Source organism: Narcine bancroftii, chromosome 7 (genome assembly GCF_036971445.1).
Source record: "Narcine bancroftii isolate sNarBan1 chromosome 7, sNarBan1.hap1, whole genome shotgun sequence".
Taxonomy (NCBI): domain Eukaryota; kingdom Metazoa; phylum Chordata; class Chondrichthyes; order Torpediniformes; family Narcinidae; genus Narcine; species Narcine bancroftii.
In genome coordinates this window covers 50,663,459-51,816,891 of record NC_091475.1, presented here as the reverse complement: position 1 = coordinate 51,816,891, position 1,153,433 = coordinate 50,663,459, and the positions used below count along the sequence as shown (strand labels likewise).

General features: G+C 40.1%; 8 protein-coding genes, 6 long non-coding RNA genes and 1 other non-coding gene across 31 annotated transcripts in view; 8 read left to right on the top strand and 7 right to left on the bottom strand.

Moving 5' to 3' along the window:
- LOC138739848 (uncharacterized) overlaps positions 1–15,644 on the top strand; it is a 16,246-nt gene extending 602 nt beyond the window's left edge. The window contains exons 2-3 of the long non-coding RNA XR_011342478.1: positions 1,296–1,379; positions 15,566–15,644. This is a non-coding gene — a long non-coding RNA (uncharacterized lncRNA). The remainder of the gene's footprint in view (positions 1–1,295; positions 1,380–15,565) is intronic.
- A 29,025-nt stretch (positions 15,645–44,669) lies between these two features.
- On the top strand, positions 44,670–189,246 carry LOC138738922 (uncharacterized). The gene is made up of 4 exons (XR_011341865.1): positions 44,670–45,128; positions 94,668–94,805; positions 172,573–172,701; positions 188,935–189,246. It is a non-coding gene; the product is annotated as an uncharacterized lncRNA (long non-coding RNA).
- tmem47 (transmembrane protein 47) lies at positions 183,339–219,577 on the bottom strand. 2 transcript variants are annotated; one of them, XM_069890108.1, is made up of 3 exons: positions 219,237–219,577; positions 202,198–202,338; positions 183,339–184,744 (listed from the first exon to the last, which is right to left on the bottom strand). In XM_069890108.1, exons 1-3 carry the CDS (start codon positions 219,454–219,456, stop codon positions 184,566–184,568), a joined length of 540 nt encoding a protein of 179 aa, XP_069746209.1. In that variant the 5' UTR covers positions 219,457–219,577; the 3' UTR covers positions 183,339–184,565. The 2 variants fall into 2 exon arrangements, with proteins under 2 accessions (XP_069746209.1, XP_069746210.1); XM_069890109.1 differs by having other exon boundaries at positions 183,339–184,422.
- Positions 219,578–288,462: 68,885 nt separating this feature from the next.
- LOC138738909 (cilia- and flagella-associated protein 47-like) lies at positions 288,463–903,012 on the bottom strand. Of its 6 annotated transcripts, XM_069890090.1 has the most exons (66): positions 902,862–903,012; positions 895,257–895,324; positions 792,772–792,929; positions 784,195–784,310; positions 779,406–779,544; positions 772,337–772,562; positions 754,806–754,975; positions 750,380–750,513; positions 743,158–743,387; positions 738,384–738,576; positions 734,452–734,668; positions 733,260–733,406; positions 730,003–730,186; positions 729,612–729,650; positions 728,841–728,937; positions 727,807–728,023; positions 719,847–720,091; positions 711,883–712,013; positions 707,438–707,560; positions 705,836–705,967; positions 705,651–705,728; positions 702,249–702,393; positions 697,853–697,947; positions 685,483–685,636; positions 683,940–684,040; positions 683,644–683,806; positions 681,846–682,044; positions 668,668–668,874; positions 666,905–667,005; positions 653,724–653,861; positions 650,624–650,834; positions 643,146–643,310; positions 637,836–637,917; positions 634,048–634,155; positions 624,752–624,950; positions 618,514–618,611; positions 615,562–615,678; positions 614,170–614,304; positions 607,463–607,575; positions 602,361–602,511; positions 597,152–597,240; positions 595,384–595,497; positions 545,694–545,776; positions 545,216–545,361; positions 540,506–540,614; positions 530,104–530,315; positions 518,340–518,523; positions 487,970–488,169; positions 479,902–480,045; positions 473,360–473,533; positions 467,697–467,808; positions 459,247–459,393; positions 455,348–455,445; positions 432,822–432,997; positions 419,209–419,316; positions 411,723–411,834; positions 410,242–410,346; positions 406,510–406,666; positions 395,053–395,148; positions 375,122–375,281; positions 373,344–373,438; positions 369,682–369,834; positions 353,353–353,524; positions 347,172–347,333; positions 344,527–344,695; positions 288,463–288,869 (listed from the first exon to the last, which is right to left on the bottom strand). In XM_069890090.1, the coding sequence occupies exons 1-66, from the start codon at positions 902,908–902,910 to the stop codon at positions 288,645–288,647; spliced, it is 9,477 nt and encodes a 3,158-aa protein (XP_069746191.1). In that variant the 5' UTR covers positions 902,911–903,012; the 3' UTR covers positions 288,463–288,644. The 6 variants fall into 6 exon arrangements, with proteins under 6 accessions (XP_069746191.1, XP_069746189.1, XP_069746190.1 ...); XM_069890088.1 differs by lacking the exons at positions 895,257–895,324; positions 902,862–903,012 and adding an exon at positions 809,726–809,931; XM_069890089.1 differs by lacking the exons at positions 895,257–895,324; positions 902,862–903,012 and adding an exon at positions 809,726–809,931 and having other exon boundaries at positions 459,262–459,393.
- Positions 477,860–501,139, top strand: LOC138738918 (uncharacterized). The gene is made up of 3 exons (XR_011341863.1): positions 477,860–477,914; positions 499,865–500,047; positions 500,861–501,139. It is a non-coding gene; the product is annotated as an uncharacterized lncRNA (long non-coding RNA).
- On the bottom strand, positions 679,254–679,359 carry LOC138740196 (U6 spliceosomal RNA). Its single transcript, XR_011342735.1, has one exon. It is a non-coding gene; the product is annotated as a U6 spliceosomal RNA (small nuclear RNA).
- On the top strand, positions 810,405–833,470 carry prrg1 (proline rich Gla (G-carboxyglutamic acid) 1). 8 transcript variants are annotated; one of them, XM_069890100.1, is made up of 7 exons: positions 810,405–810,693; positions 812,296–812,334; positions 812,447–812,560; positions 821,718–821,820; positions 823,479–823,514; positions 828,579–828,739; positions 832,076–833,470. In XM_069890100.1, the coding sequence occupies exons 5-7, from the start codon at positions 823,505–823,507 to the stop codon at positions 832,571–832,573; spliced, it is 669 nt and encodes a 222-aa protein (XP_069746201.1). In that variant the 5' UTR covers positions 810,405–810,693; positions 812,296–812,334; positions 812,447–812,560; positions 821,718–821,820; positions 823,479–823,504; the 3' UTR covers positions 832,574–833,470. The 8 variants fall into 8 exon arrangements, with proteins under 8 accessions (XP_069746201.1, XP_069746196.1, XP_069746202.1 ...); XM_069890095.1 differs by having other exon boundaries at positions 821,718–821,825; XM_069890097.1 differs by lacking the exon at positions 810,405–810,693 and adding an exon at positions 810,721–810,845 and having other exon boundaries at positions 821,718–821,825.
- LOC138738917 (uncharacterized) lies at positions 828,748–830,032 on the top strand. The gene is made up of 2 exons (XR_011341862.1): positions 828,748–829,159; positions 829,348–830,032. It is a non-coding gene; the product is annotated as an uncharacterized lncRNA (long non-coding RNA).
- Positions 903,013–903,085: 73 nt separating the features above from the next.
- On the top strand, positions 903,086–1,005,240 carry LOC138738910 (SR-related and CTD-associated factor 4-like). The gene is made up of 19 exons (XM_069890094.1): positions 903,086–903,348; positions 951,492–951,575; positions 953,947–953,991; positions 954,085–954,246; positions 954,862–955,003; positions 962,221–962,360; positions 962,879–963,028; positions 963,216–963,307; positions 963,563–963,683; positions 966,073–966,249; positions 966,330–966,421; positions 984,012–984,202; positions 984,568–984,668; positions 987,626–987,739; positions 988,134–988,290; positions 989,915–990,030; positions 991,653–991,815; positions 996,615–996,713; positions 1,003,009–1,005,240. Exons 1-19 carry the CDS (start codon positions 903,319–903,321, stop codon positions 1,003,860–1,003,862), a joined length of 3,030 nt encoding a protein of 1,009 aa, XP_069746195.1. The 5' UTR covers positions 903,086–903,318; the 3' UTR covers positions 1,003,863–1,005,240.
- Positions 1,005,241–1,012,593: 7,353 nt separating this feature from the next.
- On the top strand, positions 1,012,594–1,018,020 carry LOC138738915 (uncharacterized). Of its 2 annotated transcripts, XR_011341861.1 has the most exons (5): positions 1,012,610–1,012,664; positions 1,015,076–1,015,248; positions 1,015,920–1,016,005; positions 1,016,533–1,016,864; positions 1,017,737–1,018,020. It is a non-coding gene; the product is annotated as an uncharacterized lncRNA (long non-coding RNA). The 2 variants fall into 2 exon arrangements; XR_011341860.1 differs by lacking the exon at positions 1,015,076–1,015,248 and having other exon boundaries at positions 1,012,594–1,012,664.
- Positions 1,015,006–1,044,065, bottom strand: LOC138738912 (superoxide dismutase [Cu-Zn]-like). Its single transcript, XM_069890103.1, has 5 exons — positions 1,043,883–1,044,065; positions 1,033,945–1,034,041; positions 1,024,755–1,024,824; positions 1,024,177–1,024,294; positions 1,015,006–1,015,999 (listed from the first exon to the last, which is right to left on the bottom strand). The coding sequence occupies exons 1-5, from the start codon at positions 1,044,048–1,044,050 to the stop codon at positions 1,015,883–1,015,885; spliced, it is 570 nt and encodes a 189-aa protein (XP_069746204.1). The 5' UTR covers positions 1,044,051–1,044,065; the 3' UTR covers positions 1,015,006–1,015,882.
- Positions 1,043,409–1,069,834, top strand: LOC138738919 (uncharacterized). Its single transcript, XR_011341864.1, has 3 exons — positions 1,043,409–1,043,528; positions 1,067,165–1,067,300; positions 1,067,686–1,069,834. It is a non-coding gene; the product is annotated as an uncharacterized lncRNA (long non-coding RNA).
- On the bottom strand, positions 1,054,276–1,087,548 carry LOC138738914 (superoxide dismutase [Cu-Zn]-like). Its single transcript, XM_069890107.1, has 5 exons — positions 1,087,409–1,087,548; positions 1,075,741–1,075,834; positions 1,073,863–1,073,932; positions 1,065,249–1,065,366; positions 1,054,276–1,055,714 (listed from the first exon to the last, which is right to left on the bottom strand). Exons 1-5 carry the CDS (start codon positions 1,087,493–1,087,495, stop codon positions 1,055,604–1,055,606), a joined length of 480 nt encoding a protein of 159 aa, XP_069746208.1. The 5' UTR covers positions 1,087,496–1,087,548; the 3' UTR covers positions 1,054,276–1,055,603.
- Positions 1,087,549–1,106,793: 19,245 nt separating this feature from the next.
- Positions 1,106,794–1,117,504, bottom strand: LOC138739999 (superoxide dismutase [Cu-Zn]-like). Its single transcript, XM_069892451.1, is given in 6 exon segments — positions 1,106,794–1,106,930; positions 1,107,613–1,107,740; positions 1,108,558–1,108,624; positions 1,112,237–1,112,288; positions 1,112,290–1,112,326; positions 1,117,313–1,117,504. Coding segments are annotated over 6 exon segments (510 nt in total). The 5' UTR covers positions 1,117,402–1,117,504.
- Positions 1,117,505–1,126,732: 9,228 nt separating this feature from the next.
- On the bottom strand, positions 1,126,733–1,142,807 carry LOC138738913 (superoxide dismutase [Cu-Zn]). Of its 3 annotated transcripts, none has more exons than XM_069890104.1 (6): positions 1,142,668–1,142,807; positions 1,139,126–1,139,188; positions 1,129,999–1,130,092; positions 1,128,742–1,128,811; positions 1,128,039–1,128,156; positions 1,126,733–1,127,169 (listed from the first exon to the last, which is right to left on the bottom strand). In XM_069890104.1, exons 1-6 carry the CDS (start codon positions 1,142,731–1,142,733, stop codon positions 1,127,059–1,127,061), a joined length of 522 nt encoding a protein of 173 aa, XP_069746205.1. In that variant the 5' UTR covers positions 1,142,734–1,142,807; the 3' UTR covers positions 1,126,733–1,127,058. The 3 variants fall into 3 exon arrangements, with proteins under 3 accessions (XP_069746205.1, XP_069746206.1, XP_069746207.1); XM_069890105.1 differs by having other exon boundaries at positions 1,139,138–1,139,188; XM_069890106.1 differs by lacking the exon at positions 1,139,126–1,139,188 and having other exon boundaries at positions 1,142,668–1,142,806.
- Between the last annotated feature and the right edge of the window lie 10,626 nt (positions 1,142,808–1,153,433).

Genomic DNA, 1,153,433 nt, shown 5'->3' with positions numbered 1-1,153,433 from the left:
TCAGTGGTAGAAACTCTCATTTGTGGTGGTAGTTGCAGATGCAAGAAGGGACCAATGGCTGGAGAATGAAGATCCTCATCAGGAATCAGAATCATCAAGGAATCTAAGTGGCTGGAAAATTACTCAGGTTCAGCATCCAGAGGTCAAGGAGCTACGCTGAGGAATGGGGCAGAGAGAGTAGAGGAGGCTTTGGTAATAAAGAACTTGCCTTGGCTAATGTGGAAATGGTTTAGTGAATCTGACCAAACTGTAGAGTGTCCTGCACAGTACCCAATCTTTCCTAGTCAGATTGAAAGAGGGACTGAAGCAGGATCAAAATTATACCTTATTGAAGTTTAGTCTGCAGAGAGAAACACCTCAGTGGCCATATTAGCGAGTTTACATTTAATGTTGTGCAAAAATGGAATGGATACTCAATGTGGTGCCTTGGTGCAAAGAGCAGGCAAGACAATAGGAGCTCCAAGCCAGCTAGGACATCAGCAAGGGACTTTCCTTTATTCCATTTGAAAATGACAGAAGGATCAGCAACACTGGAATACTCTGGAAAGGATAAAAATTATTGAGGCAGGTTACTCATTGATTAATTGTTGATTCTGTGTCATTGACATGTAGTCAAACTAAGGCAGATCAATTTCGTGTCAAGTTAAGTGTTTTGGCTTTGTGAAATAAGCACAGATAGGCATAAGTTATACCAGAGTTCAAATGGAGAAAGGTCATTGACTGACCAGATCAGCCGATATCACACAGACATGGAAATCAATGTATGCACTGCAGTTATCAAGGAGCTAAAGATTGTGCCCACTGATTCATGGAAAATGATTGTGTCATTTTGCAGTTTTACAAAGATTTATGTCTTTTTCTATTATTTTATATTTTCAAATCAACATGAAATTCAACAATTACATAAAGGAAAAATAATCTTATCATTCGATGTCGGTTTTGAGTAAGAAAAGAAAAAAATTAGAAAAAAAGAACTAGCCCTAAACCTCCCCCCTCCCATCCACCCAGGGAAAAAAGGAGATAAATAGTCAATAAAATTGAAGAGAGAAAAGAAAAAGATGAAAAAAGAAAATAAAAATAAAAAGGTTTCATTGGATTCATCAATCTCCTGCCAGGGGACAAATATCCTGACTTAACCCGAATCCCAGGTAGCTCCTGGATGCAGGGGTGGAGAGTATAGTGGGGGCATCATTAAGAATCTACACCTATGTGTTGAAGATATGGACTCCAAATTTTCGAAAAACATCTCAGGTCTTTTCAGTGTCTGAATGATGTGTATCTTATCTGCATCACAGAAACCTCTTGCACAGGGAGCAATTACACCAACCAAGAAACTGATTTTGATGCTGATGTGGAGAGAGGTGCATTCAGAGAGAAAGGTAATGAAAGGTCTAAATTGTATGACACATTGTCATAATGACTGATTTAGCCTATTTGTACTGAATGCATTAGCCACTTTCATATTGACCTGTAGGTTTATTATGTTGGGAGAATACTCACAAAAAAAAATTTCAGATGTTCCCAAGACTTTGTGAAAAGTGGGATCAGGGCAACTAGAATCTATCAATGCTGGTGGACTATTGTTAGACACTGACACACGAGGCATAGGTGCTGAATAAAAATGAAAATCAGTGGCAAAATATTTTTTAGATCAGTTTAATGAATGCAGTGTGTCAGCATCATTATATAATTAAACATGTTAATTTCAACAAAAGTTAATTTAATGTTTCTCCAACTTTCGACGTGATACTGCAAATCTGTGTGTTCAGCTTGAAGTTGTCTATCCTAATCCAATATTTTTTTCCAGGTAGCAAACCTTTTGAAAATATTTGCTGTCCAATGTCATGTTCCTCTACCCAGCCCTCATTTTCAGCTGACCCTGACTGTTTGTTATTTCTTCATCTTATTCAGCCCCACACTGAGCTTGTCCCCCTCTACCGGCTCTTCAGTCCATTTGACACTTTTGTCTTTGACTTCCATAAACAAGGCACAATTATTGTCATGCTATTACATTGGCAGTGAGCGGAGTTCAAATCTGGCACAATAAGGAGTGTGAATGTTCGCTCCATGTCTGCGTGGGTTTCTACTTGGTTCTCCGGTTTTCTCCAACTTTCTAAAGACACCAAGGACAAGTTGATTGGTCCAAAGGGTGCATTTGGGTAGTGTTGGCTCGTGGGCTGGAAGGGCCAGTTACTGTGCTGCAATTTTAAATTTAAAAAAATAAGAATTAGACCATTCCCAAAGTGGCTGGTCAGTCTCCCCCTTTGTCAGCTTCAATACCTGTGACCAGAGCTGTGGTCACCATTCACACCAGTGTCAAAATATGTTCCATGTCTTCAAAATTTTTAAGAAATGTACAATGCACCCCAACCAATACTGCCTTCCTGGGGCACATTATATCTCAGAACACAATTTAAAATTCTAATTTTCATTTATGATTAACTTGTTCCATGGATTATTTTTGTATTTGAAAAAGCACAATATCAATGTAAATTATTGTTTTCAATACAGCTCTGCAGTCTTCTACATGTGACCCAATGTAGGGTGGAAGCTGAAGAGAAAGCATATTTTATTTCATGAAACATAGAGATGAAAGGGAAATTGAGGAGATCATTATGATGCTCCCTCAGTGGCATGGGTACCCTCTACATTGGAGACACTGAACACAGATTGGGAGATCACTTTGTTGAGCACTTCAGCTCAGTCCACCGCAATACCGTGGATCTCCCAGTTGCCACCAATTTCAATTGCCCATCTTATACCATTGCTGTCATGTCTATCCATGGTCTCATTCACTGTCAAACTGAGACCACCTGCAAATTGGAGAAACAACATCTCATCTTTTGACTGGGCACCCTCCAATGGATGCTATAATATAGACTTCTCTGGCTTTTCTTAAATGACACAGTTGGTGCAGTGGTTAGCACAATGCCTTTACAATGGCAGCAATTGGAACTGATGTTTGATTCCACATTCTCTGTAAGGAGTTTGTATGTTCTCCCCGTCTCTGCGTGGGTTTTCCTGGGGGGGTCGGAATCCGATTTCCTCCCACTGTTCGAAACATACTGGGGGTGATAGGTTAATTGGGTGTAAATTGGCCAGCATGGACTCTGGGTTGAAATGATCTGTTACTGTGCTGTCTGTCTAAATTAAATTTAAAAAAAAATTATTCCTCCCTTCACTTCTTCCCTTGTCACCCTCCCCAGCTCTGTCTCTCCCTTTTCCCTGTCTCCTTTTGCACAGACATAATTCTCACTTTTCCCCTTATCATATTCAATTAATGCTTTGGTTGGTCTGGATTCCTCCCCCCGCCAGCATTGTCTGAATTCTGAGATTTCCTGCTTCTGGCTCATTCTGCTTATTTCTTGAAGAAGGGCTCAGGCCCAAAATGTCAGCAATATAGCTTTGTCTCAATGGACCCTGAAGGACCGGCTGAATTCTTGCAACATTTTTGTACACTTTTGCAATATAATGTTCAAAATCTGCCACAAATAAGAAAAGTTAAATAGAAAAGTCTGAAAATGTGGGGATTGTCAAGGAATACACAAAAGCACTGGAGAAACTCAGCAGGTCATGGAGCAGAGAAAGGAAGTAAAGGATAACCAACATTTCAGGCCTGAGGAAGGGACCTTGAAGAAAGGCTCAGACCCGAAATGTTGGCTATCCTTTACTTCCTGGAGGTCAGTGGTTCTCAACCTTTTTCTTTCCACTCACATCCCACTTTAAGTATTCCCTATGCCATCGGTGCTCTGTCACTAGTAAGGGATTGCTTAAGGTGGGATATGTGTGGGAAGAAAAAGGTTGAGAACCACTGTTTTAATCATACCTCATTGACTCGTTATGTGCACGGTTTCATAACACCAAAGGAAATGGGCCAATGACAATTTTTCACAAGCAAAATATTTCAGTAACAATTGAGTCTGGAGCAGTGATTCTCAACCTTCCCTTCCCATTCACTTATCACCTTACTAATCACAGAGCACTGATGGCATACGGTATGTGATATTCATAGGGTATGAAGTGGTATGTGAGTGGAAAGAAAAAGGTTGAGAACCACTGCTGTAGATACTGCATGACCTGCCAAGTTTCTCTAGCATTTTTGTCTATTCAAATAGGCAGACACATTTTGGCAGTTTCATTTGTCCAAGACAAAGCTGAGATGAGCTTGCAACATTCACAAGAATCTACTTTGAGCTCATGACACAGTTAGCATCAGTTCAATTTGTGGTGCCAGAATCCTGCTGTACTCACTACATTATCTAACAATTCAGAGAACATTACATGGAAAGTGAACTATTGCCTGAGGACTTTGACACAGTTGCTTTTCATTTTATTTTTCCAATCTTTGCTAACCTACAATGAATGAATCATCAGGAGAAAGACTCAATTTTAATAACTGAGCAGCATGTCGTCTGTGATGCATCCATGGCAATCTATTATCTCATGTACAGTACTCCTGTCACGGTTTTTTTTCCAAATGGCCTCCATGGGACAGAACACTTAAAAAAGAGAAATGATGCCCAGTACATTACATAGCAGTGTGGCCCGATAATCTTTCATATTGAGGCAGGAATGTACATCCTTCAATAGAACCTGTGGGTCTTAAGACAGTTTGTGTCCAATTGTATCACTCCTTAAGGGTTCAAGCCTGAAACATCAGTTATGTATTTTTACCTTTGCTATATAATGGACACTGTTTGACCTGATGAGTTTCTCTTGCAATGTGTTTTTATTTCAACCACAGTGTCTGCAGATATTTGTGGTTTACTTGTGTCCAGTTGTTTTCTGGCAGCCAAACTCTGCCTATTTTCTTGTCCAAAGCTTGTCTGCCAGTTGCATCCATCAACAAACATGCATTTCTATATTTTTTGAATCAGATTCCAGAAGCTGGAAGTGCAAGTCACAATGAAGGAAATGGCATCACATTTTTATTGGGTTTAAATGATCTGTAAAAGTGAGCTTCACTATCTTTCCACACAAAAAAAAAGACAGTTGTGCTACCCATTGGCAACAGATGTATGAATTAATTGAGGAAAAAACCCACACAATTGCTGGAGAAACTCAGCAGATCAAACAGTGCCTTTATGTAATGAAGGTAAAGATACATCACAAACATTTCAGGCTTGTGCCCTTCATCAAGGTATGGGGGAACATGAGAGATGACAGAACAAAAGGAGGAAGAGGGATGGTGAGGGTGGGAGATGATAGGTGGGGAAGGGGGGAGGAACGTTGGTGATGTATCTTTGCTACATAAAGGCACTGTTTGACCTTCTAAGTTTCTCCAGCATTTGTGTGTTTTTCTCTTCACCACAGTGTCAACAGAATCCTCTGTTTTACCCCTACTTAATGAATTATTTTATCTTCAGAATACAGTGGGAGGTGCTGTGACCATTGCCTCAATGATACAGGTTTAATCATGACCTCAAATGCTGCCTGCAGGGAGTTTGCACATTGTCCCCCGCGAGACTATATGGAATTCCTTAGGGTGCTTTGCCATTCTCCCACATCTCCAGCACATGCAGGCAACAGGTTAATTAGCCAAAGAAACTTGTCCAGAGAGTGCTGATGAATGGTGAAAACAATGGGGAGTTGGAGAGTTGGGGAAAACAAAATGGGATGACTGTAAGAGTAGCATAGCTGGATTCCTGATCATTGGCTCAGCCTTGGTCAGTCAGGGGGTTTTTTCAGTGTAGGAGCACACTATGACTATCCAATGCAACTGTTTCACAGTTCCAGAAACCTTGGTACTTGGATGCAATCAAAAGATATCCCCATGGGCAAGTTAATTTCCTTGTGTATATTTCCACTGTTGTGGCAAACGAGAGCACAGTTTACATTAAAATAAATAGGGAGATCAGAATGAAGGCATTGCTCAGGGAGGTGAAACAGACTCAATGGCATCAGTCATTGAGTTATGAGGTCATACTGCATGCAACAGGTCCTTCAGTATAACTTGTCATGCCAACCCAGTCACCTACACAAGTTCCTTTGATTTGCCTGTTTGCCCCTTATCCATCAAACCATCTCAATCCAGGTTTCTGTCCAAATGTAGTTTGATCATTCTAGTAGTACCCTCGCCACCATTTGCATAGATCTACTACCCTCTGTGTGAAAAAGTGGCTCATCAGTTCCATTTAAAATTTTCCCCTCTCATGTTAAATCTGTGCCTTCAATTTTTAGATTCCCCAACCTTTGGAAAAAGACTGGCCATACACTTTATCAATGCACTTCATGATTTATAAACCTCAACCAATTCATCTTTCAGCTTCCAACGCTTCAGAGATTAAAAAGCCACAGACCATCCAAGGTGACATGGTTGGTATTGCAGTTAGACCAGTCAAGATACTTCTCCTCAATCTTCGAAGGAGGGGAAAATGCCATCCTGGGTACAAATTGGTCTGCACTTGGTGGGCAAGAAGGTGGTAGAGGATGTCATTTATAAATGGAATGCTAAATTGCTATCTGGGAAAACAAACAGCCCCAAATTATTCACATTTGGCATAACATTAACCAATATTTAGGAATAAAAGTGGGGCTGTCCCCCAAAACACCCCTGACTCCATGTTGATTAATACCTTCAATGGTAGGTAACAAGATCCTGGACATCTGGCACTGGAATGGCATCAGGTGTATAGAGGGTTGTTACGAGCAGGGGCAGCTAATGTCATTTGAACAACTAAGACAGAAGTATGATTTATCAAATAGGACATTCCACTGCTACCTTTTTTACAGTACAAATTAGGTCCAACCATGGCCCTACCAAAGTGCAATGTCATAAAGTCCATAATTCGAAAGGGGAACAGACGGAAATTCATTTTGGCAACAAATTTCCTCCTCCAAGCAGAAGGACCTAAATGAAGCTTTCATAAAACAAGGCATAAATGCGATTTGGACCGAGGAATAACGATTGATGAGTGAAGCTGGCACCAGCTATACCTTATGCTGCAAAAGATCAATAGACCGAAGCCAGAAATATCAGACCAATGTTTTAGATGTGGCATTGAGACAGGGACATTTGTACACACAATTTGGACATGTACCAAGGTGAGGCCCTTTTGGACAGATCTAGGTGAAGTCCTAGGGAAAATTATAGGTAAGGAATTCCCACAGGACCCAAAGCTGTTCCTAGTGGGTAATATAATGGACATAAGACTTAAAATTAAGCTGTCCAAATTCAATTTGTAATGACCGCATTGCCAGTGGCCAGGAAGTGCATAGCAGTTACCTGGAAGTCCAACTCTTGTTTGAGCATTGTACTGTGGAGCAAGGAGATGCAAGGCTGTGTTTCCCTGGAGAAAAATCACACACATCTTAAGGGGTAGATATGGCACCTTCCAAAAGCACGGTTGTAGGGAGGACTGCTGTGCCTCACTGCTCTACCTTCCCGGTTTCCTCCTTAGATTTTTTTTTGGTGGGGGGGGGGGAAAGAGGAGGGAAAACCTGTCTCATTCCAGCCAGGTAAAGTCAGGAAAAGAAATTGGCCTGGACCCGGGCCGTCATTTTGCCACAAACCTGTAACTCCCTGATGTATGATTTATTCCATGGTTGTGAAGGTTTTTATTGTCCTGTAAGGTTAAAAATAGTTAAATATCATGTGTCATGGGAGCAAGAGTGGGGAGGGTAGGGAAGGAGATAAGTTTGGTCTCAATAGAGGAATCTGTGTGGTATGGCTTTGAATAAGTTATAATCAGTGTTGATTGTACTCACTGACAATAATATTGTTGAAAGCTCTTTGAGTCCAAGTCTGGAAAATTATAAATAAATTATTCAAAAAAAAAATTAATAAAGTAATTGGCCTGTTGGAGAAGCACTCAGTTGGATCTTTATCTTTCTTTGCAATAAGAGATTGTGTGTCAGCGCGCATCCTCATGGCGAACAGGCCCCGCTTGTAACATCACGTGGCAGGGCAGCCATGGGGAAATGGCGTCGTCAGAGGTTTCTCTCAGACTCCAGCGTTCCTTCCAGCGCGCACCCTGGGCAGCGATTATGATGTCACAATGCACCAGGTGACTGAGCTCATGCTGCCCTTATAGGGACGTGCTGAATTTGAATAAAAACAGTCGTTAATGACCCTCAACATGGTGGCTGTGTCTCTTCCACTGCTCACACCGCCACAATATACACGTTTTGTTAAATGTTGCCATAAGATTACCCTGCCTAAATGAATCCAATAACACCATACTTAATTGAAGTGAAATTAGTTGAGAAAAAGATTTTAAAAACCCCACAGGAAGCCTGTTGAGTCCCAGAGCTCTTCCTGAATGTAGTGAATAAATAGCAGCAACTATTTTCTCATATGATATAGGCTCATCTAGTCTCGTTTGTTCATTCAAAGAAAGCACAGGAATATTTAAACAATCCAGGAAATTTTCCATTGAATTATTATCATTTGTAAATTTGGAGGTGTAAAGTCATGAGAAAAATGTCCTGAATGTGTCATTCTCTCCTAACCAATGATTGCCCAATTGCCATAGCTCTCTATTCGTACCCCCCCCCTTCCCTTCTGAGCTAAGCAGCCAGCCTTTGTGCTGCAGACATGACCACCACGACTGGTCCTGGTAGATCATCCCACCCAATAGTATCCAAAACAGTATACTTGTTGTTGAGGGCCACAAAGGTGTTCTGCACTGTCTGCCTCATCCCTTTCCCTCTCTTAACAGTCATACAGTTACCTGTCTCCTGACTTTTAGGGATGACTGTCTCTCCCTCCTGAATGGTCCAGAGTTCATCCAGTTCCAGCTGCTTAACACGGTCTCCCAGGAGCTGCAGCTGGATGCACTTCTTGCAGGTGTAGTCATCAGGGACAATTGTGTTGCCCCATATTTACCACATCCTGCATTTGGAGCATTCAACTGCCCTAGCTGCTGGCTGCATTAACTCTTTCTAATTAAAATTCAAAGATCTTACCTTATTGAAATCAAGCTCATCCTCAGCCTCCACTCACACACTGGCTGCTCTGCTTGAGCTACCCCTCTTTTTATTTGTCACTACCCCTTCTCTTAATTACTCCTCCCACCAATCACCGTCTGTTTAACCCTTAACTTGCTTTTTAAAGACCCAGCTGGTTCCCAACAGTCCCAGCTCTCTAGAGTCCCACACTCTTCACAATGGTCCCGAGACATCTGTGTCCCTTGTCATGCTCCACTTCTTTTTAAAGGCACTCACTTCCAGCTAGCTCCAGACAGTTCCAGCTCTCTAGAGTCCCACATTCCTTGCAATGGTTCCAAGATGTCTGTCGATGAACACTGGCAAAGCATCCCAACTCTTACAGTCAGTGCCCTGACCAATAAAGACTGCCAAGAGCCTTCATCACCACCCTGTCCATCTAGGACACCACTTATAAACCCAGATTTCCCTATTCTGCAACACACTCCAGGGCTCTACCATTTATTGTGCAAGTCATGCCTTCATTTAATTTACCAAAATGTAACAATTGACAGTGGATCAACTGGGAAGATGGGCCAAGAAATTAAATTTAACTCCAACCAGTGTGAAGTGTTGCGTGGTTGGGGTAGCGGTTAGAGTGACACCTTTGCATTACCAGCGATCGGGATGAGGGATTGAATCCTGCACTGTCTGAAAGGAGTTTGCATCTACTCCCTATGTCTGCCTGGGTTTTTCCCAGGGGCTCTGGTTTTCTCCCTCCGTTTGAAACATACAAGGGGTTGGAGGTTAATTGGATGTTTATTGGGTGGCACAGACATGTGGTACTTGTCACCATGCTGTATGTCTAAATTTTAAATTTAAATTTAAACCAAGGTATGACCTGCACAATAAATGACAGGGCTCTGGAGCATATTGCAGAAACTCCAGTTCTGCCCCATCCAACACATCAGCACAATGTTGATCTCAGATAATGTTAGGGAAATTAAAATCACCTACTATTACAACACTCTCAGCCAACTGCAATCTCATCTCCCTATACATTTGCTTCTCAAGTGTCTGCTGTAGGGTGGCCTATAATTCAGTCTTATCAAAGTGATCACCTTATTTTACTAGGCTCATGGATGATCTCTCAGATGTATCTTAAGAACTGCCGAGATGTTCTCCTCAATGAAAAATGCAACACCCCTTTCTCTCTTACCTGTATTAGGCTTGTAGCACCTTTATCCCAGAACACTAAGCTTCAATCCTGGCTATACCACAACTATATTTCTGCAATTGCTAAAATATCCCAATCCCATGTGCCTATCCATGACTGAGTTCATTGGTCTTAACTGCTGGCTTCTTACATTAAAGCAAATGCAGTTTAGTCTCATGGGGCCTTCCTTGCACTCTGCCCTGTCCAATTATCTTTTTTTTGAACTTCATCTTTGATGGTTTTGTACCAAAGAACATATAAAATTGCCAAAAGACCGACAAAGAAAAATATGTAAATGTAACACAAATTTCATGGAACCACAGTCCCAGCACCAAAAGTCTGTATTGAATGGTTGTGCCCCCAAAACACAACACAAATCAATGCTGTGTGGAAATAATTTTACTTCCCCTCTTGTAGTTGTGAATTACTTCTTACTTATAATGATGCTGACATACATTACAATGACATAGCAGGGAAAAACTATGAACTTTCTTGGGTTTTAATAGGCTTAGTGAACAGGTGTGGGAATTCCTAACTTTCTTGTTGCCCTCTGGTGTAGCAATCGCTGAGGAAAAATTACAAGTCCAACAAAATTTATATCTGATGCCTTTTTCCAGCTCAGTCGGACATCAACATTTGAGCTCATGCAAAATTTCTCATTATAACTGGATCCTCTTTCAAGCATTGCTAATTTGAAATCAGGCATTATCAGTTAAACTTCCAGTTTATATTTGAAACCTCTGATTCCATGAAATGGTGACTGAAAGGAATTTAATCCATTTAGTGAAACCATTAATCTTGATTTTTAGCTTTCAATCCTTTTTTAGATTTGAGCTGCTATTGGCTTACTTACTCAGAAATAACATCTGTCTTCATTGCTCACAATCAATCATTGCAGTGTCTTCGTTCAGATCTCTTGAATCACCCAGGCACTCATCAGTAATTTGAAAGCTGAAAGCATATTGACTGGAATGCTATTCTTGGAAAGGTGGATTTACTGGACCTAATATGGGTTTAATCCAATCAATTATTCAACAATAAGATACACTATTTGCTGTTGTACTCCCCTATCAAATCAGATAATGTTACATTTGATCCTGGTATGTGCGTGAAGTGAACACATCTCTTCCAGGACCACAGTCACTCAGCTGGGGAATGGAAGTTTCGACTCCTGTTTTGGCACCTGATTATTTTCAACAAACCTTTGGATGAAAATTAATAATACAAGATAAAACTAGCTACTTCAACACTGTCTAAGTTCACAAAGATCAAATTGCCACTTGGACAATTCTATGGAAATGAATGCATGATACGTTCAGAGGGTCAAAATGCCAAAAGGGCAAATATTAAAGAGAAATTTTTACCATTGGAACCATTGTTCATTTTGTGATCAAGTTCCTCCTGCACAAGTCCAAGAAATAACCTTCCATTCTTTGAATATTAACTGCTTTGAAACAAATTTTTAACAGATAACAGAGCCTGGGGAACAAAACCTGGGCCTCTGCACCTCCCGCTGAACTGGATATTTGACTTCCTCATTGGAAGAACACAATCAGTGCGAATCAGTAATAATGTCTCCTCCTCACTGACGATCAACACAGTCGCACCTCAAGGATGTGTGATTAGCCCACTGCTCCACTCTCTTTACACCAATGACTATGTGGCTAAGCACAATTCAAATGTCACCAACAAATTTACTGATGGCACCATGGCCTTCAGCAGAATCAGGAAATGAACAGGATTATGATAGAGCAACTAGTTGAGTGGTGTCACACAACAATCTTGCACTCATTGTTAGCAAAACTAAGAGTCTGATTGTAGACTTCAGGAAGGGGAAACCAGGGGAACACAAACCAGTCCGTATCAAGGGGTCAACAGTGGAAAGGGTAAAGAACTTCAAATTTCTAGGTGCCAATAACTCTGAAGATCTAACCTGGGGCCAACAATCATGACAAAGGCTCATCAGTCTATGTCACCAAAGACTGTTACCAATTTCTACAGGTGTACAGTGGAGAGTATTTTGACTGGTTTCATCACTATCTGGTATAGAGGTACCAATGCACAGGAAAGGAAGATGCTACAGAGAGTTGTGAACTCGACCAATGCTATCATGGGCATTAGTCTTCACTCCATTAAACACATCTACAAAGGTGGTGCCTCAAGAAAGTAGCCTCTATCATCAAGGTCCCTCACTGCTGCCATTTGGAAAGAGGTAAAGGAGCCTGAAGAAGAGTACCCAATGGTGCAAAAACAGCTTCTTTCCCTCTGCCATCAGATTTATGAATGGACAATGAACCACAGACACTATCTCACTTTTTCCTCTTGTTTTGCACTCATTTATTTATTTAAAAATATAATTCATAGGTTTTTTTTGCACCTGTAATGCTGCCACGAAACATCAAATTTTTTGACACATGACAATACATTCTGATTCTGATCCAGAGAAACACAAAAGCTGTGGATGCTGGAACCTTGACCAAATAAAGAATTGCTAGAGGAACATAGCAGGTCAGACATCATCCATGAGTGGAAATGGTCAATCTTAGCATGGGTCTTTTATCAAGATTAAATGGAAGGTGTTGACATTATGTAAATAATATGATGTACCATAAATACCTGTAAATGTGAAAGAAGGTGGAGTGGGGGCCCAAAGGTGGAAGGGTATAAAGCAGAAGGTGTGAGGTAACATCTTGTCTGATTTGATAAACTGATGGTCACATGCCATATAAATCTCCACTTTGTTTAGTGTGGAACAAAGAACAATTGTATACCCTTTATGTAATTGGTATGATGTTTCTGGTATTTTGAACATTCAGTGAGTGGAGTATTGGCATTTTATTAATGTGGAAAATAATTTAAATTCCTTTTATTTAGTTGTCTAAATGGTGTCATATTAAATAGAATATCAATATGCAACACTTTAGATCCAGACACTAGCCAGTCTCCTGCAATATTTTCTTATGGTAAGTTTTAGTCACATCTGATTCAAGTGCACTTCAGATAGTGCATTCAGAATTACACAATAATCAGTTGTCTAAGATTAAAACTCAGACGAATTCATAAACTGTGAGAAAAGCATGAACAAGTTCAGATGGGGAAAATATTTGTTGAATACAGCAGTGGTTGAAAATGTCTCTGGGTTTTAGATTAGCACAGCCACTTAACCTTTTCTCTGGGATTCCGAACACCGGCCACATCCAAAAACCAGCATTTTTTTCGGTAGATGATATCTGCTCATCAAATGTAGTTTTTACACACAAGTAACATGACTTTCCCATAATAAATTAGCATACTTATCTCTGAAATGGCTGTTCACACAGGCAGGGTGCTTACACTAAATAAGGTTGAGTTGTGGTGATTTTGGAGGCTGGATATTTGAGGTGGGTATGTTGAATGAAATATAACTGTGTTTTAAAAATGTTGTGCCCCCAATCCCTCATCATCCCCATCCCCACCCCTGTGGGCTCCCTCTCTTACCTTCGGTGGAAGGATTACTCTCAGCACCCAGCACACGATGTGAAATAAGCAGGTAGCAGCTGACTCAATGTGGGATCAATGGCCATGTTCCTTACCCATAATCCCCCATGCAGCTGGAACCTCTCTCCATATTCTTTGTTCCAGCTGTGTGGATGATTATGGGGAACGAAGACAGCCATTGCTCCTGCATTGAGCTGTCATTCCCTGCTTCTCGCCATGAGCTGGTGTGGCGCTTCGGTGAACTCTGGGCTCAGCAACACTGCATCCCTGCTGCTGCGTTGGGAGTTAGATGGAGGGGTCGACAACCGGCTGGGGGCGGTGGGGGTGATGGATGCCTGGTGGGGATGGACAGCAGGGGCAAGGAGCAAGGTATCTGCTTAAAGGGACTGTCATTTTAAAATGATTCCAAAATCCAGAAAATTCTGAACAATGGCTGGTGTCTAGTCCCAACGATCCCAGATAAAAGATTAGGCACTTGTGGAGTGCAAACTGGAAGTGCTGGGGTGTTTGGTAAATGGTTTTGGAATAACAGAGTATTTGAAGGGAGAATTAGAGGGATACAACACAGAAAGAGGTCCATGCTGACCAAGTAGCTGAGCTGAACTCATCATATCTGTTTGCATTTAGCCTGTCCCCTCCAAACCTTACCTCTCCAAACACCTGTCCAAATGTCTTCTAAATTTCACAATTGTTTCTGTCTCTACATCTTCCTCTGGCAGCTCATTCCATTGTGGAAGATGTTAACACTTTGATCCCTTTAAATCTTCCCCCACTCACTTTAAATTTATGTACCCCCAAATTCGAACTCTCCTACCATGGGAAAAATAGTTTGTAATCTGTCACCTTATCTATGCCGCTCTTGATTTGATAAAATCTTTGTCACTCCTCTTCCTTTAATGGTTCAAGGAAAACAAATCCCAGCCGATCCATTCTCTCCTTGCAACTTAAGTCTTACAGTCCTCACAACATCCTTGCAAATCTCCTATGCACCCTCTCAAGCTTAATGCCATGCTTCCTCCAGCTGGAAAAAACAACACAATATTCTAACTGTGGACTCACAACCCTCTCGATTAACAGCAACATTTTCCCCCAATTCCTGTGGTCCACGCCCTAAGCGATGTATGCAAACATGCCAAATGCCTTCTTCATCACACTGTCTACAGCATTGTTGCTTTTTGATAGCATGTTCCATACCCAAGGTCTCTCTGTTGTTCAACACTCTCTCGGGCCCTGTCATTCACTGTCAGTTGTGAGTGAGAAATTGGAGCAAAAGAAAGCTTCCAAACAAATTCACACAGGGCACTTGTGAAAAATTATGTTTTTCTTAAAAGCATTCATTAAATTTTGCAATCATGACTCAAATTTATTTTGTGCTTTAAGGATGAGCATTTTGAATTGAACAAAAATAAAATGGATTGAATAGGTAGCATGTGCCATGTTGGGGTTAGAGGTCAGAGTTGAAACCTACGAACTAAAAGAGAAGAGAAGTCGCTTGGCAATTGTTTGATGCCAGAAGAGTTCGGAGACAGAAATGCTGGTCAATTAAGGAGGAAGACAGTTGAAACTAAATTAAATAGCTTGATGAAATTTAAAGAGAATGCAGGATTGACATATTCGCAGGATACAAATTGCTAATAGGAAGTTAACCCACTCATCAGCAATACCAGGAACCATTTACAGAGGCCAACAAACCTACCATCTAGCACAGCTGTGGTATTTTATAGAGTTGCTCAGCAGATTGCATTTAGCTTCAGATTCTGGCATTTGAAATTTCTTGTGTGTCTTCATCTTTGAAATGTGGAAGACAACCAGAACACCCAGAGGAACTTGCGTAGTGACAGGGAGGACATGTGAACTTCATGTGGACAGCACACAAAGTCAGGATTGAAGCAGGTTCTCTGATGTTGTGAGACAGCAGTCCTACCACCTGAACCATAGTTCTGCCTATTCTATGGAGTTCACAGAAAAAGGAAATATTTGGCTCATTTATTAAAAATTTGCTTTCAGGTTCAATGGATCTCCTTGAGGTTTTGAGACAATCAAATGTCACACAATGTAGTTTATCCGACATCAAGAAGGTAAGCCACCTTATAACAAAAGGATGTGTTGTCGGTTGGGATTTTGGATTAGTATACATGAATAAATCATATCCCTTTTGTCTTGTGAAGCACTCTACAAGTTATTTTATTGATGCATTGGGGCTTTAATTCTCTCAATTAGTGCTTTGTTATTCCAGAAATAGATTAGCTCTTTTTATTTTTATTTTGATCAATCTCATGGATTGTGGTACATAGATGTTTGAGTTTTTCACAATATGGAAAAGCCACTTGCTGGAAATTCCTCCAAGTATATGGTGATAGTACCCTGAAAGTCATGGACAACTGTTAGAAGGGGAAGTGATTATGTATGGATAAGGCAGGAGAAATTAAAGTATTTTTTTTGGCACTGATCGATTGTATCAAGGAAACTCAACTCAATGAAGCTTGGATAAGCCACATTCATCACTATTCATAAACAAAAATAAAAATACATTCTCATGATTTTGCACAGGCACCAATACTTAATGACTTTGTGGAGGACTAGCCACTCTGAAGAATAAATTACAAGAGGGGACCAGAGATATAACAAAGGCAGCATACATACCAGTGAATTAAAAAAATAATGGATCTGTAAGAAGCATGGATAGATGAATTCCGAAACAACAAAAAATTGTCACAGCAAAATGTTAACAAAGCATACCAATTACAAGTGGATTAATAAATTCAGACCACAACAGAGACATAAACAAATAAATGATTTATAGAGCAGGGCATCAAGTGGAATTGTTAAATTCTTCCCATTTAAAAAAAAATCATGCATATTGGTGGGAGTCTCATAAGCCAGCTGGAATATTTTGAGCTGCCTCATTTCCAAGAACATGCTGATTCTTTGTCTGGAATTAAAACTGAGGAATCAGCTCAATTAAATTAAACTTCCATTGAAGAATATTAAAGTCCACTTTAATATTCTTCAACGCAGGTTTCATTTTAGTCAGTCAACTTCAAATATATTTTTGGTGCTGGCCTGGCCCTGGATACATCTCCATTCTTCTCTGAATCACTCTTTTGGTCTTCAATGTATTCTTGCCCTACAAATATTACCTGTGTAAAAGTTGGATAATGCTATATTCCTAACTCTTGTTCAGTCTCTGCAATTGCTGCCTGGCTTGTTAAGCATTTCACTTCTCTCCCATAGCTCCACACACAGATGATCATACAAAACCTCAAGGAGACCCATTCTCTCATTTGTTACTTTGGAAGACCTTTGGAGCTGTCTGGGCAACACAAAGAGAATGCAGATAGGCATCACCTTCTTTTCAATGCTCTCCTTTCTGATCCAATGGAATTTTGGCAATTGCCTATTTCTATTCCAGATTTGTGAAAGGAATGTATTTGCCACCTGTTATTTTGTGTTCATTGGTATCATTGATACAAAAGGGGCCAAGGGAAAGACAATGACTCTCAAGATAATTGGTAGGTGTATATATGCCTTCCAAGTTGTCACTTCGCAGAGGAACCTTCAACATCACAAGGATACAAAATTAGTAAATAAATGCAAGCAGCCTTTTTCCTCTGAGGTTAGGTGAGTGAAGAACTAAAGGAGGGTCAAGGATGAAAAGTCAAGCGTTTAAAGGGAACATGAGGAGGAACTTCTTCACGGAGAGAGCCCCAAGGGTGTGGAACAAGCTGCCAGCTGAAATGGTGAATGTGGGCTCAATTTTGACATTTAAGAAAAAAAATTGGACAGTTCATGGATGGGAGGGGTATGTAGGGCAATGGTCTGGATACAGGTCAATGGGACAAGGCAGAGTAATAGTTCATCTCAAACTAGATGGCCTGAAGGGCCTGTTTTTAAGTGCAGTAGTGTTCTATGATGAGAATATCGACACAACAAGTCCCTTCATCAGGCACATCAATACCAACTTTGACTTGTCGCTGTGACACTGTGAAGCTTGCCATGGAAAATTGGAATCCACGGTGTCTCAAGTTGGGCCTCTGATGCAGAAATGGGTGGAGAGAATACACATTCATTTTCAGCCACCTCACCCTGACTGCCTCGTTCATGCATTTCTGTTTGCTGGAAACGTGGGTGGCAATAATGCTGGAAATTGAAAAATCTGCTGGGTTCTTCGAACTCATGGATTTGGCTGATGGTTCTCTGAATACTCAGCAGCCAAGCCTGCATGGTGAACACATCGTGGATGGGCAGAGTTGTATCAATGATCCTGGATTTTCAGTCTGGTACAGCCCACGAAATAAAACATGTTTATTATATTCTGCTAGAATAGGGCAATAATCACAATTTATTTTCCATTGTGGCAGCCCATAATTGCGGAGATCGGGCAGGCACATCATGTGGATGCAGACAGAGATCACTAAAGCGACTCCCAGGACAACGAAAGTGTGGGGAGAGGAGAAAGAAGGGGCAGGGGAAACAGCAAAGGGCAACAGGCAGGAGATCATAGGTGGATATGGGTGGGAGGGAAGAGGATGAAAAAGCTGAGGTGATGGAGGATGGTAGTAGCTCAACGAATACAGAGGAAATCAGGTGGAAAGCTGGAGAAAAGAAGACAGGGAAGGGGTTTCTCCAACCAGATGGCATTAACCTCAACTTCTCCAGTTTCCATTGCCCCCCTCCTGTCTCTGCCTGTCTCTCCAATCTGCTCATATATTAATGAAAGGCTTTATCCCATTGCTTCCTATGGACGTTGCGTAACCTGCTGAGTTTTGAGTACTTTTGGTGAAGTGCATCATAATCACAGACTTGTTTCACTCCTTGTTGCAAGTTGTGTTGTTTTAAGTCGACTTTACAAAGAAAAAAAATTGTTACTTATCATGAATGAAACAGAATACTTATCTTGTGGTTCAACTTCAAAATAATGCTCAACTTGGATCAGGAATAGCAATTCTTTCATTGATGGATTGCACTTAATGCTACCAAGATGTCAGAAAATTCTCTCTGGCAGTTCAATGGGAAACAAACAAGAACAAACAAGGCACGGGAATACACAATAAGTTATAGGAATCTGAAAAGTCTCATGGAATTTGGGAATCTTGAAGGAAGGCAATCTGCTATGTTATAAGAACATGCAGTGAAGCCGTCTTTGAGGACAGCAAGATCCAGGTAGTTATCCCTTGACCTTGCTCATATTCCTCTGGATTAAAAAAAAATCACCCTCCTCCTTTCTGACAATCAGCCCACCCATTTCTTTAAAACAATTTTCCCAGCCATTGTCCTTGCAGCTAATAGAAATTGATATTCCCCAGCCTTTTATAACTTAGGCAGTTCAATCAAATTTCTCACCCCTCACCCTTTTCCAAAAAAAGAACCACAGTATACCAAGTCTTTCCTTGTATCAATAATTCACCAGCCTTGGAAACATTCTTGTGAATCTCCACTGTAGCCTCCTCCACATCACAAAGTCCTTTGTGTAGGATGGGAACCAGGAATATGCACCATCTTTGGACTGTCATCTAAATACATTCGTGAATGACACCCATGCTGATGCCTTCCAGGCCTAGCCAATTGCTGGAGAGTTTAAATTCAGATAATCAAATAAATGTGAAGAAAATGCAAGCACGAATTATCAACATCAAAGCTCATCAACTTGTTGGATGATATTTAAATTCTTACTTGTTTATTATTTTGTTAAATGGGAATCTGTTATTTGTGCCTGTCAATTCACAGGCCACATCTGCAGCAAGCCACTCAGTTGTTTCAAACCATGGGTTTGATTGGCTGAAGATGGTGGCTCAACATCACCTTCTCAAGAGCAATCAAGGATGGACAATGAGTGGTGTTTCAGCAACAAAGCCTGCATCCCACTAAAATTATTGGAATTAAATATTGGGCAGGGTCTGTGATCACCAAACGTTTTGGATTCTAACCCAAGATGAAATTCTACTCCACTGAGCAATGAAGCATTTCTGCTGGACTGAATGGGTGGAGTCAGGATCAGAATTACAACTTTTCTGATTTGCATAAATTCAGAAGATTAATGCAAGGACACATTGGTGGAGAATATCACATGAGCAGGGAGAGTCACATGAAACAAATACTTTAAGGGGAGATTATTTGGGCTAACAAAACATCATGGTTTATTCCACATACAAAAAAATGTGGAACAAGAATGCTTTGATTTGACATGATTGGTTGTAAGGTCTTTAAATTTAACTTTATAAATCTGGTTGGCACATTATTCAATTCAGACTTGTACTTAGTCATTTTCCTCTTGATTTAATGTATGATGTGAGAGTTCTTAGTGAGAAAGGAGACGCTGAAATGAACATTTCAATTACTATTGACAATCGCCATTTTTGGTTATTACTAACTTGACAGCAAATTGCAACCTCAGCTCTACATCTTGTCATGAAGACAAATTTAAAAAAAAGAACTAATATACATTTTTCAAGTAGTTCAAACTGTGGACTTGTTGATGAACTGCTTGGAACAAACAAAACCATTGTGGAGGTGATCAATGGCAATTGCGATTTCAACATTTTCCTGCTGTAAAATTTATCTTTTGTATCTTGGGATTCCTATTCATGCAATTGCAAGTGGATAAAATGCATTTTGAAGTTAAAGAATGGTGATGTTATTTAAAATTTATGAAGAGTATTTTTAGAAATAACTCATGAATTAATATCAAAGAATTTTAAATCAATGTGCAAGTAATTAAAGGGCTTTTTAAAGGAATAAATAGTCTGATGGGGATATTCCATAGTATAATGAACACTATTCAGAACATTTGATGTCAGGCTTGTATATGGAAGACTCTTTAATCTGATTAAGTCAGAAAAGAATTACATTGGATAAACAGTCAGATTATAATAATAATAATATAATATTCTAATAAATTAAAAACTAGAAATCAAGTGGCACTCTGGTTTGTGTAACGTTGAGAGATTTCACTGGTACCTATTTCTTGGAAGTCTCACAAATTGAATTACTTTATTTTGCAGTTGATTATCCTTTTATATATTTGTGCTTATTAAAGATGCTCTGAGAAAATGTTTGGAGTCCTCAGTGAAGTTGTGGTTACCAATAGCAAGCCCCACCCACAGAAATTCTTTGAGAGCCAATTAAATCCTGCCCCCATTTAAAAACATGTAAGAGTTTGAATATTTGCAAGGTTCCTTTTATTGTCAAGTAATAATACAATAAAAATGAAATATAGGTGATATACTTCAACTTTTGCCATCAGTAAGGCAAACAAAAAGTTGTCATGAGCATTGCTGGTGCCTTTAGAAATAGGAGAAAGAGAAGCAAAAGAGAGGCCCTTCAGAGACACCGAGTATCCACAGATTCACTTCAAGAACACCTGCAACCTCTGCAACCACACAAACTCCAGTTCAAACCATTGGCAACCTGAGCTCCAGATCCAAATCAATCTGGAAGTCTTCAGCCTCGAGGCCCTTTGAAAGTCCTTCCCGCTCTCAGCATCCTAATTCTGGTTCCGAAACCTGGTTCTCACGAGGCAGTCTCCAGCAGCCCGCAGCCTCTGTTGGTCTTTCAGCTGCTGGCTCCCTCACTAGTCTACTGCTGTGATCAACGTCCTCTAGTAGGGTCATTTCCTATGCTTCCCCTTCTTATTGGGTGGGGGGGGGGGTTAGGATGTATTGCCCATTTTTGGTGCCCTGTGCTGGTCCCCTGCTCCCCAGGATTCTGCAGCACCTCATGGTCCATTGCTCATAACAGGTGCCTCCATTGCCTCCATCTTGGGCACAGGCCTCTATGGTTGCAGGATTTTAAAATAATACACCATTGGTTCCTTTAACAGGTTGTTTAAAAGCCTGCATGGTGCTGCTGGGATTAGAACCAGGCAGCAGAACCCTACAGAATAGTGTCTCGGCCCCCTCTCCCAGATCCACACCAGTGGTGCTGCTGCCATTACAGCAGGCTCCAGCAGCAGTGCTTTTTTTTTTTGCAAATGTCTTTGATGTTATTTCATTACGTACAGGTACACCCTGCTTTATGAAGGCAGAGGGTTCCTGAGAAACCGTTTGAGAACTGAAAATTCGTAAAGCGAAGAACCATTGACAACTATTGGAGGCTATTTTCATAAAAGCAAAACCTCATTAAAAACCCATTATAATTTCTTCATAAAAGCGAACATGGGTTATTTCGTATAAGCAAGTTTTCATAAAGTGAGTATTCGTAAAGCTGAACTGAGTTTTAAAAAGTACAATTAAAGTGTAAACATGCTGGAAAACTTGTACTTCAACTGCGTTGATATTATCTGAAATTTTGGATTTTGTTGAAATCTCATTTGGCTCAAACATGACTGAAGGATGACGTTGGAAACATTTTGTATTTGGTCAGATTTAAATTTACCAACGAATGGAGATATGAAAAGGAATTCAAAACCTGCACACACTCACATGAAGCAAATGGCTAAAGATAAAATTGAGAAAATTGTAGAGTCAGCACAGGAACATGCCTCTTCAACCAACCACATCCATGTCCGCCATCATCTTTCTTTTTCTTTGGCTTGGCTTCGCGGACGAAGATTTATGGAGGGGGTAAAAGTCCACGTCATCTGCAGGCTCGTTTGTGGCTGACAAGTCCGATGCGGGACAGGCAGACACGGTTGCAGCGGCTGCAGGGGAAAATTGGTTGGTTGGGGTTGGGTGTTGGGTTTTTCCTCCTTGGCCTTTTGTCAGTGAGGTGGGCTCTGCGGTCTTCTTCAAAGGAGGTTGCTGCCCGCCAAACTGTGAGGCGCCAAGATGCACGGTTTGAGGCGATATCAGCCCACTGGCGGTGGTCAATGTGGCAGGCACCAAGAGATTTCTTTAGGCAATCCTTGTACCTTTTCTTTGGTGCACCTCTGTCACGGTGGCCAGTGGAGAGCTCGACATATAACACGATCTTGGGAAGGCAATGGTCCTCCATTCTGGAGACGTGACCCACCCAGCACAGTTGGATCTTCAGCAGCGTGGACTCGATGCTGTCGACCTCTGCCATCTCGAGTACTTCGACGTTAGGGATGAAAGCGCTCCAACGTATGTTGAGGATGGAGCGGAGACAACGCTGGTGGAAGCGTTCTAGGAGCCGTAGGGATGCCGGTAGAGGATCTATGATTCGGAGACGAACAGGAGTGTGGGTATGACAATGGCTCTGTATACGCTTATCTTTGTGAGGTTTTTCAGTTGGTTGTTTTTCCAGACTCTTTTGTGTAGTCTTCCAAAGGCGCTATTTGCCTTGGCGAGTCTGTTGTCTATCTCATTGTCGATCCTTGCATCCGATGAAATAGTGCAGCCGAGATAGGTAAACTGGTTGACCGTTTTGAGTTTTGTGTGCCCGATGGAGATGTGGGGGTGCTGGTAGTCATGGTGGGGAGCTGGCTGATGGAGGACCTCAGTTTTCTTCAGGCTGACTTCCAGGCCAAACATTTTGGCAGTTTCTGCAAAGCAGGAAGTCAAGCGCTGAAGAGCTGGCTCTGAATGGGCAACTAAAGCGGCATCGTCTGCAAAGAGTAGTTCACGGACAAGTTTCTCTTGTGTCTTGGTGTGAGCTTGCAGGCGCCTCAGATTGAAGAGACTGCCATCCGTGCGGTACCGGATGTAAACAGCGTCTTCATTGTTGGGGTCTTTCATGGCTTGGTTCAGCATCATGCTGAAGAAGATTGAAAAGAGGGTTGGTGCAAGAACACAGCCTTGCTTCACGCCATTGTTAAGGGAGAAGGGTTCAGAGAGCTCATTGCTGTATCTGACCCGACCTTGTTGGTTTTCGTGCAGTTGGATAATCATGTTGAAGAACTTTGGGGGACATCCGATGCGCTCTAGTATTTGCCAAAGCCCTTTCCTGCTCACGGTGTCGAAGGCTTTGGTGAGGTCAACAAAGGTGATGTAGAGTCCTTTGTTTTGTTCTCTGCACTTTTCTTGGAGCTGTCTGAGGGCAAAGACCATGTCAGTAGTTCCTCTGTTTGCGCGAAAGCCGCACTGTGATTCTGGGAGAATATTCTCGGCGACACTAGGTATTGTTCTATTTAGTAGAATCCTAGCGAAGATTTTGCCTGCAATGGAGAGCAGCGTGATTCCCCTGTAGTTTGAGCAGTCTAACCCATCATAACCCATTGATATTCGTCCTACATTCCAGAATTGGTTTATAGTCTAGCTGTGCCTTTCTGAGTAAACCAATATCAATATGCTCTGAAATACAAAGTGACAATCAACAAAGTCCATGTTTGCCCACACAGACAAAATAGTAGATTGTAAATTAGAGGACGCAACAATGTGAATTGTTTGTGCTCTCAGTGCAAGTTAACACAGCACACATTGTGGAACAAGGAGATATTCACAGATTGGAAGCAGTGAAGAAGCAAATGAAAATAACTGCCCACTTCACCAATCGAAGAAAAGGGCACACATTCAAACTGCAGAATGCTCATTTTTAGCTGGATATTAGAGAATCTTCTTTAAGTCGTGAACAGCTGACATGGAGAGAAATGTCCAGATGGGGTAATAGTGGCAACACTCTTGCAATAATTTAAGAAGCAATTGAAAGATATTATTGGAAGAGATGAGGATATGAGGTTCTCTCAGGTTCAATAAATAGAATGGGCTAATGGGCTACAACACTAAGACATAGTCATGAAACACCATTGTATCATTCGAGAGGCAAGAAATGTAAGATTAGAGTGGCTAGCAGCCTGTGCAGTAAACTCAGGACAAACATATTACTAAAGTTCTGTTCACCAATTGTGGCTGTATTCGAAACCTACAAATATATCCAGCAGAGCTATCAGAAATTTAAAACGTTCACAACCATAATTGTTCCAATCACTGTAACCTCTTCTCTCATCTCAACCTGGGTTTATCTAATTGCTGAAATCTTGCCCATTCTCTATTTTAATTACTCCATTAAACTATGGACATGCTTCAACAATATGAATCCTAACTCCAGAAATGTGGTCCTCTTTTTACCTATTTTTGCAAGGCATCACAAGGTATAGAAAGAGAGCAGGAATATGGGATTAAGAAGCATGATCAGTCATGATAACACTGAAAAATCAGAAGTCACAAAGGGGAAGTGGCCGCCTTCTCCTCCTCTATTGAATAGGCTGATGTTTCACTTTCCAATGTGGTCATTAAAGCTTATTTCATGGACCAAATTTTGTAGTTCTCATGTGGTTTGGTGGTGGGGGGGAGCGAAAAAATTAGTGCAGATGGTGGAACCACTGTCTCACACCATCAGAAACCAGTGTTCAATCTTGTCTTTGTGCGTGGTCTGCGGAAATGGTGTGCTCATTCTCCCTGTGACTGTATGGGTTTCCTCCCATATCCCAAAGACATGCAGGTTAGAAGGGGAATTAGCCATTTGCAAATTCAAACCAGTGGGTAGGTGAGTGGCAACATCTGAGGGGAGTTGATGAGAATGTGGGAAGGATAAAATAATTTGATTTATGTTAGATTAGTATAAGCAGGACATTGATGGTCAGTGCAGACTCATTGAGCTATAGGGCGTACCGTATATTTCAGCGTGTAAGTCAAGTTGTGAAACCCTAAAAGATCTCTAAAAAATAGCGGATTGTCTAATACGTAAGATATACTTCTGAGACCTTAAATTAATTTCAAAAACGGCTCCATGTCGATTCAGTGTATAAGTTGACCCTGGAAACACCTCCCCACCACCAGTGTTGCTTCTCCCCAACACCTCCCGGGTGCCACCATAACCCACCCAGATTCTACAATTCTACAATTGTAGAGCCAGAGGTCACTGCACCTGCCCGGTCAGCTGAGGTTCCTCCTCCTTCCAGGAGAGAACAAGGTCACTACTCCTGCCAGGCATGGATGCATGGGACTCTTTGGTTAATAGAGGCAGAGGGGTTTGCCCAAAATTTTATACGGGGCCTGCACTGAGCAAAGGCCACCTCACATCTCACCTCTGGGCCCTGACACAGGCCACTACCTTCTCTGCAAACTAGCAGCAAGCGCAAGCACTGGGCACAGGGGGGCTGTCCCTGACCTCTCCAACCCAGCTCTCTCTGAGGGCATTTCATCATCTGGGGGAAGCCCCATTGCTGTGGGAGCCCCATTGCTGTGGGAGCAATGCCATCTGAGGCCATTTCATGATCTGGGGGAAGGCTCATTGCTGTGGGAGCAATGCTGGGTGATGCTACACAGAACCTTTGATGTCATAACGCAGAGACGCGGGAAGTTCACAGCAAGTCATTCCATCCCTCAGCAGCAGTCTTTCGCCTGGGCTGCAACCACCCTGTCACAAGATTGCAAGCCCTGGCCTATACGTGCCGATGTCACTGGGCCTGAACACTGATGCAGCAATGAGCAAGTTCCTGTGACGTGCGTGGTGCCCCAGTTGTGAAGGTGCCCAGGGCCAGGACATGGTGGAGTTGGGCTGCCATTATTGTTGATTTGTTTATCTTTTTGCTTTCTCGGTCCTATTCCTTTCCTTCTTTATTTGGCCAAATTTTCCCCACTGTATTTCCTGGGCCATATACCTATGCTAACAGGAGGACGGGGTTGCTGCTTGTCCCAGGGAACTGACACATAGCCTTGGTTCCTGGACTGAGCACACTTGGACAGCGAGGAGACTTTTTTGATGCAGATGGCACCATACCTGAAGTTGAGAATGGAGTCGCTGTCACTAACTCCGACTGTAGCCGATGCTGAAGACTTGGACTCAGCTCTGTTTGGCATCTTCCTGGCCAGAAGAAAAGTATAAAATTTTGTTAATTTTTTAAAACTTATTTGCTTTGTTACTTGACCATTGGGGTGTTGTAACAAATTCTGGGTTTTTGCTGGGAGGCCTGGACAGCTCAAAAATGGAGGGTCGACTTATATGCCAGATATATCATAAAACCAATAAAATGAGGCTGAAAAAGCGTGAGGCAGAGGTCAACTTATCTGCCGGTCAACTTGTTTGCCGAAATATAGTTTTTTCATGCTAGGGCAAGTTTTGTTTGCTAATATTCCATTCCAGTATTGGCCATTGAATGGCAGATGCAACTTAAACAAGTGTGAGGTTTTGCACTTTGGTAGTGAAAGCAGGACAGGACTTATCGGGTCCTCAAGAGTGTTGTAGAATGAAAAGACCTGGGGGTACATGAACCTTGTTCCTGAACGTTGTAATGCAGGATGGTTTAAAAAAAAGGGCATTTGGCACAGTTGCCTTTAGTGGTCAGGGGAATGAATGCAGGAGCAATGTCTTGTTACAACTGTACAAAATGTTGTTCAGACTGCACTTGAAGTTTTCTGTACTGTTCTTGTCGCCCAGCTATTGGAAACATGTCATTAAACTGGAAATGATACAGAAAAGAGCCACAAAATTTTTACCAGGACTAGTTTTACCAGGGCGGCACAGTTAGCGTAGCAGTTCGCGCAATGCTATTAGAACACTAGTGACCGGGGTTTGAGTCTCATTCTGTCTGTAATGAGTTTGTAAATCCGCCCTGTGTCTGTTTCCTCTGGGTGCTCTGGTTTCTTCCCTCCCTTCAAAACGTATTGGTGGTTGCATGTAGGTCAATTGGGTGTAATTAGAAGGCACGGGCTCATGGGCTGAAAAAGCCTGTTACAGTGCTGTACGTCTAAATTTTTTAAAATACATTTAAATTTAGTAGGATTAAATAACAAGAAGCTGGTTAGGCTGGAACTTTTCCCTCTGGATTTTTGGAGTCTACGGGACCTCATTGAGGTTCATAAAATGATAAGGGGCATTGATGAGGTGAATAGGCAGAACATTTTTTCCCTGGCAATGGGAATTTAAATCTGGCGGATTTAAGGAAAGATTTAGAGAGGACCAGAGTGGCACCTTATTTAATCAGAGAGTGGTGCATATTCGGAACAAACTGACAGAAGCGGGAACAATTGTAACATTCAAATGACATTTGGACAAGAGTATGCATAGGAAAGTTTCGTGGGATGTGGGCCAAGCACAGGCAAATTGGACCCACCTGCTCAGCATGAATATCTTGGGCTGAATGATATTTTTTGTGTTATGACTGTAAACCTCTACAATTTAAATTTTAATTTTAATGGTAAAGCCATTTCGGCCCATGAGTCCATGCTGCCTCAATTTACCCCCCATTAATCTACAACTCCCAGTACATTTTGAACGATGGGCGGAAACCAGAACCCCCTGGAGAAAACCCACACAGACACGGGTAGAGTGTAGGAGAGCATACAAATTCCTCACAGAAAGATTGAGAGAGCATTTCATATTTTAAATTCCAAGTCAAAAATTAGAAATGTGAATTTGAGTGCCATGCAACGTCCAGTTTAAAATCGCAGTAACCATTCATCCTGTCATTGAAAATGGTCAGGGAAAGTGTTTAATGAGATTTCTTAAGCAAACAAATCTGATGCTGCAAAATTAGATGTTGGTGTAAATTATTTAGTAGCTCAGAGTAAGACTGCTTTGAAAAGATTTATGATCTTTGAGCTACTCACTTGATTGTTCCAACTATCTTGTTCTTAAAGCAATCTGAATTTAAAAAAAAAGTCAAGTAAAAATATTCCGTAATATGTTTTGCTGAATACAGGTTTGTGTTTGTTGATTCCACTCAATAAAAATCTACAAGATATGGACCTTTCTCTCTTGTGAATCTCTTAACCATCAAACAATTTAATGCAGTTTTAACAATTGCTTTATATTTAATTAGGACATTCTTGGGAATAATGGAAATTTGCAGCTTTCAAACTAATTAGAACTACTGTACTTCAATGCTGACTTCTAATATTGCACAACTGATTTTGACAAGGACCAAGACCAAATTTACAGATTTCAAGTTGAGGGCTGCTCTGCCCATTGATTAACATTTGGGTGGGAAATTGTCACATTGTGATTTTCCACCTCATCTTGGCTGCAGCATTCCTCACCCATATTCTGGAAATAAAAGAGTTTTGAATTCTTGCAGAATCAATTGCATAACTTCTCTCAGTAAATGCAAATCCACTGGTGTAAAACCTTAGCTCTCCAGAAGCACACTCACAGGCAAACAATGTATCATTTTTTATGAGATTCTCAGTGCCATTCTGGATGCTCCTTTTCCATTCTGGAATGGTTATGGTTCCTGTTCTCTAGTGGAACACACTAGAGCACTGTTTCCTGTTCAAGGAGACTTTGAGGACATCCTGAAATTTTAATTTCTGTTCATTTATTAATCTCTTCCAGTGACAGAGTTTAGAATAGAGAATCAATTTGGGCTTCCAAATTCCATAGCTTACCAAATGGAACAAACTGAATATAATTTGGTCTTTAGTCCTGGGGATAATTTGCTTATCCATCATGTGGATTTGGAGGAATTTATGGAGATAATATTGCACTGTTTTGCAATGCCTGAAATAGTTCAAACCTCAGAAGCATACAAAAGCACAAAGGGCACCATTGTTCATTAGATGACACATTTTGTTCCAGAGAGTTTCTGAAGTGGAGATGAGAATCCAAGATAGCACTGAGAATCTTGAGGCCATGCATTGGCCAAACATGGAGGATCTGTTTACATGGCAAAAAAGAGTGGTCCACATCACAATCTGCCAGTGCATCCTGTTGGCATCACCTGCTCAATCGGTAATGCAGTCTACAATTTCCAAGATGGGCCCATCAGAACTCACAAAATCACTGTGCAAATAAGTGGTCTTCATTTCTGTAAAACTACTGTAAAAATGACTGCTGTGCCCTCATTACTCACCTCTTTGCACAATTACTTCTTGAACTGTTCTTAATTTGCTTTGATTAGATTTTATTGGCTGTGAAACATGTTGGCACATGCAAAAATTATTGAAGCATTTTATAAATTTAACCTCCTTCTGTCACAACTTTCTCATTTGTGCTCAAGCTGCATTGTCATTTTGTAAGGCAATGGTTTAAATCTGAGAATGAAGATGGTTGTAGATGAATATTACAGGAAGTTAAAAACTCTGAACCATAAAGTCATTATGATCTGACTAATCTCTGCAATGTGTTCTGATCACACATAGTTGACACAGAGCTGCACACCATATAAAGCTTGCCTTGTCTGAGCCAACCATGATACCTACTGACATAATGCCATTTACCTGCATTGGGTCTGTACCTCTCTCTCCTTTCCTATCTAAATGCCCTTAAAACATTGTCATATTTTCTGGCTCTACTTCCTCCTCCACCACCTCATTGCAAGGAAACTAGGCCCTTACCTTTCTATCAGATTTCTTCCTTCTCTCCTTAAACCCATGTCCTCGCATTCAAGGCCCTCCTAATCTCCAGAGGGCTTTTCCTCAGCCTTCAATGGTTCAGTGAACAAACCCAGCCTATCTATTCTCTCCTCTCACTAGCAACACCCTGTTGAACCTTTACTCTTCTCTATGTAATGCTTCCACACACTTTGCATTTTATGAGTGCAGTACACCATTGGTTCTTGTCAGAAAAGCATCTGCTCACCACTCTCTGCCTCCTGTTATCAAACCAATTTTGGACCAAGGTTGTCAACATACCTTGGATCTCGTGTGTTTAAACTTTCCAGACCACTCTGCTGTGCAAAACCTGGTCAAAAGCCTTGTTAAAGTCCACGTGTATCATATTTATAAAATGCTCTTAGCTACCTCCTCAAAAAATTTAGCTTTGTGAGTCAGGATTTCCCTTCCCCAAAATCACATCGACTCCTCTGAAGCAGTCTCCCCTTCTAAAGTGAACGCAAATCATGTCCCTTCAGATTCTTTCCAAAGGATTCCCAACCATCAATACAAAGCTCACTGGCCTTTCTTTCCCTGGCTTGTCCCAAATGTCCTTTTGGACAGGGATATTTGCTTTGCTCCAAATCACTGCTGTGTCATTGGAAATTCAAATGAAACTTTAAAACCTGCTTCTGTCACAGAATATCTGTGAAACTGCAAATAGCTAAAGTGCAATGAATGAATGAGTTACAGAATTGAAGGAACAACACAAAGCGGAACATGTGGACACAGAAAGGAATTGGGGGATGCAACACATTCACAAACTAAATCCTGATCTGGAAGAGATCTTGGTTTCAATGGATAGCTAAAAGGTTAAAAATAATTCTTAATCATTTTACTAGCTCTTAAAATAAGGGATAATGATAGAAACTGTTTAATGGTCACGTTCACCCACATTTACTAGCTATCTCTATTATATCGGAGGCCAGACATGTGGGTGAATTAGGAACTTGCCCTTTTCTCATATGCAGCCTTGTTAAGATGGGAGCTCTGTTCTTTGAAAGGCCGAATCAAAGGATTGGGACATGGTGGAACTGGTCCAAGATTTCTCCTTATCCATTTTGCCGGACTCCTGTTTGGTTTCAAATCTTTTCATTGCTGAACAATCATGCATAATAAAGAGGTGTCTTTGTCTGCATCTCAATTTACATTGTGTGCTCAGAAAGTTACTTCTGGAAAATAAACTGTTATATTATTATATTATTGAAAGCTTCATATTCCATATTGCATAATTGCAGCTGAGAAAACATGAGGCAAGCCATGTCCCACCTGTTAGTAATTACAATTGATGTTCATTAGCTAATATTTATGCAACGCATTTCCAAGACAAGGTATGTGAGGAAAACCCTCCCTCGGATTACACACTCATAGTCATTCCCCTTCGTTCTGCATCAGAAACGCACTTTTCATCAACTTGTATCATTTACTTTTCACTTACTGTTTACTTTGATACATCTGCATATCCAATGCAAAATAATTAAGGAAAATAGAACAATTTCAACCCCCCAGAACAAAAAAAACCATTTTGCTCTTTATGGGTACAAAATTGAAATGTCAGGACTTGTAGTCTCACTGGGAGTATCACAGAACGGCGACATGGTTAACGTAGCAGTTAGCACAACACTGTTACAGTTCCAGTGATTGGGACTAGGATTTGAATTCTGCACTGATAATGGAGTTTGTCCGCTCTTTGTGTCTGCATGGGTTTTCTCCCACCTTTTAAAAATGTACCGCAGCTTGTCGGTCAATTGGGTGTAATTTGGCAGCACAGGCTTGTGGGCTGAAATGGCCTGTTACTATGCTGTATGTCTAAATTAAACTAAATAAATGCTAAAATATATAATCCTTTATGTGAGAAATTACACAACTTGTGTTTCACATTCACCAAATACTAATTTCTCTGTCTTACCTGTCACTTGCTGGAAATGAGTTCTCTTTTCCACACACACAAGCCCATTCGTGCCTCATATTTACATTTAATATCATTCATTATTTAACCATTGTCCTTCACTCCACTGCACCTCATCCCATACCCGCACTCCCAAGCTTCCTTCACTGTTACTCTTTTTACACTAAAAAGCCACGTTAATGCCATATACACGACCCATCCCTGCATGATTGTTCACACAGAAGAAATGACGGGTGAATGAGTCATTTTAAACAGCAAGCTGGCTTCCCAGAGCAAAAGAGGTGGGAGGTGTAGCAACGTCACATCGAGTGTGCTGTAAAACATACACGTTGGGTATGAAAAGTGCTGTGAACCATCCGGAAGAGAATTAAACAAAAGGCACATAGATTGAGGAAGCCGAAAGAAATGATGATGCCCTTTCAAAAATCACAATCACCAAACATTTAGCCTATCTAATTTCTCCTCATGGATGAACACCTGTGATAATCATGACTACATGGTCAGATGAAGTGATTAAGAATCACCTTGTTGGGGGATACCGTTGATTAAAAATTATGAATAATGAGTTTGTGAGCTGCATATTTCATATTAGATTATCAATAGTGTCATATCGCAACCTATCACGAATTCGATTACTTGCCACTCAAATCCCAACAGACAAAAAATACCTCTACTCGTCACACATACAACAACCATATCCACACATGATTAGAAATATCAGATTCAAAAGATTCCGCTATAGTTTGGTAGAAATTTTAATTCATTATTGTGGTGTATTTCTCTATCCTCTGCCAAAAAGCAAAAATAGTGACAAATACAATCTAACTCTCAAATAATGAATTTCAAGATGACAAAATGATTTGTGCCTCTTTGGCAACTGCACTTGCATTCAAAAAAGAATGGACACTTTATTTATTGGAACGTATTCAAAATGAACTAATTGCAGATATAATTATACTAATTAAATTGAAGAATGCAAATTCACGGTTTGCAGTGACCATTTACCATGCCCCCAGGTCATGTGTGAGGCAAGTTGGAGAGCGCAGGGACGCAGCTCATCAGCTCGCTCTTGAGGACGACACCTGCCCTCTTACTCCTGTGATACTCCATGCATTCCTGACAACTTTTATTGACGGAGCAGAAAGGGAATTCCTCACCCGTTGGTTTGCACACAGATTGCTCATCACGATAGACAAGAAATAACCCCCTCTTACTCTCCCTCTTTGCTGCCAGAGATTCCATGGTGTCTGTGGGTTCATGCGCCGGAGGGAGTGTTTCAAATGAAAGCAGTTTGATTGGAACATTGGGCAAGTGAGAGAGAGAGTGTGTAAGAAGAAAATGTGCGAGTGATTGGTGGTGAGTGGGAATGTTTGTTTATGTGTGCGTGCGTGAGTGAGTGAGTGAATGTGAAAGTGTCTCTGAGAGTTCACTGAGAGTATGAAGTGATTGAGAACATGCTTGTCTTTGTGAGTGTGATGTCTCTGAGGGAGAGAGAATATAACATAACCATTGGCGACTTCATAGCTGTCAGTTAAATTTAAAATTCCCACATTTATGTCACACACATAAAACGTCATTACGACATCACATTCCTTCCCCATTTGGACCCGACAACATGGCTCGCCTTTTAACACTCACCCCACTTCGTCTCTGATACTACCTTACTTGTTGGATAAAAGACGGGGCTAAAATGACCCCCCCCCCCCCAAGCTGCCTGCATCGCATTTATACAAGTAGCTGAGGCGTATTAAAGGCAGATTATACCTGTCTTGAAGTATCAGTGTAAAAATGGTAACTGTCACCAGTCTCCCACTAAAAAAGTAGCAGTTTAAAAAATGCAACAGGCAACAGTAAATCGATTGATCACTGGGTCAATTCATTTGAATGAAACTCAGGACAGGAGCTTACAAAATATTAACTTTGTTGCTCTGGAAGCAACAGGTGCTTAGGAAATGAATGGTTGACAGAACTTTTAACACAATCAAGATTACAAAACACTTGCATTATTCTGCAACATTGCATCTAGAATGGATCAGAAAAAAATAAATTTGACCTTTTTTTCCTACAATCAAAACACTTTAGTCTTTCACATTTCATTGCATCAACATTCAACCTCAATTAGATTGAATGGCAGAATCAACTCAAGGAGCCGAATTGTTTGCTACAGTTGTTGGTTTCCAACTGCAGGAACTCATCCAGTGAAAATTATTTTCAAAGTCACCGAAATTCAGTTTTCACAGATGGATGGACAAAATCATGGACTACAATGTGCAAACCACCATTAAGCAGAAATTGCACATAAATAAACTCCAATACAGGCAAACCCCACTGTGTGCTACTTCAAACAACGCGCAATTCAGTTACCACGATTTGGAAAACTGCGACCATTTCCTGTTTTACACGTGTAATTATTCTCTTATTGCAAGACCTTTCTGAAAATTTCTGGGAAAACTCAAGTTATAAGTAGATCTTGTGAGTGGCCCTGAATAAACTATACACAAATGACTGAGTGTGAGCCCCCTGTTAAATAGGGATAAAAGAAAATGTGAAAAGAATCTGACAGTGATATTAAAAAGAAAAGCAATTACTTGTTATTAAACAACATGAAGACGCTGCCAGCAATGTGAAAATTGGACACAATATGGGCAACAATGAGTCAACCATACGCACAATTTTAAGTAAGAAACACGAATATAAAGAACAAGATAAAGTGCATCATTTTCTCTGAGTGCAAATTACTCGAAACAAAAGTCCATTAATGATTGAAATGGAACAGCTACTTCATCTTTGGATTGAAGTTTGTAACCAAAAGCGAATACCACTTTGTAAAAAAAAAACATTCAAACCAAAGCTTTTAATATTTTTTCAGTGCACCATTTAAAAAAAATTCAAGGGGTTACGGAAACTTTGGCTGCAAATTTAAACATTGGCAGGATAACACAACGTAAGAGTTACTGGGGAAGCTGTGGTCACTGATAAAAATGCTGCTGCAAAGTTTCCAGAAATTTTTTCAAAAAGGCTTTGAACTTGTTAAAGCTGCCAAGGATTTTTATCCTTTTTTTTAAGAACTTTATTTATTTAAAGAATCATTAAAAAACAACATACAATCCAATAAGAACAATTTTGTATGTATATAAAAAAAACCCACCCCACTCTCCCACCCCGTCAGCCAGCTCTCTTAAGGAGAGCCAAAAAGAAAAACTGAAAGTATTTACAATAAATCAAAGTATATCTAAATGCATATATTACAAATAAGGAAACCACTTATTAATAAAAAAAGAATAATTATCATGCAAATTATATGTAATTTTTCCATAATAATACAAGCTTTCGATTCATTATGCCAACGCATTACACTAATCTCGATATTATCTTTCCATGTACTAACTACACATTTTTGTGCTACAGACAAAACTAAATGTACAAATGCAATTTGAAACTGATCCAACCCTAATCCCCTTAAAGAAACCATATAACCCAATAAAAAAATGGATGGGTCTAGTGGTAGTTTAATATTATATAATTTTTCCAAAACTAACCTAATTCCTTCCCAAAATTGTTGTACTTTAACACAAGATCAAACAGCATGGAAAAAAATTCCAGTACATAAACCACATCTAAAACAAGAATCCGAGTTACTAAAAAACCATATTTTTTCAATACCTCTGGAGTTAAATATAACTGATGTAAAAAATTCTAATTAACCATTCCATATCTTATATTCGTCAATTTAGTTACACTATCATAACACATATCTGCCCAATTAACTTCCGGAAAAATAAAGGTTAAATCACTTTCCCATTTAAACTTAGACTTCTCTCTTTCTGATTTATCCATACTATCTTGTAATACTTGATACATAATGGAAATATAACACTTCTTTGGTTTAGAGGAAATCAAAGATTCAAATTTCATCAATACAGGTAAAATCATCTCTTTACCATAAATATCTTTTACCAAAGCTCTAAGCTGGTAATACACAAACATTGAATTTTCAGAAATATCAAATCGTTCTCTCAATTGGTTAAAAGAAAGAAATTGTCCTTCCTCAAAACAATCCTGCAATGTCTTTATACCCTAAGAGTCCCAACTCTTTAAATGATTATTGAACATTGAAAAAGGAATAAGCTGATTCTTATATAATGGGGTTAAAATTGATAATTTATCTTTTAATCCTAAAATCTTATTACTTTTAGTCCAAACCTTTAACAAATGTTTTAATACCGGCATATTACATTCCTGCAACAAATTCATATTCCATTGAAATATAAATTGATGCTCCTCAACTTCAGAAATACAAGCCATCTCCACTTACGCCCAAGTTGGAGGTTGATCCATGTCCATCAACTTGCTATCAAATTTCAACTGAGCTGCTTCATAATAATTTTGAAAATTAGGTAACTGAAGTCCACCTAATGCATATTTCCATGTGAGTTTATACAATGCTACTCGTGGTAATTTAGCTTTCCATAAAAATTCCCCTCACCATTTCATTTAAATTCTAGAAAAAACCCTTTGAAAGGGAACATGGTATTGACTGAAATAAATATTGAATTTGGGGGAAAATAATCATCTTAATACAGTTTACATGACCAATTAAGGTTAACAGAAGATCTTTCCATTTAATTAAATCTGCTTTAATCTTTTTTAATAGATAATTTAACATATAAAGATTGATAATCATCATTTACAATTATTCCAAAGTATTTGAGTTTATCTGACCATTTTAATTTTATAATACTTTTATATTCTGAATAGTCACCCTCTCCAACTGGCAAAATTTCACTCTTATCCCAATTAACTTTATATCCAGAAAGTTCTCCAAATTGTAATAAATATTCCTGCAATTCTGACAATGACCATTTTAGTTCTGTCAAATATATCAAGATATCATCTGCAAATAAATTAATCTTATATTCCTCATTCATAAATCTCATCCCTCTTATCTTTTCATTCTGTCTCATCATCTGATCTAATGGTTCAATAGCCAATGCAAATAAGGGTGGTGACAATGGACAACCTTGCCGAGTTGAACGTGTCAATTTAAATGGTAAAGAAACTTGACCATTAGTCACCACCCTGGCAATTGGGTTTGTATATAAAACTTTAATACAACCAATAAAAAAAGGGCCAAATTTAAACTTCTCTAACACCTTAAATAAAAAATCCCATTCGACCCTATCAAAGGCTTTTTCCGCATCTAGGTTGGGCTGTTTTCGATATGCATTGACCAAAGTTATCAACCAAAGGATGTTATCTGACGCATTCCTATTCTTAATAAAACCTGTTTGATCAATATATATCAACTTTGTTAGGTACTTAGCAAGCCGATTTGCTATCACTTTTGCTATAATTTTATAATCTACATTGAATAAAGAAATAGGTCTATATGAAGACACTTTCAACGGATCTCTTTTTTTTCAGAATTACAGGTGATTAAAGCACTCGAACAAGATTCCAGTAACACCAGTTATTTGTTGTAACACATTCCCAAATACAGAAGATAAATCTTCATAAAAGAATTTATAAAATTCCACAGAAAATCCATCATCCCCTGGTGACTTTCCATTTGGTATCTCCTGTATAGCATCCTTAATCTCAAAATATGTAAACAGAGATTCCAATTCCATAACATCTTCCTCCCCTAATACTGGTAACATTAATTTAGATAAATAAGATTCAATAAAACCATTATCCTGCTTTCTCCTCAGAAGTATATAATTTTTGATAGAATGAATAAAACTGGTCATTAATTTCCTGAGGTTTATAGGTGCCACCTTATGTCCCCTCTCACCCAATTCATAATAACGCTGCTTAGATCAATTAATTAAACGCTCAAATTGATAGGTTTGTAGTGTATTGTAACGTAATTTCAAATGTGCCAAAGCCGCTTTTTAAAATCTTCTGTCACATCTTTCTGAAAATCTTTCTCTAACTCAGCAATTCGTTTCTCCAACTCTAAAATTTTTGCCATATATTGTTTCTTAACTTTCGTAGTATAACTAATAATCTCCCCTCTTAAATAAGCTTTCGAAGCATTCCATAATACAAAACAACTATCTACAGAATTAACATTATCAGCCAAAAACAAAGTAATCTGTTCTTTAACAAAAGTAACAAACTTTGTTTTTATCAATAACATTGTATTAAACCTCCATCTGTTGGATGAACGTACCACTTCTGAACTTGCACAAGAAAAAAACAATAAAAGAATGATCTGATACAACCCTTCTTTTATACTCAGCCTGTCATATTGTACCCTGTAAATGTGCTGATACACAAAAAAAATCTATTCTGGAAAATGAATCATGTCGAAATGAATAAAAAGAAAAATCTTTCTCCATAGGATTAACTCTTCTCCAAACATCCACCAAATTTAAATCTTTCATCAATGCCCCAATTTGTATCACCATCTTTGATTTCCTAATACTTTTCGGGGACCTATCCAATAAAGGATCCAGAACACAATTAAAATCTCCCCCAACTAGAATATTTTCATTAGCCTGATTTAACAACAAAAAAGCTTCTGAAATAAAATGTTCATCATCTATGTTAGGTGCATAAACATTAAACAAAGTCCAAGCTTCAGCAAAAATTTTACAGTTTTTTCAAAAACCCCCCAGCATTTCCCTGCAAAGATTGTAATTCAAATGGCAAACTCTTATGAATTAAAATCGCTATGTCTCTCACCTTAGAATTAAAAGAAGAAGAAAACACATGACCAACCCACTCTCTCTTCAATTTCAAGTGTTCTTTTTCAGTCAAATGTGTTTCTTGCAAAAAAGCAATATCAACTTTCACTTTTTTTTATATAGGCCAATACTCGCTTCCGCTTAATTCAACCCCTGAACATTAAAAGTTGCAAATTTCAAATTACATTTCTACAAACTAACAATATATTTCTTTTTCTTTCTTTGGCTTGGCTTCGCGGACGAAGATTTATGGAGGGGTATGTCCACATCTGCTGCAGGCTCGTTGGTGACTGACAAGTCCGATGCGGGACAGGCTGGCACAGTTGCAGCGGTTGCAAGGGAAAATTGGTTGGTTGGGGTTGGGTGTTGGGTTTTTCCTCCTTTGTCTTTGTCAGTGAGGTGGGCTCTGCGGTCTTCGTCAAAGGAGGTTGCTGCCCGCCAAACTGTGAGGCGCCAAGATGCACGGTTGGAGGCAATATCAGCCCACTGGCGGTGGTCAATGTGGCAGGCACCAAGAGATTTCTTTAAGCAGTCCTTGTACCTCTTTTTTGGTGCACCTCTGCCTCGATGGCCAGTGGAGAGCTCGCCATAGAACATGATCTTGGGAAGGCGATGGTCCTCCATTCTGGAGACGTGACCCACCCAGTGCAGTTGGGTCTTCAGCAGCATGGATTCGATGCTTGCGGACTCTGCCAGCTCAAGTACTTCGATGTTGGTGATGAAGTCACTCCAATGAATGTTGAGGATGGAGTGGAGACAGCGCTGATGGAAGCATTCTAGGAGCCATAGGTGATGCCGGTAGAGGACCCATGATTTGGAGCTGAGCAGGAGCGTGGGTATGACAACATCTCTGTACACACTGATCTTTGTATGTTTCTTCAGGTGGTTGTTTTTCCAGACTCTTTTGTGTAGTCTTCCAAAGGCGCTATTTGCCTTGGTGAGTCTGTTGTCTATCTCTTTGTAAACTGGTTGACTGTTTTGAGTTCAGTGTGCCCGATGGAGATGTGGGGGGGCTGGTGGTCATGGTGGGGAGCTTGCTGATGGAGGACCTCAGTTTTCTTCAGGCTGACTTCCAGGCCAAACATTTTGGCAGTTTCCGCAAAACAGGACGTCAAGCGCTGGAGAGCTGGCTCTGAATGGGCAACTAATGCGGCATCGTCTGCAAAGAGTAGTTCACGGACAAGTTGCTCTTGTGTCTTGGTGTGAGCTTGCAGGCGCCTCAGATTGAAGAGACTGCCATCCGTGCGTTACCGGATATAAACACCGTCTTCATTGTTGAGGTCTTTCATGGCTTGTTTCATCATCATGCTGAAGAAGATAGTAAAGAGGGTTGGTGTGAGAATGCAACCTTGCTTCACGCCGTTGTCAATGGAGAAGGGTTCGGAGAGCTCATTGCTGTATCTGACCCGACCTTGTTGGTTTTCGTGCAGTTGGATAACCATGTTGAGGAACTTGGGGGGGCATCCGAGGCACTCTAGTATTTGCCAAAGCCCTTTCCTGCTCACGGTGTCAAAGGCTTTGGTGAGGTCAACAAAGGTGATGTAGAGTCCTTTATTTTGTTCTCTGCACTTTTCTTGGAGCTGTCTGAGGGCAAAGACCATGTCAGTCATTCCTCTGTTTGCACGAAAACCACACTGTGATTCTGGATAACAATATATAACCCACTATAAAATATTGCTCCCCTTATAAATCCTTAAAATCACAACCCTTCTCTCAAAACGTCAAATAAAGAAAAAAAAGGAATAAATCACCCCTAAAAAAAACCACCCAAAGGTAGTAACGCCCTAAAAATCTGGGTGTGGTAAAACCCACTAGCAGCAGATGACTGTCAAAGATTTCAGTGTCATCCACCCCCCCCAGCCAGACATGTGTACATTATTCAGTGAAACACAATCAAATATAATAAATATAATCAACCCAATGATTCCAGTCCCAATGACTGTTCCGAGTTTTCAATATCAAGAAGACTTTGTGTCAGCTCTTCTTTCTTTCTATTATTTCTATGCTTCCCATTCTTCCCATTCCCATTCACATTTGCCCTTCTTTTAGGTGGCAAAGATGAAGATCGGCCATCCCCTCGCAAATCTGGCAACGAATTGGCAAAAATTAATGCATCATGATCATTTTAAAAAAAATTGAGATTGAAAATTACCATAAAATTTTTTAACACCGCAGGAAAATGAAAAGCACACTTATAATCCTTCCGCCACAATATTTCTTTGGCTGAGTTAAATTCACAACGTCACCTAATAATTTCTTGACTCAAATCCGCATGAAAAAATACTCTATTATTTTGAGTCATCATTGGAGATTGACTTTGTCGGGCCTTTTGCACCACCAGTCGTTATATCATTTCCCTATCTTGATATTTCAAACAACGAATTAAAACCACCTGTGGAGTCCCCGGTTCACCCTGCAACATTGTGGGCTCGATGGCTCCTCTTTTGGCTGGACTGCCTGCGCGCCCGACTTCACGGGAGCACAGGTCCGCACCAGCCGAACTTGTCGTCAAGCCGGCGTCATCTTGCGGAGGAAGGATCGGCGTCGGAGTCATACTTAGCTAAGCAGGAGTCCTCTGAGGCCTGTGGACTCCCATCGATGACTCCATGGTTTAAACTGGACAGGTAGGCCTCAATTCTTCGACAATTTATAAGGTAGTTTCTTCTGTAATTGAGCTTTTGTTTTTTCACATTAGTAATCATTACAGTCCTTCAGTATATCAAAAACTGTGAATATTACTTTTAATCACTTTTGTAAATTTAAAAAATGGGTATTTAAAAAACTAGCTGGGGGAAGGTGGATTTGCACATCTGTCTTCTACGCTATCTTGCCAAGCCCCCTAAGGATTTTAATACTAATGTCGATCCTAACATGGAAAGAAGCATGGAAGTCTGCAGCAAATTTTAAAAAGTGATCGCGAACTGAAAGAGAATTTAAAAGATCAAAATCTGTGCAGTCAAATTTGGACACATTTTTTCTCAGAAATAGTTTAGTTATGATGTAATTATGAAATAAATGAAAAATATCATCATTATTTTTATTAACCTGAACAGTTTTTACATTATTTGCAGCTAAAAGTTGTTTTTAAAAACACATTTTGAAAGTCTTGATAGATGATCTGAAAGGACAGGGAATCATTGGAATTTCCAGTTGATTCTATTATCACTTAAAGCGAATTCGTCTTACGTGAGTAAAATTGGGACAAATTAATTGCGTAAAGTGGGGTTTGCCTGTACATATTGAAGGACTCTAAAATCAATTAAGTGGTGTAGTGTGGCAGCGCACATCCTCATAGTGAACCGACCCGCTTGTATTGCCATGTGGCGGGAGAGCCATGGGGAAATGGCGTCGTCAGGTTTCTCTCTGACTCCAGCCTCCCTTCCAGCGCGCACCCTGGGCAGCGATTATGATGCCACAATGCAGCAGGTGACTGAGCTCATGCTGCCCTTATAGGGACGTTCTGAATTTGAATAAAAACAGTCGTTAACGACCCTCAACGTGGTGGCTGTGTTTCTTCCACTGCTCACACCGCCACAGTAGAATGAAAAGCAAATGCTTAAAAATCAGCCACAAATGCAATAGTAACAAAAAGAAATCCCAATATCATTTAAATTTAAAAGGTTAGGATACATTTACAGCATCATACCAAAGTTATGATGTCAATCTTGCAAGAGTATGCAAAATTGCTCAAAATATCTTTCCTTGCACAAGGCAATCTAACTTCAGCGAGCTGTCACATGAAATGACTCTTTCACGGAGGACACGAACCATTTCATCCAGCAATCTATCAGTGTTCAAACCTATAAATACCTGATATTATTTATTCCTAACAGCACAATACAAATTAAGCTATCGAGCATGAATCTGAGCCCACCTGACAAAAAAAATGGTTTCATTTTGATTTATCATCAATTGTTACATCTAATCCTAAAGCAATCGGACTGAAAACATCAAAAGCAGCTTGAATTAATTTTTCAGCTTCACTGCAACAAGATGTTTCAGAACTACCTCAAAGAAATGCCAGCAAATATTGGGTGACAGAGTTGGTCGAGCTGCTGACTTATGCTCCAGTGAGAGCTATCTGTGCAAATGTTGCATGTTCTCTCTGGGATCACATGAGTTTCTTGTAGGAACTCCACCTTCTTCCTATATCACAAAGATATGAGGGGACTGATGGAGATGATGGTGCAGCCCCGCCGGCTAGTAAATTGCTGAGTGTGCAAATGAATGGTTGAATGCGGGGAGAATTGATGACAATGCAAAGAGAATAAAATAAGCGAATTGGGTGCTTCTCAGATGGCACCAACTCAGTCGACCAAAGGTTAGCTTTCTGTTCTGCAACACTCCAGGATTTGATATCCTGAACAATCTCTGACAACCTTGACAACTGACGATGAAGTGATTAGATTCAGCGATGATTCAATGACCCAGAAGCCAAGTCCTGGAAGATTGCAGGCTTGGAGAAGATCAGCAGAGATAAGCCCAGAGAAGATGTCAAAAGCAAAGATTTTTAAGCTGTGGTTTTCCATAATGCTGATCCAGAGGGCAGCTATTAAATTTAGGAGTGATGGTGAAAGTTAGGAGATCGCCTTCATATTTACCAAGGTTAAGAGGCAGATCATGAGGTTCTTCAAATTGTTAAGAAGAGACCAAAGTGTGCATGAAGATTTGAACAGCAGATAAGCAGAGCAATGGCAGTGTCAGGTGATATCAGACACATGAAACACAGGCATGAGTTGTGGATTCACAATCTGCTAACACTGGAATGGCTAGGCTAAAGCAGATTGTATATTCAAATGATAAAAAGGAGTTTAAGGGGCACTTGAATTTTGAAAATACTCAAAGTACTGCTAAGGATTCTCATGCACAATCTGACAAACCATTGTGGACTGCAGTGGTAGTGAGTGCTCCATAATCTGTATAAAAGAGATCCAGTGTCATGATATCACCGCATGTAGCAGATAGTCAGAGAACATGGAATCATTGAACTTCCAGTTTCTATGTGCTCAGAGGCAAGAATAGAGTTGAAAACATTTTTTTTTAAACTGCACATGCTCAAAATCTGAAATAAAAACAGAACAATCTGAATTGGCAACTGATCATTGGTATAGAGACAGGGTTGAAGACCTGAAATGTTATCTCTGTTTCTCCTTCCACAGATGTGGCCTGACCTTCTGAATGTTTCCCTTTTTTTCCTGTTTTATAAAAGTAAGCCCTTCCTGGATCTTGGATCCCTGGGCTCACAAATTTTGTTTTACTCAGAGAGAGGTGGATGCCTGGAATGCATTGCTATGGATAGTGGTGGAGGACTATGATGTGAGGAAAAGGTTATAGTGTGAGGTAGGGAAAAATTAGATCATTGTGGAGTCGGTTTACATTAAGTCGGCACAACATCATGGGCCGAAGGTGTGTGCTGTGCTATGATGTCCCATGTTCTGACGCTGGTGACATTCTAAGAGGCGGCCTGAATAATAGGTGCACAAATCAGTTACTCAGGAGGGAATGGATTTAAAAGTAGTCTTTGAACCTCAAAAACAGAGGCAATGAATAATTTAAATTACAAAAATCAAGATTTATCATTAAGTGTATATATTTTTTGAATATTTTATTTTAATTTTATGATTGAACAAGTATCAAGAATTATCTATTACAGACACACAGAATAAAGTGTACAAAAAGAATAATTGATACAGGTTGTTCATGTTTCCAACTAACCTCATCCCTCCTCTCCCTCCACCCCACCAAAATAAGTTCCAATACAGAAGAAAGAAAGTAGAAAATAGAAGAGAATGATAGACGAAAAAGTGAATAAAAAAAGAATCACGAAAGAAAGAGGAGCTGTCGGGATCTGGAATCCAGTCCAGAAAGTCTAGCTCTTTTTCATATCTGTATCCCACATATGGGAAAGAACAGGGGCGTAAAGACTTGAGAACAGAATAAGTATCTTAAATATTCAACCCTGTATATTTTGATACAATTGCCTATGGCTTAAATATAATGAGAGCTTTCACCTCTGCCAGACTTTCAGTGCCAAGTTCCTAATCCCTCCCACACACAGGATAAAAAGGTTTTCCACATTTCCCCTCTGAGACTTCCACCAATTATTAAATCAGAGTGTCTTAGTTTTCAAGTCCTTTGAATGCAACACCCTAGAGTCCTTAAGCACTCTATTCTCTCAGGGTTCCATACGCTATGTATTGTGTGGTGTCTCTCACTATTTGCTCTGGGGTCCCCAGGCTGCTTATCATGACATCACAATATCCCACGGGTGCATCACACAATTAATCCTGTTTCCCCCTCTCTACCCCCCACAACATTCCTCAGAGTCCTCACACACACATTTGAAGTTGAAATGCCTGATATTGTCTAGTTATTTTAAAAAATCTTCAAGATTACAGTTTGTCACTGCCTTCCACATTTTCCAAAAGTTGACCAAAAATAGTCAAAAAAACTATTACAGCACCAGCGACCCGGGTTTCTCTGGAACTGGATTCTGGACTGTCCGGGTTGGCAGCAGAACGCTGAGCACCAATATAGCTGAACTCTTGCACACCTCAGGGTGTGTGGTCAGCCCACTTTTGGTCATGCTATTGACCCAAGACTTCAATGCCAGATTCAGCTCTTACAGTGTAACCAATTTTCCAGATGACATGACAATAGTTTGCCTCATCAGCAACAACGATGAGTCGCACTTCAGAGAAGCGGTGGAAAATCTCGTGAAATGGTGCAAGAATAAGCATCTGAGTCTCAACCTGGACAAGGTAAAGGAGATGATGGATGGCACAGTTCGCGTAGTGGTTAGTGCAATGCCTTTACAGTGTCAGGGATCAGGACCAGACCTGGGTTTGAATCCTGCGCTGTCTCTAAGAAGTTTGTACTTTCTGCGTGGATTTTCTCTGGGGGCTTCGTATTCTTCTCGCCCTTCAAAAATATACTGGGGTTTGGTTAATGGGGTGTAATTTGGGCAGCACGGAACTCATAGGGCTGAATTGGCCCGTTACAATCCTGTATGTCTAATTTAAATTTAAAATATGATTGTGGACTTCAGGAAGACCAGGGACAACCATCCTCCACTACTCATAAATAGCTTGGTAGTGGAGAGAGTAGAAAGCACCAAGTTCCTTGGAATCCACTTAAGTAGTGACCTATCCTGGACCCAACATCTTCTCACTTGTCAGGAAGACGCAACAGCGACTGAACCACCTGAGAGTATTGAGGTGGGCAAGGCAACCAGCCGCCATCCAGTTAACTTTCAGCAGGGGATCTGTTGAGAGTCTCCTGGCCAGCTACATCACACTGTGGTGCAGTTGCTGTGGAGCATCAGATCAGAGGTTAATCCACAGAATCAGAAGATCAGCAGAGAGGATCACTGGGGTCTCCCTCCTCGCCATTGATGAAATTTATTGGGATTGTTGTCTAAAAATGGCTTGCAAAATCAGGCAGCATCTTCCAGCTACTCCTGTCAGGAAAGAGATATAGCAGTATCAGAACCATCAGATTGAGAAACAGTTTCTTCCCATATACATACTGTGCATATTTATCATTTGTCTGTATGTGAGTTATTTCTGTATTTAATGAAGTTTACATTTAGATAAGGAGTGTTCCCTTCAAGGAAGAATTGGTGGGGGAGAAAGGATTGTTTAAGATTTAATTTGCTATCTCTTGGGATAGTTTCTTTTGGGGGAAGATTTGCTTTTGCTTTTGGATTCCTTTTTGAAGTTTGCTATGGTGATTTACAATTGCTTTTATTCCTTCTTGTGTGGAGCTTTTCCAATTTCCTGGCTAAATCGAGTTATTTGGTTTATGAATTTTCTTTTCAAATATCTTTGCTTTTAATTTACTTAATATGAATAAAGTTATTCAGGTTGTGAATTGGAATACCTGTGGTTAAATTATCCTATTAAACACACAAAAATATCTATGCAGCTTAAAAAGATTAAGGCTAACATATTTTTACAAGAAACGGATTTATTTGAATGATACCACGTCTTTTTCGATGTTGAAAGGGACAGAACTTTCATTAATCTTCTATGGCAAAGGCCAGAGGATTTTGATTTTAATTGACCAATTTATTCCTTTTGCTCATCATAATGTTGTTTCTAATACTAATGATAATTTTCTTATTGTTTATGAAAAACTATATGTAATGCGCGTCGAAAGAACCAAAGACGTTGATCCAAACCAAGGCTTTTATTAACTAAAAGACTGGAGCATATCACAAGTAGGTCGATCAGTCCAGAATGACCTGGTCTGGCTAGGAGCAATCCTTTAAGACCTGCCAGTCAGTGTGGCTACACTCTCAGCCAATCACAGTCATCCTACACTACCATCTGTACATCTGTACATATACACATTGGTGATAGAATCTGTACTATCACACTATATAATTAGAAGGATCATTTCTGCTAACATTTATGGTCCTAATGTTGATGAACCAGATTTATTGAACATTTCTTTACTTCCTTACTGAATTTAAACTTATTAGACCCTGTCTTAGACCAGTCGTCTTCTAAAACAGATACATTTGAATAAGTTCTTTCTTGCTAAAGTGTGGCATTTTTGATGTATGGTGTTTTCTCCACCCTAAAGATAAGGAATACTCCTTTTATATATATATATATATATATATATATATATATATATATATATATAATATCTGTGTGTGCGTGTGTGTGTGTGTGTGTATATATATATATATATATATATATATGTGTAGTGTCCAACATACATATTTACAAATTGATTACTTTTTTACTAATAAACAATTTCATTAATTAGTGCATCTAAATATGAGTCTATTGTAATTTCAGATCATGCTCCGGTGGTTTTATCACTGAGCTTTCCTGATTTATCTCAATCTATTAGACACTGGAGCTTTTAAATCAATTTTACTCCCTGATTCAGATTTTTTGAAATTTCTGAAGGAACAGATTGTATTTTTCTTTGATAACAATTCTTCTTCAATGGTATATAGCTTAATTGTCTGGGATTCTTTCAAGCTTATATAGAGGACAAATAATTTCGTATCTGTCAAAAATGAAAAAAAGAAGCTAATGCTGAGAATGCACTTACCAATCAAATAAAGCTTTTAGACCAACAATACGCTCTTATTCTGAAATCAGAAATATTTTAAAAACGTGTTGATCTTAAAACTAAATATTTTTTTTTTTACTTATCCTATTGAAACACAACTTTTGAAAAGTAAGAGCCAATTTTATATTCACGGTAATAAGCCAGATAAACTTTTGGAAAATCAAATAAAAGACTTAGTCGCTAAAATGTCTTATTTTGGAGATTCACAAAGAGGATGGTAATATCACCATTGACCATGTAGAAATTAATGATACGTTTAGAAAGTATTATTCCAATCTTTATAAATTTGACTTTCCCATTAATTGAACTCCTATGATAAATATTCTGGACCATTTGACAATACCTATTCTTTCTTCAGAAGCACAATCGCAGTTAGAAAAACCTATTTCACAGGGAGAATTAATAATGATTATTAAATCATTACAAGTTGGCAAAGCACCAGGTCCTGTCGAGTTTAGTAAAACTTTTTCCCACCTGCTGGTACCCTGTTTCTGTTCTGTATTTTCTGGCTCTTAAATCCAGAACTTACTAACCACTTTTTTATGATGCAAAGATTTCTCTCATCCCAAAAAGAAACAAGATTTATCAATTTGTGCCTCCTAAGGGCCAATTTCTCTTCTAAATGTTGATGCAATAATTTTATCTAAAATCTTGGCCAGTAGATTGGAAAATACTTTACCTCTTATTATTTCAGAAGATCAGATGGGTTTTATTAAAACTGTAATTCATATTTTAATATACGACGGTTATTGAATATTATATATTCCCTCTCCATCTCTTCCTCAGAATGTGTTATCTCTTTAGATACTGAAAATGCCTTTGCTAGATTTGAATGGGAATGTTTATTTACAATATTAAAAAAGTTTAATTTTGGTCCCACATAAATTTTGTGAATTACTAACTCTTTGCAATCTAAACTTTTTAAAACTTATTGAGGAACCAGACAGGTTGCACACAAGTCTCTGGCATGAAGAGATGAAGACTCCACAAGTGGCATCACTGTTCTCCCCAGAATAGATTAAGGACAACTGAAGTGATGAAGACAATTCGTGTGAAGGTGTGTGAATAGAGTTAGGCCTCAAATCATCCATGATATAATTAGTTGGAAAACTAGACTCAAGAGCCAAGTTGTGCTCTCCTGTTCCTGAATTCATCTGTTCTGTTGGCCACTCAAGATAAGAATCAATTTGTGCGCAGTCATTGATTGCAGACATCAACAAGCTTTCACTATGATGCTCACTCAATGCAGACAACTATCATGGGTTTGACAGAACTAAACTGCTGCATCTGCTACAGAGGAGAGGATGTCCAAAACCTGTGCCAGCTCCAAAAAGATGGCCCACTGATCAATCTCACCTCCCTGACTGCCACCATAGAGCTCAAGTTTCATTCAATTTCATCTCCCTCGGTAACATTGAAAACATGTATTGAAACGAGTTGTCAGTTTCCACAAGTACATTGACAAGTGGTGCACCTTGTATCAACAGAAATGTAGCAAACCCTGAACAGGCACACTGTTGGGTTTATGTCAAATGAAATGAAACTGAAATGTGGGAGAGTTGAACTGAGGAAAGCAGGATGGGTGGAACCTGTTGACTGTAACATGCCTTTGACATGTGAATTATCCAGTGGCTTCATCAAGAACCTTTCCTAGTTTCTGCTCTTAGGTTATACAGATTTTTTGAATCTGGTAACCAGCTCAGTCAAGTCATTTATTTTCATTTGAGTGTACAAGTACAACCCTACAAAACAGTGTTCTCCAGACCTTGGTGCAAAACGAGGCACTTTTCTTTCTTCTTTGGCTTGGCTTCGCGGATGAAGATTTATGGAGGGGTATGTCCACGTCTGCTGCAGGCTCGTTGGTGACTGACAAGTCCGATGCGGGACAGGCAGGCACGGTTGCAGCGGTTGCAAGGGAAAATTGGTTGGTTGGGGTTGGGTGTTGGGTTTTTCCTCCTTTGTTTTTTGTCAGTGAGGTGGGCTCTGCGGTCTTCTTCAAAGGAGGTTGCTGCCCACTGAACTGTGAGGCGCCAAGATGCACGGTTGGAGGCGATATGAGCCCACTGGCGGTGGTCAATGTGGCAGGCACCAAGAGATTTCTTTAAGCAGTCCTTGTGCCTCTTTTTTGGTGCACCTCTGTCTCGGTGGCCAGTGGAGAGCTCACCATAGAACACGATATTGGGAAGGCGATGGTCCTCCATTCTGGCGATGTGACCCACCCAGCACAGTTGGGTCTTCAGCAGCGTGGATTCGATGCTTGCGGACTCTGCCAGCTCGAGTACTTCGATGTTGGTGATGAAGTCATTCCAATGAATGTTGAGGATGGAGCAGAGACAGCGCTGATGGAAGCGTTCTAGGAGCCGTAGGTGATGCCGGTAGAGGACCCATGATTCAGAGCCGAACAGGAGCGTGGGCATGACAACGGCTCTGTACACACAGATCTTTGTGTGTTTCTTCAGGTGGTTGTTTTTCCAGACTCTTTTGTGAAGTCTTCCAAAGGAGCTATTTGCCTTGGCGAGTCTGTTGTCCATCTCTTTGTCGATCCTTGCATCAAATGAAATGGTGCAGCCCAGGTAGGTAAACTGGTTTACCGTTTTGTGTTCAGTGTGCCCGATGGAGATGTGGGGGGGCTGGTGGTCATGGTGGGGAGCTGGCTGATGGAGGACCTCAGTTTTCTTCAGGCTGACTTCTAGGCCAAACATTTTGGCAGTTTCCGCAAAATAGGACGTCATGCGCTGGAGAGCTGGTTCTGAATTGGCAACTAAAGCGGCATCGTCTGCAAAGAGTAGTTCACGGACAAGTTGCTCTTGTGTCTTGGTGTGAGCTTGCAGGCGCCTCAGATTGAAGAGACTGCCATCCGTACGGTACCGGATATAAACACCATCTTCATTGTTGAGGTCTTTATTGGCTTGTTTCACCATCATGCTGAAGAAGATAGTAAAGAGGGTTGGTGCGAGAATGCAGCCTTGCTTCACGCCGTTGTCAATGGAGAAGGGTTCGGAGAGCTCATTGCTGTATCTGACCCGACCTTGTTGGTTTTTGTGCAGTTGGATAACCATGTTGAGGAACTTGGGGGGGCATCCGAGGCACTCTAGTATTTGCCAAAGCCCTTTCCTGCTCACGGTGTCAAAGGCTTTGGTGAGGTCAACAAAGGTGATGTAGAGTCCTTTGTTTTGTTCTCTGTACTTTTCATGGAGCTGTCTGCGGGCAAAGACCATGTCAGTAGTTCCTCTGTTTGCACGAAAGCCACACTGTGTTTCTGGGAGGACATTTACGGCGACACTAGGTATTAATCTATTAAGGAGAATCCAGCGAAGATTTTGCCTGCAATGGAGACCAGCGTGATTCCCCTGTAGTTTGAGCAGTCTGATTTCTCGCCTTTGTTTTTGTACAGGGTGATGATGATAGCATCACAAAAGTCCTGAGGCAGCTTTCCTTGGTCCCAGCAGAGCATGAAAAACTCATGCAGTTTGGTATGCAGAGCTTTACCGCCAGCCTTCCAGACCTCTGGGAGGGATTCCATCCATACCTGCTGCTTTGCCACTTTTCAGTTGTTCAATTGCCTTGTATGTCTCTTCCCGGGTAAGGACCTCATCCAGCTCTAGACTCAAGGGTTGTTGAGGGATCTGGAGCAGGGCAGATTCTTGGACTGAGCGGTTGGCACTGAAAAGGGATTGGAAGTATTCTGACCATTGATTGAGGATGGAGATCTTGTCGCTGAGGAGGACTTCGCCGTCTGATCTGCGCAGCGGGCTTTGGAATTGGGGTGAGGGGCCGTACACAACCTTTAGTGTCTCATAAAAACCCCTGAAGTTGCCAATGTCGGCGCTAAGCTGGGTTCGTTTGGCGAGGCTAGTCCACCACTCATTTTGGATCTCCCGGAGTTTGCGCTGAAGGTGGCTGCATGCGAGACGGAAGGCTCATTTTTTCTCTGGCCAGGAAGGCTTTGCAAGGTGAGCCTGGTGGGCAGATTGCTTCTTTGCCAGCAGCTCCTGGATTTCCTGGTTGTTTTCGTCAAATCAGTCCTTGGTTTTCCTGGAAGAGAAGCCCAGTACCTCTTCAGTGGATTGCAGTCTGGCTGTTTTCAGCTGATCCCAGAAGGTTTCAGAAAATGCGTCCGTGAGGCAGTTTGCATCCTCGAGCTTTGCTTGGAGGTTTGCCCGGAAGTTTCCTCTCACTATGTCTGACTGCAAGTTTCCAACATTGAACCTCTTTCTGGGGGCTCCACTGTTCTTGAACTTTGGCTTGAAGTGAAGGTTGAGCTTACAGCGAACAAGCCGGTGGTCAGTGTGGCATTCCGCGCTGGGCATGACCCTGGTATGGAGCACATCTTGTTTGTTTCTTCCTCGCACTAGAACGTAGTCCAGGAGGTGCCGGTGTTTGGATCGGGGATGCATCCAGGTAGTCTTCAGGCTGTCTCTCTGCTGGAATAGGGTGTTAGTAAGACATACAACCAGACATAACACACATACAGAAAAACAATACATATGCATGAGAAGTATTAATCTATACAAATAAAAAATTAAATTTTGTTTCAAGAATATGAGAATCTTGGATGGTAAGTGTGAGCAGTTCTTCTGATTGTTCAGCATTCCCACCGCCTGTGGGAAGAAGCTGTTACTCAACCAGGTGGTGCTGGCTCTGATACTCCTATATCTCTTTCCCGATGGGAGCAGCTGAAAGATGCTATGGACAGGGTGGAAGGGGTCCTCAACGATTTTGTACATCCTCTTCAGACAACAATCCTGGTAGGTCACATCGATAGGGGGGGGGTGGTGGTAGAGACTCTATTGATCCTCTCTGCCACTCTTCTTGTCCTATGGATTTATTTCTCTGCAGGAACCATACCACATAGTGATGCAGCCAGCTAGGATGCTCTTGGTCGAGCTCTTATAGAGGGCTGACATAATGGTGCATAGTAGCCTTGCCTGCTTCATTCTTCTCAGGAAGTACAGTCGTTTTTGTACCTTCCTGACAAGTGAGGAGATTGTGTCCATGATAGATCACTAGTTCAGTGAACTCCAAGGAACTTGGTGCTCTCCACTCACTCTACATCAGAGTTATTGATGTGGAGTGAAGGATGGTTGTTCCTGGTCCTCCTGAAATCCACAATCATATCCTTTGTCTTGTCCATGATGTGACTCACATTGTTATTATCACACCATATTATGAGATTATCCACCTCTTCTCTATAGTGCAACTCATTTTTGCTGCTGATCAGGCCAACTAATGTTGTGCCATCTGCAAAGTCGATGACACTGTTGAAGCTGGATCTGATGATGCAGTCGTGGGTCAGTGGCGTGAACAGGAGTGGGCTGAGCACACAGCCCTGAGGTGCACCAGTGCTCAGTGTGACAGTGCTCAACGTTCTGCTGCTGACCAGGACAGACTGTGGTCTTTCTGTTAGGAAGTCCAGGATCCAGTTTCTGAGAGGGGTGTTGAGTCCCAGCGAGAACAGTTTCTCCACCAGCCTCTGGGGAATGATCGTATTAAACACCAACCTTGTAAATGAACAGCAGCCAAGAGTATTAGGTGTTGTTCTCCAGGTGGGACAGGATGGAGAAAGACAGGTCTATAGCATCATCTGTGGAATGGTTTCTTCTCAGATGGATAAACTGAACTTCGACATTTTCGAAGAATGTTTTCCAGACCCCAGTAGAAGTATATTTTCTTCATCAAGGATTAACCAAGCAGTCAGCTATTTCTCACTCTATCATTGTCCCACAAACTCCAATACATGGATTGACATAGAGCTTCTGATCTCTTCCTGCTCATCCAGCATTTCATCTCACCTCCTCATTCACCTCAGCACCTGGGGTACTAATTATTTTAATTTAATTCTATGCTTTGCAAATAGGACCGATAATGATGCATGCTCTTGTTATGGTTCTTTTCATCGACTCCCTGCAGATTCTACATCAGTTCCTCTAGCTCTGCATTCCTTTGACCCCATTCCATCTTTGGTGACTGCAACTGCAGATGTCAAGAAACAATAAACTCTTTCATTCGCAGTTTTGAATCCTCTAAGATGAGGTACACATCTCCGGCATTAAACATTGATAACTCCTGCAAATATCCCTTGTTAGGGACTAATAATTTCTTTTTTTAATTATTATTGCTTATTGAAGTTATCACAGCTTTGAAGCTCTTTCAAAATCTAAGACATTGATCTCATAAATAAAAGCCAAAAATCATTGTGAAAAGGGCAGACCTTTCGTGAATAATTATTGGGGTAGAATTTAGAAACCTCAGAAAAGCTTCAAGCAATGTATACATTTTAAATTTACATTTATCACCAATGTATTTATTTATCTATTTATTTATCAATTTATCTATTTATTACATATTAGACATACAGCACAATAACAGGCCCTTTCAGCCCATCACCCCATGCTGACCAATTACACTCAATTAATCGACACCCCCAGTACACTTTGAATGGTGGGAAGAAACCAAAGCCCCTGGGGGGAAACCCATGCAGACATGGGTGTGATGTTTATTTTATTGTAATAAAGAAACCTGGCTTCTTTTAAAACAACTATATTTATTAGCTAAAGCATACACAGACAAGACCTCATGGAGGCATCCATGTTGAATCCCCCCCAGTGGTTAGGATTAGCACTAGGACTCTTATCAGAACAGCAGGGAGAACATACAAACTCCTGACAGTCAGTGTGAGTTTCAAACCCTGGTCACAGGGTGGCGCTAACCATGCCACCAAATGCTATGCTCAAAAAACACCTGTTGTCTTCTCCTTCAGCTCCTTGGGGTCAAGGTGATTTGCTCCACTGTCCATTGTGAATTCTAAAACCCTACCACAGATGGAACAGGAAGCCCAAGAGAAAAAAAATAAGACAGAATGGCAACAAGCCTTTGGTGTCCATGACAACCATCTGGGTTACATCAAGCATCTGTTTACACTGATCCCATTTTACACACCTCATAATTCCATCCCAAATTGGTCAGCACAGTTAGCTATTACAGCGGCCGTGGCCCGGTTTCAAACCTGGCACTGTCTGTGAGGAGTTTATACGTTCTCATCCTGACTGCGTGGATTTTATTGAGATGCCTCTGGTTTCCTCGCACATTCCAAAGACATCCAGGATTGGCCACATGGGTGTTATTGGGTGTTGCAGGCTTGTGACCCTGTTACCATGCAAAGAATACACACAATCCACACTATGATTCAGGGAGCAGCTCTTTAGCCAGTGGGAGGAGGTGGTTAAGGAGGATCCTTGCAATAATCCTCTGTGTGGTAGCAGTCGGGAAACCACTCTGTTGTAATAATTGGGTGGGGTGGGGGGGTTTTTCTAGAACAGAGGGGATTTTGGAAAGTCCGAAGCTGCAAGACACTTCAGGAGACCAATGAAATTTGGCACAAAGAGCTTCTTGTGTATCATTGTAGATCAAACTCCCCTGCTGAGCTCACACACCAGCACAAAACTGATCTGAATATGAAGGAGCAGCTGAGCCCATTATTGGTACCTGTGGGATATTTTATGAGGGAGAGCAGGCTACACACATCAGTTTCCCATATTTCTTCGAAATCGTACAGAACATGTAAATTTACATGAAATTGCCTTCAACCTGCCATAAGGCAGACAAAGAATTAACGTTTCTGTCGCCCGGTTGGTTCCCCTTACAGAAAGAGAAAAGGAAAGCAAAAGAGAGTCCCTTCTGACCCACTGATTTTCCATGGATTCATCTCCAGCACTCCTGCAGCCTGTGAGGCTGCACAGAACCCTTTTTGATACATCAGCAGCCTTAGCTCCAAATCTGACACAATCAGGAAGCCTTCTGTGACCAAGAGCTTTTGGGAGCCCTTCTTGCCCTCAGCACCCTCTTGAATCCAGATTCCAAAACTTGGATCCTACATGCCAGTCTCCAGCAGCTTCCAGCCATGCAGGTTCCCAAAATGCAAGTTGCCCATAGCCTGGATGGGTCCTTAAGCTTCTGAGCCCCTCACTGATCCGCTGCCATGGTCAGCATTCTATAGGACCCCTCAGCCACTGAGCCCCTCACTGATTCGCTGCCTTTGTCATCATCCTGTAGGGTCGGATCCTCTGCTTCTCCTTCACAATGGTGGGGGGGGGGGGGGGTTTCTCTCCCTGTTTCTGGTGCCTTTCATTGCTCCCTGGAGTCTGCAAATTCTTTTGGCACTACTGAGCACAAATGGTGCATTTGTGCACAGACCTCCACAGTTGCAGGAGTTCACTGAAAACACTATCGGCTCCTTTAACAGGCCGTTTAAAGCCTCGAAGGAGGTTTCAGCGTTAGGACCACCAGTCTGCACCAGTGGCAGCATTGACATTACAGCTGATCTGGCAGGACCGCCATCAAAAGTCCATGATTGTCAGGTACACAGTAATATTTTCAATTCAAAGTGCTCTTAACATGGAAGAGAAAACAGATTCAACATCATTTGGATGGCTGGAAAAGTTACAATTCTTCCCACTGAAATCAGAATGCGAGTTGGTCAGATTTAAATTTAGACATACAACACAGTAACAGGCCCTTCCAGCCCACAAGCCTGTGCTGCTCAATTACTTCAATTAACCTTCAACCCCTGTACATTTTTGAAGGAAGGGAGGAAACTGGAGCACCTGGAAGAAACCCATGCAGACATGGGAAAAATGAACAAACTCCCTACAGACAGCACTGGATTCGAACTGTGGTCGCTGCTGTTGTAATAGCGCTGCACAAACTGCTCGTGTGGTACCGATGATAAGTGTGATAAGGGAGAGAATGATCCAGAGAGGAACTAAAGGAAAAAAAAACGGTGAATTAAGTTGAACATAGCAAATGTACTTTGTTATGCAAAGGACTGAAAGGAAAATAAAAATGTGACATTGAACCTGTATGAGATTGAGACAAATCTGTGAGTTATAATTAGTACAACCACTGTGAAGGAAATAAGTTAAAATGTTGAGCTGCGAAACCAAAGTAATTAAAGGTAGACTGAGACCATCATCATAAAGCAGCAAATGCTCCACTAAACATCATTGTGCCTGCTCCTGGTCAGCAAAGCGCCAAGGAAATAGTGAACTGTTGGCACCAATGATGTAATAAAGCAAATGCTAGGGTGCAGCGGTGAGCAGGGAATGGAGGATGAAACAAATGACTGAGCCACTCCTGAAGTCAGAAGTCTGAAAATTGAGGCATCAAACAGCATGGCTGGGAAACAGATTCTTCCTGCAGTCTGTGAGATTAATGAACAGCATTTTTTAACCAAGCAAGTCATCTGAAAATATCTATGTATATTTATTTTAAATTATATCTTTATGTATATATTGGATTATTATCTGCCATACAGTGTGAATATGCACCGTGGTCTGGAGAAACACTGTTTCAACTCATTGCATGTGTACAGCCAGATGATAATAAACTTGAAATGTTATAAAATCAGATATTTGTCAGCCTTAAAGTGAAGCTTCATGGAAGAATGCAAACGTGCTCCTTTAGAGTCATTCAAAATCCTTGGATTTTTTTTAAAGGAGCCAATGACTTTTAGCATCAGAATCAAAGAGAAATATCAAAAGAAAGGGATAAATCCTGAGAACATTAACAAGTTCTGTTCACACAGTAAAATGGTGATGTGTTTCACCGAGAGACAAAGCATGGAAACCGAGCATTTCCCCCATCACATCCATGCCAGCCACTCAATTGTATCCATCCAATGTTAATTATTTTTTAAAGTCCTCCCAACAGGTTAATTTTGAGTTTTGAGTTCAGTGAGGTAGCAATAAGCTGCAGTGTTGGGAAGTATCAGCAGACAGAGCTGAACAAAGGGCAATACTGTAATGTATAAATATTTAGGAGAATTTGGTAAAATTAGAGTAGGTTACATACATACACACATTTTGAAACAGATCTTATTTTAAAAACTGAAGAATTCATATTCAGTGACATTGCAGGATCTTTGGAGATTTTTATGCACATTTCACAAATAGGTGCTAATTAAAATGATGTCATGAAATGAATAGACCATTGTTTGGAATTGGAGACAGGCTGGATGGTTGGATAACTACAAGGCTTCTGACCTTCCTGCAAAGTGCTCACAGAAAGGTCATTCCTAGGTTTTGTTTACCTAAGACAACAGCTTGACCAAGGGGGAGAACTCCTGTGGTTTGCTGAAGAAGGTGGGGTTTTTTGCAAGTGAGAGAGTCACATGGGCTTTCTGGCCGTTGGAAGTTGGAGAGAGAGAGAGAGAGAGAGCGAGAGAGAGAGATAAGACAAGTTCAACAAACTCTCCCAGCTAGTGTGTGTGACACTGAAAGCAGCTGAACAGTCCAAGCCAGGAAGCTGGTTTGAAACATAAAGCTCCAGAGTGGCAGATGGCTGGAAGTGCTATCTGTCTGATGTTTTTCTTGGAATACGGGGAACAGAAAGGAACTCTGTAGTAGCCTGAAAAAAAAGAGGTTACCATCTGGAAAACCCTGATGGGGCAAGTTTAATCAACGGGACATTCAGGTGACTAATGGGGGTACTTCAGTTGTGGAAATCCTGGAACAACAAATCTCTCTCCGCAAGCCCTACAAGGACCTTCCTGAGCGGTAAACTTCCTTTCGAGCACCAAAGCCTGGTGAACTTTATACATGTTAAATTCTGTGCACAGTATAGAATTACCTGCAACCAGATAACTTGTAAAACGGAGAAGTGAGATTGAACTGTGAACCAAAGAACTTTTCTTAAATTTACACACACATTACATACACATGTGCTTAGAATTTGGGTTAGTTAAGTATCGATATAAGTTAAAGTTTGATTCTATTTTCATGTTTAAAGTATTTTTTTAAATTTTATTTAAAGACTTTAATCAAAATACAGTTAAACATAACAAAAAAAAGTGAAGAACAATTTTTTATATATAAAAAAACCCCACCCATCCTCCCACCTCTTCAGCCAGCTCCCTTATGGGGAGCCAAATATAAAAACAATACAGTTAATATAAAGAATATTTCAAAGAATTTCCAAATTCATTAATACTCCAAATAAGGAGACCACATTTTAACAAAAATGAATAATTATCATGTAAATTACATGTAATTTTTTCCATAATAATACGTTCTCAAATGCCAGCGTGATATGTTAATTTCCACATTATCTTTCCAAGTACTAGCTACACATTTTCGTGCTGAAGACAACACTAGACGTACAAATGCAATTTGAAATTTATCCAACCCTAGTCCTTTCAAAGAAACCATATATCCCAACAAAAAAATTGATGGGTCTAATGGCAATTTAATGTTAAATAATTTTTCCAAAACCAATCTAATTCCATCCCAAAATGGTTGTACTTTAACATAAGACCAGAGAGTATGTAAAAAAGTTCCAATACATAATCCACATCTAAAACAAGAATCCGAATAACTAAACACATTTTTAAAATTTCTCTGGAGTCAAATATAACTGATGCAAAAAATTACAATTAACCATTCCATATTGTACATTTGTCACTTTAGTTACACTATCATGGCACATAGCCTCCCAATTATCTTCAGGAAAAATATAAGTTAAATCACTTTCCCATTTAAGTCTAGATTTTTCCCAATCCGGTTTATCCATCGCATCTTGGTACATACCCAAAATATAACCTTTCTTAGGTACAGAAGAAATAAAGGACTCAAATTTCATCAACATGGGTAAATTCATCTCTTTACCATAATTATCTTTTATCAAAGCTCAAAGTTGATAATACACAAATAAAGAGTTTACAGATATATCAAATTTCTCCCTCAATTGGTTAAAGGAAAAGAAACTGGCCTTCAAAACAGTCATGAACTATCTTATACCTTAGAATTCCATCTCTTTAAATGATTATTAAACATTGAAAAAGGAATAAGCTGATTATAATATAAACGGGGTTTGGATTTATAATTTACCTTTTGATCCTAAAACCATATTTTGTTTACCCCATATCCTTAACAAATGTTTTAGTATCAGCATATTACATTCCCACAATAAATTCTCATTCCACTTAAATATAAACTGATGTATCTCTACTTCACATATACAAGCCATTTCCACCTTTGCCCAACTTGGAGATTGGTCCATATCAAACAAACTAACAAATTTCAACTGAGCCACTTCATAATAATTTTGAAAATGATGGAACTGCAATCCACCATATTTCCATGTAAGTTTATGCAAAACTACTCGTGCTAATTTTCCCTTGCATAAAAACTCCCGCACTGCTCTATTCAGATCCCAAAAAAACCCTTTGAAAGTAAACATGGTATCGACTGAAACAAATATTGAATTTGAGGAAAAAATATTCATTTTAATGCAATTTACTCAACCAATTAATGTTAATGGCAGATCTTTCCATTTAGTCAAATCCTTTTAATTCTTTTTAATAAAGGAACATAATTTAATTTATTTAAAGATTGATAAGCTGGATTTATTACCACCCCTAAATATTTAATTCTATCTGACCACTTTAATTTTATAATACTTTTATATTCTGTATAATCTCCATCCCCAACTGGCAATATTTCACTCTTATCCCAATTTACTTTATATCCAGAAAACTCCCCAAATTTTAACAAACAATCTTGTAAATATTTAAAAGATTTTCCGGCTCTGTCAAATATACCAACACATCATCTGCAAACAAATTAATCTTATATTCATCATCCCCAATTTTCATTCCTTTAATCTTATCATTCTGTCGTATTGTCTGAGCTAACAGTTTGATAGCCAATGCAAATAAGGTTGGTGACAATGGACAACCTTGTCCAGTCAATTGCATTAATTTAAATGGCAAATAAATTTGGCTATTTGTCACCATCCTAGCAATTGGATTTGTATATAAAGCCTTAACCAAATCAATAAAATAAGGGCCAAAATTAAACTTCTCTAAAGAAAAAATTCCACTCAACCCTATCAAAGACTTTTTCCGCATCCAGCGCAACCACCATTGGGGTGGTTGGGTTGCTGTCTAATGCATTGACCAATGTTATCAATCTGAGGATATTATCAGACGCATTTCTATTTTTAATAAAACCTGTTTGATCTGTATGTATTAATTGAGGTAAATATTTGGCAAGTCTATTTGCTAACTCCTTCACTATAATTTTATAATCTACATTTAATAAGGAAATAGGCCTATATGAAGACACTTTCAATGGGTCCCTATCTTTCTTGGAAATCAAGAGTAATTATAGCACTCGAATAAGATTCTGGTAACAACTGCTCCTCAGTTACTTGCTGCAATACATCTCCAAATACAGAAGATAAATCTTCATTAAAATACTTTATAGAATTCAACTGAGAATCCATCATCTCCTGGCGACTTTCCATTTGGCATCTCCCGCTTAGCCTCTTTAATCTCAAAATATGTGAATGGAGCTTCCAATTCTTTAACCTCCTCCTCCCCTAAAACAGGTAAATTTAATTTAGATAAATAAGATTCAATAGAACCAGTATCCTGCTTTCCCTCAGAAGTATATAATTTCTGGTAAAATGAATAAAACTGGTCATTAATTTCCTGAGGTTTATAGGTAACTGTTGAATTCTTTTTCACAGCATTAATAGTTCAGGATGTTTCTTCTGTTTTTAACTGCCATGCTAGTACCTTATGAGCTTTCTCACCCAATTCATAATAACGTTGCTTAGATTGATAAATTAAACGCTCATACTGATAAATTTGTAATGTATTATAATGTAATTTCAACTTTGTTCAAGCAGCTTTTTTTAAATCTTCTGTAACATCTTTCTGAAATTCCTTTTCCAACTCAGTAATTTGTTTCTCCAATTATAAACTTTGCGGCACATATTGCTTTTTAACTTTCATAGTATAGCTAATAATTTGCCCTCATAAATATACTTTCAAAACATCCCACAGTATAAAATTACTACATATTGAATTGACATTCTCAGCCAGAAACTAAGTAATCTGCTCCTTAATAAAAGTAATAAACTCTGGTTTTTTCAATAACATTGTATTGAACCTCCATCTGTAAGACGATTGCACCACTTCTGGAATTACTCAGGAGAAAAATAACATGGAATGGTCTGATATAACCCAACTTTTATATTCAACCTGTAGTGTTCTACCCTGTAAATGTGCCAAAACCAAGAAAAAGTCTATTCTAGAAAATGAATCATGTCTAGATGAATGAAAAGTCTTTCTCTGTAGGGTTTACTCTCCTCCAAACATCAACCAAATTCAGATCTTTCATCAAAGCTCCTATTTGTATTGCCGCTTTTGATTTCCTCATACTTTTTGGAGATCTATTCAATAAAGGATCCAAAACACATTTAAAATCTCCCCCAACCAGAATATTATTATTGGCCTGATTTAACAATAAAAAAAGCCTCCGACATGAAGTGTTTATCATCTACATTAGGTGTATAAATATTTAACAATGTCCATGGTTCAGCAAAAATTTTACAGTTAACCATCAAAACCCTCCCAGCATTTCCCTCAAACGATTCCAACTCAAATGGTAATTTCTTATGAATTAAAATCACAACACCCCTCGCCTTAGAATTAAAAGAAGATAACACATGACCAACCCATTCTCTTTTTTTTAAACTTTATTTAAAAGATAAGTAAAAAGTATAACATACAATCTAAATATTTAAACAAAGTAATTTTACAAAGATTTATATATAAAAACAAAGCACAACAAACATAAAAAATTTAAAAAAGAAAAAAAAAACAAAGAATAAAAACCAAAAAAACTCTTCCCCCATCCTTAAGGGGAGCCAAAAATATAAATTTTATATATATATATAAATTTTTAAATAAATGTTAATAACAGTTCAAAATACATTCAATTGCATATATTTCAAATACGGAGACCACTTATCAACAAAAAAAGAATAATTATCATGTAAATAATAATTATCATGTAAATTATTTTTCCATAATGATACAAGCTTTCAATTCAATATACCAGCGTATTATATTAATTTCTACATAATCTTTCCAAGTACTAGCAATGCATTTACGCGCTACCGCTAACACCAAACATACAAAAGCAATTTGAACTTTACCCAAACCCATTCCCCTTAATGAATACAAATCTCCGAACAAAAAAATCATTGGATCCAAAGGTTGTTTAAAATTATACAATTTTTCCAAAACTATTTTAATTTCTTGGACCAACCCACTCTCTCTTCAATTTCAGATGCTCTTTTTCAGTCAAATGTGTTTCTTGCAAGAAAGCAATATCAACTTTCATTTTTCTTATATAAGCCAAAACTCATTTGCGCTTAATTAGGTTATTCAAACCTTGGACATTAAAAGTTGCAAAATTCAAATTAGACATTTCTTAATCTAATAATATATTCCACTACTATAAAATAATGCTCCCCTTCTAAATATTCTAATTCCCCCCCTATATAAAAACTCCAAAACAAAGAGAAAAAAAAAAGTCCCAAAACAACCGACTAAAAAGTAGCAGTCCCCTAAACATCTGGGTGTGGTAAAACCCACTAGTGGCAGGTGACTTAAGGTCTCAGTGTCATCCACCCCCCTCCCCCAGTCAGACTTTCACAAAGTACTTAGACAAAAACAGTCAACCCAGTGATTCCTGTCCCAGTGATTGTTCTGGGTCCTCAATATCAAGAAGACTGCGTCAATTCAACTTTTTTCCCATTCTTTCCATGTTTTCCATTCTTCCTATTTCCATTGCCATTTACCCTCCTCTTAGGTGACAATAGTGGTGATCGTCCATTTCCTCGTAAATCTGGCAATGAATTAGCAAAGATTAATGCATCATGATCATTTTTTAAAAATTGAGATCGAAAATTCCCATAAAAAACTTGCAATACTGCCGGATAATGCAAGGCAAATTTATATCCCTTTCGCCACAATACTTCTTTAGCTGAATTAAATTCTCGGAGCCCTCAAATAATTTCTTGACTCAAATCTGCATTAAAAAAACATCCTGTTATTTTGAACCATCATTGAAGCCTGGTTTTGCCGCACCTTCTGCACCGCCATTCGCAATATCATTTCTCTATCCTGATATTTCAAACAGCAAATCAGAACTGGTCATGTTGATTGGCCTGGAAACAGTTTCTTCCTTAATGCTCTGTGTGCCAGACCATCCGGAAAGAATTCCTTGCCCAAGACCTCAGGAATCCATTTCTTAAAAAACTTTACCGGATCAGAACCTTCTATATCTTCTGGAAGACCTACTATTTTTACATTATTTCTTCAACTTTTATTTTCTAATGAATCAATCTTCTTCAATAATTCCTTCTTCTAAATCCCCTAATCCACGAAAAAATCCTCCACTTTTTCCATTTTTCTCTATCACACTCCACTAGATTCTTACATTCAAAAAAAGCTTCTTCAATCTTTTTTAAATTATCTTGTACAGTATCCACTGATTTTATGCATCTACTAACATCACTTTTAACTACAGTAAAATCTTGATTCATAAAAGTAATTTCTTCACACATAGTATTCATTTTGGTTTTCACTTCCATAAATCCTTGAATCATCTGAGTAGACATCTGCAATGACATTTTTTCTATTTGATGAGCAATCGCTTCCAAGATTGTAAACACAGAATCCAGTCCAGGTTCTATCACCTCCTTTTGAGGCCTACCTTATCTGATGTCAGTCCCCATTTCTTCCTGTGTAAATTCCAATAAAGTTGAGCACTCTTCCTCCTCAAATGCAGTAGGTCCTCTTCTGGTGCGGCTGCGAGTTTGGACACCCGACGACAGCACGCCGACCTTGTCAGCCCACCGTCACTCGGGCTCCCCCACTGCCCACACCTTATCCAATAATTCACGGACCCGCTATGCACCGTGCATGCCCAGCACAACCACCGACCGCGCAGGTGCGTTTTCCGACATTACACTGCACGCCCCTGGACCACCAGGCAATATTACGGGCTCAGATCCTGCTGCACACTTTGAAAACTTTTCTCATTGTCCACTGCACACCCAATCTCCATGTCATCTCAAAATCTGATGATCTAATATACCACACTATCATCCAGATTGTTGATAAAGATGAAAAAACAACAATGAGCCCAGGACTGATCCCTGCGGCACAACACTAGTCGCAGGCCACCAGGTAGAAACAGTCATCTACTACCACTCTCTGGCTTCTCTCTCAAAACCAATGACTTATCCAATTTATTTCCTCATCTTGAATACTTAGCGACTGAACCTTCTTGACCTATCTCCAATGCGAGAACTTGTCAAAGGCCTAAGTCCACATAGACAAGATTTACTGCTATTCCTTCATAAAATACATACATAAAATAAAATACCATGTTGAGTGTCTCCCAATCAGTCCATTTCTATCCAAATATTTTTAGATTGAGTCTCTTAGAATACCTTCCAACAACTTACCCACTACTGATGAAAGGTCCACTAGTCTCTAACTTTCTACATTATTCTCTGGCACCTCACCTGTGGCTGAAGATGTTTTAAATATTTCTGCTTGGCCACTGCAATTTCTACACTTGCCTCTCTCAATATCCAAGGGTATAATATATTGTGACTGTCAAATAACCTAGCTGTCTGGTCAAGTATCACCCAATCATACACAATGGGTATTTGAGTCCCTGTCTTTCAATTGCAAAGATGTTCTATATCTTCCACAGAAAACAATAATTGCAATATGCTCAGTACATAAAAATATATTAATGACCTCAAAAAGAAGTGATAAAGGAAGTATAAGGCTGAAAGTCCCTGAAAAAGTTACAGACACTTTGAAGTGCACCAAAAATAGGAAGAAGAATGGCCACCTGATCCCACAAGCCTGTCCAAATGGTCAACACAATCATGGCTGTTCCCAAGATCTCAACTTCCTTATTACAGCAATTCCATAAAGCCATCAGTTTCCAAATTTTAAAAAAAGTTCAAAACCTCCCATAAGAAACCTTGCAGAATCTCACCTTAATAAAGCTCTGGCGAGAAAACTGATCACCATACATCCGTCCAAGTGGGCCTAAAATCGATCATCATACATCTATCCAAGTGGGCCCCATGCCGATCACTATACATCTCTCCAAATGGGCCTGAAACCAATCACCAAACATCTATCCACGTGGGCCCTAAACCGATCACCTTACATCTAATCAAGTGGGCCCGATACCGATCATCATACATTTATCCAAGTGTGCCCTAATCCAATCATCATACATCTATCCAAGGGGGCACTAAACCGATCACCATACATCTATCCAAGTGGGCCCGATACCGATCACCTTACATCTATCCAAGTGGGCCCTTAAACAATCACCATACATCTATCCACGTGGGCCCTAAACCGATCACCTTACATCTAACCAAGTGGGCCCGATACCGATCATCATACATTTATCCAAGTGTGCTCTAATCCAATCACCATACATCTATCCAAGGGGCCACTAAACCAATCACCATACATCTATCCAAGTGGGCCCAATACCGATCACCTTACATCTATCCAAGTGGGCCCTTAAACAATCACCATACATCTATCCAATTGGGCCCTAAACCGGTCACCATACATTTATCCAAAGTTGTCCTAAATTGATCATCATAATCTATCCAAGGGGTCCCTAAACTGATCACCATACATCTATCCAAGTGTGCCCTAAATTTCTGATTAACAAGTTTCCTAACAATGAAGAAAACTGGCACAATGTTAATAAGTTGCTCACCAATACATTTCCTTTCCCCTCTACCCACATTCCTCATTCCTTGAACTTACCTTCTCCTGATACAGAAATCTGATCTCGTTCACCCAGAAGTCAGGCAGCCAGGCAGAGTGGGAAATGATATCATCAGATGACATGGACATGTCAAAACAAACCCCGCCACAAAACTCCTCTGGATATCTTCGACATACAGTAAAGCTCCAGCACCCCAACTCTTCAACCCCAGTTCTTCATCCACCAATGCCATCCAATACCTCTGACAATCAGAAGCTTCTAAAACCTCTAAAAATACCACATCACAAAGGCGTGCAGGATGGTGGATTAATTGACCACGGAAAATTGCTTTTTAAAACTGGATATATTTAGAGATGTTTATACAAGTGCAAATGGCCAAGAATGCCATTCATGGGTTTAAATTTTGAGGATGTTGCAATCAGTTAAAGGCCAAGTCAATTGAACTCAGAGGTTTTGGGCTGTAGGGGCTTTAACTTGAAAATGTCAGGGCTCACAGAGAAACATAAAATGGAGGGGGAAGTTTCTGGATGGCAGGAAATTGTAAGGAAAAGGATTCCTGCTTCTCGAGTTTTGATAAAGATTGACCCTGAAGAGATTTTGGATCAGGTTTTTGAATGTCCAACAATGGGCCCTTCAAAAGACCCCCAGATGAAAACTAAAACCGCTCTCCTCATCCCTTCCATAAAACTGAATATGGATTCCTAAATTTGTTCCAAGATCATAAATTAAAAGAATCAAACAATTTGGAGAACCAAATGAAAACCTCTGTAAAATAGTGATAGTTAAGTTCTACAACTGCATTCCTCATTATTTTGTGAATGATAATTCTGTTACATCAAAATGAAATGATTCAAAGGCAGTCAACAACTGGAACATTTGCAATCTATTAATTTAGCCACTCAGAATTGATGAATTATGTGACACTTTCTGGTATCATCCTGCACTTTCATATCTATGATCAAACAGTTTCTGCATCTTGATTGCATCCCTGGGTACACCAGGACTTCAGTGAAAGGGTCAAATTATCTGTTCCTTGTCCAGTCCAATATGTACAGTGATGCAACATCTGTCCCTTCTGAACAGGTGAACAGATGGAACGCCTCCTTCATTAGTTGGATTGAAGGCATATTTTGTGAGCTTCCATATGCTACTTGAAAGGATAAAATAAATCACACTTAAGGATATTTGGTAAATATAAGAACAACCTTAAGGATTCCAAGTTGGACTGCAATTAAAGGATCAAATTTATTTCTATTGCAATAAAATGACATGGGGTAAACTCTAACAACAAGACATGATGGTAGGCTCAGTTTACTGTTCTCCTGCCATGCTATATTGTTTTTGGCAGATAGTAATGTCTGACATTCACTTGCATCTGAAGTGGGATTTGACTGGCTAGAGCAGTGGTTCTCAACCTTTTTTCTTTCCACTCACATACCACTTTAAGTATTCCCTATGCCAAAGGTGCTGTGATTAGTAAGGGATTGCTTAAAGTAGTATGTGGATGGAAAGAAAATGTTTGAAAAGCACTGTTTTAATCGGACGTAATTGACTCATTATGTGCATGGTTTCATTACTCCAAAGGAAATGGACCAATGATAATTGTTCTCCAGCAAAATATTTCAGTAACAATTGTGTCTAGAGCAGTGCTTCTCAACCTTCCCTTCCCACTCCATGTAAAAATACTTGCTCCATATACCCCATATAACCTTTTCCACCCCTCAGTTTAAATGCATGACCTTAAGTCTGTGTCATTTTTACACTGTTGAAAAAATTTTGACTGTTTACACCCTTCAATACTTCTCATACTCTTATAAACTTCTAGTGTCACTCCTCAGCCTCTGCTGGAGAAAGGACCAAAAGGAAAAAATTTCCTTCAGAGACAGTGAGTAGTAGTGCATCTTACCATCTCCTCTGATGTTGAAAGAACAGAAAAGGGAGGGGGAGAAAGACACTGCCCCCATCACCAACAGGCCTGCATTACATCCTGCTCCCTCAGCCACTGGTCCTGATATCCCAAAGCCATCAGAAGCCAATGACGCCTTGTCCTGGGTAAACTTGTACCTCTCACTTTGTTCATTTTAGATTGGTCACAGTGTTTGAGCTACCGAAAGAAAACAGAGACACACACCGAGAGCACTTCAGTTTATACAAATCTTTATTACTAAATCTAAAGCTGAATTCAAACTACAATATGCAAGCCCTTCCCAATTATACTTATCAATGCCTGGACTGGTCCCAACTGCCGAAGCGAGGCAACGACCACACACTTGTAGTAGGTTGTCTGGGCGCCGGTAGCAACTTCTCCACCTCCCCCGACTGGGATGTTGGTTGGAGTCTAGAAGTTCTTCTTCTTGGTGAGAGATGTTGCCACCTCTCGGAGAGTCTCCAACTTCAGCAGTGGGACCATGGCTTATATTGCCCAAAAATTGTTTACTCATAGCTTATATCTTTGAATAAATGATTTAATTTCAATGTCTCCTGACAGTCTGCGACCAACAAAAGACAACTGCATCTCTGGGCTTCATGGTGTAAATTTTATGTCTACTGATTCATATGCATCCTGGGCCTCATGGCGTAAATTAGATTTTGTCTTCTGATTCAACTGGATCCTTGGGCCCCATGGTGGAATTTAGATTATCTCAAACTTCAGCAGTGGGACCATGGCTTATATTTCCCAAAAATTGCTTACTCATAGCCCATCTCCCTGCATAAATGATTTACTTATCCTCAAGGTCTCCTGACAGTCTGCGACCAACAAAAGACAACTGCATCTCTGGGCCTCATGGTGTAAATTAGATTATGTCTTCTGATTCAAATGCATCCCTGGGCCCCATGGTGGAATTTAGATTATGTCATCTGATTCACATGTATACATTCTTGTATAAGCTGGTCTAAATCCTCCATTACACACCTGCATCTGCATCCCCCACTGCCCACTCTGCTTCCATCGGCAAGGTTCGAAGTTCTTCTCATGGGAATGGGTTCAAAAAAAAGTGATCAAATCAGTTGGATTCACCAGGCCAGGCTGTGTTGATGAACAGGCCTCCTGAAATCAACCCAATTAAACATACTGAGCAGGATATGTCATTGTTTTGAAGTTAAAATCACAGGCAATTATTGAAACAAACTGGACTAGCAATTTGCTGGTGAATCAGAGAAGGGGAAGGTAATGGTGGGGGGGGGGGGTGTGGGGGGTTGGAAGGAGCAGAAAGGCCCTTGTCCCTATTTGTGGTGTCTGGAAGAATATTGCTTTTATGCACCAGGGCCACTGGAGGAAGGTTTTGTTTTACCTCATGTGACCCCTCTGGCTGAACTTTGGTTATTGAGAGCTCCCAGTTTTAAAATGGTGGTCAGTGGAAATAAACAGGAGGGAAGAAGTTTGTCTTCCTGCTATATCCTTCATGGTTGACGTCCTGTTTTGCGGAAACTGCCAAAATGTTTGGCCTGGAAGTCAGCCTGAAGAAAACTGAGGTCCTCCATCAGCCAACTCCCCACCATGACTACCAGCCCCCCCACATCTCCATTGGGCACACAAAACTCAAAACGGTCAACCAGTTTACCTATCTCGGCTGCACTATTTCATCAGATGCAAGGATCGACAACGAGATAGACAACAGACTCGCCAAGGCAAATAGCGCCTTTGGAAGACTACACAAAAGAGTCTGGAAAAACAACCAACTGAAAACCCTCACAAAGATAAGCGTATACAGAACTGTTGTCATACCCAGACTCCTGTTCGGCTCCGAATCATGAGTCTACCGGCATCACCTACGGCTCGTAGAACGCTTCCACCAGCGTTGTCTCCGCTCCATCCTCAACATTCATTGGAGCGACTTCATCCCTAACATCGAAGTACTCGAGATGGCAGAGGCCGACAGCATCGAATCCACGCTGCTGAAGATCAAACTGCGCTGGGTAGGTCACATCTCCAGAATGGAGGACCATCGCCTTCCCAAGATCGTGTTATATGGCGAGCTATCCACTGGCCATCGTGTCAGAGGTGCACCAAAGAAGAGGTACAAACACTGCCTAAAGAAATCTCTTGGTGCCTGCCACATTGACCACCGCCAGTGGGCTGATATCACCTCAAACTGTGCATCTTGGTGCCTCACAGTTCGGCGGGCAGCAACCTCCTTTGAAGAAGACCGCAGAGCCCACCTCACTGACAAAAGACAAAGGAGGAAAAACCCAACACCCAACCCCAACCAACAAATTTTCCCCTGCAACCGCTGCAACCGTGACTGCCTGTCCCACATCGGACTTTTCAGCCATAAACGAGACTGCAGCTGACGTGGACAGCCAGGAAATCCAGGAGCTGCTGGCAAAGAAGCGAGCTGCCCACCAGGCTCACCTTACAAAGCCGTCCTGTCCAGAGAAAAAACAAGCCTTCCGTCGCGCATGCAGCCATCTTCAGCGCAAACTCCGGGAGATCCAAAATGAGTGGTGGACTAGCCTCGCCAAACGAACACAGCTCAGCGCGGACATTGGCGACTTCAGGGGTTTCTACGAGGCTCTAAAGGCTGTGTACGGCCCCTCACCCCAAGTCCAAAGCCCGCTGCGCAGCTCAGACGGCAAAGTCCTCCTCAGCGACAAGATCTCCATCCTCAACCGATGGTCAGAACACTTCCAATCTCTTTTCAGTACCAACCGCTCAGTCCAAGATTCCGCCCTGCTCCAGCTCCCTCAACAGCCCCTAAGGCTAGAGCTGGATGAGGTTCCCACCCTGGATGAGACATATAAGGCAATCGAACAACTGAAAAGTGGCAAAGCAGCAGGTATGGATGGAATCCCCCCAGAAGTCTGGAAGGCTGGCGGCAAAACTCTGCATGCCAAACTGCATGAGTTTTTCAAGCTTTGTTGGGACCAAGGTAAACTGCCTCAGGATCTTCGTGATGCCACCATCATCACCCTGTACAAAAACAAAGGCGAGAAATCAGACTGCTCAAACTACAGGGGAATCACGTTGCTCTCCATTGCAGGCAAAATCTTCGCTAGGATTCTACTAAACAGAATAATACCTAGTGTCGCCGAGAATATTCTCCCAGAATCACAGTGCGGCTTTCGCGCAAACAGAGGAACCACTGACATGGTCTTTGCCCTCAGACAGCTCCAAGAAAAGTGCAGAGAACAAAACAAAGGACTCTACATCACCTTTGTTGACCTCACCAAAGCCTTCGACACCGTGAGCAGGAAAGGGCTTTGGCAAATACTAGAGCGCATCGGATGTCCCCCAAAGTTCCTCAACATGATTATCCAACTGCACGAAAACCAACAAGGTCGGGTCAGATACAGCAATGAGCTCTCTGAACCCTTCTCCATTAACAATGGCGTGAAGCAAGGCTGTGTTCTCGCACCAACCCTCTTTTCAATCTTCTTCAGCATGATGCTGAACCAAGCCATGAAAGACCCCAACAATGAAGACGCTGTTTACATCCGGTACCGCACGGATGGCAGTCTCTTCAATCTGAGGCGCCTGCAAGCTCACACCAAGACACAAGAGAAACTTGTCCGTGAACTACTCTTTGCAGATGATGCCGCTTTAGTTGCCCATTCAGAGCCAGCTCTTCAGCGCTTGACATCCTGCTTTGCGGAAACTGCCAAAATGTTTGGCCTGGAAGTCAGCCTGAAGAAAACTGAGGTCCTCCATCAGCCAGCTCCCCACCATGACTACCAGCCCCCCCACATCTCCATCGGGCACACAAAACTCAAAACGGTCAACCAGTTTACCTATCTCGGCTGCACCATTTCATCAGATGCAAGGATCGACAATGAGATAGACAACAGACTCGCCAAGGCAAATAGCGCCTTTGGAAGACTACACAAAAGAGTCTGGAAAAACAACCAACTGAAAAACCTCACAAAGATAAGCGTATACAGAGCCGTTGTCATACCCACACTCCTGTTCGGCTCCGAATCATGGGTCGTCTACCGGCACCACCTACGGCTCCTAGAACGCTTCCACCAGCGTTGTCTCCGCTCCATCCTCAACATCCATTGGAGCGCTCACACCCCTAACGTCGAGGTACTCGAGATGGCAGAGGTCGACAGCATCGAGTCCACGCTGCTGAAGATCCAGCTGCGCTGGATGGGTCACGTCTCCAGAAGGGAGGACCATCGCCTTCCCAAGATCGTATTATATGGCGAGCTCTCCACTGGCCACCGTGACAGAGGTGCACCAAAGAAAAGGTACAAGGACTGCCTAAAGAAATCTCTTGGTGCCTGCCACATTGACCACCGCCAGTGGGCTGATAACGCCTCAAACCGTGCATCTTGGCGCCTCACAGTTTGGCGGGCAGCAGCCTCCTTTGAAGAAGACCGCAGAGCCCACCTCACTGACAAAAGGCAAAGGAGGAAAAACCCAACACCCAACCCCAACCAACCAATTTTCCCTTGCAACCGCTGCAATCGTGTCTGCCTGTCCCGCATCGGACTGGTCAGCCACAAACGAGCCTGCAGCTGACGTGGACTTTTTTACCCCCTCCATAAATCTTCGTCCGCGAAGCCAAGCCAAAGAAGAAGAAGAAAGAAAAAAATCTTCGTCCGCGAAGCCAAGCCAAAGAATTGAAAACATTTAAAACTGAGGAACATATATTTTAAATTTTTATAATTTTTTATGAATCAACATTGTTGGAGGCCCTTCTGGCCAATGAAACCCATGCTGCCCCTTTAAACCCAATTAAGCCACCAACCCCACATGTTTTTGGAGGAAACCAGAGCACCTGAAGAAAACCCACGCAAGACATGGGGAGATTATACAAATTCCTTACAGATAACAGCAGATTTGAACCTGGGTAGCTGATGCTGCAAAGCTATTGCACTCATCATTGCACTAACCATGCCGGCCAGAAGACATGTCACCTTTCACCAGACTCACAGCTGAAATCGACCATTTTAGATCAGAACCTATTCTGATCTAAAGTCATCAGGCTGGAGCATTCACTCTAATTTTGTTTCCTCCACAGGCAGGACCCAACCTGCTAGCATTTCTAACATCTTATAGTTTAGATTTTTAGCAAGGCTATGTTCTGTTTCACAAAGTTCCTTCGCTGTCTTTTTTTCTCCCTTATTTCTCCTCCAACGACATGTTCTCTGGACAGATTATTTGCCCTTAATCACCCTTGAGCAAATTCTTTTAGTTTGCATTTTTCGTTATCCTCCAACCTATCACACCCTTTTGTTCATTGGAGTTAAATAAGAAAATCTGCACATGCTGGTGTCGAGGTTGAGTGTAATACACAAACTTGCTGGAGGTACTCAGCAGGTTACGCAGCATCCATAAGAAGCTTTCACATACATGCCCAATGTTTTACAACTGAAATGCTGGTTACCCTTGACTTCCTATGGGTGCTGCATGATCTGCTGAGTTTCTCCAGCACTTTTGTGTATTATCTCCCTTTGTTCCTTTTGTTTTTCAACATTTCTTGGATCTGATGAAAGGTCTTTGACTTGCAACATTAGCAGATGGTGCTTGTGTTCCTTTGTTTTTCCATCATTTTCAGTTTTCATTTCTGATTTCCAGCATATGCACTTGATTATTTTGATTTTTACTTCAGAGTGTCTCACAACACAAAGGTGAATTTTTGGTTCTTCACCATTGCAGAAAGATGGAGTACAGTGAACTACAACTTCAAAATAACTCAGTGCCAAATGTCCAGCTCAATGTTGCTGCCCATGTCCTAACTTGGGAACTTTATTTTATTTTTGTGAATTTGGAAGATCTGTCAGCAACCATTAGAGTTTGTTCTGTGCACCATGAGGATGTGTTGCTACAAATCAATCTTATAATGTGATTCACTTAAGCCCAGGAGTTTACTTATATTGCAAAAGAAATGGGCCTTACTGTAAATATAGTGATCATGGTTGCAAGGCCACTAGCAATGCCTTACTGTTTGATTATACTTGGCTGCCACCAGGGGCTGGCACGGAGCAGGAGACATACAGTATGCAGCTCTGTAATGGAGACTTGCAGCCTCATGGTCCTGTATGCAACTTTAAAGTAAGGAACCTTTTCCTTCATCCACGTATTGTTTAAGAACTCACACATATAAATACAAGATGAAACATGGTGTCAGAAGTGAGATGAAGGAAATACTTTCAAAGGTAAAATCTAAAGTCAGGAACTGATCAATGAAGAGAAGCTAGCAAAGTGAAAAATGGAAGGATTACATCCACCTGCAATACTTCAGCTGACAGGTAATGTGGCTGAAAATTGGAACAGATTGAATTAGCATTTTTGAATTGTGGCAGTTGGAACTGATGAGAAAAGTAATAAATTGAAAGCATCCATTTTCTTACATGTCGTGGGTGATGAAGCCCTGGAGGTGTATAATAACTTCACATTTGCTGCTGAAGTAGACAAAAAGAAATTGGAAAAAAATAATGGAACAGTTTGAGGCATTCTGCATGATTTGAGAGACACAAATTTGTTACATGTAGACAGAAAACAGTATTGATCAGTACTGAATTGAGAAACTGAAGTAAAACGTGTGAATTTGATGGACCAATAAAAGACAGACTTGTGTGTAGTATTCCAGATAATAGTCTAAGGGAAAGACTGCTAAGAGAGCAAAATCTAGACCTGGAAAAAGCCATAGCACTCTCTAAAGCTGCAGAAACTGTAAAAACACAGACAAAAGAGCTGTTCAGTGAAACTAGCTGCAATGTCGATGCAGTTAGCAAGAAAAGACACAAACTGTTTAACAAAAAGAGTGCCAAAGTAGAAAGAATGGTGTGGCCAGCAAACAAAAATGAAAGGGACATTTGAAAGCCATGTTGTCGATGCAGTGCACAATAACTACCAAAAAAGTGCCCAACATATGGTAAAACATGCAATGTGTGCAACAAAAGCAACCATTATGCCCGTTGCTGTTGGAACCAAGGGCAACAAAGCAAGGTTTATGCAATAGATGAAAGGGAGATGTTGTGACTAAAAAATAAGAAAACAGAGACTGGATGTTGAAATTAAAAGTGAATGACATAGACATTTCAGTTAAATTGGATACTGGAGCACAAATATGAGAGACTGATTTTAAGACCAAAGATGTATGGAACAAAAGTGAAGGTGACAGGATATTCAGATACGGATCTACCAGTGCAAGGAGAATGCATGGACAATGTGAAACACAAGACAAAGAGCACACGCAAGTGTTCATTGTGGTACCAAAGGATGTACAGGCCATACTCGGTTTAACAGCCTGTGAGAAACTGAACCTGGTAAAAAGAGTCCTCATTATAGAAAGGAAAGGAGAGACAGTTTATAATGAACTCATGAAAGAGTACAATGACTTATTTCAGCATCTAGGCTGCCTTCCAGGAGAACACATAATCAGAGTGTGTCACCAAAAGTACATCCATGCAGAAAAGTTCCATTTGCGCTTCAAAAGCAGTTAAAAGCAGAGTACTAAATCTGTAGTGCGGAACTATCAGTGGTTGAAGACATCATCTGCAAAGGAAGCAAAATCCTTATCCCACAGCATCTGAAAAAAGAGATGCTAAAAAGGATCCATGGAGGACATCTCGGAATCGAAAAGTGTCAGAAAAGAGCATGAGAGGTGATGTACTGGCCAAGAATCAACAATGATATAACAAATGAAGTGTCAAACTGTTCAACATGCTGGAAATATCAAGCAGCAATCCTGCAGAACCACTGAAGCCACACTCAGCACCACACAGACCTTACCAGAAGGTAGGCGCTGACCTATCGAATGTCAAGGGAAGGACTATCTTGTAGCCACAGACTATTACTCCCTGCATCCAGAGTTGTGTAGACTGAACATCACCACTGCAGATGCTGTAATAACAGGTATGAAAGCCACATTCTCCAGACATGATATGGCAAGCAAGGTCTTCACAGACAATGGACCCCAGTTTTACAATTTAAAGTTCCGACAGTTTGCCAAAGAGTGGGACTTTGTACATGCAAAGTCATTGTACTCTTTCATGAGTTCATTATAAACTGTCTCTCCTTTGCTTTCTACAATGAGGACTCTTTTTACCAGGTTCAGTTTCTCACAGGCTATTAAACTGAGAATGGCCTGTACAAGTCCTCATTTTCCACAGTCCAATAGTCAAGTGTAAAAATCAGTACAGACAGTGAAAAGACTAATGAACAAGGCAAAAGACAGTGGAACAGACTTCTACCAGAGCATGCTAGTATACCGCACAACACTGCTCGAGTGTGGTATGTCACCAGCACAACTCCTTATGGGATGTAGGCTAAGATCAAACCTACCCATTCAGGAGAACCTCCTAAAAACATAAGAAGAGAGGAAGTTCAAAGAACAACAGAAAGAAAAGCAAAAGTATTACTTTGACAGAGGAACAAAAAACCTACCTGAATAAAAGCAGGGCTGTGACCCCAACACAGTTGTCAGTGTTAACTATACCCGACTGCGGTTTGTGCCGTTCTTTCTGGGAACAGTGTGTTATTTCTGAGCTAACCTGCATGCAGCTATAACTTCTCCTGTGCTACAGGCTTCGCAGAGTCATAGCTTGTAACAGATAGCTACAACATGTTAGTTAAAAGTAAGCTACTTTTATTTGAAGAAAGGGAGATGTAATGATAGTGATCGTAGTTACAATGCCTTACCGTTTGCTACCAGGGGCTCAGGGGCTGACACAGAGCAGTAGACACACAGTATGCAGATATGTAATGGAGGTTTGCAGCCTCATGGCCTGCCTCATGTGCTGTTCATATCAACTTTAAAGTAAAGAACCTTTTCCTTCATCCATGTGTTGTCTTAAGAACTTGCACAAACACTTACATTCGGGAGAAATCATTATATCCATCACTAGAGATTTATGATTTCAATCTGATCACATTTTCACACTTTGAAAATTAGCAGTGTAATAATTACCCTGACAGAATGTTTTGAAAGAATTAATATCTTCATGTTTCAGTGTACACACAAGGTTAACAGCAAAAATATATGCGTTCTATGAAATATTTACTAGTTTTCATTGAAATTCTACTATCTGTTAAGTGAGCTCAGTCCCATGATAAATTGCACATTGATGAAATATGAAATTATGACTATTTTATTAACCTTTCCAATGTTTTAGTCTCATGTTCACTTGTGTGAATCAAAGAAACCATTCTCTGTTTTCGAACAAAGGAAATGCTTCATGTTATTAGCTAATGGAGAAAATCATCAAAAACATGTTAAAAAAATTGAATTTTAAAATAAAAATAAAATGTTGTTTATTTGGGTTTTGAAATGGTATGGAAATCAACATTATAAGAAGTAGTGGGTTGTATAAAGGATGGGGATGAGTTAACATACAGGATGGAGGTTGAAAACATGGCTGAATGGTGCACCAACAACAACCTTGCATTCATTGTCACCAAAACTAAGAAACTGATGGTCCACTTCAGGAAAGGCAGAGGTATACAATCTGGTGATCATTGCGGGGGGGGGGGGGGGGGAGGGGGAGGGGTCAGAGGTGGAGAAGGTGAGCACATTTAGGCTCTTGGGGATCACTATCTCAGAGGATCTTTCCTGGACCCAACACACCAGCGGCATCATGAAGAAAGTACCTCAGCTCCTCTGCTTCCTCAGGAGTTTGTGGAGGTTTGGTATGATACCATGATGTAGACAGTCACTGCTATCAGCTGTCCTCCTCCCACTGCAATCGCACTACAGCCTCTGTACATACAAGGGTGCACTGCGCATGTGCAGTTACCATAAGACCACTAGAATGGAGTACTGTGAAGAGAGCAGACGCTGAGCTGCAGGCTCTCTCTTCCTGCCATGTTAATGTGTTTAATTTATACGTAGTAAAGTTCATTGTTTGGTTCATGCACCCACTGGCTCCAGTCATTATTTCAAACACAATAATGAACATGGTGTCAGAAGTGAAACCTCATTACTGAAGAATTACCACAGTGAGTAATTGAAACCACATTGTGAAATCTCAAAATGGCCGATGTGTTCAGAGGCCCCGACCCCATGGTGTTCAAAGGAAATTTGGCCAAGAACTGGTGCATGTTTGAACAGGAGTATGAACATTTTTATTGTGGCTGCACACAGCAATAAGCCTGCCCGTATCAGAGTGTACATTGAATTTAGCAGGCTTGGAAGCCATTGAGAGAGAGGTCATTCATTTACACAGGTAAGGTTCCACCCGAAGCGAGGGAGGTCCCCGAGTGCCTAAAATGCAAGTTTAGAGAAATGTGCAACCTCCAGAGAAATGTCACAATGGAAAGGCATGTTTAATAGGAGGCGAGTTCATACACTCCTACGTGAACAATTTCAAAATTAAAGCCAAAACCTGCTTCGTTAGAACGCTTTGTGATAAGTTCATCAAAGACCAGATGGTCTGCAGAACTTGTGATGATAACATGAGTAAAGCGCTCCTGAAAAACTGCGAGCTAACTTTGGAAAAGGCCATCACTATTTGTCTATCCTACAAATCTACTGAGGAGAACAGTGAAAGACTGGTTGCTCCTCAACAGCTGACTGCAAGTATTGATAAAGTACAAGCGGGACCAGCAAGCAAACAATGGCCGGAGGATGGGAGAAGATACTCGCCTCTCCAAGAGGCCCGCTCTACACCCAGGATGGGGTGCAGCAAATGTGGAGGGGACCACATTCTGAGGCGAGAGATGTGCCCAGTGTATGACCAGCAATGCCGGCGCTGCGGAAGATGGAACCACTATACCAGGTGCTGCAAGTCCAGACAGCAGATCTCCATGCAGACCGGACCCAGGAGAGCCATCAATCACCTGGATCCAGAGCAGAGATGGAGCGATCCAGACAACGAATACCACATCGATAGACTTTCTACTGAGTGACAGATGACCCAGCAGCGACCCAGATCTGAGGCAATAACGAGGCATTCGTGTCCATGGAGGTCAACAGCAAAGATGGCTGAGATGAAAATCGATACTAGAGTGAAATGCAATATCATGCCATTGAAGGACTTCCACCGGCTGAGAAACATGGAGTGTGTCTGACCATGCATCAAATCTACAACCCTGGTGGCTTCTGGAGGCAGCAAATTCCAGACCATCGGCAGAGTACAGCTGCGGTCCTGAATACAAGGAAGGCACCATATGCTGTCTTTCTTTGTAGTCTGTGAAGACGTCAAGCCCCTGCTTGGCCTCGCTGTGTGCATGGACATGGGACTTGTTTCATTTGGTGCCAACTTCCACCAGTTAACTTCGTGTGAAGATGATTTCTCGCGAACAATCATCCCGGTGTATGAAGAACTTTGCACAAATGAGCTAGGAAACCTACCAGTGACATACTCCATGCAGCTCAACCCAAAGGTGAGACCCGTGGTCCATCCAGCACATTGCATCCCCGGAGTACCCTCAATCCAATGGGCTCACTGAAAGAGTGGTAAGGAGTGCCAAACAGCTTATGGAACAGAGAGAAGATGGACGTATGCCTAAGCCTGCTCAATCTGAGGAATGTCTCTTGATTCAACACGATGGGCTCACCAGTACAACGATTGATGTCATGGCAAACCAGAACAACCTTTCCGGTAGCAAGGAGGCTCCTAAAGTCTCATGTCAAAGACCCACAGGATGTCAATGCCCAGTTGCTAAACAAGTGGCGGCGCAAAAGAAATGTTATGACAAAACAAGCAGGTCACTCATGCCCCTTACTGAAGGGCAAGTCGTCAGACTTCAAACGACAGAGGGATACGACCGCCCAGGCATAGTGGAACAAAGCTGCCAAGATTATATCTTATTTAGCAGGGGAGGGGGTGGGAACCTACAGGAGGAACAGAAGGCATATCCTCCTTGTAAAAGAAAATCCTCCCCATCGGAAAACCCAGACAGATCGATATTCCTTGACGAGCCCAAAAACACAGAGAACCCAGCCACGGCCCCAGAGGAAGATATGAGTGACACAGACAGTGCCCCCACAACCAAGAGCAAGAGAGACTCTCTGGATGAGTTGCCTCAAGCCTCCACCTCCAAAGAGGAGTTCTACAAAACACGCTACCAGGTCTTCTCCATGACTGACCTGAAGTCGGCCTATCACCAACTCCCCATCCATCCACGGGACAATCCTTAGACTATCTTAAAGGTGGAAGGGCACCTCTAGCAGTTCTGCCGAGTTCCATTTGGGGTTATGACGGGGTCTCCTCTTTCAAGCAGGAGATGGATCGCATGATAGACTGGCACAAGCTAAAGGTGACTTTCCCGTTCCTGGATGATGTCACCATCTGTGGCCATGACCAGCAGGACCACGATGCAAACCTGGAGAAATTTCTCCGGATGGCCAAGGAGCTGAACCTCACTTACAATAAAGAGAAGTGTGTGTTCAGTACCACATGCCTTGCCATCCTGGTGTCATCGGCACGGATCCAGAACGGATGTGCCTATTAATGGAGCTGCCCCTACCCCCCACCCCCCCCCCCACATCAGAGCCCTCTGCAGGTGCTTGGGCCTTTTTTCCTATTACTTGAAGTGGGTTCCTCGCTTCTCGGACAAGGTCCACCAACTAGCCCAGGCCACAACTTTTCCCCTCCCACCCGAGGCGCAGGCAGCCTTCATGTGCATCAGGCAGGATATCGCAGATGCCACGATGCATGCTGTGAACAAGGACTCTCCCTTCTTCTCCAGGACCCTCCACAGTTCTGAGCTAGGGCACTCTGCCATTGAAAAGGAGGTCCTGGCGATCGTGGAAGCAGTCCTCCATTGGCACCATTACCTTGCCAGCAGGAGGTTCACCCTCCTCACTGACCAGAGTGCAGTGGCATTCATGTTCAACACCACCCACAAAGGCAAGATCAAGAATGATAAGATCTTGCACTGGAGAGTTGAGCTGGCATCGTACAGCTATGACATCTAGTTCTGTCCAGGAAAGTTTAACGACTCCCTCGACGCCCTCTCCCAGATCTGCATGTTGCTCCACAGTGACCAGCTGCAGCCACTGCATGAGTCTCTCTGCCACCCGTTTATACCACTTAATCAAGTCCTGAAACCTCCTGTACACCATCAGGGATGTCAGAAACATGACCATGGCGTGCCGGGTCTGCGTGGAATGCAAGCTCTGCTTCTTCTGCCTGCCCCACGCCCATGTCTAAAGGCCACTCAGCCCTTCAAGCACCTCAGCATAGAATTCAAGGGCCCCCTTCCTTCCACGAATTGGAATGTCTATTTCCTCACGGTCATAGACGAGTACTCCCGCTTCCCTTTCGCCATCCCATGCCCAGACACCTCCATGGCCACCGTCATCAGGGCACTGACGCAGATATTCACCATGTTCGGCTACCCTGTGTTCATCCACAGTGACTGGGGCGGGGGGCTCTACTTCATGACTGAGAAACTGCGCCAGTACCTGACAGCAAGGGGCATTGCAACTAGTCGCACGAAATCGGCAATGGGAACATCACTCCCAGCATGCCTTGCACCCCTGGGACCAGTGCTCCTGCATAGACATGTGCGAGCCCACAGGCCGAACCCCTGGTCGAGCAGGTGTTCCTCCTACACGCACAACATAACTACCCCTATGTTAGGTTCAGCAGCGGCAGGGAGGACGCCATCTCAACCAGGGGCCTGGCACCAGCAGGAGCACCCACCACAGCACAACAGCATCCTTTATCCCAGGATCATGCTGGCCTGACGCACTCCACTGACCCTGGACAACTGTGGGACACCCAGGACCACCCCAGGCACCCTGGACTCCCTCCAACCATGGGGGACGAATCCGCCTCCCCCCAATCATCCAATGCCTCACACACACTTCAACTCTGGCCGCCCGACCACCCCTCCACAGTGCACCACGCCAACTGCACCAGCCCCCGCTCCCCCCCCCCCCCCGATTAGCCCCCACTTACCTTCGTCAACCTTTGACCAGGAGCCAACCCTGCGACGGTCGCACGGACTCCGATGGCCACTGAACCAACTAAACTTGTAAATAGTGTATATATGTCTGGGGCTTTTGGCAGAACATGAAATGTAACCCCCCCCTCTCCCCCCTCCCCCCGGGACAATTTTTAAACAAGTGGGTGAATGTGGTGATACACCATTAGCCTACTGCAGGGGGAAACCTGTGTACCTACAAAAGAGCACTGGAGGACAAGGCAACACCTGGCCGGCTGTCAATCAGCCGACCTGAATGAACCAAGCCCCACTCGGTTGGCTGCCAATCACCTTCCGGATATAAGCTAGCTCCAGCCCCTCGAGGTCAGTCTCACAGCATTCTCACAGCCAGTTCTGTGGAAGCTTATGTAGAATAAAGCCTGTTGAACATCACATCATAGCACATCACAATTTATACTTAGTAAAATTATTTGTTTGGTTCATTGCACCCGCTGGCTCCAGTCATTATTTCAGATACAATAATGAACACATAAACCTTGGCAAATTTATACAGAGGTGTGGTGGAAAATATGCTGACCTGCGGCATCATAGATTAGAATGGGAATACCAATATTCCTGAGCATAAAGCCATCCTAAAAGTAATAGACACACCCAAGGATATCACAGGCAAAACCTACCTGCTACTGAGTACATCTACAGGGAACCCTGCCATTGGAGGACAACAGCAATCATCAAAGACCCACACTACCCAGCACACGCTCTGTTCTCTCTGCTGCCATCAGGAAAGAGGTATAGGTGCCACAAGACTCGCACCACCAGGCACAGGAACAGATTCAGGAGCCTCGCATCACCAGTGAACAAGAAGTTGGTACTTTTTTGCATTTGACTTGGCAGTGTTTCACAATTAAACTTTTAGCTTGATTTGAGTAATCTATTAGAATGAATAATTGGAGTTAGATTCCCACAGGATGCAATGTAATTTTTACTGGAAGATGTTAGAGGAATGAAACCTAAATTAAAATTGAATATGTATCAAGAAAAATTTGTTCAAATTACTTTGGCAATAGCTAGGAAAATATATTGCTATAACTTGGAAGTCGGATATTGATTTGGAAATGGACAGATGGCATGCAAAAGTTCAAAGTTGTGTTCCACTTGAGAAAATTACTTATAATTTAAGAGATATCATTCTTTTTGTGAAATATGGAGCCTATATTTACAAATTGTTGTATTAAAATTTATGTGAATCTCAAACATACCCTTGCTCCTTTTGGTCTCTATGAATATAATATATATAAAGAGAGAGTTTGAAAGTATTGGAAAGTGAAGTGCTCATGTTGTGGTTTTCTTGTCCCTTTTCTTTTTCTCCTTTTTTTAGGATGTAGGGGGAGGGGGTGGGGGGATTTAGAGGACGTTTTCTTTCTTTTATTTTTTGTTTTCTTTTTTATAGATAAAATACCACATGTATTTGGATTAAGATTGAATTATTGTGATATGTTTGTTAAGTGGTTTTATATTAAATAAAATATAAAAAAAGACTCGCATCACCAGGTTCAGGAACAGCTGCTACCCCTCCATCAGATTCCTTAATGACAAACTCCAATCAGGGACTCATTTAAGGACTCTCTATTGATTTTCTTTTGTTCTCTCTGTATTGCACAGTTTGTTTACATTAGTTATCTGCAGTTCTTTTATTTCTTTACATGTATACACTGTGCAGAGTTTATTTTTTGCACTACCAATTAGTGGTAATTCTGCCATGCTGGCAGAAAAAGTGAATCTCAGGATTTTATGTGATGTGATGTATGTACTCTGACAATAAATCTAAAATCTGATCTCGAATTGTAATTTACCTAAGTAAAATAAATAGGCTTCTACTAAACTATTTTGCAGCATGAAATTGTTTGATATCAGAATTTGTGGAAATCATGGAAAAGGATATCGACCAAAAACCATGACCATTTCTTTTCTCCAACCTTTTGAGTTCCTCTATATTCCAGTCTCTTGAGTGTCTCTGATGGAAAATCTTTATCTGCAGTTTTGTTTGTCTGATACATGTTCTTTTTCCATCCCACTTCAACTTAGTCATGAGGACAAAACTAAACTTAGGTATTCTGAATTTAAAGTTATTTTAAACTATTGTCACAGTCATTCAGCAGGAAACAGGTGCTGACCAATGAGGCTGCACCAATAATTACATGAACCCTACAATCACTCTGTCTGCTACAATTATGGGGACTTCCACCTGCCAACGATTTCACTTCCATATCCCATTCCCACACCAACATTTCTGATCACGACCTCTTACACAGCCATACTGAGGCCACCTACAAAATGGAGGTACAACATCAAATGTTCCATATGGACACTGTATTTTTTTAAAATATTTTATTTGTAAAAGAAAAGTAATAACTACAGTTTCAAAAAAGAAATATAACAATGTCAAAATTTAAATATGGTTATGGAAGTATAAACTAAAAAGGAACTACACAGAATCCTACAAAAAAAACCCAAACCTCCCTCCATATCTAAAACTAACCCCTCCCTCTATCCTACCTCTAAACCCCCTACCCACCTAAAACAGAAAAGGATAGAAAAAGAAGATGAGAACACCAAACACCATTCATTTACTATATGATAAGGAGACCCAGAGGCACTCAAAACTAACCTTAAAAATTCAAATTAAAATAATCCAAATATGGGCTCCAAATCCTTTTAAATACATAATATGTATCCCTTGAATTATGTTATCTTCTTTATTGGAATACACAATCTTATTTCCAAATGCCATCTTTGTAAATTAAATAGCCACTGCTAAAGCTAATCTCAAAAATGCCATTTGAAATTTACCTAATTTATATAACAAACCCATTTCACTAACATCGCCAATTAAAAAGATTTTTTGATCTAAAGAAAATTTTATTTTTAAAATAGTATATGGACACTCTCCAACCATATGGCATTAACGTCAACTTCACCAGTTTCTGTTAGACCCTTCTCCTTTCTCTCTATCTTTCTCTATCCCTCATCTCCCCACCCCTTCCTTCTCTATTCATAGAGCTACCCCCTCCCCTATCACCTCAGCTTTTCTCTTCTACCCTCCCACTAATATCCACCTATAAACTCTCACCTGTTGTCCTGTACTCCTCCCCGTCCCTTCTTCCCTCCTCCCACCTTTTTATTCAGGTGCTTGCCTGCTTTCTGCTCATACCTTGACAAAGAGCTCAGGCCCAAAAAGTTGGTTAAATCCCTTTGCTTTTGATAGATGCTGCATAATTTGCTGAGTTTGTCCAGCACTTTTTTATATTTCACTACAAACACAATGTCTGCAGATTTCCTGTTTAACTGAAAATAATCACCTTTTGTGCTCCCATATTTCCCTTGTCTCACTCCAGATTCTACTACCCAATGTCACACTAAGATAATTTACAGTGGATAACCAACACATCTTTGGGATGTTGGGAGGAAAGCCCCACAATCATAGGGAGAATGTGTTGACTCTACACAGACAGCACCAGAGATCAGAGTTGAATCCATATCTCTGGGCACTGCCAACTGCTGTTCTTTCTGTTGCATAACTGTGCTAAAAGATTTCAATAAGTTCATGTGAGATTATTTTAAAAATCTTTCTGCTAATACTATCACATTTAGAATGGTGAATTTGCTGATTGTACGTAAACCACTTATGCAATAACCTCTGTGAATGCAGAGGCCAAAATGATGACAATTTTTTTCTCTAGTAATTTGTCTTGATAGCCATAAAATTATGCATTGACTGAATATATTTATCAATATAATCCATTTCTGTGGTGATTTTACATTTTAAAGAATTGCCCCAGTGTCAATGCACTTTGGATGGAGGGAGATGCCATATATCAGTTTGCTCATCAAATGTTAAAAATTGATGTAGAGCCTGCTACACATTATGTAAACTCACATGCAATGATAATCCAGTTACATTTGGATTTGAACTTAAAACTACCATTAATCGAGCCAGGAATGGAATAAGAAATGGGTTAGCTCCTTCTGGGGTGAAAGGAATAATCAACTAAAAGAGTTTTTTTGCTGCAGAGTTCAGATTCTCCCTGAAACAAGCCATTCTGCAATTTCCAACAGTTAAACGTCAGACATCAGTGTTGGAAATTGCAAAGTGACTTGAAATTGTTTTGCTTCATGTGCAGGTGGAGTAGAAATTTTGATGTGTCATCCTATGCCGAGTTAGCAATGACCTTGTTCACAGGCTACAAAGACCCAGGAAAAAGGTTTCATTTAAAAAAAACACAGTGGAGCCATGCCAGGGGAATTGCCAAGATTCCCAGAAATTGTTACATTCTAAATCAGGGGTGTCCAACCTTTTAATTTAGACATACAGCACGGTTAAAAGGCCATCTTGGCCCATGATTCCGTATCAGGAGTGGAGGTTAATTGGGCAGCATGGACTCGTGGGCCAAAATGGCCTGTGACCGTGCTGCATCTCTAAATTAAACATTAAAAGGTTGGCCAGCCTGTTCTTAATCATTCCAGTCAGATTGGTTTGCAGTTCCAGACTGGACTGCCATGTCTGATGAATGGAAGATGATTAGGTATCAACTTTCAAAATGCAAAATAATTAAACAAGAAGAAAATTGCAAGAAAAAGAGCATGAAAGATAATTCAGCTTGTTAATTCTTTCTCAGTACTGGAAAAGTTTGTTGGAGATGACAAATAGAACTTAAAAAAAACCTCTGTAATTCTTTCTCACACATTCAGACATTGACACACTTAACCAGAAAATGTATTCGCTTACACTCCAAAGTCACATTCAGTGGCCCATGTATAGCTCTGCCTACATCTATTTTTGCTTTACCATGACTGTCAAGACTTTCTCAGTAAAGGCAACATTCCTGAATGAACTGGGAATGTTGGAGATTGGCTCCATTTTTTTGCACTTTTCCCTCAATTAATCTCCTCACAAGACTTTTTGATTCTTCAGGAAGTTCCAGTGTGGCTTTCAGGTGCTGCACCTTGCCTTCAAAACACCATGAGGTGGGCTAGGTTTCCTGGCACCTCAACACACATGATAATGAGGAGGCAACACAAAATCTAATGAGGTCCCAGTTTTCAGCAGCTGCTCAGCGTAGGTCTTTACCAACAGCACAACATTACCTCCAGTGGTCTTTATCACCTTGGAACTGTATAAGAATGGGAGAGAAACATCAACTGAAACCAAAGAGAACATTACTCAATAACTAAATTGAGATGACAGAGGAATCTGTTCACCATCTCTGAAAACCACAAGCATGACAGAATTTCTCACATAATGCCCTAAAGCAACAAATTCATTGAAAATCTTGGACTGCAGCATCTGAATCTGTTCTGCATTGCTAAATGTCAACTTGCATGATGCTAAGCATCAAGTCCTGTAAGTCATCGGGTGAACACGGAGTTAACATGGATCTGCAGCAAGTGTTCAAGTAGATCAGGTCACTGCAATTTAGAAATAAGGTTGAGAGGGCAATGATGACCAGTGCCACTGGTCACCATGGTCACCCAGAACACACGTCATGGAGGGTATGGGCGATCATGTTTGGTCATCAGCTCGTCTCTGCACAGTCTTTGGAAAGAGGTGAACATTTCCTCCACTACACTTCAGTGATGTAGCGTTGCTAACAAATGTGTTATGACCCAGTCAAGAGATGGATGACTGTTATGGTGGTCATCAGTGAAGGTAAAGCAAAAATCAGAAATACAAATGGAAAATGCTCGAAAGATACAGAAAGAAAACTGGCTAATGTTTTGGGCTGAACAGCTGTTGAAGTGAGAAAACAACTCGTTATAACTGCTTCTTTTTCCATCGATCCCTCCAGCTCTTCCTGTTGTCATTTGTCATGGCCACGTGCATAGTTACTGGAACTTTACACCTATTCAGCGGGAACTGACAGTGCATCCTCCCAGTGCTGCAGCAGATGACCTGTGACCTGCACATTGCCACAGCCAATAAAATAAAACAGGGAAATTAGCAGATTTTGTGAACACCGTCAAAGACTTCAGCAATACGAGAAAACTGGGTGGGAAAGCAGCTTCTCCCGACAGTTCAAATGGGTAATTATGAGCCAAACATGTTGGAAGGAAAGCAAAGACATAAATGGATGGAAGCTTGTGCAAAACAAGAAGTAGAATAATCAGCAGTATTCTGCTTCTGAAAGTAATTTTCCAGTTGTTATTTAACATGCGCACTAGTGTGACTGGGTTGATTTTCGTTCTTCAGATATTGAAAAGGTGCAGAAATTTGTTCAGCACATGAGGGGTATAGATAGAGTTAATTCAGGCAGACATTTTCCACGGTGGTTGGGTGAGACATGAACTGGAGGACATGGTTTAAGAGTGAAAGGGGAAATGTTTAGAGGTAACACGAGGAGGAACTTCATGCAGAGTGGTGAGAGTGTGGAATGAGCTGCCACCTGAAGTGGTGAATGTGAGTTTAACCACAAACGAACCACCACTGTGTGCCCCCATGTCTCCTGATGATACTCTACTGCCCGTATCAGAGGATGACGTGTAGGATGGCTTCAGGAGAGTGAATCTGAAATAAGTATCCGGCCCAGACGGACTACCTGGCCGAGTATTAAAGATCTGTGCTGACCAACTTAACAACATATTCATGATTATCTTCAACATCTCATTTGCAGGGCAGATTACCCACCTGATTCAAACAAGTGTTAAAAGTTCTGGTGCCCAAGAAGAGTGTGTTAATCTGCCTAAATGACTATTAACCAGTGGCACTCGTATCAATAGTAGTGAAGTGTTTTGAAAGGCTGGTGTTGAAGCATATCAGCATATCCTGTCTGAGCGGTGTCATGAATACATTCCAGTTCACCTATCTTAGCCACAGGTCTAAGGCAGATGCCATCTCAATGACTCAACATCAAGGCCTGGAACACCTGGACAGCAAAGATGCATTCATCAGGATGCTCTTTATCAGCATTTAACACCATCATCCCCGCAAAACTGATCAGCAAACTCCAAGACCTGGCTCTCAGCACCCCATTGTGTAATTGGATGCTGGATTTCCTCACCTCCAGACCACAATCAGTGAGGATTGATGACAAAATCTCTTCCACAATCTCCATACAGTACCAGAGCACTACAGGGTTCTATTCACTTTACACACACGTTTATGTGTCTTGGTACAACAACACCATCTACAAATTCACTGACAATACCACGTTAGTGGGTTTTATAAAAAGGGGGGTGTGGAAGAATCAGCATGCAGAAGGGAAATTGTGCACCAACAACAACCTCAGAGTCAATGTCACCAAAAGCAAGGAGCTAATTGTTGATCACTGGGGGAATCAAAGGTGGAGAGGGTGAGCAAATTTAAGTTCTTGGCAGTCACCATCTCAGAGGTTCTTTCCTAGACAAATGGCATCATGAAGTAAGCACATTAGTGCCTCTACTTCCACAGGAGTTTGTGGAGGTTTAGTATGACATTGGAAACCCTGGCAAGTTTCTATAGATGTATGGTGGAAAATGTGTTGACCAGCATCTGGTATGGAGACACCAATATCACCAAGTGTAAAGCCCTCCAAAAGGTGGTGGACACAGCCCAGATCATCACAGGCAAAACCATCCCCTCCATCAAGAACATCTGTGGAGAGAGCAGTAGCAATCATCAAGGATCCATAACACCAGCACATGCCCTGTTCTTGCTGCTGCCATCAAGAAAGAGATACAAGTGCCATCTGACTCACATGATCTGCTTCTACCCCTCCACCATTAGACTCCTCAACAATAAACTCAAGCATGGACTCATTTAAGGATAAGTGACACTCTCTACATCAGAGAGACCAATTGCAGATTGAGAGATTGGTTCGCTGAGCACCTTCTCTCCATCTGCAACAACAGTGACTTCCCAGTAGCCAACCATTTCAACTCCAAGCAAAACTTCCAGACTCGCATGTCTGTCCATGGCCTTGTGCACTATCCTACAGATTGGAGGAAAACCTTATTTTCCATCTGGGCATGCTCCAGCCAGATGGCATTAACATTGACTTCACTGCTTTCTGCTAAACTTGCTCGCCTTTCCTTTCCCCTCCCCTTTCCTGTTTTTCCAGTTCTCCCCTCGCTTCTCCCTTAACCACTCCTCCCCCGATCACTGCTGTCCCCTCCCTCCTTTCTCCACCTATCATCTCCTGCCTTTTACACACCCCCTTTCCCTCCCACTCTTTCATTCAGACACCTGTCAGCATTTTCTCATACCTTGATGAAGGGCTCAAGCCCGAAATATCGGTTATACATTTATACCTTTGCTACATAAAGGACAGTGTTTGATTTGTTGAGTTTCTCCAGCACTTTCTGCTTTTACTTCAATCAGGGATGTCTATTTTGTGCTCCATCCAAATCGAGTCCAAGTTCTTTACTTCTTATATTACTTAGAAGAAAGATCTCTGGATTTTTTGGTATGTTGCTTTTTGTGATTTTATTTAATACCTGATTTAGATCTTGCCAAAACTTTTCCACTTTCTCACATGCCCAAATTGCATGTACTGTTGTTCCCGTTTCCTTCTTACAACAAAAACATCTGTCTGTTACTGTTGGGTTCCATTTATTTAACTTTTGGGGCGTGGTGTATAGCCTGTGTAACCAATTATATTGTATCATGCGTAACCTCGTGTTTATTGTATTTCTCATAGTTCCGGAGCATAGCTTTTCCCATGTTTCATTCTTTATCTTTATGTTTAGATCTTGTTCCCATTTTTGTTTGGGTTTACAGCTTGTTTCCTCGATCTCTTTCTCTTGCAGTTTGATGTACATGTTTGTTATAAATCTTTTAATTATCATTGTGTCTGTAATCACATATTCAAAATTGCTTCCTGCTGGTAACTTCAGTCTGCTTACCAATTTGTCCTTCAAGTAGGTTTTCAGTTGGTGGTATGCAAACATTGTACTGTGAGATATACCATATTTGTCCTTCATTGGTTCAAAAGATAATAATTTATTTCCAGAAAAACAATTTTCTATTCTTTTGATCCCTCTTCTCTCCCATTCTCTAAAGGAAAGGTTATCTATTGTGAAAGGGATTAGTTGATTTTGCATCAATATTAATTTTGGTAGTTGATCATTTGTTTTATTTCTTTCTATGTGAATCTTCTTCCAAATGTTGAGCAGATGGTGCAGTACTGGTGAAATCCTATGTTGCACCACCTTTTCATCCCACTTATATAGTATATGTTCAGGTACCTTCTCCCCTATTTTATCTAGCTCTAATCAGGTCCAATCTGGTTTTTCCCTTGTTTGATAAAAATCTGATAGGTATCTTACTTGTGCTGCGCTATAATAATTCTTAAAGTTTGGTAGCTGTAAGCCCCCTTGTTTGTACCATTCTGTTAATTTATCTAGCGCTATCCTCGGTTTCCCCCCTTTCCATAAGAATTTCCTTATTATTTTCTTTAGCTCCTTGAAGAATTTCTCTGTTAGGTGAATTGGTAACGATTGAAATAGGTATTGAATCCTTGGGAAGATATTCATTTTAATGCAATTTACCCTTCCTACCAGTGTTAGTGGTAAGTCTTTCCAATGTTCTAAGTCGTCTTGTAATTTCTCCATTAATGGCTGATAATTTAGTTTGTATAGATGGCCTAGATTATTATCTAGTTGTATACTTAAGTATCGAATTGCTTGTGTTTGCCATCTAAATGGTGATTCTTTCTTAAACTTTGTGAAATCTGCATTATTCATTGGCATCGCTTCACTTTTATTTGCGTTGATCTTGTACCCCGATACTTCTCCATATTCCTTCAATTTCTTATGTAATTCTTTTATTATTATGATAGCCTTAGCTGTAGCAAAAAATGTATTATGTCAATCTGGAAATTAGAAGATAGCCTGAGAATACAGCAATGCTACATAGAAATTAATAAATGCATTCCATTGGAAAAAATAACATACAATTTAAGAAATAACATCACAGTGTTCGAACAAATTTGGGAACCGTACATGGAACACAACAGAGAGGGCCTACCGTGGACCTCCACCTCCTAAAATGACAGAAGGAGAAGAAGACGAAATGAACTGACCCAGTATGTAAAAGTAGAAGACACAATTTCTTGTTTATTTTCATTGTGTGATGACATTGTTTAATGGGTTTAATGTATCATATAGGTTGAATGTTGAGTGGGTGGGGAGGGGGGGTAAAGGAGGGAGGTAAGGGAGGGAGGAAAAAGGGGAGAAAATGACACTGTGTGTATTCAAGAGAGAAATGTTTGTGTATATTTAGGTTAGTATGGTTCATAGTGCGAAAAATTTTAAAAAAATTTAAAAATCAGGGATGTCTACAGAGTTTTGTGATTTACTTCTCATTTAAGGGCTCTTCCTTTTGTACTTCAATGTTTTTTTTCCTCTCTGCATTGCACAGTTGTTTACATGTGTACATTATGTTGTTTTTTTTGCACTACCACTAAGTGATAATTATGCCTCGCCCTCAGGAAAAAAAGAATCTCAGGGTTGTATATGATGCCATGTATGTACTCGGAAATTTCAATCTGAAATCTAAATCTAAAATCTGAAATATGCTTTTTATATTTTAAAAATTGGAGAGGTAATATGAATGGGAGGGGTAATAATCGTTCAGCACAGACTGAATGGGCCTGGAAAATGGAAATAATTTTATATATAGGACACAGAATCTGGTTGTTTTGGATCCAGACCACAGCATAATCATAATCAATTTTTACCAATTGTCGATTTGGCTTCCATTTTGTTTAGTTCATGCTGTTTTAGATGCTCTGTGGCAGTAATGCATTGGTGCCATTTTAAAAAGTACAGTGTTGATCCACTGTGATAAGATAAGAGTTGGGATGGAAATGTCATGATGTACCAGAGAGTTTCAGCACTTTAACCCTTTCATGGTTGTGTGTAAAACACCAACACCCCTGAGAGTAAACCCCTCCAAAAGATAATGGATACAGCTAATGGATACAGCCCAGGACATCACAGGGAAATCCCACCCCACTATTGAGTACATCTACAGGGAACACTGCTGTCGGAAAGCAGCAGAAATCATCAAAGACCCTCACCACCCAGCACATGCTGCTATTCGGAAAGAGGTATAGATTCCACAAGACTCACACCACAAGGTTCAGGAACAGCTGCTAACCTTCCACCATTAAACTCCTCAACAAACTCAGAGACTCATTTAAGGACTTTTACTTGTGACTTTCTTTGTTCTCTCTGTATTGCACAGTTTACATTTGTTATCTGTTCACAGTTCTTTGTTTGTTTACATGTTTTATGCTGTGTACAATTTATTTTTTGCACTACCAATTAGTGGTAATTCTACTGCGCCCACAGGAGAAAGGAATTTTAGGGTTGTATGTGATGTCATGTATGTACTCTAACAATAAATCTGAACTGGACTGGAGAAGGAAAAACAACCATTTAATGTGTTTCTTTAAAATAATATGATGAAAAGTTTGTCACAAAATTTGGGCAGGGCATCATTAAGTAATGAAGTGCTGGATGGGACCAGGGAAAATTATAACCGTTTGAACTTGTGTTTGCATTGTATTTTATGATTTGGAACTTGTGTTTGCATCGTATTTTATGATCTGGAACTTGTGTTTGCATCGTATTTTATGATCTGGAATGAGTGTGAAGCATTTTAAAAATGAAGCAGATGAATATTTCAAAAAGAAAGCACAAAAAAACCCTGATCTGTGGCAGAAAAAGGATTGCCAGCATTTTGGGTCAACACCCTCCACCACACTGCATACGGGGACTCAACCTGAAATGTCGACCTTCATTATGCTTCCACAGTTGCTGTCTGAGTCACCTAGTTCCTTTGACAGTCCATCTTTTATTTACTCCAGATTCTGGCATCTGCAGTTTCTTGCATCTCCAATTATGAGAGAAGAGGGAAAGAAAGCAGCAAAATAAAGCTCATTGGGCATCAGCCTTAAAGTGAAACTACTTCTGTAAAATGTTTTGGAGCTGTTAAATGTTTCTCTTGATTGAGAAGTCAATAACCTTGGGGGTAGGACTCATCAAAATTAACTATTCTGAAGTGAGAATTAAAGAGGAATTACTCATTTGGAGAGATATAGCGTAAAAATTGAGACAGATACTGGCACAGAGCCAAGGAAAGGAATAGCAGAGAGCAAATAGTTTTTAGTTGTTACACAAAGGAGCTTTCAGCTGAATGGATTCCTCCTGTGCTTTAAATATCAGGGTCATTTAAGATAGGAAAAAATATGCAAGTGTCAATTACAGAATTGAAACACAGAAAATGAAATGCATATCATGGATAATTTCATGGCAAAAATGTTCTTCTAAAATGATTTGTAAATATTCAGCAAGCACTGAACATGTTGAATCAAAGTATGCATAAAATATTTAATTAACTGTCATTTCACTGGTAACAATGAAAATCTCAGCAGATTTGCCACTGCACAAAGATAGCTGATTTTCCATTTTTGAGATTGTCAAATGGAAACTTCATCTCTGAACCCTGGCAGAAATGCAAAACAAATTCTTTGGGTTTTAAATATATCAATCACATTTAAACACAGATGCTCCACAAACTGCTTCAACATCGCCTTGCAGCAGCCAAGATTTATTTTCATATTTTTAAGAGTGCATGTTGATGAGCTCATTTGAATATGGATTAAATTTCTCATTAGGCAGACAATATGGGAAGAGACCAGAGCAAATCCTGACAAGAATCACAAGCCACAAGCTTAGACCAGTCTCCTGATAGATTAAGCTGTATTTAATACAACAAGTCTCTTAAGGGTTTTGGTCCTTCTTTCCAGGTGAAAAACTCAGAACACTTCTCCAAAGAGTGATACAGGATTCCAGGTCAAAACCATTGGTCAAAAGGAAGAAATCACATTCACCAACTACCACCTGGAAGTAGGTAGGAACAGAAGCATCAAAATCAACACTGCCAGGTTGGAAAGTTGCTTCTTCCTATAGACTGAACAGTATCCTGTAATTGAGTAAATTACTCCAAAAAATGTATCATTTAATTTACTTATTTTTAATTTTTTTTAAATTCTACTTATTTATAGGAAAAAAAATTAGTTCATTGTAAATTTTCTACTCAATTGTACATGTATTGTGTGGAACTCCGGTCAAAAAGTACCATCATGGTAAAAGTGCTGAAATGAAGTAAATTAAGGCCATCCTGTGTCACAAGTTCCCTGGATCTCTTGATCTCTATTGCCCAATCAGCTTTCTGCTGATCTGAGCTTTTCAAATCCAATTGCCTGAGTCACCTGACTCCAATTGTCAGGTGCAGCCTTCAGATAAAATCCCCGATGAAGTCTGCTACATATTTATTTATTTTTAATTTAGACATATAGTATGGTAACAGGCCACTTCATCCCATGAGCCCATGCCACTCAATTGACCTACAAACCCTGGTGCATTTCGAATAGTGGGAGGAAACCGGAGCTCCCGGAGAAAACCACACATACACAGGGAGAACTAACTAACTCATTACAGTGAGCACGGGATTTGAACCTCGGTCCCGATTACTGGTGCTGCAACAGCATTACACTAACCATGTATTGTTCTCTGTGTGTGTGTGTGTGTGTGTGTGTGTGTGTGTGTGTGTGTGTGTGTGTGTCTGTACTGTGGCCCAGAGAAATGCTGTTTCATCTGGTTGTATATATAACAGTCAAATGATAATGAACTTGAATAGAGTTGAATCAACCTTCGAGGTCTCCAGTGCAGCTTGATCACTTTGAGAGTTGATTTTGGAAGATCAATGATTCTTCAAAGAATAATACAGGCTCTTCCTGGTAGGCGAGAAGGCATGGTCAGTTTCTACTGGTGTCAGCTTCCACCAAAGCTCCACAAACTGGTGATACAAACTTGTCACAGGGCTTATTTTCTTTTTTTCTTTGGCTTGGCTTCGCAGATGAAGATTTATGGAGGGGTAATGTCCACGTCAGCTGCAGGCTCGTTTGTGGCTGACAAGTCCGATGCAGGACAGGCAGACACGGTTGCAGCGGTTGCAGGGGAAAATTGGTTGGTTGGGGTTGGGTGTTGGGTTTTTCCTCCTTTGTCTTTTGTCAGTGAGGTGGGCTCTGCGGTCTTCTTCAAAGGAGGTTGCTGCCCGCCGAACTGCGAGGTGCCAAGATGCACGGTTTGAGGCGATATCAGCCCACTGGCGGTGGTCAATGTGGCAGGCACCAAGAGATTTCTTTAGGCAGTCCTTGTACCTCTTCTTTGGTGCACCTCTGTCATGGTGGCCAGTGGAGAGCTTGCCATATAACACGATCTTGTGAAGGCGATGGACCTCCATTCTGGAGACGTGACCTGCCCAGCACAGTTGGATCTTCAGCAGCGTGGATTCGATGCTGTCGGCCTCTGCCATCTTGAGTACTTCGATGTTAGGGATGAAGTCGCTCCAATGAATGTTGAGGATGGAGCGGAGACAACACTGGTGGAAGCGTTCTCGGAGCTTATAAGAGGAATATAAATAGTGCAATGCCTATTCCTTGGTGATTCCTTGGTGCATGCTCCAGAAACTGACTTTCATAGACTTTTCTTGGAAGCATTAACCTGGTTGCCTGTGTGACTTGCTTTGAAGACTAATTTTTGCTGCTCTTGTGTTGGGCATTCCTGTGCTCACCACACACAAAGGTGGCAGTCTGGTTCAAGAATGGGAGGAAGACAGGTAATTTGCATTTGAAAGGACTGCTCAAAAGCAACAGTTTTCACCCAAACGTTTTATGCTTGGTTTTCTGCTCTTTTAATGCCAAATCCTCATTGGGCATGAAATTTCAACCATTGCAGCATGGAACGCCAGATATAACACATTTCATTGAGACCTCCCAGCCTATTGTAAGTTCCTTCTGAAACTTGTCCTTCCTGTTTCTTCAGCACTTCTGAGACACACCCTTAAATATGAATGATTTCCTGGAAAACTGGCATGTAATGGTCAGGCAGCCAAATAGCAAGTCCCTGAAGACAACAAGGCTCAACCTCTGGAAAGAAAAGTCAATGGAACTGCCAGGAAGACAGGCTTCATAAGTGCTGTGGCTGAATCGTATTCTTGATTGCACTGAGATCCAGTGATAAGCTTTGTTCTGCATGCTCTCCATGCAAGTCAACCTCGACATACTACAAGAATAAAAATACTGTTACAATTTTTTTTAAAGTGCAAGATGGTGCCAAATGAAACACAAATGCAAAATGTAGTGATACATATGCATCCATTCTGCAAAAACATGTACTAGATACTCCATTGCTTTGAATTACTGACAGCTGGCCCCAACCCATTGTTGCCCCTACTGCATTTGGGAGCCTGGCTGCTGTTTCTTCATCTCAGAATCTCACAGATTCTGTGAGCCATCCCTCACAGAATGCCTTCAACTGCTGGTGGGGCTGCATGTCCAGGCTTATTGGTTTCCAAAGTTGTCAGTGAAATTGAATGTGAATGTCCTTATGATTCACAAGCATTCAATGTATTTGTCAATCGTGAAGCTGAGAATTACAACAAATTGTGAATTTGATCTCAGTGTACAAAGCATGGAACCCAGGCCAAATATTAACAGTCAGATCTTCCAATGAATAATAATATTGCTTTACTCTGTTATTGTCCTGAATTTGATGCACCTTTGACTCAATGGTACTCCAAGATATTGAAATATCACCCTCCCCTGTTTGTATGGACCAATGGAACATTTTGATCAGTGACCTATCAGTCCTGGATGCATGTTGAACCAAGTGAAAACCACAACACAATAGCAAAATACAACTGTACATCTCAAACAGAAACAGATAGTGGAAGAAATAGCCAGCAGATCAGGCAACATCGAAAAGAATGGTTGATCTTGATTTATTCATCAGTAATTGCTTTTGGCTCAGATTTCACCTGTTGTAAATGAAACTGCTATTTTAAGGAATGTTGGGGGATTTGCATGTGTCTTGTCAACACTTCACCCAAAACTGGAGATGAATAAAATGTGAAATTCATGGTGTTATTGAATATTCTATTGAAGAGTGTAATGAAAGGAAACCAACAATCACTGCTTTGGAAGCACTTGAATCAAGTTAACAGAAACATCAATAATCAGAAGGAGTACAGAATCTGTTTTTTTTTATCTGATGATGATTAAACAAGTATTTCTGGGCAACTTCAACCAGAATAATTCTTCCAGCATTGCAGGACTTGCTTAGTGCAGAACAGCCCTTGAGGAATCATGGTGCTGGAATGTTCAGTCATGTGCCAGAAAGGAGCTTCAACTTTCCCAATTGCATGGAGAGTGAAAAGCATTTTTTTAATAAAAATTCTCACCCATTTATCAGCCCTGGCCCTTGACAAAAACTTCACAGGAAAGCAGCTGTTTTCAATTATTTGCTGATTTTTGAGAGTTTTCATTGAAATAATTTCCTCCATCCACCCATCGCAACATGCCACAGAATAAGACACAATCCCAATTCTTATCCCTACCCTCACTCATTCCAAGTTCTCTGGCCATTCAGCAGTGTGGAAAAACCTTGGAGGAACTTAGATCACTAGTTATTGAATAAATTTTAATTTAAAAATAATTTAGCTATAGAGCACGGTAACAGGCCCTTTCGGCCCACGTGCCTGTGCCACCCAATTAACCTACAAACCCCAGAACCATGACGCTAACCATGTCACCCCAAAGTCCAAGCTCCCAGTGCTTTGGCAATTGGAGCATCTGCACAACCTCCAACCCCCAGTGCAGGCAAAAGCCATTAGTTGCTGCACAAACTACTGACAGACAGGTTAAAAGATTTAGCCAAATTCTTTGTTTCGAACTATCAATCAGAATCATGTGCACATTTAGTTTCATGTAAACAAGGAGTGAACTGCATTTTGAGCAGATTATGGTTGCCAATCCAAGAGAATATGCTAAGTAAAGCTCGTGGTGGACCCTTGCAAAGTTCCAGTGTGGCAGAATTTATCAGCCCAGAGGCAGCTCATTGGATTCTGATTGATGGAGGATCAATCCAAGCAGAGAACCTCAGGACCAAAGGTTGATGCCCCCATATTTTGATGGTGAGAGGCATAACTCCAAGTTTGAAAAGAAGGCCTTGGTTGATGTCTGCTGGAAAGTTTCTGCTGCAGGCCATCAGAAATAGGAGGAGTGGGCTGATATAACCATGAACTCAGCTCCACTGACCCTCATATTCCTCAATTTCCCTATTCTTCAAAAATATCTCTCTCTGCATCTGAAGTACATTCTATGCTTTCTTTGCTTTTCTTAGGCAGAGAATTTCACAGATTCAATCTTCTCTGGGAGAAGCAGCTCCTTTTTATGGCTGTCTTCATTCAACTCCCCATGAATCTTGATGCTATGTCCCAAAGTAGTCAGAATATTTGAACAAATGAGAGCAGATGTCGAGTTAGCTTTTTTTCTTTGGCAACAGTCCATGCCATTAACACAAATTTTGTTTTGAAATTCTGCCGGTTTTGAGAAGTATTCTTTTTACATAGAAGTTCTTCAGCCACAAAGTTGAGCAAACATACAAATTTCTCCACATCTATCCAATCCTTCCTAACCTCACAGCCCACAACCTTCTATTTTTCTTACATCTGCATGTCTACCTTTGAGTCTTTTTACTCAAATTTTTGACGAACCTCATTGATTTATTAGACACATAGCATGGAAACGAGTCCACCTAGCCTTTGCCCACCATCTATTTCCTCAGGAAGCAACTAATCACATCTTATTCTCCCTATATTCCCATTAGTTCCACTGCATTTGCCACTGAACAAGTCGCAGGCATGAGTAACTTTTTCCAAATTGACCTTTAACTCTTAGAACTGAATTGCAAAAAGGCAAAAATAACAATTTTCTTTCAATATACTGTGTTGAATATTTAATAATTTCTAGTGTTTTCACTTTAGTTAAATATAGCTGAATCTAAAATAGTTCAGAGTGGACTAAATAATACTCAGTAATCCTACAGAACACAACTTTGGTTTGTTATTTTCCACATTTAGCAGAGTTTATCACCGGATATGAGCTTAACTGAAGAGTTTTTGGAAATGGGATTTCTATTCGGTTTTAAAATTCATCTCAGAGAAATATCTTCTCAAAAGAGAGAATTAACACAGATGTTTGATCCACTATCTTCATGTTGCAATAAAATTTTGAATTTCTCCCTTGAGCTTTTGATGATGACATAGTTATGTTGGATTTATTGTAAAAACCCCATCTGGAAAAGTTATTTGTATCTAATAGCCACAAAATAAGAGATGTGTCCAATTAGCTATTTTTAACGACCATGGCAACTATTAGTGTGAAATTTAATTGTTCAAGTCCACTGCAATTTTTTGCAAGATTTTGTGACACAAATCTCCTGTCAAAATATTTAGAACTGATAGCAGCATGGAATTGAGGGAAAATAATGGAATTCAAGGTGAACAAAGCATGATGCTCTTTGTCACTCAAGAAAATATGGTCAAGTCTCACTGGATTTGATTCACTGGGCAACCTTGTCATGTGCAGCATTTAACTGGGTCAGGTGCAGTCTCGTCCTAGTTGGAAGGTGTCTGGAGTGGTGTGTAAGGTCTCAGTCGGAAGTTGATCTCCAACAATGATGCCTTACCCCTGCAATAATTTCACAGCCTTTGAGGGAGGGGATTGGGGTTCGGGGGGCATACCTGCAGCAGAACCTCATCCTCTGTCAAAGATTACAACACTTGCCAAATATTTTTGAAGATGGCATTAATGGAGATGGGAGGGTGGCCATTCCAAAGGAGGAGAATGTCATTGATTACTAGATATAGATAGATAGATATACACACAGTGTGTTTGCATTTGTTGTTTTTGCAATACTATTTAAATCTTATAAAAAATATATTGTGGTGCACCACACTACACCATTATCAAACCGGCATCTGTAGCTGTGGGCCCCATAGGATCAGGAGTTTCCGGTGGCCAGTGGGTGGTGGGGCGGGGGGGGGGGGGGGAACGACGACAAAGAACTCTGGGAGGTGCATAACTCAGAGGTCAGGTGATTGTGATAGAGCACCTCTCACAGCAGCAGCATCGGGCCCATCTCTGTCAATTTTATCAGCGGCTAGATGACCAGGGGTTAGCCTCAGATCAATCGATTTCCTCGGCCACCGCATCAGTCAGCATGGAGCAGTTCCACTTCCTTCCAAGGTCAAGGCCATTTGGAAATTTCCAAGACCCTCTACTATTAAAGGCCTGCAGGAGTTTGTTGGCATGATTAACTTTCACCATTGTTTCATGCCAGCTGCACCCAAAGTTATACAGCCGCTTTTTAAACTCTTGTTCGGCATCCTAAGGAAGTGAAATGGAATGATAAGGCTGCGGCTGCATTTGAGACTGCCAAAAAAGCACTCACGGGAGCCACTATGCTCGTGCACCCAAGGGTTGACGTGCTAACAGCTCTGATAGTGGAATGTGTCAGGCACTGCCGTAGGCTGGGTCCTGCAGCAGTTCATTGGCACCTGGAAACCCCTGGTTTTCTTTAGTCGTCATTTGAGAGCACTAGAGCAAAAGTTTAGTGCTTTTGATAAGGAGCTCCCTGGCCTCTACTTGGCCATATGACATTATCGGTATTTTTTAGAGGGCAGAGAGTTCACGGTGTACATGGATCATAAACCATTGACTTTGCCCTTGCCAAGATGTCAGATCAGTGGTCAGCATGAAAACAATGACAACTTTCCTACATTTCTGAGTTTATGACATCACCAGGAAGAACAATCTAGTTACCGACACATTATCTCACACCACTATTACTTCCCTCCATTCGCCTGCTCGTGGTATAGTACACATGGCTTTGGCAGGAGCTCAGCAGGAAGATGAAGAGATGGCTGCATATTGCACTGCCATAATTGGGACTGAAAATGGAGGGAATGTTTTGGTCCAACAAATGCCTCCCTACTTTGCGACGTATCCACCAGCCAACCGAAGCCCTTTGTACGTGCTTCGTGGCAATAGTTTGGCTCACCTTTTGATTAGGATGATAAAAAGGCTCATGGCATGGCCTGCGCAAGCAAGTCAGTGCTTGGGCAAGGAGATTCATCCAGTTCCAGACTTTAAAAAGTTCAGTGTCACATCAAAGCCCCACTACAGGTTTTGCACCCACGCAGCACAGGTTTGATCACATCCACGTGGATATCGTCGGCTTGTTGCCTGTGTCCAAGGATGCTACTCATCTTTTCACATAGACAGATTCACGAGAGGGCCAGAGGTTGTCCCACTCTCCAACACCTCCACCTCAGCCTGTGCGAGAGCCCTCATTGCCAATTAGATTGCATGTTTTGAACTACCCATGCATATCTCCTCTGATAGAGGAGCTCAGGTTATGGTCCACAATTGCACGGTCGATGAGCACACAGCTGCATCAGTCCAATGGCTTTGTGGAACATTTTTACTGTCATATGAAAACAGCTCTCATGGCACGTCTTTAGGGACTGGATTGGATAGATGAACTGACTTGGGTATGTTTAGACATCCGTACTGCACCGAAGGAAAATAGCGGGTCAAATCGCCTATTTCTCTGCTGTGTCCTGCACAGAATTGATTTACGGAGACCCCCTAACAGTCCTAGGAGATTTCATTCCAGCAGCACATGGGCAGCAGAAATTTCCAACTTCGATACTCACCCACTTAAAGGAGAAAGTGGGTATATTGGTGCCTATCCTGGCCACCCGGCATGGGTCTACAACTTCATACATTCTGCCTGGACTCGAGGTCTACCTTTATGTATTCCTGCGCAGGGTTGCACAAAGGACGCTGTTGCAACGGCCAGATGAAAGCCCTTTCAAGCTGGTACAGAATGACAGCTCCACGTTTGTTATTGACATTGGTAGCATATAAGAAATAGTTTTGGTAGATCACCTGAAGCTGGTACATGTGGACTTAGATCAGACAGTACAGGTGGCATTCCCCCGGCACAGGGGGTGTCCACCGACCCGTTCTAGCCGTATAGGTGAGACTGCTGTGTCACCTCCAAACTCCACTTTTGGGGTGGGGTTTAGATGGTGAACCACCATAGTCAATTATCAAACCAGTGTAGTCGCGGGTGTTCCTGGTGGCCGGGGGAGGGCGGGCACAAGGAACTCCAGGAGGCACATGACTCCAGAGGTTGGGTGATTGTGATAGCGCGCCAACTGTGAAGATTTCATGAAACAGTTCTGTTGGTTCAGCTCACAGACAATTTCTGTTGTGCTTTATTCAATGCACCACTCGCTTCAAAATATATCTTTTTTAAAACACACTATATATAGTAATATAGTAATATATGGTAACCTATGACCATGTTCTCCTTTGGAATGGCCACCCTAGTATGGACATAGTGGGCCAAATCGCCTATTTCTCTGCTTTTTCAATTTAACTCTCAGAAAGAGAATTCGAGCCAACAAGATTAGTGATTTTACACCATGAAGGCAGTCATGAGCTCCACAGGAGAGCAGGAAAACAGTGTAGCCATGGGTTTAATGTCCTTAAGAACAGATTTAATTTAGAGATACAGTATCAGGTATCAGGCCCTTCTGGCTCATGAGCTTGCACTGCCTAAATACACCCATGTGTCCAATTAATTTAGTAACTCTCTACATCTTCAGAATGTGGGAGGAAACTGGAGCACCCAGAGGAAACCCACATTGACCCAGAGAGAACATAAAACTCCTTGCAGAAAGCACAGGATTCAAGATTCGTTGGCACTGTAATAGCATTGCACTAACTGTGCCATCCCTGATCTCCAAGTAAACCAATCTATTAACTACTCAGCTATTGTGAAGAAGAAGCACCAGCACCCCGGAGCAGCAAGGTTCAGCGGGAAGGAAATTTCAGGCGAGTGTCATGATTTGGCACTTAGAGCCTCCTGCAAAGACAACGTATTGAGTGCCTGAGGTGGTGGGCAGCTGCAGTTCAGACTAATGCTGCAGCAACCAACCAGACGGTTCTTGGAAATGAATACAATGGTCACCTGGGGCAAGAGTACCGGCTGCGCTATACAGAAACGCAGATGTTGAATATTAACACAGAGAAGTCTCAGCAGGTGAGGCATTATATTCAGGGAAAGAAACAGGTTTGACTTTTCAGGTCAATGAGTTTGCATCAGAATGCATTCTTCATTAAAATGCCCTGATATCACACGCTGCTCCTCCTTCTCGCACTTGCCTTGGTTTTTTTTAAAAGTCTTTTGCTCCAGGCTGCATTTTGCACCATAAACCTATGTATTTTGTATGTCCATTTCACTTAGACCTGCCATAAGAGAAGCCATTAACAGTAACTCGATGTCCAGAACAAGAATACAACATGCAACCACTGGTGGCACTAGGGGGCTGCGGACCACACCAAGTGACACTACCAGAGGGGGTGACACCAAAATGACTGCCTATAAAATTTTTGTGCAGTGTTTCAGAAGAAATGTATTATTTTTTATAAAAATATCCCTGAAGTTAGTTATAACAACAAAAATATTTTTCGTAAGCCCAGCTTACATGTATCAAGATTCAATTTATTGTATTTATAATCTTTGGCTTGGCTTCGCGGATGAAGATTTATGGAGGGGTATGTCCATGTCTGCTGCAGGCTCGTTGGTGACTGACAAGTCTGATGCGGGACAGGCAGGCACGGTTGCAGCGGTTGCAAGGGAAAATTGGTGGGTTGGGGTTGGGTGTTGGGATTTTCCTCCTTTGTCTTTTGTCAGTGAGGTGGGCTCTGCGGTCTTCTTCAACCTCACCGAACTGTGAGGTGCCAAGATGCACGGTTGGAGGTGATATCAGCCCACTGGCAGTGGTCAATGTGGCAGGCACCAAGAGATTTCTTTAAGCAGTCCTTGTACCTCTTCTTTGCTGCACCTCTGTCTCGGTGGCCAGTGGAAAGTTCGCCATAGAACACAATCTTGGGAAGGCGATGGTCCTCTCTTCTGGAGACATGGCCCACCCAGCACAGTTGAGTCTTCAGCAGCATGGATTCGATGCTTGCGGACTCTGCCAGCTCGAGTACTTCAATGTTGGTGATGAAGTCATTCCAATGAATGTTGAGGATGGAGCGGAGACAGCGCTGATGGAAGCATTCTAGGAGCCGTAGGTGATGCCGGTTTAGGACCCATGATTCGGAGCTGAACAGGAGCGTGGGTATGACAAAAGCACTGTCATATTAGATGAAATTGCTTTTGCCCACTGTAAGGCAGACAGATTCGTCATCGGCAGAAATTGCCTGAAGTGCCTCTTACAGAGGAAGAGAAGCAAAAGAGAGACACCCAGAGTCACCGAGTGTCCGTAGATTTGCCTCCACGCTTCTGTAGCCCCACCGATTCCAGTCCAAACCATTGGCAAACCCTGGCTCCAGATCTGAACCTCCGACACAGTCGGGAACCCTTCAATGCCTTCGGCACCACCTTGCATCCCGGTTTCTCTACCTGGTACCCCTTCAGCCAGTTTTGAGCCAGTCTCCAGTAGTTCGCACCTCAGCGTGTATCCCCGACAAGAATCTCCAGCAGCCCACAGCCTCCATGGGTTCCTCACCTCAAGTCACCAGCAGTCCACTGCATGCATGGGTCTTTCAGCTGCAGAGCCCCTCACTGGTCCACCACCATGGTCTCCGTCCCATGGGTCATCTCCTCTGATTCTCCTTCTCAGACAGGGGATGGTCTCCCCATTTTCTGATGCTCTGCGCCAGTCCTCCATTCCCTTGGAGTCTGCAATGTCTCGTGGCTGCTGCCAATCAGAGGTGCCACCATCTTGGGCGCAGACCATGGGATTTTAAATAAAACTAGCATCGATTCCTTTAACAGGCCGATCTAAGCCTATGCGAAGCTGCTGACAGTTGACTAGATGGTTGTACCCCACAGGAGCACTCTATCTCCGCTCCTTGTGGGACCACACAAGCGGCAGAACTGCCATTACAGCGGTTCCGGCACTGCCACCATCAATATACCTACAAGGCTGTCATTATTACCCAATTACAATGACGCTTTGAATCACATGATTTTGGCTGCACACACTATAAGTACGCGCTGCTGTTTTCGATGCTGCTGTGCACATGATATTGTAATTTAAATTTTTCTAGTTGTTTATCTCACTACATAATATATCAGTGATATAAGGGAAATACGATTTAATATTAGTACAGAAAACATTAAGGATTCTGTATGGTCTGGTACAGGAGGAGGTCCATGGGAGGGGGAGGGGGGCACGACACCACGAATTACCACACTGGGTGGCACCAACCCTAGTGATGTCACTGAATACAACTGAGTGAAACACGGTCTGCAGATGCTGTAATTGTGCACAAAATTGCTGAAGGAACTCAGCAGGTCTCGCAGCATCCATAGAGGATCTCAGGCCAAAATTCTCAGTTATATATCTTTACTTCCGATGGATGCTGTGAGACCTGTTGAATTCCTCCACCATTTTAGTGTTTTTTTTACAAAATATGACCACCAATGTAAATAAATTACTGGAATAAGTGCAACACACCAATATAAATTTGTCCTTCAGCAATCTTGAACATTTCAGCTTTATGTTTTCTTGGTCAAATCATTGAGTAAAAATCCAGCATTAAATAAACTTCCCAAGGTTTTGTGACTCTGCGGTTTCCTGGTTCACTTCTTATCTAAAGGACAGTTCGTGTTGTGAGAACCAGTTCAATGATCTCATTTGAATGATGCTCTCATGAAGAGTTCTTTGCAGTCATTTTCCCTGAGAAAATCAAGGGGATATTTTGTGAAGTGCCAACATGTTGCAGCCCTCCCAAAGTCATTTTCACCCACCCCCCCCCCCCCCACATCTGCTGAAAACCTACCAGTCTAAATTTAAAACATTTTCCAGTTCTGTCCAACCCCTGTTCCCATTTCTACTCCATTAGCCTCTCTTGTCATTGATTGTTCCAACCATCCCATTTGCCTTTGGTGCCTTCTTTCTTTTTCAATATTTTAACATTGAATTTTTACAACCATATATAGAGTACAGATGGATATATGTTAAAAGTAAAAAAGATACATTATACTTAAATCATATCAATTCACCCAATACATTTTAATCAACCAGATTATATTGAACTGATTTTATATTTATTGTATTATTTTTAAAAAAGGAAAATCTAAACCCACTACCAAGAAAGAAGCTGTTTGGCCAAAAAAAAGAAGACAGAATTCTTATTTAATTCTTATTTAATTAAAATCCCTGAAAGGTAATAATCCTGTTATCATTCAACACCTCACAACTTTTTGATGATTTTCTCTCAAATATTGGATTGAAATTTTGATTCTATTCCAGCAGCTTTATCAACTGTTCACTTCACAGTGAATCTCAAACATTGAATCCCACTGTCATGCCGTGTTAGAGGACATCTGCCTTGTTATTAGTTCAGTGAGTTGGATGAGGACTAGAAAGTAGTGAACGGAAATCAGATGCAGGTTGAACAAAGGTGACACAGGGCTACCTGTCTGAATATCAGTCTACAATATTACAGATGCCTGAAATCAGACACAGTCAATATTGAAAAGGCTCAACCAATCAGACACTTGTGGAAAAGGAAATAGAGCTGATGTTTCAGGCTAACAGAATTTTTCATTTTTGTTTCACATTTCATTCAAGTACAGGTATCCATCTGCCAAACCTCACCTGTTGCTGAGGATAGAGCACAGGATTTAAATATAATCATTCAATCAATACCATTACTAAGGGAAAGGGGTGAAATAACTAAAAGTACTTGGCACATGGACAGCAATTCCTCCCACAACCCCCCTCCCCCTGCATCACTTTATTCAGGGCATTAGCAGGGAGAAACTCCTGGATGTTGTGCCAGTAAATGCCTTCTTTGATCTGACACCAGTTCTTCAACGAGCATCTTTGGGCAGTTTTCAAAGCAATACAGCATTAATCTCACATTGGTTTCCACACGGCCCCAGATAGTTGCTTGGGGATCAGTTGGATGCTGGATGCTGGATGAATTGAAGTGTCTGCTCACACTGCTGAACCTTCCTTACACTTGGATACTCTCTGGTGTTGGAGATAACTCTTTTGCTTAGGGAGCAACTAAAACATGAACCTTTGTAGTGTGGATTGTGGAGGGTCATGTTACCTCTCCTTCTGAAACCTGGCCAGAATGTGGATCGCAGAGGGTCGTGTGACCTCTCCAGCTGGAATCTTGTCGGAAGTCATCTCATCTGCCAACCAAAGGTTAGATCTCCCCACAGGTGAGGCTGATGCACAATTGGTCCTTGCAGGTCCTATGGACAGGCCCTGAATTGAAAAAATAGAACATGGAGTTTTTTCCATGCTCTCTGTTCTGACTGCTGCATGGAGATCATCACTGAACTCCAGGCTGCAAGCCACAGGCAGCTCTGGATGGCCAGCTGTGATGGGCCCATCCTGGATCCGAAGCCATGGGCAATCCTGGAGAGGAGGTTCATTTGATATACTTGTTAGTTGTAATTAATTTACTGTTTATTAGTGTGCTGTGGTTGCTAGAGATAGAGAGGGATGGTGAGTATTGTATGTTTAACCTTTGCGTTCTCAATCAGAAAGTTGAGGATGTTTAGCAGTGATTTATTTGCACCCGATGTGTGTGTGTGTGTGTGTGTGTGTGTGTGTGTGTGTGTGTGTGTGTGTTTTCCCTTGTGCATAAAGATCACTGTTTGTTAATAACATATGTCCATGCTTGATTCTCTTTGAATCCATTCACACATTCAACCTATTCTGAGCACAGCAACCTTATGTTAGTTTTATCTCATAGGAAGCAATATTGCCATAAAGCCAAAAGGTGGTTGGTTCAATCCAGGGCTGACAATTAAATGCTGAATTGAAGAAGCACTGCCATCTATCTGTGAGATGTTACATCAGATTCTATCCATTTTAGCTGAATATCCAATGCCATGCAATGGCTTTTCATGCAAACAAGGTATCTCACTCCCCTGCTATTATCATTCATTGACTTTTTATATCAGAGTCATTTGCAAGAGTTTGCTATGTCCAATTTGGCTGCCAGGCATGATGAAAAGTAATATTCAAAGCTACTTTATTAGCTCTGAAGCACTTTGTTTAATTGTGTGAAACCTGCTTCAGAAATTGCATCAAAAAGCTTCAGAAAGAAACAAATGGGTAAACATATAAAATCCAACAAAAACCCATTTCATCTAACTGCACTTGTCTCACTTTGAAATCGCCTTTTTTGAAAGGTATTCAGAAATGCTTGTACTGAATATCTAAAATCATCCTGAACACAATATTCATCTGCAATTTTGTCATTAGTCTGACAGTTAGGTGAGTGGATTAGTAATCTTAAGGTCCAGTAATATGATGCACAGATTTAAATTAAAATCCAATGTTAATTTAAAAAAAAATTATAAAGCAAATGAGTCTGAAATAAAAGTGAGCTTCAGTCAAGGACTTTTAGAAAACAGTACCTGCTTCATGATTGTCCTTTATGGAAAGAACTCTGTTGTCCTCGCTATACTGTCCTTGAGAGCCACAGTAATGTGGTTGACTCAATTATCCCTTGAAAATGTCCTTTGCAAGTGGTTCAGTTAAAAGGCACTTCAGCAGAAACAACAATTTCCTGCCTTCCCAGTTGCACTGACATCTTATGATGTCAGAAATAAAAATGAACGTTGGAAAAACTAAATTGTCAAATTAAATCCAATCAAAGTTCCAGTGGAGACCGGACAAACTCTGCAGAGTCAGGCAGGAAACCAGCCCTAAAATAAGATGTCACCTCCATACATTTATGTGCAATTTCAAATTTGGAGCAAGAACAACATTCTCCAGAACCTTGCATCTCAGGGAAGTACAAGGGGCCAACATTACAGACCACTGCCTCAGGAACCCACTTGTTTCCATTTGGGGAGCAACAAATTTGCATTGTTGTTGTACCCCCTGCTGAGGACACATTTAAAAGCTGTCTCTGACCTGGTCAGTCTTTGGATGGGAAAGCCAGGTATTGTGGACTCATTGTGTGGGGAAGCAGATTTAAATGGAGATACAGCACTGTAACAGGCCCTTCTGGCTCACAAGCTTGCACTGCCAAAATATACCTATGTGACCAATTAACCTGCTAATCCTGTACATCTTTGGAATGTCCGCAGTAAACCAGAGTACTCAGAGAAAACCCATACAGACATGGGGAGAGCGTTCAGTCACCTTAAGACAGTGCTGGATTCGAACCTAGGTCGCTGGCATTGTAAGAGCGTTGCACTAACCGCTACGCTAATTGTGCTGCCCACCAGCAGACTGGGCTGAGCAAGAATCTCAGTCATGCTGTTTTATCTCCATTATTTTGATGCCATAGTTACCTAGTTTTCCATGTGAAGACATCCTGAACTTCTCCTCCCCAATGTGATTCACGCCTGCTCTTTTCAAAGCCAGTGGACTCCTGCTTTAAATCTTGTTAGGTCTGCTTTGTTCATGAATGAGTGAGACAAACACCAGACTGAGTCGAAATCAGGGTTCTTTGTTCTTTATTACCGGATTGTAACACTTGCGACTAACAATGTTAGTCGGAGAATGCATTCTGCCGTTATCAGCAAAATGGTGATTTTTTATACCCTTGGATACATGCTTAGAACATCATCATATCATTACTTGTCCAATGACTAAAACTGTTGCTATCCTTTCCCTGCTAGCTTCCTGCCTCTCAATCCATCAATGTCTTTCTTATCTTGTAAGTACAAGGATGCATTCACATCTTGTTACAGCCCTGTACAGGGTAACTCCTTACACATTCCCATCTCATGATGTTTTACCTTACAATCTGCACCTGAGGCTCTGACCACATCATCAATCCTAGCCACAATTTAGAGACCATGGTAACTCTGCTCACCTGTAAAAGAGTTGCAGCTGGCAAAAGCTCAAACTTTTCATTTATTTCTGTTGAAGCACAAAAAAAAACTTCTTTGCTTTAAACTTCATTTTCTCGGAACAAGCCTTCACCAAATTAGTTTAAATATATGAATTAAAATAATTGGTTCCATTTTGATTTGTTGGGTTATTTTTGGGAGATTGGAAAATGTGCTTTACAGGAAAAAAAAAGTGAAGGAATGTCAGGGATTGGCCAAGTTAAGCACAGTCGACAGTTTTCCCTGAGAGTTCTCTAGGTGCAGCAATGTGCAAACCAGATGTGGTTTTGGGCCACACACGTAATGTCTCCATAGCCCACTCATGAGTTTAACTTTTGGACCTGCCTGGTCAGCTCACAGGATATAGAGTGCAGCATTGGACACCAGGATACCTCCTTCTCTTGGATGCATCCATTTATAACCCTAACACCCCCACCCTCTTCTTGATCCTTGCAGCTTTCATGAAACCTTCAGCTTTGATCCCCATTCCATTTATTTGGCTGAGTACCAACCCATTCACCTGCCCCCAAACATCCACAACATTCAGTGAGCTGGAACTCCACCAATCATTTGTGCTCCACCCAGCAGCTGATTGCAATCCTGCCAAGACATTCCTTGAGATCCCAATCATCCAAAAACAATTGGTGGGACACCATTCCCACCATCTCCACCAAAGCAGCAGCTGAGCTAGCATTTGCCAATAGGCTTTGATCAGGGAGGACACTATGGACTCTGTCACGCAAAATATGTTAATCAAACTTCTGGAGGGACTCAGTGGATCAGGCAGCATCTGTGGAGAGAGAGGAAAGGTAAATGGTTTGAATGAGGAACCTGTTTCAGAACGGGCTGGGTAGACCTGTAGAATACCTGCTGCAGCTCGGCTTTTTTTGCTCCAGGTTTAATCAGCTGCAGCATTTTGTAACTCCAAAAAAAACAGGAAATTGGGTTCATAAAATTTTGCAAGAGCAACCCTTTGAAGGAATTATTTGTTGTCAGTGGTCCTGCCCTGAATTAACCCTCCTTTCGAGATCTCAACATAGTCTCGCTTGCAAATTAACTGGCCAAATTTTGTGATAATAATTTGAATTATTTTGGGAGTGAGGCATCTTTAATGAGATTTTCCTCGGATTCATTATTTCACACTTTCAGCGAGTTTCCTGATGCATGCCTTGCTCCTTATTCCAGTGTTATACTTTCATTCAAATAAGGCACCAGTGAACAATTCAAAATAAACGGCAAAGCTATCCCTTGACTCGAGACCTGATGCAGGGCCTCGACCCAAGAAGCCGACCATCCCTTCAAGTCCAAATGATGAAATGTGAAGAGTTAGTTACATGCTAATGCCTCAGGCAATGTTTCTCTTTGATGTAAAAATAGGATATCCGTGTGTTGTCTGTGCTAATCTTGGGTGCAGATGGAAAAAGTGTAAAACTAATGTACCAGGTTCTAAATGTTGATGCCTGTAACAGAAACTGCGATATCTCTTGGGTGCCGACTGAAAGAGTTGTAAAACGATGTATGATCAATAATTATGGTTTCAATAATCGGAGATAAGAACAGGAGCCAGTTTGACCACAAGCTGAGATATTGGTATAAACAAGCTTATGCAAAAGGAAAGAGAAGTCACGACAAATTGTATACTGCAGGACCAGCAGCTTAATAGCAGCACACCCTGTGTTAACTGAGTTCTCAAGTTTTGCAAGACTAATAAAGTGTTGTCTTTATTAGACTAATGTTATTGTCCTAAAATTTATTTTGAAGTCCAAAGTGGGATGAAACTGACATTTGAGGCTGTAAGCATGAACTCAAGATAGGAGTCAAGTCATGGAGCAGGAGCGGGCTGAATAAGTAGCCAATGCCAGACTGAGCAGAGAGACCGACAGGCCCACGAGGTAAAGTTACCTTGGTCCCCCTCTGTTATCCTCGGCACGGTGGAGCCCCTTGCCTCCATTTGAACATGACTCCCTTGACGAGACCCTCAAAGGTCCTGGTCGAGAAGGTGGGTTCAAGTCCCGATAGTTGTTGATTACGGAATAAAAAGATTGAAGTAAGTAGAGGGAGGGTAGGTTCAAATCCTACCGAGCATAAAGACAAGTTAATTAATGTTACTGCAGTTGGTTTGAGACCTATAGTGTTATAAAGGAGGTAAGTTCATATCAGTATGAAACAAAGGTAATGGGCGTAAGCAGAAACATAATGGAAAATGGAATTACATAATGGAAAAGTAAGGCACAACAGAGGAAGGATCAGTTGATTAGCTAGTTGGAGGGATAATGCAGGTCAGAAAGGGAATTGTGGTATGTGTGGTTGATGGAAAGCCCAAGAATTGGGAAAAGTTGAAAGTGGAGTGTGAATGGGAAGATGGACAGAGAAGAAAACAAAGGGAACAAGAGGACAAAAATCAACTGGCAGAAAAAGATGTTAAAGGAGGAAACATGACCAAGAGAAGATGAGGCCATTGAAACAATCTAATAAAGATCCTAATTCCATGTCTGGCTTGCTCATGTTGTTCAAGGAAAATGACCTGGAACAAATCAATGAGGATTGGACAGTAGTACAGTATTACCTCCAGTGCCAAATTTATATCCGCAATTGCCAACCCCCACTGACCCAACAGCATCACCCATACCAAAGCCTCCACCCCTGAATTATCTGGGATTGGCCACACTGTCGCCGGGTCCCAGGTAAGGTCCTATAGGAGGTCGAGTTAAGGGAACCAGGGGCAGAGAAAGGATATTGTGATCAAAGTATGCCTTATGAACAGGGGAGGAGGAACAGGATCAGGAGAGTTCGGAGACAGAAGACTATTAGTCAGGGGTGACTGTTCCCAAACTGGACATAGATAACCCTAGGGAGGGACAGCAAAGCCAGGCCATCGCCATGTAGGTTTATACCGCATGGAAGCTGCAAGAAATGATTATGATTATGAATCAAGCCCCCCGATAGAAAAGAAAATCCATCGCAGTTTTCCCAGTACGTGAGAAGCATGACACAAATGTATGGCGCGGCACCCCAAGACTTATTTTGCCTTTGATGTGTTTACTGACACTGGACAAACGTCAAAAACAGTGGCTGGACCTATCAGACTTTACAAGGAACATTGCCTAATGACAGACAACAAACTGACAATATCGCCCAGGCATTGGGAGAGGTCTTACAACAACCTGTTAATGTGACCAAGGTACTGGAGTGCAGGCCCAAGACAAACAAGAATGGACCTGTCTTTTGGGATAGAATTTTAACTTGCAGGAGATACAGCACTTAATGCAGGAGTTATGTCCCCTCAAATCAATCCCTTGTTACTTCAATGCATGCCCCAGAAACTCGCAGGCATGATCAAAACTATTAATATGGATTGGCCAGATAATGAATGAAACCATATGCAGTGAGCCCTCACCTACCAGGACCCCAGAGCTGAATCCAATTCCCACTCTGTTAAACATGAGTAAGTTCACCACCCTGGTGCCTGACCAAAAACCAAACCCCTCCCTTGGTCACTTCTCCGGATTCTGGGACCAATCCTGGATTGGCCATACCCTTATGTGCTCTACCCATATAGATCAGGGCCAGGATTTAGGATGCAATTTTTGCCCACAGATCCCTTCTGGCACCTCAGTCACCTTTCCTGTGATTCTACAAGGGAATTAACTTGGGCTAATGGTTGGCATGCCTGCAAAGCCACAGGCAGATAGGAGATTAAACCCCAACACACTCCAATCTCCATGACAAACACTTTCACCCAGTGACTATCCCAAAGCTTGCTGATCCTTACCCACCCCCCGGATGAGCCCACGGTACCTATAACGGTTGAGGGAATCTCTGTCATTTTTATGATTGATACTGGGGCAACGGCTTCTATCCTGGATCAGGAAATAGTAGAGAGACAAGGAGTCCCATTAACTGAAGAGACAAATATAGGCAGCATGGTTAGTGTTGGGCAGCACAGTTAGCATTGGGTGGCATGGTTAGTATAGCAGTTAGCGCAACATTGTTACAGCGCCAGCAATCAGGACCAGGGTTCGAAACCCCCGCTGTCTGCCAGGAGTTTGAAACTCTCCCCATATCTGCATACATTTCCTCCAGGTTCCCTAGTTTCAGCCCACCTTCAAAACGCACTGGGGGTGCAGGTTAATTGGGTGGCACAATTCATGGGCCAAAAGAGCCTGTTACCATGCTGTAATTTAAATGATCTTGTTGGGATTGTGACAATGCACTGATAGCAGCATTATCCTGTGCCCCATAGAAATAAGGCAGTTTCCCCTGTTCTGATGGCCTCAATAGTGGGCAATTAACCTTTCCCTTCTAGATTTTGACCCCCTATTAAAACACCCACACCTCATGTGACCTATGTTATGACCCCAGGGATGTTTGCAAGAAAATTTTGATTTTTTAAAATCACTTGCATCTGGATGATATTCACGAGGTTAAAATAATAGGGTAAGTAGAGGAGAAGGAAGTCCGCGTCTACCTGGTGACAGTAACATCATTCTCTCGCAACAGATGGGTTCCTCCAGGTAACCTGTTTTTTTGAATATTTTATTTATGATTTTCCAGTCTTGAACTCCAACAGTTATCAACATTATCAACATCAATATTAATATAGTCAGTATTGACAACAATTTACAATATTTTTGATTTAATGTAGGGTTTAGTCCAAGCACCTGCCATGGGAAGACTACAACTGCCCATTCCAATTCTATGTCACAATCATGGACGCTTGTGCCTCTGCAGTACTCACCCAAAGGCATGGGTACCAAAGACAAGCCTGTTACTCATGAAAACTGAACCCTGTTGTATCGGGAATGCCATCGTGTCCACAGGTACTACCTACCTGCCGTTTACTCCCTGGCCACAGCAGCACTGAACATCGCCCTGCACCAGCTGGTGCAGATTTTCACCCCACATTCAGTGGTGGAATTGCTGGTTTCACAACAGGTGCAGCATCTCACCCAGGCAAGACATTACCACTATGAGACAGCACTGTTAAACAACTCCTTTAACCCCCTCATATTCCTGGAATGTTCCTTTACTGAACTGTCCATCCTGGATCATGCCTTTTGTGAAATGGGATTTTTACTATCTCCAGTGATGATGTTACTGACCAGCCTTTCGCAGACAGGGACCTTACCTTTAATGTGGATGACAGTTCTTGCGTCGATCCATGGGACAGCGTCACTCAGAATATGTTGTGGTTATGGAAACTGAGCTCAGAGAGGCAGCAGCATTTGAGTCCTCTGTCTCAGCACAGAAGGCAGAAATATTTGCGCTAACATGGGCATGCATCCTAGACACTGTTCAGCAGGTGACCATCTATATGGATTCCTGATATGCTTTTGGTGTTACTCATGACTTCAACGCCCAAAAGAAGCACTGAGGTTTTCTGACTTCGGCAGCTTCACCCATCAGTAACACCTCATTGGTGGTCAACCTCATGAGAGCTATACACCTACCCTTAAAGTTGGCAATGGTCAAATGCTCTGCCCACACTGAGATTGCAGATCCCATTGTTAAAGGCAATGATGTGGCAGATCAAAAGGCAAAATTAGAAGTAGAAGAAGGGTCATAGTTGAAACCCTGATCCAAACACCAAGCATCGTGGGCAAGCCTCCAGCTGATCAATATGTCAAGAAAGGGGCAGCCAATAGGACACCTGTGTTGAGTGAGGAGAAATACCAATCAGGGACAGTGACTGTGTAGAGTCCTACCATGTAGGGTGTCCAACCACCAGAGGTTATGCATGTATATAATCAAATCATGAAGAGTGATTGCTCACTCATGGTGCAAGTTGAGGGACCATGCAGACAGTGGGGTCCTCTCACAACAGATGGTGGCCTACAATGGAACACACTTTCTCTGCTGGCACACAGCTTTCCTGCGGCTGCCCACCAATTGGATGGGATTATTTTATCTTGGCTATGCTTTCCCCCATATCCACCATGTCTTAGACCTGAAGAATCACCCTGCCTGATCCACCAGCACTTTAACAAAACGAGGGATCTCCACAGCTGAGCAGGTTTTTTTTATGATCCTATTCCCCATGTATGGTATGGAAAAAGCCTCTAAGAAGCTCATACGACTTGGCTCGGTGCTGGAATAGTTGACCAATGATACAGCTGACAACTTTTGACCAACATGGTTGTTCTAAGGACAATGGTGATGCAGAACTGTTTGGCTTTGGACATGGTACTTGCTGACTGAGGAGGTACATGTGATTCTGGGCCAGGAATGCTATATTTATATCCGATAGCTCAGAAAATATTACCACCTTGGCAGACCACATAGGGGCTGGCATGCAAAATTACTTAACAGGCCCTTTTGGTCAATGGTTTGCAATCTGCTAGTTGCAATGGTTGGAGAAAGGGTTTATCATTCTGTTTGCGGTTATGTTTGTGTTTTTTTTTGTCTGCTTCTGTAAACTCATTCTTCGCCAGCTTACTGATGTACACTCGTGAGTTATCATGAAATAATAAAGGAGGGAATGATGAAATGTGAAGAGTTAGTTCTAAGCTGATACCATGGGCAATATTCCTCTTTGATGTAAATACAGGATGCCCATGTGTTGTGTGTGCTAAACTTGGATACGGATGGAACAAGTGTAAAACTGTTTGACGAATGTATCAAGTTTTTTTTCTTAGGTCAGCAAGAGTACACAGTAACAGGAACAGCAATATCCCTTGGGTGCCAATTGAAAGAATTATAAAACAATGTATGGCCTAAGCAAATGGTTTCAGTTGCTGGTGCCTGATTCTGGTGTGGTCAGTAATAGGAGATAAGAACAAGAACCTGCTCAACCACATGCTGAGATACTTGGCATAAACAAGCTGATGAAAAAGAACAGATAAGTCACGACAAACTCTGTATAAGCAGAAGAGTCTAAGCAGTTGGCAAACTCACTTAATGCAGGGCCAGCTGCTACATAGCAGCACACCCTGTGTTAACTGAGTTTTCAAGTTTTGCAAGACTATAAAGTGGTAATCTTAAAAATGTTGTAGTCTGCATGTCAAACTGCATGAGTTTTTCAAGCTTTGATGGGACCAAGGAAAACTGCCTCAGGACCTTCGTGATGCCACCATCATCACTCTGTACAAAAACAAAGGCGAGAAATCAGACTGCTCAAACTACAGGGGAATCACGCTGCTCTCCATTGCAGGCAAAATCTTCGCTAGGATTCTCCTAAATAGAATAATACCTAGTGTCGCCGAGAATATTCTCCCAGAATCACAGTGCGGCTTTCGCGCAAACAGAGGAACTACTGACATGGTCTTTGCCCTCAGACAGCTCCAAGAAAAGTGCAGAGAACAAAACAAAGGACTCTACATCACCTTTGTTGACCTCACCAAAGCCTTCGACACCGTGAGCAGGAAAGGGCTTTGGCAAATACTAGAGCGCATCGGATGCCCCCCAAAGTTCCTGAACATGGTTATCCAACTGCACGAAAACCAACAAGGTCGGGTCAGATACAGCAATGAGCTCTCTGAACCCTTCTCCATTAACAATGGCGTGAAGCAAGGCTGTGTTCTCGCACCAACCCTCTTTTCAATCTTCTTCAGCATGATGCTGAACCAAGCCATGAAAGACCTCAACAATGAAGACGCTGTTTACATCCGGTACCGCACGGATGGCAGTCTCTTCAATCTGAGGCGCCTGCAAGCTCACACCAAGACACAAAAGAAACTTTTCCGTGAACTACTCTGCAGACGATGCTGCTTTAGTTGCCCATTCAGAGCCAGCTCTTCAGCGCTTGACGTCCTGTTTTGCGGAAACTGCCAAAATGTTTAGCCTGGAAGTCAGCCTGAAGAAAACTGAGGTCCTCCATCAGGAAGTTCCCCACCATGACTACCAGCCCCCCCCACATCTCCATCGGGCACACAAAACTCAAAACGGTCAACCAGTTTACCTATCTCGGCTGCACCATTTCATCAGATGCAAGGATCGACAACGAGATAGACAATAGACTCGCCAAGGCAAATAGCGCCTTTGGAAGACGACACAAAACAACCAACTGAAAAACCTCACAAAGATAAGCGTATACAGAGCGGTTGTCATAGCCACACTCCTGTTCGGCTCCGAATCATGGGTCCTCTACCGGCATCACCTACGGCTCCTAGAACGCTTCCACCAGCGTTGTCTCCGCTCCATCCTCAACATTCATTGGAGCGCTTTCGTCCCTAACGTCGAAGTACTCGAGATGGCAGAGGTCGACAGCATCGAGTCCACACTGCTGAAGATCCAGCTGCGCTGGGTGGGTCACGTCTCCAGAATGGAGGACCATCGCCTTCCCAAGATCGTGTTATATGGCGAGCTCTCCACTGGCCACCGTGACAGAGGTGCACCAAAGAAAAGGTACAAGGACTGCCTAAAGAAATCTCTTGGTGCCTGGCACATTGAGCACCGCCAGTGGGCTGATATCGCCTCAAACCGTGCATCTTGGCGCCTCACAGTTTGGCGGGCAGCAACCTCCTTTGAAGAAGACCGCAGAGCCCACCTCACTGACAAAAGGCAAAGGAGGAAAAACCCAACACCCAACCCCAACCAACCAATTTTCCCCTGCAACCGCTGTAACCGTGTCTGCCTGTTCCGCATCGGACTTGTCAGCCACAAACGAGCCTGCAGCTGACGTGGACATTTACCCCCTCCATAAATCTTCGTCCGCGAAGCGAAGCCAAAGAAAGTCCTGAAATGTATTTAGAAGTCCGACAAGGGAGAAAACTGTGACACAGAAGTCCTCCTGGCCCACTTTTACCCACGACTTCAATGAATGCTTCACATCCAAGAAAAGTTAGGGTTTGCCTTTGGGCACAGGTGGAAATATCAGGCAGCTGTTTCACCTCTTGGATACTTTGTTTAAATCATTTATGTTTCACTTACATTTGATTTCAAATGAACCAACACAAAAAAAATTGAAACCTTTATTTAAATCAAGGATTTTTTTGAAAAAATGAGGTGAAGCTGTCTGTACTACTTGACCCAATTGAATTGCTAATCTAGAAAAATCACAAAATTCGATCCCACAACCAGCTACATCTTCAGTGCTGCATCCCAATCCACTTTCTGCAGAGATAAGTCTCTCCCACCCACCCTCCCATTTCCTCGGATACCATCCACTGTGTTCTCAGAAAGTACAAAACTTGTCCCTACATCTCCTCCCTCATCTCCATCCAGGGCCACAAACAGACCTTCCAGAGGAGGCAGAGCTTTACATGCAAATTGCCCAACCTCAATTTGGTGTTATTCACTGGTGCGACAAAACGCAGACTGAATGACCGATTCACCAAACACCTGTGCTCTATTGGTGGGTCAAAACTGTTGCTTTCTGTGGCCAACCATTGTAACTCCCCCAAACATTCTTACAGTGATGTCTGAACATTGGGTGAGACCAAACAGAAACTTGAGGAACAGGTCATAATATTCCTCCTGGGCATCCTTAAACCTAATGGCATGAACACTGAGTTTTCTGATTTTAGGTAACCCCCATCCAATCCGATTGCCTGGTTTCCATCTCAACCCAATCTTATACTTGATGTTGTGGTAACCCATTTATTCCTAAAAAAATATACTATAACCTCCCTACCCCGTAACCCTCTATTTTCTTCCATCCATGTGCCTGTCTAAGAGTGTCCACCACTATCCCTGGCAAGGCATTCCAGGCACCCAGAACTCACTATAGAAATAAAACTTACCCCTGATGTATCACCTAAACTTCCCTCCCTTTACTTTGTACCTATGTCTTCTGGTGTGGAGAATGAATGGAGAAAAAATATGATCACATTCTTGAGTCATGATAATGCAGCTTCCAGAAACTGCAGCAATGGTAGGTGAATTACTCAACCCACCCCAGGAAGATTGGGCTGGTATGGAAGAAAATGAGGATTCTGGAAATAACAGGACTTGTGTTCCTACAATTTCACTTGCCCTCTGGCCCAGAAGGTGATCAGCTGAAACCGATGACTGAAATTTTACTTTATTTTTTAATTTCCCTTTGTCCTACTTGGTCCAGCCTTCCTTGGTTTGCCTTTCTCTTCCTGACGATTTCAATACACTCATTTTTTTTCCTTTTGTTTGTGGATTTCTTTCTCAACACTTAACCATCATTGTTTTAAATGAAAGGCAGCTGATGTCACTACTCGTTTTGATCCCAAAGGCCTTGTAAGCTTTTCTGCACTACTACCTGCTCATTTAAGCAGTTATTTGGTAGGGTAGCCATAAAGTATCAGACCAGTGTCTATACACAGAATCATTAAAGCAGCCAAGAAGATCACTGGGGTCTCCCTTTCCTCTGTTGACATTTTTTGGGTGCGTTAACTAAATAGGGCTCAAGGAATTATAGACCAGAGCCCAGTCTTCAACCCATGACAATCAAGAAGGAGGTACAGGAACATCAAAATAAGGATTGCCATACTGGGGAATAGCTTGGTTCCATAGATTGTAGGGCAACAGCATTGTGTAGCTGTGTAAATCATCCCCAATTCTTTTTATGTTGATCATTTTTCTAATATTTAAGAGCTGTGTATTGCATATTTTAGTGCATTCACCATGGTCTGGAGAGAAACAGTTTTTCAGGTGGTATAATAAACTTGAACTTATTTCCATGCAAACATTTTTCTGCCAAAACTCCCTAAGATTCATCTTTCCAATAAAGTAGATTGCTGATTTTATTTTCTTCATAAACATAGATCTGCATGTTTAGCAAAACAAAACCAAGTTGGATGAAGAATGAACCATTCATTGATGAAGTGTTCTGACCTGAAACGATGGCCGTTCTTTCTCTCACTGCTCAACCTGTTGAGCTCCTGCAGCAAATGAATTTTTGCACCAGATATTTCAGTGCTTATATTTGTACTGATGTGCCGCCATCCAGTGGTGTAACCCAGTACAACATATTAAAAACAATCTGGTCCAAACTCAACTTGCAATGGAACTTTAAAGTGAAAATAATATATGCCAGCTTTCATTGTTTTTTATATATTCTTGGGAACTGCACTGCTTCCCAAACATAAGATCACTTGTACCCTCACTCCTATTTGAACTCAATACCAAGTGCAGAAAAGAAGGCTTATGTCCTCTGTCATTCATCATTTCTTCTTCCTCCCTCAGCAAGCCTGGAAACTGGAGTGGCTGATTATAGATGGATTCTTGTTCTGTGATGGAGTGCTGAGGAACAACACCTAAAATAAGTGTTCTTTCCTCTCTGTTTAAGAACACGAGAACTAGAGAAATAGAAACCTGCTCTGCTGCCCAATATTGAGACTCATTTTCCAGCAAAATTTACTGTGGGAGTCAGATATTCAAACTGAAACAATAGATATCAAGGGAAGTTGGATAGTCATGTAAAAAGAATCTCATCTTCATAACCCTGTCAATGACTTTCTGCTCATTTACAAAATCTGATGCCTTTATTCGCAGCTCCTTATATCTTGGTTATTCTGAGCAGTTCTATTCTCACAGCCTTCACTTCAAGTATCTCTGCATTTGAACCGAACCTTTCAGATTTAACCATTCCCCTCATCATTCTTCTCAGGCAACACCTCACATATGACCATTGCATTGCCTTCTCTAGTCATTGCAGCATTTGTTCAACTCCCATTTGCTGCATCATCTCCACATTCCTTCAAACTTTGCTTCCCTCCTCCCCCCAAGTGGAAAAGAGTCTCACTGTTGGTTGATCAATGAAAACAAATGGGTTTCCTGCTTTGTTGCTGGCACCAAATCTTGAGTATTAAAGGAAAGATTGCTATATTGTGGTGTGTGACTTTTTTCACACAGTCTTCCCCTACACATCCTAACTTGAATATGTGTGCCTAATCTCAATCGTATCCTTGCACTGAGACATCATTTATTTACAAGTGCAGGTACTATGGAGGAATAAGATGAGTTTCGTGATCCAAGATGTATTGCAATGACACATCAAACACTGCATTACCTTATCAGGAAGCATTCTGAACCAAGAAACACACAAGGATCAATTTTATGATATTGAAGCAAGTACCAAAAGAAGTTGCATTGCATAATTCAATTTCAAAGTATAAAATTCTTTGGGACTTTCTTGAACCTTGAACAAAATAGTGCTGCTCTGAAAATCAGGGCAAAAAGAATAAACAGCTACAAAATAAAGTTGTCTTCCTTTCTTCAAGATAATTCAATATCACAGACCACAAATATTCTCAAAAAAATTGAGAAGAATTTTTAAAAATAATTTTATTTGGAATTAATAAGCATTTCATTTTTTTTAACTGGGTGGTTGTCATATGGGGACTTTGTTGAATAGGAGGAGAAAATATTTTCAATTTTAACAAAATATCTGAATATTTTTCAAGCTTCAAACAAAATTCAAGCCAACTCCAGGTTACAAAACAGTAGAGGTGACAGAGGTCATTAACTGACAGCTCACGCTAACTGTAAATTTACTATTGGCTTTCAGCTCTGGTTGCCATGCTAATATTCTTCACCTCAGTTGTTGTAGATATCCCAGAAGCAATGTTTATCTGCCACATATTTAATCCACTAAAACTGTGGAAGACACACAAGCATTTAGAAATCCTTGACACTTCTCCAGTTCTGCCAGGTTTATTTTCAGGGGAAACACAGGTTTTAAACATTGAGAGCTTACAAACTTGCTGAAGAGCTTGCAATAATATATCTCTGAAGCTCTGGTGTGGACATCATGCCTATAATGTCCAGGATACTCATTTCCAGAAAAAAAAAATCAGTATTTCCCTCCACAGCCACATTTATTTCCTTGGATCATCATCTTGTTGGATGAGGATTCTCTGTCCTGCAGAGAAGCAACATGGATTGGCCAAGTATCCAGCAACACCTTGTGACAGGTTCTCCTCATCCCTGCTCCACTGAACTGGCAGATGTACTGCTCAACTATAACAAGCGGTTCAATGAATTCACGTTAACATCTCAAGGGCACTGAGGTATACATAATAAATAGTCATAGTTGGTAATTACCCTACAAGTCATGAGTCATGGGTGAAAGGTGAAATGTTTAAAGGGAACAAGAGGAGAAACTTCTTCATGCAGAGAGTGTGGAACAAGCTGCCATCTGAAGTAGTGAATGTGGGCTCAATTTTGACATTTAAGAAAAGTTTGGATAGGTATTTGGATGGGAGGGTTATGGAGGAATATGGTCCAAGTGCAGATCAATGGGACCAGAGAGAATAACAGTTCAGCAGACTAGATGGGCCAAAGGGCCTGTTTCTCTGTGCTGTTGTTATCTATGATTGTAACCCACCTCTAGAGAATGAACTGAAATTGCACTGGTCTCATTCAGAGATGAGATTGCAAAAGAAAAAAAACTCAATCAAATTATTCAAACACAATCTTCTCTCAGCAAATATATGCTGGCTCACCTTTATTTGTTCATGCTTGTGCGAATACCAATTATTTCTCAAAGTGCCCTCATTATCATTCTTAAATTAAATAGCTTGTAAGTTACAGGTTTATCTTTGCTGCCGTCACAGTTTATCTTTACATTTTCACGGAGATAAATCACAGTAACAGGCCCTTTCGGCCTACGACCCTGCACTGCTCAAATACACTCATTAATCTACAAACCCTGTACACTTTTGTGGGCGGGGGTTACCAGAGAACCCAAAGGAAACCTACAGGGTCAGGAGGAGAAAGCACAGACAGCACTGGATTCATAACCCTGGTCACTGACCACACTAACTGTTGCTTTGTGGTGTCACACTTCAAATATCTGTGTCTTTGGTATCACTCCAAAGTCTGAGGATGATTGGGTGAGACAAATGTAAGTCCATCACTTCCATTCGTCTCAGGAATAAATATTTCTAAGCCCTTCCAGCAAGTTTCTTGTTTGGTTTTTGTGATGTGGGCTTTAGTGGCAATGCCAGGAATTCTATCCCTAAATGCTTGAGGAGGAGGTTCCTTCTTGCTGCACTCATCCCACCACCTCCTCACACCTCCTCCTTGGATTTGGTTAGGAAGGGGCTGTTGAAGTGCCCACAACATCAAGGATGTGGAGACAGAAGTTTGCCAGGTACTATCCCCACACAGGTGTAAAACACAAATGTCTGCAGACACCATGGTTGAAGTAAAAACACAATGCTGCAGAAACTCAGCAGGTCAAACAGTGAACTTTATATAGCAACCTACAATATAAAATGCTCTGTTTGACCTGCAGAGTTTTTCCAGCATCATGTTTTTATTCCCACACAGGTGCAAGCTGGAACCCCAGGCTGACAGGCATTTTACTTCCTCTCACTCTTACCACACATTGCCAGGCTGAAGCAAACCGTAAACTTGAGGAACCTTGTTCCTCCTGGACAGTATCAACCCAAAGACAAGGCCGTTTAATTTTTTTCTTCTTCAGATAACCCCCACCCTGATCCAGTTCCATGGTTTCCATTGCTCCTTTCCCCATTCACTTTTCTCTTTAATCTCTACCCCCCCCCCCCACCCACCTCTGCAGGTCTGCCACCTTATTCTGTACAGTCGTGTTTCACCTCAGGGTCCACCCCTTCCCATGATTAATATTTTCCCCCTTTTAGTATTCATAAAGGATCCCAACCTGAAACATTTCTCTGCACAGATGAGGCAGCTTCTCATTGTTTGCTTAAGATTCCAACATCTGGAGCTTTTGTGTTGGCCTTTGTCACCAGGATGTTGCCTGGGTTGGAGAGTACCAGATGTAAGGAGAGGTTAGATAAACTCAGATTGCTTGCTCTGGAGCACCTGAGGCTGAGGTTGGACCAGACACAAGTTCATAAAGTAATGAGAAACATCAGGAGTGTAGAGAGTCCCAGCTTGAGGATGCCAAGTACTGGTGGGCTAAAAATTTAAGGTGCGAGGAGAAACGTTTGAACAGTAATGCAAATAAAACACTCAGAGAGTGACTGTAACTCACTGCTGGCAGAGGTGGTGGAAGCAGACTACAACATCTGAGCAATTCAGACAGAGGGGTGGACGAGGAGGGAAAAGGGATACAGGCCTGGTGTGGGTTGATGGGATTAGTTGGATCAGCATCATGGTCGCAAACATGAAGGGCAGAAGGGCCTATTCCTGTGATGTCTGTCTCTTGAACTCCAGCCACCCATCTGTGATTTTGATCAGATTTATCTGGCCTGTTGGCAAACCCTTGGCCCTTCTTCTACCACAAACAAAGTGACTTAATCTTTCTTCTTTGGCTTGGCTTCGCGGACGAAGATTTATGGAGGGGTAAAGTCCACATCAGCTGCAGGCTCGTTTGTGGCTGACAAGTCTGATGCGGGACAGGCAGACACGGTTGCAGCGGTTGCAAGGGAAAATTGGTTGGTTGGGGTTGGGTTTTTCCTCCTTTGTCTTTTGACAGTGAGGTGGGCTCTGCGGTCTTCTTCAAAGGAGGTTGCTGCCCGCCGAACTGTGAGGCGCCAAGATGCACAGTTTGAGGCGATATCAGCCCACTGGCGGTGGTCAATGTGGCAGGCACCAAGAGCTTTCTTTAGGCAGTCCTTGTACCTCTTTTTTGGTGCACCTCTGTCTCGGTGGCCAGTGGAGAGTTCGCCATATAACACGATCTTGGGAAGGCGATGGTCCTCCATTTTGGAGACGAGACCTACCCAGCGCAGTTGGATCTTCAGCAGCGTGGATTCGATGCTGTCGGGCTCTGCCATCTCGAGTACTTCGATGTTGGAGATGAAGTCGCTCCAATGAATGTTGAGGATGGAGCGGAGACAACGCTGGTGGAAGCTTTCTAGGAGCCATTTGGACTCATCCTGGAGATATTCCCATAATTCTGCACACTTCCCCCACCACCTTCTCTGCTGCTGAATATTTGTTTGCTCTTTCCCAGTTGCATGTCTATCTGTGAAGTGTTAACGCAGTTTCCTTTTCCAAAGTATGCTACATGATCTGCCAAACGTTTTCAACACTTTGCTTTTCACACATGTATTTTCATAAGGAAACTAATTACTACTTGTGAATAAAAATGTTGCAACTATACTGTGCTAGAGTTTGAGAGAGACAACTTGAAAATATACCCCTCAGACCATTAGGTCCACACAGACCATCTGCCACCCTCCACTCAATTCTATTTTTATCCCCCTTCCAAATTCTCATCACGCTCAGCCCCAGATTCTTTCACTCACCTACTGTAGCCAATCAATCTAAAAACTTAGGCATCTTTCGGATGTGGGAGGAAATCAACAGTCACAGGGAGAACATGCAAATTCCAAAGTCAGGAGTGAAGCCTTGTCTCTAGTTCTGGAAGTCAGGCCTTCTACACTGCACTACCGTAACTTAACACAGGCTAGTTCAGGACTGCAAACTTACAGCCTTACAGATAGATTGTGGTCTGATCCCAGAGTATCTGCTGCATCCAGTACTTTCATCACTTTTTTGATGTGATGGCAAGTGGCTGAACACAACTGAGGGAATTGTCTGTCTGCATTGTATAGTATGGCAGATGCAAAGCTTCAGAATGGATGTCAATGCAGAGAATTATTTAAAACGTAATAGAGAGAATCCTGGGAATCATAGATGAGTGAGTCTTTTGTCAGTGGGGTGCAAACTAAAGGAGAGAATTTTTAAGGACTGATTTATAAGCATTTGGAGAAGTACAGTCTTCTCAGGGACAGTCAGCATGGCTTTGTGAGGGGAAGATTGTGCCTTATGAGCCTAATTGAGAATTTTGAGAAGATAATAAAAGAAATTGATGAAGGTAGGATGATAGATGTGGAATATTTGGATATTAGTAATGCATTTGACAAGGTATCCCGGGTATGGCACTTAACCTGGGGGCCAATTGAAGGGGGGCACCACTGAACAGTTTTTGCCCTCGGTGGTCTCCTTCACTGCCCCGGGCTCCTGGTGGTTCCTGCACCTCCCCTGATGACTAGAAGTGGCGCATGAAAGGAGGCATAATTAGTGTTCACAGAGACCCAATTCACCAAGACAGAGCCAGATTTTCATCCTTCCACCCCCCCCCCCACAGCCAGCAGCCCCCTCAACATCAAAGAACAAACACCTCTTCATCTTCTCATTCGCCCTCATCCTATTAAAAGGCCGAAGCCAAATACAAGGTGACAGCTAGCAGGGCCAGCTCTCACAAGACCTCTTCCTCTCTTTATTTTGAAGCATGGAATGTAAAAGGTTGGCCACCCCTGATGTAGGCGCAATTTTCCATAGATACACGACTGGCCATGAGAGACTCGTTCAGAAAGTCACAAGCCATAGGATCCATGGAACCTTGGCTATGTGAATTAAAAATTGGCTTGCCTGCAGAAAGCAGAGTGTAATAGTACCTGGAGGTCAGTGAATAGTGAAGTACCACAAGGATCTGTTCTGGGACACCCTGTTCTTTGTGGTTTTTATAAATGACCTAAATGAAGAAGCAGAAGGATGGGTTAGCAAGTTTGTGGATGATACGAAGTTTGGAGGAGTTGTGGAGTGTGAAGGTTGTCATACAAAAGGATATAGACAGGATGCAGATTTGGGTGGTAAAGTGGCAGATAGAGTTCAATTCAGATAACTGTGAGGCAATGGATTTTGGAATGTCAAACCTGAAGGCTGTGCACAGGAATAATGGTCGGATACTTAACTGTGTGGAAGAACAGAGGGCTTTGGGGTCCAAATCCATACATCTCTCAAAGTTGCCGCACAGGTTGATAAGATAGTTCAAAAAAGCCCATGGTATGCTGCTATTAGTTAGGGAATTGAGTTCAAGAGTTGAGAGGTCATGTTACAACTCTACAAATCTGGTGAGTCCACACTTAGAGTGCTGCGTTCATTTCTAGTCACCTCATTATAGAAATGATGTGGAAGCTATGGAGAGGGTGCGGAGGAAATTTATCAGGATGTTGACTGAATTGGAAAATCAGTCTTATGAGGCAAGGTTAGCAGAGTTTTTTTTTAATTTTGTGAGCTTGTAGCAAAACATTTCCTGTTTACATAATAAATGTTTAAATCTGTAATAATTCAACATTTTCAATCATTTTTTGGCAAGATCAAACAGGCTCTTGGGATGACTGATTTTACGCTGACCATCTACCCATTTGCACTCATCCTTCATTATTTTCATTTTATTCCCACCACTTCACCAAATTTTACCACTCACCTTCAAACTAGGAGCAATCTTTCAATCCATGTCAGTGGGATGAAACTGGAGAACATCGAGGAAACCCACATGGTCACAAGGAGAACATGCAAATGGACAGCACCTGAGGTCAGGATTGAACAGGTCATGAGACCAGCTATCCTCGGCCCTTGCTGCTTGATGGTGTTGCCCTGTTGCCTCAGTTATATCGTACAAGACTTTGACATATCTCAGGGTGCCTGGTTAGGGGTATGATATAAATGGACTTCAGTGGTGAGGTAAGAGTGGGGTCTCCAGTCTGCAAAATTCCAGAACACTGAAAAAAAAGCTGTGAATATATATCCACTAGATGGCAGTGTAAGCCTTCTATCATTCAACAACTTCGAACATCTAGCCTAGACTTTCGAAGTTTTGGTCTGGCATTTTTAAAAGGCAGTGATGGGGCACTTGCCTCAAGTGTTCCGACTTGCTTGACACCATTTGAATCCAAGAGATCCATACAGATACAATGTACATGCAAAGTATTTTATCATGACTCAAAGGTTGAATTAATCTTTGAATTCCTTCACTATTATACGTGAAGTATTTTCCACAAAAGCAACCCATTCCATTTCTGAGAGAAAGAGATGACCAAAAGCTCCTCAGCCCCTAGCCATTTGTATGCCTGTGAGAGCAGCAGCTTGTGGCTGGTGCCCAGTTTGTAGTTTGGGAGGAAACAACAGTGCAGATCCAGGGCTATAGAGCCACCAGGTATTGTCCATCCAATGGGGCCTTCTGATTGTTCCAAAGTATTTTGGAGAGAAAAAAAATAACCTGCTCACTCCTCTGCAATGCTCCACTGGCATCCAATCAGTGCATGAACATGAATAATCTGTCAGCAAGTGATGATTGGCTGGACCCAACTCCACTGTTGATCAGATTCAGCAGACAGAAAAACTCAGGAAGTGATATGGGAGAGAAGGAGGTTTTGCTTCTTATAGATCTTCACGTAACATTCTCCACTTGCTTATCCATTGCAAGTAAAAGATATCTAGTCCAAAAAGAAACAAAATCCATTCCTGCATTATGAAGTACACAAGTTCTCAAAAGGGAGGTGACCTGCAGCAAAAGCTCTCGGCTGATGATCCTGAAGTTTCCCATGATGCAGTGGTTTGTGACTGAAGAATCAACTCCTGTCTCAGGAAGGGTCTGGATCCATTTCAATTCACTTCTTGACACAACAGGTCAATGACAGATGCCATCTCATTGGCCCTCAACCTGGACCACAATAACATTTATGTCAAGCTGTTGTTTATTGACAACAGCTCAGCATTCAACACCATCATGTAAAACTTGTGATCCAATTAAGGGATCTGGAACTTTGATCATCCCTGTGAAACTGGATCCTTGACTTCCTCACCAGCAGATCCCCAGAGTGGATCGGCAACATTACCTCTTCATTGCTGACCAACAACTCAAGGACACCCAAAGCCTGTGTGCTTAATTACCTACTCTATTTCCTGTGTACTTGTGCCTAAGTAGCTAAGTTCAGTTCCAACACATTTGCAAAATTCATTGATGACACCACTGTTGAAAGTTGAATAACCAGAAAAGAGAAGTCAGAATAGAGGACAGAGATCAAGTATCTGATGTGTGGTGCCTTCATCTTAACATCAGGAAAAGCAAGGAGCTTATTGTGAATTTTAAGAAGGGGAGGCCAAGAGACTAAACACCTGCCTGCTTTGATGGAAGAGAGGTGTAGAGGGTTGGTATCATGTTCCTGGGAGCCCACATAATGGAGGACCTCTCCAGCAGGCACCACAGAGGCAACCATGAAGAAAGCATGTAAGCTCCAACTTTACAAGAAGACTGAGATTATTTTACATGTCATCCAATTCTTTATCAAATTTCTACATGTGCACAGTGAAAAGTATATTGACTGGTTGCATCACAGGCTGGTTTGGGGATCTGAATGTCCAGAAACATTGTCAGCAATGTTCTCAGGTGCATCTATTTCAATGCAAGGAGTATTGTAGGAAAGGCAGATCAGCTTAGAGGACGAATTGTTACGTGGAATTATTGCATTGTGGCCATTAGTGAAACTTGTTTGCAGGAGGGGCAGGTCTGGCAACTCAATATTTCAGGCTTCTGTTACTTCTGATATGATAAAACATGTCTAAAGGGGGAAGAGTGACATTGTTCATCAGGGAAAAATATCACAGGTGTGCTCAGGCAGGACTCCTCTACTGAGGCTATATAGGTGGAATTGAGGATCAGGAAAGGTATGACCACACTCATGGGGTTGTATTGTAGACTGCCCATAGACAGCGAGAATTGGAGGAGCAAATCTGGAAAGAGATATCAGACAGCTGCAATAAACACAAGATTGTGATAGTAGGAGATTTTAAAATTTTCCACACATTGACTAGGACTCTCATACTGTTAAAGGGCTGAATGGCTTGGAGTTCTTCAAATGTGATCAGGAAAGGTACCAACTAGAGAGAATTCAATACTGCAACTCCTATTCGGGAATGAGACAGGACAGGTGATGGAAGTATGTGTATGGGAACATGTTGGGTCCAGTGATCATAATGCCATTAGTTTCATGTTAACTATGGAGAAGGATAGGTCTGGGTCTTGGATTGAGATTCTAAATTTGAGAAAGGCCAATTTTAAAGAAATGAGAAAGGGTCTAGGATGCATAGATTTAGATAAATTGTTTTCGGACAAGGATGTACGAGGTAAGTGGAGGGTCTTCAAAAAGTGAAGGTATGTTCCTGTCAGGATCAAAGGCAAGGTAAGAAGGCATGGAGAACCTTGGTTTTGAGGGATATTGGGGACCTGGTTTGGAAGAAAAGAGAGGTGTAAAACAGGAAGAGGCAAAATGGAGATATCTGAGGATTACAAAAATGCAAAAAACAAAATTAATAAAGAAATCAGGAAGGCTATAAGAAGACACGAGTTTGCTTTGGCAGACAATGTGAAGGAAAAGTTAATACAGGCATATCAAGAGCAAAAGGATAGTAAGGGATAAAATTGGTCCCCTTGAAGATCAAAATGGTTGACTTTGCATGGAGCCAAAAGAGATGGGAGAAGTCTTGCATGTTTTAGCCAAAAATAATAGGGCACAGAGTTGTGAGAAGTAAGAAAAACAAACAATGAAGTCATGGAACCTTCACAGATTAAAGAGGAGGAGGTGCTTACTGTCTTAATGCAAATAAGGGTGGATAAATCCTCAGGGCCTGACAAAATATTCCCTTGGACCTTGAGGGAAGCTAGTTTAGAAGTTGCAGGGGCTCTGGCAGAAATATTTAAATTGTCCTTAGCTGCAGGTGTAGTGCCAAAGGATTAGAAGGTAACTCACATTGTTCTGTTGCTAAAAAAAAAGCCTGGAAATTATAGGAAAGTCAGCCGGAAGTCAGTAGTAGATAAATTATTGGAAGAGTTCTAGGAGATTGGATATGCAATTATTTGTATAGCCATGCACTGATTAAGGATAGTTAACATGGCTTTGTGTATGGTAGATCGTGTTTTACCAATCTTAGAGTTTTTCAAGAGGTTACCAGGAAAGGTGATGAAGAAAAGGCTGTGGATGTTGTCTACATGGACTTTAGTGAGGCCTTTGACAAGGTCCCACATGGGAGGTTAGTCAAAATGTTCAGACAGCAGGTATTGATGCAAGTCTGCAGATGACACTAAGATTGCAGGCTTTGAGGACAGCTAAGAATGTTTTCAAAGCTTGCAGAGGGATCTGGAGCTGCTGGAAAAATGGGCTGGAAAATGGCAGATGGAATTTAATGCAGGCAAGTGTGAGGTGTTGCAATTTGGAAGGATCAAATCAAGAAAGGACCAAATAAAGAAAGGACATACAGGGTAAATGATAGGGCACTGAGGAATGTGGTAGAACAGAGGGATCTGGGCACACAGAAAAATAATTCCCTGAAAGTGACATCACAGGTTGAGAGGGTTGTTGAGAGAGCTTTTGGCACATTGGGCTTCATGTATCAAAGTATTGAGTATAGAAGCTGAGAATGTTTTGGGGAAGGTTAAACCGGTTATGACTTTATTCCCTGGAGCATAGAAGAATGAGGGGAGATTTAATAGAGGTATTTAAAATTATGAGGGAAATAGATAGAGTAAATGTAGAAAGGCTTTTTCCATTGAGGTGAGGTGAGATTCCAACCAGAGGACATTGGTTAAGAGTGCAACCAAAGACTACTGACCACATGATCAACAACTCTGTTGATCTTCATGTCATTCACAACTTTATTGATCCTGGTAAAATTCTATACCATTTCCAAAGCCTCCACATCCTTCTTGTAATAGTACTCCAAGAATGGCCTCACCAAAATTTAATTTAGCTATAATATTGGCTCCCTTACCCTTCGTTGCATATATTCAAAACACAGATAATTTAATTTAATGCACTACTTTTTGGCATCATTGACCCTTTCATTTGGAGATTTCACAATTCAAGTTCAAATTTATTTATCATCTGAATATAACAGTACATCTGGACAAAACATGGATCTCCCATCCATGGTGCAAAACAGTGTAAACACAATACACATACACCCAAATGATACGCAAAGAAATAATGGATAATGCACCATCAATCACTCAGGACACTATTGTGGAGAAAATAATAGACTTTAATTCACTTGAGAACATAGCATATCCCTACTGTTCAATTGTCCTGCACTGAGTTGCAGGGGTCTGTGGAAGTGACTTTTATTGAGGAGCCTGTGGGGAGGGGCCTCAGGTACAACCAGCCAATAGGTTTGCTTGACCAGATAACTATACATTACAGTAGTTTACCACAGTGGAGTCACGGGAAATTGTTTTAGCATTCAACAGCCATTCAGCAGTCTCATTCATTGCCCACAGGTTAGCAGGTTGTGGATGCCAATTCCAGGGTCTCCTGCTATACATTGTATTGTTGAATTTAACAGTAAAGCATTTAGAGGTTCCCAGTTGGTGGCGTTTGGTTATTTCATGCATCAACAAACAGTTCTCAACCTTTTTTCTTTCCACTCACATACCACTTTAAATATTTCCTATGCCATAGGTGCTCTGTGATTAGTAATGGATTGCTTAAGGTGGTATATGAGTGGGAAGGGAAGGTTGAGAATCACTGCTCGAGACCCAATTGTTACTGAAATATTTTGCTTGAGAAAAGTTGTCATTGGCCCATTTCTTTTGGAGTTATGAAACTGTGCACATAATGAGTCAATGAGGTACAATTAAAACAGTGGTTCTCAAACTTTTTCTTTCCACCCACATACCACCTTAAGCAATCTCTTACTAATCACTGAGCACTGATGGCATAGGGATAACTAAAGTGGTATGTGAGTGGAAAGAAAAAGTTTGAGAACCACTGCTCTACAGCAATCATACCTCACTGTGATACAGCTGGCCAGGATGCTCTCAATAGAGCTCCAGTAGAAACATGATGGTAGTAGAGTGGTGGCTGGTAGTCTTGCCTGTCTGAGTACTTGAAGGAAGTGCAATCACTGTTGCACCTTTCTGACAAGTGAGGATATATATCCAGGAAAGGTCACTTCTTAAGTGGATTCTGAAGAACTTGGTGCTCTCCAATCTCAAGCTATTAATTGTGGTGTAGGGTGGTCATTCCTGGTCTTCCTGTAATACATAATCATCTCCATTATCTTGTTGCAAGCAATGTCTGATTGTGACAGTGAATTGGGGTCAAATCTGGGGCAACCTCACCTTCGATCAAAGGTTTTCAGAGACAGTTGATTCAAATGATGTAAGATAATGAAATAGATGTTACAGGGAGTTGTGTGTGAAGTAAGAAATATAATGGAATTTACTTCACTTACGTTCCCCTCTTCTTGCCGAAGTTTCTGCACAAGCAATGTCACACAAATGATGATGCTCTTGATGGAAGATTATTCTGGCCAAAACTCCATGTGAAACATTGCCAATGAAGCAAATACCAGAGGCCTGGTTTCTTATGGATGTATAATTTAGGCAAATAGAGCAAGAGAGTGAGAGAGAAAATGATGGAAAAACAGGATTGACCATTTGCTGTCTGATAAAATAAAATGCTTCCTAATAAAGTTAAAATGCTCTTCCTTTATTGGGCTAAATCCATCTGCCAGAGAATAGCTGTTTACGATCCAGCAATTTAAACAACTCAAGATGAAAGACTGATGCAAATGTACAAAGGAAGGAGAAATCAGATTAAAAAAGCCTTTTGTGAATGCCTTGGATTTCAGTTCATGAAACTTTATAAACAGCCATCCCTTAATTGGAGAAACTCAGGAGGTCACGCAGCATCTATGGGAAGTAAAGGGTAACCAATGTTTCAGGCCTGAGCCCTTCATCAAGGGATGAGCAAAAAACACCCAAGGAACCAAAAAGGTGGGAGTGTGAGGGAAATGAGAGGAAATAAGTGAGGAAGAGGTTAGGATAGGTGTTCAGGCTAACAGATAAGTGGTCATAAATGGATGCAGGTGGGAAGATAGAAGAGAAAAAAACAGGTGATGAGGGAGGGGCTAACTCTTTGAATGGAGAGGAAAGGGGGTGGGAAGCTGGAGGAAAGGAGACAGGGATGGTGGTGGGGGAGGGGGAAAGAAAATTTACGTGAATTCTTGCCCCACTAGAAAGGACTGCTTGGGGTGCTGAATGGTGGTGAGGGAGGGCGCAAGCACAGTATTACTTGTCTATTATTGGGAAGTTATGAGTGGAATCATCCACTGCATCCAGTGCTCCCATTGTAGCCACCTCTACATTGGAGCGACTGGACAGACAGGAGAATGTTGCACTGCAGGAACCTCCAATTGGCTAAGCATTTTCATTTCACAAACCATTCCTGAGCCAACATGTCTGTTGATGGTCTCATGCACTGCCAAACTGATGTTACATGAAAAAAATGAGAAACACCACCTTATATTCCACCAGGTCACTCTCTAGACAGCATTAACATTGACTTTTTGAATTTCCATTAAACCCCTCCCTCAAGTCTCTTGCTTTCCCTATATCTGTCTCCTTTCCTTCCCTCTCCATTCCTCTTCCCAGCTTTTATTTCATTCTTCCTTCCCACTTACAGTATGAATGTATTTATGACCTCCAACCTGTTAGCCTGAAATCCTTTCCCCATTCCTTCCTCTTCTCCTCCCCCCATCCCCTTTGTATTCAGAGACTTGCCTGCTTTTTGCTCAGGACCAAAACGTTGGTTACCCTTTAATTCCTTTAGATGCTGCATGACCTGCTGAGTTTCTCCAGCATTTCAGTGTTTTGCTCGACCATCTAAGCATCTGCAGACTTTCCTGTTTGACTCATCTCTTAATTGGTATGCATTTATCATTCTGACAGAGAAAATGAAAATGGATTTAAGGGCTTCAAATATGCATTATTTTCTGATAGAGCTCCAGTTACAAAATGGAGGTAATCAATTATTCTGACTGAAATAGATTTAATTTGATAGGCAAATAAAATGAAAATGCTCCAAGTTGAATTTTGCGAAGAAAATTATTTTAGCTATTTAAAAAAGATAGCAGCAAATGGACAGTTATTGTCTCAGTATGCAGGCTGCTTGAGGCAAAAGATTTGCAGTAATAAATAAAAGCCCTTGATTACATAGCTGGTACAGATGAAGAGAACACGAGATAACACATGCACAGTACTTAGGACAATGACCAAAATTAAAATAAACTCACACTATTTATAATCACTTAAGGATCAAATTTCTGTCTTGCATGCAAAAGCCACTGGTAATCAATTATTTTATGCAAAGCATAGATTTCAGTTCATTTTATTATTATTCAAGCTTTTTAGGCAATATTACAATACCCATGATACAAAGTATATAAATAAGTGTGAAGGATACAATTGTGAATTAGATTCAGCAAATTTCATCTCTCAGTTTATCTTCTGTTGCTGGAAGCAGCAGTCAGTCGATAAGCTTAACCAATGTATAACAGTTCAGCATTTGGTTGTTTTTGTGAAAAAGTGAAACAAAAACTGCAGATGTTGGAATCTTCAGTAAACAATGAAAATTTGTTTGAAATCAGAAAATCAGGCAGCATCCATGGACAAAAATGTTCAGTTAATGGTTCTGGTTGGAATCCTTGATTGAGACCGTCTCGATAAACAGTCCCAACCCGACACATTGACTGACCATGTGCACCCTGGCCTGCTGACTTCCACTAGCTTCTCATTATTTTCTGCATTTCGTTATTCTTATCGGAGAAACAGCTTGATTCTAATCATCAGTTTAACGCTTGAAATATTTGTCATCTCATTAAATGGGGGCAACGCAAAGTAACTGTCTTTTAGTGAGTGATTCAAATCATTGCTTTCATGTACACTCCTAGCAGCTACAAAACAAAATCTTGTTGCAGTTACAATCCAATTAGTGATCGGAATTGGAAATGAATGCAATCTTTTTGCATCATCAAGGAGCAAATGCTGTATGGTCTTTAACCCATTATCAACTAAAAGGTAAAGAGACTCCCATGATATAATTTCATACCTTGCTGGCTGTTGATTGGTATCAGTCCCTGGGGAAGTCGTTGGAAAGGGATTTAACAAGCACAAACAAGAAATGGGAAAAAAGCATTAAAGATGAAAGAAAGATAGGGAGAGGAAAAGCAAGAAAGAATTAGGCATTCAAACATCCAATTTGTTCAACACAAAGCCCTCAAGCAGTTAATCAGTTTTAATAGATGGTGTCTTTGGGTTGGGACATTCATCTTCTCTCATGTGAAAGACAATGCTTCTGGTAATAGGATTCTCATTCAGCACATCAGCGTTATTTTACATTATCTGCAATCTCAGAGAGCGAGTTTGAACTGATGATTTCCAATACATCGTTTTATGCTGTCCCTGAGCAAGATGCCTTTCACAGCTCCAGTGACTGAAGGTCCAAGACAAGGAAGCAACTGTTCCATGGAAACACTATCTTGCATTTGTTCATTACTCAACACTGGAAGTATTTGACCTTAACACAGCCTCTCACCTAAAAAGACAAGTCGATAGTCAATGAAACATCAGCCTCTTAGGCAGTATTCAATTTGGATGTATTGTGTTCTGTCTGTCCATTTATGTGATACCTGTTGGACAAGAGTCTTGAGATGTTCCTGCATTTAAACAATGTCCCAATGATTAGACAAACAGTGGAGAGAAGAAAGAAAAAGAGAGCCATAGATTCTCTTCAAACACCTGAGGAGCTTCCACACTGACATGCAATACATTGACACTGGATCATTCTATTTGCGTATCCTCATACAGTGCTGAGGAAGCTGGAGTGGAGAGAATACAGTTACAGAATCAGTGATCAGGACCGGAGTTCAATTGTCATGCTGTCTGTAAGGAGCTTGTAGGTTCTCCCCATGTCTGCGTGGGTTTCTTCTGGGGGCTCCATTTTCCTCAAAATATATCGGGGGTTGAGGTGTAATTGGGTGGCATGGGCTTGTGGGCTGAAACAGCCTGTTACCATGCTGTATGTCTAAATTTTAAAAAAGAACCTCTATAGTCGAGAAACACTGAAATCATGACATCCCCTCATCTCTATCACATGCGTGAATGGAAATTTCAAGGCCAGACTGGTGCAGTCATCCACCTACATATACATGAATATCAAGGTATTATTCAGGAACAAGCGACAAACAACAAGACAATGATTGGAGCCCGCAGTCTGCATCCTGAGGACTCAAAAATGTGGACACAGCACACAGATGTAACATGTTAAACTTTAGAAATGAAGCTCAATCTCCTTTGAAATACCTTTGAAAGTGCATTTAGAAAACATTGCCTGCCTCAATACACTTGTGAAAGCATTGACTGCCTAAAGAAATCTCTTGGTGCCTGCCACATTGACCACCGCCAGTGGGCTGATATCGCCTCAAACTGTGCATCTTGGCGCCTCACAGTTCGGCGGGCAGCAACCTCTTTTGAAGAAGACCGCAGAGCCCACCTCACTGACAAAATTTTCCCCTGCAACCGCTGCAACCGTGTCTGCCTGTCCCGCATCGGACTTGTCAGCCACAAACGAGCCTGCAGCTGACGTGGACATTTACCCCTCCGTAAATCTTCGTCCGCGAAGCCAAGCCAAAGAAAGAAGAAAGAATGGTGGCCCATTTTGCATCAGGCTTTTTTCTCAAGTTGAAGTGAACTTTCAGAGAACTAATTGCAACCATTGGAGGATGCTGCTTCAGTGCAAGCATGGTGAAATTAAAATAAAGATCAGAATGAGGTAATGTTTCATATTTGGAAATATCGAGAGCATGTCATTTGGAGACAAATGAGATGACAAGGAAGATAAAAGAGAGACTTAAGTAAAATTAGAATGAAATACAAATATGATGACATCATTGCAGTACGTGTTCAGTCACAGCCCTGGTTTATTGATGAATCAATACTCAGCAAAAATTAGACAGTACACCAAATAAAAATTGAATTGGGTTGAGGCCACAATGCAAATTCAGAAACTCATTTTACAATTCCACCTCTTTTCTATCCCATTTCTTCAAAAGGAAAACTGCCAAAGAACAACTTCATGCACTCCAGGTCAAACAGTGCCAGTCTAAGTGTTGAAATCCATGCATGCACTGCACACTTGGATATGATGTAATCAAATGGAAGGATTTTGATTGGATGAGGAGGAGCAAGGACAAAATCCTGAATGAACCAGATGTTATAGGGGTGGCGATAGGAGTGAAAACCATGGCAGAACACAGCATTTACCATTTTCAATTATGGTAATGAAGGATCATCATCAACAAAGTAAAAGCTAATTTTCAACAGGCCACGTTGGAATCTTGGGACCTTTGTCTGAGGTGATGTCAGCAACATGAGTTTCCATCAGCTTGGCTGATTACTTGATCTATTAAATGCAATGCACAAAAGTACTGGAGATATTCAGCAGGTCACAAAGCATCCACAGGAAGTGAAAGGCAGTTGACTTCTGGGCTTCGACAGGAAGGTGGAAAATCTGGCTGAATTTAAAGGAGGGGGCTGGGGTGGAGAGGAAACCCCCTCCCCCCCAACCTTTTAGTTTGGGCATCTACATTTTACCACATTCCTGACAAAGGGCTGAGGCCCAGAATGTCAACTGTCTTTTAGTTCCAATGGATGCTTTGTGGCCTGCTGAATTTCTCCAGCACTTTTGTGCCTTCCACTGGACCTTTGCATCTGCAGATCTTTTAAATTTACCAGCTGTATCCTTGCGTGCATTGAAAAATGTAGAATTTCTATCATGGGTCTGATGCAGCCCTAGGCTGCTTCTATTTACAAAATAATTTGTTTGATACTTGGATTCATTCTGTGAGATGAGCCTTAACAGCAAAAGCATCAAGTCAATCTTGCTAAATAATCCTGAAAAGACTGCAGATTTGAAATAAAGATCTCTGGAAACAATTCAGAAGCTGTCTGGAGAATACAGAGGGTAAGTGTAGTTCTTTGTTGGAACTAAAAGCTAAGAGAGCATGAAAGTAAAAGATGGAAAATAATCTATCAACTTCTTAGAAAGTCAGATCATTTAAATATAAATCAATACAAAAAATTCAGAAAGCACATGAGAGAATTGCACAAAGGAAAATATGGTGAAAAGTAGGTCACAAATTTAGAAAATATTTGACATACAAAAGTACTTCTGAAGAAACAGAAAGCAGATTGCAGTTTATGAAAAATTTAAATAAAAAGCAGAAAAAACTGGGGAAAAAAATAGGTCAGAGTGTTTCTTTGGGATATTCAGGAGGGGCTCTGATCTGGTGATTCTCCATTTACAGTTTTTGTCTAATCCACTATTTCCAGCATTTTCTCCCTTTACTTCACTAAGAGGGACTCCAGATGTGCAACTTTTCACTTTTTGCAAAATGCGCACCACCAAACGAAACAAGAGTTGCAAAATACTTAGAAGAAACTAAACACTGCTTGTTTTCTAAAATGGAAAGACTGCCTCAGGGTTGAGGTTACGATTTGGTAGAAGCTGAATAAGTAGGAGTTATTTCTCCTCCTCCTGGAAGCGACAGAAAAACAAATAACAGCATTTAATGTGGGCGCACAAGATCCCTTCAGAATGAAAGTGAAATCACACCGAGTTTGCCTGCTCACTGCTGAACTTGCTTATCTTCAGGTCTAAATCTGATGGAGTGCTGCCCATAATAATATTGCTTGTCAATGAGCAATTCCACAGAGATTGACCAGTCAGATGCAGCAAATGAGGTCTGATTACAATGCTGAAGTCAGAAGAGAAAGAGAAATTGCCAAGGCAGCAAATTGCTCTGGCAATATTTTTTCCCCCTCTCAGTAAGATCTTTTGTCATCCCAAGAGTACAAATAGACTGAGCTGAGGGTGGGATGCATTTCTTATTCAGCCCACTGCTTTGTACCAACTTGTTAAATCACTTACTTGTTGGTCTTTCAGCATATGGAGACATTGGTGAGGAACGCTGTCCATTGTATCTACTCCTGCCAGAGTTATGTAGTGAGGCTTAGTACAGCTAACCCTCGCACTTTATGGAGTAGGACCACAGTCTAGGCTACTGGGAATTGAGGAGCTGAGGCCAGAGGGGGAACCCCCTCAAAAACAGAGAGAGGAAAATCTCAGGCAACAGTGGTGGCAACTGTGCTACATACTACTTAGATCGTGTTTTGCCAATCTTATAGTTTTTCAAAGAGGTTACCAGGAAAATTGACAAGGTCCCACATGGGACCTTGTTAGTCAGGAAAGTTCAGACACTAGTTATTCATGGTGAAGTAGTGAATTGGATTCAACTATGGCTGGGTGGGAGAAGCCAGAGAGTGGTTTTGATGATACAATCACAACACTGGCTGCACTCCTACCAGCCGACTATAGAGGCAACCACTGCACCTGCAGGCTGTCAATCACTTTCCAATATAAAGACTTGAGCCGGCCCCTTTGGGGGACAGTCAGATACACATGCAGCCAGCAAAGGACAGTCAGACACATGTGGAGACAGCAAAGATACTAAGTCTGGTGTTCAAGTTTAAGCTAATTAAGGCCTGTTGTACAATCTGTGGACTTTGTGTCGAAATGTAGAAAGTTGTGTTTTTAAGATAGCTGCAAAAATAAGTTTATTCAGTCAAGAGCTTCCAGAGAGCAGGGTATAAGCTTAAGGCTACCAAACCTTTAAGACAGGAATCAAATCTCACTTCTACAGAGCCCCAAGACTCCAGATATTCTGATGCCTGCCTGTAGAGTGCATTGAAAGAACCAAAGACTTGTTGATCCAAACCAAGGCTTTTATTAACTAAAAGACCAGAACATATCACAAGTCAGTCGACCAGTCCAGAATGATCTGGTCTAGCTAGGAGCAATCCTTTAAGACCTGCCAGTAGGTGTGGCTACACTCTCAGCCAATCACAGTCATCCTACACTACCATTTGTACATATACACATTGGTGATAGAATCTGTACTATCACAGTTCAAGCACATATGGAGACATTGGTGAGGAATGCTGTCCATTGTATCTACTCCTGCCAGAGTTATGTACTCCTGGGGGAGAAAGAATAGGGGGAGGTTGGGTTAAAGGCACTGCTGCACCTGATCTGGCTTGGGCTCGGTCCCTTACCGAGACTGTGACCTCCTGCCCGTCTGGGTACTCAACGTAGGCATAATGTGGGTTCGCATGGAGCAGAGTCACTCGATCAACCAAGGGGTCGTTCTTTGAGTACTGGACATGGTGTCATAAGAGGACTGGACCAGGAACCGTGAGCCACGCCAGTATGGTCGTTCCCGATTCAGATTTCCTCGGGAAAGAGAACATCCTTTCATGGGGGGTGGCATTGGTCGTGGTACACAGGAGGGAGTGCATGGAGTGTAGGGCACTAGTGAGCATGTCCTGCCAGTGAGAGGTGGGGAGACCTTTGGTCCGGAGGGCAAGCGTAACCCCTTTCCAGACGGTGGCATTCTCTCTTTCAACTTGCCCATTACCGCATGGGTTATAGCTGGTGGTCCTGCTTGAAGCAATACCAAGCTCCAGAAGGTACTGCCACAGCTCTGCACTCATAAATGAGGATCCGCTGTCACTGTGGATGTAACTGGGGTACCCGAAAATGTGGATGTAACTGGGGTACCCGAAGATGGCGAAGATGCTGTGCTGGGTCTCTATGACTGAGGAGGCAGTCATGTCCGAGCAGGCCACAGCGAACAGGAAGCAGGAGTACTCGTCGATGGCCGTAAGGATGTAGGTGTTACGGTTGGTCGACGGAGGTGGCCCCTTGAAGTCTACACTGAGACACTCAAAGGGGCAGGTGGCTTGGGCTGCCGCTGGTAGGAGGCTTCCGGGGTTGAGTAGTTACAGACAGAGAGTGGAGCTTGAGGCCCCCCAAAGTGCTGGGAAACAGTATGAAACTGGCACTGAAAATCCAGTCCCAGCAGTGCAGGGGTGCATAATTGGGGAAGAACTAATAATTTGAAGTCTGTGAAAATGATGCCCTGGATTTTCAGGGTCACCACGCAATACCCCTTTACCCCGGTCGAGTGTGATCTGGTCGCCAATGAAATTCTGTCAGTTGACCCAGAGTCAAATAACAATTGCTTATTTGACTCTGGGTCAACTGACAGAATTTCATTGGTGACCAGATCACACTATACCAATGTATAGTGTCCATGCACTTTACTCAGTTCCATTGCTTTTGTTAGGGGATGGGGGAAGTCCTGGTCGAGGGTTACTGATGTAGAGAGTTGTAATGGGGTCAGTGGAGTCTTGTGTGATGATGTCATGCAAACAGTTGGGCCTGAAGAGACAGTGTCGAGGAGTTGGTGTTGCTGCCTGCAGCTTGCTGGGGGTGTCGGCCAGCCAACGGTAAGTGTTGGGGGTCACTGCTTGCTGTCGGAGGTGGGGTGGTTAGTCGGCCGGTCAGCGGCGGGTCCTCAGTCGGCAGCGTCAGCACCAGCTGTGGGTACCTGGTCAACTGCCTTGGTGGTGGTGGGTCCCCAGTCGGCAGCGGCGGTGGCAACGATGGGTCCCTAGTCGGCAGTGGCCGTTGAGGTCGGGGCTGGGGCCTGGTCGGACATTGCTTCATGAGGTAGTGTGAACGTCATTGCAGCGAGGGTGGGTTGTACCTTGCATGCTCGGCATCTGCCCCGTGACATCAGGTGCTGCCGCGCGGTGGAGCCCTCGCTCTCATTGGATGAGAGCTCTGAGGAAGAAGTGTTTGAATGGGAGGGTGGCGATTGGGCTTCACACGAGGCACTGTGTTTGACAGTGGCCATTTTGGAGCAATAGACTACAGCAAAGTGGCCATTTTTAGGGCACTTCTGGCACCTGGCTTTTCTTGCCGGGCACTGGGTCCTGCTGTGCTTGTTCCTCCCAAAGAAATAATACCTTGGGGTTGCATCGGGCAGCGTAGCGGCAGCCAACAGGCCGTCAGTGTGCCAGGGGGTAGTACGGTAGAGGAAGGCCATCCTACTCACATCAGAGTGTGGGGTCCAGCTCTGAATGTACATGTCCATACTTAAAGACTGCAGCCTCCATCGTCCCTGCGATCCGAATCATGTCCTCTAGGTTTTCTCCTAGAGGCGCTGCCTAACCTCATTCAATCGAACCCCAGCCACATAGGCATCCCGAATGAGATTGTTTGTGGTCTCCGCAGCAGTTCTGTCTCTGCAGGAACAGTCACTGCCCATTGCCCTTAGTGCCTGAATACAAGCTCTACAGGACTCACCGGGCTGTTGCCTCCTTGTAGCAAGTTTGTACCGAGCAAAGACCCTGTTCACCGGTCGCTCGTAGACCCCTTTCAACACCTTCATGACTGCAGCGTAAGTGGTCGCGTCCTGGACACTCTGGTAGACTCTCGGGGACACCATAGACATCAATGTTAGTAGTCGATGGGTGTCCTCTATCACGGCAGGGTCAGAGAGCTGTAAGTATGTTTTGAAGCAACCAATTCATAAAATCTGTTTCCCCACCCAAAAGCTACCTGTCAGTCCTGATGTAGATGGTCAAAGGCTGCAGTAAACGACCAGTAGCACTGATGTCACACTCAGTCCCTGAATAGCATTGTTCCTGCTCTGAAGTTTTAACCACCATAGTTAACTTCAAGAATTTAAGATTAGTATGAAAAACTATCCATTTGCATGTGTAAATTGGAAACCAGAAATCAGGCAGGCAGAGAACAGATACTGATATGTACTGAGAGCAAACCTTCCAGACCTGTTGATTTTTTGTGTACAAGAAGGATGCATCTTAATTATAACTTGTACATGAGATTAGGTGACTGATAAATCATTTCCCTGTCTTTAGGAAGAAGATATGCAAAATGTAAACCATAAGCTGTAGTAATACTTTCAAAGAAACATTATCCAATTTGTATGCAGGAAAATGCCTGAAATATTGTACCCTGTGTCTGTGTTCTTTGAATGAGGTTCAAACAGTACTAGTGAGGTGACTGTCTCCCCACCACTGGTACACCTCATTCCTGCTGGCTTGACTTAATAAAGACTGTTTTGGACTTTGTGTACCTTTTTTGTACCCTGACAGAAGACGACTTTAACATCTGCATCAGAATCATTTGCACAGCAGGGCTCACAGTGGAGTTGGATGATTGCTTCTCAGACTGGAGGACTGTGACTAGTGGTGTGCCTCAGGGATCCAGACTGGGATCATTAATATAGATGACTGACAAACAACCAGTGATCTGAATGATAATGTGGCAAATTTACAGATGACACTGAGATTGGAGGTGTTGTGAACAGCAAAGAAGGTTTTCAAAGCTTGCAGAGGGATTTTGACCAACTGGTAAATTGGTTGAAAAATGGCAGATGGCATTTAAGTCAGACAAGTGTGAGATTTTGCAGGGACAAACTACGAAAGAACATACATGGTAAATTGTAGGGCACTGGGAAGTGTGGTAGAACAGAGGAATCTGAGAACACAGATTCATAATTCACTGAAAGTGGATAGGGTTAGAAAAAAAAGCTTTTGGCATATGGGCATTCAAAAATTAAAGTATTGAGTACAGGAGTTGGTAATGTTAAAGTTGTACAAGACATTGGCAAGGCAATTTTGGATTATTGTGTACAGTTCTGGTTACCTAACTACAGGTTGGATATCAATAAGTTAGAGAGAGTGCAAACAAGATTTTCTAGGATGTTGCCTGGACTTCAGGGACTGAGTTACAGGGAAAGGTTACACAGGGTAGGACTTTATTTTCTGGAGTGTACAAGAATGAGGGGAGATCTGATAGAAGTATTTAAAAATTATGAGGGGGATAGACAGAGTAAAGGTAGGTAGGCTAATTCAAACAAAAGCACATGGGATAAGGGTGAAATAAGAAAACTTCAGAGGGAATACGAGGGGGAACTTCTTCACTCAGAATGTGGTGGGGTGTGGAATGAGCTTCCAGCTGAAGTGGTAGATGCATGCTTGTGGATGGGAGAGGCATGGAGGACTATGGACAGAGTATAGGTCAGTGGAACAAGAAAAAGTGGTTCTGCACAGACTAGATGGGCCAAGGTGGCCTGTAATTATTCTATGAAATGATATATTCTATGAAAAATATAATTATGAATCTAAAGATGCATCAAGACACTATGGGGTTTTTTGTAAATAATTTTGTGACTCAAGTTTATTTTTGGTTAAAAAGCCTCAACTTGGTAGCATAAAATTGCCTTTTTTTTAAATACTATTTTCAGAATCTGGACATGACTGGCAAGGTCAGTAATTGTTGCCCATCCATGACAGCAACTTCCTTTAACTGCTCCAGTCTTTCTGGTGACATTATTTCTACGATAGTAAAGCAAAGTGTGTTGCTACAACATTGAAGGAATGCTGATAGATTCACAAGCCACTGGTATGAAACTTGAGGGGGAAGCATATAGGTGGTGGTGATGTTCTCCCAGGGTAGCAGACAGTATTAGAGTGCCCTCTGCAAAATCCATGCTGATTAATTTATTGTTCTTTTCACTCATTTTCAGTTTTCTCTTCCAATCTTGACTCTATATTCTTGCTGTTTAAAAAAAAAATACAGCTCCTCACTATATGTCTACTCTTAAATAGACACTTGTTCTTTTCCAAATAATTGATGGCTCGTTTGTCCACATAACCCAGGTTATGAAACTTTGATTCCACATGGAATCCTTGAAAGCTTCAGTAAGATCAGAAATTAATGATACATGCGTTTTTCATTAACATTTCAACAACTGGCAGGGTATCATCATTATGTTAATGTTTCCACATGGAGTTAGAGAAAATAATGCAAATATGTTTGCTCAAGAATGAATCAAGAATTATAAGGATAAACCATCAAAAAGTTTGAATGCTGCAGCAAACCACAGAGAATAAAGGACTTTAAATACCTCTCCCACAAATTTACATTATAGTAGATCTAACAGCTGTATGCTTTGTTGACAAGCAATTAATTTTTTTATCCACAAGATGATTCATGAACTGACTTGAGGATTTGGATCTCTGGCTTACTCATCTCATGAGAGCGATCAAAATAATACATTTTTAATTAGCACGAGAAACATGTAATGTTAAACCAAAAATATCAGGAGTGTGGGTTAACAATTAGCTGGACATCTGAATGCATAGTTCCTTGAAATTAGGTTTACCTCCTGGAAAAAAAATAATTTATCATGGTGCATCTTTTTCATCAAAAAAAAATCACTGACAATCTCTTTTTTTTTGTTGTTTCTCTCAAATCTGGCATCCACTTTATTCCTTTCTGTAGCATTAGAGAGAACTCTGGTCCTTGTGCTTCTTCCCCAAATCAATTTGAACAATGTATGTGGCCTCTTACATATATGGCATTTTGAGAAAATTCAATACTTTATCATGAACTCCCACATTAAGGTTGGTGTTGAACTTCCTTTCCCCTCCTCACAAAAAAAATAATTCCACTTGGGCATGAAAAACAAATAGCACCACTGTTAGAGCCACTGTAACAGTAGCACTGCTGCTGACCTGGGAGAGTGGGGTGCGGAGATGCAGTGCTGCTCCATAGGGTCTTATCACCCAGTCCTGAAGCCAACAGCTCTGTACAGGCTTTAAGAAACCTGTTAAAGTGGTTAATGGAGTTTTTATAAAAATCTGCAACCTCATAGTCTGTGCCCAAGATGGCAGTGTGTTTCGAGATTTCCACAACTGCAGGGTTCTCCAGATGATGACCTCTTTCTTTCAGGCTAAGATAGAGTTCCTTTCTGTTCCCCTTATTCCAAGAGAAACATCCGCCAGATAGCACTTCCAGCCATCCGCCAGATAGCACTTCCAGCCATCCGCCAGATAGCACTTCCAGCCATCCGCCAGATAGCACTTCCAGCCATCCGCCAGATAGCACTTCCAGCCATCCGCCAGATAGCACTTCCAGCCATCCGCCAGATAGCACTTTCAGCCATCCGCCAGATAGCACTTCCAGCCATCCGCCAGATAGCACTTCCAGCCATCCGCCAGATAGCACTTCCAGCCATCCGCCAGATAGCACTTCCAGCCATCCGCCAGATAGCACTTCCAGCCATCCGCCAGATAGCACTTTCAGCCATCCGCCAGATAGCACTTCCAGCCATCCGCCAGATAGCACTTCCAGCCATCCGCCACTCTGGAGCTTCTGTTTCAGTTGCAACAAGCTCCTCCTGGCTGACACTGTTCAGTGTCTCTCTCGCCATCTGAGATTCAAACTGCCAGCCACATGTCCTTCTCTTTCTCACTTGCAAACCCCCCACCCCATCTTCTCCAGCAAACAATAGGAGTTAGTCTTCTGCTCCCATCTGTTGTTTTTAGGTTAAAAAAAATTAACCTCTCAATGACATTTCTGTGAAGAAATATGAGGAGTCAGCCTGTCTCTTGCTGTGGCTTTTAAAAACAACACTCCATTCATTCATGACATCATTTCAATGAGCAGCACCTACTTGAGAAATTTGCATAGCATTCTCCATAGTTTCTGTAAAGTCACTGAATATTAATTCTTCAGTATTTCAAATAACATCTGTTTTAAAGTGTGTGTATGTATGTAACCTACTCTAATTTTACCAATTTATCTCCTAAAAACATTCCCAAATATTACATCACAAGTGCCTGTGCTGGGCAGCCACAAGGGGTGCAGACTATGGGAGTAGCAGATTGGTGCAGGGTACCAGAAGTGGGGAAACCACCCCTAGCCAAGAAGAAGCATAGGAGACAACCACAACCACAGTGAGAAGCTTGGCTACTGAAGGACCCACATAGGCTGCAGGTGATTTGTAATCAAAGGACTCGCATGGGCTGCAAGTTGATGGAGAATGGCTCATGGGAACCAGTAGTAAATCACGAAAATCTGCAGACACCCCTGATTGAACTTTTAAAAAATGCTGGACCAGGTCAGCAGGTCAAACAGTGTCCTTTATTGAGCAAAGGTAGAAATACATAACCAATGTTTTGGGCTTGAGCCCTTCAAGGCATGATCAACTTTGATGAAGGGCTCAAGCCCAAAACATTGGTTATGTATTTCTACCTTTGCTCAATAAAGGACACAGTTTGACCTGCTGAGCTTCTCCAGCATTTTCTGTTCATGTGAACCAGTATTGGAAATGGGATTCAAGAGGGTGCAGAGGGCAAGAAAGGCTCCAAAAGAGCCAAGGGAACTTAAAGCTTGCTGATTATATCAGCAATTTGAACCCGGTGCCAATAGTTTGAACTGGAGTCTGTGTGACTACAGAGGGTGCAGGAGTGCTAGAGGTGAATCCATGGACACTTTCTCTGAAAGGAATTTTTTGTTTATCTTTTCATATTGTTGGGGCACTGGGCAATGATCATAGCAACTGTTTGCCTTAGAGCAGATTAAAGTTAAAATATTATATATTGTACATTAAATTTAAATGCATTATTAATTGACAATAAAAGAAACCTTTGAACCTTTAAACTTTGCTTTCTTGCCCAACATTTGATACATTTATTTTCCACTCCCCATTTTCTCCCTTACATCTGCTGTCCATTAATGTGAATAGACAGTCAGCATTAGCTTAATTCTACTGTTTTTGCATCAAATTAAGGCTTCCATGCCTTTGAAGTCCTGTGCACATTCCCTTTGTTACAAATTGGGAGGAAAAACAGTTTGTGGCATTGACGTGAAGCAGATTCGGAAGGTTCTGAAACCAGGAAAAAAAAGAGTTCATGAGAATAAGCTTGCGAGAAATAGTGTGTTTAACCATTTCCACAAACAGCTACAGGAATAAACTTTAGAAACTGGAATTGGCAGAGGTAATAAGGAAATGGCAGAGACTAGACAGGTTTTGAATTTGCTTAAAAAATTCAGAGTGAAATGTAAGACAGACTAAAACAATTATTTTGTTTCAAATATGGATATTAGGTATCCTGACCAGCTTCCCTGATGGGTTACACCTATTCTCTAAGAGACAGGGATATTTTGGTTTTGATCTTCCACAATCATCCAGTTTCTTGGAGATCCCAATGAAGTGCAGTTGCAAAATTTCAATTCAATAAAAATTGAGATAGAAAACAAGCAAGGATTGGTCTCTTTCACCAGGTATTGGGATTGAAGCATTAAGAAAATCCTGAAGACCCAATGATTTTAGGAAAGTTAAATCATGTTTCACAAATGTATGAAGTTCTTTGAGGAATAGCAAGTACACAAGTACGAGTTGGCTATCTGGCCCATCAAGCCTGCTCCACCATTCAATAAGATCATGGCTGATCTGATCATTGACTCCACTCCACCTCCCTGCCTTTTCCCATATCCCTTAATTCCCTTTTCTTTTAAAAATGTAAAAATCTATCAAAATGAACCATAAAGAAGCTTTATCAAGTAGTCTCAAATATTCCCCTGGGAAGAGAATTCTACAAATTCATGACTCTCTGGGAAAAACAGTTTTTCCTCATCTCCATCTTAAATCTACTCCCCTAAATCTTGAGGCTATGTCCCCTTTTTCTGGTCTTACCTACCAGTGAAAACAGAGTGGGGAAAAGAGAACTACTGGATATTGTGCATTTTGATGTTCAGGAGCAAGTTCAAACGAGCTTGTGGTTTAAAAAAAAAATCAGCATGAAAAGAGGATTGGTGAATGAAGAGAACATGGAGGTCCAAGATAAATGGATTATTTTAAAATTGACAAGGTGCAGCTATGAGAACATCACATGGATCAATGAAGAGGTTCAACCACCCACCATCAATATTAATGAATTAAATGTAGGAAGCATCCATATTTAGCTAGATTTACTTCATACAAAAATGGTGATAAGTACATTATGAAAAGTAAATTGATTTAGTAAGTGGTGAAAATTGCCAGATGCAATATCATGTGGGGTTATTTGAGTTTTGCCACTTTGGAAGAAAAATGCATAATATTGTTTTATTGAAGAGACCCCATATGATGAAATGGCACAGAGCATCCTTGCACATAAACAAAGCTGGAACAAGAAACAGAAAATAATTTGCTGGACAACTGGTCTTGAAAAAAATATTGGAATCCAGAGGTATTTAAATCTTTCCAGAGCTGCACAGGGCAAGACCACAATTGGAGTAGAACATGCAGTTTTGTTCTTCTTTAAGGGAGAGACATTTCTACATTAGTTCTCTCAGAATCAAGGATACTTGACTACCTCTCTGGTTCTTTAGGTTTGGAGATGGTTATATAAGCCAACATAGGAACTACAAATTTATCTGCAAATTGGGCTAAAATGAGTTAAAGAGAGCGATAGACTTGTCAAGGTGACATTTCAATAAAAGTTCACTGTTCGTTCCACAGATGAAGAGATCATCTTGTGAAGAAAGTGAAGGCTGAAGAGTCTGTTTTATGTTGTATGTCTCCATTAAGCAGGGTAAATCCACACCCACTCAAGTTTAACAGCTCAAGTAATGATCTTACGGAAACTTCAAATATCCCAAGGCTGAGAGGAGGCTTTCCCTCATGGACAAATCTATATCTAGCATGTGTACAAAGAATAATTCAGTGCATTGGGTCCATAACTATCTGTAACTAAGCAGAAAAAGAGTCAATTTTATTCAACCATATCAAATGCCTGGGTGTCAACATCTCTGAAGATCTGTCCTGGAGCATCCATGTTGTTGCAATCACAAAGGCTCGCCAGCTGCTATAATTTGAGGTGTCTGAGGAGATTCACTATGTCATCAAAAACTCTCATAAACTTCTACATGTCCTGTGGAGAGCATTCTGGCTGGTTGCATCACTGCCTGGTATGAAGGCACCAACTCAGAACAAGAATAAATTCCAGAGGGTTGCTAACTCAGCCTATGAATCACAGGCACCAGACTCTACTCCATCAAGAACATCTACATGAGATGGTGTCTTCAAAAAAGTCTCTTTCCTCAAAGACCCCCACCACCCAAGCTATTGGGGGAAAAAAAGGTACAGGAGCCTGAAGACGAGCACTCAACAGCACAAGGACAGCTTCTTCCCTGCTACCATCAGATTCCTGAATAATCCATGAACCAAAGACACTGCCTCAATTTTCGTGCACTATTTTATTTTTTAATAGTAATGTTGTAAGATGGTTATAATATGAAGGTTTGCTCTATGATGCTGCTGGAGACAAGGGACCAACATTTCACAATAAGGGGCTACACATTTGTGGTGAGTGGAGAAACTGCTCTCCAAGGCTTGTACATCTTTAAAACATTGAATTTTGAACATGATCAAGATCTGGAGAAGTTGAGGGTTCTGGGCCAAAGGCAAGAAATTGAGTTTAGTCCAACATCTGGTCAGCTGTGACAGCAGTGAATCATGGAGCAGGCTTGAAGGTTGGTGTTGCTTATCCCTGCTCAGACATAGAATAATTTTATGGTTAACGTATTTCAGAGTTTGAAGTTGTATTCTTAAAATTCTACTGAACATCTAAGAATTTATAACAATTTTACCTGCAGTTCACAGCCCTACAATTTACTTCATTTTAAAATGCTCTGCAATGATATTTGCAGAAAATGTGAAAGCAATTATCTGTAAAACCTTTACAAGTCGCCACTTGAGAGTTCTTCCCATTGTGTGAATCTTACTGATTTTGCCAGATTAGCACTTTCAACATGGACAGCAGAACCCAACATGCAGCTTGGAGTTAGAATATGGGTTCTGTCATCTGCACACTTTAAATCTTTTGAATGCAAAGAACTCGAAGATTTGAGTGTTCAGCAAATGAAGCAGACACATCCCTCAACTGTTGGCAGACATTGACTGCTTAGCTGTTAGAGGATGTGGGTTTCTAACCAGTGATTGGTAGGTGAAGTTAGTGCAAGTGCACTCTGCAATTTTCAGTGTTCAATTAGCTGCCCAGCCCGCATGACTTTCAAATGGGTGGGGAAAAAAACTGGATGACCTGAAGGATAGTCACAAGATTACTCCACGTCTATCACCTTGGAAATCAGGATTGAATCCAGGATTCAAGACCTATGAGGCAGCAGCTTTATCCAAACAAATCTTGTGCCCCAATAATCTGTTATCGTGGCAGATAATGGGGAGGATACCTTCTTGATTCTTCCCTGAATTAGTGCCGTTGTACCTTTTATGTTCATTACAGGAGTCTGAGCTTATTTTAATACATCAATCATAAAAGACAATGCAGGGCTCCTCATAATATATTGTTACCAAAGATTTAACCCAGATTTATTTGTGCACAAGTGAAATTTGAACTTGCATCTTTTTGACTTGGGTCAAGGATCCTATGAACTGAGTCACAGCTTACAACATTGAGCAATCCAAAAAAAAAATTAAATTTGTTCAGATATCAACACCATCCATCACTGATCAGAGCGTAAACCCACACATTGCAGATATTTCCATCTCTCACTCTCCCCAAGAGGATGAATAACTTTCATAATATCAAATGCCATGAGAATGAACAAATAGTAGATTTCACTTGGCTAAAGGTGCTCAAAGCAAGAATATATAGAACTTTTAAATCAACACCATTTCCAATTGATCACATTCTAAAGATTATTGAAAGATGCTGAAAGTAGCTAATTAATTGTAGTTCTCAAAGTCCAATTAGGTCAGGAAAATTTGCATTTCAGATCAAAAATATTTGCATTCTTTCGTTGAACACAGAGAAAGCACTAACAAGTTGAACACTTGGTCCAATCCTAACAAGACTCAATACAATACAATATAAAAATAAAAATCAGTGATCTAAACAGTCCCTCTAATTTTGTGCACATGGGAGTTCACAATATGGCCTCTGTAATATTGGAGAGATCAAGTTAAGATTCAGTGATGGTGGTGCCTACAAGTTCAGTCAATAGCAGTGAATTGAGCTTCTAGTTGCTTGCCACCTTCACTCCATCCAAATCTTATTCTGACTAATCTGACTGTTGCTTCCTCATCTATCACAAGAGGGTCCAAAGCAAGGTTGAGGAACAGCACCTAATTTTTTTAAAATATATGACTTATTCAACTTGAAGGAACTTGGTCTTCCTTTTTGGTCTATAATCAGAATTTGTCATTTCTGCCAGCTATTCATCTTAGATTTTCATTCAATTTTTCTTCCTGAGATAGACTGACCTACCATTTTTCTGTTTGCAACATCACCTGCTTCAAACTGCCACAATAATCCATTTTGCCTCATCCCATCAGAGATATTCCCTGTGTTCCATCCACACCTCCCACACTTTAAATTCAACTTATTTTTTTCTTTCACCCACTTCTAACAAAGTTTCTTAGACCTAAAACTTCAGCTGCCAGACTTCAGTGTTTCCAGCATGACTTTTTTTTAAAAAAAGGTTCATGACAGCAACACAATGCTAGTGTTCAGTATCTTTTGGAGGTGGGATGGAAATTTTGGCCCAGAAGAGACCACACCGAAGAAAAAGTCCGATACAGCACCTGCCTGGTTCCATGCAGAATTGGAACGGTACAGGAGCATGAATTATTGTTTCTTGTAACAAGCAAGGTCTGATCTTCCTCAATCTGCTCAGTTTGATTATTTAATGTTGCAGGGAGCTGGGATGGAGGAGAGAGAGTAGAGCAGGAATGAACTCAAAATAATTGAAAGATATAGAGAAGTAAACAAAATTCTGGTGTAATCTGCCCTCTATAATTCAGTCAAATTTGAATGGAATGCCACAATTGCTGCAAAGGAACAATTTTGGCCAGTTCACGCACCAGCCCGAGGTGAATCCAAGAGAGGAGGGTGAGCTGTGACAGAGGTGAGGCAGTAGCAACCACAGTTTCAATGAAAAGGCTTGAGGACTTGTTCCGTTTCACTGGAAGATAAAGAAGACACTTACAATTCGGATAATGCCCTCCCAATGATGGGCACACACATTAATCAACTTTATGGAGTAAATTCACCGACTACTTCCACAGATATCATTGGTTTGCATGAGCTGGCTCAGTGTGTCACTTAATTTTTAATGCCGGGAATGAAAGATATAGCTTTTCATTTTATAATTTTCTCTAATAAACTAAGCAATAATATGGCATCAAGAAATGTTTTTCGGGGTAACAGCACCAACACTACTGAGTATATTTCCCAACACGCATGCCACTCACAGAAAATACAATTCAACAACTACAGTTATCGCAGCAACATTCCACAGCATTAAGCTTTGCCAAAGGGCTTGTGTAACCTATAGTAACCTTGCTAAAACTGTACACGTGGGGACCATCAAACAAATGAGGCTTAATCCCAATAGATAGTTATATTTGGTTTTGCCAGGCAACTTGTTCACTTCTTTTCCCCCCTCCCACAATACAGGAGGTATTCTATTTCAATGATATTCATGGCATGTCAGTAAATGTTCAGAACTTCAACTGCACTATTGTTCAAATGGAAATAGGTTTATGTGTGTTTTAAAAAAGTATTTGGGTCATAAAACAGACATCAAATAAGCTGAACGATACAGGAAACTGAATCTATCTGAGACAATTCAATTTGTCGAACCTATCAAACACATCCTCTGCAATCACATTTAAGCCACATTCTTCTTGCTCGTGAGTGGTAAGCAAAAGTCATAATTCATGGTAAAACTAATCAACAAATACATTTCTTGTCCATCATGCACTGCAGCCTATTATTCTGTTAAATGACCTGATCTTTGCTGTCACATGATCATACTGCGACAGAGTCTTTAGAGGTGGTTCGGGAGGAATTGTTAGAGCAGGTTGCACACAAACATTTTAAAATACAGAATCTTTGTAGGACTATTGCAGAATGCTTTTTGCAAAAACCACAAAGTATCAATATACTTTCCAATATACGTATATCGTCTTTGCAGACGATGCCGCTTTAGTTGCCCATTCAGAGCCAGCTCTTCAGCGCTTGACGTCCTGCTTTGCGGAAACTGCCAAAATGTTTGGCCTGGAAGTCAGCCTGAAGAAAACTGAGGTCCTCCATCAGCCAGCTCCCCACCATGATTACCAGCCCCCCCACATCTCCATCGGGCACACAAAACTCAAAACGGTCAACCAGTTTACCTATCTTGGCTGCACCATTTCATCAGATGCAAGGATCGACAATGAGATAGACAACAGACTCGCCAAGGCAAATAGCGCCTTTGGAAGACTACACAAAAGAGTCTGGAAAAACAACCAACTGAAAAACCTCACAAAGATAAGCGTATACAGAGCCGTGTCATACCCACACTCCTTTTCGGCTCCGAATCATGGGTTTCTACCGGCACCACCTACGGCTCCTAGAACGCTTCCACCAGCATTGTCTCCGCTCCATCCTCAACATCCATTGGAGCGCTTACATCCCTAACGTCGAAGTACTCGAGATGGCAGAGGTCGACAGCATCGAGTCCACGCTGCTGAAGATCCAGCTGCGCTGGATGGGTCACGTCTCCAGAATGGAGGACCATCGCCTTCCCAAGATCGTGTTATATGGCGAGCTCTCCACTGGCCACCGTGACAGAGGTGCACCAAAGAAAAGGTACAAGGACTGCCTAAAGAAATCTCTTGGTGCCTGCCACATTGACCACCGCCAGTGGGCTGATAACGCCTCAAACCGTGCATCTTGGCGCCTCACAGTTTGGCGGGCAGCAACCTCCTTTGAAGAAGACCGCAGAGCCCACCTCACTGACAAAAGGCAAAGGAGGAAAAACCCAACACCCAACCCCAACCAACCAATTTTCCCCTGCAACCATTGCAATCGTGTCTGCCTGTCCCGCATCGGACTTGTCAGCCACAAACGAGCCTGCAGCTGACGTGGACTTTTTACCCCCTCCATAAATCTTCGTCCGCGAAGCCAAGCCAAAGATATCAGTTCCAGAGGGACAAGCTTCCAAACTTTGGAAGGCTTCCTGGCCAAAGGAGAAGACGGACAGTGTGAAAGGTGACCTGAAAGAAAGAGGATCATCTGGAGAACCCTGAAGGAGGCAAGTTTCATCATCAAGACTGATTGAGAAGGAATCAGTTGCAGATGTCCTGGAAAAGGAATCTCTCTGAAAAACAGCAATAACCCTCCTGAATGGTTACCATTTGCCTGTTAAGCATCAAAGACTAGTGACCTTTGTTAATGCTCACTTCTGTGCACAGTACAAGAATTGCCTGAAACCAGTGAGATTGGACTGTGATCCAAAGAACTTTTCTTATCTTAAATATACATTACATACACCTGCACTTAGTATTAGAAGGGGGATTAAGTAGGTGAGGTAGGTTAAGTAAGTTGGTAGTAATAAGTTAAAGTCTAATTCTGTTTTCTTGTTCAAATATAATTAAAAACTACTTTTGTTTAAGTAACCCTGTGTTGTAGAGCATATCTATTGCTGCTGGTTTTGGGGGTCCTCTGGACTCCGCAACAATACTCTTGAAAGATTTTTGAATTTTTAGTGCAAATTCTTAGTTCAGAAAATATGCAGATTTTGCAAAAAACAGCATTTATTCCCTCTGGTTGGAAAGATGCTGTAAATGGGATTTTTTTTAAAGCTCAAAGTAAGGATCATGTTTTTGATTTATAGCCATGCCCACATGTAAAATCTGACCTCCCTAAAAATGTCTGTGCAGAGCATAGTAAGCCTTGGCTGCATGATAGGTCACACAGAAATAACTAGCTGAGAAAGAACAATGCTTTATTCTTAATGAAGGCATCAGTAATAAACAGATTGATGTCTTCTCTAGATGCAATTAATCATTGATCTTTGAAATTTTTAATAAATATATGCAGAACAAAGGTCAGGTAAACCAAACACAATTCATACAACCCATTAATAAATGTTTTATTTTCATGCTTTATTTTTGGTGACAGAAGTTAATGCCAACTAACCACAAATAATTCATACTGGATACTTCATTGAAGAACACTGAGAAAATGGAGATCCAAGAGGCTGCAGTTGTTGTCATGTGGAGCAAAACCAAAAAATATGCCAAAGAACTCTGTGTTGAGCAGCTTCAGTGGCAGAATAAGATTGTTTAAGGTTTTGAATATGAAGACTTCATCAAGATTGGTCTAGTTTCAATGAAGGGGTCAGTCCGAAGTATCAACCATCCTTTTCTTCCCCACTCTTGTAGAGCTCCTCCAGTAGATTTTTTAATTCCACTGAGAAAATGGTTTCTATTTTATTGGACACAGACACAAACAAAAGCAGCCTTGACAGTCTATCATATTGTACCATGTATTGCCATATGAAAATAAAAGCACACCATGGAAACAAGATGATGCACATGTAGGGACAATCCAGGGAATGTTAAGTGATGTCAACTGGCATGCAGTGTTGAATTGCAAGTGCGAACAAGGCCTGTAGAGGGCCTGAGACATGGACAATGAAACAGGTTTTAAATGTCTTCATCGGTGCTGGAGAATGAGGTGCATTGATCTTATTCCAGCTGATCTCCCATCTATTTCTCTCGATCCTCCCTCTATCATCTGCACAACAAACCTCACAACCCATTCTGATACCTTCAGAATGCTCCTCCTCACTGCACAAATCAGCTCTTACCCAAGGGATCCTTCACACTCTGTGGTCTTGAGACCTGCCAACTATTATACTTCATTCACCTAAATCAATTTGCATCTCAATTCCTCAATCATCTGTCCTCTCCACAATGGTGAGAGACTTGAAACTAGTTCTCAACCTTTTTCCTTCCTCTCACATATTAAGTTTTACCTATGCCATTGGTGCTCTGTGATTAGTAAGGGATTGCTGAAGGTGGTATGTGGGTGGAAAGAAAAACCAAATTGACTCGTTATGTGCACAGTTTCATAACTCCAAAGGAAATGGGCCAATGACAATTTTTCCTCAAGCAAAATATTTCAGTAACAATTGGGTCTAGAGCAGTGATTCTCAACCTTTTTCTTTCCACTCACATCCCACCTTAAGCAACCCCTTACTAATCACAGAGCACCGATGGTATTGGGATTACTTAAAGTGGTATGTGAGTGGAAAGAAAAAGGTTGAGAACTATTGCTTTAAACAAAAGATCTTTTCCTAAGTTCTTCCAGCAGAGTCTTTTCTATTTGCTGTGGAGGGAAGTTTCTCAGCTTGGGACCTCACACCAAAGTGCTGCTTTTTATGAGGAGTTTCCAATCTTTAAACTATCTCAGAGTATTATCTCATCTAGTCTATCCCAACACAATTCAGTTCAATTTCAGCACCCAATGGATAGAGATAGGAAAAGGTGAAGAGACATTAACTGCAAGCAGCTCACCTATCTGCAGAGTTCACCTTTCATTTTCAAATGATATCCCAGAGTGAATTTCAAGCAAGAATTCACCTCCCAAAGAAAGATTGCAACCTTTGAAATTATTTTCAATGGAAGGTAGCTTGGGTCCTGACAGATTCAAAGGTCTCTCAAATTTAAATTTAGACATACAACACAGTTACAGGCCACTTCGGCCCACAAGCCCGTGTCAATAGAAATTATTGTTGCTCCATCAAATTGAACTACTCTTTAGATGCAGGGCATTCAAAGAACAAAATGCATCTCTCTGGCAGTGAAACTTCTTTTAAAACAAGTGAGGGAACAGCACAAGATATTTTTTTACCTTGGCAGAACCAGGAGTTGTCTCCACAAATCCTACAGCAACGCTGGAATGAAATACTTTAAATAGGAAGAACATGCAGGAACATCTCAAGCATTAGATGATTTCATGCAAAGAAAGAGTGACACATGAATCTTTTTGGCCTTTTTTTGTCATGCACCTTTCATTGCCTGCTTCCTTTCCCCACTCTGCAAGTCAGGATGGAAACTCCCCTTACTGCAGCTGCAGGCACTCACCTGCTGCTCATATCCTCCCAGCTGTTGATGACAAGAATCGCAGATCAACTGGTCACAGGCTTTGCACCAGTCTCTTTACTTCTCCAAGCTTTTCAAATTGGCTGTTCTTCTGTGAAACAATGGCTTGCCACCCATCTCCAAACCTGCAGTCTCCGACAGAGAAGTCTCAGCTAGCAGAGCCAAAAATATCTTTCAGCATCTTTGCAATTTATTGCTTGTTTCTCTTCTGTAACAATTGGCAATATCATAAAATTCTTCATATAATATATTTTAATAGGTGAAGAGGGCTTATAATAAAATATTTTGGCAAGGCCCTTATTCCTTTGTGTGCAGTTTATTACCATATTCATTATCAACATTTGTCTTGCATTCATAACAATGTTCCCAGAATGTGAATAATTATACTCGTGGAACAAATATCTAACATTAACAGAAATTTTAATCAACTTTTCATATGTTTTGTCATGATTTTATGCTACAGAAAGCCAAGTACAAATTATTACCAACATTCAGCGACTTGGATCAATACACTGGCTTTAATTTGTTCCCTCCAAGCTCTTGTGCAATGTTTGACAAGAATGCTTGTCAAATACTTTCAATTTCCTCGGTGTTGAAAGATCCCAAAAGTGAATATGAAACAGACTTTGTCCTTGATTGATGAAGAACTGTGCACTGGCAGTGAGATTTGCACTTGCACATTTCTATTTTAACCTTTCTTGTCCATATTATAGGCAGGATAATGATTGCACAGGTGAAGATAAATGAATGATTCACAGGGATATTGCTTCAATTAGAGAAAAAAATTGATTGAGGGTGGGCTTGTTCTTTTTTCTGGAGCAAAGCAGCATGAGGCAAGGTCTAATTGAAATATACAAGATTATGGGAGACAGAAAGGGCAGACAGACAAGAACTACTTTTCCCATAGGAGAGTATCAAAGATTAATAGGCATTCATAATAAGGTGAAAGGAAGGTATTGAAGGGGATCGGTGAGGTCAAGTTTTCTTTTAGATGCACACTGTGCCAAGAAAGCTGATACCTGGAAAGCACATGCAGAGGAGGTTGTGAATTCAATTAAAATTATTATGCTTAAAATGCATTTGGACAGGGACAAATCTGGCATAGAAATTTACAATCCCAGTGGGAACATCTGGATATTACCGAGGATGGGAAAAAAGGTCGGTATGCGTGTCTTGGCCTGAAGGGCCTGTTCCTATGTTGCGGAATTCTATGGCTTAATAACATGATGAAAGATTTGACACAAAAATGCTGGAAACACTCAGTGGGTCAAACAGCATTTGTAGACGGTAAAACAATTGAACTACTCTCATCTTTGGATGGCAACGTGGCAGCTCAGGTGCACTTCTGCTTTGCAGGCTGCTGGCTGATTCACCTTCGAGTGTTTGGAACCTTTCATTCTTGAGCACATTCTACCCTGTCTGTGCATGCACTGTGATCTGATTGCAGCAGACAGACGCAGGGATATTAGACTTCATTGTGCTATTCACCTCTCATGTTTGCAGCACAACCTGACCTGAAAACAATAACTGCCTATAATTTTGGCTGGAGGCCAATCAGATCTACAGACCAGACCATCTTAATTGCATTGTTCCTCAGCGAGGTGAAAAGGTTTATATTTTCAATCCATAAAGAAATGCCCCAGTAACACGAGACATCCTTAGAATGCTTAATATCTTTCCCCTTGCACATCTGAGAAACAAACAGAAGAACAGATAAAAAGTTTGAAACTCTTGTAAATAACACAAGATGAAAGTTTAGCTTTAACAAACAGACATGGAATAAGCAGCTTCCCTGTTTCTCAAGGAATTTCAGCTTTTTCTCAGCAGAGCTGCATTTGCCAAATGAGTTGAGGAAGCAGATTGAGAAATAATATAGAAGAGAGAATGGCATGAGTGCTCTCACAGAAAGAATTCATCGGGCGATGAATGAATGGAGGCTCTCTGGCTCAGCATTTTAAAAAATGCAAGAGAGTAAACAATCTCTTCCTGAATGGGTTACAAGTTTCAGAAAAATCTTGCCCAGTGACCCTCAAGTTCACCAGCCTGAGAAATACTGAAACAGAATTCTTATAGCTGATCAGTTCATGGGCTGATTATTTCTGTTATCACAGCAGAGACACATGGGGAAAGGGCATTCTTTGATGAGTTGGTAGTGGTACTGCACCAGAGGAAAGCAGGGTAGAAGGCAAAAAAAACCTCATTGAATAAATTTATCAAGCAGCCTGATCTGCATGCAAGGAAAACATCTGTTGTGATGAGGACCGTTGTTCAGAGGAGTGCATTAAATGCCACGTCCACAATCCCAACACAAGCCAAGAACTCCAGCATCAGCAAACTTCAATTACAGCAAATAACAATGTTACCAAGTCCAGGTTCAGCTTCTGCTGCTTCCTGCACACAACATGTATTTATATAATATAAATAGTTATTTAACACAGGAAGGATTTACACAGGCTGCAGGTGACTTGCAAGTTTCCAGCACACAATTCAATGTTTATTTATATAACATAAATAGTGTATTTAATACAAGAAGGAGTTACAAAGGCTGCAGGCAACGTGTGGTCAAAGGACCCACACAGGCTCTGGGCTGCTGGAGACTGGCTCATGGGAACCAGGTATTGGAAGTGGGTTTCTCAAGGGTGCCAAGGGCAAGAAGGGCTCCCCAAGGGCTTTGAATGCTAAAGGCTTCCTAATCAAATTGGAGGTTTGGATCTGGTGCTTAGGCTGTTAATGGCTTGAACAGGAGTCTGCACCAGCAGAAGTACTCAGTCTCTCTTAAAGGATTCTTGTTTCTCATTGTTACAAGCAATACTCATGGCAACTCTTTGCTTACCATGTGACGGACAACAGTTGCAGGATATCATGTACATTACATTTTTATGTATCATTATGAATTGATATTGACACAGGTGAAAGCAGAATGTATTGGCAGCCCTGAATTGCACACAGAAGTTATGTTCCCAGGACCAGATCCGATCCATCTTTAGATGGTGTGGGAAGCAAGGAATGAGATTGAAGAGGCTCCAATAGAGATTTTTGTAAATTTGATAGCTTGGTCAAAGCATCAGAAACTGCTAGATGGCTAATTTTGTGCCTTTATTTCAGAAAGGTTGGAAGGGGAAGCCTGGGAACTACTACTTTCATCCATCATGGAAAAGTTACCAGAAGTGATTCTGCTTTAGAAAGAAAAGGTCTACTCAGTGGCAATCATCATGGCTTTGTTTTTCTGAGGTCATGCCCCACCAGTATAATGAGGGCAGGGCAGTGGATATTGTCTACATAGATTTTAGCAAATCTTTGACAAGGACCCAAACAATAGGCTGGTCCACAGAGTTAGAATACATGAGATCCAGGGTGAGGTAGCAAATTGAATACAAGATTGGCTTGGTAGTAGGAGTCAGGGAACTGTGTAAAGGGTTACTGTTCTAGTAGGAAGCCTGTAACCAGTGGTGCATCACAGGGATCAGTGACAAGTTCTTTATTAGCTGAAATTTATATTAATGACTAGCAACTTTCCAGTTAACACCAAAATTTTTAGGGTGAAGGACCCATTTTAAACAAAAAAAAACTCCTGCAATCTACCACATTTGCATAGATTACTGTAGCATTGTACAGGTCCCTGTCTGGTTTACTTCAACTTTGAGAGATTCACATTGGCTTTCTCCAAGTTACAAATTAGCCAGGATCATTATACCAATCCAGACTCAAACTGCAGGTTTGCTCAGTGTCATTCAAGTCTTCCACCTTTTTCTGCCCTACTCTGAAGAAAAACTCTAAGAAAAAGCAGCATAAAAGGCAAACATGATTGTTTATTGTGGCAACTGAGACGGAACTGCTGCAGTTTGGTTCATGCAAGGTTGGAATCATTAAGCAAAGGATACATTTTCCACCCATCTTAAAGCAACACTAGCTCTTCACAGTAATGTGCCACAAAAGCCATTGCAAGTGAAATTGGTCTTCAGCTGCAAACCAGCTGAAACATCACCAATGGACTTTAACAGAAGATCAGATGGAAAACATACTGCCAAGTCATGAAAAGCTATTTTCCATCACAGTTCAAGACCAATTTCAACATATTATTTGCCTTAACAATATTTTTAAAAATCCAAAATCTCTCAGATTGGCCTTTGTTAATTGGAAGATATTTGAGAATTTAATTCTCTAATGCAAACTGTACATTTTCTTTAATTACACTGCCACCAACAATCAAGTGTTAACCAGTTTGTCTTTAGGCAAGAAAGAATTACTAATAATTTCTGTCATCAAAATTCCAAAAAAAGAAAAAGGGTGCTCAATGCACCTGTGACAAACATGTACCAAGACTTCCGGATGCTCACCCTCTCGCCTCAATGTTTTGATCAGAGACATCATGTACCCTGGCACCAGGGAGGCAACACACCATCCAGGTGTCTTTATCAGGCCCACAGAATTTATTTTCCATCCTCCTCTCGATAGAATCACCAATCATAACTGCATACTTCTTCAGTATCAGTGCCAGACACTAGTTACCAAGATTGTCCTGTGACAGGCCATCTTCAACAATACTATCCAGATTGATATACTAGTTGCGGAAGGGAAATGGTCAGAGGTGCACTATATTAATGCAACATAGTTCCTGTCTATTTTCTCTTCACTTTCCCTGATGAACAGCAGGGCATCAAGCCACAGCTCCAGTTCCTGAACACGGTCCCTAAAGATATGTATTTCAGTGCACCTGGCATAACTGTAGGCTTGAAGTTCCCCCAAGAACCCCACATATAACACTCACTACATATCTTTGTCTTTCTTTCTTTGGCTTGGCTTCGTGGACGAAGATTTATGGAGGGGGTAAAAGTCCACGTCAGCTGCAGGCTCGATTGTGGCTGACAAGTCCGATGCGGGACAGGCAGACACGGTTGCAGTGGTTGCAGGGGAAAATTGGTTGGTTGGGGTTGGGTGTTGGGTTTTTCCTCCTTTGACTTTTGTCAGTGAGGTGGGCTCTGCGGTCTTCTTCAAAGGAGGTTGCTGCCCGCCGAACTGTGAGGCGCCAAGATGCACGGTTTGAGGCGATATCAGCCCACTGGCGGTGGACAATGTGGCAGCACCAAGAGATTTCTTTCGGCAGTCCTTGTACCTCTTCTTTGGCGCACCTCTGTCACGGTGGCCAGTGGAGAGCTCGCTATATAACACGATCTTGGGAAGGTGATGGTCCTCCATTCTGGAGACGTGACCCACCCAGCGCAGCTGGATCTTCAGCAGCGTGGACTCGATGCTGTCGGCCTCTGCCATTTCGAGTACTTCGATGTTAGGGATGAAGTCGCTCCAATGAATTTTGAGGATGGAGCAGAGACAACGTTGATGGAAGTGTTCTAGGAGCCGTAGGTGATGCCGGTAGAGGACCCATGATTCGGAGGCGAACAGGAGTGTGGGTATGACAACGGCTCTGTATACGCTAATCTTTGTGAGGTTTTTCAGTTGGTTGTTTTTCCAGACTCTTTTGTGTAGTCTTCCAAAGGTGCAATTTGCCTTGGAGAGTCTGTTGTCTATCTCGTTGTCGATCCTTGCATCTGATGAAATGGTGCATCCGAGATAGGTAAACTGCTTGACCGTTTTGAGTTTTGTGTGCCCGATGGAGATGTGGGGGGGGTGGTAGTCATGGTGGGGAGCTGGCTGATGGAGGACCTCCGTTTTCTTCAGGCTGACTTCCAGGCCAAACATTTTGGCAGTTTCCGCAAAACAGGACGTCAAGCGCTGAAGAGCTGGCTCTGAATGGGCAACTAAAGCAGCATCGTCTGCAAAGAGTAGTTCACGGACAAGTTTCTCTTGTGTCTTGTTGTGAGCTTGCAGGCGCCTCAGATTGAAGAGACTGCCATCCGTGCGGTACCGGATGTAAACAGCGTCTTCATTGTTGAGGTCTTTCATGGCTTGGTTCAGCATCATGCTGAAGAAGATTGAAAAGAGGGTTGGTGCGAGAACACAGCCTTGCTTCACGCCATTGTTAATGGAGAAGGGTTCAGAGAGCTCATTGCTGTATCTGACCCGACCTTGTTGGTTTTCATGCAGTTGGATAACCATGTTGAGGAACTTTGGGGGGCATCCGATGCGCTCTAGTATTTGCCAAAGCCCTTTCCTGCTCACGGTGTCGAAGGCTTAGGTGAGGTCAACAAAGATGATGTAGAGTCATTTGTTTTGTTCTCTGCACTTTTCTTGGAGCTGCCCAGTCTATTAACAGTTTTAATTAGTAATACACAATTCACTATAATCCTCACCTGCTCTTACCAAAAATTATTGACTCAAGGACTTGCAACTCAGACCACTCCCTCAATAACTGCTCCATGACATGAATCCTTACTTTTATAACAATACTCAGCTTCTTCCTCCAATCAACTTCTTGTTGCTCTCACACCCTTTTCAATGCACTCCAATCAGCTTTGTCCTCCAAATAGCTTCTTGCTGCTGCCTCACTTCTTTTTAAATACTAATTGCTGCCACTCCTCAGGTCACCTGACCTTTCTTCTCCCCCCCCCCGCCACCAATCAATCAGCTTCTTCCTCCAATCAGCTTCTTGCTGCTGCCCCGTCCCTGCTTAAATTCCAACTGTTGTCATGCCTCAGGATCACATGACCTCTCTTCCTCCAAACAGCTTCTGCTGCTGCCTTGCTCCTTTTTAAATGCCAACCACTGCCACTCCTTAGGTCACCTGACTTCTCTTCCTCCAATCAGTTTCTTCCTCTAATCTGCTTCTTGCTGCTGCTTCTAATTGCTACATAATAAATTCTAATTGCTGCCACACCTCAGGTCACACGACCTCTCTTCCTCCAATCAGCTTCTTGCTGCTGCCTCGCCCCCCCCCTCCTTTTTAAATTCTAACTGCTGCTTCTCCTCAGATTATCTGACCTCTGACCTCCAAGCCTGCACATTCCCATTAATTCCTTGCTAGCTCATATTCTACTTCTCAGCTATACACATGGAGGAATTTACAGCAGGCCAAGTAATCTATCACCAGTCTGTCTGTTTTGATGAGAAACCAGTACACTTAGTAGAAATCCATGCAGTTACTAAGGAAATGTACAAACTACTCACAAACAGTACTGGGGTCAGGATTGAACTGGGGTCACTGGAGGAGTGATGTAGAAGCTCTACTCCAGTACTCATGGAACTGAATGGTCCACTCATTTTGATTCCTAATGGACTCAATCATGTTATCTGAGATTTGATGGTGGTGTAAGTCAGAATCCAGACTCTCTACTCTGATGCTGGACTCACCAATGCTGAAGAAGAAATCCAAGATGCACTTTGTGATTGGTCCTCAGTTTTACACGTGTGTAGGGCACTACCAGTAACCACAGAGACAAGCTGAGGAAACGATAGGCTTTAATACACAGAAGAATCTTGCTGGCCCGGATCCCAGATAGGAATGGCGGCAAAGGGAAAGGTGGCTCAACCTTTATGGCCTAAGACCACGGGGGAGGAGTCATAGGGTATGAGTCATTCGTGGGCAGGCCAGCTCTATATATACAACCAACAATGATAACTATATACAATGGAAACCTATCACCACAACATGGCGACAGGCAGGCGAGTGGCAAGCCTATTCTCATATGGGAGTCGCTGACTCTGAATAAGATGAGTGCTGGAAAGTGCTTTACTTATTTTGTTCTATTTACCATCATATTTTTAATATGGTAGTTTAAATGCATTTTAAATAAATTCAACATTTTCTATTTCTTTGAAAATAGTTGAAAAATAAACAGTTGAAATATTTATTTTCTAACATTACTTAAATCGTTTCTCAATAACTTGCAAATTAGAGATTTTATATCTCTAATATAGAGATATGTGAACTCAGATCATTGTACCACTATCTGGTGAAGTTTCACCCATTATTGCTGTAGATCGGGACTCAGAGACTGAATAAGGATGATAGATTGCCTTCTCACAAGCACATTGATGGAAATAGCAGGGCTTCATGAAAATCTGTGTGTTTCATGGATCATATTAGATTGTTTTTTGATGCAGCAATCCAGTTTATTTAATTGGTCAAATTTAATTTTGGGTGAGAATTTGAACATTCTCAAACATTTCATCTGTCATTTAGAAATATATCCACATAGTTGGGTGTAATCTCATTAAGGAAACAGACCTCACCAAGAATTGAATATTCCAGCCAAAGAAGACCATTGTCACAGACTGTCATTTTCTATTCCCACCTCAGCTTCTTTTTTGGTTTCTGAGTTAAATTGACATACTAGTGAGAAATGGGACAAGCTTCATGAATGTAACAAGAAGGACTTGAGCTAAGTCTGTGCCAAGTTACCTCACTCGTAAATCATGCAACCAAATGAAGTCAGAATTTCACTGTATTGGCCTGCACTAGTTTAAAATTACGTGTTCTTTTCATTTTGGGAGGTGCAAAGCAAGGCCAGGAGGGGACAGTCACAATGGAATCCACTTGCTTGACTGGAAAGTCACAAAATGTTTTTCTTTTTATTGGCCCTGGTTCACTTGTTGCAGGGATACAATCCACAAAGACCACCACTCAAACATACCCAACTCATGAGAATAGAAAAATTGGCTTTTGCAGGAAAATATGAATGAATTGATTTCTCTGTGTTTGCATGGGAATGGAGGAGGTATAAATGCTCAGTTATAAAGGAAGGAGAAACTACAGTGCTTCATTAACCATTGCACTGATTTCAATGCTGTGATCCAAACAAACTCATCCCCAAGCTTCTGCACCAAGTCCTTCGCATCTTCCGATGAATCAATGAGGAGAGTCCTCATCACTGGTTCACCACAAGGTTGCATGCTCAGCCCCTTACTGCCCATGCTCCAACTCCACCTCTAGGTCTACAGATGACTCCACCATCACAGGATGGATCTCAAATAATGATGAGATGGAACAGAGGAAGGAGACAGAACAGAAAAAGGTAACTGGGCTGAGGAAGGAGACGGAAAATCTGGTGGCCCAGTATTAGGGCAGCAGGCTCTACCTCATGAAACATGAAAGAATTGGTCATCAATTTTAGAAAGTAAAACCATAGAACATTACAGCACAGAAACAGCGCCTTCAGCCCTTCTAGTCTGTGCCAATCCATTTTTTATGGACAGTCCCACTGACCTCACCCATTCCATAGTCCTCCATACCTCTCTCATCCACATATCTGTTCAACATCTTAAATGTTAAAATTGAGCCCACATTCACCGCTCATTCCACACTCCCACCACTCTCTTTGTGAATATGTGCTCCCTAAACTATTCACCTTTCAACCTTAACCAATGTCCTCTAATTTGTATCTCATCTAACCTCAGTGGAAAAAGTTGACCTACATTTACTCTATCACCCTCAAAATTTTAAATACTTCTATCAAATCTCCCCTCATTCTTCTATGCTCCAGGGAATAAAGTCATTATCTGTTTAACCTTTCCTTGTAACGCAGTTCTTGAAGTCTTGGCAACATTCTAGTAAATCTTCTCTGCACTCTTTCAATCTTATTGATTTTTTTTTGTAGTGAGGTGACTAAAACTGTACTCAGTACTCCAAATTTGGCCTCACCAATGTCTTATACAACTTTACCGTAACATCCCAACTCCTATACTCAGTATATCGATTTATGAAGACCTATACGCCAAAAGCTCTCTTCACAACCCTATCTACCTGAGACACCACTTTCAGGGAATTATATGTCTATATTCCCAGATCCCTCTGTTCTACTGCACTCCTCAGTGCCCTACCATTTACTGAGCATCTGAACCTCTCACGTGGGACCCCGTAAAGGGCCTCACTAATCCATGTAGACAACATCCACAGCTTTTCCTTCATGAACTTTCTTGGTAATCTCCCAGAAAAAGATTGGTTCAACGTGACCTATCACACCATGTTGATTGTCTTTAATCAGTTCCTGGATATCCAAATAATTATATATCCAATCTCTTAGAACACCTTCCAATTATATACCTACTACTGAGCGTACCAGCCTATAATATCCAGGGTTACGTTTGGAGCCTTATTTAAACAACAGAACAACATGAGCTACCCTTCATTCCTTTGGCACCACCCCTGTGGCTAAGGGCATTTTAAATATTTCTGCCACAGCTCCTGCAAGTTCTACACAAGCCATCTAGCCTTTTTAATTTGGGAGTCCCAGTCAATATGTGGAAAATTAAAATCTCCTACTATCGCAACCTTATGTTTCCTGCAGCTGTTTGCAAAATCTCTACAGATTTGCTCCTCCAATTCTTATAGACTATTGGGTGGTCTATAATATAACCCCATCAGTGTGGTCATACCTTTCTCATTCCTCAACTCCACCCATATAAACTCAATATATATATAATCTAGCCTTCTGATCTGTCCTGCACTGCTGTGATGTTTTCCCTAATGAGCAATGCTACTCCTTCCCTTTTCATCACCCCGCTCTATTGTGTCTGAAGCAACAGAAGCCCAGAACATTGAGCTGGAAATAAGTTTCCTGCAAATAAGTTTCACTAATGGCCATAATGTCATAATTCCATGTGCCCATCAACACTCCAATCTCATCAACCTCTCCTACAATACTTCTTGCATTGAGGTAGATGCACCTGAGAACATTTCCACTACACACAACCATTGACTTCTAATGATACAAGAAATTTCTAAATCTACCATTGTACAGATTTTACTACTGCAGGGTAGAATCTATTCAAGTGGTGAGAGTGGAGAGCTTTTAAATGTTCAGGAATAAATATCACCAATAAACAGTCCTGGTCCAATCAGGTTAATGCTTCGATCAAGAAAACACACCAAAGCCTGAGAAGACTGAAGAAATTCAGCATGTCCCCAGTTCCCCTCACCAAATAAACTATCTCGTCCAGACACAGCACAGGTTGAATTGAGATCTGCTCTGCCCAAGACCACAGGAAACTGCAGAGAGGTGTGAACACAGCTCAACCCATCATGTGGGCCAGTCTCCCCTCCACTGACTCTGTCTTTGCCTCCCACTGGCTCACGAAAGCACCCAATGTCTTAATGGACATTTCTCAAGTCAGGCACGCATTCCCCCCCCCCCCACCCACCCCTTCCTTTGGACAGAAAATACATGTCTGAAAACACACATCTCCAGATTGATGCGCAGCTTCTCTCTTTCTGTTATAAAACTCTCAAATGGACCTCCATCAATATAAAATGACACATTGCACCGATTAACTGTACTTTTCTCCTCAACATTATACCCCACGCTTTAGTTTTCGATTAATACTGGTGTTTTATTTTGGCATCACATGTTGTTCAATTTGAAGGTTGACTTGAGTGGAGGGCACACAGTTTTCCATTGGATCTCGATGCAGGTGACAAGAAATAATTCAATTCCGTTTTTTTTAAAACATTCTGGAGGCGCCTCAGAATTATGCAAGAGATGTTTACGCGATGTTTTATGCTGTATGCTTGTGACCCAGAAGCTATCTGAGGCCAGGAGCTCAGATAGAAGCACTACGTCACAAAGCTGACAGTTTTTCCTTCTGGAAGTGACGGCTCTGTGCAATCTCTGTCAGGGCAACCTGTCCTCTCCTCTGCCACTGAGCCACACTTTGACAATAATTATTTTCCTCAACATTTTTCCACCAGGTCTGTTGAGTGCTCCATGGAAAGGGCAAAGCATAACACTTAGTGGGAGCATCTAAGGAGTGGAGATTGCAGATTACCTAAGGAGTGGAGATTGCAGATTATCTAAGATTATCTGCCCCCCTAAACTCACATTCCACCTGAAGCAGTCCCTATGCCCATACGTGGCTCTGTGATTAGTAAGGGATTGTTTAAGCTGGTAGGTGAATGGGAAGAAAAAGCTTTGAAAACCACTATTTTAATCGACCCTCGTTGACTCGTTATGTCCACGGCTTCATAACTCCAAAGGGAATGGGCCAATAAATACTTCAGTAACAATTGGGTCTGGAACAGTGGTTCTCCACCTTCCCCTTCCCACCCACATCCCACCTTCAGCCATCCCTGACTAATCACAGAGCCCTGATGGTGTAGGGATGACTTAAGGTGGAATATGAAGTTAGGGGGAGGAGTAGCAGTTTGACAACCACTGCACTAGATCCCCAGTGTCTGCAGATGAAATGTTGACTGCCAATTGCTTTCTATGGATGCTGCTGGCCTGCTGAGATTCCACCAGCTCTTTTCTGCATCTTCAGATTTGTTTACCTTCATTGCAGATTACCCAGCAGTTCTTCTCACTCAACATGCAGCAGCAGGCATGAGACCAGTGTGAACAAAATGTGCAGGTACAAAATCAGCAACCACTTTTACATCATCTTTGTGTTTTTTTTTGAGCTGGAATGATTGTACAAGGATGATTGTCAGGTGGTGAAGATTGTCTGGTCTTCCCATCCATCAAGTCAGGGTGGACCTCAGGACCATAGTTGTGCAAGCTGCTGAAACATTGAAGCAGTGCTCAGAGTTCCAGGGTCAAGTCCTCAAGATTAACTCTATTTCTTCTCTCTTTCATTAAGGATCACATGGCTGATCTGGTCATGGACTCAGTCCTGCCTTTTGCAATAAAAGTTAATTCCTCCACTTTCCAAAATATATCTTACTGTGTCTTAAGAATATTTAATGGAGAAGTCACATCTGTTTCCTTGGTAGAGAATTCTACAGAGATGACGACTCTCTTAGAAAGTCAGTTCCTCCTCATCTCCATGCTGGTGAGTCCCCTGAATCTGGAGGCTATGTCCCCTAGTTCTAGTTTCACCTACCAGTAGAAACAACTTTCTTGCCTTTTCAGAATTTTATGTTCCATAATATCTTGTCTCATCCTTTAGAATTCCAGCATCAAGTCAGGCAACTCAATCTTCCCTTAAAGGCTAACCCACTCATCTCCAAAATCAACTTGGTGAACTTCCTCCAAAGTCAATATTTCAAGAAGAACAGAGCTGCACACAGTACTCCAGGTAGATGGTGTTATTTTCGTACTAAGGCACATAGTCATAGGTGTAAAGTGAGTAAAGCAGGGGGCTAAGATTGTGGAGGAGATGTTCTTACCAATCCTCAATGATTGTGGTCTGAAGGTGAGGAAATCCAGGATCTAATTACACGGTGGGGTCTTGAGTCCAAGGTCATGGAGTTTGTTGATCAGTTTTGAGGGGATGATGGTGATAAATGCCAAACTGTAGTCAATAAAAAGCATCAAATGAATGCATCGTTGCTGTCCAGGAGTTCCAGGATTTTTGTAGAGCCTGTGAGATAGCATCCACCATAGACCTGTTGCTACGAAAGTCGAACTGGAACGTATCCATGTCACCACTCAGACAGGAGCTGATACATTTCAGCACCAGCCTTTCAAAACACCATCACTGTTGATGTAAGTGCTACTGATCAATAGTCATTAAGGCAGGTTACCACACTCTTCTTGGACACTGGTATGATTGACGCCTGTTTGAAACAAATGGGTACCACACCCTGCTGGAGTGAGATGTTGAAGATATCCGTGAATAGATTGGTAAGTTGGTCAACACAGGTTTTTAATACTTGGCTCGATACTCCATCCAGGCCAGATGATTTCCTTGGATTCACTCTCATGAAGGCAGCACACATGACATCCTCAGATACAGACAGGATGGGATCATCAGGGAACATAGGGGTGAGGAGGGGTTGTTCTTCACTGTAACTGCTGTCAAATTAGACATAAAAGGCATTGAGTTCCTCTAGGAGCAGAGCTCTGTCATCTACTACTGCACCGGATTTGGTTTTATAGCAGGTTATTACATTTATGCCCTGCCACAGCTGATGGGTGTCCTTTACATCCAGAATTTCCACCACCCAGGAGATAGCTTTTCCCGGATCTCTCAAAAGCTTTGACACGGACTTCCCACCTGGTCCCAGCGTTTTCAATGACACAAATATCTACTTTGGTCCCAACCACCCCATCCCACTCTCCACGCTGACTCCCTCACCAGTTCTCATGTCAGTCTCAGCCTTCTTAAGGCTGACACCTTGGATAACTCCTTTGCTGCATCCCACCACCCCTACTCCTAACCTCAGTCTACCCAACTCCCTACTCAACCCCATATATTCCTTTAATACCCCTTTCTTCCCATTAGCTACCCCTCAGATCCTCATCTTGCCCAACTCATCACTGACCATCCTCCAACACCCCCTATCTTTCACTTCCCTGCTCTGACCTCCCACCTCCACCCTCTGATCTCCCCAACTCTTCACTTCCCCTTACCCTCATCCTCCCAACACTCTCCACCACACTAACACCCACAATGACCACTGTTTGGTCTTTACCATTCTCACTGAACTTCTCCGATGGAACATTTTGTTCTCAGTAGAGGTCATCTCCCTTCACCCACACCTCAATGAGTTCCTTGCATGCAATGATGCCAATCTCTTCTTCTGTTGTCTCCATCTCCGTGCCCACTTCTTCCACCATGATTCTCCATCCCTCACTGAAGACCCCTTTTCCCCTTAAGCTTTCTTCCTCCTCTTGGATACCTCATCCTGGCCAGTTGCCTGCTCTGCATCTTTATTTCTTTATTTTTCATATTGCTGCTGAGTTATCAACCATCTCAAGTTAACTACTCCCCTCTCTTATTCTATCTCAACCCATCTGAACCCTCTAGGCTCCATTCTCTTCACACAAATCCCAACCTTACCATCAAACCCACAGTCAAGGGTGGTGCTGTTTTGGTCTGGCGCACTGACCTCTTACTTGCTGAAGCCACACGACAGCCTTCAAACACCTCCTCTTACTTACTCCATCAAAGAACATCAAGCCACCATCTCACATCGCATCTCTAACCTCATTACTTCTGGTCATCTCACTCCCTGTGCCTCCATCCCCATTGTTTCCCATCCCTTCACTGCCGCTTCTACCTCCTACCCAGGATACCCAAACCCAATTATCCAGGTAGTCCCATTGTTTCCACAAGCTCCTGCCCCACCGAGCCACTAGCATCTTACCTCGACTCCAGTTTTTCTCCCCTGGTCCAGTCCCTCCCCACCTACATCTACGATACCTCAAATGCCTTCCATCTCTTCAATAAATTCCAATTCCCTGAATTTGACCACCTCATTTTTCACAATGAATGACCAGATGGTTGCATGCAAGGTTGCAGCGGTCACTTCGGCTCCTCAAAACGGTGAAATCCCCAACCCGCTAGATTGTATCTATGATCAGGAAACTTTCATCAAAATGCAAAACACGAACCGTACTTTCAAATTAGCAGATTGGTTTGCTCAGATTCTGTGTGGTTTAAACCTACTGAAGCAGGGAACACAGACTTAGCTCAGAGACTGACTACATTAGCAAGTGCATTGAGGTTTCAAATTGCTTCACAATCTTGCCTAACCAGAAACTGTGGTTGGGTAGGGAATAGAAAGGCACTAAAATCAGCCAGGGCTGAATTCTCCTGTGCAATCCTGAAGGCAAAGCGAGGGTATGCACAGAAGATCCACAGACAGCTGTGGGACACCGGTGGCCCGAGCGCAAGTGGCATGGGATCAAGACTATTACAGATCACAAGTTAACCTTGTGAATTAAGGACAATGACGCCTCCCTTCCGGACAGACTGAACACCTTCTATGCACGGATTGATGAGAACAGGATGATGCCAAAGAAAGCTCCAAGTCATCCTGATGAACTGGTCCTCTGTATAGCCGCAGCTGAGGTGAGGAGAACCTGATCTGGGGTGAGCCCACACAAGGCGGGTACTGAAGGACTGTGCAGACCAATTGACAGAGGTCTTCACGGATATCTTCAATTCCTCACTGCAGTAGTCCACAGGTTCAAGACAGCCATCATCATCCTGGTACTCAATGACTACCAGCTTGTGGCACTGACCTCCACCATTATGAAATGCTTTGAGCATCTGGTGATGGATCACATTAAACCACACCTCCTAGAGATGCTGGATCCATTTCAATTTGCCTATAGAAGAAACCATTCCACAGACGATGCTATAGCCTTGTCACTTCACTTCATCCTGGCCCACCTGGAGATTGACGCCTCATATACCAGGCTGCTGTTTATTGACTTCATCTCAGAGGGTGGAGGAGAAGCTGTCCTTGGTGGGACTCAACACCCCTCTCTGTAATTGGATCCTGGACTTCTTAACAAAAGACCAGTCTGTCTGGGTCAGTAGCAGAATATCGAGCACCATCACACTGAGCAATGGCACACCACAAAGCTGTGAGCTCAGCCCACTCCTGTTCACACTGCTCACCCACAACTGCATCACCAGATCCAACTCCAACAGTATCATCAAGTTTACAGATGACACAACTGTATTTGGCCTCATCAGCAACAATGATGAGTCACACTAAAGAGAAGAGGTGGAAAATCTCATGAAATGGTGCAAGAGTAACAACCTGAGTCTCAACGTGACTAAGATGAAGGAGATGATTGTGGACTTCAGGAGGACCAGGAACAACCACCCTCCATTACACATCAATGACTCTATAGTAGAGAGAGAGGAGAAGGAGAACCAAGTTCCTTGGAGTTCATTTAACTAGTGACCTATCGTGGACTCTCAACATCTTGTCAGGATGGTGCAACAGCAACTGCACTTTCTAAGAAGACTACCAGCCACCATTATGTCAACCTTCTATGGGAGCTCTATCGAGAGCATCCTGGCCAGCTGCATCACATTGTGATACGGTTGCTGCAGAGAATGGATTGAAGGTCAATCCATAGGACCATAAGAGTAGCAGAGAGGATCACTAGAGTCTCCACCACCACCCCCCCCCACCCCCCTATTGATGTGATCTGCCAGGATCCTTGTCTGAAGAGGGCATACAAAATCATTGTGTCCACCCTGCACGCAGCACCTTTCAGCTGCTCCTGTTGAGAAAGGGATACAGGAGTATCAGAGCCAGCACCACCAGGTTGAGGAACAGCTTCTTCCACGGGCAGTGAGAATCTGAACAACCAAAGGAACTGCTCACACTAACCATCCGAGACTCTCTTTTGTACAAAGCAACATTTATTTATTTATTTTTATAACTCTAATTGCCAAGTTCAGCTTTCAGATAAAATCCCTGCTGAAGTGCACAACAGAGAGAATTCAGCCAAAAGAGATATAGTTTAATTTAGTATCATGTTTGGCAAAGACATCATGGGCAGAAAGCCTGTTCCTGTGCTGTACTGATTGCTTGTCCAATCTAACATGTGAAAAACTGTTAATTAGTGATTGAAACATAAAAATGTGTGCAATATGGTTGAGTTTCTCATGCATTAGTTTCATTTGGCTCTCCTTTCGGATGAAGATTCCACCTGCATTGTACCAGCTCATAAAGAGGGCCATTGCCAAATCCAGGAGCACCCACACTGGACACATTGCTGATGCTGCCATTCAAGAGAGATAAAGAAGAATCTACAATCCACTCAAGGCCTTTAAATATCCCCCATACAAGCAGGTTGAGTATTTGGGGGAGGGAATGATTCCACTCATTTGTGACCTACAAGAATGCAAACAAATTAGGAGCAGGAGTTGGTCACCTCATTCTTCAAACCTTCCCGACCATTCGGTGAGAAAATGTCTCTTCTGTCCTTGGTCACAACTCCTCTTCTGTGCCAGTTGACGACAGTCCAGTTTACCCCCGGCTTTCAAATTTTATCATACCTACTCTTTAAATACCCTCTAATTATATAGCCACCACAACCCACCAGGTGAGCAAATGCCAGAGATTCTCCATCAGCTTCTTTGATCGATATATTGTCAAATTAAGTAATTAATATTGGTCTGTTTTCTTCAACTCCACAGGCAGGCCAAAAGTGCTGGTAACAGAGTCAGATGGGAACAGCATCTGAAGGAAATTTATTTCCATTTCATTTACTTCATTTCCTTCTCTTTTCATTTCATAGAACATAACAACACCACACAGTATGCCCATTCCTCCCTCCCCACCAATCACCCCTTTGGAACCTACCACCGTGACTGCAGGAGATGCTTCACTTGTGCCCACATCTTCTCCCTCACCACCATTCGGGACCCCAAACAGTCCTTCCAAGTGAAGCAACACTTCATTTGTGAAGCTGCAGGGGTCATCTACTGCATCCGGTACCCCTGTTGTGGTCTTTTCTACATTGGAGAGACTGGATACACACTGGGAGATCATATTGTTGAACACCTTGGCTCTGTCTACCGCAATAGCGTGGATCTCCCAGTGGCCACCCAATTCAATTCTCCATCCCATTCCTTTGCTGACATGTCTGTCCATGGTTTCATGCACGGCCAGACTGAGACCATTCGTAAATTGGAGGAACAACACTTCATCTTTGACTGGGCACCCTCCAACTGGCTTTCATTAAAATCATCCCCACTCCTATTCCCCCCCACACCCCATTGCCTTTCTGTATATGTCTATCCATTTCATCTCCTTTTGCACAAACATTCTTACCTCGTCCTTTATCATATCCAATAACACTTTTTGTTGGTCGAGATTCCTTCCCCATTGTTTGAATTCTGAGACTTTCTGAGAATTCCTGCTTCTGGCTTATTCTACTTATTCCTTGAAGAGGGTTCAGGCTCAAAATGTTGGCAATAGATCTTTGTCTCCTATTGATACTGAAAAGACTGGCTGAGTTCCTCAGCATTTTGGTGTGTTTTTACTACAATCACAGCATCTGAAACTCTTGTGTTTCACATTGTTGGGTATTGGGAGAGAAGGAAAAACATTTACAGGCATACTTCGCTGTACGCTACTTCAATCAATGTGAAATTCAGTTACCGGGATTTAGAAAACTGTGACCATTTCCTGTTTTAGGCATGTAATTATTCAGTTACTGCAAAATCTTTCTAGAAAACTCAAAATACAAGTAGATCGTGTGAATGGCTCTAAATAAAATATGTGCAAATGACAGTGTGACTCCTCTATTAACTATGGATAAAATAAATGAAGAATCTGACAGTGATATTAAAAGGAAAAGAAAAGCAATTACTCAAAGTTACTGAACGACATGAAGACACTGCCAACAATGTAAAAATTGGACATGATCTGGGCGACGATTAGTCAACTGTACACACAATTTTAAGTAAGAAGCATGAATATAAAGAACAAGGAAAAGTTGCATCATTTTCTCTAAGCGCAAATTACTCAAAACGGAAGTCCATTAATGATTGAAATGGAACAGCTACTTCATCTTTGGACTGAAGATTGTAACCAAAAGTGAATACCACTTTGTACAAAAGAACATTCAAACCAAAGCTCTAAATATTTTCTAGATGCTTAAAGAAAATAAATTTCAAGGGGATACGGAAACTTTTGCTGCATTTAGGTTGATTTGACCGCTTTAAACAGAACGTAAGAATTACAGGGCAAGCTGCTTGCACTGATAAAAATGCTGTTGCAAAATTTTCAGAATTTTTTTTTAAATTATAAAATATTTACAGTTGATGAAATGGCCTATTCTGGAAAAGAATGCCAACAAAAGCTTTTTTAGCTGAAGATGAAGCATCTCCACCAGAAGACTGAAGAAGCTGAAGACAAAGTGGGTGAAACAGCTGAAAATACGGCTAAAGAAATCAGTATAAAAGAACTTGAAGAAGGATTTGAACTTGTTGAAGCCGCCAAATCAAACATGAAAGAAACATTGAAGTCCGTAGCAATTTAGAAAATGCAATAGGAAATTGAAAACTGAGGAAAAAAAATAGAAATCTGTGTAACTTCAAACAATTATTTTTCCAGTAAAGTTTAGTTATTATGTGATTATGAAATAAATGAAAAATATCAAATTATTTTGATTAACCTTAATAGTTTTGGCATTATATGCACCTAAAAGTGGTTTTTAAAACACATTTTTATATCTTGATGGATGATCTGAAAGGATGGGGATTCATTGTAATTATTCCCATTGATTTTATTAATCGCTTAATGTGAATTCATCTTACACAAGTAAAAATTGGAACAAATTAATCGCATAAAGTGGGGTTTGTCTGTACTTCGGATGGAAAGATTCAAGACATAGGACACCCCATCATGTTTTGTTACAAATGAGCATTCTATGGGAGCTCTATCGAGAGCATCCTGACCAGCTGCATCACATTGTGATACGGTTGCTGCAGAGAATGGATTGAAGGTCAATCCATAGGACCATAAGAGTAGCAGAGAGGATCACTAGAGTCTCCACCAGGAGAAGTTGAGGAAAATACAGCTTCTGATTTATCCAAAGCATTCTCCACAAACTCTTGAGGGAAATGGCCAGATTATCTCTGGTGCTGTTTGTGGAGTTGACAGTCCTGACCTGCAATGCTTTACTTAATGAAAAGAGACAAAGCCATTAGTGTCTGGCTCAGAGGCAAGTGAGTTACGATGAGGCTGCACTGACAATGATCCAGTAGCTTGTTCGAGGTGTGAAAAGCCATCACAAAGTGTCAATATAGAACTTGACTGACACATCATGACCAGATAAGTGAAAACAGAAAACTCAGATTAAGCAGATAATGTGTTGACTTAAAGTAACCATGACAGGATCTAATTGGACAAAGCTTATAGTGGAACTGCCAATCACAGTCCCTGCACTTCCAAACTTACCTGGGTTGGATTTTGAGGGCTTATTTTCCTGGCACTTCATGCCATCCACATGGTCCAATCACCAACTAGGCTACAGACTTCTTGGACCAGAAGCCAAGTTTCAGGAAAATTCCTCAGTGTTTGCATCTTGTAGAAATGGGGTTGGTGTGAAAGCTGCAAATGATAGTTTAAATCAGAACTCTTGCTCAGAATTGCATCAATGATTAATGCGTCCTAAAATTTCAGCTCCTTTGTTCTCAGATAGACCAACTGCAATAGATTTCAAATGTTTTATTTATTTATTTTAGATTTCCAGATTTCATATTTTGAAATCTCACGGAGAAAGCATAGAAGAAGCAAATAATATAACTACTTTTTTGTACTTTAAATGTCTGTGGGTACAATGCTTAATTTTAAGCAATGTGAGCATATGTCCTGCACACATCTTTTTTTCCATAACTTTTTAATTTCTTGCTGCAGATTCGTTCAATCTATACATCTGTAAGACAAAAGTTCATCAATATGAAATTTAACTAAAACATAAAACTTTATTTAGGATTAAGTGGTGGAATCGACTGCCATGAACTTTATTGACAGAGGGTATCTTGAGAAGAGATTCCTGAAAAATAGCTTTATATTTTACATTTGCAAAAATACATGCATTGCCATGGTTTCTTTCTAATGTGTGCTGTAAGGTCTTGCCAAAATGAACTTCATTTTTTGGATCTAAGTTTCATGGCAAGACCAGCACTCGTTGATATATGTTTGGATATAGTTCTTTAAAATGTTTATTCTCAAATGTATTCACTGGCATTGCTTTGTAATCTTTTTTATAGGTTCAGTGGAAATATAACTTGATACTATTCTGTCATATAAATGCACACAATGGGTGCAATTCAATTTAGATTCAATCTCCATTCTGAAATAATGAATAACAATAAATAATCAAAGGATTTAAAGAGTATTACAGAAACTAGCAACATTACAATTAAAAAAGCTGGATGTTAACACTAATTTTTCCATAAAATAGGTCAGGTTAGTTTTGAAATGTGATTTTTGCCTCATTTTGGTACTTCCATTTACATGACAAACATAAGTCGATTCAGCTAAAGATGACGATTCTCAGAGCCATTAACAATCTTCAAAATCTTCACTCTCATATTAGTGAGCTTTGTACAGCCAAGGTCAAAATGTTGTTTTGGTACAATCTGAAGAATGGTAAATATATTTTGATGCAATTGTTGAAATTGCAATATACTGCATCAAAAGCAATAATTGAAAGGCACATTTATGCAATGAATTAACTACTTTCACGTCTTCACAAATTGCATGTTTTACATTTTACACCTTTCTCGTGTTAATAGCAAAATTGTACTTAAGTTGAATCATTTCTGAAACCTTATTTTTGTCATCTTTCAACTAAAGATTATGTCAAAGTCCTAAGAGTAATAGTTGACAACTTATTAAAACTTATGAAAAAGCATTATAAATAGGTCATAGTACATTGATCCTCTAAAAAACAAAGTTCTTCATGTGAAGGGAAACTACAGAGTAAAAGCAAAGTACTTTAGAAATGTGAAAACTTAGAAAGGGGCATGATTGAAGATTTTTAAAAGGAACAAAGCAATCCAGCTGGATTGTTACTTGAGATTAATCAGGATGGTAAGACTGATGAACTTGCATATAAAATCCTAACGCAGAGTTAAATTAGATGCCAGAAAATATTTCGTTTTGCAGAGACAGTTCCCTCTGGAACAAATTACAGATGCTGTTGTATGTGGAGGAATGTGATCTCTCTCCCTATCTGGAATGTGTACATTGCAGGTGGTCAGAGGGTGTCCTCCCTCTGAAACTATTCAGAAGACACATTACCTGTCAATCAAGGTTGGACTTCAACCACCCATTAGTGCACACCTTGCCATAGGCCAATTTAAATATCCAAGGGTCATTATTGGCTAGAAGCACTGATTAGCACCATGTATAACATGAATGCACAGCATATTCTTTCTCTCTGCCTCATGGACCAAGCCCCAGACATTCCTCCATGCCAGGTCATTACAGTGGACATTGCTGGAAGTGTCGCAGTTAAGGTGTGCACCACACTGAAGCTGAGCTGTTAGAACAGCGATAGGTTGGTACTCTCAGAGAGCTGCAACCCCAGGAACTGGGTATGCAAGAGTCCCTATTTGGGGTATGTGAGCAGATTAAGTTTACCATTGGCAAAATCCAAGCAAAGTCCGAGGTGAATGTCTCTTGTCACTTAAGTGAAATAGTGATCAAGTACTCTTTAACATTCTCCCCGTGTGTTTCCCGTGTGTTAATAAAAGTGATGTGTGATTGTAACATTTGTGTCCAGACTCCCCTCTCTGTGAACTCACCGAACCCGAAACTCTTTCCAACACAATAGATTCACGCATTTAATATCCTTCTTAGCAGGTAACTCAATAAATTCCTGGCAGAAAAGCCCACTTAAGGAATGGTTAAAAAGTAAAAAGCCAGACTATTTCAGGGGTTGGAGCTGAGACCCCAAAATTTAAACCTTGTTTCAGTGGGCTATTGATTTTGGAATGGTAGATGGCTTGATGGGTCTATTAGTCTTTGCTCATTCTTCTTTTCATCTGTGACTTGAAGTTATGATACGCTGAATGTTGATTGCAAGGAGTATGGCCAATAATGGTGCCATCATATCATACCAAGCAAGAACACATTTGCAATTCTATACCTTGGAGCACATTTATTGGTCAATTTTGTTTGTTGGATCCAAGGTGCCTTCCAATGAGCAGCCAGAGGAAAAAAACTGAAGTGTGTTCAGTAGATTCTGAGGGCATCCATGCAAAGGTCAGGATGGTTCTTACCTGAAGCATTTGGAAACCCCATAGTATACAGTTTTGCAGCTTACTGATCAGGTTGATAATCAAATTGTTATTTTTTTCCAAGTAGCCAAATTGATTTATTGCACAGCCAACAAAAAACTAATTTTCCATCAAAAATCATTGACCTTTTTGATTGCTGAATGTGTTCAGAGACAAATGTACCACAAGAGGAAGAAAGATAAAGAGAAAGAAATAACAAATTTCTGTAAATATGGAATTTATCTGAGATACATGTCAAAATAACTTTTTAGGCACAGTGCAAGGAACATACAGGTAGTCCCCGACTTACGGCCAAGTACCGTTTTGACCAACCAGTCGTATCTCGAAATGGTCGCATCAGAAAGTCGCTGTATCCATTGTATTGTTTGTCAAATACAACGCGGCGGCCATCAAGGCCAGCTCCCGTGAGTGGTTGGCCACCCCTGCGATAGGCGCCATTTTCTATAGATAGGCCCTTGCTTTCACCCCCAAACCATAATTTTTACATTTACATTTATTTTAAAAAATTTATACAGTACTTTTTCAGTCGTATATACGGATGGTTGTAGTCGCATAGGTCATAAGTCGGGGATTACCTGTCCATCACACAGGAAAGAGTGTGCAGAGGTCTATATAAAAATACAGCAGTTACTCAAATAAATTAGAATGTTTACAACAGCATTTAAGGTCCTTTCTAGATTCTCAACTCATCAAAATGCTCATCTGTGATGACGCTATATCTGATGCCATCTAAGTACACAGACATTTGTTATGCTTTATTTTTAAAAAAAAGCTATTTCATAAAATTCCTCTGTAGGGATTGGAAAATTATGAAGAAAATGCTGAAGTTTAACTAAATGATACGTTGAACTTGTGAACAGCCCTACAACTGTGTGATGTTCCCAAATCTCTGACAGAACTAGAACCATGAAAATGTTATCAGGACAGTAGAATTTCACAGAGGGTGTTGCTGAGCTTTTAAAAATGGATGCAAGCATGCACTTTTACTTAAATTACCACAGAATAATCAGCAGTAAAACATATTTTATCCAACCCAAATCTGAAGAGGAGTCATTCATTCTCAGCCTCAATATGAGAAAACCATGTCCATCTTACTCAGGGCAAGTTCCACACAGCATTCATGGAAAGAATAGTTTTTGATTCCTTTTCTTTACTGCGCAGCAAGATCTTTTCTCATTCTTCCCAGCTGATGTGAAGCAACCAGAAATTTGCATTCCAGTACACTTAAAGTGAGGTGTCCAAATTTCAGCCATTTCATCTTCCAAAAGTTCCATCTTTGTCGTGCTGAAGTTAAAGCAAGTACAGTATCTTCATTATAGCCAAAATGGAGAGTGCATTGAGAGAACAGGTTAAATACCACACTTCAACTTAGAGAGCAGCAAATTAGCATTGGAAGTGAGCTTAAATTCAGTAGAATTAGTTCTGCCTTAGTAGTAGTCGTCATAGTTCTTTGGGTTTAAGCAGTAAAGCACAGCTCCCCCAAATGAGAAGATCGTGGCTCCCCAGGCAATGCCATAACCCCAGTTGAACTCGTGATATGTTCGCATTGTGGCTGTTTCCACAAATTTGATTGGGTACAAAACGAGTCCACATACTTGGAGAACAACTGCAAAGAAATACATAGGGTTAAAACAATAGCCATGCTTTTCTTTGACCTCAAAGTTGAATGGTGAAAACATTTAATATCTTTGCTTTTTCCTCTTTAGTCACATCCAGACTACATTATGTTGTTCCTTGTCAGTAGGAATTGAATGAAAAAAATCATCCAGTGTCATGTACGAATTAAAAATGTAAAGTAAAAATTAAAGTGGTAAAACAGTATGAATGCTGGAAATCATAAACAAATACATAAAGAGTTGGAATTAGCCAGCAGATCACTGTGCAGAAAGACAAGAGTTAATGTTTCTGGAGAAACATTTTGCGAAAATGATGAAACCACTGAAAGTTAGAAGTGCTTCGAAAACACATTAAATACATTACAATGTGTATTTTTTTTAAAGTTACAGTTATCTCTCAAAAATACATTTAAAATTTTATATTGTGTGACCAAGCCAGAGAAGCTCATTCCTAAAGAGTCTTCTGGGAACTCTGGTCCAATCTCTAGTGAACTGAGCAGGAACTCCTCTCCAGTAAATCCTTAACTAAATTAGTGGTGGCAGAGATATCTCACCTTAAAACTTCAGGCGTACTCCCAGGACACCACTGCCTGCTGAAGCAAAGGTTACAGATATCCTGAGTTTCTTCACCTCCTGCTTATTCAGGGCAGCAGCTGATCAACGTGCCAGTTTGCAGCTCACTGCTGTAAATGGAGTCTCACGAATGTTATGCTATTTAAGGAGAGTGGAATTCATCCCCTCAGAAGAAGATTCCGACCAATGTTACGTCTGCAGATTTTCCCAGATGGGAAGCTTCCAGAAGATTAAATGCAATACACTGCTAGCAGGTAAAGCTGGATCTTTTCTGAACAGAAAGCCTCTCACTTACTGATCATACTGGTTGCCTATAACTGGCAAAACTTTTCAAGTTTAGCTCCAGTTATCCGGGATATTTGAACTGCATGTTAATCCAGAAGCAGTCTGCTGTGGCTCCCATATTCCAGTAAAACTTAATCTGCAACCTGACTCTCTTGGCACACAGAATACCTTCTCCCAAGCACTCCCACCCACTCAGAGCATCAATAGATAGGGACGTTGCATGCAGATCCCATTGCGAGTATCTGTACAGTGCCAGACTCTTGCTGATGGATGTCAGTCTCAGGGCAGTGATATTTATTCTTCCACCTCCGATGAAGGCTGTTGAACTACCAATATGAGAAAGACATCAACGTGGTGAGGAGAGACAGCTGGCAGGAGGGCGTGTTTGCACAACTTCATGTTATCAGGGAGAAAGGGGTGTGTGACCAGGAGTAAATGGGATGTGAGATGGTGACATGGGTAACTGCACATTTTCATCCATCCTCGACAATCAGCAGTGGCTCCGTGATGGTTCAAGCATCCTCTCGTCTGCACAGTTGAACATTCACACACAGTCGGATCCCTTTCTCATCCCTCTCACATTTTGTACTTAACGCTACCTTACAATAAGGGAGAACATGTGCACAATCTTGCCTGATGCAACTAAATCAGTAAGGTGCGAGAAGCTTGTGGAAATGCTGGTGTGGTGGTCAGCATGCACGGGTACTGTAGTGCAAGAGCTGCAAGGTGGAATCTTCTGTCATTTCCACTGACCTTGACCTTCTGTGTGCTCCATCACTCTGATTGTGAAGCAAAAAACCAAGTCCTCAGGACACCTCTCTGGGTGCTGATCTCTCTCATTAAATTCTCTCGCTGCGAGCTTCAATTTTGCTCAGAGGTTTCCAAGCCCCCTCAGCACATGGGAGCACTTGTGAAATGTTGACAGAGAGCAGTCATGAATTTAAGCTGATGCGTGTGTCTCCTGAAATTCTGCACTAACGGTGTCAATAAATGTCTCAACAGCCACACTTCTGCCACCCTCCAATTGGGTACACGAATCTCAACTCCTTTGTTGTCTGGATAGTCAGTTCAAAGTTTACTTCCTCACCTGCAGTCGTCCCTCTGTTCTCAATCTCATCTACCTTGATACTGCAGCATTGAAATGCTTCACCTTGCTGACCCTCTGCTTTCTTTCCCTTTGCAAACCTTGTGATACCTGAGACTTCAGCAAAACTTCAGTGAATAATTCATCTTTGCTCACATCTCTCATGATATACAGAGAATATGTGGAATTAGCCACAATCTATATTCACGTGTGATTTTATAAGCATACATTGTGATGTGTTTCATGGTGTCTTAGAGTAGAGTACAAAAATATCATCCTCCTGGACGCAATAAAATATTGAAAGTGGATTTTCAATCTCTGCAACCTTAAACCGGAAGGTCCCACTGTCAGGATAAGATCAGAATAAGTTGTTTTCCTCATGGAGTAGTCATTTTCCTTTGAACACAGTATTGAAAATATGGCTCAAACAAAAATAAATGTGTCGCTTCCTGGGGCACCATGCACGGGGTTGGGGCTGGTGGGGGGGTGGTGTTGCAAGGGTATGAACACATAGCATCATCTTTGCTGTGACAGCTTTGAGCAGAATCCAAATAAATTTCTGACCGGTAGTAAGTATGTGGAGGGTCCACTTTATTCATAGTCGCATCACAGTTATTTGAGAGAAGGTAATTAGGATGGTGATTACTTCATGTGGCAACTTATCCATCATGCCTAAACTCATTAGGCCGTTCCTCACCCTCTCAATTATCTCCTCAGCTACGCCATTTTTTGTGAGAGAGTGACTGAAATGGGAAATATAGGAGAGCAAGATCAATATATTCAATTTGAAGAGGTCTAAACTGAATGTATATTCAGCTGGTACAATCAGGCTCATGGCTTCTCAGTCATGACATTAATCGAAATTCAGTTAAAATGTGTAATCTCAAAAGCATTGTGAACCACAATTCAAATTGGGTCTTTTAACTAAGGTGGCAGCTTTCAGAGATACCACCTGAGAGACTGAGAATTTTCTGCCAGCTCACCATTCAAGTAAATGGGGACTTGAAACTCTGAAACTCCCTGGGTGGAAAATGTCTCAGTTTCATCCTCCAAAGAGTCCAATATCAACTGTAGTCATGAAAACGTGAAGGGTGGCTCATGGGTTCAGGATTTTTATAATTGTGTCTACAGCTGTGCGAATCCTGAATCTGCTGGAATTTTTAAACAGAGACATACCAATAATTCTGGGACATGTAAATGCAGCGGGTGTCAGGCACGCAGATCTCATGAAGTTTATTTTTGTCAGCTTCTACTGCAGTGCATGAATTTCCCTGCAAACATTCTTTAAATGACCATTTGCTGACTACTGACAAGTAATGACTGCTCTTTGCTTTCAGCATAATGCTTTTCTGTCAACAGTATCTAATGTGCTGGTGTTCCATATTTGCTACAATAATAGTTTCACCTCCTCAGCTGTGCCATTTTAAATTTAGAAAGTGTCATTCAAACTTTCCCTGTACCATTGAATATAACCTTAAGCAAATTTATTGAATGAAGATGAAGAGCAGTCACCCCCAGTGCAACAAATGTTCTGCACGACAGTATTACATTGAGCAAAGTTGGGGGGGGGGGTCAATATTTACGGCATGGAACACTGTAAGATCATTCAATTTTTGTCCATCATTCACCAGGTATCTGTATTTGTCAAGAACTGTCAGATCAGCTCTGTGACTTTATTTCATTACATGTTTAAAACTTTTGCATCTCAACTATATCGACCATAAACTTTCTGGAGTTATGCTTTTTAAAGGCCTTGCATCTCCTTTGCTTCATTAACTGAAGAACTACATCAGAATTGGCATGAGGAGTCATTTACCTATGAGATATCCAATGATAGGGTGGGAGAGTTAGTATAGTGGTCAGCACAACATTGTTACATCGCCAATGATCGGCACATGTGTGTGCATTATCCCCAGGGACTCCGGTTTCCTCCTACCCTTCAAAATGTGCTGAGGGTGTAGGTCAATCAAGTGTAATTGGGGCACCACAGGCTTGTAGGCCAATAGGGCCTGTTACCGTGCTGTATGTGTTAATTTAAAATTTGAACTAAATGCAGGTAAATTAGAAGTAGATTTAAGCACCAACAGTTAATGAGAATGAGCAGCAGGAGAAATATGGAGAAATCAAATCCCACAAATAGATTCTGAATCTATCAATCACAAAGAAACAACAAAACAGCAAACAAATTTCTTTTGTTTCGAATAGTAACTATTTTTTCATTACATTTTCTTTTCTCAGGGAGGTAAACCTATTAATGGGTCCAGTGTGTTGCAATCTCTCAAAGGAGAACTGCCACGGAAATTTAACAATAAAAAAAATGCATCAACTCTGAAAAAGAATCCATGGTTATTCCAAAAGGCTCATCTTCAGCCTTCAGTCTGTGTGAAATGGATGTTGAGTGGAGGTCACAGCTTCCATCATTTTCCAGTGAAACCTAAACAAATGTTGAGGAGATCCTACAACCATTTCATGTGAATAAACATCGCAGATGGTGTAAAACTTTGTCGCGTGCATTTACTATGGAAAGTGCTAGCTGTCTCTCCCAGGGTTCAAATATCAATGGAAAACCAAGTGACAACCGAATATGCTTAGGTTAATCATTTAGCAGAGTGTAGGGGCCTGATGCAAGACTTATGGTATGGAAAGACTGTGAGAAAAACAGCATATAAAGACAGGAAAACTTTTGTTACCAATAAATGGAAAAGCGCCCTTCAATGCCAAATAACCACAATACACCAAGAGCTATTAGATGTCCAATTAACCTTTATGCTTGTCACCTGCATTGTTATCAGTTGAATGTCTCACAAGCATGGCAGAAATGAGGACCACATTGAATATGCTGATGAATATATTTGTAATATCAGCTATCGAACAAGATTGTCAATGTGACATAATAAGGTTAAAGAGAAGAGGAAAATCTATTGTGGAAAAAACAGGTCAATTATCATTTTCACGTTTTTCCAGTTAAATCCACATTTTGAACAGATGATGCCATTTTGTTTATGATTGATATTTTCACTCTAGATATTCTTCTGCTATTGTAGCCCATGGATTGTGGCATTTAATTTAATGATTGGGTGATACATGGATGAAATCTTCGGTTCATAATCTTCGCTTGACAATCAAAGAGAGGAGATGAAAATGAGTTTTCCAATTATGGAGACAACTAAGATAAATGAAAGACAAAGGAAGACTGGCAAATAAATAATTTAATGAAGCTTTTGGGAACGGAAGCTTCAGCAGGTAACAGTGATGCTTGTTTCTTTTTATCTTCACCAAATCTGGGAAATTTAAACCAATGGCTAAGGCAGTGGTTCTCAACCTTTTTTCTTTTCACTCTCCTACCAATATAAGTAATTCCTATGCCATCAGTGCTCTGTGATCAGAAAGGGAATGCATAAGATGATATGCGAGTGGGAAGGGAAGGTTGAGAACCACTGCTCTAGACCCAATTGTTACTGAAATATTTTGCTTGAGAAAAATTGTTATTGGCCTATTGGAGTTATGAAACTGTGCACATAATGAGTCCATTAGGTACGATTAAAACTTTTTCTTTCCACTTTAAGCAATCCCTTACTAATCACAGAGCATCGATGGCAGAGGGAATACTTAAAGAGCTATGTGAGTGGAAAGATCAAGTTGAGAATCACTGGGCTAAGGGATATTATGTTTTGTTTAACTCAATAAAAAGTTAAATACGCTGTCAATGATGTAAATATTAAAGTTTCAAAAGATACGGACCCATTTATGGACTATTATCATAATCCTAAGATTTAGTGTTCTGGAATTTTGATGCTGTATTGTCTCTCTCCAAGCTGGTGTCACTTGACTTATTACATGTCAACTTTTGAGGGCGTGGCAAGATGGCGTAGAGTCTAGACATGCAATCTCGACCTCTCTGGCCAGACTTTTAAATACCTGTTTTTTAACCCTTTGTTTTCAAGTTTAAACTTTTAAAATTTTAGTTTAAAGTATTAAGGAATTATTATGGCCGCTAATGGTAAAAAGACTAAACCTCAAATTCATAAGAAGTTACATTTTCAAAGTGCTGAAGATTTGGGGCCTAGACGACTTGATGCAGCCCAGGCTCAATCTCTTCATTGTCTAAACCCCAAAGATCGCCTGTGGGGGCTGGCTGAAAAAAAAACCTAATACTCACCAAATGAAGGATGGTGCTGGAATTACCCATTTTCCAGAAGGTGCCTGTTCCCAAGAAGTGGATCCTGATTTGGAAAGCCTTTCGATTTCAATGGAGGGAGCATGCAAGACAATAGACAATAGACAATAGGAGCTGGAGTAGGCCCTTCGGCCCGTCGAGCCAGCACCGCCATTTTACAGATCATGGCTGATCACTACCATCAGTACCCCTTTCCAGCCTTATCCCCATAACCCTTAGACGAATCCATTGTTGGAAATGCATCAGGTCGCATTTCAATCTGAAGAAATCGCTTTTCTTCGTGAATTGATGAAAAAAACAATGAGATAAGGGGGGAGACCAGCGGCGACTCCCTGAGGAAGCCGGAGTGCTGTCACTGGGAGTCCAGACCCGCAGTAAAACTTTTAAAATGCCTTCTGTTGAGTTGCAGCAGGAGCTGCAGTTACCTTGTTCTGCCACCATGTCAGACAGAGCAGAGCTGAGCTTTACTGAATCACAACATTTGCAATTAAATGAAGTTATTCAAGCTGTTATAAAACCTTTGTTGACATCTCAAATGAATGAAATGGCTCAAATGAATGCTGGTATAAGTTCAGAATTAAATATGGTTAAGACACGTGAGGATGCACCTTACGAAGAATTAAATCATTTTCAGATTGCTTTTTTGGACTGTAAACAACAAGTGACTTCGAACTCAGAAAAAGTGTTGAAGGTGGAAAAATCAATCATAGAATTAGGAGAACGTGAGAAGGAGCTAGAAAGAAAAATAGATTATTTGGAGAATCAAAGCAGAAGGAATAATGTGAAAATTGTTGGTTTGCCAGAAGGTATAGAAGGACAAGATCCTCTTCGTTTCTTTAAAGACTGGATTCTGCAAATATTAGGGCAAGAATTTTTCTCTGGGGGATTGGTTCTGGAAAGAGCCCATAGAGCTTTAAGAAGAACACCCTCAGCTGGTCAACCACTGAGACTGGTAATAATTCGATGTTTGAGTTATTTGAACAGAGAAGTAATACTTCAACTTGCAATACAAAATGCGAGACGACAAACCCCATTATTGATTCAGAAAAGCAGAGCATTTTTTAATCCTGATTTGAGTCAAGAGGTCATTCAACGTCGGCGTCGATTCAATCCAGTTAAAGAAGTTTTGTAGTGTAAAGGTTATAAGTCTACTTTTCATTACCTTGCAGTGTTGAAGATGTTTGATGGAGACTATCAATTTTGGTTTTTTGAAACTGATCATGAAGCAATGATTTTTGCTGATTCATTGCCAGATGTAAGAGGACAAAGACGTAGTCCACCATTATCTCCTAAAGAAAAATCTGGTTGCTCTGGAAATGGAAGAAATGGCAGAAATGGGAAAAACGGGAATGGAAAGAGTCCGCCTCCTTCTGAAATGGGATCTTCGAGATTGGAATCTTCTGGATGAAAAGAAGAATTTTCTTATTCTATTTTTTCTTTTGTTATTATGATAGTTTGATGTTACTGACTGTTTGGCTGGGGAGGGAGAGATGTGCACTAAGTTCTTTACTAGTCATCAGCCACTAGTGGGTGACCCACACCCAATTTTTGTTTAGGGGATTACTACCTTTTGGTAGTTTTTTTTTGGAGGGGATTTTCTTTTTTTTATTATTTTTATATTTTTAAATTTTTTTAGTTTTTAATTAGCGATTTTTTTTATTGGAGGGCCTATATACGTTGATTTGAGTTTTTATATAAATATATTATTGGTATTTAGTAATAATAGTAGATATGTCAAAGTTGAGGTTTGCTACTTTTAATTTTCAAGGATTAAATAGTCTGATTAAATGTAAGAGAATCTTGGCGTATATTAAGAAAATGAAAATTGATATTGCCTATTTGAATGTGAAGGAAATGTGAAATTAAAAAGGAACTGGGTTGGGCATGTATATTCTTCTTTTTTAATTATAGAGCTAAAGGTGTAGCAATTTTGATACATAAAAAATATCTTTTGAATTACAATCAATGGAGGAAAAGGCAGGATATATTCTTAAATTGATTTGTAAGATTTTTAGTGAATTTTGGACTTTACACAATATTTATGCCCCAAATGCAGATGATGAAATACTTATTTCAGATGCATTTTTAGGTTTGGGTCAGGCTAATGATAATATTTTAGTTGGTGGTGATTTTAATTGTGTTTTGGAATCTTTATTAGATAAATCTCTGAAAAAAGTTAAACAATCCAAGATGGCAATTCAGGTTCAAGCGTTGATGAAAGATCTTAATTTAGTAGATATTTGGAGACGTCTTAATCTGACAGAGAAAGATTTTTCCTTTTATTCATCTAGACATAAATTGTTTTCAAGGATTGACTTCTTTTTAGTATCGGCACGTTCACAAGGGAAAATACAAGTGGAATATAAAAGTAGGGTGATTTCAGATCATTCTCTGTTATATTTTACATAAGAACCTTCTGAGAAATTTCAAATAGCTTATTGTTGGAGATTTAATACAATGTTAAAAATACAGAATTTATTGATTTTTTGAAAAAACAAATCAAATTTTTTGAAAGAAAATTCTAATTCTGTTCAAAGTAAGTTTGTATTATGGGATGCTATGAAAGCCTATTTGAGAGGACAAATAATTAGTTATACTTCTAAAATAAAAATGAATTGATTAAATCAGAGCCTTGAATTAGAGAAACAGATCAATGGGTTAGAAAAAGAATTTCAGAAAGATGCTACAGAAGATCAGAAAATAGAATTATTTAGGCTGAAATTGAAATACTGCAATCTTATCAATTTGAATGTGTGATTAATAGGACTAAACAATGGTATTACAAATGGGGAGAGAAAGCACATAAGGTATTGGCTTGGCAATTAAAGAAAGAACAGATATCGAGGACTATTAATGCTGTTAGACAGAATTCTCTTATTACTTATAAACCTCATGAGATTAATGATGAATTTTATTCATTTTATAAAAAGTTATATACATCTGAAGGAAAACAGGAAACTGGATCGATTGATTTTTTTAAAATCACAGTTGAATTTACTAATATTAGAGCATGGAGATATACAGGAGTTAGAACAACCAATTACTGATTCGGAAATTAAAATGGCTATGATGGAAATGCTGAACGGTAAATCACCTGGTGATGATGGACTTTCGTTTGAATTTTATAATTTTTTTATGATGATTTATCTACAGTGTTTTGGGATGTATTACATCAAGTTGGAGAACATTTTGAATTACCTGAGTCTTGTTCTAGTGCTTTAATTGCAGTAATTCCTAAAAAAGATAGATTCTTTGAAAGTATCTTCATATAGACCAATTTCGTTGTTAAATGTAGATTATAAAATAATAGCTAAAATATTAGTGAATAGATTGGCTAAATTTTTACCAAAGTTGATCCATATTGATCAAACAGGTTTTATAAAGAATAGATATGCTTCAGATAACATTTTGCGAGTGATTAGTTTGATTAATAGATATCGACAATCTTTAGATCACCCGATGGTGATATCCTTAGATGCAGAAAAAGCATTTGATAGAGTTGAATGGAATTTTTTGTTTAAAGTTTTGGAGAAATTTAAGTTTGGTCCTTCTTTTGGATTAAGGCTCTATATAGTAAACTGGTAGCTAGAGTATTGACGAATGGTTTGATTTCAGAATCTTTTAAGTTAACTCGATCAACTCGTCAAGGTTGTCCTTTATCACCAGCTTTGTTTGCGTTAGTGATTGAACCTTTAGCACAGTTGATAAGACAAAATATACAGATACAAGGTGTGAAAGTTTTAGATGAGGAGTATAAAATTAATTTATTTGCTGATGATGTATTGGTGTATTTAATAAACCCAGCTCAGTCACTTTTGCATTTGAAGGAATGTTTAATACAATATGGATGTCTTTCTGGATATAAAGTTAATTGGGAAAAAAGTGAAATATTACCGGTAAGTGAAGGAGATTATTCAGTTTATAAGAATATTATTAATTTGAAGTGGACTGATCAAATTAAATATCTGGGCATAATTTTGAATGTTAATTACCAATCTTTATATAAATTAAATTATGCTCTGTTAATGAAAAAAATTAAAACTGATTTAATTAAATGGAAAGAGTTACCTATTAATTTAATGGGAAGGATAAATACAATTAAGATGAATATCTTTCCATGTATACAATATTTGTTTCAATCTATTCCGTATTTACTTGATAAAATTTTTTTCGAGATTTGAATAAAATGGTTAGGGAGTTTTTATGGAGGGGTACATTTTCGAGAGTAGCTCTGAATAAATTAACTTGGAAATAGGAGTTGGGGGGATTACGTTTACCACATTTTCAAAATTATTATGAGGCAGTCCAACTTAAATTTATTAGTTCATTGATGGATTTGTTACGGCCTCCGAGTTGGGCTAAAATTGATGGCAAGTATTTCTGAATTGAAATACATCAATTTTTGTTTAGGTGGAATATAAATTTGTTACAACAGTATAATGCGCCTATACTAAAACATTTAATGAAGTTATAGATAAAGAAAAATAAAATATAGGCTCTAGGGGTAAATTATGGGCTTTGACTCTGTTGTATAATAATCAACTTATTTCTTTTTCAATACATAATCAAAGTTTATTCCATTGGAGATTTAAAGGTGTGAAAAATTTGGGAGATTGTTTTAAAGAGGGTAAGTTTTTATCTTTTAATCAGATGAGGGAAGATTTTGGTATTGATAAGAATTCCTTATATCTTTATTATCAAATTCGATCTTTGGTAAAATGTATGTTTGGTAGAGATGTGATTTTACCTAAAATGACTAAATTTGACACTTTTCTTATGAAGATACCAGAGAAGGGTTATATTTCATTTATGTATCAAATATTACAGGATGGTATGGATAAAAAGGGTTGGGATAGATCTAAAATTAAATGGAAAGCAGATATCTTTTCTGAAGATGATTGGTTAGATATCTGTTATGATAGTGTAACTAGATTGATAAATGCACGTTATGCAATGATTAATTACAATTTTTTACATCAATTATATTTGACACCTGAAAAATTAAAAAAATATGGTTTTAATGAATCAGAGTTCTGTTTTAGATGTGGTAATACGGTTGGAACTTTTTTTCATGCTGTTTGGTTATGTAAACATATACAATCTTTTTGGAAGAAAATTCAATCGTTTTTAGAATACCTGTATAAGATTAAAATAATTTTAGATTCAACAGTATTTTTATTGGGTAGTTTACAACCTCTGAAAGGTTTGGGATTTGATAAATTCCAGCTTGCTTTTGTATATTCAGCTTTATCCTTAGCAAAAAAATGTATTGCTAGTACGTGGAAAGATACAAATAAGATTGATATTAATAGATAGCATAATGAGATGAAATATTGTTTAATAATGGAAAAAATTATGTATGTTTCGCATGATAATTATAATTTTTTTAATAAGTGGCTGTTATACTCGGAATATTTACATTTCAATTTATATTGATTAGATTTTAAAATGTATATTTAACTTTTTCAATATTCTTTCTTTTTTCTTTTTTATGGCTCTCTTTTGGAGAGTTGGCTGAAGGGGGGTTCTTTCCTTTTTTTCTCTTTTTTTCTATTTTTACAAAAAATGTTCATGTTCATGTTTAATTGCTGTATATGTCATATATTATTTGTTTTTTGAACGAATAAATAAAGTTTTAAAAAAATGTCAACTTTCAACTTTGCTTAGAGGATAGGGCTTGAAATTTTGTTTCTGTAAAAATTGTTACATTTTACTTTATTATTGTGATTGTTCTCCGGATTTCCTTATCATAAGAATCATTTCTAATTTTTAAAAAATATCATAGCACATTGTATAATTGTGCTGTTTTATTGATTATACTGTAAAATAAAAATGTTTTAAAGCACAAAGCAATTAACTTATTTTGGTTCAGTAAATGTTCATGGCTGAGGCCATGTTGCAAGCTGTACTATTCATCACAAACTGCACTCTTGCATCAGACTTTCAGTGTTCGATGCAATGGGTCTGAGGATTTTAGGGAAAAAAAATAGAAAACTGGCTGTCCATTTGATGTTCTATCCCAAGACAAAACCACTCCTTCAAGTGCTAAAATTCACTTCCAAAATAACTCAGTGCTTCATGCAAGATACAATTTTGTCTCACAGAAAACCTTATCTGACCAGGGCCAAAAGTGATCTTTTCCATTGAGAATATTATATTTATATATTACTCCATCTTGCACAATACTCTACTTTTTCCCATGATACTACATTATTGCTCTGAAAGGTTAGTTTATCTTTTTTAAACAAATGTATGTTTCATGAACGCTTGCACATATCAAATGAGTTAAATTACCCTGAATTACATGGAATGAAAAGCTCTGGGACTAAACTAATAAAATATTGAACATATAATTGTTAGCTCTTATATCTTTTCAGACACATAATGTCCAGGAAAAGATGGAGCAGGACATTTGAAACCACAAAGCTGCAGAAAGATCAACATTTTAACCATTGCTCCAAACCTTCCTCTAAATATCTACTCCAAATGTGAGGCTTACCAGCCTCTAATTTCCTGGACTACCTCTATTTTCTTTCTTAAACATAGGAGCATCATTGGATGCACTCCAGTCTTACAGGAATTCACCTGTTGCTTTTGAGGACACAAAGATCTTCGTCAAGTCCGCTGCAATCTTTTCACTTGCCTGAAATACATCCCATAGGGCCCATGGACTTATCCACCTTCATGTTTTTCAAAAGACACAGCACCATCTCATTCTTGATCTCAAAATCTGACACTATCCTCTATGCCCTTCTCCTTGGTAAAGAGAAAATACTCAGTTCATGCCTCACCCACTTACTCTGACTCCAAATATAGGTTTGTCCTTGAGTGGCCCTTTCCTTTCCCAAGGCATCTTCTGTTTTTAATGCAAGTATAAAATGCCATGGGTTTCTCTTTAACCCTGTTCACCGCAGATATTTAGGTCCTTTTGGCCTTCCTACTGCCCTGCATGAGCTCCCCTTTCATCTGTCAAAAAATAACAATGGCTTCTGCTTCTGTTTTGACAAGATTCATCAACTTTTTTGTCAACCAAAATTAACTCGTCTTGGCATCCCTCCTTTTCAGAGCCAGTCATTACTTTCCAATTGTCAATTTTCATAATAGTTTGGAATGCTTGATGTAATGGTTTTGTAAATGCTTTCAGTCATTTGCAAAGTATTTAATTTTTTTAACATTTTAGACATACAGTATGGTAACCAGCTATTTCGACATACAAGTCCATGCTGCCCAATTAACACCCAGTTAACCTACAACCCTCTGTACATTTCGAACAGTGGGAGGAAACTGAAGCCCCTGGAGAAAACCTACACTGACATGGGGAGAATGCACAAACTCCTTACAGAGAGCGCGGGATGCAAACCCTTATGCTGATTGTTGGTGCTGCAAAGACGTTGCGCTAACTGCTACGCCAACCATGCAGCTATGTTGAAAGACAAGAAGCAAATTTCAATAATTTAAGATAAAAATAACATGAATGAGAATTAATCGTGATCTAATTTTGGCCCACGAATGCCATGTTACTCCTACTGAACACATTCCTGTTGCAACCAAATGCCTCCAATGTTCTCACAATCTGCCACAGCATTCGGTTATCCAGTGAGGCATTGAGGTCACTGGCAGCAGAACCAGAGGACCCAGCCATGGACAACACTGATGACTTTCTAATAGCTTGTGCTGTCAAATGCCTTTTTAACTGTCTCCAATTTACTCTGATTATCAGCTACATGAGCAATACATTTCCTTTTTAAATTTCAAATAAAAATATTCAAAGTACATTAAATTGCTGAAAATTAATTGAAAACATAAACATGAAGTGAAATGACAAAAATAAAAGCTGCCTTTTTCATGAAGATCTGCAACCCCTGCGTGGGGTTGTGTGGGGCCTAAAACCCAGGGAGATACCAGGTATATTTAGCCTCTCAGCTTGAAATACTAACTGCTCCTAAACTCAGGGGCAGGTCCTGCACTTGAGTGGTAGGCCCAGATGCTCCAGCAACTGACCTCCAGTACCTTCATCAGCTCTGAGCAATCTGCAGCCGTGGAAGCTATTAACACACAGAGCCTACAGAGGAGGCAGCTGGCATCACTTTCAATGACCTGCATCTCAAGGTACGGCTCCAAACCTGTAAATTAGTCACAATACTCTGCATGTACATTGATCATTGACCATTTTATGACACAAATTGCAATCTGATTTAAAATCTGCACACCTTCCTTCAAAGTTGGAATTCTGAAAAATCTTTTTTCCATTACAAGTAAATTGTGACGTCACTGATAGGCAATCTGTAAAGAACATTGGCAGCAAAGGGCAATCTCTCTTCCAGAAATGAACATTTGATCATGGAACAGCTGAGTAATGAATTATTCATCTCCATGTTCATCTCAGTCACTGAAACAGATCCAGTCATTTAAAACAGTTGCTTGCTCAGGCGTTCAGGCACCATTGTTGAGCACTTTTTGATGTAAACTACATGACACAGTTCTGTTAGGATTTATAGGCTGAACTCAGTCTGTGAAAAGGAAAGCACAACCTAATTCAAGAAAGCAAACATTGGAATGAAAGAGATCGCAAAGACGTTTCTGTTTTTCACATTATTACATTTGCAGATTTGTCCATGATAAATAACAATAATCTAGTGCAACTATATTTTAAACAAACAGGTTTTAAAGAAGTGTAGGCAGCAGGATAAAATAATAAAATCCATATTTTAAGAAATTTTAATGGAAGTAAATGTCATATTAAATCATGTGCAAAGAGAAACATGAAACAAAATGTGATAGGAAATATCAATAAATTATGCAAAGCTAGAAAAGGCCAGGAGACTCAACATTGCAAAAGAGGACTGTAAAGTACAGAATTGAAATCATACTTGCAACATCGGTTTTGAAAATTTAAAATCAAATCAAAATATAAGTGGGGAAAAAGACAATAAATGCCAGGGAATTCTATAACCCACTGAGGACAGTGGGAAGTTAAAAGAGAAAACAAATGAAAAACCTGACCCTCACCTGGTTTTAAATTTAAAAAAAAAATTACATACGGCAACAGGCCATTTTGGTCCATTAGCCCGTGCCACCCAATTAACCTACACCCCCGATACGTTTTGAACATTCAGGAGGGAAACCGGAGACCCCGGAAGGAAACCCACGTAGACACAGGGAGAACGTACAGTCACCACAGGATTCGAACCCTGGTCCCGATTGCTGGTGCTGTAACGGCATTTAACTTTACACTACACCAACCATGACGCCCGAATTGGCAAATCTATTCTGTGACAGAGGATCAGGCACCACAACATTGAAAGATGTTGCTGTTTAAATTTCTCCCTATGTTTAGAATTAGCAGTTTTGACTGTCCTGATCCTCAGGAAATCCATATGCCAGGCCAAAGCCAACAGCTCAATGGACTGCTTCTGGGCCAGAGGGAGCAGAAGGCTTCATGGTCAGATAAGAAACATGACCCTACAATCAGCTTCACCTGACGCTCTGATTCAAACCTCACGTAGAAAGAATGACGGATGAAGAAAGACCAGGCTCAGATTATGTTTGAAGAATTAAGAAGAACGAGAGGGGATTTAACTGAAACATAGAGTATTCTGACCATTCTAAACGGGTTAGATGCAGGAAGAATGTTCCTGATGTTGGGGAACTCCAGAACAAGTGGCGACCATCTAAGGATAAGGTATTTCAGACAGATGAGGGAAACATCTTCATAAGAAAGTTGTGAACGTGTGAAATTATTATCTCAGAAATTTGTTGAGGCCAGTTTGAGATATATTCAAAAGAGAGTAGGATGTTACCCTCTTATGGATAAAGGGATCGAGGTATAGAGAGAAAACAGGAATAGGCTACTGAAGTCAAAATCAGCCAGGAGTGTATTGAATGGTGGAGCAGAATCAAAGGGTTGAAGAGCCTTTCCTTCATCTATGCCGTGTGCGTAGAGACCTCTTTGTGCACAAAATTCTCTCAAATGCAGAAACAACCCTTAACCATGACTGAATGATACACCAACAGTTTAGACAGCTAAATAGATTTATTTAGCGAGCTGCAGGGCAAGGACCTGTTAGAAAAGTTAAAACAATATACAGTATTTTAATGGATGAAAATGATCTCATTTGCAAAAGCTTTAATCCATAAATCCTACAATCCATATTTTCCAAGTAGTTTTTTCTGTGTCAGTCTTATTATTAAAGAATATAGCATCTAACAAGTAAATTAAAATAAATCTTCAAGTCCCTTTATCTCAAAATTTGATTGTGACATCTATTACATCAAGATTAATAAAGGAAATGGGTGGCAAGGTCGTGCAGAATTCATGGGCCTGTTGCTAAACTTGGTCAAATAGACAACTTAGTCACTCCACGCCTTGCGGGCTGTAAAGTTCTTATGTTAAATTTCGATGTTGAATATATTTTGATGTAAAATTGCCCGTGGCTTGCCACAAAATAAAAAGTTCATTTGGACATGGCAAAGGTTTGCCTGATGCTGAAAATGGAAAAGTTAGTCTTGCTGTCATTGTGCGTTTCTGAGATTAGATTTAAAGACTGGTGTCAGAGAGAAAAGAGCATGGCCTGGGTGGCGAGGGTCCTTGATGATAGAAGCTGCTTTCTTGAAGCGTCATCTGTTAAAGGCAAATGTAATAGCTGAACTGTCATCCAACCATACAACACAAATTTATTCAACAGGCATAACAAAATGGTCACTAGAATAAGAACATTTTGGTTTCCGTTCTTGTGAAAAGTTTTGCATAATCTGAAAGCATTGAATGCTGGATTCAAGGCCATCCATCTGCATGTCCTGGGAGCTTCTCAAGGGAACAGCTGGGGTCAGAAAATGATGAGGAACTACCACCAGTTTTTATTCAAGAATTCTTGTTGAGCCATTGAGCACATTGTTTTGAATTGTTTTATCTCAACTGAGAAAGGAGCAAGGACTAGGAATTAACAAAGGTTTGGATCATCAATCAGTGACTTCTACTGTAAACATGCAGGTATGGATATCATTTGGAGAACATGAGTGGAAAGAATAGCAATTCTACTGCAGCAGAAGAGGTTGTCAATGCTCAATGTCTCTGCTCTTGGACATTAGCAACCAGAAAACTATGTTCCATGAAGAATATGGAAAGGAAGACAAACAATCAAGAATATTTCATTTTTCTAAATATCTTGTTTCTTTTTTTGAAAATTGATTAATCTTGTCTTTAAAATTATGTAACAAAAATATTAATTTATTACATCAGAACACATTATACACCACATTAGCAAAGGAATTTCTCTCTGTTACACAAGACATAATCATATCTTTTGGACTTTTCAACAAATTACCTGAAGAAAATAACAGGATGGCCACAGGTTTGTAAAATTTCCGACGCGTCCCCTGACAGATAGAGATCAAAGCCACCAGAAAGGCAATAAGAATAATTGCTGCTCCAGTTAATAGCAAGGCAACCGTGGCAATCTCCCAGTCTGAAACAAGGAAAACAAAGAGTATAATGTGAGAGAACACAAGACGCAGGTAATGGTCTCATTCACTAACGCAAGGGCACAAATTTGAACCAATGTGAAAACAAATGAGTGCTCCAACTGTTAATCATCCATTTGAACAGCAAGTTTAAAAATGTAATGTGCAAAAAAAAAAGTACAGCAGCTATCTGTCAATTTGTGGCACACAAAAAAAGCAGGCTCCCCACCCACCTCAGTAATTGCTTCTGCTCTTTCCCATGGATTTTCAATTCAGCTCCTGCAGGGATCCCCAGAGGCTTGCTGACTCAGGCAGAGGAAATATTTTGAAAAAGGCACACCTTCATTCCTCAGTTTCAAACTTTTAGTATTTATTCCACCAATTATAAATATACCCTGCAGTCAATAATAAGTGTTTTCCATTGAATAGAAACAGTCCCAAATGGGACCAGCTAGATTCCAGGATGAGCAAGCAGCAGTAATGTTTTGAGACAAGATATGGAGCATCCACTGGCAGCTAGAGGAGAGATACAGCAGGGGCATATTCACAGGTTATAAATATTAAGCACGTTAAGTTTAACTTTATTGTTACATGTATGTAAAATGCAGTGATAGATTGTTTATGGAAAAAACCAGTGGACCTCTCTTGATCATTGCACAAATAAGACAGCGCAAAAGTGCAGTTACACAGAGAGATCAGTTGGTAGAGCAAAAACAATGTAATTTTGGGGTTCATTTGGGAATCTGAAAATTGCATGAAGAAACTGTCCTTGAATTTGGCGGTGTGAGATCTCACACTGTGAATCTTTCTAATAGGAAGGAGGGAAGAGACTGTGGCCAGATGTGGTGAGTTTTCCAAGTTGTTAGTTGCTTTTCTAAAGCAGCAGGAGTCACAGATGTGGTCGATGGAGGAGAATGGGTTTGTGTGATGGCCTACGCCATGTTCACAATCCTCTGCAATTTCTTGTGGTCTTGGACGGAGCAGCTTTTGTTCTATGCAGCAATGCATCGTGATAGGATGATTTCAAAAGTGCAGAAGTTGTTAAGGGATGCTGAAGACATGTCAAATTTCCTGACTTTCAAGGGAGTGGAGGGGTTGGTGCACTTTCTTGGCCACTGCCTTGACACTGGAGATGATTACCCCTCGGGCTTTAAAGATGTCTGCAACCTCCACCTCAGCACCCTTAGTGTGGATAGGGATGTGAGCTTCACCTCCTCTCTGGAAGTCTATTATCACCTCTTTGGTCTTGCTGAAATTTAGGTGTAGTCATGCCATCAGGCTGCATCCCTCTATCTCTCCGTTGAACCATCTTTGTTCGAAATCCACTAGTGCACTGGAGGACTGAGTACACAGCCTTGTGGTACTTAAGATTGTATGTGTATGATGCACATTTATTTAAAGATCTCCAAAAAAAAGTAAAATTTAGATGTCCAAGAAAGAAAAAATAGAAGGGCTGCCAGACTGCTGCAATGGCAGCCGCTGCCCTGGTGGAGACCTGTGGAGAGCAGAAAGAGAAGACACAGCACACCTTCGCAGGGTTCTACTGCCCAGCCTAACTACCGACGACACTATACAGGCTTTAAACAGCCTGTTAAAGGAACTGACAGTGGTTTATTTTTAAATCCTGTGACTGTGGGGATGGCGGCACCTGTGTTCAGCAGCAGCTTTAAGGGATTGCAGATTCCGGACAAGTAGAGGACTAGTGTAAGGCGCCAGAAACTGGGAGACCACCCCCTGTTTAAGAAAGATAACGATCCTACAGGGCGGTGACCACGGCTGCAGACTAATGAGGGGCTCTGTTGCTGAAGAACACACAGACAGCAGGCCATTGGTGACTCGAGGTGAGGAACTCACACTGGCTGCAGACAATTGCCGACAAAGGATTCACACCAGGCTGCGATTGCTGGAGACTGGTATCAGTACTGGGATGTGAGAGGGTGGGGAGGGCATTGAGGCTTCCTGATCATGCCAGAAGTTTAGATCTGGAGCTTGGGTTGCCGATGGTTTGGACTGCAGGCAGAGTACCTGCAGAATGGCTGGAGTGAATTGATGGACCCTCAGAGACTCTGAAGAGACTCTCTTTTGCTTCTTTTTCTCTGACTGTAAGGGGCACCAGGCAATTTCTGCTGATGGCGAATCATTGTTATGTCAGACAAAAGTTAATTTCATGTAATATTACACCCATTTTATTAGATTTCAGATTTATTGTCAGAGTACAAACAAGACATCACATATAACCCTGAGATTCTTTTTCCTGAGAACCAGGCAATATTACCACTTAATGGCGCACAAAAAAAATGAACTCAATGTACACATGTAAACGAAATCAATGAAGTGCAAAAGCAAGAGCTTTTAAGTCCCTGATTGAATTTGTTGTTGAGGAGTCTGATGGTGGAGGGGTAGCAGCTGTTCCTGAACCTGATGATGTGAGCCTTGTGCCACCTAGATCTCTTCCATGATGGTAGCAGCGAGAACAGAGTGTGTGCTGGGTGATGTGGAACCTTGATGATTGCTACTGCTCTCTGACAGCAGTGTTCCCTGCAGATGTTCTCACTGTTGGGAGGGTCTTGCCTGTGATGTCATGGGCCATGTTCTCTACCTTTTGCAGGGTTTTATGCTCAGAGGTATTGGTATCTGCATCCCAGACCATGCTGTATCTGGTCAGCACACTTTCCACCATATAACTATAAAGATTTGCCAGGGTTTCCGATGTCATACAAACTTCCGCAAACTCTTGAAGAAGGAGAGGCACAGACGTGCTTTCTTTACAATGCCATCTGTGTGTTATTGTAAAGATGGACCAGGAAAGATGATCTGAGATTGTGATTCCCAAGTACTTAAAATTTGCTCTTGTTCTCCACCTCTGATCCCTCAATAATCATTGGGTCATATACCTCAGGCTTTCCTTTCCTGAAGGCAATAATCACCTCTTTGGTTTTTGTGACATTGAGTGCGATGACAATGAAGCAATTCTTGAATGTCCCTGCATAGGATAGCTGTTGCCAAGTGATAGGCACTGATGAACAAAACTACAAAATCACTTTAGAAAAGGAAAGTGTTTCCCACAAATAGACCAAATCTGATATTATTTATTTACGGAGTATTCAATTTCTACTAATTTATGAAAATGCACAAAATTATTTTTGAACTGTTTCCTGTGAACACTTTGTAACATAGACAATATTCCCTCAGTGCTGGTCAAGAAGCTACAAACCCGAGGCCTCTGTAACCCCCTCTTCAACTGGATCCTTGACTTTCTCATTGGAAGACCACAGTCAGTACAAATTGGAAATAATGTCTCTTCCTCACTGATTATTAACACAGCCACATCCCAAGGATGTATGCTTAACCCACTGCTCTACTTGTCATGACTGTGTGGCATGGCACAATTACAGTGCCATCTACAAGTTTGCCAATGACACCACAGTTATTGGTAGAATCACAAACTGCAATGAGGAAGCGAACAGGAGGGAGATAGATCATTGACTGATGTAACGACAACAACCTTGTCAGCAAAACCAAGGAGATGATTGTGGACTTCAGGGTAACACTCCTCAGCCCTCATAGAGGGCTCAGTAGTGGAGAGGATCAAGAAATTCAAATTTCTGGATGTTAACATCTCCAAGGATCTGTCCTGGAGCCTCCAATTTGATGTAATTACAAAGAAGGCTCACCAGTGGCTATATTTTTTTAGGGTTCTGCTGAGATTTGATATGTCACCGAAGTCTCTCCTAAACTTGTACAGATGAACTGTGGAGAGCATTCTGATCGGTTTCATCACTGCCTGGTATGGAGGCACCAACTCTCAGGTCAAGAATAAATCCAAGAGGGTTGTTAACTCGGCCGGCAACATCACAGGCACCAGACTTCACTCCATCTACATGAGGTGGTGTCCTTAAAAAAATCAGCCTCTAACCTCAAAGACCCCCACGACCCAGACCAGTCCTTTACTCTCTGCTACCACCAAGAAATAGGTACAGGAGCCTAAAGATGAGAACTCAACGGCACAAGGACAGCTTCTTCCCCACTGCCATCAGATTCCTGAATAATCAATGAACCAAAGATACTACCTTACTTTTTGTTCACTATTATTTTAATTTTTTTTATAGTAATGTTGTAATATGGTTATAATATGAATGTTTACACTGTGTTGCTGCCGCAGAACACTGAACTTCATGACTCACTCATGACAATAAATTTGGATTCTGAATGTTTTAAAGCTTTTTGTTATAAGATGTTTTTCATTATTTCTCAGATGTCCTTTAATGAGCACTTGGAAGATGTTGGTTTTATTTTCAGAATTAACAGCTCAGCAAGGAAACCACAACCACACAGCTCTGAAACAGACAATGTTTTATAACATTTTTCCACAAGTTAATAACTGAAGCAAAAATAGGTCTACCATTTTTAAGAGACATATTTCTTGATTTGATAAAAATGAGTTGTAATCAGCACATAAAATACAAACATCTTGAACAATAAATGTGAACATGTACAATATTTTACAACATTTGGAGAGAAGAATGAATGGAGGCACTGCAATGTCCATGAATGGAGGCACTGCAAATTCCAAGAATGGAGGCACTGCAAATTCCAAGAATGGAGGCACTGCAATGTCCAAGAATGGAGGCACTGCAATGTCCAAGAATGGAGGCACTGCAATGTCCAAGAATGGAGGCACTGCAATATTAATGAATGGAGGCACTACAATGTCCATGAATGGAGGCACTGCAATGTCCATGAATGGAGACACTGCAATGTCCAAGAATGGAGGCACTGCAATGTCCATGAATGGAGGCACTACAATGTCCATGAATGGAGGCACTGCAATGTCCATGAATGGAGACACTGCAATGTCCAAGAATGGAGGCACTGCAATGTCCATGAATGGAGGCACTGCAATGTCCATGAATGGAAGCACTGCAATGTCCAAGAATGGAGGTACTACATTACAAATGAATGGACGCACTACAATATAAATGAATGGAGGCACTGCAATGTCCATGAATGGAGGCACTGCAATGTCCAAGAATGGAGGCACTGCAAATTCCAAGAATGGAGGCACTGCAATGTCCAAGAATGGAGGCACTGCAATGTCCAAGAATGGAGGCACTGCAATGTCCAAGAATGGAGGCACTGCAATGTCCATGAATGGAGGCACTGCAAATTCCAAGAATGGAGGCACTGCAAATTCCAAGAATGGAGGCACTGCAATGTCCATGAATGGAGGCACTGCAATGTCCATGAATGGAGGCACTGCAATGTCCAAGAATGGAGGCACTGCAATGTCCAAGAATGGAGGCACCGCAATGTCCAAGAATGGAGGCACTGCAATATTAATGAATGGAGGCACTACAATGTCCATGAATGGAGGCACTGCAAATTCCAAGAATGGAGGCACTGCAATGTCCAAGAATGGAGGCACTGCAATGTCCATGAATGGAGGCACTGCAATGTCCATGAATGGAGGCATTGCAAATTCCAAGAATGGAGGCACTGCAATGTCCAAGAATGGAGGCACTGCAATGTCCATGAATGGAGGCACTGCAATGTCCAAGAATGAAAGCATTGCGATGTAAATGAATGGAGGCACTGCAATACAAATGAATGGAGGCACTGCAATACAAATGAATGGAGGCATTGCAATGTCCAAGAATGGAGGCACTGCAATGTCCAAGAATGGAGGCACTGCAATGTCCAAGAATGGAGGCACTGCAATATTAATGAATGGATTCACTACAATGTCCATGAATGGAGACACTGCAATGTCCATGAATGGAGACACTGCAATGTCCATGAATGGAGGCACTGCAATGTCCATGAATGGAAGCACTGCAATGTCCAAGAATGGAGGTACTACAATACAAATGAATGGACGCACTACAATATAAATGAATGGAGGCACTACAATGTCCATGAATGGAGGTACTGCAATACAAATGAATGGAGGCACTACAATGTCCATGAATGGAGGCACTACAATGTAAATGAATGGAGGCACTGCAATGTAACTGAACAGAGGCACTGCAATGTAACTGAACAGAGGCACTGCAATGTAACTGAACAGAGGCACTGCAATGTAACTGAACAGAGGCACTGCAATGTAACTGAACAGAGGCACTGCAATGTAACTGAATCGAGGAACTGCAATGTAAATGAATGGAGGCACTGCAATGTAAATTTATCTTCATCATGGCACCTTGGAAAGGGAGCAATTGCTGGAGGTGAGAAACCAGAAACCCCTCAAGCTAATAATTTCATCTAACAAATAATGATGTCAATTATTAACCAGTTATTCTTGCAAGCCTTCTTGTGTTGTGATCATGGAGCAATCAAAGGCATGTGAGAGAATCTATTTCAAAACACTGCATAGGCTACATGAACAAAGAATACCTCAGGTGGCTTTGCAGCACAATTCTCAGTGTATATTTTTTTCGGCAGCTCAATGTACATTATAATGGAAATTATTTTTTATTTAAGTTCATATTCTACAGGGCAAAACAGAATGGTTATGAGATTTAAATAATGAGATATTATTGTATGTTCAACTAATCAAAACCCTTAAGCATTTTTACTGCAATTGGAGTTCATTTTCGAGTCACAGTATCATAGATCAGAGAAACAGGCCCTTTGGTCAGGCTCAATGGTTTTCAAACTGCCCCACCTCCCCTTAAACTCACTTTCCACCTTAAGCAATCTCAAAGCCATTGGTGCTCTTTGATTAATAAGGGGTTGCCTAGGTGGTATGTGAGTGGAAAGAAAAAGTTTGAAAACCACTGTTTTAATTGTACCTAATTGATTTGTTCTGTGCATGGTTTCAGAACTCCAAAGGAAATGGGCCAATTACAATTTTTCTCAGGTAAAATATTTTAGAAACAATTGGGTCTAGAGCAGTGGTTCTCAACATTCCCTTCCCACCCACATACCACCTTAAGCAATCCCTTACTAATCACAGAGCACTGATGGTTGGAATATGAGTGGAATATGAGTTTAGGGGAGAAGTTTGAAAACCACTGGTCTTTCTTGTCCATGCTGAACAAGGTAGCTCCTAAGTTGGTCCCATTTGCCTGTATTTGTTCCAAATCCCTCTAAACCTGTCAAATCCATTAACTTGTTCAAATGTCTTTTACATCTAATTGTACCCATTTCTACCACTTCCTCTGGTTGCTCATTCCATGTACACACTCCCTGCAAGGAATTTAAAACTAGAGTTAAGACTATGACCATTCAACTATAACTCCATCCCTTGTGATTTTATAAACCTCTATCAGATCACCCTGATTCTCCTTTGCTCCAAGGAAAGCAATCCCAGCCAATCTAATTTCTCATTTAAACTTGAGCCTCTAGTCCCAATAACAACCTTGTGAACATTTTTTGCACCATTTCCAATGTGCTAGGTGGAGTCTCACCAGTTTCTTATACAGCTGTCATAGGACATCGCAACTCTTAGATTCAATGCACATCCAATGAAGGCAATGCTACCACACGCACCTTCTTCACCAATTGTCAGCCTGTGTCACCATTTTCAAGCAACAATGCACTTATACACAGAGTCTCTCTGTTGTATTACACTCTCCAGAGCCCTGACATTCACTGTATATATCCTGCCCTAGTTTAACTTCCTAAACTACATCACTTCACATTATCTGAGTTGTATTCACCACTTTCAAGTTTATCTAGATCCCACTGTAACCTTAGACAACCTTCTTCTTTGTCCACCGCAGCACCAATTTAGGTGTCATCTGAAAACTTACTGATCATGCCACCTACATTCTCATCCAAATTATGAACATATGTGATGAACAACAGAGAACCCAGCAACAATGATTATGAACACCAGGCATCCAATCAGAAAAATATACTGTACTGAAACTCAAATTAAACTGAGTTGTTTTTATTTGAAAGTCTCACAAATACAATTTAAATATAGCTAATTTTTGTTATGCCAGAAAAAAAAGCCAATTAACATGCAATGAGATTCTGACTGGTGAGCTGGTTAAAAAAAATGATGTGTGGCCCAAGACACCAGGACAAATTATTCAGTTCTTCTTGAAAAAATGCAATGGGACATCTTAATTTAAGATGAATGCGCAGACAGAGACTCAAAATAACACTATGCCCAAATCTCATTTTCAATACTGAACCAAAAAGTTAGTCTGAATCATGTACTCAAGTCAAATCAATCCACTACTTTCCAACAGTAAGTTGAGTGATTGCTGCCACAGAACAATGGTTCATAACATTACATGCCAAACAATCAAACTAATCTCATCTGATTGCATGCGAGTTCTTAGGGATTGGTTTTGTCAATTGTTCAAAGAACATTTTAAAAAAAATTTATATTCATTTTTTATATTTAGACATATGGCATAGTAACGGCCCATCTGGCCCAGGAGCACATGCCACCCAATTACACCCAACTGACCAGTACGTTTTGAAGAATAGGTAGAAAACAGAGCATCTGGAGGAAACCCACGCAGACATGGGGTGAACGTGCAAATACCTTGCAGACTGCATTGGATTCAAACCCTGGTTGTTGCACTGTGACAGCATTGTGCTAACTGCTTTGCTAACTGTGCCACTCTCCACGCGAACTATGTTGCCCTAGAATTTTGTTTACACTCTCAGCCTGTGCACCATGTTTCCATCAGTATGGAAACTAAAACAATGGGAAAAGTTTAAAGGGAGGAATAAAGAACGTTAACTAGCCAATCTTGTCATAGGAATTGAGAGACTGAAAAGGGTCTTTCTGTTCAGCAAATCCATGCCAGTCAATAAAGAGACCTTTAGACAGATCCTTTGCTCCTGGTCCATTGTATTTGATACACAATTTCAGAAATTATAGTTTCATGCAGAAGCAACCTGCTATCACTGAAAATACAGATCTTCAGGATAGATGTAAAGACTACAAATTTCTGTTCCAGGAAATAATTGTGAAATCCTTTTCCTAATGAATGGTCCATTTGGTTCCATGAATAACGAGGTTTCGCTCACAAAGCATTGGCCTGGAATTTCCAGGGAGTTGTAAGCCACTCTTGTATATAGATCACTGCAGCACAAAACAGGCCTTTCGGCCCACAATATGGCGCCATATATTCCTTAAAATAAAACTAAACCCTCCCTACCCTATAATCTTCTACTTTTCTTCCATCCATGTGCCTAAGAATCACTGAAATGTCCCTAATGTTTCAGTCTCCACCACCATCCCTGACAAGGCATTCCAGATACCCACAACTCTCTATATATAAAAAAAATCTACCTCTGATGTCTCTCCTAAACTTCTCTCCCTTCACATTCACAACCATTGAGTTCCAACTGCCCTTCAATTAATTTCAAGTGATCTTGCCATGCTCAAAATTGTATGGTACCAGGGCAGATTGAGGCTAAATGACATTGCCATGCTTTTCGAGAAGTGTGTTTTAATTGACACACTTGCAGGTAGTTAGATAGGCATTTGGAGATGTTCAGATTATACTCCACAAGGAGAGACATACAATGGACCCTGGATGAAAAAATTCATGACAACTGAAAGTTGTGTGTTTTCCCCCCCAAAAAGAGGGTGAATAATTATATAAAGATTCTGAGATTAATACTTTTAAAACAGCTCACCAATCTGACAAAATAGTATAAAACACATTTATTTATTAAAGATGGGGAGGGGTCTAAACATTTGATACCAAGTCATGATTTGCAGTTCTAAAGCACCATTTTAATCATTTTTCTGATGAATGTAAAAGGAAGCACCCAGTGAAGTGTGGGTTATATATGAGGAAGAGCAAGGAAAGGTGATGTAAGCAAATATTGCCAGGAATAGCTTTCTGAAAAGCCTGAACAATGCATCATTTGAATACACCTCAGTTGCTTGACTTCAGAAGATAAATCAAGGTTCTCAGGAAATCTTTTGGGGCAGTTTGAACATGCCACAACTTTTGATCTTCATTCTCTGTCCCAGAAATTGCACCTCAAGACAAGATCTCAGCTGATACTCCAGAGCAGTGTTGAAGTAGTGCAATAAAACTGGGGGTGCTGTCCTTCAGGTGAAAGGATAAATCAATACCCCTTTGTGTTCACTGAAATGGTCAAAGCATCCCATTACTTTACCTTGAAGAAGCAGCAAATGAAATGTAATGTACCTGGTGCCTTGGCCAATATTTAATCAGTCCATTGATATTGATAATTTGGTGATTCATGCAATGCTCTTTGTGGGAACTTCTTTAATCAAAATTACTGCCATGTTTCCTACATTACCATCACAGTTGCTGTATTTCATAAAGCGATCACTTACACAATTATGAAAGGCACATTTTAATGCAAGAATTTGTATTTTGTGAAGCAACCCAATATGGAAGAAATGTCTGCCTTCCAGCCAATTTGAAATGAGTTACAGGAAGCCTGAGTAGACTTGTACTTATGATTTGGTCACACTATATTTTGGATAAATAATATAGTGGATCTCTGTTAACTTGACAAATCTTGGGATGGGATTGGCAGTGAAATGTCATTGTATAAATTACAAATCATTTTGAATTCTTCTTCTTTCTTTGGCTTGGCTTCGCAGATGAAGATTTATGGAGGGGTAATGTCCACGTCAGCTGCAGGCTCGTTTGTGGCTGACAAGTCCGATGCGGGACAGGCAGACACGGTTGCAGCGGTTGCAAGGGAAAATTGGTTGGTTGGGGTTGGGTGTTGGGTTTTTCCTCCTTTGTCTTTTGTCAGTGAGGTGGGCTCTGCGGTCTTCTTCAAAGGAGGTTGCTGCCCGCCGAACTGTGAGGCGCCAAGATGCACGGTTTGAGGTGATATCAGCCCACTGGCGGTGGTCAATGAGAATTAAGTGCCAAGCAACTGCTGACCGCAAGGTAGAAGAACTTAAATCGAGCCATACAAACAAGCTTGTGTCAGGATAGAGCTGCCAGTCAACAGGACAGTCTGACCTTCCTTCTCCAGCATGTTACCTCTTTAGTTCTGTCCCTCAAGTCCTGCAACACTCAAAGCAGCCTCCCACCTACTCATCTTATTCTCTGCATGGACTGGTTCTGTGTTGGAGTGGAGGATATTACAAGCTGTCAAGATGGGAATAAAGAGAAGTTGTTTCTGGCACATTAGACTGTATTGCACTCATTGGCAACTTTCAGCAAGGACAGAAATGGAATGATATGAAATGGCAAATATCCTGCACTAAGGATGACTACAGCTCAACTTCCTTGAGCATTTTCCACAAGCCCATCGTGCTACATGATGACTCCTCCACCCACACAGCAGAGTAGATGCAGCAGGCAACTGGCCTCTTTGGAAGCGTAGTTGGTTTAATTGACCTTTATACAATTGCCCGTGGTATTGGTGGGTGATAGAGCAGAAAGGAATGTGAGGAGCACAAGATGCATAGAAATTCACTGGGGCGATGGGACTGATCTGTGAGTAAACATTGAACTTAACATCCAGAAAGTTCTCCTCCATGTCATTGCCTTCGAATATGCTCCTCTTGGAAAATTCAGACTGAAGAAGTCAGTTCCCTCACCCTCAAGAGTATTTGAGAAAAGCCACAGCGAGATTTGATTGGGGTTCAACAACTGTTGCTAAACCTCTGACTTGAAAAAAAGCTATTCATGTGATCTACTTGAGTTTCAAACAATGCAGGAAAATGTGACTTCTTTGTCATGAGAGCACTTAGAATACCAGGTTTCATGGCATTGTACAATCTGGAATACATTGCTGTTCGTGTAGGCCACCAGCATCATGTGAAAATCCTCAGTGCCCTTGTCTATTATGATCCACTGTACTCAGGAAAATGTTACCTTATTTTCTCCTTCACCATATGCCACCCTTCCACAGGAAAACTGATGGGTATGTTACCAGCTCAGGGCAAGGCATCTGTCACTGGCTGACACCTCTGTGGATGGCAAACTGTTGTGCACAGCAGGTGATCTGTCACGTGTCTCTTGTTGTGACATGGATGAATTCAGTGGCATAAAAGCCATTTTTATATTCATGGGAGGATATTTCCTTGTTGAAGCAGCTATCTGCTGGGGTAATCTGGAACATATGGCAGTGAAAACGTCTTTTACAAAATGAAGGCAGCAAAGACAACTTGGCCTTGGCATGTCAATTTAGGATGACCAAGGTTTGTAAGGACAGCTCGCAAGTCAATGACTTCTGGAGGCTTAATTTTTCAGGCGTCAATCCATCTGCATTTATTAACCCTTGATAAATTAGCTTAGCTCATTTAAATCCTTAAGCACAATTTGACCCAGATTACTTCTATCCCACACTTATACAAAGCATTTGCAGCAACAACTATGTGTTTTTAAAAAAAATCAGTGACCAGCTAACATTCATGAATCTCAGTAAGGCTGCCCATGTCAGCAAGAAGCACAACCACTCAAGTCCTTTTCCTCCAATCCTTCCTCAATGGGTCCTGAAATTACATCCCTTGTTTATTCATTGTGAGCCCTCATTCTCCCAGCATTTGCTCTAAATTTCAAAGTGTGCATCTCCTTGAAATTATTTTTTGCTGTGTTTCTGTTAATCACTGGATACTCCCACTGCAATCTGCAATAGAAATACCTCATGCAATATTTCCCTTTAAATACTGTTTCATGCCTTTTTTGTCTGAGCTGTGTCAAAACGCCCAAACACGATAAAAGTATTTAACAATTCAAGTGCTTCACATCACCAATATCTGATGTTTGGATGGAAATTCCTAAATATTACCTGCTAAAACAACCGTGAAATAACCATATCATTATCTATTTTAGAAGATTGCACCATGGAATTTTCTCTTCTGATGGATGATCCATTTACTCAATAATTTACATTCTCTCCACAGACAAAGCAATAAACTGATCTGTTTTATTTCTTATTTCAGTGCGCAACAATCTCAGTAATACACAGGATATCAATTTAAAAGCAAGTTATTTTTAATAAAATGAAATGTTTGCTCATTCTAATGAGCTCAGCATTACAAACTAAATCACCTTCTAATTCACTTGAATAACATCTTTTAAACTATACTTTCCAAGATTAAGATACATACTCTTGTTGCCCAGAGCACTCTTTCCATTTGAGCTGTATTCTGCCATGTCATTTTAGGGCCAACGCACCCAAAAACCTGACTGTGGATAAGTGTTTTTTAGTGCACTACAGTATGAATAATGTTACATTATCCCTGTCTATCACTGAGGCTAGAGAGGCTCTGAGTGGCAAATTATTCCAATGATTTACTTCTTTCTTTGGCTTGGCTTCGCGGACGAAGATTTATGGAGGGGTATGTCCATGTCTGCTGCAGGCTCGATGGTGACTGACAAGTCCGATGCGGGAGAGGCAGGCATGGTTGCAGCGGTTGCAAGGGAAAATTGATGGGTTGGGGTTGGGTGTTGGGTTTTTCCTCCTTTGTCTTTTGTCAGTGAGGTGGGCTCTGCGGTCTTCTTCAAAGGAGGTTGCTGCCCACCAAACTGTGAGGTGCCAAGATGCACGGTTGGAGGCGAGATCAGCCCACTGGCGGTGGACAATGTGGCAGGCACCAAGAGATTTTTTTAAGCAGTCCTTGTACCTCTTCTTGGGTGCACCTCTGTCTCGGTGGCCAGTGGAGAGCTCACCATAGAACACAATCTTGGGAAGGCGATGGTCCTCCATTCTGGAGACGTGACCCACCCAGCACAGTTGGGTCTTCAGCAGCATGGATTCGATGCTTGCGGACTCTGCCAGCTCGAGTACTTCGATGTTGGTGATGAAGTCATTCCAATGAATGTTGAGGATGGAGCGGAGACAGCGCTGATGGAAGCGTTCTAGGGGCCATAGGTGATGCCGGTAGAGGATCCATAATTCAGAGCCGAACAGGAGCGTGGGTATGACAACGGCTCTGTACACACTGATCTTTGTGTGTTTCTTCAGGTGGTTGTTTTTTATGTAGTCTTCCAAAGGCGCTATTTGCCATGGCGAGTCTGTTGTCTATCTCTTTGTACAACAAATTCACTGGAGATTGAGTTCACTTCAATGCAATGCCTGAGACAGGAAACATTCCTAAACTTTGGAACAGATTTCATTCTGTACTGTGCTGTAATGTTCTATGTTTTAACCCTATCGGTCAAAGGAACACCTCAGACTCCATTGTAAATAAAATAATGATCCCAATGCAACTCGGCAAGAAGAAATTTAGAAAAACTGTGTTTTTAAAAAATGAATTCTTATAAAAATCAAAATTTTTGACATTTTTTTGGTCCTGGGTGAAGCAAACTCTGCACCAGAAAACTCTGAGAATTTTCCACAAAACAAAATGCCTGGACCAATGACCGTCTCCAGAAGCATACTGATGGCCGGCGTTCAATTACCTCGACTCACTTCAGTCTGGGGGCTCTTCATGCATCCATACATTATTTTTATTTATAGGTGTGAGAAACATGAACCACACAAGAATAGCTTTTAAAAGCAGTTCGAGTATGGCTTTAAAAGGAGTCGTCTGTAGAAAGGGGAGAAAGGGATCACCAACTGTTTCCATCTTCCTACAGTGAGTTAATAATTGCTGCCAACCAACTTCCTGCTACTTTCCTTTCGCTCATAAAGCAACTGAATTAATTTAATCCAGTGGGAGTGGGTTAATTCATATTTTACAAATAGATACTATTAACATGCAAACTGTTGAGCATTTTAGCACTTGCATAATCAGACCAGAGACTTCATAAAATAACTAACAGAGCCTTTAGATGGGAACTCTCCCAGGAAACAACATATTGAGCTGCTCCAACTAAACTCCACATTGTCTGACGCAGAGCCTGGGAAAAATCCAGAGAATGCACAATTGCTTTCCCCTGCAAGCCAGGGAAGTGATGTCGGGGATATGGGAGGACGATAAGTGGCTAAAGCATATTAAAAAAAAATGAACATTTTCGAAGGGATATTTATTATTTATGCGTATCCTCTGATTAATCAATTGTGACAGATAAAACTGTTGATGAAGGCAATTCAAATATTTTTGCAATGGTAAAATAAAAAAGGAAGAGCAGTTATTGAATTTCTCTGAAGGAGGATGTATTTTTGGAGACTTGCTGACAATTCACTATACTAAGGACACAAAATGTGAAAAAACAACAAATATGCAAGTAAAACAAAGGGTGCAGTTTTGGGTATGTAACAAACATTGGGTCTGTGCTAATTATCAGCAAATGCTTTGAGCATTCTTGATCTCCTTTCCTGTCATTGTCTGTCAATCATTCTATAATTCTCTTAAGCATACTTTGCGCTGCAGCCCACAAATACAACCATCAGATGGAGCTTTGTCTTTAAAATTTGAGCTGGATTTAGTTACACTTTTGTCCTGATTGTTAAGGTGGCAGAATAAAGTCAAAAACAACTTTACATTATGAAGTTTTCCACCAATTCTCACATCAGCTAACACAAGACTGGGTTACACAAGCATTAAATATAAAACTTGCCTCAACTGTGCTGTTTGTCTGGCTCCTTTTCAGTTAAACACTCTTTTTCATGCAAAACAGTTTGTTTCAGTCTCTATTCCACTCATTTTTTTTTAAATTGATTGTTTTGTTTTCATCTCTATTTTGAATTTATCCTGCAATATATCTACTTTAGACGCCCCCATTGCGTGCATCATTCACACTCCTTACTCTTTCAAATATTTTTTTTCGCAATTTCTGCCCTCTTGTGCCCTCTCTCTATTGCATTCAAACCACCCCGAGCCTCCGTTTACTTTCCGCCCCTTGTTATTTTAATTTTCTCAGTTTCTCCTCTCTGCCAGGCTGTCCCCAAGGTCAATGATCATTTTCATCATTTTCTCCGTGTGCAGATATAAAGTTAGTGCAATAGTTAGGTCGGTCTGATTACATCTTTGTACTTGTTTTCCCCAACTGGTTGTTGCTTCTGGCAATACTTGGCCACTTCCACATTTTAATGGACACCTATTATTTGCTGTCAAAACTTCTGAAGATGCCCCCCTCTCACCTTAAACAGCTACCCTTTCTCTTTCCACATACGCTGTTTGACCTGCTGAGTGTTTCCAGCACTTTTCAGTTAACATGATGCCTTTTTAATAGCTTTGATTATGTTCATTTCTCAAGCTGCCTCAGGCCAGTTCTTCCACTTCAAGATCACATTCTTGTTCAGGGAACTTCCTCACATGGAAACACCTGTCCAATTGTACAATGCTGGTTTCACATTGTTTGACATCTGTGCATCAACGACTATCTCATTCCTGCCTTGATTTCATCTCTTTCCAGAAATAACTTGCTATTCTATTCTTTTCAATATTGCCTGTAAGATGTCAGTCCCTGCAACGACTCCTACTAATATCCAACAGATTCAAAACAGATATATATCAATATATCTTAAAATATCTGAGACATCGGCCAGAGTCCCTGAGGGTGACTCGAATCAGTTTTGCTTAATTGCAGATCCCAATTGATCGTTGTTTCTGCCTGAACAGCTCCCGTGTTTTTCTGCGTTTCAGTGCAGATATTTGTTTTGTCCAGATGTCAGGATTTCTGTTAACATATAGCACGACCCTATTAGTTTATTGTCCACACACACACGTTCGGTTTTAGTGTCCTTAGGGTTTTTTTTTATCCTAACGGTATAGATTTCTGTCAAGTTATTCTCCCCAACTGCTTCGTCCCTGCCCATCATTCCTTTCCGATTGTGCAATCTGCCCCTCTTTAACTCGGCCTGGCGCTGCTTCACATGTTGATGCATTGATCTATCCTCCCGCAACCCAGCATTCTGCTACATGCGGTTCCCCCCAAATATCCAACGCAACTCTCCGGCCCGTTAGAAATGCCCCGTTTCTGGTCCCAACCCTGCCCTGACACTTCCACCACCCCCCACCCCGGTCCCGGCCCGCCAGGGCGCCGAACGCAACCTCCCTCCCTCCCTCCCCCAAGGAAGGGGTCGTACTGCTTACCGCTGTTCAGCGCCCACTTGCAGTCCCACTCGCCGTGGGGGAGCGAGGCGGCTCGGAAACACCTCTGCCAAAGGGAGAGGGAGAAGTGGTTGTCGGCAGTGACCCAAGCCGGACTTAACAAGGCCACCACGTCGAGGCAGAGCGAGATCACCACACACACCAAGCCGGTCAGTTTCAGCGGAGTCACCGCGTTCACTCGGCTCTCCTCCGTGGTGGACATCGCGCAGCCGACGCCCGGTCAGCGGGACCGACGCCCGGTCAGCGGGACCGACTCCACTCACTGCGCCTCACACCGAGCCTGCGCTCTCCGCGCTGGTGGCTTGCCCCCCTCTCTCCCTCTCTCTCACCCCTCCCCCCCTCCCCCCGCTTCTTCCCTCGCAAGATCTGAAGCACTTTCTGCCGTCACTGTGTGTGAGTCAGCTCGTTACTCGAAAGGCGCTGAGCGTCAACGCCTCCCCCTTCCCACCCCCTGGTCCTGACGCCTCTTCCCAAACATTGCTCCAAACTCCCTTTTTCCTGTCAACCCCACTCGCAAGCAAACATCTCCCTCTCACCTTCTCCCTTTCATCTCTCCCACCCCTCCTCTTGTCCCAACACCCCCTCCTTGTGATCTTCCTCCCAAACATCGTCCCGGCGCGCTTTGCCGAAGATCGCCTTCCGATCCTGCCGTCTTTCGCCACCCCTCTCCGCCGTCTTCAATGCCCCTCAGCGTCCCTGCTCCAATGTTGCCGGATTCGGCCTCTGATCGTTCGCTGATCCCTGTGCCTTCCGCACTGATCGACCTCCTCCAGTCTCCATGCTCAAAAGCAGGACGGATGAACAGCCCCAGCAATAAGTTGAAGGGCTGAACTTTGCAACAACGAGGAGAGTTTCTGTCGTCATGATCTTGCCTTGGGATGCAAGTTTCGAAACCTTAATTTCTGAGGAGGAACCATGGTTAAAAAAAAGACCCCAGAAAATATAGAAAATCATAACATTAATTTCAAACTCAAAATCTGAGGCAAATTTTAGTAAAATTGTTTGCTCGGTGTTGACTCTTGCTTGGCTCAGAGCCCATGGCTGAAGTTCTCCAAGGCACAGTCCCTTTTTTTGTGACTGGCTGAGACAGTGCAATCGAAAGAAGATAATCAAATAAAACGACCATTTCAAAATGTTTACCTGTTCAGCCAGATTTTGTAAAGAAATATCTGAGACAAGCCGTTTTGCTCGGTATCAAATATAGTAATATTGTAAATGTACTTCCATAAAAGGCAAAAGATGTTTGTGTTCTTCTTGTGATCAGATATTGTGCATGCTGATCATTTAAATGAGAAAGAAAAGCGCGAATCATCTAGAAATTATTTCTAAGATGGTGTCACTCCTACAAATGCTGGTTGGAATTGAAATCCACATATTGACAGATGTAACAGTCCTGCACTGACATTGTAATGCAGACTAAACTTGCTGGCTACCCTTCCAATGAGAAAATCTACCTCTACCCTTGATTTCCACCTCTTGAAAACTAACATTAATGAAAGGTTGTAGCATTTCTTCAGATATTACTAATTGTTGTAGTCCAAAAAGGTGGATCAGATTTATCAGAGCTTAATAAGTCAACTGTTTCTCAAATCTGTCATTCTTTCTTCAGCCTGTCATCTTCTTTATCTGATTTAATGTTCTCAGCTGACTATTTGTGATTGTTTAGTCTGAGTGATTGGGGAAACACACATCACTTGTCCTATTGACACAGATACCCAATGTCTTTGAGATGGAAGACTTTGTAATATTTTCGTATTTTACCAAGAGCAACTTGCTGTGTAAAACCCATGGAAAGACCATGAAAGAAAATAAAATGGTTAAATGAGTTCATTTATCACAGTCTCAACCATTACTTATGGCTTCACATAAATTTTACATCAGTTGTTTGCAATCCAACAAAATGTTACAGTTAATTCTTTAATTCCCAAAACAATTTCCCTCTTTAATGTTTCATTGAACACAAAACAGATCAATGTCTTCACAGCAGATCAATTTAGTTCAATCTGGTCAGAAATAAAAAATGAAAACTTAAAATTCACGCAAAGCATAGATTTCATTTCTGAAGCCCACTGTGAGCTACCTTAAATATTTTCCACGTTGTAAACCTTTTGCAAGTGATGCTTTACTGTAAAAGAATATAGATATGTTTTTGGAAGATAAATCGGGGCAGGCTTGTTAGTGTATGTCACATACAAACACTTTAAAACAGATTTTATTTAAAATACTGGAGCTCTGCTAATGCTAGACATGTCAGCCCCAGTGTCTTTGCAAAAGCTTTAGAGAGTGCCCAAGAGACTTCACTAATGGATTGTTGTTTACAAAAAGGCAACAGATGAAAGAACTTGTCGGAGCCACAGACTGTCTGCAGTGGAACTTGCTGATCTAAGATGGTCGTGGTTTTGCAAGCAGAGAGAGAAAAACAGGATTTCTCTCAGAGAGACAGAGATCAGTTCTACAGTCAGCAGCAGCAGCTGGGACTGGAACAGGACAAGCTGGCAAGGTTGTGGAAAACCCCATTTGGAAGACAGGTTGTAAGTTCAGCTTGGTCAAAGCCCTTGTGGTTCATGCAAGGAGAGAGGACTGGATGTCTAATGTTTCACTTGAAATAAGAGAAACAAAAAGGAACTCTGTGATGACCTGAAAGAAAGAGGTTATCTTTGACAAGACACTGAAGTGGCTAATTAAAAAGGAATCAGTTGTGGGTGTCCAATATACAACAAATCTCTAAAAATTGACAAGAACCTTCCTGAGTGGTAACCGTTTACCTTTCAAGCACCAAAGCCTGGTGAACTTTTTTTTTAAACTTTATTTAAGATTTTATAACATGAATAAAATAGAAAGTTACAGTAAAAAGATTAAACATAAGATAATAAAAATTACAATACTACATCGGCAGACTAAATAAACTAAATCCCCCCCCAAATTAGTACACAACATTAATGACCTAGCTTAAAGTTAGTCTAACCCCCCCAAAATAAAGAGTGAAAGAGTGAAGAGTTAATAAAATGAACAATAATTATATTTAAAATACCCTTACACAAAAAAAGATACTAACATCAAAAAAAAAGAAAAAAATCAATACTAAAATATCAAACTTAAAAACATATTTAAATCAAACTTAAATGCATATATTTAGCAAACGGAGTCCACTTCAACCTATAAAAAGACATCCTATCCTGAATTGAAAAAGATATCCTTTCCATAGTCAAACAGAACTTCATCTCCAAATACCACCTATCTAAAGTTAATATATTTCTATCTTTCCAAGTAAGAGCTATACATTTCTTGGCCACAGCTAAAGCTAAATAGATAAAAGTAATCTGATAATCTTGTAGGCCCAAATCAATTAATGATTGCATATTCCCTAATAAAAATATACCAGGATCTAATACAAGACAAATATTATATAAACTATTAAATATAGATTGAATACCCTTCCAAAACTTGCAATCGATCACAAAACCAAACAGTATGCAAAAAAGTATTAGCCGTCTGGTCACAACGAAAACAACAATCCGACTTACTAAGACCAAACTTTTTCAGTTTCTCGGGTGTTAAATATAACTGATGTATAAAATTGTAATTAATCATCGCTAATCTAGCATTAACCAATTTCCTAATACTATTCTGACAAATTTCCATCCAAGCTTCTTCAGCTATTATAAAACCTAAATCTTTTTCCCATTTCAACTTATCCTTATCCCAATCTTTTTTACTATCAATTTCTTGTAAAATACAATACAAATCAGATATATATCCCTTTTGTGGTATTGAAAGTACATATTCCTCTAAATTAGAATCAGGTAATAAAATCATATGTCGACCACATATCTGTTTTACAAAAGATCTTAATTGATAATACACAAATACAGAGTTTCCACTAATACCGAATTTCCTTTGTAATTCATCAAAAGAACAAAAACATCCCTCAGAAAAACAATCGGATAAATTTTTTATTCCCTTCTTTCCCAATGTTTCAAAGTAATATTGGAGACTGTAAAAGGAACAAGTTGATTGTTATATAATGGCAATTGTCCAGACCATTTATTTTTAAGCCCCAATTTATTAAGTTTACTTGTCCATAAATTTAATAAATGCTTCAATATTGGGACATCATAAGTTCGTAATAAATTTTTATTCCATCGAAACAAAAACTCATGAGAAAATTTTTCTGAAATAACCGTCATTTCTATCTTTGCCCAACTGGGCGGATCATCCATATTCATTAATGCACTAAGAAATTTAAATTGAGATGCTTCATAATAATGTTGAAAATTCAGTAATCTTAAACCTCCAAATTGAAAATCCCACATCAGTTTTCTCATCGCTACCCTCGGAAATTTTCCCTTCCATAAAAAGTCTCTAATTGCTTTATATAGATCCTTAAAAAAACTTTTACTTAAAAAATAAGGAATTGATTGAAACAAATATTGTATTCGGGGAAAAATATTCATTTTTATAGTATTAATCCTCCCTAATAGACCCAAAGGCAAATCCTTCCACCTAGTCAAATCTAATTTAATCCTTTTTATTAAAGGAAGATAATTAATTGAATATAAATCTTGAAATTCCGTATTAACATTAATTCCTAAATATTTAGGAATTAGTGGAAACTCTGTATTTGTGTATTATCAAAATTTGTAATATTTTTATACATTGAATAATCATTTTTACAAATTGTTAAAATTTCACTTTTGGTCCAATTTACTTTATAACCAGATAATTGACCATAAATTTCTAAACATTCTTGAATTGCTGGTAAAGAAATACCCGGATCCACCAAATATAATAAAACATCATCAGCAAATAGATTAATTTTATATTCCTCATTCAAAACTCTCATGCCTTTAACATTTTCATTTTGATGTATTAATTGTGCCAAAAGCTCAATAACTATAGCAAATAAAGCAGGTGACAATGGGCATCCTTGTCTAGTAGACCTTGTTAAATTAAAAGATTCTGAAATCTGCCCATTGACAGCAATTCTGGCCTTTGGACTATTATATAAAGCCTTTATCAATCCAATAAATGAAGAACCAAAACAAAATTTCTCAAGTAATTTAAACAAAAACTTCCATTCCACTCTATCAAAAGCCTTTTCTGCATCCAGCGAAACCACTATTGGATAATTCATCTGAGATTTAGATTTATTTATCAAAGTTATTAAACGCAAAATATCTGACGCATATCTATTTTTTATAAATCCCATTTGATCAAGCCTGGTGAACTTTATCAATGTTAAATTCTGTGCACAGTATAAGAATTGCCTGCAACCAGTGAACTTGGAGGAATGAGAAATGAGATTGAACTGTGAATCAAATAACTTTTCTGAACTTACATACACATTACATACACATGCACGTAGATTTAGAAGGGGGTTAAGTTAGGTTAGTTAAGTCAATAATGATAAGTTAAAGTGTGATTCTGTTTTCATGTTTAAAGATAAGTAAAACAACTTTTGTTTAAGTAACCAATTGTCTTAGTAAATATCTATTGCTGCTGGGTTTTGAAGTCCTCTGGGGTCGTAATACTACTTATACAATGAACATATGGAACAACATTAGAAGACCTATCTTTTCTGAAGTTGTTAATTTAGTCTATGATGGTTGAAGACAAGGTAATATCCTCAATGCACTGTTATTCCCAATGATGCCTGAATCCTGAGTATACATTGTGTTAATTGGAAAGTTAATACATTTTCATCAAGCCATCTGAGCATGGGTAAAATTAATGTTTCAGGAAGTTATCAAGGTAGTGATGACAATCACATTTTTTATCTCCACTTGCACAATTTGCAGCAACAGCTAAAATAGGCCAGAATGGACATGAGGTTTCAAGGACACACAATTCAACTTCTCCTTGATGGTAGAGCAGTGGGCAGCATAAATACATAGGGCATTCAATGACCAAGGACTTGCTAATGATGCCAAAAGCCACTGGCAATAGCCAAAGCATGTTGAGGGCACCAGACAACAATTTTGAGATATAGAGGAGCTACAAAGGAATTAACTCATGAAAAAGGCATCATGCCAGAGGTAATTGCTTGGAAACAAGGGCAACCTTCCATACACCTGGTAAAGTCCACGCATAAGAGGAAACACGCAAGCCATTCTTGCTTCACTTGTGTCATTCAACAGAAAGTACTGTTCCTGGTGCTGCCTGTACAGCTCTGGAAGCATTGTGGCCATTCATTGATGGAATACAGCGAAAATACCTGTGGGAGATGCAGTTGTAAAGAGATGCTGCACCACCAAGAAAGGTCTGAGCCAACAATAGTGCACTCTGCTTTTCAGGGATTTGATAATTGAGTTATAGTTGTTCATTATTTTGTCGGGCTGTTTGCCCATTTTGTCCCATCTTCTACAATGGAGAGATAAGCATCTACCAATTTGGATGATATGCATGCCTTGATGGAAGTGCTCACAGTGTGTCGTTTCTGAGTTGTGGATACAAGGTAATTGTTTGAACATATTCACTCCATACATCAGCTGTCTGATCCACTGAGCATTTTCAGTTTGTATTAAAAATAGCTTCAATAATACTTCAATAGCTGTATGAATTTGAGTGTTAAGTTATTCTCATTCTGAATTGGTTTGGCATCATAATCCTAACTCTCAAAGAATTTTGGAGATCCTCAGCAAAGAGCAGTCCACCAAGATAATCTGATTGACTGATGCAGTTTGAGAGTGGCCAAGAACAAGTAGGTGTGATCCTGAGCTTTCTGCTGCCAGCTATTTTAAGTCTTCCTCCCACTTTGGCCTAACTGTTTCTGGTCTCTGCATTGACACATTGAAGCACAAAGCAAGCTTGAGGACCAACACTTCATCTTCTGACTCATCACTCTGCAGCCTTCCAACATCGAGTTCTACAACATCCAATAACCTACTCTCTATAACTATTTGCAAACTGGCATTTTTGCTGTGAGTCATTCTGTTATTGGTTCAGTTTCTCTCTTCACAATCACACCCTGAAAAGCTGGGAAGGTCTGACCATCCTGTGTCCTGCAAAATTTTGTACTCCCTTTATCTATCATCACACTCAATTTGCCGCTGTCACCCCACTGACTACAATGACATAATGGCCTTACCTGATCCCTCCCCGGTAATCTCTTTAACTTAAAACTAACACATTTTTCCCAATCAGATAAAAAGTCTTTGAACTCTCTTCTTCCTTCCACATGTGCCGCCAGACCTGCCAAGTGTTTTCACTGTTTATTGCTTTCATTTTCAGCTCAACGTGCAATCGGTCGGTATTTATGACACAAATAAGCACATCTTGAAACATGTCAAATTGCGTTCGTGTAACGTGTATCTTCTCTGTGTCTCCAAATTTATTTTTGTATGTTTGCTCTTTCAGTGTAGTTTAAAGTAGAACTTTGTGAAGTTGACAATTGCCATTGGATTATTACAATCTGATCACTTCGAATGCAACTTGCATCTAAAGTAAACAGATATTAGCAAATGACTTCAAAGTACTGCAGGCCCGATTTGTTAGGTGGGAATCATTAATGATGTTGGAAATTAGATCTGAAAAAGGCGACTAGTTAGGACAAAATGGGGTATAATTCCTCAAAAATGCAAGGAGAAGTTAGCTCATTGTTTTTCAAACATTTTTTCCACTCACATACCACTTGAAGTAATCCTTATGCCATCAGTGCTCTCTGATTAGTAAAGGATTACAAAGTGTATGTGAGTGAGTCACTGCTCGAGACCCAATTGATACTGAAATATTTTTCTTGAGAAAAATTGTCATTGGCCCATTTCCTTTGGAGTTATGAAACCATGCACATAATGAGTCAATGAGGTACAATTAAAACAGTGGTTTTCAAACCTTTTTCTTTCCATTCACCTACCACTTTAAGTCATCTCTTACTAATTACAGAGCACTTATGGCATAGGGGTTACTTAAGGTGAATGGAAAAAAAGTTTGAAAACCACTGAGTTGGCTTGAAAGTTTTATAGACATGGAAGTCAACAAAATGCAAAATTGGAAGAAAGATACCTGACAAGTGTTGAAAAAATAAAGCCAACCTGCTTATTAAACTCTTCATTACAAAGATGTTTGAAGCCAGTGACATTGCCATCCTTCAGTAAAGTATTGATTAAACTCTTTGGCCTGTTGTGTATCAGAGCCAGGATTCGTGAGGGTGCTAAGGGCGCTGAAGGCTTTCTGAAAGTGTCAGAGGTTTGGATCTCAGATTGCTGGTGAATCAAACAGGAGTCTGCACAGCTGCAAATGCTACAGGACCACTGGGGGCAAATCAACAACACTCAGTAACTCTGAAGGGACTCTCTTTTGTGTCTTTTTTTCTCGTACAGTAAAGGGTGTCAGGAAAAACTAATGGCGACTCTGCCTTACAGCAGGGCATAAATTAAAGAATATCATGTATGTTACATTTTTGTTGTATTATTATGTGAGTATGATTGGTTAGATGATCTGGCTGTGCTGTCCAATGCCATTTCTAAAGAAAATTTAATCAATGCTGCGAATACCTTGATTGCATGGAAATTACGTGTGATAATTGTGAAAGAACTGAATTTGCTCCATTTACATATGTTACAGAGAGGATTTGCTGAGGAGTCACATGAATATCTCCACAACGAGCCTTACAAGACAAGGAAGTGATGAATTGATGAAGATTGTTGGGCCAAAACTATTGCCTGTGGAATGATGCCCTTGGACTAGGATGACTGAGATTCAACAACAATATCTATCGTCCCATGAGCAAGGTAGAACAACACCCACTTGAATGCTTTCATTTTGAACATTGATTTCAATTTTATTGAGATTCGTTAATGTCCTCCTCAGTCAATGCTGATTTGATGTCAAAGATAATCACTTTCAATTCACATCTGGAAATCAATTTGTTGGTCTCTTTGAACCAAGGCTGCAATAGGGTTGAGCTCAGAGTGGTCCTGATGAAACCTAAACTGGGCATTGGTCACCAGATTATTGGTAAGTGTGATATGACAGCAGTATCAATGACACCTTCCATTTATAGGCTGCTGATTGAGAACAGCATTATTGGAGTCACAGGGTCCCACAGCATGAAAACAGGTCCACAGCTCCAGCTTGGCCATCCCAAGAAATATGCCCTCTTGCTTTTGTCTGCATTAGGCATTTCCCTCCCTTCCATTTACTTATCCAAGTGTTTTTATCATGAAGCTGAAGTACCTGTTACTTTGCCTGGCAGCTAATTTCATGGCAACAACTTTGTTACCCTCTTCAGCACCCATTTCACTGAAATAATGTCCTTCCAATAGCTAGGTAGCCAAAACTGCATATGATATCCCAAATGTGGCCTCATTGATATCTTGTATAACTTCAATATGGTGTCCCAAAACTTATATTGAAGCATCAGTCTGTATTTATATTGAACGGTGTTTAAATGGATTAGATTTGGTGTTTTTTGCAAACAAGACACGTGATTAATTTTCTAGATTGATGGGTAGCTGCATTTGTATTGGGATAGATTACTTTGAGCTGAGGGTAGTTCTCGAGTGAAAGTCTTCAGTACCACAGCAGGCAGGTATTCATACACTGTGATTATCATGCAATGAATCAAGTTAGCCAGACTAGCATCTATGATGCTGGAGATTTCCAAAGAAACCAGATGCTTCTGTCTTCTATTTTTTAGACATGGAGCATGGTAACAGGCCCTTCCAGCCCACAAGTCCATGCCGCCCAAAGAACATACAACCTCCATATATTTTGAAAGGTGGGAGGAAACCAGAGTGCCTGGAGGAAACTGACGCAGATATAGGGAGAACATATAAACTCCTTAAAGACAATGCTGGATTCGAACTCGGGTCACTGGCACTGCAATAGCATTGGACTAACTGCTATCCTGTCATGTATCATACAGACTCATGGAACCCTGCCATGATTAAGAATTAGGATATTCTTGAAGTCTCTTCCTCTTGAATTTTGCACCTTCACTCACAACCAGATGTGGCGGATTGCAAAACTTTAATCTGATTTTCCAATTGTGAGATTGTTTAACTCAGTCTTTCTCAGGCGGATGATCTCACACGTAATCCTCTACTGAAGCTTCATCAGATTGGCGCTGCATTTTTAATTATGCCTGGTATCCTTTTGCAGTGGATTTTGTGGCTTTATTACAGTGGTTAACAATGTTGACAACTGCATAAACATTTGCCAGACACCAAGAATAGCTTCCTATCTCTATGAAATGATATTATAGATTCTTTTGTGACCATTATTGAGAGCAAACAGGCCTTCAGTTGAATATCATTGAGTAATGTTAAATTGAAGTTTGGTTTGACATACAATTTTCCATTGCAAATGTTGACATGGAATTTAGAGTTTTGCCATTATGTTACGTGATTGTGCTGTTTCCCATATTAACCTGCTTGAATAGGTTTTACCATTGTACTGCGTTCCTTTGTAAATCCATTGTGAGATATTGTTTACCTCATTAATATTGACCCACAAAAGGTTGAAATGTTGACACATTTCCATTGTAAATGCTGAAACATTGAAATTGAGTTTTGCAGTTTCCAAATGTTGACAAAGCATTTTCTCTATTCTAAAATTACTGACTGAATTGTAATTATGCATTCTAAAGCATTGACACAGTACTTGTTATTGTGAATCCTGACATAGTGACATAAAGGGGGTAAAATTCAACATCTGTGAGAGGGACACTGCAAAATCTGAATTTTTGCAAAATATTGATTTTTTTTCCATGAGTCATATAATTTTTAAAATTATGATCTTTTTTCCATTATAAGTTGCTGGGGAAGTTTAAAATCCAAAGATTCAGAGAGATTGAGTCAGTAATGAAACAGTTAAGTTCAAAGTTCATCCCAACATTCCTTTAGTCCCAACTATTGGAATATAGGTGGACTGGAGGAGGGTGTGCAAATGGAACAGGCCACCAATCACTACTTAAATATTTTAGCATTCACCAAACTGGCAGCCAGGCAGTCTCACAATTAGCCTGATTTCAGTGATGAAATAGAAACAAAAAGCACTTGAGATCCTGGCCTTGCATGAAGCAACATCAAGAAATCTATTCTTCCATCTCTCCCCTACCCGTGATCACTTCTGAATTCCTACCAAAATAAATGCTGACCTAGGATGTTGACATTATAAGTATTGTCACCATGTTACTGTTAACAATATTTGTGTGATGAAGCACATGCCAGAAGAAAAGTATTAATAATGTACTCATTGATCACTGTCATCCTGCGACACTACCAGCTAACAAGGTTTGGAGGGAGACGGGTCATGCATTATTCAGTCTCCATTGTGAAATCACCTTTATTTTAATTATGCTTTGATGATCTGCAAGATTTCTTCACCTGCAATCATGCATTGTGCATAGCAGACAGGCAATATGTTAGAAATGAAATGCATGCTTATTTATTCAACAATATTCAAGAAAATGAAGACAAACCTTCAAGGAAAATCTGGCATTTCATTTCAAGTGATATGGTCACTGGGGTTCACGACAAGCATAATGAAGTCTAATTTCACACATTGTGGGGATCAGTGTTGAGACTTTTGACAAGCATGAATGGCACATGGTCTTCATGTACAGAAGCAGGCTTCTACCACACTGATGTCTGCTTCAGAATGAAAAGCAATTGCCTGACCAGGTTTACAGCTGACGGAATCAGCCATCAGGAACCTGCCTCCAAGACTTTGCATTGGGATCACGTACCCTCTACCATCTTCCCTTCTCCACCCCTATCCTTCCAATCCCAAATGAAGCATTTGCCAATCATCTAGGCCCAATCTGTAGCCTTGTGATCCTGATCTGCTTCGAATGGCCCACCCTCCCACCCTCCAAACCCCACCCCCTATGAAATAATGGCCTGGTTGCTTCCATTCTAATGCCAAAGCATACCCCATATTACCTCCATAAACCTCTACTCCAGAGACCAGAATCAATTTGATTATTTTTGTTCTGCAATAATTGGATACATGAAGGAAAGAGATTTTAGCAGCGCCTGGCATCTTGAACATTGTACACTGATAAATATTCCAGAAAACCTTAAACACAGTGAATTTTGGCATACTGATTAATGCACTTACACATGCACCATTCAATTGAGATCATATATCCACAACAAATATAAAATATTGTGGCGGTGTGAGCAGTGGAAGAAACACAGCCACCACGTTGAGGGTTGTTAACGACAGTTTTTATTCCAAGTCAGCGCACCCCCTATAAGGGCAGCATGAGCTCAGTCACCTGGTGCATTGTGACATCATAATCGCTGCCCAAGGTGCGCGCTGGAAGGGATGCTGGAGTCCGAGAGAAACCTCTGACAACGCCATTTCCCCATAGCTGCCCTGCTATGTGGCGATACAAGCGGGGCCGGTTCACCATGAGGATGTGCACAGCCACACAAACCTCTCCAGAACCGGCTACACATCCTGTCGCTTTGGAAGCTGGCCCCAGTACTTGGGCACAGCCATCTGCACCGACTGTGATGTCCAGATGGGCCATCTTCAGGTGGTCCACCGTATAAAGTTCCTCTCTCCCCACCAATGTCCAGGGTGATGGTTCCACTGGACCAGTGCAAGACTTTGTATGGCCCCTCATATGGTCGCTTTAGCAGTGCACCTTGTGGTCCCCTCCGCACGAAAACAAAATGGGCCAAGTCGAGCTCTTTGGGGAAATGAAACGGCCAGGTGCCATGGCGTGCCAGGGGTGTGGGAGCTAGGGAGGCCAGTCGCCTGCGTAGGTCCGCCAGCAGGTTTTTGTCAGTGGCCGTGGTGTCAGGGTCTGGGCCGAAAAACTCACCCAGCAGGGAAAGCGGTGTGCCATAGACCATCTCAACTGCTGAAGCCTGCAGGTCCTCCTTGGGTGCCGTCCTAATCCCAAGGAGGACACAGGGTAGTTCGTCCGCCCAGTCTGGTCCGGAGAGCCTGGCCATAAGCGATGCCTTCAGGTGCCTGTGGAACCTCTCCACTAACCCGTTGGTCTGAGGGTGATATGCTGTGGTGTGGTGGAGCTTGACCCCCAGGAGCTTTGCCATCAGAGTCCACAGGGCAGACGTGAACTGCGCCCCTCTGTTGCAAGTGATGTGCATCGGGACTACGATACGGGTGATCAATTGGCTGATCAGATTCCTGGTGCACATCCCCATGGAGGCCTCCTTAATCAGGATGGCCTCCTCCAGCCATCTTGTGGCCCAATCCACCACCATGAGGAGGTAATGAGCCTCTTTGGAGACCGGCAGGAGCTCAACGACATTAACATGGATGTGTCGGAATCTGCGAACCCCTGGGTAGAAGTACTGGATGGGGGCTCACGTGCGTCACTGGACCTTGGAGGTCTAGCACCTGGTACAGTTCCTGGTCAGTTCTGCCACTTCCTTCTTCAGCCCATGCCACACAAACTGCTCCACGACCATCCGCACGGTTGTCTTTACCATTGGGTGAGCAAGGTCATGGATTAGACTGAAGGCCTTCACCCTCCAGTGTGGTGGGACCACCAGGGGGACATGGCAGAGCAATGTGTCTGGGCTGCTGGGCACCCAGACATCCTTGAGTTTGAGGCCCGAGATGGCGGTCTGCAGAGTCTGCATCTCTGCATTGTTCCTCTGTGCCTGAGCCAGTTACTCGTAATCCAGCCTGGGCACGAGAATATTGATGGCTGGATGGGAGAGTGCATCTGCCACTACATTGTCCTTGCCGGCCCTGTGTCAGATGTCTGTTGTGAACTCAGACACGAACGAGAGGTGGCTGTGCTGTCTGGCGGACCATAATCCTTGGCCATTGCCAGTGCTTGAGTGAGGGGCTTGTGATCCATGAAGGCTGTGAACAGCCTGCCCTTGAGGAAATAGGGGAAATGGTGGATGGCCAAATACAGCTCCAGGAGCTCCCGGATAAAGGCGCTGTATTTGAGCTCCGGCGGGCACAGGTACTTGCTGAAAAAGGACAGTGGGTGCCATGATCCATCAAGCCACTGTTCCAGAACCACCCTCCCCCCCTCTGCCGTGGCTGAGGCATCCATGGAGAGTGCCGTGTGCACCTCCGGCCGTGGGTGCACCAGCAGCGTGGCACTGGGTAGAGCCTCCTTTGTTGCGATGAAAGACCTGTCTGCCTCCTCTGACCATGATAAAATCTTTCCTTTGGTGGCCATGAGCGCGATCCATGGGCACATGGGACACGCGGCTCCTGGGGTGAAACGATGATAAAAGTTCACCATCCCCACAAACTCTTGGAGGCCTTTCAGGGTGGAGGTTTTGGGGAATCATTGAACAGCCACTACCTTCTCCGGCCCTGGTGTGGCCCCAGCTGCCAAAATTGTGTCCCCCAGGAACTGGAGGGACTCCTTGTCAAACTGGCATTTGGCCACGTTGACCGTGAGGCCAAAGTCCGCCAGCCGGGCAAAGAGTGTACAGAGGTGGGCTTTGTGCTCATCACCGTTGCAACTGACAATGAGAATATCGTCCAGGTAAATGAACACAAAGTCCAGGTTTTTCCATCTGTGTCCATGAGGCGCTGGAACAATTGGGCCGCGTTCTTTAGACCAAAGGGCATACGCAGGAACTCGAAGAGGCCAACGGGGTGATAATGGCCATCTTACCCATGTCATCTGGATGCACTGGAATCTGATGGTATCCCCGCACAAGGTCCACTTTGGAGAACATCCGTGTGCCATGGAGGTTGGCAGAGAAGTCCTGTATGTGGGGCACCAGATATCTGTTAGGGGTGGTTGCATCATTCAACCAACGGTAATCATCACACGGTCTCCAGCCCCCAGACGATTTCGGGACCATAAGGAGCAGTGATACCCAGGCGCTGTCCGAGTGCTGGACGATTCCCAGTTCCTGGAGCCTGGAGAATTCCTCCTTTACCTTTTGGAGCTTCTCATGTGGCAACCATCTGGGTCTAGAGTGCAGCAGGGGGCCCTGTGTGGCGATGTGGTGGAAGACCCCATGCTGGGGCAGGGCAGTATTGAACCATGACTCTAAGATGCCGGGGAATTCATGGAGGATCTCATCGAACTTGTCCCTGGCGGCGGCAATGGTGGCGATTTTGGGCCTTTGGGCTTCTGCTGTGTCCAGTCGGGTGGAGTGGAACTTTCAGACGTTGATCAGCCTTTTGCCCTTCATGTCAACCAGTAGGCCGTGAGCTCTGAGGAAGTCATCCCCCAACAACGGGATGCCCACGGAGGCTAGGACGAACCTCCAGTGGAACCTCTCCTTCCCGATCTGGATCTATGCCTTGAGGGTGCCGTAGGTCCTGATGATGGAGCCGTTGACCACCCGCAGGGTTGGACCTCAAGATCGGGTGTGAGTCTCTAATGCTGTGGGGGTAAAGATGCTGAGCTCAGCCCGTGTCCACCAGGAATTGGTGGCTGATGGATCTGTCTGTCACATGAAGGAGGCTGTTTGTGTGGCCAGCCATCATCAACGGCGGCTGGCTTGGTTGTTCCCTGAAACCCGCAGAGCTGGCGGCACTTATGGGCTTGCACTCCCCAGCGCTGGTGGTAGAAACACCAGGTCAACTGGCCCTCCTCTGGCTTGGTCTTGGGAGTGGCTTGCGGTCGGCTGGCTCCTGGTCTTGCCACCTGGTTGAGGGCTGCCTCGTTCTCCCTCTTCGTGCGTCAGAGGGCATCCACATGGGCTGCTGCTCTCCTTGGGTTTGAGAAGTCTTCATCTGTGAGGAGCAGCTGGATGTCCTCCAGCATCTGTTCCAGGAATATGTGGCGGAAGAGAAAACAAGACTCGTGGTCTTCCGCCAGGGCCAGCATTTTGTTCATCAGCGCCGACGGACTACAGTCCCCAAGCCCTTCAAGGTGAAGAAGCCTGGAAGCCTGTTGTTGATGTTCCAAGCAGCAGGTTTTTGAGGGCGGTGTACTTGCCCGTAGCTGGGGGGTGGTGGATGATGTCATCCATCCTTGCTGCCGTATCTTGGTCCAGATCATTCACGATATGATAGAACATCATGGCATCTGAGGAGATGTTGCGGAATTGAAATTGTGCTTCTGTCTGCCTGAATCACGTTCTCAGTTGGTGGGTCCAAAAGGGGGGAAGCTTGATGGAGACAGCATTAACCTCTGCTGAATCCATGGTGTTTTGAGTCCAGAAAAACATCTGGGCTTCTCAGGGTCACCACTGTGGTCAAGTGAGCAGTGGAAGAAACACAGCCACCATGTTGAGGGTTGTTAACGACAGTTTTTATTCCAATTCAGCGCGCCCCCTATAAGGGCAGCATGAGCTCAGTCACCTGGTGCATTGTGACATCATAATCGCTGCCCAGGGTGGGCGCTGGAAGGGATGCTGGAGTCAGAGAGAAACCTCTGATGACACCATTTCCCCATGGCTGCCCCGCCACGTGACAAATGGGGCCAGTTCGCCATGAGGATGCGTGCCGCCACAACATCATATATCCTGAACTACATTCAGTTTTCTTGTTCATAGTTCATTTGGAGCAATGGAATTGACTTCAGATTATTTTTAGCTGCTATGTTTGATCTTGTATTTTGAGCCCTTGCATACTCTGACCAGCACCTGAATATTGTTTTGTAAAATATTTATAAATTTTAACTGAAAGAAATGGCCTTTTCCTGAACTGCACAGTTTATTCTGCAGGGTCCCAATGGTGGTAACACAAATGATTATCTCAATAACTGGGTTGACTAATGAGGAGAGGGCATCCAGAGATCAACATTTCATTGCCATTTTTATTTTGTTTTTTTTTATGTGCTGTTTAGTATGATCAGATAATAGTAACAAAATTGTTTGCACTGAATGAGAAAATGAGATGAACTTTCCATTTATCTGTCCACAAAGTGCATATGTTTCATATTCAGAAAAGTGAAGAATCCAACCCAAGTTAGGGTCAGCTGGAGTTCAGGAAAGCATTTCAAAATTGCAAGAATTCATATGAAAGTGGACATCATATTTATTATTCATCAATCTCATGTATTTATTAACTTTTTAATTTAATCATTTACTGCAAGTTTTATTTTTACAAATACCTGTTCAGCTGCAGCAAATAAGAATTTTGGTGTGCGTGGTTTTTGCCATGATCATATTCATCAGGGTTTGTTGTACTTTTTATGAACACAGCCTCCTCTTTCCTTTGTTTTGCCCAACTGTTGGCAATGCTCAACTTGCAAACTTCTAATGTAGAGAAGTATGTGAGGAGTGACATGTTTGGAAGCAATCAGGTTTAAATTATAAACATATTTCTCTGCATTTTTCCTTTACATAAATATAGTTTCTTAGAGGAGCGGATAATGGTGTAAGTTCTATCAGAGTGAACATTTAATGCAGAGGATTTCCAAACATACAGTTGTTTTTAAATCCCTGTTATTTTCCATTCAAAGTGTCTATTTCTAAGCCATTTACTGAATCAGTGCAATGAGTGTAAATAATAAGGACAAAATAATAAAAGTAGCTATTGCAGAATTTCAATCTTGAGGGAGTCTTTAAAAAACTGTCATGGCTTTAATAAAAATACCTTTTCTGCTCTTCTATTAACCTTCTGAGTTGTGATTTTTGTCTGACCCCAAGGATTCCATTATTCATAAGACAATTTAACACATCTTTTAATCTTAATTTCACTGGAGCATTTCACCAGTAGTACACAGTATACATTTAAAGATAAATTATCCCCTTGAAATCTGAAGCAAAGATTATCTGCTTGGTGTAATACATCAGTTGTGGCGGCTCACCACTAGGCAGGTGAACTGGCCCCGCTTGTAAGCCACGCGGCGGGGCAGCCGTCCAAAATGGCGCTGTCACTGGTGTTCCCTTCCTCCTAGCATGGGGCTCAGAAGCCCATGCTGGGGGAAACACGTGACGCCTGGGTGACGTTAGCGCCCTCCAGCACGGCTTGCAGCCAGGTCTGGGCTGGGAGTTTAAATACAGCCCAGCAGCCTGCAATAAACTAGTCTGCTCACTGAGCTCAACCCGTCTGGTTGTATGTTCAGGAGCAGTGTAGCGGCCACTACACTGTATGTATAAATACTTGCAGAATATTCTGAAGTTCCTCGTACAACCTTCACAGCAGAAAAGTTTGCATAAAAACAAAGACCACTGGAAATACTCAGCCACTCTGGAGAGAGAAAAATTGGGTTAACGTTTCAGTTTGATGACTTTAGATTAGATTAGACTGATTCTGACACAACCTAGGCAGAATGATTATCTGAATCTGTTGGATGTAGTATTGAAGCTTGAAGACCAGCATGTGCTGAGAGGGAAGATACTGTTATGCAGTCATGGAGGGAAAGAGTGTGGAAGCAGGGCCTTTGACCCAACACTCATCCACATGAATCTCACCTGTCTGCGTTTGGTCCATATCCTTCAAAACCCATCCTCTCCATATATTTGTCCAATTTGTTCTTAAGCATTGCAATAATAACTGCCTCAACACCTCCTCCAGCAGCCCATTCCATACACTTTTTCAACCCTTCAGGTTCCTGTTAAATTCCCCCTCCCTCCACCTTACTTTTTTTTGCCCTCTGCTCCTTTAATAGGCCATTTAAGTCTCTACAGAGCCATCAGCAGTAGGTCCTCGCAGGGGAGTGCAGTGTCTCCACTCCCCATTCTTCCTGGGTTCGTACTAGTGGCAGTGCTCCCATTGCAGCAGCTCCAGCAATGCCATCATTTATTTTTATCTCTGTAGTAATTTCCATCGACTCTGCCCAGGTACGCAGCTGATCAAGATCCTGGTGTGATCTTTGGCAACTTCCTTCAATATCTACAGAACCAGATATTTTAGTGTCATCCGCAAACCTGCCATGTACATTTGCATCAATATCACTAATATGGTTGACAAACAGCAAATAACCCAGCACTGAACTCTGTGGCACATCACAAAAGGTGCATCAATATTCCTCAATTGAAATTCTGCAATAGCTACTTTTATTATTTTGTCCTTATTATTTACACTCATTGCACTGATTCAGTAAATGGCTTAGAAATAGACACTTTGAATGGAAAATAACAGGGATTTTAAAACAACTGTATGTTTGGAGATCCTCTGCATTAAGTGTTCACCCTGATAGAACTTACACCATTATCCGCTCCTCTAAGAAACCATTTTTATGTAAAGGAAAAATGCAGAGAAATATGTTTATAATTTAAACCTGATTGCTTCCAAACATGTCACTCCTCACATATTTCTCTACATTAGAAATTTGCAAATTGAGCATTGCCTATCTTCCATCATCACTTTCTCCTTTCTACCATGAACCAGTTTTCTATCCAATCTGCAATCTCACCTTGGATCCCATGCAACCCAACCTTCCTGAGCAGCCAAATGCATGGAACCATATTGAATGCCTTGCTGAAATCCATCATCAACCTTTCTTTGGGCCTCATTGAAACGTCATTAGAGGCCAAATACAGAAATATTAAGTGGAGAATTTAAACAGTGGACAAGCAGAAGCTCAAGGTCATCCCTGCTGACAGCACAGAGACTCTGTAATATGTCTGGTCATATTGTGAGGACTACATTTAATTGGAGGAAGCATAAAAGAGTTGCTGCTTCACCTAAAAGGAATGTTTGGGTCCCTGAATTGGGAGGGGTGAAAGGGAATGTGTTGCATCTTCTGCAGTTATGCACTGTATAAGAAATAGGCTAGGTATGAGTAGAGAAGGAAGAATGAAACCAGAGACTTGCAGTGGGAACAGTCCCTTCCAAATGCTGGTGCCTCTGGTGGTGGCAAAAATGATAGGATGGATGGTGAATGTGGAGGATGATAGGTGAGGACAAGGGAAATTCTAATCCTGCTCAAGAAGAACTGAGAGCAAAGCTGTGGCAAATAGAGGGCTGTTAATGGAGGTAGAGGTGGAAGCATGGGGAAGGAAAGAGGAAGACAATTCAGAATAATGGGGATGAAAGGGTTATCAGAAGCATAGACGCAACTGAGACTGGGAGCCATCATCAAAACATTGTGGGGTAATTCACTCTCTGTTGGACAAACTGGCACAGATTATTTTACCAGTTTGCAGAACATCTCCATTCTGTCCACAAGGGTAACCCTGAGCTTTTGATTGCTTGTCAATGTTAATTATTCATTCTCTTACTCTGACCACTGTCCTTGACCTTTTACGTGATTCTAGCAAAACTTACAATAAATTTGGGGAACAGCACCTCATCCTCCATGTGGGCCCATGGACACTCCAGGACCTTATCTTGCTGTTTGAGGATGTGGAAGTCCCAGGAACCTCATCTTCCATTTGGGGTTGTAGAAATTACGGGAACTTCAATCTCCATTTGGACATGCAGAAATAACAGAAACTTGAAACTGAATCAACATCCAATCAAAGAATAAGCCATTCTTGTTGTGTCACAGCTCTCTGTCCTCAAACAAGGTAATTAAGGTGGAATATTAACTCAGTTTCTATGCTCCAGATACTTTCTGACTCTAATTTTTTTTTTGTAGGATTCTTTTATTTCTGGACTCCAGCAGTTCCAGTGCTCTGCACCCTTACCTGGTCCTCATTATTTGCACCCCCTCCAGACAGAGCCATTGAGATTAGCAATCCTTTAACATCCTCTCTTGAATAGAAGCATCAGCTTTGTCTCTTATGAATTCATATGGTCTCCAGCTTGTCACAGACATTCTCTTTGATCTCTCTACTCTTCTCCCAATTCTGCAACTGAAAATACATTTGCTTTCTCACTTGTCTAAGTATTGATGAAAGGTTATCAACCTGATCCATTCACTCAGTTTCTCTCCACAGTTGCTGCCTGACCTGCAGAGTATTTCCATCATTTCATATTTCCCACTGTGAAGTTTTTCTTTCTGATGTTTGGGAAACTTGTTTTCTGGCTTGACCCAATAACATTGCAATAATCAAAGAATATGCTTTAATCTCCACATTTTCAAACAGAAGCCTTACTCGAGTTGAGAATCGCAGCTGAAAAAAATAATCAAATACAAGACAACATCCCCATGAACACACCATTTCACCCTGGAAGCCAGGAATAGGAAAATTAACATAATTTGTTTTATTTACCCATTGTCAGGAATTGGTTTGCATGTGCAACTCATCGGAAAGAAACAAAATCGCAATCAAAGAATGCTGAGGAACTGCACAATTTACATTAAATAATCCTTACTATTAAACTTTTAAAAAAGCACATCGTTCACCTTGTCAAATTTGCAATGAGCTGTAAAACTCCTTCAACTAAAGATGTATTAAAATTCAGAATCTCTGTTTTTAATTTTAGAATCATAAATTTTAATATAATCTTTTAACCTAACATTGAGAACTCATGTGTATGGGAGATAAATGTGCCAACACTTTATATTTGAAGCAATGGTGCCATTTTGATGAGACCAAAATGATCCTCGGCGGGAGTTACCTCATTGTTGGAAAACTGATCCAGACAAAAGTGCAGGAGGAGGCTTTCCTTCCATTCTCCAATTTTAATTCGCATTGTAAGTAATTTGGCAAAAAGCTAATGCAGACTTCTGTCTCTCTCCTGCTCATCTATGTCAATGCAGCAGCTCCAATTCACTTCAGCTCTATTGAGATTAGTGGGCAAGGATTTTCAATTTTTTTTAATGTACAATTGTTCTTTTATCTGTTTTAAAATATCATTGTGACAGACTATACTGATCTAACTTATGCATCTCTTCTTGACAATAATTTCAAGGTAATAATATTAAGGCTATACTAACTGTTTTCTCACACAGGATTTGTTGTGCCTGCTAGAAAAGAACTATTTTAATAGCCTAACATACCAAATACACCCTGTCCTTTGACAGTGTCCACATTTAATGCAATACATTTTGACAGCACAGAAAGATGATCATCACTTCAAGGTGTTCGTCTTGGCTTGGTTCACTTTTCTGTACAAATAGATCTTGGAAAATGTGTATATCTAGTTTTAAATTTAGACATACATACATTCAGCAAGGTAACAGGCTATTTCGGCCCACGTTTGTGCCGCTAATTTACACCCAATTACCTACTCCACCGGTATATTTCAAACAGTGGGAGGAAACAGGATCCCCTGGGGAAAACCCACGCAGACGTGGGGAGAACGTAAAAACTCCTTACAGACAATGTGGGATTTGAACTCCAGTCCCAATCGCTGGCACTGTAAAGGTGTTGCGCTAACCGTGGCACCCTACTGTGGAGTGCACTTTGTGGATGTAACACAATGAAGTCGTGGGACACCAGTAATGGAATGCCATTAGCCTGACTGTCTTGGTCTTCAAAGTGCTGAGGGGCTTTTTTGAGCATTTTTGCTTTCACCAAAGCAAACAGTATGCTCCTGACATATGCCTTGTAGATGGTAAAGAGAATTTGGTGGTATCGGGAGATTTACCACTTTGTGCTGAAGACCCAGTAATGGACCTATTCTTGTGGTAACAGAAAATGTACAAATAGTCCAAACAAGCTTCTGGACAATGATGACCTCCAAGAAGAAAATAGTGGATTACTTTGCAATTGAGAGCCATTGAATGCTGAGAGGAAGTGTTGGCGATCGTCCCTGTCTGCACTTTTGTGGCCACTGCCTCAATCTTATCTTTGTTTGATAAATATAGACATGAACTGGGATACTGTTTCTCATCAAAAATATTGACTTTAATTACTGGCATTGATCGCTGGATACGAGTGTACCCATTATACACAGCCAAATGTGGGGAGGTCAGTAATTTGCAGAAGTTCTTGAAACGTCATGCATAATTTTTTTTATGCACAAGGAGTATAAGATAATTGTGGAATGCTTGGGATTAGGAATCCAGAAATACTTAAAGGGCTGCTGCATTCCAAAAGGAGGGCAGCATTACTTAAATGGAATTACTAACTGTATGCCAGGAGGAACACTGCTCCCTTCTGTGGTTTGAAATGGTTTTGCAGAAGGTGTACCTGAGGAAAGCAGAAATTTTGGAGGAAAACGATATTCTTCAAACAGAGCTTGTGGAAATCATGCTTGATATGAAGTGTCATATTATTTGAATGCTGTCTGATATGTTCATTATTTATATGATTAATTGGGAATTTGTTCTCTGGGCCCAGTGTAATGGCAGGGAAATCAATAAATATCCAGAGATAAATATGAGAGGTAGGACATAGAGGTATTTGGACAGCCATGAACTGATTAAGGACAGTCAGCATGGTTTTGTGGATGGTAAGTCGTGTTTAACAAATCTTGTAGAGTTTTTCGAGGAAGTTACTAAGAAGGTAGATGAAGGAAAAGCCGTGGATGTTATCTACATGGACTTGAGTAAAGCTTTTGACAAGGCCGCATATGGGAGTTTCGTTCAGAAGGTTAAACCACTGGGTATCCATGGAGAGGTCATAAACTGGCTTCGAAATTGGCTGCATTGGAAAAAACTGAGAGTGGTAGTGGATAATTGTTTCTCATACTGGAGACCCATGACTAGTGGGATTACTGCCTCAGGGATCTGTGTTGGGACCATTGTTGTTTGTTGTCTATATCAATGATCTGAATGATAATGTGGTAAATTGGATCAGCAAATTTGCTGATGACACAAAGGTAGGCGTTGTGGTCAGCGAGGAAAATTTTCGAAGCTTGCAGAGGGATCTGGACCAACTGGGAGAATGGGCCAAAAAATGGCATATGGAGTTTAATGCAGTGAGGTGTTGCATTTTGGAAGGGCAAACCAAGGTAGAGCATACACAGTAAATGGTAGGGTACTGAGGAGTGTGGAGGAGCAAAGAGATCTGGGAATACAGAAACATAATTCCCTGAAGGTGGCGTCACAGGTGAACATAGTTGTGGAGTAAATTTTTGGCATCTTAGCTTTTATAAATCAAAGTATTGAGTATAGGAGTTGGGATGTTATGTTGAAGTTGTTTAAGACATTGGTGAGACCAAATTTGGAATATTGTGTGCAGTTCTGGTCACCTAACTATAGGAAGGATATCAATAAGATTGAAAGAGTGCAGAGAAGATTTACTAGGATATTGCTGGGTCTTCAGGGAAAAGTTACAGGGAAAGATCAGACAGGTTAGGACTTAATTCCTTGGAGCAAAGAAGAATGTTGGGAGATTTGATAGAGGCATAAGATTATGAGAGGTATAGACAGAGTGGATGCAAGCAGAGCTTTTCCACTTAGATTTGGGAAGATAACTACAAGAGGTCATAGTTTTAAGCTGAATGGGGAAAGGTTTAGGAGGAACATTAGGAGGAAGTTCTTCACTCAGAGAGTGGTGGGAGCATGGAATGAGCCACCATCTTTTGTGATGAATGCAGGCCTGATCATGTTTTAAGAATAAATTGGATAAATACATGGATGGGAGAGATCTGGAGGGTTATGGAATGGGAGCAGGTCAGTGGGACTAGCAGAATGATGGTCGGCACAGACTAGAAGGGTCAAATGGCTTGTTTTCTGTGCTGTAACATTCTATGGTTTCACTAAAAGAAAGGAGATACTTTGAATTATTTAAGAACCGACCAGTTGGCACAGAAAATGCAGTTGTGTCTCTTCCCATGTCTCACTCTAAGATACCTCTCGCTATACCTACAATTCAGAATTTGATGGTCATTTGAGTGCTGTGCATAACATTTTATGTGCAAGAAAATATAATGACAAGGGGATACGATTTGAATGTATGAAAAGATTTTAAATAGCAGAAATATGCGAGAAATGGTCCTAGTGGTTGAGGGCTCCAGCTGAAAGATTAAAAGATTTGAAATGTGAGCATGGGAAACTTTCTGACAAAGAGATTCAAAACTCTGGATCTTATTTCTTGGATTAGCAGATACTGAGGCGACATTCCAGGTTAGATTGAATAGGGGAAAAGGTTGAAGGTTTACAGGAACAGTGCGCCAAAGAGTGACTGGGTCTCTTTGTTGAAGTGGTGGGGAGGTGTGAGAGGAAGGGAGAATGATACGAAGATATCTGCATAGACCAGAAGGGATAAATGGATAATTACTGTCATCTGTAATTTTTCATAGTTCTACATAAAGGAACAGCTCCTGATTAAAGCTGAGAATCCTGTCTAGTTTATGCTTTCATTTTTGCATTCAAAAATTGATAAGTATGTTATTCTCTCCCAAACATAATATGTGTCACTAACTCAATACATTAATGCTCTGCAAACTAGCTGATAAAGCTGATGTCTCTTGGGTGGCTTGGAAGGATATTACAGTGTGAAGCCTTAATGCTGTGCTGACATAAGAAGCTATTCAATGTTTCGGGTGCTTTCCAGGAGTTATTGTGCAGTCGATGGAACAAAATATTCAAACCCTGTCTTGATTAACAGAAACAGAGAAAATAAACTTTCCCTGACATATTTTGGAGTGGTCTATAAAAATAGCAAGCTTGTAGCAAATGCCTGGCTCTGAAAAAAAGATAATTTCCTCCATTGCATTAATAACGTTCAAATCTGATAGAGTGATTACCATTTGTGCCATCCGCAGTATCAATGGCAGCAGAAACTTGAAGTATTGGTGAGGCAAGGACACCCAAAAATATGAAGCTGGGCAATTGCAGAGTAATAAATGTGATGTAGGTCATCCCATTCAAGATGCTTCCTGGAATGTCGCATTGCATAACTCCCTCGTGGCTGGGTTTCAAAATAAATACACAAATTGGGAGAAGTATTTCAAGGAAATGAGAGATTTGGAAAGGGGTCTCATTTCAACTTTAAATTATCATGTGGTCTCATTTTCTGATACATTCTAATCTGCTGAAACGTGGAATTGACCCCAAATTAGGCTGGTTACTCAACTCTCTAATTTGTATCAATTTTCAGGAGTAGAGTCTCACAAATTTAGTGTTGTGCAGTGGAGCTCCATGATGAAAATTTATAGGTAATAATAAAAAAAGCAACTGTCTGGAAAACTGGATATCTTAAAAACAATTTTTTTTCACATCCCTGGCTAATTATATTTCATAATTAATAATGACTTTCATTCTTTTTTTCTCAGAAACACAAATTAATTGGAACATCTGATAGCTTATTTTTTTCCTCCAAGCTGTTATCATGTGTTCTTTGAAATTTCTGGACAACCTGATTATTTCCAAACCAATGTCTACCTTCTTAATTCAACAGGAACAAATGTTTTTCCATCACAAATTGGATCATCTGCTCAATTTTTGGAACTGATTACTGCATTTAATTAAAACATAGATAGAATTTTTATTCATGAATCTAAAAGGATGTAGATATTGAAGCCAACACACATTTCATACCCACTAATCAGAAGGAAGATTCAGTGGCTCAGTTCAACTTGATTGTTATTACATGCTATAGGATCAGAAAGTGTTGAGGATTTCCAAGCCCAAACACTTGGTTGCTGTCTTCACTAATGTTTTCTGGAGGAGCATAATATCTCACTGTATTGGGATATCAGTTGGAAGTTACTCTTTTGAGAGCATGATTTGACTTGTTATGGGCCCAGAGGACCCCAAAACCCAGCAGCAACAGAAATTCACCAAGTCAAATGGTTACTTAAACAAAATTTCCTTTTAATTATCTTTAAACATGAAAACAGGATCAAACTTTAACTTATTACTATTAACTTAACCCCGTTCTAACTCTAAATGCACGTGTATGTAATGTGTGTGCAAGTTCAGAAAAGTTTGTTTGATTCACAGTCCATTCTCACTTCTTCCCTCATCCAAGTTCACTGGTTGCAGGCAATTCTTAAACTGTGCACAGAATTTAACATTAATGAAGTTCACCAGGCTTTGGTGCTTGAAAGGTAAATGGTTACCACTCAGGAAGTTTCTTGCCGGTTTTCATACAGAGATTTGTTGCTTGTTAGACATCTATAACTGATTCCTTCTGATCAGCCAGTTCAGTGTCTTGCTGAATAAACTTGCCCTATCAGGGTTTTCCAGATGATAACCTCTTTCTTTCATGTCACCACAGAGATCCTTTCTGTTTCCCTTATTTCAAGTGAAACATTAAGCAGCCAGTTATCTCCTCTTGTTTGGACTACAAAATCTTTGAACGGGCTGAACGAAGGACTCACATCCAGTCTTCAAAATGTGCTCCCACTCTCTCTCCCATTCTCTCTTCCACTCTCTCTCCCACTCTCTCTCCCACTCTCTCTCCCACTCTCTCTCTCTCAAAACCACATGATCTTCTTCTTTGAACAGCCAACTGCACTCAGACAGACTGCTGTTCTGGACCTAATCTTCAGAGTTTTGTTAATCTTCAGAGTTTGTTCATCTGTTGCTTTTCCAAACCAATAATCTGTTACTCCACAGCATGTCCAATTAACACCTACTTGTGAAGTCCTTATAGGCATTCTTCAAAATTTTTACAAAGGCACTCGGAGCCTGGATTATCTGGCTTGAGCAGAGCACTGGCATTTTAAATGAGATCTGTTTTGAAGTGCTTGCATGTGACCTACACTAAAAAAAACCTGCCATTATTTATCTAATTTAAAACATTTCCATATATAATATGAAATATAACATAACCTTTCACAGACTGCAGTGTTGGACAGGTCTTGCAGTTCTTGCATTAGCACCATGACTTGGTCTGGCTGGCAGTGAGAAGAGCCCTTACAGTCAGATCCATCCTATATAACAGGGACATCACCCTCAATGCATGTTGTCCCTGAGATGACCACAGAGGAGTGGAGATAATTGCCTACCTCTTTGCAGAATCGCTCAGAGCTGCCAACTGGCACATTCTAGGATGCAGGAGTACAAGATGAGGACTGTACTGAGACTTGGTGTGGTCAATAAGAGGGAGCTGTGGGGAAGGACATCAGTCCAGAGTCCTTCCATCACCAGGCATTGAGCTGCTGAGACCAAGGGAAAAACCTTCAACAACAGAGGGAAGAAATGACAAGGTGCCACAGTGGTGGCAATCGTCTAAGTAGAGAGCTAATGTAATAATGTATAACAATGTTAATGTATGGTCAAATCACTAAGAGTGCGAAGAGACTTTGAATGTTTTTCTTTTTGAAAATAATTTATCATCAGTAAAATCTATTTTTGAAAATAAAAATTTGTTATTGTAGAAGACTTGCAATCACCTGCTTGCTGCAAGAGGTTGTTTTGAGATGAGTTGAGGGCTCCCGTATAACAATACATAATTACTGTGTTAAAACCCCCTGTACAAATAGTTTTTGGCTCTGAAGAAATAGATCCATGTTAGTTTTACATAGTAATCGCCAGGAACTGGTTTTGGGTGTTATTATATTTACCAGGTTCAGATTAACACTGCAAAACTCTTCCATAATCAGATTCCAATTAGTCTTTTCCCTCCCTGTGAGCCCCAAACTGCTCGATCTTTCAAGATTACCTGTTCTGGTATAATTATTGTAAATTTAAATGAAACTTTTTTTTAAAAAATTTTGGATTTTATTCAATTGTCACTTTTGGTTAGAAATAGAAACCAGAACTGTTCACAGTACACCAGTCATGATCTGACAAGTTCAATGCACAAGAGGGCTGGAGAAACTCAGCAGGTCACACAGCATCCATAGCCAGCAAAAAGCAGACAACATTTTGGGCCTAAAACCTTGAGTCTACATAACAGGAACATAACTTCTCTGCTTTTTTTCCCCCATTGTCCAGAAAGGAACTCTAGTCTCATTCATCCATTCCCATGGAATATCTGATGGCCTCTGTTCTCCCGACCAAGCAACATAGGTTCACAACTTCACTTCATTTATCAATTCAAACCTATTCTAAATGTATGAATACCTTCCATTCTTTGTTCATTATTTGATCCCATTTCATGATAAGGTTTCAAGGTTGAGATTTCTCAATTATTGACATATCAATAAAGATGAAAAATGTGTCTTCAAATACAAAATCTAGAGGAGGAATTCATATTATGGAACTGAAACAAATTTTCACATTAACTTAAATTACAACTCCATCAAAGAGATTGTACTTTTTTCCTTTTATAACTCACTCAAAAAAAAGGTTAAATGAGAAAGATAATTTTGTCATGACATTATAGACCAATATATTGCACCGATAAACATAATAATTAAACAATGTCTCATTGTTTATTGCTAAATCAACATTGGTGTAAAACCAAACTGAACCATCTGAATTGAAAAACCCAATGAATAAGGCATGCAATCAAGTCATTGCCATGCTGGTGGTGGATACATTCATTATTGCTTTAAACGTAGATAGATTTAGCAAAATGAAGTAATAGTTTTGCAGTGCATCTTGTGTCTTCCAGCTCCAAAATTATGAATGGTGACCTTTGCTGCAATACATTGGTACTGATGCTGACCAGTGTTTAAAAAGTGTTAATTGATTCACTTGGTTTAAGATCACTCAGAGACACACGAGGGATCTCACATTAAACCCATTTGACAAACATAACTAATTTTCTATGCAGAGTCATTATTTGCACGATTAGTGCAATGCAGAGCACATCCTTTTATTTTCTCTCAATTATTTTGTTTATACCATGCATCAGTCAAATGAAGCAATTGGGCATATATTTTAATTAAATAATGTGTGCTTTTTAGCAGGAAGACTTCAGTGACGTTACTGTGATTTTCTTCACCACAAAGTACCATCTGTTTTAGTCCTGATATTGCGGCCATGAGAAAATGTTTAATGACAACTGTATTGTGAAAAATGCAAGAAACTGCAGTTCATTGCAATAGATGATTTACCAAGGTACTCAAAAAACAGCTGCCTTTGTTACAAGTGTAAATTAATTTGCTATTTTAATCACAAAATAACATACAAATTAAACATCAGTTACTATCAGCAAATAAAGAGAGATTGTTAATGTACGTGATTAAAAGTGTAGCCATTTTCCAAACAATCTGCTCATCAATTACAGTAAATTGCAAATAAAGTTAACAGGTAATCTTAAAGCACATTTAATTTTAAAAAAAAATTCAGGATCTGGTCTTCTCTCACCAAATGGACACTGCCCAACCTAGTTGCTTCCAAAATAATTGTTCTGAGCTACCTTTATTCACAAGTTTGTCCATGTGGCAGAGGTACTCTACCTCCAGCAGTTGTGGCTAAAGACAGATTATAACTAAGATGGTGTGTGAGATAGAGGAATTTGAGGATGTTCTTCCAACCCACATGCTGTTTTTGTCCTGGAATTGGAGAAAGCGAAGTGTGTATTCTGGATATGCTCACAGTACAGTCACAGGGCAATGGGGAGACTCAATTAAGAGGCAAAAAGTGATTTACCCAAAAAGGTGAACAGAGTGTTACTTACACTCTTCACCTAAGCCTGGTGGTACTGAGGTTAGTTAAATGATAGGTTGCATGAATCTGCTCCAGTAATCATGGCATTTATGTGGCTAGTCTGATGCTCTCTGCCACATCAATCTCAAGCTGATCATCCTGCTGCTGATCATTTCAAGTGAATTACAAGTCTAATTGTCAGCTCAACTTCTCACTTTATCGGAGACAGCTGATTGTCAGTCGGAAAAGACTGCTCCATAGAGCTTCTGCAGTACATTGAGGGTTGTGCTGCTTGGTCTTTATGTCCTGTAACTCAGGTATGACAAAATCCTTCTGATCACCATATTCTTCAATTTATTTGGAGATCGTTTGCCTGAGTCAGCCAAATGCTGCTGTGAAATCAGAGAGTTACTCAGACCTTCCAAATATCCTATTTTTAGACAGATTATAATGACATCTGGAGTAACATGACCCCAAAGGAATCAAGCTGACTGCTGTTGCATCGTCATGGATGTGCAACAAGTTGCTTGAAAGCATTGTTGAGGATTTCTTCCATCATTTTGTATTTATGTTTTAAAGTTTCAAGTTAAAGATGTCCTAAAATATTCTGCAGCAAATAATATACTTCTGTTGTTCACCGGCAAATTAAATAATTAATTTGGCCACAGGAAAGGGCCACTGTTTGCAATAAAAAAAGAACCATTTTAGTGATGTTGGCTGATGGACAAGTGTTGGCCCAACACATCCTTTGCTCTTTTTTTAATACTATGGTGCCCATGGAAGAATCAGGCGAGTCTTCAGTCTGGTCTCATTGAAAATGCAGAAATAGGTGTGAAGCGCTCCTTTGGCAGTCCATTGAAACATTTGCCTGGATTATACATACACAAGTATTGGCAGTCTGGGCTTTGAAGCCACAACCTCCTGAATCAGAGGCAGGAACATTTTCAGAGAGCCAACCTAATATTGGATGTGAAAAAAAGAAGAATCCTTTGTTCTGTTTCCCAAAATACGATGGCTTTATTTAGTATTGTAGAGAATGGAAAGAGATTTTGCTTTTTCAATCTGCCTAATCAGTTTACTGGCATCTTAAACTCATTTGTAATTTTGAATTGGTGGACAGAAACTGAAAAATTGATGAATTTTTTTTTTAAATTTACTTGTATCACTGTCAACTTCTGACAAAAATAAGTAGACAAAAAGCATAGGCTTACAAATTGTGATGAAAGATGCCAATCAATGAACTTCGCTTTAATAACGCAAACCCTCAACACTTCTGTTTAAATTGCAATTATAAACCCAGTATTGCACAATTCTGGAATTATAAGCAAAAATGATCTTTCCCAGAATAGTACAGGCTTGCTCTTTAATATTTGCATATATTCAGTTGAAAATAAACAACTCTGAAGTATTCATGTTAAGGGATCTATTAACGATGGGTGGCACAATTAGCACCACTCGATGACAGTGCTAGTGCCCTGTATTCAAAAGCACTGCTGAATGTAAGGAGTTTGTATGTTCTCTACATGGGCCTGTGCAATTCCTCGGGTGCTCTGCTTTCCTCCCACATTCTAAAGATGTTGAGGTTTTGTAGGTTAATTGGTCACATGGGTTTATTTGGCTGCCGTAGGCTCATGGGCCAGAGGGGCCTGTTACCATGCTCTCTCAAAATATTTGACAAATCATTTTGTTTTCTTTGCTTGGTTCTCTATCCATTTAAAGGCTTACATCTGCTCAGTCTGAATATTTCAAGCTGCTATACTTGGAAAGTCCAACATCCTTTTCATTTTGCCATGTAAATAATCACATTCATAAAAAATATAAGCCCTGACTATATTTGGGAAAAAAACTTTCCATTTTCTGTTGCCTCTCAACTTTGAAATGAATCCATTTCAGAAGTACAATTGCCAAGTTACAACATTCTCTCTGATTGATCTCAGGATGTATGTTTATATAGGATTTGTTGGATTAAGTCCATGAAGCACATGATATTTAGCAAAGGTTTACCAAATAGTGATACAGTATCATGCTAAAGGATATATTTCTATCAAAGGTTATTCCAAATTGTTTTGTAATCATTTCAATGGTTTTGAAATGGAGGGATTTTAATGCCAAACCACCTTTCTAATGTTTTGAAGGAAAACTTTACAAAGACGAGGATGCTTATTTTTCCAAAGGTATGAGGAAATAATTGAGTCGAGTGAATTAAAAAAAAACCCAGGAACAGCTTAAAATATATAAAAACTTGGGTAAAATATTCATCATAATAAAATTAATTTATCTAATTAAGGCCATCGAGAGAGGAGACTGCTGAGCTAAGTACTTATAAAGTAAGAAAATTGTCTTTAAACAAATTATTATAATTGTTAGTATAGTAACACCAAAGTAATTAAAATGATTTTGAGCTATTTTCAAAGGAAGGGCAATATCTTGAGAGCCAGAAGAGTTCAATACAAACAATTTGTTTTCCTTAAAATTTAGTTGATAACCTGAAAATTTACCAAATTGGTGAAGTAGTGACGGAATGGATGGAATTGAATGATCAGGCTCTGAAATATGCAACAGAAGATCATCCTCATATGAAGAAACCTTATGAACACTCCCACCTCTTAAGATTCCAGAGAGGTCATTAGATTGACAAAATGCCACAGCTAATGGTTCTAAAACCAAATTAATTAATAACAGGCTAAAAGGACAACCTTGCCTAGTTCTGCAGTAAAGATTAAAGGATTTAGATTTTAGAAATGGTAAAGTTTGAGGCAACAGGAGATAAATATATGAATTTAATCCAATTGATAAATGTAGGGCCAAAATTAAAATCTTATCACACTTTACATAAAGTCCCATTCTACCCTAATGAAATCTTTTTCAGCTTCTAACAAGATAACACACTCAGAAGGTGAGACAGGAGGAGAACAAAGAACTTTCAATAAGCAATGGATATTATATTGAGAATAACAAACTTCGTAAACCTGGTTTGATCTTCAGAAATAATAAGATGCATAATGTTTCCTAACCTACAGTCCAATATTTTAGACAAAATCTTAGCATTAGCATTCAAAAGAGAGATTGGCCTGTAAGAGGAATAGTTAGATAAATCCTTATTCTTTTTGGGAATAAGTGAAATTGAGGTTTTGTGGCAGAGCATTCACTCACAGCGAACCGGCCCTGCGTGTAATGCCACGTGGTGAGGCAGCCCTGGGAAGATGGTGCTATTGGTGGTTTCTTCCCCAGTTGAATCTCCCGCAAGGCGCGCAACCCAGGCAGCTTCTGTTATATCATCACGCACTGGGTGACTGAGCCAGCGCTGCCCTTAAAGGGACTCACGCCAAATTCAAATAAAACAGTTGTTAACAACCCTCAACGTGGTGGTTGTGTCTCTCTCTCACCGCTCACACCACCACAGTGGTGACCGCGACGAACCCAGACGAATTTCTGGACTCCTGAACACCATGGATTCGGCAGAGCTTAACTCTGTCTCCATCAATCTTCCCCCCTTTTGGACCTACCAATTGAGAACGTGGTTTGTACAGGCGGAAGCACTGTTTCAATTCTGCAACATCTCTGCAGACCCCACGATATTTTACCACGTCGTGAGCACTCTGGACCAAGATACGGCGGTGAGGGTGGATTACATCATCTACCACCCCGCGGCTGTGGGTAAGTACACCGTCCTTAAAGATCTGCTGCTGGAAACTATTAGGCTTACCCCCCCCCCCCCCCAGCAATGGGCTTCCAGGCTCCTACACTTGGATGGGCTTGGAGACCGTAGTCCTTTGGTGCTGATGGATGAGATGGTGGCCCTGGTAGAAGACCACAAGCCTTGTTTTCTCTTCCGCCAAATATTCCCGGAGCAAATGCCAGAGGACATTCGGCTGCACCTTATAGACGAGGACTTCTCAGACCCGCAAATGGCAGCAGCCCGTGCAGACGCCGCCTGGCTCACGAAGAGGGAGAACGAGGCAGCCCTCAACTTGGTGGCATGTCCAGGAACTAGCAGATCGCTACCCACCCCCAAGCCAGAGGAGGGCCTGTCGCCCTGGTGGTTCTACCACCAACGCTGGGGAGCACAAGCCCGTAAGTGCAGCCAACCCTGCAGGTTTCAGGGAAACAACCAGGCCATCCACATGTCCTTCATGTGATGGACAGGTCCAACTGCCACCGATTCCAGGTGGACATGTTCCGAGCTGAGCATCCTCCCCCCCACCGCATTAGAGACTCGCACCCAATCTCGTGGTCCAACCCTGCGGGTGGCCAATGATCCGCCATCAAGACCTACAGCACCTACAGGGCACAGATCCAGATAGGGAGGGAGAAGTTCCACTGGAGATTCGTCCTAGCCTCCGTGGGCACTGCGCTGTTGGGGGATGACTTCCTGAGGGCTCACAGTCTCCTGGTCGACATGAAGGGCAACAGGCTGGTCAATGCCCGAATGTTCCACTTCACATAACTGGACACCTGCAGGCCCGAAATCGCCACCGTAGCCGCCACCAGAGATGAATTCGCCGACATCCTCCGTGAGTTCCCCACTGTCCTAGAGCCACGTTTCAAAGTCACTGTCCCCCAGCATGGGGTCTTCCACCACATCGCCACTCAAGGCCCCCCGCTACATGCTAGGCCCAGACGGCTGTCACCTGAGAAGCTCCAGCAAGCAAAGGAGGAGTTCTCCAGACTCCAAGAACTCTGAATCGTCCGACGCTCAGACAGTGCCTGGGCATCACCACTCCATATGGACCTGAAATCGTCTTGGGTCTGGAGACTAGCGGCGGTTGAATGATGCAACCACCCCCGACAGGTACCTGGTGTCCCACATACAGGATTTCTCCGCCAACCTCCACAGCACACGGATGTTCTCCAAGGTGGACCTCGTGCGGGGATACCATAAAATCCCAGTGCATCCAGATGAGGTGGGCAAGACTGCCATTATTACTCCTTTTGGCCTCTTTGAGTTCCTGCGTATGCCCATCGGCCTAAAGAATGCGGCCCAAATGTTCCAGCGGCTCATGGACGTGGTAGGGAGAGATTTGGACTTTGTGTTCATTTACCTGGACGATATACTCATTGCCAGTCGCAGCTGCGATGAACACAAGGCCCACCTCCGCACCCTCTTTGCTCGCCTGGCGGATTTTGGCCTCACAGTCAACGCGGCCAAATGGCAGTTTGGCAAGGAGACACTCCAGTTCTTTGGGCACACCATATCGGCGGCCAGTGCCGGAGAAGGTGGCAGCTGTCCAACGTTTCCCCAAACCTTCCCACCCTAAAGGGCCGCCAGGAGTTTGTGGGGATGGTGAACTTTTACCATTGTTTCATCCCCAGAGCTGCTCACACCATTGTTCGCATTGATGGCCACCAAGGAAGAGACTCTATCCTGGCCGGAAGAGGCGAATAAGGCTTTTGTCGCAACGAAGGAGGCCCTAGCAAATGCTACACTACTAGTGCACCCACAGCCAGAGGCGCATACGGCGCTCTTTGTGGACGCCTCAGCTAAGGCAGTGAGGGGGGTCCTGGAACAATAGCTCGATGGACACAGGTGCCCGCTGGCCTTCTTCAGCAAGCAGCTGTGCCCACCAGAACTCAAATATAGCGTCTTCGACCAGGAGCTCCTGGTGCCATCTGCCACTTTCGCTACTTCCTCGAGGGCAGGCCATTCATAGTCTTAATGGACCACAAGCCCCTCACCCAGGCACTGGCGATGGCAAAGGACCTGTGGTCCACAGGACCACAGCACCACCTCTCGTACGTGTCAGAGTTCATGACCGACATCCAACACAGGGCTGGTAAGGACAACGTGGTGGCAGATGCACTCTCACAAACCGCCATAAACACTCTCGCCCCCGGCCTAGATTACACTCAACTGGCTCATGCCCAGAGGAATGATGCTGAGACACAGGCCTTGCGGACCACCATCTCGGGCCTCAAACTCGAAGACATCCAGTTGCCCAGCAGCCCAGACACACTGCTCTGCAATGTGTCAACAGGTACACTGTGTCTGGTAGTCCCGCCGCACTGGAGAGTGAGGATCTTCAGTCTAGTCCACGACCTCGCTCACCCAGCAGTGAATATGATGGTGCGTATGGTCGCAGAGTAGTTCATGTGGCATGGGCTCAAGAGAGAGGTGGCAGAGCTCGCCAGGAACTGCACCAAGTGCCAGACCTCCAAAGACCACCGACACATGCAGGCTCCCTTACAGAATTTTAACTTGGCGGCTCGCAGGTTCCAACACATCCACATTAATATCGTTGGACCCCTGCCGGTCGACCGCACCATAAGGTGGCCGGAGGCTATCCCGATCAAGGAAGCCTCTGCAGAGACGTGCACCATGACTCTGGTCAACCAGTGGATCACCCAATTTGGAGTCCTGGCGCACATCACCAGTGACAGGGGTGCGCAGTTCATGTCCGCCCTATGGTCCCAGATGGCAAAACTCCTGGGGGTGAAGCTCCACCACACCACGGCATACCACCCACAGTCCAACAGGTTGGTGGAGAGGTTCCACAGGCAACTGAAGGCATCGCTCATGGCCAGACTCTCTGGACCAGATTGGGCAGACAAGCCACCCTGAGTCCTCCTCAGGATTAGGACGGCACCCAAGGAGGACCTACAAGCCTCGGCGGTGGAGATGGTGTGCAGTGTACAGCTTTCCCTACTGGGTATTTTTTAGCTCAGACCCCGACTTTGCGGCCACAGACGCAAACCTGCTGGCGGACCTCTACAGGGCTCCCTCACCCCCAACACACCATGGAATCCGGCCAATTCACCTCCCCAAATAACTTGATATGGCTCAGTTCATTTTCGTGTGAAGGGGATGCTGCAGCGACCATACGGGGGCCATACAAAGTCTTGCACTGGACCAGAGGAACCTTCACCCTAGACATTGGGGAGTGGAAGGAACGTTTTACAGTGGACCATCTGAAAGGTGGCCCATCTGGACTTATCTCAGCCAGTGCAGACATCCAAGCCTAAGCAACGGAGCCGCCCGACGAAGCGGCAGGATGTGTAGCCAGTTCTCGGGGTGGGGGTGGAGGGTTGTGTGGCAGCACACTCGCTCAGGGCGAACCAGCCCCACTTGTATCGCCACGTGTTGGGACAGCCCTGGGAAGATGGCGCCAATCGGGTGTTTCTTCCCCAGTCAAATCTCCCGCAAGGTGCATGCCCCAGGCAGCTTCTGTGACTTCATCACACACAGGGTGATTGAATCAGCACTGCCCTTAAAGGGGAACGTGTCAAATTCAAATAAATCAGTCATTAATGACCCCCAACGTGGTGGTTGTCTCTCTCGCTGCTTACACCGCCACAGTTTCATTAAAAATTAGCATGTACTTTCCTAACAGAAAAAGATTCGGAGAGAACGGAGTCTAAATGGGGTGCCAATGGTTGCAAGAAAGTTTTATAAAACTCAGCTGGAAGACCATTGGGGCCAGGAATTTGCCAGATTGTAAAGAGTTAATTATTGCAATTATCTCCCTCGAGGAGACAGGCTTTTCCAACTGTAACTGGTCTTCTGAAGAAAGCAAAGGAACAGTCAACATATCTAAATATTTTTCCATAAAAATTGAATAATTAAAAGATTCTGATTTATAAAGGTTAGGATAAAACAGACAAAAAGTTTCATTCATCTTTGTATGGTCAGTAGTATCAACCCCATTATCTTTATGAATTTCTGAAATAAATTGCTTAGCAGTATAATCTTAGCGTTAACCTCTGCTGAATCCATGGTGTTTTGAGTCCAGAAAAATGTCTGGGCTTGTCGGGGTCACCACTGTGGCGGTGTGAGCAGTGGAAAGAACACAGTCACCACGTTGAGGGTCATTAACGACTGTTTTTATTCAAATTCAGCACGTCCCTATAGGGGCAGCATGAGCTCAGTCACCTGGTGCATTGTGACATCATAATCGCTGCCCAGGGTGTGCGCTGGAAGGGACGCTGGAGTCAGAGAGAAACCTCTGACGACGCCATTTCCCCATGGTTGCCCAGCCACGTGGCAATACAAGAGGGGCTGGTTCACCGTGAGGATGTGTGCCACCACACATTCATCTTTGTCCGGTCAGTAGTATCAACCCCATTATCTTTACGAATTTCTGAAATAAATTGCTTAGCAGTATAATCTTACAATTGGCTAGCTAAGAACTTTCCTGTTTTATCATCGTGGATGTAAAATTTGGATTTACTCTGTAAAAGTTGAGTCTGAATAGGATAAGTAAGTAGTAAATCACACTTATTTTTATGTCCGACCTTTTTTAAAAAAAACTCAAGGTTCAAAGTTGCAGTATACTGCTGGTCTAGAAGCTTCACTTGATTGGCAAATTCATCTCTCTCTAAATTAGCTATCTTGTTGATATTAGCCATAAATGAAATAATTTGACCCTTTTTCCCAAAACGAATGCAATTTGATCTTTTATGAATTCCAAAAAGTCAGGATGTGACAATAAAATAGGATTCAAAGGTTTAGTAGTTTGAAGTAATTCTGGAATATTCATTGATAATACCACTAGCTCTCCACTGGCCACCGTGACAGAGGTGCACCAAAGAAGAGGTACAAGGACTACCTAAAGAAATCTCTTGGTGCCTGCCACATTGACCACCGCCAGTGGGCTGATATCGCCTCAAACCGTGCATCTTGGCGCCTCACAGTTTGGCGGGCAGCAACCTCCTTTGAAGAAGACCGCAGAGCCCACCTCACTGACAAAAGGCAAAGGAGGAAAAACCCAACACCCAACCCCAACCCACCAATTTTCCCCTGCAGCCACTGCAACAGTGTCTGCCTGTCCCGCATCGGACTTGTCAGCCACAAACGAGCCTGCAGCTGACGTGGACATTTACCCCCTCCATAAATCTTCGTCCGCGAAGCCAAGCCAAAGAAGACCACTGCAGAGTGGTCAGAGATTAATATGCTCTCATATTTACAGGAATCAATAAGAGGAATTAGTTGTTTATCTGCAAGGAAATAATCAATCCAAGAATTTTTATGATGCACCTGAGAGAAAAAAAAAATCTCCAAATATCTATAATGGCATGCTCTAACATGAGTAGAGCAGACTTGTTTAATGTGACAGTTTTGGGAGTTGAGCAATCAAGTGCAGTGTTGAGTTGACCATTCAGGTCACCGCCTACAATCAAAGAATATACATTTAAATCCAGTCAGAGAGAAAAAGTCCTTTTAAAAACGTTTGAATCTTCTATATTAGGATCATAAATATTCTGAAAAACAATAAATTTATGATGAAGTTTATGGGATAGAATCAAATAGTGTTCATTAGGATCAGCAATAATGTTATATTTAACAAATGGAATAGACTGATCAATCAATATTGAGACACCTCTAGTCAGCCATAAATACTGAATGAAAATGCTGCCCCTTCCAAAATCTTAATCAGATAGATGAAAATGAATCTCTTGTAAAAGAAGTATCCTGTTTTGAAAACATAGGTTGATTCAAAACAGAAACCGCTTCAAAGTTTTACAGACATTTTCTCTAATATTTTATATTTCCAGCACCTAGATTTAGATATGCAGGTGTCAGAATGAAAAAGAACTCCACTGCCTTTTATTTTTGTTAAAGTGATGATTTGTCATTGAATCTGTATTTTTTCCTCAAGCATTTGTATTTTTTTTATTTGAAATGATTTATAATATCCTGTAGGGTTCAGAGATAATAATAGTTCATTTTATCCAGTTTTAATTGCATGTAATTTCAATTAATTTATGAAACTCCTCGACTTACAATGCACTTGGTCAGCAATTTCAGGCAAACATCCATTCTTTCCATCTCATTTCCTGCATTCTGTTTTCAGCCTCTATTCCTTTTGAGTTTACATTCACCTTCACACTTTATTGGAATTATTTTACAGACAGTTTGTTGGATTGGGAGAAAAGCTAGATTTCATCTGTGACTTGTGTGTCATTTCTCATGAACTGACATTGAATGATTTTTGAAATCCTGCAATTTCCCACAGAATGTCAATTAACATGTAAACATTTGAACGATAGAACTGTCGAACACTACAGCACAGAAACAGGACCCTTCAGCCCTTCTAGGCTGTGTCAAACCATTTTTTCCCCTAGTCCCACTGACCTGCTCCCAGTCCAAAGCCCTTCATAGCTCTCCCACCTATGAACCTGTCCAAATATTAATTGTGTGAAAATTGAGCCCGCATTCAGCATTTCAGCTGGCAGCTCATTCCACACTCCCATCACTCTATGCCATGAAGTTTCCCCTCATATTTCCCCTAAACTTCTCCCCTTCACTCTTAACCCATGTCCTTTCATTTGTATCTCACCTACCCTCAGTAGGAAAAACTAATCTACATTTACTCTGTCTATCTCCCTCCATTTTAAATACCTCTATTAAATCTCCTCTCATTCTTCTATGCTCCAAGGAATCTAATCTAATCTATTTAACCGTTCTCTGCAACATCCTCATAAATTTTCTCTGAACTTTTTCTATCTAATGTTATCTTTCCTGTATAGCGGATCAAAACTGTACACAATACTCCAAATTTGACCTCAATGTCTTAAACAACTTTACCATAACATCCCATCTCCTATACTCAATTCTTTGATTTATGTAAGCCAATATGCCTAAAGCTCTCTTTACAACCCTATCCACCTGCGATGCCACTTTCAAGGAATTATGCATCTGTATTCCCAGATAACCCTGTTCTTCCATACTCCTCAGTGCCCTACCATTTACCATGTATGCCATTTCTTGGTTTGTCCTTCTAACCTCACACTTGTCTGCATTAAATTCCATCTGCCATTTTTCAGCCCTTTTTTCCAGCTGGTCCAGATCCCTCTGCAACCTTTGAAAACCTTTTTCACTGTCCACAAAGCTTGCAATGTTAGTGTCACCTTCAAACTTGCTGATCCAATTTACCATATTATTATCCATATCATTGATAACAAAGATCAATGGTCCCACTACCAATCCCTGAGGGACACTACTAATCACAGGCCTCCAGTCTCTGGCTTCTCCCATCCAGCCATTGTTGAACCTAGTTCACTACTTCATCATGAACATCTGGTATCTGGACCTTCCTGACTAACCTCCCATGTGGGACCTTGTCAAAGGCCTTACTAAAGACAACATTCACAGCCACTTTCCTAGTAACTGCCTTGAAAAAAAATCAAAGATTGGTTAAACACAACCTACCATGCACAAAACAATGTTGATTATCCCTGGCTATCCAAATAATTGTATATTTGATCTTTTAAAATACCTTTTAATAATTTACCTACTACTAATGTAGGGTTACTGGCCTATAATTTCCAGGGTTACATTTAGAGCATATTTTAAAACAACAGAACAATTTGAGCCACCCTCCAATCCTCCAGCATCAGATTCGTGGCTAAGGACATTTTACATATTTTTGCTAGAGGCCCTGTAATTTCTCCACGAGCCTCCCTCAAGGTCTGAGGGAATATCTTGTCAGGCCCTGGGGCTTTATTCACCCTTATTTGCTTTATTAACAATGGCGTGAAGCAAGGCTGTGTTCTCGCACCAACCCTCTTTTCAATCTTCTTCAGCATGATGCTGAACCAAGTCATGAAAGACCTCAACAATGAAGACGCTGTTTACATCCGGTATCGCACGGATGGCAGTCTCTTCAATCTGAGGCGCCTGCAAGCTCACACCAAGACACAAGAGAAACTTGTCTGTGAACTACTCTTTGCAGACGATGCCGCTTTAGTTGCCCATTCAGAGCCAGCTCTTCAGCGCCTGACGTCCTGTTTTGCGGAAACTGCCAAAATGTTTGGCCTGGAAGTCAGCCTGAAGAAAACTGAGGTCCTCCATCAGCCAGCTCCCCACCATGACTACCAGCCCCCCCACATCTCCATCGGGCACACAAAACTCAAAACGGTCAACCAGTTTACCTATCTCGGCTGCACCATTTCATCAGATGCAAGGATCGACAACGAGATAGACAACAGACTCGCCAAGGCAAATGGCGCCTTTAGAAGACTACACAAAAGAGTCTGGAAAAACAACCAACTGAAAAACCTCACAAAGATAAGCGTATACAGAGCCGTTGTCATACCCACACTCCTGTTCGGCTCCGAATCATGGATCCTCTACCGGCATCACCTACGGCTCCTAGAACGCTTCCACCAGCGTTGTCTCCGCTCCATCCTCAACATCCATTGGAGCGCTTTCATCCCTAACGTCGAAGTACTCGAGATGGCAGAGGTCGACAGCATCGAGTCCACACTGCTGAAGATCCAGCTGCGCTGGGTGGGTCACGTCTCCAGAATGGAGGACCATCGCCTTCCCAAGATCATGTTATATGGCGAGCTCTCCACTGGCCACCGTGACAGAGGTGCACCAAAGAAAAGGTACAAGGACTGCCTAAAGAAATCTCTTGGTGCCTGCCACATTGACCACCGCCAGTGGGCTGATATCGCCTCAAACCATGCATCTTGGTGCCTCACAATTCGGAAGGGAAGCAAACTTCTTTGAAGAAGACCGCAGAGCCCACCTCACTGACAAAAGGCAAAGGAGTAAAAACCCAACACCCAACCCCAACCAACCAATTTTCCCCTGCAACCGCTGCAACTGTGTCAGCCTGTCCCGTATCGGACTTGTCAGCCACAAACGAGCCTGCAGCTGACGTGGACATTTACCCCCTGCATAAATCTTCGTTCGCCAAGCCAAGCCAAAGAAAGAAGAAGAATTTGCTTTGAGACACCAAGCCCTTCCTTCTCTAATCTGTGTAGGTTCCATGACCTCACTGCTTATTTTCCCTACTTCCCATGACTTAGTGCCTATTTCCTGAGTAAATACTGAAGAGAAAAACACATTTAACATCTCTCCCTTCCATTTTGTTTCCATATAAAGCCAACCACTCTGATCTTCAAAGGGACTAATTGTGTCCTTTTGCTATTAATATATCTGTTAATATACCTGTTAATATACTGTTTTGCTATTAATATTTTGCTATTAATATACTCTAAGGATTTTCCTTCACATAGTCTGCCAAAGAAACCTCGCATCTTCTTTTAACCTTCCTGATTTCTTTCTTGATGTTTTACTCTTTCTTTTTTTTAAATACTCCTCAAGTACCTCTTTTTCTTTAATGTTGCCTATACCTGCTATAGACCTCTCTCTTCTTCCGCACCAGATCCCCACTATCCCTCGAAAACCAAGGTCCCCTATGACTGCTCACCTTGCCTTTAATCCTGACAGGAACATACAAACACTGTACTCTCAAAATATCACCTTCAAAGGTCCTCCATTTACTTCACACATCCTTGCCTGAAAAGAACTTAACCCAATTCTCACATTCTAAATCCTTTCTCATTTCCTCAAATCTAGCCCTTCTTCAATTTAAAATTTCAACCCAAAGCCTAAACTTATCCTTCTCCATAATTAACTTGAAACGAATGGCATTATGATCACTGGACCCAAAATGTTCCCCAACACATATCTGTCTTGTCTTATTCCATGAAAGGAGATCCAATATTGCATTCACTTTATATTTGATTTTGAACACTTACCTGAACACATTTGATGAACTCAAAGCTATCCAGCCCTTTTACAGTTTGGGAGTTCAAATCAATATGAAAATAATTCAAATCTCCAACTATCACAAACTTGTTTCCTGCAGCTGTGTGCTATCTCTCCACAGATTTGCAACCACATGACCTCAGTAGACAAGCCCTCTGGTCTGTACAGCCTGAGCACAGCTGTGATATTTTCCCTGACAAGTAATACCACTCCTCCCCCTTTCATCCCCCACCCTGTTCTATCATGTCTAAAGGAATGGAAGCCCAAGCATGGAGCTGCCAGTTCTGCCCCTCTGTAACCAAGTTTCACAAATGGCTACAATGTCAGAATTCAATGTTCTAAGATCATCTGCCTATCCTACAATACTACTTGCATTTAAATAGATGCATCTGAGAACATTTCCACCACATACAATCCCTTGACTTCTAACATTACATGCAGTTTTCACATCATCTTTTTCTTTCTCCACTCCTTTATCTGTTCTGGCACTCTGGTTCCCATCCCTGCAAATCCAGTTTAAACCCACTGGAACAGGACTAGCAAACCTTCCCACAAGGATATCAGTCCCTTTCCAGTTCAGATGCAAACCATCCCATCAGAACATCTCCTACCTTCCGTGGAAGAGAGTCCAATAATCCAGAAACCCTCCCTCCTGCACGATGTCTTTAGTTACATGTTAAACTGCACTATCCTCCTATTTCTAACCTCACTAGTACATGACACAGGTCACCTCCCAAATGATCCAGAGTTCATCCAACTCCAGCTTCAGCTCCAATTCCTTAACTCAGCTTGTCAGGAGTTGTTGCTGGATGTACTTCTCACAGATGAAATCATCAGGGATACTGCTGGCTTCCCTGATGATCTTCATTCTGCAAAAGGAGCATTCCTCTGCCATGGCTGCCATTCCCATTGTTTATGACTAGAGGAACAAAATATATGATATCTAAAACCTGTCCTGACCTGTGCCTTCCTACTGAAACCCTTTTGCTCCTTGAATAGGGTGGCCCTTTCTTACATCCACTCCTCCTATCCTTTATCTGTTCTCATTGAAATATATTTCAATGACCACTCCACAGTCCCTCACTTTTATAGTAATACTCAGCTTTTTCTAGCTGCTGCCTCACTCCTTTTTAAATCCTAACTTCTGCCACTCCTCAGGTCATCTGATTTCTCTTGCTTCAATCAGCTTCTTCCTCCAATTGGTTAAAACTCCCAGTCTATTTCCTTTTGCTAACCCATGACATATTGTTGTAATTTATTTATCTTTAAGTGGAGTTGTTAATTAAAAATATAAACTTTGATTAATTGTAAGGGCATTATTTCAGCAAATAGGTTCAGAAATAACACACAAAAATATTGTGAAATTTGCATTACAAAATGGTCATGCTCAGCTTTGGAACATTTTATCACAGGTTTATTTCTGCATTGCATAATGAAGGAAGAGATGAGAAGGAGAAAATGTTAATTAATGAATTAAAATATTTGGCAGAATGCATTTTCTGTTTGCAATAATCAACAACTTTGGAGTCAAAGAGTTGAGTCAATTTACAAAAGATTGTTCAATTTTTAGCAAGCAATTCATTTCATTAAAATGAACAATCATGATGGCATTTGTTTCACTAAATAAAGTGTATTTGTGAAGGATGTTATTTCAAATGTTTTTCTACAATAAGAGTTTCAGACATTGTGAGGTTTTGCACCCACCTTGTCATCATCTGGGAGACAAGACATCTATATTGACAGGCAGAGAAAAGGTTGGCACAAAGATCAAATTAAGGTTAAAAGGAAAAATGGATCTTTTCTCATTTTCTTGCAAAAAGGATTTATGCAAAAAATAACAAAATTCATCCAATCCGATCAGAATTTAAGTGCTATGACTGACTTCTAGTCATGGAGATATGATAGAATATTTTGTAAGCTCTTGGCGGGCAAGCCCTGACCAAATAATTTTACTGGGATAAATAGTCCAAACTAATTTCTTAAGCAGCATGGAATTTCTATCCTGTCCTTTTAACCACTCCCAGGGCCATGTCTTTAATCACAGAGAAGAAAAAAAAAATCATATTTTCTGCATGGAATCATACAGAAGATTACTCCTAAATTCTCAATGTGAATCAGACATCGGAAAATTTGCTCAATTCAGCACAAGTGACAGCTGGGTAATCGCTTTTCCCTGGTAAACAAAATCAGATGACTGCAATCTTATTTTATTCTGAGCATATAGCTTCCAGGAAACAGAGGACAAGCAAGTGATTAATCTTGAAGAGAAGCACAAAAGCTGCAGATACAGGAATCTTGAATAGACGAAGAATAGCTGGAGGATCTTAGCAGGTAGACAGTATCCATGGGGAGAAATGGTCATTTAATGTTTCGGCTCTGAACCTTTTATCAAGATTACAATGTAAGAAGTGAAATTACATATTTAAAAGGGGGAAAGAAGCTGTGGGTGGAGCCGTAAGTGATAAGAGTTCAGGGCAGAAGAAGTGAGAGATAGAGACGCAGGAAGAGGGAGAAACCATTAGAAAGCGGGTCAGCCCACTCTGATGCACTACAAATCATAGACAGTGATTTTAACCAGGCCCATCTCAAGGAAACCCTGGATGATTACCACCAGAAAATAACCTGCTGTACCAGAGGTCCCAGCATACTTGATCACAGCTACACTTTGATAAGGAAGCCCAACCGTTCTTTTGCGAGACAGCATTTTGGTAAGTCAGATCACCTGGCTGTGCTCCTTCTGCCTGCATACAGACAGAACCTAAAAAGAGAGATTCCAGAGATCAGAAACCCAGAAGGTAGTTGTGGGAGACTGGATGGTTACAGACTGCCATGAGTCAGTGGATTGAGGAGTGTTCAAGAACTTTGCTGAGGATCTGAATGATATACGAGCATTGTTAAAGATTTTATCAAAACAGCTGTTGATGAGTGTACACACCAAACTGTACAAGGTTTTCCCTGACCAGAAGCCCCAGATGAACAATTAAATCTGAAACCTGCTGACAGCCAGATCAAAGGCATTTAAGACTGGAGATCTAGATCACTTCATAAGGAGCAAGTACAGCCTCCAAAAAAATAATCTCCCGGATGAAGAGGAGATTTTGGACAAGAATGGAAACAAAGAAGGATACCTGGCAGCTGTGGCAGGGCCTAAATAACATAAGCTGCTACAAAACCCAATCCGGTGCATTCGGAGATGGCTAAGATCAGTCCCAGATGCACTCAATTTCGTCTCTGCCCAGTTTGACCACCAGAAAGAAAGAACCACTGTGCACCCCAAGTCTCCAAATGATCTTCTCCTGTCATTATATGTGGATGATAAGTGGGCTGCCTACAGCAGAGTGAATCCAAGGAAAACATCCTGGCTGGACGGAGTACCCAGCTGAGTTCTAAAAACCTGTGATAACCAACTTGCCAATGTATTCACGGATATCTTCAACACCTCACTCCGGCAGGGTTTGGTACACACCCATTTCAAACAGGCATCCATCTTACCTGTGCCCAAGGTGTGTGTGACACTCACATCTGCAGTGATGAAGTGTTTTGAGTGGTTAAAGCATATCAGCTCCTGTCTAAGGAACGACATGGATTAATTCCAATTTGTTTACCATAGCAACAAGTCTACGGCACATACCATCTCACTGGCTCTACACAAATCCCTGGAACGCCTGGTCAGCAAATACGAAGTATGCTCTTTATCAACTATAGTTTGGCATTCAACACCATCATCCCCATAAAACTGATCAGCAAACTTCAAGACCTGGACCTCAACACCCCAGAGTTTATTTGCATCCTGGATTTGCTCACCTCCAGACCACAATCTGTGAGGAATGGTAAGAACATCTCCTCCACAATCTCCATCAGTACTGGAGCACCACAGAGCTGTGTTTTTTGCCCCCTGCTCTACTTTACACCTATGACTGAGTGGCTCAGTTTGACAATAACACCAACTACAAATTTGCTGACAATACCACAGTATTGGGTTATATAAAAGGGGGTGATGAGTCAGTATGCAGGACGGAGATTGAAAACTTGGCTGAAAGTTTGGACTCCAGGAGGTGAAAACCAGAGGTATATGATCCAGTAATCATTTAGGGATCAGCAGTGGAGAGGGTGAGTAAATTTAAATTCCTGGGAGCACTATTTTGGAGGACTTTCCCTCGACCCGACATATGTACATCATCAGGCACATCAGTGCCTCTATTTTCTCAGGATTTTCTGGAAGTTTGGTATGACACAGGGGAGTTCTAAAATGGCGGCACTGCCGGAGCCGCTATAACAGCAGCGCTGCCGCTGGTGAGGACCAATGACAAGCAGGAAGCGGAGACACAGCACTCCCAAGAGGGCCAAACATCTGATCTAAACCCAACAGTTCCATACAGGCTTTAAATGGCCTGTTAATGGAGCAAATGATGGTTTTATTTAAAAATTCTGTGACCACAGAGTCTGTGCTCAAGGTGGCAGTGCCTATGATTGGTAGCAGCCACGAGGAGTTGCAGACTCTGAGGAAGCAGAGCACCAGAAAATGGGGAGAACACACCCTGTTTGAGAAGAAGATGCAGAGGAGATGGCCCATGGGTCAGTGACCCGGCAGCAGACCAATAATGGATTCTGTAGCTGAAGAACATGCAGGCAAGGGCCGTTGGCAACTTGAGATGAGGAACCCTAACAGGCTGCGGGTTGCTGGCAACTGTGGTCGAAGGATTCACACCAGGCTCTGGACTGTTGGAGACTGGCTCATATCTGGCTGAAGGGGTAACATGTATTGGAACAGGGATGCAAAAGGGTGCCGAGGGCGCTGAAAGTTTCTTGACCGTGTTGGAGGTTTGGATCTGGAGCTCAGGCTGCTGATTGTTTGGACTGAAGTCCATGTGGCTGCATAGGCTGCAGATGCACTGGAGGCAAATCCACTGACACTCAGTGTCTCTGAGGTGACAATTTTTGGCTTCTCTTTCTCTGACTGTAAGAGGCATTTCAAGCAATTTCTGCCAATGGCAAATCTGTCTGCCTCATGGAAGACAAAAACAAATTCAATAAAGCTTGAAACCTTGGCAAACTTCTACAGATGTGTTGTGGATAGTGTGCTAACTGGCTGGATCACTTTGAGTGGAATGTCCTGCAGAAGGTAGTGGACATAACCCATACATCATAGGCAAAACTCTCACCACCATCAAGAAAATCTACATGTAATAGTTCCGTTGGAGAGCAGCATAAATCATCAAGTATCCACATCACCCAGGATGCTTTGTTCTCACTGATGCCATCAGGAAAGAGGAATATTTGCCACAAGACTCGCATCACCAGGTTCAGGACAGTTGCTACCCCTCCCAAACAACAGACTCAATCAGAGACTTGTTTAAGGGCCTTTACTTTGTTCAGTAATTGTTACTGAATATTTATTTTCTATATTTTCAGTCAGTTTGTTCACAATTCTTTCTTTTATTTACATTTCTTTGCTTTACGTAAATTTCATTCTTCTTGAGTACAATTGAAAATTCTGTCTGGCCCACAGGAAAATGAAGCTCAGGGTGGTATGTCATGTCATGAATGTATTCTGACAATAAAGTTGAACTGTGACTTTGAAGTTGGTGAAAATCGATGAATTCCAAATGCAAGTGTAAGACAAATTTTGTCAACTAAAGATCTCAAAAGACAAAAACAAAATGCAGGAAATAAGATGCAAGGAATAGATGTTTGTCTGAAATTGTTGAGCAGGTCCCAAAGAGATGTAATATACCACATTACAAGATGAAGTGCTGTTCATATGCACTCCCTGGCAGAGTGAATGGAGGTACTCTGCCAAGTGATCACTTCTTCAGTGTTTGGTTCACCTGCACTGAAAGCACTCTATTTAATTGGAACGAGGATAATTAAATCATTGCATCTTTGGAAACACAAGAGATAGCAGATGCTGGAACCTTGAGCAAAAGCAAGCCTGTAGAGTAACATCAGAAGGTGAAAAAAAGAATTGATGACATTTTGGGTCAGAACTCTTCCTGTAACATCCAGGGGGCCATCATCTTGCAAGGGGTGGGGGAGAATACTCACTCTCTTTGGGATAATCATTGTATTTATATGCATGTCATTTTCTACTCTCTGCACGTTATCACCTCTCCCTTCCTTGGGGATTCCTGTGACGCTGTCCGAGTCTTTAATGGACTCAAATCTCCACCACTCTGACTTCTGTGAGTTGGATACTGCCAGGTGGAGAATTAATGGGGACCCCACTAACGCGTTGGCATGGAGTTCAGGTTGTCTTCCACCTGCTGAAGCACACTGAGCTATCCCTTCGAAGTGTGTGCAGATCTACTGTTTTAAGAGGCTGTTCATGCACTCAATCAGGCCTGCAGCCTGCAGGTTATAGAGAATGTGCAATGGAGGAAAGCTGCTTTAACCCTTTGACGGTGTTGCCCTTGATGGCACGGACACAGGGCACATCACCTGGACTCTTGAGTATGTATTCACCATAGAAAGGGTTTAATTTTGGTGAGAGATAGGCCTATTGTGGTCAATCTGCCAAATCTGGCCTGCACCCATCCCAATGCATATTTTCCCCAGGGTTTGACCTGCTGGCAAGTCAGACAGCTGGAGACCGCTGTTCTGGCTTCGTCATGGGTTAAAGTGACCCCTTTACTCTCCGACCATTACCGAGTCCCATCCGCTCCCAGGTACCCACTCCTGCAGTGTGCCCAGGCCTCCAGAGCATCAGAGTTAATGGTAAGCTCCAGTTGGGCTCTGGCAGAGAACATCTGTGCAGCCTGGTTAATAGCCATATTGTGAGCAGTGTCCTCAATGTCTTGGTGTTGGCATCCATGTGATGGATAGAGTTTTTCTGCTGTTTCTTCTTTCCCCAGATGTTCCTAATGGGGCAGGCCCCTAAGTGAATGGCCATGAATTTTCCATTCTGTCTCATGCCACCAGGTCATCCAGAGGGCCATGCTATACCCATGAATCGGTGTAGATCCGAACGGGCCTGGTGGCTTCTCTCTGTGTCATGGCTACTGCCGCTAGTTATTCAAGCTGACCCCCCCCTGACCCCCACCCCCTTCCCATATCATGGTCCTGCCATGGTAGGGCGAAGAGCTGCAACTTTCCAGTGCTGATGCTCATTATTCCAGTGACTAGAGCTTTTAGTAAACCAGGCCTGGCCTTTATATCAGGGGTCAGGCCTGGTTTACTCCATGTGACAGGTGAGGAATGAATAATGGGGACTTTGGGGTCAGGGCCAGCGCTGTCAGGCAGGGCCATGGCCTACTCATGGAGGCAGCTCACCCACTCTGGTCCTGCTTCAGCCCGGTCTGTAATGTACCATTTCCACTTGATAATGGAGGTCCACTGGGCATGGCCCTCCTTGTGAGTGGCATCTGCAGACTTGACCCACTGTATGATAGAGAGGTGCAGCTGTAAAATGATAGACTCAGCTGCAGGCGGAAGCTTTGTGGCAAGGATCACCCAGTGGATAGCCAGAAGCTGTCAATCGACCAGGAGTAGCAAGTGGCTACCTCTGGTAGCTGAGGGGAACTTGGCGGCCTTGTGACACTTGCCAGAGGCTCCATTCAGCCAATGTTTTAGTCATGGAGACCTGTTGCTCGAATGGGATGCCACTTTGTTGGGGGGCTAGTGGGAGGTCTTGTTCCACCACTTGAAAGTGGTCTGCTGTTTGGGTCCCCACTGGAAGGTGGCCTTCTGAGAGATGCTACACAGGGGGTGCAGCAGTATTGTCAGATGTGCCATTTGCTGGTGCCAGTAGCCCAGTAACCCGACAAGCTGCTGCGCTCCCTCTTTGCGATGGGGACTGCCACATCTAGGATTTTGTTCTTGGCCACGGATGGGATCTCTCTTTAGCCTGAGTGCCAGGAAGAGCATTCCTGTCAGGGTTGATAGTCCAGCCCCAAGCTCGCAAGAAGTTGTCAGGGTTTCCAAACCTTTTGCTACTGTCTCCTCGGTTGGCCCCTGAAGGAGCACATCATTGATGTGTGCTAAGAACACATCAGGGTTGAGCTTGATAAGGTCCCTAGCAATCAGGTCGTGGTGCAACGTGGGGCTATGTCTCCCTTGGGGGGAGACAATAAAAGGTGTAATGGCGCCCTTACCTAGGTAAATGCAAACTGGTTCTGTATCTCAGGCTGAGGGGGATAGAGAAAAAGGTGTTTTCTGGGTCAACAATGGCATAACAGCACTTCCCCTCCTGCCAACCTACCCCCTCCCCACTGCCTTCAACAAGTGTGATTATGTTGGGAAATGCTGCTGTGAGGATGGAGGGAGGGGGTGCTTTTATGTATAGGTTTTAAGCACCAAATAAAATCAACAATACAAAGCTTAAAATAGACTAATCCATTTTACACATGGTGAGATATATATATCTCACTCCCCCACCCCTTCCCCCAAAAGCCTCAAGAAAGAATGAAAAAGATACAGGAAGAAAGACTGGAGATTGTCCAGAGAGTCCTTTTCCAGAAATCATATTTACAATTAAATAAAGGAGGTCACCAAGGATTGAGGTTACCAGAGACATGATGAAACATTCATTCCAACACTGCAAATAGGATGCCATATTTTCCAAAATATATGGAATCTATTCCTTAAACTAAATGTAATTTTTCTCAAGTGGCATGCAACTACGAATTTCCACCTTCTATCTCTCCATTCCTAAGTCTGTATCTGATTTCCAAGTTACAGCAATACATTTCTTAGGTACTGCGAAGGGAATTTTTACAAACTTTATTTGACACATATTTAATTTAAATTTATGTGTAATACCTTTAATATTCATTCTAATGAATTACTCACATCAAGTCAGAAAGGTTTTACTTTAGGACACTGCCAAGTAGAATGCAAAAATATACCAACCTCTTGTCCACATCTAAAAGTCAAATCTGGTAATGTATAGTTCAACCGATGTAACTTTTGCGCAGTAAGGTTTAACTGATTGTACCAATCTGATTCTTACATTTAATAGTATTTATCATACTATCCCTCCACAACTCCATCCAATTTCACTCAGCTATTTGCCTATTCAAGTCAACTTCCCATCTCTCTCTTGACTTGTGCATCCCTTCTTTAGAAGATCCCTTTTGTAACAAAACATACATTGCCGAGATAAATTTACGTAGATTACTGTTACAAATCAACAATTTAGTCTTACTACAATTTGGTAATGTCAAATTTGTACCCAGTTTTTCAATCCGAAAGGTCTTTACTTAATAGTATCAGAAAAAGTTATTCTTAGATATTTTTTTTTCCATTTGTTCAAAGTTCAAAACAATATTCATTATTTTTAATATCATAACACAACCAAATCATTAAAGGTTGGTTATCTATAGAAATTGGAATAAGTCAGTTCTGATCTAAAGGCATCTTCCTTGACAATAAACCTCTTGAACCTATTTCTTTATGAATCTTACTCCAGATCTCAATCAAATATTTCAAAATAGGGATATCTCTAACCTCAGTCAACAATTTAGAATTTATTTTATAAATAAAATCTTTGAATTAATTTCTCCTATTTTATTGTTCAATATCTACCCAAGTAGGTTTTTTCAAACAATACATTAATAAACCCTATAATAATTTTTAAAATTAGGGAGTTGCAAGCATCCCAAATCAAGCTTCTAAGTTAATTTTTCCAAGGACACCCTTGGAATTTTACTATTCCATGAAAATTTCCTTATATTCATATATAAATCCTTAATTTTTTTTGAGGAATTTAAATTAGAATTGATTAAAAAAGGTATTGTAATCTTGGAAAAATATTCATCTTAATCCAGTTTACCAAGTTATTGGTAACATGTTCCATCTATTCAAATCACCTATAATTTTCTTAAGGAATGTCAAATAATTTGACTTGTACATATTATTTAAATCTTTGTCCACTCAAATACATAAGTACTTAATTTCTATATCTGGCCATTTAAACTGAGTAATGGTTTTACATTGTATATAATTTCCACTCACTCAGGGCATAATTTCATTTTTATCCCAATTAATTTTATAACCTGATATTTCACCATATTCCTCCACCTTTAAATGTAATTGACATAGGGAATTCAAAGGATCAGTCAAATATATCAAGGGATCTTCTGCAAATAAATCTATTTTATACTCCTCTCAATTAATTTTAATACCCTTAATATCAGGGTCTGACCATATTAATTCAGCTAAGGGTTCTATCACTAAAATAAATAAATCTGGCGATAAAGGGCAGTCTTATCTACTTGACCTAGTCAATTGAAAAGGTACAGAAACTTGTGCATTTTTCACAACTTTTGCTCAAAATTATATCAATCTGAATCAGATCAAGAGGAAATTAGATTGATAAATTCCTAACTCAAATAAATTTACCTAGATTAACTAATGAGCAACAAAGAGATTTAGTTGTACTATTTACCACAAGAGAAGTCAGTGAGGTGATGGGTTCATGACAAAGTAAGTTGGTTTTCCACCAGATTTTTATCAGAAATTTAAAGACCTGTTGATTCCTCCTTTTTATGGAGGTGTTTACTCAAGCCGTGGAATAACATTCTCTCCCAGATACTTTTTCAACTGCAATTATCTCCGTAATACCAGATAACGATAGAGTCCTGTTAAAATCTTCATCAAATAGGCCAAACCCTTTATTAAATATGGATTACAAAATTGTTGCAAAATCTTTAGCAAATAGACTAGCTAAAAAGACTTATCGAAATTAATCCAATGGACCAGACAGCTTTTGTAAAAAAAAACAAGTCAGCAGATAATATTGCAAGATTGATTAGCTTAACTTATTTGGTTCAGAAAAGGGGGAATTTAAGCCTGGCAGTAGCCTTGGATGCGGAAAAGGCATTTGATAGACTTGAATGATATTTTTGTTGAAAGTCTTGGTTAAATTTGGTATGGGACAGGTCTTTATAAATTGGGTTTTAGCATTATATAGAAACCTCAGGCTGCATGCTTGTTAAGCTACCAGTAGTTTCTGATCATTCTTCTTCTTCATGGGCCACATTGGACTATTGTACAGTTACACGACGGGACATATGACTCCCCTCCCGCAGCAAAGAGTTAATAGTCTCTCTGATTTCCTTGGAGCCTAGTATGTCAGGTGCTGAACACCTTCGAGGGGAGCGGGACTGTAATGGGTTCTCACTTGGTGCTAGCTACCCCAAAGGTGAATGTCCCCTGTTTGTTCAGAGGGACTTTCTATTCAGCGCATTCCTCCCCAGGATGGATTCTGGAGATGCCACGACCAGGACTGGTAGGGCTTGGTTGGGGCTGCTGGTTGCCGGAGGGTGACTTCTCTGGCCGGGATGGGGGACCACCCCAATCCCTCGATGACAGCAGATGAGCCTCACTATGTGGCGGGATTACCAGGAATGATGGTATATTCAGTCCATTGTCTTCTAGGGCCATCCACTGTTGAATGCTCCCTATTCCCAGTGCACTGTGATGGGAATATAGGGCCACAAGTTCCCCAGTTGGAAAAGGACAACTGAGTTCATGTGCTGGAAGCTCTGGTAACTCCCCTCCTCCCCTAAGGGAGTGGAAGTGGGGGTTTTGCCACTCCAGAGCTGGTGCCTGCTGCCACGCAATTGGGTTACGTCCTCCCTTAGGGCTTTGATCTCCAATAGTACTGGGCCACAGCAGAGGAGCCAAAGGCCTGCAGCGCAGGACCTCCCCTTTGGAGAAGAATGATCCTCCTCCTGGCTTCCCCTAACTTCACTCCTTCCAGAGTGCATGGAGGTCGGATACCATGGAGCTGATTGTGGCACTGCCCGACCTCCAGTACCACTGTGTTCAGGCCCTTACTGCTCAGGCAGGATGTCTGCTCCTCTGGCACTACCTCTTAGAGCAAGCGGGGTGCCTGCTCCTCTGGTGCTAACTCACCCTTGCGGACTTGCACGGGGACCCCTCCAATCGCCATAATTGATCCCAATAAGAAGATGTGCAGTTCCCTCACCATCTTCCTGGCTGCCTTGCTCAGGAGAGACACAACGACCCCTTTTAGGTGTGGAGCAATCATGGTCACCAGGTGTTTAATTAGTGCAGGGATGACCCAGGAGGTTTTGGGTCGAGGGTACAGCCCAGTGATTAGCTCCCATTCCCTTATAGCTCTATCCCTTCCTGTAGTGTGCTCCACTCCTCCCAGATCTGTACATTTCACTTTAGTAGGGAAGGGCACGTCATCCAGATCGCCACTCTCACGGTCTCAGAGGGGTGCCAGCCAGTTTGTAGGAATCCCACAGGGCATTGTTTATGGTTTGTTGGTTAGATAGTTTGCCCAGGATGCTTGCCTCCTTGTGGAACCTGGGGACTGCACTCATCCCAAAGTCAAAGTAGCCATGTGGACAAGGAGGTACCTTGGCCACTGCCTGTAATGCTCCCCCAGCCCCGTCATTTCTTTGACTGAGAATCCTGGGTTTCAGCAATGGTTTCACAGGGGCAACATCTTGACATTTTGGGCCTAAGCCCTTTATCAAGGTATGGAAAAATGTCAGCAGGTGTTTTCCTTCAGCCATGGTGTCGACAGGATTTCGTGTTTTACGTTTTACGAAATAAATATTTGCAGTGGTCCAAGTGCAAAAAAAAGTGACAGCAAACAGAGAGCACAGTCCTGTCCTGGAGTCAGCGCAGTCCCTGATTCGTGGGATAAAACAAGCCTCATGACCCAGATCTTTTGGGGATTGCAGCTACTAAAGGTAAGTGTGGAGGATGTACTCTTGAGGGCTGATGGTTTGCTACTCAACAATAGGCAAGGGGAACCATTGATCCATGGGCTGTCTTGTTTCTACCATGGATGGAAGGGCACATGCCATAATAATTCAACCAAAATATCGTGCTAATTTCATCATCAACTCTCCTGAGAGAGTAACCTTAAATTATTCATATAATGATTAAAGTCTGACTTTTCTCCATTTAAACCATGACTTCATTTTCACTCTTTTGAATTGACTTTCCAATTAGTCAATGCTGATATTTTCAATGATGATAAGTTACTCCAAGAGAACTGCAAAACACTCCAATGAATGAAATATTGCAGTGTAATCTTCTATACTTAGAATTATTGATCATAGCCAGTTAGTGGGTTTCTTTAATTTCCTTTTTACACTGAGCTTTCCCTCACATTAATTATGGCTGGAGAACTCAAATATAAAGAATAACATTTGCTTGCAGTTAACTAATGACTACATGTAACCACCACAGATTAAAACCTGAAATCTCCTTATCCGAGATGATCGATCAAGTTTCATGAGCCTAAGATGAAAGAATATCTTCATTTGCATACGCAAAGTAATGAAGTAAAACAAATGGACACACACAAATAGCGTGTGCTCAATTTTGTTTTTTCCCCCCTACTGTGCATCAGTAATTGTCGGATCGAGGATTCCATTTGTTTTCCTTTTCTGGCAAAAATTTTAATATGTGATCTTTTCAATGATTGGCTTGATAACACTGCACAACAAATTTTTTTCAAAAGGCGGCGGCGGCTCGCTTCCTGAAAAAACATTGGGGATTATGGTGGGCAGCTTCAAGCTGGACACAAGGATGATTTCAGACTTGCTGTAGGAAGTTTTACTTTTTTCTTTGGCTTGGCTTCGCGGTCGAAGATTTATGGAGGGGTAATGTCCACGTCAGCTGCAGGCTCGTTTGTGGCTGACAAGTCCGATGCGGGACAGGCAGACACGATTGCAGCGGTTGCAAGGGAAAATTGGTTGGTTGGGGTTGGGTGTTGGGTTTTTCCTCCTTTGCCTTTTGTCAGTGAGGTGGGCTCTGCAGTCTTCTTCAAAGGAGGTTGCTGCCCGCCGAACTGTGAGGCGCCAAGATGCACAGTTTGAGGCGTTATCAGCCCACTGGCGGTGGTCAATGTGGCAGGCACCAAGAGATTTCTTTAGGCAGTCCTTGTACCTTTTCTTTGGTGCACCTCTGTCACGGTGGCCAGTGGAGAGCTCGCCATATAACACGATCTTGGGAAGGCGATGGTCCTCCATTCTGGAGACGTGACCCATCCAGCGCAGCTGGATCTTCAGCAGCGTGGACTCGATGCTGTCGACCTCTGCCATCTCGAGTACTTCGACGTTAGGGATGAAAGCACTCCAATGGATGTTGAGGATGGAGCGGAGACAACGCTGGTGGAAGCGTTCTAGGAGCCGTAGGTGGTGCCGGTAGAGGACCCATGATTCGGAGCCGAACAGGAGTGTGGGTATGACAACGGCTCTGTATACGCTTATCTTTGTGAGGTTTTTCAGTTGGTTGTTTTTCCAGACTCTTTTGTGTAGTCTTCCAAAGGCGCTATTTGCCTTGGCGAGTCTGTTGTCTATCTCATTGTTGATCCTTGCATCTGATGAAATGGTGCAGCCGAGATAGGTAAACTGGTTGACCGTTTTGAGTTCTGTGTGCCCGATGGAGATGTGGGGGGGCTGGTGGTCATGGTGGGGAGCTGGCTGATGGAGGAAGTAGAAGAAGCATAAAACATGCTAAATTCAATAAAAGTTAATTTACTCGCATAATGATCCTGACACATCGCTGACCATAAAATGTTTTGCTGCTGATTCTTGTTTCTACTCAGTGTTGATGTCTTTAATGTCATTGTCCAACAATAGTCGGCTGACAGAAATGGATTCCAGTTCCCCTGATACTGCTTTTCCATGCTCATAATGTCCTGGTAAAAACTTTCACTATGTTCATCACTAGTATCTTTCACATTGCTCTTGAAAGATGCTAATTAACCACCTTTTAACCATTTCACTTACCTATGTGAATGTGACAAAACTGTGTTGGCCGTCATTTTCATCCCAGTACTTACCATCCAAGGAAGGTAGTATCAGAACTGATGAATTTCATGTGTTCCTGTGTAAAAGGCTTAGCTGCCTTCCCAGGATACCAACGCTGTAATGCTGCAGGTCCCGCCTCATTTTGGACTGTTTCCCTATGTAAAAGGTTGCACTGAACCAACTTTTCTTGGTTCAGTGTGAACGCTCTGATCTGACCAGATCTGGCTTTAAACATGGTCGTTGACACACCAATTTACTGGAATCTCTGTGTAATACACTGCACCAAGATCAGCAGGGAAGAAGTCCAAGTGCAAATGCAGAAAATGAATTTTTAGAATCAGGAACTGGGGATTGGGAGCACAGAGGGAATCTCTGCTTTGGTGGGGCGGAGTGGGGGGGGGGTGAAGTTGCTTCAAACGCCTTTAAATTTGTTCATTGCTGGATATCCAGTGGCCATGCTGCTACAAATATAAAATATTACAGCTACCATGACATCTTGCTGTGAAATGGTGATTAAAATGTTCAATCCTTTGGTGAAATAAATTCTAAATTCTAGGAAGAAATGTCTTCCAGCTGGTTAATGGTTTGGAGCAGGTTCCCCACAACTGCAGAGATTTAACTTCCCTTCTGTAAACGAAGCACGACACAAAGGAAACAAGTAATTATTTAAAAAAAAACATTTTCATTTTGATAAATGTTGAGGAAATTGAATGAAAGGAAGAAAATTTGTCAACTTACTGGTATATTGAATTGCTGAGATTAAGTTTGCCTAATTTCACTCAGTATAAAGTAAATTTTGTAATTCAAGCCTCTCCACAAAATACTTCAACATTAGACAATAAAATAATCCAACAAAGCAGAGATTTGTTATGTGTTGGCAAGGTACAAAGGATCTGGGTTCCTTTATTCATGAGACATGGTGAATAAGATTGGCATTTGAGACTAAGCCCCAGAGGTATTGATACACATTTCATTTTCAACCACATCAGTGTGTGAGTTTTCTGCTCACCCACCTGTGCCTGCTGTGAACCTGCTCTCCGTAATCCATTGGATGACAGAACAGATTGCCTGAAGAAACCAGTTGATACGATTCAGAGTACACAGGCTATTTTTATCAGGATAACCTGACACTGTTCCCACATTTCATAGAAATGTTAAATTTACAAAGGGGTTTTCTTTGCTTTCTTTTAGCCTCTTAAATACTACTATTGTAAAGTAGCAGACGGCAAAGCTTTTCTCCCAGATGAAGTCAATGCCTTCTATGCCCGATTTGACAACAGTAACTGTGAAGAACCACCCTTCTACACCCCCATATCCCCTGATGACCAATTTACCAAGGTATTCATGGATATCTTTGACATCTCACTCCAGCAGGGCATGGTGCCCACCTGTTTCAAACAGGCATCAATCATACCGGTGCCCAAGAAGAGTGTAGTAACCTGCCTTAATGACTATCAACCAGTAGCACTTCTATCAACAATGATAAACTGTTTTGAAAGGCTGGTGATAAAGCAAATCAGCTCCTGTCTGAGCAATGACATGGATACATTCCAGTTCGCCAAACAAGCCATCTCACTGGCTCTAAACAAAGCCCTGAAACACTTGGAGAGCAAAGATGTTTATATCAGGATGGTTTTATCAGTTACTGTTTGTCATTTAACACCATCATCCCCATAAAACTGATCAGCAAACTCCAAGACCTGGGAATTAACATCCCACTGTGTAATTGGGCCATGGATTTCCTCATCTCCAGACCACAATCAGTGAAGATCGGTAAGATCATCTCCTCCACAATCTCCGTCAGTTCCGGAGCACCTCAGGGCGGTGTTCTAAGCCCCCTGCTTACTCACTTTACACCTATGCCTGTGAGTTTTGATACGATAGTAACACCATCTGCAAATTTCCCAATGATATCATGGTAGTGGGCTGTATTAAGGAAGGGGAGGAGTCAGCATCTAAGATGGAGATTGAAAACTTGGCTGGATGGTGCACCAACAATAACCTTGCACTGTAGGTCACCAAAACTAAGCAGCTAATTGTTGATTTCAGGAAAGGAAAACTGGAGATAAACAGTTCAGAGATCATTGGGGGATCAGAGGTGGAGAAGGTGAGCAAATTTAGGTTCTTGGAAGTTACTATCTCAGAGGAACTTTTCTGGACCCAACACACCAATAGCATCATGAAGAAAGCACGTCAGCACCTCTGCTTCCTCAGGAGTTTGCAAAGGTTTGGTATGACATTGGAAATCCTGGCAAATTTCTACATAGTTATGTTGACCAGCTGCATCACGGTCTTGTCTGGGAACACTAATACCCCTGAGTATAAAGCCCTCCAAAAGGTAGTGAAAGGGAATTTATACTTCTCAAATATTAACTTTATCTTCTGTAACGTAATCAAATAAAAAAGAAAAAAAAAGAAAATAAAGGAGACCCCCACCATTTAATCAACCCTATATGAATTGAATGACGACATCCAGAAACAAGGCAGCACCTTTCAGGAGCCATGCAAGCACCTTAAGTTCCTGAAATTACGATAGTAATCCATGAATAGTCCCCACGTCTCGTGAAAATTAAACTTTACATTTTTAAATTTATATCTGATTTCTTCTAAACATTGGAAAGACATAATATCATGTTACCATTGAATGTAAGTAAGTAGGTGGGTGGGTGTTGTCTTTCCATTTGATCAAAATTGCCCATCTAGCTATCAGAGAGGTAAAAGCTAAAATTCGCTTTTGAGATGAAGTCAATAATATATCCTCTTCTTGCAAGTAACCAAATAAAGCAATTAAGGGACATGGTTCTAATTTGATCTTAAAATCACTGATAAAGTTTGAAATTTTTTTTTCCAAAATTTTTCTAAACTAGGACAAGCCAAAAACAGTGAAGCCTCAAAAATTTTACACTTATCCACATATGGATCAATATTAGAATAAAAGTAAGATAATTTAACGTTAGATAAATGTACCCTGTGCATCGGTTTGAATTGCAACAAACAATGTCATGCACAGAAAGATGACTCGTTTACCAAATTTAAAATGGTGTCCCAGTCCTCCTCTGCAAGTGATATATTTTAAATCAAATTTCCAGTCATTCTTAATCTTAACTACTGTCCATCAAATTATTATAAATAATTGATCTTGAGCCTCCATTGGACAGTTGAAAGTCAAAAAATAAATTAAAAATGTTTTGTAGAAATGTTTCATGGAGATTCATGGAAAATCAGAGAGCTTCGACTGAACAAAGTGTCTGACTTGTAAATATCTGAAAAAATGACTATTAGGTAGTTTAAATGTTGCTGTCAATTGTTCAAAAGAAGCAAAATTATCTCGAATGACTTGCAATTTTATGTTATAATTTCAATGAGAATTCGAAGTAGAAGCCATATAATTCCTCAAGCCTGCTCAGTCGAACCATGCTGATTCTTCATCTTCCTCTACAATTTCCTTATCCACTGATTGATTTTATGTCCAGAAGTCTATTTATCTAAGCATCCTCAGCACTTATGGGTGCAAAATACAAATGATTTTGAATCCTTTTGGTGAAGAAATTTGACTTCTGTCTTGGTGGCCAACCCCTCATCCCAACATGTTCTCAACGCTTCTCACCAGAGGAAGCTTTCTCTTGGTATGCATTCTGTTAATTCCACTGGTCACTTCTTTTTCTACTTGGCAGTGGGTGCAGGGCATTTTTATTTACTCTGCTTATTAGGCAGCAAATAAACCCTTCTTTTAGTTGAGACAGCACCACTGCAAACTGAATGTAAATGAGTAATGCTTCCTTTCTTTTGCATTCCAAACGCCTCAGACTGAAGACAAACACATAATTTCCTTCCCAATTTCTTGTTTACTTTCTGGATTTTATGAAACAGCAGAACAAGATTTGTCTGTACACCAACATTGATGGTTTCCCAGTATTAAAAATAATTCTAGTTTTGTATTCTTTTTATCAAACTGTGTATTTTCCCATTTAGACTTCACATTCACCACTCACTTTACATCGGTGCAAATATTACACCATCCTTTTCATCTGTTCTGAGTATAAATTGTGAATAGCTCCATTCAGAGCACAGATCCCCATGGTATCCAACAAGTTAGTCTGTTGACCTAAAAATGTTATATCTATTCCTATTTTTCAGACCTATAACATTGTCAGCCCACAATGTTGTGTTACTTCACAACCCTCTGAAGCCTCATTTTCTGTCACAACATTGTGTTGTATGTTAAACAATTGCTTTTTAAAAATCCAGGTACACTCTCTAAACTAGTTCCTGTTATCCAACCTTCTGGTTCTATTCTTGAAAGAAATATTAGATTTATCAAACATGAATCTCCCCTCAATGAATGATAATTTTGGTTATCCAAACTCATAAAGTTATTCATTAATTTCAATACTTTCTTGACAATTGATGTCATGTCAACAGCTTTGCTTATTTTTTCTACCTCTTTCCTTCAATAGCAGTGATACATTTGTAATCTTTCTACGCTAGGAATGTTCCAAGAGCTGAGCAATTTTGGAAATCCTACATACCCTATGTTCTCTTTTCAGTCACTTCTTTTGGAACCTGATACTTCTGTTGTGGGTGAGAGAAATGTTTATCTTCTTAACTTCTCCAATTGTTTTTCTTGAAAAGGATTTACTGGGTTTGGAGACGGTGCAGAGGAGTTTCACCAGGTTGATTCTGGAGATGAGACATTGCCCTAAGAGGAGAGATTGAGTTGCCTGGGACGATACTCACTGGAATTCAGAAGAATGAGGAGGGATCTTATAGAAATATGTAAAATTATGAATGGGAAAGATAAGATTGAAGCAGGAGAGTTGTTTCCACTGAGATGAGAAATAGGGGACATAGCCTCAAGATTCAAGAATTTAGGTCAGAGATGATGAGGAATTGCTTTTACCAAAAAGTAGCAAATATGGAATTCCCTGTCCATGGCAGGAGAAGCTACCTCATTAAATATATTTAAGACACATTGATTTTTGTCGAGAAGGGGTGTCTTGCAGGTACTTTCTGCAAAAGTAAGAGTCATGGAGAAAAGGCAGGTAGGTGAGATTGAGTCTACAGCCAGTGAAGCCACAGTCTTATTGATGGCAGAGCAGATTCCACAGACAAGATAGCCAACTCCTGTTTCTATTTGAAATGTTCTTTTGTTCTTTCTTTTGTTCCAAAATATATGATTCCAGACTGATGAATGTGGTTGACTCTCAGTTTCCCACTGTATTAGTTTCCCTAAACAAATGAACTGGCTCAGGCTTGCTTGCAACAACACCCAAACATGGATTTCTCAGTGGCAAGTAATACTTGCACTACAAAAGTGTTAAGTATTCATATACATATTCATTTTTCCCAAAGCATTTCCCCTTCCTCCTCTCCCATCTTTATCCAGTTCCACCTGCCATTCCTCCTCTTCAAATGAGCTTTCCCTCCTTCTCCCTACCCTCCATCTTCCTACCCTACTGAAATTATTTTTTTTTAAACCTGCAGATGTTGAAAATCTGAAATAGAACAAAAGGTGGCACATACATTAAGTCATTATGCAAAGAGAATCAAGTTAATGGTTCAAGCCAAAGATCCTACATCTGAACAATGGAACAATGAGGAAGCCTGGTTTCGGAATAGTACCTGTCACATTTTGCATGGTTGTAACAGGGAAATGATCTTGGATGACATGACAAATCCTGGATTTGGGATGAATCTGTAGTATTCTTGAGAGACAACGGTTCTAACAAACTAAATTAACTCTATAAAAACAATTTGACAACTTTAAATTTAAGGAAATTCAAAAAATAACTTCTTGAACAGAGTCATCAAGTTTGCAGATGACATCAGGAACAATGATGAGTCGTTCTACAGAGAAGAGGTGGAAAATCTCATGAAGTGGTATAAGAGTAATAAGGAGATGATCATGGCCTTCACTACACATCAGTACCTCAGTAATGGAGGGAGTAGAGAGCATCAAGTTCCTTGGAGTTCACTAAACAAGTGACCTATAATGAACACGCAACATCTCCTCATTCGTCAGGAAGGTGCAACAGCACTTCCCAAGAAGACTGAAGTAGGCAAGGCAACCAGCAACCATTATGTCAACCTTCTATAAGAGGACTATCGAGAGCATCCTGGCTAGATGCATCACAGTGTAGTACAGTTGCTGTTGAGAATTGGATCGAAGGTCAATCCACAGGACCATATGAATGGCAGAGAGGATCACTGGAATGATTTGGTTTGCTGGGTTACATCAGAAGAGAGTTAAGATTTGTTGGTCTGGAATCGCATTTACATCAGTCAGGGCAAATGATTTAAACAAAATAAATTGTTATTTACACCAAACTAGTAATTCAGCAATTATTGTTACTTGTCCTGGTTTTTAATTCCCAAATAATTTAATTGGCTGAATTCTGTACCCCAGATGCTCTCGTGAGAATTGAATGCATATCTCTGAATTATTTGTCCATGTTTCAGGAAGTTAAACTTTGCAATTGCACCCTGCAGTGGAAGTATCAGTCAACAACTGAACATATGATTACCCACAAGAATGTTCTTTGCTTTCAGAATTTTTTTTTTTCAAATCCAAACAAAATAATCTACCCATTTCAAAGCTGAGAAAAGTGATCAACACACACACACACACACACACACACACACACACACACACACACACACACACACACACACACACACACACACACACACACACACACACACACACACACCTCCAGCCACTCCTGAATAAAAAATGGAGTCTCGTTCTGGATCATGCCTTCCATTTTTTTTAAAATGCAGGAAATGACAAAAGATAATAAAGGTTAATCTCACCAAAGAAATATGGGTACAGTAGCTTTGGTGCTGAGTGTGTAATTCAGAGAATTAGAATCAATAGCAGTAACCTCTGTTAAGGTGTCACAGTTAGCACTGCTCCAATGACCTGGGTTCATTCCTGAACTGGTACCATCTGTGCAGAGTTTACAAACTTCCTTCATTAGTCATATTGTTTGATCCTGAAGTTGTCTGGTTTTCTCCTGATGAGTGGCTGAAATTGGGTTCTGGAAATGATCCCAAAGTGAAAATTAATGTAAAATGAATCAAAGGGAGTTGGTGGAATGTGTGTGAGAGAGTAAGTTGCAGGCATGCAGGGAAATAAGGAGGGAGGAAGAGGTTGAAGGGGATTGCATCCTGGGATCAAGCATGAACCCATTGGCCAAATGGTCACCTGCAATGTAACATGTATGAGACCGAATTACCTGTGCAATCATTGGCTCTGGAATACTTTGTTAGCTTCAGCACTTGCTTTATTTTTGGGATCTTCTTTGGCTTGGCTTTGCGGACGAAGATTTATGGAGGGGGTAAATGTCCACGTCAGCTGCCGGCTCGTTTGTGGCTGACAAGTCCGATGCGGGACAGGCAGACACGGTTGCAGCGGTTGCAGGGGAAAATTGGTGGGTTGGGGTTGGGTGTTGGGTTTTTCCTCCTTTGTCTTTTGTCAGTGAGATGGGCTCTGCGGTCTTCTTCAAAGGAGGTTGCTGCCCGCCGAACTGTGAGGCGCCAAGATGCACGGTTTGAGGCGATATCAGCCCACTGGCGGTGGTCAATGTGGCAGGCACCAAGAGATTTCTTTAGGCAGTCCTTGTACCTCTTCTTTGGTGCACCTCTGACACGATGGCCAGTGGAGAGCTCGCCATATAACACGATCTTGGGAAGGCGATGGTCCTCCATTCTGGAGACGTGACCTACCCAGCGCAGTTGGATCTTCAGCAGCGTGGATTCGATGCTGTCGGCCTCTGCCATCTCGAGTACTTCGATGTTTTGGGATCATGGTGATACTAAATGCAGTCTCTGAATATCTCGTTCAAGAGATGGAGAGTCAGCAGATTATCATCTCATGGACCTTGTCAAGAAATTAATGTCAACGAGCTTCACTGCAAAAGTTGACAGCGTTAGTCTTGGAGCACAGGATTTAAATTTAAAATTTAAATTTAGACATACAGCACGGTAACAGGCCATTTCGGCCCATGAGTCCGTGCCACTAAATTTACACACAACTAACCTATACCCAGGTATGCCTTGAATGGTGGGAGGAAACCAGAGCCTCAAGAAAACTTCACACAGACATGAGGAGAATGTACAAACTCCTTATTGACAGTGCGGGATTCGAACCCAGGTCCCAATCACTGATGCTGTAAGGGCATTGCGCTAACTGCTATTAACCATGTCCGTTTATTTTATTCATGCTGTGGTTGCTGCAGAGGTAACCTTGACAGAAATATCTCACTGAATCTCCTTAGAGCAGCATGGCTAGTGTAACACATAGTGCAACACTAATACAGTGCCAGTGACCCAGGTTCAAATCCGACGCTGCTATTTAGGAGTTTTTACATTCTCCCTGTGCCTGCATGAATTTTCCTTGGGTGCTCCAGTTTTTCTCCCACTCTTCAAAACATATGGGGTTGCAGATTGATTTGGTGTAATTGGGCAGCACGGGTTTATGGGCTGGAGATCCTGTTACTGTTTAATTTTTAAAAAAAGAAAATATGTAATTCAGAAAATAAAGATTCAATAACAAATAATGTGCAAAGTAAGAGACCTTAAGTGAGTTGTTAACAGTCTGTTGGTGGAGGGGTAGCAACTGTTCCTGAACCTGGTGGTATGAATCTCGTGACACCCATACCTCTTTCCTGATGCAGCAACGAGAATACTGCATGTCCTTGTTATGGATCCATAAGTCTGCATTCCATGCAGACTTTCTCAATGGTGGGGAGAGCTCATCAGTACTGGTGACCCCACACGAGACCATGATGCACTTTCCACAACACATCTGTAGGAATCAGGGTCGGCGCCAAGGAGGTCATCCACGGGCATTGCCACCAAGCGAGGTGCTGTGCCCCCAAAAGGTTGTGGCCATCGTCAGGCCTTCTCCCACCCCTTCCAGCGTCACTAGAATGCATCAAGCGTCACAAGCAGCTAATGACCCTTGACGCCATAAAAGCAGCACTCTTGGCATCTATATCGGAGGGGCAGGTGATGGTAACAGTACCCCCCCCCCACCAGCTGAGCGAGTTTATGAGCATTTCAGTCTGCCCCCATCTAACATGCTAACACCCCCCTCTAACATTCTCTCTGGCGCTGATGATGGTAGAAGTTTGCCAAGGTTTTTGATGTCATACTGAACCTCCGCAAACTCCTGAGGAAGTAGAGGCACTGACGTGTTTTCTTCACGATGACGTTCATATATTGCATTGAGGAAAGGAATTTAAATTTGATCACTCTCTCCACCTCTGATTCTTCAATGATCATTGGATCGTACACCCCTGGTTTTATTCTCCTGAAGCCCACAATCAGCTTCTTGGTTTTGGTGACATTGAGTGTGAGGTTTGTACATCATTCAGCCAAGTTTTCATTCTCCCTACTGTAAGCTGACTCCTCGTCCCTTTTATACCACCCACCACAGTGGGATCATCAGCAAATTTGTCGTACTGAGCCACATGGTCCTAGGTGTAAAGCGAGTAGAGCAGGGGGCTAAGAACTCTGCCCTATAGTGCTCCAGTACTGATGGAGATGGTGGAGGAGATGTTCTTACCAATCTTCTGATTCTGGTGTGGAGTTGAGGAAATCCAGGATCTAATTACATAGTGGGCTATTAAGGCCTAGTTTTTGGGGTTTGCTGATCAGTTTTGAGTACTGAACTGTTGTTGATAGAGAACATCCTGGTTTATGCATCTTTGCTGTCCAGGCATTCCAGGGCTTTGTGTAGAGCCAGTGAGATGGCATCTGCTGTAGACCTATTGCTGTGGAATGTGTCCATGTCACCGCTCATACAGGATTTGATATGCCTCAGCACCAGCTTCTCAAAACAATTCATCATGGATGTGAGTGCCACTGGTTGATAGACATTTAGGCAGGTTCTTGCGCACGAGTACAATTGAGTTCACTTTGAAATAGGTGGGTACCACACCATGCTGCAGAGAGATGTTGAATATATCCGTGAATACATTGGCAAGTTGTTCAGCACAGGTTTTCAGTTCTCATTGGGTCCTCCCTCTGCACCGAATGCTTTTCTTGGATTCACTCTGCTGAAAGCAGCCCGGTTATTATCCTTGGATACTGACAGAAGGGGATCATCGGGGGATGTGTATGGGCTCTTCCTTGTTCTTGTGGTCAAATTGGCATAGAGGACATTGAGTTCATCTGGGAGTGAAGCTTTGCTGTCTCCTACAGCACCAGATTTGGTTTTGTAGCAGGTTATGTAATTTAATCACTGCCACAGCTGCCGGATATCCTTCATTGTTACCATTATTGTCTGGAATTTCCTCTTCGCCCCGGAGACCAATTTAATTCACATTGGCATGATATTATATTGTGGGGATATTAACCAGAGTTTTGCCCAGGCTGTGGAATATTGAAGATAGTCTGATATCCTATTATATACTTCTCAAATTAATATTCAAGTGATCATTGTAATGGAAGGAAAATGCTTAGTTTATCAAACATTACCTGCCACTCTGACAAAATAATGAATGTTTGGCCATTTCCTGACAATGTGCAGATTTGGAGGCTTCCCTTTTCACTGCCTCTTTTATACTATTTTCCATTGACTCTAAATAAGGTTGACTACTTTTTGAAGGTTTATAAATATTGCTTGAATACAAATATCTTACTTTTTCAATGAAAATGAACATGAATTCTAATTACTTTCCATCTTTGAGAGGTTGACATTTGTTTTCATGTTTGATAAAACAATTGTTCAATATAATTTTGGACAATAATTTCAAACACATGGTAGAAAAGTTTGCATGTATTTTCAGAAAATATTCAAGCTGGGTAATAGTTGGTTCATTTATATTTTTTTAAAATGTGGTTGCAGACAAAATCATTTAAAACCAAATGGCGTGAATTGATGTTGGCTCTATTTAAAACATTTATTGGAAAAATACAATGCATTAAATATAATTATGCATCCAATACACATTCATTTTCCATCTAAATTATTGGTCTTCATTTGCACATGCAGACAAAACAATCAGCATTCTTATCAAATTTAAACATTTGAAAGATAAAGGTCAAGTGAAATGTAAATTGATTCATATTTATTTTGCTCTACTTGTTTTGGTTAATTTGACAAGAGGAGCACCTTTAAGAGGAGAGGACACTGCAGTTGCCTTCACTTTGAGGTTTTCACGAACGAAGTTACGTTGCCGAACTGGAACACAATGCTTGAATGCTGTCGTGATGGTTTTGCCATGTTGGACATGAGGAGGAGTGTACTGGGGATCCAAACCATTGATCTCGTACGTCCATTGCATATCTGCTGTCTATAAGTACAAATGTCAAGAGGTCAGGCATTGTTTTTCATTGCTTTTAGATATTATACTTACAAAATGCTGGATCTAAAATTCTCATGCATCCATTCCATGCAATTGGGGCAGGACACCCGGTTCCACAATGGCAAGAAATCTTGGGTCAGCTAATTCAAATATTGTATTGATGTGAGGGCAATAATGCAAGTCTGCCCATCAGGGAAGAAAGAGAAAATCAAATAAGGGAATAATTAACTGAGAAACACAATAAAACAGATTGTAAAATTTTCTATAGAAATGTGCACAGGCATAGATTGGTTCAAGATAATGTGGGATATGGGTCAGGAAAGATTGAAACAAGGGAAATAATATTGGGGAATAAGGGGATAGCAGAGAAATTAAACAAATATACTATACCTGTCTTCATAAAATATACAGAAAACCTTCCAGAAATAGTACACAAGAACAGATTGAAAATGAATGAAAAGTTAAAATCAGCATTTGAAAAAAAAATCATTAAAGAAATTAATAGGATTGAAATCCAATGAGTTTGAAGACCTCATGGCTTACATATTTGGCTCTGATCGTAATGAAGAAAGTGTTTGGACTAGTTTGCATGTCCATCTGTAACGATTTATTTAAGAACGGTGGGAGAAAGAAAGTAGACCAGTTAGCCTGACATCAGCAGCAAAAAAAAAAAGGTGATGTGATGTTTAGAAGATTGTGATCAGATTTTGCAAAGTAAATATTTGCAGAATTTTTGCAAAGGGGTGACACGGTTAGCATAGCAGTTAGTGCAATGCTGTTACAGCACCAATGACCGGGGTTTCAATCCGGTGCTGTCTGTCAGGACTCTGTACATTCTCCCCATGTTTATGTGGGTTTCCTCCAGGTGCTCCAGTTTCGTCCCACCATTCAAAATGAACTAGGGTTGTAGGTCAATTGGGTGCAATTGGGTGGCATGGGCTTGTGGGCCGAATGGGCCTGTTACCATGCTGTATGTATGTTTAAATTTAACTTTTAAATTTAATATGGATTTATAATAGGGTTACAATTATGCTTGACAAATCTGTCGATTGTTTTTGAGGTTGCAATGAACAGAATAGGAAAGGGATGGATTTGGATTCTCAGAAAGCCTTTGTAAAGGTTTGCACAAAACATACTGATCATGTAATTCAGGGGTAAAATGCTAGCAAGGCATGGGATCTGTTTATGGATGGGGTGGAGTGACAAAATGGTTATTTTCAGTGATAGGGGCAGGGCCAGTTGGATGCCATAGAGATGAGCGGTGGGGCCCCACCTGCTCACCATCTACATCAGTAAGGGGGATCAAATGTAATTTATCCACATTTACAAAGCTGACATGTGGTGTCAATTATGATTACTTCAAGAGATTGGATGGCCAAAAGAATTGACAAAGATGTTGTAGATAAAATATCATGCAGAAAAATATGAGTCAATTGACTTTAAACAGGATAAACAGAAATAAGTTTTATCCTCAAGTGATGATGCTTTGAAAGGTGCTGGTCATCCTTGTACATGGATCACATCAAGTTATCAGCCAAGCACAGCAAGGCCAAGAGCAACCATATCTGGAATAATGCATACTGGTCTGGTCACCCAACCCAAGGAAGGAAATCTTTGTGATGGTGAGAGTACAGTCAATGCTTTTCGATTCATTTTTTTAGGATGAGCTGTGTTTGTGAGACAAAGCAGAATTGTCTTGTAATCTCTTGGGTTTAGAAGAATGAGAGGTGACCTATTGTGAAACACATCCAGCTCTTACAGGAGTTGACAATAGAAGCAAGGGTAATGTTTCCATTGACTGGGGCGACAAAAACCAGGACACTTTTTCAGTAAAAGGGGTTAGTTATTGTAGAGCTCTTCGAAAGAACCAAAGACTTGTTGATCCAAACCAAGGCTTTTATTAGCAAAAGACAGGAGCTCTTCACAGGTGGCTGACCAGTCCGGAATGATCCGACCTGGCCAGGGACACAACCCTTTAAGGCCAGACAGTAGGCGTAGCTAAGCTCTCAGCCAATCGCTGTAAGCACAGTCATTACACTCTAGATACTGTAACTATATACATTGGTGATAGGTCTGTACTATCACAGTTATTCAGATTAGGAAGAATTTTCTTATGACTGGAAGATCGTTAATCTTTCCAATTCTCTCCCAAGAGTACTGTAGTGGCTCAGTCATAGAGTGTATTCAAGAAAAAGGCAGATTTTTGGATATGAAAGGAGTCAGGAGATATGGAGATAACACATGAATGTGGCAATGGGAACATACAGTTTACTCCTTCATGTTGTTATGGGCAAACAAAATATTGGCCGGAGCAGGAAGTTTGGAAGAAAGCAAATGTTCTCTGTGCTATCCCTTTGTAAATAAAACTCTGTTTTGGATGACATTGGGGGACATGGCTTCTCATGGAAGAGCTGTCTGTACACGAGGAGAGAGTAATGAGTAATGACCCTTGGTAATGGGAGACAGTTGTGTGAGAACTATTTCTGCAGCTGACAATGCGACTTCAGGGCTCCTCACTTCTGGAATCAAGCATATTATTGAGTGGCTACAGAACAGTTTGGAGGAAGAAGGAAGACTTTAAACTAGATCTGCTCCCCAGGGGTTGTGAGATTTCAGAATTTCTTGTCCCAGTAATCAGTGGAGACAGAATCCTCATATATTCAAAGCTGAGATTCATAGATTTTTAATCTGTGCGAAAATTGCAGAAGGTTGGGCAGGAAAGTGAACTTTGGGAAAGTTGGATCAGCCATGATCTTATTGAATGGTGGCATATGTCATGATAATGAATATCTAGAGCGCATCGGATGTCCCCCAAAGTTCCTCAACATGATTATCCAACTGCACGAAAACCAACAAGGTCGTGTCAGATACAGCAATGAGCTCTCCGAACCCTTCTCCATTAACAATGGCGTGAAGCAAGGCTGTGTTCTCGCACCAACCCTCTTTTCAATCTTCTTCAGCATGATGCTGAACCAAGCCATGAAAGACCCCAACAATGAAGACGCTGTTTACATCCGGTACCGCACGGATGGCAGTCTCTTCAATCTGAGGCGCCTGCAAGCTCACACCAAGACACAAGAGAAACTTGTCCGTGAACTACTCTTTGCAGATGATGCCGCTTTAGTTGCCCATTCAGAGCCAGCTCTTCAGCGCTTGACGTCCTGCTTTGCGGAAACTGCCAAAATGTTTGGCCTGGAAGTCAGCCTGAAGAAAACTGAGGTCCTCCATCAGCCAGCTCCCCACCATGACTACCAGCCCCCCCACATCTCCATCGGGCACACAAAACTCAAAACGGTCAACCAGTTTACCTATCTCGGCTGCACCATTTCATCAGATGCAAGGATCGACAATGAGATAGACAACAGACTCGCCAAGGCAAATAGCGCCTTTGGAAGACTACACAAAAGAGTCTGGAAAAACAACCAACTGAAAAACCTCACAAAGATAAGCGTATACAGAGCCGTTGTCATACCCACACTCCTATTCGGCTCCGAATCATGGGTCCTCTACCGGCACCACCTACGGCTCCTAGAACGCTTCCACCAGCGTTGTCTGCGCTCCATCCTCAACATCCATTGGAGCGCTTACACCCCTAACGTCGAAGTACTCGAGATGGCAGAGGTCGACAGCATCGAGTCCACGCTGCTGAAGATCCAGCTGCGCTGGATGGGTCACGTCTCCAGAATGGAGGACCATCGCCTTCCCAAGATCGTGTTATATGGCGAACTCTCCACTGGCCACCGTGACAGAGGTGCACCAAAGAAAAGGTACAAGGACTGCCTAAAGAAATCTCTTGGTGCCTGCCACATTGACCACCGCCAGTGGGCTGATATCGCCTCAAACCGTGCATCTTGGCGCCTCACAGTTTGGCGGGCAGCAACCTCCTTTGAAGAAGACTGCAGAGCCCACCTCACTGACAAAAGGCAAAGGAGGAAAAACCCAACACCCAACCCCAACCAACCAATTTTCCCTTGCAACCGCTGCAATCGTGTCTGCCTGTCCCGCATCGGACTTGTCAGCCACAAACGAGCCTGCAGCTGACGTGGACTTTTTACCCCCTCCATAAATCTTCGTCCGCGAAGCCAAGCCAAAGAAAATGAGATGTACCAGAAGTCACGTGGTATGAGAGAGATAAGAACACAAGCAGGAGAACGAAGGAAACCGGAGAATAAAAAGACACTAAGACGTTTACCTGATAAACTTGTGTTTAATGTCTTATTAACTTCACATTTTGGGCCACAAATGTGACATTGGCGACGAGGATGAAAGAAGCTTGAAGAAAATTAAAGACTAAGCAAGATTACAGAGGATTACAAACATCTTCAAGGTGATAAGAATTTTCTCTTGTCTCAGTACTTTTGGGGCTGGAATATTTCCTCATGGCTGGTGCAGACAGTGACTTTCTAACACATAGTGGAATTGCTCATTTTGACCCGACTGGTGATACAAGCACTGTAAGTGTGAAGTGGAAGGCACGGCTGGAAGAATTTGAATCCTATGCCGACAGTCGTGGCCTATTTCTAGATACCGGTACAGTTGAACAAAAAGCGCAGAGGAGGGCGTTACTTCTTTTCACTGCAGGACCCTCAGTTCGGGAAACATTTAAGACACTTTTGAATACTGGAAGGAAGGATGAGTACCAGAAAGCGGTAGATGCATTAAATGCACAATATGTAGTGACACCGAATGCTACATTTCAACGCCATTTGTTTCGGAGAACGAGACAAGAAGATGGCCAGACAATTGCTCAGTACGTGACAAGACTACGCCAGCTAGCTGTTGGATGCAATTACATGCCAGCTGATTTGGACAACCAATTATTGGACCAAGTCGTACAGCACTGCAGATCAGATAAACTCAGAAGACGTCTACTGGAAAGAGGGAGTGAGTTAGAACTCACCGATGCTTTAACCATTGCTGCTGCATTAGAGGCTGTTGAAGGGCAATTTCATACCATGACCCTGAAAGACAACTCAAGCCAGCAAATTAAGAGGCTCTCACATCGCCATAATCAGCCAAGATATATGCCGACACATGACGTGGAGTGTTATCGATGTGGAAACCGAGGTCACTTTGGAAAAGACCCATATTGCCCGGCCAAAGGCAAAGGTTGCAGAAAGTGTGGAGATAAGGACCATTTTGCAAAGAAGTGCAAAAGCAAGTCCAATGCAGACCAGAAGAGGAAGAGTACAACTTCCAAAGGCAAAGTCTGGGGCAAAGGAAAGTATCCTGGAAAGAAAGATACCATTCGCCAGATAGATGGTGACGATGATGATACCCAGGAGGAACAGAGTTGTTACCAATTTACGTTGAATGAAGTACATCATGAGAAGGTCCCAGTGATCATTGGTGGAGTGATAGTGCAGGTCATTGTAGACTCAGGCAGTGACAGTAATGTGATTGATCGACATTTATGGGAGAAGTTGAAAAGGAAAAAGATCACCTGTACCTCAAAGAAGTGTTCCAAGAAACTGTATCCATACACAGCAACAAAGCCATTGCAGACCATTGGATGTTTTACTGCAACTGTTGAAGCTGGAGATAAGTACACCAAAGCAGAGTTTATGGTCATAGAAGAGAGGGGAGAACCATTGCTGAGTAGAAGCACAGCACAAGACCTGGCAATACTTCGTATTGGAGCTTGTGTCAATTCAATTCAGTCATACGAGGATATGAAGCAAGAATTTCCCGCAGTCTTCCAAGGAGTAGGAAAGCTGAAAGGTCGACAATTGAAGCTAGCGGTAAATGAAACGGTCAAACCCAGGGCACAACCAATGCGCCGAACTCCGTTTGAACTTCGTGGGAAAGTCGAAGCCAAAATTAAAGAATTGATCGAACAAGACATTATTGAACCGGTGGAACATTCGACGCAATGGGTCAGCCCAGTAGTGATTGTGCCCAAACCAAAGGGTGACATAAGACTATGTGTTGACATGAGAATGGCCAATGAAGCTATAATTAGAGAACGACACCCTATACCAACAGTGGAGGAAATACTTCAAGAACTAACTACCAGCAAGGTATTCTCAAAAATTGATCTGAAATGGGGCTATTATCAATTAGAGCTGGATCCGGGTTCCCGAGATGTGACAACACTTGTGACTCACCTTGGATTGTATCGTTACAAGAGACTATCATTTGGAATTAATGCAGCTTCGGAGATCTACCAATATGAAATCCATCGAGTGATTCAAGGCATTCCTGGAGTTGCCAACATTTCTGACGACATCATAATCCATGCACCAACGAAGGAAGAGCATGACAAACGGTTGAGGGGTGTACTATCTAGACTACAGGAGGCAGGCCTTACCGTGAATGGAAACAAGTGCCAGTTCGGTGTGTCAGAAATGGACTTCATGGGACACAGACTTACACGGGAAGGACTAAACCCTGCAGAGGCCAAGGTGAAAGCTATTGCAGAGGCACGTGCACCTCAGAACGCAACAGAGGTGAGGAGTTTCCTGGGATTGGTCAATTTTTGTGCAAAGTTCATTCCTAATTTTGCTACAGTGGCAGAACCACTAAGGAAACTAACCAGGAAAGGTGTACCATTTCATTTTGGATCTGAGCAGAAGAAAGCGTTCACAGCGCTGAAGCAAAGCCTGACAAATGCAAAAACTCTTGGATATTACGATCCGGCGGCATCAACCAAAGTCATAGCAGATGCCAGCCCGGTTGGTTTAGGAGCCGTGTTGATCCAGATGCACGATGGAGGACCAAGAATCATTGCCTATGCCAGCAGATCATTATTAGATGTGGAAAGAAGATACTCTCAGACAGAGAAAGAAGCACTCGGACTTGTATGGGCCTGTGAGAGGTTCCATGCATATTTATACGGCATTGAATTTGAACTCATCACAGATCATAAGCCATTAGAGATGATCTATGCACCTAGATCCAAACCATGTGCCAGAATAGAGAGATGGGTACTCAGACTACAACCCTACAAATATAAAGTAATCCACATTGCAGGGAAAACAAACATTGCAGATCCGCTGTCCAGATTGGTGAAGGTTGGTGGTCCACATTCCAAGTCAGAATTGGGAACTGAAACAGAGAGCTTTGTACGCTTCGTAGCTATTCAGGCGACACCGAAAGCTGTGACTACGAAGGAAGTCGAGAGAGAATCCGAACGTGATCCGGAACTCATGGAAGTAAAAGAATGCATACAGAGTGGACAATGGGACAAGTGTACTCACAAGGCTTACATTCCCATCAGAGATGAACTTTGTTCCATCGGACAGTGTGTATTAAGAGGTTGCAGATTGGTGATTCCGCAAAGATTGAGACCGAAGATCGTATCCTTAGCGCATGAAGGACACCTAGGCATTTTTGGTACCAAGCAAAACCTCAGAACCAAGGTATGGTGGCCAAGTTGTGATAAAGACACAGAGAAATTTGTTAAAACTTGTCACGGATGTCAAATCACAAGTAGGAGTAATCCGCCAGAACCGATCCGGAGTACGCAACTTCCGACATGACCATGGATCGACGTAGCTGTTGATTTTCTTGGACCTTTACCGATGGGTGAATCAATTATGGTAGTGATAGATTACTACAGCAGATACTATGAGTACGTGGTGTTGAAGTCCACAACCACTGAAAAAACAATACAAGCATTAGCAGAGATATTCGCAAGATATGGATTACCTGTTACATTATACTCTGACAATGGTCCACAATTCATTTCAGAGACATTTGCAGAATACATGAGGACCACAGGTATCCACCATCATAAAGTAACTCCGAAATGGCCGCAAGCCAACGGGGAAGTAGAGAGACAAAATGTGGCTGTCTATCGAGCAACGCCTCATGCAACCACTGGAAAAAGTCCTGCAGAAGCATTTTTTGGGAGAAAAATCCGCACAAAAATGCCAGAAATAAAGGAAATCCGAGACGACCAGGAGATGAGGGACCACGATGCTGAAAAGAAAGGTGCAGCAAAGCTGCACACAGATTCGAAACGTGGAGCCAAGTACTCAGACATCATACCAGGAGATAATGTTCTAGTGAGGCATGAAACTGGTGGTAAGCTGGACACACCTTATTACCATCAACCCTATACTGTCGTATCCAGAAGTGGCAGTATGGTGACAGTCAAGTCTTCGACTGGAGTCCTGTATAAGAGAAATGTATCAAGTGTAAAAAGGTACCAGTCCAGAGATACATCCTGCGAAGAGGTTGAAAGGCCAATACGAGATGCTGAAACTGAGAGACCTGACGATGTTCCAGAGGCAGTTACCAGCACTCCTGATGAAGTGACTAGAGCACCAGAAACACCCGAAGCCGTGGTGAGCAGTATTTCCGACGCCGAGAGTGAACAACCGAGAAGCGACGACAATATCGCAGGCAGGCCGAAACGAAACCGGAAAGCGCCCAAACGATACGAAGACTTTGTGCCATAGCTTTAATAAGAACTTTGGGACAGTATTTTAATCTTATATCATAAAGTGCATGTATGAATGCTGTAGGAAGTAAATTTTATGTAGTTAAGTTATAGTATTACCATTAGTTACGATGTTTGTATGTTTTCGAGGGATATTGATAAGTGAAGGTAAAGTTTATTTCTGATTAAAGGAGGGATGTCATGATAATGAATATGTATGAAATGTACCGGAAGTCACGTGGTATGAGAGAGATAAGAACACAAGCAGGAGAACAAAGGAAACCGGAGAATAAAAAGACACTAAGAAGTTTACCTGATAAACTTGTGTTTAATGTTTTATTAACTTCACATTTCGGGCCACAAATGTGACAGCATAGGTTTGAGGGGCTGAATGGCCTACTCTTGTTCCTGTTTTTTATTAAATTAAATTATCCAGTTTGTCACCTCTTTATAACTCACTCACCAGCCATGTTTAAATCATGTGTTTAAGATAGTCCAGATAAAGTCAATGAAAGCACACAGTTCCTCCATTTACTGTACATTTTTACCACTGTAATGGAATAAGTTAATGAAATAAATGTTTAAAAATGGGAATAAGATTAGGTAGTTGAGGGCACTTTTCACAAGCAAACATCATATTTCAAAAACAGAAGCAGAAACAGACAGGAACAAAAACTGAAACTAAGAGAGAGAGAGAGAGAGAGAGAGAGAGAGAGAGAGAGAGAGAGGAAGATAAAAGCTCCAGCAGTCAGTGCAAGGCTGCAGAGTGAGAGGCAACAGTCAGTGAAGAGCCTGCTTAAGACCCCATTTCAAGGATGTTGAGTTCCATGTTCAGCCTATTCAAAACCTCTGTTGGGGCTGGTTGTTGTCTTTCTCCTGAAATAGGGGAAAAAGAGAACTCTTTGCGGTAACCTGGAAGAAGGCATGTTTCTTCCGAAAGACACTTCAGTTGCTGATTGACGGAAATCAATTTGTGTGTGTCCAAGGAACAACAAGCCTCTCTCTGCACCCACCCAACAAACCTCTCTCCATCTGGTAAAAACTTAAGGCACCTGTTGAATGTAATGAATGTTTAAATCTGTGTCCACTATTCAAAGCTGCCTGATACCAGTAAAGGTGGAGAAGTGAACAAAAAAATGAGTTGACAGTGAAAAAGGACCGACCACACACACACACACACACATTAATTTAAGTAACTTAATAATGATAAGTTAAATATTGATCTTATTCTATATTAAGAAACCAGTTTTGTTTAAGACACCATTGTCTTGGTGAATTTCTCTTGCTGCTGGTATTTGGGGCTTAGGGCTCGTAACAGGTGGGGGTTGAAATACTTGAAATACTTGGAGTATGGGAACTAAAACATTTGGAGTTTTGAGATCTTAAACCTTTGGATTTTTTTAGGATTTATTCGTAAATTGTTTTTCCAAGCTAATTTAAAGCTTGTGAGAGGAAGAATAGCAGCAATGGATATCGTGAAATTTTGGAACAATCATGACTTGCTGAGGCAGAGAAAAAGAAAACAGGAACTGCTGGTGGTACGAGAGAATTAAAGCTGGCTGAAGTCAAGGGTCTTATGAGGAAAATAGAAATACAGAGGTTTATATGAAATATTATTTGTGAGGGAAAATTTGAAGAGAAAGACTTAGATGATTTTCCTGAGGATAAATCTGTTGAAATGCAATTGTAATTTTAAAAATTGGAGCGAGTTGAAGAGAGAGAAAAATATAAACATGAGATAGAGGAAGCTAAAACAGAGAAGAAATGTGAGTTGGAAGAAGCTAAAAGCCTTTTGAATTAGAAAAGTTAAGATGGAGAGAGGTAGGAGAGCTGAAGCTCAAATTCCTGGAGAGAGGTTAATGGATAAAAGAGAGGTTAATCGAGTTCCTCCTTTCAATGAGAGAGATATAGATACATATTTTCAGCTTTTTGAAAAGGTTGCTTAGAGCTCACGTTGGCCGAAATAAAAGTGGCTTCGTATGCTCCAAAGTGTACTAAAGAGAAAAGCATAGCTGGCATCCTCTAGTTTGACTGCAGAGCAAGTTGCAAATTATGAGACTGTTAGACAAGCAGTATTAAAAGCTTATGAGTTGGTTCCAGAAGCATATAGACAAAAATTTAGGAATTTGGGAAAACCATAGAACCAAATTTATATGGATTTTGCACTTGAAAAATCTGTATGTTTTGACCATTGGTACATCTCAAAAGGAATAAATAAATCGAGTTGAAATCAAGTAAGAGAATTGATATTAATTGAGGAAATTAAAAGGTGTGTTCCCAATGAGATCAAATTATACCTGGATGAGAAAGAGTCGGGGACATGGCAACAAACGACTAGGTTAGTGGATGAATATGTCTTCATTCACAAAAACAAATTTCAGCATGAAAAGGTTAATGTGGAACAGACCAGTAAAGCCTGAAATTAAGTCTGGGGAGAATATTAAGAGAAAAGGTGAGGGTAAAGTAAGAAAGGACAGAATTTCAGGATTTGTCGGTTATTACTCTAAGAAACCTGGTCATGTTCTTACAAATTGTTTAGTGCTGAAAAAGAAGAAATAAAAGGAAATATTACCAGAAGCTTAAGTCACTTAATAGTGATGTTAAAATGGATCTTATTATTCTGCAGTAAGAAAGTAAAACCAATTTTGTTTAAGTAGTCATTGTCTTAGTGAATTTCTGTTGCTGCTGGTGCTTGAATCCTTAGGGCTCGTAACACTATAATCACAGCGCCTGCAAACTTCCGTGTTTCATTCTGATAAAGTCAATTGCAGATGATGCATACTATGCAAGAGAACAAAAGAATAAGATATTAAAAGTGGAGAATGAGAATGCTGAGTGGAAGTTCTAAAGATATGCATTGTTGGAAAACCTGCACTAGCAAGAAAAGCTTCTCACCAGTGTATAAATGAAGTATGATGATGGTCATTTACCAAGAAAGCAATTTGCATTTATTTTACAAATTTTAAATCGCTAACAAATGTAACATGGCTAATGCAGCAACATCCTCACATGGTATTGAGGTACCGTTTCTTCCCTGATCCCTCTCTAAATATATAATGAATGCAAAACTGAGCAATTGCTTCAGTGGTCTGTGTTAATGGCATTTATTGCCGCAGTAGGAGCTCAGTGGCTTTCATCAAGAAACAAGAATCTTTGATTTTGTAATCAGAAAAAGCAATTAGAAGGCTAAAGAATAAATGAAATATGTCTGTTCCCTGCATTTTGCCCATTGACATTTTATTTGAACATTATGGAACATTCATTCCTTTAATTTTTCATATAAACAGGCTGATATAAAGATCTTATACAACTACATGTAATCTATTGCAGTACTTTATGAAACACAGTCATATTTTAACAATTAATGAGGCAATAATTCATTTGTCTTGATCTGGCAATAAAAACAATAAATAATGTCTTTGGAAACAATTATTTATTTGCACTGTTTGAGAATATGGACTAATTTTGTGGAAGTCACGTGTTACCGTTTGAAATGATCCAGAGACTGGGGAATTAAAAACTGTGATTATTTTCAGGCCCACAGTAAGCAAAGATCCTCATGATTTCTGTTGTGAAGCAAATTATTGGAAGGAAAAGGATCTTGTGTCCCTGTCCAACTATTAGATTGTCTTCAAAAGATTCAATGAAATGGAAGACAACAAAAAGACTTTCAAATGTGAAGGACGATACCTTAATGCACATTAATTGAGAATGATTCAAAGCACTAATGCTGTTCCTCCTTTTACAAATACTGGACAGCCTGGTGAGTATTTCTAGCAAATTCCAGTTTCATTTTTGTACGGATAATAATAAGAAGCGCATTTAGTGGAAAATTCCAGGCACTTTTGGAGTGTTGTCTTTTAAATTTGAATCATTTGACTTCCTGCTGATCATTCTTCTCCTCCTTTCTGATAAATGGCATGAAAGGGCATGAACCATCAACAAGTTCAGTTTTGCTGCTATAAAGAATCTTCAAGGTTTAAGAAAATGAGCTCCAGCTGAAACATGGCAAATCACAAATATACAGTATTTCAAGAAGTTTTTAAAAAATTATCTGAAGATATGATCATAACTCCAATAAATTATTTAAAATTCCAAGTTCCCGCTTACTCTTTTGCTCGGACACCTGCCGACATTTTTCCATACTTAGATGAAGGGCTTTAGCTCAAAACTTTAGCTCTGTATCTTTACCAAAGGACACTGTTTGACCTGCTGAGTTTCTCCAGCATTGTGTGTGTTTACTTCAACCACAGAGTCCACAGAGTTTCGTGTTTCACCTCAAAGTTCAGATGTATTGTCAGACATATGTGGCATAACGTATAACCCTGAGATTCTTTGTGCTGTGGGCCAGGCAGAATTACCATTTAATGGTAGTGCAAAAAGCTGTATTCATAAGATATATAAACAAATAAAGAAATGTAAATAAAATATGCAATGCAGAGAGGAAAAATAATCAAACAAGTGCTAAAATGAGAGTCCTTAAATGAGGACCCTGGTTGACTTTGTTGTTGAGGAGTCTTCTGTTGGAGGAGTACCAGCTATTCCTGAACCTGATAGTGCAAGTCTTGTGCCACCCATACCTCTTTCCTGATGGTAGCAGGGTGAACAGAGCATATGCTGGGTGATGTGGATCCTTCATGTTTGCGACTGCTCTCCGCTGGCAGCGTTGGCTGTTGATATTCTTGATGGTGGGTAATATTTTGCCTGTGTTGTCCTGGGTGTGTCCACTACCTTTTGCAGGGCTTTCTGCTCAGGGGTATTGCTGTTCCCATCCCAGGCCATGATGCTGCCTCTCAGCACACTTTCTACCACACATCTATAGAAATTGGTAGGGTTTCCAATATCATACCAAATCTCCGTAAACTCCTGAGGAAGTAGAGGCGCTGATGTATTTTCTTCATGATGCCATTAGTGCGTTGGATCCAGAAAAGATCATCCAAGATAGTGTCTCCCAAGAACTTCATTGTTTGGTGGTTGAATATCTCTCCTTCTGGTTGTTTTAAGTGGGGTAGAAACCAAGTGGATCTCGTTTTGCCCCAAATATTCAGACAACAAACTACCCATATTTTTGGGAATAAATACAGATTCTGATTTTGAAGCCATATAATGTTGCTGACCTGAAGATTTGCCCACTTATTTTGTGTGAAATCATTCATTGGGGTTGACAATATTTTAGCATTTGGAACTTGAAGTAGAAATGTGCAAATGAATTTACTTTGAGTTTGAAGATGGACAGTAAAATATTTGGAATTTACAAAATACTTAGAATTTATAAAACAGACCTGATAATTCCAAAACAACAATGCATCACATTTGCTTGTAATGAACATATTAATGGCACAATTTAAAACTCGTATACTGATCAAATATGCGTTTCCAGTTCATGGTGGTTGTAAGACAGCCGCTCCCATCAGCTACTCTACACCCGCTGCAATTGCGGTGCAGCCACCGTACTCGCCACAGTGCTACTGCACATCCACAAGTCCCTGCGAGGTGTAGCAGTTGAAATGGAGCTTGGCTGGTAGCAGATGATATTACAAGAAGCTCCCGTTGTATAAAGTTTTGTTTGAGTTTAACAGTGAAGCGTGTGGCTCAGGTTATCACTTGTGTTGACTGGTTATTCGGTGCATTAACAAACATGGTGGCAGAAGTGGGATCATGTGTGTCCCCAAACCTGAAGCCTTCAAGGGAAAAGTGAGTAACTGTGCCATAATGGCGGATGGATTCAGAAGGCCTGACCCGCTTGTATTTGAAGGCAATGTGGCCGAGAATTGGCGCATATTCAAACAAGATATGACATTTTCACGCAGCGGCAAAGTGATAAGACTGCCTGAGTCAGAGGATACATTTTACTAAATTTGGCAGGTCCTGAGGCCATCAAAAGGGAATGGTCATTCCTAAACGCAGATGAGGTGCGTGAAGGAGATACTGATACCAGCCCAGATGAATCAAGAGAGAACCACGAGTGTTTAAAAATAAAATTTTGAAAAATGTGCAATGCACAAAAGAACTTAATGATGGAAAGACACCGACTTAATACCGGAAACCAGAGGCCTGGTGAGTCAATTCACTCGTATGTCATTGGCCTAAAAATCAGGGCAAAGATCTATGATTTCAGAGCACTCTGTGAAGAGCTGATTAAAGACAGGATTGTCTGCAGTGGGTGCATGGCAAGATGGGGTAGAGTCTAGACGTGCAGTCTCGACCTCTCTGGCCAGACTTTTAAATACCAGTTTTTTAACCCTTTGTTTTCAAGTTTAAACTTTTTAAATTTTAGTTTAAAGTATTAAGGAATTATTATGGCCACTAATGGTAAAAAGACTAAATCTCAAGTTCAAAAGAAGATACATTTTCGAAGTGCTGAAGATCTGGGGCCTAGATGACTTGAAACAGCCCCAGGGTCAATTTCTTCAATGCCTAAATCCCAAAGATCGCCTGTGGAGGCTGAAAAAAAAACTTATTACTCACCAAATGAAGGATGGTGCTGGAATTACCCATTCTCCGGATGAAGGTGTGTGTTCCCAAGTGGACCCCGGTTTGGAAAGCCTTTCGATTTCAATGGGGGAGCACGCAGGAAGATGACTCCATTGTTGAAAATGCATCAGGTAGCATTACAATCTGAAGAAATATTTTTTCTTCACGAATGGATGAGAAAACAACAAGATGCGGGGGGAGACCAGTGGCCACCCCCTGAAGAAGTCGGGGTGCCGTCGCTGGGAGTCCAGACCCACAGTAAAACTTTTCAAATGCCTTCTGTTGAATTGCATTAGGAACTGCAGTTACCTTGTTCTGCCACCATGTCAGAAAGATCAGACCTGAGATTTACTGATTCACAGTGTATGCAATTGAATGCAGTTATTCAACCTTTGTTGAGATCTCCAATGAATGAAATGGTTCAAATGAATGCTGGTATAAGTTCAGAATTAAAATATGGTTAAGACATGTGTGGATGCATCTTATGAAGATTTAAAAAAAATTCAGACTGCTTTTTTGGACTGTAAAAAACAAGAGACTTCTAACACAGAAAAAATGATGAAGGTGGAAAAATCAATCATAAAATTAGGAGATCGTGAGAAGGAGCTAGAAAGAAAAATAGATTATTTGGAAAATCAAAGCAGAAGGAATAATGTGAAAATTGTTGGTTTGCCAGAAGGTATAGAAAGACAAGATCCTCTTTGTTTTTTTAAAGACTGGATTCCGCAAATATTAGGGCAAGAATTTTTCCCTGGAGGATTGGAACTGGAAAGAGCCCATAGAGCTCTAAGAAGAATACCCTCAGCTGGTCCCCGAGACCGGTAATAATTTGATGTTTGAGTTATTTGGATAGAGAAGCAATACTTTGACTTGCAGTACAAAATGCGAGACAACGAAAAACCCCATTATTGATTCAGAATAGCAGAGTCTTTTTTTAATCCTCATCTGAGTCAAGATGTCATTCAACGTCAACGTCGATTCAATCCAGTTAAAGAAGTTTTGTGGCGTACAGTGTTGAAGGTCTTTGTTACAGAGTCTATCAATTTTGGTTTTTTGAAACTGATTGTGAGGCAATGATTTTTTGTGACTCATTGCCAGATTTAAGAGGACAAAGATGTAGTCCACCATTATCTCCTAAACAAAAATTTGGTAGCTCTGGAAATGGAACAAATGGCAAAAATGGGAAAAATGGAAATGGAAAGAGTCCACCTCCTTCCAAAATGGGATCTTTGAGATTGGAGTCTTTTGGATGAAAAGAAGAATTTTCTTATTTTATTTTTTCTCTTGCTATTATGATACTTGGATGTTACTGATTATTTGGTTGGGGAGGGGGAGATTTCCACTAAGTTCTTTACTAGTCATCAGCCACTGGTGGGTGATCCTCAGCCAATTTTTGTTTAGGGGATTACTACCTTTTGGTAGTTTTTTTTGGGGGGGAGGATTTTCTTTTTTTTCTTTATTACATTTTTATTTTTATATTTTTAAACGTTTTAATTTGTGATGCTTTTTATTGGAGGGCCTATATACGTTGATTTGAGTTTTTATATAAAGATATTATTGGTATTTAGTTATAATAGTATGTATGTCAAAGTTGAGGTTTGCTACTTTTAATGTTCGAGGATTAAATAGTATGATTAAGCGTAAGCGAGTCTTGGCATATATTAAGAAAATGAAAATTGATATTGCATTTTTACAAGAAACACATTTGAATGTGAAGGAAAGTGTGAAATTAAAAAGGGATTGCGTTGGGCATGTAGATTCTTCATTTAATTCTAGAGCTAAAGGTGCAGCAATTTTGATATATAAAAATTTATCTTTTGAATTACAATCAATGGAGGAAAAGGCAGGATGTATTCTTAAATTGAATTGTAAGATTTTTAGTGAATTTTGGACTTTACTTAATATTTACGCTCCAAATGCAGATGATGAAGTATTTATTTTGGATGCATTTTTATGTTTGGCTCAAGCTAATGATAATATTTTAGTTGTTGGTGATTTTAATTGTGTTTTGGAACCTTTATTAGATAAATCTCCGAAGAAAGTTAAAAAATCCAAGATAGCAATCCAGGTCCAAGCGTTGATGAAAGATCTTAATTTAGTAGATATTTGGAGACATCTTAATCCAACAGAGAAAGATTTTTCTTTTTATTCATCTAGACATGAATCGTTTTCAAGGATTGACTTCTTTTTAGTATCAGCACATTTACAAGGGAAAATACAACAAATAAAAGTAGGGTGATTTCAGATCATTCTCTGTTATATTTTACATATGAAACTTTTGAGAAATTTCAAATAGCTTATTGTTGGAGATTTAATACAATGTTGTTAAAAATACAAAATTTATTGATTTTTTGAAAAAACAAATTAATTTTTTTTGAAAGAAAATTATAAATCTGTTCAAAGTAAGTTTGTATTATGGGATGCTATGAAAGCCTATTTGAGAGGACAAATAATTAGTTATACTTCTAAAATAAAAAAGAATCAATTAAATCAGAGTCTTGAATTAGAGAAACAGATCGATGAGTTAGAAAAGGAATTTCAGAAAGATGCTACAGAAGATCAGAAAATAGAATTATCTAGGCTGAAATTGAAATATAATACCTTGCAATCTTATCAATTTGAATGTGTGATTAATAGGACTAAACAACGGTATTACGAATGGGGAGAGAAAGCACACAAGGTATTGGCAATTAAAGAACAGATATCGAGGACCATTAATGCTGTTAGACGGAATTCTCTTCTTACATAAACTTCGTGAGATTAATGATGAATTTTATTCATTTTATAAAAAAGTTATATACATTTGAAAGAAAACAGGAAACTGGATCGATTGATTTTTTTAATCACAGTTGAATTTACCGATATTAGAGGATGGAGATATACAGGAGTTAGAAGAACCATTTACTGATTCTAAAATTAAAATGGCTATTCTGGAAATGCCAAATGGTAAATCGCCTGGTGATGATGGATTTTCGGTTGAATTTTATAAAATTTTTAATGATTATTTATCTACAGTGCTTGGGGATGTGTAACATCAAGATGGAGAACATTATGATTTACCTGAGTCTTGTTCTAGTGCTTTAATTACAGTAATTCCTAAAAAAGATAGAGATCCTTTGAAGGTATCTTCATATAGACCAATTTTGTTGTTAAATGTAGACTATAAAATAATAGCTAAAGTATCAGCGAATAGATTGGCTAAATTTTTACCAAAGTTGATTCATATTGATCAAACAGGCTTTATAATGAATAGATATGCTTCGGATAATATTTTGCGAGTGATTAGTTTGATTAATAGATTTCGACAATCTTTAGATCATCCGATGGTGATATCCTTAGATGCAGAAAAAGCATTTGATAGAGTTGAATGGAATTTTTTTGTTTAAAGTTTTGGAGAAATTTAAGTATGGTCCTTCTTTTATTGGTTGGATTAGGGCTCTATATAGTAAACCGGTAGCTAGAGTATTGATGAATGGTTTGATTTCGGAATCTTTTAAGTTAACTCGAATCACTTGTCAAGGTTGTCCTTTACCACCAGCTTTGTTTGTGTTAGTGATTGAACCTTTAGCACAGTTGATAAGACAAAATATACAGACACAAGGTATGAAAGTTTTAGATGAGTAGTACAAAATTAATTTATTTGCTGATATCATATTGATGTATTTAACAAATCCAGCTCAGTCACTTTTGCATTTGAAGGAATGTTTAATACAATATGGATGTCTTTCTGGATATAAAGTTAATTGGGAAAAAAGTGAAGTATTACCGGTAAGTGAAGGAAATTATTCAGTTTATAAGAATATTATTAATTTGAAGTGGACTGATCGAATTAAATATCTGGGTATAATTTTAAATGTTAATTATCAATCTTTATATAAATTAAATTATGCTCCGTTAATGAAATAATTTAAAACTGATTTGATTAAATGGAAGGATTTACCTATTAATTTAATGGGAAGGATAAATAAAATTAAGATTAATACCTTTCCACGTATACAATATTTGTTTCAATCTATTCCGTATTTACTTGATAAATTTTTTTTTGAGATTTAAAAGGATTGTCTGCAGCATCCATAATTAAGCCATGAGAAAGGCACTGCTGCGTGACAGTGAACTAACTCTTGCAAAAGCCATCTCCACGTGTCTGGCCCAGACTATGGAGAAGAAAACAAAGGAGAACAGCAGAAAGCGAGCCTCTCCACAGCAGCAAGGCACAAGCATAGATGTAATTCAGATGGGACCTGTGAACAGGCAGTGGCTGGAAACCAGAAGAAGAAGAAGTCAACATAGCCCAACTGCACCCTCACCCAGGACAGAGTGTGGCGACTGCAATGGCAAGGCAAGAGATGTGCCTGGTGTTTGGCCAGCAGTGTAGAGCCTGCTGGAAATTTAATCATTTTAGCAGATGCTGCAGAGCTAGGCATCAACTCACTCCGGGACCCATATACAGAAGGATAATTAAGCATGTGGAACTGGAGCAAGGAGAAACCAACCCGGACAATGAGTATTACGTTGATGGGCTGACTCTGCGGATGTCAGGAGACCCAGCAAAGATGTGAACCAGAAGGAATAATGCAGCATTTATATCAATGAAGATCAATGGTAAAGCAACAGTCATGAAAGTTGACATAGGGGCCAAGTGCAACGTCATGTCACAAAGAACATTCAGTCGACTGAGGAAGTCAGAACAGATCATACCATGCACCAAGTCCACAAGCCTTGTGGCAGACAGGGGCAGTAGAATCAGAACTGATGGTACAGTGCTACGGCGGTACTATGTACAAAGACAGCTGCATGTACTAACCATTTTCATAGTCCAAGAAGATGTCGTGCCTCTGCTGGGCCTGAGTGCAAGCATAGACATAGGACTTGTTTTGTTTAACAGAGAAGTACACCAGATACGTCCAGTCAAGCATGACTTGACGCACAGAACTTTTTCTCAGTACAGTGACCTTTTTAAACAGAGGAACTGGGGAAGCTTCTGGTGACATAAGACTCAACCTGGAAATGAGGCCCATTGTTCATCCGGCATACCATATACCTGTAGCAATGAAGGACAGGGTTAAGACTAAGTTGGACAGGATGCAGGACCTGGGCATGATTATCCCAGTCTCCATGCCCACCGAGTGGGTCTCCTCCATGGTGGTTGTTAAGAAAAAATACGGACAGGAGATCCAGATTGATATCAAGCCAAGAGACCTCAATACAGCTTTAAAACAACCACACCAACCAATGCATACTGTGGAGAAAGCTGACGCACAGATGGGTGGTGCGACCGTCTTTTCAGTCCTGAACACAAAGAATTCCTTCTGGCAAATCAAACTTGACTACAAGTTGTCTCTGCTGACCATATTCAGCATAAGTTTTGGCCAATACAGATTCCTGAAAATGCCATTCAGAATCAATTCAGCCAGCGAGGTATTTCAAAGGTCAATGGACAAATCTTTGCGGGGTACCCCTATGCCATCATTGTCAATGACATACTCGTAGGTGATAAGGACTTGGAAGAACACAATGCAATTTTAAAAAGATACTCGATGGAGCCTGGAAGGTAAACCTTAGGTTTAATCTCCAGAAGTGAAGATTCCAGCTGAACCAGTTCAGTTACATAGGCTGTGTCTTCACAGGAGAAGGCCTGAAGGTGGACCCTTCGAAGACCAGAGCAATAAGCGAATTGCCAGTTCCGACAGACATGACAGCATTGCAACGTTTCCTGGGCATGGTCAACTACCTGGGCGTTCATCCTGAACTCCAGTGATCTTACCACTCCACTGAGGCAGCTGATGCTCAAAGACATGGAGTAGATGTGGCACGAGCAGCAACAAAATGCATTTGATGCATAAAAAGGCATATGTCATGCCCACCTGTTCTTTTATTCTATGATGTACAAAGACCAGTTATGCAAACTTGTTACTTGGTGTGGCATGCCTGCAAGTTGGAAAACCCATGGCCTACACATCCAGGACACTCACCAACATGGACACCAGGTACACCCAAATAGAGAAAAAGTTGTTGGCAGTAGTTTTTGCCTGTTCAAAATTCAACAACTATGTCTATGGGAGACCAGTGACGATAGAAACTGACCACTTAACTCTGGTCACAATTCTAAAGAAGCCAATTTACACAGCCCCTGCACGATTACAGAGAATGATGATCAGGCTTCAGAAATACAACCAGACTTTAATTTACAAGTGTGGAAAAGAAATGCAAATAGCCAACGCACTATTCCATGCTCCCAGAAAATGCATGATCTTGCAAGCTAAGGAAGAGGACACTTTTGATGTAATGACAGTAATCCATATCTCCTCCTCCTGGTTGGAGGAACTGAGACAACACAGCCAAAGTTTCAACTTTGAGGACCCTGAGCACTTTTATCAAGGGCAGCTGGCCAGACAAGCAGCGCAGCCTATCACCTGAAGTGCAACCCTACTTCCCATTTCTGGATAAACTACTCATCAATGATGGAATCATAATGAAGGGCCAGAAAGCAGTAGACCCAAGTTCACTGCAAAACATTTATGTAAGCATCCTGCACTGAGGGCACCCAGGGGCAGAAGCAACCAAACACAGGGCTAGAGACATCGCTTTTTGGGCAGTGATGATGGAAAACATAGACCAGGAGGTACAAGCTTGCTCATTGTGCAACAGTACCAGACTGCACCTGCAGAGACAGCCACTGCAGCTCCACCTGGTTGCAGACCTCCCCTGGTCAACCGTAACAAAAAGACATCTTCAAGTTGCTCGGTCAACAGTATTTGGTACTCTGGATGGTTTGAAATAGACCTTCTACATGATACCACCTCCTTGGCAATCATAACCAAGTTGAAGAGGCACTTTTCAGTGCATGGGGCACCCCACACTCTGCTATCGGACAATGGCAGTCAGTTCACCAGTGAGAAATTCAGACACTTTGCAGCAACATGGGATTCCAACCACATCACTAGCAGCCCAGAGTACCCACAGTCAAGCGGGTTGATTGAAAGAGTCGTGAGGAGCACGAAGCAGTTCATGGATAAGTCTCACAGGGAGAAGACGGATGTGTTCCTCAACCTGCTGAACCTAAGGAACATACCTAGTGACGCCACTTTGGTGCAATGATTCATGTCCAGATAGACGCGGTTGACCCTGATAGAAGCAAGGAGGCTCTTGGAGCCTCAGTTAAAGAACCCACAAGAAATCGAGGCCCAACTGCTCAACAGGAGGCTAACATAGAAGAGGTACTACAACAAGAAGAGCTGACTGCTTGAGCCATTAGCAGAAGGGCAAATTCATAAGGATGCAGGGTCCAGAGGGCTACGACCGCATGGGCATATTCAAAAGGAACTGCCAGGAGCCCAGGTCATACCTTGTAAAATCAAAATGAAGGGTATTTCGGAGGAACTGTCGATATATCCTACCTGTCAGGGAGAGCCACCCCCATCCCAAACCATTCCTGATGAGACTATATACCTGGATCTGGAATGTGAACCCGGAGTAGGCGGAGCTCCCTTCGGAACAACCCATGAAAAAAGAGGCCGCACCCCTGAGACTGTGGATGGCACATCCTCTCTGGCTTAAGCACCCCAAGTATCCACTTCCACCAATGGCTACGACATGACACACGCTGGGCGTATGTGTAAGCCCAATCCAAAATAACAGGATGAAACTGGATTGGCTGTTCATTGCTGAACTGTAAACATTGTACAGCACCAACATGGATTGAGGTATGTGGGGGTTGCTCAAGAAAGGGGATGTAGACAGCCGCTCTCATCAGCTGCTCTGCACCCGCTGCAATTGTGCTGCAATCGCGTTGCAGTACTCGCCACAGCACTACTGCACATGTGCAAGTCCCCACAAGGCAAGGCAGTTGAAATGTAGCTTGGCTGGTAGCAGACGCCATTACACAAAGCTCCCGTTGTACAGAAAGTTGTTTTGAGTTTATCAATAAAGCATTTGACGAAGGTTACCACTTATGTTGTCTGGTTATTCGGAGCAGTAACAAACATTTACATATTGCACACATACAGGAACACTTTTTTTTCTGATAGGAAAAGGTGATGTGTATCATTCATAAATGTCCTGTTGTCTGAGACGTTCAGGGCCACAGGAATTTACTGAATTTGCTATCTAAACAATGCCTTCAAATGCATTACACCTCACAGAGATGAAGGTGGGAGCATTCCTTACAGATTTACCTTCCTGGCCAGAGTGCTGGATTTTTAATCTTTCCTTTCCTTGTGCCTGGTTGGTTGGAAATTTATCATCAACACCTCAATATCTTTTCCTGGTCATGCTGAGGACTTGGCAGATCTCTGCTTGGAGAATCATTTCACTTTGTGACAAATGGGTTCACTTTAAAAAGGGTTCAGAGCACATCAAATTTTCTGAAGCTCCAAAATTGTGTAAGACTGAAACCAATAAATGACCCAATCAATGACCCAAAAAACTTGCAAATGTTTATCACAGATCTGATTTCCACACCATGTAGAAAATGTGTATGTGTGGATTAGATTTGTTGCAAATACATGAACTCAGCATCGTTATCATTTCTGCTTTGTCTGCTTCGGATCTTTGTGCTTGAATCCCACAGAAGCAAACAACCAAACATTTCATTTGTTGCAAGATGTACTGTAAGGTATGGATCATGTTTTGTAATTGATTTTATGCCACAGTGTTGTCTTATATCTTAAAAAGAATGTGCTTTCTGACTGAATTCCAATGCCCAGGTATCATGATAATGCAAAAGGATTTATTTTCCATGAATATTGATACATTTCTAATCATTAGTGTGTATCTGCAAAAAAGAAATCCATTGGATGAAAGGATTTCAAATAATGTGGGAAGTAAAGTGAGTGTGTGAGTCTTTAGTTGCATAGACATCACCAGACCCTCTCTGGTGCAATGCATTTACTTCTGGATACTGAACTTCAGCAAGAACAACTGTTGGAACATTTATATCGCAGAATCACCAGGATGATTCCAGAGCTTAAAAGTTTAAATGGGAGTGGGCAACCTTTTTCAAAAAAAACCTCACATTCTACCTTAAGTCTTCCCTATGGCATCAGTGCTCTGTCATTGGTAAGGGATTACTTAAGGTGGTATATGAGTGGAAAGAAAATGTTTGAAAACCACTGTTTTAATCGTATCTAATTGACTTATTATGTGCACCGTTTCACAACTCCAAAGGAAATGGGCCAATGACTATTTTTCTCAAGCAAAATATTTCAGTAACAATTGAGTCTAGAACAGCGGTTCTCAGCCTTATCTTTCCACTCACGTACAGTACAACCTTAAGTAATCTTTTACAAATCACAGAGCACTGATGGCATAGGGAATACTTTAGGTAGAATGTGTTTTAAAAAATAAGTATGAAAAAATAAATTCTAGATTGTCAGCTTGTGTCCTCTTGATGGAATCCACATCCATAGTGGCCAATATGCTTACAGGGATATCTGACAACCATTAAGTGAGAATAATCAGATAAGATAGAAATCTACTTTGCATTGTTTATGTTAAGGATGCGTGTGTTATAATGGCTACATCATACTCTGCTTCCAAAACAAGCACATTTTGAAAACAGACCACAATTCAAAATTATGACTCAATATATGCAAAAATCAAGGTAAATTTAAATTCTACTTAATCTGTCTCTGGGATTGACATTAGGGCGTAGATGGCGTAGCTGTTAGGGCAACACCTTTACAGTACCAGCGACCGAGACCGGGTTCCAATCCTGTGCTATCTGTACGGAGTTTGTATGTTCTCCCCGTGTCAGCATGGGTTTTCCCTGGGAGCTCCTGTTTCCTCCAATCTTTCATGAATGTACCGAGGGTGGAGGTCAATCAGATGTAATTGGGTGCCATGGGCTTGTGTGCTGAAATGGCCTGTTACTGTGCTGTATGTCTAAAAAATTGAGAGAATACTGGCCACAAAAATCGGAAAAGTTCACTTTTTTCCCACTTTGTCCAATTAACATGCAACAGTTAAGACAATAAAGAGATGAGGAGATTTAGAGTAACTATTTTCTCTGGGAGGTGAATCCAGAAGAGAGTATAATTTTAAACTTGGAGGTAATTCATTTATAAATGGAATGAAGCAGCTATTTTATTTTACAAATGGTGATGAAAATACAGAACCAAAATATTATGGATGATATATTAATTAAAAAATACAAAATTTTGATAATATATTTAAAATGAACAACAAACATGAGGAAACAAAATGGCAGCAAATCACTCATCATCTCATATCCTAATTGAATCATGGTCAATATTTGGAGGTATGGAAATTTCTGGGTGTTTCTACTTTTTGTATGGGGACAACGAAGTAAATGTATCTGAATTAATCTTAAGTAATATTTTCACCTGCTTATTTAAATACAGTTTTGTTATACTCATCTATTTAAACATTTTTCACCACTAAATATTCTAATTGATACAAGTAATGGCTGTAATTTGATTCCACTACGACTGAGCAAAATGTAATTACTGTATTTCAGAAATGGGTTGACAAGTGCTCGATTAGGAGAATTTGTTGACAATAATTCTGAATTTACATTAATAACTGAGTGCAACTCGATATAGAGGAGCTAAAAACCAGCTTGAAGCAAAATTGGCTGGGTTATGGGTGGATTTTCATCAATAAAAGTGTTGTACTTTTCATCCTGGCCGTCCATTCAAAATCAAAATATTTCATGTCTTCAACTTGGTTCCATTATTTCAAATGATCTGATATGTTCTTAGAGTGTCCTGGATTAATTTAATAACTGAAAAAGTACCTTTAAAGTGCAATTATCTTTGTATTGGTCCTTCATGTAAAGGTTCTTTCTTATGATAGAATATTGGTATTATTATTATCCAATTAACGAAGAGTCTGTCTTCATCATCTCATTTGTAAAATCAACAGTCAGTTTGATTACATAAGTAGTCACAAGCCAGAAATGAGAACTGATACATTTTAGGTGAAGTTGCTTGAAGAAACCATATTGGAAAATCTTTTCAGTCATGAATATTCACTCAAATCCTGAAGTGAAACTAAAATTCACTATTTTTAAAATTAGTTTTAGACATACAGTATGGTAAAAGACCCTTCCAGCCCACAGGCCTGTGCTGTCCAAATACACCAATTAAGGTACAACCCTTGTACATTTTAAAGGGTGGGAGGGAATCAGAACACCCAGAGGAAACCCATGCAGGCTTAAGGAGAACGCACAAACTCCTTACAGACAGCACCGGATTTGAACCCTGGTTGCTATCACTGTAATAGTGTTGTGCTCACTGCTACACTAACCATGCCATCATACTTCAAGTCTAGAAGTCTGTGTAGCCAAATAAGCTGAAAGTCTTTCTTTTACCAATGGATTCAACCAATTTGATGCTGACTGGATGAAAGCAGACTCAGTTAACTGCTTGGGAACACAGCCAAAGAAGTATGGTCACTGCAATAAATGGCATTGTTCTATTCATCTGAGATTCTTTCAACTGGAATTGGGCAACAATGTTCTCTGTGTTGTGAATAACTAGCTTTCTGATAACACCTGAATGGTAAAATAAAAAAACTGAGTTTTCAAAAATTACACCTGATTTTTTTTTCTCTTGAAGCAGTGGAGACTGTTCATGGTTCATGATGAAGCTTTTCATCGAATCAGTTGGTATCCAAGAGAAATGCTTTTGATTTCTGAGTGCTTCAATTAAGATATATTTGCAAAAGGGTAAAATACAAATAGATGCAACACTATTTCACCCAGTAATATTCTCTTCCCTCTGGCTTTGGGATCTGATTAATATTATGGTGACATACAAAGAACAAAATGCATAACAATGCCCTTGAAATGATTCCCCTCATTATTTCTTTCACGCATCATATTGTAGACCCTGGTTCTGTTCAGCACTCACTGAATTTGAAAAGAAAAAATGTGCACATTTGCATCTTCTGATGTTCCAAAATGATTTGTTACTTTCAAGGCTTCAAAATTTGATTTAACTTTTGGCTTAATATATAATGCAAAACAACGTTGTCAGTATCCGCTGTGAGCAACCTGATACCCCTTTCTTCACTTTTACATCTCATATTTCCATGCCAGTCAAAAATAAAATTTGGTCACCTGGCTTCAGTGCATTTATTTTATCCTAAATGATTTAGATAATGAATGTAATAACTTTACATTTTTTTTCTGAAATGTGAATTATTGAGGCTTGGCCATTTGGGGATCAAATAATTTTCCCAATCAGAACAGTACTCAGCTCTTTGGTTACTTTTTTCAGGAAACATTATTTCAATTCTCATCTCAAGTCCAACATGAAACAGATGAATGTTAATGAGCTCTGAGGTGGCGATTTATCTCATTAATAATCACTTGAACATGGCATTTCTGAATAAACACTAATCTGGGAATTTGAGCTTAGTAGTGGAGAGGGTCAAGAAAACTTCAAATTCCTGGGTGTCAATATCTCCGTCCTGGAGCCTCCATGTTGATGCAATCACAAAGAAGGTTCGCCAATGGCTATACTTTGTGAGGTATCTGAGGAGGTTCAGTATGTCACTGAAGACTCTCGACAACTTCTACAGGTATACCATGGAGAGCATTCTGGCTGGTTGCATCACTATCTGGTATGCAGGCGCCAACTCACAGACACCAGGCTTCATTCCATCAGAACATCTACATGAGGCGGTGTCTTAAAAAAGCAGCCTCTATCCTCGAAGACCCCACCACCCAGGCCAATCCCTCTTCACTCTGCTATCATTGGGAGAGCTACAGGAGCCTAAAGAAGAGTACTCAAGGGCACAAGGACAGCTTCTTCCCCGCTGCCATCAGATTCCTGAATAATCAATGAATAATAGACACTGCCTTACTTTTCGTGCACTATAATTTTTACTTTTTTTACGGTAATGGCGTATGTTTGCATTATGACGCTGCTGTAAAACAACGAATTTCATGACTTGTTCCTGACAATAAATTCTGATTCTGATGAGTAATTGCAGATGCTTAAATTTGGAGCATATAGTGAGAAGCTTGCGGGGCTCGACAAGTCGGGCAGCATCCATGGAGAGAAGTGAACAGTAACATTTCAGGTCAGGACCCCTTTTTGAGATTACATTGGGAAGGGGAGATAGCAAACATAAGAAGGAGGTGAAATGCCTGGGAACCAGCCAAGAGGTTAATAGAATATTGGAGAAATACAAGTTGAAGCGGTGGAGTGGGGAGCCTAATAATGGAGCAGACCACTCAGGGGAATTGAGAGAAAAGCAAGCACTGGAATGGGCAAGGAAAATGGGAACAGATAAAAGACAGATGGAAAATTGGAACCTGATCAAAGTGGGGGAGGGGATGTTCATCTGAAATTGTAAAATTCAATATGACCCCGGGAGAATACATTACCATGTTCTTCAAGTTTGGGTTGGGCCTCACCCTGGCAATTAAAGTGGCTGAAGACAGGCAAGTCTGTGTGGAAATGGTGAGATGAATTGAAATGGCTGGCAACCTGGTGTTCCAGCTAGTAATTGAGGTATTCAGCAAATGCCCAATCTGTGCTTGGTCTCACCAAGGTAGAGGAAACCACATCGAGTGCCCGGAATGCAGACGACCAGTTTGGAGGAGGTACATTTGAAGCCTTGCCTCTCCTGGGAGGTCTGCTTGTGGCTGTGCATGGGGATGAGGGGAAAGAAGAAGGGAGTTGTGGGTTAATTGGGCAGCATGGGCTAGTTGGCCAAAAGGGTCTGTAACATAATGTATATCTAAATTTAAAAGTTACATTTAGAAATCTTGTACCTGTAGCAGTTGCAATGGTAAGTGCTGAATGGGGTGGAAGATGGGAGGTGAGGGTGGAAGAGCAAACCAAGGAGCAAACATAGAGCAGTGTCTGCATAAAATGGAAAGAAATGGGGAGGGGAAGATGTGGTGGTGGTGGGATCGCATTGTAGTTGGTGGAATTGTCAAAGTATGAGGCTGGTGAGGTGAAAAGTGAGAACCAAAAGAATGATACTGAAAGGGAAAGTTTTCTAACAAGGCACAGGATAGGATCATCCAGGAAGCCTAAAGGCGAGCACTCAGCGACACAAGGACAGCTTCTTCCCCCCTGTCATCAGATTCCTGAATAATCAATGAACCAAAGACATTGCCTTAGTTTTCGTGCTTTATTTTGGTTGTTTTTATTGTTGTAAAAGTGGTTTGTATGAATGTTTGACGCTGCTGCAAAACACCATATTTCATGACTTGTTCATGACAATAAATTCTGATTCTGAAAAGTTAGCCTCAGAGGTAATGCCAAGCAGTCTTAGGATATTCATTCGTTCTCTCTGCATCAGAGCCAACTCTTGTCTGGATTCCCCAGAACTCTGCTGAGGAAGTCATATCTTGAATCCTGCATTCGATCAGTAAATGTGCAGGATCTCAGTTCTCCCAAAGATGTGGGAGGGACAGAGTTAGTTTTTTAAATATTATGTATTATTTGTTTAATATTTTCAATTATCTTATTGTTTTAGTTAATTGCTTTAATTTTAATATTATTTATCTTTTCATAGTTCCTATTTTCACAGGTACAGTATATAAATATACCTGAATATATCAGGGACATACCTGATGTGACGTTCAACGTGTGCCGTATCACTTCCTCCTTCTGCCTTACCAGACTAATGCAGGTCATTAATGAGACAGAGGTGCCAGAGCTGTTGGAATCTCTCTTCAACAGGGTCCTCTGAGGTCTGCACCCTAGGCGGCTGCCTAGTTGGCCTATTGGTAGCTCCAACCCCGCCAGTGAGGTATGTGCTGACATGGGTGGACCACATGCAGAAATCTGGCTGAAGGTGAAGGATAGGCAGGCCAGGACCATCTCAAAGAGTCAAAACTAAATGAGAATACCATGTGCAATTATATTTGCTCCACAACGTACAGTGTCCTCCATAATGTTTGGGACAACAACACTTTTTTCCTTTGTTTCCCCTTGTGCTGCAGTTTTAAATTTGTAATCAAACAATTCACATGTAATTAAAGTGCACATTCCAGATTTTATTCAAAGTTATTTGTATACATTTTGGTTTGACATATAGACATATTGAAATTACAGCTTTACACTAAATTATTTTTTTTAAACATAGTCCCCTTAAGGCAACATAACAATGGTTGGTGTATATATAGCGCAAAAAAAGCGGGGTTGTACTAAATCGGGGTTTCACCACTGTGCACAATATATACTTTGAGGCAAACCTCAAAGCAAAGCTCGAGGTTGCAATCCGCCTCACGGACTCGTCCCCTGAAACCCTCTGGGATCAGCTGAAGACTACCATACTGCAATCCACTGAAGAGGTACTGGGCTTCTCCTCCAGGAAAAACAAGGACTGGTTCGACGATAACAGCCAGGAAATCCAGGAGCTGCTGGCAAAGAAGCAAGCTGCCCACCAGGCTCACCTTACAAAGCCGTCCCGGCCAGAGAAGAAACAAGCCTTCCGTTGCGCATGCAGCTATCTTCAGCGCAAACTCCGGGAGATCCAAAATGAGTGGTGGACTAACCTCGCCCAGCGAACCCAGCTCAGCGTGGACATTGGAGACTTCAGGGGTTTTTACGAGGCTCTAAAGGCTGTGTACGGCCCCTCACCCCAAGTCCAAAGCCCGCTGCGCAGCTCAGACGGCAAAGTCCTCCTCAGCGACAAGATTTCCATCCTCAACCGATGTTCAGAACACTTCCAATCTCTTTTCAGTGCCAACCGCTCAGTCCAAGATTCTGCCCTGCTCCAGATCCCTCAACAGCCCCTAAGGCTAGAGCTGGATGAGGTCCTCATCCGGGATGAGACAGATAAGGCAATCGAACAACTGAAAAGTGGCAAAGCAGCAGGTATGGATGGAATCACCCCAGAGGTCTGGAAAGCTGGCGGCAAAACTCTACATGTCAAACTGCATGAGTTTTTCAAGCTTTGTTGGGACCAAGGAAAACTGCCTCAGGACCTTCGTGATGCCATCATCATCACCCTGTACAAAAACAAAGGCGAGAAATCAGACTGCTCAAACTACAGGGGAATCACGCTGCTCTCCATTGCAGGCAAAATCTTCGCTAGGATTCTCCTAAATAGATTAATACCTAGTGTCGCCGAGAATATTCTCCCAGAATCACAGTGCGGCTTTCGCGCAAACAGAGGAACTACTGACATGGTCTTCGCCCTCAGACAGCTCCAAGAAAAGTGCAGAGAACAAAACAAAGGACTCTACATCACATTTGTTGACCTCACCAAAGCCTTCGACACCGTGAGCAGGAAAGGGCTTTGGCAAATACTAGAGCGCAACGGATGCCCCCCAAAGTTCCTCAACATGGTTATCCAACTGCACGAAAACCAACAAGGTCGGGTCAGATACAGCAATGAGCTCTCTGAACCCTTCTCCATTAACAACGGCGTGAAGCAAGGCTGCGTTCTCGCACCAACCCTCTTTTCAATCTTCTTCAGCATGATGCTGAAACAAGCCATGAAAGACCTCAACAATGAAGACGCTGTTTACATCCGGTACTGCACGGATGGCAGTCTCTTCAATCTGAGGCGCCTGCAAGCTCACACCAAGACACAAGAGAAACTTGTCCGTGAACTACTCTTTGCAGACGATGCTGCTTTAGTTGCCCATTCAGAGCCAGCTCTTCAGCGCTTGATGTCCTGTTTTGCGGAAACTGCCAAAATGTTTGGCCTGGAAGTCAGCCTGAAGAAAACTGAGGTCCTCCATCAGCCAGCTCCCCACCATGACTATCAGCCCCCCCACATCTCCATCGGGCACACAAAACTCAAAACGGTCAACCAGTTTACCTATCTCGGCTGCACCATTTCATCAGATGCAAGGATCGACAACAAGATAGACAACAGACTCGCCAAGGCAAATAGCGCCTTTGGAAGACTACACAAAAGAGTCTGGAAAAACAACCAACTGGAAAACCTCACAAAGATAAGCGTATACAGAGCCGTTGTCATACCCACACTCCTGTTCGGCTCCGAATCATGGGTCCTCTACTGGCATCACCTACGGCTCCTAGAACGCTTCCATCAGCGTTGTCTCCGCTCCATCCTCAACATTCATTGGAGCGACTTCATCCTTAACATCGAAGTACTCGAGATGGCAGAGGTCGTCAGCATCGAGTCCACGCTGCTGAAGATCCAGCTGCGCTGGGTGGGTCACGTCTCCAGAATGGAGGACCATCGCCTTCCCAAGATTGTGTTATATGGCGAGCTCTCCACTGGCCACTGTGACAGAGGTGCACCAAAGAAGAGGTACAAGGACTGCCTAAAGAAATCTCTTGGTGCCTGCCACATTGACCACCGCCAGTGGGCTGATATCGCCTCAAACCGTACATCTTGGCGCCTCACAGTTCGGTGGGCAGCAACCTCCTTTGAAGAAGACCGCAGAGCCCACCTCACTGATAAAAGACAAAGGAGAAAAAACACAACTCCCAACCCCAACCAACCAATTTTCCCCTGCAACCGCTGCAACCGTGTCTGCCTGTCCCTCATCGGACTTGTCAGCCACAAACGAGCCTGCAGCTGACGTGGACATTTACCCCCTCCATAAATCTTCGTCCGCGAAGCCAAGCCAAAGGCAATATATACACACATCGATCATGGCAGCACTCACCCCCACCCCCTGTTTGCAGTAGCACCCACCTCCCTCTGTTCACAGCAACATACCCCCCCACCCCCCCATTTCCACAGCACTCACACCCACCCCCTATTTGTGGCAGCACTTACCCCCACCTCCCATTTGTGGCAGCACTCATCACCACTCCCTCCATTCTCAGCAACACACACCACCCCACCCCAGTTCTCAGCAACACACACCACACCCCACCCTCATCAATGTGATGAATTCCCCACCAAGATAAACATTGCTTACCTTAATCATTTTGACGCACCACTTCTAAACATCCGCTGCGCCCAGGGTGGCCATCCCTGGTTCTGCATCTTTTAAAATGGGCTCACTTAACATCCTATCTCAAAGAATGGAATGTGGAAGTTAAGGGCTTTAATAACTCATTGTGTTATATCTGAATTCGCGTTAAATCGAAGTGCATCAAATCGTGGTTCCTCTGTATATAGAAATGTCATCATGTTTGGTACTTTGTTACATATCCCTTGTATACAATGTCTGTGATTCATAGATATCACCAGGTGCTAAGATAATGCTCTACCAGGTCTCTACTGTAACTATCTTCAGCTCCTGCTAGTTTCAGGGGCTTGTCCCTTGCTTTCTCTTCAGCACTTGGAAGGCATGTTCAGTTGGATTCAGATCAGGTGATTGACTTGGAAAACTCCTTTGATATTTCTATACACATCAGAATTCATTTTATTACTGTCATCAGCAATTACATCATCAATGAAGATAAGTGCACCAGAACCTGTGGCAGCCTGACATGCCCAGGCCCGACCACCCTGTTTCATAAGTGAGGTGGTTTGCTTTGGATCTTGGGCATTTCCTTTATGCCTATACATTTTGATCTTGCCATCACCCTGATAAAGGTTAATCTTCATCTCATCATGTCCATAAGACCTTATTCCAGAATTCTGCAGGTTCTTTTAAATACTTCTTGGCAATCTGTAATCTGGTCATCCTGTTTGTGTGGCTAACTAGTGGTTTGCATCTTGCAGTGAAGCCTCTGTATTTCTGTTCATGAAGTTTTCTGCAGACTCTACTCATTATCACATCTTCACCTGTCTCCTGAACAGTGTTTCTGATTGTAGGACATGTGTTTGGGATTTTTTTTCATTGTGCTGAGAATTCTTTTATCTTCAGCAGTGGAAGTTTTCGATGGCCCTTTGCAATTACTGAGCTCACCAATATGCTCTTTTATTCTTAATGATCTTCCAAACAGTAGGTTTGGGTGATGTTTCTTACTGTTTTATTCTTGTTTTTCAGCCTCATAATGTCTTCTTTGACTTTCATTGGCACAACTCTGGTCTCAAGTTGAAAAATGGCAACTATAGACTTCAAAAGTGATCAAAAGCTGAGAAGTAAGCCTCACTCTCATATCTGCACGATTTAAGCACTTAGACATATCCGAGGACTTATAAACATCTATGAAGCAAAATGTCCCAAATGTTATGGTGCCCTGAAATGGGGAAACTATGTATAAAAACTGCTGTAATTTCCATATGGTCAAATCCAGTGGTTTTCAAACTGCATCCTTAAACTCATATTCCACTTTAAGTATTCCCTATGCCATAAGTGCTCTGTGATTAATAAGGGATTGCTTAAGATGGTATGTGAATGGAAAGAAAAAGTTTGAAAAGCACTGTTGTAATCATACCTAATTGACTCGTTATGTGCACGGTTTCATAGGAATTGCTTAAGGTTGAATGTGAGTTTGGTAGGGGGAGGGGTAGTTTGAAAACCACTGATCTAACCAAAATGTATACAAATAACCTTCAGTAAAATCTGGAGAGTGTGTACTTCAATTACATGTGAATTGTTGATTACAAATTTAAAACTGTGGAGCACAGGGTCAAATAAAGGAAAAAAGTGTCCAACATCCTGGCGGGTACTGTTCACCACAGGGGATGATATCACTCAAGAATCATGAGAATTGCAAACCTGCTCCCAGATCATAGATATTAATTGTACTATAGCCCCACATCTCTCTTCCTGAACAGGACATTTGTGTTCCCAAGTTTTATTTCATTTTCAGCAATTTTATTATTGGGCGAAGCTTCAGAACAAAAAAAGTCAGTTCTGGCTCAATGCCCAGACAATAAGTTTTAAGCTGTGCTATAATTCTGTCGTGAGATTGCTGTATGTCCTCACTGTTCCTTCATCACTTAACTGGTGATCAATGTAGTAAAGATTGAGCTGTTACCAAATTACATCCTTTAGAGGAGCTACTTAAAATTCTATTAACAGTGTTTCAAAAATGTAAAAGTTGATTGAAAACGTGCTGACTCATCTTTGGCTATCTTACTTGATTTGAACCTAGTTTTAATGTAATTCACTTCTAAAAACCTTGCAAATATTTCAATATAATGGTTATTATACAAAATTGGTCTGATATTTTTATATTTAAATAATGTTCAATGACATTGAACATGAGTTGTTGAATATATTGCACATTATGTTGTCTTCACAAATAAATGGAAATTGCAAACTTTTACATTTTGTAAAAAGCAGAAATGATGCAAGGCTTGCACAGTCTTTCTGTAATGCATTAAATGGCCAGATCATGTGGGCCAGATGCCAACCTACAGCTTTATTTAAGATCCTTCCACACACAGATTTCTGCTGACCCAACATGTTCGCCCTATCTAAGTTAACCTTCGGTAGATATTTGCTCATTTGGCTGGACCAAGTCAGCAATGCTGGGAGATTGAGGTGGGTTGGAGGAGTGGTGTGGGTGAGCAGTAGTAGGAGAAACAAATGAGTACAATGTGGGTCAATGTTAAAACTGAACTAGAATCACACATAGGGTGTACCTACCTGCAACACCACTGGAAACTGAAAGAAAAATGTCTCTTGCAGCAGAAATCTCCTCAAGCACTAAGGTCTGAATGTCAACCGAGCTTTGGGAGGACAATGATTTGTTGGATATCAGTGAAAAATGGAAACTCAATGTTCTCTGTTGACATCTTGCAGCTTCATGATGAAGTTAATCCTCTGGCGGATCAATGCACTTTCATGCAGTTTTCTTGCCAGAGAAATACCTCATTCAATTCCTTGTACTAACTATTTACTGCATCATGAAATGAGTCTGAATAGCCACTATGAAGTCTACCTCTCCATCACTGTCTCATCCACCAATCTCATTTACCTGCTTTTGTTGTAAAACAAATGCAGAGCAATGTCTGGAAATGTGAAGTACCATGCATGGAGATAACTGAGGCTGGGATGGAAATTGGGCGAGCTTTTTTTGTGCCTTTGCATGAACTGATGATGCACTTAATGGCTCTGAATGATGCTCAACAAAAACGAGAAAAGCAAATTGCAGACAAGATTTATCTCCCAAACCATCAGATCTGTTTAAAAATAGCATGTCCATGAGATTGTGGTGAAAACACAGAAATACTGGAGGAACTCAGCAGGTCTCGCAGCATCCATAGGAGGAAAAGATATATAACGACATTTTGGGCCAGAAACCTCAGTTATATATCATTACCTCTTATTGTCACTGCAAGACCAGCTGGGTTCCTCCAGCATTTCACTACGATCACAGCATCTGCAGATTTTCAGGTTTCATGTCCATGCGAATGGACATTTTACCAAGATCAACTGTGGCACTTTACAGTATGTTAAGAGTTGATATTAATTTAATCTGCTTAAGAAATCACATGATCTATATTTGTATACTACAATTTATATAAGAAAAGCAGCATGGTAGCAAGCCCTTCCAGCCCATGAGTCTGTGCCACCCAAATACCTCCATGTGAACAATTAACCGACTAACCCATTCATCTTTGGAACATGGGAGGAAACCCACACAGTCACGGGGAACATACAAACTCCTTACAGACAACACCAAATTTGAACACGAACTGCTTGTGCTGTAATATCTTTGCACTACCCGTTATGCTAACCATGCCACCCTGAACCACAATAAATAGAAGTTATTTCTATTCATTCATCAATACAAGTAACTGAACTGATGCTGTTGGTCAACAATAATGGCTCTGTGATCAATGTAAAGACCATTGGTCAGATCACATCTAGGCTCCTTCTTAAAGGAAGGATATAAATGCACTTGAAACAATTCAGAGAAGGTTACTGGACGACCACTTGGTTAGTCTCTCATGAGGAAATATTAGATAGATATTTGTGTTTAGAAGAATGCTTACCAAACATCAAGAGACTGAAGCATCTTGATGGAATGAAAATAATGAGGGTGTTTCCTACTGTGGTAGTGTGATTAAACAGCTACTCAAAATAGGGAGCTAGGAACCATGGGAAGGTTAACCAATCTGAATCCAGAAACGAGCTGGGCCATGTACGTCATCACACATGTTGACACTATGACAAAACAGATGGTGTTACTGACCATACAGGCCCTTTGATCAGTGATTGAATGACATCTTACCAGTTCAAGGACTAAAAAATGATACAAAGAAGACTGAAGAGTATTTCAGTTTCCTGCTCCTTTCTCAATTGGAGGGATGCATTTCAAACTTCCTGTAAACTTATGATTTTTTGAAGTGAATCGTAACGGCCTTTCCACGGTGGTGGATTAACCATTAGGCTGAGTAGGCTGAACTCTAGGGGCCAGAAGGTAAGGAGGCCTGTCAAGCAACAATAGAAATAAGAGATGCAACAAAGAAAAGCCATGATATTAAAAGTATTTTAAAATTGGAATAACTTGTAGCTTTCAATGCTCCTGTCAATTGACTTTCACCTATTCTCTGAAATCAAAAACCAATGGGCCCACTCAGGGCAGCTGCCAGCTCAATGCAGGGTCAATGACTGTCTTCACTATCCATAATCACCCATGCAGCTGGAACTGCTCTGCCTGTGTCCTAGCACCAGGGAAACACACAAGTCTGTCATTGCCATTGTCCCCAATTGTCATTATAGCATTAATTCCAACAATTGTAATCATAATGCAGTTAAGTATAAATAATCCATACACCAGGAAATTTAATTTTCTATTCAAATACAGTCACATGGGAGTACCGGAAAACTAATATTAATAAAATTGTTTGATCTTATTTGGCCTTCATTTACCGAGCTTCTTTGAAATATTATATTTATAAGATAAAATCCACTCTTAATACACATGCCAGGGACTCGAACATGTCCCAGCTCTGCTCTGCACATGCAAGTGAAAGCGCCATGCAAATGTATTCTCTGACATGGGCAGTGGATTATCGATGTGATGTTCCCTGTCGATATATCCTCAGAAATTAAATTAAGGGCAATGTGTGACAGGCTGAAGAACTAAGCAATCTTTCACAGTCACAAAGCAACCACTGACTGAATTCAATGTCGAGACCAAAAAAAAAATCTAAATTGGTAAGATGCATACAAATTAGCATGGACTTTAGTGAAGTCTATAGGACTTTTAATAAAACATGTAATTTTTGCCTGATTATTTGCACTTTTTAATTTGGTTCATAAATGAAGCAATAGTAAGGTGGAGAGTACCAATTTTTTGCTAGAATCTTTCATAATTGTTGAGTGAACATTTAATCTAACCATAGGTGATAACCTCAATGGAGAGATGCATTATTGTGTGGAAATAAAAACACCTAGTGTTCAAGATGTAATTGTCAATTCTGAAAAAAAAAATTCCTGTCATTAAATGAAGGTAGCAAAATCTTCTGCTAAAATTAACGTTGAACTGCATTATCAGATTGAACAGACATGGCATGTTATATGAGTTCAAAGTAAATGTCTCAATTCCAATCAGTGTGTGAATAGAAGAACTTGTATGTGTTGTCACTGCTTTTAACATGATCAGTTACTTTGCGACCCTGTGGTACAGATTATAATATTGTGTAACTACAAAGTTAAAAAAAATCAATGTCACAAAGCAAACATATAACATTTCAAAATTTTAATCTGGTATTGCAAACTGCTTGGTGGTTGAATGATGAAGTCATTTGAACTTCAAACATCATTTGTATTTATGGAGACATTAAATTTGACACAGGAATCAAAAACATAGTAAAATGTGTAGTTGCTTCAGTGACACTAGTTGCTGCAGGTGGGTTACTGTTACTTCAATTTCTTGGCTTCATCTGGCATGAAGGAAACGGTAATATGGTCGTGAACAGTGATATGGTCATTAACGACAGTTGACTTTGATAATGGATCCAGCTTCTTATTAAGGATTCTGTTGCTGTTCATTTTCATGTGGCAGGAGATTTAATGTGCAAATCACAGTTAGTTCCAAGATAAAACTGGGGCACAATTGCTATTTTAACTTGGAGTTTCTCAGTCTGCAGGGGCCCTCCAGATGACTGCAGCACCTCCCCTCCATGCATCCCATTAGCTGGGCTGACACCGAGCTTGCTTTCCATTGACTCACTGCCCAGTCAATCGTCAGGCGGCTGGTGACATGTATCTGCTGTCAGGCTAGGCTGCACGCAGCCTGGGAAGAGCAGCGGGTGGGCAAGGTGGGGAGGGAGGGGAAGAAGCAGCAGCAGCAGCATGCACCATTTCATGCCTCCAGGACCATCGCAGCTCAGAGTGGGGTCGCTGCTTGGCCCCGCAAAATGGCAGCCTGGACTTAAAGTGTGTTTACGCCACTGAGAAGGGAAGGGGTGAAGGAGCAGCAAAGATGTGGGAAGGCTGTGGGGTTTGGGGCACTGCTGCGCCCTCGAGGTAATGGAGCCATGAGGGTTGCGGAGTTGCACCATTCAACATTGATTGGTCCAGAAGCAGTGGTGCTAGAGAAGCATCTGCAGGTACACCTTGGAGAAGGGGGTCGGCAGGGACAAGGTGGGGGGTGGTGATAGGGGTAGAGGGGGTTGGTGGCCAGGCTGGGGTGGAGAGGGAATTGGTGCATTGGGAGATCCCTGCAGCTTTGATAGCTTGACTTGTAAAGTATCTAAAAGATGGGTATCAGATGTTTGGACAGGGGTGCAGTTTCAGTCCTTGCCATATGCACTGTTTTCTGTAGGTATCCCACTGGGTGGGTGGGCATGGCCCATGAATGTCCAGCATAACACTAACTCTGGGGGCCCTTACTAAAGCTCAGCCTAAGGGTCCGGGTGGTAGTTAATCCACCACTGCCATTCTACTTTACCATCCAATGGATGAAGCCTGGAGAAGATTTTGGAATGCTACAGCAGGGGTGGAACTAACTCCTCATAAACAAGCCAGAGAGAGTGATGACTGTGTCCTGGTGGCCAGCAGTGAAGTCATTCTTCAACCTGATGAAAATAGATCATGAAAGATTGTGCCAAAGCAAGGAAGCTGAAGAAGATAATGATCATGATTGTGGGCAGAGAAGCCCCAACACAAAGAATGGCTCAGGGCCTGACAACAGAAAGTGACACATCTCTTCAGCAATTACTTAAAAAAAAATCACAGACATTGCTTCTTCAAGAGGTTGGGACAGGAATTTATTTTTCTTTAGCTGCGGAGAGAATCGATCTTTGATCATAACCACTTTAGTGCTGTCACGCTTGTAGCCCCTAGTCTTGCCTGTGGTATCCACATTGCTGAGCCCAAAGCTTCCGATCAACGAGTGCAGTCACTGGGGTCATAAACGGGCAATCAGTGTAAGAATTTTCCAAACAATGAAACGGCAGTGAATGCAGTGGAAGCTTTTGTAGTCAATAGCAGCAATTATTAGAATGGCCAGTTGTCCTCTCATCTGCTCTTCCACTAAATGGCTAAGTTTGCATCAGAAGTTGTATTATGGATATCTGCCTGGGCTGTGACTGCCAAGAGCTATCAATTTCTCATTCATGATGGTGTGGCACGAGGACGGCTATTGCTGTGTGTACATGGAAAACATATAACTGCAAAAGCACATGGAAGTGCCCTGTTCAATTGTCAAGTGATATAACTTGATCAGAATGGTTGGATCTCATTCCACCCTTGAAATGATTGACATTGATATGCAAAGCCCGGTGGATAAAGAAGCAGTGCTACAAGTTTGAATTCCAAGCAAATCCTACTAAAATCTTAATTTTGATGGTTTTGAGTTGGAGATTATTGTAAGTTTATGACACTTTCTTTCCTTCCTTCAAACTTCAGTAAACTGAATATGGGACTGAGGCTTAAATGAACTGAATTTGCCATTGTACTTTCAAAAGACAGCAGCACAAGCCAACTTTCCTCTCTCTGGTGTGGATGTGGAATCTCAAGTGGCATTAGTGAAAGTTCAGATGACGTCACATTGAAAACTTGGATCACATTCACCATCCAATTTATGCTGAGGGAAGATACAAGGTTGAAGGCCGGAATGACAGGAAAGTCAGGGAAGGAAAGTACAGATATATTGTTAAATTCAATCTCTTAATACTGGAGTATGCTTCATTTTAAAGGCTTTCTCTGAAACATGGAATATTCACTGAAATAGTTCAAGTGTCCAATTACATTTCTGTCACAAATTTTATAAAATCTACACCGGTGAGATTACTTAACACACTAGTATTTAGGTTATCCATATTGTTTTAAAAAATAGAAATTTTCATGCAGCAGATTTGTCTGCCTTCTTCCTTAAACGTGGCTCCCCTCCACCACCATCATCTTAGCCCTCACCCATATCTCTTCCATTTCCCACTCATCTGCCCTGACCCCCTCTGCCCCTAGACGCAACAAACATAGAATCCCCCTCATCCACACCTACCACCCCACCAACCTCTGCATCCAACACATTATCTGCCAGAATTTCTGGTACTTACTACAGGATTCCACCACCAGACACATTTTTCCTTCTCCTCCCCTCTCTGCCCTCCATAGGGACCTCCGTAATTCTCTCGTGTATTCATCCCTCCCCACCCATCGCACCCCTAGCATCTTGCCCTGTGCCAACAGGAGGTGCGACCCTTGCACCCACACCACCTCCCGCACCATGGTCCGGGGCCCAAAACAGGCCTTTCAAGTGAAGCAACACTTCACGTACATCCAGACGACTTATTTACTGCATCTGATGCTCCCTTTGTGGCATTCTTGACATCAGAGAGACCAGTTACAGACTGGGAGATTGCTTCGCTCTGCACCTCCGCTCCTTTTACAACCACAGTGATCTTCCAGTAGCCAACCATTTCAATTCCGGATCACAGTCCAACACTCACATGTTTGTCCATGCCTTGTGTACTGTCCCACCCTACCAACCCGCAAATTGGAGGAACAACACCTTATTTTCTGTCTGGGCACTCTCCAGCCAGATGGCATTAACATCAACTTTACTGCCTTCCACTAAACCTCCCCCTTTTCCTGTCTTTCCAGTTCACCCACCCTGTCATCCCTTCTCCCCCTCAGTGCTGCTATCCCCTCCCTCCTTTCTCCACCTGTCATCTCCTGCCTATGTCACCCCCTTCCCCCCCACTCTTTTGTTCGGACACTTGCCGGCATTTTCCTATACTTCGATGAAGGGCTGAAGCCTGAAACGTCAGTTATCTATCTTTACCTTTGTTACATAAAGGACTCTGTTTGACCTGCTGAGCTTCTCGAGAATTTTGTGTGTTTTTTAAAATTCTAACCATGGTGTCTACAGACAGAATTTGGTGATTTACTTTTTACATTACTGGCAGTCCCAGTGTTACAAATGCCCGACTTATGGACAACGCATACTTACGAACAGATTACACACAGCTGGAGTGGTTTGTCAGCTTGAGGAAGGAGAATGCCATCTGCTATTTTAAGTTGGATCATGGTTATTTACCCTTGTAACCATGCCTCCAAACTGTAAATCTGATGCAAGGAAAGCTCTGTACAAACCTCCCTTGATGCCTTCTTCAAGAAATTTGACTAACTTGGCCAAAGAAGAACTGTATATATTTGTTCTGACTTACCTACCAATTCGACTTAAATAAAGACTTAGGAATGGATCTCACTTGTAGCCAAGGGACTGCCTATATTTTAATTAAACTCCAGGGTTGAGTTTTTTTATATATTTCATTTTTACTTTGACTTGTTAATATTTCCATTAAATTCTACAAGAGAAATTGTTGGATGACTGAAACATTTTACAGTTTATTTTCAAATATTCGATAATTTTGTATTACTGAATTAAGAAGTGTCAAAATCAATCTCATGAGGTTGGCTTCATGAAAATTTCCACCAGCATAGCTTGGTAATAACTGTTGACTGAGTTTTAAGGAAATAAGAGGATAGAATTGCTGGAAGAACTCAGCAGGACAGACAGTATCCTTGGCTAGAAATATTCAGTCAATGTTTCGGAACTGCTGTTGAGCAATTGAACCTTGCCCGTTTGTCAGAAACCTTCCTGATAACTAATTCTTTGCACAAGCCATCGCTGGGAATCAATACATATGGTGACCATAAAATGGTGACACAAATTGAAAATTGAATTGGCACAGTGAAATTTTGAATGAAAGTAGAAAACACATAGATCTGGAATCTGTCCTGCAATTTGAAAGGAGACAACAAATATGGCAATCATGTAATACTGTTACAATTCTAGTAACCTGGGGATAACAATTAGTGAGTACAGGATCATCAAGTTAGGTTTTATTGCAGCACTGTCTTTAGAAACAGTTCATCCTCTAAAAAGAGACAAAGGTGAAGTTGTGGCGGCGCACTCTCTCATGGCGAACTGGCCCCACATGTAATTCCACGTGGCGGGGCTGCCATGGGAAGATGGCGCTGTCAGGGTTTCTCCCTGCCTCAAGTCTCCTACCCAGCACACACCTGGGGCAACAATTATGATGTCACAATGCACGAGGTGACTGAGCTCATGCTGCCCTTAAAAGGGTGCGCACTGAATTTGAATAAGAATAGTCATTAACGACTTTCAATGTGGTGGCTGAGTTTTTCTTGGCTGTGTCCAGCATTACAAAGTAATGAATATAATCTTGAATGGAGGGATAAAATTGCAAAGCCATGATTTTTTGAATGAGAAAGATTTCACTTTTTAAACACTTTTTACATAGAATACTACAGCATCGTACAGGCCCTTTGGCTCTCAGTCTTGTGCCGACCCATATATTCCTTAAAAAATATACGAAGCCTTCCCTACCCGATTATTCTCTATTTTTCTTCCAACAATATGCCTAGGAGTTTCTTAAATGCCCCTAATGTTTCAGCCTCCACCACCATCCTTGGCAAGGCATTCCAGACACCCACAACTCTGCATAAAAAAACTTAACCCTGATGTCTCCCCTAAATTTCCCTCACCTAACTTTATACTTATGTCCTCTGGTGTTTGGTGATCCTGTCTTGGGAAACAGGCATTGGCTGTCCACTCTATCTATGTCTCTCATAATTTCTCTCTCCTGTCTCCTTTCATCCTTCTTCACTCAAAAGAAAAAGTCCAAGCTCTCCTAACCTTGTCTCTTAAGACTTATTTTCCAATCCAGGTAACATCCCAGTAAATCTCCTCTGCACCCTCTCCATAGCTTCCACATCCTTCCTGTGAAGAATTGACCAGAAATGAACACAATACTCTAAGTGTGGTCTCACCAGAGATTTGTAGAGTTGCAACATGACCTCTCAACTCCTGAACTCAATCCCCCATTAATGAAGCCCAGCATCCCAGTCATTCTTAACTATCCTATCAATCTGTGCGGTGACTTTGAGGGATGCATGGATTTGTGCCCCAAGGTCCCTCTGTTCATCCACACTCTTAAGTAATTGACCATTAACCCTGTACTCAGCCTTCTGCTTTGTACTTCCAAAGTGCATCACCTCAGATTTATCTGGACTGAACTTCATCTGCTACTTTTCCACCCATCTCTGCATCCTGTCTATATCCTTTTGTAACCTTCGACAACCTTCAGCTCATCCACAACTCCTCCGACCTTCATGTCATCCACAAATTTACTGACCCATCCTTCCAGATGACCATTTATCCAGGTCACTTATAAAAATCACAAAGAGCAGGGGTCCCAGAACAGATCCTTGTGGTACTCCACTAGTCACTGACCTCCAGGAAGAATACTTTCCTTCCACTCCTACTCTCTGCTTTCTACCTGCAAGCCAATTTTTTATCAACACAACCAAAGTTCCATGGATCATTCAGAAAGTTCCATGAAACATTTGGCCCTTGTCAAATGTCTTACTAAGATCCATGTAGACCACATCTACTACCTTACTCTCATCAATTTCTTTTGTTACCTTCTCAAAAAACTCAATTAGACACATGAAGTATGACCTTCCCTTCGCAAAGCCATGCTACCTATCCAAAAGTCATGCAACCTATCGAAAAGCTCATTTATAGAAATAATATCAAATATGAGAGGGGAAAACCTTAAAGATTTATGAAACTTATTTTTACATAATTGGGTGGGTGCCTGAAATGTTCTGCAGTGGTAGAAACAGGTATGACAGCAATCTTCACGAGGTATTGAGACATATAGCTATAAAATAGGGTGTATGGGTGGATGCTCAGTTTAAATTGGCATTGTGATTGGTGCAAACATCATGGGCCAAAGGACCAGCTAGTGTCCTATATTGATGAGAACAGATAAGGATGTTAAAGGAGGACTGAGCAGCAGGGCAGTTCAACCAGTTGCACCATGTTATCCCAGATGCTGCATATTCTCATACCTCAAAATTGTGCAGCCTGATACAACTTGCCAAGCCTGGGTACACTTGGCGTAAGCCCAGCACTTGTAGAAGCATTTGAGGGAAGGCTGGCTTTTGGTGGTGGGAATATTGGATTTGGGATTGTCACATAGACATGAAGGTTGTATAGGAAGGGAAATATGCTTTTTCAATATGGATTATGGGATGGAGATCAAAGGCGTTTATGGAGAGGTTTGGGCCATGTTAAAGATAAACATATCTCATAGGTGTCTATTCTAATTTTACAAGTAATGCCATTTTATCAATAAAGTGCTTCTGGGCCAACTTCCTCTGTTATACTTCAAAAGAAGCATTGCATAAGGAATGGCATCATCCAACATGCCCTGATGTTGAAATTTCATCAAGCATGATTGATGCCAAAATGTACCCATCTTAATTTTTAGGAATGACACAGAATGTCACAATGTACATCAACAAATTGCATGACATGAGAATTATGAGTAATTATTCCTTTTCTGATGATAAAAGACAACAAAACTACATATTAGACTTTAAACACTCTTTTTATAAATAGAACACAACTATAGCATACAAACATAATTAATTTACGAGTCTTTTCAGATTATCTTAACTTGTACAATGCTGAAACAAAAAACTTAGCAACAAAAAATTTTCAACATTTTTTGAGCTGCCTTAGCCATGCTGAGAAACAAACTATTCCTGCAAAGCTCAATTAAGTCTCTGCCAAACCAGGTCTTCATTTGCACTTACAAAAATGTCATCAAATAAGGTTGGATGTGATTGATTCCATACAAAGTTTCACAGTTTAATCTCATTTGTGCCAAATTATTTTAATCAAAATAAAAATATCTTCATCCTAGACCTATGCATTATTTATGTGTTTTGCTTCCCTGATGATATTAAAAACATTACTCAATTAAAATTATACTGGGACCCACCAATAATTAACATCCAGTGTAGCTTAACAATCCATTGTGCAATTAATCTCTTGACTAGTCTGTTCATGTCGATTGAGGCAAAATAATACAAACCAAATATATTTGTAATTCCATTTTCGTTATGATAGGTTCAACTTGGAATGATTTCTTTTCCGATCATTATAAAGTTATTGGAAATATGATTTTTATGTGTATTATTTCTATAATTTTTGTATTCAATATTATTTTTGGACATATTAAGAGTTATGATTTCATTGTTTAATTATTATAATTATAGAATTTGATGTCCTGAATGAAATAAGTTATGTAATATTTATGGTTATGCTTCCAATTTACAATTGAAATGTGATCTGTATATGATTTGATTTATGTTATTATTAGTATACCTTGTGTAAAGGGTTTTTGCTAAACTCAATAAAAATATTTTAAAAAGAAAGAAAGGAAATATAAACAAGTGGAATGCAAGTCATTTATAGATAATAGAATCATATTTCTCCCAAAATGCCAGAATCTATTGGGAGTTCAGATTCATGCTGAGCTTAACCCATGTCTGAGATCAGACTTCTTTTCACATTGTGATGAGCTTCATGTGCAAATTTGGTAGTTTTCCAACTGGACGGGAGAAATTGCAGGTTGTATCTTATTGAAGGAATACTGTAACAGTAAGAGACATTGACCCCCAGATTAATTACATTTCATCTGCACAATTTCAGCTTTTGTTCAGCTCCCAGCAGAATATGAAATTGCATGCCTGAAGCCTGAAAATCCAACAAGCTCAGAATTTAAGCCACTTAATTCTAAATATTTGCAATCTATCATGGAGGTGATGCAACAGAATATGACAGAAGGTACATCTGTCATGAAAGACAAGTGTAATTCCTTTGTAATTAGGTCCTGGATTTCCTCACCTCCAGACTACAATCAGTGAGGATTGGTCAGAACATCTCCTCCACCATCTCCATCAGTACCTGAGAACCAGGGGGCTTCATTCTTAGCCACCCCCCCCCCAACCCGTACTTTACACTTATGACTGCGTGACTCGGTATGACAATAACACTATCTACAAATTTGCTGACGATACCACTGAAGTGGGTTGTATAAAAATGGGTGACGGATCAGCATATAGGAGGGAGATTGTAAACTTGGCTGAATGCTGAGCCAATACAACCTCGCACTCAACGTCACCAAAACTAAGGAGCTGATTATTGACTAGAGGAAGAGAAAATCAGAGGAAAATAATCTAGTGATCATTGAGGGATCAGAGGTGGAGAGGGTGAGCAAATTTAAGTTCTTGGGAGTCGCTAACTCAGAGGATCTTGCCTGGACCCAACACACTAAAGACTTCATGAAGAAAGCATGTCAGCACCTCTACTTCCTCCGGAGTTTGCAGATGTTTGGTATGACAACAGAAACCCTGGCAAATTTCCTCTGATGCATGATGGACTGGTATGGGGACACCAATACCCCTGAGTGTAAAGCCCTGCAAAAGATAGTGAACACAGCCCAGGACATTGCAGGCAAAACCCTCCCCACCATTGAGAACATCTACAGGGAGCACTGCTGTTGGAGAGTAGCTGTAATCTTCAAGGATCCACACTACCCAGAACATACTCTGTTCTCTCTGCTACCATCAGGAAAGAGATAAAGGTTCCACAAGACTTGCATCACCAGGTTCAGGAACAACTGCTCCCCCTCCACCATCAGACTCCTCAACAACAAACTCAATCAGGGGCTCATTTAAGGACTCCTACTTTTGCACTTTACTGTTTTTTTTCCCTCTCTTTTTTTGCAGAGTATTTACATTTATTTATTTGCTTATGTGCATACATTGTGCCACTTTTTTTTTTGCCCTACCAATAAGTGGTAATTCTGCCTCACCCACAGGAAAAAAGATCTTTCTACTCTGACAATAAATATGAAATCTGAAAGGACTCTGTCTCCATAGAGAAAGTGTGAAGACCATCCCATGAATACTGCAATGGGAAGATGTATCTGCATGGGAAGATTGGTTGGGGTAAGTTTGTTAGCTCCTTCATCAATTGTCAGTCCAGCAGTGATGCTCTTTAGGGGTTTTACTGACAGCATTTAATAAGTGTACAGGCAAACACTTAAATGGCTTCAACATAGATAAGTTTTTGGACCAAGCACTGGAAGACTGGTGCCCATTGATCCATGTGAATGAGGTGGGCTTAATAGTCTACTTCTATGGTGTACAACTCTATGTTCAGCAGTGATATCAGTGAGAATGTCTTTGTGATAGACATTGTAGTCCCAAGTGCTTTGTGCTCAGTGCACCTTTGGAAATGTTTTCTCCATTGATGTGTATTTATGTAGCATAAATGAAGGACGGTAACTAATAATCCTGAGAGATTTTGTTGCCCGTTTGACTTGTTTCCATGATGTTCTCGTGACCAAAGTCAACATTGTGGCCTCCACAGGCCACACATTCATGACTCAATCTCATTGTTCCACCTCTACTGAGTCTGTCCTGCTGGTGGTACAGGAGATACCTGATGTTCCTCCAGAGGAATTAGGAATGTTGCTGAAAGGAATGATTCTAGAAGAATACATTAGGTTGTTCATTGACTGAACAAGAGGTACCATACATGGAGAGAAAAGGTCAACATATTGAGTCAGGACCCTTTCCAATGACTCAAGACTAAAACATCCACTAAGTGTCTCCAGCTCAATATTTCAGCACCTGCAATTCATATGTTTTGCTTGTTCATTGTCGATGCTGTTGGACAGGTCTCTTAACTTTGGCTTATTTTCCAATATGTTCACAAGGAGTACCCTGCAGGGTTTGCTGGGTTGGATGCTCCTTTGTTCTGTCTCTATACTCTTCAGTCAATCCAACTTTATAATTCGGTTTTGTCAAGCAGTTTTAATGCAACCAAAATAATTGCTGTAGTTCTCTCTCTCAGGCAATAGATTTTTTTCCCAGAAGGATACTGGTCAACCAAGTGACATTTTTCAATAATCCAACAATGTGCTGCAAAGGTGATTTCAAATAATTCAATTGACAGGTCTTAAATTCCTCCACTACCTTGATGGGATTTGGATATCTGTCTCTGAATCTTTTCTCCATGATTCTGCATTGCTAAATCTGCAACAAAACATCAAATTGCTATTCCCCATGGTGCCCTCTTTAAGATTATATGAGGGAATTGAGAAAAAAAAATCAGGCAATATTTTGTGACAAGGGAATCCTTTTTGACTAGTTTATTGCAGTTCATTTACATTTTCAGAAGTCATTTCATAAAGTGTTGCATTAAAGTTTATTTCAGAAAACAGATGGCATAGAAGGTAATGTATTGATGTATTTTGAAAACTGGCTAGATAATGGCACACAGAGTAGACATAAATGGATTAGCAGGATATAATGAGTGCTGTGCTGTTAGAATCAATGCAGGATTTTCAACTATTTAAAATTAGAAAAATAACTCAGATGAGAACACTAAAACAAACATAAGTTGTGAAGAGAACATGGAACATAATAAGAAAAAATAAATAGGTGAAGTAATGGGTAAGGATTGAGCAAGTGGATTAATGCATGAAAAATGCAAAATGTTACTTTTAGAGAAAAAAATATTGAGAAAGTATAATATACGGATTAACCATTAGGCTGTGTAGGCTGAAGTCTAGAAGCCCGGAGGGTAAGAGAGCCCGAGCCCCTAGGCTTTAGCCAACTCAGTAAAGGGTAACTTGGTTTTGGTTTATCATTTCAAACTTCTGCGCGGGTGAAGCCAGTGTCTGTGGGCCAGAGTCGGCGTCATGGCGTTGGCGGGTTTCTGGGAGTTGGCGGTGGCAGCATGAAGATTAATCTTCCACCTTCCCACCAAACTATTAGATTTTTAATGTCTAATTTGGTTGGAAAGATGTCGATTGAATTAAAGCAGTTCACCCAGGGCATCCAAATGCAGTTAATTTAGTGGCACTCTTGTGGGTACCGCTGAGGTGGGCTCTCAGTTAATCACCCAGTGGCACCCAGCAACTTCACCAGACTGATTGGAATGCCACTAACTTTCTCCGGGCACTCTGGTGAGCTGCTATAGTTCAACCCCCACTGCCCAATCCTCCACTTTCCCACCACCAATCTATTAGATTTTAAAACATCCAATTCAGTCAGAGAGATATTAAACATCTAATAGTTTGGTGGTGGGAAAGTCAGACTGCAGGGGCTGGTGGGTCTGCTGGAATAACAAGGAAGAGTTTAGGAGCCCCCCACCCTCCCCCCCTCCCACCGTCCCACAAGTCCTGACAAGCATGACACAACTCGACAGCAGCACAGGTACTGAAAAATCTATACCCCAAGTTGCACTAGAATAACATTATACATAGTAGTGCAGTGTAGTCATACTAGTCACTCAATCGAGGCTCTCACCTTGCAGTTGCAGAAGTACCATGTTCACCCAATCAGCAGTGGGGTCTTGGTCCCATCTATCAATTCAGGTTCCACCAGTTCTAATGCTACTTGTCAATCAATGTTCGCATTTGTAAAAGCACATGCAAGTCTGCCTCCTGCAGCAGAGATTGGTTAATGCAGCGCCAGCGACGTTCACGGAAAAGTCGGGGATAACCGATTCAATTAACCCTGGACTCTCTGCCACAGGAGTGGAGTAAGTGATCACTTTAATTTATTCATACTGTTTAAATGATGAACAACAGACATGTTTCTGGAAATTGTACCCAGAGTTTGCAAATTGCAATGGTTGCTGTAAATGGTTAAAAGGTGGGGCAGCTGGCTGTGGCTGGTACATGTCACGGGGATGTTGTGCAGCAGAGAGCTGAACAGGGACCAGACAAACTGCCCCAAATGCAGCCCTGGGTCAGAGCCCGGCGATGAGGTCCCTGCCAATAGCCAACAACAAAGCACCCCACTACCGGCCCAACCTTTCCCCTCCTCATCCACCCCCCTCCACTGGGGTATTGCCACCCAGCCCATCAATTCTATTCTGCATTGCCGAGCACAGTGTACACCCCACCCCCCCAACCCCCACCAAGTACATACCTGGTAGATAAATTTAGAGCAAGATCAGGAGGGATCTTACTAACGTTTAGCCTAGGGTCCCAGATGATCCACCACTAACAATATGTAAAAAGTGAAAGATTTCAGTGTTCTAAGATGCAGAATTATCTGGGTGATTTGGTGCGTGATTCGGAAAAAAATGTATGCATAGCAAGTAATTAGAAACAGACAGAATATTCTTGTTTATTGTGAGGGGAAGTCAGTACAAAAGTGGAGGAGTGACTCAACAATTACATATGGCATTGTTGAAATCACATCTGGAGACAGTGTACAGTCCTGGTCTCTGAAAGGAAAGAAATTGGATTGCTCACTATCTAATGAGAAATTGAATTGGCTGGATTTGAGTTCACTGAAGTTTAGGAGATTGTGTGGACTTCATATAAACATGAAAACGTATAGAGAGGTTTTTATAATATGAATGTGGAGAGAATGTTTCCTCTTTTGTGAGAAACAAGGTTTTGCCCATTTAAAATGGAGTTGAGAGGAAATTTATTCGCTGGGAGAATGTTGAGTCTTTGTAACATAAAAGGTAGTGGCTGCAGCATCTTTGAATAATTTTTAAGGTAGGGGTTGTGATAGTACAGGTCTATCACCAATTTACATAGTGTATATAGTTACTGTACCTAGACTGTGCTTACAGCGATTGGCTGAGAGCTAAGCCACTCCTATTGTCTGGGCCTTAAAGGGTTGTGTCCCTAGCCAGGTCGGATCATTCCGGACTGGTCGGCCACCTGTGAAGAGCTCCGGTCTTTTGCTAATAAAAGCCTTGGTTTGGATCAACAAGTCTTTGGTTCTTTCGACGAGCTCTACAGGGGTACATATTTGAGAAGCAATTGAGGAAATGTTACCTCCAGAAGACAAGGCTACAGAATCATGCATATAAAATCAGCCATTGTGGCGGCCCCTTGCAGCCCCCTCAGGGTGCCCCACAAAATGAAGGACGAACGCAATGATCCAGCAGGTTGCATGAGGCCCACAGCCCTCCAATTGGCCACAACTAAAGGAGCATCAAGGGATGCGGATCGCAAATGAATCAATCAGCACTGAGGGGGCTTTGACCTCGCCCCTCAGCTTGAGAATGAAAGCAGGGCTGTGAGCCCAATAAAGCTGTCAGTGTTAACTACACCCGACTGGGGTTTGTGTCGTTCTTTCTGGGAACAGCATGTTCTTTCTGAGCTAACCTGCATACAGTGATAACCACTCCTGTGCTATATGCTCCGCAGAGCCATAGCTTGTAGCAGCCAGCTACACCATCATCTTATAAATTGATACATTGGTATGAGCAGCGCTGTGACCTGCTCCTGTGCTGAAATTCCTTGTTGTTTATCCCTTTTCCTTTGATTCCTCATTAGTTTCTCACAATGAGTTCCTTTCAAAAGCCTAATTTTTTTCAGCAAATCACTCTTAAAATTTTAATATCTTAAAATCACATTGGATCCGTTGAACAATAGTATTAAGAAAGTTAAAGGAAAGAAACTACATGCCATTGAATGAATTGCCAAAATTCATTCATCAACACATTTTGCCAGATTTTTGTTTCATCATAGTGTGGTTGGTGTTGGCTCTCAAGGAGACGCTGACATTGTTAAGTATAGGGTCATGTGATTGACCACATTCTGTGTGGCAGCAGTTCTGTGTAGAAGATTTCCAATTTATCTGGAGGAGTTATACAGAATGTCCAACCATGTCCAGGAAACCATTATACTCACAGTATACCTATTCCCTCCTGTTTAAGACAGTCCCAACAGAGGAAAATTATTCTGTCTGATCTAACCCTTCACAGATGTGTACCCCTGAATCAAATCAACTCTCATCTCCTGGATAAAGAAAGCTAGCATATCAAATCTTGCATTGTAACTAAAATGATCCTATCCATGCAACATCTTCTGCACCCTCTTCAGATCAATCAAATCCTTTCCTCAAGAGTGGTGGCCAGAATAGCATACTATACTCCATGTATAGACGATGCCGCTTTAGTTGCCCATTCAGAGCCAGCTCTTCAGCGCTTGACGTCCTGTTTTGCGGAAACTGCCAAAATGTTTGGCCTGGAAGTCAGCCTGAAGAAAACTGAGGTCCTCCATCAGCCAGCTCCCCACCATGACTACCAGCCCCCCCACATCTCCATCGGACACACAAAACTTAAAACGGTCAACCAGTTTACCTATCTCGGCTGCACCATTTCATCAGATGCAAGGATCGACAACGAGATAGACAACAGACTCGCCAAGGCAAATAGCGCCTTTGGAAGACTACACAAAAGAGTCTGGAAAAACAACCAACTGAAAAACCTCACAAAGATAAGCGTATACAGAGCCGTTGTCATACCCACACTCCTGTTCGGCTCCGAATCATGGGTCCTCTACCGGCATCACCTACGGCTCCTAGAACGCTTCCACCAGCGTTGTCTCTGCTCCATCCTCAACATTCATTGGAGCGCTTTCATCCCTAACGTCGAAGTACTCGAGATGGCAGAGGCCGACAGCATCGAGTCCATGCTGCTGAAGATCCAGCTGCGCTGGGTGGGTCACGTCTCCAGAATGGAGGACCATCGCCTTCCCAAGATCGTGTTATATGGCGAGCTCTCCACTGGCCACCGTGACAGAGGTGCACCAAAGAAGAGGTACAAGGACTGCCTAAAGAAATCTCTTGGTGCCTGCCACATTGACCACCGCCAGTGGGCTGATATCGCCTCAAACCGTGCATCTTGGCGCCTCACAGTTTGGCGGGCAGCAACCTCCTTTGAAGAAGACCGCAGAGCCCACCTCACTGACAAAAGGCAAAGGAGGAAAAACCCAATACCCAACCTTAACCCACCAATTTTTCCCTGCAACCGTGTCTGCCTGTCCTGCATCGGACTTGTCAGCCACAAACGAGCCTGCAGCTGACGTGGACTTTTACCCCCTCCATAAATCTTCGTCCGCGAAGCCAAGCCAAAGAAGAAGAACTCCATGTGTGCTATACAATGACATTCCTGCTCAAATGTTTGATGCCATGGCAGTTGAAGACAGGCACCCATGTGCTTTCTTCACCAGTCTTCAGCTGCTCTGCCACTTTCAAAGATTAATACATTTGAAATCAGAAATTAGCAAAATACTGTTCACAGCAGAATACTTTTCTGTGCTGGGGACGGGAAGGAGGGGGGGGGGGTGGTGGGTTAGGGAATTAAATTTCTGAACATTTATATAGATTCCTCAATTTTCTGGATGGGATGTACTTTGGAAATGGGTCAGAGGAGGTTCACCAGATTGATTTCAGAAATGAGGGGTTTAGTTTATGAAGAGAAATTGAGAAGGCTGGACTATACTCATTGGAGTTTAGAAGAATAAAGAGGATCTGATAGAAATACAAAAAATAATTAAAGGAATCGACAGAAAAGCAGGGAGGCTGTTTTTGTGAGTGGGTGATAGAAGTTAGGGACAAAGCCTTAAGATTCAGGGGAGTAGATTTAAGAAAGAGATGAGGAGGAACTTTTTCTCCCTTAGTAATGTATTAAATTCTCTCCCCAAAGAAGCAAAAGAGGTAGCTTCAGTAAATGCATTTAAAGCATAGATGGATAGATTTTTGAATAATAGGGGAATTTAACAAAATAGGGAATGGGCAAAAAATTAGAGTTTGAGTCCACAGCCAGATCTGCCACTGAGCCAGGTCGGTGGGCCTGATGGACTGTTCCTGTTGCCACTTCACATGTCCTTGTTCTCAGTTCAACAGTTCTGTGAGATTACCTTCAACTGAAAATAATTCAGCATCACCTTTTCATGGATAATTGGGGATGTCAATAAATGATTTTGTTTCAAGATGGTTAAAATTAATGATGGTCAAAAGAAATTCTGACTCCACATAGGTATGGCTACAGTTGAAGCAGAGAGTTAAGGAAAACAAAATCATTTCAAACAAAGTAGAAATAAAACACAAAGCAACCGAAAATATACCAGCTTTTGTGAATAACAGCTTAACACTTTCTGATACTCCACTATAAAGTCCATTGCTTCAGGCTCACTGTTTTAAAACAGAACTCACATAAAACACACTTCTGTTGCCATTGTCTTCATCCCAATACTTTTTAATGTCCACAAAACAGCCTCACAACCAAAATACAATTTCATCATTCATTAGCTAATGTATGAAAAGAGCTATATTTCTCCTAAAAATGATAGAGGCTTCAACCTATTGTAAAAACCTATACCATTATTTTTTTTTAATATCTCTGAAGCCTCTGGAGGTGTAAAATGCTCTGGAAAAAAAAATCATCCAATAGTTGTGAATCTACAAACTTCGATGAGTGCATTCAAATGTTAGTCAACTCTTTGTAATTGATAGGACACATTATTAAACTCATTCCTCTGCTGCATTGATGGCATTAAGTTGTTAATTTCACTTCAGGAATTAGAAGGAAATTTGTTTAGTCATAAAAGAAGCAACAATGGCGCCTTCAGAATGAAATTAGAGACTAATTTGCATTTGGTAGAGAGAACATTCTGCATGAAAATCATGGTATTTCTATCTTTGTAGACTTAAATTTAATCAAAACCAAGGTCTCTTAGGAATGATGTTAATAACCAATAAATATTTTTTTAAAATCAGCAAGGGGTTAAAATATACCAAGTGCTTTGTGACATAAAATAATCCCAGTTCAAGATTTTTAAGAGCATTGAACTGTTTATCGCATTGGCAAAGTTAAAATATCATATTATTCATTTTCTGTCTTTTACACTCACCTGGATGAGTAGTCTAGCTTTGTGTTTCTTGCTGTACATCCGTGGAGTGAATCCAACAGTAATTAGGGTCCCATTTGAGCCAAGTGGAAGCAATTCACCCATCTGAGGTGATACCTCAAATTCTGGATCACTACAAGGTAGGAAGTGTGCTGTGAATGGTATAGGATCCCTGAAAGTTAAAGGATATGAAGTCAAAAACTACTTTGAGCATCAATTTCTAGTCTAAAGTCTTCAAGAGCTGATTCCCATGCAGAAGTAGCAAATAATATGGATTTAAAGTGATTGACAAAAGTACTTGAAACCAGAGGAAATATTTATTTGTGAAATGAAATGAAAAATGGTGGAAGTGGATTCATTAAAGTTGAACTAGAATTTTACTTGTAAAAAAGAAATATTTTTGGTTAGTTATTACAGCAAAGGAAAGTACTAATTCTTGACTCTTTCAATAATCTGGTTCAGACATAGTGGGTTGAACGATTTTCCAGACCTGTAATGATCAAAATTAACATTGTAGTTTAGATTTAAAAAGAAACAAATTAAAGTTAAATACATGATGGTTTTCATCCCCATCCCAAAACCCACTCCCTCCCAACTTCCTCCTTCAGAAAAATTATATGTATATATAAGTATATAAAAGAAAAGAAGAAAGAGAAATAAAATGTTTTTGTATTGCATAAGCACAAATATCAGAAGGAAAGATGCCGGAAGAGAAAGGAGAAGGCCTTACCTGCATGAAGAGGCAGGGAGCCGCTATGGAGAGAGGAGCCTGCTCCCCGAGGTTAGTGGAGACCCCGCAGGATCGTAACCTCCCGACAGCGGGACTGCAAAAATGGCTCTCTGAGCCAAACAGAAGTGCGCAACTGCGCACACCAAGGAAAAGGAAAAGACCGACAGGAGGGGGACCCAGCTGTGGAGTGAACTTACACAGCGCGACCAGCTGAGAGATACACAACAGCAGGACTCTCAGCTGGAAGAAGAGGAAAGCATCAGGAAAGGGAATGCTGTGGAAAGCTGTGAGGAGAAGTACCTCCTCCGCTCTCATTTGTTTGTGAAAAAAAGCTTTATCTATATTCTGTCCATCTGTTTTACCTTCTATTTCTCTGTGAAGATCTTGGTCTTCTTCTTCCTCTTCTTCTGTGTCTGTACCTGTGTTTGTGTCTTCTTCTTCTCTTCCTTGTATCTGTGTCTCTTCAGATTTTCCTGATGAGTTGCTTGTATCACTTTGTCAGGCCTTGCTGTTGGTCCTCTCCTTCTGAGCTGCTCATCTGTCGGGCCTCCTGCTGCTGCTCCTCTTGTCGTTCACCCCATCGACTTTCTTTCTTCCCTGGTACTTCACTCCTTCTCCTGCCACCTTCCTCATCTTCCAGCGGAGAGCCCTGGTGTCGGGCGTCCCTCAGCTGGTCATGTCGTGGTTGCCTGCTCCTTGGCTGAGCCCCCCCCCGTCGGTGTTTTTCTTTACCTTAGATTGCACCCTGCTCATGCACGACTCCTCGCGCATGCGCAGTTGCGTACTTTTGTTTGGCTTTGAGAGCCATTTTTGCAGTCCACCGGTCAGGGGGGTCGCGACTCTGCAGGGCCGACACCAACCTCGGAGAATAGGTATTCTTTGCCACCACGGCTCCCTGTTTGTCCAGGTAAGGATTTCTTCTTTCTTTTCCGGTGACTTTTCTTTTTTTTCGCATTGTTTTTACTTTTTCCTTCTTGGGTGCCATCTTCTTTCTCTTCTCTGCAACTTTATCTTTTATTTCTTATATTTTATATTTGTTGAACTTTGTCTTTTCTTTACTTTTTTTTCTTTTTTTCTGGAGAGGGCTGGTTTTACCCTTCCGACCACTACTCCATCAAGTGACTCGTTCAATTGCCTTAATTATTCTTGAAGCCTGCTCCATCTTTAGCTAATACTTTATGTGACCTCTCACCTCGTTCAAAATATCTTTCTTTGTTCTTATTATTGCTTGCTTAGTTCCGCAAGTTTGTAATGTATTATACTGAAGATTTTTATTAATCAACTGCCTACATTTATCTTCGGAAGTACGATTTTGAAGGTCCTTTTCCAAAACTGTAATTTATTTTTTCTAATTGGTTTACCTCTCTCATATATTCCTTTTTAATTTGTAACTGTCTAAATTCCACTTCACCCCGCAGGACTCTTTTTTTAAAAAACAATGGGTGAATATTGTAAACCACTGTTATGTATAATTATCTGGTCAAGCATTCCCATTGGCTGGTTGTACCTGTGAGCCCTCCTCAAAGGCTCCTGGATAAAGGTGACAGTTCCACAGCCCCTGTTACTAAGTGCAGGACAACCAAACAATAGGGATATGTTCTAAGTGAATGAAAGCCTATTGGTTTCTCTACAATAGCCTTTCGAGTGATGTTGCATCAGGAGAAATATTGTAGTTTTCACTGTTCACACACATCTCGTCCCCATTTTGGGTTTCTGCACACAGCCATTTCCAGTACCAGATCAATCAAAAGTCTGCAGGCAAATGCTGATGCAATGAATATTATTGCTGTTTATTCGCTATTGAAAGCAAAATCTTCTCTCTCGTATATTCAGAAATTCATCTGCTACATAAATATATAACTGTAAAAAGTTTTTTTTTCTGTAGCATATTCCAAGAAATCAGAATGTATTACAATACCTTGTCTGGCTTGTAAGTCTAAAGCAAACAGCAGACTCTTTGTTCAGCCCTGCTGTTTCAATATTTATGATGTCGTCTATCTGTGGCTCAATGGCAGTCAGGAGTAATGGGAATTTCCAGACCCCACCTGTAGCAGATTGCACCTTCAAAGTTGCTGGATGGCTGAATTAAAATATAAAATAGTTAAAAATGTAATTACGATATATGGAATACAATCATGATCTAGACATAGTGAGTTCTTAGCTTTTGTGTGTTATTTTAATGAAGGGAAAACATTAACATGCATGAAAAATAAACAATAACATAACTGTATAATGACATTTCAGCACCAATCCACTTCCTGAATCTAATGGTATTATCACCATGACACATGTGAAAGTCAATTGTTCAGACACTAAAACAATACCAAAAATGGTCAATTAATAATAATAAAAAAAACAAGGCACATTCCATGGACTTGAAATGCTTTCTGAAATCTTCAATTTAATCCCAGGAAAGGAAAGGATGCAGAGAGAGGTCACAATGAATTCATAGCACCAAACAAAAATGGTAGAATTAAAGACCTTGAAATGAAGTGCTCATTTGATTCTTTCCTCAATTTGATCAAATGTAAAAGATGGCTGTGAATGAAAATTAGAAAGTTCCTTCATTTACACTTGGTTTGACTTGGTGCAAATCATTTTTAAAAATAGTAATTGATGCAGATGGTTTCAATCAGCACAGAGCTGTGGGAGAGCTCGGTTGTTTCAAAATCATATTTTTAGTTATCACTTTCTCGGAGTGATGTAACACCACATTTTAAGTGAATTTGCACTTCATGGTTAGGCCAAAGTTCCACATCAATTTGTCACAATATTATAAATATGATTATAAATATCAAAAAGGTCACTGGTGCTCAATGAGACAGATGTCTCAGGATGGCTGAGGGACATTACATTTTTAAAAGAATTGTTCTCCAGGTATAATTAATTTTCAATATTTTTCTGCAGAACTTCAGTGATTGCAGTTAATTTTGTTATCAGATATAAATTATTTTTCATTGAAATTCGTTTGAATATTTACCCATTTTGGAATCACATTATTTCAGACTTTAGCTTGAACCTAATACTAATTACTCCAAACATAAACTAGAAGAAATTAATGTTTTAACTTCAAGAGTAAGTCCAGAGATATACTTTCAGCCACAAAATACTGCCAAACACCAATGAATAAATGATGTTTATATTGAGGATAGTTAGGAATCAACTTTTACTTTCAATCAATTCATCAAAAGTTGGAAGTCAATTTCAAAGATAGAATCTCCATTGTCAACAGCTGGACTCAAGATAGATATTGATAAGGCAACTTATGATTGTTAAGCAAAGGTCTCAAGGAGACCAGATTATTTTTGTGAGAATACTGCAGGCCCTCCAGAATTTATACAGAACTTTGATGGTTTTTTTCAAATCTTTAGATCCAGAAATTGATTGGAATTCGCATGGATAAAACCTGAAGAAGTCCTAACTAATACTGAATCCTATCATATTAAAAGAGCCTTCTGATGAAAAAAATGTCAAGGACTTCAAGAATTCACAGTCATGTTGAAACATAGCCAACCGGATGTCACATTTCATGTGGATGTGAGACAATAGCTTTCTATTGGAAGCTTTGAACATATTAACACAAAGTGCCATACATTTAAAATCTCTCCCATCTGCATTTTGATACAATTCTTGCTTGTCATTGAAATTTGCTCCACTTTTTTTTTACACATATTGACTCATAGAACATAACTCTACAGCACAGTAAAGGCCCTTCGGCTCTTGATTTTCTGCGACCCATGTATACCTTAAAAAAATACTAAACTCACCCTACCCCATTACCTTCTACTTTTATTTCATCCATGTGGCTGTCTAAGAGTCTCTTAAATGCCCCCAATGTTTCACCCTCCACCACCATGCCTGGCAAGGATTTGCAGGCAACCACGACTCTGTGTAAAAAAACTTGCCTCCCAACCCCCCACCCTTTAACTTTGTACCTATGTCCTCTGGTGTTTGCAGTTCCTGCACATGGGAAACAGGGGCTGACTGTCTATGCCTCTCATAATCTTGTTGACCTCTATCAAGTCTCCACTCAAAAGAGGAGAAGTCTCAAAGAGAAAAGTCCCATCTTTGCTAACCTTGCCTCATAAAACTTGTTTTCCAATCTAGGCAACATCCTGATAAATCTCTTCTGCACCCTCTCCATAGCTTCCACATCTTTCCTATAATGAGATGACCAGAAATGAACACTATACTCTAAGTGTGGTCTCACCAGAGGTTTGTAGAGTTGCAACATGACTTCTCTGCTCTTGAACTCAATCCCCCAATTAATGAAAACTAGCATCTATTAGCCTTTTTTAACTATCCCATCAACCTGTGAAGCGACCTTGAGGGATGCATGGATTTGTACCCCAAGGTCCCTCTGTTCATCCACATTTAACTGACCATTAACCCTGTACTCTGCCTTCTGGCTTGTCCTTCCAAAATGCATCACCTCACACTCATCAGGATTGAACTTCATCTGCCATTTTTTTGGTGAACAACGTTCAGCTCCATCCACAACTCCTCCAAACTTCATATCATCTGCAAATATAATGACCTATCCTTCCACCTCTTCATCCAGATCATTTATAAAAATCACAAAAAGCAGGGATCTCAGGACAGATCCTTGCGGCACTCTCCTAGTCACAACCTCCTGGCAGAATACCCTTCCACTACTACTCTCTGCTTTCTTCCTACAAGCCAATTTTTTATCCACACAACCAAGATTCCACTGATCCCATGCCTCATGACTTTTTGGATGAGTGTCACGTGGGGGATCTTGTCAAATGCCTTGCTAAAGTGGGGCGTGGCAAGATGGTGTAGAGTCTAGATGTGCAATCTAGAGCTCTCTGGCCAGACTTTTAAATACCTGTTTTTTAATTTCCAAGTTTAAATTTTTTTAAATTTTAGTTTAAAGTATTAAAGAATTATTATGGCCACTAATGGTAAAAAAGACTAAATCTCAAATTCAAAAGAAAATACATTTTCGAAGTGTTGAAGATTTGGGGCCTAGACGACTTGAAGCAGCCCCAGGCTCAAATTCTTCATTGCCTAAATCCCAAGGATCGCCTGTGGAGGCTGAAAAGGAAATGCATCAGGTAGTATTACAATCTGAAGAAGTCGTTTTTCTTCGCGAATGGATGAGAAGACAACAAGATGCAGGGGAGACCAGCGGCGACTCCCTGAAGAAATTGGAATGCCGTCGCTGGGAGTCCAGACCTGCAGTAATTCTTTTAAAATGCCTTATATTGAATTGCAGCAGGAGCTGCAGTTCTATGTCAGAGAGAGCAGAGCTGAGCTTTACTGAATCACAATTGAAGGCAGCTATTCAAGCTGTTATAAAACCTGGAATGGATTTGTTGACATCTCAAATGAATGAAATGGTTCAAATGAATGCTGGTATGAAGGCACGTGTGAAGAATTTAAAAAATTTCAGACTGCTTTTTTGGACTGTAAACAACAAGTGCCTTCTAACACAGAAAAAATGATGAAGGTGGAAAAATCAATCATAAAATTAGGAGATCGTGAGAAGGAGCTAGAAAGAAAAATAGATTATTTGGAAAATCAAAGCAGAAGGAATAATGTGAAAATTGTTGGTTTGCCAGAAGGTATAGAAAGACAAGATCCTCTTTGTTTTTTTTAAAGACTGGATTCCGCAAATATTAGGGCAAGAATTTTTCCCTGGGGGATTGGCACTGGAAAGAGCCCATAGAGCTTTAAGAAGAATACCCTCAGCTGGTCAACCCCCGAGACTGGTAATAATTTGATGTTTGAGTTATTTGGATAGAGAAGCAATACTTTGACTTGCAGTACAAAATGAGAGACAACGAAAAACCCCATTATTGATTCAGAATAGCAGAGTCTTTTTTAATCCTGATCTGAGTCAAGATGTCATTCAACGTCGACGTCGATTCAATCCAGTTAAAGAAGTTTTGTGGCGTACAGTGTTGAAGGTCTTTTATGGAGACTATCAATTTTGGTTTTTTGAAACTGATTGTGAGGCAATGATTTTTTCTGACTCATTGCCAGATATAAGAGGACAAAAATGTAGTCCACCATTATCTCCTAAACAAAAATTTGGTAGCACTGGAAATGGAAGAAATGGCAGAAATGAGAATGGAAAGAGTCCACCTCCTTCTGAAATGGGATCTTTGAGATTGGAGTCTTTTGGATGAAAAGAAGAATATTCTTACTTTATTACTTCTCTTGCTATTATGATACTTGGATGTTACTGATTGTTTGGTTGGGGAGGGGGAGATTTGCACTAAGTTCTTTACTAGTCATCAGCCACTGGTGGGTGATCCTCAGCCAATTTTTGTTTAGGGGATTACTACCTTTTGGTAGTTTTTATTGGGGGGGGGGATTTTCTTTTTTTATTGTTATTTTTTTAAACTTTTTAATTTGTGATGATTCTTTTTATTGGAGGGCCTATATACGTTGATTTGAGTTTTTATATAAAGATATTATTGGTATTTAGTAATAATAGTAAGTATGTCGAAGTTGAGGTTTGCTACTTTTAATGTTCGAGGATTGAATAGTCTGATTAAACGTAAGCGAGTCTTGGCATATATTAAGAAGATGAAAATTGATATTGCCTTTTTACAAGAAACACATTTGAATGTGAAGGAAAGTGTGAAATTAAAAAGGGATTGGGTTGGGCATGTAGATTCTTCATTTAATTCTAGAGCTAAAGGTGTAGCAATTTTGATATATAAAAATTTATCTTTTGAATTACAATCAATGGAGGAAAAGGCAGGATGTATTCTTAAATTGAATTGTAAGATTTTTAGTGAATTTTAGACTTTACTTAATATTTACGATCCAAATGCAGATGATGAGGTATTTATTTTTGATGCATTTTTATGTTTGGGTCAAGCTAATGATAATATTTTAGTTGTTGATGATTTTAATTGTGTTTTGGAACCTTTATTAGATAAATCTCTGAAGAAAGTTAAAAAATCCAAGATGGCAATCCAGGTCCAAACGTTGATGAAAGATCTTAATTTCGTAGATATTTGGAGACATCTTAATCCAACAGAGAAAGATTTTTCTTTTTATTCATCTAGACATGAATCATTTTCAAGGATTTACTTCTTTTTAGTATCAGCACATTTACAAGGGAAAATACAACAAGCGGAATATAAAAGTAGGGTGATTTCAGATCATTCTCTGTTATATTTTACATATGAAACTTCTGAGAATTTTCAAATAGCTTATTGTTGGAGATTTAATACAATGTTGTTAAAAATACAGAATTTATTGATTTTTTGAAAAAAAAATTAATTATTTTTGAAAGAAAATTATAAATCTGTTCAAAGTAAGTTTGTATTATGGGATGCTATGAAAGCCTATTTGAGAGGACAAATAATTAGTTATACTTCTAAAATAAAATGAATCCCCTTTGGCCACGTGGTGCTCTTCACTGTCTGCCTCTTCCCCTTCCCTCTCAACAGTCACCCAGTTACCTATTTCTTGACCTTTAGGGATGACTGTCTCCCTGAAGCTCCTCTCTATCACTGCCTTTACCTCCCAAATGACCCTGAGTTCATCCAGCTCCAGCTCCCTCACTCAGTCTCCCAGGAGCTGCAGCTGGATGCATCTCTTGCAGGTGTAGTCATTAGGGACAATTGTGCTGTCCAAGATTTCCCACATCCTGCAGTCAGAGCATTCTGCTTCCCTAGCTTGCTGTCTCTAATTTAAATTCAAAGATCTTACCTTATTGGAATCAAGCTCTCCTTCAGTCTCCACTTGTCTCACTCTCCACTGGCCATTCTGCTTAAGCTACCCTTTTGTTCAATTTGTCACCCCCTCCCCCCACCAATAACCACCTGTTTAATCCTTAACTTGCTTTTTAAAGGCAGTCACCCCAAGCTGGCTCCCAACAGTCCCAGCTCTCTCGAGTCCCACACTCCTCCTCTTTCAGTAATGGTCCCAAGATGCCTGTCTTAAAGGTCAATTTGACTGCATCACAGCTAGGAATTTCTGAATAGCTTTTTAAATTTACTAGTTGCCAACAAAATGATTTCCAAATATAGCCATTTTTAAAAAATTCTCCCATTTTTCATAAATATTGCATTCACGGTGATTATCTTATGGTGCCAATTTTAAAATGCATTTACCTCACAGGTTTGGGTGGTGAAAAAACAATATTGAAGGTCATTGTGACGATGCCAGACTGTGTGGCCCATTCCTTTTTCACAAAGCTTATTGCAATTGCAGATGCCAATTCAGCTCTTGCTTTCTCAGTCTCATACAGAATTTCATAAAAAAATTCATCTGCTATGTTTTGTCCTGTTGTATAGAGCAAACAAAAAGATCCTGACATTTTCACATATTTATCAGATCCGACAGCAGAACCTTTACACAGATCTCTGACACTTGTATTTTTAACAGAAGAGCACATACGTATGAATGGATCATCAAATCTGCACAGTAATGATAATTTACTTCATGAACATTGCACTAAGAACATGGACATTCTATCTTAACAGTGAGCAGGTCAAGGGTGTGCCAAGGTCTCTTGCTGTGAAAATTCTTGCCGCCATCGTGCAACATAAATCTGGCACTTTGGTGACAGCAACTATCATCTGCAGTCTAATGTTTGGTTTGACCTCTTTAAAATTATGTTCATCACCAAAGTGGTACTTTCTTTGTAATTGCCTCAAACTTCCATTAAAGTCCCGAATAAATAAAGCAAACTTCCCCTGCAGTGGAACTGCCTGCCCTCTGGGTTTTCTCATGCGCCTGCCATTTTATATTCATGCAACATTCCAAGGACTAAAACAGTGGTTTTCAATCTTTTTCTTTCCACTCACATAACACCTTAAGCAATCCCTTACTAATCGCAGAGCACCTATGGCATAGGGAATACTTAAAGTGATATGTTGCTGTCACTGAAGTGCCAGATTTATGTTGCACGATGGCTGCAAGAATTTTCACAGCAAGAGACCTTGGCACACCCTTGACCTGCTCACTGTTAAGATAGAATGTCGATGTTCTTAATGCAGAACTGCTCCAAAACCTGCAGTAAACATTGGTGGCCTCTTGACATTGGTGAACGGAAGGACAAGGTTTCTGATATTTCCATTTCATCAGGGCAGCACAATTTGTATAGCGGTTAGGCCAATGTTGTTACAGCGCCAGTGATTGAGAGTTGGGTTCGAATCCCACGCAGTCTGTAAGGAGTTTATATGTTCTCCCCATGTCTATGTGGGTTTTCCCCGGTGTCTCAGGTTTCCTCCCACCGTTCAAGACACACTGGGGGTTATAGGTCAACTGGGTGTAATTGGGCCCATGGGCTGAAAGGGCCTGTTACCGTGCTCTATGTATGTATGTATGTCTGCTAATTGTCAAATTAAAACTGCTGTAATTTTCAACAAGACTATGATTGAGCACTGAGATCTGGTAGTATGAGAGGGTGATCACCAGCTTGAAACAAAATCCAAATAAATTCCTTTGTCATCTATTTTAAGAATTGTTTACATAATTAACATTTTAAAATCAGCTAAAATAATGCATAAAGGATTTGGCCAGAATGTGTTCTTTGTTAAAGAATTAATATTACACAGTTTCATGATTATTAAGTTTAGAGTGGAAGTTTCAGCTAAATTCCAATGGTGCTGCATTTTGTAACAGAGCCAATTTAATTCTTCATCAATTCAATCTAAAAGAGCAGGGATCATTAATACAAATATTTATTTTGCTTTATTGAGAAAATGTCTGGCTTCAACTTGGCAATTCCCCATGGTAATGTACTTGAAATCCAGAGTTCAATGTGTGGGAAGTTAGAGATATAGACCCGCATCTCAACAATCTGTGGAACAAAACATTGGGAGTATTCAGGAAATTAATGCTTCAGGAAGATATTACAGAGACTGAAGTCCTTGACAAAAGATCTGAAAGAAATGCTTGAGAAGAATTTCTGAGAACAAAACAAAAACAAAATGTTGGTAACAAGCATTTCATGGGTTCAGATTTCAGAAGACTGGCATCTGAAGCATTCTCTCTTTTTTTAAACCATTAATTCTATCTGTGCTTCTACTGCAAATTAAGAGAGCTGAATTTAGATGAGTAATTACAGGGAGCCTGTAATCAAGCACAATTTATTTGGCATCAAAACCAAGTGTAAAGGCAAATACTCAGCCAACAGTATGCTACTAGGCAAGAATCCTTGAGATTTATTCAAAGAGTATTGTTTAGGATACAACCAGAAGCAGGGAATGAGTTTATTTTGGTCTGTAGCACATATTAATGTTAAATTAAAGAATTGACCTGCAATTGCTGATCTCAAAGACTCTTATATACTTCAAAAGCTAAAAGACAAATTATACCAGTTCTTTCTCTAACCCCTTTTCCACTGGCACATTGTCCCAGGAATTAAAAGGGAATAGACTGGGACAGGGTCCAGTGGAAAAAGAAAACAGAACGCTGGCGTCAAATGACATTATTTCACACCGGGGATTAACCGCCTCTAACTGTACTCATATCCCGCCGTCAGTTTTTTAAAAACTTTATTTATTTGAAGGATCATTAGTAATAATACATTCCATAAAGAAAATTTTATATGAATATATATAAAAACACAATTAAAAAAAAACAAAGAAAAAAAATAATAAAAAAAACCAAAAAGTTAAATCAAATCCCTATCCACCCTCCCATTCCATCAGGCAGCTCTCTTAAGGAGAACCAAAAATATATAAATGGAAAATAAGAATATATAATAAATCAAAATATATCTAAATGCATATATTCCAAATATGGTGACCACTTATTAACAAAAATAGAATAATTATCATGCAGATTATATGTAATTTTTTTCCATTACAATACAAGCTTTCAATTCATTATGCCATCACATTATATTAATCACTATGTACTTGCTACACATTTTCGAGCTACAGACAATGCTAAATATACAAATGCAATTTGAAACATCCAACCCTAATCCCTTTAAAGGAATCATATAACCCATTAAAAAAAATAGATGAATCTAATGGTAACTTAAAGTTATATAATTTTTCCAAAATTAACTTAATTTCATCCCAGAATGGTTGTACATGCACACAGCATGTAAAAAAGTTCCAGTACATATACCACATCTAAAACAAGAGTTCAAATTACTAAAATCATATTTTTTCAATCTCTCTGGGGTTAAATACAACTGATGTAAAAAGTTAAAATTGACCATTTCATACCGCACATTCATCAATTTAGTAACACTATCACAACACATATCTGCCCAGTAGTCTTCAGGAAAAACAGAAGCTAAATCATTTTACCATTTAAGCTTAGACTTCTCCCATTCCGGTTTATCCATATTGTCTTGTAATACTTGGTACACAACAGTAATATAACCCCTTTTTGGTATAGAAGAAATCAAAGACTCGAATTCCATCAATACAGGTAAAATCATCTCTCTACCATACATATTTTTCACCAAAGCTCAAAGTTGATAATAAACAAATAAAGAATTTTCAGCAATATCAAAACGCTCTTTCAATTGATTAAAAGAAAGAAACTGTCCTTTTACAAAACAATCCTGTAACATTTTTATACCCTTAGAATCCCAGTTCTCTAAATGACTATTAAACATTGAAAAAGAAATAAGCTGATTGTTATATAGTGGAGATAAAATCGACAATTTACTTTTTGATCTTAAAATCTTTTTTTAGTCTATAGCTTTAATAGATGTTTTAATATCGGCATATTATATTCCCTCAACAAATTTACATTCCATCAAAATATAAATTGATACACCAGAAATACAAGCCATTTCAACTTTAGCCCAACTCAGTGGTTGGTCCAAATCCATTAGTCTACTAATAAATTTCAACTGAGCTGCTTCATAATAATTTTGAAAATGGGGTAGTTGAAGCCCACCTAACGCATACTTCCAAGTAATTTTATATAATGCTACCCGCGGTAATTTACCTTTCCATAAAAATTCTCTCATGACTTTATTTAAATCCTGAAAAAAACCCTTTGAAAGAGAACATGGTATTGATTGAAATAAATATTGAATACGAGGAAAAAATATTCTTCTTAATACAATTACTCGACCAATTAAAGTTATTGGAAGATCTTTCCACTTAATTAAATCTACTTTAATCTTTTTTAATAAAGGAACATAATTTAACTAATATAAAGATTGATACTCAGTACTTACAATTATTCCTAAATATTTAATTTTATCAGACCATTTCAGTTTTATAATGTTTTTATACTCTGAATAGTCTCCTTCTCATACTGGCAAAATTTCACTCCATATTGTAATAAACATTCCCGCAAATGTGGCAATGATTGTTCTGGGTTTGTTAAATATATCAAAACATAGTCTGCAAATAAATTAATCTTATACTCTTCATCCATAACTCTCATCCCTCTTATCTGTTTATTCTGTCTTATTGTTTGAGCTAACGGTTCAATAGCCAATCCAAACAAGGCTGGTGACAATGGACAGCCTTGTCAAGTTGAACACATCAATTTAAACGATGATGAGACTTGACCATTTGTCACCACCCAGGCAATTGGATTCATATATAAAGTTTTAACCCAACCAATACAAAAAGGGTCAAATTTAAACTTCTCCAATACTTTAAATAAAAAATCCCATTTGAACTTGTCAAAGGCTTTTTCTATGTTAAATGCAACCACCATTGGATGGTTGGGCTGCTGTCGATATGCATTGACCAGACTAATCAATCAAAGAATATTATCTGAAGCATTTATATTTTTAATAAAACCTGTTTGAACAACATGTATCAATTTAGGTAAATACTTGGCAAGTCGATTTGCTCACACTTTTGCTATAATTTTATAATCGACATTCAATAAAGAAATGGGTCTATACAATGACACTTTCAATGGGTCTCTATCTCTTTTCAGGATTACAGTAATTAAAGCACTAGAGCAAGATTCTGGTAACTCATGCTGTTCAGTCGCTTGTTGTAATACCTCTTCAAGCACTGAAGATAAATCTTCATAAAAAGTTTTATAAAATTCCACCGAAAACCCATCATCACCTGGTGACTTCCCATTGGGCATCTCCAACATAGCCGCCTTAATCTCTAATTCTGTAAAGGGAGCTTCCAGATCCATAACATCCTCCTCTTCTAATGCTGGTAATGCTAACTTAGATAAATAAGAATCAATAGAACCACTATCCTGTTTCCCCTCAGAAGAATATTTTTTTTATAAAATGAGTAAAACTGGTCATTAATTTCCTGAGGTTTATAGGTAACTACTGAATTATTTTTTACAGCATTAATAGTCCGTGAAACCTGTTCCATTTTTAACTGGCATGCAAGTACCTTATGTGCCCTCTCACCCAACTCATAATAATAATCTCATAATAAGATTAATTAAATGTTCAAATTGATAAATCTGCAACGTATTAATAACACAATTTCAGTTTTGTCAAAGCCACTTTTTTTTATTTTCTGTCACTTCCTTCTGAAATTCCTTCTCCAATTCATCAATTTGCTTTTCTAATTCTAAACTTTCTGCCATATACTGCTTCTTAACTTTAGTGATATAGCTAATAATCTGTCCTCTTAAGTAAGCTTTTAATGCATCCATAACACAAAACAACTTTCTACTGAATTAGCATTCTCAGACAAAAAGAAAGTCATCTTTAACAAAGGTAACAAACTCTTTTTTTTTCAACAACATTGTGTTAATTTTCCATCTATAAGATGAACGTACCACTTCTGAACTTATAAAAGAAAAAAATAATAAAGAATGATCTGATGTAACCCTGCTTTTATATTCCACTTATAGTACCCTTTCATGTAAATGTACTGACACTAAAAAAAATCTATTCTAGAAAATGAATCATGTCAAGACGAGTAAAAAGAAAAATCCTTCTCTGTAGGATTAACCCTTCTCCAAATATCCAACAAATTTAAATCTTTCATCAAGGCTCCAATTTGTATTGCCATCTTTGATTTCTTTATACTTTTTGGGGATCTATCCAGCAAAGGATCCAAGACACAATTAAAAACTCCAACTAAAATATTTTCATTAGCTTGATTTAATAACAAAAAAGCATCGAAAATAAAACATTCATCATCCACGTTAGGTGCATAAACATTAAGGAAAGTCTAAGATTCAATAAAAAATTTACAATTCACCCTTAAAACCCTTCCAACATTCCCTTCCATAGTTTGCAATTCAAAAGGCAAATTCTTATGAATTAAAATTGCTACATCCCTTGCCTTAGAATTAAATGAAGAAAAAAAAACACATGTCCAACCCAATCTCTCTTCAATTTCAAATGTTCTTTTTCAATGAAATGTGTTTCTTGCAAAAAGGCAATATCAATTTTCATTTTCTTGATATAAGTCAAAATTCGCTTTCACTTAATCGGATTATTTAACCCCTGAACATTAAAAGTTGCAAATTTCAAATTAGACATCCTTATAAACTAACAATATACCTGCCATATTGACACCATTGCCAGTGAGCTGATATCACCTCAAACCATGCATTTTGGCGCCTCACAGTTCAGCGGGAAGCAACCTCCTTTGAAGAAGACCGCAGAGCCCACCTCACTGACAAAAGACAAAGGAGGAAAAACCCAACACCCAACTCCAACCAACCAATTTTCCTTTGCAACCGCTGCAACCGTGTCTGCCTGTCCCGCTTCAGACTTGTCAGCCACAAACGAGCCTGCAGCTGACGTGGACATTACCTCTCCATAAATCTTCATCCGCGAAGCCAAGCCAAAGAAAGAATAATTACTTACTACAAAATATCGCTCCCCTTATAGTAACTTAAAACCACTCTCCCTCCCCTAAATATTTGTTTAAAAGGAAGTATATAAAAAAATTTTAATTATCCCTCCAAAAAAAACTACTCAAAGGTAGTAACGCCCTAAAAAACTAGGTGTGGTAAACCCCACTAGTGGCAGATGACTATCAAAGATTTCAGTGCTATCCACCGACCCCAGCCAGAAATACATCATTCACATCAATACAATCCAGTACTGTAAATATATTCAACCCAATTACTCCATTCCCAATGATTGTTCTGGATCTTTAATGTCAATAAGAATTTGTGTTAAAACTTCTTTCCTTCCATTTTTCCCATTCTGCCCATTTCCATTTCCCCTCTTTTAGGCGACGGTGGCAAAACTCTTCCATGTCCTCGTAAATCCGGTAATGAATTAGCAAAAATTAATGCATCATGATCATTCCCAAAAAATTGAGATCGAAAGTTGCCATAAAAGACTTTTAACACAGCAGGGTATCGAAAAGCAAATTTAAAACCCTTCCACCACAGTACTTCTTCAGCCGAATTAAATTCCCGTTGTTGCCTAATAATTTCCTGACTCAGATCTGCATTAAAAAATGCTCTGTTATTCTGAATTATCATTGGAGATTGACTTTGTCGGGCCTTCTGTACCGCCAACCGTAATATCATTTCTCTGTCCTGATAGTTCAGGCACCGAACTAAGACCGCCCATGGCAGTTGTCCCGGTAATGGTTTCTTTTGTAACGCTCTATGTGCCCTCTCCAATCCTAAACTTTCAAAAAAAAACTCTTTGCCCAACACCTCGGGAATCCAATTCTTGAAAAATTTTATTGGATCAGATCCTTCAATGTCTTCTGGAAGACCCACAATTTTCACATTATTTCTCCGTTTGATTTTCCAATGAATCAATTTTTTTCAGTAAGTCTTTCTTCTGGATTCCCCAATCGAATCTTTCACTTTCTCTATTTTTTCCTTATTACGTTCAACTTGAATTTTACACTCAGTGAAAGCTGTTTCAATTTAAAAAAAATTTTCTTGCACTGTATCCACTGATATAATACTTTTACTGACATCCCTCTTAACTGTAGATATATCTTCAGACATATTAGATATTTTAGTTGTCACATCCATAAATCCTTGAGTCTTTTGTTTAAACATATTGTCCATTTGATAGGCAATCCCTTCCAAGACTGTGCAAACAGACTCCATTCCAGATTCCCGTTCCACATTTTGAGGGCTACCTTCTCTAGACTCCACCCCCAATTGTTCCCGTGAACTGCTCGTTAAAGGTAAGTCTTCCTCTTCTTCCAGCGTTGTTGGTCCCTTCCCGGTGCAACTGCGGGTCTGCACACCCAACGGCGGCATCCCGACCACATCGAGACACTGCCATTCAGGCCCCCCCACAGCCCACAAGCATTCCAGTAGCTCACGGACCCTTGAAGCACCGCGCATGCCTGATAAGGCCAGGGACTGCACAGAGACGGCTTCCGACGTCATTCTGCGCGTCTCTAGCCCACCCGACAGCAGCCCGGGCTCAATGGGTCTTCTCTCAGCCGGGTCGCTTGCGCATCCAACATCGCGAACGCGCGGATCGACTCTGGCCGAGCTCGTCATCATGCCGGCGCCATCTTGTGGAGGCAAGGTCGGTGCTGGTGTAATACTCAGCTTGGCAGGAGTTCTCTGTGACTTGGAGGTTCCAAACAACAATTCTGTGGCTTCAGTTGAACAGGTAGGCCTCAATTCTTCAGCACTTTTAAAAGGTAATTTCTTCTGTAATTGAACTTTCATTTTTTTAACATTAGTCGCCATTATGACCCACTAATATTCCCAAAAGTAAAGATATACTTTTAATCACTTATATAAACTTTAAAGACGGCTGCTTAAAAAACTGGCTGAGGAAGGGTGGGATTGCACATCTGCCCTCTACGCCATCTTGCCACGCCCCCCCCCCATCCCTCCGTCAGTTGACACCGACTGTTATGTCTCTGTGTTACTTGGGAGACTTCTTGAATAACTTAGAGATGCAAGATTCAAATAACAGAATAGACTTTCACTCACTGATGTCTTCCACCATCTCAGGAGACTGTTCACACACACACATATGCATATACACGCGCCCAACAGTGGTGCACTGCAGTTACTACAGTGAGAAGGGTGTATTCTTACGTGGTTACAAAATAGTTCACATTCTCCTTGACTTTATAACATCCCTCCTTCTCAAGATAAAGAAAAATTTAGTGTTCTTTATCACTTTCATTGTTACATATTTCTTAAGTAACTGAACTTGTACACTAGTTTATTTTCACAACTATTTTTAAATAGTTCTTATCGATTTCGCACTGGTGGTAGTATGATGCTTTGCCATCTTGAGGATTTAGCTGTGACCGTTGGGCTCTGTGTTGCTGGTACATGTGTTGGTGATGTAACTTGTGCTTCACCTGACAACTACTCTGTTGATGTTTTGGTACTGGTGGTTGTGGTTTCTTCACGATACCTCATTTGATATTGGTGTTGCAGGCTTTGCTGGTATGAAAGCTTTCTGCTTCATCGCATCTTATGTCAGCCAGATGTGAATTCTGTTCCTCCTCAGCAGATTTCCAGAGTCTGTCTCAACAATGTATGATCTTGGTGTCTCAGCTTCCCTGATGACCTTTGCTGGGGTCCATGTTTTCAACATCAGCTCTTGAATCTGCACATGTTGCCCTCTGGCAATGTTTGAGCAAGTTTGTTAGAATGCTGGCATCCTTCTTCTTGTGCCAGTCTTCTGGTTTCCTCCTGGTCTTATGGGGGGTGTATTTTTCTTGGCAGAGTTGTTTTATATCTCCTGCCATTTAGAAGTTCTGCTGGGGACTTTATATCAGTCCTTAAAGATGTTACTCATAATCATAGAAAAGCTAGATGTGGGTCTTCTTTTGTTTTGCGACACTTAACTAGTGTGCATTTCACAGTTTGCACTTGTCTTTCTATTAACCCATGACCTTTGGGGTAGTGTGGGGTTGATGTAGTGATAACAAACCCATCCTCTGCAGCCAGCTTTCTGAATTCTTGTGTTGTGAATTGTGTTCCATTGTCACATATTACTTGTTCGGGTATTCCTTGTTCAGCAAGGAGCGCTCTCATTTCTGAGGTGATAGTTGACGCTCTCAGGTCTTCCACCCTTTTGACGAATGGAAACTTAGAGTAATTACAGGCTACTATTAAATACCACTCTTGATTCTCGGTGAACAAATCTGCTCCCATTGTGTGCCATGGCCTGGAAAGTACTTCTGTGGAAATAATTTCCTCTTTTTATTGTGTGTTTCTGTTGATGCTTTTGGATATCTTCTTCATCTGGATTTCATAATTGACAGAAATCAACTGCAACTCCTGGCAGCTATCCAGGCCTAGAATTGCTGGTCCGTCTGCATCTACGATGTGGAACGTGCAGAGGATGTTCTTTCCCTTATGGCAGCCACTGATCTTATCTCTCCTTAGCCATTTGATCATGGGTCCACCAAATACTGTTAATGTGACATTTGCTGTTTCCAATGCCCTTTTATTATGTTCTCTGGGATCATCTGGCGGTGGAGTCTGAGTGGAAGGATGTTGCTTTGTGATCCAGTATCACCTTCAGGTTAAATATCGTAGGCTTGTTCTGGATTGTCCTCTGTATTTTGGATCCTTGTGTGCAACTCGCTTCCTTCTTTCATCTCACCCAACATCTCGTGAAGGTGTATGGATTCTATATCCAGTACCTGGGTGTCAGAATCCTCTTTGTTGTTTCCTTTTATGTGGTGGATCTTCTTCTTGTCTTTTTTCTTCACTGGTATCACTGTTTTCTTCATACCAGACTTGCACATCTTCGCCCAGTGGTTTGCTTTACCACAGGCTCTACATTGAGAACTGTATGTAGGACATTTTTTTCAGTCATCAAAGGGGTGTTGTCTGACGAACTTCATGGAGATCTTGGGGGTTTGCACTTTTCTGATTGTGTTGTTTATAACATCAACCCTTCCTTCTCTTTGCTGTGGGTGGGTCTGCATAGATGGGGATTTCATTTGCATCCTCGTGACTTCGAAAGCTCTGGCTGTGTCTATAGCTTTATCCAGCTTCCAGCTATCCTTCCCTGGAAGAGACTTTTGCACTTTGGGATGGGCACTCCCTCATATTAGTTGATCAACTAATCTTTCCTCTATATCCTTAAATCTGCATTTTGCAGCAAAAGATTTTAGTCTAGTGAGGAACATCAACAGTTCCATCAGTCTCTTGCCCCACCCCCCACCCCCACTTATGAACTCTAAGGAGTACAGAGCTAGAGTTGTCAAACATTCCTAATATGCTAATTTCTTCATTCCAGGAATCATTCTTGTAAATCTCTGAATCTTCTCCAATGCCAGCACATCCTTTCAAAATGTTACCCCATATTCCAAGTGAGGCCTTATTAAAGCCTCAACATCACATCCCTGCTCTTATATCCTATTCCTCTAGTTATGAATGCCAACATTGGATTCAACTTCTTTAACATCAACCTGGAGGTTTACCTTTAGGGTATCCTACGCAAGAACTCCCCAAGTCACTTTCTACCTCTGAATTTTAATTTTTTCCCCATCCAGATCATAGCTTGCCCTTTAATTCTTTCTACCAAAGTTCATGACCATACAGTTTCCAACATTGCATTTCATTTGACTCTTTTTTGTCCATTCTAATCTTGCTAATCTCTCTGCAGCCTTTCTGTTTCATTTAAACTACCTGTCCTTCCACACAAACCAAATAAGAGCCATGGTATAACAGGAAACATACTAGCATGGGTGGGCCATTGGCTGATTGGCAGGGAGCAGAGAGTTGGAAAACAGAAATCATATTCTATTTGGCTGCCAGTTGCTAGTGGTGTTCCACAGAGGTCTGTGTTGATGTAGGTTATGGAATTAATTGCTTTCTGGCCAAGTTTGCAGATGATGTGAAGGAGTAGGAAGTGTCAAGGAAATAGAGAAGCTGCAGAATGACTTAGGCAGATTAGAAGAATTAGCATAGAAGTTGTAAATGAAATGCAACGCCAGGAAGTATACAGTCATGCACTTTGGTTAAAAAAAATTGGCAGACTATTTGTAAATGTTGATAACATTGAAAATACCCAGATGGAAAGGGACCTGGGAGTCCACATGCAGTATAGGCTGAAGGTAAACTTACAGGTTGAGACAGTGGTAAAGAAGGCAAATGTAATGCTCACATTCATTTCAAGAGGATTAGAATATAAGAGTAGAGATGTGGTTGAGAGTCTCCAAGGCACTGGTGAGAACTCAATTGGAGTATTGTGAGCAGTTTTTGGCTTCTCATTTAAGAATGGATGTGTTGATGTTGGAAAGGGTTCAGAGAAGGATCACAAAGATGATTCCGGGAAAGAAAGGGTTATCATATGAGGAGCATTTAACTCGTTGGAATTTAGGAGAATGTCGGGGGTGGGGCGGATCTAATTGAAACATTTAGAATGTTGAAAGTCAAGGACTGATAAGATGTAGAAAAATTGTTTTCCATGGTGGGAGAGGCTAGGACAAGTGGGCACAACTTCATGATTGAAGGTCATCCACTTAGAATAGATATATGGAGGAATGTCTTTAGCCAGAGTGAAGCAAATCTCTGGAATTTGCTGCCACGAGCAGTTGGGGAGTCCAAGTCATTGGGTGTATTGAAGGGAGAGATTGATAGGCTCTTTATTATTTTTATTATTATATTTTATTTTCATTTTTAAATATATTTAATAATTTTACAGAACACAAAACAGCAAAGAAGCCCCACTTCCCACCCCTTTCAAGACCCATTTAAACAAAAAAAAAGAAAGAAGTTAAAAAAAAGTCAGTGCATACAGTGTCCTGTGAAACACACAGAGAGACTGTACTAACAGTGTTTTATCCTTTAAAGAGGCCTTCTTGCTAGCCAGAAATGATTACATTCCTATAGTGGCATCAGTGAAGTGCCTATATATTCTAGGTAAGGTTTCCAAATTTTCAGGAAGGTTTTGTATCCTTTTCTAAGATTATATGTTATATTTTCAAGAGGAATACAACTGTTCATTTCCAAAGACCATCTATCAATAAAAGATTGAGATTGCTTTATTCTTGAAGGCCAGGCAGTGGGGCTGAGTGGGAAAAAGGATCAGCTCATTATTAAATGACAGGGCATTCGATGGGCAGAATGGTCTATTTTTGTATCATATGCATACTAAGCCACAAAGCCATTTATTCTGCAATCTAAAACATTAATCTGTAACATAAAAAGAGGTGGCTCCAGCACCAACCCCTGCAGTACACCTCTGGTAACTGATAGCAAACCAGAATAGGATTCCTTTATACCCACTCTCTGTTTCCTGCCAATCAGCCAATGTTCTCACCTTGCTAGTATCTTTCCTGTAAGCCCATTGGCTCTAATATTGTTAAGTAGTCTTATGTTTGGCACCTTGACAAAGGCCTTTAGAAAATCCAAATATATACAACATCTACTGTATCTTCTTCGTTGAAGCTGCTTGAGATTTCCTCAAAAAAATGCAGTAGATTTGTCTGGCAAGATTTTTACTCGAAAACAAGCTGGCTTTGGCCAATCTTGTCATGCACCTCCAGGACTGTAACCTCATCCTTGACAATCGACTCTCAACAACTTCCCAACCACCAATTTTAGGCTCAAAGGTCTATAATTTCCTTTCTGCTGCTTCCCCACAACCCCCCCCACCCACCCTGTAGTAGAGTGACTTTCGCAATTTTACACTCCCCGGAATCATGCCATAATCTATTCATTCTTGGAAGATCATTACCAATGCCGCCACAATCTCTTTAGCTACTTCTTCAAGAACCCAAGGAATTATCTACCCATACACCATTCATCTTCCCAAACACTTTCTCTCTGCTTAACCTCTTTCTATAGGTCAGACTCCTGAGTTCTGGTAACACTCTTGTTAATCTTTACTGAACCCTCTCCAGCTTGACAACATCTTTCCTGTCGCACAGTGACCAAAACTGAACACAGTACTCCAAATGGAGCCTCACCAACGTCTTTTACAACTGCAACATGACCTCCCAAATTCTACAATATTACTTTTCCCACCTTCCCAACTAATCAAGATTCTCCTGCAATTTTTGGTGACCGTCTTCACTGTCTCTAATGCCAGTCATTTTAGTATCATCAACAAACTTGTGAATCATGCCATGTTCATTTTCATCTGAAGCCTTTGCGCCTTTCATACTGCCATTGAACATGGGTTGAAACAGACAATTTTAGTGGGTATTTAGCAGGTCACCTGTCAGTGTGAACCCTTCCAACCGGTTAGGGGAGTTAAAAATCATCTGGCTCTGATACTTGGTAGGAGGCTGTATCAGAGCCCGGGTGAGTTGACTCAAAGTAGACTGGACTGCAATGTGAATGGGCAACCCACTCAACCGTCAGTGCCTGGGTACATGCGTCAGTCTGGTAGTTTTAATATCAGTGCAGTTATATTTCATTGGGCGGCTGTTGGAGCTGTCAGCACACAGCAAGTGGAGCTGTCACAGGGCGGCCAGTGGGACTGTCACAGGGCGACTAGCAGGGCTATCTGCACATGGCCAGTGGAACTGTCACAGGGTGGTCAGTGGGGCTGTCACAGGGTGACGGGCAGGGCTGCCAGGCAACGGCCGGTGGAGATGTCACAGGGTGGTCAGCGGGGCTGTCACAGGGTGACTGGCAAGGCTGTCAGTGCACAGCCAGTGAAGCTGTCACAGAGCAGCTGGCGGGGCAGTCAGCACATAGCTAGTGGAGTTGTCACAGGACAGCCGGTGGAACTGTCAGCATGTACCTATGCTTTAAATCATCTCAAGATTACTTATAATACCTAATACAATGTAAATGCTATGTAAGTAGTTGTTATACAGAAAAAAGAATCTCAGTGTTTTTTGTGATGCCAGGTATACACTCTGACAATAAATCTGAAATCAAAATGGGCAGATGGAAATACAGAGAAAAATAAAGAAAGGTGCCATTGTCAAATGAGTGCTGGGACTTCTATAGGAATACATGAAAAAGACTTGGAAATAGTTTTGGTGTTGGGGTGTATTATTATTAACCTATTCATTTTTATGGTGGAATTTATTTTTCTAACTTTAAATTTGTAACAAATTACTGCAAATTAATCATCATTTGGGGGAACCTATTAAAAAAATGCCCCAATAAATGGTACATTTTATTGCTATTAATATCAAGCTGAATATTTACTCCTTAGTGAAAAATTCTACTTATCAAGATTAGAAATAATTTTCAATATCAAACAACCATAATTCAAGTGTAGCAAAGCTGCCCCTGAAGTTTGTATAAAAATCAGGACTTATTTGAGATGGTTGTTGGACGGTTGATGACAAGGAGCATCACAGCATACTCAATTTTTAAAAATCGTTTCATTGCATAAACCTGATCACAATGTAGGTGTATCACCTTGAAGAGCAGCAGTGCGAGAATGTTCTTATGTGTACTTGTTTTATCCACATATTAATGTTGCATTTGTTTATGCAAATATGATTGAATCATATTGCTAGATTACTTCTGGGAATACTGATTAGTTTGAGAGTGTTTCTTCAATCAGCAAATTAAATTGGTTTTTGATGCAATTGGTTGGAGAGGTAATAACACATGTTTGGAACCTCCTAGCTTTGGCTTGGCTGAGGAATCCTCATATTTCACAGCTGACTGTATGGATGTGTTGAGAAGGCATTATAGATAACACTTTCCAGGTTCTAATATATCCTAATTTCAAAACATGTAATCTTCAAGGAAATGTGAGAATGATATTCTGAATTACTATCTTATTAATCCAATAAACCAAACTTTGTAGATGTAGCTTTATGTACCTTTAATTCATTGATAAAAAAGATAAAGATTTTGCATAACTTCGCATTAAGATTTTCATAACAATGAATAAACAAAGCATTTGGCTATATTTAAAGACATAATGATATTCAACTTCAAAGAGATATACAAGAAGAAATAAGATGAAACAAGATGAAACAAGATGAATTTAAAGAAAATTATCTCGAACTTGCATCTCCTTCATGGATCATTGAAGAATAAGCTGCAGACTCTTGGTCCACTCAGATATTATGACATATTACATCATAATCACTATGGTAACACTACAAACAATACTTTTTCTTAAAGAGATGGACACAAAATTAACTAAGAATCAAAAGCACAAGGTTTTAACCTTTACAGGCATCACTCAAGTGTGTTGGTCATCAATTGAGTGAGCTGGGTTATGGAGGGGACAATGGAGAGCTCTTGTGAAATCATAAAGTTCACCTATGTTGTTGCAAGAGATACTAATAAAAGAAGCCCTCATACCTATTATTACTTTACATTGAAATCAATTGATTTGAACAAACTTGGCTTTGTACTTGACACCTACATGCTCAGTGACACCTAATGCAACTGCCAGTGTGAATCGAACCCCCAAAACATTTTCTTGGGAATTTTATGAACTTCATTGAGTTTCAATCCAAATTTTTTCACAAGAAATTGTGCCCTGGTAGATTATAGAGCATCATAAACAATCTGATTTTCTCGTAAATTTTGGAATGTGTTTCCATTTTTTTTTGCAGATTTGAGGTTACTTTCAAGGAAAACAGACATTTTCACAAGATGCCAAGAAATTATGATCTATTTTTGAAAACAGATAGAAAATCATTTAGTTGAACTCTGTGACTTACTATTGGCATCCTGAATCTCTTCATGATCACAAGTACAAGAAGTAGTGGTTTGTGTCTCCATTGTCACTGTCCGTGAAGAACCAGGAACGGCACCTGTAAGGATCATTTCTATTGTTTTTTCAATCCTTTGTCGAGCTTGGCACTGTATTAAAGCTGTGGAAAACAAAAACATTCTCTATGCATAGTTCGATGAGAGAAAAGGAAGGCACCAAAAAAATCTCTGTATCCCCCTGCATAGCCGCGGATGAATTGAGAAGAACCCAATCCAAGGTGAACCCACACAAGGTGACAAAACCTGACAACATATGTGGCCAGGTTCTAAAGGACCACAAAGACCAATTAACGGAAGTCTTTATGGACAATTTCATAATTTTACTGCAGCAGTCCATCATTCAAAACAACCTGGTATCTAAGAGGGTTACAATAACAGGCCTCAATGACTCCCATCCTGTGGCAACGACCTCCACCATTATGAAATGCTTCAATCATCTAGTGATGAACACATCAAAGCAAACTCCATTTCAATTCGCCTAAAGAAGACACCTTTCCACAGACGATACGATGGCCTTGTCATTTCACTGTGTCCCAGCCCACCTGGAGAACAATGCCTCATATGCCAGGCTGCTGTTCATTGATTTCAGCTCTGTGTTTAATATGATAATTCCCCAGAGGCTGGTGGAGAAGCTGTCCTCGATGTGACTCAACACTCCCCTCTGCAACTGGATTCCGGACTTTCTAATGGGAAAACCACAGTCTATCCAGGTCGCTAGAAGAAAGTTGAGCACCAACACATGGAGCATTGGTTCACCTCTGGCTTGTGTGCTCAACCTGCTCTTGTTCATACAACTGACACATGATTGCATCACCAGATCCAGCTACAACAGTGTCATCGTTTGCAGATGACACAACAGTAGTTGTCCATATCAACAACCATGATGAGTCGCACTACAGAGAAGAAGTGGAAAATCTCATGATATGGTACGAGAGTAACAATCTGAGCCTCAACGTGGACAAGATGAAGATTCATAGACTTCAGGAAGACAAGGAACGACCACCCTCCGCTGCACATCAACAACTCAGTAGTGGAGAGAGTAGAGAATACCAAGTTCTTTGGAGTTCACTTAACTCATGACCTATTGTGGTCACACAACATCTCCTCTCTTGTCAGGAAGGAGCAACAGCGACTGCACTTCCTGAGAAGACTGAAATGGCCAAGGCTACTGACCACCATTATGTTTACCTTCAATATGAGCTCTATTGAGAATGTCCTATTGAATGTGGTACAGTTGCTGCAGAGAAATAGTCAATCCACAGGACCATAAGAGCAGCAGAGAGGATCACTAGAGTCTCTTCCCCTTCGAAGTGATCTACAAGGATCATTGTCTGAAGGGGGCTGTACAAAATTATTTCAGCTTCTCCCATTGGGTAAAAGATACAGGAGTATCAGAACTAGCACCTTCCCACAGGCAGTGAGAATGCCGAACAATCAAAGGAACTGCTCATCTGAACCATCCAAGACTCTCACATTCACAAAACAATTTCTATTTATTTATTGATTTATTTGTATTTATGAATACAAATAAATGTCCTGCATGTGTATTGTTTGTCTGTATTTGTGTTATGTCTGGTTGTATGTATGCTTTTTATGCACTGAGGACTGGAAAACACCATTTCGTCAGGTTGTACTCATATAAATTGATGAAAGAGTTAGAAAGGCAAAGAACATTGGGAGGTAACTCTTCAGCTTGCTGTGTGGCCAGTTCACCAGTAATGGAGTGATGAAATCTGGATGGAGAAATCTAAGGTTTGTACAACAGTGGAGATCTCTGATTACTGGGCGAGAGAAGTAGTGAGGCCATCAAGTGATTTGAAAACAAATGGGAGAATTTTTAAATCAACGAGTTGCTGGACTCTATTGTAGTTTAGCAATCACGAGCAATGGTGCTCAGGACTTGATTCATGCACTATTTCAGTGACTAACCACTCTTGTTAAGAGAGAATGAATTATTTGCACCTCAATTCTCCTCTGATCAGACTGAAGTGATTGAGGTCATTTGTGATAACTAGAATATTTTCTAGTGATCTTCTCAAGCGACTGAAATGAGGAATTACATAAAAGTCTATGGGGGGGTTCCTTGTTTTGGCTGAGCTTGGAAATCCTAGTATTTTGCAGCTGACTCTGCAAAGACATGTCAAACAAATGGCACTATTACCAACCTAACCATCAGAGACAATTAAACCCCCCCCCCCTTAAGTATTCTGAGGATATATTCTGAATTTATTTCCCCTTCAACTGCGGGTAACTTCCTTTAGTTTTACTGCTCTGGTCAAGGGAAGGTTTCTTGTAATGATAAGACTTCAGTTCATGACAATCAGTCATTAGAAAGTTTAAATTAGAATTGTCTCAGATTATCACCTGAATGGTTCAACCATCCAACAACTACTTGAGATGGTTCTTCTTTGATGTACTTAACAGTTAAATGAAAATGAACTCAGATGAAATTTCAGTGATCATCATTGAGAGCAGACATTAAAGAATTTATGAATAGAGAAAATTTTATCTATTCCTATAGTCAACGGTGGCAAAAGAAAATCCCATGTGAGTCATCTTTCACTTGACAAGCACCACAGAACAATTCAAAAGCTACTGAAAATAGTAAGTTCAAATGCCATCTCTTTTTAAACAATTGATGTATTTTCTCAATCTAGAATTGAAACAACTTTATTTTGGTGTGTAATTTCAAAGGAAATTATATGAATAGATTTGGTCAGATGTTTTGAATCGTATATCATAGAGTATATTTTAATTGAAGAACTGGTAGTATTAAGTTGGTTGAGTTACTGACCTGTAAGAACACAACTCTCATGTTTCACCATGGCTACAGTTCAACTGTAAGGCTGTTATCACAAATAAAGTTCACTTGAAACTTCATTAATGAAGAAGTGATAATTTCAAGTGCACCAAAGTGCACTTAACATGCAGTTGTTGTTCCTTTTGTATAAAGCAGCATATTTTGGTTCAGAGAAAAATTAAAGAGTAAATTTTTCTCATCTACCACAACAATTTTGTCAGATGAGGAGAATCCATGCAAGACCAGTGTTTGTTTGCTATTTGCATGAGAAAAAAGTGTTTGGCAAAAATATGACCTGTATAGTGTATTTAGTACTACAAATTTTAAAAATTGCAAACCATCTGTCATCTTATTTTTGTCTCTGGCTTGCAATAATCAATTTTTTTTTGGGGGGGGGAGGGGTGTTAAAACATCAGTAATGTTTCCTTGGGCACAAGAATACCTGTCAATATATAATCACTTGCCAATAAAATTCTTATGCTGACCTGATCCCAATAAATGGAAGTGGTTATAAACAGGGCAGTAAAATTAATATCAACAAGTTACTTAGCAACATAACAATACTGAAAGAGTGCAGACAGTGTTTTTTTCTTTTATATTGTGTCTGTTTGACAGAAAGTCCACAATTCTTTAAAATATGTACATGCCCCTGTAAGAAACAATTTCATAAATTACAGTTTCAACTGTCATTCCAGTATTTGTGACTGGTTTCAACTGCTGTGCTGTGATTTAAGATATGTACTGCAGTTTAACCAACTTATAAATGATTGATGACATGCCACTGGAAACAAATATCCCATATTGACTTACCAGGGGACAATTTTGCTGGTAATGCTTCAGGAATACCATAAATCGGATAGAGCCAGCGAACTGCAACAATTCCGCCCTCCTTCGATCTACAAAAGCTAATGCAGAATATAATTACTGGTACATGCACAAAACTTGTGGATTTACATATATTTGGGACTTAAAGCTCATTCATGAGCTGCTCAAACCTTACCTATAGCACCTAATAGCCTGAACATGCCTGGGATTATCTGATCACACCTAATAGCCTGAATAAGCCTGGGATTGTCTGATCTCGGAAGCTAAGCAGGCACAGAACTGGTCAGTATTTGGAGGGGAGACCGCCTAAGAACACCAGGTGCTTTAGGTTTCTGTGAGGTCCATACTGGACAAAGCAACTCTCTGTCTGCCTTATGTTAGATAAAAGTTTAAAAATTTCATGTATGTTACATTCGTGGCAATAATGGAACCTTCACCTTTACCATTTGCAGTGCCAGTACAATTATACTAGTGTAGTGCCATCCATGCTAGTATGTTTCCTGTTATACCATGGCTCTTATTTGATTTGTGTGGAAGGACAGGTAGTTAAATGAAACAGAAAGGCTGCAAGAATAGACAAAAGTTATCTCCCACTCTACCAGTTACCATGTAGATAATTTTCTCATTCATCAGCTGGGCACTAATTTTGGGGAATGAAGCACTTCCCTCGTTTATAACCTGTCTTATTAACATCCTCTTGAAATTCAACTGCCCATGTCTTCCCAAAGCATCATCTGTCATATTTAGTAAGATGTCAACACCTTTTTTTTGTGTACTTTCCGAACCAGAATACTCACTTACTGCAAAAATAAATAAGTTTGAAGATGCTCTCATTACATGAAATGCAATCTGGAAGATGAAGGACAAGATAGGGTTGATAGAGATTGGGAAGCAAGTCATGACCAAAGCCTGAACACAATGGTGTGAGCACAAAGGGAGAAGAGGAATTGAGAATAATTAATCAGAGAATTATATGACCTGTGGAATGAGAAAAAAATACAGAGCTGTGTATTGACCCACACCAATGTCTATCCATGACCTCATGCACTGCCAAACTGAGGCTACCTACAAAATGAAAGAACAACACTTAATATTCTATCTGGGCACTCTCCAACCAGCCGGCAATAACATCTTCTCCAGTTTCCCCTTTAAAACCCTTCCTGAGTCTCTCTCTCTCCCTAGTCCTCTTTCACTTCCTCCAGCTCCTGACCCCCTTCCTTTCCCTCTCCTTTCTATTCAGTGAGCTACATTCACCCCATCAACTCAACTTTTTTTCTCTTCTACCCTCCCACCCACATCCACCTACAACCTCTTACCTGTTGGCTTGTACTCCTCACTTCTTTCCTCTCCACCATCCTCCTTTTAATTCAGGCATCTTCCTACCTTTTGCCCATACCGTGACAAGGAGCTCAAGCGCAAAACATTGTTTGCCTTTCATTCCTATGGATGCTTTGTGACCTGCTGAGTTTCTCCAGCACTTTTGTGTATTGCACTGCAATCACATGTTCTCATCTTGCTTGTATTGTCAGCAAACTCACATAGGTTACATTCTTGTCTTTCATTTTTATGATTCAGGTGAAACCATTTGCTTCCATCTTATATCTTTACATCAAACTGACATTGCGTGATCACCCGCAGTAAGCAATCATTTTATTCTGTATTTACATCAATGTGTGTTAAAGTGTTGAATTTATTTAATTTATTATTTAAAAGTTATTAAAATAAATATTCCTGCTTGCATATTTGATGTGCCTGTATTTTACCTTTTCATTTCTTGAGATGTTGTATGAGGCAAAGTACAACACCAAGACCTTCCATCCTGCTTCTTAATTTGGACCACCAGCACACCCTCATACAATATCATGTCATCTGGTGCAAATATCAAAGGGATGTCCAATTTCTCTTTTGGTGCAAGTAATATATCTATTCAAATGAATAATGTATGGTATTAGTATGCATTGTCAAAAAATCTTAAGTCCCAAAGTCATGAGATGTGTAATTCACCTATTGTAATTTCACATTTGACAAATCTAATTTGACAGATTAGATTCTGTAAACGGCTTGATGGAACAAAACGCCAACTGCAAGAAATATGATTCATCACACAGACAACTCAGTTGATATGCAATTTATCACTGATAATAAATGTAAGATCATTTAAACCACATTATTAAAAGTTAAAAATATTAAATTATAAATTACACTGTTATCTCATGGGGAGGGAAGTTGTATATGCATAAAATTGGAAATCATTCCAACATCTTTACAAAGATGAGTCATCGTTTAGTCTTCGTTGGATTTGTAAATACAAGCTGTGGTAATATCACAAACTTTTCCAGTGAATTGTCCTTCACACCCAGAACTTTTCAGTTCAATATATTCCATGGAAAACATGGGGTGTAAAGTTCTCACTTACTAAATTCAGCATTTTCTTCAACAAAGTTGGCCTCAAGCTTCTTGTGTCTCCTGTTTAATTGTTTTGGTTGTTAATGAGCAGGAGGTCAGGTCCAGGAAAAGGGAAATGATGCATTGAAAAATGTAGAGTTTGTTGCTGAGTAAGATTTGGATTTGTCAAGCTGAGCTTGAGACCTGAGACCTGGGGACCTCAGTGGTAGGAGGGATAGATGTTGGAGATCTCTGGTCAGGCCTGGGTGAGATGGGACCACAAATGATCAATGGCGTGGTTCATAGGCTTATTGTCATTATTCTGCGGGGGGTTTTTTTGTCCTTTATGTTTATATGCAATGCCGTTATCAGAACACAGCAAAACTGTAAAAGATTTCAGGCCCTTTGTATTAATTATTGATAGAAACATAGAAGATAGGAGCAGGAGTAGGTCATTCGACCCTTCGAGCCTGCTCTGCCATTCAACGAGATCATGGCTGATCTTAAAGTTCAGTACCCCGCCCCTGCCTTCTCTTCGTAACTTTTAATACCCTTATACTGAAGAAATAGATCTAATTCCCTCTTAAATATATTTAATGAACTTGCCTCTCCTGCCCTCTGTGGCAATGAATTCCACAGATTCACCACCCTCTGGGTAAATAAATTCCTCCTCATCTCGGTCCTAAATGGTTTGCCTATTATCCTCAAACCATGGCCCCGGGTTCTGGATTTTCCCATCATTGGAAACATCCCATCTGCATCCATTCTGTCCAGTCCTGCCAGAATTTTATATGTCTCTATGAGATCCCCTCTCAATCTTCTAAACTCCAGGGAGTACAATCCCAATTTGCGCAATCTTTCCTCATAAGTCATTCCTGCCATTCCAGGTATCAGCCTGGTGAATCGCCTCTGCACTCCCTCCATTGCAAGAACATCCTTCCTTAGATAAGGTGACCAAAACTGCACACAATACTCCAGGTGGGGTCTCACCAAGGCCCTGTACAGCTGCAGTAAGGTATCCTTGTTCCTATACTCAAACCTTCTTGATATGAAGGCCAACATACCATTTGCCTTTTTAACCGCCTGCTGTACCTGCATGCTCGCCTTCAGAGACTGAAGTACAAGTACCCCTAGGTCTCTCTGCACTTCCCCATCTCTTAATCTATTGCCATTCAAATAGTAATCTGCCCTCCGGTTTGTATTACCAAAGTGGATAACCTCACATTTATCCACATTGTAGTGCATTTGCCATGTATCTGCCCAGTCCCTCAATTTATCCAAATCACACTGGAGCTTCCTGACCCCCTCTTCCGTGCACACAACCCCTCCTAGCTTAGTGTCATCTGCAAATTTGGAGATATTACATCCAATCCCCTCATCCAGATCATTAATGTAAATTGTGAACAGGTGGGGTCCCAGTACAGATCCCTGTGGCACCCCACTGGTCACCGCCTGCCACTCAGAAAACGAGCCATTTATCCCAACTCTCTGTCCTCTACCTGCCAGCCAGTTCTCAATCCACATCAATACTTTGCCCCCAATCCCATGAGTCTTGATTTTGGAAGCCAGTCGTTTATGCGGGACCTTATCGAAGGCCTTTTGTAAGTCCAGGTACACCACATCCACTGGCTCTCCCCCATCTATTTTACCTGTCACCATCTCAAAGAATTCCAATAGATTTGTCAAGCACGATTTACCTTTTGTAAATCCATGTTGACTCTGTCCGATCCCTTCTCTGCTAGTCATATGCTCCGCTATTACATCCTTAATAATGGATTCCATCATTTTGCCCACTACTGATGTAAGGCTCACCGGCCGATAATTCCCCGCTTTTTCTCTACCCCCCCTTTTTAAATAGTGGGGTAACATTAGCTACCCTCCAATCCATGGGTACTGATCCTGAGTCTATCGAGTTCTGGAAAATAATTCTTAAAGCATCTGCTATCTGAATGGCCACTTCTTGAGTAGCCTAGGATGTAGATTATCAGGCCCTTGGGATTTATCTGCCTTCAATAATGACAAATTTTATTTAAATAGCAGCATAGTTTCCTTTACATCAGAAAAGCATCAGAGAAAGAAAAATCTCTCAATAACCCATGGACTGGCGATGAGGGAAGCAAAACAACAGGATGTCTTTTGGTCCATTTTAAAACATGAATGCAAGTTTTGGAAGCAGAGAGATAAGAGAGAAAATTCCATGGATCCAGGCCCTGGCAACTAAAGGCATGATCGGTAATGGTGGATCGAGTAAATGTGAGAATGATCAAAAGATTAGAATCACGAAGGTGCAGATTTATCAGCAAGTTAGTATGCTGGATCAAGTTGCAGAGAAAGAGAGTGACAAAGTCATGAAGGGATTTTGAGAAAATGCTGATCTGCTGCTTAACTGGAAGCTAATGCAGAAGCAAAGTTATAGTCATAAAAGAGGCTCTTAAAATAAGTGGTATGTGTTGGTTAGAATTTTCCAAAATTTCCAAGACTGGAGCGAAGGTTTCAAGAACTCACAAATCTAACTTCCTTATCCTTATTCAGGAAGTATGTAAGGAAAGCAGGAATCTGTATCTTTTGTTGGGAAAATGCTTGACCTTTTATTGAAGGTGTAATATCAAGGAAATTGGAACATTCTGGCAACATCAACATGTTTCTTTGAAAGGGAAATCATTTTAAATATTCCTTTGAAGTAATGTGCTGTGAAGAAACAGGCGCAGAAAATTTAAAATCCTGGTATGAGAGGCAATGTATTGACAGAGATTCAAGATTTGACTGGCTAACAGAAAACTATGATTTAACACCAATGGGACTTTTTCTTCTTAGTATGGCACATTAATGCTGGGGCCTCGCCTTTGACTATTTAAATAAATGATTTGGATGAAGGCATCAATACTTTGGTTCTTAAATTTGCTGCTTTGATGGTGAAGAGGGGAGGCTATGTTTTTTGAAGAAGGAGGATATCTTGGATAATCTGGACTGGAAGACTACTTTTTGGGAAATAGATGCAGTCAGAGGAATGAAGAGAAAGGAATAGAATCCTTACAGAGGTCTGGATGTGAAGGAGTATAGTCGAGATAGTTGTGGAAGATCATAGGTATGTAAAATATGTCTATAAAATGTTTGTATCATGAGATGGAGACAGAGAGATCAAGAAAGGGAAGAGTGTTGCTAGAGATAGACCAAATAAATTTGAGATCAGGTTGAATGTTAGCAGCAAAGTGAATAAAGTTGATGATCTCATCATTAGTGCATGAGGTAGTACCAATGTAGAGGTCAATATAGTGGAGGAAAAGTTGATGAGTCTTGCCAGTGTAGGCTTGCAGCATGGATTGTTCCACAAAGATAACAAAAAGGCAAATGTAGCTGGGACCCATACTGTAGATACTCCTTTGACTTGGAAACAGTGAGAAGAGTTAAAGAAGAAGTTATTGAGTGTGAGAACAAATTCTGCCAGGCAGTGGTGGTGGAGGGGGACTAGTTCAGTCTGTTGTTATGTAAGAAATAGAGCTGAGGTAATATGATACTAGGTTGGTAGGGCAGGAGCATGCAGAAATAATGGGTCTTACTGGATAATTAGGGTTGTGTATCTCGGGTAGGTGGCAGAACTTTGCATGCGGGAATGGGAAACAGTGAGGTTGGAGGTAGTGGGAGGGAATGAGCAGAATTGATGAGGTTAGAGTTGGTACATGAGATTGTGGCTTGATGTTCTTTGGTGGGGTCCTGTTGAAGGGGTACTTAAGAGATGGTATCTGGGAGCTGTTGTTTGATCTTGGCAAGGTAGACATCAGTGCACAGACTACACCAGCACCACCCTTGTCTGCCACTTTAAGAGGTTGGGGTTTATGTGGAGGGCAGAGCATTCGGAGGGGGTGAGATTAGAATAAGAGAGGGGAGTAGCAAAGTTGAGATGGTTGGTGTCTCAGTGGTAAATAGAATATAAAATTCCAGAGAAGACAGCCAGCCAGGATGAGATATCCAAGAGGAGAAAGAAGGCTTAAGACAAGAGAAGAGGTCTTCAATGGGTATGGAGAATCATGGTGGAAGAAGTGGGCATGAAGATGGATAAGACGGAAGAAGAGCTCAGATTGTGGTGTGCATAGAACTCATCAAGGTGTGGGCGAAGGCGGATGAAGGTGAGGCCTCTACGGGACAGTGTTCCGCTTGGAGATGGGAAGGTCAGAAGGGATTGTAAAGACCTATCAGGGGACAGAGCGGGAGTTAGTGTGATGGAGGATGTTCGGGGGAAGAGTGTGGAGGGTGGGGGATCAGGGGTTGAGAAAGTTGAGGATTAAGGAAGTCAGAGGAAATTGTAGGGAGGGTAGGTTTAGAGGGGGGTGGTGGAATGTCGGGGTGGTCAGGGGGTGGCGATGGTAGATAGAGGAGGTCAGTGGGAGGAGGTGGTGGGTACGGGGTAATGAAGAGGGGACAGATGTATACAGTTCATCAAGTAAGTGGATAAAAAAATCTGGTAAATCAAGAATGAGGGAAATTTGTCCATTTTGGGATTACAAACTCATGCAGTATCTTATTATCTAAATGATTAAAGATTGTAAAAGAATGGATTTGGCTATCTTCATCACAAAACACAACTGTGCAGATATATAGAGTAGTCAGAAAGGTTACAGATTATCAGCAATTATTACTTGTGGAATTGAGTATAATGATGGAGATAAAATTCAAATTAGGAACTGTAGATGCTGGAAGTAAAAAAAAACCAGAAAATATTGGAAATGCAGAGATCAGCCCCCATCAGTGAATAGAAAAACAGAATTAAAACATTGTGTCAAAGACACTTTCTCTGAACAGGAAAGAAAAGTGTTAGTTTAAAGCTACAGACAGTCCGGGGGATGAATGGATAGGGCAAAGGGAATAACTCTAATACTGTAGCTACTTTGGGAATGAGCTGCTGATGGAGTTATCGGTTAAAAGGTTAACAAGGGCAACACGAGAGAGAAAAACAAGTACCACACTTGGTCCTCTCCTCCAAATCATTCATGTATAGTTGCAGGTGCAGCATTGATCTCTGTGGAAATCCACAATCACTGATTGCCGCACAAAAAATAAAACCACCCATTTATCCCCTTATTTCTGTCTTCTTTTTGTGAAGCAATCCTCCATTCATGCTAATAAATCCATTAACCCCATCTCAGTGCATCCTTCTCTTTGGTAGAAGTCTTCTGGATAGCACCTTGTCAAACACCTTCTGGAAATCCAAGGATACTATTTTCACCTATTCCTCTCTATCCACCTCTCTACTTAGATTCTCCAAGAATTCCAATAAATTAGTCAAACAAAGAGGTAAGAAGAAAAATGTTGCATCTCCTGCAATAATGATGAGAAGGAAGTAGTTGCTAGAGAAGGAAGAACAGATCTCTGAGTCACAAAGGGAACATTCCCTTCCAAATGTTGAAAGTGATGTAAGAAAAAGATATGCCTGGTTGTGGAATCTTGTTAAAATGAGTGAAACTTGCAAAGGAGAACTACAGCTACAGAGAGTTGCACTTGAGTGAAATTGAGCACTTGTGAGACCACCACTGCAGTACAACATGCAGCCTTGGTCACCTTATGTAAGGAATAGTGTTAATAAGTTGTAAGCCATTCAGAGAGGGTTTAACTGGACAAGTGCCAGAAATGAGCAGGTTGTCTTTGGAAGAAAATGGGCAGTTATACTTGTATCCAGTGGAGTTTAGAAGAGAGGATGTAATTCAAATTAAAAGGATCCTGAGGGACTTCAACAGGATGGATGTGAGAGGATGTTTCATTTTGTGGGTTAATAATAAGGAATCTCTTTTAAAATGAAGAGTTGTCCATTCACATGGGAAAGTTATTCTCTCAAAAGGCACATCTTTTGAATTCTCATTCTAAAAGGGCAATGGTTGCAGAGTGTGGACATATTTTTATGCCAAGATTGAGCTAAGTCAAAAATGAGTGAAAAGTAACCATGCAGACATGAAAATGCAGAACCGAGGTTAGAAATCTCTTGTTGTTGATTAGCTATTATGTAATTTAAGGCAGAATAAACATGAGAGGCTGAATGGTCTATTCCTCCTGATTTATCATCCAAACTTCAAAGTTCAGATTTATTATCAGAGTAGATACATGACATCACATATGACCCTGAGATTCCTTTTCCTGAAGACCATGGAGAATTTCTATTTATTGATAGTGCAAAAAAATATATACTCAAGAAAATAAATGTAGACAAAAGAGAGAATTGTAAACAAAGGAAATGCAAAACAACTGTGCAGTACAGAGATAAATATTCAACAATAATTCATGTGCAAAGTAAGAACCCTTAAATGGGCCTCTGGTTGAGTTTGTTTAGGAGTTTGATGGTTTAGGGGTAGCAACTGTTCCTGAACCTGGTGGCACAAGTCTTGTGGCACCTATAGATCTTTCCTGATGGCAGCAACGAGAACAGAATCTGTACTGGCTGGTGTGGAACCTTGATTTGCTGTAGATCTCCAATGTTAGTATTCCATGTAGATTTTGTCAATGGTAGGGAGAGTTTTGCCTGTAATGTACTGAGCTGTGTCCACTAGCTTTGCTGGGTTCCCCCCATACCAGGCCATGGTACTTTGGTCTGCACACTTTCCATTACACATTTGAAGAGGTTTGCCAAGATTTCTGAAGTCATACCAAACTCCACAAAGTCCTGAGAAAGTAGAGGCACTGATGTGCTTTCTTCATGATGATATTTGTGTGTTAGGACCAGAAAATTACCTCAAAAATAGTGATTCCCAGAAATTTAAGTATTCTAGCCCTCTCCACCTCTTATCCCTCAATGATCACTGGATCGTACACATCTGGTTTTCCCCTCCGGAAGTTACTAATCAGCTCCTTGGCTTTGGTGGTTTTGAGTGCGAGATTGTAGATGATGTACCATTCAGCCAAGTTTTCAATCTCCCTCCCGAGTGCAGACTCATTGCCCCCAGTATACAACCCACTATGGTATCATCTGCAAATTTGTAGATGGTCTTATTGTAATACCAAGCTGCACAATCATAGGAGTTATAGAGCAGGGGGCTAAGAATGCAGACCTATGGTGCTCCACTACTGATGAAGATTGTGGAGATGTTCTTACCAATTCTCACTGATTGTGGTCTGGAGGCGAGGAAATCCAGGATCCAATTACACAATGGTGTGCTGAGGCCCAGGATTTTGAGTTTGCTATTCAGTTTTGAGGGGATGATGCTGTTGAATGCTGAACTGTAGTCAATAAAGCACATCTTGATTTATGCATCTTTTCTGTTCAGGTGTTCGAGGGCTTTGTGTTGAGCCAGTGAGACTGCATCTGCTGTAGACCTGTTACTGCAGTAGGCAAATTGGAACAGATACATGTCTCCGCTCAAACAGGAGAAAATATGCTTCAACACCAGCCTCTCAAATCACTTCATCACTGGTCAGTCATCAATGAAGCAGGTTACCACACTCTTCTTTGTCACAGGTATAATTGAGGCCTGCTTGAAACAGGTGGGTTCCTGCCGGAGTGAGATGTTGAAGATATCCGTGAATACACTGGAAAGTTAGTCAGCACAGGTTTTCAGTACTCATTCATACTGGATGCTTTCCCTGGATCCACTTTCCTGAAGGCAGCCCATATGTCATCCTTGGATACTGATAGAAGATTATAAGTGTCAAGGGGATGTGCTGTGGCTCTTCCTTGTTCTGGTGATTATGTCAGGCGTAGAAGGTATTGAGTTCATCTGGGAGTGAAGCTTTGCTATCTCCTACTGCACCAGATTTGGTTGTTGTCAGGTCAAACCTTTTTTTTTTGTTTTCAAATCATGCCAAAGGTTTGCATATAGAATGAGAGGGAGTCAGTTATATTCCAAAAGGGTACACTGAGAGCAGAAGAAAAGTTATCACAGATGATTTTTCCTGAATGATACATGGTTCAAAAAAGATGGTGGAAAATCTTTGGAATGTCAATGATGTGGTGTGGTCAACTACATCAAAGGCTTCAGGACAATCAAAATTGAGATAAGTTAGTTCGATCACAATCACACGTTGGTGGAGGCAGCATTAATAAAAACTGGCAATGGTGGAAACATGATTGAAGAAATTCAAACATTGATTTTCAAATGGGGCATGAGTTTGGGAGGCTGCAATATGTTCAAAGGGGAAAGGCAGTTTGGAAATGGATTCATTTGCAAGAATGGAAGAGTCAGTATTGTTTTTTGAAGGGAGGATAATAAAGACACATCTGATAAAAGAGATTAAGTAACACAATCAACTCATGCAAGGACCAGGGAGGGATTATGGAAGTCATAAATTAAGGGCAAAGGCAAGCAAAAAATTGTATTCATGGACAAAATAAGGTTGTTGTTGGCATTGGAAAATAAATCAAATACATGAGGGAAATAAATACTTTGGAGCGAGAGGAGAAAAATGTTTGCAGTCCAGCAGTGTGGATTGGGGAAATGAGGGAAGTCAATTGCAAAGGCAGCTGATCAAATGGTTTCCATCTTGAAAACAAATAACATTAAATGATGATTGTAACAAAATTATAACAACTGGAAAAAAATGTATCCATCTTTCAGCCAGCTGATTCATCTTCAGGAGAAGCAACAGCCAGATGGAAATAATAAGGCAAAAGAAAGAACAAGATAAATGTGATCATCTCCAACAAGGGGCCAAGGGATTGTAATTAATCCCAGCCCAGCAATTGCAAGGCAGGTTGCACAGCAATTTCAATTTGCTCACTTATTATAAACATTTAAAGGTTCATTCAATGCCAACTATGCTGTTAGTTTAGTCAAATATAATGAACAATAAACAATATTTGATGTTCGAAGGAAAGGTGTGTTAATGAAATGTAAATCCAGGTTTTCTCTCTCTACAGATCCGCATGAATATTTCTGATGAAGGGTACCAGACATAAAATGTGAACTGCTTTTCTTCCCACAGATACTGCCTGATTTGCTGAATCAAAAATCATTTTTGATTGTTATTTCAGATTTCTGGTACTGCACATTTTCATACAGCATTTTCAGTATTTGTTGAACTTATCGCAATGAAAACTATATTTTTTTACCAGCTCAGAGGAAGTCTATTGTTCAGTCATTGCTGCAGGCAGTTGCCGTCAAAGTGAATATTACCTGGGAAATAATGAAAAACTGTCAAAAATGGAAGAGAGAGAGGAAGGCAGGAATTTCTGGTGTCCTTGATGAAGAAAATAGAAAGAGGGAGTGGTGTCCAATATCTGCAGAGAATTAATGCACTCTCCAGAGATGTAGTCAAAAGATCATGTGAACAGATGTCTGCAGTGGTCAATGCAATGCCCTTCTCTCCTGAACTGGCTGCAAAGCGCATGAGCAGTTCAGATCCCAATTGTGTAGTATTTTTAAAATTACACATCAATGACAGTGAGGAACCAGGCATGACTATCCCACAATGAGGGCAGAAGGCAAGAAGGATCTGAGTAAGAGCCCGCACATGTGGCAGAGAAATTAAGACATTGATGAGTGTGGCTTAAGGAAAAGGCAAATGCATTGGGATCTCTGATAGAACGCCTCTGTCAAATATCATTGACAACTTGGGAGAGGGGCTTTGTGCAAAATTCACAGCCTATCTCTATTTGGAGGCATGACAAAGTATTTGATGGTTTGTATGGTTAATGTGCTGTTCTTTAAGGACAGCAAGGGCAAGTCAGGGAACTACAGGCCAGTGAACCTTACAACAGTCATGGGAACACTGCTGGAAGGGTTCTAGAGGGACAGGAACCACCAGCGTTTGGCTAGTCAGAGGTTGTGAGCATTGCCTTGTGCATGGAAAATAGTGCCACACAAATCTATCAGATTTTTAAAAGAGGTGACAAAGGAAATTGATGAGAGCAGGTGTGGTGGTACACCACCGGCCTACTGCAGGGGGCGACCTCTGTCCCTGCAGAAGAGCACAGGGACAAGACAAACCTGGCCGGCTGTCAATCACCCTCTGGGATATAAGCCAGAGCCGGCCCTTCGAAGATATTCTCAGAGCTTGCAACAGCATTCCTCACAGCTAGCTCTGTGGAAGTTTATGTCAAATAAAGCCTGTTCAACAGACTTTATGTTTTGTGTGTTTGCGTCTGTTCGATAGCGCGCCACAATTTATTCGACATAAAATTTTAAAGCTGCTATGGAAAAGCTCCTGAGCGCCGGGAGCCTCGAAATCGACTCATGCCACCCGGAAGCACAAACAAGCTTTGAGATCTGGAAGCACATGGCGGAAGCAATCATCAAGGCACACGGCGACGACATCCTGGATTCCGACCGAAAGAGGCTTGTCTTACTCTGATTGAAGTTGGGCCCCCGAGCCTTCCAGGCTCTCAAAGACTGCACTGGGTACTCGGAAGTGATGAACACCCTCAAGACCATGTATAAACCTCCCACAAATATGGTCTTTGCAAGGTACCTCCTAAGTATCCATGTGCAGCTGCCTGGGAAATGGCTGAGTCCTACCTGGGAGCCCTGCGTGAGTTGGCCCCACCTTGTCTGGCTGAACCCAGGGTAAATGAAAAGGAGGTTGAGAGAATGATCAGAGACATCTATGACCAATGGCTACGCGCGAGAGACATCAGGCAGAAGCTGCTAGAGGACAATATCTACTCCCTGGCCAAAACAATGGGGTAGTCCGAACCCTGGAGGCAGCAGCCCTGCACACTGAAACCTTTGACTCCAGGCTTCCCCTGGCCTCTGCGTGGTCAGCAAAGTTGGCTGCTGTGGTCCTAGACCTGACTAAGGATGAAAACATTGCTGCTGCGGGTGCCCAGTGCCCTTGTAAGTACTGTGGGTCCCGGTGTGGATCTGATAGTTGATCGCACCAAAACTGCCCGGCCAAAAACCAGTACTGCTTGAGATGTGGCAAGAAAGGCTACTTCGCCAAAGATTGCCTCTCAAAGCCCACCAGCAGCTCAGCAGCCAACTATGACCTGCCCCCCCCCTCATGATCCCCACCACGTGCGATTGCTGAGGGACGCCATTGCCCCCACAGCCACTTCCAGCCTCTCCGGCAACAATCACTGCACGCGCGCCATCTGCCCGGACCAGCCCTCGCTCTCGCCAGCACTGCCTCCCGAAAACTAAATGACGTCACGTCCGCAGCCTGTGATGATGTCGCCCTCACCAGTGATGTTCAACTAGTGCAGCTGGAGAAGAAGACCAGCCATGCCTTGCCCTCCCATGCGGCGCTGCCATATTGGGCCGGTCAGGTGCAGGCGCCACCACCATCCAGGCCTCCAACGAAGATGGGACCGATGACAACACGGGTGCTAACCAGGCCGCTCTACTGACGCATCCCATGGCTCTGGACACCGCCAACTGCCGCACACCGCACCCTACACCTCTGGAGAGCACCACTAATTGACATTCATCTCTCCCGATGCCTGCAGAGGATACCGACGGCCACGACTCGTGTCCACCATTGGGGAACAATGACTCGGACCCCGAGATGGTCCTAGCGGCCATCACCCTGACCAGGAACATCCCCCACATCCTCAGGCGCTCCATGATGGTCGTCAAAATCAACGGGCAGGGAACAAAGTGCCTAATTGACAGTGGTAGCACCGAGAGTTTCATTCACCCGAGCGTGGCCCATTCCCTAAAGCTTAAAGTTCACCCCACTACCTTCTCTATCGCCTTTGCCGCCAAGGTCTGGACTATCAATACCCTCGGGCATTGTTCAGCCGATCTGACTGTGGGGGGGAGGGGGCGAGGACATACACTGGGTTCAGCCTCCTGGTCATGGCAAACTCTGCGCCTCAGTCTTCCTGGGCTTAGACTTCCAAGGCCACCTGCAGAGCATCACCCTCACCTTCAGGGGGCCCCTACCCCCACTCATGCTCCACAGCACGCCGTCCAACCAGCCGCAGCCAACCTGTGGCTTCTCCACTCTGCATATACCCCTCCTGCGCTCTTCTCACACCTCATGCCAGACTTCAGGTTGATAGCCACCAGAAGTAGATGCTATTGCGCCACGGACAGAAACTTCATCAGGGAGGAGGTGCGATGGCTTCTGGCGGAAGGTGACATAGAGCTCAGCAACAGCCCATGGAGAGCCCAAGTCCTAGTGGTCAAAGGGAGAAGCAAGCCAAGGATGGTCATGGATTACAGCCAGACCATCAACCGGTACACCCAGTGTGGATGCCTACCCCTTACCGAGGATAGCCGACATGGTCAACGAGATAGCCTGCTACTGGGTCCAGAACCTCCTGAACACCATCAGGGACGTCAGGACCATGATCGAGGCGTGCAGGGTCTGCGCGGAATCCTAACCTCGCTTCTTCCGCCCACCCCAGGCTCATGTTGTAAAGGCCACTTAGCCGTTCGAGCACCTCAGCGTGGACTTCAAGGGACCCCTGCCTTCCACAAATCAGAACGTCTATTTCCTCACAGTCATAGACGAATACTCCCGCTTCCCTTTCGCTATCCCTTACCCAGGTACCTCCACGGCCACTGTTGTCAGGGCACTGACACAGATCTTCACCATGTTCGGCTACCCCCGCATTTATCCACAGTGACCGGGGGTCTAGCTTCATGAGTGAGGAACTACGCCAGTACCTGACAGCAAGTAGCATCGTGACTAGTCACATGACTAGTTACAATCTGAGAGGTAATGGGCAAGTGGAACGCGAAAACGGGGTGACCTGGAAGGCAGTTCTCCTGGCCCTTAAGTCAAAGGGGTGGTCTGTAGAATACTGGCAGGATGCCCTTCCCGAGGTGCTCCATGCCATTAGATCACTCCTGTGCATGGTTACCAACGAGACTCCTCACGAATGCCTGTTTTCGTTCCCCAGGAAATCAGCGATGGGAATGTCTCTCCCAGCATGGCTCACATCCCCAGGACAAGTGCTCCTGCATAGACACATGCAAGCACAGAAGGCCAAACCCCTGGTCGAGCATGTGTTCCTCCTACACGCGAACCACAACTACGCCTACATTAGGTTCAGCAGCGACAGGGAGGACACAATCTCAACAAGGGATCTGGCACCAGCAGGAGCACCCAACACAGCACAGCACCCTCCAATCCAGGACCATGCCGGCCTGACACACCCCCACCCCGACCCTGGACAGCTATGGGATACTCAAGACCCCCTTGGGCACCAAGGACACATTACAACCATGGGGGACAAACCTGCCCCCCCATCCATCCAATGCAACAGACACACCTCAACCCCAGACCCTCCTCCGCACTGCACCACACCAGCTGCTCCGGCCCCCGCCCACAGTCCACGCATACTCTCACTGACCAGTGACCAGGAGCCAGATCTCCGACTGTCTCAATCTGTAAATAAGGTGTATATGTTTTGGGGCTCTGGGTAGACAACAAACTGAAATCTCCCCGACCCCTGGGACAATTTTAAAGAAGTGGGTGCATGTGGTGGCACACCACCAGCCTACTGCAGGGGATGATCTTTGTATTTGCAGAAACGCACGGGGACAAGACAACACCTGGCCGGCTGTCAATCAGCCGACCTGAATGGACCAAGCCTTACCCGGTTGGCTGTCAATCTCCCTCTGGGATATAAGTCAGAGCCAGCCCTTCGAAGACAGTCTCAGAGCTTGCAACAGTATTCCTAACAGCCAGCTCTGTGGAAGTTTATGTCAATAACAGACTTTATGTTTTGTGTGTTTGCTTCTGTTCGATAGTGCACCACAGCAGGGAAGTGAACATTGTAGGTTAGATTCCAAGGTCAGATCACATTTAATCTAAGATGACCTGGCCAGGTGTATTCAAAAATAGTTTGAAGGAATGAGTCAATTTATTGTCAGGTGCACTGAAGTACAGTGAAAAGAGTTACTTTGTGTGCTAGCCAGCAAGTTGATCCATTTACAAGTACAGCAAATAAAACATGAAGCAGAATGCAGAGTTTCACAGAGAGAGAGAGAGAGAGAGAGAGATAGAGAGAGAGAGAGAGAGAGAGAGATCCATCAGAACGGAGCAAGGGAAACATTATTTTTCTTTGGACACATGAGAGATTGCAGATGGTGGAATCTGGAGCAAAGTGTAATCTGCTGGAGGAACTCAGCTCATCGAGCAGCATCAGTGGGAGAAAAAGAATGGTCATGTTTTGGGCTGAAATACATCAAATGTGCAAAGGGGAGATAGCAAGTATTTTACTCCTTTGAGAAGGGAAATGGGGTGCTGAGGCAGTGGGTTGCACATGAGGGAGGCCCAATAAAAGGGCCTTTACATTTTCCATTTACTTTCCATCTTCCTGGCATGAATTTTAAGATCTTCAATGTTGCATTTGGACCTCTTCAAGCTGTTTTAGTGACAGATTTAATGATCCAGAGTCTTAACTCTGGAATGCCAACATAACTTGAAAGAAATCCTCAGAATCTTCCCTTAAATCATTCTTTTGTGAATCCTATTAATTCAATTAATCTTGCAATGTAATTTCTTTGCACTTTTGTTGAATTTCTCAGTACATCGACTGATTTAACAAATATTAAACTGACTCCTCAAGAAGTCAGCCAATACAATGGAATCATTTGACATGTTCAAGTCACTACAACTGTGGCCAATATTGTTATTGTTCGTCTTTCCCAAGATATAATGTTAAGAAAAATTTATTCAGATAGGTTTGAAAAGAAGAAAGCATCTGCTATGTTTCACCATTGGATATTACAAGGATTTATTCTTCTAACCAATTGATACTGATAATTCTGTCTTTTCAATGGTTGGATGATAGCCTTTTTTTTTAAATCATGAGGGGCTTCTGAGATGCGCCAGCACTCACTTCTTCAACCCCCAGCAGAGAGACACTGTCCTGTCCTGTCTCTTTCAAATCTGCAGTGGGTGTGTGCTGTCAATCAGGAACTTTACAACTTTACATTTAATTTATCCAAAAATATCAGATTCTGCAGTAAAAGTGCAAATTAACTTTTGACAAGTTAAAAATATGACATATTTTAAAATTACCATTTATTCAGACTTCCCTAACAAGACATGCATTCTTATCTGAAGCCCAATAGCTTTTTTTACAAAGTATTAGGCATTCATTTTGCAAATACTAGAGCGCCTCGGATGCCCCCCAAAGTTCCTCAACATGGTTATCCAACTGCACGAAAACCAACAAGGTCGGGTCAGTTATAGCAATGAGCTCTCCGAACCCTTCTCCATTGACAACGACGTGAAGCAAGGCTGCGTTCTCGCACCAACCCTCTTTTCAATCTTCTTCAGCATGATGCTGAAACAAGCCATGAAAGACCTCAACAATGAAGACGCTGTTTACATCTGGTATCGCACGAATGGCAGTCTCTTCAATCTGAGGCGCCTGCAAGCTCACACCAAGATACAAGAGCAACTTGTCCGTGAACTACTCTTTGCAGACGATGCCGCTTTAGTTGCCCATTCAGAACCAGCTCTTCAGCGCTTGACGTCCTGTTTTGCAGAAACTGCCAAAATGTTTGGCCTGGAAGTCAGCCTGAAGAAAGCAGAGATCCTCCGTCAGCCAGCTCCCCACCATGACTACCAGCCCCCCCACATCTCCATCGGGCACACAAAACTCAAAATGGTCAACCAGTTTACCTATCTCAGCTGCACCATTTCATCGGATGCAAGGATCGACAATGAGATAGACAACAGACTCGCCAAGGCAAATAGCGCCTTTGGAAGACTACACAAAAGAGTCTGGAAAAACAACCAACTGAAAAACCTCACAAAGATGAGCGTATACAGAGCCGTTGTCATACCCACACTCCTGTTCGGCTCCGAATCATGGGTCCTCTACCGGCATCACCTACGGTTCCTAGAACGCTTCCAGCAGTGTTGTCTCCGCTCCATCCTCAACATTCATTGGAGCGACTTCATCTCCAACATCGAAGTACTTGAGATGGCAGAGGCCGACAGCATCAAATCCATGCTGCTGAAGATCCAACTGCGCTGGGTAGGTCACGTCTCCAGAATGGAGGACCATCGCCTTCCCAAGATCGTGTTATATGGCGAGCTCTCCACTGACCACCGTGACAGAGGTGCACCAAAGAAGAGGTACAAGGACTGCTTAAAGAAATCTCTTGGTGCCTGCCACATTGACCACCACCAGTGGGCTGATATCGCCTCAAACCGTGCATCTTAGTGCCTCACAGTTCGGCGGGCTGCAACCTCCTTTGAAGAAGACCGCAGAGCCCACCTCACTGACAAAAGACAAAGGAGGAAAAACCCAACATCCAACCCCAACCAACCATGCAACCGTGTCTGCCTGTCCCACATCGGACTTGTCAGCCACAAACGAGCCTGCAGCTGACGTGGACATTACCCCTCCATAAGTCTTCATCCGCAAAGCCAAGCCAAAGAAAGATGAAGGCATTCATACACCACAGGCAGATTTTATCAGATATATAATATTAAATATAGATTCTTAAATTCTTTTGTCATGCTGAATTGGAAGTAACTCTGAATCTCAGGTTTTATTGTTTATTGTATTCATTTGATCTGTTAAATGTTGATTCTAAAAATTCTTGTTTTTTTAATGCTAAATGACTCCTTGTCAACAGGAAAAGACTGCAGCTTGGAAATTAATTGGAGCCTCCAACTGCCTGTTTGCCATGCCCAGCATGGCAAGCCAACAAATGTATAACCAGGAAATTTAGTCACACAAATGACCCAAAGCCTCATGAATTTGTTTCATGAGTATATGACTATTTCACCAGTCCAGTGTTCACAAAGAAAATCTGGAAAGTCACACGTGAGAAGGGAGATGGGATGCTGGGGCAGGGGTTTACAAATGAAGAAGACCAGTGATCGGGGCACTATTCAGTTACCAGAAGGGTTAGAGCAAATGTTGGCGAGAACAGCTGATTAAAGGAAGGGGTGCAAGAGTTTGGAAGGAGTCAATGTCAGCGTTGCAACTGGCTGCCAGAGAGGGAGGAGTTGAATTGGAACAATACACAAAGTACTGGAGGAACTCACTATATCAGGCAGCACCCATGGAAAGCAATAGACCGGCGACATTTCAGACTGAAAACCTTTCAATGGGAATAGCAAGAATTCACCAGATGTCCTAAAAGATTGGGGGAGGAGAAGGGGAGGAGCAATAGCTGGTAGGTGCTGGCTGAATACAGGTGGTAGAGGGAAGAAAAGGAGATAAAAGGTGATAGAGAGAAAGTTGATTCAGATGCCCTATCTCCTCTTGGCTTCTTTGCCTTCTTTCCCATCCCACCCATATTCACCTATTACCTCCCAGTCGGCGTTCTTCCCCCAACCCAGAAAGCTATCCCACAAATGTAAAATGAGGGTTTCAATCACAAGGTATGCAACCCTACCAGTGTGTTTATAACATTGAATTATGTATTTGCAAATAGAATACCATGGATGATGATCTCTTAAGGATTCCATTTGAACAGGCAAAGGTCAATATAAAGGAAAATATTTTTACAATGTCAGCAGAGATTGATGATTGGTACCTGAAGAAATTATGAAGGCCACTCAAATTAGAGCCTGGTGCTTTGGCATCTCACTAAGTTTACAGATAAGAGTGAAATATATTTCCTGCTGCTGAATATGGTCCATTAATGATCTTTACTTTTGAGTTCCCAAACCTCTTGTGATCCATTCCATTTAACATGAAGGTTGTGCTGAACAACATGATGAAGGGTGTTCTTACTGTGAAGATGGAACTTTGTTTCCATAAGAACTCCATGGTGCACATTCCTACCAATGATATCTTAGACAGATGCATCAACAACAAATAGATGATAAATATGAGGTCAAATAAGGGGAATCACAATGGAACTGCAGCTCCTGAGATCCAGTTTGATCCTGATCGCTGATTCACTTTTTTCTTAAGACTATGTCACTCAGATATTCTAGTTTGCTCCCACATCGAAAACAGATCCACCAACTTTAGTATCAAAAGTCATTTATATATTATCACAAATAGGGATCCTAACACGAAACCCTATGGAACACCACTGGTTACATACTTCAAGTCAGAATGACACCTTTCCACTACTCCTCTGTCTTCTGTGGACTTGCCAATTCCAAATCTAAATGATCAATTCATTATGAATCTTATGTATTTGTACATTCTTGATCAGCCCACCATGAGGGATGTTGTCAATACTTTAGTAAGGTCCAGGTAGATAACATCCACTAAATTTGTTAAACATGATTTGCCCTGCACAAAGCCATACTGACTGTCCCAAATCTAGACTTGCTTTTCCAAGTGTGTGTAATGTTTCTAATTACTTCTCAACTTTATTTATGTGCCTAATTCATCACAATTTCAAATAAATAATGATTTTAAAAATGACTTCTCCAGTATTAATAATTTTTAATAATTCAATATCTGTAAAGAAAAGCCTTGCAGCTCTGGCTGATCATTGCCTCTGCTCCCATCTTTGGCCGCAGTGCTTCAGAGTCTCTGCACAATGCTGCCCAAAGCTCACCTGCTTCTGATGCCTCACTGTGCCTGAAAGGCCACCCCCTGAAAGTAGACTACAGCTTGACTGGACTGGCAATCTTGCTCAGCTGGATATAGTTGGCCAGCTCCTGTAGTGGTGAGTTCACAGACAATGTGCCATGCCAAGTGCAATTTCGTTCATTCTCTTTAAAATTTTCCAACCATTTGAAACATTTGATCAGCAATAAACGCTCTGGACATGCAAAATTAAACTATATTTTGCTTGATAATATCAGAAAAATGGGTAATCAGTGAACATCAATATTTTTTCTTAGTGTTGCATTCAATGCACTTTCAAAGTGTAATGACACGTATATGCCTCACTCACTCCAATTAATGAAAGGCTTTCAGAAATAAAATGCATTCGATCAGAACATGTACTCGACAATACAAATAAATAATAGTGACAGTAACACAAATAGAATAAAAAAGCAAAGGTTCAAGTAAATTGTTGGAATGAATGGCTTGGACTGGCTTTTGAGTCATATTACATGTTGTCTGGAACATTGTGTGGCGGTATGCCATTAGGCAGGTGAACTGGCCCCGCTTGTCATGCACACGAGCCGGCCAAAATGGCGCCGTCGGGGGTTTCCTCCCGACCTTGGCACTGGGCTCAGAAGCCCGCGCTTGGGGAACCATGTGACGCCCCAGTGACGTCGGGGCCCCCCAGCGCTGTTCTCAGCCAGGTCTGGGCTGGGAGTACAAGACCAGCCAGGCAGCCTGCAATAAATCAGTTTTTGCTCACTGAACTCACCCATCTGGTTGTGCGATCCTACAGTTAGCAGTGCAGCCACTGCTACAATTGAATATTTAGTACAAAATTCCACGAGTGTTATCATACACTGATTATATAATGATTTCAGCTGTCAATTATTAATATGCACATGATCTCTAGAAATGTACAATTTTGTCAAACATTTTTAAAATTTTTACCTTTACTTTGCTTCAGAGGAATACAGAAAACAGTCTGTTTGTTCACGGATTTTAGCAGATCTGAAGGGATTTGATTATGTGTAACTTGTTCATCATCTGAAAGGAAGATTAAAATCCTTATACAATTTACTAGAAGATCCAAGGGAAAATCAGGGTCAAATATATTTTTTTCCATCATGTTGAACCATTTCACAAAAACGATAATTACACTTTATTTGGCATTGAAACAAGAGTGGCAATAATGCACACATATCTCAATTTTTTTTAATGAGCTTCTTACTGCATTGACTGCAAACAAAAATCTCAATTTTTTGTTTTGGATTTTGCAGAAATAGATATAAATAGATGTTGAAGTTATAAAGTCCTAACCTATTTAATCTTTCCCTGGAACTCGATTCCTGAAGTCTGGGCAACATCCTAGTAAATCTACTCTGCACTCTTTCTATCTTATTAATGTCTTTCCTGTAGTTAGCTGATCAAAACTGCACACAAGACTCCAAATTTGGCCCCATCAGTGTCTTCTACAACTTTACTGTAATATCCCAACTCCTGTACTCAATACTTTGATTTATGATGGCCAATATGCCAAAGGATCTCTTACAACCCTATCTACCTGTGATGTCATTTTCAAGGAATTATGTACCTGTATTCCAGATCCTTCAGTTCTACTGCACTCCTCAGTGTCCTACCATTTACCATGTATGTCCTTTCTTGGTTTGTCCTTCCAAAATGAAACATCTCACACTTGTCTGCATTAACTTCCATATGCCATTTTTAAGCCCATTTTTCCACCTGGTCCAGATCCTTCTGCAGGCTTTGAAAATCTTATTCGCTCTCCACAATGCCTCAAATCTTAATGTTATCCGCAAACTTTCTGATTTAATTTACGACATTATCATCCAGATCATTGATATAGATGACAAACAACAATTATCCCAGCACTGATCCCTGATCCACTCGTCACAGGTCTCCAGTCTGAGAAGCAATCTTCTACCACTACACTCTAGCTTATCCCATCCAGCCATTGTCGAATCCAGTTCACTCCTTCATCATGAATAACTAGCATCTGAACCTTCCCGACTAACCTCCCACATGGGACCTTGTCAAAGGTCTTACTAAAGTCGCTGTAGACAACAGCCTTTCCTTAATCAACGTCCTGGTAACATCGTCAGAAAACTCTATAAGATTGGTTAAACACAACCTTCCATGCACAAAGCCATGTTGACTATCCCTAATCAGTTTCTGGCTATTCAAATAATTGTATATTCAATCTATTAGAACACCTTCCAATAATTTACTTGCTACTGATATCAGGCTCACCAGCCTATAATTTCCAGGGTTATTTTAGAGCCTGTTTAAAACAATGGAACAACATGAGCTACTTTCCATTCCACACCTATGGCTAAGGACATTTTAAATATTTCTGCCAGAGTCCCTGAAATTTCTGCATTAGTCTCCTTCAAAACCTGAGGGAATATCTTGTCAGGCCATGGGGATTTATCCACCCCTATTTATTTTAAGTCAACAAGCACTTCCTCCTCTCTAATGTGTATACACTCCATGACCTGACTTCTTGTTTTTCATCCTCCTCACAACTCTGCCTGTTTCCTGAGTGAGTACTGATGAAAAAAAGTGAGATCTCTCCCATCTCTTTTGACTCCATACAGAGCTGACCACTCTGATCTTAAGAGGACCAATTTTGTCCCTTACTATCCTTCTGCTTTTAATATACCTGTAGAAATCCTTATGATTTACCTTCACATTGTCTGTGAAAGCAACCTCATGTATTTTTTTTTGCCATCCTTATCTCTTTCTTGAGGTTCTTCTTGCATTTTATTATCCTCCTCAAGTACCTCATTTGCTCCATGTTGCCTATATCTGTTATACACCTCTCTCTTCTTCCAAACCAGATCCCCAATATCCCTTGAAAACCAAGGTTCTCTATGCCTGCTAAAGTTGCCTTTAATCCTGACAGGAACACACAAAATCCAAGCGGGCAAGAGAACGACTGATTCCACCTGCATTGAATTCGTCCATCGTTATTGAATGAAGATCTACCGGGACCAATGCCTGAAGAGGGCGCACAAAATCAGTGAACCGGTGCGGACTCAAAAGGCCAACATGGCCTGTTTCCACTCCATAAATGGTTATATGGTTAAGGACTTCCACTTACCTTGTCCAAAAACAACATAGCCCAATCCACACATTTTAGATCCTTTCTCATTTCCTCAAATTTAGCCTTTCTCCAATCTAGAATCTAAACCTAAAGATTAATTAATTTGAAACTAATGGCATTATGATCATTGGACCCAAAATATTCCCCGACACACACTTCTGTAATCAGTCCTGTCTCATTCCCTAGAAAAAGAGATCCAATATTGCATTCTCTCTAGTTGGTACAGAATATATTGATTGAGAAAACTTTCCTGAACACATATGACAAATTACAAGCCATTGCAGTACGGGAGTCCCAGTCAATATGTGGAAAATTAAAATCCCTGACTATCACAACCTTATGTTTCCTGCAGCTGTCTCCATAGATTTGCACTTCCAATTCTCATTGCTAATGAGAGGTCTATAATACAACCCCATGAGTTTGGTCATACCTTTCCCATTCCTCAGCTCCCACCCACAGCCTCAATAGATAAGACCTCTAGTCCGTCTTGCCTGTGATATTTTCCCTGATGAGCAATGCTACTCCTCCCTCATTCAGACCCCCCCCCCCCCCATTCTATAGTGTCTAAAGCCCAGAACATGGAGCTGCCAGTCCTGCCCCTCCTCAACCATTTTACTATGGCCATGAAGTCATAATTCCACATGCCAATCCACACTCTGAGCTAGTCTGCCTTTTCTGCAATACTCCTTGCATTGAAATAGATACATTTTAGAACATTTCCACCACATACAACCCATTGACTTCTAATGGTGCATGCAATTTTTACATCACCTTTTCCCTCCTCCACTCCTCTATCTGCTCTGGCCCTCTGATTCCCATCCTCCTGCAAACCTAGTTTAAACCAACTGAACCAGCAGGAGCAAACCATCCCACAAGGATATTAGTCTCCCTCCAGTTCAGATGCAAACTGACCCGTCAGAACAGTTCTCACCTTTACTGGAAGAGAGTGCAATGATCCAGAAACCTGAAGCCCTCCCTTCTGCACCATGTCTTTAGCTACATGTTAACCTGCATTATCCTCCTGTTTTTAACCTCACTAGTACGTGGCATGGGTAGCAATCCTAAGATCACAACCCTGGAGGTCCTGTCCTTCAACCTAGCCCCTAACTCCCTGAACTTTCCTTGCATGACTTCCTCACCATTCCTACCCATGTCATTGGTCCCTATATGGACCACAACATCTGGCTGCTCACCTTCTATTCTGAAAATGCCATGAATTCGATCTGATATATCTCAGACCCTGGCACCAGGGAGGGAATATACCATCCAGGATATTCATTCTCTTCTATAGAACCTCTTATCTGTCCCCTTAACTATAGAATCTCATATCACTACAGCTCATCTATTTTCCATCCCTCCCTTCTTAGCCACAGGATCAGACTCTATGCCAGAGACCTGATGGCCGTTGGTTGTCAGTGATAGGTTCTCCTCCCCCCCCCCCCAAACAACAGTATTCAAAATGGTATACTTATTACTGAGGGGAATGTCCCACGAAGGTGCCCTACCCATGTCATTGGCCCCTATATGGACCACAACATCTGGCTGCTCACCTTCCATTCTGAAAATGGAAGGTGTTCCCTTTCCCTCTATGGACTGTCACCCATCAACCCGCCTCCTGCCTTCTAGGTGTGAATAGTGTCCCTGTAATTCCTGTCTATCATACCCTCTGCTGTCATATTTGTGTTGGAAGTTTTCCTTCTGAAGCCACTGACTAATTAGAAGCAGATTTCAATGGCATGACTGCTGTTGAAATTGTTCATATCATTGTTTCATCTTGTATTTGTATGTGTGAGTTCTTAGACAACACATGGATAAAGGAAAAGGTTCTTTCAAGTTGTTGTAAACAACCCATGAGGTATGCCATGAGGCTGCAAGCCTCCATTACAGATCTCACATACAGCAATCTCTTCCTCTGTGTCAGTTCCCTGTAGGCAGCCAAGTCTGATCAAACAGGAGCTATAATCCTTAAGGCATTGCTAGTTGCATTGCAACCATGATCACTATCATCCCATCTCCCTTTCTTAAAACAAAAGTAGCTTACTTCCAACATTACATGTTTTCTTTGTATAACTCTGCAATTTCAACTTTAACACCAGGAACTTACATTTTCATTATTATCAACAATGTTAGCTTTTTAAAAACTTATTTTGTGTGTTCACATTTACATACACTAAAACTTGAAGAGTGAATAAGAAAACACTAACAGGAGTCTTTAAATTTGCTTAATAAGTCTCTTAGGAAGATTCACATGTCTTGACAATCTCCTGATTGATTGTCCTTGAATTTGAGTTGTTCCCTCAGATGATGTCTTCTCATCTGTGTATTAAGGTTGTTCAACAATATCTGTCTTTCCATCTACTGTGGTTGGTACCATTTGAAGATCTCAACGATTTCTTCACAGAACAACACCTTCATCTGTCTGAATGGTGTATGATCTTGATTGGACTTCACGAAGGACAGTTCCCTTCTGAATCCATAAGTTTGTTTTGTCTTTTCGCCTTACTTGATCACCAGTGTAGAGTTCAGATAGGTTTTCTGTTCCTCTGTCAAAGAAATACTTTTGTTTTTCTTTCTGCTGTTTCAATTTCCTCACCTTATTGTTTTTAGGAGGTTCTCCTGAATGAGTAGATTTGATCTTAGCCTACATCCCATAAGGAGTTGTGCTGGTGACGTATTACACTCGAGCAGCATTGTGCGGTATACTAACATGCTCAGGTAGAAGTCCATTACACTGACTTTTGCCTCATACATCTGTCTTTTCATTGTCTGTACATAATTTTACACTAGACCATTGGACTGTGGAAAATGAGGACTTGATGTGGAGTGTACAAAGTCCCATTCTTTGGCAAACTGTCGGAACTTTAAATTGCAAAACTGGGGTCCATTATCTGTGAAGACCTCGCTTGCCAAACCATGTCTGGAGAATATGGCTTTCATACCTGTTATTAATGTATCTGCAGTGGTGGTGTTCAGTTTACACACCTCTGGATACAGGAAGTAATAGTCTGTGAATGCAATAGTCCTTCCCTTGACATACAAATAGGTCAGTGCCTACCTTCTGGTAAGGTCTGTATGGTGCTGGGTGTGGTTTTAGTGGTTCTGCAGAATTGTTTGCTTGATATTTCCAGTATATTATACAGTTTGACACTTCATTTGTTATATCAGTTTTGATTCTTGGCCAGTACAGCACCTCTTTTCAATTCCGAGATGTCCTCCATGGATCCTTTTTAGCATCTCTTTTTTCAGACTCTTTGGGATAAGGATTTTACTTCCTTTGTAGATGATGTCTTCAACCTCTGATAGTTCTGTCCTGCAGTTCCAGTACACTGCAATGTCAGGTGAGCAGTCCTGCTTCATGTTGGGTCATCCATCCAAGATGTTTTTTTCTCAGTTGTCTCAGTGTTTCATATTTGTTTGTTTCTGACTTTATGAGCTCAATATTTGCATCTGATATGGGCAGTACACTTGTGATCACGTCAACGAAGACGTTCGCATCTTCATCCATTTTGGTGTTTGTGGGCTCTCTTGTGTCAACAGCTCAAGACAAAGTGTCTGGTGAGTACATAAGCTTACCCAGATTGTACGCTATATTCAGTGGAAAGCATTGCAACCTAATCATCATTCTTTGTATTGTAAGTAGACATTTATTAAATGGCTTTTGGAACAATGCAATCAAGGGCTTATGGTCAGTCTCTACACTGACTCCTGTCCTGACACAAGCTGATGAAATCTTTCATAGATGTATGTGATGCTGAGCGGCTCCTTTTTAATTTGAACATATCACATTTCCACGTCTGTCATTGAATGTGATACATAAGCAATGGGTTGCCAACCATCATATTTTTGCAGAAGAACTGCACCATGTGATGCATCTGATGATATCTTGATGGATCTCATTGGGTCGTAAAACTTCAGAACTGGTTCCTCTGTCAACAGTTTCTTTAGTTCCCTCCATGACTTTTCATGCTCAAGATTCCACTCCCATTCAATGTTCTTTTCTGTTAGTCTTCTCAATGGAGCCATCTTTTCTGAGAGGTTGGATATGAATTTACTCATATAGTTGACCATTCCATTAAATCTCTGTACATCCTTTTTGCATTGTGGCCTTGGCATGTTCCCAATGGTGGACACCTTTCTGGGATCTGGTCTGATGCCTTCACTGCCAATAATAGCTCCTTCAGATGTTAGTTCTGTCACCCTGAGCTGGCATTTCTCTCTGTTCAGCTTCAGGTTTGCTTTCCTTGTTGATGCTCCATACTCGTGGTTCCCTATACTACGATGTTATCCACTGAGGTATCAACTCCGTCCAGGTGCTCTTAGACCAAATATATAGTTTTGTGATACACTTCAGGACCTGAGGCAATTCTGAATGGTCACCTTAGGAATCTGTATCTGCCAAACGGACTATTGAATGTGCACAGTCTTGAATTTTCTTCACCCAATTTTAACTGCTAAAATACTGATGATGCTTCTAACTTGTTGAAAATCTTTGCATTTGCAAACTGTGACATGATTTCTTCACACATCGGAAGCTTAAAGTGTTTTCTCTTTATTTCTCTGTTTAGATCTCTTGGATCCAAGCAAATTCTAAGTTTTCCATTCTTTTTGTCCATAACGATGAGTGACTCACCCTCTCCGTTGGCTCATCTAACTTCTGAATCACATTCAGGCTTTCCATCCTGTCAAACTCTGCCTTTAGTTGCTTTTGAAGCACAAATGGAACTTTTCTGCATGGATGCATTATCGGTGGCACACGTTTATCCACTCTGATTGTGTGTTCTCCTGCAAGGCAGCCTAGACCCTGAAACAGATCATTATACTCTTTCATGAGTTTATTATAGACGGTCTCTCCTTTGCTTTCCACAACAAGGACTCTTTTTACCAGGTTCAGTTTCTCACAGGCTGTGAAACCTTGTATGGCCTGTACATCCTTTGGTATCATGATGAACACTAGCATGTGCTCTTTGTCCTTGTGTTTCACTTTGTCCATGCATTTTCCTTGCACTGGTATATCAGTACCTGAATATCTTGCCACCTTCACTTTTGTTCCATACATCTTTGTTCTCAGTCTAATCTTTTTAAAATCAGTCTCTGATATTACATTAATTTGTGCTCCAGTATCCAATTTAACTGAAATGTATATGTCATTCACTTTTAATCTCAACATCCAGTCTCTGTTTTCTTTCTTATTTTCAGTCACAACATCTATCTCCCTTCCATCTACTGCATGAACCTTGCTTTGTTGCACTTGGTTCCTCCAGCAATGGGCATAATGGTGGATATGTTACACATAATGCATGTTTTAACAGATGCTGGACACTTTTTTGCTAGGTGTTGTGCACTGCATCGATGACATGGCTTTCAATTGTCCCTTTCATTTTTGTTTGCTGGCCATGCCTCTCTTTCTACTTTGGCACTTTTTTTGTTCAATGGTTTGTGTCTGTTCTTGCTCACTCCATCGACATTGCAGCTAGTTTCATTGAACAGCTCTTTTGCCTGTGTGTTTACAGTTTCTGCAGCTCTACAGAGTGCTATGGCTTTTTCCAGGTTGAGATTTTGCTCTTGGCAGTCTTTCCCTTAGACTATTATCGGGAACAACACACACAAGACTGTCTTTTATCAGCGAATTGGTCAGTCCACCAAATTCATACATTTTGTTTCTCTTTCTCAATTCATTCAAATACTAATCAATACTTTCTTCCGTTTTCTGTACACATGTGAAAACATCACATTACATTTAGATATGCTTCTTTTCTTTGGCTTGGCTTCGCGGACGAAGATTTATGGAGGGGGTAAAAAGTCCACGTCAGCTGCAGGCTCGTTTGTGGCTGACCAGTCCGATGCGGGACAGGCAGACACGATTGCAGCGGTTGCAAGGGAAAATTGGTTGGTTGGGGTTGGGTGTTGGGTTTTTCCTCCTTTGCCTTTTGTCAGTGAGGTGGGCTCTGCGGTCTTCTTCAAAGGAGGCTGCTGCCCGCCAAACTGTGAGGCGCCAAGATGCACGGTTTGAGGCGTTATCAGCCCACTGGCGGTGGTCAATGTGGCAGGCACCAAGAGATTTCTTTAGGCAGTCCTTGTACCTTTTCTTTGGTGCACCTCTGTCACGGTGGCCAGTGGAGAGCTCGCCATATAATACGATCTTGGGAAGGCGATGGTCCTCCATTCTGGAGACGTGACCCATCCAGCGCAGCTGGATCTTCAGCAGCGTGGACTCGATGCTGTCGACCTCTGCCATCTCGAGTACCTCGACGTTAGGGGTGTGAGCGCTCCAATGGATGTTGAGGATGGAGCGGAGACAACGCTGGTGGAAGCGTTCTAGGAGCCGTAGGTGGTGCCGGTAGAGGACCCATGATTCGGAGCCTTAAGACCACCTGGATGCATCCCCGATCCAAACACTGGCACCTCCTGGACTACATCCTGGTGCGAGAAAGTGACAAACAAGATGTGCTCCACACCAGGGTCATGCCTAGCGCGGAATGCCACACTGACCACCGGCTGGTTCGCTGCAAGCTCAACCTTCACTTCAAGCCAAAGCCCAGGAACAATAAAGCCCCCAGAAAGAGGTTCAATGTTGGAAAACTGCAGTCAGACGAAGCGAGAGGAAACTTCCAGGCAAACCTCAAAGCAAAGCTCGACGTTGCAACCCGCCTCACGGACCCGTCCCCTGAAACCTTCTGGGATCAGTTGAAGACTACCATACTGCAATCCACTGAAGAGGTACTGGGCTTCTCCTCCAGGAAAAACAAGGACTGGTTTGACGAAAACAGCCAGGAAATCCAGGAGCTGCTGGCAAAGAAGCGAGCTGCCCACCAGGCTCACCTTACAAAGCCGTCCTGTCCAGAGAAGAAACAAGCCTTCCGTCGCGCATGCAGCCATCTTCAGCGCAAACTCCGGGAGATCCAAAATGAGTGGTGGACTAGCCTCGCCAAACGAACACAGCTCAGCGCGGACATTGGCGACTTCAGGGGTTTCTACGAGGCTCTAAAGGCTGTGTACGGCCCCTCACCCCAAGTCCAAAGCCCGCTGCGCAGCTCAGACGGCAAAGTCCTCCTCAGCGACAAGATCTCCATCCTCAACCGATGGTCAGAACACTTCCAATCTCTTTTCAGTACCAACCGCTCAGTCCAAGATTCCGCCCTGCTCCAGCTCCCTCAACAGCCCCTAAGGCTAGAGCTGGATGAGGTTCCCACCCTGGATGAGACATATAAGGCAATCGAACAACTGAAAAGTGGCAAAGCAGCAGGTATGGATGGAATCCCCCCAGAAGTCTGGAAGGCTGGCAGCAAAACTCTGCATGCCAAACTGCATGAGTTTTTCAAGCTTTGTTGGGACCAAGGTAAACTGCCTCAGGATCTTCGTGATGCCACCATCATCACCCTGTACAAAAACAAAGGCGAGAAATCAGACTGCTCAAACTACAGGGGAATCACGTTGCTCTCCATTGCAGGCAAAATCTTCGCTAGGATTCTACTAAATAGAATAATACCTAGTGTCGCTGAGAATATTCTCCCAGAATCACAGTGCGGCTTTCGCGCTAACAGAGGAACCACTGACATGGTCTTTGCCCTCAGACAGCTCCAAGAAAAGTGTAGAGAACAAAACAAAGGACTCTACATCACCTTTGTTGACCTCACCAAAGCCTTCGACACCGTGAGCAGGAAAGGGCTTTGGCAAATACTAGAGCGCATCGGATGTCCCCCAAAGTTCCTCAACATGATTATCCAACTGCACGAAAACCAACAAGGTCGGGTCAGATACAGCAATGAGCTCTCTGAACCCTTCTCCATTAACAATGGCGTGAAGCAAGGCTGTGTTCTCGCACCAACCCTCTTTTCAATCTTCTTCAGCATGATGCTGAACCAAGCCATGAAAGACCCCAACAATGAAGACGCTGTTTACATCCGGTACCGCACGGATGGCAGTCTCTTCAATCTGAGGCGCCTGCAAGCTCACACCAAGACACAAGAGAAACTTGTCCGTGAACTACTCTTTGCAGATGATGCCGCTTTAGTTGCCCATTCAGAGCCAGCTCTTCAGCGCTTGACGTCCTGCTTTGCGGAAACTGCCAAAATGTTTGGCCTGGAAGTCAGCCTGAAGAAAACTGAGGTCCTCCATCAGCCAGCTCCCCACCATGACTACCAGCCCCCCCACATCTCCATCGGGCACACAAAACTCAAAACGGTCAACCAGTTTACCTATCTCGGCTGCACCATTTCATCAGATGCAAGGATCGACAATGAGATAGACAACAGACTCGCCAAGGCAAATAGCGCCTTTGGAAGACTACACAAAAGAGTCTGGAAAAACAACCAACTGAAAAACCTCACAAAGATAAGCGTATACAGAGCCGTTGTCATACCCACACTCCTATTTAGATATGCAGCATGCCTCAAACAGTTCAATTATTTTTTCCAGTTTCATTTGGACTCCTTCAGCAGCAAATGTGAAATTATTATACACCTCTCGGGCTTCATCACCCATGACATGTAATGAAATTGATGCTTTCACTTTATCACTTTTCTCATCAGCTCTGACTGCCACTAAATACAATCCAAAATGTTTAAATCTGTTCCAATTTTCAGCCGCATGATCTGTCAACTGAAGTTTCACTTGTGGATGTAATCCTTCCATTTTTCACTTTGTTAGCTTCTCTTCACTGATCAGTTGCTGACTTTGGATTTTCTTTTTAAAGTATTTCCTTCTAATTTCCTTCATCCCACTTCTGACACCATGTTTCACATACTGCCTCTTGCTCTGAGTCAGCCAAGTCTAATCAAACAGGAACTATAATCAAGGCCTTGCTAGTGGCCATGCAAACATGATCACTATCATTACAATCATAGCCTTTATTCAATAGAAAGTAATGATTTCATCATGACAGTAACCCAATACCACTCTCATTAAATATTTGTAAAGTTTTTGAAAAGCATTGAGAACCTTGGTTAATATTCCCACTCTAAACCAAGTGATATAGTAATCTGCCTTTACTCCAATGCTTTTGCAATCTATATTCCCAGTGCTAAAATCACTTCAAAAAGCAAGCTGTCGAATGTAAAAAAAAAGATCTTCCCTCATGAATTGCTTAGTTACTCTCTGAAGGAAACTAGTAATCTATCATGGCAAATCAATGAAACATTTAAGTAATCTATCATTGACGCAGTATAATTTGTTAATGATGAGTTCTTTTTACATATGCTTAACTGTAATAAACTGACTTGAACATGAATGAACATTCAAAATAAATTCAAAATTATTTAATTTAATGAATTTTGGTTGATCACCTGTCAGCACCACATCTACCAGAAGAAGATCATCAGTTGGGTTCTTGAAAGGCACAATGACTGATGCATGAGAGTTAACACAGGCAGTGATACTAACAGGGTCCATCTGAAGGGGCAACAAGCCTATTCCTGACAGGTGAAATGTCCACTCTTGCAACTATCGAAATAGAAGGTAGTTAGCAATTCAAGAAATACATCAATATTTCATTCACCAGTAACCATTCATTTGCACACAAAAAAGTGGACCAATGGCTATCCACATTCAATGAACAATAAACCAGATAGGAATAGACAACTCTAGTCTTCCTCACTGAAAAAAGTGGGTGGTAGTGAATTAAAGAAATCAATTGATTTAACATAATTTTTAATTTAGAGATACTGCACAATAACAGGCCCCAATAGCCTACGAGTCCGCAATGCCAAAATACACAAATTAGCCTACAAACCCCATATAGTTTTAGAGACTAGAAGAAAACTGGAGGAAACCCATGCAGATCACCGGGAGAACGTATAATGCTGGATTTGAACCTGGGTTGCTGGCACTATGATAATGTTGAATAACGGCAATGCTAACCTTGCTGCCCTTAAATGCAAACAATCAGGAATCAAGTTTGCTTTGGTTTTTCTTTTTTTTGTGATTTCAAATCATAATTGGAAAAGAGGAGGATACTGGGATATAAATTGGCAGATTCATAAAAGCAAGCACTAATATGGCTGTGTTTGTGGCCAATTCTATCTATTTATTTCACTGGGACCAGATATTTGATGACTCATTAACACCACTTCAATTTGGCTTATTCTGCGTAGGGCATATGTGAAAGATGGCATGTACGTAGGGAGCACCCTGTGGACCCTTGCATGCAGAACCTCCTGACAAACATCCACCACTTCAAATTATTGTTAAAATTAGCATCAGAAATCTGGTACCTCCTCCTATCCACGTAACTGAGTCAATCATCAAGTGTCAATACTGATGCTATCATACTAATTTGTAGTAGGTAATTTGGTCAGATATCCAGTATTCATGAACATACAAACACTGAGCACACTTCATGTTGAGGTAGTTAAAATTCAACTGCACCCTTTTATAAATATTTGGGGTTTGTAGGCTAATTTGTGTATTTGGCAAGGAAAACAATTTCAATAAAACCAATCTGCATAAATAGATTTATGTGGATAGGAGCAGGTACCAGATTTCTGATGCTAATTTTAACAATAATTTGAAGTGATGGATGTTTGTCAGGAGGTTCTGCTTGCAAGGGTCCACAGGGAGCTCCCTACGTACATGCCATCTTTCACATATGCCCTACGCAGAATAAGCTAAATTGAAGTGGTGTTAATGAGTCATCAAATATCTGGTCCCAGTGAAATAAATAGATAGAATTGGCCACAAATACCACCCGTGAACAACTGGTTTCACAATTTTTTCCAGCACTTGCGTATTGCACGCACATCCGTAGCTTTTCAACCATGGTGGCTATTTCAAATAATTGAAACAGACTCTTTTCGAGGAGGAGGCCAAGCAAAGTCAAACTGGACTTGCTCAGATGAGCAAATTGGTGGGCATGGACGTGGGGAAGAAAGGCTTAGCTGCATGCTGTATAGTTCACTGACTCTCTAACTCTATCCCTGCCGTCCACCCTGATAAGCCTTTGCACTTAAATAAGGGATGTGAACACGTACACAGATAGAGCATGCAATATTCTCATTAACTAACTTAAACTGTGTGATTGTACAAGATGAATGAGTTAAGAAGGTCAGATAGCCCATGGTGTGTACTCTGTCATTTAATAAGATCTGATCTTGATGCCAGCTCCACATTCCTATTATTTGACATCATCATCGCACATGGATAGTCACATCTCAATAGTGAAATGCTGCATTGCCGGGAGAAAGGAACTTCTATGCCAACATCCCTGTAGTGGAAATTATACACCATGTCTGCTCAGGAAAAGAATAATGAGGTGTTCAACAAGCAACACAGAATATGGCCAATATAAACTGATGTACCTGATGGTTTTGTTTAGCCTACCAACAAGCCAAAAAAGATAATGATGAGCATGGTGGGGAGGGCTCCTTCACACACATCCTGAACTATTCTTTGAATGGAGCCAGAACCCATAACTTTCTCTATACAAGTCCGTGTAGATGTCATCATGGCCACACCAAAGGTCTCAGACTTGGCAGTCGAGGTGAAAGACACCCATTTCCTTTCTCGCTTTGATAGTTGCCAATTGGGTACATGCAACCAACCAAGAAGAGGTGGTACAAAAGAAAAAAAGTGGTAAGTGAGAAAATGTTGAAACTCATGAAGCAAGCTCTACAGAAAGTAAATTAGTTGACCAAGGCACCAAGAGAGCTCACATAGAGGTAAGATGAAGCAAGAAGCATGAGAACAATGGGCTTGTTGGGGATTGTTGTATGTTTTCAAAACTACTGCAATCCTTTTTAAATATCCAATCAACAGATTTTCAACTTAATTCTTGAACATCTAACTGAACAATTGTAATTGATTACCCATTATTGAAATTAGCTATGTTCCATTTCCATGTTGTGGAGAGGGGATGCCCACAGTGGTCAAATAAGGGAACTCAGATCTCGTGCAAAGAACTCATTGCAGATTGTGGGGGAGATGTTTACCACTGTCAGGACCATTAAAAATCTGAAACTTACCAGCCAGATCAGGAGGAGTTATGCATCCTAAAAATTTCACATTCTATTCAACCTCCCTCACCCCACTACTATACCTCCCCACCACCCACCCCCACCACCCACCACATCGAGAAATTTGAGCAAAAAACCTCGATTGACATTCCTCCATAGTTTCATGCTGTCTGAACCGTTTACTGCAAAAAAAATGGGCTCCGCCGTGCCAATTTCTCTTACACTGTGAGTGCCAATTTGCTATATTCTATGATTTTATCATTATTAATTTAATTGGAAACTGCAAGATCATTTTCAAGATCATTGTGATATCAGAGTCCCTGAAAGTGGACTGTTGAGTGGGGAGGGAGGTGGGTGGGGGGGGGGGGGGGTTGGGGGGGAGGTGAAATGGCTCGGACTCAATGGCAAATTTTATATAAAATGAATAACTGTAATTTGTGATGATTACAGGAAATTGTTTGCTTGAACTTTGAAAATCTTTTAATAATTTTTTTTTTAAGTTGTGGATTTGGAATCAATGCAGCCAAATCAGACCTACAAAAGGCCCTGTCACCCAACAATCAAGTGGAAAAATATTAACTGGTGTATTCTGGAACAAACAAGGGAATGTGGATGGACTCATTAGTCAGGCAGCATCCATGGATAGAAACGGTCAGTCAATATTATGGTTCAGGACTTTGGCACACTATAGTATTCCAGATATATCTTCTTGGCAAAATACTAAGTGCTTAACTGGAGAAGTTAAACAAACTCTGGGGGTGGAAGGTTGGATTAGTGTTGCAGAGCAGCTAGTTTTTTTTCATTTTATTTATGATTTCCACCTATATTTTTGCTTCCCTTGTCTTTTATCCAAACAATTGTACCTACCATGGCTCTGAAACATAGGAATGCCTTTCTATTCAGTCACATTTCATTTCAAAAATTGAAGTATAAACAATCAATCTCGACAGATGTGCACATTTCATTACCAATGATATTTGTACCATCAATGCATCTATACAAGCAAATCCCCAGACATTTGCAGCCACATCATTCATATAGATTATTAAAAGAAATGAGAAAACACACTTGTGGGCACTTGAAGATAACTGTTGTGCAATGGTTGCCTTTTCCCAGTGTGGAAGGGAAGAACTGAACAGGTACTTCAATTGAGGACTGAGAATTCACAATTATCTGTGAATAAGACAAAATATTATCATAAAAGCATTTGATTTATCATATTGAAAATGTGTTATTTTGTACAATTAGTTCAGTGCAACATTTCTACAGTGAATTGCTCTAATAAGAACATCTTCTTCCTTTATATAGCATTTCATAATCACATGGTCATCTTTGGAAATCAAAGACCACATTTTCCTTTTTGTGAAGTAGTATGTTTGGCTCCAAAAACAGAGAGGCCATTCAGCATTCACCAGGATCTCTGCAGGGTGGTCCCTCATTCTAGCTTTGAACTTCCTCCAGAATTTAACCCTTTTATTTGACATGAACAAGGAAAGACTGAAGGTTTTCATCAAGGCGCGTTTGGTATATTCATGGTGTAAATTAAATTGGACCAAATATAACCAAATATAATTATAATTTGTGGAGATAGTTTGATAATTTAGATCTGATGGCATTTGTAAAAAAAAAATTCAACAGAATCTTTTATTTCTTCTGCTATAGATCAGCATGTGTTAAATTTAAAATACATTGCAATCTATTGGGGAAATGTGACTGTGCCTGAAAATTAGAATTTGATGAAGAATGGAATACGGCATAAAATGTTGCACTTGGTCTCAAACACCAAATGACATTTGTGCTGGGACATCATGATCAAAGAATACTAAAACGTCTCTTTCAAACACAGATGAAGAATAATTTTTTTTAAACCCAGAGGGTGGTGAATGTGTGGGATTTTTTGCCGTGGACAGCTATGGTTATTTAAGAGAGAAACAGTTAAGTTCTTGATTAGAAAGGGAATCAAGGGTGATGGGAGAAGGCAGGAGAACAGGGGTTGTAAAAAGACAAAGGTAAAGGTTCCATTATTGTCACGTAATACTACATTTAGAATGTAACATAAGTGAAATTCTTTAAATTCTGTCTGAATCAACCATGATAAAATGGTGAAGCGGACTTGATGGACCAAATGACCTAATTTCATTCTTTTGTCTCATGGACTAATGGAGCCAAAAATTAATGGCATATCCATAGATAAGGCCATGAGCAGGAGTTAAGAGAATATAATTCCCAGAGAGACAAAGGCGAGATAGAAAAAAATGAAGCTTCCAGGATCGGGAAAATATACTTGAAGGATTTTCATGGCTGCACCAAACTTAGAGCACAGATCAAAGTTACAATGCTCCAAAGCACCCATTCCCCTTGTCCATTGGTTTCCTTCAATCACCACATAATGCTGCAGTATTTACTCTCCTTTACTATACACGGTGCACTGCCTGCTCTCATCACAGAGGCACATCAAAAGCACATTTTCATATGCACATCTTGACAAAATCTGACTGGGTATGCATGCTATCAAATACTTTGGTTAAGTATGAATTACAGATACTTACAGGCTTTCTTGGATCAACTTCAACTGAAAAATTTGCCGGGTTACTGTTAACCATTTCCAATTTCAGAGTTTCAATCGTGGAATTAGCAAGGGGGATGAACTGACGAGCCCATCTGCAGAAAGAATTAGCACATAAATGCAAGGATTGCACATTAAGTAATAAAAACTTTTAAGCACATCAGCAAATCATCCATCTTATTATCTGTATGATTTCAACCTTATACATTAAAAGTATGAATATGCAACATTGAAATAATCTTCAAAAAAATCATTAATAAATTGTACTATAACTACATTATGTAGCATCTCTACGGGTGCTGGAGGCTTCCCAGTGTTTGGTGGTGAGTAAGTGGATAGTGGGAGGGAACCTGTTGCCAAGCCCTTTCGGGGCCAGGGACCGGACACTCATACCCTCAAAATCCCTGATTATCCTGCACTCCTGATCCCCCTCTACCACCCGGTCTCCTCCACCCTGGACCCCCCATCCCCCGGACCCATTGACTCAGTCATCGCTGGGAAGCCTCCAGCACCCATAGTGCAATGTCAGTCAGCTTGATGTAATAGAGCGACAGCCGGGGTCCTGAGAGCAGGGTCCCACATGACAGCCTGAAGCGCCGCTCCTCACTTCATAATAAATATGTGAATAAATTGTTGTAGCCTAACTGTTAGCAGCAAGAAGCAATTTTAATCAATGCTGAATGTCCATTATATTTAATGAAAATTATAATAAATTAAATGCTATGTCCATCATCAAATGCGAGAGCCAGCACCAAACTGCGGGCGTCAAAATGCCCAATTCAGCAGATAAATGTAGAATATGTGAGGGCATCACGCCCAAAGGCTAATAAATGGAACAATTTCACTTTATTCAACAAAGGGTGGGGTCTGTGGGGCAGGGGTGCAAGGTCGGGGGGCCTGACTAAAGTTCAACCTAGGGCCCGGATAGTAGTTTATCTGCCACTGATCAGTTGTTTAAAATTTCATAGGAATAAGTGGAAAATTCTTGTCATTTTCTTTAAATTAATTTCTTCGTTTCATTTCAAAGGTGTTTCAGAGTACATATATGACATTATACAACCCTGAGATTCTTTTTCATGAGGGCCAGGCCGAATTTATAAATTACTGGTAACTGTAAACTATACTCAAGGAAAAAGATACAATATACAAAAGATAGAAATGTAACATAGAAAGAACTGTAAACAAAGCCCAAAATACAGAAAAAAATAAATATTCAATCATCAATAAGGTGCAAAGTAAGAGTACTTAAAGAAGACTCAAGCCCCTTTTCAGCTGTCACCGGGGGAACAATTAGGGATCGAGGTTAATCCCTGGCGTAAAATGACGTCATTTGACTGAAAGATTTCTTTTTCCACTGGCCCCTGACCCAGTTAATTCCTGGGACAAGGTGCCAGTTGAGTCTGTTATTTGGAGTCCATTGGTAGAGGGGTAGCAACTGTACCTGAACCTCATGGTACAGGTCTTGTGACATCCTGATTTCAGCAGCGAGAACTGAGCATGTCCTAGGTTGCGTGAGTCATAAATCATGGCTGTTACTCTCTGTCAGAAGCATTCTTTGTAGATTTTCTTGTTCTGGGCTTTGTCCACTACCTTTTGCATGGCTTTCTGCTCAGAAGTATTTGTTTCCCCTATACCAGGTCTTGACGCAGCCAGTTAGCACACTTTCCATTAGAAATCTGTAGATTTTGGTGTCATACCAGACCTCGATAAACTCCTGAAGAGGTTGAGGTGCCAGCAAGCTTTCTTCACGATGATGAAGATAGTAACTCCCAGGACTTGAAATTTTCTCTCCCTCTCCACCTTTGATTCTCCACTGATCACTGGATCATACACCACAGGTTTTCCCTGCCTTTAGACCACAATAAGCTCCTTGGTGTTTGGTGACGTTGAGTGAGAGGTTGTTGTGAGTAGACCATTCAGCCACGTTTTCAACCTCTCTCCTATATACTGGCTCATCACCTGTTTTCTACAGCCCCGCGACTGTGGTATCATTAGCAGGTTTGTAGATGGTGTTTATGTCGTATCAAGGCACGCGGGTAGAGTAAGGTGCTCCTCTACTGAGCAATATTATGGAGATTTCTTACTAATCCACACTGATTGGGGTCTGGAGCTGAGGAAATCCAGGATTCAATTACAGAGTGGTGTATTGCGGCCCAGGTCTTGGAGTTTGCTGATCACTTTTGAGGGGATGATGGGGTTGAATGCCAAAATGGAGTCTGTGGTCCACGTGTCCATGGTTCAAGTGAAAACAAAAACTGGAAAAATTCATCAGGGGGATTATCAATTATGGATTTATTTAATTCAATATTTATTACCAAATGTAATATTTCCATATCCTAACAGGTGAGAGAGAGAGAGAAAAACAAACAACCACCTCTCTCTTAATGTCAGCAAAATGAAGGAGCTGGTCAGGAAGCAGGTCCTGTGTCTAAATCAGCAGTGAACAGGTGATGGTGGACAAATCTTCGTGAAGTCTACAATCAGCTCCTTGGTTTTGCTAACATTGAGTGCAAGGTTGTTGTTGTTGTGGCACCACTTAACAAGCTGATCCATCTCCCTCCTGGATGCCTCCTCATTGTTGATGACCATGAAGTCATTTGACACCATTTGAATGGTGCCTAGCCACACAGTCATGGGTGTATAGCGAGTAGAATAGTGGTTGAGTTGGTTGTCTGTAAGGACGAGATGTTGTTTCCAATTCATATTGACTGGTTAAGGATCCATTTGCAGAGGGTGGGGTGGACTGCAGATGCTCAGGTTATAGAGCTTGTGGAGCAGCACTGAAGGTCTGATTGTGTTGAAAGCTGAGCTACAGTTGAAGAGAAGCCTACACCAATCCAGGTGACCCAGAGCTGAGTGAAGAGCCATTAGACCATTTCAGATAGCCCAAAAGTTGAGATGTAAAATGAAGTGCCAGTCGATGAAGTAGACAAAGACGATGTAGTCAAGCAATAATCATGGCTTTTATTAGGAGAAACTCATGGTACAATAATGAAAGACAATAGATTCAGATACAGTTATATCCAAGGGGAGTGTCCTTAACAGTAGAGATAATGCACAGCCAATGTTAGTATAGCAAGGCTCGCCAGAGGGGGAGACAGGCAGCTTGGCAGACATTCACCACATAAAGGCAGAGAAACTCCACCAAAATGCATAATTACCTACCTTTCTGAATGTGTGGAGGTGGTCTCCAAGCCACATATTTCAACCCCTCTCCGAGAGGGATAATCTCCACAGCGCAGCCCTCTGCCAATCAATCTGAATGTACAGCCACGCTAAGGGGTGGGCTGATGATGGCGTCAGCCTGCAACCCATCTCCCTACTTAACCCTCTCCCTCCAAGTCAGGGGTGGCAGGGAGCCTTCTGGGCAGTTGGGACAGCAGGGGCTGTCAGCGGGGGCCGTCAGGGCAGCAGGAACTGGCGGGGTAGCGGGAGCTGTCAGTGGGGGCCAGCAGGGCAGCGGGAACTGGCAGGGCAGTGGGAGCAGTCAGGGCAGCGAGAGTCATCGGGGGTGGCCAGTGTGGGCTGGGACAGCAACACCCAGCTGCTTCAGCCTTTGGAGCCACTCTCTGTGGCTCAAATCGCGGCAGAGCAATGGCCGTCTTTCCTACCCATAATCCCCCATGCAGCTGGAACTGCTCTTGGAATCAGAGCGGTTTCAGCTGTGTGGGAGATTATGGGTAGGGAAATCGGCCATTGCTCTGCCACGTATTGTTGACGGGTGGCGCTATGGCACCAGTCGCCCCACCTCCGTCGGATCCGGAGGGCGCTACGAGGTACCTCTAGAAATGAATGGGACGCTGGAGCAGCCTTTTCTCTGAAAAGGTAAGTTCCCATTTTTCTATCCGCTCCATAGTTGGTCTCAAGGCGGAGGCCCGACGAGAAATGGTCTAATGATAGTGCATTTGCTATCTTATAAATGCTCATTGATCTTCCAGATAATGTATTATTCCCACTCATTTTGGTATAATTCATAAACATCCACACCATTTGTAATTGACTTATAATAAAAAAAGAACAAAGAACAAAAGCAATTAACAATTCTCTTTTACTGTGTTGAACTCCTTATCTTTTTGGCCTGTGTCTTCAATTTGAAACAAAACCTGTTTAATCTAATGATGCATTATTTATGGACCAAAAAAGACCAGGCACTTTTCAGTAGGGCACTTTTCAATACATCATCTCAAAGAAAACACATTAAATCACTTGTCAAATCTTTGCTAACTGTGATTACTTGGTAATTTGATATATATTCAGTAACCTGAGCCATTCTATTCTCATTCATAGATCCCTGTGAACAAAGATCACGTGCTGTTCTAGTAGTCAAGTTAACTTGTTTCTCTAACTTCAAAGATCTATACACTTTGATCTAAACTTGACCATGGACATTGCATCCCTCATCTTCATCTAGGGCCCCAAGGCCCACAACACATCTTCCAGATAAGACAGAACTTTATATGCACTTCATCGAATCTAATCCACAACATTAATTGAGACCAAAGACAGGCAGCTTCATTGGTCTGTTAGTAGTGTAAATTTGAGCTTTCTGCAGTTAACTATTTTAACTCCCTAAACTACTCCGACAGTGGCATGTCTGTCCTTGGCCTTATCCTTTGTCAGGGCAAGATTCAAGGCAAACTTGAGCAGCAACACATCATATTCCTCCTGGACAACCTTAAACCTAACAATATTTTTTGTAACTTTACCCTACCCTTATCTGATTCCACTGTTCCCACTTATTTATCAAATCTTATGCTTTTTTTTTTAAATTTTTTCTCTCTCTACCTTTCTTTCCCCAATCCCTTCCTAATAATTTCTCCCTCTCCTTGGCTCTCCATATTTCACACCTTCTTTACAATATTCTATTAACTCTGGGTCCCTCCCCCAGCTTCTTCACAACATTTGTATATATAATCTCACCTATTCTAGTTTAGTTTTGATAAAAGGTTCAGACCCTAAAAGTTAACTGACCATTTAGGTAAAGGTTCCATTATCGTCACATAATACTACATTTAGAATGTCACATACATTAAATTGTGTAACTTTTGTCTCCTGTAAGGAGGACCAAGAGTCACCACATTGCAGAAATGATGCCCCTGCAAGGAACAAACTCACAACCCTGGTTTACAAGACCAGTGCCCTAACCACCAAACCATCAGAACCTTAATACCTACTAATGCTCTCTGCCCCATGGAGTTCCTTTAGTGATTCTCTGTCTGCTTAGGATTCCAGGATCTGTCGTTATTGTGTTCTCATCTGAAGACTATTTTTGGATTATACACATTATGAAATAATGTTATTTGATCTTTTCAGCCACAACTTCTGTTTTGACATTTCTGCATTTATATTTTGAATTAGAAACAAGAACATTTGCAATTGCCACAGAGCAACTTTTAATCTGGTCCTGCTCGAACACTGAATCCAGCTAGCAATCATACAGCGTGACAATAATATTTGGATGTTACCAAGAATGTATTTCTACTATTATGGATAATCAGAACTTTGACATATTTTAAGCTAAAATATTCCACACTTCCCTTCAGAACGTTAAAAGAGAGTTGTAATGTACATTACCTTCCATCATGTTTGGGACAAAGTCACTTTTTTTCCTTTATCTGTCTGTGTGCTTCCCAGTTTTAAATTTGCAATCAAACAATTCACATGGGATTAAAGTGCACATTCCAGATTTGATTCAAAGTTATTTCTATGCATTTTGATTTGACCATATAGAAATTACTGCACTTTTTGTGCATAGTTCCCCCATTTCAGGGCATCATAATGTTGAGGGTATTCGGCTTCACAGCTGTTTGTGAGTACTAAGGTATGTTTAATTGCTTCATTGGTCCAGGCATAAGAGAACTAGGCTTGCTTCTAAGCTTTTGATGAGCTTTGGAGTCTGTAGTTGCTATTTTTCAACATGAGGACCAGAGTTGTGCCAATGAAAGTCAAAGAAGTCATTATGAGGCTGAAAAATAAGAATAAAACAGAAAGAGTCATTGCCAAACAGGATTACTAAAATCCATTGTTTGGAGTATTATTAAGAAGGAAGAGCATACTGGCGAGGTCAGCCATCACAAAGGGACTGACTGGTCAAGGAAGACTCCACTGATGATGACTGAAGAATTCTCATCATAATGAAGTAAAATCTCCAAACGTCTGTCTGACAGATCAGAAACACTCTTCAGGAGCCAGGTGTGGATGTGCCGATGACTAATGACCACAGACGACTTCATGAACAAAAATACAGAGGCTACAATGCAAGATGCAAATCACTAATTAGCCACAGAAACAGAACAGCCAGAATACAGTTTGCCAAGAAATATTTTAAAAACCCTGCAGAATTTTGGAAAAGAGTCTTGTGGACAGATGAGACCAAAATTAAACAAGATTATCAGAGTGATGTCAAGAGCAAAGTGTGGAGATGTGAAGGAACTGCCCAAAGCATACCACCTCATCTGTGAAATGTGGTGCTGGGAGTGTTGTGGCTTGGGTGATGACGCACATAGATTAATTCATGATGCAACTGTTGACGGCAGGAGTAAAATAAATTATGACGTATATAGAAACAGCTTATCTGCTCAAGTTCGAGTACATATCTTCAAACTCTTTGGACAGTGTTTCATCCTACAGCAAGACAATGATCCAAAACATATTGCTAAAGCAACAAAGTTTATCAAAGCGAGAAACTGGAAAATTCTTGAATGGCCAAGTCAGTCACCTGTTCTAAACCCAATTGAGTATGACTTCCATATTCTGAAAAAAACTCAAGGCGATAAGCCCTCGAAACAAGTAGGAGCTGAAGATGGTTGCAGTAGAGGCCTGGAAGAGCATCACCAGAGAAGATACTCAGCACCTGGTGATGTCTATAAATCACAAACTTCAGTCATTGCATGCAAGGGATATGGAACTGTGATAGTACAGGTCTATCACCAATGTACATAGTGTATATAGTTACTGTACCTAGACTGTGCTTACAGCGATTGGCTGAGAGCTAAGCCACTCCTATTGTCTGGGCTTTAAAGGGTTGTGTCCCTAGCCAGGTCGGATCATTCCGGACTGGTCGGTCACCTGTGAAGAGCTCCGGTCTATTGCTAATAAAAGCCTTGGTTTGGATCAACAAGTCTTTGGTTCTTTCGACGAGCTCTACAGGAACAAAGTACTAAAAATTGCTACTTTAATATACATGCCTTTGCAATGTCCCATTTACATGGTCAGTTCAGAATGCATACAAATAAACTTGAATCAAATCTGGAATGTGCACTTTAATCACATGGGAATTGTTTGATTACAAATGTGGAATGCAGGGCCAAATAAAGGAAAAAAATGTGTCTTTGTCCCAAACAAATGGAGGGCACTATATTTGTCAGTATCATTCTGAAACAATTATAAGTACACTTTCCAAGTGCTATTGGTAACAACTTTAAGAGTTCATTAACTTGTAAAATCATGTCATATTGGAGAGGACTTACTTCCCCAGCTCACACCGCACTTCTGGAAGTGTCAGTGGTGTTGGTTTCTTGGCAACAAGGTCCAGTTCATACCAAAATTCTCCAATGAGGTCAGAGTAGAAAGTTACACTACAAATAAGAGCAGATTAGAAATGTAAAAATGCAACAAATCTGACAATAAATAACCATCATTTTTACGAGCATGGTATTGTTACAACTCTTGGTGATAGCATCTGATTTTTCATGTCTTAAGTGATCATGACCATCAATGAGATATCTCACACAAATTGCCTGCTTATTTCAACACTTTGATATGGAAGGATCTTATGCATGAATGTTCCTCTATGAAACAAATTGAGTGATTGTTGTAATAATCAAAGCTTTTGCCACTCTTTTGGAAAAAAACAATTGATTGACAAGATTGTGCGATAAAGGCTTAACATAAAACAACATTATGCAAACAACAGAAATTGACTGGTATCATATGCAAGATAACAAAAGAATAAACAATCTTTATAATTTAATATTTTGTTATGTCAGATGAGATAATATTATTTATTGTAGTGTGTGTGTGTTTCTGCACGCAGGTGTATGCTGATTGAATACATCGTAAACTGTTCTGTGGAAAGAAACACTAACATTCCATTGAAACAGAATGAGAACTAAATAACCATTGATCTTGACTTTACCTTGGCATAGATTCTTGGAAACATAAGTTAGTATAATCCACAATGAAATCTCTCAAAAATTTTAAATACATATTTATCTCAAAGAGCTAAATAGATTCTGTATCAAAGACAGAATTTATTAAAAATATTTTTCTCAGAAAATGACAAGTATATGGAAAAGAGGAATAGAATGGGTGTGGTATGCACACATTTTCAAAGTTTTTTTGCAAACATTGCAATAATTCAGACAGATGATGTGAGAAATCCAGCAGTGATAGCATATGTTTAGAATAAATGCAGTCAAATTTCAAGTTCCTTCTAAGTACCACTTATGATCAGGAATAAATGTTGAGCACACCAAGTCATCTCAAAATAGGTCAACTTTGTGAATTTTTTTGGTGACCATTATTTTAGGGGGGATTCAAGAGTACATTGCACATTCATTGTTTGTCCATCAGTCTCACTTCCTCCCATTTATCAACTGTAATGACTCCTCATGGAAAACTCAACTGACAAAGACAGATTCAGAAGATTGAAGTTCCACTTCTTGGATTTATGGCACAGTAATAAATCATTCAGCCTCATATCAGAGCTTATTGTAATGTACAGATGCACCAATGTTCTCACCTTCTGCTGCCATAAGGTTATACCATTGTTGTATGGGTCACGTCTCCAGAATGGAGGACCATCGCCTTCCCAAGATCGTGTTATATGGCGAGCTCTCCACTGGCCACCGTGACAGAGGTGCACCAAAGAAAAGGTACAAGGACTGCCTAAAGAAATCTCTTGGTGCCTGCCACATTGACCACCGCCAGTGGGCTGATAACGCCTCAAACCGTGCATCTTGGCGCCTCACAGTTTGGCGGGCAGCAACCTCCTTTGAAGAAGACTGCAGAGCCCACCTCACTGACAAAAGGCAAAGGAGGAAAAACCCAACACCCAACCCCAACCAACCAATTTCCCCCTGCAACCGCTGCAACCGTGTCTGCCTGTCCCGCATCGGACTTGTCAGCCATAAACGAGCCTGCAGCTGACGTGGACTTTTTACCCCCTCCATAAATCTTCGTCCGCGAAGCCAAGCCAAAGAAGATACACCCACAACAATAGTATAAATTATAGAACATTACAGTACAGGGTAGGCCCTTTGGCCTTCGATGTGGTCCTGACCTATATATTCCTCCCATGGATGTGCTTTCTTTACATATTCCTATACATGCTGACTCCAAGAGAAATCCTCTGAAAAGTGAACTCACATGAACTTGAAGGTACTAATTCTTTCCATCACCATCCCACCAATGAAGGCAGGTGCGTCTTCCCTCAGCCTCCTCACACAGAAGTCCACAATAAGCTCCTTGGTCTTGCTGACTTTAAGATTGTTGTTCTGGCACCACCAGATTCTCGGTCTTCATTCTATATTCTGACTCATCATTACCTATTATTTCGCTAACAATGGTGGTGAAGTCAGCAAATTTACAGATTGATGGTTGGTTTGTGCTGCCATCTGTTCTCTTCTCATCAGACTTTGCTAAAAAGAATTTTCTTCAGGGTTCTACAAACTGCAGTTATGATTTTCCCCACAGGCTGAAACATTTTCCCTGTTTATGCAGTGAACTGGATTCACTGGTAGTGTGTTGTGCTGATGACTGGCTCCGCCTCCCTGCTCCGCCCCCATCTGCTCACTTATAACCCTGGTTTCCTGCCTAAACCTAGAACCCTTCTGAAGACTACTGAGAGACCCTATCCTTAGTTATAAGCTAATAAAAGCTTTTGTTCTCCCTCCAGTCATGAGAGCTTTTATTCACGCTACAGTTTCAGTTTTGTAGAAACAGACAAAGATAGATTTATTTTGACATTAAGTATCATCAAGAGATATTGGGTAAGTGCAGGGAAATGAATGTAGAAAAAAGAAACAAGTGATTTTATTTAATGGCAGACCAGAACGGACAGGCTGATTCCTGCTTCAATTTTCTCTTTTGTTTGGCCTTTAGTCGAGAATAGAAAAACTATTGAATCTCTTAATCCTTTATCTGACATGAATGCCCTCACATTTGTTGGTTTCAAATCTTCTCCACACCTTGGATGTCTTTTTAATGTGATGGTCCGAGACATTATGGCGCACAGTTTAATGAAGATTCAGTGCAGGTTTTGCAGTTGCTACACTGCTTGTCAATTCTACCACTCTCAAAGTAAACTTTGAAATGTTGTTCACTTTTCTTTGGTATCATTAAACCTGTGTTGCTACTTCCAGTGACAGGTGTCATTTGTGCTTCAAAATCTCGGTTTCCCCACAACTCAGACTTGCATAGTTCAAATAATAGGCAGCCTTTTCAGCCCTGCTGAGCATTTAAACATCAGACTCCAGCACACAATTTGCAACTTTAAAAGTGCTTTTGATTTTAAAATCAAAAGCCTTCATATCAACTACAAGCACCAGTGGCCATCATCTTTCACTGTGAATGGCCACCCATCACTCCTTCTCTCTCCACATGCAATTCATTCTGCTCCTTCATCCCTGGTTCAACATTCCCTGACATTCAGTTATTTATTGAGGGCTCATGCTAGCAAAATCCTTTTGAAATTGAATTCCAGATGTGTTACCTCTTCATGTGTTGTCTCTTCATTGCTTTCTCAAAAAATGTTTTAAAAGTAAATTAGTCCATGCCACCCAATTTACACCCCATTAACTTCCATCCATTTTTGAAGAGTGAGAGAAAACTCGAGCCCCTGGAGAAAACCCATACAGACAGCATGGGATTCGAACACAGGTCTGGTTCCGAACGCTGGCACTGTAAAGGCATTGCACTAACCACTATGCTGCTCAAGAAGGTTCATCAAGTAACCTTTATCCTTTGCAATCCACAAGTAGCATGGCCTGAAAGGACCTGTCGCCATGATACATCTCCAAATTTTAAAAAAAAATGCATTGGTGCCCGAGGATTGGAGGATAGCTCATGTTGCTCCATTAATTAAGAAAGACCCCAAGAAAAATGCAGGAAACTATAAGGCTGGAGAGCCTGACATCTCCAGTAGTGGATAAGTTACCAAAGAGACTGGACGTACAAGCACTTGAATAGACAAGACTGATTAGGGATAGTGCATGGTAGGTCATGACTCACCAATTTTTCAGGAGATTGTCAGAAAAGTTGATGAAGGAAACGCAATGGATGTTGTTGACATGGACTTCAGTAAGGGCCTTAACAAGATCCCTCTTGGGAGGTTGGTCAAGAGGTTCAGTCGCTGACCATCCAGGATGAGGGAGTAAATTGGATTAGAAATTTGCTTTGTGGGAGAATCTAGAGAGTGATAATAGAGCATTGCCTCACAGACTGGAGACCTGTGTCGAATGTTGTGCCTCAGGAATTGGTGCTGGGTCCATTGTTGTCATCTACATCAATGATCTGGGTGATAAAATAGCAAATTAAATCAGAAAAATTTCAGATAACACCAAGATATGGGGTGTAGTTGACAACGAGGAAGGGTATCAAAATGTGCAGTGGGATCTGGACCAGCTGGAAAATGGCAGATGGAATTTAATGCAGACAGGTGTGAGATGTTGCACTTTGGGAGGACAAACCAGAGTTGGACTTTCACAGTGAATGGGAAGGAACTACAGAGTGTAGCTGAATGGAGGGATCGGGGAATGCATACTTCTATGTAAGTGCATCACAGGTTGCAAGGTGATAAAGAAAGCTTTTGGCATATTGAGGACAGGAGTTGGAATATTATGTTGAAGTTGTGTAAAAGATTTAATCTTATTCAAAATTGGATTTTTTTGCAGGAAATATACCAATAGGATTGACAGAGTGCAGAGAAACTTTACAAGGATGTTGCAGGACAAAGCTCTGAGTTATAGGGAAAGATTGAATAAATTAGGCATTATTTCCTGAAGTGTCAAAGAATGAGGGGAGTTTAGATATCAGTATACAAAATTATGAGGGGCATAGATTGGATAAATGCCAACAGACTTTTTTCAGTGAGGTTAGGTGAGACAAGGGTGCAGATTAAATGTCTAAAGGGAATAAATGTAGTTTTCACTTCTTGAGAATCTTCTTTCTTTTAATTGGATTTCCATTAATTTTCCTTTCACCAATATTAAGTTGAGTAAGCTCTAACTCCTTGCCTATGTTCTATCCATCCTCTGAAATACAAGTATTGTGCAGCATAGAAATGAAATATTGAAGATCACACCATGTCTTTTCTGATCAATGCATGTGGGGACATAGAGTAGCTATGGTCACAAATTCCTTGTATTAAAGAAGAATAAAATGTTATTCTTTAAGCTTCTTATCTAGTCAACAATATTTTTGTGTTGATCAATTAATTGAGGTCATTTTAACTTGCTTTATGCAGTATATGTTTCTTCAGTGACTGCGCGTTGCCCACTTAGCCAGCTTTTATTGCCCAAACCCTCTGTTGCTCTTGAAGTGATAGTCATCTTGAACCACTGTGGATCTCCAGGTGAAGGCACTGTCCAGTTTTGTTGGGATGATGTTCCAGGATTGAGACTCAATAACAATGAAGGATGAATCATATTGTTACAAATCGAAATAGTGTGTGAATGGGTAGTAGCTTTCCCATGCATCTGCAATCCTTGACTTCACTGGTGGAGACAGCATCAGATGGTGAGTAGAATAAATAGCTGGACTTACCAGGGCTTGGGCTCAGAAAGGTCAGACTCGGGGTCGGAGGAGACACTGAGTCAGTGCCTGGTGTCCGGTGAGAGGAGGAGGAGCCGGGAGTTAATTGGGGTTAATTGGTAAGGGCTAATAAAAGGAGTAGAAAGGGAGGGAGTGGCCCAGTGAGGGAGTGGGGTCTTAGGACTTTGGCTCGAGGGACTTCGGCGAGAAGGAGCTACTTGTGTGGGAAGGGTATTTATAGTAAGAAAGGAGGAAATGGAGTCAGTGCTCCAATTGTGGGATGTGGGAAATCAGAGACAGCACAGCTGTTGTTGATGACGACAACTGCAGAAGGCAGGAGTCAGGGAATTGGGTGTCTGTGAGGAAAGGAGGGAGAGTGCCAGTGCAGAGTACCCCTGTGGAAGTGCCACTCAGCAATATGTATTCTGCATTGGATACTGCTGGGGGGAACAGCCTATCAGGGACGAGTCGTAAGGGTCAGGTCTCTGGCACAGGGGATGTCCCTGAGGTTCAGAAGGGAAGGAGGGATAAGAACAGGATACTTGTAGTTGGGGACTCGTTAGTCAGAGGGACAGATAGAAGGTTTGTGGGTCGAGATCGGGGATCCAGGTTGGTATGTTGCCTCCCTGGTGCCAGGGTCAGGGATATCTCTGATCGAGTACATAGCTTTCTGCAAGGGGAAGGAGAACAGCCAGAAGTCGTGGTCCATGTGGGGACCAATGACTTAGCTAGAAATGGGGATGAGGTCCTGAAACAGGATTATGTAGAATTAGGTAGGAAGTTAAAAAACAGGATCTCCAAGGTAGTAATCTCTGGATTGCTGCCGGTGCCAGGTGCTAGTGAGGGTAGAAATAGGAGGATGTGGAGGATGAATGCGTGGCTAAAGAGATGGTGCAGGGGGCAAGGGATAAGATTTCTGGATCATTGGGATCTCTTCTGGGGAGGTCGGACTTGTACAAAAGGGACAGACTCCACTTGAACTGGAGGGGGACCAATGTGCTGGCAAGCAGATTTGCTAGAGCTGTGGGGGAAGGTTTAAACTAGTTTGGCAAGGGGGTGGGGAACAGAGTGTGAGAGCAGAGTCAAGGGAGCATGGCCACCTAGATAAGAATAAAAAAGATTACAAAGGTAGGATGGAGATTAGGGTAGAAGGTAGAAAAGAGAATGTATGTGAGGGTCATTCTCTGAATTGCATATATTTTAATGCAAGAAGCATAATGAACAAGGTAGACAAGCTTAGAGCATGGACAGATACTTGGGGGTCACGATATTGTGGCAATTAGTGAGACCTGGCTACAAGAGGGGCAGGACTGGCAACTTAACGTTCCAGGATACATTTGTTTTAGATGTGATAGATCAGGGGGTAAAAAAGGGGGAGGAGTTGCTCTGCTTGTTAAGGAGGACATTACTGCCGTGAGGTGGCAAGATGGTCTGGAGGGATCGTCCAGTGAGGCTGTTTGGGTGGAATTGAGGGGTGAAGGAGACATGAGGGTGCTAATAGGGGTGTATTACAGACCACCAAATGGGTCAAGAAAACTAGAGGAACAAATGTGTAGAGAGATAACGTATATGTGTGAGAATCATAAGGTAGTGATCATAGGAGATTTTAACTTCCCTCACATTGATTGGGATACCCATACAGTTAGAGGGTTAGATGGGCTAGAGTTCGTTAAATGTGTTCAAGATTGTTTTCTGAATCAATTAGTAGAAGAACCGACTCGGGACAGTGTAATACTGGATCTCCTGTTAGGGAACGAGCTAGGTCAGGTATCAGACATTAATGTTGGAGATCCAATTGGGTCTAGTGATCATAATTCTGTTAGTTTTAAGGTAGTTTTAGGGAGGAGCAAGGAGGGGCCTAAAGTTGAGGTTCTGGATTGGAGAAGAGCAAATTTTGAAGGAATAAGAAGGGATATGGGGACTATTGAGTGGGACAAGATATTTTCAGGTGAGGGTGTAAATGAGAAATGGAGGATATTCAAAAAAGAAATTTTGAGGGTACAGAGTAGTTATGTCCCAGTGAGGATCAAAGGAAAGGCTGGAAGTCATAGGGAGGCTTGGTTTTCAAGGAATATTGGAAATTTGGTTAGGAGAAAAAGGGAGGTGTACAAGAGGTATAAAGAACAGAGAGCTGACAATTTGAAGGAGGACTACAAGGAGTGTAGAAGGAATCTTAAGAAAGAAATTAGAAAGGCCAAAAAAAGGCATGAAGAGGCTTTGGCAGACAGAGTAAAAATAAATCCAAAGGGTTTCTATAAGTACATTAAAAGTAAAAGATTAGTGAGGGATAAAATTGGACCCCTTGTAGATAGTGAGGGTAGGCTGAGTGAGAAGTCAGAGGAAATGGGGGAAATTTTGAATGATCTCTTTGCCTCAGTATTCACTATGGAAAAAAATATTGAACCAGTTGAGGTAAAGAAAAATAGTGGGAAGGTAATGAAGCATATAAGGATAACCGAGGAGGAAGTGATGGCTGTGTTGAAAAAGATAAAGGTGGATAAATCTCCGGGACTGGACAAAATATTCTCAAGGACACTCAGGGAGGCTAGTGGACAGATAGTGGAGCCATTAACAGAGATATTTAGGATGTCACTGGCCACAGGGGTAGTGCCAAAAGATTGGAGGGTGGCGCATGTGGTTCCGCTGTTTAAGAAAGGGTCTAAATGTAAACCTGGGAATTATAGGCCTGTGAGTCTGATGTCTGTGGTGGGCAAGTTGATGGAAAGTGATCTGAGGGATGGTATTTACAATTATTTGGAGGTACAGGGATTGCTAGGGAGTAATCAGCATGGTTTTATCAGGGGTAGATCATGCTTGACAAATCTGATTGAGTTTTTCGAGTGGGTTACAAAAAAGGTTGATGAAGGGAAAGCTGTGGATGTTGTCCATTTAGACTTTAGTAAAGCTTTTGACAAAGTTCCCCACAGGAGGTTAGGAAAAAAGGTGGAGGCACTAGGTATAAATGAGGAGGTAGTGAAATGGATTCAGCAGTGGTTGGATGGGAGGTGTCAGAGAGTAGTGGTAGAAAATTGTTTGTCCAATTGGAGGCCAGTGACTAGTGGAGTTCCTCAGGGGTCGGTCCTGGGTCCACTATTGTTTGTTATATATATTAACGATCTGGAAGTAGGGGTGGAGAATTGGATAAGCAAGTATGCGGATGGTACAAAGATTGGTGGTGTTGTGGACAGTGAGGAAGATTACTGTAGATTAAAAGGTAATTTAGGAAGGCTGGAGGTGTGGGCTGAGAAATGGCTGATGGAATTTAATACAAATAAGTGTGAGGTGTTACATTTTGGAAAGGCAAATCTAAATAGGTCATATGCATTAAATGGTAGGCTATTGAGATGTGCAGAGCAACAAAGGGATTTAGGAGTTGTAGTAAATAGTACCCTCAAGGCTGATACTCAGGTAGATGGTGTGGTGAAGAAGGCATTTGGAATGTTGGCTTTCATAAATCGGAGTATTGAATTCAAAAATAGGGAGGTTATGATGAAATTGTACAAGGCATTGGTGAGGCCAAATTTGGAGTACTGTGTACAGTTTTGGTCACCAAATTATAGGAAAGATATAAACAAAATAGAGAGAGTGCAGAAAAGGTTCACGAGAATGTTGACAGGATTTCAAGGTTTGAGTTACAGGGAAAGGTTGTGCAGACTGGGGCTTTTTTCTCTGGAGCGTAGAAGATTGAGAGGAGACTTGATAGAGGTGTTTAAGATTTTAAAAGGGACAGACAGAGTAAACATGGATAGGCTCTTTCAATTAAGAGTGGGGGAGATTCAAACTAGAGGGCATGGTTTAAGATTGAAGGGGGAAAATTATAAGGGGAACATGAGGGGAAATTTCTTTACGCAAAGGGTGGTGGGGATGTGGAATGAGCTTCCGACAGACGTGGTCGAGGCCGGATCATTGGTTACATTTAAGGAAAGACTAGATAGTTACATGGTTAGGAGAAGACTGGAGGGGAATGGAGCGGGTGCTGGTCAGTGGGACTAGGAGGGTGGGGATTTGTTACGGCATGGACTAGTCGGGCCGAACTGGCCTGTTCTGTGCTGTAAGTGGTTATATGGTGGCATTGTTTGTGGGTTTGGGAACTGCTATTGAATCAGCCTGAGTTGATTTCTCCCAGATGGTATTGAGCTTCTTAAGTGTTTATGGACCTGCAATAATCCAGGTACATGGGGTGTGTTCATTTAAGGTCCTGGCATGCCTTGAAGTTGGTGGAAAGGTTTGGGGGGCTCTCTGAGAGGATGCCCAGCCTCTGAATTGCAACATTATTTGATAAACAGGTTCATTTGATTTTCTGGCCAATAATAACCTTTACGATACTTTTGGTGGGGCCTTTACCACAGTAGTAATAAAGAAATCAAACATGATGTATAGAGCATTGAAGATTTGTTAATTATTTAACACTAACAAAACTGGATTAGCAGAGAGAACCAAAGTCCAAATTAAAATGATCTGAACAATTTTGTACACTATTCAGCAAAATATTGTTGGAAGATTACCATTTCTTGTGGACATTGAATATGTAATCAAAGGGATAAAATGGCTGTCGTTGCTGGAAGCCAATGGTACTCACATTCACAGTGATGAAGTGTTTTGAGAATGTGACAGGTTATGTTATATTTTATATCATATATAGTTATGTTTTAAAGGAGATAAATTGTGGGGGGGTTTTAGTGTCAGTCACAAACAAATACAAACACTTCAAAACAGATCTCATTTAAAATGCAAGAGCTTGGCTCAATCCAGACAGTCTAGGCTCTCAGTGCCTTTGTAAAGACAATGGAAATTGCTTTGGCTTTGCTGAAGGACTTCACAAGTAGGTGTTAATTGGAAATGCTGTGGAGTAATGGATTATTGTTTTGTAAAGCAATAGATGAACAGACTCAGAAGATTGGGTCTGATGCTGCAGTCTGTCTTAATGCAGTTTGCTGTTCTCGTAAGGTCATGTGGTTTTGCAAGCAGAGAGAGTCCAACAGGTTTTTCTCTGATTGTGACGGAGAGAGAGAGAGAGAGAGAGAGAGAGAGAGAGAGAGAGAGAGAGAGAGAGAGAGAGAGAGAGAGAGCACGACTGCTGGTTTTCTGCAGTGGCTTTTGGAAATGGGTTCTGAGTTCTTAGTTCAACCTGTTCAAAGCCCTTGTGGTCCATTCAAGAGTAGATGGTTGGCTGTATAATGTTTCACCTGAGATAAGGGAAACAGAAAAGGAATTCTGTGGTGACCTGAAAGAAAGAGGTTATCATCTGGAAAATCTTGATGGTGCAAGATTCTTCGGTAAGACACTGAAGTAGCTGATCAGAAGGAATCAGTTTGTGTATGTCCAACGAGCAATAATCTCTCTCTGAAAACCGACAAAAACCTTCCTGAGCAGTAACCATTTACCTTCCAAGCACCAAAGCCTGGTGAAGTTTTGTAAATGTTAAATTCTGTGCTCAGTATAAGAATTGCCTGATACCGGTGAACTTGGAGGAGGGAGGAGTGAGAAGTGAGATTGGACTTTTCTGAACTTATACACACACATTGCATGCACATGTGCTGAGATTAGAAGGGGGTTAAGTTAAAAGTAATAAATTAAAGTTTGATCCTGATTTTATGTTTAAAAAAAAAATTAAAAATAACATTTGTTTAAGTAACGATTTGTCTTGGGAATTTCTATTGCTGCTGGGTTTTGGGGTCCTCTGGGTCCCATCACAAGAGGCTAATGTTGAAGCATATCAGTTCCTGTGTAAATGGTAAGATGATTCCATTCCAATTTGCTTATCACAGGACTACAGCAGATGCCATCTTACTTTCTCTACACAAAACCCTGGAACAACTGGACAGCAAAGATGCACACATCAGGATGCTCTTTCATGACTGTAGTTCAGCATTCAAAACCATCACCCCCTCAAAACTGATGAGCAAAATCCAGGTATTGGGTCTCAATACCCCACTGTGCAATTGGATCCTGGATTTCCTCACCTCTGAACCCTAATCAGTGCTGATTGGCTAGAACATATTCTCCACAATCTCCATCAGTGCAGGACCACCACTGGGCTGAGCATTTAGCTCCTTTACACCAACAACTGCATGGGTTGGTATGACAACAATTCCATTTACCAGTTTAGTGACAATCCCTCAGTAATGGGCTGCATAAAAAGGGGTGATGAGTCTGCATACAGGAGGGAGATTGAAAACTTAGCTTAATAGTGAACTGACAACAACCTCTCACTCAATGTCACCAAAATAAAGATGATTGTGGACTTTAGGAAGGGAAAATCAGAGATGAAGAGGGTGAGCCAATTTAAAGTGTGCGAACGGGTTGACTGACAGCCTGGTATGGAGGTACCAATATCACTGAGTGCAAAGCCCTGTGAAAGGTAGTGGATACAACCCAATACATCACAGGCATATTTCTCATGGACCGCTGCTGTTGGAGAGCAGCAGCAATAATCAAGGATCCACATCAGACAGGACATGCTCTGTTCTTGTCACTGCCATCAGGAAAGAGGTAGAAATGCCACAAGATTCGTACCACAGACTCCGTTGCTACCCCTTCCACCATCAGATTCAACAGTTTCAATCAGAGATTAATTTAAGAACTCTTACTTTGCACATTATTTATTAGTAAATAATTATTTTTGTCTGTATTTGCACTGTCAATTTCGTTACATTTCCTTCTTTGTTTACATTTCTCTCTTTTGAGTATGTATCTTTTTCTTGAGTACAATTTGCACTCCTGATAAAGTAGAAATTCTTCCTGGCCCACAGGAAAAGAATCTCAGGGTTGTATGTGATGTTATGTATGCACTGAACTTTGGAGCCTGAAATAAAAACAGTAGAAACTAGAAAAATTCAGCATTAATGAGTAGCTTTAGAGAGTTCTAACAAATACTATTCAAACCTCTGTATTTAACCCAATATTTTCTCTATAGATCCTGTCATTTCAACTCAGTATTTTTAAATTTTATTTGGCATTGAATGGGTGTGAAAATTGGCAAAGATTGAGCAACTTGACCAGGAGAGGAAGAAAGAGAATGTTATCTTCACCTTCAAATTTCTCTGAGCAAAGCTTTGCAACACCATTCAAAAGTTCTAATATTTTGCTCCCATTCTTCATTTCATCCAGTCACTGTGTGATATCACCGCAGCATCTTATGCTGACAATCACACAATCCACGCCTGCTTCTGCCCTTAGAATAGGCACAAAGAATTTCTGCTGCCATCTGGCTATACATGCCTTGCATTGATCTTTCCCTAAGTTGTTTTCACACTGGGAGCATTTCCTCCTGTACCCATCCTCTCACTTGCAAGTGGATCCCAGGAATTAACGGCCAATCAGTCTATAAAGGGCCTAGTGTGGAATGAAAATGGTCTCAATGTTGGCATGAGATGGCGTCATCTCTCGCTGGGGAAAGATGGCCTCAATGTCTAGTGCAATCCCCAGTGCCTGCAGGTGCAGGCGTTGCAATCGGGTAAGTGTAAAATGGGCAATTGCATTCTAGGACAGAAATAACCCAAGTTTTTGCATGAGTGCAGGAATGTGAAGGAAGAAGATTAAAATGAGGGCATAAATTTGCTGTTGAAAAGTCATAGTGGAGAAGAGAAAGATGAAATAAATAAGAATAAATAGCAAAAGAAGACAATTTTTAAACAGTGTGGGAAAGTTGGTAGCACTATAGCACACAATTTATAAAGGCCATCAAATCCTCAGTCTGATTATGAATGCAGCCTCAGAAACTGCTGGCACAAGCAAACAGGAATGATAAGTTTGTGGTCAGGCATTGTAGAGTCTTCAATCATTTCTTGTTCTCAGTCACATGAAGATGATTGTATTTGTATTTCTCTCTCCAGATTCATCCTTGGATTAATTTGCACCTCACAGCCATAAAATGGAATCACAAAACCCTGGATATGGTGCAAAGTACGATTTTTATCATTTTAAGGGTTATCCCATGGAGTTGACACCCTGAACAGGATGAATTTTTAAAAAGCCACTGGCTTTTATTCCAACATTAGAATGATCTGATCAAGTTGTCAACCAGCTGCTATACATTTTTTTCCAAGTTTTTTGGGCAGAGCTTGCACTAATCCCTCCCCTACTGCATGCAGAATTTCTGCAGACAAGACTGCTGCTACTTCAGGCCTGATCATTGAGGATCTGGGCACAATGGGGTCTCGTAAAAACTGGAAGGTTCAGACAAGTGAAGACTTGTTTTGAATTAAGTACATGGAAGGATTGTAATTGTTACAAAACCTGGGCCACCAACTTTTACCTGTATTTATAAAGAGAGCTACACTATTGTAGAGACATATCCAAATATATTCTGTAATTTTTCATTTCTTACCTTCCAATACTTTCACCAACAACACTTGGAGTGAATTTCGCCACATAGGAAATATCTTCTTTTGGCTGAATTACCAAAGAGGTTTCTCCTGTCATTCCAGCTCCCTTTAGTGCAACATCAAGGGTGAGGGATTCATGAATCGGATTGCTTATCAGAATCTTCACATCAATGGATTCCTAGATACAGAAAATTTCAAAAATGCAGCTAAAATTCTGACTCTATGAAAGTATTTTCAGGTTTTAGTAGTTCATAAATTGGGCACTCATAGATAGCAACTCGTTTCTATAAATAGAAATGGTAAATAATACAAAGTAAATCTAAAGTTTGCAGACTGACTTAAGAAAAAGCTAACAGTGCTGGAGTATCTAATGTTACTTAATTCTAGAGGTCCGTTGATGGTTGTTGATCACTTGGTAAAACTAAATAGCGTTGTGTCTTAGATGAGAGGATTTTCTTTGCATTGTTGGCATCCTGCATACAAATTCAAGAGTGATATTGTTGACCTCAGAAAGATTTTGAAGGGCTAGGTGCAATCATTAAAAAAAAAAATACTTTGGGATTGCATATTAATAGATTGAACTGAGAGATAGGTTGGATGCAGAACTGGAAATTCAAATAAGGAACCAGTCATCGACTTTGGGAAACAGGGTGAAGTACACACCCCTGTCTGTATTACGAAGACTGATGTGGAGATACTGGAGAGCTTTTTCATTTTTCAGAGAAAATATCACCAACCCCTTGCCCTTGTCCAGCCAGGTTGATACTACAGCCAAGAAAGTGTACCAATTCCTCGAATATCACGAACCTCATGCCCTTGTCCAGCCAGGTTGACACTACAGCCAAGAAAGTGTACCAATTCCTCTAATATGTTCTTTAGCCATTTTTAGACATGCACCATGGAAAGCATCTGAAAGGGTGATGGCTCAGTGGATCATGAAGGAAGAACTTGGAGCAAGTATGCACAAGCACAAGGGGAAACTGAATGAAGAATGAACAACAGTTCAGGGCAGAAGGGTGAAGTAGGGAGTGAAGAGTGTTTAGTGACAGACAGGGCAGTGTGAGACTGTGCACAATGATGACCCAGCAGGCTGGGTACAGTCAAGGGAAATGGATTGACAAGGATCTGGAAGGGAGTAGTCAAAACAAGTGGACCTGAGAAGAATACAGCAGCTTAGCATTCAAATGGTTGTTAAAGGGGAGGGTTGCGTGCAGCAGAAGTGGACTATGTAGGGTGAATATGGAACAGGGATAAAGCAGCAAATTAAAGGTGGAGCTCACAGACGTAACTCAACAACTACTCAATTCTGATTCTCTTTTAGGACTGTGCAAAGGAATTTCAATAACTATTTCGAAAATTTCCTCATAGAACATCAATTTGAACTATCATACCTTTCAAGGGTTGATCAATTGAACATCGCTTGAAATTGAAACTTAATTTGGTGTATCAAAGAAGTTTGCATTTAACAATTATTCTTTATTGGCAGAATCTACCATCCCCACAAAATAAAGCAGAAATGGAAAAAACTTACTTTTAAAGTCCCAGTGGCTGCATTGAAACAGGACCTGCAGGATCAGTGGCAGATGCCACTTCTTTGCTTGTAAAGAGCACAGCAGGGTAGTCAGTGAGTTAAAACAATAGCTTCCTTTACGACACAAGCAACTTCAAAAGAAGCCAGCTCAGAAACAGGGAGGAGAGGAACATCAGGGTTGTTTGTATGAGCAGTGCACCCACCCTACAAATATTAACATATCAAATCCTGTGTCATGACATCAAGAATGGTCTTAACACCTGAAGAGATCATAATGTGCATTTCTGTTGCATGTACTTGCAATAAGAACTGTAAAGCATTGGAAACTCACAGGAAGAAGCAGAGAACTATATATCAGGTCCAAGTAGAGACCTTCTAATTAATTATAGTACTCAAATAATCTTTGATTACTAGCTGCAGAGCTTGTGCTTATATAATTACAAAATATAAGCTAATGTCACTGGTTTTACAATATTGAGGGTAAAGAATACAAACCAAAAGTACAGCATGAAAACTTCATCCGCAGTCCAATATGTGATCTAGTTCAGTGCTTCTCAAACTTTTTCTTTTCACTTACATACCACTTTAAGTAATCCTATGCCATCAGTGCTCTGTGATTAGTAAGGGATTGCTTAAGGTGGTATGTGAGTGGGAATGGAAGGTTGAGAATCAGTGCTCTAGACCCAATTGTTACTGAAATATTTGGCTTGAGAAAAATTGTCATTGGCCCATTTCCTTTGGAGTTATGAAACCGTGCACATAACGAGTCAATGAGGTATGATTAAAACAGTGGTTTTCAAACTTTTTCTTTCCACCCACATACCATCTTAAGCAATCCCTTACTAATCACAGAGCTCCAATGGCATAAAGAATACTTAAAGTGGTATATGAGTGGAAAGAAAAAAGTTGAGAACCATTGGATCTAGTTCAACTTCCTGAGGGGCAGGACTATCACACAAAGTGGTTAATATTGTATTGAAACTTAATACCCTCATGAAAATGAATGCTACTTGGTCTAATTTTGAGGTAAAGAATTACTCCAGGATAAAACTGTCAAGAGGGCATGGAAACAGGCCACCTTGGCCCTTACAAGTCCACGTGGTATAGGGGAAACATCAGAGGTAAAAATTTTTACAGAGTGGTGATAGAGGTTGGTACAACAGGGACAGTTATAAAACATGGATGTTGAAAGGTTATGGTTGTGAGTTAGAGAAGGATTTGATTAGATTATGTTTATATTAGTCGACACAACAACATGATTGTAAGGGCCGATACTGTGCTGAAATGTTCTCTGAAAATATTTTGTCTGGGGTTGCATTACATCAGTAAGGGAACTGCTCTGCCCAAGCCTGCAAGAAACTGCAGAGTTGTGAATGTAGCTCAAGCTATCACAAATTAGCCTCCCCTCTGTGAACTCTCGTTTTATCTCCTACTGCCTCAGGAAAGCAGCAGAGTAATGATGGGCATATCCCATCCTGGTCACAGTACTCGACCCTCCCTTCGGGCAGAAAATACAGGAGTTAAAAACGTGACCTCTAGATTCAAGGATAATTGCGTTCCATCTGTTTTGAGACACTTGAATAGATCTCCCATCAGTATAAAATGATCCCCTGCACTGTTTAACTGTAGTTTTCTCTTTAACACTTTTGTCCAGCTGTGTGCATTTGGGCAGATTAATACATAAGCCAATGCTTTATTCAATAAAGCTGAACAAAGGTAATAAAACGGCATACAAGATTAAAGTATTCCAACATTTAAAAACAGTCAAGTCATACAAATTGTTTTAACATTTATATCGGCAACAGTGTTTTTACATATTTGCCAGTCTATTTCTTTAAGCATTTCACCATTTGCTTGTGTTTACAGCCATTCCCCAACATATATCTGAGTTCTGTTCTGATCGACAGGTCAGATCTCGAAATGGACATAAGTCAGACATGTAGAAGTTGGATACCTGTACAACATTCTTTGGGGGTTTAATACAATAATGGTTTAATCCTGCACAAAAATTCATTAAATTTTCTTGAATAATGCCTGCGTACCAAATGGCAACTGAGAGCGAGAACTGAGAGAGATGCTATGATGTACATAATGGCGGGATATCATCTGACAGTCACTATCATATGCACGCAGCTGTTAGCACTGGTGGACGTATGGCCAAGCATAACTTTTATATTTACATATAATTTTTAAAAATGTTTTAAAATTCATACAGATTTTTTTGGTCTTATGTACAGATGGTCATAAGTTGCATATGTCATAAGTAGAGAGTATTATATATATATATATATATATATATATATATTTACAAAACATGTGTGTATGTATATCTATAAATATATTTATATAAAATATGTTTGTATTTATAAATATATATAAAATGTGTGTGTTTATAAATATGTATATGTGTGTGTGTTTTTGTAGCCATGAATAAAAGGAGCAATGAAAAAATAAATTAATTTCTTTCAGTGCATTAGTGAGCGCTCCAAAATGTTCTTGGAAGCAAGAAAATTGAAATATATTTAATATACTAAATACCATGTTAAAATTGGGCATTACAAGTTCCTAAGACAGAACAATGTTTCCAATTATCAAGTGGAATACATGTTTAGTTTTACAATGTGACAAACTATCATTACTGAACTTGTTTCATTCCCTTCATGAGAAAAGAGGAAATTTAACATCTCTGCAGAATTTGATTCCTGTTGGCTGAGCCATCTGTGTCCGCAACATTACCTTCTCACTCTCTCTTTATGCCCTTCAACTTCTTTGGTGTTCCTATATCTATCAGTCTCCACCTTGAATATATTTAATTACCTTACCTCCAATGGAATAGAGAATTCCAGAGAGTTACAAACCCCTGAGAAAAGAAATTTCTCTTCATCTCCAACTTATGAAAGAGTCCATGTTTTTACTGCTGCTTTTACAAGCCTTTCAAGGACTGTGTGGAATGGAAAGTTTCTTGGCTAAGCAATAAAACAAAATTAGTGTGAATAAGCAAAAGGGCATAATGGATAATGAGACATTGTGTCTCGATGGCAGAGGCCAATAGAAAACAACCTCTTTTATGATGTCCAGCTTTGTTGAGACATAATTCATGCTTTTTACGTACTGTGTCTGTGTTGTCGTGATGGGGATCTCCTGTGAACCTTGAGTATCTCATTTTGTTCTGACTTTTAAAAAATTTAGTCATTTAGCACAGTAACAGGCCCTTTCGTACCAAGAGCAGTTGCCACCCAATTAGACCTAATTGACTACAATCCCTGGTATATTTTGATGGGTGGGAAGAAACCAGAGCCCCTAGGGTAAACACTCACAGTCATGGGGAGATTGTACAAACTCCTTACAGACAGTACAAGATTCGAACATCAGTCCCGATCGCTGGTGCTGTAACAGCATTGCGCTAACCGCTGCACTTACTGTTACGGCTGTGCTGATCTCACATATTTGGGGAAATAGCTGCTGGGCTGCAGCTCTCTCTCTGAAACTGGATTCCTCTTGCTTTACAAAACCAAAATAAAAGAAGGTTTACCTTGTTTATCGGTGTTAAGAGTTTTCTTATAGTTCGAAAGAAGTTTTGAAATCAGGAATTATGAGTTAAATGCAGGCAAATGGGATGAGCTCAGGTAGCACCTTAGTTGGCATGGATGAGTTGAGTTGAAGGACCTATTTCTGTACTGTATAAATTTTTCTTACCATTGCAGGACTCAAAATCTGAGATTGTACTTTAAAAACATTCTCCCATGTTTAAGCTCATCCCCACCTTTCATCATCTTATTAAGTTGGCACAGTTAGCCTCATGGTGAGTGCAACACTATTACAGCGCCAGTAATCGGGACCAGGGTTTGAATCTTGCACTGTCCACAAGGAGTTTGTACAATCTCCCCATCTCTGCATGGGTTTTTTTCCTGGGTGCTCTGGTTTCCTCCCACCATTCAAAATGTACCGGGGTGTATATTAATTCAATGTAATTGGTCAGTATGGACTGGTGAGCCGAAAGGGCTGGTTACTGTGCTGTGTGCCTAAATCAAAAATTAAAATAAATCATTCCACAATGATTTATCAATCCAGGTATTTTTATATCTCATTGAATTGGATGGACACCTTTGTGCGCATTCCTCAAATTTTAAAATATTTACCCTTTAATCTAAATTCCACTTTGCATCATCTGTTAACCTAGATTGTTATATAACTCCATGATATTTTCCTCCTTTCCATTTGTCCATACTTTGCTCTTTTATGTCAACATAGCCAGGTCTTCAGCTACTGGCCTTAAGTTCCATAATTTTCTCTTCACATCTTTGTTTCTCACCATCTTCAGATTCTTAATCAGTTTTTAATGCTCTCTTTAAATCTTCTTTAATTTATTGTTTCCTCATTGTCGTACTTCTTGTTTAGTTCCTGAAGTAGGTTTGAAAAATGTGTTGTTGTGGAAATGTATTTCTACTCTCTCCAGATGTTGACTGATATCCTCTGCATTGCCAGAATTTTCTTGGATTTTTTTCAAGAGTTAATCATTACATGAATAGCTCATCAATTGGAAACTTCCTGCATTAAATTCAGCCATTACAAGGAGATGTATTAGGAAAATGAAAATATTTGACTAGATCTACTGCTGCGACCAAAGAAACCCCCTGCTGTCAAAACCCATTTATCTAAAAGCACATTACACGAGTTTAACTGATGAAAATGGATTTAATGCTGCCAATTGGAAACTGAAATAATGATTTCAGGATTGCTGATAAAATATTCCAAGGCTATTTTCTTGCCATGATCTGGAAAAAGTTGTGGAATACTAAAATTATAAAAATTATGTTACATTAACATATTTGTGAAATGCATTATATTAATGGACAGAATTACTTAATGATTTCAGATAAAGGAGGTATTGCAAAGATAAATAAACCAGAATGCAATAGTTTGTCAAAATATTCAAAAATTTCAATGTTAACATCCTGCCTTTTAAATAATTTTAAATAATTCTTCTGCTATTATGCTTAAAATTTTCTTTACATCACTTTCAGATAACTATCTGTCAAAAGCTCAACAGTTGTTAGAAATGTGCACATTTATATGGCTTCTTACATTTTATGATCGGTTGTCCACTAAAACAAAAAAATTCATTCTAGGAAGTACGAGTCAAATAACTATGATAAACAAAGACCAAATTTGCGAATAAATACTTTGCAGGCAGAATAATACTCTGTAAAATCATTGCAAAGTGTAGGGGAAGCCCATTCAGTTAAATGCATTCGCTCCAGCTCTCTACCAGTACGACTAACTGGCTCTCCTCCTCGCCTCACTCTCTAGAGCTTTGCATTTTTTTTACCCTGTACTTATCCAGTTCCCATTTTCAGGTCATAATGTAATCTGACTCTATCATATCCATGAAAAGTGCACTCCATATTCCAACAGCAACTCACAAAATGCTGGAGGAACTCAGGGAACCCAAGAATTCCAACTAGATGTCACATAATCCTCATCACTCACTTCATTCTCTTCTTTATTTTGTACCTGTTACTCCTCATCCTCAATAATTCCATCAAATGAACCAGACTCCAATCTTCTGTTCAAAACACTTATTATTTGATGTAATTTAATGAAAACTTCCTTTCTCCTTCTCTTCTCCAAATAGTTCCACCTCCTTTTTCCTTGTAATTGTAGACCTTCATCCTGGCAATCATTGTTACAAATCTTTTGTGGACCAATCCATATGCTGCCTCTAATGTAGTGGCCACAGCTCAACATAAAACTTCATTTAAGACCAGACCAAAAGTTTCAGCAGAACTTTGCTTATTTGATAATGTATGATTTTTTGATAAAATATAAAATTATGAATGTCTTATTAACCCTACAATTTTCAAACTTTTGTGCCTGCTAACTCACAGCTCTCTTCTTTTAGAATGGCATCCTTTATTCTTTGTCCTATCCCTGCACATTTTTCCCATTGAAATGCATAATTAGCTAACATTCCTCAGCCATTCACCACAATGCTCCGTTATTTCTAAAAATTGTCAGCATTTGGCAAAAGATGCATCCTATTTTGACAATCATTTTGTACAATTAAATAAATAGCAAATAAATATTTCCCATCTGTGGGCTGGATCACTTGATCACCCAATCTGTTTTAAACTATCTCTTTGGTTGTCTTACACATCTCTCCTCTCCCCAGCTCTGCTTTGAAAATTGAAAACTTTTCCCAATTTGAGGAAGGGTCACTGACTCAAAATTCTGACCAGTTTTCCTTTCCACAGATGCCACTTGCCTGATTGAGTTCTTTAGCATTTTTCTTTCTGTTTCAGATTCCAATACCTGCAGTCTGATTTATTTTCCACTCTATACATGTACCTCTCCTCACCGAATGAAATTAAGCATCTCTGGAAAGGGCAAACCAATAAGGGAAACAAAACCAACTTATTTTAATTTGACTCAAGTTAATTTGACATCTCCAAATTGACATAATTGAAAAAAAATTGACAATATATTTTTATTGTTTTTATCTAAATAAATATAATTGAAAAGTATATGTGAAAAGCATTAGAAAATGAGAAAAGCATTCATGAAAAGCTTTCATTGGTGATAAAGATTATAATGATTTTCTCACGACTGCATTGCTTTCAAATGTTTGCTGATTCTTTCGTACAGAGTTAATTTCATGATAAACTGAAAACTCCATGCAGAATTTGATCATAAAGAGTGAAAGCATAAAAAATACCAGAAACATTTAAAGTACAGCTGTTCCTTCTTGTAACTCGCCCCTACATTTCTTAAAAGATGTCAGATAATAAATGCAAGTAGGCTTCTTCCAATATTTTGTGGCAATTCCAGTACTCAGCTTATTAAACCTGACAAGAAAAATATTGTTCTTTTTAATTGCAGTTGTTATTAATTCAAACATGTCAGAATGGGTTTGATGCAAGTATTCCACTTATTTGAACTAGCAGTCAACATGTGCGCAAAACTGAACATTTGAAAAGAAAATTACTCCCAAATACACAAAATGTCAACAACTTAAAATAAGCTACCTTCACGTATTTAGCAGATCAAGAACTGCTATTGGAACTTAGCAGGTCAGACAGCATCCATGTGTAGAAATAATTAGTCAATATTTCAAGTCAGAATCCTTTATCAAGACTTGAGTTCCATTTCTGATGGCTCAATGATTCTTTTTAAGCTACATTTACACTTATCAGAACAAATTAGTGTGATGTCTGTGAACATTTGCTAAAATAGGTAGTTCTACCAGCACCAAATATATTATACAACTCTACGTTGCTGGAAAATGGATCAGCAATTTTCTTTAACCATTTATATTGTTTCTCTTTCTGTTTCAGATTCCAACACCTGCAGCCTGATTTATTTTCCACTCTATATATGACCTTTCCTCACCGAATGAAATTAAGCAATCTCTGGAAAGGGCAAACCAATAATGGAAACAAAACCAACTTATCCTTATTTTTCACCCACCCAGGACCCAGTCAGCCGCAAGTGACCCCAAGCACAAACCTGAAGAACACCACCCCACCTGGTGTTTCTACTATCAATGCTGGGGGGCCCGAGCCCACAAGAGCAGGCAGCCCTGTTCGTTTCAGGGAAATGACCCGGCCAGCCACCATTAATGGATGCGGTGGCTGGCCGCAAAAACAGCCTCTGACACGTGAATGATAAGTCCAGTGGCCGACGTTTCCTGGTAGACACCAGAACAGAACTGACCGTGCTCCCCCAACCATCCTCAAGACCCGCACCCACGCACGGGGCCCAACCCTACAGGCAGCCAACGGGTCTTCCGTCAAAACTTTTGGCACACACAGTGCACGGATCCAGATCAGCAAGGACAAGTTCCGCTGGAAGTTCATACTGGCCTCAGTGAGCACAACGCTCTGGGAGCCAATTTCCTCCAGGCACACAGCTGTTGGTGGATATCAAAGGCAAGCGGTTGGTACATGCCCACACCTTCCAATCCATCCGCCTCGACTCCACAGATGCATGCGGCCCGGGAATAGCTTCCATCAGCATCCCCAAGGACAAATACTCTCGCATGCTCGACGAGTTCCCCTCCATCCTGCAGCCGCAGTTTACTTCTGCCATGCCCCAACACAGAGTCCGCCACCACATTTCGACCCAGGACCCCCCCCCCTTCCATGCCAAGGCCAGGCAGTTGCCCCCGAGAAGCTATAACTGGCAAAGGAGGAGTTTTCCTGACTGCAGGATCGGAGAGCCCTTGGGCCTACCCCCTCCACATGGTCCCAGTCGATGGCGCTCATACCGTTGCCTCAATGATGCGACCACACCAGACCAATATCCTATCCCGCATATACAGGATTTTATGGCCAATTTTCACGGCACCTGGGTTTTCTCAAAGGTCAATTTGGTACAGGGTTATCCCCAGATCCTGGTCCACCCCAACGACATCAGCAAGACCGTGATCATTACCCCATTCGGCCTATTTGAGTTCCTGTGGATGCCCTTCAGCCTTAAAAATGCGGCCCACACATTTCAATGCCTGATGGACATGGTGGGCAGAGACTTGGACTTCGTGTTTATCTGTCTCAATGACATCTCATTGCCAGCAGGGACTACGATGAATACAAGGTCCATTTCCGCACACTATTCATCCATCTGGCAGAATTCGGCCTCACAGTCAACATGGCCAAGTGCCAGTTCAATGCGCGCTATGTTTGAATAAACAGTTTGTTTGAAACCCCCAACATGGTAGTGGTGTGATTTATTCTGTGTAGTAGTCACTACACTAATATAATTTCAACAACCTAACTAAAAAGTAGGGAATAAAATAACATTGTAATTTATTTGGATTAACACCAAATCAATTAAAAATATAATAGTGTAATGCATTTGTGCAAATTTTAAAAGTTGCCCAAAGTCTGCAGTGGCTGACAAACTAAATGAATAAATTACTTGAGCTGCAAAGTATCCCAAACAGATGTTCACCCTTTCACAAATGCCCAGTATTGAAAGTTTGAAACGAATACTGTCATCCACAGCTGTCCAAAGACCTCCTCCACAATGTGGAGAAGGTCTCCAAACTCAAATAAAAGAAACAAAAGATGATTCAGCTTTTTTCACTATCCTTAATATTTCCATCAGTATTTTGAGGATTTTTGATCTGAGGGAGCATAATTGTCACAAAACTTCAGTTCTATTCTTATATGTGATGAACCAGGTAAATAACTAACCAGGTAAATAACATTGACAATGCCAAAGAGTTTGGGGTTAACTGTGATATGCAACATTGACAAATCTTCTGATATTACAAATGCTGAACATATGATTTTGAATCATATTTATTTATTAGGTGTTCACCACTTTCAAACTTTAATATATATAACAATGAGAATTTCAAAGGCAAACAATAAGAAGCTGGCGGGTCTCCACCTTCCACAGTGGAGAGAAATATTCAGTCAACATTTCAGGTTGGCACTCCTTTACAAGACTAAGGTGGAAAGAGGAGATGGCAAGCAGAAAAAGGAGGAAGGTCAAAAATGATTGCTTCTGAGTGAATGAAGCCAACTGGTCCACGATAAGGAGTTAGTGGATTTACAAAGTTTCCCTTCAGTATTGCGTTCAACCAACTTTCTCTTCAGATGGATAACTAACAGAGACAGTGAAGGAACCCAATGGTTGAAGTATTCAGAACTGGTGTGAATTAAACATGGTTTGGAAGGGGCCACAGCAAAACAATTCAAATTCTTGAGTTTGAATAGGAAATTACCAGACTGGTTGATTGCTTTCAAAATGAAAGAAATAACAGATTCTGAACATCTGAAATAAAAGTAGGAAATGCATAGGTGCACAGACAACATGTGTAAAGAGGAATTGATGTTTCTAGTCTAACTGTTTGTTGAAACTAAGAAAGTTAGTGGAACTTGAGTTAAAGTGACAGCTGCAATGTCATTATGCTGGGGAGAGATTGTGTAATTACAATGAGAAAGATTCCACATAAACATGCGTTGCCCAGATATAAAAGATACGAAATTCTCAAATTTAAGTGGTTGGCTATCACCCCTGTTGTTCTCAGCCAAATGGTCGACAATGTGAAATTTCAATTCTGCAACACAGAGAGCTAGCAAGAATCACAGTAAGGGTTCTCCTTCTCCTGTGAAAGGCAGGGTATCCTGAATTGCAATTCAAGGTACTGAGTTGAAATCAATTATTTATCTTGCTGGCTCTTGAAAATATATATAATAGAGGAGATCTAGACCGAAAACAAGAAAGAGGGCTTGCTAAGAGAATCTTCCAAGTGTTTTCCCATTTAAATTCTGTGTAGTATCAAGGATTAGGGAGACCAGAAAAATCAAAAGGTGAAATGGCTGAGAACAATCTGGCTCGAAATAGATCTCCAGCACAAATCTGTGAAGTCATTACACTGGTATGACAACATGGCATCATGTTTGCTCAACATCTTTTGAATGCTCACAAAGTATTTTAGGAACTGCTGAATGAAATTAGATCTATGACATTGATCACTTCATCCTTGTGATCAAGTTAGGAAAACTGCAGATGTAAAGGAAAAGGTTCCATTATTGTCACATTTAGAATGTAACACACATGAAATTCTTTAACTTTTGTCTACTGTAAGGCAAACAGAGAGTTACCATTTTGTGCAGTATGTCCCTCACAAAAACCTACAGCACCTGGTGTTTCAAGGCAGTCTCCCCTTCAAGTACTGACCAGTTCTGTGCCTGCTTAGTTCCAAGATCTGTTGATCCCAGCCGTATTCTAGCTATTTGGTGCTGTAGAGACTGAAGATGGAGGAATAAGTATATACTCTTCTCAATTATAGTTGAAATTCATGAAGATCAAAAAATCAAAAACTGCTGAACATGAAATTGACTTGCTATAGAGGTTTCTCAACATCATAGAAATGAAAAGTGATACTTTACAAAAGAGAGTGATGGAAGAACTGGACAGACTTTCTGAAGGCACATGATGAGATAATAAAGATAAAACATTACAGCAGAGTACAGGCCCTTCAAGCCATGAAGTTGTGGCGATCAATAGAGACCTACTCAACAAATTAAATCTTCCATATTGTAAGTTTGATAGGTGATAACATCAGGCTACTCTATACAATAGATGGAACTGCTTCTTCAATGTATAGAACAGGAGTACTAACCAACTAAATTTACATATAGTTCATTCAATTACATTTGTTGTAGCTGGGAAAACATGGCAACACACAAATAATCAGTCAATTATGTTAATTATGACAATCGTTCTGAGGTGATTGTAAGCCCCAAAAAAGTCAGAATTCACTCTTTCCTTTTATTTGAGGAAGTTATTTTGCTGCCTTAATGTAGAATTTGCAATTTTTATATGAAATTGAAAGGGAAATTGTTGAACACACAATTATTTAGTAGCATAATGTATGGTGACACTCACCTCATCTTAGTAAACATCCTGAAGGGGTAACCCCTCTCCTCATTTACATTCTTATCCTTCAGTCAATATTATAGCCAGTTAATCAGACAATTGGGAAGCAACTCTCAGCTTTTACATTTTGTAAAAAAAACCTTGACATTTGAAAAGGAAATTCCCCTACATCCAGCTTTCAACTCAACAATGAAGCAACCCATTTCAATGGGTTAAAGATCTGAATCATAATGTTAGTTTCTCTTTAACCTAAACTAAACGTGAACTCCTTCAAGCAAACTCAATCCAGATTAAAAGCATCTAATTATGAGGGAATAAATTTGAAAAGTTCTCAGATATTAACCTGAAAAAACAGACAGGCAACATGTCAGACTCCAATGGAAAGGGCATCATCACTCTTGTGTTCAAACAGAAGGGGGAGAAGGAGGATATCAGGAATTGGAGGCCAATATCATTGTTAAACCTTGACTAAAAAATCCTGTCCAAAATCATCGCTGATTGAGTCATCTCTCCTGGGACCCAGACCAAATCCGTATGGTTCCGGGCAGAAAATTCCCAACAATGTTGCAGGACAGGGGTTAGACACCTGCCTGGTCAGACCAGAAAAAGGCTTTTGACCAGATACAGGTATACCCTGTTTTAGGAATACTCGTTTTACGGAAATTCGCATTTATGAAGAAACCTGTGTTCGCTTTTACGAAAGGATTTGAATGGGTACACTACAATAGATCAATACAAACTATTTATCTGGTCCTTACCAATAAAAAAAAACAGAAATCCAAAACAGTCTGGAAGGTGAAGTCAATATACAAAAATAGTTTATGAAAGGACGTTAAGTCTCTTCACACTTAATGTAAGTATCAAAAGTGCAACATCTAATTTTTTTCTAAAATTAAACTTGACATAACTTGAGAGAGCTATTACATCAAAGTAGGTGAATTAAGAATTTTCCATTTAAATAGAATGGCTCTTCTGGCTGACAGTTTAGTCAAGGCTACAACCCAATGTGCAGAAGTGGGAACTCGACCCACCTCTGGAACTATAATTGCAAAAATAGCAGTCATTGGATTAGGTTGCAATCTAATATCCAGTATAATTAACAAAGTCTTGAAAATATCTGCCCAATACTTCACCAATACTGAACAAGACCAAAACATATGCATTAGTGTGACCATTTGTGATTTACATCAATCACACATAGGACTAACATTAGGCCAACTTATCTTTTGACATATGAACCAAATGTACCACTTCAAAGTGAAAAAATATGTATTGGGCATATAATGAAGAGGTATTAACCATTCCAAACATCTTTTCCCAAAGTTCCTCTGGGAGAAGTGCCTAAAGTTCAAATTCCCAAGCTCCTCTAATTTTATTCTCAGGGATTGACTGCAATTTTAATAAATTACTGTAAATATTACCTATTAAAGTCTTTAGGAAGGATTTAAATGAAAAATAGTATCAACCAATTAAGGAAAGTTAAGTTATAGCTATAGGAAAGTTGGGTAATATCCTATTCAAAAAACTTCTAACTTGGAAATATCAAAAAAATGTGACTTATGTATATTATATTTATCAGATATTGTAACAAAAGACATTTAATGTCCATCTATAAACAGATTTGAAAAATGGATAATTCATTTGCTTTTCCAAAAAGAAAAGGCTTGAACCATGATAGATGATGAGAAAAAATAGTTAAGATAATTAGTACTGGATAAACTAAAAAAATTGAAATCAAAAAAATTTGCAAAATTGAAACCAAATCTGTAATGTATGTTTATGTATTGGATTAAAATTATGTCTACTAATCTTAGAAATTGTAAAAGGAAGAGCAGCCTCCAATAAGGAAACTAATGAATATCTCTGTACAGATTTCAATTCCAAATCTGTCCAATAAGGGCATCCTGATTTGTCAGTGTACCCAGAAGATAATATACCAAATATTAACTGTCCAATAATAAATTCTAACATTTCTTGAATTTCTGTAAATTAAATTTACTCAACCTACCATTCTTATTATTCTATATATAGGGAAAAATTTAGTCAATATTGTCAAAAAATGATTTAGGAATAAAAAGTTATGGCCAATGGAGACTATCTATAAAGCATTTCTTTCACAAAGTCAATCAAAGGGAGAAAATTAAATTTGTATAAATCTTTAAATCTTTTAGTGATCTTAACCCCAAGATATGCAAAGTGTTCTTTAACCATTCTAAAAGGTTACAGATAGGTACATGCATATTCATTGGAATTAGTTCACTCTTTTGGAGATTCAATTTCTAATCCTGAAAAAATACTGAATTGGAAAAGCAAAGACAGCATTGAAGGGAATAGATTTCTCTGGATCTGATATATTAAAAGATCTTCTGCGTATAAAGATACCTTATGAATTACATCTCTTCTGTTAATACCCTGAATATTACTGGAGTCATGAAGTGCTATGGCTAAAGGTTCCAAGATAAGGTTAAATAATAGACTTAATGGACAACCCTGTCTAGTTCCTCAAAACAGATTACACTGCCCAACAATTAAAAAAAATTTTTTGGTTGGTTAGATGGGATTTAAGCAATAATATTTTTCTCTTTTTTGAATATTCAAAATTGAGGAGAAAGGGATAATATTGTTCAAACTGTTATCATGTTATATATTGTACTATGTATTACAAAACATTGATGTTTTTGTTTTTACTATTTGATTCTATTTTCCTCATGTATTGTTTATTAAATGTTTAATAAAAAGATTGAAAAAGAAAAAAAAGGATTTGAATAGGTTTTCACTTTTACAAAAATACCCTTCAATAGTAGTGAATGGGTCTTCACATTACACCATTTTGGATTACAAAAGTTTTCATCGGAATGCTCTAGTTTCGTAAAGCGGGGTATACCTGTATCACAAAACATATTGTACACAGTGGACAATCTCTCGTTTTTTTTTGTGTCCTGCATAGAGCCCTTTGCTGAATATATCAGGAAGAAAGAGGCCATAACGGCTGTGATGTTGCCAGGCAATGGAGATACTCAGGTCAAAGCTTCCCTGTACATGGACGACATCACCGTCTTCTGTTCAGATGCACAACCAGTCCAAAAACTGATCAGCATCTGCCACCAGTTTGAGCCTAGATTGGTTGCCAGGGTAAATCTAAAGAACAGCGAGGCAATGCTCTTCAGTCATTGGACTGACCTGTCCTCTATCCCCTTCAAAGTCAAATTTGACTTCCTGAAGGTGCTGGGAATCTGATTCAGAGGGGCAGAGGCGTGCAATAAAATTTGGTCGGAGAGGATTGCAACAGTCCACCAGAAATAGGGTCTGTGGGCTCAACCTCCTCTCAATAACGGGGAAAAACTTGGTCGCTTGAACTCCAATGTTTAAATGGGGTCATACAAATGGAGTTGAAAGATGAAATTCAGTTTATTTTATTTAAATTATTATTCATGTTTTAATTAATTTCTAAGAGTTCCATGTTTTTCAGGAATTATTTTTAGTTCTTTAAAAATAATTTTCTTCACATTTATTTCAACTATTTTGAAATCAGTGACATTTAGAAGCAGTTGAAAAGATTTTTGGCATCATAAAGTTTTCAAAGTCCATAAGGATGGTGCAGTGACAAAGCCTCAACAATTTGGCTCATTTCCAAAATGGCCCATTTCAGCTGGCTCCACTGCGAGGTAAAGGAGAGTGCCAAATTTACAGGATTACATTTAATTTTATGAATTTTACTATCATATTTTGATGAAAGCATAATGCATTGATTAAAATAAGTAGAAGCGTTTACAGTGCATTGAAAATGTCAGCATCCAAGTGAATTTTAAATCAGCAAAAGTTACCGCTCAATTTGCAAAAATTACATCTGAAACATAACTTCCACAATGGGTGACACCAAATGACTGTCTATAAAATTTTTGTGCAGTGTTTCAGCAAAAATGTATTATTTTATATCAAAATATTCCTGCCTATCCAGAAGCCTCTTCAATGCTACTGTTGTAAATACATCCACCACTGTATCTGCCAGCCTTTTTTAAGTACCTAACTCTCTGTGTAATAGATTCCGTCTCTAATGCCTCAAATGCCTGTTCTCCTTATTATGTTGTTGGACTTACCCAGAAAGTGCAGATTTATGTGGAATATTATATTTTTAAAGGAAATACAAAGAAAGTAAAGCCTTAGATTTTTAAATATTTTTTCTGCCCTTTTCCTTATTCTTCATTCCTTTGGGGTAACTTTTATGATCAATTCTCCCCTAATCTAATCCAAGTTGAAACTTTACCAATATTGTTTTCCTTTATCAATCTTTATATCTTATTGGTGACAACAGAATATTTATATTACTATTCTTTAAAGTCCCAAATGCTTCAACACCCTCACCACTATTTTCAGCTGTTAAACCTTGTGGGTAATTAATGCACAAACAAGTCTCGTTTTGAAGACACACACTACTGTCAAAAAATCTAGCCCTAATCTTCCACAGTTCTAGAACACTGGGTCCCTTTATTATTTGTTGATCAAAGATTTTGGAAGATAAAGAAAAGCTGCCTCATTTCACAGGCTAATTTATGCAGAATTTGTAAACTAATTTTTTTGTTTGATAAATACATGGAAAGAATATTTCACATGTGACTTGTGTCTTATTTTTAATCATTAATAAAGCAAAAAAATCTAAGAATTCAGGCTGGAGACCACAAGGAGAATAATGCATTATGTAAAAGAAAGCTTCCCCCAGCCAAAGTTGCAGAACTTTTAGTTTCCATTTTTTGTCATCTTGTTATTTATTGATACATTCACACCCTTCAACCCCAGGACTCTTGAAAATGTTTGCTTCTTTAATTCTACAACTATTAACTCACAGGAAAATTCAGAACCAATAACCAGGGTTGATGCCAAGGTGGAGGTGGGGGGCGGGGTGTTATGGCATTGCTCCTCCAATGAGGTATTGTGACCCGTAGCCTAGTATCAAGCATCATAGTGGGATCAATGGCCATTTTCATTACCCATAATCCCCCAGGCAGTTGGAATCGCTCTACCAGTGCCAGCTCCGGGGAAACACGCATACCTGTCACCTGCAATACATTGCAGCAAGGTTGATAATACAAAGCAGGAGAAATCCCAAGGGGTCACGGGTGAGGAGCATGGGACAGGAAGGGTCCGTGCAGTGGCCTGTGGAATCGCATCCACCCTGCAGTGCCGAGGGCCTGTCGAACTGGACTTGGTCTCCACACTGATGGAAGCTGTTCCCCTGTTCTGCCTTCCAACATAGCACCTGTTGGGAGGTGCATGGAGGAGGATAATGGTAGGCAAGTAGGCAGCTGGTAGCTCTGTATTTTTACTTTATATATTTTTTGTTTATGTGTGATTATTGTGTGTGTGTGTGTGTGTGTGTGTGTGTGTGTGTGTGTGTGTGTGTGTGTGTGTGTGTGTGCGTGCGTGCGTGTATATGAGTGTGTGCACTGTTGTCTGGAGTACTGTTAATTTTGGTTGTATGTATACAGTCAGATCATAATGAACTGAACTTGAATTGCAGTGTAGTGAAAGAATAAAGTCTTGCTTCTGGGACTGTTTATCTACGACACAATGCTAATGGGAGTCATAGAAAACCTTGGACCTGCTCCGTGAAGCATACACCTTGGGCAGCGCTTGACCTTGCGGATCTCCAAGAAGGCCCATGGGTCCAAGACCAGATGCTGATGCTGGAAGGGACCTCACAGGCATGCACAGGGCAGCACCATCACCTTACCACCCCCACCCCCGCTGAGCAAGTTTTCGAAGGTCAGATTATGCCCCCTGTGGTTACCCTAATGTCTCCCTTCCCCCGATGAGCTTGTTCTGGATCTGGCCTGCCATTAACAGTCTCTGAAATAATATGAGCAGGAAAAGACTAAGTATATCCCAAACTTTCAAAACAGCAATACAAGGAACAATGTCAGAACGTGAACGTCTGTTCAGCATCTGGTCACTGACAATGACTTCTGGATTTCTATACTTGCATGCATTTGCAGGAAATCTCTGCATCACACTCAGACAGTTTTGCAGAAAATATCCAAATCTCAAAATCAATGGTCTTGATGAGCACATTCACAAACATTTAAAAAGTTCATATTACTTGTTTCAATTTATTCCTAAGAAATGGACAGTTTTTAATTACCTAACAGAGGTCGGCATGAGAATACAATGGAAGCAATTGATTTTACTCAGAAGTGATATTATTCAGGACATTCAGAAATTATCACTCTCTGCCTGATTATGGCCTTAAATAAAGATAATAAGTTGCTTTCTCACAAATGTGGGACAGTTTGCTTTTAATAAACAATTTTGTTCTTTCCTTATTTTGCAATAGCTCACCATTTACCAGAAAATAATTTCAATTCTCATTCTCTAAATTTCTAATGCTTAGGTTATAACCAGCATACCACGGAGACCCGACACAAGTTGGAAGAAGAAAAACACCATTGACTGCAGAAATATATGAGAAACAACTGCAGAATATCCAAGACATTTGATTTATGTGTAAAGATTCAAAAGAGTCTGGAAAAACAACCAACTGAAAAACCTCACAAAGATAAGCGTATACAGAGCCGTTGTCATACCCACACTCCTGTTCGGCTCCGAATCATGGGTCCTCACCGGCATCACCTACGGCTCCTAGAACGCTTCCACCAGCGTTGTCTCCACTCCATCCTCAACATTCATTGGAGCGACTTCATCCCTAACATCGAAGTACTCGAGATGGCAGAGGCCGACAGCATCGAGTCCATGCTGCTGAAGATCCAGCTGCGCTGGGTGGGTCACGTCTCCAGAATGGAGGACCATCGCCTTCCCAAGATCGTGTTATATGGCGAGCTCTCCACTGACCACTGTGACAGAGGTGCACCAAAGAAGAGGTACAAGGACTGCCTAAAGAAATCTCTTGGTGCCTGCCACATTGACCACCGCCAGTGGGCTGATATCGCCTCAAACCGTACATCTTGGCGCCTCACAGTTCGGCAGGCAGCAACCTCCTTTGAAGAAGACCGCAGAGACCACCTCACTGACAAAAGACAAAGGAGGAAAAACCCAACACCCAACCCCAACCAACCAATTTTCCCTTGCAACCGCTGCAACCATGTCTGCCTGTCCTGCATCGGACTTGTCAGCCACAAATGAGCCTGCAGCTGACGTGGACATTTACCCCCTCCATAAATCTTCATCCGCGAAGCCAAGCCAAAGAAGAAAGATCTTATTCACCAGTATTCATTAAAGTACAAATTAAAATTAGCAATGGAGAAATAATGACAAGCAAATACATTGCAACATGAGAATGGTTTTGAGGATATAATTACATTCAAGTGTAATATATTTAAGTTCATTAAATACTTGGAGTAATAAATGTTTGAATGTTGCTATAAGAAGTTGTTAACCCCGTGTCCACCACACACATGGATAGCCCATTGTTTTTTTTCTCTGTGCCCTTACCATTGAAATCAAAGAGAAAGCTAAATTCATTTTTAACAAATATTTGGTTAAATGCTATATTTTTAATTAGAACATCAAACATTGCAGTGCAGTACAGACCGTTTGGCCCTTGATGTTCTGCTGACCCATATGTTCCTACCAAAAAAAAGTACTAAACCCTTCTTACTTCATAATCTGCTATTTTCTTTCATTTCTGTGGCTGTCTAAGACTCTCTAAAATGCCCATAATGATTCAATCTCCACCACCAATCTTGGCAAGGCATTCCAGGCACTCACAACTCTCTGTGTGAGAAACTTACCCCTGATGTCTCCCCTCAACTTCCCTCTCTTCACTTTGTACATATGTTCTTCAGTGTTTGGTTTTTCAGCCCTGGGGAAAAGGCGCTTGCTGTCCGCACTATCTATACTTCTCAGAATCTTGTAGACCTCTATTAAGTCTCCTCTCATCCTTCTTCGTTCCAAAGAGAAAAGTCTCAGATCTGCTAACCTTGCCTCAAAAGACTTATTTTCCAATCCAGTCAATAACCTGGAAAATCTCCTCTGCACCTTCTCCATAGCTTCCACATCCTTTCTTTAATGTAGTGTCCAGAACTGAACACAGTACTCTGTGTGGTCTTACCAGAAATTTGTAGAGTTGCAACATGGCATCTCATTTCTTAAACTCATTAAGGTTAACCCTAACCCTATTAATGAAGCACAAAATCCCATATGTCGTCTGAACTATCCTGTGTGGCAACTTTGAAGGATGTATGGATTTGGACCCCAAGGTCCCTCTGTTAATCCACACTGTTATGTAAATAGGTATTAACTCAGCCTTTTGGTTTGATCTTCCAAAATGCATTACCTCACACTTATCTGGATTGCCTTCCATCTGCCACTTTTACACTCAACTCTGCATCCTGTCTTTTTCCTTACGTAACCTTTGACAACTTTCAATATTCTCAACAACTCCTTCAATCTTTGTATAATCCACAAACTTACTAACCCATCTTTCCACTTCTTCATCTTGGTTATTTATAAAACTCGCAAAGAGCAGGGGCCCAAGAACAGATCCCTCCAGAACTCCACTAGTCACTGACCTACAGGCAGAATACTTTCCATCTACTATGACACTCTGCTTTCTATATGCAAACTAATTTTTTATCCACACAGCTAAGGTTCCATGGATCCCATGCCTCATGACTTTCTGAACGAGTCTCTCATGGGGGATTTTGTCAAATGCCTTTCTAAAATCTATGTAGACCACATCTACCACCCTACCCACGTCAATTTCTTTTGCTACCTCCTCTAAGACTTAATTAGGCTTGTGAGGCATGACATTCCTTTCACAAAGCCATGCTGACTATCCTTGAGTAGACTGTACTTCTCCAAATGCTCATAGATCCTATCCTTAAGAATCCTCTCCAATAGTTTGCACATCACTAATGTAAGACTAATCAGTCTATAATTCCCAGGATTCTCACTATTACCTTTTTAAAACAAGGGGACCATAATTGGCATTCTCCAATCCTCCGGCACATCCCCTGTGGCCAAAGGACTCAAAGATCATAGCCACTGCCCCAGCTATCTCTTCCCTCATTTCTCACAGCAGTCTGGCCCTTAATATTTTTCAGAAGATCCAACACCTCCTCTTCCTTAATCTCAACACTGTCCATCACACAAGCCTATTCTATTCCAACCTCACCCTAATCAAGGTCCTTTTCTCTTGTGAATACTGAAACAAATTATTCATTTTGGACCTGTCCAACCTCAACCCCTCCAGGTACATGTGGCCTCCTTTATCCTTTAGCAGCCCCACCTTTGTTCTTGTCACTCTTCTGTTCTTCACATACACAAAGGTGGCCTTGGGGTTCTCCTTAATCCTACATGCTAAGGCCTTCTCATGCCCCCTTCAAGCTCTCCTAAGTCATTCCTGGCTACATATATTTCTCATGAGCCCTTCCTGTTTCCTGCTTCCTAATTATTCAATGTGATCTTTTTAAATTATTTTAGTTGAGTTCAAAATTAATTTTAATATGATCACTTTATTTGAAATACTTCATACTTTTAATCCAATTATGACCTGTAACTATCAGAAATTAAGTGCCACCAGCATTCATAATATTCATATCTTTTCACACCATTGAAAATAATTTTATATTACTTGCTTTATATTGCACTTACTTGCACAGCACAGGTTACACAAAGGCACTGCTCAGGTGAAGCTGGAACTGTATTAATCTCCAAGTAAAACCAGACTCTGTATAACTTCTTGTTCTTCTCTGCCACAGTTTAAAGAATAAAATAATAATTTTCATAAACAATATTTTCATTCTATTAACACTTCTCTTCAACAAATGTGAAGCAACCTCTAAAAGGTGATATAAATTAGTTTGGATATTCCAAACTCACAAGATATTATTCTTAAAGAGTTTCTGTGTTATGTATGATTCAAACATTATGTAATTGGAACACAAAATAATTGTAATTTTCCATTCTATGTTTTAGAAGCTGGATAATTGGAACAGAAGTGAAAGTAAATCTGCTCCTTAAGGGAAGCAAGACCATGGTTTCTGCACATTCACTCTAATATGCTTGGGTTCAAACTTAATATGAGAGTCAGACCCAAAATCATTTAGTTCTTTCTTCCCCTCGCTTCCACGTGGATGTTTTCCTGAGATTCCTCTGTATCATGATGGCGATTACCTTTTAGATTTTGACCAAGTCTAACCTCAGTGGTTTAAATGGGAGTTGCAAGGAGTTGTGAAAAAGTAAGCAAGAGGGAAATTCTGTCTTTATTTTACTTCATCAGGTTTAATATTTAAAAATATTTATTAGCATGTTTTGATGTTTGAGGAATTTTTTTAAAACTACTCTGGCAAAGTATGAAGTGAAGCTATCAGCCCATTCAAAGACATAAGGAACTGGCAAAATCAGTGTTTGGAAACCAGTTGCTCTACAGTTGTACTTGGGAAGATGTGATGGGTCTCTTAATGTCACTGCTGAACTACAAATAGCACGAGTCAGATTGGATTTGTCATTCTTTAATGAATTTAATCTACAATCTGGGATGAAGGCAAAGGTTTAATGCTCCTGGACTTCCTCTTCAGCACAAAAGTGGGACATTGCTGGAGTCCCTTGCTTATGTAATGTTGAATACTTTCTGTTATTTCTTGATGAGTTGAGTCAATGACATTGAAAACTGGCAAAATCAGGGTGAGGTGAAGAAAGATCACCCTCTCAAGTCATTAAACTGGAGATAGTTGTGAATGTTTTATCCTTTTCTTCTTGCATGCAGACTATTTTATATTTATATTATATGAATATAATTAATATTAGAAAAACTTGTTAAATTTTCTCCTCTGACTAATTTGTTTGTTTCTATATTTTGCAGGACAACAAATTTTGATAGATCTGCTCAGGTGATTGTGTGTGTGTGTGTGTGTGTGTGTGTGTGTGTGTGTGTGTGTGTGTGTGTGTGTGTGTGTGTGTGTGTGTGTGTGTGTGTGTGTGTGTGTGTGTGTGTGTGTGTGTGTGTGTGTGTGAGAGAGAGAGAGGGAGTGTTGTATGAGACTGAGAGGGTGTGTGTTTATGTGAGAGAGAGAGAGGGTGTGTGTGAGAAAAAGTGAGAGAGAGAGAAACAAAAGGGGATTATAGGCCCAATTGGGGAATTTACCAGAATCTAAAATAAAGGATAGTATACTGAACACCTTCAAATGGTATTTTGCTCGCAAGAGTCAAGAATTCCATCATGTTTTAAATATAGACCATGCAGATAGTGGAAAGAGCCTGGGGTCTTTGTAGGCAAATTATTCATGCAATCTCTCACATGCTCTTTTTGACATCTTTTATGAGCTGTTCTGGTTAGGTTTATGGTGCCCTCTCGATTTTGATGGATATTAAACTTGGAATTGATAGCCCAAATGAAAGTCCAGGATAGAAGATTACCATCTCTGCTGTTAAAGATAGTTATTGGCTTGCACTTATGTGGGATGAATATGACATACCACTTATGCATCCATGCCTAAAAATTGAGCAGGTCTTGCTCTATACAGACATAGATTGCTTCATTTTCTGATGTTTCTCCCAATCTTCCTCTGCAATGGGCTTTCAAGTTACTCCGGGATATCCCTCAACCTTGTTCCAGGAAATGGATTTTATTTTATTAGAAGAAGTTTAAGGGGCCACATTTCTTAATCCTTTCCAATATTATTCAGCTTAGCTCTGTCCAAGGAAGCTAAACCTGTAAATTAATAAGGGGAATGATAGAGAAATGTCTTGGAGAATTATCTGTGAAATGTTCTCCAAATGGGAGCAATGGATGGTGTAAAACAGAAATCACTGTTTCATGTTTGATGCAAAGAATGAAATATGATGTCATGACATGGTGGTCACAAGAAGAATCTGGGTAGCAAATGGATGGACTAGGAAGGGGAGGGCATGAGTGGGTTCTCTAACAAATACACTTTCTTTATCACTTCCGTCATGACAATCTGAAAAAAATATATTTGAGAATGAATTATTAATGATACAGTTTTTTTTAAATGTTGAAATATATGGGGAAGGTATTACATTGAAAAGCATGGTGTGAAAATTACAATTAATGGAAGCAAGGCAAGATCAAACAATAAGAAGGAAGTGCTTTGGGGAAATACTTCACGTGCCAGCAGACATAGAGGTTTTAAAAGTTCAACGACTTCCACTTGCAGAAAGGATTCAGTCAATGTTCTTAGGGAAGGTTATACAAACAAAATTGGACACTAAACCATGACAGGAAAATTTTATGATTCACTTTTCAAACAGTTTAGTCTCTCGAAACTGCTTCCCCATTGAATGGTGGTGCTCCTAGACCTACTGTAATGGCAGTGCTGTCACCGGTAGGGACCTAGGGAGAGCAGGGAGCAGAGACACAGCACTTCCTTGCAGATCCTACCGCACGGTCCAATTGCTGTCGCCTTTGTACAGGCAGTGCCTGTGTTCGGCAGTGGCCTCGAGGGGTTTCAGACTCTGCAGGATCAGCAGACTTGCACAGGGCACCAGTAATGGGAAAACCCTCCCTCAATCCCCCAATTGAGTAGGAGAAGCAGAGGAGATTACCCTAAGGACATTGACCATAGTGGCAGACAGCAAGGGGCTCTGTGGGTGTCAGAAAAACTCAGGTGGTGAGCTGAGGGCCAGGAACCTACACAGACTGCAACTGCTGGCAACGAGGTCGAAGGACTCCCACCAGGCTGTGGGCTGCTGGAGACTAGCTCACAAGAACCAGGTATCAGAATTGGGATTTGAGAGGGTGGTGAGGGGAAAGGCTCCCAAAGGGCCTCAGGCGCTATAGGCTTCCTCATCAGGTCAGAGGCTTGGATCTGAAGCTCGGGTTGCCAATGGTTTGATCGGAACTGGAGACAAGTGCAGCTGCAGAGGCTGCGGGAGTACTGGAGATGTATCCACAGACAATATATCCCTTGAAAGTAGAGGACCAGATATGTCACAAGTACTCCAGAAGTGGTCTAAAATTATCAGGAAAATTAGTGAGGGAATGAGTTTGCTGACTTGATGGGCCTTTTTATTGCTCTCCATATTGAAGTAAATCCAATGGATATTTACCACTAAATTATGCACTTAATGAACAAATCTGAGGACTAAATTCTGATAAATCAATTATTAATTAGCCTTATTTTGTTAGCTGGGAATGTCAATTTTTTTTTCGATTGAAGCTTATTTCACCTATTTGAGTTTGAACCCAAGGCCTCTGAAATATGTTTGGTCACAGGTTCAGCAATCAAAAAAGTGTCTGTGGCAATACCACTTTTTGAACAATTCTTTGTTTTTACCATTTTCACTCTGACAAAACTAGAATTCAAAGAGTTCATTTTTCACACTCAATGGGCTTAATGTGCCTTCTAGCAAGAGGAGTTAAAAGATCAACTGCATTTCTAAACAGACATGGCCAAATGCTATCCCAACAATCTCTTTGAAGCCATAGCAACATGGAAAAGAAAAACTGTGATGTAGCAGGCATAATTTTGCCAAGAAGAGAAAAGAAATGGCATGTAGCAGTTTTAAGTTACTATTTGCTGATAGCGAACCAGAATTTGTATCACCAGTTGTTTCACATGTCATCGATGTCACGTTTGTTGCTGGCTGTTCACCATCTGACTTTTCTACTGAGTGACTGCAATCAGGCATCTGGTTCTGTGGCTGAGCCCCATCTTCAGCAACAAATGAAATTATACCTGAAACCAGAAGTAAAAGATACTCTGCCAACACAAGCATTATATTTGATTGGGTAAATTATTTTCATTATATACTCACAGAATAATAGAATTTTACAGCACAAAACTGGGCTCTTACCACCTGGCCCATCAATACTGACTGTATCAATGCAAATCCTATTTCCCGCATGAAGCCCTGATCCAACTTACTGTCCAAATGCCTTTTAAATGGGTGGTGCGCTGAGGTCACAGCGAGCAAGCACACAACTAAAAAGCTTGTGCAATAGGCTTTATTCAGGTTAAAGTCTGAACACCAGTTCATGCTTCGGTGGCTCCCGTGTGACTGGATCAAGAAGGGTCGGCTCAGGTCTATCTTCAGGTTGGCTGATTGACAGCTGGCCAGGTGGAGTCAGCCCCCTAGGGGGTATATTCAGGTTGGGTGATTGACAGCCAGCCAGAGGAGTCAGTCCCTTAGGTGGTCTTCCTGCAGGTACAGAGATCTCCCCCTGCAGTAGGCTGGTGGTCATATCACCACAAAATGTTATAACTATATCTGCCTCCATCACTTCCTCTGGTAGCTCATTCCAGAAATTCACCACCCTCTAAGAAAAACTCACCTCTCAGATCTCCTTTACTTCCTCAGGAGTTTGTGGAGGTTTGGTATGACGCCAGAAACCCTGGTAAATTTCTACAGATCTGTGGTGGAAAGTGTGCTGGCTGACTGCATCGTGGTCTGGTATGAGGGAACCAATACCTTTGAGCATAAAGCCATCCAAAAGGTAGTCGACATAGCCCAGGATATCACAGGCAAAACCCTCCCCATTATTGAGAACACGTGGAGAGAACACTGCTGTCAGAGAGCAGCAGCATTCATCAAGGATCCACACCATCCAGCAGATGCTTTGTTCTCGCTGCTGCCATCAGGAAAGAGGTACAGGCACCACTAGACTTGCACCATCAGGTTCATGAACATCTATTACCCCTCCACCATCAGACTCCTCAACAACAAACTCAATCAGGGATTCATTTAAGGACTCTTACTTCTGCACTATTGATTTGCTTATTCTCTCTGTATTGCACAGTATGTTTACATTTGTTTGTCTGTTCACAGTTCTTTATTTGTTTACATGTGTATGTTCTGTAGTTTTTTTTTTGCTCTGCCAATAAGTGGTAATTCTGCCTCGCCCGCAGGAAAAAGAATCTCAGGGTTAAATGTGATGCCGTGTACATATTCTGACAATAAATCTGAAATCTGAATCCTTAAAATTTCTCCCTTTCACCGTAAGCCTGTGCCCTCACTTCACTACCCTGTGAACAAGTTTCTAGCCATCTATCATCCTCATACCACTGTGAAACTGTAAAATGTCAGCCTATGTTCCTGTGAGAATAAACACAGCCTCTTCAACCTCATCTCACAACCACAAGCCTTGAAATAACATCCTGGTGAATCCTTTCTTCACTTTCTCTATTGTTTACCTGAGGCTACATCTGAACCTGAAAGAAATGCTGTGCTCTGGTGATTACAGAAATGTGGCTCCGCGACTCCGTGCCAGATTCAGCAAACCAGCTAGATAGCCTTATCTCCTTCAGGGCAGACAGAGATGCTGCTGCTGTGGCAAGACTCGAGGAACAGCATTTATGTCAGTGAGAATTGGTTCACAATGTCTCTATGTTGATGGTGAAATGCAGCCCCTTCTCTCTGCCCAGGGAATTCATGGCCACTCTGATTCCACAGTTTACGTTCTGCCTTCAACAAATGAGAGTGAAGCAATGAAGGAGCCCAGATGTCTCACCCTGTTGGATGCATGTTTGAAGCTGGAGACTTCAATCATGTTACCCTGAAAACTCTTCTACCCATGGTTTCAACAGCATGCCAACTTTGCCACCAGAAGAGAGAACACCCTAGATCAGTGGTTTTCAAACTTTTTCTTTCCACTCACATACCACTTTAAGTAATCCCTATGCCATAGATGATTTGTGATTAGTAAAGGATTACTTAAGGTGATATGTGAGTGAGAAAAAAAAGTTGAGAACCACTGCTCTAGACCAAATTGTTACTGAAATAATTAGCTTGAGAAAAATTGTCATTGGCCCATTTTCTTTGGAATTATGAAACTGTACACATAACAAGTCAATTAGGTACGATTAAAACAGTGGTTTTCAAACATTTTCTTTCCACTCACATACCACCTTAAATCATCCCTTGGATAGCTGTGGCTGAAGTGAAGAGAATCACATCCAGGGTGATCCCACACAAGGCAGTGTGACAATTCAACATACCTGGGTACTGATGGACTATGTTGACTAACTGGCAGAAGTCCTTACGGAGATCTTCTACATGTCCTTGCAGCAGTTCATCATCCCCAAGTGTTTCAAAGCAGCGCTATCATTCTGACTCCATAGAGAGCGACACCAACAGGCCTCAATGACTTTGCCCAGTACACTGACCTCCACCGTTATGAAATGCTTTGAACATCTAGTGATGGAACGCATCAAAGTGCACCTGCCAGAGATACTGGACATCTAACATCACCTCAGTTGTCAGGAAGGCATAACAGCAACTGTTAGAAGGCTGAGGCAGCCAAGGCTACTGGCCATCAATCAGTCAACTTTCTATATGGGGTCTACTGAGAGCATCCTGGCCAGCTTCATCACCATGTGGTATGGTTGCTGAAGAGTATCAGATCAGACATCAATCCACAGGACCATAAAAGTGGCTGAGAGGATCCTGAGAGGATCACTGAGATCGCCCTCCCCGCCCCACCCCCCACCAATCAATGGGATTTACCAAGATCATTGTTTAAAGAGAGGTCACAAAATTAGGGAGGACACCTACCTCCCTGCATGGAGCATCTTCCAGCTATCCCCATCAGGAAAAAGATAGAGAAGTATCTGAGCCAAAACGACCAGGCTGAGAAACAGCTTCTTCCCATGAGACCACTGAACAACTCTCTGTGCCTCTACTATATATTAAGAATATTTATTTTAATATATTTACATATGAACTGTGAACATGCATTGTTTGCCTGTATGTATGTTATCTCTGAATGTGTATTTTGCACTGTTCTGCACTGTGGACCAGTGTTTCAATGCGTTGTTCTGGTACAATCGGATGACAAATTAATTTTAATTCGAACTTGTTATCATCTCTTTTTTGTTGTGTGGTGACCAGAACTGTGGTATAGCCTGGACTAGCCAATTATCCTGGGAAAGGTGACAGACTCCATCCTTTCCTTTGGGTCGAGCTTATCAACTTGGCTTTGTGAGACTGCGTTGATCCAGACCTGCAGAAAGTATACAACACTATGCTCCTGGCAGGTAATATGTCAGGCTCCATGAGGAAGGGCATCATCACCCTCATCTTCAAACAGAAAGGGGAGAATGAGGACATCAGGAATTGGAGATCCATATCATTGTTAAACATTGACAACAAGATCCTGTCCAAGACAAATCGAGTCAAGTCTGTCCAAGGACAGATGGTCCACCCAGAGCAAACCAGCATAGTTCTGGACAAGAATACCTCTGACAGTCTCACGCTGCTCAGAGATACCATTGCTTATTTTCAGAACAGGGGGTGGACAGCTCCCTGGTCAGCTTAGACCAGGAGAAGGTTGTTGAGCGGATATCTCACATGTACATGATGGACATACTCTACAAAATGGGCTTTTGGAAGGGAATACAAAATTGTATTAAACTGCTCAGTATGGCCATCTGCAGTGCAGTTCAATTCAATGGGTGGGAAACAGAGCTTCCTCATCACATATGGAGTCAGGCAGAGTTGTTCACTTTCTCCAGTCTTAATTGTGTGCTGCATAGAGCACTTCACTGAATCCATCAGGAAGGACGAGGGCATATGTTTCCAAGCAGTGGAGGCATGGATGACATTGCCTTCTCCTGTTCGGTCACACAATCAGTCTACAGACTGATCAGCCTCTGTAACCATTTTGAGTCTGCATCAAGAACCAGGTTAAAGAAGAGTAAGAGCAAGGCAATGCTCTTCGGTAACTGGTCTGATCGGTCCACCATCCCATTCACAGTCAGACCTGAGTACTTTAAGATATTAAGGATATGGTTTTGAGGGGCCAAGGTGTGCCACAAATATTGGTCGAGTGGATCCAACCAAAAATTGAGTCTGTGGGCATAATGCTCCTTCTCAATAACCGGGAAAAACCTGGTCATCAGGTGTGAGGTGCTCTCTGTGCTGCTCTATGTGGTGCATGTGTGGCCCATCATCTACACCTCCACTTTGGTAGTCACTAAAACAGTCTCCTGGTTTATATCAGATCCATAATGGAGAATCTGAAGGGGCACCATGTACAAGTCACCATACAACTGGGGCAGGGGTGTACACAATGTAGCCCTCATCCTGATGACCACCTTCCTGTGTGGCTACATCAGGCCGTGAATGGAACCAAGTACGAAGGCACCAAGGGCCACTAAGCACTGAGGACCTACCTGTGCAAATTGTTGTCGAGGTCAGGGCTGGCCCTGTAGCTGCACAATGTCTCAATTAGCTGGACTTTTCCACACTACCTATCCTTTGTGGAAAAGATTTTCCAAACAAGCATTTTCAACTACAGGTCTATCAGCCAGTAGTCAGCACAGAACGTCCTGAAGACACTGAGAGGTGAGGACACAATGCATACTGTAATATGGTTCCCTGAGCAGACTGTTAAAGTCATCTAATGAAATGCCTCATCCCTGATGCTCACTAGTAAGGATGAGAACTTGGCCTGGATGGCAGTGAGAAGAGCCCTTCTAGTCAGATCCTTCCGGTACGATAGGGACATAACCCACCATCATATTATCCTCGGGATGAGTGCGGTGGAGTGGAGACAGTTGTCTTCCTCTTTGCGGAATGCGGATTTGGCAAAAGTGTGTGGAAAAAGATGCAAGGGTCCTTATCGTGTTTCATCCCCAGCAACAGCATGACAGATTTACAGGTTGTTCCCAGGGGCATATGCAGAGACAGACATCCAAGTTGCTGGAACATTATCAACTCAGTGAAATACACCCTTTGGTCTGCTTGAATCTTGTTGGTCTTTCAGCACACTGGGAAGTTGGTGAACGAATGCTGCCGGCTGGCACATTCTGGGCTGCAGGAGTATGTTCTGAGGCAAGGGCGCTGTGAGGAAGGACCAGAGTCCCATTACCCAGCATTGAGGGACTGAGACGAGGGGAAGCCCCTCAAAATACGGGGGCGGGGTGGGGGTGGAGGTGAGTAATGACAAGGTGTCACAGTAGTGGGAATGGTGCAAAATAGAGAACAAATGTAACAATGTACATTGATGGAAATGTGTAGATTTCATGCAAGTCCCTAATAAAACAGCATTCTGCAGTCCTCAGTGCAAAAACATGCAAACCCATATTCATACATGACATACACATAGGGCAAATTATACATACGCAATACATATATACACATAAAGAAAAATAAATAAATAATGTTTAAGAAATAGTCGAGTCTCAGAGGGTTTATATGAACAGTTCATTTCTGTGGTTCAGCAATCTCACTGCCCGTGGAAAGAAGGTGCTTCTCAACCTGGTGGTTTGGTTCTTATACTCCTGCATCTCTTTCCCGATGGAAGTAGCTGAAAGATGCTGTGTGCAGGTTGGTACGGATCCCCAAGCTATTTTGTGACCCCTCTTCAAATAATGATCCTGGTAGATCACGTTGACGGGAGGGAGGGAAACCTCAGTGATCCTCTCTGCCCCTCTTATGGTACTGTGAATTGACCTCAAACGTACCACTCTGTGATGCAGCTGGCCAGAACACTCTTGATAGAATTTTTGTGGAAAGTTGACAAGAATCTGGCCAGTAACCTTGCCTGCTTAAATTCTCTCAGAAAGAATAGTCACTGTTGCACCTTCCTGACAGGTGAGGAGATGTTGTAAACCAGCATAAGTCATTTCTTTAGTGGACACCGAAGAACTTGGTGCACTCTGCTTGCTCCACTACTGATCTATCCATGTGTAGTTATCCCTGGTTCTCCCAAAGTCTATTTACTTTGTCTTGTCACATTGAAACTCAGGTTGTTATTGTCGTACCTTATCGAGAGATTTTCCACCTCATCTCTACAGTAGGACTCATCATTGTTGCTGATGAGCACAATTACTGTTGTGTTATCTGCAAACGATGTCTCGATTGGATTTGGATCTTGTGTTGAGTCATGGGTTAGTAGTATGAACAGGAGTGGGCTGAGCACACAGCCTTGAGGTATGCCAGTGCTCAGTGTAACAATGCTCTAGATTCGGCTGCCGAACTGAACACTCTGTGGTATTTCCGTTGAAATGACTTTCATTGATTTTCCTTGTTATAAATAATTTATTGTGATAAAGTTTATTTTTGAGAAAAAAATACACAAAGCTTTCTCACTGCTGTGTATAACCAATGTTCAGTGCAACTGCCACACGAGGTCCCATATGTATTGTTTTGTTTGGCCAATATTTCAGACTGGTCTCAAATGTTTTTGGTGCATTGATCAAGTACGTACAATGGGGTTACTTCTACAATAGAGAAACCACAAACAGAGAGACCACTTTGTAGAGAATCTCAACCAAGTCCACAAGGGTCATTTATAGCTTCACTTGTCTGTCGCTTTAAACCTCTGTTCCATTCCTCTCCTCTCTCTCAAAAATGCCTTACAAATTGTCTTACCACTTGCATTACAACTGGTCAGTTCTGATGAAAATACAACAATCTGAAGTGCAATTCTCTTGAGTGGGCAGAATATGCACTCTGCAGATCATAGCTCCCTCATAAATATGAGGTCTTGTTACAAGCCCAGAGGAGCCCAAAACCCAGCAGCAATAGATATTCACCAAGACAAATGGTTACTTAAATAAAAGTTGCTTTTAATTATCTTTAAACGTGAAAACAGGATCACACTTTAACTTATCACCATTAACTTAACTAACCTAACCCTCTTTTAATTCTAAGCACACATGTATGTAATGTGTATGTAAGTTCAGAAAAATTCTCAATCTCACTTTTCATTCCTCCAAGTTCACTGGTTGCAGGCAATTCTTACACTGTGCACAGAATTTAACATGTATGAATCTTCACCAGGCTTTGGTGCTTGTAAGGTAAATGGTTACCGCTCAGGAAGGTTCTTGTTGGTTTTCAGAAAGAGATTTGTTGTCCGCTGGACACCCACAACTGATTCCTTTTAGTCAGCCTCTTCAGTGTCTTGCTGAAGAAACTTGCCCCATCAGGGTTTCCCAGATGATAACTTCCTTCTTTCATGCCACCACAGAGTTTCTTTTTGTTTCACTTATTTCAAGTGAAATATTAGGCAGCCTCCTCTTATATGAACCACAAGGGCTTTGACCAGGCTGAACTAAGCACTCACAACCAATCTTCAAAATGGGGTTTTTCCACTAGCTTGCCAGCTTGTCCTGTTCCAGTACCAGGTGCTGATGCTGCTGATTGTAATACTGCAGAACTGAATTCTCCCTCTCTCTCTCACTCAGAGAAAATGCCTGTTTTACTCTCTCTGCTTGAAAAGCCACATGACCCTCTTAGAACAGCAAGCTGAACTCCAGAACAGCCTGTGGCTCCAAATTACTCCTCCAATCTCTTTCATCTATTGCTTTCCAAATAACAATCCATTAGTGAAGTCTCTTGGGTACTCACCAAAGTTTTTGCAAAGGCCCCCAGGAGCTGCCCTGTCTGGCAGTATTTTAAATGAAATCAGTTTTGAAATGTTTGTATATAACCTACATTAAAAAACTGCCCCAATTTAACTCCCAAATACATATCTATATACAATACAAACACAACATAATCTGTCACAGACTTAAGTGGCTCATTTGAGACTCTTGGGGTCAAAACAGGACTAAAATAATTGTACTGAAGTTTTGAATTAGAGATACTAAAAGCAGAACAAAGAGACAAAAAATGTGATAGTTAAATTAATCAGCTTAAATTGAAATTTCCCTTTTATGGTGACACCTAGTCTTTAAATTTCAAAACTCAACTTGAAACATGAGACACATTCACATGTGATATATTCACAACTACTGTTGTTATCTGCAAACTTGATGACTATTGGATTTGGATCTCGTGTTGAGTCATGGGTTAGTAGCGTGAACAGGAGTGGGCTGAGCACACAGCCCTGAGGTATGCCAGTGCTCAGTGTAACAGTGCTCTACATTCGGCTGCTGACCTGGACACTCTGTGGTCTTTCCGTTGAAACGACTTTCATTGATATTCCTTTTTATAAATAATTTATTGTGATAAAGTTTACTTTTGGAAAAAACACCTTGTTAACTTCTTTGAAAATTAAGTCCAATTATTCAGAGGATTTCATTGGTTGCCATACCTGTAAAATTTCCTCTCTTCCACGGTAAAACATTAATTTCATAGGGAACAGTTTGTCCAGCTTTTAATGTAACAGATGGTTCTCCACTCACTATTAACAAATCTGAAACAACCTGAAAAAAATATTTTAATCCTTTAAATATCAAAAGGCAATTTCATTCATTTAAATAATCTTAATTTGCCAATTATTTTCAAATTTTTTCAATAATGGTTTTATATGACTTCAATTTAGCTGCGTATTATCACAACCCCAATAGATTTGTTTTTAAAGTTGAAAGAAATTGGATATTTATGCATGCTATTGGCTATTTAATATATTAAAAAACATAGAGAACTGCTGATATGCACTTTGTTTATTCCACTTTCTTCAAATATGTATCGACATATATCAACAAAATAGTCGCTTGGAGGCTAAGTTAGGTGTTTGTCTGCGACGTGTTTTTAATTATTTCCAATACAAGTTCTTGTATTTACATCCTTTATTTTAACAAACAAAACTTGTAACCATCTTCTTTAATATTTTCTAATAACAAAATATTTGTGTAAACAATCTAATGTCCCTATAATATTGCATATAACCTAAGAGTTGACAGAAATTATAGACGCCTAACTCACCCTCCTCGAATTGCCCAAATGACAATGTGGGCTCGCAAACCTCCTTTTCTATACTGCTAAACACCAAGCCAAGTATGCATGCATCAATCCAGTTCATGGCACATGCGCACCGGCGAACAAGCCAGCTCCGGCTAAAGCCACCACCATTGGGGCCAAGCCAACCACACATATGCCACACCGTTCCTTTGGCTCCGTAAATAGTGCCGGCCTTCTCACATGTGGCTGCGGGAAGAGGCCTAACCATGAATCCCGGGACACCACCTACACCTGTGGCAACGAGAGGTAAGAACCAAGGCTTTGGCTCTGACCCGGCTCCTAATTATTATACTGTGATGTAATATCTCTAATTATAATTACATAATAATATAATAAATTATAAATAACAATTAATTACATAAAATTCGAACATTATACAGGTTTTCTTTCTTCATTTGCTAAAGGCCAGAGGTTAGTAGCACGTAGTCTTGAAAAGAGTGGTCTTTACCATCTCTCTGCAGTCTGTCTTGTGGGCAAAGTACAAACACAAAAACAACAGTCAGTTTGTACTTATCAAAGTTCCTTCGTCTTCTGTAGAATCCTTGAGTTAAAACACTGACCAGTAAACCTCTGATCTTCTTCAGACAGAATAGACACAGCTTTCCTTTTGAGTTTAACATAAGGCACATCTTCGGCACATCATTTGGCTTTCTTCCCTTCTTTAGCATCTTGCTTCTTACATTGCTGAAAGGCAATATTTCTTTCTTTCTGCATTGTTGATAGCTGGGTCTTCAAGGTACATTCTTGATTGTTTTCTGCAGACAGTTGTCTTCTATTATTAACCAATGACTTGTTCTCTTTTCATTTCTTTAGAAGTTATTCTTTTATTCTGCTTTTTGGCTTTGAAAATTCTATCTTCAATTAAATATTTTTGCTCATTGTTTTTAGGATTATCCAATATTTCCAAGTCCCCTTTCTATGTTTTGTTCTCTGAAGGCAGTTGCACCAGTTTTGCAGTCATTTGTTTTAGTCCTGCCTCATATTCAATTACTCAAGAATAATCACCAGCAGTATTTACAACATCTTCTAATACTTCATTTTCATCTATTGTTGATGAAAATAACTCCTTCAATATTGGTTGAGATGCTCCCGATTTATTTTTGTCAGGAAGATTTTCTAAGAACAGTTTGTATTCGTTCAAAGGTTTTTGATTGTTACTGAGGCGTTCAGGAAAGTATGTCGAACAGTTGTTTCAATGGGTTGTTGAGATTCACAACATATAATTTTGACACTTGCTGATTTCTTGTGAGCAATATCATTCTTTCTTTCTAAAGGTCCCAAGCATAGTTTTAATTGCGTAAGGTCCATTTCTCACACTCGGTATCACTTCTATTGGTTCCAGAGCCTTTCGTACACCTAAGCCAATTAGCATCTCTATCTCAGGGCTATCTTCCAGTATATAAACTTTCCTCAGGTATGACCAGTGATCCACATCATCTTGTTGTGGGTTGTTTCTTTATGTGTGTATATGCCTGGAAGATCACAAAATTAATTGCTGTATATTCCAGCAACCTCTAACCCTGAGAGATGTTAGTTTCTTGTCCCATGGTCTTCAATAGAATATTTGTCTTTTTTCCTTCAAGATTAAGTTTGTTCAAAGTCCCACCTTGCAAAATGAGGCAGTGCTTCCTGGGTCAAGAAATGCATGTGCATTACCGTTCTTGGTCTTGACTTGTACAGGCATTGTTGAGAGTTTGCAGTTATCCTTATTGGCCCCAGTAAGAGGACCTTTTTGAACCGAGGTGACTGCTACTTCCTTTGTTTCTGTTTGCTCCTTTTCCAGTTCCTTGTTCCTATGATGAATATGCAGCATTCTAGGATGCTTCAAATTGCATATGTTACAACTAATACACTTGCAATTTTAATATGTGCCCTTTACACATACAGCCAATTCATACTTTGTTTTTCTTTAACAAAGCAATCTTCTCACTATCTTCCTTCTTTTTCATTTGTGAACTCACATCCACCCTCACAAAACAAACAGCTCTTCTCTGCAGGTAAACTCCTTTTTTTTAGTTACTTTATCCTTTTCCTTATTTACAACTGACACAGTAGTGGCAAAGTTACTCATTTTGAATTTCTGACTAGGCTGAGAGTTGGACATCTTCACTCACTGATAGAGTGTCCTTGATATTACCAAATATTGGTTCAGTTGCAATCTGCACGTGCCATTCAAGGAACTCCACAATTTCCTCAAAGATAGCATCCTCTCCATATTTTGTCTGAAGTTGACAAACTCTGGTTCTTCACAAATCCTTCAGCCGATAAAGCAATTTGCTTCTGATAATTAACATATTAGAAAGTATGTTAAAATCGCACATGCAGTCAATATCTTCCATGGCACTGCAAGATCCTCTTAAAAAGAGGATGTATGGTTGTAAAGCCTTTGTATCCTCTGATTTTATTGATAACCAAGAAAGATCCTTCTCCAGATAAGCCATTGCAATTTTATGCTCATTGCCAAATGATCTTGTTGCAATGCCTTTGCATTAGTGAATCCCCTTTCTGGATCCATTTGCAGGCAACTTCTAACAAGTTCTTTTAACTGTTCTCCAATGTACAGTTCCAGATAATAAAGACGATCTCTGGTGTTTTTATTCTTACTTTCGATATTATGTTCAAAAGATTTAATGAATACTTGATACTGAAGTGAATCTCCTTCTTGGTGAATGAATAGAGACCTTGTTGCTGCATCAACGAAGCAATAATTTCATTTTTATTTTGCCATGATTGACAATAGAATGTCTTGTTCACCGTGGCTTAAAACTGGTACTGTAGCTGAAAATATGTCACCTGTCCTCGTTCAACCTGATTTTTATTACCTGCTGGAAGTGAATAGAATTCTGGCTGGATAGATTGAAATCCGCTCATATCTCTCTGCACTGGGGTCATTATTGAGGTTTGATATTTGGCACCACCTTATGTTCAGGTTTAATAACTGTTACACTGCTCTTCTATGGTATTAAATCTTTTATTTTTCTGTTGTCCTTCCTCAAAACATGACTCCAAAACATTAGATGCTTTAGATAATTTACTTTGAGCACCAGATACCTCGGAGCCTTTTTGTACCCTCGACCTAGACTCATTAACAGGTATTTTTTTCTCAGTTCCAGTGCTCCTTTTGCCTCCTCAGCTGATTCCTTAGCTGCTCCTCCTGCTCTTCCTCTTGTTCTATGAAGGCATATTTATCCTTAAGCCATTATTGTTCTGCTTCAAGAGTAGTCATTTTAGCCTGGACTTTTACACATGTGGAGGTAGTACTTGAAACACTGGAGCTTGCTCTAGAACTCCTCTTGCTTCTCCTGCTACCAGTATTTGATGCACTTTCACCTGGTCATATATCATCCTCTATTTCAGAGGTCACCTCAATATCTGAATCCCTTCCACATTCGAATCGTATGTCCTCTTCACCGACATTTTGTGACTCATCTTTAACCATTTCCAGACCACTGACTCCAGAATCAGCTGACGTCATCTGCTGTGCTTTCGCGGAGTCTTTACTCTCATCAGCCGAAACTGCTTCTACTTCTTTCATTTCCAGCTTCAGTCTAGCGATGAGAGTGCTTTTGTCATATGTTGTATTTAGCCCCGGTTGGCACCATTCTTCATAAGATCTGATTTCTTCCAGATTTTGATACGTTGTGACTTAGCATAAACTCCTAAAGCAGTGATGGCTATTTTGCCCGTATCCATCTTGATGCCGAGTTCCCAGCACAGAAACACAAGCAAACTGTACTGTTATCATCAAGAAAATCTCCACCGCAGCATCCATAATTTATACCACTAGTTTGCAAGAAATGGTGTGGTGGTATGAGGCATTACACTACCGTAATAACTGTATGTACTGTCCTGGACCGCCCCTTCCTTTCCTCTGACCCCTCCCAGGATGTTCCCTAATAAGGGTCCCAAACCAAAACCTTGACCCCAGATCACTTCCTGCTCAGATCCAGGCCAAATGCTCTCTGAGCCCCATCGAATGTCTAAGCTAATAAAAACCTTTTGACTCCTATCGACTGCCTCATGGAGTCACTTAATTGCCCATCAAATAGCTTTACCAACATGTTAACAAAATCCTCTTCTCACAGATTAGAAGTTTCCAACTCTTTTCTGACTATGAATTACAAACTGGAAATCAACTCCACATTTCTAAGATGGCCACTGTATGGCTTTCAATACAATTCAATTTCCCTTTGCAGCAGCCAAAATGTTCCAATAGAAAATTTTTTGTTGACTAAATGTAGTGACTACGATCAATAAAATAGTTGCTGGAAGTTTAAGTTAGGCATTTGTCTGCATCGTATTTTCAATTATTTCCAATACAAGTTCAGTTGTATTTAAATCCTTTATTTTAACACACAAAACCAATAACCATCTACTTCAACATTTTCTGAAATGTGTATAAATATCGTGCTATGATATTTATCCTTAATAACAAAACATCCGTGTTAACTTTCTAATGTCCCTATAACATTCCAAATAATGTAACGATCGACAGAAATTATCGACACCTAACTCAATCTCCTCAAATTGCCCAACAGATGACACGAGCTTGCGAACCTCCTTTTCTACGCATGCAAAATCCCCACGCATGCTCATTTGGTGGATGCGCTGGCCCTAGCTCCAACTGCTTGCTGCTGGCCTTGAGCCAAGCATGCATGCATCGACCCATTCCATGGCACATGCGCACTGGTGGACATGTTTGCCACCGGGGCCACGCCAACTGCACATGCTCTACCACGCTCCTTTGGCTCCATAAATGGTGCTGCCCTTTGCACATGCAGCCTGTAGAAAGAGGTCTACCCTCAGATCTTGGGACACCACCAACTCACACGGTCACAACAGGTAAGAACCGAGCCTTTGGCTCTTACACATGACTTCTGTGACATATTATGTCAAACACAATACTGTTTACACCTTTTTATTCAGTGATTCAAATATCTGCAATAATTTAAAATCTTACTTCTTTTCTCAAAAGAAATAAAGCTTAATATGGTAAAGATTGAACATTCGCACCTTGCACGTCAACTTCATTTGAGTGTAATTAGGAACCATTAGGATCTTCTTTGTAATCTGTTTAACTTGGCAGTCTATCACAATGTGATCCATTGCTAGTGGCCTTTTGCCTATTCCTTTGAGGTTGAAGACACGCTCAGTTCCATCTGTTTGGTTAGTCAGGACAAGTTTACCCTGTGAGAAAGGAGGAAGTTCAGGATAAATTTTCCTCTTTCATTGTCAATTAGTTATTCTTATGTTTTTCATTCACAACCACATATTTCAGGTGTAGTTGGGAACTATTTCCTTAAGCAATGTATAAGGTTTACATTATTCAAATAACATGAACAGTGCACAAATTTTGTAATACAACAAGGAGTATGTTAAGAAGAAAAATAATAATAATAATATGTGACAGTGTGAGCAGTGAAAGAGACACAACCACCATGTTGAGGGTCGTTAACGACTGTTTTTGTTCAAATTCAGCACGTCCCTTTAAGGGCAGCATGAGCTCAGTCACCTGGTGCATTGTGACATCATAATCGCTGCCCAGGGTGCGCGTAGGAAGGGACGCTGGAGTCAGAGAGAAACCTCTGACGATGCCATTTCCCCATGGCTGCCCCGCCACGTGGCAATACCAGCAGGGCCAGTTTGCCATGAGAATGTGCGCCGCCACAAATAATAATAATAAAAATAATAATAATATTACAAAGGAAAGTTTAGGTTGGAAATTAGTTGTCTAACCAAATTATATAATTGTCTGGCAAGTAGATTCAAGATTCCTTCATAGTCATGAAATAGTAGAGAAATGTAATCTCATGCAAAATTGCTTTCTGCCTACTGTAAGGCAGACAAAGAGTCACCATTAGGGTCACCCTTACAGTACGAGAGAAAGAGAGTCCCTTAGAATCACTGACTGTGGATTTGCCTCCAGTGCTCTCACAGCCTATCTCTATTCATCTGCACACCAAGCTTCAAATCCAAATCTGACAATCAGGAATCCTTCAGCATCCAAGGCCCTTTGAGAGTCTTCTTGCCCTTGGCACCCTTTCAAATTCTGACTTTGATATCGGTCTCCATGCAGGACCCCCGATCGAAAGTCGTCCGCAGCGTGTGTGGGTCCCTCAAAAGCTGAGCCTCTCTCTCTGGTCTGCGGCTGTGTTCCCAGTTCTGCAAGGTGCTTTAGCCACTGCACCCCTCACTGGTTCATTGCCAAGGTCACTATTCTGTAGGGTCGTCTCCTCTGCCTCTTCCTCTCAATTTGGTGTTTCTCCCCATTTCTGGTACCTTGTGCTGGTCTGCTGCTCCCTAGAGTCTGCAATCCCTTGTGGTCACTGCTGAGCATAAGTGCTGCCATCTTAGGTACAAATCTCTGTGGCCTCAGGACTTTAGTTTAAAAACACCGTCGGGTTCTCCAATAGGCCGCCTAACACCTACAAAGGACTAGGCGTGTGCACCCTTTGGAGCAGTGCTTTGTTTTCAATCTCCAGGGAACAAATTTAATTATATTTACACTGATAAAATGCTATTATCAACATTCCAGTAAACAAAACAAAGTGACAAAGCCAAATATCTTACTAGTTTTTTTAATTACTGAAATTGTCACACAGATATCAGTGAGGAAGGCTCCTCAACTTTCTACACTTTGCTGCTAACTTTCAATTGGTTTATCTCTGCCAACACTCTGTTCTTGCTCAATCTGTCTGCATCAAACATTCTGCAGACATTTTCTACAAATCCACCAACTCCCATAATTCCCTCAACTACATCTCTTCACACCCTGTCCCCAATAAGGATTCTATTCCTTTCTCTTAATTTATCTGCCTCTGTTGTGTCTGCTCCCAGGATGAGGTATTCCTTTCCAGATCATCCAAGGTGGCACCAAGAATAGCAAGGGGAACTCTCCCGGGCAATAAGGAAGGTAAAGTGAAGATACACACAGAAGATCCACAGATAACTGTGCATTACTGGCAACATGAGGCACATGTGGGAAGGTATTAAAACCATAACAAGTCAGCGATAATGACACCTGCCTTCCTGACAGGCTGAACACCTTCCACGCATGGTTCCATGGGGAAAACAAAATGTCTCCAATGAAATCTCCGTTTCTCTCTCTCTCTGAGGAACAGGCACCCTGCATAGCAGCAGATGAGGAGAGGAGGATTCTATCAAGGGTGAACCCACACAAAACAGCAGAACTAGATAACATCCCTGAGGGACTATGTAGACCAGATGACTGAGGTCCTAATGCACATCTTCAATAACTCATTCCAGCAGTCCATTGCCCCTGTAGGATTCAAGGCAGCCTCGATCATCCCAATGCTGAAGAGAGCGACAGTAGCTGAACTAAATGGCTACTATCCAGAGGCATCAACCTCCACAATCATGAAGTGCTTTGAATGACTGATAATAGAGTGCATCAAAACACACCAAACAGAAGAAATGGACCCATTCCAGTTTGCCTATTGGCCAAACCAGAAGATGCAATAGCCCTGACCCTCCACTCTGTCCTGACCCACCTAGAAAACGATGCCTCATTTGCCATGCTGTTGAATATTGACTTTAGCTTGGAATTCTAGCTTGGAGGCTAGTTGATAAGCTGTCCTCGCTGGACTTCGTACCCCTCTCTGCAATTGGATCCTATAGTCTAGATCACACATGTCAAACTCAGGCCTGCGGGCCAAATTTGGCCCATGATATAATTATATTTGGCCCGCAAGATCATATCAAATATGTATTAGAGCTGGCCCACTGGCTGCCGCGCCATATAGCACATGCACAGCTAATACTATAAATCCCAGAATGCTTTGCAAATGCGTTGGCGCCGGCCCGTCAGCACGCTAATCGCCCCCACCTCCTCTCTTTACTTTCATTAGCATCTGTGACCTGTCGCCCAACTCACATGTAATAAACCCCTTACGAAAAATGGCCAAACGAAGACAGAAAACAGGACCTTTCAAGAGAGGTGGGAGGAAAACTCTGACCCCAGAGTTTGATGAACTTGCATCTAAGAAGAGATGCCAAGTATCTGGTTTAGACCCAGGTGCATCAGAGTAAATCACAGTGTAGCAAGCTAAGCTTGGATTAATATTTTCTTTGGTTAACTTTGGACTGTTCATAGTTGAAAGATTGGATTTTCATTGAAGCAAGTTGTTATTTTTTTGACTTGTTGGCTTGTGAAAAAAAATACATTTAAAAGGAGCTTAAAGGCTATAGAGAAATATTATTTATTGAATATTTTATTTCTCATTTGTTAATGCTTCTTCTGGAAAGAGTTTAACCAAAACTACTATTAAACATTTACTTTAATAAGAAAAAGTTTAACATTACATATGTTGAAAGAAGAGAAAACATGCAGATGTTGTTGAAAATTTTCAATAAATATTTAGTTCGGCCCACGACTTAGTCCAAGTTTTTAATTTTGGCCCTCTGTGAGTTTGACACCCCTGGTCTAGATGAACAGACCACTATCTGGGTTGGCAGAAGAACCTCAAACTCCATCACACTAAGTACTGGCAGCAAACCTCTGGGCTGCATGGTCAGCCCGCTACTGTTCATGCTGCTAACTCAACTGTACTGCCAGGTTCATTTCCAACAGAATAATGTTTACATGTGATGCAATGGAGTTGGCTTCATCGGTCACAATGATGATTGTTGGCTCTGAAACAATGTCAGCTTACAGTGAGGAGGTTGTAAGGCTTATACAGTGGTGCAACAACAACCTGCATCTCAATGTGGACAAGACAAAAGAGATGATTGTGGTCTTTAGGAAGATGAAGGACCACTCCCAATTACACATCAATGGCTCCATCGTGAAGAGAATGGAGAGCACAAAGTTCCTTGGTGTCCATTTAAAGGATGACCTATCCTGGACCCACAACACCTCCCATTAGCCAGGAAGGCGCAGCAGTCCCTACACTTCCTAAGGAGGTTGAGGAGGTTAAGGCAACATTCAACAGAAGCACAAATGAGAGTGTTCTGGCCAGCTGCATCATAGTGTGGTTATGGTAGCTGCAAAGCATCAGATTGGAGGTCAGTATGGAGGATGATGTACATGTTGAAAAGACCATTGGTGTTTCCTTTCCCTCTCTCAATGACATCTAAAGGGAGCGGTGCTTAAAGAGGGCTCAGAGAATCATTGAGTTGCCTTACTATCCCTCAGCAGTATCTTTGAGACACTACCTTCAAGTAAGAGGTACAGGAGCAAAGAAACCTGGACTGCCAGGCTAGGAAACAGCCTCTTCCCATAGGCGGTGAGACAGTTCAACAATTCTAGAAAGCCATAAATTATTTTTACATTTATATTTATTTTGGTTTGCTCTGTATACATGTCATTTGTCTATTGGATTTGCTGTATGTGTGAGCACTAACATCTGAAGATGCACTGCTTCATTGGGTTGTAGATGTATCATCAGATGACAATAAACTTAGTTAAAGGTTAAAGGATCCATTATTGTTATGTAATACGATATTTAGAATGTAGAATACATGAAATTCTTTAACTTTGTCCACTGTAAGGAAGACAGAGAGTCACCACTTTGTCCAGCACCCCTCACAGAAATAAGGCCCCAGCGAGGTAAGTTCAGTTGTCAATATGCAGGCATCAGTTCAACTTGAATGGCTTCCCCTCTACCACCATCAGCTCAGCCTTTACCCACATCACCTTTATTTCTCAGAAATCTGCCCTGGCCTCTCTGCCCTTAGATGTAATAAAGGCAGGACTCCTCTTGTCCTCACCTACCAGCCTCTGCATCCAACATATTGTCCTTTGCCAGTTCCGCCACATAAAACATGATACCACCACCAGATACATCTTTCCCTCTCCCTCTCCACCTTCCACAAGGACCGTGCCCACCGTGACCCCCTCATCCACTCATCCTCTTCCACTAATCACCCCCTTGGATCCTATTGCTGTGACTGCAGGAAGTGACACACTTGCACCCACACCTCCTCCATTACCACAATTCGGGGGCCCAACCATTCCTTCCATGTGAAGCTACACTGCAGGGGCCATTCACTGTATTGTGTGCTCCTGTCGTGCCTTCTCTAAATCGGAGAGATTAGACACAGACTGGAGGATCGTTTCACTCTGTCCACCGCAATGGTGGGAATTTTTCCATTACCCTGACAAATTAGTTACAACCTTCAAGAGTCACATGAACAAACCTCCCTGAAAGGAGATATATCTTCTTCCAGTTTAAGTGAAACCTATCCTTCTTGTGCAGCCTCAAAATAATTCCATGTTCCAAAATTGATGGGCCTCTGGCAAGGGTACTGTGTTAATTGTCTTCCATCAAACCAACTTGTTCAGCACAGTTATTTTGCACCATTGTAACTGAGATTCAGCAAGATTCCAGACCAGACTTAATTTTGTCACGGAGCAATCAAATATGGCTATCATCATATTTGCTCTGTCTATCAATCTGTGTATCCAGTCAGGTAGATTCTATGTCTTTGCAAGCATTTATACTTATAATGTGAACTGTTTTGCCACAGTCCCAAGGGTATCATGTTACCTAAAGTAAGCTTCCATTGCCCATCTGTAATTTAAAAGAACCATTTGTTAGGCTAATGTATTGTCATTGAAGTTATTGGAACTGTATTGAATTATTAACTGTTATCTTTCTTCTTAAAAGTATGAAAACCTATTATTTTTGAGTTTGAGGTCTCTACTGAGAGCAACTCCAGATGAAATACCTGCTTGTCATAGTCAATAAAGATCTTTTGCATGTTTACCAGCTTTAGTCTGCACAACAAGCTTGTGAAATGAGGAAGGTGTAGAGTTGAATAGAATTTCAACATTTGGACTGATATGTGAATCAGAATTCATTGTCACGAACAAGTCATGAAATTCAGTGTTTTGTGGCAGCATCATATCTTACAACAATAATATAAAAAATAGTCGTGCAAGAAAAGTAAGGCAGTGACTTTGGTTCATTGAATATTCAGGAATCTGATCACAGTGGGGAAGAAGCTGACGCTGTGCCGCTGAGTGCTTCTCTTTAGGCTCCGATACCTTTTTCCCCAATGGTAGCAGAATGAAGAGGGTGTGGCCTAGGTGGTGGGGTTCTTTGAGGGTAGAGGCTGCTTTTTTTAAGATGCCACCTCATGTAGATGTCCCTGATAGAGTGGAGTTTGGTGCCTATGTATGTTGTAGGCCGAAATAACAACCTTCCAGAGTTTTCCTTGTCCTGAGAGTTGGAAATCCACACCAGACAGTGATGCAACCATACACTCTCCACAGTACACTTGTAGAAGTTCTTGAGAGTCTTCAATGACATACCAAATCTCCTGAAGCACCTCACAAAGTATAGCCACTGGCAGGCCTTCTTAGTGATTGCATCAACATGAGGTTCCAGGACAGATCCTTGGTGATATTGACACCCATGAATTTCAAGTTCTTGACCCTTTTCACTACTAACCCTCTCCACTACTGATGGGAATGCATTTGAGATATATGGGCCATTCAGAGGCAAACTTCATCAGCATGGATGAGTTGCACCACAGGACATGTTTCTGTGCTATATAACTCTACGACTCTATGACTTAGTCAGAAGTCTTACCATAGTCACACATTCAAAATCTGGCTTGAACATTAATGGGTACATTAATGTTTCACAAGCTTGTACGTGAAGCATTGATGGGCCAGAGAACTCCTTCCCTTCCAGAACAGCTTGTATTATCCAGTCTTCTTTGGTTTCATTATGCTGAGAAACAAGTTATGAAAAAGACTAGCATTAAAATCTTTTTAATTCATTATCACATAAAAAGTGACTCATATTGAAATGACTCATGAAGTGCCATGGTTACACTGTATCTAAATATTATCCCCATATCATTTAGTTTTAATTGTAGGCCAATTACTGCATCTATATTATTGACAAAAATAAGGAAATTTAAATTGGTAGCAAGTATTAAATTTCACTTCATTTTTTCCCAATAAAATATACCGATATAAGCAAATAACATGGTGGAGAACATAAAATCAAGTTCAGTATCAGCATTTGTATATGTTCACATTTCAAAATTTCAAACACCTCAACTAACTCAGAGAAATACTTATTTTGTATTGAAACAGAGAAGATAGTGTGTACACATGAGCTGCTCAGCACCCCAACCACATCTCACCCCTTCCATTGCAAATACCTTCACCTAGTCTCATGACATTGATGCAGCAATAGGATGATCTGCTGCCTCACGGCTCCAGCAAACCAGAGTTTAATCTTGATTCTTGTGCTGTCTCCACAGAGTTTACATGTTCTCTTTTTGATCACATAGGTTTCCCTTGGGAGAGCAGGTGGGGAAGAGAGGGTGGAGCTCTAGTTTCCTTCCAGATTCCAAAGATCAGAAAGGTTTGGGGGGAATGCAGGCCAAATAGGGTTGCTAGACAACCTTGGAGGCATGCAAACGTTGTGCTGAAGGGCCTGTTTCCATGCTGTAAAACTCTATGACATACTAGTTGGTAGCTTAATTAACTCCATAATTATCCCTAGTATTAGTTGATAATCAGGTTGTAGATTGTAGATATATGAGACAGTATAGATGGCGGTGAAATAATTGGGAGAATAGGAGAGCCTTGGATCAAATGGACTCATGTCAAAAGAAACATGAAATTATGATGAAAATGCACAGCAACTTGAGGACAATGCTCATGAGACACTATCTCCTTTAATGATCTTCATTGAATGTAAATATTGACTCTATGGTACCACATTTTCTGTCAAGTGCATGCAGACATGCAAGATGCTAGGGTTGTCTTTTAACTCCATACCATAGCAGTTAAAGGTTTCCCTGGAAGTACACTGTTTTTCATTGGCCCCTCAAGTGAAAAGAGAAATTTTGTTCAATGAGCTGCATGCCATGCCTCATTTTTTTTCCCCAGGATTCCATGGTCTGCAGCATAAAGGTACTGTTACCCTGGTAGTTATAATTCATTGACGAAAGCAGAGAGTTGCCTTTGTTAATAACTATCCGACCAGAAATATGGCTGGTATCAGGGGAGTAGTGAAGAAACAGCTGGATAACCCAGGAAGTTGTTTCACAATCATATAAAAGGGAAGGGGACAAAAAATCTTGATCAAAGACTGAAGAAATTATACAATTTAGTTGAGGAAACAATTTGCTTTACAAACTTTTAGCACATGAAGTAGTTAGATTAATTAACTTCACTGAAATCAATTTTCCTTAATCCAGTTACTGACTGACTAACTCATTTTAGTACATTAGTGTTATTTTTATATTTTATGACATCAGCAAAATTATTTTAACTGGAACATTGATGTGATACAAAACAGAATTATGGAAATATAATGGGATCATTAAAATTACCATAGTTAATTCTAAAAATCCGACAAAATGTAACCTTCTGTGCAGATAGCTATATTTATGGAGCATAATTGTGCCTTAAGCACAAGCTAAATTTGGAAGTGACAGAAGTTACATGTGCTTGAAAACACCATCCTCCAAATTCAATGATGGATTTTTTTCCTGCTGTTATCAGACACTTAAATGGATTTCTCACTGGCAAAAGACAATGCCTTTGCACAGTTTTTAATTGCACTTTTCTCTATACCTTGACCTTTATCACTGTAGCCTGTACCATTTGACTTAACGTAACATTACTCCAGAACTTCTCTTTGTTTATTTATCAACATGCTGTACAAGTTGACTTACCTGGATAGTATGCAAAACAATCATTTTTAACAATATTTTAATCTATGTGACAGTATAGAATGGAATTCACTTCAATTCAACTCTGAGGTCTCAATACCCTGCCTAGTATTTAAACCACATTCTGAAGTATTGCAATACACAAAGGTGTTGGAGAAACTCAGCAGGTCATGCAGCATCTGTAGGAAGCAAAAGGTTACCAATGGTTTGAGCTTGAGCCATTCACCAAGGCATGAACAAAAATCAGGCAGGTGCCAGAATCAATTGTGGGGGGAAGAGAGGGGAGGAGAAAGGAAGGGGTAGGGGAGGAGCACAGGCTAATGGGCAATTGGTGGATATGGGTGAGAGAGAGCAGGAGAAAAAGGCTGAGAAGTGATAAGGGGGAGGGGTAGCTCACTGAATGAAGAGGTAAAGGGGTAGAGAACTAGAGGAAATGAGATAGTGCGATCAGGAAAAGGAGAGAGATGGGGAGGGACCATGTGGAAACTGGAGATGGAGATCACTGTTAATGTCAACTGGTTGAAGAGAGTTAACACTGAATCATCAGACTTTCCTGTTTAAGCTTCTGATAGATTCTGTATGACCTTCTGAGTTTCTCCAATATTTTTGTATAAATACAAGCAAAGCATCTGCAAACTTTTTGTTGAACCCTCCAACCAGATGTCATCAACATCAACTTCTCTTGTTCCCATTAGGACTCTTCCCTCTCTGTCTGTAACGAGTTTATATGTTCTACGCATGTCTGCATGGGTTTCCTCCAGGTGCTCTAATTTCCTCCCACCATTCAAAATGTAGGGGGGGTTGGAGGTCAATTGGGTATAATTGTGCAGCATAGGCTGAAAGGGCCTATTACCGTGCTGTAAGACTGAAAAGTATATATAAAATCTAAAACTAAATTTTTTTAAATGTTATGATTGAGCCCACGTTGACCATTTCAGCTGGCAGCTCATTCCACACTTCAGATGTGGCTCCATGCCTTTTTAATCAGAAAATAACTTAACAGTAATAAATTCTGTGGTACACTGTTTATCTTCTTTTCACCAAATGATGAAATACAAGTGTGGCTGTGCTTTCAATTGCTGTCTGTGTTTATTTCCTTAGTTTTGGATTTCAGATGTATTTATTGTCAGAGTACATACATGACATCACATACAATCCTGAGATTCTTTTTACTGCGGGCGCAGCAGAATTACCACTAATTGGTAATGCAAAAAAAAACAGTATATACAAGTAAACAAATAAAGAGCTGTAAACAGATAATGAATGTAAGCAAACTGACTGTGCAATACGGAGAGAATAAAAAAAGAAAATCAATAAAGTGCACAAGTAAGAGTCCTGAAATAAGTTGCAGCTTGTTCACTGCCAATTAAAATGATGTAAATGTTGGAGGGGGAAAGAAAAAACTCTGTACTTCAGTTATATGGAAATATTTGAATATTATAATCAAGAAAGTTTCTATTACTGTGGCTAATCAGAATAATTATCTGAGGTGTGAGTTAGAATATTGTAAGTAATTTTGACTACCACAATTTAGGAAGAATACCATGAAGGGGGAGCCCTGCAGATTTTATGGATTAATATTATGTTCCAATGGTTAAATTGTGAGAAGGAATTATATGCAAGAAAAATTGGATAATTAAGATGATTTTACATTTTCACAAGATTTAGGGAGATTATCAATGTAAATATTTGAAGACATTTTCATCTTGATAGGACTTTGGAACTTGGGGATATGTCTGAAATTCAAAAGCCAATATGCAATGGGTGGGGAAATTGGAATTCTTTCATGAATAGCTTTAAGTGTACAATATCTACAGGAAAAATTAAATGCTAATTCCTCTTCTCCGGACTATTTCAGCGCTGGTTGGAATTGAGGAAAGGGGCCAGATTTCAGAATTGAGGGTCATTCATTTAAGATGGGAAGAAAGTAATTCTATTGCCTGGAAATCTATGAAGGGTGAATCATTCAATATTTTTAAAATCAAGTTGGATTTTTTTGGAAAAGGAAGTCAAGGATTTAAGATAAGAAAAAAGCTGGAAAATTGAGTAGAGGTAAAATCAGATCAGCCAGGGGGATCCATGATGGCGGTAGAGAGGTGGTAGAAGAATTCTAGAGCTCCCTGGATAGTAAAGGATAAAAGACAGAAAAAAAAAGATTCCGCTAAAAACTATTTGGGATAAAGAATAGCACAAGAATATAAAAAAAGTAAATTAAAAATGGGAAAGAAGGTAAAGACATTGATTTCAGAAAAAAATGAATCCTCATTTGGGAAGGCAAGAACAACTGCGGGCCTTCCCAGAGGCCAATGACAATGTCAGGATAGCAACATTATGACCCCCAATGGGTTGAGAATTCGCCCAGAGCGGTGAACAAAGGCAAAGTGAGGTTGGCGGAGAGCCACAAGTGAGGCATTTGGAGCGCCGTCGGGTATGGACACAAAGAGGCCCAGGGTCGAGGGAACCAGCCTGGATGTGATGGCAGCAGAAAAAGAAACGCTACGGGCCACTACGAAAATAAGAGACTTATCGGGTAAGGCCTTTTTATCTGGGGGTCGAGAGCAGGTCAAGTTCAGAGAATTGTTGGGAGTCCAACGCGTAGGGGCTGGTGGGAGTTATGAGTTGAGGCCAAAGATGCATCGGGACCAGAGGGGTGGAAGAAAGGTCAGGAGGCTCAATGTTGGAGTGAGGAAGAAGAGGAAGACAGAGAAAAGGAGGAAGAATGTGGGGGAAAGAGGACATTGAACAGAAAAGAAAGGTAGAGAGCTTGATGCCCTGTACCAGGGATATAATGGTGGCCATTGGCCAGATAAAAAGAACACTGAAAACACTGGTGGCAGGCCCGGAAGTGATTAAAGTGAGATTAGATAACTTGACAGAAAGGGTGACAGAAACAGAGGAAAGAACTGAGAGGGTGGAGGAAAGGTTGGATAAGAGAAAGAATTAAATGTACGTGTGGGTGAAGGAAAAAGGGAGAAGTGGGAAAAGATAGATTCATTGGAGAATTACTGCAGGAGGAATAATGTCAAGATTGTAGAGATGAAGGAGAGTATGGAGGGGAGTGCTAGGGAGGGAAAAAATTGGGGATGATTTGGAAATAGAAGGAGCCCACCAGTCTCTTGCACTCCCCACCCAACATCCCCCCCCCCAACCTGGGTCCAAACCAATGACCCCGCTCAGTCCTGGTTAGACTCCTTCACTACCAAGACGGAGAGTAAATTTTAAAGGTGGTGGCTTTGGGAACAAACAAAGAGGGGGTCCGGCTATACATGAAGGAGTCAATATTCTCTTTTACCTGGATATCAGTGTGGCACTATTAAGGTGCAGGAGAGGATTCGATCAAGTTAAAAAAAATCTAGGACAAAAAGGAATTGAGTATACCCTCTGTCACCCAACAACTCTGAAGGTAATAAGGGCAGAAGGGGAGAAAAATATTTTTTTTTACAATCTTCGGGAGGCAATGGACTATGCAAAAATTCTGGCACCATCTCGGGATCAGATATAAATAAGGGGAAAAAAGGGAAGGACTGATTGTATATACTTTCAGTGCCATGAATACAGAGGGGAATGTTTAAACTGTATTATTGTTTAAATATGACTGCTCAAATTAAATGAAGAATTAATACAGGGAGCTCGAAGAAAGAGGGGAAGGAATAATGTAACAGATGGGTGCAATATGCACTCTCCAAAATGGCAGGGGAAGTTGACGTCAATATCTTGGGTATTGGCACTGGGACTTGGCACTGGGTTACTTGGGGGTAGTTTTGTTTTTTTTACTGAATTGTTAGGGTTTTTTTTTTAGCTTGATTAGATTTTGTTTGGAGTGTGGTCATTGATGGCAGATAACCGGGATGGAAGATAAGTATCAGGGGAAAAGAAGATTGGGAGGAGAATGATGGAAGGGCTCTGGGGTAATGGATAAGACAATTAAATTTATGTTTCAATATGGATGGGATGAACGCAACGATAAAAGAGTGCTTTGGCACAACTTTAAAATATGCAGGCAGATATAGTATTTTTACAGGAAACCCACCTTACAAATAAAGTACATATTAAGTTAAAGAGGGAATGGGTGGGCCAGGTGGTGTCATCCTCCTTTAACTCCAGAGCCAGGGGAACGGCTATCCTGATAGAGAAGAATGTTGCAGTGGAGGTCTGGAGTGTGGTCGCCAATCTAGTTGGTTGATTTGTGATGATGCATTGTCAAATATACTCCAAATCATGGACACTTATGAAAATATACACCCCAAATTTTGATGATGAACACTTATACAAGATATATTCTTGAAGGTAACAGATGGGTGCAGAAATATCTTGATTTGAAGGGATTTCAATTTTTCTCTGGATCTGGACAAGTCAGCAAAGAATGTAATAAGGGCCAAGGCAGCTGTTTATCAGGCCTTTATGAACGAGTTGAATTTAATAAATGTCTGGAGAAGGCAGAATCTGAGAGAGCAATTATTCCTTTTACTCTAAACAACATGATTCCTACACCAGAATTGATTTATTTTTGGAGCAGTCCAATTGGAGGGTAGGATAGTGGTGATGGAGTACACGACTAGACTATTGTCTGACCATTCACCCTTGAATCTGTCCATTATAATGCCAGATAAGTAGGTCACAGCATATAGATGGCATCTTAACTCGTTGCTGTTGAGAAAACAGGAATTCTGTAGCTTCGTTTGATCTTAGGTAGAATTATTCTGCGAAATGAACTGTCCCTCTACTGACAAGAACTTCCTATATGGGACATACTGAGGGCTTATTTAAGGGCCCAGATAATTGGATATACCAAAGGTATCAAAAAGCAGCCATATGAAAGAGATTAACAACTTGGAACAGGAAGTAGCCCAATTGGAAAAAAGATTATCAAAGATTGGGTTCAGAAGTAAAATATAGGAATTTAATGAATAAAAAGCTCAAACATATTAGACAGAAAAGTTGATCTTAAGATCTAGAAAACAGTATTGCAAGCTGGGGGGAAAGGGCCCATAAAGTCTTGTCTTGGCAGGTGAGGGTGGAAGAGGTCTCAAGAACAATCCATGCAATCCAAACAGGGGAAGGCAAGATTTCACATAAACCAAAGGAAATAAACAAAAGCCAGGTCCCGATTGCTGGCGCTGTAACAGCATTGTGCTAACCATGCCACCCTCATTGATACATTAAACAAATGGAGAAAATGTTGTTCAGGCCATCAATCTTCCACAATCTGTCTCAAGGACAAGCATACTTGAGGAACATAATGATATATCTCCATTCCTCTTTTCCAATGCTCCAGTACCACAAAATTAAAATACTGTGAATGCTGGGAACATCAAATAAAAAGAGGACATGTTGGAAACAGGATGTCATGCAATGATTGTGGGTCAAGAAATAGTTAAAATTTCAGTTTGCTTGCTTTATATTATTTACAAACTTGGCTAAAATAGTCCTTGAGGAATCTCAACTCAGGTCAGATGAAAAATATTCCTAACCTTTTCAAGTAATTTCCTGGACTTCATCTCAATGGTAATGACAATGAACGAGTCAGTTCTAAATGAAATTAAGATATTCAAGAAATGCTTTAATCCCCATGAACAAGGTAAAAACAGAAATTCTGATCGTTCATCACAATCATTTCGAAAAGTGTTATCAAATGCAAAATCAGAAAATTTACATTGAAAGTTAGCACTTTCAATAAATTCCAGAATATAATGAAAACTTTATATTTATTCCAAACTTTTTTCCCCAAAATGGGTTGTGACTCTTCATTTCCATTTGCTTGATTGTACATAAATATCCTTTCATACGACCACATTTTGATTTTACACCAATTCAAAGGGAAGGAGCTCAAATAATCAACTATTGTTCCAGAAATATGAAGTTTGAACATACATTGCTCTTGAGAATGAATATGGCATATTTATTAATTCATGGAGTGATTAGCTGACTTTCTCATTCTGAAGATATATTTTCAATACTTACCAAATGAATATTTTTAATGACAGATTGCTGGGTCGAAGCAGCAATTTCCAACTTTGTTTCAAAGTATTCTTCAGGATTTACCACACACCTAATGTTGTACAAACGGATGTCATATTGAGATTGTAACAGGATCTGACAAGAATATTGACCTGGTCCCTTTGATACAAATTTCATTGGCATGGTGACCGAATTTTCCTTATCTAGATTTAATGAGAAGAGGAAAATATCAGTTTTCAAATTCCAAAGCAACTTTACTTTAGAATTCCAGAACTAAGTCAACTCTCACAAACTTAAATTTATTGTTCACATTGTAAAATGTTGTTACTATATTTTATTTCCATATATTATCTGTAGATTACCTAGGTAAAAAAAAAATCAAAAGAAATGATAGCCCTCAAACTGAATTCCATTAAATAGGTTTTAACTTTGACTCAAATGTTATTTGTAATTATTGTCTCTCAATAAAACTGCAAAAAAATGATGACAGCAAGGCATTTAGAAAATAAATGCTTTATACTCTATTTTAGTGTGTTAGGGCTACTGCTTAACAATCACAATCTCAAACAAGAGAGTTTAACCACTTATCTTGATCCTCAATGGCATCAATATGACTGTAAATATCCGGATCAAAATTGGAAAGAAATAAAATTAGACCAGCCACATCAGTCCTGTGGTTGTAACAGGTCAAAGGCCAAGTAACTTTCAGGATGTTTCTTTCAAAGCCAAGAGGATGATTGAATCATCTCAACTTGTCTTGTGCCAACATTAGGAAAAATTTGATTAGCATCCCATCAACCACCCTAAATATTCTTTCCCTCCATACATTGTGGCTGTAGTGTCTACCATTGACAAATGGGAAGTATGGTTATCTGTCTGACAGCACTCCCAAACCTCCAACCCTGCCCAACAAGAAGCTCAGTGGATGTTTCCTTCCAATTCTCGTTTGGAAATATATTGTTAGTATTTCATTTTCACTGAGTCTATATTGGAGAAATCCTGCCCTAACTCCACTGAGCATCTTCACTAGAATAACAACTACAGTTCAAGGTGATGGGCTTACCATCACCTTCAAGGGAATTCTACTGGACAATAATTGTTCCCTTGATGGTGATATCCAGAATTCATAAGTAAATAAAAAAAATCCTGAACATCGAAAGACCAAATGGAAACTGAACAATCACTTTGCAAAACACAGAGTCATGAAGTCATACATCAGAAAAGCAAACCTTTTGATCGACTGGGTGTTGCCAGCCATTAGGTACTTATCCACACATCCTGGTCCATTATCATTTTATTTCTCCATCCCACTCTAATCTTTTTTCTTTGTATCATTCCAATGAAACTCAACCTTAAGTTGAGGATCAGAACTTTTATAGTTCAGAAATCTGGGCTTAAATATTATCTACAGTATATTTTGGCAAAAAAATTGAGCCGTGAAACCCTAAAAAAAAACCTCAAAAAGGGTGGGTTGACTTATATATCAGATAAGACCTTACATTCACCAAAAAAAAAAGAGATTTGTTTTTTTACTTAGTTAATTTACAGCTTTGCTACTTGCGATTGGAGTGTTTTTTTTTAAATTTTGGATTGTTCCTGGGAGACCCAAACAGCCCACAAAATGGGGATCTACATATTCACCAGATATACCATAAAACCCTGAAAATTAGTCTGAAAAATGGTGGTTGAGTTATACGCCAGTCGAGTTGTATGCCAAAACATACGGTATTTCTCTGATTTATTTGGGACAGCAGTCATTGGCAATGATTCAGCTTTTCCTATTCACCTCGAACATTGAGCCATCCAGCTTGGTTTTTTTGGCCTTGCAAGGCCAGCACCATTACCTTCTGCCTTGTACAACCATCTTTTTAGACTTTAAGTCTGATCTTATCATTTGGTTCTACTTAGCTTTTTAGCCTTTTTCTGCCTGAAACCTGCTTAAAACCTCTGATTTCTAACATCCCATTTCAGATGAAAAAAAAACACGCTGATTTAAAGCATTAACGTTGGTCTCCACAAGAGTGATTTCAACACTTCCTCTGTAGGGTACTTTGGCCCAGAAAATTTCCTGCAAAACAAGATATTTCAGTGCAATTTTTAAAACTATTATTTTTGGAGAAGTCAGCAATTGCACAATTCTGGAAATTTACCCAATTATTTCCTGCGATGAGTCACATAAAATTGTCATTTCTTTGCCAACTTTTGTTTTGTTTTGATATTACCTTCAAAATTAAGGAATATTGTTTAAAAAGCAGTTTTCCTGAACAGTGAATTCAGAACAGCACTCAACTTACCTTTACTTATTTATCCCTCTTTCATCTCAGGTTCTTCCTCAAAGATACTGGTTATGCTCACTCAACTGCTCTCACACCCACTCTGCCCCACCCCTCTCATTCCCCAAATGGCAACTGCTTCTGATCAGCAACTTTATTTGCCAACTTCATCCCCAGATCTTGAATACTGGTCTCAACAGTGCAACCCCCTCCCACCCACAATTCTGCAATGCCCAGACCCCAATCATCACATCCCAAACATTTCCACCATCTGAATTTCTATCGAGTCCTTGAATCTCCAATTTAATCTCCTTTCTCAAATATCTGATAATCTAAGAGATATCACTTCAAAACTAGTCTTGTTCAACAGAAGTTGTGAAACGTGCTAAATGTCCGCAGTATTTTCTATTTCTATTCAGATTTCTAGCCTATGTTGTTTTTTTTAAATATTCTCTTTATTGATCCCAGGGAAAAGACCATCTATTTTACACTTAATGAGGTTGTCAGCACCTAATTTAGCCTGTATCACACATAGAGAAAGGCCTTTCTGACTGGGACACAACACCACTTATCCACCAAACAGGTCAAAAGTTTCTTCAACCAGCATCAGCACCCATCCTTAATTCAAAGGTTTCCTTTATTTGAGAGGTGTTCTCCGGTCAGGGATCAGATTCTATTGCAGAACAAATACCCAACAAAATCAAATTCTATCAACACCACCTCCAACTTCCCCCTCCCCCCTCCCCCCCCCCCCCCCCACCTCTCACTTCATTCTCCAGGGTCAAATCCCCCACCTGACCCTGAATTTCAGATTGGTCTAATAGGTCCTGTGCCAAGTTTTGAAAGCCAAGCATCTCAAACTGTCTGATTTCTACAAGGGATGTAATGATGTTGGAGAGAGAACAGAGAAAATTTACCAGGATGATACCTGGAATGCAAGGGCTAACACATGAGGAACATATTCATTGGAGTATAGAAGAATGAGAGGGGATCTCAATTAAACATTTTGAATGCTGAAAGGATTGGACAGAGTCTATGTGAATAAGATGTTTCCTTTGGTGGGTAAATCCAGGAGAAGAGGGCATAGTCTTAGAATTAGAAGGTGCCATTTAAAACAGTGATTCCCAACCTTTTACTTTCCACTCACATACCACTTTCAGTATTCCCTATGCCATAAGTGTTCTGTAATTAGTAAGGGATTGCTTAAGGTGAGTAGGAAGGGAAGGTTGAGAATCACTGCTCTAGACCCAATTATTACTGAAATATTTTGCTTGAGAAAAATTGTCATTGGCCCATTTCCTTTGGAGTTCTGAAGCCATGCACATAACCAATCAATTTGGAATGATTAAAACAGTGGTTTTCAAACTTTTTTCTTTCCACCCACATACCGCCTTCAGCAATCCCTTATTAATCACAGAACACTTATGGCATAGGGAATACTTAAAGTGGTATGTGAGTGGAAAGTAAAAGGTTGGGAACCATTGATTTAAAACATAGATGATGAGAAATTTCTTTAGCCAGATGGTCATGGATTTGTGGAATTCATTCCCACATACAGCTGTGGAGGCTGGATCATTGTGGAATTTAAGGGGGAGATTAATAGATATTTAATTAGTCAAGGTATCAAGGGATATGGGGTAAAGGCCAAAACTTGAAAGTAGATGTGAGAACAGATTAGCTCAGGGTGGATTTGCGGAGACTTGATGGGCCAAATGGCTCATTTCTGTTCCTTTATCTTGTGATAGGAGCAGAAATAGGCTATTCAGCTCATTTAACCATGAGTTGATCCATTTTCCCACTCAGCCCCACTGTCTGGCCTTCTTCCCATAACCTTTGATGCCCTGTTAATCCTTTTTAAGTGAATCAGTTGCCCTCAGCTTCAGCAAAGCCTCAGATGTGTTTGTAAAATTATGTGCAAGTAAATATAAAGTTAATTGGGAAAAAAGTGAAATGATTAGATTTTAATATGTATATTTAACTTTTTTTATATTCTTTCTTTTTTATTTTTTATAGCTCTCCTTAGGAGAGTTCGCTGAAGGGGGGAAGGATCTTTTTTTCTTTTTTTTCTATATATATATATATATATATATATAGAACAAAAATGTTCATGTTCATGTTTAATTGATGTATATGTCATATATTATTTGTTTTTTGAATGAATAAATAGTTTAAAAAATAAAATAAAATATTAATACCTAGATATTTAACCACCTCTTTCTGCCATTTAAATTTTGTAATTTTCTTAAATTGAATGTAATCTGTCTCAGTCAATGGCATCACTTCACTTTTATCAATATTTACTTTATAACCTGATATTAACCCCTACTCCACCAATCGAACTGTTACTTTTTTTAATGAACTTTCAGGGTTTTTACATCATTTGCAAAAAGGCTATTTTTATGTTCTTTATTATTTATCTTAAAACCCTCAATCTCATTATCTCTTCTAATCACCTCTGCCAAAGGTTCTATAGCCAATACAAATAAAAAAGGAGATAATGGACAACCTTGTCTATTTGTAATTACTCTAGCCCTTGGGCAATTATATAATGCTCTTATCCAGTTTATAAAACTTACCGGAATTCCAAAAACCTTCAATACTTTAAATAAATTGTTCCATTATAATTTGTCAAATGCCTTTTCTGCACCTAAAGCCAAAGCTACTGATGGTATTTTTCTTTTCTGTGCCATATTTAACAAACTTAAAAATATAATGATATCTAATGATATCTATTATTCTTGATAAAAACCTGTTTGCTCTATATTGATTAATTTAGGTAAACATTTAGCTAATAATTTAGACAAAATTTTATAATCTGTATTCAATAATGAATTTTGCCTATAATTGGTCTATATGAAGATCGAAGCAAAGGATCTTTCCCTTTTTTTTAGAATAACTGTGATTAATGCAGTTTTAAACAATTAAGGTAAATCACAAACATCTTCCATTTGATCTAATAATCCCATAAATATAGGAATCAATAACTCTTTAAATTCTTTATAAAACTCGGGAGTGAAACTATCTTCCCCTGGAGTCTTATTGTTTGGTAAAGACATCAATATATCAGATATTTCTATAACTGTAAAATAATTTGTTAATTCAGTCTTCTCTTCTATATTTAATAGTGGCAAAATAATTTGTGACAAATATTCATCTGTTTTATCTCCATCCTTCAAAGATTCTGATTGGTATAATTTCTCATAAAGTTTCATAAAAACATCATTAATGCCATGTGTTTTATAAGAAAGATTACCCAAATCTGCTTTTATAGCTATTATTGTTCTCAATAATTGTTTAGTCTTCAATTGCCATGCTAGAACTTTATGCACTCTATCTCCAAACTCTTAATATTTTTGTCAGGTTCACGTTATCTCTCTCTCCACTCCATATGTTTGTATTGTATTAAATTTGAATTTAAAAAAATTCCAATATTCTTAATTTCTCATTATTTACTTGATTTTGCAATTCTTTTTCCATCTTTATTATTTCATTTTCCAAATGATTAACTTCAGACATATATTATTTTTTAAACTTAGCTGTATAACTTGTTATTTGTCCTCTTAAATAAGCCTTCATAGAGCCCCAAACCACAAACTTATTAGTTACAGAATGTTTGTTAAAGTCTAAAAAAATTTACCTGTTGTCTTATAAATTCACAAAAATCTTGCCTTTTTAACAATGCAGTATTAAACCTCCATCTATAACTTATATTTTGCTCTCCTTCCAATAAAATTGACATAACCAAAGTTGAATGATCAGACAATATCCTTGCCTGATATTTAATATTTTGACCTCTTGCTTGCAGTTGAGAGGAGATGAAAAACACATCTATACATGAATATGTCATATGTCTAAAGGAATAAAATTAATAATCTCTAATATCAGGGTGCATTCTCCAACTGTAAACAAGTTAATTTCATTCATAAAATTTTTCCACAGTTTTAACTACCTTGTTATTAACCATAATTCCATCTGATCTGTCCAACTTCGAATCAAAAGTAAAATTAAAGTCTCCTCCCATTATTATTTTCCCCTTTGCATAAGCGAATTGCATAAAAACATCTTGTATAAATTTTCAATCATCTATGTTCGGTGCATATATATATTCATCAAAGTCCAATATTTAGAATAAATTTTACAATTTACCATCACATATCTCCCCACTTTATCATTAATTACATCCAATATTTTGATTGGTAAACTTTTATTTATTAATATCGCTACTCCTCTAGCTTTAGAATTAAATGAAGAATACAGTATCATTCCTACCAATCTCATTTTAGTTTGACATGTTCTATTTCTGTTAAATGACTTACATGTTAAAAAAAAGCACCACATATACTTTAGATTTTTTTAATATAACTTAATAACCTTTTTCTCTTTATTGGATTCTAAATTCCTTTAATATTAATACCAATAAAAGACAATTTTCCCTCCATTAGACACCAAAATTAAAGCATATGTCCATCCAGCAACCACCCTCCCTCCTCTCCACTCATCCCAAACCTCCTTATATAATCTTTTCTTTGGCTTGGCTTCGCGGATGAGGATTAATGGAGGGGTAATGTCCACGTCAGCTGCAGGCTCGTTGGTGACTGACAAGTCTGATGCGGGACAGGCAGGCACGGTTGCAAGGGAAAATTGGTTGGTTGGGGTTGGGTGTTGGGTTTTTCCTCCTTTGTCTTTTGTCAGTGAGGTGGGCTCTGCGGTCTTCTTCAAAGGAGGTTGATGCCCACCGAACTGTGAGGCGCCAAGATGCATGGTTTGAGGTGATATCAGCCCACTGGCGGTGGTCAATGTGGCAGGCACCAAGCGCTTTCTTTAGGCAGTCCTTGTACCTCTTCTTTGGTGCACCTCTGTCTCGGTGGCCAGTGGAGAGCTCGCCATATAACACGATCTTGGGAAGGCGATGGTCCTCCATTCTGGAGACATGACCTACCCAGCGCAGTTGGATCTTCAGCAGCATGGATTCGATGCTGTCGGCCTCTGCCATCTCGAGTACTTCGATGTTGGTGATGAAGTCGCTCCAATGAATGTTGAGGATGGAGTGGAGACAATGCTGGTGGAAGTGTTCTAGGAGCTGTAGGTGATGCCGATAGAGGACCCATGATTCGGAGCCGAACAGGAGTTTGGGTATGACAACGGCTCTGTATACGCTAATCTTTGTGATGCTTTTCAGTTGGTTGTTTTTCCAGACCCTTTTGTGTAGACTTCCAAAGGCACTATTTGCCTTGGCGAGTCTGTTGTCTATCTCGTTGTCGATCCTTGCATCCGATGAAATGGTGCAGCTGAGATAGGTAAACTGGTTGACTGTTTTGAGTTTTGTGTGCCTGATGGAGATGTTGGGGGGGCTGGTAGTCATGGTGGGGAGCTGGCTGATGGAGGACCTCAGTTTTCTTCAGGCTGACTTCCAGGCCAAACATTTTGGCAGTTTCCGCAAAACAGGACGTCAAGCGCTGAAGAGCTGGTTCTGAATGGGCAACTAAAGCGGCATCGTCTGCAAAGAGTAGTTCACGGACAAGTTGCTCTTGTGTCTTGATGTGAGCTTGCAGGTGCCTCAGATTGAAGAGACTACTATCCGTGCAGTACCGGATGTAAACAGCGTCTTCATTGTTGAGGTCTTTCATGGCTTGTTTCAGCATCGTGCTGAAGAAGATTGAAAAGAGGGTTGGTGCGAGAATGCACCCTTGCTTCACGCCATTGTTAATGGAGAAGGGTTCAGTTCTCCTTATATAATACACTACAAATATAAACAGTCCAGGCTTAAAACAAAAAAAAATAGAGAAAGGAAAAAGTAAATAAAAACCCCAGAGGTATGTGATGTTAAAGTTTCTCTACTCCACTGATCTATGTGGGATGTAAAGAATATAACAGTGCCCATGACTCCGCAGTAGTCAGCATCATAATCCCCACTAACTCACTCGAAATACCATACCATCCCTTTCTATAATCTTTGCAATAGACCTTATAATCTATTAATGTTATCAAATATAATAGATCACTCACATTATAGGTTAAACCTTCCTCTCCCTTTTAGCTCCCTCCAAACACAACATACTTTCAGTTACAGCAAAAATATTTCAGTTGAGTAATTAATTCAGGTGTCAACAGCCATCTATCTGTTGTTCTTTTGCAGGCAATGAATTGACAAAAACCTTTGCTTCATTAGACTCAGTAAAAAAATCTATTCCTCCTGCCTGGGACAAATATTTTCAGTACAGCAGGATATCTCAAAAGAATGGCATCACCTTTTTTCCATAACACACCTTTAACTGGATTAAACTCTTTTCTCTTTTTCAACAATTCAAAACTTATGTCTGAATAAAAGAAAATCTTATTTCCATTATAAATCAAAGTGATCGTCTTTCTTTCGCTTGCTTTGCTGGCAACTCCAATATTTTCTCTCTTACTTCACATCAAAGAAATCTGACAAGTATTGGACGGGACCTTTGGTCAGGATGAGGTTTAGGTCTCAGTGCCCGATGGGCTCACTCAATCTCCGAATCTCCTTGAAATTCAGCCTGACCCAAAGATTCCGGTATTCACCATTGCAAAAAGATTTTCATATCTTTCCTTCATCCCCTTCTTTAAGTCCAACAATCTTAATATTATTCCGTCTGCTAAAATTTTCCAAAATGTCTATTTTTTGCATTAACTGATCATGCTCTGCAGCAGCCTCTGCTTGTACCTTCTTCATTTGACCTTTGATATTTTGATGAAATGGAAAGACAACACCCACCTACTTACATTCACTGGTTAGAGAACATCATGTCTTATCAAAGTTTCAAAAAAAATCAGATTTACCACTAAATGTGTAAAGCCCATGGGGCCCATTCATGGATTATTTGCATAATCTAAAGAATTAAGGTGTTTGGATGCTGCGATGATGTTTGGTTTCTGGTTATCGTCACCTGATTCCAATGTATACTTTATTTATATAGTTAACCTTGTATTAGGGTGGGTTTTAGATTGCAAGGGTTTTTTTTTTCTTTTTGGAATTGATATTAGATAAATCTTAAGTTTAAATTAGAATTATAAATATTGAATATATTTTTAGAAAGGGAATTAATCTTAAAGAATTGTAAATTCCTTTTTTTTAAAAATAAGTGATTTTTATAACATATGAAAAGAAAGTCTTAAAAAAACACACAAACAAATGCTGGAGAAACTCAGTAGGTTAAACAGTGCCTTTATGTAGCAAACGTCACCAACATTTTGGGCTTGAGCCCTTCGTCAAGGTGTGCTTTCCTCAGAAAAAAAAGTATATTTTCTTCTTCCATTTTTATTCTATTTTCCTGCCCTCAGATTGGGCGTTCTCCTTTTTTCCTTTTCATTTTATGCTTTAATATATTATGAAGAATGTGGTTTGGAGTTTTGAATTCTGTTCACAATTTGAGAAAAATTCTTAATATAATTGGAATATTATATTAGTGAAATGCTCAATTATTAACCCTAATCATAACCTGAAGACATTAGATAAGATTTATGATATTTTATTAAGAATTATAGTTTAGATTGATAATTTACATATATTATGAGATATGAAATGGTTTCATTATTCTGTGTAATGGTTCATATCATTTTATTGGATATCATTTTTCTTTTTTTTTAAATTTATTTATTTGTTCAAAATACAGATAGTAAATAACATATACAACAATGAACCAGAAACATGAATGTTATATTTTATATATAAAAAAAGTAAAGAAAAAAATAAGAAACCTATATATATATATACACACACATACATGACCAGACAGCATGAAAAAAAAGTTCCAACAGAATTACCACATCTAAAACACAAATCTAATTCATGAAAACCATACTTTTAGTTTTTCAGATGTTAAGTATAATTAATATAAAAAATTATAATTAATCATTGCATAGCATACATTTATCAGTCTAATTACACTATCATAACAAATATCTAATCAATCATCTTTGGAAAAAATAAAACCAATATCCACTTCCTATTTACCTTTGGATTTATCCCAACCCTTTTTATCCATACCATCCTATAATATTTAATACATAAATGAAATATAACCCTTCTCTGGGACCTTCATAAGAAAAGTCTCAAATTTAGTCATTTTAGGTAAAATCATATCATACCAAACACACGTTTTACCAAAGATCAAATTTAATAATAAAGAAACAAAGAGTTCTTATCAATACCATAGCTGTCCTTCATCTTTATGCTTAATCGGACTGTTTAAACCTCGAACATTAAAAGTAGCAAACCTCAACTCAAATCATCGTATATAGGCCCTCCAATAGGAGAAAAGAAAATCACAAATTAAAAGCTAGATAAAATGAAAATTAAAAAAATAAGAAAAAAAAATTAACAAACCCCCCCCCCAAAAAAAAAAACTACTAAAAGGTAGTAATCCCTAAACAAAATTTGGGTGTGGATCACCCACCAGTGGCTGATGACTAATAGAACCTAGAACAAATCTCTTCCTCCCCAGACGAACAAAAGAAATCTCAAAATATCATAACAACATAAAAAGTTAAATAAGAATAAGAAAATTCTTCTATTCATCCAAGAGGTTCCAAACTCGGAGATCCCATTTCAAAAGAAGTTGGACTCTTTCCATTCCTGTTTTTCCCATTTCTGCCATTTCTTCCGTTTCCAGAACAACCAGATATTTCTTTAGGAGACAATGGTGGACTACGTCTTTGTCCTCTTATATCTGGCAATGAATCAACAAAAATCATTGCTTCACGATCATCCTCAAAAAACTGAGAATGATAGTCTCCATGAAACACCTTTAACACTGCTGGATAGCGAAAAGTAGACTTATAACCTTTACGCCACAAAACTTCTTTAACTGGATTAAATTGACGTCGACGTTGAATAACCTCTTGACTCAAATCGGGATAGAAAAAAACTCTGCTATTCTGAATCAATTACAGAGTTTGTCGTTTTCTCACATTTTGCACTGCCAGTCGAAGTATTGCTTCTCTATCCAAATAACTCAAACATCAAATTATTACAGGTCTTGGTGGTTGACCACGTAGAGGTGTTCTTCTTAAAGCTCCATGAGCTCTTTCCAATACCAAGGCTTCAGAAAAAAATTCTTGCCCTAGTACTTGTGGGATCCAGTCTTTAAAAGAACGAAGAGGATCTTGTCCTTCCATACCTTCTGGCAAACCAACAATTTTTACATTATTCCTTCTACTTTGATTCTCAAAATAGTCTATTTTCCTCTCTAACTCCTTCTCATGTTCTCGCAATTCTATAATGGAATTTTCAACCTTCAACACTTTTTCTGTATTAGAAGCCACTTGCTGTTTACATTCCAAAAAAGCAGACTGAAATTATTTAAATCTTCACAAGATGCTTCCACACGTGCTTTAACTGTATTCAATTCTGAACTTAACCTTTGAGCCATCTCATTCATTATAGGCTGGATGACAGCAGTTAACTGCTTACATTGTTGTTCAGAAAAGCTCAGCCCTGCTTTCTCTAACGTAGTGGCAGACCCAGGTAACTGCAGCTCCTGCTGCAATTCAACAAAAGGCATTTTAATGGTTTTACTGCGGGTCTGGACTCCCAGCGACGGTACCCCAACTTCCTCAGGTTTCGACGCCAGTCTCACCCCGCAGCTTCTTGTTTTTCCAGGAAATGACAGATAAATTCAAAATCTCCAGGTTGGAGTGGTGCCTGAAGCATTTCAGACAATGGAGTCGTCTTCCTGCATGCTCCCTCCGTTAAAATCAGCAGGCTGCCAGAATTGAGATCCACTTCTTGGGAACACACACCTTCCTCCAAAGAACGGGTAATTCTAGCGCTATCCTTCACTTGGTGAGTAGTAGACATTTTTTTTTCAGCTCCCAAAGGCAGTCTTTGTGGTTTAGGCACTAAGGAAGTTAAACCTAAAGCTGTAGCAAGTTGTTTAGGCCCCAAATCTTCAACACTTTGAAAATGTAACTTCTTCTGCACTTGAGGTTTAATCTTCTTACCATTAATGGCCATAACCATTCCTTAATACTTTAAACTAAAATTTAAAAAGTTTAAACTTGAAAACAAAGGGTTAAAAATAACTTAAAAGTCCGGCCAGAGAGGTTGAGATCCCACGTCTAGACTCTACGCCATCTTGCCATGCCCCCGATATCATTTTTCTGTACATTCTTTTTTAAAATCAATTAAAATATTTTAAAAAGAAAGAAGAGGATGCAACACCCTTCTGAAAATTTGGTCGCCTGACCTCGGCACTTCACTGATGTCACCATAGGGATATGATAATTTATGGATACGCAGAGGGCCTCTTTAAAGGATATAACACTGGTAAGACAGTGTCTCTATGTGTTTCACTGACTTTTTATCCTTAATTGGGTTTATTTAGGAAGGGTAAGGAAGTTTGGTGCTTTGTGTTCCATAAAATTGTTAAAAATAAGTTTGAAAATTAAAATAAAATCTAATTTAAACATTATGATGCAAACTGGCTCAGTGCAAGATTTTACTGGGTTTTTGTGCACAAAGAAAATTGGTTGTTTAGTCAAATTTTTTCATAAAAGATGAATGATTATGGATGAACTAATTTAATAAATTACTTGGATAAAAATCATCTCTGAAATTTGGATGTTCATGAACCTTGCACAGATTTTTTTTTAATAGATGGCTTCCACAAGAAAAGCACCAATAACTGAAGACACAAACTCGTCCTGTTACTATTCATTGAATACTCCAATGCTTTTACCATGGTATTATCACAGGAGATAATATTGAGCTACAATTTTAACTGACCCACAAGCAAGACATTAATAATATTAACAGGACTAATCACTTACTTCACAATTAAACAACCACAAATATCAGTTTAGATGAGATGTAAAAAAAAATATCTAGCATATTGGATTCAATATTTTTCCTTGTACTCAAACAAACACTATTAAACAATTGCACCAGTTAAAAAAAAAGTGTTGTTTATTTTTGCCACCTTACCAATCCCACTCCACTTTCACTTGAATTTTAAAAACTTCCACTTTGGAGGATTTCCCATATTAATCTGAAAACACAGTTGAAAAATAATGAATCTGAATTGATGTATTTTGAATTGAACTTCATAAAAATGGTAGGATTCCAATTTGTGACTGCTCATTTCCAGAAAGGCTGCATTTCTGCACCCAATGTTTGAAAGAATAATATAGAGACCTCACAAGACCAAGATTTATTAGTTTATATGAAAGCTTCTTGTAGTGATCGAGTGCTAGTGATCCTCCTGACCACTGGAGTGAGTCAAAGACAAGTTTATTTTGGAGCTGATTTGGATTGAAGATAGATGCCTCCATGAGGTCTTGTCTGTGTGTGCTTTAGATAATAAATACAGTTGTTTTAAAAGAACCCAGGTTTCTTTATTACAATAAAATGAACATCACATTGTATCAGTAATGAGTATCAGTCAATATATCAGCAAAGAAATAGAAAGTGTGAAGCCTCCTGATGCTGTAAATTAGACTGGAAATGTTACTTCCTCCAGAACAGTGGCCTTTTTGTCCCAAGTGTTGAAATCTTTGAGTTTTACTTTGTCATGTTGTGCCAGTGTCTCTAAGCTTCTCACTGATTTGTCATAGTTTGCTTTGTCTCCATTGCAGACACTTTGTTTCCGTTCAACATATCTCTTCTTGTTTGGGTCTGCAGAGAAGGGAATTGTGGTGCACAATCTACATCCCATTAGAATTTCAGTGGGTGATATGCCATGTTCAAATGGCAAAGCTTTGTAATGCAATAGAGCTAAATATGGATCTGAGGCACTGTCTAGTGCTTTCTTGAGCAACTGTTTCTATGTGAACTCCTTTCTCTCCTTTCTCACTTGACCTTGGATGGAGAAGACTTGAAGTCACATGTCAAAAATCATACTCTTCTGCAAAGTTCTGGAATTCTCTGCAGCTGAAGCATGGTCCATTGTCACTGTCGACAATATGATGAATTTCATGTCTTGCAAGGATCGATTTTATATATTTGATCATGCAAGCAACAGACATACTAGGAAGCACCCCAGTCTCTGGATAGTTTGATAGATAGTCAATAACCAGCAAGTAATTCTTTCCATCCATGTGAAACAGATCAGTCCAAACTTTCTACTTGTACATTATTTATGATTATGGGTTCCTTTGCCTGCTTTGTGTGATGTTTCAAATAGGTCTTACAGCTTGAAATCATCCTGTCAATGTCAGCAATAAACAGCAGTTCTGGTCTCCTCTTGCATTTTTCCATTCCAAGGTGAACACTTTTTAGCATCTCTTGTTGCAGTGATTGAGGAATGATAATTCTGCTCTGACTGAGTAGAAGCCCTTTGAAAACATTCAGCTCAGCTCTGATGTTGTAGTATGGCTGCTATCCTTCATTCAGATTCTTGATGACCTTCTGTAGAACTGTGTCCTTTTCTGTTTCAGCAGTGATCTGCTTGGATTTCTTGTCAGATACGGAAAGAGATTCAATTATTAGATTCATGTGGACATACATATCTATCTCTGTGGAACTCTCATTGTGTGCTTCACTCTGCGTCATTGCCCTGGATAATGCATCAGCTAACACAACAGATCTCCCTAGTGTGTATATCATCTTGACTAGGCTTAAGTTTTCATATGCTTTGTCACCCCTTGTTCCATTTGTATGTAATAACACAGTCCACTTATCCTGCTCAACTCTGTTCATGATTGGCTGTTGATTTAGAATCTTTCTGCATTACCATGCCCACAAAGAGTGTATCACTAAGAGAAGTTTCTTCTATAGTGTGTACAGTTTCACATCTGTTTTGTTTCCCTTTGGAAAAACATTGATTTGCATAGTGATTCTGCCCTTTGCACTTATTACAGACTTTTTCATAGGTGAGGCAATGTTTTGATACATGTTAAGTGCCACATTGTTTGCGCTTGAATGTCTCTCCATTTTTTGTTGTTGTTTCCTTTTTTTTATATTTATGTGTGTGGACACACACTATGGCTAGAGCATAGCCTTCATTTTCACTGGCATTTGGCCTCTCACTGAACTTTTTCACTGGCATGGCATATCTTCGCAGCTCCAGTTAAGGTAAGCTCTGTCTCTCACAGCAACCTCTCTCTCACTTTCTTATCAACAATCCTGAACACAATTTGATCACAGAATCTTGCAGCGATCCAAAATTACACGTTCTTGGTTTTAATTTCATTTGTTAAAATAGTAGCAAAGCTCTCTCACTGCAGCCACGTTTGTGAGCGAAACACATACCTCTCAAAAATTTCATTTTTATTTGGTGAAGTGTTCATCAAACATCTCGATAACCTTGTCAAACTTGCCCTAGTCTTCTGCCTCGGTAAAAACAAATATATTAAAAAATCTCTGGTGCTTGAGGTCCCACCACAGTAAGTAGCAGTGCAATCTTCCATGCATCAGGTTTGCTATTGACTCCAAATGGCTTTCAGGTACACAACGAACTTTTGTTTGAACTGCCTCGACTCGTGGTTGACACTTCCAGTCCAATATACAGCATCAGGAACTTTTACCCTTTCCAAGGTGATTCCAAATTCCCATCTCTGGTGATAACAACTGATACTCACTCTGGACTCTCCTAGTATTTCTTCCATTCCTGAGCACACTGCACACTCTTGGTATCATGTGATGTTTCTTCCACTCCTGTGCACACACTCCTGGTACCATGTGATGTTTCTTTTATTGTAATAAAGAAATGTGTGTTCTATTAAATCAACTATTTTTATTAGCTTGAACACATGGAGGTATCTATTTTGAATCTACCCATGGTGCAACAGCTCATCTTCCGACTCCCTCGAGTGGTCAGGATTAGCACTAGCACTCACACCAGCACTCAATCAGTACAAGAAGGAGACACAATATGATTTCCTCATATCTATTGGTGCATTGTGATTGGAACATAAAATTGAAAACAAAACCAAATACTGCTGCAAAAACTCAGCATTTTCTGAATTATTCAGTCATCACAAACATTACCAACATTAGTTCCAAATGAACATAATGCAGAGGTAAACAATTCCCACAGACTATGCCTGCACAGGAAATAGATTGCCACTTTGGATCAGTATCATGCAGACAGACCTCTTCACTGAATTAAAGATGAGAAAAGCAAGGCAGTTCTAAAACACAAAGTAGTTGTACTAGGTCATTTGATTTAAAAAATTGGAGCTCCAACAGATGACAACTCTCCCTCAGATTTAATTTTCTCTTTCAAATCCAACACCACTGTGGCATACTCAGTGAAATGACCAAGGTTAACAAAGTCCAAAGATAATTGCTATGGAGATTTGTGCAGCTGGGTAATGCTGAACTATGGGCTGACTTAAAGCTGACTTTAAGGCATCTCAGAAATTGAAATGGCAGACCCAAATGGGAAAAAGGAAAGAAGGGTTTGTAATACACAGAGTGAATAAAAAATGTGATAAGGAAACTCCAAGTCAACAGGTCTATTGAAAGAGAAATAGTCAACATTTTGAATTTGAAACCTTTTGATCAAAACAAGATCAATCAGAACTTCATCACAACTCTTGATCTTCAGTTGACATATCTGTATAGCCTTTTCTATTTCTTGTCAGTCTGGCTTTGGCAGTGAATCTAGACCAGAATACTGTTGGATAGTCTCACACTAATTCAAACTATGAGCAGAATTTCAAAGTGGTTCATTCAGCAGGGGGTGATTGGCTCATCGCCTTTGACAAACTATCCTTCATTCTTGCCTCTTAGGTATTAGGTATTATTTCATCAGTGACATTGACAGTGCTAAAGAAGTCATTGTAATTATAATCTAATTGCCAGATCTCCTGTGCTCTTTCAAACCTGCATCTGTTCGAGTCAAGTTACCTTTATTTATCGTTAAGACTATGCTCATAAGGTAAATATGAAATAGCGTTTCTCCAGGACCATGGAGCATACTTGCATAAATATGTTAGAATAGAAGTTAAACACATTAAAAATATTCAGATGTATACAGTAAAAGTCCACCACACCCTATCCACATTTCTGGGAATTCAGGAATCTGATGGCTTGGATGGAAAAAAAACTACTGCCCAATCTGGACATAAGGGCCCAAGTGTTGCTGTACCTCCTACCAGATGGCAGAAGGGAGAACAATCTATATGAAGGTTATGTGGAGTCTTTCACAATTCTTATTGCCTTACGCCTGCAGCAAGTCTTATAGATGTCCTTCATGGGAGGAATAGAGCCCCCAATTATCTTTTCTGATGATTTCACTATCCTCTTGCAGGGTCTGTTCTTTTGGTTCTACCGGCATCACCTACGGCTCCTAGAACGCTTCCACCAGCGTTGTCTCCGCTCCATCCTCAACATTCATTGGAGCGCTTTCATCCCTAACATCGAAGTACTCGAGATGGCAGAGGTCGACAGCATCGAGTCCACGCTGCTGAAGATCCAGCTGCGCTGGGTGGGTCACGTCTCCAGAATGGAGGACCATCGCCTTCCCAAGATCGTGTTATATGGCGAGCTCTCCACTGGCCACCGTGACAGAGGTGCACCAAAGAAAAGATAGAAGGACTGCCTAAAGAAATCTCTTGGTGCCTGCCACATTGACCACTGCCAGTGGGCTGATATCGCCTCAAACCATGCATCTTGGCGCCTCACAGTTTGGCGGGCAGCAACCTCCTTTGAAGAAGACCGCAGAGCCCTCCTCACTGACAAAAGGCAAAGGAGGAAAAACCCAACACCCAACCCCAACCAACCAATTTTCCCCTGCAACCGTGTCTGCCTGTCCCGCATCGGACTTGTCAGCCACAAACGAGCCTGCAGCTGACGTGGACATTTACCCCCTCCATAAATCTTCGTCCGCGAAGCCAAGCCGAAGAAGATAGAGAAGAATAAGAATGTTCAGTTTGAGCACAATCTTTAAATGTGGAGTTTGAAAAATAATTCAAGAATATCTTGCCTTGTGGTTAATATACTCTGAACTTACTGGTCATCAAAACATTCCTAGTGTTTCTTATGGAGAAACCAAGAACTGCTTCAAATGTACTAACTCAAATGAGTTTCATGTACAGTGACATTTTTGTCCATTGAAAATCAGTAGATTGACTCTGAAGCATCATATGAGAAGAGCACTCATTATGGAGTTCTAAAAATCTTTGATGGTATTTCTGTTCCTATGTTGCTGTGGTGAAGAAACAGAATACATTGGGCAGGAATCCATCTAGCAGTCTTTGACACCCATCATGGTGCAGGAAATGCCTCAATTATACAGCATTTGTTATGAAATAAGGTGTTGGATATCTGGAATGAGCTTTTTCTTCTTCTTCCTTGCCAATCATATCTTTCCTAAATGAAGGTGTCAAGCCTGAAAAGTTGGTGATGTATCTTCACCTTTGCCACATAAAGGCACCATTTGATATGCTGAGTTTCTCCAGCATTTGTGTGTTTTTTCATATCTTTCCTAAAGATTTGCACCATTTATAACCCTTGCCAAGAGGCACTGAGAAGAATCAATCTGTGTATCTCTCACCAGGTTTTATCAAACTGCAAGTAAAAATCATCCTATGAACTCATCTGTCGATTCCAGATATGGGTGTATGTGCCGATGATATGAACATAGTTCCTTGTTAAGTGACAGTCTTGAGATATTCATCATCACACAGAGAAATCAAACCAGTTTCACAGCAAAACTCACAGAGTGAAAATTTTTCCTGTTCCCATTTGCACTTCCAAGTAATGAATGATGTGCCATAGTCTTTTTATATTGAACTTGCCATCCCCTACACATTGTGTGCTACTTTGAGCAATGATGTTCTCAGGTCCAGGCAAAAGAGTGACTTTTAGATCAGTTACTGCAATAGCAGGATCTCTCATTTCAATTCCCCACCCCAGCCCCTTGCTGACATGTCTGTTCATAGTTCATAGTTTCATGCACTGCCAGACTGAGGCTCTCTCTCTTCCCTTTCCCTGTGTCCTTTCCCCCAGCTCTGGCTTCACAAAGCCAAACCCCCCCCCCCCCCACCACTCCCTCCACCAATTAATTCTCACTTTTCCTCTCTCCTGTCCTCCTATCCATATCCAATGAACACCTTTTGACTAACCTCCTCCTGCCCTTTCATCCCTCTCCCTAACCTTTTGATTCAGATGCTTGTCTACTTTTTACTCATACCTTGAAGAAGGGCTCAGGCCCAAGATACTGTAAGACCTGCTGAGTTCATCCAGCATTTCAGAGATTTTACCTTAACAAAATTTTCTTTTAAAAATATAGAAATACAGGCCATTTCAGGCCACGGGTGCGAGCCGCCCATTTACACTCAAATAACCTACACCCCTGGTATGCTCCAAATGGTGGGAGGAAACCAGAGCCCCCAGGGAAAACCAACACAGACGTGGGGTGAACGTGCGCACTTCTTATAGACAGCGCGGGATTCGAACCCTGATCCTGATCGCTGGTGCTAAAAATGCACTGCACACACTGCTATGCCAACCATGCTGCCCCTTCAACAACTGAAGAAACTCGCCAATTAAAAAAGTGAGGTGCTGCACTTTGGTAGACTAAACCAGGGTCACACTTAAACAATTAAATGATGGGTCCAAAAGGATGTTATGGAACAATTCAGGTTCTTATTCTGCAGAAGTGCAAGAATATGGTAGATGCCATGCATTCTTTATGTGCTATCTTTTACAAATGGACACAGGATTTTGAGGATATATGCTTTGAGGTATCACAATGAAGATATTAGCTCTAAAATATGGCATGCCTTTGATCAATCCTGAAAAGATACCCAGAAGAGTTCACTCAAAAATACTTGTAAGTTATTCTGCCATACTTAAAGTCAAATAGTTAGGATGAAATTATAGCTCTTATTCGTGCTGAATTTCTAGCATTATCCTATTCCACCTGACTACAGATTACACTGATAAAGGAAAAATACAAAATTTGCATTTACATATTGCTTATTGAAGGAACAGTGAATTATTTTATTCGTGGCTGACTTCAATGTTTACTAGTATATAGGAAACAATAAAGCAAATAAAATCACTTTTGAATTATACATTCATTAAACAGTATCGACTTTCATTGGGAGTGAGACTGACTGCAGAGAATGCACAGGCTCTCAGCTCAACTACCAATTATAATATACAAAACCACTTCAAAGCTAATTTAATTGGAAATTTCATGTTTTAAATGCAATGTAAAGGTCATAAGCTTGTACAATGCATATATCAAGCAATATTGTGTAATCAAATGCCATACAAGTCAATTAGAAAAAAAAAACTTCTGTTGATATTCAAATGATATGTTAAAAGTTAATAGTTTTAAACTAATGGAATATCCAACAGATTCTCATTATAACCTGTTGTGGAGAGACTTGCTTGGAAACAGGAGCTTCACCCTAACCAGTCCAAACCACCTATCAGCCACCCATTGACACGAATCTTACATCAATTCTGTTTTATTCTTTCACATTTTCATCAACTCATCCAGATGCTACCACTCATCAACACACAAACAGGAATTTACAGTGGCTAAGTAGCCCACCTATATTGATCTTTGAGATGTGGGAATAAACTAAAACTTTCAGAGGAGTTGATGCAGCCACAGACAAAGATGTAAATTCCACATTGAAAGAAGACACACACATGTAGTGTAGTCAGGTTAAGCTCTGTGTTTTATCAGATCCAACTTTTATACTCGCCGCGTTCCCACCGTTTTCCCCTTTTGCTTGCGTCACGATCCGCATAACAAAGACAGGTTTCCTGCACATGGGCACCTTCTTGCATAACAATTACTTCTTCCCCGTGCGCTGTTCCTGACTGTTGGCTGTGCAGCAAGGTCAGTGCCATTTTGGGGTCACTGACCTTTAGGCTGCACTTGCAGTCCGTTCACCAGTTTGCCTGTCGGGGACCAGTGGCCGCTTAGAGTGTGTTTTCATTTGTTGTTTTTGCCATACCATTTAAATCCTTTTTTTAAACACTATACATATATACATATATAAAATACACACACCCACACATAAATATCTATTTATTTATATACATGTACATTAAGTACTCTATGACCCTGTCCTCCTTTTGGAATGGCTACCCTGGTACTCTCTGGTCCTGTGAGAGAGCAGTTCTACCATCTGCTCCACTGTGCTACCCATTCATAAAATATAATGATCTCAAAATGTAATTCAACCAGTTCAGGCAATTGAAAATAATTTTTTGTCTGCAGTAAGATAAAAACCCTCCAAATTTGTTTAAATCATCTCAAAAATGTGATAGGACACTTCTTCACTCAGGATGGCATTATTCCAAAAGAAATTTTGCTTTTGAATTGTGGACAGGAAACACAGATCACATAATTAATGGAGCTAATCTAATCTTTGTTAATCTTTGGCTTCTCTTGGAACAATCAAGTCTTCCTGCCAAAGGAAGGCATCAATATCTTTAATTCACAAGTATGATCTGTTATGGGAGGGGTGGCCAAATTACAAACCACAGGCCAACTGCACCCTTTTGTCCATTTTTAAGCAGCCAAGGGTGAATTTTCAAAATAAAATGGATTATGGGCCATTAGAACATAGTATCTAACAATAAATTGCACTGCATGTACATTGCACTTCTGAGTTTCAAAACTATATGTCTCTGCCTTTTTGAACAACTGCTTCATGAACCACTGCAATGTTACTCATTAATGAAAACATTTGCATCAGTTAAAAAAAACTTAGTTAATTAAACATGGCAGAACCAAAAAGATGGGAAATACCAAGGGAGTGCCAAAAATTTTCAGGCATGATTGAACAGATGGGGAAGTGGGTTTGTTTGATTTGCAAGGAATCCATTAACTTTAACATCCTATCCACAGATTTACACATTGCATCATAATCACTACATTTAGGCCATGAACTGTATTCACTGAGAGCTGTGGAGGAATGTTGGAGACGGCTTTGTCCCTTTCTTGATCTTTTCTCCTGTTCTTATCTTGCACCCAGCTTTTTATTTTGCAATGCTTTTTGAATGAAACTTTTAAGGTGTTTTATTGTATTCATTTAAATTGAATTTACAACCAGCAGATACAGAAATGCCTACGGTAATATGTGAGCACATAAATAAACTACTATAATGTCAATACTAAAACTATTCAGTAGTTTCATGTAGTTATTTTGATAGAAAATGAATTTTTGATGGCTTAGGGGTTTTCTGATCTAAAAACACCATTTTTCTTGCAGTGTAACTGAATGAAAATAGCCAGGCTTAATATTGTTTGGCCCGTGACTCCTTATATTTTCCTGTATGTGGCCCACAATTAAAAATGTTTGGCCACTCCTGTGTTCTAGTCTTGATCCCTTGCCACATGCACTTCATTTCGCCGGTGTCGAACACTACAGCACAGTAGAGGCCCTTCAGTCCTCAATGTTGTGCCAACCTATATATTCCTACAAAAAAAGTAACACCTTCACCTGATAATCCTCTATTTTTTTTCATCCATATTTCTGTCTAACAGTCTCTTAAATGCCCTTAATGTTTCACCCCTGGCAATGCATTCTAGGCACCCACAACTCTTAAAAAAAAACTTGCCTCTGATGTCTCCGCTAAACTTTCTTCCCTTCACTTTGAACAGAGTCCTCTGCAGTTTGCTATTTCTGGGGAAAAGGCACTGGCTGTCTACCTTATCTATGCCTCTCAGAATTTTGTAGATCTCTATTAAGTTACTGCTTATCCTTCTTTACTCCTGAGAGAAAAGACCTAGCTATGCTAATCATGATCAATAAGCCTTATTTTCCAATCCTCTGTGCATAACCACACTTTGCCTTCCAGATTGCATGAGAGAGTTCAACCCGGCAATCTTTGTGCCAATCTTGTCCCCAATCCTGAAGGCAGCATCACTAGCTCTGAGGAGTGGTCGGACCTCAACTTCCAACTATGGTTTCTGGTTAGTCTTGATTGTGAAGCATTTCATCTCCCTCACTCCTAACCTCAGCATTAACAGCAAAGGACCTTACTGCCCCAACAAACCATGATATCAATTCCTCTTCTTCACTGACCATTACAGACAGAACAGTGCTCCAATCTAACTATCATAGAATAGGGCTACAATGCCCCCACAATGACATGTTGATCAGGCAATGGCCCCAAAGCAGGAAGAAGATGCAGAAACCTGAAGGCCAGCACCTCTAGGTTCATGAACATGATTTTTGAAAAGACTGTCAGGCTCTTGAACTTCCCATTACTATCCTGTTTATAAACTACTGTAGCATCAGAAAATGATGTGCTTGCATTATTGAGAAGTCATTTTGTTTTGCACTTAATTCAACTGTGAATATTTATCATCTATATTTTAAGCTTATTATCGCTTTCCATTCTGGGTCTCTTCTTCTTTGGCTTGGCTTCGCGGACGAAGATTTATGGAGGGGGTAAAAAAGTCCACGTCAGCTGCAGGCTCGTTTCTGTCTGACAAGTCCGATGCGGGACAGGCAGACACGATTGCAGTAATTTAATGTATACTACTGGAGTTGTTTCTTTTGTACTGAAGTACCTGGTGCACTTCAGCCAGTATGAATTTCTGAGCAGATGTCCACTGCACTTATGTGTATGACAGTAATTTCATTAACATTATTATGTAACCATCCTGATAATGGAAAGAAAAGTGCACAACAGCCAATAAGGCAGCACATTTTCATTCCCTACAACTCGCAGCATACAATCAACAGCAAAGAAGTGAAAGATTTTGTGGAACTGTCAGTTTTGCAATGGAATTGTGAGACTGTATATTTTATGATCAAAATATTAAAATTCACCAGCTTGATAAACATATTGTCCAGTTCATGGAAGCAAAAGCAAAGAGGAGGAATTTTAAGACAGTAACTTTGGGGATACTCCTGACAATTAAAGGAACAATAAACCTTAAGGCCTAAATTCAGGGAGTGGTTGATTCGGAGGGTATTGGAACCCAAATCCTTCCAATGTTCCTGGCCAGGAGAAAAACCTGAAAAAATATTTTAAGCTTAAAAATTGTATTTCTTCAGGCCCAATATCCCATTCTTCCACTTAAATGGATCTGTCATAAACAGTTCAGAGGTTTTATAAAGAATAGATATGCCTCAGATAATATTTTACGTGTGATTAGTTTGATTAATAGAATTTGACAATCTTCAGACCATCCGATGGTGATATCTTTAGAACCCGAAAAAGCATTTGATAGAGTTGAGTGGAATTTTCTGTTCAAAGTTTGGGGGAAATTCAAGTTTGGTCCTCTTTTTATTGGTTGGATTAAGGCTTTATATGGTAAACCGGTAGCTAGAGTACTGATGAATGGTTTGATTTTGGAACTGTTTAAATTGACCCAATCTACTCATCAAGGTTGTCCTTTATCACCAGCTTTGTTTGTGTTCGTGATTGGCACAGTTGATAAGACAAAACACACAGATACAAGGTATGAAAGTTTTAGATGAAGAATATAAAATTAATTTATTTTCCGATGATGGATTGGTGTATCTAACAAATCCAGCTCAATCACTTTTACATTTGAAGGAGTGTTTGATGCAATATAGATGTCTTTCTGGATATAAAGTTAATTGGGGAAAAAAGCAAAATATCACCGGTGAGTGAAGGAGATTATTCAGTTTATAAGAATATTCTTAATTTGAAATGGACGGATCAAATTAGGTATTTGGGTATAATGTTGAATGTTAATTATCAATCTTTATATAAATTAAATTGTTCCATTAATTAAAAAAATTAAAACCTATTTGATTAAATGGAAAGATTTGCCTATTAATTTATTGGGTAGAATAAATACAATTAAGATGAATATTTTTCCACATATGCAATATTTATTTCAATCTATTCCGTATTTACTTGATAATATTTTTTCGAGATTTTAATAAAATGGTTAGGGAGTTTTTATGGAGAGGTAAATTTTCAAGAGTAGCCTTGAATAAATTAACTTGGAAATATGAATTAGGGGGACTACGTTTACCACATTTTCGAAATTATTATAAAGCAGCCCAATTTAAATTTATTAGTTCATTGATGAATTTGGAACGGCCCCCTAGTTGGGCTAAAATTGAGAAGGCAAATATCACTGAATTTGGAATACATCAATTTTTGTTTTGATGGAATGTAAATTTGTTACAGCAACATAATGTGCCTATATTAAAACATTTAATGAAGTTATGGACAAAGAAAAAGAAAATGATAGGTTCTAGGGGTGAATTATCGGCCTTGACTCTGTTGTATAATAATCAACTTATTTCTTTCTCAATACATAATCGAAGTTTATTACATTGGAGATTTAAAGGTGTGGAAAATTTGGGAGATTGTTTTAAAGAAGGTAATTTTTTATCTTTTGACCAGATGAGAGATAGTTATGGTTATGATAAGAAGTCTTTGTTTCTTTATTATCAAATTCGATCTTTGGTGAAACATGTGTTTGGTAGAGATATGATTTTACCTGAAATGACTAAATTTGAGACTTTTCTTATGAAGGTACCAGAGAAGGGTTATATTTCATTTATGTATCAAATATTACAGGATGGCATGGATAAAAAGGGTTGGGATAAATCCAAAGGTAAATGGGAAGTGGATATCAGTTTTATTTTTTCCAAAAATGATTGGTTAGATATTTGTTATGATAGTGTAACTAGATTGATAAATGCATGTTATGCAATGATTAATTATAATTTTTTACATTAATTATACTTAACACCTGAAAAATTAAAAAAGTATGGTTTTCATGAATCAGATTTGTGTTTTAGATGTGGTAACTCTGTTGGAACTTTTTTTCATGCGGTTTGGTCATGTATGCATAAACAATCTTTTTGGAAGAAAGTTCAATTGTTTCTGGAATACCTGTATAAGATTAAAATGCCTTTAGATCTGACAGTATTTTTATTGGGTAGTTTGCAACCTCTGAAAGGTTTGGAATTAGATAAGTTTCAATTTGCTTTTGTATATTTAGCTTTATCAGAAGTGAAAAAATGTATTGCTAGTACGTGGAAAGATACGAATATGATTGATATTAATAGATGGGATAATGAGATGAAATATTGTTTAATAATGGAAAAAATTATGTATGTTTCACGTGATAACTTTAATTTCTTTATTAACAAGTGGTTGTTATATTCAGAATATTTACATTTCGACTTACATTGATTAGATCTTAATATGTATGCTTAATTTTTCCTTAATATTTTTTTTCTTCTCTTTATGGCTCTCCTTAGGAGAGTTGGCTGAAGGGGAGGGGGGTTCTTTTTTTTCTTTTTTATATACATAAAATATAATGTTCACGTTTATGGTTTATTGTTATATATGTTACTTATTATCTGTACTTTGAACGAATAAATAAAGTTTAAAAAAAAATAAACACTGTTCAGGTCTGTATCACACCATCATCATGAGAACAAATTAAAATTGGACTCAATTTAAATGCTTCCTAACTCTTCGTTTGGCATGGTATATTAAGCTAATCAAGCTAAAAAGATGAGGGAAAGGTTACATTTATTAAATTACACATACTTATGGAGCATACTGTGAAATGTTAACTTGAAGGATAACAAAACAAAAGTGGATTCATCTGCACAGTAGAGTCTGGGACAATTTGTTGTCTTGAATCCCAATTCCTCCCTCAAATGTTTTCAACCCTTCCTGTTCAGGTGAAGTCCCAAAGAAATAAACTCATCAGATCATCTATGTTTTTGTTTGTTTATCGAAAAATAGAACACAAATAATAATATTACTTGTCAGTACAATCACACATTTGTTCTTTGTAAAAGGCACTTTTTTAAAACTTCTGATTAGAATATTAACACATTGGTTACATCACAGAATTTCAAGAAAATCTTTCACATTTCAATTCACCAGCAAAGAAGATATTCTTAAAGAATGTTGATGTTAATAGACCTAACTTTCAGGTCTTTGACTGAATTAACAACAGGAGAAAATATAAAAGTGAGGTGGCAACCCGATGTTGTTGCAAGACTGGGCAATATTGCTAAACTGCGAAAGAAAAGCAAGCAATGAGCAGAACTGAGCAGTTCTTAACCAATAAGCAAACCTCTGCATTTCTATGGTATCTCATCATGAATAAGTGGAACCACCACAATCTTCAACCATGAAATGACAAAGATGAAGCTGAAACATTTGCAACTGGTTAATCTTAGCTTCCTCTTGAAATCTCCATCATCACAGAAGCTAAGCTTCAGTCAACATCATTCCCTCTTCTTGATATTGAGAAATGATTAAATAGACATTATCCTTGCTGTAGTACTGAAGTTGTGTGCCTTCAGAACCTGTTACACTGGTCTCCAATCAGACAACATCAATATTGACTTCTTTCCTATCTCCTTCCCTCCAGCTCCCCAAACCCTTCCCTTCCTTCTCTAATTCAGCTACCCTCTTCCCCTTACTTCTCAGCTACTTTCTCTTCTACCTTCCCACCTGCATCCTCCTGTTATCTCTTGCCTGCTAGCCTGTGCTCATTCTCCTTCCTTCCTCTACCTGTTTATTCAGGCATAAACCTGATGGTTGATATCCCTGATGAAGGGTACAGGCTCAGAACATCAACTGCTGTTCACTTCCTTTGGATATTGTGTGGCCTGCTGAGTTTCTCCAGCACTTTTGTGTACTGCACCTCTAACCAAGCCATTCATCTTTAGTTACAACACTGACAGGAACCCAATAATGTGAAAAAGTCAAGTTATATCCTTTCAGACTAACAGTTAGTTCTCAATTATTAGCAAACAGGTATAAAGTTTTGTCGACAGGACTTTAAAATGTCAAATGCTCACCAATAAAATAGTTTTCAATGCCTTGTTTGGATTTTGCTCTGCTTATCATTATTTTGGTACAAACATAGACTGAAGAGATAAATTCCAGAAGTCAGGTGTGAGGATCTCACCTTGGCATCATGGCAGCATTTAACTAAGTCAATGGACCCTGGCAAAATCTGAAAACACTCTACTGTTCAGAGTTACCACCTTGCACAGAAAAAGGTGGTTGTAGTTATTGCAGATCAATTATCCCAACTCATGGATATCATTACACGGATACTTGAGTATAATCATCTTCAGATGTTTCATCAATAACCTTCCTTCCATTATAAGTTCAGAAGTTGGGATGTTTGCTGTAGATTGCACTATGTTCAATTTTACTTAAAGTTCTTCATTTCTGTCAGAAGGTTACAAGATCTGGACAATATTGAGACATGGACTGGTAAGAGGCAAGAAGCCATTCATGTCATTCAAGTGCCAAGCAATGATCAACAACAAAACAGCGAGTCTAACACCTTCGGAAAATATCCACTGATTTTTATCTTCATCAGGAACCCTTTTAGGGTGATCACCTCTGGACCAAAATTCAACTGGATAAGCCTCATCTGCATGCTTTGTCGATGAGTACCATGGCTACAAGATCTTGTTTTCCTGCAGTGAATGACTCATCTATCAACACTCCAAAGTCTTTCCACCAATTAAGATATGACATAGCTCCAACAGTACTCAAAAGGATTAATACCATCCAGGCAAAGGAATCCATTTGATTCGCACCGAAAGCAATCATCCCATTTACAACCATACCATTAACCATCTACTAATTGCACTCCACGCACAAAGTCAGCCTATTCTAACAGCAGCTCCCAAACCTGTGACCTAACCACCAAGAAGGACAAGGACAGGACAACAGGAGCACTGGATCTTCATCACTTGAAATCAGTTGCATTGGATCTTGGCCAGAAAACATATTATTGTTCCTTTGGAGTAGGTGGGTTTAATTTTGAAACTCACTAATCAACAGCATGGATGTGAGTACCTTTGCCAGAAAGGTTGCTGAACTTACAGGATGTGGTTACTCACACTTCCTGGGGAACATTTCAATATGGCCAATGACTGCCAGCCTTGCTAAAGATGCAACCCCAAAAAATAACTATTTTGAATGGATAAATATGATGTTCTTTGCTGATGCTAAACTACATTGTGTGAGGTAGAACTGTCAGTGATCCCTGGAAATGAACTGTACTACAACCACAACCTGATTCTAAGGATCCAGCTCAGTGGTTCTCAACCTTTTACTCTCCACTCACATACCACTTTAAGTAATCTCTATGCCATCAGTGCTCTGTGATGAGTAAGGGATTGCTTAAGGTGATTTGTGAGTGAGAAAAAAAAGTTGAGAACCACTGCTCTAGACCCAATTGTTACTGAAATATTTTGCTTGAGAAAAATTGTCATTGGCCCATTTCCTTTCGAGTTATGAAGCCGTGGACATAACAAGTGAATTAGGTACGATTAAAACAGTGGTTTTTAAAAAAAAATTCCCATCCACATACCACCTTAAGCAATACCTTACTAATCACAGAGCACCTATGGCATAGGCATTACTTAAAGTGGTATGTGAGTGGAAAGAAAAAGGTTGAGAACCACTGGTATAGCTGCATCACTTACCACAAAGGACAGCATTGTTACAGAAATGATTTCATTCCTGCTCTTGTTTCTTTAGTTTATCTTTTTGGAATTTATATTTCTCTCATTTCAATCCATATTACTTTAGAATTTGAAAATAATTTTACCAGTTGTCTATCACATATAATTAAAGAAACTAAGAGGTAACTTTTGAGGCAGGAGTTCATAGATTTAATAGACAGTTTTAATTTCCACCACAGATTCCTGAAACCCTTGTTTGAAACAAAGGATCTTGAGACAACAATCCTGAATGCATTTCAATCAACAAATTTTTTGGGCAGAACATGCACTGTATGGTTTGCAAATGCTGACAACACCCTGGTCAGATATATTTCCATGATCTGATTTACATTAAACTATGCTTTTTTTAATTTCTTGAGGCAATAAGCATTTAATGCAATTTGCTAATCTCACAATTCCTTCCTGCTAAATATTTTGTGATAACCTGATGTATGGTGCCATGTCAAAGGTTTTCCCTTATATTACATGCACTGCATATCACTTTCCCCAGTAATGCTGCAATGATATATAATTAAACAATTCCATCTTCCTTGTATCTTTACTCTGCATGTTATAAAAAGTATTAACTGACATAAATTATTGATTCCAATTTGAGAAATAAAATGCTCAATCAGCATCTGTGTTTGTTTGAAAAAAAAAGTTTGTTAAATAATGCCCGCAATCAGCCTGAATGCGAAAAGATCAAACAATTCGTACTTTACCCATTTCACTCAAGTTCAGACTTTCAGACATCAAGTGCGACGTGGAATTTATTCTGTGTACTTCGGCTACAGGAAGAGATATTTTATCTGGACATTCAAAGTGCTTTGGTGAGGACACTTCTACAGTGCAATCAATGGTTTTTGGCTTTTTGCTATCTATTCCAGTGGAGTGAGGTGTTCTCATCTGTTCAAATGAAAAGTAAACATATCTTTATAATATTTGCCTGAACAATTCAAATGAATCATCAAGTATTTATTTGTTAAAATATTTCCTTCTACTCTATCTTCTTTGGGTGAAATAAAAGCTAAAATCTGATCTGCTCGATTCCCTGACCTCTTCCCTTCCCAAAAGGTGCCCAAACCATGCTACCTAGTAAGTGATGCAGCACCTCACTTGCATTTCTTCCAGTCGAGTGTCCTTTAATTGTTTACAATGTCTTTTTCTCCACACTGGATAAACCATATGCAGAATGGGTGACTGTACTTTTCCTCAGGGGCAACTCTGAGCTCCCATTTAAATCTCCTTCCCATCCCCACTCTGACTGATCTGCTGTGGTTCCTTTCACTGACTCGTTGAGGTTCCATCATCATCGATTACTTTTCCCTCTGTCTTTAATGCTCCTTGAAAGTGCCAAATGTGAATAGGGTGATCAAGATGGAAGACAGAGTGTTTGCCCTCATCTTTGACTGGAACAGCAAAGAAGTCATGCTACAACTGTATGAAACTCCAGTTGCACCACTGTGTCCACTTCCGATGACCACATAATAAGAAGGATGCAGAGGCTGAGGGATGGCCTGATAGAAGCATCTAAAATTATCCAAGTACAGTTTGGAAAATAGTCATTTTTCACAGTGGAAACATCAAATGCTAGTGGGCAAAGATTTAAGGTAAGAGAAAGAAAGCTGAAAGTAAATCTGCGTGTCAATATTTTGGTGTGTTATAGGTTCCTGGAATGCATTGCTGGGTGAGATGATAGAAGCAGAGAGGAGTGCCATGTTTAAGAGACATTAATAGAGAGGGATATTGTTCATGTACAGGCTGTTAGGACAGTTTTAATTCGAGTCATACTCACAGCATGGAAACAGCCACACTACCTCAGCTTGTCCATGCCAAACAGCATGGCCTCCTGCTTTAGTCCTGCATTAGGCCCTTCCCACTCCAAGCCCATTCCATCCATGTAGCTATTCATGTCTTTGAAAGAAAACTACCACTTTGTCTGGAAGCTCATTCCATATGCCCATCACCCTCTGAGTGAAGTTGTCTCCTCAGTGGCAATGTATTATTAAAATAAAATTATAGTTGGCACAAACAGAGTGGGCTGTCCTGTACTGTTCTTTGCATCACAAGTGCTGCTATTATTCTTTTCTGCTGTGAGACATTTCTGCTGTGAGACTGGTGCAATTTTTCTCTTTCCATCAGTACTTTACAACCCTACAATTTTCATCATTTACATTCCTTTGTGTCCTCCTTCTCTACTTTGCTTCATTTTCTCTCCCTCTTTTACTGAACCCATCAGCCTAATGACCTAATGAACTGTCCATCTTTTCTACACCAAAAACCCTGGCCTCACCCTTGTAGAGATATTCTCTTTGTCTAACCACCCCCATCCTTCTGCAATTTAAAAATGATTTGGTTTCATTATCCCCAGTTCTGCCATCTGTGTTCACAGATGTGACCTTATCTGCTTTGGGTTTCAGATTTTGAGCATTTGCAGTTTTCAGTTACAATCTACTTTTGGCCAAGTTCTCCAGCTCTTGTCAGAATTGTTAACTATTCCAGGATCATCATAAAATGTTAAAATAACCCCGGCCCTCTTTTTCTCAAAAAAACCAATGATTTTTTACATCCATCTCTTCCTGCTCTCAACAACTGAGTTCATGTGCTTCTTTGTCAGCACCTGTTTTTAAGTACATCAATCCTTTCTTTTGCTCACCAACCAACATTCTACAAAGTTCATCTTACACTCATACAGAACTCTCTTCTTTTTCAAATTTCACTCCCCTGTCACCATTCCCTTTTAAAGCTCACCTTAAGTTTATTAGACTCATCTCTGACTCTTTCAGCGCTAATCTCACTGAATAGCTGATCATTCATGTCCTATTCTGATATTTACTCATGACAAAATTGCATTTTTCTCTTCCTTTTCAAATTGCAATCCTCACTTCTTTCAACAAAGATCCCTGAGAACTCTTGCCCAATTTCCGACAACTATCATCTCTTATGTCTATTAAAATGATTGTTAACTGGAAATCCTATCACCTATTTTGTCTTCTCAGTTGTTTAGTGATTGCCAAGGAATCTTCTGCATTGACCTCTTTTTCCACCATGCCCCAGCAGCCACAATCTGACCAACTGCAAAAAGAGCCATGCTTTGATCCCTAATTCATATTTACATAATCTCCCTCAGTGACATTCTCCAAATTCACATCAATGAGCATATGTTTAAATTCCCATTCTTTAAATTACTAGGCTGCAGATGTTGGAATCTAGCATAAAAAACATCTACAGAAGGAAAAGGGCATCTATAGGCCATTTCATGACAAGCCTCCACCTGGAGGTTGGCGAGAAGAGTGGATCTAAAACTTAAAACTTACCTTTCAGACAGCAGCCCTAAAAGGTTGCTCCAGCGTCCCATTCTTATCAAGAGGCGCCTAGTAGTGAGACTGGTGCTGTAGCACCACCCATCATAAAAACATGACAGAGCAGTGACGGTCTTCCCAACCCATAATCCCCTATGCAGCTGGAACTGCTCTGTAGTTTCCAGACAGTTCCAGCTGCATGGGGGATTATGGGTAGGGAAGATGGCCATTGCTTTGCTGCATTTTGAGCCACAGAGAGCAGTCCCAAAGGCTGAAGTGGCCCGGTGAGGCTGTCACAGCCTGCACTGGCCGCCCCTGACAGCTCCTGCCGCCTTGCTGGCACCCGCTGCTCCAACGGCTCCCACCAGCTCCTATTGCCCCAATGACTCCCGCTCCCGCTGTCCTGAAGGCTCCCGCTGCACTGCAGCTCCTGCTGCACTGACGGCCCATGCTGCCTCGACGGCCCCTGCTGATGGCCTCTGCTGCCCCGATGGGTCCCACCCGCCACCCCTGCCTTGAGGGTGTCATGGAAGGAGAGGGGTGAGTGGGGAGGTGGATCGCAGGTGAGGCAGAGTGCAGTGCTCCTCTGATTATCCTTTCCCGAGAAGGTTGGAATCGGCGCCTTGAAGCCTGCCACAACACATTCAGAAAGGTACCTCTTTAGACGTAAGGGTGAGGAACTTCCACTTTTACAGATGGGTGTTTTCCCTGCTTGAAAGGGCAAAATATTGTTTTGAGTTCCTCTATGGATGCTGCCCAATCTCCAGTAACTTGGTTTTTGGCCCTCATAATTAATCCTCGGGATGTCGTGGGGAATGGGGACCTCAGGCTGCTGGAGGGAATGGGAACTTTGGGCTGCCGACAGGGAACGGGGACTTCGGGCTGCTGCCGGGAGCATGGACCACTGAATAATACAAAATATGTACTTGTACAGTAGTTTTGATAAAGATTTTTAAAGAAATTTTGGTCACATGTGTGGGTGGACATAAATCGCAGAGATTGGGAGTCGAGGACTACCTGTACTATCAAACTGTTAACCTTATAAGCAGTTAAAAATTTATCCATTTAAACAATGAAAGACAAAAATCATTGTTGTAAGGTTGCCAACAAATTTCAGCCTTGCCTCCACCTCCCAGCCACTGACTGAAATTGAAGCAGGCTACTTGCAATTTCAGCAAATTTCCTTCCATCTCAAAAACTGTTTTATTTCATCTAAGCTGTGTTACCTGTCTCTGCCCTTCCTGCAGAATGTACCCAGCTGAAAGCCTCAAATACTGCAGGATTGTTTCCTCTAAACACTGTAATTCCACTGCATATCAGCCATCTTCCCACCTACCACTTGTTCTGAATTTATCCTCAATTGTTACATTATCCAGAATGTCCTACATTATCCAGAATGATTCATCATCTTATTTATCTATATTGGCCCCTGCTCTGATTTCCTATGGAAATCTTTTCCAACCCTGTGATACAAGAAGATGAATTCCTCCAATTCCAGATGCTTTAATACACACAAATTAATTCAACAGCATTAATTTAAAACTCTAGAATTCCTCTCTTCCAGTAACACTACCACTGCAACATGGTACTTCTTCACAAAATGATTTGCATTCATCCTGCACCATCACTAAGCATTCCCACAATGAATGCTTGGGATACCTGAATGACATCATCTTACCCCATTGGATGAGAATGGACAGGTCAAGACAAAAAGAAACTGGCTCAACTGATGAACATATTCATTGATTGGTGAGGATGGAATGACAACCCCTTTCGATTCAGCAGGTAAAATTTCTTTAATGCTAAAAGAAAATATGAGAACTATGAAATATATAATAAATATGATCCTAATATTCAAAGATCATGCAATTTGGGTCAAACATTGACGTTCAATGGAATATTAAAAGGAGAACATTTTCTTTTTGATGGAAATGCACCTGGAAACACTTTCAATCTTCTTACTCTGGTTTGTTGTGCAAAGAAGATTCACTTATTTGTTTACTGAAATAAGGAGTGACCTTGTGAGCAAAGATTGAAGAGACAGCCTGTAATCTGAGAAATGTGGTGATTAGTGTAGTTTCAGCAAAAAAAGAAGAGAAAGTTTGGTTATATTTGGAATGGTAAACAATAAAATTAAATGAATGCATATTTTGTTTGTGATGGTTGAGAAATATCCTCCTGTTTTGCTTTAAATCATTCTTTTTTTAATTTTTTTTATTTTTTACACTATGAACCATATCAACCAAAATATGCACATTTCTCATTAAACTTACACAGTGGTCTTTTCTCCCTTTATTTTCCCCCTTTCCCTCCCTCCCCTCTACCCAGCCCCCTCCAAAATCCATAAATATTTAACATATACAAAACAATCAAACCATAAGACAATATCTTCACACAAAGGAAAATAAACAAGAAAAATGCTTCATCTATTTATTACACACTGAATCTAGTCATTTTGTCTTCTTATCATTTTCATTCTCAGTTTAGGGGATGGAGGTCGTAGGCAAACTCTCTCTGATATGTTCCATGTATGGTTCCCAAATTTGTTCAAACATTGTGACTTTATTTTTTAAATTATATGTTATTTTTTTCCAAACGAATACATTTATTCATATCCATGTACCATTGCTGTATATTCATGCTCTCTTCCATTTTCCAAGTTGACATTATACATTTTTTTGCTATCGCTAAGGCTACCATAATGAATTTTTTTTGCACTTTATCCAATTTGAGGCCTAATTCTCTACCTCTTATGTTACTTAAAAGAAATATCTCTGGTTTTTTTGGTATGTTATTTTTTGTAATTTTATTTAGTATCTGATTTAATTCTTCCCAAAACGTATTTACTTTCATACATGTCCAAGTTGCACATAATGTTGTTCCCATTTCCTTCTTAGAGCGAAAACCGATAATGTTGAATCCCATTTTTAAAAATTTTTGAGGAGTAACCAATTATACTGCATCATGCATAACCTTGTGTTTATTGCATTCTTTATAGTTCCAGAACATAACTTTCCCATACTTCATTTTTTATCCTGATGTTTAGATCTTTTTCCCATTTCTGCTTAGGTTTATAGTTTATTTCATTTTCCTTATCTTGCAGCTTAATGTACATGTTGGTTATAAATCTTTTAATTATCATTGTGTCTGTAATCACATAGTTAAAGCTGCTTCCTTCAGGTAATCTCAAGCTGTTTCGCAATTTATCTGTTAAATAAGCTTTCAGTTGATGATATGCAAAATTGTACCATGAGTTATTCTATATTTGTACTTCAACTGTTCAAATGTTAATAAATTATTTCCCAAAAAACAATTTTCTATTCTTTTGATTCCTTTTCTCTCCCATTCTCTAAAGGAAAGGTTGTCTATTGTAAAAGGGATTAGCAGATTTTGCGTCAATAATAATTTTGATATTTGATAATTTTTATCCTTTCGAAGTGGATCTTCTTCCATGTATTAAGTAAATGATGCAGTACTGGTGAGTTTTTATATTGCACCAGCTTTTCATCCCACTTAAAAAGTATATGTTCTGGTACTTTCTCCCCTACTTTATCTAGTTCTATCTTAGTCCAGTCTGGTTTTTCCCTTGTCTGGTAAAAATCTGATAAATACCTTAATTGTGCGGCTCTATAATTATTATAATTTCTAAAATTTGGTAACTGCAAACCACTTTGATTATATCTGTTTCCTAATTTATCTAATGCTACCTTTGGTTTCCTCACTTTCCACAAGAATTTCCTTATTATTCTCTTTAGTTCCTTCAAGAATTTTTCTGTTAAAGGAAATGGTAATGTTTGAAATAAGTATTGTATCCTTGGAAACACGTTCATTTTAATGCAGTTTACCCTCCCTATCAATGTTAACGGTAATTCTTTCCAATGTTTTAAGACTTCCTGCAATTTCTTTATTAGTAGCTGATCATTTTGATTGTACAAGTGGCTTAAGTTATTATCTAACCTGATCCCTAGGTATCAGATTGCTTGTGCTTGCCATTTAAATGGTGATTCTTTTTTAAATTCTGTGTAGTCCGCATTACTCATTGGCATCACTTCACTTTTATTTGCATTGATCTTGTACCCCGATATTTCTCCATATTCCTTTAATTTCTTATGTAATTCTTCACTGATACCTCTGGTTCTGTTAGGTATACTATGACGTCATCTGAAAATAAGCTGATTTTATACTCCTTCTCCTTTATTTTTATCCCTTTTATTTTATTTTCTATTCTTATCAGTTCTGCCAAAGGTTCTACTGCTAAGGCAAACAATGAGGGGGATAGTGGACATCCCTGTCTAGTTGACCTACTTAATTTAAATTGACTAGATACATATCCATTTACTGTTACCTTCGCCAATGGTCCATTATACAATGCTTTAATCCAATTTATATATTTTTCTGGTAGATTGAACTTCTGAAATACTTTAAATAAGTAATTCCACTCTACTCTGTCAAAGGCTTTTTCTGCGTCTAGAGCAACAGCCACTGTTGGTTTCTTATTTCCTTGAACTGCGTGGATTAGATTAATAAGTTTGCAGACATTGTCCGCTGTTCGTATTTTCTTAATAAATCCATTTTGATCTTGTTTTACTATTTTAGGTATACAATCGGCCAATTTGTTTGCTAATAATTTTACTATTATCTTATAGTCTGAGTTAGGTAGAGATATTTGTCTATATGATGCTGGTGTTAATGGATCCTTCCCCATCTTTGGTATGACTGTAATTATTGCTGTCTTACATGATGGCAGAGGCCGACAGCAAGATCCAACTGCGCTGGGTAGGTCACGTCTCCAGAATGGAGGACCATCGCCTTCCCAAGATCGTGTTATATGGCGAGCTCTCCACTGGCCACCGTGACAGAGGTGCACCAAAGAAGAGGTACAAGGACTGCCTAAAGAAATCTCTTGGTGCCTGCCACATTGACCACCACCAGTGGGCTGATATCGCCTCAAACCGGGCATCTTGGCGCCTCACAGTTCGGCAGGCAGCAACCTCCTTTGAAGAAGACCGCAGAGCCCACCTCACTGACAAAAGACAAAGGAGGAAAAACCCAACACCCAACCCCAATCAACCAATTTTCCCTTGCAACCGCTGCAACCGTGTCTGCCTGTCCCGCATCGGACTTGTCAGCCACAAACGAGCCTGCAGCTGACATGGATATTACCCCTCCATAAATCTTCATCCGCGAAGCCAAGCCAAAGAAAAAACATGAATCTGGCAAGTTTTGTGTTTCTTCTATCTTGTTCATTACTTCCAGGAGAGGAGGAATTAATAACTCTTTAAATGTTTTATAAAATTCTATTGGAAATCCATCTTCTCCTGGTGTTTTATTGTTTGGCAGCTTTTTAAATATATCCTGTACTTCCTCTATTTCAAATGGTTTTATTAGTTTGTTTTGTTGCTCTTCTTGCAATTTTGGCAGTTCAATTTTAGCTAAAAATTCCTCTATTTTATCATCTTTCCCCTCGTTCTCAGTTTGATACAATTGTTCATAAAATTTCTTAAAATTTTCATTAATCTCATTTGAATTATATGTAATTTGATTGTCCTTTTTCCTTGACACCAGTATTGTTCGTTTAGCTTGTTCTGTTTTAAGTTGCCAGGCTAATATTTTGTGTTTTTTCTCCCAGTTTGTAATACTTTTGCTTTGTTTTCATTATGTTCTTCTCCACCTTGTACATTTGTAATGTTTCATATTTAATTTTTTTGTCTGCCAATTCTCTCCTTTTTGTTATATCATCCCTTTTTACTAATTCCTTTTCTGTACTTACTATCTCCCTTTCCAACTGCTCTATTTCGCGACTGTAATCCTTTTTCACCTTAGTCACATAACTTATTATCTGCCCTCTAATGAAGGCTTTCATTGCGTCCCATAATATAAATTTGTCTTTCACTGATTCTGTGTTTATTTCAAAATATGTTTTAATTTGGCATTCATTAAACTCCCTAAATTCCTGTCTTTTAAGTAGCATGGAGTTCTTAGTGGGATGTCCTCCAGTTCTATTGCTAATAATAGAGGTGAATGATCTGATAATAGTCTAGCTTTATACTCAGTTTTCCTAACTCTCCCTTGAATATGGGCTGACAACAAAAACATATCAATCCTTGAGTAAGTTTTGTGCCTTCTTGTATAATATGAAAATTCCTTCTCTCTTGGGTGTTGCTTCCTCCATATATCCATAAGTTTCATTTCCTGCATTTATTTAACCATAAATTTGGCTACTTTATTCTTTTAACTTGTCTTTTGTCCAGTTTTATCCAACATTGGGTCCAAATTAAGGTTAAAATCCCCTCCTATCAATATATTTCCTTGTGTATCTGCAATCTTCAGAAAAATATCCTGCATAAACTTTTGATCCTCCTCGTTAGGTGCATATGTATTGAGCAAATTCCAGACTTCTAAGTATATCTGACACCTCCCTGCCGAATCTATTATTTCCTCCTCTATTTTGATTGGTACATTTTTAGTATGGCTACACCTCTAGCTTTTGAATTATAGGATGCTGCCATTATGTGTCCTACCCAGTCTCTCTTTAGTTTGTTATGTTCTGCTTCAGTTAGATGCATTTCCTGCTCAATTGCTATATCTATTTTTTCATTCTTCAATAAATTTAGTAGCCTCTTCCTTTTAATTTGGTTATGTATTCCATTAATGTTTATAGTCATATAGTTCAACATGGCCACCCTTTATCTTGCATACACCTCTTTTCCACCACTTCGACACCTCCATCCCCCTTTTCCCCATTTTCATCTCTTAGTTTTCTCTTATTACACTTAATGTACGACAACACATTTAAGATATAAAGTACCCCTGCAGTTCTCACATCCACTAATACCTTAACCCCAAAAGTTCCCCCCTCTCTGAGTTTCCCCATATCCCTTGCCGGGCAACCACAACTCCCCTTTTCATTTAGATTGCGATCTTGTTCGCAGCGTCAACTGATTTTGCAGTGATGGTTATTCCCCCTCTACCCAGCCCTCTCCAGAAAACACTTTTTTTAAAACACATAACAAAAGTCTCTCTCTTCTTCCCCCCCACCCCTTACTCCCTTCCTTCCCTTCTCTTTTTCCTCTTTAGTTCTTTACATATGCATTGTTTTTACATCTTTATATATACTTTATTGCCATTCTTCATTCTTGTTACATCTCTTCTCCTGTCCTGCAAATTTTCTGCGAATTCTTGCACTTTCTCTGGATCTGAGAACAGTCTATTTTGCTCCCCAGGTATAAATATTTTAAGCATGGCTGGATGCCTTAATATGAACTTGTAACCTTTTTTCCATAAAATCAATTTTGCTGTATTAAACTCCTTCCTCCTCTTTAAGAGTTCAAAACTTACGTCTGGGTAGAAATTTTTTTTTGACCTTTGTATTCCAATGGTTTATTGTCTTCTCTAACTTTATTCCTTGCCCGTTCCTGTACATTTTCTCTTGTCATGTATCTCAAAAATTTTACTAAGATGGGTCTTGGTTTTTGATGTGCCTGTGGTTTCGGAGCTAATGCTCTGTGTGCCCTTTCTATTTCCATTTCTTCCTGCATTTCTGTCGTTCCCAAGACCTTCAGGATCCATCCTTTTATTAATTCCTTCATGTCTGTGCCTTCTTCACCCTCCTTCAGGCCCACTATTTTTATGTTGTTTCGCCTACTATAATTTTCCAACGTATCAATTTTCTGAGATAACAACTCTTGAGTCTCTTTAATTTTTTTTGTCACCTCCTTCCAATTTTTCTCCGAAGTCATTTACTTCCATTTCTACAGCCGTTTCCCGCTCTTCCACATTCTCTACTCTTTTCCCTATTTCTGTCATTACCAGTTCTAACCTTTGCATTTTATCTTCTGTTCTTTTCATTTTCCTTTTAATTGCATTAAACTCTAATGACAACCATTCTTTTACTGATCTCATTTGTTCTTCAAAAAAGACTATCTATATTCTATTCATCAGTTTTACCTTTTATTTCTCTTTGTCCATCAGTTTTACCTTCTATTTCTCTGTGAAGATCTTGGTCCTTTTCTTCCTTTTCTTTGTGTCTGTGTCTCTTCTGTTTTTCCTGATGAGCTGCTTGTATCTCTTTGTTGGGCCTCTTCTTGCTGGGCCTCTTGTTGCTGGTCCTCCCCTCCCGGGCTGCTCATCTGTTGTGCTTCCTGACGTTGATCTTCTTGTCGGTCATCCCTCTGTCTATCTCCCTCGTCGGTTTCATTGCTCCCTCATCCTCCAGCTGAGCGCCCTGGTGTCGGGTGTCCCTCAGCTGTTCTCTCTGTGACAACCCGCTTCTCTGCTGAGCTCCCCCTCCCGCCAGTGTCCTCTTTCTCCTTTGATTGAGCACTTTTTTTTGGCTCTGAGAGTCATTTTTGTAGTGCACCAGCTGGTGGGTCATGACTCCGCAGGGCAGGCACTGACCTCGAGGGTTGGGCACTCCACGCCACCAGCTGCAGGTAAGGCTTTCTTCTTTCGTGCAGGTAAGGCCTTCTTCTTTCTTCTCCGGCAACTTTTCTACCTCTTTTTTTTCCAGTTGTTTTTATTTTCTCCTTCTTAGATGCCATCTTCTTTCTCTTCTCTTTATCTTTATCTTCTATTTCTTATATTTTATTTTTGTTACGCTTTGCTTTTTCCTAACTTTTTTCCTATTTTCCTGGAGAGGGCTGGTTTTCCCAACTGGCCATTACTCCATCACGTGACTCCCCCTGATTTAAATAATTCTTTGGGATTTTTTCATTCACCCCAACAAGCAGTGAATTTAATGCCTAAAAGACGGTACATCCTATTATATTATCGTGTTTCAATATTTCATTATTCCAAGGAGGAACAAATAAAAACCTCACTTTACCTGTTCTTCATTTGATCACCCTCTCCATCCATCTCTCATTTCTTCACTTTCACACTGACTCTAGCTTAGCTGAGAAATGTTGAATCAGTTCAAACTCCATATTCATTCAATCCCTCCATTGTCCAGCCTCCAATAGACTTGAAGTCTGAATCCAAAACTTCCAAATGCCAAGGCCCTCTCAATTTTTCTGTCCCCAGATCTTTGATCCCTGATGACTTTGACTAAAACTTGCTAATCGACACACGACTACCTTCCAACTCATCCTGCCCTCTGAAGGTCCATATTTCTTTATTTATTGGGTGTTCAGTTGAAATTACATGAATAACAGCATAACTAATTTCAGATGAATCATGTTCCTACCCTGTTTGCAATTGAAGCTCGGACACTACTGCTTTCCAATGTTCCAGTAATCTTTCTTCGCTGATATTCGATTTGTGACATCTGACGTTGTGCTGCAATTGCTAAGGCTTTTTCTTTAGCTTCATTTATCAATGGTATTTTCACCACTTGATCAAAGGCACAGGCATTATCAGATTTGTAATATAGAGTGACTTGTGTTACATTTTTGTCACCTGCAACAAAAAAAAATGTTTTCAGGAAAAAAAGGCTAATAATTCTTATTTCCTATTAAGATAACATTGCAAAATAGGTAACTTGCACAAGTAATCTTAACAGCTACCTACATACTCAGCAATTGAAGTTTGTAGTAAAGATTCCACAAAGTTAACCTTACCATGCTCCTCAGAAAAATCAGCCTGTATTCAAGTTTGCTGGTCAATAACAGATCTGTTCAGCAAAAGTAGTGCCATCAGATTTCACAATAGCATGCTTTCAGAACCTCACAGAGCAAAACAAGTCACAAATGGATTGAATCACCTTCTATCACTTAACACTAAGTCAGTTATTGATTATATAATAATTATGTTTCAATTCAAATAATGTTTATTCATTTATTAATTTTAATGGAACTCTCCCACTCAAATGAAGGAATGAGGGGAGAGCTGAGAGAATTATGTTCTTCTTGTTCTGCCGGTTGGGTAAATCAAGGTAGACACCGCTGAGGAAATTAAGCAGAATCATGTTCATTAACATCATCACATTTTTATCTTTTTGAATAAAGACAAAGCAATATCATCAGACTTTGCTAATATATGACAATAAAGTTAACTTAATTTTTCAGCTTATAGTTGATCTTAAATTTTTTAAAAAGGGATATTATATATTGCTAAAAAATAACTTAATAATGATGAGACGTAAATTCTTTAAGACAAAGCAAAGTCGTTTGGTTTCATAAGGAAATTTACAACAAGAGCTCTGGAATTTAACTAGGGGAAAGCAGGAAAGTTTTTGTTTCTTGACTTCTAATGTGGTATAAAGACATAAATTCTATTCATTACCAATGTATTGGCCCTAGGGACATTAAGGAACAGATAAATAGGCAGATTTTGGAATGTTGCAGAAATTACTGTGCAAAGAGTGCAACTTCCCAAATATTGACAGGCACCTCCTTTCTCCAAGAGGAATAGATGGGGCAGAAATTGTCAGGTGTGTCGAAGAAGGATTCATGACACAGTATGTGGGCCATACTGGATCTAGTACTGTGTAAAGAGCCTGGTCAGATGACAGATCTCTGAGTGGTGAAGCATTTCAGTGATTGTGACCACAACTCCCTGAGCTTTAGCATAGCTATGAACAAGGATAAAAACAGACAAAATGATAAAGTTTTTAATTGAGGAAGGACTAATTATAATGGATGAGGCAGGAACAAAGGAGGGTAAATTAGGAACAGATGTTCTTGGGAGTAAGCACAGAAATAATGTGGAGGATGTTTACAGATCATTTACTGGGTTTCTGGATACAACTGAGCAATGTTCCCTTTCATTTTTAGTGTTAGCATGTGCAAAAGTCTCATGTTGTGCTTTTTTTTCATGTGACAAAAGTATGTGGGCACTTAATATTTGTGAAAATATAATTCAACCTGTTTAACTGACTTGTTACAAACCAACTGTTCAAATTTCAGCATTCATCCCGAAATGTGCAACCAGGGGGAAAAGGACACAAGAAAAAGTTTATTCAAACATAAAGAATGGCTTTAGGTCAATACCATGACCACGCTTATCCATACTCTTAATCCCAGGATACACTCCGCTTAAAAGGAAATCTTAGCCCACTCTAAAGATGTTTAAGTTATGGTTGGAAGGAGCTTCCTTGCAACTGCAGGGTTACTTTGAAAGGACCAATTTGGACAGTTTTTGAACATCAGGATTTGGAGGTGTACAGATCAGCTATACTCTTGTTACATACAGAACTGTGTAGGCAATGTCACCATCACCAAATATATTCAGGTATTCCAACCAGAAGCCCTGGATGACAAAAGAAGTAAAAACTCTTCTCAAGGATCATAACACCGTCTTCAGGTCTGGTGATAGAGCACAATACAGTGCTGCTAGAGTCAACCTGAAGAGAGGCATCAGGGATGCTAAAGTAGACAATAAGAGGAAGATTAAAGATCATTTCATCAATAATGTTCCACAGCAAGTGTGGCAGGGTGCGACAGATTATGCTGTATTTTATATTGTATATAGATATGTTTTAAAGGAGATAAGTTGTGGCAGGTTTTATTTAATGTAGGTCACATGCAAACATTTCAAAACAGATCTCATTTAAAATACTGGAGCTCTGCTCAGGTCATACAGGCCGGCACCAAGTGCCTTTGCAAAAGCTTTAGGGAGTGTCTATAGAGACTTCACTAATGGATTGTTGGTTTGGAAAGCAACAGATGAAAGAATCAGAGGATTAGATCTGGAGCCGCAGGCTGTCTGAGGGCAGTTTGCTGTTCAAAGAGGATCATGTGGTTTTGCAAGCAGAGGGAGTCAAACAGGCTTTTCTCTAAGTGAGAAAGAGAGAGAGAGAGAGAGAGAAATTCAGTTCTTCAATGTGACAGTCAGCAGCAGCAGCTGGGACTTGAACAGGACAAGCTAGCAAGCTTGTGGAAAAATCCCATTTTGAAGATGGGTTGTGAGTTCTTTGTTCAACCTTCTCAAAGCCCTTGTGGTCCATACAAGAGGAGAGGACTGGCTGCCTAATATTTCACTTGAAATAAGAGAAACAAAAAGGAACTCTGAAGTGACCTGAAAGAAAGACGTTATCATCTGAAAAAGCCTGTTGGGGCAAGTTTTTTCAGCAAGACACTGACATGGCTGATTAGAAGGAATCAGTTAGTGTCCAGTGAACAACAAATCTCTCTCTGAAAACTGACAAGAACCTTCTTGAGCAGGAACCATTTATCTTTTAAGTACCAAAGCCTGGTGAACTTCATAAATGTTAAATTCTGTGCGCAGTATAAGAATTGCCTGCAAACAATGAACTTGGAAGAATGAGAAGTGAGATTGGACTGTGAATCAAATAACTTTTCTAAACTTATGAAAACATTACATACACATGTGCTTAGAATTAGGTTGAGCAAGTTAATAGTAATAAGTTAGAGTTTGATCCTATTTTCATGTTTAAAGATAATTAAAAGCAACTTTTGTTTAAATAACCATTTGTCTTGACGAATATCTATTGCTGCTGGGTTTTGGGGTCCTCTGGGCTCATAACACAGGGCATCACCAATTACAAAACCAGCAACAGTATGACTGTTGGTGCCGACACCATGCTGGCTGCGTATCTTAATAATTTCTTTGCTCAGTTTGAGGTGAAGGCAACCGAAAAGATCACTACATCCTCATCAGCCTCTAACAGCCACATCCTCACTGTGGTATGATGTGAGATGAGATCTCGGTACAGTGAATCCAAGGAAAGCCACCACCTTGTTGGCGTGACAGGAAAGATGCTGAAGGAATATGCATGCCACCTCTCTGAAGTCTTCACAAAAATTCAACTTGTCCCTGTCCACATCCATCATCCTACATTGCTTGATGTCTGGCACTATCATTCCACTGCTGAAGAAGAATGTCATCAGCGCCCTCAATGACTACCATCCAGTAGCACTTACACCGGTCATTATGAAGTGCTTTGAGAGGCTGGTCTTGCAACAAAGCTTCCCACCTACCTTTGATCCATATGGATTTGCCTATAGGACAAACAGGTCGACGGTGGATACCATTGCCACTGCTCCACACTGCACTGACCCATCTTGAACATCAGGGGAGCTACTTGAGGATGCTTTTTATAGACTTCAGACCTGCCTTTTACACCATCATCCCAGGCAGACTGATTACAAAACTTGCAGAATTAGGATTTTCCCAATCTATTTGTCTCTGGATTAAGGACTTTCTAACGAACCACTCGCAGACTGAAAATTGGCACTCATCTCTCCTTTACCCTTTTACTCAGTATTGTCTCCCCACAAGGGTACGTATTGAGTTCCATCATCTACTCTTTTTATACCCATGACTGTGCCTCCATGTAGTCTACCAACACCATCACCAAGTTTCAGATGACGCAACTGTGATTGGACATTTCAAGAGAAGACAAGACAGCCTATGGAGTTGAAGTCCAAAGACTGACAGTGTGGTGTTCAGAGAACAATCTCGATTTGAACTCCTCAAATACAAAAGAACTTATAATAGACTCTAAAGGAATAATATAGTTCCAGACCCATTACATATCAAAGGGGACTGTGTGGAAAGGGTCACTGCTTTCAGGTTTCTGTGTTCACATTTTTCTGAGGATCTTTCTTGGACTTCCAATTCTATCGCAATAGTTAAAAAGGCACAACATGCCCTGAGGATTCTCAGGAAAGTCAAACTGCGTAGAAACTGCTGGTGCCCTTGTATCGCTACTCCATCGAGAGTGTGCTGGCCTACGTAGTTTGCCTGCTGCTTGGCAGCACACAAGAGGGACCTAGAGGGTCATTAATACAGACCAGAAGATTATTAGCTGTGCCCTGCCCACTATGCAGGATTTATTTAGCCCTTGCTGCCTTTGCAGAGCAGCTAAAATCCTGAAGAACCCTGACCACCCGAGTCACAATCTGTTTGACCTGCTGCCTTCTGGTAAACATTTCAAGTCGATTAAATCACAGACAAATAGACTTTAAAACAGTTTTACCCCAGAGCCATACATGAACTGAATACCGCCAAACATTGAATATTGTATTATTTTTATTGAGTTGTTGTTTTTATATCAAATTTGTTTGATGTATGTGTGCAGGATGTGTAGTCAATTTAATTGTACTTGTGCAGTAACAATGAATGTTACCTTGTTACCTTGCTAACATAATCATTTAGCTAAGAGATCATCTTCAATAAGTATAATTATTAATTACTACACTATTTTAGTTAATTAACCTTTTGTGCACTCTTTTATTTCCTTTGTATGCAGGTTGCATGCGGGAACAGTGGGAACAGTGCCACTGAGACAAGGAAAAGATGGTAGGAAAAGGGAACCATGGTTGACAAGTTATGTCAAATTTATTGTCATTTGATTGTACAAGTACAACCTGAAGAAACTGCATTCTCCAGATCCTCGGTGCAAAACACGCATATACACAGCAACACAAATGCAAACTGTCATGGGGTATATTATATTTTATTTTATATTATATATAAATATGTTTTTAAAAGAGATAGATTGTTGGGGGTTTAGTGTTGGTCACTTCACAAACAGATACTTACAGAACACATCTCACTTAAAATGCAAGAGCTATGCATAAGCAGATACTTCATGTCCACAGTGACTTAATAGAAACTTTGAAGAATGCTGGAGACTTCACAAGTAGGTGTTAATTGGATTGATGTTGTTCAGTAAATGGACTATTGTTTTGAAAGCAACAGATCCCCAGGCAGAAACTGATTCTGGTGCCAGCAATCTGTCTGGTTGCAGTTTGCTGTTCTAGGAGGGGTCTGTCTGGGTAAAGTTGTACCTCTCACTTTGTTCGTTTTAGATTGGTCACAGTGTTTGAGCTACCGAAAGAAAATAGACACACACGCCAAGAGCACTTCAGTTTATACAAATCTTTATTACAAATTCTAAACCTGATATCAAACTACAATATGCAAGCCCTTCCCAATTATACTTATCAACGCCTGGACTGGTCCCAACTGCCAAAGCGAGGCAACGACCGCACACTTGTAGTAGGTTGTCGGGGCACCGGTAGCAGCTTCTCCACCTCCCCCGACCGGGATGTTGGCTGGACTCTAGAAGTTCTTCTTCTTGCTGAGAGATGTTGCCACCTCTCAGAGAGTCTCCCCTTCAGCAGCGGGACATTGGCTTATATTACCCAAAAATTGCTTACCCAACCACCTATTCCCAGCACAGTAAGAAAGATAAGCAAGCAAGCTAGCATGCTAGGTTAATTAACGAATAACATAATTTTCAGCTTATCATTTTGAATACAATGGTTTATTTTTCATCAAGGTTAGGTCTCTGACAGTCTGTGACCTAAACAAGCTGGAAGATTAAATGTTCTTGGTACACAGATGTCCTTTTAAGTCAGATAACTGCATCTCTGGCCCCTCGGTGGAATTTAGCTTATGTCTGCTGATTCTAAAAAACAAGCAGGTTCTCAGCCTTGCAGAAGCAAAGGCTGCAAAAGTAAAAAAAACATGGTTTAAATCTTCCATTACAGGGTCATGTGGTTTTGCAGGCAGAGAGAAAAAAACAGAGAGAGAAAGAGAAAGAGAGAGAGAGAGAGAACTGAGTTCTGCAGTGGCTTTTGGAGGCTGCAACATGACAAGCTGGCAGCTTGTTTAAAAACCCCATTTTGAAGACGGGTTGTGAGTTCTGAGTTCAGACTTTTGAAAAATCCTTGTAGTCCTGACAAGAGGAAATGGCTGGCTAGAGTGTTTCGCCTGAAATCAGGGAAATAAGAGGAACTCTGTGGTGACCTGGAAGAAAAGGTTATCATTTGGGAAAGCCATGATGTGGCAAGTTTCTTCAGCAAGACAATGAAGTGACTGATCGGAGGGAATCAGTTTGTGTATGTGTGCAATGAGTAACATATCTCTGAAACAAACTAGAACCTCCCTGAGTGGTAACCAATTACCTTTAAGCACCAGTGCTTAGTGAAGGTTTATAAATGTTAAATTCTGTGCACAGTATAAGACAGGGTTGGTCAAACAGCGGCTCACGAGCCACATGTGGCTATTTGACCTTTAATATGCAGCTCTCTGCAAGTCTCCCCCCCCCCCCCGCCCACCCAACTCGCTTTGATGGTCTCTCCCCCTTGCCCACACAACTTGCACTGCCAGTCTCCCTCATCCATTCGACTCATGCTGCCGGTCTCTTCCCCTTGCCAGTCCAAGTTGTGCTGCCAGTCTCCCTCGCCCACCCAATTCGTGCTGCCGGTCTCTCCCCCTCGCCTGCCCAACTCGCACTGCCAGTCTCCCTCGCCCGCCCGACTCGCGCTGCCAGTCTCCCTCGCCCGCCCGACTCGCGCTGCCGGTCTCTCCCCCTCACTCGCCCAACTCGCAATGCCGGTCTCTCCCTCTTGCCCACCCATCTCGCGCTGCCGGTCTCTCCTTCTTGCCTGCCCGACTCACATCTTTAATAGCCTGATATTTGTAGCATTGTATTTTAGTCATAAAAAATATGATTATAATAAGATTAATTTTGTAAGGTGCAAATCTGATTAAAATATCTCTCATTTTTTTGGTTTACCTTTACTTATATGTTTGTGCCTTTGTGATTATTGAAACTAATACAAATTAACAGTTTAAAAACTGCAAGCAGGAATAAATATTATTGCATTTACTATGCATTTCTTAAAATTTATATAAAATTTTTGTTACAAATACAAGCCCACATTATGTACTGTCTGTTTTGTTATGTCCGGAGGACCACAAAACCCAGCAGCAATAGAAATTCACCAAGACAAATGGTTACTTAAACAAAATTTGCTTTTAATTATCTTTAAACATGAAAAACATATGTGTGTATTTTGTTCTTCTCCTGCGGCTCTCGTGCATCTTAGCTTTATCGTTTGTGACTCTTACATTAAGCAAGTTTGGCCACCCTTGGTATAAGAATTGCCTGATACCAGTTAACTTGGAGGGGTGCGAAGTGAGAATGGACTGTGAATCAAAGAACTTTTCTGAACTGACACACACATTATATACATGTGCGCTTAGAATTAGAAGGGGTTAAGTTAAATTAACTTAAGTTAATAGTAAAAGTTAAAGTTTGATCCTGTTTTCATGTTTAAAGACAATTAAAAGCAAATTTTGTTTAAGTAACCATTTGTCTTGGTGAATTTCTATTGCTGCTGGGTTTTGGGGTCCTCTGGACGTAACAAAACAGACAGTACATAATGTAGGCTTGTATTCATATATACAAAAATAGGTGAGGCAGCTAGGTGAGAGGAAGATGGAAGCAGACATCACATTTAGAAAACAAATAACAAGAAGGGCTCATGAGAATTATACGGTAGCCAGGAAGGAACTTAAGAAAGAACTTGGGAGAGCTAGAAGTGGGCATGAGAATTCCTTGGCAAGTAGGATTAAGGAAAACCTTCAAAGTCATTCTTTGCTTACATGAAGAGAAGGATGACAAGAGTGAAAGTAAGGCCGCTTAAGGATAAATGAGGCAATGGGTGCCTGGAGGTGGAGAAGTTTGGGGAGGTCCTCAATTAATAATTTGCTTCTGTATTCACCAGAGGAAAGGAGATTAGTCAAGGTGAAATCAGAACAGAACAAGCTTTTGAGCTGGAGCATTTTGAGATGAAGGAAGAGGAAGTCATGAATCTTCTTAAAAAAATTAGGATTGAGAAGTACCTGGGACCAGATGAGATATACCCTAGATTGTTATGGGAAGGGAAGGAAGAGATTGCTGGGGCATTGGTGATGATATTTGAATCCTCCATGGCCATGGGGAGGTGCTGGAGGATTGAAGAATGGCAAATGTGGTCCCCTCATTTAAAAAAGGTAATAAGGAGAATTCTGGAGATTATAGACCAGTGAGTCTTACCTCACTGCTGGGCTAGCTATTGGAGAGGATATTTAAGGACAGGATTTTGGAGCATTTAGGGAAGTATAGTCTTCTTAGGGATGGTCAGTATGGCTTTGTGAGAAGATTGTGCCTCACAAGCCAAATTGATTTTTTTTAAAGGAGGTAACAAAAGAAATTGATGTGGCGTGGTAGATGTGGTGTACATGGATTTTATAAAGGTATTTGGCAAGGTCCCCCATGGGAGACTTAATCATAAAGTCATGAGACATGGGAGCCATGAAACATAGGCTGTGGGGTTTCAAAATGTGCTTGCCTGTAGAAAGCAGAGAGTAGTTATGCATGAAAATAATTCTTCCTAGAGGTCAGGGACTAGTGGAGTTCTACATGGATTTATTCTGGTACCCTGCTCGTTGTGATTTTTATCAATGACCTGGATGAAGAAGTTGAGGGATGGGTCAGTAAGTTTGTGGATGATATGGTTGGAGGCATGTGGATAGTGACGTAGGTTACAACAGGATATTGACAGGAAAAATGGCAGATGGAATTCAATCCAGGTAAGTGTGAGGTTATGCATTTTGGAAGATAAAGTACTTGGTTAATGATGGGATACTTAACAGTGCGGAAAAACAGAGGGACCTGGGGTCCAAATCCATAAATCTCTCAAGGTTGTTTCACAAGTTGATGTGATAGTTAAGAAGGTCTATGCTATGCCGGGCTTCATTAGTTGGGAGATTGAGTTCAGGAATTGTGAGGTAATCTTGCAGATTCACAAATCCCTGGTGAGACCACACTTAGAATATTATGTTCAGTTCATTACAGGAAGGATGTGGAAGCCATTGAGAGGGTGCAGAGGAGATTTACCACAATGTTGACTGAATTATAAAACATGTCTTTTGAGGCAAGGTAAGCAGAGCTATGGCTTTTACTTTTGGAACAAAGAAGGATTAGTGACTTAATAGAGGGTGTATAAGATTATGAGAAGTATAACTAAGGTAGACAGCCAACACTTTTTTCCCAGGGTGGGAGTTGCAAATGCCAAAGGACAAGTGTAGGTACAAAAGTTTAGGAGGGATATAAGGATGTTTTCTTTTACAGAGAATTGTAGGTACCTGGAATCCATTGTCAAGGGTGGTGGTGGAGGCTGGAACAACAGGGGCACTTAAGAGACTCTTAGATGGGCATATAGATGAAAGAAAAATAGAAGGTTTTGGCATAAGGAGGGATCCTTTTTGTTAAGTATATAATGGTTGTCACAACATCATGAGCTGAAGGGCCAATAATGTGCTGTTGTGGTCTATGTTCCATGTTCAGAATGAAGTAAATATATTTTTTTAAAAATATCTCAATGGCTGTTATCTGGACAGGATAATTAAATATTTCACGTACACCGATCTTTTATGGTCAGGGAGCTCAAAAGGAATTGTCCACCTGAGCTCCTTTAGAGTATTCATGTATTTTTTTCAAAAAAATTGAATACAATTCTGTTTGCTGGTAAATTATAAAATATTTAGCAAGTGGTTTTTTATTTTAATATGCAGCTTGTTCCTTCACTGATATAAATGTACAAGTCACATTCAATCTTACAGCATGCAATTTGATCTTTAGCTGCTGTAAATATACAAATCCCTAAAGTTAAATTTATGATATTTTATGCAATAAAGAAGATACAGTGGGGTTCAAATTAATTTTGAAGAGCAGAGCAAAACAGGCAGCAGCCCATTTTATTGGCCAGTTGCCCTTTCCATTGCATTGCCACATGGTGTCACAGCCCACATGAATTTCCATGCTGGTTTTCACATCATAATTAGATAGAAATTGTTTTCACTGATTCAACTGAGCAGATGCAACAAGAAATTAAGATCTACAATACCTGAAGCAATACAATGGTTCTGTATTGCACTGAGACTAAACACTTGTAGTCCTGTGGAGGGTAATGGGATATTGCCAGTTCCTTCAAGACTGTAAACAAATTCACCAACCTGTAAAATAAATTTGATTATCAATAATAAAAAACTGCATGGTAATTAAAAAAAAGACAAAGAATTATATTTCTGGAAATGCAGATTAAATATAAAAAGGAAGGCGAATGTTCTGAAAGGAATATTTTATTGGAATTCGCATGGGAGGAATTGAGAAGGGACTAACAACATTGTCACTCAGAGACTGAGAGCCACATTTAATCATCCAGCTTATGTGGTATCATTCACAACAGAAAACAGTTCTCTTTGGGCCAGACAATCATGGAGTCACATATCCAAAGTTCAAAATTCTTCCAAATTTTTAATGCAGGAGTATATTGTCAGAACTCCAACATTGAGATGAAATAATAAACAAGATTAAACTATACATAAAAGAACTCAAGACGCTATGTGAAAATTCCAGCGAGATCTGAAGGTCCCAGAGAATTTCTGGTGCCTATCTGTCATTTTGCCCCATCACTGCCACCAAGCAAAAGGAAAATTGATCAGAAAGCACAGTATTGATACAGTAGTCTTTAAACAAAGTTGAGATAATAGCCTCAGCTTTGAATTCTAATTTGACATGCTACTGGATGCTCACGTTCTAGACTGACAGGCTGCTTGACAGTCGCATTTGAAGAGCGCAGGTTAATGATTAATGTAAGGATGATGAATCCAAAAATACTGATGGTAGAACCCCAAAAAAACCTGCTGGAACAGGACATTTACAGGCCCCTCCATAATGTTTGGGACTTTTACTTTTTACACTGCTTTAAATTTGTAATCAAACAATTCACATGATTAAAGTGCACATTCCAAATTTTATTAAAGGGAATTTATGTACATTTTCCTCAACTGTGTAGAAATTATACACTTCTTATGCATAGTACTGGCATGTATATTAAAGTAGTCACATTTAGTATTTTGTGGCATGTCTCTTGCATGCATTGACTACTTGAAGTCTGTGATTCACAGACATCACCAGGTGCTAAGTATCTTCTCTGGTGATGCTCTGCCTGGCCTCGACTGCAGCCACCTTCAGCTCCTGCTTGTTTCTGGGCCTTGTCCCCTTCAGTTTTCTCTTCAGCATAAGGAAGGATTGCTCAATTGGATTTAGATCAGGTGACTGACTATTCACCTCAGAATTAATTTTCCTCCGGCCATCAGCAATGAAGATAAGTGCACCTGTACCTGTGGCAACCGTACATAACAAGGTCAGAACATCCACACCCCACCATGTTTTACAGATGAGGTGGTTTGCTTTGGATCTTGGACAGTTCCTTTACACCTCTATGCTTTGCTCTTGTCATCACTCTGATTAATGTCCACAAGATCTTTTTCCAGAATTCTGCAGGCTCTTTTAAATGTTTCTTGGCAAACTGTAATCTGGCCATCCTGTTTCTGAGGTGAACTGGTGGTTTGAATCTTGTATTGTAGCCTCTGAATTTCTGTTCATGAAGTCTTCTGTGAACAGATGTCATTGGTACATCCACACCCACCTCCTGAAGAGTGCTTCTGATCTGTCAGACAGGTGTTTGGGCATTTTTCTTCATTATGATGAGAATTCTTCAGTCATCAGGAGTGGGGATCTTGCTTGGAATATCAGTCCCTTTGCAATTATTAAGCTCTTCAGTACACTCTTTCTTCTTAATGATATTCCAAACAGCTGATTTTGGTAATCCTAAGGTTTGAGCAATATCTCTAACTATTTTATCTTTGTCTTTCAGCCTCATAATGGTTTCTTTGACCTTCATTGGCAGAACTCTGGTCCTCATGTTGAAAGATGGCAACTACAGAATCCAAAGGTGATCAAAAGCTTCAAAGCAAGCCTCTCTCTCTTATGCCTGCACCAGTGAAGCAATAAAACATACCTGAGTACTCACACCTGTGAAGCCAAATGTCCCAAAAATTATGGTGCCTGAAATGTGGGAATGAAATATAAAAAGTGCTATAATTTCTTCATGGTCAAACCAAAATGTATACAATAATGTAATAATACATTAAAAATTATATTCTTCAATTAATTCCTGCTGTAAGGCAAACAAAGAGTCACCATTAACATTGTCCAGCACCCCTAATAAAGAGAAGCAAAAGAGAGTTCCTTCAGAGACTCGGGGTATCCATGGATTCACCTCCAGAGCTCGCAAAACCTCCGTAGCTGCACAAATTGCACTTCAAACCATCGGCAACCCGAGCTCCAGATACCAAACTCCAATATGATCAGGAAGCCTTCAGCACTCGATGCCCTCCTGGAGCCCCTCTTGACCTCGGCATCGTATTGAGCCAGTCTCCAGCAGCCTGCAATATGTGTGTGTGTGAGTCCCTCGACCGCAAGTCGCTAACAGCCCATAGCCTGTGTGGGTCTTTCAGCCACTGGACACGTCACTGGTCCATTGCTATGGTCACCATCCAGTAGGGTCATCTCTGCTGCTTCTCCTTCTCAAAAATTTACACTGACAGAATGATAACAAGCCATTATGGCCCATGAGTCATTGCTGCCCAATTACACCCAAAATAAATGAACCTACACCCTCGGTAAGTTTTGAACGGTGGGAGGAAATTGGACCCCCAAGGGAAAACCCATGCTTACATGGGGAGAATGTACAAACTCCTTACAGACAGCGTGGGATTCAAACCCCTGTTCCAATCGCTCTAACTGCTACATCAACCGTGCTGTACCTTTCTGGTGTCCTGCGTCAGTCTGCAACCCTTCATGTATGATGCCCAGCACAAGCATCACCATCCTGGGCACAGGCCGTGAGGTAGAAGGATTGAAAAAAAACACCATCAAATCCTTAAACAAACCGTGAATTAAAACCCTGCGGAGCAGGGCTGCATCTCTACTGCCAACTTTCACCAGTCTGCAATCCAAAATAATTCAAAAGCCAAAGAAAATTTGCATGTTCCAAGTGTCCTTTACTAATTCTTATTGATGCATCATAGAAAAGTATCCTGTCTGGATGCAGCAAGGCTTGGAATGGGAACGACTCTGTCCATGCCTGCATAAAACTGCAGAGCTCTGTGAATGCCATTCAAGCCATCATGCAAATCAACCTCTCTTCATTGGCTTTATCTTCAGCTCTTACTTTCTTGGGAAAACAGCTAACAAATAATGGATGCAACCCACTCCAGTCACATTCTTTTCTTTCCCTCCTATTGGGCAAAATATACACAGGTTTGAAACATGCACCTCCAGACTTAGGGACGTTTTCTTTCCTATTGTTATCAGATTCTTTATTTTAATTTATTTTTTAAACTTTATTTAAAATAAAATCACTTAGCAATCATATTACAATATTTCAAACTTAATCCAAAAACATGTGGCATTTTATAAAATATGAAAAGAAACTAAAAAAAGAAAAACTATTAATTCCCCACCCCCTCCCCCCTACAAACTGAAAAAGAGAAAAGGGACAAGAAAACCACAACAGGAGTATTTCCAATATCTTTAAATGTATAAAATATATATTGAGGCCCAGAAGAGAAAGGGAATGTTCGATATTCATTTAAATTTTAATGCCAACAGTTTGTAAATAGGGGCTCCATATGTTCCAAAATATATGATATTTATCTCTTAAATTATAAGTAATTTGTTGTCAAGTTCTTCAACGGAGCTCTCATTCCTGACAGATGATGCATTTCACCATTTAACTACCACTTTCTCTGAAAAATGTGACACTAAACCTTGCATTTATGTTTTGTTTTAATTCTTGCGCTATTTTGAAATATATACTGGTTGAGTTGCCTGTATAGCATGCAAAATAAAGTTTTTCAATGCATCTTAGTGCATGTGACAAGAATCAACTCAATTCAATTCAATATCAGTATCTTTTCACCACCTCTCACTAACCCATTCCTTATCCCCACTACTAAATTAAAATAGGCCTCATGAGAATTTGGCATTCCACACAGCCAATAATAAATTGCAATTTCACTTGAGTTGGAATAGTTTGTAGGACTCTGAGAAAAGAGCAGGAAAATGGGACAAACAGGAAGGCTTCACTGGAAGCCAGAAATTATTCAATGTGCGGAATATACTCTATTTCATCAAAACAATTCTCTAATTCTATGTCCTTGCTCCTTACCCCAAATCCCAGCCTCCATCTTGAGTTGATACTCACTGCCTTGGTTCAATGCAAGAGATATCATTTCCATGATGGTTCCCCACCTACAGCTTCCTGCCATTTGCTACATTCTCTCCCACAATCTGGATGGCAGCATGGGCAATTGGTTTATTTAAATAAGTCCATAGAGATACAGATCGGCATTTTTCACGTTCAAACCTTGCAAGGTTTCCCCACATATCCCCATCAACAGGGCCAATGCGTTATTGTTTGAATTTAATTTGGAAATAAATTAATTTGGAAATCATTGCTGGAGGAACTCAGCAAGTCAAATGTTGTCTGACCTGCTGAGTTCTTCCAGCAATTCTTTGCTCCAAATTCCAGCATCTGCAGTCTTTGCATTTTTATGTGGTTTTAATTTAACCTCACTTGTTGAGAAATTCTTTGATGCTCTATCAAAATCTGATTTAAAATTCTGCTGTAAAATAGTCTGACTTGTACTCAACCTAATTTTCAATGTTCCAGTGACAATTAAAGAAAATAAGCATTGAAATGTACCTGATCGTCGACTAAGAAAATGGTACAGTGGCATTTTCCTATGTGAAAGGGAAGATAAAAAACTTCCATAATTGAAGAACTCTGTGTTTCCAAGTGCAACAATTCCACTTTAGTGAAGAATTCAGACACCCAATTATCCTGAAAAGCTGTAAGCAAAACAATAAAAGAAAATCACTGCAATTTATCAAGGCAAAATTCAGAAACAGTCCATCAGCTCTCCTTTCCACGTCAACCTTTTGCCTCAATATCAGTTTAGAAAGCAAAGGCTCTCAGTGATCACACAGCATAAGGCTAATTCAAACCATAGACAAGTCACCCCTTTTGTTCTCAAATTTATGTGATACAATAATTAATTCAACATTATTTTGAGAGGTACCAATTTAAAAAATTACAATCAAATTACTTCTCACTTATTAAATAAGGTAATATTGTTAATAGGTGTTCCTTAAATATGATTTCAATGCTGCTCAGAACTTACTATCTTTCAGGACCACACTTTGATTATCCACTCTATATTGAAAAGTACTTTGTTTTCTATTTTCCAGTTCACCAGCCAAGTCACTATAGGAAAAAAATTGACAGTGGTTACATGGAAAACCTACCATGAACCAAAGTAAATAAATTCAGTTTAAAGGTTTCCACTTTGAAAGTAAGCACATTACAAAGATCTGTAGCAAACAAAGAATGAGAAGTAGTAAATACTGGACACCTGAGAACCCTGTATGAGTTATCCTTCTTTCTCCCCAACCCCCACCCCCTGTTGCCAATTATTTTCAAAATCAGGATTACATTTTTCAGTAAATTTGCTTATCTTTACAACTGAAAAAATGTTTAACCCAATTACAGTAAATGCAGGGAGTTCACAAAGACTGATTCTTTAACAAAATTTCCTCACAATTCATGTTCAGGGCGCACATCTTTTGAATGAAATTCTGAAAAGTCTTTGTACTTTGAAGGCTGACCACAGATCCTAATTTTTATGCATTTTTTGTAAATTTTACCATGCAATATTTGACCCTTAATTAAATGTCCTTTTTTTCAGGTATCTATTTTTCCTGAGAATTAATTCATTGTTTCACAGAGACCTTTACAAACAAAGATGACTTTATATTGAGCATACAGTTCTTCACACTTGGTGGACAAGTTTATATCTCCTTTGGAAGTGCAACATGCTGCAAATAAGAAAATGACACCTTTGGTTCTAGTCACTCTTTCATCCTTTCACAACATGCAAAGCTACAGGATGCGAGACAGGTCTCATTGCTATAACAGCATATTCTTCTGGGTGTGGCACTGAGGGGAGAATGCCTTCCTCTGAACAAGCACATGGCATTGGTGGACTGAGGTGTGGCATTTATAAATGCTCTTTTTTTCTACAAAAGATCATAAAACATTGGTATGTTACCACAAAACAATGTAACATCAAGCTACTATTCGTTATATAATTTCCCTGCCTTTCACCACTGATTCTGTAAATCTTGGGGACACAAAGAGAGAGATATCTCTAGTTTCTGTGATAAGATTGGCCAGCCCACTAACCACCCCCATTAAAATCTTAGGGTTGGCACCTCTACCCATCTGCAGTTACTTCCCACTCATTGGAAACTGACAGGCAGATGTAAAAGACAAGATTTGAAAGCTTAAAATTATTGTTTCATCTCCAAGCCACACAATGGTAGTATACTTCTCTGTTGGAAGCAGAATTTTTCATCACGATTCATGATATCTCATCGAATAAAAATTGTCAAAGTGACAACAGGGTAAATTAGCTGGCTGATACAGGATGCAGTATCATTCTTTTGAAAGGACATCTCCATTGGCAAGATTTTGTTTTGAATTGTCATCTACCTATTTTTTCAATAGGGTCAGGAACAAGACCTCTGACTGTCTTTTTATAAACCTTTTCTGAGGTATTGGTCATGGATAGCAAAGCAACAGAGCATTCCAATTGTTGACTGCACTACAATTGTTGACTTGACTGATGTCTGCCAATTCAACTAAAAGTATAACTTGTATAGCAATTATTCTTGGTCCATTTATGTTCCCACCAAAATATTAATTTTTTTAAAAACAAGTTATTATAAAACTGAATCACACAGAATTTTTTCCATTTTGTAATATTATTACTTATTGTACAAAAATGCCTGGCAACTTCCACATTTTGATTTTAATTTTAAAATACAGGTACATGATCCTTTATCCGGACATCTAAAATCTGGAAAGCTCCAAAATCCAGCAAGTGGGGACCAGCGGTCGGGGGAGACGGCCAATGCACCGGTGGTCAGGGGAGACTGCCGAGTGGCCGAGGGACCGGCGGCCGGGGGAGTCTGCCGGGTGGCCGGGGGAGTCTGCTGGGCAGCCAGGGGAGACTGCCAGGTGGCCAAGGGGCCGGTGGTCGGGGGAGTGGGCTGAGGGATCGCAGTCGGGGAAGTCTGCTGGGCGTCCGGGGGAGACTGTCGGGCGGTCAGGGGAGGCGGCTGAGGGACCAGAGGCCAGGGGAGACGGCCGGGTGGCCGAAGGACTGGTGGCCAAGGGACTGTGGTCGGGGGAGATGTCCGAGCGGCTGGCGGCCGGGAGAGACTGCCGAGGAACCACGGTTGGAGAAGGCGGTTGGGTGGCCAAGGGCCCAAGCTCAACCTTCGCTTCAAGCCAAAGTCCAGGAACAGTAAAGCCCCCAGAAAGAGGTTCAATGTTGGAAACTTGCAGTCAGACGAAGTGAGATGAAACTTACAGGAAAACCTCAAAGCAAAGCTCGAGGATGCAATCCGCCTCACGGACTCGTCCCCTGAAACCCTCTGGGACCAGCTGAAGACTGCCATACTGCAATCCACTGAAGAGGTACTGGGCTTCTCCTCCAGGAAAAACAAGGACTGATTCAACGAAAACAACCAGGAAATCCAGGAGCTGCTGGCAAAGAAGCAAGCTGCCCACCAGGCTCACCTTGCAAAGCCGTCCTGGCCAGAGAAGAAACAAGCCTTCCGTCGCGTATGCAGCCATCTTCAGTGCAAACTCTGAGAGATCCAAAATGAGTGGTGGACTAGCCTCGCCAAACAAACCCAGCTCAGCGCGGACATTGGTGACTTCAGGGGTTTTTACGAGGCTCTAAAGGCTGGGTACGGCCCCTCAGCCCAAGTCCAAAGCCCGCTGCGCAGCTCAGACTGCAAAGTCCTCCTCAGCGACAAGATCTCCATCTTCAACCGAACACTTCCAATCTCTTTTCAGTGCCAACCGCTCAGTCCAAGAATCCGCCCTGCTCCAGCTCCCTCAACAGCCCTTAAGTCTAGAGCTGGATGAGGTCCTCACCCGGGAAGAGACATATAAGGCAATTGAACAACTGAAAAGTGGAAAAGCAGCAGGTATGGATGGAATCCCCCCACAGGTCTGGAAGGCTGGCGGCAAAACTCTGCATGCCAAACTGCATGAGTTTTTCAAACTCTGCTGGGACCATGGAAACCTGCCTCAGGACCTTCGTGATGCCATCATCATCACCCTGTACAAAAACAAAGGTGAGAAATCAAACTGCTCAAACTACAGGGGAATCACGCTGCTCTCCATTGCAATCAAAATCTTCACTAGGATTCTCCTAAATAGAATAATACCTAGTCACAGTGTCACAGTGCGGCTTTCGCGCAAACAGAGGAACTACTGACATGGTCTTTGCCCTCAGACAGCTCCAAGAAAAGTGCAGAGAACAAAACAAAGGACTCTACATCACCTTTGTTGACTTCACCAAAGCCTTCGACACCGTGAGCAGGAAAGGGCTTTGGCAAATACTAGAGCGCCTCAGATGCCCCGCTAAGTTCCTCAACATGGTTATCCAACTGCACGAAAACCAACAAGGTCGGGTCAGATACAGCAATGAGCTCTCTAAACCCTTCTCCATTAACAATGGCGTGAAGCAAGGCTGCGTTCTCGCACCAACCCTCTTTTCAATCTTCTTCAGCATGATGCTGAAACAAGCCATGAAAGACCTCAACAATGAAGATGCTGTCTACATCCGGTACTGCACGGATGGCAGTCTTTTCAATCTGAGGCGCCTGCAAGCTCACACCAAGACAAAAGAGCAACTTGTCCGTGAACTACTCTTTGCAGACGATGCTGCTTTAGTTGCCCATTCAGAGCCAGCTCTTCAGCGCTTGACATCCTGTTTTGCGGAAACTGCCAAAATGTTCGGCCTGGATGTCAGCCTGAAGAAAACTGAGGTCCTCCATCAGCCAGCTCCCCACCATGACTACCAGCCCCCCCACATCTCCATCGCGCACACAAAACTCAAAACGGTCAACCAGTTTACCTATCTCGGCTGCACCATTTCATCAGATACAAGGATCGACAACGAGATAGACAACAGACTCGCCAAGGCAAATAGCGCCTTTGGAAGACTACACAAAAGAGTCTGGAAAAACAACCAACTGAAAAACCTCAGAAAGATTAGCGTATACAGAGCCGTTGTCATACCCACACTCCTGTTCGGCTCCGAATCATGGGTCCTTTACCGGCATCACCTACGTCACCAAGAACAATTCCACCAGCGTGGTGTCCGCTCCATCCTCAACATTCATTGGAGCAACTTCATCTCCAACATCAAAGTACTCGAGATGGCAGAGGCCGACAGCATCGAATCCACGCTGCTGAAGATCCAACTGCACTGGGTAGGTCACGTCTCCAGAATGGTGGACCATCGCCTTCCCAAGATCGTGTTATATGGCGAGCTCTCCACTGGCCACCGAGACAGAGGTGCACCAAAGAAGAGGTACAAGGACTGCCTAAAGAAAGCTCTTGGTGCCTGCCACATTGACCACCGCCAGTGGGCTGATCTCGCCTCAAACCGTGCATCTTGGCGCCTCACAGTTCGGCAGGCAGCAACCTCCTTTGAAGAAGACTGCAGAGCCCACCTCACTGTCAAAAGACAAAGGAGGAAAAACCCAACACCCAACCCCAACCAACCAATTTTCCCTTGCAACCGCTGCAACCGTGTCTGCCTGTCCCGCATCAGACTTGTCAGCCACAAACGAGCCTGCAGCTGACGTGGATTTTACCCCTCCATAAATCTTCGTCCGTGAAGCCAAGCCAAAGAAAGAGTGTAGGATGACTATGATTGGCTGAGAGTGTAGCCACACCTACTGGCAAGTCTTAAAGGATTGCTCCTAGCCAGACCAGCTCATTCTGGACTGGTCGACCTACTTGTGATATGCTCCAGTCTTTTAGTTAATAAAAGCCTTGGTTTGGATCAACAAGTCTTTGGTTCTTTTGATGCGCTCTACAAAGGGGGTGGGGGTGGATACAGCAGCACAATTTGGGTGGGCTTTCCGAAATCCAGAAAAATCCAAAATTTTGAACACACTGTCCCCCAAGAGTTTCGAATAAAGGATCATGTACCTATATTAATTTAGAGATAAAGCAAGGAAACAGGTCCTTCTGTCCCACAAGCCCATGCTGCCCAAATACACCCATGTGACCATGAAGCTACTAATCCCATTTGTCTTTGGAATGTGGGAGGAAACTGGAGCACCTGGAGAAAAACCACACAGACACAAGGAGAATGAACTAATTACATACAAACAGTGCCAGATTCAAACCCATGTCACTGGCACTGTAATAGTGTTAACCGAACCACTACATGAATCATGTTTCTTCCAAAGAAATACAAAAAATATGCAAAGGCTCAGTGTTTGGAAAGAAGGAAATGGAAAACAAATATGCAACTGTCAGTTTTGGATCTGTTAAGAAGGATGCTGCTCAAGGCCAACCCTTGTAAGGCTGTGGGACCAGATAACATCACTGGCAGGGCACTCAGAGGATGTGTGAACCAACTAGCTGACATCCTCAAAGACACCTTCAATATCCCCCTGAGTAGCGCAGTCATATCAACATGCTTCTAGGTAGCCACTATCATCCCTGTGCAGAAGAAGCCCTCAGTGTCCTGTCTTCATGACCACCATCCTGTTGCACTCACTTCCACCATCATGAAGTGCTTCAAGAGGCTAATCATGGAGCACATCAAGACTCAACTGCCCCCCTCATTGGACCCCCTGCAGTTTGTGTACCATCACGACTGATCTACAGGTGATGCCATTGTTACCACACTTCGCCTAGCGCTCACCCACCTGGAAAATAAAGTCTTGTATGTTCAAATGCTATTCACAGATTTCAGCTCAGCATTCAACACAATCATACTGCAGCACTTGATCAGGAAGTTGAACCTCCTGGGCGTAAACATCTTCCTCTGCAACTGGATCCTTGACTTTCTGACTGGAAGACCGCAATCTGGATCAGAAACAGCATGTCCAACACCATCACACCAAGCACGGGGGCCCCCCAGGGCTGCGAGGTCAGCCCACTGCTGTTTACCCTGCTAACCCATGACTGAGCAGTGAGATATAGTTTTAATCACATCATCAAGTTCACTGATGACATGAACATGATGGGGCTCATAAGCAAGAATGATGAGTCAGCTTACAGAGAGGAGGTGCAAACACTAATGGACTGGTGCAAAGATAACAATACAAAGGATATGGTGGTTGACTTCAGGAGAGCCTGGAGGGATCACTCTCTGCTGACAGCTCTACCGTTGAGGTAGTCAAGGGCATCAAATTCCTTTGGCATGCACCTGGTGGAGAATCTCTCCTGTTCTATGTTCTTGAGAACTATGTTCTTGAGAACCACTGCTCGAGACCCAATTGTTACTGTAATATTTTGCTTGAGTAAAATTGCAATCAGCCCATTTCCTTTGGAGTTATGAAACCATGGAGGTAACAAAAGGACAAAACACTGGTTTTCAAACTTTTTCTTTCCACCCACATACCACCTTAACCAATCCCTTACTAATCACAGAGCACTGGTGGCATAGGGATTACTTAAAATGGTATGTGAGTGGAAAGAAAAAAGTTGAGAACCACTGGACTACTCTTTTTACTCAAGGGTACACGACTAACATACAAGGATTCACTTATTTTTAATGTCTGCCCAGTTAAATGGTAGAGTGATAAAAAACAGAATATCTCGCGAGGCTTCTATCAGACCATTCTCCATGAATATTAACTATAGCAACAATGGAAAAGCAAGAGCAATTTTACAGATGGTGTCTCAATACTACATTGGTTAAAAGAACAGACTTCTATGAATTTATAAAGCAACAGATAGAAATATTTCCTGAAACAAATAATAGTTTGCTGCTGTGGGAGATGCTTAAAGCATATTTAAGAGGACAAATTATATCCTATACGAAGAATCTTAAGAGGGAACATATGACAGAAGTAAACAGTTTGGAGCAGAATATTAAAGAATTAGAAAAAAAATCAAAGAACAGGACTACAAAAAGAATACAGATTACTGGAGAATAAAAAGCTAAGATATAAACACTACAAACATATAGAACAGTAAAAATATGAGTTGGGTGAACAGGTTGGCAGATTAAAAGAAGAGTCATCAAGAATGATAAATGTTATAAAAACAGTAACAGACATTCTAGTGTATAAGCAAAAAATAAATTAATGACACTTTTCGACAATATTACACGAAACCAATCAAATCAGAATTACTAGGTTTTGAGAACAAAATGGAATAATTTTTGCTGAATGTCAAACTTCGAAGGCTGGAAGAGAGAGAAAGGATAGAATTAGATGCTCCCTTCACAAGGGAAGAAATCGAAAAGTTCTGGGCAACCTACAGGCTAATAAATCAATGGGAGTGGATGGATTTCCACCTGAATTTTATAGACAATTCAAAGAATTATAAATGCCCCTTTTAATGGATATCCTGGACTAAGCTGTGGAAACACAGACCCTCCTGGAGTCATTCTCAACCACAATTATTACAGTATTATCAAAAAAGAATAGGGACCCACAAAAATCTTTATCATACAGACTAATATCCCTTTTAAATGCTCGTTATACGATACTAGCAAAAGCATGGGCTTATAGGTTAGGACAATACTTGCCAAAACTGTTACATACAGACCAAGCAGGATTTGTTAAAGGAAGGCATTCTTCAAATAGTCTAAGAAGATTATTTGATAATACACATGGCAAAATCTGAATAAATCTAAATATTATAGTTTTCCTAGACACGGAAAAAGCATTCGACTGTTTGGAATGGCCCTTTTTATTTAAAACACTGGAAAAATTTGGTATTGGCAGAACATTTATAAATTGGCTAAAATCTTTATACCATAAACCATGCTAAAATAATAACAAATAATCAGAGGTTGGCGGTGTTCCCCTTGAGTAAGAGTAGACAGTGATGCCCACTATCCCCAGCACCTTTTATTTTAGCAATTGAACCAGTGATAGAGAATGATAAGAAGGAATCCGGATATAAAGGCCTTCAAAGTTGGGCAAGAAGAATACAAAATCAGTCTATTTGTCAATGATGTGCTTTTGTACCAGTCAGAACCAGCTAAATCTTTGGAAAATTTACAAGTAACACTGGGAAAAATATGGAAGAATATCAGGCTACAAAAGTGAGATAATGCCATGACAAATTTTAAATATGAAAGATACCAAAAATGAAGTAAATTTAAATGGAAGACGGATGGAATAAAATATCTTGGAATAGCAACTGACAACTTACAAAATCTGTACAAACTAAATTATGTTCCTCTTCCTGGGAAGATAGAAAGAGACCGGCAGAAATAGAGAGACTTACCGATTACTTTGGTGGGTAGGGTTAACTGCGTCAAAATGAAAGTGATGTCAAGACTGCAATACCTTTTTAAATCGGAGCCTATTCTGCTACTCAAAAACTTTTTTTTAAGCTACTAAACAACCATATTAGACAGTCCTATGGAATAATAAGGTACCAAGAATTGTATTGGAAAAATTGACATGGGACTACTGGCTGGGAGGACTTAGACATCCAGATTTCAAAAAAATATTACCCAGCTGCACAGCCTTCTTCACTGTAGACAACCCCCCCCCCCCCCATCTTGGATTCAAATGGAAATGTACTCAGTGGAGGAGGGGGAAGCAAAGGACTTTATAAATGGAGTTTCAAATGACTAAAGAAAAAGACAGATAACCCCATTCTAATACATATGATTAGAACATGGCAAGAAATTAATGAATGTATAGGGAAAAAAAAGGAGGAATATTAATAAAAGCACCATTGTGTAAAAATGTGTAATTGCCTATGAACATGGGCAATAGAATATTAAGTTCACAATATGACAAAGGTATAAGAAATTTAAGGACTGTTACACAAAAGGAACTCTTACGTCCTTTGAACAATTAAAACACAAATATGGAGTAGCCAATGGGACTTCTTCGGTTTTCTCCAGCTTAGATCATTCTTAAGAAAAAGATGGGAGTCAGACTTGAGTGTGGTGATTTCAGACAGAAGCTGATCAGATTGGTGTAAGGACAGTATGACATCAATTGTAAATGCAAGATATAGACTGGTTCAGTATAATTTTTCCACCAATTATTTTACCCAACAAAAGTTACACAGATTAGAAGTCGAAATTTCGGAGATGTGTTTCAGATGTGGGACTGAGACAGGAACTTTTTTTTTTACATATCACGTGGTCATGCATAAAAGTGAGGCAATTTTTGGAAGAAATTGCAGAAAAATTAACCAGGATAACAGGAGTGGCTTTCACAGGCGACTCAGAGCTATATTGATTAGGTAATTTAATGGAAATATGCGACAAATTTCAAATTTCATTTATAAAAATAGCATTGGCAGTAGCGAAGAAATGTGTCACAATCATTTGGAAGTCCGACTCCCCTCAACTTATAGCACAATGGACTGTGGAAATGGACGAAGTGAAATGGAACTATGGGAAACAAAATCACATGCAACTTAAAGAATAAATATGAAATTTTTGTAAAAGACTAGAGCCATACCTGGACCACATAGGGGCCCAGATACAGTAATAAAAAGGAATAAAAATAGGTATAAAAGTAACCAATATACACATATATACACACACAAAAACATAGTTTCCCCAACTATACTCTCTATACTTAAAATATATGTAAGCAAGCTCGGTCGGTGATTGCATCTGTATGTATGGAAGAGGAGGGGGGAGGGAGAGAGGAACTGTTTGGTTTATATTTTTGTTTGTTGTGTTTGTGAGAAAAAGTTTAATATATTTTATATTTTAAATGTCACTGTGTATAATTTTTGAAATAAAAAAATACTGAAAAGTGACACAATAACATTTGACCATCATAACTGAATCAAGATCCATAAACACTCCAACAGCATATATATATAACTTGTACTGCTCAGAAAGCTTCGTCACCATGGTCTCTTCAAGCAATGAAGCATGAGTAATTAAAATGAATTTTTAAAATATGCTGGTAGACAGATTCAACATTGGCCCATATTCTGCAGTGGTGGCAAACTGTCCATGTGGAGCACTGGTCACAAGACTAAGTTCAAACCAGCTTGGTGCAAACAGACAAAACTCTGCATTCGCTCTTCATATTATGAGGAGGGAATGGGAGAGTCCAGAACAAGTCTGGCCCATGAAATTGCAGAAAGAATGCTAAAGCATGATCCCTTTCAGAGCTGGCTGTCAGAACTGGCAAAAATATTGAATGTTTCTGGCATTAATAGACTATTAACAAATGACCAACTTGTTTTGAAAAAATTGACAAAATGTGACAATTTAAAAGTATAAACTGTTAAGAAATATATCTATTCAGTTAAAACTATTCATCTGAATTCAATTTAAAAGCTTTCTTCCCATGCAAATCTTTCTGTCTGTTGAAATCATTCCAACTAGGCTCTGGGCAATTAATTACTATGGCTGTTGTAACTGACATTCAACCAAATACAAAGTGAAAAACCATTTGGAAATCTAATTAACTCTAATTCCCCAGGTTGCAGAATCCTATAACTTTCTTTGTTAATATGTCCCAATACCATTTTCTAGTTTTTTTGTTGCCACAATTCTACTTGCACTACTTCCTGTTTTAGGTTTAATTTTGAGGATTAATTTTCAAGGTATTCCCAATAATTTGCCACAACTTTAAAGCATCCCAAAACAATTCACAACAATAAATCACCCTGAAGTATTTACATTATCATGCAGAAAAGCAGTCAAATCAGTTTATGTACAGCAAAATCCAATAACACTTCAAATGTATTACCAGACTTCTGGTTGAGGAATAAATAGCAAAAGAGCTCTCAGTGCTTTTATTTAAAAAAAAATCTGGCAGTTTTTTTTCTGACCTGGTAAAATGGATGTCTTTTTTCTTTTTTTTTGTTCTTTTGTTACCAGGTCCAGCTAATGCTCCATAGAGCACCACTCTAAAAACCTTTCTCAAAATGCTCTGACAGCAGAGCTGAAAATAGCACTCCCAAATTAATGATTTGACACTGACATTTAATCTCAGATAACCAAACATCTGGAGAATTCATTAATTGTCCAAGATAATACAACACATTCCTTAATTTTAATCTCATTCTTTCATCCATTTGTTGGATTTTTCTCCATTCTGCTGTTTTCTTCTTTCTTGATACTGGATGCATTGGTTAAGGATATGCTGAGAAGTCTTGGCAAATTACTGCAACGTATTTTGTAAATATTACATGTTGTAGATACATTGTGGTCGTGGTGGAAGGAATGATGATTCATCGAGGTGGATGGATGTCAATCAGCCCTTATTAACCATTAAGCAAAATAGCACATGCTTAGGGCTCAAAGGGAAGGGGGGCAACAGAGAGTTTTTTTTCCAGTGCCGTATATATCATGGTTCAGCTGAACTAGGGCCACAAAATTCACAAAAAGGAGGCCCCTACAATAAATGAAAAAAAAAACACACACACACATTATATATGGGCTCTGGCCTGGAAGAAAACTTCATTTTTAATCTATTATTTCACATTTAGCACTTATTGAGTCTTAAAGTCTTGTCAGTTAGACAATGGAAAGGTTAAGGGAGAACCATTGTTGGGCTGTGCACAGGGATTGTCCTCCCGTCGAATTTAGGTAACCCCACTGAAAGGGTATTTGACAAGGGAGCAGATCAGACAAGTGGGAAGAGAGCACGGCTCAGGCGGAAAAGGAGGAAGAGAGCACAGTATTCAATTGAAATTCTGAAAAATCAAGCTGGGAGGCTGACTCCACCTGGGTTCAGGGTCCTGGTCATGCCCAAGCTCTGTAATCCTGTCATCCTGGGGCTAGACTTCCACTGTCACCTCCGAAGCCTCACCTTAGTCTTTGGTGGCCCACTACCCCCACTCACCATCTACAGCATGAAGCCCAGCCACCGCCCCCAGTCCATCTGCAGGCTCTCCACTCTAAGGGTGCCCCCTCCATCCCTCTTCAACTACCTGACGCCAGACTGTAAATCCATAGCTACCAAGAGCAGGAGCTACTGTGCGGCTGACAGGACCTTTATCAAGGCAGAGGTGAGATGGTTTCTGCTGAAGGAATCAGAGAGCCAAGCACCAGCCCCTGGAGAGCCCAGGTCCTGATCATAAAAGGGGGGAGCAAACAGAGGATGGTCATCGACTATAGCCAAACCATCAACCGGTACACTCAGCTGAATGACTACCCTCTGCCCTGCATCGCTGACATGGTCAACGAGGTAGCCCAGTACAGGGTTTTCTCCACAATTGATCTGGTCGGCCTACCACAAGCTCCCCATCCGTGCCCAGGATAAACCTTTTACCATCTTAGAGGCAGATGGGCACCTCTACCAGTTCCACTGGGTTCCTTTTCAGGTCACAAATTGGTTTTCTATATTTCAGCAGGAGATAGACCGCACGGTAGACCATACTTGGACACTGTCACCATATAGGGCCACAACCACCAGGACCACAATGCCAATCTGGAGAGATTTCTCTGGATGGGTAAGGCACTGAATCTCACTTACAACAGGGAAAAGTGCCTGTACAGCACAACCTGTCTCACCATCCTGGGGTACATCATGGAACATGGTCTCATTGGTCCCGACCATGAATGCATGTGCCCTGTAATGGAATTGCCCCTCCCCCACATGTTCTAGGTCCTCCACAGATGCCTAGGGCTTTTCTCTTACTACTCCCAGTGGGTCCCCCGCTTCTCAGACAAGATCCACCCACTGGCTCAAGCCACCACCTTTCCCCTCCCCACTGAAGCACTTGCCTTCACCCACATCAGACAGAACATCGCCAATGCCACAATGCATACCATGGACGGGGACACCCAATTCCAGGTGGAGTGCGGTACCTCTGATGTTGCCCTTGCTGCCATCCTCATTTAAGAGGCAGACCTGTGGCTTTTTTCTCCAGGACCTTCCACAGTTCAGAACTCGGACACTGCCATCAAAATGGAGACCCAGGCTACAATAGAAGTAGTCCACCACTGGCACCACTACCTGGAAGGCAGAACATTCACCCTTCTTACAGACCAGTGTACAGTGGCATTCATGTTCAGCACCATCCACAGAAGCAAGATCAAAAACGACAAGATCTTGCGCTAGAGAGTCAAGCTGGCCACCTTCAGCTATGACATCCAGTATAGGTCGTGTAAGCTCAATGACTCCCATGATGCTCTGTCCTGGACATGCGCCTGTGCACAGTCCGAGCAACTGCAAGTGCTGCACAACACCCTTTGCCACCTGGGCGTCGTGCACCTATACAACTTCATTAAGTCCCGGAACCTCCCCTTCACTGTCCAAGAGGTCCAGACCAAGCCCTGCGGAGTCTGTGCAAAGTACAAACTCCACTTCTTCCGCCCACCACAGACCCATGCAGTCAAGGCCACTCAGCCCTTCGAGCAACTCAACGTTGACTTCAAGGGACCACTTACTTCCACGAATAAGAACATCTATTTCCTCTTGGTCATAGACGAATACTCCTGATCTCCCTTTGCCTTCCCTTGCCCTGACACCTCCACGGCCTCTGTTGTCAAGGCCCTCACACAGATCTTCAACATGTTTAATACGCGACATTCATCCACAGCAACCAGGGATCCAGCTTCATGAGTGAGGAGCTGCACCAGCAACTAACAGAGCAAGGCATCGCAGCTAATCGCACGACTAGCTACAACCACAGGGGCGACAGGCAGGTGGAGCTTGAAAATGGGGAAATCTGGAAGGAAGCCCTCCTGGCCCTGAAGTAGAAAGGTTAGTCTGTCAATTACTGGCAAGAGGCAATCCATACCATACGGTCGCTCTTGTGCACGGCTACCAATCAGACCCCTCATCAATGCCTTTTCTCCTTCCCTAGGAAATTGGTGACTGGTGTCTCCCTGCCATCATGGATAATGACTCTGGAACCGGTACTCCTCCACAAACACATACAGACCCCCAAGTCTGAACCCCCTGGTCGAGCAGGAACTCCTTCTCCATTCAAACCCAAACTACATCTATATCGGGTACCCCAATGGATGTGAAGACACCATCTTGACCAGGAATCCGGTACCAGCAGAAGCCCAATCTTCCCACCCCAGGCACCCCTGCCCCACCCAGGGTTCCCCAGGAGCCAACCCCCTCCCTCTGCCTCTCCAGAAGGCCCCAATCCTCGTGGACTCACCCCACACCTACACCCCTCCATGGCCAGCCACCAACCTGCCCACATCACCAGCCACCCTGGCCACCCTAGTTCCAGCCAACCCTCAGGCAGCCCCATCCCTGCTGACCATTGATCAGGAGCCAGCCCTGCAATGGTCTCAGAGGCACAGACCACCTGAACTTGTAAATACTACTCAGTGCCAAAGGACACCCCTCCCCACCCACCGAGAACCCATTTTAAAGAAGGGGGTGATACAACCACAACACTGGCTGCATTCCTACCAGCCTACTGTAAGTGGCAATCTGGGAAGCTGGCCCCACCTGCCCAACTGTCAATCACCGGCCTGAATATAGACTTGAGCCGGTCCCTCCCAGGATTAGTCGGACATGTGGAGCCAGCAAAGGACAGCCAGGCACACGTGGAGTCAGCAAAAATATTAAGACTGGTGTGTACAGAGTTGGAGCTGATTAAATCCTGTAGTACAGTCTTCTCGTGTTTTGTGTTTGCTTGCTGCACCACAGCGCATCACACACGTGGAGCCAGGAAGATACAGAGACCTTGTGTGTGTCCAAGTTTAAAGTGATTAAAGCCTGTTGTACAGTCTACGAACTTTGTGTCTGAATTCTTCTCACAGCAGTGCTCATAACCTTATTCTGAAATGGGGGAACACACTCCACCAAGAAGGAGAAGCCTTGAAGACAACCCTACAGAAAGGAGACCACAGCAATGGACCATCAAGGGCTCAGCACCTGAAGGATGAACACAAACTGCAAGGTGCTGCTGACTTGCAGTTGAAGGACTAACACAAGCTACAGACTGCTGGTGACTTGTGGTTGAAAGACTCCCACAGGCTGAAGACAAGTATTTACAAGTTCAGGTGGTCTGTGCCTCTGAGACCATTGCAGGGCTGTGTTGAAGGACCCACACAGGCTCCGGACTGCTGGAAACTTCCTAATAGGAACCAGGTATTGGAACCAGGATTTGAGAGAGTGCCGAGGACAAGAAGGGCTCCTGAAGGGCCTTGGGAGCTGATCACTTCCTGCTGGTACATGAGGTTTGGATCTGAAGCTTGAGGTGCCAATGGATTATCAATGAGTCTGTGTGGCTGCAGGGGCTGTGGGAGCACTGGAGGAAAATCCACGGACACTCCGTGTCACTGAAAGGAATTTCTTTTGCTTCTATTTCACTTATTATTGGGAATGCCAGGCAATGTTAATGACAACTCTTTGCCTTTACAGCAGGCAAAAGATTATGTTAATTACATTTTTGTATTATTACATGACAAAAGAGGAACATTGAACCTTAATCTATGCAAGAAATGGGTGACGTTGGGCATATCAGGCGAAAATAGTGGCATTTTCACTTAACTCAGATTTTCCTTTCAAAAGTGCAGTAAAGTTCTTCACTGATATTTTTTCCATATCCTGTCCTCATTCAAATTCCTTCAGACATTAACCATCTACAAATATCCTTTCATCAAATTACTTCCATCACCTTCATTCATTGTTTCATACTCACTGCTTTATTACTCTTTCTCAAGCAATTTTATACAACCCCAAGAGATACAGTATTTATCTATTATCCCACATAATTACCTAGAAATGCAACTTCTTTGTGCAATTTGGAACTTAATATATTGAATGCAAAATAAGAACTGATGTGTATATTTTGTGAGAAGTAAAACACAAAAGTCTGCAGATGCCATGATTGAAGTAAAAATACAATGCTGGAGAAACTCAGCAAGTCAGAGTACTTGATATAGCAAAGATAAAGGTATAGAACCCAAAATATTAGTTATGTATCTTTATAAAGTATACTATTTCACCTGCTGAGTTTCTCTTATGCATGAGAATTTCTGCAGTGCAGAATGAAACTTAGTTCGCATTTAACCTTCCATGAGCACATAAAGAAATACTTCTTCTCATTCTGCCATAATTCCATGTTAAAAACTCTTATGAGTAGACTATACTATTGATTTTAAGACTGAATGGATTTCCTTAATTCATTTAAATAGACTGTCCCTTTTGTAAAAGAACTTGGCAACTTTATTCATCAAAATATTTGTGTGATTAACAGCACTGAAATTGCACTGGCTGTAAAATAAAAACTAAATTGGTGTTCAGTTTTGAATAAAAGACCTAAAAGGTTATTAAACAAAGATGTTTTTCTCTTAAGACTAAATCTCAATTTTTAGAATTGCAGTTACCTTATCCAACTGTTCAGGTAACCCAACCAGAATTATCCAAGAGGGTAACCTTTCCAACTCATTTCACAGAATGTTTTAAAACTGATTTCATCACCAAAAGGATATAATGATTGACTTCTTACAACACAATTCACAACAAGAGAAACACCTGTTTCTCGAATCAAACATGTATCTGGAATCAGACACTCCCAGTTTGCCAGAAATGAATACGTATTAAGGAGACTGGGACTTTATTCATTGGAATGTAGATGACTGAGAGGGGACTTGATAGAGGTATTTAAAATTATGAAAGGACTAGATACACTAGACATAAACAGACTCTTTCCCCTGAGGGCAGGAGAGGTTGGAACAAGAGGCCATGAGTTAAGGTTAAGGGGGCAACACTTTAGGAGAAATATTAGAGGTGGCTTTTTCACTCAGCGAGTGGTGGCAGAATGGAATTAACTTCCGAATGAAATAGTTGCGTTAGGGTCCCTTCTGTCATTTAAGAGAAGGTTGGATGTGTACATGGAGGTGAGGGGGGTTGGAGGGTTATTGGCGGAGAGTGAAAGGTTTGAACTAGTGGAGTTGTTCTAGCGAACCGGTGCAGACTCGAAAGGCCGACATGGCCTGTTTCTGCTCCGTAAATGGTTATATGGTATTCTGAGCAAATGAGAAGATCCAGATTTCAGAATTACTACCAGAGTACATCTATGACATCACATACCACCTCTGAGATTCATTTTCTGTGGGTAAGGCATAAAACTGTACACAGTGAATACATGTAAACAAATGAAGAACTGCAAACAGAAAACAACTGTAAAAGAAAAATGAATATGCAATATAGAAAGAAAATCAATAAAGTGCACAAGTAAAAGTCTTTAAATGAGTCCCTGATTGAGTTTGTGGTTGAAGAGTCTCATGGTGGAGGGGTAGCAGCTCTTCCTGAACCTGGTGGTGCGAGTCTTGTGGCATCTTTTCCTCTTTGCTGATAGCAGCACCGAGAAGAGAGTGTGGACTGGGTGGTGTGGATCCTTGATGATTGCTGCTGCTCTCCAATGGCAGTGTTCCCTGCAGATGTTCTCAATAGTGGGGAGAACTTTGCCTGTGATGTCCAGGGCAGTGTCCACTACCTTTTTGGTGTCCCCATACCAGACCATGATGCAGCCAGTCAGCACACTTTCCACCACATCTCTGTCAAAATTTGCAAGGGTTTCTGGTGTCATTCCAAAGCTCCTGAGGAAGTGGAAGTGCTGATGTACTTTCTTCACGATGCCATTAGTGTGTTCTGTCCAGGAAAGATACTCTGAGATAGTAACACTCAAGAACTTAAATTTGCTCACCCTCTCCACCTCTGATTCCCTCAGGGATCACTGGACTGTAACGCTGGCTTCACCTTCCTGAAGTCAACCATCAGCTCCTTAGTTTTGGTGATATTGAGTGCAAGGTGGTTGTGATTCACTATTCAGCCAAGTTTTCAATCACCCTCCTGTATGCTGACTCATCGCCTTTCTTTATACAACCCACGACCGTGGTATCGTCAGCAAATTTGTAGATAATGTTATTGTCATTCTGAGCCACACAGTCATAGATGTAAAGTGAGTCGAACAGGGTGCTCCCATATTGATGGAGATTGTTGAGAAGATGTCCTTGCCATTCCTCATTGAATGTGGTCTGGTGGTGGAGGTGAGAAAGCTAGGTTCAGCCCATTCATTTCCCTTAACTTTGCACAGACAACATCAAAGGTCTGGATGTTGGTCTCACTCAGGAGCTATTGAGTGGACTTGGCCTCTTTAGAGTTTATAAGAATGAAATGTGAGGGGCATAATTCTTCCCAAACTCAGCAGTGTAAATATGGGAAGGATATTCCCAATGGCTAAGAATTCTAGAATTAGCAGTCAGAATGTCAAAATCAGGGGTATTTCAGTAAAAGACAAATTCAACCACAGCAAAGTCACATTCATTTATTTTAAAAGGATATCAATTGTTTTAAATTATTTTTTAATTTCTGTATGTAGCATGGTAACAGGCCTTTTTGGCCCACTATCCCATGCCACCTGATTATGCACAATTGTCCTCCAACTCCAGTACATTTTTAAGGATGGGAGGAAATCGGAATACCCAGAAGAAACCTATGCAGACTTGGAAAAAAAACATACAAATCCCTTACAGACAGCACCAGATTCAAACCCCAGTTGCTGGCGCTATAATATCATGCGCTAACAGCTATGCTAACTGTGCCACCTCCTTTGATTGAGGTAAGGATACAAGACAGAGAGAGCAAATTGAATACTGCCACCAAAGATGAGCATGTTTTGATTAACAGATCAGGAAATTATAGGAAAAATCTTCATGAAGATGTCATGAATCTCTGGAGTTTTTTTTGTCAGTCAAGTCTCAAGTCAAGAGTTGAATTCAAAACTGAGGGTCAATAGGTTTCTGGAAATTGAAGGAAACAATGGGTAGGGGGACAGAATAGGATAATGGTTAGCTGTGGAAGGAGCAAACTGTTGAGGTCACATGAAGAGGAGTTGTTATCAAACATCAATACATTGCAGGATTACATTACCTCATACACATATTCAAGATAAGTAAGAAAATCTTTGAATTCCATTTTCTCCAACTATACAAGCTGTCGAATGAAGCAATGCACCCTGCCACTCATTTGTCCATACGTTCTATCAGTGGGAATTTAAATCCTAATATTCGTAGGACTCACACAGTCATCACAGAGTGAACACCATTCCAAGCCTCACACCCACAGCATTCAGACACTGTCAACAAAAATTCATCTCTGGTAGCACCTTCAACTTCAGAGTTGATGGCATCCTGCTGGATCTGGAGGCAAATCCATGCACACTTGCTACCTGCCACACAGAAAATTTTCGCTCTCCAACAGCAGAGGCTCATGCTGATTGGTAAAAATATAAATGTAGTGAAGGTACGTTTGCAGTCTCCTGGAAGGATCTGGAAGTACAAAGCCTGATGGCTTCTGTAATATTTATGATGATTGTCAATACAGCTCTGGCCTTCCTCTTCAGTGCAAATCTGTTGTTGCATGACACATGTCTGTATCAGAGAAGCACAGTTTGCTAAGGGACCTGTCAGGGAAGTGCTTTCTGAACACTGTTTCTCAGTAATGACCAGTAAATGATGAATGCCGCAATGGCAAATATCCAGGCCCTCACCTTTTTTACTTTCATCATGAAACTGCCTGAATTGAATATTGTCTGTGACGTTGGTGATTTCAGCTTGACAAGAAGAATACTAGGCCAAATAGAAATAATGCAACAACAGTTGGTGTATGTCAGCTAGAAGGAACTAAAAGTTCTAGTATGATCAAAATAGTATGCAAGACAAATAAAGTGCAACCAGGAGAGCACATTCATGAGCAATGCTGCAACAATAAGCTTTGAAAGCTTTGAGAAAGGAAATAACTGATATTATAGTATTTAATGAAGTGAAAGAATAAATGAGGAAAACTCAGACAAAAGAAGTAAAATAAATCTCTAAAATTTTAATCAAAAGAGGAAAATAATTTTGTGCTGACTGAAAGACTTTGTTAAGTACCTGCTCAGTGATAAGTGAAGCAAATGCTCAACAATGTTCTGATGTGATGACATTTACACGTATCAATGGCAAACATTTTCCATGGTCACTCTTATTTGACAAGATTAGGAATAAAGTTTGGATTGAGAGTGAGAATAGATGGGCCATTTTTGGATTGGCAGATTTCTAACAAGTGGGGTACTACAAGAATCAGTGTTTGATCCCTTAGCAATGTTCAATTTGTATTTAAGTGAAGGGACTAAATATAATACCCTGGGGCTAAAACATTCAGTGAGAAAGAGAAGGAATCAATGTGGCTGCAAAGAGATATAAACATATTTAAACAATTGGCCAAGATGAAGTAAAAAAATTGTGAAATTATCCCACCAAGGAATGGGAAATTGGAATTTTTTTGAAAAGTAGATGACTACATGCAGAGGCAGTACCTTTTCATGAGACATGAATAGTTTACATAGCATTGAATGTTGGCACACATGGAGAGTAAACAACAGGCAAGGCACAATAAAAGGGGGTGATATTGTAGTAGACTTCATTTGGGATTTAATCTGAAGGCTGCACCTGGCAATTGGAGTCAGGTAACTCAGGCAGTTGCATTTGAAAAGCTCAGATCAGCAGGAAGCTGATTGGGCAATAGAGATCAAGTGATCCAGGGACCGTATGTTTTTCATGAACTTGTGACACAGGGTAGTATTAATTCACATCAACTCAGCTGTCTGGATGGAACTATCAACCAGAGTTCCACACTGTACATGCAAAAGTGAGCAAGAAATTCACAACTAACTAGTTTTTTTTCTACATTGGTGACCCTGACATGATCTGCCATTTCAGGTACATTTACTGTTCTACTTCATTCCACCATCTACATGAGAGATGTCTATTTTCATTCATGAATAATGTAGAGACAGAAGAGGTGAGTCAGTCAGCTGCACTCAGTTTGAAGCCACCACTGTTTAGGCCCACTGACCCAGCATTATGGTTTGCGCAGGTGGAGGCGCAATTTTGTACTGAAACATGACATCACAGGAAATATGCTTTGTATATATTATTGCCTCTTTATAACCAAAGGTTGCACGAGGACGCAGTTTTTTAATTTCTCTACAAGATGAAAACTGTTATAACGAGCTTAAAGCCGAGTTGATCTCGTACACTAGCTCTTCAGAACAACAATGTTTACACTGCCTTCTTATCTCAGAAGAGCTGGAGGAGAGGAAGCTGTCGCAGCTTCTTCGGCTAATGTATCAGCTGTTAGGAGACAGCAAACTGAAGGACAACATCGTAAAAGAGTTGTTTTCGCAGCATCTTATCATGGCGGCAATATTGGAGGCCATAGACATCAATGCAAATCAGTGCGAACAATCAGCACTCCTGAGCCTCCTTCCATACAGCAATCGGAAATGACAGAACTATGGTGTACTGTTGATCAACTTGCACGCAAAGTCCAGCAGCTCACTTGCCACATCATCACAGATTGGGGCCAGAGTGACAGCTCAAAAGGTCAGCATTCTCCCTCCATCAGCATATGATATCCATGATACTTCCACGACCATTTAGCTGTCAATAAATAGCCCATTTCTTAATATGGAGAAAGATAACTCACACTTAATCTTGGCCTCCAGCATGATTTTAGGTGGGATTTTATCATTGTCGATCATCGGAGCTCATTTCTTACGAGAGTAGGGACTGCTGGTGAATGTCAATCACCACAAACTTATTTACTCTGTTACCAGACTCACAGTTCAATCCGTTGTGATCATGACATTGACTGCATGTTTTTATGTCTTTCTTCGAGAGAATCTAGAGATTACTTGCCCAGTTTACAAGCATACCGATGTCAAACACTCTATCACCCACTATGACAAAAATGTGGACTGCCATTTCAGCTTGGCCTTGGCAACTCACCCCCAATATTCAGCAAATTACTAAGGCTGAATTTTATCACATGCTGGAACTGGGAATCATTTGACACTCCAACAGCAACTGGTCACCTCCCCTCCACGTGGTTCCCAAGAAGACACGGGGAGATTGGCACCCATGTGAAGACTACCGTGCCCTGAATGCCCGTACAGTGCCTGATCAGTACCCCATCCTGCATATCCAGGATATTTTTCATCTCTTAGTGGTTGTCGCATTTTCTCCAAGATTGATTTGATTCGGGCATACCATCAAATCCCAGCAGAGCCTGTTGACATACACAAGACAGCCATCATGACTCCTTTTGGACTTTTCCCATGGGTATGTCTGCCATTCATTTCAGAGGCTGACGGATGATGTGGTTCATGATTTTCCTTTTGTCTATGTTTACATAGATGACCTGCTAATAGCCAGCTCTACAGATGACCCACACGAGATTTATTTCTGTCTACTTTTTGAGCATTTGTGTGAGTACAGCATGGTTGTCAATATAGCCAAATGTCAGTTTGGAGTACTGTTATTCACCTTCCTGGGCCATATGGCTGATGAACATGGAATTCGCCCTCATGACGATAAGGTGAAGGTCATCTGTGATTTTTCCATTCGTTCATCACGTGAAGCTGAGGGAGTTTCTTAGTCTGATGAATTTTTACAGACAGTTCATCCTGCACTGTGTTGACATACTCCAACCACTCGTGGACTTGCTGAAGAACAAGACTAAGAAAAATCAGTCCATCACACTCACACTCAACAAGGCAGAGCTTTCAGTCTTCCAATGTGCTGAGATCGACCTGGCTAGGCCAACTACTCTGCTTCATCTTCATCGACTATATTACCCCTGAACTTGAGTGAAGTTGTACCTTTCTTTTCTGAAGAAGGATATATTTCTCTGGAAGGGTTGAAACATAGATACACTATGGGTTTTTATTGTTTATTGTCACGTGTTCTAAGATACAGTGAAAAACTGCTCTGATTTCATTATGGATTTAAAAATGCACAGAAAATCAGATATTAAAAACAAATAAATAAAATTAATGATTTTAACCTATCAAGCAAATCAAATTTATTTACAACAGTTTCCTGCCATTTCAGGAGCTGCTCGGTAGTCTATAACGGATACCATAATGTCTTAGTATCCATATATACTGCACCATTAGAGTTAAGTAACTTCAGTACATAATATCTACATAAAGCACAGTAAGGCTACAAGCTGACTGACAACAACTGCCAGCTCTAATCTCAACCACCAAAATGGATGAGAAGGAGCATCAAAGGAAGAATACAACTTCTAAGTTCATCTTCAAATGGCATTGCTCTCCAGGTGAGATGGATCTTTTAATTTCTTAATGAAAACTTCATCAATCTCCTGGAAGACTTATCCAAAGCCATCACCACAACCACAACAATGGTTCCAAAAGACAGGTCAAAGGTCCTGTCAGAGTACATAGATGACATCACATACAACCTCGATTCTTTTTCCCTGTGGGCCAGGTCCTTACGAATTCTTAGACAACACAAAAGCAAAATAACATGGATACAAGAAATACAAAACAAAACCAAAGATAAAAATATTCAGCAGGCATTTTCTCATTTCCCCCCCCCACCCCCCAATTCTGATGAGAGATCTTGAAATGTGAAGTCTATTTCTTTTCCATCTGACCTGCCTAACTTACTGAGAATCTCCAGCACAATAAGAATGTTCATGTAATAAACTGAGTTCAAAGTGAGTAAATGAAGAGTACAAGAAAAAAAAGATGAGAAAACATCCTGCAGCATGAAAAATACTTGAATACAGATGATCCCTGACAGTTCAGAGATCTGTTCTGACCAACCGATCGGATCTCGAAATAGTCATGTTGGACATTCTACTCCAGACTAACACATTCTTAAACTGGAGCCCAGCATTTCGTCCATAGTCCAGTCCACCCGGCACTGGAAAGACCTATTGTCCGTCACCACCTGGCCTGCGCTCATCTCTCCCACCTCAAAAACTGGGTCCACCACCGCCTTCATGTCCTGAAAATAGAACGCATTTGGTGGCAGCAGAGTCTCAGTGTCTTCCTGGCCTCTGGCCACCGCCATGTTGATCCATCAAAATAAACAGCCCCTGGATCCACAGGATCTGATACATAATTTTTATATTTACATACATTTTTTCTTTTTTTAAAAATATATAAAGTTTTTTTTGCAGTCATGTGTACAGATGGAAGTCACATCGGTTGTAAGTTGGGGACCACCTTTAAATGATGAACATAGCACTGGAGGCAGCCGAACAGATCTTTCCCAAAGCTAAAATGTCTGTTATTTCCTGGTATATGTTAATAAAAATTAACAAAATGCTTGGTAGGTAAAAAGAAGCCAACATTTTCTTTGCTAATTTTGATGATTATCAAGTGATTGTTCATTTTGGTTTGGAGGAATGAGAAAACAGGTGATGATATTCAATCACAGATGGCTAAAAACAATTCTGAATAAGAGATTCTGAAGCCTAAACCCCACAAAAACCTCAAGCTCATTGAAAATAGCAGAGCAATCTGAGCTACTGTAATGGCAGTGTTGCTGCAGACCCAGGAGAGCAGTGAGCAGACAGTAGAGACACAGCACTGCTCTGAAGGGTTCAACCACCTCGCCCCAATACTAATGGTTCTGTACAGGCTTTAAATGGCTTGTTAAAGGAGCTGATGGTATTTTATTTTAAATCCTGCAATAATGAGGTCTGTGCCAGTAGCAACCACAAGGGGTTGCAGACCCCAGGAGCAGTGGATCTATGCAGGGCATCAGAAGCAGGGAGAACAACCCCCCAACCACCACCTCCAAACCCCCCCCCCCAACCACTACCTCCCCATTGGGAAGAAGCAGCAGAGGAGACAACCCTGCAGAACAGTGACCATGATAGCAGACCAGCAGCTGAGGGACCAACACAGGCTGCAGGCAACTTGCTTACAGGGAACATTGATGGACTGCGGGCTGCTAGAGACTGGCTCAAGAGAACCAGGCATTGGAACCAGGATGCATGAGAATGCAGAAGGCAAGAAAGGCTCCTAAAAGGCTACAGGCTTCCTGATCTTGTCAGAGGTTTAGATCTGGATTTCAGCTTGCCAATGGATCCAACAGGAGTCTGTGCGCTGCAAAGGCTGAATTTGCACTAGAAGCGTAACCACGGACACTGTGAAGGGAGTTTCTTCTCTTTCTCTTGTTCTGTAAGGGGCACCGGGCCATACTAATGGTGACTTTTTGCCTTGTGGCAAGCAGAAAGCAATTTCATGTAATATTACTTTCTGTACTTTAGAGCCTCGTAGAAACCCCTGAAGTCGCCAATGTCCGCGCTGAGCTGTGTTCGTTTGGCGAGGCTAGTCCACCACTCATTTTGGATCCAAAGCCCGCTGCGCAGCTCAGACGGCAAAGTCCTCCTCAGCGACAAGATCTCCATCCTCAACCGATGGTCAGAACACTTCCAATCTCTTTTCAGTACCAACCGCTCAGTCCAAGATTCCGCCCTGCTCCAGCTCCCTCAACAGCCCCTAAGGCTAGAGCTGGATGAGGTTCCCACCCTGGATGAGACATATAAGGCAATCGAACAACTGAAAAGTGGCAAAGCAGCAGGTATGGATGGAATCCCCCCAGAAGTCTGGAAGGCTGGCGGCAAAACTCTGCATGCCAAACTGCATGAGTTTTTCAAGCTTTGTTGGGACCAAGGTAAACTGCCTCAGGATCTTCGTGATGCCACCATCATCACCCTGTACAAAAACAAAGGCGAGAAATCAGACTGCTCAAACTACAGGGGAATCACGTTGCTCTCCATTGCAGGCAAAATCTTCGCTAGGATTCTACTAAACAGAATAATACCTAGTGTCGCCGAGAATATTCTCCCAGAATCACAGTGCGGCTTTCGCGCAAACAGAGGAACCACTGACATGGTCTTTGCCCTCAGACAGCTCCAAGAAAAGTGCAGAGAACAAAACAAAGGACTCTACATCACCTTTGTTGACCTCACCAAAGCCTTCGACACCGTGAGCAGGAAAGGGCTTTGGCAAATACTAGAGCGCATCGGATGTCCCCCAAAGTTCCTCAACATGATTATCCAACTGCACGAAAACCAACAAGGTCGGGTCAGATACAGCAATGAGCTCTCTGAACCCTTCTCCATTAACAATGGCGTGAAGCAAGGCTGTGTTCTCGCACCAACCCTCTTTTCAATCTTCTTCAGCATGATGCTGAACCAAGCCATGAAAGACCCCAACAATGAAGACGCTGTTTACATCCGGTACCGCACGGATGGCAGTCTCTTCAATCTGAGGCGCCTGCAAGCTCACACCAAGACACAAGAGAAACTTGTCCGTGAACTACTCTTTGCAGATGATGCCGCTTTAGTTGCCCATTCAGAGCCAGCTCTTCAGCGCTTGACATCCTGCTTTGCGGAAACTGCCAAAATGTTTGGCCTGGAAGTCAGCCTGAAGAAAACTGAGGTCCTCCATCAGCCAGCTCCCCACCATGACTACCAGCCCCCCCACATCTCCATCGGGCACACAAAACTCAAAACGGTCAACCAGTTTACCTATCTCGGCTGCACCATTTCATCAGATGCAAGGATCGACAATGAGATAGACAACAGACTCGCCAAGGCAAATAGCGCCTTTGGAAGACTACACAAAAGAGTCTGGAAAAACAACCAACTGAAATACCTCACAAAGATAAGCGTATACAGAGCCGTTGTCATACCCACACTCCTGTTCGGCTCCGAATCATGGGTCCTCTACCGGCACCACCTACGGCTCCTAGAACGCTTCCACCAGCGTTGTCTCCGCTCCATCCTCAACATCCATTGGAGCGCTCACACCCCTAACGTCGAGGTACTCGAGATGGCAGAGGTCGACAGCATCGAGTCCACGCTGCTGAAGATCCAGCTGCGCTGGATGGGTCACGTCTCCAGAATGGAGGACCATCGCCTTCCCAAGATCGTATTATATGGCGAGCTCTCCACTGGCCACCGTGACAGAGGTGCACCAAAGAAAAGGTACAAGGACTGCCTAAAGAAATCTCTTGGTGCCTGCCACATTGACCACCGCCAGTGGGCTGATCTCGCCTCAAACCGTGCATCTTGGCGCCTCACAGTTTGGCGGGCAGCAGCCTCCTTTGAAGAAGACCGCAGAGCCCACCTCACTGACAAAAGGCAAAGGAGGAAAAACCAAACACCCAACCCCAACCAACCAATTTTCCCTTGCAACCGCTGCAATCGTGTCTGCCTGTCCCGCATCGGACTGGTCAGCCACAAACGAGCCTGCAGCTGACTTGGACTTTTTTACCCCCTCCATAAATCTTCGTCCGCGAAGCCAAGCCAAAGAAGAAAAACTTTCTGTACTTTTACATGATAATAAATGAATTTTGAATCTTGAAATCTGTGTCAGAAAAATTGGAGTTAAATCATAGGAAGTGACCAGAAGAGAAGAACTGTTCCAGTGAGTGCTGAATCTATATATTTTACTTTCAATGTTCCATGAACATTTTAATTCTGTATAAGCTAACACAAGTCACAAACAAGAATGATACTACATTGCATAATGATCCATGCTGAAGCATTTATCCAAAAATTACAAATGCTAAGTTGAATAATACATAGTACAAAAGAAGAATCTGATTGAAAAGAGAGGTAGGTAGATTGACACACATCTTCTTCAGCAACCTGTTGCAATCTCCCAACTTGTGTCAGGGACTTTGTGTCTCAGAACTTTGGGGCACGAGTTATTTTTTGTTTATTTAATATTTCACTGCAAACTACTACAATAACAATATATACATTCATCATTCAAATATAGTGATTTTTTTCCCCTTTTATCTACCACCCTCCCCATCCCCTATAACATCAAGTAAAAGAAAAAAGAAAAATAAACAATAAAAGAATACAAAAGAAAAATAAGTCATGTTGTCTTAAATTTTATATTTAAGTATTTTTATATGTCATTTATTATTTTAAGATGTGGAGGTTTGAAATTGGTGGTTTCTAGTATACTCTATTATGGTTTACAAATTTGTTCAAATATAAATTATATTTGTCTTTTAGATTGCAGGTAATTTTTTCTAATGGAATACGCATTCATTTCTATGTAACTATTGTTGAATTTTTAAGGTTGCTTCTGTTTTCCAAGTTGTCATTATGCATTTTTTTGCTGCTGCGAATGCAATCATAATAAATATTTTTTGAGTTTTGTCTAATTTTAGGACTAATTCTTTGTCTTTTATGTTGTTTCACAGGAAGATTTCTGGATCTTTTGGTATCTTATTTTTGCAATTTTATTTAATATTAAGTTTAAAACTTCCCAATTTTTTTTTATTTTTGTACATGTCCAAATTGCGTGTAATATTGTTCCAATTTCTTGTTTACAATGGAAACATCTGTCTGACATTGTTGGATTCCATTTTTTTTTAACTTTGTGGTGTCACGTATAATCTAAATAGCCAATTATATTGTATCATATTATATTATTTATATTATATAAATTAGGAGAAAAAGTCCCGGAACATGTACTCCATAAATGGGATGAAAAACTGGTACATCACAACTTACCAAAATTGCATCATATACTAAAAAATATGGAAGAAAATACAGCTGGAACAAAAGATGATAAATTATCAAATACCAAAAATGCTACTAATGCAAAACCCATTAATTCCTTTTACAATAGACAATTTATTTTTTTAGAAAATGGGCGAGAAAAGGAATTAAAAGAATAAAATATTGCTTTTTGGGAAATAATTTATTAACATTTGAACAGTTAAAAGACAAATACAGAATATCACATAGCACAATATTTTCATACTATCAGTTAAAAACCTATTTAAAAGAAAAACTGGGAACAAGCTTAAAATTACCTGAAAATAGCTGCAATGAATATTTAATTACAGCAAGAGTGAAAAAATTTATTACAAATATGTACAGAAAATTACAATACAAAGAAAATGATGAAACAGTGTACAAACCTAAACAAGGTTGGGAAAAAGATTTAAAAATATGAATAAAGAACGAAACATGGGAGAAACGATGCACAGGAACCATGAATAATACAATAAATGCTTGATTTCGTATGATACAATATAATGGGCCACGAGTTGATCAGAGAGTTCATATTTTGTCCATTTAAGAATCATCCCTAAAACAGAAATTTAATCACCTTTCCTTTCAATTTCCACCTCTCCACACCTGCACCATTTTTTTTCTCATTTAGGAATTTGTTTACCAAAGGTTGAAAAAAATTGAAGTGAGAAGAGGCCATGAAATGTGTCGAGTGTACTCTGCACTGAATATGTTTTACCACATTCCTACTTAATCTGCATGTTTGTTCATTCTTTTTTCCAAAAATATGGATTGCTCACGAGAATATTCTCAGTGTCCACACTTAACAAATGAGAACCTCCTGAGATACCAAATTCCAAAGATTCAAAATCCTGAGTGAATAATGTTATTTTCAATGAATCCTTAATCCTTAACTGTTGATCTTGAGAAATCAGCTTCAAAGCATTGAACTATATGTTTTTATAAGAACATCTCTCTTTCAATCAATTTATCACTTGTTCACAAGTAAACCTCATATTTTCACTCATTACACTCAATTTGGCAGTTTTATCATTTCCTTACCCTTCCAGGTCTCTCTGAATTCTTCTCAGATCATATATACTCAGCTAGTTTGTACTTCCAAAAACTCTAATACAATTCACAATGCCATTTTACTCAAATTGTCACTCTCATGATCTGAGTGTGTTAACCAATAAACTTCAGCAACTACTTTCACTGGAATTTACTCTATCAGACTATTCCATTCTCAAAATGTCTCCTTCTCATGTGTTCTGGCAACAACACCCTTCATGCAATGACTTCTTTATTTCCTTCCTCTTCAACTTGGTGGGGCATTCTGATTGTATGGATGGAAATTCCAACATATCTTTTTATCCATGTCTGCTGGGAACACAATAAAGTTCCATGATTTATATTCCATTTTCCTGAAAGTTCTATAGATCATATTCTCCCATGATACTACCATATAGAGAACCGTGCATCCTTTGCAACCACTCAACTTTCAGGAAACTCAAGGATCTAGTTCACAACCTGATTCACTCTTCAAATACCTCCAATATTCTCTCAGCATTCCACACAATATTCCAGTACAAGCAGGATTGATGTAATACCTGCTCCTTCATCACCAATCTGGTGTAATCCAGGACCCAAGACTTCACGTGTAGCAGAAAATCAACTTGTGCTTATTTCAATTTCATTAACAAGAGCCACTGCTGGCAATGGCATCTCCTCTGAACATGGAACATTAAATCCAGATCAAGTAACTGCTTTCCAAAACAATATACAAACTTCCAATGTCTTTTTAGAGTTATCTTGGCATCAAAATTATCTCTCCATCTTCTTGTTTAGTCACTTCCTATAATGTTCAAAGAAAGCTTCAGAAAAACTTTGTTTTTGTACTAGGAACTTGACAATCACTTGAATACAACTGAGTTCACCAATTTCAGATCATAACTGTTGCTTCCGATATATATGTTTGGACAGCAGTTGTGGATTTGTTTGGGATACTAATATTGCTGGCCAGTATTTATTGCCTGTCCTTGACTGACCCTGTGAGTTCATGTGGAAATGATGCTCTCACCAACTTGTGGGAAAGAAAGTTTGGTCATTTAGATTTAGGATGATGAAGAAACTGAGATATATTTCTCAAAGAGGAAAGTTTGTAATTTAGAAGGGACTATGTAGGTGGCAATAACACAATGCCCCTGCTGCTCTTGCCCTTCTTGTTGAAAGGTGTCACACATTTGAGAGATGGCATTGCAACACCCAAAATGAGCAAGCGCAGGACATCTTGCATCTGGCATGCACCACAGAAACAGCTCACCTCATGTGGTGGGCTGAATATTTAGGGTTGTGGATGTGGCAGCACTTTATCCTAAATGCTCATGGAACAAGGTTGATAAGACAAGGCAAATTTTTGATCTTGGTTCTCAATAGTGTAAAACTTCTGGGCAGAACTATTGGATACCCAGACTCTGACCTGCTATTTTAATCACAATATTTAAGTAAGAGGCTCGGATGAGTGACTGATCACTGGTAACCTTTCCCATATCTCTTCCTTCCTAACTCAAGGAGAATCATGATATAATGTCATCTGATATGGTAGGTAGAAAGGTAAAATATCTGTTGCTGGTGATATTCCCTTGTGGAAGAAGATAAGCCTCAAGGCACTTATGTGTCTTCCCTCTTTGGTGCCACATTAATCAGACTACGTTGATGCCAATGGGTCTTTCTCACCTTAAGTCTAGAATTCAACAGTTTAGTTCATGTTTTCACAAATAATATGATAAACTCTGCAGAAAATTGGTTGTGGGTAGAGTTAAAATAAGCAGAATAGCTGCTGTTGATAGAGCACAGATGCTAGCAACAATTCTGTTTGTTAGGGCAATGCCTTTAAACACAAGGGATCAGGACCAGGGTTCGAATCCTGTGCTGTCTGCAAGGATTTTGTACATTCTCCCCATGTCTGCGTGGGTTTTCTCCAGGGGCTCTGGTTTCCTCCCACCATTTGAAACATACTGGGGGTGTAGGTTGATTGTTGTAAATTGGGTGGCAGGGCTGAAATGGCCTGTTATCATGCTTTATGTCTAAAATTAAATTTAAAATCTTCAGTTTACCTCTCCCCATGTTCTGTTTTTTTCATGCTCTCATTACATCTCTCCCTAAATCACATCATTTACTTTTCATTCTATCACAATATGTTCTCTTTATTCTTTCCTCTTCTTCTTGTGTTCCCTGTCTATACTGTTTAAAATTGCACTTATTCTTCAATCATTCTAATGTAGTTCACTTGGTTTCTATCCAGAATTATTTTTAAGAAATATTGTTAAATAAACAAATATGGATGGGTTCAGATCAGTCATTCACCTGAAGCAGCTTGTAGAGACATAGAGGCACAAAGTCATACAATGTGGAAGCAGGCACTTCGGCCCAATGTGCCCAAGCCAACCAAAATGTCCCAGCCACATGAGTCCTGCCTGCCTGTTTTTGGCCCATATCCTTCTTTTTAGAATATTTTTATTGAGTTTAACATATAAATCCTACATACAAAGTCCTCTGATAAAACAAATAACAGGTCATATCATCTACATATCTCAAATTAGTATTAATGTAAATTGAAAAACCTATCCATTTGTTTATTTAATAATAGTTCTTAAAAATAATTCTGGATAGAAACCAACTACCTTAAACAATCCCTTGATCTAAACAAAGTGTAAATTCTGTCTAATTAATGATATAATCTACCCATATTTAACAAGTTAATTTAAAAAAATCTAAATCTAATTCTAATCTATCCCTCCCTCTAAACAAGGTGTCCTTATAAAAAAGGATGTAAAGATATGGATCAAATAACGACCTTCAGAAACTAGACAGAGACCACCAGAGCATCTAAACTTCTTAAATCTTCCAATCATCACATTTTTTCAAATTGAATCTTTCTACCTTTAATGTCATATCTAATTTTCTCCAAGCTTAAATAGGATATTACATCATGTATCCACTGTGTATGAGTAGATGAAGAATCATCTTTCCATTTCAATAAAATGGCTCGTCTGACTATCAACATGATAAAAACTAAAACTTTCTCCTGGGATGCAGACAAAGGTATATCCAAATCACGAAGAAAACCAAACAAGACAATTAAAGTGCATGATTCTATCATGATCTTAAAAATTGTTGATAAAGTTTGGAAAATATTTTCCCAAAATCTTCCTAAATTCAAGCACTCCAAAAACATATCAATGAAGCTTCAAAAATTTTACACTTCTCACATAGTGGATCAACATCTACATAAAGATGGCAGACTTTGTTCGGTCCAACTTGTCCATGCCCACCAATTGCCTACCTAAATTGGTGCCATTTGCTTGATCTCTATAAACCTTTCCTATCCAGATATCTGACAGAATATATTTTGAGCATTGCAATACTAGCCAACACCAGTTCCTCTGCCAGCTCATTCCACAAACACCTTTTCTTTGAACAAAGTCCCCCTCTGGTCCCTTTTAAATCTTTCCCCTCCTGCCTTAAACCTTTGCCCACTCATTATAGACCTCTCCTCGAGAAATCCCATTCAAGTTTTCCATCTTTTTATTCTTCTTGAAGCACCTCTCGAAACCAACTTTGATCAATTTTTCACTTGGTCACCCTGATAAATGGTTTTGTGCAAAGTTTTATTGAGCATTTCCCCTAATTTTTTTAATGTTTTGGACAGTACATACTATAAATGAATATGACACAAAGTGAGCACTGGTCTGTATCAACGAGTATGAAATAGCAGCAAAAATAACAGAGCTCAGTGATAATGAATTTTGAGGACTGTAAACCCAAATTATCTGTTTCCCATAAGCATGGTGCAGAATAGTGAAAATAAATATAATGCTTGTAGCTATTTGGATCCATTACCCTTTTGGAATGCTAAATGCCCTGTGTTCATGCTATTGCACTTTCTATCAACATTAACTAAATAAGAAACAGTCAGAATGATAACTGGATTTCTCTTGACAGCTTTTAATGCTGATTAACAATGTAATTGACAGTTGGTGAGCTATACTGTCATCCCCCAGTAGTCTGCTAGTGCAGGATAATGAGAGTAACCAAATGAAGCATTTCACAGTGGGCATGATTTAAAGTTTCATAGTAAAATTTCATTACTTCTTTGAAGCAGATTAACCTTCAAAGTGACAAAAAATACAGGACTAATTTAAAATGGCTTTAGCTATTTACCCCATTGATAGGATTCTGTTATTGTATTTTTTTAAATTCAGCACTTTTCAGCAAGATTGAGGAAATGGAATCCTTCTTTAAAATATCTTTTCAGATTCTGATCTTGTGCTAATAACACAGTTGAAATTTTATTTCAGGGCCACCATAGTAAAGCTGATGTGACTTCACAGAGAGCCAACAAGGTCAGAAGAATCCAAAAAGAGGCATTTGTTTTAATTTATTTTATTTTTCCTTCCAGATGATATGGACACTTTGCAGATCCAAAACTCAAATTCTCATCTCCTCCCTTAACAAAGATAGTATCCCAAATAATCACTCAATTCAAACTATTATTGAGGTCAAGTTGACGAAATTAATTTAAATATTATTTTCAAGTCACAGCCAGAAAAGGAGCCAAAACCATGCAGAAGTTGACCTCAAATGACAAACCAGGAAATTATTTCCAAGCAGCAGATCGGTTCTTTAAATAATAGTGAAGGATCGTTTCTGTCAGCATTCCCATTTGGAGGGTATAATTAAATCAAATAATGTCAGCATCTGGAACAGATTTATTTCATAATAAGAGCTTCAAAAAAATTCCTATTATCCAAATTTGTATATTTTACTCAATACACAAAAGTGTTGGAGAAACTCAGTATGTTCCACAATGGCCATAGGAGGCAAAGATATATAACCAACATTCCAGGCCTGAGCCCTTTGTCAAGCAAAGATATGTAACCAACCGAAACAGTAGTTATACATCTTTGCCTCACATGGACATTGCGGGATGAGCTGAATTTCTCCAGCAATTTTGAGTATTTACTATGATAACAGAGTCTGCAGACTTGGTTGTTAATTCATCATTTTTAAAAGTTGAGATCCGTGCCACACACATACTGATCTAACATTGCAGGTGATATGCTTCCAGTAGTTAGTGCCCGTGGTGAAATGTGCTTTAAAGTTTCACTTGCAGCTGAAAAAGACAATTGCCCTCTTGGATCGATGCCCCATATCCTCACTCAAAGATTATGATTCTTTCATGTCATCATGCCTCCCTCAAACAAGATAAGCAAAATAACTGACTGTTTGCTTCAATATTGTTTGTGAGATTCTGCTGTGTGCAAATGCTGAATCTGTAAACGTATCCAAACATTTTTTTTTTTTTTTTTTTTTCTTTGGCTTGGCTTCGCGGACGAAGATTTATGGAGGGGGTAAAAAGTCCACGTCAGCTGCAGGCTCGTTTGTGGCTGACCAGTCCGATGCGGGACAGGCAGACACGATTGCAGCGGTTGCAAGGGAAAATTGGTTGGTTGGGGTTGGGTGTTGGGTTTTTCCTCCTTTGCCTTTTGTCAGTGAGGTGGGCTCTGCGGTCTTCTTCAAAGGAGGCTGCTGCCCGCCAAACTGTGAGGCGCCAAGATGCACGGTTTGAGGCGTTATCAGCCCACTGGCGGTGGTCAATGTGGCAGGCACCAAGAGATTTCTTTAGGCAGTCCTTGTACCTTTTCTTTGGTGCACCTCTGTCACGGTGGCCAGTGGAGAGCTCGCCATATAATACGATCTTGGGAAGGCGATGGTCCTCCATTCTGGAGACGTGACCCATCCAGCGAAGCTGGATCTTCAGCAGCGTGGACTCGATGCTGTCGACCTCTGCCATCTCGAGTACCTCGACGTTAGGGGTGTGAGCGCTCCAATGGATGTTGAGGATGGAGCGGAGACAACGCTGGTGGAAGCGTTCTAGGAGCCGTAGGTGGTGCCGGTAGAGGACCCATGATTCGGAGTCGAACAGGAGTGTGGGTATGACAACGGCTCTGTATACGCTTATCTTTGTGAGGTTTTTCAGTTGGTTGTTTTTCCAGACTCTTTTGTGTAGTCTTCCAAAGGCGCTATTTGCCTTGGCGAGTCTGTTGTCTATCTCATTGTCGATCCTTGCATCTGATGAAATGGTGCAGCCGAGATAGGTAAACTGGTTGACCGTTTTGAGTTTTGTGTGCCCGATGGAGATGTGGGGGGGCTGGTAGTCATGGTGGGGAGCTGGCTGACGGAGGACCTCAGTTTTCTTCAGGCTGACTTCCAGGCCAAACATTTTGGCAGTTTCCGCAAAGCAGGATGTCAAGCGCTGAAGAGCTGGCTCTGAATGGGCAACTAAAGCGGCATCATCTGCAAAGAGTAGTTCACGGACAAGTTTCTCTTGTGTCTTGGTGTGAGCTTGCAGGCGCCTCAGATTGAAGAGACTGCCATCCGTGCGGTACCGGATGTAAACAGCGTCTTCATTGTTGGGGTCTTTCATGGCTTGGTTCAGCATCATGCTGAAGAAGATTGAAAAGAGGGTTGGTGCGAGAACACAGCCTTGCTTCACGCCATTGTTAATGGAGAAGGGTTCAGAGAGCTCATTGCTGTATCTGACCCGACCTTGTTGGTTTTCGTGCAGTTGGATAATCATGTTGAGGAACTTTGGGGGACATCCGATGCGCTCTAGTATTTGCCAAAGCCCTTTCCTGCTCACGGTGTCGAAGGCTTTGGTGAGGTCAACAAAGGTGATGTAGAGTCCTTTGTTTTGTTCTCTACACTTTTCTTGGAGCTGTCTGAGGGCAAAGACCATGTCAGTGGTTCCTCTGTTAGCGCGAAAGCCGCACTGTGATTCTGGGAGAATATTCTCAGCGACACTGATAAGACTGACAGCCATCGACCTGAACGTCGGTCTGCCCTCATTGCACATGAACTCCTCAGACTTGACATCGACATAGCCGCTCTCAGTGAAGTCCGCCTGGCAGATGTAGGCAGCTTCCAAGAACGCGGCGCGGGCTACACACTCTACTGGTCTGGCAAGCCTTCGGATGAACGACGCCTATCTGGTGTAGGCTTCATGGTCAAGAGCTTCATTGCCTCCAAACTCGAAAACCTTCTGACAGGCCTCTCGGACCGAATCATGTCCATGCGACTCCCACTTCAAAACAAGCGTCACATCACCCTCATCAGTGTCTATGCTCCAACCCTCCAGGCGGAACCAGCAGAAAAGAACAAGTTCTACACCGACCTGCGCAACCTCATCCAACGTACCCCTACAGCCGACAAGGTTGTCATCCTGGGCGACTTCAACGCTCGTGTCGGCAAAGACTCAGAAACCTGGCCAGGAATCCTGGGCAAGCATGGCGTCGGCAAGTGCAACGACAATGGGCGCCTCCTGTTGGAGCTCTGCGCAGAACAGCGGCTTGTCATTACAAACACCCTTTTTCAGCAGAGGGACAGCCTTAAGACCACCTGGATGCATCCCCGATCCAAACACTGGCACCTCCTGGACTACATCCTGGTGCGAGAAAGTGACAAACAAGATGTGCTCCACACCAGGGTCATGCCTAGCGCGGAATGCCACACTGACCACCGGCTGGTTCGCTGCAAGCTCAACCTTCACTTCAAGCCAAAGCCCAGGAACAATAAAGCCCCCAGAAAGAGGTTCAATGTTGGAAAACTGCAGTCAGACGAAGCGAGAGGAAACTTCCAGGCAAACCTCAAAGCAAAGCTCGACGTTGCAACCCGCCTCACGGACCCGTCCCCTGAAACCCTCTGGGATCAGTTGAAGACTACCATACTGCAATCCACTGAAGAGGTACTGGGCTTCTCCTCCAGGAAAAACAAGGACTGGTTTGACGAAAACAGCCAGGAAATCCAGGAGCTGCTGGCAAAGAAGCGAGCTGCCCACCAGGCTCACCTTACAAAGCCGTCCTGTCCAGAGAAGAAACAAGCCTTCCGTCGCGCATGCAGCCATCTTCAGCGCAAACTCCGGGAGATCCAAAATGAGTGGTGGACTAGCCTCGCCAAACGAACACAGCTCAGCGCGGACATTGGCGACTTCAGGGGTTTCTACGAGGCTCTAAAGGCTGTGTACGGCCCCTCACCCCAAGTCCAAAGCCCGCTGCGCAGCTCAGACGGCAAAGTCCTCCTCAGCGACAAGATCTCCATCCTCAACCGATGGTCAGAACACTTCCAATCTCTTTTCAGTACCAACCGCTCAGTCCAAGATTCCGCCCTGCTCCAGCTCCCTCAACAGCCCCTAAGGCTAGAGCTGGATGAGGTTCCCACCCTGGATGAGACATATAAGGCAATCGAACAACTGAAAAGTGGCAAAGCAGCAGGTATGGATGGAATCCCCCCAGAAGTCTGGAAGGCTGGCGGCAAAACTCTGCATGCCAAACTGCATGAGTTTTTCAAGCTTTGTTGGGACCAAGGTAAACTGCCTCAGGATCTTCGTGATGCCACCATCATCACCCTGTACAAAAACAAAGGCGAGAAATCAGACTGCTCAAACTACAGGGGAATCACGTTGCTCTCCATTGCAGGCAAAATCTTCGCTAGGATTCTACTAAATAGAATAATACCTAGTGTCGCTGAGATCCAAACATTAACTTCATTATAATTCACCCCATGTAAGCATACATTTCAGACTTGTGGAAAAATGGCATTTAAAAGCTTGACGTTTCCTCCTGCCTGAGTAAAATAAAGAGTGCTTATTTCAAGTGGCAGAAACCCCCTTAGCAGAAAGTTTGGATTTCATCTGTTTGACAAATGAAACAATTGACTTTAATAACAAAAGAAACTGACTAGGTGAACTTCCAAATAGAAGTTGATTGGCAAACTGGCTGCTACAAATTACATCCTCTCCATTTTATCCATAGCTTTTTTCAAAATAGTTTATGGATTACATATTATATTTTTTTGCTCAGCCATGTGTAGTAATTTGCAACTATCTGCACTAAATAGTGCACTATAGCTGGTTTATCAGCTGATGGGATTTTTTTTGCTATTTCAGGAAATTGGAATACATTATTTCATTCAAATTTCATTGACTATTTTCAGGTGCACAGCTTACTGGACAGATTTAATAGTCTGAGTTTATTCATGACACAAAATAAACATTTGCTCTTTACTCTTAGTTACTCTTGAATCAATTTATCTGGATTTTAAATGCAAGTAAATAGGATGTGTGTAGATGCCAGGAAATTGGTACAGTGCACAAAAATGCTGGAGGAACTCAGCAGGTATCTTGGGAAGGGCTCACATCTGAAGCGTTGACTGCCAATTACTTTCCGTTGATGCTGCATGACCTGCTGAGTTCCTCCAGCATTTTTGTGCATTGTGGCATGGAAATGCACAAATTAATCCAAGGTTAATATCATAAAATGAATAAAACACCATTGTTATTTTAATTTCATCTTGTAGCATTTCCATACAAAGAATAAACATTTATAATCTTTCATATTTTCATTATTATCACGGCAGTTGAAACCTCTCCTGTATTCTGGCACATTAAATGTTATAGATTTAAAACAATTTTCATGTTCGTTAACATTTGGAAAAATAAACAATGTTTTTGGAGTTGAATCCTGGTGGGGATGTTAAGGTTAATGAGAAGTGGATAGGAGTCATTTACTGCTTTTAAAGACACTAACCATTAGACTGCAGATCCAAAAAAACATAAGCATCTCTGAATTTTCTATAATTTCAAAACCTTTATGGATGTACACTGAACAGGATTTTATGGCACATCATTTATCCACCATCAACTCCATCTATAACTCCCGCTGCCTCAGGAAAACTGCCAATATATTGAAAGACCTTGCCCACACTGGTCATAATCTCTTGTAACAACTTCCACCAGGAAGAAGACACATGAGTTTAGAAACACGAACCTCCAGAATCACAGATAGTTTCTTTCCAGCTATTATTAGACTCTTAAATGGATGCCTCTGTGGTTAAGGATGACACTGTTCTTTTCTCTTTACCTTGCACTTTATTTTTGTAGCATTCCACTCTGCACTTTTGCCATTGCACTACCTTTGTACTTAAGTATGAGTTGACATGCCAACAAATCTCTGATCTCAAAACAAACCTCTGACCTCAAAACAAACCTCTGACCTCAAAACAAATCAGGATTTAACTGTCCGTCACAAAAGCATGGATCTCCCAGTGAGCACCCATTTCAATTCTCCATCCCATTCTCTTGCTGACATGTCTGTCCATGGCATCATACTGCCAGACTGTAAATTGGAGGACAACACCTCATCTCCCAACTGGGCATCCTCCAACTGGATGGCATTAATCTCTGGCTTTTGTTAAAACTACTCCCTCTCCCACTCTCTTCTTCTCTTGTCATCTCTCCATTCCTTGTCTCCTTTCACACAGACATGATAAATTTCATCTAGTCTCTTATCATATCCAATTAACACCTTTTTTGGACTGGATTCTTCCCTTATTGTTTGAATTCTGAGACATTCTGATATACCCTCTTCTGCCTTTTTCTGATTTTTTTTCCCTGAAGAACCCCGAAATGTCAGCAATACATTTTTGTCTCCTGTAGATGCTGAAAAGATCAGCTGAGTTTCTCTAGCATTTTGGCATGTTTAAAACAAACCTTTACACTGCATTTAATTTTTTTAATGATATACAGCATGGTAACAGGTCTTTTCGGCCCACAAGCCCATGCCAGCCAATTATACCCAATTAACCTACAACCCCAGTATGTTTTGAACAGTGGGAGGAAACCTGAGACCCCAGAAAAAACCCATGCAGGCACAGGAAGAACGTATAAACTCCTTACAGACAGTGCTGGATTTGAGCATTGGTCTCGATCACTGGCACTGTAACTGCATTGTGCTAAACTGTGCTGCTCCATATCTCAGTACATATGACAAGAAATAATTAACCAAAAATAACAGCATCAAAGAAGCAGAGTACAAAACTTTCAAACTTTTTTAAGATAATAACACAAAAGGTTGCAGTGGCCACTTCTGCTCCTTACAACAGTGAAATCCCCAGTCTACTGCATTGTATCTATGATCGGAAAATCTTCATCAAAATACAAAGACATAGCTGAACTTTCAAATTACGCATCAGATCGGTAAGATTCTGTGCAATTTAAACCTACTGAAGCAAGGAAAATAGACTGCTGCAAATTGCGGACTGGATCACAGGAAATGCATGGAACTGGATCCTGGACTTCCCAACAGAAAGACCACAGTCTGTCCGGGTCAGTAGCAAAACATCGAACACCATTATGCTAAGCACTGGCGCACCTCAGGCTGTGTGCTCAGCCCACTCCTGTTCATGTGACTGACCCATGACTGCACCACCAGATCCAGCTCCAACAGTATAATCGTTTGCAGATGACACAACAGTAATTGGCCTCATCGGCAACAACAATGAGTTGCACTACACAGAAGAGGTGGAAAATCTCATGAGATGGTGCAAGAGTAACAACCTGAGACTCAATATGGATAAGATGAAGGAGATGATCGTGGATTTCAGGAGGACCAGGAACAACCACTCTCCACTACATATCAACAACTCTGTAGCAGAGAAAGAGAGGAGAGCACCAAGCTCCTTGAAGTTCACTTAACTCGTGATCTATCGTGGACACTCAACATCTCCTCACATGTCAGGAAAGTGAAATAGCAACTGCACTTCCTGAGAAGAATGAAGCGGGCAAGGCTACCAGCCATCATTATGTCAACCTTCCAGAGGAGCTCTATTGAGAGCATCCTGGCCGGCTGCATCACAGTGTGGTATGGCTGCTGCAGAGAAATAGATTGGAGGTCAAACCACAGGACTATAACAGTGGCAGAGAGGATTACTGGAGTCTCTCTCCCTCCCATTCATGAGATCCACTAGGATCATTGTCAGAAGAGGGCACACAAAATCATTGAGGACCTCTTCTAACCTGCATACAGCATCTTTCAGCTGCTCCCATCTGAGAAGAGATACAGGAGTATCAGAGCCAGCTGAGGAACAACTTCTTCCCACAGGCAGTGAGAATGCTGAACGACCAAAGGTACTGCTCACTCTAACCATCCAAGACTCACATTTGTACAAAAATAAAATGTATTTTTTAATAGATTTAATACTTGACCTACACGTGTATTATTTGTTTGTGTGTTATGTGTGGTTGTGTGTCTGCATGTTTTTGCACTGAGGACAAGAGAAAACTGTTTTATCAGGTTGTACTTGAACAATCAGATGGCAATAAACTTGACTTGAAATGGGTAGACTTTAATGAAAAGTCCAATGAGTGATGGACCGGATGACAAAAACACTAATTTTATGTATAGCTGTTGATACAAAGGGTTAATAGGCCCACAAAAGCCAAACAACAGAAAATAAATTTTCCATCAGCATTTGGTAAAATACTTGGGAATACGGCCAAAATTTTCAATTGATCCCTGAAGAACTGGCAAATTAATTGCAATATACAACTTACCTCTTTGCAAAATATTTGAAATAATTGACCAAGAAGAACTAGATTTCATTGCAATTTCTGGATTCCACATTGGATAATTCATGAAACTTGGATCCCAAACCAAATCTAAATTTCTTGGTCCTGTATTTGTTTGCTATTATCCATTTATTGAATGTCAAACTGATATTTCTTTTAGTCATGACTAGTTTCACAGTAAATCCTGCTTGAAATGTCTAATGATAAATTATTTTTTTAAAACGTCCACTTCCAAAACAAAACTGTCGTTGGAGAAAAGGTCAAATTTACATAAATGAAAACTTGTATTTGCATTGCTCATCAGTAGCAAGGCAAGAGCTACATGTAACACATCTTTTATTAAAACAACAGCAGTAGCCAAAGCAACAAAAAATTAAATCATTTAATTGGCATAAATTGCATTGAAATGTTGTCACCCACTCTAACTTCATTGTATTCTTTTAAAAGGTAATAAACCAAACCAACTGAGCCTTCTAATATATATCTTAATTAACAATGCATAATCATTCTCAAAAATTTGCATGCAAATACAATCACATCTATAAATTTAACCAATCTGCATCAATATGATTTCAGATCTCTCATATCTCTTGGCCTATGTCCTGCCAAGCCATGGCCACAAGATCAAATCATGCATGCACATTTTGTAGGTCATATTCTCAATCACCATCTTCTTAGGAGAATGCACCAATTGGTCAACACCAATCTTTTGACATCTGCCTCCTTTTCACCATTTTATGCCAGTGCTCTGCATTACCACCTTCCTTACTTTCACCCTGACAATCTTCCAAGGTCAAGTGATGGGAGGCTTTTCGCAGTATTCCTCACCTAAAACTGTCTCTTCTGATCTTTTGATTCCTGCCACTCCTCTGTTCCATTTTCTTATTTCTCTTTCCAAGGAGGATTGAACCAAACTCAGCTATTTCCACACATTAAATCTGTCATTAAAATTTCACTTGAAGAATATCATTTGGAGAAATATGGGATTGTCCTCACTATAAACAGACTACTTGGACTCTTTGTCAAATAAATACCACTTCATAAATTGCTCTGTGTTGTTTTAGATATTCTTAACTGAATCAAGGGAATACTCAAACAACCCCTGAGAATGATAGTTCTTAACTGATTGTAGCGCGTCGAAAGACTCAAAGACTTGTTTACTCAAACCAAGGCTTTTATAACAAAAGACTGGAGCATAGTACATCGAGGTCAACCAGTCCAGACTGACCTGGGTCTGGTTAGGTGCAGCCCTTTATGACCTGGCTTGTAGGTGTCGCTATGACTCTCAGCCAATCATTATCACTATATGCAAATATATACAAATATATACAGTGGTGTTAGGATCCCATACTATTACATTCACCCCTTCTTTAAGAACTGACTCTGGGGTGACTAAACAAAAGGAGGGGTTAAGAGTGGTGTTTCTTCTGGGTTCTTCATAAGACATGGGGGGATAGCATGCAGGAGTTACGGGCTGTAACGGTCGGGTGGCCTGATTGTCCTACGTGATCACCGTGGTGCCGGAATCAGAGTAGTTAGCGGGGCAGTGCACAATCGTCGTTGGGAGTCCCTGAGTGTGGGTACAGTTTCGCCTAGTCCGCAGTCGTCGTTGTCATTATGCTGGTCCGGTCTACTGCTGTCGTCATCCGCTAACTGCTACTGGTCCCGCTGTCCCAGCATATTACCTGTGGGAGGACTGGAGGGAGGTTGGGGGTCGAACGTTACAAAGTTAGATTCGACTTGGGCCAGGTCCCTTATCGAGACCATGTCCTCCCGCCCGTCTGGGTACTCGATAGATGCATAGTGCAGGTTCGCGTGTAGCAGCGTTACCCGGTCGACTAGGGGGGCGTTTTTTGAGTATTGGACATGACATCTCAGCAGGACAGGTCCAGGGACCGTCAGCCAAGCCGGTGTGGTCGTTCCTGATTCCAACTTCTGTGGGAACGAAAACATACGTTCGTGTGGGGTAGCATTCGTGGCATTGCATAACAGTGACCTGATGGAGTGTATTGACCTGCCCGTTACTACGCGGGTTGTAGCTAGTGGTCCTGCTCAAAGCAATACCAAGCTCCAGAAGATACTGCCTCAGCTCAGCACTCATAAACAAGGAACCCCAGTCACTGTGGATGTGGATGGCGAAGATGCTGTGCAGTGTGTTTATGACTGTGGAGCGGTCATGTCCAGGCAGGGAATAGCAAACGGGAAGCGAGAGTACTCATCGACCACCATGGGAATGGAGGTGTTATGGTTTGTCAAAGGTAGGAGCCCCTTGAAGTCCACACTGAGAGTTTCAAAGGGCCAGGTGGCTTTTATGACGTGGATCTTTTCAGGCCGGAAGAAATTGGGTTTGCACTCAGCGCATATGTGGCAGGCTCAGGTCATGGAGCGGATCTCCTCGATCGTACAGGGCAGGTTGCGGGCCTTTACGAAGTGTGCGAACCTGGTGACCCCCGGGTGACAGAGCTCCTCATGGAGTCTCTGCAGCTTGCCCAGTTTTACGCTGGCGCATGTCCCACAGGAAAGGGTGTTGGACGGCTGGTACAGAATGTCATAGTTGAAAGTAGAGAGTTCAATTCTCCACCTGGCAATTTTGTCGTTTTTGATTTTACCCGGCTGGTTGTTGCTAAACATGAATGAGACATCGCGTTGGTCAGTCAGCAGTGTAAAGCGTCTGCCAGCGTATGTCCAATGACATACAGCCTCTACAATGGCCTGGGCCTCCTTCGCAACAGAGGAGTGTCGGCTTTCTGGGCCCTGGAGGGATCTGGAAAAGAAGATGACAGGCCTACTGGCCTGTTTTAAAGTGGCTGCCAGTGCAAAGTCGGAAGCATCGCTCTCTACCTGTAAGGGTATCGACTTGTCTACGGCATGTAGGGTGGCTGCGGCGATGTCTGACTTAATGCGGTCAAAGGCCGCTCTGGCTTCTGCTGACAAGGGGAAGGAGGTGGATTTAATGAGTGGCCATGCCTTGACACTGTACTGTGGGACCCATTGGGTGTAATAGGAAAAAAACCCCAGGCAGCGTTTGAGTGCCTTCTGGGTTTGGGGCGGTGGAAGGTCCATGAGAGGCGTATGTGGCTTTACCATCCTGTTTTCCACCATGCAACCTTGAATTGCGAGGCGTGTGGTGCGCAAGACACATTTCTCGAAATTATAGGTTAGATTCAGCCGTTTCACGATTTGGAAGAATTTCTCAAGGTTGGCGTCGTGGTCTTGCGGATCATGGCCACAGGTGATGACATTGTCCAGATACAGGAATGTAGCTGTTAGGCCATTCTGGTCTACCATCCGGTCCATTTCCCACTGGAAGACCATGACACTATTAGTGACACCAAAGGGAACTCTGAGGAACTGGTACAAATGCCCATTTGCTTCGAAGGCCGTAAAGAGGCGGTCCTCCGGACGGATCAGGAGCTGGTGGTAGACTGATTGAAGGTCGATGGTGGAAAACACAGGCATTTGGCGATCTGGTTCACCACGTCCGTGATTCATGGAAGAGGGGTAAGTATTCGTGAAGCAGTTGACCATTTGGCTGTAGTCAACCACCATCAACAGCTTTTCCCCATTCTTCACAACTACACCCTGCGCCTTCCAAGGACTTGCGCTGGGCTCAATGATGCCTTTGTCCAGCAGTCTGCGCACCTCACTTTTAATGAATTTCCTGTCCCAGAAGCTGTACTGCTGGCTTTCGGTGGCAATCGGTTTCCAGCCAGGAGTGAGGTTGGCGAAGAGTGTTGGAGGATCGACTCAGAGAGTGGAGAAACTGCAAGTGGAGCGCCAGGGCAAGGGGACTGGCGTGGGCTGTCACTGGCAGGAGGTCTCCGTGGTGGAATGGTGGCAAAGGGAGAGCGGGGAGTGGAGGCCCCCATAATGCAGTGACACCAATTTAAAATGGCATCAAAAATCCAACCCCAAAAAATACAGGAGCACATAGTTGAAACAGGACCAGCAACTTAAACCCTGTAAATTTGATTCCCTGCTCTTTCAAAGTCACCACACAATATCCCTTGATGCACGTTGAGTGGACTCTTATGGCCAGTGAAATCTTCTGGTCAGTCGGGTAGACTGTAAGCGCACATCGTTGGATCAGGTCAGGGTGAATGAAGCTCTCCGTCGAACCTGAATCAAAGAGACAGATAGCATATTGATTGTTCACCTTGATGGTTTCCATGGCCTTAGCTAAGGGATGTGGTTGGCTTTGATTCAATGTCACCAATGCAGCGAACGATGCAGGGAGCAGAGCTGCCTGTGTTGCTGTCTCCGGAGGCTAGCGTGATGACATCACGTGTCGCTGGGAGGGCCGTCCGATGAAGCCTCGGCCTGTTGCGCACTATGCTTGCATGATGATGTCATTGGAGTGGGCGGGCTGTCGGGGTCTGCTGACACAAGGACTTGGTTGAAGTCAGCAGCGAGCTGCAGAGGTGGTGGCACTCGTGGTGCAGGTGGGCCGTCAGGCCCTGCCAGCACGAGGGTTTTGTTGGGCGGAGGGGCCGAGATGGAGAGCAGTGTCACAGCAGCAGGTGTCAGCAGTGGCATAGGGGCCAATGGTAGCTGCGTGCCATCGGAGAGCAGCATCACAGCGGCAAGGGTGGAGCATTACGTGGGCAATGCCTTCCGCACTCAGTGCTTTTGTTGTGATCGGTTCCTCACTCTCATTGGATGAGAGTTCCGAGGACAAGTAGTTTGAATTTGGGAAAGGTGGTTGGGCCTCACACGAGGCACTGTGCTTCGTGGCGGCCATTTTAGACCAGCAGACTTTTGCAAAGTGACCGTTAATTCTGCACTTCTGGCACCAGGCCTTCCTTGCAGGACACAAAGATTGGGTGTGTGTCTCCATCCCGCAGAAGTAACACTTCGGGGTTACGTCAGGTAGTGTGGTGACAGCGAGGCCATCGACGGGGTGGGGGGAGGCCGGATTAAAAGCAGGCCTCTCACGTCGTAAACGGTGGGCCCAGCCTTATGTGTAGGTATCCATGCTTAGGACTGCAGCCTCCATCATTCCAGCGATCTGTACAGTCTCCACGAGACCATCTCCCCTGTGCTCCAACCGTCACTGCCTCACTTCGTTAGATCAAATCTCAGCCACATAAGCATCCTATATGAGGTCATCAGTGATCCCGGCCGTAGTTTTATAGGTGCACGCAAATGCTTGGCCCAGTAACTTTAGCGCCTGGAGGTAGGCTCTGTAGGACTCCCCCAGCTGCTGCCTCCTGGTCACCAGCATGTGCCTGGCATATACCTTATTCAAAGGTCGCTCATAGATTCCTTTTAGCACATTCATGGCTACTCTGTAGGAGGTCGCATCCTGGATGTTTTCGTAGACTCTTATGGACACCATGGACATTAGAACCAACAGTTTATCAGTGTCTTCCTCCACGACGGGGTCTGAGCACTACAGGTATGCCTCAAAGCACCTCACCCAGTGTGTGAAATCACTCTGAGCAGTAGTTGACTGTGGGTCAATGCTGAGGTGTTCTGGTCGCAGCATTTGCTCCATCTGTTGAAATTTTTGTTAATAAAATTGTAGCATGTTGAATGACTCAAAGACTTGTTGACTCAAACCAAGACTTTTATTAACAAAAGACTGGAGTGTAGTACATCAAGGTCAACCAGTCCAGACTGACCAGGGTCTGGTTTGGTGCAGCCCTTTATGACCTGGCCAATAGGTTTTGCTACGGCTCTCAGCCGATCATGGTCACTATATGCAAATATATACAAATATATCCAGTGGTGATAGAATCCCATACTATCACACAGATGTGATATCAAGACACCATACCATGTCCATTTGAACAGAGAGTGTTACAAATCACGATGATCTTTGTACTTTCTTGTTCATTCTTCTCCATCTTTTTCAGCAATCCCTCAGAATTTGGAATAAATTATTTCTACTTCAATGTTATGAGATGACTAATAGGCCATTGTGGAAATAGGCCATTCTTCCGCAGATGGGGGAGGTAGTGGTTGAATAGGTAGACAGGTATGTGGTTTATGGCTTAAATCAGATATCTCCTGATATCTTACAACCTCTTGGTTGTAAGGCCCATCCTTTTATATTAAGAAACCACTTCCTCAAGGAGGCAATTTGTTGCAAAATTTGAAGTCAGATCCACAATTGTTCCATATGTGTGCATCATCCAAACAGCCAAACCTATAACCAACTGCAAAATAGCCTGATCTCTGCTGAGAATTGTCATCATGCATCCATTGGGCAGGACAAATTGGCCATCTCTACTTCTACACCAGGGGAAAAAAAAGCAGGCATCTGTAGCCTGCAAAATTTGAAGATCTTGTGAAGTCTGCTTCAGGGTGCCAGGACAAAACTTTGATCAATCCTAGTTCAATAAATGTAACCACCAGCAACCACCTTTATATAAACAGTTCCCATATACTGAATATTAACATTCTTCAACTTGCACATTCCTGATATCATTCTCACCTCATCAAACTTATTTCTTACTATCCTGACTCCGTCCATTCACCCCTTGCTCATTCCTTACCACTTATGACCTGTGACTAGAGTGAAGAATCTGCAATGAGAAAATTGTGAAATAGAACTCGGCGGTGATGGCAAAGGCTTTTTCCTTCAATTTGCTGTCATTTTTGTTTCCTGAGGTGAGAGGGAAGGATGTGCATACAATGGGCAGCTCTTGCCCAATTCCAAAGCATCACTGTAGGTATTATATGAAAGCCAATATATTTCCATGTGTTGCATTGGACAACAATGGATTCATATTAAATTTGTTCTAAGTAACTTGTTGGTCTCTCATTGTTCTTTCCCAGAGCCAGGATTTTCCTTAGTGTAAAATTTTAAGGGTTCTCAGTTTGATGGCCAACATCATTAAAAATATTGAATTATGCTGAAGCATCTGGAAAGATTGAAGATCAATCACATTGGTCAGCTTGCTTACATTCAATGCTGCTAGTCACCTTCTCCTGTGCAAATCTCTGCTCATGTTTCTCAGTTCTAATTCATTTTCTTTTCCTTCGCACTTGATTATTGCCATGTTACTTCCTCAATCAATAACATCCTCAATCTAATTCCAGGCGCTGGGGTCCAGTGCCATACACAAAAGTATTGTAAAAATTCAGCAGGTCACACAGAATCCAAAGGAAGAAAGGCAATTTTGGGCCTGACGAACAGCTCTGGCCCAAAATGTTGATTGCCCTTTTTCCTATGGATGCTGAATAGCCTGCTGAGTTTCTCCAGCACATCTGGATTGTAGCTCTGCATTGCAGTTCAATAAGGCAAATAACAAGGAATGAGTTGCTTACAACATCACGTAACAACAATGGTAAAAATCAAAACTGTATTAAAAGTCTTATCATATAGTACACATGATTCTAAAGGGTACATCACAATTATGTACACTACAAAATGAAACTCCAATGTCTATTACTCTATGCTTAAATTGGAAGTGTGAAGGAAGAGAACTTAGAACTCTTATCAATCCTAGCTGTGTTCTGCCAGCCAGTGATATCCTCCACAGTTATGCATAATCTGACCCAGCATATCAAGTTATTGGAGAAAATCAGATGGTCAACTGAAAGAGTAAGCTCTGCAAAGTTTCTTTGATTCCCAATGGCAAATAAAACTCCAGTATAATGCCCGAATTTTACAATCTGATTCTACAACTAGCCATTCTGCACATCACATTATCTTATGTTCCTAACATTATTTTAAAACGAAGTCCAGTCATCCTCATGTAAATCCATTATCTCACGTTGCTGATTCAGAACAGGGAGTTTTTTTTTAATGTTCAGTTCTGCTCGAATACCTCATTTCAGCTGGAGAACTGGGAATACTCAAAATGGCCAAAACATTGTATGGTACAGGGCATATGAAAAACAAGTATAAAGGTGGCTCTTTTTTTTGTGATTTGAGGAAGCATGGGATCATTTCTGTATTTATATTCCCCTCTATATTTTTTATACAATCATTTTTAAGCTATTTCAAGTGTAGAATTAAATTAAATCAAGTTATTCATTTGTTAAATAATATAAATAGTTTTAGAACTTACCCAAGTTTTATGTTCATTTTCTGACTTTGCTTCTTCACTTTGGTGAGCAAGGCTAAAATGCATTCAAAGTCCGCAATCTCAAAAAGAGAATTGTGGTTTTCCAATAAAATCACCCTTGGTAAATAAAAGAGCATAAAACACTCAAAACTACCAGTTTGTTTATCTTCAAGCCTTAAACAGTTCTTACTCAAAAACAATTATTTTTGTTTGCAATTCATCCACTGTAAATTTGGCAAAACCACTGCAAAAAGGTAAAATATCTGGTAACCCAACACATACTAACAGAGAATTTGGTTTCCAACAAATGGAATAGGCAGATAGATGCCATTTTAGTTAATGGCCTCCAATGCAAACTGCAATCCTCCAAAAGTTCGGTCTCTCACACTGCTAAACAGCTATTGTTCATTCTTGGAAATAAAAATAACAGCAATCTGGAATATCAGCTCCTGATGCGCACTTACCTGCAAAAAACTTAGAGATTATGTTTTAAGTGAAGAAAATGCATGATTTTCCAAAACTTACATATTATTAAAATTACTTTAGGTACTGTGATGGAATATTTGTAGGTATATTTGGGAGATAAATTGGTAAAATTAGAGAAGGTTACATACATACACACACTTTAAAACAGATCTTATTTGAAATATTGAAGAATTCATATTCAGTAACTTTACAGAAACTATGGAGAATGCTGTGCACATTTCACAAGTAGGTGCTAATTGAAATGACAACAATTTTAAAAAAAACAAGCAGGAAAAGCTTGTTGGAACTGAAACAAACTCTAGAGCGGTGGATGGCTGGAAGTGCTATCTGTCTGATGTTTCTTTTGGAATACGTGGAACAGAAAGGAACTCTGTGGTAGCCGGAAAGAAAGAGGTTATCATCTGGAGAACCCTAAAGGGGCAAGTTTCATCAGCGAGACATTGAGGTGACTAATGGTGGTACCTCAGTTGTGGAAATCCTGGAACAACAAATCTCTCTCTGCAAACCCTACGAGAACCTTCCTGAGCAGTAAACATTTACCTTTCAAGCACCAAAGCCTAGTAAACTTTATACATGTTAAATTCTGTGCACGGTATAAGAATTGCCTGCAACCAGAGAACTTGAGGAATGAGAAATGAGATTAAACTGTGAACCAAAGAACTTTTCTGAAATTTACATACACATTACATGCACGTGCACTTAGAATTAGAAGGGGGTTAAGTTGGTTTTAGTTAAGTTAATAGAGATAAGTTAAAGTTTGATTCAGTTTTCATGTTTAAAGATAATTAAAAACAATTTTTGTTTAAGTAGCTACTTGTCTTGGTGAATGTCTATTGCTGCTGGTGTTTGGGATCCTTTGGGCTCGTACCAGTACAATATTACAATGCTGCAGTGCTAATTCAGAAAGTGAATCATTTTTGTCCACAATATACTTTAAAGATTTGAATGATGTTGAGAGTCATTTTTTTAATATCTTGTTTGATGATTGTGTCACTTGTACACAAACATACACAAATTAAATACAACTTTCTAGATGGTTACACAGGTTTTTTGTTACTGAAAATAAATATTTCAGGATTATCCATTCTTGACATGTATTATTGAATAATGCATAAATTAAATTCACTGTGACCAAGATTTACATAAAGCTTAAAGCCTTTGTACTATTGCATATCTGTATCATTCACCAAAATTAAGGCTTGGGTTAATTCACACACATATTAGAACAATAGCCTATCAATAGCTACCACTTTAGCAATTTATTCATAAAACAATTCAATCATACCTGAAGTCTCCCTTTTCATTAAATGGATTGGTAATATTTAATTGTATTCTTTTCTGTTCATAGCATGGAGATTCACATTTAATAGTGGCCTAGAAAATTGCAAAAAAAAATTCTAAGAAAGAAAACAAATTGGTTAAAAGCACCCAAATAACTGACCAAAGTAAAACATGAAAGTCTGCAGATCCTGTAGTTGAAGTAAAAACACAATGCTGGAGAAACTCAGCAGACCAAACAGTGTCCTTTGTATAGCAAAGATAAAGATACATAGCCAATGTTTCACGCTTGAGCCTTTCATCAAGGTCTGGCCATTCAACAGCTAAATGGCTGTGATGGCTGTTGCAAAACTGAACACATCAAATTGCTTTTGAAAAATATGAAGAAGTACCATGCAGCTTAAGGCAAACAGTGCAAAATAGGGAACACTGATCAGATTTGTACAAGACGTTTCTGAAATAATTTTCTTTCAATATGATTAGAGATCATCGAGGTTGACAATGTCATTGAGTTTTCATTTCAAAGTAAAACCCTCAATAAAATAAACCAATTTGTATTAGCGTATTTTTAAAAAACTCCTTGTGATGGAAATTGAAATTAAAATGGAGGAGAAATATAATTAAAGTTGAAGAAAAATAAATGATCATAGAAGGCAGATCCCAAGCTATGAAACACAAGTTCAGCAGGCATTGGACAATGAGGGACCAAAACCTATGTCAGAGTAGTTTGTAACTTGGAATTATGCTAAAGAAAAACTGAAATTATGCTGATACAGTTTAAATTTTGTTGGAACATTGAATGCCAACATGAAATAATGTGCACAACGTATTTGTAAATTGATGAATAAAGTATATATTTTGCAAGAAAAAATCTGTAACGAGTTCAATAGTTGAAGACAAAGGGGTTGAAAAGGAAACACTCAACAGATAGCAACTGAATGGGCAATTAAGTTCAACAGTTGTAAGGCAATCGAGGTAAGGTGACCCAAACATTACTATAAAAATGAGGAAATGTGTAGCAGAGGAGTGATTCAGAGTGGTAAAGTTGTGGCTCAAGGGGCTTCAGAGAGAAGAGGCTGAGGTGGTGGTCCAGGAGTTGAAGGGAGAGAGGGTCACTCTATTGGTGGAACAAAAAGGATTCAGCAGGTAGGCACAAGTAAGGGCAGGTGTTATATATCATATGTTTTTTTTCCTCTAGTCAGTGGGAACAGCAGCCAATGTGGGTCGTCAGGGAAGCCAGTAATATTCCTGATGACTTCATCTGCAAGAAGTGCATAGCTGCATCCAAATTAAGGAATTTGAGTTCAAGTTGGATGAACTCTCGGTCATTTAGGAGATGGAGGAGGTGATGGACAGGAGCTACGTGCATGCTATCACACCTAGGAGGAAGAAGGAGAATAGATAGGTGACTATCAGTAGAGGGAAAGGAAACAGGCAGTCAGTCCAGGGCACCCCTGTGGCCATCCCCACAATAACAAGTATACCATTTTGGATACTGTTGAAGGGAGGGGGTTGACCTACCAGTAACAAGCCATGGTGATTAGATCTCTGGCACAGAGTCTGGTCCTATGGCTAAGGGAAGGGAGGAGAGAGGCGAACTGTAGAAATAGGGGATACCATAGTTAGTGGAACAGATAAGAGGTTCTGTGGAAGGGATCGAGAATCTCAGATGGCATGCTGGTGCCAGGGTCCAAGATATCGCAGATGAAGTTCATGGCATTCTCAGGAGGGAGGTTGAGCAGCCAATGTCCTGTCCATGCAGGGACCAATGACATGGGTAGAAAGGTGAGGGGGTCCTACAAAAAGAGTTCAAGGAGTTAGGCACCAGGTTGAAGGACAGGACCTTCAGGATTGTGATCTCAGGATTGCTATCCATGCCAGTGAGGTTAGAAATAGAGGATAATGCAGGAGGAAGGGCTTCAGGTTTCTGGATCATTGGGCTCTCTTCCAGGGAAGATGGGACCTGTTCCAGTGGAATGGTTTGCATATCCTTGTGGAAAGGTTTGCTAATGCTGCTCTCAGGGGTGGGGTGGGAGGGTTTAACACTAGATTTGCAGGATTTGGGAACCAGAGTGCCAGAGCAGATAGAGTAGTAGATGGAAAAGATAATGTTAGACATCAAGGGTTAATAGTGGTGGAAATGTTCTCAGATGCATCTATTTCAATGCAAAATTTGTAGGAAAGGCAGATGAGCTTCGAATGTGGAATTATGACATTGTGGCCATTAGTGAAATTTGGTTGCAAGACTGGCAACTCAATGCTCTGGGCTTCCATTGCTTCAGCATGAATGGGGGGGTGGGTAGTGGATGAAAGGAGGAGGAGTGGCATTGCTCATCAGGAAAAGTATCATAGCTGTGCTCAGGAAGACCAAACCAGAAGACTCATCTACTGAGGCATTATGGGTAGAGTTGAGGAACAGGAAAGATATAACCACACTCATGGGGTTGTTTTATAGACCACTGAATGTTCAAAGAGAATTCGAGGACCAAATCTGTGGAGAGATAGTAGACAGCTGGGAAACATAAGATTGTGATAGTAGGAGATTTTAATTTTCCACATATTTATTGGAATATTGCACATATTCCACACTGTAAAAGGACTGGATGGCTTGGAGTTTGTCAAATGTGTTCAGGAAAGTTTTCTTGACAGTGCAATACTGGATCTCCTATTAGGGAATGAGACAGGATAGGTGACGGAGGGATGTGTAGGGGAACATTTTGGGTCCAATGATCATAATGCCATTAGTTTCAAGTTAATTATGGAGAAAGATAGATCTGGGCCTTGGATTGAGATTCTAAATTGGAGAAAGGCTAGCTTTGAGGAAATGAAAAAGGATTTAGAATGTGTGGATTGGGATAAGTTCTTTTCAGGCAAGGATGTGCAAGGTAAGTGGAGGTCCTTCAAAGGCGAAATTTTGAGAGTACAGAGTGTTTATGTTCCTGTCAGGATTAAAGGCAAAGTTAGCAGGCAGAAGGAACTTTGGTTTTTAAGGGTTATTGGAAATATAATTTGGAAGGTGTATAGCAAGTATAGGCAACATGGAGCAAATGAGGTACTTGAGCATAAAAAATGCAAGAGAAACTTCAAGAAAGCAATCAGAGGTTGCTTTGGCAGACAATGTGAAGGAAAATCTCAGGATTTCTACAGATATATTAAGAGCAAAATGATAGTAAGGGACAAAATTGTCCCTTCAAAGATCAGAGTGGTGGGCTATGTATGGAGCCAATAGAGATGGGGAAGATCTTAAATAGTTTGTTTTTTCCCATTCACTCAGGAAACTGGCAAAATCAATGGAAGTAAGTAAAGCAAGAAATGATGTCACAGAACCTATTCAGATTTAAGAGGAAGTGGGGCTTGTTGTCTTAAACCAAATAAAGGTGGATAAATCCCCAAGGCTTCACAAGGTATTTCCTTGGACCTTGAGGGAGGCTAGTGTAGAAATTGCAGGGGCTCCAGCAGAAATATTTAAAATATCCTTGGCCACGGGTGTAGTGCCAAGGTTTGGAGGGTCGCTCATGTTGTTCACTTGTTTAAAAAAGATCTTCAAAAGTAACCCTGGAAATTAATAGGCTGGTGAGCCTGACATTAAATTATTGTAAGGTGTTCTATGAGATCGGATATACAAGTCTGTGGATTGACAAGAATGATTAGGGATAGTCAACATAGTTTTGTGCTGCAGAGAAATAGATTGGAGGTCAATCCACAGGACCATAAGAATGGCAGAAGGAATTACTGGCATCTCCCTCCCCCTCCCCCCACCTACATTGATGTGATCTACCAGAATTGTTGTCGAAGGGGGCGCACAAAATCACTGAAGACCCTTTCCACAATGAAAACAACATCTTTCAGTTGGTCTTATCAGAGAAGAGATATAGGAGAAATCAGATGACAATAAAACATGACTGTGCATGTTAGGTTGTGCTTAACCAACATTTATACAGTTTTTCAAGGAGGTTACCAGGAAAGTTGATGAAGGAAAGCCTGTGGATATTGTCTAAATGGACATTAGTAAGGCCTTTGACAAGCTGCCACAAGGGAGGTTAGTCGGGAAGATTCAGACACTTGGTATTCATGGGGAATTAGTAAACTGGATTCAATAATGGCTGGATGGGAGAAGCCAGAGAGAAATGGTTGATTATTGCTTCTCAGACTAGAGGCCTGTGACTACTGGTGCCTCAGGGATCAGTGCTGGAACCATTGTTGTTTGTTAACTATATCAATGATCTAGATGATAATGTGGTAAATTGGATCAACAAATTTGTAGTTGACACTAAAATTGGAAGTGTTGTGGACAGTGAAGAAGGTTTTCAAAGCTTGCAGGAGGATCTGGACCAGCTGGAAAAATGGGATGACAAATGGCAATTAGAATTTAATGCAGACAAGTGTGAAGTGTTGCATTTTGGAAGAACAAACCAAGAAAGGACATACACAGCAAATCGTAGGGCACTGAGGAGTGCAGTAGAATAGAGGGATCTGGGAATACAGGTACATAATTCCCTGAAAGTGGTTTCACAGGTAGATAGGGTTGTGAAGAGAGCTTTAGGAATATTGCCCTTCATTAATCCAAGTATTGAGGACAGGATTTGGGATGTTATGGTAAAGTTATATAAGACATTGCTGAGGCCAAATGTGGAGTATTGTGTGCAGTTTTGGTCAGCTAACTACAGGAAAGATATCAATAAGATCAAGAGTGCAGAGAAGATTTACTCAGATGTTGCGCAGACTCCAAGAACTGAGTTATGGGGAAAGGTTAAAGAGGTGAGGACTTTCTCCCCTGGAGCACAGATGAGGGGAGATTTGATAGAGGTATTTAAAATTTTAAGGGGGATAGAAAGAGTAAATGTAGATAGGTTTTGTCCACTGAGGACAGGTGAGATACAACCTAGAGATCATGGGTTAAGGGTGAAAGGGTAAAAGTTTTGAGAGAACATAAGGGGGACCTTCTTCTTAGAGAGTGGTGGGAGTGTGGGACGAGCTGCCAGATGAGATGGTGAATTTAAGAAAAATTTGGACAGGTATATGGTTGGGAGAAGTATGGAGGGCTATGTACTGGGTGCAGGTCAGTGGGACAAAGCAGAAAAATGGTTTGGCATAGACTAGAAGGGCTGAAGCAGCCTGTTGTCAATGTTCTATGCTTCTAAGGTCCTATGGTTCACAATTGAGAATCAAAAAAGCAAACAGCACCAACATAAATCTGCAAATTATTATTCACTTACAGTTGGATTTATTTTGTTTGTTTGTGATTTCAATGAAAATGTCGTTGTAGTACACACGATTCCTTTTTTCAATCTTGATACAAAAACTAATAGAGCTTTTTCTGGGTTCAGGAACTGGCTTGTGAATTCCACTTTTATATCGACATGACTCCTGTATACAACAAACAAACAGAAATCTGTCAAATGACATAATCTAAAATCAACAAAAGTAAATTGCAGCTCTCACATTCAGAATTATTTGATATGTCACTAAAGTGAAGTTAGATTTCCTAACAATGGCATGTACTGAAATGTGCTATTAGAAACTTGAAATTTCAATCTCAATACCAACTGATGTTCACAACTGGTAAAACATAGGATTCTGTTGTCACTGTAGTAAAGTGGAAAAAACACACAAATGCTGGAGAAACTCAGCAGATCAAACAGTGCCTTTATATAGCAAAGGGAAAGATACATCACCAACGTTACTGTCTTGAGCCCTTCATCAAGGTGTGGGGGAACATGAGAGATGTCCAAACAAAAGGGGGAAGGAGGGAGGGGGTGTGGTGAGGGTGGGAGATGATAGGTCCTCTGACCTCTCCAACCCTCCTCCTCCCCCCCAGCACCCTCCACCCCACCGACTACCACTCTGACCCTTGCCTGGTTTTTACTATCCCCTCTGACCTTCTCCTCTTGGAGGCGGAGCGCTCTATCCTCAGCAGAGGTATCACCTTTGTCCCCCTCCATCCACACTTCCATGAGTTCCACTCATGACGTTATGCTGAACTCTTTGTCTTCCATCTCCAGGCCCACTACTTTGGCCACAACTCTCTAACATCCCCCCACCCAAGACCCTTTCTCCCACTTCAAGACCTCTTCCTCCTCCTGTACACCTCCTCCTGGCCAGTTTCCCGCTCTGGACCTTTTTATATCCAACTCCCACCAGGATATCAACTGTCTCAACTTCACTACCCCGAATCTCTCTGCAACAACCCTAACCTCACTAACCTGAAGGGTGGTGCTGTTGTAGTCTGGCGCACTGACCTCTACCTTGCTAAGGCCAATCAACAGCTCTCAGACCCCTCCTCCTATCAACCCCTCCCACAGGATCCCACCATCACCCATCAAGCCACTGTCTCCAACCATCTCTCACCTCATCAACTCTGGGCACCTCCCCCCACCCCCCCCCCCCCCCCCACACAGCCACCAACCTCATCGTCTCCCTCCTCGCACTGCCCGTTTCTACTTTCTACCCAAGATGCATGAAATTAACCATCCAGGCAGACCCATTGTCTCTGCTTACTCTTGCCCCACAGAACGTTTCATCATACCTTGACTCCATCTTTTCTCCCTTAGTTCAATCCCTCCCCACCTACATCTGCAGCACCTCATACACCTTCCACCTCCTCCAAGACTTCAGATACCCCAAACCAGACCGTCTCATTTTCATAATGGATGTGCAATCCATTTACACCTCCATTCCCCACACAGAAGGCCTCAAAGCACTTCACTTTTTCCTGGATCTCAGATCTGGGCAGTCACCTTCCACCACCACCCCTCTCCTCCTGGCAGAACTTGTCCTCACCCTTAACAATTTTTTCTTTAACTCATTCCACTACCTCCAGATTAAAGGAGTAGCCATTGGTACCCACATGGGGTACCAGCTACACCTGCCTGTTTGTGAGTTTTCTAGAGCAAAACATGCTCCAAACCTACACAGGCAAGGACCACCCACCCCCCCCAACTCTTCCTCTGGTACATCGACGACTACCTCGGGGCGGCCTCATTCACCCACAATGAGATTGTTAATTTTGCAGCCAATTTCCACCTGGACCTCAAACTCACCTGGTCCATCTCCGATGAAACTCTCCCTTTTCTGGATCTTTCCCTTTGCTACATAAAGGCACTGTTTGACCTGCTGAGTTTCTCCCGCATTTGTGTTTTTTCGATGTTTACAACTGTATTTGTTTTAAAAATATCCTGCTTTAATATACCAAAGAGCTAATCTTTGCAATGTATACTGTGCTCATACAGCATTCCAAGTCTGCCACTGAAAAATGGTCAGTATTTTTTATAAAGATAATTTTGAAAACTAATTTTTGTTACATATTCTATTCAAAAGATGCTGCATTATTTATCAATCCTTAAGACAAAATACATTCAGTGATTTTTTTTATTTCCCCCCCACCCCCACTCAAGAAAACCAGTTTATTTAATCTAGTAAAATTTAAAAAACACCATCAAAATTCTGAATGAACCAGTAAGATTGCATGTCTTTAATCACAATTCTACATCATTTTCCTGACTAAATAGAGCTCACATTAAAAGAGCAAATTCAAATTATATAATTATCTCAGATGAACAGTTTTGCGTGAACAATTGCTCAAGCAGAGAATTGGGCTAAAAACTTGATCAGTATCTGTAAAAGGAAGTTAATCAGTTGCTCATGGTTTCATATGTTATCAAGTTAACTTCACAGGAGAAAAAAATACCAATAAGGCAAGATCAGAGGCTGTGAAGGAAATGAAGGGTGATAGAGGAGTGGAGGGATTGGATGGTGGAGAAGGTACTGGGTCCATGCAAGAGATGATCTTGGGTTCATAAACATGCTGAAAATGAATGATAAGCAGAGGAGATAGGAGGAGTCAGAATGAGGATCAAATCATTGAAATCAGTTTGCCGGGGGGAGCAAGAATGGAATGGAATAGGCATTTAGAGATAGTTAAGGGCTATGACGGAGAAAGTCACTTCTGGATGTGATCAGCAACACAATGGGCAAGCGCCCATTGAGAGCTGTTGGTAATCAATGAATTCCTGTGGCACACAAATAGTCAACTACCCTATCTGATACCTGGCTGCTTTTTGTAAAACAATCTTGTATATAGATTGGATAAGAATAAGTTGCAATTGGTGTAGATTTGAAACTACTGATAATAAAGTTGTAAACTGTTTGAGTTCAAATTTGAAAAACTATAAATAATTTTTTTAATCAGTTCTGTTACTCTCCTCTTTGCACAAATTATTTTTCCTCAACTCCCATTTGAAGGTCCTGATAGATTGTATTTACATCACCATTGCAAATAAAGAGGTTCAACTTACAACTTCATACAAAAAAACCTTTTCCTCACATTGCCGCCAAATCTTTTGCCCATCATGTTTTAGCTAGCGTTCCTGGTCCAGGAACAAATTGCGGATTCTATTGATCCAATCTAAGATTATCATGATCATATACACTTCAAAGATCCCTGCCACCCTGGGTTGCACCAAGGACAATGATTACTGCTTTTGTAGCTTTAGATTATATTATTGAACACAAAGAGTACAGTCTTCCTTCCACTTACATCAGGGGTAAGTTGTTGGTCAAAGGGATAAAACCTGGAGCAAGGAGTGCACAGTTGACAGTCATTGAAGGAGAACCAAAAATTAATTATAAAGTTGGCCTACCTGAAACAGTGTTCTCAGCATCTATTTTTACCCCATGGAATCAACATGCCACACAAACTATAGTACTGTAACTCAGTTTGTGGGTCCACAGGGCGAATTGTCCTACCACTCTTTCTCAAAGGTGAAGCAGAACAGAAGTGATAATGAGGTCTCAAGGGCTGGAATCTCTGATAGTCTTGTCAGAGCCAAGGGTAATTTTCACTCTTGTGAAATGCCACTGATTTAGAGAGATTTTAAATGTTTCAACATACTTGAATAATTTATTTTTTTTTAGAAAATAGATACATTTGGTTAAAATACAAAATACTGTTTATTAACTAAAACTAATAAAAAATGAATTTAAAATAAACAAAAAATAATTAAAACTTAATATTCATTTCAAATGTATAAGGTTGCCACTTGCACATCAGTCGTAACTGTTATCAGGGTTAAAAATCGGACCCAGAATGAATCCAGCCCCTTAGTTTGGTACGAATCAGGATCATCACTGAATTCAGCAGCAAAGCGGGAACTTGGGCATACTTGCAACTGACTTTCAAAACATCTTTTGACTTCTGTATTGCAGTACACGGAAGAGAAGACAACAAGGTCTCTATATATACTGGAGTTTGAATGGCTCAATAATCATGCCTTAAATAATCACTTGAAATTGACATTGAATTCAATTATAAACTGTCATGTTCACTGTACTTTGTAAAAAAAGCCGAGTTTGCAAATACTTCAAATTTGTAACATTTTTCTGACAGCGTTTAATTGTAATGGAAAAGGATGCACAGCTGATTCCCACAAATATCTTCAACTTAATCAGCAAATGAACAGAAATCCACAAATTGTTGTCAGCTTCATATTGCATTTATGTCAAAAACTCCCATTACATTGGGCATTTCAAAAGGTGCATCCTCCAGAGTCGCCCAACAAGATGCTCTGATATTTGGCCACATTGTACTGTTTTTCTCAGCACAATGCAAATGAAAATCAGTATGCTTGACTTATCACCTTCCCTGAATCACCACAAGCAAATAGCACCACCAAATTGTCCACTTTTATCTGGACTTCATGCAGCACGTCTTCTTCCTGTAATCTAATAGCATGGATTACAAGAGTACTTTGGCATCCTCCAGAAATAAGTTCAAGTTTATTGTCACATGCACCGAGGTGAGTGAGAATGCTTATATTTTTTGAGTACTCCAGCTAGATATCCCGAATATTGCACAGCAAGAAAAACACAGTACAGAGTGTAGAGTTATAGAAAGAGGGCTTTTGTTACAGAGAAAAGGCAACATAATTTTTGACAAACATTAAAGAAAATTTAAAACAAATTTAGTCATCCTGAAAACTTGAGAATGGAGGGATAGGAGAGGAGAGCAGTTTTAGAGCATGTGAGGAGAAAGTCTGCTCGGAGCTGCTTGTAAAAGCCTCCACCCTCCAACACCACCTTGAAATGTTAACAGAGGCACTACCCTTAAATGTCCATGACAGTCAAAGACATCCAACAAATTTCTACCACAGCTCACAAAAAAATAAAATGGATAGCAGAAATTTTGTTACATAGCTTTATTCTGCAAAAAAAAACCAATTAGTATTGGAAGCAAAACACAGAAAAAATGTTGAAAAAATATATAATTTTTTTATCCGCAGTACAAAATAAACCAAAGGACTATATCACAACAATAATGTACCTTGGTGGGATTGATACTTTGTTTCCATTCGGTAGTGAGAAATGTCCAGCATCCTTTCCAACAATTGTTGCAAAATAAACTATACGTTTATCAATCGGATTTTTCAATCGAATCTGCAGTAAAAAAAAGCCTCACATTTCACTGGCTATTGTACAATGCTCAGTGTCTATTAAGCATAATGTCTGATGCAAAATATTTCCATAAACCTTTCAATAAAATTTATCTCATCCAACCATCCCTTGCCCTTCAATGCTCCCTTTGCTCAAGAACCTAAACCAAGTTCACAAAAATAGTTTTATTTTATGCTGTAATCTTCTATTCTCTAAAAACATTTACATTAACATAACTTCTGAAACTGCCAGAACGTCTATTAAGGTAATATCCCATAACTTAATCTCATCATCACTTCCGGAACCAGTCACCAACAAACCACCAGTATTTAATGATCACTTTAAACAGCACAGAATCAAGGTAGATTTCCTCTGATTAATTTAGGATTCTTCCTGTAAGTTAAATAGCATTTGCAACATCTTTGATGTTCAAGTTTTCAACAGTGCATCTAATTGACAGTGGACAAATAATTACCTGAAGATCTGCCTGCTTTGTATTCTTCTCTCGTGGATATGTGTTGCACACTGCAATGTTCTTACAAATAAGGTGAACACTGAATTCTGATTTTCTTACTGCGCCACATTAAAACAAATTTAACAGATATGACAACCAAACACCATGTGGTTTTGAAAGAATTTCAAGACAAACATGTCTGTTTAAGAATGTTGTAATTAAATAATAAACTGAATGTCATTTTTTTTTCAAATTGACAACAAGCGCAATTTATTTCCCTCATTACTTTCAAAAAATGTTGAGAAGTCACCTTCTTTAATGACAGCAGCCTGGTAAACTGCACTGTGTGTTCCCAGGTGATGAGAATGGAATGACAGTACATTTCTCAGTTCAGGATGATGTGCAACTTTTCAGGAAATTACAGATAGTGACATACCTATTGTTCAGTCCTTCCTGATAATCGTATAACCATTGGGACAGAGTTCTATGGCACAGAAACAGGCTGAGAGTTGAGGTAATATATTGGATATGGTATACAATTTGTTTTCTCCTGCATTGTATTGAGCTGCCTAAGAATTTTTGAAATGAATATTAAATTTTAATTATGTTTTGTTTATTTTAAATTCATTTTTATTAGTTTTAGTTAATAAACAGTATTTTGTATTTTAACCAAATGTATCTATTTTCTATTCTCAATATTTTAAAAAAATTAATCATTCAAGTATGTTTAAACATTTAAAACCTCTCAAAATCAGTGGCATTTCACAAGAGTGAAACTTTCCTGCACATTTCAGTGAAGCTTTTTGTCAATGTTGAGCCCAAGCTTCCTGATGGTGGTAAGGTAATGGCAGTGCCCTTGAATATCAAGTGGACATGTTTAGATTCTTTTTGGAAGCGGCCATTGCTGAACTTGACTGAATTTTGCTTGTGTGTTTCTCTCGGTGGAGATGGATATCTTTATTCCCTCATGACTAGCAAACTGAAATAACCATCTTTTTTTAGTTGCCAAATCTGGCTTGATATATTCCTGAAAATGTCATCATGGCACTTGATTATGTGGTTTCCTGTCACACTAAAACTCTCTCAAATATTTAATCAGTTTTGATCAAATGTGAACATAACATATTTACTTCAGTTGCATACCCAGCCCCAAATCCATGTCTAAAGCCTGACATTTTTGTTTTGTAATTGGACCACTCTTAAACAAGAGCACTAAACCTTTACTGCAAAGTTAACCTCTATTGATTCATGCCATTGCAGCTAAGATGTAATATTCAGTCACCATCCTTGTACAACTATCTAAGCATGCTTTAAGAGCACAACACTGCTTTAAAGATGACAATCTGTAGGATGCAATCATTATTCATTCAAAATCATGCACATTTTGAAATTAATTATTATTTTACACTAATTGTTATCAATTCAAGCATTTAAAGGACAAATCACCTCCCGTTTCAGAAATAGTGTTGTTTTGTTTATTGAAATGGTCACAAGAGGGCAGCACAATGGAGCTCCAGGTGATGCTGTTGTCTCACAGCTCCAGCAATCTTAGCTCATTTTGAACTCGGGTGCTGCCTCTGTCGAGTTTACATATTCTCCCTTTGGTCATGCATTCCATCTACATCTTAAAGGCAACTTTAAACTACCCCAATGATGGAGAAAATCTGAGCAGGTGGATTACAAAGGAAATAAGCAGCGGAAATAGATTAATGAAATGGCTTGAAGAGTTGACAAACACTCTCTGGGCTAATGACCTCCTTCTATGCTGCGTGAAAGCATGAAATATGGAAGAAGTTATGGAAGAAAGAAAGCACACCGGCTTTTCTGATTTAAACATAAATGTCCTTGAGATGAGGTACAGGAAAAACACGTTTCCAACACAGGTGCTTTGAAAATTCAGGAGGCTTCTTATCATTGCAATTCCAAGTGCCATTTCAGCATAATATTCCATTAAAAATAGACAAAGTCCTTTGATCTCCTCAAATCTTATCATTTCCAACAAATTGTGAAAATCAGGCACCTCCTCCTGGAATGATCCAGAGGGAAGGAAGTTAAACATGAATGTCCTTAATTTCCACTGGTTGAGGCACACAGATGTCAGGTTTAACTGTAGCTTTGTCTGCAAAAGTCATAGATTACTGGCAATGCTTACAGTGTGTGTTGCAGTGCAGATATGTACAGTAGATGTGTACAGTATTGCAGTGCAGATGTGTACAGATGTGTACAATGCTTACAGTGTGTGTTGCAGTGCAGATGTGTACAGATGTGTACAATGCTTACATTGTGTGTTGCAGTGCAGATGTGTACAGATGTGCACAATGCTTACAGTGTGTGTTGCAGTGCAGATGTGTACAGATGTGTACAATGCTTACAGTGTGTGTTGCAGTGCAGATGTGTACAATGCTTACAGTGTGTGTTGCAGTGCAGATGTGTACAGATGGGCACAATGCTTACAGTGTGTGTTGCAGTGCAGATGTGTACAGATGTGCACAATGCTTACAGTGTGTGTTGCAGTGCAGATGTGTACAGATGTGTACAATGCTTACAGTGTGTGTTGCAGTGCAGATGTGTACAGATGTGCACAATGCTTACAGTGTGTGTTGCAGTGCAGATGTGAACAGATGTGTACAATGCTTACAGTGTGTGTTGCAGTGCAGATGTGAACAGATGTGTACAATGCTTACAGTGTGTGTTGCAGTGCAGATGTGTACAATGCTTACAGTGTGTGTTGCAGTGCAGATGTGTACAGATGTGCACAATGCTTACAGTGTGTTGCAGTGCAGATGTGTACAGATGTGCACAATGCTTACAGTGTGTGTTGCAGTGCAGATGTGTACAGATGTGTACAATGCTTACAGTGTGTGTTGCAGTGCAGATGTGTACAGATGTGCACAATGCTTACAGTGTGTGTTGCAGTGCAGATGTGAACAGATGTGAACAGATGTGTACAATGCTTACAGTGTGCGTTGCAGTGCAGATGTGAACAGATGTGTACAATGCTTACAGTGCGTGTTGCAGTGCAGATGTGAACAGATGTGCACAATGCTTACAGTGTGTGTTGCAGTGCAGATGTGTACAGATGTGTACAATGCTTACAGTGTGTGTTGCAGTGCAGATGTGTACAATGCTTACAGTGTGTGTTGCAATACAGATGTGTACAATGCTTACAGTGCGTGTTGCAGTGCAGATGTGAACAGATGTGCACAATGCTTACAGTGTGTTGCAGTGCAGATGTGTACAGATGTGTACAATGCTTACAGTGTGTGTTGCAGAGCAGATGTGAACAGATTTGTACAATGCTTACAGTGTGTTGCAGTACAGATGTGTACAGATGTGCACAATGCTTACAGTGTGTGTTGCAGTGCAGATGTGTACAGATGTGTACAATGCTTACAGTGTGTGTTGCAGTACAGATGTGTACAGATGTGTACAATGCTTACAGTGTGTGTTGCAGTGCAGATGTGTACAGATGTGCACAATGCTTACAGTGTGTGTTGCAGTGCAGATGTGAACAGATGTGTACAATGCTTACAGTGTGTGTTGCAGAGCAGATGTGAACAGATGTGTACAATGCTTACAGTGTGTGTTGCAGTGCAGATGTGTACAGATGTGTACAATGCTTATAGTGTGTGTTGCAGTGCAGATGTGAACAGATGTGTACAATGCTTACAGTGTGTTGCAGTGCAGATGTGAACAGATTTGTACAATGCTTACAGTGTGTTGCAGTACAGATGTGAACAGATGTGTACAATGCTTACAGTGTGTGTTGCAGTGCAGATGTGTACAATGCTTACAGTGTGTGTTGCAGTGCAGATGTGTACAATGCTTACAGTGTGTGTTGCAGTGCAGATGTGTACAATGCTTACAGTGTGTTGCAATACAGATGTGTACAATGCTTACAGTGTGTGTTGCAGTGCAGATGTGAACAGATGTGTACAATGCTTACAGTGTGTGTTGCAGTGCAGATGTGTACAGATGTGCACAATGCTTACAGTGTGTTGCAGTACAGATGTGTACAGATGTGTACAATGCTTACAGTGTGTGTTGCAGTGCAGATGTGAACAGATTTGTACAATGCTTACAGTGTGTTGCAGTACAGATGTGTACAGATGTGTACAATGCTTACAGTGTGTGTTGCAGTGCAGATGTGAACAGATGTGTACAATGCTTACAGTGTGTGTTGCAGTGCAGATGTGTACAGATGTGTACAATGCTTACAGTGTGTGTTGCAGTGCAGATGTGTACAGATGTGTACAATGCTTATAGTGTGTGTTGCAGTGCAGATGTGAACAGATGTGTACAATGCTTACAGTGTGTGTTGCAGTGCAGATGTGAACAGATGTGCACAATGCTTACAGTGTGTGTTGCAGTGCAGATGTGAACAGATGTGTACAATGCTTACAGTGTGTGTTGCAGTGCAGATGTGAACAGATGTGTACAATGCTTACAGTGTGTGTTGCAGTGCAGATGTGAACAGATGTGTACAATGCTTACAGTGTGTGTTGCAGTGCAGATGTGTACAGATGTGCACAATGCTTACAGTGTGTGTTGCAGTGCAGATGACAATACTTTATGTGCCTAATTTCAAGTCAGCACTACCACACATACTCATCAGAAATGTGGGTCTAATTTTGCAAACAAAGCAATTTTCATGTAATATGTCTACGTAATTTGTGTTTTACATGCATAAAACATTGATTTTCAATCACTGAGATTTTAAAATTATGCCATTACACAATCTTTCTTGGCAATTGCTTTGTGGCAAGATGAATAGCAAGTATAAAATCAAAATACAAAATAATGGAATGTGAATAGGGTAAGTAACTCAGAAATAAAATAAAACCAAAAATAATTCTAAGTACTAACAAGTCAAGCAACATTTTTGCTGTGAGAAATTAAGTTAATATTTGAGGATGATAATATTTCATCACAAGTTGGAAAAGCTGGAAAACACACATATTTTATGATCGAGAAAAGCTGGAAAATATGCACATTTTAATTCCGTGGAATATTTCAGATCAACAGCCTTTTTAAATAGCCAGTTCTCAGAAAGTTTAATTGTGTGAGGTCTTTTTTTTCTCTCCACATGACTCTACCGAACCTGCTGGATGCTTTCAACATATATTGTAAGTTCATTGTTCTACAATCATTTTGAAGTTGCATCAATTAAATTAATTTCTATCTCAACTGCTGAATATAACTGAATTTGTGTAAAAAGTAAATTGGCAATAATGTAGTCCAAAGCAACATCAATGACGAAATTACTAGTTTTTAATACAAGGTTAATTCTCAACAATGTGACAAACTGAAAATCTCCAAACCCCTCCTCATAAACACTATCTTTTCCAGTCCCGGAATTCAGATAATGTGTAATCTTAAAGATAATAACCGTAATAGTAGCAACAATAATGTATAATATAACATTCTGGAAGTATAAAGATTGATAAGATTGTAGCAGCAGCTAAAACAGAGTCAAAAGAACGAGACCAGTAGTCAGTGGGCTCGTCTGCAATCCAGTCGTTTATTGAAACTTCCCGTACTGTGCCTTATAAGGCCAGGGGTAAGTCCCGCCCTCATGCCAGAAACCATGTCGTGATGTTGCCCCACGTTCATGCGGACCCAACCTGGCTGGCGGAAAAGATTACCCCGGCAGCGCCATCTTGATGCGGCTGCTCCACTGCTGCAACCGTAACACATGGAGCTGGTTTGCCTGCCATCAGAGATGTACACCACCACAAGGTTATCTTTAGTAAGTTACTCAAATTATTCTAAGTTGTGATTCTGCAATGTTATTCAGAGCTTCTAAATTTCAATTCTTGCATTGAAGGGAAAGGAAAACAAAATTATGCCTTAAAACGCCTGGTTAAAATATATCCATAAAGTACAATGATTCTGAAAGGAGATTTATTTCTACTTAGTAAACACACCAAAATGCTGGAGGCACTCAGATAGTCTATTCAGCATCTAAAGGAGACAAAGATATATTGCTGACATTTCGGGCTAGCTCAGGCCTGAAAAGTCCGCAATATATCTTTGTCTCCTTTAGTTGCTGAATAGACCAGCTGAGTTCCTCCAGCATTTTGATGTGTCCACTCCAATCACAGCATCTGCAGCCTATTGTGTTTCACTTCATTTCTACTTACGTTTTTAACAATGGTGGCATGTAGTTCACCAACAAACTCAACAATCGTCTTTGGAAGGTAGCTAGGAAGCCGTTCATATAAATAAACACACACCATAAGCATCATGATCGGGTTTGGATCGGAGATGTCTGTGGCCTTTTAATTAAAATTAAAAAGCTGTTATCTTTCAAAAATCTTAAAATTAATATTTTAGCATCTAGAGTTGGACATGTTTGCGGTAGAAAGCACATTTATGAACAACAATTGTCCCAAAAGATCTGGAATAATATAGCAATTAGAAAAACTGGGCTTATTTTCATCAGAATGTAAAGATTTGTTGTTGCTCGTCATTCATTCTTGAGTAAGACCATGGCATCTAGTTCTTCATATTGCGACGTGTACAACGGTGGCTGATTTGACTAAAGGTGAAGTAATGCTATAGTAATGTAACAGTCATCTTGATTATCATGATGCTCTTTCTCTTCCTCCAATCTAACCTTGCTGATTTTATGTGGGAATGCCAAACAGGACATTCAGTACTTGTTCTCAGTGGTGAAGGTCAATGTATAAACACTTCAGGGATATTTTAAGAAAGGCTTTGATTTTTTTTTTTCTGCAACCAATTGATGGTTTCCCCTCAGCAGTTCTCCATAAAGTTCCTGTTTTTGGTATTCTACCATGACACATTCTTCTAAAATGTCCGACCACAGAGTGTAGATACTGGAGAGGTTTGTCTGAGACAGAATCTGTGTGCCTGGAATCTTGTCTTGCCACTTAGAGCAAAGCATTCTAAGTGAATAAACCATCTGTTACATCTGCTGTACATTGTCGCTGCCAACCTCCATGTGGGCAACCTTGACAAAGGGTTGCTTTTCACTGGACAGAAGCAGCAGTGATATTTGGCAGCCTTATCGAGGAAAGATTTTTAAAAAGTATTTAGTGAGTGGACTACAGTCACAAAAAATTGTATAGAGGGATGGGGTTTGGGGGTGGTGTTGGGAAACAAGTTCCATTGGTTGAAAAGTTACTGACTGGAAATCATGAATTTATTATGATTACAAAGAGGTTGTTAAAACCAATGGCAATGAGGTTTTGAAAGGAAATAGAAACCAAATGTAGAAAAAATGTTTTAGAGTTCTAAGAAAGTTCTGGATAATATGGCTAAATGGATAGAATTGGTATGTGGACCAATTAACAATTAAATCAACTGGAAGAAAAATGTTCTGCAAAATGCAAGCTGTGTGAGTAACTCAGCAAATCAAGCAGCATTTGTGGGAGAAAAAGAATTTTGGATTGGAAACATTCATCATGACTCTTGTCTCTGTTTCTTGCAAAATGCTTTTGTTAATTTAAAAGGAATATTTATGCAGAAAAATCTGACTCTGCATGTTACACCAAAGAAAATGATGGTACCTGTATGTCAAAATCCAGGCCAATAGCATTAAATGCATTTAGGAGAACCAAGCTATTATGCAGGCATTGCTCAGGAGTAGCTGGAGATGTATACATATTCACCAGATGAGTTAGAATCTGCAAAGGAAGACATTTGTGACACATCTTGTTGTATGACTATATAAATAAATGATTCTGGTAAATTAATTTTCATGTTATTTTATTGTGAAATAGTAAATGAACTGTTCACTATTCTGGCTGTTCAAAATATTAATGGTTCACTTTTACTTGACAATATTTCTTTGATATTCTTTCACACCATTATTTTACTTTCAAGTATCTTAAATTATTAACATGATTCCTTATTCCCTAAATTTTTAAGAATGTTATATTATTCAAGATCTCCACAAGTTTTAAAGCATACCTGCAAATCACCTGGGATAAACATGATGAGAGAATTTTGATGTAAAACTATGAGCCACTTCAAAATCATCACATTATCAAATAAGACACTGTTTACAGTTAAAAATATGAAAAATCTGAAACACTTTGCAAGTATTACATTGAAAAGACTCTGTTTTTCTCCTCTGCAAAGGAGAGCAAAATAAATTCTGAAGTCTGAATTCCCCCGGCAGTCTATCCTCATTTTCTAGATCTTACTGTATAACTGCAAGAGCAGTATCCATCATGTGAACTCTTACCACATGAGGTCAGCAAAGGGGCAGGTCAGAAAAAATTGAAATTTAACAACAAAATTGACCAGATTAACAGGATGAGTACCTAAAGGAAAGAACTAACATGACCTTTATGAAGAAAACATTTCACAAAGACACTCAATTCACCTGCTGTGGTTGCAGTATTTATTGCAACATAAGATAGGCAATTAAAAAAAATTTCTGCCAACAATTAATAAAACCCAAAATCACTTTTAGATGGGTAATCTGTCTGGCTGTCTGATAACCCCCGGTTATAACTGGGTCGGAGGATTTCCATCAAATTTGCAAGCTACCAACTTGTTATTGTAATAGTTGTTAAGCACATCAGCTCTTTAGTTGTTATCATACTCTTGCATAAAGGTGAGGAAGAATGTCAAAAGACTCAGCAGTATATAGAAATGTGGGCAGAGAAATGACAGATGGAGTTTAATTTGGACAAGTTTGAGGTGTTGTACTTTGGGAGATCAAATTTAAGAGGAAAGGAAAGTATGCAGTAAATGGTAGATTCATGAACAAAGGAATCTTAGGGTATGAGTCCATAGCTCCCTGAAAATAACAACATGAAAGATAGGAAAGCATATTAGCATTCTTGCATTCATCAGTCAGGGCACTGAGTATAAAAGTCATGTGACACTACATGAAGATTTGGTTATGCCACATTTGGAGTGTTGTGTGTCATTCTGGTGACTGAAGGTTATGGAAGCTTTGGAGAGGATGCAGGAGATCCCTCACTCAGCCCAGTGCTAGTGATACTCAGGTCACGCAGCATCCATGGAAAGCAATAACCATCTGAATTTCCCCAGCATATTTGTATACTGCAGATTCTTTGTTTATCTCTCAAGCCAGTGATCAACAAAATGATATCTCATCAAGGAAGCCAAATAAATTTAAATATATCATCCGTATAGATGTTGATTAAAAAAGGCTATGGTTTTGTGAAGAAGCTTCAATTATATACCTGACTGCTGACTGGAGAAGTATTTAAACCTGAGATGAAATAATCTGTAAGTGATGGGTCCAATTTTACCACCTGATCAATATTCTCAAGGTGGCTATAATTGTAAAAATCTCACAGGGATAGTTGCCAGAGCTGCAATAAATGAGTTGCAGTTTGCACTAAGCAGCGCCATTCCTTGTTTTTATTTATTTTATTAGATTAAAATGACATGAAATATTTGTGACTTTGGTGCTTTGTGATATCATGCAAATTCCTGCCTTTCAATAATCCTCTGTGTGATTTCTGTTGCACTGATTTGAGAACTGGATGAATAGCATCAGAAAAAGAATAAAACCAGTGATGTGTGCAGGTTGAACCCTGTTCAATTATCTTGATTGCTTTTGCTTTATTTCAAAAAAGTGGAAAAACTACTATAGCAGACTTACATTCTGTAAAATAGCCAAACAATGAATAAAAATGTTGAAATTTATTTTGTTTTTTTTTTAAATTGAACATATATTTTCACATTAATGAGGCATGGTGAAATATTTTGATTTAGTGCATATGGCTTGACCAAAAACATGTTTTCTTCTAGAACCCATCTGTCACTGTATGTATGATGACTGGTGTTTCTTGATCTATATTATTTTTGCTTGTGTAGCAATGACTGTAGAAATGTCTGTTTTCACTCTCTTCCTAACAAGTATATGAAAGGATTTATTTTCATTCTCCTCTTGAACAAGAATTCAGATCTCTCGCAATACCAGAAATTTTAAAATAAAATCTTATGCTATAGAAAGAGGCAGGATCGAGGATTATTTGTCTAGTTTTTGAAAATGATTTGTTTTAAATTTTGGAACAAGAGTCCAAGATTTTGTACTCAATCAATTTAATTGGCCAAACTGTTTGAGGATAGGTGCAGTCACTCACTCATCAGAGATGTGGCAAAGAATAGTTGGGCTTGACAGTGCTGCTCCAGCGATCAACACAACTATAATTTGGTTCTCGATTGACATTGACAGGAAACTAATTTAGACTCAGTGAAAAGTTGCTTTGAACCAGAAAACTATAAGTTTTAAGAGAGCATGATGGAGTTTTCATTTAATGTTGGCCAGAAATGAAAAATGCATCTCCATTTGTTATGGACAATTCAGTTTAACGTGATCGATTGGAAACAGTGCTGTAAATAAGCACAGCATCAACATTAACAATGAAAACATACTGTCCCATTTGAAGAATCCATACACTGCTAAGTAAATTCGTGTATGTTTTAAAAGGGGTACAAATACTAAATCCAATCACTTGTAAAAAGCCACCTACCACATCAGGGCAATAAGCAGCCAGGACAGCTGCCAGCACCAAACCATCCAACAAATCCAAATCAAAATTAATTATCCAACGTGTTGGTGGTACAGCTCCTATTTAAAAGAAGGAGAAATAAAGATAAAACAGTCAAATGACTGAAAGAGACAACAAATTTGGAAAACATCATGGTAACTTAGATCATATAAATCAAACGTTGAGTGGTCACATAGTCCAACAACACAACTTTACAACAGAATTAGTAATTCCAGCTCATTAAAATGAGAGTCAACATCATCACAAATTAGGATTTTCACTGCAGCAGAGAATGAATCCAAAATAATGAATGACAAGCACCAGTTCAAGTTGCCCTGGTAACACCAGGATCTTGGTGACTCTAAGAAATGGGGAGAAGTGAGCACAGCAACATGTGTGACTTGGTCAAGCTGAGATGCCATCAATGGAAGAAAGTGGGTTCTGCACTTTCCTCCAAATAAACCCTACGTGGAGAAGGTGGAGGAATGAGATCATCCTGCAGTTCTGTGTTTGTTGGGGATAGGAGATTTAGGTGCAAAAGTGGAAAGGATGTCATCAAAAATATCTCAGCAGCAAAGAATTCAAAGAAATATGTGTAGCTCTAGATCAATGAATGTATTTTCAAATGTTATTATTTCACCAACTGTACAGAGTCTTACTTCTGTTCATTGTCCCATATCCAACCACTCATCAACCAAATACATAAATGAAGAATCATAACTCACATTATATCCTCTTATATAAGCACTCCTGCAAGCCCTATGCCTTATATTTCAGCTAGTACTGTTACGAGTCCAGACCCCAAAACCCAATACAAAGGGTTACTGAAACAAAAGTTGCTTTTAATTATCTTTGAACATGAAAACATAATCAAACTTTATCTTATCTCTAATTCTAAGCGCAGGTGTATGTAATGTGTACGTAAGTTTTAGCAAAGTTCTTTGGTTCAAAGTCCAATCTCACTTGTTGCAGGCAATTCTTGGACTGTGCACAGAAGTTAACATTAATAAAGTTCACCAGGCTTTGGTGCTTAACAGGTAGATTGTTACTGCTCAGGAGGGTTCTTGTTGGTTTTCACAACTGATTCCTTCTTAATCAGCCACTCCAGCACCTTACTGACAAAACTTGCCCCCTTCAGGGTTATCCAGATAATAACCTCTTTCTTTCAGGTCACCACAGAGTTTCTTTCTCCTCTCCTTTGACCAGACCATCTTCCAAAGCTTGCCAGCTTGTCCCTCTGGAACTGATGTCTGTCTCTCACTCCCTCCCACTCTGAGAGCAAAGCTGTTCTGCTCCTGCCTGCAAAGATCACATGCTCTTCCAGACAGCAAACTGCTTTTCAGACAAGTTGCTGCCCTATGTTGCTACATTGTTGCCTTTTGCAAATAGCTGTCCATCATAAGTCTCTTGCAAAACTTCCTGCAAATATTCTGTGTTTTAAAGTGTTTGTGTGTGACCTGCTCTAACAAACCTCCCAATTTATCTCCCAAACACCTCTATATACTCCGTCACAATACACATGACCATCTTTATGCTATGACATTCATGAATATAAACCCCTTGCTTTGCAGGAAAGAGTGGAGTGCAATCACCAAATGTCATAAACATTAACAGTTTGTTTGGAATGTAAAACATGATATACCAAAGTTCTTGTGTCAATCTGTGCTTTTCATATCACATTTGTAAGGACATAAATCCACCATTGCCTCAAATCCTGACTATACCCTAACTTTTTTTATTTGCACAGTCAACAAATGGTACTTGACCAAACAGTGGTGCAAGAGATAAAGGAGATGAAGACTCGACATAACATATATTTAAATTCTAAATTTAGAGATCCAGCACAGTAACAAAGCCTCGTTGCCCACGAGTCCATACCATCCAATTGCGCCCAGGTGATCAATCAACCGACTAACCCATATATCCTTGAAATGTGTGAGGAAACCTATGTGGTCTATGGGAGAATGTACAAACTCCTAACAGACAATGGCAGATTTGAACACAGGTCTCTGGTACCGTGATAGTAAAGCTCTAACTGCTACATGAACAGTGCCACCATTTAACATATCTTTGAATTCAAAATGTTGGAACATAAATATAAAATGCCATTTAAGATTTAAGAAGTTTGTTGCTGATATTTTATCTGAAGTAGCACTTACCTGTGCTGATCCCATATTCCTTCATTTCCCAAAGGAGCCAAAAATTCATTTAACTTTGACATGAACACATTCAGTAACTGGAAATCCTCAACTGTCTTTGACAGGGAATTTCAAAACTGTCCTTGAAATTTGCCAAATTTCCAAATTTGCCAAATTTGTAACTAGCAAACAGATCATTGAGCACCCAAGCTCAAACATTTTTGGGCTATCTAACCAGACCATAATCTTAGTGAATGCTGTCAGATAGGACTTCAAAAATGCTCACACTTCTGATTTCAATGCATATGCCAGGTGATCCCATATAGTTCCAAAGCAGGCATTCCTGGTGGAATGCCTGACATAACAGGGAATATAAATAAAGGGCCTGTTTGCAGAAGACAAAAGATACATTGGATGGGCAATTTTCAATAGGAAATGCATGAAACAAAAATAAAACAAAAAATGTCATTTCCAAAGAAATGCAAACTAATAGAGTGCATGCATTTTTTTTTGGTGCCTCCTCTTGCCAAAAGCACCCAAAAGGTACAAGTGCAGTCCAAGTGCAGGTTGAGGCCAGCAGCAATGAGCTCTGAGTTATGACTTTAATGATCATTGCAGTCTGTGGAGAGATCTTATTTGATTCTGATACACTCTGCAAGCTCTTTAGAATAAATAGTGCTGCTGGACAAAGAGTTATTAAGTCACAGGGTCATGGAAGGCAATGCAGCATTAAAACTTGATATGTACCTTAACCATCTGCACCAACATCAATGCTACACATTTTTTAAAAATTCTCCCATCTACCCATCAACTGTCCCACATTCTAGCATTCAAATATACATTAGGGCAATTTATTGTTAGCAATTAACCTGTACATGTGCAATGAAACCAGATCACACGATTTGGTCAAAGAAGAACATGCAAAGAATTTCACAGAATACCAGGATTGAACCCAGTCACTGGAGCCGTGAGACAACAGCTTTACTTGCTGCACTCTTCCCTGAGCCACGTAGCAGCAAGCTGTGACACAGGTTTGGGCATCTACTGCATCACCTATTAAGTAGTATCTTTGTGTGCTCCCATGGATGACATGGATGATCCTGAATAGGATTATCTATATAAATGCCAATAGGGTGTAGTTCAACTTACATGTAGGAAATAATAGGATTCAAAGTGCTGTGCCAAGTTTGTGTTAAACTCTTTAATACACCTTGAAATTGCATTCGGGAAAGCAGACCAATGTATGAAGCTTAGCAGTGTGCATATCCAATATACCTTTTTCTGCAACCAATTCAATTAAAATTTTATATCAGTTTCCCCAAAAACAGAACTTCTGCAATAACCTTGTGTGTCTCTCAACCTGTCACCCTCTCAGTACTTTGTAATTTTTAAAAAAATTGGACATACAGCACTGTAACAGGCCAATTCGGCTATACGAGTCCGTGCCGCCCAATTTATAACCCATTAACCCAAGACATTTTGGAAGGATGACAGGAACCGGAGTCCCCAGAGAAAACTCGCATACAAACTCCTTACAGATAGAGCGGGATTCTAACCCAGGTCCGATCCCGATCACTGGCGCTATAAAGGTGTTGCACTATCCTCGACACCAACCGTGCCACCCTTTCTGACAAGTTCACAGTTATATGCAATCAAAAGAAGAAAAGCATGAAGGTAAGGTTGGGTGAGAGGTAATGGCGGGTGACATAAAAATGATATGTTTCTTTACACAATCTACATATTTAATATAAGAAATCATGGGATTAAGCCAGAGTGCAAGATGAAAAAGAGAATTAGCCATCATTTTATGTCATCTTCTGTTGTCAATCTTCTTCCAGCTCTCAGCAGTGAGAGCCCCAGAATAACTTCATTCTTTTCTCTGTAGTGGTTAAGGCATATTACCCATAGTTCAATGCAGCCTTCTCTCCTGATAGAGAGGGACAAGCGGAACATAGGAGTCATATAATGTGTTTCAATGGTATGACAACTATCAGATTCATTCAGAGACTCATTTCAGGACTCTTTCTTTTCTCATTATTTATTACTGAATATTTATTTTATGTATTTACACAATTTGTTTATATTCCTTTTTTAAAAACTTTTCTTTTTTCACTATCCATTTCTTTCTTCTTGAATACAGTTTACAGTTATCAGAAATTTAAAATTCTGCCACTAAAAAGAATCTCAGGGTTACATTAACGTCGTCATATAATGCACTCTGACAATAAATGTGAACTTTGACTTTGTCATGGTTAAATAACTGAGAGTGAAAACAACATGTATAAAATAGAAACAAGCTGTCAAAAGCGAGCCAGAACTACTTTTTATAGGTCCCAAAACTAGCTTTTATGGCACCACTGCCAGAGCTGCTGTAATGGAGTGGAGCCAGGAGAGCGGAGAGAGCAGAGATAAAGCACTGCTCCTTTCAGCCCCCAGGTCCTAATGATGGCAGCTCTGTACAAGCATTAAATGACCTATTTAAGGAGCTGACAGTGTTTTTAAACTAAACCCCTGCAACCATGTGTCTGGGACCAAGAAGGCAGCAGCAGCCAAGTGGGGGGGTTGCAGACTCTTTGGAGAAGCAGACCTGCGCAGGCAGCAGATATTGCGGGGGGGGGGGGGGGTGGTGGGGGTGGAACACCCCCGATGAGAAAGAGAAGCAGAGGAGATGACCCTACAGGACAGTGAGCATGGCAGCAGACCAGCAAGAGACTCAGCGGCTGAGGAACACACACAGGCTGTGGGCGACTTGTGTTCAGGGGACCCACACGGGCTGCTGGAGACCGTCTCATGAGAATCAGGATTCGGAGCCAGGATTTGAGAAGATGCTTAGGGCAGGAAGGGCTTCCAAAGGGTTTCAGGTGCTGAAGGCCATCTGATCATGACGATAGATTGAATCTGGAGCACAGGCAGCCAATGGATTGTTGCTAGAGGTGAATCCACATTCACTCGGTAACTGAAGGGACTCTCTTTTGCTTCTCATTCTCTCGCGGTGTAAGGGGAACCATTAATGGAGGCTATCTCCCTTAAGGTAGGCAGAAGGCAATTTTGTGCCAGATTACATGTTTTGATATATTATATGTCAATAAAAGGATCTTGAATCTAAGTGAGTAAGGAAAGGTAAATCTATGAATGGATCGTCCCAATTGTTTGAATGGTGTGTGGTGAATTGGGAAATTGTTAAGGGCACAGTTAGTGGATATGACCTTTGAAGATTTATTAACTCACATTGACCAAAGATATAAGATTACCATTATTCTCAGGCCACAACTTTTGCATCTTTAGGGCTTGATGCTGGCATTGACCACCAGTTAACAACTGACTTTTTTCAAAAAGGTATATGGATATTTATCCTTTTACTACTGGATTGAGGACACTTCTCTGTTTTTCCCTTCCTGCATGAAAATCTTTGATGAAGGGTTAAAATATTGTTAAACTACTCTCTAATTTTTGTTTTTAATTCATTTTCCATGTCAGAATATGTTCCATAATGACTTCCACCAGCTGCTGCTGTGCTATAAAGTCCCTTTAAGATGTATAAGTTGGCTATTATTGGTGTTCAGCACTAAAAAATGTCAGGGATATTTTTTGCATTATTCATCCCCTGGCAGGATATGCATCATTCAGCAATGCAGTGAGAATTGACTGCGGGTTTCAATCGTGATAATTAACGGGCAGCTGGAAGGTGATTTGCCACTTGGTTCAGAAACAATGGCATTGGTTGATCCATTTTCCATTTTCAAAATTATCCAATGGCATTGGTTGATCCATTGTCCATTTTCAAAATTATCCAATTTTAATTTACATTCTGTGATAGTACAGATTCTATCACCAATTGTATATGTACAAATATACAGATGGTAGTGTAGGATGATTGTGATTGGCTGAGAGTGTAGCCACACCTACTGGCAGGTCTTAAAGGATTGCTCCTAGCCAGAACAGGTCATTCTAGACTGGTCGACCTACTTGTGATATGCTCCAGTCTTTTAGTTAATAAAAGCCTTAGTTTCGATCAACAAGTCTTTGTTTCTTTTGACGTGCACTATACATTCCAAATGCAATAGCATAGATTTTACAATTACCTTTCTTGGAATCTTCCCATACTGTACTTCTCATGGATTCATAGTGAAAGTTAAGCCATGTCAGCAGGACACGCTCACTAGTGGAAAATATATTGCTGGAAAGGGGATCAACATTTATTCTTGGTAAGTTTTCAATGCATCTTTGACTGTGAAGCAAATTGTTGATATCCTTCAGCGTCAATCGAGAAAGAACAAAAACCTGAAGAGAAAACAAATCATCCTCAGTATCACGATAACATCAATGCAGGAAAAATAATTTAACATCTAGCAATTTATTTATAAATAACTCCTTTATATCTGACAATTGAGGTTTCACCAAAGTACAAAATACCAGTTTGAAACATCTACTCTCTTAACTGTAGTAGTTGTCAATTAACAACAGGTAATGAGGCCTCTACTGCTACAATCCCTTTTCATTGATTGCACTTTAACCTAATTCTTTTCTCAGATTTGAAGATCACCAACCAGCAGAAAAATGGCTACCTCAATGAAGGTGAAATTGATGCAAATAGTGTCCAATTGAATTTGTACTTGCAAGCGTCTCTGTTTACTCTGAGTCTGTCCCTCAGGTAAATACAGATGTAAAAAATTCATGTAAGATTTCCCCCATGAAGCCAAAAGAGATAGGAGAGATCTTAAATGGATTTTTTTGCATCTGTATTTACTCAGGAGATGACACAGAGTGTATTGAAGTGAAGCAAAACAGCAGCGAGATCATGGACCCTATCAACATTACAGAGGAGGTGCTTGCTGTCTTGAGGCAAATAAGGGTGGATAAATCCTCCGAGTCTGTCAAGAAATTCCCTCAGAGGCTTGAGGCAGGCTCATGTAGAAATAGTAGGTCACTGTTCTCAATCTTTTTCTTCCCACTCACATACCACTTTGAGTAATCCCTATGCCATAGGTGCTCTGTGATTAGTAAAGGATTGTTTAAGGTGGTTTGTGGGTGGAAAGAAAAAGTTTGAAAACCATTGTTCTAATCATACGTCATTGACTTGTTATGTGCACGGTTTCATAACTCCAAAGGAAATGGGCTAATTACAATTTTTCTCAAGCAAAATATTTCAGCAACAATTGGGTCTGGAGCAGTGATTCTCAACCTTCCCTTCCCAATTACATGCCACCTTAAGCAATCCTTCACTAATCACAGAGCACTGATGACATAGGGATTACTCAAAGTGGTATGAGTGGAAAGAAAAAGGTTGAGAACCACTGTTGTAGGGGCTCCAGCACAGGTATTTAAAACATTGTTAACTTCAGGCAAGATGCCAGACCATTAGAAGATAGCTTATATTATTCTGTTGTTTCAGAAAGACTCTAATATGGGTAATTATAGGCTGGTGAGCTTGACATCAGTTGTGGGCAGGTTAATGGAAGGTATCGGAAGAGATTTGATATACAAGTTCTTGCTCAGATTGATTGGGATAGTCAATGTGGCTTTATGCATGGAACATCAAATCCAAACAGTGTTAAAGATTTTTTTTTTAGGCAGTGGATGTTGTCTTCCTAATCTTTAGGAGGTATCTGAGAAGGTTCTGCATGGGAAGTGGGTTAAAAAGGTTCAGTCACTTGGCATCCCAGATGACGTAGTAAATTGTATTGGACATCGGTTTTACAGGAGAAGCCAGAGAGTGGCTATAGATGATTGCCTCTCTGATTGGAGGCCTGTGAAGTATGGTATGTCTCAGGGATTGTTGCTGGGTCCATTGTTATTTGTCATCTATATCAATGATCTGAAAGATAATGTGGTAAATTGGATCACCAAATTTGGAGATGACTTTAACATTTTGGACGGAGTGGATAGCAAGGAGCTTGGAATGGAGGCTGGAACAGCTGGAAAAGTTGGCTACAAAATGGGAGATGGAATTTAATCCAGACAACTGTGAGGTGTTGCCTTTTGGGAGGAGTCACCAGGGAAGGCCATACACTGTAAATAGTAGAGCACTGTAGAGTGCAGTAGATCAGAGGGATCTGGGAATATAGATGCATAATTCATTGGTTTCACTGGTGGATAGGGTCATAAAGGAAGTTTTTGGCACATTGGCCTTCATAAATCAAAGAATTGAGTACAGGAGTTGGGATGTTATGTTAAAATTGAAAATAGACATCGCCAATCCCAAATTTAGAATATTGTGTGCAGTTTTGGTCATCTAACAATGGGAAATATATAAATAAGATTGAAAATTTGCCAGGATGTTGTCAGTACTTGAGGAGCTGAGTTGTAGGGTCAGGTTGAATAGATTAGGACTTTATTCCCTGGAGCATTGGAGAATGAGGGGACATTTAATAGAGGCATATGAAAGTATGAGGGGTATAGTTAAGATAAATGTAAGCAAGCTTTCTCCACTGTGACACAAGATAGAGGACATAGGTTAAAGGTGAAAGGTGAAATGCTTAGGGGACAATGACAGATTAACCATTAGGCTGAGTAGGTTGAAGCCTAGGGGCCAAGAGCGAAAGGGGGCCCAAGCCACTAGGCTTCAGCCTACTCAGTAAAGGGTAGCTTGATCTTGGTTTATCGTTTCACACTTACTGCGGGTCTGTGCGGGTGAAGCTGGTGACTGTAGGCAGGCCAGAATTAGCATCGTGCCATTGCTGGGGTGACACGCACTGTGATTTCTGGGAACTAGCAGCATCATTAAGATTCAGTTGGAGAGACGTTAAAAATCTAATAGTTTGGTGGGAAGGTGGAGGTTGAATTAAGGCAGCTCAGCCAGAGCACCCAGAGGCAGTTAAGCAATTAGAGGCATTCTGGTGTGGACCGCAGATGCTGTCATCTCACATTTCAAAAAGAGCCACTACTTATCTGACCTGGCATCTCCTTGTGTGTGCTCCCTGCTGACTGGGCTATTAGCTGGCGTAAATCGCATGCATGAATCACGCGAACACAAGGTGCAAAAAAAATTCGATGTTCAAACAGTAAATCGGAGAGGGAGAGCCCAAGTGGCAAGAGCTGTAAGTAAAATGTTTTTTTTAAAGTTCCAGTCACCCGAATCTGAACCCTTCTTTTGGCCTTACCGGAGCTCCCGACGCCAAAGTACTGACTCTGAACTCTCCCCTGTCCCCTCAGCCTACCACATACTGGATTCCAGTGTGCAGTAGTAGGCCAATCTATCATTTTAATCTAAAAGAGGTTGTTTTTACAATGGGGATGAAGGTGAAATAATGAATGGAGTGCATTTTCACTATAAACTGATTTAAAATCTAAAAGATGTGCAATTTTATTAAATAATAGCTTATTTTAAATGCAGTTATCTCTTCAATAGGTGAAATTATTGGAGACTCATTCCATTCAAATGGGATATGATCAATTCAATGCAGACCCTGCCTATGAGCTTCATTCTCTCCTCTTCCATTTCTGTCCTGACGCTCTGTCATCCCGCTTGTGATGGTGGCACTGGTGAATACAGGGAGAGAGCTGGGAGGTGGAAAATGCTATAAGGCAAATGGTCTCCGAGCTCGCTGGAGGGGAAGGGAAAGGAGGAGAGGGATAGAATGAAAGGAGTGTGGGGGGGGGAGGGGTCGATGCAGTACCAGTCTGTGCTGCGAATCTCATCTGGATGTTCAGTATTTACACCTGTGTGCACATAACGTTGTCACTCTTCTATACAGTGTATCAAGGGGAACCATTTTAGTTCTGTGTTAAAGAATGAATTAAGCACGTTTCAGTGTGCAGTATTTGTCCTTGAAACATCAAATACACAACAGTGGTGACGAGGATCGAAACACACCCACTTGATGCTCCAGACTGTGGTGAGAAGATTTAAAAGGGATACTTAAGTTCATTCTCACAGTGAACCCTGTCATGATAATGAATATGCATGATATGTATTAACCTGACCGGAAGTCAGGTGGTATGCACTGGAGGTGGAAAGTGCAGGATGATGAAATAAGGGAAGCAGGAAAATAAAGACACGGAGATGTTCAACTGGTAAAGCATGTGGTGATGGTGTTATTAATTTCACATTTCGGGCCACAAATGTGTCAGACCCCACAAGCTCAACTGCAAAGAACAAAGAAAAGATTCAAAATGACAGAGGCACAGTTGGGCTTATCATGGAGTCAGACGAAAACTCATGACAACGTGGAACTATTCGATCATCACTGCTTAGCCAATAAAATTACTGATGCTGCACCTATTAACCAAAAGAAATTGCTGTTTTTAAGCCAAATGGACAGTAAAACCTTTCAGTTGCTAAAAAAACTCATAGCTCCTGAAACACCTGGATCTAAAACTTATGCACAGTTAGGTGCTATAATAGGGGAACATTTAAGTCCCAAACCACCAATTGTAGCAGGAATGCAAACCTCTTATTGTACTGACAATAACCACACCAGCAGTGTGAGTATAAGACAGCTTTAATAAACTAATATGTGCACTAAGAGGCTTTGTCTCTCTGCAAGACGAACCTGGAAGGCTGGACTGTAGCTCTGGACTGCTTTATATACAAGGGTGACCCCTGGTGACCTAGTGGTGTAATTACATATCACCACACTTATTACAGAAAACAGAAGAGATGAATCTATAAGTGAATATTTGGCAGAATTACATAAACTTTCACACCATTGTGAATTTGGTCAATTCCTAAACAAAGCATTAGGAGACAGATTAATAATGGCCTTAGCTAACTGCAGTGCCAGACAGAAACTACCAAGTCAAAAAGAGATGATTCTTAATTCTTCACATGAGACAGCCTTGCTTTTCAAGACATCTGAGAACAACATGGACATTTGTCAAGCGATCCCCTAGTGGTGGGCAAATTTTCCCACCAAAACTAATTTTGCTGCAGAAAAAGCAACCATACGCCTGATAACTGTTATTTCAGATGGTCGAGGTGCCATCTATGTTACAAGGAGGGGCACATCAAAGCCAAGTGTCTGAGAAACAAAAGGTAAAAAGGATAAAAAGGGGCAGAGATACAAAAAGCAGCCCACAGGAGTGAGGCAGTGGAAGAGAAGGACAGAAGTCCCAGCACTGAAACAAGTGACTTGGAAGAAGATAAGGCGGGGGAAATCACGTACATTCGTGGATTTAATGTTGGAAAATCAGAATTCTATGTCAAAGTGAAAATCAACAATGAACCTCTTCAAATGGAGCTGGATGTAGAAGCAGCAGTTTTACTGATGCCATTAAATTTAAAACAACAACTCCTACCTCACCTCGCTATTAAACAGGCATTTAAAATAGTGTTAAAAAAGTCACAGGGAGAAAGTCAAGGTGTTTGGAAAATGCAACATAAACGCGAAATATAAAGAACAAAAGCCAAAATGACTACCCCTATACCAAAGGGCCAGCGTTGTTCAGAAGAAACTGGCCATCGCACATTCAACTAAATTGGATGGAAATTGGATCCATAATGACCTTGTGCCGAGAAGATAAAGACAAGTCAAAGGTGGAACAACTGCTCAAGGGGGCTTTTGAAAAAGGCCTGGAGTCCAAGGAGTCCAGACAAAATTACACTTGAAACCAGGCATGAGCCTAAGAACAGTGTCTTTTGTCATAAAAGGAATGTTTGAAGTGGAACTTAGCAAACTGGAAGATGAGGGAAAATTGGAAAAAATCCAAAACAGTGATTGGGCAGCCCCCATCATGCCAGTGTGAAAAACCAATCAGGAAATTCAAATTTATGGTGATTATAAAGTCATCATTAATCAGGCTTTGCAGATACCAGAACACACTATGCCCAAAGCAGAAGAATAATTCCAAGCCTTGAATGGGGAAAAGAAATTTCACCAAGTTAGACATGGCTAGCATACCAAAAAATAGAATTCAATGGCAACTCAAAGAAATATGTGGCAATCAATACTCATTTGGGGTTATTCACCTATACCTAAATGCCATATGGAATATCAGCAGCTCTGGCCATATTTCAAGTGGGCATGGCAAATTATTGCATGGACTTAATGTTGGTTACAACCTCAATGACATTATAATTATTGATCAAGATGACACTGAGCACCTAGCACCTATCCAATCTAGAAAAGGTCTTAACCAGATGGCAAAAACCAGTGTATATTTATAGTACCTTCCATCACGTATCTGGGCTTTACAATTAACTGCAAAGGAGTACAAATGGACACTGTTGGTCCACTGAGCACCCTATTCAACAAACCGAGCCGAATTGCAGTCATTCCTGGGTTTGGTTAATCATTATTGGAAGCACATTCCAAATGTGTCATTGTGGTGCAGCCCACTAAACCAACTGTTTAAAAACAAAAGACCAGAAATGGTATTGGAATGATGAGACTAGTAACATTGTGGACCACTTAAAAGAAATATTAACATAAAGCAACAATGTTCTCATCCGCTATGACCCAAACAAAGAAGTTACTCTGGCCCTGTAGGATTAAGAGCAGTGTTGTCACAGGTAACTGAAAAAGGGGAACAACCGGTACCTTATGCCTCCCAGTCTCTGATGATTTGTGAATGGAATTATGCACAGATGGAAAAAGAAGGACTTGCCATAGTGTTTGGTGTCAAACATTTCCACCAATAATTATATGGTAGGAAGTTGACCTTAGTCATCGATAACAAACCGTTGAATTTGATTTTAGACCACGTTGCTTGCTGCATACGACTATGATTTAAAATATAAACCAGCAAAACAAAACAACCAAGCTGATGTGCTATCTCGCCTGCACCTACCAGAAACTAAACAGAAAGATGAGATCATTAAATTGGTGGCAGAGGCTACAGCTATCACCTTCACCATTTACCTATTGCAGCAAAACTCTCAGTAAAGAAGTACAAAACAAAGCTATACTATCAAGGGTCCTTTACTTCACGTCAAATGGGTGGCCCAAGGCTGAAATTATATCGGAAAAACTAAAACCTTATTGTGCAAGACGCCATGAAATATCAATTGAGGAAGATTGTTTATTGTAAGGAAACAGAACGATCATCCTTACAAAATGGAAAACAGCTGATATTATCAGAACTCCACAACAACCACCCAGGGATGGTTTGAATGAAGGTGGTCCTCAATAGCCCTGGGTAGTGTACAAACCGTAAGAAGATGTGGCACTGGTCAAGATGTGCAACTAGAGCCCCTCAAGCCAAGTAAATCCATGAAATGGCCATCACAACCCTGGCACAGGATTCACATTGATTTCATTGGTCCGTTCATGGGGGAAAGCTCTCACATTGTAATTAATGCACACTCCAAATGGCCAGTGGTAGCACACATGAGGAAAACAACACGGACAACTGAAAAATTGCAAAGTATATTTGCTTTGTATGGATTATTGATTTAACTGGTTTCTGATAATGATCCACAGTTTGTATCAGAGGCTATTAAGGTATTCCTACAAAATAATAGTATTTGACACATCTTGTCAGCACCCTACCATCCAAGCACAAATGGGGAAGCGGAAAGTTTTGTGCAGACCTTCAAAAAGGCAATGAAAAATAATCAATACTTAAACTCAAAATTGCAGATTTCCTGTAAGGCTATAGAAATACACCTCCCTCTACTACCAAAAGAACATCACCTGAATTAATGTTTGGATGCAACTTTTCACAGTACACCCAAACATTGCCTTTGAATTGAACAATCCACGTCTCCCAGTAAATCTACAAGATCTCATGAAGTAGGAGAGACTATCAGGATAATAGGGGGCCTTTGGTGAAAGAAGTTATCCTTAACAAAAATTACATCCTTGTACTTATTCCATACTAGTGGGAACTAAAATATGGAAACAACATATAAACAATTAAGGATGATCCTATGGCTACAGCCATGACTCATGATCCTAATGAGGTCCCAGATAAAATTCCATCAGTCTATGCTACTGTTAACATTCCAGAAGTATCTTCAAAAAATTAAACTCCGCCTCAACTGAGCTGTCCTCAGCCAAGCCATCACACAATTCAACAGAGCACCTCTCCGACTTCTTAACTAAGCAGCCCTACAGCATGTCCTGCTCAATCCTACAGTCCTATACCATATTGAAATGAGTGTCGCCAAAGACAAACTCCACAGTCCTCACCATCAACCAAGCTATTACCCCCAGTCTGGAGAATTCACAAAGTACCCTGGTGGAGTCTAACTCCCTGAGATGATGAAAGAGAGAAAAATGTCCTCCAGAGGTACTGAAAGACCATGTTCAATGACTTGGCGATCCAACACATCATTTTTATTTAATAATTACTCATGATCTTCACCCTTGGTCTACAGGCACAACATAGTTATTGTAGATTAGTAATAGTGCTGCCCGTGTGTGTTATTTGCACAAAACATTTATTTTTCTTGGAGGGGAAGAGTGTTAGGTATTTACACCTGTGTGCGTATGATGTTTGATTTTCAGTCACCTCTGCACATTTTCAAATATTTTGATTTTATAAATGAAACTTGCAAGTAACAAATCACAAGACTATTTTGTTGTTATATTGTCTTAAATAAAATAATCCAGAATTGAGAAGCTTTGCAAGAAAGATTGATAAGATGATCTGCAGCTATTATTTCTGTTATCACTGTATCTAGTATAGACCAAAGATGATCCCCTGATCAATTGGTCACAAATTTACGTTCAACATCAAAGAACATCAAATATTTCCTTATTATTTTAACACAAGTATTAATGACCATCAAAAAACATCATAAACACAAAGAAAAATACTGATCATCTCTCACACACACACATGCAAAAATAAAATCAGAAACAAAATCAGGTGATAATGAGAGATTTCAGAATTTAAGTAAGGAGTTTTTTTTGAAAAAAGGCAATCATGCTTTGTCTTCTTCACTCATATCTCACAGATCTCAAAATTTAGTCGTGGTAATTGGTGGCAGTTTTGCTTCAAATGCTATTGAAGTGTGTTCTAAATGCTTATCAAATTCCATCACATCCACAGTAAAGCACGTTATCAGCATTTTTTATTGTCTGCACCTTATTTCAAATAAAAACAATTACTTCACTTGTTGAAATAATTACTCATAACATTTTGTATTCTAACTTCCTCTCAACAACGCTCGAGCAAAATAGCGAGAAACAAAAGAAACATACACCAATACTTAAAATATTGATGGATCCAGAGAAATTCATTACATGCATTTTGTCCGTCAATTGAATTCAACTTTAACTTTGTTCATCAATGGAAGTTCATATCAAATGATGTAAATAAATTCATGATTTATTAAGGGCATTAAGGGTACAAAAGACCATTAAATAACAGCATTTAAAGATGGTAATGTGTTGGCATTTTTTTTAAATTGTTAAATATCTTTATTTGGGTGTGAGAAATTAACACAAAAATTTAGTGCACAAACAATTATGATGTATTTGAATAGTTTTACCTTGTAAATTTGCAGCAATACGTCAGACCATGAACTTTTGCTTATTGATTCAAAGACGTTATCATCCAGGTCAAAAATATCAGCACTTTCTGGGCTGTGTAAGCAATGCTGAAAATGTGAAATATAATCTTAATAACTATTCAATTTTCAGGGAGCAAAATCTCAATACAAAACCTTACATTATTGCAATTTTGCGTGATAGATTTTCCAAGCCATTACTATTTAAAGAAACATGGAGTACAGATGTAATCATACATCTTAGACAACTACTATAACACTTCTATGCCTACTTATTCTAAAGATAATTTACAATAGCATTACAAATACAGCTGCTCCCACTCATACTTGTCTAAAGCTATTTTCAGGACGAGATCAAGCAGCAGAAATCAGCCACAAGGTATGCCCAGCAAATATAATCTCAACAATATATTGAACGTGAGTAAAGAAAGGCAAAATATCAAAGTTCTGCAAAAATATGGTTTTGTTATTGATATTCAATTTTAGTGTTATCTGCAAACTTACTAACCGTGCTAATTACACTTTTATCAAACTTGTTCAAATAGGTGACAAACAACAGCTGACCCAACACCAATCCCTGCACATCCCACTGGGGTCTGCAGTCTGAATAACAGCTCTACACCAGAACCATCTGTCTCCTACCATCAAGCCAATCCTATATCCAACTGCCCAGCTCACCTTGGATCCCATGCGATCTGACCTTCCTGACTATCCTACAATGTAGGACGTGTAAAAACGCTGCTAAAGCCCATGTCAACAATGACTAACATCTTGCCGTCATCAATCTTTTTGGTCACCGCTCCAAAAAATCAGTTGAATTTGTGAGAAGTTTTCTCTGCACAAAGGCATGTTAACTATCCCTAATCAGTCCCTGCCTTGCCAAACGCATGAGGATCCTGCCTTCTGTATCCCCTCTAATAACTTACCCTGAACTGCTGCTAAGGTCACCAGCTTGTAATTTTCTAGATTTTCCTTGCAGCCTTTCTTAAAGACATTAGACACCCTCCAGTTTTTCAGTACCTCACCCATGCAGAACAATGATAGAAATATCTCTGCCAGGGCACTTGCAATTTCTTCTCAGCCAGGAGTATGCAGTGTTGGCAGATTATGAAATCAATTACAGTGCAACAATGCTGATTTAATATCAGTTCTACCAAATTAAATCCTGTGATGCAATTAGTCACCATGTTTAAAAATATGGAGAATCCAAGAAATGGGAACAGGAATGACCACTCACCTAAGTATTTGGAAAGATCATCAATTCTTTGGAAGTTAATGGTGCTGCTGATTTGTACAGAATAAAAACATTTATATGAAGTGTTGACCTAGGAGTTTGTGTTAAATTTCAGGTTTTACATAACCTGTCCATTCTGGATGTAAATGTTTTAGCAATTATTCCTCTCATCAGCTTAGATGACAAGAAGAAAGGAGATGGTAAACTGAGCTCAATAACTCAGTTTTTTGGAAGATGGAGAAGAGGAGTGAAAAGCTACTCAATAGAGGATCTTATCAATTGGGGATCTTCCAGCAACATGTCTTTCTCAACAAAGAATGTTACGTAAGGTACCGACCATTGAGTGTGGAGATCCTGACTGAAAGATGTAACATATGCCCATTTCAACAACTATATGATTTTCTACGCATCAGGCTTCCTCCAAGAAAGCCAGGGATATATCTGCAATGTCTCCCAGTTTACTGAGCACTCTGTTGCACGTGTTGTACTTTCTCTTCCAAGAGATCTAAATATATTACCATCCTTGGCAAGAAACAAGCAGGCAGAGCAAGTACATGGCTTTGACAAGATTGAAGGCTTCCCATTGATGCAGACTACTTAAGCATGGAGATACATTGCTTTCATAGTACCATGTGTCAACTTGATGTGCCAGCATTGAAAGAGATATGTTCCTGAATGCTCAGCTGGTGTCTCCATGTATACAGTCCATAATTCTGATCAATGCCCAATATCTAGGCTTCAGTTATGATGCAAGGCAATCAATAGATTTTGAACATCTGTCTTGCTTGTTCACTGTACAACTGACTCCGGTGTCTTACACACACACACACACACACACACACACACACACACACACACACACACACACAAAATGGCACCATGTTAGTAATGAAAGTTTTATTACCTCACACAATGCAACAGACTGCGCCATTGACATTCTCAAACAAAAATTTAATTCCATAGACACGGGAAACCATTGTGACTGAGCTCTGAGTGAGATGTTAGGAGATGTCTTAAAATTCCTTAAAGTCCACAACACTGCACCACAGCACAATTAGGACATGGTTGATCCCATTATCACATTGCTGCAGGGCAACACAACATGGGCATGCTGCCTGCACCAGGATGAATGTTCTGTGGGTTAATCACTATCACTGCTCCTACTTTTCAGCACTATTTGATTCATTCCCTTCAGTTTCAATGAATAAAGTTTTTTTTTAAATTTTCTGTATCAATAATTTAGAGTGGACATTCAAAATCCAACAGGTGTAAAATAGGGCTTTGTGCACATATAGATCCACCAATGTTTAGAATTGTTATACTACTAATTCAGTGGTTCCCGACCGTTTACTTTCCACTCACATACCGTTTTAAATATTCCTTATGCCATAAGTGTTCTGTGATTAATATGGGATTGGTTAAGGTGGAACATGGGTGGAAAGAAAAAGTTTGAAAACCACTATTTTAATCATTCCAAATTGACTCGTTATGTGCACAGTTTCATAACTCTAAAGGAAATGGGCCAATGACAATTTTTCTCAAGCAAAATATTTCAGTAATAATTGGGTCTAGAGCAGTGATTCTCAACCTTCCCTTCCTACTCACATCCCACCTTAAGCAATCCCTGACTAATCACAGAGCACTTATGGCATCTTCTTTGGCTTGGCTTCGCGGACGAAGATTTATGGAGGGGGTAAAAAGTCCACGTCAGCTGCAGGCTCGTTTGTGGCTGACCAGTCCGATGCGGGACAGGCAGACACGATTGCAGCGGTTGCAAGGGAAAATTGGTTGGTTGGGGTTGGGTGTTGGGTTTTTCCTCCTTTGCCTTTTGTCAGTGAGGTGGGCTCTGCGGTCTTCTTCAAAGGAGGCTGCTGCCCGCCAAACTGTGAGGCGCCAAGATGCACGGTTTGAGGCGTTATCAGCCCACTGGCGGTGGTCAATGTGGCAGGCACCAAGAGATTTCTTTAGGCAGTCCTTGTACCTTTTCTTTGGTGCACCTCTGTCACGGTGGCCAGTGGAGAGCTCGCCATATAATACGATCTTGGGAAGGCGATGGTCCTCCATTCTGGAGACGTGACCCATCCAGCGCAGCTGGATCTTCAGCAGCGTGGACTCGATGCTGTCGACCTCTGCCATCTCGAGTATGGCATAGTTAATACTTAAAGTGGTATGTGAGTGGAAAGTAAAAGGTTGGGAACCACTGGACTAATTGATTATTGATCATTTAAGAAAAAAACTAGTGTTTCTGTCAAATGTGCTTAATTATAAATGAATGATAAATGTAGTGCACCACTAAAGACATACACATTGTCTGATAATAAAAAATGATAGGTTAGAGTATTTGCAGAAGTGATTTTCTCATATTTTTAAGATACACAATATTTTGTCTGCCGACTGATACTAATAGTGCACAAATTACAAATGTGCAACCCTGCTTGATATGAAAAACAATCTGCAAAGTCATTATTAGTGAAATATGTTCAGATGTGGAACAAAATGCTGGTTATTTATTTCACACATGCTTGGCTATAATTACCTGTAATTGATGCCATTTCTTAAACTGTTCAGGCTCAAATAAGAACTCTGGTTTCACATGAGCAAGATAAGCTCCTTGAGCTCTGCATTAGAACACATTTGAAAGAAAGATACATATTTTATTACTTGTATGTTAGTATGGAAGCAGAAGCTTCTGGCCAAGCACAACCATATTTTGGACACCCTTATTTTAACTCTGAAAATTGAATATATTCAATCAATAGAATATTTAGATTTACAAGAGTTTAAAGCTGAATAACTTAAAAGGTTTTTTCCCTTGATGCTGGAATTCAGAACGAGCCAAACAAGCTCTCACATGAATGGATTAGTATTCCCATTCAACACATTACAGTACATGCAATTTACAAGATGTCCAATGAGAACTTGTCACATTTACTTTGACAGCATGACAAAGTACATGTCTGCAACCAACATAATTTCTTAAGTTTCCCTCTTAGATATAATCTTTTCGAACTTGAATATGGAAATTTTTCTTGATCAAGCAAGGGTGCGTATTCCACTTCAGAGTCATTGATTGTGGCCTTGCAATATTGACATGATCATTTTATTTAGAGAAAGATTACTTCAAAGGAGTGAAAGATGGGGCATGGGCAATTACAGTGGGAGGTGAGGTGATAACATTAATTCTTGTTGAATTTAATCATTCCTGAGCTAATCTGAATGTTACTTGTGCTGAGTCACCAAAGGAACTGTGACTCCAGCATAGACATTATCAGAAATCAGCTATAAAGCTGATGAGAAATGAAATGATTTTTCAGATTTTCATATTTCAGAGCATTTTCAATTATTGTCAGAGTACATGCATAACATCACACATAAGTCGAGGCAGAATTGCCACATAGTGCAAATAAACTGTACTCAATGTACACATGTAAAGAAATAAACTGTAAACAAACAATGACTGCAATATAGAGAGAAAAGAAAAATTAATAAAGTGCAAAAGTAAGAGTCCTTAAATGTGTCCCTGATTGAATTTGTTTTTTGAGGAGTCTGATGGTGGAGGAGCTCTGGGGGTTCCAAGGAAGAAATGTCAGGGATCTTGTAGGGGGAGAAGCACATGACCCTCTGCTGATGCTCACCTCAACTGCTCATTTGAACAATACCCCTCCCCCTCACAGAAATCAGGGGTCTGTTTTATTTGTAATCCCACACAGGTTGTTAATTTTTAATTAATTTATTTTGCAGGATTATGCCTGTCCAACAATGAGGTGATCAGTCTTCTTGTAAGGTCAAAAACTCCCATGATTTGTGGAGGTGTGCTTGGGCAAAGGATCCCCGCATCTCATGTTGCAACTGAGTATTGGTCACCTGCTGTTTCCTTGCCAGTGCAACTCAAGCTGCCACAGTTCACCAGAATGGAGAAATAATGTCAGGGTTTTCATTTCACCACCATGTTTCTTATTTGCATCGAGTTTTGCAAAGTGTGAAAGGTGGTGTGTGAATTACATCCTTTGTAGCAAGTACAATATCCCCTTCTTGAATCAACTGGATTTATTGTGAGCACCTGGTTTTCTCCATGAGTTCCTGGTTCACTGGAGGAGGGATAAGGTCTGGAAGCTCCTCCCTGTCTAATCCACAGCGCTCACTCCCATGTGTGATCAACACAGCAGGAGTTCTTGTGCTCTGTTTTCCCCTACCCCCAATTGTGTGGTGTCCCCGTTTCACATTGACTAACGGTACAAACTATGTTGCTGGAACTAACCTGTTTCTGCAAGATGAGGGAGCAGCTGAAAGGGTAGATAGAGGGGAAACCTATTCATTGATGTGACTCGCGTGATTGCAACAACTTGGATCTGGCTTCTCATTAGAACAAGTGACAGTGCAATGGTTTGCCACCTCAGCATGGGAGCGCAGCAGGGCTGCCCGTGCTTGAGCGACCACCAGTACAGGTAGGTTGTCCTGCTCCTGCTCTGGCATCCACTGCACATGGGTCGGGGAAGAGGCTTCCCCTTGGAGCTGGTCGCTTGATTTGTAAAATTTTTAAAAAGAGAGTGACAGGTGAGGAAAGGCCACAAGAGCCCTGTGAATGTGGGTTTGGATTGTAGAGCGCGTCAAAAGAATCAAAGGCTTGTTGATCCAAACCAAGGCTTTTATTAACTAGAAGACTGGAGCATATCACATGTAGGTCGACCAGTCCAGAATGACCTGGTCTGGCTAGGAGCAACCCTTTAAGACCTGCCAGTAGGTGTGGCTACACTCTCAGCCAATCACTGTCATCCTACACTACAATCTGTACATATACACATTGGTGATAGAATCTGTACTATCACATGAGTTTGACAATAAGCTGAGTGGATGCTGTTTTGATTTGCCCTGGAGCTGAAAGGACAGCAAATAAGATTTTGAAAACCACAAAAGCCTGTCAATGCTGGAATCTTGGGCAGACAAAGAAATGGTGGAGAAAGTCCACAAGTCAGACAGGATCCATGGGGAGAAATGGTCAGTTGTTGAACTCAGGGTACAACGGGAAGTGGTGACTGGGGTTCGGAGCAGGGATAACCCTTGGTCTCGGACTTGTGTCTTTTCAAGCAAATAGCGCCTTTGGAAGACTACACAAAAGAGTCTGGAAAAACAACCAACTGAAAAACCTCACAAAGATAAGCGTATACAGAGCCGTTGTCATACCCACACTCCTGTTCGGCTCCGAATCATGGGTCTTCTACCGGCACCACCTACGGCTCCTAGAACGTTTCCACCAGCGTTGTCTCCGCTCCATCCTCAACATCCATTGGAGCGCTTTCATCCCTAACGTCGAAGTACTCGAGATGGCAGAGGTCGACAGCATCGAGTCCACGCTGCTGAAGATCCAGCTGCGCTGGATGGGTCACGTCTCCAGAATGGAGGACCATCGCCTTCCCAAGATCGTGTTATATGGCGAGCTCTCCACTGGCCACCGTGACAGAGGTGCACCAAAGAAAAGGTACAAGGACTGCCTAAAGAAATCTCTTGGTGCCTGCCACATTGACCACCGCCAGTGGGCTGATAACGCCTCAAACCGTACATATTGGCACCTCACAGTTTGGCGGGCAGCAACCTCCTTTGAAGAAGACCGCAGAGCCCACCTCACTGACAAAAGGCAAAGGAGGAAAAACCCAACACCCAACCCCAACCAACCAATTCCCCTGCAACCGCTGTTCCCCTGCAACCGCTGCAACCGTGTCTGCCTGTCCCACATCGGACTTGTCAGCCACAAACGAGCCTGCAGCTGACGTGGACTTTTTACCCCCTCCATAAATCTTCGACCGCGAAGCCAAGCCAAAGAAAAGAAGAAGATCCTGGAGCTCCAGACACGAGAGCTGCAGTTGGGTAGATGTTCACAATAACTTATTTGTGGGGGAATGCCTGCGAATGCCCCCCCCCCACCCCCCATGACACCGACCCTTAAACTGTAATTGACAAATTAAGGTTCCACGATTTCCAAGTATTCCCCAAAGGGGTTCTGTAAGCAAAAAGGTTTGGGCCCTGCTCTAAGCACATGAAACTAATTTGCAAGTATTTTGTTATTTCAAATTGCTTAAGTAGTTAGTCCTCCCTGGAGCAAAATGTTTTATTCTGTTCATAAATAAAACATGGCATGAGACAAATCACTAAGATCCAATTAGGCATTGCTGCCATCAAATCACTATTGCATACAAGATGTCCTCATGATCACATCATGCCACTCTATACATTCCCATCATTTAAGAATGGTCCAGGTTTAAAATTTTGCTCCTCAAATGGCAGGCTGTGAGACACAATCTGCAAATGTACATATAAGAACAGTTTAGAAGATTTAAAAAGATATTGTCTCACTAAAATATTAGGCATTGCTCTGGGAAAAAATTCAATCCTAGAAGCTGCCATTGCTCTAAGAAAACACTGAAGGTCCACTGGAGATGAGTGTTCTAAAGCAAGTAAATAAATGGATAATAAACTCATCAGGAAATAACAGATAGAGTTGAACAATGAAGGAATGTATGAAACAATAAACAAAGATGATCATTGATGTGTGGATGGAAAGATAAAATTAGGGAAATTGCATCTAGGTGAGTTAAGTGAATGACTGAGTTAACTAAAATGGGAGTTATCAAGATGACCTTAGAATTGTAACACTCTTCCTTATGTGTAAAAAAAATTGAAATGGCCCAAAAGTTTTCATGGCAGGACATTTAATATTCAATTAGTTTGAAAACAATTTTAGACACTATCCTGACATTTCCAAAACTTAAATAGCACTCTCCCTTTAACCTCAAGTAATTCATTCACAAAAACATGATCATGTATGCTATTTAAGTTCTAACTGCAATTGACTATTATTCTGGATTTAATACCTGCATTTGGATTTGTTAGGAATATTTAATTATTCCCCTAGACTTTCTATTAAACCACACCCTGCAACATCTTCCCAATGAATGTATTCATCTTTTCATATTCAAAGCATGCATAAATTAAAGAATCAAAAATGCATCTATCACTCAGTTCTGCTGTCATCACTCAACCTAAAAATCTTACTTTAATCATTTGTTTCTTGTTAGTAAACCATTTCCACCTGTGCCACCATAACATCTAGTAACTGTATTTTTCCATCTTTTATCAGTGTCACTTGTCAAAACACAAAACTAATTCAAATATATTTTCAGATAAAAGCTTTCTTTAACAAATCCCAAAAGCAGGTGAGAAGACTATACCCCACATTAAGGCAATGTATTTCTTTCAATATACTGGCATCTAAAAATATCAATAAAACCCAATTATATGTGGTACCAGTTCAAATGAACAAGAGAGTTGCACATGTGGTATAATAAAGTTATTATGTGACAAATCTCTCCTTCCTGCTCTTAACGATAGCAATCAATAAAATTAAGAAGAGTTGAGAGCTTTAAAGCACAGAAACAACCATCTCCACCAAGTTGTCTCTCTGAGCTCATCCCATTTGCTGGCACTTGATGCATATCCAATTTTAAATATCATAATTGCACCCACCTCAAAAGCTTCTTCTGGCAACTTGTTTAATATATGCATCAACCTCTGCATAAAAAAACCTTGTTCTTTCAGTCCATTTTAAATCTAAGAATACACATGATTCAGAGGAGCCACAGAGACTGGGAATTTCTTGTTTATGTGGTGACCATCACATTTATGGTCAAGTAAGAAATGGTAAAACGTGAACAGCTATCAGGAAATTCCCAAAAAACTGTTTATAGAGATCTATGATGCTTATCACAGAAGCTGATGAAAAAAATGAAAACCCAAAAATGTAAAACTTCCAATTCATCAAACTCCATGTCAGTGTGAAAATCTATGAACTTACCTGAGGAAAATTAGAAGTGTTGAATATTGCCAATGCAATTGTAATGTACATTCCACAGGGTCACTGGACAATAATCGATTTCCTATCAGTCCAGGTAATTGCTGGCCACTGAGATGTTTCAGCAGATCATAAATTGTTTTTGTTCCTTTACCACACTGCTTTGTGCTGTATTCAGAAGAAATGTTGTTTTTAGATATGTCTTCACAGTGTCAATTTCAGTCACTAAAATTTAATCAATGGTTCTGAACTTACAACTGTTAATTTTGCCCAAGAACTTGTGAAGTTGTTTATTAAAATTAAAGGATGCACTAAGTTTGACAGTAATAAGAATGTTATTCCAGGAAGTAAACAAATCACTTTAATAATTGAAAAGATGGAGAAAAAATCTAGTTTCTTCTTCCAATTATCCATTTTCTGGTCTTCTCTAGTTTCATCTAAAATTTTCTCACATTTTCTTCACAGTGACTTTCACACACTTGCCATGTCATGGGAACAGCTATCAGGAAATTCCCAAAACCTGTTTATAGAGATCTCTGATGCTTATCACAGAAGCTGATGAAAAAATGAAAGCCCAAAAATATAAAACTTCTAATTCGTAAAACTCTATGTCAGTGTGAAAATCTATGAAGTTACCTGAGGAAAATTATGTGTTGAATATTGCCAAAGCAATTGTAATATACATTCCACAGGGCACTGGGCAATAACCAATTTGTTGTCAGTTCAAGTCATCTTTATCTTTAGTGTCATCTTTAACACTTTCTCATTTGCTCTCTTTTTTAAATATCTCTCTTCACCTCTGTTCTTCTTTCTGATATGTTCTAGCAATATATCCCTCTGCAGATATCTAGATTGCATTACACACTTTAATTGAAGTTCAGGGATCAACAATCAGATGTTGAGCTGAACATTTGGAGGTGCTTCACTTCAGCATCAGAATTTTTCATGAGGGTTAGCAGTCATGGTTACAGAAGAGTCCTGCCATTCACTTTAAGGCAAAGGAGGTAAAAGAAAAGGAGCTTAAAGACAAAAATAAGTGTTGGCCAGAAGACCATTCAAATAAAAAAGCAAATTTTTAAATTTAAATTTTGACATACAGCACAGAAGGCCATTTCTGACCACACTGCCAAATTTATACCCAATTAACCTACAACCCCCGGTACATTTCAAATGGTGGTAGGAAACCATAGCCCCACAGGGAAAACCCATGCAGACACAGGGAAAACGTACAAACTCCTTACAGACAATGCGGGATTTGAACCCCCATTTCAGTCGCTGGTGTTGTAACAATGTTGCACTAACCACTACGCTAATCATCCCACATGGTTGGAGAAACTTAGTGGGTTAGGCAGCATCTGTAGAAGTAAAGGGATAATCAACATTTTGAGTCAAGATGGAGATTGAAGGGGATAGGACTGTGGGAGATAGATTGTTGGAGCCAGATAGGGGAGAGGAACAAAACAGTTGGATCAGTGAGAAAAAGGTGCAGAAGAGGCATAGGTTACTTGAAAATGGAAAAATTGATGTTAACACATCATGAATTAAAATTGATGTTAATTGATGTTAGGTTGAAAACTATTCAGGCAGAATATGAGGTGTTATTTTTCTTCTTTGCATTTGGTGTTATTCTGGCAGTGGACAAGGTCAAGAACAGAAAGATCTGTGCAGCAATGGGTAGGGGAGTTGAAACTTTTGGCAACTCAAGATGGCCATAACAGACAGAATGGAGATGTTCTGCAAAATGGTTGCCTGGTTTAGGCTTGGTGTCATCGAGGTAGAGGAAAGCACATCAAGAGCACCAAATGCAGTAAACGCATGTGTGAATCATTGTTTCCTCTGGAAAGGCTGTTCCTGGATGGTGGTGAAGGAGGAGATGCAGAATCAAATACTGCACCCTCTTGAGCTGCACAGGAAAGTGCCAGGGAACAGTGAAGGATGGCTGGATCAGGATGAGTGAACTGATGGGATCCCACATCTAGTCATAACCTCCACACCCTTTCGACTATTTGCATGATTAGAGAAATATGTCCTTCCAATTGACTTTTTCAGAGCCTCATTATTTTGTATATCTCAGTCAATCTCTGATTTCACTGTCTTGAAAAGAAATGCGAGCTCATCCAATCTTTCCTCATAAATAAAATATCCCAGTCCCAGTGTCATCATAACTCTGTTCTACATCATTTCCAATTAAATCACGTAATTCCTGTTGTGCACCAAGTGCTCAAGCTATGGCCCAGTGTCAAAACATATTCTTTCTTCCCTTACATTTTATGCCATGGCTCACAAAGTTGTTCCAGGCCAGTTATTTTTACCTCAATGCTAGCCAGTTATAGAATCTATTTTAGAGACACCTTAAACTTTTATTTTGAAAGGCACTGATTAATTAGAAACCGTCAGGATAGATTTGTTGAGGGAAGGGTCCCTTTGGCCAGCCTGTTTGATCTCATCTCTAACGGCAAAGTGACAATCTCCTGAAACATATTATCTATCCGCAGAGCACTTAGTCTTTTAATAGAGTAACACTGACATCAGCTTTTGTTCAAACTCCACAAACCAGAATTCAAACTGCCCTACCCGATGACACTTCCTGCTCTTATTTATCTTTTTCATAATTTATGTGAGAGGATCAGGTAAAATGCATCCATCTTCATTAACAATTCACAGCTGGGATGTCAGTTTTGCTGCAGAGATGGTACAGATGGGCTACAGGAGATATAAACATGCCAAGTGAATGTTGGAGGACCTGGCAGATAGAATGTGGATACAGCATTCTTTATGTAATAAAGATACACAACCAATGTTTCAGGCCTTAGCCCTTCATCAAGGGATGAGCAATATGTAGAGAGGCATCACCATTTAGGATTGGGATCACACTTGTTGTGAATTGAGCAACATAATACAGAATGTCACTGCTTGCTGATTGTTTCCAGGATGCATTGCTTCAAAAAAAATTCTTCAGTTACCATTTGTGCCCTAGGTGAAAGGCAGCCTTTGAACTATAGGTTCCACTCAAGTGATTTTCAGTATTTTATCTTGTCTGACACTTCAGGGCAGGACTGGAGAAATCAATGATGTATAATTTCAATTAAATTAATAAATAAAAACTACTGCAAATCAATGATAATCAGTGTGGGTTTATTGAAGGCAAATTGTGTCAGGTATGCAGAAATTTTGAGTAATCCCTCTTCATGTTCATTCTGAGATTTACTGAAATGTTTCAAAGTTATAGGAGAAACTGCCTCACTGACATAAGGAATCATAATAGAATCATAGAGTCATCCAGCTGAGATGGCATTCTGGGCCAGTCCCATTTATCTGAATTTGATTGATTTCCTCCTCAGGCCTTCATATCTATATATATTCTGAAGGTTATAATTGAATATGCTCCTCTGGCAGCTCATTCCCAGATTTGAATTTTCCTCGGAGTGAAGAAGTTGTCCCTCTGGTCCCTTCTTAAATGTCTCCCCACTCACTTTAAACCCATGCCCTCCAGTTCTCTAATCATCATCCTGGGAAATAGACTGCGAGCATTCACTTTTTTCATGCTTTTCATGATTTAATAAACCACCATTGTCACCCCTCAGCCACCGAGAGAACAATGACCATAGAGAGAATGAAGTGCTCAGCCCTGAAACGTTGGTTATCCTTCTTTCAGCATTTGGATGCTGTAAAACCTGCTGAGCTTTTTTTCCAGCAGGCTTGAGTATTATCCAACATATGCAGATTTTCTTGTTTTAGACCCTGTAACTTGAGCCCTTCAATCTTAGCAACATCTTGTCTGCAACCCTTCCATCAAATTTATTGATATTCTTTCTGCAGCTGGGTAACCAAATCTCCATAAAATAGTCCAAGTGTAGACTCATCAAAGCTTTCCTCATGATACACCTCATGTATCATGAGGGGGCAACATTTGAAATGAACTCCCTGCTCAATTCAAGTGAACACATCTTTTTCACCACCCTGTCCATCTGAGTCAGCACTTTCAAGCAACTATCCATTTGCACCCCTTAGTCTCTCTGCTGCACAACACTCTCCAGGGATCACTGAACAAGTCCTGGTTTGACTACCAAAATCCAGCACCTCATACCTGTCAGAGTTGAGTTCCATTTATCACTTCTTGACCCAACTTCCCAACTGATTGAGATCCTGTTTTAAAATGAGATATCTTTCCTAACTTTTCACCACTAATATTGGTGTCATCTGCAAATTTCTTAATCACTTTAATAGCATTGCCATCTAAATTGTTAATTGAAATAACAAACAACAGTTGACTCAGCACTGACTCCCTCTGGCCAGCTCTCTTTGGATCTCATGTGATTTAACCTTCTAAGACCAACTTGCCATGTGGGATCTTGTTAAAAACCTTGCTGAAATCCTCAGATATACTGTCCTGTCTTCATCAACCCTTTTGATCACCCCTGGAAAAAACATCTCTCAGAATCCCCTCCGGCAACATACCCACTACATTTAACACATTCGCTGCTCTATATTTCCACAGCTTGTCTTTGCTGCCCTTTTTAAAATAATGTCATCCTCCAGTCTTCCAGTAATTCACAAAAGGCTTAAGGTGATGTAAATATCTTTGCAAGGGCCTTTACAATTTCTCTCCGAGATATAACATTGTACTTGATCAGGTCTGGGGGATCTGTCCATCTTCATGCATCCCAAGACAAGAAACACCTCCTCCCTGGTACTTTGTACATGGTCCAGGATATTGGCTCATTTGCTTCAATTCGATAGCTTCCATGATCTTCTCAGGAAAAACTTGATAAACATTTATTTAAAATCACATCCATCTTTTCTCCCTTGACATCCTTTTACTCTAAACATACCTGTAGACTCCCTTGGAAATTTTCCTTTATTTTGCCTGCCTGATCTATCTCTCATTCTCTTTTTGTCCTTCGGATCTCCCTCTTAAGTGTATCTTTATACCTTTTATACACAATGAGGAATTCTCTTGATACAGACTGTTTCAATCTGGCGAGCACCTCACCTCCCTTTTCCTGACTAGAGCCTCAATGTCCCTCGTCTAAACCCCCCAGCTTTGCTCTTCCCCTGAGCAGGAACATGCTGTCACTGAACTCTTTGTTATCTCATTTTTAAAAGCTTTGCACTTTCAAATCATCCCCTGACCTGCAAACATTCTCTCTCAAGCAATCTTTACAAGTTCCGAAGCAATGCCTCGAAAATCAGCCTTGCCCTATTTTAGGACCTTAATGTGGACAAGTCCTATCTTTCTCAGCAACTATTTTAAAACTGACACTTCTGTTCACTGGTTTCAAAGTGCTCTGTCACTGATACTTTGATCACTTGCCCAATTTAGTTCTCTGAGAGGAGATCCAGTTATATTTAAATGTTTAAAATTTAAATTTAGACATGCAGCAAGGTAACAGGCCCTTCCGGTCCACAAAGCCAGCCATCCAATTACACCCAATTAATCTACAACCCCCATACATTTTGAAGGATGGGAGGAATCCAGAGAGCCCAGAGGAAACCCACGCAGACATGGAGAGAATGTAGAGACAGCACCAGATTCAAACCCGTCAATGGCGCAGTAAGAGTTATTAGTGTTGCACTCCCTCTCATTACACTTTCAATATATTGAGTCAGGAAGGCTTCTTGGATACATTTAATAAATTCCACTCCATCCAAGCCCTTTGGATTATGGGTGACCCAGTCAGTATTACGGAAGTTAAAAATCTTCCAGCAATTCTATGATGTTATTTTTCGCGCAAACAGAGGAACTACTGACATGGTCTTTGCCCTCAGACAGCTCCAAGAAAAGTGCAGAGAACAAAACAAAGGACTCTACGTCACCTTTGTTGACCTCACCAAAGCCTTCGACACCGTGAGCAGGAAAGGGCTTTGGCAAATACTAGAGCGCATCGGATGTCCCCCAAAGTTCCTCAACATGATTATCCAACTGCACGAAAACCAACAAGGTCGGGTCAGATACAGCAATGAGCTCTCTGAACCCTTCTCCATTAACAATGGCGTGAAGCAAGGCTGTGTTCTCGCACCAAACCTCTTTTCGATCTTCTTCAGCATGATGCTGAACCAAGCCATGAAAGACCCCAACAATGAAGACGTTGTTTACATCCGGTACCGCACGGATGGCAGTCTCTTCAATCTGAGGTGCCTGCAAGCTCACACCAAGACACAAGAGCAACTTGTCCGTGAACTACTCTTTGCAGACGATGCCGCTTTAGTTGCCCATTCAGAGCCAGCTCTTCAGCGCTTGACGTCCTGCTTTGCGGAAACTGCCAAAATGTTTGGCCTGGAAGTCAGCCTGAAGAAAACTGAGGTCCTCCATCAGCCAGCTCCCCACCATGACTACCAGCCCCCCCACCATCGCCAGTGGGCTGATAACGCCTCAAACCGTGCATCTTGGCGCCTCACAGTTTGGCGGGCAGCAACCTCCTTTGAAGAAGACCGCAGAGCCCACCTCACTGACAAAAGGCAAAGGAGGAAAAACCCAACACCCAACCCCAACCAACCAATTTTCCCCTGCAACCGCTGCAACCGTGTCTGCCTGTCCCGCATCAGACTTGTCAGCCACAAACGAGCCTGCAGCTGACGTGGACTTTTACCCCCTCCATAAATCTTCATCCGCGAAGCCAAGCCAAAGAAATTTTTACAGCTACCGGCAATCTCCCTACACATCTGGTTCTCTAATTCCTGTTGAATATGAGGAGCCTATATTACAGCCAAGCAAAGTGAGCATTCCCTTCTTATTTCTAAGTCCTCCTCATTGGATGATCCCCCAAGAATATCTTCTCTCATCCTTATATTGTCTGAGCACTATCCAAGCTGACGATGTTAATATCAATCTCCAGTGTCCGTTAAACTCCTACCCTGTCTCTCTCTTTCCCTATCTTTCCTTTCTTCCATTCCCTCTCCTATCAGAGAGAAACCCTCTCCCCTATTGCTTCTCAGCTTTTTTTCTCCTCTCCCTCTGACTTGCAACCCCTGACCTGTTAGCACATGCTCATCCCTCTACCTTTTCCACCCTCCTACCCTCTCCCCACACCATTTTCATTCGTACAGGCATGTTTTTGCTTGTACCTTGATGAAAGCCCCATGCCCAAAACATTGATTACCCTTTCCTTCCTATGGATGCTGTATGACCTGCTGAGTTTCTCCAGCACATTTGTGTTTAGCACTTGGTGCCAGCATTTGTTGATTTTCTTGTTTAACTCCTCTCTAATCATGCTGGTAATATAATATTTTTGAGCAATTTTTGGGTAAAAAAGTGGGTCTTGTATGCCATCAAATATGGGATATTATTTCTCTGCAGTGGAATATAAATGGCCTCCAAATTCTTCATTGGGGCATGTTGAGATTGTGAAAAGTGTTCTGGAGAAACCCTTTGTTTTTCTCTCCATTTGTAAAATTAAGGTATTCAAATGTTGGTCAAGTTGTTGACAAATGTTAACCATTATTGTTTATACCTGCATGCTTTTATCATTTTCTGTACTTGCCTTCTCAGTGACTCTGGGACAGAAACAGGATGCATTCCATTTGACCAACCAAACAGGCTGAACCACACTTGCACAGCTTTTAAGACCCTTTGGCAGAATAAATCTTCATCACAAAACATTAGTTCTTTCAAATTGTTCTTTCTGTGTAAAACATCAGTGTCATTGTCTGTGTTCCTGCTATCTACATTGGAATCTCCATTTTCATTGGTTCCTGTGAAAAAGAATGAATATTTCAAGACAGTAAAACTGTTTACTTTAAAGAACTAAAATTGCTTTACATCAAATGGTTAATTAAGCATGTTGTTGGATATTTTCCCTAATTTATTAGATAAGCACAATTTATATATAATTAGTAATTTTTACATATGGTTGGTCTATTGAAAGGTTTCAAACTATCAGAAGCATTCTTAGTTCAAATAGAAAGTTGATTTACTCAACTCTCTCAAATTATGCAAATTCTGAAGTTTGCTCAATGGTTCATTTCTGAGGGTGGGGCCAAATAAGAACTTTGATTTGTCATGAAGCCTAAAAAGAAACATGGTTTACTTTTTGGTAAACAATGGCATCACCTACTGGTAAACATGATATTCTGACAATCATGAATAAAACACTTTAATCTGTGTTTATTTGCCTGGTTATGGTTGCTATTTGTGGGTTTCAAGAATTTTAATTCAGCATTTTTTAATGCTTTAGTTGTGGAGTGTATCATTATACAGAATACACAAAGAAAATGCTGGACTCTGAAAATGAAAGGAACCAAGAGCTGAGGAGGAACCAATAGCTGGCTTCCTGGAATGGCAGGCATCAAAATATCAGAGGAATTTAAATTAGAAGATAGCCTGAGAATACAGCAATGGTACATAGAAATGAATAAATGTATTCCTTTGGAAAAAATAACATATAATTTAAGAAATAACATCACAGTATTCGAACAAATTTGGGAACCGTACATGGAACACAACAGAGATGTCCTAACCCGGACCTCCACCACCTAAAAATATAAGAAATAACATCACAGTATTCGAACAAATTTAGGAACTGTACATGGAACACAACAGAGAAGTCCTACCGCGGACCTCCACTGCCTAAAAATATAAGAAATAACATCACAGTATTCGAACAAATTTGGGAATTGTACATGGAACACAACAGAGAAGTCCTACCGCGGACCTCCACAGCCTAAAATGACAGAAGGAGAAGAAGATGAAATGAACTGACCCAGTATGTAAAATTAGAAGACACAAATTTCTTGTTTATTTTCATTGTGTGATGACATTGTTTAATGGGTTTAATGTATCATATAGGTTGAACGTTGAGTGGGTGGGGGGGGGGGGTGAAGGAGGGAGGGGGGAAAAAGGGGAGAAAAATTACACTGTGCATATTCAAGAGGGAACTGTTTGTGTGTATTTTGGTCAGTATGGTTCATAGTGTAAAAAATAAAAAAAAAATTTTTTTAAATATCAGAGGAATTTGTGGCATCTGTTCATTATAGAAAAGCAGGTATAAATCAAGGGAAGTATGAAATACAATGGAAGGCAATAAACTGAAGTTTTCCATCTCTTTCAGAGTGACTGAAATTAAAAGTCAGCATAGGGTCATTGTAATATAAAATAACTTTATTTGATGAGTCACTTAGTGTTACGGGGTATGTTAAAATAGATATGGGTAAAATGTCTTTAAAAGAGATAGATTGTGAGAGTTTTGTGTTGATTATACTTCACAGAGTGACGCTTCACAAAACACATCTCATTTAAAATGCAAGAGCTTTGCTGAAGCTAGACGGTGAGGCTTCGGTTAGCTTTGCTGAAGCAATGAAGAATGCTGATCTATTGTGTACGCGCTATAAAGTCCAGGCTCAGAGAGGCTGATAAAATCTTTCAAAGATTGGGTTTGGAGCCCTGTAAGAAGTAATTTGATTTTTACAAGCAGAGTGGGGGGGGGGGGGGGGGGGGGGACAGGTAACTTTCTCTTTTGGAGAGAAAGAGAAAAATCAGTTCTACAGCAGCAGTTGAGGCTACAAAATGGCAAGCTGGCAGGCTTGTTGAAAACCCCATTTTGAAGACAGGTTGAGAGTTCTGAGTTCAGCCTGTTCAAAACCTTTGTAGTCCTTACAAGAGGAAATGGCTAGCTAGAGTTTTCTCCTGAAATAAGGGAAACAAGAGGAACTCTGTGGTGACCTGGAAGAAAAGTTTATCATTTGGAAAACCCATGATGGGACAGGTTTCTTCAGCAAGACACTGAAGTGATTGATTGGAGGAAATCAGTTTGTGTGTGTCCAACAAGCAATGTATTTCTCTCTGAAGCCAACAAGAACCTTCCTGAGCTGTAACCATTTAACCATTTAAGCTCCAGAGCCTGGTGAAGATTCATAAATGTTAAGTTCTGAGCTCAGTATGAGAATTGCCTGATACTGGTAAACTTGGAGAAGTGAAAAGTGAATGATTGGACAATGAAGTCGAGAAATTTCCTCAACATATACACATCACATACATATGTGCTTAGAATTAGAAGGGGGTTAAGTTAAAAGTAATAAGTTAAGTTTGATCCTATTATAATGTTTAGTTTAAGTAACCATTGTCTTGGTGAGTTTCTATTGCTGCTGGATTTTGGAGTCCTCTGGGCTCGGAACAGAAAAATAAAATAAGTTTGAAAAAGCAGCATTTCAGGAAGCAGCTTTTGGATTTTCACATTAATCTATATGTTTGCATGTACCTTTCCTCACAATAATTATTCACAAAATAATACTGAGCATTATATTTTGCCTTTTGTCATTTTTTTTTACTGGCAACAGCTTTCCTGTGCATTGCATAATCAAAAATAGCAATGAAAACATTCATTAATACATATATGGGAAGACTGTTGCCATTTATTCTTTACAATACAAGGAAAAGGAGTGGCTGTACAGTCCATCCAAATTTTCTCAAGCACAAGTGTTGTTACCAGCAGAAATCACTCAGACGAAGGTTTAGTTCTCCAATAACTTCTCTCTAGCTCCTATTGATTACCTGCTCTCAGGGAAGTTATAGTAGCTTAAAAATTAATCAAATAGAGTCAAATTTAGTTTTAAATATGGTTATTTCAATTGGAGTTAATAGATCACCTGAAGAAAAGTCTTCAAAATAAGAACTTGAAACAGAAAATTCCGTGATTGTCGATGAACTCTGTGAGGAAGTTCCAGGGGTGTAATAGGGTTGAAGAACAACTTTCCCATTCCTTTGATGGTTACTTGAATTGTTTGCTAAGAAAAACACAAAGTATTAAAGGTGAATTCTCATTAAATTATATTTATTCCCTTAGTGGCAAAATCTCCCATTTTATTGAAACACTGCATGACCAAATGGTTTATTAGGCTGCAAGTTCAGAGAGGAAAATTATTTATTACCAGGCAACTATTTGTTTCAACAATGATTCACGCAAAATGTAGACAATTTTAAAATTAATTATCACTTTTGAGAAGTCTGCAACACCAATCTCACCAAAATTGAGAAATTGGATGAAGAAACTAATCCTGGATACAGAGCAGTTAACATTGGGAAGGTTGAAACAATTTTCTTCACCACACTTTGTTTTCATCTTTATCACCCAAAACTTGTTCATGCGTCAGAATAAGTCATAAATTGGAATTGTAGCATTGCCCGTAGCCTATCAGAATATTGATCCATTTCTTTTTCTTCATTCCTACTTATCACATTTACCACAAAATGTTCAATCCTAAAATAATCATTTCTTAGCTGCTGCTTTCCTCCCAAATGGTTTCTTTGCTAGCTTTCCATTAGTTTTTGGTTGTGAATTAATTCAACTTTCCACTTGAATTTACTTTCAAATAATGTGTACCTTCAGCTGCTTGCTCTAAAAGAAAAAAATGTTTTAATTAAATTCCAGATCTTCTGAACAACTGACATTATTGATGGATTTTTTGAATATTTTATTTATATTTCATACATGCATTCATATCTAAATACAGAATTGTCTTTCATTCATCTCTAAACAATTATATTGTTTATATACGCCGAACACCTCTCACACCCTCCCCCCAAAATAATAACCCCAAAAAACAAAAAAAAGAAGACAAAGGATACAAGAAAGAAAAATACACCTGGTTACTAAAGTTGGACTAAATTCAATCAAATTTTGCATCTACAATATTGAACATATAAATACCAAGGAGTTGATTAAGGTTTTGAGGTTTAGTGAATATTTTCAGAATGTAATGCCTACAGCATTTAAGTATGGCCACCAAATTTTCAAGAAATTATCATCATTATTTCTTAAATTATATGTAATTTTTTCAAGAGGTATACAACCTCATTTCAGCATGCAATCTGTCCATTCCCAAATTTGAATCTAATTTCCATGACATTGCTATGCATTTTCTTGCAAATGTCAATGCAATTTTCAAAAATTCTTTTTGAAATAAATTAAGTTTTAATTTTGGCCTAATTCCAGATATATTACCTAATAAAGACAAGCATTAAAAATTCTGCTGTCCGTCCAAAAAGGTCTCAATTTTGAACATGACCGAGTGGAGTGTAAGGTACCTATCTCTTGACCTATTTAATTTTTGTGGAGTAAGATATAATTGATGCAAAAAAATTGAACCAATCTCTATCTAACATTTATTGTGTTTGTTGTACCATCATGACACAATTCCAACAATTTTTCTCCCCATTACTAACATTCAAGTCAGTTTCCCATCTTTGTCTAGATCTGTGAATTCCTTGTTTCCATATTCCCTTTTGTAATAATAAAAACATAACTGAAATAAATTTCTTAATAGTTTTATTACAAATCAAACTTTCTATTTCGCTCCTTTCAGACAGTAAAATTGACAAATTTGTCCCGTAATAACACCTTTATTTGATAATAACAAAATATTGTATTATTTTTTATTCCATATTTATATTTCAATTGATCAAATGGTCATTAAGCTCCTCCCTTCAAAGCAATCAACCATTCTCCTAATTCCTTGACTAGACCAATTACTAAAAAGTCTATTATTCATCGTAAAAGGAATAAGCCTAATTTCAATCAAAGGCATTTTGGATCATTATTATTGATGGATTTAGACATGAAAACATTCGCAGATTCTCACAACATCTAGTGCTTTTATATTTGCAAATTTTGTATTTTCAAAATTTGGAATTATTAAAAATAATTTGAAATTTTGCGGCACGTTGGCATAGCAATTAGTGCAACACCTTTACAGTGCCAGCTATCGAGACTGGGGTTTGAATCCCACGCTGTTGGTAAGAAGTTTGTATGTTCTTCCTGTGTCTGCATGGGTTTTCTCTGGGGGCTCCAGATTCCTCCCATCATTCAAAATGTACCGGGGATGTAGATTAATTGGGTGTAAATTGGGAGGCACAGACCTGTGGGCTGAAATGGCCTGTTACTGTGCTGTATGTCTAAATTTTTTTTAATATATAATTTAATATTTTTTAATTAATTTAAATAAAATTGAGCAATAAACTTTCATTTAACACCCGGAATTTTGAGTCAATAATAATTATTTTTTAAATTATCTAAATACAAACTTTAAACTCTCTCTCTGTAACTGGATTCAGGACTTCCTAACAGAAAAACCACAACCTTCTGGGTTCGCAGACTGAGCACTGCGAACATATGCTGAGCACTGGTGCACCTCAAGGCTATGCGCTCAGGGGAGGAGTCATGTGATGGAGTAGTGGCCAGTAGGAGAATACCAGCCCTCTCCAGAAAAGAAGGAAAAAGTAAAGAAAAAGCAAAGCCACAAACACACAAACCACAACAAATAAAAAATAAAGGTGTGGAGGAAATGGCACCAAAGAAAGAAAAGCCAAAAACAATGGGAAGAAAAGAAGAAGGAAAGACGCCGGAAAAGAAAGGTGAAGGCCCTAACTGTACAAAGAAGCCATGGAAAGAGGAGCCCACTCCCTGAGGTCAATGGAAACCCCGCAGGGTCGCGAACCACTGAACACAGGACTACAAAGATGGCTCACGGAGCCAAACAGAGGTGTGCAACCGCACACGACAAAGACAACACCGACGGGAGCAGGCACCAGCTGTGGAGTGGAACTCCACAGCTGGAACAGCTGAGAAAGACCCGACAGCAGGGCTCCCAGTGGGAAGATATTGAAAATAACGGGAACGGGAGGGAGGAGAATGAAAAAAGGAAATCAGAGACACAGCAGATGACCAGCCCAGAAGAAGAGGACCAACATCAAGACACCATTAAAAAAAAATACCCAGCAAACTGAGACAAACAGCCCAACAAGAAAGTCAGAAGAGACACAGATACAAGGAAGAGAGGTAGAGGACACAGGCCCTGGAGCAGACACAGGGGAAATGGAGGGAGAGCATCAAGCTCTGCACAGAGAAATGGAAGATGAAGGGAATGGACAGTACATGGATAAAAAAAAATTTTCAAGAATATATGGAAGCATTAAAAGAATGGGTGACACAAGAATTTAGTGAAATAAAAACAAGAATAAAAGGTACAGAAGAAAAAGTGAGCAGATTAGAGCTGGTCTTGACAGAAATAGGGAAAAGAGTAGACAAGGTGGAAGAACGAGAAACAGCCGTAGAAATGGAAGTGGACGACTTAAAAAGAAAATTGGAAAAAAATGATAAAAAAAGTTAAAGAAATACAGGAGTTGTTAGCTCAGAAGATGGATATAATGGAACCGTGAACTACTCTTTGCAGACGATGCCGCTTTAGTTGCCCATTCAGAGCCAGCTCTTCAGCGCTTGACGTCCTGTTTTGCGGAAACTGCCAAAATGCCTGGAAGTCAGCCTGAAGAAAACTGAAGTCCTCCATCAGCCAGCTCCCCACCATGACTACCAGCCCCCCCACATCTCCATCGGGTACACAAAACTCAAAACGGTCAACCAGTTTACCTATCTCGGCTGCACCATTTCATCGGATGCAAGGATCGACAACGAGATAGACAACAGACTCGCCAAGGAAAATAGCGCCTTTGGAAGACGACACAAAAGAGTCTGGAAAAACAACCAACTGAAAACCTCACAAAGATTAGCGTATACAGAGCCGTTGTCATACCCACACTCCTGTTCGGCTCCGAATCATGGGTCCTTTACCGGCATCACCTACGGCTCCTAGAACGCTTCCACCAGCGTTGTCTCCACTCCATCCTCAACATTCATTGGAGCGACTTCATCTCCAACATCGAAGTACTCAAGATGGCAGAGGCCGACAGCATCGAGTCCACGCTGCTGAAGATCAAACTACGCTGGGTAGATCACGTCTCCAGAATGGAGGACCATCGCCTTCCCAAGATCGTGTTATATGGCGAGCTCTCCACTGGCCACCGAGACAGAGGTGCACCAAAGAAGAGGTACAAGGACTGCCTAAAGAAAGCTCTTTGTGCCTGCCACATTGACCACCGCCAGTGGGCTGATATCGCCTCAAACCGTGCATCTTGTCGCCTCACAAACCTCCTTTGAAGAAGACCACAGAGCCCACCTCACTGACAAAAGACAAAGGAGGAAAAACCCAACACCCAACCAATCCGCATCGGACTTGTCAGCCACAAACGAGCCTGCAGCTGACGTGAACATTACCTCTCCATAAATCTTCGTCCGCGAAGCCAATCCAAAGAAGAAAGAATAGGAGAAACAATATAAAGATAGTGGGCCTTAAGGAAGATGAAGAAGGCAAAGATATGAAAGAATTTATAAAAGAATGGTTCTAGGAATGCCAGAAATACAGGAAGGAATGGAAATAGAAAGGGCACACAGAACATTAGCCCCAAAACCACAGCCACAACAAAAACCAAGATCCATTCTAGTAAAATTCCTGAGATATACAACAAGAGAAAATCTATTGGAGAAGACAATGAAAAAATTAGAGAAGACAAAAAGCCACTGGAATACAAAGGTCAAAATTTTTTTTTCTATTCCGACATAAGTTTTGAGCTCCTGAAGAAGAGGAAGGAGTTTAACACAGCAAAATCAATCCTATGGAAGAAAGGCTATAAATTTATGTTAAGATATCCAGTGGTGCTTAAAATAGTTATCCCGGGGCAGCAAAGCACACTGTTCTCGGATCCGGAGAAAGCACGAGAATTTGCAGAATGCCTGCAAAACAGACAGAGAGATGAAGAGATGTAACAAGAACAAGAATGACAACAAACTTCATATAAAGAAGAAAAATAATGTATAAGTAAGAACTAAGAAAGGGAAGAAAGGAAAGAAAGGAAGTAAGGGGGGAATTAAGAGAGTGAGCTTTGTTGTATGTGAAGATAAAAGTCTTTTCTGGGGGAGGCTGGGTGGGAGAGAATAATAGTCACTGCGAAATCAGTTGACGCTTGCGAGCGGGTTCGCAATCCAAATGGAGAGGGGAGTTGTGGTTGCCTGGCAAGGGACAAGGGGCAACTCAGAGAGGGGGGGGACATTTGGGGTTAAGGGTATTTTAGATGTGGAAAAAGTGGAAATATTTTATATTTTATGTGTTGTCTTACAGCGTGTTAAAAAAAATCAGAAATGGATAAGGAGGAAAGGTGGTGATGAGGAAGCGGAAATGAGAGGTAAACAAAGTATGAAATGGCCATGTTGAACTATATGACTATAAATATTAACGGAATACATAACCAAATCAAAAGGAAGAGGTAGTTAAATTTACTGAAGAAAGAAAAAATTGATATAGCATTCGTGCAGGAAACACATCTAACTGAAGTGGAACACAAGAAATTAAGGAGAGACTGGGTAGCGCATGTAATGGCAGTATCATATAATTCAAAAGCCAGAGGAGTAGCTATATTAATGTATAAAAATGTACCAATCAAAATAGAGGAGGAAATAATAGATCCAGCAGGGAGGTATGTAATGATAAAGTGTCAGATATATTCAGAATTTTGGAATTTGCTCAATGTATATGCACCGAATGAAGAGGATCAAAAATTTATGCAAGTTATCTTTTTGAAGATTGCAGATACGCAGGGGAATATACTGATAGGAGGGGACTTTAACCTTAATTTGGACTCAAAGATGGAAAAAACTGGACAAACGACTAGCAGAAAGAACAAAGTAACCAAATTTATGGTTAAATCGATGCAGGAAATGCAACTTTTGGATATATGGAGGTGACAACACCCAAAGGAAAAGGAATACTCATATTATTCGGGTAGACACAAAACATACTCAAGGATAGACCTGTTCCTGTTGTCAGCCCACATCCAAGGGAGAGTTAGAAAAACGGAATATAAAACTAGATTGTTATCAGATCACTCACCCCTGTTATTAGCAATAGAGCTGGAGGACATCCCACTGAAAACATATAGATGGAGATTAAACTCCATGCTACTTAAAAGACAGGATTTTAGAGAATTCATTGAGCGACAAATTAAAATGTACTTTGAAATAAATACAGAATCAGTGAAAGATAAATTTATACTATGGGATGCAATGAAAGCATTCATCAGAGGGCAGAAAATAAGTTATGCAATGAAGATGAAGAAAGACTACAATCGGGAAATAGAACAGCTGGAAAAGGAAATAGCAAGTACAGAAAAAGAATTAACAAAAAGGGAAGATACAACAAAAAGAAGAGAATTGGCGGACAAAAAAATAAAATATGAAACACTACAAATGTATAAGGTGGAGAAGAACATAATGAAAATAAAGCAGATGTATTATGAGCTTGGAGAAAAAATGCACAAAATACTAGCTTGGCAACTTAAGACAGAACAAACTAAAAGAACAGTATTGGCATCAAGGAAAAAGGACAAACATATTACATATAACCCAACAGAGATCAATGAAAACTTCAAGGAATTCTACGAGCAATTATATCGAACTGAGAACGAAGGGAAAGAAGACAAAATAGATGAGTTTCTAGCTAAAATTGAACGACTGAAATTGCAAGAAGAGGAGCAAAATAAATTAATAAAACCATTTGAAATAGAGGAAATACAGGATATATTAAATAAACTACCGAAGAATAAAACGCCGGGAGAGGACAGACTCCCAATAGAATTCTATAAAACATTTAAAGACTTATTAATTCCTCCTCTCCTGGAAGTAATGAACCAGATTGAAGAAACACAAAACATGCCAAAATCATGCAAAACAGCAATAATTACAGTAATACCAAAGACGGGGAAAGATCCACCAACACCAGCATCGTATAAACCAATATACTCAACGCAGATTATAAGATAATAACTAAACTATTAGCAAACAGATTGGCCAACTGTGTACCAAAAATAGTAAAACTAGATCAAACTGGATTTATTAAAATACGAACAACGGACAATATCTGTAAATTTATTAACTTAATCCATGCAGTACAAGGAAACAAGACACCAACAGTGGCAGTTGCCTTAGATGCAGAGAAAGCCTTTGACAGAGTAGAATGGAATTATTTATTCAAAGTACTACAGAGGTTCAACCTACCAGAGAAATATATTAATTGGATTAAAGCATTATATAAGGGACCATTGGCGAAGGTGACAGTAAATGGATATATATCAAACCATTTTAAATTAAGCAGGTCAACTAGGCAGGGATGTCCACTATCTCCCTCATTGTTTGCGTTAGCTATAGAACCACTGGCAGAACTGATTAGAACAGAAAATAAAATGAGGGATAAAAATAAAAGAGAAGGAATATAAAATCAGTCTATTTGCAGATGATGTCATAGTATACTTAACAGAACCAGAAATATCAATAAAAGAATTACATAAGAAATTGAAGGAATATGGAGAAGTATCGGGGTACAAGATCAACGCAAATAAAAGTGAAGCGATGCCAATGAATAATGCGGATTTCACAAAGTTTAAGAAAGAATCACCATTTAGATGGCCAACACAAGCAATCCGATACCTAGGTATAAAACTAGATAATAATCTAGGCCATCTATACAAACTAAATTATCAGCCATTAATGAAGAAAATACAAGACGACTTAGAACATTGGAAAGATTTACCACTAACACTGATAGGAAGGGTAAATTGCATTAAAATGAATATCTTCCCAAGGATACAATACCTATTCCAATCGTTACAAATTCAACTAACAGAAAAATTCTTCAAGGAGCTAAAGAAAAAGTAAGGAAATTCTTATGGAAAGGGGGGAAACCGAGGATAGCGCTAGATAAATTAATAGAATGGTACAAACAAAGGGGCTTACAGCTACCAAACTTTAAGAATTATTATAGAGCAGCACAATTAAGATACCTATCAGATTTTTATCAAACAAGGGAAAAACCAGATTGGACCAGATTAGAGCGAGATAAAATAGGGGAGAAGGTACCTGAACATATACTATATAAGTGGGATGAAAAGCTGGTGCAACATAGGAATTCACCAGTACTGCACCATCTGCTCAACATTTGGAAGAAGATTCACGTAGAAAGGAATAAAACAAATTATCAACTACCAAAATTAATATTGATGCAAAATCAACTAATCCCTTTCACAATAGATAACCTTTCCTTTAGAGAATGGAAGAGAAAAGGGATCAAAAGAATAGAAAATTGTTTTTCGGGAAATAAGTTATTATCTTTTGAACAAATGAAGTGCAAATATGGTATAACTCACAGTACAATGTTTGCATACCACCAATTGAAAACCTACTTGAAGGACAAATTGGTAAGCAGGGTGAGGTTACCAGAAGGAAGCAATTTTAAATATGTGATTACAGACACAATGATAATTAAAAGATTTATAACAAACATGTACATCAAACTGCAAGAGAAAGAGAACGAGGAAACAAGCTGTAAACCCAAACAAAAATGGGAACAAGATCTAAACATAAAGATAAAGAATGAAACATGGGAAAAGCTATGCTCCGGAACTATGAGAAATACAATAAACACGAGGTTACGAATGATACAATAATAATTGGATACACAGGCTATACACCACGCCCCAAAAGTTAAATAAATGGAACCCAACAGTATCAGACAGATGTTTTCACTGTAAGAAGGAAACGGGAACAACTGTATATGCAATTTGGGCATGTGAGAAAGTGGAAAAGTTTTGGGAAGATCAAAATCAGGTATTAAATAAAATCACAAAAAGCAACATACCAAAAAATCCAGAGATCTTTCTTCTAAGTAATATAAGAAGTAAAGAACTTGGACTCGATTTGGATGGAGCACAAAAAAGATTTATTATGATAGCCTTAGCTGTAGCAAAAAAATGTATTATGTCAACCTGGAATTTAGAAGATAGCCTGAGAATACAGCAATGGTACATAGAAATGGATAAATGTATTCCATTGGAAAAAATAATATAGTATTCAAACAAATTTGGGAACTGTACATGGAACACAACAGAGAAGTCCTACTGCAGACCTCCACCACTTAAAATGACAGAAGGAGAAGAAGATGAAATGAACTGACCCAGTGTGTAAAAGTAGATGACACAAATTTCTTGTTTATTTTCATTGTGTGATGACATTGTTTAATGGGTTTAATGTATCATATATGTTGAACGTTGAGTGGATGGGAAGGGGGGGTGAAGGAGGGAGGGAAGGGAGGGGGAACGGGGATAAAATGACACTGTGTATATTCAAGAGGGAAATGTTTGTTTGTATTTTGGTCAGTATGGTTCATAGTGTGAAATTTTTTTAAAATTTTTTAAAAAAAGGCTATGAGCTCAGACTGCTCCTGTTCACGCTCATGATCAACGACTGCATCATACCCTCAGTACTGGTCAAGAAGCTCCAAAATTTGGGCCTCTACCCCCCACACTCCCACCCACTTCCCCCGCAACTGGAAGATCAGATAGTACGAATTGGAAACGTTTCCTCCTCACCGACAATCAACACAGGCGCACTTGAAGGATGAATGCTTAGCTCACTGATCTACTCCCTCTACACCCATGACTGTGTGGCTATGCACAATTCAAATGCTGTCTACAAATTTGCCAATAACACCACGATCATCAGTAGAATCACAGGCAGCAATGAGGAAATGTGCAGGAGGGAGATTGATCAGCTGGTTGAATGGTGCCACAATAACAACCTTGCACTTCAAATTGGCAAAACTAAGGAACTGATTGTGGACTTCAGGAGGGGGAAATCAGGAGAACATTAACCAGTCTTCATCGAGGAGTCAGCAGTGAAATGAAAACAAATTCCTGTGCATCAATATATTGGAAGATCTATCCTGGTGCCTTCATGTCAATGCAATAACGAAAAAGGATCGCCAGCACTGTTGTACCCTCTAAGCTGTGTGGGTGTGCGTGTGCACACGTTTTGCAACCACCACACAAAGGAAATTCATTACCAGTGCACAAAAGGTTAGTTACCTAAAATAGTGTAATTAATAATTATACTTATTGAAATTAATCTCTCAGCTGTTTCTGTTAACTAGTTAATCAGTTAAACCAGTCGTTAATCATATTTGTTTTATATAAACCATGCCAATACAGTTTTATTCACCATGAAAAATAGGCTGTGCCAGAATTATCTTGAAACCTTTTAAGTTTACCTTTGCACAAGCATTCAGTGCGCACCAACGTGATCACAGGAGAAAAAAAATGTACAACACAAGATTTTTGCACACACTGACGGCTTAAAAATTAGAGGAAACATTGCTCACCAGTGATGACTTTGTGAGGAGTTTGAAGAGATTTAGTATGTCACAAATGATTCTTGCCAATTTCTGCAGGTGTACCGTGGTGAGCACTCTGACTCGTTGTATCACTGACTGGTTTTGAGGTGCTAACGCACAGGACAGGAACAAAAACTACACAAGAGTTGTGAACTCGGCCAGTGCCATCATGGGCACCAGACTTCACTCCATCAAGGACATCTACAAGAGGCAGTGTCTTAAAAAAGCAGCCTCTATCCTCAAGGACCCCCACCACCCAAACTATGCCCTCTTCGAAAGTAACTACAAGATACCAAAGATGAACACCCAGCGACACAAGGACAGTTTCTTCCTGTCTGCCATTAGATTTCTGAGTGGACAATGAACAAGAGACACTACCTCACTGTCTCTTATATTTGTAGTCATTTATTTATTTTTTAATTGTAATTTTATAGCAATATTTGCACTGTCACGTTGCCACAAAATAATGAATTTCATGACATGTTCATGACAATAAATTCTGATTCTGAAACATTAATTGCTTATTAAATTAGCAAACTGAAGATTATTTCTTCTAACATTTTGGCTTCCCTAAAATTGAGTATTATGTCTTCTTGATCCTTTGGTCAAAATAAGATACATCAAATTTGTCAAAAGCAAACTTCAGAATGTACTTGAAATGCACAACATCTTCAGAAAAATGACATTCATTATCACAATTGCAATTTTAGTTTTACATTTTTTTTTTAAATTGAGTGATTCTCTTTTACACTTATATTTCTATGATTGTCTTTACTTAATTAATCTGTTTTAATCAATGAGAACCAAGTGCTTTTTGTTGCAGTTTTCATCAATGGTTGATAAAATTTAAAAAAAACAATCAAATTTTACTCCAATGGAATCACTGTCAATTCAACACCCAATGCAGAAACAATCTGATCAAAATACACAGGCCTGGAAAATGTATACAGGTACTCCCTGACTTACGACTGTCATGGAGACCAAAGAATCGGTCATATCTTGGAATGGATGCAAGATGGAATTGTCCCCATATGCATGGGGACAATTTTTTAATTAAATATTTTTATCATCGTACATTTGAATCTAACAACTTAAAGCTTCCTGAATTTGTCGATCAACCTTGGCGAATCTTTCCACATTCTACCTTGTTCATCGGCATTCCAGGGTCTCGGGGCTGGGCATGGCCATCTTGATGCCTGTGCGCATGTGCAAGTTTTCAGTTGGCACACGGGCGAGCCTTCAGTGGATTCACGTATTGGAGTTCAGTTGGCGCATACTGCACTGACAATATAGAAATTGTATCCTTAACGCTCACGTATGCGCCAACTGAACTACAACATGCGAAGCCACTGTGCAAGCGCTGTAGGTACACATATTGGAGTTCAGTTGATACATGCATGAGAGTTAAGCGCACTGACAGTATTGAATTTGCATCCTTAATTCTCGTGCATGTGCCAACTGAACTCCTCTACATGAACCCACCACACATGCACCTTCTGAAGACTCGCATATTTGCACAGGAATCAAGGTTGCCATGCCCAGCCCTGGGACCCTGGAACACTAACAAGGTAAGTATGCACATTTTGGCTCTTATATGCCCTGTTCTCGTTTGTGAAAAATAATATAAACCACGTAAATTTCATGTAATTTTTAAAAATCTGGTTGTATGTGCAGATGGTTGTAAGTCACATAGGTCATTAGAAAAAGCATTGACTGGGACTCCTGTTCATTTTGACAAAGCAGGAGGCCACATGGCTCTCAGATTGATGTCATCACAAGCAAAACAACTGTTTCTGTTCCACTTGACTGTTATATTCCCATTTGCCTGCAACTTCGTTTCTTTAAAAAAATACCCATCAACCGATCTCTTTTTCTCTTCTTACCCTTTTCCTAATCTCGGCAAAATTTACAGTAGGCAACTTGCTTGGGGTGAAGAAGGAAACCAGAGATCTCAAGTTAAACCCATGTGAACACAGGGGGAATGAGGAAACTACTCAGACAGCAAATGAGGAATGACTAAGGGTTGCTTGAGATGATGGCAGCATTTCCTGCTGCACCACTATCCATCCTGCCTGCCCTCTCCTCCCCAAATACATGCAACAGATTGGGTCTGGATGAGTTCAGACACGAGATAACCAATGAACAGGCAGATGAAGAAAGAAGGAGCTGTGTTTGGTGGTCAAAGCACATCAGCAGCAAGGAGCACATTTAGAAAACTATACAAGAGAAACCCAATGTGAAAAAAATGATTGGTCCTGACTTATGGCAGTAGACTGGAAAAGTCAAGCTTTCTTCCATTAACAGTGAAGCCCTGCCTCACAGTTTGAGATTCACACACAAATCTCACCTGAGCAAAAGAATTTTGCTACTTGATGCAATTGTATGAATTGCATGTGACTTCATGCATAAGCATACACATGAAGAACCTGGAATGAATTTTCAAAAAAACACGCTTCCAGCATTTGAAGTGGATAATGGAGTTTTATGAAAATTCATTTTATTACATAATTAGAATAGAAATATGTTATGTGCTTGATTTCATCAGACAGCCAGTTGAGCAAAAAATGCAAGAAAATATTTTGCAAAGTTTTTGGTGACAGACTTATTCAATATCACCATTGGATCTTTTTTATTGCTTCAGGTTTATGTGAATTAAAGAAAAAAATCACTGTTCAATAATGTCATGTTTACTCGATTCTTACAATATATAACTATATATTTACCAGTTTTGAGGACAATTTGTTGGTGTGCTTGGTGAAGAGCGAGGTATCTATACAAAGTCAACAGACAATTATCTGCAGATGCAGAGACCGGAAGCTTGAACCTGTTTTGAGATGAAGATAGTCTATTACACCATTGCACAATAAATGGAATTTAAAATGGAAAATTTCTCATATTTAGGTTCTCATTTCCCAAACATAGGTTAAAGTACTTTGGGAAAACACTGAAGATATTACCTGCGTCAGTTTGGAAAAATTAAAGTTTTTGGTCAGTCTCCCCTCAACAGAACTGAGCAGTGTAATATTTATTCCATGAGGTGGTAGAAGCTGAGCCAATGGTATTGCAAATTTACGAAGTGCAGAGCGAACCATAACAGGTCCTGAGGCTTATTATGTTATTTGGATTGATCCGGTTAACAGAATGATATGATCTGCATAATATTTTAATTGAACTTGTTTACACTGCAACAAAGAACCCACTTTGTCATTTAGTTACCGCCATTTCTTTTGGCATGGTGACTTAAAAATAGAGCTTGTGCAAAATGACTACTTTATAAATTCCCTGTGATGAACACATCAGAACATCTTCCTAATGTCTATTCTTTAGTTTACATTATTAGGCTCCTGAACTCTTCCTCTATTACATCGATGGTTGCAGAGGTGCACCCATAATAAGCTTGTCAACTTTATCTGCTTTGCTGACAACTTTCACTTCTACCTCAAATTCATTTGGTTCTTCTCTGGCAACACTTCCCGATGGCTGGTCCATCTCTTTTCCTACCCCTCTCTCTTGTTCCTTCCAGCTCCCCACCCTCTCCTCTTCTTTCTCATACCAAAAAGCTACCCTTTCTGGGGGATCCGCCCTGTCCCCTGAACATTTCTCAGCTTCCTTTTCTTCTACGCTCCTACCTATATCCACTTATTACCTCTTACCTGTGCACCTCCCCTTCCCCTTCCTGCCTCCTCTCCTCCTTTCTCCCACCTTTATCCCCCCCCCATTCACAGAGAAGGGCTCAGTCCCAAAACATTGATTGTCTTTTGCTTCCAATGGATGCTGTGTACCCTGCTGAGTTTCTCCAGCACTTTTGCGTATGTATTGTACTCAGCCCCAGCATCTGCAGATTTTCTTGTTTAACACTATTCAGGAACCATCTTCCATTCAATTTAAATGCAGAGCATTTACAGTAGCACTGAAGTTAATTTTAGCAACACAGCCATCAATTTAGCATTGTGTATTTGCCGACCTCACAATTTGTCCCCTCAGCATAGCTATATGGCTCTTGTCACATGTGCTAGACTTCATCCCAAAATAGTCCTTGTTGTGACCTCCCATATATATATTGTGCTACAAACAACAGATTTTGTGACTATTCAAAAGTCAACTTAAATTCTGCTCTTTATTTATAATTGCTCTCTTACAAAATAGGTCATTCGCCTCCCACATCCGAGCCAACCATCGAGTATTCATTTTACACCACACTTGCACTGATATCATTTTATTCAAGTCGTAATGCCCTGAACTTCCCGAGGTTCTACATTCACCAAATACTAAGGGTAATTTATAGCAGCACATTAACCACCTACACATATGTATGTGGGTCATGAAAGGAAAGCATAGCATCTGGAGGAAACCCACATGCTCACAGGAAGAACATGCAAACTCTTCATACAGACACCAGAATTTAAAATTCAATCCAGATCACTAGAGCTGTAAGACAGCATCTCTTCTTGGAGCACTACTGACATCCACGACATGTTTATTTTACCTTTTCTTTTCATGATCCATGAAAATGACATCCACAGATATTGAAATTGGGACGAATGAACAGAAGGTGATGGAACATGTAATGCTCATTTTTATTCCACTTTCATAGAACAAGGTTGAGCCTTCAGGAAACTCACAAGATATGGGCTTAAACCAGTTCCCCTCTTCAGTTTCCACCTCTGGAATTTCAACTTGGAGCTTACAGTCACTGAAAGCAAATTAAGAGTTTAATTTGCCAACATGCAAAAAGGTTACAGTCAAGAAATTTCCTTTTTCCATTTTCAACATAAATTATAATGTTCAAAAAATTTTAAGAAAATGATTTCAGTTGATATGTTAAAAAATAATTTGAAATTTAGCTTTACAACAATCTTGGAACAGACTAATCAACAGCTGCAATGTTAAATATGTTTATCTGAATAGATGTGGAAATTTGATTGTGTTGGAAATAGAGTACTAAACTCCTGATGTATGAGGAACCCTTGAATGTTTGTCCCCATGTTCTTTGCAATAGAGTAGGGAAGTAGTTTTTGACACTCAGTGGATACCCTTCCAGTCCAAACTGAATCTGCAGTGATACAAATTTGTTGAGGAAATGAACACAGGTCACTCACACAGTAATTTCATTATATACATCAATACTCCATAGAACCATACAGCACAGAAAACCAGCCGTTCAACCCTTCTAGTCTGTGCCAAACTATTCTGCCTAGTCTATATTCCTCCATACACCTTCCATCCATGTAACTGTTCAAACTTTTCTTCAATGTTAAAATTGAGCCCACATTCACTACTTCAGCTGGCAGCTCGTTTCACACTCCCACCACTCTTTGTGTGAATAAATTCCCCCAAATTATCCCACTAAATTTCTCCCCTTTCACCCTTAACCCATGTCCTCTGGTTTGTATCTCTCCTAATCTCAGAGGGAAAACCCTACTTGCATTTATTCCATCTTTACCCCTCCATCAAATCTCCCCTCATTCTTCTAGACTCCAGGGAATAAAGTCTTGTTTAACCCTTCCCTGTAACTCAGTTCCTGAAGTCTGGGCAACATCCTAGTAAATCTTCTCTGCACTCTTTCAATTTTATTGATATCTTTCCTTCAGTGAGGTGACCAAAACTGCACACAATACTCCAAATTTTGTCTCACCAATGTCTTGTATATCTATAACATAACATCCAAAATTTATATTCAATACTTTAATTTATGAAAGCCAATGTGCTAAAAGGTCTACTTATCTTCCTGTTTCACCACTTTCATGGAGCTATATATCGGTATTCCCAGGTCCCTCTGTTCTACCGCATTCCTCAGTGCCCAATCATTCACCGTGTACATCCTACCTTGTGTTGTCCTTCCAAAATGCAACTTGTCTGCATTAAATTCCATCGGACATTTTGCAACACATTTTTCTAGCTGGTCCAGATCAGATCCATCTACGTTTTGAAGCCCTTTCTCACTATCACTACACCTCCAAACTTTGTGTCATCTGCAAACTCGCTGAACCAATTTACCATATTATTATCCAGATCATTGGTATAGATGACAAACAATAAAGGACACAGCATTGATCCTTGAGACACACCACTAGTCATATGGCTCCAGTCAGAGAAGCAATTATTCATTATTACTCTCTGGTTTCTCCCATAAAGCCAATGTCAATTCCAGTTTACTACCTCGCCATGAATACCATGCAACTAAACCTTCCTGACTAATTCTGATGTGGGACCTTGTAAAGTGCTTATTAAAGTCTTCATCAAATTTTCTAGTAACTGCCTTAAAAAAGACTCCACAAGATTGGTTAAACATGACCTACCATGCAAAAAACCATGCTGACTATCCATAATCATTCCCTGACTATCCAAATACATGAATATTCAATCTGTTAGAACTACTGATGTAAGACTCACTGGCCTACAATTTCCTGGGTTATTTTTGGAGACTTTTTGAAACAACGCTACAGTATGACCTCCCTTCCAATCTTCCACTACCTCACCTGTAGCTAAGGACATTTTAAATATGTCTGCCAGGGTCCCTGAAATTTCTGCACTAGCTTCATTCAAAGTCCAAGGAAAACCTTGTGAGGTCCTGGGGATTAATCCACCTTTATTCGTTTTAAGACAGTGAGAACCTCCTCATCTTTAATCTATATAGGTTCTATGACTTCATTGGTGGTTTTTCCTCCCTTTCCTAGAATCTGAGCCAGTTTCCTGGGTAAATACAGATGGAAAAACCCCACTTAAGATCTCCCTCATCTGGTTCCAGACATACCTGCTACAAAACCAAAGCATGTGCAGTAGGAGACAGAAAAGCTTCACTCCAAAATGAACTCAGTGGTTTCGATGCTTGATTTGGCCACCAAAACAAGGAAGAGCCACTGTTCACCCACATGTTCCCAGATGATCTGCCACTGTCAGTATCTGAGAATGATCAGGAGAGTGAATCAAATAAAGTATCCAGTCCAGACAGAAATCTGTGCTGACCAACTTGCCAATATAGTCACAGATATCTTCAACATCTCACTCCGGCAGGGAGTAGTACCCCACTATTTCAAATAAGCTTCAATTGAACCTGTGCCCAAGAAGAGGGTGATAACTTGTCTAAATGACTACCGACCAGTGGCACAACACCCACAGTGATGAAGTGTTGAGAGATGCTGTTGTTGAAGCACATCAGCTCCTGACTGAGCAGCAACATCATCTAATTCCAATTTGCCTGCAGCAGCAACAGGTCTACAGTAGATGCCATCTCACTGGCTCTACACAAAGCCCTGGAAACCTGGACAGCAAAGATGCATACATCAGAATGCCCTTAAAACTGATTAGCAAACTCCGACATGGGCCTCAATACCCCAATGTGTGTTGGATCCTGCATTTCCTCACTACAAGACCAGAATTGGTGAGGATATCCTTCACAATCTCCATCAGTACAGGAGCACCACAGAATTGCATTCATAGCCCCCTGGTGTATTCACTTTACTCCTCTGACTCTGTGGCTCAGTACGACAATAACACCATCTACAAATTTGCTGACGATACCACAGAAAAGGACGTCCATTGTCACCTGCTTTATTTGCTATAGTTATTGAACCTTTAGCACAATTAATACGTCAAAATGAAAATGTTAAAGGTATGAGAGTTCTGAATGAGGAATATAAGATTAATTTATTTGCTGATGATGTTTTATTATATTTGGTGGATCCAGATATTTCTTTACCTGCAATTCAAGAATGTTTAGAAATTTATGGCCAATTATCTGGTTACAAAGTAAATTGAGCTAAAAGTGAAATTTTACCAATTTGTAAAGGTGATTATTCAGTATATAAAAATATTACAAATTTGAAGTGGACTACACAAATTAAATATTTAGGAATTAATGTTAATACGGAATTTCAAGAATTGTATTCAATTAATTATTTTCCTTTAATAAAAAGGATTAAATTAGATTTGATTAGGTGGAGGGATCTACCTTTGGGTTTACTAGGGGGATTAATACCATAAAAATGAATATTTTTCCTAGAATACAATATTTTTTTCAATCAATTCCTTATTTAAAAAAAAAGTTTTTTTAAGGAACTATATAAAGTGATTAGAGAATTCTTATGGAAGGGAAAATTTCCAAGAGTAGCAATCAGAAAATTGATGTGGGATTTTCAATTTGGAGGTTTAAGATTACCGAATTTTCAGCATTATTATGAAGCAGCTCAATTCAAATTTCTTAGTGCATTAATGAATATGGACGACCCACCTAGTTGGGTAAAGATAGAAATGGCAGTTATTTTAGAAAAATTTCCTCATGAGTTTTTGTTTCGATGGAATAAAAATTTATTATGAACTTATGATGTGCCAATATTGAAACATTTATTGAATTTATGGACAAGTAAACTTAAAAAATTGGGACTTAAAAATATATATTCTGGAAGATTGCCATTATATAATAATCAACTTGTTCCTTTTACGGTCTCCAATGCCACTTTGAAACAATGGGAAAAGAAGGGAATAAAAAATTTATCTGATTGTTTTTCTGAGGGTTGTTTTTGTTCCTTTGACGAATTACAAAGGAAATATGGTATTAGTGCAAATTCTATATTTGTATATTATTAATTAAGATCTTTTGTAAAACAGTTATGTGGTCGACATATGATTTTATTGCCTGAATCTAATTTTGAAGAATATGTACTTTCAATACCAAAAAAAGGGATATATATCTGATTTGTATTGTATTTTACAAGAAATTGATAGTAAAAAAGACTGGGATAAAGATAAGTTGAAATGGGAAAAAGATTTAGGACATAAAATAGCTGAAGAAGCTTGGATGGAAATTTGTCAGAATAGTATTCGGAAATTAATTAATGCTAGACTAGCGATGATTAATTATAATTTAATTCATCAGCTATATTTAACGCCGGAGAAATTTAAAAAATTTGGTTTTAGTAAGTTGGATTCTTGTTTTTGATGTGATCAGACGGCCAATACTTTTTTGCATACTGTTTGGTTTTGTGATCAGTTGCAACAGTTTTGGAAAGGTATTCAATCTGTTTTTAACAGTTTATATAATATCCATCTTGTATTAGATCCCGATATATTTTTATGAGGGAACATGCAATCATTAATCGATTTAGGTTTAGAGGATTATCAGATTTCATTTATTTATTTAGCTTTAGTTGTGGCTAAGAAATGTATAGCACTTACTTGGAAAGATAGAAATATACTAACTTTAGATAAGTGGTATTTGGAAATGAAATTTTGTTTGACTATGGAAAGGATATCTTTTTCAATTCAGGATAAGGTGTCTTTTTATAAGTTAAAGTGGACTCCATTTGCTAATTATATGCATTTAAGTTTGATTTAAATATATGTTTAAGTGTGATATTTTAGTATTGACAATTTTTTTGTTGTTGTTAGAATTTTTTAGGTTAAGTTTTATCTCTTTTTTGTAAGTGGGTATTTTTTTTTTCATATATAATATTGTCAATTTTATTAACTCTTCACTCTTTATTTTGGGGGGAGGATTGGACTAATTTTAAGTTAGACTATTAATATTGTGTTACAATTAACGGGGGGGGTTATTTTGTGTAGTTTTCTGATGTAATATTGTAATCATACCTTTTTAAATTTTTTTTTCTATTTTAAATTTTTTTTTCTATTTTTCTTTAAATGTAATTCTTTATTGTATTCATGTTATAAAATTTTAAATAAAGTCTTCAAAAAAAAGACGATACCACAGAAGTGGGTTGTATGAAAGGAAGCGAAGAGTCACCATACAGGAGGGAAATTAAAAACCTGGTGGATTAACAAAAATCTTGTACTCAATGTCACCAAAACAAAGGAGTTGATTGTAGTCTTCAGGAGGGGGAAAAAAAATGTTGTAGCATGTGCGCTATGCAAAAGTGTGGAGCAAGAGTGACTCATTCACACAGTCGAGGCAAGGTCAAAGAATGATTTATTGTACTGCCAGCTCTGCTTACATTTACTCCCTGCCTTTGATGACAGGAGTGATGTCATCTCAGTGCTGGCCTTCGACTGGTGGCATTCCTGCCTTTACATAGTATGCTGTTATTGCAGAGTAGCAATAATTATTAAGGATACACACCACCTAGGACATGCTCTGTTCTCGCTGCTGCAGCCATCAGGAAAGAAGTATTGGTGCCACAAGATGCACACCACTAGGTCAGGAACAGTTGCTACCCCTCCACCAGAGCCCTAAACAACAAACTCAAAGACTCATTTAGGGACTCTTTGCACATAATTATTATTAATTATTTATTTTCTGTGTTGCTCAGTTTGCTTCCAATTTCTTCTTGTTTACATTTCTCTCTTTGTATACGTATCTTTCCTTGAGCACAGTTTTTTTTTGCACTATCGATAAGTAGAAATTCTGCCTGGCCGACAGGAAAAAGAATCCCAGGGTTGTCTGTGATATCTTGTCTCTGACAAGAAGTCTCTACTTTGAACATAGCCAACCACTCTGATTTTCAAGAGAACCATTTTGTCCCAACTATCTTTTTGCTCTTAATAGATCTGTAGAAGACCTTCAGATTTTCCTTAATCTTGTCTGCCAAAACAACCTCATGTCTTTATTGAACCCTCCTGATATCCTTGTTTTTTGCTGCATTTTCTAATCTCAAGTACTTCATTTGCTCCTTGCTGCCTATATTTGCTTTTCATCTCTCTTCTTCTTAACTAGATCCACAATATCCCTTGAAAACAATGGTTACTCAAGCCTGTTAACTTTGCCTTTAATCCTTCCAAGAACATGCAAACTCTATACTCTCAAAATTTCACCTTTGAAAGTCTTGCACTTACCAAGCACATCCTTGCCAGAAAACAACCTCGTCCATCCATGCTTTCAAGATCCTTTCTCATTTCCTCAAAATTGGCTATTAACCAATTTAGAATTTCAATCCAAGGACAAGACCTTTCCTTATCCATAATTATCTTGAAACTAATGGCATTATGATCGCTGGACACAAAGTGCTCCCCTACACATACTTCTGTCACCTGCCATCTCATTTCCTAATAAGAGATCCAGTATTGCACTCTCTCTCATTGGTGCCTCAATATGTTGATCTAGAAAACTTTCTGGAATACATTTGATAAACTCGAAGCCATCCAGCCCTTTTACTCTGTGAGAGTCCCATCAATACAGTATGCCAAAAGTTAAAATCACCTGTCATCACAACGTTACGTTTCCTGCAGCTGTCTGCCATCTCCCTGCAAATCTGCTCCTCCGATTCTCACTAACTCTTGGACGGTCTATAATGTAACCCCTTAAATGTGGTCATACCTTTCCCATTCCTCAGTTCCACCCATATGGCCTCAGTAAACAATCCCTCTAATATGTCCTGTCAGAGCACAGCTGTGATATTTTCACTGATTAGCAGTGCTACTTCTCCCTGCTCTATTGCATTAGAAACAATGGAGTCCTGGATCATTAAGCTGCCATTCCTATCCCTCCTGCCATTATGTGCCAATCCAGTCTCTAAGCTCATCTGCCTTTTGTACAATACTCATTGTATTTAAATAGATGGAAAGAACATTATTTTAGCCATCCACAACCCTTTGATTTCTGTCTTTACATGCAGTCTTAACATCATTTTCCTCCTCCACCATTATATGCTCTCCCAACAAATCTAGCTTAAACACCCAGGAGAGGCACCAGTAAACCTTCCCACAAGGATATTTGTCCCCTTACATTTCAGATGGAAACTGTCCCACCATCACAAGTCCTACCTTCCCTGGAAGAGAGTCTAATGATCCAGAAATCTGAGGGTTCCCTCCTGTACCATCTCTTTAGCCACATGTTAAGATGCATTATCATTCTATTTCTAACCTCACTAGCACGTGGCACAGGCAATAATTCTGAGATCACAATCATGTTGTTCAACATCACCCCTAACTCCCTGAACTCTCTTTGCAGGACCTCTTCACCCTTCCTATCCATGTAAATAGTCCCTGCATATTTCACAGCATCTGGCTCTTCACCCTTCCTCTTGAAAATGCCGTGGACTTAATCTGAGATACCCCTGACATCTGGAAAGCAACATACCATCTGGGATTGTCGCTCTCTTCAATAGAACCTCTTACATGTTCCCCTCATTATTGAATCCCCTATCACTACAGCCCTCCTCTTCTCTCTCCCTTCCTTAGACACAAAACCAGACTCTATGCCAGAGATATGACTGCCGTGATTTGTCCTTGATGGGTCATCCCCTAATCCAAAGTGGTGTATGTGTTATTGGGGGGGGAATGGCTACAGGTGTACCCTATTCCCTTTTCCTCTCCTGACTGACACCCAGCTATTTTCCTCAATGTGATTGTGTCCCTATAGATCTTATCTATTATCCCTCCTCAGCCTCCCAAACTATCCCCTACCATGACGACAACAATCTCCTCCAAAATTTCATTTTGTCCAACATTCTTATACACTTCTCTTGAATTTTACCCATACCTACAGTGATCCAACTTTCCTAACATTCATACAAGGCAACATACTTACACAAAGAATTTCTCCTGAACATTTCACACCATAAATTATACAACCATTTCAGGAATATGGAGAACAAAAAATCAGTTTGAATGATTATAAAGCAAGATTGTCCATCTGTGGTACTCCAGAGAACCCAGACGAGGATTGCAATGGAGCAGACTATGGGTTCACATCGATATGCATACACGTTAGCAGCATTTTTGCATTCTCCTGATAGCCTAAAAGAGAGTCTGGGAAAGTCTTGCTCCAGTCACGTGTATCCCTTTGCAAAGTGCATTGACCCCACTTCTTTTTCAAATGAATGGCATATCCAGCTCCATGACAAGATTCATGGATTTAATTATGGTTCAAATAATTATTGTAAACATCTTAGCTTCCACTGCAAGCAGAGATAAGCCCATGATGCACCATTGAAGGATCTGACTTCTCTCACACAGGCTCAGGCTAGCATCACAACAATCCGACCTACTTCTGAAGGAGCTTGAGGGTGTCAATTTCTGGGAGCAAACTTGGATAGTTGCCATGCCAATGGCACCGTCACTTTTATCCATCAACCAATTAGTCTGGATTGCTGCTCTTGACAACCACAATAGACTTCAGGCCATTAGCCCTTCATGGATTTTCTTCAACATCCACCACTATATCACTTGAAACTAGAGGAACACATGCACCTTTTGGGAAACAACACAAGTTATAACCACTCTTTCTATTGCTGATCACAACAAGCAAACCAACATGCCCTGCATTGGTGGGGGATAGAAGTGACTTAGTGGAGGGTCATGTATCAGAGGAGTTGGCAGCAGTAGTGAAAAGTGAGGCCTCAAAAGGACCTGGAAAGAGAATAGTGCAACTTAATTGCAAACCTCATGTGCATCTGAGTTTCATGGCAAAGAGCTGGAGATAGTCATTAATCACACACTAACATTCCTTCTTCAGAATGAAGCCTCATCCCTATTCGCATCTTATGACCAAGTGAACCAATTCTTCTCAACAATTTCAAAACAAAAACAATGGATCAGATCTTTCACGCTGATGGTTACAAAACTGAATTAAACCATCAATATTTAGCCATTTAAGCAGGAGTTAATCTGGCCTTCCATACATGTGCTGCAAAAAGTATAAATCTTGGGACTCCATTTTCATTGGACTAAATCACTGACAAGCCTGGGCTTGCTGCCTCAATTTGCCCCAACTTCATTTTGGAAATCTTTTTTTTTTGGATTCTATGGCAAATTGGAGCTGACACAGAATTCACAAGCAAATTGATTTCATTGGGGATTGGAGGGTTTCTGGATCAATTAGAGAATTAGAGAACAAAAGTTAGAATAAATGTGAATGCTTGAAGACAATAGAATTAAAATTGGTGCAACAAGTACTATTTCACAGAAGCACAGGATCCCTTTTAAAATATGTCAATGTAGATTTTAGTTGAATTAATTTTTTTTTCTCACTTATCTTCAAATAATTTTATCTTGCGTTTTGTCAAAAATTCTGCACACTGAATACATCCAGATGATTGGATTGACCTTCAACCTACTGATATGCCAAATTTGAATTTTTAGGACAAGCTAAGCTTTTTGTGTCACTAATTTAATAATAACAAAAATATTTCACAAAACCAAAACAATCAATGCTTTTTGTGAAGTAACTGCCTGATAATGCAAAGTATTTTTCTGGAATAAATTAATTCCAACATTAATTCAATTAAATCTTTTGAGGAATTCAGATGATCATCAAAAGGCAAAAAAAAAAGCCACAGGAACAATCTATCACATGTTTGCATAAAGAATTTCATAGTTAAACACCGATGCAAACAGTGCATCATGAAATCATAACAGAACAAAGATCATTTGTGTATAAGAAGCCCCAACCTGTACAAAAGGATACGAGCAAACAGTGAGACAACCAGCAATGAGAGTCAAGATAAAGTTCAAATTTATTGTCAGACGACCTACACGACATCACATACAACCCTAAGATTATTTGTCATGCAGGGCAGGCAGAATTTCTACTTATTGGTAGCATAAATGTCAGCTGTACTCAAGAAAGAGAAATGTACCAAAAAGAGAAATGAAAACAAAAAAAGAAATGTAAGCAAACTAACTGCACAAATACAGAAAAGATAAATATTCAGTAATAAATAATGGGCAAAGTAAGAGTCCTTAAATGAGTCTCTGATCAAGTCTGATGGTGGAGGGGTATGAGTCTTGTGGCACCTATACTCTTTCCTGATGGCAGTAGCGAGAACAGAGCACATCCTGTGTGGTGTGGATCCTCAATCTTTGCTGCAGCTTTCTGACAGCAGTGTTCAATCTCAATGGTGGAGAGAGTTTTGCCTGTGATGTGCTGGACTGTGCCAACTTTATTTTGCCGGACTTTCCCCAAACCTCATCAAAGTCCTGAGAAAGCAGAGGCACTGATGTGCTTTCTTCATGATAACATTGATGTTTTGGATCCAGGAAACATCCTCTGACACAGTGACTCCCAGGAATTTAATATGCTCATCCTCTCCATATCTGATTCCCCCAATGGTCAGTGATCGTACACCTCTAGTTTTACCTTGCTTTTTTTTTTGAATTTTTTTTAAAAGATATTTTTTTAAAAATATGGAACACTTCACGAATTTGCGTGTCATCCTTGCGCAGGGGCCATGCTAATCTTCTCTTATCATTCCAATTTTAGTATATGTGCTGCCGAAGTGAGCACTGGTTTTACCTTCCTGAAGCTAACAATTAACTCCTTGGTTTTGGTGACATTGAGTGCAAAGTTATTGTTAGTGCACCATTCAGCCAAGTTTTCAATCTTCCTGCTGCATGCTGACTCATCGCCTCTTTTCATTCAACTCACTGCCATGGTATCATTGTCATACCAAGTCACACAGTCATAAGTGTAAAACAAGTAGAGCAGGGAGATAAGAACATCGCCCAGTAGTGCTCCAGTACTAATGGAGACTATGGAGGAGATGTTCTTTCCATTCTTCACTGATTGTGATCTGGAGGTGACGAAATCCAGAAATGAATTACACATTATTTCCAGGATTGAATTATTGAGGCCCAGGTCTTGAAGTTTGCTGATCAGTTTTGAGGGAATTATGGAGTTGAATGTCAAACTTTTAATGATAAAGAACATCCTGATCCATGCATCTTTACTGTCCAGGTGTTCCAGGGCTTTGTGTAGAGCGAGTGAGATGGCATCTGTCATGGACCTGTTGCTGCAGTAGCTAAATGGAATGAATCCATCTCGCTGCTCAGCCAGAAGTTGATATGCTTCATCACCAATCTATCAAAATACTTCATCGCTCTCAATGTGAATGCTTCTAGTTAGTTGTCATTTAAGCAAGTTACCACACAGTTCTTTGGCACTGGTACAATCGAGGCCTGTTTGAAACAGGTGGGTACCATGCCCTGTAGGAGTGAGATGTTGGAAGATATTCATGAAAACATTGGCCAGTCGGTCAGCATAGGTTTTCAGTATTCAGCCGGGTACTCTACCTGAAACGAATGCTTTCCTTGAATTCATTCTCCTGAATGTGGCCTGTACAATACGTTATCTTTGGATACTGACAGTAGAGGATCATCAGGGGATGTGGGGCTGCGCACATACTTATTCTAGTGGTAAAATTGGGCATAGAAGGCATTGAACTCATCTTGGAATGAAGCTCTGGTGTCTCTTATTGCACCAGATTTAGTTTTATAGCAGGTTGTCATTTAGGCCTGGCCGTAGCAGTCAAGTATCCTTCGTTATTTCCATTTTTGTCCAGAATCTCCACTTTGCCCAGAAGCTGACATTCAACATGTTGTATCTGCTTCTTGTTTAGTGTTCTGGATCTCTTGACTTAATTGCCAGTGATCTGGTTTTCAACGGGTTCCGGATTTCATTGTTCATCCAGGGCTTCTGGTTGGGAAAAACCCTGAACAATTTCGTGGGGAGATTCTCATTCTCAGCTGTTTTGATAAAGTCGATAACAACCCTGGTGTTCAGTTGAGTTCTTGAACACTGTCCAATCCAGTGACTCGAGGCAGTCCTGTAACTGTTCTTCAGCCATCTTCTAGCTGTCTTAATCTCTGGAGCTTTTCTCTGTAGGCTCTGTTTGTATGCAGGCAGTATGAACATTGCCAGGTGATCCAACTTGCTAAAATGTGGTCTCAGAAAAGATTGATAGGCCTTTATCACTGCTACACTAAGATAAGCAAGTGTGTTGGGATCTCTGGTACAGCAGGTCATGTGCTAGTGATAAATGGGCAGAGTTTTCTTGAGTCAGGCCTAGTTAAAGTCACCAACTATGATATGTGAGTGTCAGGGTGGGCCTTCTTTTGTTTACTGAACACATAATGCAGCTCTCCAAGTTTCAGTTTGTAATTAAACTCAGGTGAGAATCATTGATGAGAATGCTTGGGGTAGATAGAAGGGCCTGCATTCGATTGTTATTTGCTCTAAGGCAATGGAGCAGGAGATTGACATAACACCAACATCTGTCCATCATCCGGTATGAACTAAAAAGCACACACCACCCTCTCTCCCTTTGCCAGAATCAGAGTTCCGGTTCAGTCTGTGTATGGTGAAACCGTCTGGTTGGATCGCAGTGTGTTCACTATTAGCCAGGTCTCAGTAAAGCAAACGTCTGAGATTTGTCTCACCTGTCTCTGATAAAGTAGCCTTGCCCTGAGGTCATTGATTTTATTTTCCAATGTTGGGAGATTCAGCAGTAGATGGTTGGGGGAGGCGGTGGGGGGGGGGGGTGGGTTCCTCAGTCCCCCGCTCTTCAGTCTGGTTTGGATACCAGCCCTCGTGGCATGTTTACAAATATCTTATGAATTACCTTCCAAATTAAATCACAACCCTCTACTCATACTCAAATATTGACTTACTTACCAAGAAAAACAGAAGTACAAAGCAAATACTTAATACTTTAAAACAGTATATGGAAGACTGTCACAAATAAAACTTCAAAGAAACATCAGCACCTGAAGTATTTTGTATCTCCTTCAGTTTGTTTATCATGTTAATTACTTAATACATCTTCTGTTTAACCCTCAAATTCTAATAATTCTCATATTTCTTTTTTCAAAAGAGAAGCATGTTTTTATTAAAAAATATTTTCTGTTATAAACTCAATAAAAAGAAATCAACAATAATGATTATTAACTTGAGTGCTAAAATTGGAATAAGCAAAAGAAGTCAAATGATCAAACCTTAGATAGTTTAAACAAGTAAGTTGGAGTGTTGCTGTTGTTTCTGTATTGAGAGGAACTGCATGCAGGTTCACAAAAGGGGGATCAATAATCAATGTAGGGGTATGTACAATACCACTGATGGATATAATTCGATAAGGGATAGTTCTGTCCTCATTAATAAACATGGGAATTTCAACCATATAATTGCCTGGATAACCTGAAAATTATGGAAGCAGAGAAAAAGAATAATCAGTTTTGCTGGTAATTCAAGTTCTCTGAAAATTACCGAGTCCTCATTCACCACCAACTCCCTCCATTCTAACCTCACAAAAAGACTTGTAAACATGAAAATAATCTTAAACCACCAAGGAATCACAGATCAAAAGTTACATACCATTTAACTGAACTGTATTAACAGGGAAAACGAGTCCATATACAAATCCATCATATTTTTGAGGTGTTGGTGAAGTGGGATAAAGAGAACTGCTAACTTATGATAATCTAGCAATTGTCTTCAGTACTTAAGATTTTCAAACTGCTCTTTTGTAAAGATCCATACAAGAGGCTTCGGAACTAGGACAAGATTCTTGAAATTAACAAGAGAAAATTAAAATATTGGCCTGCGGCGGTGTGAGCAGTGGAAGAAACACGGCCACCACGCTGAGGGTCGTTAACGACTGTTTTTGTTCAAATTCAGCACGCCCCTTTAAGGGCAACACGAGCTCAGTCACCTGGTGCATTGTGACGTCATAATCGCTGCCCAGGGTGCGCGCTGGAAGGGATGCTGGAGTCCGAGAGAAACCTCTGACGACGCCATTTCCCCATGGCTGCCCTGCCACGTGGCGATACAAGCGGCACCAGTTCACCATGAGGATGTGCACCGCTACAGGTCAATATAAAGACTAAAAACCTGCCTAACATGCAAAGAGTTTTGCCAGAATAAAATCTGAATCTCATTCACTAATAAGATAAAACTGAGTGCTATTTATGATTTTGTAAAATGCCCTCATGTGGCAGATTATGTGGCTGATATTGTGGTAGAAATTAAAAAAGAGTGAAAGTGATTTTTTTCAAGCAGCAAGAATGATGTGGGATCCTTACCAGATAAAACATCTTGCACACAATAGTTTTCCAGCTAAAACATCACAGTATTTGGGTAAAGGGATTGGTCTTGGATAACTACACAGAGAATTCAGGGACTTGGAAATAAAGTTAATTTTATGGATAAACTGCAAAGTGGTTAGGTGGTGGATGTCACAGCAAAAGCCACATGTTTGAATAATAAGGTTGTGATCATCTTAAAAGATGCAGCACATTAAATTCTGACAAAAGCCAAAAGCTATTTAACACCTGATGTCACAATCTATGACATTTTTTAAAGCCATGGGTTATGTTTTGGACTGAATTCAGCAGAATTTTCAACCACATTGAAACCATTCAATTAATTCCTCATCTTCAAATTGCCTTCTAACTACTATTTTCAATATAATTGAGTTTCTGATGAAAGTATGCTTTAGAAATTTCTCTCTGACAAATTATTGCATTGTCTATTTATTTCATCTGATTGATTTTTACAATAGTTTACAACAAATTCTGAATAGAAAACTTCATTTCACTTGGTCATGACAATAATACACTTTAAAAACATCAAAATGATAACATGACGAATTTACAATTAAATCTGCCTCCAACTATTTTTGAGACTAAGGAATGAGTCACTCACACTGGTAAAAAATCTAAATTCATATTGTGCCTTTTTTCAAACAGCTACCACAGAAAATTGTTTCAAAAGTGCATTTTTACATTAAATACCTACCTGGGCAAAAGCCAATCGTAATGCAGTGTCTTTGGCCTGGTTGAAGACTCCCATTAAGGTTATAAATTCTGAAAATACCTTCTTCAAGAGCTTTGTTTTCTTGCCTATTGAACTCCAACATCCACTTTGTCTCTCTATTTGAGATATTCTCTATTTCAATTTTCTATTGGAGCATTTAAAAATGAAAAGAACAAAAAGTCAATGTGACTTTTCATCAATGAAATAAAGATCATACCACTACCAGATGAAATAATGAAATAAAGAAAGGACCTAATTATAGACAGGGTTTACAGTACCTTTACAAATGAATCTGCTTCAATAACACCCAAATCATTGTATCCTGGTGTGAGGGAGAATTCCACCTTAGTGGTTGATAGTTTTATTGGTGGATAAAGTACTGAAAGATAAAATTTAACTGTTGATCTTTCATTTTGTTGCTTGTCAAGAAATGTAATTTAAAATATTACAAATGATAAAATACTGTAAATAATATAAAAAATGGCTCAAAATCTCAGTTAATAAGCAGCATATTTTAAATCACTAAAATATAAAGCAATTTGCAGATCCAATTTTGATTTTCAGTCTCTGCTAGATCACATAATTGCATATGCATAATTTAGATAATTAGAAGAAATAATACATTGTGGTGGCCCACACATGAACTGGTCTGCAAAATGGCCAACGAATGCGGCGATTGCGCAGACCTGGGGGTGACACTAGCCGTTGTCCCAGGTGATCCCTGCACAGCTGCAAGATGGGGAATTCTGGCAGGAATGCCAACAAACCTGAGGTCGGCACTCTGATAACGCAGGGCCCTGATGTCAGCACAAAGGTCCTATAAAAGCAAAGCTGCCAGTTCAATAAAACACTCTTCCATTTCGACTCGTGCGTGTGTTTCTTCCTTCTACACTCGTTGTAGTGCAAACATTACAAGATCAATATTTTTTTAATGTATCAACTTTTAAAGTTCTCACTGCAGAGAGTTGTGAACACAATTCAGACCATCATGCAATTGAACACGCTCTCCATAAACTCTGTCAATATCTCCCGCTGCCTCGGAATGCTGCCAACATATTAAACGATCCATCCCATCCCAGTAATACTCTCTTCTTCCCTCTTCCATTGTGGCACATGAGCATGAACTGCCTAATTCGAGGACAATTTCTGTCAGACCCTTAAAATGGACATCTCAGTGGTAAAGATATGTTCTTGTACTGTTTTAACTATATTTTTCTCTTTGCCCTGCTCTTTGTCTTTGGAACATGATGGCCTACATTAATTGATGTATAGTAACACTATACCCTGCATATCTTTTTATTACTGAACTACTTGCTATGCCCAAGCATGAGTCCACTTGCCTGGAATAGCATTTCTCATGGTATCTCAATCCATGCAACAGTAAATAATTTTATTCAATTTGAAATGGATTGAAGTGAAAAATATCAATACTCAGAATGGAACATGCTTGTTTACATTATAATAAGCATGTATGCAGATCCATGTTGTATCTTATTAAATTTAATTTAATTAGGCAGGATGTTCTATAATTCATGAACTATAAGTTTTAAAAATTGAAAATGAACAAACATAAAAGGAAGACTTAAGTACAGATCAATGTGCTATGGCAAAATATCAGGCGGGATAGATTTACATGATGTTCATGGTGCAGGACCAGTACTATAGCTCCATATTTTCCCCCAATTTAATATTTGTTAATTTAATTTCTGATAGAGTTTCAAATTTCCAGCATCTTTAGATTTTTGATGACATTCAAGAGGTTGCTGACAGTTTGATTTCAAATAAGCCTTCAATGGACTTTTCTCCTTTTTTTGAACCTACCTGTAGCTTTCACTCTGCGTGATTGTGTGGGGGGATTCTGTAATTGTACTGAAGCAGCATCATCATAAGGATCAGGTGGTATCGAACTTGGAGGAGGAGATGGTGATGTATTGCCATTAATATTGACTGGTAGTTTAAAATCATAGGATGCTACCTGAAGAAAAAAAAAGAATCATTGTTTAACAGCTTTTTTAAAAACGTAACTGTTATACCTTGCTCTAAAAAAGTTGATGTGCATGAGTGTGAGAGATACAATTGGCAAAATACATTGAAAGTGTGCTGAGCACTTTCAATAAATTTTCCAAGCAGGTTTCTGGTCAGACGTACTGAATAAAAAAGCTGTTATAATATATAAAATCAACAGTCAAGCAGGGAAATCAAATGCTGCCAGTGGGCCTCAAGGTACTTGTGGGATTCCCGTTGTAAAGAGATATGGCACAGAAATAGGCCATAGGAATCACCAACAAGCTTTAAAATAATTTGATTTAAATATCAATATCAACCTTTCACCAAATTAAACTGCAAATGTGATGGGCAACAGTAATTATGAAATAGAAATGTACATCCACCATATTGTGAGACAAAAATAATTGTCCAGGCTCTACATGTGGTATTGAAATGTCTGCACATGTCCACAAGAATGGCAGAAGTTCTTGGTTGCTCTTTGAGTTTGACATTGGTATGAAATGATAAACAACTCTCATATCCAAAACACAGCAGCTGTAAAACTCCAGCATATTTAAAGAAATGCATTGATATGACAGCCCTGACTATGTGCTCATGTCTCTGGAGTGCACCTGAAAGAAATAGCCATCTAATCCAGAGTCAAAAATACAAGCACTGCATGTTGGTTGACTAGTGTGAGAAATTAATGGAAGGCATTTATTATTCTTGCATTTGTCTTTATTAGTCACTGAAGTTAAATGGATTTGCCTGATGTTACCACACTTATCCTTACTCGGGTGGGGTGAGGAGGGGTGGGGAGGAGGCAGAGCGTAAATGGCGTAGGGGAAGGAGGTGGACTCATGACTCTCCCTGGGGATTAATGTATAAAGCCCAAATTAAATTAATATGTTTTAAACTAAACTATATTAAAAACCTCCGGAACTTAGCTGCATACTGTTCAATATGACAGCTAGAGGAAGGAAAACGGCAAGAGACAAGAAAATCGTGAGTAAAGATTCAAAGAAAAATCGAAGAAAAGTGGGCTACCTTGAAAATGGTGCCTGGGCCTCAGGTTCTGAAGCCCCTGTGAGTAACACACGCGATGACAGCTTTCTTTCAGCCAAAGCCAGTGCCATCTCTTGAGGAAATGGGGGAAGATAGGGGTGGATCTATTCAGATCTTCCCTGAAGAATAGTCTAACTTAATACGCAAAGATTTACCACCACATACACATGAAGAAGACGAATGTGCCTGAGAGTGCTCACTCAACAGCACATTCCCAATCATGTTGGAATTAAGGAACTGCAATCTGACATACAAGAGCTGTCAGAAACACCTGTAGCTTTTACAGCTGGCGATCAATGGAAAAGGGAGATCAAGAAGAGTCGGATGAAGATGAAGAGGAAGTGCTGGAGGATTCAGAATATGGAGTTAAAGATCCAAATATAAAAGATCTTTACTCACTAATAATGGGACAATATCATTATAGGAGCTGACATTAGGAATGTTATATTTGACATGAAAGAACTTCAGGGTGAAATGTTGAAATACATTTCAGAAGTTAATGAAGTTAAAGCAATGGTTCAAAGAGTTGGCCTGGATGTACAGATGTTAAAAATGATATGGATATCTGCATGGCTAAAAATGACAGGGTTAAAAATTCAGATACTCTCTGGGAAAAGCAGAGGAAAGAAATGATGGAAAAAAAATGGATATGATGGAAAATCAAAGTAGATGAAATAATGTTAAGATTGTTGGTCTTAAAAAAAAAGAATTTTAAGAAACTGGAGATCCTCTGGAATTTTTTTCAAAAGTGTATTCCGAGCATTCTGGGAGAAGAGAATTTTTCAAATGGAATCGAATTGGAAAGAGCTCATCGAGCTTTACAGAGGAAGCCACAGCCAAATCAATCACCTAGGGCTATATTGATTAAATATCTGCAATACCAGGACAAAGAAAACATCTTAAGACTCGCAGTTCAAAAAGCAAGACAAAATAATGGTCCTATGGTTATTGATGGAAATAAATTTTTCTTTTATCCAAATTTAAGTAAAGCTGTGGTGGATAGAAGAAAAGAATTTAATCCAATCAAGGCAATTCTTTGGAAGAACGATTATAAATTTTTTTTCAGATATCCAGCTATATTAAAGGTGTTTTTGGTTAATAAATGACCCAGGTTTTTTGTAGACAAGGGAAAGCGTGAAGATTTGCAGAATCTCTTCCTACAGTTAAGGAAGAGCAGCAGGAATTGTTGAGTTTAAGCTCTCAACAAGAAATACAAAGTGAAGTGTTGAAGATACAAATCACACTGAAGAGGGTTATGCCAAAACAGATTGTTAGCTGTCAACTAGAGTTGCAACTGGATCCAGAAACTCAGACTGAAATAGCTGTAATTGATGATGATTAAGTTCATGCTGATCTTGAAGCAGTAGGCAATTTATTATTTCCAAATGCGTAATTAATTTTTTTTTTCCCCTTAAGGGCAGGGATAAATGTTTTTCCTTACTTGCCTGAGCTGTTATGTGCCATATTATGGCAGGAGCTACAACCCATACGGTGGAGGGAAGTAGTCCTGTGGTATCTTTACTCAGCACTCTTTTGGGGGTTTACTTTACATAATTTGTTTGTTGATGAATTTTTTTTTCCTTTTTGATTCTTTCATTATCTTTTTTTCTATAGGACAGAGACATATGCAGGAATCAGTTAGTATTGATGAGGGATACCTGGAAGAATGGGATTGGAAGAGACTTGGATCTAAGATGATGGGTGAAAAGAATATATTAAATTTTATTAGTTTTAATGTTAATGGGCTAAATAGTAGGATTAAAAGGAAAAGAATATTTAGTCATATGAAAAAGATGGAAGTAAATATTACATTTTTACAAGAAACCCATTTGACAGAGAATCTGAAATTAAAAAGAGATTGGGACCAGTGGTAACTTCATCTTTTAATTCTAAAGCAAGAGGAATAGCAATATTAATTTTTAAAACATTATCAGTAAAACTTGTAGATACTATAATGGATCCTGGAGAAAGATATGTTTTGATTAATTGTTAAATTTATTCTGAAATGTGGACATTTATGTGTATTTATGCAGCAAATATGGATGATGAAGATTTTTATGAGTTTTTTTGGCTAAAGCACAGGAAAATATTTTAATAGGAGGTGATTTTAATTGTTGTCTTGACCCATTATTGGATAAATCAGTTAAAAGAGTAAGGAAAGCTAAATTAGCAAAGGCTATTTTAAGTTTAATGAAGGAATTAAATTTTGCCAATATTTGGCAGAAGTTGAATCGTAAAGAGAGAGATAATTTCTTTTTATTCTCATAGACATGATTTTTATTCAAGAATAGATATGTTTTTAATATCAGCACAGTTACAAGGAAGAATTACTAATGTTGAATATAAAGCTAGAATATTATCAGATCATTCTCCACTTTTAATGGCATATTCAATTCTTAAGGGGGAAAAGCCGCAAAGATGGAGGTTTAACACTGCATTATTAAAAAGAGTGGATTTTTGTGATTTTATAAGAAAACAAATTCAATTACTTTAAAAATGAATTCTGTAGACAATAAAGGTATTATTTGGGATACATTAAAAGTGTATTTAAGAGGTCAACTAATAAATTAAATGGCTAAAATTAAAAAGGAATATCTAAAAGAGACAAATCAATTAGAATGATATAGGTAAATTAGAAAAGGATATACAAAATAATCCTTCTGAAGTAAAGAAAAAACAATTAATTAATTTAATTAAAACTCCAATATACTATTCAGATATATAGAACTGAAAAATTAATTCAAAGAACAAAAGAGATATTATGAGTTAGATGAAAGGGCTCAAAGTTTTAGCATGGCAACTGAAAGCAGAACAGACATCTAGAGCAATTAATGCAGTTAAAAGAGGTTTGGGGCTTATTATGTATTCTTTCTTCTTTGGCTTGGCTTCGCGTACGAAGATTTATGGAGGGGGTAAATGTCCACGTCAGCTGCAGGCTCGTTTGTGGCTGACAAGTCCGATGCGGGACAGGCAGATACGGTTGCAGCGGTTGCAGGGGAAAATTGGTTGGTTGGGGTTGGGTGTTGGGTTTTTCCTCCTTTGCCTTTTGTCAGTGAGTATAAACAAGAAATAAATGAAGTATTTAAGGTATTTTATTCTGAATAATATCAATCGGAATCATTACATTGTAACTGCATGCTACCCAAAGTAAAGACACACACATGAGTATAGTCAGGTATAGCTCTGCTTTATTGGGGCTGAAAGCCCAACTTTTATATTGTTCGTTTTCCCGCAGTTTGCTAAAGTCACCACTCACATAACAATAGCAGGTCTCCTGCACGCGGGTACACTCTTACTTGACAATATCTTCTTCCCTGCATGCTTGTCCCTCTCTGCTGGCTTTGCAGCAGAGCCAGCGCTACATTAGGGATGCTGGTCCCTATGCTACCTTAGCCTCCTGCTTGCTGGGGCAAGTGCCAACAGGTCTTTGGGTATGTTGGTCCTCACTTGTCAGTGCCTGGTTGGGGCCAGGTTGCCAACTCATTCCTATAGTTTGCAGAGGATTGCTGCTGTGTTGTCTGGTCGTTTGTCTGGGGGTGGTGCGAATTCCCCAGGAACAACAATGGGGTTCCGTAGATGAGCTCAGCAGAGAAGATATTGAGGTCCTCTTTGGGTGCCTTGCAGATTCATAGCAGTGCCCATGGTAGCTCATCACCCAGTTGGGTCCTTGTAGTCTAGACATGAGTGCAGACTTGAAGTGCCTGTGGAAACGCCTCACCAGCCCATTTGATTGCAGGTGACAAGGCTGAGGTGTGGTGTAGCTGAGCACCCCACAGGCTGGCGAGGTCAGACCATAAGCTAGAGGTGAATTCAGCCCCTCTGTCCAATGTAATGTGGGAGGATACGCCAAACCATGCTGCCCAGAAGAAGATGAGGGCTCTGGCGCATGAAGTCATGGAGATGTCCACCATCGGGACTGCTTCTGGCCACCTGGTGAAACGATCGACCATTGTGAACAGGTAGCGGAACCCATGGGATACTGGTAGAGGTCTCATGTTGTCTACATGTACAAGGTCAAATCTTTGCTCCATGGGCACAAAGTGATGTGGCAGTGCATTGGTATGCCATTGTACCTTGGCTGTTTGGCACTGTGTGCACACCTTCACCCACCCGCTGACCTCTTTCTGGAGACCATGTCACACATATTTTCTGGCCACCAGTCGGACCGTGGTCCAGATGGATGGGTGAGTCAGCCCATGGATGGAATCGAAAACCTGTCATCTCCAACCACTGGAACAAGAGGTCTGACCTGTCTAGTGGCCATGTCGCACAGGTGGTGGTGTTATCTGCCCCAACCAGGATATCCTGTAGTTGCAGACCTGAGATGGCCATCCTGCACTGGGGTATCTCCATGTTGTCTTGCTGCACCTTCACCAGCTCTACGAAGTCCACCCCCTTCAATAGCACGTGGATATTGTGTCTGGATAAGGCATTCGCCACCACGTTCTCCTTGCCCGAGACATGTCGCACATCTGTAGTATACTCAGAGATGTATGATAGATGATGCTATTGGCGAGCAGACCAGGGGTCTGAGATTTTGGCCAGGGCAAAGGTTAAGGGTTTGTGGTTGGTGAAGGCTGTAAATGTCCTGCCTTCAAGAAAGTATCAAAAGTGGCAGAAGGCTAAGTACAGTGCCAGTAGCTCTCTGTCGAAAGCACTGTACTTCAATTCCGGAGGCAGCAGATTCTTGCTGAAGAAAGCCAGCAGTCGCCAGTTCCCTTCGATCTGCTGCTCCAGAACACCGCCAATCCCCGTGCCTGAGGTCTGCCCATGGCCTTCTCAAAGGATTCCGCTCTTTATCCCATGTTACATCCTTGGGTCGCATGATTCCAGTAGCCGAGGGGATGAACATGCGATAAAAGTTGACCATTCCAATGAACTTTGCAGTCCCCTGGTTGTGCTGGGCCTAGGAAACCTTTGGATGGCCTCCACCTTGTTGGGCAGTGGTGTGGACCCTTCCTTGGTTATCCTTTGGCCCAGGATGTCGATGGTCTCCAACCTGAACTGGCATTTGGCTGGATTGATAGTCAGTCCAAATCCACTCAGCCAGGTGTAAAGGTTACGGAGGTGCACCAAATATCCTTGCCGGTCTTTGCTTGCCATGAGGATGTTATCCAGATAGATGAAGGTGCCATCCAGGTCTCAGCCCACTACGTCCATCAGCCACTGGAAGGTTTGCGCAGCATTCTTCAGCCTAAATAGCATACTTAAAAATTCAAACAGGCTGAACAGGGTGATGATGGTGGTCTTGGGGATGTTGTCAGGGTGAACTGCGATCTGATGGTATCTCTACATGAGGTCCACTTTTGAGAAGATTGTTGCCCCAGGCAGGTTGGCTACAGAGTCTTGGATGTGTGGCACAGGGTAAATATCTGGCATGGTGGCCTCATTGAGACAGCGGTAGTCACCGCACGGTCTCCGACCTCCAGTGGCCTTTGACACCATGTGCAGGGGAGAAGCCCACAGGCTGTCTGATTGCCATACTATGCCGAGCTCTTCCATCTTCTTGAACTTCTCCTTTGCTAGTTGGAGCTTCTCATCTCGCTCATGCACAGAGCGTTGGGCCTTGGGAAAAGATGTGGTGCCTTACGACGTGTCAGGGCATCACAATGGTGAACTGGTGGGGGGGGGGGGAGTAATCTGCGAGGATCTTGGCGTATTCATCCATGGATCGCTGCACTGAGCCGAGGTGGGGAGCCGGGAGCCTGGCGTTCTTGACGGGTATAGTTTGGAAAGTCTGTGTGTAGACCAGTCTCTGACCTTTCAGATCCACCAGCAGGCTGTTGGCGCAGAAGAAATCTGCCCCAAGGAGTGGCTGCTCCACTGCTGCCAACGTGAACACCCATGAAAAGAGGCTAGTCCCCAGCTGTAGCTGGACCTTGTGTGTGCAATGTGTCCTGATTGTGCTGCTGTTGGCAGCCCTCAGCGTGGGGCCCACTTGTCTGTTTCTGGTGTCCTGCCCATGAGGAATTGCTGTCCGAATTGATGGTCCCTCACATACAGGAAGCTGTCTTGTTCGCCAGCCGTTATGATCATGAGTGGTGGCTGGCTCCAGCGTTTCCCTGGAATGTGCGTTGGCATTGGCGGGCTCCTGAGACCTATTGCTGGTGGTAAAAGCACCACTGGTCATTGGGCTCACCTCCCTTGTTGGATTGCTGTTCTCTCGGTGGGTCGATCTGGTTCTGGCCACAGTGTTTGCCGATGAGCCCCATGGATGCCAAGCACTCTCTTTTCTGTTTCCAGAGGATGTTCGCTCGTGCTGCATCCTTATGGGGGCTCACTGAAGTCGGTGTCCGCCAGAAGCAGTTGGATGTCTCCAGGTAGTTGCTCTAAGAACACCTGCTCAAACATTATGCAGGGTTCATGCTTCCCAATGAGGGAAAGTATGTCATTCATCAGGGCCAATGGGGGCCTGTCCCCCAGCCCATCCAAGTGCTCCTGTCTTGCGCCTTGAGAGCCAGAAGGTTTCGATGAGAATGGCCTTGAAAGCGGTGTAGGCACCTTTCAACGAGGGCTCTTGGATGAAATTGGCCACCCAGCTCACCGTGTCCTGGTCCAGGGGGCTCACCACGTGCTTGTACCGGGTGGATTCTACTGGGATCTGGCAGATATGAAACTGCGCTTCAGCCTGATCAAACCACACACATGGCCAATTTGTCCAGAAAGCTGGCAGTTTCAAGGCGACTGCATGGACTGCCGGTTCGCTTATTATTGTAGTTTAGATGCCGTCTAAACCGTCGGGTCACCAATTGTATCCGCACGCTACTCGAAGCAAAGACACACACACACACACACACACACACTCACACACAGATTGTAGTCAGGTATAGTTCTGCTTTATTGGGGCTGAAAGCCCGACTTTTATATTGTTCGTATTCCCGCTGTTTTCTTAACATCATCGCTCGCACAACAATAGGTGATCTCCCATACACGGGTACATTCATACATAACAATACCTTCTTCCCTGCGTGCTTGTCCCTCTCTGTTAGCTGTGCAGCGGGGCCAGCGCCATGTCGGGGATGCTGGCCCCTATACTGCCTTAGCCTCCTGACTGCCAGTTCACTATGCAGTCTGCTGGCCCCTGGTTGCGCTCGCTGCCTGGAGCGCCAGCCCAATTGCTGCTACAGCATGATGAAAATAAGAGTTATAGGTTTTTATCCCAAATAAGTTTACCTTGTTTAAATGATCAGGATCAAAAAGATTTGAATTTAGACTTAACCTTACTCTTTTTTTGAACAAGTAACATTTAACATTTTTTCACATTGGCTGCACTCCAATTTTCTGGCATCACTACCATATTCAAAAGAAGATTGCAAGAGCATCAGTGCCAAATATTTCCTCCTGTACTGCCTTCAAATTCCAATAGTTCACTCCACGTAGTCCTGATGACTTAACTGCTTGAAATTCGACCAACTTTTTAAATATCTCCATGTTATTAACTTTTAATATATCTTCACTTTTTCAAGTCAAGTTTATTGTCATCTGATTCACAAGTATGAAACAGCATTCTCTGGTCCACACAACTAGACATAACGCACCTACAGACAAACAATAGATCTGCAGAACAAATATTCATATAAATAAATAGTTTTATTCTTATGAAAGTCTCGGATGGTTAACGTGAATAGATCTCTAGGTCATTCAGCATTCTCACTGCCTGTGGGAAGAAGCTGCCCCTCAGCCTGGTCATACTGGCTCTGATTCTCCTGCATCTCTTCCCCTACAGAGAAGCTGAAAGATGTGTGCAAGGTGGAAGGGGTCCTCAATGGTTTTGCATGCTCTCTTCAGACAATGATCCGAGTAGATCACGTTGTTTGGGTTGGGGGGGGGGGGGGGGAAGGAAGACTCCAGTGATCTTCTCTGCCGCTCTTATGTTCCTGTGGATTGACCTCCATTCTATTTCTGTGCAACAACCACACAACTCTGTGATGCAGCCAGCCAGAGTGCTCTTGATAGAGCTCCTGCAGAAGGATGACATATCAGTGATCAGTAGTCTTGCCTGGTTCACTCTTCTCAGGAAGTACCTTCACTATTGTACCTTCCTAACAAGTGAGGAGATGTTGTGTGTCCACAATAGGTCACTAGTTAAGTGAATTCTCCACTACAAAATTGTTGATGTTTTGATTCTGAAACATTTTTTTAATCTGGCGAAGATTGATGTCAAATACTCATTCAATACTTTACTCAGCATTCATGGAAAGACTACTATTATTCTCCTTCGTAGACCCCACTCCTCCATGTACCACCATTTACGATGAACAACTTTTGTATCCCCATTCATGTGCACAGTTCATCTTTTTTTCATTTGTTTTTATGGTTTCCTTTTTTTTACATTTCCTCTCTTCTTTAAAAAAAAACCTGGTTCTTGTTGGTATTTACAACTAAAAATTTGGAAGAACACTTTTCTTGGTTTTTCTTTCTCTGTATCCTTTTCAACATTCAGAAAGTTCTGAATTTGTTTGCTCATCCTTTAATCCCACATGGGAGTGTGCTTCAATTGCAATGGTCTCTTCCTTAAAGACAGTCCATTTTTCATTTACAATTTTGCCTGTCCACTTTTGATTCCAATTTACCAAAAGAGGCAGATTCGGTCTTGTTTCACTGTAACTTGTTTTCCTCCAATTAATCTCTTTTAGTTTGGATTGCTTTTACTCCTTTTCTTCACCAAGACCAAGGCCTCAAAGCCTAGCTGTACACCAGTCTGTTAAAACTAGTGTTTTACCTGCACTCTGCCTTGTGTGGTTTGATGCTAGTAGCCTACAACCATATCACATTCTTTTAAATGCAACTTGTGGTGATATGTAATTACACCACTAGGTCAGCAGGGGTCATCCCAGTGACCTTGTATATAAAGCAGTCCAGAGCTACAGTCTCGCCTTCCAGGTTCGTCTTGCAGAGAGACAAGACATCTTAGTACACATATTAATTTATTAAAGCTGTCTTATACTCGCACTGCTGGTGTGGTTATTGTCAGTATACCACTGGCCACCGTGACAGAGGTGCACCAAAGAAAAGGTACAAGGACTGCCTAAAGAAATCTCTTGGTGCCTGCCACATTGACCACCGCCAGTGGGCTGATATCGCCTCAAACCGTGCATCTTGGCGCCTCACAGTTCGGCGGGCAGCAACCTCCTTTGAAGAAGACCGCAGAGCCCACCTCACTGACAAAAGACAAAGGAGGAAAAACCCAACACCTAACCCCAACCAACCAATTTTCCCTTGCAACCACTGCAACTGTGTCTGCCTGTCCCGCATCGGACTTGTCAGCCACAAACGAGCCTGCAGCTGACGTGGACATTTTACCCCTCCATAAATCTTCGTCCGCGAAGCCAAGCCAAAGAAGAACAACTATATCCTGAAATTGATGCAGAAGCCGCATAAAATTACCAATTACATATTAATGTGCCTTTTTACAGGTATATTTGCAGACAATTGGGAAATGCTTTTGGCTAAATAACTGACGACGCTAATAGGTGTTTTTGGCCCTATCCTGAGTCAAATTTAACATTCAATTGACTCTTTTTGCAGAGTTCCTTACAACTCTCTTTCTGGACCTGGTGAATTGAGATGAAGCAGGCACTCCTAAATTCACCTCTCTTTTGATCTCTGCTTGTGGAGGTGCATTAGTCTTGGACAATTCATTACAATTATCTCACTAAAAGTTAAGGAGGCTTCCAACACCATTATTTGAATTGAAAAAAAAATCTAAACCAATGTATCATCTCTCAGAGACTCCCTATCCAGTGATATTCTCAGTTCCAACCCCGAAAAGTTTTTGAAAATTATTGAAAACCTTAAATGTAATTATAACAATCATAAATATTCATTGATACGTCAGTAATTTTTCAAAAGATAAACCAAGATTTGAACTGAAATCTTCCATCGTCGAATCATTTTGCCAAATTTATGAACCGGCTTTACAATTATGGCTGAAAAAATATGATGAATTCATTATGTTTATTATACCAGACCTGCAATTTTCATTCAGTGTTTTTCTAAAAGTTACAAATTTTTTCACATCTTCTGCAAATCATTGCAAAATTGAATGAACAATTGCTGCCCTCAAGTGGCTTCAGTGGATACATACAAACAAATTTAAAAAATACAGAGGCAAATGACCTGATTTATGGAAATCTGACCTGATGCAAATTCTCCCAAACCTTTTAAAGCATTTTTCAAAATAACAATAATAGCTAATAATGCTGAAATGTTTCAGGTTAATCATTAATGACTCGATCCACTGTAATGCATAGTTTAATTATGAGTAGGGTAAGTGTGATTATTTAATTAAATTTAAAAAGTGTAAAAGTTTGCGCAGAGCAATATGAGCTACTACAAAAGACAGACATTTCTGACTTATGGAATTGGCTTATGCATAGTTTTCAGGAATTGAACCCATACACAGTAAAACCCCTGGTGTCTGGCATCTATGGGGATTGGTAGATGCTGGATAAGTGAGTTTTCCGGTGGCTTGAGACTCACTCTTACAATTCCAAATACACCTGCATTAAGAATAAACGGTTTAAAAGAAAAAATACTTATGCTGAGCAAACTTTACTTGCATGAATATATAAACATTAAATCATTTTACTTTATTTTCAGTCATTTTATTTGAAACCATTTAACCACTGCTGCATCTGCAGGTTTCTCCCCATCCACAGAGCCGCCCAGTAGACGAACAATAACATTATAAACAATTAACCACCCCAGCCAAGTTTAAAGATAATCCCTCCGACTGAGGAGACTCTTACAAAACAGAGATAAGGAAAATCTTTAAGAGAGACACCCCAACTGCGAGCAGCATCAATCAGCTCCATCCTGGGTGATGCCATTGCTATTTTACACAACTTTATTCAAACACCTGCTGCGAGCAAAGCGTGATCAAGGCAGTCCACTGGCTGAAAATTTGCTCGTCTTAACCAAAGGTTTGTGTGTCATTCCAGAGAACATTCCCAATTTTAAACTTTTATTTAAATTTTTATAGATAACCTCTTATTATTTATTTTCCTCATTTTATTTTTTGCCAGTTGCTTGAATTCCAGATAGCAGGAAATTTACTGCATAACCTGGGGACTGCCTGCAAAAAGGCTTATCATTAACACTCAATATGGGTATAGATTTAGTGTTGATGGTTACTTACTTCTGTAGGGCTGAAGAATAATACACATTTTACGCTTTCCTTTCCAATTAGATTTACAACATGCAACAGAGGATTCAATGGATCTTGAATTGCATCTGAAAGTAAAGATAATAAGAAAAATCAGAGCCCTTTACATATTTGCTTGCGCATCTAAAGTGAAAGAAAACTTGTATTTCCACTTCAAGTCAAGCCCATGTTTATTCTCACATTGTACCAATTAATAATGAGAAGGGTTCATCCCATGTGCAGACCAGCAAGTCAGCTCTGCTATGCATGCTGCAGTACAAAGTACAAGTGCAAGAGCAGCAAGCATGCAATAGTCCAACACTCTGCGATGAGCATATTATTTTCCATGCTCACTTCAGACAGGGAGGCAGCTGAGAGGTTACATTCATATCAACTGCTACAAATGCCGCTGTAGCCTAGGTCATTGCATCTGAGGTCAGGTTGACCTTCCAGCAGGTGAAATCATGGGAGACGACAGTCCTATGTAGTCCTGAGAGCTTGGACATCAACGGGAGGGTGCATTCACAGATATCTATAGTATCTCACTACATCAGGCCATAGATCCCACTTGCATGAAGGCCAATATCACTCATAATAAAGGGGCCTAAATGACTATTAGTTGGTGGCTCTGAGCCATCATTAAGAAATTCATTGATTGGCTGAACATGGCTTACATCCTGCCAACTGGCCAACTTGGCCAACTCATTCTGGTTCCTGTATTCCATCTCATCATAATTTGATATTTGTCACACAATTGTATTGTTGTCAGTGAACTTAAATATGGAATTGGGGCAATAGTTGACGACGCAATCATGAGTGTGGAGGGAGTAGGGGGCTCAGTATGTATCCTTGAAGAGTGCTGGTGTTGAATACATTTGTAGAAGAGTTGTTGCTTCCTGTCTTCACTGGTTGCAGTCTGTTTGAAAGAAAGTCAAGGATCCAATTGCGAGAGGAGTGAGTCCACGAGGGACTATGACATTGAATGCAGAGCGGTGGGTGTCATTGGGGTCCATTTGTTCCAGGGCTGAATGGAGAGCCAAGGGAATGGCATTTCTGTGGAGCTGTTTGAAAGGAAGGCAAATTGAAATGGGACAAGACTGGTTGCAAGACTGGAGATGATAAGAGCCATGTCCAGTGTCTCAAAATATTTCACAATGGTGGAAGTCAGATGCTAAAGTTAATTGTCATTTAGGCCCATTTTTGTGCTTTTCTTCAGCACTGGTGTGATGCTATCATGGAAACTCCAGCCTGTTGCAGGGAGGGATTAAAGATATTTGTGGATGCAGCTGATCTGTGTATGCTCTCAGGACATGTCGAAAGGCTCCATCTGGGCCAGATGCCATCCAGGGACTTTCCAGAAGGCAAATCAGAAATCAACAACAGGGACCATGGGTGCAGCAGCACATGTAGACATATTTGGAGATGTTGTTCGGTCACTGGCTCCAAATGCAAAATGAGGTAGAACACATTGAATTCATTGGGTAGTATGGTACTGTTGCATGCAATGTTGTCTTGCTTTTCCTTGCACTTCGTGATTAAAGCTATTTTTATTGTTGTGTATATAAAACACAAGTACAAGGTTGAAGTAAAACAAAATGAAGTTCTAAAATGAAGTACTGGGATTGAATGGTCAATCGGGGTAAAGCATGAAACTTCTGGATACACAAAAGTCTTTCCAAATTTAATAAGACCTCATCAGCATTTTAATCAATTTTAAGCCCTACAACCAGCCAATCAACCAGACTGACCTCCGAGGTAGCTGCTGGGCATTCACGTTAGTGGTAAAAAGCCCCAACTAATGAATATTGAAAACCAGCAATTAGAAATTAGAGGAATTATTGGAGTTGACTCGAAAATATTGGGCAGAAGGTCATACAAAAAAAGTCAGACAGTAAATCAGCAGAGAAATCACCTGCACCTTCAAGTTGTGCAGATATTACTACCTTCTCAGCAGGGGTTAAAACCCACTCCCTGCCCTGGAGGCAGTTAGAAATAATGTAACTTGCTTCATGCTTCATGGTTTTTGCATTTCAAAGGGTTCAATAAAATTAATGCAATACAATCTACCTTCAAGAAATTATTTTTATTAACATTTTGACCTTTGATGCTTTGTTCAATATTGTCTTTATTACCATTGACATCAAGTCAATGGTCCATACTTTCCTCAATTAATTATTTACATGGCATGGTTTGCACAGAGGTTAACAAAACGTGATTACAGTGCCAGCCACCTTGGGTTTGAATCCAACACTCTCAGTAAGGAATTTGTACGTTTTCCCCATGAGCTGCGTGGGTTTCTTCCAGGTGTTCCTGTTTCCTCCCACCTTCCAAAAATGGACAGAGTTTATGGGTTAATTGTTGTCTTGGGGCAGCATGGGCTTTGGGCTGGAACAGTCTGTTAACGTGCTGTAGCTTTAAATTTTAAAGGTAGGAATTACATTTGATGTTTAACTCATGTGTATCTACTTATTTATATCCCCCAACTCAGTTTCCTTGGTGTCTTCCAACTGGATCTGAATGTGGGATTTTGTTTCCTCAATACAGGCCAAATTGATCACTATTTCCTTTTTCTCCATCATAACTGTGGAATGAAAGGCAGTTTTGTAATCTCCTCATTTTATTTAGTGGCCCTATTTAAATAGGTTTTCCAGCTATTGTCTCAGGATCATTGCATTCCAGCAACGCATCAACGCATCATCCTGGGAATGCAAATTGCCTAAACTTTCGCAGAATAGCATACCACCACTAACGGAGGGATGGTTCACCCTGATTAATCTATTTAATGGTGAAACACTATAATTAAAATTCAGACATCTTGGCCCAATTTGATCAAAGCAAACTTCATTACACCTTTCATTATGGAGCAGATTTCGAAGAGTTTGCCTGCAAAGAAGGGAAAAGTTATGCAATGCCACACAGTAAATAGACACTGATTGTTTGCACAAGGCTAATTTGTCAATAGTTTTGCAGTTTTGATATTGATTAGATAGGTGCTCAAAAAGAGTAAATAATTAGTCAAGGAACAATAGATGCATGATTGTTTTGAATTACATGACCAAGTTGACCATTAACAGTTTCATTCAACAAAATATCAATGTAATGGACAAGAATATTTGGCCTTGCTTTAGATCTCCCATGAAGTACAGTGGTTGGCACGTAGGAAACTGATGACTTCTTGGAATGCATGGCAAACGCTGGGACAATTGCTCGATATAATGCCAAGCACCAGATATTGACTGAAATATATCAGCAAATGGACAGACTGCAGTTCACATGCTCAAGCTCTGTGCTGCTGATCCACCAGCCTTCCTGAAATAGATTGCTGGAGAAAATTCCAATTGGGTCAATTTTATTCCCCCAAAGCCAGTTATAGCATAAATGCTGCACCATCAACAAGATCTCTACATTCTTGGCATTGGTACTTATCAAAATGGGTCAGGACCTGAACAAGAGTACTGGGATCTAAAATGGATAGCATGCGTCCTTAACTTTATGCAATTATTCCCACAATCTTGTTCCAGTCAAACCTCATGCAAACTTCTTGCATAGACTGGAATTAAATTGAATGTAAAGAATTCAATGAAACAATAACATTCTAATTCTCTTGTCTTTCTCAGAAAGTATTATAAAAACAGTGAAGAAAATATTAGGGAAGTATTTTCAGTAATAACCACAAATCTCCTTGGCAATGTAATGAAATGTGTAAATGTTAATTGTTTCGAGACTATATTGTTCTATATTACAAGGCAGAACAGAAAAGTTTTAACTCAAATCGCACAAAATCATTTAGAGCGCATTTTATTCCCGAAGTCCCACTTATGCAAAAAGTATTAAAAGAATAAGACAAAATATTGCATCATTCAGTATAATCTTATCACATGGAATTTTTGATTAGATGTGCATACAGGTTAATTTTGGGTGATAATTGTACTATTTGGCAATAAGATCAACATGGCACTAATCCACTCACAGCAAATCATGCAATCTATGGACAAAACAATTAAAATCATCAAAAAATTTCAATAAAAACCCAGAAAGGCCCTTTGATCTTTTTGCCCACTTGCCCACATGAGACGCTCTAGAATTTATGAATCGTAGCATCAAAGAAATGAATACAAGAACCATTAGATCATCGAATTGTTATGGTAGAGGAGAAGACAATTGACATAGGAGGTATTCAGCATGCTGATTAGCATAAGCAGGACACAGACTCAAAGACTCAAAGTACTAAATCAGCCAACCAATAATCATTGGACTGCGGACATGACACTTTCCTGTTCTTTCCTTCAGATCTTCCTCAGAAATCCAAGAAAAATATTCAGTTTCTAATAATTTAATGTAACTGTTATTAACATGGAAATTAGTAACTTCATCATATTTATAAATGTACCAGCAGATTCTTCAAACTTCAGCGAAAAATCTTTGTATTTCGAAAAATCAAATTCAAGCTTGATAGGTGATTCTGTCAAATTCGATAAAGTGAATGGAATCATTGAAGTCGAACCCCAGTAGATGCCATAGAACACAAAATATTTCTGCAGAGGAAGAAAATTTAATGAAATACAGGTCATAAATCCTCACAAATAAGTCAGTCATAGTTTTATGGAGTTATTTGCTGAAATCAATTTTTTTTTTAAATTAGGCATGGAAATATAGTATAATATTTACTCAGCAAGAGTTCCATCAGATTGTTGTCCAACATCAGAGCAGAGTTGCATTGAAACATTAATGTTTTGCCAAGATTTACTCATGCTTTGGTTGCATAATTACCTTTATAAAACTGTATAATGTTTGTAAAACCAATCTGGAGTACTTTACCAAATAAATTGTAATACTAAATTCTCAAAAAGTTGACTTCATCGGTGTATACTAAGATTTCTTGCTTTGTTTAATGACAATCAAAATACTTCTGTCGCATTTACATTGCAGCCACTTTTTCAAAACAGCATGTTCCTGTTCGGCTGAAGAGCAAGGCGGACACTTGGAATAAAACACTTATAACAGAAGGTGATTTTAACTTCTCTTGGATTCTCACAGTCCAAAGGAGTTAGGTGGGGTGGAATTTATGAAATGCAATGAGAATTTTCTCAAACAATATGAAGATGGCCCAACTGGAGAAGAGGAAATGTTGGGACCAGTGACCATAACTCAGTTAGCTGTAAAATAGTGATAGAAAAAGATAAAACTAATACACAAGTTAAAGACTGTCAAAATCAAGCAAATCTTTTCAGCCATGCAGGAGATCACTGAAGAAGGAATTAAGGAGATCAAGGATAGGGTATGAGATGACTCCAGCAGAAAATATAAAGAGATTCTACAAGTATATTAAAGACAAAAGAGTAATTAGGGAAAGAATAAGACCCTTTAAAGATCAAGGTCACAAATGTGTGGAGCCACAGGAGATGGATAAGGTCCTGAATGAGTATTTCTTATCTGTATTTACTGTGAAGAAAGAGATGGAAGCTTGGAAACTGAGAAAAGTAAATACCAATAAACCGAAGAAAGTTTACGTTATGCAAACGTAGATGCTACAGATCTTAAAATGCATAAAGATGGATAAATAAATCCCCAGGGCCTCATACTCTCAGATGTTATGGGAAACTTGGAAAGAAATTTCAGGAGCTCTGGCAGAGATATTTGCATCATCATTAAGCATGGGTAAGGTGCCAGAAAACTGGAGGGTGATTAACATTAAGTCTTTATTTTATAAAATGGCTGTAAGGATAATCCAAGGAACAACAGGCCATGATCTTAATATTGGTCATGATTAAACAAATGGGCGTAATTCTGAGACAGGAACAATTTGCATTTGGAAAGGCAGGGACTGATTAGTCAGAGTGGTTTTGTGCGTGGAGAAATAGTGTCGCATGAACTCAAATGAGTTTTTGAAGAGGTGACCAAGAAAATTGATGAGGTGTGGGCGGTAAATGTTGTCTGCATGGATTTTAGCAAAGCTTTTGACAAGGTTCTACAAGAAAGGCTAGTCTGGAAGGTCAGACTGCATAGGATTCATTGTGGGCTGGCAATTGTATACAGAATTGGCTTGATGGAAGAAGACAAAAGGTGATGGTGGAGGGTTGTTACTTAGATTGGAGGCCTATTCTGAGTGGTGTGTCATAGCAATTAGTGCTGGATCCATGATTGTTTGTCATCTAATATTAATGGCATGGATGATAATGTAGTACACATGGCTTGTACATTTGCAGATGACACCAAAATTAGAGATGCTGTGGAGAATGAAGAAGGTTACCTGAGATGACAACTGGATCTAGATTAACTGGGAAATGGGCCAAGGGAAAGACAGATGGAATTTAATATGGAGAACTGTGAGGTGCTGCACTGAGGTAGGCTAATCCTGTGCAGGGTGTGCACAGTGAATGGTGGGTTTCCAGGAAGTGCTGTTAAACAAAGTGTTAAGGGCACAGGTGCATAGTTTTATGAAACGGGTGATGCAGATAGACAAGGTGATGAAGGCAGCATTTGGTATATTTGCCTTCATATTCAAGGGACTGAGCAATGGAATAGAGATCTCATTTGAGACATTGGTGAGACTGCAAATTTGGTCAACTACACAGTACATCATTCAGCTTATAAGCGTGCAGCAAAGATTGAGGAGAATGCTACTGGGATAAGTAGACTTGAATTCTCAAGGAAGGCTGGATTGGCTGGGACAATTCTCCTTGGAGTATATAGGAGGTTAAGGGAGGATCTTATGGAGTTTTATAAAATCATGAAGGGCATAGATAAGGGAAATAGCTGTCATTTTCCTAGAAAAGGTGAATCTAAACCTGGAAGGCACAGATTTAAGTTGATTAAGGGAAAATTTAAAAGGGACACAAGGCATCTTCTTCACAAAGATGCATGGAACAAGCTCCCACAGGAAGTGGTACAAGCAGGACAATTGTCATATTCAAGACATTTTGACAAGTATGAAGATGGGAAAGATTTAAAAGGATTTGAATCAAACACATGCAAATGAGACTAGCTTGTTAGAGATGGATATTGCATCAAAGAGCCTGTTTCTATGCTGTTCACATGACATCATTTCTGTCTTTATTCATTGGCTCCACAAACACAAAACTGAGAGTTTAATCAGGAAAAACACACAAAATGCTGGAGGAACTTAGCAGGCGATAGACAGTCAAAATTTTGGGCTGAAACTCTTCAACAAGACTCACAAAAAACTCTTTATTTTTGGCCCTGTTGGAGGGTTTCAGTTCAAACATTGACCATCTATTGCCTTCCTCAGATGTTGCTTGACCCACAGAGTTTCTCTAACATTTCGCGTATTGCTCCAATTTTACAGCATCTGAAGTCATTCTTGTTTGCCTGATGAATTAAACATGCAGCAGTGTCATTTTCTTTTCTAATTTCCAACTTCCAGCCAGCCAACTAAAAGTTGCCAGCTAGCAGCTGAAAATGAGAGAATTATAACCCCATGAAATCCCAAGATCTGCAATTTTCAGATATAGCCATATATGGGCAATGTTCTCATCTGCCATGCACGTACAGCTGTTTAAATATGCAAATGTAAGCATCAAATAACTGTACAACTTCAAATTAAGTCCATGAACAAGTGGAATGGACTCTGTTAATTTTGATTATTTTAACCACAGTATTTCAAAGGACAATTAGCTTCGAAAGTAAAGGATCCATTGATTTTTTTTTGTTCTTCTAAAGCAGTTGTTTTCAATTTTTTTCTTTTGAAAACCACTTTTTCTAGAGTCAAGGTACAGGATCTGAACTCAATGATACATGATTCAAATGAAGGAGAAACCAGTTACATACTAACCAGATCAATTTCAGCCATTGGTTGTACCACTGATCCCCCAACCCGTAGTTTCAATGCATTTGAATTGCGAATGTCCACCTGACAAAATATCATAAATATTTAAATGGAAAACACTGAATTTCAGCATTATAAACAATCTTAACTGTAAAAATAATATTGCTGATTTGTTTTTCATCTAAGTTTACCTTTAGTCTGGTATCAAATTTGAACTTTGTAGTTGGGTGAAAGAAAATTTTTAAACATGTGGAACCTCCAACAGGTACTACGCCATGAGTAGGAATTACCATCATTCCAGGCACAGGATGAACATTGTTGATCTTTGATGAAAAAGATTGAATTTAAAATCATACTCACTGTTAAAATTGCAACTATGCATTGGGTTACTTTATGAATGAACAGAATTGAAAAGTTGAGAAGTTACATTGGACATGTACAGTATAGCTTTGATGAGACCATATTTAATGTATTGTGTATAATTTGGTCTCCATATTGTAAAGTTGATAATAGGGGCACAGGAAAGAATGCAAAAATATTACAAAAATAAAACCAGAACTTAAGAGAAACTTATCAGAACCTTTGAAGAAGTTGAACTGAGACACAAGAAAGATCTTAAATAGATGAAGGGATTTGAATGACTCTACTTCTGGGAAAGCCAAATTTGAAATCTTAATAATCATAAATCCATTCAGGAATTCAGGATAAAATTCTATCCACTCAGTGAAAGAACATTGGACTGAAAGGAATACAATGCTGAGGGTTTTGATAAAATCAAGGAGACACATTTGCACCAATGCAGTCATTAATGTCGTAGAGGAAGTGTTAAGGTGTGGTATCCAAGAAGGATTGGAATTGTGGCTGTTCCTTATATCTGACAAAAATAAAAAAGATGTCACTGAGGTCTACATGTGTGCCCATGATCTGGGGGAAGTGGGAGGAGTCAAAGGAGAAGTTGTTAAGATTGAGGCAAGTTCCACGAAGTGAAGAAGGTGGTTTGAAGGACTGGATAGATCTGTGTTCAAGCATAAAGCTCTGAGGTCTTCCTCATGGGGAATGGATGTGTACAGGTTTTGCACATTCAAGATGGTGGGGTCAAAAAAAAAAATCAGAATTCTTCAAAGAATTTAATGTTTCTTGCTCAAAGGTTTATTGGAAAATGAATTACATTTTCTGATGTGGGTTAAACCACAATATTATTCCTGAAATTATTTTAATTATATGCTTTGCAGATTTAAATTTCAACTTTTAATTCCCACATTAGGAAATTATACAGACCAGTTTACACTGTTTAGTGATGAATTCTTCATGTAGCTTTTGTCAGTCTCTTCAAGCTCAGTTGATAATTATCATTGAAATGTTCATTTTACAAAGAATAAATTGCAAGATCAATGTCTCTGCTCAGGACTCCAATTTCCAATTACCTTGTATTTGCTTATGCCCCAACCCCGAGCAACACCATACCTACTCTTTTTAATGTTGGCAGCAATTCCCCTTTCACTATTTCAAAAATATCAAAATAGGTCTGCACTACATTGTGGGCTGAAGGTCCTGTGCTGCACTTTAATGTTCTATATCATGCGTAAAATTTGTTTTTTATTGAATTGCTTCCCTCCAATTCATTTGATCCAATGTTATTTTTGTGAAACACTGGAATTTAATTCTGTTAAACTCTTTGTAATTTAAACTAAAATTTAAAATTTTTCGTTATCATACAAAATTCAGCAATAGTTTTGCAAATACTTATCTAAATTTCACAATAGACTCAATTGAAAACTAATTTAATGACATACCTTAAAGTATGCATGGTTTTGCCCATAATTTTTGAGAAGAGCTGTCTTCATTGCACTTAAGTTTAAGGCAGCAGAATTAAAAACCACACGATTCTCAACAAAGCGAACATTAATGTGACCAAGCTTTAAATGAAAAAAAAATAACAAAGTGGTTTTGATTAATAATAGTTCAAGACATGCAAATTTATATACCATGTCCTATAGGTACTCGGACAAATCTGAAATCTGACAGATGTAACAGGTGGTTGCACAGTTGTTGAAAAGTTCAACACTGGACTTTGGACCAAATCAGAAAATATAAAGGCTCAATGCAGGGAAATGGAGCCCCATTTTTTTGTACATTATTGAAACAAGATTGAAGTCTTGTGAGTTACATATATAAAGTTAGATGTACATTCTGGGTGCCCGACATATTTGATTGCCTTCACATATGAAGTGCACAGGGCATACGCAGTGTCATCCAATAGCATGCAATGCACATTTTGAAGTTAGATCATTTTAAATGCAAAGAGTGACCTTGGACCTTCTTTGTGGCGCCAGCCATGCCCACAACACGTAGGCATCACTCCGATTATCTCTGCAGTGAAATGGCATCCTTGAGGCAATAACAGTTCTCCATGACTACCACCCAGTGGCACTGACCTCCACCATTGTGAAATGCTTTGAGCGTCTGGTGATGAAACACTTCAAAGCGCACCTCCCAGAGACACTGGACCCATTTCAATTCCCCTACAGATGGAACCATTCCACTGATGATGCTCTAACCTTGTTGCTCCACACTATTCTGTCAGATGAGGAAAACAACACCTCATACACCAGACTTCAGCTCGGAGTTTAATACAATCATTCCCCAGAAGAATGTGGAGAAGCTGTCATCACTGGGACTCACACCCCTCTCTGTAACTGTAACTGGATTCTGTACTTACTAATGGAAACACCATAGTATGTCCAAGTTGGCAGACATGATGACGAACATGATCATACTGCGCACTGACATACCTCAGTTCTGTGTACTCAGCCTGCTCTTGTTCATGCTACTGCAACACCAGATCCAACAGAGTCATCATGTTTGCAGAAGGCATTTCAGTAGTTCGCCTCATCAGCACAACAATGACTTGTTTGTGAAATGGTGCAAGAATAACAACCCGAGTCTCAACATGGACAAGGCAAAGGAGATGATTGTGGACATCAGGAGGAATAGGGACAATCAGCCTCCACTATACATTCATAGCTCAGTAGTGGAGAGAGAGAAGAGCATCAAGTTCCCGAAATCCACTTAAGAAATGACCTATTCTGGATATACAACATCTCTTCACTTGTTAGGAAAGGACAACAGTGACTGTATTTCCTGAGAAGATTGAGGTGGGCATCCTGAAGTCCATTTTCTACAGGATCCCCATTGATAGCATCCTGGCAGGTTGCATCACAGTGCTGTATGGTTGCTATGGAGCAAGAGTGGCCAAACCCCATAATCGTGAGCCACATATGGCTCTTTGACATATAATGCGTGACTCGAGGAAATATGTTGGTTGAGACAGGAATCATACAAGCCGGTGCTCACAATGGTAGTGTTAGTGGGTGTGCCTTGTGATTGTGGCATGTTGTGAGCTGTGTAATCATAATCAGCACAGTGTTAGTGTGATCCAGGTCACTCATCCTTCAGAGCTCCTGATGCCCCAGCCGTCCACCCACCTGAGCCCCCAACACCCCAGATGTGGACTCTTGTTTAAACCCAGACCCCCTGCCCAACCAAGTTCCTGATGTCCTGGCCACTCACCAATGCGAGATCCCAGTCCCGACCATGGACTCTCACCAAACATCCAACTGCCCTCCCATTGAAGCTCCCAATGCCCCAGTCACACCCATCAGAGCTCCTGATATCCTGACCACGGACTCTCACCAAGGCCCCATCCGCCCACCCATCCGAGCAACAGTCTCCCTTTCCTCGATCTCTCTGTCTCTATCTCTGGAGACAAACTCTCAACAGACATCTTCTACAAACCCACCACACCCACATCTACCTCAACTACATCTCTTCACACCTGTCCCATTAGGATCCCATTTCATTCTCTCAATTCCTCCATCTCCATTGCACCTGCACCCAGGACAAGGACTTCCATGCCAGATCATCAGAGACTTCCTTCTCCTTTCCCTCTCCCACTATCAACTCAGCACTCACTCGCATATTCTCCATTACTCGCACATCTTTCCTGGCCCATGTGCAACAAGGACAGGATTCCTTTTGTCCTAACCTACCACCCCACCAGCCTCCACATACAACACATCCTCCTCCACCATTTCTGCCACCTACTAAGTGATTCCACCACTAGACACGCATTCCCCTCATGCCTCCTCTCTGCCTTCTGCAGGGACCGCTCCCTCCATGACTCCCTTGTCCACTCCTCCCTACCAATCATCCCCTTGGTACCTACCTCTGTGATCGCAGGATAGACTCCTCTTGCACCCACACCTTCTCCCTCACCACCATTTTGGGGCCCCAAACAGTGTTTCCAAGTGAAGCTTCCAAGGGTCATTTATTGCATCTGGAGCTCCTGTTGTGGTCTCCTCTATATTGGAGAGACTGGGTGCAGACTGGGAGATCACATTGTTAAGCACCTCAGCTCTGTCCACCACAATAGTGTGGATGGCAGTGGCCACCCATTTCAATTCCCCATCCCATTCCCGTGCTGACATGTCTATCCATGGTCTCATGCACTACCAGATTGAGACCACCTGCAAATTAGAGGAACACCTCATTTTCCAACTGGGCACCTCCAACCAGATGGCATTAATGTTGCTTCTCTAGCTTTCGTTAAACCAAACCACTCCTCCCACCCCCCCACCCCATCGCCTTTTCTAATCTCTCTCTCTCCCTTTTCCCTGTATCCTTTCACACAGACAAAATCAATTCTCACCTCTCCCCTTATCATAGACAATTAACACTTTTTTTTGTTCTAGACTCCTCCCCCAGCCAACACAGTCTCTATTCTGAGAGAACTTGTATTTTGCTTATTCCACTTATTCTTTACTTATTCCTTGAAGAAGGGCTCAGGCCAGAAATGTTGGCAATATATCTTTGCCTCCTATGGACAGTGAAAGACCAACCGAGTTCCTCCAGCATTTTAGTGTGTTTTTACTCAAGTTTACACAAGTATCAATTTTGACATCCCCAGATCATCCAACAAGATTGTCAGCTTGAACAGTTTCCATTTCATCAATCTGGTTATAGTACAAAAGGATGCTTATGTAATCTTAGAAAAAATTCTAACACAACTGTTAAAATATTTGCATTGGGCAGTTCACTCCCCATGATGTAACTGATCTGATAGTTCGGAAACCAGTGATACTCCTTAAAAAACCAGGCACGTTAGGAATCCGAGCAGTGCAGTTCAGGTGAGTGTTTTTGGCATATGATAACTGAAGTATTATTCAGCAAGGAATCCAACTGATACATATGTGGTTCTATTTAATCAGAAATGGAGGCACACTTAAGAATGCTCCATCCAGGAGTTCCATTATGTTTCTTTGTGCTATGTTTTGAGCAACAGTGGACAGCACTGAAACTTGGAGGGCTAGCAGATTGCAGATAATCAGAGCATTTAAAATGTCAAAACATTTAATTTTTTAAAAACGGCAAAGGGATGTCAGCAAAATAGCAAAGATGGCTGCCACAAAAACCTCAAGGTCTGCAGAGAGATCCATCCCTGGCACAAGTCCAGCTCAGGAGCAACCACTGAAGGAGAGAGATTCAGTGGTAATGAAGCTCTCTCTAATAAATTAGATGCCCAAATGGAGGAGTTTACCCTGTCATCTCAGGACTTAAAATCATGTTCAAACAGTTGGCCACTCAAATGGCTGCCACGGAGGAGCATATTGGGATGGTAGAGGACCAAATAACAGAGATGGGCTCCTCCCTTGAGATGCTAAAGAACAATGACTTCCTGCTGGTAATAATATTAAAAAATAAAGCAAATACATTTCAAGTCACAGCTATGTGATGTAAATTAATCAAAAATATAAATAATGGAAAAATAAAAACAAACTACTTCCACTTGTTCCATTTTCATTCCAGCTTGGTGACTGTATGAGACCACTCTCCAAGTGCCCTGATATGAAGTGCATCTGGACAACCAATCTACAACTCTGAACTCAACCTCATCTCTAGCCACCAAACTAGAAATAAGATGCATTGGCATCTGACTGCGTGCATCCCATACAAGTCAATGACACGCTCAATAGCAGACAATAAATGGCAGGTGCCTCTGCAAAATCATATCCTACATCAGAGTATGATCTAGCCAAGTGCATCAAGTAGATAAGCCACCTTTTATCAAACAAAGGGAATCTGCATTCAGTGATAAATTATATAAACAAAGGATATATTTCAATTCCATTCATATAAAAGAACTTAAAAATGATCTGCACAATTAGATGTAATCTTGTACCTCAACAACACACTTCAATCTGGTCTTTGCCCCGTCATGCACAATAAGATCAAATTCACCTTTCCCAGGGGAGAAGAACGATGGATGCCAGACTACTTCACATTCCAAATCACTGAATGCATCCACAGTGCCTACAGAATATAATAGAACACAATTAGTTTCTGAAAGCACATAGCAATGGTATAAATGAGGAATTAACTTTACATTTCAAGTGAGATGATGTATATTTTTTCAGTGTACCTCAAATGATTACAAGAATGATCGAAAAATATTACTGAGAAGGAGACAATTAACTATGTACAAAAGGGTTAAAATGACTCTCCCACAGCACTGTTAGTTTTTTTTTCCTTCAAAAATTAATATGCTGGGAGTCACATGATGTAATGGAGATAAGAGGGCACAAATCCCAGGGCTCCTCAGAAAAATTCAGTTAAACACTGTTAAAAATGCTCAAAATTGCCTTTAAATTAGCTGAACAACTAAAGCAAGAAATGAAGATTCAAGCGAAAGGAAAAAAAACAGGTACTGACTATAATTCAACCTTAATAGTCAAGTTCATCCCAGCAATGGGAGATTGGCAAAACAGCAAGATGGTGGCCATTTAAAACTGTAAAAACACAAAATCATCTTTAAACTAGTTACATGCCTAGAACATGAGAAAGAAACACGGACTTAAACAAAGAAATACAGTAACTGACCAGAATCCAGCTTTGATAGTGGAATCCATCTCAGCAAAGGGATGTCAGCAAAACAGTAAGATGGCTGCCACAAAAGCCTCAAGGTCTGCAGAGAGATCCATCCCTGGCATGTCCAGCTCAGGAGCTCTCTGAAGGAGAGAGATTCAGTGGTAATGAAGTTCTCTCTAATAAATTAGATGCCCAAATGGAGGAGTTTACCCTGTCCATCTCAGGACTTAAAGTCATGTTTAAACAGTTGGCCACCCAAATGGCTGTCATGGAGGAGCACATTGGGATGGCAGAGGACCAAATAACAGAGATGGGCTCCTCCCTTGAGATGCTAAAGAACAATGACTTCCTGCTGGTAAAAGTGGACCAGCTAGAAAATTACAGCAGGTAAAACAATGTCTGTATTGTTAACCTCAAGGAAGGGTCTGAGGGAAAGGATGTTGCAAAATTTTTTAAAAGATAGATCCCAGATAATCTGGGACGAGAAGACTTTAATGAACAAATAGTGTTTGAAAGAGCCCATCGAGTCTCTGCACTTGGCACATCTGTGGGCCAGAGACCAAGACACATACTGATAGGTCTGTTGAGGTATCAGGACCAAGATAAAAATCTAATGCGAGAGAAGACAAGGGCCCCATTACGTATGACAACGGGCCAGAGTTATGTTTTCCTGATCTAAGTGCAGGTCTAATGAAGCAGAGAAGGGAGTTCGACCAGGTAAAGAAGAAACTTGGTCTAAGAATACCCATTTGCCTTGTTTCATCCAGCAACACTGAGGGTTGTAAACCCTGATGGAAGGAAAAAATTCTTCAAGGTGCCCAGGGAAGCAATGACACTCTTGCATAATTGGCCAGGAGGAAAATAAAATGGCGAGCAAAAGCAGGTGGAGGAAAATTGGATAGGCAATCGTGGTCCTCACGAATTGCCGAGAATTTGTGCCTTAAACTGTAGTCAGTTTTCCCACCTACAATAGATAGGAGAGTTCCAATATAAACCAATTTAAAGTGACTAGTTTTTTTTATGGCGACTGATTTTCACAGTAATTGTTTCTTAGTTGAGCATTTTGTTTTTAAAAAAAAAGCAATGTTACATTCAACATTGAAAAATTTTATGTAATAGTTTATATTTTTGAGATAGGAGCCCTGGGCAGGGTAAAATGTTACTCAGATATGCTATACTTAGTGAGTGCAAATATGCACATCCCAGTCTAATGGGGGAGGTAATGTTGAATGTTCACAGGTCGACATTGGAAGTGGGGGGGGGGGGGGTTAGGGAGGGCTTTTTATTTTTATTTTTAGTCTTATTTTTAAATTTGTTAACCATGTCAGTGCTGTTGTTAACCAGCATGGAGATTCTACAGGAGGTCATGTGTATGTGGTGGGTGGGTGGGTGTGAGGGGGAATGGAAAAGTTAAGAGGAAACAAGTCTTAGCTCACCTGAAAAAAAAAGAAAACCGATATTCCCTTTGAACAAGAAACCCACCTTACTACACAGGAATGTAAGAAACTCAGGAGAGAGTGGACATGTAATATCATCTTACAATTCCAAAGCCAGAGGGGTAGCCATCCTGATAAACAAAACATAACAGCAACAATTGGAGAAGCTATAATTGATCTTTCAGGCTGATATGAATTAGTTAATTGTCAGCTTTACAGATGTCATGGGGTATTTTTTGAACCTATACACACCTAATTATGATGATGAATCCTTTATTAAAGATATGTTCCTCAAGGTTTCAGGGGACGACAAAATATACTTGCAGAGAGTGACTTCAATTTTTGTTTGGACCCTATTCTGGACAAATCAATGCAAACAGTATCCAAAATAAAAATGACCTGTAATGAACCACACGTAACAAGCAGCAATAGTCAATGAACCAGACAGTGTTTAATTTTAAAACAATAATTTTATTTCTAACTCTTGAACTACAGTCTTAACTTTTAAACTATCCTTAACACTAAATCTATCCCCAACTATGCATCTTAGTTATACCCAAACCATTACACAGTTCAGGCCAAAATTTAGAAAGCTACTTTAAAGTTCAGACTTTTAAAGCATGGGCCTTTGAAATTTGATGCCCAGAATTAATGTTGAACTGATGAAAAGACTGGAGTTCTGGCTGCTACAGGCTCACAATTCTCCTTGCGTTGCCTTTGAAGAAACATCCATCCGCATAAGCTGTGGTTACAACACTCCTGGTCCTTTTGTAGGTGAGGCTCAAACTGGGCAGCCTCAATGAAGCTTCCAAGATCATGGCACCAGTCTCTCCAAGTGACCCTCACTGTTAGTCACACTCAAAATTAAGCACTTTGCTTCCCAAAAGACTATTCTGGGACAGGTAAATCCACCAAAAAGGCTCAGTCGTTCATAGAATATGCTTTGCTCTGAATTCCACAAAACAGCTGGCAACAAGAGCCTTCTTTAAAAAGCTGTTTTCCTTTCAGCAGTCAGAATGGTTCTCCCCAAGCAAAATTACAATGTCTTTGCAAATGCATTGAATCTGTGACAAGCCTTCCTTCAGTTCTTCCAATGTATCAAATTGTCACTGGGCTGTGAATTGCATTGTGATGGTGCTTGTGTGAAATGTTAAACGTTAACTATGATCATTCAGTTCCTCCTGTCTACACTATCCCTTACAGTGATGGTCCTATTTTACTAAAACAGGAGCTCATAATAGGCTAAACCACTTTGGTTTTATGAAAGATCTTAATTTGACATATATGGAAGCAAACACACCCTCGAACTTGGGACTTTTCCTTTTATTCCACACCTCACTACTTCCATACTAGGATTGATCTCTTTTTGTTATCAACACAATTAATTTACAGAACATTAGAATCTGAATACCCATATAGAACCTTGTCGGATCATTTGCCTCTGACTCTCTCTATTCTGATGATGGAAAAATCAACTAATTCATACAGAGAGCATCTGAATTCTCTCCAAAAAGCAGAATTTTGCCAATTCATTACCAATCAGACGAAGTTGTTCTGTGTGATAAACTGTCCCTCTGCTCTGTATAGTTTTATTCAATGGGACACATTAAAAGCCTACTCTAGGAGATAGATAATCTCACACAAATAAGATATTAATAAGAAATATACTGCAGACATATAAGAACTGGAAACAGAAATTCTGCAATTGGAAAGGAAGTTTCAACAGTCCAGCTCCAAAGAATCATATAAAGTGCGTGTAAACAAAAAACTCAAGTACAGTCCACTGCACACTTACAAAATTGGGAAAAAAAACATTCTAAGAACTAAACAATGACATTATGAACCAGAAGAAAAAGCACATGAAGTCTTGTTCTGGCAATTGAGAGCAGAGGAGAGTTCAAGAACAATAAATTCAATCCAGAATGAAATGAGCTCAGTTTCACATAACCCAACAGAAATCAATGATACATTTAATCAGTGTTTAACAAACCTATATAAATGACCATTTGTATCTGAGGCAATATGATGTTAAACAAATGGAATTGTGAGATCTATAAAAATCGATAACCCTCTAGATTTTGCCTGAAATTAACCTGTTCCACTGTCTACAAAAGGGTGCGTTATCACTTTTGCACATATGCCCAAGAAAGTGACAGTAACTGGACTAAACGACTACCACCCAGTGGCAGTGACATCTACAAACATTAAGTGCTATGAGCGGGCAGGTGATGGAATGCATGAAAGCACACCTTCCAGTGATATTGGACCCATTCCTGTTTGCCTGCCATTATGAAATATGATAGCTCCAAAGTATCAGTCTAGAAGTCCATTCAGAGGATAACTAAAACTGCAAGAGGATTACTGGGGTCTTCCTTTCCCATGAAGGCAACATTTATTGGGAATATTACTTAAATAAGGCTCGAGAAATTATAGTCCATCCTTTACATCTAGCACACAGTATCTTTAATCTACTATCATCAAGAAGGAACTACAGGGGCATTCAAATCAGGACTGCCATGCTGGGGAATAGTTTCTTCTCACAGGCTGTGAGATTTAAATAACTGAATCCTGTAACCATGTAAACCATCCCAAATGTTTATAGTTATTTATTTTGATTATTTATGTGATCATTATGTACTGTATATTATGTGTTTTTTGTGTGCACCATGATGCTTTCATTGGGCTGTAGAAGTATAATCAGATGATAATAAACATGAACTGTCTGAATTGCCATCTGACATCGTATAATATATTCAAGTTTGCCTGATGATACACGATCATTGATATAAATTGCAAATGTCTGGCCTCTCAGAATTGATCACATTGATCACATTTCTCTGCTAATTTCAGTTATTTGTTTGCTTGATTTTCAGGATTTGGACATCAATGATAAAAACAAGAACAGTTGGCCACACTAAAATGCTCAGTCTCTTTTCGTGAACATGTTTACAATTAGAACTCCTGGCATATCTTCCTTTTCCTGGATGTGAAAGATGAGATTGTGGATTTGTGACTAAAGCTCCTCCCTGTCAAGGATATCATTTACTTCCAAGACACAAAACTTATGGCTGAGAAAAAAAAATGTCTTCCCTGCTGTCCTTGGCACTTAGATGAGATCAGCTGACAGCAGGAATCTCAAAGCAATGGAGAGATAACACTAGAATTGTCTCGAAAAAAAAATCTTCATCTTTGGAACTCAATGACTCTGTGAGATGTGCACAGCAGTACTGGATGTATAAGACAATGGAAAAATAATTGAAGCCCAAACTGACAGAGGTGGTCATTTAGTAAATAGTGTACATCTGATGAAATGAGCCATATGAGATCTTTCTGCTGCATCTCATTGGATAAGAGGTTTGATGGTGCATTCACATTTTAATTGGTTACATGAAGCCATCGAATATCATGCAGAAATGAAGCCATTTCCTATGATTCCTTTCATTGGATTTCAGAACTTTTAGCCAAATGCTTTCAGAGTATGTGGCTGGATGGCTTCCAATGCAGAGTCCAAAAGCCAGATGGTTTGTTTCTCATGTTGTACCATTCTTCATAATTTCCTAGATTAGTTTCCCTTCATCCTCTAGACTCAAGATAACTTCCAATAGCAATGCACGATACTGAATCATTCTGAAAAATCCATAGCCAACAGTGCAGTCAACATTAATTGGATAATCCGTTCACAATAAATAGCAGCCAGCACAAAGTTGGCATCTTGCCAGAGTTAAATTGAATGGTTTCGTGTGCTGTTTCAAGGATCCAGCTGTTTAACACTTAAAAAATCCTTTTCAATCAAGATGGCTGATTCAACCCAATTTAAGAATGCCATGATATGCACAACTAAATTGCACTACATGAAATAACTTGTGCTCAACATAGAAAAATGCCCTTCAGCAAATCAAGCTCATTCCTTCCATGAAACTTCTTCACCTGAAATAAACTGCCAGTAATCTGACTCTATTTTCTTAGGAGATGAATTAGTAGAAAATTTAAAAAGAAGATGGGACTCCATAGATTGAAGAAAAGAGATTATAGTATTTGTAATGGAGGATAAATATTTGGGAGAATTTGGTAAGATTTAGAGTAGGTTACATACATACACACATTTTAAAACAGATCTTATTTGAAATACTGAAGAATTCATATTCAGTAACATTGCAGGATCTTTGGAGACTTTTCTGCACATTTCACAAGTAAGTGCTAATTGAAATGATGGCATGAAAGACCATTGTTTAGAGGAGACAAACTGGCTGTTAAAAAGTACTTACAGTATGCTCACAGAAAGGTCACTCCTGGGATTTTTTATCTAAGACAAGGAGAAGAACTCCTGTGGTTTGCTGAAGAAGGTGGGGTTTTACAAGTGAGAGAGTCACATGGGCTTTCTGGCAGTCTCCGTTGGAGAGAGAGAGAGCGAGAGAGAGCGAGAGAGAGAGAGAGAGAGAAAGAGAGAGAGAGAGAGGAAGAGAAGACAAGCCCTCCTAGACAAACTCATGTGTATGTAATGTGTGTGTAAATTTAAGAAAAGTGACACTGAAAAGAGACTGAACAGTCACGGCTGAAACAAGCCAGGAAGAGCTGGTTGGAAACAGAAAGTTCCAGAGCAGTGGATGGCTGGAAGTGCTATCTGTCTGATGTTTCTCTTGGAATAAGCAGAGCAGAAAGGAACTCTGTGATAGCCTGAAGCAAGAGGTTACCCTAATAGGTCAAGTTTCATCAGCAAGATATTGAGGTGACTAATGGTGGTATCTCATTTGTGGAAATCCTGGAACAACAAATTTCTCACTGCAAACCCTACAAGAACCTTCCTTTCACTCACCAAAGCCTGGTGAACTTTATACATGTTGAATTCTGTGCACAGTATAAGAATTGCATACATCCAGAGAACTTGGAAGAAGGAGAAGTGAGATTGAACTGTGAACCAAAGAACATTTCTTAAATTTACACACAAACATTACATAAACATGCGCTTAGATTTAGAAGGAGGTTAATTAAGTATAGAAATAAGTTAAAGTTTGATTCTGTTTTCATGTTTAAAGTTGATTAAAGACAACTTTTGTTTTAAAAACCACTTGTCTTGATGAATGACTGTTGCTGCTGGGTTTTAAGGTCCTTTGGGCTCGAAACATATTATTTGGAAAAGTATCTGGTTAATAGGACAAAATAATATTTGCTTAACTTGCATTTTAGAAAACAATCTCATTATTTTTTATTATCTATTCTTTGCATTTCTCCAAACCACATTCCAGGGACTTTTTGTCAATGTTACTCGAGATGGCAGAGGTCGACAGCATCGAGTCCACGCTGCTGAAGATCCAGCTGCGCTGGGTGGGTCACGTCTCCAGAATGGAGGAACATCGCCTTCCCAAGATCGTGTTATATGGCGAGCTCTCCACTGGCCACCATGACAGAGGTGCACCAAAGAAAAGGTACAAGGATTGCCTAAAGAAATCTCTTGGTGCCTGCCACATTGACCACCGCCAGTTGGCTGATATCGCCTCAAACCGTGCATCTTGGCGCCTCACAGTTTGGCGGGCAGCAACCTCCTTTGAAGAAGACTGCAGAGCCCACCTCACTGACAAAAGGCAAAGGAGGAAAAACCCAACACCCAACCCCAACCAACCAATTTTCCCCTGCAACCACTGCAACCGTGTCTGCCTGTCCCGCATCGGACTTGTCAGCCACAAACGAGCCTGCAGCTGACGTGGACATTTACCCCCTCCATAAATTTTTGTCCGCGAAGCCAAGCCAAAGAAGAAGTCTCAAACACATTCACACAGGGTTCTGATTGATTTCCCTTTGAAGCTCCTCTTTCCCACCAAGTTCAGTTCATTTTTAAATAAGCTACCTCCATCAGGTCGGATGAAGAATGCCATTCCTGCTTCTGTGAGGATTGGATTCCAGCTGAACTGGGCAGGGTAGTTTCTTCTGTTATAGAGCCGCACTGTTGCCTTTAAGCCTGATTCATGCAGGAGTCCATAGCTTGGGGTCAAAACCAACTCCTTGGTTGACAGCTCAAGAGCAACACAAACCACTTTTGCACTTACTACCACAAGACCAGTGTGGGTCTTATTTATTGTGTAGGTAATTGATCTGCAAAATAAAAGAAAATTGGCTTAAGTTTCTGTGCTACCAATTTAAAAGTAATGTTATTGACATTGCATTTTTAGTTACTATGAACTATACTATTTATAATCTAATTATTTTGCAATATAATCTTTGACTTCTTATTAGTCCATTGCCTGGTTTAACCACAAACTACAATGGAAATTAAAGTTCAGCAAATATATTATTGTGACATGGGAAGGGGTTGGGGGGGAACCATTCACAAGAAGATTTGTAATTAACTATTCAATTGCTCATGAATTGCAACAAATGTTGATTTCTGTTCCACACCTGGATAATGAATCATTCCAAATCCATTTAAAGTATCAAAACAAACTTCCAAGATTCCACAAAATACTGGAGGTTGCAATCTCGGAGGTTCCATTTGGTTCAGCAGCATTCCCTGCTTTTTGATATGTATATCATTAATTTGTTTGTGTTTTCACAGAAGCCACAGTTAAAAATTTGTGGATTATAATTAAATTTGAGGGTGTAGTTGATGATGAGGATGTTGATACAGAAAAATGATAAAGTTTGCAGATGAGAAGAGGAATGATCACAAATCCCAAAATGACAGGACAACATACAGATGGCTAAGAAGGCAATTCAGATACTCTGTCCGGGGACAGAGCTTAGGAGCAAAAGATCACTGAGAACAGAGTTGCACAACAGTGCAAGTATTGCACATAATTGTAGTCAATCCACCTCAGGCAGGAAATGGAAAAAGTAGAGAGTAGATTTGCAAGTAGGTTGACAGGGTTGTAATTATTAAATTTATGCAAGGTGAATGTTTAGATTGGGAAGAATTAATGAAGATTTAATTTTTGATCATTACGTACATGGAAAGCTGAATTATCTTCACTGCACTGTATTATTCTGCTTTTTATGACTTCATGTTAAAATTAAAAATGAGTGAAATAAGTATAGTTCATTTCTGTAATGGTATTCAAATCATTGTTGATCAAACTTCAGAAATTGGTCATTCAGTTCATATTAATTTTGTGTACACTCAAGTTATTCAATGTTTCCTTGAAATCAAAGCTTTCAATACTTAAAACAGGCAAATCAGAAATGTCCTTTTAGAAGCTCTGTCAATATTTCAAATTATCAGTTCACTTCTAGAGTGAAAGTGTGATAAACCAAACTGTTTCATTGGGACATTAATTGCAAAATATGGTTTTTAATCAACATGGAATGGTGATTCAAAAATAATTAAGCTTGTTGCACTCAGTTCCAACCCCTAATTCTTATTCAGTAACCTGCAGAACATAAATTTTCAATTGTGCAGTTCAGAAAAAAACATCATCAGAACAGTCTGCTGAAATCAGTTCAAATCTTTCAGAGGAATCATTATTTTGGTGAACTACTGGAGCCTTTTAAATTATACAACAAGATTTTCAATTTCCAAACATCAATTATGTTCACAAAATATTCAGATAAAATATCCTTGTTGCTACTTTAAAATTACAAGGTTATTAAATTTTGTACGTGACATTTTTGGGTGGAAATAGTTAAAAGTATTAATGTTTATTTACATTGATAAAAAAATTGATTGATTGAAAGTTATCCATTACCAGAACATACAGTGCCTGGATTAATAAAATTCTACACCAAGTAAACCAGCCCTTTGACACAACGTGTCCATGGCGACCAAACTAGATCGGTTTATATCTCTCTGTACTTTTCCAATCACATGCCTGTTTAAATGCCTTTCAAGCATTTTAATTATTCTAGTTCTACCACTTTCTCTGGTAGCTTGTTCCATGTACACAGCTCCCTTTTAAATCTATTTTATATCCCTTTTATAACCTCTAGTTTTGTATTTATTCTAAGGAAAAGATATGACTATTTACCCTCATGATTTATTAATCCTTAGCTTCCTATACTCTTGTGAAAATGATCCAAGTCTATGCTGTCCCTCCTAATTTAAACCTACCTGTCCTGGTAACATTCTTGTGAATTTTTACCACATCCTTTCCAGCTCAACAAGACTGCACACAATGCTTTAAGTGTCATTCTCACCAACATCATGCAGAGATATCACACCCCTGCTTCTGTACTCATTCTCCTGACAGATGAAGACAAGCATTGCAAATGCCTTCTTAACCATCTTGCCTACTCATGTTGCTGATTTCAAGGAATTATGTATCTGAATCCCAAAGTCCCTTTGTTCCTCAATACTCTCAAGGGCATTATCATTATTGTGAACCTCTTGCCCTGGTCTAGCAACCAAAGTACAAAACCTTCCTCTTGTCAGAGTTAAATTTCTTGGCTCACTTTCTCAGTTCATCTGTAATCTCATATCACCTTCCTCACTATACCATCAATTTTAATGTCAGCCTCAAAGTTACTGAACACGTTACTACATTGTCAGAAAAGTAATTAATATAGACAAAAAACAGCAGTTGACCCAGCACCGATCCCAGCAGCACATCATCCCAGCTCCATCTATAAATTTAAAAAATGAAAGCACTGTGTCATAGGTTGGATCTCCAAAAAAAAAAAGGATCAAAATATACAAGAGAAATAGAGCATCTCGTGGTTTGGTGCCAGAATAGCAACTCTCCTCAGCTGTCAGCAAAGCCAAGCAGCTATTCATAGACTTCTGGAAGAGGGATGGAGTTCATGCCCCTTCCTCCTCATCCACATCAATGATGGAAATAGTTTTTAGTTTTAAGTTCTTTGGAAAAAATATCTCCAACAACTATACCTGGTCCCGCTACTTTGATGCAATGGCCAAGAAAGCCACTGTCAATAGAAGACTAAGGATACAGACTGTTCTTGTGCCATTACAACAGAAGTTTTTTTTCAAAATTTGAATAAATTGGTTAGGAAGTTTCTTTGGAAAAGTAAATTAGCCAGAGTCTCCATGGAAAAATTAACTTGGAAATACCATACTGGGGCTTTGCAACTTCCAAATTTTAAATATTACTATTGAGTGGCCCAGATGGAATTGTTTACTTCCCTCTTTGACAGAAAAGACAAACCTTCATGGGTGCAAATTGAACTGCACAAAATCGAAGAGAGAGTAGCAGAAGATCTTGTATATAAATGAGACACTAAAATCTACTTCTGGTGGAAAAGAAACACCTCTAATAAAACATTTTGAATATTTGGAATAAATTAAATAATTTAATTGGAACAAAAAGATTTTCAAAATACCCTCGACTCAAAATAGATTAATTTCTTTAACAATGGATAATAAGATTTGACATGCCTGGTCTCAGAAAGGGATCAGGTGCAGCACGTCGAATGATTCAAAGACTTGTTAACTCAAACCAAGGCTACAGTCGGCGGCAGTAGCAGGTAGGGGTCGGCCGCAGTTGGCGGTAAGCACAGCGGCAGGTAATTTCTCGGGGCCTGCGGGCTCGCAGGTTCCGTTGGGTGGGTGGGCTGCGTTGGATATCAGCATCACTGCGGCGAGGGTGGGGAGTTATGTGGGCAGAGTCTTCCGCAAGTGGTGCTTGCATCGTGACGTCAAGCATTGCCGCACGGTCGATCCCTTGCTCTCATTGGATGAGAGGTCTGAGGACGGGAGATTTGAATTTGGGGAACACAGTTGGGCCTCACATGAGGCACTGTGTTTGGCGATGGACATTTTAGACCGGCAGACAGCGGCGAAATGGCATTCTTCCCACACTTCTGGCATCGGGCCTTCCTCACCAGGCACAGGGATCTGCTGTACTTCTCCTTCCCACAGAAGTAGCACTTCAGGGCCGCGTTGGGCAGTGCGGGGGCATTGAGGCCATTGATGTGGCATGGGGAGGCTGGTTTAAGTACAGGATTTCTACTTTCATCATAACGAGGGTCCCAGCCCTGAGTATAAGCATCCATGGTTAGGGCTGCAGCCTCCATTGTTTCAGCGATTTTCACTGTCTTAACCAGGCTGTCTCCCCAATTCTCCATCAATTGTTGCCTCACCTCGTTAGATCGGACCCCAGTCACATAAGCATCTCTGATGAGGTTATCAATGATCCCAGCCGCAGTTTTTTCGGTGCATGCACATGCTTTCCCCAGTAACTGGAAAGGATGTGCCTGGAGATAGGCTCTGCAGGACTCACCGGGCTGCTGCCTCCTGGTTGCCAGCATGTGCCTGGCAGACCTTGTTCACAGGTTGTTCGTAGAGTCCCTTCAGCACATCCATGGCTTCCTTGTAGGAGGGTGCGTCCTGGATGATCTCGTAGACCCTCGAGGATACTGAGGACTTTAGCACTATTAGTTTGTCTGCGTCTTCCTCCATGATGGGGTCTGATCGCTGCAGGTATGCCTCAAAGCATCACATCCAGTGCCTAAAGTCACTCTGGGCAGTAGCCGACTGCACATCAATGCTGAGGCGTTCTGGTCGGAGCATTCGCTCCATCCTTTGAAACTTTTGTTGATTAAATTGCAGCGCGTCGAATGACTCAAAGATTTGTTAACTCAAACCAAGGCTTTAATCAACAAAAGACTGGAGTGTATTACAACACGATCGACCAGTCCAGACTGATCTGGGTCTGGTTAGGAGCAGCCCTTTATGACCTGCCAGTAGGCGTGGCTACGGCTCTCAGCCAATCACAACTATAAGAAAATATAAACAAATATACATTGGTGATAGTATCCTGTACTATCACATCAGGTATGTAGAAGATTTTGTTACCTGCAAGGGCAACTTGTGTCTTTTGAGCAGTTTGAAACAAATAGATATAATATTCCTAATATCAATCTTCTGCTACAAATTTGGACCAGATGATGTAACCAGAGTGCAGTGAAATTGAGATCCTGATTCGAAAGGGGATCACGAGGAAGTTTACATCTGCAATATATTCTTTACTTCAGACGGGAACTCCCAAGCAAGAGTTATACAAATCAAAACAAAGGCAGGAATCAGACCTGAGTATTAGCATTGGTGATAAACAATGGTCCAATTTATGTCAGGATAGCATGACCAATACAACTTCTTGCTCCGCAGAAATTACATAAATTAAATTCTAATATATCGGATATATATTTTAGATGTGGGGAAGAAACAGGAACATTTTAGATTCCACCTGGCCATGGTCTAAAGTGAAAAATGTTTGGGAAAATTTAAGAATTTTATTAACTAGATTATTGGGAAACAATTGCCACAAAGTATTGAATTGTTTCTCTTCGGAAATATTGTGGACATAAGACCTAAAATGAGGCTGTCTAATGACCAATTAGAATTTCTTAAAATTGCATTGGCAGTGGCCAGAAAATGTATTGCTGTTATTTGGAAGCCTGATTCTCTTCTGGATATAGCCCGATGGAATGCGGAAGTCCATACTTGCTTCTTGAAAAAATTACTTCTAATCTAAGGAAGTAGTATAACATGTTGTTGCAGTTATGGCAGCCACACTTGCAGAAGATGGGGATATTTAGGGATACTTATTCTGTACCTGGTTCTATATGCTTGTCATTTGCCCTATTTGAGATCTAGGCAAGAAAAGGAATTAGATCCTCTGAAGTGGATCCCAGATCCTGACAGTTCTTCTTTCTTTCTTATTTTTCCTGCTTTTCTATTTTTCTCTCTTATCCATTTTCTCCTTCTTTCTTTTCTATTTCAGGTTTTGTTTGGGGGAGGGGGGTTGGGGCTGTTTGGAAATATGGACAACTTGTACCATTGATTTTTTAAAATTTCAATTTATGTATTTAAGTAATAGTTATTTCTCAATACATGTTATACCACAAAATTAAAATAAAGTATTAAAAAAAAAGGCCAGAGGATATTCGACATGTCATCTGCATCCCTCAGTGACTTCTACAGATGCAGCATCACAAATATCCAGCCAGGATGCAAAACTGTGTGGTACGGGAACTGCTCTGCCTGGACCACAAGAAACTATATAGAATTGTGATCACAGCTGAGACCATCTCAAAAATCACCCTCCTATCCATCAATTCCAACAAAACTTCCCACTTCTATGGAGAAGCAGCCATCACCTTGAAAAAGTCATCCCATCCTGGCCATGCTCTCTTCATCCTCCTCCATTTGTGAAAAAAATTTCAGATATGATAGATTAATGGCTTCTTTTAACATGGAAATCTCAAAAGAAAGTTTGAACTTTACAACCAATCAGAAGATCAAATTAGATGCAATGATATGCATCAATTTCTGTATATATTAAACATAGAAATCTATAGTACAGTGTAGGCTCTTCAGCTGTGCCAACCTAATAAAAATACTACAACAACTGCCTAGAATTTCCCTACTGTATGATCCTTCATTTTTCTCATTTCACTGTGCCTCTCAAATAGTATCTTAAAAGATCCAATTGTATCCTTCTCCTCAACCACTGAAGGCAGTGCATTCCATGCACCCTACCTATCTGTCTGAAAAACTTAACACTTACATCACCCCTGCATTTACTCCCAGCACCTTCAAACTATGACCCCTTATTTTAGCTATTACAGCCCTGTGAAAAAGTATTTGGCCATTCACACAGGTGCACCTTATGTACCTTGATCAGGTCATTTTGAAAGTAGATAATCATTGATTGTCTCATAATTTCAATAGGGAATGCAGAACATTCAGAGCTCATTGAAGAGAGTGAACTGTTACTTCACACAAATTCCCCATCTTTAATTGTAGGCTGCATTTGGTGATAACACTACTTCATAGAGATGGGATGAATGGTTCAAATAAGTGTTGATTATGCCTGAATACCACATTGAAAGGGCTGAGATTGATTTAATGCAAGTAATTTGTATGTAACCATCCTCAATCACCACATTTTGTTCTTAATTATTTTGCTATTATTTGCAGATTTTGGAGTTCCTATAATCAGTTGAATTTCATCCACTCATCTAATATTTTGTGGGTTTTTTTTAAAACATAAGGTTGTGTACCAAGACAAATGTTCTGACTTGCCTCCACTCATTGGATGATACATTAACAATCTAATATTAACAACAGACACTCATTGACCATCACTTCAAGGAGAAAAGACTTGAGCCTATCTTCACAATGCATGCTCTCCAATCCAGGCAACAACCTTATAAATCTCCTCTGCACTCTCTCTGAACCATCCACATCCTTCCCATAGTGAGGTGACTAGAAATGAACACAATATTCCAAGTGGGGTCCAACAAAGGTCTTATGCATCCGCAATACAGCTTTCGAACTCGATCCCATGGTTAATGGAGACCAACTGACCATATGGCTTCCTAAACAGCAGCTTTGAGCATCCCATGGACACAGACTCCAAAATCTCTCGGTTCTTCCACAGGGCTCAGAGACCTCCCATTAACATTGTATTCTGTCTTTAAACTTGACCTTCCAAAATAAACCAACACATTTTTACAGGTTACACTCCAACTGCCACTTCTCAGCCCAGCTCTGAATCCTATTCATGTCCCTGTATAACCTCTGGCAACCGTCCAGACTATCCACAACTCCATCAACTTTTGCATCATCTGCAAACTTACTAACCTACCCTTCCACTCCATCCTCCAGGTCATTTATAAAAATCACTAAGAGAATGTGTCCAGAAAAGATCCTTGCAGAACACCACTGGTCATCAACCTTGATAAAGAATGTGAACCATTTACACCATTCTCTGCCTTCTCTGGGCAAACCAATTTGATATTCAACTCTTCAAACTGATAATTGAACATGTCATATAATGAGCAATATCATAGGCTTTGTTACTTATTTTTCACTTGTATTATCTTTCTGTTGGAAAGAAAAATCATTTAACACTTACTTTTGAAAAGCTCCAGTTTTTGTACTTTCAAATATCAATGGTAGATAAGCTGTAGACATTGGTGGGATCACCTGAGATAATGGACAAGAATCTCGTAGTTCTGCACAATCAGTATCCACTTCAATTAAAATATGTCTAGGTAAATTGTTTACAATATTCAAATTTTGGGTTGATGTTGAATATGCACAGACTTCTCCAAAGTCAATTGCAGATGGGCCTAGTTTGAAAAAGTAAGTACAATTTTGGTTAAAAACTGCTGAAAAATAGTATGAAGATTGGCAATTACCACTGGATAAAATGTAAAGTATAAGTGGTCTTTGTGAACATCGTAAGATAAAAATAAAATACACCACTAATTTGTGGATACAAGTACTACCATCAATGAAGAAAAAATTTCATACAATATTGACCTTTGCTCCAATGCTATCTTTTGTGCAGATTATACAAAAACAAAAAACGCTGGATAAATTGAGGAATCGCATAGCATTTTGAAAGTAGATAATCATTGATTGTCTCATAATTTCAATAGGGAATACAGAACATTCAGAGCTCATTGAAGAGAGTGAACTGTTACTTCACACAAATTCCCCATCTTTAATTCTAGGCTGCATTTGGTGATAACACTACTTCATAGAGATGGGATGAATGGTTCAAATAAGTGTTGATTATGCCTGAATACCACATTGAAAGGGCTGAGATTGATTTAATGCAAGTAATTTGCATGTAACCATCCTCAATCACCACATTTTGTTCTTAATTATTTTGCTATTATTTGCAGATTTTGGAGTTCCTATAATCAGTTGAATTTCATCCACTCATCTAATATTTTGTGTTTTTTTTAAACATAAGGTTGTGTACCAAGACAAATGTTCTGCCTTGCCTCCACTCACTGGAGGATACAATATTAGCACAGGCACTTTGTTATTGAACACCCAAATTCTACATTAAGCAATTCCAGAGGATTTGACAATCATACCCAACAGCAATTACACATAATTATGCAGATGAAAATTATAAATTTATATTTATCATACCAATCAATATTTGGTGAATCTGTTGAGGAGTTAATGTCAAACTGCAATCATGCTCTTCTTGAAGTGAGGATGGGACAGCATTCAGACCATCCTTTGCCTGCAGTAATCAGAGAATAACTTTGCTCAAATGTAAAGGGGATTAAAAAAACACTGAACCTCCTTCCAAAAGAAAAGTAGCCATTAATGTCTGAGTACATTGAAAAAAATATTTTGGAACAAGTATACAAAGGCAAAACTATCAATCTCCTATACAATTCCCAGTTCTCCATGTGATCTTGTCCAACAATTCTTTCTTGCATAACACCAAAAAAAACCCAATTATTTAGACATTTGTATTTGTGGAACAACAACACTAAATAATTGGCTATTTCATTTCTTGAAATGGTAATACTGACACCTCAAAAAGTACTTAACTGATTTAAAAGTTTGGGAATTTTAAACCATAAAAAACACTTTACAAATGTAAATATTTTTGGACTTCTTTCTCTAATTGCTAAATGTTATCTTTTTATTGGCGTCTATTTCCTGTAATTTTATGGAAATTACAGTCCTCTGTGAGTATTTCCCTTACCTTCCTTCTCTCCTTTCTTCTTGTTTTTTGTGTTCCTTGAGAGTGATTCTCTCGAGTTTTACAATCCAGTCCTAAATTCTGTGCTGCCACTACTGATGTTGGTAAAATATGTAGATAAAGGATTCTAGCAGGACAAGAATCATTTCTTCTTCACCATAGGATACCATCCCTTTTTCTAACCTTGCTCTGTTACAACTCACCTTTGAACAATGAGTAACTTCATCACTACATGTCAATGCCTTGGAAAAAAAAGAGAATAAATAATTGAATAGAGCGCAAAAAACAGAAGATTGTGTTATATTGTTAAAGAACAAGGATATTTTTTTTAATTTCATGTTATAAAATAAGCAAAACATGATAGATGCTGAAAATCTGGAAGAACTCAGCCTGCCTCACAGCATCAACCATGACAAAGATGGAGGAGAAAAAGATTTCCTCCAATGAATGCCTGATAGGAGATCAGTGACTCAAAATTACTCAGTTTTCTTTCTAACAATGAGAGCACTTCATGGGTATGCTACATTTATTTCTAATGAAAACAGCACTGCCTCTTATTTTAGCTCCATTTCATTAAAAAATAAACTAACTTACAGGCTTTGATGGTGTATCAACCCCTTTGACTCTTGGTTTGTATTTTCGGATGGGTACTACTGCAGAACATGCACCCGACACCTGTATCTCTTGAGTTATATCTTTGACTGAAAGTTTGGGAGAACTCAGTCCTTCCGCTGGTCTCATACCAATATCCACTGCATTATTGAACTCTTCAAATTCTCTAAAGATATAGAATGAATATACTTTTTAATAAGGCATGGTGGGGGAGGGGGGTGGAGGTTATACTAACACATTGCAATTGGGATCAAATACTGATCATATCTTTCAAGATGAAATTTTAAAAGTTCAAGAATGTTTTTAAATCCAATTCTTCAACCTTACTTTTCAAAAGGAATCACTTCATCCTGTCACATAACAAAATTCAGGGAACAATTATCAATTATCAATCACTTAATAATACAAAACAAAATACATGATAAACTGTAAAAGGCAGAGTCACCATGAGCATTGCCTGGCACCCCTGACAAGAAGATAAAGAGAAACAAAAGAGAGTCCCTTCAGAGACACTGAGTGTTTGTGAACTCGCTTCCAGCATTCCCGCAGCTGCACAGACTCCTGTTCAAACAATTAGCAACCCGAACTCCAGGTTCAAACCACTGATTCAATGAGGAAGCCTTTTACACCCAATCCCTTCTCAAATTCTGGTTCCCATGAGTCAGTCTCCAGCATGTATGGGTACTTCAGCTGCTAAGCCCTTCACTGGTCTGCTGTTGTAGTCATCTCCCATGCTTCTCCTTCTGAATGGGGAATGTTCTCCCCTGTTCCTGGTGCCTTGAACTGGACCACTTCTCCTCCAGAGTCTGCAATCTCTCATGGTCTGCTGTCCAGCACAAGTGCCATTATCTTGGGCGCACACCTCATTGGTTGCAGGATTTCAAAATAAATTGCTGTTGGCTCCTTTAGCATGCCATTTAAAAGGTTGCACAGAGCCATCAGCGTTAAGACCAGGCAGTAGGATCCTGCAGAGTAGCACTGTATCTCCACTCCCCATTCCATTTGAGCAGCTCCGGCAGCACTGCCATATTTTCATCTTAAACTTTCTTAAAAATTACAAATCCTTTTAAACATTCCATTAAGGGGGTTTTCATGGAAGAAATCAGTTGTATCTGATCCTGGTACAGAAGCTTTATCACACTGTCCTGAACTATTATGATTCCATTGATATGATTTAGCCATCAGCAACAATGGCAGAGCAAAGATATCTCAAATTGAAAACACCCTGAAAGCACTAGAGGCTGGCAAGGTCCTGTCTCCAGTTTTGCCAGCTGTGAAAGCTACAGGATTCTTGAATGCCACTGAACATGGAAATTGAAATTTTTTAAATGAAGTAAATAATTCAGAAAGTTAAAAATAATTCATTAGAAAATAGCTAAACACACACAAATAAATTAAAAAGGTAAACAAAGCCAAAAAAAATGTTTCCAATTAGATTTAAAGACCTCTTATTCTCATTGAAATCAATTCAGTTCTGGGGCCTGCACTTGATCAGACCTGGCACAGGATGTGAGAAGCAATTCTCCAGTGCAAATGCAAGAGAATCTTAGGCAGTTGGAAGTCTGCCACACAAATCCAGATGGATATTATGTCAAAAGCACTAGTGTTCAAATAGAACACTGGAGTTACATAAAACAAGGAAGAACCATCATCTTGTTTTATTCCAAAAAATATTTGTTAAGCACAAATATTACAAATGGGGAGCCATTTTTAAAACTGAGTATCCAAATCCTGAAAAATGTTGGGCAAGTTGACCAAAGCCAAAGTCGTGACTTGGGTTAATAATAAGAAACATTTAATATCAAAGCAAAGAAATTATGGAAGAACTTCAAATTATGCTTCAGCTATTCCAATGTGAACAACTGGAGGCATCACATTTCAGAGAAAATGCAAAGGCCTCACAAACTGTACAAATATGGTTTACCATCATGTAAGAGGAACTAATTATTATTCTCCTGACACAGAATGCACTTGATCAATTATATAGATTGAGAAAAACTGTTATCACTGATGAGTGAATTAATATTCATAAGTAATAAGTTCAACATCTTTCACATAAAATTAAGAGTACACATGTTTCCAGTAATCAAGAAATAAAGCATTACCCAGAACATTAAGCAGTTCCATAATTCCAAATGGAATGGAAAGTTAAACCAGAGTTAATTACAGTACAAGCATCATGAACTTCAGGAAAAAGAAGAGGATTTTGCAACTGAGTTTTTGAAGGGAAAACACAGGAATAAGGTACCGATAGTTCTGTTGTCACTTCCAGGGTAGGATGTCATGTTTTCTGTCTTGATTTCTTTCTACATGCAAGAATTTCTTTGTTTTGTTTTCTATGTACAAAACCATGTAAAAGCTGCAAAATTGTTAATTTGGATAAGCATTCATTTCTGAACCAATCAATGGCTGTTAAGAAATTAGCTCTTCTCTTCTAAGCACAATTCACCAAAGCAGGACTCACATTTACCTGGTATTAGTTGCATAGCCAATGACAATAATAGGATGCACAGTGCCATCTAAAATTGGAGCTATTTGAAGGAACCAAAACCCTTTAACTCAAAAGAGTACTTGGAGCAAATTATCCAGGGTTTAGGAATGAGATGTCAATTCAAAAGCCTACACACACCTGAAATGCATATAGCATTCCCAGCTTCACTTTTCAGTTATCAGCATTATTTCAAATAATTTACTGGTTTGTTTTGCAGTTTACAGCATTATAAATGTCAGATTTTGTTGTATAATAGAAGATATTTTAATCAGAATGAAAACAAAGAAATAAATATAAATGCAATTTCCTTTACAATTCAATTCTTTGCCATGACTCACAAGAGGAAATTCGGACTGCATAATTATGTAAAATCAATGTGAATTCTCAAGAGGTAATATGAATATTGTCACACAAGAAATATCACCTGCATAATGCTGTATCAAGTCACAATTTCAGTTTTGAATATCAGTGCAGCAAAATCTTATTTTTATTGCAGTAAGAAGGATAATTGAGCGTATACATCATTTATTTTTAAATACACTTCTCAGACTTTTATAATGCCTTTGGTTCAATAAAAAAAAAGCTGTTCAAATTACTCAAAATGTTGATCTCGAAAATTCCAATTTAATCAAACTCTGGTACAAGAGGTAACCTGAGAATATATTATGAGGATTAAACAAAAGATCAGAGAGGTAATGATTTTGTGGGTGTATATCTTCAAAGCAAAATATTTTTGCTGAATGTTTACCTGCGATCCTGCTTTTGCATGCGACGTAACCTTCGACCTTGAATGTACTGTTCGTAGTATTTTTTCCGTGCTTTCATTGTTGCTGCCTCCTCTTCACTATAAGTATATTCCGGATCCATGGTAGTGTTGTGTTTCCTTTCTATGGAGCTGCCACAAAATAACATTTCATAAACATGTGTTGTGTATCAGTCTGAAATATTACAAAATGTTGAATATTACATTACTGCATTGTGATTAAGGTATTTAAAATTCAGGCAGGAACAAATATTTCAAGAGAAGTAATCAGATCTCAATTTTTGAAAATATATTGTGTTCTCTCTTTTCATTTCTCTCCTTTCATTTCCCTCCAGCTTTTCACTATGCCCTTATCTCATTCCTTTCTTCATCACTGGCACCTCTTCTCTCTTTTCTCTCTCTCCCTCTTTCTCACCATTCTTATTAATCCTTTCCTTTTCATCAGATTCCATTCAGTTGACTGTATTTGGTTCTGGGTTAAAATCTCATTCCAAAGACTGAAGTCAAAAATCTTAGCCAAAATCTTGAGATGATCTGATATTCTTAAAGATGAGAATGATCTATGTGGACGAGATAGGAGAGAGAAGAAGAAAAAATAGAAAGCTGAATGGATGAGATGGGGACAGAGAAAGGAAAGGCAACAAGACACTAACAAACACAAATTGGAACATTTACAGGAAAGAACACAGAAATGGTTGCACTGGACAACCAGATATCTAACAATGTAACAATGAATTGGACCACAGTGCACGATTAACCAACACCATTTTCAACATCAAACTCCGGTCATGGAATGGAGGCACTCTCACCCTTTAGTCACAAGACTGTATTTGCAAGGGCTGCTTCACCACCTTTTGATGAAATATAATCAAGGCCTGTCTATTCTTTCAGGGAGATGGAAAAATCCATGTACCATTATATGAAAAAGAACAATGCTTTTTAGTCCATAATTTGCCCTCAGCCAACCCAAAATTAATCATCTTTTATCCAACATGTTCAATGGATTATTTTGTCATGTGTTATTTTGAGGGAATTTGTTGCATACACATTGGCTGCCGTATTCCCTATTATGTAGTCACAGACTATATCCCAAAGGTAACTAATTGGTTGTATAATGTATTCAAAAATCCTGAGTTTGTTAAGCAAGCGAGGTCAACTTTTTAATATAAATACTCACATCCATTTTTCAGGTCTGCTACAAGCTGCGACCCTTGTATGTCTTCCATCAGAAATAGGCACAATTTTTTTGGCTTCTAATTTTTTGTTTTTATTCTTACAAATGTTTTCGCAGGCATGGGGTTGCATTACAGGGGATAAATCTCTGTTCTTGCTGATTTCATTGGTTTTCTCCTGGGTTAATCGACCAGCTTCTTTCATATCAATAGAACCTATTCCTGAAGGTGAATCACAAGAGTGAACTAAAAATTATTTGGATTTCATGAATTCTTCCTACAAGTCTCATTTGTAATTATGATGAAAGAAAGTACAGCTAAAGCCTAAACTTTCCATCAGGTCCAGTCCAGATACAAAGCAGATTACCAATGATGGAATAGAAAGTGTGAAACTTTATTTTGTCTCATTGACAAAGTCTAACAAATGTCTGTCAGGGAAAAACAGGGACTACCTGACAAGACTACTCGCTGCATAAAGTGGGTATGCCAGGGAAGTTTCAGAATCAACCCTGTAATATAACCTATTATTCAACAGACTACAGGACAGGTTGACCACATCTTAGCCAATAAATATTGCCTGAGTATTGATCAATGAGAAGCAGATAATTTCCCATGGTCCTGCCACCAAGCCTGTTCAGGTACAATAATAGAGCTGGACCTTAAATTTGGGTATTATCCAACTTTTGGCCTTTCAAACAGAACTATATGAAACCTCCAGAGCTCTGAAATTTCACAAAAGCACAATCCTCACTCAATTTGACTCATGCCAAGTGATATCAAGAAACAGCATGATGCATTGGATAACCAAAAGATGCGGATCACGACACCTTCCCAGAAGTAATGCTGTAGACTGATGTTCAAAAACAATATATACCTCCAAATTAATCCATCCAGAAATATTAAAACAAAAGCATCTTGACATCAAAGCAAATACAATATAACTAAGTTCAAGCAGACAAAAACTGAATCACTGGGAATCAAGGAGTAAGCCGTGCACTGGCTGAAATCAAACTCAAAGGAAGATGGTTGTGGGTAGCACAGCCTATTAATGTTATCTCCAGTACATTACAGCAGGAGTTTCTCAGAACAGAAAACCATGGCCATTCATTTTTTGATGCTGAAGCAATTACCTTCCTTTCATCATAAGATCAGATGTTCACTCATGTAAAAACACAAAAATGCAAGATCAGCAGGTCTTACAGTGTCCACAGAAGGTAAAGATATATCTGTATAACCAATGTTTCAGACCTGTTTTTAACTACAATCACAGCATCTGCAGATTTTCATATTTCACTCTGTGATTGCACAGTCTTGATCTTAAGTCACAACTCCTTGGAAAATTCAGCTTTTACCTGGATTCAACTAGCCCTTGGTTACATTTCAATTTAGGCTGCTTAGTGACAAAGAATATTTGTAACACAGAACTGCTTGTATTGATCACCTGCAACTATTGATCAGTCTGAACCTCTGGGTAGGATAGCATTTTCCATTGTTGACTTTGCCACCATCAACATTGAACAGATATCACAATTGACCAGGTTAACTTGACAAACCATACAAATCCAGAGAATGGGTATTCTGCAGAGTGCTCAGAATCTTTCCAACTGCAAAGCACATGATAATTGCGAAGGAACTTCATTAGTCTGTATAAATGCAGCTGCAATAACACACAAAAAGATTAACACCACACCTACCACATGAAAACTTGATAGCCTCAACCACTCACACAACTTAGGAGCCAAATCATTAAAAAGTTGCAATGAAACAACCCTGCAAGATTTCTTCTGCAGTAACTTCCAAACTCTCAATCTTTGTCATCTGCAAGGACAAAGGTACAAAGTAAATGGGAGCAACATCATCTACAAACACCCTTCTAAAGATAAATATTATACTAACTTGGAAATATGTTATTAATATCTCATGTGGTAAAATCCAGGAACTCACCACTTGGAGAGAAAAAAAGTCCCTGTACAATTAATGTTAGATTTGGTCATCATTGTTCGTAATTTCTCACATGGATATTCACTTTAACACCGCGACATCCTGGCATTGTCAAGATAAACTTTTGATTTTATGTGAGCAAATATGCACTAACCTAAATAGCTTTGTGATTTATGTAAAAATTAGGATTATTTCCTTTTCTTTCTTTTCCAATCTTTTTATTATTATTATAATTTATAAACACATACAGTTCAAAGAGATATAAAAAATACATAGTAAGTAATGAATTAATACAGAGATATTAAACAATAATATTACAGAATAAAAATATATCATAAAAAAAAATTTAGATCAGTTTAGGGTATGAACTATCTCTAAAAAAAAAGATATAATTAATAACAATATATGAAAAAAGAGAAAAAAAAACCCCAAAAAAGAAGAAAAAACAAATCTGAATTAAAAAAACTTAAAAAAAAACCTACAGATATAGCTAAACCACGCCGATCACTCCGATTTCATCTTACAGCCCAATTATCATACATAATCATAGAAAGAAAACAGAGCCAGATCAACTCACCGCAAATGAAAATATTGAATAAATGGTCGCCAGGTTAACTCAAACTTAGAAGGGGATTCATAGACAGAGTTTCTAATTTTCTCTAAATTTAAACATAGTATAGTTTGGGTAAACCATTGGAAAACAGTGGGAGGATTAACCTCGTTCCAATTCAATAGTATAGATCTTCTAGCCATTAGTGTAAGAAAAGCAATCATACGATCCGCAGGAAGAGATAAATAAGTCAAATCTATCATAGGTAATCCAAAAATTGCAGTAATGGGATGTGGTTGTAAATCAATATTCAAAACAGTAGATATAATGGAAAAAATTTCCTTCCAATAATTCTGTAAAGAGGGACAGGACCAAAACATATGTGTAAGGGAAGCTATTTCCAATTGACATTTATCACATATAGGATCGATATGAGAATAAAAGCGATGGAGTTTATCTTTAGACATATGAGCTCTATGAACAACTTTAAACTGTATTAGTGAATGTTTTGCACATAGAGAAGAAGAGTTTACCAGTCGCAGAATTTTATTCCAATTTTCATTGGAAATATGAAGGTTGAGTTCTCTTTCCCAATCATTTTTAAATTTCCAATTAATGCAAATAAAAGGCATTTATTCCAACCACAGATTTGAAGGAGCAGGAATAAAGTCGCAGCTTTCCCTCTGGACCTGTTTGCCTTCAGAATGATCCAAAAGTTCTCAACGTGTCACATGCCTCAAGTCAGCTTTGGATCACTAGCATCACCTGCAACCTGGTGTTCATTGTGCCAATTCCATGCAGAAAGTGGAGTGGGAGTTGAAATAAATAAGGTCTAAAGCTTAAACAATGAGCACATTTTGCACTTTTCCAATTGTACTTTCCAAAATAGATCAAATATGCACACAATTGTCTCAATTTAATAGATTTAATTATTTAAGTATTTATTTGATAGTCACTGAAAAATCAATATTAGAAGCATTATTAGGTGCAAAATATTTAAAAATTATTAGACAATTTGATCAACATTCAACTTGTCTGGCATTGATGAACAATTAACAGTACAAGTCAAAATCAATCATTAATAAAGGAGAGATTTCAATCTCATAGGATTACTCTCCCATTTAATTGTTATTAATTTCATAAATTCTAAACAGCAACACATCTGTGATAACAATTTTTCCACAAGGAAAAAAAAATAAAGAAATGTTTCTTCTATGATAGCCTAATTTAATGAATAACTTTAAATCATTGATGTGTGAATTAAAGTTGATCTTGCATTTTAAGATAAGTTGGGTAAATAAAATTGATTACAAGTGAGTCATGATCTCACCAAATGGAAGAATATGTTTAAGAAATTGTAGTTTACAAGAGTGGCTGGTCACTACAATAAATAAAAGCATGCTTAAATATCAGCACAAAATTTGTTTAACCATGTTTCAAACTTACCAGGGATACATTTTGCTTGCTGTTTCTTCACGGGAGATTTGCAAACACCTGTAAAAATTATTTTTATCTGATGAAATGATTCCATCTTCAATTCTGCTGGATTGTCTGGAAGTACCATTAATCCAAAACAGTCTATCACTTGATTTACTTTAAACCTGCCAAGTTGATGGGCAGCAAAACAGATTTCAATTTCCTGTTCAAAAAAAAGTAAAAATAACTTAATTTGCATGAAATAGCCTTTTCTCATCATGAAATCAAAGTTAAATTAAATCTATACATTCTATTGGAAAACTATCCTGCACACTTTTCTGTTTCTCCATAACACTCGCAGACATGCCTCGCTAAATTGTTCTGTTTCTGATCTTTCTATCTCTGCTGCACACAAACCATAAATTTAGGGTCAGAAGTAATTAATTTTGTTTTTTGACTTATGTTGGTGTCATTTTAACAACTTTAAATTTTAAGATTTATATTCTCTTACGTGCTGCTGATGCAGTCTGTTAGGTCTGCTTTGTTCATGAATGAGTGAGACAAACACCAGACTGAGTCGAAATCAGGGTTCTTTGTTCTTTATTACCGGATTGTAACACTTGCGACTAACAAAGTTAGTCGGAGAATGCATTCTGCCGTTATCAGCAAAATGGTGATTTTTTATACCCTTGGATATGTGCTTAGAACATCATCATATCATTACTTGTCCAATGACTAAAACTGTTGCTATCCTTTCCCTGCTAGCTTCCTGCCTCTCAATCCATCAATGTCTCTCTTATCTTGTAAGTACAATGATGCATTTACATCTTGTTACAGCCCTGTACATTCCCATCTCATGATGTTTTACCTAACAGGAGTACAAGGACACCTCCCCTTCTTGTTACTGCCCTGTACAGGGTAACTCCCTACACATTCCCATCTCATGATGTTTTACCTAACAAGTCCCAGGGAGAAAATAATGTAAGATTATGCTCCTACTTGAGGAATTATTGTACACCTGATTTGTTTTCATGTTTTATCTGTGGCAACTGAGAATGGTTCTCAATGATCTCTTCACAATGTCTACCTAAGCCAGCCATTTTCAACCTTTTTTTGATCTTCCTTTGGACTCTGCTCAAAGTCTATGAGTCCCCCTTTCCTGTGAAACAGTCAAGTTTAGTTGAGTTCTTCCATAACAATTACATAAAAAACATAAAAATTTTATGTAAGGTGAGGTGGAAAAAAAACTTTTATTCGGAGTCTAACAACTGTGGTTTGTGGTTCCAGAGCAAACAGACAAATAGGAAATCATTTTTATTTAACATGTAAGAAGGAAGAAAACATCAACATTCATATTACAAAAAATTGAAAGATTCTCAGAGTGCAATGGTTTATATGCAATGAATCATTAGGGAGCATTAGACATCTTGAGGATGTGCAAACTTGATAAAAACTTTAAAAAATAATTCTTACAAAATGAACATTTTAATGAGATCCACTAGCTTGATGCTTTTTGTCCAAGTTTCTTTTTAATGTCAGGCTCTAAATTGAATAGTGACAGTCAAAGGTCATCCCTTGTTGTGATTTTTTTGTTCTGTGGCGGCTCACCACAAGGCAGGCGAACCGGCCCCACGCAGTGGGGCAGCCAGCCAAAATGGCGCCGTTGAGGGGTGTTCCCTTTGTCCCAGCACAGGGCTCAGAAGCCCCCGCTGGGGGACCATGTGATGCATGGATGACGTCAGCGCCCTCCAGCGCAGTTCTCAGCCAAGTCCGGGCTGGGAATATAAGTACAGCCCAGCAGCCTACAATAAGTCAGTTCTGCTCACTGAGCTCAACCCATCTGGTTATGTGTGTTCTTTCAGGAGCAGGTTAGCTGCCGCTACAGTTCCTGGATTTTGTCAATTAAAGTCCCTGCTGTTTGCACATTCAAGTATGTTGAGAGAAAGGGAATGAAAAATATTTTGACCTTTTCACGTACTTTTGTAAATCTATTTGGCAGATCACAATTAACCCAAAATTCTTTTTTTTTAATGGATTCAACTTATGGCGTGCAATTATATCACTCTGCAGATCTACCTCTTGAGTTTTTGCATCAACATTGGCAGATTGTCTGTGTGCATTTTGCTTAAGGTGTTTCATATAAACAGTTACATCATCATCCTTCAGTACCTCTGCATTCACATTTAAATTTGGAAATTGTAAAAATTCCCAACATCTGATGCTGCTCCAATAGAGGAAAGAAACATTTGCTTCTTTTCATCAATGTGGTTATTGTGTTTACTCTTTAAGGCTTTGTTCAGTAAATTGAGTTTGTCAGTGATATCTGCCTTTGCATCAAGAGATTTTTTTCCATGCTTGTTATGAGAGAGAAAGGAAACAATCGTGTCCCAGACTGCAACAAATGATGAAGACAATTTCCTTTGTATAGTCACCTCACTTTAATACGTAGCAGCAGCATTGGGAAATGTTTGTCATTTTCTTCACAACAGCTCCTGGAATAGACGGTCTTGAAGCGAATGTAATTATATAAAGCGTAAACACTTTATGACAATTAAAAGTAAAACATTTAAATATCCTGCTAAACTTTTAGTCACCAAGTCTTTATTACTTGGAACAGTATATTGGAGGACAGCTGAAGGAGTTAGTCAAAAGACTAAAGGTATAACATTTTTCAGGCACGAGATGAACCCTCTGTATTGTCCAACAATTGAAGCAGCAGTTTCACAGCCAACTATGTTCTCGAATGGAAAACTGTTCCCATTTATCTATTTCTTAACTTCTTCGAAAATAGTCAGTCCCTTAATTTATGTTTGAATACTTCTGTCAAACAACATCCTTTCCATCAGCTTATTTCCATTCCAGACTCAGGCATCAGTCTTGAGAAGAGCTCTTGGAGAGTGGATTCTTCTAATTGTAAAGATAATTTCTTGGATTCTAATAAAATATCTAATTGTTTTTCAATGTTCCTTGATATCTCATCAATTCTTCTAGAAACATTAGAATTACTCAAAGAGATTATCCGAATAGTTTCTTTGGCATTCAACTTTATGACGTCAGATAATATTATGGGCACTGATAACAAAATAAGTGACTCAGTGCCTTTAAGATCATTTGTACTTTTAGCAATCAATTCACTAATCTTCGATGATGCAAAAAGAACCCTTTCTAATTTCTGTGACATTTTAGTAATTGTTTGAGTATTAACCCTCTCTCTCAAAATTACCTCTAAGGGTTTTGAAGTATTGCAAGGTTTTATTTTTCTTTTTATGTATGATCTCTAAATGTTGTTTCAGCTTGCTTGGCCTCGTGCTTTCATTTGAAGATGTATTCAAACAAATCATACACATGGGCAGAGAAGATTTTTGTGGAGATGTAATGAAGCCACACATTAAGTATTCCACCAAACACTTTTTTTGCTGAGGAACTCACAAGTAAAATTACCGATTACAAAATGAAAGTATTTCTTACTCGGCTTAGCTTAAAAGTCAAATTAAATTTATGGAAAATAATGAACAATAGACACCTTCTTCAATAAAAGCTAGCAGGAGGAAACATGCATTCACTATCAATCACAAAAAGTCAAAGCAAAATGCAGGCACTTGCAGAAACGAGAAATATAGAGCCAAACTTTTCAGTCTGTGCGCTTATTTCCTGGAATTTAAGGCAATAGAACAAAAGAGGAAAACCACGTGGAAAACAATTCTTAGCTAAAGGTGGTTCCATGTCAGTCAAACACAATCATGTTGAAGCAAGGAATGCTCTGAAAACATTGTTAATTTTCCATATTTATCTAGGTCATTCAAGGCTGTGTCCAAATGCCTCCCACCTTGAATGTGCTTGGCAACTATACAGCAAAGCCCTTCCATTCCATTTCCATGCCATCTATACACCTTTTGTCCCCATTATTAAGGATTTCAGTCCATGGTGCCCCTCCCCCTTCACCCTGCAAATGTGTTGTGAACCCCAGAGGGTCCCAATGGCCCTGTTGAGAATGGTTGACTTAAACCATTTCTGTGGAGGACATCAACTCATGTCTCGAGTTCATTCAACTTCATCACAAAGAATAAGACATGAAAAAAATCCTCCAACATTGCAACTGCAAGTCTGTCTTGACCCACATGTTGGTTCTGGGACAAGGTTGCAAGTAAACAATTATTTTATGTCCATCTGCTTCTGATTACATCCTTCAAATGTAATTACCAGAAGAATGCTCATCTTTTATTTTTGTGCATGCTCAACTAAATCTGTAGTTTCCAGCATTTCTAGAATATACAAAACAGTGAACAATTTAAAGAAAATTCTAAAGAAAGAAAATTGAAACAAAATGCAATAGAAAAATTTTGTTCATATGCACAACGCAAAAAAAACTACGATTTACTTTGAAGGGGGAAAAAAATCATAAATCTAAATATAGCCTCCCAGTGACTTACTCCATGTGGGCTTATAATGATCTTGGCAGATTTCAAGCCAGAGCAGCAGGATCTTTCATCTGGTGGCCATTAATAATATTTTCCATAAATGATATGTCCAAAAATTCAACTTACTGAAAAAGCACAAGACTAAAATTAGCCACATATCTAAGACCTAATTTTCCACGATCCCGCTTCCTGTGTATTTTGGCATAAATAATAAATCTAAGTGAGTGTGTTTGCCGTACAAAATTTTTTTTTGCATATTCCTAGGAATCAAAATCAAATAAGAATTCAATCTATGCTGTTATAATGACAATCATTTGCTAATTCTTACAATCAAAAAAAAACTTGAATTTATTCTCTCTCATCCAATCCATTTTGAAAATATTTACCATTGACTGTCCAGGATGAAGGTCCCCTTTCATAGGAGTGACCCGGAAATGGGCTATCTTACGAAACTGAAAGATGAGTGGAAGTAAAAGCGAGTCATTTCGAAGAGTAGTCTTAACGCTCACTTTTTCGCCAAGCAGGCATTCCTTGAAATCAAACTCTGTCACTGGACTGATGTTTAAGTTAACAGGAAACCCGATTCCAGTCATTGCTAACTCAACTTGCTGTTGATCTACAAAGAAAAAATAAAACAAGCAGCGCCATTTGTGTATATTCAAAGACCCAATTAAGACCTTGAGAAGTTGTAATATTTCCTGCAATGATGAGATTGGCAAAATACACAGTAAACTTCATAATTTATATTCTAATTTTGGGCTGATAACTGCCCAACCTGTCCAGCATATCACGTTAGGAGGCACCACCAACAAACAACAGGCCACAGTCTTTCGTATTCTCACAGATCTAATTTTGTCTCAAAATTTCTCCTCCACAGCCTCGGTCCTAAGAGTCCCCCAAATGCCACACTTCCTCTTCTTTCTCTTACACAAGATCCACAAAGAGGACTGTCCATTGTTTCTGTCTGCTCTTGCCCAACTGAATTTATCTCAGACTCCTCACATGCCCACCATCATTCTGACAACTTCCAATTCCACGACCTCCACCACCTCATTTTCACTATGGATACCCTGTCTATATAAAGCCCTCCACCTCTTTCTGCAATAAAGACAGAACTTGTTCTTACCCTGAACTCTATCCCTTTTGACCTCTTACTTCCTTCAAGTCAAATATAAATCATGGGCATTCAGATGGATCGGAGCCACATCTGCCTTTGGTTCTGTGGAGCAGCCCATGTTCTAAAGCTTCTTTGGTACCACTTCCCAATGCTTTCTATTACATTGATGACTGCATTGGTACTGCTACCTGCACTGTTCAAAACTTGTCTTTTTTAATACCTTTGCTACTATTGTGTACCCCACTCTCAAATTAACTTGGACCATTTTTGATATTTCTTTCCCCTTGATGGATATCCATGTCATGTTCCAGTCCCAGCTGTTGGTGCTGACTGTAAAACTGCAGAACTGATCTCTCTCTCTCTCTCATACATACATACATATATACATACACATACATACATATACATACATATGTGTATATATATATATATATATATATATATATTTATACAGAGAAAAGCCTGTTTTACTCTCTCTGCTTGCAAAACATGATCCTCTTAGAACAGCAACCTCCACTCAGACAGACTGCGGCTCTGACAAGTTCTTTCATCTGTGCTTTTCAAAACAACAATCCATTAGTGAAGTCCCTTGGAGACGCTTCAAAGTTTTTGCAAAGGCATTTGGAGCCTGAAGTGTCTAGCTTGAGCAAAGCTCCAGTATTTGAAATGAGATCAGTTTTGAAATGTCTGTATGTGACCTACAGTACAAAAAAACCTGCCCAAATTTATCTCCCAAAAACATATCTATAATCTGCCACACTATAGTTTAGCAGCAGCAGCAACTGCTGGGACTGGAACAGGACAAGCTGGAAAGGTTGTGGGAAAACTTCATTTTGAAGACAGGTTGTGTTCTTAGTTCAGCCTAGTCAAAGCCCTTGTGGTCCATACAAGAGAAGTTGGCTGGCTGTATAATGTTTCACTTGAAATAATGGAAGCAAAAAGGAACACTCTGGTGACCTGAAAGAGGTTATCATCTGGAAAACACTGATGGGGCAAGTTTCTTCGGCAACATACCCAAGTGGCTGATCGGAAGGAATCAGTGTGTGTCCAACGAGCCACAAATCTCTCTCTGAAAACCAACAAGAACCTTTCTGAGTGGTAACCATTTACATTTCAAGCACCAAAGCCTGGTGAAGATTCATAAATGTTAAATTCTGTACAGAGTATAAGAATTGCCTGATACCAGTGAAATTGGGGGAGTGAGAAGCGAGATTGGACTGTGAATGAAATAACTTTTCTGAACTTATACACACATTACATACACATGCACTTAGAATTAAAAGGAAGAAAAGTTAGGTTAAGTAAGTTAATAGTAATAAGTTAGAGTTTGATCCAGTTTTCAAGTTTCTTCTTTGGCTTGGCTTCGCGGACAAAGATTTATGGAGGGGGTAAAAAGTCCACGTCAGCTGCAGGCTCGTTTGTGGCTGACAAGTCCGATGCGGGACAGGCAGACACGGTTGCAGCGGTTGCAGGGGAAAATTGGTTGGTTGGGGTTGGGTGTTGGGTTTTTCTTCCTTTGCCTTTTGTCAGTGAGGTGGGCTCTGCGGTCTTCTTCAAAGGAGGTTGCTGCCCGCCAAACTGTGAGGCGCCAAGATGCACGGTTTGAGGCGTTATCAGCCCACTGGCGGTGGTCAATGTGGCAGGCACCAAGAGATTTCTTTAGGCAGTCCTTGTACCTTTTCTTTGGTGCACCTCTGTCACGGTGGCCAGTGGAGAGCTCGCCATATAACACGATCTTGGGAAGGCGATGGTCCTCCATTCTGGAGACGTGACCCATCCAGCGCAGCTGGATCTTCAGCAGCGTGGACTCGATGCTGTCGACCTCTGCCATCTCGAGTACTTTGACGTTAGGGATGAAAGCGCTCCAATGGATGTTGAGGATGGAGCGGAGACAACGCTGGTGGAAGCGTTCTAGGAGCCGTAGGTGGTGCCGGTAGAGGACCCATGATTCGGAGCCGAACAGGAGTGTGGGTATGACAACGGCTCTGTATACGCTTATCTTTGTGAGGTTTTTCAGTTGGTTGTTTTTCCAGACTCTTTGGTGTAGTCTTCCAAAGGTGCTATTTGCCTTGGCGAGTCTGTTGTCTGTTGTCTATCAAGTTTAAGTTTAAAGATAATTAAAAGCAACTTTTGTTTAAGTAACCATTTGTCTTGGTGAATTTCTATTGCTGCTGGGTTTTGGGGTCCTCTGGGCCCATAACACAAGACAAAGTATAGTTGAAGCAATTGATTTGTGGAACATCGGTATTCTGTCCACAATAACCAGCCCAAGCTCCTGGTTGCATATCATTTCAGATTTATTGTCAGTGCAGGTGAGGCAGAACTACCATTTTTTGGTAGTGCAAAGAAAATGGACACAACATATACATATAAACAAATAACTGATAATAAATATAAAGAAACTGACTGTGCAATATAGAGAGAATATTTTAAAAAATCAATAAAGTGCAAAAGAAAGAGTCTTTAAATGAGTCCCTGATTGGGTTTGTCATTAAGGAGTCTGATGGTGGAGGGGAAGCAGCTATTCCTGAATCTGATGGAGTGAGCCTTGTGGCACCTACATTTCTTTCCTGATGGCAGCAGCGAGAACAAAGTGTGTGCCAGGTGGTGTGGATCCTTGATGGATGCTACTGCTCTTCAACTTCAACATTTCCTGTCAATGTTCTTGAAAGTGGGAAGGGTTTTGCCTGTGATGTCCTGGGTTGTGTCTATTATCTTTTGGAATGTTTTTACCCTTGGGTGCATTGGTGCCCCAATACCCCATTTCAACTCACAATTCCCATACTGTTGTGACTGTCCTTGGCTTCCTCCACTGCCAGGCCCAATGCAAACTAGAGGAACAATACTTTGCAGCCCTCCTCGTGGTCTATTTCATTTTCAACCTTCAGGTGTCCCTTATCTCCTGTGTTTTCTTTCTCACTATCACCATCTGATCCATCTCTTGACCTCACATTTTTGCAACCTTTCCATAGCCCTCCTCCACTCACATTACCCGTTTTCATCCTCCTCCCTTCTGATTGCATCCATCCACAACCAACGTATTACACCTTTTGCATCCTCTCCTCCACTTAGTTCCATCTGCCTTTGATCTCTCTCTGAGTGGTTCCTACAATCACCTTCCAGATTACAGCTCCAGTGCCCTTTGTCTTCCTGCTTTTCACCAGTCAGCAGTTTCCTCCACCTTCATCCCAACCTCCCCACACTTGACCCCGTAAACCTTTTTTTAAAAAAAACTGTCTGCTTCCACCAATCACCCATCTGCCTCTATCTCCTATCTCCAACCCTTCCCCTCCTAGCTTCCTCTATCCATTATCCTTTACCAGCCCATCCCTACAAACCCTCCCCCCCCCCCCCCACCACACCGGCTTGTGTCTCACTCTCTCCCACTTCTATATTATGACTATTTTTCTTGAAGGAGTGTCTGATACAATATGGATGTCTTTCTGGATATAAAGTTAATTGGGAAAAAAGTGAAATATTACTGGTAATTGAAGGAGATTATTGTTTATAAGAATATTATTAATTTGAAATGGACTGACCTAATTAAATATTTGGGTATAATTTTGAATGTTAATTATCAATTTTTATATAAATTAAATTATGTTCCATTAATTAAAAAAAATACAACTGATTTGATTAAATGGAAAGATTTACCTATTAATTTATTGGGTAGGATAAATACAATTAAGATGAATATTTTTCCGCATATGCAATATTTGTTTCAATCTATTCCATATTTACTTGATAATATTTTTTCTCGAGATTTGAATAAAATGGTTAGGGAGTTTTTATGGAGAGGTAAATTTTCAAGAGTAGCCTTGAATAAATTAACTTGGAAATATGAGTTAGGGGGATTACGTTTACCACATTTTCAAAATTATTATGAAGCAGCCCAACTTAAATTTATTAGTTCATTGATAGATTTGGAACGGCCCCCTAGTTGGGCCAAATTTGAGATGGCAAATATTTCTGAATTTGAAATACATCAATTTTTGTTTAGATGGAATATATATTTGTTACAGCAACATAATGTGCCTATATTAAAACATTTAATGAAGTTATGGATAAAGAAAATGAAAATGATAGGTTCTAGGGGTGAATTATCGGCTTTGACTCCGTTGTATAATAATCAACTTATTTCTTTTTCAATACACAAGTTAATTACATTGGAGATTTAAAGGTGTGGAAAATTTGGGAGATTGTTTTAAAGAAGGTAAATTTTTATCTTTTAATCAGATAAGGGACAGTTATGGCATTGATAAGAACTCTTTGTTTATTATCAAATTTATATTTGATAAAATGATCAAATAACATAATTTACATGATAATTACTCTTTTCTGTTAAAATGTGGACATCTTATTTAGAATATATGGGTTTGGAAATATCTTAAAATACTGTACATGTTTTATGGGTTTTTTTGGCTCCCCTTGAGGGGGCTGGTTGAAGAGGGAAGAGGGGGGTTTATTATATTGTATAAAAATCTTTTTTTCTGCTGTTATTGATTTAACATTGTTTTTAAAAGTTTATAAATAAAGTTTTTTTTTAAAATCAAGAGTGGGCTGAGAGGGAATCCCTGTCTAGTTCCACAATGTAAGTTGAATAAAGTAGATTGTAGATTATTTGTAACAGCAGATGCAGAAAGTCAATGGCATCATAATTTAATTCACAAGATGAAACCAGAACCAAAATTGAAATGTAAAGTCAATGTTTCAGTTCAGCATAATTCTCTGTTTCAGTTGGTTATAAACTTTCCTCTGTGACAAAAAGTTGAGAATGAAGTCCCATTCCAGAGAATCAAGCACTGCTAAGCCCAGTGTATAAATCCAAGAGGAAGGTGCTACCTTTTGCATGAGCCACTAACACTAAACTCAGGTAATATACATTCTCTCAGTGGATGAAAAGTTTTCTGTTTTGTAATAAAAAGGGCAGAGAACATATCCCCTGTGCAACAGGAAATATTTATCTCTCAACCATCATCACTAAAATAGATCAGAAGGTCTTCAATCACATTGCTTATTGTGAGTTTTTGTCATGCAGAAATTAGCTGTTACTGAAACTATAATGAAATTTCACCTGCTATGAGAAAAATATTTGAAATAAACTTTGCAGCAATAAATCACACTGCTTCTGAGCTGCCAGCTACAATGGTGGAGTTGCCTGCTGACTGACAAACTGCCAGATCTTGACAGTCCTTGCCCTTGAAGCTTGTTTTTTCCTAAGCTTTCCCTGAGGCAGAGTCTTTCCTCTGAGCATGTGTGAGATTTTCTGTCAACAGGAAAATAATGATCATCATTAAATTGAACCAGTGGAGCTGGGATCAATAATTCTTCACTATTATGAGTGTAACTAATAACAAGCTGAGAAAAATCTATAGCAAGTACAAAATCTACAAAAGTCTTTCTTTTGTATCAAGTCCTCATTAAAATTGAGGCAAGTCCTCAGAAAAATCTCCATCATTTGATCTTCCAAATGTCATTTGTTTCTGTTAAAAATAAATATCATATTATTGGTGTTTTAAACATCCCATTCTTGAAACATGGGAAATACTATCACCTGTTAAGGATGTAATTTATTGTTCATGACTCATAGAATTATTAGTACATCCATTAAAGTTTAACATTCAACTTCTGTTTTGAACAAAATTAGGTAATGATTCTTAAAACAACATTATTTCAGCCATGATTAAAATCAGGATGTTAAATAAGATAGAGAAAAAGTATCACCAATTATATATATTTTTTAATTTAGATATACAGAGTAATAGGACCTTCCAGCCCATGGCTCATGCCACCCAAATACCCCCAATTAACCAACAACCCCCAAACGTTTTGAAGGGTGGGAGGAAACTGGAGCACCCAAAGGAAACCCACACAGACACAGGGAAAACATACCAACTCCTTACAGACAATGCCGGATTCTAACCCATGCCATCCTTATTCAATTAATTTATTGAATTATTATCAAATTTAAAAAATATTTTTCATTTCATCAACAGCAATTTTTTTCCAAAGATTCCCCACAGCAATCCCCATCAAGTTTTCATGAATCAAAAATGAGAAAATGAGTTAACTTGAAACTTTAATCCTCCACTTCTGCATTCACAATTTAAAAATCACATAATCCTCTTCCAATTACATGATTTACACATCTGGATATTTTATTATATTCTTTTTATCCAGCAACAACAAATTTGGTACTGCGTGTCTCCCATATGAAGTTGAAAACAAAAGAATTCATTCTTAATTTACAAACTGTTATATAGTTCAGCCAAAAGTTAATAGCCTTTCAATTATACTTGTGTCATAATTTCATCCAATTAGATGCTTTTGATACTTAAGTTGCAAACCCAAGGTACATAAAATTAAATATCATGTTTGTTGTGTGATGTTGACAAAACAATGTGTTCATGCATTCATGTAACATCATATCCTGCTGGCTTCGTGTTTGTTTCATACGTTTTTTTTAAATTAAATTTCAAGTTGTTGCGTACCTTTTCTCTCATTGCTTCTGTTGGACGATTTCTGCAGAAAACCATCACAGCTGCGAAGTGTCTCAAATCTCACATAAAGAACATACTCTCTAAATTTTGGCAATTCGTCCTCTTTCTTGTGAAATTTTGCAGGCCTGTAGGAATGCCAAAAATTGTCAGTTTTTCATCCAATTGAAAGTCATCACTTCCTGGGATATAAATTTTCATCAAAAGTGCTGCAAAAATTGGATGGGCTCAGTTATTTGTCTGTGATAGCACCCAATAGTCTTTCTTTTTTTTTTAAATTTTTTTTTATTTTTCACACTATGAACCATATTAACCAAAATACACACAAACATTTCCCTCTTGAATATACAGTGTCATTTTCTCCCCTTTATCCCCCCTCCCTCCCATCCCCCTCCCTACACAATAAACTTTCAACATATACAATATAATAAACCCATTAAACAATGTCATTACACAATGAAAATAAACAAGAAAATTGTGTCATCTACTTTTACACACTGGGTCAGTTCATTTCGTCTTCTTCTCATTCGGTCATTTTTTTTTTAATCAGTTGAATCTACAACATTTTAATAATCCTTAACTCCATTTTGTCAGGAGGAAAATCTATATGAAATTGTCTCTTATTTGAATGCTTAAAAAGATTGTGTACCATGTCATTTCCAACTTCAGAAACTAGCAGAACACCACAGGGCGATATGGACCTCAGTATACCTGAGTCAACACTTTGTGACTGGAAATCTCAAGAAGGTAAGTTATGAGCGGCGCTTTGGAAAGTTGAGGAAGAGGTGGGACTAAAGGCCAAATGCATGAAGATAGCCAAAGATATCAGCCTCAATGATTCCAGAACAAGCATTTTGTTCAAGCACACTCAGAAGGCCTTCCAATTTCCAGCCCTATTCTCAAAGCTCAATCCAAGAAATTTGAACAGCTGATCAATGGAGAAACTACACAGTTCAAAGTCAGAAATGGATAGCTGGACTGGTTTAAACACCATCTTGGGATTTCTCAAGTGTCAGTGTCTGAAGAAATTCTCTCAGCCAACAGTGCCGCTGCCCGCGAATACCTGGCAGAACTAAAAACTCTCTTAGAAGATGGTGGCTATGTTGAAGAACAAGTGTACAACTGTGAAAATCTGCTGCAAGATGATCCCAGACCGCACGCTGTCTAGCAAAGATGACGCCCATCGATGGGAGGGGTTCAAACAACACAAAGATTGTGTTAAATTATTGTGTTGTGTTTAAAAGACTGGAACACACAAGTTAAAATTGCTCCTGATTGGCAAATTTCATTCGCCCCACTGTTTCCATCATGTCAACATTAGGTTGTAATTATTTGCATACACGCAAAGCAGCAATGATTGGATAACAGTGTCATCTTTGAGGATTGGTTTTACATAACTTTTGTCTCTGCTGTCCATGCTGATTTGTGTAAGCAAAACCTAGAACCCAAAGCTCTTATTTTTCTTGACAACTGTCCCGCTTACCTGCCAGCTATCAACCTATTAGGCCGTGACGGAAAGATCCGAGCTTCTTACCTTCCAAAGAACACTACATTGAAGATCCAACCCCAGATCAGAGGATCATCTCTGTGTTCAAGCAGAATTACAGGCATGAATTAATTTGTAGGATTGCAGACAAATCAACAACACTGGAAGGCTATCAGAAAAGCATGAATGTTGAAGAAGTTTGCCACTTAGGTAGGAAGGAATGGACAGCAGCTCCTCATGTGTGGAAAAATACTAGGAGAAGGGTCTGGATCCAGCCTTTTCATCATGGAAATCCACCAAGGAAGATTATGATGATGAGCAAGAATTCTACAGCTTCACAGATGAAGAGGTGGATGAGGCACAGAGGCTGTTTGAAATTAGCAAAGAGGATTTTCACCAGCGGTGCTCTGCTGAGACGAATGCTCCACATTCCGACGGATTTCAAGATTGTCCATAATGTTACTGTGGTTCCCAAACCACAGGAGAATTACAATTGAGGAGCCTCCACCCCACCCTAGAAGGTGGTGTCTGAAGCCATTGAGAACCTCGAGGCTCGTCTACGTTGGCCTCCAGCTCAGAAACATTTTGGATTTCGCTCGACGCCAGCGACCTGCTGCGTTCAGGCAATGAACACTCAATCGCTTTTTTAAGAAATAAAAAATATGATTGCAAATACAAGTATTGAACATATATTCTTTATTTCTTTGAAAACTCTGATTTTTGTGACCCCAATTTAGTACAATCCCACTTTTTTGGCAATCTGAACCATCATGTTATTTTGGGGTTCCACTGTAGTATAAATATTTACAATGATTTGAGTTTTATCTCTATATCTATCTATCTCTATCTTTATGTATATAGATAGATGTGTGTGTGTGTGTATATAAAATCACACACTACAAAATAAAAACTGCCCACCAACCTGTTTAAACTTGCATACAAAAGCAAATATACACCTCCTGATCAGTATTGCCATTTTTACACTGTGATTGAGCTTCGTCAATTAAAGTTTGTTTCTCAACCTACCATTACAGCTGCTTAATTGCTTTCAATGAGCAGCAGCTGCAAAGCAGATGAACGTGCAAATAGGTGCAGGTGTAGCTACTCAGACTTTTGATCCTACTCCAGTTAGATCATGATTTCTAATTATACCTCAACTGCACATTCCACTATACCCACAGCAACCCATCAGCCTCTTGCTGATCAAGAATCTCTCTACTTCCACCTCAACAACGTTCAAAAGCTCCACCACCTTTTGAGAAAAATGGTTCCAAAAATTCACAATCCTCTAAGAGATTTAAAAAAACCCCACCAAATCTGTCTTAAATGGAAACTCTGTTTTTTATTTAAATTTTTAATTTAGACATAAAGCACGGTAGCAGGCCATTTCAGCCCACAAGTCTACGTTGCCCAATTTGCACCCTCGGAGCCCTTAGACAAAGGGAAAATGTACAAACTCCTTATAGACAGCACAGGACTCAAACCTATTAAGTCCCAATCAATGGCATTGTAAAGGCATTAAGCTAACTGCTACACCAACTGTACAACCCTTGTGGTTGCTCGTTCTGCAATATCCCAGAACAGGAAACATCCTCTCCACATCCACTTTATCAAGGCCTGGAAGAATCTTCTGTGTCTCAATTAAGTCCCCTTTCACTCTTCTAAACTTCTGAGAAAACAAATCTGGCCTGCCCAACCTTTCTTCATCAGACAACCCAACTATATTGCACAGGAGTCAAGTGAATTTTCTCTAAACATCTTTTCTTAAATAAAGGAACTGAAACTGTAGACAGAACTCCAGATGTGGTCACACCAATGCCCTGCAAAAAAAAAAGCCTTAAACTACCTACTTTTATCTTCAATTAGTTTTGCAATTAACTTTCTGTTACCTTTTTTAGTTTCTTACTCTACTTGGGTAATCAAGAACAAGAGCACCTAGCTCCCTTTTAGTGTTGCATTCATACCATCTAGCTAATATGCTTTTTAATTTTTCCTGCCAAAATGGACAATTTTATGTTTTCCCACAGAAGACACCATCCAATTGATCTTTGCCTATTCTCATAATCTAGAATAGGTTCTAATACTTCCCTTTGGAGCCTTCTGATATCATCTTGTTTACCTAACTTTTATCAGCATATTTACCCTGATACTGCTTCTCCAGGTTCCACAAAAAACACTGCGTAAGGCAAGAATTCACCATTGGAACAGTGCAGCACAGAACAGGCCTTTCAGGTCCACATGACTATGCTGGACGTCATGCTCAATTGAAATAAAATTCTGCTGCTTACACTTGATGTCTTTGAGTCCTCATCATGTTCATTTGTCAACCTGGAAGCCTCTTAAATTCTCTTGTGTCTGCTTTTACCTTACAACACCTTTTTCAGTCTTATCTTCCTCGTTGGCATTCCATACTGATTTGCAACAAACTTTACATAGGTCCCAATACCTCAATATATGCATCCAACCTTTAACTATAGGATGCTTCCTTTCTTTCATGACAAATCAAGGCTTCCAGCTACCTTTCCAACTATTTAGAAGGATTTCTATCACCTCTTCTAAAAGAAGCATCACCATGGGTTCAATTATCATTAGTTTCTCAGAAAGATACACCGGTGGGCATTCATTGATGCAATAAATGAAGTGGTTAGTATTGACTGGATACCATAATCTTGATAATGAAATGCAGCAAGGTGTCTTAAAAGTGTTCTGCAAGTTTATGTTATTCAATGTTATCCATTTTCTCCCATCAACCCAAGATTTTAATTTGTTCTTTGTACTTTTAACAATTAGATCTAACTGATGACATTGCTCCAAGAGTGCAATTTTTAACATTACAATTTGTGTTGTCTATTCAAAATAATGCATCCATTACAATAATTTCAATAAATTTATAAACAATATTGGTTTCAGTGCTCTTAGAGCCTTTCAACTTACACAAATTCCTTGGGGCTGAAGCACAGTGTAACAATGATTTTATTATAAGGGTTTAGAATGCCTTGGCAAGGTCGACATGAAATCAGAGCAGTGGTATAGGCTGTAGGTCTGGGATCTTCTGTTGCTTTATCTGCCAAAACTGCTTCTGAACTCAGAGACAGATCTGTGCCCTGTCAAATATAAGCAGTTTGAAAAACAAATAAATGCATTTTACAATAACATTTGACAAACTAAAAATAAAGGAAATAACTCTAACAAATGAGACAAATAAATAGGCAAATTTTAAAGAAATGGGTGACAGAATTTGGCTTTATAATGCTATTTTATTTGGTGCAATTGATGCTGCTATGTAATTCCAATTTTTTGCACATTGTAAATCATGGTCTCAAGAAAACTCAGAAGTCCAGTGGCATGTGTCTGTAAATATGTAGATAGGTTGTGATGTCAGTCATGAGACAACATAGACCCAATGACTGACTGGACTACAAAATTGGGCCACAATGACCAAGCTAACGTCACATACTAACAGAACTTGTGCTTAAATCAAAACAAAAATCACCCTTCAGCTCTCCATCCATCTTTATGAATAAAAGGAATTAATTATAACTTGCAAGATTATTACTTATAAATTGGCAATCAAGTGAATTGGAAATATGTGTTGCAATTTCTCCTGTTAAAACAGGCAAAATTCTCTTGCCTTCAGTGTTTTAATGCTGTGACAGACTGTTTTCAAATGTCACATTGATGAGAGGTTGATCTGCCAGAAGAAGGGGAATGAGGAAGATAAATTCTCAAAAGGAGGGTTTATCCATATGTTCAATGAGCACAATTATCTCAATGATGAGCAAGTTCCAAGCAAACATCCTGTATCCTGGCACAGAAACTGAGAGGTTGGGTGCATACTTGTAGGATGAAGGTATCATGGGAGCCCCTGGATGTGTGCCTTGATTGTAAGCACCAAGCACATTGAGTTTACGTTGAATTATTGACCTGTTATATATTGCTGCTGCTTTACTCTTTTTCAGACTGGCAAAATTGGTGGGGTTAAAGGTAACCTGCAGCTTTTGGAAGTCCACAATGCTCTTCCAAATGTTGCTTTATGCTCTTCTTGCAGAAAAGAGATGAATTTAAATGGAAGGCTTATGAAATTAGCTGAATCCCACTCATCTTGGCTGCAAGCATGAATGTTATTTGATTACTATCAGCTTGTGTTGTGTTAAGTTATATCAATATTTTCTTTTTCAATCTTTCCATTGGTTTTAACAAATGCAAAATACATACCTCTAATAATAATGATAAAGTAAATTAATAAAGTAATTAATTAATTACAGATATCAAATAACAGTGAACAAATTATATGTTATTAATTGAAAAGAAAAAAAGAGAAAAAACCATATCTAAAGTAAAAATCAAACCCCATGCCAGGTTAAGGAGGCCACTATTACTAATAATAACTAATGGGGTAAAAAAAATCTACAAGTTTTGATAGTAATTGAGAAAAGGACCCCAAAGAGAAAGAAAGTTTAAATCCATTGTAGTCATAGAACACCAATTTTTTTCTAGAGACAGACATACCATCATATCCGACAACCATTGACTGAGTATAAGTGAGAGGGACAGCATCTTTCCATCTCAGCAAAATGGCCCTTCTAGCAATGAGGGAAGCAAATGCCACTTCATGGGATTGTGAAGGTCAATGTTAAATCCATTGGTCCACTCACTCCAAAGATAGCAAAAAAACGCTAGGATGTATTAGGTTGGTGGGAATATAAGATAAAGAAATTGAATAATGCTACTATCTTCATAGCCATTGCAGAAATTGTTATCACATGGCTGTGTACCTTTATTTATGGCAAAAATGTGTCATATTCTCATGCACCATTTCCTTACTCTGTGAAAATAACTTGAACTACTCACAGTTCACTTGATCTATCATTCTACAACAGACTCAACGTACAAATGAAGAGATTTGTCACTCACAATTTAATTAGATCATAGAGTTATCCAGCAATGAAACAGGCTGTTCAGCCCATTATGTATGTCGATCTCAATAAGTCTATTCTGACCAAATTGGTCTACTTTTGCCCGTATTTGGTCCATTTCCTTCCAACCCTTTCCTGTCTATATACCCAAATAAATGTCTTTTGAATGTTATAATTGACTCTACTTCTACCACTTCAAATGATGGATGGTTCCTTATACCTACCATTTTCTGTGTGAAGAAAGTGCCCCTCAGGATCCTTTTAAATCTTTCCTTTCTCACCTTAGATCTATACCTTCTCATTTTAGATTCACCCACTCTGGGAAAAAGGCCATGACTATCTTATCTATGTCTCTCATGATTTTCTGTACTTCAATGAGGTTCTCCCTTTATCCTCCAATGCTCCAGGGAGAAATGTCTCAGCTTATCCATATAATACAAGCCTACCAGACCTGGCAATATTCTCATAAATCTGAAAGCTGAATGACAGCTTTCCTATGGCTGAGTGACCAAGTCTGTGAACATATTCTAAGTGAGGTCTTACCATCCTGTGCAATTGTAACACTCGGTGCCCTTACTGAGAAAGATGAATGTGTCAAATGCCTTCTTCACAGTCCTGTCCATTTGCCCTTCATGGAATGATTAGCCTGTTGTTCAAAGTTTTTTTATGTTATAACACTCCCCAGGGTCCACCATTCATCATGCAAGTCCTGCCCTGGCTTAGATGACCTTGCATTTGTCCAAGCTAAATTCCATCCGCCACTCCTTGGTTCACCTTTCCGGTTCATCTAGATCCTGTTGAAATCTTAAATTACCTTCTTCACTGTCTAATTTGGTTATCATTTGTAAATTTACAAATTATGCTTTGTGCATTGTTATCCAAGTCGTTAATACAGACGACAAATAACAGTGGACTCAGCACTACTGCACACTATTGATCAACTGTACTGATCATTAGTGAACTCAAAATAACATCTGCATTGTCTGGATTGCTCTTGAATTATGCTTACCAATGAAGTGCTTCTTAATTCCTCGTACATCCTCCACAAACTTATCATCAAGAACGTCCTTACAAACAACTAGAGTGCTATTGGAGTAACTAAAGGAAAGAGAGTTGGAGAGGGGGAGGTGATGCTTGAAAACATTTCCAAACCATCAAATTAGGGTACTATTGGTTGCACTGTATTTTCCTTAAGCATGATAAGATTTTCCATTGTCAGAGAATGAGTCAAACCATGGGAAAATTGAAAATATGCAAGCATAGGCTGGTTGCTATCAAGTAACATTTATGCCATAGCTGAAGCTGACAAAATTCGTCCAACTTCATCAGTCATAGTGCTACCAAGTCACATCTGTTTATGGACATTGAAGTCACTTTCTCAGAATTCAATTTGTACTCTTGTTACAACCAATCTTTCTTGCAAGTCATATTTAACATGGATCAATGCCAATTCTTGGGGGAAGATGGTTTCACGTTACCAGCATGCAAGAACATGAGACTTGGAATTTCTGGCCTCAAGTTTTTGCTTGACATGACAGCAGAGCATCTTACTTATTGTTGGCATAAATCCCAATAAATTAAGAGGGAAATTTAATAGCTTTCAAAGTCCAAATCAAATCTCAATATGCATCCTCCCCCCTCACACCTACCCAAACCTTCAGCCCATTATTATTACAGTATTTGCTTCATTGCAGCAGTTAAGAGCAGCTAAGTTTATTTGCTAGGCATTTAAAAATCAATTCAAAAATCTATGAATTCCCTGTAGAACATTGGCAAGCCTTTTTAAACAAGAATTCAGTGCAGTAGGAGAAATGAATGATCAATTTATTATGGCACAGGAAGAGGCCATGGTTCACTGAATCTATGCTGGTCTCTGACAGCAAATCACTGAGTCCATTGATCTTTCCCCATAAACTGCAATTTTTACCCCACAAATATCTGCCAAATTCCATTTTGAAAGTCATTTTTACCACTTGTCCACCAAGCTGCAAGGCTAGTTCACATTTATCATTTTGTCCACACTCCTGACTTTTCAAATGAATAGAAAAGTCACAGCCTTTCCCCCAGGGTAGGAAATTCTAAAACTGGAGACCATAGATTTAAGGTGAAGAGAAATATTTAAAAGAGACCTGAGGGGCAAGTTCTTCACAGATGAGCGATGGGTGTCTGGAGCTGGTTGCCAGAGGAAGTGGTAGAAGCAGGAAGAATTGTAATGTTCAAAAGATATTTAAGGATAGGAGAATAAAAGGTACAAGGATAGGAAAGGTTTAGAGGGAAATGGACTGAATGTAGACAAATGAGACAAGCTTGGTTGGCATGAAGAATTTGAGCCAAAGGGCCTGTGCTGAAATCTTTTCTGCATCCTTTCCATGACTCCACATTTTTTCTGTAACAGGGAAACTAGAATTGCAGACAATATTCCAAGATGGGCCTGACTGAAGTTTTATATAGCTGCAGCATGACTTTTTAAATTTTGTACTCGATGTCTCAACCAATGAAAGCAGCGAGTGTGCCATGTGCTTTCTTTACCACCTTATCTACTTGTGTGGCTACTTTCAACGAACTGCACATAAATGGTTTTAAAAGTTTTGTCATTAACCACACAGTTTCCCCTTATATTTAACCTCCAAAGTACAATGCCTCACACTTGTCCAGATTAAACTCAATTTCTCTTCCCATGACTGCTACAGATCTATGTATGACCTGATATATGCTTTGATACCACTCTTAACTGTCCATAACTCCACCAATCTTTGTGTAAGCTACAAACATATGAACCCTCCCATCTATTTTTTAACACTGCCAAGACCATTACATTGGTCTGTGCTAATATAATTGCATGGATTTAGAATTGAATGAAGAGCAGGAAACATGAAATATTTTTGTTTAGCACGTTAACTAATGAGTTACAGCAAAGATTTATGTTCAGTCCTCAGACTGTACTTCCAGTGATTTAGTCAAGGAACCTAAGTGTGCCATATCTTTAGCTGTTGATCCAGAGCGAGATGGAAAATTAAAGTGGGAGGAAATCTCAAAGAGGCTGCTTGGAATAAAAATGATCATCATAAAACTAATGTATAAATTACACTGATCTATTTGTTGCTTCCTCCCCAATCACCACCCCCTCCCCCCTCACACCTACCCAAACCTTAGGGAGCTGGAGGTTTTTAAAATTGCAAATGTTTAATAAGTGTAAAACACCAATGTGCTGCAGAAATTCAGCAGGTCACACAGTATCCATAGGAAGTAAAGTGTAACCAATATTTCAGGCCTTGGACCTGACGAAGGGCTTCGGCCTAAAACTTTGGTTATCGTTTACTTCCCATGGATTCTGCATTCACTGCTGACTTTCTGCGCCACATTGGTGTTATTCCCCTTCCTGTTTAACTCATAGTTTAAAATCCATTTTCACCAATATGTTTCAGATCAGTGATGAAATCAATCTGCGATTTCAAATCATGTTCATTTAATGAATAATGTTCTGTTAAACTTTATTATTTAATTGCTTCAAAGTTTAGTCAAATTTAATAAAATATAAACAAACGAAAAAAATATGCCTCAACAAGTGATGCTTAGAAAAATAAATGTTGAATTCTACCAAGCCTGCATAAATGACACTGGTTACTTTAGGTTACCATATATATAAAATATATATATATGGTCATTTATGACCATGTCCTCCTTTGGAATGGCCACCCTAGTGAACTGTTCCCTTTTTTAACCTCTTCAAAAATACTCAGAGATTAGACTGATACACCAGTTTTTAAATCAGTATGTGATTGAGCAAGAAGGTGACAGATGGAACAATATAAGTGTAAAAATAACAAAGTAAATCAAAAATGATGAAAAAGCAAAAATAAAAGATGTTGACTTGGAGAGAGGCTGGCAGAGAAAGGATCTCTTTCAAAAGTCGGAGACACAACCTAGAGTAAGGAAGACAAATAATTGTTAAGCTTATATTTTAATGATTTAGTGTATAAGAAAGCTATAATATTGTGTCAGTTTTATGTGTGCTTTGCAAGGCACTTTCCGTCACAAATAACCATTAAATTTGGTAACTGTTACGAACCACACGTAACAAGCAGCAATAGGCAATGAACCAAAATGTTTAATTTTAAGACACTAATTTTATTTCTTACTCTTAAGCTATAGTCTTAACTCTTAAACAATCCTTAACACTAAATCTATCCCCAGCTACGCACAGGTATTTTGTGTGTGTGTGTGTGTGTGTGTGTGTGTGTGTGTGTGTGTGTGTGTGTGTGTGTGTGTGTGTGTGTGTGTGTGTGTGTGTGTGTGTGTGTGTGTGTGTGTGTGAGAGAGAGAGAGAGAGAGAGATATACCCAAACCATTACAGTCCAGGCCAAAATTTTGAAAGTTTCTTCAAAGTTCAGTCTTTTAAATTCGATGTTGAAGCATAGGCCTTTAAAATTTGATGCCCAGAATTAATGTTGAACAGATAAGAAGAATGGAGTTGTAGCTGCCACAGATTCACAAATTCTCCTTGCATTGCCTTTGAAGAAATGTCCATCCATTCAAGTTGTAGTCATAACACTCCTAGTCCTTTTGTAGGCAAGACTCAAAGGTGGCCTCCACGAAACTTCCAAGACCATGGCATCGGTCTCTCCAAGTACCTTCACTGTTAGTCACAATTAAATTAAGCACGTTGCTTCCCAAAAGACCCTCCTGGCACAGGTCAATCCACTGAAAAGGCCCAGTCATTCACAGAGCATGCTTTGCTCTGAATTCCACAGAAATGTCTGGCCATGAGTGTCATGATAATGAATATGCATGAGATGTATGCAGATAGAGGTTGAGCTATTAACCTGACTGGAAGTGAGAGGGCATGCAAGTGTTGTAGGCAGGCGTGAAATGGAGGAATAATGGAAGCAGAGAAATAAAGACACGCTGATGTTCAACAGGTAAATCATGTGTTGATGGTGTTATCAATTTCACATTTCGGGCCACAAATGTGATATTGGCGACGAGGAGAAACATTTTGGAGTTTGAATCTGTGGCTTTGAGCTGGAACGTTTCATCATGGCAGTCACTGGAGCTGAATTTCTAGCATTTCGCGGTGTTCCTCATTTTGACCCAACGGGCGATGCAAGCACTGTAAGCATGAAGTGGAAGGCATGACTTGAAGAGTTCGAAGCTTACGCCAACAGTCATGGCCTATTTCTCGATGGGAGTACGGCGGAGCAGAAAGCGCAGCGGAGGGTGTTACTTCTCTTCACCGTAGGACCTGCAGTTCGGGAAACTTTTAAGACACTTCAAAATACTGGAAGGAAGGAGGAATACCAGAAAGCTGTAGATGCATTGAATGCACACTATGTAGTGACACCGAATGCCACATTTCAACGCCATTTGTTTCGCAAAACAAAACAGGAAGATGGGGAAACGGTCGCCCAGTACGTGACGAGATTGCGACAACAAGCTGTTGGATGCAATGATGTGGCAGCTGATTTGGACAACCAGTTATTGGATCAAGTCGTGCAGCACTGCAGATCAGACAAACTCAGAAGGTGATTGCTGGAAAAAGGGGGTGAGTTGAAACTTACCAATGCTTTAACAATTGCTGCTGCATTAGAGGCTGTTGAGGGGCAATTTCATACCATGAAACTGAAAGACAACTCAAGCCAGCCCAGTAAAGACAAAGTTGGTCAACAAGTAATTAGGCTCTCGCTTAGCCATAGCCAGCCAGGAAATATGCCGACACATGACTTGGAGTGTTACAAATGTGGATACAGAGGTCATTTTGGAAAAGACCCATGCTGCCCAGCAAAAGGCAAAGTTTGTAGAAAGTGTGGAGGTAAAGACCACTTTGCAAAGAAGTGCAAAAGCAAGTCAAATGCAAACCAGAATGGGAAGAGTACAGCTTCTAAGGGCAAAGCTTGGGGGAAAGGAAAGTCTCCTGGAAAGAAAAGCAATTATGGACAGAGAAAGCAAGGCACTATTCGCCATATAGAAGGTGACCCAGAAATTGATGATGATGACGACAACCAGGATGGGCAGAAATACTATCAGTTTACATTGAATGATGACCATCATGAGAAAGTCCCAGTGATAATTGGTGGTGTGACAGTTCCGGACTCAGGCAGTGACAGTAATGTAATTGACCGACACCTAGGGGAGAAATTGAAAAAAAAAATAACTTGTACGTCAAAGAAGTATTCAAAGAAACTGTATCCATACACAGCAACCAAGCCATTGCAGACCATTGGATGTTTCACTGCGACAGAAGCTGGTGACAAGCACGCCGAAGCAGAGTTTGTTGTCATAGACGAGAGGGGAGAACCATTGCTGAGTAGACGCACGGCGCAAGATCTGGCAATACTTCATATTGGAGCTCGTGTCAATTCAGTTCAGTCATACGAGAATATGAAGCAAGCATTCCCCGCAGTTTTCCAGGGAGTAGGAAAGCTGAAAGGTCGACAACTAAAGCTAGCAGTGGACAAAACGGTCAAACCCAAGGTGCAACCAGTGCGCAGAACCCCATTTGGACTTCGTGGGAAAGTCGAGGCCAAAATCAAAGAGTTGATTGAGCAAGACATTATTGAACCTGTAGAACATTCAACGCAATGGGTCAGCCCAGTAGTGATTGTGCCCAAACCAAATGGTGACATGAGACTGTGTGTTGATACGAGGATGGCCAATGAAGCTATAATTCGAGAACGACACCCCATACCAACAGTAGAAGAAGTACTCCAGGAGTTAACAACCAGTCAGGTGTTCTCAAAAATCGATTTAAAATGGGGCTATCATCAACTTGAGCTGGACCCAGAATCCAGGGACGTGACAACATTTGTGACTCACTGTGGACTGTACCGGTACAAGAGGCTATCGTTCGTCATCAATGCAGCTCCTGAGATCTACCAGTACAAAATCCATCGAGTGATTCAAGGCATTCCTGGAGTCGCCAACATTTCTGATGACATCATAGTCCATGCGGCTACACAGGAAGAGCATGACAGACGGTTGAGGATTGTGCTATCCAGACTACAGGGGGCAGGCCTTACTGTGAATGGAGACAAGTGCCAGTTCGGTGTCTCAGAGATGGACTTCATGGGACACAGGCTTACACGGGAAGGACTGAACCCAGCTGATGCCAAGGTGAAAGCTGTTGCCGATGCACATGAACCCCAGAATGCAACAAAGATGAGGAGTTTCTTGGGATTGGTCAATTATTGCACAAAGTTCATCCCTAATTTTGCTACATTGGCAGAACCACTGAGGAAACTAACCAGGAAAGGTGTACCATTCCATTTTGGCCCTGAGCAGAAGGAAGCATTCACAGTCTGACAAATGCCGATACTCTTGGGTATTATGATCCAGATGTACCAACCAAAGTCATAGCGGATGCTAGCCCTGTTGGTGTAGGAGCCGTGTTGGTCCAGACGGATGATGAGGGACCAAAAATCATTGCCTATGCCAGCAGATCTTTGACAGATGTTGAAAGGAGATATTCTCAGACAGAGAAAGAAGCACTCGGACTTGTATGGGCCCGTGAGAGATTCCATGCATATTTGTATGGCATTGAATTTGAACTCATCACGGACCATAAACCATTGGAGGTGATCTATGCCGCCAGGTCCAAACCGTGTGCCAGGATAGAATGATGGGTGCTCAGACTCCAACCGTACAAGTACAGAGTAGTCCACATTGCTGGGAAAGCGACATTGCTGATCCGCTGTCCAGATTGTTGAAAGGTGGATGCCCACAATCCAAGTCAGAACTGGGGACAGAAACAGAGAGCTTTGTACGCTTCATAGCTATCCAGTCGAGACCGGGAGCTGTTACAACGAGGGAAGTCGAGAGAAAGTCCGAACATGACCCAGAACTCATGGAAGTTAGAGAATGTATCCAAAGTGGACAATGGGACAAGTGCACTCACAAGGCATGTGTTCCCATTAGAGACGAACTTTGTTGCATTGGGCAGTGTGTGTTGAGGGGTGTAATGGAAGATTCTAACCTATTTTTTTAACCTGTTTTTTTCTTAATTTCCAGCTCTTGGTTCTGCAGAGCTGAGAACCTTTTTTTTAAAACTTGCAGCTTTGGGTTCTGCAAGGCTGAGAACCTAATTGTTTTTAGAATCAGCAGACATAAGCAAAATTCCACCGAGGGGCCAGAGATGCTGTTATCTGAAGAAAGGACATCTGTGTACCGAGAACATTTAATCTTCCTGCTTGTTTAGGTCACAGACTGTCAGAGGCCTAGCCTTGATGTAGAATAAACCATTGTATTCAAAATGATAAGCTGAAAATTATGTTATTCGTTAATTAACCTAGCATGCTAGCTTGCTTGCTTATCTTTCTTGCTGTGCTGGGAATAGGTGCTTGGGTAAGCAGTTTTTGGGTAATATAAGGCATGGTCCCGCTGCTGAAGTTAGAGACTTTCCGAGAGGTGGCAACATCTCTCAGCAAGAAGAAGAACTTTTGGAGTCCAGCCAACGTCCCGGTCAGGGGAGGTGGAGAAGTTGCTACTGGCACCCTGACAACCAACTACAAGTGTGCAGTTGTTGCCTCGCTTCGGCAGTTGGGACCAGTCCAAGTGTTGATAAGTATAGTTAGGAAGGGCTTGCATACTGTAGTGTGAAATTAGCTTTTGAATTTGTAATAAACATTTGTATAAACTGAACTGCTCTCGGTGTGTGTGTCTATTTTCTTTCGGTAGTTCAAACACTGTGACCAATCTAAAACAAACAAAATGAGAGGTATAAGTTTACCCAAGACAAGGGGTTGTAGATTGGTGATACCACAGAGGTTGAGACCAAAGATCGTATCATTAGCTCATGAAGGACTCTTAGGTAGTGTTGGTACCAAACAAAACCTCAGGAGTAAAGTATGGTGGCCAGGTTGTGATAAAGACACGGAGAAATTCGTCAAAATCTGCCATGGGTGTCAACTCACAAGTAGGAGTAATCCCCCAGAGCCGATCCGGAGCACGCAACTCCCGACAGGACCGTGGATCGATGTAGCTGTTGATTTTCTCGGACCTTTACCAACTGGCGAGTCAATCATGGTAGTGGTGGACTACTACAGCAGATACTATGAGTACTCTGTGATGAGGTCAATGACCACTGAAAAAACGATACAAGCATTGGCAGAGATCTTCGCGAGACATGGATTGCCTGTTACGCTATACTCTGACAATGGTCCACAGTTCATCTCAGAGACATTTGCTGAATATATGAGGACCACAGGCATCCACCATCACAAAGTAACTCCTAAATGGCCGCAAGCCAACGGAGAAGTAGAGAGACAAAATCAGTCCATTGAAAAACGACTACGGATCGCTCATGCAGAAGGACAGAACTGGAGAGAAGCATTGCTATCCTATGTAGCTGTCTATCGGGCAATCCCTCATGCAACCACAGGAAAAAGTCCAGCAGAAGTACTCTTCGGGAGTAAAATCCGCACAAAAATGCCCGAACTGAAGGAAATCAGGGATGACCAGGAGATGAGGGACCACAATGCTGAAAAGAAGGGGACAGCAAAGCTAGATGCAGACTCGAGACGTGAGGCCAGGTACTCAGACATCATGCCCGGAGATAATGTTCTTGTGAGGCAAGAGAGTGGTGGTAAGCTAGACACACCTTATTACCGTCAACCTGACACTGTTGTATCCAGAAGCAGCAGTATGGTGACAGTCAGGTCTCCAGCTGGAGTCCTCTACAAAAGAAACATGTCTGGTGTCAAAAAGTACCAATCCAGAGCAGCACCGAGTGAAGTGGTTGGAAATCCAGTACGAGTTGCTCAACCTGAGGGACCAGACGACGTTCCAGAGGTAGTTACCAGTTTTCCCGATGAAGTGGCCAGAGTACCAGAAACACCAGAGGCCATAGCAAGCAGTGGTTCCGGTGCTGAGGGTGAGCAACCAAGTCGCGACAGTAGCATTGCAGGAAGGATGAGTCAGGAAGGAAACCATTGCGAACTCCGAGAAAGAGACCTTTGCGAAGTTGTGCTATGATTACCTGGATCATCACTGTTTTGTTGTGTTTAGCGTTATTAGAAAAAGAAAACTGTGCGCCCAACATTTATTTTATACTTGACGTGGTTTGACTTTGGACCATCAGTAGCAGTAACCAACAATCAGAAGTATTTTGATGCAGGAAGAGGAATGATAATGGGAACATTTGGACAGTGATTTTGATAAATACATCATAAAGTACATGTATGAGTGCTGTAAGAATTGCATTTTTGTTTTGGTCGACTATTTGGTATTAAATGAAAAAAAAATGTATAATTTTAAATGTGTACATTTTGCATATGAGGTGACCATTGTATTAGTATAACTAGAGAAGAAATGTTGAGCCATTATATTACATTTGGTTATAACATGGTTACGTTACATTTTGTGAAGAGGGAATTTGATGTTGCTTTTGTTGGTTTGAAGGCAGAAAAATGCTATTGATAGTGTTAAAGTTTTTGCATTTAAACAGAAAGAAATACAGCAATGTATTATGTTCGGTGATATTCAAACGAGATATACACTTAGATTGAAAGGTTAAGACACATAAAGATATAAAGTTTATTTCTGGTGAAAGGAGGGATGTCATGATAATGAATATGCATGAGATGTATGCAGATAGAGATTGAGCTATTAACCTGACCGGAAGTGAGAGGGCATGCGAGTGTTGTAGGCAGGTGCGAAATGGAGGAATAATGGAAGCAGAGAAATAAAGACACGCTGATGTTCAACAAGTAAATCATGTGTTGATGGTGTTATCAATTTCACATTTCGGGCCACAAATGTGACAACGAGATCGACCAAAAAGTTGCTTTCTCTTCAACAATCAGAATGGTTCTCCCTTGCAAAATTACAGTGTCTTTGCAAATGTATCAAATTCTGGAACAGGTTATGACAAGACTTCTCTCAGTTCTCCCAATATATTGAATTATCGCTGGGCTAAGTTGTGTGGTGCTTGAGTGAAATGTTAAATGTTATCTGTAACCATTCAGTTCCTCCTGTCTATACTGTCCCTTACTGTGATAATCCCATTTTACTAACATGGGAGCTCGTAATATAACACAGTTCAAGTTTCCTTTGGGGTCCTCTTGTCTGGCATGCTGTCGCAGAGACATAAGTAGTGGAGAGCAACAACACTGTAAAACAACAGAAGAGATAATGCATCTGTTTTTTTTTCTGTCACATGTGCTAGCCCAGAGATGGTATGAGAAATCCAAGCAGAAGCAGACCTCACAGAAGTACAAACCCTGTGTGGTCCAGCACTTTTCTATACTGTGCTAGAAACTATCAAGTGCACCAAGCATTAATAAACCAACACTGAATAATACTTTCTCAGTCAGAAGTAACTCAAAATCAAACCCATAACTTTTTACAATACCTTCAATTGTTTTTTTTTAAATAAACTAATTTGGAGTGTTATATTACTTGAAATGGAATACATATATAATTACAATTATATAACACAGCCATTCTCAACCTTTGTTTTTGGCTAGGGCCCCCTTAAAGTTGCTGCTCAAAATTTGTGGGCCCCCTTCCCTGTGAAAAAGTTGTTTAGTTGGTTTATTCTGTAATTCTCTCCTAATGACTACATAAAAAGCATTTTAAAAATGTTAAGTGAGGTGAAAAGAACACAAGGCATTTTCTCCAACCATAACAACTGTGGCTTGTGGTTCCAGAATAAACAAATAGGAAATCATTTTATTGAACATGGAGGAAGGAAGAAAACATGAATATACACATTACAAAAAATGTTTTAAAAGATTTAAAAAATGGTTTGTATGCAATGAGTCATAGGAAACCTCAAGGATATGATATGCAAACTTAATAAAAATAACTTTTAAAAAATAATTCTTATAAAATGAAAATTCTAATGAGATCATGAGCTTGCTGTTCCTATGCAAATTTATTTTTAATGTCAGGCTTCAAATTGTACTGTGATAGTCGAAAGTCACCCCGCGTTGTGATATCTAGTCTGTGCCTGGATTTTTTTCAAGGAAACTAGATTGCTGAATCCACATTCAATGAAATATGCTGAGGGAAATGTAATAAAAAATATTTTGACCTTTTCACATAGTTTTATAAATCCATTTGGCAGATCATTCTCAACCCCAAAAATCTTTTTTTGAATTGATTGAACTTGTGGCGTGCAATTATATTACTGCAGATCAATCAACGTCCCTTGAATATCTACGTCAACGTCGGTGGGTTGTTCCTCAAACAGATCTAATATCTAATGCAGAATATTGAGGTTTAATAGGTTATTCAATCTTCCCTATAGATCTGTATGTATTTGCTTTAAGTGTTTCACATAAGCAGTCATTTCATCATCCTTCAGTGCTTCTGCGTTCATGTTCAGATTTGGAAATTGTAAAAGTTCCTGACATTTGATATTGCTCCAATAGATTTCAAGCTTTTTAAAGAAAGAAACAATGGCTTCTTTACTAACAATGTGGCAATTGTGTTTACCCTGTAAGGTCTTGTCAATAAATTGAATTTGTCAATGATATCTTCCAGATAAAATACTTCCGCCTTTGAATCAATGGGTTTTTCTCCATGTTACTCATGAGAAAGAGAGGAAACAATCATGTCCCAGAGTGCAACAAAATGATGAAGACAATTTATTTTGGGCAGTCACCTCACCTAAGTATACAGCAGCAGCATCTGGAAATGTTCATCATTTTCATCACACAGCTGCTGGAATAGACAGTCTTGAAGGGGATGTAATTTTATAAAGTTCAGTCTTCATGACAATTGAAAGCAAAGCATTTAAACTTCCTCGTTTTTAGTTTCTAAAGGCTCCCAATAAATGACACAATGAACAATAAAGACTGAAGGTATGGTATTTTTCAGGCATGATGCAACCTCTGATTCATCCAAACATTGAACCAGCAGCACAAGTTGCAATGGCAACGATGTTCTCAAATGGAATACTGTTCTCATTTATACATTTCTTAACTTCTTCAAAAATAGTCAGTGCCTTAGTATCTGTTTAATATTTCTGGCAAAGAGCATCTCTCCCATCAGCTCATTTCCATTCCAGAATCTGGCATAAGTCAAAAGAGATAATTTTCTCTCGCAGAGTGGATTTTTCTCATTGGAAAGTGAATTTATTGGACTATAATGAAATGACTTATTGTATTTCAATATCTTTTGCCATCTTATCAATTCTTTTAGAAACTGTGGGTTTTTCTCAAAAGGATTGACTGAATAGCTTATTTGCCATTTAACTTCATGATATTGGATATTATGATGGACAGAATACAAAATAAGTGACTCAGCGTTGAACTGAGCATTTCCACTTTTAGCAATCTATTCACTTGTATTTGCAAATAAAAAAACTTGTCTGATTGCTGTGACATTTTAGTAATCATCTGTTTGAGTGTTGACCTTCTCTCAAATTTACCTTGAAGGGTTTTTAAAATAATGCAAGGTTTTATTTTTCTTCTCTTTATGCATGATCTCTAAACGTCGTTTCAGCTTGCGTGGCCTCATGCATTCATTTGAAGATGTATTCAAACAAATCATACATACGGGCAGAGAGGGTTTTGTGGAGTGAAGTGAAAGCATACAATAATTATTCCACCAAACACTGCCAACACTTCTTTTTTTGCCGAGGAACTCATGGCTAAAATTATTTCTGAAAGTAACAAAAATTAACTATTACTAAATGAAATCATTTTTTACAAGGGTTAGCTCAAAAGTGAAATTAAATTTTATAGAAAATATTAAACAATATACACCTTCTTCAATAAAAGGTAGCAGGAGGAGACAAACATTCACTACCCATTATGAAAATTCAAAGCAAACAAGGGCATTTTGCAGACATGAGAAATATGAAGCAAAACTTTTCAGCCTGCACTTTTATTTCCTGAAATTGAAGGCAATAGTACAGAAGAAAAAAAAACTACATGGAAGGCCATTCATAGCCAAAGCTGGTTCCATGTCAGTTAAACACAATTATGTTAAAATTAAAAAAACCGCAATGCTGGAGAAACTCAGTAGGTCAAACAGTGTCCTTTGTGTGACAAAGATAAAGATACATAACTGTCCTTTCATGCTTCAGCCCTTCATCAAGGTATGGAAAAATATCAGCAGCATCCAAATAAAAAGATAGGGGGGAGGTATTAGGGGAGGAGCATGGTTGCAAAAGCAGGAGGCAATAGGTGGAGAAGGGAGGGGGGGGAACACCAGCAAGCAAGGGGAGGAGGGAATAGAGAGGGAAGGGGGTGGAGAGCTGAGGGGAAGAAGTCAGGGGGAAGAGAAGGGGAAAGAAAGCAGGTTAACAGAAAATGGTGGTCACTTAATACCATCCTGATGGAGAGTGCCCAGACGGAAAATCAGGTGTTGTCCCTCTTACAGGTGGTCTTTGTGGGATAGTACATGGGGCCATGGAGATATCTGAGTATGGGAGTGGGACGCAGAACTGAAATGGTTGGCCACTGGGGGGTCCCTGTCACTGGTGCGGACAGAGTGGAGCTACTCAGCGAAATGATCTCTCAGTCTGTACCCAGTCTCTCCGATGTTGAAGCAAGGAATGCTTTGAAAACATTGTTAATTTTCTGCATTAAGCTAGGTCATTCAAGGCAGTCTCCAAAAGCCTCCATATAACCATATAACCGTTTACAGCACGGTAACAGGCCATGTCGACCCTTCAAGTCCGTACCGGTTCACTTGAACAACTCCACCCATTGGAGATTGTAGATCCATTGGAGATTGTAGATCCATTGGAGATTGTAGATCCATTGGAGATTCTAGATCCATTGGCGATGATCTTTCAGAAATTGATAGACTCTGGAGAGATTCCAGAGGATTGGAAGGTTGCCAATGTAGTTCCGCTGTTTAAGAAAGGTGGGAGACAGAAAAAAGGAAACTATAGGCCGATTTGTCTGACGTTGGTGGTTGGGAAGATATTAGAGTTGATCCTCAAGGATGAGGTGATGAAATACCTAGAGATGCATGACAGGATAGGTCCAAGTCAGCATGGATTTTTAAAGAGTAGATCCTGCCTGACCAACCTATTAGAATTTTTTGAAGAAATCTCAAGTAGGATAGACAAAGGGGTGGATGTTATCTATTTAGATTTTCAAAAGACTTTCGATAAGATGCCACATATTAGGCTGCTAAATAATATGAGGATCCATTGAATTACAGGGAAGTTATTAAACTGGGACAGAAAAGTGGTTGATAGGCAGGAAGCAAAGGGTTGAAATTAAGGGTTCCCATTCCAACCTTGAAAAAAATCTCACATTGCTTGGCAACTATATAGAAAGCCTAGCAACAAATCTTTCGCTTCAACCAAAAAATGTTTAATCCATACAGTTTCCATGGCCCCCCAAAAACACATTGGGTCCCCCTTATTAAGGATTTTGGTCCGTGGACCCCCTTAAATATGCTGTAGCCCCAAGGGTAGCCATAGAACCCCAGTTGAGAATGGCTGATACCACTATGTATCAAATGTTCAAACTAATTATAAAATAAAAATATATCAATATTTCAGGAAAATATTCCAGACTATTATCATTTTCCTAAAAGTCAAATACTTCTTATTGAACTAAATATTACTGCAATGATATACTTTATTACCACTTCAGATCCAGCAGCGTCATTTTCCATCACCGACACCCAGTCAATAGTTTTAGGGCTGTTGTTGTACAAAATAATTTGTTCTTGCTTCGAGGTTCCATAGTAGGCACTCCCAAAACTAATACATTGAAGCTTCTGGCCATAAAAATCAAGAAGTTCCAAAATAGGCTCAACAATAATTCCCTTAATTTTCACAATCGTGTCTTCAGCATCTTCCAACTTCACCCTGGCAAGAGAATGAAAAAAAAATCAAAAGAAAGCAATGGAACTTCTCATGAAAAAGTATTTTAAATCATCAATTACATCCCCCCCCCCCCCACCCCTTACTTTTGCACACAAAATTGGAATTCTCAAATCAAACAAATGAATGAGCTGAATTTGGTCAGCAATTTAAAAATGAGCCTAATACTCTGATGCTCCATCAATTACCACAAAAGACAGAGGTTGTGAAACTGATAGGCTTTTATTGACTATAGACTGGAGCAGCAACCAACCTCATCGACTGATCATGGCAGGGTAAATGGGGAGGATGCAAAGGGGTTATGGGTAGGGTTGGTCTCGGGAGGCGTGTCTAGCCAGCAGTAGCCAATCACATTTACCGCATTTACCTCTCTTTTTTTAAGGAGTCCTGCGGGGTAGAAAAAAATGAATCACATATTGTGCAGGTCGTCTACCAGGGGGTCTCCTCTGCTGCAGCGAACAACGTGGTAACTGTTGGCACAGCTGTGGTGCCTTGAACAGCCTGTTGGGTTGGTCTGTCGTCACCAGTTACAGTTCTCCGGTGGGAAGGGACAGGTGAAGGGAGGAGGGAGTGTGGTGCTGGTGCATCATGGGTAACAACAGTTGCTGGGGGTGGAGTTCAGGGACCCCCAAAATAGCAGTGGGGGAGAATGCCTGTTGGTGGTTGATAGCTGTCGGAGGGGTGCCCGATGGTGCCAAATCCTGGATCGAGATAGTGTCCTCACACCCATCGGGGAAGGCTACGTAGGCATACTGGGGGTTTGCGTGGAGGAGGTGGACCCTCTCAACCAGTGGTTCAATCTTAGAAGCAGTCCCAGGGAGGTCAGTCAAACAGACAGCATAGTCCCTGACAAAGACTTCATGAGGCATGTTGTTAGTGGCCATACATAAGAGCGACTGTACAGAGTGGAGCATCTGGGAGGACCTATTGCCAGTAGGAAATGAGGAGGCCCTGTGACCTTAGTGCCAGGAGGATGGTTTTCCAGACCATGGCATTCTCCCTTTACACCTACCCATTCTCTCTGGGACTGTTGCTGGTGTCCTGCTCGTGGTGATGCCCCTGACCAACAGGAACTGCCACAGCTCATCGCTCAAGAATGAGGTTCCCCATTCACTATAGATGAAGCAGGCGTACCCTAAGAGCCTGAAATCATTGCAGAGGGCCTTGATGACTGTAGCTATAGTCAGGTCTGGGCAGGGGATGGCAAAAGAGAAGCAAGAGTATTCATTGACAATGGTAAGGAAATAGATGTTCCGAATCGAGGAAGGGAAAGGCTCCTTGAAGTCGATGCTCAAGCACTCAAAGGGGTGGGTAGCTTTGATCAGGTGTGTCTTATCAAGGTGGTAGAAGTGCAGTTTGCACTTGGCGCAGACCTAAAAACTGGCAGTTTTTAGTCATTGTTCTGACTTCCTCAATGTAGTATGGTAGGCTTTGATGACATGGAAGAACCTAGTCACTCTGGGATGGCAGAGGTTGTTGTGGAGGGTCTGCAATTTATCCATTTGATACTGGCATAAGTCCCACGGGATAGGGCACCTGAGTGCTCATTAAGTTTGCCAGCCGGTATAGAATATTCCAATAATAGGTGAACAGTTCAATTCTCCATCTGAGAATTTTATCATTCTTGATTTTGCTCCTCTGCTTATTATTGAATATGAAGGCCGCTGGTCCGTGAGGAGGATGAATCATTTGCCAGCAAGATAGTGCCTCCAGTAGCTACACAGACAACCGTCTAAGAACTGTTCATTGCAAAGGTGATGGGGGGATGGGGTTGGCTCAGGAAGTCCAGCCCCAGCAGCAGGGGGAACAGAGCTGTGTTATGACGAGGAGCCTGAAGTGTTTGTAAACTGTGCCTCCAACATTCAAACTCTCTACACAGGACCCGTGGACATCTGACGTGTGGGATTTGGACGCGAATGATATCTTATGATTGACTGGCCGTACTTCGAGAGATAGGCACTTAGCAGTATCAGGGTGGATAAAGCTTTACGTACTCCCACTATCAAACAGTGAGTTCATTACACACCCATTTATCTGGACATCCACCATGAACCTGGTGAGTTTGTGTGGTTCCTCTTGGTTCAGGGTGAAGGAGGCCAGTATAGACTCGCTGTCTGAATCCAAAGAAGGCCCAAGTTCTGTAAGGTAAAACATCATGAGATGGGAATGTGTAGGGAGTTACCCTGTACAGGGCAGTAACAAGAAGGGGAGGTGTCCTTGTACTCCTGTTAGGTAAAACATCATGAGATGGGACCGGAGAAGGAGTCACCCAGTACTAAGGAGTAACAGAATGCATCCTTGTACTTACAAGATAAGAGAGACATTGATGGATTGAGAGGCAGGAAGCTAGCAGGGAAAGGATAGCAACAGTTTAAGAGAGACATTGATGGATTGAGAGGCAGGAAGCTAGCAGGGAAAGGATAGCAACAGTTTTAGTCATTGGACAAGTAATGATATGATGATGTTCTAAGCATGTATCCAAGGGTATAAAAAATCACCATTTTGCTGATAACGGCAGAATGCATTCTCCGACTAACCTGGTTGGTCGCAAGTGTTACAATCCGGTAATAAAGAACAAAGAACCCTGATTTCGACTCAGCCTGGTGTTTGTCTCACTCATTCATGAACAAAGCAGACCTAACAGTTCCCAAGATGGCTTCAGTGCTAAAGGCTTGAGAAAATGGTGCTGGCCATCGGGACTCACATTTGACGTTGCTGGTCCACAGAGGAGATTGTGTCAATTGCACTGTCTGGGGTGACTGCTGTCTGCACGTGGCACTGCTAAGTTTTGAGGGCAGTTTAGACTGGCAGACTTTTATGTAATGTCCTCTTTTCCCACATCTAGCGCATTTCACCTCCTTGACAGGGTAGCATTACCTCAGGTGCTTACCTTCCCCACAGAAGTAGCATTTGGGATGATCACCCACCAAAGCGGCCGAGGTCAGATCACTAGAGGAATGTGATGATACCTGCAACCAGTCGCTCACGACATGGGATGATTCCCGCGTCCCAAGATAGCAGTGCCTGCAGCAGTCAAGAGGCAGTTGGGTCGTGTCTGAATTTTGGAGGGCCATGTCCAGCAACTCAATGGCCCCTTGCAAGTTGAGTTCCTTCTGTTCCAGGAGTCGCTGTCTTTTATATCCAGAGCGGATGCCAACCACATAGGTTGACGTCCTCCACAATCTGGGTAGCCGACATGGCTTTGCAGTTGCACACCCTAAAGAGGGCCCAGAGATACTCAGTGCTCAACTTACCGGGTCGCTGCATCCTGGTGGCCAGGAGGTGTCTTGCATAGACCTCATTCACCCTTCTGTGATACTAGACCTTCAGTATACCCATGGCCTCCACATACGATTTGGTGTCATTAATCAATGGGAAGACCAGGGGCCCAACTCATGAGAAGAGGAGCTTCAATCTGTCCTCGTCCATGTTAACAACTTTCACTGTCACCGTCAGGAAGTCCTCAAAGCAGCGAAGCCAGAGTTCAAATGTGTTCATGGCATCAGACAATCAAGGGTCGATGATGAGTCTCTCCGGTTTCAGATATTACTTCATTTTCTTGTAGGGGCGCGGTCTCCCAACCCATCAAGATGTAGTAGTTTGACTGCCCTTTCCCTACCATACCATATATCTGTAAAAAAAAGTGGTTTTAAAGCATCATACTTGCTGGTACATAGTGGATCCTGTAGGAAGTTGCCAACACTCTTAACGACAGCCTGGTCCAGGGCACTGACAAGATGGTAATAACAAATGGTGTCCAATTCGACTTTGTGAAGGTGAAATTGTAATTTCAGCCTGTTGGAACCACAGTTCAGGCTCAGCTATTCAGAAAGGTAGTAGCTTCACAGCATTGGCTGCTTGTTTGACCAAAAATATGTTTTTAGACATGCAGGAGTCACCAATTGTGGCCACTGGAATCACAGTGGACACGACGAAATAACCACACAAGGAATTTCTAGAGTGAATCAAATGGATTTACTCTTAATAACCCGTGCAACCTTTTAAATGCCAGAATCATGTGCTCAACACACGCTGACATAATCACGCATAGCTGGTTCAATGCCTTCTGGAAGTTGTAGTGCCACCATAGCGCTGCTATAAGGCTTTTACTGGGGGCAGTTTTATAGACCAACCTCATTAACTGATCATGGCAGGGTGAATGGGGAGCAGGCAAAAGGGTTATGGAAACGTGTCCATCCGGCAGTAGCCAATCACAGTATAACAATGGTTTACCACAACTTCAAAGGGGCAAAATAAAACAATGTTACTTTGTCTTGCTGCAACTCCTACATGGGTAATTTTAATCAGTGCCAAATACACTGTTTTACATTCAAAAGAAACAAACTGCTACAGAAAGTTGGTGGATCAAGGAGCATTTAAGGAAGCAAAGGGATAATTAAAATTTCAGGTCAAGACCCTGCATCACAATTTCACACATTAACATACAGAAAAGTAAGAGTTATGGTCCTCAAGACCATATTAATTAAATTGGAACTGATTGAACTGCATATCTCAACACGTCACTGATACAACCTATTTCAGAAGTCACTTCAAAGTATTGTTTTACTGGAGAAATGTCAGAACAGTCACCCCTTTTTTTTTCAATTTAAATTTATATATACAGCACGGTTCCAGTCCATTTCAGCCATGAGCCCATACCACCAAATTACACCTAATTAATCGACAATTCCCGGTATATTTTGAATATATTGTCTGACTCAAAATTGATAGAATTCATGGTTGAGATGGAGAACAGAAAAAGGAATTGCTTGTGGGCCAGAAAGGCCTCTGGGAAGAAGTCTGTCCTGACTAGAAGTAACATTCTAGCTGGATGAAGTTACCAGGAAGGTCATGCAGGACATATTCAAGGATATGTTCATGGTCACCTGTCTTGCCCAGAAATTCAATCACATCCTATTGATTTTCAGTGCAGCACAATCCAAAATCAGTTTTATATTGGTTAAGTTGTATCAGTATAGATGGCTGGGCCTCAAACATTTCCCTGAAGTGCAATTGCATTTATGACCTTAACAATTAAAATAAATTTCCTCTGTGGATATTACAAGGCCAGAAGAACCAAAATATCCATCTTTTTCCAAACATTTGAGTTACTTGTGATGCTGGAAGAAGCAGAGTGCTCATTTATAAGCTACGTGGCAAATTTATACCACCTGAAACCTTTTCCGCGATATATGTGAATGTCAAAGGCTTATTTTTCAGTTTGGTTCAACTCCCTTATGGCTAATACACAATTCAGACTGCTGACTGAAATAACATAAAACCTCAGAGATAAAAAGCTCATGAGCATGCTTGACAAATGCCACTGGTTAAAATCAGGGGGCATCAGTAGTGATTTATAATACAAAAATTCAAATTAAAAATACAAAGAGATATAAAATCAACTTGGGGTAAAATTTAAATGTCTATATTTCAGGACATATATTCAAAATCCTGAATGTTTTATATCAAAAATGGGTAAATAAGAAGCACCAAGCTGCACAAATGACTTATATTGTTCATACAGAGGGCAATATTTGGTACCATATATACACTCATGTAATCATGTATAACTGTGTAATATTCAAAACCGCCCCCCTCCCTTTTTTTGTCCCAAAAATCAGGTGTTTTTGTATGATCTGTGTAAAAGTCAACCCCTTATTTTTGGCCCTGGCCACCCATCCTTGCTTCCAACACCCTGACAGTGAACCCTAACCCCTGCCGCACGCCCATCTAAACTCCCGTCCGCGCATCCTCACCCTGACCGCCCACCCATTCAAGCTCCCAATGCCATGACCTTGGACTTACCACCAATCCCAGCCATCCAAGCTCCCATTACCTTGAACCATGCAAGTACCTCGAGGTCAAAAGTTCAGCCTGTTAAAAGTTGACCCCCCACTTTTATTTGTCCCGAAAAACTGATCCAAAAACTTGATTACATGATTATATACGGTAGTTTTGTCTTCAAAAGTTCAAAATATGGAGGCATGGAAGGGGTAAATAGTATTGGATTCTGGGGAGGGAGGCAAGGAGTGAGACTAAGAAAGAAAACAGAAGGAAAGCAGTTAGAACCAAAGAGTCAGGTCATGGAATCAAGAGGTGGGGTGAATCAATCAGCAATTAGAAAGTGGAAGAGACATCAAGAATCATGTATTAGGTTTCTGGACTGGGAATCCTGACCATTTTGATAATGATTATGCTTAGAGGTCAATCTACAGGACCAGAAGAACAGCAGAGAGGGTCTCTGGGAAAATAGTGGGAAAGACATACAGGAATATCAAAGCCAGAACCACCAGAATGATAAACAGCTTCCTCCCACTGGCAGTGAGATTGCTGAATGACTGAGGAACTGTTCAAACAAACCATCTGAGACTCTACTATTTATTTAACAATATTTATTTATTTTTATAAATGTACTGTGTCCTGCAGATGTATCATTTGTCTGTTTGTGTGTTATGGCTGTATATTTGCATGTTTTACACCGAGGATTAAAAAAAACACAGTTTCATCAGGTTATACTTGTACAATCAGATGATAATAAACTTGAACAAACTTGATTGCTTCATTTCAACACTGGTGATATTTTGGATTGATTTTTCCTCATGATTGGTATTAGCTGCATTGGGACAAAATCATATTGTTGCAGAGGTCAAATCAGACTTTTAGGCTATTTATTAGCATATGTAGAAAATGAGAGTATCATAAACAGGTGTAATTTAGAAATTTGGCTATACTCACTGGAGAAAAGTAATTTGAGAAAATAATCCAGTGGAAATGATCAGCAAGATAACATCAATAACTTATGAGCCAACTTCAAACATATAGACTTACATGACTATTTCATCAAGAATCAATGGCTGTTTGGAACACAATTCAACTTTAACCAAAAACACTGCTTTCGCTGGAACTGTTCCATTCCTTGGCATAATTGTCAAGCATGGATTTTTTATATTTGTAATTGCAAAGCGACCTGTGGGAGAGAGAAAAGTTAACAAGTTTCTGGACATTTTTTGCATCATTAAATTCAGGGAAAACCTGAAAAACAATATGAAGCAAATCTGCAAAAACATTTTGATTGTTATGTATTTCTAGTGCTTTAAAAATATTATTCAAGTTGGAAGTTCAATTATTTATTAACAATACTTCACTTTGTAACACAACCATGGCATTTGGAACTTTTAAAGTTTATGAATAAACATTACACCAAATACTGAAGGGCTCATGTGAGGCATGGAATTTCTGAAGATCATTGGAAAAAAAAATTCAATCATATTTCAAATTTCCAGCATTTGGAAAGTATTAATCTTCAGAAACAAGATGGTAACAGAGAAATGAGTGGATGTAGTACTGTCTTCAGAGTTTCAGAAAGCATCTTGTAAGGTTTCTACTTCAGATAATGGGGATAGGAGTAACATGTTGCCATAGATCAATTAAAGGACATAAATTAAACAGTAATTTTTTTGTGACTGAAGAAATTCTAGAGGGATTAGTTTTGGGTCATAGCTAGTTGCAATTTCCATTAGGAATTTAACTGAAAACACTATGATATATATTGAAGATAGCTGAAGATATGAAGCAGAAAGAATAGCATATTTTGAGGACACAAGAGTTCTGAAAAAGGACATGGACAGATCAAACAACAGGGACAAAAAGGTAGATGGAAGAAAATTTGGAAAATGGGAGGTTATGTGTATTGATAGGTAAAATAGAAAAGCCAAGAATAATGAGAAATGTTTATATTGTTATGAACAGAGAGACCTTGGTGTGATAGTTCAGGAGAAGCTGTAAGTAAACATGAGGGTAAAGGAAGCAATTCTCTGCACTTTTCTTGGAGCTGTCTGAGGGCAAAGACCATGTCAGTAGTTCCTCTGTTTGCGCGAAAGCCGCATTGTGATTCTGGGAGAATATTCTCGGCGACACTAGGTATTATTCTATTTAGTAGAATCCTAGCGAAGATTTTGCCTGCAATGGAGAGCAACGTGATTCCCCTGTAGTTTGAGCAGTCTGATTTCTCGCCTTTGTTTTTGTACAGGGTGATGATGGTGGCATCATGAAGATCCTGAGGCAGTTTTCCTTGGTCCCAACAAAGCTTGAAAAACTCATGCAGTTTGGCATGTAGAGTTTTGCCGCCAGCCTTCCAGACCTCTGGGGGGATTCCATCCATACCTGCTGCTTTGCCACTTTTCAGTTGTTCGATTGCCTTATATGTCTCATCCAGGGTGAGGACCTCATTCAGCTCTAGCCTTAGGGGCTGTTGAGGGAGCTAGAGCAGGGCGGAATCTTGGACTGAGCGGTTGGCACTGAAAAGAGATTGGAAGTGTTCTGACCATCGGTTGAGGATGGAGATCTTGTCGCTGAGGAGGACTTTGCCGTCTGAGCTGCGCAGCGGGCTTTGGACTTGGGGTGAGGGGCCGTACACAGCCTTTAGAGCCTCGTAGAAACCCCTGAAGTCGCCAATGTCCGCGCTGAGCTGGGTTCGTTTGACGAGGCTAGTCCACCACTCATTTTGGATTTCCCGGAGTTTGCGCTGAAGATGGCTGCATGCGCGACGGAAGGCTTGTTTCTTCTCTGGACAGGACGGCTTTGTAAGGTGAGCCTGGTGGGCAGCTCGCTTCTTTGCCCTCAGACATGGTCTTTGCCCTCAGACAGCTCCAAGAAAAGTGCAGAGAACAAAACAAAGGACTCTACATCACCTTTGTTGACCTCACCAAAGCCTTCGACACCGTGAGCAGGAAAGGGCTTTGGAAAATACTAGAGCGCATCGGATGTCCCCCAAAGTTCCTCAACATGATTATCCAACTGCACGAAAACCAACAAGGTCGGGTCAGATACAGCAATGAGCTCTCTGAACCCTTCTCCATTAACAATGGCGTGAAGCAAGGCTGTGTTCTCGCACCAACCCTCTTTTCAATCTTCTTCAGCATGATGCTGAACCAAGCCATGAAAGACCCCAACAATGAAGACGCTGTTTACATCCGGTACCGCACGGATGGCAGTCTCTTCAATCTGAGGCGCCTGCAAGCTCACACCAAGACACAAGAGAAACTTGTCCGTGAACTACTCTTTGCAGACGATGCCGCTTTAGTTGCCCATTCAGAGCCAGCTCTTCAGCGCTTGACGTCCTGCTTTGCGGAAACTGCCAAAATGTTTGGCCTGGAAGTCAGCCTGAAGAAAACTGAGGTCCTCCATCAGCCAGCTCCCCACCATGACTACCCACATCTCCATCGGGCACACAAAACTCAAAACGGTCAACCAGTTTACCTATCTCGGCTGCACCATTTCATTAGATGCAAGGATCGACAATGAGATAGACAACAGACTCGCCAAGGCAAATAGTGCCTTTGGAAGACTACACAAAAGAGTCTGGAAAAACAACCAACTGAAAAACCTCACAAAGATAAGCGTATACAGAGCCGTTGTCATACCCACACTCCTGTTCGGCTCCGAATCATGGGTCCTCTACCGGCATCACCTACGGCTCCTAGAACGCTTCCACCAGCGTTGTCTCCGCTCCATCCTCAACATCCATTGGAGCGCTTTCATCCCTAACGTCGAAGTACTCGAGATGGCAGAGGTCGACAGCATCGAGTCCACGCTGCTGAAGATCCAGCTGCGCTGGATGGGTCACGTCTCCAGAATGGAGGACCATCGCCTTCCCAAGATCGTGTTATATGGCGAGCTCTCCACTGGCCACCGTGACAGAGGTGCACCAAAGAAAAGGTACAAGGACTGCCTAAAAGGTGGTGCCTGCCACATTGACCACCGCCAGTGGGCTGATCTCGCCTCAAACCGTGCATCTTGGCGCCTCACAGTTTGGCGGGCAGCAACCTCCTTTGAAGAAGACCGCAGAGCCCACCTCACTGACAAAAGGCAAAGGAAGAAAAACCCAACACCCAACCCCAACCAACCAATTTTCCCCTGCAGCCGCTGCAACCGTGTCTGCCTGTCCCGCATCGGACTTGTCAGCCACAAACGAGCCTGCAGCTGACGTGGACTTTTACCCCCTCCATAAATCTTCGTCCGCGAAGCCAAGCCAAAGAAAGAAAAGAAAGGAAGCAATTTAGAAAACTGCTGTTATCTTGATATTTTTGAAAAATAGGTTGGAATACAAAATCAGTAAATCTTACCAAGATTGCACAGACTACATTTAGGAAACATTTGGTTATTGTACAAAATTACACCCTTCCTTCTTTTGGAAGGATATATTATTGTTGAAAACTGAACAGAATAGATTTAAAACAGTGATACCTTGCATCTGATTTTTTTTTCTCAATAATAACAATTGAAAAAACTTTATCTAACACTCAGAGAAGCTCACAAAAATGAGATGTAATTTCCTGAAGACATTCAAGATTTTGTATTTCCTCTCCAGGGAGAATCCATAACTAATGAGCATAATTACACAATTAAGGATCAGCCATTTAGGACTGAGATACAAAATGTTTTTATTGCCTTACATTTTTGGAATTCTAACTCTCTTTTTCTCTCCAGGGGATGAGAATACTCAAACATCTATCATATTAAAGGTTGAGATCCAGGTTAAATTAAAGGTGTTCATTAATATGGTGTAAATTAATACGGAGTTCATGGAGAAATGGACTAAAAGGGCAATAATCAACCCAGTTCCTAAGAAGAGTAGTGTGAGGTGCCGCAACGACTATCACCCAGTAGCACTAACTTCTACTGTAATGAAATGCATTGAGAGGCTGGCACTGGTCAGAATTAACCCATACCTAAGAAAAGGTCTGGACCCACTGCAATTCGTCTATCGTCACAATCATTCCACAGCAGACATAATATCGCTGGCTTGCCACTCAGTTCTGGATCACCACGAAAACCGCAACTCATACAGACGGCTGCTTTTCATTGACTACGCCTCAGCCTTCAATACCATTATTCCCTCAATGCTTGTCAAGAAGCTACAAACTCTTGGCTTCCGCACCCCACTCTGCAACTGGATCCTTGACTTCCTCATCGGAAGACAGAGTCAGTACGAAATGGAAATACAGTGCTCCCATGGGGTCCAAATTCCAGAGAATGGGGAGACCAACTTGGTTTGAGAAAGAGAAGCAAAGGAGATGACCCATGGGATGGTGATCATGGCAACAGACCAGTGAAGGGCTGTACAGCTGAAGATGCAGAGAATCCATGCAGGCTGTGGGCTGTGGCCAACTGCAGTTGAGGGATTCACACAGGTCTGTGGGCTGCTGGAAACTGGCTTAAGACTGGCTGAAAGCGTACCAGGTATAAGAGCTGGGATGCAAAAGTGTGCCAAGGGCACTGAAGGGTTCCTCATCGTGTTGGAGGTTCAGATTTGGAGCTCGGGTTGCTGATGGTTTGGACTGAACTCTGTATGGCTGCGAGTTTTGCAGAAACACTAAAGTTGAATCCACGGACACTCGGTGACTCTTTTGTTTCTCTTTCTCTGACTGTAAGAGGCACTTCAGACAATTTCTGCCGATGGCAAATCGGTCTGCCTTACGGCAGACAAAAACAAATTCTGTGAATATTGCACTGTCTTTATTACATGACAATAAATTGAATCTTGAATAATAGAAAAGTGGCATAAATAAACACATTTGAGAGTTTTCAAGATGCTGTTGCAAAAATAAAATCATACCTGGGAGAGATCCATGATTTTCAATATGTATTTTCTTGGAAATAATTTTACTATCAGCTAACACAGTACCAAAATCAAGCTCTGGATCAACAGTAAGATCACAGGTGCAAGTAAACCTGTGCAAGGGGATGAAAAAAAGTTTTAACACAAAATATTTTAACATCATTGATTCAGTGAATTCTGAATTTGGCAGAAAATGTTACAAAAATCTCTGTGAATTGGCATCATTCAAATACAGTCTTAAAGTCTTGGATAATTAACCAGGAATCTAGATAATGTATGCTATTGTGGTGAAGTCCTCCATCATCCAAATCAAGTGATTTCATTATGGAAAATCTGAAACAAACTCAGTCCTTAACAGCAATGCTTGCATTTGGCTTGTTCCAGAACATCATTACATCAAGGTGCAAAACAACCCTTGCCAATATTGTTACACACTTCTTTTGGACCAATATAATTTTATCTGCTGAAACCTTTTCAACGTTCTTTCCTCTTCAAACTTGAAACCTACATTGTTTTTGAATATTTTATTTAAAATGTTTCCATATCTGTAATTAATAAACTTTTAAATCAACAAATATTGATTAAATTTAAAATTGCGATGATCACATGCTGATTTTACCCCATCATTGTTGAAATATATGATTACTATTTGGAATAAGATAAATAACAACATTGGAACAAAATGAAGTATATCTCCTAAGACACCTTTGATTCAAAATAATCTTATACATTTTCCTAAAGATAATCAATTTTTAAATATTTGATTTCATAAAGGCATTAAAAATATAGATTGTTATGAACAAGGTCAATTGATATTATTTCAAATATAAAGGAATAAATATGGAATAACCTGGAATACACATTTTTGCTATCTTGAATTGAGAGTATATCTGTGGGAAAAGTTAGGTCCAACAATGGTTTTACCAATTTTCAGTGAGTTGGAATTTCTTATAGGAGAAGTAATACTAAGAAATTTAATGTACCTTTTATTACAAGCAGGCACTATTAAACAGAGAGTTCATAAATCTATATATAAATGGGAGCAGACAAAAGGCTTGAAAAGAAGTTCATAAATCAATTAAAAAATGGGAGGTAGATTTAAATAAGCAAATAGATGTAGAGAGAGTATGAAAAGTACAATAAATGTGAGATATCAGTTAGTTCAATATAATTTTATTCATCAGTTATATTTAACACCACAAAAGTTAAATAATATGAATTATATTTATTCAGATTTATGTTTTAGATGTGGACAAGAAGTGGTACTTTTTTGCATTCAACTTGGCAGTGTTCCACAATTAAACCTTTTTGGCTTGATTTGGGTAATTTATTAGAACAAATAACTGGAGTTAGATTGCCACAGGATCCAATGTTATTTTTACTGGGAGATGTTAGAGGAGTTAAATCTAAATTAAAATTGAATATGTATCAAATAAAATTTGTTTGAATTGCTTTGACAATAGCTATAAAATATATTGCTATAACTTGGAAGTCACATATTGATTTGGGAATGGACAGATGGCATGCAGAAGTTTGGAGTTGTATTCCACGAAAAAAATTACTTATAATTTAAGAGATAAATATTGTATTTTTTGTGAAATATGGAGCCCATATTTACATACTGTTGGTATTAAAATTTAAATGCATCTCGAACATTCCTTTTCTCTCAAGGGTCTCTATGAATATGTATACAAGTTTAAAAGTATTGGAAAGTGAAGAGCTCCTGTTGTGGTTTTCTTGTCCTTTTTCTTTTTCTTTTTAGTTTTCTCTTTAGTTTGTAGGGGATTGAGGGGAGGGGTAGGCAAATTTTGAGGAGATTTTTCTTTCTTTTGTATTTTTAATTTTCTTTTTTATATATAAACTATCACATGTATTTGGATTAAGTTTCAAATATTATGATATGTTTGTAAATGGTTTTATATTAAATAAAATATAAAAAAAGAAATGGGAGCCAGATCTAAATATTATAATTGATGAGAAAATATAGTCAGATCTTTGTCAAGACTGCATGACAAACACTATAAATATAAGGTATATAAGGTATATCATTATCTGCATCAATGACACTGGCATTTATGTTTGCATAACACTGCAAAAATTGAATAAAATGAAATCATATTTATCAGATAAATGTTTTAGATGTGGTGAAGAGATATGAACATTTTGACATTCGACTTGGTCATGTTCTAAAGTAAGGCCTTTTTGGGTGAACTTAGGACATTTTCTGGAACAAATTACTGGTACCGTATTTACACAAACTTCAGACCTATTTTTATTGGGATATATAAAAGGAACAAGACCTAAGTTAAAATTATTATTTTATCAAATGAAATTTATTAAAATTGTATTTGCGGTGACAAGGAAGTGTATTGCAGTGACTTGGAAATCAGGCACATATTTAGGTATGGAAAGATGGAATGCAGAAATTCAAAGTTGTATTTCTTTGGAGAAAATTACATACAATTTAAGAAATAAATTTGCTATCTTTTTACAAATTTGGAGCCTATATGTGCAAAGTTTAAGATTAAATATGTAAAAAATGGATTTCTGGCCTCTTAAGACCTGTATTAATCTTTTTTCCTAAAACAGTTGTACAAATACCATAGGATTTGTGTGAACCAACCCTTCATACTATCCAGAAAATTATTTTTCTCTCTTTTCTACATTTCATATTACTACATAACACATTTAATTCTTGTTTGTATAATTTTTGAGTAGGTGGTATAAGGAGAGAGGGACAAGAAACTTTTTTTAATGAAAAATTTGGTCATCTTCCCACTTTATGCTTTATGATGTCATCTGTGAAGCCCAGATTTGTCACTCTGTCAGTTCGATGATGGTAGCTGGCAACTTCACCATACCAACCTGAAAACCGTTCTCCTCTGATTTCAACAGCATATTCACTTCGCCACCAGACGACAGAACACCTAGACATCATGTACACCAATGTCTCTGGCCCTTGCCCCCACCTTAGATGCTTGAACCACATTTCCCACCTGCTAACCCCAGCATACAGACCACTGGAAAAACGAATGAGGTCAGTTCACAGGGAGATCAGGACATGGCCAGATGGAGGCGTCAGTGGCTACAAGACTGCTTTGATCCCTTGGATTGCAGCTCTTTCAGGGAGGTGGCCACCTGCAAAAACTACATAAAATTGACAAGTACAAGAGGACAGTGACTGGCTACATTAGCAAGTGCATTGAGGATGTCACAGAGATCAAATGCTACACAACCAGGTCTGATCAGAAATCATGGTTGGATGCAGAGGTCCATGCACTTCTCACAACTCAAGATGCAGCCTTCAAGACAGGAGATGAACTCTTTCGTGCAATTCAGAAGGTAAAGCACAGTAGATCCATAGTCAACCGTGCGACAGCAGCGACATGAAGAGCATGTAGCAAGGTATCAAAAGAAAAACAGATCACAAGACAACCTTGTGAGTCAACAACAATGACACTTCCCTTCTGAACAAACTGAACATTGACTATGCATGTTTCAATGAGAAGAACAGTTGAATGCCAAAGAAAATTCCGCCTCCCACTGAAGAACAGGCATAGCAATGGTCGAGGTGAGAAAAACTATTATTCTTAACTACCGGGGGCCTTGATTACTTCTCATATTTTGAACTGCAACTCTTAAAATCAATTCTCTATCTTGATAGCATAAACATCTAATTCAGATGGAGCATGGAGATTGATGAGCTATGAGCTCTATCCAATTCCAAATCATTCAGAAAGTATTCTTCCCCAAAGCTTTAGGAATCCATTTCTGGAAAAATTGAACTGGGTCCGGACCCACAAAATCTTCCAGAAGACCAACAATCTTAACACTATTCCTTCAATTTTGATTTTCTAATGCGTCAGTTTTCTTCAATAAATCATTTCCTTGAATTTCCCAACCAATGAATGAATCCTCCGTCAGACCCATCTTCTCTTTACATTGTTCCAGATCATCCTTACAGTCATGAAAATCTTCTTCAATCTTCTTAAATTTATTTTGTACCTTATCCACCAATTTCACATACTTTGCCACATCCATCTTAATCGATGATATCTCTCCCTTCATATCAGTAAGTTGTTCTTTCATTGATGAAAAACCTTGACCTATCTGACTTGCCAAATCTTCTATCTGTTTGGATATATCAATTTCACTTGCTGAGTTTGAATAGTGAGGGTCAGATTTAAACTTCATTGAAAACTGTTTAGATATGGGCCTGCCCTTATATTTGACAGTTTCTTCCTCCTTCATACCTGGATAAATATCTTCCCCCTCCATTGATGCTGATAGCACTTCAGCCCAACTGCGGGTTCAGATCTCCCCTCCTGTCAGTCCAGCATCACTGGGCCGAGAGAAGTCAGGTCCCCCGCAGTTTGGGCCAAGATCAGTATAGCGAGCATGCACTGATTTTCGCACATGCGTGGTTGTTCTTCATAATCTGGAGGACATATTTGGGCTCCGGCGTCATCTTCCGCAATGTTCCATGGAGTTGGCACCGGAATCAAATGAGTCTTACCCAGGGACTGCCATTGCAGTCTTGGGTGAGCAGGAATCGACTCTGCAGGCTCCATTTCAAGGTAGGCCCAAGTTCTACCTGCGGTGATATGTAAATACACCACTAGGTCACCAGGGATCATACCAGTAACCTTGTATATAAAGCAGTCCAGAGCTACAGTCTAGCCTTCCAGGTTTGTCTTGCAGAGAGACAAGACCTCTTAGTGTACTTATTAGTTTATTAAAGCGGTCTTATACTTGCTCTGCTGTTGTGGTTATTGTCAGTGCACTTCCGTACTTGCCAGTAGAACCCATGGCAACTCATCAACCCAAATGGGACCAGTGAGTCGGGCCTTAAGTGCGGACTTCAGTTGTCGGTGGAAACGTTCCTCAAGGCCGTTGGACTGTGGATGGTATGCTGTGGTGTTCCAATTGATGATGAATGCCCAACCACATGTTTCAGTGTCACTGGATGGCAACGGGATGGCCTCTGGCCAGCGCGTGAAATGGTGTACAACTGTTAGAATGTATCTCATGTTTTGAGATATTGGCAATGGTCCGACCAGGTCCACATGCATGTGTTCAAACCTCCTGCGTAGCACTGGAAAAAGCTGAAGAGTTGCCTTGGTGTGCCGCTGAATTTTGGTCTACAACTGCCCATTGTATGCACAGGCAAAGGCTCATTGCGCAGTCTTTTTTCAGTCCATATCATATGTATTTATTTATTTGACATGAGCTTGACTGATGTTCTGATGGCCGGATGAGACAAGCCCTGTATCTGGTCAAAAAGGCCATGATGCCAGAATCAATGGTCTAGGGTAGCCCAAAGACACGTCACAAAGTAGGGTTGGGTCGCCCAGCTGTGGCGCCATCCGTTGTATGTCCAAGTTAGTAATGGCCATACTGTATGCCTGAACATCGGGGTCTATGGCCTGTGCACTGGCCAATTCAGAAATATCAATTTCACCCTGAACATGATATACAGTCAGTCTGGACAGCATATCTGTGATGAGATTGTCTTTTCCTGAAACATGGCGCACGTCCATCATGAATTCTGAAATGTATAAGTGACGCTGCTGTCTTGCCGGCCATAGATCCGTTATTTTGCTGAAGGAAAAAATGAGTGGCTTATGATCTGTAAACACAGTGAAATGCCGACCTTCCAAAACATATCAGAAGTGCCGTGTGGCTAGATACATTGCCAACAGCTTCTGATCAAACATACTATATTTCATTTCTGCTGGCATTAAATGTCAGCTAAAGAAAGCGAGGGGTAGGCAATGGCCATTGACATACTGCTCGAGAACCACACCCACGGCCATACTCGAGGCATCAGTTCTAAGTGTCAAGGTAGCTTCAGAGTTAGGATGGGTAAGCATTGCTGCTTTGGCCAAAGCTTCTTTGGCAGTCGTAAACGCAACCTCTGCCTCTCATTTCCAGGTAACGTCCCTGTGTTGGTGAAGAGGATCTGAAACGGTGGTTGAAGAATGTCAGTAGCTGCTGGAATAAACCGGTGATAGAAGTTTATCATGCCCAAATATCTACCCTTAACAGTGGTAGGTTTGGAAAAAGCACGGACTGCATCTATATTGCTGGATAAGGGAAATATATCGTTGGCATTTGCCAGGGATCACGGTAAGACTGAATTCCTCCAGCCGTTGGAAAAGGCGGTGTAAATGCAGGAGGTGATCTCGTTCAGTCTGACTGGCTATGAGGATGTCATCCAAGTCAAAGTATGCAAACTCCAAATCACTGCCGAAAGCGTCCGTAAGCCACTGGAAGGTTTGAGCAGCATTTTTCAATCCAAACGGCATCCTAAGAAATTCAAAAAGCCCTAAAGGGGTAATAATCACCATTTTATGAATGTCATCCTTATGGATCCCTTGACAAGATTAATTTTGGAGAAAATGCAGCAATTGTGTAGATGGGCAGCGAAATCTTGTACATGAGGGATCGGGTACCTGTCAGGTGTAGTTATAACATTGAGCCTACGGTAATCGCCGCAGGCGATAATCCACCTGCTTTCTTGGGTACCATGTGTAATGGTGATGCCGAAGGACTATTGGATCGACGAATGATACCCAATTCCTTCATTGCAGTAAACTCTCCCTTTGTTTGCAGCAGTTTATTGGGTGGAAGATGACGAGTCCTGGAATAAATCGGTGAGCCTGAAGTGATATGTAATGGGTCACACCATGGGCTGTTTTGGAGGCATTGAAATTAGGAGAGAGAATACGGGGAAATTCATTGAGCAAGGCAGCATAGGCGTGTTTGTGTAGGGTATGCACCCCGAGCTGGGAAACTCTCCCTTTGCTGCATACCAGCAGGTATGTTTGAAAATTTCCTCCGTTTCACGTCTACCAGCAAGTCATGGGATCTTAAAAATTCTGCACCCAAAATGAGCTGAGCAACAGAAGCTAAGATGCAATTCCAATGGAATGTGGTCCCTCCTATTCCAATTGTGATCCGTCGCGTGCCAAAGCTGGGAATGGTGGTCCCATTTGCCGCTTGAAGAGCCAGGTATTGTTGGTTATGAGTTTTTTCAAAATAAGTCGGCAGGAGCAAACTGACCTCAGCACTCGTGTCTACAAGAAATTTGCACTTACCAGCGTTGTCTTGAAGATACAATAGGCCAGCACTTGCACCTGCTGCCGAGGCTACTTCTGGCAGCCGGTTTTTTCATTTCCCGTCTTTTTTTCTGTAACAGGTACATGGCTGGACAAATTTATGGGCATTTTTTTCCCCAACGGTGATGGTAAAAACACCATTCTCAATGTCTGTCGGCATGTTCCTCCTTCTTTGATTGAACTTCAGATATAGGAGGCTCATAGGATACGGGAGATGCATCTGCAGCTAAAACGGGCTGCATGTGAGCAAACTCTTGTGTTGGAGTACAATAGAACTTGTCAGCCTCCTGCACTATGTCATGGGGATGGCGGAAATCCATGTTAGTGATTGGTATGGCAACACGCACGAGCTGGGAGTTTGGACAGTAATAGAGTTTCAAAGAGCAGGCAATGAGAATAACCATCTGCTAATGCGAGCATCTCATTCATTAGGTCAGATGGATTCCTATCACCCAGGCCTTCCATATTCAAAAGCCACATAACACGCTCATGCCTTCTCAATTCCAGGGTATCCAGGAGAAATTGGCGGAACCTGGTGTATTGGTTGTCTCCTGGGGGATTGGCAATAAATTCACTGACTCAAGATGCAGTAGCGGCATCCAACGCACCTACAATGGGCCAGAATTTTGTGTCCTCCACTGTAATGCCATGAAGACGAAACTGGGTTTCAGCCTGAATAAGCCATACCCAAAGTTGATAGGTCCAGAAAGGAGACAAGTGAAGTCCCAGCTGCTGTAGCTGTGTCCATGATAACTATAGACTCAAATTTTGGCTGAATCAGTCGGGGTCACTGATGTTGCGGCTACTACGGTAAAGCTACTAAAGTAATGCACACACACACCAGATTAGTCAACTCCAGACTGACTTTATTCAGATTTTACAATCTTCTTTTATACCCCGCCTGTCACAGGCTCCACTGGACAAGGCAGGACATTGCTCTTGGAGTGTTTCTGATCCACAAGACCGGTAGGTTTAAACTGATCCTTGTGAGTGTCCCGTGCCTTTCGGCAGGATACTCAGCAGGACAACATGCCATTCTTCAGCATGCAGTTAGCTAAGTATGCACCTGTTTGGATTGGTGTTCCGCGGCCCACAGCACCATGTCGACCATGGTTTGTGACACCGCGCTACGCACTCGCTCGACCCGCTACATGGCCATTACAACTTGTAATAACTCAATCTAGTGATAAACAAAATGCATGCAACCATGTCAGACCCATTTATTGGACTGTTGTATTAAAATAAAAAGATTAAAAAAGGAAAAACTAAAAACTATAGCACGAAGCTAATCGGTCTCCTCCCTCTAATCAAGTTTACTCTTGATTTTCAATGAGATGCATCAATTGAATTTTGTTAGTGATGTTTTTCACATCTTATTTTTGTTAATATGGAATGTAAATTTCAGTCAGGCTTCTTCGTGTACAAATTAAATTAATTATTGAATGATACTTACGCCTGAAGTGGAATTGTTATGATATCATTATCGATGCTTATTGCACATACATCTGTTGCATTCTCTTCTTTTTCTGTGCAATACTCAACATCTGCTGCAACCTGTACCCCAGAAGCAATTTTTTTACCATTCTTCTTCTTCACAATTATTCGAAATAACTGTTAAGGGAAAGATAAATATTACCATGAATCTATGCATTAAATATTTTGGACCTTAAAACTATTGTGGACAAATAGTCAGTTTGGATGCAAATCCACACTGGAGACTGCTATTCTGTTTGGTCTAATGAGTCACAAATATGTGTGTTGAGTTCTGAAAGGATCCGTGTGCACATTCTGATATTTAAAAATTCAGTTTCATTATCTGGTGAGGCTACAACGCATCATTTCAGTTCAGAACTTCATCCATGGTATGATAACTCAGAGTATTATGGCACATGCCCTCTGTTCTTGATCAATAGTAACTGATGTGAGGCGCACATCAATTTTTCTTTTTGTTCCCAAATGTCTCTGAATGGGACATGCATGGAAAAATATTAATACTCGGATTGAGGCTGGAGTTGGACTGGCTGTGGTCGAATTGGGGTTCAATTTTCTTCCTGAGCAGACCCTCAGATAATGCATCAGCAGTGAAGAGCCTCAAAAGTAACAACCATATGCAAGGAGATTTTTCAGGCTCAGATTTTGCCCAACCTCCAAATTTTGTCTTTGCCAATAGTTTTTCTCCATGACTGTTAAATTATCAAAACCTGGAGTTTTAATTGAAGTAGCTCTTTCAAAGCTACCTTTGGTGATGTTGAAGCAAGAAAATCTGCATATGCTGGGGTCAAGTGCAACACACAAAATTGCTGGAGAAACTCAGCAGGTCACACAGCATCCATAGAAAGTGAAAGGCAATCAAACATTTCAACCTGACTCCTTTGTCAGAAATCTGGACAAATAGATTGATGCCTGAATTAAAAAGTGGAAAGAAGGGAGAGGGGGAGAGGAGAGGAGGAAGGAAGGAGAAGGGAAGAAGCACAAATAACAGTTAAGAGGTCATAAGGTGGATACAGGTGAGAGGGTCGAAGAGAAAGAAACTGAGAAGTGATTGGGGGAGAGGGCAGAGGGGCTAAGAAGCATAACTCTGCTATGAGAAGAAAGGGAAGAGGATGTGGAGCTGGAGGAAAGAAGACTGAAAGAGGGGTAGGGAGAGAGAGAGAGAGAGAGAGAGAGAGAGAGAGAGAACAGGAGTGGGGGGGTAATGAAAATTGGAGGGGCAGCACAGTTGGCACAGCAGCTAGTGCAATGCATTTACAGCACCAGCAATCAGGACCGGAGTTCGGATCCCATACTGTAAGGAGTTTGTACATTCTCCCCATGTTTTTGTGGGTTTTCCCTGGGGCTTTGGTTTCCTCCCACCATTCGAAACTTACTGAGGATGTTGGTTAATTGGGTGTAAATTGGGAGGCATGGACTGAAATTGCCTGTTACTGTGCTGTCTGTCTAAATTTATTTTTAAAAAATGCCTGCTGTCTGATTGGAGACTGCTGAGTTGAAAGACAAGATGTTCTTCCTCCAATTTGCAGGTGGCCCTGAATTTGTAGTACATGAAGGCATGGATAGACATGTCAGGTGGCAATGATGTGTGGAAGCAAAATAATTAGGTCCTTGGTGTCGCAGCAGACAGAGTAAAAGTGATCAAAAAGTGATCTCCCAGTCTGCATCAATTCCCCAGTGTAGAGGAGGCCACAAGAAATGGTACACTTGAACTTACGTCTCCTCCCTTCACCACTGTTCAGGGCCACAGTCAGACCTTCCAAGTGAAGCAACACTGGAGTTATGTATCCGTTGGAGTCATTTACTGCATCAGGTGCACCCAATATGCTTTCCTCTTCACCAAGTAGACTGGACACAGACTCGAAGATCATTTTGTTGAGCACCTTTGCTCTGTCTGCTACAACAGCAAGGACCTCCCAATGGCCAACCACTTTAATTCCACGCAACTTTGCTACACTGACATGTCTACCCATGGTCTCATTGACTGCCAAATCAAAGCCACCTGCAAATTGTAGGAACAATACCTTGTATTCCGCCTCAGCAGTATCCACCAGATGGCATCAATATCAACTTCTCCAATTTTCATAACCCCACCCCACTCTTTTCTCTTCCTTCTCCTATCGGAAAATCTAATTTCTTAGGCTTCTGCCCTCTCTCACTCTCGCCTCAACTTTTTCTCTTCTACCCTCCCTATATCAATATCTACCTATTACCAATATCTACCTATTATTACCTGTTAGCCTATATTCTTTTTCTTACCCTCAACCCCCCCACCTTTTTATTCAGGCATCAACCTGTTTTTCCAGATTCCTGATGAAGGGTTGCAGTGGATGCTGCGTTTCTCCATTACTACTGAATATCACATTTGGGTGATGTTTGTTATAGTGATACTTTGGCAAAACAACTTTTATTAAGACCTTCAGCAAAATCAGGTCTGGATCACTGTATCTATTAACTTTTAATCTGTTGTCATTTGATACAGTACAGTACAGGGTTTAGAAGCCAAAGAGCCACTGACAAATTGTTAAGTGCATTTTGTACATGGTACATACTGCAAATACATGCAGTGCAGTGGGGTCAGTGAATGTTTATTGTGGCACATGTATGCTATTTATATGATGTCAAGTTTCCTAGATGTTATTGGATCTGTACTCATCCAAGAAAATGCAGAATATTTATTCCAGCTTCTTGCAGATGTGCAAACTTGTATACAGCGCGACTGAATGTCATAAATCAGTGGTTAGATTATCTCTTGCTGGAAAGTGCCTGGCACATAAGCACAATGAAAGTTACTTTACTCTTATTAGCCCTTGCCTCTCTGCTGTCTGATTCACACTGGATTAAAAGTGAAGGCCATTTCACCATGCAAGTAGTACAAAATATAGTGCAAACACCATCGGAGAATACCCCAGACTCAAATGCACTGGGGTCAGAAAGTTAACAGAGTTAATGTTCTTGAACTTCCCCACACACTTGTCATTACTGAAGCCTTACACTCGTAGATCACAGCTCCAATATGCTTCCAGCTACCCAGCAGCTGATTCCACACTAAAGCATTTATAATACCACAAACGCCCTTCAATTCTGAAGTTGTGTCCTCTTGCCTGAGATACTCTTACCATGGGAAACAACCTTTCTACATTTACTCTGTCCACACGTTTCAAAATGTTTCGATGCGATCCCCCTTCACTCTCCTAAATTCCAATGACTACTGGCCAAGAGCTGTCAAAAGCTCCTCATATGATAACATTTTAATTCCAAGTATCATCCTTGTGAACCTCCTCTGAACCCTTTCTAATGTCAGCACATCCTTTCTTAAATTATGAGCTAAAAACTGCTCACAAAACTCCAAGTGAGGTTTCAACTGTACATTCTAAATCCTCAACATCACATCCCTGTGCTTATATTCTATTCCTCTTGAAATGAATGCCAGCATTGCATTTGCTTTCTTCATCACTGACTCAACTGGCAAGTTTACCTCTGGGCTATTCTGCACAAGAACTCCCAGATCCCTTTGCATCTGGATATTTTCAATTCTCTCGACATTTAGAAAATAGTCGGCCTGTTTATTGTTTCTGCCAAAGTGCACAACCATGCACTTTCCAACATTGCATTTCATTTACCACTTCTCTGCTCATTCTTCTGCAGATTCTCTGTTTCCTCAACACTACCTACTCCTCCACCAACCTTCACATCATCTGTAAAATTGGCCACAAAGCTATTCATTCCATAATTGAAATAATTCATGCACAATATAAAAAGAAGCAGCTCCAACACCGATCCCTGTGAAACACCAAGAGCAATAGGCAGCCATCCAGAATATGATCCCTGATTACTGACTCTGCTTCCTGCCAATCAATCAATGCTCCACCCATGCTAGTATGTTTCCTGTTATACCATGGGCACAGCTTTCATCAACAATTCAGCAGTGGGCACTATATGTAATATTATAAATTTGCTGATGACGTGAAAGTAAGTGGGAATTATATCAGTGATGAGAATGAGGAAAATAAAAGAAGCAAGCTAAGTGAGTGGAAACAAGATCCAGCTAAAATTAAAATGCGAGGTTCTCCACTTGGGTGGAAAAAATAGAAATCCTCTGTATTATTTAAATGGTGAGATATTTTTTCAATGTTAACATTTTAAGGGACCAAGGTGTAATTGCACAATGAAAATCAACATAAATGCAGCAAAGACTTTGAAAGGTAAATGGTATGTTGGCCTATATTGCAAGAGGATTTGAGAACATGAAAAATATCTTATTACAATAACAAAGGGCCTTGGGTTTACCACACCTGAAATGTTAAGGAATAATTTTTGACTCCTTTCCTGAAAAATATACTTGCAATCAAGAGAAGTGTGAAGATTAGTTTCTGGATTAGTACCCCTATGAAATCAACTATGCAAGGTATCCTGTCTTCTGAGAGTTCATCTATTTCTTCCAATGAGAGGTGACCTCAATGAAAATTACATTGAGAGTTGGACTTGGAACTGAGGAGTTGGCTTCCCCTGGCTGAAGAGTTCAGATCAAGGATCAGTGTGTGAGTAGTCCAGTGTAATAAGTGGTTGTTTGAGGCTTTGTGTCGAAAGGACATGCTTCTTTCAGGTAAGGTAAAGTTAGGCAAGATCTCTGCATATTAACAAAGAATAGGTCATGGAAATTGCAGGCAGCAAAAGCAGAGGAATACTCCAATTGCAGGATGTGGGAAATCTTGAGAGTACATAATTGCCCATAACAATGACACCACTGAGAGAAAAGGAACATTCGGCTGCAGCTTCTTATACACTTGAGTTAAGGAAATGGAGCAAGACTTGAATGAACTCTGGATCATTTTGGAGGCAGAGGGGATGATAGAAAGGAGCAACAGAGAGACAGTCACCCCCAAAAGGCAGGAGGAAGCTTGTTGGGTGACTGTTAGGAGAGGGAAGAGAATAGGCAGTCAGCTCAGAACATTCCTGAGGTGGTTCCCCCCAACAATAATTATACCTTTTTGGATATGTTGTGGGAGACAATCTACCAAGGACAAATCATAGTGGTCAGGTCTCTGGAATCGAGTCTGGCCCTTTGACTAAGAAGGGAAGAGGGGAGGAGAGTGATAGTGATTGGGGATTCGATCGTTACGCAAATAGATAGGTTCTGTCAATGAGATAGAGACTCCCAGATGGTATGTTGTCTCCCAGGTGCCAGGGTCAGGGTCATTTTTGATCAAGTCCACAGCTTTCTGAAGTCCCTGTTGTTTACCAATGACACAGATAGGAGTAGGGACGAGGTCCTGAAGAGAGAATATAGGGAGTTAGGAAGTTAAAAAACAGCACCTCAAGGAAAGTCATCTCAGGATTGTTGCCTGTGCTGCACCAGTGAGGGTAGGAATAGGAAGTTATGGAAGATGTATGCATGGATGAAGAGTTGATGCACCAGGTAGGGGTTCAGATTTGTGGAATCTGATGAAGATTGGACCTGTACAAAAATGACAGGCTGCACCTGAACTGGAGAGGTACCAATATCCTGGCAGGTAGATTTACTAGAGCTGTTGTAGAGGGTTTAAACTAGTTTGGCAGGGAGATGGGAATCAGAATGTGAGGCCAGAGAACAGGGCAGAAGGTGGAAAGGATGATGCAATGTCCTGTGGATTTGTGAGGACAGACACGCAGGGGAGAAAGCATAAATATAGTCAGTTGGAGGGTTTGAAATGTGTCTATTTCAATGCATGGAGTACTGGTATATCCCACTTTACGAAACTAGAGCATTCCTACAGAACCTTTTGTAAGCCAAAATGGCATAAAGTGAAGAAGCATTACCATTGATTTCTATGGGAAGAAAATTTTGAGCATTCCCAAATCCAAAAGATATCCCACCAAATGATACCAAATAACACATAAAACCTAAAATAACACTAACATTGAGTAAAAGCATGAATAATATGATAAATAAAGGAGAAATAATGTATGTACAGTGCAGTTTCACTTACCAGAATCAGTAAGGCAGCAAATTTTGACAGCCCACCGACAGCCCTGTGACCACCCCACCAGCAGTGTGTTGAGAGCCTTGCCAGTTGCCCTGAGACTGCCCCACTGGCCACACGCTAACAGCCCCACTGGCTGCCCTATGGCCGCCCTGCCAGCCATGCGCTGACAGCCTTGCCGGTCGCCCTGTAACTGCCCCACCGGCCGTACACTAATAGCCCCGCTAGCCGTTCTGTGACAACTCCACCAGCCACATTTTTGTAAAAGTGAAAAATCCTTTCATAAAAGCGAACACAGGTTTCTTCATAAAAGGGAATTTGCGTAAAGTGAGTATTCGTAAAGCAGGGTATTCTTGTATTAGAAATAAAGGAGATAAACTTAGAGCATGGATCAGCACATGGAATTACTATGTGGTCATTACAGACTTGGCTGATGGTAGAACAGGATTGGCTGATGCAGGTACCAGGGTTTAGATGATTTAAAAGAAATAGGATGGGAGGGAAGAGGTGGGGTGGGGGGGGGGGGGGTGGGTAGAAGCATTTTTGGTCAGGAATAGTATCACTTTAAACAAATATAATTATCTCCCTTTCATTGATTATGCGAAACAAATGTTATCGAAATGGTCACCATTGATGTTGTCATTAGTAGGTTGAATTAATGCAATTAAAATGCTAACCTTACCAAAGTTCTAATATACATTTCAAGCTATCCCAACTTTCATCCCTAAATTATTCTTTGACAAATTAGATTCTAAAATATCATTTTATATGTGGAATAATAGAATGTTGGTTAAATTATTACTGTTGGTTAAATTATTACTACAGAAAATGAGAAAAGATGGTGGTATGGCATGACCAAATTTCAGGTTTTATTAATGGGCAATTAATAAATGATACATTACATTTTGGACTTACTATTCTGAGATGCAAGATTGTCCTTTATGGATAGAATTGAAGAAGAATTCGGTTAGAGGATACTCTTTAACTTCTCTATGAGGTACTTCTCTCCCTTTTGTTTTGAAGTATCCAAACAAGATTTTAATCCAATTCTCAGGCATACATTGAGGATTTGGTTTCAATTTCCTAAGTTTTTTTGATTTAAATAATTTTCTACTGTCCAGTAAAATTTATTCCAATTATTTTTTTAAGACATCATCTGACCAAGTTTTTGCCCTATGGAAAGATAGAGGAATAATAAATAACCTTTCTTGATATGTTTGAAGGAAATTGTTCAATGTCATTTGATCAATTAGCTGAAAAGTTCACGTCTTCTTTGATATTTTCAAATTAGGAGTTTGCTATACTCTTTTCTGCCAAATTTTCCATTTGCTTTTTCAACTAATTTAATTGATACTCTTCAAGTAAATCCTTCTCAAAATGGATTGATAGCTAATATTTATAACAGCTTACTTAATTTATGTCCTTTATCCAATGATAAAATTAAAGGTGCTTGGGAACTGGAATTTGAGCACCAATTTTCTGATGAAAGAAATTTTCAACTTGTCAATACTTCTTCAATTTGTACCTGTCACTTTTTTAATCCATTCAAGGTAGTGCATAGGGCATATATGTCTTTAGACAGATTGGCACGTATTTTTCCTAATTGTGATAGTGTGGCGACACACATATTTGAAGGCCAGGTGAATCGGCTCCGTGTGTTATGTGTGTGCCACAGGAGCAGCCGCATCAAAGATGGCATCACGCAGTCTTCTTTTCCGGTAGAAGCTTGAGGCCCACATGTGTGCAATGACATGGTTTCTGGCACACAGGGGTGAGAGCTTTGAAAGCTTTAAAAGCGACATCACGCTATTCAAAAAAAAAGTTAATGAGTTCCATTGAGCCCACTGATTTCTGGCCTCGTTCTTTCACTTGGTTGGCATTCTCGCTACATTTGTGACCCTGATGAGTCCAAACCTTTTTTAGGATGACTCAATATGGACACTACAGCAGTAAGTACAGTTGCGCTAAAACAGCCTGCTTCCTGGACACTATGACCCCGCACATGGTTTGGACAAGCAGAGGCACAATTCCAGATTAAACAAATCACTTCTGACTCTACCAAGTATTACCACATGGTCATCTCTTTGGACCAGGAGACCACAGCCAGGATAGACGACTTCATCCAGGCCCCAATCGGAGGAAAGTGAATACAATGTGCTGAAAGCATTACTCATCAACACGTCTGGCTCTCTGGTCACGAGAGGGCAGCCAGGCACATGCACCTGGACAGCCTGGGAGACAGAACGCCATTGCCCTCATGGACGAGATTCTCATGCTGGTGGTAGGACACAAACCCTAACTCATGTTCGAACAGGCTTTTCTCGAGCAGTTGCCTGATGATATTCAGCTGCTGCTGGCTGATGCAGATTTCAGCAACCCCAGAAAAGTCGCAGCCAAAGCAGACATCCTCTGGCGTACCAAACAAGAAAATGTGTCCACCATCATTCAGCTGGCCAGACCTCAGACTGAACCACAGACCAGGCCCTGCTCGTCCCGAGACCAACAATGCCCCCAGAAAATGACCAAAGGAACAGACAGCAAATAGTGTTTCTACCATCAAAGGTAGGGAGCAGACACCTGCTCCTGCAAATGCCGACAACCCTGCTCATTTCTGGGAAATGCCACGGCCAACCTCCACTGATGGCTTTGGCAGCTGGCTAACCACATGTTTGTGTTAAGATCTTGGGCCAAAGGTTTCTCGTTGACACAGGGGTCATAGTGTCCAGAAATCAGCGTCATTCTGCCAAGGGCACTTGAAACCCATATAAGACAGAGTGGTCCCCACCCTGCGAGCTGTCAACAACAGCTCTATAAGAACCTCCAGAAAGCGAAGGGTGGCAATTCAGTTTGGAAGTGAGACATTCAACTGGGTTTTCACACTTGCCTCAATGGAAAAACCACTCCTGGAGGCAGATTTCTTGAGGGCGCATAGCCAAAAAACAGTACAAACTTTGTGCAAGGCAAACACGAATGCTGGTTTTTGGGGGCAGTGGGTGGGGTTGTGTGGCAACACACATATTTGATGACCAGGCACACCAGTTCCATATGTTACGCTCGCGCCATCGGAGCAGCCACATCAAAGATGTCATCGCACAGCCTTCTTTTACATTAGAAGCTCGGGGCCCGCATGCAGGTAGCATTATGTCTCACTGACATGGTTTCCAATGTGCAGGGGTGGGAGCTTCAAATGCTTTAAAAGTGGCAGTGTGCTAGTCAAAATAAAGTTCACGAGTTCCAATGAGCTCATCGACTGCTGGCCCCATTTTTTCACTCGATTAGCATGTTCGCTATAATATATGTAAATCCAAAGAGGCCATTTTGTTTTGGTCCTGTACAAAGTTAGATAATTTTTAGCAAGGTGTTTTTGAAACTTTAGCTTAAGTGTTGGACCTAGATTTACAGCCAAACTTACTCACAGCTATTTTTGGGATCATAGTATTGGGATCAGGCTTTGCATCTGCTTCAGCCCAAAGGACAGTAGCCTTTTCAGTGTTGATGGCAAGCAGAGCTATATTACTCAAATGGAAAGATTGCAATCCGCCTACTTTACTTCAATGGCTTTCCTCCATTATGTCATGTTTAGAATTGGAAAACATTAGAAGACGGATATTTGATACTGTGATAGTACAAAAGACAAAGGAAGAAAAACCCAACACCCAACCCCAACCAACCAATTTTCCCTTGCAACCGTGTCTGCCTGTCCCGCATCGGACTTGTCAGCCACAAACGAGCCTGCAGCTGACGTGGACATTACCCCTCCATAAATCTTCGTGTGCGAAGCCAAGCCAAAGAAAGAAGAGTACAGATTCTATCACCAATGTGTATATGTACAGATTGTAGTGTTGGATGACTGTGATTGGCTGAGAGCGTAGCCATGCCTACTACTGGCAGGTCTTAAAGGGTTGCTCCTCGCCAGACCAGGTCATTCTGGACTGGTCGACCTAAATGTGATACACTCCAGTCTTCTAGTTAATAAAAGCCTTGGTTTTTCGACGCACTCTACAGATACTACCTTGAACCTCGAAAAAAACCTGGCAACCATTTATTCAATATTTTCGAATGACTCAAATTAATAAACAAAATTGAACCACTTCCAGTTTGTTTTTTTTCCCAAAGTGCATTGTGTTTACTCAGGAAGAATCTCTTTTCTACTTACTTTGAAATTACTCGAAGAATGGATTGACCAGTTGTTTTTGTTTTTTGGGGTTTTTTAAAATCTTTTTTTCATCAGAGTTAGATTTTTTTTGTTTTATGCATAAACTTTTTTATTTCCTTACTCAATGTAACTGTCAATATATGGAAATATTGCATTAACTTGAAAGTACTTGATTGTTATATTCAAGGATAATTTATATTACTTTTTCAAGTTTTCTATTATTCTGTTTTTTTTCTTTTTTGTGGAAAATTAATAAAAAGATTTTTAAAAAGAATAGTATCACTTCTGTAGAAAGGGAGAATGCTGTAGAGGGAGGTCTATGTGGGTGGAAGTCATAAATAAGGGAGCAATTACTGTATTGGGAATATAGGCCCCCAAATAGCCCTCTCCATACTGAGGAACAGATTAGTAGGCAGATTTTGGAATGATGCAGACATTACAGCATTGTTGTTCTAGGAGACTTCAACTTCCCGAATATTGACTGGCCCCTCCTGGCTGCGAGAGGGGTAGATAGAGCAGAATGTGTCAGGCATGTCTCAGAAGGATTCCTTTCACAGTATATGGACCACCCAATGAGAGGAGAGGTCACACTGGATCTCGGGAAGGTAATGAACCTGATCAGGTGACAGACCAGGGAGGCGAGCATTTCAGTGACTGTGACCAATTGTGGTCACAGGGAATTGTCCCTGACCTTCAGCATTGTTATGGACAAGGATAAAAGCAGATAAAATGAGAGCGTGTTTAATTGGGGAAGAAATAATTACGATGGGATGAGGCAGAATCTGGGGAGAGTAAATTGGGAGCAAATGTTCAGAAAACAGAAGTGATGTGGAGGATGTTTAAGAGCCACTTATATGGGGCTCTGAATAGATTCGTCCCATTGAGACAGGGAAAAGATGGTAGGTAAAGGGAACCATGGTTCACAAAGCAGGTGAGGCAACTAGTTAAGAGGAAGAAGGAAGCATACTTTAGATTTAGGAAGCAAAGAACAGGAAGGGCTCACTGGATAACTTAATCTCAAAGCGTTCTAAACGTACGTGAAGGATGATAAGAGTGAAGGCAGGGCCGCTTAAGAATGAAGGAGACAACATGTGCCTGGAGGCGAGAAGTTTGGGAAGGTCCTAAATGAATACTTTGATTCAGTATTCCCCAGAGAAAAAGACATTGCTCAATGTACGGACTTGAAGGGCCGACATGGCCTGTTTCCCTCCTGTAAACGGTTATATGGTAATGTGAGGTTAGAATAGAAAAAGCTTGTGTGCCATACGATGTTGAGATTAGGAGAGAGGAAGTGCTGGTTCTTCTTAAAAACATTAAGATTGATAAATCCCTGGGGCCAGACAAGATGCATCTCAAGCTGCTTTGGGGAAAGGAGTAAAGAAATAGCTGGAGTGTTGGCTATGATTTTTGCATCCTGTTTGGCCATAGGGAGGTGTCAGAGGATTAGAGAATAGCAAATGTGGTTGTTCATTATTCTCACTGCCTGGGGAAAGAAGCTGTTCATTCCTCAGCCTTGTGATGGTGCTTCTGATCCTCCTGTATCTCTCTCCTGAGGAAGCAGCTGAAAGTTGCTGTATGCACAGTGGAAGGGATCCTCAATGATTTTGCGCACCCTCTTCAGACAATGATCCCAATAGACCAATTTGATGCAGTGACGGATTAAGCATTATGCTGAGTAGGCTTAAGCCTTGGGGCCTGCAAGGGAAGAGGCAGAGACCTCAGTCTTGGCAGGAGCGGGGACCTCGGGGTCTACAATTCTTTCAACCTCAAAAGTTCAATCAACCCCCCGGCGCTTATCGATCACTTTGGAGACCCCTAATAGAAATTATTTAATGTAAGAATGTCATTTTATTCTATTCAACAAAGGATAGGGGAGCAGGGCAAGGTCAGCAGGAGCCTTACAAGACTCAGCCTTGGGGCTAATCTGCTACTGCATCAATGGGAAGGAGGGAGACTCCAGTGTTCCTCTCTGCCACTCTTGTAGTCTTGTGGATTGACCTTCGATCCATTTCTCTGTCTCAACCATATCACACTGTGATGCACCCAGCCAGGATGTTCTCAATAGAGCTCCTATAGAAGATTGACATATTGGTGGCAGGTAGCTTTACCCGTTTCAGTCTTCACAGGAAGTGCAGTGGCTGTTGCGCCATCATGACAATTGATGAGATGAGAGTCCACAATAGATCACAAGTTAAGTGAATTCCAAGGAACTTAATTCTCTCCATTCTCTCCATTACAGAGTTGTTGATGTGTAGTGTAGGATGGTTGTTCTTGGTCCTCCTAAAGTCCATGATCATTTCCTTCATCTTGTTCATATTGAGACTCAGTTGTTACTCTCGCGACATATCATGAGATTTTCCACCTCTTCTCTGTAGTGTGACCCATCACTGTTGCTGATGAGGCCAACTACTGTTGTGCCTTCTGCAAACTTGATGACACTGTTGGAGATGGATCTGGCGATGCAATCGTGGGTCAGTAGCGTGAACAGGAGTGGGCTGAGCACACAGCCCTGAGGTGCACCAGTGCTCAGCATATTGGTGCTCAACATTCTAGTACAGAACCAGACAGATTGTAGTCTTTCTATTCAGAATTCAGTTACAAAGAGGGGTGTTGAGTCCCAGCAAGGACAATTTCTCCACAGGCTGCTGGGGAATGATTATATTAAACTCCAAGCTGGTCAATAAACAGCAGCCTGGTGTATGAGGTGTCGTTTTCCAGGTGGGTCAGAACAGAGTGAAGGGACAAGGCTATAGCATTATCTGTGGATTCTTCTACAGGCAAATTGAAATGAGTCCAGTGTCTCTGGGAGATGTGCTTTGATATGTTCCTGCAATCCTTCGCCAGTCATGGATATGTCGGAAGCATAGTAGCTGGCTGAGTGCATAGCCTTCCAGAGCCCCAGTGTTGGGGATGATTGTGGAGGACGTACTGTCGTTGATTGCATTCTGCAGGATAGGAATCCATGGATACAATTGAAGAGGATGCTGAGGCCAAGGGCACAAAGTTTGATGATGTTTGTTTGGTTCCATTAAGTTGAAGGTAGATGAATTGTGTTGTAGTCAATAAAAAGTTGTCAGGCATCAGCTGCACGCTTCACGTACAATGTGGCAGCCCTGGTATCAAATCAGTATTGCACATTAAAATTATTATATTCACGATATATCCTTCTGGCACAAGAACATTACATGGTACAGCACATCCTCATGGGGCTAACCACATTAAGAATGTGTGTCTGTGTGTTTTTGTGTGTCAGCCATTTGCAGAAAGTTATTCCAGTAACACCCAATTATTGGGCATGCATTCTCTACTTATCGACTCTTTTGCCTATTGATCATGCATCATGACAAACTCAAAAGAGAAAGATTAGCCCATTCAGCTAGTCATGCAGCAGGGGGTGTGGCAAGATGGCGTAGAGTCTAGACGTGTAATCTCGACCTCTCTGGCCAGACTTTTAAGTACCTGCTTTTTAACTCTTTCTTTTCAAGTTTAAACTTTTTAAATTTTAGTTTAAAGTATCAAGGAATTATTATGGCCACTAATGGTAAAAAGATTAAACCTCAAGAGGAGAAGTTACATTTTTGAAGTGCTGAAGATTTGAGGCCTAGACGACTTGATACAGCCCCAGGCTTAATCTCTTCAGTGTCCAAACTTCAAAGACTGCCTGTGGGAGCTGGAAAAAAAATGTCTATTACTCACCGTGAAGGATGGCGCAGGAATTACCCGTTCTCTGGAAGAAGGTGCGTGTTCCCAAGAAGTGGACTCCGATTTGAAAAGCCTTTCAATTTCAACAGAGGGAGCATGCAGGAAGACGACTCCATTGTTAGAAATGCATCAGGAAGCACTTCAATCTGAAGAAATCGCTTATCTTCGTGATTTCATGAAAAAACAACAAGATATGGGGGTGGGGGGGGAGACCAGCGGCGACCCCCTGAGGAAGTCAGAATGCCATCGCTGGGAGTCCAGACCCGCAATAAAACTTTTTAAATGCCTTCTGTTGAGTTGCAGCAGGAGCTGCAGTTTCCTTGTTCTGCCACTACATCAGAGAGAGCAGAGCTAGTCATGCAGCAACTACATACGAGGAGAGAAGCAAAAGGATGATGCTTCATTATCCGATGAGCTGAACACCTGTGCACGCTTTGAGAAGGAGAACCCAATAGCACCTCCGAAAATCTCTGGAAAGGGTGAGGACCCTGAGGAATCTGTCTCTGAGGCAGACATCAGAACATCATTTAAGAATGTGAACCCTCGCAAGGCATTAGGCCCGGACGACGTACCTAGCAAGGTACTGAAAAATCTGTGCCAACCAACTAGCCAGAGTTTTGGCTGCAGTCAGAGGTTCCCATCTGCTTCAAAAGGGCATCAATCACCTTGGTGCCCAAGAAGACTGGAGTGAGCTGCCTCAATAACTACCACCCAGTGACACTAACATCTACTGTGATGAAATGCTATGAGAAGTTGGTCATGGCCAGAATTATTAACATGTACCTAAGCAAAGGACTGGACCCACTGCAATTCACTTACTGTCACAATCGCTCCACAGCAGACTCAACTCAACTCTGGATCACCTAAAAAAAACAGCGACTCATACATACAGCAGCTTTTCATCAAAAACAGCTCAGCCTTCAACATCATCACTTGCTCAGTGCTGGTCAACAAGCTCCAAATCCTGGGCCTCTGCACCACACTCTGCAAGTGAATCCTTGACTTCCTCATTGGAAGACCACCATCAATATAAATTGGAAGCAAAATCTCCTGATCACTGACTATCAGCACAGGCACACCTCAAAGATGCGTGCTTAGCCCACTGCACTACTCACTGTAAACCCACGACTGTGTAGCCAGGCACAATTCCAATGCTATCTACAAATTTGCTGATGACACCACAGTTGTCGGCAGAATCACAAACGGCAATGAGGAAGTGTTCAGGAGGAAGATACATCAGCTGGTTGAGTGGTGTAATGTCAACAATCTTGCACTCAACCTCAGCAAAACCAAGAAGATGATTGTGGACTTCAGGAGGGAGTTGGGAGAACATGAACCAGTCCTCATTGAGGGCTCTGTTGTGGAGAGGGTCAAGAATTTTAAATTCTAGGATGTCAACATCTCCAAAGATATGTCCTGGAGCCTCCACGTCGATGCAATCATGAAGAAGGATCACCAGCAGCTAAACTTTGTGAGGTGTTTAACGAGATCCGGTATGTCACCGAAGACTCTTGAAACTGTGGAGAGCATTCTGACGGGTTGTATCACTGTCTGGTATGGACGTGCCAATGTTCATGTCAAGAAAAAAAAACTCCACAGGGTGATTAACACGCCTGTGACATCATGGGCACCAGGGTTCACTCCATCAAGCAAATCTACCAGAGGCAGTGTCTTAAGAAAGCAGCCTTCCCCGCTGCCATCAGATTCCTGAATAATCAATGAATGAAAGATACTGCTTTACTTTTTGTGCACTTTAAAAAAATGTATTATTGTGGGATTCTATCCCGACTGTGAGAGATGGGAAAACTGATCTAAAATTATGAACGTGAAGGAAACTAAAATTCATACATCAGTTAATGGCTGTAACCAGTACAAACAGGATGAGCATGAGAATTAGGATGCAGGAAAGCAGAGTCAGCACGATTAACATAAGAATCTTCTAGTCTTTGTGACAAGATCAATGAGCCACCATAAGACTTAGATGAGTGGTAAGGAACAATAGAATGTAGGAAGTTGAGGTAGTCTGGATAGACAGAAGTGCCAAGTTCTACATATCTAATTAGTTAACCTTACACAGATTTACAAAGTTATACATATTAAATTAGTCAACCCTAGACAGGATGAGCCAACTCGACATACCAAGAGACTGTAGCTCCGAGAATCAGGAAGGTGTGAATAAGGACATGAAGGGACACCGACAGGATACCCCCTGGTCCTCCAAGTCTACTGAAACTGCACGTAGGCAGGAAGGATTGCCTCTGCCAAACCCATCCAGGGGGCAGAAGAATGTAAGGGGGAGGGCACTCTGATACTGAAATTGACTGTATAAAAGTTGGGTGAGCCCCAGTGTATGTGTGTATTCCCAGGGTAAGGGGAAGCACCCAACTTTGCATTGTTGTTATAATAAATGCTCTTTGTTCTCAATTTTTGTCTCGAGCAATTTCTTTAAAGGTGATTCTGTTTCTAACAGGACTGTAACGACTTACGTTCTTATCGTACGTTCAGGTGAAAAATTGAATGGACTAGTTGGTGCGGGTGAAGGCGCGGTGGGGAGACCACTGCCTTTCCAATTTGAAGGGAGTTGAATACACAGTGCGTTCATGGTTTTTTTTTTGGCAGTGCCAGCGTTGGCAGGATATATCGATTTTGCCAAAGGAAATGATGGCATGTTCCACAGCTGCCAAGAAACTTAAACACAGTAATGGGCTGGAGAAATTCAGCAGGGCAAACAGCATTATGGGAAGTAAAGGGCAACTCATGTTTCGGGCCTGGTACATGACCTGCTGAGTTTCTCCCAACGTCACTCGACCCCAGCCTCTGCAGATTTTCTTGTTTAACCGCATGAGTAAATCACAACTATTTCATGGGTACGTCAAATCCTTCTATTCTCAGTCACATTTGAACAGGGGACAAAGCAAAAAAATGCAGATGCTGGAAGATAGCATCTCTGATCAGCAGGTCAGGCAGCGTCTCTGCTCAGTCAACTGTCAAGTGCCCCCACCTGCAACGTTTCTACCCATGGGTGGTGCCTGACCCTTTGAGTCCCTCCAGCAGCCGAGCGGGGCAGGGTCGGATCTTTTCATTCACGGCCTTACCTTGTTCTTTAAAGGGCGAATGAGCACCTCTTTGGAGACGCTGCTGATATTTTGCACGGTGAGCGTTGTACGATAGGTCACTCCAGGTTCTGTCGCGATGAAACTTATGACAGAATGAGAAATTCGCACGCCCGCCACGTCCATCACTGCAGATGAGCGGACTCCTCGCCTCTGTCCACCTTGTGTTTCCTTCGCCTTGTCTCCTGGCAACCGTCTCCAAGGAGCGGCATCCTGACGTTGCCCGGCAACAGTTGGGTGAAACGAGCAGATCCTTTTGCCAGTCGCAACTGGTCAAAGAAATCAATTTTAAAAAAAATCAAAGGATCTGAAATATCACCGACTAATCTCGTTTAAATATTTTTGGAAGATTGATTCATGAAAATCTCCACTATTTAGAAACCTGGACGAGGCAGCGGCCGAAGTTTAACCAAAGTTTCAGTGACAGTGGAGCCGGCGAAAGTTTATTCACGTTGTGGGAGGGAATCGAATTTCAAAATTCGTGGATTCTCTTGAAGTGTTTGGCTTACAGTCTATTTTATCGGGAATTTTGCTATTAACTCGCCCCTCCATGGTTAGAGCAAACTTCCGGAGTGAGCACGAACGTGTCTGCTTGAAGTAAAAACACAATGCTGGAGAAACCGGCAGGTCAAACCGTGTCCTTTATGGAGCAAAGGTGAAGAAGTTGAAGGCGATCACTTTTTTTGTGGGTGAAGGTTTTTCATTCAACAGCGTCCAATGGCAACTGGTATTTGGTTTCCACAAGCAAAGAAAAATGGTTGGACTTGGATTTACATTTCACTCTGAACTGCAAAGAGCTTAAGATCTCCTTCAAGAAATCTCGTGTAAATGAGACAAAGATCAACAAAGCGTTAAAAATGACAAGTGAAAAAACATGCTGGAAAGAGAAGCTAAGAAGGGCCTCTTATTGATGGCAAATAGTTGAGTCTCCTGCTCCAAGTTCCATTATCGTAAGGAGCAATTTGCATCTCCCTGCCACCAGCATTCCCATCTTCAGTCAGTCTTGATCACTTCCAGATTTGATTGTTTCACTGCTCAGATGATGGTCTCCCGTCTCACTTCCTCTAGCTTCTTATCTTACTTCAGACTCATTCATTGTTAAGTATGTGATTGTTCGCCTGCACCATTCCCACTGCCAGCATTTCAATTTTAAAAATCATGTTGACTCGACATGACTCATTCATTACCCCTATATTTCCTGCTTCAATGGATATACAAATACCCTAACTCTGCAACAATATAAATCTCTAATCCTCCAATTCTAATTTTTAATCCAGCATGATAATTTAATTAATGAAATAGAAAATACTGGAAGCATTCAGCAGGTCAAACAGGACAGTGCAAAAGAGAAATAAACCTATTTTTGGGTCAAGGAACTTAACTAAACTGGTAAAATAGGAAAACAAACATGGAGAAGGTGGGAAGAACAGCATTCTGAGTGACCATTTCCTTTGCAATTCCCTGGCCTCTTAGAACCATAGATCATTGCAGCACTGATTCAGGCCATTTCAGCCCTTCTAATCTGTGCTGAACCATTTTTCTGCCTACTCCCACTGACCATAGCTCTTCATACCTCTCCAATCCATGTACCTGTCCAAATTCTTCTTTAATGTAAAAATTGAGCCTACATTTACCATTTTATCTGGCAGCTTGTCCACACTCCTACCACTCTGTGTGAAAAAGTTCCCCCTGTATTGCCCCTAAACTTTTCACTTTTCACTCTTAACCCATGTCCTCTGGTTTGTATCTCACCTCCCTTCAGTGGAAAAAGACTGTTATATTTACTCATAATTTTAAATACCTTTATCAAATCTCTCATTCTTCTATCCTCAAGGGAATAAAGTCATTGTTTATCCTTTCCCTGTAACTCAGTTCCTGAAGTTCAGACAGCATTCTCGTAAATCTTTCGTGCACTCTTCCTATCTGATTGATATTTTTCCTGTAGTTAGGTGACCAAAACTACACATAATACTCCAAATTTGGCCTCAACTTTACCACAACATCCCAGCTCCTGTACTCAATTCTTTGATTTATGAAAGCCAATATGCCAAAAGCTCTCTTTACAACCCTATCTACCTGTGATGCCCCTTTCAGGGAATTATGTATCTGTGTTCCCAGATCCCTCTATTTTAACGCACTCCTCAGTGCCCTACCATTTACCATACTATGTATGTCCTTTCTTGGCTTGTCCTTCCAAAATGCAACACCTCACATGTTTCTTCACTTTTCACCCCATTTTTCCAGCTGGTGTTTTCAGTGAATTGTTACTTCATACGAATGATTTACCCCTCTTGCACAGAGGTTACAGTACTTGTGATCTCTGCACAATGATTTCACAAACCCTGGCAAGGGTTACATGAAGTGCCATGTCAAAATGGACGTACCAGGACTGCCCTCTCTCTCTCTCTCTCTCTCTCTCTCTCTCTTAAAGAGACAGTCAGAAGTGCACATTCTCTTTCGAAAGCCACTTATACTGTGTTCTCCTTTGAGCAGGAATAACATGTGATAGTACCTTTCTGGTTAATGTATCTTCAATTCTGTCTTACTTACAGGATAGCCAAGCAACTGCTTCTACCCTGTGTTACCTACAGGTTAGTAAGGCATCTTATGCCTTCAGTTTGAAATTAGTTCCTTAATATTCAAAAATGCTTTCTGTCTTGAAGTGTCTTTGCCACATGACATGACATCATTCTGTCTTTGAAGGTTACATTCCAAAAGTTTATGAGTGGTTATGACTCCGAATTTTCTGCTGACCAACCAGCAAATGGCTTCCTTGTGTACACAGCTGCCATCTGAGTTTCCATTCTAACATCATAGGTAAACAAGCAAAGAGCCTTTTGTTTAATTAGATGTCCTCCTTGAGCAACCCCATTGTCCTAGATATTCCAATGAACAAACACTTCTAGTTTTATTGGAGTTGCTTCCCAGACTTTGTGTCTCTAAAAATGTTTTCTCTCTCTGAGTGTAATTGTGTGTGTCTGTGTGTCTGTGTCCAAATCCACAAGGTAACTTTACTAAATATACTAATTTTATAACTCAAGATTAATAATAATACAATTCCATCACAGTGACTGATACCTTGTGGTGAATGAATAAGAGTTTGATAGCCAGATTCGGAGTTAAGGAATAGACAGCTTGTTAATGGGTGTAAAGTAATGTCGATGATGAAGTGAAAAAGTTAGTAAGAAACATGATAAGATGAATCATGTAAAAACATGAGTCAGGGGAAGTGTGGGACATTTAGAAGTTGTGAGCGAGGAGACGTCCTCCCCAGTGTCTTCCGCCATGAGTAAGCTTGAATAAAACATATTTAACAAAGAGAAGAGGGGGCAGGGGTTGATTCAAACAAAAAGAGTAAAAGAAATAGTAATTTTAGAGTTTAAGGGGCCTCATGGAACTCGTAGGTTCAGGCTGATGAAATAAGAATTGTTGAAGCATGCCGGCCAATTGCTGCAGTCAAAATGAATGATACTCACAACAGAGGACCAGTAAATCCAGCTGAGCATATGAGACATGTTCCATGCCAAACAATGAAATCTGGAAAACATGGACATAAGTCCATGCCTTAGTCAGAGGGGGAGCATCTTGTCCAGCATATACATTTGGTTTGGAAGCAATAAATAAGAACCTTTCCAATAGTTATAACTTCAGATTTGATGAAGATCCAGCCTGACCAAACTATTGAAATTTTTTGAGGTAATCTCAAGTAGGATGGACAAGGGAGAGGCTGTGGATGTTGTGTATTTGGATTTTCAAAAGGTTTTCGATTAGGTGCCACCTAAAAGGCTGCTTAATAAGATGAGAGCCCATGGAATTACAGAAAAGATATTAGATTGGGTGGATTCTGGTAAATCATAAACACCACTGTGTTCCTTTTGGTTCTCTTTATAGCCACTCCATAAATCTCCACCAGCTTTTCTCTCTCACTTCTTCTCTTAAAATGGAAACTTTGTCCACTGCATAAAATGCCCACAGATGCCATTTTGACCCTATTTTCCCCCCTTTCCTCTGGAGTTCCACAAACCCCTTCTACACTCATTAAGAATTAGTCTCTCATTTCTGGATCCTTTGCAGTGATGCTGTTTGTGCCGTATTCTCCATTCTTCTCCCCTTGCTTCCCAGCTAGTGGGACTCTCTGGCAGTGGCTAAGATGAATCTATGGTCCGATCTCCTTTATATTAACTGCAGTGGGTGTTGACAGGATCACCTGGAATGCCTGGATTATTTTTCCACTTCAAGCCAATAAGTTTCCATCAGCTTGGAGTTTCCCCAACATCAATTGATGTTCAAGAACAATGCCTGAGAAAAGAGGAACCTGGTTATGTGATTGGTTCACATAATGATGCAATATGCAGATAAGTAGTGTGTAGCTTAATGGTGATAGGGTAATGCTTGTCACATGGGAGAAGACTTTTTTGTTTGGTCAAGTCAGATTTTGGCATTGTATACAAACCAATGTAATTATATGTTCAGAGAGCTCCTGGATCCCCTATGGGGTGATGGACCTCCTGTCAAGCTTATGTGTAATAAAGGAGTACCAGGAAACTAAAATGTCCGAGTACTGCCATGGAAGTAGAGGTTTTCAATATGTTTTTTTTTGCTTAGGTAGATGTCAGGTCAAGTTCAACAAGGTTATCGAGATGTTTGATGAACATTTCTCACCAAAGTAAAATGAAACATTTGAGAGGAATGTGCTTCATGCATGCAGCTGCAGGCAGAGAGCTTCAATGAACTTAATGAACTTTAAACTAAAAACAAGAACAAGAAATTTGATCCGTGATTAAATTGTGTTCAGATTATTGATAAGAACGTGAGAGAGAGGTTGCTACAGGAGACAGGGCTTACCTTAGCTGGAGGTGTGAAGATATGCATGGCAGTGAATTAGCTCTGCAACTCACAAAAGAATTTGGTGCAGGTGCAAATGACAGTGAAAATGAAGACATAGCCATAGCCACAGTGTCAGGATACACATATAAACAGAGAAAGAGATATAGGAAACAACAAAAAGCTGGAGAAACATTCAAATTTTAAACGATGTGGACCAAAACAATGGAAAAGACTGTAATAAGTGCAAAGGGCAGAATCACCATGCAAATCAATGTTTTTCCAAAGGGAAACAAAACAGAAATGGAAGTGTGCACACTTAAGAAGAAACTGCCCTCAGTGATGGATTTTTCATGAGCATGATGGTGCAGGAAGATTTCAAACCAACAGACACTGAACAGGAAAGTATGAACAGGGTTGAGCAGGACTGTGTCATTGCATGCAAATGGGGCAGATATTCCTTTCAAGCTGGACACAGGGGTACACAAGGCCAATTTCATCTGTGAGCACGACATCAGGACAATGAAGACAAAGCCATCCATCATCAAATTCTGATCAGCTCAAGGCCTATATTGACACGAAAGGTATGTCGATTAAAGGTAAAAGTTAAAGGTAAAGTGCATGTGGTAAGCTGTCTGGACATGCCCTTTGATTGACTGTACCTGCAGCCCCTCCCACAGACTCCTGAATAAAGATGACAGTCCCACAGCCCCCTCCCTAGTTCAGGAAAGTCAACCAGCATGGATATGCCACCATTCTATTGCTAATAATAGCCTATAAGTTTTACATAACTTCTCGTCATTTGAGGTTATTGATGGTGCATCAGAGCACCACCTCATGTTTGCAGTAGTCCCAGATAGACACGAACCACTGCTTGGTGATAAAACATGTCAAAACTTAAGCTTCATCAAGAGGATGTTTTGCATTAACAGCACCAATGCACGGAACAGTAGAGGAAATACCGGATCCATTTCCAGACATCTTCACCTATAAGATAGAGTTAAAGGAGGATGAACACCCAGTAGTACATGATCCGAGGCGACTTCCAGCGCTACTAAAAGACAAGCTCAAGCAGGAATTTGACCGAATAACAACACTCGAGGTCATAAAGTAAGTGGAGGAGCCCACAGAATGGATGAATTCAATGGTGTGTGTCAAAAAGAACAGTGACCTATGTGTGTGCATGGACCCAAAAGACTTGAATGCCAATATAAAGAGGGAACATTATCAGATTCCAACCAGGGATGAAATTACAAGTGAGATGGATGCATCCCAGGGCTTCTGGCAATGAAGCACAAAATACTGTGCATTTAATACACCATTTGGCTGATACTCCTGTCTGAAGATGCCTTTTGGAATTTAAGTGTTCCACAAGGCAATGGAACACATCAGAGAAGGCATAAACCTGTGTCCACGGATGACATGATCCTTTGGGGATCCACACAGGAACAACACAATGAGTGACTCATCAAAGTGCTACAATGCATCCAGCAGTATGGATTAAAGCTCAACAGAGCAAAATGTCAATTTGATGTGAAGCAAATCACTTTTTGAGGAGATAAACTGTAGGAGCCAGATGTAGAGCCAGAGAAAAGCAAGGTGAAAGCAATTCTAGAGATGCCCAGACACTCAGAGAAAAAGGGCATATTGAGAGAGTTGGGAATGATAATTTTCATTGGTAGATTCATTCCAAACCTGTCTTCCAAATCAATGTTACATGATAATGTGAATTCAAGTGGACGGCCAACCACAAGGAAAAATGGGGTTGACTGAAGACCATTCTAGCTACAGAACTGGTGCTTTTGACATTCCTTGACCTATCCAGAAGGACGAAAATATCTATGGATGCTTCAAAATATACTTGAAAAGTACTACTTTAGGCTATGGGAGAAAATTGGAGGCCAGACATATGTGCATCAAGAACGATGACCACATCTGAATATCGATATGCGCAAATAAAAAGATTCTGGTCTATTGACTTGAGAAATTCAACAGTTATGTATATGGTCTACCAACAGTTGTGGTAGAGACAGAGTGCAAGCCATTAATAGCCATGATCAAGAAAAATCTCAGTGAGATGTCACCACGAATCCAAAGATTGATGATGAAGCTACAAAGTTATGATTTTGAATTGGTGTACACATCATAGAAATTTATAGTGTTGGCTGATGTGTGATCCAGACCAATGACACAAAGTGAAGCATACAATGATTGTTCCACAGAGACAGATGTGAATCTCCACGTAAACCTGATCACTGGATATCTTCCCATATCCGGCATGAAATCCAAACAGATTGCAGCTGAAACAAAAAAGGAAACTGTTCTACAGAAGGTCATCTGAATGAAGGATGGCCAAGAGCCATACTACAACATCAGAGCAGAGCTGAGTGTTGTCACTGGGCTTCCACTCAGATAGAGCAGGATTATCATTCCTCAATATTTGCCACAAAATATGCTGAAAAGGTTGAATGAGGGACATCTTGGAATGGGAAAATGTAAGAGAAGAGCCATAACTGCTGTTTATTGGCCAGGGATAAATTGACAGAATGGTTTCAAGTTATGAGACCTGTCTGAAACATCATGCAAAGCAACCAAAGGAACCCATGATAATAACTGACTTTCCAGAAAAACCATGGCAGAGAGTTGGGACTGATCTGTTCCACCTGGATGGCAAGAATTACTTTGCTGGTTATTGACTATCTATCAAACCATCCTGAAATGGGATTGCTTCCTAATATGTCTGCTGCTTGTGTGATCAAATATATGAAATCGATCTTTGCAAGACATGGAATTCCTCAAAATGTCTACAGCAAAAATGGAGCATGGCACAGTTGTAGAGAATTCCAGAGCTTTGCATAAGAGTATCATTTTCAACATGTGACTTTGTCCTCTGCACCCCCAGTCAAATGGTAAAGCAGAGAAAGGAGTTCATAGAGTTAAACAGCCGTTCAAGAAAGCACAAGACAGTGGCTTGGACTTTTATTTAGCTCTGTTGAGTTATCGAGCTTCACCACTTGAACACGTCACCCGCTGAGCTCCTGATGAGACACAGATGAGGCACAACACTTCCCTACTCTGCAGACCCAAACAAGAACAGGGATGCCAAACAGAAACAAAAGCATCTGTAAAGGAGACAAAAAGCAAACTATGACAAGTCAGAAAGAAGCTAAGGGGTGCTGGCACAACATGACACAGTGAGACCTAGAGATTCCAACACTTGGGACAAGAAGGGCACTGTTCTGGAGAAAGTAAATCCAAGATCCTACACTGTCAGAGAAGAGGATGGTCAAATGCTAAGGAGGAATTGAAAAGACCTGCTGAAAATGCAAGAGACACTGCAAGAACAGACAAATGCAGAAGATCCAGCATTCAGAGCAAGAGAGGAAACACCACCAGTAGTGGATCAGCAAAGCCCACACATGCACCTGTGTTGAGAAGACCCATATAGAATCTCAAAATGAAAAAGAACTGCACACTGAATAGTTTGTGCTGCTAATATTTGTGTTTATGTTGAAACGAATACAGTATGAGTGTGTAATGTTGCCAGATTGAACATATTAAGGAAAGGGGATGTGGTGATAGTGTGCTAGTGATACTCCTGAGATTCGAGCGAATCCGAGATGAATGTTGCACCTTGGGCTCGATACAAAAATTGGTTGCACCACGAGATCGTGAGTTGTTAATAAAATATTGTGAATATAAAAGAATACGTTTCTTTATTACATAAAAGACATATCACACTATTCTTTCATACCCATCTGGGAAGACAATTTATGCAAAGAGTGGCTTATGTAAATACCATTTCAATTCACATTTCTCTCAATCACATTAAAGAATTACGATCGAAATTTAAGCAATAGATTAATGAATTAATGCCCCTGCAAATCGTGTTGTATTTGTCAGCAAGGCTTGCATTGGAATGGCGTATTGAAACGCCAACAAAATAACTGAAATTGACGTTTAAAAAAATGGGTCGCTGCTCCTTTAAGGTATTCGTCCTCAAAGTTCGTGGATGTTGTACATTTGAAGATCATCCCAGTGCCAAGTGTTCTGCGCATGTGCATTTCTGGATGGTGGACGGAAAGTTCGCAAGGCGTGTAGTGCTTTTGGAGAGGAAAATTTAGTGTGGTAATCGTTCTGTTTTGGAATTTACTTTTCTGTACTTGATGGAAAATACGTTTTGAAACTTTATCATTAATATAACAAGTTTTATATAGGGGGGGAGTGAATCTTGAATAAAGTTTGTTTGATGTTGCAAACGCTCTACTTCGGTTGTGCTTTTACTGATTAATGTTGTTCCGGCGTGGCGTTGTGTCAATCATGTGAGTTTGGTCAACAAAAGAACATTCTTTTTGAAAAACTTTGTGTAAAGCTGAGATTAGGCAGTTTACTCGCGATGTGAAACACTGACCTTGTATTATTAAAATAGTTACAATTAATCGGTTTTTATTCATCTATCATTTCAGTTTGCGGCGATGTGTTCAAATTGCTTTTTAATTGTGAGTCTAACAATCCGTATCGATGTGACGTTTGAGTTGGTCATCGACTATCTTTCCAAAGGATGTGATTTAGAATATGTGTTGGGGTGTGGTGCAGAGGAAACTTCAGTGTTGTGTCTCGGTGCCTGTTAATTAGTTGCTGGCTGTTCGTGGAAGTATTTGAACTATTTTGTGTTCCGTGTCACGAGGGTTCCGCCAAAATAATTGAAGTAACCTTTTTTACTTCCTGGCACATTGCCCTGGGACATTTTACTCTGTGGAAAGTAGGATGTACATTTCCTGTTATGTTTTGCTTTTTATGCTTCAATAAGTGGCAGAGAATATGTATGATGGATACTTTGAATGCCCCCTTCTTAAATAGCATTCATGTGGGTTTTCCTCTGATCTTTTATCTATTTTTTTCGGGCAGCTGTAAATATGAATGCATTAATTTATCTGGTATTGATCAGGATCTTCGCACCCATCAAAATTAGTTTATTTTTATGAATTTATGCAACGAAATTTGTTTTGCGGCAGCAGTGTTGTACATTACAGAAGCAAAAGTTGCTATAAATTACATATCCATAAATACACTAGTTAAAAATAAATGTGCAAAAGAAGAGAGAAAAAAGTCAGGTTGTGTCTGTGATTCATTGTCCATTCAGAAATCTGATGGTGGAGAGAAAGAAGCTTGTTTTTGTAAAGTTGGGTGTTTGTCTTCAGGCTTCTGTACCTCCTTACTGACGGTAGTAGTGAGCAGAAGGCATGACCTGGGTGGTAGGGGCTCTTGATGATTGAGGCATCTTGTAGATGTCCTTAATGGAGTGAATACTAATGCTCGTGATGGTGCTGGCTGAGTTCACAACCCTTGAGTCTTTTCCTGTGCTGTGCATTGGCACCTCTATGCCAGTGATGCAACCAGTCAAGGCTCTTGTACACTTGTAGAAATCAGCAAGTCTTTGGTGATGTTCCTAATGAAATAAGTTTGCTGGTGAACCACCTTCATGATTGGATTGACATGATGGCCCCAGGATAGATCTTCAGAGATGTTGACACACAGGAATTTGAAGTTCTTTACCCTCTCCACTGCTGACGCCTCGATGAGGACTAGTTTGTGTTCTCCTGGTTTCCACTTCTTGAAGTCCACAATAGTTTCTTAGTTTTGCTAACCTTGAGTACAAGGTTGTTGTGACACCACTCAACCAGCTGATCTACCTTCCTTCTGAACACTTCCTCATTGCCATCTGCGATTCTGCCGATGACCACATTGTCATTGGCAAATTTGTAGATTTGTTGGTGTTGGTTAGGGTGAAAAGTTGAGCTGAAATCCGATTAGACTTTTCCTTTTAAAAATGGTCAAGTATTCATCCTGTGCTTGGTCCCTCAATTCCAAAACCATAGGAAAGGGAGCACAAATGGATGGTGCTGTTTGGTCAACAAAATATTACATTTTTCCACGCAGATTTCAACAAAATTTTTACTTCAGAAGGAAGCTTTACTGAGCAAGGATATCTGGTGTGATTAAATATATGATATGTAGAAAGAAAACTATACCAAAAATGTTTTTTTAATCAAAATCAAGTGCGGGCTTCAAATTTTAGCTGTAAAATCTTTTAAATGAGTTAACATTTGGTGAGATATAAAAAACACAATGCTGGAGAAACTCAGCAGGTCAGTGTGCTTTATGTAGCAAAGATAAAGATACATAACCAATGATTCAGCTTCAGCCCTTCAAGGTATGGAAAAATGTTGGCAGGCATCTGAACAAAATGCTAGTGAGAGAAGGAGCACTGTCCCAAAGGAAGGAGGTAATAGTTGGATCAGGGAGAGAGGGCAGTGGGGAGGAGGAATGGCTTAGTGAATAGAGGGAAGGGATGGAGAGCTAAGGAATTAGAGAAAGGGGAGGGAGTAGATTAGCCGAAACCAGAGAAGTTGATGTTCATACCATCTGGTTGGAGTTTGCCCAGATGGAAAATACTGTTGTTCCTGCAAATTTAGGGTGGTGGTAGTAGGATTGTACATGAGGCTATGGACAGACTGTGAGTATGGGAGTGGAGCACAGAATTGAAATGGTTAGCCACTGGGAGATCCTGATTTGAACAGCAAAGATGCACAGTGGTGATATCCCAGTCTGCCCGACATTGAGGAAACCTCAAAGGGAGCACCAGATGCAGGAGATCACTCCTGTGAATACACAAATGGTGTTGCTTTATTTGAAGGGCCTTTTTGGATATGAGGAAGTGTAGTTGAGGTAGTTGTAGGAATTAGTGGGTTTGTAAAACATGTCAGTGGAAAGCTTGTCTCTTGAGATGGAGACAGAGATCAAGAAAGCGGAGAGTGTTGTCAAAATGGACCAGGTGAGTTTGAGAATGGAGTGGAATTTGGCTGCAAAGTGAATAAGCTTGACAAGCTCATGAGACATCTCTGTATATTGAGGCTGCCGTTGAGATATAATTGAACATTGACAACAACTTTGAACATCACTGAATGAGTTATGTGGAATGCATTGTGTTAGTTGAAGTTAATTTTTATTGTTCTAGTCTAAAATAGTGTACATCAACAAATATGTTACATTTAAGATTCATTTTCTATTCCTCTATTGACTACAGTTACTGGGAGCATTGCTCAAATATGGCTAAAAAAAAAAATTAGTGATGACCTTTTCTATCCAGCACACAGTATCATCAAGGAGGTGGTACAGGAGCATCGAAATCCAAACTGCCTGGCTGAGAAATAGCTATTTCCTGCGAGCTGTGAGATGAACAGTATCCTTTAGCTGAGTAAATCATTTTTAAGTTGTATCTTTATGCATGAGATTATTATGTGTGTGCACTGTGGTCAAGAAATGCTGTTTCGTCTGGTTGTATAGGTGCAGTCAGATGATAAACTTGACAGTTTGCATTAGATTTAATGAAGATTGGAGCAGGGCTGAGTGACCAATAAATAAGGACATGAGAATTGGGTGAATCTTACTAAACCAAAAAAGTGTTAGTTGCAATTATGATTGAAACAGTTGTTGGTATCAAAAGCTAAAAACCAGCGATGGATCAGAAGAAATGAGGCAAAGGAACTCTTTTTCACAGAATGAGTGGGGGAGGGGGGAGAAATGCACCTCTTCTCTAATCCCAACAGAATATACCTAGAACAATGAACTGTTGAGTCAAAAGTTTAATTTTTCACTCAAGAAGCCATTCCTTAGTCCACATCACCCACTTGCCTCTGACTCCTAAATCCACTTATTTATCCTCCTGGATCCATCTGTCCATCATCCTTCATCCCTCTTTACTCCACCTATTACCTCCTGGCCCAGTTTTACCCAACCTCCTTCTCTTTGTACTGGCCATCTTCCCACTCCAATCCGAGACCTGATGCAGGATCTCAAGTAGTAGCAGCTACGGCAGCAGCTGTAGAGGTGGCTACATCAGAGGAGGTGGCAAGATCCTGTCTCGCTATCTTTGAAGGGACATTATTTTTTTTCAAGATGGCAGCAAATTAAAGGTCTGGATACACATGACTATAAGCGATACATACTTGTATTGAAGACTGGCTGTTGAATACAATATCACTGTTGTTACCTACATTGCTGTGGAATCCAGTTGAGCAGCATTTTCATTTTTTCAGAACATGTGAGGGAGTTTTGTCGTATGTTGGCATGGCTGCCAAATTGTTAATTTTCCTCACTGTTAGTTCACCTTGGAAATGTGGAAAAAGTCACTTGAACTGCTGCAGTCCATATGGTAATCCACAGTGAGGCAGCTTGTGAATCACTCAGATTGATCTTAAATACATTTTTTTTTTAAAGTGTGGAGTTGAACAACAATGAAATAGGCCTTTGTGCCTAATTGAACCATGTTGGGTAAGTTTCCAACTGGAGCTTGTTCCTTTAGCTTGCATTTGGCCCATAATCACCTGAACATTTCCTATCCATGTAGCTGCCAAAATGTCTTTTTTTTATTTCTCCCAGAGCAAAATGTCATGAGGGGCCATGCAATTAAATGTTATCATTTGTGGACAATTGATTTGGTTTAATTTGGGATCATATTCAACCCAGATATCTCTCAATGGGTTAAAGTGATTCTTCCTGTGCTGTTCTTTTTGTGGTGTAATTGCCTCTACCTTTACCTCTTCATGTGGTAGTAGATTCTGTCTACTCCCCACCCTGTGAAATCTGTCCTATTCCAGATGCTATTTTTTTTAATCCAGCATTTATTGAACAGTTTGCAAATTTCCTGCATTTTTTTTATGAATGTTGAAATAGCTTCAAAAATGTGTACTTGATTGAAAACTTCCAAGTCTTGAGGTTATATTTTTAAATGACACTGGACAGAAAATCATTTTATCTGTGGGATCTCTCAATTGTTTTCTCTAATTTGATTACCCATTTGATTTTTGTAGTAATTCTTCTTTGTTTCTGTTGCATTTTCTTCTTCCAGGAATGTGATCTACTTTTTAAAAAGCCATGGAAAGTGGTGAGTATGGATTTACTTTGTAATAATCTTTTTGTCAAATATGTTTTTTTTAATTAATCCTAATTGTATTGTTATAACATAAATTTACAGTTTCACCTTGATATAAAATTGTGTAATTCATTGCTCAATGAAGCTCAAAATATTTTCATTGGGCATCAGTTTTAATTTGTCTGCCTATGCATAGTTTACACCTCCAAACATTACTATTAAGCTTATTGTTCTTTTAAATTTTTACACAATTTAATAAATTAAATGAACATCTCAGAATTTTTTTTGCTGCTGTCTTTTCCTTATACAATTAATTATACAATTAATTGCACTGTTTCATTAAATCTTTTTGATTCTTGTTCAGAGGCTGGGAAAAATAATTAAATCCATGAACAAATGATATTTCCTAGACATGAATACAGTTGTGTTCCTAGACATGAATACAGTTGTGTTCCTAGACATGAATACAGTTGTGTTCCTAGACATGAATACAGTTGTGTTCCTAGACATGAATACAGTTGTGTTCCTAGACATGAATACAGTTGTGTTCCTAGACATGAATACAGTTGTGTTCCTAGACATGAATACAGTTGTGTTCCTAGACATGAATACAGTTGTGTTCCTAGACATGAATACAGTTGTGTTCCTAGACATGAATACAGTTGTGTTCCTAGACATGAATACAGTTGTGTTCCTAGACATGAATACAGTTGTGTTCCTAGACATGAATACAGTTGTGTTCCTAGACATGAATACAGTTGTGTTCCTAGACATGAATACAGTTGTGTTCCTAGACATGAATACAGTTGTGTTCCTAGACATGAATACAGTTGTGTTCCTAGACATGAATACAGTTGTGTTCCTAGACATGAATACAGTTGTGTTCCTAGACATGAATACAGTTGTGTTCCTAGACATGAATACAGTTGTGTTCCTAGACATGAATACAGTTGTGTTCCTAGACATGAATACAGTTGTGTTCCTAGACATGAATACAGTTGTGTTCCTAGACATGAATACAGTTGTGTTCCTAGACATGAATACAGTTGTGTTCCTAGACATGAATACAGTTGTGTTCCTAGACATGAATACAGTTGTGTTCCTAGACATGAATACAGTTGTGTTCCTAGACATGAATACAGTTGTGTTCCTAGACATGAATACAGTTGTGTTCCTAGACATGAATACAGTTGTGTTCCTAGACATGAATACAGTTGTGTTCCTAGACATGAATACAGTTGTGTTCCTAGACATGAATACAGTTGTGTTCCTAGACATGAATACAGTTGTGTTCCTAGACATGAATACAGTTGTGTTCCTAGACATGAATACAGTTGTGTTCCTAGACATGAATACAGTTGTGTTCCTAGACATGAATACAGTTGTGTTCCTAGACATGAATACAGTTGTGTTCCTAGACATGAATACAGTTGTGTTCCTAGACATGAATACAGTTGTGTTCCTAGACATGAATACAGTTGTGTTCCTAGACATGAATACAGTTGTGTTCCTAGACATGAATACAGTTGTGTTCCTAGACATGAATACAGTTGTGTTCCTAGACATGAATACAGTTGTGTTCCTAGACATGAATACAGTTGTGTTCCTAGACATGAATACAGTTGTGTTCCTAGACATGAATACAGTTGTGTTCCTAGACATGAATACAGTTGTGTTCCTAGACATGAATACAGTTGTGTTCCTAGACATGAATACAGTTGTGTTCCTAGACATGAATACAGTTGTGTTCCTAGACATGAATACAGTTGTGTTCCTAGACATGAATACAGTTGTGTTCCTAGACATGAATACAGTTGTGTTCCTAGACATGAATACAGTTGTGTTCCTAGACATGAATACAGTTGTGTTCCTAGACATGAATACAGTTGTGTTCCTAGACATGAATACAGTTGTGTTCCTAGACATGAATACAGTTGTGTTCCTAGACATGAATACAGTTGTGTTCCTAGACATGAATACAGTTGTGTTCCTAGACATGAATACAGTTGTGTTCCTAGACATGAATACAGTTGTGTTCCTAGACATGAATACAGTTGTGTTCCTAGACATGAATACAGTTGTGTTCCTAGACATGAATACAGTTGTGTTCCTAGACATGAATACAGTTGTGTTCCTAGACATGAATACAGTTGTGTTCCTAGACATGAATACAGTTGTGTTCCTAGACATGAATACAGTTGTGTTCCTAGACATGAATACAGTTGTGTTCCTAGACATGAATACAGTTGTGTTCCTAGACATGAATACAGTTGTGTTCCTAGACATGAATACAGTTGTGTTCCTAGACATGAATACAGTTGTGTTCCTAGACATGAATACAGTTGTGTTCCTAGACATGAATACAGTTGTGTTCCTAGACATGAATACAGTTGTGTTCCTAGACATGAATACAGTTGTGTTCCTAGACATGAATACAGTTGTGTTCCTAGACATGAATACAGTTGTGTTCCTAGACATGAATACAGTTGTGTTCCTAGACATGAATACAGTTGTGTTCCTAGACATGAATACAGTTGTGTTCCTGAACAATTCTTGTATCCTTGGGGATCATTACATAAATTAGAGTTGTCCCAGAGATCAATTGAGCAACAGGTGAAACTTAAACATTGACTTATCCTGAACAATTCCTAATTGTGTCCTGTCTTCTTGGCAGGACAGAATCATCAAATGTAGTAGTACATTGTTAAGAGGGAGAGACCTGGCAAGCTGTCAGTGATTACTCTGGATACTGTTGAATTTCATGCAATTAGATTGAATGCTTATTACTGCCTATTGTCCTTCATTATGCTATTATCTGTTGTATTTTGAACGATTTGGAAAGAACTCGGGGGGGGGGGGGGGGGAATGGTAGGGCACAGATTGTACCTCGTGGAGCACAATACCCTTTACCAAAAATTGATGGTGCTGGGTAACTCCTGAAAAATGCAGCAGATGATAAACCAACATTGGGCATAATCCTTTTGATCTCATCTTCAAACTATGTACTGCAAATGCATCTGTCTGTGGCAACACTACACTTTTAAGTATCACTACACAAACTTTGTGGAAGTCATCAAGTCTTCACATCAAGGACCTCCTTCATGTTCTAAGGCACTGATGTTGTGCCAAGTGGGTTGGAATATTCCATCGTTGATTGCTCAGACTTTCATCAGCAATTTTCTGATTGGTAAGATTTGATCACAAAAAATAAATCTTCCTACTGTAACAATATTAATATTTGGGGAGAATTTATAAGATTTAGAATAGGTTACATACATACATTTTAAAACCGATCTTAATTGAAAGACTGAAGAATTCACATTGCAGGATCTCTGGAAAATGTTATGCACATTTCACCAGTAGGTGCTAATGGCTCATAAAATGCTTGACCATTGTCTTGCTGGAGTCAGGCTGTCTATCAGTACCCTTTCTGCAAAGTGCTCACAGAAAGGTCAATCCTGGGTTTTGTTTATCTAACAGCAGATGGGAGCAGAAGGAAGAATTTCTGTTGTTTGCTGGAGAAGCTGGGGGTTTTGCAAGACATGAGTCACATGCTCTGTTTGGAGTTTCAGTTGGAAAAGAGAGTCGAGTTAACAGCTCAGTCAGTCAGTGTGTGGGACCCTGACAAGTAACTGAAAAGTGCAATCCAAGAAAAACTGTTTGAAGCTGATGAAAGCAAGTTCCAGAGCAGTAGATGGCTGGAAGTGCTATCTGTCTGATGTTTCTCTTGAAATAGAGGAAGGAATGGAACTCTGTGGTAGCTTGAAGAAAGAGGTTACCATCTGGAAGACCCTGATGGGGCAAGTTTAATCAGTGAGACCCTGAGGTGACTAGTGGTGGTACCTCAGTTGTGGAAATCTTGGAGCAACAAATATCTCTCTCTGCAAACCCTTCAAGAACCTTACTGAGTGGTAAACATTTACCTTTCAAGCACCAAGTCTGGTGAACTTTATACATGTTAAATTCTATGCATAGTATAAGAATTGCCTGCAACAGAGAACTTGGAAGAAGGAGAAGTGCAATTGAACTGCGAACCAAATAACTTTTCTTGAATTTACACACACATTACATACACGTGCATTTAGAATTAGAAGGGGGTAAAAGTATAGAGTTAAGTTAAAGTTTGATTCTATTTTCATGTTTGAAGTTGATTTAAAAATGTTTTGAAAGCCACTTGTCTTGGTGAATGTCTATTGCTGCTAGGTTTTGGGGTCCTTTGGGCTCATAACACTACTCCCAATTCATCTTTCTGTCCATCCTTGAGATGTCCCTTACCAGGGCCTTTTCAGTCTTGTACTCCTCATTGCATGAGGCAGAGTCTATCCCACTAACTGTATTTGTCCCCAGCTACCACAAGCTTTTTCACCCAATTTGAATGGCTTCCTGTCTCACAGTCCACTCACCCTCTGCACAGTCCCCAGATTTGTTCCCAAGAGTTTGAAGTACCTCAAATTTACTGGAAATGCTCAAGGATAAGGCATCCTGACATTTTTTTTTTACTTTTTGGATTGATTTATCTGGCTCATTGGCAGTCACTTTTCTCTCCCTACTTTTGTGTCAGTCCAAACTAACTGAGTTTATGGCTGCCTCTTGGAAAAGGTCCAGGTAACTTTCCATTTTCATGATCGCTAAAACTCTGATTCCATCTCCTTGACATGACACCACAGTTCAAGAGTCACTGATCAAATTGCCCCTGACAAAATGTCATTTAGCTCTCACATATTGATGCCATAAAACCATATTTTTAAAAAAAAAAATTGAGTTTATTAGCTTTTTTAAATTATTTACTTGTAGTTTATTGAATTGATGGAATTTAGCTGTTTAAATGCTTTAACAACCAACATTCACGGCCAATTTGTCTTTGCAGTGACATTGTACTGCAGATTTCTTTTGTCGAAGTTTTCAATCCACTCTTGACTATTCTCTATTTATACTCTCTAGCCTTGTTTCCCAGTCTGCATATGTTTATTTTGTGTGAGAATTTATGAATGAATTTGTAATTCATTTTAGCACATTAAATGCAGGATTCATTTTATTCAGGGCATTATATTTCATTAATACTTTGTATTTTTGTAGTGTTCCTGGAGCAAGGTGAGGCCAACTCTATTCTGAAAAGATTTCGAAGAAAAAATACTTTCTTGGAAGAGGTAAAACAAGGCAACATTGAGCGTGAATGTCAGGAAGAAGTTTGTTCTTATGAAGAAGCAAGAGAAGCTTTTGAAAATGATGAAAAGACAGTAAGTTGACAAATACCAGGGACAATAATTGGATCTAATGCATTTACTTTCATTCCTGGGTTGGAATGTGATGCTTGTCAATGGGTGACAGTGTGCTTTATCTGTTTATTGTTGGGAATTGAGGATTTGTGTCTTCTGTTTTTGTGGTCCAAGTCCCAGAAATATTCATAATTCAAGTTTAAAAACCAAATGCTCTTTTTTCATCAAATGATGGTGCAACCAGATTCAAGAATTTCAACAACAACAGGATGAACAATTGAAAGGAACGGAGACTTAGCAAGGGTGAGGGGATAAAGCAGAAGAGTGGAATTAAATGATTTATTGAAAAATGAAGCTCAACTATGAAGAACAGGACTGACCAATAATTCCCTTCTGTTTTTGCATTTGGTATTGACAGCTGAGTTGTATTTCAAAATAAAGGTAAGTATTTAATTGCCAATGTGAGATGATTATTTTGAGATTCAAATTAAATTGCAAGTCTGGGAGGGTGTAATATTTGATATAAAATATGTGGAAGTATCCAGTTTATTTCACTTGTAAATCACCTGATACTGAACCTATTAATTGTTGTTCATGAAATGATATTTTTGGTTGCCTTTCCCAATCAGACTTTCGACACTGAAACTCCTGGAAGTAAGTGTAAAATTACTTGCATCTCATGGCTGATGCACTTCAACAGACTTGAATTGCTATATTCTGGAGACAGAAACTATTGAGTGTTATTTACTTAATCTATTGATTACTAAGTAAAATAGGTGGTAAAAATTGTAGTCTATATTTTTTAATCTAATAAAATGCAATGAGCCACATAATGATTCCTAGCTGCGAATGTATTGGATAAAACACTAATATCCAGCGTTCACCTGAACATTGAAACCAAATATAACCATATCAAATTTGCTGATGGCATTGAAGTTAGAATTTGAGGTAGAGTTTGCCAAGGTAGAGATTAAAGAAATTCCATGATTTTTCTAAAAATATAAGGCTAGTTATGGTAAATAAAAACACAATGATGCTTTGAAAAACTACCAGTAATATGTTGGAGTTGCTAAGTAATACTCCAAAAAAGGTATTTTAAAGTAACATTCAATGTTGCTTTCCAAAATTTGGACAATGCTGTAAAGTAATTAATTGAGCCTGCAGTCAGTGAAAAGAGTTAGAGGAAGTCATTCCATTTTGGTAACCAGAGCATGTACACATGGCTGCAAGGAAGCAATTTTTTGGAATTGAATCTGAAATCATTTGTAGAAAAAGCTTTATGATTAAGCTGCCAAATAAATTGATTTAAAATAACTGAGAAACTTGTTGTTGTAATTTTTAAAACATTCTGGATAAAGCTAAATTATTTTCTATTTACTATCAGGAATGACATAAAAATAAAAAAAGTGAAATCTGCCAAAATTCCAGAAGTGACACGGATTAACTGCTTCAGAGTGGTAGTGAATCAAAACACAGCAACAGGTTCTGGTTTTTAATCAATATTTGGTCATGACTTGATGCCCCAAAAATGTTTTAACATCGATAAATGAAACAAATTTGAATAAAGGGGGCTGATAAATGATTTCACGACAAATCAGAAAACTGATATTGAACTAAATAGTGTTTTCACCCAGCAGCACATTATAATAATTCTGGACAAATGGAAGAAACACCTCAAAGATTATTTCGGGTACATTTGGAAGATGAACTATATTACCATTACCGCAAACTTAGTCTGTCCTAACAATGTTGATGTTTGGAAAAAAGAGATTTTAAATGGAGAGCGGTGTAAAATGCTCTTCAGTAGCTCTTTGTTAAATTCCTCAGCTGCTCAGTGACCTATTGCATTTGGAACTAGGTTCATTGGCGATATTGTCATCAGACACAGAACATCCATACTGACCATTACACCCATGTTCACTCATTCCATATGATCAAGTTAGCTTAAAATCACAAGTAATAGGAAAATTCATTCATTTCTGGCAGAGTGTATAAAACTTGGGGAGATGAAACAGAGAAAGTGGAGCTGTTGAAGAAATAAGTTATCTATTTATAGTTACTGCAATTCCAAGAAGAAGAAATTGTGCTGGTTAATTTTTAGCAAATTTCTTGAACTAATGTGTTTAAATGTAAAATGAAAAATTGAAAGGGCATTTTTATTTCAAGCATCCAGAGAAAACTGACTGTTCTCATAAATTCCTAGTCAATTTGATTTCAAATCCCTTATCGAATTGAAAGAATAACTGAATCCAATTGCCCATCATTTTTCATGTTCTTCACAACTTGGAGAACACTTTTTTTTCCCCACTTTACTCTGCCATATTTTTTTTCTTGCGTTCAAGCTGCAATTCTCCTTCACCTAAATTGCAAGGAAGTGGAATTTTTTCTGAAAAATAGAATAGCATTAAATTCAATTGCAACCAAGACCCCTGGTTTTCTTCATCTCTTCAACTACTGCAAACAAGATTATCCATGATGTTGTATGTTGCTTCACCATTTAACTTCATTTGACATGCACAATGTGAGCCTCAGTAGGTGTTGACTATCTCCCATGAGAGTAAATTTCCATTTCAGGTTTTGTTGAAATGAATTTTGTTCATATTTTGGTACTTGACTGAAATCAGAGATGAAATAACTTGCTTTGCTGATGCAATTGATAGTGTAATATGCATTGACCATCTATTTAAATTTCTTTAATCTTGCATCAAAGTAAAAGCTTTGGACTGCCTGAGATCCTTTATTCTTCATTCCTTTGTCCCTTTTCATTCATAGTTTTGTTTTCTCTTGATTTGTGTGCAAGACATTTTTTTAAAGCATTATAAGATGGACTCCTGACAACTCTGCCAATCTAGGGAGTGAACGTTGTTGGCAAATCCAGAGATTCTCGTCTATCGTTTTATCTTTTGAAAATGTGTAGAATCTGAAAGAATAAACAATGTTTCCTATTTATTTGTGGGACATTTGCAAGTGCTTTAAGTCAGAAAAGCGGTCTGCTTGTCCTGGATGGTGTCACATTCCTGGCTTGCTGTGTAAATGATGGAAAGAGTTGGGTAGTTGGAAAATGAGTCATTCATAACAAAATATCTGGCCTTATTATGGAAATTGGTGTTAAATATCTTGAGCAAGGATACAAGACAACGAAGATACTGAGGGAAAACATGAATCCACAAGCTTCTCTGATGTACAAGTGCTTGCCTTTGAATTACTTTGCAGTTTTTTTTTACATTTAGACAACCCTTTTATTCTTCCCATTGAGTTTATAACGGAATAATTGAATTTTTATTGGTGTTTGTATTTTGTATTGCAGGAAGTTTTTGTGCTTTCATATTTTGAAGATTATTTTATTTTTGCATTCAGAATGACTTCTGGACAGTTTACATCAAGGGACAAAATGAGGATCAACAAAGTGGTGGTAGTATCAACATGGAATCAGTGCATTTTGTGGCTCCTTTAATAGCTGGCCTCCTTGTGATTATCATTGTACTGTTCCTTATTTGGAGATACCAGGTGAGAAAGGCCAATCGCAGGGAAAATGCTTGTGCCCAGACACAACGCCAGGCAAACCAACCCACCAGAAATGTATCAGTAGTTGTATTTGGTTATAACGAGCATCCTGTCAGCCAAGTTGATAGATTACGTACCCTGCAACCAGAAGGCATGACCAGTGAACAGCACGGTCAAAATGGACACCCTGCAAGATTGCCTGGATTCTTAAATTCTGATTTACCTCCATCATATGATGAAGCTACGAGGCATGTGGAGAATTTAAGAATTAACAATGAAGTACAGCCAATTGAAGAACCTCCAAGATATGAAGTAATTGTAAACCCCAATGTGGCTAAAAATATACCTTGATTTGCCAATAACATTGAAAGAATATTTTTATTTAATATTTCAAACCATTAAATTTGTCACTTTCATTGTATTAGGAGTGGAGGTTTTTTGTGTATATAATACAAATTTTGCTCTCTGCTATGTAACTGAAATTGTGAAATTAACAATTTAAGTTAAAGGAAAAACAAATTGTTACTTCTGTTGTTTTTCAAATGATTTGGTATTTTTGGCAAGTAACAAGAATATATAAGAGCAATAACAAAATGTAAGAGTCTTCAAACAAAAAGTAAATTCTATTTTGCTTCTCTTCTTGAATGTCACACTTGAGATAGATCCTCTGGCTTTACTTTCCAATGATATCTTTTTATAAAATGACATGCATTTAGTTTCAACTCTGATACTTTTTTTGTCTCTACTATTGCCAATCATTAACTTGGAAGGGGAGCAGAATTGCTGCCTATATAAATATGGTAGAATTCCAGGTTCATTCATCCCATTCTTGTCCAGCTATGGCAAATTGTTAATTTATGGATTTCTTTTAAGTTGTCACATTTGTAATACTTAAGAAAAATTGTTCTCATTTCTGCTGTTGTTTAATGGATATTGGGATTTAGATTAAGCAGAAGTTCTAATCGTGTTCAATTTAGGACTTTGTACCAATATCTATCCCTCTCTTGCACATCCAGACTATTTGGAAGATCACATGAAGGATCGTGGTTTTTTTTTTTGGTTTTTTTTTCTTAAGTTTTGTATTATTTAAAAGTTAAGATGATCAGAAAAGCTATTGCGATTTTTGTTACTTTGTCAAAAGTGGACATGAAACATGTTACAAGGCTAAATTGTTCAGACTCTAACAATTGCTTTCTCTAACTTGTATTAAATCACAGCAAAGTAAATCTGAAAATCTTTTTTCCAAAATTTCTGTTTGCATTAGAATTGTGAATTGTTAAGAAATCAGACATCTGATCAAGATTTTTCCCCATCCCTCACATCATCACAAATTTTAAATGTTAGCAACTCATTTGAAAGTTCAAAATGTTAATTGTGTTCAAAGTACTTCTGAAAAGATTTTTAAAATATAATGTGAAATATTAAGTTGACTGTTTCTTAATCTATTGAAATGATGCAGTTATTTTTTAGCAATACACAAAAGTACTGGAAAAACTTAGCAGGCCATGTAGCAGCCATAGGAAGCAAAGGGTAACCAAAGTTTGAGGCTGGGCACTTAGTCAGATAATAGTTACCCTTTACTTCCAATGGATGCTTTGTGACTTGCTGAGTTTCTCCAACATGTCAGTGCATTTCAGTCGACCCCAGCATCTGCAGACTTTCTTGTATAACTGCAGTTTTTTGTTAAACTTAAATACAATTAGTATTAATGATTCATCACATTGAAGCAATGAAAATGGTACACACTTTTGGCACAGCTAAACAGTGGATATTTGATAATTTGTTTATATTTCAAGAAGCTTGTGCCAGATTGGGGAAAAGATGAAGACTTCAGGTGTATATCAAATTTAAGTGCTCAGGACTCTAATTGAACACAGTACTTTTTTTCTCAAATGGCAGGAGTACAAAATATATACAACCTTAATATTTGTCATATTTTTCATTAAACTCTCATGTATGCCTTTATCTCCATAATATGTAAATATTACAGAATACTTGAAGTGAAATATTATAACCAAGTCAGCTTACTTGATTGAAAAGATGTATAGATATAATTCTGGCCCAATGATTGAATGCACTCCTTCATTTGTTTATCTGTCTGCACTGCTTGTATCAGCACCTTGCTAACTTGCAGCCAGATCAAATAAGGAAAACTGCCCATAAAACTTTTCCTTCCTTCATAGAGTGAGTTGGAAGACAGCATGGGATCTGGAAGAATCCCATGGTCCTATAATTATTCCCCATATCAATATTCATGATCACATCAACTTGACTAACTACACTTGTTTATTGTGTTCCATTATGCACACTTTTGTTTGCTTGTTCAGATCATCAAATATCTTATCACTGTAGATTTCAAAAAAGCTTACAAAAACTTTTAGATTAAGATCCTTGTATTGGGGCTGTTCAAGTAGAAAAAACAGAGTTGCAAGAGCATAGATTCCTTTTGAAAAGACTTCCACCCATTGTCTCTTGCTTTGCAGCTTGAATTGCAGTACCCATGTCTTTCCAGCTGTATTTTAAAACTTCCAACAATAGCACCTTCAGCAGGAACAGTAATGCAACCCAGCTATTGGATCATTGAAAATTGATTGTGCATCAGGGATTAAGGAAACCACATCCACTATTGTGATTAGGATGAGGAAGAACACAGATCCAACTTCAAGATCCATAATGCTTTTAGTTTTTTTTAAACTTTATTTATTTGTTCAAAAAACAAATAATATGACATATACAACAATTAACCATAAACATGAATGTTATTTTTTATATATGAAAAGAAAATAACCCCCCCCCCCTTCAGCTAAATCTCCTAAGGAGAGCCATAAAGAAAGAAAAAATATTAAAGAAAAATTAAATATACATATTAAGATCTAATCGATGTAAATTGAAATATAAATATTCTGAATATAACAACCACTTACTAATAAAATAATTATAATTATCACGTGAAACATACGTAATTTTTTCCATTATTAAACAATATTTCATCTCATTATGCCATCTATTAATATCAAATCATATTTGTATCTTTCCATGTACTAGCAATACATTTTTTCGCTACAGATAAAGCTAAATATACAAAAGCAAGCTGAAACCTATCTAATCCCAAGCCTTTCAGAGGTTGCAAACTACCCAATAAAAATACTGTCGGATCTAAAAGTATTTTAATCTTATACAGGTATTCTAAAAACGATTGAATGTTCTTCCAAAAAGATTGTACACATGACCAAACAGCATGAAAAAAAGTTCCAACTGTATCACCACATCGAAAACACAAATCTGATTCATGAAAACCATACTTTTTAAAATTTTCAGGTGTTAAGTATAATTGATGTAAAAACTTATATCTAATCATTGCATAATATGCATTTATCAATCTAGTTACACTATCATAACAGATAGCTAACCAATCATCTTCGGAAAAAAATAAAACCAGTATCTGCTTCCCATTTAATTTTAGATCTATCCCAACCCTTTTTATCCATACCATCCTGTAATATTTGATACATAGATGAAATATAACCCTTCTCTGGTACCTTCATAAGAAAAGTCTCAAATTTAGTCATTTCAGGTAAAATATTTCTACCAAATATACATTTTACCAAAGATCGAATTTGATAATAGAGAAACAAAGAGTTCTTATCAATACCAAAACTTTCCCTCATCTGATTAAAATAAAAATTTATCCTCTTTAAAACAATCTCCCAAATTTTTCACACCTTTAAATCTTCAATGCAATAAACTTTGATTATTTATTGAAAAAGAAATAAGTTGATTATTATACAATGGAGTCAAAGCCAATAATTTACCCCTAGAGCCTATCATTTTATTTTTCTTTATCCATAACTTCATTAAATGTTTTAGTATAGGCACATTATATTGTTGTAACAAATTTGTATTCCACCTAAACAAAAATTGATGTATTTCAAATTCAGAAATACTTGCCATCTCAATTTTAGCCCAACTAAGAGGCAGTACCAAATCCATCAATGAACTAATAAATTTAAGTTGGGCTGCTTCATAATAATTTTGAAAATGTGGTAAACGTAATCCCCCTAACTCATATTTCCAAGTTAATTTATTCAAAGCTACTCTTGAAAATTTACCTCTCCATAAAAATTCCCTAACCATTTTATTCAAGTCTCAAAAAAAAAATATTATCCAGTAAATACGGAATAGATTGAAACAAATATTGTATACGCAGAAAAATATTCATCTTAATTGTATTTATCCTACCCATTAAATTAATAGGTAAATCTTTCCATTTAATCAAATCAGTTTTAATTTTTTTCATTAATGGAACATAATTTATATAAAGATTGATAATTAACATTCAAAATTATACCCAAATATTTAATTCGATCAGTCCATTTCAAATTAATAATATTCTTATAAACTGAATAATCTCCTTCACTTACTGGTAATATTTCACTTTTTTCCCAATTAACTTTATATCCAGAAAGATATCCATATTGTGTTAAACACTCCTTCAAGTGCAAAAGTGACTGAGCTGGGTTTATTAAATACACCAATACATTATCAGCAAATAAATTAATTTTATACTTCTCATCTAAAACTTTCATACCTTGTATCTGTGTATTTTGTCTTATCAGCTGTGCTAAAGGTTCAATCACTAATGCAAACAAAGCTGGTGATAAAGGACAACCTTGATGAGTTGATCGAGTTAACTTAAAGGGTTCCAAAATCAAACCATTTGTCAATACTCTAGCTACCGGTTTACTTATATAGAGCCATAATCCAACCAATAAAGAAAGGACCAAACTTAAATTTCTCCAAAGCTTTAAACAAAAAAATTCCATTCAACTCTATCAAATGCTTTTTCTGCATCTAGAGATATCACCATCGGGTGATCTGAAGATTGTCGAAATCTATTAATCAAACTAATCGCGCAAAATATCTGAAGCATATCTATTTATAAAACCTGTTTGATCCATATGAATCAACTTAGGTAAAAATTTAGCCAATCTTCGCTAATATTTTAGCTATTTTATAATCTACATTTAACAACAAAATTGGTCTATATGAAGATACTTTCAAAGGATCTCTCTCTTTTTGGGATTACTGTAATTAAAGCACTGGAACAAGACTCCAGAAATTCATAATGTTCTCCAACTTGACGTAACATATCCCCAAACACTGTAGATAAATCATCATAAAAAAAATTATAAAATTCAACTGAAAATCCATCATCACCAGGCGATTTGGCATTTCAAGCATTGCCATTTTAATTTCCGAATCAGTAAATGGTTCTTCTAACTTTTGTATATCTGCATCCTCTAATATCGGTAAATTCAACTGTGGTTAAAAAAAAGATCAATTGATCCATTTTCTTGTTTTCCTTCAGATGTATATAACTTTTTATAAAATGAACAAACTTCATCATTAATCTCACGAGGTTTATAAGTAATGAGAATTCCGTCAAACAGCATAATAGTCCTCGAAATCTGTTCTTTCTTTAATTGCCACGCCAATACCTTATGTGCATTCTCTTCCCATTCATAATACTGTTGTTTAGTCCTATTAATCACACATTCAAATTGATAAGATTGCAAAGTATTATATTCCAATTTCAACCTAGATAATTCTATTTTCTGATCTTCTGTAGCATCTTTCTGGAATTCCTTTTCTAACTCATCAATCTGTTTCTCTAATTCAAGACTCTGATTTAATCAATTATTTTTTTTATTTTAGAAGTATAACTAATTATTTGTCCTCTCAAATAAGCTTTCATAACATCCCATAATACAAACTTACTTTGAACAGAATTAGAATTTTCTTTTTCAAAAAAAATTAATTTGTTTTTTCAAAAAATCAATTTCCATATTTTTAACAACATTGTATTAAACCTCCAATGATAGGCCACTTGAATTTTCTCAGAAGTTGCATATGTAAAATATAACAAAGAATGATCTGAAATCATCCTACTTTTATATTCCACTTGTTGTATTTTCCCTTGTAAGTGTGCCGATACTAAAAAGAAGTCAATCCTTGAAAACGATTCATGTCTAGATGAATAAAAGGAGAAATCTTTCTCTGTCGGATTAAGATGTCTCCAAATATCTACTAAATTAAGATCTTTCATCAATGCTTGAACCTGAACTGCCATCTTTCATTTCTTAACTTTCTTCGGAGATTTATCCAACAAAGGTTCCAAAACACAATTAAAATCACCACCAACTAAAATATTATAAATAGCCTGACCCAAACATAAAAATGCATCTGAAATAAATATTTCATCATCTGCATTTGGGGCATAAATATTAAGTAAAGTCCAAAATTCACTAAAAATCTTACAATTCAATTTAAGAATACATCCTGCCTTTTCATCCATTGATTATAATTCAAAAGATAAATTTTTATGTATCAAAATTGCTACGCCTTTAGCCCTAGAATTAAATGAAGAAGAATATACATGACCAACCCAGTCTCTCTTTAATTTCATACTTTCCTTCACGTTCAAATGTGTTTCTTGTAAAAAAGCAATATCAATTTTCATTTTAATATACGCCAAGACTCGCTTACGCTTAATCGAACTGTTTAATCCTCGAACATTAAAAGTAGCAAACCTCAACTTTGACATACTTACTATTATTACTAAATACCAATAATATCTTTATATAAAAACTCAAATCAACATATATAGGCCCTCCAATAGAAAAAAAACACAAATTAAAAATCAACTAAAATGAAAATTTAAAAAATAATAAAGAAAAAAAAAAGAAAATCCCCCACCCAAAAAAATTACCAAAAGGTAGTAATCCCCTAAGCAAAAATTGGGTGTGGGTCACCCACCAGTGGCTGATGACTAATAAAGAACTTAGAGCAAATCTCTCCCTCCCCAGCCAAACAATAACATCAAAATATCATAATAACAAAAAAAATAGAGTAAGAAAAAGAAAATTCTTCTTTACATCCAAGAGATTCCAATCTCGAAGATCCCATTTCAGAAGAAGTTGGACTCTTTCCATTCCCGTTTTTCCCATTTCTTCCATTTCCAGAACAACCAGATTTTTCTTTAGAAGACAATGGTGGACTACGTCTTTGTCCTCTTATATCTGGCAATGAATCAGCAAAAATCATTGCCTCACGGTCATTCTCAAAAAACCAAAATTGATAGTCTCCATAAAACACCTTCAACACTGCAGGGTAGCGAAAAGTAGACTTATAACCTTTACGCCACAAAACTTCTTTAAATGGATTAAATCAACGTCGACATTGAATGACTTCTTGACCTAAATCAAGATTTAAAAAAACACTCTGCTATTCTGAATCAATAACGGAGTTTGTTGTAGCCTCGCATTTATTGCTTCTCTGTCCAAATAATTCAAACATTGAATTATTACCGGTCTCGGTGGTTGACCAGCTGAGGGTGTTCTTCTTAGAGCTATATGGGCTCTTTCCAGTACCAATCCTCCAGAAAAAAATTCTTGCCCTCATACTTGCGGGATCCAGTCTTTAAAGAAATGAAGAGGATCTTGTCCTTCTATATCTTCTGGCAAACCAACAATTTTCACATTATTCCTTCTGCTTTGATTCTCCAAGTAGTCTATTTTCCTCTCTAGCTCCTTCTCGCGTTCTCCCAATTCTATGACTGATTTTTCAACCTTCAACACTTTTTCTGTGTTAGAAGCCTCTTGTTGTTCACAGTCCGAAAAAGCAATCTGAATTTTTTTTAATTCTTCACAAGATGCATCCACACGTGCTTTAACTGTATTCAATTCTGAACTTATACTAGCATTCATTTGAACCATCTCATTCATTAGAGGCTGAATAACTGCATTTAGTTGCATACACTGTCAATCAGAAAAGCTCAGCCCTGCTCTCTCTGACATAGTGGCAGAACAAGGTAACTGCAGCTCCTGCTGCAACTCAACAGAAGGCATTTTTAAAGTTTTACTACGGGTCTGGACTCCCAGTGACGGCACCCCGATTTCGTCAGGGGGTCGCCGCTGGTCTCCCCCCGCATCTCGTTTTTTCACAAAATCACGAAGTTAAGCGATTTCTTCAGGTTGAAATGCTTCCTGATGCATTTCCAACAATGGAGTAATTTTCCTGCATGCTCCCTCCATTGAAATCGAAAGGCTTTCCAAATCGGGATCCATTTCTTGGGAACACGCACCTTCTTCTAGATAACGGGTAATTCCAGCGGCATCCTTCACGGTGAGTAATAGACATTTTCTTTTCAGCTCCCACAAGCAGTCTTTGAGATTTAGACACTGAAGAGATTAAGCCTGGGGCTGTATCAAGTCATCTAGGCCCTAAATCTTCAGCACTTCGAAAAAGTAACTTCTTCTGCACTTAAGGTTTAATCTTTTTTACCATTAATGGCCATAATAGTTCCCTGATACTTTAAACTAAAATGTAAAAAGTTTAAACTTGAAAACAAAGGGTTGAAAAATGGGTACTTAAAAGTCTGGCTAGAGAGGTCGAGATTACACGTCTCGACTCTACGCCATCTTGCCATGCCCTCCCATAATGCTTCTAGTTGTTGGAATTTCCAGATCCGACTTTGTGTCCAACGGATTAAACAACACCTTTATGGGACTTCCTTTCAACAGAGTATCAAACTTCAAATATAGAGACTGTTTCCTCAATTAAGAAGCATGAGACAAAGGGATCAAACTGTTCCAGGAAGTCAAATTCAATTGGTGGTTTAAATGCTGGAATTTGGTCTGCTGGTCTGAATTCTTCAGCTTCACTTTAAAAGATATGATCAAGAAAATCAGAGGTTTCTGACACAAATTCATCATTTACATCCTGGGTTATTTCTTCACTCCTCATTGATTGCATTTGAAATTCTCCTTTCAAAACTGGATACTGGCCTGGACTCAATAGCTGCTTTCAGATGAAATCGCCTGGAGAATGTGGCTCCAGAGCAGGCTGCGGGTATCTGCGAAGGGATGTTCAGGTGGCAGCGCTGAAGGAGGTATTCTACCACCTGAAAGGTCTGAAGTGGGGAGAGGGGCTGCAGAGCAAACACCGGCCCCTGAGTCTAGGCAGGGGAAGACATCCCCCCGGCACGGGACTACGAGGCTGGAGCAGTCGGCATGGAATGTCAGGGCCTGAAGTCCTGCGCCAGCCGCTCCAGCCCCGTAGTCCCATGGCAGGAGACTGTCAGGCAGCGGGAAGGGTAGGTGTCAGCAGGTCGCCAGCTGACTCAATAGCCTGCCCGCTGCTAGCAGCTTTGCCTGAGCTGCTTTCAGGTGCAATGGGGGAATTCTCGGAGCAGGATATTATTCCTACAGGAGAAGGGTTAGGTAGGTAAACCTCCTGGCCAGGTTCTCCACCCAACAGCTGCATAGGAGTACAATAGGCAGCTTTACAGTGGGGTATTGTGGCCACCTGAAAGTGGCTGCATGACATGACAAACAGCAAAAACTGGAGAATCCTGAAATAAAGGTATTATTGAGACCTCCTACATGGCAGAAACCTTGTGTGTGAATGCTGAAATTATAGAAAAACAATCTTCAACCATAAATTTGCTTTCTGCTTCAATGTTTATGCATGTGTAAACATTGCATATTATGTTCAGACAACTAAAATTTTGCCTTTTGCATAAGTAATTTTAAGTTGTGCAAATTTCATGAAAGTACATTTATTTGATGTGCATAATACTCTGAGGGAGCAATTCTGAACAGATATTTAAGTATACTAATGAATGTTTGTAATCCATGAAGAAAAAAACGAATGCAAAATATTTAGAACTGTAATTCTGTAGTACTGCGTACAACTATCTGCTCAAAAATGTTTGCTGCAGCTTCGCAATTGTGCAGCAAAAAGTAAAGTTGATCATTATCACATGTTGCAGTTCACTATAACAATGTGAATTTTGAAGATTAGAAGGTGGGTTTAAAATGAATCCCTTGTCAATGGATAAATTGTGTCATGTGTTACATTTGTGCTCCAGGCAACAGCTTATACTTCAACATGCCAAACAAAAAGGAAGTAGCTTTGCTCAGCGTTATTTTTGAATAACAGATCTAAAGACAATTATTAAAGTGTTTCAAATAATTGTATCTTTGCCTGAAAGGTCAATAAATCATCATTTCTGCTTTCCATTTAACTGCTCCAATACTGCTTGGATAGAAACATGCCCTTTTTGTTTTTATTCGCACTTAGATTCTATATTTAGAGCTGCATAACTTCCTCATTCCATACTGGTAAATTCTGTTGCAAACACCAGTTACATGACTCACAATAGTTATGGATTTATAACAAGGTTTGCTTCCCTCTTTTACAATTTGCTTTTGTTTATAAAATGTATTAATTTTTGATCATTCTGATTCATTGAAATACAAAGCATTTGATAGGTTCTATTTTGTGGTATTTGGTGTTTATTTATATGAAAAAAACACTTTTTCTGATGCTTTTCCCCTATCTCGATCAGTTTGTAATTTTGGATAATTAGCAAAGTTAAATTTGTTTTGAGATCTGTCCTTGTTTTGAGATAGAGATTTGCTTCAGTTTAAAATAATGAGACTTGCTTTTTGTCTGGAAATATCAGGAATATCCATACAAATTCAAATATGCAGCTGTAATGGAAAAGGAAGTATCGCATGAACTGTGCTTTTTGTTTTTGAAAATAATCTGCTTTACAGATTACAAATATACAGATTTAGGCCCAGTTTTTCCTGAGATACGTATGCAGTTTGAGAAGAACTCCTAGTTGGAAGGATTCTAAGCCAAGTAATTCTTCTTCATAGATGAAATAGATTTATACCAATGTTGTTGGGCCAGATGAAATATAACCTTACTGCTGAGGGTGGTGGGGTTGGAGATTGCAGAAGGACTGACACATGCCATTCCTCCCTACATTCCAGAGGTGGTGCCAGGGGGAATCTATATATAGCAAATAGAAGAAACATCCTTGTTGAAATAGGACTGCAAGGACTTGCTTGTTTTTCAAGATGGTCAGTTTAAATCTGTACGTGGTGGTTTTCAAAAACAATAGAAAATAATTCATAGATAGATGGGAGAATGTGGAGTCACTATGGTTGACAGGTAACTGAATTTTTTGAGTTGAGGTTGATGAACAAAGTGTCATATCAACTTCTCTGGCTTTAGTTTAAAACCCTTATTTCCCCCTCCACCCCCCCCCCCCCCGCCTTCACTTCTTCCTGTCGCTGCTCTGTGTCTCCTTTCCATCTCCTTTCATACAAACATGATAAATTCTTCTTCCCCAGCCACCATTATCTGAATTCTGATTCTTTCTGAGATTTCTTGCTTAAAACATTGACACAGTTGTGGCGGTTAGCGCAACACTTTTACAGCACCAGCAATTGGGACTGGGGTTTGAATTCCATGATGTCGGTAAGGAGTTTGTATGTTCTCCCATTTCCTCCCACTGTTCAAAACTTTTCTGGGGTGTAGGTTAATTGGGTGGTATGGACTCTTGAGCCAAAATGGCCTGTTACCCTGCTGTATGTCAAAATTTAAATGTAATATCTTTGTCATCAATGGATGCTGAAAAGATCAGCTGAGTTCCTCCGATATTTTGATGTGTTTTCACCAATGGCCATTGACCTAAACTGTTTGTGTGTCTCTCCACAGCATCCCCCCCCCCCCCCCCCCCCCACCCCACCTACAACCATTTCCATCATCTGCATTTGTTTGCTTCTTGAACACATTTACAGGGCATTTGCTCAACTAGTTCCTAAAAAATGTCAGCCCTTGGAATCGTATAATTGACAGGAAAATCAATAGAAAATTAGCTGAGGCAGAAAGCAGAGCGTGGTTAAAAAGTGTGAACATCTCAAAGGATCTGCCCTGGAGCCTCCATGTCCGTGCAATCACAAAGAAGGCTTGCCAGCAGCTGTACTTTGTGAGGTGTTTGAGAAGATATGGTATATCACTGAAGACTCCAACTTCTACAGGTGTAATATGGAAAGCATTCTGGCTCGTTAAATCACTTTCTGGTACAGAGGTGCCAATGCTCACAACAAGAGAAAACTCCAAAGGGTTGTTAACTCGACCTGCAATATCAAGGGCACTAGACTTCACTCCATTGAGGACATCCACAAGAGGCAGTGTCTTAAAAAAGCAGCCTCTTTTGCTACCATTGATGGGGTGGGGGGAAGGTATAGGAGCCTGAAGACGAGCACTCAGCCACACCCAAGACAACTTCTCCGCTGCCATCAGATTCCTGAATGATCAATGAACCAAAGACACGACCTTTGACTTTTCATGCACTATTGTTATTTTTGTAAGGTGGTTAATAAAAATGTTTGCACTACGATGCTGCTGCAATACTGAATTTTGTGACTTGTTCATGACAAATTCTGATTCTTTGTCAGTGTGGTGTATTCCCAACAGTTGGTATTAGGACCATTTTTTCAAATACATTAACTTAGTCAAGTCTCCTTGGTAAATGAAATTTGGAAGATGAGGCAGAAAAGAGAAATGTGATAAACGGAGGATAGAATTGGAATTAAAGATGGTATATGGTTGGTGATTAGGTCAACAACTGGCAAAGTTTAAAATGGGGGATTCACTTTGTCAGGGAATAAGATAATGTAGGTGAGGGCACTGAGAGAAATGGTGTGCAGGGCCACAAATTTCAATAGATCATAAATGTGTGTCTTGATCCTTGACATGTTGAGAATAATTGCTGAACCACTATGGGACACTTGGATTTATAAATAGTGAGTATAAGAGCAGGGAAATTGTTAACCATTTATAAAATACTGTCCATGAGGCACTGTGGAGAAAGGGTACCATCACTTAGTCTCTAAATTTAGTGCACATTTGTGCCAGGAACTTCACATGTTGATTATGTGGTGTCCCATTCTGATCATTTAATTTTAGGAAGATGGAATAGGATTTTTTTGTGTCATAAGATACCTGGACAATGAAAAGGGTTCTTCTGCAGATCATCAGGTTATCTCTTAGCATTCAAATGGTTGTGACAAGAGCTCAATTACAGAGTGGAGGATTGTGATGAAAAGAAATCAATTGGCACCAAGCAAGAGCAGCTTGGTCGCACTGTTATGGGGTTTATTAAAGAGCCTGATACCTGTGGTGAATAAACTGACTTTAATCCTATTGGTATATGCTTTCACACTCTTAAAATTCTTCACTATGTTGGTTATATTTCCAAAGAAGTGTCCATGGAGGTGTTCATGTTGAGCTGCATTCATTACCTTCTGTAACTTCTAAACTTGAGCAGAGCAGCTTCCATACCACATTGTGATGCATCAGACAAGTCTACTTTGGTGCACCTGTACAAGGTGGTGAGGAATAAGGGTGATACACTAAACTTGGTTTTCTCGGAAAGAAGAAACATTGATGCAACAGTTAGGAAAGTAAACCAAAGTGTTTGTCCTCAGTCAGGTCAGTCGAGATGTTTATTCCCAATAACTTGAACCTATCTGTTATTTTGAATTTGAGCTAGAGTAACATAAATTTAAGGAAGCAGATGAGCAAAGACAGTTTGAGCTACCTGTATTTGAGTTAGAGTTAGAAAAACACAGATTTGAAAGGGAGGAAGTAGAGAAGCAAGGGCAGTTTGTGAGAGAGAGGATGAGAAACAGGGTTCCACCTTCTGGTCCTAGTGAGAGGTTTGTGATCACTAGGGAGGTTAGGTTAGAGGCTGAGATTGATTAATTACTTGCAGCATTTCAAGAAAGTTGCTGAGAGCTGAAAGAGGCCACAACACCATCGGTCCCTCATGTTACAAAGTGTGGTTAAAGGGAAAGCCCAGCAGGCTTACTCTGCCATTAGAACTGAACAGGTGCTGATTATGAGACTGTAAAGCAAGCCATAGTTGAAGCTTATGAATTTGTTCCAGAAACTTAGAGGCCAAAATTCAAGTATTTGAGGAAATCTGTGAGGAATTCAACTTAAGTAGTCTTCCTCCATTTTTCTCCTCGTCTTGCAATTGAAACGGTAAATTCTTATGTACCAAAACTGCAACTCCTTTTGCCTTTGAATTAAATGAAGAATAGAAGACTTGTCCAACCCAGTCCCGCTTAAGTTTCAAATGTTCTTTATCTGTCAAATGAGTTTCCTGTAAAAAGGCCACATCTACTTTAAATTTTTTTAAATAAGCAAGTACTTTCTTACGCTTTATAGGATTATTCAAACCCTGAACATTAAGAGAAGCAAATTTAAATTTCGACATGTCTTACAACAGTTAGGAAAAAAAACCCAACTCTTACCCCCTTACCCTCTCTTAATACGATCAAAAAAAAAGAAAAAAAGAAAGAAGAGAAAAAAAAGAAAGAGTAAAAAAAGGAAAAAATATTTTTTTAATTATTTAAACAAAAAAAAACCCCTTCACTCTTTAATCTAATAATACAAAAAAAAAAAAAAAAAAAACGGGTAGGAGGTTAAAATATCCCCTCCCGTCTAAACCGCGCAATGCGGTAACTCCCAAAAAAAAATGGGTGTGAGATAACTCACACATAGCAGATGACTTTCAGAAAATAGTGCCTATCCAGTTCTCTCCCCCAACTCTCACTTCATCTTAAACTAACATCATCATTATTTAATATCCCTTTCTTTTTTGAAAAAAAGCATTAGAAAAAAAAGGACAACTCTTCTTTTAATCAGCTCCAACTGCCGAGTCACCATTATGACCGTTCCTTCTTGGAGCACGGCTCTTTTCTTCCATCTCTTGTCCCCTTGGAGATCGCGGCGGACTATATCTCTGTTGAAACTGAGTGATTAGCAGCTCTTGAGCAAATTCTATAGCTTCCTTTGGAGAATCAAAAAACTTTGATTGGTAACCATCTTGAAAAACCTTCAAAACAGCTGGATATCTAAAGGTTCCCTTATAACCTTTCTTCCACAACAACTCTTTAGCAGGGTTGAATTCCTGTCGTTGGAACATAACCTCTTGACTCAAATCCGCATAGAAGAAAACTCGATTATTTTGAATCATCAAGGGTGATTTTCTCTGTTGTGCATTTCTAATAGCCACTCGTAAAATTATTATTTCTCTGTCATAATAATTCAAGCAACAAACCAAAACAGGTCTTGGACTTTGACCTGAAATAGGTCTTCTACGCAAAGCTCTGTGAGCACGTTCCAGTATTATACCTTCCGGGAAATCCATTCAGTAAAAAATTTTCTTGGGACTGGTCCCTCCATACCTTCCGGCAAACCAATAATCTTTATATTGTTCCGTCTGGATTGGTTTTCCAAATAATCAATCTTTTTCACCAAATTTTTATTTTGAGTTTGTAAGTCTTCAACCATTTTGGTCACATCAAGAACTTGATCCCATATTTCGTCTATATCTTCTTCACACTAATTAAATTTATCTCTCACTTCAAGCTTAAAAGCTCCAAACTCAGCCATCTGTTGAGAATGGGAATTTTATGAATGGGGTGAGAAAGCTCATAAAGTATTAGCTTGGCAATTAAAAAAAGAACAGTTATCTAGGATTATACCAGCTATTAGAAATAAATCGGGTATTACTTTTAGTCAAAAAGAAATTAACGATGAATTTTGTAATTTTTACAAAAAACTTTATTTGACTGAATGTAAAGAGATAAAAGAAGATGCAATAGACTCTTTTTTGAAAAATATTAATTTACCACAGTTATCTCAAGAAGACAGACAAGAGTTAGATAAACCTTTTATGGATAGTGAAATTGAAATGGTTATAAAAGATATGCCAAATGGAAAAGCGCCTGGTGGAGATGGTTTTTCTATTGAATTCTACAAGACTTTTTATGTTGATATATCTTCCTTATTTAAGAATGTAATACAACAACTTTATGATACTTTTCAATTACTTGAGTCCTGTTCTAATGCTGTAATTACAGTTATACCAAAAAAAGATAAAGATCCCTTACAGGTAGCTTCTTACCGTCCTATATCTTTGTTAAATGTAGACTATAAAATAGTGGCTAAAGTTATGGCTAATAGGTTGGCTCAGTATTTACCAAAGATAATACATCGTGATCAAACAGGTTTTATAAAAAATAGGTATGCTTCGGATAATATTCTACAATTAATTACTTTGATAAATAAATCTAAATCTCAGAAGAATTATCCAATGGTGGTTTCATTGGATGCAGAAAAGGCATTCGATAGATTAGAATGGAAGTTTTTATTTAAAGTACTTGAAAAGTTTTTGTTTGGTCTCTCATTTATTGGCATGATTAGGGCTCTGTATAATGGTCCGAAAACTAGAGTTGTTACTAATGGTTTGCTTTCAGAATCCTTTAATTTAACAAGATCTACTAGACAAGGATGTCCATTATCACCCGCCTTGTTTGCTTTAGTTATTGAACCTCTAGCACAATTAATACGTCAGAATGATAGTATCAAAGGTACGAGAGTCTTGAATGAAGATTATAAAATAAATTTATTTGCAGATGACGTTTTGCTGTATTTGGTGGATCCTGATGTTTCTCTGTCAGCACTTCAAGATTCCTTAGAGATTTATGGTCAATTATCTGGTTATAAGGTTAATTGGACTAAAAGTGAAATTTTATCAATTAGTAAAGATGATTATTCAATGTTTAGAAATATTATGAATTTGAAGTGGACGAAACAAATTAAATATTTGGGAATTAATGTTAATACGGACTACCAAAATTTATATTCACTTAATTATCTTCCTTTAATGAAGAAGATTAAGGCAGATTTAGTTAAATGGAAAGATTTACCTTTGGGTTTATTAGGAAGAATTAATACTATAAAAATGAATATTTTTCCTCGTATACAATATTTATTTCAATCAATTTCTTGTTGTTTACAAAAAAGATTTTTTAAGGATTTATATAAAGTAATTAGGGATTTTTTGTGGAAAGGAAAATTTCCTCGGGTGGCGTTGAAAAAATTGATGTGGGATTTTCAATTTGGAGGGTTACGGCTACCTAACTTTCAATTTTATTATGAAGCAGCTCAATTTAGATTTCTTAGCGCATTAATGGCCACACAAGATACGCCTAGTTGGGCACAGATAGAATTGGCAGTTATTTCTGAAAAATTTTCGAATGAATTTTTATTTTGATGGAATAAAAATTTGTTACGAACTTATGATGTACCAATATTGAAACATTTAATGAATTTATGGACAAGTAAATGATATAAATTGGGATTGAAAAATAAGTGGTCGGGAAGATTACCATTATATAATAATCAACTTGTTCCTTTCACGGTATCTAATACTATTTTGAAACAATGGGAGGAGAAAGGAATACATAATTTATCTGACTGTTTTTTAGAAGGTCATTTTTGTTCTTTTGTAGAATTGCAAAAGAGATTTGATATAAGTGGTTATCCTTTATTTGTGTATTATCAGTTAAGATCTTTTGTAAAACAGGTATGCGGTCGTCAAATTAATTTACTGTCTGAAACTGATTTTGAGAAATATGTGTTCTCATTTCCAAAAAAGGGTTATATATCAGGTTTGTATCGTATTTTGTTGGAAAGTGAAAGTAAAATAGATTGGGTTAAAGATAAAATGAAATGGGAAAAAGATTTAAGTTTAACAATAGTGTTCGGGGGGCGTGGCAAGATGGCGTAAGGAACAGACGTGCCTTCCAGTCCTCTCCTGACTCTAACTTATTGTTTTCTCTTTAAGTGCCCGTTAAAACTTTTTAAAAAAGTTTATAAATAGTATGAGGTGTTGAATTAATACCTAATGGTACATTTGTTAAAAAAAGTAAAAGGAAACATCAACAGATTGTTAAAAAATTATATTTTCCGAAATTATCTGAGCCTGCTTGTTTACAAAAAGCCACGACTCAGCGTGAAATGGATCCAGGAAAACAAGCGAAGAATTCAGCCTTGGAGCTCCGTTCTGATTCCGTAAGTCTTTCTGAAGGTCGTTTTCAGCTGCCTTTAGAACAAAGGGCTGGCTGGATGCCAGTATTTCAAACAACGTCTACTGAGACTTTGACTGCTGAATTAGCTGGGGCGCCACCAGTTGGAGAGTTAAAGAGTTGTTATTTGACTGCTATACCACCAGTTATAACAGCTCTTCCAGATACTGACGTAACGAAGCTTTTAAAGGAGGTTTGGATCAAAGATAACCCTGATCATCAGCCTCCTGATACTTCTGGGGGGTCTGTGGCAGGGGCTCTTACACAGAGTCAAACTGCAAGAAAAGCTACTAAATTAAAAGAAGGGATAGAAGGTCCTCTGATTCCACAAGAACAGCAGAATCCCACCATGTCTGGATCTACTGATGTTGATATACTTTTCAAGAGTCTTGAACATAAGATATTTTCTTCAATGATGCATTTAGGTGATTCTATGAATAATCTTACTTCTAAGATTAATGCATTGGTGGATGTCAATACACAACAGATGGCTGATTATGGAGCTTTTAAAGTTGAAACTATTGAAAGACTTGAGATGTGTGATCAAGGATTATCTGATGTACAAGATCAATTGCAAGATGTGAATAAAACAATTGAAACGTTACAGATTCAGAATAAAAATTTAGCAAAAAAGGTTGATTATTTGGAGAACCAATCCAGACGGAATAATGTGAAAATTGTCGGCTTGCCAGAAGGCATAGAAAGGCCAGATCCAAGAAAATTTTTCACTGAATGGATTCCACAAGTGTTGGGACAAGATAAGTTTTCTGAAGGTTTAATATTGGAACGGGCTCATAGAGCTTTGAGAAGGAGACCTTTTTCAGGACAGAATCCAAGACCTGTTCTGGTTCGCTGTTTAAATTACTGTGATAGAGAGACTATTTTACGTATGGCTATTAGAAATGCACAGCAAAACAAATCTCCTTTGATGGTTCAGAGTAATCATGTTTTCTTCTATCCGGATTTGAGTCAGGAAATTATGTTTCAACGACGTGAATTTAATTCTGTGAAAGAATTATTGTGGAAAAAAGGATATAAGGCAACATTTAGATACCCTGCGGTACTGAAGATTTTTCAGGATGGATATCAACCAAAGTTCTTTGATAATCCTAAAGAAGCTATGGATTTTGCTCAGTCTTTACCAATTAAGCAATTCCAGGAACGACGTAGTCCTCCACGGTCTCCAAAGAGGGCAGAGCTGCAAGAAGGGAATTTGATTTCTGGAAGAAATGGAAGAAACGGTGGTTGCAATGGCAAAGGAAACTCATTTAATAGATAAGGAACATTTGAAACTCAAATGTGAATGGGTTGGGCACGTTTTTTATTCTTCGTTTAATTCTAAGGCAAAAGGTGTGGCAATTTTGGTACATAAGAATCTACCATTTTAGTTACAGAGTGAAGAGAAAAATGGTGGAAGATTATTAAAATTAAATTGTACAATCTTTAATGAGGCATGGACTTTGCTTGATGTTTATGCTCCTAATGTTGAGGATACAGCTTTTGTTGTGGATATGTCTTTATTACTTGGACAATCGAACTCTAATGTGATGTTGGGGGAGATTTGAATGTGGTGTTGGAGCCTTTATTGGATAAGTACTCAAGAGTAATTAAGAAGTCTAAGATGGCAATCCAAGTGATTAATATGATGGCAGATTTGAATTTAATTGATATTTGGCGAAGAGTTAATCCTACAGAGAAAGATTTTTCTTTTTATTCCTCGCGACATAATTCTTTTTCTAGAATTGATTATTTTTTAATATCAGCACATTTGCAGGATAGGGTTACATCTGTGGAGTATAAGGCTAGATTGGTTTCGGATCATTCATTATTATTATTAGAATATTTGAGTTCACAAGATGTTCAGAAAGCTTCAAGATGGAGATTTAATACTATGCTATTACAACGCGAATTTAATTCTGTGAAAGAACGGTTGTGGAAAAAAAGACATAGGGCAATATTCAGGTATTCTGCGGTACTGAAGATTTTTTAGGATGGAAATTAGCCAAAATTCTTTGCTTAGTCTCTACCAATCATGCAGTTTCAGGAACGATGTAGTCCTTCAAGGTCTCCAAAGAGAGTAGAGATGTAAGGTGGGATCCAAATTTTTAAAAGAAATGGAAGCAATGGTGATCGAAGTGGTAACGTTGATTTAAAAAAATAAATCTTTTATCTTTTTTTTGAAAAGAGTTTAAATAGTTTAAATAATTATGATAGTTTAATGAAATGGGAGTTGGGAGAGGGAACTGGGTGGGCACTAGTTTCCAGAAGTCATCAGCTACCTGTGAGTTATCTCACACCCAATATGTTGGGGGAGTTACCGCTTTGGGCGGTTTAAACAGGAGGAGGTAGTTGTGACCTCCGACCTGTTTTTTTCTTTTTAATTTTTGGGTTAAGAAGTGAAGGTTTTTTTAAATTTTTTTAAAATATTTTTTTTTTAACTCTTTTTGTTTTCTAATTGTAATTGAGAGGGAATTAGGAGGTTTTTTTCTCTCCTTTTTTTTCTCTTTTTTTTGGGGGGGGGGATTTTTTCTCTTTTCTCTTTCTTTTTTAAGAGGATGATGTCACAGAAGATAATAAGTCAAAAATTGAGGATGTTGAATTAGATGAAGAGGAAGATGAGGGGAAAGGTGATAAGAGAAAGAAGAAAATTAAGTACAAATACATCGAGGGAGAAGAGTTTAATAAAATTAAGTTAATTTCGATAGAGAATTTTGAAGATGTTATAAATGAAGAATATGGAGAATTTTATAAGAGTTTTAACTTTTTTTCTTTTTTTTTCTTTTTTTATATAAGGGGAGGGGAAGGGAATAAAAAGTTTATCTGATTGTTTTTCTAAGGGATGTTTTTGTTCTCTCGATGAATTATAAAGGAAACTTGGTATTAATGGAAATTCTGTATTTATGTATTATTAATTATGATTTTTTGTATAACAGATATGTGGTTGATATATGATTTTAATATTTGAACTTAGTTTTAAAGTGGATTTCATTTGTTAAATACATGTATTATGTTTGATTTAAATATATGTTTAAGGGTATTATTTTAGTATTGATATTTTTTTTGTTGTTAGTAATTTTTTTGTTGTTAAGTTTTATCTTTTTTTGTAAGTGGGGTTTTTTTTATTTTATTTACAACATTGTTAATTAATTCTTCACTCTTTATTTTGGGGGGGAGGGTTGGACTAATTTTAAATTAGATGATTAATGTTGTGTTATAATTATTGGGGGGGTTAATTTGTGTAGTTTAATGATGTAGTATTCTAATTTTTATTATCTTATTTTTTATGATTTCTTTAAATGTAATTTTTATTTTATTCATGTCATAAAATTTTAAATAAAGTTTAAAAAAAAAACAATAGTGTTCGAAAATTGATTAATGCTAGATTGGCGATGATTAATTATAGTTTTATACATCAATTATATTTAACACCCGAAAAATTAAAAAAATTTGGTTTTAGTAAGTCAGATCTTTGTTTTCATTGTGATCAGGTTTCTGGTACTTTTTTACATGCTGTTTGGTTGTGTGATCGGTTACAACAATTTTGGAAAGGTATTCAATCTGTATTTAATAATCTATATAATCTTCATATTGTATTAGACCCTGATATATTTTTATTAGGGAATATGCAACCGTTGATTGATTTAGAATTAGATAATTACCAGATCTCTTTTATTTACTTAGCGCTGGCAGTGGCCAAGAAATGTATAGCGATTATTTGGAAGAATAGAAATGTATTGTCTTTAGATAGGTGGTATTCAGAGATGAAGTTTTGTTTGGTTATGGAAAGAATATCTTTTTCTATACAAGATAAGATGTCTTTTTATGAGTTAAAGTGGACCCCATTTATTGATTATATACAATTTAAATAAGTTTGAATTAATCATTTTTTTTCTTTAAAAAAAAACATTTTTTTTATTTTATATTTTTTCTATATATATGTTTTCTTTTTCTTTTTTTTTAGTTTTTTTATTAGTTGGTTTTTTTTGTTTAAGTTCTTTTTGTTTTTGTTTTTTCATATATATTCTTATATAATAAAATTTTTTTGGATTAATAATTAATACTTAATTAATATATTTTTTTGTTTCTTTTTATATATATCGATCTTTTTTTTAAGATATATATTTTCTATTTTTTAAATTATACTAATAGTATTAATTCTTCACTCTTTATCGTGGGGGTGGGGAGGGGGGGTATAGGGGTTAAAAATAGTTTTTTTTTAGTCTTAGTTTTTAGTTGTTAGGGGGAGATGCCGAGATTGGTATTGTATTAACTATGTTACTTTGTACTTGTATTACTTTATTTTGTATTTTTTTTGTACGTGAATTACTTACTTTCTTCATATGTTAAAATTAATAAATAAAGTTTCGAAAAAAAAAGATGATAACAGACTGACAGCTGGTATTTGTTGAAATTAAAAGATACATTCCTAATGACGTAAAAGCATTTTTAGACAGAAAAGGGAGTGGAATCTTGGCAGGAATCTACTAAATTAGTGGATAGCTGTGCTTTAACCCACAAGGTTAAACTTGTACCAAGTAGAACCTTCCAAAAGGGTAATATGGACGATCCTAGTAAGTTAGAAAATAAATTGGGAAGAGGTGCTTGGGGTAATGATCAAGGGAAACAAGAAAAAGAAAAACCTTTGAGTCCCCTTTGCCACTATTTTACGAAATCTGATGATGTAATAGAAAATTGTTCAATGCTGAGGGAAAAAAAAGAAAAGGAGGCAGTGCCAGATGCACGTATTGAAGGAAATGAAAAACATAGAAATCAAAAAGGTTCTAGACCTGCTGATAACATTGGGGAAGAATTCAAATATTTTGTGTCAGAGGGTTTGGTTTCGGTCACATGTGACAGTGAAAATACTTTTGAGATACTGGGGCTGCCCAGTTGCTTGGGTTGGACAGTGGTTTGGAGTTTAGCAATGAGACTGCCATGGGTGAAATAAATTTGATTTGAGGTCTGAGGGGTGATCTGGAGTTGATACCTTTGCACAAGATAGTGTTGAAATCAGCTTTAGATGATGGAACTGTTACAATAGGGATCCGATCAAGTTTACCAGCGGAGGGAGCTCTGTTGATATTAGGAAATAACCTTGCAGAGGGTAAAATTGTCCCTGCAGTGCAGTTGACAGCTAAGCCAGTCATTAAGACAAAGACAGATTCCGATTTATATAATCCAGCTTGCTCAGTGACTCGAACTATGGCTAAAAAGCTTGTCAGTTCAGACAGTGCTGTGCAGACTGATTTCACAGGGACTGGAACCTGTGATAGTACAAAACAGCACTCAGGTTGTAAGGACATGCCAAAGACTTTACCACCTCCTTTATTGTGTGAGAGAATATAGATGTGTTTTTGGGAGATAAGTTGGGGCAGATTTTAATGTAGGCCACATACAAACACTTTAAAACAGATCTTATTTGAAATACTGGAGCTCTACTCATGCTGGACATGTTGGGGCCAACAGTCTTTGCAGAAGCTTTGGAGAGTACTCAAGAGACTTCACTTATGGATTGTTGTTTACAAAAAGGCAACAAATGAAAGCTTGTCGGAGTCGCAGATTGTCTGCAATGGAACTTGCTGTTCGAAAAGGGTCATGTGGTTTTGCAAGCAGAGAGTCAAAGGGGTTTTTTCCTCACACACACATCACTTGTACAGTGTTACAACCAGCAGAAGCAGCTGGGACTGGAACAGGACAAGCTGACAAGCTTCTGGATAGTCTGTTTGGAAGACTGCCTGGTCAAAGCTCCTGTGGCTCATGCAAGAGGAGAGGACTGGCTGTCTTATGTTTCCCTTGGAATAAGAAAAAAAAAGCAACTCTGTGGTGACCTGAAAGAGAAAGGTTATCATCTGGAGAACCCTGAAGGGGCAAGTTTTGTCAGCAAGACACTAGAGTGGCTAATGGAAGTACATCAGTTATGGATGTCCAGGAATACCAAGTCTCTCTCTGAAAACTGACAAGAACCTTCCTGAGCGGTAACCAAAGCCTGGTGAACTTTATAAATGTTAAATTCTGTGCACAGTATAAGAATTACCTGCAACCAGTGAACTTGGAGGAATGAGAAGTGAGATTGGACTGTGAATCAAAGAACATTTCTGAACTTACATACACATTACATATACGTGTGCTTTGAATTAGAAAGGGGTTAAGAAAGGTTAGTTAAGTTAATGGTGATAAGTTAAAGTGTGATCCTGTTTTCATGTTTAAAGATAATTAAAAGCAACTTTTGTTTAAGTAACCATTTGTTTTGGTGAATATCTATTGCTGCTAGGTTTTGGAGAGGGTTATCTAAATTTGGTGAATTCAAAGTTCATGCTGTTAGGTTATCAACTACCCAGGTAAAACAAAAGGTGCTGTTCCTCTAGTTTATGCATTGCTGTACCTTGACCTAGGAGGTGGTCAAGTAATGATCTTGGTGTGGGAAGGGGAATTGACAGTGGCTTGCAGCCAGGACTCTAGATGATCATTGTGGACATAGTACAGGTGCATGGCAAAATAGTTGTCTAAGAGGTACGGGGGCATCAAAATTCGGATAGTCCGGCTGGAGAGTGGGTTCTTTCTGCAGGCTGTGAGATTGATGAATAGTGCTTTGTCATCTTGGGTATCTTAAAAATCAGTGGTTCCCAAACCTTTTTGGGCTGCTGCTCCCTTGGCCTCCAGGCCACATCCTGAATGCACCTCCCCCCCAATACAATGGCGTGGGTGAGGAGTTTAGTGGCAGCAATGAGAGCGGGGTGGGTTCGTGGCGGCACTGAGAGGGGTGGGGGTTGGTGGTGGTGTTAAGAGGGGATTGGTTAGTGGCAGCATTGAACAGGGTGGGGGTTAGTTACGCCATACAGCTTTTGTGAGAACACTTTGTTTCTGTTTATTTTGCTCACTACTGCCAACCTGAGTCTGAGCAAAATTATCACATTGGCTTCTTCATTAAACTTTGCAGCAGACTGAATAATAAGACTGAAGGTATGGAAAGCCCTGTTTTTCCTCAATGCACCCTGACTGCCCCCTTTTCCATCATGGCCCACTTGGATCTTTCCACCACCCACGGAGGGGGGGGGGGTGGCAGCACCTGCTTTAGGAATCATTATTATAAATAAAATGAGTAAATTGTTCTGAAATATTCTGTATTTTATTTTTAATTTTTTTATTGAAATTGAAATTCCACATCAAAATACAGAGTACATAAGAATACATATTAATAATCAAAAAAAATAGAAAAGTACAGGATACACTACTCAGATCATACTATTTCATCCACAGAACCCTACATTCTTAATCAAACAAATAATGTTAAAGTAATCTGATAAAAAGAAAATCTAATCCCACTACCAAAACCGAAGCTGTTTGACAAAGAGAAAGAGAAAAAAAATCCCTGTCTCAGTAATAATTAGTCCTTCTTATTAGTCAACACCTCTGCATTAATACCAAATTAAAGATTTTAAAAGTAATTCAAAAAGGGTCCCCCCAATTCAAATTGGATATTGAGCATAGAGTTTTCTCTAAATTTAAACATGACATGGTGTCATGTAACCATTGAGTGTGAGTAGGCGGAGCAACGTCTAAGCAACACTGCCTGATGAGCTTTTAGAGAAATAAAAGCCAATACATGCAAATCAGATGTTTCTGTCTCTCTCTCTCCAACAATACCAAACAAGGTTGTTAATGGATTTTACTTTAAAGATAAAGTTTGAAATATTTCCTTCCAGTATTTCCCAAGACTCAGACATCTCCAAAATATATGAATTAGTGAAGCATCTCCATTGTTGCATCTATCACAGTGAGGAGATGCAATTGCATAAAAGCAAGATAGTTTAACTTTGGATGTATGAGTCCAATGGATGACTTGAAATTGTAAGAGAGTGTGGTGAACACATAAAATGATGCATTAACCAATTTTACAATTACAGTCCCAAGTTTCTTCAGAGATTGAAAACTCTAAATCCTGTTCCCAACCTTTATTTAAATATGTCGTAAATGTTAGATATTGAAATATTGTGAAAAGGTTGAAAATTAAAAATTACATCTATTAAATTTTTATCAAAGCTCTTTGGAAATTTATGTAATTGATCGCAAAAAATCTAATCTGAAATAATAAAAAAAGTATTTAACTGACAATTGTTCAAAAGAAACAAGACTTCCTTCAATAAATAGATCTTTAAAACATTTAATCCCTAATCTATATTATTCTTTGAAAGCTTTGTCAATCATGGAAGGTTTAAGGAAATAATTAGAAAAAAGAGGATAAGAAAGGGAAACCCCAATAGACCAAAATGCTTTCTAAACTATATCCAGCTCCTCAAAGTTCGTTTAACTACCAGATTATTAGTTACTTTATTTAAAGATGTATTTTATTTTTAAGTATATGTGATTGTGCCTGATTATTCAGTGTCTGCACCATAGTATAGAGAAACATTTTTGTACATGTACAGGGACAACAAACTTTTGAACTCATCTGCTTGGTCTCACTGACATAAAGAGGCCATAACCAGAGCCCAAATGCAATAGACATGACTGAAACTGGTGCATGTAAATCTCTGTGAAACAATTAGATTCTTCGTGAACAGGCTATTACTGACTTAGTCTTTTAATTTTGTGAGGAGTCTTAGTCACCGAGCATGGAAACTGGCCATTCATCCCACCACCTCTATCCTGATCTTTTAGCCCTGTTATTATTCCAAACATCCATCACTTAACCTGAAGAGTTCAATGGCGAGTTGAGTCAGGCAAATTTAATGTACAATTATCAGTGAACATGTTCATTTCTGATCTAATAATGGACAGAACATTATTGAACATGAAGCTGGGCATGGTTGGACTTGGATACTGCAGCAGAAATTCTAAAGGGTAATGTCTTGAGGCAGAGGTCATTGCAACCCATCCTAGGTTGTGTAAAGTTTAACTTCATCCAATGAAGTAGTCTCTCTTCATTCCTTTTGACTTCAGTTTCAGTCATACTCCTTGGTGCCACAAATAGATTAAATGTTGATGTGAAAGGACATTACTTTCGCCTGTCCTTGGAAAATCATGCCTGCCCAAAAATATGAGGGCCAGAGTTGATTGTGACTATTTTAGAGGAGGCTATTGTTGAGTTAGTGCTCATGGCAATGTCCTCTCTGTTAAAGATTGATAAATGCATTGTGCACTTGGAAAATAAGAAATTGGTTTAAAGAATTCAAGATTCCTTTATTGTAATAAAAGTGTAATATTACATAAAATTGATTTTAGTCTGCTGTAAGGCAGACAAAGATTTGCCGTCAGCAGAAATTGGCTGGCTCCTCTTATAGTCAGAGAAAGAGAAGCAAAAGAGGTCCCCCCAGAGACACTCAGTGTCCATGAATTTGACTCCAGTGCTCCTATAGCCTCTGCAACCACAGAGGCAACCTGATCTCCAACGCAAACAGGATGCCTTCAGCATCCTTAGCACCCTCTCAAATCCTGGTTCTATTTCTTGGTACTCCTTTAGGCAATCTCCATCAGTCCAATGCCTGGTGCAAGTCCTTTGACCACAGTCACCAGAAGCCTGCAGCCTACAGCCAACACCCTGCCACCTATGTGTTCTTCAGCTGTAGAGCCCCTTGCTGGTCCACTGCCGTGGTCACCATCTTGATGGGCCATCTGATCTGCTTCTTCCTCTCAAATGGGGTTGTTCTCCCAGTTTTCTGGTGCCCTGCACCCTGGTTCTCTGCATCCCTGGAGTCTGCTACCAAAGAAAGGAACCACCACCTTGGACCTTGACCTCACAATTGCAGGATTTTAAAATAAACCAACATTGGCTCCTTTAAAGGCTGTACAGAGCTGTCAGTAATTGGACTAGGAGCTAGAACTCTGCAGAGGAGTGATGTGTCTCCACTACCTGTTCTCCATTGGTCCTCACCAGTGGCAGCGCTACCATTGTAGCAGCTCTGGCAACATCACCACTATTTTTTTAATAAGCTTTTTAAGAATAATTAATTGCAGCAATTTTTTAACCTATGAGCAAGACTACAGAATATAAGTAATGTACTGTATAGTCATATCTAGTCTTCTCTGTGTATTGTCACCTTGTCAAGGTGGAGAAGCTTGTGTGGTCCGGTGATCCCGAGAGTGATGCTGTCTGGGATTATGCTCCTGGTAGGGCCACCAGTGGCAGTAAGATTGAGGGTGCGGTCCCTGACAAAGAACAATCCAACCAAGTCCTCAATGGTGAAAGGCGGTTGAATTTACTTTGAACTCAACAGCTGTGAAGGCAGATGGAGGTCGCAACAAATCCATCAGCTCTAATTGTTGTAGTTTTCATGCCATTGGAATTAACTGGTAGATGTGTGAAGCATCATGTGCTTCTTAGAGTACAACATCAAATTTTTTTTTCTTTGGCTTGGCTTCGCGGACGAAGATTTATGGAGGGGGTAAAAAGTCCACGTCAGCTGCAGACTCGTTTGTGGCTGACAAGTCCGATGCGGGACTGGCAGACACGATTGCAGCGGTTGCAGGGGAAAATTGGTTGGTTGGGGATGGGTGTTGGGTTTTTCCTCCTTTGCCTTTTGTCAGTGAGGTAGGCTCTGCAGTCTTCTTCAAAGGAGGTTGCTGCCCACCAAACTGTGAGGCGCCAAGATGCACGGTTTGAGGCGATATCAGCCCACTGGCGGTGGTCAATGTGGCAGGCACCAAGAGATTTCTTTAGGCAGTCCTTGTACCTTTTCTTTGGTGCACCTCTGTCACGGTGGCCAGTGGAGAGCTCGCCATATAACACGATCTTGGGAAGGCGATGGTCCTCTATTCTGGAGACGTGACCCATCCAGCGCAGCTGGATCTTCAGCAGCGTGGACTCGATGCTGTCGACCTCTGCCATCTCGAGTACTTCAACGTTAGATATGTAAGCGCTCCAATGGATGTTGAGGATGGAGCGGAGACAACGCTGGTGGAAGTGTTCTAGGAGCCGTAGGTGGTGCCGGTAGAGGACCCATGATTCGGAGCCGAACAGGAGTGTGGGTATGACAACGGCTCTGTATACGCTTATCTTTGTGAGGTTTTTCAGTTGGTTGTTTTTCCAGACTCTTTTGTGTAGTCTTCCAAAGGCGCTATTTGCCTTGGCGAGTCTGTTGTCTATCTCATTGTCGATCCTTGCATCTGATGAAATGGTGCAGCCGAGATAGGTAAACTGGTTGACCGTTTTGAGTTTTGTGTGCCCGATGGAGATGTGGGGGGGCTGGTAATCATGGTGGGGAGCTGGCTGATGGAGGACCTCAGTTTTCTTCAGGCTGACTTCCAGGCCAAACATTTGGCAGTTTCCGCAAAGCAGGACGTCAAGCGCTGAAGAGCTGGCTCTGAATGGGCAACTAAAGCGGCATCGTCTGCAAAGAGTCTGCATGAGTTTTTCAAGCTTTGTTGGGACCAAGGTAAACTGCCTCAGGATCTTCGTGATGCCACCATCATCACCCTGTACAAAAACAAAGGCGAGAAATCAGACTGCTCAAACTACAGGGGAATCACGTTGCTCTCCATTGCAGGCAAAATCTTCGCTAGGATTCTACTAAATAGAATAATACCTAGTGTCGCCGAGAATATTCTCCCAGAATCACAGTGCGGCTTTCGCGCAAACAGAGGAACTACTGACATGGTCTTTGCCCTCAGACAGCTCCAAGAAAAATGCAGAGAACAAAACAAAGGACTCTACATCACCTTTGTTGACCTCACCAAAGCCTTCGACACCATGAGCAGGAAAGGGCTTTGGCAAATACTAGAGCGCATCGGATGTCCCCCAAACTTCCTCAACATGATTATCCAACTGCACGAAAACCAACAAGGTCGGGTCAGATACAGCAATGAGCTCTCTGAACCCTTCTCCATTAACAATGGCGTGAAGCAAGGCTGTGTTCTGGCACCAACCCTCTTTTCAATCTTCTTCAGCATGATGCTGAACCAAGCCATGAAAGACCCCAACAATGAAGACGCTGTTTACATCCGGTACCGCACGGATGGCAGTCTCTTCAATCTGAGGCGCCTGCAAGCTCACACCAAGACACAAGAGAAACTTGTCCGTGAACTACTCTTTGCAGACGATGCCGCTTTAGTTGCCCACAACATCAAATACACGTTAAACAAATATATTAACAGGCATCTTCGCTCCATGGGCCACTTTTCTAAGGTTAGATTTATAAGCCACTTGAGAGCTGATAGATAGATCAATGGAATGAAGACCATCTTCCTCAACCTCAAGGGATAGCCACAACAATATATCCAGTAAACATGTTTTGCTGCATCCTAAACTACAAGGTATTGTTTGAAGGTGGAGAAATTCCAAAACCCTTTCTCTTTCAATGCATGTACCCTGTATTGAAATATAGCACCATCTGGTGGCACTTTTAGTGTGTATGTGATCGTCCTTGAGGTTCCACTCGTTAGTTGTACTTTTAAGTGCAAAATATTGAAAAGTTTTGAATGCAAACCATGAGATTACAGATCTTGTTGGAAAGCAACTGGTAGATCATATTGTACTCAACCTGTTCCATTATTTGTAGTTCTCAATATCCTTAAGACTGGCTGAAGGGGATACCAGGTATTGGAACTGGGATGTGAGAGAGTGCCAAGGGAACTGAAAGGTTCCTGATTGTGCCAAAGGTTCGGTTCTGTTTGGACTGGACTCTGTGTGGCTACAGGAGCGTTGGAGATAAATGGTGACTGAGGGGACTCTCTGCTTCTTTTTCTCTGTGTTTGAGGTGCTTCAGGTAATTTCTGCCAATGGCAAATCAAAAACATATTTTGTGTAATATTGCACTGCCTTTATTACGTGACCATCAATTGAATCTTGAATATCCTACCAGCTGACCTGTAAGACAGAGCAGGCCACAAATAATAGCTCAAATACAAGTAGCAGAAACTAATCTGGGCATTTCAGAGGGCTTGTGTTGACAGAAAGCCTTTACCCTGTTTCTAAGCAATCAGAGGTATTGAAGTTGCATTCATTTTATACAATTAATTAAAACATGAAATAATACTTTTTTTTAAAGTCAACTCATTTAATTTGTCTTTTTTATTTAAGGCCAGGAGGTGTGTTCAAAAGAATAGGAACTCCAGCTGTGCATCTGGTTTCCCTGTCCAGCATGTCCCTGGACTGAGAAAATGTCCAGAATTCACTGACAAGTGAACTGCAGCTAACCAATGAATTGTTGGATTTGCAACTTAAGAGCAAAATCTGATCTGTAGTTGAAATTCCCCAATGTCCAGTTTTGAGCTGCTCATCAAAACTAAATTTTCTGACATAAATGTGTGGAGGAAATCTTTGGGAGCAATGACCAAAGTAAGATTCAAGTGGTCACAAAAGAAGATGATCATGTAGGGACCAATGATGTGTGTAGGAAGTGTGACTTGGGCACTAAGTTGAAGAACAGGACTTCCAGGGTTGTGATCTCAGGACTGCTACCATTTGGTGTATATGGATTTTAGTTAGGCATTTGATAAGGCCTCCATGGTGGACTCATTCAGAAAGTGCCAAGTGCTATCGAAGTTTGAAATTGGAGGATAATGCAGCTTAACACGATTAAAGAGATGGCACAGGAGGGAGGGCTTCACTGGGCTCATTTCAAGGGTAGGTGGGGCTTGTATCAGCAGAACGGTTTGCATCTGAACTGGAGGGCAATTAATATCCTTGCAGAAAGATTTGCTAGTGTTGCTCCAGGTGTTTGAAACTAGTTTGGCGGGGGGGGGGGGATGGGAACCAGAATGGGAGGGCAGACAATAGAGCTAATGGTGGAAAGTTTGATGCAATCTGTAGTGAGTTTTTGAGGAAGGACAAGCAGTGGAGGGAGGATGAATGTAGTCAGTTGGAGGGCTTTAAATGTGTTTATTTCAATTCAAGAAGTATTAGGAATAAGGAGAATGGAGCATGGATCAGTATATGGAATTACAATGCTGTGGCCATTAGAGTTGTTGCAAGGACAGGAATGGTTGATCCAGGGTTGAGATGTTTTAAAAGGGATAGGGCGAGAAGTTAAAAAGGATTGGGGGGTGGTGGGGGGGGAGAGGAGGATGATGAATCAGAGATAGCATCACAGGTGCAGAAAGGGAGGCCATTGTGGAGGAATTGTCCACTGAGTCAGCGTTGGTAGAAGTCAGAAACAGGAAGGGAGCAATCATGTAGTAGTCCAATCACACCCAAATAGCCCTCAGGAAACTGGGAAGCAGACTGGTAAGCAGATTTTTGAATAGTGCTGGAATTACAGAGTTGTTGTTATGGAAGACTTCAATTTCTCAAATATTGACTGGAACCTCCTTACTGCAAAAGGGATTGATGAGGAAGAATTTGGTAAGTGAGTCCAAGAAGAATTCCTGACACCATATGTAGAGGCCATACTGGATCTAGTACTGGGTAATAAACCTGGTCAGGTGACAGACCTCTCAGTGGGGGAGCATTTCAGTTAAAGTGATCACAACTCCGTGACCTTTAGCAGTAGCTATGGACAAGGATAGCCGTAGACAAAATTGTGAAATATAGGGTGGTATGATTAGCGAAGTGTTTGGCGCGATGCTGTTACAGCACCGGCGTCTCTGGAGCAAATCCAGTGCTATCTGCTCCAATTTCCTCTCTCCCTTCAAAACTTACACAGGGGTTGTAGGTTAATTGGATGACATGAGCTTGTTAGCCAGAAGGGCTGCATGTCTAAATATTTATTTGGGGAAGGGCCAATTACAATGAGATTAAGCAAGAAAAAGAGAGAGTAAATTGGGAACAGATATTCTTGGTGGGGAATGTGGAGGATGTTTTGGGACCACTTGCATGGGGTTCTGGAACAAGCTGGTAGGATAAGGGAATCGCAGTTGACACAAGAGGTTATACAGCTAGTTAAGATGAAGACAGAAGGATACAGAAGGTTGAGGAAACAAAAGCCAGGAAGGGCTCATGAGAATTGTATGGTAGCCAGGAAGGAACTTAAAAAAGATCTTGGGAGAACTAAAAGGGGGCACAAGAAGGCACTGGTCAAGTAGGATTAAGTAAAACTCTGAGACATTCTATGCATACATGAACAGGATGACAAGAGTAAAGGTAGGGCACTTAAGGTTAAAGGAGGCAAAAAGTACTTGGAGGGAGAGGAGGCAGGGGAGGTCCTAAATTCATGTTTTGTTTCAGTGGGCACCAGAGATAAGGATCTTGGGCAATGTAAAGTATGGAACAAGCTTGTGGGCAGGGGGATATCGAGGTTAAGAAAGAAGAAGTGCTTGATCTTCTTAAATGCATTAGGATTGATAAGTCCATGGGACCACACGAGATATACCCCAGGTTATGACAGAAAGTGAGGGAAGACATTGCAGTGGCTTTAGCAGTCATCTTTGTGTCCTCCTTGGCCACAGGGAGGTATAAAGGGTTGGAGAATGGAAAATATAGTCCCCTTGTTTTAAAAAAAATGTTAATAGGGAAAATCATGAGAATTATAGACTAGTGATCAGTGGCGGGTAAACTATTGGAGATGATTTGAGAACTATTGGATAGGGTTCCAAGCAACTATGGTCTTCTTGAGGGTAGTCAGCATTACTAGGGTAGGTCATGCCTCACAATCCTAATTGAGTTTTTTGAGGAAGTAACAAAAGAAATTGATGAAGGTAAGGAAGTAAATGTGGTGTATATGAATGTTAGTAAAGCATTTGACAAGGTCCTCCATGGTGGAGATTCAGAAAGTCATGAGGAATAGGAGCCATGGAACCTTGGCTATGTGGATTCAGAATTGGCTTACCTGCAGAAAGCAGAGGGTAGTAGTAGATAGAATGTATTCTGCCTGGAGGGTAGTGACCAGTAGAGTTCTGCAGGGATCTGTTCTAGGATTCCTGCTCTTGGTGATCATTATAAGTGACCTTGGTGAAGAAATAGAAGGATTGGTCAGTAAGTCAGCAGATGACACGAAGGTTGACAGTATTGTGGATGGTGTAGTAGGTTGTTGTAGGATACAACAGAATATGGATAGGATGCAGAGATGGGCAGAAATGTGGCAGATGAAGTTCAGTCCAGATGAGAGATGTGTTTTGGAAGGTCAAACTTGAAGGCAGAGTACACAGTTTCTGGCAGGATTTCTTAACGGTGTGGAAAATCTCTCAAAGTTGCTATGCAGGTTAATAGGCTTGTGGTATGTAGGCCTTCATTAGTCGGGGGATTGAGTTCAAGAGACATGAGGTAATGTTGCAGCTCTTTTAAACTCTGGTTAGACTGCATTGGAATATTGTGTTCATTTCTGGTTTCTCCTGACAGGATGGATGTGGAAGCTATGGAAAGGATGCAGAGGAGATTTACCAGGATATTGCTTGAATTGGAGAATGTGTCTAATAAGGCAAAGTTAACAGAGTTAGGGCTTTTCTCTTTGGACCAAAAAATTGCTTAAGGGTACGTAGCTCTAAGTATTGTCTTGTTATTATTGATTTACCAGGGACCTTAAAGAACAAATTGACTAAGTTGTCAGAGAAAATGGTCTCCTCTGTTCAGCAACTAACCAAGGCATTGTCAGTCCTACACTCACAGGTGAAAGAAACTCAGAGCTATCCTGAGGAACCCATTGATGGCAAACAGATACCCATCCTCCAGCCTGGTGTCTACGTGCTAATTCAAAATTGGGATCGGAAGAAATTTGGGCCCCACTGGAAAGGCCATGTTTAAGTATTGCTGATCACTCCCCCCATTGCCTTCTTTACTCTGCCACGATTGGGAAAAAGGTACAGGAGCCTAAAGATGAGCACCCAGTGGAGCAAAGACTTCTTCCCTGCTGCCATCAGATTCCTAAATAATCAATTAACCAAAGATGCAGCTTTACTTTTAGTGCACTAATTTTTTTATTTATTGTTGTTAGGTGGTTTATATGAATGTTTGCACTGTGATGCTGCCGCAAAACAAAGAATTTTGTGTCTTGTTCATGACAATTAATCCTGATTCTGAAATATTTGCTTCTTATTCTACTTCTTGTTCTTTTATTTTTATCTACGAACTCCAGCCCTTGCTGACCTGGGGGATTTTATTCACTCTACTTGAATTACCATCTCTATCTTTCATGGTGGTATTTTCCCAACTTCTCTTTCCTTTTTGTTGAGGAAAAAAAAATCAGGCATGGACTTTTCATTGCAAATTAATGCAAACTCACCGACTCCTGCACCTGCCTGGATGATCTCAGGCCATTTCTTTTCAATTTTTCTTATTCATTTCCATCTTCATTGCTCTAACTTGTGAAACAACTTCCACACCAATACACCAAAACAGATTAGCTACTGCTCCACATAGTCATAGCACAGCAATTTTATTCTTGGCCTGGGTGTTGCCCATGTGGAGTTTGCATATCCTCCATGTGTTCTTTCGGCCTACGTCCCAAAGACATGCTGATAGGTTGAATAGTTGCAGTAAATTATCTCACTCGGGGGTATTAAGAGATTGGGCACGTGCGGGAGAATAAGTTACTGGGAAAAAACTGGGGGAATAGGACTTAGGAAAATGCTTCAAGAGTCAGCGAATACTTGTTTAAAACAATCAATATTTACAAGGAATAGAGATTTTCTCATAGCTAAATAGCAACTAAGTAAATGCTGAATTTGACAAATCATTGTTTAGACTGCAGTTAGGCTGAGGCAGCATGGTTAGCGTAGCGGTATAGCACAACACTTACAGTGCCAGCAACTGGAACTAGAATCTGGCATTGTCTGTAAGCAGTTTGTACATACTCTTTGTGTCTGCATGGGTTTCCTCTGGGTGCTCCTGTTTCCTCCCACTGTTCAAAATGACCAGTGTTGGAGGTCAATTGGGTGTAATTGGGCAGCATGGGCTTGTAGGCCAAAAAGGCCTGTTACATGGAGGTGGAGGGTTTACATTTAAATTTAGAATAGCTTTATATCTGGTGGTCTTAGTTTTGGAAAAGTTGTGAAGGCCATGGAGAGATTTGAAAGAATTTTACTGGATGAAAGGCTTTATTCAAGAGGGAAGACCAGATAAATTTTGATAATGTTATGGCCCCAGAGGACCCCAAAACCCAGCAGCAATAGAAATTCACCAAGACAAATGGTTACTTAAACAAAAGTTGTTTTTAATTGTCTTTAAACATGAAAACAGGATCAAACTTTAACTTATTACTATTAACTTAAGTTAACTTAATTTAACCCCCTTCTAATCTTAATCACACATGTATGTAATGTGTGTGAGTGTAAGTTCAGAAAAGTTCTTTAACTCACAGACCAATCTCACTTCTCACTCCTCCAAGTTCACTGGTATCAGCCAATTCTTATACTGTGCACAGAATTTAACATTTATGAATCTTCAACAGGCTTTGGTGCTTGAAAGGTAAATGGTTACCACTCAGGAAGGTTCTTGTCAGTTTTCAGAGAGAGATTTGTTACTCGTTGGACACAAACTGATTCCTTCCGATCAGCCACTTCAGTGTCTTGCCAAATAAACTTGCCCCATCAGCGTTTTCCAGATGATAACCCCTTTCCTTCAGTTCACCACAGTTACTTTTTGTTTCCCTTATTTCAAGTGAAACATTATACAGCCAGCCATCTCCTCTTGTATGGATCACAAGGCTTTGACCAGGCTGAACTAAGAACTCTCTGCCTGTCTTCAAAATGGGGTTTTTCCACAAGCCTGCCAGCTTGTCCTGTTCCAGTCCCAGCTGCTGCTGGTGAACTTTAGAAATAAATTCTCTTTCTCTCTCAGAGAAAACCACATGATCCTCTTAGAACAGCAAACTGCATTCAGACTGTGGCACTAGTTCGTTCATCTGTTGCTTTCAAAAACAATAATTCATTACTCCACAGCATGTCCAACTTATGAAGTCCTTATAGGCATTCTTCAAAGTTTTTGATAAAAGCACTCAGAACCTGGACTGTCTGACTTGAGCAGAGCTCTGGCATTTTAACTGAGATCTGTTTTAAAGTGTTTGTATCTGTGTGTGACCTACACTAAAAACCTGCCACAATTTATCGCCTTTAAAACATATCTATATACAATATAAAATATAACAATCTGTCACAATACATTTCACTGAAAAAGATGATAAATGAGTTGAAGACTTTGAAGGATTACAATTGTATAAATATATTTTCATTTCTCGCTAATGACACACTAAGGCTGCTAAAACAAACTGAAAATGAAAATAAACAATGTGTAAAATACAAGAATCTTTTTACAGAAAAATTTTAAAGTGCTTCTCACATGGACTTCACAATTACTTTCAAAAATGAATCAAAATTTCAAAGAAATGTGAAGAAAGGATGAGAACCATCTCTTTATGCAAGAAATTCTCATTATGCTGCTAATTCTGTTATTAATTCTCTTGTTCCATATTATGGTTCAAAATGTAAAGTTAGTTATTTCAATGAAAATTCTGAAACCCAGTAAATTCAATTTGATATTTACTATTTCTTTATCAAATGGATTAAAAGTAAAGCAATGAACAAGCACAGATAATGCTTTTAAGTTAAATTCAAATTATGAAGTATTACATTTTGAAGTTTAATTTCTTAGTGATTTTGTGCTTGTGCAAGAGCTGTGAGTAACGAGCAATAAAGAAATGGAAAGCACAGGCAAGTTGATAATTCGGGCTTTTATGACCTATCAAAAGTTAGCATGGTACAGTAATACCCCCAGTATCTGGCACATTTGGGGATTGGTAGATCCTGGACGAATGAATTTTCTGTTTGCTTAAGATTGTGTGTTGCATGATTCGTGAACTAAGTGCTGGAGGGGTGCCAATTGCAAATTTAGGTATTTTTTATCTATTTATTTTCTGCCGGTTACATAAGGCTGCTGGTTGGTTGATTTCCAGACAACAGGTATTTTACTGTAATATGTAACTCAGGGTTGGGGAGGTGGGGAGAACATGGTGTAACATACATAGCAGCAGCAATAAAATAAGCCCAGACGGTGTTCTATTTAAAATAACATTTTTAATTATTAATGAACATTTATATAACACCTCATCTAATTTAACTAACTTATCTAAACTTAACTAAATGTATATACAATTATCTAACTTAAACTCTAACTATGAACGAATATATTGGTGTGTGGGGAATACCTCAAGCCACTACAGCTCAAGGCTCAATTCTCGGAAGGCAGTTCAATGTTCAGTTTCAGAAATTCAGTGATGACATGTCAGTTTGAAATTGATGCAATATGCAGGCAAGGGTGAGATGAAATTAGCAGTTCCTGAAGTGGGTGACAGAGACCAGGGGAGACAGACATTGATTACTCACAACACCCTTTTTTTAAAACTTTATTTAAAATTTTATGACATGAATAAAATAAAAATTACTTAAAGAAATAATAAAAAATAAGATAATAAAAATTAGAATACTACATCATTAAACTACACAAATTAACCCCCCCAATAATTATAACACATTAATCGTCTAATTTAAAATTAGTCCAACCCTCCCCCCCCAAAAAAAAACAGTGAAGAATTAATTAACAATGTTGTAAATAAAATAGAAAAAAACCCACTTACAAAAAAAGATAAAACTTAACAACAAAAAAAATTACTAACAACAAAAAAAATATCAATACTAAAATAATACCCTTAAACATATATTTAAATCAAACATAATACATGTATTTAACAAATGAAATCCACTTTAAAATTAAGTTCAAGTATTAAAATCATATATCAACCACATATCTGTTATACAAAAAATCATAATTAATAATACATAAATACAGAATTTCCATTAATACCAAGTTTCCTTTATAATTCATCGAGAGAACAAAAACATCCCTTAGAAAAACAATCAGATAAACTTTTTATTCCCTTCCCCTCCCCTTATATAAAAAAAAGAAAAAAAAAGAAAAAAAAGTTCAAACTCTTATAAAATTCTCCATATTCTTCATTTATAACATCTTCAAAATTCTCTATCGAAATTAACTTAATTTTATTAAACTCTTCTCCCTCAATGTATTTGTACTTGGTTTTCTTCTTTTTCTTCTTATCACCTTTCCCCTCATCTTCCTCTTCATCTAATTCAACATCCTCAATTTTTGACTTATTATCTTCTGTGACATCATCCTCTTAAAAAAGAGAGAAAAAAGAGAAACCCCCCCCCCCAAAAAAGAGAGAAAAAAAGGAGAGAAAAAAAACCTCCTAATTCCCTCTCAATTACAATCAGAAAACAAAAAGAGTTAAAAAAAAATTATTTATTTTAAAAAAATTTTTAAAAACCTTCACTTCTTAACCTGAAAATTAAAAAGAAAAAAAAAAACAGGTCGGAGGTCACGACTACCTCCTCCTGTTTAAACCGCCCAAAGTGGTAACTCCCCCAAAATATTGGGTGTGAGATAACTCACAGGTAGCTGATGACTTCTGGAAACTAGTACCCACCCAGTTCCCTCTCCCAACTCCCATTTCATTAAACTATCATCATTATTTAAACTATTTAAACTCTTCTCAAAAAAAAAGATAAAAGATTTATTTTTTTTAAATCAACGTTACCACTTCGGTCACCATTGCTTCCATTTCTTTTAAAAATCTGGATCCCACCTTACATCTCTACTCTCTTTGGAGACCTTGAAGGACTACATCGTTCCTGAAACTACATGATTGGTACTGAGCAAAGTCCATGGCCTCTTTAGGATTGTCAAAGAACTCTGGCTGAAAAGTTTTCCATCCTGAAAAATCTTCAGTACCGCAGGATACCTGAATGTTGCCTTATGTCTTTTTTTCCCACAATCGTTCTTTCACAGAATTAAATTTGAGTCGTTGAAACATAATTTCTTGACTCAAATCTTGATAGAAGAAAACAGGATTATTCTGAACCATCAAAGGAGATCTATTTTGCTGGGCATTTCTAATAGCCGTACGTAAAATTGTCTCTCTGTCACAATAGTTTAAACAACGGATCAGAACAGGTCTTGGATTCTGTCCTGAAAAAGATTTTCTTCTTAAAACTCTATGAGCATGTTCCAGTATTAAACCTTCAGGGAATTTATCCTGTCCTAACACTCGTGGAATCCATTCAGTAAAAAATTTTCTTGGATCTGGTCCTTCTATGCCTTCTGGCAAACCAACAATTTTCACATTGTTCCATCTAGATTTATTCTCCAAATAATCAACCTTTTTTGCTAAATTTTTATTTTGGATCTGCAATGTTTCAATTATTCTATTTTCATCTTGCAGTTGATCCTGTACATCGACTAAACCTTGATCACACATTTCAAATCTTTCAATGGTTTCAAGCTTAAAAGCTCCACTAATGGCTTCCGCCATCGCATTAATCTTGGAAATAAACGAGTTCACAAAATTAGCTTAGTGACTCAATACAGAATATATCTTATCTTCAAGATCCTTAACAGACATTTCAACAGAAGTAGATTCAGGCATAATGGGGTCTTGCTGTTCCTTAGAGACCACGGGATCTTCTGTCCCTTCCCTTAATTTAGTATTTTTTCTAGCAGTTTGACTTCATATAAAAATCCCTCTCAAAGTCCCCCCAGCAATGCCAGGAGACTGAAGATCAGGGTTATCTTTAAACCAAATCTCTTTAATCATCTTCACTGAATCGATGTCTGGAAAAACCGTTGTAATTGAAGATGCATTTTGCAGCGCCACCACTGTAGCAGTCGAATGAGAGCTCTTTAACTCTCCAGCTGGTGGCGCCCCAGCTGATTCAACTGTTAAAGTCTCAGTAACAGCACTCACAGTGGCCGTTGTGTGAAATACTGGCACCCGGCCAGCTCTTTGTTCTGAAAGCTGCTGAGTGCGACCTTCAGAGAGCCTTACCGGTTTAAAACGGAGTTTCAATGCCGAATTCTGTACGTCTTCTTCTGGATCCATTCTACGTTGAGTCCTGGCTTCTTGTAAACAAGTAGGCTCAGATAATTTCGGAAAATGTAGTTTTTTAACAGTCTGTTGATGTTTTCTTTTACTTTTTTTTGCATATAAACCATTAGGTATTAATCCAGCACCTCTTATTATTTATAAACTTTTAAAAGAACTTTAACGGGCACTTAAAGACAAAACAATAAATCAGAGTCAGGAGAGGTCTGGAAAGCACGTCTGTTCCCTACGCCATCTTGCCACGCACCCCTCACAACACCCTTTTTGAGGTGCTTCAGAGAAATGTCCTTTTTAGACAAGTGTCTTCTTCTGCAGTTTGAATCCTTTTCGTGGGTCAGTTGAGTTAGAGTGCAGTATTTCTTCTCAACTTTAAAACCTTTTTCGTGGGTCAGTCAAAGTGATCTCTTATCCCTCTATACCAGTTGTTTACAAACTGCCCCCTAAACTCACATTCCACCTTAAGGGAAATCCCTATACCATGTGTTCTGTGATTAGTAAGGGATTGCTTAAGGTGGTATGTGAGTGGGAAGAAAAAGTTTGAAAACCACTGTTTTATCGTACCTAACTGACATGTTAAATGCACAGTTTCATAACTCCAAAGGAAATAGGCCAATGACAATTTTTCTAAAGCAAAATATTTCAGTAACAATTGGGTCAAGAGCAGTGGTTCTCAACCTTCCCTTTCCACTCAAATACCACTTTAAGCAATCCCTTACTAATCACAGAGCACTTATGGCATTAGGATTGCTTAAGGTGGAATGTGAGTGTAATAGTACAGATTGTAGTGTAGGATGACTGTGATTGGCTGAGAGTGTAGCCACTCCCACTGGCAGGTCTTAAAAGGGTTGCTCCTAGCCAGACCAGGTCATTCTGGACTGGTCGACCTACTTGTGATAAGCTCCAGTCTTTTAGTTGATAAAAGCCTTCATTTGGATCAACAAGTCTTTGGTTCTTTTGACGTGGTCCACAGTGAGTTCAGGGGGGCAGTTTGAAAACGACTGCTTTATACCAACTGGAGGAACTCTGAAAATTTGCCAATAACCACACAATTATGCCAAGTGGGTTTCTCAATCCCATTAAGGAAGTTGAACAACTGTTTACTCTTGTGCTGCCTTCTTAAAATTACCTCCTAAATGAACAATGCACTGTCTTTTTAAGAAGCTGGTGACATGATTTTTGCATCTGGTTTCTCCAGGGCTTCTGTGTTGACTCTGTAAATGTATCCAGTAAAAGTAACATGATGTTCAAATCCTGCAGGCAGTTTGTTAAATCTGTTCTCTTAAAGGGACAGTCCCACTCAAGTAAAATGAACTGAAAAAAGGGAGAACATCACAATGGAAAGCAAGGACCATGGAAACTCATTTCCTCTGAATACGAGAAAAGATGAAAGGTGCAGGAAATAGAAGGGTTGTGGTCAAGGACTTAGTGAGGGAGGGAAGCTCTGGTTCTGGAAACAAAACGAGGCTTTGCTTTGTGGATACAGAATTACCTTCCCCAGAAAAATGGTTGTAGATGATTCTTAATCAGCAGAGAGGCCAGTGACCCCAATGTTCTGGGACCTCTCCTCATTGTTATTTTTATAAATGACCTGGATGAGGAAATGGAAGGATAGGTTAGTAAGTTTGCATGTAACACAAAAGTTGGTAGTGTTGTGGATAGTCTCGAGTGTTTCCAGTGATTATAAAAGGGCATTGATAGGATGCAATGCTGGGCTAAGAAGTGGTAGGTAGAGTTTAACCCAGAAAAATGTGGTAGTTCATTTCAATAGGTCATATTTGAAGGCAGAAAATGCTGTTAATGGGAGGATTCAGAACTGTGGATGAACTAAGAGATCTCAGGGTTCATGTCCTTCGGACTCTCAAAGTTGCTGCACAGGTTGATAGTCTTTAAATAGGTATGTGGTGTGTTGGCCTTCATTAATCGTGGGATCAAGTTCAAGACCCATGAAGTAATGTTGCAACTCTCCATGATCTTTGTTGAACCCCAATTGGAATATAGTGTTCAGTTCTAGTCACGGCACTGCAGAAAGAATAAGGATGCTATAAAAAGGGTGCAGTAGAGATTTACAAATATGTTGCCTGGACTGGAGGCTTCGCTTTCTGACGTTAGGTTGTGTGAACTTCATCTTTTCTCCTTGGAGTGAGAGAAAATGGAGGGGGGGGGGGTACTGATAGAAGTATACAAGATGCTGAAAGGCAGTGATTTCTTTTGCAGGTGGTGCTGTGCTCCCAGCACAGAGTATGTCAGACTCCATGAATAAGGGAATCATCACCGTCATCTTCAAACAGGAGGGGGAGAAGGAATAAGTCAGGAAATAGAGACCTATATCATTGTTTAACATTGACTACAAAATCCTGTACAAAGCCTTCGCCAATTGAGCCAAGTCTGCCCTGGAGCAGGTGAAACAACGAAACCAACCTGCATGTTCCAGGCAGGAATAAACTTGCTGACAGTCTCACGCTGCTCACAGATATCACCTACATACAGGACAGGGGGTGGATAACTGCCTGGTCAGCTTAGACCAGAAGGCTTTCAACTGGATATTACGCACATACGCGAACAATGTGATCTCCAAAATAGGCTTTGGAGAGGGAAATTGGATTAAGCTTCTCCACACAGACATCTGTAGTGCAGACCAAATCAATGGGTGGGGATTAAGTCTGGAATCAGGCAAGGATGTTCACTCTTTCCAGTCTTAATTGTGTGCTGTATTGAGCCCTTTGCTGAAGCCATCAGGAAGGACAAGGGCATAAGAGTAGTGATGTGCCAGGCAGTGGAGGCACTCAGGTCAAGGCTGCCATTTGCATGGACAATATCACCATCTTCTGTTCAGACACTCAATCGGCCCACAGACTAATCAGTATCTGCATTTGAGTCTGCATTATGCACCAGGGTAAACCAGAAGAGCAAGGCAATGCTCTTCAATAACTGGTCTGATTGGTCCACCAACCCCTTAACAGTCAGATCTGACTACTTGTTGAGGATCTGGTTTAGAGGGGCTGAGGCACGCAACAAAAAAAATGGTCAGAGTGGACCATTCACCAGAAATTGGGTATGTGCATGCAGCACTCCCTCTCAATAATGGGGAAGAATTTGTTCATCGGGTGTGTGGTCCTCTCCTTTCTGCTGTACGTGGCCCAGGTGTGTCCCATCCTCCGCATCTCTGTTCTGGCAGTCAGCAGAACAGTTTTCTAGTTCATATGGAAAGGATCCAAAGAGTTGCCAAACAACAGAGGCAAGGACATAATCAATGTGCCCTCATCCTGATGATCACTTTCATGTGTGGCTGCATCAGGCTGTGCGTGGAACCAATGTTTGAGGGCACCAAGTGTCACTATGTGCTGAGGTCTACCCATCCCAGATGTTGCAAAGGATGTGCCTGGCTCTGTTGATGTATATTGTCCTAGTCAGCTGGACTGCCACACCACCTATCCTTTGTGGAAATGTTTTTCCAGACAAACACCTTTGACCACAAGGCCATCAAGCAGTGGTCAGCAGAGATCATCCTGCACACATTGAGAGGCTAGGTTTCAATGGACAGGGTGGAGTGGTTCATCTGATGGAATGCTTTATTGCCAGTGCTCAAAAATGCACCAGGACTTGGCCTGTCTGACCATGAGAGGGGACCTCCAAGTCAGATCTTTCCTGTACAACCAGAAAAATCACCCAAAATTCACATCTTCCCCGAGATGATTGGGTTGGAGTGGAGACAGTCCCCCACCTCTTTGCAGAATGCAGATTCACTCAAAGTTTGTGGAGAAGAATGCAAGGGTCTTTTTCAGGGTTCATCCCAGCAGAAGTTTGATAGAAGACTGTTCCCAGGGATGCAGAGTCAGACATCCAGAACTGCAGGAATACTATCAACTCACCCTCCACCTCTAAGACTTCAGATTCCCCAAACCACACTGCTTCATCTTCATGATGGATGGCCAATCCCTTTACATCTCCATTCCCCACACAGAAGGCCTCAAAGCACTTTGCTTTTTCCTGGACCTCAGACCTGGACAGTCACCTTCCACCACCACCCTTCTCTGTCTGGCAGAACTTGTCCTCACCCTTAACAATTCTTCCTTCAATCTGGAGGTAGTGGGATGAGTTAAAGGAGTAGCCATAGGTACTCGCATGGGTCCCAGCTATGCCTGCCTGTTTGTAGGTTTTGTGGAGCACAGGCCAGACCCCTCCAACTCTTCCTCCCGTACATCGACGACTACCTCAGGGCGGCCTCATGTATCAACGATGAGTTCGTCAATTTCATGGCCAATTTCCACCTCGACCTCAAATTCACCTGGTTCATCTCCGATGAAACTCCCTTTTCTGGATATCTCTGTCTCCATCTCAGGAGACAGACTGTCCACTTACATTTATTACAAACCCTCTAACTCAGACAACTACCTGGACCACTGGTCCTCACACCCTGTCCCTTGCGAGGACTCCATCTCCTTCTCTCAATTTCTCCGTCTCTGCCGCATCTGTTTTCAAGATGAGATATTCCAGTCCAGAGCCTCTGAAACTTCTGCCTTCTTCCACAAATGTGGCTTCACGTCCACTACCAGTAACTCGGCCCTCACCCACATATCCTCCATTCCCCCAGAAACAATAAACAGAGCATCCCCCTAGTCCTTACCTACCATCCTACCTGCCTCTGCATCCAACACATTATTCGCTGGAATTTCCGGTACTTACTACAGGACCCCACCACCATACACATTTTTCCTTCTCCTCCCCTCTCAGCCTACTGTTGGAACTGCTCCCTCCGTGATTCCCTTATGCACTCTTCCCTTCCCACTCTTCGCCCTCCCAACCCAGCACCTTCCACTGTGGCCGTAGATGTAAAACCTGCACCCACACCTCCTCCCTCACCACAGTCTGAGGTCCCAAACAGACTTTTCAGGTGAAGCAACACTTCACCTGTATCTCCAAAGAAGTCATTTATTGCATCCGGTGCACCTTCTGTGGTCTTCTCTACATCAGAGAGACTGGTTGCAGATTAGAAGATCACTTCGCCCAGCACTTCCCCTCCGTTTACAACAAAAGCGACCTCCCCGTAGCCAACCATTTCAATTCTGAGTCACACTCTCTAGCTCACGTCGGTCCATGGCCTTTCACACTACCCAACCCTGAATACCCGCAGATTAGAGGCACAACACCTCATTTTTCGTCTGGGCACTCTCCAACCCCAGGGCATGAATGCTGAGTTCACTGCATTCCACTAATCAGCTTGCTTTTCCCCCTCTCCCCCCCCCCCCCCACTTTAACTAGTTCTCTCTCCACCTAGCCTGGACTTCTCCACCCACCGCGGTGTTTCTCCCCATTCTCCACCTGTCATCTCCCACCCTCACCACCCCCCTTCCCCTTTTGTTCAGACATCTCTCTAGTTTCCCCCACACCTTCATGGAGGGCTCAAGCCCGAAACGTTGGTGATGTATCTTAACTTTTGCTACATAAAGGCACTGTTTGACCTGCTGAGTTTCTCCAGCATTTGTGTATTTTTTCACTTAACCACAGTGTCAACAGAATCCTGTGATTTAACTCAAGGAGTATATAAGATCAGTGACTCACTACATCAGCAAGTGCATTGAGGATGTCACCAAGATCAAATGCTTCACAACCAGGGCTAACCAAAAACCATGGTTGGCTGCAGAGGTCCAGGCACTTCTCAGAGCTCATGATGCTGTCTTCAGGTCAGGAGACAAAATGGCATTAAGATGAGCCACTGAGATCCTACTTGAAGGATAAATTAGGAAGCAATCTGAGTTTACCAGAGGGAAGTAACCTTGAATATGTGATTACAGATACAATGTTAATCAAAAGATTTATAACAAATATGTATATTAAACTGCAAGAAAAGGAGAATGAGGAAACAAATGGTAAAACTAAACAAAAATGGGAACAAGATTTAAATATAAAGATAAAAAAGGAAACATGGGAGAAATTATGTTCTGGAACGATGAGAAATACAATAAATACGAGGCTACGTATGATACAATATAATTGGTTACACAGACTATACATTACACCGCAAAAGTTAAATAAATGGGACCCAACAGTATCTGATAGATGTTTTCGATGTAAAAAAGAAATGGGAACAACAATTAATGCAATCTGGACATGTGAGAGAGTAGAAAAATTTTGGGATGATCTCAATCAGATATTAAATAAAATAACAGAAAACATTATACCAAAGAATCCAGAGATCTTTCTCCTAAGTAACATAAAAAACAAAGAATTTGGAATTGATTTGGAGGATGCACAAAAAAGATTTGTTAAGATAGCCCTAGCTGTAGCAAAAAAATGTATTATGTCAACCTGGAAATTGGAAGATAATTTTAAAATACAACAATGGTATATAGAAATGAATAAATGTATTCCATTAGAAAAAATAACATATAGTTTAAGAAATAATATTGAAATATTCGAACAAGTATGGGAGCCTTACATTAAATACAATAGCGAAAACCTACCAGGGACAAACATTACCTAAGTTGATGGAAGGAGAAGGAAAGAAAAGAATGGACTCTGTAGAATTTCTGGTGTATTTTTGTTGAATGACAACATTGTCTGACTGAATTAATGCAACCTAGATTGTATACCTAAAATGGATGAGAGGGGGGGGGTGGGGGGGTGGCTTGGGAGGAGGGAGGGGGGTGGCTTGGGAGGAGGGAGGGGGGTGGCTTGGGAGGAGGGAGGGGGGTGGCTTGGGAGGAGGGAGGGGTGGGGGGGAGAAAAAGTCACTGTAAATGTGTGAAAAAGAAAAAGTGTATATCATGGCTATTGTGATTTATGGTGTGAAAAATAAAAAATTTTTAAAAAAAGATGAGCCAGGGCTGAACTCTACCGTGCAATATGAAAGGCAAAGTGTGGGTACTGTGACAGATTATATAATATTTTATATTGTATATAGATATGTTTTAAAGGAGATAAATTTTAGCAGGTTTTTTAGAGTAGGTCACATACAAACTCTTCAAAACAGATCTCAATTAAAATGCCAGAGCTCTGCTCAAGCCAGATAGTTCAAGCTTTGGGTGCCTTTGCAAAAACTTTGAAGAATGCCTATTAGGACTTCACAGGTAGGTAGGTGTTAATTGGACATGCTGTGGAGTAATGGATTATTGTTTTGGAAAGCAACAGATGAAAAATCTCGGAAGATTAGGTCCAGAGCAGCAGTCTGTTTGAGTGCAGTTGACTGTTCTAAGAGGGATGTGATTTTCAGAGACACAGAGAGAGAGAGAGAGAGAGAGAGAGAGAGAGAGAGAGAGAGAGAGAGAGAGAGAGAGAGAGAGAGAAAATTCAGTTCCTCAGTTCAGCAGCAGCAGCTGGGACTGGAACATGACAAGCTGGCAAGCTTGTGGAAAAACCCCATTTGGAAGATGGGTTGTAAGTTCTTAGTTCAGCCTGATCAAAGCCCTGTGGTCCATACAAGAGGAGATGGCTGGCTGTAAAATGTTTCATTTGAAATAAGGGAAACAAAAAGGAACTCTGGTGACCTGAAAGAAAGAGGTTATTATCTGGAAAACCCTAATGGGGCAAGTTTCTTCGGTAAGACATCGAAGTGGCTGTTCAGAAGGAATAAGTTGTGGGTGTCCAATGAGCAACAAATCTCTCTGAAAACCAACAAGAACCTTCTTGAATGGTGACCATTTACCTTTCAAGCACCAAAGCCTGGTGAAGATTCATAAATGTTAAATTCTGTGCACAGTAGAAGAATTGCCTGATACCAGTGAACTTGGAGGAGTGTGAAGTGAGATTGGAATGTGAATCAAATAACTCTTCTGAACTTGCACACACATTACATACATGTGCACTTAGAATTAGAAGGGGATTAAATTAGGTTAACTTAAGTTAATAGTAATAAGTTAAATTTTGATCCTGTTTTCATGTTTAAAGATAATTAAAAGCAACTTTTGTTTATCTCACCATTTGTCTTGGTAAATTTCTATTACTGCTGGGTTTTGGGGTTCTCTGGGCTCATAACAGTACATAGAAGATCCATAGTCAGCCATGCGACACCTGTAACATGAAGCACATATGGCAAGGGAACAAAACTATAACAAACCACAAGATTACCTAGATAGGACAGGTGACAGAAGCATGTGTAGAGGAACATTTTAGGTTAAGTGATCAAAATGCTATTAGTTTCAAGTTAATTATGGATAAGGTTAGGTCTGGTCCTCAGGTTGAGATTCTAAAATGCAGAAAGGCCAATTTTAAAGAAATAAGAGAGGATCTAAAGAACGTGGATTCCAATGTTATTTTCTAGAAAGGATGTGTTCGGTAATTGGAAGGCCTTCTAAGGAAAAATTTTGAGATACAGAGCTTTTATGTTCCTGTCAGGATTAAAGTCAAAGTTAATAAGCAAAGTTAATAATGACAGATATTGGTGTTCTGGTTAAGAAGAATTAAGTGTATAGCAGGTATAGGCAACAAGGAGAAAATTAGGTACTTAAGAAGTATTAAAAAATGCAAGAAAAAAAAAGATGAAAATCAGGAGGGTTAGAAGAAGACATGCAGTTGCTTTGGCAGATAATATGAAGGGAAATCCTAAGAGTTTCTTCAGATATATTGAGAGCAAAAGAATAGTTAGGGACAAAACTAGTAAAGAGGATGTGCTTGCTGTCTTAAAGCAAATAAAGATAGTTAAATACCCAAAACTTCTTGAGTGAGGCTGGTGTACAAATTGCAGTGCCCCTGGCAGAAATACATATTCCGGCTTCTGGAAGTGACATCATCATGTTGCAGTGTCCCTCTCCGGCCAGCTGGTCGCTACGCACGTGGCGCTTGTCATGGGCTCCTTCTCGGCATTGAAGGGGAGCTCGTGCCATCTTTGATCTTTGACCAGCCATGTGTTGTGGTGATTTGGCCCGTTTACTCATGCGGTCACTTAATCCACTTTACTACTCCCCCCCCTCCCAAGAATCGCTGCCGCTGAGCAGTCTACCTCTGTGCTTGACCTGGGGGTCTGGGGCTGGCAGGTCAGAATCAAAATGTGCAACTTTGAGGTGGTTGACTGTGAATCTGTCCTGTCGGCCGCCCATGTCCAATGTGAACACCACGCCAGTCTCTCCGCAGTATCTTGAAGTGGCCTTCGTACGGGCAATGTTGAGAGGGGGGCAGGGCCTTGCTGTCCTCTGTGTACAAAAACGTAGTGTGTGAACTGCAGATCCACTGGAAATGTGGCTGGGTGGCTAGCAATGTCTGGACGGTGGCGGGGGGGGGGGTCCACTGTCCACCCACTTGCTCGCTCAGCCAGTGCAGGACGTCTAACACGCTAGTCTGTTGGCCTGGGATGTTGAAATGTAGGTCCTTTGGGATGGAAAGTGGTGAACCATACACCATCTCTGCAGACAATGCTGGTAGGTCCTCCTTCGGTGCCATGCGGATCCCAAGCAGTACCCACGGGAGCTTGTCATTTCAGTTTATCCCAATCAGAAGGGTTTTCAATACGGCCTTCAAGTGGCATGGAACTGTTAACCAATCCATTTGCTTGAGGATGGTAGGCTGTCGTATGGTCAACCTAGCTGCCGCAGAATTTCACCAGGTTGGACCTGAGGGAGGAGATGAACTGCACACCTGATGTAGGTCAGGACTCCGAAATGCGCAACCCAAGTGGCAAGGAAAGCTCTCTGTGTCGCACGCGGCCATGGGTATCTCCTCTGGCCAGCGGGTGAAACTGTCGATGGTAGTGAACAGATACCTCATACCCTGGCTCACTGGGAGGGGGCCAACGACGTTGACGTGGACATGTTAAAACCTCCATTGTGCCAGCTCAAAAGTCTGTAGGGAGGGCTTTGGTGTGCTGGAGCACCTTGGCATGCTAGAATTGTAAGTAGATTCAAGCCCTTAGGGTCTTAGCGGAGCCCATACTGCATGAACTTGTCCAAGAGCAGATGGACCATTGACCTTATGGAGGGATGCGATAAACCGTGGATCTGGTTGAATACCTGCTGTCACCAGGTTGTGGGTAGGATTGGCCTTGGGGATCTGGTGGAGATGTTGCACAGCAAAGTCAGTTCTCCTGGTGTGGGAAGGAAATCTCTGACCTTCAGGCTGGCGATGGCCGTCCAGCATGCCTGGGCGTCTGCATCCTCCCTCTAGTCCTTGGTGAGCTGGGTGACATTGAGCCCTCCGCAGGTTGCGGTGACAGCGGGCCAAGAGAGCCCGTCAGCTACTATGTTGGCCTTGCTGGCGACATGGTGGATATCTGTGGTGAATTCAGATATGTAGGAGAGGTGCCGTTGTTGTCTTGCTGACCATGGGTCCAAAACCTTGCTCAGTGCATAGGTCAATGGTTTGTGGTCTGTGTAGGCGGTGAACACTCTCCCCTCCAGCATGTTGCGGAAGTGCCGTATCACCAGGTACATGGCCAGCAGTTTGTGGTCAAATGTGCTGTATTTGAGCTCTGGTATTCTGAGATGCTTTCTGAAGAAAGCGAAGGGTCACCAGTGCTCGTCGACCCATTGCTCTAGCACTGTGACCACCACTCTGTCTGAAGCATCCGTTGTGAAGGCCAGAGGGGAGGTGGGATCTGGGTGTGTGCCCATCTGCTAGGGCCACCAGCTCATGCATTAGCTCGGAGGGGGTTTCTGTCATGCAGGCCCTGCATCTTGAGGATTCTAATGGCATTCCATGCTGGCTGAGCTCTCGGGTGTCGAGGAGGAAATGTCAGAACTGCTTGTACTTACGTCCCATTGGTGGGTTTTCTATGAAGGAGCTTACATTGGCAGCTGTGGCAGCATCCAGGGTGCTGACGACGTGCCAGAACTTGGTGTCCTCTGAAACGAATCCCCTGATATGGAACTGTAACTCAGCCAGCTGTAGCCAGTTCCTGGGACGGCTTGCCCAGGAAGGTAGGAGATGTACACCCATCATGTTGGTCACAGGTGCTGTGACTGTGGATTCAGCCAGTTGCTGCATTTTCATGTGATTGATGCTGCTTCCAAAACATTTGAACATTGGGGTCACCACTGTAGCGATTACTGCGACAGCGCTACCAAATTAAGACACGTCTACACAAAGAATGAATTTATTGGTTTGAATTGGCTGCGTCTCTGCACTAGCCCGCCCAGTTCAGGTGACATACCCTCCAGCTTCTGAAAGTGACATCATCACGTCGCGGTGGCTACACGGAAGTGGAGGACTCCTTAGCTCACATGTGGCGCTAGGCGCAGGTTCCTTCTTGTCAGTGAAGGGGAGCTCGCACCATCTTGTGCCAGCCACTTATTGTGGCAATTCGGCCCATTTTCTCACACAGTCACTTGGCTTGCTACACCATCTTTACATCAATGTCTCCAACTTCCTGATCAATTGCTATTCTCAAATCTTTATTCACTTTAATCTAGACTTATGCAAATCTACCTTGGGCAATTTATTCTGTCATAATGAATACATTCCTGATACATAATTTTTCTTCCCACCTTCCATAAGTAGAATTTCAAATTTTGACTGTCTTGGTGACTTTAAAGCAGCATGTCCAAAATTATCCAATAATAAAGATCTAATTGATAATAACAAAAAGGGTATTTTGTTATTTTTCTTTCATTCTTTGAAAGGAAATAAAATGACCAGCTTCATAGCAATCTTGCACAGTAGTAATTCCTTTCTGATTCCATATTTTCAAAAGTTGATTATTAAGAGTAAAAGGTAAAAGTTTATTCTGAGGCAAGGGCATCTGACCTGAAATTTTCCGTGTACCTATTTCCTCATTTATCATACTCCATAAATCAATTTGGTCTCAAAATAGGTGAATTATAAATAAATAGTCATTTAGAATTCCATTTGAAAACAAATTCCTCCATCTTCTTTTAACCATTTTTAGTTAACTCAATATTAGCCCGTATTAATTAATTTTCAAAACAAACATTCTATTAATAAATTTCATTTGTGCCGCTTTATAATAATTTTGAAAATTCAGTAATTGCAAACCTCCCAAATCATACCACCAAGTTAATGTTTGTAAAGATACCCCAGCCATTTTATGTTTCCCACAAAAACTTCCTTAGAATAGAATTCAAATCTTTAAAAAAAAATTTGAGGAACTTGACAAGGAATAGATTGAAAAAGATATTGTACTCTATAGGAAAAATATTCATCTTGATACAATTAACTCCACCTATTAATGTTATAGGTAAATCTTTCCATCTATTTAAGTCAATTTTAATTTTATAAAACAAAGATAAATAATTCAGATCATATAAATGATCTAAATTCCTATCCAATTTAATACCTAAATATTTAATTTGATCTGCCAATTTAAATTGAGCTATCTTCTTACAATCAGTATAATCCACATCAGTCAATGACAAAATCTCACTTTTCTCCCAATTAATTTAATAACCTGATATCACACCGTATTGTTTCAATCTTTCATATAGCGACTTTAAATAATTTTGGGGTTCTGTTAAATAAATTTATCTTGTACTCCTCAGATTTCACTTTAATATCTTTGATATTGTTATCTTGTCATATCAATTGCACCAAAAGTTGCACCAAATAGCTAATGCAAACAGTGCCAGAGACAAAGGGCCCATTCATCATCACTCTAGCAGAGGGTTTCTATATAAAGATTCAATCCAAATAATAAACATTGGTCCAAACCTAAATTTTTTTCAGTACTTTAAATAAAAAATTCCACTCTACCCTATCAAATCCCTTTTTGCCATCTAATGATAAGACATCTAATGATAAATTAGATTCCTCCCGAGAAATATGAATCAAACTAATTAATTTTGCAATATTATCTGCAGAAAAATGATTTTTAATAAATCCAGCTTGATCTTAATGAATTAAACCTGGTAAGTAATTTGATAATCTATTTGCTAGAACCTTAGTTATAATCAATCAATAAAGAGATAGGTCTACACGATCCAGTATTTAAAGGATCCCTATCTTTCTTGAATTTTTTTTATATAAAATTCAGATGTAAATCCATCTTCACCAGGGGATTTTGTGTTAGGCATTGATTTAAGTGTTTCTATAACTTCTCTATAAGTAAAAGGAGCATCCAAACATTACATTCTTGAACATTCAAAGAAGGAAACTGAGGGTCAGCTAAAAATGTATCAATTTTCTCCTCATCTTTTTCAGATTCTGATGTATATAATTTCATATAAAATTCCTTAAATCATCATTTATATTTTGGGGTTTATATATAATTTTTGAATCTTTCCTAATGGTGTTAATTGTTCTAGAAGCCTGCTGTCTTTAATTGCCATGCCATTACTTTATGTGCTCTCTCCCCAATTCATAATACTTTTGTCTAGTTCTTTATAATAATTTTTCCATTTTTATAAGTCTGTAATGAATTACATTGCAAATTTTTATTTAACAATTGTATCTTTTTAGCCTCTGTTGAATTCTGCTGTAAATCATTTTCTAAATTTTCTGTCTCATTTTTTAATTTATCCACCTCACTAGAATACTGTTTCTTAACTTTAGTCAAAAAGCTAATAATCTGTCCTCTTAAATATGCTTTTAAAGCATCCCACAAAACAAATTTACTATTAACTGAATCTGTATTTGTTTGTAAATATTGTTGTATTTGATCTCTTATAAAATTACAAAATTTGACATTAAATCTCCATTTTTATGTAGTTTCTATTTTTTTTCTGAAGCTGTACATGTTAATATAAAAGAGAATGACCTGACAATATTCTACTTTTATATTCAGTGGATACTACATGTCCTTCCAAATGATCTGATAATTTTTAAAAAATCTATTCTCAAATAAGAATCATATTGGGATGAATAAAATGAAAAATCATTTTCAACCTTCTCCAAATATCAACTAAATTCATTTCCTTCATTAATGCTAAATTTGTTTTGCCATTTTGGATCTTGTCACTATTTTTGGACATTAATAATGGATCCACACAACAATTAAAATCCCCTCCAATCATTACCTTTTTGTGCACCTGTGCCAAATTAAAAAAAGGAATCTTGAATAAATTTCTCGTCATCAACATCTGGCACATCAATGTTCATAAGTGTCCAACAATCCAAATAAATTTGACAATTAATTACTAAAAGTCTACCCACTGAGTCACAAACAACTGATTCTAATTTTAAAGGCAATTTCTTGTTAATCAAAATAGCAACACCTCTCGCTTTTGAATTGAAAGAATAAGCTATAACTTGACCAACCTGATTCCTTTTCAATGTCTGATGTTCTTTTTTAGTCAAATGAGTTTCTTGCAAGAAAGCAATATCTACTTTCAACATCTTAAAAAAAAAAGCCAAAACTCTCTCTTAAACGGATTACTGAGCTCGTGAACATTAAATGTCGCAAAATTTAATTTCCTCGCCATCGTATTTAATATTGTGAATGACAATTCCACCACCCGCGGTTAAACTGCAAAATAAGATACATCTCCTTGATAGAGAAGAAAGAAACCCTTAAAAAGAGGAATATATATATATATATATATATATACAACCCCCCCCCCAAAGAAAAAAACACTGAGAAACGGTACTATACCCCCATTATACGGGAAGTAACCAATGTCACCAAGTGGCCAACAACTTCAGAAGGAGAAGCAAATAAACCACCTCCCCCAAACAGAACAATTAAGTAAAAACAACAATACTTTAAAAATATTTCAAGTATCATACACAGCTTGGTTATCATCAATATCAATTTCAGTTACTTCTGCGAACCATCTTTCTCTTCTTGAGCTGGCTTCAATTGTTGAGAAAGTTTATCTTGACTTTTTTTTTTAACTTATTTTCAGGCAATGAATTAGCAAATAGAAGAGCATCAGCTTCATCAGTAAAAAAACTGGATTTGATATTCACCATAAAAAACCTTGAGAGTAGTAGGGTATCTAAACACAAATTTACATCCTTTCTTCCATAATACAGTTTTAGCAGAGTTAAATTCTTTACAGTTCTTAATAATAATTTGGCTCAAATCTGCTGGCAAAAATATTTAAAATATCCTTATCCCCATGTGAGGTTCCGGAGGATTGGAGGGTAGGTCATGTTGTTTAAAAAAAGGCTCGAAAAGTAACCAAGGAAATTATGGGCTAATAAGCCCAATGTTAGTAGTGGTTAAATATTGGAAGTCATTCAAAGATGACAGGGACATGATGGGCAGGGACTGATTAGAGATCGTCAATATGGCTTTGTGCGTGGCAGGTTGTGTTAAGCCCATCTCCGAGTTTTTCTATGAGGTTACCAGGAAAGTTGATGAAGGAAAGGCTGTGGATGTCATCTCCAGGAACTTTAGTAAGGCCTCTGATAAGGTCCCAGATGGGAGGTTAGTCAGGAAGGTTCAGACGCTCAGTATTCATGGTAAGGTAGTAAACTAGATTCGACATTGGCTATCTGGGGGAAGCCAGAGAGTGATAGTGGATGATTGTTTTTCAGACTGGAGGCCTGTAATCAGTGGTGTGCCTCAAGGATCAGTCCTGAGATACTGTTGTTTGTTATCTACATAAATGATCTATCTGGATGATAATGTGATAAATTGGAAATGACACAATGATTGGAGGTATTGTGGACAATGAGGAAGACTTTCAAAGCTTGCAGAGGGATCTTGACCTCCTGGTAAAAGTGGCTAAAAAATGGCAGATGAAATTTAATGCAGACAAGAATGAGGTATTGCATTTTGGAAGGACAGACAAAGGTAGGACATACACAGTAAATGAAAGGGCACTGAAGAGTGCAGTAGAACATAGGATTTGGGAATACAAATCCCTGAAAGTGGTGTCACAGGTAGATAGGGTTGTAAAGAGAGTTTTTGCCATATTGGCCTTTATAAATCAAAGTGTTGAGTAGAGACGTTGGGATGTGTATTAGGTATATTGGCTAGAAGAGCCATCTTATTCAAAAGGGAACACTCTAGACCTCCAAAAGTGTTTCAATAGTTCTCTCATGTTATATTCTGTTTAATTTTAGAAAAAAATTAGATAGCATGTGTAGTGCGCATCGATAGAACCAAGGACGTTGATCCAAACCAAGGCTTTTATTAACTAAAAGACTGGAGCATATTACAAGTAGGTCAAACAGTCCAGAATGACCTGGTCTGGCTAGGAGCAATCCTTTAAGACCTGACAGTAGGTGTGGCTACACTCTCAGCCAATCACAGTCATCCTACATGTACATATCTGTACATATGGACAGATCACACATTGGTGATAGAATCTGTAGTATCACATTCACCCCTTCTTTGAGAACCAACCCCAGGGTGAATGGAAGTTAGGGGCTGTACCAGTCAGGGGGTCTGACCATCCAGCGTGACCGCCATGGCGCCAGGATTGGGGTCGCTGGAGTAGTGTCGCTGATAGACCTGTAGGGTGTGGCCACTGCTTTGCTCAATCCCCCAACAGCGTTGTTGACAGTCTGGCCTGAGCTGGTGGAGTGGTGCTGGTACCTCTGTTCAAACACATGACCTGGGGGAGAAGGAATAGGGGGAGGTTGGGTTAAAGGCACTGCTGCGCCTGATCCAGCTTGGGTTAGGTCCCTTACCGAGACTGTGTCCTCCCGTCCGTCCAGGTACTCAACGTAGGCATAATGCGGGTTCGCATGGAGCAGTCACTCGGTCAACCAAGGGGTCGTTCTTAGAGTACTGGACGTGGCGTCGTAAAAGGACTGGACCGGGAACCGTGAGCCATGCCGGTCTGGTCATACCCGACTCGGATTTTCTCAGGAAAGAGAACATCCTTTCATGGGGCATGGCATTGGTCGCGGTGCATAGGAGGGAGCGGATGGAGTGTAGGGCACTAGTGAGCACATTCTGCCAGCGAGAGGTGGGGAGACCTTTGGACCGGAGGGCAAGCGTAATCGCTTTCCTGATGGTGGCATTCTCTCTTTCGACTTTCCCATTACCACATGGGTTATAGCTGGTGGTCCTGCTTGAAGCAATACCACGCTCCAGAAGGTTCTGTCACAGCTCTGCGCTCATAAATGAGGACCCCCTGTCACTGTGGATGTAACTGGGGTACCCGAAGATGGCAAAGATGCTGTGCAGGGCCTCTATAACTGAGGAGGCAGTCATGTCTGAGCAGGGCACAGCGAACGGGAAGCGGGAGTACTTGTTGATGGCCATAAGGATATAGATGTTACAGTTGATCGACGGTAGGGGCCCCTTGAAGTCTACGCTGAGACGCTCAAAGGGGCGGGTGGCTTTGATGATGTGGGTGTTCTCTGGACGGAAGAAGTAGGGCTTGCACTCAGCGCACACTGGGCAGGCTCGGGTCATGGAGCGAATCTCCTCGACCGTGTAGAGCAGGTTGCGAGCTTTGACAAAGTGCGCGAACCTAGTGACCACTGGATGACAGAGCTCCTCGTGGAGTTTCTGCAGCCTGTACAGTTGTATGTTGGCGCAAGACCCCCTGGAGAGCACATCTGGCGGGTCGTTGAGTTTACCTGGCCGATACAGTATGTCATAATTAAAGGTGAAGAGCTCGATTCTCCACCTGGTGATTTTGTCATTCTTGATCTTACCTTGCTGGGTATTGCTAAACATGAAGGATACCACACGTTGGTCAGTCAGCAGCATAAAGCGCCTGCCAGTGAGGTAGTGTCTCCAACAACGTACTGCTTCGACTATGGCCTGGGCCTCCTTCTAGACAGAGGAGTGTCAGCTCTCAGGACCCTGGAGGGTTCTGGAGAAGAAGGCTACCGGCCGGCCGGTTTCAACTTGGAACGGAATGGACTTGTTAATGGTGTGCAGCGTTGCAGCAGCGATGTCCGATTTGATGCGGTCAAAGGCCACTCTGGCTTCGGTTGACAGTGGGAAGGAGGTGGTCTTGATGAGTGGTCGTGCCTTGTCGACATTGTGTGGAACCCATTGGGCATAGTAAGAGAAAAAACCCAGGCAGTGTCTGAGTGCCTTCTGGGTGTGGGAGTGGGGGCAAGTCCACGAGGGTCAGGGTTCGGCATGACCACCCTGTTCTCCACCACACAACCCAGAATTGCGAGCAGAGAGGTCGGAAGACACACTTGTCAAAATTGTAGGTCTGAAAACATTTCTCAAGGTTGGCATCATGATCCTCCGTGTCATGATCGCAGATGGTGACATTGTCCAGATGTGGGAAAGTAGCAGTCAGTCCGTTCTGGTCCACCATCCGGTCCATTTCCCGCTGGAAGACCATGACGCCATTTGTGACCCCAAAGGGTATCCTGAGGAATTGATACAGCTGCCCATTCGCTTCGAAGGCCGTGAAAGGTTGGTCTTCTTGGTGGATCAGGAGCTGATGATAGGCTGAACGTAAGTCAATGGTGGAAAATACACGGTATTGGGTGATCTGATTCACCACATCCGTGATCCATGGAAAGGAGTATGCATCCAGGAGCATGAAGCGGTTGATTGTCTAGCTGTAGTCAATCACCATCTGCGGCTTCTCCCCGTTTTTAACAACTACTACCTGGGCCCTCCATGGACTCAAGCTAGGTTTGATAATGCCCTCATCCAGCAGTCTGCGCACCTTGCTTGTGATAAATTTCCTGTGTTCAGTACTAAATTGCCAGCTTTTGTTGGCTACAGGCTTCCAGCCAGGGGTGAGATTTGCGAAAAGTGCTGGCGGAGCAACCTGGAGGGTTGAGAGAATACAGGTGAGGCCTCGGGGCGCGTGGCTTAGGCTGCCGCTGGCAGGAGGTTTCCGGGTGGAGTGGTTACAGACAGATAGCGGAGCGTGAGGCCCCCCCAAATGCAGGGAAATGGTTTGAAACTGGCACTGAAAATCCAGTCCCAGCAGAGCAGGGGTGCACAATTGAGGAAGGACTAATAGTTTGAAGTCTGTGAACGTGATGCCCTGGACTTTCAGCGTCACCACGCAGTACCCCTTTATCCCAGTCGAGAGCAATCTGGTCGCAAATGAAATTCTCTGTGCAGTGGGAAGAACAGCCAGTCCGCAACGGTAGGCCAGATCTGGGCGGATAAAACTGTCAGTTGACCCAGAGTCAAATAAACAATTGGTATAGTGTCCATGCACTTTAATCAGTTCCATTGCTTTTGTGAGGGATTGGGGGAAGTCCTGGTCGAGGGTTATTGATGCAGGGACTTGTAATGTAGACAGTGGAGTCCTGCGTGATAACATCACGCAACGTGTGCGTGATGATGTCACGCAAACAGTTGGGCCTGAAAAAAGTGTTGGGGAGTTGGTGTTGCTGCCTCCAGCCAAAGATAAGTGTTGGGGGTCACTGCTTGCCATCGGCAGTGGGGCGGTCAGCGGTGGGGTCACCGGTGGTGGGTCCCTGGTCGGCAGCATCGGTGGGTACTGGGTTGGCAGTGTCGGTGTGTCCCTGGTCGGCAGCGGCAGCGGGTACCTGGTCGGCAGCAGCGGCAGGTCCCTGGTCGGCAGCAGCGGCAGGTCCCTGGTCGGCAGCAGCGGCAGGTCCCTGGTCGGCAGCAGCGGCAGGTCCCTGGTCGGCAGCAGCGGCAGGTCCCTGGTCGGCAGCAGCGGCAGGTCCCTGGTCGGCAGCAGCGGCAGGTCCCTGGTCGGCAGCAGCGGCAGGTCCCTGGTCGGCAGCAGCGGCAGGTCCCTGGTCGGCAGCAGCGGCAGGTCCCTGGTCGGCAGCAGCGGCAGGTCCCTGGTCGGCAGCAGCGGCAGGTCCCTGGTCGGCAGCAGCGGCAGGTCCCTGGTCGGCAGCAGCGGCAGGTCCCTGGTCGGCAGCAGCGGCAGGTCCCTGGTCGGCAGCAGCGGCAGGTCCCTGGTCGGCAGCAGCGGCAGGTCCCTGGTCGGCAGCAGCGGCAGGTCCCTGGTCGGCAGCAGCGGCAGGTCCCTGGTCGGCAGCAGCGGCAGGTCCCTGGTCGGCAGCAGCGGCAGGTCCCTGGTCGGCAGCAGCGGCAGGTCCCTGGTCGGCAGCAGCGGCAGGTCCCTGGTCGGCAGCAGAGGCTGGCGTTGAGGTCGGGGCTGGGGCCTAGTCGGACATTGCTTCGTGAGGTAGGGTGAACGTCATTGCGGCGAGGGTGGGTGGTACCTTCCGCGCTCAGTGTCTGCCCCGTGATGTCAGGCGCTGCCACACGGTGGAGTCCTCGCTCTCATTGGACAAGAGTTCTGAGGAAGAAGTGCTTGAAATGGAGAGTGGCGATTTGGCTTCACACGAGGCACTGTGTTTGACAGTGGCCATTTTGGAGCGACAGACTACAGCAAAGTGGCCATTTTTAAGGCACTTCTGGCCCCTGGCTTTTCTCACCGGGCACTGGGACATGCTGTGCTTGTTCCTCTTGCAGAAATAACACTTTGGGGTTGCATCGGACAGCATAGCGGCAGTAGTAGGGTAGAGGGAGGGTATCCTACTCACATCAGAGTGTGGGGTCCAGCCTCGAGAGTACATGTCCATACTTAAGACCCCAGCCTCCATTGTCTCTGCATTCCGGATCACGTCCTCTAGGTTTTCTCCCCCGTGCTCTAGCAGGCACTGCCTCACCTCATTCGATTGAACCCCGGCCACCTAGGCATCCTGAATGAGATCATCTGTGGTCTCTGCAGCAGTTCTGTCTGTGCAGGCACAGTCCCTGCCCATTTCCCTTAGTGCCTGAATATAAGCTTTACAGGACTCACCAGGCTGTTGCCTCCTTGTAACAAGTTTGTACCGAGCATAGACCCTGTTCACTGGTCACTCGTAGAGCCCTTTCAGCACCTTCATGGCTGCAGCGTAAGTGGTTGCGAACTGGACACTCGTGTAGACTCTTGGGGACACCATAGTCATCAATATTAGTAGTCGATGGTTGTTCTCTATCACGGCTGGATCAGAGAGCTGTAAGTATGTTTTGAAGCATCTCACCCAGTGCTTAAAGTCATTCGAGGTCGATGTCGAGACGTTCCAGCCGTAGCAAACGCTCCATCCCTTCAAAAAATTTTTTAGTTAATAAAATTGTAGTGCACGTCGAAAGAACCAAAGACTTGTTGATCCAAACCAAGGCTTTTATTAACAAAAAGACTGGAGCATATCACAAGTAGGTCGACCAGTCCAGAATGACCTGGTCTGGCTAGGAGAAATCCTTTAAGACCTGCCAGTAGGTGTGGCTACACTCTCAGCCAATCAGTCATCCTACACTACCATCTGTACGTATGTACATATACACATTGGTGATAGACTCTGTACTATTACAGCATGTATTTGATTCATTGGTAAAATTTGAAGATACATTGTGATCTTTTATATCTTATTTTCATTTGATATAAATATTTTTAATGTGATTTGATGTACTCTCTTCCAGATGAAATTTTGTCTTACCTTTGTTTTTTGATTCACGGAATGAAATCCTCAGGACAAGCTGCTCCAAAGATTTTTTTCTTGGTTAGTTTTGTTTTTTTTTAAAAATAGGTGGGGTTTCATATTTGAGTTATACAAGTTGTTGGTGACACCAAATTTGGAGTATTGAGTGTAGTTTTGGACACCAACTACAGGAAAGATTTCAATAAGATCACTTATTAGGAAGGCATAACAGTGACTGCACTTCCTGAGAAGATTGAGGCATGCAAAGCTACCAGGCATCATCCTGTCTAAAGACAACTGGACCTGCATCAAGAACATCCTGGCAGGCTGCATAACAGTGAGGTACTGTTGCTGTGGAACATCAGATCAGATATCAATCCACAGGACCAGAAGAGTGGCAGAGAGAATCATTGGGGTCTCCCTCCCTGCATCGATATGATCTTTCAGGATCATTGTTTGAAGAGGGCACAGAAAATCAATGAAGAACCCTGTCAACCAGCACACAGCATCTTCCAGCAACTCTCGTCAGGAAAAAGATACAAGAGTATCAGAGCCAGAACCAGACTGAGATCCTACTATTTATTTAACAATATTTATTTATTTTTACATGTGTATATTACATACTGCCAATGTACTGTTTATTGCATGCTTTTACAACAAGCACCAGAGAACGTTGTTTTGTTGGGTTGTACTTCTACCACCTGATGATATTAAACTTGAACTTAGAAAAGATACTGGCCTGTCAGAAACGTGGTAGTCCTTCAGCACACGGAGATTCAGTGCAGGAATGCTGGTCACGAGCACATGCCAGGCTACAGGAAGATGTGCTGAGGATGCAGAGGCCTGGCGCAGTCAATGCTGCCTTTCCACCTATCAGAGGTCCCAATGTCTCAAAAGCAGGTTTACCACCCGATCCCAGCTGCCCATCCCAGCTTCCAACTCCTCAAATAACTCAGGTACTTACCTCGATCAAAGTTGTATGCATGCAACAGTCGACCCCCTAAATTTTCCCCTAAAAATACATCTACAAAATTTGATAAGTGTATTCAATATGTGTACATTTAGATTATTGAAACCAACACAAATTAGCAGTTTAAAAAAATACATGCATGAATATTATTACGTATATATATTTCTTAATATTCACTGTATATAAAACTTTTGTAACAAAATATGCATGTAAGAATAAAAATGTGTATGTAATATTTTTTCATGTCTTGTGCTGTCAAATATCTAAAGTTTATCATATGTGGCTGTTACAGAATTGTGCTATTATTAATCTTTAGATTATAATATATTTTAGAGAGGTACCTTGTGGTTGGAAATAGGGAAACACACACAACACCAATCTGCAGAGACTCTGTGTCTGCTCCATACACCTGTAAACAAAGCAATAAAGCTAAAGTTGATTGTTCCATAGAAATACTGAAGACAATGAATGTTTGCACAGAAAGGCACTTGTGTACACAAACAGCCTTTTGCTTGTTGGCCTCTGTTAACTCATACTTTTGGAGAAATTGGAGATTGAAACCAAAATATCATGTGATCAAAGCAGTCATGCAATAAAAGACACTTTAAGCAGCATTTTAAGTATTCAACCAGTTTTCATCAGAAATGCAGTAACATTCTGTGAGAAAGGACAGCTATTGTGTTCTCCTCATCAAGGGAGGAACACAGAATCAAAGTGGCTTCAGAAAAGATGGCTTCTTTGACTGTGTCTTTGTTAAGGGACAGCAGCACCTCTATGCCCATTGTAATAGCCATCTTGTCTAAAACCCTTGCCTGGGTTTGTGAAATCATCATGGAAATCACAAGTTCCGTAACATCCACACAGAGGGGACTTGTGGAAAAAAAATCATTTGTTTGAAAAAACTTTTTTCTGAAAGCAACTCTACAAGAATTTGTGAGTTTTGATAAGTCTAATGACTTGGTGTCTCACCTACTCCATAATTACTTTTGAACAACAGTTTAAAGACTGAGTTTCAACACAAAAGATTTATAAGAGTTAACTTTGAAATTGACTTTCCAGAATCCTACTTGAACTATAATAGTTTGGGATCTGCCATACATTTGCGCATAGTTGGGAATTAAGTTTAGAGTTGTTAGATTTTGTAGTGGCAGCCTCACTACTAACTGAAGGATCGCACAACCAGACGGGTTCAGTTCAGTGAGCAAAACTGATTTATTGCAGGCTGCTGGCTGGCTTTGTACTCCCAGCCCGGACCTGGCTAAGAACCATGCTGGGGGGCCCCAACGTCATTGGGGCGTCACGTGGGTCCCCAAGTGTGGGCTTCCGAGCCCGGTGCTGAGGTTGGGAGGAAACCCCCGATGGCACCATTTTGGGTGGCTGCCCTGTCATGTGCATGACAAGCAGGGTCGGTTCGCCTGCCTAATGGCGTACCGCCACACAGCCCTCCCCCCCCAGTACCGGTGCCAATGTCCTTTTTTGCCGGATGGCCTCGCTTCTTGGGTTGGGCCACAACTACAGGTTCAGTGGGGTTGAGGTGGGCTGGCTTTAACTCGTCCACCGTAAACAGTTCCCTCTTGCCACCGATATCCAGTATGAAAGTGTATCCTGAACACTGGACGACTTTGTTGGCTCTTCCTATAGTCTTTGTAGAGGTGCTGTGGACGGGCCCCACCTAAGAAAAACGTACTTTGAGGAGTACAGCTCGCTGGGGACATAAGAGGCCCGTGTGCCGTGTCTGGACAGTGGTGGGGGTGTGAAGGAGTCCAACTGGGCCCAAAGGCGGGGAAGTAGACCATGCGGTGACTGCTGGGGGTTGTGAGGTGCGTTGACGAACTCACCGGGTATGGCTAGCAGTGCACCATAGACCAGCTCGGCTGATGATGCCTGTAGGTCCTCTTTGGGTGTCGAGCGGATGCCCAGGAGCACCCAAGGCAGCTCATCCACCCAGTCAGGGCCGGTGAGGTGGACCATAAGTGCCGACTTAAGGTGGCGGTGCAATCGCTCGACAAGCTCATTGGCCTGTGGTTAATAGGCCATGGTGTGACGTACCTCGATCCCCAGTCTGTTGGCGACCTGTGCCTAGAGCACAGAGGTGAACTGGGCACCCTGATCACTGGTGAGGTGGTTCAGGACGCAGAACTGGGCAACCCACCCGTTCAAAAGCGCTCGGAAGCAAAAGTCTGTGGAGGCATCTGGCATCGGGATCACCTCGGGCCAACGAGTGGTGCAGTCTACCACTGTAAAAAGGTAATGGTTACCTCAGGAAACAGGTAAGGGTCTGACGATATCCATATGTATGTGGCTGAACCATTCCTAGACATGTTCAAAATCTTGTACGTGCACTCTGGTGTGCCTGTGTACCTTGAAAAGCTGGCAATGGGTGCAGGTTCTGGTCCAGACCGCAATCTGCCTCCGAAGACCGTGCATAGGCCTGATGGAAGGCTGGGAAAGGTCATGGATATGGGGGAAGATTTGCTGCGCCATTGCTGGGGAACCACTGGTCGCGGGATGCCCATGGAGACATCGCACAGGACGGTGCCCTCATCAGACTTCTGGTCCCAAATGAACTGGTCGAAGTCGAGGCCGGGTGTCAGCGCGCAAATGGCCGGTCGTGAGAGTGCGTCGGTGACCACGTTGTCTTTCCCTGCCTTGTGCCAAATGTCGGTGGTGAACTCTGACACGAAGGAGAGGGGACGCTGTTGGCGGGCCGACCAGGGATCTCATAGAAAGTGCCTGACTGAGGGGTTTGTGGTCGGTAAAAATAGTGAAAGGCCTCCCCTCCTAGAAATAGAGGAAATGAGGCACTGCCAGGTACACGCGCAGCAACTTACAATCGAAAGCTGTATACTTGCACTCTGGCGAGCGAAGAAGTCGGCTAAAGAATGCCAGTGGTTTCCACTGTCTGTTCACCTGTTGCTCCAGGATGGCGCCGATGGCTGTGGCAGAGGCATTGACGGAGAGCACCATATGCCGGTCGGTACATGGGTGGACGAGCAGGGTAACCTTCGCAAGGGCATCTTTCGTGGCTTCGAATGCCCTGCTGGCCTCTGGAGTCCAGGTGAGCGTCTTGTCTTTGCCCACAATGAGGGGGAAGAGCGGCTGCATGATGTGCGCAGTGCCTGGAATGAAGCAGTTATAGAAATTGACCAGACCCACGAACTCCTGTAGCCCCTTGAGGTTGTCTGGGCATGGGAACTCCCTGATTTCAGCGACCTTCGCAGCGGCAGGTCTGGTTCCTTTGGCCATGATGGTATGGCCCAGGAACTGCATGGACTCTTTCCTGAACTGGCACTTGACCAGATTGATCGTTAAGCTGAAGTCGGCCAGTCGGGAGAAGAGGGTGCGCAGGTGGGACTTGTGTTGTGCCCGGTCTCTGCTGGCGACAAGGATGTCGTCAAATCCCTGCCCATTGTGTCGATAAAGCACTGGAAGGTCTGGGCGAAGTTCTTGAGCCTGAATGGCATGTGTAGGAACTTGAGCAAGCTGAAGGGGGTGATGATGGCCATTCTGTGTATGTCCTCGGGGTGCACCAGGTCAACCTTGGAGAATACCCTCAGCCACCCAGGTTGGCCGTAAAGTCCTGGATGTGAGGGATCGGATAACGTTCAGGTAATGTGACTTCGTTAAGCCATCGATAATCTCTGCAGGAGCGCCAGCCGCCGGAGGCTTTTGGGACCAGGTGGAGTAGAAACATAGAAGATAGGAGCAGGAGTAGGTCATTTGGCCCTTCGAGCCTGCTCCGCCATTCAATGAGATCATGGCTGATCTTAAAGTTCAGTACCCCATCCCTGCCTTCTCTCCGTAACCCCTAATTCCCTTATACTGAAGAAATATATCTAATTCAATATAAATATATTCAATTAACCTGCCTCTACTGCTCTCTGTGGCAATGAATTCCACAGATTCACCACCCTCTGGGTAAAGAAATTCCTCATCTCGGTTCTAAATGGTTTGCCTATTATCCTCGAACCATGGCCCCGGGTTCTGGACTCCCCCAACATCAGAAACATCCCTTCCGCATCCATTCTGTCCAGTCCTGCCCGAATTTTATGTCTCTATGAGATCCCCTCTCAATCTTCTAAACTCGAGCAAGTACAATCCCAATTTGCGCAATCTTTCCTCATAAGTTATTCCTGCCATTCCAGGTATCAGCCTGGTGAATCGCCTTTGCACTCCCTCCATTGCAAGAACATCATTCCTCAGATAAGGCGACCAAATCTGCACACAATACTCCAGGTGTGGTCTCACCAAGGCTCTGTACAACTGCTGTAAGGTATCCTTACCAAAGTGGATAACCTCACATTTATCCACATTGTAGTGCATTTGCCATGTATCTGCCCAGTCCCCCAATTTATCCAAATCACACTGGAGCTTCCTGACCCCCTCTTCAATGCACACAACCCCTCCTAGCTTAGTGTCATCTGCACATTTGAAGATATGACATCAAATCCCCTCATCTAGATCATTAATGCTAATTGTGAACAGCTGGGGTCCCAGTACAGATCCCTGTGGCACCCCATTGGTTACCGTCTGCCACTCAGAAAATGAGCCGTTTATCCCAACTCGCTGTCTTCTATCTGCCAGCCAGTTCTCAATCCACATCAATAGCTTGCCCCCAATCCCATGAGCCTTGATTTTGCATGCCAGTCGTTTATGTGGGACCTTATCGAAAGCCTCCAGGTACACCACATCCATCTATTTTACCTGTCACCATCTCAAAGAATTCCAATAGATTTGTCAAGCACGATTTACCTTTTGTAAATCCATGTTGACTCTGTACGATCCCTTCTCTGCTAGTCATATGCTCCGCTATTACATCCTAAATAATGGATTCCATCATTTTGTCCACTACTGATGTAAGGCTCACCGGCCTATAATTCCCCGCTTTTTCTCTACCCCCCTTTTTAAATAGTGGGGTAACATTAGCTACCCTCCAATCCATGGTACTGATCCTGAGTCTATTGAGTTCTGGAAAATAATTTTTAAAGCATCTGCTATCTGAATGTCCACTTCTTTAAGTACCCTAGGATGTAGATTATCAGGCCCTTGGGGTTTATCGGACTTCAATCCCTTCAATTTCCCCAAGACCATGTCCTTAGAGATACTGATTTCTTTCAGCTCCTCCTTTGCATTAGTCTCTATGATTCCCAACATCCATGGTGAGGCCCAAGGACTGTCGGAGCGTCGAATGATCCCCAGCTCCTGCAGATGCGAGAACTCCTCCTTTCGCTCTCTGGAGCTTATCCAGTGGGAGCCGGCATGCCTTGGCGTGGACTAGCAGGCCTTGGGTGGGGATGTAATGAAGCACCCTGTGGTGTGGTGAGGCAGTGGAAAACTGCAGCTTGAGGAGCTCATCCAGAATACAGTGAAACTCATCCTTGGGCATGCTGACCGTGGCCATCTGTGGCTGCTCTGTGTGGGAGGCATTGAAGCAAACAGATTGGAAGGTACGGGCATCTACCAGTCGCCTACCTTGAATGTCGACCAGGAGTCCGTGGGCGAGGAGGAAGTCAACACCCAGGATGGCGGTTGGAAGGGACAAGACGGTGAACCTCCACAAGAACGTCCACTGGCCAATATGGAAGTGGACGGTCTTGTCTCCATACGTCCAGATCTCTGTCGAATTGGCTGCATGGAGGGGAGGTCCTCGAGGCCGGTTCCAGGACTCGATGGCTGTGGCCGGGATGTCGCTGATCTGGGACCTGGTGTCGACGAGGAAGCGTCGGCAACTGACTGAATCTTGCAGGTAGAGAAGGCTGTGTTCTTGACCAGCCACCGCAGCCATTAACAGCGGCTGGCCTGCTCATTTTCCTGGAACGAGGAGGGCTGACGACACTTCCGAGCCTTGGCTCCCCAGCGCTGGAGGAGGAAGACGAGGCCTGAAGTGGATGACTTGCTTCTGGCTATGCTCTTTGAGGCCCCTGCAGGGGCTGGGTGTTCCACCACAGTGCTAGAAGGCTTGGCGTGGTCATGCCTGTGACTCGTAACCTGCTGGACTGCTGAGCCCTCCAGGAAGCGTTCAAGCCATAGCTCCTGAGCCTTTTGAGCGACCTTCCTAGGGTTGACGAAGCTTTCCTGGGACAGTAGCGGCCAGATGTGTTCAGGCTGATGGTTGAGGAAGATGCACTTGAAGAGTGGGCAGTTGGTTTGATCGCCCAAGAGCGCGAGCATCTCGTCCATCAACTCGATTGTAGTTCTGTCTCCCAAGGTGTGATAGTACTGACCTATCACCAATGTATATAGTTACAGTATCTAGAGTGTAATGACTGTGCTTACAGCGATTGACTGAGAGGTTAGCCACGCCTACTATCTGGGCCTTAAAGGGTTGTGTCCTTAGCCAGGTCGGATCATTCCAGACTGGTTGGCCACCTGTGAAGAGCTCCTGTCTTTTGCTAATAAAAGCCTTGGTTTGGATCAACAAGTCTTTGGTTCTTTCGACGAGCTCTACACAAGGCGTCGAGGTGGAGCATCTGAGCGGCTTGCTGGTGCCTGGAGAGGCCGAAAGAGCCGGTGATCACCTGCTTTATGGTCCTGTATTTATCTTCCGCGGGTGGGTGATGAACGAGGTGAAGCACTCATTTGGAGGTGACCTGGTCCAGGGCGGTGACCACATGGTAAAACTTGGTCGAATCCGATGAAATTTGGCAGAGGTGAAACTGAGCCTCTGTGTGGCTGAACCAGGTCTCTGGCTCGTGAACCCAGAAGTCAGGAAGCTTGATGGCTATAGCGTTGATCGAAGGGTCGTTCATGTTGGGTTCAAAGATGTTTGAACCAGTTGGGGACACTAACTGTAGTGGCAGCTACACTGCTAACTGAAGGATTGCACAACCAGACAGGTTGAGTTCAGCGAGCAAAACTAATTTATTGCAGGCTGCCTGGATGGCTTTGTACTCCCAACCCGGACCTGGCTGAGAACCGCGCTGGGGGTCTCCGACGTCACTGGGGTGTCACATGGGTGCCCAAGCATAGGCTTCTGAGTCCGGTGCAGAGGTCGAGAGGAAACCCCGACAGCGCCATTTTGGCCAGCTGCCCCACCGCGTGTGTGACAAGCAGAGCTGGTTTGCCTGCCTAATGGCGTACCGCCACAATTTTATATTATTAACTGTTCTTAATAAAAATTATTGTTTTGAAGATACCATTGTCTTGGTGAATTTCTATTGCTGCTGGTTTATGTTATGGTAAGCAAGTTTGGCCACCCCTGGTCAAGACTCTCTCATCATTCCATGATTGAGCATTACAGGCTGAGACCTACGGGAAGCCCCTCAAACAACAGGGGGTAGATAAATAACAAGATGCCAGAGTGATGGCATGGTGTAAATAGAAATTAATATATGGATTCAAAACTAAGGCTGGGAAGAAACTTTGAAATGGTTTTCCTTGTTGTCAATATTTTATTTGTGAACAAAGCCTATTTCTGGTTTTAAAATATCCATTTGCTTCCTACCTACACTGTGTGACCTGCTTAAGTTCTCCAGCACTTTTGTGTATTGGACGACAATCACAGCGACTTTCCTGTTTAACTGTGAAAGGTTTGTACAGATTTGCTGACATGATTTTAGTGATAGGGATTTGGTCACAGGCGTTGTTCTCTGGAATACTGAAAAAAAAATCGAATACATACATTTGAAGTTATGAAGGATATAAATATAGTAAATAGAAAAGAGAGAAAAAAAACCCAGCTGATGCTGAAAATCTTAAATATAAACAGGAAACTTAGAAAGACGGAGCCGATTGAGCAGATGAAGAGTCCGAAGGCCTTGATACATTAATCCTGTTTCCCAGCCGGCCTAACCTGTGGGTTGAACTGTGGAAGGATCGAAGAACTGAAGTTGATTCACAATTCGTCTGGAATAAAGTGCCAGCCAAGACAGATTCAATATTAGCTTTCAACAGAGAGATGGATAAATATGGGGGAGAAAAGAGAACAAGAAGTGAATGACTCTTACCTGCAGACAGTACAGAGTGGACGGGCCGAACTGCCACATGCCGTGTCATTCTGGCGCTCTCGTGGATTTTTTTTGCTACATTTGTAGCTGTTGTGACAACAAAACGAGAGTGAAATTCGGCTGGGCAGATATGCCGGCTCGACAACCAAAGACACAGCAGGCGGAGCGGGAAGTTCGCGCACCCGAGCGGCCTCGAGCACGGACGGCGCACCTCTCGGCGGGCGACGGCACGCGCTCCCCCACAAGCCACCACGGCCGTGTTGTGCAGCCGCCGCCATGTTGAACGAGGCGCGTGTGGAACCGCTTTGGAGGTGAATGTGGGAGCGGGAGCGGGAGCGGAACGAGAGGAAACGGCCGGAGCCGAATCCAACGGAGGCGAGCCGAGCGGGGGAGAGTTGAAGGGATCGTGGAGCCTTTGTGAAAAGCCCGAACACGGCGGCATTCGGACACCAACAACATGGAAGCCGTCAACGCCTTTAACGACGAGGTGAGTGAGAGCAGAAGCCGCTCGCTCCGGCCTCTCCTTCTTCACCTTCGAAGCAAAGTTTCCGAGGATTCCGGGCGGATGCCATATCCGATCTGGCACCATTGATCCGAATTCTTCGGGCTCTTACTGCACTCGATCCGGCCTCACTAGGCCTTGATAACCCGTTGCTTCCGAGTCGGAGCTGATTACAGCGGAGCATTCAGAAGATGGAGGTGGCTGACGAGCGCGTTATGGCGGCAGGCCGGGCTGGGCCAGGCCTTGTCTGCAGCGGCTGTCACATTGAAGCTGCCGTATCACGATCGAGGGGAGGTGGGGTGGTCGAGGTCGGCACGAGCCCGGCCTGAGGCGGCTTGGCTCTTTTAGGGCCAAGGGTTTGTTGTGTAGAGGAGTTTCCCGGGTCAGGCTGGGTGAGACAAAAAGAGGAATGCTGGAGTAACTCATTAGGTTTTATGCGTTAATTGGAGATAAAGATCTATGTGATGTTTCGGACCTGATCCCTTTTTCAAGGTTGGGTGAGGATTCTTTCATTAAGTCTTTATCCTTCTTCCACGTTCCTTGTGACGAACTCCTAGGATGGTATTAAGTAATGTCAGGCCCAAGAGAGAGGACAATGGTCCTGGATCTGTGTGTAATTAGAGGACGCTGTACCCACGGCCTACTATTTGACTGGAAGCATCGCGCCAAATTGCTCCGCCAGTCCAAGTTCGTTGGGTTTTATAAATAGTAAAACAGGAAAGGTCCTATTCCGTCGTTTCGATCTTATCCCATTTGTACAATTTTGAGTTTATGCTACAATCACAGCGTCTGCGGACTTTCGTGTTTCATTTAAAATGCATCGGGAATTTTTTGATAGCCTATTTAGGGTAATACATGTAACTTGTTCTGTTCTCGCATTTTTGGTTATCATTGTACAGTATTTGGAAGGACTACTTGGACTTTATCATCAATGATTTTTTCACTTCAGATCTGAATATTTTTCAGATGTTCATGGAAGAAGACAGAAAATGAGTTGCAATTACAGAGACAGCTATTTTAAAGTTGATAATACTTCAAATACTTTTGATTTGGGTTTTGCTATCATTGACAGGGTATGGTGGTATTATAAACAGTTCTGCCTTAATTTAGCAATATTTTAACAAAGCAAGAAATGCATATTCGTTTGTTTCAGTGATTATTATTGGGGTTTTATTCTTGGTAAAATCAATTGTGCAGACTATTGCTTCTTAAATGAGTATACGAACTTAGGCGTTTGACTGTAGGAGAATTTTTAAAAATTAGATGGATAAAGTTTTCAATTTTAGCAGTTGAAGTGCATAATTAAAATGTTATGTGCATTTAATCTTGTCAAACAAAAATTAGAACATTGTGGCTCTTGAAATAAATGCGTCAAATTGCACTGCTAGGATGCGAGTACCTATACTGTGTTTTGTACCAGATTTTCTATGCCTTTTTTTGTGAGTTCAGCAAGTGAAATTTGTAAGACATTATTGAATATGCTAAGGGACGATAGGATTTTTTAAGTTATGGAGAGTAATGTAAGAAATGAGGGGACTCGATAAGTTTAAAACAATGTATTCAACCAATGAAGATGTAATTAGCAAGCACCAATTCAAAATTGAACTAAATAGGGAAAACAATAAAAGAGCAGTGGAATTTTAAATCCTGTTTATTTATGTTTTAATTAAGATATTATCAAGTCATAATAATTTAGGCATTTATTTACTGTCGGCAGTGTAAAGAAAAAGCAACTTGACTATAACCAGAGTGAATTGTATGATTGGTGAGGAAAGACTGGACTGTTTTGAAGGAAGGTGTGAGAACTAATTTTGAGGAAGTATAGAAGAAGGTATGAAAATGTGAACTTGAGTCAATTAAAATTAAATTGAAAGATTAGTGTAATAATAACTAAAGCCATGTTTTAAATCTGAAAAAAATAAAGATATGCCTGTTGATCTTCTGAATAAAATTGTTGAAGCAAGCATTGTGTAACCATTTAATGATGGAATATTCCAGTGATGGCACTGTTGTCTCCAGGGAGAAACTCAGATGGACCAAATGAGTTCATGTATAATTGTGTTGTGTTCTGTGCTTTGAAGTTCTCCCCTTCCAAGCAAAATTAAATCAAAATAGTGAATCATAATCAGGGCCATTTTGAGGATAATCATTATAGTTTTGTTAAATGTAGTGCTGAAGTTATCTGCACACAACCTACACAGATATTTTGAGTGGTTAGATGGCTCAACAGCTTTTTTCTTCATGAAAGCTTGTGCTAAAGTGGAGACATTATTGTTGTAATTAATCCTTTGTTCAATTTATCGTCCTGTTGTTTCTTGATGAGAAACCCATGAATTTACTCTTCTTTTGCATATCTCTTTTCCATCTCATGTTGTTTGGATTTTCAAATTCTTGCATCGTTTGGAGTGATGGGAGCAGGGACTTCGTAATCTGCATATCCTATTTTTTTTACTTTGATATAGAATGCTGCTCTTACACAATTCAAATTTACAACAAAATGTAAAGTGGAAGAATTAAACAAGTAGGGATAGTACATCTTGGGCTCCATTTTCAGTGCATCTTATTTAGTATTTTCACAAATGTCATCAATGAATATAAATAACACTTGGAAGGATGAAGGGACTTGCAGACAGTGAACAATTAGAGATATCAGAAATAACTTCAAAGGAGAAAATAGGTAAAAGTTATATTTACTTGATGCTCAAATGTTTTTTTAGCTATGAATTTTACATATATAGGGTCTACCCCCAAAAATTGCAATGCCTGAGACGTTGGACATTTGTCGGTGTATAAGTAAAACGCCCCTCCCCCAAAATTGTGATGATTGATCTGCTAGGCCTTGGCTGCAGATGATTGTTATGATGGAAGCTCCATCAAAACAACGAAAGTATGAAGCGAGTTTTAAATAAAACTGATAGAAATGGTCAAGTAAACCACAACTGAGCTGCTGCAAGACAATTTGCTATTTATGAGATATTGGTATGATATTGGAGGAAGAAAGAAGAGACTTGAAGAAAAATACCAAAAAGGGAATGTTCGATGGGAAGAGGAATCACTCGTTGGCCAGAGTTGCAGAATGGGTCCATGAACAGAGGCGAGATTGCTACGTAGTCATCCAAAATAAAATAACATCTGAGCTGCAGTGGGCAAAGTCATAGCCAGAACTCAAAAATGATGTTGAAGCTACAGTAGGCTAGTGCAACCGTTTCATGAACAGAAAAAATCTGGTATTACAACAAAAAATAAAAATTGCTCTGAAACTACCAAAAGATCTTGATCATAAAGTTATAAATTTTCACCAGTTTATTATACATAACCGGCAGAAACGTTAATTTGCATTGGCAAATATTGGAAACCTGGATGAAATCGCCATGAATTTTGACATGGCAGGCAATAGAACAGTGGAATGGAAAGATGTAAAAACTGCAAACATAAGTACAGGCCATGAAAGGACCAGGTTTACTGTGTTGTTATCGTGCATAGCCAATGGGACAAAATTAAAACCCATGGTAAGCTTCAAATGCAAAATTAAACGTAAAACAAAATTCTCCGTGGGTATTTTTGTACATTTTCATGAAAAGGGATGGATGAAAATGGTGTAAAACTATGGATAGAAAATGTGTGGAACAGGCAGCAAGGGACAGAGTTTGCTGGTCTGGGATATGGTTCATAGCCACTAAAAGTAGATTAGCACTACGTAATACTTGGCGGTTACCCTGGGTGGTTTGATGTCTATAATTGCAACCTCTAGATGTCTGCCTGAACAAGCCATTCAAAGACCATGTGCATGACGAATGGGATACATGTTGAGTGCAGAAAAATCTTTCAAAAAAGGCAGGGCAGTGCATGCTTTATCGCTTGATGTGCTGTGTGATTTTATGTTCAAGGCATGGGACAAAGTTTAGTCGAGACTAATAAAATTGTTTAAAAAGTGCGGTATCCCTTGGCAATTGATAGCATGGAAGATGATTTATTATGGGCACTGAAGTCAAAGCTGAAGCCACCTCATCAGATATAAACTGGGACCCGTATGATGACTGTTTAAACAGTGAGAGTATGGATGTGCTTGCTCCGATCTTTGCCTCGGACAATGATGGTCATTTTGAAGATTTTTAAATGTGTTGTTTTCAATTAAAATTTCAATTAAAAATCTTGTAGTTGGGGGTTTCTTGTTTCTCAAGGGTTGACTTGTATGCCAAATCAGTGTGGAGTGGTTTTTGAGCTGATTTTAAGGTCTCAAAAGTATATGGTGAATGTCAACCCCCCCCCCCCCCCACCCATTTTTTTGAGAGATTTTTTTTACAGTTTCACCACTGGACTGATAGAAAAGCTTTGAAATTAACAAATGAATTTTTTTGATGATAAATGTACAAAAATGTGTTTCCTTATACGATAATTACAGACTTTAAAGATTTTTGACAGAAATAAATCATATTTAGAAATAGTGGTGTTTTTATTCTTCAATTGTTGGATACTAGTTCCTTATTAGTACCCATTTGGACTTTCTAATGTTTTGAAGTTCATTGATGTGATGATTAACAAATGCAAAAGGAGGTTGTGTGCATTGGTATAAACTGCATTTTAATTTAATGAACAGCTTTAGACAAGGTTCCAGAAAGAAGGCATCAAGGTCCAATATAATGAATGTTTACCCAAATTTAATGGTAAATAGTAAAACTTTTTTTCTGACAGCAATCAAAAAGGGAACTATGCTTTAGAATTATTTCAACATGGGTATTTTTCTTTGGATATTGCTTGAACATGGTTTATTTTACATCAACTTCCATTTGTTTTGTCTTCAATATCTTCAATATTGTATACTGTTCCTGTTTATTATCAAACTAAAATGTCACAAATGGTGCAAGTGACTAAAAACTTGACTGAAGAGACATTTTGAAAAGCATTCTGAAGAAGGGGAAGAAAAGTTAAGAAAAAAATTGAGTGCAGGGACTGGAAGCTACAGTGCACCTGTTTGAAGGAGATTTAAAAAGCATAGAGATGAACAGGAAGCTAAATTTCAATAAGAGTGGGTCTGTTTCTGGAGAGGATTTGAGACAATGACAGTGTTGAGGCTGTGAAAGGATGGGGAAACAAGGAACAGAAATTTGCTTCCTTGCCTCATCACATAATATTCTTGGATAATGAAATCTGTTCATGTTGATTTTATATTGAAAGTTGACCACGTTCATGAAAAATGTGAACTCAAGTCAGTATACATTAAATTCAATGATCAATGTAATGATAACAAAAGCCAAGGTTGGTTAAGTCTGAAAAAATTAAGAAAGTTCCATATTTCTATCGTTAAAGATTATTTCAGAATTTTATCAAACCGAAAGATAGTTGGTCAGTCAGGAGAATTAGAGTGAGTGTTAGGTTATGGAGAACAAACTGTAAAGAGTGTAATAATAAGAAGGCTGGAATAATCAAATCTGGAGTTGACCAATACTGACTTCAGAGAAAGATTATCTGATGCAAGGTTCAAATCAGACCGTGCTATGGAGACAAAGTTAAGTAGTTTCTATTTATGTGGGTTAAAAAGTCTTGAGCTTTATTTTCAGTTCAGGTGTGTTTTTTTTAAAACAAATCCAGTTAGTTCATTGTGAGAAAGTTGGTTGGGATGTTAGTAACAAGGAAATTGAGTTTGTGCTTGGTTCTATTCTAAGATTCAGTGAAAGGAACTCTGTTCAGTTTTTTAGGTTTCATGAGAAATGAGAGCAGTGATTGCACCTGCCCAGAAAATGTTGGAAATGGAAATGACAGCATCAAGATATTAAGATGTTAAATAATAATTTGAGGGAATCTAAAGTTCAATTTAATAATAAAACTACAGCCATGGGAGTTCACTGACTTGCTGCAGCAGAATCAATATGCATTGTAACGGGCCAGGCAACTGCGCAGTTAGACAGGCCAAACCGACGCCCCAGTCGTCCGACACAAGATGCCGCAGGGCCCCCATTCCCTTCTGAGGAGAAGCCTGCGGTTGGCGGCATGCGTTGCCTGGAGGATGGTGCCATTTCTTGGTTTTGTGCTGCTGGACTGGTAGTGACGCTGTGATGTACTGACATCACTCCTTTAGTCCAGCACACCCCTCACAGGATGTGGACAGTCCCCTCGAGCAGTGCGAGGAATTCGAAATAAAGTTCAGTTACTGGTTCACTCTCATGCTGTGTGAACGTCTCTCATTTCAGTAGTGCTGCTGTTAGCAGACGCTACATTGGTGACCCTGACAAATCAGCCGAGGAATTGGTCATAACTGGCTGAGTCACAGTTTCAGATCAGAGGCATTGTCTTGGGGGGCACCAAGTTCTGACACATTATCAGTGCCATGGATGCTGCTAACATAGCAAAAGTAAGCTCCTTCGTGGAAAATCCTTCTTATGGAGTGCAAGTACAAACAAATCTGGAATTTCCTCCTCAATTCCCTGGAAACTTAGCCAGTGTGAATGCGCTGTTCGCATCCTGAATATGCAAGGCCTGCACGAAATGGTGGCCTTCGTGGATGGACACACAAACTGTTTCTTGCTCGAGGCACTGTTCCTCTTCAAGCTACTGGTACACGTTTCCTCGGCAATATCCGACATGGATTTCAGCACCCTGCAACAGAGCTCCATATACGTCCAACCAATCTACGCTGTTGGCGCTGCTGGTTCAGCCCCGTGTCGGGCCCTCCAGCAGTGGCCACAGCCCAACTGCAATGTAATGAGCGCTAGGACAGAGTGATTACTGTTTCTACTACCACAGATGGGGCCGAAACGCCCGATGGTGTATCCCTCTATGCTTGTACCCCAACGCCAAGTCAAGCACGGCGGTTGACACACATAATGGCCTGCTCTACCTAGCACCAGTGAACAAGGAGATTTTATAGTCGACACAGTTAGAGATAAGCATCATTCTGCCGACGTATTTCGAACTTGGTCTTCCCCAACAGGGAGCCGATAGCTCCCCCATTTCGAGTTTCGGCACCTGTCTGGTCACAATCCATGCTGCGGACACAGTTTTCCATTGGAATTGTATGATTGCATCCGTGGGGCAAACCCTACTCAGAGTAGATTTCCTCCGGACACACTAGCTCCTGGTGGACATGAACAGATGCCGTTCCAGTCATACCCCCTTACTCTATGGCACATTGAGACCACCGGGTCTCCAGTGCGCACAAGCACGGCGCCTCGCGCAGAACAAACTCCTCCAAGCCAAGATCAGATTCGCTGCCATGGAGGAGTTGGGTATCGTCCACCATTCAGACAGCCCCTGGGCATCCTCGCTGCACATGGTCCAGAAGAACTCCACCGTATGGTGTCCGTCTGGCAACTAAGATGACTCAACGATGCCATTGTCCCAGATGGATATCCAAAGCCACATGTCCAGAATTTTGTCACAAGTCTGCTGGATTTTTTCCAAGGTGGACCTCATCAAAGAGTATCATCAGATTCCAGTGCATCCCAACGGCGTCCTGAAAATGGCCATAATTACACCTTCCGGCTTTTTTGAGTTCCTTTGGATGCCTTTCGGACTAAAGAATACAGCCCAGACATTTCAGTGTCTCATGGAAATGGCAGGGACCTCGATTTCATCTTTTTCTACCTTATTGACATTCTCATCACCAGCCCCGATGCTTGCACACACAAGACGCACCTGACTCATCTTTTCGACAGGTTACAGGTGTTCAGACTCACTGTGAACCCAGTTAAGTGCCAGTTCGGCCTGGAAACAATCGATTTCCTGGGACATCCGAGAGGGGACCACACTGCTTCCTGATAAGGTGGAAGCCATCCAATGTTTTGGCAGGCCGAGCACAATCGAAGGCCTACATTTCGGAGGATACAACGGACATTGCTATGCTGCAGGCAAATCCCACGGGGTGGCTGATACACTGTCTAGACCAGCCATTGCCACGACCTCAGGAGGACTCTGTTGCTCAGCTGGCCAAAGACTAAGCAGAGGATGTGGATGTTCAGGCCAACCAGACCACCATCACCAGCCTGAAGGTTAGCGATTTTCTGTCCTTCACTGGGGAGCCTGACATTACTGTGCAACATGTCCACAGGCTTCCCCAGACCCATCCTACCCATGACCTGGTACGGTAGGTGTTTGTTTGACCAAATTCATGGCCAGTCTCATCCTTCCATCAGGTCCATGGTGTGCTTCCTGTCTGACAAGTTCGTGTGGCCCAGCCTCTGCCGCGATGTAACCCTGTAGGCCAAGACTTGTTTGGACTGCCAATACACCAAAGTACACACACACCAAGACCCCGTTCCAGAGTTTCGACCTGGCACAGTGCATTTTTGACCATGTGCATGTGGACTTCATCAGCCCACTCCCCGTGAGCCAAGGTATGCAGTATTTATTCACAGTAATGACGGTTTTTTCCATTGGCTGGAAGTGATATCCCTGCCCACAGAGACTTGCGCCAGAGCTTTCTTCGTTTTGGAGTCCCGACCCACATCATCTTAGTCCGAGGGGCCCAGTTCATGTTCTTGCTCTGGGCCAACTTAGCCAAGTTCTGCAGCAGCCAGTTAAACCACACCACGGCCTACCATCCTCAGGCAAATGTCCTTGTCGAACATTTTCACCGCCACATGAAAGCAGCCCTGAAATCTAAACTACAAGGCCCTAATTGGATAGACAAACCCCCATGGGTGCTGTTAGAAATTTGTGTAGCACCAAAAGACCTACCAGCATTGTCCGCCCAGATGGTGTATGGCTCCCCGCTTACCATCCCAGGGGACATTCACTTCAACCCTCCCAGCATGCAACCCAGTGCTCTAGATGTCCTCCAGTGATTTAAGGAACAAACAGGTAAGCAGAAACCTCTGCCACTTTTCTGATACGGTTCTCCACCCTGCCACGTCCCGGTGAACCTGGAGTCCACCAAATTTGTTTTTGTTCGAAAAGGACCCCTACAGTGTCCCGAAGAAGGCCCGCCTGCTTCAGATCCCTCAGGTCAGACACAGAGGCCATCCACCCAATGACAGTACGATTACTTGTTCAATGGGTGGCAGCGATTCTGGGGGGAGGGGTTAGAGTAGCAGGCCAAGTAACCAGGCAGTTAGAAGGGCCGAATTGTTGTCCCAGTTATCCGACACAAAATGACGTGGGCCCCCCCCCTTCTGAGGAGAAGCCTGCAGTTGGCAACACGCATTGCCTGGGGGATGGCGCCTTTTTCTGGTTGCATGCCACTGGACAGGTAGTGACTCCGAAAAGTGCTGACATCACTCTCTAAGGCCAGTGCGCCCTTCATAGGAAGTCGGCTGTCCCCTCAAACAGTGCGAGGAATTCAAAAAGTTCAGTTTCTAGTTCACCCTTATGTTGTGTCATGTCTCTTATTTCAGTCGCAGATGCAACAGCACAATCATTCCGATCCCTTGGGGTTTTTTTTGCTTAAGTTTTGATGGTGTGAACCTTGGTGGTTTGGGGTTGGAAAAGATTGTGAGAATGATTTACAATTTTCTGCTGCTGATACTTAAAAATTGATCTTGGAATGGGGTTGATTATAACAGTGCACTCATTTTTTTTTTGTTGCTTTGGAAGCTGAAGGTCATTTTCCTTGAATTGTTCATTGTCCTTTTACTTCCAATTACTTGATTATCCAACTGCACGAAAACCAACAAGGTCGGGTCAGATACAGGAATGAGCTCTCTGAACCCTTCTCCATTAACAATGGCGTGAAGCAAGGCTGTGTTCTCGCACCAACCCTCTTTTCAATCTTCTTCAGCATGATGCTGAACCAAGCCATGAAAGACCCCAACAATGAAGACGCTGTTTACATCCGGTACCGCACGGATGGCAGTCTCTTCAATCTGAGGCGCCTGCAAGCTCACACCAAGACACAAGAGAAACTTGTCCGTGAACTACTCTTTGCAGATGATGCCGCTTTAGTTGCCCATTCAGAGCCAGCTCTTCAGCGCTTGACGTCCTGCTTTGCGGAAACTGCCAAAATGTTTGGCCTGGAAGTCAGCCTGAAGAAAACTGAGGTCCTCCATCAGCCAGCTCCCCACCATGACTACCAGCCCCCCCACATCTCCATCGGGCACACAAAACTCAAAACGGTCAACCAGTTTACCTATCTCGGCTGCACCATTTCATCAGATGCAAGGATCGACAATGAGATAGACAACAGACTCGCCAAGGCAAATAGCGCCTTTGGAAGACTACACAAAAGAGTCTGGAAAAACAACCAACTGAAAAACCTCACAAAGATAAGCGTATACAGAGCCGTTGTCATACCCACACTCCTGTTCGGCTCCGAATCATGGGTCCTCTACCGGCACCACCTACGGCTCCTAGAACGCTTCCACCAGCGTTGTCTCCGCTCCATCCTCAACATCCATTGGAGCGCTTACACCCCTAACGTCGAAGTACTCGAGATGGCAGAGGTCGACAGCATCGAGTCCACGCTGCTGAAGATCCAGCTGCGCTGGATGGGTCACGTCTCCAGAATGGAGGACCATCGCCTTCCCAAGATCGTGTTATATGGCGAGCTCTCCACTGGCCACCGTGACAGAGGTGCACCAAAGAAAAGGTACAAGGACTGCCTAAAGAAATCTCTTGGTGCCTGCCACATTGACCACCGCCAGTGGGCTGATAACGCCTCAAACCGTGCATCTTGGCGCCTCACAGTTTGGCGGGCAGCAACCTCCTTTGAAGAAGAACGCAGAGCCCACCTCACTGACAAAAGGCAAAGGAGGAAAAACCCAACACCCAACCCCAACCAACCAATTTTCCCTTGCAACCGCTGCAATCGTGTCTGCCTGTCCCGCATCGGACTTGTCAGCCACAAACGAGCCTGCAGCTGACGTGGACTTTTTACCCCCTCCATAAATCTTCGTCCGCGAAGCCAAGCCAAAGATAGAGATACTTAAGCAACAATGAAAAAATGTAGGCATATCTTGCAATGAGATGGTACACCACTGATTTCAGGGATGTCCTAACATAGTCGCTGAGATTTCTTTTTTTTTGTCTATTTTGGTGACCAAGTTTCCCGAGAAGTTGACCTGCTCTGGTCGTCTGGTTAGTGATGCTCATTCATTATATTCTTGGCTTGAATCCTGCTGAAGGGGTATTTAGGGTCTTTCAAACGGTGTTTAGCATTTTTAAAAAATTATCTTTGGTAACTTGGTTGAACTTACTAAATGTCTCTAAATTAATTTGTTGAATTTGGGCAACTTAATGATAATCTTGTTGATGAATGATTGGGTGAGGGTTGAATATTTTGAATTTTATCTTTTGAGGTAAATTTTGGCATCTGTGATTGTTAGCTACCATTGTAAATGAAGCTGAGCACCTGAACCATTTGCAAGCAGCCACATTTGGGACCTTGTAAAGGGTGTTTTCAGCGGCAGCTGAAGGTGGTTAGTCAAAAACATGATGTCCATCATTTTTTTAAAAAAACACTGATGGCGTTGGAGATGTTGAGATTGGAATAATCTTCTTTTCCATTGACAGATATCCCAATCTATTGACAGATTGAGATTTTTTTTTTCACTTTTCTGATCCTTTTGAGATGAAGTGACATTGTTCCATTTGCCTTTGATTAATTTCATGTCTTTTAATCCTTTTTGATGGTCAGAACATCCAAGTCGCTTGGTGTTTTGCAAATCGTCCACTCTGACTGTATCAAAAATCTTCCTTTGTCGCTGAGGCACTTGAAGTGAATGAACTTAAATTTCACACGATGCAGTGTGATTCATCCACTTGTTTACTCTGCTCTTCAACTTTTTGTTTCTTTTTGCAGATTTTGCCATTCATCCTCTATTAGCATCACTTGTAAACTTTTGATATGTTCATCTTTATTCCTTTGTCACTCATGAAAATTTTAATTTTATTAAAAGTAGAGATCAAGGGATGTGTCCCTGGAGAATGTCACTTTTCATATCCCTTCATTTCTTAAAACTTGGGTCACGTCGCAATATTGTCAAAAGTTTCTTGGGCTTTCAATTTTTACTTTTTGCTTGAACCTAATAAACTCTTGATGTATGTTCAGTTTACACCAATTCGTTCATCTCTTGTTTATTGTTCTCTCCAAAAAAATGCTCAACTGTGTGTTCTAGCCGTCATAAATAGAGTCAAGTTGTCTTGTACTTGTCAGAATACTGAGTCACTGTGGCCTGTGTGACAGAGTATATAGAAATGTTTTTGGGAGATAAATTGGGAAATGTTTGTTAGAGTAGGTCACGTGTAAACACTTTAAAACAAATCTTATTTGGACTGGCTTCTCACAACTTTTTGCAAGAGCTTTGAAGGGTGCTCAAAACACATCACTTAAGGATTTTTGTTTATCAAGGCAACAGATGAAAAAGCAGACTGGAGCTGCTATTGTCTGCAGGAGAGTTTTGCTTTTGTAAGAGGGTCATGTGGTTTTTGCAAGCAGAGAGAGTCAAACAGGCTTTCTCTCAGTCTCATTGTGTGTGTGAGAGAGAGAGAGAGAGAAGCAGAAATCACGACAATGTCAGCCAGCAGAAGTTGCTGGGACTGAAACAGGACAAGCCAGCAAGCTTTTGGAAAACTGCCTGGTCGAGGCCCTTGTGGTTCATGCAAGAGGAGAGGACTGGCTGTCTAATGTTTCATTTGGAATAAGAGAAACAAAAAGGAACTCTGTGGTGACCTTTAAAGAAAGAGCTTATCATCTGGACAACCCTGATGGGGCAAATTTCGTCAGCAAAACAGTGAAGTGATTGATGGAAGTACCTCAGTTCTGGATATCCCAGAATAACACATCTCTCTCTGAAAACCAACAAGAACCTTCCTGAATGGTAGCCATTTACCTTTTGAGCACCAAAACCTGGTGAACTTTATACATGTTAAATTCTGTGCGCAGTATAAGAATTGCCTGCAACTAGTGAACTTGAGGAATGAGAAGTGAGATTGGTCTGTGAACCAAACAACTTTTCTGAACTTACACACACATTACATACATGTGTGCTTAGAATTAGAACGGGGTTAAGTTAGGTAAAGTTAATAGTGATAAGTTAAAGTGTAATTCTGTTTTCATGTTTAAAGATAATTAAAAGCAACTTTTGTTCAAGTAACCATTTGTCTTGGTGAATATCTGTTGCTGCTAGGTTTTGGGGTCCTCTGAGCTCGTAACACCTGGTTATTTATTCTAGTACTTTCATATGAATGTTAACTTGGCAGTTTGGCAATGAAAGTAACTTGCCTCAGTTGATTTTTTTTTTCAGTATTTTGCATGAATGGCATATTATGAGGTGCAGAATACTTTTGCTTGTGGCAACATTTTACTTTTCAGTACCCAGTTGCATAGTTCAAGTGCTAACTGTGTGGTCATTTTAAGGGGATCTATGTGCTTTATAAAAGTGATGTGAAGGTAGAGATTGTTTTCCAAACCAATACAGCAAAATCTTTACAATAACAGTTACAAATATTGTTTATCAATGTTATGGGGCTTCTGTTACATTGTGCATTTTGAAGGTATCCATGCATGACCTGAGCATGTGTCACCATGCCAGTATGTGAAATAAAATGGACTTGCTCATGAGGTGATAGTTATAAAATTGAGTTTATTTGCATTATCTAACTTGAATTTTTTTTATCTTTGTATGTGTTTCTGCAGGTTTTCTTATCTAATCCCTCTTTTCTCGAAGGCAGAGATTCATACTGGATGCAGTTCCATCAATGGTGTTGCCTCTTCAAGGGTTTGGTGCCTGCCATCCCTTTCTAATGTATTGTTATTGTTGAGCCTGAACTAATTTTGTTAGGACATAACAAGCTGGCATTAACTTTGTTTCCCATCATGGGACTTGTTAATGTGTTCTTCCAGAAAATTTTAAGAACTTTTTGGGATTATAGTTATATTTATTACTTATTGTCATAGTTTGCTGAGATTAATTAGTTGAGCCCAGGATCTAGCTGGTACTAATAATTGAAATTTGCATCTTATTGCTTGTGCATTTATTTAAAGGCACCAGAATAGATCATCTTTTCCTTTCTACCAGAATATTTTCCAAAGAAACGCCATGCTTTAGGCCAGATCCTACAACAGAAACTTTGTCTAATGGAGTCTGATTATTTTGTAATTCAAATATAGTGAATAAAATTTCCATGAAACACAAGATTACATGTTTTTGGTAGGAGATGAACGGGTGTGGAATTGTTATCTCCAACTTAAACCAAGTAACCAGCAGATCATGCAGAATATTTTTTAAAAATCTTCAGAGATTAATTATCAAAATAAATCGTATGAAATCGTCTGCCAGTTGGATCTGAGATGTGCCTTAAGATAAATGAAGTGGCAATATATTGGCCATTGTGAGGGTAGAATCATTGTTCAAAAGTGAGATTCTACCAAATCGGAAACAAAGGCTTTGAAAGAGGCATTATATTTGTTAATGTCAACCAAATGTTCTCTGGATTGGTATTTTACTGGTGCAGTCTTTTTCTGAGTGCTGGGATGCCTAATTAACGAGGAAAAAATCATCTCAAAACTCGGTGAAATATCTAATTGCAAAGTCATAGAAATGTGCAACATGTAAATGTTTGACTTCATTGCATTTGAGAAAACCTGATTTGAATCTCTGGTAAAGTGAGAAACTGATCACAATTGAAGGATATAAAATGTTAAATTGAGAATTTGAAGTTTTAATTATCAGATCAGTTACAATTTATTTTCATGTGATAAAGTAGAAACTTAATATTACACAAAATTGCCTTTAGTCTGCCATAAGACAGACAAGATTTGTCATTAGCATTACCAGGCATCCCTTGCGGACAGAGCAAAAGAGAGCTCCCTTTTCCCCGACTCACCAAGTGTCTGTGGATTCACTTCCGGTGCTCCCACAATCTCTGCAGCCACACAAGACTAAAGTTCAGTTCAAGCCATCAGTAATCTGAACCCAGATCAAAATCTTTGACACGATGTGAAGGCCTTCTGGATCATTGAGAGCCCTCCTTATCCTCCGCATCTTCTTGAATCCCAGTTCTGATGCCTTCAGCGCTCAAAGATCATTGGAAGTCCTCCTTGCCATCAGCATCCTCTTGAATCCCAGTTCCGATAACGAGTTATCACGAGCCAATCTTCAACAGCCCACAACCTTTATAGGTTGCTTGCTGTGCTGCCTGTGTGTGTCCTTGAGCCACAGAATCCCTTGCTGGTCCGCCACCATGGTCACCATCCTTGGGGTCATCTTTTCTGCTTCTCCTCCCCGGGTGGGGGAGAGGGGGTGGAGGTATTATCACCATTACTAGTGCCCAGTTCGCTGTTCCCCCGGAGTCTGTGCAACCCCTCAAGGCCGCTGGCATCTTGGGCCTAGACTTTACTGTTGCAGGATTTTTAATGGTCTGTTTAAAGCCTGTGCGGAGTCATTGGCAGTTGGACTGTGCAATAGAATCCCACGGGGGAATACTGTGGCTCCGTTCCCCGCTATCCAGAGACCGCACCAGCAGCAGCGCTACCATTGCAGCTGCTCTGGGAGTGCTGTCATTTTTTTGAGGACGGTAGCTTGGGGCATTAAGTCAGATTGCAGAAGGTTCACTATTTGACTCTTGCATCTCAGTGGATGGAATGAAGATCAAAGCAAAATCTCTGTCCAATTTGTCAATGTTTTCATTGGTTGAACTGTTAGAGGTGAATGATGGAAAATAATTTTTTGTGGCTATGCAATTTACAAGACAATTAGTTCATACAGATTTATACTATTTGTTCAGTTGTACACTGCTTTAATAGTTGTTATTTTGGATTACAAAAATGTAATTTTTCAACTGCTCGCCTGTTTAAATGTTTTACTTTAAATATTACTTCCAGTTCTTAGTTGAGGCCATCTGCTTTAGCCATGTCTTGAATACAGTTGATAGCAAGATTGTGTCTTTTAATTTCATTAACATTTTTGTTCAACTCCACTTAAACTTATGAAATTAATGTGGTTGGATTGGCAGTGTCCAAGTTATTTGACTTTAACTTCTGCGCTGATACGCTGCACGGTGTCATGAGCCACCAGTGATATTAAACAAATCCACATGTAAACTTTGGATTCTAAACTGGAAGGTGACCACTGTGTTGAGTAAAAGAAATTATTCTGAGAATAACAAAGAAAATTGATCATATAACCAAATTGTGTGAATTGTATGCTGGTTTGTTTATTGATGGAATGCATGTTGGTAATTAATTGCAATTTCTACAACAGAATACGTCTAATACTTTTTTATTCATAAACCTGCCTTCAGAGCATTAGAACACCAGAAATCAAGTGATCTCTCCTTGAGTGAAATTGTGAGCTGTTAATTAAGTTTAAACATTCTTAGATTGGAAAAAATGCGCAAGTTGGACTTTGTTAATTAGCATCGGCTACTTCACAATGATCTTGCTTTACGTGAACAGATGTGTTGTCATCTGAGTGAGCTTTGTTATTTGAATCTTAAAAGGAACTTATAATAATTTAATGCTTCAAATGAAAGGCAAAAAAAATGCACTAGAAATCAGAAACAAAACAATGCTTGAAATACTCAGCAAAACAGATAGCAACTATGGGGAACATATTTTAGACTAATGACTCAGAATTGGAGGAAAAAAGTGAAAACAAGTGTGGATAGAGCAGAAGGTGGAATGAACAAAGGAGGTGAATGATTTAAGTGGCAAATCAGTCTTTGGATTGGGACATGCTGGTTACTTGGAGATGTAGACTGAGCAGTTGGTGAAACCTGAATCAAAGAATAATGCAAATATTCAACAAATCAGAGAGCATCTGTGGAGAGAGTAAATTTGAACTAATGTACAGATAGATGACTGCATCAGAACTGGTCATTTTTAACATAAGCAGGAGTTGATAGAGTCCGAAGTACTTCAGTGTGTTGAGATAAATTCTGTTTCTTGAGATGATGCAAGTTTTGGAACAGTGCAAGAAGCCAAAACTATTTATTGTGGGATTAAGATTTAAAATGACAGGTGACTACCTCTACAGGTACTCTCTTGTTGAGTTATCAAAGGTGTTTGAAGAAGTGAACACCTGATCTATCTTTACTTTCTCTAAAGTCGAGGAGAAAATAAGAATTTGATAAAATGTTTGGAAGATATTTTTCCAGAAATCCTGAAAGACGTATTGTTTGTACTTCCAAAGTTGATTTAATATTTTCGTAACCCATGTGAATGAAAAATTAAATTTTCTGCCCTCAGAGCAAACATGCATAAATCTCTGAGTAAAAAGAATTTTCTCCCAATCAGATTTAACATGTCTCATATCTGCACTGCCTTTCAGTGAGATCAATCTTGAAGTTTGCTCGGAAACACGATTGTCAAAACCGTGGGAGATGGAGTTAATCCAGAAGACATTTCTCATCACAAAATTCAGTTCTAACTTGCCTTGAAATATATTTTATTTCTATGCAGAGACATGAATAGTTGAAGTACTGAGCAGGTTCACCAGCATTTGTAAAAGGAGCAGATGTTCAAAGTGAAATTCTGTGCTTTTATTGTGCTAATCAAGTTATTTTTAAGTATTGGTATATTTACTACAACATGGCAGCTAATTTGCTTGTAGTGTTGACCAGATAATTCTCTGTTGGCTGAAAGATTAGTGTTGTTGTAGAACATTTGAGATAACTTTTTGCTCTAATAAAGTGTGACAGGATCATTTTGGTTTCACCAAGAGCAGATTGTACCTCCATTTAAGACCACATCTGCAAGATGAAGTGGTATTTGGCAATAAAAACAGTGGTTTGTCATCAGAGGTTGTTCACATCAATCCTAGAAAGTTGCTGCAAGTTATTCAGACAGTATTCTTGGTCCAGCTACATTAATTTGCTTTATCAGGACTATTATTCCTTTTGATCAGAAGTGGAATTACTCTTGTTGATTGAACAATGCGCATTTGCTACACCTCAGATAACATAATCCCAATCCTGTAAGATGGCCCATTTGGTGTAGCCGTTAGCACAATGCCTTTACACCGCCAGCGACTGGGACTGGGGTTCGAATCCCACGCTATCTGTAAAGAGTTTGTATGTTCTCCCTGTTTCTGCGTGGGTTTTCCTCAGGGGTGTAGGTTAATTGGGTGTAAATTGGGCGGCACGGGCTTGTGGGTCAAAATGGCCTGTTGCCATGCTGTATGGTAAAATTTTAAAATTTAACATTCATGAGTTGATACTAGTATGTGATATTCATGTGCTACCAGTGCTAAACTCTGAAGCGATCTGACCATCTTTTGATATTTAGTGGCATTTCCATTGTTGATTTCCTCTACTGTGGTTACAAGAGCAAGGCAGACTGGGTAGTATCTTGCAGTGAGTTACACTCTTTATTTGATTTCACAAAAAAAATCACCATTGACAAATTAGAAAGTTGTTATTATAAATTATTGTGAATTATAAATTCACAAAATAACTTGGTGCAAACCTGCTAAATATCTTGTACCCTACCACCGAACCATCATAGTCACACTTTCTGCCATCATTTTTTTTTTTTGCAGCATGGTAGAAGACTATTCTAGCTATTGAAACCCGTGGTGCCCAATTCCAACCAATTAACCTACAATTCCATATGCTTTTGGAGGGTGGAAGGGAGGAAAGCAGAACATCAGAGCAAAGCCCGTGCAAGTCACTGTGAGAAGATACAATCCCCTTCTAGACAGCGCCAGATTGAACCCAGGTCACTGCGGTTTTAATAGCATTGAGCTCACTGCTACGCTAACTGCCATCCATTGTCATATGTGCACTGCAGCAGCTGTTATTGACATGCCCCTTAATCTCCTCACCCAATCAACAGGAGCGGGAAGGTTCTCATCCAATTTGTCCAGGGTCCTGAAATAAAAAGAGAAAATGCTGGAAATATTCAGCAGGAGAGATGGAAAGAGAAACAATCATTTTTGGTTGAAGACCCATCATCAGTTGCCCTTTATTCAGCAGTGGACAACATTTTTAAGTGGCCAATAGAGATTCCCTTCATGAAATTGACTGCAGCAGTTGAATGAATGATATTTTGCAGTCAAATATGCAAGTAAAATGTATAGGTGCACTGAAAATCTTAGGACAATCCGAATTTTTTTTCTTCCTAAGGTGAAATTTTTAAGTTTCCAAAACACCAGCATATACAGTAACTATTTTGCATCACTGGAGGTCTTGTCAGTTGAGGCTGGCATATTTTCTGTGAATTGAAAGAAGCTGATTAGAAATTTATAAAATTATGCGGATTAAAGACAAGGTAAACTGAGTCTTTTTCCCAGGGTTTAAGCTGAGAAGGAAAAGATTTAAAAGGAGCCTGAAGGTGGTGTGACCTGCCAGAGGAACTGGTAAAGGAAGGTCCAATTACATTGTTTAAAAGCTATTTGGATAGGTACATGAATTGGAATGGTTTCGAGGAATCTGGGCTGATTGGAAACTAATGGACTTGCTCAGGTAGACAATTTGCTCGATGGATCCGTTGGGCTGAAGGGGCTGGTTCCTTGCCGTAAAATTCTTTGACTGTATTGCATTCCATTATTTAAAGCAATTGAATACACTGTGAACCAAAACAAAAATGCTTTTCTGCTTCATATTTCAAATCAAAACCCCTATAAATGCTTCATTTGGCATGGACATATTTAGGGCTGCTTATCTGATTATAGACCTTGGAAATCAGTGCATGAAGTTTCTTTTCTGTTCTGTATTTGCCCCATCTCTTCCATTCACTACAAGTGCAAGAGCTGTCCAGATCCCAAGTTAATTTTCATAATGGCTTATGTTTAATGTTTGTGATACGTGAGAAAATTAAAACTAGTGTTTCACGTCATTGTCTCATGAACCTATCGCACAGCTAAAAATAGTAATCTTGTATGAACAAGCAGGAGAATTATCCACAGGTGCTCCCTGACTTGCAACCTAAGGGACTTGTATCCATATGCACACACAACTGAAAATGTTTCAAAAATATAAAGTAAAAATGTAAATGGGCACAAATTATATTGTATTTGACAAACCATAACCTGGATATACGGCATGTAAGAGCCAAAATGTGCATACTTGTAAGTTGGCAATCCTGAGTATGGTAAGATGGGCGCGGCCATCTTGATTCCTACGCGCATGCGCAGTGGGTTCGTAAATTGGAGTTCATTTGGTGCGTGCGCAAGAGTTAAGCTCTAACAAGGTAAGCATGGACCAGAATGTGGAAAGATTCGTCATGGTTGATGGACATTTTTTGAATATTATTTCTGGTTTTCAAAAATGTACACAATAAAATTTTCAATATCACAATTTATTAAACTTTTTCCTTGCAAGCAAAAAGAGTCCCCCCTTCCTCTCTTCCATATGTACAAATCCACACACCTTCATGCCTTGCATATCTTTTAAATGTATAGAATATAATTGGGGAACCAGATTTAAATATATATATAATAGTTGCATTTATAGTCCTTTTTTTATTACTGTATTTGGGCCCCTATGTGGTCCGGGTATGGCTACCAGATCTTTACAGAAGTGTCATATTTATTCTTTAAATTATGTTTTTTTTTCCCTCATAGGTTTACAGCTGTTCATTTCTGCAGTCCGTCGTGCTATAAGTAGAGGGGAGTCGGGCTTCCAAGTGATCGCAATACATTTTTTGCTACAGCCAATGCTATTTTTATAAATGAGATATGATATTTATTCAATTTGTTGCTTATTTCCATTAAATTACCTTGGAGATATAGCTCTGAGTCACCCGTGAAGGCCACTCCTGTTATCCTGATTAAATTTTCTTGCCAAAATGGCCTCACCTTTGCACATGACCATGTAGCATGTTTTTTTTAAAAAAAAGTTCCTGTCTCAGTCCCGCATCTGAAACACATCTCTGATATTTCTGCTTTTGATTTGTTTAACTTCTGTGGGGTAATATATAATCGGTGTGTTTAAATATATAAAAAAAAGATACTGAACCCAATCCATAATCTTGCGTTTATAATTGATGTCTTGCTGTCCTTGCACCAATCTGTCCAGCTTCTTTCTGAAATCACTACACCCATCCAACTCCCATCTTTATCTTGACCTCTGTAATCCTGGTTTTGCACTTTCGCTCTGCAGAGCATTATACATTTTTGTTATAAATTTGGATGTATTCCCAATCTCGACCATTTGTTTCATTTCACTAATTTCAGATGGGGTTAACATTGTTCCCCATCTTTCTTTCAAGAACAATCTGAGCTGGAGAAAACAGAAGAAGGTCCCATTGGTCACTTCTTATTTGTGTTTTTAATTGTTCGAAAGACAGAGTTCATTCCATGTAGCAGTCTTCAATATATCTTGTACGTTTGTTATACCACAAATTTAATATTCTTTTGCCTATGTTCATAGACAATAACACATTTTTACACAGTGATGCTCTTAATGATATCTCTTTTTTTCCATCTTTATATGTAATTTTCTCCATTGGTATACAGTCCATCGTACTATGAGAAAGGGAGAGTTGGACTTCCAAGTAGTTGTATACACTTCTTAGCCACTGCTAAAGCTACTTTGACAAAATAAATTTGAAATTTAGTTAATTTATTACTTATTTCACTAAAATTACCCAAAAGATAAAGCTCCAGGTTCTCTGCGAAGGCTATCCTGTTATCCTTGTTAATATTTTAGCAATATCCTGCCAAAAAGGCCTAACCTTCACACACATTCACATACCATGTAAAAAGTTCCTGTTTCAATCCACATCTAAAACACATCTGGTATTTCAGATTGTGATCTTTGCAGCTTTTGTGACATATAAATGGTGTCGGAAGTTATTCTGAACCACTCCAATTTTGCATGTATAATTGATGTCATATTATCCAAATACTAATTGGACCAACATCTTTCTGATGTTACAACACCTGTATCTGACGCCCATCTCTGCCTCAACCCCTGTGAACTTGGTTTTGGACTTGCACTCTGGAGAGCATAATACTTTTTTGTTATGAATTTAGGTGTATTCCCAACCAATTTGTTCATTCCATTTCACTAATTTCAGATGGAACCAACATTGGCCTCTATTTTTCTCTCAGGAATAAACTTTGCTGGAGAAAATAGAAGAAAGTCCCATTAGCTACATCATATTTCTGTTTGAGTTGATCAAAAGACTTAAGAATCCCCTCTGTGTAGCAATCTTCGGTGTATCTTATTCATTTTTCGTACCAAAAATGTACTATACTGTTACCGAGATTTATCGGCAGCAACACATTGTTACATAATGGTGCTCTTATGATATCGCTGCTTTTTTGTTCCTGATAAACTTATTGATTTCTTGCCACACTCTAATATGTATTAATGTAGGATTATCCATTGACTTAATGCTCCACTTATAAATGAAATCCTCCATTACCCCTCTTTTATTGAATATAATCCCATTTGAATCCAAGAAAGGAGGGGCAGCCTTCTTCAAAGAAAGATGTAAGAAATCTAGCTTGTGCTGACAATATTTTCTAAAATCCGGTAGCCTAAGTTGTCTTGGTTTATAATTTCACGTTAATTTTTCCAGCAAAATTCTAGGCACCTTATTCCATAGGAATCGTCTAATACAATTATTTCATAATTTAAAGAAATTTTTCAGCAAAGAAATAGGTAGTGATTGGAAAAGATATTGTAATTTTGGCATCAATTTAATTTTGGCACAGTGAACCCCACCAAAGTAATCAGCAAGTCTTCCCATTTCTGCAAATCCTTTTCTATCTTCCCTAACAAGGGAGTATAATTTAATTTGTACAAATTCTGTAAGTTATTGTCAGTCATTATTCCTAAGTATTTGATTTCATCTACTTTCCATTTAAATCACCTTCCTTTTTGAAATCTTTCATAATCAAAGTTTGTCCATGTCACTATCTCATTTTTGTGCATATTAATTTTATAACCTGAAACTTCCATTTTTCTTTTAGTGTTTGTAATTTCTCCAAAGACTCAGCTAGGTCAGATAAATATAGTCACACATCATCAGCAAATAGGCTGATTTTTGTGTTATTCTTGTCCAACTTTGAAGCCTATAATATCTGGATTTCTTCTTATCATCTGCAAAGATCAAAATCACAAGGATTAAAAAGTGCTTGGGACAGGGGACACCCCTGTCAACTCAATCTACTCAAAGGGAAAACTGCTGACATTTAACTATTAGTTATAATTTTGGCTTGTGGTTTATGAGAGAGTTTTTATCCAATTTACAAATGTTCTACCTGTTCCAAATTTCTCCAATGTTTTAAATTAAAAAGGCCATTCTAATCGATTAAATGCCTTTTCTACATCGAGGGAGACTGTTATACTGGTATTCAATTTTGATTTAGTCATAGGTATTATATTAAATAGCCTACCCAGACTATTTGAAGAGCGTCAACCTTTAACAAATTTTACCTGATTTGTTTGTATCAATTTAGGTAAATATTGTCCCCGTCTATTGGTTAACACCTCCGCCAATATCTTATAATCAGCATTCAAAAGCAAGATAGGTCTATATGTTGAGGTTTTAAAAGGGTTCCTCTTTTCTTTTCGGCAACACTAATAGCTGTTGAAAAAGAGTTCAAGAGAGTCTGAGTCTCCAATGCCCAGTCTAGCACATCCATTAAAAGAGGAGTCAACAAATCCTTAAATTGTTTATAAAACTCCGGTGTGAACTCATCCTCCCCCGGAGACTTATTAGCCTGCAGAATGTTCAGGACCTTCTCAGTTTCTTCTCTTGTGGAAGGGGCATCTAACTCCATCTGTTCTCTCACCTCTATCTTTGGAAGCTCAATATTTACTAGGAACTCGTCCACATCATTATCATCTAATAATTCTGATTTATATAGGTTTGTATAATGTAAAAAAACATTGTTAATCTCTTTCTGGTTATACATTAGAATGTGGGCTTCTGTTTCACTTGCATTTATCATCCTCGATGACTCCTCTGATTTGACTTAGCAGGACAAAACCTTGTGTGTTCGTCCTCCTGATTCATAATATTTTTGCTTAGGTTTTTAAAAAAATTTTCCATTTTATGCGTTTGCAATGTTTATATCAAAATTTTTTTAAATTTTCTAAGATTCTATACTTGTAAACCTGTCTTCTGATATTCCTTCTCCAGTACTGTTATCCCTTTCTCCAAACCATCTAATTCTGCATTATATTCTCTTTTAAGATTTTTTTGTGTAAGAAATAATTTGCCCTCTCAGATAAACTTTAAGCGTATCCCATATCAAAAAGCTGATATCGGTGGAAGGGAGATTTGTCTTACAAAATAGTTCTATCTTTCTCCTAATAAACTCACAGAAGTCTGTCCTATTCAAAAATGTGACATTAAGATGCCATCTGTACGCATTTTCATGTTTTTCCACTATTGCAATAGTTAAGGTTAATGGTCTGATAATAGCCTCGTCAAGTATTCCGTTTTTATCACTGCTTTATAAATGTGCAGACATTAATAAGAATAAATCAATCTTTGTTTGTGAGTCATGGACTGTTGAGTAGATCAAGTAGTCTTGCTCTGTGGGATTGAATTGCCTCCATATCTCAGCCATATTTAAATCTTTCATAAATGATAGCATTGCTTTTGCGGCTTAGACCTTTGTTACCGTTCTCGCTGATTTATCCAAGATCGAATCTAAAAATTAAATAATATTCCCCCCCCCCTCAATATATTTTAATACAGTGATCTTTCCCCTTTAACAAACAAATACAGTGCAGCTGCTCTGGTGACATAAAGAAAAAAAAATTCCAGAAGCTTGTGAAATCTTCCAAGAAAAAAATAATCCCTCCCTTTAGCACCATATTGTAAAACTGCTCTTCTTCCAGCACCATTATTGCCCTGAGACCAGAGTCGCCATCCTGCTGCTATTTTTACCAAGTTCTCGCTCTGGAGCTCTTTGTGCATATTTCTATAACATTTAACAATAAATGCAAGACGGTTCAAAAAATCTACTTCATCCCATTGTAAACATTCTCTTAATCTTCTTGTTTAATATCTTTAATCTTTTTATAATCTTTGTAGAAATTCTTCCACTTTAGTCTTGATAAAACATGGATGTCATCTGTTCTCGACCCTCAAAGATGCAGGATATTGCAAGTACTTTATATTCTTTGACCGCAGTTGCCTTTTTACATCATCAAATTTCTTCCTTGGCTTAATCAAAATTGGGCTAAAATCTTGAAAGAATAACACCTTTCTGCTATCTCAAGCAGGCCGTTGTGTTGCTTAGCATAATCAAATTCTGCTCTCAAAACCGCTTCCCATTCCCAGTAACTTAAAAGTCTTACCAGGACCAGCCATGATTGCTGCTTGTCAAATCTTCTGGGTCCAAGGGTCCAGTGAGCCCTTTCTATTTGTAGTTTTCCATTGAATTTATTTTATCCCAATACTTGTGGGATCCAAGTTTCAAAGAAGCTCACTGGGTCTCTTTCAAACCAATAATCTGAACATTATTGCATTTATTAAAATTCTCCATGTGGTCGATCTTGTTCAGCATAGCTTGTTTATCCATGTCCAATTTCTTCACGTCCTGTTCCCATGCTTTTTGCTTTTTAACCAAGTCAAGTATGGCTGCAGGGTGGGCAAGCCTGGGAACTTAACATCCCGGGGTATACGATATTTAGGAGGGATCGGCAAGAAAGAAAAGGGGGTGAGGTAGTATTGATGGTGAGAGAAGGGACCGACACGATTGACAGAAAGGATATCAACTCGGAAGATGCGGAATCTATATGGGTAGAACTGAGGAATAGCAAGGGGAGGAAAACGTTAGTGGGGGTGGTATATAGGCCTCCAAATAGTAGTGTAGAGGTGAGGGAAGGCATTAAAAGAGAAATTAGAAAAGCGTGCAATAAGGGAACAGCTGTCATCATGGGAGACTTTAATTTGCATATAGATTGGACTAGCCAAATTAGTAAAAATACTGAGGAGGAGGAATTCCTCGAATGTTTATGGGACAGTTATCTAGACCAGTATGTCGAGGAACCAACTCGGGAGCAGGCCATTTTAGATTGGGTATTATGCAATGATAAGGGGCTAATCAACAATCTTGTTGTACGAGGCCCTTTTGGGTAGGAGCGATCACAATATGATCGAATTCTCACTCGACATGGAGAGTGATGAAATTAAAACCGGGACTAAGGTCCTGAATTTAAATAAAGGGAATTATGATGGCATGAGACGGGAGTTGAGTAAGATTGATTGGGTAGTGTTTATGGGGGAGTTGACTGTGGATAGACAATGGAAAGCATTCACAGATCTAATGGAGAAATTGCAAAAATCGTTTATACTGGTATGGCATAAAAATAAACGAAAAAAGGTGACTCAACCGTGGATAACAAGGGAAATTAGAGACAGCATTAGGTCCAAAGAGAGAGCATATCAATTGGCCAAAAAAAGTACCACAACCGAAGACTGGGAGCAGTTCAAGATGCACCAAAGGAGGACAAAGGGATTAATCAAGAGAGCAAAAATAAATTACGAAAGTAAGCTTGCGGCAAATATAAAAACCGACTGCAAAAGCTTTTATAAATATGTCAAGAGGAAATAATTGGTGAAATCCAGAGTAGGTCCTTTGCAGTCGGAATCATGGGAATATATAATGGGGAATAAGGAAATGGCAGACCAATTAAATTCTTACTTTAGTTCTGTTTTTACAAGAGAGGATACAAATAACCTCCCAAGGATGTTGGGAAACATAGAGACTAATGCAAGGGAGGAACTGAAAGAAATCAGTATCTCTAAGGACATGGTCTTGGGGAAATTGATGGGATTGAAGGCAGATAAATCCCAAGGGCCTGATAATCTACATCCTAGGGTACTTAAGGAAGTGGCCATTCAGATAGCAGGTGCTTTAAGAATTATTTTCCAGAACTCGATAGATTCAGGATCAGTACCCATGGATTGGAGGGTAGCTAATGTTACCCCACTATTTAAAAAGGGGGGGGGGGTAGAGAAAAAGCGGGGAATTATAGGCCAGTGAGCCTTGCATCAGTAGTGGACAAAATGATGGAATCCATTATTAAGGATGTAATAGCAGAGCATATGACTAGCAGAGAAGGGATCTGACGGAGTCAACATGGATTTACAAAAGGTAAATCGTGCTTGACAAATCTATTGGAATTCTTTGAGATGGTGACAGGTAAAATAGATGGAGAGCCAGTGGACGTGGTGTACCTGGACTTCCAAAAGGCCTTCGATAAGGTCCCGCATAAACGACTGGCTTCCAAAATCAAGGCTCATGGGATTGGGGGCAAAGTATTGATGTGGATTGAGAACTGGCTGGCAGGTAGAAGACAGAGAGTTGGGATAAATAGCTCATTTTCTGAGTGGCAGGCGGTGACTAGTGGGGTACCACAGGGATCTGTACTGGGACCCCATTAATACATTAATGATCTGGATGAGGGGATTGGCTGTAATATCTCCAAATTTGCAGATGACACTAAGCTAGGAGGGGTTGTGAGCACAGAAGAGGGGGTCAGGAAGCTCCAGTGTGATTTGGATAAATTGAGGGACTGGGCAGATACATGGCAAATGCACTACAATGTGGATAAATGTGAAGTTATCCACTTTGGTAATACAAACCGGAGGGCAGATTACTATTTGAATGGCAATAGATTAAGAGATGGGGAAGTGCAGAGAGACCTAGGGGTACTTGTACACCAGTCTCTGAAGGTGAGCATGCAGGTACAGCAGGCGGTTTGAGTATAGGAACAAGGATACCTTACTGCAGCTGTACAGGGCCTTGGTGAGACCCCACTTGGATTATTGTGTGCAGTTTTGGTCACCTTATCTAAGGAAGGATGTTCTTGCAATGGAGGGAGTGCAGAGGCGATTCACCAGGCTGATACCTGAAATGGCATGAATGACTTATGAGGAAAGATTGTGCAAATTGGGATTGTACTCGCTGGAGTTTAGAAGATTGAGAGGGGATCTCATAGAGACCTATAAAATTCTGGCAGGACTGGACAGAATGAATGCAGATAGGATGTTTCCAATGATGGGAAAATCCAGAACCCGGGGCCATGATTTGAGGATAATAGGCAAACCATTTAGGACCGAGATGAGGAGGAATTTCTTTACCCAGAGGGTGGTGAATCTGTGGAATTCATTGCCACAGAGGGCAGTAGAGGCAGGTTCATTAAATATATTTAAGAGGGAATTAGATATATTTCTTCCGTATAAGTGTATTAAAGGTTACGGAGAGAAGGCGGGGACGGGGTACTGAACTTTAAGATCAGCCATGATCTCGTTGAAAGGCGGAGCAGGCTCGAAAGGTCGAATGACCTACTCCTGTTCCTATCTTCTATGTTTCTATGACTTCCACTTGGCCCATTCGTTGCATTAAATCCATCAATTGCCTCTTTAAATTCAGTAGCTTTCTCTGAAATTTTTCTAACTGTGGTTTCAATGCCCATGAAATGCATGCATAAAGTCTCCATCTTATCCAGGATTATAGTCAGGACTTGCGCCGACTCCCCCCAGCATTCAGCCGGTCCCAAAGCTGCTCTTGTGCCACTCTTTTCGGGCTTCCACAACGTTCCCAACTGAGTCAGTGTTTTTTTCAATTTTGTTTTATGTGTCTTGGCTTCTTTGTGATCATTTTGTTCATTCATAGTGGAAGAAAAAACTTATTTTTAAACTTTTAAAACATCTTTTTGATATTCTTCACAGAGAGCTCATCCAAGATGTCTGTCAAGATCCTTCGCTTGGCTGCGCCCCCAAGCCTAACATCCCTTGATTAATTTTTAACAATGAGTGTTTCTGTACTGTTAATTTGATTGACCAAAGCATCTGATATGAGAATACACAGAAATGCTGGAAGAACTCAACAGGTTTTAGAAAACAATGGGCAGTTGACATTTCAGGCTTGATCCCTTCATCGGGGATGCCAAAAATCAGGCATTCCTTTTCAAGTTCTTGAGCAAGACTGCAACAATAATGCACCTAAAGACCATCTTCAAAAATTTTTAATATAAGATGCTGGAAGTTTGAACCAAAAGTAAAGGAGGTGCAAATATTCAACAGGTCAGAATCCATTAATATTTCAGGTTGATATTACTTTGGAACTCCACAGACGCAACCTATTTCTGAGTATTTCCAACATTTTTTATTCAAAAGATGTCTGAGTTGAGATTTTGTAACTTCTATATCAAGGGGTATTTTAAAACTTTTCATTGCAAACCTGGGTGTCTGCTATTTTGAATCTGGCATCTGAAAGGAATTTGTACTGTTTCCCTGTGTCTGCATGAGTTTCCTTCAGGTGCTCTGGTTTCTTCCCACATTCCAAAGACATGCAGAGTTGGAGTATTAAATACGATTTCTGTTACAGAAAATGGAATGTTTGAAATGTGACTTGGCTTTGCAAAGTTGTATTTTAAGAACCATCAGTTTTTTGGAGCGATGTCTCCTTTGTTCATCGTGACACGGTGATTGTTCTACAACAATTTATCACATATAGTTCTTAAACTGAATATTTGTATTGTGCCATTTTTTGCAAAATAACCCAAAGTTAATTTGCAGATAAATCAAGAAATTAAAATTTAGATGGCAATATAATGAGGTTAAATGATCATTGGTTTGCTAGACCAAAGGGGCTTGAGAGCTAAATATTTTGTAAAAATATTGTTGGAGTAATAAACAGAATAAATTGGAGGATCACTCTTGTACTATTGATGTTTTAGAAAATCTTTTATTGGAGGAAGTCTAACTAAATTATGTTTGATGCAACCTTTATGACCATCAGAATTAACATCACATTCAATAGCTTTCTGAATATTGTAAATCATGCAAAAGTAAAGAAACACATTCCATTGTCTTTTGATTGGATTTGAATGCAAGTTCTTGGTATATGAGTGAATTATTTGACATTGTCTTTCAATCAGGTCCATTTGTTTTGTAAGCACCTCCACATGTCATCATCTTCATGCTTTGAAAGCCAGCCAGAGTTGTAGTTTGATTCACGTATTTGTCTATGTAAGTGCATTATCTTGATATATATCATGTTGTTTTATATAGTCTATGAATATTGGACATCAGTGCTCTTATTTAAAGTGAAAATTCTTGAGTAAACAATAATAAATTATAAATTGAGATCTCAACTGGCTGAACAGAGTTGAAACTCAACCTTGTTCTTCACAAAAGATAATAAAATATCTTTTTTTTTAAAAAAGCACTAATATAATTATAATTGTTTGAATACAAAGGTCATGGAAATATACATCCTGATGTGGATTTTCAAAATAAATTTGTAATTTCAGAACTGGTGGTTCCTCCATCTACCTGTAAATTGTGACAATATCCAATTTGATTAGAAATTTGGAATATGCAGAATGATTACTATTCTTTGCCTGGAACACCCATACCTGCTGATCCTGGTGCCGACCCTGGTGATTCCACCTCAGTCTCTTATTCCGCAGATTTTGCACTTTGGTGTTGCAAATCTGCATTGTTCTACACTTAGAATGAAAATACAGTGCTGTACTTTCTAACATCCCTGTCCACGCCCATAGGTTCAGTGCTGTTGACCATTCTCTGCTGCTAATACCAGGAATATGTGTTATTTGAAACCTCTTAATTGTACACATCTCATTACACTTAACATGATGTATTGTGTTTTAAAACTATAGTGAAGGCTTGACAATCTTCTGTGTTCAGGAACAGTTGACCTCCCCCAGAAACACAACACATTGAAGCTCCTATATCTGCCACCTCTGAATTCATCTTTCTGCAAAAACTTGGGTGTCGGTATTAGTTCACCTTTGAATGTATTTAAGTGTGGATTCAATAAAATCTTGGCTTTCTCTTGGGGCAATGCACAACTATGCCTCATGTAGTGGATCTGTGTTAATATTTAGGTTCATGTTAAAATTGTATTTCATATATGTATGTATATCTTAGTAAAAGTTAGTTTTGGGGGACAGAGCTCATTTACATTTGACAGACACACATGGTTCTTTGCCGCTGGTGGAAGGGTTGAACATCAACAAATGTATTTGCATTTTAAACACCATAGTCCACAGAAGCTAGTTTGAAAGCCAAAGAGCCTGGTATTGGATTGCAAGGAGAAGAGATAAAGGATTTTTATGATGGTTCTTGAGTGAGATAAGTGGAACACTGGATTGTTTGCTTGAGTATACAAGAAACCATTTTGTTAGTGAATTTCAGACAGGCTTGAACCAGGAGAGAATCATCAAACAAAGGTAATTACTTTGATTGTATGAGTAAGTGGACGGATGTTTTAGCACACAAGTGTCAAGAGAGATTATGAACTGCCAAGAGAGAAATTATGTTGCCTGCCATGTGACATGAGAGAGATTTGGAGAAATATTATCAAATTCAGACATTTTTGCATCAGTTCAGAAGTCAAGACCCTGTGGAACACAGGTTTTGGACCTTTGTAAAAGGGGAACACAAAAGTGTATTTCAAAAAGACCACTTTTCGACTGCTCCTTTGAAAAAAAAGTGCAGCTTCATCAAGGAAGAAAACTGAAGAAGACTGAAAACCTGACCTCCTGGAAAAACAGTACTTGTATTATCCTATTCACAGGAGATACAACATAAGTGGCTTTTAAATAAGTAAGACCACTTCTCATTTGTGTCCGGAAGATGGCCACTCCTGTTTGAAGAATCTCTGAAAGACAGCTCATCAAGTCTTGAGTTTAAAGAGATCTGAAAATATAGGGTTTAAAAGTGCTTCATAATTACAGTACTTCTGAACTGCATTTTAAAAGGATCCTGAAGTCAAAATATTTGAAACTGGACTTTTAAAAGTGATTTAGAGAATCAAGTTGAAACTATAATGGTTTGGGGCTTTAATATACACACACACATTTACATTTGTGCATAATGGGTTAAATTGAGAGTTCATTTTTGAGATAAGTAAGATGTTAAGTCATTAATGGTTTAATAAAAACTTATTTTGAATTTACCATTGGTGAATTTTCCATTGCTGTTTCTTTGTTCATACTAATAAGGGTTTATTAGTTCGTAACACTCAACATAACTATTTGTCATAGACGTTTGATGATTTAATCTTTTTAAGATACAAGGTATATGATGCTGGAAAATGCAGTGAGTTTTCTGAGTATATATTGGACAGACTGGCAAATGGATGCTTTCAGGAGCTTGGGATACTGTGTTGAGGTGCAAGTGTCCTCATTAAACGATGAGTGTTAGTGTGCTCATCAGGTTTGTAGTTAAAACACAAAAATTCTTCAAGCATTTTTATGTTTTTACTACAATCACAGCGTCTGCAGACTTTCATGTTTCATTTTAGGTGTTGTAAAGGTTAAAACCTTGTTGTTGACTTTTGTTTGTTTATTCTTTTAAGAACAATAGTTGTTTGTAGTGTTACCATAGTTACTATGACATCATATGTTGTGATATCCGGGCAAAGGAGGGTTTGTATCTCATTCTTCAAAGAATCATGACAGATGTAAGCTCGAGACGTTTTAATTTGAATTTCATCATAATTTCAAATTGTATCTGTTTAAAGTGGAATATCGTTATATTATACAGTATGCTTTGTTTATTCATCATTATGAAAATCTCAATGCGACGTTATGCAAAATGTTTATTTGTTATATCAATGAATTAAAGCTATTTAAAGCTACAACTGCAAAGTTGGATTTATTGGATTAATAAGATAGTAATTTGGAATATTGTTGCTTACCTTTCTTTGAAGATGGCGCATTTTGAAATTAGGAAATACTAGAACTTGGAATGTGTCGTCTATAGGTGTGTAGTTAAGGCTTGATTCAGGCTGAATGCAAAACCATTTGAAGTTTTTAAGGTGCAATTATCAAAGAGAAAACTGGACAAAAAAAAAATGTTTTAATACGTCAAATATAAATGGGGCACATGGATGTGGGAGGAATATTATTGCACATTAATTTAACAGGTTGAAAGAAATAAAGAAGTTTAGAGATAAAATTAGACGATCCATATTTAAAATGCCTCTGAGATTTCTCCCTCGCACCTCTTTCATCTGTCTGAGGTCTGGATTTGCTTTCTTCCTTCTCAGGTCCTTTTGAAAAGATCCTTCACAAGTCGACTGCAAGGAATTGCTCATGTCAAGTTTATGAATTTGCTTTGAGAAGTTTTGTTAAATCAACCTTGGAACAAATTTCAGGAACACAATGTCATTAAAGAGTACCAATTTATTAGTTTTGCAAAACATGCGCGCTCAGTTAAAGCGATGTGCTGCCATTGTATAGCTGATTCTGCAGAGATGAATGAATGGTCAGATTCTTTCTGCTGACTCCCAAATCTTTACAACTCTGTTCTTGATTTGTCATTGGTCAAGCTGGTTACTGTTCTATCTTTTTTTCTGATTCTGGCACCAGTATTCTGAGACCATCAGCTTTAATTATGGTTTTTTTCAATTCTTTCGAGAGATGTAAGGAACTAACATTGGAACCTAAAATAATACCAACTCTTTTAATTGAGTCATATTGGCGCAAGAATAAACATTGTCAAGGGAGATCCACCATTACATGTGCCCTAAAAATGGGAGGTGAGACCTATTAACTGCCACATTGAATCTGTATTAGATGTGAATTTGGTACTCTGGAGCAGATTATTTCTCAGCAGCTTTTTTTTTAAGTAATATTTGGTATCGTTGCTCACTTTGTCTTGATTACTGATTTGTCAGGATTATCGTACAGCACTTCGATTCTTGTTGGATGCCTTTAGTTCATGTAGTAATATAAATTGGTATCTTAAAACCTCAAATGACTGTAAAACTACCCAAACTGAACTTGTATTAAAGATTCTCAAGTTAATTTTTAAAATACAATTTTAATGTAATATTTGGTGGCCTACTTACAGATGAATGTTTATTGCATGGATGTTTATTATTCCACAGGTCAAATACAGTGGAAATCACCTTAGTTTATTTGTGTAAATATTCCCATGGGACTTCTGCAGTTACTCTATTAATTTAATAAAAATTATCTGTCCTATTTCACCTGCAAATGATTAACATTTTTTGATACAGGCTAATGGTTATACATAAAGTTGGGCATTATCTGGCAAGAATTGATTTATCTTAATTTTCTGCTAATATCTGGTTTTATATATGGTAAACTTTTTATCCAAAATAGATACTGAATCCTTATTTCATCTGTTTAGCCCTTTTTACACTGAAAAGCACATTATTGCCGTATACTGTGCCTGTGTCCAGAATCCGGCTTGCTTGTTCCCACAGAAAAGAAAAAAAGCTGTGTCTGTGAGTCCTTTTACACAGGAAGCCAGTTTCCCAAAGCAAAAGAGGCGGGACGTGTAGCGGAGAAGTGTTGGCACCTAGTGTGACGTTGTTTTGTGTTGAGAAAAGAATCAGATTCAGTAGGTCTGGACTCAAGGGTTAGCAATCACATGTAACTTTTATTACCACATAACAATTATAGAACTACGTGGGAAGATATTAACGGAAATAAAAACACATGCATACAATTAATTTATAAAGGAACATGGGAGAATGTTACAGGAATAAAAGGCACACAATTTATAGTAACTTTTGTGTACTATTAGCCTCTTTTACACAGTGCTTGAAAGACTGGTTTCATCTGCCTTTTGAGTGCTTTGTGAAAGCATTGAAGGTGGATTGGTGGGGTCTAGACTTACCCATTTTCAACCTGCCAAGGTAGGTAGTCTCATTTGTGGAGCATTTCAATGTGGGACTTATCTAAAACAGTCAACCCGTGTTGCCAGGTCGAAACGACAAGGGAAGATGACATTGTGATGTTAGGTCCATAGTCATAGGTGCGCAGCGAGTAGAGCAGGGGATTCTACTAGGTGCATAGTGTGCAAATGTTTGCAATCACATGTTGGTTTTATTAACACACAATAATTTGTTGAAGATCATGGCAAAATGCTAATGGGAATAAATGCATACTGCACAATTTATAAAGGATCGTGGGCAAATTTTTAGCTGGACATAAAATTTTCCCATGCTCCCTTAAAAATTGTGCACATTTTATCCTGTAACATTTTTCCACACTCTTCTATAATTGTTTTATTAATAAAAGCTATGTGTGATTGCAAACCTCTGTGTCCAGACCCATCAAATCTGATTCTTTGTCAACACAATGCCACACGAGGCACTTCAGTGCTGCATGTCCAGCCTCTTTTGCTTCGGGAAGCCGGTTTGTTGTGTAAAAGGGCTCACAGACCTGGCTTCTGTTCTGTGTGAACAAGCAAGCTGGCTTCCAGAGACAGGTACAGTATACAGCAATAATGTGGCTTTTGAGTGTAAAAGGGCTGAGCACACAGGTCAAAGACAGTGGAAATTACCATAGTTTATGTGTGTCAATAATTCCATGGGGCTTCTGCAGGTATTCTAATAAATTGATAAAAATCACGTCCTATTTCAAATGCAAATGATAAACATTTTTTTTTAACCACAGTCTAATAATGATTATATTTAAAGTTGGGAAAGAATTGATTTAATTTTCTGCTAACATCAGAAACTGAACATGTTTTTTTTGGTAGATTTTTTTATGGTAGACTTTTTAATCCAAATAGATACTGTATCCTTATCTGTTTGTGTGCTAGTTACTGAGAACCACCTGCATTACTTCAAATATGTGGAAATTTCCAATTCCTATATTGTTGAAAGAAAGGAAGTACACCTGAAATGATGAGAAGATTGCTGAAAACAGATGATCAATGGACCTTTGTCTTCCCAGCTTGCAGGGACCATAAGCCAAATTTTCAAATCCCATATTTCAACAGAATCTATGAAATGTTAAGACTTGATGAATGTACATTATTGATATATTGTTGGTAGGGTGGTATAAGACTTTGATTTTGGTGTTTTTCCTCTGAATTAATTATGTTCATTTGTATCAGATTATTGCAATATATTGTGACATTTTTAAGGCTGTCACGTGAATGTATAACTTGATGATTATATTCATGCAGTTTCATTGACATAATGGGTACAAACATTTAAAAGTTCAATAAATTTGTTCGTTTTGACCAGAATGGATAGAATAATTTGTCAGGCTAGTTAAATTGTCAGTCATCATCACTTTTTAGCCTTTGCACTCAGGACTGACAGAGCATTTTCTATGCATGTTCCTATGAAAATCACCTCTTGCCAACAGAAGTTAAAATTAGTTTGAATCTTTATTGAGCTACCCTCTTAATACACATGCTTTTGTGAAGTGAAACAAATTGTTTCTGATTTAACAGTGAAATTACCCTCGTAATACACATGCTTTTGTGAAGTGAAACAAATTGTTTCTGATTTAAGAGTAAAATTAGGGAGTCTTTCCATGAACCTTCATGCATGCAATCTTTGCTTAAAGTCTGCGATGAGCAGTTTTGCATGATAGTTTCTCAGCAGTAACATGTTGAGGATTTTGCTCAACTGCTCTCCATCCATTTACAAAGCAATATCTTCTGTTGGGTCAGAATTTCTGAAGAAAAATTGGTGATTTCTTGGTGTTTGTCAAGCATCTTTGTTGAACATTGTCACCTCTGTCAAATGTAGTATTACCTTTGATGATACTATTCATGGAAATTATCATTTCTTATAGTGAGATTCAATTGCTTAGTAAAGTGATTGACCCCAATTCGACAGGGTTTGAACTTAAGGAATATTAATTATGTTAATTTATTACTTAGCTAATATTCAAAAAAAATATTTTTACATTTAAAAAGAAACAAATGATGAACCACATTATAAAATGAATGCATGCACATCTAATTAAACTATTATACTCCTATAAACATTATCTCTTTGTAATTAAGTTTAAATGTGCTAATTTTGAAAATCATTTCAGAAAAAAGGAGAATCCTGCAATGAGTGCAATAATCTATTGTTGCTGCATCCTTTCCAATTTGAGAAATCCAAAACAGAAAATTGGATGTAAAAGTAAATGTTTGTACGGGACTGCATTGTGCAATTTAAATTTAGACATAAAGCTTAGTAACAAGCCCTGGACAACGAGCCCATGCCATCCTGTACGTTTTGAAGGGTGGGAGGAAACCGGAGCACCAAAGGAAACCCACACACACAGTTTTTTGATGACTAGTACATTTTTAGTTTTAATGTTTTTATGGTTGGACATGTTTAGTTACCAGCTGCTGAAGGAGGAGGGACCTAGCCATGAACATTGAAGTCCAAAATTCCAGGTGCCAGATATCTGGGCCACCTGAGAATCCAGACTTTTCAAACTCTCAAAAGATTTTTAATTTAGCGGGCTTTTGTGTGTGAATGTGCATGCGTAAGTGCCACGAATGCACAATGGCAACAACTGGCCTTTTATTTTCTTTAATGCTGCTTGTTTTGATAAATTATGCATGTTGTATTTGCTAATAGACTATCAAAATGTTCCTGTTCATCTCTATTCCTCCTTAATTTTGAATTTTTTAAGTATTACCCAAGAATCTGGAAAATCTGAAAATCCAGACCAACCCAATCCCTGAGCAGTCCGGATTTTTTGGATTTCAACTGTATGGTAACATTGCTTAATTTAGGTTTCAGAACATTTTTAATGATGGAACTTTCTTCGTTGTGAACATGATCAAAAATGAACTCGGCTGAAAGAGCATCATGAACTTGTTTGAGAAAATATAACAAGTAGAAATTGAGAAGTTATTTCAAAGCAAATGTACTGTATTGTACTGTTCTACATTATGCACAATGTTTAATGGAGATGGATAGTTGTAAATTGGTTTCCAGTTGCCTGTGAAACTACATTTTGCATCACACTGTATGAATTTGATTTGAAATAAAAAGTATTGAACTAATTTGTTGTCTTTTTAATAATCTTCGTCTTAAGAAGTCATATTAACACCTGTGAAATTAATTCAGTTTGTTTTTCACTGATATTTGCAATCACAGCAGTTCAAATGCTAATGAATTAAACAACCTGGTACAATTGTAAAGAATCACAGTTGAAATTTAGTGTACACTGTGGCGGGATTAATGTTGTTCTGTTAATTCTTGCTATTGAGTTATTTTTAAATCTTCTGATTTTTATAGTTGGTATTAACAGCTAACATCTAAAAAGGATAAATAAGAATTGACTTTCAAAAAGGATAAATGAGGATTATCAAAAATACTATTATCCTGAAACTAAAAAATATGGCAGTGCCTTTTTTTATAACTTACACCATTCCCTTGGATCAAACACCGATCATTTTACTGATTGTTCCCAAGACATTTTATGGAAATTCTATTTTGAGTAGTTGAAAATTTGGTCTTATGTTCAGGATTATTTGAAAATTTGATCTAAATTGGATAAACTCAAGTATGTGGTCAAGAACAAAAAGCTGAAAGCAACAAATACAAAATCATAACAGGTATGTGTTCATGATTTTTATAAAAAGAAAACATGCATGTTGTGCACAAAACTAATGGAATTTTGGCCTTTTTCTCATGGATTTGAGTTCTAGGGACTTGAAGGTAAGCAACAAATATAAATTCCCTGGTTACATTGCATCTATACTAAGAATTTCTGGAGACAACATTAAAAGAAATAACAGCTTAGATATATGAGATGTCAAAAATTAAATTGAGAAATAATTTAGAGTTACCAGTAATTCCTAGGATTTTCATGACAAAGACTTCAAATTGACATCTATTTTGACTGATTGGTAGATATTATACTTGCTATTTGGGGAGTCCTGCAGTAGGGAGATGAGATGCATTTCAACCAAGTCTTCATGTATCAGTAGATGTTCATTTATATTTGTGATGGTTAAATCTTCTGTTTGTCAAAGGAACTGAGGATACAACTTAATACTGGTATGTGAAGGTAGGTCATCAATCAACTTAAATACACCAAACATGCTGGAGAAGCTGCATGTATAGGAAGTAAAGAGTAGCCAACATATCGAGCCTGGGTCAGTCAGGTATAATCAAGAAAGTCTGCAGGTGCTGGGATCAAGAAAAATAAACATGCTGGAGAAACTGAGCCAGTCACACAACAACCATAGGGGCCTTTGGTATTGGAGGAATTCCAATGTCCATGTACTGCTTGTAATCAAAGATGACTGTTTTCCATAGTGTTAATCCTCTGGCACATCTTTGAGAAGCTGCATTTGCTGGACTTGCCTGAAAATCTACATGATGAAATGCTTTGTAATATGAGACTGCTCATCATTGATCTAGTGGTGAAGAAAATCTGAAGAGAGTCACAGGAATTCAGAAGAAATAATGCAAATGGAACTTGCATAAATAAACTAAATTTTATTCTTTATGATGGAATTGAGTAATTCAGTCTTTTGAGGTAGTGATGCAACTTAAACTTTCTTTTTTCATCTAATTATGTTGTGTTAAATATTGTTCACAGGCATATTTTATTAATCTGAAAGAGCTTGGACATTTATATCTTCTCTTAAAATGCAATTGCCCCATTACTTCTGACCCAAATTCTGCAACTTTTTAAAGTTTGGACTCTTGAAGTATAGGTAGGTCTGAAATATTACCACATGTCTAAAACATATTTTCATCAGCTGGATCATTAAGATTTTAACCATATTTACTTAGTTTCAACTTGGTGGTTTACTTTTCAGATCACTGAAATACATCTTTCTTAGAAGCAAAAAAAATGCTTCTATGCGATTAAGCATTACGATGGACCAAAGTTCAGTATTGTAATTGAACATGAAAATATGCCTTCATATTTTGATTATGTATGTAATGACGACCTGAAAATGATTTTCAATTAAATAATTCTCTCAAATTATACACAGCAAAATAAAATAAAAAACTACCATAAATGATCATTTTCAGAACAAAATGTTTAGTGAAGTTCCATTCAATCAACTATATTTGATTCATTATTTAAATTAACAAGATTTTAGTAAGTTTTAATTAAATGACAAAATATTTAGCAAATTTCTTTATAGCAATGTACAAAGAACTTAACAAAATTATTAAATAGTGTATGCATATTTTACTGTTTTGAAGCCAGTTTAGAGTAAAGCATTGATAAGAAAATGACTTCCCTGAAATATGCTCAAGAATTAACTGTATAACTGGTTTCACTACAGTCCAATGTCGAGCTAACTTTATAGTCAATGAAACAATTTTTTCTAAAACTTTTAAAATATCTCAAACTGTATGGCATTCCTGATCCTTTTTTCCCCTATCCATTTGTACTATAGTATGCTAATACAGTAAAACTCCTGAACCAGCAGCTTCAAGTAACCAGCAAAAAAAAATTGAGGAAAATAAATAACCTGGTAGGTGAAATAAAATACAAAGGTTTAAAAGTGGTGTTCCTCATCATTCGTTGGCCAATCCATGAAACAACCAACCAGGAAATTCACTAACATGGCATCTACCAATCCACATAAGTGATGTGGATTGTATGTAAGTATGTGGATGTCCATGGGTTTTATTGTACTATAATGGCTGAAGTGTTGGAGATCTTGCATATTTCTGTAATGAGAATGTTGTTTATTTGACAGATTAACTTTACAATGCAAACATTCTGTGTAAAATGATACCTGGCTGGAGTAGAATGGCATAATTCAGGAGACAGATATCGATGTTGGTTGAGAATATTGTGGTAATTTGTCTCAGAATTTTTGCTTTGTTGCCCTTTACTGATTTTTTTTAAGGAAAGAATATGCAAGTATGCTTTTAAATTAACTTGGCACAGTCCCTTCAAAGAAAATTTTAACTATTTGAAGTAGCTATTTAAATTTTATGTTTTCCTTAATTGGGTGAGTCTTAAAGCTTAGTTCAGTCATCTCTGAAAATTTTCATTGTGTTTCTATGGGTGAGGCTTGTTCAGGCCTCAAACGTGATGATGTTACTTGCAACCAAAGTTGATTTGGGCTTCACCCTATAAGTGAAGCCCTGAGCATCTGGCCCATCTTTTAAGTGGACGAAATTACCACCAGGTGTGTCAGTAGAGAGCACTGGGTGCTTGGGAGGTTTGCTACTGTGAGTATATTCTAATCCACATTTTTTAAGAGCTCAAATTACATTCAGTACTCTGAAGTGTTTACAAATTTATGACACAAATAATTCATGGTACTGTACCTGAGTACTTCTATTTCATCGACACGATTAATTTAGGATTCTTTATTTTTGCTGTTGCATATAATAGAGAAATAGATGTATTGCCATTTTCACAAGTTTTGTATGTTAGTTCCCAATGGTCTGTTGTGCATTAGCGGGATGCTGTTAAACTGAATTTTCTCCATTGAGCCTTTGCATCTCTTGGCTTGTATGATCTTAAAGAATATTCCAATCTGTGAGATTCATTCCTGGACAGTGTCTTTTACCAGAAGATGTGATTTTTAAGCAGATGTGAGGGTGCCTTCTGGAAGCATTAGATCATCATGGATCCCTGGGAACAATTTACAGAGCTTAGAGACCTTTGCTACATTTCATTCAAGACTTTGGCCAAATGTACACAATGTATTTTTCAAGATGTTATAACTTGAAGAAGATTGTTTCTTGAGATTAATTCTCTGACAAGTTGGACTCTCATTGCTGGAGCAGAACTCCACAAAACCTTGCCTCTTTGTGGAATACCATAATGCATTACCACTTTCATGCTTTTACACTTCATAAATTGAAGCTGCAACTTGTCAGCTCACCAAATCTTTTGCATAAAAGTTGTCTCTTATTTGTACCCTGAAATGACTGTTTGCGCAATCTACAAATTTGAATGTTTTCCCGACATGCAAATGATGTATGCACACTCCAAGCACTCATTTAAATTCTCATCTTGATTTCTGCAATAAAACAAGCAGCCATTTGCTTTCAGCTACATTTTGATCCATTTAAGAAACACTAATTTTTGTGCATTGCATCAATGTTAAGTGAACCATTTTTGAGCATTGTTAATCCAGTAAAAATCTTGAGTTCTGTGCTTGTTCCAATCTTTCCCAATAGAAATATTTGTAACTTTTTGAAGATGCAAATATATCATTGGAAGCCTGTCATTTTGTAATTGTGCCACTTGTTCTTTTGTCTCCCCGCCCGGATTCTTCCGAGCTTTTGAATTTCAATTTGATGACTCATGTGTATAGCTTCCATTATAAGTATGAGTATGGCATCTTACAAAGGATATGTGTGACCAAAGCTTTGCAAACATTTTGGACGTGACATGAATTATGTCTATACGTAGTTATTTGTTTGCTGATCCTTTACTCTGCTTCATTATTTTTCTTTTATGTAGAGCTATATTTATTTCAGCATATAAAGTAGATGAAGATGGGTTGATTTTTCTGCTCTTGAAAATCATGCTTTGTTCTGATTTGGCACAATTTCTCTGCTTCGTTTAATCCATTTTTTTTGAGAAGCCACTGAAATCTGCAGTTTGTGTGGTCAAGATGCTTTTTCGGAGGCTACGTAATTTTGATCTTACTATAATTGGAATGATGCATTTTAAAAGTAAGGGTTATTTATTTGGGAGGGAAATGTGTGGGTGATGGCATTCCCCTATACTTATTCATCCAATTTATTTGAATGTTTAGTACCCTGAAGATTGGGAATCTCTGACCCTGATGATGCATTGTTGGGTGAAAATCTTAATTGTATAATATTGTTGGAGAATATTACTGGGAAATATAGAACAGAAATGTGTAGGAATCTTCAGCCAGAGGGGTAAATCTGAAATTTGTTGCTACAGGCAGTTGTGAACACCAGGTCATTGGATGTATTGAAGAGAGAGATTAATTTGTTGTTGATTAGCCAGGGCACCAAAGGTTACGGGGGAGAAGGCCAGGCAGTGGGGCTGAGTGAGAAAATGGATCAGCTCACGATTAAATGGCAGGATAGACTTGATGGGCTGAATAGCCTATTTCTGCTCCTTTGACTTCTGGTCTTATTTTTATGTTGTGAAATCGTGTTAAATGGCAGAATGAAAATAATTACTGCACAAAATTGCACATCTATCACAAGATGATGTTGCTCAATCTTTGGAACAATTGGGGCCATTAGTTTTTTGTAATGAGATAGGAATTAACCAGTTATCATTTCAGCTCAGAGATTTGATTGAAAACAAAATTGTGCTCAGTTTTGATACCTGTTATAATCCAAGGATACATTACAAAAATCTGCAAATTCAGTTTAGAACTTCAACCACTGAATACATTTTAATTTGTAAATGAATTAAACTTAGAAAAATAAAACTGCTCGTGTCTTGTTCACTTTGAATTTTGCATTAAATGTTCATAACTTTACTTTTGGTTGGAGCCATTATTTCCTTAGTTGCTTTGAGTGACGCTCTCTTGATTTACTAATATGGTTGCAATGAAAATTTGCTCCATCTGAATTTTGTCTATAGGAGTAAAGAGATGTTTTGTGACTTAACTGGGTCAAAATGCAATTAAATCTCATCTATGTATATGAAGTAACATTTGATGGATGTAGTAGGGCAAGTGGTGTGATGTAGCTGTAGCCGCAAAGTCTCCAGCAACCACATCTATCATCAATGTTTGAAAAACTGAGAAGCTGATGGACTAAACAAATTTGGCAGCTTCCATGGGGAAAATGGACAGTCAATGTTTCGAGGTAGGATCCTTTTCTGTTCATTGTCCCATTTCTCTCCATGGATGTCACCAGACTTGAGTCCTTCGAGCTTGTCTTTGCTTAAGATTCCAGCATCTGTAGTTTCCTTTGTTTGCAGTAAGTGTTTGCATGTTCTGGAAATTCAATCAAGAACTGTGGAAAAACAATACAAGCTATTGATGTTTTAGTGCATCTGGGAGAGGGAGAGTTGATTGAACAACTACTTAAAAGGGGAAAAGCATGGTTTTGATTACTTGGTAACCTAGGTTTAGATGATTGTTATGGACCAAAAAATATGACTGTCAGGCAGTTTGCTATGACACAAGATACTGTTCCAAAGGATCTTGTCCTTTAACCTTGTCCAGTTGTTGCTGAATGGTATTTGCCTGTTTAGCTGTGATTGCTATCAGGAGGTTAGGCAATCAGATCATGACATGGGACATCAGACGATTCAAAATTAGAATGAATATCGTGGTAGGGAATGATGCAGTTGGAAACCAAAATCTTTACAATTGTGAACAGATTGTGTGCGTCTCGTCAGCACTGGAGTAGACAAAGGATTAAGGACACAATAGCTAGGTATTGGAGAAAGCAGAGATGACCAATTTCCTTTGAGTCCACTTAAGAAGTAAGCTATCCTGGGCATACAACAGGAAGGTGCAAGAGTGACTGCATTTCCTGAGAAGACTACCCACCATCCTGCCATCTTTCTACAGGAGCTTTATCAAGAGTTTCTTGTCTGGCTGCATCACAGTGTGGTATGGTTGCTATGGAACATTGGATCAGAGGTCAATCCACAGGACTTCAAGAGCAGCAGAGAGGATCACTGGGGTCTCCCTCTCCCCATCCCCCAACACACAACTTACCCCCCACCCCTCCCCAATCAGCATTGTTTGAAGAGGGCTCACAAAATTGTTGAGATCCCTCTCAACTTGGTTGCAGCAGCTTCCTGTCAAAAAAGGAATACAGGAGTATTAGAGCCAGCCAAAACAACCAGGCTTGAAACAGCTTCCCACAGGCAGCAAGACTGCTGAATGGCAGATTAACTGTTCAGACAAACCCTACAAGATCCTGCTGTTTATTTAACACCAAACACACACACACACACACACATTTTGCGCCGAGGACCAGAGAACACTGTTTCGTCAGATTGTACAATCGGATGATAATGTAAATTTTGGTTGAAGACAAAGATTCAATTATTTTAAGCCTAAAAATCATAAACACAATTTAATTTGACTAAAGACATCAGAACTTGAGCACCAGGTTAACATTGCAGTACCTTAAAGTGAAAACTTCAGGTTTGTTATCCAAATGCAGATTGCCATCATATGAACAGATAAAGTAACTAATTATATGACAGTATGATGGAGGCAGGGATTTGGATTCAACTGGATATTGACACAAACACTGGGGAAGGGAGGGAATCTGATCCATTTGTCTGGTTCTGGAATCAATGGCATAGTCTGAAGTTTTAATGGTGGTGGAGATGAATGTGGCAGAATATGTGAGGGCAAAGTTGGATTATGAGGCAGCATTTTCGAAAGAAATAAGTTTGATGTTCATGTTTCAATAAAATAAGAATGATAAACTCAATCATGGTCTTATTTTTCATTGGTACAGTACATCATGGAACCAAAAAGGAGCAGGCAATTTGAGATCTTGAGAAGGTTGGTTAGTGGTCTTGTATGTAATTTTGTGTACAGTTTTATAGATTCCCAAAGCAATTGGAGACTCAAATCTTGAACTACAACAAACTATGGCAGTAAAAGGGATACATTGGTTACTTTAGATTGGTAGAAGGTTTGTCAGCAGATAGATAGTGGCAAACGCAAAACATTTCAAATGTGAATTCTAGAAAAAGGAAAATCTTAATGGGAAACAATTGATCAGCTTTGGAGGTAAGGTCAATATTAGTTTAAAAGAAGTATTTTGTGATTTTCTGAGAAAGGATTGTAGAATTTTAGCAAGCACTAACAAATGGCTTGGATAATCAGAGTAAGCTCGTTGGAAAACTAAAGATGGAATACAGTTATCCAAATAGAAAAGACAGTTGCAAAAAAAAAGTCAATCCAATTGTGATGAGGAGAAATTGAATTGGAAATAAAGAAATTCTGAAATATAAAAGAAGGATTCTGTGTTTGTTAAAGAAGAAACCAAAAAAACCAGCAGAAATGTCAAGATCCAGTGATAATAAGATGCTTGGTCTTTAATTGCACCTGAGATGCTGGAGAAGTTAAAGCAATTAAAACAACAAATTCCCAGAACATTTAAGTTCATGTTTCTTGAATGATGGCTGCAGAAACAGGTGATGAATTCTATCATACATTTGATATTTCAACATTCAGAAGGTAGCCTTGTGAGAGGGTGGGGCACAAAGTGGAAAACCATAGAACAGTTTGCCTAACCTCTTTGATTGGCAAAATGCTGGAATCTACTCATGGGTTGGGGGGGGGGGGTGGGGGAAGAGGGTGTAGTAATATGAATTAAATATGGGCAAAATAGTGAAGAAAAGAAGATCAATTATGTGAGACAAATTACACAGTTTAAGTGTTGGTGTCTAACTTTACAGTCATGTGGCTTGGTTTATTCCAACTGATAATTTGCAAATCAGGTGATGTTTCTCAAGGTAAGGTGTTGACCATTTAAAATTTGAGAGGAAAATTTATGATGTCCAATGTCATAAATCTTAAGAATGCTCCACTTCAGTATGCACATATATTGTGGGTATCAAATCTGAGGATTTTGCAAGAAAGTGAATTGAAAGAAAAAAAACTGTTGAAATCTCCAAGGAGTAAGATTCAAGAGACCATGTAATATCTTGTGCAACTTTTTTTTGTTAACTTATTTAAAGGATAAGGAGGCAAATGGCAGTGCCAATTTAGAATGCAGTTTAAAGGTTATTGCATATGGAATGGATGGTCTCCAGAATGGAGGACCATCGCCTTCCCAAGATCGTGTTATATGGCGAGCTCTCCACTGGCCAGCGAGGCAGAGGTGCACCAAAGAAGAGGTACAAGGACTGCTTAAAGAAATCTCTTGGTGCCTGCCACATTGACCACCACCAGTGGGCTTGATATCGCCTCCAACCGTGCATCTTGGCGCCTCATAGTTCGGTGGGCAGCAACCTCCTTTGAAGAAGACCGCAGAGCCCACCTCACTGACAAAAGACAAAGGAGGAAACAACCAACACCCAACCCCAACCAATCAATTTTCCCTTGCAACCGTGCCTGCCTGTCCCGCATCGGACTTGTCAGTCACCAACGAGCCTGCAGCAGAAGTGGACATACCCCTCCATAAATCTTTATCCGCGAAGCCAAGCCAAAGAAGATATGGAATAGCAAGCAAGCCAGGCTCAGGTGGTAACAGCTGCTCTATTCCCTGAAGTGAACTGCTTGGGGTTTGACAGCAGTTCAATTGCTTCATGGTTAAAGTCATTGACATTTAAAATTAAATCTGGTTTCTTTCATTACATTTCCAAACCATAGTAAGATTTGGATTTGTGTTTCAAGATGAGGGCGGCATGGTTAACGTAGTGGTGAGAGCAACGCTGTTGCAGCGCTAGCAACTGAGTTTGGAATCCAGCGCAGTCTGTAAGGAATTTGCATTCTTCCTGTGTCTGCGTGGGTTTTCCCTAAGTGTTACGGTTTCCTCCCACTCCTCAAGACGAACTGGGGTGTAGGTCAATTGGGTGTAATTAAGCGGCATGGGCTCATTGGCTGAAAGGACATGTTACCATGCTGTGTGTTTGAATTTAAACTTAAAATTAAAATCAACGGTTCTGGTCTCTAGTTAGGAATTTTATTTCTGCTGAACGCATTTATGTAAAATTATGCTTTTGAATTTTCATCCACTTTCTAAGATTGTTACATACCTACCTTTGACTAATTTAATTGAAAATTAATTTGATATTGAAAAATTATTGAAATTGTGTTATAGCATAATTGAAAGATTTATTCATCAAATGATACCTTGAAATATTCATTGATTTTAAAAAAAACTTGGAGACTTAACAGATATGAATGCAGCGCAATTTTTTTACATCTGTGGAGGTGAAGAGGATGTGCTTTACTACTTAACTAATTCCTAAAGACAGGGCTGAGATAATGTGAAAAGACAATTTTTCCTTCATGGGCTGATTGAATAAGGTTTGAATTGTTTCAACTTTAAGAGTGGCAATGCTTTAGAGTATTTGAGGAGTAAATGTGTAGTTACCAGAAATCACTTTTTCTTTACATGTAGCTGAAAGCCAAAGTGGGGTTTCTTCTGAGCAATTGCTAGATTAGTCTCAATCTGTTACTCTTCCATACATTTTTAATATCTGCATGCATATCGAGGGAAATTTACAGTGAATAAGCAAATGTTTTGTGGTCTTCATAAAGCTCATTGCAAATCAGAATGTTTTGTTTCCATTCTAAATGAGTGACCAATTAATTGGGAGGTTTTTTTTGCACTATTTTGTAACTTCAATTGATGATCAATGCAGTTGTTTATGTTTTCTGAAAGTTGAAATGCTGCTTTGTGACAGAAAATTCTGGGCAAGTTTTAGATACTGCTGTTGTACTTTGAGACTTTTGCCAGAGATAAGAGAACTGAGATATTCAGAAATACAAAGTACTTGTTGTCAGATTTTTTTTTAAACTTTCCATTGTGAATAAAATGTAGTAAAATTTACTGTACAACAAGAAAGACCAAAACATAGTTTCCTGACATCTGATGACGCTGCCTTTATATTAACAAATTTAAATGTTACACAACTTGATTAATTTTACTTTCCTTGTCTGCTTTTAGCTCTTTTCCTTGATGGAACTAAAGCCACCTATTTCACGAGCAAAAATGATCCTCATCACAAAAGCTGCCATTAAAGCTATTAAGGTAGGAAATCTCATATGATTTGCTTCATGAAATTCCTGCTTTTGTTTTTGTGCATATGGAATTATGATGTGGCAATGGAAGAGACTTGTGTGCAAGAGGAAAGAGGCTGGCAGGTCAATGTTCTTGTCTCTTGATGTTTTAGACAGTTGAGAGGGGAAGGTAAAAAAGCTGGAATTGTTAAATTACCAATCAGGGATGTCAAAGCCACACTTTGAGAGGATGGACTGCAGGCCCATCCACTGAAGAAGCAGTATGGGTTGAGATCAAAAACAGAAAGATGCAATCCTTTCATAGACTATTAGTATAGGCTCCTGAGGGATAGGGAAACAAATATGTCGACTGATTATGAAACGGTGGGGGGGGGGTGGCATGAGGGTTGAGGTTGATGCTGTGGGGTGGGGGGGGGGATGGGTCGCCTGCAGTGGGGTGAGAGGAGCACGATTGACAGTGGAGGGGGCGACTGACAGCTGGTGGGGGGGGGGGAGAGACTGGCGGCCACTGATGGTTTGCGTGATGCGTCACCTACTGCTTCATCGCAGGGACAGGATCCCTCTTAAATTGCCGTGTTGATGATTTACTGGGTCGTTTTTTTTCCCCCCCCAGTTGAAAGGTGCTGAAAACACCTTTAGCCCACTAATTACACCTGGGTCCCTGGAAGGCTACCTAGGTGCTGTGGTATATAAACACCTATTTTATGATCTTGGAAGCTAAGCAGGCTCAGGGCTGGTCAGTATTTGGAGGGGAGACCGCCTAGGAATGCCAGGTGCTGTAGGTTTCTGTGAGGGGCGCTGCCTTATGGTAAACAAAAGAATTAAAGAATTTCATGTATGTTACATTTTAAGTGTAGTATTACATGGCAGTAATGACCTATACTTTTAGCTCTCCTCTTCTTCCCCCGCCCCCCCTCCCTTTTGAACTGAGGGGCCAGCTTCTGTGCTGGAAACATGATCTTCCCCTGCCACCACCCCCACCCCCCAGCAGTATCTAAAACGGTATGCTTGTTGTTTAAGGGAACGGCCACAGGAGTGCTCTGCACTGTAACCCAGTTACCTGTCTCCTGCCTTCTAGAGGTCTGGCTTTGGCCTGATAGAGGTCAATGTGTAAGACACCCTTGTCTACGGGTTTGATAGTGATGTTGGGATTGAAGAACAAAGCATTCTGAGGAGATGAGATTAAAATAAGTGAGGAGAGTGGTGAGGTCAAGACAGTTGATATTTCGGCAGCAGTTGGAAATATAAAGATCCAAAGTGAGCAGAAGGCTGAAACAAAGTGTTCAAGAGGAGGAAGGAGGTTTAATATGGAAAAAGGAATCTGTAATGGGACATGGAGAATCCTGGTCATAGAAGTAGGCATGGAGATGGAGCCAGCAGTAGAAGAGTTCGGCATTGTGGCATGCACAGAATTAATGGAGGTGTGGATGAAGGGGGATGGTGCAGCCTCTACTGAGGACAGAATGTTTTATTTCTTGAGAGGAGTAAGTCGAAGGAGATTGGGTTGGAGTGGGGACCAGTGGAGTGGAGAGTGTCAGGGGGAGTAGGATGAGGTGGAGGGATCCAAGGGAGAAAGGGGAGGACTGGAAATCGGAGAGGGAGGGGTGAGAGGGGCCAGAATGAGAGTTCGCATTGGAGGCTCGGTCCCGAGGGCCACCGAGGCTAGGGTGAAAGTTTGTGACGGAGCCTCGGTCCTATAGACTGCTGGGATTAAGATGGATACCAGTGTCAGAGGTCGCAGGAGTTGCAACCTCCAGGGAGACAAGCTTTCAAGTGAGTGTTGAACTATCGGTTGAACGTGTGGATCTAGCAGAGGATGAAATGTAGGGGAGTTCCATGGCAGGTTTGGAGCTGTAGTTATGAAAGAGCAAGAGTCTGCTGGATTCTGTGCGAGGATGGTCCGAGGATACAGCAAGAGAAGGGAAAATAGTAATCGTCAGTGCACCACAGGTACCTGAGATCCTTGGGGGACCAGGCTGGGAGGATTGGAAACTGAGCTAGAAACCTCATGGCACAAAATAGCAGCTTAGGTAAGTAGCCAGGAAGGACACGTAGCTATGGAATCGAGTCTGGGTGAAATTATGGTCGCAAAGCTTGAAAGCAGGGAGCAACCCAATGAAGTGAAACACGAAAGTTCTGCAGATGCTGGGATTGTCGTAAAAACACAAAAATGTTGGAGGTACTCAGCTGGTTTTGCAGTATCCGTCAACAGTAAAGATATATCAACAGCATTTTGGACCTAAGTGTTCCCTCAAGGTATGAGTAAAAAGCAAGCAGATGCCTGAATAAAAATCTTGAGTAAGCTTGAAGTTATAAAGATGTAATTGAATATTTGGAGAAATTTTGAAAAGGGGACCTGCAATAATCTTTTTGTCTTTCAGCTTTATAAGCATGTTGTGCAAATTGTGGAGAAGTTTATTAAAAAGGTGAGAAATATTTTATTTTTTCAGATTTATTTGCAGTAAATAATTTTTTGATGATTAAGCAATTTTAAGCCTTTCAAATTATATATTTTGTAGTGCAAACCAGAATTCAAAGTTCCAGGATTATATGTAGTCGACTCTATTGTTCGTCAATCTCGTCATCAATTTGGGGCAGAAAAGGATGTTTTTGGGCCGCGTTTCAGTAAAAATATAACTGCAACATTCCAGTATTTGTATAAATGCCCATCTGATGAGAAGGTAAGTGCATCAACCAGAGATGTGACATTTCCAAGCCTACTGCAGTTTGATTTCATGTGATTGTTTTTATTTCTTTGACAAGTATTGATATGGGTGCTTGATTTAAGTTCAACTTTTTCAGTCTCTGAAATATTACTGATAAGAATAATGTTGAAGAGCGGTAAAAGTACAATCATTCCGAGAAGGATGGATTATCCAAATCCAATTCTGTATTATTCTATCCAGGGAATAGCATAATAATGCGATTTCAGTGTGTAAAATTAGGTCGATATACCTTTGGTTCCAAGCTTGGAGGCAAACAATGGAAGTTAATGAAACTGTACAGATCTTTGAAGTGCAGTCGCCCAATTGCATCGCGTTGACTTTTTTAAAATTGAAAGATACTCAATTTTAGCATGGTGTAAAAATAACCACCATTGAAATTCCATGTTGTTAGCGATTTCTTTTTTCAACTAGCAACAACAAAATATTCATCAGAATTTAAGAATGGGCTCAGGAGTAAATATTGGCATGGTGTAGATGTGAGAAAATATTAGCACATTCCAGATGTATTACTGTTAATTTTGTGCATATCACAGAATTGCTATTAGAATGGCTGTTATCTTCTTCAAACAGAGCAAGATTGTTCGGGTATTGAACTTGTGGCAAAAGAATTGTGTTTTCAAGATTGAAGTTATTCAACCATTATTGGATATGGCAGTTGGGGCAACACCAATGTCTGCTCCACCTACACTGGAAAATGCTCCTAATAATATGAGTAAGTAGAGATTTGCTGGTATAAAATTCAAGAAATTCTAAGTACGGCATCATTGTAGATCATGAAATGCACCTGCTTCATAACTGCATCTGCATATCTGCAGATATGTTAACTATTTGAATCAAATGTGCTTTGACTGGAATGCTTATTCAATTCTGAACTGGATATTGCAACAAATGCAATAGGCTTGAAAGCATTGTTTCATTTGATGTTTAACTTGGCAGTAACTTTTTGCCAGTACTTTTAGACCAGGCAGAAAGGTTATCAGCAATCAAATAATATAGATAAATTGAAGGGATGATTGTCCATTGGAGAAAGGAATTTTGTTGGTCAATTGAGTTGAGAATGTATTCGTTAGCATTGTATTATATTTGAAGTTTTTTGACAACTAACATTTTATTGAATTGCATGTGCACAGGAATAACTGTTCCAGATGTTACGAGCCCAGGGATCCCCAACGCCCAGCAGTGATAAATATTGGCCAAGACAAATGGTTACTTAAACAAAAGTTGCTTTCAATTATCTTTAAACATGAAAACAGGATCAAACTTTATCTTATTATTATTAACTTACTTAACCTAACAACCCCCTTCTAATTCTAAGCGCACGTGTTTGTAAGTTAAGAAAAGTTCTTTGATTCACAGTCCAATCTTACTTCTCATTCTTCAAGTTCACTGGTTGCAGTCATTTCTTAAACTGTGCACAAAATTTTACATTTATGAATTTCACCAGGCCTTGGTGCTTGAAAGGTAAATGGTTACCGCTCAGGAACGTTCTTGTCGGTTTTCAGAGAGAATTTTGTTGGTTGCTGGACACAAGCTGCTTTCTTCTAATCAGCCAAGTTTCCAAAGAAACTTGCCCCATCGGGGTTTTCCAGATGATAACCTCTTTCTTCCAGGTCAGCACAGAGTTCCTTTTTGTTTCTCTTATTTCAAGCAAAACTTTAGGCAGCCAGTCCTCTCCTTGTATGGACTACCAGGGCTTTGACCAGGCTGAACTCACAACCTGTCTTCAAAATAGGGTCAGTTTAAGAATTGACTGCAACCAGTGAACTTGAAGAATGAGAAGTAAGATTGGACTGTGAATCAAAGAACTTTTCTTAACTTACAAACACGTGCGCTTAGAATTAGAAGGGGGTTGTTAGGTTAAGTAAGTTAATAATATCCCAACACTGTTCACTACCTCTCTTGGAGCTAAACCAATGTCAAAACAAGTCTACATCTCTCACCCAACACTGAAATGCTACATCTTGTCCTTTGAATTTTTGCACTGAGTGGAGCTAATCAGAGCTAATGGGAAACCGTTCAACCTACAACATCTACAGTCCTGTACCAAGGTCACCTGAATCTCAGCAGGTTGTTCTGCAGAATGTAGACAATGCTTGTGTTGTACTTGTTTACATGTTTCAGAACATTTCATATGGATTCCGGGAAGGAGATAGAGAATCTGGTGGCATTGTGTCAGGATAGCAACCTCTCTATTAATGTCAGCAACACAAAGGAGCTGATCATTAGATTTCAGTAAATGTAGTCTGGAAGGCATATGTCTCTGATAATATCTGTGGTGGTGAGGTGAAGTTGTGGCATCTTCCACAGCTTGATATGTAAACTGCTCTGCCCAAGACCACAAGAAACTGCAGAGATTTGTGATTGTAGCTGAGGCCATCATGCAAACTAATTCTGTCTATACAGAAAGTTACCAACTTACTAAAGGACCCATCCCACCCTGTTCACAACTCTCACAACTTAACCTCTTCCCAACTCTTACAACTTAACCTCTTCCCTTTGAAACATCGTACCCAGCATTCTGTGACCTTAAGACTATACCCTGTACTTTGTTTCTTTGTAACACCCACTTAATGCATTTAAAGACAGGTTGAGTTACCTAGATCATACATAAACCAAAACTTTTTATTGTATCTCAATATACTTGACAATAATCAATAAACATTAACTTCTTAATCAAAGCATTGAACATAATAGGCCTTGTCTTAGCATCTTGAAGACTAAACTTCTCTGGCAACTTGTTCTCAATGCAAACACAGCTGTCCAGCAATGAAAGTTCACATCTCAGCAGTCACGTGAAGGCTAAGGGAAAAATCAGTGTTGAAATTCACTACTGCCTTTCTCACTGTCAAGAAAGTTGTTCATTATGCCAATCTAAATTTTAATTCTCTTCCATTCCCTCCCTTCAATGTTACCCCTTTTTTCATCTCAGGCATTTTTGCTTATTGACACTTTTTTTACAATATGGTAGAAACTGATTCTCGTCATTTAAACCCATGCTGCCCAATTACACCCATTCATGTTGGAGGTTGGGGGGAAACAGGACTGCCTGGAGGAAACTCATGCAGGCACAGGCAGAACCTCGGTCACTGGCGCTGTAATAGCGTCCACGATACTAATTTTGCTACTTTAGTACCACCCTCATTGGATTAACCCAAAAATTTCCTCGGGGTAGCTTCCTGTGCATGGTTGCTGCTTACCTTGCCATTATGTAAATTATCTCCAATTCATTCCCACTTGAGGAAGCTGGTTTCTGTTAAGCTCCAACCAACGTCTTAATCTCCAATTGTAATTCTTAACAATGTGCTTTGACAGAAAGAAGCATTTTAGCAGCCAACTTTAAAGTTAGAAGTTTTAAAAAATATATTTAAAAATACATGAATTTAGGAACAATATGGCAGCGGCTAGCAGCAAGCACTACCATAGCAGCAAGCACTTCCACAGCAGGTACACCGAACCCAATAAAGTAAACGGGAAAGTTTTTTAAAAAGCTATCGTTACCACGGCAGATATCCACAGCAGTGCCGGCAGCAGCGGCGGACGGATCGGCCGGCGGGGTCCGCTGCCGAGGGCCGCCAAGGTCGCAGGGAGCGGATTCCTCCCGAGGCGAGTCCCCTCTGCATCCGCGGAGGTTCAGGACCTTGAAAGCCGTGCCCGAGTTGCACGAAAGCCCGGTCCGGCCCGGCATCAGTCACCTCCACGTTTTCGGGTCCCACATCACAGAGCCCGTCACGAATACAACGGACCCGCCGCCCAGCTCCATGAGGCCAGGCGCAGTGAGTCAATTGGCCTCGGCATCCGTGCCTGTGTTGCGCGAGAGCCCAGCCCGGCCCGGTATCGGTCACCTCCACGTCTCCTTGAACTTCAGCAGCAGACAAGTGCTGCTAGGCATCGGACTTTCCGCTAGGATAGAGGTCACGGACGAGTTCCACCGCTCTCACAGCATTCCCAGTGAGATAGCGAGACCAGCGGGAGCTCCTTGGATTGTTGACGGCAGTTGCAGCAGGTGGAGGCGGAGGAGGGAGAGGAAGCAAAAGCGGGGTTGCCGCTCAAGGCCTGCTAGCTAGGCTGAGGAAGGCTCCCCACAGACCTCCGCTCCCTAGCATGCTTCTCAGCAACGTGCGATCCTTGGCAAGCAAAATGGACGAGCTGGAACTTCGGGTAGCTGATGACCGTTATGTTAAGAACTGTGGTGTTATGGTGATTACCGAAACATGGCTTCATCCAAGAATACCGTGCGAGGCCATACAGCTACCTGGCCGCACCGTTCATCGTAGTGACCGGAGCAAAGAGGAGTCGGGTAAGGGCAGGGGAGGTGGTTTATGCATCTATGTAAATAATGACTGGTGCAAGGATAGTTCAACCATATCCACTACCTGTTCACCGTTGTTAGAAACTATCTCTATCAAATGCCGTCCATTCTTTCTGCCGAGAGAGCTAACAGCTGTCCTAATCACGGCTGTCTACATACCACCAGAGGCAAATGCCGGCTCAGCCCTCTCACTTCTTTCGGACATAATCCACAAACAGCAGCAGGCTCATCCGGACGGTGCACACATAATTGCAGGCGACTTCAATCAAGCAAACCTGGAGTCTGTCCTGCCAAAGTTTTATCAAGATGTTAAATGCCCGACCAGGAAAGGAAATACATTAAACCATGTGTATACCAACATCAAGCACGCATACAGAGCCAAACAACTCCCTCACATAGGCCAGTCAGACCACCTCTCCCTGTTCCTTATCCCTGCTTACACCCCTCTGAGAAGAAGCTCAGCTCCTGTGAGAAAGACCATTACCACCTGGCCCATTGATGCTCTCTCCCAGCTCCAGGACTGCTTCGAACTCACTGACTGGAGTATATTTGAACACCTTAACTTGTCAGCGTATACAGAGTCTGTGTTGGAGTACATCAGGTTCTGCATGGAGACTGTCACTGTCATCAAACACATCCGGGTGTTCCCAAACCAGAAACCCTGGATGACCAGGGAGGTTAAATCACTCCTCGGGAGCCGCAACACTGCCTTTAAGTCCAGTGATAATAAATTGTATAATGCTGCCAGAGCTGAACTAAAGAAGGGCATCAGGAAAGCCAAGCTAGATTATAAGGAAGTACTGGAAGGCCATCTCACTGACAACAATCCCAGGCGAGTGTGGCAAGGGTTACAACAGCTGACCAACTTCAGGGGTCAGCCCAGCAAAATTGTGGACTCAAACACTGCATTGGCGGAGGAGTTAAATACCTTCTTCGCACGCTTTGAGTCCACCGCCCGGCAGCCTACAGCTGCACCCCATCTAACCCAGTCCGCCCCTAGCTACGAGCCACTGACTGTGCAGCCATTCGAGGTGGAACGAACCCTCGCCAGGGTAAACCCAAGAAAAGCGGCTGGTCCAGACGGCGTACCGGGGAAGGTACTTAGGGCCTGTGCAAATCAGCAGTCTCAGGTCTTCACCACAATCTTCAACCTTTCCTTGTCAAAAGCCATTATACCAGCTTGTCTGAAGGCCTCCACCATCATACCCATACCAAAGAAACCACAAATAACCGGCCTAAATGACTACCGTCCAGTAGCACTCACACCTGTCATCACCAAGTGCCTGGAACGACTGGTCCTAGGCCACATCCAAGACTGTCTCCCTCCCTCCTTCGACCCACACCAGTTTGCTTATAAAGCGAACAGATCGACGGAAGACACCATATCCATCATCCTCCACACTGCTGAGCCATCTGGAACACAGGAACACCTATGCAAGGGTACTTTTCGTGGACTTCAGCTCAGCCTTTAACACCATCATCCCCGATATCCTAGTCAGCAAACTGTCTGCTCTGGGCCTTCATCCTCTCACCTGTTCATGGATCAAAGATTTCCTTACAGATAGACCACAGACAGTCAAACTTGGAACCCACCTGTCCTCCACCCGCACATTGAGCATGGGCTCCCCACAAGGCTGTGTGCTGAGCCCTTTGCTCTTCACTCTTTACACCGCCGACTGCAGACCTGTCCACGCCAGTAACACCGTGGCGAAGTTTGCAGATGACACCACAGTGGTGGGGTTGATCACAGGGGGAGATGAGTCTGCCTACAGGAATGAAATCCTGAATCTGACCGAGTGGTGCCGGGCTCATAACCTGATCCTAAACACCACAAAAACAAAGGAAATCATTCTGGACTTCAGGAAGCACAGGTCTGACCCGCTCCCCCTCTCCATAGATGGTGACTGTGTGACGAGGGTCCACAGCTTCACCCTCCTGGGCATCAATATCTCAGACGACCTCTCCTGGACTGTAAACACTTCAGCAGTCATCAAAAAGGCCCAGAGGCGCCTGTACTGCCTGAGAATGCTCAAAAAGAGCAAGGTGGGTCAGAAGCTGCTGATTACCTTCTACAGTTCCACCATACAGAGCATCCTGCTGTACTGCAGCACAGTATGGTTCTCCCATTGCACTGAAGAAGAGCGGCAAAGACTTCAACGGGTGGTGAGGGCAGCAGAAAAGATAATTGGATGTCCCCTACCCTCCCTGAAAGATCTCAACACCTCTTGTTGCCTCAGTAGAGCACAAGCAATAATAAAGGATCCCACCCACCCTGCCCTGCATCTGTTTGACCTACTACCCTCTGGCAGACGCTACAGGTCAATCAAGACAAGAACAAACAGACTCAGAAACAGCTTTTTCCCCCAGGCTGTCACTATACTGAACAGACATATCCACAAATTCCCCTCTCTGTCCAACACCCTCCCTCCATTCACATAAAGGACATATACGGCACTGTAAATTAAATTTTTTATTTAACTTCTGTGGTGCTGCCTGTGGTTGCGTCGCTGCATTGGTAACCTTGTACTGCTGTCATAAATCTCATTGTATAACTTGTACAATGACAATAAAAAGCTATTTGATTTTGATTTGATTTGATTTTAGAAACCAATAATTAAATCCATTTAAGTTAACAAATCAAAACAGGTAAATTACTTGAAACAACATCTTTAACTCATCTCCACTACTTTCCATGAAATAAATAGAATCTGAACCTACATGGATTTAGTGGGTAGGTCTTGCAACATAATGCAGGTGTGCTTGATTATAGAATTTCCTCAAGAGTCCAAAGTTGGAACATTTTTTAAATGACATGCAAGTTTTGAGAATAATGCTTCCTCCCAAAAACGGGAGAAATCTCATATATTGATAGAGATAATGTTTGCAGACCTGCACAAAACTGTCAGCTCTTTTGCTAACATTTCAGACCCATAGAAATCCAAGACCAGTTCTTTGTAAGCAGATGATAAGTATGTATCTTGCAAGACTTATTGAAATAGATTATGGTGTGAACCTTGGCATTTTATCCATTATAAAACACTTGGTGGCGAGGTTAACTGCAGCACCCAAACTGCCACTCTCCTTCATATTTATTAGTTCAAACTTAAATATTTACTGCTTTAATAGGCCAAGCCTTTGAAAGAGGGATATTGAGATTTTTATTTTGAAATCTGAACAAAAGCAAGGTTTTATGATAAAGTGATATATCTTTGGTTGTTTACATGCTTTTCAATACTCAGAATGAAATGCATGATTTCACTTGAAAATACTGAAGATGTTACTATACTTGGACTTTCCACTAGATGGACTCCAGGTTTTCTTATTAAAGATGCACCTGAGCAAAACTTGAAACAAAGTGCAGAAAAAAATCAAAGTACAATGTGAAAGAGAAAAAGTGGAGAATTAGTTTAAATTGTGTGAATGTGGGGGAAAAAATGACGATAGAATCAATGGAATGTGCAGAAATATGGATCAGTTATTTCTAAGCAGGTTAGCAGAAACCGGAGAAGTCCATGCTAATGGCATCCAGATGGAGAGTATATATAAAGGACACTGTTTGATATGCTGAGTTTCCTAGCATTGTGTTTTTATTTCTTAGCATGTATTTGTATTTTTTCTAGGTCCACCTGTTGCACCTCCCACACCTGCACAGATTCCTCCAATCACTTCTGATTCCTTATCCACAATGCAACAGCAGCTACCCACTTCTGATGCATTTGTAGCTGTAGCTCAGCTTTTGCAGTCAACTCAAGGACCGCAGGTAAAATGTGGCTTGTAGCATTTGCATTCCAGTTCATTCAACTGATGTGTTCTCTGATTTCATCAATGTATCAGTACATTAAATAGAGTATATGTGTATTGGTATGAAATGGGGAGAGACGAGTTCAGTTCATGTCCTTATTGCAGTTACGTTAAATTTAAAAACAATTTTGTTCACTTGCGTTCACCAAATTGATAGTTGGACATTTCATCCTGAAAATCAAAAAATCAGACTGGAATTTAAAGTGACAGCTTTTGATTTGAACAATCCCAGTCTTCACTTTGTAACAAAAATAAAAGAAGGAACATTAATGGTGTCAAGATAGTTTGTTCTTGGGGTAATAGTAGGGTGAATAGATTTTTTTTGTGCACTTGTAAATCAAATTTTTAAGTTTCTGCCTGAAACATATATAGAAAAAAGTTGTAGGATTAATTTACTTTGGCCAAGTTTGCGGGTACTGTTGTATTTTGGAAGCCATATTCTTGTCATTTTTATTTTTGTTGCATTGTTCATTTTAGATACACCAGATATTACAGAACTTTCAGCAGGCCCCAAAGCCACAGTCGCCAGTTGCAGATAGCGCCATTATGCCACAAGTGGAGGCAATAGCAGCACAGTTAAAACCACCCGGTATACATCCTCCAGAGCAGAAAGCTGCCTTCGACAAGGTATGGAGGAGGAGCTGAAAAATGGTGCAAAATGAAATATTAAAGAATAATAAATTATTTAGAGTCATATCTCATTTTTCTATTTACCAACCTGGTCACATTTGTGTAAAATAACTTATTTGGGGTACTTTGCAAATAAATGAAAACAAAACAAAATTGTGACCAATTGTTCATAATTTTACTGCAGAAATTACTTGACCGATTTGATTATGATGATGAGCCGGAACAAGTTGATGAAGTAAAGAAAGAGTCTACTCCTCCACCTGCTCAAACTTCATTGTAAGTCCCAATGAATTGATTGCCTTGACATTCTCTTTCATGGATTATCTACACAGAATGAAAATGACACATTTTCCAAAATTAGTTTAATTATTTTATTGGACATAGTCATTTCATTACCTTTTATCTCTTTTTATGGGTATGCTGCTATTTATCGACTTGATCACTGAATGAAATTGATTGAGAACAGTGGCAAGTTGTTTACTGTATGAAAGCAACTAAAATGCACAGTTGTGTTTGTCTGCTTAATCTTAGTGGCTATTCTGGAGAAGGTTTACAGCCGCCTATGTATCAACAGCTTGGAATTCAAATGCCAAATCTGGAACAATTTCAGCAAACCTTGATGGGTCTCCAGCAGGAAACATTGCAACAACAGGTAAGTGAATGCAAGCAGCTTAAAATTGTTTTTAACTGAAGTATTTGCATGCATTTCTTGTGTGACTAAGATCATTGAAAATGGTAGGCGCATGCTGAATATTTACAATATGGAATAAAATTGAATAGATCAAATTCTGAACAAGAAGACCAATGTAATCTGTTTCCTCTTTAATGAACAATCTCAACTTTCACATTCTCCATCTCTTAATGGAGCAAAATACAAGTATTTTGCTTGCGACACAGGCAACTTCACAATCATCTTTTGTTCTGGTGCAAATGAAAGAGCTGGACCTGGAGCAACTTAGTTGACATGATTGTAAAGCATAAAAACATAATGAACAGGTGCTGAATTAGCCCATTTAGCTCCTCTTGCCTGATGCACCATTCAATAAGTTTATGGCTAATATACATGTTTCTTTTCTGCATTAATCCCATGTTCCATGACTTATAAAACCAATATTCTGTCAAATCTTTGAATATTTGGCACAGCTGAGTCTTAACAGCCCTCTTGGTCAAAGAGTCTCACAGAGATTTCAGAACAATGCAGTTCTCAGTCCTAATAGGCTCACCTCACTTTGAGACATTAATCCCTGTTCTCAGCATCCCATCCAGGAGAAACTTCAATGTCAATAGGAGTTTCTTGTTATAAAAAATTCTTGTTACAAAAATTCTTCCTTGCTGCAGCCAAACAGACAAAATAAACCAACTATAATGGTTAAAAAAATTACCACAGTATGCCAGGACAGTAAAGATAATAAATGTCAATGGATAGATAAATAGTATTCCGTTTCAGTGAGAGTAAGAGAAAAAAAGTGATGTTTCGGTAGTGCAAACAGATCTCTTGGAGATGTCAGAGTATTTTGTAGTAAGGGTAGTATGGGGGAGGTTCAGGAAGCTAACAGCTGTAAGATAAAACTGTTCTTAAATTGATGCTGGACTTCAGGCTTCTTTACCTCGTGCCTGAAGATAGTAGTGAACTTCATCAATGTATGTACTCAGTCAAGTTTTCTGAGATTTTTTGGTCTTTTGCTAAGAAATAAGGTATATTGAATGGAGAAACAAAGCACACTTACTATTGTAATATCTCAGAAAGAAATTGTACTATTCTATATGATTGATTTGATGCATATTTGTGTGCATGTTCATCAGCTAATAATATGGATAATCTTCTTGGAGTTGTGTGTGTGAGACTGGTTCGATGGGTCTTAAGGGCAATGAATCTGAACACATCTGACTGAACGTTAGTTTTTTTAATTTACAAGTGTAGGGAAGTCGCAAAAGAGGTAAAAGGCATGCAAACATTCACTGGATTAAACGACACATTCATAACCTGGAGTGGAGCTAGGGTTCGTCCCAGAAGAAAAGAGGCAGCTGGCTCACACTTGGGCTTTTCATGCCATCAGCTGAAGAGTCCTGCCTAGGTATCGAGGCAATTTAAGGGGTGTGTGCTGACCTGTGGGCAAGGTTTGACCCTGATTGGCAGGTGAGGTGACTTTGACGAGATTCCCGTTGGAGGGATCACATGATCCACACTACAAATAGCCAGTCTTCACGTTCGGCAGCAGTGATCAGTATTCTGAATAGAAGGTACTTCCTGCTTTCTTGTCCTGTGCACGGGTCATTTTCAGAAAGTCCAAGGAGACTTTGACTCAGTTTGTTGGTTGATTCATAATCTTTGAAATAAATTGAAAATTACGAAGCAGAGAAAGGGAAACTTTTGTTTGGTGAAAATGGGATGTAGACCAATATACCACAAGCACAGGCCCTTTAGCCCACCTGTCTCAGCCAAACTTGATGTTCAAATTAAACTAAAATTCTGCTGCTTGAATTTGATAGATATCGCTCCATCCCCTTCATGGTCAAGTATCTATCTAAAAGCTTCTTAAATGCTACTGTTATATCTGCTTCCACCACTACTCCTGACAGCCTATTCCTGGCACCTAGCACTGTAAAATATTTTCCCCACACATCTTCCTTCATTTTCCTTCTCACCTTAAACTTTTGCACTGGGGAAAAAATTCTGACTGTCCACTCAGAATCACAGAATTTTGTATACCACTGTCAGGTCTCCCTTCTGCTTCCCACGCTCCATGGAAAATAACCCAAGTTTGTCAAATATCTCCCCTTAACTCAAACAGTCTAAATTAGGCAACATCATGTTAAACCTCTTCTGTATTCTTTCCAAAGCATTATTTGATATGTATGGTTGAGAATGTGTTCATCCCTCAAAGATAAATTGATGCTTCCCTCTGAATCTGGCAAATTCAATTTGTGAGGATGTATATCTTCATTCCAACGTCACTAAAGTCCAATATGCCTTATTTCTTTTTTAATACAAGTTTTGAAAAATGCATTATTGTTGCAATTTATCATTTATTCCATTTCAGATGCCCCCTCCTCCCAATGGGCAATTACCAACTTATGGGATGGTTCCTGTTCATCCTTATGCAACGATGCCACAGCCCACCATGCCTCCTGTACCACCTTTACAGCCAATTTTTCAGCAAGAGTACCATACTCCCGCTGAAGTACCACAGCAACAACAACAGCAACAACAACAAGAAGTGAGTTTAATTAATATTGTGATGCACATTGCTTGAACTGATCACAACAGAAGAAACATTGTGTTTTTTTTATTTTCAAGGAAGTAGACATGGAGATAGAAAAGCCTGATGTACATGAAACAAAACGTCGTAGTATTGAAAATAGACGATCACGCACTCGATCTGGATCCAGGTTAGTGAGGAACTAAAAATCTGCAAACTAAGTACTTGCAATGTATGAATGAACTTGAAGCAGCTTCAAGGCACCAGAATGGACTACAACAAAATACTTTCTAAAGATCAGCCATTCTCATGGGGAGATCCTGGCCACACACCACCCCCCACCCCACCCCTTTCCTGGGGCCACAGCGCATTTAAGTAAAATCCTTGTTCTTTTCACCTCATATAATATAAATATTTTTTTTTATTTTTATGTAGTTGGAGAAAGAAGTATGGAAGAAACCAAACCTGACTGCTTCAGGAAAGACTGGGGGTTGGGATGGTGGGGAGCATAAACTTTAAGCAGGGTTCTAAGGGGGCCATTGCCAAAAAAATATTTGAGAGTGACTGCAACAGCTGATGTAGTGGAAATATTCTGAGTACAAGTATACTATTTTAGATACCGTTGGGGAGGACGATCTCTCAAGGACAAGTCTGACACAGAGGCTGACCCCCCCCCCCCCCGCCCCCCCAACTCAGAAGAGAAGGGGGAGAAGAGGAGAGCTATGGTAATTGGGGATTCATTGGCTAGGAGAGCAGATTGGTTAGGGGATTTGGTGAATGAGATTGAGGCTCCCAGATGGTATGCTGCTTCCCAGGTGCCAGGGTAAGGGATGTCTCTGATCAAGTTCATAACATTCTGGACAGGGAGGGCGAGCAGCCAGATGTGATCCACATGGGAGCCAATTACGTGGATAGGAGTAGGGATGAGGTCCTAAAGAGGGAATATAGGGAGTGAGGAAAATTTAAAAAAAAAAACAGGACCTCAAGGGAGGTAATCTCTGGATTCCTGCCTGTGCCACGCCATAGAAAGGGTACAAACAAGAAGATGTGGCAGCTGAATGTGTGGCTGAAGAGTTGGGGCAGGGGGCAAAGGTTCAGATTTTTAGATCATTTAGATCTTTTCTGGGGAAGGTCTGAACTGTACAAAAAGGACGGGCTGCATCTGAACTGGAGAGGGACCATAATCCTGGTAGACAGGTTTGCATGAGCTGTTGGGGAAGGTTTAAACTAGTTTGGCAGGGGAGTGGGAATCAGAATGTGAGTGCAGAGATTAGGGTAGAAGGACAAAAGCTATATGCTCCAAGTTGGTGACGAAGGACAGGCAGGGGACAAAACATAAAGGTAGCCAGTTAGAGGGTTTGAAATGTGTCTATTTCAACGCTAGGAATAAAGGGGATGAACTTAGAGCATGGATCAGTACATGGAACTACGATGTTGTGAAGTTACTGAAACTTGGCTGGAGGAACGGCAAGATTGGCTGATGCAGGTACTGGGGTTTGGATGTTTAAAAAAAGAATAGGATGGGAGGTAGAAAAGGAGAGGGAAGTAGCATTACTGGTCAGGAATAGTATCACAGAGAGAGAAAGGGAGGATGCTGCAGAGGGAGTGCACTGAGTCAGTGTGGGTGGAATTCAGAAATAGGAAGGGTGCTGTCACTTTGCTGGGAATAGTCTGTGGGCCCACATATAGCCATCAGGACATCAAGGAGCAGATAAGCAGCCAGATTTTAGAATGGTGTAGGATACACAGGGTTCTAGTTATGGGTGAGTTCAATTTCCCTAATATTGACTGACACCTTTTGATTGCAAGAGGGATAGATGGGGCTGAATTTGTCAGGTGTGTTCAAGAAGGAATCTTGACACAGTATATGGACTGGTCAATGAGAGGAGAGGCCATATTGGATCTGGTTCTGGTGAATGAACCTGGTCAGGTGGCAGACCTCACTGTGGGGGAGCATTTTGGTGAGAGTGACCACAACTACCTTAGCTTCAAATTTTAAAAAAGCTACTGAAAAGGATTAAAAACAGTCAAAATGGGAAAGTGCTAAACTGGGGAAGGACTAATTATGAAGTGATGAGAACTAGTGAGAGTAAATTGGAAACATGTTTAAGGGTGAAAGCACATAAGTAATGTGGAAAAGGTTTAGGGACCATTTGTATGGGGTTCAAGATAGGTTTGTCTCACTGGGACAAGGAAAAGATGGTAGGAAAAGGGAACCGTGGTTGACGAAACAGGTCAGGCATCTAGCCAAAAGGAAGAAGGAAGCATACATTAGATACAGGAAGCAGGATTCTTTGAGTTCTTTGAGGAGGTAACAAAAGAAGTTCAGGGTGGAGCAGTAGATGTCTACGTGGATTTTAGCAAGGCATTTGACCAGGTCCCCCACAAAAGACTCATCCAGGAAGTCATGAGGCACATGATCAGTGAAACTTTGGCTGTGTGGATAAAAAATTGGCTTGCAGGTAGAAAGCAGAGAGTAGTTGTGGAACGAAATATTCTGCCTGGAGGTCGGTTACTAGTGGAGTGCCTCAATGATCTGCTCTTAGTAATTTTTATGAATGACCTGGATGAAGAGGCAGAAGGATTGGTCAGTCAGTTGGCAGATGACACGAAGGTTGGAGGAGTTGTAGATGGATCTGAAGGTTGTCGAAGGATACAAGAGGATATAGACAAGATGCTGAGATGGGCAGAAAAGTGGCAGATGGATTTCAGTCTGTATTAGTGAGAGGTGATGCATTTTGGAAGGACAAACCTAAAGGCTGAGTACAGGGTTAATAGTCAGTTACTTAAGAGTGTGGATGAACAGAGGCACTTTGGGGTTCAAATTCATACATCGCTCAAGGCCACTGCACAGTTTGATAGGACAGTTAAGAAAGCCTATGTGATGCTGGGCTTCATTAATAGGGGGATTGAATTCAGGAGCAGAGAGGTCATGTTGCAACTCGACTATTCTCTAGTGAATCCATAGAGTATTGTGTTCATTCAGTTCTGGTCACCTCGTTATAGAAAGGCTGTGAAAGCTATGGAGAGAGTGCAGAGATTTAACAGGATGTTGCCTGGATTGGAAAACAAGTCTTATGGGGAAAATTTAACAGAGCCAGGACTTTTCTCTTTGGGAGCATAGGAGAATGAGAGGAGACTTGTTTAAGGTTGACAGGCATAGATAGGGAGGACACGCCGGCATCTGTTTCCCAGGGCAGGATCGGCAAACACCAGAGGACATGTGTACAAAGTTTAGGGGAGACATCAGGAGTAAGTTTTTTTTTAATGGGCGCCTGGAATATCTGGCTGGGGATGGTGGTGGAGGCTGAAACACTGGGGGTATTTAGGAGGCTCTTAGACATGGATGAAAGAAAAATAAAGGGCTATGGGGTAGGGAGGGTTTAGTACTTTGTTTAAAGGAAGGAATAATATGGTTTGGCACAACTTCGAGGGCCGAACAGCCTATACTGTGCTGTATTTTCCTATGTTCTATGTCAGTGGCATAAGGAAGGAATATATTTCAAGCAGAATAAAGGAAGACATTGAATACCAGATATCAATGATGAGGGGGCAGAATAGGTTGCCGTATTTCATTATAGGCAAATATAAGGCCTGACGCTTGGTACCTACAGTGGATACAATTGAGTATTGTGTAGAGCAAGAATTGTAGAGATATGAATAAAGTTTGGATTGTAAGTACAGTGCCCTCCATCATGTTAGGGACAGACTTTATCCTTTATTTTCCCCCGTGCTCCAGTTTTCAATTTGTAATTTAACAATTCACACGTAATTAAAGTGCATATTCCAGATTTTATTCAAGGTTATTTGTGTAAACTTTGGTTTGACCATGTAGATATTATAGCACTTTTTATAATATATATTCCACTATTTCAGGGCACCATAATGTTTGGGACATTTTATTTTAAGGGTGTTAGTGATTACTCAGGTATGGTTAATTGTTTCATTGGTGCAGGTATAAGAGATCTAGGTTGCCGTAATCTTTTGATCACCTTTGGAGTCTGTAATTGCCATTTTTCAGCATGAGGACTAGAGTTGTGCAAATGAATTGTCAAAGAAGCCACTATGAGGCTGAAAAACAGGAATAAAACAGTAAGAACATCGGCCAAACCTTAGGATTCAATTCAACACTTTGGAACATCATTAAGAAAAAGAGTGCACTGGTGAGCTCAGTGATCACAAAGGGACTTGTATCCAAAAGATCAGAAACACTCTTCAGGGGGCAGGTGTAGACATATCAATGACTACTCTCAGCAGAAGACTTAATGAACAGAAGTACAGAGGCTACACTGCAAGATGCAAATCATGGTAAAAGTGTGCTTTGCATCTTGGGCAATCTTTTATGCCTCCACACTTTGGCTCCAATAGCTCAGTGAAATCTTAGAGGGTTTACAAGACCAGCGAGATCTTAGAGGGTTTACAAGACCAGCGAGATCTTAGAGGGTTTACAAGACCAGTGAGATCTTGGAGGGTTGACAAGACCAGTGAGATCTTAGGGGGTTTACAAGACCAGTGAGATCTTGGAGGGTTTACAAGACCAGTGAGATCTTGGAGGGTTTACAAGACCAGTGAGATCTTGGAGGGTTTACAAGACCAGTGAGATCTTGGAGGGTTTACAAGACCAGTGAGATCTTGGAGGGTTTACAAGATCAGTGAGATCTTGGAGGGTTTACTAGACCAGTGAGATCTTGGAGGGTTTACAAGACCAGTGAGATCTTAGGGGGTTTACAAGACCAGTGAGATCTTAGGGGGTTTACAAGACCAGTGAGATCTTACGGGGTTTACAAGTCCAAAGAGGCTGGGGCCTCATTTTTGTGAGGGGCGCCTGACAAAGTAGTGACTTTGTATTACTTATAGTAGACAAAGTTAAAGAATTTCATGTATGTTACATTCAAAATGTGGTATTACATGACAAGGATGGAACTTTTCAGGCCCATGCAAAGCCCAGGCCAGATGGGAAATAGAGGCCCCATTTCAAATTGCTCATTAAGTATTTTTGTAATTTGTGCTAAATACATATGATTTATGTAGGGGTATAGACATTGTACATGTAGTGTACATGATGTACTTACAGATAACAGAACAGAATGCTTTATAAAAAAAAATGGAAAGCATTTTTATTCAAAATGTATAGAAGACAATACAGTACTGTAATAAGAAGCAGTATATACAAGAGTAAATTAATGTTTATTTTGTATTGGGAATTTCAGATCAGAAATGGTCATCACTTCCTCACATTCAGAAATGCTTTACATGCTTTTCTTTTGGCAAATTCATCAATTACACTAGATTGAAGCAACTTTGCCTTGTCACTGTGATGTTCAAAATTACTAATCCTTTCAAATGTTCTTGCACCATTGTGGACCGAATGTATGACAATTTGTTTTAGGACATTGAATCTCCTCTCATTAGAGACCACTGTAGCTGGCAATGACTGAAAAATGCGCAACGCGATGAGGACATTGCCAAATCTCATTTCAATATTTGACTGTAAATTTTCTTCGGTAACACAGCATCGAGTTTGAAATTCACATCAAAAATTCTTTTAAGAAGAAGGCTCTTCACTCTGACTGTCACTTGAAATATGACTTGCATATTGCAACTGAAGCTGATCAGCTTTTTATAACAGCTCACTCCCATCTAACAGCTTAAAGTGCCACGAAAAAAATCATTTGTCCCTGACTGCAGAAAAGTGATGTGAAAGGCCATTGATAACAAAGTCAATTATGTTGAAGAACACATTCACCCTGAAGTAATTTTCGGCATTCTTTAAAGTTGGGTAACCCCCCCCCACAACCCCTTGCGAGTAGCAAAACTATATGGCACACCGATTTTGAATGACACGTGCCGTGCTTCTGCAAGTATATAATTCCATCTCTTCTCAATTTCAGGATATCTGCCCATAGTTCATTAATGTTGTTCCTTTCCGCATTTCATGTGGCATCATGAGATTCCATTACCAAGTTGACCTCCTGGATCATTGAGAGAAATTTAATCGAAATAGCTGACATGAGTACACATTCAAAGGTATCCAAGTATTTTTTTGGATACTCTGGAGATCAGACTTGCACTCTGCTGTCAAATTAGTAATTTCACTCAGCTCTGCTACTGAATTTCTAATGCAACCTAAATACTGTACAATTTGGTCTTAAACAGACAATTCTTAGTGACCACCTTGTCTTTGACATTTTATACAGTGAGACAGGAAGGTGTTCTTTCAGTAACTCCCACCAATATTGTAAAGTCAATTAGACAGCATGTGGTACCAAAATTACTGACCTAGAAGATGTACACAAATTTTGCAACTCTATTATATTTTTTTTAAACTTTCTTTATTCGTTCAAAAAACAAATAATATATGACATATACAGCAATTAAACATGAACATTTTATAAATATATATATATATATATATATATAAAAAGATCCCCCCCCCCTTTAAGCCAACTCTCCTAAGGAGAGCCAAGAAAAAAGAAAGAATATCCAAAAAAAGTTAAATATACATATTAAAATCTAATCAATATAAATTGAAATGTAAATATTCCGAGTATAACAGCCACTTATTAATAAAAAAATTATCATGCGAAACATATGTAATTTTTTTCCATTATTAAACAATATTTCATCTCATTATGCCATCTATTAATATCAATCATATTTGTATCTTTCCACATACTAGCAATACATTTTTTCGCTACGGATAAAGCTAAATATACAAAAGCAACCTGAAACTTATCTAATCCAAAGCCTTTCAGAGGTTGCAAACTACCCAATAAAAATACTGTTGGATCTAAAACTATTTTAATCTTATCTCTTTATTCTTCTTCTCTTTGGCTTGGCTTCGCGGACGAAGGTTTATGGAGGGGTAACTGTCCACGTCAGCTGCAGGCTCATTTGTGGCTGACAAGTCCGATGCGGGACAGGCAGACACGGTTGCAGGGGAAAATTGGTTGGTTGGGTGTTGGGTTTTTCCTCCTTTGTCTTTTGTCAGTGAGGTGGGCTCTGCGGTCTTCTTCAAAGGAGGTTGCTGCCCGCCGAACTGTGAGGCGCCAAGATGCACAGTTTGAGGCGATATCAGCCCACTGGCGGTGGTCAATGTGGCAGGCACCAAGAGATTTCTTCAGGCAGTCCTTGTACCTCTTCTTTGGTGCACCTCTGTCACGGTGGCCAGTGGAGAGCTTGCCATAGAACACGATCTTGGGAAGGCGATGGTCCTCCATTCTGGAGATGTGACCTTCCCAGCGCAGTAGGATCTTCAGCAGCGTGGATTCGATGCTGTCGGCCTATGCCATCTCGAGTACTTCGATGTTAGGGATGAAGTCGCTCCAATGAATGTTGAGGATGGAGCGGAGACAACGCTGGTGGAAGCGTCCTAGGAGCCGTAGGTGATGCCGATAGAGGACCCATGATTCGGAGCCGAACAGGAGTGTGGGTATGACAACGGCTCTGTATACACTAATCTTTGTGAGGTTTTTCAGTTGGTTGTTTTTCCAGACTCTTGTGTAGTCTTCCAAAGGCGCTATTTGCCTTGGCGAGTCTGTTGTCTATCTCGTTGTCGATCCTTGCATCCGATGAAATGGTGCAGTCGAGATAGGTAAACTGGTTGACCGTTTTGAGTTTTGTGTGCCCGATGGAGATGTGGGGGGGCTGGTAGTCATGGTGGGGAGCTGGCTGACGGAGGACCTCAGTTTTCTTCAGGCTGACTTCCAGGCCAAACATTTTGGCAGTTTCCGCAAAACAGGACGTCAAGCGCTGAAGAGCTGGCTCTGAATGGGCAACTAAAGCGGCATCGTCTGCAAAGAGTAGTTCACGGACAAGTTGCTCTTGTGTCTTGGTGTGAGCTTGCAGGCGCCTCAGATTGAAGAGACTACCATCCGTGCGGTACCGGATGTAAACAGCGTCTTCATTGTTGAGATCTTTCATGGCTTGGTTCAGCATCATACTGAAGAAGATTGAAAAGAGGGTTGGTGCGAGAACGCAGCCTTGCTTCACATCATTGTTAATGGAGAAGGATTCAGAGAGCTCATTGCTGTATCTTTTTGGTTTTCGTGCAGTTGGATAACCATGTTGAGGAACTTTGGGGGGCATCCGAGGCGCTCTAGTATTTGCCAAAGCCCTTTCCTGCTCACAGATATTCTAAAAATGATTGAATTTTCTTCCAAAAAGATTGTAGATGTATACATGACCAAACCGTATGAAAAAAACTTCCAACCATATCACCACATCTAAAACTCAAATTTGATTCATTAAAACCATATTTTTTAAATTTTTCAGGTGTCAAATATAATCGATGTAAAAAATTGTAATTAATCATTGCATAACGTGCATTTATCAATCTCGTTACACTATCATAACAGATACCTAACCAATCCTCTTCAGAAAAAGTAAAACCAATATCCGCTTCCCATTTAATTTTAGATCTATCCCAACCCTTTTTATCCATACCATCCTGTAATATTTGATACATAAATGAAATATAACCCTTCTCTGGTACCTTCATAATTGAAGTCTCAAATTTAGTCATTTGAGGTAAAATCATATCTCTACAAAACATACATTTTACCAAAGATCGAATTTGATAATAAAGAAATAAAGAATTCTTATCAATACCAAAATCTTCCCTCATCTGATTAAAAAATAAAAACTTACCCTCTTTCAAACAATCTCCCAAATTTTTCACACCTTTAAATCTCCAATGCAATAAACTTTGATTATGTATTGAAAAAGAAATAAGTTGATGATTATACAACAGAGTCAAAGCCAATAATTTACCCCTAGAACCTTTCATTTTATTTTTCTTTATTCATAACTTCATTAAATGTTTTAGTATAGGCACATTATATTGTTGTAACAAAAATTGATATATTTCAAATTCAGAAATACTTGCCATCTCAATTTTAGCCCAACTAGGAGGCCGTACCAAATCGATCAATGAACTAATAAATTTAAGTTGGGCTGCCTCATAATAATTTTGAAAATGTGTTAAACATAATCCCCCTAACTCATATTTCCAAGTTAATTTATTCAAAGCTACTGTCAAATTTACCCCTCCATAAAAACTCCCTAACCATTTTATTTAAATCTCGAAAAAAAATGTTATCAAGTAAATACGGAATAGATTGAAACAAATATTGTATACGCGGAAAGATATTCATCTTAATTGTATTTATCCTTCCCATTAAATTAATAGGTAAATCTTTCCATTTAATCAAATCAGTTTTAATTTTTTTCATTAATGGAGCATAATTTAATTTATATAAAGATTGATAATTAACATTCAAAATTATACCCAAATATTAAATTCGGTCAGTCCACTTCAAATTAATAATATTCTTCTAAACTGAATAATTCCTTCACTTACTGGTAAAATTTCACTTTTTTTCCAATTAACTTTATATCCAGAAAGACATCCATATTGTACTAAACATTCCTTCAAATGCAAAAGTGACTGAGTTGGATTTGTTAAATACACCAATACGTCATCAGCAAATAAATTAATTTTATACTCCTCATCTAAAACTTTCATACCTTGTATCTGTGTATTTTGTCTTAACAACTGTGCTAAAGGTTCAATCACTAACGCAAACAAAGCTGGTGATAAAGGACAACCTTGACGAGTTGATCGAGTTAACTTAAAAAAGATTCCGAAATCAAACCATTCGTCAATACTCTAGCTACCGGTTTACTATATAGAGCCCTAATCCAAACAATAAAAGAAGGACCAAACTTAAATTTCTCCAAAACTTTAAACAGAAAATTCCATTCAACTCTATCAAATGCTTTTTCTGCATCTAAGGATATCACCATCGGATGATCTAAAGATTGTCGAAATCTATTAATCAAACTAATCTCTCGCAAAATATTATCTGAAGCATATCTATTCTTTATAAAACCGGTTTGATGAATATGAATCAACTTTGGTAAAAATTTAGCCAATCTATTCGCTAATACTTTAGCTATTATTTTATAATCTACATTTAACAATGAAATTGGTCTATATGAAGATACCATCAAAGGATCTCTATCTTTTTTAGGAATTACTGTATTTAAAGCTCTCGAACAAGGCTCAGGTAAATCATAGTGTTCTCCAACTTGACGTAATACATCCCCAAACACTGTAGATAAATCATCATAAAAAAATTTATAAAATTCAACCAAAAATCCATCATCATCAGGCGATTTACCATTTGGCATTTCCAGCATAGCCATTTTAATTTCCGAATCAGTGAATGGTGCTTCTAACTCCTTTATATCTCCATCCTCTAGTATCGGTAAATTCAACTGTGATTAAAGAAAATCAATCGATCCAGTTTCCTGTTTTCCATCAGATGTATATAGCTTTTTATAAAATTCATCATTAATCTCACAAGGTTTATAAGTAATAAGAGAATTCCGTTTAACAGCATTAATAGTCCTCGATATCTGTTCTTTCTTTAATTGTCACACCAATACCTTATGTGCTTTCTCTCCCCATTCATAATACCGTTGTTTAGTCCTATTAATCACACATTCAAATTGATAAGATTGCAGGGTATTATATTTCAATTTCAGCCTAGATAATTCTATTTTCTGATCTTCTGTAGCATCTTTCTGAAATTCCTTTTCTAACTCATCGATCTGTTTCTCTAATTCAAGACTGATTTAATCAATTCTTTTTTATTTTAGAAGTTTGACTAATTATTTGTCTTCTCATATCGGCTTTCATAGCATCCCATAATACAAACTTTGAACAGATTTAGAATTTTCTTTAAAAAAAAATTAATTTGTTTTTTTTTCAGATCAATAAATTCCATATTTTTTAACAACATTGTATTAAATCTCCAACGATAAGCTATTTGAATTTTCTCAGAAGTTTCACATGTAGAATATAACAGAGAATGATCTGAAATCACCCTACTTTTATATTCCGCTTGTTGTATTTTCCCTTGTAAATGTACCAATACTAAAAAGAAGTCAATCCTTGCAAATGATTCATGTCTAGATGAATAAAAGGAAAAATCTTTCTCTGTCGGATTAAGACATCTCCAAATATCTACTAAATTAAGATCTTTCATCAACGCTTGGACCTGGATTGCCATCTTGGATTTTTTAACTTTCTTTGGAAATTTAAATAAAGGTTCCAAAACACAATTAAAATCACCACCAACTAGAATATTATCATTAGCTTGACCCAAACATAAAAATGCAACCGAAATAAATACTTTATCATCTGCATTTGGAGCATAAATATTAAGTAAAGTCCAAAATTCACTAAAAATCTTACAATTCAATTTAAGAATATATCCTGCCTTTTCCTCCATTGATTGTAATTCAAAAGATAAATTTTTATGTATCAAAATTGCTACACTAGCTCACTTTTCTTCACATTCAAATGTGTTTCTTGTAAAAAGGCAATATCAATTTTCATTTTTATAATATATGCCAAGACTCACTTACGTTTAATCGAACTATTTAATCCTCGAAAATTAAAAGTAGCAAACCTCAACTTTGACATATGTTCTTTCTTTTTTCTTTGGCTTGGCTTCGCGGACGAAGATTTATGGAGGGGGTAAAAAGTCCACGTCAGCTGCAGGCTCGTTTGTGGCTGACCAGTCCGATGCGGGACAGGCAGACACGATTGCAGCGGTTGCAAGGGAAAATTGGTTGGTTGGGGTTGGGTGTTGGGTTTTTCCTCCTTTGCCTTTTGTCAGTGAGGTGGGCTCTGCGGTCTTCTTCAAAGGAGGCTGCTGCCCGCCAAACTGTGAGGCGCCAAGATGCACGGTTTGAGGCGTTATCAGCCCACTGGCGGTGGTCAATGTGGCAGGCACCAAGAGATTTCTTTAGGCAGTCCTTGTACCTTTTCTTTGGTGCACCTCTGTCACGGTGGCCAGTGGAGAGCTCGCCATATAATACGATCTTGGGAAGGTGATGGTCCTCCATTCTGGAGACGTGACCCATCCAGCGCAGCTGGATCTTCAGCAGCGTGGACTCGATGCTGTCGACCTCTGCCATCTCGAGTACCTCGACGTTAGGGGTGTGAGCGCTCCAATGGATGTTGAGGATGGAGCGGAGACAACGCTGGTGGAAGCGTTCTAGGAGCCGTAGGTGGTGCCGGTAGAGGACCCATGATTCGGAGCCGAACAGGAGTGTGGGTATGACAACGGCTCTGCATACGCTTATCTTTGTGAGGTTTTTCAGTTGGTTGTTTTTCCAGACTCTTTTGTGTAGTCTTCCAAAGGCGCTATTTGCCTTGGCGAGTCTGTTGTCTATCTCATTGTCGATCCTTGCATCTGATGAAATGGTGCAGCCGAGATAGGTAAACTGGTTGACCGTTTTGAGTTTTGTGTGCCCGATGGAGATGTGGGGGGGCTGGTAGTCATGGTGGGGAGCTGGCTGATGAAAAACTGAGGTCCTCCATCAGCCAGCTCCCCACCATGACTACCAGCCCCCCCACATCTCCATCGGGCACACAAAACTCAAAACGGTCAACCAGTGACATATGTACTATTATTACTAAATACCAATAATATCTTTATAGGAAAACTCAAATCAACGTATATAGGCCCTCCAATAAAAAAAATCACAAATTAAAAACTAAGAAAAAAGTTTTAAATTTTTTTTTAAACCCCCCCCCCCCCCCAAAAAAAACTACCAAAAGTTTGTAATTCCCTAAACAAAAATTGGGTGTGGATCACCCACGAGTGGCTGATGACTAATAAATAACTTAGTGCAAATCTCCCCCTCCCAGCCAAACAATCAGTAACATCCAAGTATCATAATAACAAGAGAAAAAATAAAATAAGAAAATTCTTATTTTCATCCAAAAGACTCCAATCTCGAAGATCCCATTTCGGAAGGAGGTAGACTCTTTCCATTCCCATTTTTCCCATTTCTTCTGTTTCCAGAGCTACCAATTTTTTGTTTAGGAGATAATGGTGGACTACATCTTTGTCCTCTTATATCTGGCAATGAGTCAGCAAAAATCATTGCTTCACAATCAGTTTCAAAAAACCGAAATTGATAGTCTCCGCAAAAGACCTTCAACACTGCAGGGTAACGAAAAGTAGACTTATAACCTTTACTCCACAAAACTTTTTTAACTGGATTAAATCGCCATCAATGTTGAATGACATCTTGACTCAGATCAGGATAAAAAAAGACTTTACTATTCTGAATCAATAATGGAGTTTGTCGTTGTCTCGCATTTTGTACTGCAAGTCGAAGTATTGCTTCTCTATCCAAATAACTCAGACATCAAATTATTACCGGTCTCGGGGATTGACGAACTGAGGGTATTCTTCTTAAAGCTCTATGTGCTCTTTCCAGTGCCAATCCCCCAGAGAAAAATTCTTGCCCTAATATTTGTGAATCCAGTCTTTAAAGAAATGGAGGGTCTTGTCCTTCTATCTTCTTTCTTTGGCTTGGCTTCGCGGACGAAGATTTATGGAGGGGGTAAAAAGTCCACGTCAGCTGCAGACTCGTTTGTGGCTGACAAGTCCGATGCGGGACAGGCAGACACGATTGCAGCGGTTGCAAGGGAAAATTGGTTGGTTGGGGTTGGGTGTTGGGTTTTTCCTCCTTTGCCTTTTGTCAGTGAGGTGGGCTCTGCGGTCTTCTTCAAAGGAGGTTGTTGCCCGCCAAACTATGAGGCGCCAAGATGCACGGTTTGAGGCGTTATCAGCCCACTGGCGGTGGTCAATGTGGCAGGCACCAAGAGATTTCTTTAGGCAGTCCTTGTACCTTTTCTTTGGTGCACCTCTGTCACGGTGGCCAGTGGAGAGCTCGCCATATAACACGATCTTGGGAAGGCGATGGTCCTCCATTCTGGAGACGTGACCCATCCAGCGCAGCTGGATCTTCAGCAGCGTGGACTCGATGCTGTCGACCTCTGCCATCTCGAGTACTTCGACGTTAGGGGTGTAAGCGCTCCAATGGATGTTGAGGATGGAGCGGAGACAACGCTGGTGGAAGCGTTCTAGGAGCCGTAGGTGGTGCCGGTAGATGACCCATGATTCGGAGCCGAACAGGAGTGTGGGTATGACAACGGCTCTGTATACGCTAATCTTTGTGAGGTTTTCAGTTGGTTGTTTTTCCAGACTCTTTTGAGTAGTCTTCCAAAGGCGCTATTTGCCTTGGCGAGTCTGTTGTCTATCTCATTGTCGATCCTTGCATCTGATGAAATGGTGCAGCCGAGATAGGTAAACTGGTTGACCGTTTTGAGTTTTGTGTGCCTCAGGATCTTCGTGATGCCACCATCATCACCCTGTACAAAAACAAAGGCGAGAAATCAGACTGCTCAAACTACAGGGGAATCACGTTGCTCTCCATTGCAGGCAAAATCTTCGCTAGAATTCTACTAAATAGAATAATACCTAGTGTCGCCGAGAATATTCTCCCAGAATCACAGTGCGGCTTTCGCGCAAACAGAGGAACCACTGACATGGTCTTTGCCCTCAGACAGCTCCAAGAAAAAAAAGTGTCCTTCTATACCTTCTGGCAAACCAACAATTTTCACATCATTCCTTCTGCTTTGATTTTCCAAATAATCTATTTTTCTTTCTAGCTCCTTCTCACGATCTCCTAATTCTATGATTGATTTTTCCACCATCATCACTTTTTCTGTGTTAGAAGTCACTTGTTTTTTACAGTCCAAAAAAAGCAGTCTGAAATTTTTTTAATTCTTCATAAGATGCATCCACACGTATTTTAACCATATTTAATTCTGAACTTATACCAGCATTCATTTGAACCATTCATTCATTAGAGATGTCAACAAAGGTTTTATAACAGCTTGAATAACTCCATTCAATTGCGTACACTATAAATCAGTAAAACTCAGCTCTGCTCTCTCTGACATAGTGGCAGAACAAGGTAACTGCAGCTCCTGCTGCAATTCATCGGAAGGCATTTTAAAAGTTTTACTGCGGGTCTGGACTCCCAGAGACGGCACCCCGACTTCTTCAGGGAGTCGCCGCTGGTCTTCCCCCACATCTTGTTGTTTTCTCATCCATTCGCGCAAAAAAATGATTTCTTCAGATTGTAATGCTGCCTGATTCATTTCCAACAATGGAGTCGTCTTCCTGTGTGCTCCCCCCATTGAAATCGAAAGGCTTTCCAAATCGGGGTCCACTTCTTGGGAACACGCACCTTCTTCCGGAGAACAGGTAATTCCAGCACCATCCTTCATTTTCCAGCCTCCACAGGCGATCTTTGGGATTTAGGCAATGAAGAAATTGAGCCTGGGGCTGTTTCAAGTTGTCTAGGCCCCAGATCTTCAGCACTTCAAAATTATATCTTCTTTTGAACTTGAGATTTAGTCTTTTTACCATTAGTGGCCATAATAATTCCTTAATACTTTAAACTAAAATCTAAAAAGTTTAAACTTGAAAACAAAGGGTTAAAAAACAGGTATTTAAAAGTCTGGCCAGAGAGGTCGAGATTGCACGTCTAAACTCTACGCCATCTTGCCACGCCCCCCCCCAGCTCTATTATATTTAACATAATATAAAATATATTAACATAAAAAGTATTTTGCATTAACAGTTGACAAAGAATAAAAACAAGAATATAAAATGCAAAAGACAGCACGAAACAACAAAGCTAATAATGAAACAAATAATTTAAATCAGAATAATGTATCTTTTATCAACAAGCATTGAAACTACTCAGAGGCCTGACGACTCAGTGATTGCATTTATCTGCTATCAAAGCCAAGTTTCCCAAAATTTAATAAAATGAAATGTTGTGTTCATGAGTACACATGGCTCAACACAGTATAACTCCGAATACAGTATAACTCCGATTATCCGAAATGGTCAGGACTGGGCCCAATTTGGATGAACTTTTTTTTGTGGGGAACCGGTCATTTTTTTTAAAAACACCCCTGTCTCAACAGCAAATCACTTGGAACAGTGTTTATGTAACAACAGACAACAAGGTAAAGCTTTTTAAGCATTAAAATAAAATTTAATTCTCACCAAAAATCTGCTGGCCACTGCTGATCACTGACACTTCCCCATCAAGGTCCTGCTCCTGCCCCTGCCTGGGAGCCTGAGGGTCCCACTCTTGCCTGGGAGCTGCCACTGGGGGCCTGAGGGCCACTGCACTGCTGCCGGTGCCGGGAGCCTGAGGTCCTGATCAGTTCAGCTCCAAAATATTTTTTGGATAAATTAAGATTTTGGAGAATCAGGTTTTGGATAATTTGAGTTATACTGGATTTATAAACCAATTACACAACACCAAATATATGAATACGAAGAAATGATGGGGGAAGGCAGGCTCTATTGAGCTACCTCTCAATAGTAAGGCAGACGTGATCACTTGTTCCCGCGCGGCGAGCATTGTGGCAGTTGTGAGAAGGATGGGAAAAGATATTTCATTTCTGCATTTATTTATCTTTATTTCATCTGTATTAATCTGTTGTGAATCTTCTTTAAATTATTCATATTTTGTGCTAACTCTCTTTACAAAGGCAAAGGGTGTTTTTCACTCCCTTTTCCCCCTCCACCCCCCCCCCCCACCCTTTGCCTCTAGCAGAGGCAGTAGGCCTCTAATGGGCAGTTGGCCCATGCCAACTGGCCCATCTGGGTACCCCCTCCCCACCCCAGTTTGGGCCCAGAACCTTTATTTTGATTTTACCATCACTCCGATATCATCTGCCCATAAGATTTTTTCCAGAATTTTGCAGGCTCTTTTAAACACTTCTTTGCAAACTAATCTGCCATCCTTTCTGGCTAACTAGTGGTTTGCATCTTGCAGTGTAGCCTCTGTATTTCTTTTCGGGAAGTCTTCTGCGGACAGTGTTCATTGACATCTCCACAACTTCCTTCTGGATAGTGTTTCTGATCTGTTGGGATTTTTCTTCGTTATCTCATGGGAATTCTTCTGTCATCAGCATTGGCGGTTTTACTTGGAATACCAGTGGCTTTGCGATTACTGAGCTCACCAGTACACTCTTTCTTCAACATGATGTTTCAAACTGTTGATTTTGATAATCCGAAGGTTTGGGTGATGTCACTTACTGTTTTATTCTTGTTTTTCAGCCTGATCATGGCTTCTTTAATTTTTGTTCTCACAAATCAAGTCCTATGTTGAAAAATGTCTACTACAGACTTGGTGATGAAAAGCTTTGAAGCAAGCCTAGCTCTCTTGTACCTGCACCAATGAAGCAATTCAACAAACCTGTAAAGCCAAATGTCCCAAGCATTATGGTGCCTTGAAATAAGTGGACTATGTTTTTAAAAAAATGCTGTAATTGCTACATGTTAAACCAAAATGTATGCAAATAACCTTGAATAAATATGAAATATGCACTTTAATTATATTTGAATTTTTTGATTTCAAATTGAAAACTCTGGAGCACAAGGGCAAATAAAGGAGAAAAGTGCCTTTGACCAAAACATTATGGAGGGCACAATATGGATCAGGAAGTCATATTTTGAAGTGCACATTGACAAATTTAAAATCCTGACTGGATGCAACAGATAACTGATGAAATTGTAAGAGGCAATTTGCATAACTTCCTTTCATTACTGGCATTTGGTTTCAATTAATTAAGATGTATTATCTATTATATCACTAATAAGAATCATAGCTTAAATAAAGGATTTTGTCAGCTTGGATGAGTACTAAGAACAATTCAGTTTTATATTTTGTTTGTGGAAATCAGAAGGATTTGGAACAGGGTAGGTCTATATTTGTTCTGAAGTCTGACTGGTGAATTACTGGTTGTTATGAGATGATGTAAAACAAAGTATTAGTTTTTGATATTTTACAAGATGTCTAATATCTACTTTCTACAGATCACCGAAGAGGAGGCGTTCGCGGTCTGGTTCGAGGTCCCGAAGATCAAGACATAAACGCTCTCGATCACGATCTAGGGAAAGACGTAGGCACTCTCCTCGATCCCGAAGTCAAGAAAGGCGTGAAAGAGAAAAGGAGCGAGAACGCAGGCAAAAAGGGCTTCCGCCAATTAAGTCTAAAATTGTCAGCGGTGGGTAAATTGTGTCCTGCCAAAATCTCTTGTTATTGCATTGTTGGCTCCTTGTTTTTTAAAAGACTATTCTGTAATTAATGTTTTTCATTAATGTAATTGTTGTGCTATTTGGAAAAAAAAATGCTGTTATATTCATGAAGTTCAGTTAATATCTTAGCATTGTCTTCAAATATGAGTGAGTGTTCGTACTAAGTTGCGTTGTTTACTTGTTTGAAGTTGTTCATCATTGTTGTGCTGTGGAAAAGGAAGCATGATTTATTCCTTAAATTTAAGTTGGATTCTTCCATTGTATATTTAAACCAACTCCACAACTAAACCGTTTACTCTTGTTGCTTATGTAAAGCTTTCCATCTTACTTCCAGTTTGCAGTACAACACTCTGGATTGGACAACTGGATAAAAGAGCAACGCAGCAGGATGTTGCAAATTTTTTGGAAGAGTTTGGCCAGATAGAATCTTTGAACGTAAGTCTATTTTATCTTTGGTGAAAGATTACTTGTTTCCTTGGATGAAATACTTGACTGCACTCATTAGACCTGTGTATAAATGATCTTTTCTTAATGCGTGGAGTTAGCTCATTGTCAAGTACAGAAGCTATGGCCAAGGAAAAAGAAAGCAATTCATGATTTAAAAATCAGTTCTAGGGGCAATTGCAAAATGTCATTTTGCTCTCGTGCCTTTTTTTAAAATTTTATGGGGATAAATCAGGTTCAGTTTCTGTCTTCAACTGATGTCCTCTGATCCCTGCTGAACAGAGATATATCTGTTATTGTAAAGTCTGATCAGGGTTTAACTTGTTAAGTCAGGCTAAGTGAAAGTTTTAACTTTAAATTTAAACTGAATTGCAGTAAAATCTCCATTTGGGGTTCACAGATCCTAGAAATGTGAATTTTCTAGTTGATTGAGATGCTCTCTTCCAATGCCTAACTAATAAACCTATGTTAAGGATACATCTTTTAAAAGACAAAAGATGGTGCAAAATTTAAAGTAATTTTTAAAAAGTTGGTATTGTAGTCTTTATTTATGTAAAGTTCACTTTAATCAAGTAGTTCCTGTAACTTTAAAAATTTAAATTTGAACCCCAGTCACTGGACCTGTAACAATGTTGCTCTAGCTGCTATGCTAACCGTTCTGCCATCATATTTAACCCCTCTCCCAAATTTACAGATAATGCCTTCATGATATACCTAATACCAATAAAAATAAAGACTCTTACAAGGTGAGGATAGGGAGACACTTTGGAAGAGTTGCCCCAGCGGCAAATGGCACCGACTGGCTCTTCATACTGGTATTCTGGTCAAGTCCTCGACGCAACCTGACTCACCTCCACGCCGGTGTCCCGGTTAGGCCCTAGGCGCAACCTGTCTCACCTCCATGTCAGTGTCCTGGTCAGGCCCTTGGCGCGATTCACCTCCACACAAGTGGTGACGGGGGGGGGGGGGGAATGTGTGCGCATTGAGGAATATTGCTAATTCAGCTGGCAAACCTGCACATGTCCAACAAAGTCTCAGAGCTCCTCCTCAGGGTCCATCCACCCAGTCTTATTCATTTGACATTATTTATTTATTTTCTTGGGGCTTTTTTGCTAGTTGTTAAGAGTTTCTGGTTGATGGAATTGCAGATAATGGGGATTTTACTCTATTGGATGTTGCTAGTTTCTGATTAACTCTTAATGCAGAAATTAAAATACTAGCAGATTTAAGGTTGAGGCAAAATTCAATTGATTGGACTTGAGATTTTGGAAAGCAAACTTTAACAGACTGCCTTGTTGTACCATGTGTCGAATTTATGATTGTTGGTACCTTTTGGTGGTGTATATTTTCCAGTCAGGACCTCTTAAATGGATGTAAAGCATGACATTCCAATCTAAAGACATAGATGCTTCTTGTCTGTGGTTTACTTTGTGAGATTAGCATTCCAATTACTCGAGTCAATACGGTAAATCAGGGAGGTGGCAGTTGAGATTTATTCAAATGGTATCAATGAGCCAAAACTTCATTTACTTTGAGATGAGAAAAGAAGGTTGTTCTCCAAAGAATTGATCAAATTTCTTGTACATTCAAATTCTTGAAATTGTTTCAAGTCAATTATACGGAATTCATTTTTGGTAGCAGTAAGATTACCAATAGAAAAGAGGTATATGGTTTTTTTCCCCACAAAATAACTAAAAATGAGATGAAGAGATTTTATTTAATAAATTGTGCTTGGATCTGGAATTCAATTATGCTAGAAATGGATATATTTATAACAAAACAGAACCAAAATAATAGATGATGATTGTAGAAAGTGTAGAAAAAAAGACGTTGATAGGTGAGACTGGTAAGATGGGCTGGACAGTCTGTTTTTTTTTTTATGGAAATACATTCCCGTCTACCCTTATTGAATATAAATGTATATCCCATTTTGTATGCATTCAGTTTTTATAAATAAAACAAACACCAGAATATGTTGCAACATTCAAAGTAATTTTGCAAGTCAAGCTTCTTCTGATATCGGTGCTCTTGTTGCATGTAGCAAGTCAATGTGGAGATTGATTTTGCTGCTACTTGCTTGAACTGCTTATCAGCAAGTGCTGGCCAATATGTATTGCAGAATCTTCATAACAGGAGTTAACAACAACTACGCATACTGTCAATAAAAAAATGAAAACTTGGCATGATTTGTTCTAAAAACAGAAAATACTATTGCTACTCAGAGGTAAAGAGAATAATGTGCAGATGCTGGTGTCTTGTGCAGTGTCAAAAGTGCAGGTCACACAACATCCATCGAAATTAAAAGGCAGTTGATGTTTCAGGCCTGACCCCTTCTTTAGGAGTACTGATAATCAAGCAGATGCTGGATTAAAAAGGTGAGGGGAGGGGGGAGGGAGAGGAACACAGGCAAACAAGTAACGGTTAAATACAAGTTGGAAGGTTGAAAACAAACTGAGGTGATAGGTGACGAGGACAAAGCTCAGAAAAATATTTCTCTGATAAGAGAAGAAAAGAAAGGGGTAAGGGATCTGAAGGAAGGAGGAAGAGAGAGAGACTGGGGAAGAGGTTAACGGAAATTGGAGAAGGCAATATTGATGCGGTCTGACTGGAGACTATTGCAATGGAATCTAAAGTGTTGTTGCTCCAAGTTGTGGGTGGCCTCAATCTGGCAGTACACAAGGCTATGGACGGAGATGTCAATGTGGCCTTGGGGTGTGGAATTGAAGTGGATGGCCATGGGAAGTCTTTGCTTTTGCAGTATTCAGAGTGAAGATGTACAACAAAGCAATCTCCCAATCTACCTCTATCATTTGTGGTGAGAAAGAGAGTTAGCATTTTTGGTTGATGATCTGATGGTCTGGGTATAATTTAATTGTATATTCTTTGTCATTTTCCTTTCTTTTGATATTTGGTGAGTCATTGTAACTGATCTTTTTACTCCATTTCAGATGATTCCTCCAAGAGGTTGTGCTTACATTGTGATGGTTCACAGACAAGATGCATATCGAGCCTTACAGAAACTTAGCAGAGGAACATTCAAGGTTAATCAAAAGCCTATAAAGGTAAGCAGTGTGCAGATGTTGAAGCAAATGGTTTTCTAACCATTTAATCAGATGTAACCAATAGTGGCTGAAAGTTTTGATTGCACAGCATTTTTATGGAAATAGTAAATAGTAAACATCCTAAATTAAATGATATATGCAGGATATCCATCTGATAGAGATTCATTTTCCAATTTTCCATTTCTGGAAGGATTTTTATTTATGAAATAGTGAAATTTAAACATCAAAGTTTCACAGAATTGTAGAATGTCAACTTCAGTCGTATTGTTTCTGATAGGATTTCTGCAATGTTCAAGGCAGAAGGAATATGACACCTGTCCTGGATATTTTGAGACTCTTGATTTTTTTTTGGAATGATATAAAACAATGCAAACAATGTTTACTTTTTATCCAGATTGCCTGGGCCTTAAACAAAGGAATGAAAGCAGAATACAAGCAGTTCTGGGATGTGGAGCTTGGGGTCTCTTATATCCCTTGGGATAAAGTTAAACCAGAAGAGCTTGATCGTTTGTGTGAAGGAGGGATGCTGGACAATGAAACACTTTGTCCAGGTAAGTGTCATCAACTCTGAACACTTTATCCAGTCAATTTTCTCAAGAATGAAGATAGTTGTTTATTTTTTTAAATAAAATATAAATAATTTGTTTATTTTAATGGTACTGAGAAATGATAAATCTCTTAGGCCTAATGGTTTACAGGCACAAGTTTTGAAGGATATGGCTTTTGAAATTATGGTTGCAAAAGTTGTCATCTTCCAGAGATTTATAAATTATGGAATGGTCCCACAGATTGCAATGTACTAGATGTAACCCCATTCTTTTAGGAGATTAAAAATAGGAATCCCTCGACCACTTAGCCTGACATCAGTATTAGGGAAAATCTGTAAAGTTTTTGAGTGATTGGAAACAACGTAGTTGGAAAATAAAAACTAGATTGCACAAGTTGACAGTTATGGAAAGAAAATCATAATCAGGTAAATAAAGGGACCCAATTTATGTGTTTCAATTTCTTCAGAAGGCTTTCAATAATGTCTCTCATTCTTAGCAAAATTAAGATGTATATTTATGCCAGTATTAGATTGAAGATTTGATAAAGACCAGAAAACTTGGCTATCAATATGCTTGTAAGTAGAAATGCAGAATGGCTTCATGCAAAAAAGATGGTTTAAGTCAATAGGTGCAGCAAAAGAATATATTATGATGAACTCAGTCATTCACTTACACAGAAAAATTGAACGACAAAGTTTTCAGATCACCTGAAATAAGAGTGTGAAAGGTTTGACGGTTCAGTGGGGCCTTAATTGCCTTATAAATGAACAACCAAAGTTAATATGGAGCAGAAGCAGAAAATTATTAAAGGAAATGGTACTTTGGGCTTGATTACAGAGAATATGAATTCAGGAGCGGAAACCTTGCTTCACTTTAGTATCATAGAGAACAGAAATGGGCAGTTCTGTCCATTATGTCCATGCCAACTTTTTTTCCCCATTTATATAATCCCTTTTGGATTGTATCCTCCATTATCTTGCCTAATAACACATCTTCCTAAATTAATTTTATATGTACTGATTACATCTGATTCCATTATCTCCTCCGCAGCATATTTAAGATATTGACCACTCTTTCTAAAAAAAAAGTATCCATCAGGTCTCCTTTTCCCATGGGAAAATGATTTTGACTATCCACCTGATCTTGCACCTCACATACATCTATCAGGTTATCCCTCTGCCTCCTCTCCCTGGAAAGCAGACCTAGCCTATCCAATGTCGCCTTGAGTTTGAAGTGCTCCAATCCAAGCCGCACCCTGGTGAATCTCTTCTGCATGGTCTCACGTAGACACAAAATTCTTCTCGTGTGACAACCAGAACTGCACACAATTCTCCAAGTACGGTTTAACCTGCTTTTTGTGTAGTTGGTGATATGTAAATTAAAATTGGAACTTGTTGACAAAGTTACATTTTTTCATGGAAAGCATCAATGAAAAAAGAACAATCAATTCTATCTGCAGTTTTACAATATTATTCATGACAAATGCATTCAATAGGCTTGATTTTTGCAGTGAACAATTGGAGAGAAATATGTCCAATGGCCAGAACACACAAGAAGCAAAGGCTTTTACTTTTCATTTAGTCACATTTAGAATGTCAGCTTTTATTCCCATCTTTATTTATATTAGAATGGAAGAATATTACCAAGACACCAACAACTGTGGTTGACACATCTGAGAATGGCGGTACAGCAGTTACACAAGCAGAAGAAATGCCTCAAACCTCCCTGCCAATGCCGACACAAGTAAGAATGAAATGTGATTGATATAATTATGTATATATCTTTCATAGAATTCTGATCACGTTATCATAATTGCAAATCATTTGGAATTATTACAGAAAAATTTTTGACTTGTTATTCATTTAATTATTCTTCAGTGTTTAAGAGATACTTTGTATCCCTTCAGTGAAGAATTGATTGTCAGTGATCTGGTAGCAGAGTATATTTATATGTTGATCGTGTCATTCTGAGGATTTATTCATCAGTTGTTTCTTGTGATGCTTTTGGAAAATATAAGGTGGCTCTTAAGATAGTCACGTTAGAGAGTTCAACATATTGTGCAACAGTAAGTTCTTGAATGTTTTTGATATACCTTGTCTTCATTAACATTAATCAATTTGTCTCTGCCTTTCAGCCCATTTTCACTTATTAAAAGGGTATCCTTTGAATTTTTGAATGTTTGATTTATGAATATTCACAACAGTAAAATTCTGATAATCTGAAACTCTTGGGAAGAACAGATTTTTTAAAATTATTGGATGATGCTCTTTATAATTCCCCAATATTATTTCATTTCCACACCCCATGCCTTCATGCACTTTCAAACTGAGGCCACCCACAATTTGGCAGCACAACACCTAATATTATGTCTGGGCCCTCTCCAGTTTTCATTAGGCCTCTCCCTTCCCTGTTCCCCTCTCTCCTTTCCTCCAGCTCCCCGCTCCCTTCCCTCTCCATTCAGAATGCGATCCCCTCCCCCGACTACATTCACTTTTTTTTCTCTCCCCTCCCACCCATTTCCACAATGCCTGTTGCCCTGAGCTCCTCCCCCTAGCTTTTTATTTCAGGTCTTGTCAGTTTTCTGCTCATTCCTTGACAAAGAGATCAGGCTCAAAATGTTGGTTATATTACCTTTGCTTCCTATAGGCACTGCATGATCTGTTGAGTTTCTGCAGGACTTTTGTATATTGTGCTACAATCACAGCACCTGCAGACTTTCCTGATTAACTTTTTTTCAATTTAAAATATTTTACAAGGATCTCATGAATTTGACAATGAACTTAGTGAGCTTAAAGGGAATGGGAAATAGAGAAGTGATTTCCCTCCACCCTTCCCCGCCCTAGTTACAAATCAGCCCATATCAGGATATTTGCACTCTGAAGAGTTTTGGTTGCACTCTGGACTTCTGATTCACTCTGAACTTGCATGTTAGCCAGATGCAAGCAGATGGACTTCCGAATATCTGCATCCCAAGTTCACAAAGTTTTGCTGCTTCACGCAATTTCTCTTCAGAGAACTTGCCCCAATGTACAAATATTTTCTTGGAATAACAAACAATCCTTTATGTTGGGGGCAGGGAGGGAGATTGTATCAATATTAGCATTAAGTAGCAATTGAAATTAAAATTTCATTCCGTGAAGGTGTCAACAAAACAAAAATCACTGTCCAAAAGTTGTTTGAATGACACTGCTATTTACAGAGCAGCAAATGTGTTTAGTTTTCAATGTGGTTATTGAGTTTTTTTTTCTTAAGAATTTGTCCAATACCAAAGAAATGGAATAAAGTTTTTAAATGTTTGCTCAATATTTTGATATGAGGTATATTAAATATTTTTGGAAATTTTACTGTTAATTTTGTCATTGCAGATGCCTGGTGTTCAGCCAATTCCTGCAGTGAATAGACTCCAACCTCCGAATTTTTCAACGATTCCACCACCTACTTTCAATCCTGGAGTGCCGCCACCGCCACCACCTCCTCCTCCTCCTCCATTCATGCGTCCTGGTTTCAATCCAGTCCAGCCACCACCTGGTATGTCACTTCACAGAATATTTTGCAGTGGCTGAGAATTATCTGCATCTGCAATACTGAACAAGATGTTATGTTGACTAACCTAAGTTTGTTCATTCAAAGAAAAGTAATTATGATAATATGTTGCCTTTATTCTTTTATTGGATCATCCTCTTTTTTTATTTTTGATAGCTTAATTGGAAAGTGAAACATTTCCAATAGTGTTCACATTTTTTAAACGCATCATGAAAGCTTGTCAGAAAGGTACAGTGAGAATCTTGGATGATTTTAATCTGCATATGGAGCTATAACTATCAAATTGTCAAAGGAATTTTCTATATTTTTGGGGTAGTTATTAGAATGAGCAGGCAATATTGTACAGTAATTAATTAATGACCTCATGGTGAAGAAGGCGCAAACCAAAAACCATTATATAATTTTCCACTGTGTGCGGGAGAGGAATGGATTTGGTATTTTAAACTTGAGGCAATTATGAAGGCATGAAAGCAGGGCAAGCTATATTGAACTGTCTATCCATTTCCATTTGATTGCAGTGACAGGCATTTAAGTGGGTCTTACAAAAATATTCTAATGAGAAAGAAAACTATTGGAGGTATGAGCTGACAACTCTCCAGGTCTTTATGCTTTTTATTCAGCCTTGAGAGAAGTGTTCACTTATTTAGTTGGTGCATTGATCTTTAATTTTCTGAAATTCCACAGATTTTGTGGAGGTTTCATGAAATTGGAAAATAGTAAATGTGTCTTCTTTGTTGAACAGGGGATGAGTCATAGCAGGAAATTACAGACCCGTTCTCTATTCCTGTCATAGAGAAAATGTTAGAGGCTCTTATTCTTAAAAGAAAATCCAAGTTAATCGAGCGAAGTCAAGGTGACTTTGTAAAAGAGAAATCACATTTGAACAATTTATTGGAATTGTTTGAACAAGTTGTATGTGCTGTTGAACTACTGGTACTGTATTTAGATTTCCAGATGTCATTTTATAAGATGCTGCATCAAAGGTCATGGCAGAAAGTAAAAGCCCCTGGTGCAGGAGCTTGGATAGTAAACTGGCCTGCAACCAGGTGCAAATGTGGCAAAATGTATTGAATGTTGTGACACAAGAAACACTGATGAAGCCTTGACTTTTTACAAATAATATAAATGGCTTTGAAGTGACTGATGGAATGGTTGATAAATTTATTATACTGTGATGGGTAGGAAAGCAAGTTGTGGAGAGGTAATGATACGATAAAAATATCTTTGGATTGATGGGACTGCAGAATTGACGCAAGTCTGATCTGCCACAATTAGTCAATGGCAGAGGAGGATTGAGGCACCAGCAGGGCCCCGCCTCCCCCCCCCCCCACAAGCATCACATGTACCTGGCCCAACCTCCCGGCAACCCGGGATTCGAGGGCTGACCTCTGCCCCTCCAGAGACCCCCACTCCTAGAGGACCACCTGGCCACTCCCCTGCCCCCCCCCAGTGGACAGACATGCAGATACACCACACTGACCACACCGATGCCCACAGTGGCTACGCTGGACCCAGCTAACTCTCAGGCAACCAGCCCTCGCCAACCCTGCAACAGTTCAAAGATGCCGAAAGCTGCCAGACTGCCTGAATTTGTAAACACCACCCAGCACTGTTTTACATCTCCCCCTCCTGAACTTAATTTTAAGAAGGGGTTGAATGTGATGATATGACCACCTGCCTACTGCAGGGGGCGATCTCTGTACCTGCAGGAAGACCACCTAAGGGGCTGACCACCTGGCTGGCTTTCAATCAGCCAACCTGAATATAAACGTGAGCCGGCCCCTTCTGAGCCAGTCACATGGGGAGCCACCAAGGCTTGAACTGGTGTTCAGACTTTGACTGGAATAAAGCCTGTTGTACAATCTTTTGAGTTTGTGCTTGTTTGCTGCTACCTCGGCACCACAGGTACCAAGAGGCTGACTTCAAATTCATTTGCTCAGTGGTATTTGTTGATGAAATTCTAAAATTAGTTTTGCTGAGAGATGTACAAAAATTTCCTTTTTTGCATTAATTAATGTTATTTCCCTTCTCGATTTTTTTCTGGTTTGCTGCTTCTAATTCTAATTGAGCAGGAAAGCATTATTTCATGCTGGCATATTGGCTGCTTTAAGCAGTCTGGATTCAAAATCATTGCTGTGTGGTCAGGACTGTTAAACAAAAAGAAATGTCCCAGATCATGGTCCTGAAAGAGCACTGCTTATTTCCTGTAGTGAGCAGAAAGCCCATTGTGAATTGTATGGATGCCAAATGTTATCAAAACAATAGCTTTGCTTAAATAGTAAATCATTTTGGTTTTGATGAAGAATTTCAACTTATGAAAATGACTGTGGCTCTTTGGCCAATTTGTCCATTTTGACCAAGTTATCTATGCAAGAGTCCCTTTTGTATGTGTTCAGTCCACGTCTCCAAACTTTTCCTATCCATGAACCTGTCTAAATGGCTTTTGAACATCACAGCTGCACCCGCCTCCACCATTTCCTCTTGTAGCTCATTCCATATTCTTACCACCTTTCTGTGAAAAAGTTGCTCCTTGGTCCCTTTTCAGTCTTTCTCCTCCTGCCTTAACTCCATGACCCTATCCTGGGTAAAAGTCTGACTATTTACCTTATATATGCCCTCCTGATTTTATCAATCTCTTGTTGCGGCTGCTACAACACAGAAAAACACCACTGAACTCGGTGGGGTTTTCAGTTGAACTGTTTATTTGAATTTCGCATGCGCCCCTTTAAGGCCGACGGGAGTTCTGCGCCACGCAGCGGTGATGTCATCCCATTGCCCGGGGCACGAGCTGTGGCCTAAGCCACGAGGCAATGAGCAAGCCCCAGCAGCGCCATCTTCTGCAGCTGCCCCGCCAGCGTGGTGGTACAAACAGGGCTGGTTCACTCACAGAGATGTGCGCCGCCACACTCTTAGATCCTGCCTTGGCCTCCTATGCTCAAGATAAAAAGGTCCCACACTTTACAGCTTCTTGTAATTCAATCCTGCATCTTTTGAATCTTTACTGCTCTATTTCCAGCTGACCAATCAGAACGGTGTACAAGTATTTCAGTGAGAGACCATCAGTTTCTGTGTTTCATATGTGCTGCTTCAGTTTCTTTAAAGGTGGCCTGAGAAGTTATTTTTTTCGATCTGTGAGTTGTTTTGGTTATTTTGTGTGTGTTGAATGTCGACTCCCTAATAGTTCCTAACATAATGAACTTGGCATTTTTTTTAAATTAAAAATAATTCCATGTTTGTTAACATTTATGGAATTGAATCGTTCACCAGAACGTAATTTCATTTACCTATCCACTATATTTGTACCTCATAATTTTCCATTGATCAAACCTGACAGCGTTTCAGATTTTCAGATTCCTTGTCAGGGTACATATATGACATTACATCCAACCCTGAGATTCTTTTACCTACAGGTGAGGCAGAATTGGTGATGCAAAAAAAAACCCTGTACTTGAGGCACACATGTAAACAAATAAAGAAATGTAAACAAGCTGAAATACAGAGAGAAAAAAAAGTCATAAAATTGCAAAAGAGTCCTTAAATAAGTCCCTGATTGAGTCTGATGGTGGAAGGGCAGCAGCTATTTGTGAACCTAGTGGTGTGAGTCTTGTGGTACCTACACCTCTTTCCTGATGGCAGCAGCAAGAACCAAGTGTGTGCTGAGTGATGTGGATCCTTGATGATTGCTGCTGCTTTCCAATGGCAGTGTTCCCTGTAGATGGTTCCCTGTAGAAGGTTTTGCCTTTGATGTACTGAGGTTTGTCCACCGCCTTTTGCAAGGATTTATGCTCAGGGGTATTTGTATCCCCATACCAGACTGATGCAGCAAGTCGGAACACTTTCCACCACACATCTGTAGAAATTTGTAAAGGTTTCCGATATCATACAAAACTCCACAAACTCCTGAAGAAGTAGAAGTGCTGATGTGCTTTCTTCATGTTGCCATGTGTGTGTTGGGACAGGAAAGATCCTCCAAGTTAATGATTCTCAAGAACTTAAATTTTCTCACCTTTTCCACCTTTGTTTCCCCCAGTTATCACTGATCGTACATCTTAGGTTTAACTTTCCTGAAGTCAGCAAACAGTTCCTTGGTTTTGGTGACATTGAGTGCGAGGTTGTTTGTGCACCATTCAACCATTTTCAATCTCCCTCTTGTACGTTGACTTATCGCCCCTTTTTATACAACCTACTACCATGGTATTGTCACTGAATCTGTCGATGATTGTGTTGTCATGCCAAGCCACACAGTCATAGGTGGAAAGTGAGTGGAGCAAGGGCTAAGAACGCAGCCCTGTAGAGTTCTGGTTCTGATTGATCGTGGTCGGGAGGGGAGGAAATCCAGGATCCAATTACACAAGGGGGTGTTGAGTCCCAGGACTTGGTGTGGTAGCAAATATTGACAGCACAGGAGGACCCCATTTGCGAGTTGTGTCTCTGCTTGCTCTTTGGATAGCTTATCAATGTTAGGTTGTTGTTATTATTCTCTGACTTAACTCTAGAACCTATCTGATTGTTTATTTAATTTGATGAGCCTTGATCAGAAATGAGAGTGGTACTTTTCCAGGATTATGGTTAGATTTCACAATTACCTCATCAAGTTTAATCACATCTTATTCATTATGCTTCATCTCGATGCCATATGTAAAATAACATCAGCAGCAAAAACTTCTTGTGGCAGAATAGTTGATCTTGAAATGTGATATACATTTTGGACTCTTGTCTTCATTGGGAGATCCATTTTAATATTTAGCAATTAAAAATATTTTTAAAAATATTTCTTCTTTCAGGTTACCTTCCACCTGGAGCTATACCTCCAATGAGTGCCCCAATGCCCATTGGAAATACTGGAACCAACATTCCAACATGCGAATCATCCCATCTTCCTGGTTAGTTGTTTTCCATTAATTCATTCGTTATTTGGTATATTTCCTTCAGCTAAGGAGTGCATTTTTTTAAGTGATCCCTGTAAAGTGTTCTTTTTCAAAAGTTGTTTTAATGTTGACTTTTTTTACAAAATGGCATTTTTCAGGCTCTGCATTTGAAAAACCCTTTTTCTTATTGATCCTGGCAGCATGTGACATGCCAGTTACTTTATAAAGTGAAAAAGAAACTTCTTTTAGCTGATGTTTACGGTTTCAGTTACATTCACCTAATTGTGAAAGGTGAGCCATAAATCTGTTCATGAAAATGATCTCTCACCATTTGAACATTTCCCCAATACAAGTTGAATATCCCTTATCAGATTTTGGAACACCATTTTTTTTAAAAATGCCCTCATTCACTCTGGCTTAAAGATGCATGCATTAATTCACATTACAATACAAATATTTACATATCCATCTACACTCTATAATGCACTACTTATGTCTGCTAAGTCCCATCCTTTGAATGGGATTTCTGAACTACATTCTGTATTACCTATGGGACCATGGACAAAAAAAAGTTTTGGATTTTGTATCATTTCTGATTTCAGGTATTTGGGTAAGGGGTGTTCAACCTGTAGCTGCAAATGGATTGGCAACATTTGAGTTTGTTTTTGTTCTGTTCTCTCTGGGGAGGGGTTTGCTGTGTGAAATTCTAGAGCATGAGATTATGGAAGCATCTATACCTTTCCAAATACTCTTTCAATTCCTGAAAATATGGAATATTTCTCATCCAGATTAAACTTTCATCTGTTGTTCACTCATATGCTTGAGTCGAGTAAAGTACAACCTTCCTCACTCACCAGGCAAGTGAGATGTGAAGTGTTTTGGCAAGTTAAACCAGGGTTGGAGAGAGACAGTGAATGGCAGGACAGTGGGAAAGGTAATGAAGAGAGGGAAGGAAGTAGGTACGTCCATTGTTCCCTGGATGAAGTAGAACATAGGTGTATAGGATGATGGAGAAAGAGAACGTCATGCTTGTTTTTATCAGCATTGAGTACAAGAGCTGGAAAATCACTTCAGTGTACAAAACTTGGGTCAAGCAGCATTTGGCATGTTCTGGTCACCACTTAAATTTTTACATTATAAATTTAGACTCTTTGGCTTGGCTTCGCGGACGAAGATTTATGGAGGGGGTAAAAAGTCCACGTCAGCTGCAGGCTCGTTTGTGGCTGACAAGTCCGATGCGGGACAGGCAGACACGGTTGCAGCGGTTGCAGGGGAAAATTGGTTGGTTGGGGTTGGGTGTTGGGTTTTTCCTCCTTTGCCTTTTGTCAGTGAGATATGGCACAGTAACAGGCCCTTCCAGCCCATGAGCTCTTGTGTCCGTCCCCCCCCCCCCCCCCCCCCACCAAGTAATCTACAACCTTGTACATTTTGGAGGGTGGTAGAAGGAAGTCCAGACAGATAGGGAGAACACACAAACTCTTTACAGACAGCACTGGATTTGTACCTGGGTTGCTGACGCTGTAATAGTGTTGTGTTGGCTGCTATTGTACCATGCTGCCCATGATAGAAAGATGTGATTTAAGTCAGAAAGGGTGCAGAAAAGATGTCTGTATTAAAGGGCTTGAATTGTTAGAAAAGATTGGATAGACTGGGTCTGTTTTCTATATGATGACATGATCGAATGATTTAAAATCATGAAAGGTACAGATAGGGTAGATGGTGATAGGATCTGAGATTAAAAATTTGAATAAATAGTAGTGAGTTTCTGGAATTAGGTGCTGGTGGTTGGAATAGTCACAACGTCTTGATAGGTACTTGATTGAGCAATATTTAGAGGATGTGGAATAAATACAGGCATATGGGATCAGTGCATTTACACATGATGGGCCAAAAGTTCTGTTTCTATGTTGTTCAATTCCATGATTTTATAAAATCATCCACCATCATCTTAAACCCTTCTGGATAATCATCCTGTCAGTGTCTTTTCTTTCCTGAGGGAATGATCCTGAATGTGCAATTCTCCATTACTGAAGTGAAGTACTTTTGTTAACATCTTGGTTCACCTCCTTCCAAAGTCCTTTGCATCAGTCCTGAGCTGCAATGCCCAATATTGTTTATAAAAATGAAGCTAAAGCATCCCTGGTGCAAAATATTAGCTTTGTTTCTTTGATCAAGCTAGTTAGGCACTATTTGACTTCTCCAAATGTTAGTAAGTCTGAGACCAAAATTGAAATATTGTCAGCTTTTATACCTCCAGTGTTAGGTTGACTCCATTGTCTCCTTGTTTATCTCTCTATTTTCTTGAATGCTGATACTGTATTCACACTGAGGTCCTCCATCAGCCAGCTCCCCACCATGACTACCAGCCCCCCCACATCTCCATCGGGCACACAAAACTCAAAACGGTCAACCAGTTTACCTATCTCGGCTGCACCATTTCATCAGATGCAAGGATCGACAATGAGATAGACAACAGACTCGCCAAGGCAAATAGCGCCTTTGGAAGACTACACAAAAGAGTCTGGAAAAACAACCAACTGAAAAACCTCACAAAGATAAGCGTATACAGAGCCGTTGTCATACCCACACTCCTGTTCGGCTCCGAATCATGGGTCATCTACCGGCACCACCTACGGCTCCTAGAACGCTTCCACCAGCGTTGTCTCCGCTCTATCCTCAACATCCATTGGAGCGCTTACACCCCTAACGTTGAAGTACTCGAGATGGCAGAGGTCGACAGCATCGAGTCCACGCTGCTGAAGATCCAGCTGCGCTGGATGGGTCACGTCTCCAGAATGGAGGACCATCGCCTTCCCAAGATCGTGTTATATGGCGAGCTCTCCACTGGCCACCGTGACAGAGGTGCACCAAAGAAAAGGTACAAGGACTGCCTAAAGAAATCTCTTGGTGCCTGCCACATTGACCACCGCCAGTGGGCTGATAACGCCTCAAACCGTGCATCTTGGTGCCTCACAGTTTGGCGGGCAGCAACCTCCTTTGAAGAAGACCGCAGAACCCCCCTCACTGACAAAAGGCAAAGGAGGAAAAACCCAACACCCAACCCCAACCAACCAATTTTCCCTTGCAACCGCTGCAATCGTGTCTGCCTGTCCCGCATCGGACTTGTCAGCCACAAACGAGCCTGCAGCTGACGTGGACTTTTTACCCCCTCCATAAATCTTCATCCGCGAAGCCAAGCCAAAGAAAGAAAGAAGAAAGAAGAAGATACTGTATTACCAAACATTTCCTCTTGCACTTCACCTTTTACAGTGTCAGCCATTTTAGAGTTTTTTCCATCTGAGCCAAGATGGTTGAATAACTTTTGGTCATCTTTTCTAGAGTATTTTCTTTATTGATTGCTATCCTACTCTTTTTAATTTTTATTCCATCTGCTTTCTCTGAGGAGTCAGATGGGAAATTATTGTTTATGGTTTTTAGCTGTCTTCAGCAAGAAAGAGTCTTGAGTCAGCCATTGCAGCTGTCTCTATCAGACACTGTAATTTGCAACAATTAATGGTTTAGTAAGAAATGTACTATTTCTGTAGCACTGTTATACAAATATATGATAGTGGTTTGGAATTTTTTTAATAGTGTATCGCAGCAGAAAGCAAATCAAATGGCCTTGATTGTGTTGCAATCTGTATAGCTAAATTAATTCTTCAAAAGGTAGTAGTCAAGGTGGTTGTAATTTTAAGTTTCAATCTGGAAATTTTGCACCAACCTTTTTGTTTTTCTGGTGATGTTGACCATCTGTTGATGTGGATAAAGCCTACCTGCCTCCAAATTATCACCCTGTTCTGCAGAGAATAATTTTGCACTCGGTTGTGCAAATTTTGTCAGAATTGGCTTTGAGCCTCATTCTTGAAGGTGACTTTTTTTTGTTTTGGTGAGATTTGTTGTCCTGGTATTGGTTGCCTGAAGATGAAGGACAAAAATGAAGAAGGGAGGTGTTTTGTTTTCACCAGGCTCATTGTCATTGGGGAGAAAATTCCCCCTTGACTACCCTTGTAATGCAGGTAGGATTCAGGAACAGTCAGCATGTGCTGCTGTTCAAGATCTATTTAAAATTGGCAAATAGTGAACATTTGATAACATGCAGAAAGCTGTTAAGCATCTGAGACCCACAAGAACATTGAAACAGTTATTAACTGGAAGGTTAAAGTCTGCTTTAGCCATTGCTGCACTCAACCAAGCTCTTGCTGGAGAACCTAAGATGTCAGTCTGAGAGGAATGCATTTTTTGAATCTATCATTACTGATAGTCTCCAGCATGACCTCTTCACTCCTGCTCTTGGTTATTTACTCAGCGCCATTCTCTCCACTGCATCACCAAATAATGTCTGAATTTATCCTACCTTCACCATTCATCTCCCAATCTCTCTCTGTCTATCTCCCTTTCCCATCACCTATCTGAACCTTCTTCCCAGCAACACTCTCCGACACATGCATCCTGCTTTACCGACCAGATCACCATATTCTCTCCTGTCCCTCACTTCACCCATGTTGCTCTTTCTTGTCTTAAACTTTCTGCCCTCTGCATCATATTCTGTGGTGAAAAATCAAGCTGCGTCGCCTTCTGGGGATTCAATCTCAATTGAATATTGCACATCCTTCAAAGGGATAGCTGCCACAAGTTTTTGTTTGGGCATACCCTAAATCACAAAAACATGAGCTGCTTTATCCAAAATAAAACAAGATGTACCATTGTACAAAACTCATTCCACTCCCCATCCGTCCCCACTTCTAAGGATGTGACAAAGTTCTGCAAATAACCATAAATGAGTATGTTGACAGTACACGGAGCTTGTCGTTTTATTTTAAAATATCTCAAGTATTGTCTTTATACGATAGTCAGCACTAATAGCGTGAAAGTTTTACTTGGTAATGTATTTATTTTTGAAAAACTCTGCACACTTTCTCATTGCTCAATTAGTTACATTCTGAGTTTGTGCAATCAAGGTCATGTAACCCAAACCCAGGATTTATTCTGTTTTGTTAAATTTAATTATTGGGAATTTGATTTATCTTCTTTCAAAACTGCAGATCAGTTCATTTAAATGTACTTTAATAAATTATTTATTTGAGGTCTTTCAAACTCTTACATCTTCAGAAATAGTAAGAGAAGTTGATGTTTGTTACAATTTGAACGGCAGCAGCATATTAAGCTGTTTTTATACAACTAGTTACATAGATTGGTTGAATAAATAAACTGAGTTGTATATCTTAAGTGTGGTCATCATTCGCTCTCTTGCTTTTGCTCTCTTGCTTTTTCTCTCACTCGCTCTCTTTTCCTTCAGCTCTCCACCCTTCCCTCTCCCTTTAGAGAGCTGTACCCTCCTCTTTCACTTCCCTGCTATTTTTCCCTCTTCTGCCCTCCCAGGCAATTCATTGTGACCTTTTGCCTGTGCTCCTTCCCTGCCATTACCCCCGCTATTTTATTCAAATGCATGCCTGCTTTTTTCTCATACCACGACAATAGTTGGTTGCATATCTCTGCTACCAAAGGAACACTGCATGGTCTGCTGAGTTTCTCCAGTACTTTTGTGTACTGCAGTGCAGCACACGACAGGCCCTTCATCTCATAGTGTTGTACTGATCTATGCAAACCTATTCCACAACAGTCTAATCCTTTCCAACTTCACAGCCTATAACCCTCTAGTTTTCTGATGGTCACATGCCTAGCTTTTAAAGTTTTTTAAATGCCCTTGTTGTACCAGCTTCCATCACCACCCTGCAGTTGATTCTGGACACCCACCACTCTGTGTTTATTTTTTTTTTTAAAATGACCTCTGACATCTGCACTAAACCTTTCTCCTCTCAACTTAAACAGATGTTCTCTGGTGTTGGCCACTGCCACCCTGCAAAAAAGTGCTGGCTATAAATCTGTTTTTTTCTCCCCCATGTGGTTGTTTGTGCAATACATTGTTTTGTGTTACATTCAAAGATTGAGGAGTGGATGTTACTGTCAGTGTTACTTGTTATAGCTACCACTAGGAAGCATATTTAATGAAATATTTATGTTCAGAGTCTAATATCACTTTCATTGTTCACTGTTAGAGTAGGGGAAGGAGTCTATATTTGTACCTTGAATGCAGGGCTTTTGCTTTAGTAGATTAACAATATATGAATAGCTTTTTTAAAAAAACATACTGAAAACTAATCTGTTTAAGGAAATACCGAACGAAAAATATTGTGGAGAAGAATTTTAAATGAACTGAAAGTATTAGTATGCCAGAAGTTAATTTCGCTGTTATGATACCAAGTCTGTGAATGGTTTTCATCTCATGTAATTTCATGTGTTTGGTTTTCAGGAAATCAGAGTGCACCTACTCCTGCTCCCATGATGAACGTGCAACCACCAAGTCCTGGTCTTCTGGGTGCACGGCCTGGTTTAATACCTTTGCAAAGACCCCCTGGAGTTCCTCCACCCCATTTGCAGAGGTTTCCTGTTGCTCCACCACGCCCCTTGCTGCCACACTTTTTACACAGAGGTCCACCACCTCCAGGACCAGGAGGATTTGGAGTACCTCCACCTCATACCATGCGGGGACCCTTTCCACCCCAGAATGTTTATGGTCGTCCTGGAGGGTCTGAGGATAGAGATGGGAGACAGTTTAGGAATGACAGGCATGGATTTCCTCCAGGTAGAGATCGAGACCAAGAACAACGCTTTGGCAGATCAGAGTTTAGAAATCGTCCTTTTGGTGGAAATCGAAGTGAAAATGAAAACCGTGATCGCTATGGAAATCGACAGGAGGACAGAGATCATGATCGTCATTGTGCTGGACGTGAGAGAAGGGAATGGGGGAGAAGCTCTGAACGAGAGAGACACAGAGACTCAGAGGAAAGAAATAGGCGGTCAAGTGGACACAGAGATCGTGATTCACGAGATAGGGAATCTCGCAGGGATAGAGATATGGATCAACATGGCAAGGAAAAACCTGAAGAAATTGAGGGCAATGAAAAGCATCACAACTCTAATGGAGACACACAGGAAGAATTAATGAAACAATCGGACGTGATCCCAATTCCTGATTCTGCTCAAGGAAAATGTAATTCATCGAACATGAATTTGAAAGCTGCAGAGATGGTAGTATTGACGTCTACCTCAACCTCCAATCAACCTGATATGAAAGATTCAGGCGCAACGGCTGAGGCTCAGTGATAGAAACTAATTGTAATGAAGCACATGATGTGGTGATATATTCATCACAATATTGTGCCATGAAGCTTTAGAGGTGTATAAAAATGATGTATAAAGTATTTGCTTCTGCTATCCCACAGTCCAGTCTAGTTTTAAAGGTTTTAAGCAAATTGTGCTTTACCCCATATTCAGAATGACCACAATTTACTCCACAGTCCAAACACTTGATGATCAGAAAATAAATTAATTTTTGCTGTACGTTTTTAAGGTAGAAATGCTTTCTGTTATTTTTAATTGAAGAAAAAGATAACAAACAGTGAAACCTCCTCCAAAAATTGAGCTTAGGATTTGTTTTTAATAAACTCTATTTTCTTAACAAACTTTAGAGCGTGTGATATTCTTCCTCAGATTTCTGAAGTAAAGAATGTCATAGGATGGAAGAATAAGATTGTGAAACACCCTAAAGTTTGATATTTTCTATGTCAGAAGCAAGTCTAAATTAGACTCTCATTAGCATGTGTTCTTAAAATAAGGAAATTGTTTTTGAACAACCAACTGCAGCCCAAGACAGTTTGCTTTGCGTGTATAATAAAGATATTAGTGTATTTCACTGGTGATGTACAGAATAGAAGAAAAATATAAAATTGCCCACTCAAGATCAGGAAAGTCTGAAAAGTACTTTGTTTTAGAACGTTTCTTGAAAGTTTATTTGTTCATTGCCCTTAAATACAGACTGTTTCTTAAAAGTAAGAGTTTTCCTGTTTTCTTCTCTTGTGAATGTTAATAGTTGCAAAAAGAGAATATGTTTTCCATTCTAAATATGGACAACAGTATTACAGCTTGGCTTATGAATGTTGTTGACTTTATACAGCTGAGTAACTAATGATTTAATTTTGATTTAGCAGAAATTATTCATCTGCTTCTCCAAAAAATTGATTTGAATCGCTTAAAGAGATACACAACAGGGGTAGCTTTCCTAGAAAACTGTCAACTCGTGATTTTCCGTTACACGCATCTGCGCGTGCATCGAGAAAGTCATTGGAAAAATAAATTTTGTTTATTTATTTATTTTTCCCACTTATTCTATGAGAGTGTCAATTCTATGAGAGCAAATTTTATTCCATCTTGAATCTTTGGGTAGTGTGAGGACAAATTTCCATTACCCAAGCAGTTGTAATGAATGCGTGGTTCGCTTGTATCTGGTTCTCAGTACTCTTGAAAGGTGGGTTGTTTGATTTGTCTATGCTTGATTCATATTGGTAAGTAACTCCACTCTCTTTCCAACAAAACAAAAGCTGCTTGCTTAGGATGCCTTTTATTCTGGCAATTTGTGTTTTAGTTGGGAGTGTTTCCATTCTACAAAGAACCAAGTCAGAATAAAACACACCAGTATCGCCTCCTCTGGAAGAGTCTTTGTATTTTTTGTTTTGGACTCTGGTGAAGCTTCAGTCTCTTGTTCTTCATACAGTTTTGTAAGAAATCATATTGACCTTAAATCTTTTGAGTTTGGTTGCACACTTTCTCACCAAAGTTCATTCCCTATCATTATTGGTAAGTTTCTTTGCATTTGAAAGCTTCACACAATATTGTAAAGTATGAATATTAACAAATTGGAAACTTTTTCAGAGCTTTAGCATGGACAACAAGCAGTCCCAAATGAGTTGCAGCATGCAAAGATACAAAGTAAAATTTCCTTCATTTCTCTATCAATAGTGAATATTTCTGCATTTTGCTATTTAGAATGGATTGAAAACTCATGCAAAGCATCCATTTATAGTAATAACAAGCAGTGGAAATTTTCCTTCAGCCTCTCTTCATTCCAACCTTAGTCTTTCATTTTTCAGTTTCACCCTCAGCCATCACTTCCTCAGCCATGTCCTTCTGAATTAGGGTTGTGGGTTCAAGCATCAGTTCAGATTGCAGCAAGAAATCCCAGCTGCCCTTTTATGTGCCACATTGAATATATTTATTTCCTCTCACATTACAAATGAATGAAAGATGTATTTATCTATTTTGGGAGATCATGCACCAATTGGCTATTTTATGTAAAATAAAATAGGTTACTCTTCGTTTATTACAAAATGTTTTTATGTCTTGGGTCTTGAAAGCAATGAATTTCAATGCAATTTCTAATCAGAAACATGTGACTTATGAGATGCTGTTTTGTGCTGTGTTTCATGTCAAAATACCACTCTTTTGAATTTCAATTAGATTCTTCCTTCCATTAAAGAGAATATTCAAGGAAAAGTTATTGATTGCACTTACAACTTTTGGCAGTAATTTTTTATAAAAAACCTGTTAAGTGGATGTTGGTTGACTTTTAATATCCTTGTAACATATTACAAGTTTAAAAATTGCATCTTTTCGCAACCCAATACTTTTGCATGGACCCATTAAAAAAAAGCTTTTCAGTATTGCATAATTTTCATGGGCCTTCTGCAGAATTTACCAGAGAGGGTTGGAGTACTTGCTGTAATATTTTAGAGAAAAGCTTGCAAGGAAACTCCACTCTTGATAGTTGTGAAAATGGAGCTCAAACTGGGTTTTGAAGGATATCAAACACAAGTTTCTGTAACCCAGTTTCTTTGGAGAATGATGAAACTGGTTGCAACACTTTGCTGAACTGATTTTTTTTAAATTCCATCCAGATTAGGACCATGATAAGATGTATATATGATTTCTGTAAATTCATGTCACTGTTCAAAACATTAACCACTATTTATTTCTTTTTCAGTTTATTTTGGTGCTTTTCTCTGCTTTAGTAATGACACATAGTGAGTGATATGGAATTTTCTTGACTTCAAATTCATAAGTAAATTTATTCACCATTTAAAAAAGACACCTTAATATCTGTATATATAAAATGAGAGTATTTCTTAAAAATGAACTTCATCTGAAAAGCTTTCCCTAACCCCTGACTGAGATCTTCATGCAACTGCTGAACTATTATTAACCAGTGTTGATCTGTTTTTGAGGACATTGACATCAATTAGTTTTTTTACTTTGGATTTTGCAGTTCAAGGGCATCTCACCGCCTCCTCAAGGTAATCGGGTACACTCCATTAATACTGATTTTATAGGAATGAATGACTTGTTAGCCTGCAAAATGCCCCCCCTCCCATCCCCCCCCCCCTCAGGCTAGCATATACTAATCATTTGCATGTAGTTGTACAGATACAGGAATCAGAATTTAAAATGACAATGTGTCACAAAATACATTTGTGGCAACATAATTGTGCATTACAGGTGCAAATATTGCAATAGATTATAATTTAAAAATAAATTAGTGCAAAAGAAGAGAAAACATGAGATAGTGTCTGGTTCATTGTCTATTTGGAAATCTGATGGTAGAAGGGGAAAAAGTTGTTTTTGTACTATTGTTCGTCATCAGGCTCCTGTACCTTCTTCCTGATGGTAGCATTGAGAAGAGGGCAAGGCCTAGATGGTGAGGGTCTTTGATAGCAAGCTCATTTTGTAGAGAGATCAGAATATGGGTGGTTGGATGGGGTAAAACTCAGCAGTGCTACAAGACTGCTTTGAGACCATAGACATAAGCTATTTCAGGGAAGTGGCCACCTGCAACAGTCGTGTGAACATAAGAGGAGTACAGGTCCTTCCTGACATCTGGCCAATCGTTCATATCTCAGATTGGACGCATGTTGGAATTGTGTACTTAGCTTGTTAGTTGGTATCCCAAGGTCTGTAGGGTGGGCTCGGCCATCTGGATTCCTGTGTGCATGCATGGCGGGTTCACATATTGGAGTTTGGCGCATGCGGAGAGTTAAGGGCGCAAATTCAATATCGTTAGGTCACCCATAACTGCATGCGCCAACCAAACTCAAATACGCGAACCCACTGCAAGTATTTTCTGAAGACTCGCACATGCGCACAGGGTCAAGATGGTTGTGCCCAGACTACAAACCCCAGATGCCAAATGAAGTATGCTCATTTAGGCTCTTGCATGCCCTGTATCCTTGTTAATGGTTTGTCAAAAAAAAATAATAAATGCATATTTTTTTTAAATTCGGTTGAATGTGCGAATGGACGTAATTGGCATAGGACACAAGTCGGGACTACCTGCACACAAGCTCTGACTGGCTCCATCAGCAAGTGCATTGAGGATGTCACCAAGATCGAATACTTCACAACCAGAGCTAACCAGAAACCACGGTTGGATACAGAGGTCTGGGTCTTTCTCACAGCCTGTGATATTGCCTTCAGCATAGGGGATAGGATGGCATGAAGATCAGCCAGGCTGAACTTTCCCATGCAATCTGGAAGGCAAAGCAATGGGTATGCACAGAAAATCTACCGATAGCTGTATAACACTGGCAGAGCAAGGTGCATGTGGCCAGGGATTAAAACTTAGGGATCACGTCAACTTTGCAAATTAAGAACAATGCCACCTCCCTTCTGGACAGACTGAACAGCTTTGCACAGTTGGATGAGAACAGGATGATGCCAAAGAAAGCTCTGTTCTGATGAACTCTCCCCCCCCACATAGCCGCAGCTGAAGTGGAAAATCCTATCCAAGGTGAACCTGCAAAAGGTGGCAGGACTGAACAATGTACCTGGTTAGGTACTGAAGGATTGTCAGACCAATTGATGGAGATCTTCATGGGCATCTTTAACACCTCACTGCACCAGTCCATTGTTTCTGTGGGGTTCAAGCCAGCCACCATCATCCGGGTATCCAAGAGGGAAAAAACAGGCTTCTATGACTACCACCCTTTGGCACTGACCTCCACCATTATGAAATGCTTCGAGTGTCTGGTGATGGAACACATCAAAGCACATCTCCCAGAGATGCTGGATCTAATTCAATTTCCCTGTACAAGAAACCATTCCATAGATGATGCTATAGCCTTCTGGCCCACATGGAGAATGACACCTCATAAGCCAGGCTGCTGTTTATTGACTTCAGCTCAATGTTTAATGTGATCATTCCCCAGAGGCTGGTGGAAAAGCTGTCCTCTCTGGGACTCGACGTGCTTCTCTGTAACTGGATCGTGGACTTCCTAGCGGAAAGACCACAGTCCAGTTGGTAGCAGAATACTGAGCATGCGTTATGCTGAGCACTGGCGCATCTCAGGGCTGGGTGCGCAGCCAGCTCCTCTTCAGGCTTCTGACCCACAATTATTGCCACATTCATCTCCGATAGTATCATAAAGTTTGCAGATGACACAACAGTCGTTTGCCTCATTTGCAATAATAAGTCATACTACAAAGAAGAGATGGAAATTGTGCGAAAGTAACAACCTGAGTCTCAACGTGGACAAAATGAAGGAGATAATCATCGACTTCATGAGGTCCAGGAACGACCACTCCATGAAACCTCCACAACTATAATAGAGTGGAGAGCAAACTCCCAAGACCCAGGAGTGAACACCTCACTGTGCAATTTGACCATGGATTTCCTCACCTCCAGACTACAATCAGTGAGGATGCTAAGAACATCTACTCCTCAATCTCCATCAGTACCTGAGCACCACGGGGCTTCGTTCTTAGCCCCCTGCTCTACTCACCTTACAACTGTGTGGCTCAGTATAACAATAACACCATCTACAAATTTGCCAATGATATCACAATAGTGGGTTGTATAAAGAAAGGGGATGAGTCAACAAACAGATTGGAGATTGAAAACTTGGCTGAATGGTGCACCAACAACAACAACCTTGCACTCAATGTCACTAAAACTAAGCAGCTGATTATTGACTTCAGGAAAGGAAAGCCAGAGGTATGCAATCCAGTGATCATTGGGGGATCAGAGGTGGAGAGTGAGCAGACTTAAGTTCTTGGGAGTCACTATCTTAGAGGATCTTTCATGGATTCAACACACTTATGGTAATGTGAAGAAAGCACATTAGCACCTCTTTTTTTTATTTTCTTTCTTTGGCTTGGCTTCGCGGACAAAGATTTATGGAGGGGGTAAATGTCCACGTCAGCTGCAGGCTCATTTGTGGCTGACAAGTCCGATGCGGGACAGGCAGACACGGTTGCAGCGGCTGCAGGGGAAAATTGGTTGGTTGGGGTTGGGTGTTGGGTTTTTCCTCCTTTGCCTTTTGTCAGTGAGGTGGGCTCTGCGGTCTTCTTCAAAGGAGGTTGCTGCCCGCCAAACTGAGGCGCCAAGATGCACGGTTTGAGGCGATATCAGCCCACTGGCGGTGGTCAATGTGGCAGGCACCAAGAGATTTCTTTAGGCAGTCCTTGTACCTTTTCTTTGGTGCACCTCTGTCACAGTGGCCAGTGGAGAGCTCGCCATATAACACGATCTTGGGAAGGCGATGGTCCTCCATTCTGGAGACGTGACCCACCCAGCGCAGCTGGATCTTCAGCAGCATGGACTCGATGCTGTCGACCTCTGCCATCTCGAGTACTTCGACGTTAGGGATGAAAGCGCTCCAATGGATGTTAAGGATGGAGCAGAGACAACGCTGGTGGAAGCGTTCTAGGAGCCGTAGGTGATGCCGGTAGAGGACCCATGATTCGGAGCCGAACAGGAGTGTGGGTATGACAACGGCTCTGTATACGCTTATCTTTGTGAGGTTTTTCAGTTGGTTATTTTTCCAGACTCTTTTGTGTAGTCTTCCAAAGGCGCTATTTGCCTTGGCGAGTCTGTTGTCTATCTCATTGTCGATCCTTGCATCTGATGAAATGGTGCAGCCGAGATAGGCAAACTGGTTGACCGTTTTGAGTTTTGTGTGCCCGATGGAGATGTGGGGGGGCTGGTGGTCATGGTGGGGAGCTGGCTGATGGAGGACCTCAGTTTTCTTCAGGCTGACTTCCAGGCCAAACACTTTGGCAGTTTCCGCAAAGCAGGACGTCAAGCGCTGAAGAGCTGGCTCTGAATGGGCAACTAAAGCGGCATCGTCTGCAAAGAGTAGTTCACGGACAAGTTTCTCTTGTGTCTTGGTGTGAGCTTGCAGGCGCCTCAGATTGAAGAGACTCCCATCCGTGCGGTACCGGATGTAAACAGCACCTCTACTTCCTCAGGTTTGATATGACATTGGAGACCCTGGCAAATTTCTGCAGAGGCGTGGTGGAAAGTGTGCTGACAAGCTGCATCACAGTCTGGTATGCAAATACCAATATCTCTGAGCGTAAAGCCCTCCAAAAGGTAATAGACACAGCCCAGGACATCACAGGCAAAGCCCTCCCCACTATTGAGTACATCTGCAGGGAACACTGCCATCGGAAAACAGCAGCAATCATCAAAGACCCACACCACCTAGCGCATGCTCTGTTCTCGCTGCTACCATCAGGAAAGTAGTATAGATGCCACAAGACTCACACGACCAAGTTCAGGAACAGCTGCTACTCCTCCACCATCAGACTCCTCAATCAGAGACTCATTTAAGAACTCTTACTTGTGGACTTTATTAATTTTCTTTTGTTCTCTCTGTACTGCAGTTTGTTTACATTTGTTATCTGTGTACAGTTGTTTATTTACGTTTTACATTGTGTGCTTTTTGTTTTTTCACTGCCAATTAGTGGCAATTACGCCATGCCCACAGGAAAAAGGAATCTCAGGGTTGTATGTGATGTCATGTATGTCCTCTGACAATAAATCTGAGCCCCAAGTTACTTGGAGTTCACTTAATAGTGACCTATCGTGGACACGCAACACCTCACTTGTCAGGAAGGAGCAACTGCGACTGTACATCCTGAGAAGACAAAAGCAGGCAAGGCAACCAACCACCATTATGTCAACCTTCAATAGGACCTCTATCGAGAGGATCCAAGCTGGCTCATCACAGTGTGGTACAGTTGCTGCAGAGAAAATGGATCAGAGTTCAATCCACAGAACCATAAGAGTGGCAGAGAGGATCACTGGAGTTTCCCTCTCTCCATGCCCCTCCCCCTCCATGCCATTTTTCATGATATTCATCATTTTCAAGATTCGTCTGGAGGGTGCACAAAATCATTGAGCACCACTTCCATCCACCCTTCACACAGCATCTTTTAGCTGTCTCTGGGAAGAGATACAGGAGTGTCAGAGCCAGCACCATCAGGCTGAGGAACAGCTTCTTTCCAGAGGCCGTGAGAATCTGAACAACCATATGAATTGCTCACACTACCCATCCAAGACTTTAATTTGTACAAAACAATATTTTTATAAATAGCATGTTTGTCCTGCATATGTATTATTTGTCTGTATGCAATGTCGGAATGTGCGTTTGCGTGCTTTGCACTGAGGATTGGAGAACACTGTTTCATCGGGTTATACTTGTACAATCAGATGACAATGAACTTGGTTTCTTGACACAGCTTCTTGTAAATGTCCTTAAAGAAGTGAAGACTAATACCAATGATGGTGCTGGCTGAGTTCACAACTCTGAAGTCTTTTTCTGCTTGTGCATTGGCACCTCCATACCTGACAATGATGCAACCAGTCAGAATGCTCTCCACAGTACACCTTTAGAAATTTGCAGGAGTCTTTGGTGACACACCAAATCTCCTCAAACTCCTCACAAAATGTAACTGCTGGCGAGCGGCCCTCATGATTGCATCAACATGAAGGCCCCAGGATAGATGTTCAGAGATGTTGACACCCAGGAATATGAAGTTCTTTACCCTTTTCCTTGCTGACCCCTGATGAGAACTAATTTGTGTTCTGGTTTCCCCACCTTGAAATCTACAATGTCATTTAGTGTTGCTGTTATTGTGACACCATTCAAACAGCTGATCTCACTGTGTATGCTTCCATATTGCTGTCTAATTTTACTGACAATTGTGATGTCATTGCCAAATTTAAATTGTGCCTTGCAACAGATTCATGGGTGTGGAGAGCATCGAGGAATGGGCTGAGCATGCGTCCTTAAGGTACACCTGTGTTGATAGGAGGAGATGTTACTGATTCATACTCACTTGTCTTCCAATGAGGATGTCAAGGATTCAGTTGCAGAGCAAGGTCCAGAGCAACTTTTGAAACTTACTGACTAGTACTGAGGGGATGATGTAATTGATAAAAGGCAGCCTGATGTGTTGCTGTGGTCCAGGTGATCCAGGGCGAAGTGGAGAGCCAGTGAGATTGCATCTGCTGTGGAGCAATTGTGGTACTAGGTGAATTGCAATGCGTCCAGGTCTTTAGTTAGGTACAAGTTAATTCTGGCTGTGACCAAACTCTTGAATCATTTCATCATAGTAGATGTGAGTACTACTGGGGGAAAGTCATCGAGGCAGCTCACTCTGCTCTTTTTCAATTAAAAAAAGACATAGAGCCTTTCTGGCCTACAAGCCTATGCTACCCAATTCACCTACAATCCCTGTACAATTTTGACGGTGGGAGGAAACTGGAGCACCAGAACGAAACCCACACAGACTTAGGGAGAACGTACAACACCTTGCAGACAGTGCGGGATCCAAACCTGGGTGGGTGGCACTGTAACAGTGTTGCACTAACCATGCCACCCCTTAGCCACCAGTAGGATTGATGCCCTTCTGAAGCAGTTGGGAACCTCTGATTGCAGCAGATCAAAAATGGCCATGAGCACTCCAGCTGGTTGGTTGGCACGGATGTTCAGTATCCTGCCAGGTACGCCTTCTGAGGGTTCACCCTCTTGAAAGATGTTCTTATGTTGGCCTAAGACACATATCATAGGATCACCAGCTTCTGCAGGGATTCTCATTGGTACTGTTGAATTCTCTTTTTCAAATCGAACAGAAAAGTTGTTCAGCTCATCAGTAGTGAAGCATCACTGCCATTTATGATGTTAAACTTGTAGGATGCAAGCCCTGCCATAGCTAGCAACTATCTGATCCTGTTTCAGTCTTCACTCTGAAGTTGTCTATTGTGTTTGCGCCTCTGTTCTGTGCCTGTCTTGTCTGTGTGTCTGTTGTGTGCATGTGCGCATCTGTTGCATGTGCATGGGTCTATGTGGTTACACATCTGTTGTGATTGTGTGTGCGCGTGTTCAGACATACCATCGCCTTGCGCAGGACAGGGGGTGGGTACCTGCTTGGTAAGCTGAGACTACAAGGATTTTGATGGGCTATCGCATACGTATATGATGACCATGCTCTCCAAAATGGCCTTTGGGGAAGGAATCCAAAATTGGATTCTACTGCTTAACACAGTCCAAATCAATGGGTGGGAAACAGATAACTTCCCCATCAAATCTCGAGTCAGGCAGGGTTGCCCTCTCTCATCAGTCCTTATTGTGTGTTGCATAGATCCCTTTGCTAAATCCAACTGGAAGGATGAAGTTATGGGAGGAGTGTCGTTGGCGGGCAGTGCAGCACTAGGTCAAGGTCTCCCTGTGCATGGGTTGCTACCTATGCACAGGTAATAAGAGGGCAAATGGTCATTTCATCACTCAGTGATGTCAACACCCCCTCAACCTCAACAAAGAGATACTGAGAAAGGAGAAGGAGCTCCAGGAGACCTGAAGGAGAGAAGCATCCCCCACCTCTGGGAGACTGGGAGCAGTACAGAGACCCACAAGTACAGACCAGAAGCAGAGCAATGATTGCCAGATCCAGAAGCAACCCCCCCCCCCACAAGGTACAGCAGAGCAAAGTTCCCCCCTCCTTCCCAAGATAGACATTACTGATTTCCCCCCTCCACCTCCCTCCCTGGTCAGGGGGGGACTGATTTTCACCCCCTCCTCAGGACAGATGGATGCCCCTCTTGGGGACAGGACTGATTCCCTACCCCCACTTCCTTGCTGGGACAAAGGGTATGATTTACCCCCCCCCACCACACCCTGGGAAATTGTCTGATTTAACCCCCACCCCCCAATATGGGTCATAGGGAATGATTCCCTCCTCCCTCTGTGGGACAGAGGCACTCATTACCCCTTCCCTCCATCCCCAGGACAGATTTCCACCTTCCTCAGGACACGGGGTCTGATTTCACCCCTCCCTCCCTCCCTGGGATAGCAAGACTGATTTCCCCCCTATACCTGAGACACAGGGATTAATTCTTCTCCCAAAGGTGGCGGTAATGGTGCTTGGCAGTGGCCTCGAGGGGATTGCAGTCTCTTGGTAGCTAATCATGGACAGGTAGGCCTTGACCTACCAGGGCACCAATAACAGGAAGATGGAGGAAATAAGCATCTTTAAAGCAAAGTTCCTTTTGTGGCACAAAAGGTTTGATGATGAAGCAAGTTCAAAAAATTCAGATTTGGCGAAAAAGAACATTTAAAAATGCTATCAGTACCTCTTACAGCAAAGATTTACTTTATTATTTTATGGGATTTACTAGAGATTTTTGTGTCTTCTCTGCCTTTCAGCATTGAATGGTTACAACTAATGCTTTTTAAGTTCATTTATTTATCATCCAAATTGTACAAGTACAATCCAAAAGTATTCTTCAGTCCTCGATGCAATACACTGCAAACATACATACAAACGAAGCATGTATGGTACAAGAGAAATTACAACCAGTTAAACTCTATATACTGAGGTAACTTTTCTTTTTACCACTTTAGAGAAATTACAGACTGAGAGTGTTAAAATCAAATGTGAAAAAAAGGTTGACATTTTCAAATAGTTTACATTTAAATGTCAAGTAAATATTTTGTTCAATAAATTAAAAAGAACAATTTGGCTTCTCCAAAGAGAAGAGAGCATTACCACTTTCCCCAAATTATTGGTTAATTTGAACAGCTTCAAATTGTTCGAGCCATGAATCTTGAGTATTACTTATGATTTGAAGGTCATTTATTATGACTCTATAAAGAAATTAAATTGGTATTGTTATTAAACTAGGCTACTTCAGTCTTAGTGTTGTCATGTCAAATCCGTTTTTCTAATGCTAGGCTGAGTAAAATGTCCAAGTCACTTGGTGTCAATATTCACACTTCTCAGGAAAAAAAAATCTGGAACAAATTAAAGGTGATCCCAATTTTCCTTTGCAACCTACTGCCTTTAAAATGGACACCTGATGAAGTTTCTAACTTTGTGCATAATTACATCCATGTTGCTATCAACATTTCATATTTATTTGCATATAAATGTGAATCATTTACTGTTAAATAATAAGAACTGCTGATTTAGGAAAATGAAATCAGTTTCTTGTTAGAGTTTCTGTGATAAAGTTATTTGGTATCTTCATCTATGCCAATTATACCCCAGGCTAAACCTGCTCCTTGGTTTCCTGATTCAAGACTTTCTGGATTACCACCTTTGCCCAGGTCATCTTCATTCTCATGGACCTTCAAGTAAGGGAAAAGATGCATCAGTTTATTCTATTTATACTTTACATTCTAATCTTGGAACAAGACTTGCATACAAAAATATGGAATACAGAAATTAAGGTGGATTTTCTGGGATAGCAAAATTTTTGAATAATTTGATTAACATTTTTAAAATGCAAATTGTGGTTCAAAATGAGGGCATTTAGTGAATAACCAAATATGGATACAAAAAAGATTGTTAATAATCTGAATTTATAATTCTGAAAAATAAAGTCTCAATGCTCCTTGTGACATAGATTCAGCATGAGACAGTAATCTTTATTCAGCTAGTTATGAAAGGGATTAACCTCTAGCATATTAGTTCCCCTGTAATTGTACTGGCTGCTATTATAGTATGGTACTTTCTGAAGTTCTTGATCTACAGGGAGTAAGATATCAAATGTTGACATATTGAGCAAAATTTTCAATTGCAACCCAAATGAGAGGACGGGTAACACTTAATTTGCAGCCAAATTTTGCCTTATTAACAATTTTATCTCTTCTTTGGCCAGGACTGAGTGAAGTACCTTAGTGCTAGTTCTCAGCAAACTATGCCATTCATTGTTGAATCAGAGATAAAGAATGACAAGTGACAGTGACCACTGCTGTAGCCACGTTATTTGGGATATCTCTGAGCTGGCCACACCAATGCAAATGTGATTGCAAGTGTCCTGGCATGTACACAAAAGGAGAAATCACCTCAACAAGCCAATGAAGCATGAGTTTTTAAAAAAATACAAAACTTCACTTGCTGGACACACTCAGCTGTACATTACTGGATTCTCTTCATTCTGTTTTGAAGATTTTTGATTTAAAAAAAAAACAAAGTTCACATCCTTCCATGGTGAGTTAAAACAATAAAATCAATCAATACATGTTGGTTTTATACTGTCACTAAATCACTTTTTCTCGACTGCATTTTAATTAACCCAGCTTGTTTCTGATTCTCCTGTGCTAAACCACACTAATAATGAATCACAATTTGATTTTTAAGGTAGTAAACAAGTCTAGATGCTAGAAAACACAAAATAAATGTTTTGGGCCAAACACCTTCAACAGGAAGGTTTTAATTTTTGATTTTCAAGTGTTTTTAGATTAAAGCTTCTATGGCTTTGCACATCTACAGTAAATTTCATACTGGAAATGGGGTATGGAATAACTTAGGATCTGAAAAACTAATTCTGGCTTCCAGCAAAGTGACATTGAAAGCTGCAATTTGATTCAACGTCTTTTGTTGTTTTTTTCCCTAAGAAAATTCCTGCATGAATTAAGCCTCTGTTAAATGTCAATTAAAGTGAAGCACATACCTATTTCAGCCATTCTGCATTCTCAGTCAGGGAACATGCCAATAATGATATTAAAAATTTCAGTGCCCTCCATAATGTTTGGGATAATGATGCATTTTTTTCCTTTATTTGCCCGTGCTCCTCAGATTTAAATTTGTAATCAAACAATTCATGTGATTACAGTGCACATTCCAGATTTTTTTAAAGGGTATTTGTATACATTTTGGTTTGACCATGTAGAAATTACAGCACTTTTTATACATAGTCCCTTCATTTTAGGGCACCATAATATTTGGGACATAGTAATACTATGTATATTATAGTCATGTTTAGTACTTTGTGGCATATTCCTTGCATGAAATAACTTTTTGAACTCAGTGATTCGCAGACATTCTGTTTCTCTAGCTAATTTTGGGTTTGCATCTTGCAGTGTAGCCTCTGTATGTTTGTTCACGATCTTCTGAAGACAGTTGTCATTTATTGGCACAACGACAACTACAGACTCCAAAGGTGATCAAAAGCTTGGAAGCAAGCCTAGCTCTCATACCTGCACCAATGAAGCAATTAAACATACCCAAGTACTCACAAACACCTGTAAAGCCAAATGTGGCAAATACTACGCTGCCCTGAAATGAGTGGAGTATGTATGAAAAGTGCTGTAATTTCTAGAGTTGAACCAAAATGTATAAAAATAACCTTGAATAAAATTTGGAATGTGCACTTTAATCACATGTGAATTGTTTGATTATAAATTTAAAACTGTGGAGTTCAGGAGCAAATAAAGGAAAAAATTCTTTACCCCAAACACTGTATTTCTTGGGGAGGAGCGACGTGATGGAGTAGTGGCTGGTCAGGGAACTCCAGCCCTCTCCGGAAAAGTTTTTTAAAAAAAGACACAAAACACAAAGGCACAAACATAAAAATTAAAACAAAGTGAAAGTAAAGGTGGGAAGAAAATGGCAGCGAAGAAAGAAAAGTCGAAAGCAACGGGAAGAAGAAAGAACGTTGGAAGAAGAAGGTGAAGGCCTTACCTGTCCGAGGAGGCCCACCATGGAGAGAGAAGCCTGCTCCCTAAGGTCAGTTGAAGTCCCGAGCTCGGGACTACAAAAATGGCTCGCGGAGCCAAGTAAAAGTGCGCAACCGCGCATGAAAAAAAAACACTATTTCTTAAATTACTTTATGGAATTTCTTCATAATCATGTTCTCAGCCTTTTAATTGTTGTAGTTATATGTTCTCAAATATTGTTTTTTTTCACTGATTAATTGTTTAATAATTCATAATAAAATGTAACAGTTTTATTTCTTTAAATACAGAACCTCCCACTTTGTTTTTACTCTTAGGCAATCCTACTTTGAGTAGGATCTTCTCAAGATTTGTAAAGGTCCCTGCTCTATTTAGCTTTCAAGAATTAATATTTATGCCAAAATAGCCCACCCAATTTTCTACTAATTTATTTTATTTGCTCAATCACAATTGGAAATATACAACAACTAAAATGGAATCCACTTAGAACAGAGCATTCCCTTCAGATAATGTATCAACCTACTCAACAACAATCTAATTTTTTTCCTGATTTCACACCTATAACCCTTCATTTTTATTACATCCATGTGCCTACCTGAGAGTCTTTTAAATATTCCCACTGTCACTAAAACCAAGGAGCTGATTGCAGACTTTAGGAGGGGAAATCAGAAGTGGAGAGAGTGAGCAAATTTAAATAACTGGGAGTCACCATCTCTAAGGACCATTTCTGGACCCAACACACAAATGGGTTATCGTGAAGAAAGCACATTAGTGCCTGGACTTTCCGAGGAGTTTGTGGAGGCTTTGTATGACGTTGAAACCTTAGCAAGGTTCGACAGATGTGTCGTAGAAAGTATGCTGACCAGTTGCGTCACAGCCTGGTATGGGACACCAATACTTTGAAGCAGAAAGGTAAGTGACACAGCCCAGTGGACCTGGTGCTGGGAAATGAACCTGGTCAGGTGGCAGATCTCTTGGTGGGGGAGCATTTTGGTGAGAGTGCTGACACTCCCTTAGCTTCAACATAGCTATGGAAAATGGATATTAAGAGTCAAACTGTGAAAGTGCTTAACTGGGGAAGGATGAGGCAGGAACTAGCAAAATATATTTGAAACAGATGTTTCAGGATGAAAGCACAGAAGTAATGTGGAGGACATTTAGGACCACCTGAGAAGGGTTCAAGAAAGGTTTTTCCCAATGGGAGAAGGAAAAGATGGTAGGAAAAGGGAACCACAGCTGACAAAACAGGTCAGGCCACAAGTCCAGAAGAAGAAGGAAGCAGGAAGGGCTTATGAGATGTATATGGCAGCCAGGAAGGAGCTTAAGAAAGGACTTAGGAGAGCTCAAAGGGGGCATGAGAAGGCCATGACATGTAGAATTAAGGAGAGCCCCAAGGTGTTCTATGCGTATGTGAAAAATAAAGAGAATGAGTGTGAGGCCATGAAAGATGTGCCTAGAGGCGGAGGAGGTTGCGTAAGTCCTAAATGAATACTTTGCATCCATATTCACAAGAGGAAAGCATTTTGATCACGTTGAGGTCAAAATTGAACGGGTCTGTGTGCTGGACAATGTAGAGATTAAGAAAGTGGTAGAGTTGGATCTTCTGAAAAACATCAAAATTGATAAATCCACGGAGTCGGATGCAATATACCCCAGGCTGCTGTGGGAAGTGAGAGCAGAGGTAGTTGGGGCAGTAGCTATGATCTTTGAATCCTCTTTGGCCAAAGGGGAGGTGCCGGAATATTGGAGAATGGCAGATGTAGTCCCCTTGTTTAAAAAAGGTAATAAGAAGAATCCTGGGGTTTATAAAGTGGTAAATCTTAGGTCAATGGTGTTCAAACTAATGGAAAGGATTCTTAAGGATAAAATCTAAGAGCATTTCGAGAAGAACCATCTACTCAAGGATAGTCAACATGGGTTTGTGAAGGGAAGGCCTTGCCTCACGTGTCTGAGTTTTTTGAGGAGGTAACAAAAGAAATTGATGAGGGTAGGGTGATAGACATGGTCCCCCATGGTACCTTGGCTGTGTGGATAAAAAAAAATTGGCTTGTAGGAAGAACGCAGAGAGTAGTAGTGGAAGGAAAGTATTCTGCCTTGAGTTGGTGACAAGTGGAGTGCCACAGAGATCTGTTCTGGGCCCTTTGCCTTTTTGATTTTTATAAATGACCTAGATGAAGAGGCAGATGACACAAAGGTTGGAGGAGTTGTGGATGGAGCTGAAGGTTGTCAAAGGATACAAGAGGATATAGACCAGATGTAGAGTTGGGCAGAGAAGTGGCAGATGAATTTCAATCCAGATAAGTATGAGGGGATGCATTTTGAAAGAACTAACCAGAAGGCTGGGTCCAGGGTTAATGGTCAGTTACTTAAGAGTGCGGACTTTGGGGTGCAAACTCATATATACCTCAAGGTTGCCGCACTCGTTGATAGGATTTGTTAAGAAAGCCTACGGAATGCTGGGATTCATTAATGGGGGATTGAATTCAGGAGTAGAGAGGTCTTGCTACAAATCCTTGTTTAATTCTGGTCACCTCATTATAGGAAGGATGTGGAAGTTATGTAGATGGTGTAAAGGAGATTTACCAGGATGTTTACCTGGCTTGGGAAACAAGTCTTGAAGCAAGGTTTGCAGAGCTGTGATTTTTCACTTTGTATCGTAGAAGGATGAAAGGAGACTTGATAGAGATCTATAAGATTATGAGGGGCATAGATAGGGAGGACAGGCAGCACCTGTTTCCTAGAGCAAGATCAGCAAACACCAGAGGACATCTGTATTGTTAAGGAAGTTTAGGAAAGAGATCAGGGTAAGTTTTTTAAAAATTATACAGAGTTTTTGGGTGCCCGGGGATGGTAGTGGAAGCTGAAAAATTGGGGGCATTTAAGAGACTCTTGGACAGACACAAGGATGAAATAAAAATAGAGGGTTATGGGGTAGGGAGGGTTTAGTACCGTATTTTCACTCATGTAACGTGCAGATGTATATAACATGCAGAAAATCATAAATGGTGTAAAAATATTTTCATCTAACATGCACATGCATATATCATGCGTGTGTGATAAGCGTATACAGAGCCGTTGTCATACCCACACTCCTGTTCGGCTCTGAATCATGGGTCCTCTACCGGCTCCACCTACGGCTCCTAGAACGCTTCCACCAGCGTTGTCTCCGCTCCATCCTCAACATCCATTGGAGCGCTTACATCCCTAACGTCGAAGTACTCGAGATGGCAGAGGTCGACAGCATCGAGTCCACGCTGCTGAAGATCCAGCTGCGCTGGATGGGTCACGTCTCCAGAATGGAGGACCATCGCCTTCCCAAGATCGTGTTATATGGCGAGCTCTCCACTGGCCACCGTGATAGAGGTGCACCAAAGAAAAGGTACAAGGACTGCCTAAAGAAATCTCTTGGTGCCTGCCACATTGACCACCGCCAGTGGGCTGATAACGCCTCAAACCGTGCATCTTGGCGCCTCACAGTTTGGCGGGCAGCAACCTCCTTTGAAGAAGACCGCAGAGCCCACCTCACTGACAAAAGGCAAAGGAGGAAAAACCCAACACCCAACCCCAACCAACCAATTTTCCCCTGCAACCGCTGCAATCGTGTCTGCCTGTCCCGCATCGGACTTGTCAGCCACAAACGAGCCTGCAGCTGACGTGGACTTTTTACCCCCTCCATAAATCTTCGTCCGCGAAGCCAAGCCAAAGAAGAAGAAGAAAGAAGAATGTATTCTTCCAACTGACAAAAGCAATTTGCATTTAAATGGGACATGAGACAAAACACATACCAGTATCTGCCACAGTTAATCTTGTGCAATTAACACCCAATCAACTTCCCCCAGAGGTGTCAATCGTCCATGATATGGATGAATATCCTGCTGCAACACATTAACAAGCTTTGGAGAGGAATCAATTAAATAGATTGAAGACATGGTTCAGAGTTAAGCAGGATTTTAATTCTAATGTTGTCTCAAATCAGAGGCACTAGATATATTAATCTCCTCCTGCAGGGACAAGTCTGGGCAATTAACATTGATAAGGTGCAGTGCCCTAGCAAAAATGTCTTGTTTTATAGGAATAGCGTGACATTCAGTACAAAGAGATATTCCCAAAATCAAAATGTCCATGCCCACTACAAATTGTGTGCGTTTTTTTATTGCCACCATTATTTTCTCATGCTCATATTACCACGCTCGCTATAAATTGACAACGCGTCTTTTCCACAGCCCTATGAATTGTGCACGTTATTTCAATGTCGCTATTATATTCCCAATCCCGCTATAAATTGCTGGTTCAACTTTCTCACACCTGCTATTAATTGTGCACATTCTTTCAACATGTAAAAATATTCTTGTGTCGCCCTTGCACACACACATATAATGCACAGCGGTGCCTGGTTAGTAAAATATGCATATAATGCACGTGTTTTATGTGTAAAAATATGGTACTTTTTTAAAAGGAAAGGATATATGGGTTGGCACAATATTGACGGCGAAGGGCCTGTACTGTGCTGTATTGTCCAATGTCCACCCTATGCTTCTCATGAACCTTTCCTCCTTTGTTTCTCAAAATAGCAAAACTTTGTCACCCTTGCTTCATAAGATATATTCTCCATCCAGGCAACATCCTGGTAAATCACATCTGCATTGTTTCTGACTGAGGCGAGCAGAACTGAATTCAATGCTCCAACCACCCTATCAACGTGTACAACAATCTTGAGAAATCTATGGACCTGAAGATTCAGGTGCTTCTGCACATTCTTAAGATTCCTGCCGTTAACCGCATACTCCACCTTCAAGTCCAACCTTACAAAGTGTATCACTTCATACTTAATTTGAATGAACTCCATCAACCATCTCTGCATCCTGTCTCTATTCTGTTGTAACCTCTAAGTCTTCTACACCATCCACAACATCTATAACCTTGTGGCATCTGCAAACTTGTTGACCCACCACTTCAATTCTTCATCCAAGTAGTTCATAAAAATTACAAGGAGAATGGGTCCCTGACAGATCCTTGTGAAATGCCACTAGTCTCCACCATCCAGTCTGAATACATTCCATTTGCAGGGAAACTAATTCCAAATCTGTTAAGGTTTTACAGATCCCAAGCCTCATGACTTTTTGAATTGAGTCTACTATGGGGAACTGTGTCAAACTCCTTACTAAAATCTATATGCCACATCCACTGCCTTACCTTCTTCAATTTCTTTTGTCACTTCCTTGAAAAGGTCAATTAGGGGGCCTATGGGGATGACCTGCCCCATCTCCATGCTATCCCTGAAAAGACAATGCTTCTCCAAATGTTCATACATTTTGTCCTTAAAAATTCTCTGCAAATTTGCCCATCACTAACGTAAATCTCACTGCTACATAATTCCCATGATTCTCCATACATTTTTTTAAGCAAGGGGTCTACATTTGTCATTTTTAAATTCTCCAGTACCTCTTCCTTTCCTATTTTCTGTAAATTAGAATATGTTCCTTCAAATTTTATTTTCTCCTATGTTCTGCGGCATATGTTCAATCCAATCTGTCAATAGGTTCATAATTTGGCAGCCTGGAACAAATTCACGTCATCAATTCAGAACTGCATCAAAATGTATTCTGAAAATATACCTTTATTATACTTCACCTCTTTGTAATTATCCAGTAGTTAAAGGAATTTGTGTTTATACGTAGGTCAATGTCATTTTCATGTCAGCGGCTATGGTTTTACAAATGTTGTTACAAACAGAATTTGGAAACAAATCCAATTTGAGACATTCAATCTATTCTGGTTGACTGAAACCAAAAACAACTTTCTCCATTTTTAAATGTCTTGCTTGGCAGTAAAACCTTAACACTTACCACCATACTACGTCCAATTATTGAATATTTTCCTGCAAGGCGAAGCAGCCGGTCTTCCATTTCAAAGCGGGAGGTACCATTTTCATCAGCTTCTATGTTGCCAAGGTCACCTACATGTCTATATAAAATGAGGATTTAACTGTATAAACATGCACTTCTTATGCGTGTTTAAACTGTTGAAGTGACACCTTTTACTCACTGGCAGTGTTCTAATGCTTTGGTAGGCTAAGCCTACCCAAGGCTATTTTATTCCAGGAATCAACTTTTAACAACTCAAATGAACTTGCAAGTTTTCACTCAGCTACAAAATTATGAGTAGTTTTTTTTTTCCATTTTTTAAATTTTATTTTTATTATAATGATAAATATAATCATAAAAATTATAAAATTATTTTAATTCACATCCAGATTTTTATTGAGACACTTCATCTGAAGCCTAAAAATTCTCTTAAACTAGTCTGAGAAATATAATATATGAAAATTCTCGAGTTGATAAATGAAGCTCAAGGTTAAAAGTCATTTATATGATGACAAGTTGAGACTTCTTAAAAAATCAGCATTTTATTCATAAACATTCACCTCCTTTTATCTTGTGGTGCACCATGTTTTTCACTACAGGGGTTAAAATGAGGGCCTGTACAATCGAAACCTAAAAACAAATATTGAACCGGTTTTAATTTAATTTAGAGCACAAATAGACCCTTCCAACTCACAAGCCCACAGCGCCCAAATACAACAAGTGAAACTCAATTAACCTACTGATGCTGTGCATCTTTGGAGCATGGGAATAAACCCATGTAGACATGAAGGGGAAAAACATATATTCCTTACAAACAGCAGTAAATTTGAAGCCAGGTCACTGGCATTGAAATTGTGTTGCACTAACAATGATTTGTATAATTGAAAATGATGTAATCGTTTCTTCACAGACTAGCAATAAACATTAAAGACTCCCACAAATATATGTTCTAGTCCACACAAGATCTTATACGTTTTTTAAAAAAAATTAGACTTACAGCATGATAACAGGACCTTTTGGCCCACAAGCCTGTGCCGTCCAATTACACCCTATTAACCTACAACCCCAGGTAAGTTTTGAAGAGTGGGAAACCGGAGTCCTTGGGAAACACAGGGAGCATGTACAAACTCCTTACAGACAGCGCCGGATTCAAAGTCTGGACCCTTTGTTGGCACTCCAACAGCATTGTGCAAACTGTTGCACTAACTGTGCTGAACTTAAAAATTGAAGGTTGCAGCCCCACCCACACATGCTCAGTGGCTGAGGGACATTGTGTCCTGCTTAAATTTTGTAAAGATATGTTATTCAATTAATACATCAAATGTAAGATTTCTAATGCTATGGGGACCGTTCTTGAATTACTTTCATAACCTTAGACAAAATGTTATTTCTAAAGTTTTATATTTGCCATTTTATTTTATGAACAAAGTACATATTTTCTTTAGTCATACATCTTGGATTAGGGGATATGGTTCGTGAAAGAAAAATAATTTTTTATTTTTCACACTATAAACCATATTGACCAAGATACATACAGACATTTTTTTTCTTGAATATATAGTGTCATTTTCTCCCCCTTTTTCCCCCCTCCCTTCCCTCCCTCCCTCACCCCCACACCATTTGTTTGAAGTTCAATCTATAAGATACATTAAACCCGTTAAACAATGTTATCACTTAATAAAAATAAACAAGAAATTTTACTGAGTCAGTTCTTTTCATTGTCTTCTCCTTCTGTCATTTTAGGTGATGGAAGTCTATGGTAGGATTTCTCTATTGTATTTCATGTATGGCTCCCATATTTGTTCGAATATGTGATGTTATTTCTTAAATTATATGTTATTTTTTCTAATGGAATACATTTATTCATTTCTATGTACCATTGTTGTATTCTCAAGTTGTCTTCTAATTTCCAGGTTGACATAATACATTTTTTTGCTACAGCTAGGGCTAACATAACAAATCTTTTTGTGCTCCATCCAAATCAAGTCCAAATTCTTTATTTCTTATATTACTTAAGAGGAAGATCTCTGGGTTTTTTGGTATATTGCTTTTTGTGATTTTGTTTAATATCTGGTTTAGATCTTCCCAAAATGTTTTCACTTTCTCACATATCCAAATTGCATGAATTGTTGTTTCCGTTTCCTTTTTACAGCGAAAACATCTGTCTGATACTGTTGGGTCCCATTAATTTAACTTTTGAGGTGTGATGAACAGCCTGTGTATCCAGTTATATTGTATCATGCGTAACCTCATGTTTATTGTATTTCTCATAGTTCCGAAGCATAGCTTTTCCCATGTTTCATTCTTTATCTTTATGTTTAGATCTTGTTCCCATTTTTGTTTAGGTTTACCACTTGTTTCCTCGTTCTCCTTTTCTTGCAGTTTGATGTACATGTTTGTTACAAATTTTTTAATTATCATTGTGTCTGTAATCACATATTCAAAATTGCTTCCTTCTGGTAACCTCAGACTGTTTCCCAATTTGTCCTTCAAGTAGGTTTTCAGTTGGTGGTATGCAAACATTGTATCGTGAGTTATATTTATCCTTCATTTGTTCAAAGGATAATAATTTATTTCCCGAAAAACAATTTTCTATTCTTTTGATCCCTTTTCTCTCCCATTCTCTAAAGGAAAGGTTATCTATTGTGAAAGGGATTAGTTGATTTTGCGTCGATATTAGTTTTGGTAGTTGGTAATTTGTTTTATTCCTTTCTACATGAATCTTCTTCCAAATGTTGAGCAGATGATGCAATACCGGTGAATTCCTACGTTGCACCAATTTTTCATCCCATTTATATAGTATATGTTCAGGTGTCTTCTCCCCTATTTTATCTAGTTCTAATCTGGTTTTTCCCTTGTTTGATAAAAATCTGATAGGTATCTTAATTGTGCGGCTCTATAATAATTCTTAAATTTTGGTCATTGTAAGCCTCCTTGTTTGTACCATTCTGTTAATTTATCTAGTGCTATCCTCAGTTTTCCGCCTTTCCATAAGAATTTCCTTATTATTTTCTTTAATCCTTGAAGAATTTCTCTGTTAGGTGAATTGGTAATGACTGAAATAGGTATTGTATCCTTGGGAAAATGTTCATTTTAATACAGTTTATCCTTCCTATCAGTGTTAGTGATGAGTCTTTCCAATGCTCTAAATCATTTTGTAATTTTTTCATTAATGGATGATAATTTAGTTTATATAGATGGCCGAGATTTTTATTTAGTTCTATACCCAGGTATCGCATTGCTTGTGTTTGCCATCTAAATGGTGATTCTTTCTTGAACTTTGTGAAATCCGCATTATTCATTGGCATCGCTTCACTTTTATTTGCGTTGATCTTGTACCCCGATACTTCTCCATATTCCTTCAATTTCCTATGTAATTCTTTTATTGATATTTCTGGTTCTGTTAAGTATATTATAATGTCATCTGCAAATAGACTGATTTTATATTCCTTCTCTTTTATTTTTATCCCTCTTGTTTTATTTTCTGTTCTTATCAGTTCTGCTAGTGGTTCTATAGCTAACGTGAACAGTGAGGGAGATAGTGGACATCCCTGCCTTGTTGATCTGCTTAAGTTAAATTGTTTTGATATATATCCATTTACTGTCACTTTCGCCAATGGCCCCTTATATAATGCTTTAATCCAATTAATATATTTCTCTGGTAGGCTGAATTTTTATAGTACTTTGAATAAGTAATTCTATTCTGTCAAAGGCCTTCTCTGCGTCTAAAGCAACCACCGCTACTGTTGGAGTTTTATTTCCTTCTACTGCATGAATTAAGTTAATAAATTTACAGATATTGTCCATTGATCGTCTTTTTTTAATAAATCCAGTTTGGTCTAGATTTACTATTTTTGGTACATAGTCAGTCAATCTGTTTGCTAATAGTTTAGCTATTATCTTATAATCTGTGTTAAGTAGAGATATTGGTCTATATGATGCTGTTGCTAGTGGATCTTTCCCTGTCTTTGGTATTACTGTAATTATTGCTGTTTTGCATGAATCTGGTATGTTTTGTGTTTTATCAATCTGGTTGATTACTTCCTGGAGGGGAGGAATCAATAAGTCTTTAAATGTTTTATAGAATTCTATTCTATTGGGAATCCATCCTCTCCTGGTATTTTATTGTTCGGTAGTTTTTTTAATATCTCCTGTAATTCTTCTCTTTCAAATGGTTTTATTAATTTATTTTGCTCCTCTGTAATTTCGGTAGTTCAATTTTAGTTAGAAATTCATCTATTTTGTCTTCTTTCCCTTCGTTTTCAGTTTGATATAATTGCTCGTAGAATTCCCTGAAGTTTTCATTGATCGCCGTTGGATTATATGTAATTTGTTTGTCCTTTTTCCTTAATGCCAATACCATTCTTTTAGTTTGTTCTGTCTTAAGCTGCCACGCTAGAATTTTGTGCGTTTTTTTTCTCCTAGCTCATAATATTTCTGTTTTGTCTTCATTATGTTCTTCTCCACCTTATATGTTTGTAGTGTTTCATATTTTATTTTTTTGTCTGCCAATTCTCTTCTTTTAGTTGTATCTTCCTTTATTGCTAATTCTTTTTCTATATTTGTTATTTCCCTTTCCAACTGTTCTGTTTCCCGATTGTAGTCCTTCTTCATCTTAGTTACATAACTTATTATTTGCCCTCTGATGAACGCTTTCATTGCGTCCCATAGTATAAATTTATCTTTCACTGATTCTGTATTTATTTCAAAGTACATTTTAATTTGTCATTCAATTAATTCTCTAAAATCCTGTCTTTTAAGTAGCATGGAGTTTAATCTCCATCTATACATTCTTGGTGGGATGTCCTCTAGCTCTATTGCCAATAACAGGGGTGAGTGGTCCGATAATAGTCGAGCCTTATATTCCGTTTTCCTAACTCTCCCTTGAATGTGGGCTGATAACAGGAACAGGTCTATCCTTGAGAATGTTTTGTGTCTACCCGAATAATATGAATATTCCTTTTCCTTTGGGTGTTGTTTCGTCCATATATCCAAAAGTTGCATTTCTTGCATCGATTTAATTATAAATTTGGTTACTTTGTTCTTTCTGTTAGTTTTTTTTCCAGTTTTATCCATGTTTGAGTCCAAATTAAGGTTAAAATCTCCTCCTATTAGCATGTTCCCTTGCGTATCTGCTATCTTCAAAAAGATATCTTGCAGAAATTTTTGATCTTCTTCATTAGGTGAGTATACATTGAGTAAATTCCAAAATTCTGAATATATCTGACATTTTATCATTACATATCTCCCTGCTGGATCTATTATTTCCTCTTCTATTTTGATTGGTACATTTCTATTGATTAATATAGCTACTCCTCTGGCTTTTGAATTATATGATGCTGCTGTTACATGTCATATCCAATCTCTCTTTAATTTCTTGTGTTCCACTTCAGTTAGATGTGTTTCTTGTACGAATGCTATATCATTTTTTTCTTTTTTCAGTAAATTTAACAGTTTCTTCCTTTTGATTTGGTGATGTATTCCATTAATATTTAAAGTCATATAGTTCAACATAGTCATTTCATACTTTGTTTATCTTTCCTTTCCGTTTCCTTATCACCACCTTCCCTTCTTATCCATTTCTGCTTTCTTTTTTTGAACACATTATAAGACAACATTTCTAAAACATAAAATATTTCCACTATTCTCATATCTAAAATTCCTTTAACCCCAATAGTCCCTCCCATTTCTGAGTTGCCCTTTGTCCCTTGTCGGGCAACCACATCTCCCCTCTCCATTTGGATTTGCGAATCCGCTCGCAAGTGTCAACTGATTTCGCAGTGACTGTTATTCTTCCCCACCCAGCCCCCCCAAAGGTCACTCTCTTAATTCCCTCCTTACTTCCTTTCTTTCCCTTCTTAGTTCTTACTTATGCTCTATTTACACACATATATATATATATATATATATATAAATATAAACCCTGGTCCTGATCGCTGTGTTGTAAATGCATTGCGCTAACCACTACACCAACCGTTCTGGCCTATTACCTTTGGGATTTTTCAGTAGAAACAAGTCTCAGAAACTGGCTACTCTTCTCAACCCAGTTACTGTTGGGTTGTAGTTCACTTTCAAGCCTATTATTTTATGCTCATATCTAGATATGTGGCAGACACAATGTGTGAAGCATTCTTCAATCTACCTTTTTTGTATAGATCAAATATTGAACAATATTGCATTCCGATGTCAGTTCATAATTAGATTACTCTTTTCACCTAGAGTTTGATTATAATGTAAGTGGACATTAGGCAATTTAATATGAAATTGTTGTTTCCACAGGCAATTTTTCAAGTGAAAATGTTCTTACCAATTTAAAGCTTTAGCTTTGCAGTGGTCAAGAATAAGGCAATGAACTCATCAAGTATCTTCTTCCATTTTCCAAGGTATTTCTCCATCAAATCTCTCTTCCCTCTTCTATGATGGTACATTTCCTAACAATATTTGTACAGGTACATAATATTTTATCTGAAACTGTTGGGACCAGACACTTTTCAGAATTTATTTGGATAATAGAATAGTAGCAACATTAAATAATTGCTCTGATTTCAGATTTGCGCAAAGCACACTCCAACTAGAATGGTCTCTTGTCCATCGGGGATGTGGGGGTAAATGAAGTGAGCTAAAGATAGACCATCAAATTATGAGCATACTGTACATTTTATTCTTGAAACCTGATGGTGCTCTTCATCAGTCGTTGTTAATGTTTTTCTAGGGATATAGCACCAGTAGAGCCGTTTCATCAGTATTGTAAATTTGCTCTGGACTAAGGTTTTCATCAGATAATATTTTGGCAAATTAATCAAAGTAACGCTGAGCTGCATCATAATCAGCAGAAGCTTTTTCACCACAAATTTTCAGATATTTAATAACATGATGCTTCTTGAATTTCTGCAGCCAACCTTGCAAATATTCACACTTGTCTTCAAGTTTCAGTCCATGCAGTAATTTGACCATTGTTGCTTGAAAAAGCGCAGGTGCCGCTGAAATTCTGTTAGGCATGCGTGAATAGTCCCAGATGGATATCGATTGCCACATATTCTCTTGATTTTTTTTCTCCAATTCTATCTGTTGATATGCTTGTGACAAATTTAATTTTGTGAATTTTTGCCCTCCGTTTAGTTCTTGGAACAATTCTTCTTCCTTGGGCATTGGGTATTTTGAATGATGGATTGATGATGATTTTTTTAATTGGTGCAAATGCAAATTTCATTGTTTGATTTTTGTATGGGTATGATGGGCACTGCCCAATCGCTGTATTGTTTTTGTTCTAATATAGCTTCATGTAAATTCAGCCTAAATTTTTCCTTTAATAGCAAATGGGACTGTTCTGGCTTTGAAGAATTTTGATTCTGCAATATCTTTTAATTTCATTTTGGCTTGAGAACCTTTAATTTTCCCCATTTCTTGTTGGAAAACCATTGTGTGGTTGTTGAGGATTTGTTTGAGTTCTAGCTGGGAGGTGTCAGTGTGGTTTACATTTAGTATTGAACCAATTTCCAGCCAGTTTCTTCTGAAGAGTGCTGGTCCCTGGGTATCTATGATGTAGAGTGTTTTTGGTTGCTGTTGTTTGCATTGTACTTGGACCGTACTTTTTCCGAACACTTTGATTCTGTCTCTTGTTACAGATATTAGTTATTTCAGTTGTTTTTACAGGGAGGTGTGGTAGCAAGCGTTCCTTTACATGTAACGACATTAGGGACACCTCTGTCCCATGTCTAACTCCGTCTTCAGGGAGTGTCCATATATTTTTAGATGTATAAAGATTACTGTTTCCTCCATTTATTCCTCGGATGCGTAATATCTCAGGAGCTGAAATTTCAGGAGCCTGAAGGTCAACCATTGGGCTGTTATCATCATCGTTGATAGGTTGCCTCTCTCTCTGTGCAATTGTTTTGACTTTAGCTGCCTGTTGATTTGCAGGCCTCCTGCACTTTAGAAGCAGACATTTAACTTTGATAGGTTGCAATGGTTGCATTCAGAATTTTTGAAGAAACAGTTTTCTGGTCGGTGGTTGTTTTTCCCACAACAGAAGCATTGTTGGCAGGAAGACCTCCCGACGAGTAGGTTTGGTTGACTCACATCCAAGTTTTTAATCTGCCATTTCAGAGCTGCAGGCAGCTCTATATGCAATCTGTAACATAACGTCTTGATCCATTCCCAATAAATTTTGCCTTGCTTGGCGATTTGCCAGCCCCATCGCTAATCTGTCTTGCAGTGCCTGATTTAGGAACTGCTCCAAATGAGAGTGCTCTGCCAGTTTGTGCAACAATACCAGGTATTCACTTACTGTTTCTCCTGGTCCTCATCTCTTTTCATAGAATCATTGCCTTTCTGCCATAACTAGTGGTTTGAGGCTCAAATGGTTTCTTAGAGCTGTACATAATTCATTGAATGTCTTAATCCCTGGATCCTCCAGGGACAGCAAGGTCTTAAGGAGGTCGAATCTTTTGCTACCCATTATACTGAGGAAAGAGGGCACATTTGCAGTTTACTGGATCTTCCACAATATTGTGGGCTATGCAGTAATAGTTAAACCATTCTATGGAGTTATCCCAACTTTCTTCTACTTCGTTGAATTCGCCAAACTTTCTCTCCGCCATCTTGGTGCGCTTTCACGTTGATCTTTTGGCGGAAATTTGTTGGGGTTGTTGGGTAGTTATTTTTTAACCTTCTGTTGTTTTCCTTTTTATGGTTGGTGCATGGAATATGTGTAGAGTTCGTTTCGTTCCTTGTCGCCATTGTTGTGTATGCACTCACACAATTAAGACTCGGAGACGTGATGCTTTCTCATCCTCTACTTCTATTAGACTAACCTGGCTACTGACACATAGGGTTATATATATGGAAGGGTGACATCACGACGTGGACTTATACCCAACACTAGGTTTTACATCTATTAAGAATCGGTTTGAAACAAAATGTACTACAATGAAAGAAGAAATGCTTACAGACTGATCTTTCAAAGTGTGTGAAGACAGTGGATAAAATACTGATTAAATTTCAGAGAATTGAGGAAGAATTTAAAGATTGCCATGGTGATGTAGAGCAATGTAAAGAAATGATTGGTAAGGTTGAAGACTCTACTGGGAAAAGCCACGGAAAGAACATTAAAAAAAAAGCCTTACAGACAGTGCCAGATTCCAACCTGGGTTGTTGGTGCTGCAATAGCGTTGCGCTAACTGCTACATTAACTCGTGCCATGAATAGTTTGACGTTACTTGACATTCATCAGCCTAAACCTTTCTGCTGTTTTGTTAATGCTGCACATCCTTGCAAAGCTTAATTATTGCATTTTTGGATAATATACAAATCTGTTTTTACGAAGATAAGGTTATTCAATCCGAAGAACCCTGGACAGTGCCCTTGGGAAATCACCAGTTTGTTGATATTCTGGGATCAAAATGATTGCCTTTCAACAATTATGTTTCTACGGCAGCCAATGTTTTAACATTTTCTACTGACAATGTAACACAAATGGTTGGAAGACAACAAATGCAGAATGCAACAGTTGACCCTAAAGGAGACACTTTGGCATTTAAGTCAATGCCACTTCAATTTTCAGAGGAATGAAATTTGTATTTTTATTACCTATAATTCTAAAAAATGCTGGTTATTTTTCAAATTCATTGATTGTTTGTGTAACTAAATCTTCATATCCAAAAATTTTAGAGGTAAAACTTTCTCCACTTAGTACTTCAAATATTAAAACAGGGGAATTTCTACTTAAAAATGGCAAATAACTATTCATACCTTTAGAAATATCTCCAAATGTGTGCACGTGAAGTCCATGTTTTCCAGGAGTCAACCCAAATATTTCCCCCATCACAATAGTTGTATGGCCACCTTCCTGCAAAACACTACAGATTTTTTTCTTTCCTGCTCCAGGATATACTGTAAACTTAGGTTAGCAAATACAGAAATACAAAAATGAAAATGTTTACACACCATAGGCCAATCAGTATTTGAAAGGATAGTCACTATGTAATTTCGAACTTCCATTTGTCGGAACAGTTCAGATGAAGTCTGCGCAACTGTACCCAATCATTCCATTTTCACTTCCCGCTGTTTTGGAAAAACAGCCAACACACTAAATAACTCATCCCACCTCAGCTGCACACACTTTATCCTCTTCCCATCGGGAAACAGATTTACAAATATGAGATCACACACCAACAGAGTCAAGGACAATTTCCTTCATCTCTATCAGATTTTTGAATAAACCTTGTGTTAATCAAATAATGTCACCTTTGCTCTGCACTAACTGAACTCTCTCTGCACTGTGTTTTATTTGCCATACTGTGTTTGAATTGGCTAGTTGGACTACTCACAAAACAACTCACTTGGAACATGCTAATAAACTTGAACTTGAATGAGATCCTGTTGTAATTTTAGACTTCTTCACTGTCCTCCTTACTACCAATTTTGGTGTAAACTTGCTGATCATGCCATCTATACTGTCATCCCTATTGTTGACACGATAAACAACAGGAGATCCAGCATAATTTCTGCAGCACTCCACTGGCCACAGGCCTCCAATGTGAATAAAACAATCCACCTTCTGACCCTTTCCACCAGGACAATTATGTACCCAGTTGGGTATCTCACCCTGGATCCCATGTGACTTAACCTTCTGGACCAGCCTTCATGTTAAACAAAGGTCTTTCTGAAGTTGTACTACTCTGCCTTAGCAAATCCTTTTGTTCACCTCATCCAAAAAAATTCAATGAGACACACGTTCACACACACAAGGCCATCACTGTCCAGAATCTGTTCTTGCTTTTCCAAACAGATAGATCCTGTCCCTCAGAATCCCTGACCATAACTTTCTGCTGATGTTACATTCACTGGCTTTTGGTTCCCTACCTTGTCCTTGAAGCCCTATTTAAATAAACGCACAACATGAATCATCCTCCAGTCTTTTGATTCTTGACTGGTGGATGAAGATTACATTAATATCTCTAAGAGGGCCCCAGCAATTTCTTGCACAAATTCCTACGGTAATTTGGTCAGACTCCTGGGATTTATGTAGCTCAATACATCTAACACATCTTTGGCAATGCTGATCTGTTTCTGGTCATCACTGTTCTCTTTGCTGAATTTTGTGGCTTTCATCATCTTTTCCACAGTAAATGCAAATGAAGTCATTGTTTTAAGTCCTCACCCACCTCCACGACTCCACACATAGATGACCAGACTGATCCTAAAGGAGATGATTCTCTCTTGTGTTACCCTTTTGAACCACAGAATACTCCAGCACAAAAAAAATTCTTTGACCAATCTAGACCATACTAAATTATTATTCCACTTAATATCATTGACCACTAACTGGACCTTGACCTCCCACTCATGTATCTATCTAATCTTTTCAAAATCAAGCCCACATTCATCACCTTTGTTGGCAGGTCATTTCACACTCACCATCCTCTGAGTGAGTTCCCCTTCAATATTTCACCTTTCACCCTTAATGCATTCTATTTTTCTCATCCAACCTCAGTAAAAAAAAAATCCTGTTTGCATATACCTATCTATAACTTTGTAGACCTCAATCAAATCTCCCCCAATTTTCTGATGGTCCAGGGAATAAAGTCTGAACCATTCAACCTTTCCCTGTAATTCAGCTCAAGTCCCCAACATCCTTCCAATTTTTTCTTCACTCTTTCAATCTTAAGTGTTATATATAGAGAATTTAGGTTAAAATGGCTTAAGTTAAAATGTGATGATTAATCATAAAAAGGGAAGCCAGAACGGACAGGGAGCTTACTAGCAGCCAAGGACAAAAGGTTCAGCTGGATATGTTTTTTTAAACATATCTTTTCATGGTCATAGTGAGAGACATGCAGGAGACAAAAGATTGATAAGAAGGGTGAGAAACAGAATTTAGTGTATGTAGAGTTCGCAGCGTACGTATCGAACGTGATAATTAAAAATGCAGTTGTACTTAGGATGCTTTTGCAATACTAACCAATTAAAACAGTATTAATAAGAAGGGGAAGGGCAAACAATAAGGGTATAAAAATCAATGCACTGTATGTATCGGGGCTTAACTGGTGAGAAGCCAGTTGAGTCCAACTCTGCAGACTTGTAAATAAAGCTTGTCGTGTCATCAGTTTTAAAGAGACTCATGTGTGAGAAGTTTTATTTCTGACAAATGGGGGCTCGTCCGGGATCTACACTCCAGCCGTGAGGGGAGGCGAGAAGAGGGACATCGGAGGTGGTGCACCCCGCTGAGTTCAGCGGCTCCTAGTCCCTTGCTCGTCGCTTCGGGCGGCTTGAGCGAGTGGTATCCGGACAAGGTGACACGACACGACGGAGAGGAGAAGGGTGACGGTTCAATCCCCGAGAAGACACCGGTAAGTGACGACTTATGATTGTGGTGTGGGGATTGGGTAACAGGTGTAACGGGATACACCTGTTTGGATAAAAAAAAAACCTAACGTAATAGATCAGGTATAGAGCTTTTGTCGTGGCGTGAGGACCCTGTCATGGGACTCTAGGATAGATCCCAGGAAAACCTCGGCGGTAACCGAAGGAGGGACAGCACCTCCGACGAAGTGCCGAGAAGAGAGGGGTCGACCCCAGGGAAACCTCAGCGGTAACCGAAGGAGGGACAGTACCTCCGACGAGGCGTCTGAGAAGAAGGGAGTAGGGTCCAGAATGAGAGGGTCCTCAGCAACGATAATTCAGGACAATTCCTGGGAGTTCCCCTTGACAGCCCTTTGGGGAGAATGTTTGAAAATTGGGATAGTAAAAGATATCGAGACAAAAACAAGAAAAAGATGGTTCAATATTGTCTCCTTTGGTCGAAACAACCTATTAAAGGTTCCTCGGTCTGGTGGCCGAAATTTGGATCTGATGAGGATTGGGTTAGACAAGCATTAAACATATATGTAAATTCAAGACCAAAGGTGAATCAAGAAGAGTCAGCATATGCATTTTGTTGGGTTCCCTGGCCAGGATCCTTAACAAAATGTTTTAAATTGAGGGTAGCGGGAGAAAAGAAATGGGAACCTCTGGACAACCTTCCCCCTCCTTATATTCCCCCGGTGCCTACTGCGCCCGAGGAAAGCTCATTACCGGAGGGGAAAGGTGATGAATCTGATTGCCCCGAAAGGGGCCGGGAAAAAAAGAATGAATTAAGGGAGTCGGACCCTAAACTTCCACCGGTAAACCGACCCTGGACAAGATCCCAGACTGGTCCAGGACCATCAAAGTTTTCAATAAGCCTAAATCCCCTGAGGGAAGTTCCTATGGGAGGACCGGGAGGGGGAACGGGATATGTGAATGTTCCCCTAACTAGTACAGAGGTGCGGGGATTTAAGAAAGAAATGAAAAAGTTATTGGAAGATCCTATAGGACTGGCCGAACAGCTCGACCAATTCCTGGAACCAAACACATATACGTGGGAAGAGATGCAGGCAATAATGGGAACATTATTCTCACCCCAGGAGAGGCAGATGATTCGACGGGCTGCCCTCCTCATGTGGGAATATGAACAACCTGGGGACCCCAGACCCCATGAACAAAAATATCCCTTAAATGAACCCAGGTGGGACAAACGAACACCCGAGGGATTGGCAAGTATGAGACAATATAGAGAGTGGACAATTAAAGGGATACGGGAGGCTGTGCCAAAGGGTCACAATTTCACCAAGGCATTTGGGAACCACCAGGGGAAAGACGAGTCCCCTACTGATTTCTTGGAGAGGGTGAGAAAGAATGTCCAACAGTATGCGGGGGTAGACCCTAGTACACCAATGGGTGAACAGCTTATTCGAATTGAATTTGTTTCCAAATCATGGCAGGACATTAGAAAGAAATTAGAAAAGGAGGAGGACTGGAGCGAAAAACCCCTAAGCGACCTGTTAAAAAGGCGCAAAAAGTATATGTGCAGAGAGAAGAAGAAGATCAAAAGAGGGCGACAAAGGTTATGGTACAGACTATCCGACAGATGAATGCCGAATCCAGAGGGGAAAGAAAACAAAACCTTCCTCTAAACAATCCAAGATATCCAAGAGAGGGAAGACCCCGGAGGTTCGTTAAGTGCTATTACTGCAATGAGGAAGGACACTTTAAGAGGGAATGCCCCCGATACAAGAGGGAATTGCGTGCCCTCGAACTTATGGAAGAAGATTAGGGGGGTCAGGGGTTCCAAATGTTAGGGACCAAGTATAAGAGGGAACCCCTGGTAAAACTAAAAATTGGTCCCAAGGGAGAAGAGGTGGTGTTTATGGTGGACACAGGAGCGGAACGAAGTAGTGTAATAACTGTGCCAATCGGGACTGAACCTGTAAAAAGTAATTTGACAATTTCTGGGATAGAAGGGGCTCCCAGAATGGTATCAATAATTCCCCAAGTAACAGTGAAACTGGAAGAAAGAGAAGGGGTACAAGACCTCTTGTTGTTACCGTCGGCTAGATTTAACCTCCTAGGAAGGGACTTACAGGCTCTCCTAGGTTTGGGTGCTCTCCCTGTGGACGGAGAAGTGCGAGTCCACCTCTGTGCTCTAAAAGAAGAGGATGAACGGCAGATTGACGAGAGAGTCTGGTATAAGGAGGGAAATCAAGGAGGTCTGGACATCCCACCTTTACATGTCACATTAATACCAGGTCATCAGCCGGTAAGGAAACATCAGTATCCTATTTCTTTGGAAGGGAGAAAAGGGCTACAGCCGGTAATTGAGACTCTAATACGAGACGGACTATTAGAAGAATGCATGTCACCTTATAACACCCCTATACTCCCAGTGAAAAAGTTAGATGGATCCTATCGCCTAGTTCAGGATCTAAGAAGTTTGAATGCTATTGTTCAGACCCGCCACCCAGTGGTACCTAATCCCTATACTATTATGAGTCGGATTCCCCCAGACCATGAGTGGTTTAGTGTTATCGACTTGAAGGATGCCTTCTGGACGTGTCCATTAGAAGAGGAAAGTAGAGATATGTTCGCGTTTGAATGGGAAAATCCATGGACAGGTAGACGGAGACAGCTTCGGTGGACTGTATTGCCCCAACGGTTCACTGAATCTCCGAACCTGTTTGGCTATATACCAGGCCATCAGAGGGGAGATACCCCAACAGCAATTGGAAACAGACTGGCTGATGAAGAAGCTAAAAGGGCAGCCATGCAACAAGAAGTCCGTTTGCTGACCTTAATCCCAATAAGACAAAACATAAAGAAGGCTCCCATTTTCACTGCTAAGGAAGAAAAGGACATGGCTCAGCTGGGCGCAAGCCAGCTGCCTGATGGAACATGGAAGACACCAGATGGAAGAATGGTTCTAAATAAAGAAATAACTCGCAATATTTTAAAACACCTGCATCATCAGAGCCACTGGGGCACCCAAGCCTTATGTGACACAGTGCTTCGAGAATATGTGTGTAAGGGAATCTACACCTTGGCCCAACAGGAGGTGCAGAACTGTCACCTATGCACAAAAATTAATAAGAAGATAATGAGGACAGGGACCATGGGAGGTCAACCATTAGCCATACGCCCTTTTCAAAGTATCCAGATCGACTTCACAGAGTTACCTCAAGTCCAAAGATGAAAGTATCTGTTGGTGGTAATAGATCACTTTACCCGATGGGTGGAAGCCTTCCCAACAGTAAATGCTACAGCCTCTACAGTAGCTCGCCTCCTCCTAGAACAGATAATCCCCAGATATGGTATAATGGATTCTATAGACTCAGACAGGAGTCCACATTTTTGTTCAAAAATCCAGCAATTGATTTGTAATGCATTACAGGTCTCTTGGAAATTGCATACCCCTTGGCATCCACAAAGCTCAGGGAGGGTTGAACGTATGAATGGAACCCTAAAAATGCAATTGACAAAATTAATGGTGGAAACTAAAATGCCTTGGATAAAGTGTCTGCCTCTGGCTTTATTGAGAATTCGTACTGCCCCACGAAAAGATGTAGGGTTGTCCCCTTATGAAATGATGTTTGGGCTTCCCTTCTGGAGTACAGTTGAGGGGTGTCCCACCTTGGGGGAAGGGGATATATTTGTTAGGAACTATTTACAGGCACAGTCACGCTCTCTTACAGATTTACGAAAGAGAGGATTATTGGCACAAACACCGCCTCTAGCCTTTTCTTTACACAAAGTGGAACCAGGAGACTGGATTCTCATCAAGACCTGGAAAACTGAAAAACTCCAGCCCCAGTGGGAAGGTCCATACCAAGTTCTCTTAACTACAGAGGCTGCAGCACGAACAAGAGAGAAGGGGTGGACACACGCATCCAGATTTAAGGGACCTGTAGAGGCGCCTCAGGACCCTGATACGAACTCAGATTGGACTTGTGTTCCTGGAGAAAAACCTCTTACCTTGCGATTTTGCAGAAAGACTTGATTCACAATGTTATTGTTATGTTCTTTGATTTTTCTTAGTTTGCCTATGTCTTTATCAGGTGTGAAATGTAAGAAATGCAGAGACACAGTGGTCCTGTTTCAGGACCACATTTGGGGAAGAAAGGAGGGTAATTTTATTTCCCATACCTCAGTTCCTGAGAAATGCTGGGCAGAAAATACCACCCAACATCCATATACCCCTTGTGTGGAAAAAGAAGGAAATAATATGGGTCATTATATACAGATTCCTAATACCACTCCTTTCCCTCTTAACGGTTGGAAGGGTGACTCAGGCCCACCATGCCCTGATGGACTCTGGTTTTGCATACACCAGCGTACTGTTCCAATAAGAAGTTCCACTCCACACTCGAAAGTGCCTGCCCCTTTAAGACAACCGGACTTAGTTCGAGTCCATCCAAATAACCATGAAAGTTTCGGTCACGCAGTTGGGGGAGATAACCTTTTTGTTGATCTTGCAACTAGAATTGCAGGAACTTTTAATGTAACCAATTGTTGGGTCTGCGGGGGTCCACGGATGTCAGAGCAATGGCCTTGGTGGGGGGGAGTCCCTCAATTCATTGACCATGATTTCCCGAATTTGGACAACTAACCGAACGAGATCAAGAGAAACTTGGTCTCTCTCTAACGTCCCCTCTGGTTTTTATTGTCTCTCACGAACCGGCAAATACCCAGTAGGAAAAAGTCCCTGCAAGGCTGTATGGATTCGCATTTCGCCTAGTATTTTCACTTGGTTTCCTAAACCCCTAACTTGGTTCTTATCCACTGTTTTTAAAACTAATTGCCTACCCCTGTCTAATAGCAGTATTCAGCTTTGGAATTGTACCAGTTCCACCATCACAGGACCATACCAATCAAACCCCGTTCTTAAAAGAGTTTGGGAAAGGGGATATGGAGTATCCCCAAATGGATTATTCTGGGTATGTGGTAATAAAGCTTATACTCGTCTCCCCTTACAGTGGAGTGGAACTTGTTTCCTAGGAATAATCCGCCCAGAATTTTTCCTCCTACCCCAAGATCATGGTCATAAATTAGGAGTGAAGGTTTTTGATACATTACACCATCAGCCCCGCACTAGCACGGTACATTTGGGACAATGGGGAGATGATTGGCCTCCAGAACGCATAATTCAATATTATGGTCCCACTACATGGGCTCAAGATGGATCCTGGGGTTATCGTACTCCTATTTATATGTTAAATCGCATTATTCGCTTGCAAGCAGTCCTTGAAATTGTTACAAATCAAACAGCTCTAGCCCTGCAATTACTTGCATCCCAGCAAGGTCAAATGCACTCTGCTATATATCAGAACCGTCTAGCCCTAGACTATCTCCTAGCCACAGAAGGAGGTGTATGTGGAAAGCTTAATTTGACTAACTGCTGCTTACAGATTGATGATAATGGCCAAGCCATTCGAAAAATCGCTGATAATATTCGTACTTTGTCCCATGTACCGGTTCAAACCTGGCATCCTTTTGCAAAATTAAATTGGATGGACAAATGGTTTGGAGGAACCTGGTGGCGTACCTTATTGTGGGTCATCAGAGGTATTTTATTCCTCCTACTTGTTTTGCCCTGTATTATTCCCTGTCTACGCAGCCTGGTGATTTCCATGGTCCAACAGGCTATGCAACCAGGGGTACTGGGAGACCCCGTTAGAATTTTACTTCAGCACGAGATTAATTTATCATGAGACGTTTCTCTTCCCCTAGTTAAAATCCCCATTCATATATATATAATACACACATTTTAAAGAGAGAAAGGGGTGGATTGTTATATATAGAGAATTTAGGTTAAAATGGCTTAAGTTAAAATGTGATGATTAATCATAAAAAGGGAAGCCAGAACGGACAGGGAGCTTACTAGCAGCCAAGGACAAAAGGTTCAGCTGGATATGTTTTTTTAAACCTATCTTTTCATGGTCATAGTGAGAGACATGCAGGAGACAAAAGATTGATAAGAAGGGTGAGAAACAGAATTTAGTGTATGTAGAGTTCACAGCGTACGTAACGAACGTGATAATTAAAAATGCAGTTATACTTAGAATGCTTTTGTAATACTAACCAATTAAAACAGTATTAATAAGAAGGGGAAGGGCAAACAATAAGGGTATAAAAATCAATGCACTGTATGTATCGGGGCTTAACTGGTGAGAAGCCAGTTGAGTCCAACTCTGCAGACTTGTAAATAAAGCTTGTCGTGTCATCAGTTTTAAAGAGACTCATGTGTGAGAAGTTTTATTTCTGACATTAAGAATATTTTCTCTGAACATACTTAGAAACAACTAGAATAATCCTTTACTTGATTTGCCAATCTTTTGAGATGCTCAATAAAATTTCCCTTCATCAAATTTTAAGGTGGAATTGCCAGGAGAATGCGGCTCTGGAGCAGGCTGCAGGTGTCTGCAAAGCATTGAAGGCAGTGTTCTGCCACCTGAACGGTCTGAAGCGGCGAGAGGGACCGCAGAGCAAACACCGGCTCCAGCCCCTTCGTCCCGCGCCGGAGCACTGACAGGCAGAGGGGAGTTGGGTCGCTAGCTCAGCCCGCCCCCTGCTCGGCATCTGAAAGCTGCGAGCTGCTTTGCCTGGTGCTGCTTTCAGGTGCAACAGGGGATTCTCGGAGCAGGATATTATACCTACAGGAGAAGGGTTAAGGAGGTAAACCTTCTGGCCGGGTTCTCCACTTTCAGGTGGCCACCCAACAGCCGCATCGGCGGCTTTCCAGTCGGGTATTGTGGCCACCTGAAAGTGGCTCGAGCTATTACCTGAACTCCTGCATCCCTCGTCACTTGACCCTGCCTGAATATTCCTCGTCAACCTCTCCCCCTCTCTCTTTTAATAGGCCCCAGCTTGTCAGACGCTGTCCCCGGTCGGCTTCCTGACTCAGAAGCACCCGAGACTTTCATATTACGGGGTCGTATCATCATGAAGGGAATCGCAATCTGACTGCGTTACTGAGCTTGCCGGTAGGTCAAAGAGCCGAGACACAACCACCCAAGGCTCGCCGGGGCGACCGTTGCCTCCCGGGGCGACCGTTGCCGCGCGAGCTCGCTTCGCCGTTACGCCTTTGTGCACGAGGAAGGGGGCGAGGCAAGGTCCGTCCGCCTTGGAACGGGACACGACACGGCGATTTCTTTCACGTCGATTCCTGCCGCCATCACCTTGCCCCGAAACACCCACGGACACAGCCTGAGCCGGGTTCCTCCGGCAGCTCGTTTCCCCACAGGGTATTGACGCTGCATCTCTGAACGCGAGAACCTCGCTCGGACGCCAATTGGAACTCGCAAGGACTGAGACCGGTTGCCGCCATTTGTTCTCACCCCTGCTTTCAGATTAATTATTCCGGAAACGGCACCAGACCCCTTCAACACGCAAATCGCCTTCGTGGTCTCCATAATTTCCCACCCAAAACAACGGTCGGACTCGGAATGAAAGACTGCGCAGGCGCGCTGGGCTCGCACGCGCGGTTCCAAAGACCCATTCCACATGCCCTGGGATCGCGGGCAAATCACTTCTGAATGGACAGAAACGTTTCAACGTCCCAAATAAGAAAGAAAGAGTTTGTCTCGAGTGGTGAGACCACGTGTCTATCTTTGTTCATTGCCCCCAAATGGAAGGACCTCTCCTGGAGCAAACGTCAAGAAGACAGACCATCACCCCTGCTTTCTCAGAAGCCCGAGGAGATAATGGCTCGTTGACGAATACTCTCAAACTTCTGCAGGTGTAGTTCGGAAAGTATATTGACTTATTGCATCATGGCTGGAAAAATCGACTGGGCATGAATACAGATGGCTGGAGCTCATGGCGAACCTTAACCAGAGCATCACAGGCACCCATCTCCATCGAAGACATGAGGCTGACTCAAGAAGGCAGATAAAATCGTAAAATACCCTGGTCACAACCTCAGAAAATTTCACAAGATGCGTTGTTCTGCAGCAGCATCAGGTTGCAACTCATGGAGACCACTCTCAACAATAAAAAAATAGTGCACAAAAAATTCAGGAATCTGATGGCAGCAGGGAAGAAGCTGTCCTCGTCCCACTGAGTGCTCATCTTAAGACTCTTGTAACAGAGTAAGGCAAGCCTGGCCTGGGTGGTGGGGGTCCTTGAGGTTAGAGGCTGCTTTCTTAAGACATTGCCTCCTGTAGGCAATTCCTTGATGGAATGGTCTGGTGCCCTTAATGTCACAGGCTGAGTTAACAACTCTCTGGAGTATTTTCTTGTCCTGAGTGTTGGCTCTTACGTACCATTGATGCAACCAGCCAGAATGCTCTCCACGGTATACCTGTAGAAGTTTTTGAGAGTCTTGCTGCTACCTTCATGAAGAAGGTACAGAAGCCTGAAATTCAGCACCTCGAGGTTCAAAACGTTTTAAATCCAAATCAGGCCCTTGAACCTCCTTGTACTATCCTTACCATAAACCAGCAAGGGACCATCAAAGATCTATTTGCATGATTGAACCATTACTTTTTTAAAAAAACTAACTTCTACTGCAAATATTTATTTTACATTCATCTATTTTTGAAATTTGCATACCTTGCAGCAGCAAAATAGAATTTCAATGCATTGTACCTGTCTGTGCACATAGTAATAAGCTCTCATTACTCAATAGTTTAAAAAATGGTGCAATATATTAATTTTTGTCAGCCATGGTTTCATTTCGCATTTTCAGTTCAGATGGGATCATAAAATTAATAATTCCTTTAACTTTTGCCAATTCTATTATGGCTTTTACTGCAAATTATCAATTCCATTATGGCTTTTACTTCAAACGTCCAATCTAATACAAATTTTTCTATATAATTTGTTTCCCCAAGATTTGTGTTAAGAACTATTTCACTTTCCATCATGTTGTACTTCTCACATAAATCCCACCCAGCAATATTGTTATTCTATTTTTGTAGCCTTTCTCTGACTTGGTCGTTTTACATACTGTCTAAAAAAACATCTCATGCATACTTAACAATTTTACTCCACGTTTATAATTGATAAGGTTTAGTTGTTATGTAGATTTAAAAACTACCCATGATTACTACTGTAACCTTGCTGCTTGCACTTCACATTTTCTGCTTGATGCTGTCACATGATAACCACTGCTGTCAACCTCCAACATTGTCTTCTGCTCCTGGTGTTTCTTAGCTTCACCCAGAATGACTCCACATCTTCATTTTCAGAAATGAATACCTTTCTCAATTGTGCATTGGGTTCATCTTTTACTAGCCACTGACTGCCCCACCCTGCCTTATCCCTGTTTTTCGTCTGTCCTTTATTGAGAGGAATGGCCACAGTGGGCTGCTTCACTCCCAGCCTTTGTTATTTACAAGTCCATCTCTACAATCAAATTATGTTTATACCCACGTGTATTTGCCCACATTTATCTACCTTGCAATCAATTCTTTACATTTAGTTTGTTGAGATGTATCTTTTCCATTGCATTTATAACATTTTGTTCAGTTGATCCATTGTTAAATGCCATTTTATCAAGTGCTGTCCCTCTTTATTTATGCATTGACATAGTTATTTTCCACCCAATAACTTTCCTCCTCACCAAGCTTGTTGTTTCTCTCTAGTATCAACTTTCTCTTTCAGTTTAAAAATCTTACCTACCACCTTTGACATTCTAATATCTAGGACTCTCATCCCAACTTGGTTCAAGTGCCATTCCTCCCAAAGGTGAAGCCCAAAAATTGAAACCCATTTCTCCCATGTCCATTATGCATGCCACATATTCATCTTCTTGATATTCTTTACTCTGTGCTTAGCTGCATGCAGCTTTGATAGCAATCCAGATATTATTGATTTTATGATTCTCATTTTTAATGTTCCTCTTATTTGGTCACTCTCTCAATAAAACTTAAGCTCTTATGTCATTGATACCCATTTTGACCAAGAAAACGGGATCCTCTTCTCCTCACCCTAACCTCCTTGACAGCAAGGGCAAATATCTCTTATTCTGCTCGACTGCAGAAGATAGTCTATTCCACCATCTATTTTTAAACTGAAGAATCTCCTGTAATAATTGTGCCTTTGGTAGTCTGCTCACATCTGTTGAAGTACCACACTCTTTCATTAGGATTGCAAGAACTTTCAATTGACTTAACAGCTATTCATTTCTAGATTCCTATACCTATCATTCCCCAAACATGTCAATTCCAAAGTCTTCAATTTAAAGGGTGTGGCTGAGTCCTGGGGACTGATAATGTCAACTCAGTCTCCAGGTTTTCAGACTTTTTGGAAATCATATATATGCACTCATTCACTTTCTTGCTTCTTCTCATTAGAAAATAATGATTTCATTATTTCAATGCATGGTTTTGGTCCTCAATATCAACATTTTTGCTGGCTTGGTAGTGGAGAGGGCAAAGAGGCATGCAATCGTGAAAGGAGATTCCATTGTGAGGAGGACAGGAAATTTAGTGAGTCCAATAAAGACTCCTGGATAGCATATTGCCTCCCTGGTGCCAGGGTACAGGATGTCGCATATTGGTTCCAGACCATTCTGAGGGGAGAGGGTGAACACCGGATATTGTTGGAGATGGCTGTGTCAGAGTGAAAAGGTTTTGGCTTAAAGGGCTTCAGTGAATAGGCACTGAGGTGGTGGTGCAGGAGTTGAAGAAAGAAACAGCTACCCTATTTGTGGAACAAAATGGATACAGCAGGGAGGCACAGGAAAGGGCAGGTTTCATATTATCATGTTTTGTTCTTCTTGTCATAAACAGTGGAAATGGGAGCAAGGCAGGGGAATGCTCCTCTTGCAGAATGTGGGTCATAGGAAGCCAGCACTATTCAATTACTCCATCTGCGAGAAGTGCATCCAGCTGCAGCTCCTGACAAGTTGAATTAAGGGAGCTGGAGTTGGATGAACTCCAGATCATTTTGAAGGCAGAGGGGGTGATATACAGGAGTTACAGGGACACTATCATACCTAGGAGGCAGGAGGGTAGATGGGTGACATCTACTTGATGCTGTCACATGATAACCACTGCTGTCAACCTCCAACATTGTCTGCATGCAGCTAAGCACAGAGTAAAGAATATCAAGAAGATGAATATGTGGCATGCATAATGGACATGGGAGAAATGGGTTTCAATTTTTGGGCTTCACCTTTGGGAGGAATGGCACTTGAACCAAGTTGGGATGAGAGTCCTAGATATTAGAATGTCAAAGGTGGTAGGTAAGATTTTTAAACTGAAAGAGAAAGTTGATACTAGAGAGAAACAACAAGCTTGGTGAGGGAACTGGCAGACAGTGGAGGGCACCCCTGTGGCCATTCCTCTCAATAAAGAGGGGGAAAGAGTGGCATTGCTTGGGAGGGGAAAATATCACAGCTGTACTCAGGTAAGACAGACCAATTAGCTCATCTACTGAGGCTATATGGGTGGAGCTGAGGATTAGGAAAGTATGACCACACTCATGGAGTTGTACTATAGACTGCCCAATAGTCAATGAGAATTGGAGGAGCAAATCTGTGGAGACATAGCAAATGGCTGCAGGAAACACAAGGTTGTGATAGTAGATTTTAACTTTCCACTTATTGACTGGGATTCCCATACTGTAAAAGGGCTGGCTGGATGGCTTGGAGTTGGTCAAATGTGTTCAGGAAAGATTTCTACCAACTAGAGAGGGTGCAATATTAGATCTCCTATTAGGTAACAAGTCAGGAGAGGTGGCAGAAGTAAGGCCAATTTTGAGGAAATGAAAAAGGATCTAGAATACGTGGATTGGGATGCTGTTTTTGGGCATGGATGTGCAAGGTAACTGGAGGACCTTCAAAAGTGAAATTTTGAGAGTACAGAGTTTGTATGTTCCTGCCAGAATTAAAAGCAAGGCTAGTAGGCATAGGGAACCTTGGTTTTGATGGACATTGGGTATTTTGTTCGGAAGAAGAGAGAGGTGTATAGCAGGTATAGGCATCATGAAGCAAATTAAGTACTCTGTATGAAGTTGTTCCCCTCATGTTTTCTCCAAACCTTTCACTCTTAACCCATGTCCTCTGGTTTGTTTCTCACCTACCCTCAGGGGAAAAAGCCTATGTTTACTCTGTCCATCCTGCTCATAATTTTAAATACTTCTATCAAAATTCCCCTCATTCTTCTATGCTCCAGGGAATAAAGTCCTAACCTGTTTAATCTTTCCCAGTAACTCAGAGAATAATAGAGTATAAAAATTGCAAGAAAAACCTCAAGAAATAAATCAGGAAGGTCAAAAGAAAACATGAGGATGTTTTGGCAGACAATGTGAAGGTAAATCATAAGAGTTTCAACAGGTAATGAAGAGCAGAAGGATAGTAAGGGACAAAATTGGTCTCCTTGAAGATCAGAGTGGTTGCTATTGTATGGAGCCAAAAAAATAGAGGAGACTTAATTTTTTTTCAATCAGTATTCACTTAGAAAATGGGCAGAGAGTCATGGGAAGTAAGGAAAACAAGCACTGAGGTGTGGAACCTATACAGATTTGAGAGGAGGAAGTATTTGCTGTCTTAAAGCAAATAAGTGTGAATAAATCCCCTGGGTTTAACAAGATATTCCTTTGGACCTAGAGGGAAGCAAGTGTAGAAATTGCAGAGGTCCTTTGACACAGGTGTGGTGCCAAAGGATTTGGAATTTAGCTCACATTGATCTGTTGTACTTGATGTCAGTGGTAGATAAATTATTGGAAGGTGTTCAAAGAGATTGGGATATACAATTATTTGGATAGCCAGAAAATTATTAGGAATAATCAACATGGCTTTGTGCATGGTTGGTTATGTTTAACCAATCTTATAGTTTCTTGAGGAGGTTACCAGGAAAGTTGACGAAGGAAAGGCTGTGGATATTGTCTTTATAGACTTTAGTAAGGCCTTTGATGAGGTCCCTCATGGGAGGTTAGTCAGGAAGGTTCAGACGCAAAGTAATCATGGTGAAGTAGTGAACTAGATCGACAATGGCTGGACGGAAAAAGCCAGAGCGTCGTGGTGGATGATTGCTTCTCAGACTGGAGGCCTGAGACTAGTGGTATGCCTCAGGGATTGGTTCTGGGACCATTGTTGTCATCTACATCAATGATCTGGAATGAATATTGGTAAATTGGATCAGCAAGTTTGTAGATGACACCACAATTGGAGATGTCGTGGACAGCAAAGGTTTGCAGAGGGATCTGGACCAGCTGGAAAAATAGGCTGAAAAATGGCAGATGGAATTTAATGCAGACAAGTGTGAGGTGTTGCATTTTATAAGGACAAACCAAGAAAGGACATAAATGGTAGGGCATTGAGGAGTGCATTAGAGCAGAGGGATCTGGGAATACAGATTTATAGATCCCTGAAAGTGGTAGATAGAGTTGCAAAGAGAGCTTTTGGCATATTGGCCTTCATAAATCAAAATAATGAGTATAAGAATTGGGATCTTATGACAAAGTTGTGCAAGACATTAATGAGGCCAAATTTGAAGTATTGTGTTCAGTTTTGGTCATCTAACTATAGGAAAGACATCAATAGATACAAAGAGTGAAGAGAAGATTTATTAGGATGTGCTCGAAATTCAGAAACTGAGTTGCAGGAAAAGGTTAAACAGGTTAGGACTTATTCCCTGGAACATAGAAGAATGAGGGGAGATTTGAAAGAGGTATTTAAAATTGAGGGGGATGGACAGAGTAAATATAGGCTTTTTCCACTGGGGGTAGGTGAGAAACAAACCAGAGATCATGGGTTAAGAGTGAAAAGGGAAATGTTTAGGGGGAATATTAGAGGGAACTTCTTCATACAGAAAGTGGTGGGAGTGTGGTACGAGCTGCAAGCTGAAGTGGTGAATGGGGGCACAATTTTAACATTTAATAAGAAACTGAACAGGTACAAGGATGGGAGAGGTATGGAGGGCTGTGGACTAGGTGCGTCAGTGAGACTTGGCAAAAAAAAGTAGTTCAGCACAAAGTAGAAGGGCCAAAAGGCCTGTTTCTGTGCTGTAATATTAAGTCTTGGTACATGTTGGTATCAATAAGAAAGGTAAGATAAGTGAGGAGGTCCTGAAGAGAGAAGTCAGGGAATTAGGAAGGAAGCTGAGAAACAGGACCTCCAGGGTGGTAATCTCAGGATTAGCGAGGGGAAAAAAAATGCATGGCTGAGAAACTGGTACAGGGCTTGAGATCCTTGGATCTTTGGGATCTCTTTTGGGGAAGGTATGATCTATACAAAAATAATGGGTTACACCTGAACCCAAAGGTGACCAATATCCTGTCAGGCATGTTTAATATAGCTGTTCAGTTGGGTTTAAACTAATTTGGTGGGGAGTGGGAACCAAAGTGCTAGGGTTGAAGAAGGGGGAAACAGCAATAAACTGAAGATAGTGTGGAGCAAGGATGATAGGCAGGTAACCAAACAAAATTAATAGCCGATGGATGACAGAGACTCAGTACATTCAAAAACTGGTTTTATGATATTATACTTAAAACGCACACAGCTTGAGAAACAAGGTGGATGATCTTGCTGTACAGGTTGGAGGGTGTGATGCTATGGTCATTACTGAGTTATAGCTAAAGGATGGATGCTATTGGGAGCTAAACGTTCAAGGATACATGGTCTATTGCAAAGATAGGCAGGGAGGTAGAGGGTGCAATATGGCTCTGCTGGTAAGCAACAATATTAAATCATTGGAAAGAAGGAACATAGGATCAGCAGAGGTAGAGTCCTTAAGGGTTGAGTTAAGGAATGGTAAAGGTAAAAGGACACTAACAGCAGTCATATAAAGGCTCCCAAACAGCATCTGGGATGTGGACTACAAAATACAACTGGAAATGTATAAGGCATCTTGGAAAGACAGTGTTACAATAATTTTGAGGGATTTGAACATGAAAATAGATCAAGAAAGTCAGGTCAGTATGGGACCATAGGAGAGTGTTTGTGGAATGCCTTTAAAATGGCCTTTTGGAGGAGCTTGTTGATGAGCCCACCAAGGGATTGGACATTCTGGATTGAGTGCTGTGAAATGAAGCAGAGGTTATCAGACAGCTTCAGGTAAAGGAACCCTTAAGAGGCAATGATCAGAATATGATTGAGTTCACTTTAATATTTGAAAAGGAGAGGCTAGAGTCTGATGTGCTGGTATTTCAGAGGAGTAAAGGAAATTGCAGTCACATGAGAGAGGAGCTGGGCAAAGTCAACTGGAAAAACACTAATAGGGAAGACAGAAAATCAATAATGGCTGGAGTTTATGCATGAAATGAGGAAAGTGCAGGACAGGCACAGACCAAAAAGAAAGAAAATTGTGAATGGAAAAATGAGACAATGTGGCTGACAAGGAAAGTTAAAGCCAAAGTAAAAGCAAAAGAGAGGACAAACAAAGAACCAAAAATAAGTAGGAAGATAGAGGCCTGGAAAACTTTTAAAAACTTAACTAAGGTGATTAGGAAAGAAATGATAAATTATGAAAGGAGGTTAACAAGTAATATCAAAGAACATACTGAAAGCTTTTATTTAAATATCTAGAATAAAAGAAAGTGACCAAAGTAAACATAGGACCAATAGAAAATGATGCTGGAGAAAATGTAATGGGAGACAAGGAAAGGAAGTGAATGAATATTTTGGATCAGTCTTAATTGTGGAAGACATTAGCAGCATACCAGACTCTCACGGCTCTCTTGGAAGAGAAGTGAGTGCGGTCAAGATTACATGAGAGGGTACTTGGAAAGCTAAATGGTATAGGTTAGAAAGTCCCCCAGACAAGATGGAATGCACCCTCAGTTTCTGAAAGAGGTAGCTGTAGAGATTTGAGACATTGGTAATGATCTTCCAGGAATCAATGGTCTGGCATGGTTCCAGTGGACTGGGGGATCACAAATGCCACTCCGCTGTTTTTAAGAAGGGAGCAAGGCAGCAGAAATAAATTATAGACCTATTAGCCTGATATCAGTGGCTGGGAAGCTGCTGAATCTATTGTCAAGTATGAGGTTACAGAATACCTGGAAGTGCATGAAAAGATAGGCCCAAGTTAGCATGGTTTCCTTAAAAGAAAATCATGCCTGAAAAACCTACTGCAATTTTTTGAAGAGATTGCAAGTAAGATGGACAGGGGAGATGCTGGATGTTGTGTATTTGTATTTTCAAAAGGACTTCAACAAGGTGCCACACAAGGTTACTAAACAAGATGAGAGCCCATGGAATTACAGGAAGGATACTAGAATAGCTAGAGCATTGGCTGGTCAGCAGGAAACAGAGAGTAGGAATGAAGGGATCCTGTCTGTACTGGTTGGCTACCAGTGGTGTTCCACAGGGATTGGTGTTGGGACAACTTCTTATTACGTTGTATATAAATGATTTGGATTATGGAATAGATGGCTTTGTGGCTAAATTTACAGATGATGCCAAAATAGGCATTAAAAAGTGTATGGTCACGCACTTTAGTGGAAGAAATAGAAGGGCAAACTGTATTTAGATGGGGGGAAAATTCAAAATTCCGAGGTGCAAAGGAACTTGTGAGACCTCGTGTAGGATACCCTAAAGGTTGACCTTCAGTTTGAATTGGTGGTGAAGAAGGCAAATGCAAAGTTAACATTAATCTTTAGAGAACATACAAGAGCAGGGATTTAATGTTGAGACTCTATAAAACACTAGTGAGACCTCAGTTGGAGTACTCTGTACAGTTTTGGGTGCCTTATTTGAGAAAATACATGCTGGTGTTGAAGAGGATTCAGAGATTTACTAGAATGATACCAGGTACGAAAGGGTTAGCATATGAGGAACTATTGTCGGCTCTTGGACTGTACTCATTAGAGTATAGAAGAATAAGGGAGGACCTTGATAAAGAGGCATTTTGAATGCTGAAAGGCTGGAAAGAATAGATGTGGCAAGAATGTTTCCCATGGTAAGTGATTCTAGTTTAGTTTAGTTTATTTGTACAGCACATTTAAAACAATTCACATTGACCAAGTCCAAGAGGATAAAAGGGCGTCAATTTAAAACAGATGCAGAAATACTTCATTAGTCAGAGGGACACAAGTCTGTGGAACTTGTTGCCACAGGTGGCTGTGGAAGTGAGGTCGTTGGTTGTATTAAGGCGGAGATTGACAGATATAGGTATTTGATTAGTCAAGGCACCAAGGGTTACAGGGAGAAATTGGGATAGTGGGGCTGAGTGGGTGGATGGATCAGCTCATGATTAGAATGGTGGAGCAGACTCAATGGGCCAACCTCTGCTCCTATATCTTGTTACCTTCCCTTTGCCCTTCAGATTTCCAGCATCCATGGAAACATGCTTTTATGAAACAGTGTTCATTTCCACAAAAGGTGTGCAGTGAGCTGCCCTATGGACAATCCTACCCTTATAAAGACTGGAGCCTCAACTTTAATCTACCTCTTCCCCCCAACCCCTCACACACTTTAAAATAAAAGTATGTAACTCTTGAAATAGAAAGATTAATAGTGTCCCTGAAATTAAAAAAAAGAGCTGCCCTTCCAGACTTGGTCTGTAATTCTGCAGATTAGTCTCTTCAAATATACAACCAGTAACTTTTCAATATGGTGAGAGTTCCTGTTGACACCAACTTTCTGTTGATTGCCCTTCTTTTCCAGTATAGTTTTCAGATCCTTATCCTTTGACTGAAATATTCCACCACCCCACCCCTCAGTATTCATCAAATACTTCACAAAATTAAATTTAAATTTATACATGATTTTTGACCTCCCAACAAAAATATGTACTTCTCATTTACACTGTCTGGACCCTTCAGTTTTATACATCTCAATTAAGTCACTACTCAGCCGCCTTTATTCCAAACAATCTGAGTTTACATAACATTTTCTCTCACCTAACATTTTTCCAGATGTTCTAAATCATCAATACATTCTTTTGAATACAATGCATCATGGTGGCCATACCCAAATACAAAATGAAGTCTCAGTAAAATTATAGTGGGCTTTGGAAAGATAGATCTGAAGCAGTGAGAGCTGTTTTTGTTTCCTGAGGAGGATAGACACTCTTGAAAAAATGCAGTGAAATTTCACCAGCAAAAGAATTGCTGGAGGAACTCAGAAGGTCAGACAGCAAAATAGAAATAGTCAATCTTTCAGGTCTGGACCGTTTATCAAGATTAAAAGGAGGGGTGATATCACTACATGTATGTATGTATATATCGATATATAAATATAGATATAAACACAATACATATATAAAGAATGAAGATGGAAAAGTGGCCCAGAGGAAATAGAACAGAGGTGTGAGAGGTGGAGACAGATGGAGGGAAAGGAGCAAGAATAGTTAAAGAACAGGTAAAGAGTATAATTAAAAATAGTGGAACCAGATGAGTTTACCAGGTCCATATTCAATTTAGTTTGGAGGAATAAAAGATGTCAATGAAACATACAAAATTCTGATAGGGCTGTACAGATTAGATGCAGGAAGAGCTGGATGGGTGAGGAGGGGTTCTGGAATTAAGGATCATGATCTCACATCTGAGTAAAATACAGGATAAAATTACTTAAAAGGGTGAAATGATAGAGTTCTCCATCAAAGCTGAAAAAAGCAAAGTGGTTGAATACATGCAAGTTTTTGATAGATACATTTCTGGACACAAAACGCATCAAAGATAAAGAACAAAGATTTGGTTTTTAAAGAGAATATCACCATACTTGTATGGATGACCGAACAGGTTCAAGGAGCTTACTTTTGCTTCTATTTTCTCAGCTAAACCTGTTGATGTGTCCATTAAGATCTCTCCAGCTTTTATAGCATCTTCTTATTTCCATAAATGGCAATATATAATATATTTGATTTAAGCGTTTTTGCCAATTAACTCCTTCAGAAAACCTCAACTTTTGTGTTACTTTTCCAACCAAAGTTAATTGTTACATGAAAGTCACATAACATCAAAATTTAAGATCATGTATATTTAATATTAATTGAAACTACAAAATATACAATTTTGACTATGCATTTTATAGTGAAGTGAAAAATTTGCAAATACAAATTCAATCTTTAAAGACTGGTTCCTGAAATTTCATTCAGATTTTTGAGAGCATCTTTCTGCTTGTTTAATTTTATTATTCAGTATTGCCCATTTGAATTGTCACAGGTTCATTTGTTAGCTATTCCAATTATACCCCATGCTACACCTTTTCCAGCATTTCCTCCAGTAATACTTCCTTCATTTTCACCTTTACCTAGATCATCTTCATTTTCAGTGACCTGAGAAAGAAAAAACAATTATGTCCACTCTGAAAATAGCATCACCAACTTTTCCAAGCAATTACTAATCAAGATAATCTCTCCATTCTTGATATTTTTTCAGTTTACCAATGAGTTTGTTAAAAAATAATTCATTAACATAAAATGTTTTATGAAGTTTAAAACATTGTTTTAAAATGTTCTGACCTTCTGGCTGAAATAACTGGTTAATCTCTGATTAATTTCAGATTAAATCAGAGGAAACTGGAATTACATATTTGAGTCCCAGATATATGGTCAAAATGTTACAAGAAAAGTTACCCAGTCTGAATCAAAAAATCACTCAAGGGTCCCAGGGGCAAAGCACTGAATGTAAACTTTGAAAGATGTGACATACAATGTGCACCTTCAGAGAGGGGTCACCAATAAGCAACATTCTCTTCATGAGCAGAACCTTCAGCACTTCCAGAGCCTTTACGAAATCCACAGGAAGAAATCCAAATGCATGCCCTGCCTTTTGTTCTTTGAACAGAGGGGGGAAAAAAATCATCCCCGAGTTAAGAGATTCCATTAACGTGCTTCAATGTGTTAAATGGGAAACATCAACAGTAGACCGATTGAACATAACCATGCAATTCAATGTACAGCAGAAAGCACAATAAAACTGTCATTCTGATTGAAATTGCACACAAATGGCAGCCCATAAAAATACCACGTAATAATGTTTCCACAATGATGCATTAAAATTGCACAGAACTTTTGCCAGTCAATTCAAGATTGTTAGCTTTGGTGCAGCACATTAGTACCCTCACCTCTGAACACCAAGTTAGTAGGTTCATTCATTTGAGAGACACAAGCACAAAAATCTAGGCAGACACTTTAAATCGCTCAGTCATGAGAGGCTACTGCATTGTTAGAAGTGCTATTTTTCCAGATGACATATTCACTGAAGGTCGTATCGATCTGCTCAGGGATGTGAAAAAGTACTTCTGATGAGATTTTGGGGAGGGGGGGGTAGATGGATGGTTGAAGGAAGAGGGAAATTATTTTTGATATCCTGAGCGATCTTTATTCTTCAAAAATCAGAAATTAAAGGCTATCTATTCATTACTAAATTATAGAAGTCACTACATTTCAAAGTATTCCATAAACTATAATGCACTAAAGACCGTGAAAGGCTCTGAAAAGATCCAAGTCTCTCATTTTCACACACTGAATAGTTCTAAACTCCCTTTTATGAGGATTTAAAGCCACTGAAATAGGGGAGGGGGGGGGAGGGGACTAGAATAATATCAGATGTTAAATCTTATGGTAGCTAATTCTAATTACTTTGGGTCAAAAATAAAAATGTCCACAATTGCTTTCTAGATTTAATAGTATTACAAGCTCCTGTTTTAGTGAAATGGGATTATCACTGTAAGGGATAGAATAGATAGGAGGGACTGAATGATCAGTTAACATTTAACACAATCACAAGTCACAGCCCAGCAATAATTCAATACATTGGAAGAACTGAGGGAAGGCTTGTCAGAGTCTGTTCCAGAATTTGATACATTTGCAAAGACACTGCAATTTTGCAAGGGAGAATCATTCTGACTGCTGGAGAGAACACAGCCTTTTGAAGCAGCTCTTGTGGCCAGCCAGTTTATGGAATTCAGTGCAAAGCATGCTCTGTGAATGACTGGGCCATTTCAGTGCATTGACCTATGCCAGGAGGGAGATTGTGACTTCATCACCAACTCAATCTGAAGGTTAATCTTTTAGGTATCCTACATGAGGACCCCCAATCCCTATGCACCTCTGAATTTTGAATTTTCTCCCCATCTGTCCTTTTATTCCTTCTACAAAAATGCACGACCATACACTTTCCAACATTCCATTTCAGTTGCCACTTCTTTGCCCATTCTCCTGATCTGTCTTTCTCTGCAGCCTCTCCGTTTCCTTCCCTCCACCAATCTTTGTATCACCTGTAAATTTAGCCACAATGCATTTATTCCACAATTCACATCATTAACATACAACCCAAAAAGAAGTGGCCCCAACACTTACCCCTGCAGAACATCACTGGTAATCGGTAGCAACCAGAATAGGATCCCTTTATTCCCACTCTTGATACCTGCCAGTAAGTCAATGCTATCCATGCTAGTGTGGCGGCATGCCACTCGGCAGGTGAACCGGCCCCACTTGTAATCCATGTGGCGGGGCAGCCAGCCAAAATGGCACCGTCAGGGGTTTCTCCCTCTTCTCAGCACCGGGCTCAGAAGCCCGCTCTGGGGGACCATGTGACGCCTGAGTGACGTCGGTACCCCCCAGTGCGGTTCTCAGCTAGGTCCAGGCTGGGAGTACAAGTCCAGCCCGGCAGCCAGCAATAAACCAGTTTTCTGCTCACTGAGCTCAACCCGTCTGGTTGTGTGTTCTTTCAGTAGCAGTGTAGCTGCCGCTACACTAGTATCTTTCATGTAATTCCACAGGCTCTCATCTTGTTAAGCAGCCTCATGTGCGGCGCCTTTTGAAAACCAAAATAGACAACATCCACTGCATTGCCTTGCTTGCTTGTGGTTTCCTCCAAAAAATTGCAGCAGGTGTCAGACAAGATTTTCCCTTAAGGGAAACTATACTGACTTTGGCCTACTTTGTCATGCACCTCCACAGAGTATGTACTCTGTAATCTCATCCTTGTTAATTGACTCCAAAAAATTCCAAACTTCTGATGTTAGGCTAACAGGTCTATAATTTCCTTTCTGCTGCCTCCCTCCCTTTTTTAAATAGTTGAGTGACCTTTGCAATTTTCCAGTCCTCCGGAATCTATTTATTCTTGGAAGCACTGTTCTCTCTAAGCTAGGCACATGCACACACGTTTTGCAACCAGCGCACAAAGAAAATTAATGTGCGCACAAAAGGTTAGTAACCTAAAATAATGTAGTAAATAATAATTATACTTATTGAAAATAATTTCTTAGCTAACTGTTTCTGTTAACTAGTTAATTGTTTTTTTTTGAATACCACATGTGCACATCATTCATTTACATCACCTCACTTTCCTTTTCTGATTTGTACAACTGCAGCACAGAAATTTCAAGTATACATTTGCACAAGAATTCAGTGAGCACATACTTTTGTCACAGTAAAAACAAAGATTTTTGCACACATTGACTATTAAAAATCAGACAAAACATTGCTTGGAAGATCATTACTAATGCCGCTACAATCTTGATCGCTACGTCATTCTGAACCATCGGGTCAATTCCATCTGGTCTGGGAGATATATCTTCCCTTAAGAACATTCAGTTTCCAAAGCACCTTCTCTCTGGTACTCGTGACTGTCCTCATCTCTCTTCCCCGAAACCCTTGAAAGTCAAGTATACTGCTAAGGTCTTCTACAGTGAAGACTGATGCAAAATATTCATTCATTTCCTCTGCCATCTCCTGGTCTTTTATTACAATTTTTCCAGCATCATTTTCTGTAGGTCCTATATCTACTCTCATCTATTTTATTTTTTTACTCTTAATACACATTTAAGTATAATTTTTAATATTATTTGTTAGCTTTCTTTCAAAGCCTGTCTTTTCCTTCCTTTGATCTTATGTCTATAAGCTTTTAAAAGCTTCCCAGTTATCTTTCTTCCTCCTAATTTTTGCTTCCTTGTATGCTTTCTCTTTGGTTTTGACTTATCTTGTCATCCATAGTTGTGCCATTTAGGGCTACAAGATTAAGAAATAAGATGATTTTTCCACTTCCAAAACAGGAACTTAAAATACTTGATAGTTATTGCCACCTAAGGACTTGTGGAGAATTTTTAAAAAAAATCTGAAGTAATTAAAATAAGGAATTAGCTAAATTTGAATATGCAGGGAATAGAGAGAAATGTCTCAAATGTATCAAAAGGTAGTGTACATAGCTCAAAAAATCATAGGCAAAATTCTCCCCATCATCAAGAAAGTCTATATGGAATGCTGCTGCAGCAATCATCAAGGATTCAGACCACCCAGAACCTTCTCTATTCTCGCTGCTGTCATCAGGAAAGAGGTATAAATACCACAAGACTCGTACAACCAGATTCAGTAACAGTTGCTACCCTTCCACCAGACTCCTTAACAACAGACTCAATCAGAAGCTCATTTAAAGACTCTTACTTCTGTTAAATTATATTAAGAAATTTAAAGTAGATGTTGCTTTTTTTTTGCATGAAACGCATTTAACGGATAGTGAATACCAAAAATTAAAAAGAGATTGGGAAGGTCAAGTTATTTATTCTTCTTTCAATTCAAAAGCTAGAAGGGTTGCGGTTTTAATTCATAAGAATTTATCTTTTACTTTGGTATCTGTCCATGAGGCTATTGGGAGAATGTTGATAGTTAATTGTAAGATTTTCGCAGAATCTTAGACTTTGGCGAATATTTATGCACTAAATGTTGATGATGAAATATATTTTCAGGATGTCTTGCTCAATATTTCAGATTCTAAAGATCATACGATAATAGGGGAGATTTTAATTGTTGTTTAGATCCAGTGATGGATAAATCAGGTAAAATTGTACACAAGAAAAAAAAATGGCTCAGAAGTTAGATTGAAAAAACAGTATTTAGCTGAATCAGAAAGGTTGGAACAGGAAATTTGAGTTTTAAAAAGGGAGAAAAAGAATAAGAGAGGCAAATTGGATGCCTTGAAATTGGTACGTTACAAACCTATAGAGTTGAAAGGTTAATACAACGATCTAATCAGAGATATAATGAATTAGGAGATAAAGCACACAAGGTATTGGCATGGCAGTTGAAATCTGAACAAATGTCAAGAAGAATAAAGGCAGAGGAAGAATTCAGGGGTGTCTTATAGATTGCAAGATATTAATGAACAGTTCAAGGAATTTTATAGGAAATTGAATACCTCTGACATAAGACAGGATGATAGTAAAATAGAGGAGTTTTTAGGTGGACTACAGTTGCCAAAATTGAATGACTAGACTAGGGATCAGTTGGAAAGACCAATTGGTTTGAGAAATTAGATCGGTTTTGAATTCAATGCCAAATGGTAAATCTCCAGGGGAGGATGGGTTTATGGTAGAATTTTATTAAAAAATTCAAAGTTTAGTTTTTCAGGTATTTGAGAAAGTTCTTCAACAGGTATCGAATACACAATCAGTTCAGGAATAATTTTCACAAGCAATTATTACGGTGATTCTTAAAAAGGATAACGATCCGTTAAACCCAGGGTCTTATAGGCCAATTTTGTTATTGATTGTTTATTATAAGATTTTGACTAAGGTTTTGGCAAACAGATTAGTGCAATATTTACCAAATTTGATTCATGTTGATCAAACTGGTTTTACGGCTCCTAGAACGCTTCCACCAGCGTTGTCTCCGCTCCATCCTCAACATCCATTGGAGCGCTCACACCCCTAACGTCGAGGTACTCGAGATGGCAGAGGTCGACAGCATCGAGTCCACGCTGCTGAAGATCCAGCTGCGCTGGATGGGTCACGTCTCCAGAATGGAGGACCATCGCCTTCCCAAGATCGTATTATATGGCGAGCTCTCCACTGGCCACCGTGACAGAGGTGCACCAAAGAAAAGGTACAAGGACTGCCTAAAGAAATCTCTTGGTGCCTGCCACATTGACCACCGCCAGTGGGCTGATAACGCCTCAAACCGTGCATCTTGGCGCCTCACAGTTTGGCGGGCAGCAGCCTCCTTTGAAGAAGACCGCAGAGCCCACCTCACTGACAAAAGGCAAAGGAGGAAAAACCCAACACCCAACCCCAACCAACCAATTTTCCCTTGCAACCGCTGCAATCGTGTCTGCCTGTCCCGCATCGGACTGGTCAGCCACAAACGAGCCTGCAGCTGACGTGGACTTTTTACCCCCTCCATAAATCTTCGTCCGCGAAGCCAAGCCAAAGAAAGAAGAAAGAAAAGAAAATATGGTTAAATTGATTAGTTTGATAAATGTTTCTAAGGAAGACTCCCATTTACGTTTGGTGTTATCATTGGATGCAGAAAAAACTTTTGATAGGGTAGAATGGATTTTTTTAATTAAAGGTCTTGGAAAAATTTTGGTTTGAACAATGCTTTTTAATTGGATTAAGGCAATATATAAACAGCCTAAAGCGAGAGTAATGATTAATGGAGTTTTATCAGATTATTTTGATTTAGAACGATCTACTAGACAAAGGTGTCCTTTGCCCCAGCTTTGTTTGCATTAATGATTGAATCCTTAGCACAAGTAATAAGGCAAGAAGATAAAATAATGTCAGATTTAAAGGAGTTTCACATTAGTTTATTTGCAGATGATGTATTGGTATATTTGACTGACCCAAAAGAGTCTTTGAAGGTATTGCAGGAGAGATTGTTACAGTATGGGGAGGTATCTGGTTACAAAGTGAATTGGAATAAGAATGAACTTATGGCATTGTCGGAAGCAGATTATTCTGAATGTAAACGCGTAGCAGGATTTAAATGGTCAAATTGTATTAAATATTTAGGTATTAAAGTGAATTAAAATATAAATCAACTATTATTGTTCGCCATAAAAGAGGATTTGAATAAATGGAAGGATTTGCTGTTAACGTTGGTAGGAAGAGTGAGTTGAATAAAAATGAATATATTTCCTAGATTATAATATTTCTTTCAGAATATACCTTGTAAGATACCAAATAGATTTTTTAAGGATTTAAATGTTTTGGTAAGGACATTTTTATGGAAGGGAAAGTTGGCATGTGTCTCTATGCATAAATTAACTTGGAAATATAAGTTAAGTGGTATGCATTTACCAAATTGTGTGAATTATTAAAAGGCAGCTCAATTGAAGATTATTAATAGAATATTTGTTTTAGATAGCTCTGTGACTTGGTTAGATATTGAAATGAAGAGAATTGGAGAGGTTAGAAGGGATCATTTTATTTATAAGTGGATGAATAAAACTATTAATAGTTATAAATCTCCAGTTTTGTTTCATTTGATAAGTATATGGGAGGAGGTTAGTAAAACTATAGGAATGTCAGGTGAATTATCTAGACATATCCTTTGCTTCAGAATAAGAGTCTACCTTTTATGATGGACAATAATCTCCTTAAAATTTGGAACCAAAAAGGAATTAGAACGATAAATGACTGTTTTTGAGTCATTTTTTGAACATTTGATAGGTGGAAGGAAAATTATCAAATTCCTAATAATACTTTTTTGTTATTATCAGCTTAAATCTATGTTGTATGATTGTTTAGTGAGACATCTGGATTTACTTAAAGAAACATTATTTGAAGTTTTGATTCGAGATGGAGGAAAGAATGAGCAAAAGGGTACCTTTTTGCATTCAGTTTGGTTTTGTGATAAAGTCAAGGGTTTTTGGGCTAGATTAAGGGACTGTTTTCAGGATATCCTGAAAATACAATTTTCTCTAGACTCAAAGATCTTTTTAATTGGGGAATTTACTGAAATGACTGTTCAATAAATTAGATAAATTTCAAATGGCGTACTCGTGATTAGCTCTCGCAGAAGCAAGGAAATGTATAGCTGTTTCATGGAAAGATCAGATGGAGCTTAATTTACAAAGATGGCATTCAGAAATGAGGTCTTGTATACCAATGGAGAAGATAACTTATGGGATAAATATTATGTATTTTAAAAGATTTGGATCCCATATTTGGATTATTCTAATTTGAAAATATGAGACTGGCTGTGGGTGCAGCTGGATCTTCGCATTGTAGAGTGAATGAATGATTGAAGGTATTCTTTCTTTCTTACTTCTTTTTTCTTAGGAGAGTAGGGAGGTAGAATTGGCAGATGGGTGGGGTGATAAGGCTTTTTATTCTTTTTAGGATTCTTTGTAGTTCTTTTCAGGATTTTTCTCTATGTAACTATGAATTTTTTTGACAATTTGTTAATATTTTAATTTTGTAATTGTGGTTATTATTTCATTTTCTAATAAATAAATTTTTTAAATAAAAAAGACTCTTACTTTACACATTATTTACTACTGAATATATTTTTTTCTGCATGCACTGTTTGTTAGTATATTTTTGTTTACATTTCTCTCTATATGCTACATGTGTATCTTTTTTCTTGAGTAGTTTACAGTTACCAATAAGTAGAAATTCTGCCTGGCCTGCAGGAAAAAGAATTTCAGGGCTGCATGTGATGCCATGCATCTTCTCTAACAATAAATTTGAACTATGAAAATGCATGCAGCAGAGTCTTGTTTTAATTTGGGCATCACATTCACCACAGATGTCATGGGCAGAAGGGCCTGATCCTTAAAATGAACTGAGGCAAGCAGCAGAGGTAGATAAAGGTATTAGATATACGAGGACAAAATATACAGAAGAATATTTTGATGGGATTGAAGAAAGATAGTTTGGAAACTCACGGAAGATTAACATGAACATGCACTTTTGAATATTAATAGCTTGCTTTTACTCTGTTAATACCACACTGAAGTCAACTTTTGGCATCTTATCCCAGTATTAAATGGCAATTCTCCTGGACTCTGCTTTCTTTTCTTTCTTTCTTTGGCTTGGCTTCGCGGACGAAGATTTATGGAGGGGGTAAAAAGTCCACGTCAGCTGCAGGCTCGTTTGTGGCTGACAAGTCCGATGCGGGACAGGCAGACACGATTGCAGCGGTTGCAGGGGAAAATTGGTTGGTTGGGGTTGGGTGTTGGGTTTTTCCTCCTTTGCCTTTTGTCAGTGAGGTGGGCTCTGCGTTCTTCTTCAAAGGAGGTTGCTGCCCGCCAAACTGTGAGGCGCCAATTTGCACGGTTTGAGGCGTTATCAGCCCACTGGCGGTGGTCAATGTGGCAGGCACCAAGAGATTTCTTTAGGCAGTCCTTGTACCTTTTCTTTGGTGCACCTCTGTCACGGTGGCCAGTGGAGAGCTCGCCATATAACACGATCTTGGGAAGGCGATGGTCCTCCATTCTGGAGACGTGACCCATCCAGCGCAGCTGGATCTTCAGCAGCGTGGACTCGATGCTATCGACCTCTGCCATCTCGAGTACTTCGACGTTAGGGATGTAAGCGCTCCAATGGATGTTGAGGATGGAGCGGAGACAACGCTGGTGGAAGCGTTCTAGGAGCCGTAGGTGGTGCCGGTAGAGGACCCATGATTCGGAGCCGAACTGGAGTGTGGGTATGACAACGGCTCTGTATACGCTTATCTTTGTGAGGTTTTTCAGTTGGTTGTTTTTCCAGACTCTTTTGTGTAGTCTTCCAAAGGCGCTATTTGCCTTGGCGAGTCTGTTGTCTATTGGACTCTGCAAGCAACCATTAAATGACACATGCACACCCCATTAGCATCCAGTGGTCTTTATGATATAGATCTTGTGGTTTGATAGACCTAACATTATTTGCAGAGCAATAACATTAATGATCCATATTCCAAATGCCCTCGTCCCCTCCATCGCCTCATTCCCAGCCCAATTAGGAACTTCTCCTTTATTGGTAAGTTATGCTCCCTTTAAGTTTTATTAAGAAACTCGGAAATGCATTATTAGTTATTTTAAGTTGAACAAGTCCCTCATGCAGTCCAACATTAAAAATTGCAATTATTCCAGGCAATATTTACCACTAAAGTGCGTCCAATTATTGAATAATTTCCTGCCAAACGAATGAGTCGGTCGTGCATTTCAAACTTTGCAACCCCATCATCACCAGCTTCAATGTTACCCAGGTCACCAACATGTCTACAAGAAATTAAAAATATTAAATATGAAGAAATATTACAGAGAAAACAATGACTAACAAATAAACAATACATTTCTTTTGAGTATTTAATAGAAGGAAATACAGAAATGATTAGAAGATCAATATAAGCAATGCACTGTCTCTGGAAAATGGGGAAATCACTGCAACCCAGAGAGGCCACAAGAGAGATGAGAGAGAAACCAAAGAATGGTTACAGCACAGGTCATTCAGGCTATCAAATCTGCACTGGCTCTTTATCAGAACAACCTTCCACTTCCATCTATCAGCCTTTCTCTGCAGCCTTCAATTTCTCCATGTTTCTTCAACTTTTTCCAAAGGCATCAACAGAATCTGGTCCACTGTATTTACATGCAGAGCACTCAAGATTTCAAACACAAGCTGGATTGAAAATGGTTTCCTTTTGTCACTCTTAAATTTCTTCCCTTATGACCCCTTTTCTGCAAACAACAGCCTCTCACTATCTTAAAAATCACAATCTCTTTATTCTTGCTATGCAAGTATGGTGCCTTATCCTCAGAATCTTTTCTGGATATTTTCTCATGCCTTCACATCTTTCCTATAATATGTCAATCAGATGAGGCACAATATTCCAGTTAAGGCCAAATCAGTATTTTATGAAGAGCAAGAATAATTTTCCTGCTTTTATGCTCAATGACTCCAGTTGATAAAAGCCCAAAATTGCACATGTGTTATTCACCATTTTTTCAACCTTCTGTCACTCAACATTCTCCCCAGTCTCTCCTGTACTCCTCTTACAACATTTTTATTCAACTTTCTAACTCAGAGAGTGGTGGGAAATTACTGAAAGAGGTGAGTGTCAGGAACTTTTTTTGAATTGTCTTTAAATTTAAATAAAGCGCAGAAGCCAGGACTCAGCTTGTGGTGGGGGAGATTGATGACTATTAGGATAGAGAAATAGACTATGCAGTCAATGTGGCCATTCCTGTCAAATAACAAGCATTCCATTGAGATACAACCTATTGGGGACAAGCTACAATGGTCAGACCTCGAGCATGAAGTCTGGCCATTTGGTTCAGAAGTCAGGTGTGTGTGTGTGTGTGTGTGTGTGTGTGTGTGTGTGTGTGTGTGTGTGTGTGTGTGTGTGTGTGTGGGTGGGTGTGTGTGTGTGGGTGTGTGTGGGGGTGGTTGGTGGTGGGGGAGAAGAAAAAGAAGAGTTGAGTTGATAAAGGATTCAATGGTTAGAACAGATTGGAGATTCTGTGGATGAGATTAAGACTCTTGGAAGGTATGTTGCCTCCCAGGTGCTAGATTCATGGATGTCTCTGACAGAGTCTACATTATTCTCAAGTGGGAGGGTGAGCAACCAGATGACATGGTTGATGCAAGGACCAATGATGATTATAGGAAGAGTGACAAGGTTCTGCAAAACGAGTTCAGGGAGTTAGATGCTAATGGCAAGAACCTCCAGAGTTGTGATCTCTTGAATGTAAGAAATGAGAATAATACAGCTCAAAACGTGGCTTATGAGATAATAGAGGTGGGAGGGCTTCAGATTTTTGAATCATTAGGCTTTTTGCCAGGGAAAGTGGAATCTGTACCCACAGGACTGTTTGTACCTGACCTAGAGGGGAACAAATATCCTTGGGGGAAAAGTTTGCTCGTGCTTCTCATGAGTATTTAAACTAATGATGCAGGTAGATGGGAACCAGAGCAGAAAATTGTTCTCGTAAATGTGATTATGTTGTTAAGCCTGCAGATAAAGACAGAAATGAAAAGTTTGCCATGGTGAGAGTAATGTTCTATTTGTGTCTACAGGTATTTCAATGCAAGAAGTATTGATGGAAAGGAGGATGAGCTTGGAGCATGGATCAGCACATGGAGATTTGACATTGTGGCCAGTAGTGAGACCTTGGCTGCAGGAAGGGCAGGACTGACAGATCAATGTCTGGAGGTACTTTTTTTTTTAAAGACGTGGTGGAGAGGAAGGCATGAAGTGGGAGGGTAGCGTTGCTAGTCAGGGAAAATGTTGTGGCAGTGTTCAGACAGGACAGACCGACAGTTCCTCTACTGAGGTTAAGTGAATGGAAAGGACGAATGGGAAAGGGATGAGTATGTTCATGGGATTATAGTCCGTGGGAATTGGAGGAGCAAACAATTTTTACAATGCTTGCAGTTGTTAACTCTGGTCCAATTTAGTTTAACAGATCAATGTAACTGCATTGTGTTTCTGGGCATTAGTGCCACTCAGGGACAGCAAAAGTATGCTGATAATCATAACATTTAGAATCACAAATGACTTGCTATTTATGCATTTTCTGAAATTTACCACCCCATAGAATCCTGCTCAAGATAAGAAAATGCCACATGAGAGTAAAATGATGCACGACAATGGAAGAAATAGAATTCTCATGTGATGGACTAAAGGGCCCATAAATAGTAATTTTAAGCATTCAAAGACAAAAGTATTTGCAAAACATTATGTGGAGATTATGCAGGACCCCTTCAAGATTTCTGCTGGATGTGGACATTCCTGCAAAGGAAGGTCCAAAGACTCTGCTGACTGAAACATAGAGTTCACCTGGCATAATAAGAACAACGTCAGACCGAGAAGTAAAGGAACTGTAGAGAATGAATCTGTAGAGACTGTAAAACACCCAGAGTCAAGAAGGACTAGTGATTGTAAATGTTTTATGTGTATTTGTACCTAAATGTGTAAAGGTAACTGTAGCAGGTAAAGCCACAGAAAGGGGGGCTTCAATCGCAAAGGGGAATGTGGTACAGGTATAACCATATTGAGACATTGAGTGGGCTGATGATGTCACAGGGTGGGACTTACGCATCCGAGAGAGTTATGCATCTGTTGGGTTCGGGAGCAGCAGGCGATGCACACGTAGATATTCACCAAGGGTATGCTACAATCAGGCAAGTTATGAATGCAACTCCGGGCTCAAGGTAGTTTTTATTACAAGTGTGTTTGAACCCAACATGACAGAAGGCACTGTATTCAATTCTTCTGTGATGATACACTGTGGTACATCACTCGGCCAACAGGTGGCCTAAAGACATAGCACCCAGCCTAATGACATCCGACCACCAGTTGGGGCCATGGTAAAAAGCTAAGGCCCTGACCGTGTGCTCTCTCTCTCTCTCCCCAGGATCACTGTAAGCATAGCTAGCAGCCAACTAGATATTTATGTGAGTGGAATAAAGCTGTGTTGCCCCAAACAGTATGGTGCCTGTGTTTTCCTTTGGTTCAGCCTGCCACAATTTATTCCATTCACATAAAATGGCCAGCAGACAAAGATCACTCCCAATCTTGGCAATCCCACCCAAGCATGCGGAGGAGATTGAGGAGAGGGACAAATCCTTCATGGTTGAGATGTGTGCGATTCCCTCAAACCTGAGGAGATTGGCTCAGACATGGGGATGAGAACGAATACGCCGGACCCTCAGCGGACACCTACCAGGTTACACCGGACCCTGGGGAGTCCCATGTCCATCAGTAGAGGCAACAGTCCCCAGCATCAACATGATCAGGGTGCCTAGAAATGAATCAACGACAGCACCTTTCAATGATACTACGGCCAGAACGACTGGAACTAGACCCCCGAGCCACCAGCGCATGCATGCATTTCAGTTGCTGGAGACATTGTTTCCTGAAACATGATGATGCTGACTGCGCACCCAGAAGACCTTTTCATGCTGCGAGTAGCCCAGCTGGGAGACCTCCCGTATGTGTTAGTCCAGGACTGCGCCTCATACAGGGAGGCTATGGATATGCTCCAGTCCCATTATTTCCAAGGGGGAGGCGAAGTACATGCGAGACACCATCTCCTGACCAGAAGACAGCAACCAGGGGAGTCCTTCTGGGATTTCATGCTCTCAGTAAGAACCCTAGCACGGGCATGCAACTTCCACGCTAGAACCTCATAGCGAATAGCACAGGACCTGATGAGGGACATGCTGGTGGTGGGGGTCCGGTCAAACAAAATCCGCCAGCAGCTGTGTGGTGAATCTCTGATAAGCTGCCTGTCTCCCCTCTGGCAAGCCCTGCTATACTAACATTGGCTGTGCATTATCTCTACCATTAAAGACACTCCCCTTGGGCATAACTGTGTATGCACCCATTGTCTTTCATTATTGTACCACAAGTTTCTGCTAATAAATGCCATGAACATTGTCTGACTGCATTGTTTTTGCCTACTTCATCAACTGGCACTTCAGGCTGTTAGAACAAAGCAGTATCCCTGGAAGAGGCTGTGAGGGTGCCAGAGGCTATGGAGACAGCTAGAAACAACCTTATGGAATACCTCCCTGACCACAGTGCCAAGCCCCCCACTCCAACCCTGCTAGACTCGCTGACACCTTGCCAAGATCGGGCCGATATGTGGAGACGACAATGGCTGCAGCAACGGCTGCTCAGCCAGATGCGACCCATGGATGCCAGTTCTGCGGCCAAAACCCTTACCCCCAGGAATGCTGCCTGGCAAGAGATGCGGACTGCTCGAAATGTAGAAAGCGAGGCCATTATGCTCATGTCTGCAGGAGCCCGCGGGCAATCACCAAGACCCAATGTCATGTAAATGGGCAGTGGGATAGCTCTGCTTCTTCCCCAGGTCAAACAGAAAGGAACGCCATGTGCGCCAAGAGGGAGCAGCCATCTTGGACCCGGGATTCAAGAGGAGGAGCATCACTACTACAGAGACCACGAGGAGACTGAAGACTGCACGCTGGCTTCCCTCAGGATCAATCAGATGAGTCCACACAATTTTTCAGAGGCTATGGTCTCCGTGCGGTTGAACGGGTTGAAATTTAAATGTCTGTTGGATAGCGGTAGCACGGAGAGTTTCAAAGAGCTGAAATTTGCCAAAGACCATAGGTTCCCCATATACCCCAGCAACAGGCAGATTCTCCTAGCATCCAACAATTAGTCAGTGAAAATAAAGGGGTACTGCGTGGTGACACTAGAAATTAAAGGGAGGGAGTATAGGGACTTCCGTCTGCTGGTCCTGGAACAGCTCTGCTGGGATTAGACTTCCAGTGCCAGCTGGAGAGCTTCAAGGTAGTCCACAACGGACCACAGCCCCCGCTACTGCTTATGAACCAAAAGAACGGTGCACTATCAGTCATTAATATCGAGCCCCCCCCACCACATCCCAGACTGTAAACCCATAGCCACAAAGAGCAGGAGGTTCAGAGCTTTTATTAAAACCGAGACATGCCGATTGCTGCAGGAGGGCATAATTGAACACAGCAACAGCCCATGGCAAGCCCAGGTAGTCATAGCAAAGATGGGGGAGAAACTTCGCTTAGTGGTCGACTACAGCCAGACCATTAATAAGTTCACACAGCTGAACGCATACCCTCTCCCCCGGATTAGCGAGATGGTGAATAAGATAGCCCAGTATAAGGTCTTTTCCACCATCGAACTCAAGGCTGCGTACTGCCCATCAGGAGGAGCTAAGGGCCCTATATGGCATTTGAAGCAGACGGCCGACTCTATCAGTTCTTCCGACTTCCATTCGGAGTCACTTACGGGGTATCACTGTTCCAGAGGGAAATGGACTGACTGGTGGATGACTACCGCCTGGAGGCTGTTTCCCATACCTGGACAATCTTACTTTCTGCGGGCACTTGGTGAGCGACCACAACGCAAACCTAAAGAGATTTCTGGAGGCAGCCAAAGAATGCAACCTGACATACAACAAAGACAAGTGTGTGTTTCGGACTATGAAGCTGGCTTTGTTTGGTTACATAGTACAGAATGGGGTGGTGGGACCAGATCCGGCTTGCATGCAGGCCCTGATGGACCTATCCATCCCCACAAAGCCCAAATCGCTCAAAAGATGCCTGGGCTCATTTGCCTATTACGCGCAGTGGATACCCCAGTATGCAGACAGGGCCCATCCACTGACGAGAGCAAAAGAATTCCCTCTGCCCAGTGAGGCATTTAAAAACCTGCGCGACCACTTGGCACACATCACCATGAGGGCTGGAAATTAAACATTCCCCTTCCAGATGAGGACTGATGCTTTAGATGTAACCATAGCAGCCATGCTGAATCAGTAGGGACACCCAGTGGCTTTCTTTTCTCGAATGCTGCAGGGCTCAGAAACCATGCATTCAGCAGTGGAGAAAGTGGCCCAGGCCATAGTGGAGGCAGTAAGGCACTGGAGGCACTACCTGGCGGACAGCTGTTTTACACTGGTCACAGACCAACAGTTTGTAGCTTTCATGTTTCAACAGGGGGAAAATTAAAAATGATAAAATCTTATGTTGGAGGATCAACTGTTTACTTACTTGTATGACATCCGATACCACTCCGGTAAGTTCAATGCACTATCCAGGGGCGTGGCCACTCAACACATGTCCCGGCTGCAGAACATCCACAGCGAGCTGGGGCACCCCAGAATGACCAGGATGTTCCACTTCATTAAGAACGTCAACCTGCCATTATCAGCAGAAGAGGTAAGGACTACTACAAGGGGTTGTCGTATATGTGCGGAGACCAAACCACAGTTCTACCGCCCGCTTGAGCCAGCCATTATCAAATCCACCCGGCCATTACAGCATTTCGGAATCGATTTTAAAGGCCCCCTCCCGTCCACCAATAACAACTCACCATGATAGATGAGTTCTCCCTATTCCCCTTCGCCATCCCCTGTGCAGATGTGTCTGCAGCAGCTGTAATTATGTGCCTGAAAGCCATCTTCAGCATGTGTGGATACCCTAACTATATCCACACAGATGGGGGGGCGGGGTAGCCTTCATGTGAGAGGGCGATTGCTACCAGCCACACCACAAGCTACAACCCCCAAGGGAACGGGCAAGTAGAGAGGGAGAATGGTACCATTTGGAAGACAGTCCATCTGATTACTAAAGTCAAAGGATCTCCCGGTATCTAGGTGGCAAGAAATGTTACCCAAGATGCTACTTGCAATATGCTCGTTATTGTGTACTGCCACGAACATGACCTCACATGACAGATTTTTCTCTTTCATGAGGAAATTGACCCTGAGCTCAGAGGTGGCACGTTGGATGATCTCACCGGGCCCAATGCTGATCAAGAAACATAGTCGAGAGGGGAGAGTTGATCCACACAAACCAGAACTATGCGTTTGTGATGTTCCCCACAGAAGGGAGGACTCTGTCTCCATGAGAGACCTGGCACCGGCCAAAGAAGAAGAGGAAGAACCAGAAGAACCCAGCCTGATCCAGTCGACGTACCGTTGGCACCCCTCCAAACACCTACACCGCCCCCCCACAGTCGCACTGCGGAGAACGAATCCCACCCCCCTGGGGACGCCAACCCACCAAGTATACCCACAACACCCAGCCGAACAATCACCCCCCCAGCCCAAACCACGGATCCTCCCTAGGAGGTCCCAGAGGGTGCGGAAACCAATGGTATGCCTGGACTTGTGAGCAATACCATGACTTTTTTTTTTAAAGGGGGTAAATGTAATGATATGCTGCGGTACATCACTTGGCCAACAGGTGGCCTAGAGACACCCAGCCTAATGACATCCGACCATCAGCTAGGCCCAGTGCCCATAGTATAAAGCCGAGGTCCCAACAGTGTGCTCTCTCTCGCTCTCCCCGTGATCACTGTAAGCTCAGCTAGATATTTATGTGAGTGGAATAAAGCTGTGTTGCCCCAAACAGTATTGTGCCTGTGTTTTCCTGAGATGTTTGTATACAGGGAGATCTGCCACAAGACCATTTTAAGTGTCTCAATTTCTATTGTAGACATCTATTAAAGCACTGAAAAATTGCCTGTTTCCGTGCTGTAAACGATTATATGGTTATGGATGCAGAACTGAATGAAAGGTCAGTCAGTTACCATATGAGGAGTATAGAGGAGCTGTGCTGGTCAATGGACTCAATGTGCAGGTGGGGGTGGAGGTGTCTTGAGGGATATTTTAAATGTAATTACAAATTAATATTTGTGCCCTAAATACAAAATAACAAATGATTCTCTGGATAATAAATGATCTTACGAGAAGAGCTGAACCATGAGGAATACAATACAACATAAGCTGATTAAAAGCTCTGGTTAAACAAAGACATTATCTGAAAGCACTTAAAATACCATGCAGCATCAGTTGCATTTTGCATTTTATGTACAGGTTGTACCTCCTTTATCGGGCACTCTGTGGTCCAGCAACTCCAATGGTCCGGCACATTTGAATCTGCCACCATTAGTACAAACTCCTTACAGACAGCATGGGACTCGAATCCCAGTCCAGATTGCTGGCGCTGTAAATGCCTTACGCTAACCGTTACACTTACCGTGCCAATCCCAGTTTTATTTCCTGCTTTAAGCTTTGTTCTACCTTTGATATGTTGACAATGGGGGCTTCCCTTTGGGGTCAATTTCTGTTTTATGGCATTTTCTGTGGTCTGGCAATGGCTAGGACCCAATGTCGCCAGATTAAAGAGGTACAACCTGTATTTAGAAACTAAAGCATATTTGTTATAATGGTCATTACGAACACAGGTACAAACCTCACCTTTCATCATCCTGTGGTCCACCATGTTTTTTTTCACAGGGATTATAATGCATTCCTGAACTACTGTAGCCTGAAATAATTTACATAAAAATGACCATTACATTTTAGATTGCAGAAATATCAACTTTGTACTTCTTGCCTCAAATTAACAATTCACTTTTGGCACTTTGCCTAATTTTAATATGAAGCGCACACAATAATCACGTTGACATGATGGAGTAATTAAACGGCTTTACACTACTTGGCCAGGAGCAAGAGGGGGAAAGTCCAGGCATGCCAGCCTTTATTGAGAAATCCAGGGAGGAGCCAAGGGAAGGGTTAGGGAAGGTCAGGTAGGTTCAGACTGGGCAGTCCGTACATCAACACAAATGCCTTTCACCACATAATACAAAAAAGAAACAAAATTATATTTGGTGGTTACCAAATTTTAGCACATTTCAAATGTTCACATCAAGACAGATTTCTGCTATGAAAGATGGGAAAAATAAAAGTGGAGAATATTAATAAAATACAAAAGTAGACTTCATGTAGTACATTTAATGAGTGCTAAAGGCATGTTAATCACACCTGATCTGCTGAGAGAAAATTAAAAAACAGAAAATGAAGGAGAATAACACTGGAATGGTGAGATGCAAAGTTCTGCATTTGCTTCAAATCTGAAAAATAAAATCAAAATACTCAGTAGGTTAGACTGCAACAGTGGAGAGAGAAAATTCAGGTTGACAATTTTGGGATTCTCAACATGTGACGTTAGCAATGCAAACTGAAAATAAATGAGAATGTTATGTTAGAATTATGAAAAACTGTGCTCATCTGTGATAAAAATTAGTATTGGCAGATACTAATGAAGCTTTAATACTTATGTCAAGAGTTGATGAGCTGCAATTACCAAGTGGTGAGAATTCCATTACAATTTTCATGGACCCTGTCCCATATGTAATTGCCTATCCCTTGACCTGAGTTGCTTGCCTTTGGGTTTTCATGGAGAGTGAAGTGTATGGATCTGGATTAAGTGTAGAGTTAAAAGTAGCAGATTCCTTTCTCCAAAGAAATGAGTGAAACATGATAATTTAGACATTCCTGATATTTATCCTTCCAATTTTAAATATAGATTTAAATTTAAACGTAAATTTGAATTTCTCAGTTCTAGTAGCTCCAAGTTACTTGTCGTCTGGTCTTTTAACTATGATGATAACACACCCTGCCCTTTAAACCAGCTGTGTACCTCTCCTCCTTTCCTCTTGTTTGATGCAAAGCCTAGTGTTCCATGACTAATTGTCCCAAAGTAAAACCCTCAGAATTCTCTTATGATTTCTCAAACCCCACTGTTACCCAATGATAACACTCCAGCAAATAAATACAACCAATTCTCTTCCCAATGATCAACAACCTGCTTAGAATTGATGATCCCTTTCAGTGACACAAATTGGGTTTCTACTTGTTGCAAAATAGCAATTCTCCATTACCACATTATCCAAGGCACAAGCTTTGGCACTGGAGCCCAATTTGGCAGTGTTAGCATGAAACTAACATTACATAAGGTCTACTCTGACAACCTCTGCATATTTTACTTCTGCTATGTACAACATACTACTCTTACCAATAATTCATGCTGAAAATGTGTGCACATAACCAGACATCATGGAGTCTAATTTTATAGCCACAAATTTTTAACTATGTAGATTACAAACAAGGAGTTATTATTTTCAAACAGATGGGTCAACACTTAAAAAAAAAACTTTCCAAAAATTGGAAGTCTTTTAACTGAGATTATAATATTGAAAACTGAAGAATTCAGATTTATCTTGCAAACACAAGTTTACTTGTGAGTTCAGATTTTTTAAAATTGCAAATATGATACGCTAGTACATTACATACCATTAGAAATATTTCCCAAAGTCAAAATATAAAGACCGTGTTTTCCTGGTTTCAGTCCCTCAATAGTCCCTTTTATGACCACTTCTTCAGTTTCCTACAAAATAAAATTTTTATATTTTTATATTATATCCAATTCTTTCAGCGAAAGGGCATTTAAATTTTAAATTTAGACATACAGCATAGTAGCAGGCCCTTCTAGCCCTCTAGTCTATGTCACCCAATTACACCTAATTAACCTATAACCCCTGTTGGTGTTGAAGTGTGGAAGGAAACTGGAACACTCGGAGGAAACCCACACAGACAAGGAGAATGTACAAACTCCTTACAGACAACGCCGAATTCAAACCCGGGTCACTGCAACTGTAACAACAGTAATCGTGCCACTCCTTTAATTCAGGGATATGTCAAACTCAGTTCTCACATGGAATGCAGAGAAATGGAGTCATACATACAAGTACAATGTACATATTACAATGTAATGTAGCAAAAGCCTATAACCACTCTTTAGATCAACTCTTAATGGAAACATTACTTGGAGGTGACAATGCAAGTGTTCACCTGCTGTGCCATCTGTCCAGGTACGATTTGTTTTGTCCACCCTCTAATCTCCCTACCCGGAACTTCTACCTCCATTCTTGTACACTTGTCATGTCCATCAGAAGCACTCACTGTGACTTCACATTCCATAAGATTTCTCAGATGTACCTTCCCTGGCTCTCCTTCTCTCCATAAAAGATCTTTCCTGATCTGTCCCATTTCTCTCTTTTATGCTACCCTCAGCAACTTTAAAATAAATATTCAGGTTCTAACCTGCAATATCCTTATATTCATCCAACTGCAGATTGCCACACTGATTGTTCAATCTTCAAGAATGGACAAAGTGAACTTTCCTGAAGTGAACAGTGGAACAGCCCAAAATTATTTCTTCCTGACCCTGCAGATAATTGAACTCCTTAACTACACTTCTTTTGCATATAGGAGAGAATAGCTATTTCATTTTTGCATAAGTAATAATTGTCTTGATTAAATTGAAATCAATAAAATTGTATGATTCATTAATTTAATAATTTGATCAGGCCTTGTTCACGAAGGATTCAGTCCACCAACAGAAGAAATCAAGAGACTTCCTGCTGTCCATTGATGGAGTAGCAGCTTTTTGAAGTTACTCTAACTTACCTTACTGTTTCCAATCTTTTTTATGTCCTTATTCTTAAACTTCATATTGTTTACTGAATTTATTTGGATTAATGACTGTAACTGTCTTTAACATGGCTACAAGGAGTCAGAAAAGAAGAGGATCTTCTTGCTTTTTTTGGAATCTATCATGGATTTGCTTCAAAAACATAGAAAATAATTCTCTGATGAATGACAATTCAGAAATGAATTCAGAAATGAGTTTAAACAGATGTAAGCAAAATTGGATTCTTTTCAAAAAATTTGAGAAGAACATGATGAACGTATTTAAGATAATGAAGCAATTGCGACTGTTTCTCATGGAAGAATTGATGATATGCAAAACCTATGTAAAATACTATCAAAGACTAATGAAAAATTAATGCAGTAGATTATTAACCTAGGAAACAGAAGTAGAAGAAATAACTTAGGAATTCTGGGCTTGGAAGAGTCAACTGAGGTGGACAACCTATTAAATTCTTTGCAAGTCTTGCTAACTCTTCCTGTGGTAGATCATGCACACAGATTGCAGGCTTCTAAACCAGCTCCCAGTCAGAGGCCTCAATTGGTTATAGTAGTTTTATGAATTTCAAACTAAGGAGCTTTAAATATTTAATTCTAATTCATCACAGAAGAATGATTGTCTACGAAGGTCAGAAGATTTGTATCATCAAGGATTTTTCACCCGAGGTTATAAGTGAACGTGTTAAATACAAGATCATATTGGAATTCTACAATCAAGGTGTTAAACCTTCTCTGCTTTTTCCAGTGCGCCATCGGATCACACTGAAGGTCAATTCTAAGTGGTTCCATTCCTTCGAAGCAGATCTTCCAAATATTTCTGGGCTTCTATCTATCATCTCTCCTTCTGAGTAACTGTTTCTCTAATTCTCTGTAGCTGATTCACTTCTAAAATCTTTTAGTGGTTAATAGAATAAGATCTTAATGAGTCAAAAAAAATTATTTAGCTTATAAAATGTTAGGCTTTTTGATTCTGATTTAACTATTTAAATTAATATTATAATATCTGTGTATTCTTTACATTAAGGGGTTTCCCATGTTAATACTGGTTAAAGTGTGTTAATATTGTAAAAACATAATTACTAGTATCTCTGTTTCCGTCCTTGGCATTAGCTGCAGTAGCTGTGTTTTATCTTGTCTGGAACACATTCAAGGTTTTGTTATAATACTGGAGCTTTGTCAGCAGAAGATTTTGGGGATGGGCAAATTAATTAGTATTGTGCCGTCTATCTATTGGTCGGCCTTCTGGCTTTGGGAAGAGGGTGGGGGAGGGGTTTGACATTTGTTTGGAAGCTGTTTTGGCTTTGCAAAGCCACATCTATTTTTAGTTATCTTATTTTCAATGCTTGTTTATTACAATTGGAATAAGTTCCTTATTTGCTAGCCTCTTTCTTTTTTTGAATAGTTAAAATGGATTAAATTATTAATTTACTTAAAGTTAAAGGGTTAAATTACCCAGTAAATGGAATAAAATTTCGCTTACGTTAAAAATTTAAGATCCCAATTATTTTGCAAGAAGTGCATGTACACAGCAGTGACAACACACATCTTTTCAGAATGTGGAATGGGTTGCATTTTCATTCTTCGTTTCAGGCTAAATCCAAAGGGGCATCGATTTTTATAGATCATACAATTTCCTTTGTTCAACATAAGAAGTCAGATAGAAAGGGTTGTTTCTTTGTCATGACAGGAAAATTGTATAATATTTTTAAAAAATTTTCAATCAACACATACAAAACAAACAAAATCAAAGAAACATTACAAATATATAAAATAAAATACCAAAACCAAACTACATTTTGATATACAAAGTAGGAAGAATCAACACATTATCACAATTATCAAATTCTGCACTATTATTTATAAATACAAAATTACACACTGTACCAATCCTTACAAGTAGGAAAAAGAAAAAAAAAAGAAAAAGACCACCCTCTCCACAAAGGAAAAGGAAAAAAGAAAAAAAGTAAATTCTTCCATATAACCATATATACCACAGAACAGGCCAGTTTGGCCCTACTAGTCCATGCCGGAACAAATCCCCATCCTCCTAGTCCCACTGACCAGCACCTGGTCCATACCCCTCCAATCCTCTCCCCTCCATGTATTTATCCAGTCTTTCCTTAAATGTAAATAACATTCCTGCTTCAACCACCTCCGCCGGAAGCTTATTCCACACCCCAACCACCCTTTGCATGAAGAAATTTCCCCTCATGTTCCCCTTATAATTTTCCCCTTTCATTCTCAAACCATGGCCTCTGGTTTGAATATCCCCCACTCTTAATTGAAAAAGTCTATCTGTGACAAAATTATCTGTCTTCCAAAAGCATTAATTATATATTACATCATTCATCCAGAGCTAACTTCTTCCCTTAAGGGATAAATGTTTTGACATAGGCATTGCTAGTGATACTGGAGATAGAAGTATTGGAGACCGGAGAGGTGAATTATTAAAAGTTAACCCCTGTATATCTTAAATACAGGTTCTACATTCTTAAAAATAAGTTGTTACAATTTCTGAGGTTGTGAGCAATCTTCTCCAAGGGAACACAACTATGCATTTCTGACTTCCAGTTTGTCAGGACTCAGTTGGGAATCAGATTTCCGAGTAATGGCTATACCTTTCCTTGTCACAACTAAAGCGAGTTAACAAATTTCAATTGATATTTGACAACCACATTTTAGGTCTTATATCTGCTAATTTCCCCAATAAAAACAATTCTAGCAGCTGAGGGTATCGAATTCTGGTAATTTGTTCCAAGAGATTCCCCAAATCTTCACAGAAGGATCCAACTTTAGGGCATGACCAGGTCGAATGCAAAAAGGTCCCTATATTTTGACCGCATTGAAAATATAAATTGGATAATTTAGATTTCAATTTATTTTATTTTTGCAGAGTCAGGTACAGCTGATGCAAAAAATTATTTTGCACCAGCCATATTTTACATTTATTGTGTTGCTCAAGCTGTCTCAACATAGGTCATACCAGCAAAATGGATCAATTTCTATACCCAAATCTGATTCCCATCTCTCTCTTGACTTATCTAACCCTTGTTTAGGAACTAACTGCATAATAAATTGATAGTGTTTATGCTTATGCTCCAAATGATGATGACCCTGAATTCTTTGAACTTTTTTTTCATCCTTGCTTGATCTGAGAAGATCATTAGTGATATGAGGAGACTTTAATTGCTGGTTAGATCTGGTTTGAGACCACTCATCTTCTAAACCAGCTATTTTGAATAGATTTTCATGAAAAATATTGAATGAATAAAGACAATGAGGTATTTTTGATCTCTGGTACTTTTTTTCAATCCAGAAGATAGAGAGTATTAGTTTATTTCCTCATGTTCATCACACATATTCACGGATCAACTTTTTTTTATTGAGTCAAATGATCCCATTAATTCAATCTTGTGAACATAAAAATATAGTAATTTCCAACCATGCTCCTGTGTACTTATCTTTAAACTTCCCTGGTCTTCCCCAAATAAACAGATTTTGGCATTTTAATTCTACCTTTCTTTCAGATAAAGATTTTTTTTAAAGTTTGCGGAGGAGCAAATTACTTTCTTTTTTGAAAAAAATACTGAGAAAGAGACTTCCAGTCTTATTGTCTTTTATTAGAGGACAAATTATTTCTTATACTGCAAGTAATAAGAAAAAGGCCAATAAAGAGAAAACTGATTTAGCTCATCAACTGAAACAATTAGATCAAAAGTATGCTCTGGCTCCAGATCCTGCTTTATGTGTGTCAAAATTAAAACTTCATATGATCTCCTGCAAATGTATCAACTGAAAGCCAACTTTTAAAAGGTACAAGTCAATGTTGTATTCATGGAGATAAAATGGGTAAACTATTGGCTAATCTATTAAAGGCTTTAGTAGCCAAACAACAAATTAAAAAATTTGCAAAGCTAATGGTGATATGACAACTGATCATTAAGAAATAAATGATACCTTTAAAAATTTTTATTCTGAACTTTATAATTCTGATTCTCCTCAGGATAATATTGTAACAAATAATTTTTGCTGCTAATAAAAAGCAGCTGGATCAACCTATTACATAAGAAGAAATTGCCAAGGCTGAATGTTCATTATATTCTGGGATGTCACCAGGACCTGATGGATTTTCTGGAGAATTTTAAAAGGCTTTTACCCCATTACTCAAACCTCACCTATTTTCTATTTTTTTTCTGATTCTTTTAAACTGGTAAAGCTACCATAGTCTTTTTACAAAGCTTCCATCTCGCTTATTCTTAAAAAGAATAAAAACCTAGTCAACTGCTCTTCATATAGGCCAATTTCTTTACTCAATGTTGATACTAAAATTTTATCCAAATTTTGGCTCGTACACTTGAAAATATTTTGCCACTTATATCTGATGATCAGATTGGATTTATTAAAAAAACAGCATTCCCATTTCAATATAGCCATTTATTAAATATTATATACTTTCTTTCTAAGGAGATCTTGGAATGTGTGATATCTCTAGATGCGGAGAAGGCGTTCGAATGGACTTATTTATTTAAGAATTTAATTTTAAGGCTGACTTTTTCCAATGGATGAAATTACTATATGTGTTCTTACTCATTTTCAGTATTCTAAACCATTTAAACTTCAACATGGAACCAGACAAGGATGCCCTTTAAGTCTATTGCTTTTTGATCAGGCTCAAGAACCTTTAGCTATTGCTTTCCAAGAATCTAATGATATTACTGACATTTTAATGAAGGGTAATGGCCACAAAGTTTTGCTTAATGCTGATGATTTATTTCTTTTTATTTCTAATCTTGAGATCTCATTTCCTTCTATGCTTTCTTTACTTTCTCATTTTATTCAATTTTTCAGGTTATAAACTGAATTTACATAAAAGTCAACTCTTTCCTTTGAATAATTTGGGACCAATAAATACTAATCTTTTTAAAATTGTAAGAAATCAATGTACTTATTTGGGTGTAACAATTATTAAGAATTATAAACACCTATTTAAACAAAAATTTCTCAATTTAATAAAATATGTGAGAGGGGCATTATCAAACTGGTTGCCCCTTTCTTTATCATTGGTTGGTCAAATCAACTCTATTACAATGAATATCTCACCTAAATTTATATACCTTTTTCAGGCTTTGCCTGTTTTTATTCCTGTCTTTTTTATATTAAAAATCTTATCTTAATCTGATCTTATATTTGGAATAACAAACACCCTCACCTAAATAAAGCCCACTTTCAAAATTTTCAAAAGAATGGAGGCTTAGTGCTACTAAATTTTAGGTTCTATTACTGGGCAGTCAACAAACATAATCTTATGTTTTGGTCATATTATATTAACCGTGAAGAAAGTCCAATACGGGTCTTTTTGGAATCCAATTCTGTTACAAATTTTCCACTATTCATTTTCTCAGATCCTCATTTCCCTTATCTTTAAATAAAATAACTGAGAATCCAGTTATTAAAGGATCCAGAATCTTTTAATTATTTCTTTAAACCTTCCATGATTGATGTAGCTTTTAAAGAATGGTATGGATTAGGCAGATACATTTACTGAAGGGAGTCTCACTTCTTTTGAACAATTGTCAATTAAATATAGCTTATCAAATTCATTTTTTTCGTTATTTACAGATTAGAGATTTTTTTTGCCATCTCAATTACATACATTTCTTAAGAACACTGATAAGAATTTAATAGATGTAGTTTTTCATTTGCAACCTTTTTAAAAGAGGTTCAAAATCTAACATTTATGACATTCTGTTGGGAATAAGAGGGGCTCCTTTAGAATTTTTTTTTAAAACTTGGGAACAGGATGTAGCTTTCAATCTCTGAAGAAACTTGGAAAGTCATTTTAAAATTGGTTATGCCTCATCTTTATGTGCTTGCCACTCCCTCCTACAATTTAAAGTAGTCCATAGGGCCCATATGTCCAAATTCAAACTATCTTGCTTTTATACAGATGTATCTCCTCGTTGTGATAGATGCAACAATGGAGATGCTTCACTAATTCATATATTTTGGATTTGTTCGAGTCTTGGGAAATACTGGAAGTATTTTAAACTTTTTCTGTACTTTTTAAAGTAATTTTAAGCCTAATCCTTTTACTGCCTTGTTTGGTATTGTTGGAGAGAGAGGCAGAACTTTAACTGCATCTGATTTACATGCATTAGGTTTTATTTCTCTTATGGCTAGGCGAGCAGTTTTGCTTAGATGGAAGTACGTTGCTCCGCCTACTCATGCTGAATGGTTACATGACATTATGTCACATTTAAATTTAGAGAAGATTGATCCTCAATATCTGATTTGTATTTAAATTTTCAAACACTGTGGGGTCCCTTTTTGAATTACTTTCAAAATCTTTGATTTGGTATTAATGCAGAGGTGTTGGCTAATAAGGTAATTTATTACAGTGACAAGGAATTTTTTTCTCTCTCGTTGCCAAACAGCTTCAGTTTTTGTAATGGGATTAGATTTTATTTTTATAAAATATAACTATAATGTAATTTGTTTGATTAAGAATACATGGTACTGCGGATGAAATAGTATGATCTGAGTATAGTGTATTCTGTAATTTTCTATTTTTTGACTTTTAATATGTATTCATGTACTTTTTTTTAAATGTAGAATTTCAATTTCAATTAAAAATTTTTTTAAAAAGAAAGTAATCAAGAGGACTACAAGTGACATTAAAAATGAATATTAACCCCGTGATTTACAGTTTAATCAACATTGCAGTACTTTGTGAAAAAAAAACAAAGATTGGCTAAGCTAAATAACAGATAAAGGGAAGAATATTGCAACCAACAGTCACCTGAAGGAGAATGGATTGGTTAGAGAAATCCATCCCAAAGCAAATTGTGTCAACCAGATTGAAAAGATTTTTTGAAAAGTAAATCACTGTCATTTTGGGCATGAGCAAATGCTGGCAGGCATCTGAACAAGAGTGGGTGGGGAAAATAACAAGCAAGTTTAATGTAGCTTAAGGTTAATGCCATCTGGCTGGAGAATGCCCAGACGGAAAATAAGGTGTTGTTCCTCCAATCTGCAGATGATCAGGGTGGTAGTACACAAGGCCATGGACAGGATATGAGTGCAGGAGTGAGACTCAGAATTGAAATGGTTGACCACTGGGAACTTGCTGTGGTTGAGAACGGAGTGGAGGTGCTGAGAGATTTTTTTTAAAGGTAATTAAAAGACTAAGAATTAATATGCTATTGATATGTATCATATGAGCTTGCAAAAGGCATTTCATCAAGTGCCACAATGACAAGTATGATACTTGGACTGACACCAATGGAACAAAGTGGGCTGTGGCCACAGAGAGAAAATGGCCAAGTCAAAGGAAACAGGAGTTGTGGAAGTTTGGAGTAAAAGAAAAAACCAAGTTCCTCAGGGGTAAATGCTTTTCTCAATATTTATACCAATCATATGGACAGCTGTTCAGAGATTGTATTTCCACAGAACTTGGAAACTATTCATTACTTCCAGCAGTTAAAAACAGGCTGGTGGAATGAATAAAGAAAAGAAAGATGAAATTTTATACTGAAATATATTGTACTAAGTTCTGAGAACTCAATTTTAAAAGATGTACAAAAACAGAAAAAATCTACAAGCGTTTGGACAGGTTGAGAAAGTGGATGAAACATTCAAGATCCTGGACTTCATAAAAGGACGTTGAATGGAAATCTGCAATGGTGACATTTAAAATCAGTAATGGTGGTAGACAGTAAATGAAAAAAAATCAGCTGAGGACGAACAAAGTGCCATTGGTTGAATGGGGTTTAACAAAAGAACCTTTCCTCCCCCCACCCCTCCCCTCCCGTACATTGAGTGTGTTGAGTAGATAAACTATAGCATTCTAAAGCTGTGCAGAATTTGAGAAAGAATTTAAGAAAGAATTAAGGGGCTACCGCGAGAGACCAGAGCAGAGACTACAAGAATCGCGTGCGGACCGAGCCAATGCCAACTTGACTGGTCCAATGACTATAACCTGACGGAATTGCAATTCAAATAAAAACATCGCCATTGAGAACATTTTGGACCAATTTTGCTGAAGATTTTTAGATTTTGTCATGTCCGTCAACCTGATGTTGGGAACAGAAAGCTGAGAACCTCCTGCAGACAGCCCAACCGGTTGCATTATTCGTGAGTAGTGTTTCTGGCAGATTCCCAAGTACGGTATCCCACTTCCCTGGTCAACTTCAACATCACCCTTGGATGGATAACCCAACCGACCAGTGAGATGCTGCATCCCGGCCACCCAAGTCACGGCCCCGGCCCGACCACCCAACAGGTCACGGCCCCTCTCCACCCCGACCACCCAACAGGACACGGCCCCTCCCCGCCCCGACCACCCAACAGGTCATGGTATCTCGCAGCCCCGACAACCCAACAGGACACGGCCCCGCCCCGATCACCCAACAGGTCACGGCCCCGCAGCGCCCTGATCACCCAACAGGTCACGGCCCCGCCCACCCCATCACCCAACAGGTCACGGCCCCGCCCCGCCCCGATCACCCAACAGGTCACGGCCCCGCACCGCCCCGATCACCCAACAGGTCACGGCCCCGCCCCGATCACCCAACAGGTCTCGGCCCCGCCCCGATCACCCAACAGGTCACGGCCCCGCCCGCCCCGATCACCCAACAGGTCACGGCCCCGCCCGCCCCGATCACCCAACAGGTCACGGCCCCGCCGCCCCGATCACCCAACAGGTCACGGCCCCGCCCCGATCACCCAACAGGTCACGGCCCCGCCCCGATCACCCAACAGGTCACGGCCCCACCCCACCCCAATCACCCAACAGGTCACGGCCCCGCCCCAATCACCCAACAGGTCACGGTCCCTCCCCGCACCGACCACCCAACAGGTCACGGTCCCTCCCCGGCCCGATCACCCAACAGGTCACGGTCCCTCCCCGGCCCGATCACCCAACGGGTCACGGTCCCTCCCCGGCCCGATCACCCAACGGGTCACGGCCCCGCCCGCCCCGATCACCCAACGGGTCACAGCCCCGCCGCCCCGATCACCCAACTGGTCACGGCCCCGCCGCCCCGATCACCCAACGGGTCACGGCCCCGCCGCCCCGATCACCCAACAGGTCACGGCCCCGCCCCGATCACCCAACAGGTCACGGCCCCGCCCGCCCCGATCACCCAACAGGTCACGGCCCCGCCCGCCCCGATCACCCAACAGGTCACGGCCCCGCCCGCCCCGATCACCCAACAGGTCACGGCCCCGCCGCCCCGATCACCCAACAGGTCACGGCCCCGCCGCCCCGATCACCCAACAGGTCACGGCCCCGCCCCGATAACCCAACAGGTCACGGCCCCGCCCCGATCACCCAACAGGTCACGGCCCCGCCCCGATCACCCAACAGGTCACGGCCCCACCCCACCCCAATCACCCAACAGGTCACTGCCCCGCCCCAATCACCCAACAGGTCACGGTCCCTCCCCGCCCCGACCACCCAACAGGTCACGGTCCCTTCCCGCCCCGACCACCCAACAGGTCACGGTCCCTCCCCCGCCCGACCACCTAACAGGTCACGGTCCCTCCCCGGCCCGATCACCCAACGGGTCACGGCCCCGTCCGCCCCGATCACCCAACGGGTCACGGCCCCGCCGCCCCGATCACCCAACAGGTCACGGCCCCGCCCCGATCACCCAACAGGTCACGGCCCCGCCCGCCCCGATCACCCAACAGGTCACGGCCCCGCCGCTCCGATCACCCAACAGGTCACGGCCCCGCCGCCCCGATCACCCAACAGGTCACGGACCCGCCGCCCCGATCACCCAACAGGTCACGGCCCCCCCGCCCCGATCACCCAACAGGTCACGGCCCCGCCGCCCCGATCACCCAACAGGTCATGGCCCCGCCCCGATCACCCAACAGGTCACGGCCCCGCCCGCCCCGATCACCCAACAGGTCACGGCCCCGCCGCCCCGATCACCCAACAGGTCACGGCCCCGCCGCCCCGATCACCCAACAGGTCACGGCCCCGCCCCGATCACCCAACAGGTCACGGCCCCGCCCGCCCCGATCACCCAACAGGTCACGGCCCCGCCGCCCCGATCACCCAACAGGTCACGGCCCCGCCGCCCCGATCACCCAACAGGTCACGGCCCCGCCGCCCCGATCACCCAACAGGTCACGGCCCCGCCCCGATCACCCAACAGGTCACGGCCCCGCCCACACCGTGATGACGTGAAAGTGACAGCCGCCGCGCGCGTGCCCGCCGAACCGTTAGGTCGGGAGAAATTCCCGACTCAAGATTACATTCCGAAGCGCCCGACGCGAAAACATCAATCACCAAACCCGTTCATTTATTTGAGAACGTTTTGGAAATAATGACCATTCCTGAAGTGAAATAAAATGGTTTGTAATTTACACATTCAGGAGAGGATGAAGAGACATTTCCAGTCCCCGTCGATGACAAATGGAGCCCGAAGACGAAGCCTTCCATAAGGGATGCAATACTCACATCCCATTCGAAAGTGACTATCCCACGGACAGAACTATCCCGTTCCACCTCATCGCCCCTCATGAAACAAGTGCCCGTCGCGATCATGGTTTCCCCAACTCCCTCCACCTGTTCCAACCGAACTGAAGCCACTGAGCATGCGCCGGCCCAGGTCCTTGGCTTCGATCACACATGCGCACAATACGGGAGGCACGAGGCCAAGTTGGGCCGGACGGCGTGATGCCCAAAATGCAGGAAAACTTTTGTAAGTTCTACTTCCAATTATATGTTTGTTTCCAGTGTTCTCAACCGTGTCTGGTATCGCAGGAAAAGCAAATGCAGATTTAAAGAGGGAGATCAGTTGGAACAGAGCAAAGACATCATTAATTGCGTTGCCGTGGCTGGGGAGGGAGAGAGATTGAAGAGGGAGCGAGAGCGACGGCGATCTGCGCGTGTTCTAAATCACAATATAGGTTGCGAAAGGCTCCCAGTAGTTGCAGGGATGTCAATTAAGGCCAACATACCCTTAACCATCTTAATTACACTATCACCTGAATGGCAACCTTGAGATCTATGGATTTGGACCCCAAGATCCCGCTGTTCTTCCACTCAATTAAGAATTTTCTAATTAACCATGTCCTCTGCCTTCAAGTTTGGCCTTTCAAAATGCATCACTTCAGATTTATCCAATTGAACTCTATCTGTCACTTTTCTGCCCAGCTCTGCATCCTGTCTATATCCTGTTGTAACCTACAACTTATATACTATCCAGACATCTCCAAACTTCGTATCATCTGAAAACTTACTGACCCATCCCTCAACTTCTTCATCCATGTCATTTATAAAAATGAAAAAGCAGGGGTCCAAGAACAGATCCCTGCAAAACTCCACTGGTCACTGACCTCCAGGCAGAATATGTTCCACCCATTACTACTCTCTGCAGGCAAACCAATTCTGAATCCACATAGCTGGGGTTCCAAAGATTGCATGCCTCATGACTTTCTGAATGAGTCAAGTGCCTCACTAAAATTCATGTACACATCTACCACCCCAACATCTTCCACTTTCTGGAACTCTGAAGAACACAAACACAAGGCTACCTATGATACAATATAATTGGTTGCACCTCAAAAATTAAGAGAATGGGACCCAACAATATTGGATAGATGCTTTCGCTGTAAAAATGAAACTGGAACAGCAATACACGCAATTTGGGCATGTGCAAAAGTGAAAACATTTTGGGAAGAACCAAATCAGATATTAAATAAAATCACAACAAACAACATACCAAAAATTCCAAAAAAATTCTTTTAAATAACAGAAGAAGTAAAGAACTAGGTCTCAAATTGGATAGAGCACAAAAAAGATTCAATATGATAGCCTTAGCAGGAGCAAAAAAATGTATAATGTCAACTTGGAAAATGGAAGAGAGCCTGAAAATACAACAATGGTACTTGAAAATGAATAAATGTATTCCATTGGAAAAAATTACATACAATTTAAAAGACAAAGTTACGTTGTTTAAACAAATCTGGGAACCATACATGAAACATAACAGAAAGAGCCGGCCTCGGATCTCCACCTCTTAAAGTGATAAGAAGATAAACACAATCAGATTTAATGTGTAAAAACAGATGACATGTCTTTCTTGTTTGTTTTTCTTTTGTGTGAAGATGTTGTTTTATTGTATTTTATATGTTTAATATTTATTGGTTTTGGAAGGGGGTGGGAAGGATGGTGGTGAAAAGAGATAAAATGTCACTGTGCATATTTAATGAGAAACATTTCTACATATTTTGGTTGATATGGTTCATAGTGCGATAAATAAAAAAAATTACAAAAAAAAAACATCTTCCACTTTCCTCTCAGCTCCCCCCAGATTCTGACACTTACCTAATTACTTGGATTAATTTATAGCAACCTGCCCATCTTTGAGATCTGGGTGATACTGAAGTATCTGGAGGAAACCCAGTGCAGTCAAGGGATAGCTTGAAAATTCCATGCAGATGCCACTATGGGTTAGAATCAAATTTGGGTCACTGGGTTCGAGGCATCAACTCCACCAGCCTTGTTACAATAGAAATCTATGCAACAATCTTCCACTCTTTTTATCCATGCAGTATTTTTTTTTTTAAAGTTGCTATTGGGAGAAAATTTGGCTTGAGTTGCCAACCCACTGCAGTTTGCCCATCGTCACAATCACTCCACAGCAGATGCAATATCGCTGGATCTCAACTTAGCTCAGGATCACCTCAAAAACAGCAATTCATACATCCAGTTGCTCTTCATCGACTGCATTTCAGTCTTCAATACCATTATTCCCTCAATGTTGGTCAAGAAGCTACAAATTCTAGACCTCTGTACCCTACTGTGCAATTGGATCCTTGACTTTCTCATTGGAAGACCACAGAGAGTACAAATTGTAAAGAATGTCTCCTCCTCTTCAATGATTATCAGCACAGGCACACCACAAGGATGTGTGCTTACACCACTGCTCAACTCATTATACCCCCATGATTGTGTGGCCAGGCACAATTCCAATGATATCTACTTTTGGCAATGACATATCACTGAAGACTCTCTACAGGTGGACCGTGAAGAGCATTCTGGCTGGTTCCATCACTGTTTGGTATAGAAGCACCAACTCTCAGGACAAGAATAAACTCCAAAGGGTTGTTAATTCGGCCTGTGACATCACAGGCACCAGACTTCACTCTGCTGAGGACATCTACATGAGGTGGTGTTTTAAACAGCCTCTATCTTCAAAGACCCCCTTCACACTGCTACCATCAGAAAAAAGGTACAGGAGCCTAAAGACGAGCACTCAACGGCACAAAGACAGCTTCTTCCCTGTTGCCATTGGATTCCTGAATAATCAATGAATTAAAGACACTGCCTTACTTTTTGTGCACTATAATTTTTATCTTTTTTATAGTAATGTTGTAAGATGGATATAATATGAATGTTGCTCTGTGACTCTGCCACAAAACACCAAATTCATGACTTGTTCATGACAATAAATCTTGATTCTGATCATTTTAGGCAAAAGAAGAAAGCCAAAGTATTTAAATTCCAAGATTTACTAGAGGATCTTTATGAATAAAATTAATTGGCAATATACATAAGCCATAAAGTCAGGAAGATATAAATGCAAATATTCCATTTTAATTCTACTTAGTGCAGCAAACAGTTACATGTTTTCCTTAGCCAAATAGCAGCATGCAACTTCAAAATAAACTGAAACAACTTATGTTACCAATTTCCATACATGAAGCTACATTAGCAAATGTTAAATACAACTTAAAAGTTTACTAACATTGACATTGTTAAGTCAGGCTGTGTGCTGAGGTGAAATGCTAACATTCTGTGCTGCAATATCAGGTATTCCGATAACTCCACCCCCTGATCTGAGAAGGAGAAGCAGAGGAGATGACCCAGGGGGTAGTGACCTCAGTGGTGGACCAGTGAAGGGGGTTCTGTAGCTGAAAGAGCTATCCCTGCGGTGGGCTGCCAGTGACTCAAGGCAAGGAACCCACAGAGGCAGTGGGCTTCTGGAGCCTGCCTTCAGAGACTCATGCCAGGTTGTGCACTGCAGGAGACTGGCTCAAAACTGGCTGAAGGGGTACCAGGTATTGGAACCAGGATGCGAGGGGGTGCTGAGGGTGCTGAAGGGTTCCTGACCATGTTGGAGGTTCAGATCGAGAGCTTGGGTTGCCACTGGTTTGGACTGGACTCTGTGTGGGTGCGGAGGCTGACTCGGGGGGAGATTTTCATTTGCTTCTCTTTCTCTGATTGCAAGAGGCACTTCAGGCAATTTCTGCCAATGGAAAGTCTGTCTGCCTTACAGCAGGAAAGAGCAATTTCATGTAATAGGACATTGTTTTTATTACAATGACAATAAATGGAATCTTGATCTTGAAGGCCAACTACCTGAGGAGGACCTTTGCTCAGGGTGTTGCTGCAACTGATGCAGTTCTGGAAGGAGTACAACCTTGTTTGGGCCTGGAATGATATAACCAAAGAGTGCATGAATGGCATATGGCAAAAAAATACTGAAGCAGTATGTGAATGACTTAAAGGGATTTTAAAAAGATGATGAGATTGCAAGGATTAATAGAGAGCTATTGTCAACATGGTAAACAACAACCTGAACCTAGACACATGATGAGAACATTGAAGAACTCCTAGAGGTGGTTCCTGAGGAACTAACAAATGAAGAGTTGCTAGACCAATAGCGAACAGCTGAAAAAGAGGCAAGGGAAAAGGAAACTGCAGAAGGAAAAGAAGAACGGGTGAAGAAGTTGTTCACTCTTAAAGGGTTAACCAAATTCTTTGCAGACCTTAACTGTTTGCTGAAGAGATGGACCCAAACACAGAATGCTTTTCAATGATAGAGAGGAATGCTCACACAGTGCTTCCAGCATATAAGGAAATTTATGAAGAAAATAAAAAGCAAACTAGGCAATCAATACTGGACATATTCCTAAAGAATTTAAATTATTTTGCTCACTCTGTGAGAAATTACATGCCAAAATAAGGATTCCATTGATCGTGCATTGTAGATCAAAAATATTGAAGCAAATATTTACAAAAATAGAAATCTTTCATAAGTGCTAACAAACAAGGCCATTGGTAATGTTAGGGTGTTGAGAGGCAATTATAGATAAAGGTGTGTGCATAGTATGGGTGTTCAAATATTTGAGATCAAAAACAAGATTAAAATAATTTTAGGAAACATGCGTAGCTTGATTTTGGAAAGGTGCTATCATCTGTAGTTGGCTTCTGTGTTGGAAAATCCATTGTTAGCCGAATGAGGGAGAGGCAGAAGCCTGCTTGAACCTCTTTCTACACAATTATTTTTGATCTACAATGCACGATCAATGGAATCCTTATTTTGGCATGTAATTTCTCACAGAGTGAGCAAAATAATTTAAATTGACCATATGTTTGAATTATACTCTGGTTATTTTGCAAGTGCATTGTTCAAAATAGAAAATGTGGTCTTTTAAGACAATCTATCTGACACAATCAAATGTGATAAGTCTACAAATTAATGAAATTTTCAGGATAGTCCTAATGAGCTTTTAAAGATAAAATTATTTATATTTTATTTTAAATGTGTATTTTGACATATAATACAAATAAACCTTAATCTTCAAACCTTTTTATCTACAGAGTTTCTCATTTAAAAATGACCACCATTTAATAATCACCTTTCTTCATCTAGTTGTCCACCATGTGCTTTCTTCCGTGGATTGAAACGTGGTCCTATGCTGTGATAACCTAAAGGCAAAGAAATTGGTTTATATAAAGAAATAAATTAATATTTTTTTAAAAAAAGGTTCAGAAGATAATCAATATAAAGGAATTGGGAAAGTTTAAAAAAAAATTAATTAATGCCCTTGAAGTTAGCATTTGCTGACAATTCTTTAGCCAACTCAAATTGAGATGAGGGGTAATGCCTCTGTTTATCAAATTTAGTGACCATGTTAAAATAAGGTCATGCCTTTGATTTTCTCTACATAATTTATCTGTAACTGTCCTTGAATCTTGACATATATCTAAAGAAATTACTTTATCTTTCAGTTGGGGACACTATTGTGGTTTGCTTTCTCTGCTCTTTAAAATTATCAGTCAATTTCAATGTCTAGTTGTCATATAACTTGATTTATTTAATATATAAAACTATCTTCTTAAACTTACTTACCAATAATTCTTACAATAAATGGACAAAAATCTCATATTGTAAGAGAACAAATCAGCAAATCGTCAGGAGAAAAGCGAGCTGCCAATCAATGGCTAGTAGAACTCACCTGTATGAACCTCTATGGTTATAAAAGCAAAATAAAAACTGGGTGCCTTGTAATAAATGACTACCTCCTAATATCCAAGGCCTTTCTAACATCTAGAAACATTCAGAAATTATAGGACGGTGAGCCTCAATCAATGGGAGGGAAACTATTGGAGAGCATAATTAGCGATAGGACTTGTGTGCTTTAGGAAAGACTTGGGCAGATCAGGGTTAGACTTTATGGCTTTGTTCAGGGTAGGTGTAGAAGGGACTTTCTAGTTTTGATTAATGATGATTGGATTAATCAAATTTACTAACAAATTAGTTAGTTAACTAAAATATTAAAACATAGATACAACTTGGTTAATGCTTATGCTGAGACAGGTACAGATACCCAAGGACAACCAGAAGCTCTGGAATGTGTATTGTCTGATCACAACAGCCTGGTTGATAAATTTACAATTTCTTGTTTCTCTCAAGAATCATATGACTTGATGTGCGATGTGATGGTGAGTGTCTAGGAGGCTGCAATCCTAGGAGCTCCCAGATCTAAACCAGAAAACAGCGTTAAAAATCCAAAATTGGTGATAAAAGAGAAAAAATCCTGTCTGATTACAAGAAGGGGATGAGGAAGCTTCAATCAACAAAAAAAAAATACAGTGAGGAAATGCCAGCGCGTCAAGGATCCAAAGCAAGTGGAGGTGCCTCGTGTCAGGAGAAATGGCATTGCCAACCCAAGAGCCATCGAGGAGGATGCAGTCCCCCCCAGCCTCAGCACCATTAGATGTGGCCAGAGCAGAGGAATGGTCCCGAGTGGCCGAGAAGGCAGTGAGAGCCTTGGAACAGATGAACAGGAGTGAGGGAGGACAACTCCCTCTCCCTCAGAACTCGTGAGTTTGCGCACCAAGTAAAGGTATCCTCGACGGCCAGGGTCCGCCAACGGTGCATCAAGTCAGGGAACGATGGGCTCGAGTGGAGCAAGGATGTGGTGGAGGTTGACTGGGACAGCAATCACAAAGGCTGTCAAGTTGGAGACTAGGGTTGGCGGGGCGACAGTGATGGTGGTAATGGAAGCAGTTGATTGTACAAGGGACCCAGTCACGAGGCCAGGAGAAGTTGGAAGGCCAGGCTACTACAGAACAGGGAGGAGGAGGGCTCGGGGTCCTCGTTAAGAGACATTTTACAGACTCTGGCCCAAATGGAAAATAGGCTGGAGAAGGTAGTGGACAGAAGGGCCAGAGACATGTCAGAAAAATTAGACAGGATGGAGGGAACCCTGGTGAATATAACAGGCAGGGTGACAGAAGATTGAGGAGAAATTGGGGGCAGGGAGGATAGAATTGCTACAATGGAACAAGAAATTAAAGGTCTCCTCAAAGAAAGAGATGAGGTATGGGGGAAGTTGGACTTCCAGGAGAATTTCACAAAACGCTGCAACATTAAATTAGTGGGATTGAAAGAAGACATGGGGGGGGGGGGGAGGAGGGGGAATCTTATAGAATTCCTAACTAAATGGATACTCAGTACTTGGAAAGGAGGGGCTGGGAATACCCTTTAAAATAGAAAGAGCCTTTAGAGACCCAATCCCTAAGCCAGGACTGGGACAAAGGCCCTGGATGATCCTTATAAAGTTAAAAAATATTTTTAAGATCATGAAAAAATATTAGGGGCGGGAGCAAAAGGAGCAATTCAGAGGAGAGCCCCTCTGGAGTACCGGTGGGGTGTCAAAAGGGTTCTTTTATCCAGATATTAATGCAGCTCTGCTCAAGAATTGAAAAGACTTTGAACTGGTTAAGTGATTTGCAAAGCAGAAGGGCTATGATTGTGTTCTACGTCATCCCACTACCTTGAAAATTATGCTTCCGGGGGGAGGAAGGAAATTTTTTTTTTTTTTTTTTTTTTTTTAAAACAGAAAAGAGAAGGTTCGTCAGTTTATAAATACCCTACCGGCACTAAATGGCGGACCAAATGGAAAAGAGTTAAAGGGGCAATAAGACTTAAAAATTATTAAAGCTGATAGACTGGGAGGACTTAGATTTTTGTGTGAATGGGGTTTTGGCTGTTTTCTGATTTAAAAAAGATGTTATATGTAAGGTTCTGGGGGAGGGGTTCTGTGACTGGACGGGTGGAGAGTGCTGAGGGTGAAAATGGAGTCATGGTGACCATGTGGAAATGGGTAATAATGGTGAGAGGAGGAGGGTGACAGCCAGTGGTGTGAGTGGAGGGTGGCTGAGATTTATGTATGATGTGTGTGGGGTATGGGTCTCCTTTTATTTCCAAGGGGAATGGTTGTGAGTGGGCATGTATGTTGTGGTGTTGTGGCCGAATGGGTTTGTGGTGACTTTTTTTCCCCATGGCTTGTCGCGGCTTGGATGGAGTGGAGCAATGGACAGATGGTTAGAGGTTGGGTGTGCAGGGGTGGCAGTGGAAATGGGGGGGGGGGGGGAGAAACATTTAGGGAAGGAGCCCAGGTGTAATGGCTAAAAGTGTAAAGTATGCTACTTTTAATGTTAGTTGCTGAAATGGAACAGTGAAACGATAAAGGGTCGGCATACATTTAAAAAATGGGGATAGATCTGGCCTTCCTCCAAGAGACGCATTTAATAGAGCGGGAACATCAGAAGCTAAAAAGGGGATGGGTGGGTCAGGTCACATCCTCCTTATTTGGCTCAAAGGCAAGGGGGTAGCAATTCTTGTGTGGAAGAGTGTTCCAATGCAGGTGCAGAGGGTGATTACAGACAAAACTGTCAGATATATTCAGAACCCTGGAGCCTAGTGAATGTCTATGCCCCCAATTATGATGATGAAAAATTTATACAGGATATTTCCCTACTATTGCCAGAGGCAAATGAAAATATTTTAATTGGGGGAAATTTTAATCTGTCTTGGATTCTGTGCTGGATAAATCCACAAAATGAATAATTAGGACTAAAGTGGCGAATGCCACCACTGATGGCATGAGAGAGCTGAATTTGACATATGCGTGGTGGAAAAAGCATCCGAGAGAGGGATTACTCATTTTACTCAAAGCAACAAGACTCCTACTCTAGAATAGATTTTTGTTTCTGTCTTCAGCCCATATAGAGGGTAGGATCATGGAAGCTGAGTATAGGGCAAGGCTTCTCCTGGACTAATCCCCTGGTTTTGACTATAGAAATGCCAGATACAGGTGGCGTCTTAACCCTCTGTTGTTGAAAAAGCCGGAGTTTTGAAATTTCATGAGCCGAAATAGCCCTGTTGTGAGGCCAACTGCCCCTCTAATCCAGATAAATTCCCTCTGTGGGATACCCTTAAGGCATACTTGAGGGGCTCGTTAATAAAGACAGTCAAGAAAAATTATATGAGGTACATGGAGGACCTGAAAAAGGATGTTACCCAATTAGAGAAGAATTTTCAAAAATCAGGCTCAGAAGACCACTACAGAGCTCTTATAAACAAGAAATTGGAATATATGGTTCAGATGTATAGTATGGAGAAGGCCCTTATGAGGTCAAGGCAAAAGTATTACGAGTTGGGGGAAAGAGCTCACAAGGTCCTCACTTGGCAGTTAAGGGCAGAACAAGCCTTTAGAACAATCAATGCAATACAAACAGGGAATAGCCAGATCTCATATCAACCAAAGGAAATTAATGAGACCTTCCGAGAATTTTATGAAGGACAATATAAATCTGAATTGACTGGTGATCCTAATCAAATAGATGAGTTTCTGGCTAGATTAGATCTCCCAAATTTAAACCCAGAGGAGTAAGAGAGACTAGACCTCCTCTTACAGAGGAATAGTTAGGGAAAGCATTGAGTGAGTGCGCTACAAGCTGGCAAGTTTCCAGGGAGGACAGATTCCCACCTGAGTTCTATTGAGAATTTAAAGATTTACTAATGCCTCTGTATATGGAGGTGATAGACCAGGCAAGGGAAACACGGACCCTCCGGGAATCTTTCACAACAGCGATTGTTACAACAATCTTAAAGAAGGGTAACAATCCACTTATGGCTTCTTCTTAGATACCAATTTCCCTGCCAAATATTGATTACAAGATCTTTGACAATGTCCTGGCAAACATATTGGCATGCATTTACTGAAATTAATAAACAAAAACCAGGCAGGCTTGTGCAGGAGAGGCAAGCAGTGGACAACATTGGCAGACTGTTGAGTGTAATGCATCTGGCAAAAAACAGAAATGAGAGGGGATTGGCTGTTTCTCTGAATGCAGTAAAGGCTTTTGATAGACTGGAGTGGGAATTTTGTTGAAGAAGGTGGGGTTAGGGGGAACTTTTCGAAATTGGATTAGGGCGCTATACTATGCGCCCAAGGCAAAGATTACGACCAATGGACAAATTTCTTGAGCTTTCCCACTTACCAGATCTAGTAGAGAAGGATGCCCGCTATCACCGGCTCTCTTTGTGCTAGCAATGGAACCACTGGCTGAGGACATTTGCCAAGATCCAGGCATTAAAGGTTATAGAGTGGGCCAAGAGGAGCACGAAATCAACTTATTTGCTGATGACGTGCTGATATATCTGACATACCCTGAAACTTTTTTTTTGTTGCCTCAATGGAAGTGGTTTTGGAGGACTATGGGAAACTCTCCTAAGGGAATTACAGCCAACTTAAAGAAAATAGCAATTTAAAGTGGCCTCAGGAGGGAATCAAATACCTAAGAGTTAATATTGTTGGCAACTTGAATATTTTATACAAATTAAATTATGCCCCCTTGCTGGAGAGTCGAGGAGGACTTAAATAGATGAATATCCCTGCCCATAACATTAGTGAGCAGGGTCAACAGCATCAAAATGAATGTGAGGCCAAGATTTCATTATCTTTTTTAGACATTGGTTGTGCTGCTGTCCTAGAGTTTCTTCAAACAGCTGCTACACAAGGTCAGAATATTTCTCTGGAATAGTAAGATAGCAAGGGTCTCTATGGAAAAATTAACATGGGACTACAGTCTAGGGCTAGGCGGATTGAGAATGCCAGATTTTTAAAAATATTATTGGGCAGCTCAGTCGAGATACATCGCCTCGCTCTTCCAAGGAGGAGGTGTCCTATCGTGGGCACAAATTGATCTTCACTTGGTGGGGGAGAAGATAGCAGAGGATTTTATTTATAAATGGAACATCAAATTGCTGTCAGGAAAGAGGGGCAGCCCCATACTAAAACAAGTGATTAATATCTGGAACAAAATTAATATCTGAACACCAAAGTGGGGCTTCCCCAAAAAACACTCCTGACACCTAATAAATTAATACCATTAACTATAGGTAACAAGATCCTGGACACCTGGCGCCATAATGGCATCTGGTGCATATAGAACTGTACGAGCAGGGGCAATTGATGTTGTTTGAGTAACTCAAAAATAAATATAACTTGCCAAATCAGACATTCCACTGCTATCTTCAAATAAGATCTTTTTTACAGAACGTATTGGCTCCAAGTATGGCCCTACCTCAGTGCAGTGCCATAGAGACCACGATTCAAAGAGGGAATAGAAAGAAATTCCTTTCTGCAATGTACTTCTTGCTCCAGTCAGATGGACCAACCGGGACTCCATAGATCGAGAGAGATGGGAGTCAAATTTGGGTATTGTAATTGATGACAGATGCTGGTCTGACTTATGCCAGGACAGCATGACCATGGTAATCAATGCAAGGTACAGGTGGTGCAATATAATTCCTTGCACCAGCTGTATCTAATACCGCAGAAAATAAACAGGTCAAAACCAGAACTCTCGGACCAAAGGTGACTGGGACATTCGTGCACGCAACCTAGTCATGTACCAAGGTAAGGCCCTTTTGGATAGAATTCGAACAAGTCCTGGAGAAAATCATAGGTAAGCGATTCCCGCAGGACCTGGAGTTGTTCCTGTTGGGAAACATAATCGACATAAGGCTTACAATGAAGCTGTGTAAATTTCAAATCCAATTTGTGATAAATCGCATTGGCAGACTCTAGTCTTAGTATCGAACAATGGAACACAGAAATGTAGAGCTGTGTTCCCCTGGAGAAAGTAAACATAATCTGATTGATTTCCCTGTTCCCTGCTGTGGCGTCCTCTCCCTCGGTCTAATCCTGAACAAGGAAAGAGGAATATATCGGCCGCCCACCGAGCAGCGACAATCCCTGTTCCCTAATTATTATTGATTATCTTGCTGTAGAGTTTTTTTTTGTTGTTGGTCGAAGTCTGAATGAGCTGTCCTATTTTAGGTGTGGGGGGAGGGGCAGGAGAACTAGAAAAGATGTGAGCTTGTGTATATAGTCAATAATGAGAATGGAGTGTATGTAAATTTGAATACGAGCTGTCAGGATGGCACTAACAATGTATATGGCTGAACAAGCTTGTGTGAAAATATAAATAAATTATTATTTAAAAAAAGATTAATGTGACATAAAAATTAGGGATACCAAAACTGCAAAATACCTGAGGGTATCTGTGTGATTGGTCCATAACATGTTGATGTGCATATTTTCATGCTGATGGGACGGGATAATGCTTGCCACCAAGGAGGTGTCAGTTTTGGGATTGGTTAAAATGCAGATACTGTAGTGTTGGATAATTTAAACCCATGCATTTGTTTGTATGTTTTTCATAAAAGTCTGTGAAGGAGGTTTTGCATGGTCTGGTGGCTCTGGGTGTGAGAGACAGACACCTGTGAATGAGTGTATAATTGAGGATTTGAAAATCAGTCGTTGAGTCGTCGTTGAGTTGAGGAATAAACAGCTGAGAGGCATATATTAAAATTTAAGGGGTTTTAAGCTTGAAAAGTGAAATATGTGATACAAGAATAAGCAACAATGAAGAGAATAAGAGAAGGGAAGTTTTATAAGGAAATTAGGTGAATCATGATCTATATCCCGCCATTCGATGAGCCCCACAAGAGTGAATAGTGAGCTGAAGGCTGTCACAGTGGGCTTTGCCCACCACATCATGAGCATTAGGCAGCAATTTGTGGGCTGTGCCCGTCACACCATGAGCTGTTGGCACGCCATTTGTGGGCTGTGCCTGACACACCAGGAGCATTAGGTCACCATCCATGGGCTGTGTCCACCACTGAACTAACCCAAGGAGCAAAATGTGGGCTGTGCCCGTCACTGAACAAGCCTTAGACAAGAGGTGAATTGTGAGTCACGTCGAAGCTGTGAACGAGGAGACATCCTTTCCAGAACCGTCCACTAGTGAAATAACTTTCAAAAAGTTTTTTTTTTTTAAAAAGGAGAAGATGAATGAAAAAAAGGGAGAAAAAAGGAGCACAGAACAAGAATGGATAAGAGGGAATTTTGTGGAGGATCCGAAGGCCTCGCGGTGTTGGGAGGAGGTGAGGGCTGATAAATTCTGTACATGATTTAAGCGCCAAAGGAACAATTCTGTGGCACAAAGCTTTGTAAAAATAATCAATTGGTATGGAAAGAATGCAAGACAGCATCAGTAACCTCCACCAAATACATGAAGAGATTGTTCCAGACAGACTGTCTGGAAGACTGTCTGTTTCCAGTGGAGGAAATGAACAATGAAAGGCCCTAATCCTTGGGCAGAGAATGGGACTTTCAGCCAGATACATATTTAGTGTGTCGACACCATCCTCTGCAACAAGGAAACAAACACCAGAAAAGGACAGAAAGACAAATGAAAGACACACAGAACACATTTATCCAGTATGAAGATGATCTACTGAGTGTAGCCCATCTCTTACTGCATGCAGGGAAGATACCAAAGATCTTCTTAAACTGCTGTCTGAGAACGAACGTAAAGTGGTCAAAGCGAAGCTCGTTCTGCTGGAACAAGTACATATTAGTGAGTCGAACAGCTGTCCCAAGACCAAATTTAAGCCATCACGATGCTGCCAAAATCAAGGACAGTGCAGGAAATCCAAAGTTTTCTGGGAATGACTAATTGTAGGTAGTGGATTTTTGACTATGTAGAAATGGCAAGACCACTCAGAGACTTGCTCTTTAGCAAGAGCAACTCCCAGAGACTGAACTGGTCACACATGGAAAACAGAGAACTTGAAATCTTGAAGAAAGATCTGCAAAAGGCATTCACACTGAGACTCCCAGCCAATGAGAAGCCTTTCATTCAGTTCAGCAGAGAAAGAGCAATTTACATCTGTTCTTATCCAGAAGGAAGGTGGAGGATACAAACCCATGGCATGTTATGCCATATGCATAGACTCAGTTGAGAGAGAACTACATTCATGAGAGAGGACTAGCAGCAGCTGCATTTGCAGTGGATAAGGCCACTCCAATAACAGCCAGACATGAAGTTACCCTACATGTATCACATACAGTGGAAGCACTATTAAGCACAGCAAAATGTGAACAATACAATCTTGAGATGCCAAATTTGCCAGGAAATATTTGAGAATTAATGGTTACCATACCCGGTTTGTGCAACACTGTTACAGTGCCAGTGACCGGGGTTCAAATTCAGTGCTTTCTGTAAGGAGTTCGTTCACTCTCCCCATGTCTGCATGGTTTCCTCTGGGTGTTCCGGTTTCCTCCCACCTTTCAAAACATTCTGGGGCTGTAGGGTGTCATTGGGTGTAATCGAGTGGCATGGACTCATGTCCTGGAAGGGCTTGTAACCATGCTGTATGTCCAAATTTTGAAAAAAATTAGAATTAGTTCCACACTAGGGTTTATGCCACCACTGGTGGATCCATTTTCTTACTATGGACTACTTAGACACAGTCAATTGCACAGAAGGAAAGCACTCCTTGAACAATTGATAGGTTCTCAAGGTGGGTTGAAAGGGAAGAGTCACGTGATGGAGTAGTGGCCGGTCGGGGAACTCCAGCCCTCTCCGGATAAGTTTAAAAAAAACCACAGAAAACACAAAGGCACAAACATAAAAATTAAAATAAAGTGAAAGTAAAGGTGGGAAGAAAATGGCAGGGAAGAAAATGGCAGCGAAGAAGTCTAAAGCAACGGGAAGAAGAGAAGAAGAAAGGACGTCAGAAGAAGAAGGTGAAGGCCTTACCTGTCCAAGGAGGCCCGCCGCAGAGAGAGAAGCCCACTCCCTAAGGTCAGTCGAAGTCCCGAGCTCGGGACTACAAAAATGGCTCACGGAGCCAAGCAAAAGTGTGCAACCGCGCATGCGCGATGCACATGACAAAAAAAAAAACACTGACGGGAGGGGGAACCAGCTGAGGAGTCGATCTCCACAGCTGAGAATGACAGCTACAACACAACAACAAGAGAACATAGAAAACAACGAGAACAAGAAAGAAGAGAGTAAAAAGAAATCAAGGAAACATCAGATGACCAACCCAGAGGAAGAAGAAGAAGAAATGGAAGAAAGGAAAGGCAAGACAATGGATATATTTTTTTTAAAAAGAATATATGGAATCAGTAAAAGAATGGCAATCACAAGAATTTAGTGAAATAAAAAGAAGAATTAAAAGTACAGAAGAAAAAATGAATAGATTAGAGATGGTCATGTCAGATATAGGAAAAATGAGTGGACAAGGTGAAGAACGAGAAACAGCCGTAGAAATGGAAGTAGAGGACTTAAAAGAGAAATTAGAAGAATCTAATAAAAAGTTAAAGAGACACAAGAGCTGTTAGCTCAGAAGATAGATATAATGGAAAATTATAATAGAAGAAATAATATAAAGATAGTGGGCCTTAAGGAAGATGAAGAAGGCAAGAATATGAGAGAATTTATAAAAGATTGGATCCCCAGGGTCCTAGGAAGACCAGAATTACAGGAAGAAATGGAAATAGAAAGGGCACATAGAACATTAGCCCCTAAACCACAGCCACAACAAAAACCAAGATCCATTTTAGTAAAATTCCTAAGATATACAACAAGAGAAAATATATTGGAGAAAGCAATGAAGAAAATAAGAGAAGACAAAAAGACACTGGAATACAAAGGTCAAAAAATTTTTTTCTATCCAGACATAAGTTTTGAACTCCTGAAGAGGAGAAAGGAGTTTAATACAGCAAAAGCAATCCTATGGAAAAAAGGATATAAATTTATGCTAAAGTACCCAGCGGTACTTAAAATAATTATTCCTGGGCAGCAAAACAGACTATTCTCGGATCTGGAGGAAGCACGAAAATTTGGAGAACAACTACAAATATACACACATATATACATACACACACACACACACATATTTATTTACTCTTGTTACATGTCTTCATCTCTCTGTCTATGTATATATGTGTGTACATGAGTGTATCCGTATTTAAAGGAAAATATATAGAGTATAGATAAGAATTAATAAGGGAAAGAAAGGGAAGAGAGGAAGTAAGGAGGGAATTAAGAGAGTGACCTTTGTTATATATGAAAATTAAAATCTTTTCTAAGGGGGGGCTGGGTGGGGAGGAGTTACGGTCACTGCGAAATCAGTTGACGCTTGCGAGTGAATTCGCAAATCCAAATGAAGAGGTGAGATGTGGTTGCCCGACAAGGGATAAAGGGCAACTCAGGAAGGGGAGGGGATAGTGGGGTTAAAGAAATTTTAGATAGGAGAATAAGGAAAATGTTTGATGTTTTAGAAATGTTGTCTTATAAAGTGTTCAAATCAAGAAAGCAGAAATGGATAAGAAGGAAAGGTGATGATGAGGAAACGGAAAGGAAAGATAAACCAAGTATGAAATGGCTTCGTTGAAATATATGACTTTCAATATTAACAGAATACATAACCAAATCAAAAGGAAGAAACTGCTAAATTTACTGAAAAAAGAAAAAAATTGATATAGCATTCGTGCAAGAAACACATTTAACTGAAATGGAGCACAAGAAATTAAAGAGAGATTGGGTAGGACATGTAACAGCAGCATCATATAATTCAAAAGCTAGAGGAGTAGCTATATTAATCAGTAAAAATGTACCAATTAAAATAGAAGAGGAAATAATTGATCCAGCAGGGAGATATGTAATGATAAAATGTCAGATATATCGGAGTTTTGGAATTTACTCAATGTATATTCACCTAACGAAGAAGATCAAAAATTTATGCAAGATATTTTTTTGAAGATAGCAGACATGCAAGGGAACGTACTAATAGGAGGGGATTTCAACCTTAATTTGGATTCAAACATGGATAAAACTGGGAAAAAAATTAACAGGAAGAACAAAGTAACCAAATTTATAATTAAATCGATGCAAGAAATGCAACTTTTGGATATATGGAGGAAACAACAATGAACAACAAGCATGAAATAATGTTTAAATCTCACCAAAAAACAACCTGAACAAAATAAGTCCGGCACCAAAAATTTGAAATTCGACTCAGAAGTTTTTCCAAAAAAATTTTCAACCTGTGACATCAGTTCAGCTTCAAAATTTTTTAGATAAATTAGAATTCCTAATTTTTCTGAAATCCTCAATTAAATAAAAAAATATTTTGGTCCAAAATATTTCAGATAACTGAGGATTTTGGATAATTGGAATTATATTTTTTAAATCTTGAACAACAGTGGTTCCCAACACAGAATCCCTGTGGGAATACCACTGGTCACAGGCCTCTGGCCCAAATAACAGCTTTTCACCAATACCCACTGTCGACTATGAGACAACCAATTTTGTTTACAAATTTTCAACTTTCCTTGTATCCGTGGATCTGAATCAACCCCCAACCCGTCCCTGTCCAGGGCCTTGACAACATCCATTACCCAGGTCTCATCGACCATCTTTGTAACATGACCTACCCCTCACAAAGCTATGGCTTTTCAAATATGCTTAAATCCCATCTCTAAGCATTCCAAGCGCAAAAATTATTGAGGACTCCTTCACCCCTGCACACAGCATCTTTCAGCAACTCCCATCGGGGAAGAAATACAAGAGTATCAGAGCCAGCACCACTGGCTGAGGAACAGATTCTTCCCACTGGCAGGGAGAATGCTGAATGACCAAAGGAACTGTGCTCACTAACCATCCAAGACCCTCATATGTACAATATTTATTTATTTGTATTGATGAAATACTTGTTGTGCATATGTATTTTTTGCCTGTATGTGTGATATGTCTGGTTGTGTGTCTGCATGTTTTGCACCAAAGACTGGAAAACACTGTTTAGACAGGTTGTACTTGTACAATCAAATGACAATAAACTTGTCTTGAATTTCCTTCCCACTAATGTGAGGTTTACTGGCCTATAATTTCTCATTTTTTTCCTTCTGAAACAAATACCAACTGCTCTCCATTCTTCTGGGGTCCCTCCTGTCACTAGTGAGGATGCAAAGGTACTTGTCAAAGCTCCTGTAATCTCCTCAATTGCCTTTTAATAACCATGGATATATCAAGCCCAGGGAAGTCCATCTTCATTCTCCTAAAAAGACCCAACACCATGTTTTTCTTCATCTCACAATGCCCTAATTCACAAGCCTTCTCCACATTTTGCTCTCTTTCACTGTTGGATGTTGTTCTCCTTTAGTACCTTATCCACTCTTAAGTCATCCTCATGTTTTAAATGTATATAAAATGCTTTGGGATTTTATTTAATCCTGCTGTCAAGGTAATCCTTTGGCCATCCTAATGATCTACCGTAGCCATTTCATGCAAGCTTTGTTTTCCTCTAGGGTCCTGATTGCAGCCACTGAACCATACATTTGACTCCCTTTTCTTTTTGACTAAATTCCAGACCTCTCTTGTCATCAAAGTTTCTCTTACTTTGCTATCCTTTGCCTGTCACATTTGGTCTTGGACTCTTAATTAGTTGGTTCTAAAACAACTCCCACATGTCAATTGTGAGCTTGCCCAATAACAGTTGCTCCCAGTTTACTCTCCTAGCACCTATCTGATCTTGTCATTATTTGCCCTCCCCAATTTATTATCCTTGTCCATAACTATCATGAAACTTAAGAGTGATCAGTATTTCCAATATATTCCCTCACTGAAATTCCTTTTCTTTTTCAATATTTCTATTGGATTTTACAGAAATAGTAGACAAGTAAAAAGCTATTAATCAAAAAATAATATATAAAAAGGAAGATACAGAAAAAAAGACCATTATAAAAGAAAAATAAAACAAATACAATTTAACAGTCAAACAGAAAGAAAAGTGGTAAACACTTAAGCAGTTACAACATAGGGCTAATTGAAAAAGATTTTTAAAAATGTAACTCCAATCACCTGGCTGGGCTTATTTGTCAATACAAAGTCTAGTATGTCTCCTTTCCTAGTTGAACTAACTACCTCATGCTTCATGAAAAGCTACTGGATGCATTTAACAAATTTTACTCCATCTAAGCCTCTTGCACTAAAGAAACTACACATTTTTGTTTAGAAAATTTATAATACTGTAAAATGCTGTTCTTCCTACATATCTGGTATGGTTTCTCATATGGAGGTGGTGGTGTGTGAGATATTCAAGACAATTCTGCACATCATTGATGGAAAGAAAATGTGGTTTAGTTTAATTTTGTAAGGACTTGTACTGTTAGTGAGTGTTTGCTGCTTGCAAGCTCAACAAGCCACCTTGGTGGTGGAAGTCAAACCAGAAAAGGGTATGAAAGGTGCTGATGATAACAATTTAGTGAAGTTTCACAAAAACCTAAGAGAGAGCTGCAAGCTTGTGGTCAGGACCAAAAATTGTATTGAAAACAAATGTGTGAAAACCTTTTGCATATGAATAATGTTCATAAACATCCATAAACACTGAAAATGTACTATGAATTTAAATTTAAGCTATTTAAATGAGAAAATAGAGCTCTTAGTCCACAAAAATTTCTTTCTTCTGCAACTTCCTCTGAACTATTATTCTGACAAATTCCAGTCACTCCCCAGGCAATGCATTCCTCTCTTCCTTATCACATTTGCCTGGGTCATCTTCATGCTGGTGAATCTTTTAAAAATATGAACAAATATTCAAAAATGAAATTTGGCAATAACTTATCAAGCCAAATTCCAGTAAATTATTCTTTAGACTTTTTCTTTCCACGAATAATATACAGAAAGGAGGCATCATCTATTGCTGCAGAAGGTTGTCCTGTTTCCCAAGGCAATCGTGCGTAAAGCACGGGAGCTCTCCCTGAGTTTAAGATTTTGGATAAATCATGATTACAAATACATAAAATGTATGTATAGGGCATGAAAATTTTCATTTAGGAGTGAGCATTGTTCTTGAAGAAAAGCATATGAGTAAAATGGACTGTGTCAATGCCTTAAATGTGTCCAATGTGTTAAAGGTAGTTATCCCTATGCTGTGGATGAGCATTATTCATTATAAAAGTTATGAAGCAAAAAAGACACTGATTAATTATGCGTTAAAAAGACTGCAATGCTTTGATTTTCAAATTAGTTTGTTTTACCTTTTAGCAATACGGGTATACCCCGCTTGACAAAACTAGAACAGTCCTATGAAACCTTCATATTGAAGACTATTTTCGAAAAAGTGAAAACCCATTAAAATCCTTTTGTAAAGGCAACACAGGTTTCTTTGTAAAAGTGAATTTTCATAAAGCGAGTATTCATAAAACATGGTATACTTATATAACAATGCAGAGTGCGTCCAATAATGGAATGGATTCCTGTCAGTTGAAAATGCGATATTTCAACATCCAGCTTGGCTAAACCATCTTCATTAACATTTACAATGCCCGGGTCACTTGCATATCTACAATGAGTTGAGAATGTTTTACTTTAATGAATCATACAATTTCACAGGCTAATGGAAGATGATTGAACCCACAATATTCATGCTGCCTCAGATTTACTGAGGTTGTGTCATAAACTATCCTTTTCTAGATTTAAATTTAGCTCAGAGCAAGTACTCCTCTATCACTATTTCCATGACAGTTTTATATGATCTAACAAGGGCCTCTGAAAAATAAAAACTTGTCTTTTTAGTGATGATTTCATACATGATCAATAATTACTGATTGTGTACACCATAACTTCAGGTCAAGAGATTATCGATCCAAGTTCCTGAAGAAAAAAAGCAGTCTATGGTTTTTCTGCTCCCTACTGCCTGTCATTCTCCAGCCCTTTTGTTTAAAGGCCACACACAGGAGCTGATTTATACATTCTACCTATCTTAAATTGATGCCTTTCAATCAACAGAAAAAGCCATAAAATACCAAGGCTTTTTTCCATATTAGTCATTGCCAGTTTGAACCTATTACCAACAAGGGAACTAAATTTCCCATGTATTTTAAGAAAGAAGGCACCTCCTGACTCTACATCTCTATAAAAAAAAATTGCAAATAAATTTGAGAGTCCAGAATGCCGAAACCAGGCATCCTGAATCTCCATTCTCTTCCACTTTCTTCTGAGACTAAAACAAAGTTTTCTTTTGGAAGATTGGAGAAGAAAAATTGATGCTGTGTCACAAATCAGTATCATGAATTTGCATAGCTCAATTAAATAAGCAAAATCAATTGTCATTTTAAGGGATTGTTTATATTTTGCACTGCCACTCAAATAGAGCTCACCTCTTCTCTTTTTGTGCCCCAAGCATTTTGTTGCTTGGATTGTAATGAGGTCCAGCACATATCCAACCTGAAATAAGTAATTTACAACAAGTATCCTGAAGACAGAATCCAAGGTATGGAAGCTCATGAACAAACTTCTATAATTATCAACCAAATGCAGTTAATGTGTAATATATGGATTTGCAATTTATATCTGTCACACATTTTGAATATGTAGGGGTGAAATGAAAAAATATTAAAGAAATGGCAAAATATACTAAAATTGTTGATAAAGTTAAAATTCATCCAGAAAATTGAAGATAATATTCAAGATTACTGTTATGATGTGGAATTATGTAAAGATACAGTTAATAAAATGGAAGATTCTGTTATGACATGGAATGTGCAAAGCAAAGAACTTTTACAAATGATTTATGTATTGGAAAATCATAGTTACGGGAATAATATGAAGATTGTCGGGTTGGTTGAAGATTTTGAAGCCTCTAATCTAATACAATTTTTTCAAAAGTGATTCAATAAGTTCTGGATCCTGAGAATTTTCCAAAAATGGACTCAAACTGGAGAGAACACTTAGGACTACTAAAAAGAAGCCATTCCTGGGACAAGCATCACGCTTGATTTTGATTTGATGTTTACGTTATCAAGATAAAGAAACGATATTAAGAGTGGCCATGCAAAATGCCCGAAAATATCAAGGTCCATTAATAGTGGCAAACAACAAGGTAATTTTCTATGTGCATTTAAGTATGTCAGTTGTGAAAAGAAAAAAAGGAGTTTAATCCTGCAAAATCAGTATTCTGGAAAAAAGGATCTAAATTCTCTTTCCGACACCCAACCACACAAAATGTTTTCTGGAGAAAATCAATTACAGATTTTTACTAATGAAGCAGCAGCTTTAGAATTTGTGAATTCTCTTCTGAACATTAAACAAGATCAATGAATGGATGCCCAGAGTCAAGTCACTCAGCAAGTTTTGGCAAATCAACCTGAGAATTAAGTGCAGATCAATTGTCAAAGTAACAAGAATTGGTTGATGTTGATGATGAACAAGTGAATAAAGACATTGAAGAAGCTTTTTATACCTATAAAATGAGCTGTTTAATTAAAGCAATGTATATTCTGTCTGGGGGAAGAATAGAGGGAAGTAGTACTTTTTTTAAAATCTGTAATTTTTTTTCAGTGTCTTTTTTCAGTTTTTGGTTTTCCTTCTGGTTTCTTTTCTTCTTTATTTCTACTTGGCGATGTCAAATGCAATTGGTTTTTATGGAGTGGGCGGTGAGAGTTCTTTAATTTTTGGATTTAATAAATGGTGGTTAGTAATGTATTAAATTTTGTAATTTTTAATATAAATGGGCCAAATAATTAATTAAAAAATTTATATAGATCCCAGTTTAATTGTGATGAGGTTAAAATTGATAAACTAATTTGAGACAAAAAAGTATCTACCTTTAATTGTCAAGATCAAAAAGATTTAGATGCTCCATTTACAGCAAGAGACAGCAAAGTGGCAAGTCACCAGGAGAGGATGGTTTTCTGCCTGAGTTTTATAAAAAAATTATTAATACCTCCTTTTGGAGGCGCTGAAACAAGCAGCAGAAACTCATTTTCTTCTGGAATGTTACTGAATCTTACACGTCAACATCTTTATTAAATGCTGATTATAAAATTATTGCTAAAATGTTGGCAAATAGAGTGGCTATATATCTACCAAATTTAATTCACATGGATCAAACTAGTTTTATTTAAAACAAAAACGGTGGTGGTAACTTTAAATGCTGAGAAGGCTTTTGATAAATTAGAATGGAATTTATTTAAGGTTTTAGAAAAATTTGGTTTTGGATTTACAATTATTAATTGGGTTAAAACTTTATATAAAATTTCTCTCTGTTAAAGTTGTTACCAATGGACAAATTTCTTTGGCTTTTCCATTGTCTAGATCAAGTAGACAAGGGTGTCATTTATCTCCTGCTTAGTTTGTTTTAGCAATAGAATCTTTAGCAGAGTTAATAAGACAAGATTCTAAGATTAAAGGTATAAAGGTTAGCCAAGAGCAACATAAGATTAATTTATTTCCTGATGATGTCTTGGTTTATATGACAGATCCCAAAAACTCTGTGTTGATTATATATAAGACTGGAAGAATATGGTGAAATATCAGATTATAAGATTAAATGGGCCAAGCGGAAATTATGTACTTGGTTAAAGGTGATTATACTCAAAGTAGAGAATTTGCTTGATTTAAGTGGTCAGAGGATGGTATCAAATATTTTGGGATTGTGGTTAATAATGATTTATACAAATTGAATTATTTACCTTTAGTTAATAAAATTAAAGAAGATTTGAATAGGTGGAATAACTTGCCTATAACCCTAGTAGGTAGAGTGAATTGTATAAAGATTAATATTTTTCCAAGGGTTCAATATCTTTTTCAGTCAATTCCCTGTTGGTTTCCTCAAAAAAATGTATCAAATTTAATTTTTGCCACTAGCTTTAGCTGTTTCTAGGAAGTGCATAGCCATTACTTGGAAATCAGCCACAGGTTTATGGATTGGAGAGCTGGCATGCAAAATTGAGTTCTTGTATTCCACTTGAGAAAATAACATAATTTACCTAACAAGTATCAGTTTAAAAAAAAAATATGAAGCCCATACTTACAACACATTGGTTTAAAAATTTGAAAGATTCTCTGAAAGCCCATCCTTGGTAACCTCGAGTTCCATTATTATTAGTATTGAGACATTTTTCTTTTTGACATTCTCTCAATTCCTTCTCTTTTCCTTTCTTTGATACATTTTGTGGAGGAGGGTAGGTGGTGTATGTATGTATATATATATAGAGAGATATATATATATATATAATAGATAGATAGATAGATAGATATATATATATACACACACATGTAATTTTTTTGTAGCTTTATGAATATGTAGTTTAAAAACTATGTGGTTTAAAAGTTCTTAAATATTTTTTTTTAAAATTCAGATCCCTTACTCTAAACACTATTGGTAATTCCAAGCCTATTCTGTCCTACATCAGGTAATATAATTTAACTATAAGTTTGGACTTTCTTCATATTTTAACTATTTCTAACATTATTTTAGCTTAATTACTGCACAAATTCTCAACTCCAGACACTGTTTAGGAGTTGCCAGTGGTTCCTACAGTGGTTTCTTTTGCAGTAGAATATCTAATAATTGTACTGGGCTCATTTAAGGAACAGCAATGTTCACCAAATAATTTGTTTCTTTTTTCTTATTAGCTTGAGATCTTGAGGATTCAATAAAGTTGTTATACTCTGTAAAAATGACTGACCAACCGCTGCAGGATCACTTTTTCTCTCAAAGTTGGCAGTGCAATGAAAAGAGGAAACAATTGAAAGACATTGGGATAATGAATGGAGCATCCAACTGCAAGAGGTCATAAGATTTGAAAAAAAAAAAAAAAAAATTGTTTTGCAATCGCCATTGGTGATACTTGTTTTCTATTCCAGAATTATCTGCAGAATTAAACTTAAATTCCCATCTGTCACATTGGGATTTGTTTCAATCTTCATTTCATTTATCAGCAATTCTGGATTCCAGCAAATTAACTTAAATCCCAGACCTGCACCCCACATAGAACCTACAGCAACACATTTTGTTCTTTCTATAACTACTTGAGCAGTAAATATACATTATACCATTTGTTAAGTCACCAAAACAATGAACATGAAGTCCATGCTTTCCAGGGGGGGATTCCAAAAAATTCTCCATTTATGGTCAAACATCCACTTTCCTGAAAAAAAGCAAAATACCACATGTTGGTATTGGAAATCAGTTTATGTCTAAAACATTTGTGACAATGCAGCAAATGCAAGCATGAGACACAACTGGGTGTACATACTGGTGTATATACTTTAAAACACTGCAATGGTGTACTTGGAATTGTATTATGTTTGTGCATCATTTTACATTGAATTAATAATGTACTTTCAGTGAAAACATTAGGATGTTGCAATTCACATCAGTAAAGAGTTTTCTTACCAGTGTTTAAATAGATGAATACTGGTGCCCAAAAGATACGTGATTAAGATATAGAATGGAAGATGTCCTCGCTTGAAGAGATTTAAAAGGCAGTGAGGATGCATTTGACATATTTTCAAAACAGAAGTGTTCATAAACAAAATAAAGCATATTCTAACTGAATTATAGTTAAACAAGAAAATCTGCAGATACTGGGGTCGTGCAATGTACAAAACTGTTGGAGAAACTCAGCAGATCTTGCAGCAGAAATAGGAAGTCAAAGGTGATCAATGATTTGGGCCTGAGCCCTTCATTGGGAATCTGGAAATACATGTAGATGTAAAATACATGAAGATAAAAAGAGGGGGAAGGTAAGGGGAAGGTGAGAAGAGGAGGGAGGAGCACAGGTAAATGTAATACCATATATACAGGAATAATAGTCGACTATGCAAAAATCAGCCCCCTATATCTGGCAAAAAAATTTTGGTATTTACCATTTATCTAGTGTAAAAGTTGTCCTCCCTATTTTTGGGCCCAGCCTCTCAACCATCAAGCTCCTGACACCCCAATGGCAGCCCCTCGCCCTAACCGCACACCCAAGTGAGTCCTGATGCCCCAAATGCAGACTTACCACCAAGTTCTGGCTGCCCACCTGCCCATCTGAGCTCTTGACACCCCAAACGTGGACTTGCCACCTGATTTCGGCTGCCCGCTCATCCATCTGAGCCCCTGATGCCCCAAATGTTGCAGATACTTACCATGGTCAAAAATAGTATGCATGTAATAGTTGATCCCTAAATTTTACCCTAAAAATTGGTCCACAAAATTCAAATATTAAACATATATACAGTTGATTAATATATGTAGAAGGGTTAAACAAGAAAGCTGACAAATAATAGAGCAAAGGGCTAAAAATAGTAGCTTTTACAGAAGTGGGGTGTGAGGCTGGAAGAAATGAAAAAAATGGATGGGGAGGGGAAGAAAGATTAATAAAAATTGGAGATGTCAATGTTGACACCGTATGGTTGGAGACTGGAAATGGAAGTTAAGGTGTATTTCTTAAAATTTGTGGGTGGCCTAAATTTGGCAGTGCATGAGACCATGGTCAGACATGTCAGTGTAACAATGCTGTGTGGAATTAAAGTGGTTGGAGACTGGGAGGTTCTTGCTGTTGCAACTGGAACAGTGAAGGTACTCAATGAAACAATCTTCCAGTTTGTGGTGAGTATCCCCAATGCATCAGTGGCAGTGGATGCAGTAACTGACCACTAAAGGTTCACAAGTGAGTTGGAAGAAATGTTTGGGGTCCTGAATAGTGATGACGAAAGAGGTGTTAATACAAGTGCAGCATTTCTTATGATCCCAGGAGTCGGAACCAAGGGGGTGATTGGTGGGAAGAAATGAGTGGACGAGGGAGTCACAGAGGGAAGCAATGCCTGCGGAAAATGGAGAGGGGATGGAAAGGGAAAATGTGACTGATAGTGGATCCCATTGTAGATGGCATAAATTGCAAAAAAAATTTTTGGATTCGATGTTGGTGCAGTTGTAGGTCAGCTGTAGGTGAGGACAAGGGGAAACCTGTCATTATTACTTGGGGGGGGGGGTGGATTATGGTGGAGGAGGGAATGGGCCAGGGAAGATGTGTGGGAAATAGAGAAGATGCTCGTAAGAGCCAAGGCGAGAATCTGAAATCATGGTGTTGGGAGTTGGACATGTGGGTGGCCAAGGATGAGAAGAGTGTCTGCAGTGAGGCGTCAGGAGCTCTGCTGGCTGGGCATCTGGGGGCAAGAATGAGGGAGGAGGGGGTCGACTTTTACAAGTGATAAAATAGAAAATACCAGATTTTTGGCAAAAAATAGGGCATGGTCAATTTTTACATGGTATTGACACTCATTAATAGGTAAAGCAGAAAAGGGTGGCTGAAGTGAATATTGGTCCCTTGGAGATAGGAACATAGAAAGTAGGAACAGGAATAGGCCAAAAATGGCCCATCGAGCCTGCTCCGCCATTCAATACGATCATGACTGATCTAATTTATGACCTAACTCCACCTACCTGCCTTCTCCCCATATCCCCTAATTCCTCTATCGTGAAAAAATTTATCTAACCGAATTTTAAATATGTTTAATGAAGCAGCCTCAACCACTTCCCTGGTTAGAGAATTCCAAACATTCACTACTTTCTGGGAAAAACTATTTTTCCTCATCTCTGTCCTAAATCTACTCCCCCAAACCTCGAGACTGTGTCCTCTCATTTTAGTTTCCCTGGCCAGCTCAAAAAACCTTCCTACATCTATTCGATCCATACCCTTCATAATCCTATATGTTTCTATAAGATCTCCTCTCATTCTTCTGAACTCGAGCAAAGAGAGAAATGATATTGGGTAATGAGGAAATGTCTGAGGCTTTGAATTACTATTTTGTGTCAGCCTTCATGGTGAAGGACACCTCAACCATGCCAAAGGCCGACTATGTAGTGTTGAGCAAACTTGTCACCCTAAGGCGAGATATGTCCTCTAGTGCTGATGGAAAAATGCATCCCAGTGTACTGAAAATTATGTCAGAAGTTATAGTTGAGGCCTTGGTGATAGTTTACCAAAATTCTCTGGACTCTGGGCAGGTCCTGGCAGATTGGAAGACAGCAAATGTCATGCCACTGTTCAAAAAAGGATGCAGGCAAAATGTAGTTGTGAAAATGCATGAAGCTGTCATTAAAGAAGAAATAGTGAGGCATCTGTAACAAAATAGATCCGTAGGCAGATGCAGCATGGATTCAGCAAGGGCAGGTGCTGTTTAACAAACTTACTGGAGTTATTTGAGGACATATCAAGTACAGTACATAGAGGGGAGCAGATGGCCGTTGTTTATTTGGATTTTCAGAAGGTGTTCGATAGGAAGTTGCATAATATCCATAAGGATGCATAGTTGAGGATCATGTGATGGAAGGCTAGAGAAAAGAGAAATACAGAGAGTTGGGAATACATGGTTGGGAATCAGTGGTGAGTGATGTGCCACAAGGGGCTGTGCTGGGTCCACAATTGTTCACGATATACAGTACATTTGCGATCTAGAAGAGGGGACAGAGCTTAATGCATCCAAGTTTGCTGATGACATTAAATTGAGTGGAACAGCAAATTGTGCAGATACAGAAGGCCTGCAGAGAAATAGATGTTAAGTGAAAAGGCAAGGGTCTGGCATATGGAGTACAATGTTGGTAAATGTGAGGTTATCCACTTTGGAAAGAAAATGGAGAATCATATTATTTAAATGATAAGCAAATGCAGCATGCTGCCATGCAGGAGTGCTTGGGCATGAATTACAAAAAGTTGGTTTGCTGGTACAGCAGGCTATCAGGGATGTAAATGGAATGTTGGCCTTCATTACTGGAAGAATTTAAGAGCAGGGAAGTTATACTACAGTTGCAGTACTGGTGAGGCCACATCTGGAGTTCTGTGTGCAGTTCTGGTCTCTCCTTGAGGAAGAATGTATTGGCTTTGGAGGCAGCGCACAGGTTGATTCCAGAGATGAGGGGGCTTACCCTATGAGGAGATTAGCCTAAGAGGAGAGATAGAGTTGTCTTTGACTGTACTTTCTGGAATTCAGAATAAGAGAATTTTACACAAGCATAAAATTATGAAAGGCCAAGACAAGATTGAGGGAGGCAAGTTGTTTCCACTGGTAGGTGAGACAAAAACTTGGGAGACATAGCCTCAAGATTTTGGGGAGTACATTTAGCATGGAGATGAGAAGGAACTGCTTTTCTTAAAGAATGGTGAATCTACAGAATTTTCTGCCTATTGAAGCAGTGGAGGCCACTCAATAACTACATTTAAAACAAGTTTGGATAGATTTTTATAGTAGGGGAATTAAGGGAGATGGAAAAAGGGCAGGTAGATGGTGATGAGCCAAACATTACATTGGCCATGAACTTATTGAATGGCAGAGCAGACTCAACAGGCCAGAAGGCCGACTCTTGCACCTATTTCTTGCATTATTATAACTCTGGATCTGGTTGCATTCTCAGCCCCAGACCAGAAACTGGACCCAGCTGCACTTGGGATCGACATTTCTTGGCTACGCACTACACTGAACTTTGGATCCCCAGCTCAAATCCCAGACTAATGACACTGAAGTACCAGGATTGCTAAATATTTAATATAAATATTTAGTTCATGTGACCCCTCTCAGAACATCTTGCCTTCAAGTATATTTTAGAAAGAGGATTGAGCAGATTCATGAGCAGTGCAAAATTGACGTGAAAAATCCCAGAAAATGAATGAGTTAAAAGATTGACTGGAGTATCCAGCTGAGCCTTCATGGATCTGACTAAATTTGGGGATATCATCACTAAGTCAGATGAATCGACATTTGTAGCTGCATGGAAGTGATATAAAAATTATAGAGGTCAGGATCTGCTGATTTCAAAATTCTCTTCAAGACAGAAAATCAAAAACAGGTCTGGGTGGGGTTAATAGTGAGTTAAGAAATAATCACAGAATGGATGCTGCTCTGGGAGATTCATGAAGCTAAATGGATTTTTGGAGATGTGGTGTGCAGTGTGTATATAACCTCCCGTCATTGTATTTAATGTTCGTTCACAGGGCTGGATCATAAGGAACTGACTGAAAACAAAAATCAAACAAATTCAGTCAACAAGTCAGTTTACTTCGGCATGAAATCTGGTGTGTCAAACAAGTGGAAGCCCCACATTCAGCCCCAATATTCACCTTCAGAAAGACGTCAACCACTTGTCGCCCTTCGCTCTGGAAACTCATGTTCAACATGAAGCGGACGATGCCAAAAGCACGAAACTCGCTGGTCAACAGACATATCGCCTTCGCCATGCTCGTCTGGCTCCACCTTGCAGCGACATCACACCTGCACCTGTGCAGAGCTCCCAAGGCAACGCTGTTTAGCGTTACATGTGCAATACACACAAATGCTGGAGAAACAGGACACGCAGTGGGTATCGGAAGCAATGAGATACAATCTACGTTTCAGGCCTGAACCCTTCATCAAATTTTAAAACCGCCATGATACAGGGTCTTGTTTTAAAAGCACAAAGGACAACGCTAATTTTAAATGAAATGGTAACACGTTGGATCTGTCCAAAACTATTCTGAAATGTAAAATATTCCTCTAAGTGGTCATAAGATCTGCATTTATTTAGAATAATCTAGATAGATTATGAGGGCCAAATTCAATAGTTAACTGGGAGAAGTGTAAGTACATTGGTGCTGCACCTGCAAAGACACTTTGGTCATCAGATAGTGGGAAGCGGGAGGAGTCACGTGATGGAGTAGTGGCCGGACGGTGAACTCCAGCCCTCTTCAGAAAAGTCGGAAAACACAAAGGCACAAAAATAAAAATTAAAGAAAAGTGAGTATAAAGGTGGAAAGAAGATGGCGACGAAAAAAGAAAAATCGAAATCAACGGTAAGAGAGGAAGAGAAGACAACGGAAGAAGGAGAAGGCCTTACCTGTTCGAAGAGGCCCGCGGTGGAGAGAGAAACCCGCTCCCTCAGGTCGGTAGAAAGTGAACTACAAAAATGGCTCGCTGAGCCGAGTAAAAGTGCGCAACCGCGCATGCGCATGCAAAAAAACACACCGACGGGAGGGGTAACCAGCTGGGGAGTCGATCTCCACAGCCGGCAATGACAGCTGCAGAACACCTGCAGCAAGAGGAGAACATAGAAGACAACGAAAACAAGAAAGAAGAGAAGAAAAGGGCAACAAAGAAACAACAGATGGCCAACCCAGAGGAAGAGGAAGAGTACAGTGAAATAGAAGAAGGGGGAAAGGCAAGATAAAGGATATACTTTCTCTTATTAAAGAATACATGGAGTCATTTAAAGAATGGCAAGCGCAAGAATTTAATGATTTAAGAAGAAGAATAAACAATACAGAAGAGAAAATGAATAAAATAGATATGACCTTAACAGAAATGGGAAAGACAATGGACAAGATGGAAGAGCAGGAAGCAGCAGTAGAAATGGAGGTAGAGGACTTAAAAAAGAAATTAGAGGAATCTAATAAAAAAGTTATAGAGACACAAGAACTGTTAGCTCAGAAAATAGATATAATGGAAAATTATAACAGAAGAAATAACATAAAGATAGTGGGTCTTAAGGAAGATGAAGAAGGCAAGAATATGAGAGAGTTTATAAAAGAATGGATCCCCAGGATCCTAGGATGTCCAGAACTACAGCAAGAAATGGAAATAGAAAGGGCACATAGAGCAGTGGCCTTTAAACCACAACCACAACAAAAGCCAAGATCTATTTTAGTAAAATTCCTAAGATATACTACAAGAGAAAAGGTACTGGAGAAGACAATGGAAAAAATAAGAGAGGGCAACAAGCCACTGGAGTACAAAGGGCAAAAAATCTTCATTTATCGAGATATAAGTTTTGAACTCCTGAAGAAGAGAAAGGAGTTCAATACAGCAAAGGCGATTTTATGGAAGAAATGGTATAAATTTATACTAAAGCATCCAGCGGTATTGAAAATATTTATTCCAGGACAACAAAACAGACTATTCTCGGATCCAGAGGAAGCACGAAAATTTGCAGAACAATTACAAAATAGACTGAGGGATGAAGACGTGTAACAAGAGTACAAAAGACTGAGAACTAAAAAGACACATAAGTTTTGAACTCCTGAAGAAGAGAAAGGAGTTCAATACATCGAAAACGATCTTATGGAAAAAAAATTATTCTCGGATCCAGAGGAAGCAAGGAAATTTGCAGAACAACTACAAAACAACCAGAGAGATGAAGATATGTAATAAGAGTAAAAATGACCACGATTTATATGTATGTGGGTAAAGAGGTATATGTGTGTATATGTATAATGTGCATACATGAATGTATCCGTATTTAGAGGAAAATATAGATAGTATAGACAAGAATTAATAAGGGAAGAAAATGGAATAGAGGGAATAAGGAGGGAACTAAAAGTGACATTTGTTACATATGAAAAGTGAAATCTTTTCTGGGGGGGCTGGTTGGGGAGGAGTTGTAGTCACTGCAAAATCAGCTGACGCTTGCGAGTGAATTCGCAAATCCAAATGGAGAGGGGAGATGTGGTTGTCCGACAAGGGATAAAGGACAACTCAGGAGGGGAAGGGGAGATTGGGGCTAAAGAAGTTTTAAATAGAAGAATAAGGAAAATGTTTGATGTTTTAGGAATGTTGTCTTATAAAGGGTTCAAAACAAGAAAACAGAAATGGATAAGAAGGAAAGGTAATGATGGAGAAACGGAAAGGGAAGATAAACAAAGTATAAAATGGCTACGTTGAACTATATGACTTTAAATATTAATGGAATACATAACCAAATTAAAAGGAAGAAACTGCTAAATTTACTGAAAAAAGAAAAAAATTGATATAGCATTTGTGCAAGAAACACATTTAACTGAATTGGAGCACAAGAAATTAAAGAGAGATTGGGTAGGACACGTAACAGCAGCATCGTATAATTCAAAAGCAAGAGCAGTAGCTATATTAATTAGTAAAAATGTGCCATTTAAAATAGAAGAGGAAATAATAGATCCAGCAGGGAGATATGTAATGATAAAATGTCAGATATATTCGGAGTTTTGGAATCTACTCAATGTATATTCACCTAACGAAGAAGATCAAAAGTTTAAGCAATATATCTTTTTGAAGGTAGCAGATACGCAAGGGAACATATTAATAGGAGGGGATTTCAACCTGAATTTGGATTCAAATATGGACAAAACTGGGAAAAAAATTAACAGAAAGAACAAAGTAACCAAATTTATAATTAAATCAATGGAAGAAATGCAACTTTTGGATATATGGAGGAAACAACACCCGAAGGAAAAGGAATATTCATATTACTCGGCTAGACATAAAACATACTCAAGAATAGACCTATTTTTGTTATCAGCTCGTATGCAAGATAGAGTAAGAAAAACAGAATATAAAGCTAGAATACTATCGGACCATTCACCCTTAATATTGACAGTAAAGTTAGAGGACATCCCTCCAAGAATGTATAGATGGAGATTAAACCCCATGTTACTTAAAAGGCAGGATTTTAGAGAATTTATTGAAAAACAAATAAAAATGTATTTTGAAATAAATACGGAATCAGTGGAAGATAAGTTTATACTATGGGATGCAATGAAAGCATTCATTAGAGAGCAAATAATAAGTTATGTAACCAAGATGAAGAAGGACTATAATCAGGAAACAGAGCAGTTGGAAAGGGAAATAGTAAATATAGAAAAAGAATTAGCAATGAAGGAAGATACAACTAAAAGAAGAGAATTGGCGGATAAAAAAATAAAATATGAAACACTACAAACATACAAGGTGGAGAAGAATATAATGAAGACAAAACAGAAATATTATGAACTAGGTGAAAAAACGCACAAAATCCTAGCATGGCAGCTTAAGACAGAACAAGCTAAGAAAATGGTATTGGCATCAAGGAAAAAAGACAAACAAATTACATATAATCCAAAAGAAATTAAGGAAAACTTTAGAGAATTCTATGAACAATTATACCGAACTGAAAACGAAGGGAAAATAGATGAATTTCTGATTAAAATTGAACTAACAAAACTACAAATAGAGGAACAAAATAAATTAACAGAGCCATTTGGAATAGTAGAAATACAAGAGATAATAAAAAAATTACCAAATAATAAGACACCAGGAGAGGATGGATTCCCAATAGAATTCTACAAAACATTTAAAGACTTATTAATTCCGCCCCTCCTGGAAGTAATCAACCAGATTGATAAAACACAAAGCTTACCAGATACATGTAAAACAGCAATAATTACAGTAATACTAAAGTAAGGGAAAGATCCACTCTCACCAGCGTCATATAGACCAATATCTTTACTTAACACAGATTATAAGATAATAGCCAAACTATTAGCAAACAGATTAGCAGAGTATGTACCGAAAATGGTAAATTTAGACCAAACTGGATTTATCAAAAAAAGATGCACAACAGACAATATTTGTAAATTTATTAACTTAATTCATGCAGTAGAAGGGAATAAAGCACCTACAGTAGCAGTTGCTTTAGACGCAGAGAAGGCCTTTGACAGAGTAGAATGGAATTATTTGTTCAAAGTATTGCAAAAATTCAGTTTACCGGAGAAGTATATTAATTGGATTAAAGCATTATATAAGGGACCGTTAGCGAAAGTGACAGTAAATGGACATGTATCAAAGCAATTTAACTTAAGCAGGTCAACACAGCAGGGATGCCCACCATCACCTTTATTGTTTGCGTTAGCTATAGAACCACTAGCAGAATTGATAAGAACAGATAATAATATAAAAGGAATAAAAATAAAAGACAAGGAATATAAAATCAGTTTATTTGTGGATGATGTTATAGTGTACTTAACAGAACCAGAACTATCAATAAAAGAATTATATAAGAAATTGAAGGAATATGGAGAAGTGTCAGGTTACAAGATAAACGTAAATAAAAGTGAAGCAATGCCTATGAATAATGCGGATTTCTCAAAATTTAAGAAGGAATCACCATTTAGATGGCAAATGCAAGCAAGATACCTAGGTGTACAAATAAACAAAAATCTCGGCCAACTATATAAACTCAATTATTATCCACTAATGAAAAAATTACAGGACGATTTAGAGCATTGGAAAGATTTACCACTAACACTAATAGGAAGGATAAACTGTATGAAAATGAACATTTTTCCAAGGATATTATACTTATTTCAGGGATTGCCAATACAACTGACAGAGAAATTCTTCAAGGAGTTAAAGAAAATAATAAGGAAATTTTTATGGAGAGGGGGGAAACCAAGGATAGCACTAGATAAATTAACAGAATGATATAAACAAGGAGGCTTACAAATCCCAAACTTTAAAAATTATTATAGAGCCGCACAATTAAGATACCTATCAGATTTTTATCAAACAAGGGAAAAGCCAGATTGGACGAGATTAGAATTAGATAAAATAGCAGAAAATATACCTGAACACATATTATATAAATGGGATGAAAAATTGGTACAACATAGAAGTTCTCCAGTATTACATCATCTCCTCAATATTTGGAAGAAGATTCATGTAGAAAGAAATAAAACAAATTATCAATTACCAAAACTAATATTGACGCAAAACAAGTTACTCCCTTTTACAATAGATAACCTTTCCTTTAGAGAATGGAAAAAAAAGGATTAAAAGAATAGAAAATTGTCTTTCAGGAAATAGATTCTTATCCTTTGAACAAATGAAAGGCAAGTACAATATAACTCAAGATATAGCGCTGGCATATTACCAATTGAGATCCTACTTGAAGGATAAATTAGGAAGCAGTTTGAGTTTGCCAGAGGGAAGTAACCTTGAATATGTGATTACAGATACAATGATAATCAAAAGATTTATAACAAATATGTATATTAAACTGCAAGAAAAGGAGAATGAGGAAACAAATGGTAAAACTAAACAAAAATGGGAACAAGATTTAAATATAAAGATAAAAAAGGAAACATGGGAGAAGTTATGCTCCGGAACGATGAGAAATACAATAAATACGAGGTTACGTATGATACAATATAACTGGATACACAGGCTATACATTACACTTCAAAAGTTAAATAAATGGGACCCAACAGTATCTGATAGATGTTTTCGATGTAAAAAAGAAATGGGAACAACAATTCATGCAATCTGGACATGTGAGAAAGTAAAAAAATTTTGGGAAGATCTAAATCAGATATTAAATAAAATAACAGAAAACAATATACCAAAGAATCCAGAGATCTTCCTCCTAAGTAACATAAAAAACAAAGAATTTGGAATTGATTTGGAGGATGCACAAAAAAGATTTGTTAAGATAGCTCTAGCCGTAGCAAAAAAATGTATTATGTCAACCTGGAAATTGGAAGATAATTTGAAAATACAACAATGGTATATAGAAATGAATAAATGTATTCCATTAGAAAAAATAACATAGTTTAAGAAATAATATTGAAATATTTGAACAAATATGGGAGCCTTACATTAAATACAATAGCGAAAACCTACCGGGGACAATCATTACCTAAGTTAACGGAAGGAAAAGGAAATGAAAAGAATGGACTCAGTAGAATTTCTGGTGTATTTTTATTGAATGACAACATTGTCTGACTGGTTTAATGTATCCTAGATTGTATACCTTAAATGGACGGGAGGGGGGGGAGGTAGGGAGGGTGGGTTGGGAGGAGGGGGGGGAGAAAATGGCACTGTATATGTGTGAAAAGGAAAAAGTGTGTACCATGGTTAATGTGATTTATGGTGTGAAAAATAAAAAAATTAAAAAAAAAGATAGTGGGAAGCAATAAAAGGGCATCTGTCGCATTTGAGGGCATGTAATGAACAGCAATGCAACACTTTTCCTTCAACTTCAGAAACCCCTTTTTACCTGGTGAAGAAACAATTCACATGCATTTCTTCCAATAAAGTGTGCTACTTTCAATGTTAATGATGTGGTCCCTATCAATCAGAGAATCACTTTACAAAACCTAACCATTTCCCCCCAAATTTCCTGATACCAGCACAAATTCTCTACCACAGCCTGACCTCTGCTTTTTGTGTCTTCTATTGTTCCAATGTACATTTTTTTTTGACAAAGCATATTACACCACTTCACATTATGCAAAACGAGAAATTGAGCTTGACCCTTTCATATTCTTATCTTCTCCATTGCAGCTGTATGTTGCAAATCATCTTATTTTGTTCCACACTGCTGAGTTTTAAGAAATTTCCTTCCCACCCTATCCAAGACAATCTCCCTCGCTCTACTTCTTCCTCTCTCACTCTTCCAGTTCTGATGTCATGACTTGGATCCAAAACACTGACTGTTTCTCTGTAGCTACTGATCCATTGCAGGCATCAGTTTTTCTACTGGGAGTTTATTAGAAATGTTACAGAGTGAAAATGTGCCTATCCGTTTGTGAGGAATCATGGTTTCATCACCCCATAGAGTTTGGTTTTATTGCGGACAAAGCATACAAACATCATCCCAAAAAAAAACTATTGCATTGGGGGATAGAATGGCTCTGCCTGAACCAATGTCAGAATGGTTATCCTAACCTCATGTGCTATCCCTAAATATTTCTTATTTCTAACTTAGTTGGCAAGTTGCTCAAATCAATTAAATCAAAAGTGCAGCTGTTCCCACCACCATTAGAATTCTCAAGCTTTTGGCCTCAGCAGTTAAAAGCCTGTGTTGTCTGTGTAAGAATTCAATTTGGAAAAGTACAATTTGACAAGGAGCACAGTATAGCAATTTGAAAATGCACTTGAATTTGAAAAAAAAATCTAGTGCCCCCCACTTGTTTAATTTGGACTAGAATTTAAATGTGGACCGCAATTATTTATGTGAATGTGAGCTGCAACTATCACTTTCAAGTTTAGCAACAACTCTTTCACCCACTGCAATTACAAACAAAATCTTTCTGCACTTAATCATCTTCCCCCCCCCACCCCACCCACTCACTCAACAGTGATTCTAGGCCAATTTGTTCATCAATGCACATGGTATTGTTTTTACATATCCATATAAAGGTTACTTAAAAAAAAATTACAAACTAGTGGGAAAAATCTGACATCTTATCTATCTTCACAACTAAATACATACCATAGACCATATACAAGCACAGTCACTCGCCAAGCCAACTTTGACAACACCTCCCCAATATACAATCTTTGTTAACCAGCATTATGCATGCATCTTAACTGGAGGGAGAAAAGGCACACCATTCATTCATCGCAATGGATCAAAATCTTGCAATTACCCAATCTTGGTGCCTGCCACATTGACCACCGCCAGTGGGCTGATCTCGCCTCCAACCGTGTATCTTGGCGCCTCACAGTTCGGCGGGCAGCAACCTCCTTTGAAGAAGACCGCAGAGCCCACCTCACTGACAAAAGACAAAGGAGGAAAAACCCAACCCCAACCCAGCAATTTTCCCTTGCAAACGCTGCAACCGTGTCTGCCTGTCCCGCATCGGACTTGTCAGCCACAATCGAGCCTGCAGCTGATGTGGACATTACCCTTCCATAAATCTTCGTCTGCGAAGCCAAGCCAAAGATAATCAAAGACTACAGTGGGCTCAGCAACACCCTCAAGGATAATTTGCATGGGCTTTAAAAGCCAACCTTGCCTTTGTGGGTGATATTTCAATCTTAATTTATAAATTGAAATTCTAATCTTCTAGACATAACATTTATTAACTGGATATAGAGAAACTGAAGTAGTATCATCGTGTAATATTGATCAGGAGTTTTCATAGTTAAACACTGAGAATGAAAATACTCAGCAAATTTCACTGATAAATAGTGAAATCTGGAATTGACCTCTCTCGCAGATGGAAGCACAGTGTAATTAATGGACTGTTCACTCTTGCTGTTCTATTGTCACAGGCATAGGAAGGAGTAACTGGATTAACACAATCTTTTTACACTAACATGACAAAAAATTCTTCTACCTTTGTCAAAAACTGAGCATGAAGAGATTAAATGTGCAGAGAGTGAAGCTGAAAAGTGACACAATGTGAAAACTATATAAATACAACAGGATCTATGCTCTTTCAGAAGAGATATTGGCAAGAATTGTTATGCTGAACAAGCACTTCGTTATAACCATCTGTGAGTAAATTGTCTGCTCATGTAGATCTGGAGTTTCAAAATGGACATTTATTTAAAGAAAAAAAATTCAAGAGTCCTGAATTATATACTGCAGATTTGTTAAATGCAACCACCACAATAATAAAACACCCAATTTCTTTGCATTTTATTTAAATTTTTGAAAAATTTAAATGTAGACACATACAGCATGGTAACAGGCCATTTTGGTCCACGAGTCCATGCTGCCCAATTTATACCCAATTAACTTACACCCCCAGGATGTTTTGGAGGGTGGGAGGAAACCGTAGTCTCCAGGGAAAACTTATGCAGACACAGAGAGAACTGTATAAACTCCTCATGGACACCAGGGGTTTTGAACCTCAATCCCAATCGCTGGTGCTGTAAAGGAGTTGCGTTAACTGATTCACCAACCATGCCATCCAATTTTTTAGCTCTGTAGTGTGCTGAGAAACAACCTTGCAATCCAAAATGCTATTACACAAGTTCAAGATCTCTACAGAAGTCCCAATAAAAAGCTTGCAATTTGTAAGTTTTTATAATGAAAGTCAAGGACACTTTATTCTATTTATTTGACAGTGCATTACTCAGTTCTTCCACTTCATGGGGTATACCCTGTATTCTTACAGCAAAATAAATGTTCCAGGTCAACAATCAAGATCCAACAGAATGTCACTTAGAATTTCTGCATTTAGAAATTAACCAATACACATTTAAATTCAAAATATATCCTCATTAGTTGAGATTAAATGGTATACTTCAGTGCTGTGGACTATCAATAGGCTTCAATTGCAGAGCTGAAGAAAAATTACACACCATTTACCACCCCTAACTCCAGAAGATATTACATTTCATTCTTTGGCAATCCCAATCACACCACAGGCTAAGCGTCCTCCAGCATTTCCGGTTCGGGTGCTTTCCTCGTCTCCTCCTTTGCCCAAATCATCTTCCTTCTCATGAATCTTTACAAAAGAAAATAACATTAGTATAACATGAATAGGCAATTTTTAAGCTTTCAAGAGGAATAAACAGTATCAAGTGTGTTCCTCAAAATTTTAATGTGCTCTGTAATCAATGGTTTGTTGGACTCAGGAACATGAAAAATTGCATTAGCGTATATTCAAAAGAACAATTTTAACTACAAGTGCCAATCTCTTTGAATATGTTGAAAGGATCTTTTATGTCCACCCAAAATAATGTCCTTTCACACCTCACAAAATTTAACCCAGTGCAAATCCAACCCACAATTAAGCAGTTCAGATTTTGCACAAGAATTCAAGGTGCATTAACTAGGCCTGCCAAAATAAAAATCTATTGCAAATGCCTCAAAATACAAGATACTGGTGAACAGCACACTACTATATTTCATTAATCCATCTACAATGGTCAAGCCATTTCATTCAGTTTGAAAAGATAGATTGCAGACTATATGCATTGCAATTGCACCAAATTGGGAGCACAATTAGAGAAAGGTTATTGGCCCAATTGCTCAACATGATGTAGTGGCTTGAAAGACGCCTCACTTAGTGCTTAAAGAGTTTGGAGGATTATAGTCAATAAAAATGAATGAAAAGGCCAAAGCTGCAATTTGCTCCAAGTTTGTTCTCCAATAGAGTAGGCAAAGGTAGTTATTTCTCTCCTCATTCCCTTCATAAACAATACACCCAACATATATATATTCAATTATTTATGGATTATTAGGCAGATTTCAAAAATCTAGGATTAGTAACTTTTACAACGATTTGAGCAATTATTATCAACCAGGTTAGTTCCTCAGGAACCTATTGGTAGTTTGGTTACTTGGATGAAATCCACAGGTTTGAATACTTACCACAAGTGTACGTCCAATAATGGATCTTTCTCCTGAGAGACTGAGCATGCCATCTTTTATTTCAAACTTGGCCACACCATTGTCATCAGCCACCACATTGCCAAGATCACCAACATGTCTATAATAAATTGCAAAACAATTTCAGTTTTGAAACAGTTTCCACTCCCCCCCCCCCCCCCCACCAACCCCTCACCAATTGCAACAGGTGAAAAGGTAGTTCACCTCAACCTCAGTGTATTTTCCGCTGGAAGCTAACTGTAGTCACTCATAATTTAACACAACGGAAGGCACTTCGCAAGAATATTACTTTCACATGATTCTGAATGAGAAATTCGCTGACTTATTTTAACTAATTCTTAAGATCATATATCAGCCTACAAAATAACTTTCGTACAAGTCTCTTAGCATTATGGGGACACCAATTCCCTGGAGCATAAAGCCTTCCAAAAGGTAATGCACACAGCCCAGTCAAATATTATCCAATTTTCTTGAATTTAGTTCCTCCAATTAGAAAGTAGGAATGGAACAGTTCTGAAATCAGCAATATTACATGAACACAGTCAATAATTAGTTAAAATGGAGCAGGTGAAATAGATCAATGTGAAATGTTTGATTAAAATGCTTTAATGCAAGCCTTATCAATTAAAATGTGTTCTTCGATAATCTTCTCCCACCACCCCAAAAATTCTCATACAAAGCTCACCTTTCAAGGTCATCTGGTCCACCATGATTTTTTGAAAAAGGATTGTAATGTGGTCCCGCACTGATACACCCTATTTTGTGTATAAATACAAGATAATTAATCCATAACCAAATGTCAGCACATCTACACAAGATAAACAATATCTCAGTTAATTAGTCACAAACCTTTTCAATTATGCAAGGTGTGGGTTTTCTTTTTTTCCCAATAAGTGTTGCAAAATCTCATATGTTCATTGACACTTGGAGTCAAATAGAGAGATAAAAGGCCAGATGTTTAATAAAGCTGAAGTCGAGAGTCCATACTGGAAAAACCTTACAGACTGCAGGAAGAGTGGAACCAGAAACATCCATTTCTCTATCATTGCCAATGTTTTAATACCTGGGAAAGCCATCTACAACACTGGAGCTAATTTTTTTCCATCAATAGCTGCAAGGCAAACTTCAGAAAAAGCATTCTAGTTACAAGCTTTTGTTGGACAAGACCAATTCTTGATGGGAATGAACAACCTTGGATGTGCTATATTTGGAATTTAAATTTTACAAAGTGCCCTCTGGAATCAGCAAGTGAACTGGACTAAATTGCAAGAGACACTTATGGATTTTTGTATCAATTGAGAAAATTCTCTAGACAGGATGCAACAATAAGTGATTGAATTAACCCAACTATCCAAACCACAGTATAAAGAAACTCAACAGCCAAATCGAGTTTCTTGCCAGGTCTAGTCATGGAGAATAATTTCTCCTGCACTTCAACTGGTCCCATATAATTTCTTGCATGCAACTCAGGAGGACTTTGGTTTTGTGTTTCATCTAAAAGGCAGCTTCTATGTTATTGCAATCATTCCTCTGCAATACAAAACTTAGCCGACCAGAACTCTGGAGTGAAAAATCAGAACAATCAAATATGGGGTCAATTCTTAAATGTCAACTGGTCTTTTGATTGATGAAATTTATTTATGAATGTGATCAATGATTAAAACTAAAAGACTTTTAAGAATAATCAACATCTTGGCAATCACAGACAAAGGTCCAAAGCTACAAAACGGACTGCTTTTATGGATAGTGATAGGATATCTCAGCATAACAAAAGGGAAGTGTTCAATTCCAGTTTGATGTCACCACTTTCAAGCAAATTTACCTTCTACTTCTTTTATTTCTCAGCTATAAAGTATTCCTGCACCAACCATCATCTTTTAACCATTGATGTATTAAGAGTGGCATTCTTCACAATTTTGTGAAAAGAAATTCCAGTGCATACCATTTGTATTATCCCCATAAGCATGAACATGGAATCCATGTTTTCCAGGAGTCAACCCAGTGATGCTTCCTTTCACAGTCACAGATCCATCTTCCTGCAAACAAATTTCACAAAAAAGTATAATTATTTCTATAGAGCTGAAACTACAATTAAGTCTTAACCTCAATTAGAATGTAAATGGCCTCCAAACAGTGAGAAATATCGACCACTGTGGGTTTTTTTTTTAATTCAGCAAAATTTACCTGTGATTGTTGCTTCAGGGACTTGGTTTTAATTTTCTACATAATTACTGAAGATATCGGAGTAGTGGTATTATTGCTATAGCAGTCACAAAAGTGGAGCAAGCCCAATATCACATCTGTCACAATCTTACTGAATGTCAGAATGATTGAGGTGACAATTTCCATTTTCCTTTTCTAACTAGGAGATTTTTGAAGTGATTATAGCAATAAAACAGAATTTTGGAGAAGGGTGCTGGAAGATGAAGCCGGCACTTTAATCATCTTTCTGAACCATCTTAAATACAACTTTTCATTTGAAAATCTAGTCTTATGGATAAAGTCCCAAAACAAATGTTCAATAAATAAGACATTCACAGGCAGTGATTTACCCATTGCATATGGAATGGACTGGATTTAAAGACAATTTGGGTGATTCTACAAAAGATTAAGGAATAGTAATCTCTGCCTGGAGGTTTTTATAAAAAAATTAAGAAACAATCTAAACAGTGCTTTATGTTTAGTTGTAACACAGTTTTAAACTATTTTATTTATGTTTGTTGTGTCACATCATCCTATTGTATTTAAAGCAGGGTTGGCCAAACTACGGCCCCCAGGCCAACTGCACCCCATTGACTATTTTTAAGAGTTCCAGGGAAGAATTTTAAAAATAAAATGGAATTATAGCCTGTTAGAAAATAGTCTCAAACAATAAATTGCATTGTGTATGATGCACTTCTTAGTTTGAACACTGGATGTCACTGCCATTTGAACAATTACTAGACTGTTACACTTGATTAAACATGGTGGAACCGAAAATACAAAAAATAGCAAGCGAGGGCCGGGCCGAAAATTTCAGACATGATGGAAAATGAATACTTTTTCCACAAAATTCAAGGGGAAATGTGTTTGTTTGATTAACAAGGAATGTGTTAACTTTATCAGCCTATCTGTAGATTTACACATTCCATCATAATCATTAAAGTGGATCCTTGGGACTGGACTCCTGCCGTTGTTTAGAATCTTCCAGATTTCAGAATCATTTTAAAATGGTGGTCCCTTTAAGCCTGCCTGCGTCTTGCTGCCGTTTCCCACCCCCCGCTCGCTCACAAGTGTTGCTGCTGCCTCTCCCACTGAGCTTGCCCAAGTCGCGCTGCTGTCTCTCTCTCTCCCCGCACCCCCCTTGTACCAGCTCCAGGGAAATGGCCCCCTTCTCGATTCCCCTCCACTGATACAGTGGTTTCAGCTGTTTGGGAGTTTATGGGTAGTGATGACGGCTATTTATCCTGCATTGAGCCGCCATTGGGCTGATTGAATACACCTCAACGCTGGACAGGCGTCAGTATACGGCAATTCAGAGGGGTTTATAAATTAGCAAAACAATACAGGATATTCTAAGGCAAGTTGAGCAAGGGTCATACTCGACAGGTAGGGTACTTATAAAGTAATGATACCACTAATTAGTGACATAGAATGCAATGGGATATACAGGAATTGAGCGAGGGTTGCATCAGGTCATTTTTGGCACCAAACTCGATCTTTGAGCAGAAGTCATCTACCGAAAAAAAAACAACGGTTTTTGTAAGTTGCCATTTTTCAGAATCCTGGATAAAATATTAGGTACATATACAACAAATAACAGGTCATATTATATGCATATTACAAATTAAATATAATTATTTTTAAAAACCAAATTCCATCAATATGGTCAATAACCATCTCTTTCTCATAATATATTCCAGAATAATACTGGATTGAAAATATATAAAACTAAATTAAACGATCTTTTTATCTAAAGGGTAAATTCTGTCTTCTTTAATGATTATGATTTATGACAATCATATTTAAACCCATATTTGACAAGTTAATCTAAAAAACACCTAAAACTAAATCTGATCTATCCCTCTAATCAAGGTTAATTTGTAAAAAAAAAAGTGAAAATATGGATTGAATAATGACCTTCAGACACTTGACATAGAATCTCTGGAGCATCCAGACTGCTTACATCTTCCAATTATGATAGTAATCTATTAATGCGCCCCACATTTTGTCAAATTGAAAATTTCTATCTTTAATGTTGTATCTAATTTTCTCCAAACTTAAATAGGACATAACATCATGTTACCACTGCGTATAAGTAGGTGAAGAGTCATCTTTCCATTTCAATAAAATTGTTCATCTGGGTATCAACATGGTAAAAGCTAAAACTTTCTCTTGGATTGCAGACAGAGATATTGTATTCTCCAGTTTGTAAGAAAAACAGCTTATTTTTCTATATGTGGCCCACAACCAAAAAAGTTTGGCCACCCTCAATGGAGAGAATCACAAGAACTGCAGATGCTGGAATCTTGAGCAAACAATGAGAAGCTGGAGGGACTCAGCATTTCAGACTGTTTTTATGGAGAGAGATTGGCAGTCCATGCTTCTGGTCAGAACTCTCTCAGGACTAGCTGCTCTCAAAAAAGGGTTCGAGCCTGCTAAATTTCCCCATGCTTCTCATTGTTTCTGCATATGATTGCACCAGATTTCTGTGAAGCAAATAACATTGATTTTGCAAAATGGCATAATCTCCAGGTCAGGCATTAAGCCAAAAATGTGTGACATTGTCCAGACACATACTGATATCAAGGAGCAAAAGAAAGGGAATCTGCTAAACCCAGTTCTCTTGATCATCAGACAATTGATGTAAAGCATCATTAAACAGTGTTATCAAGCAGCACTTACTGACACTTTCCAGCCTCAGTCCAAATATAGAACAAAGAAATGAAATGAAGAAATGAAATGAAGAAATGAAATGAAGAAATGAAATGAAGAAATGAAATGAAGAAATGAAATGAAGAAATGAAATGAAGAAATGAAATGAAGAAATGAAATGAAGAAATGAAATGAAGAAATGAAATGAAGAAATGAAATGAAGAAATGAAATGAAGAAATGAAATGAAGAAATGAAATGAAGAAATGAAATGAAGAAATGAAATGAAGAAATGAAATGAAGAAATGAAATGAAGAAATGAAAGTTACTGCCTTTAACAGCTTTTAACTGATAGAATCAAAGTGTCTTTTTAAAAAATTCAAGTTGATGTGCTTCAAAAGCAAAATAAATCTATTGGGTGGCACCATTCTTTTTGCAACAACAATGGTTGTAATTTCTGCAAGTCTATGATCTCAGCTGCATAACATCACTACAAAAGTTCCTCAGGGCAATGTTCTTGGTGAACCAGCTTCTTCAATGACCTTCCATGTATTTGGACAGAAGTGAGGACATTTGCACAATATTCCATTCAATTTAAATCTCAGATATTGAGACAGTACACCCTTAACATTCAGACAGGCAAGTAAAATTTATGCCACAAATTGCAAGCAACAATTATTTCTAACAAGATGGAATCTAATTACTTTCCAATGACATTAAAGTACTCTCATTGAAAAGTTTGCCACCATCAATATTCTCAGGTCAGTGATGACAAAGTCAACTGGAACTGCCACCAAGAATACTCTGTCTACAAGAGTAGATCAGAGGCTGCATCTCCTGCAGCTCATGACTCACCTCCTGGTATCCAAAAAACAAATCTGCTATCTACAAGTCAGGAGTATGTTGAAAAATTAGCTTGCAGGAATGAAGCCCACTCCATCATAAATTCAAAGAAAATTGCTGCCAACTTATCCACTAAAATATTACTGCTGTTCATGACTAGTGCCCTGTACTCCAGTATATAACATCTATCACTGTTTCTCACATAGACTACTCAACAGCGCTCTCCCTTCTCCAATTCTAGAAATATCTTAAGACTTCGATTCAACACCAGGGAAAAACAGAGCAGGGAAAAACGGTTGGTCATCACCCCACTGTGGTTCTGATTCAGCTCAACTTCAAATATCAATCTGTTGTCCAGTGACAGACATGCCACCTTTTGTTGTTCACAAAACCTCAGATGTCTGTATCTGAAAAGAGTTGGAATGTTAAAGGTAGAAAACTAGCAGCTATAATCCATTGAGAAATACCACCTCCAAAAATATCTGCTTTAAACTCGTGTTTCTTTGGCTCAATTTGGAAACCATTCAGAACATTGAAAGATCTTCAAGTTTGGAAATGGCTCAAAAGGTGACAAAGATATCACAAAAAGAAATAAATGGGATATGATGGGTTTATATTGCACTGAGCTGGATATACAAGATATTATTTTAGAAAACACCAGTTGTGTATGCACTTACACAATTACTCAAAGACATGATGCTTTTCTCATCTTTTCATACCATCAGACAAACATGGCTATTGACAGAACATGGATGTCTTGATGTACAGCAGGGCAGGCCTATACACAACACCCTTCCCCCCCCCCCCCCCCACACCCCCTGCAATAAATGTTGAATGGGCCCCCACTAACTACCATTACTACATCAGGCCCATGACTTCTAGTGAGAATTAGGGTACATATACTGAGCGATAATACAGAAAGGAACTTAATAATAATTATGGAACCTAGTCCTTAAAGTGCTTGGGGGGGGGGGGGGGGGTGGTCATCTTTCTCCCTTATACTGCCTTGGCATGGCATGCTGGACCGGTATTTGCTTGGGGCTGTTCTGGGTGTGACCCATTGATGGACGCGTCGATGGCGACTGCTGGCCTTTGGGGTTCTACGAGCTGGGCTGCTGTCGCTGTTACTGGGCTACCCGTCTCCACCCCTATTTTACAGTCCAAGGGGTTGGATTGCCATGGCAGGTCTGGTTCTACCTCCTCCAGGTTGTGAAGTAGTTTGTGGACTTTAGTGTCAGACAATGGTCGCAATTAGTCAATGTGTCGATTCCACAGTCTGTCTCCCATTAGAACAGAGTATGAGCAGGGCCTCAACTTTTGTAGGATCACTCCTACCACCCATGGGTCTTTCTATTGTTTGTCATGTTGTGCCAGTGCTCTCTCGTTCACCTCCAGTGCTGTGCTCTAGGTAAAGATTGTGACGATGTGGATTTTTCGAAACGGAGGTCCAGATCCGGGTGAACTGTGAACAATTTTGTCCGCAGGTTGCGGCCAAACATCAATTCCGCTGGGGTGCGTTTTATGTTAGAATGCGGTGTGTTTCTGTACCCCAATAGGAAATCTGTAATTTTGTGAGCCCAGGAGGCATTTAGAAATTTCTTAGTTTTCATCGCCTTTTTGAATGTTTGCACAAAGTGTTCCGTCTTTCCATTAGTTCTTGGGTGATAGGGTGCCAACAAAATATGTCTGATACTGTTGTCGCACACAAATTTTTTTTAAAAAAGGTTCTGATCTAAACTGGGGTCCATTGTCTGTGACTAATTAGTGAGGTAATCCGTATGTGGCAAACATTGCCCGTAGATATTCAATTGTGCAATCGGCTTTGGTGTTTTTCATATGCAAAACTACTGGCCATTTGGAATGTGCGTCCACCACTATAATGAAAGTCATTCCATGAATGGCCCTGTGAAGTCTACATGAATCCAATGCCAAGGTCTGAAGGCCATTTTCGTGGGTTGGCTTCGGCCTGTAGCCTTTTTGGTCCATTGACTGATATATTTGCATTCTCTCACTGTTGTTTTCAATATCTCTGTCTATTGATGGCCACCAAACATGTATCCGGGCCAACACTTTCATTGGGCGGTTGTGGTGCAGCTCTGATAATATGGTGTTTTGCCATTTGGCTGGGATAATTGTATGGGTACCCCAAAGTGTGAAGTAAGTTTTCAGGTCTTCTTGTATGACCTCAAATTCTGGCTATCTATTAAGGATGAAGTTTTAGACTTTGCTTAATGTTGCCTCCTTTCAGGTTTCTTTGCTGATCATTTGAGCTATAATGGGCAGTTGTTGTTCTTGGTTGATAACTGCTGCTTCTGCTGTCCATTTACTAATTTCTTTTTGTTCAGTTTTGGGTAGTGGAGCAAGCGTGATAAGCTGTTGAGTGTTCCTAGTTGATGTTTTATTTCATAGCTATATGCAGCTAGTAGCATGGCCCATCTTTGAATTCTGGCTGCAGCTAATATTGGTATCCCTTTGTGGCAGCCCACAATCAAACTTAGAGGTTTGTTGTCAGTGATTAAAGTGAAAGTTCTTCCATATTGGTGGAATCTTTTTACCCCCAAAATTATTGCTAATCCTTCTTTTTCCAGTTGTGCGTAATTGCGTTTGCTTGCAGTTAACGCCCATGAAGCATATGCCACTGGCTGCTCACCCTTCTGTGATTTGGGAGAATACAGCTCCAAGGGCGAGAGTCACTTCCTTGTTTGGGTCATAGTGGATTAGAACTTCATTTGTTGACGTTAATATTTCTTTTAGTCGATCAACTGTGTTTTTAGTTTCCATATTCCAGTACCATTTTTGACCTTTCTTGAGTAAGCGGATTAGGGGGCTGCATAGTGTAGACATGTTATGGCTAGGTTTCTGATTTAGTGATTTATAAGCCCTAGAAAGGACTGTCATTCTGACTTGTCGGTTGGATATGTGGCTGCGGGATCCATTTGTACCTCTCCTTGTCTACTGTAAATCCCAAGTATGTCACTGAGGGCAGCATGAAGACACTCATACGTTGCCTGTAGACTGCTTTAGGAACTTTTCAAGGTTTGGTTAAGTGTTCCTTGTCGTTTCGGCCTGTGATGATCGTATCATCAAGGTAACATTCCACTGCTATTCCATATAGCAATCTGTCCATTGTAGCTTGAAAAAAAAAATCTCAGATGCTGCTGAATTTCCATATGGCAGGTGTGCATAGGTGAATAGTCCAGGTGGGTATTGATGGTCACATTTTCTTGATTCTTTGTCCAACTCTAGTATGCCCGTGACTAATCTAATTTTGTGAGCTTTTGACCTCCATTTAGCACTTGGAATAGTTCTTCTGCTTTGGGCATGGGGTGTTCTTGTACTTTTAATGCCTGGTTGATGGTGTCTTTCTAATCACCACAAATGCGAATCTCACAGTTTGCTTTCCGTACAGGCACAATGGACACTGCCCTATCACTGTATTCGATTGGTTCTAATATGCCTTCATTTTGAATCTATTTAACTCAGCTTCAATTTTTACTTTCTTTGCAAATGGAACTGTTCTGGCTTTGATGAACTTTGGTACCACATTCTCTTTTAATTGTAGTTTGGCTTGAACCCCTTGATGGAAAACCACATCGTGGTCGTTGAGAATCTGGGTGAATTCTGGCTGGGTGTTGTCTTTGTGGTTTATATTCAGTATTGAACTGATTTCCAGCCAGTCTAGAGGAATGTGTTGTACTCAGTTTCTTCCCAAAAGTTCTGGTCCCTAGGTATCTACGACGTAGAGATCGTGTTTTTGGCTGTTGTTGCTTGTATTGGACCTTGATGGTACACTTCCCAAACTTTTATTTTGTCTCCTGTAACATCTCAGTATTATTTCAGATATTTTCCACCGGAAGGTGTGTAGCAAGCGTTACTTTAAATGTAATGGCATTAGAGACACTGCAGCCCCTCTGTCGAGCTTCATTTTCAGAGGTTCGCTGTTTATGTTTAACTGAATACAAATTGCTGTGCTTTTTTTCTTTCAGATGTGCTAGAATGCAGCTGTTGTTTTGTCATTTTTCGAGCTGTTGCTATGCTTGTTGTTAGAGCTGAGCTCTCTCTCTCTCTCTGCTAGCGCTTTGACCTCAGCTGAGTGTTTAATCACAATTTTGAGTCCATCTGCATTTCACTGTTTCTTTAATTGGACATCTCGCTTTGATATGTCTCTTTTTATTGCAATGGTGGCATTATGAATTTTTGAAGAAACAGTTTTCTGGGAAATGGTTGTACTTCCTGCAACAGAAGCACTGTTGGCTAGAAAACCTCCCAACCAGAAAGTCTTGTTGGCCCACATCCACATTTTTGTCTGCCATTTCTGAGCTGCAGTCAGTTCTATAAGTGATCGAGAATTACTTCATTGTCCATTGCCATTAATTTCTGCTTTGCCTGGCGATCTGCCAACCCCATCACTAATTGATCTTGAAGTGCTTGGGTCAGAAACTGCTCAAAGTGACAGTGCTTGGACCGTTTACACAACGTTCCCAGGTATTCACTTACTGCTTCCTCTGGCATTTGTTTTCTTTCATAGAATCACTGCCTTTCTGCCATAACCAGTGGTCTGAGGCTTACTTAAGTGGTTCTCCAGTGCTGTGCATAACTCTGTGTGTCTTCATCCCTGGGTCCTCTAGGAAAAGGAAAGTTTTAAGGAGATCAAAAGATTTGCTGCCCATTATACTGAGGAATAGGGCACGTTTTCGGTTTACCGTGGCTTCAATAATATTATGGGCTACACAGTCTGCTTTGTTGAATTCTCCGAACTTTTCCTCTGCCATCTTGGCATGCTTTTGATTTGATCTTTCAATGGAAACTCGTGGAGCTCATTAAGTAGTCACCTTTGACCTTTATGCTTTTGCTTCCTTCCCCCAGTTAGTATATGGAGCATTTGTAGGGTTCATTTTGTTCCTCATCGCCACTGTTGTGTATGCAACAGTGCTTTTCTCATTCTTTAATACCATCAGACTAACATGGTTACTGACATACAGAGAGCTTATACACAACACTACCCATTTAGTTACACATAATGAGTCAATATAAACAGAAGCATTCCAAAACCAGTTTGGAAGTTCTTATACATTGCTTCTCCATTCGAAAAGGCTAACACACCTGTGTAACTCTTCTTCCTGCAATTCAAAAATATTTAATATACAATTTTAAAATAAAATGAATTGTACAAGTTTCAATTATATTTATCATTCTAAGCTCATTTATTCTTTGCATACAAACAATTGGGGACAGGAGGGGAAGAAAGCTATCTAATACACAATTTTTACTGCTCTATTTTGCAATTACAGTATGTTGTGCCTTTCTTTAAATCCTTTCTTAATACTTCTAATTCTAAATCTTTCTCATCTATTGAATTAATTTCTTTGCTTACATCTGGTCTTACCACTAACTGACGTTTACAAGGACAGAGCCTCCAATTCCGTTCCTTCCTGACCTGTCAATTTTAAAAATTTCATATTTACAGTTAATATTTGATATCTATTATCTTAAGTAACAGAAACCAAAAAATATTTCAAACAAATATCTCAGTTTAAGAAATGTTTAATGCTATAAGAGAAACGCTGAGAGTCTCCGATGAAACAGTTTCTTAAAATGAGTACAAACACCAATTTCTTGCAATTTTGATTAATTGATGCCAATGTAAAAAATGAATTAAAAAACTGTACAGTTTGGTAACAGGCTTGTACTTTTTGTAACCCTTGTACTTTTTGATGGGTGGGAGAAAGAGAGCACTGGTGAAAACCCACGCAGACACCGGGAGAACGTACCAACTCCTTGCAGAGAGTGCTGGATTTGAAACCAAGTCACTGGCGTTGTAAAAGTGTTGCACTAACCATTAGCTTAACTGTACTGCCAAAGAACATTCAACTCTCCCCCTCTTCTCTCGAAAAAAGAATGACAGATGGCCAGTATTAACCAATTGCATGAATCCATTTGGAAGACAGCAGCAGTTGATAATGACAGGTCCCAATATACAACAACAAGCTAAAAAGCTTCATCTCCTTTCAGCAAGAAACAAATAATTTTCTTCTGAATTAACAGTTCCAGAATGTTGTTCAAAATAAAGTTGTAGACTCTCAAATACAGTATGTCGACTTTTTATTTCAATCTGTACAGGTAGTCCCTGACTTACAGCCATAGTAGAGACCAAAGGATTGGTTGTAGCTCTTGTTTGGTCGCAAGTCAGGGACTACCTGTATGCCTACTTTTTGTTTCAATCTGTACTGTTCTTTTCTCAAGAGCGACAGTGGGCAATTTATTCTGAAACGAGAATTTTTGTTGTTGTATTTAACCAACTTTTTGATCGTACTCAGTTTGAAGCTGTGATGCAAGATCAACTATTTTAGTTGTTAAATGGCAGGATGGAACACAAGCACAAATCATACCTGATCAATGTAAGAATAGCACTGTTGCTATGGACCAATTGCAGAAGCTGTAGTTCTGACTTTCATGCTGAAATATTTGAATTGATTTTTTTCCCCCCCAGAGATTCCAAACCAGTAATGCCAAACTAACCAAATAGATAATGCATTCAAAATAATTGCCAAAACCAACATGTTTTCAATTTCTGGTTCAAGAATTTCTTCCCATTTCCCAAATTTGTTTTTGTATTGCATTTTATAAAGCCCAAGATGAACAGTCCAGTTAGAGTGGAAAGGTTTAATTTATAAAGTTTGCCTCGACATATCCAAAGGAGGTATCAAAACAGCAGAAAGTGCACTGAAATGAGTACTGCCAAAAAGACAAATTTTCTGAAGAATTGGATCTCAAGTGTCTTTCTCCAAATCAAAACTCAAATTTGGAAGTTCCATTCATAGAGGTCTTTCTAACTTAATCATCTACAAAAGTTTTACAAGCTACTGTAAATTAATAAGCACAGTAGCAAATTTCTGGACAGCAAGCTCTCAAACAGAAATAAAATCAGCTTTGTTTGAGAAAACAATAGTGGCCACAACAAAAGAAAAACTTTCTCTGAAACTTATGCATAAACGGGAGACTGAGCAACTTAACAGGACAGAAAAATTGAGCCTCAAATATATTATCCAAACAAGAACAGAATTTAGATTACCATTCAGCTCAGATGGATAATATCCAGTCTTTATTGAAAAGCTTTGACACAAACACAAAGCCTTGATCCTCAAGGCCTTTTTTGTCTCTGCTGTAAATAAAAACTGGTATATTAAGGTACGTTTACATTTAGCACATACAAGCTCATGTGTAATCATTATTTTTAATCAGTTAACTTGCAGCAAACAAGTCTTTCATGTGCGTTATTGAGCAAACAATTAATTTTTTTTAAAAATTGGCATATGTCCAAAAGAGCACAGTCCAAAAACATTTGGAATGAGTTCAAATAATTTTTTCAGCACTCTCAAGATAAAAGCTAATGTCTTCTCACATGTGTTGGAATCTTAGTTAATTTGTTCTCAGCTCCTAAACCAACTAAACAAAAGGCTCCATTAACGTTTTATCACTGTACGTGAAGACTTGCATAAAATGACCATGCAAAAAAAAATTCAAAATATCAGGAGGGGCAAGGTCAATATTAATCAGAGAACTTCAGAAGAGTCTGCATTTGAGCTCAAATGTTGATAAAAGTTTTTCTACTAATCTCATCTTGCAACCCTTGATCAGTAGCAATTATGTTGTGGCTGTTCAAGTATACATCCAAGTACTATTTTAAACACAATTTGGATTTCTGCCTTCTCTACCCCTTAAGCAACAAGTTCCAGATCCCTCTGGGTGAATTCCAACCCTGCATCCCCCACCCTTTTTTATATGATACTTCTGCTAATTACTTTTAACCTATACCCCTTGTTTTTTTGACATTTCCAAAGGACATGGAGTAAATTCCAAGGACCCATCTAGGCCTCACAACTACAGATTTCGAACCAACATCTGCTTAAATTTCCTGTGGAACCTTTGTAGCAAAGGTGCATCTGTGCTGCATTGTTATGACAAACGAGCACACAGAATAGGGGTGCTCTTTCCACTGCAGTAGCGGGGATCGCCCAGTGGCAACCCATTTCAATTCTCTGCCCTATTCCCATGCTGAAAAATTTGTCCATGGTCTCATGCACAGCCAAAGTGAGACCATCTGCAAAATTAAGGAACAACACCGTCTCTTAACCAGGTGGCATTAACATCAGCTTCTTCATTAGGGGGGGGGGAGGGTTGTGGAAGGGGGGAAGAGGGGAAGCACAGTCATGGGCTGCTGGGGTCAGGGTGAGAGTGGATTTTGGTTTGGTGAAAGCAGAGAGGAGAGACAGAGCTGGCAGAAGGGAGACATGGGAAGGAGTCTATCGTAAAGCAGACAAGTAGATTCTTATCATATCCAATTAATACCATCCTGTTTGTCTGTACTCCCCCACCTTCCATTCTTCCCTCTTCCGCAGTCGTCTTCCTTTTTAATACATACTTTGAGGAAGGGTTCAGCCCAAAAGGTCGGTAATATCTTTACCTCCTCTGGACGTTGCGAGACTGACCGAATTCCTCCAGCATTTGTGTTTTTAACTACAATCACAGCGTCTGCAGATTTGTGTTTTAGTCATCTGTGTCTGTCAAAGCTTTTGTTCGTGGTTTAGCTCTTAAAAAAATGCAATGACACTCATTGTATAAGGATTATTTCCAAGAGGCCCAACACTGAGCAATTGCGCTGCATTTGTGCAAGACGGATGGCGTCGCTCGCGTCAGGCCGATGTCCAAGGCCAAGGAAGTCAGCCCTCTCCGGCGGGTGTGGGCACACCGCGGAATGAAGGAACGGCAGTGTAAATGTACTGGGGCACGCATTTGGTTCAGCCCAGCGAGAACGTCGCCGACAAGCCCCATGCACCGAACCACAGCCAACGCAGCAGCCACATAAAAAAATATAATCGGGAGCCAAAACCGCAATACTCGATGCTGTTTACTTACGGCCTGCTCAAAGTTAACAGTCCCGGTGACTTCACCGCTACCCTTCAACACGCAAATGGCTTTCATACCGAAGACAGATGTACCACCACACAACCGCAACTCTGCGTTGGCCCAAGAAACCTTTCACACGCATGCGTCAAACATACGTCATGCACTGCTACTCCGCGCAGGCGCTGTCCCGAGCGACTCGTGAAACTCGAGACGGTGCTCCAATCAAATTACTCCAGCGATACGGACTGAAATGTTACATGTTCCTGCTGCTTCCTTCGACCCTGAACAATCTGCTGAGTATTTCCAGCTGATTTGTTTAATTGGTGCTACACTGAATTGGTCTTGTGATCTTTACAAAATGCAATAAACAGAAACCAGGCTCCAATAATGAATCCAATCCAAAACGTTGATTGGCCCTTCTATCTGAAGGTTCTTTCAGGTGGCCAGAATACCTCAATGTAAAACCTCATTCTACCTCTGTGCGGTTCTCGGGGTACTCACCTGAAAGAGCAGGAGGCACCTCTGAGGCGCACTTTCTATTGCTGGAGCATTTCCCTAGGCACCTGAATGCAGCCGCCCCGAATGGACAGGAGCCGGAGCGCGCTCCTTGGCACCTCCCCTGCAGCTGTCCCTTTCAGGTGCACGGTGCAGCGCTTTCAGGACATTCTACAGGTCTGCATCTGCTTCTGCAGGCGCATTCTTGGCAGAGAATGCACCTGAAAGCGGCTTGACTCACTGTTTCCTTCACCCACCCCCCACCTTCTCTTTGTTCACTTGGGATTGCAGTATCGACAGTAACGAGTGCTCCATCATTCGCCGACTGGAATCGACAAAATGAACGTTCAGGTTCCGATCAGGTTAAATCAGATATGGATATGCCAGACCGGTTCCATACCATGTGCCCTGGTTATGGACCCCATCTCAGTCATTTTGCGTCAATCAGCAATGGTGATTGCTGATTCAATAAACTTCAGCAAAGATAATGTGTGAGAAAAAAGGAAGCAGCATGGTGTCCAAGGTAACACGAGAGGTAAATAAAACTCGAGAACAGAGATTTTAGCGTCAAAGGCAATAGATTTAGAGAGTTTTTAACCACAGGGTACCAAGTCACCGTCCATGATTGTGTTAAAAGCAGAGTCAGTCACACAAACACTTGAATTGCAAAAGCCATGGAAAGGTAGGAGCCAATTACTGGAAGATGGGATGAATATGAATGAATGGGTACTCACTGATCAGCGTGGACATGCTGACCAATGGACCATACAACAGTCTGCTTCCATGCCATACAACTCTAAAGTGGATAATCAAGGAAGTTAAGGATGGTTTTAAATTTAAAGAAAAAGCATATGTTGTTAAGATGAATTGTAGGCTACAGAATTGGAAGTTTTAAGTAGTGAGTAAAGGATGACTAAAAATGGCATAGAAGTTAAAATTAGAAGATGAACAATCATCTCACACACAGTATGTGCTTCCATAGGTTTCTTAAAGGAAAGAGAGTAGCAAAATAAATGCTGGTCTCAAGACAAGACTGGAGAATAAATATTGAGAATTGAAGAAATGGCAGAGATTGTAAATAAAAAAAATATTGGAGCAGTTTTCATTCTAAGACATTAAAAACAGATAAATAATTGTGGAAAATAAAGTCAATATATGGAACGTAGTTCGTCAGAGAGAAAAACAATTTTGTTAGACAAAGGAAGTCATATTTCAATTGTATAGGACCTTTGTGAAATAACATTTTGAACTTTGTGTTCATTTTTGGTCTTCTTACCAAAGAAAGACTGGAGTTGACAATATGAACAATCCAGCTCCAATCAGGTTATAGCATTGGCCGGTCTATACCATGTCTGTGGTATATTAATCAGCAATGGTAGATACTTGAGGTACTTGCCGTTCCAGGAGTGCCGTGAAGATTCACTAGACTGATCGCGAGATAATGTGTTCACCACAAGAGCAGAAATTGAACAGACCAAGATGCCATTTTTCAGTGTTAAGAAAAATGACAAGAGGTCTCATTGAAATGAACACATTTTTTCAAGATGAATCACAGAGATGTTTTATTCAGAAGAGGGCCAGGACAAAGATTAGAATGGAAGATAAATAGCATCAAGGCAAGGTAATCATCTATAAATCAGCTACAGTGAGATCAGAATGGAAGTATGGTCACCAAATCATTGAGATGGTGATGGGGTTGCAGGTGAGTGGAGCAAATGGAGCATAAGGGAGAGAATAAAACTAGATATGACACCTTAAAAAAACATGAGGAAGATGGAACTAAAAGTGACTTTAAACCTGAGCTATTTAATATTACTCCATGTAAAAAAAATTCTTTCAAGTTAGTGGAAGTTATCATTTGACACTTTATTAAATAAAAACAACTTGTTTGTCTCCAGAAAATATCATCAATATTCAATGAGTAAAATGCTGGAGGAACTTAGCAGTTCAGGCAGCATCTGTATAACCGAAAGGATCCTCAGCATTTCCGGTCAAGACACTATATCTTTCTGGCTCCACAAATGGTTCATGGCCTGCTGAACTGCTCCAGCATTGTTATTTTGCTCCAGCATTGTTATTTTGCTCTTGTTTCAGCATCTGCAGTCTCTTGGATTTCCATTTTATTATTCAATTGCAAAGACTCTTTAAGATGCACTTCTTTGAAGACATTTCCATCTCTCTTCAATGGGAGTTCTGCAAGTCCCTCCATCATTGCTCCCTTTTTGAGGTTTATACTACTCTGCCATCATTTCTCTGCCTTTCCATACGCTGCCTGAAAAACTAGGCACAGCCAGAGATGTTGTGATGGCAGCGGACCTGGGAGAGTGGGGAGCTCAACTACGAACACTACATTACATTTAATATATTACATTCAAAACTCAGGAAGTGCTTATTTATGCTAGAATATTGCTACAGTGATGTGATGTAAAAATATACCAACTGAGACAGTTATACACTCCAAACGATACACACATGGAGGGCTGTGCAACCATTTCTAGAATTAAGCTGTGCATATGGAATTACTATTTACATTAATCTTTTTTTATGATATTATAAAAGATGGTCTTCCTGTTAGGCTGTGATATGGAGAAGACGTCCTTATCGCAGTTCCATTCCTTCAGTATATTTTTTCCCCTGTTTACTTTTTTTTAGACTTTTGAAGTGATGTTGAATTGCATATTCTATATTTGAAATGGAATGATTGCTAAAAGTGGAAAAAATGGAAAGAAACAAGAAACTCGCCTAATCCACTGGCTAATCTGGCTGCTGAGGGCTCCTTCGATGTACTTGAACAAAATAAAAAATCTATGGATGCAGGATTTAATTGTCCAGAAGATAGGTTTTTGGCACTGTAAAATCAATTTGCACAGTTGTGTCTTTCTATAAAAGAAGGTGAGCATTTGACCTTAGCAGAATCTACCTTAAAAGGAAATGAACAACCGGGTCTGCCACCTGGAAGACAGTAATGAGAAACTAACAATTGGAATTATTGATTGGAAAGTTGAAGTAGGTGGCAGAATCTGCACATAGGAAGCTTGGCTGAAGATACTAAATTTTTCTCTGATTTGTTGGCATCGGTGTTTGGAGATGAGTTATTTCTGACACCACCAGAGCTTGATAGAGCCTAAATCGGGGCAAAAACCACTTTCTGCGGTTATAGGTCAACATCATTATCAAATGAAGGAATTGGTGCTAAATGTCACATCATAAAGGTTCATAAAGGTAATGGTATATTGACTTCAGATCATTTGGAGATAAATGATACAGTTAAAAGATTCTATTCCAAACTATACTCTTCAGAATCTATAAATGACCGTAATTTGATGAAAAATTTCTTGTACTGACTGAAAATCCCCAAGATCTCTTCAGATAGCCAAATCAGACTGGATGAATCTATCTCACAAGAAGAAACAGCAGTTGGTATTTCCTCATTACGATCTGGAAAGGCCCCTGGATCTGATGGGTTCCCTGTTGAACTTTTCAAATTATTTTCTCAACTGCACACGCCTTACCAAAAGGTGGTGTTTGCTGATTCGTTTAAACAGGGTAAACTTCCAGAATCATTTAATGAGGCTTGCATATATTTAATTGCAAAGAAAGGTAAAGACACAACCTAATGTTCCTCCAATAGACTGATCTACCTTCTGAATGTCGATGCTAAAATTTTAGCCAATATGATGGAAAATATTTACTATCAGTTTTTCAACCTTCTTTGATGCTATAGATGGTGTAGAGAGGGTATTCAAAGCTTGAAGGATCTGTTCATTGATGGATATTTTGCATCATTTGAGCATCTTTCAAGCAGCTTTCTCCTAAATTTAACTTGCCCAAATCTCAATTTTTTAGATATTTGCAAGTCTGGCATTTTCTTGAATCACAAGTATCTGATTTTCCAAGATAGTGTGAATCAAATTTTGTAATTGAGCTTTTTTATCTCAATGCCTTCTCATAAAGGTTTAAGATTTATAATTTAGGAAAATTTGTTATGTTTAAATCAGTCTTCATTAGTTAAAATCAAAAATTCTTGAGAACAGGATTTAAATTTGACTATATCCACTATGGACTGAAACACAATTCTTAAGTTCATTAATAGCTCTTCGTTAGGTGCTCGCCATTTTTACAATTCAGTGGTACATGGAGCGTATTTACCCAAGGCTAAATTGACTAATTGTAGCGGCACTACAACTCCCAGAAGGCATCGCATCAGTGCATGATGACATCAACACGTATCGGGCACGTGATTCAGGCTTTTCAAAGGTGAGCACGTTCTGACCAGTAAATCAGTTTGATTCACTGAAGAAATGCCTTGTGTGGTTATTTCATCATGTCCACTATGATTCCAGTGGCCACAATTGGTGACCCCGATGAACATGAAATCTGCAGTAGTCGTTGTGAAGCTGCCACCTTTCTGGACAGCTGAGCTTGAACTGTGGTTCCAGCAGGTTGAAGCACAATTTCACCTTCGCAAAGTCGAGCTGGACACCACTTGTTATTACCATCTTGTCAGTGCCCTGGACCAGGCCGTCACTAAGAGAGTCAGGGACTTCCTACAGGAACCACCATGTTCCAGCAAGTATGGCGCTTTAAAAGCACTTTTATTGCGTGGATATGGTATGTGCTGTAGGAAAAGAGCAATCAAACTACTACACCTGATGGGTTGGGAGACTGCACCCCATCAGAGAAACTGTGTTTAGCTCAGGACGAGTTTGCCAAGATGAAGGAATTAGGTATAATTCATAGGTCTCAGAGCCCTTGGTCATCCCCATTACACATGGTCCCAAAACACAATGGAGGTTGGCAACCATGTGGAGAACACAGGCAGCGGGGGCGTTGCAAGATGGCGTAAGGAATAGACGTGCCTTCCAGCCCTCTCCCGACTCTTTGGTATTGTTTTGTCTTTAAATGCCCGTTAAAACCTTTTAAAGGTTAAACTAGTTTCCAATGGTACAATTGTTGAAAAAAAGCAAGAAAAAACGGCAACAGATCATTAAGAAATTACATTTTCCAAAGATATCAGAGCCTACCAGTTTACAAGAAGCCAGGACTCAGCGTGGAATGGATCCAGGAGGAGAAGCACAGGAATCAGCAGCGGAGCTCCGTTCTTTGCCGGTAGAGCTCTTTAAAAATGGCGCCCGGCAGACCTTAGAACAAAGGGCTAGCCGGGCGCGTGTATTTCAATCAACGCCCGCTATGAGCGCTATTACAGAGCCTTTGACAGCTGAAACAGCTGGGAAGCCACCAGCTGAAGGCTTGCAGTTAAAGGGACGTCCATTGACTGATGTAGCGGTGGCGCTGCGAAGTGCATCACCTGTAATGAAGATTTCTACAGACTTCAATGTGTCGGAGATGCTTGACAGAATATGGCTTGGGGATAACCCTCGCCATCAACCTCCAGATATTACTGGGGAGGTTATGGCAGGGGTTTCTACACAAAGTCACACTGCAAGAAAAGCAGTTAAATTAAGGGAGGGAATACAAGATCCTTTGGCTATTCAGAAACAACAGGACCCTATTGTGTCTGAATCTACTTTAGTGGATAAATTTCTTAAGAGTCTTGAATCTAAGTTAGCTGTTACATTGAAAGAATTCGCTAAAACTTTAGATCAACTTGATACTAAACTTAATACCTTGGTGGATATTAATACTCAACAGATGGCTGATTATGGAGCTTTTAAGCTTAAAATGAGTGAAAGACTTGATTTTTGTGACCAAGGTTTAGTTGAGGTACAAAATCAATTACAAGATGTCAATAAAACAATTGAAACTTTACAAATTCAGAATAAAAATTTAGTGAAAAAGGTTGATTATTTGGAGAATCAATCCAGACGGAATAATATAAAAATTGTTGGTTTACCAGAAGATATGGAAGGATCAGATCCAAGAAAATTTTTTACTGAGTGGATTCCACAAGTATTAGGACAAGATAAGTTCCTGGAAGGCTTAATACTGGAACGTGCTCATAGAGCACATATGTCAAACTCAGGCCCGCGGGCCAAATTTGGCCCGTGATATAATTATTTTTGGCCCGCAAGATCATATCAAATATGTATTAGAGCTGGCCCGTGGCCGCCGGGCCAGTATAGCGCATGCACAGCTAATACTACAAATCCCCGAATGCTTTGCAAATGCGTTGGCGCCGGCCCGTCAGCCCGCTAATCGCCCCCACCTCCTCTCTTTACTTTCATTAGCATCTGCGACCTGTCGCCCAACTCACATGTAATAAACCCCTTACGAAAAATGGCCAAACGAAAGATAGAAAACAGGACCTTTCAAGACAGGTGGGAGGCAGACTATATGTTCATCATTTTAAAAGACAAACCTGTTTGTCATTGAAGCACGTTGTTATTTGTTTGACTTGTTGGCTTGTGAAAAAAAATACATTTAAAAGGAGCTTAAAGGCTATAGAGAAATACTATTTATTGAATATTTTATTTCTCATTTGTTAATGCTTCGTCTGGAAAGAGTTTAACCAAAACTATTATTAAACATTTGTTTTAATAAGAAAAAGTTTAACATTACATATGTTTGAAAGAAGAGAAAACATGCAGATATTGAAAATTTTCAATAAATATTTAGTTTGGCCCATGACTTAGTCCAAGTTTTTAATTTTGGCCCTCTGTGAATTTGAGTTTGACACCCCTGTCATAGAGCTTTGAGAAGAAAGCCTTCTTTTGGACAAAAGCCACGACCTGTTTTGGTTCGTTGTTTAAATTATTATGATAGAGAGACAATTTTGCGTGTGGCCATAAGAAGTGCCCAACAAAGAAGATCTCTTTTGATGGTTTAGAATAATTGTGTTTTTTTTAAATCCGGATTTGAGTCAAGAAGTTATGTCTCAACGACGTGAATTTAATTTTGTGAAAGAAGTGTGGTGGAAAAAAGGTTATAAAGCAACATTTAGATATCATGCGGTATTGAAGATTTTTCAAGATGGTTACCAACCAAAATTTTTTGATGATCCTAAGGAAGCCATGGATTTTGCTCAATCGTTTCCAATTACACAATTTCAGGAAAGATGTAGTCCTCCACGGTCCCCAAAGAGAGTGGAGACACAAGATGGGAATCGAATTCCAAGGAGAAATGGAAATAATGGTGGTCAAAGTGATAAAGTTGATTAAAAAAAAATAATAAAAAGAATTTTTTTTTCTTTGAGAAAATTTTAAATAATGATGATAGTTTAAGTGAAACGTCAGTTGGGAGAGGGAGCTGGGTGTGCACTATTTTCCAGAAGTCATCAGCTACGTGTGAGTTATCTCACACCCAATATTTTGTGGGACTTACCGCAATGAGCGGTCGACCCAGGAGGAGGTAGCAGTTGCCTCCTGCCTGTTTTTTTTTTCTTATTAATTTTTGGATTGAAGGCTTTTTTTTCTATTTAAAATTTTTTTTTAATATTTTTTTCTTTTTTTTTGCAGTTCCAGAAGGGGATAAGGGGAGGGGGTGTTTTTTTTTCTTTCTTTCCTTTTTTTTCCTTCTTTTTTTTGTGTTTTTTTAAGTAATGTTTAAATTTAAATTTTTTAAATTTTAATGTTTTTTTTAAATATTTACAGTTTTAATAACTTTATTAAGCATAAGAAAGTATATGATTGTTTAAAAAATTAAAAGTTGATGTGGTTTTTTTTGTAAAGTTTATTTTGTAGATAAGGAATATCTGAAATTTAAATGTGAATGGGATGGATAAGCTTTTTGTTCTTTCTTTAACTTCAAGGTGAAAGGAGTGGTAATTCTGGTGTATATTATTTTAGTGATAGAACGAAGGGAATAATGGTGAAAGTTATAAATTGAATTGTACAATTCTTAATGAGGTTTGAATTTTGTTTGTGGTTTATGCTCCATTTGTTGAAGATAAAGTTTTTGTTGTAGATGTGTTTTTATTATTTGGATATGTGAATTTTAATGTAATGATTGGGGATATTTAAATGTGGTATTGGAGCTTTTATTGGATAAGTATTCAAGAGTAAAAGGGAAAAATGGTGGAAGAGTACTAAAATTGAATTGTACAATGCTTAATGAGGTTTGAATTTTGTTTTAAGATGGTGGTTTATGTGACTAATATGATGATAGATGTGAAGTTAGTTGATATTTGGTGAAGGTTTATTTCTATAGAGAAAGTTTTTTTTCCCATCTTTTTTTTCATGCTACAATTATTTTTTAAGAATTGATCATTTTTAAGAATTTTTGATAGATAATATTACTAATTTTTTATATTAAGTTTGAGTTAAATACATGTTTTGTTAAATATATGCATTTAAGTTTGATTTAAATATGTTTTTAAGTGTGATATCTTGGTATTAATTACTTTTCTTTTTGTTAGTATTTTAATCTGTTATGTTTTTGTTTTTTTATAAGTGGGTTTTTTCTTACATATATTACTAACTTTATTAATTCTTCACTCTTTATTTAGGGGGGAAGAGGGGGTTGGATTAATTTGAGTTGGGTTATTAATGTTGTGTAATAATTATTGGGGGGCATAGTTTATTTAGATTACTGATGCTGTATTGTAATTTCATCATCTTATTCTTAATTTTTTTTAATGTAATCTTATATTTTATTCATGCTATAAAATCTTAAATAAAGTTTAAAAAAAAGAGAATACAGGCAGCGTAATGACACCACCATTTCAGATCGTTACCCGATACCTCATATTCAGGATTTCTTGGCTAATTTTCATGGAGCAAAAATCTTCTCCAAAACAGACTTGGTGCATGGCTATCACCAAGTCCTAGTTGAGCTGGAAGACATTCCAAAAACAACAATAATTACCCCGTTTGGGTACTATCAAGCTGGTGAAGAAAACTGGCGACCCACCAAAGTTGTTTATTGCAATCTTTCTTTTGATGATATGAAGGTTAAGGTTTGAAATAACAAAGTAACATCAGAATACTTTGAGGTTTGCCACGGAGTCTAAAATAATTATGATCTAGCTTCAACACTCTTTGGAATGATTTTCTCATTGATGCTGACATATGCCTTCAGCTCTTCCACGGATTTGTCCCTTTGGACACCAGAATAATGGAAAGCGTCACAATCTAGTTCATCTAAGAACCAACATTAAAGTGATCCACAATCGCATATTGAGTAACATCTCTGGTGGCTGATGGACAGACTGGAGTGCTGGTGAGAGTCTGGATTGACCATGATCATTAAGAAAACTAATGTTATGCCAGAGGATGTTGCTACATCACATTCAATTGACATGATACTGGGTTTGTTGACAGTTTTGCTTATCTGGGCATCACAAGCACCAGCAATCTGTCAATTCTTAAAGCAAAACTTGCATGGCAAAACCTGTAGCCGTCATGTTGAAGCGAAGCAAGTGAACGTGGACACACAACAATCTGAGAGTGAACACTAAAATGCAAGTAGATCAAGTTCATGTCTTTGGTCTCTTTGGCTTGGCTTCGCGGACGAAGATTTATGGAGGGGGTAAAAAGTCCACGTCAGCTGCAGGCTCGTTTGTGGCTGACAAGTCCGATGCGGGACAGGCAGACACGATTGCAGCGGTTGCAAGGGAAAATTGGTTGGTTGGGGTTGGGTGTTGGGTTTTTCCTCCTTTGCCTTTTATCAGTGAGGTGGGCTCTGCGGTCTTCTTCAAAGGAGGTTGCTGCCCGCCAAACTGTGAGGCGCCAAGATGCACGGTTTGAGGCGTTATCAGCCCACTGGCGGTGGTCAATGTGGCAGGCACCAAGAGATTTCTTTAGGCAGTCCTTGTACCTTTTCTTTGGTGCACCTCTGTCACGGTGGCCAGTGGAGAGCTCGCCATATAACAGGATCTTGGGAAGGCGATGGTCCTCCATTCTGGAGACGTGACCCATCCAGCGCAGCTGGATCTTCAGCAGCGTGGACTCGATGCTGTCGACCTCTGCCATCTCGAGTACTTCGACGTTAGGGGTGTAAGCGCTCTAATGGATGTTGAGGATGGAGCGGAGACAACGCTGGTGGAAGCGTTCTAGGAGCCGTAGGTGGTGCCGGTAGATGACCCATGATTCGGAGCCGAACAGGAGTGTGGGTATGACAACGGCTCTGTATACGCTTGTCTTTGGTACCTTTCGCTGAAGACAATAAATTCAAGGCATGAAAAATGTTTGAAAGTTTCTACGTAGGTGACTAATTTAGAGGTCCTGGAATGTGTCGTCCATCAGGACACAAGACATGGAAGCAGTAGGTTCCTCATACTCTCTTTCCCATTTATTAATGTTATGGTTGATCTTTTACTTCTCTACCACTTTCCCACATTCATTCCAAAGTACCCAGGATTTTTTTTTAAATTGCCAGGTTAT

Coding starts and splice junctions, on each gene's coding strand:
- LOC138738913 (XM_069890104.1), bottom strand. CDS start 1,142,733: ATGAAAGCCATTTGCGTGTTGAAGGGTAGCGGTGAAGTCACCGGGACT. Junction 1,130,093..1,139,125: donor AGTTAGTGGTAAGACCAGAT/GTAAGCAAAGAA, acceptor ATTTGTTTGCAG/GAAGATGGATCTGTGACTGT. Junction 1,128,812..1,129,998: donor TTATGGGGATAATACAAATG/GTATGCACTGGA, acceptor TACACAAAATAG/GGTGTATCAGTGCGGGACCA.
- LOC138738909 (XM_069890088.1), bottom strand. CDS start 809,869: ATGGACGTGGCGGGCGTGCGAATTTCTCATTCTGTCATAAGTTTCATC. Junction 705,968..707,437: donor AAAACCATGCATACTTTAAG/GTATGTCATTAA, acceptor TTTTCATCAAAG/ATCAACAATGTTCATCCTGT. Junction 667,006..668,667: donor ATGGATCATGAAAAGAAAAG/GTAAAATAAACA, acceptor ATCTCAAAACAG/GTTCAAGCTTCCGGTCTCTG.
- LOC138738912 (XM_069890103.1), bottom strand. CDS start 1,044,050: ATGTGGAATGGGTCTTTGGAACCGCGCGTGCGAGCCCAGCGCGCCTGC. Junction 1,024,295..1,024,754: donor GCACCACAAGATAAAAGGAG/GTGAATGTTTAT, acceptor CATTTTATATAG/ACATGTAGGTGACCTTGGCA. Junction 1,016,000..1,024,176: donor TAATTGGACGTAGTATGGTG/GTAAGTGTTAAG, acceptor CCTTACTTGAAG/GTCCATGAGAATGAAGATGA.
- tmem47 (XM_069890108.1), bottom strand. CDS start 219,456: ATGTCCACCACGGAGGAGAGCCGAGTGAACGCGGTGACTCCGCTGAAA. Junction 202,339..219,236: donor CAAGTGGGCGCTGAACAGCG/GTAAGCAGTACG, acceptor TCCTTGTTTCAG/ACTGGGAGATTGCCACGGTT. Junction 184,745..202,197: donor CATCCTGTTATTTTCTTCAG/GTAATTTGTTGA, acceptor ATTTCTTTGCAG/TTGTTCTCCAAGTATGTGGA.
- LOC138738910 (XM_069890094.1), top strand. CDS start 903,319: ATGGAAGCCGTCAACGCCTTTAACGACGAG. Junction 963,029..963,215: donor AGAAAGCTGCCTTCGACAAG/GTATGGAGGAGG, acceptor ATTTTACTGCAG/AAATTACTTGACCGATTTGA. Junction 987,740..988,133: donor TTAATCAAAAGCCTATAAAG/GTAAGCAGTGTG, acceptor CTTTTTATCCAG/ATTGCCTGGGCCTTAAACAA.
- prrg1 (XM_069890101.1), top strand. Junction 828,740..832,075: donor TTGAAAATGATGAAAAGACA/GTAAGTTGACAA, acceptor TTTTGCATTCAG/AATGACTTCTGGACAGTTTA.
- LOC138738914 (XM_069890107.1), bottom strand. CDS start 1,087,495: ATGATCGCGACGGGCACTTGTTTCATGAGGGGCGATGAGGTGGAACGG. Junction 1,075,835..1,087,408: donor TAGTCACTTTCGAATGGGAT/GTGAGTATTGCA, acceptor TTTATTTTGTAG/GAAACTGAAGAAGTGGTCAT. Junction 1,065,367..1,073,862: donor GGACCACAGGATGATGAAAG/GTGAGGTTTGTA, acceptor AATTTCTTGTAG/ACATGTTGGTGACCTGGGTA.